Here is a 1,153,433-nt window from a genome sequence, read left to right as displayed (position 1 = left end):
TCCAGATGGGGGTGTATATGGAATTCTTAAGCAGATTTTTTACAACCGAAACAAATTCTTTAAATACAGTTTTGAGAGACGTATACAAAACATTATTAGAAATCTTGTCATGTTGTGACCATGGAAAATAGTGTAAAGGAGTGTCTGTTTGCTTAATGGCTTCTAAATGAAGCCAAGTGGGAGTGTTAAATTGTTCCTTGTCAGCCATAAATAGTGAGTTTTGTTTTAATAAGAAGGATATATGATAATCATAGAAACTTGGGAAATTAACACCATCACTCAGTGGACAAGCCTTCAATTTTTTAGTAGATATTCTGGGTGTCTTATTGGCCCACAAAAACTGAATTAGTTTTGATTCAATTTTCTTGTAAAACGTCAATTTTAGTAATATCGGTAACATACTAAGTATGTAATTGATTTTTGGTACAATCCTCATTTTTATAGTTTCCAGTCGTCCCCACCAATTCAGTCTCAGTGGTGACCATTTTTGAGGTAAAGCATCAACAGTTTTAATTATATTAGTGGAATTATAGTTAAGAGTGACTTCTATTGTGGGGCCACAGATCTGGTGTTCATTCCACTGAAAGTGGTATTGTTGAATGGTGTGTTTCATATAAACACAGATTGTAGGTAATAATTCAGTTTTTGTGGTGTTCACAATTTATACCCAGATATTTCTGCATAATCCGATATAATATTCAAAATATGAAATATTGAAGAAGAAGAAGTAAATAGTAATACATCATCTGTATATGCAGCTAATTTAATGCTGGTTGGACCGATCGTAACACCTTGAATGAGGGGAGCCTGTCAAATAGCTGTTAGTAGGGGCTCAAGAGCTATATTAAATAAGAGAGGGGATAGGGGACAACCCTGTCTAGTACCTCTTGTTGGGTTAAAAGATTTAGAGATACCTTAATGTATTTGTATGCTTGTGGTTGGTGATGTATATAGGGCCTTAATTAATTTGATAGAATCTTCAGAAAAGCCATACCAGTGAAGAACTTTAAATAAAATTCTATAGGGAGGCCATCCGGTCCTGGAGCCTTTTTGATTGCCATACATTGAATGGCATCATTAATATCATCAACAGTATTTTTTTTTTTTATAGTAGCTCATTGTGCTCCTTTGTGATTGTAGGATGATCTAATTTTACTGTTTCTTCCACAATTTCAAAGGAATATAAATCCTTGTAAAAGGATTGAAATCTATTTGCTATGTCTATGTTATTGGTTAGGGGTTTATTATTGTCATCATTAATTAATGAAATGACATTCTTTTCTTTATGAGTTTTCAAGTAATTGGGTAGTAGATGGCCTGCTTTATTACCTTTGTAGTAGTATTGGGCCTTTTTGCTAAAGATGTCCTTACTGGCCCTAGAGCCAAGTAATGAGTTATATTTAAGTTTGGATGATTTGAGGTCTTCTAATATTTGTATATTAGCAGCATTGACAGAAGAAAATAGCGGATAAACACAATGAGTTGTGAGATATAAATATTAATCGAGGGGGGGAGAGGACCTCAGACTCGTGACAGCTTCTGATCAATAAGATCATAACAATGTGGAGGCATATTTTCAAAGCACTTATACTTACAAAGTTCCATAATAACCTATGGAACTTAGACTTACAAAGTGCTTTCAAAATGAGCCCCATAGTCATCTTAATGTAATCACTGATCCTCTACCAACCTCCTCCCTGAACGTTTCACTCATGCGCTTCTAATATCAAATATTTGTAATTGCCATACACAACAGCCAAACAGCAAAAACCACAGCTACTTAGCTTATTGCTGCTTCATTAAGGGCCTCCCCAACGGTCCCGTTTCACCAAACTAAGGCTTCATCAGAGAAAGAGGACCCAGCAACACCAGACTGTGGTAAAAACCCAGCAAGCTGTTCATGCCATAAAGGGAAACTAAAGTAATATAATAGTAATTAGTCACTTATATTGTGATTGGTCCACAGGTATCATCTGACCCATGGATGCCAAACGTTGGACTGAAGAAAGAACAGAAGAAAGAAGACCAGAAGACTTGCTGGAGGATAGAAGGCTCTGAGAGAGAGAGAGCAAGAGACTGATTTCCTAAACACCTGTGAACTGCATACCTTGTATCAAACTCAGAAGGTTAGCTCAGCTACAATATATGGCCTTACCTAAAGACAGTGCCATCTGCATCCAGAATACAGACCTTGGACTTTATTCCTGGACTGAGAGACTCGCTGAGGCTTCAGCTTGAGTCTCAGAGGAGGAATCCACGGACTGCAGGGTAAGATAACAGGGTTTACTACCTATTAGTTAGGGGACAGTTAGTTCTTGGCCTTTTCTCTGTGACAAATTGGGTGTCAGGACTTATGGTCTGTGAATTTAGCTGCTAATTGTGTATTTTGCATAAGATGTGTGGTGTAAGCTCTCATAATAATCATTAGGATATCAGTATTGTGATTGATTGTGTAATCACTCGTTTAGTTAGTTCGTTTGGATAATCATATATCATTATCTATTTTGGGGATAATCTATTTTTATAGCAAGTTATTTTCTATTTTGTTTTGCATTTTGCTTCAGAACTATTTATATATATATATATATTTCTTTACCTAATAACTACCACTACTACTACTACAAATCATTTCTATAGCGCTACCAGTCGTACGCAGCGCTTCACAATTTAACATGAAGAAAAGACAGTCCCTGCTCAAATGAGCTTACAATCTAAATCAGGACAGACAGACCAGACAAATAAGGGATAAGGGTAGGACAGAAAGATAGGACACATAGGGAAAGGGACTATTGAAGAGAGGAAGACAAGATAAAGGTTACGAGCAGGTGACAAGTTAGGAGTTAAAAGCAGCATCAAACAGGTATGCCTTTAGGCCGGATTTGAAGGCGGCCAGGGATGGAGTTTGACGTAATGGCTCAGGAAGTCTATTCCAGGCATAAGGTGCGGCAAGATAAAAGGAACGAAGTCTGGAATTAGCGATGGAGGAGAAGGGTACAATTAGGAGAGATTTGCCTAGTGAACGGAGGTCCTGGGAAGGAGTGTAGGGAGAGATGAGGGTGGAGAGGTAGTGAGGGGCTGCGGAGTGAATGCACTTATAGGTCAATAAGAGGAGCTTGAATTGTATATGGAAACGGATAGGGAGCCAGTGAAGTGACTTCAGAAGATGGCTGATATGGGCATAGCGACGTTGGCGAAATATTAATTTTGCAGCAGAATTTTGAACAGATTGAAGAGGAGAGAGATGGCTGAGTGGAAGACCGGTGACAAGCAAGTTGTAGTAGTCCAAGCGAGAGGTGATGGGAGTGTGGATGAGGGTTCTGATAGCATGCTCAGAAAGGAGAGGGCGAATTTTGGCAATATTATAGAGGAAGAAACAACAGGTTTTAGTAATCTGTTGAATATATGCAGAGAAGGAGAGGGAGGAGTCGAAGATGACCCCAAGGTTACGAGCAGAAGAGACAGGAAGAATAAGCATGTTGTCGATAGAAATAGAGAGTGGGGGAAGGGGAGAGGTTGGTTTAGGTGGGAAGATAAGGAGCTCAGTTTTGGACATATTGAGCTTCAGGTGGTGGTGAGACATCCAGGCAGCAATGTCAGACAGGCAGGCAGATATCTTGGCCTGAATTTCTGCCGAGATTTCTGGTGTGGAGAGGTAGATCTGGGCAGTGCTTTTTTTGTGCCGGTACGCAATGGTACGGCGTACCGGCACCTTTTTTTTGCCTGCCCCCCCCCCCCCCCCGCGACACTCCGGGCGAGTCCTGCACTTAGTTTTTTTTTTTTTAAAGACTCAGAACGTGCGAACGATGCAGCCGGCAGCGATTGAAAGAGGCTGTCTGGGCTGGCGTCTGCGTCGGAGCTTCCCTCACCCTCTGCGAGTCCCGCCTTCATTGTTACAACTTCCTGTTTCGCGGGAGTCCTCCTGAATATATAGCCCTATGGCCCCCGCAAATGAAATACTGCCCCCTCTAACATCAATTTCCTATTCAGGGGCAGGGGACTGGCAGAGCCGAACACCATGCATCTGCTCCGCACACACCCTTACTGCTGGCAGCCGGGGTGGACCGCCCCCACTGCCCCACCCTAGGTACACTAGAGTGGACATATGTTGATTTTAGATAAGCCTTACACATTCACACCCTCCTTTCTGATAGTATGCCCAAACTCCACACATGATCACTTCCATGTGTAGATTTGGGGATGGACCAGCTATCTAAAATAGGACTGCACATCTCGAGCTGGACTACAAATCTTAGAAAAATGTTATGCTGGTATTACTTCTAGTTAAACCTAGTTAGCAGTGGCTATGGCAGAAGGATCAGTAGCTAGAACAATTGTTTTGTCCATTAACAAAACAAAAGCCCCACCTGACGATCCTTATATAAAATTATGATATATTACTTCAGTTATCCACCGATCAATGTCAGTTCAGAGACTGCATTTGGCTCTCCTGGCAATGGTTAGCCACAACCCCAGGTACTTTCAACCCTAAAATGTACAGAAAGTTACACTGAAGCATGTATATAATTGCTATTTATCAGACATTGCCAAGAATAATTTGAAGTGGCATTCTTACTGGTGTTTCCATGCTTCTGAGAAGGAGATTCTACAGGGATGGGGAGAATAGGATGCTATTTTAATTTCCAGTTGAAGAGTCTAAGAATGAAGGAGAGTTTCTGAATTCTTCTGTGCCAAATAGGCAAATTATTTCAGTTGTCATGTGAATATTCTACAGTCTTTTGCATTTCATTCATTTGTACTATTAAGCCAGTGCTGATTTGTCAATGCAGTGCAATGGTATATTTCATTACTACTGTATTGCTATGATTAATTCAGTGCAGAATAAGGAATGCAGTCCTGTTCTGAAAATGAAAACTGTAAGATTTCAGAAATGTATTTCTCTTGATGTTGGGAAGGCAGCTTTGTAGAAACTACCAGAAAAAAAAAAGTTACATGAAAAGAAATACAGCCATATCATTTCATCACTTAAGCTGTAATACCTAATTACTTAGAAAAAAATAAAATAAAATGTTGTTTTAGACAGTCCAAATAAAAGGAAAGGGAAAGAACTACTGGGAAAGATTTTCTTTAAATAATTCTATTACAAAGAAAAAGAAAAAGACCCCCCCCCCCCCCCCCCCCCCCACACACACACACACACAACAGCACAGCTGTTGCAGAATTAGCTAGAAATTAGTAGGCCATCACTATTGAAACAGAGGTTCAGTGGCTCAAAAGAATGCACCTGCTGTTGCAGAGCCCTTTACATTTGTCACCAGTTCAAATCCCAGTTAAGGTAACCTATTTGAAATGAAACAATGGCCTCAGTCCAGCTCTAGAGACAGGAGCAGAAGCATTTACATCACAGCTTCTCTGCCATTTCTGTGAATTCAGATGCACACCTCACCATTGCCCTTGTGACAAGGATACAGAGACAGCAGTCTCCTTATTTCCCATTTTTCTGAATACTTTTTCTTGTCTGATAGAGAGATAAAGGTCAACAGACATATTGCAGGTGATGCCTTTTTATTGGAAACATTTGGAGGGGCATTTTCTATATGATGTCTAAATCCAATTTTGGGTGTTTTACGAAAAATGTCCAAAAATCCAGTACAGAAAATAGCCATTTTGAAACCAGAAAAATGACCAACTTGTTATTTTGAAAGTGGCCATTTGCAAGGCAGTTTTGTGCTCAGTGCATCTATTAGGAACATTAAAAAAAAAAAAAGTTCAAGGGAATAATGCACAAAACAAGCCATTGGGATGTATGGGCAGGGGGCAGCATTGTTAGTAGACTGGCCATACAGACATCCCAGCAGAGCAGTGGGACACTCTAGGGGGCACTGAAGTTTACTTCACATAAAAACTCCCAGGTACACATCTCATCATTGCCCTCTATATTATATGGTGAGCCCTCCAAAACCCACCAAAAACCTACTATACCCAACTGTACACCACTACAATAGCCCTCATGGATACAGGTGTCACCTATATATGGGTATAGTAGGTTTCTGATGAGTTTTGGAGGGCTCACACTTTCCACCACAAGTGTAACAGAGTGGGATATGGGCCTGCACCAACCACTAGGTCTTTGATCTATATTTTTTAATGGTGGTGTGTGTGTGGATTTCTTTCCCGTGGTCTAATAGAGCTGAAAATAAAGGACCAGGTATGATCCTGTTCTTGGTGGGGTCCCAGGCAATCACTGGGGGGGGGGGGGGGGAGGCTTGATTTTAAAGACCCATAAAACTCTCCCTTGTATATGTAATAGTTTGCAATGCCTACTTGGTTTGCTGAAACTCTAGCATTTACATCAGAAAGGTTCAAATCTTGTAGTTTTTCTGCAAAAATGTCTTAACATCCTGCCTGGAGGGAGATGCTGGGGGGGGGGGGGGGGGATGAGCTCATTGTGCTCTTATATCCAATATAGGATATTCCACACTTTCTAAGATACAAGCAATGAACTTCTCCATGTTCCAACACTGTAGCATTTCCTGATTCAGTAGCCAAAATGCCTTGGTTTCTTACACAAGATGCTGGCTTAACTGGATATCTTTTGGAATATCTGGCTAACTTTTCCAGTTGCCTAACTGGATTTCCTTCGATAGAATATTGATATTCTAGTATCTAGCATGTGGTCCAGAGTGAGTTATATGTTTTCAGCAGTGGCATGCACTTGCTCATTAATACATTTTATTGAACTGGATTACTGGCATGAACTTATTAGCCTTCATTTGTATCTCAGTATCATAGTAACATAGTAAGTGAAGGCAAATAAAGACTTGTACAGTCCATCCAGTCTGCCCAACAAGATAAACTCATTTTACATGATATGCGATACTTTATATGTATATCCGAGTTTGATTTGTTCTTCCCATTCTCAGGGCACAGACCATATAAGTCTGCCCAGCACTTTTCTTGTACTAAAAGTTCTGAAGCTAACGTCGAAGCCCTTTAAAATTTACACTCAAGCCCATCCCTATTTATTCAGTCACAATCAGGACATAGACCGTAGAAGTCTGCCCATCACTAGTTTTACTTCCCAATTACCAGCATCACCACCCAATCTCCACTAAGATTCCGTGGATCTATTCCTTCTAAACATGATTCCTTTGTGTTTATCCCACGCACGTTTAAATCCCATTACCGTTTTCATCTCTACCTGTGCTTAGATGCTGAAGTCTACTTTCTACTTCCTAAAGCATTAGCAGGTACCTTGGTATGCATCCTGAGACTTTAATGAACAGCAACTTAATTATGTGCAATAAACTGGTCTAGCCTGCTTAATAATTTAGTGACCTTTAGTGAATTGGTCCCATATCATCACCTTTGTCACTAGTTTCACACTGACTTTCCTACTTGCCTTGTGCTTGTTTCTCTAATAGGCAAATGTTTGCTAAATTTGGCAAACAAACAAAAAAAAAGAAAGAACAGCTATTCATTCTTCTATCAGCATGCGTAAATACACAGAACACATCATGTAAGTATTATAGCACACTAGACATATCTTTTTGACACTGCATGGGATGATGAGTCAAGAGTTTCTAGCCACATTTTCTCTTCTTTTAATTTATTGATCGTGAAGCATCAGGTATCAGCTGCTAGAAGATTAGGATAGCAGCAGCGGAGTACTTGAAAATAGTCTTAGGCACTCATTTGCAGCAACAACTTGTAAAACACAATTTAACACCTCCTTAGTGAGTGTAATTGTTGCATTGAGATGTTTAAATAGAAGGAACTGTTCAGGTACTATAATTAAGCCATCACATCATGTTTTGCAGTTTATTAACAAAGATCATTCCTATGCAAACCAGAAATTAACATATTTCTTCAGAATATCATATTATTTGGAGAGTATTTGAGAAAGACTCATAACCCTTTGCGCTATTTTTAATTAAAAGGCTAACAATATCTGACAGCTGTCCTCGGTAACAATTGTAATGCCATTTTCTGCACCTCATTATCAATATCTTCATTTTTCTGTCACCCAGCACCAAGATTGGCTTTCTTATTTTCATGATACTCAACACCACGATTAGAATAGAACCTCATGTACAGCTGTATGTATTCTGCACTTATAGCAGAACTTCAGATCTATACAAATCAGCTTATCACACTAGCCAAAAGACTAGTATCAATAGTAGCTAGAGAAGCTCTACTCAGTGACTAGTTCATGGTTAGCTAGTCTTTCCCCTCCCATTCAGAAATACAGAAATCTAATCCTGAAGGGCCGGAAGGTTTTCAGATTATCTGCAATGAATATTTGCACGATACATTTGGGGTAATTCTATACATTCTTTGCGTGATATATAGAATATGCATAAGATCAAGCCTTCACCTAAATGCATGAACCATACAGCTATGCTGCCATATTACCATACTTCACGTGATATATAGAATATGCATGGATCTACAAACCATATAAAGTTTAAGAAAATCAGGAGACTGGAAAAAGCATGGCTGTCCACAACATTCAGATATGATTAACCCAAGCTACAGGACCAGGTTGCTTCATAGGAGTAGCAATGTCTTGGAAAAACAATTCTAAGTCCAACATGCCATAAATAGAATATGCTGAAATCTGCGATATGCGCCAAGGCAGCAGATGTGGCTGGTTGGGCCAAGGAAAGCTCAGTGTAATTAATGGCGCTTTCATCACCATGGACAGCACCAAATTTTGTAATCATGTGTATAGATTTGTCATATGCCCATATCACACCCCTCATCATGCTCCTTTTCCCCCTATGTGCAGTAAGAATTTGGCATACTCCATTATAGAATACACTTAGGGGCCCTTTTATTAAGCAGCGGAAAAAAGTGGCCTACGCCAGTGCGAGCGCATCTCTTGGGTGCGCGACAGGCAAATTTTTGCAATGTCCTGGAAAAAGGCAATTTTTAAGAGGCTGGAAAATGTACGTGTGGCAAAATAAAAACCAGCGCACATCTTTTTGGCCTGAGACCTTACCGCCATCCATTGACTTAGTGGTAAACCATGTTGTAGAAAATAGAAAATATTTTTTACCATGTGTTTTCGGTGCATGCCAAATTCAGAATTACTGCCCGAGGCACGTGGTAGCCGGGTGATAATGCAGATTTGGTACATGCTGGACACGTGTAGTCCCTTACGCACCTTTGTAAAAAGTCCCCTTAATGATCTACATGCATATATTCCAGTTAGTAGTGCTGATTGCTTGTTAGCAGCCAATTAATGAATGTTTAATGAATTAAGTTATTTGCAATACATTTTTAGAGTGAACTTATCCCTCCCAATATGGTGGTCCATCCACCAATACCTAGGAAGAGATAAATCACCCAAGGCTGTATCTCTCTAGGAATTTAATTAGATACCTTATTTCTTACCAAGTATTTGTACAATTAGCAGATCAGTGATATCTCACTGGGAGTATGGAACATTGCTATACAAAAGTACAGCTATATCTGAAACTCCCAAACAATATATAAGCAATCAAATACTTTTATTTATTATTCTCCAACTATATGTACAATCAATTGCTTATGGGAGTACAGTACCACAGCTACACATAGGTGTTCTATGGGTCTGGGTCTCTAATGTTTTATTTAGGGTCTTTTTTTCGCCCTCACCCCAAATTACCAGCTAAAGCCAATTTGCAGATATAAAAGACTCAAGGCTACCTATGAGAAAGCAATAGGATTACTTGCCAATGCAGATACAATTGATTGGTTTCTCATGAGAGAGCAGCCCTGCTTGCACAAAGGTACTGGCTGTGACTGTCTCTCTATTGAAGTAGGAAGTACAATCCCTTATATACACTCATTAACATAACAGGTCATACATAGGTAATCTGACAATAATCCCATTTATTGGATATATGCTAATATAATGGTTAACACTGATTGGCTATTGTAATAATGTGGTTAGTATTTACTGGAAAAACTAATAATAGACTAGCTCTTCCTGAAAGACTATTCATCTTCCTGAGGAGTTATCATGTTCTGTTTTTCACTAAAACATCTGTGACCACAATGTTGCTAAACGATGTTACTCTGTTTTTCCACCTACGCCCGTTCCTCAATCTGCTGCATGAGAGTGTCACAACAGATCATGAGTTATGCAGTCACACTGAAGTTCAGGTTAGAGTCATGGGCCTATAAGGTTTTTTCTCATTTTAGATCCTGAACCAAAGTCAGGCCTTGAATCAAAGCTCTTAGCTATGATGATAATATACAGCTTGGATTACAACACAGAGATTTGGGTGCCCTATATAGAATTTGGGGGTTACTGTGTGATTTTGAAAAGTGTTCTGTGAATGTTAGCAGTGCTGCTGACCAGTTCTTACCATTAAGCTGCATCAAATACAAATTTATACAAAACAATTCTTTAATGTTAATAAGGTTTAATATAGATCATGATAAACTTTGAAATCTTTGATCAACTTTTGAAAAATGATCGTTAAGCTTCCCAAGAACATGCCAGCTAATGCTCCTTAATTTTTGCCCTTTAGTCTGACCTCTGTGTGAGTAAATTAATGGAAACACTTCTAAGACAGAAGATAGTGAGGTATCAGGAATCCAATGGATTGCTGTTCCAGAGGCAGCACAGTGTCACCAGAGGCAGATCTTGTCAGACAAATCTGATTAATTTCTTTGACTTTGCTGACAGAGAGTTAGATTGTGGGAGAGCACTAGATGTGGTGTATTTAGATTTTACTCTATTCCTGCTTGCTTGGACTTTCTGACATAGAGGTTCTTCCCTGTCCTTGTGTTTCTGCTCTTGTCGGATTCAGCTTCAGTAGATGGAGAACAATGCCAGTGTGCTGATTGTGGCTGGAGAGATTTGGAAGGGCTAGAGTGGAGTAAGGACAAATCAAAATCAATTATTCATATGTAGTATCACATCATGCCTTATGGGTTTATCTTGTTGGGCTGACTGGATGTACTATACAGGTCTTTATCTGCCGACATCGACTATGTTTACTATTAGTACTACTAATCATTTCTATAGCACTACTAGACATATACAGCACTGTACACATTACAAGCAGGTACTTTTTCTTTCCCTAGTGGGCTCACAATCTCTAAGTTTTTTGTACCTGGGACAATGGAGGGTTAAGTGACTTGCCCAAGGTCACAAGGAGCTGCCAATTGCCAGGATCAAAGCCCGCTGCATAAACCATTACACTACATCTAATAATTAAAAGCAAAGCATTTATCACAATTCCACCTTTGCTGACGGGGGTCCCCAAACCCTGCCAACCGAAGCCTTCTTCAGCGCTGTTTCCGGTGCAGCCGCATTCCTGCCCTGCTCTTCTTGCTCCTCCTATCCTGTGCACGCTGATGCTCCTTCTCAGTTTCACGTAAGGGAGCGTCAGTGTGCATAGGACAGGAGGAGCAAGAAGAGCAGGACAGGAACGCCGCTGCGCCGGAGACGACGCTGAAGAAGGCTTCGGCTGGCGGGGGTTTGGGACCCCCGCCAGCCAAACCAGGGGCCTGGACATAATTTGCCGGGGCCCAGGCCCCCATGCCCCCCCCCCCCCCCCGTAGCTATGCCCCTGGTTAGTGCACATTAAATCAATTAAATCAATGCATTCATAAGTTTAAGGCACACTAACTGAATGTGGACTAATGAATGCTCACACCAGTTTTTCACATGAAAGGCCCATTTGGAAAATATGAATAAAATACGAATAAAACATTTTTCACTTTGGATTTAAAAAATCTGAACTGGTTAATTAGGTCAATGGGTTCTTTCAGTCTGTGAACATCACCACTTCTATGGTAGTGTGAGGTTTAAGGATGGATGGGAAGCTGTGTGCTAATTTTCACTGTAGGATACAATCCAACCATGTCGAATTTCTTAAGTGCTCCTAATAGCTTTCTCACTCCCTCCTGACCTCAAGAGCGCATCAAAATGCAGTTTGCTTAAAAAGTGCAATATGAAACCAAATTTCCTTTTTAGCTTTCTGCAGTTTGAATGTACAGCTTTGACCATTTGTATTCCAGGCTCAGATCAAATCTGTAATGCTAGCAATACAAAGCAGCTCCCTCCTCCTCTATAGAGAAGGCAAGCACGATTTTTGAATGATTAAGGCAGACCAAAGCAAAAGCAATAAAATGGGATAATTGTCCGGGGGGGGGGGGGGGGGGGGGGAGGACAGTAACAAAAGATCAATTATAGATAGAAGTTGAGTTGTGTAAATTAAATAGCATACAACTAAATTCTAAGGGCCCCTTTACTAATCCACGCTAGAGATGCGTTAGTGCTTCTAGCGTGCGCTAACTGTGTAGGCACCCACAACAATCTTATGGGAGCCTACACAGTTAGTGCGCGCTAATTTTGTGCATGCACTAAAAACGCTAGCGCACCTTAGTAGACAGAGCCCTAAATTATAGTGCCTAAGAAAATTGGCACACACACACACAAAAAAAACACAGCTCAGTGCAATTCTATAAACCATGTTTAAAGTTGAGCGCAGTAAATAGAATAGCGCTTACGCCTGGAAACCACGACTACATTTAGGCATGACACTTACACCAATGGAAATATGGTGCAAATGCTCCCATCTAAATTAGGAACAGATCCCACCTCATGCTATAATTATGCGCATAACTGAAAGGAATGCCCCCGATCTGCCCAAGACCCTCCCATTTCCATGCCCTCTCTTTTTTACTCATGTAAACTTTAACCACAGATCTCATGCCTAAATTTACAGGCATACATTTGAATTAATTCTAATTAGTGTCAAGAATTGCTTGTTAATAAGCCAATTAATGCTAATTAGCTTATTATTCAATTAAATTGAATGAGCAAATTGGGCACATGCCCAAATTTGCACACATAATTTTTATTGCTTTTTATAGAATTGTGATAATAATAAAACCTTGCACATCAATCAATCCTGATACTCCTACAAGGGTCAAATTATCTCAAGTTGAAGACATAATTAGATAAAATAAGTTGAAGACTAAGGGCCCTTTTAATAAAGTGTGGTAAATTGTTGCACTTACATTAAGAGCAAATCCAACGGTACAGTAAGTGTAAAGCCTATGCAGTAAATTCAGGGGGTATTTCGTGCATCAGCCCTGCATTTAAGCACAAGCCAGACAGTTACCGTACAGGCACTGTATTACATGTATTCTTAGATAGCTTGGATGCACTCATGCAATCCACAAATTCATGCAACGTAGTACCAGTCAAACAAGGGAACAATGTGCCATAGCGGTATGCCTGCACCCTCTAATCCCCTCCAACCCCAATCACACTCTCATGAACTTCTCCCGATTACACCCAACCAGCCATTTAAACACACCCCATCACAATCATAGCTTTGTAATCACACCTCCAACCCCGATGACAGCCCCCAACCCAGATTACTGCTCCCTACCACTGGACCACTCTTTATTAGTAAGCCCCACCCTTGTTGATAAGCCTTGCACCTGTAGCCAGGGACCCAGACCTCCTCCCATACACATGTACTCTGGCCCCTACTCCAACCCAGCCACTTACCAACACATTTCCCTAGTATCGTGTATGGGGCAGGATCAGTCCCCCTCCACACCTACCACAGTTGAGCTCTGGGCTCAAAATGGCAGCTCTGATGCTTACAGTTAGTCTCCCAATAGTACCACTACGGATCAGTCTTTTATATAAGGACAATTAGATAGACTTATCGCTAGTGGTAGTACTGGAAGACCCTTATATGGCAGACTTATATTGTAGTACTGCAAGACTACAGCTAGGGGTCAGATCTGCCATTTGAAATCTAGTGCTCAGTCAATGAAGGCACAAAGGGAGAGGAGACCACTTCTGCTCTGTACACTACAAAAATGTGTCAGTAAGTGGTTGGTTAGCTCAAGGGAGGCTAGAATATGCAGGAGGAACTGGAGTCCCTGTTATGGGGGCAGGCTGAGCAATGGAAGTGGGGCTTGCCAATAGGAGGCAGTGATCAGGGTTGGTGATATAATCAGGGTTACAAACTTTTTAACATGGAAAACCCAACACCTAGCCTGCTCCTTGCTCTTCCCTTGCCTTTCCCTTCTCCACCCCATCTCCCTTACCAAACCTACTGTTTATTTTTTTTTTTTTGTTACATTTTGTACCCTGCGCTTTCCCACTCATGGCAGGCTCAATGCGGCGGGCAATGGAGGGTTAAGTGACTAACCTACTGTTGCACCCTTTCTGCAATATTTTCCTCTATGCCAACTGTTGATTCTGAGGTTGCCATCTCAAAAAAAAAACATGTGTGTATGTTCTATGAGTATTTCACAAACCCTGTTCAATGTTATGACAGACTAAAATTATATTAAAGTTTTGATGTCCCCTCAGTAAGGCCAACACACACTACCTCCACTGGAAAACATTCTCCCTTCTTCCACCGAAATTCAAAGCTGTTTAACTGGCCAGACATGGCTGCTGACCAGTTAAATAGAATATCAGTGCCTAACCGCTAATATTCAGCTGGAGATAACTGGTTATCTCACTGAATATTGCTGATTACACCTACTACATAACTAGCTATATTGCATGACTTATCTGGTTAGGTGTCAATATTCAAGGGCCCTTTTACAAAGGCATGGTAGGCTCTATGCGCATGCAGTACATGTCAAAACGAGATTACCATCAGAATATCATGCCCCCTGGTGTTAATTTTGGATTTGGCACATGCCTATAACACCAGGACAACTTATTTTTTTATTTCCTACCACATGTGATGTTTCCAGCATTAATCGGCAGTTGGCGCATGCTGACCAGTCACCATGCATGTATCGCGTGAGCCACTACTGCTGGATCAATGGGTAGTATTAAGGGCTCAGGCTGTAAATAGGCGCATGCTGGATTCAATTTTCCCACAAGCCCTTTTCCCGGCCCATTGAAAAAAAAGTCCTTTTTCCAAGATGCAGTAAAAACTGGCTTGGCACACACCAAATACATGCGCCCACACTACCACAGGCCACTTTAAACTGATAAGTTTAACGGTCAAATAGAACCACATAAATAGCTCTCCCATCTTTAACTGCTAAAATGCTAACAAGTTAGTGCTGAATATCAGCATAGCTGATTAACATTTTAGCGGTTAAGCCCCCCCCCCCCCCCCCCCCCCAGATATTCAATGCCAGTTGCTGGAAATGGCCCAGCATTGAATATCTGATTGAGTTTAACACCGAAGGTGGACAGAAAAAGCACTTACCATACCATAACAACATTCATTTCTAAGACTCAAAGAGCACCAACCTTATCTGTGAAAAGGAGCACTGTAAATATTACACTGAGCCCTAAATTATCAATACACCACTTGGTGAGAAAACAGAACAAATAGGATTGCTACAGATGGAAACAGGATGCTTGGCTTGATGGACCTTTGGTCTGTCCCAGTATGGCAATACTTATGTACTTATATTAGTAAGGGTCCAAGCTAATGTCTACCATGTGGTAAAACCTATACTAGCTGCTTAACACAACTTAGTTAAAAAAGCCCCTAAATTATTATTTCACCAGCTCTATTACAATTAAATGATAGTTTGGATTTAACAAGACATTGCCATCAACTCAGACAGCCATTACATTTGGTTTGATTTACCTATATAGGCCCAAAAGTTGAGAAAAGTGGAAATTATTCATTTTTTTAAATTTCTTTTTGAATATTGACTGTCATAAAATAAATATTCAGGTCAAAAATAGCATTATTTGTCAAGGTCTTGAAACCGGTTTGTGTTTTTTAGAGTCAAGACTATTGCAAATGCTTCTCAAATGCCCTCAGGTCTAGTCAGAATTATTTCCTTGGCTGATTTACCATGGGGATAAGTTTTTAAAAGTTTTTCTACATGTAAAAGTGTTTTAACCTCAGAAGCAGCATGTCTAACATTCTAGAACATTAACATGCATACAAGTGCACAACTACCAAAGCCTGTATTTTTACAAGGAATGAATATAAGCATTCCAAGATTACATGCAGCTGGGACAGTGTTGTACATGTATAATAACATATATGTGTATCCGTGCAAACTTTGATGGGCCAGGAATAAATGTTTGCACCTACTTTCTTGGGGGGTTGTTTTATACAGGGATATAGGTGCATATATTATCTTTATAAAATACAAAGAGGCCATTATTCAGCCGGTGGGAGGCAGCCTGCCTAAATGCCGTGATCAGCGCTGACCCCAGATATTCAATGCTAGGCCGTTTCTGGGGTTTCTTTTTTTTTTTGGCAGGCTCAAACTTAATCGGCTATGTCAATATTCAGCACTGGCCAGTTAAGTTTATAGCGGCCACAGATATGACTGCTATTTAGGCAGTCTGATTTGGCCACTAAGCTGATCAGCACTGAATATTGCTGGCTATCATGTGATATAATGTTTATAGTGGAGTCTGGGGTTATATGGTCCCCTCTGCTAGCCACCCAGTTTCAGGCTATAATTTGTGGTAATTCTTTCTCTGATATTTCTACTTACCATAAGAAATATACCAATAGGGTTTCTGCCTTCTTACACCCACCCCAAGATACAGTGGACCAGCCACCCCCAAGATGTGGGGTGACAGAAAAGACAGAAGCTATGTTTCCTCCAAGTAGAAAGTTTATATTACTTACCAATGCAGATAATAACAAAGCAATCAGCCAATAACAAATAGCAATTTGTTATGAGAGGGAGCGAGAGATCACTACTGTAAAAAGCTGCTCACTGATAATCATCTCAGCCTCTGTCTAAATACAGTACAACAGTGCCTTATATACAGTGGATTGGGCATCATTTCCCCTCCCAAATCATACAACCTTGCAACTTCAGCTAATTTCTGTCTTACTTCAGCTAATTTCTATCTTACTTTATTGTTTACATAAAATGGAAAACACTATCTGAATGTTATGGAATACAGAACACAATATCTAAATGTTTATGGAACACATCATCTTATAAAAAGTCCAAGGTTTCTTTTACAGGAGAATGTAGTCACCACTTGCTACAGGAATCTTTCCAAGACCCAGTCTTATCATTGTTTTGTCTAGAAATCTCAACACATCTTTACTTTCAAACTGTGTACATTCTTTGTGTCCTTGTGATAGAGTCAGTCAACTCTGTCAGGGAGGGGGAAGAGTGCTCCTCGCTGAATCAGCATGACCTCGAATTTACAGTTTCCAGCAGAAAGTACAGAAAGCACAGAAAGATGCAGCTTTCAGGCATTTTAAGTTTGAGCTGTGCAGTCCATGGGTCATAATTGGCCTGTCAGTGGTCAGAAAAGTGCAAATCAATTCATTATCTTTTTGGCACTCAGCAGAGATAACCGATTACCTTACACTGAATATTAACAGTTCGGTGCCAACACACTATTTAATCAGTCAGTGGCCGTTTCTGGCCAGTTAAATAGCTCTGCCTATCGGGGGGACATGGCCAATGCCCCTTTACTCCTCCATAGCCTAGGCACCCTATTTTAAAATTACCTTTTATTTGTGCTGTTCTAGGAACCCTCTGAGCTTAATATATTTGATCCTAAGCTAAGTAACTCCAAATGAAATGGACACCATAGCTGTACAGACCATATATTTTAATGGACAACCTTTCTTAATTGCGGGGTTCTTTAACTAAGCTGCAGTAGATACTAACGCATGCTAACCGTAGGTTAACCATAGGTTAAAAGGCACTACAGCGGGACGCACTCAAGCATCCTGCAGTATGTTTTGCATGCGCTACCCATGAGCTAAGAAATAGTTTTTATTTTATAGCATTGGGGCGAGCTGGGGGTGGAGAGTGGGAGTGTTCTGTGCTAATCAATTAGTACATCTACATTGCTGCACACTAACTAATTAGAGCGTGGTTAGTAGGTGAGTGCTTACCGCCACCAGAATAGGTGTCAGTAAGTGCTCACACACTAACGGCTATTGTGGCTATTATTGCCAAAATAGAAAAACTGGCCGTTTACTGACAGCGCTAAAAGTAACATTAGCGTGCAAGCCACTTTTTAGTGCTGCTTAGTAAAAGGACCCTTAAGAAATGTATTGGCATTTCATGCAAATGAGACAACTCTCATGTTACAGTATATCTCAGATACAGTGCTTCATAAACAAAAAGTTGGCATTTTCTAAATATGAAGAGCACAATCACAAGCAATAGCCAAACCCTTGATGAAGTATTTAACGTAGCAAAAGTCACTTGCAAAAAAGAATTTCCTTGATTTTTCATACTATCAGGCTCATTTTCAAAAGAGATAGACGTCCAGAAAGTGACATAAGACAGCAATTGGACATTTATCTCAGAAAAACGTCCAAATCAGTATTATCGAAGCCTCTTTTTGGACGTCTTTCTCTGAAGTCCGTCAGAAAGATGTCCAAATCTCAAGGGGGCATGCCAGGGGCGTGTTCAAGGTGGGACTTGGGCATTCCATCCTAAGACATGGATGTCTTTCAGCCATAATGGAACAAAACAAAGATGTCTGACATTTTTAGCTAGACCTGTTTTATAGCAAATAGCTGCAGTGGGAGGTGAACCCACTCCCCCAGGATCAAAGTCTGCTGTACTAACCACTAGGCTACTCCTCTACTCCACACAAGAGGTGCCCCAAATGACCAGATGACCACTGGAGGGACTCGGGGATCACCTTCTCATACTCCCTCAAATCACAAAATATTTTTCCAAACAGCATTTTCAAAAGGAAAAGATACACTTTTTTGTAGAAAATTACCTTTCTTGTCCTGATTTTGGATGTTTTACAAAAAACGTCCAAATTCAGACTTAGATGTCATATCCAAAAACACCCCTTGTGCATTTGATTTGCCAAAAGTCACAAGGAGCAGCAATGAGAATTGGACCCACGTTTCCAGGATCAAAGCCTGCTGCACTAACCATTAAGCCACTCCTCCTCTGTTTTGGATGTCTTGCATTTGGACGTCTTTTGTTCGAAAATGGACCCAAAAAAAGGATATCCAAATCACAAAACGTCCAAATCACAGGACGTCCATAGCATTTTCGAACACAAAAGATGGACATCCATCTTTTTCTAAAATAACCTTCTTTCCTGTCTGGAATTTGGACGCCTTTGTAAAATGTCCAAATTCTGATTTAGATGTTTCTTTCGAAAATGCCCCTCTAAGCCACCCATAGAGGGGCATAATCGAACGGAACCGCCTATCTCCATGGGCGTTTATCTCCTAGAACTGGTCCGTGAAGGGGCGGGCCGAACCGTATTTTCGAAAAAAAATGGACGTTTTTGAGCTGGACGTTTGTTTTTTTAGCGATAATGGAAACTAAAAACGCCCAACTCAAAAACGTCCTAATCCGAGCCATTTGGTCATGGGAGGGGCCACGATTCGTAGTACACTGGCTCCTCCTGATATGCCAGGACACCAACTGGGCACCCTAGGTCAGTGCAGTGGACTTCAGAAAAAGCTCCCACATGCATAGCTCCCTTACCACGGTTGCTGAGCTCCCAACCCACCCCCCCCAAAAAAAAAAAACCCACTACCCACAAGTGTACTGCACCCATTAAAACTGCTCCAGGGACCTGCATACAGCCTCTAGGACTTGTTACTGCTGTATAACATTGGCACACCAGTTTACACCTGAAGACTAATCTCTCTGAAAACGTCCTTTATTGGAATAAGCACGCTTACTCACAGTTAACTGCAGATCAGAGGTTGTGCCCCACCACTGGCAACGAGTCTCCCTAGTACTGAGATTAGCAGGTCAAAGCTGGCGGAATGCTGTACAATGCCCTCTTTCAGCCATATTCAAGGTAAGAACTAAGTTCTCTAACGTGGCTAACACATGGAAGGGATCTAAAACTGGCTAACAAAAATGGCCACTACCTCATGGACTACCGGAAACACAACAGGGCACACTCTGACCCAGTAGGCAGGGGGAAAAGCACCATGGGAGAAGAGCCTACCAACTACCAACATCGTGAGACTGTAACACAAGCTAATGAAATCACGGAGCCCAATACACCCACCTACATCCACCACAATGCAATGCTGATATGACCCTGTAGTGCACCCGAAAGCCACATCTGACCCAGGGAAAGGCTGTGAGAGGATCGAACATATTCTGCTGTCATGGAGGTGGGTACGGCATTTGAGGGTGGCATACAGGCTGGAAAAAAGTTTGTAAAGTGGGTTTTTTTTGGTGGGAGGGGGATAGTGACCATTGGGGGAGTCCGGGGAGGTCATCCTCGATTCCCTCCAGTGGTCATCTGGGCAGTTGGGGCACTTTTTTGGGACTTGTTCATGGAAAAAAAGGGTCCAAAAAAAGTGAACCAAAATCATGGTAAAAACGCCTTTTTTTTCGATTATCAGCTAAAGACGCCCATCTCTCCTTGGCTGATAACCACGCCCCAGTCCCGCCTCCACCACGCCTCCAACACGTCCCCGTCAACTTTATTCATTTCCGCGATGGAGTGCAGTTGGAAACGCCCAAAATCGGCATTCGATTATACCGATTTGGGCGCCTTTGCGAGAAAAACGCCCATCTCCCGATTTGGGTCGAAATATAGACGTTTTTCTCTTTCGATTATAAGCTGGATAGGCACCTATGCGCGCCCAATGCACACCAATTCTGTAGTTTCATTTTTTTATATGCGCTGAAAAATATATTTTACGGTGCACAGCACTAACTGGGTGGTAATCGGCATTTTACGCGTGCTTACGATTACCACCCAGTTAACATGTGAGACCTTACCACTAAGTGAATGGGTTTCGGTAAGGTCTCAGGACCAAAATGGGCGTGCACCGATTTTCATTTTGCTGCACGTCCATTTTCGCCCCCCCCCCCCCCCAAAAAAAATGCCCTGTTTTGCAGCTGCACTGAAAAATGGACCTGCATGCATCCAATATAAGCGTCTGCACCAGCACAGGCCACTTTTCAGCGCACCTTAATAAAAAAGACCCCATAATTCCTTTTCCTTTCTGCTCCATTCCTTTTCTTTTCAATACAGTCTGAAAATTCTCACACATCTTGAAATTGGAAGTCTTTCTTTTTTGTTTGCCACCTCAAGATGTTTTACATGGCCAATGTTGTTTTTTCCTTCCAGCTTTAGAACAATTTATCAGGTAGGAAGCATTTTATCTAGCCCCTAAAGTCTCCAGTGTGTGCCATAACCTTGCAAACACTATTTCATTTCCTTAGCCCCTTCTGCCTCTTCTTTTCATAACAGAAGCCACAGTCTTTGGGTCACACTGTACCTTAGAAGTCTTTAACATTCACAGTTTCATATACTAAATTTCATCTATGAAAACTGCTCCCAGTTCTACTAAATTACGCTTGACAATTGAAGAGCTACAAATTCTCCCCAACACATCCAGTATTTTTGAAATATTAAACTCAGTTATAACCATCCTAGAATGCCACATATTGTATAAAGCAATTATAATTTAACAGTATCACACATGGAATGTAGGAGTGAAAAACCAAGCAATAACAAACGCTCACAAATGAAACTTTCATTCAACATACAGTGCAAATTCTACTGTGTACTATAGTTGGAAGAAAAGGTCACATATTTGGCTCAGAGGCTCAGAACGCGCCTCATTGGCTGTAACACTATAATCATTGGTCAAAAACACTCCTTTTCACAGTCTTTCTTGCTCAAATAAATACCATGACATACCTTTTCTTTAATTTTCAACTGCTCTGTTATGTCTGTAAGAAAAAGACCAGCACTGGCCATCGCTTTGAAAAAGCTTTCTCAGGATTCAACCTCTGGCATTGCCAGCATGCTGTATGACCACTTCCTCGATGGTGATAACTGTCTGCCTTTTGCCATCAACGGAACTGGTTATTCAGTGTGACTGAAAGACTGTGAAAGGAGTTTTTTGATCAATGATTATAGTGGTATAGCAGTAAGGCAAGCGCTGAGCCCTTCCAGACAGTCTGATATCTTTTTCCTCCAACTATAACACACAATAGAATTTGCTGTTTACATGGAATAAAAATTTTATTTGTAGGAATTTTTGTTTTTCCCCCATAATGTCAATACAAAAACTTTTCTAAATAGACCTCAATACAACAAATACATTTACAGTAAAAATCTTCTACTTTGTGACCACACATATACACCAGATTTTACTAAGGTGTTCAACACGCATCAATTTGGAATTACCGTGTGCCATGGGCAGTATTTCCATTTTTTACACACGTCTCATATGTGCGGCAGAAAATATATTTTATTTTCTACCACGTGGCGTTAACTGCATGGTAATCGGCAGTGTGCATGTGCTGACAATTACCGCCCGGTTAACGTGTGAGACCTTACCGCTAAGTCAATGGGTGGCAGTAAGGTCTCAGGCCCAAAATGGACGCACGCTGATTTTTATTTTGCCACATGTCCATTTTCAGCAAAATAGGCCTTTTTTGCAGGTGCGCAAACAAATGGACCAGCGCGCATCTAATCCATGCGTCTGCACTAGCACAGGCCATTTTTCAGTGCACCTTAGTAAAAGGACCCCTGAATGAGACAATTGTATAAAGAATTGTTTGAGGTAGTGTTAGAGACCACAGAGATTAACACAGCTGTCTCCTGAATTACTTGTAGGGACCACAGGTCTAAACAAGCAGGTCACTAGCACTTGTGTGTGCCTTAAACCAGGTGCAAAAGCCAGGTTAGAATGTTTTTTAACATACATGTATATATGTATAAGTGTATTCCCATTGTAAAATGGAAACTGTTGGTACAATTTTTCAGCATGCCCAATCCATGCCACTCAATCCACCCCTTGAAATCTCTGCATCCACGTGAGTGGCTTTCTGAAATTGTCATTTACACAAGCCTGCAACGTATATGTGTAAATGCTATAGCCATGTATAGATGCTTCTAAAATGACCTCCTTAAGCAGTGACCAAGCAGCCACTATCCATGTAATTTTAGGACTGTGATTGAGCATCCCTAAAATTAAATGGATACTTTATCCATTTAGAGGTTGAACACTGCCAGCTGTGCCTTTGTTCCTCTTCTAAGAAAGCCCATTATTATATGGTTAATATCGGACCATTTAGAGAGATAAATGGCCTGATATTATCAAACAGTTTTAGAAAACATAGATAAGTGAGTTATGTATTCACCATCTACTAGCTAACATATAACATGCATTGAAAATCAGGACCATTTTGACACAATTGTACAAGAGCAGACAATTGCTTTCTGTGGATCATCAAGGATACTGCTCATGAGAACAATGTGTTTTCAGTCTTTCAGTGGTGTTGTTTTACCCTTATCAAAGGCAATATTAGAGGCTGAATTTTACTTCTATATGTCTGACAGTCAAAGTAGTGTATGCCGTCTGGTGCCTTGCAAGAAATTATATATAGGCAAACCAAAGCGGTCTTATGTACTAAGATGGTTCAACAGAGAATTTCTATCTGTCGTCAGGGATTTGGTGTACCCTTGGTTGTACTTTGTAAATCCTGTTTGTATGTGTTAGGTCTAATATTTTGTGTCGGTTTGTTTCCTTGTAGCTGTGCCTATAGCTTGATCTGACCTCAAGTGTTGCCCTGCAGATGTTCCTGCCCCTATGTCACATCCCCAGGGCTCCCAAGCTGTGCTCATGAGTTGATCTGACCATGAATGCTGACCTGCTCCTAAGCCACATCCTTAGTTGCTAGCTGAAGTCCTAGTTGTATAAATGTACTTCTGTCACGTCTGTCACGTCTGTGGTCGTGACCCCTCTCAGGCTTACCTTATTTGCTTTTGTCTAGGTGCCTGTGGGCACTTCTGAATCCTGATTCCTGGTGTTCCTGGTGTTCCTGCCTGCTAGTTCCAGTACCAGTTTTCCTCCAAGCCCTGCTGGCAGCCTGTACCCGGGGGCTCAACCCCCGGGGAATGGCGGCTAAGTGTAGGTGAAGCCTAGGTCCAGTCTCGTGTGTTCCTGTCCAGTGGGTTCCAGTTCAGTGCATACCAGTCCGGAGCGTTCCAGCCCAGTGTGTTCCAGTTCAGTATTCCAGTCCGGGGATCCAAGTCCTGTTTTGCCTTGTCTCTGGTTTGGAGGTGATTTTGCCTGCCACTGCCTCTCCACGGCAGTGGTCCAAGGACTCATAACCCAGTGCTTCCAGGAGAAGCGTGACAACTTCCTCTGGGGAGTGGGGGTTGGGGGGGCTCAGCACCCAAGGTAAGAGAGCTATGCACCTGGGATCAATTTGTGAAGTCCACTGTAGTGCCCCCTAGGGTGCCCGGTTGGTGTCCTGGCATGTGAGGGGGAACAGTGCACTACAGATGCTGGCTCCTTCCATGACCAAATGTCTTGGATTTGGCCGGGTTTGAGATGGCCGCCATTAGTTTCCATTATTGGCGAAAACGAATTGCGCCGATCTCTAATGCCGGTGATCTCTAAGGGCGGCCCAAATGTTCAGATTTGGCCGGCCCCGACAATATTATCGAAACAAAAGATGGCCAGCCATCTTTTTTGGATAATATGGTCGGGTATGCCGCTTTACGGGGCCGTCAGAGATGATTATGCCCCTCTATGTGTCATTCTTCAATCCTGACTTCACTGGGGATGTAGGGCTACTCCACTGACCTCCAATTTCCACAGTCCTGTTATTTAAGGCTGGTCCTTTTGACCAGTAATAATTCAGGTAAAACACCTGTGATGTGTCTGCTTAACATTTCTATCACTGATCCTGGCCTTCACATTTCCTGTGCTACTGAAACCTGTTTGAAACAGATGAATTAGCAGTCTTACATCAAGAGAGTCCCTTAAGTTTTTCTGTTATCCATAAGGTTTGGTCAGATCATTGGAGTGGGAATTATTGTTTTTACTTTTTCCACCTTACAGTATTGGAACATTCTCTTTGTCCTTTTGTCCATTCCGAGACCTTGTTGGTCCATATTAAAAGTATTTTGTCTCTTAATCTTGTATTTGTATATCACATGAGAGCTGTGCGGCCATCCCCAAAATTCGGCCACACTAAGAAGCCCTTTTACAAAGCAGCAGTAGAGCTATCATGCAGATAGCTTCCGCAGAATCATCACTTCTGTGGGCATCCTGAGGTGTCCCCCAGTATTTCTGAGATCAGTATGTGCCGTTTCCCACACTAGAAAATAATTGTTATTTTCTAGCATGGGGGGGGGGGGGGGTAGGCATTCCCAGTGTTAATTGGACAGCGTGGGCACATTGGTGCATACTGCCCAACTACCAGACGAGTAGTGTGTGAGCCCTTGCCGCCTATTAAATAGGAGGCTGTAAGGGCCCAGACGGTAATTGTCATGCGCTAATTTAGAGATTAGCATGTGGCCATTAATCAGTGGCGTTCCTAGGCTGGCTGACAACCGGGGCGGATCGCTGATGCGCCCCCCCCCCCCCCCGGCGAAATTACACCCCCCCCTGGGTGTAGCACGACCCCCCCCCCAGCGAAATTACACCCCCCCCCCCCGGGTGCATTTTTACCTGCTGGGGGGGTGCCGCGCGCCTGTCAGCTTCGAGTCGGCTCGTTCCCTGCTGCTCCCTCTGCCCCGGAACAGGAAGTAACCTGTTCCGCACAGAGGGAGCAGCAGGGATAGAACGAGCGGACTCGGTGTAATACATGGGATTGAAGGTCAGCTGGGGATGGAATGAGTGGAATGTTTTGGCTATAATTATGTGTTCATATTCTCTGTTATGGGAAACAGGCTAGTTGTTTAAGGGATGCCAGCACCTCTGGGAAAGGCACCTTCAACCTGTGCAAGTCTGGAGGAGTTATTCTCTGTTATTGGAAACAGGCTGGTTGTTTAAGGGATGCCAGCTTGTGCAAGTCTGGGAAAGGCACCTTTGTTTCACACTATAAAAGAGGGGGGAGCATGGGACTTTCTTTAGAAGCTTGCCTGGACATAGGGACGCCTTGTTCAGTGAAGGGTATTTCCCTGCAATCTCTGAGGAAGAGCTAGTGCTTCCCTGGTGGTCTTCCCAGATGCTGACTGAATTGCGGGTGCTGTAAGTAACTTGGTGTATGTGTTCACATATGTATCACCAATAAAAGCGATATACCGCATATTGTGTCTGGTGGCTTTTGTGTTGTCATAAGCACAGCGCCCCCTAGTGTTACACTCGGCCAACAGGCGCGCGGCACCTACTACTACTACTTAACATTTCTAAAGCGCTACTAGGGTTACGCAGCGCTGTACAATTTAACATGGAAGGACAGTCCCTGCTCAAGGAGCTTACAATCTAAAAGACAGGTGTACAATCTAAAGACAATCTAAACAATCTAAAGACAAGTGTAGAGTCCGTCTGATAGGGCATACTATATTTCACGAAAGGTTAGGTGCCGAAAGCAGCATTGAAGAGGTGAGTTTTAAGCAGAGATTTGAAGATGGGTAGGGAGGGGGCTTGGTGTAGGGGTTGAGGAAGATTGTTCCAAGCATAGGGTGAGGCAAGGCAGAATGAGCAGAGCCTGGAGTTGGCAGTGGTGGAGAAGGGAACTGAAAGGAGGGATTTGTCCTGTGAGCGGAGGTTACGGGCGGGAACATAGGGGGAGATGAGGGTAGAGAGGTAGTGAGGAGCCGCAGACCGGGTAGGTAAGGAGGAGAAGCTTGAATTGTATGCGGTATCTGATCGGAAGCCAGTGAAGTGACTTGAGGAGAGGGGTGACATGAGTATATCGGTTCTGGCGGAATATAAGACGTGCGGCAGCATTCTGAACGGATTGAAGGGGGGATAGATGGCTAAGTGGGAGGCCGGTGAGGAGTAAGTTGCAGTAGTCAAGGCGGTGTGTACCTGGGGCGGACCGCCCCCACTGCCCCCCCCCCTTGGCACACCACTGCCATTAATGGCAGAAATAAAAACTGGGCCATTTTAGAGCCATGCTAAAAAGTGACCAGAGCACGCATGAAACCTACACACTAAAACTGCTGCCGGCCACCGTTTAGCACAGCTTAGTAAAAGGATCCCTTAGAGTTGTAAATCCTGACTCTACTCATGCTCCTCTCAGAACACACCTACACATGAGTTGCAGTAAAGTAAGTACCTTCTTGATGCTGCACAAAGAGGTATATAGTCAGTGTAAGATAAAGGAAAAAAAGCAAGTCCAGGGGTTGTTCACACCAAAATAAATTCCCGAGCCGAACCACTGATAATGAAAATGACAGACTAAGAGAAAACTAAGGTAGAGAGAGGTTTATTTACTAAACAAGTCAGAATAATAGTATACAGAAGAAAAGATTCCAAAGCTTCTCTACCAATCCTAAGACTTATACCCATCGTAATCATAAGCACGCATCAGCCGATATTCAGCCTATGGCAGTCAGTGTTTTTTTAAATGCTGATCGCTGCGGGCAGAATTAGCCCCAGATACTCAATGCCAGGCCAGGTCCAAGCACCAACACTGAATATCCAGGGTAATGCTTTAAGTGCTAGCCACCAGAGTTTATGGGGGTCCCAACCAATATTCAATGGGTTCTAACTGAATATTGGCCTGGACCCACATAAATTTACACCACATATCTTGTACCACCTCTAATCTCCTGAGTCCTGGAAATGGCAAGGATGGGTCAGGTGCAAGTATTCATATTTTATACCACATTCATATTGTATGAGTTTTGGACCTGTATATCTCAGTGGGATAGGGGAAGACATCATAGAGTAGAACTTGCCAAGTAAAATGTTGCAGTAATAATATTGGATTGTTGTTTCAATAAATAAAATTGACAATGAATGTGACTGTTGGTCAGACTAGGATGGACCATGCAGATCTTTATCTGCTGTCATTTACTATGTTCCTATGTTATGCGCATAACCTGTGAGGTAAATTTATTAAAACACTTTTACATGCATAAAACAAAGATTTATGTGTGGAAAAAGTTTACCCCCATGGCGGACAAAATGTAAAGTATATTTGACACATGGCAAAGATCTTATAAAATCGCACGACTAATTATGCGTGTACAAGGAAGAACATCAAAAAAAAAAAATCACATATATGTCCACATAGCATTCCCAGGGGGATAGTTTGTGAGCAGGGGCAGAGTTGTGAAGTGCCTACCTATTTTATAAAATATGCACTTTGATGTAGAGTCATACAGCAGGTGTGAATTTGTGCATGAGGATCTTTGCACAACTGGCACTGGTTCTATTTTATAAAGCCACAGAAGCACCTACAGTATATCTGGATTCAGGATAACCATGCTATGTAAGTTAGCATTCTAGATATGCAAACACATCTGATGAATATTCATTGTAGAAATCTCGACACAAGACTTGTTTGTGATTCTTGCTGTGCATTGCACTAGTTCCTGCTGCCTTGCACCTTATTGATCACAACTTTCTGTTATCTTTTCTTTCTTCTCTTGCTCTTTTGAGATCTGTACTTAGTTGATTTTCTTCTTGTCTCACAAATTGTTTCTTTAATGTTTTGCCGAGCGATTCCACTCAGTCTGCCTCTGCCCTAACCCCACTGACCTGCAGTGTTCCTGAGGGATCCATGCTGTCCCCTTTATTGTTTAACCTGTTTCTCAATCTTTTGGCTAGAATCATTCAGGAACATGCTATTTCAGGCTATAACTAAGCTGAAGATATCCTTCTTATCTATTATACAGATTCTGATACTCCCGCCCTTCAACCTCTTCAATACTGCTTAGAGTCAGTAGCCAGCTTGTTCATCTTGCACCTTCTAGTTCTCAATGCTGAGAAAACAGTTGCTTGCTGGTTCACTACTCGTTCCTCTGTGTCTTCTCAACCAGTCTCTCTACTGGGTTCTTCCATCCAACCCGTTGACTCCTTTCATTACCTTGGGGTCACACTCAACACTCACCTTTCATTTAAAAAAACATATCTCTTCTGTTGTTAAATCATCATTTCTTTACTTTACGACAACTTCGAGCTGTCAGGCCCTATTTTTCTCATGATACTTTTCACAGCCTTATCCTCTCTTTAGTCCTTTCTAAAATCAACTACTGCAACATTATTTTTGCTGGCTTACCTCAAACATCTTTTAAAAAGCTTCAATCCGTTCAGAATATATCAATTTACCTATTCTGTCATGCCAAGAAATTTGACAGGGTATCATCTCTCCTTAAGTCTCTTCACTGGCTCCCCATTTCTCTCCAAATCCAATACAAAATACTTCTCCTGACCTTTACACCTTGGTGCCCCTCCATATCTCTCTGCCCTCGCCATTCCTTACGCCCCGGCACACATTTTATGCTCATTAATGATCACCGTTTAGTTTTGTCAGGTCCTAAATTAGCCCAACAAGAACAGACCAGGCATTGTGCCTCTTTCTTTCTAGCCCCGTTCACTTGGAACAGTGCCTCGTTGTCTATTCGCTGAGGACTCTCCCTGTCCATCACTCATTATAACACGGTTGTTTTCTCAGGCATTTGGCGTTCCTCCTCATGTTGCTTAATATTGGTATTTGTTTCATAACTTGTCTTAAGTATCTTACAGGTTTGTCTCACTATATGGCTTGCTAATTCTTCTCTATCCTGAGTACCGTATTTTTCGGACTATAAGATGCACTTTTTCCCCCAAAATTTGGGAGGAAAATGGGGGGGGCATCTTTTAGTTCGAAGGTAGAGAAATTCGAGTTCCGGGATCTCCTGCCCACCCTCCCTCCCTCCCTCCTTCCCTCCAAGTTCCAAGATCCCCCTTCCTCCCTTCTTCTGAGTTCTAAAAGTAATTTTACCTAGTCGGGGCAGCAGCAGAAGCGAAAACCATGCAGACTCGGCACGTCACTCTTCCCTTCTGTCTCTCTCAGCTTTGGTCCCGCCCTCATTTCCTGTTTGAGGAGAGGGCAGGGAAGCCAAGCGGACAGAGAGGAGCGTGTCCGTCTACCCCTCTCTCTTCCTCCCTCCCTCCGGCGCAGGCAGCAGTCTTTTTCAGCATTCCTGGAAGCGGTAGCGATGTACACGCTGCCTTCGGCTCTGCCCCAAAGCCTTCTCTTCAAGTTCCTGTTCCCGCATAGGTGGGAACAGGAACTTGAAGAGAAGGCTTCCGGGGCAGACCGAAGGCAGCGTGTACATCGCTACCGCTGCCAGGAACGCTGAAAAAGCTGAAGACTGTTGCCTGCGCCGGAGGGAGGGAGGGAGGAAGAGAGGGGGTAAACGGAGTCATGATCTTGAACCTCACGGGGGGGGGGCAGTAGAAGGAAGATGGATGGAACTGGGAGGGGTGGGGAGCAGAGGGAAGATGAATGGGACTGAGAGGGTGGGGAGCAGAGGGAAGGAGCAAGAGATGGATGGGACTGGGAGGGGTGGGGAGCAGAGGGAAGGAGCAAGAGATGGATGGGACTGGGAGGGTGGGGAGCAGAGGGAAGCCTACTGGAACGAAGACACTGCATAAAACAGAAGACACTGGGACCAAAGCGAATAGAAAAACTAAATGATCAGACAACAAAGGTAGATAAAAGTATTTTATTCATAATTTATAAATTGAAATGTCAGCTTTTTGAAATGTGCATCTGTGATATTTTGCCTGTAAATTTCAATTCCTTCCTCCATATTAGCATATTCATTTGCATATGTATATATGCAAATGGTATGCTAATATGCTCCGCCCATTCTTTGCCCCCCCCCCCCCCCCCCCAAATGAAACAGTCAAACTACGCCTATGTTGCACATAATCCAATGCAAAAATTTGGAGGAAAATACCTACAAAATCTTAGAACAGAACAAAACATTGAATTAAAAAAACTCAAAAGCTGACTGTAGAAATGTAAATAAGCATGTGACAACATAGAAAAACACTTATCTTTTTCCTGCAAGACTTGTTTCACCAATTCAATGGCTTCCTCAGGGGTTCTATATGCAAATAAACTTTCATATGAGCAAGTCAGCTCATCATTTCTGTGCAAAGGAGCCACATTCAGCCTCAGGCCTTTTGAGTTTTTGAAAAAAGTTATTTGCATACGTAGCTAATGTTTGGGGAATAAAAATATGCTAGTTGCACTCTCTATTTCACCCTCTCTCCAGCATGCTTGGACAGTGTGGGGGGCTGATAGTAAACCCATTTGTACTACAGGTTCACAGAGAGGTGGGGGAGGGGAAGAAGGCACATCAGACTACAAGCAGAAATGCTGGTGATCAGGAACCATAGCTTAACAAACCATAATAGAGTAATGGTTAGTGGCTAAATCCGGGAGCACTCAGGTCAGTGGTTCAAGTCCTGCTGTGTCTCTCATTTTTTAAGGCCTTCTTCCCCGTCCCCTTCTCCCTGGGCACATGACAAACCAGTGGCTATTCCTGCTTTTAATGTGCCTGTGGCTTTCTTACTGTGCTCTCCAGACCACTCCCACCATCCTTTCTCCTTTACCCAACTGGCTGTGTGGCTTTCTGAGGTCCACAGTGCATAATGCCCCTTGCATAGCACAATTATTTAAATCACTTAGGGCTTCTTTTAGAAAGCCATGCTACTGATTCCCACGTGGCAAATGAGAGGAAGCCCATAGGAATTGAATGGGCTTCCTCTCATTTGCTGCACTGAGAATTGGTAGCGTGACTTTGTAAAAGGAGCCCTTATAGAGCACAATTATTCATGCTAAACATTTTTGGAAGTTTTTCTGACCTGTGATTGAAATTGAACTTGAAGTGAACTATTTTGGTTCTGTTCTAAAGTTTTTGAGGTCTTACCTCCAACATTTACATTGGATTACGTGCACGTTTGATTGGTAATACAATACTATTGTATCAGATCTTTTCTGTTCTTGTTGTGCATCCCTTCTAATGGCATCTATAGACAGCTGTGCAGCTCTCTGCATATAGGAGGAGAATGAACCTGTTTTGATTTTACTCTCATTGCATGCATTACTTAGAGTTCTAATTTCTCAAGAAACAGGAATTACAAGTCCAGGCATGTGTTGAATTGAAAACCAGCCTTTCCCTAGAGACAGAGGACTGTATGGTGATCATACTTGTAGAGGTAATGCAAGAGCTTAAGAAAAAGGGAAGAAAGAGAGCTAACAAATATATACAATATAACAAGTAATCGCTTCATCAAAGGAGCCATCTCGGTTCAGAAAGAGGGTTTTTGATGTGCTATATGCCATTACAAATGAAGAACAAAAGTAAAGGCCCACTCAAATTGGACCTATCTTACAACTATGCTAAAAATATAAATATTACTCATTCTCACCTGGCATATCAATATTACCAATTAAAGACTGACAGATGTGGCGGGTCATTTTCGATATGACATTGAAATGGAAAAATAAACGTTTACCAGAAAATGTTTTAAAAACGCAAGTCCATAATGGAAGAAATAAATGTGTTTTGTTATTCAAAAATACACACACACAAAAAAATATGCATTGCAAATGTCATAGATGTTCTGAGATAAACGTCTCTGCCAATTGGAAATACACTATGCAAAACGTGCAGTGGTTGTACTGGTCCCCGCATTGAGAAAACATCTGCAGCAACAGCAGCACTTTCTCCCAATGTTTAAAACATGCTTATATACCTTGTGCACATGGAAGGACATTCCTCAGTGTGGCCAGACATGTCTCTTCGGAGGGAGCCTAATTTCAGTGTGCCAGAGACAGAGCTCCTGGTCCTCCTGTGTCTCAGGCACAGGAGAGAAATTTTCAGGCACCACCACCACTTGCAACCCCACAATGTCTCCATGAGGGCATGGAAATCAATTTGAGGCATCCTGGAAAGGTGAGTGTGAAGCATTGTCCCTCAGAATCAAAGCGCCACTCATACATTGCAGGCATAGCCTAATGGTGAGAATAGATGCCTATGATCTTAACTTTTTCAGTGTACAGTGCTGCATATGTCTAGTAGTACTATAGAAATGATAAGCGTCTGTTCACGCTTTCCAAAAATACTAGGACTAGGGGGCATGCGATGAAGCTACAATGTAGTAAATTTAAAACGAATCGGAGAAAATGTATCTTCACTCAACGTGTAATTAAACTCTGGAATTCGTTGTCAGAAAATGTGGTAAAGGTGGTTAGCTTAGTGGAGTTTAAAAAAGGTTTGGACGGCTTCCTAAAGGAAAAGTCCATAGACCGTTATTAAATGGACTTTGGGAAAATCCACTATTTCTGGGACAAGCAGTATAAAATGTTTTATACATTTTTGGGCTCTTGCCGGGTATTTGTGACCTGGATTGGCCACTGTTGGAAACAGGATGCTGGGCTCGATGGACCTTTGGTCTTTCCCAGTATGGCAATACTTATGTACTTATGATAAGTAGCAATAGTAGTAGTATGTGCAAGCACCATACTTAGGTAGGGTCACATACATTGAGGTACCTTTGTTGTTGCAATATATGTAATTGATTTTTTATAAGAAAAAAGTAACAAGACATTGGTGAAATCAGAATGTCCAGAATATCTAATGATAAGTAATTATGGTGCCTCCTCCACTAACCTTTCAATGCTGAAATGAAGGACCTCCTTCTGCCCTTTCCTCCCCTCCCCATGCAAGCATCCTGGCCCATGCCTGTATACTGATGGGAATGTTGACAGCAGCTCACTATAGCACATTGAGCCACCCAAAGGCACACTTGCTTTACCCCACTACCCATCCTCACTTCCCAGCATACTCCACAGAAATGCAAGGATGCCATCCTCCATCCCCATGGCTACTTCAGCTCACACAGCACCTGTGCAGTCTCGCGAGACTGCCGCCGGAAGCTTTGGCAGACATTTTTAAAATACGGTGGGGCCATCTGCAGAACAGAAGAGAAAAGTGGAGAGCGCCAGAGACAAAGTAGCAGCAGCAGGCAGGAAAAAGTGGGATTCTTTCCTTCCCCCCGCAGCTGCAGCTACACCACCAGGGCGGCAGCAAGGTAGTAGTACGCAGGAGGGGAATGGCGGCATTGCTGTGGTAGTGGGGGGAGGGTAAGCAAGGGTAAGCATGGCAGTCTCTGGCGCCCCCTGAATGTTGGTGCCTCCTGCCATGCGTACCCTGCTTACCGTGTTCCGCTGGCCCTGTGCATATGCACCCCTTAAACACCCCTCCCCCAAATCTGACTATAGCCATTTGTCACAGGCTATGTGAGGAGCATTACACAAGATGTTCAAAAGATTTCTGATAGGACACCAAGAAGGCCCATCATCTGAACCCTGTCTCCACCAACTTGTGTTTTGTAGATGATTCGGCATTCACAGTGACCTTGAGGTGCTCAGGCGCTAGTATAGGAAGATTTGGCACAAATACACAGGTCTCACTAGTGCATGAGGGAGGGCCTCAGGGTCCGACATAAGTCCCATTGACATTGCACACCTATAACAGCTCTGTCCTGTAACAAGGCCTAGTATGCAGGTACCCTCATTATAGTGTGTCCCCAACACCCATATCCTCTAGAATGTGTTGCAGCCAAACCCAAACCTATGAGATGACATGGAAAGGAAAGGGAAGGAGGGAAGGAATATTAGACAGCACCCTATTGTAACCCCCCAAAAAGTAGCCAGCACGTCACACACAGCTACCAAGCACATTGCAGCAGCTATGGCAAAGTAAATAAAAGTATAACAAAAAAAGAACCACAGTAAGAATCAAATCCATATCCCTGCTTTGAGAGCCCACAGCCATAACCCCTGTACCACACACATACCTGACAAAGGAGTGTGCAAGGAGGACAGTATACTGACCACAGAGGGTTGTGAGAGCACAATTTGCTACCAAAATGGCCTTGCATGGGCCAGATACCACATTGATTGTATAAAAGCATTGTGAGGTGTAAAGTTAGGTATGTTGCCCTGTGAAACATCCATCAAGGCTCAAGCTGTGGCACTTCAAACCTCTACATGATAGTGGTACACAAAATCCTCCATAGGGAAACTACCACCTATGGGTACCCCCCCCCCCCCCCAGCTCACCCCAAAAGCATGCCCATGAGTCATAGGGTGATGTACAGCCACTGGCATCTGTGAGGACCCCAAGTCAGCTAGCCTGATTAAATCACAGATAGATGCCCCCAAACTTAGGTTTCCCAATTTGAATTATATAAAATGCCATACTCAAGGAGATCTCAGTAGTGGTGCCTAGAAGGATTGGAGGATCAAACAGGGTTCCCTGCTATTCCCAGTCAGCTGTAGCCCACATAGGCATGGGGATACACACACCCACATCTCTAACAAGAGCTGTAACAATGGTTCCTGCCAGGCAACAGCACAGTGGCATACTATCTCTCAACAAATCAAAAAGGTCTCTCTCAGAAAAGAGTAAAAATTGAACACATTTATTGATTGTTGTACAAAAATTCAATCCAGTTGAACAGTCCATCAACTTCAAGAGAAACAAAACTTCAACCTTCACAAGTAGATAAGACATCCATATCAGTGTCTAAAAGGTAGTCAAAATTTGGAATTTCACTACCAATTTTCATAACAGCTTTGAGCCTGAAAGTACCTTCAGTCAAAAGCAGCGCTATTCAAGCAACACTCCCTAAACCAACAGGACCCATTTCGCGACTCACTTTGGCTTCATCAGGGTCAACAAAGGAGAAGACAGTCTTGCATATTACTGCAAATGATCACCGTGTTATTTGCAGTAATATGCATACAGCTAATCTTAGTAAAGGTTTGTTGTCTCGCACTAGCTACCAGTGTGGTACCACTCAGCTGGTGTTCCTAAGCAGTGTCTTGCCCACAACCAGCATGGCTGAGGGCTTAGGAAGATGTGCAAACAGCTGCTTCCTATCTTTATATTTACATGTTTAAAACAACACATAAAATTAGAGGTGAGTGAAGGGAAAACAGCTATATACAAAAATGGGGGGATATATACATAGGGAGGGAAAGGAACTATTATACACATGTCTGTTGTCTCACAACCAGTCAAGTACAAACCATCAGGCCTCCTTTGCCATTATACAAATGAGTTTACTCTGTGATCAGCAGGTCAGAGGGCAGGGGAATAGTCTAGGCATAGTATGCACACAGCGGCATTCTCCAGTACTCTGCCTCCTCCCAGCAGGTACATGACCCTCCCACTGGAACTGGTGAGGCCCTCAGAGGTAAATGCCACCACAAAAGGCAGATGGGAGCAAAACAGGTCCTTTGTGTCCTCAGCAGCAGTTTCAGGGAATATTAAAGCTAGGACAGAGGCCCCAGCCTCAGGGTCTACTGAACATGAGGGCCAGGACAGGGATACAGACATATGATACTAGTCATTATAAACCTCAGTGCTGGGAATGGTTGGCCATATACCCCAAGCTTAGTGGAGTTTTACAGAAATGGAGGTCTTAAAGACTGGCCATCAGAGAAGGAGGCAGCTGAAGAGAGAGGTGAAAGGCAAAGCTGCAGAGAATCCACCAGATGTGGACCCTGTGAACCTCAGCCCTGGTGAGCAGGGGCGTAGCCAGCCTTCCGTGGGAGAGGGGTCCGAGCCCGGGGGGAGGGGGCACATTTTAGCCCTCCCCCGGCGCCGCCCCCCCACCGCCGACATTGCCGCCCCCCCTCCCGCCGCGAACCCGCCGCCGCTGCAGCCTACCTTTACTTTTGCTGGCGGGGGATCCCACTCCCCGCCAGCCGACGTCTTCTTCTTAGTCGCTTCCCGCTCTTCAATTTGTTTGCTGACGTCCTGCACGTTGTACGTGCAGGACGTCAGACTCAGAGAACAGAACTGTTCTCTGAGTCTGACGTCCTGCACGTATAATTACGTGCAGGACGTCAGCAAACAAATTGAAGTGGAGGAAGGACTGAGAAGACGTCGGCTGGCGGGGAATGGGATCCCCCGCCAGCAAAAGTAAAGGTAGGCGGCGGCGGGGGCGGGTTCGCCGGGAGGGGGGTCCTGGGGTGAATCTGCGGGGGCCCCGGCCCCCTCAGGCCCCACGTAGCTACGCCACTGCTGGTGAGCACATGGTTCAGAGACCCATTCCCAGGGACACCAACCTCTACTCAGCTTCTCATGAAGGCAGCAGAGTGTGTCCACTGGGTATAATACGCATGTATCCCCACAGTTACTTTATTTCAGCATTAAAGCAAATATATAAATAGGATAAAACAGTGTGCTGCAAAGTCCACTGCTGTCCATTGTGTTGCTGCTGACTAGTGCCTGTGCTGTATCTTGTTCAGCAGCCAGGTCCTGCAAAAAAAGCAAGGAGTTCTTGGCTAGCAGAAACATGGGGCAGACCAGATCTTGGATCATCTCTCTAGCAGAAAGGGAAGGGAAGGTTTTGAGGTCTCTGATTACCTGGAGACAGTGGAAAATGGGGACTCCAGTTGACTCATATCCTCCAGGGTTCATTTGCCTGATGCTGTGGGGGCAGAATGGAGAGCATAAGCATGTTTCCCAGGTGCTCAGGATTCTTGGCTGATAAGCCAACTCCCCCATAGCAATGTTAGGACAACATTGAGGGTCGAAAATGGTGTCTAAATCACTTTTTCTAGATGTCATTCTCCCCAAAACATTTTCATGTGTGAGCCATTATCAAGAAAAAAAGTTTAGTACCCAAACATCTAAGTGCCCATAGCTAATATGTCTAAAGTGCTCTATAAAAACACGCATCTCAGCATTTTCAAACCTTCACAGCTCATACTTGAAATGGCATCCAAAATGAAGATCCCTAGCAGGAAGCTCATCTCAGTGATAATGAGATAGAACTCCTAGTGAAGGAAGTAGTGGCAGGCCATGCCAATCTGTTTGCTCCCAAAAGGTGAACTATCTGTACTTACACCAAGCAGAAAGAATGGGTGACAATATGCCAGAGATTTAATGTGGTCTGCCATGCAATTAGAGATATAGAAGACATAAAAAAAAATTTGAGGCAGCTGAAGAGGTTTGTCAAGTGCAAGGCTGGAGCCAACCCACTGGATGTGGACATGGATCCCGTGAACCTTATCACTATGGAACACTTGGTGTGCAGGCTTCTTCACAAAGAGAGCATCCATGGCCTGGGAACTCAGGACACCTCTGCAAGGCTGGCAAATCAAGTAATGTTTGGGGAATAAGAATATGCTGGTTGCGCTCTCGATTTCACCCTCTCTCCAGCATGCTTGGACAGTGTGGGGGGCTGGTAGTAAACCCATTTGTACTACAAGTTCACAGAGAGGTGGGGGAGGGGAAGAAGGCACATCAAGCTACAAGCAGAAATGCTGGTGATCAGGGACCATAGTTTAACAAACCATAATAGAGTAATGGTTAGTGGCTAAATCCGGGAGCACTCAGGTCAGTGGTTCAAGTCCTGCTGTGTCTCTCATTTTTTAAAGGCCTTCTTCCCCGTCCCCTTCTCCCTGGGCACATGACAAACCAGTGGCTATTCCTGCTTTTAACATGCCTGTGGCTTTCTTACTGTGCTCTCCAGACCACTCCCACCATCCTTTCTCCTTTACCCAACTGGCTGTGTGGCTTTCTGAGGTCCACAGTGCATAATACCCCTTGTCTCCTGCAATGTAGTATGTGGAGACATATATTGTGTGGTGGCATGACAATGGCACTCCTCATCATCTGTGGTATACTAGTGCACAGAGATCATTTTGGGAAGGCTACAACAGATTGACAGGTAAGCTAGTGCAACAGACATATTTTTTGTACTTTCCCTATGCAGGCGAGGACGCTGAGTCACAGGCTGGAATCAGTAGCTAACAAACAGCGCAGGTGCCTCAGATATGGAGGGGGAGTCAGCGGTAGCAGAGGAGTCACAGAAGGGCACTGTGCCAACAGAAGAGCCCACTGAAGACACCAGCCAGGAGCTGCTTGCTGGGGAGGAAGAAGAGGACCAATTACTGGTTGAAACCCCCCACCCTCCACTTAGATATGCCAGATGCCCCAGTAGAGGCTGAGGAGCCAGAAGAGGAGCCACAGCTGGACCATAGGGGGACGTCCCACCACAGGCTGCTGATTGTGCGGCTGGTCAACAAACTCCTGGCCTAAAATGTGTAGCCGGTTGAGTACTGGCATCAAAAGCTACAGCTGCTGCATGACGGGGTTCAGACTTTATTTTATTTATTTATGACATTTTTACTCACATTAGCCCAAGAGTGACTCGGGTTAAATGTGGCTAACATAACAAACAATTAAATAAATGATATATATTCAAAGTTACAGTGGGGGAAATAAGTATTTGATCCCTTGCTGATTTTGTAAGTTTGCCCACTGACAAAGACATGAGCAGCCCATAATTGAAGGGTAGGTTATTGGTAACAGTGAGAGATAGCACATCACAAATTAAATCCGGAAAATCACATTGTGGAAAGTATATGAATTTATTTGCATTCTGCAGAGGGAAATAAGTATTTGATCCCTCTGGCAAACAAGACCTAATACTTGGTGGCAAAACCCTTGTTGGCAAGCACAGCGGTCAGACGTCTTCTGTAGTTGATGATGAGGTTTGCACACATGTCAGGAGGAATTTTGGTCCACTCCTCTTTGCAGATCATCTCTAAATCATTAAGAGTTCTGGGCTGTCGCTTGGCAACTCGCAGCTTCAGCTCCCTCCATAAGTTTTCAATGGGATTAAGGTCTGGTGACTGGCTAGGCCACTCCATGACCCTAATGTGCTTCTTCCTGAGCCACTCCTTTGTTGCCTTGGCTGTATGTTTTGGGTCATTGTCGTGCTGGAAGACCCAGCCACGACCCATTTTTAAGGCCCTGGCGGAGGGAAGGAGGTTGTCACTCAGAATTGTACAGTACATGGCCCCATCCATTCTCCCATTGATGCGGTGAAGTAGTCCTGTGCCCTTAGCAGAGAAACACCCCCAAAACATAACATTTCCACCTCCATGCTTGACAGTGGGGACGGTGTTCTTTGGGTCATAGGCAGCATTTCTCTTCCTCCAAACACGGCGAGTTGAGTTCATGCCAAAGAGCTCAATTTTTGTCTCATCTGACCACAGCACCTTCTCCCAATCACTCTCGGCATCATCCAGGTGTTCACTGGCAAACTTCAGACGGGCCGTCACATGTGCCTTCCGGAGCAGGGGGACCTTGCGGGCACTGCAGGATTGCAATCCGTTATGTCGTAATGTGTTACCAATGGTTTTCGTGGTGACAGTGGTCCCAGCTGCCTTGAGATCATTGACAAGTTCCCCCCTTGTAGTTGTAGGCTGATTTCTAACCTTCCTCATGATCAAGGATACCCCACGAGGTAAGATTTTGCGTGGAGCCCCAGATCTTTGTCGATTGACAGTCATTTTGTACTTCTTCCATTTTCTTACTATGGCACCAACAGTTGTCTCCTTCTCGCCCAGCGTCTTACTGATGGTTTTGTAGCCCATTCCAGCCTTGTGCAGGTGTATGATCTTGTCCCTGACATCCTTAGACAGCTCCTTGCTCTTGGCCATTTTGTAGAGGTTAGAGTCTGACTGATTCACTGAGTCTGTGGACAGGTGTCTTTCATACAGGTGACCATTGCCGACAGCTGTCTGTCATGCAGGTAACGAGTTGATTTGGAGCATCTACCTGGTCTGTAGGGGCCAGATCTCTTACTGGTTGGTGGGGGATCAAATACTTATTTCCCTCTGCAGAATGCAAATAAATTCATATACTTTCCACAATGTGATTTTCCGGATTTAATTTGTGATGTGCTATCTCTCACTGTTACCAATAACCTACCCTTCAATTATGGGCTGCTCATGTCTTTGTCAGTGGGCAAACTTACAAAATCAGCAAGGGATCAAATACTTATTTCCACCACTGTACATCAGCAGATTATAAAGTGCAATAAATAATGCTACAACATTTGCTTTGTAAAACAAATATAACATATATGGTGAATTAACCTGGATGCAACTCTTCTTAAGTGTAGATGGATAGAAAAGAAGATTAAATTAAGTTTGTAAACAAAGAAGTGAAGATGAATTAATATGGGTACAATTAGGGCTAGATAGGATTAGGGATAATGAATGGACAATGTTCAAATAGAATTCTTTGCATTCTGAAAGGCTAAATTGAAAAAAAAAAAATGAGTTTTCAGTAGGTTTCTGAAGCACAGGTAATCATTTGTGCATGTGGTTTTGGTAGAGAATTCCAAATTTTAGTACCTTGATAAGAGAAAATGCCACTGTGAATTGTGTTATAGATTACATTCCTACAAATAGGGAAATGCCGAATGAAACATTCCCTGGATGATGATACGGTATTATGAGGGGGGTAATTCAATGAGATTGTTCATATATGATGGAGAAGAACCATGTACAATTTGGTGAATAAAAACATAGAATTTGAAAAATATTCTGTTTATATAGCCAGTGTAGGTTATATAGAAGCCAGTGTAGGTTATATAGAAGAGGAGTTGCTTTGGTGAAGCAAGGTGATCTACGTATGAGGCATGCAGCAGTGTTTTGAGCAGTTTGTCATTTTTTTAATAAGACCACCTTTAATTCCTGCATAATTGGAGTTGCAGTAGTCAAATTTTGTTATTACTAGGGATTGAACCAAAGTATGAAAGACTAATTTAGTGAAAAAGAGTCTTAATCTCTCTTTAATTTCCAAAGTGAATTAAAGACACTTGAGACCATCTGAATTTCAAGGGTAAGGAATTGATCAATCGTGATTCCTAATATTTTCATTGATGAGTCAAGGGGGTAAGTGATGCTCTCTAATGCAAAATTTGTAAGATTTATAGAGTGCTGAGGGTTAGTCACTATTAGAAACTTAGTTTTTTCAGGTTCAAGAGCAAAGGCTTCAAGCCCAGGATAACTACCTGCAGATGCTGCGTACCATGCAGCAGGAGATCGGGGATGCTAGACACAATATGGGGCTGCAGCTTCCAGGGATTCAGCAAGATCTGTATGATTAGGCAGTGGCCTTATCCAGCACATTGCCCACCCAGCAGGTGCCTGACCCTCCCTGGAGAACCGGTGAGGCTAGCATTCCAGCCGCTCACCCTCCATACCAGACGCTAGTGGCAGCAGTGCCCACACCACCCTACCCAGTTTCACAACAACCTCCTCAGCTCTGATGAAGCAACCAGCATCCAAGCGGGCACGGATGGGATTCACAGGACTCCAGACCAGTGGGTCAACCTTACAGCCAGATCTCTTTGGAGCAGCACACACTGCCTTGCTTGGGGCAAAGAAACAAAGGTTACAGACCACTCAGTAACTCTCCACTCTTTCACAAACCAACAATTCCACCTCTCCACTCTCCAACTCAGCAAAATCACAAATGGGTCCAAAGACAAGTTTGGTCTTCAGCAAGTAGCTTTTAAAGCAGATCTAATTCACAACATTTTTCTTTCTGGCAGAAGGAAATCATTTTGCTATCCATTATCACACAACAAAATGTGCATCATGTAACACTGCCCATCTCACACCCATGACACGCCCACTCTCAAAACATTTTGTATTTATTTTCCATGAAACTTTAGTTTATGAAGTAATAAAATACAACAAATCATGAAATACAAAATTAGTAATAACAATAATGTAACAAGAGTTTATAATTACTATAAACATAAATGTCAGAGACAGACATAAGGAAAATATTAAAAATAGGCAGAAATGCCTGGGTCAGATCAGGCCTGGTATATTTGTAATGTTGAACTAGATTTTAAAACATTTTTCTTTCAGAGAATATCAGACTTCATTTTTTATTATTATTATTATATGGTTTAAATGTTTTCCTGTGAGAAACAAGTTCATCTGCCACTTATGACACTTTTTTGCACGTTCTTTTCTTTTGAAAATGAGCCCCATTATGTCACACAATTGTGTTGAAATGATGATACGAATGCAGAGTCTGGATTTTGACTGCAGATGTGAAAAGCACACCGTTTCTAACAGATGCATAATCTGATTAACTATGCAATGCAATCATATTGTCAAAACTCATTAATCACTCTTCCAGGACACATTAGTGTCAGCTTTACTGGCAGCTGTGATCATTACCGCATCTGTGCAGGTACCGTAGCTCATCAACACTACACGTCGGGTCTGAAAATACTTGAAATATATTATCTGGGTGTTATCTGTGATAAGATGCTTTAGATTATGTTCCAAAATTAGAGCAGGGCAACAATTCACATAGAACATAGGTCAAACTTGCATTGCATTTAGGTATGTGAATATCAGGAGATATTCAGAGTCTGCTCACAAAATAGCATTTCCAAATATTTACCGATATTCGTTCCCCTTCCTCCAGACATTTAAACTAACCTCTGTGCCCTTAACTGATTTATTTCCTAAAATGATCTAATAATATTCATAGATTTAAGAAACATGCACCAAGGGAAATCTTCGGAGATTCAATATTACAGAAAAGCAGACTGACCTTCAGAGTCACAGCTATTGCTGCTGCTAACTCCCTCCTCTTTTCATGGTACACAAGTATTAGGGTGATCAAATAGAGGGTGCTGTTTTCTTCAAAAGACATGTGTCTAATTAGCACAGTCCAACAAGTAATTTACATTACTGAGTTATATGTCCTCTCTTCCATCACCTGCCACTTTTCTTCTGATATTTCCTCTCTCTCTCTCTCTCTCCACCCCCTCTCCTTTACTTTCTATGTCCTGTCCTCTACATCTGAAAAAAGCATATGCTTGGAACAGAAATGACCTCTGCAGGTGAATAAATCAAGCAGGAAAATGATCTCAGAGCCTGCTGCTCATAAGAACATAAGCAACATAAGCGTTGCCATACTGAGACAGACTGAAGGTCCATCAAACCCAGCTCCCTGTTTTCAACAGTGGCCAATCCAGGTTACAAGTACCTGGCAAGATTCCAAAACAGCACAATACATTTTATGCAGCTTGTCCTAGAAATAAGCAATGGATTTTCCCCAAGTCCATCTTAATAACAGTTTTTTAAAACCCTGATAAGCTAAATGCTTCTACCACATTCTCTGGCAACGAATTCTAGAGTTTAATTACACATTGAGTGAAGAAATATTTTCTCTGATTTGTTTTAAATTTACTACTTTGTATCTTCATTGCGTGTCCCTTAGTCCTAGTATTTTTGGAAAGAGTAAACAAGTAATTCACATTTACCCGTTCCACTCCACTCATTATTTTATAGACCTCTATCATATCTCCCCTCAGCCGTCTTTTCTCCAAACTGAAAAGCCCTAGCCACTTTAGCCTTCCCTCAAAGGGAAGTCATCCCATCCCCTTAACCATTTTTGTTGCCCTTCTCTGTACCTTTTCTAATTCCACTATATATTTTTTGAGATGCAGAGACCAGAATTCCACACAGTATTCGAGATGCAGTTGCACCATGGAGCGATACAAAGGCATTATAGCAGTATCAGTTTTGGTTTCCATTCCTTTTCTAATAACACCTAACATTCCATTTGCTTTCTTAGCCACCACTGCACACTGAGCAGAGGATTTCAACGTCTCATCAACGATGACACGTAGATCCGTTTCTTGGTCGGTGACTCCTAATGTGGAACCTTGCAACACGTAACTAGAGTTTGAGTTCCTCTTTGCTTGTTAAAAAGCAAATTATTTGTGCTAATTAGCTAGTTATGCAATTAAAATATGCATGCACATTGGGCACACACCCAAATTTGTGTGCACATTTTTTACTGCTTGTTATAGAATTAGGGGGTAAATGCTTAAATTAATTACGGAAAGAGCTTCTGTTTTGCTGCTTGCATTTACTTGATGTAAGTTATTGAAAAAAATATATATATATATATATGAATCAGGACAGTGTAGAGATCAAGAAACAAACCTCAACATGATAGTATCTAATGATTTAAAAGTAGTGACTGCATAGAGAGGTGCATAACCAGCAGAATAAAGAAGGTGATTATGCTCTTGTACAAGTCATTGGTGAGACTACATTTGGAATACTGTTTCAAGTTTATTAATAGTTTGATATACTGCCCTATGGGAAGGCATTCAGTGTGGTTTGCAAAATTAATAAGACTATAATAAAACAGAGAAAAGCAGACAAGTATAGAGAAAAGGAAAAAGACAGAGGCAGTAGGGGAGAAGTGGCCTAGTGGTTAGGGTGGTGGACTTTGGTCCTGGGGAACTGGGGAACTGAGTTCGATTCCCACTTCAGGCACAGGCAGCTCCTTGTGACTCTGGGCAAGCCACTTAACCCTCCATTGCCCCATGTAAGCTGCATTGAGCCTGCCATGAGTGGGAAAGCACAGGGTACAAATGTAACAAAATAAATTACAGTAAAGAGGACATAGAGAGGGAAGGAATTTAGAGAAGTTATATGCTGTCAGACCGGGTCGTCATCCCATGCTGCCCTGGAGGCTATAGTAATATCCCTAAGGGATATCATTATGGTTAAAAGCATCCTTAGAAATGTTTTGAGGGCAGTACAGAATTCAGCAAGGTTAGGTGTGGAGTGTAGGATAATGGGCAAAACATTCCATAGTGTTAGGACAATTACAGTAAAATATTTAGACGAAATAGAGCCAAAGCACAGTTGATGTAACATAGGGACATCTATTAAGTTAGAGGACAAAGAGCATACGTTTCTGGAAGGTGTATAAGGGATCAAATATCAAGCAAGATATAAAGGATTGTTATACTGGATAGTTGTGTGCTTAAGAACAAGTATCTTGTATGTGATGTGGTGTGTTACAGGGAGCCAAAGGTCTTCTCTAAGAAGTAGTGTGACATGGTTGTACTTTTTTTGAATTTGTCAAAAATGTCACTGTGTTAATTTGTTCTAATTCTTGATAACACTTTTCAATGGCAGTCATGCCATGAAATAGGCTGTTGCAGTAGTCAATAGAGGAAATGATCTCAATGAATGAATAAATACCCCTAGTGCCGGTTTATTTTATTTATTTTTGTTTCATTTGTACCCTGCGCTTTCCCACTCATGGCAGGCTCAATGCGGCTTACATGGGAAAAGGTGGCAAACTAAGGATATAATTTTTAATTTAAAGAAAGTGCGCTGAATGACAGTTGAGATGTGAACATGATATATAAGAGCAGAATCAAAAGTTATTCCTAAAATCTTGAGGGTAGGATGAAACAAAATAGGGAACCAGCTAGGGTAATGTGGCTTTGATCGAGGGTCACCTGAGTGGGTCAGAAGTAGAGCTTTAGATTTTTCTGAGTTCAGTTTAAGTCTAGATGACTAGAGCCAGTGGGCCACCAAAAAGAGCTTGCTGTTAAGAGAGATTACAGTTGAAGGAGTAATGTCATCAAGAGAAGCCACTATTTGTATATCACCAGCTAAGACCAAGTGATTGGATTATGATTAGAAGAGGAGCCCTAAAGATGTTAAACATAGTAGGGGCTAATAGGGAGCCCTGTGGGACATTATAGTTTAAACTGTACAAATCAGAAGTGGAGTTATTCCACTGGACACAATATTGTCTGTTAGAGATATAATTTTTGAACCAGGAATAGACTAAATCAGAAATTCCAAGATTGGATAGACATTGGAGAAGGATTGTGCAGTCCAATAAATCAAAAGTGGTGGATGAGTCAAGGGATAGAAGAACAATAGCTTTCCTTTGGTCAAGGAAGTGAAATAAAATGGTAATGAGGCCAAGCAGAGCAGACTCAGTGTTGTGGAGATTTTGGAAACCTGTTTGATAGGGGTAGAGTGCATTGATTTTTTTCGAAATAGTCATTCAGTTGTTGAAGTACTATATGTTCAGTTAATTTGGAAACAAAAGGAAGCTGTGAAATTGGGCAATAGTTAGAGAGAAGTGATGAATCCTGTTTCAAATCTTTGGGAACTTTGGGAAAAATACATGCAATTTTCCAGGTTGTTGGAACTGAGCCAGTAGATAGGCTTTGGAGAACCATGGAAAGGAGTAATGGGACAAGTAAAAGGAAGGGGTAGGATCTAGAGGGGATGTGGTTATTCTAATCAAGTGTAACAGAGAGACAGCATCAGCAAGGGAGGTAAGATTGAAAGCAGTAAGTAACTGACTGCTAAGTAAGTGAGGGGTTTGTGTGGATTGGGAAAGAGAAAGACTTGAGGGCTGTGGTGGGGTTGAAAGTGATGGGGGGGGGGGGGGAAGAGAGATTAGAGGATTGAAGGGTTGAAATCCTGACCCGAAAGAATGTGGCACGATCAGAAGCTGACAAGAGGGAAGAAGAAACTGATTTGAGAGCTGGAGAGGCTTGTTTGGCATGGTAAATAGCCTGTTTGTATTGAGAGGCCAAGAGTCTATGCTGAGAGTGAGTTTGAGTAGATGGATGTTTACGCTTTTGTGGTGTTTAAGCTGTTGTTTCAGAAAGAGGAGATCTGGAGTATACCATTTAGCTCAGCAGTCGGGGGATGAAGAGACAGGGATAGGGGGTGAGGAGATCATATATATCATGAAGACTGGAATTCCAAAGTTAAACCTGTTCAGAGAGGGGGAGCTGTAAAAAAAAAAAAACAGTGTAAAAGGTAGATTTTATGAGAGGTTATCTTCGGTGAAAGACTTCAAGTTGTGAGAGAGGGGATTGAGTAGGGGGTTTGGGGGGGAAATGGGTCCAGGGAGAAGGAAAGAAAAGGGAGTGACTGGCCCCTGCCAGTAGCATTTATTTGGGTAACAGCTGCTGTTATCCAGATAAATGCTTTTAAATATCAAGTCCATAATTTTTTTTGCAGGTCCTTGCCCTGACTAAAATATGTCCAAACCTGGCTCAGACCTACTTCACCCCTTTTCAGATGGATAAATTAAGCCATTTTGCTAATAAGATCACCAAATTTATCCAGGGAACATCAGTAGTTTTTTAAAACCCATGTACGAGGGTTAAATGAAAAATCATGCCTCCACCTCCATAATTCATCAGCAGATGGCAGCACTGACATGCTATACATTCACTTGTTCTTTGACATCTCTTCCTTCACCCTTGTATATAGTTGGCATTGCAATTAACCATATAAGTATTTTTGAACATCAGTTTAATAATTTTTGGGCCAATATTAAAATATTAATTCAATTGTTATCCAGCCACCAGTCCTGAATTTTCGGCATAATCAATTTACGTGGTTAACTCCTAAGTTAATCTCATATATCATTGACCTACATTTGTCTAGGTTAGCAGTATGATTTCTGAGTGATGTAGATGGAGGTTTTGTTTGGGTTAGAAAGAAGTGCCTGATGTAGTCCTGGCATGAATGACTATAAAGTATAACAAGTCACTTGAGATATTCTGCAAATATATTTAAAGTGTGAAATGTAAGCTGCAAGGGGTCAGAGAATGATTAGTATGAATGTTAGCTGTGCATGCTGTTGATTGGAAGGGAGTTATGTGTGTTCAAATGAGGTATGAAAATACTTTAGCAGCAAATTGAAGGACATCATTATGGGGAAAGGAAACAGGAAAATATGTTTGACTTCTTGCAGAAATTGGTGTACAGGAAATGTGTGAGTGTGTGTTTGTTTCTAGGATAATTTTCCAGTGAATGAAGTGATGTATGCCTGGAAAAGAAACCCATCAACCGTTCTTTCAGCCCATTTGCTGTGACTTAGACTACATACAACTCATTCACACTCTTCTGTTGAGATATACAATATTTTACTAGCTTTATTTTATATCATTGGTTGCAAATGTGTTATTTTCTGCTCACTCTAAATATGACCTGGTATAATGTTTCAGACAAGCCCCATAATGAGCTGAATGCATGGAATTTTTTTCACATAGTTCATTTATATTGATTACATTGACAAAACACCTATCAGATGTATTAAATAACCTATGTCTATCAAGTGGTAATTGTCATTTAGTATAAAGCTTCTTATATATCTCTTACTGAGTGAGAAGGTAGGGAGGTTTCTTGGAATTACAACAGCTCTCACACATAAGATGGAATTTTTGAAGGTGTGTAAAAGGTAAGCTTTTACCACACCTTCATTTACTACAGAAGATAACAGTACCACAAGTTGCTGATTACCTTGGTGTTTGAATAACGCTGCTTACGAGTCACCTCAGAAGCAGCTTTATTCCATCAGCCCAAGAGCATCATGCCTCAAAGTAGGTTACATAGTAATGAGATCCAAAATATGCAATTGCATGTAAACAGCTCATTTCTGTGTAAAACCCAGAATGTAGGGTTACCATATGTCCGGATTTACCCGGACATGCCCTCTTTTTGAGGACATGTCCGGGCAACCGGGCGGGTTTTGCCAATCTGCCCGTTTGTCCGGATTTCTGGACAAACGGGCAGGCTGGTGGGCGGGCCGTCCTATGCTAGCCTCCCGGCCCTCCCCTCCTCTTACTTACTACTCTACTGCCCTGGTGGTCTAGTGACCTCTTCCGCCTTCGGGGCAGGAAAGAGCCCGCTCTTTCCTGCCCAGAGCCCTGCCCTGCATCCTGTTGCTGATCTCGGCGCTGATTCAAAATGGCCGCGAGAGTCAAAGTGACCTTGCGAGACTTCAGCTCTCGGCAGCCATTTTGAATTGGCACCGAGATCAGCAACAGGATGCAGGGCAGCGCTCCCGGCTGCAAAGTGGGGGCTCTTTCCTGCCCCGAAGAGGTCACTAGACCACCAGGGCAGTAGAGTAAGGTAAGGGAAGGGGGTGACACAGAGGGAAGTGGAGGGGTGACGGGCTGTGTGACAGGGGGGAGGGGAATATGTGACAGGGGGCGGAGTGAGGGTGTGAAAGGGGGTGGGGTGGGGTGTGAAAGGAGTGGGGTGTGGTGTGGTGGGGCGGGGCATGTGTCCTCTTTTTGGGGGGACCAAATATGGTAACCCTACCAGAATGCAACTTGTAGTGTACACTGATGATACGCTGAAAATCACATTATGGCCATGAAATGATATTCAAATAACTTCACCAAAAGCTGGGGTTATTTTATCATGCCAGGAACATCAAGCTGTAAAGCCACAGGCTGATGCTGCTAGGCCAGAACTTAAAGAAGCCAGTGTTGTCCCGTGAACCCTGATCACTACCCCTAGCAGTAGTACCATTAGACTACCAGTAGTGGTACAATTTTGGAAATGGCACCTGCAGGACAGGAGTGATTGGGATCACTCCTGCCCTACGATTACTAAGCTACCGGGTAGAAGACTGGTAGGCCCACGATGCTGGAAGGTGGGGACCATTGAGGGGTGGGAGGGTTTGAGCAGGGTGGGGATGTGATCGGGGGTGGGAGGACGTGATTGAATGAGAAGGGGGTTTGATTTGGGGAGTGGAAAGCTGTGATCGGGGGGTCAGGGGTGTTTATTTGACCATCATTTTATGGCTATAACACAACTTGCTGTGTGTATCCAGTGAACCTGCAAGCCACATTCTGGTTTTTACACAGTAATGAGCTGCTTTACATACATTTGCATATTTTGCAACTCATTACTATGTAACTTGCAATGACCTACATATCACCATGGTAGGGCAAGGCAGGCTGTTACATCATATTAAGGGGCAAATCACATGACTTAAGGCTCCAATATGACTTGATTACTTCTCCCCCACTTAAGCTGTTACTTTTTATAGCAATTTTCCAACAAATGTTAAAATATTGAGTTAAATATTAAGTGAATATGAGTGTGTCCACCTCAAACCAATACTACTTTAATCACTCAACAACTGGGCAGTGGTACTATACAGTTAAACTACTTTTCAGTAGTTAATCCCCAGAAATTAACTACTCAAACATAGTTGGTAGTTGCCTAGTAGTTAAACTACATTTTAAATAGTTAATTACTAAGTAGCTTAATTACATTTTAAGTAGTTAACAAAAAAAAAAAATCTCAGTTGTGTTTTTAAGTTCTTCTGCACTGCTTGCTTACTGACTTACTAACACCAAAGCTAGTGCAGTTCTCCTGTGATATAAAATATTTGGCTCTGGAGCAAGTGATTGAACTTATAGGAATGAAGCACTAATCTGTGACTGGATACAGAGTGAAATTGCCATTCTCTTCATTGCCACCAATGTAAATGTTTTTTCAGAGGACTCAAGGCTTTTATAATATTTGGTACATTATCAGTAACATCTTTTTAATTTGATTATACTCACAGTGGGATGAAACTAACTGTGACCTTATTTGAATAGATTGTGATGGGGTTGCTCCAGCAAGAGGCTACAAGGGTAGAAAATACCTCTCCACTACAAGAACCAAGTAGATAAGCCCACACCATAAGGCACTTTTCCCTTTTCAGGATCAGTATTCTAGATTCCCCTTTAACTCAGGGTAAAATAGGAACACATAGTCAAGGCATTACAAATTGAAAAACAAAAACCATAAACACAAACTTGGTGACTACATGTACCACCTTTGACAATATCTAGGTTTCAGTTTCATTTGCTTTGTATAGAACCCCAAATAAATGTCATAAAATCCAACCAAGGACTATGGAACCTTTATGCAAATGAGCTCCTCCAGTGCAGTTCCTTTTACTGCTTTTCAAAAGAAGGTACCTTTCTTTGAAATAACTTTATGTCGCTTCCTTTTCCTGAAACCAAGTTTACCAGGGAAACAGTCTATGGCTCAGTCTTCAGGCAACGTTAGTGGTTATTCAGGAGCCATTCCTGGCCAGTTAAATAGTGCTGAATATCTGCCAGAATATACCTAGTAATTCATTTATAGATCAAAACATTGCTAATACCTTTATCAGTCCTAAAGTAAGAACATTCCTTTCTGGTTCATAGGTGAAATATTTTTTTTTAAAAAAAGAGATTTTTTAGCATTTTGTTCTGTAGTGTTTAAATTAGGAGACATTGATTCTATCATATATATCATGTGTAGGGCAACTCTATAAAGGGGTGCCTATATTTGGACACAAGATGGTGTCTACCTGGAGCCTATTCTCTAAAGGAAAGTAGGCACCTACTTTCCTTTATAAAATACTAAGGGGCCCTTTTATTAAACCATAGGCGCCAATGTGCGTCAATTTGGAGATACCGCCCAGCTACCATGTGGCCCTTGTGGTAATTTCATTTTTGACGCGTGTCCACTACGCGCACTGGAAAATAATTTCTATTTTCTGGCGCGTGGCAGAAACTGGGCAGTAATCATCATTCTAAGCGATTACCGCACAGTTAACGTGTGAGACCTTACTGCTAAGTCAATGGCTGGCGGTAAGGTCTCAGACCCAAAATGGACACATGCCAATTTTTATTTTGCTGCATGTCCATTTTTTGGCAAACATTTTTTAAAAAGGCCTTTTTTACAGGTGCACTGAAAAATGGATCTGCACATGCCCAAAACACGCTCCCAAAACATGCGCCTATACTAGCGCAGTCCATTTTTCGGCACACCTTAGTAAAAGAGACCCTCATATAGTAGCACCAATATGTGTATTTATGTTAGGCGCAACCACTTACACCACTCATAGAACTGGTGTAAATACTCACACCTAGATTGCTGAAAAAATCTGTAAATTGCAATGTGCAACCATGTACCCTACCTGTGATCTAACCAGATTCCATCCATGTGTTTGCTCACGTTCAAACTATGCACCATCGCATTTAGGTGCCATCTTCCAGAATAGCACATAGCCAGAATATTGGCATTGATTTGCTTAAGTGCACACATATACATGTGTATGCTGGTATTCTGCTCATTTATGCACATTCTTGGTAATTAATAGTGGGTGACTTCTTGATAGAATTATCTCCAATGTACAAGGCTGTGTATACAATAACCCATGTAGAATTTGCTAACTGGGACCTCAACAGCTTGCCAAATTTCTTAAGAAGTCAACATTTAGGGAGCGATTCATCAAGGTGCAGTAAAAGTTCACTCTTTACTGCACCTTGAAGCCCTGCGGGATTCAGCAAACTGCGGGATCCCCGTATCACTGGTTGCTGAATCCCAAGCCAAGGGAATAATGCTGCTTGAGAGCCACCTTGCAAGCAGTGTTATTCCCACTTGGAGTATTGGGCTGCACAAAGCCATGGCCTGATGCTCCCAGGTCTGCAGCTCAGGTTCCTCCACAGACCTGCCCACTGTTAATATGTGTCCCAGCTTGAGACCCATCCACTGGAATAGTGGTGGGCCGAGTTATATAGCTTAAACTGCTGAAAAGCACTGACTAGGCCTAAAAATCTGATGATGGCCTTGTTGCTGAGCACCTGCAGTGCAAAAGCCAAGATCAAGGAATTAATGGCTAAGATCCTAAAAAGTTTGGTTCAGAACATGGAGTCTGTTGTAGTTAAAATGACTCCCAGAGTCACAAGATACAAAGAAACTGATCTCTCTATATTAGGAAAGATGTTTACAAGTCCGGAAATTGACGTTATTAAGTAATATCAGAAAGGAGGGGCAGGTGGGCACCTGACCTGCGGTTAAGTATGATTCATAGATGGAAAAAAAGTCTTTCTCCGTTGAGTTGTATGGACTGCAAATACTATATAAGGACTGTGAATCTGAGTTAAAATCGGATTCTTTCCCCAACGCTCCCATGAGGCGAAGCTACGTACGGTCCGTTGAACCCAGAATTTGACTGATGTGTGCAATAGCTGGCAGATTCATTTGGTGAGAATAAAGACTATCTCTATCACTAAACTTCTCCAGTCTCAGTTTCAATCTCTTCATTCTCTTTAAACTGCCTCACATAAATACTATACACATAAGTAAATTATCTTTCACTCATGTAGACTTTATGTGGGAACATAAATGGCCAAAGATTCACCTAGACCCTAGAAGACAGAAAGTTGTGGTCATGGGAATTAGATTTGAACTGCGCCTTCTGTCACCCCCCCCCCCCCACACACACACACCTCCGTGTCCGAAGGCACTCCTTTGGACCCCTGTTCACCTCACCGTGGAAAGGGGTTCCGCGGAGGTCTAGAGAGGGGTGGATAAACCAACTCCTGAAAAAACACCACTCTCCCTAGTGCCTACTGTAAAAGTTTTCATTGGTGGTCCAGGGAGGGGTCCAGGGCAGTCCAGTGGAGGGCCTGGGGAATCTGAGGGGGGGGGGGTCCAGAGGAGTCCAGTGGGGTCTAATAATGTAGAAGAGTTAGATGGTCTTGGGGCCCTTCAGGCAAGAGTGATACTCAGTCACTCCGGCCCATTCCAGATGCCATTCCAGGTGCCGACCTCCAATGGCGCCCTTAGTGGTAGCCTCACACAACTACCTTTAGGCATCATATTTCCTATTTTTAGAAAAGTTTCATTAAGGCTCTGTTTATGTCTCATTACAGAACAATTAATGTGACTTAAAGCCCTAACACTACTTGAATCCCCCTCCCCCTTAGTCACATCAGACTCAGTCTTTGAAGGAAATGAACTAAGTGATTGTACATGGACTATAAGTGAATGTGTTAATATTTTTTTTTTTAAGTAGTGTGATACATTTTACCATTTTTTATTTACCCATTTTCATTTTGTTCCTAATTTAGTATGTTTATTTTTTAATTTTATTTGTGTGTGTGTGTGTTTTTGTTTATATATATATAAAACGCACCTCCAACGTTCTAATGAAGCCTCACTTTCCCAACATTCTAAAGTGAGGTGGCAGAGACCGCTTTTGCTCCATGAGTGTCTGCCCCGTATCACCATAGCCCCTCCCCATGCAAATCCACGAGGCGCCAGCAACACAAGGATAGCCGGGAGCGGTACGGAAACATGCAGAGAGTGTTTCCCTACTTCTCCCCCGCCACAGAAACAACTCTGACTGCCCAACCCCCCGCAATGGCACTTCACAAAGCCCATACCCCCCACCCCACCGGCGCGTCCTCCCCGCTTCACAAACCCCCTACCCCCTCCCCCCCACCGGCGCATCACTCAACAACCTCCCCCCGGTGCATCACCAACCCACTAGCCCCCCCCCCCAAAACAACAACCGTGTCACCCCCCCCCCCCCTTTGCATGACCAGCAGCAGCCGGTACAGAAAGAAGAATAGACAAAAAACAAACCCCTTAAGCCTACAACGCACCTCCGTACACAGCCATCTTACATTGGCTGGCTGACGTCTCTGCAGCCGCTCCTCCTCTACCCTCTACGTGACTGCCTCTGGAGGAAGACCCTGGAGGAGCGCAGCAATGTCACAGGGAAGAGGAGGAATGGCTGAAGACACGACAGCCAATGTGAGATGGCTGTCTACGGAGGTGCGTTTTATATGTTGCGGAACGTAAGAGAGGCCACCACCCAAGGATACAGAGGTGAGGGAGGGGCGCACTCTGTGTTTACAGCCCGACAACAACATGCCCAGAAATGAAAGCCACAGTGCAGGTGGACACACAGCCCGTGCAGCAACAGCAGCACCACAGTTCTTGGTAGGGGCTAAAGCTACCCAGCGCACAAAACAACCTGAGGAGAGCACCAGCAAGAGCAATCAAGAGGGCAGGGGGGACAGAGCGGTGGCACCCTGGGGGCAGGGTGAGCAGCTGCAAATTCGGGAGGGGCGTGGCGGCAAGGGACGGGAATGAGACCACGGACGCGGAAGGGATCCTGAACACAGAGGGGATGGGATACACAGACCACAAGGGAGGGGGACGATGACTGGCGGACTGCTAGAGGGACAGAACGAATGGGAAAAGGTGGCAGGAGGGGGAGGGGGAGCCCAGGAACTCAGAAGCAGGGGGGAAAGGGGGGTCATTAACACTAAAGAAGCGGGGAAGGGGGGACACTAACACCACACAGGGGGAAACAGGGGACCCTAACACCACAGACAGGGGAGGAGGGGGGTACTCAAACCACAGACAGGGAGGGGCCTCACAACACACAGAGCGAGGGTACACACACAACAGAGAGGGCCAGGAAGAGGGGTCCGCACACAACAGGGTAGGGGGTCCTCACACATGAGCGGGGAGATGACCAGAGGACACTCACTGTCTCACACACGCACTCGCACTCAAACCCACATAAACACACTCTCTCACAGACACACTTGCACCCACTCTCAGTGTCTCACACACACGCACATTCACTCTCTCTCTCTCTCACACAGTCACTGTCACAGACACTCTCTCAAACATACACACTCCACCAAAAACCTTGCTAGCGCCCGTTTCATTTCAGCCAGAAACGGGACTTTTTTGCTAGTATATATATATATATATATATATATATATATATATATATATACAGTATATATATATATATATATAATCTGAGTACTAGAAAACAGAAATGGTCAAGCCCCTTCTCAACTTCACCCTTTGTCATTACACTGACAGCACAAAAAGTAATGAACCATAGAATCAGAAAATAGATACATCTCCCAACCTACCATTTCATTTTTGGCCATCTATTTCAGCAGTATATAAAGGGCCTGCCTTGGCCACATAATCAAGATTTTTCCCTGTTATACCATCACTATATATGAACATGAACACAACTTTTCAAAAAGAATATAGCAACAAAATATAGTTAAAACTAGCAACGTATGTTAGGATGGCTCTTCCAAATTTGTCACTGAATCTATTAACAACTATTATGCCCTCCAATAGAGCTTTGAGGGTGATGCTGATGCTTAAGAATGGAGATCTATGGTGGGGCTGCCAGATGCCTCATCATCAGGGACTGGGAAGTTTGGGCTTTCATCAGAGTGTTGGGTGCCTCATTGAGGGGCTCTTTTACAAAGTGGCAGTAAACCCAATGCGAGCTTACTGCTCGCTAAAAGGGAAGTACCACCGGGCTACAGCAGCAGCAGCCCAGTGGTAGTTCCTTCCCCCATAACGTGCCATTTCCGGCACTGCAAACATATTTCAATTTTTGTAGCACCAGTGTGTACCCGGTGGTAACTGGGCAGTGCCACGTGCTGCCCGGTTACCACTGGGTTAGCATAGGAGCCCTTACTGCACAGCCATTTCTTGGGAAAAAAACCCAAAGACCTGCGGTAACTCAAGCGAGCATCAAAAACACATGCCGACACTAGCATAGGCCCCCTTTTGTCACATCTTCGTAAAAGGACCCCCCGAATGTTGGATAGAGTCTAGACTTTGGTGAGTGTCAGGTCCCTCATCAGGGATGACTGAGGCTTTTATCCTGCAGTGGGCTATGGCGGTAACTTCCTCTAGGCAACATGGGTACATATAATCTTTCCTCTTGAAGAGGCGCAAAATGCACACATGCTATCCTTAGTGGTGACAAAAAATGGGGGGCCAATATTCAGACTACAGCAGTTAGCCAGGCTGCCTCCTGTGGTCAGTGGTGAACCCAGAAATTCAATGCTGGGTCATATCTGGTGACCAGCATTGAATTTCTGGGGGGTGGGGGATTTGCTGCTATGCACATAGCTGGTTAAGCCGATATTCATCACTGGCTGACCAACTAAGTTATAGCAGCTATTTATGCAGGTCTATCTGGTCACTAAACTTAGCCGGTCAGTCAATAAATATTGGCGCTCACCAGCTATGTCACATGACATAGCCAATGACCGGACTACCCCCTAGTTTTCTCATTAGACATCCTATTAAAAAATTAGGCCCTAAAAGACAAAAAAAAAATTGAAATAATGCCTCCCTACTCAGGTCCTCATGTGTTACCAGCAGGTCAGGTTCTTAAAATTTTGACAATGAATATGTATGAGATGCATTTGAATATAATGGAAGCAGTAGAAGCAAACACATTGCATGCGTATTCAGTGTGGATATTTTAAAAACTGTCCTCCCCTGCTCTACGCCATCCAAGATATAGATAGATAGATAGATAGATAGATAGATAGATAGATAGATAGATAGATAGATTATTTTAACAGGGAAAGTTTGCACCAGATCATCATCATCTAGTTACTATGTAAGCCGCATTGAACCTGCTATGCTATATGTGGGAAAGCGCGGGGTACAAATGTAATAAATAAATAAATCATCCTACAGTTTTGCACAAAAATGACAATCCTACTAATCATGGTATGGGAATGGAGAAAGATATGTCAAAAATTATAACTAATAAGGTTCTGTTGGGACAAGAGCCAACTCAATGACTAGCCACATTCTCAGAAAAAGTCATCTATATCTGCTGTGAATTCTTCAGGAGTGAACAGTGCATCATGCCAGCATTCACACGCTCATCTGTCATTCTGCAAAGTGAAATCTCTGCCAAGGGAATGATAAAAACACTATTTTTGTCTTACAGATAACTGCTATAATGCCAGCTCAGTTGGTGAACTAGAGATTAACTGCACTTCTGGAGATGTATTTAAATTTACCTTAACAATGCAATCAATGCAAATTTAATGCAAGTAGCACAAATGAGAAATGAGCCAATGACCACTGTATCCGTGCATGCAAAATATGTGGTCACATTAAAATACACACTTGGTGTACTTAATGAGCATACATTTTCATATACTCTTGAGTAAGTGTAAATGTACATGGGCTTATTTTAGCCATGATTACTGCAGGTTTAGGGCTGGTATTTTATAATAGCATGTGGAGGAGCATTTTTGATACATCTAAGCATAGGAGCCAACTTTTCAAAATGATTAGGGGTGCTGAATTTTTTTTTTTTTTACAGGTGGGCATTCCACGCCCCCCTCCCTCAGTACCTTAACATCCTGTCTGCTGCAGTCTTCACCTGGGCATTGGCAGCACCACTCAAAGGCTGCCTGCAACCTGCACCAGGACTTCTTCCCTGAACAGTCCCGTCCCTCAGTCCCCCTGTACTGTGCAAATATAAAGAGATGCAAATTTCAAAAACTGACATATTTCAATCACTATACTATAGGTTAACAAATACAAATAAAACAAAAAATGGAGAATATGATAATATCATTTTATTGGACTAAATACATTTTTCAATTAGCTTTCAGAGGCCAAAACCTCTTTCCTCAGGTCAGGACAGTATACTGCTGTTATGGTATTCTGTTCTGATACGAGAAAGGAGGGTTTGGTCTCCAAACATTAGTCAAAGATGTATTACAATTAGTCCAATAAAGATATCACCTTACTTCCATTTTCTGTATTTATTAACACAGCTACCACACTACTTTATTCTAAACTAAAAATAAAATTCATTTTTTTCTACCTTTGTTGTCTGGCCATTTACTGTTTCTAATTGTGTTGGTCCCAGTCTCTTGTTTCTTCTTTACTAGATCTTAACTCTCCCCCCTTTCCATTTAGCATCTACCCCCTCTCTCTTCCCTTTCCATCCAGCATCTACCCCCTCTCTCCCCTTTCCATCCAGCGTCTGCCCCCTCTCTTACCCCTTTCCATCCAGCGTCTATTTTCTCCATCCATGTGTAGTTTTTCTCCTCTTTTCCCTTTCCCTCATCTCATTCAGTATCCATCTCCTTCCTCTTTCTTCCCTCCACTCCATCCATATGCATCTCCTTCCTCTCTCTTCCCTCTCCTCCATCCATGTCCAGCATTTCTCCTTTCTCTTCGCCCCTCCATCCATGTTCATCTCACTTCCTCTCACTTCCCTCCCCTCCATCCATGTCCAGCATTTCTCCTCTCTCCCCTCCATCCATGTGCATCTCTTCCTCTGTCTTCCCTACCCTCCATACCCAGTCCAGCATTTCTCCTTTATCCCCTGCCCTCCATCCATGTGCATCTCCTTCCCTCCATCCATGTGCATCTCCTTCCTGTCTTCCCTCTCCTCCATACATGTCCAGCATTTCTTCTGCCCTTCTCTCCATCCATGCACAGCAAATCTCCTTTTTCCCCTGCCCTCCCCTCCCCTCCATCCATCCATCCATCCATCCTTCCATGTCCAACAACTCTCCTCTCCTTGCCCTCTCCTCCACCAATGTCCAGCAATTCTCCTCTCTCCCCTGCCCTCCCCTCCATGTCCAGTGATTTCTTCTATCTCCCCTCCCATCCATGTCCAGTGATTTCTTCTCTCTCCCCTGCCCTCCCCTCCATCTATCCAATTCCAGCAAGTCTCCTCTCTACCCTGCCCTCCCCTCTCATCCATGTCCAGTGAACTCTCCTCTCTCTCCTGCACTCCCCTCCATGTCCAGTGATTTCTCCTCTCTCCCCTCTTATCCATATCCAGCAATTTCTCCTCTCTCCCCTGCCCTCCCCTCCATCCATCCATCCATCCATGTCCAACAAGTCTCATCTCTCCCCTGCCTTTTCCTCCATGTCCAGTGATTTCTCCTCTCTCCCCTCCCCTCCATGTCCAGCAATTTCTCTTCTCTCCCCTGCCCTCCCCTCCATGTCCAGTGGTCTCCTCTCTCCTCTGCCCTCCCCATCATGTCCAGTAACTCGCCCCAAACACCACCTGCCCCTTTTCAGCCCCCCCTGAGTTCCAGTCCTAACCCCAGCCTGACATCTTCTCCCACAACAGTCCTCCGTCCTCGTCTTCCTGCCGCCCAGAATTTAAAACTCATTTTACCTCGAGTCCTGGCAGCAGTGAAAGGTGAGCAGGCTCGCCTTCAGCCTTCCCTTCTCTCTCAGCTCTGGTCCTGCCCTTATTTCCTGTTTCCACGATGGCGGGACCAGAGCTGAGAGAGAAGGGAAGGCTGAAGGCGAGCCTACTCGCCTTTCACTGACACCGGGACCCGAGGTAAAATGAGTTTTAAATTCTGGGCAGCAGGAAGGCGAGGACAGAGGACTGTTGTGGGAGAAGAGGTCGGGCTGGGGTTGGAACCAGAACTTCCGACGGCTTTTCTGGTTGGGTGACGGGCAGTGGGTTAGAAAATATTGGGGGTGCTCAAGCACCCACAGCACCCACGGAATCAGCGCCTATGCATCTAAGTCCGACTTTGGATGTTTTACGCTAAGAGGAGATTCTATATATGTGCCTAAAAAATCCATTACTTTTCACCTAAGTGCATTCCATAAGTGGTGCCTAAATTTAGGCTTGGTATATAGAATACACTTAGTTAGTATCCCAGCGCCTAAAACTACATGCATCTATTTATATCAATGGAAACATGGTGTAAATCCTGGTGTATAGATTTACGCACACTAGGCCATATTACATACTGTAACTATGCGTGTAAATTTTGAAACGCCCAAAAAGTGCCCATTTCCTAGCCCATAACCACGCCCCTTTTTGGCTGCACATATTAGAAGTTAGGTGCAGTGCATTACAGAATATGCTTAGCGAGTTGTGTGCGTAAATTCTAATTATTGTCAATTAGTGCTCATTATTGCTTGTTAAGTGCAGTTAGTGATGCTGATTGGATTGTTAAGCCAATTAAGTTCCATATGTTGTTACAGAATATGCTTGGATTTAAGCGCAGATCTCTAGGCATGCTGTGCAGAATCTGAGGGTAAATGTTCCTGATCTGAATAGGAAATATGGCCATTTTCAAAACAGCAAAATGTCTCTCTCTCTCTCTCTCTTTTTTCAAAAATGGCCACATGCCGTATTTGGAACAATTTTCAATCTTTGGAGATATAGTAGGTTAAGCAGTTGTCAATTAGGTTTGCAAAATCAAACTGTTGTCTTGGTCCATTTCCAGCATACTTAATGAAGTCTGCCAGTTACACTTTTTTAACAGCATTGACATGTTGGGTTAATGATTGTTTACTAAATGGTAATTTTCTATCATTAGGGGGAGAGATTGCTCTTACAGCAATTAAAAAAAATTCTAGTGGCGATCTGCAAGCAGTCAGCAATTATCGACCCATTGCCTCGACCCCATTATTTGTGGAGGGATATGTGTCAAAATTGTTAGATGAATATCTGGATGCAAGGGATATCTTGCATCCAGCTCAGTCAGGGTTTTGTAAAACCTATGGCACTGAAACAGTGATTAGCTCTATTATTGCCCATGGTAAAATGTTGTTTAGCAGTGGTCTACATACAATTGTAGTTCAATTTGACTTGTCCTCTGCATTTGACCTGGTCGACCATGATATTCTGTTGTCGAAGCTGAGTGATATTGGGATAGATGAGAAGATTTTAAGTTGGTTTAGAGGGTTTTTGACCACTCATCATTACAGAGTGCAAAAAGAAGGTAACTTCTCTATGAGTTGGACTCCAGATTGTGGGGTTCCCCAGGGTTCTCCACTTTCTCCATCATTGTTCAGTGTGTTGCTCCAACCTCTGGATTTGGTGCTAGACAGGCTGAAGATTCCATTTATTGACTGTACCAATGATATTACTCTATATTTCTACCGGTAAAGGGGGATTGGAGCGACACATTGAAAGTACTGAGATCTTGTGTACAAGTTATAGAGGACTGGATTTCCAGTCATAGACTATAAGTTGAATCCAGAAAAAAGCTAAATTTCTCTGGTTGGGTTTGTTTGACTCTATTAAATTTCCTCTGCAGTTTTCTCTTGGAACAAATATTTTTTCATTTGATTTTTGCTCTTGAGTTTTAGGAGTGGATATAGATAGTTTATTAACATGTTCCCAACATGTAAAATCTCTGACTAAGAAATTGTTTAGATATTAAGGAAACTGAGAACAATCCGAAACTATTTTGACTGTGATAAATTCAAATTGCTAGTCCAAGCTTTGACCCTATCTAGATTAGATTACTGTAATATCATATATAATGGGTGCCCTAAAACTCTTGGAAAATGACTGTAACTCATTCAAAACACAACAGCATGTCTAATCTGTTTGGTTGGCAGGTTTACAGCAGGCATTCCTTTGCTGGTCAAGCTGCATTGGCTACCAGTTGAAGCCAGAATTAGGTTTAAACTGCATACAGTTGTGTTTAAAATTAACTATGGTGATGCTCCAATGTTTTTTTTTTTTTTTTTTTTTTAACCTTTATTAATCATTTAATGATTCACACAGCAATGTGATAATACAATTCACATTGAAATAACAAAAGAAATTCTTTACAAAAAGTGGTATGAGGAAACAATAAACACTTTTTTCCGTCCACAACTAAAGAAAAGTGATTCCAGGAAAAGGAAAGTGCTCCAATGTTTCTATCTGATCTTGTGCAGTTTTTACACAGCAGTTCAATTACTAACATGACAACCTGCAATCGTATGTTATTAAAGTTTCCAACAGTTCAAACAATTCGTTCATCAAGATTTAAGAAGACATTTTATTCTTCTCTTCATTATATAGTTGCGTCTTTGTCAAATTCTCTACCTTTGAAATGTGTGTGCTCAGGAATTATCAGTTATTTCCTAAAGTTCTTAAAACAACCTTGTTTCATGAATATTTGATATAACTAGGTATGTTTATCATATATGTTTCATAATTATGACTATGATGAGTGATATATGATATAATTCCTGAGGTTATGATTAAATATTCTTTAATTTGTAATCTGCAATAAACTATGTATAGATATGTGCAGACAATAAGCCTTGTATAACATAACATAACATAACATAACATGAAAGATGTTTTCATGTTCTGTGTATTTATCTTTTTTAGCCATTTGGTGTGTGTGTGTGGGGGGGGGGGGGGGGGGAGTCCAAGTGAAAAATGTAGACAAACCATTGGGTTATAGGTGGAGCCAGCATTCTGAGTAGACTGGTCACACAAATATCTCACGAGAGCAATGGGGCACCCTAGGGGGCACTGCAGTGGACTTCATATAAAAGCTCCCAGATACACACCTCACATTTAACCCCTTATACTGTATGCTGAGCCCTCCAAAACTCACTAAAAACCTACTGTACCCAACTGTATACCACTACAATAGACCTTATGGATAAAGGGGTCACCTATATGTGGATACAGTGGGATTTGGGGGAGTGTAAGGGGGCTCACACATTCCACCACAAGTGTAACAGGTAGAATGAGATATGGGCCTGTGCCCTCCTCTCGAGGACTTGCTTTCTGCTCTACTAGACCTGGCTATAACATCTGAAGCTGTCATAAAGGTTGGTAAGTAATTTTTTAAATCACATATTTGGGGAGTGGGAGGGGATCAGTGAGCACCGAGAGAGTAAGGGAGGGGGGTAATCCCTAATGACCGTGGTCATCTGGTCATTAGGGCACTTTTTTATGCCCTGCTTGTTCTAAAAAACGGTCTAGACCAAAACATTGAAAATTCAGCCCTAGACATTTTCATTTTGTTCCACTATGGCTGTAAAACGTCCAAGTGTTAGGAACTCCCTAAGCCCACCTCTGAAACACTCCCGACACACCCCTTTGTGATTTGAATGCACTGCAGATAACTTGAATAGATAAATGTCTGCAAAATTGGTTTTGAAAATACCAATTTGGATGTTTTGAGAAAATTTTTGCCTAAATGCTAATTTATTACACTTTTTGGACATTTTTCTTTTTCAAAAATGAACCCCTTAGAGGGACAATTATTAACATGCATTAAAGCAACAACTTATAATTTTTGCCACAGTGTATTGTTATACAGTGTCTCGTGCTCATGCCTTTTCAATAGCTGGGTCTTTGCTGGTGGAATAGACTTCTAGGTACTTTGAGATTATATGCAAATGTTTCCCAGTTTAAGGGGCTTTTAAGGCTCACTATTTCATGAAGGCATTTTTGGAATGATGGTAGTGGGTGTTAATCACTTCCATTTGGACTTTCTGAATTTTGTTATCTTTATTGTAAATTTTATGGTTTTGTTATATACAGTGCAATCCGCTTAAGTGCAAGGGTCTGGGACCAAAGAAATGCATGCAGTTAACCGAAGCGTGCACTTAACTGTTGTGACCCAAAGAAGCTTGACATCTGATAAACGTATTACAGTACTGTTTATTATTATACATACAGTATACAGTCTATTATAGTCCTCTGTACACTATTGGGTCTATGAGTTCCATAGACTACGTCTATCAGACAGTAAAAACTGTCATAGCACTGACATCCAGTGGCCTCCAGATAGGCCCACACGGTGTTGAGACTCTCCAGCGCTCTTGCAAAAGTGACAGGAGGAGGTTGTTGAATTTCATCAGCATGTGCCTCACTGCTCATTTCATCATCTGTTTCATCATCAGCCATTGTTGCCTGCGTGTAGGCACATATTTCGACATCAGTGCTGTCGTCAGCTGTTTGTAGATCTTAATCAACAGCTACGTAGCAATGAAACTCCTCTTGAGAAACACCGGCTGGGATGTCAATAACCTGTTCATTTGACGCGTTTGCAACAGCTGCATCTGTTTCGTCCCTCTCCATATCCTTAACAAAGCTTACCCGTTTCAATGGTTGCCTGTGTAACATGATTCCAGGCTTCTTTCTGCATATGTATGGAATCCAACAGTGATAGATTACGAGCCAGTTCAACAGCACGTTTATCCTTGCCAGTCTGATCATCCATAACGTTCATCAGACGACGTAGCACAAGAGCCCGATAATGTTGTTGGCTATTATGCCCTGATCCATAGGTTGGATCAGAGAGGTAGTGTTTGGTGGCAGGAAGACCACCTTGACGTTAGACAGCCTGACATCATCACTGTGTACAGCACAGTTATCACAAAGCAACAAAATCTGATGCTTTTGTGCCCGCATTCTAGTGTCTAGCTTCTTTAGCCACTGCTTCCACATTTTCCCAGTCATCCATGAATTTGCATTAGCCTCGTATGACACAGGAAGTCACTTAACATTCTTGAAAACAACGGGGCTGGTTGCTCTTTCCAATGACAAGGGGTTCCAACTTCTCACTCCCATCCATATTGCAGCAAAGGAGGATTGTCAGTCGGTCCTTCAACGTTTTACCTCCAGTAGTTTCGGCATGTTTGAATGCGAGTGTTCCATCAGGAATCGCTCGCCAGTAGAGACCGTTTTTGTCAGCATTGAAAATGTCACGAGGTGCAAACTCATTCAAGATGGTAGGAAAAACTGAAACAACCCAATTTTCAGCACCAAAGTCATCAGCGTCTTGTTTCTCACCATACTGTTTCTTGAATTTTATGTTGTTCCTCTCCTTCCATCTTTCCAACCATCATATGCATGAGATCTATTTTCATGCATTGTCCGTATCGTATGCAAATAGATATCATGGATAGTCATTGTGGAAATCCTAAAAACCTGACTAGGTTGCAGCCCTCAAGGACCAAGGTTGCCTGCCCCTGATATTTTACAAATGCAAGACTGAATATTTAAGTCTATTGAAAAATCAACATATCTCCATCCCCCTGACTAAGATAGAGGCCAACTGAATTTTGGGTTCAGTTTCAGATTTGGCACCGAAACCGATCTCTAATCCGGGTGTATTTTCAGTTAAAACCAAACTCTCAGGCCACCCCCCCCTCCTCCAGTGCAGACTCTGCCACTGCCCCACCCTCCCACAACACAAATATCCTCCCTGGCCCTACTTTTAAATTCCCTGTTGGTTTAAATCTAGCAGCCTTTTCCAGGAAAGAACAATCCCCAGTCGCTTTTGCCCCCACAGGTTCCTCAGCCAAAATGGCTGCCAGAACTGCCCATGGCAACCTCGTGAGACTGCCATAAAATCTCCTGGTTGCCAATTTGGGATTGGAACCAGCATAAACAAGAGCGACTGGAGACCCTCACAATACTCTCATATTTATGAAGGAGAGAAAAAGTCACATGAAGACAACTTCAATGGAATATGCAAAAGGGATTTACATATCTGGTGTACTTTGAGGATTATCCTCTCACTATAACAACTATCTTACGTGCTCCACACCCCACTTGTGAAGGCATGGCACATACTAGGGACACCCCCTGGCATGTACATGAATCCACATACCAGAACCGAAAAGCTATTCATTGTGCCCCAAGTTGGAAGACAATTATTTTGCAAAACAGTTGCCTGACATGCTATGCAAGGGGATATGGTGTCCCAGTACCTGGAGCCCTATGGCTGGCATGTGATATATACATTTTGCACATAGGCATGGAGAAATATGGGGTTAAATTATCCTTCAACTATTGGATAGTGACTTTTCTAATGACCAAATAATTGGTGGGATTCCATTTACTAAGATCTGCCATCCATCAGCTTCGTTTGCTAAATAGTTCCTACTCTCAGGCAGGTGTTGCAATAATGGCATAGCTTAACCTGGGGAGAGGGGGAAGGAGGAGGGCAATAATTAGTCCTTAGTGAACACCCTGGCTGGTGTTCAAGCATGAGAATTTAAATATGGCCCTTTACTCTAAGTTGAGAGAACTTGGCAGATGGGGCAAACCATATGGTCTTCTTTGTCTGCTCACCTACTCTGTTATTTTTGTCTATGTTTATGTGAAAGGCTTTAGTTTCCAGTGTTGTCAGTCTAGCAGCTTATATAAATTCTGTGTTCTCTTGAAAAGAAAATCAGATTGGAAGAGAAGGGCAACAGTAGAAGAATGGGGTAGATGATGGAAGATGTCACTTGCAGGGCAATTCTGTAACTAGGTGCAGGCAGTTATGTGCATCTTGCAAGGATAAGTGGTGCCTTAACTGGCACTTACAAGCCCAAGTACACTATACACTTTCTATAAGGTAGCATGCAAGTACTATAGGGGTCCTTTTACTAAGCTGCAGCAAAGGGGGCCTGCACTGGCTTCAGCGCTTGTACTCTGAGGCCCCCTTTACCGCAGTGGATAAAAGGTACTTCCTGTTTAGCAAGCAGTAAGCCCGCATTGGGCTTATCGCCGCTTAGTAAAAGACCCCCATGATGGGGTGCGTACAGAAGGGTAGAGCATGGGTGTGTCTCCAAGCCACACTCACAACTTACAGAATGTATGTGTTTCATGGTGCACTTACACCAGTTATTGACTTGGCATAAGTGTTTGAGCCTAAAGTTTAGTGTGCCAATATGGCTTTAAACTAGTATTCTATAATGGCTTAGGTGTGACCAGATGCTTTTATGGAATTGGCACTCAGAGCATACCATTGTGATACCTATAGTATATCGAGTCACCAAGTTATTGAATTGCCCCTTCAGTGTATATATCTCCTGAAGTGTGCTGTTTTAAAAGATATTGCTATGAGTAGATTTCCTCTTTGAAATTAATTGTGGTGGTATCAGATGGATCAAAGTCATCAGAAAAAATTAAAATAAGCCAGTCTTTCTTTTACCTCAACTTACCTGTTTTTTTTTTGTTTGTTTTTTTTAAGAGTATTGCAGAGTGGAGGAATGGCCTAGTGGTTAGAGCACCAGTCTTGCAATCCAGAGGTGGCCCATTCAAATCCCATTGCTGCGCCTTGTGATCTTGGGCAAGTCACTTAATCCTCCATTGTCTCAGGTACAAACAGATTGTGAGCCTTCCTGGGACAGAGAAATATCCAGTGTACTTGAATGTAACTCACCTTGAGCTACTACTGAAAAAGGTGTGAGCAAAATCTAAATAAATGAAAAAAACAGAACTGGCTTAAACTGTCCTGGTAAATATATCTCTGATAACAGATTTTTTTAAAAAAGAGTTACAATACTGAAACATTTGTTATCTCAAAATACAACACTGTGATATCTAGAAAATCATATTTATTTATTAGGATTTATTAACTGCCTTTATAAAGAGATTAATCAAAGATAATGTACAACAGGTACAGCTTGACGTTAACATTACAATTGTGCTAGGAGCATAACAATAGCAAAATGACCAAATATAAGAACAAATACAATCACTGAGGTAATCTTAGAGATAGGCAAATGGAAACGTATACATATTAAAACAGTACCTTAGAACAAACATAACAGAAATATGATAAATGTCAGCACATTGTGCATGATGCATCATAATAGGCAACATGGGAAAACATAGATATAACACAGATATAATGTCAGCACAATAAAAATAAGCAATGTATTAGAACAGTCTTACAACATATATATATGGCAAACACAATGTCAGCAAAATGCAAATGATATACCTTAATAGACATATATTAGAGCATTCAAATAACATAGATATAATACTCATATGAAACCTCTTAATAGGTAGTCTTCAGGACAAGTGCAGTTTTGACAAACGCAGTGCTATTTTAGATAGTTCATGGATGTGTGAATCTCAACATAGTAGTAAAAACATTCAGAAATGGAGCATATTTTACAAGACCTGGGCTGCACACGTATTTGTCATATGCCTCTGCTTTCCTTGAAAAGCATTGAAAACGAGGGGGAAATGTATAGGAGTTACATGTGGAAGTTAGCAAAATACTGCAACCGTACACGTGCAAATCCCGATGAATTGTAAAGGTGTGAAGACATATTGAAAGCAGATCCAATAGGAAAACACATGCATACCCAGCCCATATGAGGGTCATATTTGTGTATATCTATTGAAATTATTTAAGTACATAAGTACATAAGTAGTGCCATACTGGGAAAGACCAAAGGTCCATCTAGCCCAGCATCCTGTCACCGACAGTGGCCAATCCAGGTCAAGGGCACCTGGCACGCTCCCCAAACGTAAAAACATTCCAGACAAGTTATACCTAAAAATGAGGAATTTTTCCAGTCCATTTAATAGCGGTCTATGGACTTGTCCTTTAGGAATCTATCTAACCCCTTTTTAAACTCCGTCAAGCTAACCGCCCGTACCACGTTCTCCGGCAATGAATTCCAGAGTCTAATTACACGTTGGGTGAAGAAAAATTTTCTCCGATTCATTTTAAATTTACCACACTGTAGCTTCAACTCATGCCCTCTAGTCCTAGTATTTTTGGATAGCGTGAACAGTCGCTTCACATCCACCCGATCCATTCCACTCATTATTTTATACACTTCTATCATATCTCCCCTCAGCCGTCTCTTCTCCAAGCTGAAAAGCCCTAGCCTTCTCAGCCTCTCTTCATAGGAAAGTCGTCCCATCCCCACTATCATTTTCGTCGCCCTTCGCTGTACCTTTTCCAATTCTACTATATCTTTTTTGAGATACGGAGACCAGTACTGAACACAATACTCCAGGTGCGGTCGCACCATGGAGCGATACAACGGCATTATAACATCCGCACACCTGGACTCCATACCCTAGAGAAAGTAGAAAGTAACCTTTGTAAAGAACATTTTTGCAAGGGTCTTTCTGTGAGAAAGGAAGATAAAAGTGATATTTTGTTCAGTTACCTACCATTTAAACCATAGTGACTAATTTCTGTTCAAATGAATAAACGTTGTATGGTGAGTTGCTATTACTCAATAAGCATGAGGAGGTATAAGCAGATCAAACAATAAAGAAAGAATAAACTGATCTTAAATCACATAATCTAAAAAGGCACATATCATTGCCTTCATTGTATAATGATGGCAATAGACTACAAAAGAAAAATGTTTGTATTTTGAAATAAATGTATATTGTCCATTCATAAATATATGTATAATTTAAAATTTATATATATATATTCTGTATTCTTCATCTTTTTATGTTTGATAAAAAGGGATTCTATGTTTTTTCAAATAAAGCCATATTACCAGGCAAAACATAAGCTAATTTTTCAATTATAGTGTCCCATATCTGCTGTATTCATTCTTCCTGAGTTGGTACTGCTTGATGCTTCTAAAATTTTTCAATTATATAACAGCCCACTATTAACACAAATTGAATTAAAGTTGATAATTCCTTAGAAAACTGAAGTGAATCACTCCAGCCTAACACATTTCCATCTGAAGAGGGAAAGACATGTTTACATTATAAGAAATTATATTAAGAATCATTTCCCAAATTATTTGAATTTCACTGCAGTCCTATCACATATGGTTACAAGTTCCAATATTTGAACATCCTCAACAGCAGTCATGGAATTTACTTTGATTTAATTTATGTAGTATTAGAGAAGATAAATTCTCAACATAATTTTACTGAGTGCTTATTCTAGTAAGAAAAATTTAAACATTTAAATGTGTACTTCCAAATATGATGCCATGCAAAGCCATCTAATCATTTGTTGAAGATTTTGTGCCGAGCTACTATATATTTATATAATTTTTGTTGTTTTATGTTTTTCAAACAATAATTAGTGAGTATCTTACCTGCTGAGAAATTGCATTCAAACTTGGGAAAAGGAAGACTTGGGGTTAAATAGATAATTTCATTGGGCCCAATATTCAAAGTGATTTAAGCTGACAGGCACCTCTCCTGCCTGCTTAAATCACCAATAGCAGCCCAGCCACTGATATTCAGTGGCAATAAAGTGAGGAGTGCCCGTGAATATCACCTCTGATTGGCCCCAAAATTCTTCTACTTATCTTATGTGGGCCTCGGCTGAATATTGGGCTGGGACCCGCATAAAAAATTCTTTCCCCTTCCTGCCCCCTGACATCAGTAGCCCCCCCCCCCCCCCATGTGCAGCAGCACCCCCCCCCCCCCCAAGAAGAGTCCTCCTAGTCAGCATCCCTCTCCCATCCCTACCCCCTCCTGGTTAGGATAAAACCCCCCTTGGGGCCTACCTGACCTCCCTAGTGGTCCTGTGGGGCATCAGGGACAGAAGCAAACCCCACTTGCTCCTACCCCTAATGGCAGCTTTGTGAACATGGCTGCCAGTGACCCCTTGCTGTACTGCAGGCATTGTGACTATTCTGAGCAAAGCCGCTCAAAGGTGTGGTATAGTGCTTAGTACAGTGGGCTATGAACCAAGGGATACAGGTTCAAGTCCCACTTAAATATTTTATTTTAATAATTCTAAATGGAAAATGCCTATTGTACCTAAATATATGACACCTGCAAGCCTGAAAATGTATTAAAGTGATGTTCATTCAGGTGCAGTAGGTATTTTTCTGTTTCAGGTCCTGGGGTTTGAACCAGTGTTGCTTGGTTTATAATTCACTATACTAACCATTAGGCTACCCTCCCTATTGTGCAAAGATGTCTGTGTGGCCATAGTTTTGAAAATGATGACAGGCAGACTTTCATCTCCCTGTTTTTGTCATTCAAAAGTTGGCCATTTCACTTTGGAAAATGGTTATTCATTTTGGATGTTTTCAGATCAAAAACATCCATTTCACAGACTTAATCTAATAGGAACATTTTCCCTCTTTGACTATGAGGCTTATTTTCGAAAGAGAAAAACGCCCAAATTCCGACCTAAATCGGGAGATGGACGTCTTTCTCTTGTGGGTGCCCAAATCGGTATAATCGAAAGCCGATTTTGGGCGTTTCCAACTGCACTCCGTCGCGGGAACGCATAAAGTTGACGGGGGCGTGTCGGAGGCATGGTGAAGGCGGGACTGAGGCGTGGTTATCGGCTGAGCAGAGATGTGCATGCTTGGCCGATAATGGAAAAAAGAAGGGCGTTTTCAGAGAAAATTTAGGTCACTTTTGTTGGACCCGTTTTTTTCACGAACAGGTCCCAAAAAAGTGCCCTAAATGACCAGATGACCACCGGAGGGAACCGGGGATGACCTCCCCTGAATCCCCCAGTGGTCACTAACCCCCTCCCACCCAAAAAAAAAGAATGTTAAACACTTTTTTCCCAACTTGTAAGCCAGCCTCAAATGTCATCCCCAGCTCCATGACAGCAGTATGCAGGTCCCCGAAGTAATTTTAGTTTAGTTAGTGCTGTGCGGGACCCATGCAGAGAGGAAAAATCGGAAGTCAGCTAAATGAGCTGTGATTGGCTGACAGAAACTTGGAGAGACTTAATGGAAAGGAAAAGACGTCTAATGAGTGGTGCACTGGCTAAAGCACTGAGCTTGTAATCAGAAGGTTGCTGGTTCAATTCCCCTTTTTACTATCCTGGTAATTTAGACGTCCCTGACTGCACTTGCTTGTTTTTTTTTTTCTTCCGATTTTTCCTCTCTGCATGGGTCCCACGCAGCACCAACTAAAGTAAAATTGCTCTGGGACCTGCATACTACTGTCATGGAGCTAAGTATGATATTTGAGGCTGGCATAGAGGCATCTCAGGGGGACCAGTGCACTATGAATGCTGGCCCCTCCCACGACCAAATGCCTTGGATTTGGTTGTTTTTGAGCTGGGACGCTTCGGTTTCGATTATCGCTGAAAAACAAAAACGCCCAGCTCAAAAAACGCCCTAATCCAATGTATTTTCGAAAAAAAAGATGGACGTCCATTTTTTTCGAAAATACAGTCCGGCCCGCCCCTTCACAGACCCGTTCTCAGAGATGGATGTTTTTACAAATGGGCGTTCGCGTTCGATTATGCCCCTCTATGGCTGTGAGATGGACATTTTTTAGTCTCAGACATTTTTGAATCTCTAGAAAATGTCTAGGAAATGGCCATTTTTGAAATAAAAAGATATTTTTCAGGTTTGAAAATGGCTATGTTCATCACTTCATTTTGGACACTTTCAGTAAAATGTCCAAAGTCGGATTTAGACATTATATTGAAAATGCCCCTCTATGAGTCTACTAGATCTTCTGCGTTTTTTTTTTACGTGTCACCTTGCTTCTGGAATAGTCTTCCCCCTAACATTAGGGCAGAGCTTTCCCTGCCCAAATTCAAGACTTTACTAAAAACATACTTGCTTGTAATGTCTCCGGGGACCTTTTACTAAGGCATGTAGGCACCTACACGCATCCAGCATGCATCAAATTGGAACTACTGCCTGGTTACCACGTGCCCGGGGTGATAATTCCATTTTTGATGTGCATCCAAAAAATGTTTCTACCACATGATGCTTACCCAGTGGTAATCAGCAGTTATGCGCGCTGATGGTTAGTGCATGAGACTTTACCGCTAAGTCAATGAGTGGTGGTAAGGTCTCAGGCTGAAAATGGACACTCGCTGGTTTAAATGTTGCTGCATGTCCATTTTCAGCCACAAAAAAATGGCCTTTATTCCAGGTGCACTGAAAAATGGACCTGCACGTGTCTAAAACATGTACCTACACCAGCGCAGACCACTTTTGGTTAAATTTAAACCAGCCAAAAAAAACATCCAGATATTCAATGCTAGTCACTGGAAATAGCCAGGCATTGAATATCCAGGCTGACTTCCGACCACGGGAGTTAGCTGGGCTCCTTCCCATGGCCTGAATATTGGGCCCCAAGTATTTTAACATGTGAGAATCTTAGGTAAAGAATATACTGTATGTCAGATCAGACAGAAAGCTTCACTTTATTTCTTATTAGTCGCTATTATTCCCATACTGAGTTCAATGCGACTTACATCAAGAAATTAAGTACATCCAGTAAAAATTGAATATTTGATGAAGTCAAAACTGAAAAAAATAATCTAATACCATCGTCACTTACAAGACAAATAAAATAACAGACAGGATAAAATATTAAATTTCCCCTTATTTATTTTATTTATTTATTGGGATTTATTAACTGCCTTTTATGAAGAGATTCACCCATGGCGGTGTATAGTAGGTACAGTTTAACATAAAACTTACAATTTTGTTAACAGCATAACAATAGTAAAATAACCAAGAAAATCATAAATACAATAAATGAGGTAAATTGAACTACTGCGAAACAATATCAAAAAAATATGCATTTAGCAGCACTGGAATTCAAATACCAGAGATATAATACAATGTTAGAATAATACTAATGATACACCTAATAAGCATGCATTAGAACATTCAACTAACTTAGAATATTTTGCTAAAGGTTTTCTACAATATAGCTTTACCATATAGCTCAGGGACCAAGAGTAGATATATGAAAGGAACAAGATGCGCGGTACAGAGTCAGTTGGGATAATTTGGTGGTTATTGTCCCTAACATTTGATGGTTATTTTCTGTAAAACATATTTTCTGAATGGATTAGTCTTCAAGGATACGAAAAGCACCATAATACAGTATATATTGTATATAGATTAGTATATCATGTCACCATTTTGCTGATAGGTATAACAAAGTCATTGCACGTAACGTCTTAAATCTGATACCTTTAGGTGAGGGGAATAAGAAGTTCAAATGATTATCCACTAATCTATTTCTAAGTTTAGGTAGTAAAATCCATCCATTTAAATATCCTGGCATATTTCCATACAAAAACAAATAGATCATTGTGCAAAGTTTGAAAATCCCTCCTGTCTCTACTGTTGGATTATTTGTAGTAAATAATTAGCAGATTTTAGTACACACAGCTTCAGCTTTAGAAATGTTAATTTCTTTCTTCATCTCTCTCTCATTCACCCCTGAATAATTCACTGCTGAGTCACTTTAAAGTTGAAGTAACAAAACATCTGTTTACTCACAGTTTGCAGTTAGATTATAATCAGACAGGCTTATATATACATATTACTATACATTTGTCTTATCAGCTCCTTCCATGTGCTTAGATGGTAATGGATGCTCACACCACCATAGATCCTCTCAGGTTAGGAGAGATCATGAGCTCCATGTGCTCCATGTGCTTCATGTGCTGCATCTGCTGCATCTGCCCCCACAGGAAGTTGCATAGCAGTGTGACCTCTCTAAGTAATTCACATCAGAGGTCACAGAGTAATCACAGAGAAATAATAGGTGACAGGCAATGCATGTAAAATACAATTACATTCCAACATCTACCAGAAGCCAATACAGTGCAATATACAAAGCCCAATGCCTACACCTTCCCTTACTCTACAATCTCATATAACCACAATTCTGTTTCAGACACACTTGGTGATATTATCCATAAACCAGTTCTACAAGGAAGCAATATTTTGAGCTGTGTGCCCTGTTGCGTCCTTTAGTTTCTGACCTATGATACATGATTTCCATCCTTCCCGTTATTGCCTGGGGAGAGGATAAAATAAATCTTGTTGGAAGATGCACTTGCAGAAGCCCTGTGTGGAAGGTCAAGGGAAAATAACATCAGTCATAGAAATTATCATTAAATTAGATTGCTACTGGTGTTCACAGGAACTGGAATTCTTCTGGGACTGTACAGTGTCGTGTGTAGGACATTCGTCTTTGATGACTCTTTGATTTTCCAAGAATGATGTAGAAAAAAAAGGGCACAAATCTATTATTTTAAAAGATATTCATGAGAACAAAATATTATTATTAAATCTCCCCAGGGTGAGATGAGACAGTGCAGCTAATTGGCAATTATATCATGCCAGTGGTAACCCATTTTCATTCCCATCATATCTAAATATTCAACACCTGCAAATAGATTTTTTTTTTCAGAAGCAGTTTTCTTGATCTATACGCTTTCATGTTCACAGTGTGATTCTAAAACTTTTACAGCAGGATATAACTTTGTGTTGTGATTCTTAAACTGATAAAATAATTTCTCAAGACAGTTCTGCTATTGTATATCTCATCTACTTGAAAAAAAATATTTTTGCCTGTACCCAGATATAGTAAATGGAAACCAGAGCTATAGAAATGCTAAGTAGTAGTAGTAGTAGTACCATGGGGGGGACGGGACTGTTGGAATGTAATTGTATTTTACATGCATTGCCTGTCACCTATTATTTCTCTGTGATTACTCTGTGACCTCTGATGTGAATTACTTAGAGAGGTCACACAGCTATGCAACTTCCTGTGGGGGTCAGATGCAGCACATGCAGCACATGGAGCACATGGAGCTCATGATCTCTCCTAACCTGAGAGGATCTATGGTGGTGTGAGCATCCATTGCCATCTAAGCACATGGAAGGAGCTGATAATACAAATGTATAGTAATATGTATATATAAGCCTGTCTGATTATAATCTAACTACAAACTGTGAGTAAACAGATGTTTTGTTACTTCAACTTTAAAGTGACTCAGCAGTGAATTATTCTGGGGTGAATGAGAGAGAGATGAAGAAAGAAATTAACATTTCTAAAGCTGAAGCTGTGTGTACTAAAATCTGCTAATTATTTACTACAAATAATCCAACAAAAGGGTTATGGGCCCAGGGTCCAGGAATTGAAAAAGAAGAGAAATATTACCAGGCAAAAAAAAAAGGCCACATTTTTCTCTTAAGTTTTAAAGGAAAGATTCAGTCTGTCTCTCTCTCCCCCCACACAGCAGACAGAAGGCTAAGAAAATGGCTGAGGGAAGAAATTCACCATTGTTCTATTCTCTCAAGGTGCCTAGATTAACTGAGTTTAATTATCAGCAGTGGGAATTAAGATTCATATGTTTCCTTCGAGCAAAAAGATTAGATATATGCTTAGACCAAGACAGAACAGCTGAAAATATGGCTGAATGGGACAATGCAAACTATTATGTGAAGTGCATGCTTTTGGAAGCTCTCTCAGAGAAACAAGCCATATTAGTGGAGGGAAAAGATACACCAAAGGACATTTTATATAAACTGAGAACTATGTATGCAACTACATATGCAAAGCAGCAACCAATTTGGTTGGCAGAGTTGAATGAAACCAAATTAAGGGATAAAAGTAAATGTAATGATCACATTATGCATCTTATGTCTTCATTTCAAAAGTTAGAACTTTCTGGAATTCCCATGTGTGATGCATTGAAAAGAGCATTTCTTTTTACCTCACTATCAAAGAAGTTTGATGTTTTTAGGTCTGTAAATGAGGCCATTGAAGGGCAATCTTTTGAACAGGCAACATCAAAACTAAGGCAGGAATGCATAATAAATGATTCTGAGGAGATGTGTTCTCAAAGCAAGTCAGAGAGAAATGAAACAAATTTCTTGGCAAAGAACAGAGGAAGGCGGAGCTATGGGAAAACTCCACCCAAGGGCAAGCTGATTTGCTACTCATGTGGAAAGGAGGGACATGTATCTAAATGGTGTAAGGAAACACAAAACACTCCCTCTAGCTCACCTAAGCCAATGGAACTAAAGAATTTTCAAACCAGGAAATGTATGAAGGACAAAGATAAACACAAGGGTTTTCTAATGGCAGAAAAATCTTTGACTATGGTAAATAATAATTCAAATGAAAGTACTTGGATTTTGGATTCAGGGAGCACATGCCATTTAACCAATTGTAAGGATTTCTTTCAGGAAATGTGTCCAGAGGAAGGTATTCTTAAAACTGCAAACGCAGGGACTGCTAAGATCCAAGCAAAAGGTATTGGATTCTTAAAATGCAAAGTGTCTAATGAAGTTAAAGAAATTCCTGTAAGTGATGTCTTGTATATTCCCCAAGCAGTTTGCAATATGCTTAGTGTATCTACATTAGATAAGAAGGGATTTGTGATTCATTTTGAAAACAGTAAGTGCACAATCTCTAAAAATGATGAAGTGTATGCTGAAGCTTTTATGCATAATGATGTTTATAAGCTGAACATTTCAGGTGAAGCCTCACATATGGCGCAAGTAAGGAAGAATGATGGTAAATGTAGTCTGGAAATCTGGCACCGCCGCCTGGGACATCGTGATTCTAAGGTGATCCAGGATCTTTACAGTAAGCAACTGGCCACCGGCATTCAGATAAGTGCAGATGCTGGTAAAATGGAGAAATGCATAGACTGTGTTACTCAAAAAGGTGTGAGACCCTCATTTCCTGCATACACAGGAAATAGGAGTAATAAAGTGCTGGACTTAATACACAGTGACTTATGTGGACCGTTTAATATCCCATCATTGGGAAATAACAGATTTGTGCTGATATTCTTGGATGATTTCTCTAGATACTGTGTGGCCTATTTGCTGAAAGAAAAAAGTCAAGTCACAGACATGCTGAAGAAATACGTAGCCATGGTGAGCAATAAATTTGAAAGAAAACCAAAGGTTCTTCAGACCGACAATGGTGGTGAGTTCACTTCACAAAGCATGCGCACATTTCTAGAACAAGAAGGCATTCAGCATATCACAACAGTAGCTTATACACCAGAGCAAAATTCTGTTGCAGAGAGAAAATTTAGGTCAATTGTGGAAATGACCAGATGTATGCTGTCAGATAGCAATCTCCCTAAAAGACTATGGGGGGAAGCCATTCTCACAGCAGTGTACCTACAAAACAGAATGCCAACTAAAGGCGCTGAGCGCACACCACATGAGACATGGCATGGTAGGAAGCCAAACCTGTCACACATAAGAACATTTGGAAGTACAGCATATGCTCATGTACCAAAGCAAAGAAGGCATAAGCTGGATTCCACAACAGAAAGGGGCATTTTAGTTGGCTATGCTCCAGGACACAAAGGATATAGAATTTTGAATCTGAAAACTGGCATTGTTGGCATAAGACATGTTACATATTTTGATGAAAACAAGAGGGTTGATAAAGGCTGGATTATCCCAGATGAGCCTTATCATCCAGAATATGAAAATAGAACCATAATAGACATGCCAGTGTATATAAATGCCAAACCAAGGCAGATGTCTGAAAGCAACTCACCTGTATCTAACGAGGAACAGGCAGAGGAAGCAGACACAGAAAGGATCATTGAAGAAGACAGTACAGTTGGAGAAGGGGAATCAATTGGAGAAGGACTCTCAGATTTTGAGGATGCGGAAAGGTCAGACCAACCTGTTGTCAGACGCTCATCCAGGGAAAACAAAGGTGTTCCACCCCCAAGACTGTCTTACCTAACAAAGTCAGCAGAAGCTCAAGAGCCCTTAACATGGGATGAGATTGAGAAAATGCCAGCAGAAGAAGCTGCTGAATGGCGTAAAGCTGCACAAGAAGAAATTGATGCATTGGATAAAAATAATACTTGGATTCTTACAAAATTACCTCCTGGCAAGAAAGCTATAGGATGCAAATGGGTATTCAAGTTAAAGAGGAATGCACAAGGAAAAGTGGAAAGGTATAAAGCCAGATTAGTGGCAAAGGGATATCTTCAAAAATATGGAGAAGATTTTGATGAAGTGTTTGCACCTGTAGTGAAACACACGACAATCAGAACACTTCTGAGCATTGCAGTCTCAAAAGGCATGCAAGTCAAACACATTGATGTGAAAACAGCGTTTCTTCACGGAGATATAACTGAAGACTTGTACATGGAACAACCAACAGGTTTCATAAATACAAAACAAAGACAGCTAGTGTGTAAATTAAACAAAGGTCTTTATGGATTAAAGCAAAGTGCAAAATGTTGGAATGAAAAATTGCATGAAATATTGACAAATTTGGGATTTAAGCAAGGTGAAGCAGATAAATGCTTGTACACTAGGTGCACAAATGGACAATATGCATACATTTTAGCTTTTGTTGATGATCTGCTCATTGCAAGCAAAAGTGAGCAAGAGTACAAGGACATTGTAAAGTGTTTAAACCACAATGTTGAGATAAAAGAACTGGGTAATGTGTCATACTATCTTGGTATAGAAATTGAGAAACAAAATGATGGTTCTTATCTTCTAAGCCAGAAGCAGAAAATAAATGAGCTTATTGAAAGTTTAGGTATGCAAGATGCCCAAGTTGTAAGCACTCCCATGATCACTGATTTTCTGAAGGATGAAACAGTAAGAGAACCTTTACCAGATAACATCCAATATAGATCAGCCATAGGTAAGCTTTTATATCTAGCTACCACATACAGGGCTGATATAGCAAATGCAGTAGGAATTTTGAGCAGAAGGGTCAGCTCACCTACCAAATCAGATTGGACTGCAGTTAAAAGGATGGTAAGGTATTTAAAGGGTACCATTGATTGTAAATTAAAGATTTCAGCCAATAGTAATCCAAAACTAATATGTTACTGTGATTCAGATTGGGCAGGGGATCATTCTGATTATAAATCCACAAGTGGATATGTGTTTATGTATGGAAATGTACAAATTTCATGGGCCAGTCATAAACAAAGTATTGTGAGTTTGTCTTCTACAGAAGCTGAATACGTGGCCGTATCGGAAGCGTGCAGAGAACTGATGTGGATTGAAAAACTTTTGCTGGATTTCGGAATAGCTGAAAAGAGACCAATCCAGATAATGGAAGATAATCAGAGCTGCATCCGACTGTCACAGAATGACAAGGTTCAGTCACGCACCAAGCACATCGCAACGAAATACCACAACGTGCGAGAGTTGGCGAAAGAAGGGGTCATCAGTCTACACTATTGTTACACCAGTGAGATGACAGCTGACATCATGACCAAACCGTTACCCAGAGAACATTTTGTGAATCTGCGTATAAAGCTTGGACTTTGTATGAATAAATAATTGCATGACAGTTATGCATGAGAAGGGGTTTGTTGGAATGTAATTGTATTTTACATGCATTGCCTGTCACCTATTATTTCTCTGTGATTACTCTGTGACCTCTGATGTGAATTACTTAGAGAGGTCACACAGCTATGCAACTTCCTGTGGGGGTCAGATGCAGCACATGCAGCACATGGAGCACATGGAGCTCATGATCTCTCCTAACCTGAGAGGATCTATGGTGGTGTGAGCATCCATTGCCATCTAAGCACATGGAAGGAGCTGATAATACAAATGTATAGTAATATGTATATATAAGCCTGTCTGATTATAATCTAACTACAAACTGTGAGTAAACAGATGTTTGTTACTTCAACTTTAAAGTGACTCAGCAGTGAATTATTCTGGGGTGAATGAGAGAGAGATGAAGAAAGAAATTAACATTTCTAAAGCTGAAGCTGTGTGTACTAAAATCTGCTAATTATTTACTACAAATAATCCAACAGGGACAGGGGAGAGGGCACCACAATCAAAGAAAGAACAAAATCAAATGAAATGTTTTAATTAAAAGTATAATTAGTTTATTAAACATAAATATACAAAATTATTTCTCTGTGGCACCCTCCCTGCATTGCTCCTCAGAAGGCTTGCCACATCTCTCCTGGCCTGGCTGCACCCCGTGTCTTCCCCATCCAACTGCATGGACTCATCTGCAAGTAAGCAAACAGCACATCATATATACCTTATTGCTATAGCTATCTGCACACAAAGGCTGCACATTTGCTATCTTACAGACTCTCTTTTCTTGTGCTACAGAATAGCCAGAGTGTATGAATTAGGAAGCATGAAGTACATAATGTCATGGCTCATCTACCTGTGGGCTAATATCTTCAATGTGAAGAATCCTTATGCAGTTTCACATCACGTCAGGCTACAAGTCGGGTACACTGGTTATTAGGTTATCTCTCACCCTGTTTCCTGCAATATCCCCGTCCTTCTTCTCCCTTATTCCTTAATTGCAAGTTTGACTCTTGTGTGATTGAGTTTTCTGCATCTATCCTATTAATTACTGTAGTTTGCTTTCTATTCTTTTCTCTGTTGTTGTACATCACTGTGATCTGCAAGTTAGTTAATGGTGGTATAACAAATTTAAATAAACTATGGTTTTCAATGGTGTAACTGTGTCCAATATGAATTTTAGGAGCCAACTTTTCAAAATGATTGGGAGTGCTGAATTTTTTTTTTTTTTTTACAGGCAGTGTGTTCACTCCCCACCCCCGTACCTTAAAATCCTGTCTGCTGCAATCTTTACCTGGCCAGTGGCAGCGCCACTCATAGGCCTGCCTGCAACCTGCACCAGGACTTCTTCCCTGAACAGTCCCACCCCTCAGTCCCCCTGTACTGTGCAAATATAAAGAGATGCCCATTTCAAAAACTGACATATTTCAATCACTATACTACAGGTTAACAAATACAAATAAAACAAAAAAATTGAAAATATGATAATATCATTTTATTGGACTAAATACATTTTTCAATTAGCTTTCAAAGGCCAAAACCTCTTCCCTTAGGTCAGGACAGCATACTGCTGTTATGGTATTCTGTTCTGACACGAGAAAGGAGAGTTTGGTCTCCAAACATTAGTCAAAAATGTATTAAAATTAGTCTAAAGATATCACCTTACTTATCACCTTACTTCCATTTTCTGTATTTATTAACACAGCTACCACACTACTTTATCCTAAACTAAAAATAAAATTCATTTTTTTTTCTACCTTTGTGGTCTGGCAATTTACTGTTTCTAATTGTGTTGGTCCCAGTCTCTTGTTTTTTCATTCCTCGATCTTAACTCTCCCCCCTTTCCATCCAGCGTCTACCTCCTCTCTCTCCCCTTTCCATCCAGCATCTGGCCCCTCTCTTTCCCCTTTCCATCCAGCGTCTACCCCCTCTCTCTCCCCTTTCCATCCAGCATCTATTTTCTCCATCCATGTATAGTTTCTCTCCTCTTTTCCCTTTCCCTCATCTCCGTCAGTATGCATCTCCTTCCTCTTTCTTCACTCCCCTACATCCATAAGCATCTCCTTGCTCTCTCTTCCCTCTCCTTCATCCATGTCCAGCATTTTTCCTCTCTCTCCGTCCCTCCATCCATGTTCATCTCACTTCCTCTCTTCCCTCCTCTCCATCCATGTTCGGCATTTCTCCTCTCTCCCCTCCATCCATGTGCATCACCTTCCTCTGTTTCCCTCCCCGCCATCCATGTCCAGCATTTCTCCTCTCCTCTCCATGTGCATCTACTTCCTCTGTCTTTCCTCCACTCCATGTCCAGCATTTCTCCTCTCTCCCCTCCCCTCCATTCATGTGCATCTCCTTCATGTCTTCCCTCTCCTCCATCCATGTCCAGCATATCTCCTGCCCTCCCCTGCATCCATGTACAGCAACTCTCCTCTCTCCCCTGCCCTCCCCTCCATCCATGTCCAGCAACTCTCCTCTCTCCCCTGCCCTTTCCTCCATCCATCCATGTCCAGCAACTCTCCTTTCTCCCCTGCCCTCCCCTCCATGTTTAGCGATTTCTCCTCTCTCCCATCCATGTCCAGCGATGCTCCTCTGCTCTCCCCTTCATGTCCAGTGAGTCACCCAAAACCCCACTTGCCCCCGTGTTCCAGTTCCAACCCCCAGCCCGACCTGCCCGACCTGCCCGACCTCTTCTCCCCCAACAGCCCTCCTTGCCTTCCTGCTGCCCAGCATTTAAAACTCATTTTACCTGAAGTTGTGATGGCAGTGAAAGAAGCAGAGCAGACTTGCCTTCAGCCTTCACCTTCCCTCTCAGCGTCCCACCCTCATTTCCTGTTTCCGCGAGGGCGGGATGCTGAGATGGAAGGGGAAGGCTGAAAGCGAGTCTGCTCTGCTTCTTTCACTGCCGTCACGACTTCAGATAAAATTAGTTTTAAACGCTGGGCGGCAGGAAGAGAAGGAGGGCTGTTGAGGGAGAAGAGGGCGGGCAGGGCGGGCTGGGGATGTTGGAGTCGGAACTTCAGACGCGTTGGATGACTGACGGGTTGCAAAATATTGGGGTTGCTCGAGAACCCACAGCACCCACGGAGTCGGCGCATATGGTTATAACCCTCAGACATCTGAGGGCATGAAAGCAATGCAAGTCATGCCAGATATGAATGCACCTTTTCCCTAGCTAGCAAAGTTGTTCCCCTGTACCCAACTGTAATAGGAAGACAAGGGCCTGAGGTAGAGCACAGTATGTACAGTGAGCAGAATAGAGCCTCTAAAGACCCATCAAGGCATGGCATGTTAACTGATATGTGTTTTGGAGAGCCAGCACCCAATGAATAATCCAGTACACATGATGGTGGTAAGGGCAAGCATGAAAAGGCCCTTGAAGCTGGAGGGATAGATCATTTATCTAAATAAGGACACTTCTCCAGTGCAGCTGATTGACTATCATTTGATTATATTTGCAGTGAAGTGGGCACACACAGCACAAAACACAACCAAAAAAGAAAAATGGGTAGACCAGCAGTTTCAACGAAGGATATTTATTTAAAAAATCAGTAAATTGACAATGACTCAAAATTCAGTAGAGTGACAATTACTCAACGCAGTCTGCTTTTACAATGCGCCTGCATCAGGAGTCAATGACGAGGCTTGGCTTGTGCTTCGCTTCCACTACACTTTGGTGTTTTTGATGCAGTATTATTTGTTCACTGGCCATTGTACTCAGCATTTTGGACTGTGTCATGTCATTGTTATTTTACTGATTTTTAAAAAATCAATATTCTTCATTGGAACCACTGGTCCACCCCCTTCTTCTGGTTTTGGTTGTGTTTTGTGCTTTTTTGACTAGGTTTTTTTTACCCTTTCCTTTGGATTCTGTGGGCACACACAGCACAATGCCTGCCAGAAAGAAAGAATATGCACAGGGCTCTGGAGATATCTCAATTCCAGGCCGTAACTGAGGAAAAGAATAGCAGCTGTTCTGGAGTAATACACAAGCCTAAGTCTATAAACTTGCATGCACAATTTTACACTTAACATGCAAAATTCGACGCACAAGTTATAGAACAGTGTCATTTACCATTAACATTTAATGTTATTTTAATAACTAGTTGATAATTGGTGTTAACAACCAATTATTGGCTTATAATTGGTGCTTATTGGCACCAATAGCAGTTACGTGCATAACTGTCATTAGTTGGGATTCTACAAATTGTACATGCAAAATCCATAGTTTGCAATTACAGGGGGTGTGGTCCTGGGAGGGTCATGGATGGGTCAGGTGTGTGCCTCAGTAAGGCATGAGCATTTACACCAGCCTTTTGGTAAGTGCTCACACCTAAAGTTAGGCATCACTAGCTTCAACTTTTTGACATAATGCCATCTCCTGTTCTCAACCTAACCTCCTTGGTGACGCCTCTTGAGAACTCTGCCTCCCTACTGGACTAGCTGGGCTAGCATCAGGTCTTCTATAATGGTATAACTGCTATTATATAATGGTAATTACATACCAAGCTGATAGGTTTGTTTGCTTTGTTTTGGGTAAATGGGGATAATGGCTGTGCAGGGGAAGTGGGGCTGAGCTGGCTTCAACTTTTTTATGTCATGCCGTCTCCTGTTCTGGATCTAATCTCCTTGGTGACTCCTATTGAGCACTCTGCCTCCCTACTGGACCAACTGGGCCACCATCAGGTCTTCTATAATGGTATAACTAGTATTCTATAATAGTAATTGCATGCATAATTCTGGCAGGCAAAGTGCTGTGTGTGCCCACAGAATCCAAAGGAAAGCAAGAAAAAAAAAAAAACCCTAGTCAAAAAAGCACAAAACACAACCAAATAAAGAAGAAGGGGGTAGACCAGTGGTTCCAACAAAGAATATTTATTTTAAAAAATCAGTAAAATGGCTATAACTCAACAGAGTCTGCGTTTTGGTGCCACAAGAAATTTATCAGCAGGAGATAACACACATTGAACATAATGATCATGATGGGGAACCACCTGAAGGGCATATGGCCATACCTAAGTGCTCTCCTTGATGCCTTACAAAAGCAAGGGGCAAAAATCTCTGCCTCCACCCCCCAGGCCCCTGTAATACAGCGGCAAAACAATTTTGGGTCTGCACTTAAGGGAATATTTTTGATTACATTATATCTTTTCTATTTGACCTCCCAATAAATATTTCCCAACGTTTGTGATTATTAATATGGAAATACAACCTATGAATGTGTAATAACATTATTGGTTATTTTATTGTTTATTTTCTATACCGTCACTTCTTGCATAGCAAATCAGAATGGTTTACATCTTATAATTATTCAGGTACTTGCACTGTCCCATATGTGCCTCAACTCTGACCCTTTCCAGATTTTGGACCCATATGTGCCACTTCCACTACAACAATGGTTCTCACTTCACATGAAAATAAACAAAGGTGAGAATATGAGCCAGGCTAGCCAAAGACTGAAACCAAGTCAAAATTAAAATAAAATATAAGGTTTATATATATATATACTGTATATATATATATATATATATATATATATATCTCTTCTAATATAATAAAACGCACCATGAACGTTCTGAAGACAATGTTCTGAAGCCACTCAAACACTCCCTGGCTGTAGGGTTCGTGGATTCGTGGTGTGAAGCCAGCCAGGCTGCCAGCCGTCTATGCCCCGCCCTCGCGTCAAACGTCATGACGTCGAGGGCAAACGTCATGACGTCGACGGCGGAAAAAAAAAACAAAGCGCAGCGTCAGGGAAGGAGGCGGCGCTCCCGTCTCTAGCTTTCCCTTCGCTGTGTTCTGCCTTCTTCTGACGTCAAGGATGACGTCAGAAGAAGGCGGAACACAGCGAAGGGAAGGCTAGACGTCGGGAGCGCCGCCTCCTTCCCTGACGCTGCGCTGCCGGAACCGCCGCCACGGAGGTAAATTTAAAAGAAAAAAAAAAAAGGGATGTTGGGGGGAGAGAAGAGGGTGGGCAGTTGAACAATGGGAGCGGGATGGCAGGGGAGAAATGACAGCAAGGATGCGAAGGGGGGGCATGGATGCGAAGGGGGGGGAGAAGAGGGCAGGCCAGGCTGGGACATGGGAGAGAGAAGAGCATGAATGCGAGGGGGGGTCATGGAAGGGAGAGAGGGGAATTGCTGGAAAATGATGAATGGAGGGGGCAGGGGACAGAGGAGCATGGATGGCCATGGATTGGGATGGCAGGGCTCAGGGAGAGAGGGGAATTGCTGGAAAGGGATGAATGGAGGGGGCAGGGGACAGAGGAGCATGGATGGCCATGGATTGGGATGGCAAGGCTCAGGGAGAGAGGGGAATTGCTGGAAAGGGATGAATGGAGGGGGCAGGGGACAGAGGAGCATGGATGGCCATGGATTGGGATGGCAGGGCTCAGGGAGAGAGGGGAATTGCTGGAAAGGGATGAATGGAGGGAGCAGGGGACAGACGAGCATGGATAGCCATGGATTGGGATGGCAGGGCTCAGGGAGAGAGGGGAATTGCTGGATAGGGATGAATGGAGGGGACAGATGGGCATGGATGGATATGGATTGCAGGGCAGGGCTCGGAGAGAGGGGAATTGCTGGATAGGGATGAATGGAGGGGGCAGGGGACAGGAGCATGGATGGGCATGGATTGGGAGGGCAGGGCTCAAGGAGAGAGGGGAATTGCTGCATAGGGATGAATGGAGGGGACAGATGGGCATGGATGGATATGGATTGCAGGACAGGGCTCAGGGAGAGAAGGGAATTGCTGGATAGGGATGAATGGAGGGGGCAGGTGACAGGAGCATGGATGGGCATGGACTGGGAGGGCAGGTCTCAAGGAGAGAGGGGAATTGCTGGATAGGGATGAATGGAGGGGACAGATGGGCATGGATGGATATGGATTGCAGGACAGGGCTCAGGGAGAGAGGGGAATTGCTGGATAGGGATGAATGGAGGGGGCAGGTGACAGAGGAGCATGGATGGGCATGGATTGGGAGGGCAGGGCTCAGGGAGAGAGGGGAATTGCAGGAAAAGGATGAATGGAGGGGGCAGGGGACAGATGGGCATGGATTGGGAGGGCAAGGCTCACACTCTCTCTCTCATATACAATGTCTTACTGACTCTGACTCTCACTCTCACACACTCTGTCTCACACTGTATCACATTCACTCTCTATGTGCCACACAGTCACTCACACACTCGCTTGGTCTCATACACTCACTCTCACAGAGAATCTGTGTCTCACACACACTCTCTCTCTCGCACACACACACACACACACACACACACACACTCTCTCACACTGTGTCTCACATACACACTTGCACACACTCTCATTCTCACACACACACTCTCTCACACACACACTCACACCCAGACTCACTCTCTCTCTCACACACTCACACTTACACTCTGACTCTCACACAGTCACTCTCACATACACTCTCCCAAACATACACACTCCGAGGAAAACCTTGCTAGCGCCCGTTTCATTTGTGTCAGAAACGGGCCTTTTTTACTAGTATGTATATATATATATATATATATATATATATATATATATATATATATATATACAGAGGGGGAAATAAGTATTTGATCCCTTGCTGATTTTGTAAGTTTGCCCACTGACAAAGACATGAGCAGCCCATAATTGAAGGGTAGGTTATTGGTAACAGTGAGAGATAGCACATCACAAATTAAATCCGGAAAATCACATTGTGGAAAGTATATGAATTTATTTGCATTCTGCAGAGGGAAATAAGTATTTAATCCCTCTGGCAAACAAGACCTAATACTTGGTGGCAAAACCCTTGTTGGCAAGCACAGCGGTCAGACGTCTTCTGTAGTTGATGATGAGGTTTGCACACATGTCAGGAGGAATTTTGGTCCACTCCTCTTTGCAGATCATCTCTAAATCATTAAGAGTTCTGGGCTGTCGCTTGGCAACTCGCAGCTTCAGCTCCCTCCATAAGTTTTCAATGGGATTAAGGTCTGGTGACTGGCTAGGCCACTCCATGACCCTAATGTGCTTCTTCCTGAGCCACTCCTTTGTTGCCTTGGCTGTATGTTTTGGGTCATTGTCGTGCTGGAAGACCCAGCCACGACCCATTTTTAAGGCCCTGGCGGAGGGAAGGAGGTTGTCACTCAGAATTGTACGGTACATGGCCCCATCCATTCTCCCATTGATGCGGTGAAGTAGTCCTGTGCCCTTAGCAGAGAAACACCCCCAAAACATAACATTTCCACCTCCATGCTTGACAGTGGGGACGGTGTTCTTTGGGTCATAGGCAGCATTTCTCTTCCTCCAAACACGGCGAGTTGAGTTCATGCCAAAGAGCTCAATTTTTGTCTTATCTGACCACAGCACCTTCTCCCAATCACTCTCGGCATCATCCAGGTGTTCACTGGCAAACTTCAGACGGGCCGTCACATGTGCCTTCCGGAGCAGGGGGACCTTGCGGGCACTGCAGGATTGCAATCCGTTATGTCGTAATGTGTTACCAATGGTTTTCGTGGTGACAGTGGTCCCAGCTGCCTTGAGATCATTGACAAGTTCCCCCCTTGTAGTTGTAGGCTGATTTCTAACCTTCCTCATGATCAAGGATACCCCACGAGGTGAGATTTTGCGTGGAGCCCCAGATCTTTGTCGATTGACAGTCATTTTGTACTTCTTCCATTTTCTTACTATGGCACCAACAGTTGTCTCCTTCTCGCCCAGCGTCTTACTGATGGTTTTGTAGCCCATTCCAGCCTTGTGCAGGTGTATGATCTTGTCCCTGACATCCTTAGACAGCTCCTTGCTCTTGGCCATTTTGTAGAGGTTAGAGTCTGACTGATTCACTGAGTCTGTGGACAGGTGTCTTTCATACAGGTGACCATTGCCGACAGCTGTCTGTCATGCAGGTAACGAGTTGATTTGGAGCATCTACCTGGTCTGTAGGGGCCAGATCTCTTACTGGTTGGTGGGGGATCAAATACTTATTTCCCTCTGCAGAATGCAAATAAATTCATATACTTTCCACAATGTGATTTTCCGGATTTAATTTGTGATGTGCTATCTCTCACTGTTACCAATAACCTACCCTTCAATTATGGGCTGCTCATGTCTTTGTCAGTGGGCAAACTTACAAAATCAGCAAGGGATCAAATACTTATTTCCCCCACTGTATATTGCATGATTAAAAGCTTTCACAAACTACTGCCCAGCTGTTCAGCTTGCACTTTGGAATTTCTTCCCCAAGGCTTCTCATCCTGAGACCCATCAAAAAAAACTTTAGGGTCCAGGCCATCAGTTTGAGAACTCATTCCTGCCTGAGTAAATAGCTTGGATCAAAGAAAGCAAAGGAGAAGGTTCTCAAGCTGAAATACAAATTTTGATAATGAAACAGCGATTGAGCATTCACATAGCAAACAGCCTGAGCCAACAGGGTTTCTTTTCCACTGAACATAATTAACTTTGTATGAACATGGCTGCTAACAGTGTGCTGAACTGGATAATGTTGGCATATTTAGACTAACTCTGGACACTTCTGCTGAAGGAAACCCTTCCCTCATTAATCAATACCTTCTCTGTGAAACAGTAGTAATAAAAAAAGGCAAGTACATTTTTATAATATACCACTGCATTCCACAAAGCAAATGTTTTGTCACGTTCTCAAAGCAGAACTGGGTTGTGAGCCCTTGGGCCACCGCCGAGGAGCGGCAGTGGCAGGCAAAACCACCCCACACCAGGGGCAAGGCAGAACTCTGACAACAGTTAGGCTTCACCTGTACCTGGCCACTTTCCACCAGGAGTTGAGCTCCCAGCTTCAGGTGGCCGACAGGACTTTGCAGGACAGGGCAGGACTGGATAACAGCAAGGCAGCACAGGGACTGAGTGTCAGAGGGGAAAGGAAGGAACATGGGCAGCAAGGCAGGAAACTGAGATAGACAAACTACACAAGGCAGGGACAGGACAAGCTAGGGGACAGAAACTGGAAGCTGCAAGCAGCCACTGAAACAGGGAACAAAACACTGACTAACAAGACACAGAACTAAAAGCTGCAGAGCAGCCAGCAGGATACAAACAGACAAGGACTAAACACAAAACTAAAGCCCAGAGACAAGACTAGCAAACTAACAACAACCTAATCTAACTACACACTGACTGGCTAGAACAGACAAGAATCAAGGCAAAGATTCAAAACTAGGCAGCAGAGCAACAAGCACTAACATATCAGGGCCTTAGACGCAATGCAAAGGCCAGTAGCATTGTTCCAAGGTGGCTGATAAGCCCAGGAGCAGTTGGAACTCAGCTGCTGCAATCACCAAGCAACTAAGGGTCGGGCAGCCTGGAAGATCCGGACTGGACTAAGCTGAAGTCTGGAACGGGTGACAGCACACCGACAATCTAATACAGCCAGCACACAGAGACAGAGACAGAACTAACTCACAAAGAACAGACAGAAGCCAGCTCAGAAGCTGACCACAGGAAATAAGGTGAGTCTGAGAGGGGTCACGGCCACAGACGTGACAAGTTTCCACGTCATCTTTTTTTTCTTTTTATAGGCACAGAAAAAAAAAAAAGATTGAAATGCTCCCAGGGTTCAATCCAATTCATGTTTAATGTGGGACAAAATGCTATAAATAAGTAAATAAACAGATAGATAGAAACTCTGAATGTTGAACACCTGATTCTCATAACATGATGTCTGTTTAGTGGCCCTTTACCAGGAGAAAAAGAAATCTCTGCATGTTTTACAGTATCCACCCCACCCCACCTACCTATTCCAGACCTCCTCGCTGCTTCCCCAGTCCCCCGAACAGCAGGGTACTGGCACATACCTGAACTGAAGCCACCCTGGTGGTCTAGTGGATTCTTCGGGGCAGGAAAGATCCCCAGTCTTTCCTGCCCGCTGCCGGTGCTGACCCTCCTCCTGCCACATCTTCTTTAAAATGGCTGTCGAGACTTACAATGGCAGCCTCACAAGACTTCAGTGGAAACCCTTCATATTCTACATCACCACTAACTGACATTAGCAAACAGTCACCGAAAGTGTTCCTATAGCTGCAGTGGTGTTCCTAGCCTGGATGACACCCGGGGCGGATTGCCGATGCGCCCCCCTCCCCCCCCCCCCCCGGCGAAATGACACCTCCCCCGGGTGCACGCCGCTGGGGGGGGGGGGGGTGCCATGGCGCGCGCCTGTCGACTCCGAGTTCGCTAACTTTGCTCATTCACTGCAGCTCCCTCTGCCCCGGAACAGGAAGTAACCTGTTCCAGGGCAGAGGGAGCTGCAGTGAACGAGCGAAGTTAGCGAACTTGGAGCCAACAGGCGCGCGCCGCGGCACCCCCCAGCGGCGTGCACCCGGGGCGGACCACCCCCACCGCCCCCCCTTGGTACGCCACTGTATAGCTGCACAGTGTATCTTTCACGTTCACCACCCTCTGCTGTGCCAGAAAAGTGCAGTTTGTCAGGCACAGTGGATGCTATTGATATTACATGTCACACATCCTTGTGATTATGGGCCCTCATCTTCTCCTGTCATGTGTGCATAGCTTCATTACACACCCATGCATGTGAGACACTGTAGAAAGAGGAAGTTACATCAAAGAGGGATGGGGTACATTCGAAGGAAGACCCCGGGGCTGGTGCAGGTAGCATTAGGTGAAAGGCCGTTGATGTTCAGGAGGGGAAAACTGCCTTTAAAAGTTAATGGGGGAAGGATGGTCTGAGAGAAAAAAGAGAAAGAGAGAGGGAGGTATGTGCTGATGGGAAGCACTGAACCAAAAGTTCAGTCAGTGTGCTACAGTGACTTGTGGGAAAATATTTGCATTGAAAGTTCTTGCATATGACCTTCATTTTTCACTCCCAATGCTTCCTGGCAGCTGAGCCCTTAATATAATGAGCATACAGGATTTAACATCTGGTCTGAGGCTTCTGTTAATGTTATGTTCTTATTGGGCACATAGTAAATATTGTATGAATAATATTTGCATGTTAAAGTCTCATTTGTATATGCTATTCTTTCATTTGCATAGGCATAGGGGGCAATTTTCTAAGGGGCCCTTTACTAAGCCGCTCTAAAAAGTGGCCAGTGCTGTTGTTAGCGTGTGGGTTTCCCACATGCCTGGGCCACTTTTAGCATGTTGGTAAAATAGCCACAATTTTGTTTGTGCCATTAATGGCCATGCACTAATTTCCCATTTAGTGCATGGCCATTACTGCATGAGCCCTTACTGCTACCTATTTTTTAGGCATTAAGGGCTCCCATGCTAACCCCACTCTAATTGGGCAGCGCACAGCAATTTACCTATGCTACCTGATTAGTGCAGTTCATACCTACTCTCCACCTCCAAACACGCCCCCATCGCTAAAAATATTTGATATTCAGTGTACGCTAATTATTAGTTTGTGCCAGGGGTGTAGCTAGGTGGGACCATGGGGACATGGGCCCCCGCAGGTTTAGCCCTGGCCCCCCTGCTTTCACCACCACTGCCACCGCCCCTCCCCATCACATTTGACCCCCCTCCCACTGTTGCCAACCCTCCCCTGCCACCGCCATCAGGTACCTTTGCTGGCAGGAGTCCCCAACCCCCGCCAGCCAAAGTCCTCTTCAGCACTGGTCTCTGGTGCATTGCTGATCTGGATTCTGTTTCTGTGAGTCCTGACATCCTGCACATGCAGGACGTCAGGACTCACAGAAACAGAATTCAGGTCAGCAAACAGGCTGGACTCTGAGACCGGTGCTGAAGGGGACTTCGGCTGGCAGGGGTTGGGGACCCCCGCCAGCAAAGGTACCTGGCGGTGGCGGGTTGGCAGCAGCAGGAGGGGGGGGGGGGTTGAAAGGGACGGGGAGGGACTGTGGTGTCGGGGGGGCTAAAATTTGCCCCTCACCTCGGGCTCTGGACCCCCCTCCCGCCGAACTCTGGCTATGCCCCTGGTTTGCGCTACATGCTAAGAAGTCTATTTTATACCTATGAGCTTACCTTAGCACACATTAATCGTTAGTGCACGCTAAATCCATTAGCACACCTTAGTAAAAGTAACTTGCCCGTGTTCTGACAAAATAGCCTGCCTCTGAGGTCACAGAAAGTTTTCTTTGTTAGACTTCTTTTTGAACCATATGTTGATCATCTCAGTTCAACGTGAACAATGAGAGCCAAAGTGCAGGTTTCCACCACACAACAGCAGGTCCTGTCTTACTTCCTCTTACTTCCTTGGGTTTCTTAAATGGAATATAAACCCCTTATTGAGGGTAACAGACAGGTTGTTCATTACACATGGACACAATACAGGTAGACTGAATCTGCTCAACACTCGCATAACTGGTTCTCAACCTGTTATTCCAGCCACTAGGTTACCCTCTACTGTATATCCTTATTTACCTTTCACAGTAGTAATGCTCTGACCCTCTGTAATAGTACCATGAGAGTAGGCAGTGTCATTTTAGAAGTAGTAGCCTCAGATGCAGATGTAAGTAAGAATCACCCCTGCTCTCAACATTTCGTGGATCCTGAGGGGTGGAGATGGCCCTCAGTTTTAGTGTTTAATGGGTGTTACTAACTATATGATCACTTCTTGCCATACCAAGGTATGCTCTCCTTCTAGGTAACCTTTCCTTTCCGAAGCAGCACAACAGCTGCCAGAGGGAAGTGGGACTACTATGTTCCTGAAGGTGTCCTCGCTATATATTTCCTGTTGCCCTCAGCTCCTCTAGGTTTGCCACACAAGCAAAATAATGCAATCTTTGCTCAAATGTACACTATTAAAAAACTACATTTTGGATTTTTTCCTATCATTTCCCATGTGGTTTCAAATGAATGCACATCCCTAATTACACATTGAAGGAAAGATGTATTCAGGAACTCCTAAACATGTATCATCTGTTCACTATCACAAATCACTAGATGTTTAAGTGCATTTTGAGAAGCAGCGTCAAGTTATGAAGCTGGCCATTTATTTTCATGTCTGAACTCCAGTCAACATTGATTTTACTCAGTTTTGAGGCAGACTTGAAAGGGGAAAAATGTGTGTGAGATGTTATTGCTTTGATGTGCTGGTTCTTATGGATTCTGCAATAAATTGTTGTCCTTTCATGTTGTCTCTTTCAATGTTACATCTTCCTTTCAGCATAGCCTTTCCATTCCTAAAACACTTCTTTCACCTGAAATATCATTTTGAAACTAGAATCCATTGAGGCTCCCATCTCAATTAGGGAATCTGCTATGGCTCTCCCTCTGTTCACTTTAGGAGAAGACGCTGAAAAAAAAGCAGAAACCACTGATGTAGCCATTACAATATAAATTTTAATCTCAACTAGCTTCAGGCATTTTGCTGGCATTTCAAATTTTCAGTGACCCAATCAAAAAAAGACAACCTTGACTTAGAAGAATATTTTTTGCTCTGTATAATTTTATATAATTGAAATACAGCTACCAAAATTTAAGATGATCAATTTGTTCATTCTAGGAGAAACAGATCCATGAATTATTTTCATTATAAACGCACACATTCCCCAGTATATGTCAACTGTGCAAATCAGCACACATTGTCAATTTGCATGTGCAACTTAATTGATAGAGCCAATCAATTATTGTTGTTAATTGGCATTAATTGAGACTTACATGCACATTGTATTCTATAATGCTGTGCACAGAACTCCTATAGGGTATAATTTCAAGAGGGCGTAGACAGTGGCATTTTGGGGGGGGGGGGGGGGGGGTTCAGGGGTGCTCCAAGAATTTACGTGCATTGTTACAGAATAGACTCGATGGGCACCTAACTTAGGCACCAGAATTTGCACCTGCTCTCAGCAGGTGTAATTGCCATTACCTAAATGTAGGCATCATTTTTGTACTTAGCACAGATACTTTATAGAATAGCACTCAGCGCTTACTTTTTTTAGTGCCGATTTTTCAGCGCCATTTATAGAATCTTCTCCATAGGCTCTATCTGCTCCATATGCTGTCTTAAAAGTTTTCAGAATAGATACTTCTCCTGACAATTTCCAGCCCAAAGAGACTTAGGGGCTCTGTTACTAATGTGTAGTATGCACTAACGGACATTAATGTGCACTAAGCTCCATATGGCCCATAGGCATAAAACAATATATTTATTTGGATAGTGCTCATACCTTTCTCAGTAGTAGCTCAAGGTGAGTTGTACTCAGGTACACTAGGTATTTCTCTGTACTTGGAGGGCTCACAATCTAAATCTGTACCTGAGACAATGAAAGGTTAAGTAACTTGACCAAGATCACAAGTGGTGGGATTTAAACCAGTCAACTGTGAACATCAAGACTGGTGCTCTAACCACTAGGCTACTCCTCCACTCCATGATAGGTAGCATTTAGCACTCACTCATTCTATTAGCATATGCTAAGCTTTAGTAAAAGGGCCTTTTAGAGGGGGGTCATCCAGCTTATTTTCAATGGAAAGGTTTTTTTTTTTGTTGTTGACAAGTGTTAGACGAGCATGGAAGATGAAAACAGAATTCACAAGGAATATGGAACAAATGATAGAAGCAGTCTTATTTATTTTTTCCAAATTATTTTATGAAGATCTGTAAGAGGTGCTACAGTGTATGTAACAGCATTCAGTTTATATCCTACTTTAATGACATGTTCGAGGTACGTAATTAATCTTCTAACAGCTAGTACAATGTTATAGAGCATCTTCACATGTTTCTGAACTTTGAATTCCTCCAGTAAGTGTTTTTGAGAGGTGATGAGTGGTGACCACTCACTTTCAGCTACATCTTCACATTTCGAATGCAGAGACACTGATAAAATATAGACCTGGTAAATGCTACGGTGGATAATTCCCTTGATAGATGGTTATAGGAAGAGTCTTTCCTGTATCCCTTAGCTCTTGTAGTTTACAGAAAAAGCCTTTCCATTTCTTTTAAGTTTGTGCACTGTTAAGTGCTGTAGTCAATTATATTTACAATCTGCAGGGAAAATGCAATTCAATTCAATAGCAACCACCTCAAACACAAATATACTGACATAGGAAATCTATACTGCCAGCTTTCTCAGCTTGAAAAGAAGACTCAAAATTATAGTCCCAACTAGCATCAACCAGAAATGAAAAATGGCAACAGGGAAAATAATAAGATGGCGATCACAAAAGTATATTTAAAAATATATAAAGGGCCCTCTTAATTATCCATATTAAGCTGTTGACATGCAACTTAGCACATAGAGGGGCCCTTTTACAAAGGTTCACCAAAAGGTTGCCTGCAGCGATGACCAACAGCAGGGGAAGAAAGAGAAGGACATCCTTATGTGGATCTGTTTCAGAAACATCCAGGATACAGAAAAGTGCTCTGATTGAGCGACTGTCCTTTGGAGGGATTAAGGCATAATATCTCCTCAGTGCTTTTTTTTTTAATAGGAAAAAAGGTACTGGTACTCATACAGCACAACCTCAGGGGTGGGGTCACTATAGCTACACCCGTAAAATAGCCACACCCCTTTTACCAGTCAGGGAATATATAAAAATGCATCACTGAAAATATTACACCAGTCCCTAGAATACCAACACATCTCTTACTGGGAAAACATAACAAACAGGATTTTCTACACAGAACCTACATATCAGAAGAAAACTGCACCTCAGTCATATATACACAGTACATGGACAGAGCCTCACCAAATATAAGTACATAAGTACATAAGTAGTGCCATACTGGGAAAGACCAAAGGTCCATCTAGCCCAGCATCCTGTCACCGACAGTGGCCAATCCAGGTCAAGGGCACCTGGCACGCTCCCTAAACGTAAAAACATTCCAGACAAGTTATACCTAAAAATGCGGAATTTTTCTAAGTCCATTTAATAGCGGTCTATGGACTTGTCCTTTAGGAATCTATCTAACCCCTTTTTAAACTCCGTCAAGCTAACCGCCCGTACCACGTTCTCCGGCAACGAATTCCAGAGTCTAATTACACGTTGGGTGAAGAAAAATTTTCTCCGATTCGTTTTAAATTTACCACACTGTAGCTTCAACTCATGCCCTCTAGTCCTAGTATTTTTGGATAGCGTGAACAGTCGCTTCACATCCACCCGATCCATTCCACTCATTATTTTATACACTTCTATCATATCTCCTCTCAGCCGTCTCTTCTCCAAGCTGAAAAGCCCTAGCCTTCTCAGCCTCTCTTCATAGGAAAGTCGTCCCATCCCCACTATCATTTTCGTCGCCCTTCGCTGTACCTTTTCCAATTCTACTATATCTTTTTTGAGATACGGAGACCAGTATTGAACACAATACTCCAGGTGCGGTCGCACCATGGAGCGATACAATGGCATTATAACATCCGCACACCTGGACTCCATACCCTTCCTAATAACACCCAACATTCTATTCGCTTTCCTAGCCGCAGCAGCACACTGAGCAGAAGGTTTCAGCGTATCATCAACGACGACACCCAGATCCCTTTCTTGATCCGTAACTCCTAACGTGGAACCTTGCAAGACGTAGCTATAATTCGGGTTCCTCTTACCCACATGCATCACTTTGCACTTGTCAACATTGAACTTCATCTGCCACTTGCACGCCCATTCTCCCAGTCTCGCAAGGTCCTCCTGTAATCGTTCACATTCCTCCTGCGACTTGACGACCCTGAATAATTTTGTGTCATCGGCGAATTTAATTACCTCACTAGTTATTCCCATCTCTAGGTCATTTATAAATACATTAAAAAGCAACGGACCCAGCACAGACCCCTGCGGGACCCCACTAACTACCCTCCTCCACTGAGAATACTGGCCACGCAATCCTACTCTCTGCTTCCTATCTTTCAACCAGTTCTTAATCCATAATAGTACCCTACCTCCGATTCCATGACTCTGCAATTTCTTCAGGAGTCTTTCGTGCGGCACTTTGTCAAACGCCTTCTGAAAATCCAGATATACAATATCAACCGGCTCCCCATTGTCCACATGTTTGCTTACCCCCTCAAAAAAATGCATTAGATTGGTGAGGCAAGACTTCCCTTCACTAAATCCGTGCTGACTTTGTCTCATCAGTCCATGTTTTTGTATATGCTCTGCAATTTTATTCTTAATAATAGCCTCCACCATCTTGCCCGGCACCGACGTCAGACTCACCGGTCTATAATTTCCCGGATCTCCTCTGGAACCCTTCTTAAAAATCGGAGTAACATTGGCTACCCTCCAGTCTTCCGGTATTACACTCGATTTTAGGGACAGATTGCATATTTCTAACAGTAGCTCCGCAAGTTCATTTTTTAGTTCTATTAATACTCTGGGATGAATACCATCAGGTCCCGGTGATTTACTACTCTTCAGCTTGCTGAACTGACCCATTACATCCTCCAAGGTTACAGAGAATTTGTTTAGTTTCTCTGACTCCCCCGCTTCAAATATTCTTTCCGGCACCGGTGTCCCCCCCAAATCCTCCTCGGTGAAGACCGAAGCAAAGAATTCATTTAATTTCTCCACTACGGCTTTGTCCTCCTTGATCGCCCCTTTAACACCATTTTCGTCCAGCGGCCCAACCGACTCTTTGGCCGGTTTCCTGCTTTTAATGTATCTAAAAAAATTTTTACTATGTATTTTTGCTTCCAACGCTAATTTCTTCTCAAAGTCCTTTTTTGCCCTCCTTATCTCCGCTTTGCATTTGGCTTGGCATTCCTTATGATCTATCCTGTTACTTTCAGTTGGTTCTCTTCTCCACTTTCTGAAGGATTGTTTTTTGGCTCTAATGATTTCCTTTATCTTACTGTTTAGCCACGCCGGCTGACGTTTAGTCTTTTTTCCCTTTTTTCTAATACGTGGAATATATTTGTCCTGAACCTCCAGGATGGTGTTTTTAAACAGCATCCACGCCTGATGCAAGTTTTTTACTCTGCGAGCTGTTCCTTTCAGTCTTTTTTTCACCATTTTTCTCATTTTGTCGTAATCACCTTTTCTATAGTTAAACGCTAGCGTACTTGATTTCCTAGTTTCACTTCCTTCAATGCCAATATCAAAACCGATCATATTATGATCACTGTTATCAAGCGGGCCCTCGTATCGTTACCCCCTGCACTAGATCATGAGCACCACTAAGGACTAAGTCTAGTATTTTTCCTTCTCTTGTCGGCTCCTGAACTAGCTGTTCCATGAAGCTGTCCTTGATTTCATCAAGAAATCTTATGTCCCTTGCGTGTACAGATGTTACATTAACCCAGTCTATATGCGGGTAATTGAAATCCCCCATTATTATTGTGTTGCCCAGTTTGTTTGCGTCCCTGATTTCCTTTAACATTTCCGCATCCGTCTGTTCGTCCTGGCCAGGCGGACGGTAGTACACTCCTATCACTATCCTTTTCCCCTTTGCACATGGAATTTCAATCCACAGTGATTCCAAGGAGTGTTTTGTTTCCTGCAGAATTTTCAATCTATTTGATTCAAGGCTCTCGTTAATATACAATGCTACCCCTCCACCAATCCGATTCACCCTATCACTACGATATAATTTGTACCCCGGTATGACAGTGTCCCACTGGTTATCCTCCTTCCACCAGGTCTCAGAGATGCCTATTATATCTAATTTTTCATTTAGTGCAATATATTCTAACTCCCCCATCTTATTTCTTAGGCTCCTGGCATTCGCGTATAGACATTTCAAACTATGTTTGTTGTTCCTAAGTACATCATGCTTAGTACTTGACAGTATTAATTGGCAATCTTTTGTCTGATTTTTATTGTTATTTAAAGATACCCGATCTACTACAATCTCTTTTGCAACCTCACTATCAGGATACTCTATCTTCCCTGTTATGGTGATATCTTTGAAAGATACCTTATCCCGAACCATGCTCTTTTGAGCGACTGTCGGCCTTCCCCCCATTTCTAGTTTAAAAGCTGCTCTATCTCCTTCTTAAATGCCGATGCCAGCAGCCTGGTCCCACTCTGGTTAAGATGGAGCCCATCCTTTCGGAATAGGCTCCCCCTTCCCCAGAATGTTGCCCAGTTCCTAACAAATCTAAAGCCCTCCTCCCTGCACCATCGTCTCATCCACGCATTGAGACTCTGGAGCTCTGCCTGTCTCTTGGGCCCTGCGCGTGGCACAGGTAGCATTTCAGAAAATGCTACCCTGGAGGATCTGGATTTCAGCTTTCTACCTAAGAGCCTAAATTTTGCTTCCAGAACCTCTCTCCCACATTTTCCTATGTCATTAGTACCCACATGTACCAAGACAGCCGTCTCCTCCCCAGCACTATCTAAAATCCTATCTAGGTGACGCGTGAGGTCCGCCACCTTCGCACCAGGCAGGCAAGTCACCAGGCGATCCTCACGTCCACCAGCCACCCAGCTATCTATATTCCTAATGATTGAATCACCAAGTACAACAGCTGTCCTAACCTTTCCCTCCCGGGCAACATTTGGAGATATATCCTCGGTGCGAAAGGATAATACATCCCCTGGTGGGCAGGTCCTGGCTACAGGAGTACTTCCTACTTCACCAGGGTGATGCTCTCCTTCTAGGAGACCTCCCTCCTCCAAGGTAGCACAGGGGCTACCTGACTGGAGGTGGGACTTCTCTACAACATCCCTGTAGGTCTCCTCTATGTACCTCTCTGTCTCCCTCAGCTCCATCAAGTCTGCTACTCTAGCCTCAAGAGAACGGACACGTTCTCTGAGAGCTAGGAGCTCTTTGCATCGGGCACACACACATGACACCTCACCAATTGGGAGATAATCATACATGTGACACTCAATGCAAAAGACTGGATAGCACCCCTCTCGCTGCTGGACTGCTGACTCCATCTTAGTGTTTGTTTGTTATTTTTTTTTTTTTTTGAGTTTTTCCGTAATTTAAAACTTGCTAAAGTATTAAGGATATCAGCCTATCACTAACTTACAGTTCCTCCTTTAAACCCCAATCTTCAAGTTCCGAAAGCACAAGCAAAATTTGTTCACTTACCAGAGAATATCCTCTTCTCCCAGAACTTATTATAAGGAAAGCAGAGGCCCCGAGTGGATTGGAACGGACCTGGGAGTCACTCCGGCGAAGGCTCCGAGGATATGCAGATGAGCTGCAAGTCCTCCACGGCACCTGAGAAGGCAACCGATGGGAGAGCTGGGCACCTCTCAACCAAGAAAAGGCTTACCAGGGGTTAGGCCGAAGCCAGCATTCCTCCCCCTGAGGGTCACCTGATCCTGGCTAAGAAGTACCTGGTAGCTCAAATTACTTTATGCTGCTGTTGCCATTACGGATACATAGTTCAATGCATCCCATCACGTATCATAAAGAATAGGGCAGGTATAAAAGGGGAGGAATGGAACTAAAATAACTAATAGAAATCCGGAGTAATTTTCAATATACGTACCTTTGGCCAGCGGCTTCTCTAGACAGGAATATTTGTGGTGGCATTGTGGGGGAGGAGGAGGGCAAGCCAAAGTGACATTTTCATACATCATAGTCTTCTCCCACAACCCCTTTTAAATTAGAATGATAATTGATATTCTCATTCATAAAGCCTTCTGTATTCTCTACAGGATTAGTCAGAATCTTTATATAAACCCTGAAGGTCCAGTTCTATATCACAAATGTCATATTCCCCAACAAAGGAGTTATTCTTCTTAGAACATGCCATATAAAAAAATTACATTTTGATTATCACCTCATGGACAGCACAAGCTCCTTCCACTGCCAAACACTTTATATAAAACAGATGGGTTTTAGTTTGTGTGGTGACTCTATAAAATACTGAGACCACCTTTGGCAGCCCTTGCCCCAAAGTCTGCTTTCAAACAGGCCAGACACTCTGCAAAATAACACAAAGCCCTGCAAAAAGACACTCAAAACCTATACAGGAAAAAAAAAAACTTACCAAACTATAAGAGCCCTGACCCACCTATGAAAGACAGTGTTATACATATTAGACTGGGCCCTAGAACACCAGTAAAACTGCTACCCTCACTCAACCCCTTGGGACCCATCTCCTTCCTCTCTCATACTCTTCCATAGCACCCCACCCTGGCCTTGGACACACATGCAGAACACAGCCAGCCCCTGTTCAAATACAGGATAAGCGACCACAAACTAATGTAGAGAAAAATTAAAGTGAAACCTGAGATGCCAGACTCTGCGTGCAGTGCATCACCAAATAGAAAGAAATGCATTTCCCCCTGTACAGTGCGAAATAAAGCTGGCAGATGTAAATTTTCAAAACTGACATAATTCAATCTCTAACTGAAAATGAAATCATTTTTCCTACCTTTGTTGTCTGGTGATTTTTCTAATCATCTTGTTCCTAGTCTCTGGCTTTGTTTTTCAACCTCTGTGTACTTAACTACCTCCTGTTTATGTGCTATTTCTTTTCTCACATTCTTTCTTCACTTCCTGCCCTACATCCATCTTTAGCAGTGATCTTTCAACTTTCTTCCATTTTTCTGCCTTCTTCCAAATCTATTTGTCCAGCTCTTCCTCTCTCTTCAATCCATGTGCAACATGTCTCCCTCTTCATTCCATTCCATCCATGGGCAGCATGTCCACCTTTACTCTCCCTTCCTTTTTATCCATTATAGCATGCTCCTCATCTCTCTTCCCTTCCATCCATTTGCAGCATGCTCCCCTCCTCTCTTCTCTCTCCTTCATTGTGCAGCATGTCTCCCTCACCTCTTACCTTCTATCTATATGCAGCATGTCCCCCTCTTCCTTCCCTTTTTATTCATGTGCATGTCCCCCTCTCCCATTCATGTGCAGCATGTCTCCTCCCCCTCTCCTGTCCTCTCCCTTCTACCCATATGGCAGCATGTCTCCCTCTCCTCTCCCTTCCCTTCCATCTGTGTGCAGCTTTTTCTCTCTCCCTTCCATCCATGGGTACCATGTCTCCCTCTCCTCTCCTCTCCTCTCCTCTCCTCTCCTTTCCTCTCCTCTCCTCTCCTCTCTTCTCCCTTTCCCTTCTCCTCTATCCATGGGCAGCTTCTCCCCTCTCCTCTCCTCTCCCTTCCCTTCATGCATATGCAGGTTTTCCCTCTACCTCCCCCTGTGGGTTTAGCATTATCTCCTTACCTCCCTGTCTGACCTCCTTCCCCACAGGCCCTACAAACTTACAGAATTTGCCGGCATTAACGGCAGTGATTACAACAGACTCCCTTTAGCGGCTCCAAGACTTTCCATCTGCCGCGTCCTTCCCACACGGCAACAGGAAGTTGCCACAGAGGGAAGAATCCTGGGGCTGTCTGGAGAGAGACTGTTGTAATTGCCACACCAATTATATATCCTTTCTTTTACTGGTGGTATGAATATTTGACTAATGTATAACACTCAGTTTTGACATTTAACATTAAAATACTTCTAGTTTTATGTGTTTGCTCATAAATTCTTTTGTTTTTGTATTCTGAAATTTAAAAGCCAATAAAGATATTTGAACTAAAAAAAAAAAAATCCAAGCTTTCACCTGCTTCTTAAAGTAGAGATAGCCTTGCATTTAGTAAACCCTTTCAGGGAGTGCATTCCAGAGTGTGGGGGGCTACATTGGTCAGTATCACATTATGCCATGTTCTTTACTGAAGGTGTGGTTAGGTATATGCTTTGGTTACTATAATACATATTTGAACGGTTGAATGATTTAGGTGCTCATTTTCACAGTGCATAGTTACAATGAGGCATATTTTCAAAGCACTCAGGGGGCCATTTTACTAACTCACGTACAATGCATGCCAAATTGGAACGACCACCCGGTTACCAAGTGACCCAGGCAAGTAATTCCATTTTTGATGTGAATCCAAGACATGGGGTAGAAATTTTCTACTGCGTGGTGTTTACCTGGTAGTAAACGGAAGTGTGTGCGTGCTGATGATTACCGCCCGGTTAACGCATGAGACCTTACCGCTAAGTCAATGGGTGGCGGTAAGGTCTCATGCCGAAAATGGACATGTGCTGTTTTAAATTTTGCTGCATGTCCATTTTTGTCCACAAAAAAAAGCCTTTGTTGCAGGCACGCTGAAAAATGGACCTGGTGTAGGCACCTCCAAACACGCACCTACACCAGCGCAGACCATTTTTTGGTGTGTCTTAGTAAAAGGGCCCCTCAGACTTACAAGGTTACATAGGACTTCTTTTACAAAGCTTGGCTAACAATTCCTGCATGGTAAATGAGAGGAAGCCCATTCAATTCCTATGGACTTCCTCTCATTTGCCACACAGGATTCGCTAGTGTGAGTTTATAAAAGAAGCCCATAGTAGTTACCTATGGAACATTGTAAGTCTATGTGCTTAGAAAATGAGCCTCCACCATTAACCAAATACAACATTCAATTAATACTCAATTGTACAACAGATGCACCGTAGAAAAAAGTTTAAAGTATGGGGAAAACATTTTTTCTACCAGTATATTCTTAATGAGATTTTTATCCCTTTTTAATCCTTCTGTACTAGCCTTCACCTGCTTTTTCCCACCTGTAAACATTGGAACAACAAAAGCATTATCTAGGAAGCCAATGTTATCAGTTTTTTCAAACTGTTTCTAGAAGCCAAAATGGAAAACTATCTGATAGAACTCTCTACGGAAATATATCTGACACCTTCCCAAACAAGATCTTCCAGCCTGCCTTCCTGGGGAAAGGAGGAGAAACACAAATTCACAGCAGCTTGTGATTTCAATTTGCAAGAGAATTTGAGTCATGCAAAACATCCTTGATATTTATTTAGAATTTCCACCTTCTTTATTCATCTGTAAAACTAAAGAAACACTGAAAATAATGGCAAATAAAAAACACGTGGGGTTAATTCTATATAGGTCACTAAACGTAAGATGCCAAAAAGTTGGGCACTAAGGGGCCCTTTTTCTAAACGGTGGTAAGCGAACCGTGGGCTTACAGTGCACTAATCTAGAATTACCACCGGACTACCACAGAAGCCTGGCAGTAGTTCCCACCCCTAGCATGTGCCATTTCCTGCCCTACAAAAATACATCCTATTTTTGTAGCGTTGAAACTTATACTGGAGGTAACACAATGCTACCCGGTACATAAGTACATAAGTATTGCCATGCTGGAACAGACCAAAGATCCATCAAGCCCAGAATCCTGTTTCTAACAGTGGCCAATCCAGGTCACAAATGCCTGGCAAGGTCTCAAAAAAGTAGAATACATTTTATGCCGCTTATCCCAGAAATAGTGGATTTTGCCCAAGTCCAATTTAATAATGGTCTATGGACTTTTCCTTTAGGAAGCCATCCAAACCTTTTTTAAACTCTGCTAAGATAACTGCCTTTACCACATTTTCTGGCAACAGAGTTGAATTACACGTTGAGTGAAGAAAACGTTTCTCTGATTCATTTTAAATTTACTACTTTGTAGCTTCATCGCATGCCCCCTAGTCCTAGTATTTTTGGAAAGTGTAAACAGACGCTTCATGTCTACCCAGTGGTGTGCTGGAGCAGGCTCTCACAGGCTCTCGAGAGCCGTTTGTTAAGTTTTTAAGAATTTTGGGAGCCGGTTATCCATGGCTACTTTAACAAATGGATCCCAAAATGTGGGCTTGAGCCCCTCCTGAATTCTCTTTTACTTTGCTGGCGAGAGAGAGCCCCCTGTTAACAATTTACCAGCACACCCCTGTATCTACCCATTCTACTCCACTCATTATTTTATAGACCTCTATCATATCTCCCCTCAGCCGTCTTTTCTCCAAGCTGAAGAGCCCTAGCTCCTTTAGCCTTTCCTCATAGGGAAGTCGTCCCATCCCCTTTATCATTTTTGTCGCCTTTCTCTGCACCTTTTCTAATTCCACTATATCTTTTTTCAGATGCGGTGACCAGAATTGAACACTGCTGGGTTAGTGCAGATCCCTTGCCGCCAGCTCAATGGGTGGCAGTAAGGGCTCCCCCCAGAAATGGCTGTGCAGTAAGTGTTTCACTTACCACATGACCATTTCTTTTCTTCAGAAAAAAGACAGCTTTTTACCCACTGCGGTAAAAGGGGGCCTCAGCGTGTGTCAAATCATGTGCTGGTGCATGCGCAGGACCCCTTTTACAGCAGCTTAGTAAAAGGAGCTCAAAGCTAGTATTCTATAACAGAAGAGTTGCAAGCCAAATCTGCTATAGAACACTACAGTATCCAAACTTAAGCACCAAACATTAGGCACGACCGCTTGCACTATGCCTATGGCTGGAGTAAATGGTGACGCCTAAATGTGGCAGTTGAGTACATAAATGCAGTGATTCTATAAAGTGTGTGCAACAATAGTCAGAATGCCCTGACATGCCCATTTCCCTCCCACATTAACACCCCCTTTGCTCAAAAACTGTCTTAAATTAGGTCGCTTAGCATTGTGGGAGCTGGTACTGAATATTGGGTCAGCAACTTCATAACTTAAAAAATCATTTTTAAGTGCTGACACCCCTTTCCTTCCTTCCTCAAGCTTCCCACCCCAACCTCAGCCCCAGTGCTTTAGGTAGAGCCCCTCCCCTGATGTCTACCTTCCAGTCCCTGGTGGTCCAGAGGGTCACTGGGGGAAGGAGCACAGCCCCCTTGCTCCTGTCCCTAGCAGCCAGGACCCGCATAACTTAAAAAATCTTTTTAAAGTGACGTGATCCCCCTCTCAGCCCCTCCTTCTTTCCCACCCACCCAAGCCCACACCGAGTTTAACACCCTTTGCAATGTCACTGCCCTACACCTACCCCAGCCCCCCCCCCCCCCCCCACACAGCACTTCAGGTAACATAATAACATAGTAAATGACAGCAGATAAATACCTGTACAGTCTATCCAGTCTGCCCAACAAGACAAACTCATAGTATCAGGTGTGATACATATACTTGATCTTGATGTGTTCTTGCCATTTTCAAGGCACAGACTGTAGAAGTCTGCCTGGCACTGGCCTTGTTCTCCAGTTACAGAAGCTGAGTCTGTCCAGCCATGACCAGAGCATAGACAGTAGAAGTCTGCCCAGCACTGGATTCGCTTTCCAATTACTGGTGTTGTCATCTAACTCACCACTAAGCTTGTTTGGTTCCACCCCTTCTATACAGGATTCCTTTGTGTTTATCTCACATATTTTTGAATTCCATTACTGTTTTTATCTCCTCCACCCTAATTTCTTGTTTCCGCAACAGCGGGACCATCCAGCGCTTAAGAGACAGAAGGGAAGGCTGAAGGCACGCCGAGCCAGCGCTTTTCACTGTCGCTGCCAACGCCGCCTTAACCCCGACCAAGTATGACTTTTAAATTTCGGAAGGGGGCCCTGGTGCTCTGAGGGAGGGCGGGCGGGCGACCTGGTGCTCGGGCGGCCTCACCCTCATGCTGGGTGGAAGGCCTGATGCCTGGTACTTGGTGGGAGGGTGGGATGCCTGGTGCTTGGTGGGAGGGAGGGATGCCTGGTGCTGGTGCTGGGTGAGAGGGAGGGATGCCTGGTGCTAGGTGAAAGGGAGGGATGCCTGGTGCCTGGGTGGGAGGGAGGGATGCCTGGTGTTTGGTGGGAGGGATGCCTGGTGCCTGGTGCCTGGTGCTTGGTGAGAGGGAGGGAGGGAGGGATGCCTGATGCCTGGTAGGAGGGATGCCTGGTGCTGGGTGGGTGGGAAGTCCGCTGCTGGGAGGGAGGGAAGCCCTGGAAACGGAGTTAAGAGAACAGATAGAGAGGAGCAGAATCAAAGACTACGACCAATATGGATAAAAAAAACAAAATCACCAGACAACAAAGGTAGAAAAAAATCATTTTATTTTCATTTTAGTGTTTGGAATATGTCCAATTTGAGAATCTACATCTGCTGTCTTATTTTGCACTGGGCATTCTGGAGCTGTAACAGCTTACAGAAATGATTTATAATGAAAAAAAATCATGTTTTTTTTTTCTCTTATACTAGTATAATGTTTTCAATGATGTCTGTTTATATGCGCCATGGCTGGTGTATGGGGTGTAGCTATCATAGAGGTGGAGTCATATGTGGTGACCCCACCCATAATGAGTACCGGCACCTGTTATTCAGGTTAAATTGACCTGTTGGCACTTTGCGATAAGTAATTAGATTTTGGGTTGCTGTTTGGGCACTCATTCTCTGAAAGGTTCGCCATCACTGCTCTAGGCTATACATGTTCAAGTTCCAAGCCTCTCCTCATATGTTTTGTGATGCAAAGTCCAAACCACTTTGGTCGCATTTCTCTGAACTGCTTCAAGTCTTTTTATGTCCTTAGAAAGAAACAGCCTCCAAAACTGAACATAATATTCCAAGTGGGGCCTCACTAATGACTTGTACAGGGGCATCAACATTTCCTTTCTTCTGCTGGTCATACCTCCCTCTATGCAGTCTAGCATCCTTCTAGCTGTGGCCACTGCCTTGTCACATCATTTCGTTACCTTGAGATCCTCAACACCATCATTCTAAGGTCTCTCTCCTGAGTTGCAATTATCAATTTCTCTCTTCCTATCTGATACATCTACATTGGATTTCTGCACCCCATGGCATCACTCTGCACTTTTGGCACTACATTTAACTGCCAGATCTTTGACAGAAGAATGGTCAAATTTTTGGAGATCTCATGGTTTCTACTCCCTCCAGGGTATCCACTGTATTGGCTATCTTTGTGTCATCTGCAAAAAGGGAAACTTTTCCCTCTAACACTTCAGCAATATCTCTCACAAATATAGTAAACAGAATCAGCCCCACTACCGACCCCTGAGGCACTCCACTACTTACCTTTCTTTCCTCCGAGTGGATTCCATTTACAACCACCCTCTGTCACCTGTTGTTCAAGCAGTATCCAATCCGGTTCACCATTTTGGGTCCTAAGTTCAGCCCTGTCAGCTTATACAGGAGTCTTCTGAGAGGAACCGTATCAAAGGCTTTACTGAAATCCAGGTAGATTACATCTAGCATATTTCCTTCATCTAGTTTTTTGATCACCCAGTCAAATAAATCAGACTTGTTTGCCAGGATTTTCTTTGGTAAAGCCATGTTGTCTTGGATCCTGAAACCCATTGGATTCTAGAAAGTTATCTATCTTTTCCTTCAGCAGTGACTCCATTATTTTTCCTACCTCCAACGTAAGGCTTACCAGCCTGCAAATTTCCCTCTTCTTCCCTGTCCCCGCTTTCATGAAGAGGGAACCCCAGGCCTACCTTCTAATCCTTGGTGGTTCAGAGGGTCATTGGGGGCAGGAGTGCAGCCTTACTCTTATCGCTAGCAGCTGGTCTCACAAAATGACAGCTGCAACCTCTCATGGCAGCTAGCGATAGACTTTGGGGGGCCTACCTAAAGCACTGTGGCTGGGATTGGGATTGGGGGGATGGTTAACATTGCAGGGGGCTTAAACTTGGTGCAGGCTGGGTGGAGGGTGGGAAGGAAGAAATGTGAGGGGCTGGGAGGGGGATAATGGCACTTTAAAAAAGATTTTTTTAATTTATGAGGGTCCAGGTTGATACAGCTGGGATCTGCATAACTGTCTTATCAGCCATTTCATGAGCACAGGGAGCTCAGCTTTGATGTTGCCCTTCTTAGGGAACATATAAGGAATGGGGGTGGAGGGAAGGGATGAAGTTGGAGTAGACACAGCAAAAAAAAAACAGTACAAAGAAATTCCACTGCTGTGCAATCTAGTCCCTCCCCTCATACTATTTGTATTTCCAAAACTATTCACAATTGTTTTTTGTTGGCAAAAGTAGGTGCAAGGGTCTACAAGTCCTTTTCACATTTTACAAAATGAAAGTAGGGAACTGTCAACAATAAATCCTGTTGTTATATATTTTTACCAAATGACAATAAGCAAACGAAACATGGCATTTTGTGTATATTTCATTTGCTGATAATAGTGCACACTCTCCTCCCAATATTCAGGCGGCAGTGGTCAGCATTTTTTAAAATGCTAATTAAGAATATAAGAACATTAGAATAGCCATACTGGGTCAGACCAATGGTCAATCTAGCCCATTATCCTGCTTTCCACAGTTGCCAATCCAGGTCACAAGTACCTGGCAGAAACCCAATTAATAGCAACATTCCATGCTACCAATCTCAGGGCAAGCAGTGGCTTCCCCCATGTCCATCTCAATAACAGACTATGGACTTTTGCTCCAGAAACTTGTCCAAACCTTTTTAAAACCCAGATACAGTAACTACTGTTAGCACATCCTCCAGCAGCAAGTTTCAGAGCTTAACTATTCTTTGAGTGAAAAAATATTTCCTCCTATTTGTTTTAAAAGTACTTCCATGTAATTTCATTGAGTGTCCCTTGGTCTTTGTACTTTTTGAAAGAGTGAAAAATCAATTCACTTCTACCTGATCTATACCACTCAGGATTTTATAGACCTCAATCATATCCTCCCTCAGCCATCTCTTTTCCAAGTTGAAGAGCCCTAACCTCTTTAGCCTTCCCTCATATGGGAGGAGTTCCATCCCCTCTATCATTTTGGTCGCTCTTGTCTGAGCCTTTTCTAATTCTGCTATATCTTTTGAATGCAATACTCAAGGTGAGGTCACACCACGGAATGATGCAGAGGCATTCTAATATTCTTGGTCTTAATTTGCATCCCGTTCCTAATAATTCCTAGCATCCTGTTTGCTTTTTTGGCCTGCCACCATACACTTGGCAGAAGATTTCAGTGTATTGTCTACAATGAAGCCTAGATCTTTTTCTTGAGTGCTGACTCCTAAAGTGGACCCTAGCATCAGGTAACTATTATTCGGATTATTCTTCCCAATGTACATTATTTGCAGCTGCCATTTGGATGCCCAGTCTTCCAGTTTCCTAAGGTCTTCCTGCAATTTTTCACAATCCGCATGTTTTTTTCACAACTTTGAATAGTTTTATGTTATCTGAAAATTGAATCACCTCACTCATCGTTCCAATTTCCAGATTATTTATAAATATGTTAAATAGCACCGGTTAAATATGTTAAATAGCACCAGAACAGATGCCAGTGGCACTCCACTAATCACCCTCCTCCATTGAGAAAATGGCCATTTAACCCTACCCTCTGTTTTCTGTCCAATAACCTTTTCCTAATCCACAGAAGGACATTGCCTCCTATCCCATGACTTTTTAATTTTCTCAGTAGTCTCTCATTGAGGAACTTTGTCAAAAGTTTTCTGAAAATCCATATATACTTCATCAACCAGTTCACCTTTATCCACATATTTATTTACGCCCTCAAAGAAATGAAGCAAATTGGTAAGGCAAGACTTCCCTTGGCTGAACCTATGCTGACTCTGTCCCATTAAACCATCTACGTGTCTACGTGTTCTGTAATTTTATTCTTTATAATAGTGTTATAGATGTTCCAGCCAATATTCAAAGCAATTTACGTGGGCAGGAGTCTCTCCTGCCTGATGATATTCAGTGACAGTTAACTGAACAGTTCCACTGTGTATCTCCACAGACTGGCCATGAAAAAGTGGGCTGGTCAGGTGCGGTACAGGGGGCAGCATTGGGGAGTAGCTGGAAGTTATGCGGGTGCTAGCAATATTCAGCGCCAGGACCCACATAGCTAAGTGGGTAAACTTAAGAATTATGTTGGCCCCAGCATTGAAAATCAGCTAGGACCCACGTTACAGGCTTTGAATTTCAAAGTGCTGCTGATCCCCCTCCCAGCACCTAAAATAGCCCCTTCCTTCCTTCCTTCCTTCCTTCCTACCCCTACCCCCCAGTCTGCTAAACTCACCCTCCCTACCCCAAACCTCAGTTTTAAGTAGCCCCCCCCAGGCCTACCTGTATCCCTGGTGGTTCTAGTGGTGGTATGGGGAGCAGGAGAAAAGCTTCCTCACTCCTGTTCCTTGCAGCTGCTGTCTACAAATGGCTGCCACAATTTCTTACCGCCATTATGACTAATACCTCTTCTAGGACTACCAGGGATACAGGTAGGCATGGGAGGGTCTGCCTAGACCTTTTGGGGGGGGGGAGGGCTTTGAGTCAGACAAGTTGGGGGGGGAAGGAAGGAGGGGGAGTGGGATCCTTAGAAGTTGAAAACTAGTTATATGGGTCCCAGCCAATATTCAGCTGAGGCCCGCATAACTGTCTTATGTGGGCCCTGGCTGAATGTCAGCTGGGACTGCACAGCCTCCGGTGGCCATCACTACCAAATATAGCCCCAATATTCAGTGTTGGTGCCCAGACATGGCCCAGCACTGAATATCCGGGGCTAATCTAGCCGGTGATGATCGTTTAAATATCTGCCTAGTTATGTTGTATTTCACCTTGCGAGCAGAATATAATTAAATAAATAATAATAATAATACCACTAAATATCCAGTCAGAATAGAGCCAGGCGCTATCTGGTTAGCAGCAATATACAGTTTGCTAACCATGTAACCACTCAGGTAAAGTTAGGACAGAATAAAGACTGTCCTATCGCAATCTGGCTAAATATCTAGGTACCAGTTTGAATATCATCTGTACCTGGATAAATAGCACCAGTCTACCTATACCTGGATGTTCGGTATAGGCTGGCATCCAGATAATGGTGCTGAAGACTGGAATATAAAAAGCCCACAGTGGTTGGCATTAAAAAACCCCACTGACTGATGGTGCTGAATAGTAAGGGGTAATCAGTGCAATTTTTCTAGCAAAAAAGGTGCCGGTACTCAAATGCCAGGCCACCCTTCAGGGTTGGGGTGATCACTGAGGGTACCTTCCCACAATAGCCAGGCCCCCTGCAACCAGTCACAGAATCTATGACAAGGCAGAATTGGTGTGTTGAGCTTGAGCTCTTTCATTAAAACTTGTGGTCCATGGGTCAATTTTAGCAGTACCCCCTCAAAAAAAACCCTGGGGGTAATAGTAATAGTAATGCTTCATGATCTTTAGTGAATGGAATATTTAACTGCCACTCTAATAGGAACTATATCTGGTAATCCCTTTTATGTTAATGGGCATTTTCCATGTAATTTATTAAATAGGCACTTTGATGTTCCCATTCATGCATAGGCTCAAAATAAAGAGGATTACTGTCATAGTGCCATCACTAATGCACCCATGCTACTTTAAATTGGCCATCTATGACTAGAAGTGCTATCTTTGAATACAAGGATGAGACGTTATCGCTGTGATTAAACTACGATACAGAAATCATGCTGGTTTACAGTTGATTCAGTTCTTTAGTTCATTACTAAAATGTGGGTGGGTTTAATCCCAAGGAAGCCAATAGAGGTGAAATGGATGGCTCCGTTGATTTTGGGAGTAGTAGTTATATAAGACTAGTAAAAAAAGGCCCGTTTTTGGAGCCAATGAAATGGGCGCTAGCAAGGCTTTCCTGTGCCCCCCCACCCCACCCATTGTCAATGTTGGTGCATTGCTCCGCCTCCGCCCTCAACGTCATAACGTTTGATGTGAGGGCAGTGAATTGCTCCGCCTCCGCCCTCAACGTCATAAAGTTTGACGCGAGGGCGGGGCCCAGAGACTGTGATTTTCGAGGCTTCAGAGCTTCGAACATACGAACCTTGGCTTCAGTGACGTCAGAAGCCAATAGAACGTTGAGGGTGAGTTTTATATATATAGATAAGCAATGTATTAATAAGGTTCATATTTGAAATTAAGCTGAATTGAAATGCAACTGGGACTTAAATTGTCCACAGGTGAAAGATAATAAGATATAAAGTGTGTCATATTGGTATGCATATATTGATAGATACAGAAAAATAGAGGGCTTTTGACAGATGATGGTGGTTTGAATGTGAGGTTCTTCCATGGGCTCCTTATTTGGAACCATGAGAGCCACTGAAGTCTTTTTCCTTATCTTATATAATAATTTGCACCTCCAACTTTCCATGTCTGGCTGCCTGGGTTTGTAACATCTCCTGATGTCAACCAGCCTCCAGCGATCCATTCCCCCTCACTGTCCCGCCCTTGCGTCAAGACGTAATAACGTCAGAGGGCGGAACAGTGAGAAGGAAGGGAATGCTGGAGGCGAACTGATGTCAGGAGGGATGTTACGAATGGAACGGAAGCCAGAGCCAGCCAGCCAGGGAACGTTCAGGTACAAATCGAGGGGAGGAGAGAATCGCGGCCCATCGAGGGGAGGGAAGGAGGAAGGGAAGGGGAGAGGAGGGCAGGGCAGAGGAGAACTGATGGACATGGATGGGATGGGAGGATAGTAGAGGAGAGAATCGCGGGACACAGAGGCCAGGGAAGAGGAGAATCGCTGAACATGGAGGGGAGGACGGGGAGAGAGAAAAAAAAAAGCTTACGTGACAGCCTTCCTAGGGCCTGTCTCATTGTTGAGGAAAAGGGCATGGTTCCACTAGTAACACAATAATTTGGGAGGGTTGTTCACCACGGATGCATTAGTGGGCTTTATATCAGCGGCTCGAAGGGAGGGTCGCAGTAGGGCACAGGTGGCCATTACAATTGCTAGTATTAATTTTTTCTCCAAATTGTTTGGCTGGGAAAATCCCACCAAGGCTTTTATAGTGTCAAGGATGATGAAAGGGTGGCACAGGGTAGTGGGTTCTTCAGTGGATAAGCGTCAGCCTATTTTACATGGTGATCTGGGTGCCTTGTTTGCAGTTATGGATGAGGTGTGTGATTCGCCATTTGAGGTACGGCTATTCCGCTGTGCCTTCGCATTGGCTTTTCATGGGGCCCTTAGGGTGAGTGAGTTGGTGGCCCAGTCTAAGTCTGCGGGGCCTGACAGGGGTTTGTTAATGCGGGATGTGACTATTACACAGACGGGGATTGATTTACTCATACGGAGCTCAAAAACTGACCAGTTGGCTAGAGGTACACACATGTGGATTAGACCACACTCACCGGAAACTACATGTCCTTTATATAATCTGCAGCAGTACCTGCAGATTAGACCAATGGGGGGTGTCTGGCTGCTGCTTCATGCTAATACGTCCCCATTGACTCGATTTCAATTCATCAAAGTATTGCAGTTGTGTGTTACTCGGGCGGGCTTGGAATCTGCGACATTTAGTTCGCACTCATTCAGGATTGGGGCGGCGACTTCGGCTGCTCTGCATGGGGTTCCAGGTGAACAAATTAAACGGTTAGGCCGGTGGGGGTCGAATGCGTACAAAAGATACATTCGGCCTCCACGTTAGTACCCCTGTTAAGGTTAGCCCTGTTAGGGTGGGTGGTTCTTTACTGAGGTTGGCTTTCCTGTTGTTGCCATGGCTGATGATGTGTTAATTGCATGTGACTTGCTATATTTGATAATATGTTAATTGCATGTGACTTTGCAGGTGACGTGGTGGAACAGTACCAGATATGGATCTGTGGTCACTCTTATGTGCATTGGGCACATAAGAGGGCAGCTGTACGGCCTGATGGGGTGAATTTGGGCTTTCCGAGGGGGAAGGTGGCTGTACGATGGTTGGGTAAGAGAGGGATGCTGTGGGCTCAATTGTTGCCAACCATAGAGTGGGAGTTGATGACTTCCAGTGCGCCACAGTTTCTCATCCTGCATTTAGGGGGCAATGATTTAGCGGGGATGAACAGTGTGCTATTAGTGAAAACAATACAGAATGATTTATTAAAACTGGCATGTTTGCTGCCCCGGACCAGACTCGTCTGGTCGGATATTATTCCACGACGAGTTTGGAGGGGCGAGAGGTCGCATACAGCGATCGATGGCACACGCAAAAAAATTAATAGGTGGATGGGTAAATTTATGGGGTCAGTTAAAGGGCAAGTGATTGTGCATGAGTTCCTTAAAGAATCTTGTGCGGGTTTATATAGATCGGATGGGGTCCACCTGTCTGATGTGGGCCTGGATATATTCAACTTTGATTTACATAATTTTATTGAAGCCATTACGCTGGTGGTAGGTCGCAGCCAGGGTTTGGGGGGAGCCCACGGCGAACGAGGAGTCGTTGCCGTGGGCTGTGGCATAAGCTATGGAACTTAGGTAACATTAGCGACGAGTACACAGCACCTCAGCGGATAATATGCCAAAGTGAGTTACTATGTATATGTTAATGACCTGTTGAAAGTTACAATACTGAGCGAAATGTTATGCCTGCATGCGGGCAGGATTACAGAACAAGATGGACACGGCTAGTCTCCTGGCTTGGACGGCCAGGGGGCCAATAGCTTTGGTGAAAGTGGTAAATGCATCCTTGTACGGGATGCATTTGATTGCACAGCGTGCTATAGCAGACAGCACTGAAGAGGAACAGGGTGCTTGGACGGCACAGCCTGTAGTAATATAACAGGGTGCTTGGACGGCACAGCCTGTAGTAATATAAGCAAGAAGGGCTGTGTACTCGGAGGGAGATGTTTATCAATGATGTTTATCAATGATGTTTACCAATGATGGTTTATGTGAAGGTTTACGGTAAATAAAATTTTGGGACCTGGCTGCGGCCTAAATAAATCCACATTTGTTAAAGAAATTGGCTTCTGGTGTGGTGTTTGGATAGAAGGGGGTGACTGAGTGAATGCCGAATGCCCGTGTTGTTAACTTTGTGAACTTTAGCAGGCATTTCAATGAGGAATATGTTTGTTATCTTCTTCTCTTTTAACATTTGTTGCTTTTCTCTTTCGTCAACTATAATTTCCTTTATTCACAAGGGGGATTTATGCAGAACCCATTGATATTATACTTCCAACACCCAGGAATTACAGTACATCCAAATCCTTTGATACATTCCTTCACAAGTTAGTGTATTTCTAAATGCTGGTTCAGCGAACACACTGAAAAAAATACAAACCACACTATTCTATTTAAAACAAATACACAAAAAAGTCCATAATCACTCTTTTTTTTCACATCCATTTGCCTATTTTTCTCTTTTTGACCCTAACTGGACAACATATTCCTTTGAAACATCTATTAAACAAAATCCAAATGTTATAATAGTCACTATCCAAAATATGGGTCCTTTCAGCCTGCAAATAAAAGACATAAAATGTCATTCAGTTTTTCAGAAGCAAGATAATAGAAGAAGCAGCAGGCTGCTACACTTGAAACAGTGAAGCTTACAAAAAAGATTTGAAGAGCATTTCTGCATGTAAGATGCACTCTACCACTTCAGTACTGTTAGACTGTCTGCAGTTCCTAAGGCATAAAGCATTGCTAATTCTCTAGAATGTCTTGGTTGAGAGACAGACGGAACTTTGCTTGTTAAATTAATGGAGAAGAAAACATATAGAAGTCAGCTTAAGCAAGGTTATGTGGTGTAAATAGCCATATGGAGGGGCATAATCGAAAGGCGCCAGCCAAATATCTGGCCGGCCATCTCCGGCACCGGCGCCGCAAGTGGGCGGAGCCAACCATATTTTCGAAAAAGATGGCCGGCCATCTTTTTCTTCGCTAATATGGTTCAACCCGGCCAAATGTCAGAGTTTGCCGGGGTTGAGATGGCCGGCCTCGGTTTTCGGCCATAATGGAAAAAAATGCTGGTGATCTCAAACCCAGTGAAATCCAAGGCATTTGGTCATGGGAGGAGCCAGCATTTGTAGTGCACTGGCCCCCCTCACATGTCAGGACACCAACCGGGCACCCTAGGGGGCACTTCTAAAAATTAAAAAAAAAATAGCTCCCAGGTGCATAGCTCCCTTCCCTTGGTTGTTTAGCCCCCCAACCCCCCCCCAACCCACTCCCCCCAACTCTACACCATTACCATAGCCATAAGGGGTGAAGGGGAGCACCTACATGTAGGTACAGTGGGTTTTGGGTGGGTTTTGAAGGGCTCCCATTTACCACCACAAGTGGAACAGGTGGGGGGGGGGGGGGATGGACCTGGGTCTACCTGTCTGAAGTGCACTGCACCCACTAAAAACTGCTCCAGGGACTTGCATACTGCTGTCAGGGAGCTGGGTATGACATTTGGGGCTGGCATAGAGGCTGGCGAAAAAGGGGGGTTTTTTGTTTGGTTTTTTTTTGGTGGGAGGGGGGTGGTGACCACTGGGGGAGTAAGGGAAGGTCATCCCCGATTCCCTCTGGTGGTCATTTGGTCAGTTGGGGCTCCTTTTTGAAGTTTGGTTGTGAAAAAAAAGGGACCAAGTAAAACCAGCGAAATGTTCATCAAGCCTGGCTTTGTTTTCCCATTATCGGGCGAAGCCGGCCATCTCGTGAGCACGCCCCATCCCGCCCCCACCCTGCCTTCACTACCTTACCGACACGTCCCCTTGAAATTTTTGCCGGCTCTGCGACGGAAAGTAGTTGAAGTCGGCCAAAATCGGCTTTTGATTATACCAATTTGGCCGGTTTCAAGAGATTGCTGGCCATCTTCCAATTTGTGTCGGAAGATGGCCGGTGGTCTGTTTTGAAAATTAGCTGGATAGTGTACCAGCACTACTTAGACATGTGAAGGACAATTCTATTACTGGGCACCCCACAATTATGCACCCCTTGTACAGTTAAATTTACAGAATACTGGCACTGAGTTTAGTTTAGTTACTTATATTCCACATAATAACTATGCGGATTACAAAAATACATGCATAATCATAAAATCAGTTAACAACATAAAAACAAACAGAATAAAACAATAAGCCATATTCTAATGTATCCGCTATACAGTAATTAAACTCTTCAGCATGCTGGAAAATAAATTCAGTCCTTCAATTCTGAAATGCATAGGCAATTAAGTGTTTTCAGCTATTTCTTAAATTGACTTTTATTCCTTATTATCCTAATCTGCACAGACAAAGAATTCCACAGCCTTGAACCCGCTATAGTAAACAATTTTGCCTTGTCTCTTCAAAGTGAATCCTCCGCAAAGCTGGAAAAGATATTAAACCAGTAGCCACTGATCTTAGAGACCTATTCGGCAGTTCTTAAATAATGATCAGAGTCAGACTCTAAAGCTTTATGAATCAAAAGCAAATTAATTGAAAAGTGCCAAGCATAGAAGCTGGTCTTCTTGATGCCTCAAGAAGGAAGGAGAGTCAATATGGGTGGGCTGAAGGACATGCAAACCTGACTGACTGGGGTGACTCCAAGATTAATTAAAATTATTTATTTTCTCCACCAGTAACCAGTGCAAATCCTTCAGTATTCAGGAGATATGCTGAAAATGTGATACACCAGAAATAAGGTTCTGGACAACCTGCAATGCCCTGACACTGGATTTTGCCAAGCCCAGACAAAAGGCATTGCAGTAATCCAGACCACTCATAACCAAACTCTGAACTGTCAGTTTAAAATTCTCCATGGGAATTCAACCCTTCAACCTGCTTTGCATCTTTAACTTGAAAAAATAAACTCTATACTACCTTTCTAATGTGTGGTTTAAAATTCAAATGAACATTTAGGGTAACTCCTAAATTATGAACCTCTTGTGCCAGATGAACTTCAAGGTTGTTTTTATTTCATAGACTGCCTAAAGCAAAGCCATCAAGGTGAAGTACAATAAATAAAATATATATGAAGAAAGGAACTCCGTTAATAAATAGAAAAGAAAAGAAAGAGAAGAGGGAGGGGAAAAGGGGAACTTAGCCTGCAACTGGTTTAAAGCTAACTGAAATGTGTTTTCAATGTATTCATAAATTTGAGGTGATTATCTTCAGTCCACAATGCCAGCAGCAGAGCATTCAACAATGAAGGCCCAACATTTGTTTCCGAAGGGTACTTGATTGTACCTCCCAGATCAAAGGCACTGCCAGTAACTGCTCTTGGTTAGAATATAATGTTCTAGAGGGTACATAAGGTATCAGTAGAAAGAACAAAAAAGTAGAGGAACCAATGGCAACACATTAAAAATCAAAAGTAACATTTTATATCCAATTCGGGATGCCATAGAAAGCCAATGCTAATGCCTCAGCAGATATTCTAATTAAGAGCCACCAAAATAGAAGGTGTGGGGACTAACATTTACATATACTTTATTCAAGTGTCCCAAACAACCATAACTTCATCAGAACTCTTTTATAACTGCAATGACAGAAATAATGTTTTGTTTTTTTATGGGGATCATCAGATCTAACTGCAGCACACACCATATGAACAACTTTGTTCCTTCTTTTCCAAGACAAATGGTTGTGGTGCAAATCTTCATAAGATCACCCCTATTTTCTATTGTTTTGTCTCTTTTCTTTTCTTAATTTACATCTTTTCGTATATCAAACTATGCAGCATGTAGATATTCTTCAAATATATTGAACGTGCATTCTAGCACAGACTTATCTGTATAGGGCGGCAGCTTCTAACCACAGGAGAACCTCCACCGACGTGGCCAGGTTTTGCAATAAGCTTCCTCAAGGAAGAGGTTCTCTAAAAGTAAAAGATATATACATATATAAGAATAATTCCAATCCAAAAAAAACAATCTGCATCGCAGTATCTTAACATACCATAGTTCACAGACTCCCGCATATGGAAAAAATGGCCGCGGCGTCTCAGCGCGGCAACTATCATTTAATAGGCTACAGCTGATCAAAAGCATGCAGTGTGATTGGATACAAAGCAGCAGGCTTTCCGCGAATCAGATTAGAGCAGAGACCACCAATCTATTTCTGAGTTAAGACCTTCCGGATATAGCGTCCCCAGCTGAAAAATCCATCTTTGTTCTTTAAAGTTTAATAATTGAGCAGTATCACCACCCTCCCACCCTACCTTTATATGATCTATGAACCTCCATTTCATATCAGTAAGCGAATGATGATGGTCAAGCCAATGCTGTACCAAAGGAGCTGAAATTACTTGATTTTTTATTCTTGACTTATGTTCATTTAGACGTATTTTTATAGATCTACTGGATCTGCCTAAAGAAATTTTCTGACAAGGGCAGATTATAGCGTATACCACGTTATTAGTGAGACAGTTGGTAGATGATTTTGAATAGATAGGGCATGCTGTATCTGAATATTTCCATAGTGGCCCTTCAATTGTGGTCTCACACCACTGACATGATCTGCATTTTACAAAATGGCGTCTCAGCGTCATCCTTCAAACAGCTGATTGATATATGCTCATCAATTAGATGCTGAATAGGTAGTTACTGTGACTAGCTGTTATTTAAAAAAACTTCTAACGAGTCAATAAAAAACGTACCAGTCAATTGAGCAATTCAAGCCATAATGCTCAATAGTGTTTAGATTGAAGATCCACTGAGCTTCCCTCCTTTGCAACAATAATTTACGATTGCCACTCCTATTCAATTTCTCAACTTTATCTATTGCAAAACATTCAAGGTCCTCAAATTTATGGTTGTTTTTAATGCAATGTTCTACAACGGGTTCTTTGCATGCCATTCTTCTTAAATTGGATCTGTGTTCTAAGATCCTTATGTTCAAGGGTCTAGTTGTCATTCCTATGTACATTTTCTTGCATGGACAACTGATTTGATAAATGACATAGAGAGGAATAATCAAACATCGCCGGCGAAATAGGTTGCCGGCGATCTATTTTGGCGGCGGCGCAACAGCTGTCCGAAAACGTATTTTCAAAAAAAATGGCCAGCCATCTTTTTTTCGATAATACGGTGTGGGCCCACGAAATTCCTTGGATTTCGCCAGGTTTGAGATCACCAGTTTTGTTTTTCCGCGATAATGGAAAAAACTGCTGGCGATCTCAAACCCGGCAAAATCCAAGGCATTTGGCCATGGGAGGAGCCAGCATTTGTAGTGCAATGGCCCCCCTCACATGCCAGGACACCAACCGAGCACCCTAGGGGGCACTTCAAACATCTTTTATAAACAACCAAATTAGCTTCCAGGTGCATAGCACCCTTCCCTTGTGTGATGAGTCCCCCAAATCCCCCCCAAAACCCACTGCCCACAAGTGTGCACCATTACCCTAGCCCTAAGGGCTGAAGGGGGCACCTACATGTGGGTACAGTGGGTTTTGGGGGATTTGGGAGGGCTCAACATTACCCACCACAAGTGGAACAGGTGGGGGGGGGATGGGCCTGGCTCTGCCTTTCTGCAGTCCACTGCAACCAACAACAACTGTTCCAGGGACCTGCATACTGCTGTCAGGGCGCTGGGTATGACATTTGAGGCTGGCATACAGGCTGGCAAAAAAGGTTTGTATTTTAATAATTTTAGTGTGGGAGGGGGTTGGTGACCACTGGGGGAGTAAGGGGAGGTAATCCCCCATTCCCTCCAGTGGCCATCTGGTCAGTTGGGGCACCTTTTTGAGGCTTGGTCGTGAAAATAAAAGGACCAAGTAAACCCGGCGAAATACTGCTTATCGCCGGGTTTTATTTTTCCATTATCCGCGAAAGCCGGCCATATGGTAGCCACGCCCAAGCCTGCCCATGTCCCGCCTTCGCTTCGCCGCCAACACGCCCCTTTGAATTTTCGCCGGCGAGGCGAAGGGAAAGCGGCGAAGCTATCACAAATGTAGCTTTCGATTATACGTGTTTCATCGCTTTTGCGAAATTGCCGTCCACATCCCGATTTGTGTCGGGAAATAGCCGGCGATTACTTTCGAATATAAGCTGGATAATCAGACAAGCAATTAGTGAAATGATGTAATTCATATTTTCGTCTAGTGTGTGGATTGAAAAATTCTTTGGTTTGTCTAGTGATTTTACAGACTTGGCAAGTACCACATTTATAATGACAGCAGATCCGATCATATTGTCCCAGGTACACATCTCACCCTTACTCCCTTATATTGTATGGTGCAACCTCCAAAACTTACCAAAAACCTATTGTACCCAAATGTACACCACTATAATAACCTTATGTTTACAGGTGTCACCTATATTTGGGTACAGTAGGTTTCTGGTGGGTTTTTGGAGGGCTCACACTTTCCAACACAAGTGTAACAGAGTAGGATATAGGTCTGGGTCCCCTTCTCTACAGCGCATTGCACTGGTCACTAGGCTACTCCAGGGATCTGCTTGCTGCCATAACATCCAAAGCTGTCATAGAAGCTGGTATGTACTGTTTCTTTCACATCTTTAGGGGGTGGGATAGGGTTAGTGACAACTGGGAGACTAAGAGGGTCATGCCTTAATCCCTCCAATGGTCATCTGGTCATTTAGGGCACCTTTTGTGACTTAGTCATGATTGAAACAGGTTTACACCAAAACATCTTTTAGCCATGGACATTTTTGCTTTGTTCCATTATGGTAGCATCCAAGTTTTGGGAATGCCCAAATTCTGTCTCTAATATATACTCAACACACCCCCTTGTGATTTGTACACACTGCATAGAATGTCTCAAATACAATTTCTGATAATCAAAATTTGGACGTTTTTTGGATAGAAACGTCTAAACGCCACTTTATACCGCTTTAAGACATTTTTCTCTTTTGAATATGAGCCCCAAAAATGAAAAATTAAGTCCAAAATTATAAGCACTTTTTTAAATGTTATAAAGCATGACAACATTTATTTATTTTATTTATTAGGATTTATTTACTGCCTTTTTGAAGGAATTCACTCACAGTAAGAATAGATCAAACATGAGCAATAGGCAATTACAGCAGTCAAAATATTCAAATAACAACACAAAGTATGGCATGGTATACTACTTACAATGTCAACACAATATGTAATAGAACATTATAATTGATAGTGAAGGGTAAAGCAAAAATGGAACATATAGACAGGTAAGAGAGTAAGAAAAGTGAAAAAGTAGGTGACTAATTTAGAGGAAGTTGCACAAGAGGTCAGAGAGATGGTTAAATATTATCTCAGCTAGGGTAGGAGTGGATAAACATGTCCTGCTGCAGTATGTGCAGCCTGAGTCACTCCTTGTGCCTGTGAGTGAGACTAACACTTAGTCTCACTCACACACACAAGGAGTGAGTCGGGCTTTAGTTACTTCTTACACTTTCACTTTAGTTAATTCTTACATTAAAGGCCTGGCTGAACAGCCAAGCTTTCACCTGCTTCCTGAAATAGAGATCCTTAGTGGAGCTAGGCTGCTGAAACACAGCTCAGCATATGCAGTTTAGCAAGAAATATCAGATGTCTGAGAAGAAGCATTTGCCAAAAAGCAAAGAAGCCAAATGTAACAAGCAGGCACAATGTGGAGAAAAACTGTTAAACAACTTAAAATGCAAATGTATGTGTAGGGAGAAAGTACAGTCTCAGATTAAATCTTAATAATTACTGGATGTGATATACAGTCAAACCCGCTTAATATCACATTCAAGGGACCATTAAAATCATGTGACATTAAACGGAGTTGACATTAACAGGAGTAGACATTAACAACGTACTAAAAGCAGGAAAGACAGATGCAGAGGTTTGTTTTCATATCACATCTTTTATTCAATGGAGTTGACAGAATATACAGTCTACAGAACACGAGAGGCCGGTAACTTTCAAATCAAATACGCTGATCTGCAGCAGAACAAAATGCGTGATTTAATTGTATACTGTGTGAGATTCACAAGTCTGTTAATTATGAAGTCCTGAATTACAAGTCACAGCACTGAAAACATCCTCCTAGACCTCTGTCAAACTACCAATAAAAGCAGGTACCTGGGGAACTGAGTTCAATTCCCACTGCAGCTCCTTGTGACTCTGGGCAAGTCACTTAACCTTCCATTGCCCCTGGTACAAAATAAGAACCTGAATATATGTAAACTGCTTTGAATGTAGTTGCAAAAACCTCAGAAAGGCAGTATATCATTTCACTTTCCCCTTTCTTTATCTTACTATCCCCCCTCTGTGTTCCGTTGTTTAAGTGTCACCCTAACCCTGTTGAATGTAGTCGTGCCAGGTAGGGGTTTACACCTGAGAACACAGGGGGTGATACAAGTTCACTAACCTCGCTGTAGACCCTCAAAGGGTGTACAGGGAAAGAAAACTAAAATTGGATTCTACCTGAATTACTCAAACTCAAACTCAATTCAGATGTTACAATGCAATCAACATTTATTTTATATATAACAAATACAATTTTAAACAGAATATTATACTAACAGTGAACTAATTTCTTTTTCTTTCTTTTATTACAGAAGCCTCTGAACACTACAAAAAGGAACAGATCAGATAAGTATTTTTTTTCTTTTCTTCTTTTACTTTCTAAACATTCAATGAATTCTTTAATAATTTCTAATTTTAATCTAGTCATTAAAAGAAAATGATACTTTGTGTGCATTTTTTTTTAATCTCTTGTAGGAGCTCAGCACCGTGATCAACTCAGGTAAGTATGTAAATTTATATTTGTGTAATATAGTCACCACACTGGTTGTACCACCACCGGCCGGTTGTCCTCAGGATCTGTCTTGCGTAAGGGCCCAAGATGAATGTTTTCAGATGTTTTCAGGATCCCTGGTGACCGTCACCTACACCTCACACTTAAACAAACCAAAAGGAAGGAAAACCCTATCTACCTATTAATCACCCACCCCACTAATGACATTAATCCAACTTTAAATTCTATACAATGGCCACCCCTAACTAACAAAATTAAAATAACAATACCCTCACTAAAACCCCCTAATCTTACTTAAATGATCCCTATACTAAAGAGCATTAACATATATACACCCCTTTTTCACCATACACTTTACACCCAAAAATCACAGCACACCTCCAAAAATTCTCTCTCCAATCTCCACCCTCTCACAACACTCTGCTTATTCCTCAACTCCAAACCTCAACCACTTCCAATCTCCACAAACTCACTCCCAAACCTCTATCACAGCCACACCACCAAAAACACTTCCTCTTCCTCAGTTTGAGAAGGGTTTGGAACCCCAAGCTAAAGCCAGTTTCCTAGGTGACCAAGTGAGTGGGCAGTTAGCAGAGTTGGTTAGGCAGCTGGAGTGAGTGGGTGTGCTGAGCAGGGTGTGAGAGAGATAAGGATAGATTTGAGGTAAAGGAAGATTTGAAGAGAGGGTTTGAGTGATAAAGAATGTACTGTTGTGAGTATGATAGTGTATGGATTGGTGAGATTAGTTTTATTTAAAGTTTAGCTGACTTTGAAGTTCTGGTATAGGAGGAGAAGGATAGATAGGCAAAAAGGTTTGGAATATTAAGGGGAGGTATTATCTAAGGCAATGCCATAGGAGGGGTGTTAATCTTAGGGGTTTAAACTCTTTTTTTTTAAAGAAAAAGAACCTGTAGGCTGAGAGAGCTTACATAGTGGGAAATAGGGTGGAATGTGAGGGTTTGGTGCACAGAACGGAATGCTGTGAGGATGTGCAGTGAGTGAGAGTAAGCCAGCCACTCTGTACAGTATAGGGACAGTAATTAACAAGCATAGGCCTGGAAGAGGAGAGGATTTCATTTAATTTTATTTGATATAGTTTCTGGCCACAGTCTTTGTTAAAAATGTCATCCAGAATAGGGTTTCTGCTGCAACAATAGGCAGTCAGGGTTTTGCCTACCATTACTTTAATTAAGAGAGAGGTTTAGAGAGAAGAATAACAGAGGATCAACGGCATTCAACTGATGTGAAGGGCCCCACCGCAAGAAAGTGAATCGTTCATCTTGGAAAGAGGAAAAGAATTTGCCGCAGCTAAGTGACTGTGTGGGACACGGGGACACTTGGGATGGGGAGAGATAATAGGGAATAAAGGAAAAAGAAAATACTTACCTTTCTGCGGGTGGTGTTGAGGTTAAACCTGAAAGAAAAAAAAAACAACACAAAGGATCAAATTCTTGGGGTTAATAATTGAAGACGAAGTACAAACATGTTATGCTGGGTTGAATAAAATTGAGAAGTGAGTTATCATACTTGTCTGAAAGTGATACTGTTGAAGGGATGAGATTCCTGTAAAAGGAAAGGGATAGAAGTTTTTCCCAAAGTGCATTTCTAAAAGGAAACATATTCATTAATAGTGAATTCTGTTACATGAAAATTACCATTGTTTTGCATCTTACCAACATAAAGTGTTTCAAATAAAGCCTGTTACTATGTTAAAGAAGAACTGAAGTGTTGTGTTGATCAAGGTAAATTTGGGAAAGAATTCCAAAATTAGTTTATTTTTCCTCTCCCATTCTTTGAGACTGGGAGACGTGGTTAGTGTCTCTGCATCACTCCCGGTGTTCTGCAGTGTAATTTCAGAACCTGGCCCGACTACAACCATCTGGTTCTGGGAGATACACAGATTCCATCAGGAACACCGGGGGTGCAAGTTAGATTTAGTCATCCATGCGTGTTTGTTTGCCTTGTGGTCACCGGAAGGCTTTTAACGTTTTTGAAACAGCACAAATTTTATAATTTACCGAGTACAGCAAATGTATTTATTTATTTATTTATTCAGAACATTTATACCCCGCTTAATACCACTAAAGCGGCCTCAAAGCGGCTTACAATGAACTGAGGAAACAAATTGCGGTTGTGAGGTGGTCTTTAGCAATTTTTCCACCATGGCACTTCTCTTTTCTGAAGCACAGTGTTCGGTTGGTAACAGTTTGTAAAAGATGACAATTTCATCCATGTTGAACACATCGTTGGGTTTGTAGCCCTCCATTATTTTTTAGCAAACGGGAAAGCCAACTTGCTCACTGCTTCCTGCTCAATACTAGTACACTCACCAACAGCAACCTTGAACACGATATTATGATGCTTTTTAAAGCATTCAAGGAATCCAGTGGAAAATTTCCTTCAGGTAACCCCATCTCTTTAGCCAGACATTCAGAAATCTCTGTAAGCATCGGCCCACTTTCCAGAAGCTGTGCAGCGCAGGTCTGTTTAAACCTCTTTAACAATGCCTCTTCCAAGTTCGTATCCAGGCTAGACCGCATGCGCTTACAGCTTGCTACTGCTAGTGACAAATGAAAATCCTTTAGTGTTTTGTCCCACTTAGCTAGTTTTGACACAGTGGAAATGTCAATACCAAACTTTTCAGTGATGTCTTTGCACTTAAAGTTATTATCTAGCATCTTTATAATATCCATTTTTGAATTTAAGTCCAAATTCACAAATTTACGTTTAGACGCCATTGTAACATGCATGGGTAACCCGACACATCGCTGCTAATTAGAGTCTGCATGAAGCTGCGGCTGGACTAAAATCTGTCATGTGGTAAAGAAGAGCACCATTATTGGCTGTTTAACAGCATGGCTCCTCATTTTGTGACATTAAACGGCAGATTTTGAATCACCAAGCAGCTAAAATTGTTGAATTTAACTGTTATGTGACATCCCAGCAGAGTAGTGGGGCACTCTAGGGGGCATTGCAGTGGACTTCACATAAAAGGTCTCAAGTATGCATCTCACTGTTAACCCTCTTATATTGTATGGTGCACACTCCAAAACCCACCAAAAACCTACTGTACCCAACTATACACCACTATAATAGCCCTTATACCTGCAGGTATCACCTATATGTGGATACAGTAGGTTTTTGGTGGGTTTTGGAGGGCTCACACTTTCCACCACAAGTGTAACAGTTAGATTGGGATATGGGCCTGGGTTTTTTTTCTCTACAGTGCCCTGCACCAACCACTAGGGATCTGCTTGCGGCTATAATAGGACTGGCCATAACATTTAAACCTGTCATAAAGGATAGTATGTATTGTTTCGTTCATACCTTGTGGTCATTTAGAAAACCTTTTTGTGACTTAGGGCCCTGTTTACTAAGGTGCATTAGTGTTTTTAGCTCGCCTACGCTTAGCGCGTGCTTTAACCATATCGGCACGTATAGGAATATTGTAGGCACATACATGGTTAACATGCGTAAAAAATGTTAATGCACCTATAATGCTGCTTAGTACACAGGGCCCTTAATCGTGATTGAAATAGATTTAGACCAAAACATCTAAATTTTAGCCCTAGACATTTTTGCTTTGTTCCATTATGGTAGAAAAACGTCCAAGTTTTAGGAACACTCAAATCCCACCCCCAATATGAGCCCCAATATGCCCCCTTGTGATTTAGATGCACTAAATATGAATAGCATAGCAAACCGCCTTAAAAATAGGTTTTGAAAATAGTGATTTGGACATTTTGGCAAAAAAAAATCCATCTGCCGTTTTGTGCCACTTTTTGGACGTTTTTCTGTTTTGAAAATGAGCCCCTAAGTGAGCTAGCTGATAGCCCAGTGTTGCTTCTTAAGAAAACTTTACTGCTGGTGAAAAAAGTGATATTATGCTAGTGTTTAAAAGTGGCACTTAACCTTACCCAGTGGCACAAGCTCGCATTTGATCTATTACTAATAGAATGCAGAGGTGCAAGATCCACTGACACCTACAAGTGGAAAGTTTTTCAGTCCATATAGGAGCCCTATTAGAATTCTCTCTCCCATAGGGACAGGAATCTGATGCTTTATAGTTAACTTATTTCCACTTCTTTATATGTATTTTTCCTTTTGATACTGTTTATCAATGCCACAATCATGACAATCCTAATGGCATTATTGTCTTGATTTGTTTAGACACTTGATTGATTGTTGTCTGGGAGAGGGAGGGGAAGGGTTTTTTTCTTCAAGGTGTTGATAATGTTTTGTTGAGATTTCTAGATAATTTAAAATTAATGCCAACCAATATCATAGTTATTGCATATATTTCCTTTTCTTAGGGGTCCTTTTACTAAGTTGCGTTGAAAATGACCTACAGTAGTGTAGGCATATGTTTTGGGCACGCACAGATCCATTGTTCAATGCGCCTGCAAAAAATGCCTTTTTAAAACATTTTTGCCAAAAATGGGCGTGTGGCAAAATCAAAATTGGCACTCATCCATCATGGGTCTGAGACCTTTCCGCCAGCCATTGACCTAGTGGTAAAGTCTCACGTGGTAACCGGGCGGTAATGACCTACGCGTGTCAAATGTCACTTGGTGTGCATAGCAGACACGTGCCAGAAAATAAAAATTATTTTTCGGACGTGCGACAAAAATGAAATTACCTCAAGAGCCACATGGTAGCTGAGCGGTAACTCCATTTTGGTGCATGTTGGGTGCTTGTAGACGTTTATGTGTCTTAGTAAAAGGGCCCCTCAGACTTTGAAGCTTTAGTATAGGTTATGATGTCTATTCTTGTATTTGCTGAGCTTGCGGACAGCGAAATCAGAGTCCACTGCACCCATTTGTATCATCACTGATTGCTTTATATTTGAATTCTTTGTTTTCAAAATGGTTGTACATAATAAAGGTATGTGTATATATAAATAAAGGGAAAGGGGATGGGATTTGATATACCACCTTTCTGTGGTTACAATCAAAGTGATTTACATATTATATGCAGGTAGCTGTAGTGGGAATCAAACCCAGTTCCCCTGGTTCTCAGGCCACTGCACTAATTATTAGGCTACTATATAAACAACTACTAAGCTTTGCAATCCCTTCCTCTCCCTCAGATATCTCTGTTCTTGCCCTTTGCTGTCTTGAATTCAGTTACAGGCCTATTTCATGTATCCACCACTATTTCCATAAAGAAATATTTTCTTACATTGATCCTGATTCTATCCCTATCACCATTATCCTAGGATGCTCATTCCAGAGCTTCCTGTCAGTCGAAAGAGTTTCAACTTCTGTGCACAAAGGTATTTGAATGTCTCTGTCATATCTTTCCTTCTTACCTTTCGCCCAAACTATACATATTGAGATCTTTATGTCTGTCCCCATATGTTTTATGATGAAGAGCACTGAACGTTTCAGTAGCTGCACTCTGAGCTGATTCTCTCCTGTGTATATCTTTTTGAAGGTGCACACAATACTTCAGATGAGTTCTCACCATAGACTTACACAGAGGCATAATTGCCTTTCTACTGGCTCTTCCCCTACCTATGTACCCATTTATTTACCTTCTTCTATTTTTCCTCCTTTACTAAAGTAACAAGGACGTAATAAACTCTGAAGGTCTTGTCTGTGCATTTGCATGGAAATGTGGTAAACATAAAATACTGGTTTAGCATACATTTTTTTCTGAACCTATCTTACATGCAGGAGTAAAATTAGCTTTCAAAAATGAGTACTAAAACTCAAGTAAACAATAGATGCTAAGACTGGCATGCTGTATTGTATTCAGTTCTATGAAAGAAATACTGAATCCCTTCTTGTGGGTAAAATAGCAATTTATCTGCAGAAATTGTAGCTTTGACTATTGTCCAACCTGCCTACACTGAAAAGCACCAGTATCATTCAAAGTTGCAAGTACTTTTACCTATAGACTGAAGAAGCATTCCAAGGAGCAGAGTGAGAGCAGATTTTAGAACTACACATAAAGTTTTGTTTTCAAAATCCTGTGCACTGTTTTGCCCTGAAAAAAATACTCAGAGAAATCAATTGCAATGGATGTGATTTATTTTTCATTATGGAATCATGAAAGCAAAAGCACCAGGGCACATCAGCTGTTAACCTCACTGATTAAAATTATACATGATAGGGATGAGCATTATTCTGTGTGAATTAGTTTACTTGGGTGCCTAACGAACTGTATTGTGCACAAATTGATTGCATGCACATATACCTATGATTTAATACATGTACCATAGATTTGAATGTGTAAAAAAATTCTAATTATATTACAATATGGCTAATAATCCGCATATACCAAAAGTTCAATGCAGAATACGTAAAAGATGTTGGAGCATACCCCAGGAATTCCAGTAACACAAAATCAAAATTTCAATTATCACATTAAACCATAACAAAATTTCAGACTAAAAAAGTTTTCAATTACCTTATAAACAGAAGATAATCATTAAACTGGAAGTGAATTTCATATTGAGGCTGCCTGTTAAATCAGAAAGGACTAAAGCATTTTCAATGAGGTTACTCCCCGGACATTGGGGAAACTAAGGGCCCTGTTTACAAAACCACTCTATCATTTTTAGCACACGCTAAAAATGCTAGCACACCTTAGTAAACAGGGCCCTAAGTAACATCTGATTTCTCTTATTACTTTAAAGGTTGAAAAAACCTGCCTCTATGGCTGGCAAAACCCCATTAAAAAATTTTAAAACTACATTGTATAACTTAAATTGAAATCTTGCCTCATTTGGAAGCCAATGAAGTTCTAGATAATAAGGTGACATTGATTTGCATTTATACATATTCTTCCCCCTATTTACAAAGCCATGTTAGTGGCTGCCGCACGATTTTGCCAACACAGCCCATTCAAAGTACTGCATCGTCAGCCACTAGCGCAGCTTTGTAAACAGGGCCTTATAAACCATACAAACTGCCACATTTTGAACTTGTTGTAACTTACTAATAGGTAATTTTGAGCACCCTGTACTTACTACATTATAGTAATCAAAAGCACCAACTGGACCATCAATCTGAACATATTTTGATTTAAAAATTTCCTAATTGTTCTAATTTTTTTTCATTATTTATTGTGAAGAAAGTTTTTACTACTTTATTAACCTGATTCTTCATCTGTAGTAAATTATCAATCTCTATTCCTAGTACCCAAGAGTTAAATTCTAACTGATATTTACTAGATCCTAGTGATAAATAAAAATTATTCTCCAGCATATCAGTAGGGCCTATCCATAAAAATTTGGTCTTATTCAGTCTTAACTTGAAATGATGAAATGAGTAACCCAAGACTCAATCAGGTTCAGACAATGTCGTACCCCAGACATACAGGTATTCAGATCAGACAATAATGGAGAAAACACTGTAATATCATTGGCCTATATTTATTTATTTATTTATTTATTTATTACATTTGTATCCCGCACTTTCCCACTAAAAGCAGGCTCAATGTGGCTTACATAGTAATAGGTAACACAGAATTTTGTTATGTAAAGTAGGAAATTAAGTATGAAAGCTTTCACCTATTATATTCAATCATAACTGCCAAGAATCTCATCAGGACATTGAAGACTATTGGAGATAATCTGAATCGAAAATTTCCTCCATCTTAACACAATACGATCTTTTGTTAAGAATCCATAGAACCATTTAAATACTGATGCATATATCCCTAAATTATCTGAAATCCCTATCAAACGTGTACGATCAACAAGATCAAAAGCACTAGATAAGTCAAATTGAATTATTAATGACTTTTGACCCTTTTTGAGCCCGCTTTTCTCCAGTGTTACCAATGAGCTTACCACAGTTTCAGTGCTAAATCATTTTCAGAACACCCCATATAGGACCGTAATCAGTAATTGGGCACCAGAAAAATTGGCAGAGAGTGCTATTCTATGAAGAGCACTCTGAGTTGAGCACTTTTTATAGAAAAGCACTAAGGGGCCCTTTTACAGAGAGTAGTCCTGCCCTGAGTGCACGCCATTTCCAGGAGAAAAAGGAAACCCCTGGAAATGGCTTACGTGGCAATAACCTGGCAGTAATCAGGCATCACCGCGCATTGCCCAGTTACCATTGGGTTAGTGTGGGAGTCCTTATTGCCACCTCAATGGGTGGCAGTAAGGGCTCCCCGCTGTATGGCCATGCGGTCAGAGTTCTGACCGCATGGCCAAGTGTGCTGAGCGCTTTTTACCTGCCGTGCTAAAAAGGGCCCTGGTGCACGGGATAAACAGCCCCCGCTGCTAGCGCAGGGCCCTTTTTCCCGCAGCTTCGTAAAAGAAACCCTTAGAGACCTTTCCTGTGCCCAAATTTGGAAGCCAGTATTTACGGTTGCTGAAATCAGGTGCAAATGCCGACACCCAACCTTTGGCATTTGGGCTTGGGAAAGATGGTATTCTATAACTCCACGTGCAAATTTTTGGTGTGCACTCACCATGCTCTCAGGCCAAGCCCTCTTTTGAGTTGTGCATGAGAGGATTTAGGCACATGGGGTTATGGAATAATACGTAAGAAGATGCACATGCAAAATCTGATTACTGCCAATTAACTGCAATAATTGACTGTTCACATCAATTTATTGCTAGTTAATGGTTTCTTAGCTAATTAATTTGCATCACTTCTTTAATCCATGTGTGAATTTGGGTGCCATATATCTTGTGGGGTACACTGGATGGACTGTGCAGATCTTTTTCTGCTGTCATCTATTATGTTACCATGGGGCTCATTTTCAAAAGAGAGATATGTTTAAAACGTGGCATAAATCGGCATTTGGATGATTTGCTTGCCAAAACATTCAAATTACTATTTTTGAAACCCATTTTCTAAACATTTTTCTATGCTGTTCATCCGCAGTGTGTTCAAATCACAAGGGAGCGTGTTGGGGGCACGTTAAGGGCGGGAGTTGAGTGCTCCTAACACTTGGATGTTTTTCTGCCATAATAGAACAAAACAAAAATGTCCAGGACTAAAACTAAGGCATTTTGAGCTAGACCTGTTTTCATAACTACTATGCACAAAAAAGTGTCCTAAATGACCAGATGACCACTGGAGAAATAAAAGAATGATTCCCCTTACTCTACCAGTGGTCACTGATGCTCTGCCACCCCCAAAATATGTGAAAGAAACAGTACATACCAGCCTATATGACAGCCTCAGATATTATGGCCAGTCTCATTAGAGCAGCAAGCAGGTCCCTGGAGTCACCTAGTGGTCAATGCAGTGCACAATGGTGAAGAAGACTTAGACCCATATCCACTCTAACTGTTAAACTTGTGGTGGAAAGTGTCAGCCCCTCAAAACCCACTGTACCCACATATTGGTGATACCTGCAGACATAAGGGCTATTGTAATGGTGTACAGTTGGGTACAGTAGGTTTTTGGTGGATTTTGAGGCTCACCATACAATATAAGGGAGCAATGGTGAGATGTGTACCTGGGACCTTATATGTAAAGACTACTGCAGAGCCTCCTAGGGTGCCCCACTGCTCTGCTGGGATGTCTGTGTGGCCAGTCTACTAAGAATGCTGGCACCTCCTACATCTCAATGGCTTGATTTTCTACGTTTTTCACATGGACATTATTTTTTTCCAAAATGGTCCAAAAAGATAAACACACTAAGTATAGCAACTTCTAGAAAAAGGCTATTTTTGAAACAAAAAGATAAGCTTTTTCTGTTTCAGAAATCACTATATTCACCACTTGAATTTTGACAGTCTTGAGCAAAACATCCAAAGTCAGATTTAAACATCGTATTGAAAATGCCCCTGCGTGTTGCTATCACGTAATCCAAGGGATAATACATGCATCAAAATAAATAAGCAAAACAAATTGAAAAAAAATTCCCCTGAAAATTAGGAAAAATGCAGGAAAAACTAAAGTGAATCAAATATTTATTTCACCATGCACATCCCTAATACATGCAGTTTACTACACTATGAACAGATTCATTATTGTGCTCAGGTTACATTATAGAGGTGCGAACTCTGAGGAGGCCATTTCTTAGCTTTGCAAGATTGCTATTGCCAAACAAATAACAAAGAACCTAACAGACCAATAATTTCCAGTGTACAGTCAGTCAGGTGGCATTGTCAAAGGTTTAAGGGTGAGTTGGCTTGATATATCACCTTGCTTCTAAAGACAATTACAAAAATAATAATAATAGGACTAGAAAAGAACATTAAAGCCAGAGAAAGAGCAAAGTAAACAGACCGGTAGCATGGAATGTTGCTACTATTTGGGTTTCTGCCAGGTACTTATAACCCGGATTGGCCACTGTTGGAAACAGGATACTGGGCTACATTGACCCAGTATGGCTATTCTTATGTTCCGTTCTTTCTCAGTGAAGACCACAGTAAAGAATTCATTTAGGGGCCCTTTTACTAACGGGTTGCTGCGCAGCAATGGTTTTGATGTGTGGCAACCCGAACTACAGCCAGCCCAACGCAGGTGCCAGCCGTAGTTCCGCCTCCGGCATGTGCCTTTCCAGTGCTAGCAGAAATATTGCAAAAATATTTCCCCAGGGTGTTACTTGGCTGTAATCAGGCATTGATTACAGGCATTGACGCACTGCCCAGGGGGTAACGCGGGAGTCCTTACCGCCACTTCAATGGGTGGCAGTAATTGCTTCCCTCCCTCCCAAAATGGCCTTGTGGCAAGCGCAAATGGACCACATGGCCATTTCATTTTTGTCTATTTTCACCTGCCGCAGTATAAGGGGCCCTGGTGTGCAGCAAAAACAGTCGCTGTTGGTTGCGCAAGGTACCTTTTACCGCAGCTTAGTTAAAGGCAGTGGCATTCCTAGGGTGGCTGACACCCGGGGCGGATCGCCGATGCGCCCCCCCCCCCCCCCCGGCAAAATGACGGACACTCCCCCCCCGGGTGCATCTTTACCTGCTGGGGGGTGCCGCGCGCCTGTCGGCTTCGCTCATTCCCTGCTCCCTCTGCCCCGGAACAGGAAGTATCCCGTTTTGGGGCAGAGGGAGCAGGGAACGAGCATTGACGACAGACGCGCAGCACCCCCCCCCCCCCCAGCAGAGTGCACCTGGGGCGGACCGCCCACACTGCCCCTCCCCCTTGGTACGCCACTGGTTAAAGGGCCCCTCAGTTTCTCCACTCTATAAGTTGAGCACATAATAACCATTTGTATAGCAAAGAGAGGGAGCAAAGTACAAACCAAAGTCAAAAGAACAAAAAACAAAAAGTACCAGGGGCCTTCAAAAAAAGGGGGGCATCTTTATTCATATATTTATTCATATGTTTTGTTGAAAACAATCCTTGAATGGATTCTTTTCAACAAAATATATGAATAAAGATGTCCCCCTTTATTTGAAGGCCCCTGGTACTTTTTGTTTTTTATTCTTTTACATAATAACCATAACATGCAACTACAGGGGGGGGGGGGGGTGTAGACCCAGAAGGATCATGGGTAGGTCAGGGGCATGCCTAGCACTTATGCATATAAGTTATAAAATATTATCAGTTATACACCTAACTGCTAGCAATTAGGCCTGAGCATTTACGCCAGCCATTGAGCAAGGTAGGTGTGTAACTGTGGACTTAATGCTAGATTTCTGTATTGCCAATATAGAATTTGTGCTTAGCATGCATCATCCCAGTCCCTAACTTTAGGTGACCTATAGAGAACTGTTTATTTATTGTCATTTATTATACCGCCTTTCAAAAGGTCAATAGCAAAGTGGAGTACAAAGCAAAATTATAATATTGGAAAATAAATAACAGCCAAATTACAAATAGGAGGCCTAAAAGAAATGTATAGCAGTGGCAGCAGTCACCATACTAACATGTATTCAGCAGTGCTGACTAGATGTATAGTGGCGCTGAACATGTATTCATTTAAACACACTGTAACCGGGGTTTAAATTAGTACAGTGACGGCCGCTGTCAAAAATCAACCCCCAAGAGTCACACTTGAAGTGTATTAAAAGAAAAAGCAAGATCAGGGGTTCATTTTTTATCCCATTCTCAAGAATCCTTTTCTAAAAGTGAGTATCCTCGATATGGCGAGACTATCTGAACTAAATAAGGCCTCCATTAGCCCTTTCTTTATTTTAGGATTAGTTGGGTTACCAATATGCAATTAGCACTTACTTCCAACATAAGCTATGAGCATGACCCAGATGATTTTTCTGGAATCAATGAAAGAAGGTTAATTAGTATATATAAATAACAGAATGCTAGAATGTTCTGTTCCAAGCAGAGCAGTTACACCAGTTGGCTTTATTCATGTAATTACCAGATTTCAATGTTCCACATGCTACTTTTTTTTTTCCTTGCAATTACAAGCATGAGGAGGAGGGTTTTTTTTTAATTTTAATTTAATGAAACCATCTGTTTTCAGCTTACCTTCTATTCCTTGTTTTGTAGTTGCATCCAAGATGGATGTCTTAGAATGTTTTTTCTAAAATATTGTGTCCCAAATGTTGAAACATTCAACATAGTCACAACATGACCAGAAGGAAAGATAGTTTTCAAAATGTCAGCACTAGTGGGAAGTAAGAGCTCTCCTTCCTGAGGTACAAACTATTTCTGATCTTTCATTACATTTGCTAGGAAAAAACATGCAAATCTACTAACTTATTTATGTATTTAAACAATTTATTATACTCCTCAGCATTAGACATCTAAGTGGTGAACAATTAAACCAAAGAAAGAATAAGATAGACAAACTCATGACACCAAATAGACAAAGGATACATAAGTTTTAAAGTTACAAGTTGTTTCACAAAGTACGAAACACAAGGAAAGGTAATTGCAGTTTACATTTGCCACTTTATCTCTCACTTTAGCTCAGGGGGGGGGGGGGGGGGGGTTCTCAACCCAGTCCTCAGGACACACCTAGCCAGTCAGGTTTTCAGGATAAGTACATAAGTATTGCCATACTGGGATAGACCAAAGGTCCACCAAGCCCAGCCTCCTGTTTCCAAAAGTGGCCAATCCAGGACACAAATACCTGGCAAGATCCCAAAAAAGTACAAAACATTTTATGGTACTTATCCCAGAAATAAGCAGTGGATTTTCCTCAAGTCCATTTTAACATTGGACTATGGATGTTTTCTTTAGGAAGCCAGCCAAACCTTTTTTTAAACCCCGCTAAGCTAACCACCTTTACCACAATCTCTGGCAACGAGTTCCAGAGTTTAATTACATGTTACACCTAGCCAGTCAGGTTTTTGGAATACCCACAGTAAATATGCATGAAATAGATGGCGGTAGTGCACGTAAATTTATCTCATGCGTATTTATTGTGGATATCCTAAAAACCTGACTGGCTAGTTGTGTCCCAAGAACTGGGTTGAAAATACTTACTTTAGCCAGAAGCCTTTCCAAATAACCAATCGGCCAATATTCAAAGGCACTTATCCAGTTAATAGGCGCTGTTAATTGGGTAAGTGGCACTAACCAGATAGTGCTGCTCAATATTCCCTCTCATTGTCTCAGCATCATCCGGACAGTGCCAGCACGGTATGTGGGCGGAGCTTGAGAGAAGCCGGAGGTTATTCGGTTAGTGGCAATATTCTGACTACTAATTGGATAAAGTTCACATGCACTTCATCAGGTTAGATATCCAATTCACTGCCAGTCAGTGTTGATTCCTGGATATTCAGGGCCAGCTGGTATTCAAACACCAGTACTGAAGTATATATATATATACTGACCAGTGCCTATGCTCTATCTTGTCTAGCATCCAGGTCCTGCAAAAAGTAAAGAGTCCTTTGTTAGCAGATATATAAGGCAGATGAGGTCTCAGATCAGCTCCGCACCAGAAGGGGAAGGGTGGGATCAGAGGTCTCTGCTTACCTAGAGACAGTGGCAAAAGGGGACTCCAGCTGGCTCATAGCTTTCAGGGTTCAGCTGCCTGATGTTGCAGAGACGGAATGGAGAGAAAATGGAATTGGTTCTCAGATGTGGAAGATTCCGGGCAAATGAGAAGCCACCTCCCCCTTAGAAACGTTAAGGCAACATTAAGGGTCAAAAATGGCTTCTATATAACAGGATTTAGATGTCATTCTTCAGAAAACATTTTCATGTCTGGGCCATTACCAAAAGAAAAACATCCATCTGCCAACCATCTAAGTGGCCACAGCTGAAAAGTCTCCAGTGCTGTACAAAAACATGCATCTCAGGACTTGCAACCCTTCACACCCCACAATTGTTATGGCACCCAAAAAGATGGCAAGATTGAGTTCTTTGTCAAGGAGATCATGGCACGCTATGCCAATCTCTTTGCTCTCAAGGGGAAAACTATATGCACTTATACCAAGGGGGAAAAATGGGTCACTATATGCAAAAAGCTTGACGTGGTCTGCCACGCAAATAGGAAGGTGGAGGACTGAAAGGGGAAATGGAGGCAGCTGAAGAGGTTTGTGAGATGTAAGGCTGGGTCCAACCCGACAGGTGCAAACACCATGAACCTCACCACTATGGAGTGCATGGTGCACAGCCTCCTTCTCCAGGAGGGCATCCATGGCCTGGTAAGCCATCAGCACAGGCTGGAGAGTCAGGTTAGTTTGGGTGAACAAAGCTGTACTGGCGATTATCTCTGATTCACTCTCTCTTCCTCAAGCAAGGACAATGTGGAGGTCCTCATTGTTAGTCTTGCCCTGTGTAGTAAAAGTTCTCAGATAGGAGGGGGAGGGGTTACGAAGGCACACCAGAGTACATTCTGAAAGGCTGGTTGTTAGGGGCCATGAACCAACAATTCAACAGGGAGTACTGGTTAGTAGGCAGGTCTAGGGCCACTCAGCTCGCTGGGTGGAAGGCCCTTGTATCTATAAAATTTAGGTACCTTCTCCCCCCCCCCCCCCCCTCTGCCTAGGTCCATCACCAACTAATGTCTATTCCTGCTTTCTATGCCTCTGGGTTCCTCTCACTGTGCCCTCCACACCCCTTCTGCAATCCTTCCTTCTGTACCCACCTGGCCATGTGGCTATCAGGCACCCTGGCCTCTGAGGTACACAATGCACCATACCTCTTGACTCCTGCAGTGTGGGATATAGAGACATATATCTTTAGGTTGCATAAGAATGCCATTCCTCATCAGCTGTGGTCTAGAAGAGCACGTGGAGGGGTATATTCAGGAAGGCTACGGCAGACTGCCAGGTTAGCTAGTACTACAGACACATTTCCTCTACTTTCTCTATGCAGGCGAAGACACTGAGTCTAATAGAGAGCCAGGAACCAGCAGCCATCAGGCAGCGCAAGCACATCAGGAGGGGGAGTGCAAATTAGTGGCAGATGAGGGCTCACAGGATGTCACCATGGGAGAGGATGAGAACGCTGAGGACACCAGCCAAGAACTGCCTGCAGGGAATGAAGAGCAGGAGCAATTAGTATTGGGACCCCCCCTCCCCCCAGGGCATTTTCAGATGGCCCAATAGAGGTAGAGAAGGCTGAGGAAGAGCCACAGCTGACCTGTAGGGGACCCTACCACTATGGACAGCAGATGCTGTGGCTGGCCAACAATCTGCTGGTGCAGAATTTGCAGCTGGCAGACTACCAGCAGAAGAAGTTACAGCTGCTGCATGAGGGGCTCCAAGTCCAACAAGAATATGGGCAGCTGCTGCAGACTATACAGCAGGAGAGCCAGGAGGCAGCCCAGAATATCTGGTGTGATAAAATGCATGATGGGTGCATAAATGTTTAGTGCCTGTGTTTTAGAATTACCAAGGAGCTTAATTATAGAAATGCTATTTGGGGTAATGGGTAACGTGACAAAGAACTTGACAATTGTTTTTATTTAATTGATTAGGTATATGTATTTAATGTTTTGTTTTTTTATATGTTGTGTGCTATTGTTTGTGTGTGTGATTGTATGTTTTGTTGGAACTTGCTATGAAAAGATTTAGGGCCCTGTTTACTAAGCAGCGTTGTAGGCGCGTTAATGTTTTTAAAGCGTGTTAACCATGTACGTGCCTACAATATCCGTATAGGCGCCTGCATAGCACATGCGCTATATGTAAGCATGCTAAAAACACTAGTGCACCTTAGTAAACAGGGCCCTTGAATCAGCATGTAAGAAATAGTGTTAAATAAATAAATACATGAAACAAAGGTTATTTTTTAAATAGGTATCAAAAAATATTAGCTATTGTCATTTCCTCTTTATCTTTTCTATTTATTCCTTGTCTGAGAATATTAAAAACTAAATCTGCAATACAAAAATGGTCAAGTTTAAGGTGAAAAGATAAATCTCACAACTGTATCGCTGTAGTTTAATGAGTCCACGTAGAGAGAATATAGTTCATTTCCATCAGTCCATTAGAAACTGTTTTCCCCAAGCTTTATTTTCATGCATGGCTATTAATCAATTCCCTTTTTGATGTAAGTAATGTAGCTAGTGAAAACAACAACAATCTGTTATAAATATAACCAATGCCCTGAAGAAGGAAGATGAAAATTATAAAGCTTCATCGAATGTAAAAGAGGTGATGGATGAATCCAAATTATTGCATCCTTCTAACTCAATTGGAAAAATGTACCCAGACTGCTAAACTTGTATGGACACGTATTTTATTAACTTTATAATGACATCCCTCTGTACAACAGCTCTTCTAGAGGACTTACAATCACAGTTGGTTCATCACAACGTGTCATTTATTGTGATTTTCTTGATCTTTAAAATAAATAAGAGGAAATATTTTTTCACGCAAAGAATAGCTAAGCTCTGGAACTCGCTGCTAGAGGATGCGGTAACTGCGTTAACATGTCTGGGTTAAAAAAAAAAGTTTGGGCACTTTCCTGGAGCAAAGGTCCATAGTCCGCTATTGAGATAGACATGGGAAAAGCCACTGCTTGCCCTGGGATTGGTAGCATGGAATGTTCCTACTAATTGTGACCTGGATTGGCCACTGCTGGAAACAGGATACTGGTCTAAATGAACCATTGATCTGACCCAGTATGGCTATTCTTATGTTGCTACATTGATTAACAGGTTTAGCAATTCTGGTTAAAGCACTGGAATGTCAACAAGTGTATTTATTTAGGATAAAGCTGTACAGAATAGCATATTTTACTATACAGCTGAATACAAATAATGGCAAATATTATTTGGACGAATACAAATACCAAATACAAATAATGGGCATTGAGCTTTAATATAACAAATAATAAAATAAACAACCTGAAATCAGAGATCAAGTATTTATTTCAGCAGGATTTAGCACAGTAAAGCCCTGGATTATTTGTATTCAAATTTAAATCACTATTTGGCTGAATATGAATTGAATATGAATATTTAGTACAACCCTAATGTAGGGGCCCTTTTACTAAAATGCACTAGAATCTGGACTTAAAATATTATTACATAGGATTTTACCACACAGTCAGCCCAGGTTTAGGGGTCCTTTAAGCTGTGGCATGGCCTTAGAGTACCCTTACATAGGTTTTTCCCACGTACTAAGACCATTTTTACCACAGCAGTAAACTGGCCAAGTTTCTTTTGTTTGTATTAATGGCCATGCAGTAATATCTTCATGAGCATGCAAAAACATTACTGTTTTAACATTTATTGACACCTATTTTGTAGGTGATAAGGGCTCACACGGTAATCCTGCGCTAATCAGTTAGGGCCTAAATATTACTGCACGCTAAAAACGCTAGTGTGCCTTACTAATAGAGCCCCTTAATTCATGGTAATATAGCTGCACTAACTGATTAGTGCAGAAATGCCCATTCCCCCCCCCCCCCCCCCCCCCCCCCCCATAGATACTCCTCCTCTGTGCAAAAATAAAAAAATATATTTTTAGTGCACTGGTAGGGAGTACAGATTAGGAACTTGGTGCAGAATGTATCAGCATATAGAAAACCCCTTTGTTTGGCGGGGCATTCCCTATATTTTTTTATTGTAGGTTTTGCAATAATGTTACTAGTAACACAGGTTACCTGATGAGAATCAATCCAGGAGGACTTACTGCCTCCTATTTAGGAGGTGTTATGGACTCTCATGTTAACTCTGTGTTACTCAGTTAGAGCTAGAGAACTCTTTTATTGATGAAAACAAAAAGCAATAACGCAAAAGAATACATGGGCAATAAATATAATAAACAATCAAATGCATATATAAAAAAAAAAAAAACAGAGCAAACCCCACCCCTACCCCCACAACCCCGCCCCACCCTCAGGTAAAAGAAAAGAACAATTCTAAAAGTCAGGAAATTCATGCGGGTTTCAAACACACATGCTTCCACCAAAGAGACACCATACTCATCCCAATTTCCACCCTTGCCCATTTTGCCACCTCCTGTACTGCCCAGACCATATCCCAGCTAACCTTTTCAACAGAAGTATGGAACTGGTGCAGGGAAACCTTGCATCTGGCCATCCGGAGGAAAAAACCCAAAATGGCACTAATCAAGAACCAAGTTTCTGGATCCTGCCTCTCCTTCCCCTTCTGCTTCCCACAAACCCAATCTGCACAACTATACCATGAAAAACTGGGAACCTACCATTTGAAATCCTCCTACACACAGCTACAGAAAAGGGACAATCCCTCAAGAAATGGTCCGTCGTTTCCTCCTCCTTCACACATTCCCCCCTTGGACAATCCCAATCCTGGACATTCCTATACTTTAAATTCCCCCTAGCGTATAGTTTACTGTGAAAGGACAGTCAAACAATATCTTTATATTTCGATGGAATGCACTTTGAATTGATCAAGGCCAAGCCCTGTCTTAACACTGGCCCAGAAACATCCTTTAGAATCAGTTTGAGCACCAGAAAAACATAGTGCTGAGAGCTATTCTAAAAATGGTGTTCCGAGTTGGGTGTCATTTATAGAATAGCACTTACCCCCGGATTCTATATATTGCACTTAGTGTTCTGTGCTGAAATCCAAACGTATTCTATAACAACGCATGTAACTTAATTGTCTCAACAAGCTAATCAGCATTGATAACAGCACTTGACAAGCAATAATGAGCACTAATTGGCAATAATTAGAATTTACACAACTTGCTAAGTGTATTCTGTAATGCAGAGTGCCTAAATTCTAATGCATGGCACCAAATATATAAATCACATAAATATTACCCAGCTCACATAGATATCATTAAACTACATTTCTAGTCGAGGGTATTTAAAGACATCTATTCCATGATATAGGATCCTTCAGAATTCTGCTAACACCACCACACAGGCTAATATTGTGAGCCAGGCACTTTTATGGTGGGTAGGTATTCCTCATTTGATCCATAAATTTTAATACCAATTAAATCCAAAAAAAATTTTTTTTCTTTTTTCTTTGTTTTTTTTATGTCTTAAAACATAAGCACTTAGCTCTATCTGTAGCGTCACTCAGAACTCCTTCCTTCAAAGACTTTAAAGAAGTATATTGTTCATTCATCTCAGAGGTCTCATACCGACATGAATTCACGTTTCGCACCTAGTGCTGTGTCAAGGTATATCTCCTAAAATTAGAAAAATCAATTATCAGCAAATATATCTTATTCCTCTATAAACTTTTTACAGAAAATCTCCAAATACCTCCAATCAACACGGAGAAAGTTCCCCATTTTCTTATCCATATCTCTTTTTAAAATGGCTGCGGCGTTCAAACCACTTAAATAGGGGAGTTCCCAACTGCTTACATCAGTATTTCTACCAACCAATCCCAGAGCCCATCCACTGAAACTCCTCCTCCTCCATTTAGATTACTGACATCCACTCGATCTCTCGATTTAAACCTTTTGGCTGCTCCGAGTTTAAAGAGAAAATCCAAGATTGTTCTTTATAATTTAAAAGATTTTCCATATTACCACCCTCCCACCCTACTTTTACATGGTCAATTATTCTCCATTTTATATCTGCAATCTTATGATCCATTTCCATCCAATGTTGTACAAGAGGGGCTTCCTCCTTTTTAGTAAGAATACGAGACTTATGTTCATTTAATCGTATTCTAACAGGGCGTTTACTTCTCCCCACATATACCTTATCACATGGGCACACTATTACATACACTACCATAACTGTAGAGCATGTAGTTGCCGAGCGAGATCTTAATATTTGCTTAGTTTGAGGATCCATCCATTCAGGCCCAGAAATCGTTTGATCACACCATTGGCATTTACCACAACTACTATGTTGTGAACATCTTATCTCCTCCTGAAGCATACTTTTTTTTCTTTTTAGAAAGTAATTCGCCTATATTTTTAGATCTAGAAAAAGTAATCAGGAGTTCTTCACAAAATATCCCATCCAGCTGTAGGATACGCCAATTCGTTTTTATAGATTGTACCAAAAATCTTGACAGAGAGGAGAAAGGAAGAACACATACTAATCTCTCATCCTCATTAGCTTCAATTACTTGTTCCTGAAGTAATAAATTCCTCTGTGCAAAGCGTGCACGGAGATAAGCTCTTTTTATAGTTCTCTCCGGGTACCCCCGTAGTCTAAATTAGCCTGTGTGGTGGTGTTAGGAGAATTCTGAAGGATCCTATATCATGGAATAGATGTCTTTAAATACCCTCGACTAGAAATGTAGTTTAATGATATCTATGTGAGCTGGGTAATATTTATATGATATACTAATATACCCCCTCTATTGAGACATTTTCACCATATTTTGGATTGATTCAACAACTGGGTGATTGAATACTTTAAGACTTTAATAATGTTTGAAGGATTTACAGAGGAGCAAGTCTCCCGTATATTGCAGAGACCGGCCTTGTTAGATAATGAGGCCAGGGAAACCTCCCAGGGCTCATGGACTGATTGTTTAAATCAATATAAAAGGCTGACTAGGGCGGAATTACACGGAAGTACTTTGGTGCAGTATTTAAAAAAATCTATGATTCCAAGAGGCTTGAGAGTCATTAAGGAACCGAAAATGTTTGTATCGGATAAAGAATTTGTGGACAAATGGGTAGCGATCTTAAATAAATGCAGCCGTGATCTGATGCTGTTGATAGTGGAAAAGACCACTTCTACTGAAAGTGAGATTAAAAAACAAATAAATCTGTTGGAACAACAATTAAAGGAATCATTTCCGATTGAGGAGTATGAAAGACAACATGCTGATTTACAAAAAAATATTAAGATGTTTAAAGATTCGATTAGACAAGTTAAGATTAAGAAATATAAGAGAGATGAGAGGGATTACCATCAAGATAAAGTTTATTCCTGGAAGAATAAATATCCGATATATGATGAACGATTGACTGAACAAACTTTTGAGAATTCTTCTGGTGATTCAGATAGAAGCAGTGATGATGGACGGGATAGAAGAAAGGTTCGAGTAAACGAACATCAGGAACGCCCTTTAGAACGAGGACGGGGGCGGGGATCACGCAGAGGTCGGTTGAAAAATCAGATGGACAGAGATACAACAAACAGAGGGACATATTGAGAGTGGAAACCTCTATAATTAATATTGCGAATGTTACCCTTACAGAAGATCAAAAAACTGTCCTAAATTTGGGATTGGGTTTTGTGCCTGCAGTGATCTATGACCCCTTTAAAACAAGGGTGGCGATTTACCGATTTGTGAGATTGTTACAGGTAAAAAGATTTTTCCATGATCATGCTTCGCATGCTGATATTTCAGTGGTTAAACCCAAATCGAAATGGTATCCTCAAATTATGGATCCGGTTATTTATACCTTTCTGAAGTTAGTACTCTCTGATTTAGTGAAGATTGAAAATGATCCTTCAAAGAGATGGATAATATATAATCTGTCGAAAAAAGAATCTATAGCGCTAAAGGAATTGCGAGGGAATTTGGATTTGTATATACAACGTGCGGATAAAGGAGGAGGGGTTACTCTTCAAACTAGACAGATGTATGAAACTGAAGCTAAGAAACAATTGGATGATGTTAAATCCTATACCCCTCTAGCGAATGATCCAACAATGGAGATTGCAAAGAATATTAAACAGATTGTGGAGGATGCCCTCGCAAGAGGAATGATTACTAAGAAAGAAGCGGAATTCTTGGTTAATAAGAACCCCTCGGTTCCATATATTTATTTCTTGCCGAAAGTACATAAAAGCTGCACTAACCCACCTGGAAGACCGATTGTGTCTACAATAAATTCGGTTCTTGAGCCATTGTCAAAATTGGTAGATATTTTTCTTCAACCAATGGTTAAAATATCAGATCATATGTAAAAGATTCTTCTGATATGCTGCGATGTTTGGAAGATGTTGATATATCGGATGAAGCATTTTTTATCACCATGGATGTTTCCGCTCTATACACTAATATTCCCCAAAATGCTGCTCTGGATGTTATTAAAGAGAATCTTGAAAAACGCTCTCCTTCACCACGAATTTCAACTGAATTTCTAATGGAATTAGCTACATTGGTGATTAAGAAGAACTATTTTTGGAATAATGATACCTACTATGGTCAGCAATATGGAGTTGCGATGGGTGCTACATTAGCCCCCTCAGTAGCTGCGTTATACATGGCAGATTTTGAGGAAAATTTAATATACTCATCTAGTAGTTTTTCCTCAGTGAGTACGTGGAAAAGATTCTTAGATGATATCTTTTTAATTTGGACTGACTCAAAATTGTTGCTGGTTGAATTTTTGCAATGGATAAACACCATAAATTCGGATCTACGATTCACTGCTGTATTTGATCAAAAAAGTATTAATTTTTTGGATATTCTTATTGAAAAGAAGGCGGGAAAAATTTGTACATCTATTTTCCGAAAACAAACGGATCGTAATAATTACCTTCATTTTACAAGCTTCCATCCGTATCATCTGAAAAGTAATCTCCCTATAGGGCAATTTTTGAGATTGAGAAGACTATGCTCCTCACTGGCTGATTTTAAAATGCAGGCGGAGATATTAAAAGATCGTTTTAGACTACGGGGGTACCCGGAGAGAACTATAAAAAGAGCTTATCTCCGTGCACGCTTTGCACAGAGGAATTTATTACTTCAGGAACAAGTAATTGAAGCTAATGAGGATGAGAGATTAGTATGTGTTCTTCCTTTCTCCTCTCTGTCAAGATTTTTGGTACAATCTATAAAAACGAATTGGCGTATCCTACAGCTGGATGGGATATTTTGTGAAGAACCCCTGATTACTTTTTCTAGATCTAAAAATATAGGAGAATTACTTTCTAAAAAGAAAAAAAGTATGCTTCAGGAGGAGATAAGATGTTCACAACATAGTAGTTGTGGTAAATGCCAATGGTGTGATCAAACGATTTCTGGGCCTGAATGGATGGATCCTCAAACTAAGCAAATATTAAGATCTCGCTCGGCAACTACATGCTCTACAGTTATGGTAGTGTATGTAATAGTGTGCCCATGTGATAAGATATATGTGGGGAGAAGTAAACGCCCTGTTAGAATACGATTAAATGAACATAAGTCTCGTATTCTTACTAAAAAGGAGGAAGCCCCTCTTGTACAACATTGGATGGAAATGGATCATAAGATTGCAGATATAAAATGGAGAATAATTGACCATGTAAAAGTAGGGTGGGAGGGTGGTAATATGGAAAATCTTTTAAATTATAAAGAACAATCTTGGATTTTCTCTTTAAACTCGGTGCAGCCAAAAGGTTTAAATCGAGAGATCGAGTGGATGTCAGTAATCTAAATGGAGGAGGAGGAGTTTCAGTGGATGGGCTCTGGGATTGGTTGGTAGAAATACTGATGTAAGCAGTTGGGAACTCCCCTATTTAAGTGGTTTGAACGCCGCAGCCATTTTAAAAAGAGATATGGATAAGAAAATGGGGAACTTTCTCCGTGTTGATTGGAGGTATTTGGAGATTTTCTGTAAAAAGTTTATAGAGGAATAAGATATATTTGCTGATAATTGATTTTTCTAATTTTAGGAGATATACCTTGACACAGCACTAGGTGCGAAACGTGAATTCATGTCGGTATGAGACCTCCGAGATGAATGAACAATATACTTCTTTAAAGTCTTTGAAGGAAGGAGTTCTGAGTGATGCTACAGATAGAGCTAAGTGCTTATGTTTTAAGACATAAAAAAAACAAAGAAAAAAGAAAAAATAATTTTTTTGGATTTAATTGGTATTAAAATTTATGGATCAAATGAGGAATACCTACCCACCATAAAAGTGCCTGGCTCACAATATTAGCCTGTGTGGTGGTGTTAGGAGAATTCTGAAGGATCCTATATCATGGAATAGATGTCTTTAAATACCCTCGACTAGAAATGTAGTTTAATGATATCTATGTGAGCTGGGTAATATTTATATGATATACTAATATACCCCCTCTATTGAGACATTTTCACCATATTTTGGATTGACCAAATATATAAAAGCAGTATACAAGACTAGGAATAGAAAATAATTGAATTATTGGTGCTAATTGCCTTGTTACTCAATCAAATTGCATGCACAAATTGGATGCACCTAAATTTGTGCTCGCAATTTTGAGCACCATTTATAGAATTTGGGTGATAGAGCATAATAATTATAACAATGCCATGCCCACTCTCCACCCATACCACACCCCCTCAGAGAAAATACAATAATGCTCAGTTTAATGCACAGTAATAGGCAAACTATTCCACAACCCGTTAACATGGTTTTTGTTGTAGCCTGTTACTGCACACTAACCACATGTTAAATGCTTGACACTTCTTAGTTAAAGGACCCCTGGTAGGTGTGGATAACATGAGAAGAGTTGGCTCATATTAGCCCTCTCCTCAAGTCACTTCACTGGCTTCCTATCCGTTTCCGCAAACAGTTCAAACTCCTCTTATTCACCTATAAGTGCATTCACTCTGCAGCTCCTCAGTACCTCTCCACTCTCATCTCTCCCTACATTCCTCCCCGGGAATTCTGTTCACTGGGTAAATCTCTTATCTGCACCCTTCTCCTCCACCGCTAACTCCAGACTCCGTTCCTTTTATCTTGCTGCACCATATGCATGGAATATAGACTTCCTGAGTCGGTAGGTTGTCAAGCTCCATCTCTGGCCGTCTTCAAATCTAAGCTAAAAAAAAACCTTTTTGATGCTGCTTTTAACTCCTAACCCTTATTCACTTGTTCAGAATCCTTATTTTATCATCCTCACTTTAATATTCCCTTATCTCTTGTTTGTCCTGTTTGTCTGTCCTAATTAGATTGTAAGCTCTGTCGAGCAGGGACTGTCTCCTCATGTTCAAGTGTACAGCGCTACGTACGTCTAGTAGCGCTTTAGAAATGATAAGTAGTTTCTTGTGTTATTTATGAAACGTTCATTTCTGAGGTATTTTTTTCTCTATGTCATTATGGAAGCAATATAATTGGTAATACACACTCTTTCAGAAAATATGCACTGTCTTTCAAAATAATGTGCCTTCTTTCAAATCAGTGGACCCTTTTCATAAATCTTGTGCCTATTTTCAGAGGTATGCATGCACTATTTGCACGTACACAATGCTGTATGCATGTACATACTCTCAGAAAAGAGCTTTCTCTGTCTCAGAAGAGTGTACACCAGTGGTTCTTAAACTTGGTCCTGAGGGCACCCCAGCCAGTCAGATTTTCAGGATATCCACAATGAATATTCATGAGAGAGATTTGCATGCACTGTCTCCATTGAATGCAAATCTCTTTCATGAATATTCATTGTGGATATCCTGAAAATCTGACTGGCTGGGGTGTCCTCAGGACCAAGTTTACGAACCACTGGTGTACCCTATTAATGACACACACACAAAAAAAAACTGACATTTTAAGAGGGTTTTCCTGTTTCAGGTAGAAAATGACATGGGACAACATGGGAAATGTCATTTCACAGGAATGACATTCCTAGAAGAGGTTCTAGCAAAACTTGAACAAGCTCAGGTTCAATGTGGCTTACATTCAAGAAAAGCATCAAAAATGTGATACAGTTAGATAATTAATTATGGGGTCCTTTTACCAAGCTGCAGAAAAAGGGCCCTGTGCTAGCAGTGGGGGCCATTTTTCCCGCACATCAGGGCTACTTTTTCTGCAGCCGAAAAAAATGGCCACACGGTGAGATAACTCTTACCGCATGGCCATGCGGCAAGGAGCCGTTACTGCTACCCACTGAGGTGGCGCTAAGGGCTCCGGTGCTAACCCAGTGGTAACCAGGCAGTGCACGACGATGCCCGATTACCGCTGTGTTAGCACCGCACAAACCATTCCGGGGATTTTCTTTTTACCACGTAAATGGTGCACGCTCAGGGCAGGACTACTGTCAGCAGTGGCAGTGGGCCAGCGGTAGTCCCAGAACAGCAAGCGGTAAGCCCGTATTGGACTTACCGCTACTCTGTAAAAGGGTCCCTATAACATTTAACATTTTAAGAATAATTGTGTGCTTGTCATGAAGCTAGGCTAAAGTATTGATTATGTTGAAACAAATAAGAGAGACGGTAACATTAGTTTATTGTCTTTTGATAAGATATATATTTAATAGAAAAGCCTTTAGTAATGTACAGAATCTCAGATAAATGTTTAAATGTTATATGCCATAATCATTTTCCTTTTTTCGGTTATAATTTATTTTTGTTAAACCACTTTGAACCGCTGTTAAGAGGAAGTTAGCGGTATACATGAAATACATCACATGACATCACATTTAAATATCCCAATCAGCAGCACTTATCTGGATAGCAGGCACTGCTGTCCCGATAAGTGTTTTTTAATATTGACTCATTAATGTCTGTCAGACCGATTTAATACACATTAACCTATGAATTAACATGTGTCACGTCAATTACCACCCATTATAAAGTCTTGAACAGAAAAAAGCTTGGTTTAAATCCTTTGGTTACTCCTTGTGATCTTGAGCAGCAGCAGAAATGCAGTGTACTGGGCCCAGATGAAAGAACATAGCAAGAAGCATACGTTTGGTAACATTAATAATAACAACATAGTGGGGATGTTCTTCTGATTAGTGCTGCTCAAGGAAGCCCTTATTATATTATCCTTGAGGCAAGCATTTTACTGAAACACGGGCCGGGTCAGGTCCAATAATAAAATTCCCTTCCTCTGATCCAAAGTTCCACCTTTTGTTTCCATCTAGGTTAACTACACTGCATTTCTGCTGTTGTTCAATTTGTATTGCTGACATTCAGGGGCCCAGGACATAAACTGGAGAGGGGGCCCAAAAACTGGCCTTCAGCCTATGCCTCCTTAGCTTGAGGCAGGTTTGGGGCCCCCTATGGTATGGGGGCCCAGGCAAGGCCGGCATTAGGGGTGGGCAAATAGGGCAATTACTCAGGGTCCTCATGTCACTGGGGGCCCCAAACCTGCCTTAAATTGAAATATGCCCAATGTGTGTGAGCTGAATCCAATTCCATTTCTCCTTTCCCTTCCCCCTGAAAAATGGTAAAAAGAGCAAATTAAAATCCCTAATTTTGCAATGGAAATACACATTTTTTTAAATTCTGTATTGACTTTTACATCTCCTCTAGGGCATGAATTACTTTCAACAAAGTCCTCATTTTGACAAGTGCTTAAAATAAGTGATTGAGACTGCAATGGTGCTTAGACTAGCAATAAATTATATAGCCTTTGAATTGTAAAAATTTGCCTTTCAGGGCTTCATTCTTTAAGTGGCTGCACACTGGCGTAGCCCTTATACATACTGTATAATCATTGACATTTATGAATGGAAGCAAAAACTGACACTTATATGGAGGGGTAATTCTAACGTGTAAATGCCAGTATTCAAATCATGAATGCACATATGTTGACACATACACATGCAAATGACCATTTACCAGCCGTGGGCTGTTCTGTAAGTTCGCTCCAATATTCAATGGGGCATTTGTAACCTTTTGGCCAATTGAATTTTTGTAGCATTGTACCTTTAGAAGATAAAAGCTCTTGATGTTACTTAAGGAAACTAGCATCATTGGGTCTACTGAAGGAGCTCCTCAGCAATGAGTTCACTTTTTATATATAGCATTATTTATTTTGAAACATTTGAAAAATGCCCTGCATTGCTATCAGCCCATGTAATATGGTCATAGTGTTGTTGAAATGACAGCTACCTGGGACATTAGATTGTAAGCTCTTTGAGCAGGGACTGTCTTTCTTCTATGTTTGTGCAGCGCTGCGTATGCCTTGTAGTGCTATAGAAATGCTAAATAGTAGTAGTAGTAGTAGAGGGCCTTGAGGAGAATGGAAAATATTGTTCTCTAAGGGAAGTTGAGGGGATCAGAGAGTCTTTGATTGTTGGGTTAGGAGATCAGAAGAGTGTCTGATCAAGGGGATAGGAAAAGGATTGGTCAAGTATGATTGTGGAATGGGAATGGATCAGATTATGAGAGATTGCATTGGTGTTAGGGCTGTGGCCACACTGCCAGATTCTCAGTAGTGGGGCTGCATGTACTGCCCCTACTTGTGGTAGCGATAACTGCAGCCACACTATTGGAAATCATGACTGCTATCACCAGAAATGACCAATGGGCTAGATGGGCCACTCCTCCACCTCATATACAAAGAGATGTAAGGAACCACTAATATATGCAACACAGTCACAAAAACAGAATTCCCTTCATGTCAGCAATAGAGAAAAATCTATATTTACAGATTCTAATAAAAGGAGGAAAAGACCTCAGCTATCAGTCCTGTAGAGATACAAATTCTCCAGACTTTAGGAACATCAATGGTCATAAAAACCTCCTTGTATTAATCAAAAGTGAGATGCTGAAAAAAAATAACTTATATTTTATTGTGCAACACAAAATGGTGCAAATCTTCACGTAGGGGCACTTTTCTAATCCTATATAATAATTTGCTCTATGAACGTTCCATGAGGCTGCCTGCGACCGTGCCTCGCTTCTGATTGGCTGTGCTGTGCAGGCCCAGGCAGCTTCATCGAACGTTCATGGAAAACAAAAAGGACAAAAACCTACTGAGACTGCCGCCCTCCCAAACCGCCCTCCCAAAATCGCAAACCTACCTACCCCCCTTCTCCTCTTACCGTGGTCCCGGCGGCGCCAGTGAAGGGCGAGCAGGTTGCCGAGTCTGCTGCCTTCCCTTCTCTTCACTGTCAGCTCTGACTCTGTCCTGCCCTTGTGGAAACAGGAAATGAGGGCGGGACCAGAGTTTAAAAAAAAGAAAAGAAAAAAACACAATCAGGCCCGTACAGATCACCTGGAAACTTATGGACAAAGTGGTGAGTTGCAGGGGAGTGGGAGAGGAGAGGGAGAACGGCATGGAAATCAGAGGGGAGGAAAGGGGGCCATGGGACTTGGAGGGGACAGAGGGAGAGAGTGAGGAAGGGGGGGATAACCTTGCTAGCGCCCGTTTCATTTCATACAGAAACGGGCCTTTTTTACTAGTCTGTGATAAAAAGTGGCCTTAGTACACCCTTACATGGATTTTTCCCATGTGCTAAGGCAAGTTTTACTGCAGCTGTAAAAATGGCCTTTTTGTATTTTTGTGTTAAGATCCATGTGATAATGTTGCCATTAACATGTGCCATTAAAAAAAAAGTACTGCATGAGCACTTCCTACTATGCATTTTGTATTTGGTAAGGGTTCACAAGCTATCCGTGCACTAACCAGTTACGTGTGGTAATGTAATTGTGCTAAGTGACACTCTCAATCCACTTGCGAAGTGAAACAAATAGGAGGAGCACCTCTACGGAAAGCAGGCAATACCAAAGTGGAGTACAGGTTGACCAAATGATGAACCAATGCAGGAGAAGTAGCTTCAAAAATCCTTTAATAAAAAGCACCAGGTAAGGGACTCCTAAAGGACTTTTGAAGCCATTTCTCCTGCATTGGTTCACCATTTGGTCAACATCTACCCCACTTTGGTATTACACTCCATCCACTGACATGCTCCCTCAAACATTTATTTTTAGTATGCGGTTAGTGCATGCACATTTGACAGTTACCGCTGGGAGTATGTCCCATGGTATACAATTTTAAGCTGCATTAGAACATGTTAGCACCTAATGAAGCTTAGTAAAACCTTTGTGATTCCAAGATAGTCTCTGCACATTTGCCTATAGTAGAGCTGACGATGGCCGCTATTTCACCCCTGTGGATTTTTCAGGGCATTATACCCATGCACCATTTCTTCCATGCTTCAACAGTGAAGTGAAGCATAGAAGAAACAATGCACTGGTATAGTGCTCTGAGGAAGTTTTAAGAAGGTAATGCAAGTTGTTTGCCATGCTGGTCTGTTAATAGTACAGTAAATATTAGTGTGTATGTCACAAAATGCCTAGCCAGCCGCCTGGGGTTACCCTGCAGCCACTTAGAGGGCCTATACCCAGCATAGCTCAGATCCGCCAGCACCTGCTGCTTGTGCTCTACACTAGCACTCTCCTCTTACCAACTAGTTCACAACCACCTCTGGGTGAGTCTCCCATTCTCAGATTATCCCTAGTGATTTCTAGGTTACTAGAGACCACACTTTCAGTGGTCCCACAGTTCCCAAAAACCACTGACAGACCCAACACACAGACCATCAGGATTTTTTATCAGTCCAGAAAAGCAAAGGCAATAAACGAAAGGAATGTTTATTGTGAAACAGAAAAAGTACAATCAGCAAAACAATAACAGGTAACTGAAATATGGATCAATTATAAAACTATCTAAACATTTGTTTACTTTCTAAAAATACCTGGGGAGATCAGGAAATATGCTGCCCACAGATTATCAAATATAACTGATCACTGGGCCTCAGAAAAGAGATCTGTCTCTCTGTTCTCCCTGGCTAAGAATGGGACAAAAGCCAGTATAGTCCAAATGAAATTAAGCTCCCGGGCCAATCAGAGCCTAGAAGAACAAGTTTGAAAGTATACTGCAGACTGCCTTTTCAAAAACAAAGAAAACAGCCTTGGTTCTCCATCAGCTTCAAAACATAAATATGTACCACCTGCAGGTCAAACTAGAGAAATACACTTCAGGAAATACATTTTACAGGCTTAAAACACTGTTCTGTCACAGTGTGCCTGCATTAATGCCTATCACTAGCTGCTTAATAAAATCTTAGTAAAAGTGCTCTCTGTTTACAAATTACACAATCATATACAGTATCTTTTACAGCACATTAAAAAGTATTAATAATGAGGTAAAAACTGAATATCACATAGATACACAATTTTTTAAGAACAAAGAACTGCACACAATTGATGGCTGAGTGTTTCAAAATATTTTTATTTTTCTAAACTAACTTTTGCACTTCAGTACTCTTATGTCTTAAAACTTATAAACACTTAAAGCAAAGTAAATTTTAATTTATGAACTATGATAGTATGGCTCAAAGCCAGCAATGTTTTTCAATGTTCTTCCAAGTTTAAAAACAATTATCTCTGCCAATTTTTCTCCTCATTTTCCATACTAATAATTTTGGTGTTAAATTTTAATTAATAACCATTTTCCTCTTATAAATGACACCCCGAAACAAAGAAATGTTTTAATTGTTCCAGTACTTACTTATAATCTTTGATTTGATATGAATACCTGTTTATTGAAGTGCAGTATGATCATCCCCACCCAATCCAATACCCCCTAACATAAACCCACACCCCCAATACAAGCACCTCCCAATCAGGGACCCATAACACAAGCCTCCCAATCTGATGCCCCCCAACACAAGCCACCCTAAGCAAAAAAATATCCAAGCAAATGACCCCCTCAACTATCCCTGATCTTCCCCTCATCCCTGACCCCCCAACCCTCAAGTCTAGCAGATGAGTTAGGAGCAGTCTGTCTCTGCTTCTGTCCCATAGCTCCTCTGGGTTCAATATGGTGGCTATCTACCAGTTGTTTCATATTGCTACTGTTAAGGGTCTGCCATATAAGGTGTCTATAATTTTTAGCTATAAAGTTCTACTTTAGGTATGCTGCACTATTTCCCATCCCCCATCTTTCTTTACTATCAGCTTCATGAAGGAATTTCTGGCTGGTCACAAACTCTGATGGGACCTTCTATTGCAAGGGCAACTCAGCTACCTGGTATAACTTGTTACAAATGTAATTTACTGAGAAGAGGTATGGCAAGGACACCAATTGCAAGTCTCCAGCACATATGATAGACCCAATTACAAGTCTCCAGCACATATGCAGCACCTATGATTGGTACAGGGTAGAGAAGAGTTCACCACAGCCTATGATTTGAGAGACAATTGTATCACTTAGAGGGCAGGTATAGGCTATAGGATTACTTCTTGTCACACTAAAGTGATACTTTCCTGAAAGTCTCCTCTATCTACCTTTCAACATGCCTCAGCATGTCTGCTACTCTAGCCTCCAGAGATTGAACTCATTCTCTGAGATCCAGAGTCAGCATACATATGATCTCTAGGCAACTTGGAGATAATCATACATGTGACATTCAGAACGAAAGACTGGATAGCCCTCATTTCACTACTGGACTGCTATCTGCATTTCAATATTGGTGGTTTTGGGCACATGCAGAAATATTTTTCAGCGCACGTACCAAAAATGCCTTTTTAAAACTTTTTGCCAAAAATGGACGCGCGGCAAAATCAAAATTACCATGCGTCCATTTTGGGTGTCTGACCTTACCACCAGCCATAGACCTAGTGTAAGGAATCTGAGCGGTAAGGACCTAAGTGTGTCAGATGCCAGTTGGCGCGCGTCTGCTATGCGCGTCCGAAAATAAAAAATATTTTCCAGATGAGCATAGCAGACACGCACCAACAATGAAATTACCACAAGAGGCACGAAGCGGTAAGTTCACTTTGGGGCGCGTTGGGTGCACATAGAGCCTAATGTGGCTTAGTAAAAGGGGCCCTAAAATTGCTGAGAGTAGGGATGTTAAAATGAATATTACATCCCTTATTTCTTCACTCAATGTGTAATTAAACTCTGGAATTTGTTGCCGGAGAATGTGGTAAAAGAAGTTAGCTTAGCAGGGTTTAAAAAAGGTTTGGCTAACTTCCTAAAAGAAAAGTCCATAAGCCATTATTAACATGGACTTGGGGAAAATCCACTTCTCATTTCTAGCATCATAAAATGTACTGTACTGTTTTAGGATCTTGCCAAGTACTGGGTAACCTGGATTGGCTACTGTTGGAAACAGGAAGCTGGACTTGATGGGTCTTTGGTCTGTCCCAGTATGGCATGCTTATGCTCTTATTGGAGCAGAGAGGATATTCCACAGGACACATGAGAAAGAGAAAGAAGAAGGAAGAATGAGAGGAATGGGAAAATATTGGAGGGGTTACATCTTGATCTGCATAAGTGGAGTAAGAGTTGTCTTGGAGGGCCAGGATTGGGATTCATATCCTAAACTGAAGAGAAGGAGCAGACATATATCGAGTAACTCTTGATTTTTTTTCACAACAGATCTCATCTACTTTTCAGCATTACATAAACTGCAATCAAAATGCAACTACTTAGATAATGACTCACTGCATAAGTTGCTTCATGCATTTATCACACCCTTACTTAACTATTGTAATTCCATCTATGCAGGACTTCCAAAACACAAATTAAAGATATTGCAAACCTTACAAAACATGGCAGCCCATATTTCATGCCATGCCAAATAGCATGATCGTGCTACACTATTGGTTCTCAGATTACACTGGCTACCTGTCAAGTTCGAAATCAAGTTCAAAATACTCACACTTGCACACAGAGCCCTACAAACTGGTATTCTTACCTACCTACCTATCATCTCTTACTATTCCCCAGGTTCCTACTCATGCTCTCTGCTCAGTGAACAATTACAGGTTCGTATTGCCGGGCCCCTTTCAGCTTGCTGGGAATCCACCAGGCACAGTACCTTCTTCTTTTTTTTATGCCATCAATTTGGAAAGGTGCTCTGAGAGAATGGAGATGGCTGAATGAAAAACAATGTAGAAGCTCAAGAGTAGAAGAGAGGATGAAATATTAAATAGCTGGTGAGATAATGAAGGTAGAGAATAGGCAGTGTGGTCTAGAGGTGTGTAACAGTTTGGGAAGGGGAATAAGACTGAGAAGAGTTAGCATCAAGAAGAGAAACTGTAATGGAGCCATAGGAAATAGAAAGAGAAGAAAAAATACAAACCCGTAGAGATTATATGATATCGTACGATATGCATTTTCTGGCAAGCAGTTGGATGGAGCACAAGGTAGCAGGAACGGAGGCCTGAGTGGGTTGGGGTGAAGCCAAATTTGAATGGCATCAAAACTGAGGATACTGTATTTGGAGAGGCATCACATCTTGGCTCCTATGTCTGTGAGTTACATCCTGGTCTGTAAAACAAATACAACATTGCTAGACGGAAATCAAGTGGGAGCAGCAGGTTAAGATGACCATTGAGAGTAAACTTACTGGTTTTAGGTTATTTTATTGAATTTACTTTTTATGGCTCTGTTTATGGCAGCCCTGGTTTTGACTGAAGTGAAAGTGTAAAGGAGCAGGAGAAAACTGCCAGATCAAAAAATAAAATAAAATTAAAAAAATGCCCTGAGGACACTTGTCTCTTGTGTTATTGTTCCTTCATGTGCTGAAGTGCAATTTCAGAATAAGAAAAAATTGTATTTCCATAGTGAATACGACCTCTGTAGGTGGCATAAAAAATTGTACTTGCCCAGGCTAAAGGGCACAGTATTTACAATGGAGTTGTACATCCAGTAATAACATGCCTATGCTAAAATAACCAAGTCAATATTCAACAGCCATGGTCAGCATTTTTTTTAATGCTGCTGGAGTGGTCAGACCTTCAGAACCAGTATCTAGATAGTGGCCAACACTGAATATCCGGACAAGGTGGTTGTCAGCATTCGATGTCTAGGTATGGTCCCGGGTCCAGTCCATAGAGGCAATGGGTTTTCAATAATGCACAATCCACACGGGTTTGGATAGAAAGTATATTGTATTTTCATATATAGGCTCACAGAACTTAGTACAGATAAATATTACAATTTTTGTATCTGTGTGTGTGGGTTTAGATGGGAATCAATGAGAGAAAGGTAAGAATGGGGGGGGGGGTGCAGAGAAAGAGGGAAGCCTTGAGGTAGGGCTGAAGATGTGTGTGTGCAGAGAAAGAGCCTAAGAAAGCAGAGCCATGTGCTCTGAGAGAGAAAGCTTTGGAGTAGGGCTGAAGGAGAAAGGGGGGGGGGGCAGTGCCAGGGGCTCTTGTGGCTGGATATGTGTGTGTGCAGAGAGAGAGAAAGGAAGAGAATAAGCCGCCCACCCCAGAGCCATGTGCTCTGACTTTTATATACCTAACAGGCCCAGAGAGGGATCAAATAACTTCTTTCCTTCCCAGCCTTTGTTATCAGCTCTTTCCTCCAGTTTAATTTCCTGATGTAAGGAAGGTGAGCATTTTCACAGGTTCTACTCTTCGAACTCTCTAGTTTTGGAGCCTCTCTGTCTGGCTTTCCTTGTTCTCAGAGAGCCCTGCTCCCAGATGCCCAGAGAGGACAAAGGTATGTTAATTAGGGGTAATTGAGAAACAAAATGGTTAGAAGGCAGCTGGGCAACATTTGGTCCATTTGCCATCCTGAGAGCTTCCTGAGGGAGGGGGGAGTTATCAGGAGTTGGTTTCATAGCAATCCTGACATCCAGCAATCAGTGTTTAAGCAAATTCTAGATACCAGCTGGTGCTGAATATATCAGCACTGACTGGGAAATGCTATCTGTTTAGCAGCAATTTTCAGACCACTAGCCGGACTGGTAGGACATCATTTTTCCTGTTCTATCTTTACCTGGTTTGTTACCCAGTAACAAACCAGGTGATTAGATGCAACACCAGATATTGGGAAGCAAAGCCAATGCCAGGCAAACCTCTATAGTCTGTGCCCTGATCGTGGCTGGACAGATTTGGATGGGCTGCAGTGGGGCTTCAATGACAACTTCAGAAGTTAGCAGAAGTTAGAGAATAAGGCCAGTGCCGGTCAGACTTCTATGGTCTATGCCCTGAAAATGGCAAGGACAAATCAAGGTCAAGTATACATATCTAGTATCACATCATACCTTATGCTATGAGTTTATCTGGTTGGGCAGACTGGATGGACCTTATAGGTCTTTATCTGCTGTCATCTACTATGCTACTATGTTATAGTAAGCAGTCTGAACCTGGCCACTAACCAGATAACTTCTGGTTCTGCCCAACTTCTGTACCATCCTAGATAATGCCAAGGCAGTCAGAGGAAATACTCAGTGGCACTATCCAGTTAGTAAACTATAACAGAAACCCTTATCAAAATGCTTCAGATTAAAGAAAAATTTCTCATTAGTTCATAATGTACAAATAATTGTTTTTTTTTTAAACAATAAAAAATGTATAAATAATTATTTGTTGTGCTCAATTTTTGTTTATAATAAGTTTATTAAATCATAACAATACACCACAGAAAATGCAACAGAACAGAACAAAACACACAATATGGTACAGAGTTCTGAGTTCTAACCCTAAAATTAGTCCTTATTGGATAGAAAAAGGTCTAAAGACTTCCATTTGCGGATAGCTGATTTGTGTCCAGACAGGGAGAGTACTGCAGATTGCTCATATTTTTTATAAAGCAGAATCCAATTCCACCACACCACCACATTCACATGGGAATTATCCTTCCAGTGCGAAATGACCAGTTTCAGCACAACTGAAATGAAAAAAGTCATACAATAACTTATCATTGTCCGTGTAGAGAAATGATATACAAACAGATTTCCATATCACATATTTAGGTAAAAAAGATTCTTGGAAACCAAAAATCTTTTCCAATTTTTCCCAAACATCTGACCAAAATGTTACAAGAGGTGGACATTCCAACAGTAGGTGTGTGAGAGTTCCAGTTTTGTTTTTACAGGACCAACACAAATCACAACTAGAGGACCCAGACAGTTTACTCTTTCTAGGTGTCCAGAGGGCCCTGTGATACATGAAGAAGAGGGATTGAGTTATTGCAGCCGACAATGATGCCCGGGGGCCGGTCGACCAAAGACGAGACCACTGGACATCCAGCAATGTATCATTTAAATCCAATTCCCAAACATGTAGATTGGTGTATTGCCATGAACTAATAGTCCAAGTTTTGCAGGAACACCACATTCACATCATAGCACATCCTACCTCCATCCTAATCAAAATATAATGAAATGATAAACAATATCCAAAAGCTGATATAAATCACTACTATTTCAAAAAAAAGAGGATATTGTATAGCAGCTACTTAGCTTAGGTAGAAATTGTGTAAGTCCAGAGATCTTCTTCCTGCAAAATTCTTATTCACCACAATACTTTTTACAAAAATCACTCCGTGCAAAACATAGGATCAACAGATCACTGTTCAAAGATTTTAGTTCCCAACATGGGCCATGTTTCGCCAAACTAACTGCATCTTCAGGGGAATGGATTGTTCAGCAAAACCAGGGAGGAGCATCACCCTGTCTGGTTCAAAACCAGTTAGTGCCACTGAATATCTTTCTCACTGACATTTATCTGGTTACCAACAACTGCTAATCAGATAAGTGCCCTTGAATATTGGCCTGTGCTGACTCCCTTAACAGGATATTCAGTGCATCACTATCTAAATGATGGTATTGAATATTCAGTTATTTTTTGTCCACTACAGCTGGCATTTTAAAAAACACTGACTGCAGCAGCTAAATATTGAAACAACTGAGTATACTGGAGTTGCTTTATATATTAACTGATTATTTTTGCACTGGGTAAGAGTCCTCTTGTAATGTGCAGAGTATATGTATTTTTTGTTTTAAAATTTTATTATGTATGCAATGTTATTATCTGCCTAGAGTTGTAGGATTGTGAGGAACAGAAATTTTTAAAAAATAACTAAATAAATAAGGGGTCATTTTATTAAAGGGTTGGTGTGCGGTAATAGGCTTCCTGTGCACCAATCCAGAACTACCACCGGGCTCCTGTAGGACCTGGCGGTAGTTCTCATCTCCAGCGTGCGCCATTTCCAGCGCTACAAACATATTTTCTATTTTTGTAATGCCAGTGCTTACACGCTGCCCCGTTACTGCCTGGTTAGCATGGGATCCCTTATCGCCACCTCAATGGGTGGCAGTAAGTACTCCCCTCCCCCTCCCTGAAATGGCCGTATGCTTGTACTTACCACAAGGCTTCATAATCACTTACCGCAAGGCCATTTATTTTTGAGAAAAAAAGACAGCCTTTTACCCGTTGAGGCCCCCCCCCCCCCCCCCCCCCGCTCAGCTCACACTAAAAACATGCACTGACACTAGCGCAAGCCCACTTTTACCACAGCTTAGTATAAGGACACCTAAATATATCGATGTGTTTCTATTTGTCTCAACAATAAATAAATTGCATCACAGAGGGTATGCTCTACTTTTGGTATTCTTAAGAGCACTCTGACCCTCCCATGTACAAATGAGTGATTGTTCATTTCACCTGAAGGCTTATGCAAGTTCGCAAAGAGCTGGAGTCAGCTAATAGAGATGTATGCTCTGCTCGGGCAAGCAGCTGCTACTATCAAGGCAGACACCTTTAGGCATTATTCATTAAAAATGAATTAAAATGGCATTCTGCATTTTTTTCTGCAGGTTTCCTTTTTAACAGATCAGTAGGGGGCATGTGTGATGTATCTGGATCAAAGTCAAATAATGACATGCTGATTATTCAGAATTTAAAACTGCTATTCGAAATGGTACGAAGAAGTGTATCAATGGAAGGACGTGCTTACAAATATGATCATACTACTACAACAATCAAACAACAATAACAAAAAAAAAAGAACACAAGCTTTTGCACCTAACTAAAGGGTATGATAATATTTTCCCAATTTAGGGGTTCTTTTTTCAGTTCATTTCACATTGGTTTCAACCTTCAAGGATGCTTAGATCTTGTCAATCATAAAAACTTAAAGTGCCAGGAAAAAAGGATATTAGGCTATCATAATGAGGTTGCAAGCATTTTCACATGTTTTCCCAGACATTTAGAATTTCTTCTAGAGCTGAAAGGAATTACAAGCTTATATTCACTTTTAACAGGTTCTGAAGACTTGACTATTCAGTAGGCAAGGGGGTCACTGAGAGAAGGAAGCAGGAGTAAACCAGAGATGCTGGTTTAACATATTTGTAGCTATGTTTTATTTGATGTTTGTATATATTTATTTATTAGTAGATGTCTGACTCCGCTCCTTTCTGCTAAGATGAAGTGTAGATGTTTGTTAGCACGTAATGCTTTTATTTTGAATAGTTTGATATGCTCTGCATTATCCATGCTGCGGAATTGAAAAGGCAGACTGCAAGGAGTTGATATTCAGCCCACAGCGGTGAGCGGCTGATACACTTTTATATGTACATTCCATATACACATACATTAGGTTTATTATGTTTTTATATCTTTCTTATAGACATATATAGATATAACATTATGTGCCCATCATGGTAATATATTTCCACACTATAATACACTACTTTTTAATAGACAGTTTCCTGGCACCGTTTCCTCATATATATGTTTTTTATAGACATATTTTTCATACATATACATCTCGCATACATACATACACATGAAGTTTTTATGTATCTTTTTTTAAAGATGTATTTGGCTATAACATGCTGGAGTACTGTAATATGATCTTCTTTATTGCTGTGTCCAATTTGAATATGCTTATTTTTTTCATTATGGATATGTACTGTATAATTAGAAGGTGACATCTTATCACATATATTGTATAATAGATTGCTAATACGTGGGGCTTTTGTTATTTTGTGTTTTTGGTTACATTTATTGAATGCCAAAACTGCGCAACAACCTTTTTTGTTACTTATAATTTTATTTATAGATATGATTTGTATCTTAGCAGACTCTGAGGGTCATTTTCGATATTACGTCTAAGTCCGACTTTCGATGTTTTACAAAAACATCTTAGTTTTAGTTCTGGATGGTTTTGTTTGGTTCCATTATGACTAAAAAAATGTCCGTTAGGAACGCCCAGATCCCACCCTTAACACGCCCTTGACACGCCCCCTTATGATTTGAATGCATGTCTGATGGACTTCATAGAAAAAACATCTAAAAATTGGTTTTGAAAATACCAATTTAGATGTTTTTGTGAGAAAAATGTCCATATGCTGATTTATGACACTTTTTGGATGTTTTTCTCTTGAAAATGAGCTCCTCTATCACACATGTATATTTTTGCTCCTTTGGCATCCTTTGCCCCATTTCTCCTTTTTTGGACCATCATATTAATGTTATTTACATTCATTCATTCTTATCATATTTTCCTTCAGATCCTATATTGGTTTAAATGTGAGTCCCTTTCCAATAACGCTTCAGTACTTGTACCTCTAGTAAGTTTTTTTTATAGTTTATTTTGATTTGCTAGACCTATCTAGCTGCTAAAGCAGTACACATTGGTGTACAGCCTAAAAAAATTGAAACAGTAAAGGAAGTCCAATTAAAAATAGTAAAGGTCAACACTCACACCATACAGTTTAGACAGCCAAGCAAAGAGAACAGTAAAGGAAGGTTTCTAGATGGTGAAGCTCATGCCATCTAATCAGACTGATCCACCAAAAGCTTGCCTAAAAAGCCAGGCCTTTAGGTTGGCCTTGAAGGTTTTAAAGGAAGATTCACTATGAAGGGGAAGCAAGAGATTGTTCCATATATGTGGTGATAGAAATAAGAAAGCACTGTGCCTAGTAGGTTCATAGTGGGCAGTCCTGGAGCTGGGAAGGAGAAGACGATGGTCATTGAGAGAGCAAAGAGTGTGAGCAGGTGAGTAAGGGATGGTGAGGCATGATGGGGAATCCTGAAGGCCAAAGTGAAGCACCTTAAAGGTTAAGTGAACTTCATGGAAGAAAGAATTTTTCTCAGAGAGAGTGGAGTTTGAGCCTGAAAAGAAGGCCAGGAGTGAGTGCCGATAAGGGGGGCAGTATTGAGGGGTAGAGAAGACAGGGGCAGAGGCATTGGAGGCAATGGTCTTAATAGGGGGGTCAATTTTAATAATAAAGAACAAGGACAGATCCACAGCCAAGGACACTAAATTTGTCGACGCTGAAGCAACAGGGTTAGTGAATTGGTGATAAATAGAATAAAGATCCTGAGAAGGGTTGGGAGACTTCAGGAGTCTGTGGGTAGCCTTTTTTCATTAGGAATTGTAAGCCCGATGGAGCTCCCTGCATTTTTTCAGGGCCAGATCAGATTTAGACTTCTCCAGAGTCTCCCAGCACAGCGGTATTGACTCTGTGACTAAACAGCACTTCAGCACCCTTCAAAAAGTGGAGAAAAAAACCTGAGTGGCTGGGGTGCCTCCAGGACGTGGTATGGAAACCACTGCGCTATGACGTTATTTGAAAAGGAGACCTTAAGAGTAATCTCTTGTAGTGATCCACTGTGAGGGTGCTCAGTATCAGAGCCACCGAACAATGTCAAAAGCAGGTGAGAAATCTAGCAGTACTAACATCAAGGCGAATCCCTTGTCTCGGTTTCTGTGAAGATCATTTAGTAGGGATATGAGACCGTTTCTGTTCCATAACTGGGTCTGAATCCAGATTGACATGGCTCTAGCTAGTATGTCTATTCCCCCTCATTTTGGCACTTATGTTCAACTCATTACATATTCATTATATATTCTTTTGAACAGGAATATTATTTTGCTTTTGGTTTTGGTAGAGTTTTTTCTGATTTCATACATAGCAGGTTAGCAAAATTAGTACTCTGTATCACTTACTTTCTTTTTCACTTCTATACAAACACTCTTTAAGTTCATACACGTGCTGTCTCATGTTTGTATTCACAATCTCATGTTTGCATTAATTGTTCGTTCTCATTTGTATATACTTATTACTCATTGTAATGTGAAAAAAAGCATGAAACATGCAGTTGCTAACAAAATGGCTAACACAGGCTATGGGGGTGGGGGTGGGGCTACCAAAATCTCAAAATTTAAATAAACAAGGCCGCAAAGTTCAGAGAGTATTGGTCTGAACAAATGTGTGAGTTTTCCCAAAGGAATTCAGAGATATTACCATTGACCTCAATAAATCATCAAATTCCAGAAAAAAGAGAGCAACCAAAAAACTCCCCAAAACAGAGAAAAAAGTTGCTCACCAAAAAACCCAGAGAAAAATAGCTAAAACCCACACAGTCTGTTTTAGTCATGAAAAAAACAAAGTTCCCTCATCAAATCCCCATTACTCCCAATAAATACCACTGGTAATTCACAAATTATATTAAAATACAGTTCGACAGATAGTTTGACGGAAGATACATCCTGTCCTCATATCGGATCGTCAAGAGAGCTCTCTTTCAGTGCTATGATGCATAAACATATTTCCTAACCAGGAAACATGAAGTTTCATAACCACAGGTCCACAGCTTCAGGATCTGCTTGCTTTAATAAATACCCACATACCTAACAAATCATGTGTGAGGTATTTGTATATTGCTCTGTTTCTGGCACACCCTGCAGTCGAATTTTCAATATCTTCAACTCTGACCCACTGCTTTTCCAACACCATATCATGTTTAATCATTTATTGTACTTGATTCAAAATATCCACATGTTCATCAAGCTTAATTTCCACTGCAACAACTGTCTGACCCAGTTCCTCTACTTCATGATGCAGCTTCCATAGAACCGATTGCAATTCTAATCTTATCGCTGCTATTTCCGACGTTAACTCTGTAAACCATTTCTTTAAGTTCAATCTGAGTGGATTCTGCTCCAATATCTCTGAATCTAATAGAGCAGGGTTGGCTATTTCACAATGATTTCTCCAACCCTCTGCCATCCATGTTTTCCCCCTCTATTTGTGTGGTCGGCGCTCCCAGTTTCAAGGAGAACTCTCGCAGATCAATTGACTACTTGCAATTAGCCATCAATATTTAACTGGCACCTGCTGTTGTACTTAATTCTGAAAATTCAGCCTGTAGACAAAAGTAAAAAAGAAGATGGAGCCAGATTTTAAGTCTTCATGAGCCAGAACTCCAAGGTTAGGCTGCCATCTTTGGATGTGATGTCACTTCCTCCTCAGGAGTTAAAGTTTGCAAAACATTTTAGAAATTCTGGCCTTGGAAACGGCTGATAGTATATACTAAGGTTTTTCTTGGTAGCTGGAATTAGAACGTTAACATAGCCTTGGATAAGATCATTCTTTTAAAAACCCCCCTTTTACTCACATTTAAGTCTTCTCCTTGGGTCTCAGAAGAGTGATATGAAATTTATTTAATTAGTTTGACATGTATACCCCACATTATCCCAAACATACTCGAGTTCAATGTGGCTAACAGTAAATAAACAACAGACGAGCTTTATGTAAAGGGTTTAAAAGTAATAAAAAGTTAAATGTGGCCCCTTCCAAGGCTTACCTGGGCTCCGGGGCTTTTCCGGAGTCCATTTTTCTCTTTGGGGGCTTTTTTTGATGTGCCCCATTGTCTTTTTTGAGACCCTATTCGGGTCCGGTGGTTTTCGGGCCAAAAAACTGTCTTTTCATTGGTGGCCAGTGTTTTTCAGTTGGCCCGAGCTTGCTCCGACGTTTTTGGGTCCCATTTCAGGACCGGAGCAAGTCCTGGGGCTGGAGAGAGGCTGCAGCACCTGAAGAAGCGGCAGGCGTGAGTGGCACGCCGCCGCAAATGAGAGAGAGAGGAGCAGGAAGGAAAGCGGCTGGCTCCGGGCCTGGTCCACACATGCGCTGGATCCGGTGGATCTGGCGCATGCGCGGGTTACGCCCAGGAGCTCCGGTAGGCCACAAAGTGAAGCCGGGGCCTCCAATTTTGAAGTTCCCCAGTGGGCTTTCATGGCCTACCACACCGAAAATGTCGGTGGCACCGGGGATCTACTGGGACCTTGAAGAAGTTCATGGACCCCATGTCGAGGGAGTAAGGTAAGAGGCCCTAGGGCCTTACTTTAATTTAATTTAATTTAGTTTAATTTTTGAACTTTTTGTAATGTTATTTTTTGGGCCTTCCCTGAATAGTTTAAAAAATTTATTTTTATGGTCAGTGGGGGTCCAGAGGGTCCCTTAAGGAGAGCTAGACCCTTGAAAAAATTTAATATGTATTATTAATAGTTTTTGGGGGGAAATTCAGTGTAAAGCGCCTTGCGCTGCTCCGGTTGCATATTTTTGAATTCCAATAATGGTGTATGTGAGCACATATTCTATTTAACCAGTGTGGAAATTTTGGTTAAGTTTCGTTGAATTTTAGTGGTGTTTTTGAGTCAAAATAGTGTAAAATGGTGTCTTCAAGGAGTTTAAAAAAATTTTAAATATGGACTGGAATCTGTAAAATGTGATCTGCACAATACTATATTTTTTATTTTAATATTGTGTAATTTACACTCCATTTTCCCCATTAATTTCAAAGGGAAAAGTGGGTTTCAAAATGGAGCCTGTCACCTTATTCTTATCTGTAAAAGTTTAGCAACTTTCCGAGGGAAGCTGCCTGATTGGTGGTTACAGGGCAGGTGACCAAACCGGGACTTCGTTGCCCTGGGTAACAAGCTTTTTTTTCAGTAGGCAGAGTTGCCCAGGACTGTGATGTGGCAGGTTGTGTACTGTGGCAGCTGTGATGCTTGAGAGAGAGAGAGAGAGAGAGAATAAATTTGCTTTAGTCGTCGTGAAAGGCTACTGAGTGGATTGTGAGAGTGTGAAGACTGATGTAGAATTGTAAATGAAATAAATTTAATTCACTCACGGCAGAGAGCCTGTATGCTTGTGAGCAAGAGCTGAGTCAGGGTATGTATGTGTAGTGACTGAGGCCTGGTTCCTTTAGAACAGGGATACAGTTAAAGAATAGGGGACTGCCAGGGAATAATTAATTATTTTTTAGTTGTCTGTAGTTAATTGGCCACAGTGAAATCCCTGACCCAGAGTAAGGAATATTCGGTAAAATAGTCAAAGGAGATAGGGTATTTTTCCTATTCAGTTTTATTAAACACAGGAAACAAGCTGGAAAGACACACTTTGAACCGAGTCCAGAGGATTGAGTCCAGAAGATAAACTTCGGGCCCCCACGCAAGCAAGCTTTGAAGAAATGGACGCAGATAAGTGACTATAACATCATCTGCACACTAACAAAAAAACCCATACATACGATCAGAACTCTGATAGTATGGAAAGAATAAGTATGTACTTACCTGAATTGGTTAAAGGTCTTGGAAGTTAATTACCTGAAAGATATAACAGTAACCACAAAGAATCAATTCTTTTGAAAATGGAGAAAAAGAATATTTACAATTTGACAAATTAAAAAGGTTAAATGTTTAGAAACTAGACACTTATCTGATTAACATCCGTGTTTCTGAGTAAGTTGTGTTGAAGAGTCAGATTGTCTTGAAGAGAGAATTGTTTGGTTCTGTTAGTTTTAAAAAAGAAAACTTCAGTTGTTATTAGAAAACATTCTATTTCTAGTTCATTGCACTTCAACTATAGCACTTTTCACTGCATTTTATATAGTTATCAAATTGATTGGTGTAATAAAGCTATTTACTGAACCTTTGTGCTTTGCATATTAATTGAAGCTGTAAAGGGTCCAGGAAAATTGTTCACCACATTACACTCTTTTTCTGTGTCACCCCTCAGTGGTTGGATAAACAGGGAACCAACCGTGACTTGAAAAATCATTTTCATAGTAATTACATCTTACCGCCACTGGGGGCGCTACATTTACAAAGCCGTAAACACAATATCAAATATAGACCATTGATGGCCAGTTTCAATCTAAGATACTCCATCAATAGGTAGAAACCTCTCAAACAGGAGAGTTTTCAGTCTTTTACAAAATACCAAGTAGAGACCTGCACAGGAACGGAGTTCACGGAATTCCCACGGGGACGGAAGCAGTTCTGTGGGGAACCCGTGGGGACGGAAGCAGTTCCTGTGGGGTTCCCATGGAAGTGTATGCTGCATTTGCGCCAGCCTCTCACCTACTGAGTGCCAAGTTCTTTGAGTGCTCTCTCCTCCTCCTTGCTTTAACAGCACAGATCTGGAAAGTCTCCATTAAGGAGGTGGTAGAGATACAAATGGTGATGAAATTCAAAAAGGCATGGGATGAACACAGAGGATCTCTAATTAGAAAATGGAAATTATAAAAAACCTAAACTTAAATGGCTGCATGTGTGTGGATGTGTCGCATGACACTTAGATGGTGATTCTGGCTGTGATGAACGAGGGCCGATACCAGGAGATCTGTACTGTCTATGTCTCATATATGGCAATCTGGTTTAGGATGGGCTGGAAAGGGTTTAGACAGCAACTTTAGTGACTGTAGCATGAGGACAGTGCTGGACAGACTTTTATGGTCTGTGTCCCGCAAATGAGAAGATGAATAGGCTGAAGTGGGCTTTGAGGGCAACTCCAGCAGTTGGAACATAAGGATAGGGCCAGGCGGACTTCTATGGTCTATGTCTCAGAAATGCCACAGTAAGACCATAATCAAGTATATAATATCACATTCATTGTTGATTTACTCATGAATTGATAATGATTGTGACTATTGGGCAGACTGGATGGACTGATCCCATTTTTATCTGCTGCCATTTACTATGTCACTATTAATCCTCTCTGCTCCCTGGCTGATGCGCAGACCTCAGCTCTGACAGAGGGAAGAGCATCAGATATCACTTGACCTACTGGTGCGTGCATGTGGTGATCTCTTAGCACACAGTGCCAGTGAATCATAGAAGTCTTACATGGTGCGTGCATGTGGTGATCTCTTAGCACACAGTGCCAGTGAATCAGAGAAGTCTTACATGTGCGCACCAGAGTGTTCCAACTTCCGTTCTTTCCTTGTCTGCAGTGCTGCAACTCAAACCCAGAGACTGAGAGAGCCGACAGGAATTTTTTTAAATGTACCATTAAATTCTCGTGGGACTGGGTGAGAACAGGTTAAATTCTTGCGGGGACGGGTAAGATTCTCCGCAGGGAAGGGCAGGGATGGGTTAGATTCCCCATGGGGATGGACGGGGATGGGTTAGATTCCCTACGGGGACGAATGGGGATGGGTTGGATTCCAGTGGGGATGGGCGGGGACGGGTTGGATTTCTGTCCTCGTGCAACTCCCTAATACCAAGTAATTAGGCTGATCCTTGATTGTCATTGGCAGTGAATTCCACCAGTTAGCACCCTAGTATCTAAAGTCAGCAGAGTGAACTGACTTATAACGCACTATCTTGCAATCTGGAAGATGAAGTCTAAGGTAGTCCATAGAACTAGAGGTTATATTGCATAGGGGAATAGTTATTAAGGGCTGCATATAATCAAGTGTCATGCCATATCATATTTGAAAAACAAAACCACATAGTTTTAAAATAATCCTGGTTTTAATGGGCAGCCAGTGCAGATTGTATAATAACGGAGTGGCTCTATCAAAACGTGATACCTTGAGGAAAAGCCTAGCTGCAGTATTTTGGGCCATTTGTGGCCATTTTAGAACACCCTCCTTACATCCAGCATAGATGGAACTGAGTTAAAACCAAGGATTGAACTAGCAGTGTAAAGATGTCTGGTGAGAGATATGATCTGATTCTGTAAATGAAGCATGAGGTCAGAGACTTGAGAGAAAATGGAGCATGAGTGTCTATGCTACAGCCTTTTTCTTTGTCAAAAAAGGAACCTTTTTCATACTGTTCAATGTTGTTATTTTTCTTTGTTAATGTAGAGATAACTATTAATCCTGCACTGGTCAGCATTTTTTTTCACCGCCACCGGCTTTACACCTGTTATTCAGTGCCGGGCCATGTCTGAGCTCCAGCACCAAATATATGGTTATGTACGGCTGACCTGTAATTAACTGGTAAGTGTTGATATTCAGCCTTAACCTGTTAAGTTAAACCAGCAAAGATAGGACTGCTATTTATGCGGTTCTATTCGGTCAGCTAACTTAAGGTTCAAGGGTCATGGATTTGATAAATCACCTTTCTGTGGGTACAACCAAAGCAGTTTACAAATATTATATGCAGGTACATTCTCTGTCCCTATTAGGCTCACAATCTGTTTTTGTACCTGGAACAATAGAGGGTTAAATGACTTGCCCAAGATCACAAGGAGCTGCAGTTAAGGGCTGATTGGCATTTAACTGGAGAAGTGTCAACTCCGCCCTTGGACCATCCTCTGGACAACCAGTTTCAACTTAGTGCTGATATTCAGTGGCACTCTCTAGTATCAGTGGAGAGCTCCACACAGGTGATTTAACCATGCAGGATCTTCTCCTGCCCAGTTAAATCCCTTTGAAAATTGACCCCATAGTGTATACTTTTAATAACCCAAATTCAGTGCCCAGTTATCAACTTAATTTTAAGTGCCAATGATTTTGCTTTGAATTAGGAAATAGTGTCCTGAAAAAAGAACTAGATGATAATTTGACTACTCATTCCTTATTTGTACTTTTTGATGAGGATTCACTTACTGTTTTAGACAGCTTCAAGCACGTGCATGCTAGAGGAAATTTAGTTAGTTCAATTTGTGAACCACCTCTATAAACCACTCAAGGCAATTTTTAATGTATTAAAACATCATAGCTCATTAACACAGTTAATCCACATACAAAAAAGCCAATAAAACTATGCAATTAATACTAACATTAATATCCCTTAATACCCATCCCCATATCTGCTAATATGCCTCCCATCAGCCCCTATCAATCTCATACATAGGTTTACTCTCCCTCAACTTTCTCCCTAATTATTCAGAATTATCTAAGCAAACATTTTATCTGCAGTCTGCAAAAGACGGATGAAAAGTCATGCTTTTCTCATATTTTCTTCTAGAGCCTTGATCTTCACTTCTAGTCCTCAAAATCAGCTGCCAGGTTTTCAGGATATCCCTAATGAATATGCATGAGAGAGATTTGTGTGCTTACTGCTCCCTCTGTATGAAAATCTCTCTCGTGGACAATCATTAGGGGTATCATAAAATCTGGCCGGTTTGCAGCTTTCAAGGCCTGGAATTGAAGACCAAGGTCCTAGAGGAACATCCACTGCTTATTTCTGGGATAAGCAGCATAAAATGTTTTGTGCTTTTTGGGGATCTTGCCAGGTATTTGTGACTTGGATTGGCCATTGATGGCTTGATGGATCTTTGGTCTGTCCCAGTATGGCAATACTTATGTATTGTCAGAAATGAGCTATGCAGATTCAAGCATTCTTGGCTAGTACAAATAGCCTGGACCCCTTCATTCTGGATTATAGGGTAATTCTACAAGGTAAGGCACAAAAAAGTAACATCTTAGAGGGTTTTTGTTTGTTTGTTTGTTTTTTGGCTGTTTTCTCAGCAACAGTTTGGAATTCCAACGTGAAATTTTACAGCTTCAATTGATGTTACTATCTATACGTATGTGCCATGTGGAATGAGATTATCATAACATAAAAAAGTTACAGACTTTAGCGTTACCACCCAGTAATTTTTGCACGCTCAAAATGTTTGCACTGTAAAACTCAAACAGTAACTAGGCAGAACTTCAGTAAAATATTGAATGTATAAACAATCTTTAAAGCTGAAGACTTATAAATGTTTGTATTAAAATTTTAAAAGGAGGAGAAAGACCTCAAATTTCCTAGCATGGCAGCAAGAAATCAAATCTTCATGCCAGCATTTATTGGACTCCAATCATATCATTGATCTAGAAAAACCTCCTTAGGAAATTTTTACTTGCAATTTATAATGATTTTCTTTAATACACACAGTGCACTCAAACTTCATCCAATATTATATGTCTTTATAGTAATTTACTCAAACATTAAATAATGCATTTAAAGCACTTAGCTCTTGATTCTTGTGCCCAATGGGGCTCTCCATTTCACTTTTAAGTAAGCTTCCTCAGGGGACTAAGTGCAAAACAGATAGAGTTGACCTAAAAAATATAATATAAATTATTAGTGCACTCAGTATATATCAATTGCAAAACAAACGATTAACAAACTTACTTATTACAAGCCGACGCCAGACTTCAAACATGGCGTTTACTGGCTACATTTGCCATTCATTAGTGAGTTTTCAAACATTTATGAGGTGATTCTAGAATTGGGTACCCTTGTTTTAGGTGTCCTGACATTGTGCAATGAGACCCTATTCCATAATGGCATCAAAGCACATAGATTCCATTATAGGATGCTAGCGTAACTCAGTGCATTTTATCTAGTGAAAAAGATGCTGGTATTCAAATGCCAGGCCACCCTTCAGGGGTGGGGTGAGCACTGAGGGATCCTTCCCACAATAGCCAGGCCCCCTGCAACCACTCACAGAATCTATGACATGGCAGAATTGGTGTGTAGAGTCTGAGGTTTTTCATTAAAACTTGGGGACCAGAGGTCAATTTTAGCAGACAATGGAAAAGGTGCCGGTACTCAGTACCCCCAAGTACCCCCTCAAAAAAAAGCCCTGGCGTAACCTGACATCAGCATGTCTTGATTTAGGCACCTGCAGCTCTAGCAGTCAAAGAGCTGGCATAACTGTGAGTGTCTAAATGTGGTAGGGAGTCACATAACTTACAGTATTCTACAAGGTGCACTCATGAATGGGAGATGTGTCTATGTCAACACCCCCGTTGCATTTACACACTATCCCCTGGATTCTATATAGCACGACTTAAGTGCTGCACGCAAATCCAGTCATATTCTGGATTTGTGCATGCAGCTTAATTAGTTAAGAAGCCAATCAGCGCCAATAATTGCCACGTAACAAGCAATTATTGACATTAATTGGCATTAATTAAAATGTACACGCAGAACTGTCTAAGTTTATTCTATAATTTGATGCATGTAAATTCTAAGCTGCATAGTTAAAAAGGGGGCATGGACATGGCATGGATTGGGCGGGTCATGGGCATTTCTAAAATCTATGGGCATTTTTATAGAATGCACCCAGTCTGTGTCTAATTTAGGCGTCAAAATTTACACCAAGTTTTACTTGGCGTAACTGCCTGCGACTAAATTTAGTTGCGTGATACTTTACTGTTTGCATCCAGAAACACATCATTGCAGCTCTATATGGCTTGGAGCACTAGACTGCAGGGCACTGCAAAAATACCTGTGTATACGGCATTCAGTTGCCACATACATGAACATTCTACATTTGTATCTGTATCACAATGGGGATGTAAACACATGGACCCACTAATTGTGGCCTCTGGACTATAGATATGCAGATGGTACCCAAGCCCAGGATGCATGTGCATCTCCATTTTGCCAAACTTACACATCATTTCACTCACTGTGCAGTATTGCAGGTTTGCACATGTACATTTCCTTACTTTGCTACAGATGAATGTGTATGTTCCAGGGGGACAGATATTTGTTAATTTTACATTTTACCTACATAGGCAGATCTAATGATGACCCCAATCTAGATGTTTACACATTCACATTTAGTTTTCTGCCCATCTAAAATGAAGCTGCCCTATATCAGCATTATGGAGCTCCATGGAATGATAGATGTAGTCTTGACATCTATAATTGTAGAGATATACATATGGTAAGACTGATCTATTCAATAATTTAGCCATGTCTGTAAGATAAATTGAAGCCTGTTCTTGGAGACTGTACTGCCTCATGAGACTGGTAGGTGAATGCGTTCACTATTCTACTATATCTAATCTGAAAAAAGAAAAGCAATGTAGCCTTCAGTACATTACCTAGTCATGAGATGATATCATAAAAATAATGTGTGTTCTTATTTGTGATATAGTATCAGTACAAATAATTTTGGCTATGGAAAATAAGGTAACTATAACTCAGAACTGCACAGTTAACAAACAAACAAATTTGATGTATTTGAGTTTTTAAGAACCATACATTTCCACTAATACAGTTGTTTGCAAAGAATATCTAGGTTTTATGTATTTGCATAAGCTGTAATATTTGTCAATTGGTTTTAAATTCTTTCACCATGGTGATATGGTGTGGCTATGAACATCAGTGCTAATAATTAGTATCTCTCTTTGTAGCTCTGTTGTCTTACTATGAACATCCATGTGACCATGCTGCTATTCATGCAGGACCATAACTTAACCTGTCTTTGTTGTCATAATTGAAAAACTGAAGTCCTTGATTTTGTATTGGCTCATCAATTCCTCTCGGCAGGTCAGTAAGGGCAAGAAAACAAGCTGGCCTTCCATACTCAATAAATCATAATAGTGTACCCAGCTAACTCCATAATGCATTGCATTACTACGAGTGTTGGTTTTGTTTGTGCTATAGCTGTGCACCAGTTACTCCAAAATAATTCTGCTCACATTGATTCACTACATTGCTAATCATGGCAGCAATCTTTTTTGTCTACTCTTCAATAGTAAATATTCCATTTATTGTGCATCCATTAAATGTACTATAATATTTGAAACAGGAAGATTGATATGGACATTGGACTGAACTCCATAACCCAATGAAGGGCTGGATTTAAGATGCTGGCATCCATTAGCAAAGTGACACTGCAGTGCCTCTTTGAAACTACATTAGTCCACAACCTAAACCCAGAGGAATTCTGCGCAATAAATAAATAAATAAATAAATAAATAAATTCTGCCTAGATTATTTGTAGTGTTTTTGTATAGAATTCCCCCATCATAAAGCATGAAATTCCCTCCAACCTTTTGATTCCTCAGGATCCAACCTCACCAGTTCCCTCTCTTCCTCCAACTAACTACAGCTCTCTCTCTCTCTCCTAGCAAGATCCCTAATTCTGCCTGACCCCAAAGTCTTCTCTTGTATGCAATACCCAATACCCCCACCTGTTTCTCCCCAGACACAAACCACCACCTCTCTCCTTCTTTTTCCATTAGATAAGGAAATTGTACCGGTAGAGATGGGCCAAATAACCCTGACCCCTATCCCAAAGGCAGCTGGTCTGGACCCAGCAATACCTGCCATTTACCACCCAGCGGTGAGAATACTGATCTTCACCAAGTTAATTGAATCCTTTGTCAGCAAACAATTCTCGAAATATATGGATGACTATTCTTGCTTACTTCCTATTCAGTTTGGTTTCAGAGAAGCCCACAACACAGAATTTCTACTGTTAGTCTTGACATCATTTGTAAGACCTTACTTCTTGTTAGGCAAGCAAATGATACTATAATTTAACATTTCAGCAGTCTTTGATGCAGTAGATCACAGCCTCCTACTACTAAAGATGAGTGAAATTGGGCTATCGGGATTAGTGCTCAACTGGTTCCATGGCTTCTTGGTTAATAGGAGCTAATGTATCCATAAAAACAAAGATAAATCCCAATTTTGGTCCACTCCCTGCGGGTTACCACAGGGCTCCCCACTCTCACCACACCTTTTCAATGTATTTATGTCTTCTCTTGGGAAAATTAGACTGCTGAAAGATGAACTCCTGCTATCATACACAGATGACATCTTTATGCTAACACCAGTCTGTGCTAACCTATCAGAAACCATCTCTAGGATATGAAACTGAATGGAACATATTCAAAATTGGGCCATTGAGAATAAGTTGAATCTGAACAAGAACAAAACCAAACTGCTGTGGTTTCACACTTCAAATGATCTCATTCCAAATTCGTTAGTCCTACCAGAACAGATAGCTTCTTCTGTTAGTGACAGATAGCTTCTTCTGTTAGGAGTAGTGGACAGCTACTCCTGGATTCTATATAGGTTGCCCTGGGTTTGGCACTCAGATTTGGGCATAGATCCCAGAAATTAGTTAATGAGCCATTACCTATCAATTATTGGTGTTAACTAGCAGTCATTTGGGTTTACGCTATGTATTCTATGCTATAAAATGTTCACCTAAATTTACTAGCACACAGCTCAAAAGGGGGTATGGCCATGGGAGGGTCATGGACTGCCAGGGGTGTTCTCAGAAATTAGGTGCAATGTTAAAGAATTGGGTCATTTATGAGCCCAACTTCCATTTGTTGCACAACAGCATTTATACCAAGTTTCAATAGGTATAAGTGCAGCATCCAAAGTTAGGCGCAAGATCCACACTAAGCTAGTATTCTGTAAAGGGCGCTTAAGCAAAATTCCCTTTGCAGAATACTAGTTTAGCACTGATCTTTCCAGTGCCTAATTTTGGATGCCATTTCTAGAATTCCCCTCCCCCCATCCCCTATTTGCTATCCTTAAAAAAATTAATGAGAGACTAACTACACTCCTACATCCGCCTTCCACAAATTTTATATATGTCTCATTCATAGTATATCTGAAGTAGAGAGCTGCACGGCTTCCGTCCCCGCGCAGGGACGGAGGCAGTTCCTGCGGGGTTCCCGCGGGGATGGAAGCAGTTCTGCGGGGTTCCCGCGGGGACGGAGGCAGTTCTGTGGGCTTCCCGTGGAAGTGTAAGCTGCACCTGCACCAGCCTCTCATCTACCGAATACCAATTTATTTGAGTGCTGTCTCCTCCTCCTCCTCCTCTTCTTCCTTGCTTTAACAGCATAAATGTGGAAAGTCTTCCATTAAGGAGGTGGCAGAGTCACAAATGATGACGGAATTCAAAAAGGCGTGCTAACCTTTAATGGCTGCATGTGTGTGGATGTGTCAAGTGACGCTTAGATGGCGACTCTGGCTGTGATGAACTAGGGCTGATACCTGGCAGACTTGTATGGTCTGTGTCTCATACATGGCAATCTGGTGTAGGATGGGCTGGAAAGGGCTCAGACAGCAACTTCAGTGGCTGGAACACGAGGACAGTGCTGGACAGACTTTTACGGTCTGTGTCCCACAAATGAGAACATGAATAGGCTGGAGTGGGCTTCGATGGCAACTCCAGCAGTTGGAACATAAGGATGGGGCCAGATAGACTTCTGTGGTCTTTGTTCCAGAAACATGAAAGAAAGACCATAATCAAGTATATAATATCACACTTGTTGATTTAATGATGAATTGATCATGAGTGTGACTATTGGGCAGAGTGGATGGACCGTTCAGGTCTATTTGCTGTCACTTACTATGTTACTATTAATCCTCTTTGCTCCCAGGCTGGTGCACAGACCTCAGCTCTGACACAGGCATGAGAATCAGATGACACCTGACCTACTGGCACGTGCATGTGGCGGCCTCTCAGCACCCACTGCCAGTGGATCAGAGACAAATCTTACATGTGCACACCAGAGTGTTCCAAGTTCCAACTTCCGTTCCTTCCTTGCCTACAGTGCTGTGGCTCAAATCCAGAAAGAGACTGAGGGAGCTGACTGGAACTTTCTTTTATGTACTTTTAAATTCTTACGGGGATGGGTGGGGATGGGTTAAATTCTTGCGGGGACGGGTGGGGACGGGTTGGGATGGTTTAAATTTTTGCGGGGATGGGTGGGGATGGGTAAGATTCCAGTGGGGATGGGTGGGGATGGGTAAGATTCCAGCAGGGACGGGCGGGGATGGGTAAGATTTCTGTCCCCGTGCAACTCTCTAATCTGAAGTGACACTATGAGACTAAGAAAAATAAAATTAAAAGCACGAGGCACTAACTGTTTCCTAATCATTCACTCTGTTTGACTTTGTATTATGCTTATGGTGTTTTCTATTATAGAGCCATAGCTAGGTTTTCACTATGAGTGTCTGTATACAATAGTTTACTTTTCCTATGGACAGAAGTGTGGCAATGCCCCAGGAAGTCAACAGAACAAAAGTTTATTTTCATGGGGTCATAGACATTTTCAAATGTTCTCAATCTGAAACTGATTTTTTTTTCTTTCTATTTGAGATCTTATTACAGAGCTGAGAGATGCTAGTCTGCCAGGTTCTTCTAACCTTTCAAGCAGTCTTATGTCTGTTCATTCATTTAACTGGCTCTTGCACCAAACTTCATAACAGTGGTGTGGTAACTTGACTCCGTGGAGAAGCCTGGGCCCTTAGTAAACACAGTCACACAGAGGTTTAACGTGAAAGGAAAGTATTTTTTTTACATGCAGATAAATGTGTAACCGGTTCTCTCCACAGGTCAAAACATACAAAATCACTTCTTATAGTTATAAGCTCTTTCTCTGCACATGCTTGTTCACCCCTCCACCAGGTAACCCAACCACCTTTGTCTCTTCCTGGAATCCCTACCATTCCAGTTTCAATATTCCACACCAGGAACTGCTTGGCCCTGACTTTCTAAGTGACACTGCGAACCAGATTATAAAATAAACTTATGCTATCTCAATCCTCTTCTGCTCTGTCACTTACAAGGTAGCACTCTTTGCTAAAGACACTCTTCTTCCCCAGGCCCTTCCTAGGTACTGCAGCCTTGCTTGTCAAACCTTTGGAGTCCTCTGCACTCAGGTCCTCCCTGATCTATTCAGCCTCAGGGCATTTAACTCCAGCCTGGTCTGAGTCTCACCTCTCTGAATCAGCCTCAGCAAACTAGCGCCACCTGCTGTAAGGTGGCTGAACTGTATCATTAGTGAAAGAGTGCTCTTCACTATACCTTCCACTCCCTCACAAGTGAATTAATAAAACTTAGAACATTTCATCACAATCACTTTTTTAAAGAAACACCCTAAAATGAGAGTTCTCAGACTGAGGATCAATATGCATATTTGTTCTTTTTTCTTCCTCTCTGTCAGGTTAGAGCAGAAAACTATCATGGCTACTCACTTTAAAATGTATCACTTTCACACTTCTTACCTTTTCCCACATTAATCTCAAAACTGCTCACACAGTCACTAAAATTTTTCCAACTAAAAAAATAATATTTTTTGACAAATATTGAAAACTGTTAATTGATTTTAACATTTACTGCTTCTTTTACTTCAAACCAGTTTGTCAATTAATTGAACTACAGAAAAGCTTTAAATCTTAACAGATCTTTCATACACATCGATCCTGCCCGTAAAACAAAATCGAAACATCAACTAAAACTGTTACTTTACACAAAACTTTCTATGTGGTTATTTCTCTACTGCCCCTCCCTTCTCATTCATTGCCTGGGTTATACCAATCAGAAGGCTTGCTTTGGATTGGCTGGATAATTCTAGAGCATTCAAACTGATAGTAGCACCTATTTCAAATATTGGTTACCTAGATAGATGTATTAGAAAAAAAAAAGTATTATTTATTTATTTATTTATTCTGAAGTTAGCCCTTGCCTTTTCAGTAGCATCTCTAGGTGAGTCACATTCAGGTACCTTAGGCATTTTTGTTTTCATTTCAAGATTTCCCCGTACATCAAATATATTACAAAATTATCCAAATATAAACTCGCACTCAGTGTCATTTATACCAGATTCTCATTCTCATATCACTTCCTCTATATTTGCCTCATTCCTGCTTTCACAACCCAGGGGTCACTATTTTTTCTGTCATTATAATGTATATAAGCTTTCTGTATTTAGAAATCACCAGCTTCAATCCCATGTAGAGGCCTCCCTCGTTCTGCACCCATGCCCATCAGGCTTTGGCCTGGCTTAAGTACTGAGGCACTGCTAACCTCTTTTTTAAGTGAATTATACAATAAAATAGATAATGGTTTGTTGCACTGGCAATATTTTTAGACCTGTCCACAGCTTTCAATGTCATCAATCATTCCCTACTTTTGCAAAGACTTAGAGACATTGGCATCAGTGGTATAGTATTAAATGGTTCTTTTAATTTCTACAAGACCATGCATTTCATGTATCACTAGCTGATAACAAATCTCAATCCTTTCCATTGTCTTATGGTATACTGCAGTGCTCTATACTTAAGTCCCCTATCTTCTTTGATCCAATCTCTAGGCATAAGCATATATTTTTATGCAATGATATCCTTTTGGCTCATTATACTACTGTACATTATCTTGATATCTCACCTCTTCAAACTAGTTTAGGTGCAAGTTCATTGTGGTTAAAGGACCATCATCTGGTCCTTAAGCCCCAAAAGACTACAGCCTGTTGGATATCTGGCCATCTTACCCCTCCAACAGTTATACCTCCATTATTTGACCCTCCAGTTCAATAGACCCTTTCAAATATCTTGGGGTTATTAGCAACTCCAGACTCAGTTTCTCTTCTCATATCTCATCAGTATTGAAATTTGGTTTCCATACTCTTCGTAAGATTAGAGCTGTTCAAAGCTTTCAGATTTCCTCTCCCTACATATACTGTGTCATGCTTTTATTGGCTCTCATCTCAATTACTGCAGTGTGATCCATGCAGGTGTCTCCAAAATGCGAGCTCAAGAGACTGCAAACACTCCAGAACATAACGGTCTGTATCATGTATAAGGCTAAGATGTGAGATCACATTACCCCCCTTACCCCGTTAAACAGTTCCAATGGTTAGTAATTTATCAAAGATTACAGTTTAAGATCTTGTCTGACCCACAAGGCCCTACACACCAGCCTCCCTGAATATCTAGCAAGACTTACAATCCCCTACTACCCAATCTGCATGCTTCACTCATTTAATGATCAGAGATTGACTCTCCCTAACTCGTATCAAGCACACTGGGTCTCTACGCTTAAAAGCGCTTTTTTTTCTTAGCCCCTTTTTATGGCATAATCTTCCACTTGCTTTGAGAGCAGAGCCATCTTTTACTAATTTTAAGAAAGTGTTGAAGTCTGATCTTTTCTCAACAGTTTTTGACTGATTTAGTTGATGATCTGGCCAACATGGCTGACAGGCAGACTCTCTCTCTCTCTCTAAGGTTGTGAATGAGTTGGCTAGTGTGGTTGTGAATATCTGTCCTAATTTTAATGGCATTCCATCTCATTTTATTGTATGGCTATTATGTATTGTTCATCACCCTGATTTGCTGTGAAACTAGGACAGTTTTATCAAATCTCCTAATCAACATAAACATATATATCTCCATATATTAGCCTTTCTGATCTACAGTGCTGGATCTACCATAGAGACTATGCATCTGCTTAGAATACTAAGCTTGAAGGTGCAGTAGCACAGCACTAGTGCAGCTAGCAAAACGGCCTTTTAAAGTTGCTGTCAGCAGTGGGCTCCATACCCTTCAGCTGTGAATATAGAACAGAAATATTTGTTAAGCAATTCTGTATCAGCTTCTAAATATACCTCCCCTTCACTTTTGAGTTTCACAATGACACGTTTGCACTTCCTCCTATCCCTAACATATCTAAAATATGTCTTCCCTTCACCCCCCCCCCCCCCCAATTTTTTCATACTGGCTATTATTTCTTCCATTTGCGTCTTTGCTTTCTTGACTGCTCTACCAGCTTCTCTTAGCTTTTCCAAATATTGTTGTTCTATGATCTCCTGTAGTTTATAAACATAAGAATAGCCATACTGGGTCAGACCAATGGTCCATCTAGCCTAGTATCCTGCTTCCAAAAGTGGCCAATCCAGAGCACAAGTAACTGGCAGAAACACAATTAGTAACAACATTCCATGCTACCAATCCCAGGGCAAGCAGTGGCTTCCCCCATGTCCATTTCAATAACAGACTATGAATTTTTCCTCCAGGAAATTGTCCAAACCTGTTTTAAACCCGCATACGCTAACCTCTGTTACCACATCCTCTAGCAACTAGTTCCAGAGCTTAACTACTTTTTGAGTGAAAAAAGATTTCCTCCTATTTGTTTTAAAAGTATTTCTATGTACTTTCATTGAGTGTCCCTTGCTCTTTGTACATAAGTACATAAGTAATGCCATGCTGGGACAGACCAAAGGTCCGTCAAGCCTAGCATCCTGTCTCCAACAGTGGTCAAACCAGGTTACAAGTATCTGGCAAGGTCCCAAACAATACAATACATTTTATGCTGCTTATCCTAGAAATAATCAGTGAATTTTCCCCAAGCCCATTTTAATAATGGTCTATGGACTTTTCCTTTAGGAAGTCATCCAAACCTTTTTTAAACCCCACTAAGCTAACTGCTTTTACCAAATTCTCTGGCAACGAATTCCAGAGTTTAATTATACGTTGAGTGAAGAAAAATTTTCTCCAATTTGTTTTAAATTTACTACTTTGTTGCTTCATTGTGTGCCCCCTAGTCCTAGTATTTTTGGAAAGAGTAAACAAGCAATTCATGTCTACCCGTTACACTCCACTCATTATTGTATAGACCTCTATCATATCTCCCCTCAGCCATCTCTTCTCCAAGCTGAAGAGCCCTAGCCACTTTAGCCTTTCCTCATAGGGAAGTTGTCTCATCCCCTTTATCATTTTTGTTGCCCTTCTATGTACCTTTTCTAATTCCACTATATCTTTTTTGAGATGCGATGACCAGAATTGAACACAATATTCAAGGTGCAGTCACACGATGGAGTGATACAAATGCATTACAATGTCCTCATTTTTGTTTTCCATTCCTTTCCTAATTTTACTAACATTCTATTTGCTTTCTTAGCTGCCGCCGCACACTGAGCAGAGGGTTTCAACGTATCATCAACGATGATGCCTAGATTCCTTTCCTGGCCAATGACTCCTAATGTGGAACTTTGCATTACATAGCTATAGTTTGGGTTGCTCTTTCCCACATACATCACATTGCACTTGCTCACATTAAATGACATCTGCCATTTAGATGTCCAGTCTCCCAATCTCATAAGGTTCTCTTATAATTTTTCACAATCCTCTTGCGATTTAACAACTTTGAATAACTTTATGTCATCAGCAAATTTAATTACCTCACTAGTTACTCCCATTTCTAGTTCATTTATAAATATGTTAAAAAGCAGTGGTCCTAGCACAGACCCCTGGGGAACCCCACTATCTACCCTTCTCCATTGAGAATACTGACCATTTAATCCTACTCTCTGTTTTCTATCTTTTAACCAGTGTTTAATCCACAATAGGACACTACCTCCTATCCCATGACTTTCCAATTTCTTCTGGAGTCTTTCATGAGGTACTTTGTCAAATGCCTTTTGAAAATCTGATACATCATATCAAGCCAGTCTCACTTTTGTCCGCATTCCACATATCTTCACCCCTTCAAAGAAATGTAATAGATTGATGAGGCAAGATTTCCCTTCACTAAATCCATGTTGGCTTTGTCTCATTAATCCATGCTTTTGAATATGCTCTGTAATTTTGTTTATTATAATAATCTCTACCATTTTGCCCGGCACCGATGTCAGGCTCACCGGTCTATAATTTCGCAGTTCTCCTCTGGAACCTTTTTAAAAAAATCGTTGTTACATTGGCCACCCTCCAATCTTCCGGTACCATGCTTGATTTTAAAGAGAAATTGCATATTACTAACAATAGTTCTACAAGTTCATCTTTCAATTCTATCAGTACTCTGGGATATACTTTTAAAAGAGTGCCCAAATCCCACCCTTAACACACCCCCAACATGCCCCCTTGAAATTTGGATGCAGTGCAGATGAACTGCATAGAAAAATGTCAGGGAAATGGATTTTGAAAATACTGATTTGGACGTTTTGGAGAGAAAACATCTAAACGCTGCTTTATGCCACTTTTTAGATGTTGTCTTTCGAAAATGAGCCCCATGTGCTTTGAAAATACACCTCCATGAATCCTTGATTTTGCTGTTGTTTGTTTGATGGGTCTGTTTAGTGAAAGGTTTTTCTTCTTGGTTTTCTTTTAATATGTTTCTTCTTAATCTCTGAGTGTTCTTGATATGGGCTATATAATGTTATATGATTTATTTTGTTGGATCAGATTATTCTGAATCCTTTTCCTGTACTGTGTTGCTGTATTTCTAATTGATTGCTTATACGTAATCTGGAAAATGCTTAAATTAGAAAAAGAAACCCTACCCCTAGGAGTTTCTGAACGCATAGTAGATCATTTTCCTATTTACTTGTTTCTATACAAGTTATCCTTCATATCCGTGTTTCTCAGCCCTCTCCAGGAGGCACACTTAGATGGTCAGGTTTTCTGAATTACTACAGTAGATATCCATTCTATACAGATGTATCTCATGCATATTCATTGCAAGGTGGATCTTTAGGAGAGGGCTGAGCGTTCCTGCTCCGAATCATCTTAAATGTATTTTGTACATGAATAGTTGTGGATAAAAGTAAATCATTAATTTATAAGAATATGACTTATTTAGTCCACTCAAATTCTATTATATACATTCATTTTGGTAACTATTATATATATCTTTGTAGCAATGATAAAGGTAGTTCAAGGCACTATGGGGTCATTTTACAAAGGTGCACTAGCATTTTTAGTGCACGCTAAAGATTAGCATACACTAAATGCTAGAGATACCCTTAGAAATATATGAACCAACTTGAAAGGACCTTACAATATCAATGTGGGGACTTCCTTTAATTCTGTCCCAAACATCCACACTTTTACATATTCCACAGTCCTTTTCTTTTACATTTTTTTTAAGAACGGGGATCATCAGAATAATCAACAGCATTAACCATTTGGGCACAGCGTCCCATACAATTATGGCGCTGTGTACATCTTCATAGATCTACCCGACATTTTCAAAATTTTTTCGTTTGTTTTTACTGTCTTTAACACTCCAAAGAGCATATAACTTATAGCTTATAGCTTTTAAACTACAATTAGTTGTACTTAACTTTGGCAGCAATAGTACCACCGAGTCAAACCTCTGCCGACATGGCCAGGTTTCGTTTTTCTTCATCAGGGTAGAGGTTTGCAACTCATGGTCTGCTCTTGCAAATGCAAAAAAAATGGCCAAAAAAAACGAAAAAAAAAAAAAATGAAAATATCGGGTAGATCTATGAAGATGTACACAGCGCCATAATTGTATGGGACGCTGTGCCCAAATGGGAAATGCTGTTGATTATTCTGATGATCTCCATTCTTCAAAAAAAATTTAAAAGAAAAGGACTTAGAAATATATAGTAACATAGTAGATGACGGCAGAAAAAGACCTGCACGGTCCATCCAGTCTGCCCAACAAGATAACTCATATTTGCTGCTTTTTGTGTATACCCTACTTTGATTTGTACCTGTGCTCTTCAGGGCACAGACCGTATAAGTCTGCCCAGCACTATCCCCGCCTCCCAACCACCTGCCCCTCCTCCCAACCACCAGCTCTGGCACAGACCGTATAAGTCTGCCCAGCACTATCCTCACCTCCCAACCATCAGCCCTGCTGCCCACCACCGGCTCTGGCACAGACCGTACAAGTCTGTCCAGCACTATCCCTGCCTCCCAACCACCAGCCCCGCCTCCAGATCTTGACTAAGCTCCTGAGGATCCATTCCTTCGGCACAGGATTCCTTTATGCTTATCCCACGCATGTTTGAATTCCGTTACCGTTTTCATTTCTACCACCTCCCGTGGGAGGGCATTCCAAGCATCCACTACTCTCTCCGTGAAAAAATACTTCCTGACATTTTTCTTGAGTCTGCCCCCCTTCAATCTCATTTCATGTCCTCTCATTCTACCACCTTCCCATCTCCGGAAAAGGTTCGTTTGCGGATTAATACCTTTCAAATATTTGAATGTCTGTATCATATCACCCCTGTTTCTCCTTTCCTCCAGAGTTTACATGTTTAGTTCAGCAAGTCTCTCCTCATACGTCTTGTAACGCAAATCCCATACCACTTAGAAATATATGAGCATCTCTAACATTTAACAAGTGATTATTTTTAGTGTGCATTAAAAATGCTAGCACCTTTGTAATAGGACCCATATATGATGCTAAACTGGTGGAAGTTTGGCAAGTGTTTTAGATTTGTTTGAGTAGATGAGCAACCAGTTCATTAGGAGAAGCTTTCTCATAGTTCATGAGAGATGAAAATACTGAAAGACAATTCAAGGGATGTGATCAAGGGTAGCAGAGATGGAAAGAGGAGCAGGCGAGGGATGGGACATAAGAGTTATTTGAAACCATGAAGATATGAAGATGGACTCAGCAGGAACACGAGTATAGATACAGGAGCAGTCCAAGAAGTCTTTCTGAACTCCTTAATGAGCAAAGCCATGGCAGGAGCTGGAAAAATACGTAGCTCTCTAAATCAGGGCTGGTCTCCTGATAGCCAAAGCTAGAGCTATACTGATTACAGCTGGGAATGATCACAGAGTTTGAAAGCTTTTACAACCAGAAGAGCTCACTGCGGAAGGGCTGTGCACATAAGCACCATAGGACCCTGGGTGTAACTCATAATTTTCCATGCTATTTTTATGTTACTAGCATTAAAATATAATTAATAGCACTCATTACATTGCTTTAATATTTGATCATCCCTACATTCTATCCTAGCACAGGTTATATAATTTCTTCAGCTATATAAATCACATATGCTGTGAAGCCATGATGGTTTATTTTTTTGTTTTCACAACAAAATGTTATAAATCTTCAGGTGTACCCAGAACTCCATAACAGCAATATAAGGCAAGAAGCACAATGGGAAACACTGCTATCTTTGAAAAAGTTTGTATTAGGCCATAAATTGCATGCCTTTTCTATCTGAAAATACAGTTGTTCTTGTCATCCCTATAAAATAATGGAGCATTTCATGTTTTTCTCCTATAAATAGTGGTTAGGCTGATTGTACCTACTGCTGTCACAATGGAGTTTAAAATGCTTAATGGTCACTAAGCACTCATACATCAGTTTGTCATGCCAATATAAGCCTGAGGGTCTTCCTTTTTTTATTCCAATAATTTAAAATAATATTTCAGAATAACATTCACTGATGTGCTCCTTTATATCACCTATAGTATTTTCCCAAAAACAGTACTGGCATTTTTTTCTCATTATGTTGCAGTTGTATTTCTGTTACCATTATACCAAGTGAGCCTAAAAATTGTAACCTGAAATTTGCTCCTTGTTTTCAGATTCATATTCAGGAAGCTTTTTTTTAGCATGCTAATATGGTTTTTGTTTTGCCAAAGTAATACATTTGGTGGGCAATATTCAGAGGTGTGAGAAAAGACAAAGGGGTCTTATTACTAAGCAAATAGCTTAACGCAGATGTGCAATAGTGTTCTGAATTTGCTTTGGCATCTGCATGTGCTAAGCGTGGGCTAATTATTGTTTTGTATTTTTTGGGGAGGGGGTGTGTCGGGGAGGAGAATGGGTGTGGATACGAAGGGTGTGGATGACATGAGGAAGGACATAGTGAAGCTTGAGGAATGGTCCGATTTTTGGCAACTAAGATTTAATGCTCAAAAATGCACATTCATTCACTTGGGTCACAAGAATCCTAGGGAATAGTACAATATAGGGGGTAAAGTGTTTCTGTGTACAAAGGAAGAAAAGGACTTGAGGGTTATTGTGTCTGATGCAGGGCCGCCGAGAGACTCAGCTGGGCCCAGGGCAAGGCTGCCCCGGGGCCCCGCCGCCGCCACCCCCCCCCCAAGGTTGCCGCTCCCCCCTCCACCCACCCCCCTCCGTCCGCCACTGGGCTGGGCCCCCTGCATTGAAATGACAGCGCCTCTCACCTCCGTGTGAAAGCGCTGCAGGCAGCAGGGCAGCAGATCGCTTCCCTTCGGGCCTCCTTCCCTCCCTGTGTCCCGCCCTCGCAGAAGTTAATGACAGACGAGGGCAGGACACAGGGAGGGAAGGAGTATAATTAAACTCTGGAATTCGTTGCCAGAGAATTTGGTAAAAGCAGTTAGCTTAGTGGGGTTTAAAAAAGGTTTGGATGACTTCCTAAAGGAAATGGACTTGAAGAAAATCCACTGATTATTTCTAGGATATGCAGCATAAAATGTATACTTTGGGACCTTGCCAGATACTTGTAACCTGGTTTGGCCACTGTTGGAAACAGGATGCTGGGCTTGATGGATCTTTGGTCTGTCCCAGCATGGCATTACTTATGTACTTATGTACAAAGAGCAAAGGCAGGAAACTGGGCTAGGACACACAGACAGACAATACAACACAAGGCAGTGAGTGGACAAGCTAGGGGACAGAGACTGAAAGCTGCAAGCAGCCACTAACACAAGAAACAGGTACGGACAGACAAGGGCCAGAACTAGAAAATGCAAGCAGCCACAGAAGACAGACAACACAGAACCTAAGAACTACACAAAGAACTGCAAACCAGGAACAAGACTAAGAAACAAACAATAGCCCTAAACTAAACTACACACAGACTAATAAGAAATCAAACAAGAGCCAATACGGTAAAACCAGATCAGGCAGACGTGCACACAGCACACCGACAAACCTCAGGGCCTTAGGCGATGCAAAGGCAAAGACAGAGAATTTCCAACTGACTAATAAGCCCAGCAGCAGCTGAGGCTCAGCTGCTGCAATCACCAGGCAACTATGGGTGCTGTGTAGGTTCAACCAAAGCAAGCAACCTGGCAGCCCGGAAGATCCGGACCGGACTGGGCTGAAATCTGGAACGGGTGACAATAACCAGACAGTCCATGCAGCCACCAGGTCTGGCCACCAGGTGGCGAGAGGAAGGAGAGCACGAAACATGGGCACAACCGTAGCAGGTGAAAATTGGTTCTTGGCATGTTGTCATATCTTGGTTAATGTGGACCACTTTTGTCCTCAGATCTCGCTAGACTAATTTCTCTCCCATTCTGTCTGGAATTCCAATATTACTAAGCAATTGACTCCATATCTACCACATCCTATTCTTGTGAGTGATTCTACAGCAGTGGTTCTCAAGCCAGTCCTCAGGGAATATCTTCCTACTGGCCAGGTGGCTCCCAAGGACTAAGTTGAAAATCACTCTTCTAGGGTACATAAGTACATAAGTATTGTCATACTGGGACAGACCAAAGGTCCATTGAGCCCAGCATCCTGTTTCCAACCAACAGTGGCCAATCCAGGTTACAAGTACTTGGCAAGATCCCAGAAAATACATTTTATGCTGCTTATTCTAGAAATAAGCAATGGATTTTCCCCAATTCCATTTTAAAAATTGTTTATGGACTTTTCCTTTAGGAAACCAGCCAAACATTTTAAACCCCGCTAAGGTAACTGATTTTACTACATTCTCTGGCAACAAATTCCAGAGTTTAATTACATGCACTTGGCATGGACATCCTTGTAATGTGTAGCATTAAGAACACTGTGATAAATTTTTCAACTATTTACAAGAGGTATCTGTGAATCAAGTTATTCCTTGCAGCTAGGCACTGCTCATAGGTTTTCAGTCCTGTTCCTTTATTACTTTCTAGCTTCATTGCTTGCCCCCAGTCCTAGTATTTTTGGAAAGAGTTAAACAAGCGATTCACATCTACCCGTTCCACTCTACTCAGTATTTTATAGACCTCTATCATATCTCCTCTCAGCCGTCTTTTCTCCAAGCTGAAGAGCCCTAGCCGCTTTACCTTTTCCTTATAGGGAAGTAGTCCCATCCCCTTTATCATTTTCATCTCCCTTCTCTGTACCTTTTCTAATTCCACTATATCTTTTTTGAGATGCGGTGACCAGAATTGAACACAATATTCGAGGTGCGATCGCACCATGGAGCGATACAAAGGCATAATAACGTCCTCATTTTTGTTTTCCATTCCTTTCTTAATAATACCTAACATTCTAATTGCTTTCTTAGCAGCTGCTGCACACTGAGCAGAGGGTTTCAATGTATCTTGAATGATGATGCCTAGATCCCCTTCCTGGTCGGTGACTCTGGGTGTTACAGAGTTTTGGGAAAGAAAGTCATATCATCTACCATTACTACAACTTCCTTGCAATGGAAGGTTCATCTTGTAAGATTTCTATGAGTATTTGTGTAGATGTTTTGAATCTAGTGCAGACTAATCTCTCAATTTAACTGTGGCTGTAAAAGTGATGAGCCTTTACATTATCTAGCTGCTAATTCCCTCTAGAGAGAGGTAGGAGACATGATTGGCATATGTTAGTCTCCTGTCTCCAGAGCTGTCAAGTCCTTCATGGATGCCATAGTAACCAACATGTTTAACTCTATTCAGCACCTGTGCACTGAGCAGGAGAGGAAGAAAAGTGGAGATAGCTTTCTATAGGATAACTCAGTTTTCCAATGTGACTAGAATTGCAGCTTCTCTCCCTGCACTCTTGCTATCTACTGTTTCTCCAACTACTGTGGCCAGTCACCCCTATGCTAAAGAGACCATCAGTGATGCTGATTTTCATAGTATTCCTGGACTTTGGAGCTTCTCATCATGGCAGACAGTTGAATGAGGAGTATGTGCCGCCCCCCCCCCCCCCCACCCTCAAGACCAGTGATATCTCTTCTCAGATACTTGTACAGTGGTGTACCAAGGGGGGGGGGGTGGCGGTGGGTGCAGTCCGCCCCGGGTGCACGCCGCTGGGGGGGTACCGCGCGCCTGTCGGCTCTGCTTGTTCCATGCACCCTCTGCCCCAGAATAGGTTACTTCCTGTTCCGGGGCAGAGGGAGCACGGAACGAGCGGAGCCGACAGGCGCGCGGCACCCCTCCAGCAGGTAAAAATGCACCCAGGGGGTGTCCTTTTGCCGGGGGGGGTCGCACTGTACCCGGGGGGGGGGGTGCATCAGCGATCTGCCCCGGGTGTCAGCCACCCTAGGAACGCCATTGTACTTGTATGCTATAGTGCAAATATAGAAGGAGGGAAAAGTGATGTTTAATAGCTTTGCACTTAGCATGGACATCCTTGCAATGTGTAGCACTAAGAAAACTGATAAATTTTTCAATTACTTACAAGAGGTATCTGTGAATTTTTTCCAGTGCATCCCTACTGAAGGTGTCACGAAATGCCTAGCCACCTGCCTGGGGTTACCTTGCAGCCACTTAGATGGTCTCCAGTACAGCTCAGGTCAGCCTGCACCTAGTGTTTGTGCTCAACACTAGCACCCTCCTCCCACTGACTGGGTCACAACTGCCTCTGGGCAAGTCTCCCACTCTCAAATTATCCCCAGTGACTTTTAGGTTATTGGAGTCACACTCCCAGTGGTCCCACAGTTTCCAGAAAACAGTCACAGACTCAACACACAAACCACCAGGATTCTTTATCAGTCCAGACAAGCAGCACGAACAAACAATTTTGTTTAGTCTCATAAAATTGAACACTGAACAAAAAATGTGCAATTAGCAAACCATAACAGGTAACTGAAATATGGATCAATTATAACACTAACTAAACATCTATATACTGTCTAAACAGTACCTGGGAAGGTCAGGACATATAAATTCACAGACCCTCAGCAAAAGAGATCTGTTTCTCTTTCCTTCCTGGCTAGGACCAAAGCAACAGTCAGCACTACTGGGTAATTTTCAAAACCATGCCAATCAGAGCCCAGAACAGTCAAGTTTCAAATAAAAACTGGTTACATCACTACAGACACTTCCTATTATCTGTGTGCCAAATAAAGAAAGACAAGTCAGTCCTCTGTAACAGCTTTAAGCATAAACATACACCATCTGCTGGCCAAACAGGAGAAATACACTTCAAACATAATGCAGGAAAATATCCAATACATTTTACATGCTTAAAACAAACAGTTTCTTCACAGAAGGAAATATACTTAGTGATGTGGTTAAGAAAGGCCTCAAACTGATTAATGCAAAGTGAAGTGGCAAATTGGCTGATGCCAGCTGTGGACATCAGACTAGACTGGAAGTTCTCAGTGGCAAAAAAGGTAAGGGCTGTGATGAACTTTAGTGCATGGCATGTACTGCCAGTGCCAGTTCTGCCAAAAGCACCACAAAAAACTGAAACATGGAAGCAGGTACTCAGGAAGAGAGGTGGAAGCAAAGGAAGAGTGCCTGCAACCCTGCAAAGGATTTAGAGATGTTGGGCAGAGAAGAAGGGGCTGGAGGACTGGGGCATAGGAAGTCAGATGCTGGGACTAGGAGAAGGGGATGGGGCTGACATTAGGGCAGATAGGAAAAGTGATCAGAAGATTAGGGAATGATCCAATGCTGGGGCTTAGAGAAAACATTGGGAGCTAACAAGGTGCAAGTGGGAGAAGTGGGAGATGCTGGAAGTGGGGTTAAGAGAAAATTGAAGAAAGAGGAGGACAAATACTGTGTTGATGGGGAGAAGCAAGGGCATATGAAGGGGAACTTAAAGATGAAGAAGCAGAGGTTGGGGTAAGGAGGTCATAATGCAGGTGAGTGACTATTGGAAGAAAGGAGGCTGGTGCTAGTGAAGTAGAGAAGGAAGTAATGGGAAAAAGCAGAGGCAATGGATGCTAGAGAAGGGGGCTAACAGGGCAGAGGGTTATGAAGAGGGTGAGAGACAAATTAAGGAACAAGTCCATGAAAAAAGGTGAGAAAGGTGGAAATGTTTGACATAAAAAGGGCAATAGAAGTCTGAATAAGGGGGGTAAGAAATTAAGAAATGGACTGGAAGTGGAGAGATTAAGAGTGACAGAGAAGGAGCTAATAATTGTGGGTGATGAGATACAGAGGTAGATGAAGTTTAAGAGGGCATAAGTGCAGAATGTGGAAATTGGGGACTAGAAAATGGATGAAAGGCAGAGGGAGATAGGAGGCTGAAGAAGGAATGAGAAACAGAAGTGGGGAATGAGAGGACTAGTGAGGTAAGGCTAGGAAGTGGAAAGGTGATAAGTAGGTAAAAGGTAAAAAGAAGAAGACTGAGGATTGGAGGAGTGAGGAGGAATAATATCTAGCTAGGTAAATAAAAAAAAGCAGATGACAGAAATTAGGAAAAAAGATGACACAGAAGAATCAATATCAGAGACAGATATAGGGGAAGAAGAGGAAAAGACAGGGAAAGAGAAGAAACAGAAAATGGAACTGAAACCCTAGAAAAGGACTTAGGAGAAAGCCAACCAGAAGAAGTAGTAAAGAGATACCAAGACCAACCCAAATTGAAAAATAAAATGAACAGACACCAACCCCTGGATTCTATATATGGCAACTAAAGTTGCACATGCAAATCAGTATGCATTGCCAATTTGCACATACAACTTAATTGATTAATGAGGCAATCAGCACTAATAATTGGCTGCAAACAATCAATTATTAGTGTTAATTTACCTTAATTGGGAGTTACACATACATCATATTCTATAATGCTGTGTGCGGAACTTCTCTAACATGTAATTTCAAGGGGAAGTGGACAGGGACATTTAGGGGGCCGTTCCAGGGGTATTCCCAAAATTTATACGCATTGTTACAGAACAGACTCAATTGATGCCTAACTTAGGTGCTAGCATTTCTACCTGCTTTCAGCAGGAGTAATTGCTGGCACCTAAATTTAGACATTGTCTATGCACTTAACTCTATTCTATAAAGAACACAGATCCATTATAGAATAGCACTCAGTGCTTAAACTTTTCAGCACCATTTAGAAAATCAGTCCCAAACGTACACAAAATTATTTTTAAATTTTCAAATAATAAAATATGAAAGTTTTGAAATTGTACATTTCTTGTATTTTATTCTTGTTCCTCAGCTCACAGTCTGATTTCTTGAATTTTCCATGTTATTTCTGGTCTGCATACTTGTTTCTAATTGACATTTGTTTTCTTTATCGTGAGTCAAAAGGCACCATAAAGTAGCAGTTAGGCACTTATGTGCAAAAGGTGCTATTCTATAAGCTAGTGCCTAAGTGCCATAGTGCCTAACTGCAAGGGGAGCATACATGTTGGCAAAGTATGGATGGGTCATGGGTCTGTGTCCCAGGTACAAGCATAGGTTGTAGAATACTTTGAACTACATGAGTCACTTGAAGCACCTAGGTGCAACAACGTACACATGGCATTGAAATGGCATAAGAGGCTACAACAGTACCAACCTTATGCTAGTATTCTAATTCTGGCATCAAGATGCCAGTATAGAATTGGTTGCTATGTATACCGCATTAAGGGGCCCTTTTACAAAGTAGCGGTAAGCCCACAGCAGGCTTACCAAGTGCCAATTTGGAATTACCACTGGCCCAACGCGAGCGTCTCCTCAATGCCCCCATCAACAAAGACTCCCCCATAGATACCCACACTTTCCTCTTTAAAGAGAGCTCCCACCCACCCCAATACAGCCTCCTCCCCCCAAAAAGAATTCCCCCTTCCTAAAGTTCCCAGACCTATGGTGCCTGTCTCTGATGTCGAGCAGACCCCAGTCGTTCCTGCTGTGAGAAGCAGAGAAGCCACAGAGCCCAGAATGCAGGGGGGAAGAGAGAAAAGCCAGAGTGGAAAAACTACAGATCCCAGATTGCATTGCGGGAGGGGCGGAGGCAGGAGCGTAGAGAACACAGATTTCAGACTGCCTGGAAGAATAGGAGAGAGGAGGACAAACGAGTACCTGAGCTGCAGGAGAGGAAAGGAGAGCGGGCTGATTGGGAGATGGAATCAGCTGAGGAGAGGGTGGAACACCTGAGGGAGGGGGTGGAGAATGAGGGGATGGAATGGGAGGAGTTGGAGCAGGTAGAGGGAGAAGGTGTGGAAGAGGAAATGGAGGTGGGAGAGGAAGTGGCTGGGGAAGAAGAGTGACTTCTAGAGGAGCCCAAAGTATCAGAGAAGAATAATAGTCAGGAGAGATCCGGCGGGTGGTTGTCAAGAGGTAAAGTATTGACAAGTGAGGGTGGTGGATCTTTAAAAGCCTGGCTAAGCTGTGCTGGGGAAAAAAGCCTAGCTAAGCTGAACGGTTTTGAGGCCTTGCTGAAGAGGGCGTTGTTGGAAAGCCTGGCTAGCCGAACTGTGTTTGAAGCCTGGCTAGCAGAACTGGGTTTAAAGCCTAGCTAAGTTGATCTGTTTTGAGGCCTTGCTGAAGAGGGCGGGGTGGGGAAGCCTGGCTAGCCGAACTGTGTTTGAAGCCTGGCTAGCAGAACTGTGTTCAAAGCATGACTAGCTGAACTTTGTTGGAAGGCCGGGCTAGCCGAACTGTGTTTGAAGCCTGGCTAGCAGAACTGTGTTTAAAGTCTGGCTAGCCGAACTGTGTTTGAAGCCTGGCTAGCAGAACTGTGTTCAAAGCCTGACTAGCTGAACTTTGTTGGAAGGCCGGGCTAGCAGAACTGTGTTTGAAGCCTGGCTAGCAGAACTGTGTTTAAAGTCTGGCTAGCCGAACTGTGTTTGAAGCCTGGCTAGCAGAACTGTGTTTAAAGTCTGACTAGCTGAACTTTGTTTAAAAGACTGGCAAGCTGAACTGTGTTGCACTGCCTTGCTAGCGGAACTGTGTGGCAGTGAGAGCGAACTGCACGGACGAGTGTGGAGTCGGAAGCGGACAGCACGGATAAGTGAGAGAGACAATTACGCGGCCGGGAGGAGCGGCTGACATATGGTGGCAGTGGTGGGATTACAGTGAACCTTCACGTGGAGGAGGAGAGGCCTCTGGAAGGCCGAGGGAGTTCCAGACCTGACCCGTCAAGTAACCAGAGCGAGGTGGTGGTGTCCGGGAAATTCCTGAAGCCCGTCGAGGGGGCCAACGCTGACAAAGGCGCATTACTCGCCTACCCAGGTAAAGGGTACCTAGGGAGGAGGCGAGGGAGGATATAATAAACGGGGAGGCACAGTGCCTGTGAATTATAAAAAGATTTTTGTGAAAGTCCGCACTTGGGTGGCTGTTTTTTTCTGTTTCCCCTCAGATACCGTGGAGCCGGTGGACAAGATGGATCCCAAAGAACTGTTTGCGTTTATGACTCACCAATTTCAGAAGCAGCAGGAAATGGCTCATCAACTTTTGGAGGAGTCGTTAGCTGCTTCCCGAGCCCAGCAACAGCCACTTTTGGATTTATTTCAAGAATTGCTGCGTAGTGGAGGCGGACTGCAGGGAGCCGGATTGAACTTGAGGCCCATCCGTGTGGAGGAAGGAGCGGGGACTGCTGTTCTTCCTGGGGTAAACTGGCTGCCTTGGGGTAAGCTAACTGACTCAGATAATATTGAGGATTACTTGGGAGCGTTTGAAAGGGTGGCTACGGCAGCCGGCTGGCCCCAAGAGCAATGGACCATTCGGTTGGCACCAGCCCTATCTGGGAGGGCTCTGGCTGCTTTTCGGGCTCTCCCTACCCTGGAAATAGCTGATTATGCGAAACTGAAAGAAGCTATTCTGGATAGGTATGGGCTAAATCGTCAGACTTATAGGAGACGATTTCGGGAGTGGAGGTGGACAGAGGGGGAGACACCTAGAGCACTGCTGCAAAAACTTTTAGATTTAGCGGGCAAGTGGCTGGAACCAGAGAAGAGATCAGTTAATCAAATGTTCCAGGATGTAGTATTGGAGCAATTTTTAGAAGCTTTGCCTAATGCTCTTAGGGTGGACCTCGTGAGGAAGGGATGTGGGACTCTGGATGAAGCAGTCAGGAGTATGGAGAATTTCTTAGAGTCCCAGCATTGTGGTGAAAAGGGAGGTCAATTAGGTGAAAGGAGGCAGTCAAGCTTGGGGTCTAAGCCTTCATCTACTGGGGAGAGGGTGTGTTATAGGTGTGGATGCAAAGGGCACTTGAGAAGGGACTGTGCTTCAAAGTTAGGGCTCACCTCTTATTCTCAGGGTTCAGTGGCTGAGCAGCTTAAACAGAGGGTAGAGATCTTGGGGGTCAAGGTCACTGGTTTGTTAGATTCAGGAGCTGATCAATCGATGCTGTCTCAGGGTTTGTGGGAGAGAATAAAAGGAAAGGGGAAAGGGTGTTTGAACAAGAAGAGCCAAGAGGTAGGCATTCAGTGTGTGCATGGAGAAGTAACTAAGTACCCTTTGCAGCGAGTTAGTATAACAGGGCCTTTGGGTAGACACTGGGTCTGGGTGGCTATCTTACCATGTCTTCCTCAGGAGCTTATTTTAGGAAGAGATTGGCCTTCTTTTTCTCACTGTTTAAGGGAGAAGGAGGGGTTGGTGGTTACGAGGGCTCAGGAGAGGGAGCAGAAGGATAGAGGGAAGGCATTAGCACAGATATTTCCCTTTCATGATGATGTGTTAAGGAGGCCAGGGAAGACTCGGGGGGAAGGAAGGGTAAAAAAACTAGTGCGTCGGGGGAGAGCGCAGATGTTGGAAGGAATGAGACACACGGAGGACTTCCCAAAAAGGCCAGGGGAGTTGTTGGAGCAGTTTCCTTCTTTTCTTAAGGAACAGGAATCGGACCCTACGCTGCAGTATGCATGGGAGAGGGCCAGGGAAGAAGGGAGCAGGACACAGGGACCAGCTTTTATTATTGAGAAGGGCTTATTGTCTAGGGTAACAAAAGCCAGAGAAGGGGAGCCGCTGGTGAAACAATTATTAGTCCCTCGTGGGTTTCGGGAGGTGATACTACGAGTAGCCCATGATCACCCATTGGGAGGACATAAAGGGACCCAGAACACCTTAAAACAACTGCTAGGTCGGTTTTATTGGCCTGGGGTGTATAAGGAGGTGCAGGTTTACTGTGATTCCTGTGGGTTATGTCAGAAGGTGGCGGAAAGAGGGCCAGGGCCAGTACCATTACATCCGCTTCCTCGGATTGGGGTTCCATTAGGGCGAATTGCTATGGATATTATAGGCCCACTTATTAGGTCCACAAGGGGGTTTATGTATATTCTGGTGATCATGGATATGGCTACGCGGTTCCCATGGGCAGTTCCTCTGCGTACCCTATCAGCCAAGGTTATTGCAGCAGAGCTTATTAGGCTGTTTTGTGAGGTGGGGTTTCCTAGGGAAGTATTGACTGACCGAGGAACGAATTTCCGGTCGGGCACACTTACCCAAGTATGGGAAGCCTTTGGTATTGTTCATATTAACACCTCGGCATACCATCCCCAAACTAATGGGCTAGTGGAAAGGTTTAATAAAACCTTGAAGACCTTGTTGAGGAAAGGATTAGGCTCTCACTATGAAAATTGGGACCAACTACTGCCGTTTGCTCTATATGTGAGCCGAGAATGTGTTCAGTCCTCCCTTGGGGTTTCGCCCTTTGAGTTGATGTATGGGCGAGCTCCGAGGGGGGTGCTTGACATGGTAAAGGAACAGTGGGTTCCACCGGGGCAGGAAGATAAGACAGTGGTCTCATATCTGTATGACTTAAAGGGGCGGTTACGGAGATTAGGGGCGTTATCCAGGGAAAATCTCAGGAGAGCCCAGGAGTATCAGAAAGAGAGGTTTGATAAAGGGACTCAGGAAAGGTCATTTGAAGAAGGGGATAAAGTTCTGGTCAGGATCCCGGATGGTCCTCATAAATTTACTAGTAGATGGAGGGGACCTTGCACAGTGAAGAGGCAGTTGGGGCCCGTGACATATGAAGTGAGGAATGAACGGGGGAGAAATCAAACCTATCATGTTAATTTGTTGAAACCTTGGATGGAGAGGAAGGTCTTTGTGGGGAAGGTATGGGAGGAAGAGGAGGAAGACTTAGGGCCTCAAATCTCGGAAATCTTTAGCCCCAAAGAGCCAGTGGTGGGGGAAGGGTTAGAGAAGCAGCAGAAGGAACAGATTCAGACTCTTTTGAGAGAATTTCAAGATGTGCTTACGTCTTGCCCTGGTGAGACACATCTGATAACTCATAATGTTATTACAGAAAAAGGGAGGGTGGTGCGACAGAAACCGTATAGGTTATCACCAGTTAAACAGCAGGAAATAATCAAGCAGGTGGGGGAAATGCTGGATTTTGGGGTGATAGAGGAGTCAGGGAGTCCGTGGTCTAGTCCGGTGGTGCTGGTGCCGAAATCGGATGGGACGTGGCGCTTTTGTATTGACTTTCGTCAAATTAATGCCCTGTCCCATCCTGAGGAGCTGATAGACAGGCTGGGGCCTGCGCAGTTCTTGTCTACCTTAGATCTAACAAAGGGATATTGGCAGATTCCCCTTTCATTGGAGTCTCGGCAAAAGACAGCATTTTGTACACCGGTTGGGCTGTTTCAGTTCAAGAGGATGCCTTTTGGATTGAATTCGGCGGCAGCATCCTGCCAGCGTCTGCTGGATAGGGTTTTGAGGCCGCATCAGGAGTATGCGGCTGCATACTTAGATGATGTTATCATTCATAGTACTGATTGGGAAACTCATCTAGTACAGCTGAGGAAGGTATTACAGTCTTTTAGGGAAGCAGGACTAACTCTGAATCCACAAAAATGTCATTTTGCAAAAAGGGAGGTTAAGTATCTTGGATATAAAGTGGGGAATGGACAGGTGAGACCATTGTGTGACAAGGTGAAGAGTATCCGTCAATTTCTCTTGCCCACCACCAAGAAAGGTTTGAGAGGGTTTCTGGGGTTAATAGGATACTACAGAAGGTTCATTCCTCACTTTGCCTCCCTGGCGGCTCCATTGACAGACATGTTGAAAGGGAATAGACCTAATCAGCTTAGATGGGGAGAGAGAGAGAAGCAAGCCTTTTCGGCTTTACGGTTAGCATTGTGTGAGGAACCCCTGCTTAGAACGGTGGACTTTGAGAAACCTTTTGTGTTGCATACAGATGCTTCAGGTGTGGGGTTAGGTGCTGTATTATCCCAGGTACATGAGGGGGAGGAGCACCCAATTTTATATTTAAGCCGGAAGCTGCTGCCTCATGAAATTCGGTATGCCACCATTGAGAGGGAGTGTCTGGCCATTAAGTGGGCTATTCAAGAGTGTCAGTATTATTTGGAGGGACGCCCTTTTAAACTGATTACTGACCACGCTTCTTTAAAATGGTTAGGGCAAATGAAGAACAATAATGCAAGACTCATGAGGTGGTATTTGGCATTACAGCCTTTTCAGTATTATATTGAGCATCGGGCAGGGAAGTTATTGCAACATGTGGATGTGTTATCCAGGATTGCTAGTCTGGATGGGGAAAATGGTAAAAGGGAAAGGACTAGCAATATTTTGAGCAGGGGGGTATGTGAGAAGCAGAGAAGCCACAGAGCCCAGAATGCAGGGGGGAAGAGAGAAAAGCCAGAGTGGAAAAACTACAGATCCCAGATTGCATTGCGGGAGGGGCGGAGGCAGGAGCGTAGAGAACACAGATTTCAGACTGCCTGGAAGAATAGGAGAGAGGAGGACAAACGAGTACCTGAGCTGCAGGAGAGGAAAGGAGAGCGGGCTGATTGGGAGATGGAATCAGCTGAGGAGAGGGTGGAACACCTGAGGGAGGGGGTGGAGAATGAGGGGATGGAATGGGAGGAGTTGAGCAGGTAGAGGGAGAAGGTGTGGAAGAGGAAATGGAGGTGGGAGAGGAAGTGGCTGGGGAAGAAGAGTGACTTCTAGAGGAGCCTAAAGTATCAGAGAAGAATAATAGTCAGGAGAGATCCGGCAGGTGGTTGTCAAGAGGTAAAGTGTTGACAAGTGAGGGTGGTGGATCTTTAAAAGCCTGGCTAAGCTGTGCTGGGGAAAAAAGCCTAGCTAAGCTGAACGGTTTTGAGGCCTTGCTGAAGAGGGCGTTGTTGGAAAGCCTGGCTAGCCGAACTGTGTTTGAAGCCTGGCTAGCAGAACTGTGTTCAAAGCCTGACTAGCTGAACTTTGTTGGAAGGCCGGGCTAGCAGAACTGTGTTTGAAGCCTGGCTAGCAGAACTGTGTTTAAAGTCTGGCTAGCCGAACTGTGTTTGAAGCCTGGCTAGCAGAACTGTGTTTAAAGTCTGACTAGCTGAACTTTGTTTAAAAGACTGGCAAGCTGAACTGTGTTGCACCGCCTTGCTAGCGGAACTGTGTGGCAGTGAGAGCGAACTGCACGGACGAGTGTGGAGTCGGAAGCGGACAGCACGGATAAGTGAGAGAGACAATTACGCGGCCGGGAGGAGCGGCTGACACTGCCCACTAGGCTGTAGCTTCAAAATTGCACAAATTGACTCCTAGTAGTAATCTTATAGTATTACCACTAGGAGTCAAGCTGCCAAATAAGGACACATGCTCTTAAAAAGGTGGTTAATAAATCCCAATAAATAATAAAGAGGTGCTTTGCATCTCATTCTTATTTAGCTTGCACTGCAGTAAAATAATATGTGTTAAGGTAGAATATTTGCCATTTAACAAATGCTATGTAGCAGAAGTCGTATGTTATTCATTTAATCCACTAGTAACTACCCCTTTAATATGTTATGTTTCTATGTTATGTTATGTTTCTATGCTTATTTCTTAATATTGTATATTTATATACTATATATATATTTTTTTAATTTTTTTTTTTTTAAGTTGGCTGACACTTTTTCAGTATTGCAACAGCTTTGATTCCAATTCCTGCTCAGTGGAAATAGAAGCTCCATTCTATGTCCTCTATGCTAGACCCCACAAGCAGAGGCAGCAGAATATCAGCTCTAGCCTGCTGGAAAAGCCTCTGGTATCTTAACTTTTTGGCCCCCTGCTCCTCTGACTTTTCCTCTCTCCTTCCTGCTCTGCAGCTTAGCTCTGCCTTCACATCAGACATCTGAGTAATGAGCTCCTAAACTAGTTAGACTCCAGAGAGTACTCATTAACATGACTTCAACAAAGGAGGGAGAGAGAGAAACCTCAGACTGCTCTGCAGAGAGCTAGTCCTTCCTTTAAGGGCAGATCCTTTTGTGGTTAAAATTCTACTACTGTATCTTAAAACCAGCTGCCACTGTTAATTAGTGTTCACAAACCTTTAATAAATAATAATATATCTTTACTGTAGAATTTATAAGTTGACATCTGTTACCAATAGCACCACATAATCAAATGTTACAACTACCAGTGTTGCTTCTTCTGCAGCTGTTCTTCCACAAAGTGATCCTATTTTTGTACCTTCACATATTTAACTAAAAATATAGCAGACTAAGAAAGAAAAAAAAAAAAAGCTACAAAACAGGAAGCTACCTTTTCCAAGTGAAAATTCATAAAAACGTATTTCAAATTTTGCATATATAAATAGTGGTATACTGATAACCCGTATAGAGGAAACAGACTTCAGAAACTCGAACAGCTAATAGAACTTTAACTAATCAGCTGTCCGCTCTGCTCTGCATGACAAGTCTGTTTCCTCTATACGGGTTAAGTTATCAGTAAACTAGAGAATTAGACTTGCGTTCAGTGGACATTTTATATATAGTGGTATATAGACTCCTGTAACTTCATAAGAACTATCTTTTCTTTATCCATCCCTTCCCAAGCTCCAAGAACTTTGTGCTCCCATTTCCACTAGAAACTGAGAGGGTCTTTTACTAAGGCACGCTCACACTTTTGGTGCACGCTAAAATTGTGGGCGCGCTAAACGTTAGAGATGCCAATGCATTCCTATGGGTGTCTCTAACATTTAGCATGCCCACAATTTTAGTGTGCGCTAAAAGCGTGAGCGCGTCTTAGTAAAAGACGTCCTGGATATCAGTATAGAGGATGAGAAACTTGTTGACATCTGTGAGGTGTTCAAAGGCTTGGCAGGCTTTGGGAGGCCAACATCGAGGGTCTGCTTCCTTCCTGGTTAATACCGTCAGGGGAGCTGCGATCGTAGAATAATCTTGGATGAATTGACAGTAATAATTAGCAAAACCAATAAATCTTTGCAAGGCTTTACGTCCTGAAGGTAGTGACCAATGAAGAATCGCCAACAGAGATAATATAGTCCAGAAAAGGTAATTCTGTACAATGGAAGGTGCACTTCTCAAGTTTTGCGTTGAAGGACCACCTTCACATGCTCATGATGCAACTCCAGAGATGAAGAGAGGACCAGAATGTCATGAAGATACACTAAGGAGGAGGAAAACCCTCATGTGCAACAAAAGCAATGGACAAAAAAGTGAGGACTGCGCAAAAAGGATCTCAGGAAGTCTTTAATATCAACAGCTAAAAAAACGACCTGACACAGCCATGTTTGGGATCATAGGAATGCATCAGGGGTCTCTCTTGTGTTGTGGCTGATAGCTTAACCAAGAGGGGTATAGCTGTTTGGCTTCCGTAGGTTAAAAAAGCTCTGGGCTGCAGTCCTCACTTTCTTGTTCATCAACATACACTAACACATATTTATATAAAAGATCCCGAAAGATGTCATTCATAAACACTTGAAAATCAGATAGGCCAAATGACATCGCCAGGTATTTATAGTGGCCATTACAAGTGTTGAAGGCAGTTTTCCATTCATCTCCTTCCTTAATCTTGATAAGATTATAGGCGCCCCTGAGATCAAACTGGTGAAAATATGAACCCCTTGAAGATGGTTGAACAACTCAGAGATCAGTGGTAATGGATATTTATCTTTGATGGTTATACCATTCAGGCCTCTATAATCAATACGTCGCAAAGGCCTCCAACCTTTTTCCCTACAAAAAGGAATCCAGTCTCTGCAGGTGACTTAGAGGGGCATATGAAACCTTGAGAGATTATCGTGGACATAAGCGAACATCTCCTCCATCTCTGGGCAGGATAAAGGAGTAGATCCTTCCCCTGGGAGGCATTTTATCTCAAACCAAGTCGATGACACAGTCATACGGATGATGTGGAGGAAGTGTCTCAGCTCAATGTTTAGAGAAGACATCCACAAAGGAAGCAAAAACAGGTGGAAGATGTAAAGCAGCCTGGGCCATCTGAAGCAATAATCCACTAGGAGGTATAACTGTATCCAAACAGGACACTCAGCAGAATTGACTCAAAACGGTGAGCTGACCTTGCTCCCAATCAATTTGAGGGTTGTGTTGTTGCAGCAATGGGAGGCCTAAAATGAGGGTATTTATAGCAGTCTGCAAGACATACAATGAGATGGTCTCTTAGTGAAGTACCCTTATGCGGATATGGAGTGGCATCAACTCAGGTCTGAGGATCCTCTGAATATGACTATAGACTGAATATATTGGAATGGGGTGCAACAATTCATGCATGTGAATGCGATGGCATCATTCCAGCTCTTCATCGATAAAATTACCCCCACTCCTGAATCGTTAAAGGCTGATATAGATCTCTGGTTCTACCAATAGGAGAGCTGGTACCAAGAACTGTGAATGGGGAGAGCTGGAGCATGCATCAATGATAATATAGGCTGAGAACAAGGCATATACTAGGACTTATACCAAGGGAGAAACTAGAGGAATACTTTCTGCTTGCTACAGCAGCTAATTCCCTGTCCCCTGGTTCATTCTGCTGGTCAGAGGTGAAACACTTTCTCCAACTCCATAGAGAAAGAGTGAGAGAGAATATGTGTTGTATCTACGTATATAAGAGACAGATCGAACGAGAGAGGGAGGGAGAGAAAGAAAAAAAGAAAAGGGGACAGATGAGAGAGAAAAACGAGATGGAAAAGGGAGATGGCAAATAGTGCCACAGAAGGCAAAGAAGGAAGAGGACAGGATGGTGGGAAGAGGTTTTAGAAAATAGGGGAAGGAAATCTCAGAGGAAGTAGAGTATTCTCTCATTTACATGTAATCCTGACCTGGCCCTTTTGCTTATACTCAGTACTGGGAATTAGGTTTTGGCTCACTCTCACAATAGTCTTGGTGTGGATTCTTCATTGGGAAGAGGCTTAACCTGCAGGGTATACAGCATAAGGTGTGTTTTCCTTAAAGGTGTTCTACTTAAAAGTCTGAACTTTAGTACAGAGTTCCAACATAAAACATTGCAGAAGGATTTGTTTAATATGTACTGTATAACAGTGGCGCTCCTAGGGGGGCGGACACACGGGGTGGCGCCCCGCCCCCCCGATGCAGCGCGGACCCACCCTGGTTGCAGCACCCCCCGCCGATGCAGCGCGGACCTCCCCAACGTGTACGCCGCTGGGGGGGTGCCGCAGCGCGCGCCTGCTCAGAGTTCCCTGACTTCGCGCGTTCGCTGCAGCTCCCTCTGACCCGGAACAGGAAGTAACCTGTTCCAGGGCAGAGGGAGCTGCAGCGAACGAGCGAAGTCAGCGAACTCAGAGCTGGCGCACGCCGCGGCACCCCCCAGCGGCGTGCACCCGGGGCGGACTGCCCCCACCGCCCCCCCCCCCCTTGGTACGCCACTGCTGTATAATACTGCACTTGTTATAGCTTTCTCTTATGATATCCATAATGCATGGTCAGCTTAGGACCATGCTTAAAAAGTGTGGTAAGCTGCTATGGCATGAATTTGTGTACAATAACTGTTACTGCGTGGTCACTAGCTGCTCTCCACAGATGTGTACACTATGTTCATATTCAATTTAAATATTATTTTGAAGGATAGGAAACAGAGAGTGGGGTTAAATGGGCAGTATTCACAATGGAGAAAGGTAGTTAGTGGGGTTCCTCAGGGGTCTGTGCTAGGACCGCTGCTTTTTAATATATTTATAAATGATTTAGAGATGGGAGTAACTAGCGAGGTAATTAAATTTGCTGATGACACAAAGTTATTCAAAGTCGTTAACTCGCGACGGGATTGTGAAAAATTACAAGAGGACCTTACGAGATTGGGAGACTGGGCAGCTAAATGGCAGATGGCGTTTAATGTGAGCAAGTGCAAGGTGATGCATGTGGGAAAAAAAAACCCAAATTATAGCTACGTCATGCAAGGTTCCACGTTAGGAGTTTTGGACCAAGGAAGGGATCTGGGTGTCGTCGTCGATAATACACTGAAACCTTCTGCTCAGTGTGCTGCTGCAGCTAGGAAAGCGAATAGAATGTTGGGTATTATAAGGAAAGGTATGGAAAACAGGTGTGAGGATATCATAATGCAGTTATATCGCTCCATGGTGCGACCGCAACTTGAGTATTGTGGTCGCCACATCTCAAGAAAGATATAGCAGAATTGGAAAAGGTGCAGCGAGGGTGACTAAAATGATAGCGGGGATGGGACGACTTCCCTATGAAGAAAGACTAAGGAGGCTAGGGCTTTTCAGCTTGGAGAAGAGACTGCTGAGGGGAGACATGATAGAGGTACAGTGGTGGAAATAAGTATTTGATCCCTTGCTGATTTTGTAAGTTTGCCCACTGACAAAGACATGAGCAGCCCATAATTGAAGGGTAGGTTATTGGTAACAGTGAGAGATAGCACATCACAAATTAAATCCGGAAAATCACATTGTGGAAAGTATATGAATTTATTTGCATTCTGCAGAGGGAAATAAGTATTTAATCCCTCTGGCAAACAAGACCTAATACTTGGTGGCAAAACCCTTGTTGGCAAGCACAGCGGTCAGACGTCTTCTGTAGTTGATGATGAGGTTTGCACACATGTCAGGAGGAATTTTGGTCCACTCCTCTTTGCAGATCATCTCTAAATCATTAAGAGTTCTGGGCTGTCGCTTGGCAACTCGCAGCTTCAGCTCCCTCCATAAGTTTTCAATGGGATTAAGGTCTGGTGACTGGCTAGGCCACTCCATGACCCTAATGTGCTTCTTCCTGAGCCACTCCTTTGTTGCCTTGGCTGTATGTTTTGGGTCATTGTCGTGCTGGAAGACCCAGCCACGACCCATTTTTAAGGCCCTGGCGGAGGGAAGGAGGTTGTCACTCAGAATTGTACGGTACATGGCCCCATCCATTCTCCCATTGATGCGGTGAAGTAGTCCTGTGCCCTTAGCAGAGAAACACCCCCAAAACATAACATTTCCACCTCCATGCTTGACAGTGGGGATGGTGTTCTTTGGGTCATAGGCAGCATTTCTCTTCCTCCAAACACGGCGAGTTGAGTTCATGCCAAAGAGCTCAATTTTTGTCTCATCTGACCACAGCACCTTCTCCCAATCACTCTCGGCATCATCCAGGTGTTCACTGGCAAACTTCAGACGGGCCGTCACATGTGCCTTCCGGAGCAGGGGGACCTTGTGGGCACTGCAGGATTGCAATCCGTTATGTCGTAATATGTTACCAATGGTTTTCGTGGTGACAGTGGTCCCAGCTGCCTTGAGATCATTGACAAGTTCCCCCCTTGTAGTTGTAGGCTGATTTCTAACCTTCCTCATGATCAAGGATACCCCACGAGGTGAGATTTTGCGTGGAGCCCCAGATCTTTGTCGATTGACAGTCATTTTGTACTTCTTCCATTTTCTTACTATGGCACCAACAGTTGTCTCCTTCTCGCCCAGCGTCTTACTGATGGTTTTGTAGCCCATTCCAGCCTTGTGCAGGTGTATGATCTTGTCCCTGACATCCTTAGACAGCTCCTTGCTCTTGGCCATTTTGTAGAGGTTAGAGTCTGACTGATTCACTGAGTCTGTGGACAGGTGTCTTTCATACAGGTGACCATTGCCGACAGCTGTCTGTCATGCAGGTAACGAGTTGATTTGGAGCATCTACCTGGTCTGTAGGGGCCAGATCTCTTACTGGTTGGTGGGGGATCAAATACTTATTTCCCTCTGCAGAATGCAAATAAATTCATATACTTTCCACAATGTGATTTTCCGGATTTAATTTGTGATGTGCTATCTCTCACTGTTACCAATAACCTACCCTTCAATTATGGGCTGCTCATGTCTTTGTCAGTGGGCAAACTTACAAAATCAGCAAGGGATCAAATACTTATTTCCACCACTGTATATAAAATAATGAGTGGAGTGGAACAGGTGGATGTGAAGCGTCTGTTCACTTTTTCCAAAAATACTAGGACTAGGGGGCATGCGATGAAACTACAGTGTAGTAAATTTAAAACAAATCGGAGAAAAGTTTTCTTCACCCAACGCGTAATTAAACTCTGGAATTCGTTGCCGGAGAACGTGGTGAAGGCGGTTAGCTTGACAGAGTTTAAAAAGGGGTTGGACGGTTTCCTAAAGGAGAAGTCCATAAACCACTACTAAATGGACTTGGGAAAAATCCACAATTCCAGGAATAACATGTATAGAATGTTTGTACATTTGGGAAGCTTGCCAGGTGACCTTGGCTTGGATTGGTCGCTGTCGTGGACAGGATGCTGGGCTCGATGGACCCTTGTTCTTTTCCCAGTGTGGCATTGCTTATGTACTTCTGTACTTATATCTTCTATTCATTCTGTTTTCAATATATTTTATCACAACACTTACCACGTTAATTTACACACTAACTGCTTGCTGTGGAGGGAGGGAGCAAATGGGAGAAGAATGTGCAGGGGATGGGTGTGGACAGGGTCTAATTTGCACATGGTAAGTTCCCTTGCCCTGCCACAGCTGCAGATATTGCAGATGCACTTACCGTAAGAACATAAGACTAGCCATACTGGGTCAGACCAGGTACGTCTGCCATGATGAGCAGGAGTGAGTGGTCATTGCTCCTGCCCATAGGATCCCTTTGATCACCAAGGATATCCAAGGTAGGCCCAAGGGGAGAGGGGCCTACAGGGGGTAGGTCCCTCTAGACCACCAGGGATACCCACAATAGGCCAGGAGGGAGGGTGGCCTACAGGGGGTGGGGTAGAGGTCTGGTCAAGGGGTTCGAATTGTTTTCAGGAGGAGGGAGAGAGATTAGGATTAGGGGATGGAGAGGTTAACTCGGAGAGGGTGATTGCACTTTCTTCCCTTATGCGGGTCCTGGCTGATATTCAGCTGGGGCCCTCATAATTGTCTTACGCAGGTCCTAACTGAATATCAGTCAGGACCCGCATAAGTCCAGTGGCCAGCATATGCTGGCATGGACTGTGATATTCAGTGCTTATGCCATAGGCTGAATATTGACTGGTAAAAGATCTAGCCTATCTGGAAAACCAAAACCTACAAAAAAACCACACACACTTTTCAGTTGCAGTTCCACCACTGACCAAAAGGTAGCAATGTCCTATTGCTATACATTAATGCCATGTGGCCCTGCTAAGTACTGCCATACACAGACAGATAACAAGTCCCAGGTATGGAACTGTGAGACTAAAAAGCTTCTCATAAGAAGAACTGCTCTACAGTTCTGTCCTTACTTGTTTTTCTCATTTTAAAAACTGCATAACTTCCAGGACCTGGCCTAAGTGTGCAAATCCACCCTTCCACCCCTCCCCAGAACATCCTGATCCTCCTGATTTTGCTCTCCCCTCTCTCCCCCTGGATGGAGATTAAGACACCCCCGCAGGATTCCCCTCCATTCCACCCCCACCCCCTGAAAATTCAATACCACCCTTCTCCAGGATCATGGTGGGCTTACCTGCCCACTCACTCCTGCTCGGTGTGGCTGTCTCCTTAAAACAGCCACAGCAGCCATTTTAAGGAGGCGGCTGCACCAGGCAGGAGAGAATGGGCACTGCTTCTGTCCATTTTCCCACTAGACTTCCAGGAATCAATCTGGTAAGCACGTCATGATCCTGGGGAGAGGGGATCTTGATGTTCTGGGAGTGGGGGCTGGGGGAGTGTGATTGTAGGGGCCTCAACCTTCTTCCAGAGGAGGATTGGAATCAGGGGTGGAGTTGAGAGTGGAATAAATATTTATGTGGGTCCTGCCCAATATTCAGCCAGGACCCGCATAAGTCTGGTGCCCAGACATGGCCTGGCATTCAATATCTGCAGCTAATTCTGCCTATGGCAGTCAGCATTAAAAAAAAAAAAAAAAAAACACTGATTGCTGAGGGCAAATATCTTCTGGATTTTATTCTGAATTGATATTAACTGAAATATGTCAGCTTTGGGAAATAGTTATTTCTGCTGTTGCCCATTTCAGTTTCTTTTCTCTAGTACTGCTGTACATGCAGAGTTTGACTTCCTGAGGTATCCATTCAGTATTTCAACTTTATGTCTCTATGATTGATTTATTGTCCCTTGTTTCATATTTCTTGAAGGTCTGTCTGTATTTTGCACATCTAACCAAAGTATGGTAATCTGCTAACATGTAGTTTTCTCACTAGGTGGTGTATTCATGTTTTGGGACCCATGGTAATATTTAAACAAAAATTCAAGCTGATTTTCAGCCTTTAGGCTTCTTAGCTTTTTCTGTGTGGGTTTGTAGGTGTGAGTTACAGATGCATAATCTCTATATATCTCTCTTTGAACCCTTCTCCCCCAGGTTAATTTATTCCAATTCATTTGATGATATGGAACATCCGTGGCTGTATTTTTCATTGATATTAAAGTTGAAAGTCATAAATGGAAGTATGGTTGTCTCTGTGTGTTAATTATGTATGTCGAAATACACAGAATGTCGAGCATTCACTAATTCATCATCAAATTTGAAAAAAAAAAAGTATGTGAAGAGAATGCATCCTCAACAAGTAACAATGTATGAAAAATTAACATTACAAGAAAGTGGAAACAAGACGTGAATAATGATTCATTAGTAAATCAAATGAAGCAGCAAACAGAGTTTGCTAATGCAAATCTCATCATTGAAACAACAGTGGATCAATTTGTCTTACATTTTGCTGTTCAGGGAATACAGCATGTGAGAATAGTGGAGCTCAACTGGTTACTTGTCTAAGCCAAACAGAACAGGGGTGAGTCAGGTCATACTGAGGCAGAAAATCTGTGATTCTGCTGTAGAGATGAAGCTGAAGCTGGTTCAATTCTTCTTCGGCAGACATATGGCTCTACCACAACAGACTGCTGGTCATTCCATAGAAAATCTTCAGTGGCGTACCAAGGGGGGGGGGGTGGGGGCGGTCTGCCCTGGGTGCACGCCACCGGGGGGGTGCCGCGCGCCGGTCAGCGTCGTTCGTTTCCATGCTCCCTCTGCCCCGGAACAGGAAATAACCTGTTCCTGGGCAGAGGGAGCATGGAAACGAACGACGCTGACCGGCGTGCGGCACCCCCCCAGCGACGTGCACCCGAGGGGGTTATTTCGCTGGGGTGAGGGTGTCCCTTCGCCGGGGGGGGGGGGGTCGCACTGCATGGGGGGGGGCGCTGCACCCGGGGGGCGGGGCACATCGGCGATCCGCCCCGGGTGTCAGCGCCTCTCGGAACACCACTGAAAATCTTACATTGAGGTGACTGTCCACTGGTTTCATAAAGAGTCTTTAGAGAGGAAGTCTGCTTGTCTGGCCTTAAGATGATTCAAGGGTTCACACACGTTTGATGTTCTTGCATCAGTTCTTAAAGTCATTCATACAGAATTTGCCATCAGACAAAAAATTGTTAGAACAGACAATGGATCCAACTTTGTGTGAGCCTTCACTCTGTTTAGACAGCATGATGATAACAAGGGTGAAGGTGAAGATGTAAATTATGCATTAGATGACAAAGAAGTTGAGGCAATAGATGTCTACCGAACTTTCAGCTTCAGTGGAAATCACATTTAGGAGCTTTCTTGCCATCAGCAATGAGCCTGCCATACCTTAAACCTTGTGTCTACTACTGACGCTGGCAAAATGGAAAGCGATTTAACATACAAGAAAATGCAAAATGTCAAGAACTTTGTAATACGTACAAACAAACTCTTTTGGCTACTGACACAGTAATTGATTTTTTTGACTGGAACTCAAGAAACCAAGTCTCAGGGGAGGATCAATTAAAGGCCAACAAACTACAGAGGTGAATAAGCATATATAAAGTAGTATTTCTTAACAGACCATAAAACAATGATGATAAAAATGTTCTAAAACTAATAAAATACAAAAACAAAAAGGAAAAAAAACCTGATTGTCTTATTTAGTTACCCATAGAAATACACATGAAAATGTTGCAAGACTCGACACAGACCTTTACTTTGGTGATAAACGCCTGCCTCAGGGTCACAAGATCTAGCCAAGACTGTGTCAGACTTGTATAAAGGCAAACATTGTCAATGAATCAGCACGTATTGAGCAAAAAGGCAGAACAATCTGCAAGCACTTTAAGGGTTAACAAATAGTCATGCTCTGTAGTTGGTTGGAATTTAATTGGGCCTCCCCTACTGTCTTCCCTGAGACTTGTATGCAGTCATAGGGGTTTTTCTCCTTTTTTTTTTTTTTTTTTTGCTTTTTCTCAAGAAACCAAATCAAACACAATGGAACTCTCTAAACCTAACAACAGAGAGATTTGATAGATTGGTCCATCAGCAGGGTGAAGTTTGCTTTGATGCCATTTCCACTAAACTGAAAATTCCAAGACTGATGGCAGGTGAGTTGACTTTCTTGGCCAATTATGTTTCTGTAATTAAACCTGTTGCTCAGTTTTTGAGCATCCTGCAGTCAAAAAGATTATGTGCATGGCCTACTTCTTGCCAACCATTACAGGGGTGTAGCCAGACAACAAATTTTGGGTGAGCCTAGGCAAGACGTGGGTGGGCACCAAGTGTTCTCCCCCCTCCCAACCACCACCAAAAAAAATATTTCAGCTAGCGGGAAAATTCTTCTTTCCACCTTGGCAGCAGGCATGTTCTGAAAACTGAGCGTGTGCAGGTGCCAGTATCGTGGACAGTAGCGTTTTTGTTACCATCAGGGGGAAGTCTTCAGCTGGCTGAGCTTGAGATCCCCATCAGCTACCGCTAAATGTGTGCTACTGTTGGGTGGGCCTGAGCACTGGCCCACCTGTGGCTACGCCACTGAACCATTACCAGGCTTCTTGAGACTCAGAGGCATAGTTGTGGGGGGGAGGGGGTTGCAAAGGGAGCAACTGCTCCTCAAAATGGATTTTAAATGAAATGGAGCCCATGTGGATTGGGCCTGCAGCCTTACATCAGCACCTATATTACAAAAGGTCTGCTCCTCTACCATCAAAACCTAGCTACGCTTCTGGTGCGACTCTCATTGACAAGAAAATATTAGCAACACATTGTAAGCCCCTTGTGACTGTCCTTATAAATACTATTGAACAACATTTCTCTGATCAATTTGATGACTCAGAAGCAATCGCAGCTGCAATTCTGTATCCCAAGTTTCATATAGGGTGGACTGACAGAGGACTTTGGACAAGGGTCGTCACATCAGACATCTGCTTGCTACAGTTCCTAATCAATCTTCATATTATTTTATTACTTCTAATGCAAATGAAAATAGTAATGATAATAAAGAATTATTCGTTTTAAGAAAGGCAAGGATTTCAGATAGAGATTCCCTTGATCAGAACTGGCAGACCCAGTAAGAAGACATCAGTAATGTTGCAATCTGGCCTAATCTGAAGGAACTTTTTATCAGACTGAAAATTCCACTTTCTGTCAGCCCAGCTGTGAACGCTTTTTAAACTGTGCCTGTTTAATTATTTATTTATTTATTTTATTTATTAGGATTTATTTACCGCCTTTTTGAAGGAATTCACTCAAGGCGGTGTACAGTAAGAATAGATCAAACATGAGCAGTAGGCAATTAGAGCAGTAAAAATATTCGAACAATACAAAGTATGGCATGGTATACTACTTGCAATGACAACACAATATGTACTAGAACATTATAATTGGTAGTGAGGGGTAAGGCAAAGTTGTAACATATAGATGAGCAAGAAAGTAGGAAGAATTAGAAAGTAAGATGATTGATTTGAAGAAAGTTGCACGTGAGGTCAGAGAGATGGTTAAATATTATCTCAGCTAGGGTAGGAGTGAATAAACATGTCCCGCTGCAGTATGTGCAGCCCGAGTCAATCCTTGTGTGTGTGTGCGAGACTAACAAGTTAGTTACTTCTTTCATTAAAGGCTTGGTTGAAGAATAATGATACACAAGTGCACCAACATGAGTGGCATTCATTTTCAGAATTTAGTGGATTGCATTGTAGAATAATAAAGTTATCGGGATAAAAACATGTTCCAAATTAATGGCCACACACTAATATTGCCATTAATGCAAAGTTATTCTTTAAAATTAGTACGTGAGCCCTTACCAACACCTATTTTGTAAGCAGTAAGGGCTCACAAGTTTATCCCATGCTAATCAGTTAGTACACAGCAATGAAGCTGCACTGATTAGCACAGAAATGCCCATTCTCCACCCCCCAGAGGTGCCCCCTCTGCACTCATACATTGTATGAGTGGAAGAGAAGGTGGCACGTATACAAATGAAGGACTCAAAGGGATTGATTGGATTCCTGTTTGAAATTTCTGGAACTGAGGAGGAGTGGCCAGAAATGCACAGTGATTAACTACGGAAACAAGGAGACAAAGAGAACTGAGCACAACCTTTTGGTTGAGTGCAGCATTTAAAGCTACATGGACTTTGCAATCAGTATTTTGTTGGGGTTCACAGGCATTTCGAACAGGCAGTTTGAATTTGTATTAGTGAGTCTGTTGTTGTCGTGTTCTCGAGGACCTTGGCATTCTGTCAGGCTTCTTCCCTGGGAACCCTGGGTACGTGAGTCCTTGGACCACGGCCGAGGAGCGGCAGTGGCAGGCAAGATCACTTTGGGAGCAGAGAAGAGGCAAGGCTGGACTGGAACCCCGGACTGCAGTCCTGCACTGGAACACTCGGGACTGGAACGCACCGGACCGGAACAAACTGGAGTAGGCTCCACCTACGCTTAGCTGCCTTTCCCCGAGGGTTGAGCCCTCAGGTTCGAGCAGCCGGTAGGGCTTACAGAAAAACCAGAACTGGAACCAGCAACAGGAACAACCGGAGTCAGGATCCAGCGGTGCTCCCAGGTACCTAGGCTAAAGCAAGGCAGACAGGCAGGGAAGAGGACACAGGAGCTACATACAAGCTAAGCTCAAGGGAATGGGAATGACAGTTACGCTTGCCAGAGGAAGGGTTAGACTGGAGATATAGTAGCTAACAGATAGAAAGGAGAGAAATGGCTGCAGCATCAGCCGCTGACCAACCTCAGACAGGGAGCAGCACCACTGCACAGGGATAACAGAAAGGCTAGAAGCCCACAGAGAACAATAAACACAGAAAGGCTGAAAGCCTGCAGGTCAGAGAGATACACCCAGAAAGGCTAGAAGCCCACAGAAAGGCTGGAAACCCCCAGGCCGCAGTAATACACCCAGAAGGCCTGGAAGCCCACAGATAAAGGGATATACACAGATAGACTGGAGGCCCACAGAGCAATGGGCACAGAAGAGATGGAAGCCCACAGAGCAATAAACACAGAAGGGCTGAAAGCCCACAGAGCAATAATACCCTGAGCCAGAAGGCAAGGCCCACAGATGATAGTAACTCGCAAAGCAGAAGGGCTGGAAACCCACAAGAAAAGACAAGGAAAGCTAACTGTGCAAACAGCACACTAACCTCGGGACCTAAGGCACTGCGGAGGCATTGGCAGGGAATGTCCGGGTTCTGGCAATAGTCCGAGACAGGTGGCTGGCAGAGAAGATCTGAGTACAGGCAATAGGCAGAGACAGGTGGCTGGTCAGGTTCTAAGCAGGAGTCTCTGGGCAGGCGGCTAGCAGAGCAGTAGATAGGTACAGGCAAGGGTCAGAACCAATAGCAAGACTAGGGCTGGAGCTCCAGTAACAAGGAGAACTGGCAAAGGACAAGACTAGGGCTGAAGCTCCAGAAACCAAGGAAACCCCACCGGGGAAAACCAGAGGCTAAACTCAGGAGACCTAGAAGCTGTACACAAACTAACAAGCAGAGCAGTGCCCAAGCTAACTAGGCAAACACTAGGAACTCACACAGAACTGGACAATGTAGCAGTGCACAGAGCACTCTAGCATACCAGGGACCTTATATGATGCAAAGGCAAAGGCTGCAATCTCTAAGTGATTAATAAAGCCCTTCAACACCAGAGACACAGCTGCAGCAATCTCTAAGTAACTACGGAGGCTGTTCAGGCACAAACCACAGAGCAGGCAGAAAGCACAGAGAAACACAGAGAGGCTTCCCACACCCAGGTGTAGTGTAGTGAAGCAATTAGAGTCATGCTGGAAGCAGCCAGCACACACAGAGAGAGAAAGAACTAACCCAGGCAACACCCACAGGTGCAGTATAGTGAGGCAATTAGTGTCATGCTGCTGGATGCAGCCAGCACAGAGAGCCAGAGCTAGCTCAGCAAGGACAGACAGAAGAAACAGGAGCCAGCTAGGAAGCTGACCCCCAGGAACAAGGTAAGTCTGAGGGTGGTCATGGCCACAGACGTGACAGTTGTAAGGTATGCACAGAAAGGAAGTAACCTGTTCTGGGGCAGAGGGAGCAGTGAACACATGCAAACGCAGAGACAGGGCGACAGGCACGCTCCACGTCACCCCCCTAGCGGCATGCACCCGGGGTGGACCCCCCCACCCCCCCACCCCTTGGTACGCCACTGCTAAGGGGTACTTTTACTAAGTTGCACTAGAAAATGGGCTTAGAGCATTCTGTGTGCTAATGTTAGCATTAGTGTGTGGCCACTGAAAACATTTGCACGACAGCTCTTACTGCCCCCTTCTAAAAAGTGCTAAAGGGCTCCCAAATTAAATCAGTGTTATTCAGTTAGCACGCACTAATGTCAGTGCTAACTGAATAGCTGTTCCACGCCCATTCTCCACCCCTGACATGGCCCTCCCCCCAAAAATGGCATGTGATTAGCATGTGCAATTAACAAAACTAAAGCAAAATGATTTAATGTGTCCTGCATTAGTCCATTTTTCTGCTTTAAGCATGTGTTAGCAGTTAACACTGTTTACTAAAATGGCCCCTAAATTAAGTTAACCACTCTATTAAGCTCTGCAAAGAAACTGTCCAAAATCAGGCTGGGTAGATGCTGGAAGAAGAAAAAACAGAGTCTGGAAGAATTATTCATTCTAATTATATTGACTGGGCATATTAATGAACCTGTCCAGATCCAGTCTCAGAAGGCTGTTTTTAATCTCAAACAGCACTATGGAAAACTTGAGATTATAAAGCTGGGGGGAGATCATTTGAGATCCCCAAGTAGCGTGTTGACTTTTTCTGACAAGAGAAAATGAGCTTTCCATTTTCTAAAAGGGAAAAATTTCCAGAGAGAAAAATCATGCTGGAAAAAAAGTGCTGAGGATCATTAGCTCATTTCTTCAATGTTGTACGTGCAGAATTTTTTGCTGGCATGGAGTTTTGGGTAGAATTGTTTAATTCTTGTTCTAAACTCATAAAAATGAAATCCTTAAGCAAATGTCATGCTGTTTAAAAAAATGTGCAAACTGACTTTAATGTTGTCCATATTTGTTTGCAGTAAGGCAAGGATTACCAATCATTCACATACCAAGAGGCAAAGAAGCAGAAGACATAGTATCAAAAGAAGAAACTCACAAGGGGTGGAAGTGAGGGCAAGGGCAGAGGATGGTAGTGAAGGGCAGGCAAGATTTTTCCTTCTCCCTTCTCCCCACCAAGCTCTCTCTGTGTTTTCCTTAAAATCAGTCCTCAGTCCCTGTCTTCCCTCACACAGTGAGCTTCTCTCTCTCTCTCTCTCTCTCTCTCTCTCTCTCTCTCTCTCTCTCTCTCTCTCTCTCTCTCTTTCTCACTATCTCTCACTCTCTCTCTTCCCCATGTACATCATTCCTTTCTCATGTCCAGTATATTTATTATCCTTTTCCACAAATCATTCCCTTCCTTCTCCCTTCCTCTACCACCCCAACTGAGTGACATCCTTCTTCTACCAGCAATGACTCTTGAGTCTAATAAGCTCCCTTGATCCCTTATTCAAGGAAAAAGTGCATTAAGAAGGGTTCCAGAGGAGATCCGGGAAATTATAGACCGGTGAGTCTGACGTCGGTGCCGGGCAAGATGGTGGAGGCTATTATTAAGAATAAAATTGCAGAGCATATACAAAAACATGGACTGATAAGACAAAGTCAGCACGGATTTAGTGAAGGGAAGTCTTGCCTCACCAATCTAATGCATTTTTTTGAGGGGGTAAGCAAACATGTGGACAATGGGGAGCCGGTTGATATTGTATATCTGGATTTTCAGAAGGCGTTTGACAAAGTGCCGCACGAAAGACTCCTGAAGAAATTGCAGAGTCATGGAATCGGAGGTAGGGTATTATTATGGATTAAGAACTGGTTGAAAGATAGGAAGCAGAGAGTAGGATTGCGTGGCCAGTATTCTCAGTGGAGGAGGGTAGTTAGTGGGGTCCCGCAGGGGTCTGTGCTGGGTCCGTTGCTTTTTAATGTATTTATAAATGACCTAGAGATGGGAATAACTAGTGAGGTAATTAAATTCGCCGATGACACAAAATTATTCAGGGTCGTCAAGTCGCAGGAGGAATGTGAACGATTACAGGAGGACCTTGCGAGACTGGGAGAATGGGCGTGCAAGTGGCAGATGAAGTTCAATGTTGACAAGTGCAAAGTGATGCATGTGGGTAAGAGGAACCCGAATTATAGCTACGTCTTGCAAGGTTCCGCGTTAGGAGTTACGGATCAAGAAAGGGATCTGGGTGTCGTCGTCGATGATACGCTGAAACCTTCTGCTCAGTGTGCTGCTGCGGCTAGGAAAGCGAATAGAATGTTGGGTGTTATTAGGAAGGGTATGGAGTCCAGGTGTGCGGATGTTATAATGCCGTTGTATCGCTCCATGGTGCGACCGCACCTGGAGTATTGTGTTCAGTACTGGTCTCCGTATCTCAAAAAAGATATAGTAGAATTGGAAAAGGTACAGCGAAGGGCGACGAAAATGATAGTGGGGATGGGACGACTTTCCTATGAAGAGAGGCTGAGAAGGCTAGGGCTTTTCAGCTTGGAGAAGAGACGGCTGAGGGGAGATATGATAGAAGTGTATAAAATAATGAGTGGAATGGATCGGGTGGATGTGAAGCGACTGTTCACGCTATCCAAAAATACTAGGACTAGAGGGCATGAGTTGAAGCTACAGTGTGGTAAATTTAAAACGAATCGGAGAAAATTTTTCTTCACCCAACGTGTAATTAGACTCTGGAATTCGTTTCCGGAGAACGTGGTACGGGCGGTTAGCTTGACGGAGTTTAAAAAGGGGTTAGATAGATTCCTAAAGGACAAGTCCATAGACCGCTATTAAATGGACTTGGAAAAATTCCGCATTTTTAGGTATAACATGTCTGGAATGTTTTTACGTTTGGGGAGCGTGCCAGGTGCCCTTGACCTGGATTGGCCACTGTCGGTGACAGGATGCTGGGCTAGATGGACCTTTGGTCTTTCCCAGTATGGCACTACTTATGTACTTATGTACTTATGTACTTATGAGTACTTATATTGGCAGAGACTTTAGGTCTAGCAAATTGCTCCATAGTGGCAGCTACAGTGGACAGCTCCATAATACGCAACCTCCACACGTGAATGTCCCTTTTTCTCTTTGGAAGTGGAGGAGTGGCCTAGTGGTTAGGGTGGTGGACTTTGGTCCTGGGGAACTGAGGAACTGAGTTCGATTCCTGGCACAGGCAGCTCCTTGTGACTCTGGGCAAGTCACTTAACCCCCCATTGCCCACCGCATTGAGCCTGCCATGAGTGGGAAAGCGTGGGGTACAAATGTAACAAAAATAAATAAAATATTGTTTCTCAAAACCAGAGTTGCTTACAATATAAACATCAACATTAAACAACCCACCAGCCATATCTAAACCTCCATTTCTAACTTACTAACAAGATGATCCTACCTATATTAACTGTACCAATATAACTCTAAACAAAGAACTGGCCTCTGCCAGGTTGCATAGTTCCAGAACAGAGATCTTACGTTAATCTTCATTTTAAACATAGTTCCTATGCATGACAGTACTTTCTATCCTTCATTCTACTCACTTGAAATTAGCATGCCAAATTACAGGAAAGAACTTTTAGGCCAGGTCTAGATTTCTGACAATCCGAGTCAGATGAATTATAGAACTTGCAGCACTGATTTCAATGGGTAGGATCAAGAAATTCAAGTACCCCACTGCTTTGGGATGTGAGTTCAAAACTTGGACTGGCAGCTCTGGACCAGGGTTTGCACACTTAGGAGGTAATTCTATAAAGCTTTTTCCATAAGTAAAATCTGCTTTAGAAACAGAAAAGTGTTTTTTTTTTATAAAACTGAACTGCACTATACTTTTATGCTATACTGCCTTTCGTGGAAAACATGTCAAAATAATTTACAAACTTGAAGAACAAGTCTATAACTGTGTGTGGGTAGTTACATGCACCATGCATACTTGCCATTGAATTTGTGCATGCATAAGCAGGTTTAGGCCTGCAATAGTCTAATGGTTAGTGCAGCAGCCTAAGAAGCGGGGGAGCCAAGTTTTAGTCCCACTGCAGCGCCTTCTGACTCTGGGCAAGTCACTTTGTCCTCCATTGCCTTAGGTACAAAATAACTACATGGACATAATATGTAAACCACTTTGACTATAAACTACAGAAAGGTGGTATTATGAAATGCCTAGCCAGCTGCCTGGGATTGCCCTGTGGCCACTTAGAGGGTCTATCCCCAGCACAGCTCAGGTCCACCTGCACCTGCTGCTTGTGCTCTACACTAGCACCCTTCTCCCACTGACTGGGTCACAACTGCCTCTGGGCAAGTGTCCCACTCTCAAATTATCCCCAGTGATTTCTTGATTACTGGAGTCATATTCCCAGTGGTCCCACAGGTCCCAGAAAGCACTCATAGTCCCAACACACAAACCACCAGAATTCTTTATCAGTCCAGACAAAGAGGCAATAAACTGAATATTGTTTACTGTCTTAAAATTGAACAATGATCAAAAAATGTGCAATCAGCAAACAATAACAGGTAACTGAAATATGGATCAGTTATAACAATAACTAAACATTTATTTGCTTTCTGAAAAGTACCTGGGAAGATCAGGACACATAGCTGCTCACAAGTTATCAAATGTAACTGTTTACAGGGTCTTAGCAAAGAGATATGTTTCTCTCTTCTTCCTGGCTAAGACTGGGGGAAAAAACAGTAAAGTCCAAATGAAAAGAGCACCTGGGCCAATTAGAGCCCAGTGAACAAGTTTTAAAAGTATACTGCTCACAGCAATGTAGATCACTTCCTCATTGAGTGAAACTAAAAAGGGAGCATTAACTTTTCTATAACAGTTTTACAGCAAAGAAACACCATCTGCTGGCCAAATAGGAGAAATACACTTCAGGACATAAGGCAGGAAGAAATCCAATACATTTTACAGGCTTAAAACATACTGTTTCTTCACTGGTGGTATATCAAGTTCCATCCCCTTTCCCTTTAATGGCATCTGTACACAAAGCTGCTGTTATAGAATTGGTGCTCAGTGCACAGCATAAGGGCAAATATGAAGCATCCATATTATAGACGTCCCCTTAGTGTCAAATAATGCAGACTTATTACAATCCTACTAGCCATATCAATACCTCCTATATGAAACAGGGAGCATACCTGAAGGGAGGGGATGTCGGTGAGAGGATCACTGGCTTCAGAGGCCCTGAACTAAACCATTACCTGCACAGTACTGCACTCAGCACTTCCATCAGCCTTGAGTGAATTCTGTAGCAGAGCTTACTGTGAGTTCAAGAACATTGCAGGAGGAGTCGGCGTTCCTGACTGCAGTGCCACCAGATGACATCAGCTAGAGGAATTTAAAGGGACACCAGCTTCTGGAGCCCTGAACTAAGCTATTACCTGCATAGTACTGCATTTAGCATTTCCATCAGCTTTGTAGTGAATTCCATAGCAGGACATTGTGATTTTCAACAACATTGCAGGAGGAGTGGATGTTCCTGACCGCGGCACCATCCCATTTGCTTCTGAGGTGTCACACTTCAGGGTCATGCCAAAGGGGCAGCCCTACCCTTTTGATTGCTCCTTTGTGCACAGCTTTGGGTGCAACTGAGGCTGTTTTATGGGTTGTCTTTTTAATTGTATATGGTAATAGTTTAATGTGTTTAGGTAGGTTTTGAATTCTTGATTTATACTTAGTTTTAAGTTGGGATTACACATGAGTCATAAATTGGTTGAGAATTTATCTTCTTTGTATATCTTTTTTTGGGGATAGAGCTGGAAAATAAATGGATTTGGGTACTAAGGGTTGGCCTATACCAACTCAGATTTCATCTGCTTATAGATATTCTTTGTCTTTTGCTGGTGTTAGTCCCACTTATAATTTTTTAATAGATTGCAGGGAGGTAATGCTTAAGCCCATTCAGCTGTTACCAACCAGTCTATTTTAGCAAACACAGATTCAAAAGGTGTAATTTTAAATCTGGTATTAAGGGAGAAGAAGCTTATTCCTGTGAAATATCAGTGTAGGGATTTTGGTTTATATATTTCTATTCCTTATCCTATATAATAATTCTCACCTCCAACGTTCTGAAGCTGCCTGGGATGGTGGCTTCCGCCGGAGGTGGTCTGCTTCATGCAGTAGATAACACTGACGTCACTGGCCTGGAAGCATTGAAGAGCGAGCAGGCTCAGCGAGTCTGCTGCCTTCCCTTCTGTTTGCTCTGAGCTGTGACTCTGGTCCCGCCCTTGCGGAAACAGGAAATGAGGGCAGGACCAGAGTCCTAGCTCAGAGGAACAGAAGGGAAGGCAGCAGACTCGCTGAGCCTGCTCATTCTTCAATGCTGCCACTGGGACCCAGGTAAGAGAGGGGGAGAGGGGGGTTGGCGATTTTGGAGGGGGGGGCGACGTGCACATTGGGGGATGGGGGAGAGAGGGGGCACTGGAACTCGGAGGGAGGACTGGAACTCGGAGGGAGGACAGAGTGAAGGACAGTGACAGAGGGAGGGAGGAAGCCATGGAAATCGGAGGGGAGGAAAGGGGGCCGTGGGGGGGACACAGGGAGAGAGCGAGGGGGGAGGAAAACTTTGCTCGCACCCGTTTCCTTTCATACACAAATGGGCCTTTTTTTACTAGTTTTTATATAAATGCTAAATCAGTGTGGAATAAGACTGATATCAGGGACTGGTTAGAACAGAGACAGCCAGGATTTGTGCTCATCTGCTAAAGGCTTTTTATTAAAAAAAAAAAAAAAATACTTGGATGTATGTTGGCTATTTTTAGTTTTGAGATTGCAATGTTTATCCTAGGGGATGCCTGGCTCTTTTAATGTTTGGAATCTGCATAGAACTGTATGGTATTGTCGGAATACAATAACTAAATAATACTATTTGTTGAGAATAGATAATAGGGGAATCAACCCACAAAGGTTTTCACAAAGTGAAATTAATTATAAACTGAAACCTCAAATCTCCTGATAGTGGCACTTAGTAATAACTACCCTCTAAGTTTCCAGGAATGCTGTTACTAAATAGGGAAAAAAGAAACTGTGTAAAAAAAACTCCTTACCCAAGGAGAAAAATAACTGTTCCCCCCAAAAATCCCCAACAACTCCAAATTAAAATAATTAAAAAAAAAACATTGTAGGAATCCCCTATATAAAGCTGTTCCAAAATAATAATAAAAAAAAAACATTCTGCACAAGTTAGCTTCTTACAAAAAATAGAAATGACATCTTGTAAAGGACAGTCTTTCGAGAAAGCTATTGCATCTGCTATAAACTGGAGGTAACCACTGGAATGCAGAACCACAAAGCAAGTGCAGATCCTGAATTGATCATCCCTAACAAGGGCACCTGGTTTTGTCTTCTGCTGTGTCAGGAGGTAATCCTTATGAAGGAACTTTCAAAACTTTTAAAGTTGGACTTTTGGAACAGCTTTATGTAGGGGATACCCACAACTTCTTTTTTATTTTTTTGCAATTTGGGGAATTTTGGGGGAACAGGTTTTTTTCTCCTTGGGTAAGTTTTTTTTACACAGTTCCTTTTTTTCTCCCCCTTTTTAGTAAGAGACTAATGATAGTAATGACACTCCTGGAAAGAAAGTGGGTAGTTTATAACTGTGAAAAACTTTGTGAGTTGATTTCCCTGTTATCTTTTCTCAGCAAACAGTATTATTTAGTTAACGATAGCAACAATTTGCTTCTCCATATATTTGGTACATAGGTGGAATACAATAATTTTTTGTAGGGCAGTATTTTGATTACAATTTTTAATTGTGATTAATCATGCATTTAAAGGTGTTATTTATTTATTTCCCCAATGCAGCTCCTTGTGACTCTGAGCAAGTCACTTAACCCTCCATTGTCCATATTCACAAGGAGCTGCAGTGGTGGTGGTGGTGGGGGGGAGGGGATAGCATACCTTTAATTGTATGATTAATTACACATTTTAATCAAATGCAGCCCCAAATAAATTAAAGAATAAAAAGTAATGAAAAGATAAGAAATACAAATTGATAAATTACAAATTAAATAATCTAAAACAGCATGCAAAATAACTATAAACAGCCTTACAGTTGTCGCAGCCTACTTCAGAAATGCAGCCCTATTTTTTTGTAATGCAATGTAAAAAGGTTGTTGTTGTTGTTAAGTGTCATCAAGTCAGTATCAACTCATGGTGATCCTCTGGATAACTGCCCTGAACTAGGTTCTCTCTTAAGTTAGGCAGCTAATCGCTGATAGAGTGATGTCCATAGATGTAGTCATTGTATTGATCCATCACATTGCTGGTCTTATTCTTTTCCGTTGTCCTTCAACCTTACCAAGCATGTCTTTCTCTAATGATCTTTTTCAGTCTTTTCATTTCAGATTCTAAGAAAAGGTTATGTTTGATCTCTTCCAATATTGATCGATTTGTTCTTTGGACAGTCCACGATATATGCAGTATTATTTTTGATCAGCATAATTCAAAAGCATCAATTTCTTTCTGACTTGCTTCTTCACAGTCCAACTTTCACACCCATACAGCATTATTGAAAATACTATGCCTTGAACAAGTTGAATGTTTGTATGTAGAGAGACAAATCTGCACTTGAAGATTTCATCTATGTCCTTCATAACCATTCTGCCAAGAGTGATACATCATTGGATTTCTTGACTGCTAGTCATTTCATCATTGATTATTGATTCAAGCAGGTTGAAAAAGTCTACTATTTCTATTTCTTCTCCATCAAGAATGGAATCATTCAGTTGTCAAGACCTTTCTCATCTTCACGTTAAGGTGCAGGCCCATTTTGTGACTATGTTCCTTGATCTTGATAATTAGTTCACAGTTCAATTTTATTTAATATACTGCAAATAATAATTAAGCGGTTTACAATTCAATACAATTCAATGTTTCAGACTGTCTTCACTTTCAACCAATAATGTGGTATCATCAAAATAGTGAAAGTTGTTGATGAGTCTTTATCAATTTTCATAACTTGGGTTTCTTTGATTTGTTCAACATATTGATTGAACATGTAAGGAGACAGAATGCAGCCTTGCCATATATTTTTGCATATTTTAACCATTGTGTTTCTCCTTGTTCCATTTGAACTGTTGACTTCTAATCAATGTAAAGATTGTACATGAGAACTATCAGATGTTCTGATATACCCATGTTTCTTAATGTGGCCCAGAGTTTTCATAATTTAAACAAAGGCCTTGTACAGTCAGTGAAACACATATAGATAGACTTTTGGTATTTTTTAATCTTTTCAAGGATCCATCTCACATTTTTGTTTCTCACCCTTTCCTGAACCCTGTTTGGAGTTGAATCTTGCTGCATGTGGGATCAGAACGATTATGCAATAATTTCCACAGTTGATCAGATCTCCTTTCTTCAGTATTGGTATACACACAGATCTTTTCCTCTACTGCAGTATTGTGTGAATGAGAGGGAAGAGAACAAAGACAGGGGGAAGCTACCGACCAGATAATCCCCATATACATTACCAAAGAAGAATAAAGTTTTATAGCCCAAGTTAAATTTTGGTAAGATTCCCTATGAAGGTAAAGCAATAGGGAGTTCAATAGAGATGGGGCAAGAAAAAATAAAGCATAATGATAGGTTGATTTGAAACACCTACAGATAGTAAGTGGAGGTGGTGAGGGCTTTTGTGTTTTGATGGATTTTGTTTCTTCATGAGTGTTAACTTGTAAAGCACTGTCAACATGCAGTGGTGAGTAGTATTAGTGGTATATTTTTATATTTAGCAATGACTTTCATTCTGTGATGTTGTCACTCCAGTGGATGACAATGGAATTAAATGGCATGTCAAGTAAGAGAGAAGCCCGATACAATATGCTCTATGGATTAAAAGTAAAATCTTAAAATAGGCTCAATAGATAATTGGGAGCCAATGTTCAACAACAAGCAAGAGGCACACATAATCATATATTTTAGCAGCATATAGTAGTTTGACTGCCATACTCTGAATATTTGGGGGATAATATTCAACCCATGACATTCATTGCTTTTATAAATATCAGCCATCATAAGTTTTTATATACAGATATTTAACTCTGGGTTGTACCTGGATATCAGTTTTGAATATATTGGTATACAGTGACCAGGCACATATACAGTGACCACTGGCACCTATCCAGGTTCTGGTGATACTCAGACTGGTACCTGGGTAACTATTTGGATAGAATTAGGCCAGGTTTTTTTTGCTCTCCTAACTTTATCTGGATAATTAGAAATAGCCTAATGGTTAGAGCAGTTCCATAACAACCAAGGGAACTGGGTTTGATTCCCACTACAGCTTCTTGTGACTCTGGGCAAGTCACTTAACCCTCTATTACCTCAGGTACAAAATATAATATATAAACTGTTTTGATTATAACCACAGAAAAATAATCCCCCCCCCCCCCCCCCCCCCACACACACACACTGTTAGCAGACTGAATGATGCCCTTAAACAGCAAAATCCCAGGTGCATCTTAGCTCCATCCCAGAATGTCCTGGCACTATATGGATACTGCCAAGGAGTCAGTGATAATTTTCAGCAGCATTATTCAGACAGTGCCACTGTACATTACTGATTGCTCCCTAGCAATTACCTAGATAATTGCTACTGAATATTATCCCCTTTATGGACAGGAAAGGCATATTAAGATGTGTTGGTGGAAGAGGAGGACCACCTACAAATGCAATTGACAGAAATATATCAGTCTGGCAAAAATTTTGGACTTCATATCAACAGAATAAAACAAAAGTGATGGTGATAGTAATAGCAATAACGTGCAGGTGTTCATAGAAAGTGAGATGTTGAAATGTGTAGGCCAATTTGTATACTTGGGAAGTGTAATAACTGTAGCAAGGAGATAGGAAAAAGGATCAGAATAATGAATGGTGCTTTCACGAGACTGACCATAATATGGAAGTGGAACAACATTAATACAATAACCAAAATGTGAATCCTGGATGCATGCAAGATGTCTGCATTGCTATATGTATTCAACTCCTGGACTCCTTAACTAAAAAACAAAGAGCAAAAACAGTGGACACTGAAGTTGAATGCACTTGAAATGAAGGGAAGTGTTATGGGAAAATAAGAAGAATAAGTTGGAGAGATAAGGCAAGCAACAGACAGAATGGAGAGGAAATGAAGAGAAAAGTTGTGGCTGTGGAGAAGATCAAGCAATGAAACTCCTGATGTTTGAACACATCTTTAGAATAGAAGGGAACAGGTTGATAAAAACAGTGATGCTTGGAAGAGCCACAGTAGTGAAGAAAAGAGGAAGAGAGAAAAGAAGATGGCTAGATGATATCCAGGAATGGACTGGTCTGGATATAGCACAATACACATGGTTCAGAATAGGAAAGGACATTGGGCAAGAAGGACAGTTCCCACCACTGGCTCAAAGGTCCATAACGGAAAGGGACTTGATATACTACCTTCTTGTGTTTTTTGCAACTGCATTCAAAGCGGTTTACATATTACATACAGGTACTTATGTTCTTATAACTAAGGTATGGGCTCCCTTATAAAATTACCCTCTGTGGAGGCAATTCTATAACTGGGCATCTCCATTTAGGTGCCCCAGGATAGGTGGTGAAAGCCTGGTCTATGTTGGAACACAAGTTCTGTTCTAGAATACTAACATTACCCGGTATCAGGATGCCTAACATTTAGACATCTGCACCTATACCATTTTTTGCTGAGTATGGATTTTGTGGGCATGGTAGATGCTAACCCCCTAATTCTATGATCTTAGCACTTAAATGTAAGTGACATTTGCGCTAAGATTATAAAATACTAGCACTTATGCATGTGAATGTAACATTTATGCACGTAACTGCCGGTTGGGTACCAAGCAGTATTCTACAAACTTGGGGCTCCTTTTACCAAGCTGTGTTAATGACTTGCGTGTGCTTACTGTGGAACATGCTGAGGCATCCCGTGGTCAGTTCTGAATATGTGTACATAAACGACATGCTAAAAAATATTTTTTTACATTTTTCATGGTGGGGTATGTCTAGTGCATTTCTGCACTAATCAGCACATCTACATTGCTGCACGCTAACTGATTAGTGCAGGAGTAGCACGTGAGCCCTTATGTCCTACACAATTGGTGACGATAATTGAATTTATATTGTAACCCACTATGATTCCTGTTGGAAATTTGCGGGGTTTAAGCACTGGGAATGGAATGAAATGGCTCACGTGCTAATTTTTGGTAATGGCTGTGTGCTAATGGCAACAATAGCACAGGGCCATTCATTCGGAAAATGGAAAATCGGCCATTTTCTGGCTGCACTAAAACTGGCCTTAGCATGCAAGAAAGACCCGCTTAACAGCGAGCTAATGTCACTTTTTACTGAAGATTTACAAAACCAAGCCCTTAGGGTACAATGTGCATAGTATGAAACTATAAGGGGGTAAAAACATGGGTGGGTCCCACACTTAGGCATAGAGGGCTAGATTCCATCTACAGTGCCTGAAAAATCCGCATGGTAAAAAACTTTGCCTAGGTGTATTTTCTAAAGTATGCCTAAATTTTATAGAATAGGCTTAATTTTCCGAGTGGTATAGAATATGCCAAGCGCACTCTCCATGCGACCAAATTTGGCTGTGTTCATTTAGGCCATGTTTTACTTGGTGTAAATCCTGATGCCTATATTAGGTGCAGAGCAGGTGTATTCAATAATAATCCACATAGATTTTAGAAACACCCATTCCACACCCATAACTACTGCCCCTTTTCAACTGTGCGACTTGGAATTCATGTGCAGCACGTTACAGAATACGCTTAGTGAGCTATATGCATAAATGACAATTAGTGCTGATAATTGCTTGTCAACATCCAATTGACAGCACTGATTAGCTAGTTAATCGATTAAGTTACGCACGTTGTTATAGAACATACTTTGATTTCCACGTGGAAATTAAGGTGCAATATATAGAGAATTTGGGGGATAACTTGCAAAATACTATGTTAAGCACTAAAGTGCAACAATTTACATGCCAAAATTTATGCCCAGCTTTTACATGGTGTAAGTCATAGCGCTTAAATACTGGAACACGAATAATGGCTTATGCTTTACTGTATATTACAACCTGGGCGTTCAGTTGCTGTTGTAGAATTTTTATTTTATTTTTATTTAACACATTTATACCCCACATTTTCCCACTTGTAGTAGGCTCAATGTGGCTTACACAAGATCATAGAGAAAACTACAGTTCATTATAATACAATTAAACAATGTAATGCAGTGGAGGAGTGGCCTAGTGGTTAGGGTGGTGGACTTTGGTCCTGGGGAACTGAGGAACTGAGTTCTATTCCCACTTCAGGCACAGGCAGCTCCTTGTGACTCTGAGCAAGTCACTTAACCCTCCATTGCCCCATGTAAGCCGCATTGAGCCTGCCATGAGTGGGAAAGCGCAGGGTACAAATGTAACAAACAAAAAAAAATAGTAAAATAGTAAACAATTATGTATCGTAAAGAACAACACAGATAAGAGTGAATAAAAAATGATGAGGTCTATGGATTTTACTGTAACAGTAGAAAAGGTAAATTAGGTTGAGTCAGGAAAGTAAGCCTTCTTGAACAAGGTGGCCTTCAGTGATTTCCTGAAATTTAGATAGTTCTGAGTTGATTTTAAGAATTTAGGTAGTGCATTCCAGAGCTGTGTTCCTATGAAGGAGAAGCTGGATGCGTAAGTGGACTTGCAGTCTGGATAATGTAAATTTAAATAAGACCGGGAAAGACTGGAACTGTTTCTGGGTGGTAGGTCAATTAGATTTAGCATGTAGCCAGTAACTTCACCATAAATAATCCTGTGAATCAAGGTGCAAATTTGCCCTCTGAACCCTGCATTTCAGTGCCTAAATCTGAGTGACCATTATAGAATTGTTTATGTTTATTACAAAAGCTTGATATACCACCCTATCTGACATGCAGGTCAAGGGAGTTCACAAAATACAAATTAAACAGAGTAAGGGAAAAGAATGCCAATGAAAACAGGACAAATACGTACCACACATAGAAAGAGGAATGAGAGAAGGGGTGGGGGATAAAACAAAATAAAATCCAATCAACTAACACAGTGGCTCCCAAACCTAGTTCTGGAGACACCCCAGCCAGTCACGTTTTCAGGATATCCACAATGAGATAGATTTGCATGCAGTGGAAGCAGTGCATGCAAATCTCTCTCTCTCGCATGAATAGTCACTGTGGATATGCTGAAAACCTGACTGGCTGGGGTATCTCCAGAACTAGGTTTGGGAACCACCGGACTAACACAAGCAACTGGGACAATTCTATAACTAGACACCCACATTTTCATTCCCCTTGCATGCGTAGATTTGCAGAATACTAGCACTTCCACGGGTAAGTGCTAGGAGGGCACCTAAGGATATGTGCAGTATACATATGGATGGAGCACCAGTGGCCAATGGGCAAGGCTCCATATTTAAGCACTAGCACCTATGCCAGCTCTATAGCTAGTGTACGTATAAGGTATGCCAATCCCAGAATGTCCTAGGGGCTCATTTTCAAAGAACTTAGATTTACAAAGTTCCATAAGTTATGCAGCGTATTTTCAAACCACTTCGACTTACAAAGTTCCATAGGTTATGTTCAATAATGGAACGTAGATGTCCAGATGCCATTATAGAATATTCTCTCAGCTTGCATCCTTCAGGTACCTGCTTATAGATTTGTCTTGTAACAATTTGCTTATATTAAAATCAAAAGTGAGTAGCTTTTTAGGGCATAACACTATACAGAGTCTGGAAAAGGACAGGTCCCCTTATATAGTTTCAAAATAATTTCAGTTTACTTTAAACATTTAGTATGACCTTTGAAAATACATTAGTATATTGTGCTTTTTCTTAGTTAATTCATAATTTGTGTTCAAAGTGTCCTCCTTTAGCCTTGACACATTCACAACGTCTTTGAGCTATTGGCTCAATGAATTCTGGGGTTTCTTTAACTAAGAGCTCAACTGTTTTGTGAATTTGATGCACTGGAGCCCCATCCTGCTGAAAATAAAGTACTCAGAAATATCTCAAATTTCAGGAGACGTTTCTGCTGCAGTGGGGCATTTTTGGGTTATTGTTGGGGGTCCCCTTTCTTTCCAGATACTGTGTAGTATATTCAGACGTAGTTTATGGGGGATGCAAAGGGATGTGGAACCATGTACAGAGAGGCACTGTGGGGCCTAATTTGGTTAAACTCATAGCAGCTGAAAAGTGGGGCCAAAAAAGCAAAAAAGCAGAACCATGTGCAAAAATCCCAGCTGCTAATTGGTAGGGCCAATTGTTGATATATTCAAGATTATTAAACCTTACTATTATTATGTTTATTACAGTTTGTAATATTCTCCTTACAATACTTTGTAACTCTATTTACTATGGAAACCGCATTGAACCTGCTGTGTGTGGGAAAGCGTGGGGTATAAATGTAATAAATAAATAATATATTCATCACAGATGTACAGCAGTATAGTTTGGGAGGAGTACTCTGTTTAAGGACTTAGGGTCTGCTGCACAAAACCCTGGCGCTGTAGGGAACAGTGCTGGAAAAACACTGGCTCAACAGTGAGTCAGAATTATCAACCAATGATATTTAGCCGCTCCCAGTGCATCCCAGGATGCACCAGGCAGGGGTGGGGTGCCACCATTTTGCAGCAGATGAGCCCAGAAGCAGGAGGGAGTAGGTCTTCCTCCAGTCTCAGAGGCAGAGTATGTGGAGGCATAGGAGCTGACTCTGTGGGTGCTGTGGGTGCTTAAACACCCCCAATATTGAGACAATTCCATGTATGTGTCCAGGGAGGGGTTATTTCCACTGGGCTTAGCACCCCCAATAATTTTGAAAAGTTGGCTCCTATGTGTGGAGGTGCTCAGGGAGGAGGGGGGGGGGGCTGCGATTACATTAGACTGCCAGGGCCAGTGTTAAATTAAGGAGGGGTAGGGGTTGGTGGGCCTGCTGGACCACCAAGGTAACTTTTGGAGGGTTAGAGGGGTCTACTGGAACCCCCAGGATGCTTTCAAGTTTTGAGGGGTCCACCGGACCACCGGGGGTTTTGTTAAGGTTGGGGGGGGGGCTTGGGCTCATGCTCAGCAGGGGCTTGGGGATAAGAGCTGTGGCAGCAGAATTTCCTGTACATGCCTGAGCCAATCAGCACTCAGGCAATGACAGGAAAGTTAGCACAGGACCCCAATGACAGCTCCAAAGCTGTTGGTAGTTTTTAGCTGCAAGGGCTAAAAACTACCATGCACCTGTTTTCTATGCATTGCACATAATTGCTAATGAGCTCGTTTTAATACAAGCAAGCTCATTAGCATGGGACTTTTCATCATTGCTTCCGTGCATGGTAAAGCAGTGGCTGAAAGCCTCAGTGCATTGGCTGCACAATAACCAGGGCTTTTTTTGAGGGAGGTACTTGGGGGTACTGAGTACCGGTGCCTTTTTCATTGTCTGCCACAATTGACCCATGGACCCCAAGTTTTAATAAAAGAGCTCAGGCTCTACACTCCAATTCTGCCTTGTCATACATTCTGTGACTGGTTGCAGAGGGCCTGGCTATTGTGGGGTGGGTCCCACAGTGATCACCCCACCCCTGAAGGGTGACCTAGCATTTGAGTACCAGCACCTTTTTTGCTATAAAAAGACGCACTGACAATAACATTTCATTTATACTGGCTAAAACCAGTCCAAAGGAAACATTGCAAGCTCAATTTGTTTTGAGCACCAGGCCCTTAGATTCCATAAAGTTATTACGATGTTCCTTCAGCCTCTTCTTAGCGAGTCCAGTCCTTACCACTCCTTTCTTAGCCTTTTTCTAGGACTACCTATCACCGACGGCCTCTTCTGTATGATGAACTCAGCTCCTTAACCTTCTATTTTCATTTAGCCAGCATTACTAAAGAGCAAGAACTAAGAATCCTATTCCATAGAGGCTTAATTAAGCACACTTTGCTATCTTACATGCACAGATATAGCTGGAGTCTTCCTACTCACTCAGGTGTTGTAGAGCTAATTATTTTCATAAGTTGGACATGCCCAAATCATTAGGTCATGGAAATCTGATTTCTCTGTCTCTAAGAGGTTAGGTAGAATATTTTATTGCAACAAAATGGAGCAGGACAATGGTTATAAGCAAATATTGAGGAAGCTAATCTTTTAAACTGGTGTAAGGGCAACCTGCAGACAACAGGCAGTGCTTAGACTGAGACTGTAATGTTGGTGGAAGTCTTTTTTCCCCTTCTTCTTTGAAAAAAGGCAATCCAGCAACCTCCTAAGGGTCAGAGACAATGAGAATTAGTTAGATGGATCCCCCCACACACACACATTTCACTGTATATTAAACATCAGGCCATGCCTTAATAATTCTGCAGGTAAATTTGGTTCAGAGAGAACATTTATGCAGGCAGCAGAAATGCCACTCTGCAGCTTAATTAGAGGAAAGGCCAGGACCCTCCTCACAGCCTGCACTGTGCTAGCTGGGTAGCTGAGAGGAGAGTTATTGTAGCAGAGAGCGAGCTCAGGGCATTCAGGGAAATAAACAAATACAGCTGGAAAAGTAGATGTGAGGCCAGCAGAGGCCCTTGGGCTCTCATGACAATTGCAGGTCTCAGACACAGAATTCCCGCTGTGAAGTATGTGCACAAGGTGGAAAAGTAACGCACTCACAGCTGCGCTGAGAAAACGGTAGGAATGACAACCTGGTAAATCAATCAAATGCAACACAAGGTACACAAAAAGACATGGTATATTGGAGGGAGGATATTGTCTGAAGACACCAGCGGCAAGAAATACGACAAACTTGAACTTTGTCTTTCTATTTGTGCTGTAGCTGTGGAAACTGGGCTTAAGAAGTCATATGGGTATATATGAACTGGAAATCACTAAGCCATGGAACACAGGCAAGCCAAAAATGTCAAGAATAGATGAACTTGTAGGCTTGTACCAGGTTTGTTAGTGTGTAGTAAATGAGAGCTGAAGAGGAGCCTAAAGCTACTTGCATTGCTGGCCTGGTGGTTCAGTGACAGTGTTGAGCACTGCTGTGGAAAAAGACCCAGGTCTGATTCCCCCTGGGCTAACAATCTGCTCCCCTGGCTGATTTTTGCTGGGGATGTTGTGGTACCCTGAGACATTGCTCTAAGGTGACACCTACTGGCTGAACTGAAGGTGAACATAAACTTCAATGACTAGAAGGGGGGGAGGGGTTGTTATAAAACAGAGGTAAAGACCTCAGGTAGCTGCAAATGAAGGCCTATGGCACTGAAGCGTAATAGAGGTTCATTCTAATTGAGCTGGAAGCCCACAGGAAGAGGAGGAAATGGTGGAGCTAGACAAAAGAAATCCATAACTTTTCCCAGTCCTGTTTGTTCCTCTGAGTTGATGCTGCTAGTTTCTCCATAGTCACAACTTATGTGTTGCTCTGAAACAGAGTAAACTTGATTGACCTAGAGGCCCGATTACTAAATGTCAGCACATGCTAATGAGCAATTAGCTCACACTATCTGCCACTATGCCCATGTTTGTCTTATTAGCGTGGCTAAATACTAAGACGCCCATTATATTCCTATATAGTCTGATTCACACACACAAGAAGTACTCAGGCTGCATATACTACAGTGGGACATGTTTTTCCACTCCTACCCTAGCTGAGATAACATTTAACCATTTCTCTGACCTCATGTGCAACTTTCTTTAAATCAATCACTTTCTAACTCTTCCTACTTTCTTACCCTTTTATTTGTTACATCTTTGCTTTACCCTTCTGCTATCACTTATAATGCTCTATTACGTATTGTGTTGACATTGTAAATAGTATACCATGCCATACTTTGTATTGTTTTTGAATATAATTGCCTATTGCTCATGTTTGATTTATTCTTACTGTACATCGCCTTGAGTGAATTCCTTCAAAAAGGCGGTAAATAAATCCTAAAAAATAAATAAATAATTGAGTGCAGTGACAGACAGGCCATGTTCAATGCCCGTTAACTGGTGCTAATATTTAGAAGATAGACCCTTTAGTACTGATAATAAAATAGCAGTTATCAAACAATTTATTAGAAAACATTTGTATCCCAAGCTCCTGGTGACACTGAAAGGTCACAACACCCTAGGTTGTGGTGTTTCAGAACAAATCAGAAAAAGTGGTTGGTAATTTTTTCTCATGTTGCTTATACAGTCTCTGAGTTAACGTCACATGAACAGAGTGTGGATATACTCGGTCAATAAATAGGTATGTCTGGAAGATACAGAGGAAACCCAGGCAATATGCCACACATAGTAGAACAATCTGGAACTGATTGTACAGCACCGGGGTGTGTTTATTTCACAATGCTGGATTTATGACACATCCCTTACCACATAACCTGGCTGCCTAGATGGATGACAGCTGGGCTGTTCCACTGAGAGCAGCAGAGCCAAATTCTGTGCTGCAGTTCAAAAACAATTAAATAAAATTGTGTAGAACAACTGTGCATATTATAATCACTTTAAAAGAAATCAATATAGTTTGTGGGATGTACCTCCTGTTTAAGAGTGCACTGAAAGCCTGTGTTTAAATTTTATTACAAATTTTTTCCTTCCATGTTATTTTTTTTTACCCTACATCATATTTAATAAAGTGTTGAGACACGTGGAGGGGCATAATCGAATGGAAACGCCTATCTCCATGGGCGTTTATCTCCGAGAACTGGTCCGTGAAGGGGCGGGCCAAACCGTATTTTCGAAAAAATGGACGTTTTTTAGCTGGGCGTTTGGTTTTTTTAGCGATAATGGAAACTAAAAACGCCCAGCTCAAAAACGTCCTAATCCGAGCCATTTGGTCGTGGGAGGGGCCATGATTCGTAGTACACTTGCCCCCCTGATATGCCAGGACACTAACTGGGCACCCTAGGTCAGTGCGGTGGACTTCAGAAAAAACTCCCACATGCATAGCTCCCTTACCACGGGTGCTGAGCTCCAAACCCCCCTCCCCCAAAACCCACTACCCACAAATGTACAACACTACCATAGCTCTTAGGGGTGAAGGGGGCACCTACATGTGGGTACAGTGGGTTTTGGAGGCCTCCCATTTACCAGGGGGATGGGCCTGGGGCCACCTGGCTGAAGTGCACTGCGGGACCCACTAAAAGTGCTCCAGGGACCTGCATACACGCAGGCCTCTAGGACTGGTTGCTGCTATATAACATTGGCACACCAGTTGACACCTGAAGACTAATCTCTCCAAAAACATCCTTTATTGGAATAACCGCCTTTACTCACAGTTAACTGCAGATCAGAGGTTGTGCCCCACTGGCAACGAGTCTCCCTGGTACTGAGATGAGCAGTAGGTCAGAGCTGGCAGAATGCTGTACAATGCCCTCTTTCAGCCACATTCAAGGGAAGAACTAAGTTCTGTAACGTGGCTAACACAGGAAAGGGAACTAAAACTGGCTTACAAAAATGGCCACTACCGCATGGACTACAACAGGAAACACAACAGGGCACACTCTGACCCAGTAGGCAGGGGGAAAAGCACCATAGGAGAAGAGCCTACCAACTACTAACATCGTGAGACTGTAACACAAGCTAATGAAATCACGGAGCCCAATACCCTACACCCACCACAATGCAATGCTGATGTGACCCTGTACTGCACCCGAGAGCCACATCTGACCCAGAGAAAGGCTGTGAGAGGATCGAACACAATCTGCTGTCATGGAGGTGGGTACAGCATTTGAGGCTGGCATACAGGCTGGAAAAAAAGTTTTTAAAATGGGGATTTTTTGGTGGGAGGGGGTTAGTGACCACTGGGGGAGTCCAGGGAGGTCATCCCCGATTCCCTCCAGTGGTCATCTGGGCAGTTGGAGCACTTTATGGGACTTGTTCGTGAAAAAAAAAGGGTCCAAAAAAAGTGACCGAAAATCGGGGTCAAAACGCCTTTTTTTTTCCGATTATCAGCTAAAGACGCCCATCTCTTCTCGGCTGATAACCACGCCCCAGTTCCGCCTCCACCAAACCTCCGACCCGCCCCCGTCAACTTTATTCGTTTCCGCGACGGAGTGCAGTTGGAAACGCCCAAAATCGGCTTTCGATTATACCGATTTGGGCGCCTTTGCGAGACAAACGTCTATCTCCCGATTTAGGTCGCACTATAGGCGTTTTTCTCTTTCGAAAATAAGCTGGATAGTACATGATAGAAGTGTACACCAAGTCCAGAGAAAGTGTATATTTAGTTTATCAAAGAAGAACTTGCTTGACTGAACAATGACAAAACATGAGTATTAGTTAAAGCTTAGGATGAAACTACAGACATCAGATCAGAGAATGATATATTGGGGGCAGAAAGCCATTTACTCATGCACATAAGAATCAAATCAATGAACAAGCAACATATCCTTTCAGATCTACTGGTCACCTCCGGCCCGTCCAGTTAGTCAGGTTACAAAGGTCTTTGTATTAAACCACGTTTTCAGCCTGGTTTGAAGATAGCCTTACTTATTACATTTTAACTTCCGTGTTTAGAGATGGAAGTTCAGTTTAACTCATGCTTCTAATTATTGCATAGGAGGCTTTCTGGTAGTCTGGTTCACTCCACAATGCCTCAACATCTTTAAGACATAACATAAGAACAGTGAATAAGGAAGTCATACAATTACTGAAGATCAATAAACATATAGAGGAGCATTTTCAAAAAAGGTCTAAGTAAAAAAAAAAAAAAAGAGAAAAACCCAGCCACCTCACAGCCACAATCTGCAGCAAAAAAAAAAAAAAATTACCACATTTACTGTGGGTGCAGGAGCAAAACTTTTCACTGCCCCCCAGGATTGATAAAAGCCTGGCTCCCACTGTTAAAAGTGATTAATATGGGTCCGGCATCTCCTCATTCCTTCCTTCCGCCTCCCCTCCACTCCACTCCACTCCACTCCACTCCGTCATTTCACATGAAGCAGATTCCCCAAAGGCCCTGCTCTGGGGTCTTTCCTCCTATGCTGGCTCCCACCTTCTGATATAACTTCCTGTTTTGGCATTTCAGAGGCCAGCCAGAGGTACGTTGCTTCTTTATGCTGCTGACAGCCCACAGGTACATTGCCAAAGGGAGGAGGGAAATACAAAAGAGATATTGAAACGGGTGACGGGCGACAACAGTAGCAGGCAGGCAGGGATGCGGGGGCCACGGAAGTGAGCAGCAGGGATAGTGGCAGCAGGAAAGTGGGTGGGGGGGCAGCAGCAGAAGGCAGGTGGGGGACAGCAACAGCGGGCAGGCGGGGGGGGGGGGTGCATTGTTTGCCTCGGGCCAGGCTTTGTCTCTTGGTTGCCTGAGTGGGGGGCAGTGCTGGAACGAGGGAGAGGTGTAACTGAGGGGGGCAGTGCTGGAGGGAGGACTGGAGCTGAAGGGGACAGAGGCAGTGCTGGAGGGAGAGAAGGCTGTAGGGAACAGAGACATCACTAGAGGGAAGGGAGGCAGTTGAAGTGGACAGAGACAGCACTGGAGGGAAGAAGTGCTGGAACCGAAGGGGACAGAGGCAGTGCTGGAGGGAGGGAGTGAGGGCTAGAGCTGAAGGGGACAGAGGCAGTGCTGGAGGGAAGGGAAGGGAAGGGAAGAGAGGGAGGGCTGGAGCTGAAGGGGACAGAGACAGTGCTGGAGGGAGGGAGGCAGTGCTGGAAGTAGGGAGAGTGGAAGGCAGCACTGGAGGAAGGGAGGTTGAGATGCAGCATGCAGATGGTATATGAACACAGAGGAGGCAATGCCATACTTTGGAGGGGGTATATGGACACAGAGGGACAACGCTAGACATGGGGGAGAATAGGAACATAGAAGGGAGATGCTGGACTTGGAGGACTTAAGGGTATAGAGGAGTGATGCTGGAGTCTGGACACAGGGGGGACATAGAGTGATGATGATGAATGTGGGGAGATAGACACAGGGGATATGCTGAACATGGGGAAAGATAAGTACACTGAGATGGATGATGGATGGTGAGCATGGATAAAGAAGAAATGTCAAATGGGCAGGAGAACCTGGCGAGTGATTTGAGAAGACAGAGGGAAAGAGAAACCAGAGCCTGGGACCAACATGATTTGAAAAATAAAATGACCAGACAAGAAAGGGTAGGAAAAAAATCTACTTTCTATTTTGTGATTAGAATTGTCAGATTTGAAATATGTATCCTGCCAGAGCTGGCGTTAGATGTGGCTAGGGCCCAGGGCAGAAATTTGGGAGGGGACCCCAAAGCCCACTACCAGGTGATGCCTTCTTCAGCTTTCAGTGGGCTCTCTCTGGCCTGGGACAGTTTTCCTAGTTGCACCCTCCTAACACCATCTCTGGCATGTGTGATATTTATATTTTGCACAGTATAGGAGGGAAATGCATATCTTTCTATTTCTGTGGTTTGGCTTCTTGTGGTTTTAGGTTAATACATGTTTATCATTTTTGGTCAGCTATTATATATTTGGCATTTGTGTTCTGTGTGTGATTGAGGTATTCTGTTAGCATGAATTTTCTATGTAGCATTCTATAGTAATTTTGTCTTGTCCAGTTTTCCCAATAGTGGAGGGAATATTTGTGAGGGGGAGGGGAGACAGGTTTTTTTAAAAAATCCTTGTTCTGTATTGGTTGTGATTTCTAAAACAACAGTTATACAGAATATTGTTTCTTTTTATACTTTAATAAATGATTTAAATATACAGTGGTGGAAATAAGTATTTGATCCCTTGCTGATTTTGTAAGTTTGCCCACTGACAAAGACATGAGCAGCCCATAATTGAAGGGTAGGTTATTGGTAACAGTGAGAGATAGCACATCACAAATTAAATCCGGAAAATCACATTGTGGAAAGTATATGAATTTATTTGCATTCTGCAGAGGGAAATAAGTATTTGATCCCCCACCAACCAGTAAGAGATCTGGCCCCTACAGACCAGGTAGATGCTCCAAATCAACTCGTTACCTGCATGACAGACAGCTGTCGGCAATGGTCACCTGTATGAAAGACACCTGTCCACAGACTCAGTGAATCAGTCAGACTCTAACCTCTACAAAATGGCCAAGAGCAAGGAGCTGTCTAAGGATGTCAGGGACAAGATCATACACCTGCACAAGGCTGGAATGGGCTACAAAACCATCAGTAAGACGCTGGGCGAGAAGGAGACAACTGTTGGTGCCATAGTAAGAAAATGGAAGAAGTACAAATGACTGTCAATCAACAAAGATCTGGGGCTCCACGCAAAATCTCACCTCGTGGGGTATCCTTGATCATGAGGAAGGTTAGAAATCAGCCTACAACTACAAGGGGGGAACTTGTCAATGATCTCAAGGCAGCTGGGACCACTGTCACCACGAAAACCATTGGTAACACATTACGACATAACGGATTGCAATCCTGCAGTGCCCGCAAGGTCCCCCTGCTCCGGAAGGCACATGTGACGGCCCGTCTGAAGTTTGCCAGTGAACACCTGGATGATGCCGAGAGTGATTGGGAGAAGGTGCTGTGGTCAGATGAGACAAAAATTGAGCTCTTTGGCATGAACTCAACTCGCCGTGTTTGGAGGAAGAGAAATGCTGCCTATGACCCAAAGAACACCGTCCCCACTGTCAAGCATGGAGGTGGAAATGTTATGTTTTGGGGGTGTTTCTCTGCTAAGGGCACAGGACTACTTCACCGCATCAATGGGAGAATGGATGGGGCCATGTACCGTACAATTCTGAGTGACAACCTCCTTCCCTCCGCCAAGGCCTTAAAAATGGGTCGTGGCTGGGTCTTCCAGCACGACAATGACCCAAAACATACAGCCAAGGCAACAAAGGAGTGGCTCAGGAAGAAGCACATTAGGGTCATGGAGTGGCCTAGCCAGTCACCAGACCTTAATCCCATTGAAAACTTATGGAGGGAGCTGAAGCTGCGAGTTGCCAAGCGACAGCCCAGAACTCTTAATGATTTAGAGATGATCTGCAAAGAGGAGTGGACCAAAATTCCTCCTGACATGTGTGCAAACCTCATCATCAACTACAGAAGACGTCTAACCGCTGTGCTTGCCAACAAGGGTTTTGCCACCAAGTATTAGGTCTTGTTTGCCAGAGGGATTAAATACTTATTTCCCTCTGCAGAATGCAAATAAATTCATATACTTTCCACAATGTGATTTTCCGGATTTAATTTGTGATGTGCTATCTCTCACTGTTACCAATAACCTACCCTTCAATTATGGGCTGCTCATGTCTTTGTCAGTGGGCAAACTTACAAAATCAGCAAGGGATCAAATACTTATTTCCACCACTGTAAAATCATAACTTTGAGGCTTGTGCAGATGGGATCAGACAGAGCTTGTGGAGATGGGGACAGAGCTCGTGGAACGGGGTGGGGATGAGAACAGATGGGCCAATGATCAGAAGCAAACGCAGGCACTAGAGGCTGTTATCGCCATACTAGTGCCTACATTTGCTACCCCCTCCCCCCACGGGCTCTGAACGCAACTAGAACACAATTTCATGCAAAACAGGGCTCTTAGTGCAAGTAGCATGCAAATGTATGCTAAATGTATTCCTTCCCAATGATCTGCGAGCAGCACGCTGTCTGCGGCAAACCATACGCCAGCTCGGAGCTGGTGTTAGGGTTTGCAGACCATTGGGGAGGAATGGTGAGCCCTGTCCAGCATTCATTTGCATGCTAGCAGGCCTCCCCATTTCCCCCCAAGGCAGCAGCAGCAGCCACCCCATAGGAACCCTGACCCGTTCCCCCCCCCCCAGCAACCTGATCCCCCCAGTGACTCCCTTATATGGTGTGAAGCCCCACCCAGCGCATCCCAGGATGCACTGGGCAGGGCTGGATGCCGCCATTTTTGAGGCAGAGTCAATGCAAGAGGAGGGAGGCCACCTCCCTCCTCCAACAAAGGCAGGGGGTGAGGAAGAGGGCCGCTAGACCACCAGGTCCAGAAGGGTTTGACTCACAGCCCACTGGGCCACCAGGGCTCCATTTGAGGGGATGCTAAGGGGGCTAGGGGGCAGGAGATCCTCTGGATATCCAGCCCCCCCCTGAACTTGTGGGGGGGGGGGGGGGTCGGGGAACTGGAGGTCCACCAGACCTCCAGCCCCCTTGTCACTTGGCTTGGAGTGGGGGTACTAGGCCACCAGCGCCATGCTGTTTGGGATCTGGTGGTTCCATGGACCTCCAGCCCCTGTATTTGACAGATCTTGGCTTGGGCTGTCAAAAAAGTGTGGGAGGATTGTGCCTGAGTGCATGCTCAGGCACAATCCTTCCACACTTTACACTATGATCAGAGATAATAACATGCATAAATTTGCATGCTATTATCTCTGATCATAGGGGCGGTAAAGCCCCACACTGTTCCAGCCCTATTTTTAGAGCGCCCAAGAGTTTGTGGAGATGGGACTGGGATGGGCACAGAGCTAGCAGGACAGGGACAAACTTTGGCCCCCACGTCATTCTCTAAGTAGCTATGATATGTTTCATATTACATTAAAGATTGATAAAAAGTGGTTAAAAATGGGTCACTGACGAATGGGCAGTACTGCATAAGAAGTTTTGTGGAATGCAGTGTATTTGCTGGGATATCTGAAGATCTACTTAAAAGAGACAAATTAAGAGAAAGCTGTTTTGGTAGTGATGACGAGTAAAATACTTAGTTTGCTGGGATTTTATTTTTGTTATGGACTATTAATCTCTGCAGATTGAGTGTTTGTCTTATTTATTGGATTTACTAATTCTATAATAGCAGTCCCATGCAGAATTCATTATAAAATTTAAACTCAGCATGAATCATCCCAGCGCTTAAATTTTGGTGACATTTATAGAACTTACCCCATAGTGTGCTCACAGTTGCTGCATGAATTCATTTGTAACTACTTATTGTATGTTTGCAAAAGGAGCCCCTTTCTTCATGAAATAAAATTGTTGTAAACAAAGCACCACTCAGCAGAACCTCAAGATGGAAGGATATAGATAGAACAGTGCTGGTCAGAGGAAAGATCGGCACAAGCATAGAGTTTCAGCCAAACGTTTGAAGAGGTGAGGCTTCGGAGCAGCAGACACTAGCCCCGCCCACCCTGTAGCACAGCACAGACTGGCGCTGCTGGCCACACCACCCACCCACGCGGCGCACGCGCTGCACGCACGCACAGGACAGAGCAGAGGAGCAGAGTGAATCGCGAGGCTGCCTCACTGCAACTGCGGACTCAGGGACGGACTGGTACTGTCAGCGAGCGGAGACGGAGAGGAATAAAAAGCATTAGACTGCAGCGAACGCCGCCAGGCCCCCCTTTCAGGCCGGGCCCGGGGAATTTTGTCCCCCCTGTCCCTCCCCTCTCGGCGGCCCTGGGCTTCAGGATGTAACTGTGCATCTGTGGGGAAGGGGGTGGTAGGTGAATAAAAAAACATTCAACCAGCTCCAATCTAGAAATAAGGTATAGCAAGCCAATAATAGTTCAGTTGAAAGGAAATTCAAGAGCAAGAGGTCACTGAAGTGACACAAAATATCTCTTCAGAGGCAAGGTGGCAGATGTATGGAATAACCTTCTAACAGAAATGTTGCAGACAAAACAGTAACACAATTCAAGAAGGTGTAGGGAAGGCACAGAGAAAGCTTTAGTTAAGGAGTGAGAGAGTAACAGAAATCAATGGGCAGATGAATGGTTCTCACGGTCCTATGCATTTAATAGTTTAAACTGTTGCACTGTGCTAGTTTGAGTGAGGGATTTCTGTGATTTTATGCTTTCTTTGTAGACTAGTGAAACATGTGTTCATCTATTCCAATAGGGTGTAAATCTGCTTCTTCATATGTAAATACTTCAGCTTGTCAGTCTGTTGTGTCAGTGGATTGATGCATGGACAGGATGATCCAGAGTCCAAGCTGGAGAGTAGCAATTACAGTGCTGTGTGAGGTAAGGAGCAGAAGAGAAAACACCAGTCACCCAGGGACACAAAGGGTAAAAAGAATTGCAGAGCTAGTGCCAGAACTAAAGGCTGCTGGGATTTGCAGTTCCCGGAAGAGCAGAGACTAGGAGGCTGCTGGGAGAGGGGGTTTTAAGCCCCAGGGAGAGCTAACCTAAAGTCAGTCAAGAAGAAGTTACTGACCCCCTGAAAAATGTGATAATAATTGGAGAATACAGATGAGATTATTTTACTAGAAAGAGCAGAGTTACTCTTCAGTAAGCTGATTTCAGAAAGCCATTATTTCCCCTCTGACCCCGCCCCCATCCTTGCCGTCCAATCAGAGGAAGCTACAGTAGAAGTGGTTTTCATTGCCTGCTAAAATTTACCTACTGTCCCCAAATGCTAGTGGAAGAGCACAGGTTCTTCACATCCCAAACACACATATAGGGACAATACTATAAAGAGTGCTAAAAAAAATCAGGCACCCAAAATCTGTGAGCTAAGATAATATACTATAGAAGGAGATTTGTCATCTGGGTGCTCAGATTCAGTGACAGAATACAGCCTTAATTGCCATTTTGGTGTCAACATTTAGGTGCCAACAATTACACCATGGAAAAAGCAGGTGTAAATATTAGCACCTAAATATTGGCACCTAGGTGCGGCAATTACAGTATGCTACATGTCTGCAGTAAAAAAGGCCCTGCGGTAGCAGTGGGGGCCATTTTTGCCACACATCAGGGCCCTTTTTACTGCAGTAGGTAAAAAGACATGACCACGCGGTAAGATTATTCTTACCGCGTGGCCATGTGGGGGGGAGCACTTACTGGGTTAATGCCACACTAGAAATTACGGAATTATTTTCTGTAGCACTGGAAATGGCACATACTGGAGGCAGAACTACCATCGGCGGCTGCGTTGAGACTGCGGCAGTTCCGGGTTGCCGCATTTCAACCCTTTAGTAAAAGGGCCCTAAGTATGTGACCCACCCATGCCACTTCCATATTCATGCCCCCTTTGCGATATGCACTAAAGCACTTTGCTGCTCACTTAGAATAGTGCCTAAATGCATTTGGACACCTAACCTCCAGGCCTAAGGTTAAGCACCTAATTGAGACCTAACTATGTAGGATTAGGGAGATAGAGTGTCCCCCACAGGAGAAGTTGTGTCTAGTCAGTCCCCACAGCACCATGGAGGAATGTGCAAACATAAGCTGCAGCCAGCACGTAAGAGTTCAGTCCCTGCAGAATGTGGACTATAAAGACCAACCTGTACAGACAATAGAGGTAGAAAAAAAAAGTTTTGGTTTAGTGATTTGAAAATGACAGCTTTGATGAGACTGAGTGGAGTGGAACGAGTAGACATGAATCGCTTGTTTACTCTTTCCAAAATACTAGGACTAGGGGGCACGCAATGAAGCTACTAAGTAGAAAATTTAAAAAAACGGATAAAATATGTATTCACTCAATGTGTAATTAAATTCTAGAATTTGTTGCCAGAGAATGTTGTACAAGCAGTTAGCTTAGCAGGGTTTAATAAAGGTTTAGCTAATTTCCTAAAAGAAAAATCCATAAACCATTATTATAATAGACTTGGGGAAATCCACTGCTTATTTCTAGGATAAGCAGCATAAAATCTGTTTTACTCTTTTGGGATCTTGCCATGTACTTATAACCTGGATTAACCACTGTTGGAAACAGGATACTGGGCTTGATGTACCTTCGGTCTGTCCCAGTATGGCAACTCTTATGTTCCTATGTTGAAGATCTGAAGGCACAACACCTCTTTGTATTTAGCACAATATGTGGGTAAAATGTGTTTCTGTTTCTATTTCTCTGAGTCCAGCTTCTTGACTTTTCCAGATCAGGTTTTGTTTGTACATTTTTGGTAAGGCCCTATCCCTATTTTGCATATGTGACCAAGGGGAGGTAATCTGTGAGCGTATATTTGAGTAGGGATTTCAAGCAGTCCAGCTTGTTTTCTTTTCCCAGTAAGATCTGTGTGTTCTAAAGACTAGTGTACATATAATACTTGCAGTACTTCCTTTTCATACACCGTGACTGGCTGTGGAGGGAGGAAGCATGACTTTTGTGAAGGCAGGCCTCTCAGTGGTCACTCCATTCCTTAATGATAAAATTGTGTTGTTTTAAGTTTTTGTTCTTGTTTTTTTTATTTGTTTAGGGGGTTTGTTTGTTGCTTCATTTGTGTCATATTGAGTTGTGTGTTTTGTCTTATGTCATTTGTTTCATATTTTAAAAAACAGTGTAGGTCAGAAAGCCTTTCCACCCGTTATTTCAAAGTAAATCAGCAGGGTTTTGGGACCTCCTCCCCTCCTTTTAAATGCCCTGTATACTCTCCATCTTCCCTCCCACTTATTTATAATCTATGTAGAAAGAGGTAGCTCCTAAACAACAATTCACTGGCAACCCTCCCCCCCCCCCCCCCACACTCCCTCCCCCACTCCTGATACACCTAATGACTCTCCAAACTCTTCACACCAAGCAAGAGGCAAAACTCTCTCTTACCTGCTTCTGGCTCTGTATAGCTGTCATAGGGGTCGATGATCAAAGGCAAACGTGAGTGCTAGAGGCCATTAGTGCTGGACTGGTGCCCGTGTTTGCTTGCGTTCTAGGATCAGAGCTGGCGAGCACGTGTAACAATGTGTTCGCTAGTTCTGAGCACAACTAGCATGCAAATGTATGCTAAACAGGGGAATTAATATTCCTCCCCAATGCTTATAGAGAAGCATCAAAGGCTCCCTTAGCAAACCCTACGCCAGCTCAGAGATGGCATTAGGGTTTGCCAGGGCATTGGGGAGGAATGGGGAGATACAGTTTAGCATGCATTGGCATGCTTGCAGGCCTCCCACCCCCTCAATCACAATGGCTTTGAGGTCCAGTGGACCTCCAGACCTCTTACCGCCCCCCCCCCCACACAAAAATCCCCCCCTAAATGAAAAAATCCTGGTGATCCAGTAGGAGCCCCTACAAGCTGGCCTAGTGGTCTAGTGAAGCCCTGCCCGGTGCATCCCATGATGCACCAGGCAGGACAGGGTGCCACCATTGTCAGATGGCGCTCACAGGAGGAGGGAGGGCTAATTTCTCCTCCTGTTTCAAGGTACGGAGGAATCAGGGTGCACTAGACCACCAGGCAAGTCTTAGGTGGGTGGCTGGGGGACTACCAGGATTTTTTTTGTTGCTAGTGGGAGAGAGGATTTTGTGTGAGGGGGGTGTAGGTGGGACTGGAGGTCCTCTGGACCTCCATGCCCGTCTGTTGGACTATTTTTGACAGGTCTGGCCTTTTTTTGTTTTTACAGCCCGGACCTGTCAAACAACTTCTACGGAAGGATTGTGCCTTGGGTGCATGCCCAGGCATAATCCTCCCGCAGAAGTACCCCAATGATCAATACTAATAGTGCATATATATTTGCATGCTATTAGTGTTAATCATAGGGGTGTTATTTCCCCTTACTGTTCTGGCACTAATTTTACAGCGCTGTTCAGAACAGTGTGGAGAAATTGATCGTCGGCCTGACACTGTTTTCAGACAGATGTTGAACTGGAAACAGATCATATATATATCATAAAGAACAACACGCGTAACTCTACTTTCTTTAAGATATCCAGGAATGTTCTTTAATGTCTTTTGCTTTCACACTATCATGTACCTAATGTCTATGGCTTTAACACCATCATGTATCTCACCATCATGTACCCAAAACTTCTGCTAAAACAAATGTATACTCTTTTCTATTTCCAGTACTATATATTTCACCATCATGTACCTAAAACTTGCTGTAAAACCAAATGTACATTCTTTTCCATTTCCAGTATCCACGATGAATTGTAAGCCACATTGAGCCTGCAAAAAGGTGGGATAATGTGGGATACAAATGTAATAAATAAATAAATAAATAAAATTAGGGGGAGTCCTGCTTCCAGCTTAGTGTGGAGAGAATTGGAGTAATTTAGAATGTCTGAAGGGCAATTGGAGGTGAGAAGCCAAATTGTTTGTGTGAGTGTGGAGAAGGATGGGAGGGAGCAGGGGGCCTTGGAAGCCCAAGATTATTTTGAAGGGACAGGAATATAAAACAATGCAACCTACATAATGAATTATTGTTACATGGTTCATATCATTTTACACACAAAATAATGCAAACTAAAAAAGTATACCACCACAGGGGACATACCTGTAAGAGGAACAGAGAGCCTGATGCTGCTGGTAGAGCCAGGATACTAGAGGGAATATCCTTGTTTGAAGGGAGGGAAATCTGCTGATAGGTGTGTCACAAGAAGCAGCAGCAGAATGATGAATTTATTCCAGTCTTGTGATCACGGAGCAATTTTCATACAGCCCACAGACTTACAAACTATGTGGGCAATACTACATGCATATCTTTTGCCACTTTTACAAATGAAACAACTCACCTTGTATCTCTTTGAACATTAACTACTGCAAACCATGCAGGATTAAAAGTGTTCAGCTTTGCACGTGTTTGTGAGAATGAAGCACAGCAAAATCACCTTACCTATATTCAGAAAGCAGCCATTGAAGCTGATGAAAGATAGTGTAGGGCATGGATTCTCAATCTCAGCCCATTCCTCAGGACACCTAGCCAGGCAGGATACCCGTAATGAATATGCATGAGATAGATTTGCATGCACTGCCTCCATTCTATGCAGATCTATCTTATGTATATCCTGAAAACCTGACTGGCTGGGTGTGTCCCGAGGTCTGGGTTGAGAAAGCATTTGTTGTACTGGAGAAAAATGAAACACCTTATCAAATGTTCAGTCACAGAAGAGGAGGAATAGCATAATGGTTACAGCAACAGGCTACAAACCAGGGAAGCCAGGCTTAAAATCCCACTGCTGATCCTTGTTGTTTTGAGCAAGTCACATAACCCTCCCTTGCCTCAGGGGCTCTTTCACTAAGCTATGGTAAGCACTAACATGTGCTTACTGCAGGTTAAAATCCACTACCACAGGACGCTCTCAGGGGTCCCACGGTACTTTTGCGTTCAACGCACACTACCTACATGCTAAAAAATAGAAAATATTTTTTAGCACTGGGGCATGTTTGGAGATGGAGAGTAAATGTGCCCAGCGCTAATTAGTGTAGCTTCATCACTGCGCACTAATCGATTAGTGTGTGGTTAGTGCGGGAGCACTTATTGCCTTGTAAATAGTGTCGGTAAAGGCTTAGCGCCCGGCCATTGATGGAGTAAATTGAAAATGTGGCCATTTTACAGCTGTGCTAAAAATGGGCTCAGTAGGTGCGAAACCCACACGCTAGTAACAGCGCAGGCCACTTTTTTAGCGTAGCTTTGTAAAAGGGCCCCTTAGATTGTAAGCCCTCCAGGGACAGGGAAAGAGCTACTGTTCCTGCATGTAACTCACCCTGAACTACTACTGAAAAGATAATGAGCTAAGTCCAACTAAATATAGGTTTGTGTGAGGGATCCCATAGGATCACTCCCTCACTGAGACTGAGAGTAGGTGAAGTTACATCTGCTGAGTCAGAAGAGCGGGGCCAAGGCAGGGAGATGGTTAAATGCCCTGAGGTAGAGCACATCAGGGAGGCCCCAAGGCAACAGGTCTTCTAGGGTGTCTCGAGAGAGGCCCAAGTCAAGAAGCCTCTAGAGAACAGTCCTGAGAGAGGATCTCCCAGCAAGTGATACAGAGAGAGAGAGAGAGAGAGATTGATGGCTACAGTGCCTGAGGAAAGTGCCATGCAAAAGCAGTCAGAGCCCAGTAGTTTCCTTGGGGTAGGAAACTGTGTTTAATTCTCAGCCTCCAAGAGCTGATTATACATGGACATGAGACTGAAGGTAGGAGAGAATGTTGCAGGATATTCCAAAAGTATATGAAATTGGTGTGTGTTCAGAAGGGACCCAAATTAATTGCCAGTGTTTGGGCCTGGCTTTAGAGTCAGCCCCATGAAGAATAATGACTGGGACTATATTATGAGAGAGAGAGAGAGAGAGATTCTATTTAAAATGACTGAGCCTATGAAGTAACAGAGCTGACTACTGCCTATTTGATGTACATAAAGTACTTTTGGACTTTTACCTGCAAACTGTGTGTATGTGCCACATTATGGTCCTGAAGCCAGCTGCTAGCCACAATGCCACAATCTGTTAAAAGCAGGGGCCCTTTTTACTGAGGTGTATTAATCAGATAATATGTGAAAGAGTGCATGAGATAGATTCCTCAGCGTCTGCTCCAGACCATTTCCCATGAGTGGGTGTATGCCCTCCTACCAGCAGATGGGGAAACAGAGAACTAACTGAGATCTCAACATATATAACCCTGTGCAGACACAAGGTCCCTCAGTATTTCTCAGTCTCCTCAGTAGATGGTAGGTAGGTGCCTGTGAAGACTTGGTTCTTCTTTTTGCTCCTTTTCTTAAAAATAAATAAATAAAAAATTGGAAGAAATGGTCCAAGCTCATATTAAAAAACAACAACAACAACAACAACAAACAAACAAACCCAAATAAATAAATAAATAAATAAAAGAAGGACCCCAGTGCTGTTAAATGTTTTTCTTTGCGGCTCTGAGGACAACTTCTTGGTACTGTTTGTTGCCTACCTGACTGTTTGGGACTCCTTTTGGGATCTTTCAGCCCCAGAGATGCACACACCATGGTGTGGGGCCCTCCCCCCTCTTTTTCCCTCCCCGACTGTTTGGTCGTGTTGTGCCTGAACCCCCTTTCCCTTCTACCGGAGAGGGGATCCTTCAGGCATCCCAAGACGGGAACAGAGCAACCATCCGCAAAGGCACACCTTGTTCTCTGTTCCCCTCCTGCTCAGGTTTGCGGCCTTTTTCCTCGTTCAGGGTGCCTTTTGGGAAAATGGTGGCTTTGGGATTTGGTTTCCCACACACAACTGCATGGCTGCAGTAGTCGGCAAAGCACACCACTGCATGGCCTATCAGGCACACCACGTGCTGTTGGCTTCTTCCGGTTTGTACTGCATGTATGAGGAAGCCTCTTTGGGGGAGGCCCCAGATGGTGCTGGACCCTTGGACACTGCTGATCCTTTGGAGGTACAGCATGGGGAGCAGACGGAGGTTGCTCAGGAGACATTTGATTCTGGGGCTACCTCTGGAGGGTTGGAGTTGTAGACACAAGGCTCAGGGCAGGCGACAGTAGGAGGCTCCCTCCCCCCTTCTTTCCCATTTGGATGTAGTGGGGGTACCTATCTTCTCCCCCAAATTTGTCCTGCTTCTCCACCAGGTGGATGGGAGGGCTATGGGATGCCTCTATCAGTTGTCATCAGGAGAGCTAGAGCACTTTTGGTTGCCTAAAGTGGACGCCCTGGTCATGACAGTCACCAAAAAGACAACTGTCCCGTGGAGGGTGGGGCCACCCTCAAGGATACTCAGGATAGGTGCATGGAGGCACTGCTCAAGTGGTTATTTGAGGTCTCCACCTTGGCCTTGCAGGCCGCCATCTGTAGTGACTATGTCGCTCCTACCTGTTTTCGCTGAGCAGAGTCTTCCGGATGTTCTGGGACAGGTGGCAGATGATCTGGCCAATTTGGAGACGGGGACCGCCTTTTTGGCAGGTACCCTGTATGATTTGGTCAGGGCCTCAGCACAGTCATTAGCATGTCAGTCACTGAGCGTTGCAGTCTCTGGTTGTGGCAATGGGCTTCGGACCTGGCCTCTAAGTTGCACCTAGTTAATTACTTTTCCAAAACACCACTTTGTTTAGGGAAGACCTGGAGAAGATGTTCAAGGATTTGTGTGAATTCAATGTCTCACATTTGCTGGAGAATAAGGCACACTTGAGGACACGAGGTTTCTTTTGGGGCCATTCCCTCAACTCTCGCCAATTTTGGCAAGGTCACTTTGCAGGGTAGTCCCACAGTTGGTTTTGGTCCTGGTCACCCTCTTTTCCATCCTTTTAGGTAGGTCAAAAGGGGGTGGGTGGGAAGTGACTCAAGGCTTGTCCAGCCCAGCTCACTGTACCCAATGAAGATGTGGGGGCCCACTCCCCTGGATCTTCCCATAAGGGGCCAGTTACAGCTATTTTTTCAGAGATGGGCCTATATCACCTCTGACCGTTGGGTGTTGGACATAGTTCAGTACTGTTATCTCTTGGAGTTTCACCATCAGCTGCCAGATCTCTTTGTTATGTCCCCATGCATGTCGCTTCAGAAAAAAGTCTGCATGCGTCAAACCTTGGACAGGTTTCTGTCCTTGCAAGTGACTGTTCTGGTACTTCTGACTGAGAGGGGTTCTGGCAGGTATTCCATCTACATTGTCATGTCCAAGAAGGAGGACTCCTGTCACCCCATATTGGATCTCATAGGAGTCAACAGGGTGCTTCAGGTTTCTCCATTATTATATGAAGACTCTTTGCTCGGTCACTGTGGCCGTTCAGCCAAGAGAGTTTATGACAGCTGTGGACCTCTCAGAAGCCTATCTGCACATCCCCATTCATCCAGATCATCACACGTTCCTGCGGTTCACTGTCCTCGGCGAACATTTTCACTTCCTGGCCCTCTCGTTTGGGTTGGCTACAGCTGCCCGGACCTTTTCCAAGTTCATGGTTGTGGTGTCAGTATATCTCCACAAGGAAAGTTTCCTGATACACATGTATCTGGATGACTGGTTGATGTGGGCCAAGTCCCTCCTGGACAGTCAGCAGGCCACTTCACAAGTAGTTCAGTTCTTGCAACATCTTGGTTGGGTGCCACCAAGAACAGACTCAATCCTTCTCAGTGCCTGGAGTAGTTGGGGGTGCATTTCAATACCTCCGTCAGTCGGGTGTACCTTCCACCGCACTGGATACAGAAGATACAACTGCAGTTCCGGCAGCTGCTTTGCTTGCACCTGCCGGTCGCTTGGGATATTCTGCAGGTGCTCGGTTCTATGGCTGCCACCATCAAGGTAGTCCTGTGGGTGCAGGCATACATGTGCCCTCTTCATCTCTTTCTGCTGTTCTGGTGGTCTCCATTGATGGGTGATCTTCAGGAGTATCTTCCCCTGATAGAGTCCCATTTCCCTTTCCATTTATCTGCTGTCATGTTTCTATGTTTCTATTTTCTATCTAGGCACAGGAGAAATAAAGATTTTAAATGTTCCCAGGTTTCAACCTAATTAATGTTTAATATGGGATATAACTGCTATAAACCCTGGAGAGGGGGAGAGGGGAAGGGAAGAGAGACAGAGAGAGAGATGTTGGTGTGTAGAGAATGGAGGAAAGAGAGGGGAAAAGGTACTGGACCCACAGAAGGAGGGAAAGATGCTGGATACAGAGAGGGGTGGAGAGGAGAGACAGATGTGCTGGACTACATGGGGGTTGGGGGAAAATAGGAAAGATCCTGGACCATAATGGACAGGGAGGGCAAAGAAAGGGGAGAAGCTGGACAAAGGGAGGGATCAGGGACAGTGCTAGGGTCTCTGGCGCCCCCCCCCCCCTGCAAACTATCAGTTGGCACCCCTCCCCCCTCTGCAGCATCTCCTTTCTCTCTTCTCCCACTCCACCCCCTTTTTCAGCCCAGTGCCTTTAAAGGTGAAGAACAAGTTTAGTTTTTTTTAACAGCTTTTTAATTTATGTAAAAGCTTCCCATATGTAGATATAAATATCATGAAATAAAATTGGATATCACCAAAACCTGCTTAAAAATTATTGTAGTAGGTGGAAATAGCACTAATAAATTCTGCACTTTGTGGTCCTTTTTTCTACACTGTTCTATACAATACAGTAATAGCCTTGTAACAAAATTGGCCCTTAACAAAATGGCCCTGAACAAAATAGCCCTGGATAAAGGCCCTGGATAAAACAGCCACTCCCACAAAATCACCCCTTTACAAAAATAGCCCATTACAAAAATAAAAATTATACTAAAAATAAATAAATAAGTTTGTTTACTGGAGCTCTGAAGGAATTGAGTATTACAGAGAAGTCAATCGGCCAAAATTCCATGTTTTCTTAAAATATACTCAGCCTCTACCCCATATATATATCTACTATAATAAAACTCACCCTCAACGTTCTGAAGACAACGTTCTGAAGTCACTCAGCCACTCCCTGAAGGGTTCATGGATTCATGGTGGTGAAGCCAGAACACTGACCATGTCTCTCTGCCCCGCCCTCGCATGACGGACCAATCAGAAAAAACACCCTCAACATTCTAAAACACAAAGGACCATCACAACACCGTTCCCAGGCAACACTAGGCAACGTAAGACGGACCAATCAGAGGAAACTACGTGACAATAAGGGAGGAGCATTCCCCAGCATAATGGCTCATTATTTGTGCAGCACGAAGAGCACAGAACCACCGCTGGAACGAGAGAAGAATATTCCTGCTGTGGGTATGTGCAAAAATAGGCCGGGGGAGGGGGGGGGGGAATTTTTTAAATGCCTAATGCCAGTACTGAAGAGTGCCAGAGGGCCTATAGCACAGACTATATTTGGGATCGATTGACATGGAGTCAGAGGAGCTGGAAAACAACGTGCCCGTCACCATCTGGGACGTGGGCGAACAGGACAAGCTGCGGCCCAGCTGGAAGGATTATCCGCGACCCAGCCAGCAGCAAACAGCGACCAAGGAAGGGGGAGGAGTAGGGAAACACGCGGAGCATCCACTCTTTCTTCAACAGAAATGCAAACTAATAATACAAAACAAACAAAGAATACATGGTTTCTCAGGCGGCTGCAGGTAACTCCCCACCCCCTTCCTCTTCCCCTTTTGCCGAAGTGGCCAAGGACATGCCCAACCATCCCCAGCCTCAGACAAGCTGTCTCCCACCTCGGGGATTCCCCGAGCACCCGGAAAAAGACGGCGCTGATTCCTGCAGCGCATAAATGTTCCAGCATTCCCCTGCAGCCAGTCTGAAATGGACCAAACATACCGGATCACCCCCCGACGGCCCGAGACCGTGCTCTTCTCCCTTCCGCCAACTTAAAACAACCATCCCCATCCACAGGCAAGCTGTCACCCACCTCCAGGATGCCCAGAACCCCAGCCCAATGGGAAAAGATGGCGCTGCTTCCAAAAGCACATTTCTCTTCCAGCATTCCCCTACAGCAGCCCTGAAACGGCCAAAAAATACCGACAGACAAAGAACGTGCTCCTCAACCTTCCGCCCATCTAAAACAACACTGCTGCCTCAGCACAACACACAAAAAAAACATGAAAAAAAAACAACACTCAACAAAGGCTGACCCCCCTACAACCACATTTACATTTCACCAACAGAAAGACCCCCCTCCACAAACCTCCTTGACAGACAAAACCACACACACACAATACAACAGAAACACACCCTCAAAGCCACACACCAATCCAACCCACTTTGCCAGCACAGCACATCCCCCAACACTCAAGCAAAATACAAAACAAAAAAAGACACACATCAACAACCTGCACACACACTGCACCCTCACACACTCACACACACACAAAATAACTCTGTGACACATACACACACACACAAAAAAACCACATGCTAGCGCCTGTTTCATTGGTTTCGGAAACGGGCCTTTTTTACTAGTATATATATATAGAGAGAGAGAGAGAGAGAGAGAGAGAGAGAGAGAGAGAGAGAGAGATTACCACTGCCCCTATAGTTATGTGTATAGCAGCTGAATATTATCTACTAAAGTTTGTAGTTCAATTTTCTTGCCACTGTTCTCAAACCCTACCCCGGCCCCTCCCACTTTAGCCTCCCCAAACAGCTGAGCCACTGACCGCATATGAAGGACTGTTCCCATTTATGTACAGTATTGGTTTAATTTCTGATCCCTTCAGCACTGCTTAAAACATGGTAAGTAGCAGCAATAATGGCATACCACCCTCTGGCTCACTCATGTCCCCCACTGGTCCTTATATGGATCACATTCTGCCAGGCCTGGAAAGAGGCTCAGTTTAGCATTTCCATTAATCCCAGTACTTGGGAAAAGGACTTGAGCCACATAATGACCCTACTAGGGTGATTCTCCCATCTCCAAGGGCTAGAGTACCAGAGCAGTCCCCCAGCATGCACATCACAGGACTAAAATGTTCGAGTGCCAGGCCAGTGATCTTTAGGAATGGACATTCATTTGAAAATGATATAGGAAAAGTCAATGACCTTTCCTATGTTTTGTTCTCTTAGGCTTCCGCAGCTCGTGTCATGATCGTTGCTGTTGCCCAGGTCTTGCTACATCTGAGTAAGTGGAACCGATGTTTCAGCCATCATGAAGAAAGCCACAACACGATGGCTGAAATGATGATCCCACTCACTCAGACTCAGCTTGGCCTGGACAATTGCAACAATCTTTCTTTATGCTGTTTCATATTATTGGCAAATGAAAACAAGCAGAAACAATATTACACTTTGATTTTGTTTTGTGTGTGTGTGCCACCAACAGTGTGCTCTCTTCCAAAAGAATATGTACTATTTCAAAACAATTTGCAGACAATGTGCCGTCTTTCAGAAAAAAAAAAAATCAGGCTTGTGCACACTATCACAAAAGAGTGTAAACTGTTTGCAAATAGTGCAAACTCTTCACAAATAGTATGCACTCTTGTGACAAAAAAGTGAAAAAAAAAAAAACCCCATTCCCGGAGAGAACATGGGAAATGAAATGACACAAACATTTTCTGGATGGACACCCCCTACTGCTTGTACCTGGTTTCGGGTTTCTTTGTTATTTTATGTCCAGTGATCACAGCAGAGGGTTGAGGACGAGGGAAACCGAGGTCCAGATCCGACCTCTACCTCATGATAAGATAGGAGGAAAAGAAAAAAAAATTCACCACTGGGATGATTTTTCATGACCCTGTGAAAGGTTGTTATCCTACTATCCCGCCCTCCATTGCCCCTGATAACCAGCAAGCCCATAAGCTTTTCTGGACAGGAACCTATATGTACCACATGTAGCTTGTCTTGATTTACAGAGTTAAAAAGGGTGAGGAATGAACCCCCAAACCAAATCTATTTGCAATTTATTATTATTGTTATAATAGCTCATAAATGCTGCCTTTTTTTTTTAAATTATTAGGAATGTGTCACACTCTTTCAGCCTCAGTGCCAGCACTCTGATTCTGATCACAGTTTCAGGAGAAGCAAGCCTAGGAGAAGAAAGACCAAGGGGGCCTTTTACTAAGGAGAGCTCATGTTTTTGGCTAAAATTGGGTGCACGCTAAACGTTAGAGATGCCTATGCATTCCTATGGGCGTCTCTAACATTTAGCGCACACCCAGTTTTAGCGCATGCCAAAAATGTGAGCGTGCCTTAGTAAAAGACCCCCCCCCCCCCAGTGCCCAAATAGTTGACAGAAATCTGCACATACCATCACCATTTTCCTGCACCTATGAGTACCTGGGCTGTGAAACCCATGTACATATTTTTAGCCACTGAGCAGAGGACAATGTTCCGACTGGAGAATTAACCATATTGCCTCCACTCTATCTTTAAGGAAACTCTAAAGAGAAGCAAATAACATTTTATGTGCTTTATTTTCCATTTGCAAGGCACCATGACATTTAAATCTTTACAGCTTTATACGCTGGACAGATCATCTAAAAAAAATCTCACTCTTTGAGACGTCCACCCTTGGCATCTTTGAAAATTGCTGTTTTTGAGCAGGCTCTTCCTCCTGCCACTTTAAGGGGGTTTGAGGTATGGGAGGAGCAGCAACAGAATGCAGTTAGCTGAGGTTGTTCTGTTCCCTTCTTGTCTGATGATCTGGGAAGGGGGGGGGGGATGAAGAGATGACCTGATAGTATAACAGAGGGGTCATTGATTTATTTATTATTTATCCTTCTTATCTGTTCCCTTCGCCACTACTGCCAACTCCAGACTTCGTGCCTTCTGTCTCGCTGCACCCTACGCCTGGAATAAACTTCCTGAGCCCCCACGTCTTGCCCCATCCTTGGCCACCTTTAAATCTAGACTGAAAGCCCACCTCTTTAACATTGCTTTTGACTCGTAACCACTTGCCTCCACCTACCCTCCTCTCCTCCTCCTTCCTGTACACATTAATTGATTACTTTATTTTTTGTCTATTAGATTGTAAGCTCTTTGAGCAGGGACTGTCTTTCTTCTATGTTTGTGCAGCGCTGTGTACGCCTTGTAGCGCTATAGAAATGCTAAATAGTAGTAGTAGTAGTATTTAGATTTTGCTCACACCTTTTTTCAGTAGTAGCTCAAGCTGAGTTACATTCAGGTACTCTGGATATTTCTCTGTCCCAGGAGGGCTCACAATCTAAGTTTGTACCTGAGGCAATGGAGGGTTGAGTGACTTGCCCAAGATCACAAGGCACAGCAGCAGGATTTGAGTGGGATTTGAACCGGCCATCTCTGGATTACAAGACCGGTACTCTAACCACTAGGCCACTCCTCCACTTCTGTAGCACAACCAAAGTGGGTTTGCATTTATTACATGCAGGTACTTTCCTAGTAGATTCACTAAGGAATCGTTTACCAAGCAACGGAAGCCCTTTTTGACACACGCTGTGGCCCTATTTACCGTAGTGGGTAAAAGTGGAGGAGTGGCCTAGTGGTTAGGGTGGTGGACTTTGGTCCTGAGGAACTGAGTTCAATTCCCACTTCAGGCACAGGCAGCTCCTTGTGACTCTGGGCAAGTCACTTAACCCTCCATTGCCCCATGTAAGCCGCATTGAGCCTGCCATGAGTGGGAAAGCGCGGGGTACAAATGTAGCCAAAAAATGGCAATGGCTATGTGGTAAAATTTCACTTACTACATGGCCACATGTGGGGGGGGGGGGAGCACTTAACACCACCCATTGAGGTGGCATTAAGGGCTCCTGCGGTAACCAGGTAGCACACTGTTTGATTACCACCAGGTTAATGAAGGCTGGAAAATATCTAGCTGTTTTCCATAAAGTGGCAAGTAGGGCATATCAGGACAGGAATTACCACCGGCGCCCGCATTCAGCAAGCGGTAGTTCCAGATTAGGGTGCAGTTAAACCATGTTGGGCTTACTGCCTCTCTCTAAAAGGGGCCCTAAGTTTTGTACCTGGAGCAATGAAGGGTTAAGTGACTGGCCCAGGGTCACATGGAGCCATAGCAGGAATCAACACAGTTCTTCAGCTCACTGCATTAACCAGTGGTAAATAAATCCTAATAACTAAATTAGGCTACTCCTCCACTCCTGGGGGGAGGGGGGGAGGTTATTGGCTACAAAACAGTGACTAACAGTACTGCCTCAGCCCTCAGGCACTAAACTATAGTCCTCTGAAAATCTCTCCAGCAACTTTCAATTTTAAGGAGGAACCGCTGCCTGTATCTGATTTGTGATGCAGGTGCTGGGGAAGCAGCACCCTTCTCTATTCCTAATACTTCCCAGCAGTCATGCATGCTGATGAACACCCCCCTCCCGCTAGCAGAAAAAGAGATGGCTGTATACTATGCTGATGCCTTGTGGCCCTCTCCTAGTCCCACCCTAACCTCTCAGCTCCAATATTAGCCTGTCCTCTAGGTAGACTAGGCAGCCGCCTAGGGTGACACAATTTAGGGTGTCAGCATCACATGGGCACTTGGTCTTCAAATCCCCTCTCCCTCCTTCCTTCCCCCTCTCAAGCACATTGTGAGGTGTTCACGTCTCACCTTCCTTCCTTCCTTCAGGGCAGTGATCTGGAAGTTGGCAGCTATTTTATTTATTTATGTAGGAGAATTTTTTATGCCGTCATCTGGGGTCCATCATGGTGGTGAACAAATAAAAAGGGCCCTTGCAGCAAACTGCTGGAAAAAAAAAAAGGTGGCGTTAGCGTGTGAAACTCTTCATATAAGATGCCTGACAAGAATTGACAGGGCTGGAGGTTGGGTACTGACTGATCACTGATCAGGGAGCCAAGTGCAGGTGCTTAGGGGGTGTGGGAGGTTTCCGTGTGGTCCGTGGAAGTTTTTTGGATGTCAGGGAGCATCTTCCCATTACCAAAGGTTCCCGTTTCCGGGCAGCAAAAGAAATGCCGGGTCCAAGAGGTGGAAGTGATGTGCTCCTTAGTTTGCTACTGCACTTTTTAGGGGAGGAAAGGGCCCGGAAATAACTTCCTGTGACCCAGGAGAGTGCTGGGTCCCCAGCTCTGTCCAGGATCGCCTCCCCCTGGATCCAGATTCCTTTATAGAGTGGCAATTTTGCATGTTCTCCCAGTCATATTAGCAGTTCAGGTAAGAATAAATAAATATAGGGGGGAAAAAACCAGGAGATAATTAAGGAAGTAGCAGTGACAATAGTAAAATAAAATTACAGTGTTACAACCAGAGCGGCAGAGCCCTGCAATGCCAAGGGGGGTGGGGGGGGGGGGGGGAGCGCACACGATCAAGCACTGGGTACCTCCTCCTTCTCCCCACCTGCCTGGGTGAAGCTGCAGCCTGGCCTGGCAGCACTGGCTCTGCTCGCATTAACCCTGCCGGCACAGGCAGGGAGGGAGAACGGAGGATCCGGGTGCTCTCCGTACCTGTCCCTCCCTCTGCTCTGCCTGCTTGGTTCTCCCCACCCCCTTCCTCAACACTGACTGCTCAAGCCGCAGCTTCCTCGGAGGAAGGGGTTTCATTCATTGCAATTTTTTTTCTCTCCAGTCGTTTCCTTTATTTTGGCTTCTCCTCCCCCTCATCCCTTGATGTCCCTCCCCCTCCCCTCCGTCTTACCTCTTGCAACCCCCTCCTCCTCCTCCTCCTCTTCATTCGCTTGATTCCTTCTGACTTTTGGAAAGTGTTTTCCCGTTTCCTTCGCTTCCCCTGCACTTCCAAGGGCAAGAAAAGAGCAGAAGACAGTGGAAGGGGTAAAAGGGGGAAGGGAAAGATTGGGGGAAAAAAATCTACGGGGAGGAGGGGGCGAGAAGGATACATAATCATCCTCCTTCCTTCCAAGAAGACAAATATAAAAAAGGGACACGGGCATCTCTTGGTGAGACGGAGGAGCGGGGAGCGCAGCAGCCGGCAGGGGGAGAGGAGACAGCGGCAGCGCACCATGCCCTGGGACTGGCCGGGGCTCTGGGGCAGCTCTCGGGTCCGGGGACCCTTATGGATTTGGATATGGCTGAGCAGCACCCTGCCTTTTCTCTGCATCCCCATCAACGAAGGTAAGACAGAGGAGAGCATACATTCGGCTCCTGTTCTGCAGTGTGTGTGTGTGTTGGGGGGAGGTTCAGAGGGGTGTTAAGTATCAGAGAGAGACAGTGTGTGTTGGTGGGGTCCGCTTTCACCCTGGATCGGATCGGTTTGGTTCGATTCCCGAGCCTCAGAGACTGGGACTCAGCTCTCCTGCAAAGGGATCGCCTGTACGTGGATACAGCTCCCTCCCTCCCTTGTCTTATTGTAACTTTCTTTGGTGCAGGAGGCAGGGAGGGAGCACCTCCTGAGCTTCGTGGCTGTCAGTTTGCTCATGCGGGGTCCCCGATAAGGGGGCATCTGTTTTCCCTTGAAGTACATGAGGTGATGAATTGAAATTGCTTAAAAAAAACATTTCTATAAAAGTGCTTCTTAAAATTTGTCAGTGGATCTTTGTACAGGGACGGAGAGAGAACCCGATTGTTTTCCTCCCTTTAAGCATAAACGAGTGGAAGCGATAAAAAAAAGAAAAAAAAATAGTCAAAATGATTAGCACTGGCAGGGAAATAAGGAACAGATTGCTTGGATGATGAAGAGACTGGCATAGGAGCGAGGTGGTGGGCTTGCAACTTCCACACCTTCTGCAAACTTCCAACTTCTTAATTTAGATTTTTTGTTTAATACTCAGAAATTATTCCGTGAAGCAGCAGCTCTTAAGCAACGGCCGATCTTATCCGAGCAGGGCTTTTCACATTTTCACAGCAGGTCCACTTGGCCAGATCCGACTGAAAATGATTCATCCCGCAATGAATAAAACCTACACGGATTTATGTTCTGTTATCAGCTGGTCAGCCTTAAGGCTTTAACAGCCCGGTTTCTCCTCTGAACGTGCAAAGTGAATGCATGCGAAAAAAATAAATAAAAAAGAAGGCATATGAAGACAGGATGTCAGCGTTTAAGCAGAGTTTCTTTTTTTATTGCTGACAGCAAAATATCATGACATAGTTTGTGTAAATCCGTGTCTGCTCACGCTAATCCGTTCAGCGTAGAAATCGGCATCTCATTGCAATTAGGTATCAGGGAAAACTTTGAATTTCCAGGTATACAAGTAGTTTATGTCAATATGAATTGATTTAAAATAATGCTAAAATGAAGTTGTGCTTAAACGTTTGTGTACACCTAGCATCTGTGCGCACGTACGAATCACACACCTGCACGCTCAGTCTCTTCGGTATGAAATGTTTCATCCATAGCTGGGTTGAACCTGCTGTTTGCAATGGGGCGAATTTACAAGAACATGTTTGTTCGCATTTTAGCCCCAGATGAGGACGCTTGAGAGTGCCTTGTTGGTGTCACATTTTCTTGGTGGTGCTGCTGGGTGATTGACAGAGGTGGCTGCTGCTATGCCGAGCTGGAATGTGTCTGGAAAAAAATGTGACAATTTCCAAATAACTTCTGAAATTGAAGAAATAGTTCTAGTTGTACTGCAATCAATAGTCCTCAGAATAACTTAATTTATTCTATACTTTAAAGTCTGGCGTCCCTCAATATTTTCACATTACAGAGGGTTTGATTTTTTTTCGTTTCACTCTCCTAACCTTTAGCCAGATTTCATCGAACAGAGATTGGCTGTGTTTTATGGAGCCTGGGGAGTTATGCAGTTACATATATCAAAGACACTGGACTAATACTGTGACATCCTCAAATTCTCCAGTGTCCCCTTTCATCCTTAAAATATAGCATTAAAGGCATCACTTAACGCTAAAAGTCCTTGCTCCCTGGCTGATTAACCAGACAGGAGTTGGTTTTAACCACAGAAAACATCGATTTCAGCTCATTCAGGTCTTTAGTGTGCAGGGCTGTAGGGACCGGGATTCTTGTTTTCTGGATAGGGCATCATCCAATTTTAGAGAAAAAAAACGAGGCTGGAAACTAGAAGCACAACTTTGTAAAACGTGTTAATTGCTTATTGCCTGCAGTCCACTAAATGGATAAAACAGAGTAGAGCCTTGCTCTGTTCATTTTCATCCATGAGACAATTTCTAGAACCTTACCTATTAGCACATCCTGAGAAATATGATCTAAGGGTCCTATTTGCTAAACATTTTTCCTATTTATAGGAGGGAGAAAACCTGTGTCTTTTCTACCACAGGGCCTATTGCATAAAATGGGCCTTTTGGCAGATAATGCATGTTAATGGTGTTCATCAGTGACTATTAGTAAATGACTCCCCTCCCCCCCCCCCCCAATAAATAGTTTTATCCTAATTCAGGAGCCTGTCAAAAATGTTTTCTCTTGCTCTCAGGTATTTTTGACTGTCTAAACATAAGCTTTAACTCTTTGTTTACCACCATAGCAAAAAATAAAAAGTGGATGTGGAACTAACCGATCCTATTTAGACTGCCAATTTCTGCTCTTCTTCTTTCCGAAAAAGATAATGGCACCTAATGTGTGTTGAAAGTGCCTCTGGATTGTCCAATGACACCATAGTGAATCCTTCTTAGACCCCCAAAGGGATACAGGAAAAGCATAAATATATGGGGTCAACCACTAGACGGTGAGGTTAAGGGAAATTCTTAAAAACAGAAGATGGGGGCCATAAAGATTTTTATTTCATAAAATATGGACCCTACAAGTCTTTATCTGTCATCATTTACTATAAAAATACCAGAGTTAAATTACATACAGTAAGTAAAAAAAAAAAATGGTTGAAGACTCAGGCCCATATAATCAAAACTCTGATGCTTTATTGAACAGTGCTGGAAAAATACTGCCACAATAGCATGAGCAACACAGCTCCATAATTCTCAATGCTAATGACATGCAAATATAGGTGCACTGTTACCATTGAGCATTAGAAAGTTAAGGGGCAGGATTGTGTCGCATGAGCTCAAGAACTCTGCTTAAGCACAACTGTTTAGTGCATGCCTAGTGTGAAAATGAGACTATTGTGAAGATGAAGCTCCCACCTTAGGATCCCCAGGTCCCTCTTTCACTCAGGGTGAGCTGGTTCTCAGTATGCAGATTTTATGCAAAGTAGGCTACTACCCCTTTCTGCTCAGGGTGACCTGCTTCTCAAAAGGCAACATAGTCAGGTCTCACCAACAGGATATTTCTCATACAAATCTTTTATTCCCGCTTCCTGGAGTACACCTCTTCCAGCTTAAAACACTTTTACCAGCTTAAACAGTTCTTCCAGCTTAAACATTCCTTCCCACTCAGTTCAATCTTCCAGCTTAAGCACCTGGACATACAGTCCTTCCTTGTAACATACAGTTCCTATATCTGACACTCTAGGGCCTTCTTACCCCAGCCAGCTTCCTTCTTGGTAACACACAGTTCTAGACACACAATCTTAAGGACACAGCCAGTACTTCTCATGGGGCTCCTCCTGCTCACAGCCAATAATACTTCTCATGGGGATCCTTCTGATTCAGCTACCAGCCCTCCTCTGCAGCTGCTAGCTCTCCTCTCTCCCTCACCACTCAGGTGGGGTATTAAGTGGTTAATGACCAACCAGGACCCAGCCCATAACCTGCTGCACCTGTTTCTATCCCCAGGACTCTCCTTGGTCCTAGCGACCTCCTTCTATACACCCCTTACTGGCTCCCTTTAGTGACTCACCCAGCCCTTCTCCCTAGACATTTTAGGGGAACAGCGCCCTCTAGGGGCCTAACCAGGGTAGGACAGCCTCTTCCTTCTCACACCAGTCAAATTGGGGAGGAGCCTGTGCCCAGGAGTGGAGGCCGGACAGATGTGGGCCCCTAAGACATAACTGGTTTCAGCTGGTTTGTTTACATCCATCATCCATGGTCTGGCAGAAAGTGGTAATATATTGTGTCACCTATATGCCAAGCCATACCTTTCTTCTTAAATATGGCTACTGTTCCTGCCAAGCCGTTAACATTCAGGGGTACGGAGGACTGGGAACTGTTTTAGACTTTGTCTACCGGCCCAGAGCTATGGATCTGTTCTTTGTCCTTCTATTTTGTAGCCTTGGCTGTTCTTACTTTATGCTTCCTTTGCTTTTAGTGGCACTTTTTTTGACAGACCATGGCTCGGCACAACCCTAACACCAGCTCTAAGCTGGCATAGGGTTGACGGCGGAAAGAGCACCCTTGTTTGGTATGTTGTCTTTTGAACATTGGGGGAGGAATAAGGAATAACCTCATCAACATGCATTTTTCATGCTCATTGCACTGCGAGTCGATGAGCTCGTTGGTTAATGCGCTCAGCTCTGAGCATTTGGTGCTAGCAAATGCAGGTGCTAGTCCGGCGCTAATAGCCTCTACCGCCTGCATTTGCTTCTGAGCATCGGGGCCTCAGAAACTGGAATGACAGAGAAAAGAGTGGAATGACAAATGAAAGAGGTGCTGTTTTGCAAACTAGCTGGGTTTTCTGTGGTTGTAGAAAATGAGGGCTTTTATGTTGCAAAGATTTACAAAGCTGAGATAGGGTTTTAGATGGGGGAAATCTCCACAGGTCCAAATTTGATTCCCCTGAACAGTGAAATTTAGAATGAACCCAGCTGCTCACAATATTTAGTGCCAGCCAGATAAATGTGCAAAAATTGGGTTTTAGATGGGTAAATCAACTTCTGTCCAAATTTAGGGCCCTTTACTAAGCTATGTTAGGTGCTGATGCTCACCTAAAATGGTCTAACCCAAGACATGTTTTGCCATGTGTGCACACTTGAGTGCTAAATATTTTTTTGAGGAGGCGTGTCAGGGCAGACAGTGGGCATTCCTGCACTAACCAGTGAGTGCATCTACATTACCATGTGGTAACATGTTAGCATATGGATAATGTGGGAGCCCTTACAGCGTACAAAATAATTTTTAAAAATGGCTGTGCGCTAATGGAACATTAGCACACAGCCAGAAATAAAAGAAGTAGTAAAAATGCATGAACTGAGCATGCTCAAGGAGTATCACCGTGAGCGGCTGGAAAACAATCTGCCGACTTCCTCGCTGCTGAGGCAGCTTTGAGTGGGACAGGGTGGAGGTGAGGGTTTGGGCAGTGGATCTATTTGGCTGGCGGAGTCACCAGCAATTTAAGGGTGCTGCAGTTTTAGAGGGAGTCTGAGTCCAAAGTGGGGGGGGGGGGGCATGCCCCCAAGGCCCCCCTCATGGCTACGCTACTGATTAGTGCATATGGTTGTGCCACACTAATAATGAAAGCAACTTAGTAAATAAGCGTCTCAGGGGGTAATTAAAAAAAAAAGACTTCCCTGTGTGTGACCACATACACACATCAAGTGACTTGCACTTTGCTAGTAGGTGTATGGGGGGGAGGGGGTGTGGTCTGGGTTGAGTATGGGTGTCCTTCGCATGTACACATAGTGATCATAAAATACTTTAAGCAATGCATGTACATGCAAACTTTACATGTGAATATTTTACACGTGCACTTGAGCTGGTGTCAGTGTCTGAGCCTGTATTCAAGGTGTGATTTTACCATGTACACTCGTATTTTATAGACACGTGGATGGGCATAATCGAACGAGGAAAACCATCTCTGAGGACGCCCCCGTGAATGGGCGGGGCATCCCGTATTATCGAAACAAGATGGGCGTCCATCTTTAGTTTTGATAATACGGTCGGGGACGCCCAACTCTCAACATTTAGGTCGACCTTAGAGATGGTCGACCTAAATGTTGAGATGGGCGACCTTAGAGATGGGCGACCTCAGTTTTCGCCGATAATGGAAACCGAGGACGCCCATCTCAAAAAGGACCAAATCCAAGGCATTTGGTTGTGGGAGGAGCCAGCATTTGTAGTGCACTGGCCCCCCTCACATGCCAGGACACCAATCAGGCACCCTAGGGGGCACTGCAGTGGAATTCCTTTGGAGCTGAGCCCCCCACTCCCCACAACTGTACACCACTACTATAGCCCTTAGGGATGAAGGGGGGCACCTACATGTGGGTACAGTGGGTTTTGGAGCGCTCACATTTACCACCACAAGTGTAACAGGTGGGGGGGATGGGCCTGGGTCCGCCTTCCTGAAGTGCACCGCACCCACTAAAAACTGCTCCAGGGACCTGCATACTACTGTGATGGAGCTTGGTATGACATTTGAGGCTGGCATAGAGGCTGGCAAAAAATGTTAAAACATTTTTTTTTTTGGGTGGGAGGGGGTTGGTGACCACTAGGGGAGTAAGGGGAGGTCATCTCCGATTCCCTCTGGTGGTCATCTGGTCAGTTTGGGCACCTTTTTGAGGCTTGGTCGTGAAAAAACAAGGGACCAAGTAAAGTCAGCCAAATGCTTGTCAGGCAGAGGATGCCCATCTCTTAACCACGCCGCCGTCCCGCCTTCGGTACGCTGTTGACATGCCCCCGTGAACTTTGGTCATCCCTGCGATGGAAAGCAGTTGAGGACGCCCAAAATCGGCTTTCGATTATGCCAATTTGAGCGACCCTGACAGAAGGACGCCCATCTCCCAATTTGTTCGAAAGATGGGCGCCCTTCTCTTTCGAAAATGCCACTGATAGGCACCTATGTAGTTTTTTTTAAATCATGCCTAGCTAGGTGTTTACTTGACTTTTTAACTTAAATGCTCTGTTATCAATTTAGCCTCCGAGGCCACAGCAGGTGTAAAAACTGCACCTTGCATGCATAACAGATAGGATTCTATTAAGTGCATGCTACAAGAGTCAGAACACCAATGACTTGCCTTTGCCCCTCCCACATGAACCCCCCCCCCCCCCTTCACATGTACACGCAAGACAATTTAAACATTTTATAGAATAGGGTCGTAACTTACGCACGAAACTGCAAATTAGAGCCATTTGGTGCCGGTTAAGGATAGGTATTGATAGCGCCATGTAAGCATCAATTAAGTTTCATGCATAAATGGTACTGTTCTATAACTGCGAACGCAATTGCGCATTTAGCTGTGTGTGCAAGTTACAGAATTAGGGGGTAAATGTGTAATGATTCAGCCTCAGGCAACAGTGATGAAATAGAGAATGTTTTTTTTAGTTGACTGGTAATGTTATGGAGAACTTCTGTTTTGGGCTGCCTGTCCATTGTCACAGTTATCAAATATGACAAATGGCACTGCCACACCACATACATGTGCACAGACCCCCTTGTATAGTACAGAAGTTTCATATTAAATTGTGCATGTCTGCACTTGTTTTTATAATTGAGAAAAGATCCAGAACTGAAAATTTACCATGTAATATGAAGCAATAAACTGAGCAGGAAATGCAAAGTCCAGACAGATCAGCAGTGCGGTGAAATGAGTATTAATCGTACATAACTGACTCAGACAATATATGGTAGGCTTCTATAAATAATTCAGATTATTCTCTTTAAGAAAAAAAGATCTACTGTCTAATAAGGTAATCATTTTAGGCAGGGTCGGTGGAGGTGGGAAGGGGCATCATTGAACCTGCAAATTATTTGTGACCTCAGCTTCCTTAATGCCTGGGGGTCAAAGATTGATTGTGGTTTATTGCTATTCAGCTGAAATTGATATTTGCCCTTCACATAGCGTGGCTGAGCAGAACGCCTCTTGCATTCAGATTTCTAGTTTACGAGTGAGTCTCTGCCGCCCTGCTAGTAGAAAGTGAAACAGATTAGCATTAGCTGGTAAATTACTGGAGTCTGGCAAAAGTTAGAAAGGCCTGTGGATGAAGGTATAATTTGACAGCTGACACACTAAGGAGGCGGCCTTGTAATGTGCTGCAGATATTTTCATGGCATCACATTTATTTATTTTACGGCAGGGTCATGTTATTTTTCTTTCTTTTTTTTTTGACAAAGAGTTTCAAGAAGGCTGGCTGAAATGCCTTGTGCTTCTGGCTTATCCCAAATTCCCCCATTTCCTTTCCCAGAATGGTTCTAGTATGTGTAACAGTATTGGTGGGCCTCTGCAGAAAATGAACATGACAAATGGCAATTTGTGCAGCTCCAACAGCTCGCAAATTTGGTTATTTTGTGGTGAAACTAAATGAATGCACCACTGTTTATCAATTATTTTACCACAAGCCATGCTATTTTAGCAGAAGACTTATTTTATGCAATGAGACCTAATTAGTAATAACCCAGGTTAACAGTACAATAACACATCTTAACAGTAGCCCATATGGATAACTTTCCCCCTTAATTAAAGAAAATAGAATGTTTCTAGAAATTGAAACCATTGCTATATGTAATAAAAGTGAGACAAGTATAGGGCTATCAGGCCATTGTGACATCACTGATGAGGTTGGCTCTTAGGCATTGTTGAAATGAGGCTTTATGACATCACAATTTCAGCTCTGGTTACCAGATACTGAAACTCTCCACACTATGGGGAAAAGTTATCAATGTGGGTTACCATTCTAACATGCTATTTTACGACTCACTTATGATATTTTTGCACAGGTTCCATGTTATGCAATAATGTGTCCTAATTACTAATAACTCGAGTTAACAGTAAAACAACATATCTTAATGGTAGCCCATGTTGATAACTTCCCTCCTTAATTAAAGAAAATAGAATGTTTCTAGAAATCGAAACCATTTTTTTAATGTAATAAAAGTGAGACAAGTATAGGGCTATCAGGCCATTGTGACATCACTGATGAGGTTAGCCCTTAGGCATTGGTGGAATGAGGCATTATGACATCACAATTTCAGCTCTGGTTACCAGAGACTGAAGCTCTCCACACTATAGGGAAAAGTTATCAATGTGGGTTACCATTAAAACATGTTATTTTACCACTAACATATTTTGCACAGGTCCCATATTATGCAATGAGTCCTAATTACGAATAACCTGAGTTACCAACATAAAAACGCATCTTAATTGTAGTCCATGTTGATAACATGCCTCCTGAATTCTCAAACTATTTTATTTAGTTATTTACTTTTTGCTAATAATGCTACAGTACAGGGGTCATATACTGAAAATTAATATCATTAATTTGCTTTGGGGCTCTTTTTACTAAGTTGCATTAAAAAGTAGTCAGTGCTATCACTAGCACAGGGCTTTCTCATGTGTCGAGGCCACTTTTAGCAAGGCCGTAAAATGGCCGCATGTTCCATTTACTCTATTAGTGGCCTTGTGCTAATTCCCTATTAGCATGTGAGTCGTTACTGACACCTATTTTCCAGACAGTAAGGGCTCCCGTGCTAACCACACGCTAATCGGTTAGCGCACAGTGATGTAGTTAAGCTAACCAATTAGCACTAGACATGCTTATTCTCTGCCCCCCAAGCACACCCCCAGCGCTTAAAAATTAAACATATTTTTTAGTACTTGGAAGTGTGTGCAGATCCCAAAACTACTGCAGGATGTCTGAACGTGCCGTGCAGTAGTGCTTTATACCCTGCGATAAATACGTTAGTGCTTCCTGACGTTTATTAAAGGGGCCCCTTTATTTGCAATGGACCCTTTATTTGTCTTGGGCAAGTAAAGGGGATCCTTTATTTGCCTTGGGCAAGTAAAGGGGACCCTTTATTTGCCTTGGGCAAGTAAAGTGGACCCTCTATTTGCCTTTGGCAAGTAAAGGGGGCCCTCTATTTGCCTTGGGCAAGTAAAAGGGAACCCTCTATTTGCCTTGGGCAAGTAAAAGGGAACCCTCTATTTGCCTTGGGCAAGTAAAAGGGAACCCTCTATTTGCCTTGGCCAAGTAAAAGGGAACCCTCTATTTGCCTTGGCCAAGTAAAAGGGACCCTCTATTTGCCTTGGGCAAGTAAAGGGGACCCTTTATTTGCCTTGGGCAAGTAAAAGGGACCCTCTATTTGCCTTGGGCAAGTAAAAGGGACCCTCTATTTGCCTTGGGTAAGTAAAGGGGCCCCTTTATTTGCCATGGACCCTGCAGCAAATATAGGGGTCCTGGTACTAAGCTGTGGTAATGAATGGCCTTAACATCCTCTTATGAGAGTCATTCCCATGTGCTAAGAGCCATTTTTAACTGTGGTCATAAAAAAAACCCTGGTTTTCCTTTTATGTCATGAATGGGCATGGGCTAATTTTGTCATTCGCGCATGGCCATTTTTTAAAATTACTGTGGGAGCACTTACTGCCACCTATTTTGTAAGTGATAAGGAGGGGAATAATCGAACGCCGCCGGCGAAATAGGTCGTCGGCGATCTATTTTGGCGGCGGCGCAACAGCTGGCCGGAACCGTATTTTCAAAAAAGATGGCCGGCCATCTTTTTTTTTGATAATACGGTGTGGCCCGGCGAAATGCCTTGGATTTCGCCGGGTTTGAGATCGCCAGTTTTGTTTTTCCGCGATAATGGAAAAAACTGCCGGCGATCTCAAACCCGGCGAAATCCAAGGCATTTGGCCATGGGAGGAGCCAGCATTTGTAGTGCAATGGTTCCCCTCACATGCCAGGACACCAACCGGGCACCCTAGGAGGCACTTCAAACATCTTTTATAAACAATCAAATTAGCTTCCAGGTGCATAGCACCCTTCCCTTGTGTGCTGAGTCCCCCAAATCCCCCCCAAAACCCACTGCCCACAAGTGTGTACCATTACCCTAGCCCTAAGGGCTGAAGGGGGGCACCTACATGTGGGTACAGTTGGTTTTGGGGGGTTTGGGAGGGCTCAACATTACCCACCACAAGTGGAACAGGTAGGGGGGATGGGCCTGGCTCTGCCTTTCTGCAGTCCACTGCAACCAACAACAACTGTTTCAGGGACCTGCATACTGCTGTCAGGGTGCTGGGTATGACATTTGAGGCTGGCAAAAAAGGTTTGTATTTTAATAATTTTAGTGTGGGAGGGGGTTGGCGACCACTGGGGGAGTAAGGGGAGGTAATCCCCCATTCCCTCCGGTGGTCCTCTAGTCAGTTGGGGCACCTTTTTGAGGCTTGGTCGTGAAAATAAAAGGACCAAGTAAACCCGGCGAAATACTGCTTATCGCCGGGTTTTATTTTTCCATTATCCGCGAAAGCCGGCCATCTGGTAGCCACGCCCAAGCCTGCCCATGTCCCGCCATCGCTTCGCCGCCAACACGCCCCTTTGAACTTTCGCCGGTGAGGCGAAGGGAAAGCGGCGAAGCTATCACAAATGTAGCTTTCGATTATACGCTTTTTGCTGCTTTTGCGAAATCGCCGGCCATATCCCGATACGTGTCGGGAAATAGCCGGCGATTACTTTCGATTATAAGCTGGAAGGGCTCCCACTTTATCCGTGCACTAACCAGTCAGTACATGGTAATGTAGTCAGTACATGGTAATGTAGATGTGCTAACTGGTGCATGTTAGCACCTAATGCAGCTTAATAAAAGGACCCCAAAATGTGTTAAATGGCATTAGTTTTTATACAGAAGGTTAAAAATGGTAAACAGTGGTGTATTCATTTAGTTTCACCACAAACTAACTGAATCTGAGAGCCGGTGGTTCTGCATCATTCGCCATTTGTCAAGTTCATTTGCTCCATAGGCGCGTGCGCACTGCTATACATACTAGAGCCATTATGAGAAAGGAAATGGGGATTTGGGACGAGCCAGAAGCACAAGGCATTTCAGCCAGCCTTCTTGAAATCCAAGCCCCATGGGTGATGATGCCACAGTGGGGCTGGAAGTCACAGCCCAACAGTGACACACAGACCAGTGAGGCTTTCAAAGGGAAAGAGTCAGATAGCTGGGACTCCAGTAATTCAGCCAAAAGTTACAGTCAAAAAAAGGGGGGGGGGGGGGGAGGGAAGAAAATAAAATCTGCCACACAGCGCCCAGTGACAGACTAGCACAGACCTCTTTTGGAGGCAGAGAAAACAGTGGCTTTAAGGATACATGCTTACTGTGGCTGCCTGTCTTGAAGAGAAACGTGTGTGTGTGTGTTCGGTGGGGGGGGGGGGGGGGGGGTCTGCAAAGTCATAGGCAGGCATGGCGATAGGCTATGAAAAGCTGTACTTACAGCTTGCATATGGTCTGTTTGCTGCTAGTGCATAAGTGCTCATAGCTTTCCAAGTTTGTCAGAGATGCTAACTGGTGTGCAGGCACTAGGGAACAGGAGTAACGTGTGTGAGGGAGCTGGGTACGCACAAAGGGGATGAGTGTGTCACAATCACTACTTTTAAATTCCAATTGTGATCTCTCAAAGGGACCTCAGTCCCACTACCTGAGAACCCTAGTATTCCAAAAGTGCTATTAGGTTAATAATGAGCCACATACACACTACACAGCACTGTAAAGACATGTACAAGAAAGGCAGTACCTGTTCCTGAGAGCTTACAACCTAGTCTGAGCACTTTGTAATGCTTGAGTAGATGTGGAAATGGTCATATAAGGAAAGAACGGAGGACAGGCGAGACCTGCTGCAGCACAAATGCATAAGAAGAGACAGGTTATTCCTGTAGTCTATCAACCAAGCTAAAGAGAGATTTCTTTTTCATGCTGCAGGTTCCAGTATAACTGTGAAAGAGCAGGTTTCAGGTCTCACCTCCACAAGAGGGGCAAAGGTAGACAGAGACAGTACAGGAAAGAAGTTGCAGGTACAGTCAACAGAGCAGAGCAGCAGGTGCAAAGTATTCCCTGTTGAAAAATGTATGCAGCTGTTTTTGGCAGACACAGAATCTGTTGAATCCCCATGTCATGGATTTGCATCAGAATCCTCAGATATTGAAAGTTTAATGGCTGTAGAGTGTCTTGAAGATCGTGTTAGCTTCCTAAGCGCTGAGGAGGTATGAAGTGACATTGGTACTGCCAGAGTCAAGAGCACCACAAAGGTAGACAGTAGAACAGTGGTTCCCAAACCTGCCCTGGGGGAAACCCCAGCCATCCAGGTTTTCAGGATATCCACAATGAATATTCATGAGGAAGATTTGCCTGTACCTCACCTACTGCATTCAAATCTGTCTCATGACAAATTTGATACATTAACGTATTTTGGCAGCAGGCGCCATAATGGGAGTAGCATTGAGTCTCATTCGTGTATTCTTACTGCCTTGAGTGAATTCCTTCAAAAAGGCGGTAAATAAATCATAATAAATAAATACAATAAAATAAATAGCTGTGTTTAGTCTCCCAGTGAAGCTTTAAGCGACACATGGCCTATGTTGAGAGTGAGACCAGGACTATGAGCATGGACTGCTACCTACAAGATCTTCAATAGAAAGTGTTGGAGAGCTCAAGGGTTTAACTACAACCGAAACACGAACTGGATTGGGACAATTTATAAGAGGTTCCAGGACGACAAGGGATTGCTTATTTGCCATCAGCAGGTCGAACCCTTCATTCATCATTGAGATTTTTTGTAATGAAGATGTTTTGAAGTTTTCATGAATATATATATATATATATATATATATATATATATATATATATATATATATATATATTCTGTTTTTTTGAGGATTTTTTTTGATTGGTTACCAAACCTGCATGAAAGCAGCAGTTTAGACTTTTTAATTGTCCTTTTCCAATAGTGGTGGATTTTATATTTACACACCAAGAGAGAAGATTTTCCTGTTGCACCTGGGAAATTTGTCACAGAGAAAAGGACTTCAGTAATACAACTCTTTGAGATAAGTACTGTATTTGGTATTGTTTGTGATGCAGAATTATGACAGGGTACCTAGGGTAATTTTGGAGATGTACTGAGCACTAATTTGTATTCAATAAGCATTTTGTATAAGTTTTGTATTATGAATGACTACAACGTATACGAGTTAACAAAATAAGCTTGATGAATATTCATTGTGGATATCCTGAAGACCTGACTGGCAGAGGGTTCCCCCAGACAGGTTTGGGAACCACTGCAGTAGAAAGTGGGGCTGCAAAAGTCTTCAGTGCTAGGACTGTAACTTGCAGGGCACACAGCTTAGCTGACCTCACTCCACTGCTATGGTCTGACCTTCTGTGGATTATCCTGATGCTGCACTGGCCCTTCTACTTTGTCCAGAGTCCTGGACTCTTGCAGTGAGTCCTACTTCTATTTCCACCCACGGCTACTGCTTTTGGGGCCTTCACCACAGCATATCCTCTGCTCTTTCTCTCTGTGTCTGGTTCCAGACAGTCCATGAAGTCTTCCTCTAGCTCATTGGCATCATCACCACAGGTTCATATGCTGGGACATTAGTCCTCAGGACCAGTTCTTAAACTTGAGTAAAGGAAGAGAAGGAATACTTGATCTATATTATGGGGTCATTTTACAAAGCTGCTGTACCTGTACCACCAGGTTGCCACACGCCAAATCAGGCCTACTGCCAGGCACATTCAGGAGCCCAGTGGTAGGTCTGGATTCTGGTGGGCAGCAGCTAGGGTGCTAGAAAATGTCTTTTCTCCAGGTGGTGGTAAAAGAGGAACGTGGCAAACCCACTGCATGGCCTCTTTTACCGCCGCTTGGTAAAAGGGCCCTATGTGAATAGACTGTCTTTGATGTGAATCCTTGCAACATTTCAACTTCAAAATAAAGTGCAAGTCCTAGTAACATTAAATTCTGGGTGAAATGTCGCTCATATCGGCAAGTTGAAGAGTAGACTATTTCTTTCCACCAGAGCTTTTTGACCTGCCGATGTACATACAGTCCATAGGCATCCATTTCACTTTTATGCAGGTGATACCTTTCTTCTCTACTCTACAAACCCCTTCAATTCTTCCTTAGGGCCACTTCAAAGCTGTCTTCTACTTGTTTCTGTCTGGTTTTCTGATCATAAACTTGTCCTTAATAGGAAAAAAACCTGTAACATGTTGGTTTACGGGTGGCCTTCATACTCCATCCATTCTGTTGCAATTCTTCGGGTCCACTCTCCAATCAGTTGAATCTTTCAGGTACATTGGAGTTATTCTTGACTCGCAACATTTGCACCTCAGATTTCAAATGCGTGCAAGACAAGTTTTTTTGTACTCCATCAACTCTGCACAATTCAGCGATACTTTAGTCGCAAAATCTTTCATTCCTTGATTCTCTCGTTGCTTACTATCAGGCAGGGGCGTAGCCAGACAACAGATTTTGGGTGGGCCTAGGCAAGAATTGGGTGGGCACCAAGTGTTCTCCCCGCCCCCCCCCCCCCCAAAAAAAAAAAATTATCTCAGCTGGTGGGAAAACGTTTCTTTCCACCTTGGCAGCAGGCATGCACTGAAAACTGAGCAGGTGCTGGTGTCGTGGAGAGTAGCGTTTTCGTTACCATCAGGGGAAATCTTCAGCTGGCGGAGCTTGGGTTTCCCACCAGTTACCACTAAACATGTGCTACTGTTGGGTGGGCCTGAGCCATAAATGGGTGGGCCCTGGCCCACCCAAGCCCACCTGTGACTATGCCACTGCTACCAAGTTAGATTACTGTAACATCATATACTTAGGTTATACCCAGGCTTCTATTAAAAGGCTTCAGTCTATACAGAACACAGCCACCCCTTTGCTTTGTCATGCCCATCGTTTTGACCATGCCTCTCCATTGCTGCAAAAGTATCATTGGTTACCGATCCATCGAGGTATACTCTTTAAACTGTTGGTCTTACAGGCTTGGTCTACCCCGTACCTTTCCTCTTTCACTATTCCGTATTCTCCAGCCCGTTTTTTTTTTTTTTACATTCAGTAAATGATCAGCATCTAGTTTTACCTGGAGCCCAAGTCTACTCAACTAGAGTCCAGTTGTCACGGCGCTTTTTTCTTTGCTGCTCCCACTAGTCATCCATGCCAAAATCTCTTTAAAAACTTTCAAAATAAAACTAAAGACCTGGCTTTTTACCAAAGCCTTTTCTGTAGATTGAACCGTTCTGACAATCTGCTGTTGCTCTCCCTCTCTTGTTTCCTTTCCTCCTGTTTTTACCTGTCTGTATCTCTCTACCTCTGTTCTATCTACTTTCCTGTAAAATTTTGTAGTTCCTTTCTTTTTCCTTAAGTTTCTTTTTAAATATTGTAAACCACCAAGAGCTGCCGGTTAGTCATGGTGATATAGCAAGTTCTAATAAACCATAACCATAAACTGCGTATGTGTTGTAATTCAGGTATCTCCCTATTGTTTGCTAAGGAGCAGAGACATGTAAGTAATTCAGTGCATATTTAAATGATGTCCAACAGTGATTGAATTATGGGCAGGCATGTTTGATCTCATGCCCTTAGTTCACACTGATATCACACTGTGAACATGCTACATGCTCTTCCCCTGCCCTATTCCAGATACAGCTGATGTCATCAGAATACTACTACTACTACTAATAGCATTTATATAGCGCTACCAGACGCACGCAGCGCTGTACATTTGACATAGAGAGACAGTCCCTGCTCAAAGAGCTTACAATCAACTTTGCATATCAGTAGAGCAGGGGTTGTCAACCCAGTCCTTGGGACACGCCTAGCCAGTCAGGTTTTCAGGATTCCCACAATGAACATACCTGGGATTGATTTGCATGCCCCACCTCCACTGTATGCAAATTTATCTCATGCATATTCATTGTGGGTATCATGAAAATCCGACTGGCTAGGCGTGTCCCAAGGACTGGGTTGACAACCCCTACAGTACAGGGATAATGAGACTCGGGAACATTGTAATAATGCTGAAAATATATTACATGTTGGCATAGGTGGGGGGAATTGGTCTGAAAAGATGTGTAAAGTGGGTTTATTTGACTTCTCTGAGATGTGTGGGGCCTCTTAGCAACCCTTTCCAAACATAGGCTACAGGTATTTGAGTTGGTCTGCTGAGGCAAACACATTTTGCTCTTAACTTCTTTTTTTTTTTTTTAAGTCCCTAGGGAAGTAGAATTGAGCCTTATGTTTAATTTTAGTAAGTTTAGTGGAACAGTTTAACAGCAGGAAAAAATATCAAAGAGAATAAATGCTATTAGCAGTGCAGTTAGCCCCAGAAATCTTTGAAATGAAAGCGTGTCTTTATTTTGCAAAGGAAAATGCCAGGTATAAAAGAATGTCATGCAACATTTCAAAGGGAGCGGTTACACATTGTTTTGCTTCTGGCAAATTGAAACAAAGTGAGATTATTTTCCACCTGTGGAATATTTTAATACTTTAAGAACCAGATATTTTAGGAACGTTTTGAAGTTAAATAGATTCCAAACTTGATTTTCGAAGTGAAAAGGAGGAGACTTGAAGGAGAATGTAGGGCCCCTTTAACCAAGGTGCACTGGCGGATTTAGCATGCGCTAACAATTAGCGTGCGTTAAATGCTAAGACACCCATAGAAATATTATGGGCATCCTAGCGTTTAGCAAACAATAACTTTTAGTGTGCACGAAATCCATTAGTGCGCCTTAGTAAAAGGGGTCCATAGAAAATGAAAAAGGAGGTGTAGGATCCTACATTAAAGCAGGACCAGAAGAAAGCAGAAATCATGAAAAAATACATTTTGTTTGATATTCCTTCTAGATGAAGAGAGAGTGGTGGATCCGAGAGAAAAATAAAGGTCATAAATAGTTGTGGAGTAAACCTATTCTGGTCTATTTTCAAAAGGGGTGGTCAGCATGTTTTTAAAAAACTTTGGCCAAAGCTTTCAAAAGAATATGTATATTCAGCACTGCTGTACATCTAGTGGCACTGAATAATATATATTTACCACTGACCACTGCTCATTATCCATAGACCGGCAATACTCAGCCACTATCCCCTGGGATCTACATATCGCGTCTAGCGTTCTGCGCAGAAATCCAAGCATATTCTATAACAATGTGTGTACCTTAATTGGCTTAACAAGCTAATCAGCATTGATAACAGCACTTAACATGCAACAATGAGCACTAATTGCCAACAATTAGAATTTATGTGCACAACTCGCTAAGCGAATTCTGTAATGAACTGCGCCTAAATTCTAAAGCTTGCAGTTCAAAAGAGGCGTGGCTATGGGTGGGGAAAGGGGAGTTTCATGGGCATTCCAAAATTTATCTGCATAGTTATAGAATATGGCCCAGTGTGCGCAAATCTACGCACAGGGATTTATGTTCTGTTTTTGTTGGTATAAATGGAGACACATGGTTTTAGGCGCTGGGATATCAACTAAACATATTCTATATACTGCACCTAAATCTAGGCACCACTTTTACAATACACTTAGTCAGAAATATTTACCGTGTGGTTTTTTTTTTAGGTGCCTTATATAGACTCTCGCCCTATATGGATAGCCTGTGGAGGTCATAATGGAAATACACATTGGTTTCAGAACATTTCCCTTTGGCTTTTGCACCTGCCCCAAGGCATGTACAAGTGCCAGCTGTCTGTTTAAACCAGGGAACCTACAGCTAAAATAATATACCCCCCCCCCCCCCAACACCCCAATCCCCCCTGGCTCTTACTGGGGCTTTGGTGGCTAATGGGAGAGAGGAGACAGGAACAATCCCCAGTGCTCCTGCTGTTTCTCTGTTCAGCTTAAAAAATGGTGCCTCTGACCCACTAGCAGTGGTCTCATAGTGCTAGAGGGCAAGCTGGCAAGGGTACAATGTCCATATACGTGCAGTGGCGTACCAAGGGGGGGCGGTCTGCCCCGGGTACACGCCTCTGGGGGGGTGTCGCAGCGCGCGCCTGTTGCCCTGTCTCAGTCCGAGTTTGCAATTCGCATGTGTTCACTGCTCCCTCTGAGTCTGCCCCGGGGCAGACTCAGAGGGAGCAGTGAACACATGCGAATTGCAAACTCGGACTGAGACAGGGCAACAGGCGCGCGCTGCGGCACCCCCCCCCCCCCAGAGGCGTGCACCCGGGGGGGGGGTGTTATTTCGCCGGGGATGGGGTCACGCTGCACCCGGGGGGGGGGGGGGGCGCATCGGCGATCCGCCCCGGATGTCAGCTAGGGTCGAAACACCACTGAATACGTGCAGCCAATAACATATACGTTCAGGCTGCAACAATGCAAATTTTTCAGATCAGGACACCTACATGCATTTACTAGTATCCTTCTACATATTTTATAGAAGGCTCCACCTTCACCAGAACGTTTTGTAAAATGCAAGGGGAATTGAGCATGTTCCAGTCTGAACTTCTCAGTTCTGATCATAATGACCTATCCAGCCTTTACACATTTACTTTAGGCCTCCTATTCAGATAATGATTTCCATCCATGTTCTGCCCTAACTCTGTCCTAGTCCTAAGCAGATAGTGGTGGAGTGGTTAAATAGAGTTTCAATCTATCACTATCCATGTATGGGTTGAAAATTGACAGTTATTTATAACTTGAATTTCTCACTGAACCAGCAGCCAACCCAATCGCTGGTACCAGCACATGAAAGGGGAGCTTTGGGACCCTAAAATAAAAATAACTACACTACGTTAAAGTGTACTTTGGACCCAAGAACTGTTTTTATGTACTTACTTTTGTTGAGGCCTACTCAGTGAGCATGTTCGTGTGATTTGCTATCATAACAGCTCATTATTGTGGAATTTAAATAAACTTTCATACACAACTGACCTTATAGAAATGGTTTCTATTGCAAAAATCATTGCTACAAAGCAACTTTGCAAAAGGACATTTGGTTCATTAAAAAAAACCTAAATGGCAATAGTTTGGCATTTTTTACATTCGTGGGCGTTTTGTGCTTTTTGCACGAAGGACATTTTTTTTTGTGAACTGACTTCATATTAGCCTCTAAGTGGACAAAGTGGTTTGTGCCTGATAACATCTTCTGTTTCTAGGTTTTACTTCTGCTGACAGTATATCTTATCATTTTTTTTCTGTTTATCTCTCAACATAATTACTTATATGTAGGGAGGTTACCTAAAAACATGATTATGATCCATTGAAATATACCCATTCTTTTCTGAAGCAATAATCCATTCCCTGCCTCATTTTCAATACACATGAATTCTAAGAGACATGAATGCCATACTCATAGACTCACTCTGGATGGAAAATAATGAACAATGAAGGAATGGAAAAAGGATGTGAAATGACAGTTCTAAATGGGCTGTGTAATTTTTTTTTCAAATGTTTTATATTCAATTAATATCTTATATATCAACTTTGTGGTATCAAACGCTTCTAATTGCATTCATTTGTGGTGTCTGCAAGACATGCTTTAATTAAGTTGTACAATGTAGATCAATACTCATTGTGCATCCATTACAATTTACAACAAGCATATACTGTTCTGAGCAATTTAATTACTGTAATTGTAGCACAGAGAATTCTGTATGGCTGTGCCACACTGTTCCTGGAATGTCCTGATGGAAAGAGACAGTGTACTTAAAGATGCCTAGGGCTATGCTATACATGCCCTTTGGCCTCTTGTATAGTTTTGTTATTTAGGGGCCCAATATTTAAAAGATACTTCTAACTTTGAGAGTTATACTTCTAAATTGGCCTTTTAAAAAAACTTATAAGAGTCGAGTTATGCAAAATTTCAGTAAACACTTAAATTTAGGAGTATAAAAAGTAAGTGACAATGGGGAGGGTTTAAGGTGGGGAAAAATTTAGACATTTAGCACTGATTTTTTTGCACAGCGCTCATACATTAGGATCATAAATATAGGCAAATGAATGGCAAGCTAAATTTATAAGCATAACTTTTAAGCTCTTAAATTAAGATGGATTTGGGCTCCTAAGTTTGGAGGTAGTTAAGGCGTGGTAAAAGTCAGACTTTTACCTCACTTTAATTTACCATGAGAATGACTAACCTACGGTAACTCTGCACTGCAAGTTAGTCTCTCCTGTGGTATATGAATAACATTATTTGCAATCAACCTCACAAGCAGCATTATTCACACTACCTGGCATCATCAAGCCAGGAAGCTGCAGCCTGATGCTCATGGGCACTTCTTAAAGTGGCCTGCCAAAGTTAATGTGAAATTCCCCTGTTACCTGCCAATCATAACCCCCCCAAAGACTCCCCCCAATTACTAATCCCCTTCCAAAAGCCCCCCTTATCTAATCCCTTCTCCAGATGAATCCTGACAATTCAGGCCCCTCCATCAGCAAATATTCCCCAAAATGTGCAAAGAGCAGAAAACACGAAGAAATTACATGGAAATACTTTTAAAACAAATAGGAGGAAATAACTATTCTTTGAGTGAAAAAAATAAGCTCTGGAATTTGTTGCCGGAGGATGTGTTAACAGTGGTTAGCGTATCTGGGTTAAAAAAGAGGTTTGAACAAGTTCCTGGAGGAAAAGTCTATATTTTGTTATTGAGATGGACATGGGGGAAGCCACTGCTTGTCCTGGGATTGGTAGCATGGGATGTTGCCACTAATTGGGTTTCTGCCAGGTACTTGTGACCTTGATTGGCCACTGTTGGAAGGAGGATACTAGGCTAAATGGACCATTGGTCTGACCCAGTAAAGCTATTCTTATGTTCCTGTAGCCCCCTCCCCCCGATCTGTCATAATCCCTGGTGTCTCGAAGGGTAAGTGCAGGAGTGATTCCCAGTTGCTCCTGCCTCTTGCTGGTACCAGATTCAAAATGGTGCTGGCAACTCCTAGCAGTAGTCTTGTGGCACTGCCACTAAGGGTGATGCTATGGTACAAAGGACTTTCACTGCTGCTAAATATGATCCGAATATTCAGTGACGATATTAAGATATTGACATGGAATTTGAATTAGACAAATGATTGACATCGAATGCTAGAAATGCTCCATGGTAAGAACATGAAGGGATTGAACAAGCCTACAGATATCTGTGAAGAAGCCTATAAGTATCTGCGCATCCTACATATGAAACATCAAACATATCATGGTAAAGAACAAAATCACCAAGAATACATCAGAAGGGTTAGAAAAATCCTCTAAAGGCAAAAATCTATGGAGGAAATAAGTTCAAGGCCATCAACATTTGGGCCATACCTGCCATTAGAAAGTGTGGGGATTGTAAATTGGACTAAAGCAGATCTAGAAACTTTGGACTAAAAAAGGTGATAAATTATGACCATTAGGTATACTCGGAATCTCTGCTTTATCTTCTTCACAGCTTAGGTGGAAGAGAATTGCTGCAGGTGCTATAATCCCTGGGAAAGGATAAAAGAGGCCTGGCCTATACTAACAATAGTGAAAAGGATGTGTTAAAACTAGCAATCGAACAAGTTGTCTAGCAGATCTACAGACAAGAAGAAGTAAGAAAAGTGACACAATAAGCCACCGAGGGGGGGGGGGGGGCAAAATTCCCCAGGCCCAGGCTTCCAGGGGGGCCCGGCGCAGGGATCTCTCTCTCTCTCTTGCTCCTGATGGGACCCAGGTGATCGTGTCCCGACAGGAGCAGGAGAGAGAAAACTCCAGCGTCGGGCCCCCCTTGCATTGTCTGCCTAGCAGCTGCTGGGCCCTCAGGCCGCACATGCTCAGTTTTGAGACTGAGCATATGCGACCTGAGGAAAGCAGCCGCAGGTGCAGGCAACGCTAGGCAGAGGAAGGAGCCATGCTGCCTGCAGCTGGTGGGGCCAGCCAAGGTACTTCGGGTGGGTAGGCGGGAGGGAGGAGTACCATGGGACATGTTATAGGGTCACAACATAGTTTTAGAATGTGTGTGTGCTAACCACTCATTAAATATATATTTTTTTATTTTGTAGTTTTTTGAAGGGGTGTGTCAGGAGTGGAGAGTGGTCATTGCTGCATCAACCAGTTAGCGCATCTACATTACTGCACACTAACAGGTTCACATTGAATAACACACCCTTACCACCTACAAAATAGATGGTGGTAAGTGCTCACAAGGCAATTTTAAAACATGGCTGCACGTTAATGTCAACAATAGCATTTGGCCTTTAATGTAAAAAATAGAAAATTGGGCTTATTATGGCCACGGTAAAATTGGTGCACAGGAAAGACCTGTGTAAGGGTGTGCTAAGGCTTATTTTTATTGCATCTTAGTAAAATGACCCCTGAAGGATTTATTGTAGCAGCAGAGGGAAAAAGTGTTTCTACAAATGCAATAAAGAAACATGCAAGTATCGCCTGTGCAAAGACACCAAAGAGACCGCAGACCACCTACAGGTTCATTTTCAAAAGAGAAGGAAGCCCATCTTTCGACACATAGTAGATGATATAGTAGATGACGGCAGAAAAATACCTGCATGGTCCATCCAGTCTGCCCAACAAGATAAACTCATATGTGTATACCTTACCTTGATTTGTACTTGCCTTTTTCAGGGCACAGACCGTACAAGTCTGCCCAGCAGTATTTCCCGCCTCCCAACCACCAGTCCCGCCTCCCATCACCGGCTCTGGCACGGACCGTATAAGTCTGCCCTCCACTATCCTCGCCTCCCAACCACCAACCTCTCTTCCCCCACCTGCTCCGCCACCCAATTTCGACTAAGCTTCTGAGGATCCATTCCTGCTGCACAGGATTCCTTTATGCATATCCCACGCATGTTTGAATTCCGTTACCGTTTTCATCTCCACCACCTCCCGCGGGAGGGCATTCCAAGCATCCACCACCCTCTCCATGAAAAAATACTTCCTGACATCTTTTTTGAGTCTGCCCCCCTTCAATCTCATTTCATGCCCTCTCATTCTACCGCCTTCCCATCTCCGGAAAAGATTTTTTTGCGGATTAATACCTTTCCAGTATTTGAACGTCTGTATCATATCACCCCTGTTCCTCCTTTCCTCCAGGGTATACATGTTCAGGTCAGCAAGTCTTTGGTCATACATCTTGGAACGCAAATCCCATACCATTCTCGTAGCTTTTCTTTGCACCGCTTCCATTTTTTTAACATCCTTCGCAAGGTACGGCCTCCAAAACTGAACACAATACTCCAGGTGGGGCCTCACCAACGACTTGTACAGGGGCATCAACACTTCCTTTCTTCTGCTGATCACACCTCTCTCTATACAGTCTAGCAACCTTCTCGCTACGGCCACCGCCTTGTCACACTGTTTCGTCGCCTTCAGATCCTCGGATACTATCACCCCAAGATCCCTCTCCCCCCCAGTACCTATCAGACTCTCACTGCCTAACACATACGTCTCTCGTGGGTTTCTACTCCCTAAATGCATCACTTTGCATTTCTTCGCATTGAATTTTAATTGCCAAACCTTAGACCATTCTTCTAGCTTCCTCAGATCCCTTTTCATGCTTTCCACTCCCTCCCGGGTGTCCACTCTGTTGCAAATCTTAGTATCATCCGCAAATAGGCAAACTTTACCTTCTAACCCTTCGGCAATGTCACTCACAAATATATTGAACAGAATCGGCCCCAGCACCGATCCCTGAGGCACTCCGCTACTCACCTTTCCCTCCTCCAAGCGAACTCCATTTACCACCACCCTCTATCGTCTATCCGTCAACCAGTTCCTAATCCAGTTCACCACTTCGGGACCTATCTTCAGCCCATCTAGTTTATTTAAGAGCCTCCTGTGAGGAACCGTGTCAAAAGCTTTGCTAAAATCTAAGTAGATTACGTCTATAGCACGTCGATGATTCAGTTCTCCAGTTACCCAATCAAAGAATTCAATGAGATTCGTTTGGCACGATTTCCCTCTGGTAAAACCATGTTGTCTCGGATCTTGCAGCTTGTTGGCTTCCGACACAAATCAGAAGATGGGCGTCCTCCTCATAGGGTCGTCCAAATCGGTACAATCAAAAGCTGATTTTGGGCGTCTCCAACTGCTTTCCATCGCAGGGATGACTAAAGTTTAAGGGGATGTATCAGAGGCATAGCAAAAGCGGGACTTGGGGGTGCCTAACACATGGACGTCCTCAACCCATAATGGAAAAAAAAGGGCGTCCCTAATGAGCACTTGGATGACTTTACCTGGTCCTGTTTTTCTTATGACCAAGCCATAAAAAGGTGCCTGAACTGACCAGTTGACCACCGGAGAGAATTGGGGATGACCTCCCCTTACTCCCCCAGTGGTCACTAACCCGCTCACACGCTCAAAAAATATCTTTAAAAATATTTTTTGCCAGCCTCAGATGTCATACTCAGGTCCGTGACAGCAGTATGCAGGTCCCTGGAGCAGTTTTAGTGGGTGCAGTGCACTTCAGGCAGGCGGAGCCAGGCCCCCCCCCCCCCACCTGTTACATCTGTGGTGGAAACAGCGAGCTCTCCAAAACCTACCACAAACCCACAGTACCCACATATAGGTGCCCCCTTCACCTGTAAGGGCTATGGTAGTGGTGTAGAGTTGTGGGTAGTGGGTTTTGGGTGGCTCAGCACTCAAGGTAAGGGAGCTATGTTCCTGGGAGCAATTTATGAAGTCCACTGCAGTGCCCCCCTAGGGTGCCCGGTTGGTGTCCTGGCATGTCAGGGGGACCAGTGCACTACAAATGCTGGCTCCTCCCACGACCAAAGGGCTTGCATTTGGTCATTTCTGAGATGGGCATCCTTGGTTTCCATTATCGCAAAAAATCAGAAATGATCAAGTCTAGGGACGGCCATCTCTAAGGACAACCAAAATTTCAAGATTTGGGCGTCCCCGACCGTATTATTGAAACGAAAGATGGACGTCCATCTTGTTTCGATAATACGGGTTTCCCCGCTCCTCCATCAGGATGTTTTGCGAGGATGTCCTCAACAAAACTTTGGCATCCCTTTCGATTAGGCCCTACTGGAAAAAAATCACCCAGACTAACTACAGGAAAAGACATAACACATTAGTGTCCTTGATACGTTTGGCAGATATTCTAGTTTATCTTTTGCCAGTAACCACAAATTGGTGGATCCACAAAATTGAAATTGTGGTAGAAAATTAATAACCCCAAATTCTCTGGGACTTCCAGATACTGACTTGCTGTACAATATACTTGATATCACTGTGGTTGAAAAGAGGCAAGTGTGATTCATACCAGGAGTCAGCCATGTTGAAAAGAAACAGTTGCAGAAGATCATGAAATATGAAGACTTGAAGACTGAAATTGAGTGACTTTGGTGAAAACCTGCAGTTGTGGTCCCTGTAGTAATTGGTGCCCTTGGAGCAATAGCAAAAAACCTGGAACAACATCTGAACACACTGGGCTTTGACAAAATAACCATCTATCATCTACAGGAGGCTGTGCTGCTTGGAACTGCCCATATCCTGTATCAACACCTCTGAGTGAAGGAGTGGCCTGGCTCAAATCCTGCTGCTACTCCATGTGACGTCAGGTAATCACTTAGGAGGGGATTCTATAAATGGTACTTAAAATTTGGCATTGTAAAAAAATTGGCTCTAAGAGCAATTCTATAAAGGGCATGCATCCTTTATAAAATCATGCTTAGCACTGATTCCCCATGCCTAACTTATGCCTGCTGAAATCTGGTGTAAATGCAGGCGTGCAAGTTAGACACGCTGAGGCTGTATCCTATAATTCTGTGTGCAGCTTTTCAGAATGCCCCTAACATGCCCGTGGCCAATCCTCCTTTTGAGTTACGTGCTAGTAGAGTTAGATGTGATGCAACATAGAATAGCACACTGGAAGATACGCACATAAATTTTAATGTGTCAATTAACTTCAGTAATTGGTTGTTAGCACCCAATTATTGATGGCTAAGGGCTTGTTAATTAATTTGCATCTTCGGCATACGCCCACATTTAGGTGTGGAATTGTAGGAACCGTATATAGAATCTGGGGGTTAATCCTCCATTGTCTCAGGTACAAACTTAGGAGGTCCTTTTACTAAGTGGTGGTAAGCACTAACACGTGATTACTATGCAGAAAAATGCACTACCTTGGGGGGGGGGGGGGACGCTCAAGCGTGCCATAGCAGTGTTTGCATCTGCACATTTTTTAGCACTGTGAGGGTAAATTTGGGAGCGGAGAGTAGGCGTGCCCAGCACTAATGGGTTAGCACAGCTATGCTATACTACTACTACTACTACTTATTATTTCTGTAGCGCTACTAGACATACGCAGCACTGTACACTGGGCATGAAGAGACAGTCCCTGCTCGACAGAGCTTACAATCTAATTGGGATAGACAGGACAAATAAGGGATAAGGGAATTAGGTGAGAATGATAAAAACATGGGTACTAAAGAAGTGAGTAAGGGTTAGGCATTAAAAGCAGCATCAAACGGGTGGGCTTTTAGCCTAGATTTGAAGCTGTATTGCTGTGCTCCTATCCGTTAATGCATGGTTAGTGCAGGAGCCCTTTCCACGTATTAAATAGTTGTCAGTAAGGGCTCTCACGCTAATGGCCATTCTCTAATTTGGAAATTAGCACCTGGCCATTAATTGAGGAAATGAAAACTCGGCCATTTTTCAGTTGCACTAAAGTTGGCCTCGGCGTGCGGGGAAACCCACACAGTATACATAGCGCAGGCCACCTTTTAGTGTAGCTTAGTAAAAGGGTCCCTTGTAAGCCCTCTATGGATAGGAAAATGCCTACTGTAGCTGAATGTAACTCACCTTGAGCTATTACTGAAAAAAAGTGTGAACTAAATCCAAATAAATATCTTAGTTTTTTGGGAAGGATTGATATTGAGAGTGCCAAACCCAGCCAAGAGCATTTGGTAGGTTGTTCAAAACCATGATGGTAATAACCAGGGCTTTTTTTTTTGAGGGGGTACTTGGGGAGTACTGAGTATCATACCTTTTCCATTGTCTGCTAAATTTGACCCGTGGTCCTCATATTTTAATGAAAGAGCTCAGGCTCTACATACAAATTCTGCCTTGTCATAGATTCTGTGTCTGGTTGCAGGGGGCCTGGCTATTGTGGGGTGGGTCCCTCAGTGATCACTCCACCCCCTGAAGGGTGCCCTGGCATTTGAGTACCGGCACTTTTTAAACTAGAAAAAACGCACTGGTAATAACAAAAACTAAAGTAGAATGCAAGAAACAAATAATTCAAAGCCAGATCAATACCTGGAAAAACAAACCAATTCATGATCAATATTTTTATGATATTCAAGGAACAGCAGATCAACGTTTGACATGGCAGTAGTTGAAATCTGGATTGCTTAAAAAAAGCAACAGTGGGTACACTCAGTGGAGCTCACAGACCCTGCAAACAAAAATACCACGAAAGACAAAAATTAAACAAATTTCAGACAACAGCAAATGCCAGTTGGGTAAAATCAAGGATGAAACTATAGATCACCTGATTAGTGGCTTTAGTAAAAATCAACCAAATGGAATACAACTTAATTATATAATTGCAAAGATCAAACATTGGAATTCATATAGAAAACTATGGCTTCGCTGTCAGCAAACACTACTGGGATCACACGATTGAAAACGTCTTAGAAAATGAGGAGGTCAGTATCCTGTGGGATTTTAAAATACAGACAGAGAGATATCTTGAATATAATACACCAGATATTACTGAAAAGAAAAAATGAATGGTTCATAGAGGTGGCCGTGCCAGGAGATACTAGAATTGATGAAAAACAAATGGATAATTTAAGGAAAAAACCAGGATATGCGATTATAAAAGAAAAAAATCAACTTTAATATCAATTGTAATTAAAGCCCTAGGAGCTATACCGTAGGATTCACCACCCTGCCGTAGCGGAGCAGCTACTAAGAACTAGGAACAAAGTGGATTCTATCCGAGGGCCAGATGCACTAAACCTAATGAGCCAGCAATGTGGTTTTTAAACTAGTTCTAGCTGGTTTAGCGAGCAAGGAGTAAAACGTGGCATGCACAAAAGGGCTCTCTCCTATCACGGTAGTAGCTAACGAAAACGGAATGCAAAGCTATTATAATGAGCTAATTACTATACAAATGTGCTAGAAAGGCAATGCACAGCCATTTTCCGACTGGATGCACAGAAGCAAACCCTACCTTCAACGCTGAAATCTTAACGTTAGGTCTGGAGCTCTTAATTCTTAAATTCAGCAAAGTGCCCATGAACGAGAAGCAAACCAGCAGCCACCTTGACCCTCCTCCCTCTGTCTTCTGGTGTTTCTTATTTCCCAAAGTAAGATTTGGAGGGTTGCAGAACTGTGCTGAGGATCCACATGGGAAATGTAGTCTATTAAAATGGTCACAGCGCTATTGCCGGTGGATTGATTAAGCTAAAGTGAGCTAGAAATATGAACAAAATCACTGCAGCTCAGAACCAGTCACCCAAGAGCTCCCTGCTCCAGCTTTTCCAGCTGGTCTCTCTCATCCAATCATAGCGATTTAGCTGACACCATTGTCAGCTAAATGCACTACGATTGGCTGGCAGGCAGGCACTTCGAGGCAGGCAGCATCAAAGGCTGTAGGTGGCTATTATGCACGCAGCTTGTCTGCGTGTATGAAGCCGTCTGTGGCACGCGCAGAGCAGCCGCGCTTAATGTATGACTAAGTACATAAGTACATAAGTAATGCCATACTGGGAAAAGACCAAGGGTCCATCGAGCCCAGCATCTTGTCCATGACAGCGGCCAATCCAGGCCAAGGGCACCTGGCAAGCTTCCCAAAAGTACAAACATTCTATACATGTTATTCCTGCGCATGCTCAACTAACCGACTGGCTGGAAGGAAATCGCATGCAAATGTGCTAACAGCGAGCAGCTCATTTGCTTGTGATTTCCTTCATGCATCACCGTTGTTTTCCAAATCAGTAAGCAACAACGGAGGGGGGGGGGGTCGCTAAGGGAAGGGCTTTAACGTGTAGTTAGTGCATCTGGCTCCAAGTGTTCAACATATTTCTCTCCAGATAGATGAACCACAGCACAGAATAGAGTGACTAGGAGAGCCACATTGAGCCTGCAAATAGGTGGGAAAATGTGGGATACAAATGTAACAAATAAAATAAATAAATACATCTTCCTTGCAAGGAAAGAACACAAGCCAGCCAGGTGTCTGGAGAAATCGTACTAATATAAAAGAAGATATCTAGACCATGTGGGGGGGGGGGGGGGGGGGGGGGGGGAGGGGCAGAGGGTGAAAAGGGCCGATGAAGAACCTTCAACAAGAGTTTACTGTTATCTCCTCAACAAGGCTAAGCGTATTCAAATTTACATCTTAATTACATCTACTGTTTGAACTGTGGATTTTAATAGCACCAGGCAAAAAATGTTGTAAACTTGGGAAAAGTTTACTGCTGTTTAATGGAGATGGTTTCCTAATTGCTTTTATAGCAGCTTGCCAGGAATAATACAATGAATTTAAAGAGCAAAACTAGGTAGGCTTTTCACAGTGCTGACTGCCTGTTTCCTGATTTTGTTTTTAGGTGTTTTTCCTCTATGCTATTGCACCTGTTGGAGATGACTGTTATGTCTGTCTGTCCATCTGTATGCAGAGTCCAGACAAACCTATGCATATAAAGACACACACACATACACACACTTCATCCACCTCCTTTTTCCAGCCCCAACCCCACACCTCACCACCTTTTTCCAGCCCTCCCCCACATACTCCTTCCACTTTTTTCCAGCCCCCCCCTCAAATTTCATCCACCTTTTTTCAGGCACCTTCCCTCCCTCCCTCACTCCTGCTGTTTCTGCCTGACCATTCCTTTGAGCTGTGCAAGCCTCCATATAGCTTTGTGGCTTAAAGCAGTGTCTCCCAAGTCCGGTCCTTGAGTACCCCTTGCCCGTCAGGTTTTCAGGATATCCACAATGAATATGCATCAAAGAGATTTTCATATAAAGGATGCAGTGTATGAAAATCAAGTTCATGCATATTCACTGTGGATATCCTGAAAGCCTGGCGGGCAAGGGGTACTCCAGGACTGGGCATGGAAAACACTGTGCTGTAGGATCAGTAGAGTGTGACTATGCAATTTTTTTTCACAACTTTGATGTTTTAAAAACTGTAGGTGTGTAAAGTAGGGTATGTGATTTCTGGGGTTAATTATTTTTTTTAAATTGATAAATGTGTAATTTTTTAAAGTCATAATTAGTCCATACCTGAGGTTGAAATTTTGCCGGATTATGCATTTGACCCCCTCTATCTTGTGGTATAAATAAGTCACATTCCCCAGTTTTGGTAATTTTTCACTCCATGAGTCTCATATCATATAAGGCTCTATGCAGTAAAATACTTAACTTGGCTGGAAGTATTCTAGTGATTTTATAATATTGGCCACTCTTCTTTGAACCTTTTCTTTTTTGAGATACTGCGACCAGAATTGAACGCAATACTCAAGGTGAGGTCACACCATGGAGTGATACAGAAGCACTATAATATTCTTGGCCTTATTTTATTATTTATTGCATTTGTATCCCACATTTTCCCACCTTTTTGCGGGTTCAGTGTGGCTTACAATATGAGTTAAATGTTGGAAATACAATTTGTTACAGATTGGTTATGGATTACATTGTGCAGAGTTATGTGAAACAATTGAGGTGTTGTTAAGGAATGTAACAATGGAGCACAAACATTGAAACTTTGGATCCCTTTCCTAATAATTCCTAGCATCCTGTTTGCTTTTTTGGCCATTGCCGCACATTGGGCAGAAGATTTCAGTGTATTGTCTACAATGACACCTAAATCTTTTTTCTTAAGTGCTGACTTCTAAGGTGGACTTTAGCATCAGGTAACTATGATTTGGATTATTCTTCCCAATGTGCATCACTTTGTATTTGTCCACATTAAATTTCATCTGCCATTTGGATGCCCAGTCTTCCAGTTTCTTACGTTCTTCCTGCAAGTTTTCACAATCAGCATGTGTTTTGACAACTTTGAATAGTTTTTTTGTCATCTGTAAATGTAATCACCTCACTTTTCGTTCAGTTTTCCAGATGATTTACAAATATGTTAAACAGCAGCGGTCCCAGTACATATCCCTGTGGCACTCCACTTTTCACCCTCCTCCATTGAGAGAAATGGCCATTTAACCCTACCCTCTGTTTTCTGTCCAATAACCAATTCCTAAACTACAGAAGGACATTTCCTCCTATCCCATGACTTTTTAGTTTTCTCAGGAGTTTCTCATGAGGAACTTTGTCAGAAGCTTTCTGAAAATCCAGATGCACTGTATCAACCAGCTCACCTTTATTCATATGTTTATGCTTTCAAGGAAATAGAGAAAATTGGTGAGACAAGACTTCCCTTGACTGAACCCATGCTGACTCTGTCCCATTAAACCATGTTTGTCTATGTGTTCCATAATTTTATTCTTTATAATAGTTTCTACTATTTTCCCGGCTCTTCAGTAGGCTTGTGTCAGAAAGTTCAAGTTTTAAAACTATGGGGAAATACTGTCTTTATCATAAACCTTACAATACCTCTTTTAAACCCCAAACTTAAATCACCAAAGCACAGAGTAAAAAAAAATGTTCACTTACCCAGAGAAAAGTCCTGTTCTCTCAGAACTTCTCAGAAATAACGTTTCCTGGGACCTTTCCTCTCTATATAATTTGATGCTTCAAAGGGTCTGTTTGAAGAAATCAGTAGAAAATTATAAGAAATCCTTTCTTCAAACCCCCTAAGGCCTGCCCTGATTTGGTGGTAGGTTTCCAGTATAAAGAGCGGGGTTTGTGCAGTGTTCTCTGGGCATTGGAAGGGAATAGCAAATGACCTAATTAATATGCATTTGATTACCTCTTTCCTACGCTAAATCCCTCTGAACATTCTGCGCAGATTAACGTTGGCGGTAGGCCAGTGCTAATCAGCTCTAATGCTGGTGGTAGGTTCTGAATATTGGGGCCCTGGTTAGGACAGCAGAATATTGGTATACCCAGAGCATGTCCAACTCTGCTTCAGCTGTGCCCTGGACTCCTCATCACTACCCTGCTAGTGCTGAGATGGTCAGAGATTTATTGGTTTATTTTATATGTGACATTTGTTAAATAGTCATACACCACGGTAGAAAATAGAAAATATTTTCTACCTTGTGTTTTGGGCATGCATCAAAAATGGAATTTCTGCTCAGGGAACACGGTATCTGGGTGGTAGTTGCAATCTGGCGTGTGTTCAATACGCACAGGCACCTACGCACCTTAGTAAAAGGGTCCCTAAGTGTGCTTTATTAAATCATGAGAAACCCAGCACCTTGAGTGAGAGGTTCCCTTGTGCTCCTTGCAGATCTTTCTTTCAATTAACACTGGTTTACCTTAACTGATCCAACACAGGCTTGCAGAAAGAAGAACATGAAGCAATTTTCCATGCAAGGTGTTTACTAAAGAATGTGGTTAGGGGCTTTTTGCAGATATAATGACTGGAACATAGATAAATGGTTGCTGGTGAAATCGAACATGCTAATCCAGTATGATGTTGCTTTAGCCCTTACCAATAATCTTGATCAGTTTGGTCTGAACTAATAATTATCTACATTGTGGTCGGAATTTATGCTAATGAACTGTTAGAGTTGTAGAATTGTAGAAGAGTATAAAATGTGATAGATGACAAGACAAATTTGGAGAAGTATTCAGAGATAGCACTCATGTGCAGCTTTGTTGTAACTCTCTCATGAGAAAATAAACATAGTCAGTATTCTTGCTTGGTAAGTAATAAAGGGAATATTTTCTCATTTCTGCGTGGCCTTCACTTCTTCTCTCCCTAACTGTATGAGTGTGTGGAACATTCTATTGGGTTGGGAAGAGCAGAAGATTAAACAAGCTCAGTGCACACGGTAGCTGGGTGGTAGTTGCAATTTGGCGCATGTTCAATGCACGCAGGCGTCTACGCACCTTAGTAAAAGGGCCCCAAAGTGTGCTTTACATTATTAAATCATGAGAAACCCAGCACCATGAATGAGCGGTTCCCTTGCACTCCTTGCAGATCTTTCTTTCAATTAACACTTTGGTTTACCTTCACTGATCCAACACACTTTGATTTGCCAATATCTCAAATGAACTATGCAACATGATGTTCCATGCATGACAAAAAAAAAGTAACCTCATCTTTTTTTTTCTGATCTTGGTATCATTTTCTTTCAGTGAATTTATTGGACTCTCGGACTGTTATGGGTGATCTAGGATGGATAGCCTACCCAAAAAATGGGGTAAGTCATTTCCTTCTTCCAGCCATGCTGTTTTAACCATGTCATTCAATAGTTTTTATGCGGAACTGGATGTAAAAGTGCTAGCTAGTTTTTTCAGAATACCAATATGCCTGCTTCTGTCTATTCTGGTTGCATATGTATTTGTGTGTTAAGTGGTGCGTAGATGGCAGTGCTGGCTGTATCGACTAAGACAGGGCTGGACTGGCTTGTACAGTCTGAGTCCCGCATATAGCAGTCTGGTTTACGATGGGCTGGAGAAGGCTTCTACGCAAACTCCAGTAATTTTGAACCTGAGGACAGTGCCGGGCAGATTTTTACAGTCTTTGTTCCACAAATGACAAGACAAATTCGGATAGGCTGAAGTTGGCTTTGATGGCAACTCCTGTAGCTGGAATGTAAGGACAGAGCCAGGTGAAATTCTATGGTCTATGTCCTAGAAACAATGAAGAAAGACCATGATCAAATATATAATATCACTTTCATTGTTGATTTAATCTTGAGAATGAATATGACTGTTGGGTGGACCATTCAAGTCTTTATCTGCTGTCACTTACTAGATTACTATGTTACTAATAACTAAAAAAGTAAATATATATATATATATATATATATATATATATATATATATATATATTCAGGAACATATTCCCCATTTTAAATTATTTCCTGCCAAATCTGATTCTCGGTTCTTCTTCATTATTTATACATTATGGTGTCAATATTCTGCTTTTGGTGGTGAGCATTTTGCTCGCTGCTGACAGCGTTATTCACTGATATTCAAAGCTGTGACCTGTGCAGGCTTCAGCTTTGAATATCCGGTTTGAATAGCCGTTTAAGTTGATATTCAGCCCCTAAGCAGTCATGTGCTAGTGCATAAAAATAGGACAGACTTTTATATGGTCCCATTTATGCAGTAAACCTGGCTGCTTAAAGGCTGAATATCAGCACTTACGGTCCCTTTTACTAAGGCATGCTCAAATGTGTCCTGCACTGCAGTAGGCGCGTATTTTGGACGCACGCTGGTCCATTTTCTCAGTGCGCCTGGAAAAAAAGGCATTTTTTTTTATTGTGCCGGAAAATGAATGTACAGCAAAATGAAAACCAGTGCGTGTCCATTTTCGGCCTGAGACCTTACCGCTACCCATTGACTTAGCGGTAAGGTGTCACATACTAACTGGGCAGTATGTGTCCTGCGCATATCAACTGCTGATTACCACCGGGTAAGCGCCATGCAGATCTCTAGGTGTACTATATAGATTCTAGGGGTGAGTGGCTAGCCCTGACCAGTGGCGTAGCCACAGGTGGGCCTGGGTGGGCCAGGGCCCACCCTCTTAGTGCTCAAGCCCACCCAACAGTAGCACACATTTAGCGGTAGCTGGTGGGGATCCCAAGCTCCACCAGCTGAAGAGTTTCCCCTGATGTTACCGAAAATGCTACTCTCCACGATACTAGCACCTGCACATGCTCAGTTTTCAATGCATGCCTGCTACAGACTGCCAAGGTGGAAAGAAGCGTTTTCCCACTAGCTGAGATATTTTTTGGTGGTGGTGGGGGGGGGGGGGGGGGGGAGAACACTTGGTGCCCACCCACTTCTTGCCTAGGCCCACCCAAAATCTGTTGTCTGGCTACGCCCCTGGCCCTGACCAAGTGATTTAACCATTCAGCGGCCAGCTAAATTGCTTTGAATATCAGGCCCTACATTTATAAGTATTAAAACATAAAAACACAAAAAGGGCAGTTCTAAAAAAGGTGCTTAAACAGGCGCCAATTGTGCACACTAATTTATAGAACAAGTGCACTTATGTACATGAATGATATCACAGATTGGCATTTACATTCATATGTGCAATGCACTATTCTGTAAAATTGACATGCTAGTCACATGGAAGTACATTCTTTAAATGGCACCCAATAGTTAGGAACAGGTCAAACACAGCGAGGGTGACAAATGATAGAATAGCAGATGATGTCCTATATATTGTAGCTTTATTGCAACATCCGAGACTCGACACGAGTCGTGTTTTGGCCAAAAGAGGCCTTCCTCAGGAGTCTTCTATTGGATGTGTAGAATTCCTAGCTACCCTCGATAAAATAAACTTGATGTCTTCTACCTTGCTGCTCACTCTTCATAGGACATTTAATTAGAACTTATATGTGTAAATTTAGGCATGGGATCAGCGCCTACATTTTACACGCAGCCCAAAAAGGAGGCCTTGGATATGGGCGTGTCATGGGCATTTTGGGGCAGATTTGGGGTTCAGTTTTGAATTACGTGCGTAATGATAGAATATGGAAGTTCTGTGTATAAATTTAGGCACAGGCATTTGCGCCATGTTTTTGCTGGTGCAAATGGCAGCGCCTAAATTTTATGTGCAACCCCTAGGTGCAGTGGCGTAGCTACATGGGGCCACGGGGGCCTGGGCCCCCATAGATTTGGCCCTGGACCCCCCTGCCGATGACCCTGGACCCCTCCTCCCACCACCAACCCTCCCCCGCCTCCATCCACTACCTTTGCTGGCGGGGGACCCCTACCCCCGCCAGCCAAGGTCCTCTTCTTCCGGCGCAAGGCTTTGTTCTGTTTCTGTGAGTATGATGTCCTGTACATACCCCATGCCCCTCCCATGGCCACACCCCTTTTGGAGTTGTGCGCTATGAAATTTATGTGCGCACTTTATAGAATAGGGCGTAAGGTAGATCTATGAATAACTCCTAATTACTGCCAATGAAGTGCAGGATAACACCAATTATTGATAGCAACAATTTAGCTAATTACTTTGCACATGGATCTGCAATCCACACCCTATATTGGGCACCTAACTTTGGGTGACCTATAAAGAATCTGGAAGATGGCACATAAAAGGAAATGGCCTATACTAGTTGGTGGAGCATAGACATGTCATGGGCAGTCCACCTAGCGATGCGTGCACTTTACAGAATAGAATCAGATTCGCACATTGCAAGGCACACTTGAGTACACTAGCTTATTTATGCCATTGACCTAGTGTAATCTGTCACATCTAAGTTTCGGCATGCCAAATTAGCTTTACACTACTGTTCTGTAATGGGTTAGGCGTGCCACAATACTGTTACAGAGTTGGAGCTAAGCACATTTCTTTGTTGCATCTACAGTTAGGTGCCAAAATTGCCATACAGGGCAGACTAGTGGTCCATCAAGCCCAACAGTCATTCTCTAACAGTGGCCAGTCTGGGTTACTTGGAAGTATGTGGCATCCTGTGAGAAGACTCAGTCCACATCGCTCTCCCACACAAGTAAGAAAGGCAATCTCCAAGTCTAGCTGGGTAATAATTGTTAATGTACCTACCCTATTTTTAAAATTCAGCTGTAGTACTAGCTTTGAGGGCATCCTCTAGCAATCACATAATTGTGTTTGCTCATTATCAGCGACCCTTTATTTTGTGTACACTGAAAAAATGCTTGCTTAAATTTGTTTTAAATCTGCAACCAATTTCTTTCACAGAGAAAGGTAGATGTAAATATTTGCACCTTTTAACGTGTTCTACACTATTCATGATTTTATAAGCCTCTGCCATATCCCCTCTCAGTCATCTCCAAGCGTAAAAGAGCTCTAACTTCTCAATCCTCTTTTAATACAGAAGCCATTCCATATCTTTCGTTATTTTTGTTGCTCTTTTAGTTCTGCTGTATCCTTTGTTGAGATGAGGCAACCAGGACTATACACAATAATGTTCTTTTGTCTGAATATTTCTGCTTTGAGTCTGCCCTTTAGCTATTCATGCTGCATGAATATTACATGTAGCAGTGCGATGCTGCATGGACTTAAATGAGGGTCAGTACATCAGAGCCCCTAACGTTTATTGATTTGTCACGGTGAAAGTAGCTAAGCTGGAAGGATTTTCAGGAACTTCAAACACTGGGTAAATAATTTTTAAAAACTGAAATAATTGGCTACTTAATTTTGGCGTCCTTTGACGAAGCGGCGGAAAAAAAAGTGGCCTTAAAGTGTGCCCTTATGTGGGTCTTTCTTGCACGCTAAGGCCATTTTTACCGCAGCAGAAACATGCCCTTTTTCTATTTTCTGCATTAATGGCCATGTGATAATGGTATACAATGCTAAATTCCCATCTGCTGCACAGATGTAACACACAGAGCAAACAAAAATCCTTTAACAAAGATATTCTTCATATATAGAAATTATATGTAGGGACATGCTCATATGTTTTCAAGGGACAAACATAGACTCATTGGTCTTCAAAGTTGTCCAGGCGTATAACCATTGCATGACTCCACTGTTTTAAAGTTGGCTAGCTTTTGTTATCAGTACTGTTCCGATAAGTCTTTGAAGCTGTATATTTTACATTTCTCTGATCCAGCAAAATCAATAGCACTGACAATTAAACTCATATCATGTTACACCCCCGTGCCAAATAACAGTTTTTTGTGTGTATAACAATTCTGTAAACTTCTTACTTAATTTGCTAGATGAAATAAATGAAACGGGTCCCAACATGGTCCATGTTTTTGCCAGAGCTGTTTTACAGATAAAAGCATTGCACGTGAAGGATACTTTTTACATTTAAAGAATTTAAGATTTTACAGTGGGTGTCTTAAAACATATGAGCACATCCCTACATATAATTTATATATATAAAGAATTGTTATATATGAAGAATATCTTTGTTAAAGGATTTTTGTTAGCAGTGCGTGTTACATCTGTACAGCAGATGGGAATTTAGTATTGCATAGTGTATTCTCCTTTCTCATCTATTCCACAAAAAGTATCCTCAGTTTTGTTTCTGGTGGTCTTTCATGTGCTAATGTTGTCATTAGTACATGGTCATTTTTAAAAATGACCACATGAGCACTTACTGCTACATATTTTGTAGGCGACGAGGGCTCCTGTGTTATCTGTGCACTAACTGGTTAACACAGGAATGTCCACTCTGTGCCCATGACACACCCTCTTCCCCCCCCCCCCCCCCCCCCAAAAAAAATGACACATGGTTAGCATGTGCACATTTACCGCAGGATGCCTGAGCGTGTCCCATGGTACTCCATTTTAGCTGTGTTAGGCACATATTAGCACCTAACACGGCTTAGTAAAAGGACCCCTCTACTTCTTTCGTCAGTTGTAGAATTTAAAATGTTTGATTGCTAGTGCTGGCACATGAAACTTTCACAACAGATTTCAGAGAGGTATGATAGAACGTTTGTACTTGACATGGTAAACGTAAAAAGAAAAGTTTTAAGCAGTGGTGTACCAAGGGGGGGCGGTGGGGGCGGTCCGCCCCAGGTGCACGCCGCTGGGGGGTGCCGCGACACGCGTCTGTCTGCTGAGTCCGAGTTCGCTAACTTCGCTAACTTCGTTCGTTCGTTTGCTGCAGCTCCCTCTGCCCCGGAACAGGGAGCTGCAGTGAAAGAATAAACGAAGTTAGCAAAGTTAGCGAACTCGGACTCAGCCGACAGGCGTGCACCGCGGCACCCCCCCCAGCGGCGTGCACCAGGGGGGGTGTCATTTCATAGGGGGGGCCGCGCTGCACCCGGGGGGGGGGGGGGGGGGCGCATCGGCGATCCGCCCCAGGTGTCATGCAGGCTAGGAACGCCACTGGTTTTAAGTGTGTATTTTGCTGTGATGAAGTTGTTTTTGTTACATACAGTCCCTGTGGTCTGCTGCTAAGACTTTTAATTCAATCATAACTTGAATTAAGAAGTGGTTTCAAACTAGTTTCATGCACTCCTGTCGATAAGCACATTTAGGCTTTATGCCAGCCGGAGGTTATGAGAACCTCTGAAAGGATAGTCAGATGCCCGTAGGTTGGAGAGGGGTGAGAAAGGAAATAGAATCTCTGATACAGGTAGAACTAGAGAAGCTTTCCTCCAGAAGAGAATAATTTGAGCAGTTTGTCTTTGCTTCAAAATGAAAGCAGTGATGTCTTACCTGAAAGGTAGGAAAGGAAGTTCATGACGCCTATGATAGCTCACAAGTGCTTGGGACTTTGGGAATGTTTCCCACTTGAATATTGTGTTGTTATGCTCAAACTGGATCAAGGCTCTGATCCACAGTATTGCAACCATTTTGTCGAACTGACATCTTGTATCGTAACAATATGGAAACTGCTCAGTGTCATTGGAAGACTTCTATACTGTAATCAAGCCTGCAAAGTGTTGTAGGGCAGAGACCAGTGTTCACAATTCTAATTCTGCTCACTTTCAATCATCAGTAAATACGAATTTATTGTATTCTGATGGAGTGTAAAAAGACTGTGGTATTGCTTATAGTTTGTGATCGTCTTTAATTTTAGAAACAAAGAAATGACTGGGGAGCTTGTGTGTGGACTGGTTTTTGCATTCCAGATGAAATTGGAGTAGAGTGGTGGTCCCCACCTATACAGTCTTGAAACATGTGTTTCCCTCTTCAAGAAAATAATCCTCAATTTTGTCTAGAGTGAGGTCTAGAGGGCTAATTGGGAGAGATTGGTGGAGTACAATTTTCTGACCAAATTTATAAAGGTCATCAAAATCATTCACATAAGGGGAAAGAACTGACGTCACAATCCTCATTAAATTTGCTTCCCCAGAGAGCTTGAAAACCCAATTTAAAGATACATGTTAATGACTAAATTCAGCCCCTGGAAGGCAAATGTCTCCAGTTATTTGGGTTTTACAAGAGAGCAACTGATATAAAAAGGCATATTTGAAAGATATGCATGGTGATCAAAAGATGTTTTGCTGTGGTTTAGAAAATAATATTTGGAGCCTGTAGACAGAGAAGCTGCCCTTGACTGTCCATTAATACCATTCACTGCATCTATGAATCATCTGAAAAAAAAAGGACTTTTCACCTTCACAAATACATGTCTTTAATTCACATCAGACTGAAATATATCATAACATAAGAACATAAGTGTTGCCATACTGGGACAGACTGAAGGTCCATCAAGCCCAGCATCCTGCTTCCAGAAGTGGCCAATACAGGTTACAAGTACCTGGCAAGATCCCAAAACAGTACAATACATTTCATGATGCTTATCCTAGAAATAAGCTGTGGATTTTCCCCTTATCCATCTTAATAATGGCTTATGGACTTTTCTTTTAGGAACTTATCCAAACCTTTTCAAAACCTCGCTAAGCTAACTTCTTTTACCACATTCTCTGGCAATAAATTCCAGAGTTTAATTATACGTTGAGTGAAGAAATATTTCCTCTGATTTGTTTTAAATTTACTACTTTGTAGCTTCATTGTGTGCTCCCTAGTCCTAGTATTTATGGAAAGAGTAAACAATTGATTCACGTCTACCCGTTCCACTCCACTCATTATTTTATAGACCTCTATCATATCTCTCCTCAGCCATCAGTCACAGGCATTGTGTGGTACAATTAGACATACCCACTTATGCCAGCCTTTGACCTGTCATACTGTAAGTAGGTGCACCTAAGATCTGGTATGCCAAAGCGACTTTGTTTTAACTAAACATGCCCTATTGTGGCACCTAGTTTCAAGTTTAATAAATCCTTGATATACTGCCCAGGGCACAGGCCTTCAGGGTGGTGTGCATGCAATAATAAATAGGTAAGGAACACACAGACCAACTCAAAAGAGAAAAAGGAAAGAATGCAAGAATGAGATCCAGGAACTCCAATAAAACAGGACAGGTCAAGAAGCCAAGCCGGCAAAGCAAAGCAGGAGAGGACAAAACAGAAGAAGTGTGAATACATTGAGTCCCACAGCGCTCCGTCACAATGTAGCCAAACTAATCTAAATCCGGCAAAATCCTAAAATAAGACATCAATTTATAGAATTGCCACTTTAGTGTGCAATAAATGTTTTAAGGCATGCTAATGAACAAATACACATCCCTAATAGCATTGTGAGGGTAATTTTATAAAGCAGACACCAACATTTAGGTGCCAAGTGCATACATAAATAACCTGAATACTCCTGGTTGTGTACATATTCCTCTAGATGCCAACATTCTGTCTACCTGCTATTCTATGAAAATGTGCCTAAATGCAACAACACATAGTTTGAAGATGGGCATAATCTGGGCAGCTGCTCTTTGATGCCCTAAAGAAGTTACCACGCTAGGGATCACTTACCTCCCCCCGCCAAGTCTTCTACCTTCTGCTCTTCTTTCTTCTCAGTTACCAGCCTTATTCACTATCTTATTGTAAACTGCATAAAACCCATTCCATGGCCCTTGCGGTATACCAAGGTGTTGTAAATAAATGAATTGTTGGTGCCTAATTGACTAATTAGTTTACATGTGCCCAGATTTGGGGTCCTTAACTTTGGGGAACCTTGAGAATCTGAGGGGTAAGTGTGTGACATGTAGTGTCTATGCAAGCATAAGTGTGTGAGTTAGTATCGTGCACTATTGGGGCTGAACCTGGGAGTCTATTTTACAAAGACACATGGAGGAGCATTTTCAAAAGAATGCCCAAGTCAGAACCGGGATGTCCCGTCATAACATTCAAAAAACCCATCCATCTCACTGCCATTTTCAAACAGGGAGAATGTTGAGGTTTCCTGCTCGAAAACATGTGAGAACGTTCAAAATGAACAGCCATTTTCCAAAATAAAATGTCCAAGATTATGAACAGCAAAAAAAACAGGAACAAGGAAGTCTGTCCGGCAGCATTTGCTAAAAGATAGCCTGACAGACAGCCCTGAAAAGCAGCGGGGGCAGCCTAGTGGTCGGTGCAGGGAATCTAAAGGGAAACGAGGGATAAACGGGCTGATTCAATGTACCTCTAAACTCTGGGTTAGGCCTCGGGTAAATCTACTTCACGTTCCCCTTCCAATGCAGTCCCTGAGACAGGTGCTCCCTGTTCTGGCCCTTCAGCTGGCTGCCTATCCATGGGTTCCACGCCTCCCACTGCTTGCTGGTCTGCACCTTTCTAGCTCCCAGCTGGGTGGAGGTCAGAGACAGTCAGAAGCTCTGGTGCCAAGCATGAACTGACTGTCTTCACAGGAAAGTGGCTGGGACTTCCCTCCCCTGCTCTAAACCCCACCCTGCTCCCTTTCACGCCCCGCTCCGCCCCCTGTCACATTTTTCCCTCCCCCCTGTCACAAACCCCATCACTCCCCCTCCCCGTCACCCCCCTCCCCTTACCTTCTACTGCCCTGGTGGTCTCACCTCCTGCCTCCATGGCTCTGGGCCCCCTCTATTCAAAGTGGCAGATCGCCTCTTTTCTTGCCTTCTCTCCCTGTGTCCTGCCCTCGCGGAAACCGGAAGTTACATCAGGCGAGGGCGGAACACAGGGAGGGAAGGCCAGAAGAGAGGTGATCTGCGACTGCCACTTTGAATGCAGGGGGCCTGGAGCCGTGCAGGCAGGTAGGTGAGACTGGGGACTGCAGCGGTGGGGGGAGCGATGGGGGGCGGCAGCAGCGGGGGAGCGGAGGCAGGGCAGCCTTGCCCTGGGCCCGGCCTAGTCTCTTGGTGGCCCTAGTCTATTGGCGGCCCTGCCCACCCCTGCTCTACAGTATATATACATATTTACACCTTCTTTATAGTCAGAAAATGTAAAATAATTTGTGCCATACTGCAAGTTACTATAGAGGCCTAATTTAGAAAGGCACAGAGACACCTATGTTGCTTTTATGAAAATAAACTCTCTTTTGGACTTTTCACATAGGCACCATGTTTTATAATTAGCCTCATATTGTATGTATTTGTCATTATTGTTTTTTGTCCTCGCTTTCTCTCTCATGTACATACTTCACAGATTCGCTGGTCTTTCAATAGTCAACATTCGGCTCATTCATGTATATTGTTCAGAAGGCCATCTACAAAATTACGCTCAATTTTCTTTAATTAGGTTTGCTATTTTTGTTGCATTCTTCTTGCAGCTGCACTTTCAAAGGAAGGTTACTAACTTTTGCATAAACATGGTTTTGCACTTCAATCCATATTGCTTAACTGCAGAAATGTAAGTCTGATGAGAATGCCCAAACACCACCACTACTTGAAAACATGCATTTAAAAAAAAAAATAGACAAACTGGCAGCATGTTCAAACAGATGAGAAAGTAAGTTAAAGAGGAAAAGAACAAATAGAAAAATAAAAAAGCCAAAAAAAAAAAGAGTAATACATGAATTTGAATTTTGTGCTATGGTTTAAGCGTCATTGAAGTTTAAAATGTGCAGTTTTTAAAGGCTTCTAAAATATAAGGTGTGAAAAGATTTAGGACTTAGGGGGAATTCAGTAAAGGTTTTCCAAAGTTAGGCTCTGGGATGGAGTGCACGTCCATGCAGAACTGCCTTTATCGAATACTAGCTTAAGTCCGTAATTCTCAGGCCTAACTTTGGGGCTCTTTTACTAAGCTATGTTAGAAGGAACCCTACACTAGTGGCGATGGCCATTTTTTGCTGCGCACTAGGGCCCCTTTTACCACAGGCAGGTGAAAATAGGTAAAATTGAAATGGCTATGCAGTAAGTGCTTGCCGTGTGGCCATTTTGGGTGTGGGGGGAGGGGGGGACAATTACCGCCACCTAATGAGGTGGTGGTAAGAGCTTCCGTGCTAACCCGGCGGTAACCGGGCACTAAGCGATGGGCATAACGTATTCTGTAACGATGTGCGTTTAAATCCTAATGTGCATGCATATTTTGGGGAGTGAATAGGGGTGTTTTGGGGGGGTGTTCACAAATGTTATGCACGTTGATATAGAACATGGCCAAACTGCACCTAAGAGTGATTCTATAAACAATGCATACTCTTTATAGAATCGCACTAACTGCGTTAAATGTTAGGTGGTGATATTTTAGGCGCTACTTATAGAATATACCCCTCAGCACATAAATGCAAGGGGCTTACATGTGGGCGGAGCATAGGCAGGACATAGGCAGTGTTCCAACTTTATGCACATAACTTACAGAATATGTAAATGGGTGTGCATAATTGTGGGTGTGTAGACTCCAATTTGTGCTAGTGTTCTGTACTGGAATCTTGGCACCCAGATGCCATTATAGAATTTGCACTCGGTGCACTGCATCTAGGTATGTAACTTTGGTGCAAGGGGCGTAGCTATGTGGGGCCATGGGGGCATGGGCCCCTGAAGATTTGGCCCTGCCCCCTGCCACCAACCCCTTCGACCCCCCCTCCTGCTGCCAACCCTCCCCCGTTGCCGTCGGGTACCTTTGCTAGCGGGGGTCCCCAACCCCTGCCAGCCAAAGTCCTCTTCTACGGTGCAGCTGTGTTGCTGATCTGCAAGGGCAGGCTTGTGTTTCTGTGAAACAGAAGCCTGCCCTTGCAGATCAGCAACGCGGCCGCGCTGAAGAAGAGGACTTCAACTGGCGGGGGTTGGGGACCCCCGCCAGTAAAGGTACCCGACGGTAGCGGCGGGGGAGGGTTGGTGGTGGTGGGAAGAGGGGGTTGAAAGGGTTGGTGCTGGGGGGATCAAAGTTAGTGGTGGCGGCGGGGAGGTCAAAAATGGGGAAAGGTTAAAATGGCGGGGGGGGGGGTCAGCAGCGCCGGGGGGGCTAAAATGTGTCCCCTCACCTCGGGCTCTGGACCCCCTCCCGCCAAAGTCTGCTTTGATAACCCTATTAATATGCATTTTTAGGTTCCAATGGGATCTGCGGTAAATAATGTACCTTAATGTCTGCCTTTTAGTAAATCTAGCCAATGGCAAGTGAATTGTATGTGTCCGTTGTGGAACAGAATGCTTGTAGAGAAGACTTCATTTGCCCATCTCTCTCTGTTAGTCCATTGGTTTTGGTGCAGAGCACACTGTTCTGCCCCCACAAATAGCACATTTCAAATTTCTGCAGTCTCTGAAATAGAAGAGTAGTAGGAAAGTTGATTACTATCTTGCTATGTCCTTCCCACTCATGCTTTATTTTTATTTGGGTACAATTAGAATGTTCAATCCTTATCCTCACATAAGGGTCAATTTACTAAAGTGTGGTTAGATTTTGCATTCACTACAGGTTAACAACCAATATATATTTTCCTATACAAGAACAAAATACAGGATTTTAAAATGCATGGGACAATATTCAAAAGATGTTATATGTTCACTGGTGGCTGCTGAATATATACATTCATTATCTGTGCATTTTTAAAATGATACAGATAGTGTGTCTGACTGAATATCTGACTGAATCACATGATAGTATCTGTATAAGAAGGGGCTAGGTTTGAGGAGATGTGAGGGCAGGCGAAGAAATTATCCGAATAATGGTTACCACACTTTCCCCTAGATTCTATATAGTGCAACCAAAATTGCGAGTGGATCAATGGTCCAGAATAGAGATCCGGGATTTGAGAAGGCTAGGAGAGACTCAAATGGCACATTTCTCACAAGCAGGCGTGCTCCCTCTTTTGCCAAAAATTACTCTTCAATCCCGAACTTTGTAGAATGCAAACTTTACTGGAACTTCTGCAACCAGCAGTCAACTCTTCAGAAACTCTATATACATTGTCCATCTGAGATTATTGGTGATAATCTTAGCCACTCCACTTTACTCTTGGAGATAGTGCTGTACATATTTGCACAGACTCCTGTCCTTTACCCATCCTCTTGTGTCAGGAATAAATTTAAGGTTGCTTCTGTTACTCCTGATACTAATCCAACTCTTTCAAGCACAGACCCTTTAGGTTATCCTCCTTCTAGCAGTGCACTTCACAGGGCTACACTCCAGCCTTGAACAGGCTCTCTTTGTTCTGATTCCTGCTTCCAGACTGAATTATCCTTATCCACCTGAAGCGCAATCTCCTCCTCAGTCGCCGCTTAGAGGGGCAGCAACTTCTTGTGAAATCAGCCTGTATTTATTTCTCTCACTCCAGGGTCCCCCAATACTCCCAAGGGACCTGGTGGGGGTACAGGCAACTAAAGACCTTGTGTACATAAGAACATAAGCATCACCATAATGGGAAAAGACCAAGGGTCCATCAAGCCCAGCATCCTGTCTCCGACAGTGGCCAATCCAGGCCTCAAGAGCCCGGCAAAAACCCAAAAGCTAAACAAAAATTTAAATTAATAATGTTCAATGGACTTTTCCTTCAGGAATCTGTCCAAACCCCCTTTAAACTCAGCAAGGCCAACTGCTGTCACCACATTCTCCGACAACGAGTTCCAGAGTCTAACTAAGCGCTGAGTAAAGAGAAACTTTCTCCTATTTGCAGTGCCGTAGCGAGGGCGGCTGACACCCGGGGCGGGTCGCTGCTGCGCACCCCCCCACCGGGTGCAGCACGGTGACCCCCTCGGCGCGCACCACCCCTCCGGCGCGCACCCTTTCCCCCCCCCCCCCCCCCCCCCGGAGCACATTTTTAATTGATTTAAAAGTGAGAGGTTGGCAGGAGGGCCGATCCGCCCCCGAGTCCACGTCGCTGGGAGCTGCGTCGGCTCCGTTGGTCCCTTGCTCTCTCTGCCACGGAACAGGAAGTAACCTGTTCCGGGGCAGAGGGAGCAAGGAACCAATGGAGCGGACACCCCCCCCAGCGGCGTGCACCCATGGCGGACCGCCCCCGCCCCCCCCTCCTCGCCGCCCCTTCCTATGCCACTGCCTATTTGTTTTAAATCTACCACATTCTAGCTTCATCTTATGTCCCCTGGTTCTATTATTGTTAGAAAGTGTAAACAAACACTTCACATCTGTCCACTCCATTCCACTCATTATCTTGTACCTCCTTGCAATCCCTTTTGTTATTCTCCAGCTTCACCCCTGCTGTCACTCACTGCAGGGAAACACTATCTCTGCAACTTCTCTGCCAACCCCTTCCCTGGGCAGGCCTCCAAACCTCATTCTCCAGCCCACTGGTAGGGACATCCCTCCTCCCAGGGCCTCTGGAAAAATCTATCACTGTGGGCTCTAGAAATACCCATATCATGGTGTATTACTCATGCACATCACAAGCTGGGTCCACATTGCACTCAGTGTTATAGCCAGTAAAATAACCCCAGCAAAAAGCAGGGGTGTTTTTCTGCCTGGGATGCATCTTAAAGGGACCAGCAACCTTAGGAAATAGTTGTGGCCAGATCACCCCATCTCAGCACAAACCTACTGTAGCACCCCCACCCCCATAGTGCCCTGCAACTACAACACACCAATTTGAAGAGTGCCCCCAGAAGTTCCTCCTCACATTGGAAGATCCCCTGAATCCCCCCCCCCCCCCCCAACCTCCTGAAAAGACACCTTGGGTCTACGTTTATAAATTTCCTGGTCCTTAGCAGTGTAAGAAGGAGCAATATTCAGTTTCCCCTTCTGACACTTCATCTAAAACGGTGTCAGCAACCTCTAACAATAGTCTAGCGGTACTACTGCTAAGGTTCATGTTTCCATATGGGGGGAGACTGAAGGAGGATGGGGGAACATTGGGGGGGGTTCTACAATAGGGGGCACCCTTCAGACTGGGAGCACTATTTAGGGGGGGGGGCATGATTGAGCAGTACTTCACTGGAAGAATTAGGAGGAGATGCCTCCTGAATCCCCCAGTGACTGGAAGAATTAGGAGATGCCTCCTGAACCCCCCAGTGACTGGAAGAATTAGGAGGTGATGCCTCCTGAATCTTCCAGTGATTTTTGTCCCTTCAGATGTCAAACTGGCAAAAGAAACCAATCGCTTTTATAGCACTAGGATAATACCCAATTATGCTTCCAAGTTCGCAAAGATAGCCAGTTATGTGCTGGCTTTGAATCTGTTGATTTTTTTCATATGTTTATTTCTCTAAACTAGATGTTTGTGCTGCATTCACACAGTACATAGATGCCCATTTCTCTTGCATTTTAGAACAGGCTCCATGTCAGCAGATTCTGTTCTAAAATACTGGTGAAACTTGAGACACATTGACCTGCATGCCTCAATTTCTACTTCTACGATCTCTCTCTCAAATGGAGCTGGGCACACGCATGGCAAAAAGTTTTCTCTTCATTAATTCTTTACTGTGCATAAACTGAATGACAGATAACATCATGCAGTTACACCTATTCAGGGGTGGTAGCTGTGCTATGTTATCGGCTGTGTTCCGTGGGTCAGGATTGACTGTGTAATATTGAAAATTATAAAATAAAGTTTTAAGAAAGCCCTTTTCTGTGTAAAAACCAGGCTTCACACATGGGAAGAGCTTTATAAATAAAATTACCTTCTAACTTGTAACATGGAATAGGGCAGAAAATGAGTAGAGAATGGCAGAAACTGGGGTTAACTATAAGGCCTATTCTCTTCTCATATTATAGGTTACAAGTTAATTTTATGTATAAAGTATTTTTCTGTGTGTGTGAAAAAGAGATTTCTCAAAAATTATTTAGGAATTTGTAATATTACACAGTCAATCCTGACCCACAGAAATAATAGGATTAAAAAAATTGGAAATAAACCAATTAAAAAAAATAAAACAACATAGATTTTGCAAATAGATCACTTAACATGAGGAAATCTAAGGATCTAAGATGGGAAAATGTCAGTAAAAATAAAGAACATTTTTATATTGCTCAAATGAGAGGAGAAGGGAAAAATCACATATTCAAAGAATGATCTCATAACATAGCACCAGCTAAACTCCAGACACCTCAGGAGAGCCAATTTGCTCGGGATTATGCACTCTAAGACCTGCCTTAGCTGTTCAAGGTCAGGGAAAACATAATCATTATTACCTTATTTTACTACACCTTAAAAGAAATACAGCAGTCATTGAGAGGAAGGACTACCAAAGTGCCAAAAATGTCCTTCTCTGTTCCGGGGTCATGTTGGACAAAAGAAAAAGTGTTTCGGCCCCAAGAAAATTCACCTCCTCATGTTCTTGTCCTGTTCCATAACAAATGTAACCATCAGAGTCTATATTTTCACATCAGCTCACTCTCCCCCCTCCCTTTTTTTTTTTTACAAAGCTGCACTAGTGGCTGCTGTGTGGTAATGCCAACACAGCCCATTCACTTTAGAAATAAAATAAAACAAAGAAAATATAATAAGATGATACCTTTTTATTGGACTAACTTAATACATGGATCATAGTTTCCTAGTCAGGAGAGAAACTGTGGTTCTCCAACATAGTGGATCTTTGCACGAGAATCATATCTTAAAGATTATTCTGTGCATGATTAGGAGCCAGGTTTCTCTCTTCAGTAGGGGTGTTACATGATCCTGTTTCTTAGCCTCAAGAATGAGCTTTATGGCAATATTTTGTATCTATTGTACCTGTTAAACCGTCTGTGCTTTGCTTAGTGAATTTGACAATCTAATATCTTTATAGCAAACTATATAACCCTACACAGTCTTTTTGTTACAGTGGTGGAAATAAGTATTTGATCCCTTGCTGATTTTGTAAGTTTGCCCACTGACAAAGACATGAGCAGCCCATAATTGAAGGGTAGGTTATTGGTAACAGTGAGAGATAGCACAACACAAATTAAATCCGGAAAATCACATTGTGGAAAGTATATGAATTTATTTGCATTCTGCAGAGGGAAATAAGTATTTGATCCCCCACCAACCAGTAAGAGATCTGGCCCCTACAGACCAGGTAGATGCTCCAAATCAACTCGTTACCTGCATGACAGACAGCTGTCGGCAATGGTCACCTGTATGAAAGACACCTGTCCACAGACTCAGTGAATCAGTCAGACTCTAACCTCTACAAAATGGCCAAGAGCAAGGAGCTGTCTAAGGATGTCAGGGACAAGATCATACACCTGCACAAGGCTGGAATGGGCTACAAAACCATCAGTAAGACGCTGGGCGAGAAGGAGACAACTGTTGGTGCCATAGTAAGAAAATGGAAGAAGTACAAAATGACTGTCAATCGACAAAGATCTGGGGCTCCACGCAAAATCTCACCTCGTGGGGTATCCTTGATCATGAGGAAGGTTAGAAATCAGCCTACAACTACAAGGGGGGAACTTGTCAATGATCTCAAGGCAGCTGGGACCACTGTCACCACGAAAACCATTGGTAACACATTACGACATAACGGATTGCAATCCTGCAGTGCCCGCAAGGTCCCCCTGCTCCGGAAGGCACATGTGACGGCCCGTCTGAAGTTTGCCAGTGAACACCTGGATGATGCCGAGAGTGATTGGGAGAAGGTGCTGTGGTCAGATGAGACAAAAATTGAGCTCTTTGGCATGAACTCAACTCGCCGTGTTTGGAGGAAGAGAAATGCTGCCTATGACCCAAAGAACACCGTCCCCACTGTCAAGCATGGAGGTGGAAATGTTATGTTTTGGGGGTGTTTCTCTGCTAAGGGCACAGGACTACTTCACCGCATCAATGGGAGAATGGATGGGGCCATGTACCGTACAATTCTGAGTGACAACCTCCTTCCCTCCGCCAGGGCCTTAAAAATGGGTCGTGGCTGGGTCTTCCAGCACGACAATGACCCAAAACATACAGCCAAAGCAACAAAGGAGTGGCTCAGGAAGAAGCACATTAGGGTCATGGAGTGGCCTAGCCAGTCACCAGACCTTAATCCCATTGAAAACTTATGGAGGGAGCTGAAGCTGCGAGTTGCCAAGCGACAGCCCAGAACTCTTAATGATTTAGAGATGATCTGCAAAGAGGAGTGGACCAAAATTCCTCCTGACATGTGTGCAAACCTCATCATCAACTACAGAAGACGTCTGACCGCTGTGCTTGCCAACAAGGGTTTTGCCACCAAGTATTAGGTCTTGTTTGCCAGAGGGATTAAATACTTATTTCCCTCTGCAGAATGCAAATAAATTCATATACTTTCCACAATGTGATTTTCCGGATTTAATTTGTAATGTGCTATCTCTCACTGTTACCAATAACCTACCCTTCAATTATGGGCTGCTCATGTCTTTGTCAGTGGGCAAACTTACAAAATCAGCAAGGGATCAAATACTTATTTCCACCACTTTATATAGAGGTAAAAGATTTCAGATCCCCGGTGCCATTCTCTCTCTTTTGAACAGCACCGCTCCGCTATGCCGCTGGTTATTAATATACCTACCTGTGCGGTATCCTGCAGGAATCCTCATCAGTCAAAACTTCCTCTTTTTTTATTTTTTTGTCGCAGTTTAACAATGTAAATATCTGCAAAATTCGCACTTATCTTTTATTCGGGCATTTTTCTGGTAGGTTTGCTCTACAGCGAGCTACTGTTTCGCATCCGCTTCATTAGGAGCCGAACCTCCATTGATATTGCCCTCTTATCGTGTTCCACCTAAAATATCTTCTGGCTGATGAGGATTCCCACAAGATACCGCTCTGGTAGTTATATTAATAACCAGCGGCATAGTGGAGCGGTGCTGTTCAAAAGAGAGAGAATGGCACTGGGGATCTGAAATCTTTTACCTCTATATAAAAAAGACTGTGTAGGGTTATATAGTTTGCTATAAAGATATTAGATTGTCAAATCTATTGTACCTGCCAAATTTTTAATGCCCGAATACTTTTGATTAATGAATTACAGTAGTTCAGCTGACTGATGACTAGAGAGTGTGTTAATTTTTTAAGTCAGTGATTCCCAAATCTGTCCTGGGGGAACCACAACCAGTCAGGTTTTCAGGATCTCCACAATGAATATTTAAGAGATCAGTTTGCATACAGTACCTCCTTGGTATGCAAATCTATCTCATGCATATTCATTGCGGATATCTTGAAAACCTCACTAGCTGGGGTTCCCCTAGTGCTTTTTGAAAGAGAAGGGATGCCGTGGAATGTATTACTTTTAATTTCAAGAAACACTTACTGAACAGTGGAAGATATGTGATTTAAAAGACAGCTTAGGGTCAATAAAGGTTCCTAAGATTTTTAAGTTAGGAGAGTATTTTAATGGCGACCTTGCTATAAGATGCTGTATTAATTGTTAATGTGCATTAACTAATGCAGTTTCATAAATTGGCCATAAACCCCTGGATTCTATAAAGGTTGCCCAAAGTTGGGTGTCCAAATGTGGGTGCAAATCCCAGATGTGTGTGTTATTTAGTAAATTAAGTGCAATCAATTAGTTAATTGGCACTTAATTGGTGCTAATTCTAAGTTTTATGCATACCTGCCCAGTATTCTGTTCTATAATGTGAACACTTATATTTCATAGTACGCAACTCAAAATGGGAAGTAGACATGAGAGGGGCAGGGACGTTCCCAGAAATTAGGTGCCATGTAATGAGATACTTGGGATTTCAAGGCCCAACTCCCATCAGTTGGGCATGAGGATTTACAACAGGTTTCAACAGGCGAAAGTCCTGGGTGCGGGAATCCGCTCTAAGAGCTATTCTATAAAGATTGTTTAGCACTAAGCAACTTTTATAGAATTGGCACTTAGCGCTGATCCTAATGGAGACTAACTTTAGACACCATTTATTAAATTCAGCTCATAGTGTCACTTTTGATTTTATTATATTGTGGTAATCAAATGGGTATCTTGAAATAGTTGTTCAGGTCCTACAAAGGTCAGTGGCCCTAGAGCAGCATTGGATCTCCTTTTTCAGCTCTTGTCACTTAGATTATCTAATGCATAATCTTAACTGACCCTTGGTCATCCCCTTTGCAGTGTATTCTGATTGGTTTACCTTTCCAATGGCCATGAATGCTGAAATTTGTAATGGCTGATCTCAAGATGGCTCATGAATGCATCTGTTGGGTCATTTATCCAAATCCAAAACAACAATTTTCAAAAATATAAAAGTGGATGAGTGGCCTAGTGGTTAGGGTGGTGGACTTTGGTCCTGAGGAACTGAGTTCAATTCCCACTTCAGGCACAGGCAGCTCCTTGTGACTCTGGGCAAGTCACTTAACCTTCCATTGCCCCATGTAAGCCGCATTGAGCCTGCCATGAGTGGGAAAGCACAGCGTACAAATGTAGCAAAATATTATATTTCTTAATAAAGTAAATTTTATTAAAATGTTAAGGATAACGAACATCCAATACAATACAAAATAACAATGTTTTCCAACTTCTGTTATATTTCTAATTCGTTTTTTTTTCTTCTTCTATAGAAATAAATTTTTAAAAAATTAGAAAACAATAATATAATGAACAACTAAAAAGTACATTTGATTGATAGACCCTTATCTTGTAGTAGTTTTAAATTATCTAATTATTTGCTTCCATAGACAAGTCTCAGGTCTTTGCCTGTAATTTATATGTATCTTTCTTGGCACAGAGAGAAGGATAATGAGTAAACCTAGAGTGTGTAATAAATTGTCCCAAGACAGTCAGCAAAAAGGATTAATGGATTAATATATTGGCTTTCACATTTAATAGGCACTCTTCCATTATTCTTGTGGCCTCTAAGTTCTGGGAATAAAGATAAATATAGACAAACTGTTGATTTTATAACTGTAAGAGAAATGAGTAGAATGTTACAAATATGCTTTTTTGAAGAACCAAAATATTACACATTCCTGAACTTTGATCACTTTGGACCCTTAGATATTTTGAAGCAGTCAAATGGTGACCTGGGGGTTGTGGAGATGAAATTCACAAACCATCCAGTGTATAATAGCTCAACAATTCTTGACAAAATCCTGGAGCAGGGGATGACAGAGCATAGCCAACAGTATGCACTAAGGGGGACTTTAAAGGAAATGGGCCAGAGTACTTGAAGAACAAAATGTCCCTCTACACACCTCCAAAGTGACTAAGGTCCTCCTAAGGAATATCCCTAACCACACCTTCTCCAAAGGATATTATACAATGTGATACCTGCCCCTGAGCCTTCTCTGGAATAGCTCCCACACTCTGGAATGCACTCCCTGAAAGGCTTCACTCAACACAAGATTACGTGTACTTTAGGAAGCAAGTGAAAGCTTGACTGTTCTCTGAAAACTTTAATGGAAGAAGCAACTAACTTGCAAGTCACACACCAGTGGGGCCCCTTCTAGAACTGCAGAACCCCTTTACCTTTGCTGGCAGGGATGCTGAAGCCCTGACAGCAAAGTAAAAACAAACAGGGAATGTTGTGGATATATTAAGGGTGAACTTTTATCAGTACTTTACTTCCACTTTGAAAATTAGTCCAGGAAACCTGAGAACAAGTTGGCACTTGCTATTTGGTGCACATGCATTTTCCATGAAAAACAGCATTTGAATTTTCAAAATTCTGAACACCCCCCCCCCCCCCCCAGCAAAGTGGATGATGGATGGCAGAAGGCCTGCGTCAGGAATCAATTGATATCTGATCAAATGAAGGTGCACTCACATTGCCCAAAGACACAAAAATCCACTTTTGAGTTTAAGGGGAGAATCGTTACGCTACATTTACATTTGATACTATTTGATTATACAAAGCCTTCATCTAGAATTCTGCATTATTCTGCACACAGGTTTCACTAATAGTCTGTGGATTTTTGTATCTTTGGGCAGTGTGAGTAACACTTTGCACTTTCATTTGATCAGATATCAACTGACTCCTGACGCAGTCCTTTGGGCCGAAACACGGTCCATGTTGAGTCATTTGTATTTTCAATAAAGAATCTTCAGCCATCCATTGTCCACTTCACTGGTTTTTGTTTGAGTTTTAGTGTTGTGTGGAGTGTGTCCTCCTTTTCAAAAGTCTGAACATAAGTGTAAATCCTAATTCAGTCTTGATCTCAGAAATCTCTGTTTACTGATCGTAAAAGTGTGTGCATGTAGCCCTTTCAAGGCCAATTCTATAAACTAGGTGACCGTATAGAATGTTGCTATGATTATGAGTTTCTGCCAGGTACTTGTGACCTGGCTTGGCTGTTGTTGGAAACAGAATGCTGGTCTAGATGGACCATTGATCTGACCCAGTTTGGCTACCCATGTTCTTATGCAGCTCATGCATGGAAATGTGCAGACTACATCTACAACGCTTAAGTGTTTGTATACCTTCAAAAATGCCAGCAGGGTTCTTAAGCAGTTTTCTATAATGATCCAGATTAGTGGCATAGGGCCAGATTCTATAAATTATGCTCAAAAGTGGGTGCCAGAAAAGATCAGCGCTCTTTATAGAACTGCGCTTTGTGCTGATTCCCGTGCACAAACTGTAAGTACCCAGAACTGCTGAAACCTGGTGTAAATGCTGGCATGCCAGTGCTTTTTTTTTGTGCCGGTACACACCACTACGGCGTACTTGGCACCTTTTTCTTTCCTTCCCCGCTCTTCTCCCCCATCTCCCGCCTCTCTCCTGCGGTCACAGCTGCTTTTCCCAATGAGCAACAGCAGCACCATAGGCACAGCAAGGAGTAGCAGGTGCAGAGCACCTAGAAGATGCACTGTTCTCTCTGCCTATTCCCCTGAACAGGTGGTTGATGTCAGAAGGGCAGGGGATCGGTAGAGCTTACAGCACGCATCTGAGCACTGTGGCCTTGTGCCTTTTACTTCTTGATTTTTTTTCCCCATCGCTGCTGCTAGTTGGCAGAAGGAACAGCGGCCTTAGGAGAGTTGCTGGATGGGGTGAGAGGAGGCAGGGGGAGAAATACTGGATGGGGAGAGAGACGGCCATGGGAGAAATGCTGGAAGACTGGATAGTAAGAAAGAACTAAATGTGGATAAAGACAAAAAATAAAATCGAAGAAAGCTGAAAGGAAAAGGAGGAGAGAAAAATGACAAATAGGTAATCCTGGCAACAGAGTTAAGAGAAGACGAGGAGAGTAGAAACCAGAGAAACACAAATGAAAAGAAGTACATGGCCAGGTTTGTAATATAGTGAATGGAATATTTGAAATTTATATCTGCTATTTTTATAGCAAGAGGAAAATATTTTTGTTTTTCTGGTGTTATCCCTCATTATAGAGTCTGTTTTTTTTTCGGGGGGGGGGGGGGGGTCAGATTATTTTTTTCTGTACATATTTTATTAGTTTATGGTCAATCTTAAGGGTTCTTTTGTTGGTCCTAGTGACCTGTGTACTATTTTCAATGATACCTTTTTATATACTCCATGGCTGGTAAAATGGATGTGGCTATTGTAGGGGTGGAACCATAGATAGTGACCCCACCATTAAGGTTGGCACTGTATGAGTATCGGCACCTTTTTTCCCTACAAAAATAGCACTCGCTGAACCTATATTCTATAACTATGCATACAACTTCTTGGAATGCCCCTGACATGCCCATGGCCACGCCCCCTTTTGAGATACACGCTGTGGGAGTCAGACGCAGTGATATTTTGAATAGCAAACAGCCAGGTGCATGTGCAAATTTTAATTGGGTGCCAATCAACATCAATAATTGGTTGTGGCACCCAATTATTGATGGTTAAGAACGTGTTAGTCCATTTAATCTGCTTGGGCATCTAAGGAGCACATGCAAATTTGGGCATGCAAATCTGGGTGCCATATACAGAATCTGGAGAATAGTATATAAATGCAAAGGAACATATACTTGGGTGGAGCATGGGCAGGACATAGGTGGGACTCCCAGTTACAGAATACTGCAAGTTACACATGTCACTGCTGTGTTTACCCACCTGCAGTTAAGCTAGATCTATGGCTCATGTAATTGCAGTTGTTTATTTATTTATTTATTTGTTACATTTGTATCCCACATTTTCCCACCTATTTGCAGGCTCAATGTGGCTTACATTTTACCGTAGTGGCATTCATCATTTCCGGTATGAACAAATACAAGGTGTTATTGTGGTGGAATAAGGTTCATGTAAGGTAGGTATGATGGGGTATTTAGGGAGTACGAGGGAAGTAGGGTGTGTCCATTCAGATCTTTGGTTTAGTTGTGTTGCAGGTGTTCAGGCTTTTATGTTGGGTCGGTTGGATATGCCTTTCTGAACAGGTTTGTTTTTAGTCCTTTCCGGAAATTTAGGTGGTCATACGTTGTTTTTAATATTTTTGGTAATGTGTTAAGCATGCTGATACTGGGTTGTGTTAGTACTCTGTAACAAAATCTGGGTGCCCTAGGCTCCCACTGTGAGTCCTCATGGAATCTAAATGAAGGGCACTGATTTTTTTCCAGCACCCAGTTTCAGAATCCCCCCCCCCCCCCCCCCCGTGTGATTACTTTATCTCCCTGTCTGAAGGGCACTTTTGAAAAAGTCTATTTCCATGGATAAAGCACTGAATTACTCACAACAGTGGCCTTGAAAATGACCGTCTTTAGGTTCATTATTGCTACGAAGTAAACTTTTGGATTGAATATGAGACACTGCTGCTTTAAATGTGCTTGAGAATTAATAGATTCCATTACGAATATGCAGCCACTGCCTTAAAATGAAAATGTAGGCCAAAGATAAGAAATGATTAGATGAAGAGATTCCAGGAGTGGAAATGATTGCTGTGTGCGCTGTGAGATGCAATGGGAATAGTGAAATGGCTAACCTGTCCCCTATAAGCACAATGTAGGTGTTCTGAAGAATAGGAATTAAAAGCATACAGTCAGTTTTGCCCAGAAGTAATTTACAATAATATTAGGACTTTTAAACAGTGATATTCCAACAGAACTGGAGTGCCCTGTATAGATTTCAGTACTTCAAAAATATGCATACAGCTGCCTTTGGAATGAATGACATTGTGGCAGGCTTCTGGTGCCTGAATTAGGGGGGGGGGGGAGGAGGGGAGAAGGATGAGAAAGACACAATGCCAGTGATACTCTTTGAACAGTCTAAGACAGAGAAACAGCATCAACTGCTTCAAATCACAGATTCAGAAGCAGTGGGGAGCATTGAATTCACATCCCAAGACTTTTCTTGACTTACAGTTCAACACTAGGCAGACTGGATGAACTAAGGGGGGGGGGGGGGGGGGGGTGGGGAGTTATCAACGTAGGCTACTATTAAGATGTGTTATTTTAACACTAACTTGTGCTATTTTAGCACAGGTCCCATTTTATGCAGTGAGACCTAATTACTAATAGTAAAATAACACATCTTAATGTTAACTTGAACTTGAGTCTATTTTGGGCTAATGTGGGGTATAAATGTCATGAATGAATAAATAAATAACCCACGTTGATAACTTTCCTCCTAAGTAACCACTTTTTTCTTTCTTTCTGTGTTACCAAGCTATTGTCTCCCCAAAAGAGTTATTGAGCTTATACCCATGTCACACTTTAGATTTCACTAAACTAGGTTTAGGTGTACATATTAGTAATATATAATGTAGTTCATGATGGTTAGTCTAGGCATGAATGAACTGGGCTTCCATGTTTGGCAGAACTATTGGACTTACATGAGCAAGTTCTCAAAGTTTGATGGATAGAAGTCAGTTGCTTTCATTTAAATAGATTTAAAACAACCTAAATAGAGGGAAATGGCCAAGATGGTGGTGTGACTCCATTCAGCTACCAGCTCTCTTCTGTGTTGCCGTTTTATCCCTTGAACTTTTCCTGGAAGGAATGCCTCATACCAAGTGTAAGGGGGTAGTCATGACTGCTCCTCCAGTTGGTCTGACATCCTCCCCTGTTCAGCAAACGCTGGCCCAGTATGCTATCCAGACTCCATCTTAGCACTTCCAGAGGTTTTACTGCAGCAGTACCAAGTGAAGGAGTGCTCAAGACCATGGGGTTGGAGGAGACCTTATCCCCTCTGGTGCACAATCTGCCGCCATGCCCTTCAACCCTGGCAGCAGTTGAAGCTCAACCCTCACCAGAAGAAAGGGCTGGGGAGCCTCATTCGGAGGCAGTGATGCTAAGGATATCATGGGAGAGGTGAACAAAGCTGGAGCTCAGACTTGGCTTATGTCCCAGAGAAGAACACCTGTGGCGATTTTGTTGGCGAGCATTCGGATTGCTCTCCAGAAGCTGGACTCCACCATCAACAAGTCATCTCAAGAGCTTTCGTTGCTTGTGAGTAAAGTTGACTTGATTTCTCAGAGTTTGGAAACTGTGAATTTGGAGATAATTAAAGATGTTCAGAAGGACGTGAAATCCTTTCAAGATCTTACCTCTGCTATTGTGAAAGATAAGGTTCTTTTGTACATTAAGATTGAACAAATTGAAAATTATAGCAGGAGGTTGAACCTTAGCATTTTAAAATTTCCTAGGTCCCCAGGAATGTCCCCTCTTGATGTTTTCGAAAGATATTTGATATGCATTTTTAAATATTCTTCAGAAGGTATTCCCCCATGTGAATAAAATATATTATATTCCTACTTAGGCTAAAGAAGATCGATTGGGGGCATTGATCAAAAAGTGGAAGATTTAAATATTTCTGCAATTATGGAGACATCATTATTGGAGGAATCAGAAAGAGCTACATTGTTGGTTATCTATGGAATTTGCATCAGAAAGTGTTTTTTTTTAAGCCAGTCCATGGGATGCAGCCAGCCAATCAGATTTTCAGGATAACTACAATGCATATTTATGAGACAAATTTGCATGGATTGAAGGCAGTTTTATGAATATTCATTGTGGGTATCCTGAAAACCAGACTGTTTGGGTGTGTTCTGAGCCCTGGGTTGAGAACCACCATTCTAAAAAAATGCTTGTTTATGCTCTTATTGACTTTAGACCAAGGCTTCCCAGACTTATCTTGGTTCTATAACCAGTCATGTTTTAATAGTATCCACCATGAATATGCTTGCATTAGAGACACAGTATTAAATGCAAAGCTATATCATAGTTATTCATGATAGATATCCTCAAAATTCGATTGACTGTGAGGTCACCAGACGAGGCAGGGAAGCCTTGCTTTAGTCATCTTGAGAAATGAGGCTGGTGGCACCTTACAAGCTAACCAATTTATCGAGGCATGAGCTGTCGCGTCTGCTCCATCAGGTACATCTGATGAAGCGGAATCTATTTGAAAGCTCAAGCTTCAATAAATTGATTCATCTATAAGGTGCCACTAGTCTTTTTGTCAGTTTTGCTGCTTTTGACTAACACGACAATTCCTCTGGAAGTGCAGGAATTAGTTCTTTCGATGTGTTTTTGCACCTATTGGGCATCATTTCTGAAAAGGTACATAGAAATTTCTGACTTAGTTTTTAATAGATACTTTTTAAAATAAATGGATGTGTTTTGTGATGATTGCTTCCGTGTTATTTTGCTTTGTATGATTTTTCAGTTCTATGATTTCATTAGGTATTTATACTCTAATTTACATTGTATATCTTTGTTTATACCTTTTGTATCTTTATTATACCTCAACTTAATCTTTGAGTATAAGAACATTACAAAGAACTAAAGTAAGTCATGTGTAACCCAGTCCTGCTATCCCAGGTTAGAAGCGGCTCGAGAGGCACCACATCCTTTATCTCTTACTCACTCTGGTCGCGTCAATTTATCAACTCAGGAACCACACGACACTCAGAGGATTAAAAGAGACTGGAACATTTATTAACTTTATAACTGATGGTTTCCACTGCATTGGTATTCATACAGTTCAATTATAAATCATATTACTTTCCAGGTGATCAGAAATAAGAATACATTTCTGGGCTAATACACGTGCTTAACCCTCATGCCTGTCCTGCAGTTCAGTTAGAACCCAGAGTGGATTTCACATATCCGATGTACTACAATACCATCCGGGCTAGACTTCCAGTAACTGCATACTCCCTTCGGGCTGCCACCTTGAAGGTCTTGCTATCAGCCAGGGGTAGACTGCAATTCCACCTGAGCCCCAGTTACGGCTGGAATCCCCAATCTGCTGGGTTTCTGGCTCCTCTAATGGCTGATGCAATATAGCAGCTTACTGTCCAGATAATCTAACCACAGGTCACAATGCTATAGGACTCCCCCTTCTCTTGCAATGGGTCATCTGGCAGGGGGACTATCAGTAACAGCCAACTCTCACACACAGAGCTAGTTACTTTATCAAGAGGCAGAACCACAGACAAAATCCTTTCCACAAGGTTTCCGTTATATACCCTCCAAGCTCCTCCCGGGTCCTCCAGTCCCCTAATGACCTGCTACCCGGGGTCTCACTCTATCACGTTCTTAAACAAACCATGAGTTACACAGGCACATGTATCTAAATTACAGTCCGTTGCCATATCGCTGAATACAAATCCATTGTGCTACTTTGTCCGTTTTTACTATTTATTTATTTATTGCATTTGTATCCCACATTTTCCCACCTCTTTGCAGGCTCAATGTGGCTTACAATACATCATGAATAGTGGAAATATATAAGAGAATAGACATGTAATATTACAGAAGGATCTTGGGTAACATGATAATAGAAGAACATGATAATAGTATAACAAGCAGAAATTATAAGACAAATCTGGATATATCTGGAGTAGTTCACATTTGTTGTTCTTTGTGGTATACTATGGTTGACTATTTCAATAATGCGTACTTCATACTGAAATACTGACACTAAGTGCTTTCATCTTAAACATCAACTTTTATGAAAGTGCATTGTGCTGGAGGGTGCCTTAAGTCAAGTGTGACCATAAAAGCTTTACTGTTTAGTTCATCATATTTTTTGCCAATTATAGAGCAACAATCTGCACGGCATGGTGGCTTCCATTGTAAGAATCCTGGGCCCAGGAAAGAACAGGAAGTAGATCTCTTTGAGGGGTTTATTTCCTTTAGAAAAGAGCTAAAAATATCTGGCATTCCATTGCCTGCCTTCCCTTTTGAGTAGTGGGATATCAGAATAGTAAGACAGTGGCTCACCATGGGGGGATCTTCCACTGCTAACAAACATCCCTGACTCAGGAAGACCTCAGCTTTTGCAGCGGTGCATTAGCTTAGCATCTGGCAACTGGACTGAAAGGCTGCAGCGTTTATTAAGGGAATATAATCATTTAAGCCTGAATACCCTTCAAGGCCCTAAAGTAGCTGTTTGGCCAACAGAAATGAGATGCAAATTTTGTGGTGAATAGTCACTGATTACAGAACAATGATTAATGCAAGACTGGAGATTGATTTATGGGAGCATTTGTCAAGACCTAAGCCTTTAATGAAACATAATCCGTGTGGAGGGCTTTAGAAAGATTAGAGCCCTGGGAGTTCCAGTAAAACATAGTATTCCCCATCAGCTTTTCTGCCTCTTTTAGGTTTCCTGTAATTTGTTTTTGCAAACGCTAACCTAGAACATTGTCTTTGACTTACAAAATGGATATGTGTATTATCCATTTTCCTAGAAAGGTTAGAAAAGTTAAAAGTTAATGCATTTTGTTTTTCCTCAGTAGAGACATATTTCTGTGGTTTCCCTTTGACTGTCTGTGGAAATTTAGATTTAACAGAGCTTGGTCCTTGAGGGCTGCAAACAAGCCAGATTTTCAGGATCTGAATATACATGAGCGAAATGCACCCTTCATCCCCACCGTATGAAAAACTCTCTCATGCATATACATTAAGAATATCCTGGCCTGTTTGCAACCTTAGAGGACTGAAATTGGAAAAGTGTGAATAGGTACCAGCCCTGTGGGTTTCAGTGGGTGTTGAGCAAGCACCTCCACTGTGTCCAGGGAGATGCAATTTGTGTTGTGTTGGCACCCTCAATTATTGTGAAATGCTGTCAGGCAAAGGTTAAGGAAAAAATTACACAATTACACTGTCAATCTAAACAGGGAATAGTGCATTGGTATTTACAGGTTGCCCTTGAGAGTCAAAATGGGCCAGGTTTTCAGGGTATTCCTAATTAATATGCTTGCATATCCCATACACTTTACATAACTATAACAGATATGACCTCTTCATTTATAAACTTTATTATATGACAAATATCCATTATACCAAATGTTTTCTCTGTTACCCAATAAAACATTTAATTTTATCATATGTCTATTGCTTTGTAACCTGTTCAATATTCAAGTGACTCTTAATCAGTGTTAATGCTGTTTATCTGCAGTATTCTCAAAATCACGTCACACAAAAGATCTTATAAAATAAACAGCAATAAGACTAAGAATCGCTTGAATATTGAACAGGTTACAAAGCAGTAGACATATGATAAAATTAAATGTTTTATTGGGTAATAGAAAACATTGAGTGGCATAATTGAACAAAAACGTCTATCTCCATGGGCGTTTATCTCCGAGAACGGGTCCGTGAAGGGGTGGACCGAACCGTATATTTGAAAAAAATAGACGTCCATGTTTTATTCGACAATTTGTGAGCTGGGCGTTTTTGTTTTTCAGTGATAATGGAAAATGAAAGCACCCAGCTCAAAAATGAATAAATCCAAGGCATTTGTTCGTGGGAGGGGCCAGGAGTTGTAGTGCACTGGTCCCCCTCACATGCCACGACACCAACCGGGCACCCTAGGGGGCATTTTTACAAAAAAAAAAAAAGGTAAAACAGCTCCCAGGTGCATAGCACCCTTCCCTTGTGTGTTCAGCCCCCAAATCGCCCTCAAAACCCACTGCCCACAAGTCTACACCATTACTATAGCCCTAAGGGGTGAAGGGGGGCACCTACATGTGGGTACAGTGGGTTTGGGGGGGTTGGACGACTAAGCATTAAGCAGCACAATTGTAACAGGTAGGGGGGGATGGGCCTGGGTCCACCTGCCTGAAGTCCACTGCATCCCCTAATAACTGCTCCAGTGACCTGCATACTGCTGCCAGGGAGGTGGGTATGACATTTGAGGGTGAAAATAAAAAGTTGTGAAACGGCATATTTTGTGGTGGGAGGGGGTTTGTGACCACTGGAGGAGTCAGGGGAGGTCATCCCCGATTCCCTCCAGTGGTCATCTGGTCATTTAGGGCACTTTTTGGGGCCTTATTCGTGGAAAAACAGGGTCCAGGAAAAGTGGCCTAAATTCTCGCTAAAAACGCATATTTTTCTTCCATTATCGGCGAAAGGTGCCCATCTCTGATCGCCTGATAACCACGCCCCAGTTCCGCCTTCACCACGCCTTCGACACGCCCCCATCAACTTTGTCCGCATCCGCGACGGAGTGCAGTTAAAAACGTCCAAAGTCGGCTTTCCATTATACCGCTTTAATCGTTTTTGTGAGATAAACGTCTATCTCCCGATTTGGGTCGCAATATAGGCGTTTTTCTTTTTCAATTATAAGCTGGATTGTGTATAATGGTTATTTGTGATAAAGTTTATAAATGAAGAGGTCATATCTGTTATAGTTATGTTAAGTGTATGGGATATGTAAATGTTATAACTATATCGAACTATTAATGAACCTATTATTGTGTGATAATTAATATGCATGAGAAAGATTGGCATGCATGCCACCTCCACTGCATACTAAGCTATCTCCTGTCTCTCTAGCTTTTGAGGATCAGAAGTGAACACCACTGGAATTTCATGCACAAGTTTGTGTACATGACAGAAAGAGACAGTTTTCAGGGTCTCTCTTAGTCTATACACAACTTGTTAACCAAGAGTTCACACTGATGTGTTCTGGATACCTGATTTTTTACATCCCCTCCCACCTGAGATCAGAGGCTTCATGCACTTCATGACACAAGACAAGTCACTGAAAACTGGTCTCAGCAGTTTAATATTAGTATTTAAGTATGTGCAATAACAAAAATATGTAGAAGAAAATCATCATATAAAAAAGGCAGCAGATAAAGGCTCTGATTTTAGAAGCTCTATTCGTAAGATATATACGTATATAGGAAACACAAACAAAACCTGATTTCTGAAAGCCAATTTTTACACTTGTATATTAGAACTATGTGTATGTGGGAAGCGGTAGGTCATGGGTGGGGCTAAGGTGGAACAGAAATCTACATGTGTATTGTCCTTTTCGTATATGAAATACATATGTGTATCCCAACAGACAAACTTCGGGATTCTACACCGGCTCTTCCCCAGAAATGTGTGGGGCAAGTGCTTGTAAGGTCAGTAAGAGCTGCCTTCTCTCAGCACATGACTGGCTTCTACCCCACCCTCAAGTAATCATATCCTCCCCAGGAAAATCTCTCCCAACTCTCCCTATCGATTAGACAACCCCATGATCAGAAAACCCCTCTTCCTTGAGGGCACCAACCCAATCAGACAATCTCCCTCATCACAACAACACTCCCACCCCCTTTGGAACCTTCCTCCTCTGATCATCCACACTTCCTCAGATTTGATTCCCAAACCCTCTCCAAGATCCTCTGCTAAATTGAAACCCATCCTTTCCCCAGCCCAGACTCCCCCCCCCCCCCTGGATTTCCTATCTACCGTGGGACTTACCCAGAGGTGGTTCCTGGTGATCCAGTGTCCACCTGTGGCTACAGTCCCCCTTTGCTCCCACCCCATCCTGGGCTAGTACCAAAATGGCAGCAATGACTCATATAAGGAAGTTTGATCCTTAGTAGTAGAACCACAAGTGAACTGCTAGGGGTTATTTTGACCAACGTGAAGCCAGCCCAGGATAGGGTGGAAGCAGAGGGAGAAGATTCCATTGGTGGAAATTAGACTACCTGGGACCACCTCCAAGTAGGTCCCAGGGATAGGTAGGGAATCCGGAGATTGGGGGAAGGTGGGTTTTGGTTTTGAGGGAGGGGCTTGAAGGGGGTTTGGGGGATAAGATCTTAGGAAGGATGGAGGATAGAGGGTCCTAAAGGGGAAGAGGTGTTGCAGTTGGGGGAGGGGGTTGTTGGGAGAGTGACTTCAAAAGGGGGGGTTGTCTGATGGGGAGGCTGGAACATTCCCAGGGGCATGGGGTGATGTGATCAGGGGGTAGCCAGTAAGGTGCTATAAGATGGCCGCTCTTACTGCACCTTACTACCTACACTTGTAGGTTTGCAAAATGGCATCTTACATGAGAAATTTGCATGAAGTGGAAGCAGAAAACCTGACAGACTGGGATTCCTCCAGGACAGATTTTAGAACCACTGGCTTAAACCTTGAGTTACTGAATTTTAATGCTCTAAATGGAAAAAAGAATACTGCAAGCAAAGAGTACTTGCAAACCTCTTACACAAGTATGCTGAATGCAAGCAATAGTGACACATCTTGTCTTAAGAGCACATATCCAAATTCACTGAATGAATATTCCCCCTCCCCCTCCAATTTTCAAAACCATTTAACTGGCCAGGAACAGCACCTGGCCAATTAAATGACACTTAACTGGCTATCCAGCAATATGCAGCAGGGGATAATCGGCTATCCCCACTGAATATTCCTGGTTAGCATCTAGGAGATAACTAGCTATATCACGCAATATAGCTGTCTATCCCAAATATTCAGCACATAGCTGGCTATTGTAAGCAGCCACATTGGGCCAAATCAATAGCTGGAATATCTTTGACCAGGTTAAACTTAACCGACTATCTCCAAATATTAAGTTAGCTGGTTATGTTTAAATTGGCCAAAAATAAACTGGATATTCCATGCCGGTTACCGGAAATGGCCTAGCATTGAATATCCAGGCTGACCGCCGACCACAGGAGTTAGCCGGGCTCCCTCCCGTGGCCTGAATATCGGCTCCTTAGAATTCATTCCTGAACATAGGCTTAGGTTAAGGTTAGGTAGGTGTTAAGGACCTGAGCTGGGGGGGGGGGGGGTGGAATGACATATATCAAGTTTTCTTGTCTTTTGAATCTTAATTTACTTGTATTATTTGTTTATTGGAAACACTAAATGATGAGATGGCAGGTTGTATAGGTGGTCACCTCCTTTTAGGTGTCCTGATCAATGTTCCCTCTAAGCAGAGCGCATGAGCGATTGCTCATATCGTTAAGGAGCGTCACTCACAGATTTTATATGGTTGCTCACAATTTTTTTTGTGTGTGTGCTATATACAGAAATGCATTGCTAATACTGGCGCTCAAAACTGTTGGTTTTTAAAACTTGTTGCTCACAGGAAAACAATTTGCACACTCCAGGCCACTCCTTAGAGGAAACATTGGTCCTGATGCAGCGTCATATGAGCATCAAGTCTAAAGTGTCCTCTAGGTGCCAAGATGCTGTTATGGAATACTAACTTAATCTGGTATTGGCGCCCTCTACATTTAGGCATGCACATTACAACAGCCATAGACCTGGCATAATTGTGGGTGCCCAATTGCAGGAAAGGTACATAATACACAGTATTCTGTAAGTTATGCATGTAAATTGGAGCTCCAACAGTATGCCAACTATGCCCTGTCCACATGTACATCTCCTTGTAGTAACACACTATAGCACTTACAGATTACACATCCTCGAATACTTCGGAATCAGAAGCAACGTTCTCAATTGGTTTAAGGAGTTCCTAACTACACGCTCATATCAAGTGACATCAAATTCGACTACATCAGCTACATGGACACCTGAATACGGAGGTCCACAGGGATCCCCCCTCTCACCGACCATATTCAACCTAATGATGACACCCTTGGCCAAACTACTATCGAATCAGAACCTAAACCCATATATATATACGCTGATGATGTAACGATCTTCATCCCATTCAAACAAGATCTAAGGGAAATCTCCAATGAAATCAAGCAAAGCCTACATATCATGAATTCCTGGGCAGATGCATTTCAGCTGAAACTTAATGCAGAAAAAAACCAATGCCTAGTACTCACCTCGCAATACAATAAGAATAAATTTACCACCATCAACACACCTAAACTAAATCTACCAGTTTCGGACACCCTAAAAAGTCTTAGAGTCACCATTGATCGACACCTAACACTTGAGAATCATGCGAAAAACATAACTAAAAAGATGTTTCATTCAATGTGGAAACTAAAAAGAGTTAGACCATTCTTTCCAAGGACTGTCTTCCGCAATCTGGTACAATCATTGGTACTCAGTCATCTGGACTATTGTTACTCACTCTACGCTGGCTGCAAAGAGCAAATACTTAAAAAACTCCAGACAGCCCAGAACACGGCAGCCAGATTAATATTCGGCACATCAAAATACAAAAGCGCAAAACCCCTGCGAGAAAAACTACACTGGCTCCCACTTAAAGAACGCATCACGTTCAAACTTTGCACCCTAGTCCATAAAATCATCCATGGTAACGCCCCAGCCTACATGTCAGACCTAATAGAACTACCACCCAGGAACGCAAAAAAATCTTCTCACACATTCCTTAATCTTCATCCTCCCAAGTGCAAAGGTCTGAAATACAAATTAATGCACGCATCTACCTTTTCCTATATGAGCACGCAACTCTGGAACGCGTTGCCGCGTAACCTGAAAACGGTCTATGAATTGACCAATTTCCGTAAACTATTGAAAACCTATCTCTTCGACAAGATATATCACAAAGATCAACACGTGTAACTGTATAATCTTTAAAATATCCAGAAATGTCTTATAATGTCTTTTGCTTTAACACTATCATGTATTTCACCACCATGTAACCCAAAACCCTCTGTAAGACCAAATGTATATTCTCTTCTATTTCCAGTATCCATGATGAATTGTAAGCCACATTGAGCCTGCAAAGAGGTGGGATAATGTGGGATACAAATGCAATAAATAATAATACTGCCAATTATTGATATTTATCTTCAATTTAAATGCCAATTTGCTAATTATGGGGCCCTTTTACTAATGCACACCAAAAAGTGGCCAGTGCTGGTGTCGGCATGTGTTTTGGACATGCGCAGGTCATTTTTTCAGCGCACCTGGAAAAAAGGCATTTTTTTTTTGTGGCCAAAAATGGACGTGCAGCAAAATTAAAACCTGCACACATCCATTTTCAGCCTGAGACCTTACCACCACCCATTGACTTAACGGTAAGGTCTCGCACGCTAACCAGGCAGTAAGCGGCCAGCGCTCGTAAACTGCCGAGTAATTGCCACTTGGTAGAAAATATTTTCTACCGCGTCTTTTTGGACACGCGTACAAAATGGAATTACCACCGGGGGCTCGCAGTAGCTGGGAGGTAGTTCTAATTTGGCACATGTTGGATTCGCATAGGCGCCTATGTGCCTTAGTAAAAGGGCCCCTATATAACCTGCATAACTGACCTTGTTCTATAACTGGGCAAGCATTTGTGTACTCAGCGTTAGGCACCATTTATATAATTTGGGAGCATGTGACTTGCCCAGTTGGGATTTGAACTGAGCTTCCCATATTCTCAACCTGCTGCTCCACCCATTGAACTATTCCTCTCTTCTAAGGGGGGGGGGGTCCTGTTTTTCTTCCATTGTTAAAGATACTTTTCCCACTATATTTCATGAGTCCTGTCTTTATTTAAAAAAAAAATCACATTTTCACAATTAGAAGTTTTCATTCCTACCTGCTAAAAATTAAGAGCTATTTTTTCTTGTATTGTAACACTAGATTCACATAGAAAAAGTGATTCCACACAGTGTGAGACTTTTTCTGGGATGGCAGAAATCTTCTGCATCCTGTAAATGTAAGCCTTTCCTGGTTTTTTGTCTTCCAGGACATCATCATATCATTAATTTCTTCCTTTCTGTGTCACAGTATAACATCAAAGGGTCTGTATAATTCACCCTTGCAGTGGCGATGAATTTTCACTTGAAAAGTACAAAATACCCACTTTACATTCACTGCATTTATTGAAGGACTGCCTATATAAAGGGTCAGCCCATCTTTCTACTGCACAGTAGTAACCAGCCTAACATAATTACATGTGATGCATCATAGATCACAGCTTCAAAGGCAAATAATCCTACTTGAGACATCCATGGCAACCAGAATTGAATTTTTTCATAGTATATAGAAGACTATAACATCTAGATACGTGGAAAACCACATCAATTTCCTCACGAGTTAAGCATTTCATGATATTCATGACCTCTCTCTTATGAGATTGAGTTGCTAGTAAAGAATGCAGGCTACAACCCTACCCAAAGGGACCATCAGAAGAAGGATCTGGGTTGGCTTAACCATTAGGCAAGACCTAGGGTGACAGATTGAGATGGGCAACTGCAGTCAAAGTAGATCCTGACAGCCATAGAAATGCAAAATAACCATCAGAACATTATTTTACACCTAGGGAGAGTGGGCAGTTTTCAAATAAGCCATTTACTTGAGTAAATTACTTTTTGGAAATTGGTCTCATTACACATACACATACCTACAATGCAAAGTTTCATATTTAAAATTATGACATCCAGCTGTGTTTTTGGTCAGCACTGTTGTGAGAGGGGGTGGTGTTGAGATGATACTTCAGTAGAAAAGGATGTGTGGAGGTAGCTTTTCTATGCAGTTTGCATCTTGTTAAGTGTGGAGAGGTGCTAAATGCCTTCTTGGGTGTATGGACTGTTTGTTTGAAAGTCAGTGTATTATTTCTCTTTTGGGCTTAAACGCTTCAAAAGTTCCTAATTAGTTTCCCTCTTTGGTGTGATAAGCCACTGCGTTTCAGCCCTCTCCTGGAGGCACAAATATCCACTCAGATTTTCAGGGCTACCACAGTGAATAAGTAAGAGGTAGCGTCGCATACAGTGGTCCTCCAGTATATGCAGATGTACCTCATGTATATTTTATTGTGGAACTCCTGAAAAGCTCATGCCAAGAGAGGGATGAGAAACACTGTGGCAAGCCAGAAAAACTGGTGTTCATAACAATTTTTTGTTTGGATTCCCTCATAAATTGAATAATTGTGCTTTAAAAATGTTTCTGAGATATGTGTAGGTATTGCTGTACTCTTGAGGCATCTTATTCCTTTAAATGTACCTATAATATCTCTATGAAGCTTCATGCCAATCCTCAAAGAATACATATAAATGGTACAGAGTCATAACTGAAGTGTGACAAGGATTTTTATGGGGGGGGGGTGGTCATTAGTTACCCCAATAATATTTGAGCAAACCTCATGTGTTCTCTGCTTTTTTTCTACAGATAGGATACTACCCCTCTCCTCAAGTCGCTTCACTGGCTCCATATCCGTTTTCACATCCTGTTCAAACTTCTTCTACTAACCTATAAATGTACTCACTCTGCTGCTCCCCAGTATCTCTCCACACTCGTCCTTCCCTACACCCCTTCCTGTGCACTCAATTCCCTGGATAAATCCTTCTTATCTGTTCCCTTCTCCACTACTGCCAACTCCAGACTTCGCTCCTTCTGTCTTGCTGCGCCCTACGCCTGTAATAGACTTCCTGAGCCCCTACGTCTTGCCCCATCCTTGACCATCTTTAAATCTAGATTGAAAGCCCACCTCTTTAACATTGCTTTTGACTCGTAACCACTTGTATCCACTCACCTCCACCTACCCTCCTCTCCTGTTTCCTCTACACATTAATTGATTTGATGTGCTTATTTTATTTTTGTCTATTAGATTGTAAGCTCTTTGAGCAGGGACTGTCTTTCTTCTATGTTTGTGCAGCGCTGCGTACGCTTTGTAGCGCTATAGAAATGCTAAATAGTAGTAGTAGTAGATAACCATATAGTTCCATGTAAAGAGATGGAGCAGTCCTTGGTTTTACACCATTGCATTGAGGGAGATGTAGATCTGATTTCCCTTTCATTTCTTAAGGAAAGCAGGGCAATATATCAATCAATACAATGATGTAAAACCAGGACTGGCTCACCTAGTAGTCATTTTGCATGATTATAGGAAAATGAATAGTCCCCGAAGAGCCCAACGTCTAAAACATTTAATACCAAAATTTTTTTATATAATGAATTTATGCTGTAATCAATTATGGACCTCAGCGGTGACTCGTTTCATAAGAGCCAGAATCTCTCTTAGCTCGCCTTGCTTCTCCACAGATCCAAAATAATTGTTAAATTGAGTTCATTATTTTGCGTATTTTGGGAAATATTTCAGAAACTTAAAAAGAAATTCATATCCCATCTTAAATCTTTATCTTTTATCTCATATATTGACAAAACATTTACAAAAATGACTTAACTTTGCTTGCAGTCATAAAAAAAAGTGATCGCTGGCCGACATGCGGCATGTTTCGCCCTTGTTGCATCAGGGTCCGGTCCACACATTGTACTTTCAAAATAATAGCCTAAATGGGGTATTGAAAGGTACCAATCTGAGACATTTTTGTATGCTTATGAATGTTTGCCCAGCAACAACTCTTGGCTGTTGCTGATTTGTTGAGAATTTGGTTGGCGAGCCATGATGAAAGGAATAGTTGGACAGGCAGTTAACAGATGTCCTTGAATCATACCCTCCCCCTCCCCCCCCCCGCAAAAAAATAAAAACCATCTCGCGTCTCCTTTCATCAGTTATATTACAGTCAAAGGAAGGCCAAATATATCAGCATAAGCAACTAATTATCCCTGATTGATGGAGTGCAATTACCAACTGATGGCTCAGACTGACTGAAAAGTCCAAATCCACAATCTATCTTCTTTTTTTTCTTTCTTTTTATTTATTTATTGTATATTCAAACAACTTAGCCAGTTTCATCAACACTATATACCAGTAATATATTAAGTAATTGATTAGACATGTATTAGACATCTGCTTAGGATTATAGGTGGAATATAAATATTTTAAAGCAGAGGCTCCCCAGTCAGTCAGAGAAATGAACATTCATGAGAGACATTTGCATACAATGGAGGCAGCACATGAAAATCTCTCTCATGAATATTCATTGTGGATATCCTGAAAACCTGACTGGCTGGGGAGCCCCCAGGACAAGAAACAGTGTTTGAAATTAAGTAAATAAATGCATCTGTCTTTTTGTCCATTCCCCTCAAAAACCCAAACAAAAAAACTCAAAAACATTGCATAGTTGGTTGGATTACCATTTTTTGCATCTGAGTTGGTTCCGGAGCAGACAGCATATGTTCAAGGTTCTTAGATCTGTTAAAGAACCAATGAACAGTAGAAATTATTATAGGTAGTTTTTGTGGTCTCGTGAATGTTTTCCAGGGGTGTTCAGCCAGAAAATGTTTGTTTCATTTCTCGTATTGTTTCCAGAAATGTTCATTTAAATTTTTATTTTGCATTATGTCATCACTTGAGCAATGTCATTAGGAGTATCTGTTCTTTTGAAAGAATGCACACTATTCTTAAGGAGTGCACACTATTTAACATACATGGAGGGGCATTTTCAATATGACATTTAAGTCTGACTTTGAATGTTTTGCTCAAAACATCCAGAATCTAGGTGACAAATATAGCGATTTTCAAAACAGCAAAATGCCTTTTTTTCTTTCCAAAAATGGCTACTTGCTAGATGTTTTTGTTCTCTGTGCATTTATCTTTTTTTGGTTCATTATCCCCCTCCCATGTTCGTCCAGTCCCAGCATCTGCTTCATCCTTTTCTTCCAGCCTCAGCATCAACTTCAGACCCTTCCCAACCCCAGCATTAGTTTCATCCCTCCCCCCATTCGTCCAGTCCTAGCATCAGCTTCATCCCTCACCCTGTTCTTCCAGCTCCAGCATCTCTTTCAGTCCCCTATTTCTTCCCCTTTCTTCCAGTCCCTCCTCTCTCATCTGTCCAAGAAATTTGACACATTTTGTTGTGGTGGGAGCTTGTGCTTTTTGCTCTGGCTGCTCTACATATTTTCATCTGGCTCTGCCAACACCATGGGAGGGTTTAAAAAGCAAGATCAGGCATGTCTTACTTATCTGAAATACAAAGTGCCAATTCTCATGTGTGTTCACTGCCTGTCTATGATCAGCAGAAAAGATGAGGGTAGGACTGCTTGAAAGGTGCAATACTTTAATTGCTATATTGCACTGAATCACTGTTTGTATGCAGCAGCTGTTGGAGCTACTTTTCCCATAGAAATGCATTGAGGCATTTGCTGGAGGAGGGGAGTTTTATTTCCCCATCACATGCATTATATAGCACAAGAACTTCTGCCAGCTCACCTCCTCCCTTCTTGTGACTGGAGCAGCCTTCAAGTCACTTTGTATTGATAGGATCCTACCCACAGTCTTTTCAGCTAAAGCTGTCATCCACGTTTACTGTATTCCATGCAGGAAGGTAGTTTCTGGGGATGGAGACAGTTGCAAGGAGTATTGTTTAGGGTTGATAGCAGAATGGGGCTGATGGGGCAGTTGCAAGGGATTGTTTTTGTAGATAGGGGTAAGTTGGTGGTGGTGAGGCACTAGGAGGTATGCTTTTGGGGTGGGGCAGATGTAGGTGCAGTTGATGCAATTGAGTGGGGAAGTTTGGGCATGGTGGGGTAGCTATATAGGGTTAATATTGGGGTAGGACAGATTGGAGCAGTGGAGCAGTTGCAGGTTGGTAGTTTAAGAGCAGGGGAAATTTAGAGGGTGGGACAATTGTGGTAGTTTTTGGGAATAGGGCAGATTGGAGTGGTGGGGCAGTTAAAGCGGAAAGTTTTAGAGGTTTGGGGGTGGTGGAGAAATTGAAAGGGGTAGTTTTTTTAGGGAGGTAGAGAAGTTTGATGGGTTTTGTGGCAGTTGAGGGGTAAATTTTAGGGAGGCAGTTTGGGTAATGGGGTAGTTGGGGGCTACTTTTTGGGTGTGGGAGCAGGTCAAGGAGTGAGAAGAGTAGAGAACAGGAGTGAAATAGTTTAAAAGGAAAAATTCTCAGATTCTTATATTTTACTGTGTGTAAGTTTTTATGCTACAGAAGTTGAAACTTTTGGATGGGTGGGTGAGGAGGTGGGATAACTTATTTCTCAGGAAGCACCAGTCTGATCCATTTTTGAATTGGATGTGCCTTTCACTGTGTTTCTCCCATAAGTAGTTGTATCCAATTCCATTAAATATTAGGAGACGTGATTTGCCGATGACAGACAGACAGACAAATTTCAACCTTTTTGTATAATTTTTTCCAACCGGTTGGATTGGAATGAATAGGAGATTCACACACAAGTTGTACAAAATTGTTTCATAGGAAATTCAGCCTTAGTTGACCCTCAGTTCCTAATCTGTTCCCACAGAATGAAGGGGAAATATGTCCTTGATAATCTTCTGCAGTGTTTTAACTAGAGAAATTATGTAATGGATTTTGTAAGCTTGAAAAGAAAAAATAATTTTTTCTCTGCAATAATAAATTACCCATGATAGTTTAGCTAATTACAGATTGGTTTATTAATTACAATTTCATTTTTGTGGCAATGAGATCATCCCAATGGCTCATTATCCCAAGCATTCATTCAGTATATCTGCTGGAAATAAGAACGAATGTTTGCAACCTAGTCCTCAGAGCACAGCCAGACAATATGATAGATACACATGAACTGTCTTCAGTTTATGCAAATTTATACCGTCCATTTTAATTACGCTTATCCTGACATTTTGGCATAGCATGTATTTGTAAGGGGGCTTATATAAGTGGGGAGCATGGATAGGACATAGACAGGGCTGCCTCTTACATGTATAACTTACAGTAGGTAATGCACATAAGGGATGGGTACCATTTCCAATGTCAATTTTGGGAATGTTCATTTTATGTGTTTTTTTTTGTTACATTTGTACCCCGCACTTTCCCACTCATGGCAGGCTCAATGCAGCTTACATGGGGCAATGGAGGGTTAAGTGACTTGCCCAGAGTCACAAGGAGCTGCCTGTGCCTGAAGTGGGAATCAAACTCAATTCCTCAGTTTCCCAGGACCAAAGTCCACCACCCTAACCACTAGGCCACTCCTCCACGTCTTCTAGCCACTATTTTGCCATGGGATCTAGAGAATGGCACAGGAGCGGGTAATCATGGTAAACTGCAGTAATCTGCAGTAAAACCACAGGAATGAGGAACTTTTTTAAAGTTTTACCGCGGGTACAAAAAGAGGTTATTTCCCCACCCTGCAGGAGCAGTAATAACCACACACCCGCGGCACAACAGACGCCTACCCATGGGCGTATTTTGGGGGGGATGAGGGGCATTGCCTCCCCAAAAGCGGGGCTGGCGCAACGCTGCAGGCAGCTTTTCCTGTCCTCAGCTCCCGGACAGGCTTCCTCTTCGTTCCTTCCTGCCCCCCCCCCCCCCATACACTTTTAAACCTTTTATTTTCCTCGCAGCAACAGCAGTGAAGCACACAACACAGCAGGCTCACCTCCAGCCTTTCCCTTCCCTCACTCAGTGTCCCGCCTTATTGCGATGATGTATTTCCTGTTTCTGAGAGAGCGGGGACACTGTGTGAGGGAAGGGAAAGGCTGGAGGCGAGCCCGCTGTGTTGTGTGCTTCACTGCCGTTGCTGCGAGGAAAATAAAAGATTTAAAAGCGCAGGGGAAGGGTGCAGGAAGGAACGGAGAGGAAGGCTGTCGGGGAGCTGAGGGAGGGCAGGGAGAATCGCTGGACATGGATGGGAGGGGAGGGGGGAGAGAACAGATTGCTGGACATGGAGGGAAGGGCAGGGGAGAATTGCTGGAAGTGGAGAGGAGGGGAGGGAAGGGGTGAGGAGAATTGCTGGACATGGATAGATGAATGGAGGGGGCAGGGGAGAGAGCAAATTTGCTGGATATGGGTGGATGGAGAGGAGGGCAGGGGAGAGAGGAGAATTGCTGGACATGGATGGATGGATGGAGGGGGCAGGGGAGAGAGGAAAATTGCTGGATATGGATGGATGGAGGAGAGGGCAGGGGAGAGAGCAAATTTACTGGATATGGGTGGATGGAGGAGAGGGCAGAGAAGAATGGAGAGTTGCTGGACATGGATGGATGGAGGGGAGGGCAGGGGAGTGAGGAGAATTGCTGGACATGGATGGATGAATGGAGGAGGCAGGGGAGAGAGCAGATTTGCTGGATATGGGTGGATGGAGGAGAGGGCAGGGGAGAATGGAGAGTTGCTAGACATGGATGGATGGAGGGGAGGGAAGTCAGGAAGGAGATGCACATGGATGGAGGGGAGGGAAGAGAGGAGAAATGTTGGACAAGGATGGAGGGAAGGAAAGCAACACCAGGCTTTATGGAGGGGGAGAGGGAGGAAAAGTGACACCAGACCTTGGAAGGAAGGAAGAAGGGAGGGAGGAAGAGTGACACGACCTTGCAAGGGGGAAGAGGAAGGAAGGGCATGGGGAATAGGGCCTTTGAAGCAAGGGAATAAAAGAGAGAAACGGATGGAGCTGGGGACTGATAGGGTTATGAGATCCAGTAGAGGGTAGATGAGGGCTAATAGGATGGGAATGAGGGCTAAGGAAGTGGGTGAAAAAAGATAGGGGTTTAGGAGACTGGATATTAAGTGAGAGACAGAGGGAGCAATGGTAAAAGCTAGTAGGTAGATGAGAAGTGAAACAGAGACTAAGGTGAGAGAAAGGGGAATAAACACAAATAAGGGGGGGCATGAAATGAAAGGTCACTGCAAGACAGATGTAGAGAAGGAAAGGACAAAGCCAAGAGGAGAGAGAAGAAATGGAAACGCCAATGTGGAAAATAATTTAGAGAAGACGGACACATGGAAAATGGAAAAGAGACTGGGACCATCCCAATTAGAAAAATAAAGTGCTCGGACAACAAAGGTAGAAAAATATTTTTATTTAATACTTTTTAAGGACTGAGATGTGCCTGCTTTGTGAAATGTACGTCTTTTCTATTTTTGTATTTTGCAGAGTGCAGGAGAAAATACATTTCTGTTTCTCTTTTACCAGTGTTTACCTGGCTTTCTTGAGGGAGATCTCTATTTCAGTTTTTCTGTGGTTCCCTGTTTTGTATAGTGAGAAAAGTATTAAATGTGCTTGGAGTTGTAGAATGATTAGAAAAATTAGTGCTCATTGTTGCTTGTTATGTGAATGAATATTCCATCACTGTTTCATTATTGCTTACCAGACCAGTCCACTATTATTACATTTTAAGGGCATTTGTTTTAATTCGTGTATGCAGTCCTTACATGCACCTGATTTTGCTTTTTAAACCCAAAGGTAAAAGTGTGGTTAAACAGCTAGTGTTCTGTGGATAGGGACAGAGTTCGCGGGGACGGAGTGGGGACGGGGATAGAGTTCGTGGGGACGGGGTGGGGATGGGGATAGAGTTCGCGGGGACGTGGACATAGCTCGTGGGGACGGGGACACACTTTATCCCCGCATCATTCTCTAATGGGACCAAAGTTATTGAGTATGAACTCTTTCGAAAGAGGGTGCATTATGGGGTCCTTTTACTAAGCTGCAGTAAAAAGTGGCCTGCGGCAGTGTAGACGCATGCAGGTATTAGGCGCATGCTGGGCCAGTTTTTACCGTGTCTGCTATAAAGGTTTTTTTTTTTTTTTTTTTTAGTGTGACGGGAAAAGGGCATGCGGTAAAAGTGAAACCAGCACGTGTCTAAAACTGGCCTGAGCCCTTAACGCCATCCATTGATCTAGCGGTAAGGGCTGATGCGCTACACACGCGGTGACTGGTCGGCGCACCAACTGCTGATTACCGTGTGGGAGGAAATAAATAATTTATCCAGGTGTTATGGGCGCACGCCATCTCAAATTACCACAAGGGGACATGGAGGGGCATAATCGAATGGTGCCAGCCAAGTAGATGGCCAGCCATCTATTTGGCCGGTGCAGCAAAGAGCAGTCCCAAATTGTATTATTGAAAAAGATGGCCAGCCATATTTCATAAGTACATAAGTACCGCCATACTGGGAAAAGACCAAGGATCCATCAAGCCCAGCATCCTGTCTCCAACAGCGGCTAATCCAGGCTTCAAGAACCCGGCAACCCCCCCCCCCCCCCCCAAAAAAAAAAAAAAAAAAAAATTAATAATGTTCAATGGACTTTTCCCTCAGGAATCTATCCAAACCCCCTTTAAATCTTTCATTTTGATAATATGGTTGGGGCCGGCCAAATGTCAGAGATGGCCGAGTTTGAGATGGCCGGCATCGTTTTTCACTGATAATGGAAACTAATGCCGGCAATCTCAAACCCGGCCAAATCCAAGGCATTTGGTCGTGGGAGGAGCCAGCATTTGTAGTGCACTGGTCTCCCTGACATGCCAGGACACCAACCAGGCATCCTAGGGGGCACTGCAGTGGACTTCAAAAATAGCTCCCAGGTGCATAGCTCCCTTACCTTGGGTGCTGAACACCCCCAAATCCCCCCCCCCTAACCCACCCCCCACAACTCTACACCACTACCATAGCCCTTAGGGATGAAGGGGGCACCTACAAGTGGGTACAGTGGGTTTTGGTTTTTTTTGGAGGGCTTAACATTTACCACTACAAGTGTAACAGGTAGGGAGGGATGGGCCTGGGTCCACCTGCCTGAAGTGCACTGCACCCACTACATACTGCTCCAGGGACCTGCATACTGCTGTCAGGGAGCTGGGTATGACATCTGAGGCTGACATAGAGGCTGGCAAAAAAATAATTTTAATATATTTTTTTGGGTGGGAGGGGTTTGGTGACCACTGGGGGAGTAAGGGGAGGTGATCCTCGATTCCCTTCGGTGGTTATCTGGTGAATTGGGGCACTTTTTGAGGCTTGGTCCTAAAAATAAATGGACCAAGTGAAGCCAGTGAAATGCTCGTCAGAGCCGGCCATCTTTTTTTCATTATTGGCCGAAGCCGGCCATCTCATAACCACGCCCCCATCCTGCCTTCGCTACCCTACTGAAACGCCCACTTGAAGTATGGCCGGCTTCGTGATGGAAAGCAGTTGGCGCCGGCCAAAATCGGCTTTCCATTATACCGATTTGGCCGGGTTCAGGAGATGGCCAGCCATCTCCCGATTTATGTCGGAAGATGGCCGGCGATCTATTTCGAAAATAAGCTGGATGCTGGCTCAGCGGTAGTCTCATTTTGGTGTGCATTGCACGCACAGAGAGCCTACCCCAGCTTAGTAAAAGGGCCTCTATGGGAGGAATTTTATAAATGGCACTCAAAAATGGGTATCAACAATACTCACTCAGGAATCTAACATACAAAATTTCCTCAATATTAAACTCATATAAACTACAGGGAAATACTTTCATGAATTATACCATTAAATTATCATATACATTTATTTATTTCCAAAGAAGTCTTTTTAACTCTTCTTTCAAAAAACCATTTTCTATACAAAAACACAGCAAAACTATCATGATCATCTAAGACATATTCCCACATCATTCAATCATTCATTCATTACCCACATCTGTAACAGATTTATTTATTTATTTATTTATTCAGAACATTTATACCTCGCTTAATACCACTTAAAGCAGCCTCAAAGCAGCTTACAATGAACTGAGGAAACAACTACAATTACAATGTCAATATAGAGGGTAGAAGGATCAGAGGGAGAAAGGAAGGGAAAATGCACTATAAGGCTTTGGCCAGATCAGGGGAGATACAAGTACAATAAAATCAGGAAAGGTGGAAAAAAGTCCAAAATAGTCCAAATATGCTGGAAGGAAGGACTTCAGGTGACATCTAGAGGCCAAGGTGTAGGCTGAACCGCCTTTTGCTGCCTGTGCCAGTCTCTGATGGTAGAGAAGGGATGAAATGAGAACGACCGGACAGGCCAAGGCGAAAAAGCAGGCTACAGAAGAAATTGAAAGAGTCTGGTGACTCTTTTTCCACAGAGCTGGTTATGCGGAGTAGTTGGACCCCTGGGCTTTGCACTGCTGCCATGATATGGGCCGGTTCTGAGATCACACAGCCCTCCTTCTGTACCACCACCCCGTGCTCAACTCCAGCTGACAAGATCGCGGCTCCACGGCCGCCGGGGCTCCTCCCGCGACGTGGACACCCAGCCTTGCTACGACGGGGCTGTAGCGCCAAGCACAGCTTATGAACCCCACCCTGTGCCCGACAGCACCTACTGCCCATCTCCTCCACCAGCAGCAGCACTTCCTCGCTCGAGTCTGCTGCAGATGAATCTCCCTGCGGCGCTACGGGTCTGAACGCCGACCCTCCCGGCATCAGCCTCCCTCAGTGTCGCTGGTGGTGATAGAAAAGCAAGCAGGAACCGACCCAAAGATGATCAGAGCTCCGCAGCAGCCCACGAAGTAACAGCCGAAAAGATTGGGCCAGATCACAGCCAGGCGGCCATTTTTCCCATTTAAAAACCTCATCCAGGGTTTAGGAGTCAGTCCGTGATGAAGGTATTTCTCCTTAGTAAATCACCAGTCTTCAGGTGAACCCACATCTAGTTCTACCTGTCACGTAGTCACAGTTTTTAAATTTTATAAACCATGAGAATCTTCCCAGACTCCTCAATTTTCAGCTGGTTTAAAGTCAAACATCCTTTTCCTCCAAAAGATTGTCCAGCCCGACACAAATTTTGTGTTTCGCTCAGTTGGCATCTTCAGGAGCTGTCAGTCTGTGTGTATAGAACCATTTACAATTACTTATCCATACCATCACCCATACAAACAATATTTTTATAAATAACATAAATCTACTCACCATAATACAAATGTTCTTGGCATACCATAGCTGGAAAGCTCAACCCATCCAACTTCCATCAGGACTCTAAGCATGCGTGTTGGGGAACAAATGCCCCCTATTTTTAAACTCTGTCAGAGATTTGCACGTATCCAATCATAATGTCCCATTCTAAGTAACCACAAACGTGATTACCTCAACTCACCAAATCCCACTCTATTTCACAATTTAGACCAGCTGGTTCAAGAGTGTCATACAGAAATATAAATTTTTGTTCTATTCGATGCAATCTATATGGGCCATTCCCACCTCTAGAGTTTTTCAATTGGTATAAAACCACAAAGCACAGTGTATCTATTGCATGCCTAGCTTCCACCCAATGGGCAACAAGGGGTGCCTCAAATGTATTCAATCTTATATTACTCAGGTGTTCTGCTACTCTAATTTTAATTTTTCTTATCGTGTACCCGATATACCATCTGCCACATGGGCAGCAAACCCCGTATACTACCTCTTGGGAATTACAATCAGTTTCACTTTTCAAGTAGTGTCTTCTATTGTTTCCAAACATAGCACAATCAGTACATATATTGTATTTACACTAGATGCACGCATTGCATCTGGAATTCCTTCCAACAACTGGCTCCATAGATGTATTGTATCTCGTGGCAGACAAAAGCTCACCTAAATTTTATGCCCTTCTATACTCTATTTTTGGAGGTTCATCAAATACACGATGAACCAACAATATTTATTTATTTATTTGTATCCCACATTTTCCCACCTATTTGCAGGCTCAATGTGGCTTACATTATGCCTTAATGGCAATCGCCATTTCTGGGATGAGAAATATAAAGTGGTATTGCATTAAAGTTCATAGCTGATAAAGTATGGAGTCAGTTAGAGAATCAAATATAGAAGTTCATTTCGGCGAAATGAAGTGGTAGTGCATACTCCAATGTCTCATGAGTATCCTCCGCAAAGCCATAGATTGTTTAGAATATGGGAGAATACACGTCAAGCATTCATTCTGTTCAGGTATCGACTCCTGTAGAAGCTACTCCCTATGTGCATTCTTGGCTCTTTTTAGCGCTCTTTTGATAACTGGTTTTGGATATTTTCGTTGAACAAACTGATCTACTACTACGGATGCTTGTCGATTATAATCCTCCTCATCTGAGCACAACCTTTTAACCCTCAGCAGCTGGCCCACCAAGATCCTATCTCTTAAATTTTTAGGGTGAAAACTTCGATAACGAAGGAGGGAATTGCGCTCTGTTTCCTTTCTAAACAGTGTAGTACTAAATCTCACACAAAAAATTAATGCTGTTTACTTGATTACAGGGTGTTATAGAAAACTTTGGGTTCAGCTCCTTAAAAACCACCAGCGAAACAGGAGCTCGCTGTCGGGCATACCCATTAGTTCCAGAGCAAACAGCAGCTAAGTACTAGTTCATTCTTATTACAAAATATGCAAAACTTATTATAAAATGTGAAACTTAATAAGTAAATGTAAGTTTTGAATAATAAGCAGAAAAATGAGTTTTTTTTTACTTATGAGGATGTTCGCCAGCTGATTTACAAAAGAAAAGTTACATTTCAAAAGTAAACGCTAAGAGACACAGTCCACTGTGTGAGATGAGGAGTGGCCTAGTGGTTAGGGTGGTGAACTGAGTTCAATTCCCACTTCAGGCAGATGCAGCTCCTTGTGACTCTGGGCAAATCACTTAACCCTCCATTGCCTCATGTAAGCCACATTGAGCCTGCCATGAGTGGGAAAGCACCGGGTACAAATGTAACAAAAATAAATAACAGTGAGGACTATCTGAAGTCTTTTTCTCTTAGAACGTACAATATCATAGTGAGAGATTTTCTTGCAAGTGGTGGACTTATAAGCATTTTTATAAAGCAAGTACCAAGTAGAGAGTTAATTATAAGAAGGGTTTGCGATGCTAAATTAAGGGATAGCGGGCAACCTGTCTAGTACGATGACCAAGGTGAATTGGAACTGCATATAATGTGGTATAGACCCAGAAAGATACAAGTATACTTCCTCCCTCCCCCTGCTGCTCTGTCCCCACTTGCAGCACAGCCTCTATTCCCCCCAACATGGTCACATCCTCTCTGATCTCCCAAATAAGACCACATGACCTTGTTATGGTCCATTCCCCAGTCCCATCTCAGGGCCAAGCCCCGCCCCTGGCATCATCTCTCTGTCCCTGCAGACTTCTACCAAACCCCTCCCTGTGACTTTCTCAGGGCCTCATTAGCAGTTTGGGGTACCCAGGTAGCAGCAGTCATCCTCTGCTGTCACTTGGGTCAGTGATGTCATTCAAAATTATGACAATGACCCCCCTAGCGGTAATCTTATCGTAATATCACCAGAGGGTCATCCTCTCTTTATAAAGAGTAAATCTCCTTACATGGAAGGATGACCCCCTAGTAGTTCTTTGAGACTACTGCTAGGGGTAATCAGTGCCATTTTGGATGACAGTGCCAACATGGGTGACATTGGATGGTGACCACTGCCACCTGGGCACCCCTGATCTACCATTGAGACAATTTGTAAATCCCAAGAAAGGCTTGTGGTGGATAAACTGAAAACCAACCTGTTCAAAAAAGCATACCACAATGATCCATCCTAAATAACAGAAACAAAATTTCACCAAAACTAGACAAACCGGAACTCTCTACACTTGACTGCTTCATTTACGCAGTCACTAATGAACGTTACGCACTACTCACAACCACTCTACTTCTTGTGCAGGATATGAACTTTCTATATTTGATTGTCTAACTTACTCTATAATCTATAATTTATGAACTTTAATACAGAGCTACTTTGTAATTTACCTTATCATTTATGAACTCTAATGAAATATCACTTTGTATTTCTCAACCCGGAAACGGCGATCACCACTCCGGCACAATGTAAGCCATATTGAGCCTGAAAATAGGTGGGGAAATGCAACAAATAAATAAATAAATAAATTTTACTATTTATATTTGGATGATGTTTAGTTGACTCCTCAAATTTAAGGCTCAATGGAAGAGATCTCTGTTTTGTTTTTTTATTGAGAGAGGTAACTTGCTGAATTACACAGAACTGGCTTTCCGTTAACGTCTCTAAGGGACAATTAAAGGTGGCCTTAGCTTGCCCTTACACAGGGTTTTCCCACATGCTAAGACCAATTTTTTTACCACAGCAGTAAAATGGCCAATTTTCCATTTCTTTGAACTAATGGCCATTAAAAAAATTAGCACGTGAACACTTGATGACACCTATTTTGTAGGAGTAAGGGCTCACCCACTAATCCTGAACTAATCAGTTAGCACACAGTAATGTATCTGTTCTAACTGATTACTGCAGGGATGCTCACTCTCCACCTCCAGCATGTCCCCTCCAAGAAAAATGTTAAATATTGTTTGGTGTGTGGTTAGCGTGAGCAGGTTTGGAAATTACTGTAGGATGCATAAGATGACCCACAGAAAGCCATTTTAAGCTGTGGCAAGCACATGCTAGCATTTACTGCAGCTTAGTAAAAGGGCCTCTCAAACTGAGATGTGCATCCCAATTTTAGACAGGTCATAAAAGTATGAATGGTGAGTTGCAGTTCAGTGCATCTCATGTTTAACTAATATTTTAGAACAGAATTTCTTGGCACAGAGCCTGTTCTTGAATAAAGGAGAAATGGACATTTATGTGCTGGGTGCATGCAACATAAGTGCCCATTTTAGAAAACTAAGGGATATTTTTACTAAGGTTCTATAAAAAGGGCCCTGCGGTAGCGGCGGGGTCATTTTTCCTGCATGCCAGGGCCCTTTTTACTGTAGCGCGTAAAAAAACCCCTAAAAAATGGCCATGAGGTAAGATTACTCTTATCGCCTGGCCACGTGGGGGAGGAGCACTTACCACCACCCATTGAGGTGGTGGTAAGGGCTCCAGCGGTAGCGCAAAGTGATGTCCGATTACTACCGGGCTACCGCTGCGATATAAAATAAAAAAAATTCTGGCGCACCAGAAACGGTGCGCGCTCAAGGTGTAACTACCACCGGTGGCCACATTGGGCCGGCGGTAGTTCCGGGTTAGCGTGCGGTAAAGCCCGCATTGGGCTTACCACTGCATTGTAAAAGGGACACTAAAAGTATAAACATTCGATGAATTCAAAGCTTGCACATAACTGTTTTATCTTTCTGACCTTGGCAATATAGAGGCCCTTTTTCTAAAGCTTAGTGTGAACTAACAGAATTAGCGCATGCTAAATGCTATACATCCTGTTTTAAACCTATAAGCCATGTGGCACTTAGCGTATGCTAATGTCCATCAGCACTCATTAATTTCTCTATATAAAAGGCAACACCAACGTTCTATGAAGCCTCCAGCCGGAAGTGTGAAGGGGGCGAGATATCCGGTTTCCCTATGAGTGTCTGCCCCGCCCTCTCTGTAACACAGTCAGTGAAGGAAAACAGCAGAGCACGAAATCAAATCGCTGGCTCTGTAACAGTGAAGGACTCAGAGGGGGGAAGGGAGAGAGGCCAGAGGGCAGGGACACACACACACTCCCACATGCACACAGAAGAAAACATTGCTAGCCCCCGTTTCATTTGCATCAGAAACGGGGCTTTTTTACTAGTCTTTAATAAAAGAGCCCCATAACCGGTTATTATACTGATGCTGTCAGACTGGCTGGTTTCTTTTGACAGACGGGGGGGGGGGGGGGGGGGGGGGCAAAATCTATTGGGCAATTAAAGAGGCAACGCCCCTTCCCCTCAGTTCCTCCAGTGGAGTTCTGCCCAATAGCAGCTATTTTCCAAATCCTTAACGTGCTTGGTATAACTCCCAACATCAATCTTTTAACTTATAGACTTTTAGTCCACTTCTGAAATGGAAAATAAACATCTATGAACTTGACACACCTTACTCCCATCAAAGACACACCCAGACCATGTCTCCTTGCCATTTGCATGTACTTGGGTTTGATATGTGCATATCCCAGCTTTGTAAAATGGGGATTTAGACCTTGATGCAAGATTTAATTTTAAGTGTGCTGGTTTATGCATATGTATTTATGCAAATTGGGATTGTAAAAGAGGACCTTAGAGTATTTCTTTGGATTGGGATCTGTTGATTTGGATGTGACATTGTCCATGAAAGTTCATATTAGGTTTTTTTTATATATCACACTTATTACAGAAGCTGCTTTGTTTAGTTCACTTTCCTGCTTATTTTTGAAGGAGAAGGCTGGCCATTTTATGACACAAATCGGGAGATGGCCAGCCATCTCCTAAACCCGGCCAAATCGGTATAATCAAAAGCCGATTTTGGCCGGCTTCAACTGCTTTCCGTTGCAGGGCTGGCCAAAGTTAAAGGAGGCGTTTCGGCAGGGTACAGAAGGCAGGACGGGGGTGTGGTTATGAGATGGCTGGCTTCGGCCAATAATGGAAAAAGAAAGCTGGTTCTGACGAGCACTTGGCCGGCTTTACTTGGTCCATTTATTTTTAGGACCAAGCCTCAAAAAGTGCCCCAACTGACCAGATGACCACCGGAGGGAATCGGGGATCACCTCCCCTTCCTCCCCCAGTGGTCACCAACCCCCTCCCACCCAAAAAAAATTTTTTAAGCATTTTTGTGCCAGCTTCTATGCCAGCCTCAAATGTCATACCCAGCTCCATCACAGCACTATGCAGGTCCCTGGAGCAGTTTTTAGTGGGTACTGCAGTGGACTTCAGGCAGGCGGACCCAGGCTATTACACTTGTGGTGATAAATGTGAGCCCTCCAAAACCCACCCAAAACCCACTGTACCCACATGTAGGTGCCCCCCTTCACCCATAAGGGCTACGGTACTGTTGTACAGTTGTGGGTAGTGGGTTTGGAGGGTTTGGGGGGGGCTCAGCACACAAGGTAAGGGAGCTATGCACCTGGGAGCAATTTGTGAAGTCCACTGCAGTGCCCCCTAGGGTGCCCGGTTAGTGTCCTGGCATGTGAGGGGGACCAGTACACTATAAATGCTGGCTCCTCCCATGACCAAATGGCTTGGATTTGGCCGGGTTTGAGATGGCCGCCATTAGTTTCCATTATCTGCGGGAAACCAATGGCGGCGATGTCTAATGCCGGTCATCTCTAACGCCAGCCCAAATGTTGAGATTTGGCTGGCCCTGACAGTATTATCGAAACAAAAGATAGCCGGCCATCTTGTTTCGATAATATGGTCGTAATGCCGCTTTCCGGGGCCGGCCTTAGAGATGGCCGCCCATATAGATGGCTGGCCCCGTTCGATTATACCCCTCTTTTATCTCAGTTTGATATTCTGCGTACATGAGACATATCAAAGCAGTTTACAAGTAAATGACAAAATTAAATAAAGAAAAACAGACTTCACATTAAGAAAACAGAAGATTACTAAGCTGGGACAAGGGATAGAGAGGTATACACAGGATCATTAGTATGGTGACACACTCCCCCTACCTATTGACCATACGGCCCCAAAGTTCAAGCTAGCTGTGAGGGTAGGACTCTAAAAGCCTTAAATAAAGTCACACAGCATTCCAGGGCGAGGGAGATCTAAAGAAGGAGGCATTCCTTCTTCTGATGTCTAACCTAGCTCTAGATGAAGGAGGAATAGAACGAATCTGGGATGATCTCAACACTTGAGATGGCATATAAGGTAATATCACGTCAACCATAAAACCTGTCAGTGCCGAGTAATTGACCCTATGAGTAATTATTGGAATTTTACATTGACATCAGAGAGAAATAGGCAGCCAAAGCTGTTCTCTAAGTAGAGGGGTGACATAATCATATTTTTAGCATTGTGCAATAGTTAATCACCGTATTGGATGCATCTAACAGTGCCAAATTAAGACTGTGATAGATGGAGCTACAGTTTATTTATTTGTTTAATTACATTTATAGACCACATTCCCAAAGATGTTCTATGTGGTTTAGAAAACAAGTTTAGTGCCCCATATCATCCAACTGCCTTAATCTACAAACTAAAATCTCTTGGCAAAAAGTATCAAATGCTGAAGAAATATCTAGCAAAACCACAAAAAAATGTGCTGCCCATACCCATCCATCAATGCAAAGTATTGCAGATATGTGGTGGTAGTTTTTAATTTAGTGCCCCAATATCTTAGAACTGAAATTAGCCTTAAAATATTTAAAACTGAATTGAAGACTTAATATTGCTTGACTTTTGATGATCTATGATTAAATACATTCAGTGTTGGTGGAGCTGCAGACATGGACCAATGGGAACATTTCTTTTATACTATGAGGGGCATAATTGAACGGAAACGCCTATCTCCATGGGCGTTTATCTCCGAGAACGGGTCCTTGAAGGGGCGGGCTGAACTGAATTTTCAAAAAAAATGGACGTTTTTGAGCTGGGCGTTTGTTTTTTTTAGCGATAATGGAAACTAAAAATGCCCAGCTCAAAAACGTCCTAATCTGAGCCATTTGGTAGTGGGAGGGGCCAGGATTGGTAGTACACTGGCCCCCCCTGATATGCCAGGACACCAACTGGGCACCCTAGGTCAGTGCGGTGGACTTCAGAAAAAGTTCCCACATGCTTAGCTCCCTTACCACGGGTGCTGAGCTCCCAACCCCCCTCCCCCAAAACCCACTCCCCACAAATGTACAACACTACCATAGCTCTTAGGGGTGAAGGGGGCACCTATATGTGGGTACAGTGGGTTTTGGAGGCCTCCCATTTACCAGCACAAGTGTTACAGGTGGGGGGGATGGGCCTGAGGCCACCTGGCTGAAGTGCACTGCGGTACCCACTAAAAGTGCTCCAGGGACCTGCATACACGTAGGCCTCTAGGACTGGTTGCTGCTATATAACATTGGCACACCAGTTGACACCTGAAGACTAATCTCTCCAAAAACGTCCTTTATTGAAATAACCGCGTTTACTCACAGTTAATTGCAGATCAGAGGTTGTGCCCCACTGGCAACGAGTCTCCCTGGTACTGAGATGAGCAGTAGGTCAGAGCTGGCAGAATGCTGTACAATGCCCTCTTTCAGCCACATTCAAGGGAAGAACTAAGTTGTCTAACGTGGCTAACACAGGAAAGGGAACTAAAACTGGCTTACAAAAATGGCCACTACCGCATGGACTAGAACAGGAAACACAACAGGGCACACTCTGACCCAGTAGGCAGGGGGAAAAGCACCATGGGAGAAGAGCCTACCAACTACCAACATCGTGAGACTGTAACACAAGCTAATGAAATCACAGAGCCCAATACCTTACACCCACCACAATGTAATGCTGATGTGACCCTGTACTGCACCCGAGAGCCACATCTGACCCAGGGAAAGGCTGTGACAGGATCGAACACGTTCTGTTGTCATGGAGGTGGGTACGGCATTTGAGGCTGGCATACAGGCTGGAAAAAAAGTTTTTAAAGTGTTTTTTTTTGGTGGAAGGGGGTTAGTGACCACTGGGGGAGTCTGGGGAGGTCATCCCCAATTCCCTCCAGTGGTCATCTGGGCAGTTGGAGCACTTTTTTGGGACTTGTTCGTGAAAAAAAGGGTCCAAAACAAGTGACCCAAAATCGCGGTAAAAACGCCTTTTTTTCGATTATCAGAGCTACAGACGCCCATCTCTCCTTGGCTGATAACCACGCCCCAGTTCCGCCTCCACCACGCCTCCGACATGCCCCCATCAACTTTGTTCATTCCCGCGACGGAGTGCAGTTGGAAACGCCCAAAATCGGCTTTCGATTATACCGATTTGGACGCCTTTGCGAGACAAACGTCTATCTCCCGATTTAGGTCACACTATAGGCGTTTTTCTCTTTCGAAAATAAGCTGGTTTGTCTTTTCTTTTTCTACCATTGAATTGTGAACATTTTCCCTGTGTGTTTTTTTGTATTTCTTTGTATTGTATTTCTTTTATAATGTTTGTTTGTTTGTTTATTTATTTATTTATTGGAATTTATTAACCGCCTTTATGAAGAGATTCACCCAAGGCGGTATTGTATTTGTAAACCATTTGGATTTTCTCAGACATGCAGTACAGTAAGCACATTAGTAAATAAAAAAAGTATAAAAATAAAGATTATAAATAATAAATAATCAAGGCATACAGAACAAGAAATTATAACCCTCATCACCCATCTCCTCATATACTTGTAAAAAAAAATGTAAGTCTTCAAACCATGCTTTAAAGTGCTTAACTCCTTCTTAGTCCTCACTGCAGCAGGGAGTGCATTCCACCTGAGCAGAAAAAGACCTGTCTTGATAATGAGACATTTCCATACATTTAATAAATAGCAAACATAAAAATCGTTCCTTATGTGATTACAAAGTCTTACCTGGAACATAATGGTTCTATCAAATAACCCACTGTCTGGCCGCATAGAACCTTAAAAAAGCAGCATTAAACCATTATACTGAATTTAAAACAGAATGGGAAGCCAATGCAATTTAAAATAAATCCAGCATAATATCCCCATTACAAGCTTTGCAACAGTAGTTTGCTCTAATTGTAAATGATATACATCTTTCTGGGATAACCTAATCAAAATCGATTCCTGCACCTATCTTTAGGTACCAGACTTAACACCTGCTGAAACCTGGTGGAAATGTTGGTACCCATGCACAACCTTTTGGAATGCCCCTGACATGCCCATGACCACACCCCCTTTTGAGTTACGTCCTAGTAGAGTTAGGCATCATGTCTTATAGAATAGCGTACAACCAGATGTGCATGCAAATTTTAATGAATGCCAATTAACATCAATAATTGGTGGTTAGTACCCAATTATTGATGTTAATTGGCTCAATTAATTTGGGTACATAATTCTGGGCACCATATACAGAATCCAGACGTATATATGTGTGGCAGCTGAATATCTCTGCTATATCTGTCTATCTATCTCTCTATTCACCATTTTCCACTCTGTAGTGATGCTGTATAAGTCTATTTTTTAGACACCGTGACTGGAGTACAAAAAAAATATGGTGATCTCCGGGTCTAGATAATGACATGAATATATGTATGGAGACATCATATGTTCTTGTTCATTGCTTGACTGAGAATCAATAAGGACCATATTATGCAGCTACCACCTAACCATCCTCCAACTGGTCCTGTAGAAGCACCCTTGTTATGAAGAGTACTACTCTTGTCTGATCCTCCTGGTAATTCTAGTAAATATTCCATGTCTTGTCTCCTCCCTGTTTGAAATGGATTAGACTCACACACATTGCTGATGGGTGCAGACTGTCAAACATGAGGAACAGTACTAAGGAATTATCTTGGCGGAGCCTTTCATCCAGCCCTCAGAGCCAGGCAGGCTACCTGCATGAGCATGCCACATAGAGAGAGGAAGATTAAACATGGCAGTAGATGAGGGAGGTACACGTCAGTGGTCCCTTTATTGTGGCTAACGTCTTTGCATATTGAACCCTGCAGTGATGAGCTGAAGACAACTCCTGGGGGGCTCCAAGTAGTCCCTTATTATATTATTTCATCATAATTTTTTTTTGTCTACTTACTGGAAAAAAGAACTGCCAACAGCCTACTGATGAGAAATTCATAGGACATCAATGGATCCCTGCTTCCTATTTCACCGTTATAGCAATTTGAAGTCTGAGTTCAACATCAGTTGGTAGGGATACCAGATTTCATTTTTTCTAGTCTGCCCATGGATTTATTGCTTTTACTTGTGTGTTACTGACTGTAAAACCTCACACAGACCCACTACATAATGCTATGTGTTTCATAATCTGATGCAAAAATAAAGAACTCTACAATTCCCTAAACCCTCATCTAAGTAATATACGTGAATTGAACTACAGATGGTGAAACAACATCTAAAAGACAATGTAATGAGAAATAAAGATGAAGGCATTTACCCCAGGACGGCAGTCTATAAACATCAGTTTCTTTTAAAAGTATAAAGCAGTACATCGGTTTGAAAATTGAAAACAATCTGGCATTTCAGGGAAGGCATTCCTGCTCTGGATGAATGAGTGCCTTCCTTTCTCTTCCATTTGAAGATTAAAGAAGCACTTTGCTTTTGTAAGGTATCTTTCTGCACAACAATGCAGATCAAGAGAGAATAGAGAACTTGTCTTTTCAACTGGAATGAATGCTGAAGCACAAAGTAGAGCAACATCTTGACTGAAGATGTTACACTACAATCGCTTTCTTTTAAGGATGCAGCTACAGGAAAACAGGAGGGAGAATGTGCAGGTAATAATGATAATAGGGGTAATAAGGATAATGAGACCTTTATTTTAGATACATCTCCACATATAAATAGCAGCAATTACGTATATATATATGGTGCATACACATGTAAATGATGATTTCAGAAAGTTGCTGTTTACATGTGGAGATCCCCATCATACAGAGGTTTCAAAGATGGATGGCTTGCACATGGCTTGGGTGGGACAAAAAATCCACGCTTTTCCAAAGGGAATACATATTTCTAGGAAAAAATGGCCCTGTCAAGTTTTGTACCTGTAAGCACAGATTTTAAAAAATGCTTGTTTCAGTCAGGGTTTCACACGAGGAATTAAGGGAATAATTCTTCTTGATTCCCCATTGTTTTATTCTGTTTCTAAAATGGAAAAAAAAAAAAAAAGAAGAAGAAAGAAATTGCAGCCTTAATGACAGGGGTTTATTTGTAGATAAAAAAAGGAATTGTGGAGCTTGGAGGGAGGAGAGAGAGAGGCATAGGCAGGAGGAACAGGAGCAACAGAAGAGGAGCTAGATTAGGGAGTACAGTGACTGTTCTGTGCTCGCTCCAGGTTCCCCACCTTCCTTCCCCTTCCCTGCAGGCTGCTCGGATGGGAGGGGCTAGAGTTGAATGCCCCTGCTGCTTTGGAGTCTGAAAATAAGTGGTAGAACTGTGTTCCAGGCCATTCCCCTACAAATTAAGCCCTGATTGGCAGCACTTGAACCTGTAGGTTTGTAAAATGGGCAGACCACATGTGGAAGTGATGCCACTTGCATTTGGAAATAGTGAAATTGCTGTCTTCACATGAAATCTCCAACACTTCCATGTGGAAGCTACCGAGTTCGAGCTGCTTAGATTTTCCATGTGTATATTTCTAAAATGGCTGCTCCCGCTGCACATGCAGACAAATACACATCCACTCTTGCATGTTGCTTTTACCAGTGGGCAAAAGGGGCAGCTGCCCCAGGTCCCTGTAAAAACAGTGGCCAAGCCAATTCACAAGTTCCTAGCAGAAACCCACATCGTGGCACCACCCTACACTACAAATCCCAGGGCAAGCAGTTGCTTCCCATGTCTGTCTCAATAGCAGACTATGGACTTTTCCTCCAGGAATTTGTCCAATCCTCTTTTAAACCCAGATAAGCTAACTGCTGTTACACCTCTGGCAAAGAGTTCCAAAGGTTAACTATTCGTTGAATGAAAAAATATTTCCTCCTATTTATTTTAAAAGTATTTCCATGTAACTTCCTCGAATGTACCCTAGTCTTTGTACTTTTGGAATGAGTAAAAAATCAATTTACTTCTACTCGTTCTGTACCACTCAGGATTTTGTAGACCTCAATCATATCTCCCCTCATTCGTCTGTTTTCCAAGCTGAAGAGCCCTAACCTTTTTAGTCTTTCCTCATACGAAAGGAGTTCCATCCCTTTTATCATTTTAGTCACTCTTCTTTGAAAGAGGAGACAGGGAAGAAACTGAACATGAGGAAAGACAGGGATACAGAGAAGAGAAGGGGGCAGGTAGGAACTATAAGGACAGGGATGCAAAAGGGCAATTCGAGAGATAGGGACACAAACGGGGACAATGCTGAAAGGAGGTTAGAAAAAGACACAGAGGAGTAATGGTGAAAAGGGGATAGGGGACCAGAGAGGGGCAATGTTAAAAGGAGGTAGATAGGCACTTATAGGTGGCAATACTGAAAAAAGGGAGGGGAGATAGAGAAACAGAGGGGGCAATGCTGAAAAAGCAGAGGGAGATAGGGGCATAGAGGGGGCAGAGGGTTAACATAGGGGAGGGAGGATAGGAATAGGGAGAGGGACACAGATGGAGAAGCTAGAAAAGGGGTAAGAGAGGGACCCAGAGTAGCGATGCTTGAACAGATGGGGAGATGATGGGAACTCAGGGGGACGATACTGGAAAAGATGGAATGAGAACACTGAGAGGGCAAATGCTGAACATGGGGGGGGGATATGCAAAAGAACTTAGAAGGGGAATGCTGGACAGGACAGATATGGATGCAGAGAGAAAATGAATGGTGGACACAGAGAGAGAAGAAAAGTTAAATAGAAATAGACCCTGCAAAGATAGAAAAGAAAATAGAGGAAAGCTGAACAAAGATACTGTGTCCAAAGTGAATGGAACAAATAAAATGCTCAGGCATCAACGGTAGAAAAAATTAGTTATTTGAATTTATTAATTGCAAAAAATCAGGCTTTGGAAATGCACATCTGATATCTTGCATTTCAGTTTCTATTTCTTTGTTTGCTGTATGCAGAGTCTGACTTTTTGAGGTTCCAGTTCAGTCTTTTTGCCTTCAGCTCTCTAATACTGATCTGTTGTCTCTTGTTTCATATTTGTTGAGGGTCTATCTATGTTTTATGCATGTTACCAAGGTGCAGTATTCTGCTGGTATATAGTTTCTGTATAGAGACTATTGCAGCCCCATTTTTTTCTCACTAGGTGGTGTATTGGTATTTTAGGGCCCAGCATAATATTTATAGTGCTGTCTTTTTACAGGCAAGGTTGTTGCTCTTTGTGTCCTGAAAGTTAGTGCTGTTATAGTATGGTAAGGTTCTAAATGTGTGGTTTTTGCACATGTTTGTGCATAGTGTTTTGCAGTGGAGGGATTGTTTGTTGGGCATACTGAGGGGACATCAAAACTTTAATATAGTTTTAGTTTGTTATAATATCAGATGGGATTTTAGAAGATTTTTCAAGATTTGATGTGCATTGAGGTGCTTGTCATTATAGCAGAACTGTGCCTGATTAGGTTTAAATTATGAGATTCGAACTCTTGAGGAGTCTTTAAATACATTTGAATTGTTTTCATAGATGAGTGTGTATGTGTCTGTCTGTCTGTGTGCGAGTGTGTGTGTTTTTTAATGCCACAACCCAATTTAATTTGCTGATGGTCTTGTATCCATTTTTACCTTTATTTTGAATTCTGTTTCTTAAGCAGAAAATCCCAATGACAATTTTTAATATGCCCACCAAGCACCATAAATCTGTAAGTGGATGCTGCTTTCCTAAAAGCGATTTGAGGTTGTCCTTTGTGACTTAAACATATCTAATTTGAGAGAGAGTAGTTCAAAATAATAATAAAAAAATGTATGGGCTGGCTTTGTTATTCCTTTATTTACTTTTAATTAAAAATACCATCTGCTATTTGGTTTAATATTTTATAAGCTGGCTCTGGGGCTGTTGGATGACAAAATGTTTTTCTAGCCAAGTGCAGCTTTAAGTCAGGTGCTTTTCTTGATCCACAAGCTGTATCTAGTTTCTGCTTTTCCGCTGCTCAAAGTGGGCAAAACTGTCATGATTTTTATGTTGGACAAATCAACCTTTTTCCAGACCAATGCAAATCCCAAGTATGTTTTTTTGTAGGGGGGAGGGTAAGGTTATCTTGCAAAACTTGTAGAAAATTCTGTTTGGTTTGTTTCTTTTTTTTTTTTTTAATTTTTGGTTTGTTTCATAAGCTATTTTTTTCTTTTTTTATGAATCATATTTACAAAATATCAATACCAATATATTAAATGCCATCACATTAATATGTGACATTGAGGGGCATTTTCGACAGAACGTCTAAATCAGAATTTGGATGTTTTACACAAAACGTCCAAATTCTGAACAGGAAAAAGGAGGTCATTTTCGAAAAAGATAAATGTCTACCTTTTTTTTTCAAAAATATTATGGACGTTTTATGATTTGGATGTTTTTTTTTGGGGGGGGGGGGGCATTTTCGAAAAAAAAAAAAAAGTCTAAGTGCAAAATGTCCAAAATCAAGCCATTGGGACGTAGGAGGAGCCAGCATTTTTAGTAGATTGGTCCCCCCTGACATCCCAGGACAGCAATAGGGCACCCTAGGGGGCACTGCAGTGGACATCATAAACTGCTCCCAGGTACACATCTGACCATTGCTCCCTTACCTTGTGTGCTGAGCCCCCCAAAATCCACCCCCAAACCCACTACCCCCAACTGTACACCACTATCATAGCCCTTACGGGTGAAGGGGGCACCTATATGTGTGTACAGTGGGTTTCTGGTGAGTTTTGGAGGGCTCACAATTTCCTCCACAAGTGTAACAGGTAGGGGGAGGTAGGAGCCTGGATCCACCTATCTGAAGTGCACTGCACCTACTACTAAACTACTCCAGGGACCTGCATGCTGCTGTAATGGACCCGAGTATGACATCTGATGCTGGCATAGAGGTTGGCAAGTAATGTTCTTAATCACAATTTTGGGGGGTGGGAGGGGGTTGGTGACCACTGGGGGAGTAAGGGGAGGTCATCCCTGATTCCCTCCAGTGGTTATCTGGTCATTTGGGGCACCTTTTTGTGCCTTATTCTATATAATAAAATGCACCTCCAACATTCTGAAGCTGACTGCATGGCTGAGGCATTCCTGCTCTCTGTATCCATCTTCTGAATTGACATCACGTACTTCCGGGTTCGTCACGAGCAGAAGTGACCAACCAGACGAGGTTTCTCAGCTTCAGAATGTTGGAGGTGCATCTATTAAATAGGATTGGTCAGTTCCTTGAAGCACAGCCAGAGCTCAGCGTCCTGCACAGTAATGCTCAGACACCAGAGAGAGGGGGGGGGGGGGGGCTGACACCAGAGAGAGGGAGGGAGGGGGGGGGCCTGACACCAGACAGGGGGGGGAGGTATCTCTGTCACACACACTCTCTCTCTCTCTCACAGTCAATGTCTTTCTCTCTCTCATTCTCACACACTGTCTCTCACACACTCTATTTCTCACACTGTATCACATTCACTCTCTATTTGTCACACAATCACTCACACACTCTCTTGATCTCACACACTCACTCACAGAGAGTCTGTGTCTCTCACACACACTCTCTCTCTTGCACACACTGTATCTCACATACGCACTTGCACACACTCTCATTCTCACACACACACTCTCTCTCTCACAGACACACTCGCACCCAGACTCAATCTCTCTCTCTCACACACACTCGCACATTCACTCTCTCTCTCTCACACACAGTCACTCTCACATACACTCTCTCAAACATACACACTCCGAGGAAAACCTTGCTAGCGCCTGTTTCATTTGTGTCAGAAACGGGCCTTTTTTACTAGTTCATAATAAAACAGGTCTAGCTCAAAACGTCTAAGTTTTAGTCTTGGACGTTTTTATTTCCATTATGGCTGAAAAACGTCTAAGTCTTAGGAACGCCCAAGTCTCGCCTTGAACATGCCTCTGGCATGCCCCTTTGAGATTTAGACATCCTTCTGACAGACCTCAGAGAAAAACATCTAAAAAGAGGTTTCAAAAATACTGATTTGGACATTTTTGTGAGATAAACGTCCAAATGCAGACCTATGTGTCCTTCTGTCTGTCCTTCCCTTATCCTTTTTGGTCCTGTCTGTTTGTCCTGATTTAGATTGTAAGCTCTTTTGAGCAGGGACTGTCTTTCTTCTTCATGTTCAATGTAAAGCGCTGCGTACGACTGGTAGCACTATAAAAGTGATTTATAGTAGTAGTAGTAGAACTTATGTCACTTTTTGGACGTTTTTCTCTTTGAAAATGAGCCCCATTGTGTACTAAATTAATGAGGTGCTAAAATATCACATTGTTTTTATAATATCGTAGGACCATTGTTCCTTCTAAGCTGAGCGAGAGTCCTCCAACTGCATTCCTGCCAGCCGGGGGAGGGGGTAAGTGGTGCTTCAATACTGTGTTTTCAATCACTAAGGATAGGCAGGCTCCCTGGAGTCCTGCAGAGCTTGCCTGCCCCTCACTGTTGAAAATATGATCGTGAAATAGCACTCTCCACTGGCAGGAATGTAGGTGGAGGATTTCTACTCAGGTTAGAAGGAACAGTGCTTAGGATATAGTTCATGTCTTTTCAGCAGTAGTTCAATTGAATCAGATTCTGATATGAAGCTGTAACTCTACCCCCAGAGGTTTATCATATTTATTGGCAGAAAACAATAATGTAATTTGACAAAGCAATTACAGCTTACTGAGAGATATACCACCCACCTAGGGTCAGATCTCCAAAGTCTCTTAGCATGTGCTATTTTACCACTAACTCATGCTGTTCTAGCACTGGTCCTATTTTATGCAATGAGACCTAATTACTCTTTCCCCCTAAACCAACCTCTCCTCTTCCCCCATTCTCTGTTTCTGTGGATAACACTGTCATCCTTCCTGTCTCATCAGCTCATAACCTTGGGGTCATCTTCCACTCCTCCCAATCCTTCTCTGCACATATTCAGCAGACTGCTAAAACCTGTCATTTCTTTATTATATCACCAAAATTCGCCCTTTCCTTTCTGAGCACACTACCAGAATCCTCATCCACACTCTTATCACCTCTCGCTTAGACTATTGCAACTTGCTTCTCACAGGTCTCCCACTTAGCCATCTCTCTCCTCTTCAATCTGTTCAAAATTCTGTTGCACGACTAATATTCCGCCAGTGCCATTATGCTCATATTAGCCCTCTCCTCAAGTCACTTCACTGGCTTCCTATTCATTTCCGCATACAGTTCAAACTCCTCTTATTGACTTATAAATTAATTCACTCTGCGGCTCCTCAGTACCTCTCCACTCATCTCTCCCTACATTCCTCCCCGGGAACTCCGTTCACTGGGTAAATCTCTCTTATCTGCACCCTTCTCCTCCACTGCTAACTCCAGACTCTGTTCCTTTTATCTTGCTGCACCATATGCCTGGAATAGACTTCCTGAGCCAGTACGTCAAGCTCCATCTCTGGCCGTCTTCAAATCTAAGCTAAAAGCCCACTTTTTTTTTTTAATTATTATTTATTCAATTATTCAAATTAGTACAAGAAACCTCTTGTGTGGAAAGTATCATCTAATACATACGTAAACCTATGCTTGGAAACAATGATCAAGAAAAGTAAAATAATTCACTTTTTCATAAGAAATTGATACTCAAGTCCATAAATCAAGAATCCAATATGTAGGAAAACTACTGGAAAAACAAAAAGGATAATATAAACGGAATATCACACTTCATTAAGTGGGTTTGCCTTATTACTTTATCGCTTGTCCAATTTTGCTGAGGCTATAAGTGCAGATGCATGAGCAGGTTCCAAAAAGACATATTTCCCCCCCCAAGCCTTATTATGCACTTGCAGGGGTATCTTAAAAAAAAGGTACCCCCCCAGATGCAAAACTTCAGGCTTAAGGAGCAAGAATTGTTTCCGCCGCCGTCTAGTCTCCTTAGAGACATCAGGAAACAAAAGAATTTTAAAACCTAAAAAAGGCTTTTCTTTATTACGGAAAAACATGCGGAAAATCCAATGCTTATCTGGCAATAATGCAACAGTCGCCACCAAAGTAGTGGCTGATGCAAGTTCAGAGTCAGTAGTCTCAAGCAAAAGAGAAATGTCTATCGGCTTTTCAATTGTCCGATTCAGGTCTTTCCCGGGAATATAATAAGCCAAGGTAAAAGGTGGTAGATTCTGTTCAGGTATATTCAAAATTTCACACAAATAGCGTTTTAACATCTCCAGAGGAGTTACATTTTGTATTCTGGGAAAATTAATAAATCTTAGATTATGGTTTTTAGTATAGTTATCAAACATTTCAGTCTTCATCCTAAGGCTGGTCAAATCTTTTATCATCATAGATTGTGTTGTTTCAAGATTCAAAATCTTTTGATCCACTTTTTCCTCCAATTTTCCAAATTTACCATCTAGAACCTTAAACTCCTCTTCTTTTTTTTGTAAATCAGTCTTCAAAGTTTTTAATTTAGGTAACATCTCATTATTTTGTTTCAGAAAAAATTGTCCCAAGTTAGACACCAAATCCCATAAAGTGTCTAAAGTCACTTATTTTGGTTTTTCTACTAGCGCTTTAGGAATTTCTAACCTTATGGAAGTCTGCTCAGGAATCCCACTCAGTCCTTCAGCTCCTCTCCCCTCACTCCGCGATGTATCCACGGGCAAACTGCCCTCCGTTCCTTGCCCCGATGTTAACAGTGCTTCCACTCGACGCTCTTCTGGGCCCTCTATACCTTCCGGAGTGGACCCTGTCGATCCAAGGAGGAAGGAGCTTGCGCCAATCGGCTGGGGAGGTGGTGAGCGCATAGCAGGGCTTAGAGTGACATCAAGGCCAACGGAAGCCGAAGTCTCCAGCTCAATGGCATTCCTAGCTGGCAGCATTCCGCTTTCTGAGGCAACTCCCTGCGGTCTCAAAAATTGGTCAATAGGACCAGGCAGTGGAGGGGGTAGCGGGGAAGCTCTGGCTGCTACTCTCCCTCGACGTTTCGGCATTTTTCTAAAGGTAAGATCGCGACTTGCAGCGTCTTAGTGAAGTGCGGCCATCTTGGATTCTCGCGTCAAAGCCCACCTTTTTGATGCTGCTTTTAACTCCTAACCCTTATTCACTTGTTCAGAACCCTTATTTTATCATCCTCACTTTAATATTCCCTTATCTCTTGTTTGTCCTGTTTGTCCTAATTAGATTGTAAGCTCTGTCAAGCAGGGACTGTCTCTTCATGTTCAAGTGTATAGCGCTGCATATGTCTAGTAGTGCTTAAGAAATGATAAGTAGTAGTAGTAGTAACCCAAGTTAACTGTAAAATAACCCATCTTAACAGTAACCCACGTTGATAACTTCCTCCCTTATCACCAGTGTGGCTAGAAGATTGTGCAAAGCTATTCAAGAGCGAAGAAGTCTCAAGTGGGAATATAAAGCATCTTACCTTTGATTGTGTGTGCCTTCGTAAGTATTGGCTGGAAATCTGGTCACAGCTGGTAGACATTTTTCACCTTCCTGGCTCACTCACTTATCAATTTGTAATTCTCAGGGATCAGTATTACAAGAGTCTGCTGACTCCTAGTGAAGGAGCTCTTGTTAGCACCATGGTTTCTTTAGCATTGAAGGCAATCTTCTCCCATTGGAAGTCTTTACATCAGGCTACCTACCAGGAATGGTGGAACTTAGTGCTCCAAATTTACGAATTCAAATCACACCTTGCAAAGAAATCTTCTCGTTTTGCTTCATATAGGGAAAAATGGCTACCACTTGTCTCTTATTTTGATACGGTACAAAGATAAGTACTAAATTTGATGTATTTTTTGGCATACGCATGCTTTATACTTTGATTTGTATCCTCCAGCCCCCCCCCCCTTTTCCTCTGTCCTCCCTCTCTCTAGTTTTCACTTAATTTGATTCTGGATGTAGATTGCTACTTCTTACATGTGAACTCGGGTATTGCCTTACTTTGTAAAATGTTACTTGTTGTTATGTCGTGAGCTCTTGATTGTATCTGTCTCAAAAATCAATAAAAGAAATTAAACTTAAAGAGGAGGAGGAAGAAAATTTGACTTTCCACAACAAGGGGATAATTCCATAAAGTGGGAGCTAATATTTATGTGCTGATGACACGTACATTTTTAGAATAGAAGCATATACGCACTTCTATGTGCTTGTACGTTCAGAAATGGTGAAAATCCACTTAAGCACTATTCTGTAAATATTTATATATATCTTACATAGAGGCCCTTTTACTAAGCTGCAGTAAAAAATTGGTCTGTGATAATTTTGGAGCGCAAAATTGATGCATACTGGGCTACTTTTTACTGTGGCGGGGGAAAAAGGCCTTTGTTTAAATGGCACATAGCCATTTACTGCCTGAGCACTTATCACCACCCATTTAGAAGGTGATAAGGGCCTACCCACTATCCCCCTGGTAATTGCTTCCCTCCAGTCTGCTCTTTTCAGCTAAACCCACATCAGTGATTCCCAGCTAGTATGTTGGGATACATCAGTGTTTAGCAAAGAGCTGGGAGTTGTAAAATGTTAAATAGCAAGTCTATTTTTTCCTTTACAGACAGGAGTGTCTGCAGTCTGGGTGGATGCAAAGTATGGAGCCAGATAGGGCTGCCGAGAGACACAGGACTGTACTGCCGCCACCGTGGTCGTCCCCCCCCCCCCCCGCCCTCGCACCTTTCTGTCTATGAGTCATTGCTGCGCTGCTCCCTCGTTCTATCCTCTCCTGTGCCAGTACTCATGTGTGCCGGGATTTGGGACCAGGATAACTGTGTTAATGTAATCATCCGGGTCCTGAGTGGCATGCAGGAGCAGGAGAGGACAGACTCGGAAGCAGGCAGGAAGAAGCTTTCCGGCGCCTGGACCAGGGAATTTTGCCCCCCCCCCCCCCCGCCCCCTCTTCTTGGCGGCCCTGGAACCAGGTACTTGAAACCTCCCTAACTGCTCTCTAATTCTATTTCTTCTACATTCCCAATGATTACTTTTGCCAGCAGCCCAAGCTACAGCTATTGTAGTTTTGCTCCCACCACCTGGCTCTCATTGACAATCAGCAACACTACACATTTAACTGCCTGTGCTTCCATTACAATCACTGCTACAGCCAGCCAGGGCTGGGAAAGCTGCATCCTGCTCTGTCTTGTGGCCATGGTCACTGCGGCCAGTTTGGCCCAGAAATGTGCGGTTCTGTTCCCTCCACTTTGGCTGGGATCACTGCTGTAATCCTTGCCCAAAAATGTGGGACTTCTAACCCTCCTCTGTTGCTATAATTATGTCATTGCAGGCTGCTTTGAAAGAGGAGATGGCCTGAAGGAATATTTCTCTCCCCCAACCCCACTGGACTTTTTTTTTCTTTTGCCAACTCTGATTATTGAATACAAAAGGGTATATTTTAAAAGGAGGACTGGTGGCAGGAGGAGTGTTTTTGGCAAGGGAAAAAGAAAGAACAAGGCATAGGGGTGGGGTTAAAAGAGAGTGGAGTGATCATTGGTGGCATGTGAGGAAATTTATAAAACTGGTACAGTGGTCTTGCTACAGGAGGAGAACCCTAGGGGTGGCAAGTAGAGAGTTGCATGGGGACAGAAATCTAACCCATCCCCTCCCGTCCTTGCTGGAATTTTACCCTTTCCCACCCGTCTCTACAAGAATACAACCCATTCACACCTGTCCCCACAAGAATTTAACCCATCTCCACCCGTCCCTGAAAGAATTTAATAGTACCTAAAAAAAAAAATTCCAGTCAGCTCTCTGTCTCTCCTTGGGTTTGAACCACAGCACTGCAGGCAAGGAAGGAACAGAAGTTTGAACTTGGAACACTCTGGTGCGCACATGTAAGACTTGTCTCCAATTCAATGGCACTGTGTGCTAAGAGGTCGCCACATTAACATACCAGTAGGTCAGGTGACCTCTGATGCTTGTGCCTGTGTCACAGCTGAGGCCTGCGCATCAGCCAGGGAGCAGAGAGGATTAATGAAAGACTTTCCACACCTGAGCTGTTAAAACAAGGAGGAGGAGGCAGCGGCACTCAAAGAATTTGTAAGTAAGAGGCTGGTGCAGATGCAGCTTACACTTCCATGGGAACCCTGAAAGAACTGTTTCCATCCCTACGAGAACCCCAGAGGAACTGCTTCTGTCACCAAAGGAATCCTGTAGCCCCAGAGGGGATTCCCACGGGATTCCCGCAAACCCCATTCCTGTGCAGTTCTGTAGTGGCAAGTGCAACCCTCTTCAGAAAAATGGCTTTCAGGATTGAGATTAGACAAGAACTCTGGAATTGGAGGGAACTCAGGGAACTAGGCAGGAGTGTGTGTGACTCAGAAGGCACTGACAGGTTGAGTAGGGATTCAGGGCTTGTGTAGCAACAAGGAGGTTTTATAATAGGAGATGGCATGACGTCAAAAAGTTGAAGTAATCTGTCCTGCGCAGATGCCATATTGTGTGACCCCAAAGATTCACAGATGCTATTGAAAACAATAGCAAATTTGTGAAGTTTATGAGTGCCTATGTGTTTTATTTTTTTAATTTGACAGTTTTCTTATTTATTTGAGAGCTTCCCAAATGTAACCCAAGGTTTTTTTTAATCCTTTGGAGGGTCTCCACAACTCAGCCCCAAGGCTCAGGCAGATCCGGGGTTTTTCTTAAAGCTGCCCCCTATAAAAATTGAGCCTCCAGAGTGCACATATCCGCGGACTGTGGCTCACGTACCAGGATCCCCCAGAGGTTAAAAAAACCCTTTTGGTTATGTATGGGAGGCTTTCAAATATTTTTAAAAAAGTCATAAACCTCAGAAGTTTGCTATTGTTTTCAATAGTGTCTGCGAATATTTGGGGGTCAAGCTCCACCCACTGGCTTCAGCCCATATAGGCTCATGCCGTCATATAACCTCTGTGTGTGGCAATGAAGGTAAAGTAACTGAGTGGAGACATCTGGGTATTTGGGACAAGGCATAAAAAAGGTGGGGTGGGGTGGGGTGGATAGATGATGTGAAACTGTGAAGGGCATGGAGGCACTAGGGGGTCCTTTTTCTAAGGTGCACTGAAAATGGCTTGCGTTAGTATAGGCTTGGGTTTTGGGCGCGCACCGATCCATTTTTTAGCACGCCTGTAAAAAAGGCCTTTTTAAAATGTTTGCTGAAAATGGGCGTGCAGCAAAAATCAACATTTCTGCACGTCCATTTTGGGTCTGCGACCTTACCGCCAGCTGTTGACCTAGTGGTAAAGTCTCACATGGTAACCGGACGATAATGACCTACATATGTCAAATGCCACTTGGCGCGCGTCCAATATGCACGCAAAAATGAAATTACCGCAAGAGCCATGCAGTAGTGGTGCAGTAACTCCATTTTGGCATGTGTTAGGTGCACGTAGACGTGGGCCCCTTGGGAAGGGATAAGAGAGAGGAAAGAGATGGCTCTGTGAAGGGATGATAAAAGATGAAAACAGAGGAGGTGAAAGATGACGCTGGCAGTAAGGGCTCAGGCAGTAAATAGCCGCATACTAATTTTAATATTAGCGCACGGCCATTTACTGCCCCGTTTTTTAAAATTTTTGATTTTTGAGCCTGCAAAGAGGTGGGATAAGGTGGGATACAAATGCAACAAATAAATAAATAAAAAGGCCTTTTTCCTGCTGCTGTAAAAAGTGGCCAGCGCATGCCAAATTCACAGGCAGCTGACTTTTTACCGCAACTTAGTAAAAGGGCCTTAAAGTGACATTCCCAAAGTCATAGGGAGCTCTAGCAGGAATCAAACCCAGTTCTCCTTGTTCTCAGGCCACTGCACTAACCATTAGGCTACTAGCTAGACAACTTGTCCAGACGCATTCCTCGCCCATGGCATACCGTCTGCTGAAAAAATTAGGAAAAAAATAAATAATGCACAATTAGTGTGCACTGACAGACAAATTACTGCAAAACACTTTAATGTGTTTTGCAGTAAGTCTTTTTCCTATATTAAGCGCGCATCAACGCTTAACATGGTTTAATGAAAGGGCTCCTTGTTGGCAGGCTGCCTAACAGCACAACTGATTTGTTTAATAATGGTGATATTTGTTGTATTTTCCATTTGAAAAAAAACCAAACAAACTGTTTTCTTTCCTCCATTCATCTCTTGGAAAAGAAAGTGCACCATTAAACACATCTTGACTGTCACTCTTAAGCTTTTAGAAGTCCTTTTCTATTCCATTCGTTGAGAGTATTTCATTTGGGAAGGGAATGGCTGATTCTGGTTAGCTTCAACTTTAGAAAAAGTGCACGTCGAGTGTGACCATAAACTCGGTATTAAATTTAAAATATTCACTTCCTGGCACTTACATACCACTATTTTTCTTTCTTGATTTGTGTGGCAAGTGTTTGGGCCTTATTAATGTGATTTTATTTAAATATATGCATGCCTTTTTTTTTAAAGCTGTTGTGTCAAAGTATCTTCAGGCAGCTCCCCCTACATTTCCTTTTCATCCTAAAGGCAGTAGCTCATACGAGTGTCAAAATTTAATCTCACCTACCCTGGATCCTTTTCAGTCTGTAGTGAGGACAGTACCACAAATGCCATCACACAACAATAAACGCAACCAATCAATGTCAGAAGTTGCCTGTCACCCAGTCCTCCAGGGAGTGGCCGCCTTCAGTTTAAACTCAGATTTTTGACCTCTGACAGATAAATATATCAAGAGTGCTGGCAGTGTCAGGCAACCTGCCAATGAAGCTGCCACTGGCACATTGTCTTGTCCTTTGTCCTTGTTCTCCCTTAAGACTCAGATGGGCACCGTGCCATCCCCTCTGTGCCATCTGCTGTCTGCCAAGTTCAATTGATAAATCTTTAGGGGGTGATTTAGAACATTTCTTCCTTTCCCAAATGCAGGATGGTTTCCTGCAACTTTCGTGTTTTGCTCTTGAATTTATTTTCATTTACTGGAGAGGCTTTTTAAAAAAAATCTTTTTCTGTATTTGTGAACAAAACATAGCATCCTTTCTTCATTCTAAATCTTTAACATCCTCTTACCAATACAAAAACCCCATCCATTTATCTGTGTCATGGCTGCCTGCCAATGGAACATATGCTTTTCGTATTTGTTTACCACTATGTGTCATGTAGTGCTGTAGTTAGGCTTTTAAAGAAAGTTAAAAACGAAAAAATTCAGGCATCCAGTGTTTGCAAATTTCTCTTATGTATTTTCATCAAGGAGATATATCAAGTCTAAAATAAATAAGCAAACAAATAAATTCTTTCTTCTTCTTATCCCCCCCCCCCCCCCCCCGCATGACATAGTTACTTTGCCATTACAATTGTAAAAGAAAATACTGCCATTAACGGCTCAAGTCACTCCCTACTCATTTGCCCAAACCTATACAAGACATTGGACAAATGCATTTATTCATATCTTAAATGTGGAAAATGCTGATATGAGGCCTCATACATCTCAGAAAAAAATCTTCTCCCACTCTTAGTCAAGGTTTTAGAGCAGCCCCCGCTCTCAATAAATTATGGCCTTTCTTTTAGAAGCCCCTTTCGGGACATACACATGTAGATACCTGCACTTGCATGTATGTATCGCATACACGTGTCAAACCCAGTTTTAGAAAGCCTGTATGTACACATATATATCTGCACTATGGAGTAAATTTTATATATAGTGCTGAAAGAAATCGGTGCTGAAAAAGGAAGCTCAGCACTATTCTATAAACTGTGCTTAAAGTTAGGCACAGTTTATAGTTTATACCTGGAAACAGCAACTACATTTAGGCGTGGCCATTTACTCCAACTGAAATATGGTGCAAATGCTCACCCCTAAATTAGGTGCAGATCCCACCTAATTCTGGGATCCTTTTACTAAACTGAGGCAAAAGGGGACCTGCATTTGCGGGGGGGGGGGGGGGGGGGGGGCACTTACCACCACCCATTGAGGTGGTGGTAAAGGCTCCCGAGCTAACCTAACAGTAACTGGGCAGTGAGCGGCACTGCCCGATTACTGCCGGGTAAACAGCGGTAGCGCCGGAAATGGTGTGCGCTGGGGGTGAGAACCAGCGCTGGGCTACTGCAGTAGCCCAGCGGTACTTCCGTTTTAGCGAGTGGTAAGCCCGTATTGGGCTTACCACCACTTAGTAAAACACCCTTTCTATAATTGCGCGTGAAACTGAAAATGATGGATTGCCACGGATAAGCGATTTAACTGGTCGGCGGCCGTTTCGCCAGTTAAATTGTTTTGAATATTGTCCGCTACATGTATATTCACCATTTCAAAAAGAGACTGCGCATGTATTCCCCATATATCAACACCGGGCTCTACAGTTGTTGCCTTGCATTTGTAGACTTGAAAAACGTGCTTGTTTGGGCCAGTCCTTACCAAGAGCAATTAAAGGAGTTCTCCCCTTATTTCCTAGTGCTCATTTCCCCCGTCAACTTTGAGAATAAATAAGGATTGAGGCCTCTGTCATTAAAGCTGTATACCGCCTTGAGTAAATCTCTTCATAAAGGTGGTTAATAAATCCCAATAAATAAAGTAAATAAATAAATTATTGGTTTAGCTGCATGCACATATGTAGGTTTGCAAACTGGTAGTCATATGTAAGCACAGAAGTAGAAGAGTGGGCTGAGAACCTGGAGATCCCAGTTGAAATCCAAATCCTACCATGGCTTCTTGTGGTCATGAATAATTCATTTAACTGTCCATTGCCTCCGCTATATACTTAAACTGTGAAAGCCTTCAGGAAAATACCAATGGTTCCTGAATTCAAAAAAAGTGTTTATATATACAGGTATAGAATGTAGAATATCAACTTCCACATGTGTGAATTGTCATGTTGTCTCCATTCAGGTTTGCAAAGTGTATCTTTGTTTTACGGCTACCTCCAAATACACATGCATTCCCACACATGTATTAGAAAAGGCTTTACCTCGGTAAAACCTTTTAAAAAATATTACCAGAATTGTGTACAGCCTGACCTAGATGTGTCAGTTCTGATTTCTGTGTTCTACCTAAGATGATGATGCACATTGTAATGCCCCTTTGACATAGTGTTTGGATAGTGAGCCGCCTATATGTTCTTGAATAAGAAATGGTATATTAATTGATTAAAACTTAATTTATTCCTTCATATCTCAAACAAGGAGTACTGCCTTTTGGTGCACCGCTCTAAATTCTTTTTATACAAACTTAGCCCTGGATTAACCATTAAGCAAAATAAGCACAAATTGTTTTCCACTAGCTATTGTGTTCTTAACTCTTTCACTGCCGCCTACCACACCCATTATCCAACACGAATTGTAGTGGTTTTTTAATCATTAGAAATATATATGATGTTTTGCTTCATACAATAATGATATTTATCAGCACTTATTGAGTCTTATGCTGATGTTTACTAAGGTACGCTATGGGCACATTAGTATTTTTAATGAGCATAAATGATTTACGCGTGTTAAACGCTAACATGCCCATAGAAATGTATACCAGATATTAACATTACAGAAGGAAAATCAAATCCAAATCTACCATAATTTATAATTTTTTTGTCTTTTCTTTCATAAAGTTTTGGGGATCATCAGATCTTAATGCAACTCACACCATTAGAACAGCTTGTTCTTTCTTCATTTTAGAAAACATGGTTGCGGTGCAAATCCTCATTAGATCACCCTGTTTTTATATATATATATTTTGTGACATAAATCGTATATAACAAATCGTGATTATCTAAGAACCTAGCACAACACAGCACTTATCTTATCTGGTTGGCGACAATGTTTAATAGCAGGAGAACCTCCACCGACATGGCCAGGTTTCGTAAAACAAACTTCCTCAGGGAAGAGGTTCTCTACAAAAACAGAATAAAAACATCTTAGAAATTTTGTCACAACATTATACTGATCCCTCATACATTCAAAAAGATAGGCTAAATACAAAAACACTCACCAAAGCATATGTGTCCTGTAGTCCTGCATAGAAACAAAATGGCCTCAGTAACTCAGCCCAGTCCTTAACTATATATAAGCTACAGCTGACTCAGAAATTCTGAACCAGAATTTCTGAGTCAGCTGTAATATAAGGCAACGTCCAGGAGGTGGGTAAAGTATTCCCTCAGTGGGGAACGTTTTATCCCATTGAGGATGTTACATTTTTTAAGATTGCTAAAAGGATGGCATGAACAACTGTGGCTATGTGTCAGAGCATTTTTAGGTATGGTCTTCCTCTAATCTTAGTGTCTGGATTCTGTCCTCTGGAAGAGGATCTGGATTAGAGAGTGTCTAGGACTACTATAATGGAAACAATGTTAGATAGTTTAAGTGTGGACTTCTGTAAATTGTTAAGGCATCCCAAGGACTGAAGGGGAATGCTGGTTCATTTAGAAGTGTTAAAACCTGTAACTCTGAATAAACCACTAGAAGCATGGGGATACTAGATGGCATTGTTTCTAAAGATGTGCAGTTGCCACCAAGAGACACTTTGAAAACATTCTGGGGGCTAAAGGAAAGAACGTTGTACTGGAAATAGTTGGATTGAAGGGAAACTTGAGGGACATTTTATAAGAAGAGTGGATTGGAATATGTGTGTATGTGTGTGCATTGTTCAAATATAGATTACAAATACAATCTTGTGTTGAGCAGAGGAAGAATGGAGGGGATAGTGGTGGAGGAGTGGCCTAGTGGTTAGAGTGGTGGACTTTGGTCCTGAGGAAATGAGTTCAATTCCCACTTCAGGCACAGCTCCTTGTGACTCTGGGCAAGTCACTTAACCCTCCATTGCCCCAGGTACAAATAAGCACCTGTAGATGTAAGCCACATTGAGCCTGCCATGAGTGGGAAAGTGTAGAGTACAAATGTAACTAAAATAAAATAAATCCTGAGGAAGAAACAGTTAATATCTCTGAGATCATTCAGTATAGAACACAAGACTCTTTTCTTTGGAATGAGAAAGTACATAGAATAGAATAGAAACCTTGATTCCTCTTCTGTGACAGGACACGCTTTATGGCTTTGGCTTGGAGAAGATGGACTTCCTCCTGTAAGAAGCTGAGTTAACTGGAAAGAGGTTTGGTCCATAACAGAGGACAATCTGGGAATGATTGGCAAATCTGAGGTGCTAATCTGAATTATAAATAGGACCTATGTATCTGTCATGATCTCTTGCCAAGCCAATAAGAAAAATTTAATTCTGCCCTTCTCCTATGGAGCAAGATGAATGTTTGAAGATAATAGAGGCTTGCAGTGTAGTCAAAAGAAGGCTGTTGTTTGGATGACCTCTATCTCTTTGCCTTGACTTTAGGCAACATTACATAGAGCTTAGTAAGGTTGTTTTTTGGTAATAACATCTTTTGTGGTAGTATAATCACATTGCTGTTGGTTGAAAGAAGTGCACTTAGCAGAGGTAGTCTTCACAAAAGGTTGAACAGCTAAGATATGCTGAAGAGAAGAACAGTAATCTTTAATCATGTCAACAGTCTCTATCACTTTCTCTCTGAAGAGCGAGTCTTCAGTGGACATCTTAATGCAAGCAAGAAGCTCACAACCATGCCAGGTACCCGGCTACAACTGAAGAAGTAGAGACTCTGGTCAAGATTTTGAAGACATTGATATAGTGAGTACCACACTCATGAGCTTCTGCTTGGAAAATCTAGCAGATGAGAATCCTTTCCCATAGGAGTGCTAGAGAAATCTCTATATTTCTTAGCTTTTTTCATGGCTGCTTATACTACTACTGAAGAGTATGACAGTTGTACTCTGGAGCTGTGTGAACCAAATACTTCATGTCCAATCCTTTGGAAACAGATTGAACTTTAAGTAGATTCTGACACATATAGAATTTCTGGTCCTTGAGCATGCCTGTATACATTTGAGGCCAAAGAGGTATGATCTGGATTCTGTTTCCTGATGAAGGGGAAAAGAAACTTCTTCAGCCATTTTTTGACAAATTTCAGATATGAAATGTCCTCATATGGAGACTGATTTATTGGTGGTGGTAGAAAAGGATAAGATGTAATTCCTGTGGAGCTGTCTTCCTCATTGCCTGATGTGGGCAGCTGAATATTAAAAAGAACAAGTAGGTCCTCTACATTAGATAGACATGAGACTGGAGTGGCTGAAGGAGGCAAATGAGCAGGCTCATGCTCTGTAGGAGACAATAAATAACTGAACACATGGCTTTCTGCACAGGAGTAAAGCCAGATGGCTCTTTAGATCATGGTGGTGAAGGAACTTCAGATGAATTTTTGTATGTAACCATTAACAATATCCATAAACATCTTTTGGAGAAAAGATTAAGAGTGTTCTGGTACCTGAAAAGAAGCTGAAGAAGATTCATCCACCATTATATCTAACACCGACAGAGGATGCAGCCCATTGCATAGAGGATTGTGCAGAATTTGGTTTGTGCTGAACATGACTTTAAGAACATAAGAATAACCATAGTGGGTCAGACCAATGGTCCACCTAGCCCAATATCCTTTTTCCAACAGTCGCCGATCCAAGTCATAAGTACCTGGTAAAACCCCAGTTAGTAGCAGCATTCCATGCTACTATTTCCGGGACAAACACTGGCTTCCCCCATGTTTATCTCAATAACAGACTATGGACTTTTCTTCCAAGAACTTGTCCAAACCTTCTTTATACCTAGATATGCTAACTTCTGTCACCAGATACTCCGGCAGCGAGCTGCAGAGATTAACTATTCTTTTAGTGAAAAACTGTTTCCTCCTATTTGTTTTAAAAGTATTTCCATGCAATTTCATTGAGTGTCCCTTGGACTTTGTACTTTTTGAAAGAGTGAAAAATCGATTCACTTTTACCTGTTCTACATCATTCAGGATTTTATAGACCTCAGTCATATCCCCCTCAGCCATGTCTTTTCCAAGCTGAAGAGCCCTAACCTCTTTAACCTTTTTCTCATATGGGAGGAGTCCCATTCTCTTTATAATTTTGGTTGTTCTTCTTTGAACCTTTTTAGATACAGCAAACAGAATTAATCACAATGCTCGGTGAGGTTGCACCATGGAGTGATACATAGGCATTGTAATGTTCTTGGTCTTATTTACCATCCCTTTTCTAGCATCCTGTTTTTTTTTGTTTTGTTTTTTTTTTTGCCCTGCACAGCTGGTGTTGTGCAGAAAATGAGTCCAAGCGCCTCCCCAAAGTAGTAGGAATATCTGTGTTGGATTCTTGTGTTTCATCAGCGCTTTAACTGGAGTTGATGAAAGCAGCCTTTTGTCAGGATTTTGCAGGTACTGTGCTGTGAACCTGGATGCCTCGAAGGGATTTCCCCTTTGGGTGACTGGACTCATAAGGTCACTACACTGAGAAGTTGAAGGGTTTTCTATAGAAGACTCTCGACTGGTATGTGCAGGAGTAGTTGCTTTCTACACAAAGGAGCTTTTCTTGTGCAGTTTTTTTTTCTAGGAGAAGTTCTTGTTCTCAGGTTCAAAATGCTGTCACAGACAATTAAGATGATGTCTCCATGCTTGTGGCGACATTTGAGCACGTTTACAGTCCTTGTGGTTGTGGTCAAGAATGAAATATTACGAAATATTTGGAATGTGTATCAAAATTCTGCATTTTTCTGTTGCACTTAATTCTAAAATCCGACTTTGGTAATTTAACCTCTTTATTTTATTTTATTAAACAGAAAAAAGGCAGAAGATGAAAACAGCCTAAAAAAAAACCTCAGGGTCCCTTTTATGAAGCTGCGGCAAAAGGGGGCTTGTGCTGGCAACGGCGCGTGTTTTTGATGTACGCCGAGGCCCTCTTTTACTGCAGCGGGTAAAAGGCAGGTCTTTCCTTTTTCAGGAAATAGCCACATGGTAAGTGAAGTACTTGCCGTGCAGTCATTTTGGGGGGAGCACTTACCGCCACCCATTGAGGTGGTGGTAAGGACTCCCATGCTAACCAGGCAGCGCGCAGCACTGCCCGATTATTGCTGGGTACACACAGGCTCTACAAAAACAAAAATATTTTTATAGCACCAGATACGATGGCGCGCTGGGGGTGGGATCTACCACTGGGCTGCTGCAGTAGCCTGGTGGTACTTCCTTTTTAGCGAGCGGTAAATCCGCGTTGGGCTTATCACCGCTTTGTAAAAAGGGCCCTCGGTAATTTAAACTATATTTTCAGGAGAGCTTTGTTTCATGTGTGTTTGGCTGAGCAGAAGAAACAAAACTGAGGACACAGAAAGAGCTGCACGTGCTCAGAACTTTACATTAAGTTCTGAACTCTGGGAAAGCAGTTCCATTCACTTGTGTGACAGACTCAATCTTGCTTGTGAACAGAAAACATTTTATTCACATACGTAGCACAACTTCTATAAATATGTTACAAAAAAATGGAGCACAATCAACTCTAAGGGGTCTTTTACTTAAGTGTAGTAAAGTTTTGAACTTAGCACATGAACAAACTCTGTGTGGTAACTGCTTGGAGTGCTCCCAGCATGTTCCCATACAGCGACTGCACAGAGATGTTTTTTTTTATGTGTGGTAAGTGTATCTGTGCCAGCATACAGTAAAGTACTTTGTGCAAACTGCAATTCATAGTCCACACATATTCCCTGCCCTATCCATTTCCTTTTTTTTGTTTGTTTTGTTTTTGCATTTCTCAATACAACAAAGATTATTACTTTGACAGGAAATTCAGAACAAAGTAAATACATACAGCAATCAGAAAACTTAAATATAGTCCACAATAGGAGAGAACTAAGATAGGATGATGGATAGTACTGTACAGACCCAATTCAACCCTTAATAACTGTGTCTCAAGCGAGAGATATACCTTTGCCTTCCAAAAACAATATCTCAACTGAACAGGTTCATAAATCATATATCAATCATTCTGATACCCCACAAAACATTTACGTGGAACTCTAAGTTGGAAGGAAGGAATCTCCCAGAGAAGTCACTGTAGAACATAACTCCAAAAGCTTCTTTCTTCTTGTCTGCATCCACTTTGTCTGCCTTGTTTCTCCCAAAAATGATGTATCTGCAGTCCTAGAATACAATCTCAGTACCGAGCTGGCTCTTGCTGTTACTTCAGACTCTGAACATTCCAAAATATCTCTTTTTTTTTCCTATCCCATAAGAGTCTATATAGTTAGCTCATATCAACTGTCATGCCAGTGTGGCAACATTTACCATAGGGCTCCTTTTACTAAGTGGCGGTAAGCCCAACTCAGGCTTACCGCTCGCTACGGAGGAAGTCCTGCCGGGCTACTGCAGCAGCCCGGTGGTACTTCCCACCCTTGGCGCGTGGAGTGTACCCAGCGGTAATTGGGCAGTGCTGCACGCTGCCCGGTTACCACCAGGATAGCACAGGAACCCTTACGGTCACCTCAATGGGTGGTGGTAAGGGATCCCCCCCCCCCCCCAGAAATGGCTGCACAGCAAGTGCTTTACTTGCCTCACGGCCATTTTCTGCAGGAAAGAAAGACTTCCCTTTTACCTGCTGTGGTATAAGGGGGCCTTGGCGTGCATTAAAAACAAACACTGATGCCATGTTTATTCCATGATTTCTTGTTTATCTCAAAATTTGGTGGATATATTGTTGTAAAACTTAATAAAAGATAAATTAATAAAATTATTAAAAAAAAAAAGTGTCACCAAGAGTTAGGTGCCAAACATTTGGGCCCTAAGCATCAATTCTATAATGGCAGCTCAGTGCAGAACTAGTATTATCAGTGTGTTTTTTTGTAGTGAAAAAGGTGCCGGTACTCAAATGCCAGGCCACCCTTCAGGGATGGGGCAATCACTGAGGGATCCACCCCACAATAGCCAGGCCCCCTGCAACCAGTCGCAGAACCTATGGCAAGGCAGAATTGGTGTGTACAGCCTGAGTTCTGTCATTAAAACCTGGGGTCCATGGGTTAATTTTAGCAGACAATGGAAAAGGTGCCGGTACTCAGTACCCCCAAGTACCCCCTCAAAAAAGCCCTGAGTATTATAGAATACTAGCGTAAGTCCACGCTAATGCACCTAACTTCAGGCACAAGCATTTATGCCAGCTCAAAGACTGACATAAATGCTTTGCCTAACTATGGGGCCTTTTACTAAGGCACTCAGATGCCTATATTCATCCAATGTGTGCCAAATTGGAGCTACCACCTGGCTACCACATGCCCCAACTGGTAATTCCACTTTTTACGCATACCCAAAACACACAGAGAATATTTTCTACCATGTGGCGCTTACCTGGCAGTAATTGTAACTTTATGCGCGCTGGCCGCTTACCGCCCGGTTGGCATGTGAAACCTTACTGCTAAGTCAATGGGTGGCGGTAAGGGCTCAGGCCAAAAATGGACCTGCGCTGGTTTTCATTTTGCCACACATCCATTTTCAGCCACAAAAAATAGTGTTTTTTTTCCCAGGCGTGCTGAAAAAAATTGGCCATGTGTCCAAAACATTCACCTACACCAGCGCAGGCCACTTTTGGGTGCACCTTAGTAAAAAGGGTCCCTATCTACTGTATCTGTTGCCGTTCAGGAATTAGTTGGACAGTGCACAAGAGTCTGCAGCTGTCATGAGGCTGTCATGTACCTAATACTCCAATGTTGGAAATATCAGAGAGTTTCCATGACTGTAAGAAAGTTAACATGAACAAACACTTAAGAAGTGACAAGGAAGGACTAAACAAAGACGTGGCCTTTCTAACTCAGTATATATACCATAAAAAATTCTTGTTGTTTGTCACTGCCACAGTCTGATCACTCATCAACCTGCCTCTGCAACTTTCCCCTTTCAACTGCTGTTGTAATACTTCTTATGATTCATTTACTTTTTCAGGTTATGTCATCTTTTCCTCATTTTGGTTCCAGCTCCCAAAAGCCAGTTAAGAAATGTATTTAATCCGATAAAACAGGTATCACTTCACATTCTTTTTTATTTCTTAACCTTCATTTCTATATATGTGTAGCTGAAATTAACACCTGACTAATGCTCAACTGGCATATCACACCTCTGAAAAGAAAGAAAGAAAGAAACATTTATTTGGGATAAAATCATTTTTTTTCTCAAAACGTCTCCTTGTGCTTTCTAATGACAGTAGATATTCAAGATGTTTTACCATGTGGTCTTCCACGTGACCTGGTCTAACCACAGAAATCAGTTGTCAGCACATACACACATTCTTCACAGGCTAGGTACCTTATTAAAATGCAGCTTGATCGTTCCAAGAAGGATATTGATATCCTGATCAAAGTTTGCATTACATCACGGTCGGTTTGTGGTAGTGCTTGTTATTCACATTCAGAAAATTCTCTCCCTTATTAAGTGCCACAGCAGCTATAGGAAGCCTCTGGAAGAATACATGCATTTGAGGTGAGTTTTGCGGAATCAGCTAAATCAATTGCAGAGAGGACTAAGACTCTGCAGCGATAAATTAACCCCTTCTCAAGATTTGAAATCTGGTGCACGGCGGTATTTCTCCATTTCCTCCTGTGAAAGATTCCTTTTCATTAAGTAAGAGCATGTACATTTTCTGTTGGCAGCCCAGAAACATGGAACCATTTACCACATTATCTTCAGATGCTGACAGATCCTCAGAATTTTAAGAAACAGTTCAAGGCACACTTTTGGTCAGGCTGATTTTGAGGGGTTTTTTTTGCATATGCTGGAATATTTGTTAATATTTATTTAGGAGCTCTTTTATTAAAATGTGCTAGAATCTGTGCTTAACGCATGGTAATGTGGGATTTTACCTTGTGAGAAGCCCAGATTTAATGCAACTCTTTTGGGGGGTTAAAAAAAATATGGATCCCTTTTACTAAGGCATGCCGAAAAGTGGCCTGTGCTGGTGTAGGCACGTGTTTTGGATGCACGCTGGTCCATTTCCTGAGTGTGCCTGGAAAAAAGGGATTTTTTTATTGTGCCGGAAAATGGACATGCGGCAAAATGAAAACCAGCACGCATCCATTCTCTGCCTGAGACCTTAACGCCACCCACTGACTTAGGGTTAAGGTCTCACATGCGGTAAGTGTCCAGTTCACGCCAACTGCCAATTACTACTGGGTAAGCGCCCCACGGTAGAAAATAGAAAACATTTTTTTACCATGTGTTTTGGCTGCACGTCAAAAATGGAATTACTGCCCAGGGCATGTGGTAGCTGGGCGTCAGTGCCAATTTGATGTGTGCCGTATGCACATAGGCACCTACGCGCCATTGTAAAAGGGCCCCTATATATTTTATTGCAGGTTGTGTACTAATGTCATTAGCATGCAGTATATACATAGAGTTAATGTGGGAGCATTTAGGAGGTGCCAAGTGCTCCCATGTTTACTCTTCATCATCGGTTTAGCATGCACAAACCTAACATGCCCACTGTTCATCCATGGCATGTCTCCTCGGAATGCTTTTTGGTTTTTTTTAAATTGGTAAAGTGCAGGTTAGCTTACGAAAGCAGGCAGAATACTGCAGAATGCTTTAACATGTTCTGTGGTAGCCTGTTTGTATATGATACCCACGTTAAGGACTTACCCCCCAATTCTATGTATTGCACATCAATTTCTGTGCAGAAATTGAAGCATATTCTACAAAAATGCGCATAACTTTTAATTGGTTAACTAGCTAATCAGCCCTGTTCATTGGATGTTAGCAAGCAATTATCAGCACTAATTGGCATTAATTTACGCACACAACTCACTAAATCTATTCTGTAATATGATGTGCGTAAATTCCAAGTTGCAAAGTAGAAAAGAGGGCATGTTTATGGGTGTAGAATGGGCAGGTCATGGGCGTTTTGAAAATCTATGCACATTATTATAGAATACACTTGCTCTGTGCCTAATTTACGTGTCGGGATTTATGCCAAGTACAACATGGCCTAAATGGACACTACCAAATTTGGTCCTGTGGAGAGACGCTCAGCGTATTCTATATACCACGCGGAAATTTAAGCCGATTCTATAAAATGTAGGCATACTTTAGAGAATACGCCTAGGCATGTTTTTCTACAGCATGGATTTTTCAGGCACCATATATAGAATCTAGCTCTTAATGCCCTTTAGTAAAAGGGTCCTTTATTTATGTAAGCATTTGTTATCCCGAAGTGACCAAACAAAAAGTACCAAAAAACACCTCCGTGGAGGGTAGTTCTTCTGTTTTTTGGTTGTAGCGTTTGTTATACCACCATTTGATAAATATCATATTATAAGTAATTTTATTTTGTTTTACCTTACTTGTATATGTAGTTCTGGACCTGCCTAGTAAATAGTGCAAGTTATTAATAAATAAAAATAAGCAATCAATTATACAGCATATCTGCTGTCTTTGGGAAATCAGTGTTTATCTTCAAGAGTCTTGTAGGTTTTGAGTTTTTCATTCTAAAACCCAGCTTTTCCACATTTACATGTTAAAACAGAACTGTCTCATTACTCATTGTATAATTAACAATTTCTAAGATGCAATTTCTAAGATGTGAGTTCATTGGAATAATCTGTCATTTTTTTTCTTTAATCAGATTTCTTGTATTAACAAATCTGTATTGGGAGTATGAGTAGGTTTGCTTTATTTGCAAGATTCACTGCAGTTTCCCATTCAATGGTAAATTCCACACTAAACCCTGGGGAAATTATAACAAATTTTTGAATAGTCACTCAAATGTTCATATGTCACTGATTCTGAGCTTACTTTGTCATAACAGGGCAGCTAGGCCTCCGTTCACCCTAGGTGTTTTTGAACTTCAGAATGAATATCTTGTGATTCTAAAGCTCTGTTGAATAGCTGCTCTCGTACAGTGAAATTAGATGATATGCTGGTGGCCAGAAGTCTATTAGGACTAGCTTGATGGCTCAGTGCTATATACTAGTTGATTTATTTTCTTCCTAACTAAAGCACTGAAGTCCCCTTTCTCTCTTCAGCCTAAAGTGTGTGCCTGAGGCAGTTAGAGAGGGCTTCCCAAAGTGTGGGTCACAAGCCCAAATCCTCAAAACCTGAGTTTGGGGTTGTGATCTAGGTTGGCAGTCCATAGGATGCCATTGTCCTGCACTACCCAGAGGTCGCACGCTTTCTGCAGCTGTGTGAATTGGGATCATGGCTGCAGAAATATTGGTGAGCATTGATCTAGATGAAACTCGTAGAATTCCCTAGTATTGCTCTTGCAATGGACAGATAAAGCTCAAATCATCGAAGACCTAATTCACTCAAGTTCTAGTTGGCCTTTGGAGAGCAAACTCTAAAAAATAAAATGAAATAGCATTGAGCACTTTGAAGTAGCCACCATAGGCATTTCGTTACTCCTTTCCATTCCACCAACATATCTGCTGTCTTCTTTATAAGTGAGGTTATATTCCTCAGACTGGACCTCTGCTAGCTGCAGGCAGGAGTAAATAAGTTGTTTTGGGTAGGCCTGGATTTGACATAGCCAACATAGGCAACTGCCTACAGCATCAGCTTATGAAGGTATCAACTAAGAAGACAGAAGAGGAGCCTGCTCCCCGTTTCTTTAGGACAGTGTTTCTCAACCCTCACTCCGTGGATTTTACCCAGCCAGTCAGTTCTTCAGCATATGCACAATGAGGTGTTTAAGCACAGGGGTTGCACATAAATTTAGGTGAGTCCATTTGCACTGATAAAAAAATGTGGTGCAAAGCCCCTGACTAAGGGCCCTTTTTACTAAGCCACGTAAGGTTCTAGACGTGCCCAGCATGTGCCAAAATGAATTTACCGCCTGACTTCTTGCAGTAATTTCATTTTTGGCACGCGTCTGCTAAGCGCATCTGGAAAATATTTTTTCTTTTCGGACGCACGCCAAGTGGCACCTGATGCACGTAGGTCATTACCACGCAGATTCCTCACCGCTAGGTCTATGGCTGGCGGTATGGTCAGACACCCAAAATAGACGCATGGCAATTTTGATTTTGACGCATGTTCATTTTCGGAAAAAATTTTAAAAAGGCATTTTTGGTATGTAGCCTGAAAAATATTTCTGTGTGCACCTTAAAGCCACGCCTACACTACTGCAAGGCACTTTTTACCACGGCTTAGTAAAAGAGCCCTCAATTTCTGGGTGGAACCCCCTTATTCTATAAGTGCACATATAACCTGAATCCACACCCACATGCTGCCCTGAAACACCCATGACCTTCCCATATCTGTGCCCTTTTTTCCGAGATGCATGTAAAATGTAGGCTCGGATTACACAGCTAAATTTGCATATGTATATAGCAATTTATTTCAATTAATACTAATTGCTTGTTAAAAATCCAATTAGCACTAACTGGCTCGTTATTCAGTTCAATTGGGTACACTTCTAAATTTGTGCATACAATTTTTGGTGACTTTTTAGAATTGGGGATGAATGTGCATGAGATAGATTTGAATATATTGGAGAAAGTGCATGCTGATCTATGTCATGCATATTCAGTGTGGATATCCTGAAAATCAGACTTGGTTGAGAGCCACTGCACTAGGCACTTCTACCTCCTCCCACCCCTTTTTCTACCATCCTGCCTTTGGAGTCAAAATCTGGCTCTGGTTGAGAGTGGTTTCATAAAGCACATGTTAAAGTAACCCCCCCTCCCCCGTTTACTAAGCTCCGTGGCAATGCTGACACAGCCCATTCAAAATGAATGGGGCTGTGTTGGCATTAACGCATGACAGCCGCTAGCATGGCTTAATAAATGGGGGTAAGTCTTTTAATTATGGGAGTGAATGTTCAAAGTGAATTAAGCGGGCAGGCACTTAACCAGAGAGAGAGCTGCTGAATGTCAGCACTAACCATCTAACCCAAAATTGGCTACTCATTGGGGAGTCAAGAGAGCTGAGTGAGGTAAAAGATGGCTTAATTGGTTAAGTCCCAATATTCAACCCTTAACCAGTTATGGGCCCTGTTTCCTAAAGTGCACTAGCATTTTTATTGCATGCTAATTGTGTAGATGCCCATAGGAATATTATGGGCATCTACACGGTTTGAACGTGTTAAAAATGCTAGCACGGCTTAGCAAACAGGGCCCTCAGGGGCTCTTTTACAAAGCATCGGTAAGCCCAACATGGGCTTTCCGCAAGCTAAATTGGAAATACCGCTGGCCCAGCTTGGCCACCGGCAGTAGTTGTGGCTTGAGTAAGTGCCATTTCTGGAGTGCCGGAAACAATTTTTTTCTAACATGGCGCTAACCTGGTGGTAATCAGACATCACTCTGTGCTGCCCAGTTATCGCCGGGTTACTGTGGGAGCCCTTACAGTCACCTCAATGGGTGGCGGTAAGTGCTCCCTGCCGCATGACCATGCGGTAAACATTATCTTACCACATGGCCATTTTTTGGGAGGGAGGGGGGTGTCTTTTTACCCACTGTGGTAAAAAGGGCCCTGGTGCACGAGAAAAACAGCCACGGCGGCTACTGCAGGGCCCTTTTTCCAGCAGCTTAATAAAAGGACCCCTAAGTTAGCTGGCCAAATAAGACCACATAAATAGCTGTCCTATCTTTGGCTGGTTTAACTTAACCAGTTAAGACTGAATATAGGCACTTAATCGGATAAATGTCAGCTATCCACACATACCCAGATATTCAATGCTGCTGCCTGGACATGGCATAAAGACAGCAGTGGGAGAAAATTTCACCCCATGTTGTTTTCTTGTCATTGTGCCTTTGTAGAAGTTTCTCTACCCATTTGCTGACTCTGAAGGTCTCTTTAATAGAGTTGAAATTAGCAGTTACTAAGTGTATGTTAAGTCCTCTGAAAAATGTGTTTTTACTGTTTAGACCATATGGGAAACTTTCTGTCAAGTGTTGTTTGTCGTGTGTTGTATGTTCCTCAACATGTCTGTTTGTGGCTGATTGTCTTGGATGGAGGAAGAAGAAGTGAAGTCTGATGAGTAGGATGGAAGAAATTGAGGTGAAAGCTGATGTGTAGCATCCTCAGGAGCTAGAAAGGAAGCAAACTCTTAACACCAGTAAGTAGAAATCAGAGAGATGAGATGGTGAGTCAGTAAGTAAACTAAGGCCAGGTAGATAGGTGAGAAGTTGTATAGCAAAGAAGTATTGTCTTGTGACGACACTTTCAGATGAAACCTGTAGAACCCGTAGAAGTGTTGTCTTGTGGCTTTGCAACTTCTGTGTTGTGTGCTGAAATTGGTGTCGTGAGAAGTTGAGGACATCTCTTTTATATGAAACACATGAGGTTTCTAAAGGCTTTGTTGCACATTGAGGCTTTTATACATGAATAAAAGGCCCTTTAGAAAATTAGAGGCCCTTTTACTAAGCCATGTAAGTGCCCTACGCATGCCGAACACTCGGCAATTTGGAATTACCACATGACTGTGACGGAAAATAATTTGTATTTTCTGGCACATGTTGCTAACCGGGCGGTAAAAGGCATTCAACACATGTAGATCATTACCGCCTGGTTAACGCGTGAGACCATACCACTAAGTCAATGGCTGGTGGTAAGGTCTCAGACCCAAAATGGATGTGCACCAATTTTCATTTTGCCTCACGTCCTTTTTAGGCCATAATAAAAAAAGGCATTTTTTACATGTGTGCTGAAAAATGGATCTGCGCGCATCCAAAACACGTGCCTAAAGTACACATGATAAGTAGATGTAGTCAGATCAAGTCAGGAAGGACTCAGTCATGGGATTAGAGAAAGGGAGGAAAAATGTGAACCAGTACAGTGACAATGCAAGGAATGAATTTAATGCGGCCATGTTTTGATTGCTGTCTGCATCAGGGGTATATTTGAATATCTATAAAAAAAACACATAAATAACAAATAATTAAAAATAAATATGACCAAACATAGAACATCTCTCTATATAAAAGGCACCTCCAACGTTCTAATGAAGCCTCCAGCCGGAAGTGTGAGGCGGTCTAGATATCCGGTTTCACACAGAGTGTCTGCCCCGCCCTCGCGTCACAACGTGATGACGTTGAGGGCGGAACAATGACACTCTACGAATAGCAGCCCAGGCACAGACCCAGAGACACTGACACTCACAACCACCCGCTCATTCACCAACGCTAAACCCTTCCACACCGATGAGGCCATGTCTGTGGTCTAGTCAGTCACAGGCTCATTGTAGGCCTCTGAGCCGGCACTCCAGGCGGACTCCGCGCTGCCTCACGACGCTGGCCTCCTACTGTACTTCCCTGAACAGATCGGCTGCATCGTGGCACAGATCCGACACCTGCACGAGCAGCAGCAGCAGTGCACGCACGCTCTGGCCCCTCAGCGACCCGTACTCTCTGCCTGCCTCCGGCGCAAGCATCTGCAGCCCCACCTGCTCCACCGTGCGCCTTGGGAAACGCATGGCAACAGAACAGTCCCGCTCCCTCAAAGCGATTGCTGATCAGGCGGTGCTCGGCCTGCGATGCTGCCACATGCCGGCAACTGGGAGCTCGGGGGGGGGGGGGGGCACTGCACTCAAAATAAATCACACACACTGTCTTAGGAGCCAGAGATGGGGACACAAAAAGGAAAGAATGGAAAAGCGGATTGGGGGAACAGCACTGATTGATACACACTGTGTATCTCACACACACAACATGTGTCTTGGGGGTCCTGAGACCTGGGAGGGGGGGACAGAGACCACAGCGGGGGGGGGGGGGTCCCTGAGAACAGAGGTGGTAAGACAATCCCTAAGCCAGAGGTGGGGGAGGGAGTCCCTAAGACCAGAGGGGGGGAGGGGGTCCCTAACACCACAGACAGGGGGGAAAGGGGGGTCCTCAGACCACAGGGGAGGGGGTCCTGAGACCTAAGAGGGGGGAGAGGGGAGAACCTCACTGTCTCACATATGCACTAGCACACACTCATTCGCCCATACACACTCTCACACACACACACTTGCACCCACTCTCACTCTGTCACACACACTTGCACATTCACTCTCTCGCACACAGTCACTCTCACCGACTCTCTCTCAAACATACACACTCCGCGGAAAACCTTGCTAGCACCCGTTTCATTTGTGCTAGAAACGGGCCTTTTTTTACTAGTAATATAATAAATGCAGTAAATCCCAGTGCTATTTTGTATCTTTCATAATTATCACAAAGATAAAAGTATAGTGTAACTTCACTCTCAATGAGCCATCAGTGACTCATGACTTAATCTTCATTGGCTCTCAATTAATATTCTAGCAAACATTAATCATTTTTTGTTTTTAATTTTTTATAAAATAAATAATGCCATGAGTAAACAGACAGTTTCAGTAGAAAGAATATCATTATGCTGACGAACTTCCCTAATGCAGGAATAAAACATGGTCCATGTCGATTGGTCTGCATAATTTAAGATAAGTGTCCACTTTTGTGGCATTATTTAAAAACAAAAATGATTAATCTTTGCTTGAATATTAATTGAGAGCTGATGAAGATTAAGGCAAGTTATGAGAAGATAGCTCATATGAATCGAGTTGTTACTGATGGCTCATCAAGAGTGTAGTTACACTATACTCTATCTTTGTGACAATTATGAAAGATACAAAATAGTACTGGGATTTACTGTATTAGTTGTTGGTTGCCCCCAATTGATTTAATTGTAAAAACATAGAATACTAGTAAAAAAAGGTCCGTTTCTGAAAGAAATGAAATGGGTGCTAGCAAGATTTTCCTCGGAGTGTGTATGTTTGAGAGAGTGTGTGTGAGAGTGACTGTGTGAGAGAGCGAGAGAGTGAATGTGTGAGTGTGTGTGTGACAGAGAGAGAGTGAGACTGGGTGCGAGTGTGTGTGTGTGTGTGTGTGTGAGAGAGGGAGAGAGTGTATGTGTGTGAGATTGAGAGTGTGTGCCACCTCCCTCCCTCCCTCCCTCCCTTCGAGTTCCAGGGTCGTCCCCTCCCTCCCTCCCTCCCTTCGAGTTCCAGGATCATCCCCTCCCTTCCTTCGAGTTCCAGGGTCGTTCCCTCCCTCCCTTCCAGTTCCAGAGTCGTCACCTCCCTCCCTCTGAGTTCCAGGGTTGTCCCCTCCCTCTCTCCCTCCCTCCTCCTTTCTCCCTCCCAGTTCCAGGGTCGTCGTCCCTCCCTTTCTCCCTCCCTCCCTTCCTTCCAGTTCCAGACCCCTCCCTATGAAGTTTGAAAGTCATCTTGACTTACTTCGTTGGGGTTATGGCGGCCTCCATTAGGGGTAAAAGGCGTGCAGGCTCAGCCCTTTTCTCTCAGCTGTGGTCCCGCCCTCATTTCCTGTTTCTGCAAGGGCGGGACCACAGCTGAGAGAGAGAAAAGGGCCTAGGCCACATGCCTATTACTGCTGCTGGCAGCCGCCGTAACCCTGACTTGGTAAATGAATATGGAACGACCGGCACCGATACCTGAGCGGGAAGCGAGAGGGACGTGGGGTTGTGGAGGCGAGCGACAGCGATTCAGAATCCGATGACAGCGAGACAGAGGCGACCTCAGTAACATCTCCTGACATCAGGCACGCAGGCTACTACTGTGGGAGAGTGACGTCAGAAGATGGTTACGAACACAGGTAGCCTCATTGGAACGTTGGAGGAGCAAATTATTATATTAGATAAGCATATATAAGGCTAGTGAAGTGGTGTACATTTAGTTACAGTATGTATTTTTCTGTTCCTAGAGGGTTCACTAATTTTTTGCATAGGCTTCCAGGGTCAATGTAGGAAACCATAGATACTAATTTTTAAAACGCAAAGGGCCCTTTTTACCAAGTGGAAGTAAGCCCAATACGAGCTTACCACTCGCTAAACAGGAAGTACCTGGCAGTAATCGAGCAGTGCGTTACCGCCGGGTTAGCATGGGAGCCCTTACCACCACCTCAATGGGTGATGGTAATGGCTTCCTCCTGAAATGGCCACACAAGTGCTTTACCTGCCACACGGCCATTTCCTGCAGGAAAGAAAGACTTCCCTTCTACCCGCTGTGGTAAAAGGGGGCTTCAGTGCATGTGAAAAACACATGCCGACTCCAGCGCAGGCTCCCCTTTGCCGCAGCTTGGCAAAATGGGCCTATATATTTGATGAAATAAGATAGTTTTGTTCTTGGACTGTGAATGCTTATGTAAAAGTTATATAACATATTAGTATATGTATTATTTATTAGTATATGCCTTATTATATTAAACAACAAACCATTACCACAGGAACAGAAATGATGAACTAGACAAGGAGTGTCTAAGGGGCCCTTTTATTAAGCCACGGTAGCACTAGCGTGTGGCTGCCATGTGCTATAAAGCACTACCACTGGACGTGCTGAGGTGTCCCAGGGTAATGCGCCACTCAGTGAGCGTTAATCCCATACTGAAAAATATTATTTATTTTTCAGCATGGGAAGCATGCCCATGGGCGGAAACTAGGCATGCCCTGTGCTAATCAGGTAGCCTCGTAAATAGGTGGCAGTATGGACTCTTCAGTAATGGCCACACACTAATTGGGAAATTTAGCGCATGACCATTAATGGAGGATATAGCAAATGCAGCAGTTTTACTGTTGCACTAAAATTGGCTACAGCACACGGTAATTCTCGCACTGAGAGTAGTGCTGGCCACTTTTTAGCGCAGCTTACATAGCCGCCGAGAGGGGGGGCAGGGGGGACAAAATTCCCCGGGCCTCCAAGGGGGGCCTGGCGCAGCAGTCCCACCCGCCCTCCATCGTCGACTGTCTGCCCCCTGCATTGAAATCGCAGTCTTACCTCTGTGAAAGCAGCGCTGCAGGCAGCAGAACGCCTCCCTTCGGCCTCCTTCCCTCCCTGTGTCCCGCCTTCGTCTAACGTAAGGAAGGAGGGGGGAGCGGCGACGACCTTGGGGGGTGGAGGAGGAACGGCGGTGATGGTGATCTCGGGGGCGGCGTGGGCGAGGTTCCAGGGGGCAGCCTTGCCCCAGGCCCGGCCCAGTCTCTCGGCGGCCCTGGCAGCTTAGTAAAAGGACCCCTTAATTAACTGTTTCATACACACACAAAAAAGGATCTCATTTACACTTAGCCTCAAATCAAACAAGAAATGTATTAGATTACATTACAGATTTTATATTCCTTATTCACCCAAAAAGCTCAGTGCCAATTACATGATATACATGGTATATCTAGGAAAATACAATTCAAAGTTTTATATAACAGATATTTACAAAACAGAGAAGTTTTAGCCGCCTTTCTATTAGGAAGATACATTTTCAGCAAATTAATTTCTAGTGGCAATGAATTCCAAATGTATCTAATATCTCATGTGTTTCTCAGTGTACTTAAATGAAACAAAGGCCTGCTGGAACCAGTCTCAAAGAATGTTTTAAAGGAAATATTTATGGACTTCCCTAAGATTAGGAGAGTTTTTGAGTCCGTTATTTTCAACATAGTATGTAATTAATTTTATTTTGTCAGATTCCGCATATAACGTTTAGAGTACGGTCTTTTCAAAGTTCCTTAATGTGTAGTGACTTCCTGGCAATGTAACCTTTTCTCAGACACTTATTCGAGATTCACATTTAATTGCCATTCTAAAAAGCTGAATCATAAACTATGCTGTCTTTGAAGTGCACTAAATATACTGATGTTGTAGTATGACTACCGTCCCTGTTAGTATTTTGCATTTCTTGTAGTCAAAGCATGGTTCCCTTGTGACTAGAATATTTCTACCACTGTGTTTTCTCTACCAATGATCTTGATATGCACATGTGTAAGAGTGGGACTAGGATACTCTCATCACATTTAAATGTTTTTACAGTTTAATTTATTACAAATTTGTTGTTGATGCTCAAACCTAACTACTCATATGTAGGCAGATTGTTCTTTGGAAACTCCACAAATAACTAAAAATACGATAGCAGCTTCCATTGTATAACAACTAGGTCCTCAGTGGTGCCCCTCACTGGTGCAAAACTGTAAACCAGCGAGATTCACACACCCACCTCTTCATCGGTCACACAGATAATAACTTTTATAAATTCTCAAAAACTGTTTTTTCATCCATTTAATCATTTGTTTTAACTTTTAAATCAATACCTCTGAGATCTATACATTTTAGCTTTATACAACATATTTGCACACCCAACTACTGACATTTGGGAGCATAGATGCAGGTATTCTATAAAACCGCACCAAATTCTGGGCAACCCCTGACCCATCTGTGCCCTTCTCCGCCTTTGAAGTTGTACTCTATAAAAATTAGGTTCACAGAATTTTGGAAGGGGCCAAGATGGCGGCACACACTGATCATGCTTGAGCTCTCTCGTGTTCAGTTACAAACTGATTCTTCGGTAACCACTATGCCCAATACTAAAAGAAAAGGTCTGGTCAAGGCTGGAGCCTCGGCGACCAGAACCTCTTCACCATCACAACTGACCATAGAGAGGTTCGCGGTGAGAACACCTGACCAAAAGCCCGGGAGGAGCTCCGTTGTCCCAGGAGGAGGAGACCCCTGCAATCAGGGGCTAGATGTCACACTTTTACCCATGGAAATCAATCCACTACCTCCGCCTGCAGCTTTCCTATCCCAGCTGAGGTCATCTGACTCGGTAGACGGCGAAGAAAGGCCTCAGATAAGAGGCTCTGTTGATGGGAAGGCTTGCGGAGGTCTGGGGCCTTCGAATCCTCAGTTACTGGATAGATCTGTGCCATCTAAATTGGAGCTGGTTACTTTGGAGAGCATTTGGCAAGCTCTCCAAAATCTTGACATTAAACTGACTAACTCTATACAAGAGATTTCTACTCTGGTAACTACGGTTGATATACTTTCTAAATCTTTTGAAAAATTTAAGACAGACTCCGCTAACCAAATGACTGAAATAAAAGAAGAAGTGAGAAAGTTACAAGATTTTTCTTTGGTGACAATAAAAGATAAAAACTTAATTCATAGAAAAATTGAACAAATTGAAAATTATAATCATATATTCGTAATGATGAATTTTCGTTTCTTAAACTTTCCTAGAACTCTGGGGCTTACTCCTCTTGAAGTCTTTAAAAATATTTGGTAGAAGTTTTGAACTATTCTTCAGATCTTATTCCTCCAATTAATTGAATATATTATATTCCAACTAAAAAGAATCAAGAAGGAGAAACCTCGGATATTATATTACAACAACCTCTACAAAAAGAACAAGAGAAATACAATCTTAACGGAAATTTTAGAATCATCTATAACTGAGGATTCTAAAAGAATGACTTTGTTAGTCTCATTTATATTTGAACAAGATATGGAAGCAGTAAAACGTACGTTTTTCAAGAAATCACAATCTTTATTCTATGGGAAAAAGATATGGATGTACCCTGATGTTACTAGACAGACTCAGGAAAGGAGAAAAGCTTTTTTAGCTCTAAGGAAAGCATTAGGGGCCTCCTTTTATTTAAATTACCCATGCAAATGTGTGATAAAATATCAAGGACTTATATTTTTTTTTCCTACCAGAACATTTAATACTGCTTGTTAAGGCCAATGATTGATCGTTATTGCCAATTAAGCCAATTAGTTTAAGTGCATAGCTAGCTCTATTTTATAACTGTGTGCCCAATTATGTGCCTACATTTGGGCATTTTTTAATAAATTTGGAGAATAATGTTTAAAAAAAGGCTTGATATACTGCCTTTCTTAAAACCAAAGTGGTGTACAATAATAAATAATACATCAAAGCTAGAAAAGAACTGCAATAATCAGACAGGAGAGAGAATCACTAAAGCCAAAGGACTGTCCACTGGACTGGCAGCCTAACCACCAGAGGGGAAGGTGAGGGAGAAAAGATGCATTTTATGGACAGCATGAAAGTTAAGGTAAGTCTGTTGGATCTAAGATCAGATGGAAGCCTATTCCAGAGGGACGAGCCCGGCAGAAAAATGTGGAATGTCTCGTGGATATGAGAGGAGAATAATGAAGGGGTGGGGTGGGGTCGATAACTGGCTACTGAAAGTTGAACGAAGCATTTGAGAGGGTGTGTAGGGTGTAATATCAGAAGAGAGGTAAGAATGGATACCAGAATAAAGATCCTTCTGAGCCATGATTAAGATTTTATGTCGAATACGAAACTGAATGGCCAACCAGTGGAACTGAGCAAGAAGGGCGAAACTCAGCCAGGATGGTGTACATGTGCCAGGAGTCTAATGGCAGTATTTTAAGAAAGAAAGAAGACCATAAAAGATGATGATGCAGTAGTCAAGATGGGAAGAGTTGAGTGCATAGAGTAATGTAACACATGAAGAATCATCCAAGTAAGAATAAACCATGAGGGAAAAACCCCCAGGATCTGACAGTTGAGGATATATGAGAAGTGAAGGAAAGCTGGGGATCTAGGACAACACCATGGCATTTCATAGTGTTCACGAGCATTAGCAGAGATCCTGTTAGGGTTGGACAGTGGAGGGGAAGAGAGTTGGCCAGAGACCCAAAGAGCCATAGTTTTAGAGGGATTCAGAATTAGGTTATCTATATGCATATGCTCTGAACATGTAGAATATGCACACATTATAAATACATGACCACTCAATCCTCTACTGGAAGACCTCTGGCTTGTGGCAGCCTTTATGTAGATTATCAATGCATGGACATAGTTTAAGACAACTGAAAAATCTATATATAATCTATGCAGATTATTTTTTTACGAATAAAATAGCTCATTAAGAGCCTGATTACTAAGCTTCACCCCCCCCCCCCCCCATTGGACTGAAAAGAGGAAGAAAGTATTGGAAACTGGGCCTTAAGTGGTCTTTGTATCTTGGCTACACCTCCCCTGAGCCCTTGATAAAATCACACAAGCTCTCACATCTCACCATTGCTGAGAGCGTTCTATGGTAAAACAAGCAGACCATTATACAGCTTGATCTATGAGCTTTTCTCCCAAATTTGATCTAATCTGGATTTTAAATACTGTGTGTTCGCACCTTTAGTCCTTTAATGATTTGTAACAAATTTCATGTCTGTCATATTCTGCAAAGATCTTAAGCTTCTGATAAGCAGCATTCAGCTGGTGATTTTCAAGATCAAAGAGGTTTTCAATAAATGATTTAATATTAGGCAGTTCAATGCATTTATGTTTCCTCTGGAAAGTAATGCAGACTTACAGGAAATATTTAACATTAAATCAGTGTAACATTGTAGATTAGATGAATTTATGAGTCATGCTTTAGGATGTGAAGAGCTCAGTGGATATGACATTTAGGGGTCCCTTTCTAAGCCGCAGTAAAAAGTCCCCTGCGGTGGCATCGCCTTGCTGCACGCTGAGCCCCCCTTTTTACTGAAAGGGGGGTAAAGGGTTAAAAAAAAGGATTATCCCCCCCCCTCATAAATGGCCACATGTAACATAAGCACTTGCTGCATGGCCATTTCCTGGGGGAGCCTTAATGTCTCCTATGTGCTAACCTGACGGTACGGGACAGTGCGCCATACTGTCTGATTACTGCTGGGTAAGATCCCACCACTAAAAAAACTAAATTAGTTTATGAGCACTGGAAATAGCATATGGCACACACTGGCACTATCCCTGGGCTCCTGTGGTAGCCTGGTGGTAGGGCCAATTTGCCTCATGCCATTGTTGCATTAGCCCTACCTCGGTTTTGTTAAAGGGCCCTGTAATGACCAATTCCTTCTACTTGAATTCATCAGACATATTTGAATTTAGCTCACACCTTTTTCATTAGTAGCTCACGGTAAGTTACATTCAGTTCAGGTATACTAAGTATTTTCCTGTCCCTGGAAGGCTTACAATCTGTGTTTTGTACCTGAGGCAATGAAGGAAAAGGGAAATTGGACTTCATATACTGCCTTTCTGAGGTTTTTGCAACTACATTCAAAGTGGTTTACATATATTCAGGTACTTATTTTTTACCAGGGGCAATGGAGGGTTAAGTGACTTGCCCAGAGTCACAAGGAGCTGCGGTGGGAATACTTTCCATGTAGAAGCCTGCCCTTGCAGATCAGCAATGCAAACGTGCAGTTTCTGTTTCTGTGAGTCTGACGTCCTGCATGGCAGGACGTCAGACTCACAGAAACAGAAGCCTGGGCAGCCGCATTGCTGATCTGCAAGGGCAGGCTTCTACATGGAATGTTGCAAGTGGAATAGCAACATTCCATGTAGAATCTTAAATAGTAGCAACAGAATCTCAAAAGTAGCAACATTCCATCTAGAATCTCCAATAGAACTACTACTACTACCACTACTTAGCATTTCTATAGCGCTGCCAGGGTTACGCAGCGCTGTACAAGTTTAAACACGGGGAGGGACAGTCCCTGCTCAAGAGAGCTTACAATCTAACGGTAACAGACTACGTAGTCAGTGTAGGTAACAGGAATGGGGAAGGTGGCGCCAAAAGCAAGGGAGAAGAGATGGGCCTTGAGTAAGGACTTGAAGATGGGCAGGGAGGGCGCATGGCGTAAGGGCTCAGGAAGTCTGTTCCAGGCATAAGGTGCTGCGAGGCAGAAGGGGCAGAGTCTGGAGTTAGCGGTGGTGGAGAAGGGTACAGATAGGAGTGATTTGTCCTGAGAGCGGAGGTTACGGGTGGGAACATACGAAGAGAGGAGGGTAGAGAGGTAATAGTAGCAACATTCCATGTAGAATCTCAAATAGGGAAAGGGAAATGGGACTTGATATATCACCTTTCTGAGGATTTTTCAACTACATTCAAAGTGGTTTACATATATTCAGGTACTTATTTTGTACCAGGGGCAATGGAGGGTTAAGTGACTTGCCCAGAGTCACAAGGAGCTGCAGTGGGAATTGAACTCAGTTCCCCAGGATCAAAGTCCACTGCACTAACCACTAGGCTACTCCTCCACTGAAGGGTTTAGGAGTCCTATTACAAAGCTGTGGTAGAGGAGTGTGGTAGCCGTGTTAGTCCACTCTTAAGGTTATCAATAGAAATCAAACAAAATAAAACATGGAAAAGAAAATGAGATGATACCTTTTTTATTGGACATAACTTAATACATTTCTTGATTAGCTTTCGAAGGTTGCCCTTCTTCATCAGATCGGAAATAAGCAAATGTGCTAGCTGACAGTGTATATAAGTGATAACATTCAAGCATTACTATGACAGTCTGACAGGGTGGGAGGATGGGGGTGGGTAGGAAGTATGCATGGGGACATCATAGCATATCATTGATATTCTAACAGGGTGGGTGTGGATAGGTGAGGGGAGGGTGATCAACAGAGACATACAGCTTTATGGTTTATAATGGGCTAGGAACCCCAGATCCTTGTTAAGTCCTTTCTGTTGGGTGTTAAAATATTCAATCATTCTGACTTCAAAGGTCTTACGTTCTTGTATGGTAGCTGTGGTAGAAAGTGGCCTTAGTACACCCTTATGTGGGGTTTTCCCATGCACTAAGTTCATTTTTACTGCAGCTGGAAAATAGCCAACATGGGCTTTCCGCTCGCTAAACAGTAAATACTGCAGGGCTACCGCAGCAACCCGGCGGTACTTCCCAATGGGTGGCGGTAAGGGCCCCCCCCCCCCGAAATGCCGCGCAGCAAGTGCTTTACTTGCACACAGTCATTTCCTGCAGGAAAGAGAGACTTCCCTTTTACCTGCTGTGGTCAAAGGGGGCCTCGGCGCCCGAGAAATACATGCGCCGACTCCAGCGCGGGCCCCCTTTTACATAGTAACATAGTAGATGAAGGCAGAAAAAGACCTGCATGGTCCATCCAGTCTGCCCAACAAGATAAACTCATGTGTATACCTTACCTTGATTTGTACCTGCCTTTTTCAGGGCACAGACCGTACAAGTCTGCCCAGCAGTATTTCCCGCCTCCCAACCACCAGTCCCGCCTCCCATCACCGGCTCTGGCACAGACCGTATAAGTCTGCCCTCCACTATCCTCGCCTCCCAACCACCAACCTCTCTTCCCCCACCTGCTCCACCACCCAATTGATGTGGCTGTGCTAATTCACGCTGTCATGCCAACTCTCCACTCCCCACTCCCAGACATGCTCCCTCAGAGAAAAATAAAATGTTTTTAGCACTTTGTATGCACACATTGGGCTTTTATCACACAGTGCTTCAGTGCATCCCACGGTAAACCCTTTTAAGCTGCTTTTAGCTCTTATTCAATTGTTCAGTACCCATGTCTGTTTTATCATTTTCACCTTAAGTAATTTGCTTATCTCTTATTTGTCCCATTTGTCTGTCTTGATTAGATTGTAAGATCTGTCGAGCAGCAGGGGCGTAGCCAGACATCGGCAGGAGGGGGGTCCAGAGCCCGAGGTGAGCAGGCATATTTTAGCCCCCCCCCCCGGTGCCGCCGAGACCCCCCACCACTGCCGATCCCCCCACCGCCGCCGCCACCACCACCACCACCTTGACCCCCCCTGCCAACGACCCTCTCGACCCCCCTCCTGCCGCCAACCCTCCCCCGCCATCACCATTGCCTACCTTTGCTGGTGGGGGACCCCAACCCCCGCCAACCGAGGTCCTCTTCTTCCTTCGTTTTATTTCTGAGTCTGATGTCCTGCATGTGCAAGACGTCAGACTCAGAAACAGAATGAAGGAAGAAGAGGACCTCGGCTGGTGGGGTTTGGGGTCTCTCGCCAGCAAAGGTAGGGAACGGAGACGGCTGGTCGATGGCGGGTTGGCGGTGGGAGGGGAGTTGAGAGGGTCATCGGCAGGGAGTCCAGAGCCAAATATATGGGGGCCCAGGCCCTCGTGGCCCCACGTAGCTACGCCCCTGTCGAGCAGGGACTGTCTCGTACATGTTTAGTGTACAGCACTGCACACATCAAGTAGCTCTGTAGAAATGATTAGTAGTAGTAGCTTAATAAAAGTGACTTTTTTTAAGGTCACAAAGAGCAGCTGTTCAACCTGAACCTGGCTTCCCTAGTTGTCAGTCCAGTACATTAGCTACTAGCCTACTCCAAGTTGCAGGTAATGCATTTTTATTGCAGTAAATTAATATATCTATGGTTGAGGATTGCTAACTAGCTTCAGATTTTCAGGACAGATTAATCTAGTTATGATTTTACTGCACTGCCTTCATAGACGTGGTGTTTCTATTGAGTTTCTTAAGAAAATCATGACTACATGTTCATGAAGATAAGTGGGGTAAGATCAGTTTGCTGTGAAAATCTGGATTAAGTTGGAAGCTGGAAAACCTACTGTAATTAGATCTAGTTATATTCTCTTCAGCAGGATAAAGACCCTTGAAAGATAATCACAGATATGAAGTTAGTCCCCCAAAAAAGGTTCTCATGCAGGTGGACGAATACACAAATCACACTACTTTGTTACGTAATTTGTTTTTTATGTCTACTGTGTATTTACTAAAATAGCAGCATAGTCTGAAGGCAATTATATAATAGGGCACCTTATGAAATAACTTTTTAATTCAGGGGTAGCCAAATGATTAGAGCAAAAGGCTGGGACCCAGAAGGGCCCAAGTTCAAATCCCATGGCAGTTTCTTGTGGCTTTGGTCAAGCCAATTAGCCCTCCATACCTCAAAAGAACGTAATGGCAAACCAGATGTCAGATGCCAAATCTGACATCTGAGTCTAGAAATAATTTATAAAGACAAGTAGGCACCTAACTCTCTTTGGGCCTGTAACTAAGGTGTGTTAGTGTTTTTAACACGCCTACACTTAGCGCGTGCACTAACCATGTAGGCGTCTTTAAGGATATTGTAGGCACATACCTGATTAATGTGCGTACATGGTTAACACGTTTTAAAAATGTTAATGCGCCAATAACACTGCTTAGTAAACCGGGCCCTTTATAAAGTACTTGTATATGTGGCTGAAACTGCATCTTGAATTAAGGTGCTATCACCCAAGCCATAGAGCTAATGTAAATTGAACATGCCTACCTTTTGCAAGTATATGTATAAATTATTCTTTGTCATAAACAATGTATGTACTTGCCCACACTCCACTTGAATTCCACCCATGTGTACACTCATAGTTAAAGTATGCATCACACAAACAATGTCCGTAGTTTTACCCTGGTTGGTATAAGAGGTCATACACACACATGCTTATGTTTACTTGGGATTTTGCTATACTGCTTTTCCAAAATATAAATCAAAACATAAATGATTAAAATACCACCACTTACACACATTCTTGGTGCCTTCAGCTAGGTGGCTCCTTTTAACTGCCCCCCCCCTCCCAAATACGTCAGCAGATGGTGACCATTTGGCTCACTCAGGGCCTTAGTTACTAAAATGTGTTATGGGAATAAATTACCCTCCACAGTTCTTCCCTTCATAAATTGGTCCCCCTACACCCCAGTCTCCTGATACTTACCAGGGGTCTTCCTGGTGGCTAATGGGGAGACAGGCACAATCCTTAGTCACTCCTTCACCCTCACCAGCTTAGGTTCAAAATGATGGCTAAACCCATAGCAGTAGTCTCATTGTACCTACCACAAGGGGTCAGAGCCACCATTTTGAACCTGAGGCAGTAATGGAGTAAGAATGTAGAAGGATTGCTCCTGAACTTTCACTAATCCACCAGGAACACCCCCAGTAAATGCTGAGGAGATGGGGGGGGGGGGGTTGGGTATGGGGGGGATTGAAGGGGAGTCAGATGACTCATCAGGAGATATCTCACACTATAGACAGCTGTGAGAGTTTGCACACAATAAAGTACTATGTCCTAACTCAGTGTGCAGGCCAATGCCCAAGGAATTCAGTTAGCATGCTAATTAGTGGATTTTAACACACATTAGTAATCAGGGCACTATATTTTTATTCCTGACCTACTGTATTTATCTTACTGTATTTCAGTGGCATCATTCTCTTTAACATCATTGTGACTACTAATAGTCATTAAAATAAAAGGTATTAACCATAGCTTTTTGAAGTTGTATTTGGTTGGTTTTACTGTATATGGCTATGAAGATTTCATAATGAGTAGTTATGTCCAGCATGAAAATGTTTATTTTTTGAAGATAGTTTCTGTTTGATATGCACTTTTCTATTAAAATAATACTATATCACTTTTTTATTTTTAACTACACAGTGGGAAGAAATCGGTGAGGTTGATGAAAACTATGCTCCGATTCACACGTATCAAGTATGCAAAGTAATGGAACAAAATCAAAACAACTGGCTTTTAACCAGCTGGATCTCCAATGAAGGGGCCTCTAGGATCTTCATAGAACTCAAATTTACTCTTCGGGATTGCAACAGCCTTCCAGGGGGACTTGGGACTTGCAAAGAAACCTTCAACATGTATTACTTTGAATCAGATGATGAAGATGGAAGGAATATCCGAGAAAACCAATACATCAAGATTGATACTATTGCTGCAGATGAGAGTTTTACAGAACTGGACTTAGGAGATCGGGTGATGAAACTGAATACTGAGGTGCGAGATGTAGGGCCTCTGATGAGAAAAGGGTTTTATCTTGCCTTCCAGGATGTTGGTGCCTGCATCGCTTTGGTTTCTGTTCGTGTGTACTACAAGAAGTGCCCCTCTGTTGTTCGAAACCTAGTCATCTTTCCTGATACCATCACTGGAGCTGACTCTTCACAACTGCTGGAAGTGTCTGGATCATGTGTAAACTACTCAATAACAGAGGAGCCTCCCAAAATGCACTGCAGCGCTGAAGGGGAGTGGCTGGTACCTATTGGCAAATGCATGTGCAAGGAGGGTTATGAAGAAAAGAATAACACTTGTCAAGGTAGGAATTATTATTTTTTATTTATTTGCAATACTTGATGTACCATGAAGGGGGTCATCGATGGCAACTATGTGGTTTACAGACAATAAAATGGTACTAGGGTAGCAAAAGGGGTAAGCAAGACAGAAACAACAGAGAAAGATATGAGAGATCAGAATTGACAAGCTGAAGGCCTCAGAGAAGAAGGTTTTCAGGAGAGCTTTGAAGGTGCAGAAGGAAGGAACAAATCTAAGGGAGGAGGGAAGGGAGTTCTATTTTATTTAGTCTAGTTGGTGCTTCCAAGCTTTTTGAATGTTCTTTCAAACTGCTTTAACATATCTAAGGTTCAATTATGTTATTTGATGAGAAGTTTGAAGATACTATAATGAAACAGAAAGGAGTAAAAATGTGCAATATGAAATGAAACTCTGAAAACAATAATCTGGCAATAATTGAAAGAGGAACAAAGGTCTGAAGGTGTTTACACCATCATGGTGATGAATTTTTACTGTGTTTTCCTTTTTCTGGGTGGAATCTATATCTCTGAGTTCTGGCCTGAACGTTGATATTCTTAGTACAGTGAACAGTTAAAGTCATACTTCTTCTATAGTATTGACAAATCTACTATTTGGTAATATGAGCTGGAGAGTAGAGGCAAAGCACCATTGAGAATCGGTGTCTGTTGACTGACAACTCAGTATTCAGTGACATTTTATCTGGGTAGCAGGTACTGATGACTAGGGGCCATACCTGAAGTTTTTGCATCACTAACCAGATAATGCCACTGAAAATCTCTGCAGACTGCCACAGTCCTGTCTGGATGGTGCTTCTATGAGGAGATAGCACCATTATCTGGATAGGTATCCAGAAAATGATAGACTTCAAATGCCACTGCTGGTGTTGATATGAATCTCTGATGACTATCTAGCTAACTTAAAGTAGCACCTGATCTTCAATTGTGGTTTGAAAACATTTTACAAGCAACCAAGGTTGGTTTTTTAATAAAAATGTGTTGAATGATAAGATGTGGGTCTTATGCTGTTTTAAGTGCATGCATTAGGTTTGTAAATATGGGGTGTGTAGGAATATGTGTAGTTTAAATTACAGATGGTTGTATCCAGATCAGGCTGTTAACATTTAAAGGGACAATACTTCCCCTGCAGTTTTCACCTCTTGTAGTTAGAGAGGAATAGGGTTGCTAGTGTGCTGGTGTTCAAAAACGTATCCATCAAAATCTCAGGACAGAGAAAAGTATCCTTCAAGCTGGCATGAATGTCTTAAAAAAAAAACATTTGCACAGCTTCACATTTTCATAAAATGTAGGTCTCTTCTGAATAGATATCAACACAGCTTAAACACTTTTGGGGTAATTCTATAAAGAACCACTCAGATTTAGGTGGCCAGTATGTATATAGATATTGATATTCTAGTCATTACTGTGTGAATATGAACACATTTTGTACATGAATGAGCAGTTTCCAGCTGTGCTCTATCCTGTATGTATGAACAATATTTTATGGTGTGCAATTTGCAGATGGGCATTTGCATGGGCTGAGTTTGGGTGGATTATGGGTAGGGTGCACAGTTACACATATTGATTATAAAATATCTGCTTTCACAATGTAGATTTGAGAATTTACACCAGTATTATGGCAGGTAGGGATAGACTGTCATTTGCAATTACATATCCTATTTATTTTATTTATTTATTTATTTATTTATTTGTTACATTTGTATCCAAAAAATAAGTGTGTGTGTGTGGGGGGGAGTCCTCAGACAGGTAACAGTCAGCCAAATTACTGAAATTCCTCATAGAGGGTCACCATACTTCAATCATCAGTCCTAGCCCAACCTCCTCCCTTGGTGTGGAAAAATATTTTTTAAAGAAATTTTTATACAGAATATGCTACATCCACTGTGTCCATCAAAACTTTTGGTATAGTGACTCTCTGAGTAATTTCAGCAATTTGGCTGATTGTCACCTGTCTGAGGTCTCTCCCCCCCCCCCCCCCCCCCTTCCACTTATTTTTTGATATCCTACATTCTGTTAGAGTAGATTCGCTTCTATATTATTGTTGCATTTCACAAATCAAAGCGGAGTTTTCCCCTTTTGTGTTTATTACATTTGTATCCCACATTTCTCCACCTATTTGCAGGCTCAATGTGGCTTACATAATACCGGAGAGGCGTTTGCAGACTCCGGTGTGAACAAATACAATGTGATGTTGTGGTTTGATAAAGTTCAAGTAGCATTGCCATATTAAGGAATTGTGCAACGGTAGAGTTGAGTTATGTTCATACGTACTTTCGCTTTGTTGTGTTGCAGAGATCAGGTGTTTAAGTTGGATCGGTAGGGTATGCTTTTTTAAACAACTGCATGTCATTACCAAGCAAAAAGGAGTAGAAAAACCATGACATTTTGTATCTGAATTTTCGCCGATAATAGTGCACACTATTTGTAATGCACACTCACCAGATTCTATATAAGTCGGCCAAATTTGGTGCAGATCCCAGATCCACACACAATTTAATTAGTCAATGAGCTATTAATGATTGGTGTTAATTGGCAGTAATTTGGGTTTACTCATGGATCTGCCTTGTGCCCTCTTCTATAAAATGTGCATCTAAATTTTATAGCAAGCAACTCAAAAAGGGGTGTGGCCATGGGAGGGTCAGGGACCTTCCCAGAAATGAGATGCAATACTATAGTTTATACTTTAAATAGACTTACTAAACCGCTCTAGCTGCAGAGGCAGAGCAGAGCGGTTTATAAAACTACAATCATAAGAAAAAAAGGAAAGAACACCATAATTTGATAGTAAAGATATACATTCATACAAAGAGCAGGGGTAGGGAAGTCAAAAAGATGCTACAGGCTATAATCTCATGCTGGGAAATCCGTCATTCTGGGTCCCCGAAAGCCTGCTTAAAAAGGAGGTCTTTCAGCAGTTCGCATTCAAGGATTTCAAATACAGTTCACTGTGAAGTGAAAGCAGGAGAGAATTCCAGATAAAAGGAGAAAGGAAAAAGAAAGCACTGTGTCCGGTAGATTCATAATGAGCAGATTTGGGGCTAGGAAGGATAAGGTGGTGATCATTAATGGAGCGAAGGACCCTTGTAGGAGAATAGGGGATAGTAAGACGTGCGGGATAATCTGGAAGGCCTATCCTAAGTCCCTTGAATGTTAAGATTGCTATCTTGTAAGTAGTGTGTAAATGACCCTATAGAATGGGGTCATTTACATATCCAGCTGCCGCGGCGTCACCAGGGGGAGGGTTCTTTCGCTGGAGTGGGGGGGGTGTCCCTTCACCGGGGGGGGGGGTCGCGCTGCACGGGGGGGGGGCCCACTGGTGCTAAGCTGTTATTATGCAAAGGATGCAGTGCGTAGAGTGCCCTTTACAGAATACTAGCTTAGCACGCTTCCTGCACCTAACTTTGGACACCATTTATAGAATTTCTCCCACTATGTGGAAGGAGGGCACATCGTTTCAGAAAGAGGATGCACTTGTTCCCAATAATAGAACTATCACGCTTATGTGAACCATTGTCAATGTACACACTCTGGGAAAAGAGTTCACCCTCTTTCCACATAGCATGCCCTGTTATCGCAGAGTATACACCATTAATAGAAACTGACAAAATGGCCAGAAAAAACCCAAATAAAATGAAAATTCTTATAAACAACACAGGAAATGACACAAAAGGGACACTTTTCTGGCTCCCCATGCCTACTGGCAGGTGTCAGTGCTGACAACTAAAATACAGGTGCATATTTAACTTATTACACTAGTATTCTATCAAGAAAAATAAGTGCATATTTGTTTTTGTAGGATAGGCTCCCAATGGGTGCACTGTTACAGAATTGTCCTTCACATGGACTGTTGCCTGACAGTTTACTCATGTGTTGTACAAGAGCAAGGAAAGACCTTTGAAATTTCTGTGTTAAAGACTGCAAAACTGAGATGATCTATTTAATCTATTTATACTTTTAGTAGAACACATGCCAACGGTGCCATTTGCATATTTGTTTTTTCAAAAGCTTACATTAAATGTTATTAACACAAGAACAGCACACATGATCTCGGCAGAATAATCTTAAGGTGTACACAGTCTTGTCTTGATGCTCACGTGCTTTAAATATACTAGACTAAGGCTAAGTATGACTTCTGAAGAAGTCACCGAAATCCTTTATTAGCTGCTGGAGTGTGCTTGGCTGTTACTTTATTGTAATTGTTAGCACTGAAGTGCTTTTAAATGAACACTTCAATTTAAAATGCATAAAAGGCAGTGTAGTAGAAAAAAAATAACTATTTGGAGATCGCACAGAGACAAAAAGGTCATTTCCATGTAATTTATACTTGCCTGGGTTATTTGAATTTCTTTTAATTGAAATTTGATCATGCATGTGCCCCCATGATTTGAAAATACTCTCATTTTCTCCCACTGTGCTTTTAACTTGTCCTTTTCCACTTATGTATTTATTAATGGTTTACTTGAGCCGTCAGTAGGGCTGTGCACAGAAAAAAAGTTGGTTTGCTTTTCAGATCATGTTCATGTCTTGTTGGTCAATCTTCAGATGTTTCATTCCATTTGTGGAATTTAAGGCATGTAAAATTTGATGTGTAAATGCAACTACATTGATTTTGCACACTTTATTTTTGCATATAAAGTCAGTTTCGGAACCTATTTACTAAAATGTGCTATGTGGTTAATGTGGAAATTACTTTGTGCTAACAGTTAGCATTGTATTTTAACAATTTATATGGCTTATTTTTTTGTGATAACCACCTAATGCAAAAGAGGGCAGGGAATCTACCCTACAGTTTGATTTGATTTATTTACTTGATATACTATTAAGTACAAGAAATGTGTTTAAGTGGTTTACAATTAAAAATAAACTAAATTAAACAACACAATATAATCTAAAAAACATAACTAGTTGATCGTGATTAACATGTGACTGATTACTGTATTTAACTTAATGCCATAGGTAATGCAGTACAGTTAATGTAGCCTTAACAGCTATAGCTACCTGCATTGTGTTAGTTTTCATTCAGTTAATGTGTGGCTCTAACGGTTATTGTAGAGGCTTAGCATTTACCATACATTAATTTTGGCAATAAGCCTTGGATTGTATGGAACCAAAGTGTTTTAGTTCTCACAAAAAATGAGATGAGGCTTGTTTTTTTTTTAACTCAGCATTGTTGCTGAAACAATCTACTGCAGAGTTAATAACATGCCTTAATTGGTTTATTAATCTTGCATTGTGGAAAGAACATCATCAGGAACTTTTGAAGACTGTTATGCTAAATCTTCTCTTGAAGGTTCACTCTTTAGATAAGATGAGGTGTAGCAATGTAGGTGAATAGCTAACTCATATTTTTTGGCTAAGCTACCCTAACTTGCAATAGCGGTACAACTCAAGGACAAATACCCTGATCTGGTTTTAGAACATCATATAGCACTAAAATAGTCTTGGCAGCATTTAAGGAGAAGGCATGTTTCTGACTGAACATGGGCTAGGAAGACTTTAGTGATGCAATCTGAGCTTTCGGCAGCATTCAGTTTAGCTGATCATAGTCTGCTCTTGAGGAAGTGGTTTGAGTCATTCTTATCTGATTGTTCATTGTAAATTAAATTCAAAGGTAAGATATTTGGAAGATGTTATGTGTGTGTGTGTGGGGGGGGGGGGGGGGGGGGGTCCCACAAGACTCCTTATTTTCCTTTTTCTTGGTTAATATATTTCTATAGGATTTGAAATCTGTAATTAGGAAACCTGAGATTACATCCTTCTGTTATGTAGATGGTTTTCTACTTTTTTTCACTCTATCATGGATTATTTTAGAGCAACAAAACTTATACTGGCTGGATGTTATGAGAGCATCGATGTAACATAGTAACATAGTAATTGACTAAAATTAATCTGCATAAGATTTCAATATCATAGGTGGGCAGTAACACTAAATTGATGACTTTTGAGGGTTTATTGCTTGAGAATTTCCACAGTTTTCTGAGGACAAGCAGACCATATTCTCACATGTGGATGGCATCATCCATGTGCAGAGTTTAAACAAGGTAATACACCTTTAACAGCATGTGCAGCATCCCCACCACGCACGTGCGAGTGCCTTCCCACCTGTCACGAGAGTGCGGGACTATCAGTGTCTTCTCATCCACAGTGAGGAGAGAACATGATTGTCCCACAGTCCTCACAGCTTTTGGTGCATAAGCAGTTTTTTTTTTTAATTTTGTACCTTCCCGTCAGGTTTTTTTTTTTGCAATGATTTTTGCTTTATTTTCTTTAGGAAATTTTCCTCTCCCTTTTCTTATACTTTTAGTTCAGTTTTTCCCCACTTACAAGTTTATGGATGATTACCCTCTCTCTCTCACTTTCTCTCTCGTGGACTGAATACCAGCTGTGTTCAGAAAGAGTTTTGGGTTGTACAATTCATACACCGTCTTTGGGCTTTTTCATTTGAGGCAGATCTGAGATGAGTGGTACAGCCTGTTATTGCTCTGCCCTGTCTCAACTACTGTCATCTGTTATAAATTGGTATCCCAAGATGGTTGCTGTCTCAATTGCAGTTTCTGAGAAATATGGCAGCAACAATAATTCCTATCAATAAAAAGGGTGAAGCTAAATGTAAATAAATAAATAAATAAACATACAACTCACACCACAGCTATATGCTTGACATAGGGTTAAATGAAAAGCTGTAACTTTGTGGTCCTTTTACTAAGGCGCATAGAGGGGCATAATCGAAAGGGGCGCCCGAGTTTTCCTGAGGACGTCCATCTTTAGTTTCAATAATACAGTCGGGGACATCCAAATCTTGACATTTAGGTCGGCCCTAGAGATGGTCGTCCTTAGATTTGGTTGTTTATGATTTTCGGCGATAATGGAAACTAAGGACGCCCATCTCAGAATTGACTAAATGCAAGCCCTTTGGTCGTGGGAGGAGCCAGCATTCATAGTGCACTGGTCCCCCTGACATGCCAGGACACCAACTGGGCACCTTAGGGGGCACTGCAGTGGACTTCAGAAATTGCTCCCAGGAACATAGCTCCCTTACCTTTTGTGCTGAGCCCCCCCCCAAACCCACTACCCACAACTGTCCAGCACTACCACAGCCCTTATGGGTGAAGGGGGGCACCTAGATGTGGGTACAGTGGGTTTCTGGTGGGTTTTGGAGGGCTCACATTTACCACCACAAGTGTAACAGGTAGTGGGGGGGATGAGCCTCGGTCCGCCTGCCTGAAGTGCAGTGCACCCACTAAAACTGCTCCAGGGACCTGCATACAGGCGTGGATGCTGTTCAAAAACACCGTCCTGGATGCCCAGGCCAAACATATTCCACGTATCAGAAAAGGAGGACGGAAAACCAAACGACAGCCAGCATGGTTAAAAAGTGAGGTAAAGGAGGCTATTGGAGCTAAAAAGGAATCCTTCAGAAAATGGAAAAAGGAACCGAATAAAGAAAATAAGAAGCAGCATAAGGAATATCAAGTCAGATGCAAAGCACTGATAAGAAAGGCAAAGAGAGATTTTGAGAAAAAAATAGCATTAGAGGCGAAAACTGATAGTAAAACTTTTTTTAGATACATTAAAAGCAGGAAACCGGCAAAAGAATCGGTTGGCCTGCTGGATGACTGGGGTGTAAAAGGGACGATCAAGGAAGACAAAGAAATAGCAAAAAAACTAAATGAGTTCTTTCCTTCGGTCTTCACCGAGGAAGAATTGGGTGGGATACCTGTGCCGGACAGGGTATTCGAAGCTGAAGAATCAGAAAAACTTAATGAAATATCTGTAAACCTGGAAGACGTAATGGAGCAGTTCTGCAAACTGAAGAGTAGCAAATCTCCTGGACCGGATGGTATTCACCCCAGGGTACTGATAGAACTAAAAAATGAGCTGGCAGAGCTACTGTTATGGATTTGTAATTTATCCTTAAAATCGAGCGTGGTACCGGAAGATTGAAGGGTGGCCAATGTAACACCAATATTTAAAAAAGGTTCTAGAGGAGACCCGGGAAATTATAGACCGGTGAATCTGACGTCGGTGCCGGGCAAAATGGTAGAGACTATTATCAAGAACAAAATTACAGAGCACATTCAAAAGCATGAACTAATGGGACAATGTCAACTTGGATTTAGTGAAGGGAAGTCTTGCCTCACCAATCTGCTGCATTTCTTTGAAGGAATAAACAAACATGTGGACAAAGGTGAGCCGGTTGATACTGTGTATCTAGATTTTCAGAAGGCGTTTGATAAAGTCCCTCATGAAAGACTACAGAGGAAATTAGAGGGACGTGGGATCAGAGGTAGTGTCTTACTGTGGATTAAAAACTGGTTGAAAGATAGGAAACAGAGAGTAAGATTAAAAGGTCAATATTCGCAATGGAGAAGGGTAGTTAGTGGGGTCCCTCAAGGATCTGTGCTGGGACCTCTGCTTTTTAACATATTCATAAATGACCTTGAGATGGGGGTGAGGTAATCAAATTTGCCGATGACAAAAAGTTATTCAAAGTCATCAAATCACAGGAAGATTGTGAAAAACTACAAGAGGACCTTAAGAGACTGGGAGACTGGGCGTCTAAATGGCAGATGACGTTTAATGTGAACAAGTGCAAAGTGATGCATGTGGGAAAGAGGAACCCAAACTATTACTATGTCATGCAAGATTAAACGTTGGGAGTCACAGACCAAGAAAGGGATCTAGGTGTCATCATTGATGATACGTTGAAAACTTCTGCTCAATGTGCTGCTGCGGCTAGGAAAGCAAATAGAATGTTGGGTATCATTAGGAAAGGGATTGAAAACAAAAATAAGGATATTATTCTGCCATTGTATCGCTCCATGGTGTGACCACACCTCGAGCATTGTGTTCAATTCTGGTCGCCGCACCTCAAAAAAGATATAGTGGAATTGGAAAAGGTGCAGAGAAAGGCGACAAAGATGATACAGGGGATGGGACGACTTCCGGGTTGGTACTGAGCGCTGGCTGTCACAACTGTCACAACTGCTGATGGTGCAGCTGAACTTACTGCTGCCTTAAGAGGAGTGGTAAGTGTCACTGTGCTACCAGCAGTCTGGTGGTGTGGTTGCCAAGAGGTAATGTGCCCGTGCAGCACAACCCAAGTCTCTGGAAAAATAACAACAACTTGACCTGTATTAGTAGTATCATGAGACGACTGCTAAGGGTCATCGCCACCATTTTGAAACTGGCAGCAGGAGAGACTCTGTGATTGCTCCTGCCTGTACCTCATAGACCCCAGGGATTTATATAGGTAGGCCCTATGGGAGGATAGGGGGTTATTGTTGGAGAATGGGGTGTGGAGGAGTTGTGATAAGGTATGGGGGAGTTGTGATAAGGTGGGGGGGAGTTGTGATAGGGTGGGCTTTTGGGGAAATGTGATGAGGGCTTTGGGAGGGAAATCTTCAGGGGAGGGGGAAGATTATGCATTATTGCCTGGCCCTTTTAAGTTTTGGCCTGGAAGCATCAGGCTATTGCTTATTGGCCCTATTATCCTGGACAGTATGAATAGTGAATCTTGTTAAGATGATTGCAAGCTGTGTGATTCATTTATCATGAGGCTGTCTCAATACCAAGGTTAGTCACTTCTGCAGTTTACTAGGGTGCTGTAAAAGCCCGACTTTTACTGGACCTTAATAGATACCCCCCAAAGAGAACCCTGCACCCTCTTGTTTGTGATCATATACCCTCTTGAAGTTTCATAAAAGGCATTTAGTGCCCATAAAACAGGCTTTACACATGGAAAATCCTTTATAAAATTACTATCATACTATATATATTTCTCATTTAGAGTTCTTTTTGACATGTAGTCTGAAATGTCTCTGAACCTGATGGAGCTCAGCATTGTACAGTTGCAACTCCAGTTGTATCACTGGTTCTCTGATGGGAGGCCCAAGCAGGAACACACATCGGAGCATGAAGGCCCTGATTCGATAAAACATGGTAACATGCATTATTGTGAATGCAGTTTATCACTCAAATTAATTGTTGCAGCCTCATTATTTTTAATGTGGTCAATTCACTAATATGTAGTACCACATCATCATGCTTTACTGAATCAGGACAGAACCAAAGTTGCCTATTGGGTAGGGGTGTGTAGGCCAGAAATCATTGTTTTGTCTAGTTTTCAGTGTCATTTACAGGATTTATGTGTTATTTATTATTTTTGGAAGAAATGGTGTAAATAATTTTTATTTCACAGATGAGAGACACTTATTGTAGCCTCTCGGTTTTTAATGCTTTAATGCATTTTCTAACACGACTAGTTCTCTGAAGAGATAACCAAAGATTTGCCTTTACAGACGCTTTCAATTTAATCTAACACATAAACTCTTCCCTACATTTCAATTTAATATATCCGATGTAAAAACAGGGAAAGATAATCGATGTGGTGAGAAGACTCCTGACGCAGGCCTTGCTGGCCGAAACACAGCTGTGTCGAGTCCTGTTCGCCCCTATTTTATATCTTTTATGATTAATACATTTTTTTAAATCTTCACCATCGGAGTACCGTCTTCATTTTTCATCATTTTTGTTTTCCTCATTTTTTAGAGTCATCTTCGCTGTTTTGTGTATTGTTTTTTGCGAAGATAGTTTTCTTCTATTTTTTTTTTAAATAATTTACACTAATGCACAATAATGTACACTATGTGTAAATAGGTAGGAGTTTTATAACATTTTAGGCACAAGAGTGCATGGTATATGGAGCATATTTTATAAAGATTCTGTTATCGTGTAGCCAGGTATCAACAGAACTACAATTTAGGCACTCACACGTATGCCAGTCATAGAGTTGATGTAAGTGTGAACGCCTAAGCATAGCAGGGATGCACATAACTTACCATATTCTGTAAAGTTACATGTGTCAGTGGGAACCATGCCTATGTCCTGCCCATGCTCTGCTCCTGTGTACATCCCTCTTGCAACTACGGAGCAGCACTTAGGTGGCAATATTGCCTATATGCAAGTAAGGCTGCACATACACATGTATAGGCTAGTATTCTAATCAGTAACACATGTGTTATGTATTACTCAAAATGTTCTTTATGATCAGAGACTGCAAAACAATTATGTCTTCCATTGGTGACAGCATATCATTATGCTAAGACTTGCATATGCACATTTTCCATTGCAGGGCCCACAATGTGGAACAAACTCCTAGGGCATTTAAGACTTTGCACAAATATTCAGCAGTTTAAAAGGTATTTAAAAGCTCACTGTTTTGTGAAAGCTTTCTGGAAGGTTATGAAACACTTTCTTTTGTTCTTTTCTTCCCCCAAATATAAAGAATTAGATGGTGACTGTTGTGTCTTATGTATTTGAGTTTTTTTCTATATATAATCTTCATCAGAAATCACAAAATATACAACCATAACCCCGAACAGCAGAGCAGAAACAAAGATATCTACAACAGATTCCATAAACATAAATGGTAATTTTCATAATTTCACCTATCCTGCCCTTCCCTTCAATACCCACATATCAAAAATATAAGGAACAAGGTCTAGATCGCCTATACTATTTCTTCACAGGGATCTGAACCCAACAACACCACCACCAATGGAATCCCAAAAATCCCCACCCCTCTCTCTCCCCCCAAAAGACAGTGCTCTAGGGTTTATGTTTATTTTGTACTTGATATACCAACTTTATATAGGTGAGCTCAAAGCGGTTTACAATAATAAAATCAACAAACAATCAAGGTAGGAAAGGAACTCCATAAAATACAGAAAAGAAGAACAATCACAACCAAAGAGAAATCTAAAAATAGAAAATGAAAATAAATTAAAAATAAAACATAATCAGAGAAGATCTGAATTTAGGGAACGAAAGTTCAGAATGGAGAGAAAGAGGAAGATCATTACAGAGTTTAGAGACCAAACGGAAAAAAGAAGAGGAACAAGTGGTTTCATAATGTGCAAACCGAGGAGAAGGAGAAACTAGCTGGTGACTGTCCAGAGAGCGTAGGGAACAGGTAGGAAGGAGTATAGGTAATAATATCAGAAGACAGATAAGAAGGACTACCAGAATGAAGATTTTAGTTAAGGTAAGAATTTTGAACCAGGGCCTGTATGGGAAGGGAAGCCAGTGTAACCAGAGAAACAGAGGAGTATCATGGTCAGATAGTCTGGCATGCAAAATTAACCGAGCAGCTAAGTTTTAAAGGGTCTGAAGGTGGCGTTGTTGAGTCAGTGTGATTCCAGCACATACTGAATTATAATAATTCAGGTGAGAAATAATGAAAGCATGAACCAAAGTGTGCATAGAGAGAAAATATAAGAATTTGTGAATAGAATGGAGATGACACATCCAGAAGAAAACCAATTTAACACAAGAAACCTGGCATTCAAAGGTAAGATGTGAGTCAAGAATAACGCCTAAATAATGGAAAAGGTACTGGGGTTACAGGGTGATTAAAAAAAGACAAGTGAATAGAGGGAGTAGGATGAGAACCTGTGATCCAGCAAGCAGTTGTCTTACTAGCGTTAAGAGCAAGTTTTATGAGCGAGAAGCCAGTTAGAGAGTGTGTCAAGGGCAACCTGTAGTGAAGTGAGATCGAGGGTCAGAAAAGATGTTGGATATATAATTAAAATATCAACAGCGTAGACAAAGAAACAAAAGTTGAAATTCTGTAGAACTATAGCTAGTGGGCTTAAGAAAATATTGAACACGAGAGGGGAAAGAACAGAGCCCTGAGGTACCTCACATTTGAGGGGGAAATCAGTGGAAGTAGACTTATGAGTGGCAATTGAAAAAGATCACTCAGAATGATGGGAAGTGAACCGAGAAAGGGCAGTACCCCAAACACCAATGGATTCCAAGCGAGAAAGTAGGAGTGGATGATCTACTAAGTTGAATGCTACAGAGAAATGTAGAGAGAGAAAAAGTGCAATAAGCCAGTTTGCCTGGGGTGAAGAATTGAGAGGCTGTCTGTGTGAGAAATAAGTTGGATACAATGCAAAAGTTGCAGATAGGTCTGTAATGAGAGGAAACTGAGGGGTTGCTTGAGGGATCCTTTAGTAATGGGGTGGGAGGACAAGTCCAGAGGTTAAGCTTAGAGTCACTAGTTGGAGGAGAAGGGGAGCTAAACTATGATGATCAATCTTGAACCAGCTAGAGGGAAGAGGGTCAAGGGAGCAAGTCGTTAGGCACATACAGCCAAGCAGGATTGAAGAAGCTGTAAGGGATGGAGTCTTAAATGAGTTCCAGGTAGCACAAAGAGTAGAGGAAGTAAATGGAATTGGTAAATCTGATGAGGCTGAAGAAGGACTAGCAGCAACAGTGTTTAAGAGTTGGGTGACCTTTCTCACAAAGAAATCACCTAAGGTTGAGGCAGAAGGGACAAGGGCTGTATCTACAGAAGGAGAGGAACAACAATTAGTAAGTTGGGAAACAGTATTAAAGAGATCTCTGACAGGGCACTTAGAATCCTTAATAGAGGTGAGAAGATGCTTCAACAAATAACTATGAGCATGGTGCGGCAAACTGTCCCAAACCAGGGACCAAACTTGTTGGAAAATTCGCCAATGCCCTAAAAGATCTCCTTTGTACATCCAATCTCTCCATTTTCATGAGATAAGCGTTCATTCTCCAAGAAATTTCTCTTTTTCTGATAGGGCCTGCAGTTGTTTATCCATGGTCTGCTGCATAACGTCTATGCACTGCATGGTGTCCTCCAAGGCTCTGGTCTGATGCTGCACCTTGTCGAACTCCAGGCCCATACTATCTATGCATTCAGGGGCATTATTAATCTTTTTGATAAACTGCTGGAATTTTTAAATCAATGTCTGCATCAATTGCTGCCTTCACTTCCGTGCTGATTTCTGCCGTCCATTCCTAACTCACAGAAGGGCTCAGCAGATCCGGGCTTAGTGCCATCTTACCTTCTGAGGACCTGCCCTTGCCATGCTCTTTTCACAAGGTTTTAGTGGCCATCAAGGTAAGCTTTGTTCACTCATTCACAAGGGTTTACCAGAAAACAACTCCCGGTAAGGGGCCAGCACAGTTTCAAGGGTGAAGTGTCAGTATACTTGCAGGCTTATGAAGGGAGGCAAGGAGCAACGTGAATCAGCATCTGCTCAGCCTCATGGCTTCACCGGAAGTCCATGTATTTGAATTTTTCATTATGTATGTTTAAATGTAACCCGCCTTGATCAAAGCGGGATATAAATGTGGAAAAACAAATAAATGTAATGTACACATAAATGTTAGAGCCTAGTTTATAGAATTGCCCTGAGATTGAGTGGAGGAATGGCCTAGTGGTTAGAGCACCGATCTTGCCATCCACAGGTGGTTGGTTCAAATCCTACTGCTGCTCCTTGTGATCTTGGGCAAGTCACTTAACCTTCCATTGCCTCCGGTACAAACTTAGATTGTGAGCCCTCCTGGGACAGAGAAATATCCAATGTAATTCACCTTGAGCTACTACTGAAAAAGGTGTGAACAAAATCTAAATTAATAATATTACATACATGAGGAGTGTAGTTATCATCATGGGCTATCACTTTTCATGCTGCTTGACCAATGATTACCTGATAGGAGGATATGAAAAGCATGAGCACCTCAGCTGTGTGGAGGAGTAGTCTAGTGCTTAGTGCAGCAAACTTGATCCTGGGGAACTGGGTTCAATTCCCACTTTAGCTCCTTGTGACTCTGGGCAAGTCACTTAACCCTCCATTTCCCTGGGTATAAATAAGTACCTGCATATGTTATGTAAACAGCTTTGAATGTAATTACAAAAAAAAAAACAACAACACAGAACAGCAGTATATCAAGTCCAATTCCTTTTCCCTAATGTAGCAAGGATATAGAGTCGCATCTGATTATCTTACTGATTGCAATATTTTACCATTAACTTAGGCTATTTTAGCACATGTCCCATTTTATGCAATGAGACCTAGTTACAATTAACTGAAGTTAACGGCAAAATAACACATCTTAATGGTAGCCCACATTAATAACTTCCTCCCTATCCCTTGAATTCTATTAAACTCAAATATTGCACATACAAATTTGGATATGTGCACAATTTGTGCATGCAATTTATTGAATTACAAGCTTGGCTTGGCTTGTTAACAAGCAATTATTGGCACTAATTAGATTTAATTGGAATATATGACCGTAAATTTAGGCATTGGATCCATGCCTAGATTTTGCATGTGAGTTCAAAAAGGGAGTGTGATTCCAAAAATTCACATTCATCTAATTTACCCTCCTTTTGGCTGTGCCAGCATTACTGCACTGGTAGCTGCTAGCATGGCTTTGTAAAAGGGGGAGGGCGGTTAGGCATGAAAATTTGTACCGGATTTCAGTTGGTGCAAATGGCAGCGTGTAAAGTTAGGCACGATTCCCAGGCATAAATGGTATTCTATAAACCGGAACTAACTTTAAGCACAGCTTATAAAGTAGCACTTTTTTCACTGTAGAATTCACCCTTATGTGTGCTAGCGAGCAATAATATGCACTGTTGAGCAATAAAGTGAGCACTTTGACAGCGGAAAAAAATGAATTTTTAGGGGTCGATATTTGAAGCAATTTAACTGGCTAGTTAAATTGCCTGTTTGAGACTAACCACTAATTTTCAACAACATTTAACTGGTCACTGCCACTGAAAATAACCAGTTGGTGCAAAAATGAACACTGGCTACTTTGGGGGTGTTCTAGGGTGGAGTCGGCACTTGGCTGGCTAAGTGTTAATATTCAGCACTTACTTGGCCAGGATAACACATAAATAGAACTGCATAAAAGTCAGTCCTATCTGTACGCAGTAACCCATAGCCTATTGAGTACTGAAAATCACACATAACTGGGTATCCTGCTTATAATCGAAAGAGAAAAACGCCTATATTGCGACCCAAATCGGGAGATGGGCGTCTTTCTCCCGTGGGTGCCCAAATCGGTATAATCAAAAGCCGATTTTGGGCGTTTCCAACTGCAATCCATCGTGGAAACGGGTATAGTTGATGGGAGCGTGTCGGAGGCATGGTGAAGGCGGAACTGGGGCGTTGTTATCGGCCGAGGAGAGATGGGCACCTTTAGCTGATAATCGAAAAAAAGGCGTTTTTACAGCGATTTTGGGTCACTTTTTTTTGGACCGTTTTTTTTCACGAACAAGTTCCAAAAAAGTGCCCCAACTGCCCAGATGACCACTGGAGGGAATCGGGGATGACCTCCCCAGACTCCCCCAGTGGTCACTAACCCCCTCCCACCAAAAAAACCCCACTTTAAAAACTTTTTTTCCAGCCTCTATGCCAGCCTCAAATGCCGTACCCACCTCCATGACAGCAGAATGTGTTCTATCCTGTGACAGCCTTTCCCTGGTTCTGATGTGGCTCTCGGGTGGGTGTGACACCTTTTCTGTTATGCGCACTGCAGAGTCACATCAGCAATACATTGTGGTGGGTGTAGCTTGTGGCAAATGCTCACGATGTTGGTAGTTGGTAGGCTCTACTCCCATGGTGCTTTTCTCCCTGCGTACTGGGTCAGAGTGTGCCCTGTTTTGTTTCCGGTAGTCCATGAGGTAGTAGTGGCCATTTTTGTAAGCCAGTTTTAGATCCCTTTCACGTGTTAGCCACGTTCAGAACTTAGTTCTTACCTTGAATGTGGCTGAAAGAGGGCATTGTACAGCATTCTGCCAGCTCTGACCTACTGCTCATCTCAGTACCAGGGAGACTCGTTGCCAGTGGGGCACAACCTCTGATCTGCAGTTAAGTGTGAGTAAGTGTGCTTATTCCAATAAAGGATGTTTTCGGAGAGGTTAGTCTTCAGGTGTCAACTTGTGTGCCAATGTTATATAGCAGCAACAAGTCCTAGAGGCCTGCGTGTATGCAGGTCCCTGGAGCACTTTTAGTGGGTACCGCAGTGCACTTCAGCCAGGTGGAGCCAGGCCCATCCCTCCCTACCTGTAACACTTGTGCTGGTAAATGGGAGGTCTCCAAAACCCACTGTACCCACATGTAGGTGCCCCTTCACCCCTAAGAGCTATGGTAGTGTTGTACACTTGTGGGTTTTGGGGGAGGGGGGTTGGGTGCTCAGCACCCGTGGTAAGGGAGCTATGCATGTGGGAGCTTTTTCTGAAGTCCACCGCACTGACCTCTAGGGTGCCCAGTTTGTGTCCTGGCATATCAGGGGGGCCAGTGTACTACGAATCCTGGCCCCTCCCAGGACCAAATGGCTCGGATTAGGACGTTTTTGAGCGGGGCGTTTTTAGTTTCCATTATCACTAAAAAAACCAAACGCCCAGCTCAAAAACGTCCATTTTTTCAAAAATACGGTCTGTCCCGCCTTTTCACATACCCGTTTTCGGACATAGATGCCCATGGAGGTAGGCGTTCGCATTCGATTATGCCCCTCCACGTGTTAGCCTGCTCTGGAAACCCGAAAATTCAAGGCCCCATTTACTAAACTGTGGTAAAAGGGGACCTGCGCTGGCATCAGCACATATTTTTGATGCACGCTGAGGCCCTCTTTTACGACAGCAGGTAAGAGGCTGTCATTTTGTTTTCTAAGAAATGGCTGTGCGGTAAGTGAACCACAAATATTTTTGGAGTACAGAAATGGGGCACGCCGGAGGTGGGAAATTCTGCCAGACTGTTGTGGTAGCCCGGCGGTAGTTCAAGATTAACGAGCGGTAAGCCTGCATTGGGCTTACCACAGCTTATTAAAAGACCCCCCTCAAAGCCCAACATCGAATGTTTGGGTTTAATGCTGGTGGAAATCAGCAAAATGCTGATTGCCGCCGGCTGAATATCGGGCCCTATTTTTTCTCCCGGTTCTTTTAATCTGACATTTTCCATGTACTTTCAAATGAATGCATATCTCTACTGTCTAGCCAAAATTAAAACAGATTTCTGTTTCTTTCTACCTTTTTGTATAGTACTTTGAGGGGGAAAAGCAATAGAAAAAAAATGAAACCAGATGGTTCCAGAGGGGGAAACAATATTTACAGGTCATTGTCTCATTTAGATGGTGATGTAGAATAATATACTCTGTACAGCATACTGAAGGGTGAACATTTCAACTTGGCTGAGCTGTGAATCAGGCAAGTTGAAGTGATCCTATAATATAATGTCCATGCCCCCTTCCCAGCTATATGAGAATGTTGCCCCACAGGACACATACAATGCACAGAATAATACAGAAAGACATTTGACCATAAGGTGTTGATTACAGTTAAGAGAGTACTTGTTTGAGGAAAGGATGTTCATTCTCCTTTAGGTATAGAGGAAATGTCTTTTAGGCAAGACTATTAAATCTCTTCCTACAGTAATGGATCTTTGACAAATTAACCAACTCCTTAGCTACCCTGAAGGTCAGATTTACTAGAGTTACTTCCATTTTATGCATACATAGAAAATCCTTTCCAACATGCCATAAATGTTGATGTATTCTTTGATTCATTCTGTCTATAACTTAAGTGCAAAATGTATCATAGTAGGAAATCATATTTTTAGAGAAGAATTTTGTGAGTCTTCAGAGAGCTAGTCTACAAACACAGTCTAACCTTGATTTTTCTTTACTGTGGTAAAGGCATTCCTTTATGTGATAGAGAGCAGCAGGGGGATCATATTCAGCTATACAGAGTGCCACGTGGATCTCCATGGAGAAAGCAAATGTGTGTCAGTCAAAATGGATTGTTCATTTACCAAAATCCTTTCCATTTTTGTTCCTGTAGACTTGTCAAGTTTTATTCTTCAGAGGATTTCTAAACTATAATATTGAGCAAATTGCTATTATTGTTATTGTTGGGTGGTATAACAAGTCTTAAAATAAGCCATTATTATTTAACTTCTGTTGCTGACCACTGCCAAGGGATTTGAGGGCACCTAAAAATCTGACAGTCCTAACCTGATGGCTTTAATAACATGTTGCATGTTGCGTCACGTGAGATTAGGGGATCTCTTTGAAGTCTGACAAAAGGTGGAATGAGTTTCCACCAGAGATGGTGGAATCAAACACTGTTAATCAAACACTGTTAGAGAATTCAAGAAAAACTGAAGATTAGCATAGATTACCACCGATGGTAGAAAAGGCCAGTGACCAGCTGGGGTCTGTAGCATTATGCCAAGAGTGGAGGTGTAAAGACTGGATAATCTTAAATGTCTTTTTTACTTTTATAATGTAGAATAGTAAGAAGAACTAGGCCTGGAGGCTGTAGTGTTGTTAATATTCCATTCTTTCTAGGTTCCAGAGACAAGGGGAAGTGATAAGGGTAAAACAAAGGGTACACAATACTGCAGGAAATAAGTAACCAAGCTGGTACCTTCAGTTGGCAAGGATACAATTTTGTGAGAAATAGTGTTGGGGCTGACTGAGTACTAGAAGGCAGTTTTGGTTAAGATTAATAACTCTACTGTGGAACCTGGTGGTAAGGCATGGTAAGTAGGGCAGTGGCTCAGGGTATGGGTGCTGGATTAGAGATAGGATTCTTTGCTTTAATCTATCAAGGACAAAAAGAATTTATGAGGAAGCCAACAAACTTTGACTGCCAAAGCAGTGATATCCCGTAAGGGATCAAGTTTCTGTAGCAGTGAACAAGGATAGTTGGGCAGGCTGGATAGGCCAATTGTTTAAGCACGAGTGGCTGGGGCACACACAGAGGGATGGGCATGGCTGTATTCAGGGCATAAGGATACTAAGTTGTTCTGTGGCTGAATACTGTCACTGTGAGAGCAGAGATTGAAAAGGGAAGGAGGAAAATAAGATTAAAAATTGGGAATAAACCCCAAGTGGTTGTGAATAAAGACTATTTATTCAATAGCCCCCAAAAAGGTCAATTCTGCTTCACCTGATCACCAAGAGGTGATAAACTCAAGAGGCAAATACCTAACTATACACACACAACTATCTGCCTACCACCACCTGTCTGCCTATCATCACTACCAGACCACTATTTGCAAATTTAAACCTGGTGAATCCCAGTTTTGCCAATAAGCATTTTTCTATGATTGATGATGGCATCAATGAATACCAGCTAGATGTCTTGGGAATAAATGGACCTTGCTAGACAAAAAGGGGGGTGGGAGTCAAGAGTAGACTGGCAGAAGTAATTTGACTAAAGTGATTGTACTGAAGTTCTAAGTCTGATAACAATCTTTGATCCGTATATGTCTTAGTTACTGAAGTTTTGTATTCGACAGTATATATGTCTATTATAAGCTTTTATGTATGCATATTTTTGGTAACTGCTGAGAACTTTCTGGATTATATGGTATAAAAAATTTTAAATAAATAACTGAGCTATGCCCAACAGGATTCACCATCCAGAATCATCCAAGAACAGGGAAGCGGGGTAGACAGTCAAATTGAGTCAGAATGCCTCTTAATCTAGCTTGGATATCAGGAACCTGTTTGGCTGCTTATGGTCTACTAAGCACCTCACATCAACATGTCATCTGTACAAGAACTCCTGGATCTAGTTACAGAGGTAACCCTGAGCTTCCCTAGGTTGGTGATCATAGGAGATTTTAATGTACGTATTGAAATTCCAGAAACTATTTTTACTGAAACAGTGTATTGAGTTCCCCTTCAGCTGTTGGACAGGGCGATAGATGAATTTTTCAATATTTTTCTTTAGTTTCTTTTGTGTTTTTCTGATATTTTATTTTCTTATTATTTGTGTTACAAGATTTTTTTTCTCTCTTGTAATTGTATATTTATAAATTGAAAACAAAAGACTCCAGACATCACCACTGCTGTTTTCCTTGACACAATGATTAAATATTGTTATCAGGATGGAGGTAGGATGTGCTATGATGTAATGTTCAAAAAAAATATATTGAATAACAGCTACTTAGTAAGTAGCTGTTATTCAATATATATTTTTTGAACATTAATTTTTTAACATCATTTTCTGGATATTGTCCATTAATTAAGTATTATGATCAGGATGGAGGTAGGATGTGCTATGATGTAAATGTGGTGTCCCTGCAAAGCTTGGACTTTTAGTCCACAGCAATACACCAAAAAAACTGAGCACAACAAATAAATATTTATACAATTTTATTGAGCTTTTTACAAAAAGTAATTATTTATACAATATGAGTAAATGAGAATATTTCTAATACTTTAAAGTTCTAATTAGGGTTTCTGTTATAGTTTGCTAATTTTGAAATTTGAAACCGATTTTTGTTGGATACCCAGAATTGAGTTTGGTACTGCCCAGATAGTGCCAGGGCATTATCCAGAATATTTCTCTCAATTAATTCAATAGGCTTCAAATTCAATCAAGCAGTTATTCAAAACAACTGACCAGAAATGATGTTGTCACATACTTTGTTAGCAAAATTGAAAGACTCCATCAAGTCCTACTGGAAGTTCCCCTGAGTCTCCCACCAGCCAACAAGGGGAACATGTCCTTGTCCCTCCTATCCACAGCTACCAGAGATTGATTCCTCCATGTAATAGAGGAAGCTCTCAAAAAAAAATATTGAAAAGCCTATGACTGACATCCTGCCCCCTTAACTCTTGCCCAACAAAGACAGTACTGCTGGCAAACAGATGCCTCGTTGAAGGGGCTCCTAAATTTCCACCCTCTTTTGTGGAAAGGCCGATGACAACAACACTGAAAGGGCTGTGGTACATCTCTTACAGAAAGAGCTTGAAAATTACCAGCAAGTGTCTAACTTCCCTTTTCTGGGAAAATTATAGAACAAGCAGAAAAAAAGAGGAGGAGAAGTCCCTCACATAAACGTGAGCAACAAACAACAGAGTGATGAGGACTCAAGGAGGATGTCCGATAAGTCTTTGATTCTGACAAGCATAAAAATTATAGAACAGACAGCATTCAACTCAGAGATTGGCTAAGAGAAAGAAACTGGCTAGATCAATGGCAGTCTAGCTTCAGACCTAGGTACAAAACAAACAATCTATATCCCTGCCTGAAGATATTCACAGAAACCATGACAGGGAATCTGCCGCAATACTAGTGCTGCTGTATTTCTAGCAGCCTTTGACACTGAGGACCACATAATAAGGCATACATGGCTAGTGGAAAAAGATATCAATGGCACAGTAATTGCATGGTTTGAATCCTATCTGTCAGACAAACAACATTCAATTCTTTTTAGCAACATCACCTTAGGCATTGAACTGAGAGGTACCACAGATATCCATACTGTTACCTCTTTTATTATCTAACTTAGGCCTTTAGCTGAGTTGTTTTAGTTGATGAACACCAAATTCCATGTCTATAGGGAGAGAGTGGAGGGGTATCCATAACCAAGTGGAGAAACTTTTGTGTTATTATCATCTGCATTGGGAGACAGTGAGAGGGGACTTCCCCCACTTTGTCATTTAGTGCTGGTTGGAATAATAGATAATAGCATGCTCCACTGCAGCATTATGGGAAAGAAGAGTACCTATGACTTTATGGAGAGCCCTTTCCATTATCATCTGCATGAGTAGTGAGAGGGACTTCCCCAACTTTGAAAGGTGGCCCACTGATGTCATTTGGTGCCTGTTGGATCAGATAACAGCACAGGGGAGCAGGAACAGTATGCTGGACATCTCTATCTAGAATCAGGTACCGTCATTAGTATATATGAGGAAATGCAAGCTTAAAAGTAAGAGGGTTCTGTCTACCAATCTAGCCCCCTCCCCCCAAGGTTCCATGGATGAACATGTAATTTCATTGAAGAGTAAAAGCTTTTCCTCTCAGATTCAACAGGGTGTAGCTTTACTTTCAGGTGCCTCTCAGAATACGATGAGTTGACCCACCCATTTCCCTTTGCTCTTCATGGAGACAGGTTTTCCCTGGGTGGTTTCCTGTCCCTGGAGCCTTTTGGGTAATCAAATTTGGTACAGACCTTGGACCCTTATATAATGGCTGGGACGTCATTTCTTCAAGCTGTTCCTTGCCCTTCTTTAAGTGAATATCATTGGTAGATGTTGATGCCAGGTATCAATCAAGGAAACAAAAGGTTTCCCTGATTAATACCTGGAAGACTGTATCACGGACTGAGGTCTTTTGGAGGACATTAGTAACTCAGATCAGTAAATTCTTTAAGCAGATTGATAAGAAGATGGGGATTGATAATAGACTGGTTAATTTGGAATCCAGTTGCAGATCCCTAGAACACAGCTTTCTACCATACACACAGCAGAGGTCTCTGAGATTAAAGACAGCGTGTTTTTGTATTGGAGTATTGAAGCAATGGAGAATCAGACTAAATCTAAAAATATGCATCTTTAAAAATTTCCCCATATTCACTTGTTGTCATCAGAAATTCTGCTAAGAAAGTATTTCAAGGAAGTTTTGTTACTACTAAATGTTGATAAGATCTCTGTTGTCAATTGCTATAATCTCCATAATAACGTAATCAGAGAGAAGGAGGAGGAAAAAACTTTTAATACAGCAGAAGAGTCTTGTAGTTTTGACCTTAGAAAGTTTATGTTTATTGTGTTTATTTATATATTGCCTTTCATCAAACAGTCAAAGCAGTTTCTTGAAATACCTCAGGACAATATTAACAGTTAATAGTTTAATAGTTTAAATCTCTTGTCATACCACCCTTCTAAACAAACCGTCAGAGTGATTCACAATAAAACATCATAAAAATGGAAACAAATGTCAATTAAAAGTAGGACAAACCTTAATCAATCTCCCAAGATTAAACAAACAATCACTCAACTTACTGCAAGCCTGGGAAAATATCTTCCTAGATGAATTGCCCAACCCAAATGCTTTCCCAAAAAATATGCTTTCAATTTCCCCTTAAACAGTTTAAAACTCTTTTCCTCCCTCAAAGCCTGAGGGAGCTGATTCCATAGAACTGGTGCCTGCCAAAAAAATGCACATTGCCGAGTCACCTGCAGGCGAGCCCAGCCTGTCTCAGCAAAACCAAAAGTTTCACTGAAGCAGACCTCAAGGGACACCTTGGAATATATGAATGAACCACAGGTACCAATTATACCGGATATCCCTCATACAAAGCTCTATGCGTCATAACTAAAACTTTATACAGTGTCCTATATTCCACAGGCAGCCAATGATAACAAATGCATAAAGGGTTAACATGATCTCCCCACCCCACATCTCCCAACAACCTAATTGCTGTATTTTGCCATTTCCACGTAAACCACATTGGTGTAATCCAATTTAGATATTACTAAAGCATGTACGAAAACATATAACGTTTCTTGATCAAAATAAGGCTTCACTGCCTGTAACATTCTCAAGGTACCAAAGGTCCCCTCCTGCTCTCATCTTTCTCTGAGCACCATTTGAGTAGTTATGAAGAGGTAAGACAGCAGCTGTAGCAGCAGGAGAAAGGAATGAATTGATATGGCAAGATTTTGTATATGGCGCTGTAAGAATGGGTGCAGAAAAAAATACGCCTAGGCGTATTCTATTAGCTGCACCTAACTTTAAGCACAGTTTGTAGAATATGCCTAGGGCCCGTCCACGTGACTAAATCTAATTGTGGGAATTTACACCAAATAAAGCTTGGTGTAAATGCTAGCGACTAAGTTAGGCCCGGAGTGGGTGTATTCTATAACAGTGTGCATAATTTTTAGTAACGCTTATGATCCACCCATTCCACGCCCATTGCCGTGCCCCCCTTTTTAGCAGCATGCATTAGAATTTAAGCACGTCACTTTGCAGAATATGCTTAGCAAGTTGTGTGTCTGTTAATTGGCAATTATCAGTGCTGGCTGGCTTGTTAAGATAATTGCGTTGCATGCACAATACAGAATGCACCCTGAACTGTGCACACAGCTGAAGTCGTACTATATAGATTCTGGAGGATAGTGCTCTATTGCTGCTGCTATAGGTGTATGGCTTGTCCGCCTAGTGGCAGAGCCAGCCCTGGCTACTAGTATTAGTACTTGGCTAACTCTCTCTGATTTTTTTCAAGGCCCTCAGACAAAATGGAGCCAGAATATAGAGTACCTAAAAAATAAATTACACACCTTTGAGGCCTCTGTGGTCCTCTTAAGGAGCGTCTCTCTAACTGTTCCCTCTTTAAAGAAAATCATGCGATGTAATACCTGACAGTGAGCCTTCTTAGGAGTAGCCCACACACTCTGGAACTCACTCCCAGAAGGACTTTGACTAAAGCAAGGTTACCTCCTCGATGCCTTTGTCTTACCCATCTTGCCTGTCTATCTGTCCCAACTACTTTGCTCCCTCTTCTTAATTGTTTTGTGCTGACTTTGTCAGCATAAATATGTTCTAATATTTTGCCCTTTAAGGTATTTCATTTGAATTGTGCCGACACTGTGAGTAGCATATCTAAGCTTATGGAATGTTCTCCCATGCTGCTTTCTGTGGTTTGTCATTTATATGCTGCTGACATCTATCGTATTTCTGTTATATGAATGCTCTATTGTGCAGTTTTAATGTGCATATTGACACTTTATCATATTTTGCTATTATTGGGATTTAATTTGCATATTTACCCCCCCCCCCCCCCCCCGTTTACTAAACGCTGCCGTGCGGGAATGCCGACACAGCACATTCAAAGTGAATGGGTTATGGGTTATGTCGGCATTAGCGCACATCAGCCGCTAGCGTAGCTTAGTAATCAGGGAAGGGGGTAGTCATTTTACTATTATTATGTCATATGTTGTTAGTTTCAAGTTGTTTATGTCCAGCTATACCTGGGTGAACCTATTATAATAAGCAATTACATTATAGTGTTAGAGCCTTTAGGAAAATTCTCTCCCCTCTCCCCCCAATACCCTCAGGATGTATTAAAAAAAAATCCTAGTTTCTGCAACCCCAGAATCCACCTCTCCAACATGGGTTTACCAGAGGAACCAATGGATCTATATGTTTATAATATATTGTTATAATATTGTAATTCATAAGAGCCTAGCATCACATTGTAAAAAGTGGAATTAAAAATAAGATTTGCCACACAAGAATAATACTGGGTCATTAAGAAAAAAAATTCTACCATATATGATTAGACCATCACAAAGAAAAGTATAGATGTGGGTATCTTTAACTAGCAGGCGATCTAAAACAGTTTTCTCGTAGTGGACAAGTTAAATGAAAACACAAATCAGAATGAAAAATACACTTGCACACTACAGTATGACTGCTCAGGGATTTCACTTTACAGCTCCCTCCTACAATCATCTGGTAAATCTTCTGGGTCCAGCTTTTGAACTCTGACCTCAAAGACTTAGAAACATTAATCTAAGCGATACCAGATTCCCTTTACAACATGCTCTGTAGCCTGGGTTAAATATTTGTATTAATCTGATCTCTTTTTTTTTTTATTATTATTACTATTTTTCTTCCACTATCTCCATGCTAATTGTGTATTCCTGATTATTATATTACTTTTCAGTTCCTGACACATTTTAGGATCAAGTTTAAGACTGTTTAGATATGTGCAGTCGGTGAGTGCTTTTTATCTGTCTGCTATACAGTGATTTTGAAAGTAAAGGTATGCACATTCTTTCACTTGAAATGACTTAACAAATGTCATACTGGCACACAAGTTTTCCTGCTGTTTTTCCTTTTTCCAGGCAGTTCTTTTACAGAAAATTTAACATACATTTGAGAATTAGAGGAAGGGCATATTTTCAAACACTATCCCACTGTGGTCCTTAGGAATGCTCCACATATTGGAGATAATTTTATAATGCATTTTCCATGTACAAAGCATCCTTTACATGTGGAAAAATTTTCTTAGAAAATTGCGCTACTGAGAGAAAGTATTTGACAGGGTCAGATGGAGGTGTTTGGTCCTTAGACGTGCTAAAAACGATAGTGCGCTTACAATGCTACTTAGTAAACAGGGCCCTAAGTAATCCCTGTTTACTAAGCTGCATACTATCCCCTTTCAGGATGCTGTATGAGCACTGTCCCCTGGATTCTATATATGGCACACTTCCGAGATATGCATACAACTTACTGTATTTTTGTGTATATAACCCATGGGTTATACATGATTTTATATGTTGTTTGCAAGAAGTGAGGGGTATACACAAGTGCAGGTTATACACAAATTTATTTACTAAATCAGTTCTTTTCAATAGGAGTAATATACAATTTTATATTTTATTGCAATTAGGGGCGCCAAATTGGGACTATCACTGGGCTACCACAGGAGCCTGGTGGTTGTTCCCACCCCCAGCACACGTCATTCCCAGCGTGACAAAAATAGTTGTTATTTGAGCCCCCCAAAACCCACTACCCCCAACTGTACACCAATACCATAGCCCTTACAGGTGAAGGGAGGCAACTATATGTGGGTACAGAAGGTTTGTGGTGGGTTTTGGAGGGCTCGCTGTTTCCTCCACAAATGTAACAGGTGGGGGGGGGGGCCTGGATTCACCTGCCTGAAGTGCACTGCATCTACTACTAAACCACTCCAGGGACCTGCATGCGCTGTCATGGACCTGAGTATGACATCTGAGGCTGGCAAGTAATATTTTAATCATGCTTTTTGAGGGTGGGAGGGAGTTGGGGGAGTAATGGGAGGCCATCCCCGATTCCCTTCAGTGGTCAACTGGTCATTTTGGGCACCTTTTTGTGCCTTATTTGTAAGAAAAACAGGTCTGGGTGAAAATGTTTAAGTCCTGGACATCTTTTCTTTTTTTCCATTATGGCTCAAAGACGTCCAAGTCTTAGGAATGCCCAAGTCCCGCCTCGACCACGCCTCCGATATGCCCCCTTGAGATTTGGACATCCTTGCGACGGACTTCAGAGAAAGATGTCCAAAATCGGGTTTTGATTACACAGATTTGGACATCTCTGTGAGATGGACGTCCAAGTGCCGATTTATGTCACTTTTTGGACGTCAATCTCTTTCGAAAATGAGTCTGTTAGTCTGTGGTCTCTATAATCGGTTATTCAGGATGAAGCCCCATCATTCTGGTACTGGAGGAAGCAACTGCATGCTCTAATGGTTTTAGAAAAGTAAAATTGCAAAGGTAACCCGCCCCCCTCAAAAGAAAAAGGAAAATCTTCTCCTGATTTGGGGGGAAATATGTACATATTCTCTTTAGAAAGTCTCTGCACATGCCCTGCAGCCAAGGTTTAAATATTTTTATTTACCCAATATCCCTTTTAATTACTCTTTTCTGCTTTTTTTTTTTTAGTCCTTATCCATTCCCCCTTTCCGCCACAGATATTTTCAGAATTAAACAGAAAATGTCATGAAAAACAGAAATAAATAACACTGAAAATTCTCACCAAAAGACCTGTCAGCTGTTGATCTCCGAAGGAATAAGATGTCTATTTTTAGAGCAGCCATGTGATACTGCAGACGGTGCTGTGCTACATCAAACTGCAGATGCAAGGCTAGAGAATGGATTTCTCAAGTCCCTTGGCTCCAGGCTTCAGAGGGTGGCATAATTCTACAAAAGTAACATGCTCAGCCTTTGGGAGACCGTGACGCTCCCATTATGTCACAGACTCTACAGTTACTTATCATCAAGCCTGACTCATGTCAACTTGGAATGTACTAATGATCATTCTCTGAGCTGAAGACAGGTGCTTCTGGCACTCCTGAGATATAGAATATGCAAACAAGTGGGGGAGTTGCAGGCTGACAACATAGCAAAAAGCAAGGCATGTTCATGCAGCATGTGCCTGATACATATGTACAGAGAGAGAGAGGTGAATAGATACAGCAAAACAAATAGCTGCATTCACTTGATTATGAAATGTGCCTAAGTAATATTTTTAATGAGCTTCAAATGAATACAGTCATTTAGGATTACCCACAAATAAACATATGCATTTATTTATTTTACAGGAGGTTTAATGCCCCTATTGTGGCAATGGTCAATGCATCACCATGTACTCAAAGGGACTGGTTGCTTATTCCCCTTTTGTTTTTTCATTTGGATTTAGCTGACACTTTTTCAGCTGTCTTATAGAATTATATTTGTATGTGTAAACCGCTGAGACAGTTTTTGAAACTTGAAACATTTAGGTGCCCTAGATATTTCCCTATCCCTGGAGGGCTTACTATCTAAGGGGTCCTTTCAGAAGGATATGGTAAACAGTGATCTTAACGTGCTCTTATGCAGGTCTTTCCTACGTGCTAAGGCCATTTTTACAGCAGCTGTAAAAAAAAATCCTGATTTTCTGTTTTTTCCATTAGCATGCAGTCATTTTTAAAAATTATTGTGGCAGCATTTACCTCCACCTATTTTGTAGCAGTAAGGACCCCGTGTTATCTGTGAACTAACCAGTTATTGCATGTTAATGTAGATGCACTAACTGGTTGGTATAGGAATGTACACTCTCCACCCCTGACATGTCCCCTCAAAAAAATAAAAAAAAATTAGCGCACAGTTAGTGCATCCAAATGCAAAAAATACCACATGATGCTTTAGAGGGGCATAATTGAACGAAAACGCCTATCTCCATGGGCGTTTATCTCCGAGAACGGGTCCGTGAAGGGGCGGACCGAACCATATTTTCGAAAAAAATAGACGCCCATGTTTTATTCAACAATGTGTGAGCTGGGCGTTTTTGTTTTTCAGCGATAATGGAAAATGAAAGCGCCCAGCTCAAAAACGAATAAATCCAAGACATTTATTCGTGGGAGGGGCCAGGATTCGTAGTGTACTGGTCCCCCTCACATGCCAGGACATCAACCGGGCACCCTAGGGGGCACTTTTACAAAACCAACAAAACAGGTAAAAGAGCTCCCAGGTGCATAGCACCCTTCCCTTGTGTGTTGAGCCCCCCAAATCCCCCTCAAAACCCACTGCCCACAAGTCTACACCATTACTATAGCCCTAAGGGGTGAAGGGGGGCACCTACATGTGGGTACAGTGGGTTTGGGGGGGTTGGACGACTAATAAGCATTAAGCAGCACAATTGTAACAGGTAGGGGGGATGGGCCTGGGTCCACCTGCCTGAAGTCCACTGCACCCCCTAACAACTCCTCCAGTGACCTGCATACTGCTGCCAGGGAGCTGGGTATGACATTTGAGGGTGAAAATAAAAATTTGTGAAACATCATTTTTTTGTGGTGGGAGGGGGTTAGTGACCACTGGGGGAGTCAGGGGAGGTCATCCCCGATTCCCTCCAGTGGTCATCTGGTCATTTAGGGCACTTTTTGGGGCCTTATTCGTGAAAAAACAGGGTCCAGGAAAAGTGTCCTAAATTCTAGCTAAAAACGCATACTTTTTTCCCATTATCAGTGAAATGCGCCCATCTTTGTTCGGCAGATAACCACGCCCCAGTTCCGCCTTCGCCACACCTCTGACACGCCCCCATCAACTTTGTCCACATCCACGACGGAGTGCAGTTGAAAACGTCCAAAAATCGGCTTTTGATTATACCGCTTTATTCGGTTTTGTGAGATAAACGTCCATCTCCCGATTTAGGTCGGAACTTGGGCGTTTTTCTCGTTCAATTATAAGCAGGAGAGTGTGTCTCACGGTAGTCCTTTTTTTTTGTTGTGTTAGGCTGGTATTAGTGCCTAGTGCAGCTTAGTAAAAGGACCTCTAAGTCTGTACCGGACGCAGTGGAGGTCTCATCTGATCCCTCCAAGATCACAAGGACCTTGAACTGGGCTTCCCTGATTGTCAGCCTAGTGCTCTAACCAGTAGATTTACTCCTCTACCCTTACTTACAGCTTCTTAGTCTCATTCAAAAGACCATGAATGGACTTCCTCAGCACACTGCTCAGATCCTGTAATTGGATTCCAAACAATATGCAGAAAAAAAGGGTAGTAACAAAACCAAAGCTGAATGCCTTTCTTATTTCAGCACATTCCACCCACCAAGTTCCAACATCACAGTATCTTAAAAGCACGCAACTGTTACAACATAATCTCCGGGTAACAGGAAAGTGGCCCAATTGTTGATCCTTGATGAAACTCCAAGAACATCTACTACTACTACTAATAGCATTTATATAGCGCTACCAGACGCACGCAGCGCTGAACATTTGACATAGAGAGACTGTCCTGTGCCTCCTCCTGTCCGTTGGCAGTGGGTACGGACATGTGAATGAATGCTGGAGGCTGGTAGAGTAAGGAATACTCACATATACTATACCCAGAATTCCCTTTCTAACTACACTGTTCTTGTTATAGAGATGGCAAAATGCCTCTCAAGTGCCAGGGATGGAACTGGCTTTCAACCAGTGTGGTGTGAAAATAATTCATTAATAGCGGGATAGATATTCAGCCGGAAGCAGTGAGCATTTTGTGAGCCAGTGGTGGCATTATTCCGGGATATTCAGTGATAGGGCCATGTTCAGGCACCAGCATTGAATTTCGGGGTTTATGAGGCCGGCTGTCTTTTATGCAGTAAAGTGTGATATTCAGCATTTAACCGCCTAAGTGGTACTGCATAAAGAGAGGACTGACATTTATGTGCTCTGATATGGCCGCTTAACTTATACAGTTTAAATGCTTAATATTAATTACTCTGTTATTCCAAATGTCCTGATTTCTGTTCTGATCGTACTTATTTTGATACATTCTTCCTCTCTCTCTTCCTCTCATCCCATAATTGCTCAAGCCTGCTCTCTCTGTGTTTTTGAACTGATTTTTCTGTTGTCGAGTCTCTCCTCCTGAGTTTTTTTTCTATATGAAAAACCTGGTGGTTCATATTGCTTCTTGGTGGAGTAAAGTATAGAGAAGCTGAAGGATCAAACACTTCCTCAGAATTGTTTCTGCTTCTTTCACTATTTCTCTCATAGGTCAGACTTTTGTTTATCTCATTCATTGGAACAACCAATACTTGTCCTTGGCAGAGGACAACATATAGGTAAAGTATTCAGTCTCTCGGATAGGATTCTAAATAATAAGGAGATTTGCCATTTTAGAAAAAGGAATGTTGTTTGCCCCCATCCCTAGCTACAATGCACTTACTACTAGGGCAGACCTCTTTAAACTGTCAAGGAAATTTAAAATAATTGACCATTTCTGCGGGACACTAGATGGATGCCACCTGGCAGTGTGAACCATGTGATACAAACATATGAAAACTTAGGGCTTCTTTTACAAAGCTGTGCTAGCAATTCCCATGTGGCAAACAAGAGGAAGCCTGTAGGAATTCAATGGGCTTCCTTTCATTTACCGCACAGGAATCAATAGCGTTGCTTTGTAAAAGAAGTCCTTAGTCATGAGAGGGCTTTTTATTGTGTGAGATCTCCTATTCTGAGTAAATATTTTATACCTTCTTGACATGTGATTTGCTCATTTCGAACCCTTGTGATATTCAGTGGCAGTAACCGATTCAGTTCCATTGAATATCAGTGGATAGCCCTACACAAATGATTAAACTGGCCATTTCTGGCTGGTTAAATCACTTTGAATATCAACACCAGAGTTGTCATATGAAAATAAATCTAATGAATGTTACATGAGCTTGCCCTGACAGCGTGACCTTTTAAAAGTGAACAGAACTTAACATCTGTGTTCTGTCATGTGAGGCAATGTACAGCCAACATGATACTCTCTTCAATAAAGAAAATACAATGTGGGCTAGAAAGGGTTAAAAAAAGATGATGAACAAGGTTATAGTAGAAATGCCGAGTTCTACCTTCCTCGGGAGAAAAAGCTGCAATAATGCACTGTCACGAGAAAACAGATTCATGATTTTCACTAAAATGTGCCCCTGTTTTCCCCTCAATTGAAATGTTATATCAGGCTGTATTTAGAAGATTTTAAAGGTTATAATAGAGATGATATTTTCTTAAGAATGACTAAGTAGAATGCAATATATTTTTTAAAGATTTGTTATTGGAAATGCAAAAATCTGAAGGAGAGAGAGGCCGAACAGGATAAAAGCTTGATTACGGTGATGAATAATGCATATTGCCTATGGTACTAATTAACCTTGTGCTCCAGAAGGATAAGAAGGAAAGTAAGGCTAATTTAAATGTGATCCCACTCTTTTTCCCTGTGGTGTTTCAGAATCCCATCTTTGAACATATGCTTTTGACTTTGATAGACAAAGCTGTTTATCCCTCATTAATAATTTTAATCTAATAAAAGAAAAAATAAGGTCATTGTACTTCTTTCTTTTTTTTTTTTTTTTTGGTCTGGCAGTTTGTTTCTGCTCCTTTGGGCTTCTGGCTCAACCAGAATTGTCTTCTGTTGGGCTAAAGAGTGATGTTTCACCAGTTTTATGCAGCATGCATGGGTTGTAAGGAAAGTGCACTGAAATCGCTGCAAACAGTCCAAAACACAGCAGCAAGACTAATTTTCAAGAAGTCGAAATATGAAAGAGCTAACCCCCTACTCAAAACACTACACTGGCTACCAATCAAGGCAAGACTGATCTTCAAAGCGAGCACCATCATCCGTAAAATATTATTTAGTCAGTCACCAGAATATATAATAGACATGACTGAACTACTGAACTATCCTCAAAAAACGCAAGCCCAGAAACCAGAAGCTACCTACTTCTTCAACTACCCAACTGTAGAAATATAACTTACAAATCTATTTACATTTGTATTTACATGGCCGGTTTCAAATATCTGCCTTCCAAATGTTGGAAATCAATACCAAAGAGTGGAGGAGTGTCCTAGTGGTTAGGGTGGTGGACTTTGGTCCTGGGGAACTGAGGAACTGAGTTTGATTCCCACTTCAGGCACAGGTAGCTTCTTATGACTCTGGGCAAGTCACTTAACCCTCCATTGCCCCAGGTACAAATAAGTACCTATATACAATATGTAAGCTGCATTGAGCCTGCCATGAGTGGGAAAGTGCGGGGTACAAATGTAACAAAAAAAAAAAGATCACAAGAAGCATCATGAACTATCTGCAATGCTCCCCCTCAGACTGGTTGTCTGTCTTCTCTCTTGCTGTACTCATGCTGTGTGCCAGCCAGGACCAGGTTAACACATAAACTCTTCTTTCCTGGTCCACTGCTTCATTTTGTGACTGCTCTTTTCAGGTAATCACCCACACTTCTGTTTTTCAAAAAAGAGCACTTCACTGTGGTGTCCCTCAGGGATCTATTCTGTTTCCATTGCTGTTCAAATTGTTTCTTAGCCCCTTGGCAACCCTTATTCAGTCCTTCGGTATTTTGGCCTATTTTTACACAGATGATATACTTCTTCTTTATCCAACTTGCCCTTCCTCATCCCCATACAATTTCTCTAGACTTGTCTTGATTCAGTTGCCAAGTGGCTGCCCAAACACCATCTTGTGCTCAATGCTGATAAAACCATTGCTTTTTGGTTCTCTGGTTCCTCTACTCCATCCTCTTCTCCTATCTGTCTCTTGGATACATCTATTACCCCAGTTTCCCATTTTTGTTATTTAGGGTTATCATGGACTCCTCTCTTTCGTTCCTATCCCAGGTTGCATATTTATCCAAACTTTCCTTTTTCACTTTCTGACAGTTGAGGGCCACTCACCATCTTTTTGACCAGAATAAGTTTCACTCATTTATCATCTCATTCTTTATCTCTCGGCTAGATTATTGCAATATCATCTAAGCAGGTTTTACCATGTACTACTTAAAAAAAAAAAACAACTACAAACCCTCCAAAATACAGTTGCCAGACTATTGTGTAAGGCCCGTCCTACTGACTACTCAACTCCGTTGTTAATAAAACACCACTGGCTTCCTGTCAAATACCACATCACCTACAAAATTGAACTGTTAACTTTCAAGGCTTTCAGAGTGGGCTTCTCTGACTATGTATTCAGTCTTATTATTCCCTACTCACCAGCTTGGGTACTTTGCTCTCTTAATGATCACCGATTAGTTGTTCCTGGTTCTAAACATGCATCTTCAGAATCTACCCAACACTGTGCCTTTTTCTTACTTGTCCCTTTTGTATGGAATAATCTTCCTCTCTTTCTTCAGAGTGATTTATCCTTTAAAAATTTTAAAACCAACCTAAACATGTGGCTTTACAGGCAAGCCTTTGGAGAAACAGTATGAATGGACCCTCCAGCTAGAGAAATCTCCTAGTCCTTTTACTTTTTTCCTTTCTTTGAGTGATTGTATTGCTTTCCTATCATCAATTGAGTTCCTTTCCCATTTATTTCTGTTATTTTAGTCTGTACACTGTTCTGTTCCACCCTAGTGGCTAGGGCAGTCTAGCAAGCACAAATAAATAAATAATAAATAAAATAAAAACAGTGACCCGATGCTTCTGGGCCACCAGATTCCGCTTCCCCAGTCAAACCCCGTCTTTGCAGTCAAAATCCCCTACTCTCCCTCTCCCACCTGTCTACTCCCTCTCCCACCTGAAAGGTTTTATTTATTTATTGGGATTTCTTAATTGCCGTTATGAAGAGATTCACTCAAGGCAGTAAACAATTTGACATAAAACTTACAATTTTGTTAGCAGAATAACAATAGTAAAAATTGCAAAATATAAACATGAACACAACAAATGAGGTAAACTTGAGAGCAACAAGTTAAAACCTAATAATAGGACTACCTTGAAACAGTATCAGAAATATACACATTTAACAGCACTGAAATTCAAATGACAGAAACATAATATGATGTTAGCATAATACTAATGAAACAGACATTAGAATATTTACATAACATTAATATGATGTTAATGCTTTTCTACAACCCAGCTTACCATGTAACTGAGGGGCCAAGTGCAGATATATAGATGGGGACAGGATGGGTGATACAGAGAGGGGCATAATTGAACGAAAACGTCTATCTCCATGGGCGTTTATCTCCGAGAACGGGTCCGTGAAGGGGCGGACCGAACCGTATTTTCGAAAAAAATAGACGTCCATGTTTTATTCGACAATTGGTGAGCTGGGCGTTTTTGTTTTTCAGTGATAATGGAAAATGAAAGCGCCCAGCTCAAAAACGAATAAATCCAAGGCATTTGTTCATGGGAGGGGCCAGGAGTCGTAGTGCACTGGTCCCCCTCACATGCCAGGACACCCACCGGGCACCCTAGGGGGCACTTTTACAAAAACAAAAAAAAAGGTAAAAGAGCTTCCAGGTGCATAGCACCCTTCCCTTGTGTGTTGAGCCCCCAAAATCCCCCTCAAAACCCACTGCCCACAAGTCTACACCATTACTATAGCCCTAAGGTGTGAAGGGGGCACCTACATGTGGGTACAGTGGGTTTGGGGGTTTGGACGACTAAGCATTAAGCAGCACAATTGTAACAGGTGGGGGGGATGGGCCTGGGTCCACCTGCCTGAAGTCCACTGCACCCCCTAACAACTGCTCCAGGGACCTGCATACTGCTGCCAGGGAGGTGGGTATGACATTTGAGGGTTAAAAATAAAAAGTTGTGAAACATCATTTTTTTGTGGTGGGAGGGGGTTAGTGACCACTGGGGGAGTCAGGGGAGGTCATCCCTGATTCCCTCTGGTGGTAATCTGGTCATTTAGGGCACTTTTGGGGGCCTTATTCGTGAAAAAACAGGGTCCAGGAAAAGTGCCCTAAATTCTAGCTACAAACGCATACTTTTTTTCCATTATCGGCGAAAGGCGCCCATCTCTCCTCGGCCGATAACCACGCCCCATTTCCACCTTCGCCACGCCTCCAACACGCCCCCGTCAACTTTGTACGCTTCCGCGATGGAGTGCAGTTGAAAACGTCCAAAATCGGCTTTCCATTATACCGATTTATTCGTTTTTGTGAGATAAACGTCTATCTCCCGATTTGGGTCGAAATCTAGGCATTTTTCTCTTTCATTTATAAGGTGGAGAGTCACTTGGGATAAATAGATGGGTGGCTAAACTCTAGGCAAGTTCTTTGTACAGTTAAACAAGATATAGGGAACTGGTCTAAGTTACAGTGTGTGTAGCAAGCTAGTCCAGGTGCAGAGTGGAGTGTAACAAGTCATCCTGGGGTTCTTTTACTAATCCACGGTAAAAAGTGTCTTGCAGTAGTGGGGGTTTTGGGCGCACACAGAAATATTTTTCAGCGCACGTACCACAAATGCCTTTTAAAACTTTTTTCGAAAATGGATGTGCGGCAAAATCAAAATTGCCGTGCATCCATTTTGGGTGTCTGACCTTACCACCAGCCATAGACCTAACGGTAAAGAATCTGCACAGTAACGGCCTATGCATGTCAGATGCCACTTGGCGGGGTCCGCTACACGCGTCCAAAAATATTTTTCAGACGTGCATAGCGGGAGGGCGCCAAAAATGAAATTATCGCAAGAGGCACGCAGTAGTCGGGTGGTAAGTTCATTTTGGCATGCATTGGGCGTGCGTAGATGCTTATGCGGCTTAGTAAAAGGGGCCTTAAATGTGTTAAAGGCTTGGGAGAAGAGCCAGGCTTTCACCTGCTTCCTGAAGCAGAGGTAGAGTTAGATGGAGCCCTTATAAGAGAAAATTCCAGAGCTTGGAGGCTACTCCTGAGAAGGCTTGCTGGTGGGTATCACATTGTACAATTTCTTTTGAGGAGGGTACAGATAGTGATGCTCCTTGAGAGGACCTTAGAGGTCTCAAAGGTGTGTAAAGGGCTAACTTATTCTTCATGTACTTTGGTCCATTTTCTCTGAGGACCTTGAAATTCAAACATAGAATTTTATTTTTAGCTCTGTAAAGTACTGGTAGCTAATGTAGTTTTTGCAGGAAGGGTGTGATGTGGTCACACCGCTTTCAGCCTTCTATCAGTCGTGCTGCAGCATTCTGAATTAGTTGGAGCTGATGCAAACTCTTTTTGGTTTGACCAGTGTGCAGGGCATTATAGTCATGATGTTATCATGGCATGGATCACTGTGGTCAGACTCGTTTTATCAATATATGGAGAGAGATTCTGTAGCTGCCACATGTGATAGAGACAATTTTTAAAGGTTGTTTGAATGTATGGTATCAGGTTGAGTGATGAATCTAGCAGTATCCCAAGATTCCTGACCTGTGATTGAACTCAGATATTTGTCCACTTGTGTTAGGTACCGAAAGAATCTCTATTTTGCTTGCCCATTCCTGAGTTGCAGTTAGACAGGCAGCTGGTTTATTCAAGGCTATGGGTGGACCTTGTTCAAAGGGTATGAGTAGTTGCACGCGACAAACACAGAAGAAAACAAACCTCCGCACTGAAAAACCCAAAGAACAATGTCACAGCGAAGAGGACAAGATGGATGATCCCAAAAAACTTCTACTGGACTCAAAAAAGTTCACAGCAAAAGTTTATTGATACAATCTGGACTCGACAGAAGTCATGTTTTGGCCACTCCGGCCTGCCTCAGGAATCCCTAAAACGTACCTGTATACAATATGTAAGCCGCATTGAGCCTGCCACGAGTGGGCAAGCACGGTGTACAAATGTAACATAAAAATACATAATGCATATATGATAAAATATATATAATAAAATATAAAATGTAAAGACAATATATGACATATACATAATAAGATAAGTAATATAATGATATAATAAAATGATACATTGATATAATACAACTATAAGCAAAAGACCAAAATAGGCATATCAAAGAGAGTAGTGAATCAAACAAAATTAATAAATCAAAAAGCATACTATCCTGCTTATTTTCGAAGGAGAAGGGCGCCCATCCTCCGACACAAATCAGGAGATGGGCGTCCTTCTCCTAAGGTCGCCCAAATCAGTATAATCAAAAGCTGATTTTGGGTGTCCTCAACTGCTTTCCGTCGCGGGGATGACCAAAGTTCAAGGGGGTGTGTTGGCAGTGTAAAGAAGGCGGGACAGGGGCGTGGTTAACAGATAGGAGTCCTTGGCTCATAATGGAAAAAAGAAGGGTGTCCCTGACGAGCATTTGGCCAACTTTACTTGGTCCATTTTTTCATGACCAAGCATCAAAAAGGTGCCCGAACTGACCAGATGACCACTGGAGGGAATTGGGGATGACCTCTCCTGACTTCCCCAATGGTCACTAATCACCTCCCACCCTAAAAAAACAACTTCAAAAGTTTTGTCTTTTTTTTTTTTTTGGGGGGGGGGGGGGGGTATGTCCTTCGTTATGCCTCAGTTGAGGACGTCCAAAATGTGCATGTTTCTATGAGAAGGACATCTATGCCTTTGCTATGCCTTGTAGGAGCAGTGAGATTTGAGCTGGCCACCTCTGGATTGCAAGACCAGTGCTCTAACCACTAGGCCACTCTTCCATTCCACTCCACTCCCTTGAAATTTGGCCATCCCTGGGGGGGGAGGTGTGTGTGTCAGCGGAGGCATAACGAAGGCGTGGATGTCCTTCTTTCAAACATTTTGGACGTCCTCAACTGCCCCCCACAGGGATGGCCAAATTTCAAGGGAGTAGAGTAGAGTACAGGTTAGAGCACTGGTCTTGCACTCTAGAGGTAGAAGGTTCACCTACTACTTGTGATCCAAAATCCAAATAAATAAAGGGGGTGTCAGAGGCATAGCAGGCATGGATGTCCTTCTCACAAACATCCACATTTTGGACATCCTCAACTGCCGTCGCTTCCCCTCCTTAGGATGGAAATCGTGTGTAAATGAGCTAACAGCGAGCAGCTCATTTGGTAAGGGAAGGGATCGGTAAGGGAAGGGCTTTTTCCATTCATTTAGTGGGACCAGTGCACTACAAATGCTGGCTCCTCCCATGACCAAATGGCTTGGATTTGGTCGTTTCTGAGATGGGCTTCCTCGCTTTCCATTATCGCCGAAAACCAGGGACGACCATCCCCAATCGTATTATCGAAACAAAAGATGGACGTCCTTAGAGATGGGCATCCCCGTTCGATTATCCCCCTCATTGGCTCTAAAAATTGTTTTTGCTTCTTGGAAATCCCCGTCTCAAGCCACACATAAGAACTGGTGGAATCTTATTTATGCTACTTACAGCTATGAAATCTATCTTTCCAAAAAGATGAAGTATTATGTTAATTGCACTAAGAAATGGTCTACTTTGATTTCCTTTCTTGATAACTCTTAATATATTCACCTTTACATTTGTACTTGTTGGATATTACCCTATTGTTCTTATGTTATATATTACTGTATGTTTGCTAAACTCATTAATAAAAATTCTGAGACTGGAAAAGGGTCCCTGACAGTTCCCATCACAATAATATTAATGTATTGCATACTGTATATTATTTAATATATTTATATGTATGATATACAATGTGTCACCTTAGGGTGTCTTCTATTTCTGATTTTGGATGCTACTGGAAAATAGATATCTGGTGCAGAAGAAGCAGATAAGATAGGAGAGTTTGGGCAACACTGGACCCAAAACTGTTCTCCCCTAAATACAGGACCAGATTCAGCAAATGGCACCCAAATTTGGGTGCTGGAAAAAATAGGTGTGAAGCACTACTTTATAAAGGGCACTAAGAAAAGATCGCTTTTTATAGAAGATCATTTAGGGGTCCTTTTACCAATCTGCAGGAAAAAGGGCCATGCGCTAGTGGCGGGGGCCATTTTTCCCATGCGCCAGCTTTTCTGCTGTTCTGACTTTAAGTAGTTACTTAACTGGTGAGCAGATCAAGACTCACCACTAACCAGCTAAGTTGCCTTTCCATCCTAACTCCACCCCCGGCTGCCCCTAACCTCTCCAGTTAGGGGACGACTGGTTAGCAGTGACATTCAGCGACATTAACCAGTTAAGTGCAATGAATATTGGGTGCCAGCTCACTTAGTTAGAGTTTAACTGTGCAGGAGTAGCCTAATGGTTAGTGCAGTGGACTTTGATCCTGGGGAACTGAGTTCAATTCCTACTACAGCTCCTTGTGTCTCTGGGCAAGTCACTTAACCCTCCATTGCTCCTGGTACAAAATAAGTACCTGAATATATGTAAACCACTTTGAATGTAGTTGCAAAAACCTCAGAAAGGCAGTATATCAAGTCCCATTTTCCTTTCCCTTATGACCCTGGGCAAGTCACTTAGGGGCCTTTTTACTATGCCACGTAGGCACGTCCGGCTACCACATGGCCCGGGCAGTAGTTCAAAATTGACATGCCTTCGCAGGTTAGAAAAAGGGCCCCTAGTGACTTGCCCAGGGTCATAAGGAGCCATCATGGGCTGGGCCCGGGCGGTAATCAATATTGTACGCATACTGATGATTACCGCCCAGTTCACACGTGAGACCTTACTGCTAAGTCAATGGGTGGCGGTAAGGTCTCAGGCCCATTTTTCATTTTGTTGTACGCCCATTTTCACCCCCCCCCCCCCCCCCAAAAAAAAGGCCTTTTTTGCAGGTGTGCTGAAAATGGACCTGCCTGCATCCAATACATGCATCTACACCAGCACAGACCATTTTTCGGTGCACCTTAGTACAAGGACTCCTTAACCCTCTATTGCCCCAGGTATAAAAGCTTAAGGCTTCTTTTACAAAGATGCACTAGTGATTCCTGCACAGTAAATGAGAGGAAGCCCGTTCAATTCCTGTGAACGTCCTCTCATTTGCTGCGTCGTAATCACTAACGCGGCTTTAGATTGTGAGCCCACTAGGGACAGAGAAAGTACCTGCATACAATAAATGTAAATCACTTTGGTTGTGTCACAAAAAAATGGTTAGAGAGTACTAGTACTATGTAACACCACAATTTCTCTCATATAGTGGCAATAGGTACTTTCATAAGGCTATAGTTCTGTGAAGTGCATATATTAAATTATTGGAAGAAAAAGGGGGAAAAAGCCTCTCCAAGAAGCCCAATCACTGACCCATAGAATTTATTTTTGTTACATTTGTACCCTGCGCTTTCCCACTCATGGCAGGCACAATGTGGCTTACATGCAGGCAATGGAGGGTTAAGTGACTTGCCCAGAGTCACAAGGAGCTGCCTGTTTCTGAAGTGGAAATCAAACTCAGTTCCCCAGGACCAAAGTCCACCACCCTAACCACTAGGCCACTCCTCCACTCCAATCCACTCCAATCATTAATGTGTTCATTCCTACCATGTATTTCTTCAGACTGCAATAGACTAACACCGTTAACGGTTATATGTAAGCCACATTGAGCCTGCAAAAAGGTGGGGAAATGTGGGATACAAATGTAATAAATAATAATAATAATAATAATAAAATAATAAAAACGAGGGTTGAGGAAAATCAAAGGGCTGTTTTATCTTCACTGGCATAAAAAAAAACCCTTATTTATTTAAATCTAAAAAAGCTAACCACACAGAACTGACCGGATGGATCCCAGAAAAAGTGAAAAAGTTACTTAGCTTAAGGTTCAAATGCAAAGTCCAACGTGCAAATGGTCGGTCCGTCACACCAACTTTGGTTGTGCCATAGAAAGACAGTATATTAAATCCATGACCCTTTAGAAGAGGGTTGTTGAACCTCGGTCCTTGAGGTCCGCAAGCCAGTCAGGTTTTCAGGATTTCCCCAATGAATTTGCAGGCTGCCTCCATTGTATACAAATAGATCTCATGCATCTTCATTGGGGAAATCCTGAAAACCTGACTGGCTTGCGGACCTCAAGGACCGAGGTTTAACAACCCTCTTCTAAAGGGTCATGGATTTAATATACTGCCTTTCTACGTTGGACACCCCTGCTTTAGAAAGTAACTGCATAATATAACAAAAATGTAAAGAGCTTTGTTTGTACCACAGAAAGACACTACCAGCATATCATATCCACGATCCATGACCCTTTACCCTTTACAACTGAGCCGATGCAAAATTAGTACATTCATTTTTCCCTGTGAGGGCAGCTACAGATTTTCAATGTGAAAGCATGTGCATGCTTTGAAAATTACCCCAGAGAGTTTGAGTTTATATTCATATTTGCTCTTTGGTATGCACAAATTTTCTGGGTTAAATTATATGCACATATACACATTATCAAAAGTAGTCACAGAAATGCAAACCCATTCTCAGCCCCACCTGTGGGAACATCTTCATTAAGTCCAAGTGACATTACACATATACAGGTTGTGCATTTGTAATTTTTGTGCCCATATCAGATTCACACTTTTATACATGTCTATTTCTGTGCATAAAGCACTGCTTTACTTGATGACAGGTATTCAGTTTTCATTGTTTGTATTTGTAGGACTTCGCAATCACTTCAAGAGTGAAATAATGTATGCTTTTTTAGAAAGGCCCAAACTTGGCTTTTTAATGAATCATTTGGTAAGGGAAAATAGCAGATAGCTAAATTGATCAGTACATTTTTTAAAGGAGTGCAAGCCCCCTTTTGCCGCAGCATAGTAAAAGGACCTCTTAAGTGCGGTAGGGACACATGTAACTTAACTATTCTGTAAGTTATACACATAAGAAGGGGCCTTGCCTATGTTTTGCCTATGCTCTGTCCCTGTGTATACCCCCTTTGCAAATATGGTTCATGATTTAAACATTTACATACATAGCACACACACAAGTATGAGCTCTTAGATGTTAGAACTACAGTTTCGCTGTGGAATCATTTGTAAAGTAAAGACGCTTTCTTAATAGTGGAAACCAGCGTTCCACTATAAACAGTAGACAGAAACTCTGTACAACTGAGTCTGTTTCAAATTAAAGTGTAACAGTATGCAATGACATTTGTTTAAAAAAGATGATTAAAGGGAAGAGAGAAACAAGTAAACTAAATTAGGCCTAAATTAGGTTATGCACATTTTCAGTTCTGGAATATTTTTACTTCTGTAAAGGCCATGTACTAAACTACATCATTTTGAGCATATGATCTGTATAAGCGACATGAAGGCCTATGCAGCTGAAGGAGAAGGTTTTCTGTATGGCCTTGCAAGAATGGACCGCACTGGAGTGCCGCAGGGATCTGTACTGGGACTGGTACAATTTAACATATTTATAAATGATCTGTAAATTGGACCGACAAGTGAGGTGTTTAAATTTGCAGATGACATGAAACTATTCAAGGTTATTAAAACACATGCAAACTGTGGAAAATTGCAGGAAGACCCTTAGGAAATTGGAAGACTGGGCATCCAAATGGCAGATGAATTTAATGTGGACAAATGTAAAGTGATGCACATTGGGAAGAATGACCCAAATCATAGTTGCCCGATGCTAGGGTCCACTTTGGGGATCAGCACCCAAGAGAAAGATCTAGGTGTCGTTGTAGATAATACACTGAAATCTTTTGCCCAGTGTGTGGCAACAGCAAAAAAAAAAGCAAACAGGATGCTAGGAATTATTAGGAAAAGGATGGTAAATAAGAATAGTATAATGCCTCTTTATCACTCCATGATGTTACCTCACCTTGAGTACTGCATTCAGTTCTGATCGTCGTACCTCAAAAAAGATATAGTGGATTAAAAAAGGTTCAAAGTGTGACCAAAATGATAAAGTGGATGGAACTCCTCTCATATGAGGCAAGGCTAAAGAGGTTAGGGCTCTTCAGTTTGGAAAATAAATGGCTAAGGGGAGATATGATTGAGATCTACAAAATCCTGAGTGGTGTAGAACAAGGACAAGTGAATCCATTTTTTACTGTTTCAAAAATTACAAAGACTAGGGAATACTCAATGAAGTTACAGAGAGGATTTTTTTTTTCTTCACTCAGTGACTAGTTAAGCTCTGGAACTCTTTGCTGGAGGATATGATAACAGTGGTTAGCATATCTAGGTTTAAAAAAAGGTTTGGACAGGTTCCTGGAGGAAAAGTCCATAGTCTACTATTGAGACAGACACAGGGCAGCCACTGCTTGGATTGGTAGCATGAACTGTTACTACTATTTGGGTTTCTGCCAAGTGCTTGTGACCTGGATTGGCCACTGTTGGAAACAGGATACTGGGCTAGATGGACAATTGGTCTAACCTAGTATGGCTATTCTTATGTTCAGCATAGGAGGATGAATACTGGATTGTTCTACATGGAAACACATTTGAGATGCACCAGGGGGAGGAGTTACATGCAATAGCGTACCTACCTTGGGTACCACCTGAGGTGGTGCACCCCTGTCCTCCAGGCGTGTCTTCCCACCTTTCCTTCTCCAAACAAGGAGGTGTGCTGAGCAGTCACGCAACTGTCGGCTCTGCCAGTCCCTTGTCCCAGGACAGGAAGTTTATGTCAGAGGGGGCAGGGGGCAGGCAGTGCAGACAACGTGTGACTGCCCAGTGTAGGGTTCTTTAGATCATTTCATGTTCTACTTTTGGAGAAAAAATGTCTTTTCAGTGTCCTTCTCTGCTGTCTGGAAGCACAGAAGATCTTTGAGGGAGATGAAGGGATCGTAGAGTTTAATAGTTAATATGCATGGCCTTTATTTTCTGTAACTTTCAACCCCCTTATATTTAATCCCATGTTGACAATAGCAGTTAAATCTGTACTCAGAAAATCAATGCTGATACCCAGATGTTAGTGCTGAATATCTGGGTATAAGTGGCTGCCAGAAATTATCTGGGGTGAGAAAGGAGCAAGGCAAATGGTGCACCAAACCCAACATGAAGGATCTAAGCAAGAGACAGATGTTATAAGAAGGCAAACATCTTTTTTAAAATCCAAAAGCTCTCAGAAATTTAAACATCTGTACCTGACATGACCATGTTTCCCATGAAAACAGCTGCATTTTATATATAAATATATAAAACCAAATGCAAAACTGAGAGACTTATAAATAGAAAATGTTTCTCAAAGGTTCTAAATGGTTTGGCTTCCATGGTTGGAACGCATTGATGATGTCAGTGGAATGCATTGACATCATTGAAACATGATTTGAGAACTTTAGAGATTTTTTAGCTATATTTTTGGTAGTTCTGGAATGCTAAACATCTCAAGATGATTTTAAGCACTTTGTTTTTTGGATTTTGAGATCGTTTTTACCCGTTGCTAGCACTTCCATTTTTCAGCCACCACGGACTTTGTTTTACTACTACTACTTAACATTTCTAGAGCGCTACTAGGGTTACGCAACGCTGTACAGTTTAACAAAAAGGACAGTCCCTGCTCAAAAGAGCTTACAATCTAATGGGTGAAATGTCAAGTTGGAGCAGTCTAGATTTCCTGAATAGAGGTATGGTGGTTAGGTGCCGAAGGCGACATTGAAGAGGTAGGCTTTCAGCAAGGCTTTGAAGATGGGTAGGGAGGGGGCCTGGCGTATGGGCTCAGGGAGTTTATTCCAGGCATGGGGTGAGGCGAGGCAGAACGGGCGGAGCTTGGAGTTGGCGGTGGTGGAGAAGGGTACTGAAAGGAGGGATTTGTCTTGAGAGCGGAGGTTACGGGTAGGAACGTAAGGGGAGATGAGGGTAGAGAGGTTTTAAGCACTTTGTTTTTTTGATTTTGAGATCGTTTTTACCCGTTGCTAGCACTTCCATTTTTCAGCCACCACGGACTTTGTTTTACAGTATGACACTCTTTTAAAACATGTTTGAACCAGCATTATATGTTTTTACTAGTGAATACCAGTTGGTATTTAGTTGTATTTATTGAAAATGTGTTCTTAATGTGTTTTTACAGTAATTATGTATGCATGACATGTTCAGTATGCATAGGCTAGGGTGTCACAGCAAGTTTGTTTTATTGTACAAATGCACCCAGATGAAGGAGCATATAAGTAGTCGCTTTCAGTTTTATTTTTATGTTTTAAAGGAGTGGAGGAGTAGCCTACTGGTTAGTTCAGCAGACTTTGATCCTGGGGAACTGGGTTTGATTCACACTCCAGCTCCTTGTGACTCTGGGCAAGTCACCTAGGGCCCTGTTTACTAAGGCACATTAACATTTGTAATGCACGTTAACTGCATATGTGCCTACTATATCCCTATAGGCACCTACACGGTTAACACACACGCTAATTGTAGATGCATTAAAAACGCTAACGCGCCTTAGTAAACAGGGCCCTTATCCCTCTATTGCCCTAGGTACAAATAAGTACCTCTATATACTATATAAACCACTTTAAACGTAGTTGCAAAAACCACAGAAAGGTAGTATATCAATTCCCTTTCCCTTAAAAGTGTTTTTTTTAGATGTTTATTCTATTTGTGGTGAACATTCTTTTTTTACAATCCAGTGCTTCTAGCCTTTTTATCTTTTGGACCAGATCTGGTGAAGTTTGTAATTTTCCACCAACTGGGTAAGCCTTTGTCCCTTCTCTCTCTCTTTTTTTTTAAAGCTGTTCTTTAACTCTTATTTTTACTTATATGTAGTTCTTAGTTATTTTATTTATTCATGTGATAATTCATTTTTACAGTTGTGGAGTCTTTCTTTTTTTCTTTTTATTCTTTTGCAAAAATATATCAAAAACAATTTTTAAATTAAGATAAAGAGCTAATTTCAAATAATCTAATAACAAAATTCTAGTATTTCCAAATGAAAAGTACTTAAAGAAATTAACTCAATATAGTCCACAAATAGGGGGAGCAAGAATCCCAAAAACTTTCAGGAAGAGGAGATAATACAAGGACACATTCTTATTAATAACTGGCAAGTGAACAATCCTATTAACATAAATGGCTCAGGGAGTTGAAAAGTGTTTCAGATTCCATCTGTAATAGTATCTTTTCCCTCTAGAAAGAGTTGCAACTGAGAAGCCTCATAGAAAATGTAGATATGTTTATCCAAACAAAGAACACATCTACAGGGATATCTTAACCGAAACCTATCACCAATATTCAACACTCTTTGTCAAAGACTTAGGAACGGTTTCGTATGGATTGTGTAGATTTGGATACATCAGGCAATATAGAAACTTTTGCCTCAAAAAATTCAAATCCTTTGTTTTAAAGTAAATTCATATTAAAGCTTCCTTATCCTGATTAAAGACAAAAGTTACCAACAATGTAGACTTTAGTTTAACCTCTTCTTGTCATCTTTCTAAAATATCCACAAGGTTCAGACTATCTGAGGAAACTTCCACCAGTGAAGATTCTCTTTCAGGAGTAGATTCTTCTTAGAAACTGCTAGAAAATAAATTACATGCAAAGGAGGGAGTACCTCAGCAGAATATTTAAATACTTCTTGAAGCTAGTTATAAAATGTTTCTTTAGGTGACATTGATATTAGCTGAGGAAAATTTAACAGGTGCAAGTTCAGAAATCGAGTATCATTCTCAAACATTTCAGGCGATCTTGCAGTATTATAGTCTGAGAGTTCTTAATCTGATTAACTTGGTCCATTAATTCTTCTATCTTCCCTCCTTGTATTTTCAAATTCTCTTCAGCTTTCTGAACCTTGAGCAAGTTCTCAGCCACTGCTGGAAATACTAAGGAACATACCTTGTAAATAGATTCCAATCCAGCCCAGATAGTCTAAAGTCACCTCCGATGGTTTTACCATGGAGGGAAGCACAAACCCCTGCCCTGGAATCTCCATGGCCTCTCCAGATATGGCTTGTGCCTCAGCAGTGCCCAACGATGGTGAGGTAGACAGTGAATCCTGCCCTCCAACCGAAGCTGATAGCAGCAGTGGAGTTCCTGCTGCTGGCAGTGTCACTGGAGTCATCATCCCATAGGGCGCTGGAGGGACTGCTGGGCCAGCCAGGCTAAGCAATGCCTCACTCTCTAGCGCAGGGGTTTTCCTTTCACCCTGTGCAACAGAAACGCCTAAAGGAATGCTCTGGCAGGTAAAGTGAGCTATCTCCGCCTGTTGAAGGGAGTCAGCCGAGTTGGGGGGAACTCGGGGCTTCCCTTTCCACTTTGGCATTGATAGAGGTAAGCAAGAACCAACAAAAAGAAGTAATATTGGACTCGCTCAAAGCTCAGCTCTACACTTCCTCGCCAGCCCCTATCTTGCCCCCCATCTTGTGGAGTCATTTCTAAATGAGATATATTTTTAATTTTCTATTTGTAACTCAGTTTTGCATTTGGTTTTATATATTTATATATATGTTTTTGTTTGATCTTTTAGTAACGTTGCCCTTGATGCAGCCATTTTCAGGTGAAACATGGCCATGTTGGCCACAGATGTTAAAATCTCTGGGAACTTTCGGATTTTAATAAAGACTGTTTGCTTTTTTAGAAGTTATCTGGGTACCACCTATAGTCAGAAGTATCGACAGGTCCCAGTTAGCATCCATCTTCATCTTGGCTTCTCCCACAGAGCACCCATAAATAGCATTTTAGCATCTAACCATGGATATCTGAAGTGAGATAACAGATTATCTCTGCTGAATATTCATGGTTAGCCACTAACCAGCTAAATCGTGCAACATAGCCAGTTAAGTGTGAATATTCAGCTCTGAACTGGCTATGTTTAGCAGTTAAAATAGGCTGCATAAATAGCAGGCCTATCTTTAATCGCTTAGGACCGGAGTCTATATGTGGCAACGAAAGTTTAGGTGTGTCTGATTCATGTGCCTAATGGTATTCTATAAGCTGTGTCTACATTCAGTTGCGGTTTATAGAATGGCACATAGGCCAGGTGGATGCGCCCAGCTTTAGGCGCACCCTTTTATGCCATTGAAAAGCTGGTGCAAATGCCTGCACCTAAATCTAGGTGTGCTCCCCAAAATTCTATAACCACATGTGTAGATGTGATTGATGGCCCTGACACGCCCATACTCCTCTCATGATCACGGCCCCTTTATGGCTGCACACGTGGGAATTTATGTGTGCAGCTTTATAGAATACACCTGAAAAGAATTGCACGTAAATTCCAATTATGCTCTATTATTGACCAATTATTATCAAGACTAATTGGCTCATTAATTAATTAATTTAGTAGCATGTGTAAATTGACTGCATAAATTTACACACGCTACTCGATGTGCCATATATAGAATCAGGAGGTAAGCACTTAAACGGTTAGCACTGAATTTTGGCTTAACCAGTTAAGGCTGTGGTCAAAAATGAAACCAGATATTAAATATCCAGCCTGACCGTCAGGCGGTCATCATACAACCTGATGCCGGCTGAATATTGGGGATATATCTTTTGCCTTAACAAAAAGTATCACAAGCCATAAAGAATTTACTGTGTCACATGACCAACATTAAAATCCTAGACTATCATTTAAAAGAATAATCATATCATGTGCTGTACACTCATCTTTACTGACCTTTAAGTGAAGATCATAGTGCCTGGCTGAGCTGACGACAGTCTCTTGGCCTTGTAGCTGAGATTGCTAGCCCATTCTGTATGAAAGGTTAACGTTCTGTCCTCAAATATGAGACTTCATGATGTAATAGACATTGCCAAAGCAGGAGGATTAAACTTTGACTTCCATAAAACATATACTATGTACAATGAGCATTTGCTTCTCTATAACAGATTCAGATTTTCTGATTTGTGGTTTTTTTTCTTTGTAAATTGCAGGCAACTCCTTTATGGTTGATTCCACTGAATTTGCTATAATAGTAAAAATTGCATGAAGAAGTCATTTAAATCAATAACACATTTAGATTAATTGTATTTGTAATTGGAAGAATACATATATGCATATATGCATGCATGCATGCATGCACACACACACGTCCTCTCTTTCTCTCTCTCTCTCTCTCTCATGCATGCACATACACACACACACACACACATTGTCTCTCTCACACACTTCTGCATGAACACACTTTCTCTCTCTCTATTGAGTGCACACTCTCTCGTGCTTGCACAGACATACTTACTCTCTCTTGCACACACAAACACACACATATTGTCTCTCTCTCACACACACTCTCGCGCATGCACACACTCGCCCTCTCTCATTTGCGCACACACACTTCCTCTCTCTCTCTATCTCTCATGCATGTGCATACACTTTCTTTCTCTCTCTGTCATGCACAAACACACACACAAACACACACACATTGTCTCTCTCACACACTTGTTCATGCACACACTTTCTCTCTCTCTGTCTATTGAGTGCACACACACTCTCGTGCTTGCACAGACACATTTACTCTCTCTCTTGTGCACACACACATATATTGTCTCTCTCACACACTCTCGTGCATGCACACACACTCGCCCTCTCTCATGTGCGCACACACACTTCCTCCCTCTCTCTCTCATGCATGCGCATATACTTTCTTTAACTCTGTCATGCACAAACAAACACACACACACACACATTGTCTCTCACATACTTGTGCATGCATACACTTTCTCTCTCTATTGAGTGCACACACTCTCATGCTTGCACAGACACACTTTCTCTCTCTTGTGCACACACGCACATATTGTCTCTCACACACACTCTCATGCATGCACACACACACCCTCTCTTATGTGCACACACACACTTCCCTCTCTCTCTCTCACTCTCATGTATGTGCATGCACTTTCTTTCTCTCTGTCATGAACAAACACAGACACACACACATTGTCTCTCTCACACACTTGTGCGTGCACACACTTTCTCTCTGTCTCTCTGTTGAGTGCACACACACTCTCATGCTTGCACAGACACACTTTCTCTCTCTTGTGCGCACACACACACTCACACATATTATCTCTCTCACACAAACTCTCATGCATGCACACACACACACTCACTCTCTCTCATGTGCACACACACACACTTTCTCTCTCTTTCGTGCATGCACATACACTTTCTTTCTCTTTGTCATGCACACACACACACATTGTCTCTCTCACACACTTGTGCGCGCACACACTTTCTCTCTCTGTCGTGTGTATAAACATGCACACACACTCACTCTCTTTCTCTCTCTCTCCACTGTATACAGTATGCTAAGTTGGAAACTGTCACTCATTCCATTTGCCTTTGAGGAGATTACTTTGAGGAGATTAGTATGCAGTGCATTAATATTTTCATCAGTTCATCTGTTTCTTAATCTCAAGATTTTTATGAGCTGGAGAGGACAGTGCCTATTTTTCTAGGATAAACAGCATAAAATATGTTTTACTATTCTGGGATCTTTCCAGGCACTTGTGACCTCGATTTGGCCGCTGTTGGAAACAGGATACTGGGCTTGATAGACCTTCAGTCTGTACCAGCATGGAAGTTCTTATGTTCTTATGGAACCTGGGTGTCTGGATTGCACTAGTAATTCTATTATAGAATTACTAGTGTAGTCTAGTATTGATGCACCTAATGTTTTGATGCTTGTGCTTAGGCCAGCCATAGACCTAGCATAGATGTGGGTGGCTAAATACATTACGGAGGAGTGTAAGAGGGTATTCTGTAAGTTACCTGCCTAAGTGGGAAATACGCCTATGCCTGCACATGCCCCGCCCCTCTGTGTGCCCCTTTGCAAATATGTTCTATGTAAGTTAAGCGAGTATTGCAACAAGAACAACAAACAGGCTCTTCAGATCTGTACCAGAAGTGATACAAAAGAAAACAGATCCCAGACATACTTCTCTGAAACAAAATCCTTGATGGAGGCCATTTAGGTTGAAACATGATTCGTGTTGGGTCTTGGTGAAGATCTAATCAAGTTCTTCTTGGTTTGACACCTTTGGCGTGAGACTTTTTTTGGTCTCCTCCATTGTTTCATTTGTTTTGTACAGTACCCATGGAGGGTAGATCTTCTGTTGTTATTTTGCATGTTATTATATACTTCAATCCTCTAATGACCAATAGTTCACTCTAGCTTCCTTTAATAACTGAGATCTTATAGTCTGCATGTTCAGACTGGTTGGGTGGCTGAACTGAAGCTTTTTTTCTCCATCAATAGATGTGGATGCAGGAACATCTGATAACAGTGTGAGTGGCAAATATTACTTATACGCAGCTGGTGTGAGGCTGGGTTCTTGATTTTCAATGTTATTATATACGACATGGGTGGGGGCAAATGTGGAGCGGGATTGTCTGGGAAGTTGCATGCCCATCTGCCCAGTGTGGTAGAAAAATAAATAAAAGATGACTTAAAAAAGAAGTAATTGCCTATGAGTGGCTAAGGTTCTATAATCAGCAGCGGTGCTGTATCATGGGCACTTTAGCATGGATAGGGCAGTTGGACTTTATATACCACCATTTACTGTAGCAGTGTGTGGCCATGTTAGCATGACCTGTTTATTCTTCTGCTGCCTGTATTTTCTTAGTTTTATGTCAGGAAAAATATAAGTGGGGGCAATTCTATAAATCACTGTCTCAGTTTAGGCCTCCTGATTTTGTGTGCATAGTGCATAATGGTATCCAGATGCTAAGATCACATTTATAGAATACTAGCGTATATTGGCATGTCAATAGCAGGTGTAAGATGGAATGCTTAAGTGTGCCAAGTGACACGTGCAATTGAGTGGTGTGGGTTTTCCCTGGATTCACTGGGGGGAGTGTGTGGGATGTCCCTGGGTGGGAGGGAGACCCAGCCCAAGGGAAGTGTGTTTATGCAATAAGTTGCAGAGAGAAATGGTTCTAGTTTTTGATTGACAGTTAAGGTGGAGTTGAAGGTAATAAAAGTTCCTGTTTCTTGAAGCACATGGTCTTTGGTTATCTCCCCCCCCCCCCCAGGACCTTAGGAGGAGAGGGGGGTATCCTGGAAAGGCAGCATAAACCAAGACGGAGGAGTTCCTGCCCCTAAAAGCAGAAACTGTGAGAGTGAAGAGTTCCAGGTGGGTAAGGGGAACCCAGCCTGGGAACAGGAGTAGGAATAGGGGAAGCCTATTCAGGGCCAGGGTATGACCCTGAGAGGTACATCGCTGGAAGTTGGACAAACAGGGAGGTTTGATCCTGAGGAATGCAGATGGTGATCAGAGACATCAGGAGCAGCCTTGAATTATAAAGCCCAAAGGGATGGGTAATGGGGTAGACAAGGTGTAAATTTGTACATAATTCTGGATTGTGCAAAAGGAAACATTAAGACCTGAATAAGACTGTACCAAATAGTCTTAGCTGGATTAACACAAAGGAAACAAAATCTTTTAAACCAAATACTGATTGTACATAAAGTGTTTGAAGTTTGGATTTACTGCCGTTGCAGAGTTCAGTAAAGTTTGCAAAGAAATTATAAATTCTTGGCTTGGTGAGTGGTCATTTAAGAGAGAGAGCAAAGATCTGGATTGCTGAGGGAACTGAGCAAAGATCTGGATTGCCTAGTTTAACATCCTACGGCTTTCCAGATTATTATCCAGCACCAGCTTGCACCCAAGGTTGAATCAGAAGGACTGAATGAGGTGTGAGGAGCGAGTAGTTAAAAGGAAGTAAAAATTAATATCTGTTTGTGGTGACCTGGGTTGATTAGGGAGCTGGTTGGTGAGACCCATGTTATACAAAATGGTGCCTGTAATTTGGGGCGATTAGATGTATGCTGAAGAGACTTTCTTTGACCAAGGATTACAAATTTGATTTTCCAGTGTTGGAGAAGAATGGCATGGGACAATAATTACAAAATATTGCCTGTAGTACTTGCTTGAGAACTGCAAAATCGCTGGCAGCTGCATGGAATGCTGGAAGCGAGTTTCAATTAGCTGTTTGGCCTGCCTGACATCACTCACAGAGCTGGAGGGCAGAGTTTGAACACGCATATCCAGGGTGTTGCTCACAGAGATAAAAGGCGGAAAGGAGCACATGAATTGTGTAGAGGAGTTGGAGTGCATGTTGGTTTGCAACAGACATCGAGTCGAGGAGATGGTGCATTGTCTGTGTGCAGTTGTGGAACTGGCGGTGGAGGATGGAGCAAGCATGAGCTGAGTCATCTGCTCAGTGTGCACTCACCGGAGTGACCTGACTTTGGTGCGGTTAGGCCACCAAGCATGAGAAGGGATCATGGTGACCACTACTGCAGAGACCCAGATTCTGAGGGAGATCGAGAAGGAGAAACCTGCCTAAAAGGACTAGAGCTACATCTGGACAAGGATCCTGGAGTGGAGAGGTGGAATCTTCTGCAGTGAGTTCCTTGGGGTAAGGTCCCGATGGAGGTGGCTGGGTCAGATCCACCGAAGCCGGAAAGCCCGCATACCAGCTCAGGACCAGGAGGCCCAGCCATAGTGGAAATGCCTACTAAGAAGTGGGGAAGAGAAGGCAAGGAGGAGTTGAGCTCCAGCACCCCCAGACCTTGTCCCAGATGACCAGTAGCCCAGAGCCTGTGATAACAGGGATGCAAAGATTAGGACAGAGAAGTAGAATGGTGAAGAAGGAGATGATGCTCTTCTGTGAGGGAGTGTCACCGAGATCCAAGACAGCAGCACCGATATTGGATGCCCTCTGGGGACACTTGGAGAGGCCACCAAGCAGTGAAGCACTTTCACATGTGAGGAAGGCCTGTATCATGTGGAAGGTACCCAAAGATCCAGAGACAGGCTGCTAAAGCCTGCCAATATGCTGGAGTACCTCTGCTTGGCCATGGGGAAAGTGGACGTGAACAACCCCATGCCCTTGGTCACTGACTGGGTCATGAACCGGTTGCTCCTGAGGGTCTGGATTCGAACAGTCAGGGTTGTGGAGGGAGTGTTGCATGCTCTGATATCAGAGGAGTTGAAGGGCTTCTGGCTGGGAGACCCAGTTCCCGCTGAACTGCTGGAGAAGCCCTGGATTGAACCAGGGTGAGCCAGTGGTGAACATCTGCCTAAGCTGAGCCGGGTTCACTGGTACCTTGTGGTTTATATTACCCGTATGTGCCTCTGACTGTTATGTCTGGTGGATGCTCAGTGGGATGCATGGCCCGAGCTGAGATTTTCCAGAGGATGAGACCTGATCCCAGCTACCCCCATTGAAATGGAGGATCCCCCCCATGAGAAACCATATTGACTTTCAGTATAGAGACTGGACTGTGGAGTGCTCCATCCATATCCACCAAGTGGAGGTGGTAGGCTGATCATCTAGAGAATATATTATCCTACATTTCCAGAATTGTAAGAAAGTAACCTACAATTCAATCCATACTGCTAACTTTTCATATCAAGGCACTAAAATTTGGAATTCCTTACCAAAAAAACATCAAATGCACTGATGATAATTTGTTATTCCAAAGTCTATTGAAAACTCACTTCGTCAGTCTAGCCTTTAAGGAAATAAGCACTCATCCCACCTCCCACTACTCCTGTCTATCCCAGTTAATCCTAGCCCTTTACCTTTTTCCTCCATATTTCTGTAAGCTACATTGAACCTACTCAGGCTAATGAGGGATGTAAATGTCATATTAAATAAATAAAATGGAGTAGAGGAGTGGCCTAGTGGTTAGGGTGGTGGACTTTGGCCCTGGGGAACTGAGGAACTGAGTTCAATTCCCACTTCAAGCACAGGCAGCTCCTTGTGGCTCTGGGCAAGTCACTTAACCCTCCATTGCCCCCACGTAAGCCGCATTGAGCCTGCCAGGAGTGGGAAAGCGCATGGTACAAATGTAACAAAAAAAATATTACCAGGCCCAATTTCACAGGGTAGACAAATTCATCCATGGGGGGGGGGGGGGGGGTGATGGTTTGGAAGCTTGATCCAAAATGGTATGGTATGGCTGAGAAGGACAGCTGGACTATCTGCCAGGAGAAAAATATAATTTGCATTGAACAACTGGAATTGATATTGTTTGAATGACTGAAAGTTCTGTTGCTAGAACAAAAGAAGAAACAGCAAATTGTGTTCAGTGTTGGGAAGATAAGCAAAATTATGTTATGTGGTTATAAATTTGCCGTAGCTTTAAGAGTTACAAGTTTGAAGTGAAAGAATAATGATGTTAAATCCAAGTTTTGGTTTGTGTGGTAAGGAAATGTTTGCTCTTTGACTACCATAGAGTAGAAAGGGAAACATCATGGAATGGTGATGCAATGTGGTTTGAATACACTGTACTTCTGAAAACACAACTGAAAAGTGAAGGCTGAGCATCCCAGGTATTCTGGCTCAATCTTTAAAGGAAATTGAAATAAATGCTGAAGGTGTAAAATGAAGATTTAAGCATGCTGCCACCGTTGTTTTAGCTGAGTGTCCGGGCTTAAATGGTATAGAAGAGAAAAGAAATGGTAATTTTTGTGTGGGGGAGAAAAAAAGGGGGAACACAGGTCAGTTGAAAGATGAAAGTGTACAATATATGGTTACTAGTAAAAAAGGCCTGTTTCCTTAACAAATGAAACCGGCACTAGCAAAGTTTTCCTCGGAGTGTGTATGTTTGAGAGAGTGTGTGTGAGAGTGACTGTGTGAGAGAGAGAGACAGAGTGAATATGCGAGTGTGTGTGTGTGTGACATAGAGTGAGGCTGGAGTGTGTGTGTGAGATTGAGTGTGTGTGTGTGTGAGAAAGAATGAGAGTGTGCGGCAGGGGCCCCCCCTCCCCTTTTTCCTCCCCTCCCCCCTCCCAGCTTCAGGGTCGTGGTCCCCCCTCCCTCCCACGTTCAGGGTCCCTCCCTCCCTCCCACATTCAGGCTGACTGGCTGGCTCACTCCCACCCTCCGACTTTCAGGCTGCCTGCCTGTCTCCCTCCCTCTCTCGCACGTTCAGGCTGGCTCGGTGCGATGGCAGTCCTCTTTTCTTTCTTGCTTGTCGTTCGCATAGGTTTGCGATGCGTCTGATGTCACGTTTCGTCGTGTAGCACAAGGGGAGTGTATTTATGCAATACGTTGCATAGAGAAATGGTTTTAGTTTTTGATTGACAGTTAAGGTGGAGTTTGAAGGTAATAAAAGTTCCTATTTGTTGAAGCACATGCTCTTTGGTTGCCTTCACCCCCATCAGGACCCTAGGAGGAGAGGGGGTATTCTGGAAATGCAGCGTAAACTAAGGCTGAAATAAGGAGGAGTTCCTGCCCTTAATGCAGAAACCGTGAAAGTGAAAAGAGCTCTGGGAGGGTAAAGGGAACCCAGTCTGTGAGCAAGAGTTGGGCCAGGGAAAGCCTTTTCAAGGTCAGGGTGTGACCCTGAGAGGTATATCGCTGGAAGGAGGACAGACAGGGTGGTCTGATCCTGAGGGAAGTGGATGGTGTTGAGAGACATCTGGAGCAGACTTGGATTATAAAGCTCAAAGGGATGGGTAATGGACTGGAGGAGTGTAAATTTGTACCCAATTCTTGATTGTGTAAAGGGAAATGTTAAGTAGTGAATAAGACTGTACCAAATAGTTTTGGCTGGATTAACACAAAGGAACACAAAGGGGGGGAAAAAACCTCTTAATCCAACTACTGACTGTATATAAAGAGGGGCATAATCAAAAGGGACGCCCAAGTTTTGCTTAGGGCGTCCTTGCAAAACGTCCCAGCAAAGGGGCGGGGAAACCAGATAGACGTCCATCTTTCATTTCGATAATACGGCCGGGGACACCCAAATCTGGAAATTTAGGTCGTCCTTAGAGATGGTCGTCCCTAGACTTGGTCGTTTCTGATTTTCAGCAATAATGGAAACCAAAGACGCCCATCTCAGAAATGGCCAAATCCAAGCCCTTTGGTCGTGGGAGGAGCTAGCTTTCATAGTGCACTGGTCCCCTGACATGCCATATATAAGTACATAAGTAATGCCATACTGGGGAAAGACCAAAGGTACATCGAGCCTAGCATCCTGTCTCCGACAGCGGCCAATCCAGGTTAAGGGCACCTGGCAAGCTACCCAAACGTACAAACATTTTATACAAATTATTCCAGAAATTGTGGATTTTTCGCAAGTCCATTTAGTAGCGGTCTATGGACCTGTCCTTTAGGAAACCGTCCAACCCCTTTTTAAACTCTGCCAAGCTAACCGCCTTCACTTCGTTCTCCGGCAATGAATTCCAGAGTTTAATTATGCGTTGGGTGAAGAAAACTTTTCTCCTATTTGTTTTAAATTTACTACACTGTAGTTTCATCTCATGCCCCCTAGTCCTAGTATTTTTGGAAAGCGTGAACAGACACTTCACATCCACCTGTTCCACTCCGCTTATTATTTTATATACCTCTATCATGCCAGGACACCAAGTGGGCACCCTAAGGGGCACTGCAGTGGACTTTAGAAATTGTTCCCAGGTACATAGCTCCCTTACCTTGTGTGCTGAGCCCCCCCAACCCCCCCCCCAAAAAAACACACTACCCACAACTGTACACCACCATAGCCCTTACAGGTGAAGGGGGGCACCTAGATGTGGGTACAGTGTGTTTGTGGTGGGTTTTTGGAGGGCTCACATTTACCACCACAAGTGTAACAGGTAGGGGGGGATGGGCCTGGGTCCACCTGCCTGAAGTGCACTGCACCCACTACAACTGCTCCAGGGACCTGCATACTACTGCGATGGACCTGAGTATGACATTTGAGGTTGGCATAGAGGTTGGCACAAAATATTTTTAAAGAAAATTTTTGAGGGTGGGAGGGAGTTAGTGACCACTGGGGTAGTAAGGGGAAGTGATCCCCGATTCTCTCCGGTGGTCATCTGCTCAGTTCTGGCACCTTTATGTGGCTTGGTCGTAACAAAAACAGGACCAGGTAAAAATTGTCCACGTGCTCATCAGGGACACCCTTTTTTTTCCATTATGGGTCAAGGACACCCATGTGTTAGGCATGCCCAAGTCCCACCTTTGCTACGCCTCCGACACGCCCCCGTGAACTTTGGTTGTCCCTGCGACGGAAAGCAGTTGGGGATGCCCAAAATCGGCTTTCAATTATGCCAGTTTGGGCGACCCTGTGAGAAGGACGCCCATCTACCAATTTGTGTCGAAAGATGGGCATCCTTCTCTTTCGAAAACAGCTACTTCTGGACTCCTAAGGGATACTCACTAATAAACCCAGCTTATCATCCAACGGCCTTCTGGATTATTTTCTGGCACCGGCCTATGCCCATGCTCAGATCAGAAGGACTAAATTAGGTGTGAGGAGTGAGTAGGTAGAAGGGAGTAAAAATGAGTTTCTGTTTGTGGTGACCCAGGTCGGCTGGGGGAAGGACTGAGTTGGTCAGTGAAACCCGGGTTATGTGGAAGGGCATTTTCGATATGATGTCTAAGTCCGACTTTGGACATTTTGCACAAAATGTCCAAAATCAGAATAGGAAAACAGGTCATTTTTGAAATAGAAAAACATTTTTTTTTTTAATTCTGTTTTGAACAAGGTGCTGTTCTTTGGAAGTTTTGCTTTTTTTGGTCCATTTTCAAAAAAAAAAAAAAAAAACTCGAATAAATGCAAAATATACAGATTCATACCATTGGGATGTGGGAGGAGCCTGCATTTTTAGTAGAATGGTCCCTCAGACATCCTAGGAGAGCAATGGGGCACCCTAGAGGGCACTTCTATGCACTTCATGAAAATGCTCCCTTGTGCACATCTCACCTTTGCATTCTTATCTTGTCCCTTGAGCCATCCAAAACCCACCCAAACCATACTGTCCCCCAAAACAATAGCCCTTATGGGTGAAGGGAGCACCTGTATGTGCATACAGTAGACGTTTGGTTACTTTGGGAGGGGTCACAGTTTCCACCACAAGTGTGACAGGTAGAGGGAGATAGGGACCTGGGTCCCCCACTCTATAGTGCACTGCACTGACCACTACACTGCTCTAATAGACCTGACTTTAACATCGGAGGCTGTCATAGAGGCTGGTAAGTCATATTTGCATTCATATTTTTAGGGGATGGGAGGGAGTCAGTGACCACAGGAACGGTATTGGTGTGGGGGGGGGGGTCACCCTTGATTTCCTCCAGTGGTCATTTAGGGCACTTTTTTGTGCCTTATTCTTTCTGAAAACAAGATTTTGGACATTTTTCTCTTTTGAAAATGAGCTCTATTGGCACATGTCAATTAATGCCACTGGTGCTGCGTGGAAGTGTATGTAGCTATAGGCACCAGCTTATAGAATTGCCCCACTTGTCTTTGACCCTGAAGTTGTGGACGCCCAGCCTTTCTACTAATCAGGAACTTTAGCCTATCACTCTCACCCTCAGGCTATTGACATAGCCATGGGTGGGCCTGGGCCCACTGAGTTTAGTTTCAGTCCCACCCAAAATTCTGGTATCTTTGTTATGGCTGGCGGGGATCCCCATGCCCCGCTAGCTGGAAGCGTCCTCCAGTGGACATAACAGCTCATTATCCTACTTGCTGCAGCCAGCAGCACTGTTTATGCAATGCTGCTGTGCTGCCCCTCCTCCCACACATACTCAGTTTTCGTGCCTGCATGAAAATAAGCATGTGCGGGAGAGGAGAGGCTGGTGCAGCAGCAGCAGCATATGGACAGTGTCTCCAGCTGCATCAAGCAGGAGAATGAGATGTTATGGCTGCCAGAGGACTTCTTCTGGCTGGTGAGGCTTGGGGATCTCCGCCCACTCAGGTATTTATTTTATGGGGGGGAGGTCGCTGGTGCAGGAGCAGGGGTGGGGGCAGGCCCACCCAAAATATCATGTCTGGCTAAGCCTCTGCCTCAGGCTAGCTTCACTTCATCAGCTATAAAGTTAGTTATTCTGAACCCACAGATGTTTTTCATGAACTGAAGAAATGTTTTGCAAGAATGTAATTTCTTATAACTTCAGGGGGAGAGCAAAAAGCCACAGAAGTAAACACTTGCAAAAAATCCATTTTGAGGGCAAGTTTTGTGCTATTGGTAGAAAGCTTCACAGTGTTGTTGGAAGGAATGACGACTTGGAGAGTTTGTTCCTGTTTTTATTTCTCTATTAAAGTTCAAGAAGTTTCTTCATCCAATTTATTTATGATTTTCAATAACAAAAAAAACGTAATCATGAACAAAAGATAAATAATTTTAAGCCTGTGCAGATTTAAAACTTCTTTTCACTTTTTTTTTAAACCAGAAACATGGATCTTTCCCTTAATTTGCCTTCCTAACCTTGGCAGACATTAATGATGTTTAATGGATGTCAAATCAGAACATTTGAAACATTTTAATTTTGTCAGAATGCTATTAAACCCACCAGAGATAGTAGCCACAGTAATTACAATAAGCCCTGGGAGAAAAGATGTCCAGGCAGGACACCATAAAGAGGTGGAAAATGAGCTGCAACTCATCCTGTTTTCTGTTGGCTCCTATGTGCTGCTAAACAACCTAACAACTGCTACCCAGCACTACTAAAAATGTGTATAAGAGCATTTTTACTAATGTGTGGCAAGGTTTTGCAGTTGCTGCATTTTTCATTGTCAAAATTAATGTGGGGTAACTACAAGGAAACATTTTGTTGGGGGTGTTCCTAGCATTTTCCCATAGAGTTAGAACAGGGGAATGTATTTACCATACATGAATCACACTGCAGATAGCACAGTGCAGTTAGTTGAACTTATCTAGGTGAAGTTAACTGTGCCGTGTTATCTGCTATGTTAAATGTAAGGCACGGTCTCCGTCCATTTCTGTCCTTTCTCTGCGTCATTCAAAATTAGGAAGTTAATGCAGGAATTAGTGCACTCTGTCAAGGCATACTATCTGTTGTCATGTGCAAATTTTTGCAGGTGAAGGCTTAGTGCCTATAGAACTAGGTTTCTTTGTGTGGTCAACAAAATATAATAGAGGGTTCGAAATACTCAGATATCACAAATGGAACCCCCAACAACTAAACTCTTAACATTCATTAATTGCAAAAGAGTGCTGTGAAACTTTTGTTAAGGACTTCAGCGGTGACTGTTTTCACATGGGGCACATGCCCCATGACTCACCTTGCTTCTTATCGGTCCAATTTAAACACTAATGCTTTATTTGCTTGACAACTTTAAAAAAAATTATTTTTGACTTATTATACCACATTCTTAGAAAACTTGTTTTGCAAAACCTTTTTTGAATGTGTGCAGCATGAAAGGTGACAGGAATGGCTACACAAAGCCAAAGGGACCATGCCCCGAAGAAACATTGTGAAACATGACTGCGTTGGTGCTGGGTCCTCTCATCATGTAAAACTAAGTGCTGCTTTGAAAAGTTTTTCAGAACAAGTTTTCTAAGAAAGTGGTATAAAAAGTTAAAACTACATTCTTTTGAAGTAATCAAGCAAATAACGCATTAGTGTTCAAATTGGACCGATGAGGAGCAAGGTGAGTCATGGGGTGTGTTCCCCATGTGAAAAGAGTCACCGCTGAGGTCCTTAATAAAAGTTTCACAGCGCTCCTTTGCAATTAATGAATGTTTAGAGTTTGAGTTAGTTGTTGGGGAGACAGCACTAGGTCTGACATCCAGAGGTGCCAGGTTCAAATTCAGCTGCTGCTCCTTTTGATCTTGGGCAACTCACTTAACCCTTTATTGCCTCAGGCACAAAATTTGATTGTAAGCCCTCTAGGGACAGGGAAGTACTTGAATGTAGCTCACCTTGAGCTAGTACTGGAAAAAGTGTGAGCAAAATCCAAAGGCCCTGTTTACTAAAGCGTAGAGTTAACATATGGCTCCAGAAAAAGGCGGACACGTTGATCCAGTCAGGGTTTACCTTCCATTGAAAGCAATGGAAGTAAAACCCAGACTGATTCAATCTATCCTCCTTTTTCTGGAGCCATATGGTAACCCTACTAAGGCGTGCTAGCATTTTCCTATGAGCAACCTCTAAAGACACTAGCATGCCCACAGCGCGGCTTGGTAAACAGGGCCCTTAAATAAATACATTTTATAACAATCACATATATATGTGCTCAGAGATCAGCTCATTGAGCCATATTATATAAAGGACTATAGGCACCTGCTAGCATCACCATGTACATGCATGCATCTGTACTAAGGCCATACAGCTGCACAAATGCTCGAGCCCAAGTCAATTGTGTGTTCCACCCAGATGTTGCACATATGTACACCCACCTAATGCACGCTCAAAGATATACACATAATTACAGAACAGTGCTTAGGCAGCTTATTGGTACATAATAAAGTGGTAAGGAAGTCCAAATTAACTCACCCAAGCCACCAACAGGTGTGTGGCTGGAGTGAGCTGTGACTTATTCCGGTTGGTAGGACTAGGAGGCAGGAGAAGCAAATATGGGGTACAGGTGAGAACGATGCCAACTACACAGTGGTGAGCCTGATGTCAGAGCTGGGCAAAAAGGTGGAGACATAAAAAAAACAAAATTATGGATCACATCGCCAAATGTGTTTTTCTAGGACAGAGTCAACATGGATTTAGCCAAGTGAGGTCTTATTTTACCAATCTGCTGCAGGTTTTTGAAAGTGTGAGTAAAAATGCAGGTAAAGGTGAGCTGTTCAATATAGTATGTCTGGATTTCAGAAAGCTTTTGACAAGGTTCCACGTGAGAAAGTCTTGAGGAAATTAAATTAAAAAGCTAAGGGATAGGCGACAATGGACCAGATGCATCAACCATACGTAAAAAAATTACAAACGTTAAAGTCCGAACCGAATTGAAAAAAATGAACAATGCTCAAAAAAAACAATTTGCACAAGTTCGGTGCGGATTTAAAAAGTACAATGTATCAATGCTGTTCGGTAATCGGCCCTTAAATCATGCGCAGAGCAGCCAAGCGTTATGCTGGCTGCTCTGCGCATGCCAGAACCGTCAGAACAAATGTATCAATGCTGTTCGGTAATCGGCCCTTAAATCATGCGCAGAGCAGCCAAGCGTTATGCTGGCTGCTCTGCGCATGCCAGAACTGTCAGAACAACAACAACAACAAAACCCCCACAAACACGTGGCTCCCCGCTGCATCCTTGAAAAATAAACATACCTTAAAAAAGGATCGGGAGGGGGCAAAGGCGCTCTTCAGAAGCGTCCTGTATGGACGGCCTTGCCCCCCCCCCCCCCCAGATCGCCCCTGTTCCACGCTTTCGCCCTTCACTAAATTAAAAACTGAAAATAAAAAGTTAAACTTTAGCAGCGCCGGGCCCCCTCCCTTCCTGTGTTCATCTTCTTCATTTCCCATCACTGCTCCGCCTCCCGCCATCCTCCACCCCTTGCTCTGCCCCCCCGAGTTCGTCGCCACCGTTCCCCCCCTCCAAAGGACCCCCCTCCGCCTTACCGGCCGTGCAGCGCCTCTCACCTTTGTGTGAAGGCGCTGCACGAGATGAAACTAAGGATCGTCGCTCCCTTCTGCCTCCACCGACGTCTCTCTCCTTCTTCCTGTGCACGCCCTCCTCTGATGTAGGAAACTTACGTCAGAGGAGGGCGTGCTTCTGAAGAGCGCCTTTGCCCCCTCCCGATCCTTTTTTAAGGTATGTTAATTTTTTTAGTAATGCAGGGGAAAGCGGGGAGCCAGTGTTTGTGGTGTTTTTATTTTTTTTCTCACTTTTCATGTTTAAACATGCCCGCTTTGATTTTTCTGGTACAGGGGGCAGCGGGGGAGATGACAGCTCAGGCCTTTATGACTGGTCTGACCACACGTTAAATATGTTGCAAAAAATGATTCGGTGTAATCGTCGGTATTGTTAGTGTATCCCGAATCGCCCACATTACAATGGTAGTTACTCCGTTTTCGTTAGCTGCTTGCTTCGTTGGAAAAAGACCTTTAATGCTTGCAACGGTTGGGAATTTCGTTCGTTAAAGGATTGTTAGAGGGTTGTTAAGGTTTAGTGCATCTAGCCCAATGTTCTTTAGTGGATTGGGAACTAGTTAAAAGAGAGAAAACGGAGAGTGGGGTAATGGAGGCTGTGTTAAAAGCAATTAAAGTAGCTGTGTTTAAAAAAAAAGATTTTGACAAATTCCTAGAGGAAAAGTCCATAAACCATTATTAAGATAGACCTGGGGAAAACCACTCCTTATCTCTGAGGGTAAGTAGCCTGGAATCTTGCTACATATTAGGATTCTAATAGATACTTGTGACCTGGACTGACCACTGTTAAAACACAACACTGGGGGAGATGAACCCAATAGGGTAACTCTTATGGTCTTATGTTCTTAAAATGAGCTAAAAAGGCAAACATAAAAACCTACTGGTTGATATTCAAGGCCATTTTATTGGGCAGGTGGTTGATTCACCCATGGCATAAGAAAGCAGGGATGGATCAACTGGCTTATAACGGAAGAAACTAATGTGTAAAGAACCACCAGAAGATATTTCAAAACAGCGAAAGTTTACTGATCATAAAGGAATAGACCTATGGGAACTGGTGCTACTGGTGAGCGTTCATCGGTGGGAGTTCGCTCTGGTGTTATCATCTTGCATGGAGTGTACAGAGCTTCTGTTGGGAAGCAGTTGCTGCTGTTACCATCAGGTGCTGTGAAGACACATTGAAGACACATACTGGCTTTCTCAAACTTGTTTGGAAGAGTCTGTAACTTTTCTTGCATAAATGTTCAAAATGTACATTTTTCCACTCAGTGCATGTCTTAGAAAATGTTTAAAGGACACGGTAGAGTGATTGGTTTGGTTTCCTGTGCTTTATTTTGTGGTGACATCACGGTGGGAAAATGTTTATTGCGCTGTTTCTGCCCAACTCCACATGTGGATAACATCAGGCGATTGACTTGGCATTACAGGAAAGGAATAATTAGGTTCATGCATTGAGGAATGGAACTGATTATTAAGCAATTCAGAGTAGGGACCATTCTAAAATCATACAGAAAGGGGTTTACACTGGATTTTTCAGATATGTGCAGAGGCTCTGAGCTCCTTCTCTTAAATGTAGAGCTGGCTTATTTTTATTTGTAGATATCAACCAGTATCTCTTAGCTGTGGTTTTGCAAATTTCAAAATGCCAAATTGTGAGAAAGGACTGGGTTATTATTCAAAGAGAAGAAACATTAATGGAAAGCTATCCTGTTCTTCCTCTTTGTGCGCTAATTTGTTGACGGCTGTATATTTTAATACTTAAGGATATGAGCTTATTTTTATCTTTAGATAAACTAGCACAAAAAAAATCCACTGACTGGTTATGAATAGAGATGCCTTGCTGTCTGGGACCCTGAAGCAGCTAAGTGAAACACTGAACATTGTTGGCCCGGGGGCGTGTGAATAGCTCAATGAATGTTGGCTTGGCTCTAATCCTGCACTTTATGTGAGCTTTCTTGAGATAAGTGCTTTTTTGTCTTTGCATTATGAATGTTGAATATTGAAAAAAATTGATAAAAGAAAAAGATAAAGAAATAATGTAAAGTTTTTGTTTGGAAGGGTTTTGTCATTGATGAAGAGGAGATCTATTGGATCCATTTAGCTCTTTAAATCTGTTAAGATTTTGAGAGGTCCTTTTACTAAGGTGCGCTGAAAAGTGGCCTGTGGTAGTGTAGGCATGGGTTTTGGGCGCGTCAACCCATTTTTCAGCTCGCCTGCAAAAAATGCCTTTTAAATTTTTTGCCAAAAATGGACGTGCGGCAAAATAAAAATTGCCGCGTGTCCATTTTGGGTCTGAGACCTTATCACCAGCCATTGACTTAGCAGTAAGGTCTCACGCAGTGGCCTAGTGGTTAGGGTGGTGGACTTTCGTCCTGAGGAACTGAGTTCAATTCCCACTTCAGGCACAGGCAGCTCCTTGTGACTCTGGGCAAGTCACTTAACCCTCCATTGCCCCATGTAAGCCACATTGAGCGTGCCATCAGTGGGGAAAGTGTGGGGTACAAATGTAACAAAAATAAAATCATTTCTATAGTGCTACAAGGCATACACAGCACTGTACACCATACATAAAAGTTCCTGCTCAAAGAACTTACAATCTAAATAAGACAGGTAACAGACAGAACAACTAAGAGGTAAAGGAATAACCAGGCGGTAATGACCTACTCGCATAGAATGCCACTTGACTCACGTAGCTGACTCGTGTCAGAAAATAAAAATTATTTTTCAGAAGCGCGTAGCAGATGCACATCAAAAATGAAATTACCGCTAGGGCCACACGGTAGCCGGACGGAAACTCCAAATTGGCACACATTAGGTGCATGTTGGCGCCTACGCAACTTTAGTAAAAGGGCCCCTGAGCTCTTTGAGGCTTTTCCTTCTTTTGTCAAATAACTTTCAAAAATTTTTTATGATAATTTTTTCTGGTAGAGTTATTTTTCAGTCAGTGGATTTTTTTGTGCCAGTTTATCTTTTCTCATTTTTACTTTAGCCATCTTATTTTCAAATTGCATCTTTCTCTATGTACATGGGCACTGCAAATATCCAAGGTCATGCAGACAATACTACTACTTGACATTTCATATTAAGGAGCTGATTTAGTAAACTTTTTTTTCTTTTTTTTCGCTATAGACCATAAATAGGTTAAAGAAAAGCCTTAGTAAATCAGGCCTCATATTAGAAAGACACATAATCAAATCTGCTTATAAATACACATGTGCCTGTCACCTGCTCAGAGTAAACACTCAGGGAGCTTTGCTTCACACGTGACATCATGCCTAAAAATAACCAAAGAGGTGTTTGTATATGCAGATTTTTACCACACATGAGTCTCACGAGCCCTTTCCTGTTCAGTCTGTAAGTGCTGAGTTATTAAATGCTACACCTTATGCTAATAAATCTGCCAGGCAGCGACACACAACCCTTTAGAGGCAGCCAGAGTAAATAGAGTTAACAGAGATGATCTGATCTGGTGCATTTGTTTTTTTAAACAAACACTATCAGCTTCTGCAGATCTGCTGGGGGAAAAATAATCGGACTTCAAATGAGGCAAGCATCTTGTTGAAGCCATGCTTGGTTGCAAGGGGTGGGAGTTCTTATTACATTTAAGTGACACTAATGCATGATTCTGATGGTGAGATGTGTCTGCTGCTGTCTGTTAAATCGAAGCTGTGTGCATATCGCACAGTCCTTATTATGCATTTCACCAAATGAGGTTGGAATGAACACATCTCTTCCAAGCTGGTATGGTTTACATTTCAACCCCGTGTGTGTGTGTGTGTGTGTGTGAGAGAGAGAGAGAGAGAGAGAGAGAGAGAATGCAACCGAGCATAGTAAATATGTGAAAAAATACCACATGTAGAGAGATGTGTGTAAAAGGAGCTTGTCCAAGTTTGGTCCAGATGTTCAGAATATCCCTAACAGCTGTGCATGACAGAGGTCTTCATGTCACTGCCTTCACTATATGCACAGCTCTCTCATGCACTGTCCTTTTGGATATTCTGAAAATCTGGCCTGTTTTTTGTGGCCCTCGAGGACTGAACTTTGAAAAGACTGGTTTAGAAGACACTCTATGTTATGAGGGCAATTTTGGAAGTGATTTTACCTCCCCAAAAAACCCCACTCTCCTTTCAAAAGTGCATTCTGGCCCTTGCAGGGTAAGGTACTCACTGTTTGAAGAATGCAGGCATTTTGTTTCTGTATAGGAAGTGGAGTGGTGCCAGAGATGGAGCATGCCAAAGGTTGGCCTGAAGCACATGCCAGGATCTCAATTTCTGAATGTTCTTCATATGCAAACTAAGGGCCTAGTTACTAAGCTGCACTAAGAAATAGGCTTAACACATCCTTACACGGGACTTTCCCACATGCTAAGCCCATTTTTAGTGTGGCTGTCAAAAAGGAATATTTTATTATTTGTTGACTATACAACCATGAGCTAATATTAGCATTAGTGCATGACCATTAGAAAAAATGACACGGGAACACTTACTGCCTCCTATTTAGGAGTGCTAAGGGCTCCTTCGTTATTGACATGCTAACCAGCTAGTTTGGTGGCGATTCCTGTGCGCTTAGCATACAAATATGGCAAAAATAATATAGAACACTTTAGCACATTTTGAGTTGTGTTAGGTGCATGTTAGCGCCTGACACAGCTTAAAAAAAGGGCCACTAAAACAGGTGACAAATCCCCATAGTACTGGCTGACCTATGGATTTGGAAAGGAAAACTCCATAGGGAGTCTACTTTTAAAAAAGTAAGTGCTTTAGTTTATAACTACAAGGGGCTTACATGTGGGCAGATCATAGGAGGGGCATGGACGTGTCTCCAACATACACACACACAAAATATATAGACCACTATTAGTTACATGAGTACATAAGTATTGCCACACTGGGACAGACCAAAGGTCCATCTAGCCCAGCATCCTGTTTCCAACAGTGGCCAATCCAGGTCACAAATACCTGTCAAGATCCCAAAAAAGCTCAATACATTTTATGCTGCTTATCCCAGAAATAAGTAGTGGATTTTCCCCAAATGTTGTGAAAGCAAAACATAAATGTCCCAAGGTTCCTTATAGAGGTCCTCACTGATGATGTTACGGTCTCTGGTGCCTGGGAATAAGGCTTGGACCACACAGAAGGAGGCAGCAGGTCATCTGGAAGAGGCTAGACTGCTGAAACATCAAAGTGAGGCTTTAATAGTCCCTGGAATGAGGCTAGAATACTGGGGCATCAGATTGAGGCTTGTAACACAGGGAAACTGGCAGCACAGACATCAGTGCAGGGAGGAGGCAGTCTGCAGAAGCCGTGGAGTCTTACCACTGGAAGAAAAGGTGAGTCTGGATGCAGGAGCGTGGCCACAGCCATGACACAGATATTCAAATATTTGAAAGGTATTATTAACCCACAAACAAACCTTTTCTAGAGACAGGAAGGTAGTAGAACTAGAGGACATGTATTGAGTGAATTAAGGTTGAAGTGGGGTTGACTCAGGAATAACGTTGGGAAGTATTTTTTCACTGAGATGGCTGTAGATACCCAGAATGCCTTCCTGTGGGAGGAGGTGGAGATGAAAACGGTAATGGAATCAAAAATGCTTGGAATAAAAGAATCCTGTATAGAAGGAACGGATCTAAAGAAGCTTAGCAGAGATTAGGTGACAACACCGGTAATTGGGAAGCAAAGTCAGTGCTGGGCAGACTTCTATGATCTGTGCCCTAATCGTGGCTGGACAGATTCAGCTTCAGTAGGGTTACCATATGGCTCCAGAAAAAGGAGGACGGATTGTGCCAGCCGGGTTTTACTTCCATTGCTTTCAATGGAAGTAATTGAGCCAGCCGGGTTTTACTTCCATTGCTTTCAATGGAAAGCAATGGAAGTAAAACCCGGCTGGCTCAATCCGTCCTCCTTTTTCTGGAGCCATATGGTAACCCTAAGCTTCAGAAGCTGGAGAACAAGGCCAGTGCTGGGCAGACTTTATACGGTCTGTGCCCTGAACATGGTTGAACAGATTTGGTGGGCTGGAGTAGGGCTTTTCAGGGTATTCAACAACAACTTCAGAAGTTTTAGAACAAGGACAATGCCAAGCAGACTTCTACGGTCTATGCTCTGAAAATGGCAGGGACAAATCAAGATTAGATATACATGTAGAGTATCACATCATTCCTTATGTAATGGGTTTGTCTTGTTGGACAGACTGGATGGACCATACAGGTCTTTATCTGCTGTTATCTACTGTGTTACTATTTTACTATGAGAGAGATTTGCATGCCAAGGAGGCAGTGCATACAAATCTCTCTCATACATATTCATTCTGGATATCCTGAAAACCTGGCCTGCCTGTGGATCTTGAGGAACGGAATTGAGCAGCCCTGCCATAGGGGATAATTTTATAAAGCCTTTCTTTTTGAAAGCATGTTTTACATGCAAGAAATGGATGTTTTCAAGTATGTGTGTTGACAAGGATTTGCAGTCCTTATCTGGCAGTTTGACTTTCACAGCTTTACCACAATACTACTGCTATGGGTCAGAGGCACCATTTTGAATATTGACTGGGGATTGCACCAAACTTCCACTAGATACCAGGGAAATCCTTAGTAAGAGTTGGGGATGGGGTCAGGAGGGGGGTGTCTTTTGGATTTGTAGGAGGGGCAGGATCATTGGGTTATGTTGGATATTAAGGGTAGGGCAGCCGGGGTGGGTGCAGGGTATGCCGGGGTAAGTCCAGTGGAATAGGGAAGGGTATTTGATGGTGCCAGAGAGTCTGGAGGATGGGGGTGTCATCAGCTTTTATATTTGCTCCGTGTTAGTGACCTCCAGGCTAAAACTGAGAGGTAGTGCTTGCTCGTGCCTTAGGACAGGTGCAAATGCTGTCCAGGATTTTTTATTTATCTAGACATACTTTTTTTTTGTTTATCTAGACATAAACATTTATTTTAAGATCATACCTAAACTGCTTCTCTTATAAATCTCTGCTCCCTGGGAGGTTTACACTTACAAATAGCAGCTTTTTAAAATTGCTATTTGAACACATATATATTATTTAGATGTGTGTTACCTTTTACACATCTAGATGTTTCTAAAATGACCTCCTTTCTGAAAACCAGATTAATTTGCATAGCTTGATTATCTGGAAAACTAAACTTGTTGGCAGCCCTTGAGAAGTAGAGGCAGACACTTCTGAACTTAAAGAAAGAGGCCAAGGATGTTTGCCCACATGTTAATCATCACACTGCCACATTCACTTATGGGAAAAGAATAAAAATACATTTGCTTAGATATAGAAGCATATCTAGAATGAACTTTTGAAATGCTGTGCAGAAGTTGGAGAAGGCTTACCTGGATTCAGAAAGAAAGAGCTGAAACTAAAAGATCATTACCTTCCGCATAGCCCTAGCAGCACAACACACCAAAAAGGACCAGTCATTTCATAAGATATCTTTTTACAGCTCTGGAAGCTTCAGTTTCCACTCTGTCCATTATAAGCAACCTAGCCCAGGAATAGTTGGGGGATGTAGCTAGAGATATTCATTTGCTCCACACAACACATGCATTCTCAGTGTTTAACACTCCTTAACATGATATGCACATCACCACTACTGAAGCATATTACAAACTGTACGCCTACAGTGAACACACTTGCCCTGTCTCGTATACTTACCAGTTCCAGTTTACATAATTTTATACCTGGTTTTAAGGACTCAGCGGAATTATTGGTTCATGAGCTGATCTTTCCATAATGCATCTGCAATGCAAGAAGTTTCCACATTCTGTATTGCTTTTTGTAGGATATGCCCCTTAGCTTCCAACATCTTTTCTAATCATCAGGGCACATCGTGGTGGTCACATATGTTGTGGAAAGTACAACACTCCACAGATGTTGTGCACATTTTGCCTATAGATTGGGGAACAAAACCTTTAGTGTTGTCCAGACAGGGAAAGTAGGGTTTCAGAAACCTGGTGGATCAGTAGTTTTATGAGCCTGAGGATGTTTGGAATCCAAGGCTACAGCTGTTTCCATAAAGGCTTTTGGGAGACCAAACATGACATCAGCTCCACCCATTCATGAGGCCTAAAGATTTTCATATAGTGGTACAGTTGTAGCATCCATGTGGCGCTCCCCAAGAAAACAAAACAATAAATGTGGAGGAGTGGCTTAGTGGTTAGAGCACTGGTCTTGCAAGCCAGAGGTGGCTGGTTCAAATCCCACTGCTGCTCCTTGTGATCTTGGGCAAGTCACTTAACCCTTCATTGCCTCAGGTACAAGCTTAGATTGTGAGCCCTCCTGGGACAGAGAAATATCCAGTAGACCTGAATGTAATTCACCTTCAGCTACTGCTGAAAACGGTATGAGCAAAATCTAAATAAATAAATAGGGTCCTGAAGTAATGGCTGATAAATGCAAGGTGTGAAAGGTTTATATCCCATCTCAGTTCCCTATATTGGTTAGTAAAACTGCTCATCATGTTTAAATTCCTATGCCTAGCCTTTTGACTTTACTATATTTCAGGAGGGATAAAATTGTCAAGGCTCCCAGGCTCAAATTGAGATCTAGTCAAGCACAAGACATTTCCATCTCTGGCTCTGGTGAATTTTAGTAAGTGAAAACCAGAATTTGGACATTTTCTAGGACATCTATATATGTCAGGAGCCAGTTACGTTTTTTAAAAGGAGACTACAATACAATGAGAAAACTAGGAAAAACTAAGGGGGTCTTTTACTAAAGCTTAGCTCAAGTTATCTGCAGCAGAGCCCATTTTAATCCTATCTGTCCTGCTGCAGGTAACTTGAGCTAAGCTTTAGTAAACGTCCCTCTAAAGTAGTGGTTATCAGGATTCAAAGTTTTCATGAGGTGTTAACATTATTTAAAAAGGCCATTTGGAAGCTGAGAGAAAATATATTCCTTGTTTTCAAAATGTTAAAATAAAAAATAATAATAATAAAAAACACCAAAAGATAGCCAGCATGGTTTATTAATGGTAAGGTGAAACAGGAAAGGGAAAAGGGAAAACAGATCTAAATGACAAAAAAAAAAAAAAACCAACCCTAAAACACACAGAGCTTGCAAATGAGGTGATTTATGGGGTTACAACAATTCTGATGTGACCTCATAAATTATCTAACTAGAGACAAGCTGCTCTAAAAAGAATCTTTTTACATATAGGGAGCCAATGCAATGCTGTAAGACAAGATGAGGCACTATCACATTTCTTGATCCTGTAGATCAGCAGAGCAGAAGTATTTTGAATTAATTGGAGCTTATTCAACAACTTTGAAAACAGACCCAAGTAAAGAAGGTTACAGTAATCTAAGTGATAGAGAATCAACATCTGAACCAATAAGGCAAAAGAAGTTTGATCAAAATAAGATCTTACCAGATGTAATTGTCTCAAATTGTGTAAAAGTGTGAGCATACTGTTGCTTACATATATGCGCAAACCAACCTCTAGAAAATTGCCTCCATAATGTAATATGCCCTGGATTCTATATATCACACTCAAATTTTCATGCCCAACTATATCACACTTAAATTTTCATGCATGGTTCAAGGTTGCATTTATTTGATTAATCACTTAGGGCAATGCCATCAAAGCAATTTACATACATTAAAATCTCTAACTTACATCAAAGAACAGTGTGTTAGAAAAATTGCACAAATTTAACTAAGCTCAGAAATATCAATAATTGGGTGCAAATCAATTATTAACGCTAATTTGCAGACTTAACAATTTGCACGTGCATCTCACTGCGGTGCCTAACTTCAATCACATGAGTTTGAAAAGGGGGCGTATTCGGAACATTCCAAAACATGGCGCAAGGATTTACAGAATTCGCCTGAAGAATGCCTAAGTTGGCACCAGTATTATCATCTGCTTTAGCAGGTGTAACTACGGCACCTAAGTTAGATGCAGGATCTGTGCTGAACGTATTCTATTAAAGACATGCTCCCTTTATAGAATAGCGCTCAAGTTTTTCGGTGCTGAACTTTTGGCACCATTTAATGAATTCCCTCCTATGTTTATTGCTAAGAATAAATAAGCTCAGTACATGAGGTCATTTTAGAAGAATCTATACATATCTGGCAGCATTTACCTATGTAGATTGGCTGCATGTCTAAATGATGATTTAAAAAAGCCACTACTTACACATGCAGGTGAGCAGGATACAGAGATGTCAAGGAAGCATGTTTTGGGCAAGGTTTGGGTGGACCAGAAATTTATATATCCATTTCCCATTTTAGAATGGGGATATATATGGTTATTTTAACCCACTTAGAGGGTCTATCCCTAGCACAGCTCTGGTCCACCTGCACATGCCCCTTGTGCTCTACACTAGCACACTCCTCCCATTGACTGGGTCCCAACCACCTCTGGGCGAGTCTCCTGCTCTCAAATTATCCCCAGTGATTCCTAGGTTACTGGGGCCATAATCCCAGTGGTCCCATAGTTCCTAGAAAGCATCCACAGATCCAACACATAAACTACCAGGAATCTTAGTCAGTCCAGACAAGCAGAGGCAATACACTAAAATATTTGTCATAAAAATATTGAACAATGAACTATAAAAACGTAACAAAATAGCAAATAATAACAGGTAAATGAATATGGATCATTAATAAAACTATCTAAACATTTGTTCACTACCTGAATAGTGCCTGGTGAGTACAGGAAATATAGGTGTTCACAGGTTATCAAATATAACTATTCACAGGGCCTCAACAGAGAGATCTTTCTGTTCTCCCGGGCTAAGACAGGAGGAAAAGCCAGTACATCCTAGCTGAATTTTGAGCTCCTGGGCCAATCAGAGCCCAGAACAACAAATTTTTAAAAGTATCTGGCCACATCACTGCAGTTTACAGGCTTAAAACCCACTGTTTTGTCAGAGGATCTTTTACAAAGCTAGATTAGCATTAACGAAGGACGTGCTAAAACGTTCTATGTTAGTTTTGTCATCTGCATGCACTCAGTGCATGGAGACCAATATTGAGACCATGGGAGGCAGCCTGGCTAACTCTCACAGTTGGGGGCGAACCCAGAAATTCAATGCAGGGCCATATTTTGTGACCGGCATTGAATTTACTTTTTTTTTTGGCCTCTACATACGTAGCCGGTTAAGCCGATATTCATCTGCTGACTGGCTATGTTATAGCGGCCAAAGTAGACCTGCTATTTATGTGGATCTATCTGGCTACACCTAGGCATATTCTATAAAATAGGCCTAAATGTAGGTGTACTTTGTAGGATAAGCCTAAATTTCTATGTGGTGTATAGAATATGTGGAGATGACTACATTTAGTCACAGGCAGTTACACCAAGTAAAACATGTTGTAAATGCCAACACCTAAATTTGGCGCGAACCGGGTGTATTCTATAACAACACACGTAGATTTCAGAAATGCCCATGACCTGCATATTTTACACCCATGACCACACCTCCTTTTCAACTATGTGACTTAGAATTTACGCACATCACATTATAGAATACGGTTAGACAGTTCTGCATGCAAATTCTAATTAATGCCAACTTAGTTTCAATAATTGCTTGTTAATTGGCAATTATTGGCACTGATTGGCTTGTTAACTAATTAAGCGGCACATCTAAATCCAGAATATAACTGGAATTGTGTGTGCAACTTAAATCACGCTATATAGAATCTGGGAGTAAACGCTAATATTCAGCGTGAGATAGCCATTTTAAGGCTATTTTACTGGCAAGGAGAAGTTCCTGTCTAGTTAAATAGCACTGCATATTGGGCAGATGGTATTTATTCTATTGTATTTTTTGGAGGGGGCTGCATTAGGGGCAGAGAATGAGCGTGGATGCACTAATTAACTATTGTTCTGACATTAGCACCACACTAACTGGTTTCACGCGTCAATAATGCTGGAGTCCATAGCACCTCCTAAATAGGAAGCAGTAAGTACTCCCACAGCAATACTTTAAAATGGCTGTGCGCTAATACTAACATTAACAGACAAAAAATAAATAATAGAAAAAGGCTGAATTTAAGGCCACACTATAACCCGGGCTTAGCACACAGGAAAAACCTGTATAAGGACATGTTAAGCCCATTTCTTAGCAGAGCTTAATGAAAGGGCCCCTACATGTAGTGAAATCATCAATACATAAGTACATAAGTATTGCCATATTGGGAAAGACCAAAGGTCCATTAAGTCCATCATCCTGTTTCCAACAGTGGCCAATCCAGGTCACAAATACCTGGCAAGATCCCAAAAAAGTATAAAACATTTTATACTGCTTATCCCAGAAATAGTGGATTTTCCCCAAGTCCATTTAATAATGGTCTATGGACTTTTCCTTTAGGAAGCCGTCCAAACCTTTTTAAACTCCGCTAAGCTAACCGCCTTTACCACATTCTCTGGCAACGAATTCCAGAGTTTAATTACATGTTGAATGAAGAAACATTTTCTCCGATTCGTTTTAAATTTACTACATTGTAGCTTCATCGCATGCCCCCTAGTCCTAGTATTTTTGGAAAGCGTAAACAGACGCTTCACATCTACCCGTTCAACTCCACTCATTATTTTATTTGCTCTTCTTTGTGTCCACTGCTTCGTTGCCTTCTGGTTAATATTTTGTTGTGCACTTTACATGGTTATCTGTTGTCCTGGTTAGTTACAATATATTCCTTGGCTCTGTAGACCACCTTGATGTTGCTTTGATAAAGTGTGGTCTGTCAACTAAACACATGTGTTTATTTGCTTATTTATATTTAAAAATAAACAGACAAGTAAAATAGCTGCCCCTGCTGTATGTGCTGAAGAGTGTGTGTGTATTTGCCAGAGTTGCTATCCCCTGGATTCTATATAGGTTGGCCAAAGTTGAGTGCCAGAATTTGGGTGCAGAGCCCAGATGCGTACATAAATTAATTAGTCAATTGGAAGCTAACAACGAATTATTGGCATTGATTGGAGTTAATTGACACTAACTTGAAGTTACCCATTCATCTACCTACGTGCTATTTTATAACACTGCATGCCCAAAATGCCTCATGCAAACCACAAAGGCGGCATGGCCATGGGAAGGGCATGGGCGGATTGAGGCATCCCATATATTTAGGTGCAGTGCTATAAAATACTGGGGTTATGCGCCCAACTTGTGCACCAGGATTTATACCAGATTTCAGCAAGCTTAAGTCATCACACCCAAAGTTAGGCGCAGGAATTCTCTCTAAGCGCTATTCTATAAAGGACACTCAGCCCGGAGCACCCCTTACAGAATAGCGCGTAGCGTGAATTTTTCCCAGCATTTAAATTTGAGTGCCGTTCACTGAATCTGGCCCAAAATGTATTTTATAAAAGGCTTTGCTTTTTGTAAAATAGGGACATGTGAATGTCCTGACCGAGTGCTCCATTTCTCATAGGTCAGTGAATACCTCCTTCACAGATGCTTCCTGCAGTGGGCTTGGGGTGCAATTGTATTAAGTGATTATAGCACTATTGAGTTGATAAGTCAAGTTAAATATATTTACAAAAAAAAAATTAGGAATGATCTCGAACCAGAGGGTTAGATAATAAACCTGGGTACATAAGATTTCCATTTGCAATAATTTGTTTGCTTTCATTTCTAGTAACCTTTCCAGGATAAATATACCTTTTCTCTGCAGTATTTGTAAAGATGATGTTGGCATAAGTGAGAGGAACAGGCATTGCTGACTGGCAGATGTTTCCAGCCATTTCAATACCAGAGGGTCAGAGACACCCAGCTCCACTGCTGTGAATTCGATTAGAGCAGTGCTGTGCTGTCTCTCGGGATTTTACTCAAAGCACGTTTTGACAATTGTGTGAAAGTAGTGTAGCATTCATCACGGAAAGCATCATTTTCTCTTTTTAAATAGATATTACCAACACCACTGTGATCCAGAGCCAATACATGAAGAGTGAATTTTGAAAGTAATTTTTGCCACAGATTTACAAGTTCTTGAAAATGTTTTGTGTATGTGCGTGTATGTATTTCAAAAAAATCTACTGACTACGAGCTAAGTGCTTTTCTCTTTTATCCCTGGAACCATCAACATACTATATTGTACTTTTTCTCAAAACTATAGAGAGGAATTTTTTCAAAGGGAAGTGTATGGGGTAGGGGGAGTTAATTTTTTGCATTACCCAGTAGAGCTTCTTTCTATGAAGCGGTAGCAGGGAGGGTGACACCAATGAGATTTGTCTTTTATATGATAGGACTAGCCGTTAAGCCCGTAAAAACGGGTGAGTATTGCAGCCGTCCTCTCTCCCCTGGCCTCACCCCATTCACCGATCCTCCCCCCATATCCAGTGACCCTCCTCTTTCCCTTGGCCCCCCCCCCCATGTCCAGCAACCCTCCTCTGAGCCCTGCTCTCACCCCAAGTCCAGCAACCATGGCCTCTCCCCCCTGCCCTCCCCCCATGTCCAGCTACCCTCATCGACTCCGTTTTCCTCTATGTTCCGCCCTCTGACGTCATGACGTCTTGATGCGAGGGCAGGACAGAGAGGGAAGTCTGTACTGCGCATTTGCAAGTGAGTACGGTCACTTGCCGTTTATATGTTTGATAGAACATTTTAGAATGCTCAAGCAGATCCACATAAACTGTTAAAGTGCCAACATGCTTTCATTTCCCTATTAAAAAATGTCTGATTCTAGTGTCATCTCAGTAACAGCCACATGAACCCTTTCAGTACCAGTACATTGTGAAAATAATACAAACCTTTACAAAATAACTGACTTGGGACTTACAGCAAATCTGCCATTATAACACTAAGGGGATCTTTTACTAAAGCTTAGCTCAAGTTATCTGCAGCAGGGCCCATTAGAAGAAAGTGGGCCCTGCTGCAGATAACTCAAGCTAAGCTTTAGTAAAAGACCTCCTAACTTACAACACACATGCAAGGTGATGTACACAGGATTGTTGGGACTGAACCCTGCTTGTTCTTCTTGTAATAAGTTGTCCACTTGAGCCTTAAGTCAGGTAAGAATCATTTGACTGTAGACTTTTTTCCGAGTAAAGATAACAGAACAATTCCTCTCCAATTATTACTGTCCAATAAATCTCTTTTCTTTGGCACCTTTACAATTATACCTTTCTTCTAGTCATCTGGTGTCTTTTCCCTTTCCCTTTCCCTTGCCACATTACATAGTCATAATAACCATTCTATCATTTGATTTGATCCTTTCTTCAAGTTCTGCACAGATGTTTAATCCTGGTGATTTTCCATTCCTTAGTCCCTTAATAGTTTTGATTACCTCATCCTGGTGTCTATCTGCAGCTTTGTTGATGTTTCAACAGTTGGTTGGTCTAAAGCTGTTTCATGCTTTGCGTTATTTAGTATTTCCATAAAATATTCTTTCCAAAATTGTTTTTTTTTATTCTTTTCATTTGGAATAGCTTTGCCACCTTTGTCTTCAATGGATAGTACTTTTCTTCTATTCCTGTTAACTAATTGATTATGCAATGCACTATTTTCACGTCTTCTTTTTGTGCTGCTTCTTCTACTACTATTTAAGCATTTTCTTCAGCCCATCTTCTATCTTATTTCACCCCTTTTTAACTTCTTTGTCTTGCTGACTGTACTACTGTAATATAATTTGCTTCTTTTCAGCATTTTCTTGTGATTCTATTAGTGGCTGAATTTCTTTGTTTCCTTACACATTTCTAAGTTTCTTCACTTATCCACTCATTTTTTTTTTTGTTTCTTGCCTACCCGGTATATTCAGGCACATGTCATGTAATTCCTCTTTGAACGATTTCCACATATCTTCAACATATCGTTCACGGTCTGTCTGTCTACTAAAGCTTCAAACTGATCTAACATGATAATGTTGTATTTGATAATGTCATTTGATTTTTGCAGTCTCTTCTAACCTTGACCTGGATTTTGCAATCATTAGATCAAAAGTTATCTGCTGGGGACACACCCAGCCTATCAGATTTTTGGGATATCCACAATGAATATGCATAAGTTAGGTCTGCAAATATCGCCTCCATTGAACAAATCATTTGCTGTTATTTTGCATTATAGTATCAATGTTTCCCATTGTCCTTTCCCAGCCACTGTTCTCTTTTCCAACATTAGCATTTTGATCACCCTTTAATATGAATTTATGTCATGTTTAGGGTCTTAGTTTATGGTGTCTTGTAGGATGCAGTGGAAACTGACCTCTCCACATCTTCGGTGGCTTCTGTGGGTGTGTAGCACTGTATAGTTGTGATTTTAACATGCTGATTCATATTTCTTGATGCAATTAGTCTCTCAGTAATTGGTTTGCTTTTTATCATTGTCTCAATTGCAGCTGATGACATGAAGATTGCAACATCTTGTGTGTGGGCCTCATCTTTTCTTCCAGATTGTATTATTGTTATTCCGCTGGTAGTCCTTTTGTTGACATCTATCCATCTTGATTCAATTATACCCAAGATGTCAAAGTGATACTATTTCATTTCCTTAATCATTTGCACACATTTTATTGTTTCCATTAGCGTACATACTAAGTTCTGAAGCTAACGTCGAAGCCCATTAAAATGTACACTCCAGCCCATCCCTTTCTATTCAGTCACGATCTACGGTCTACGCCCTGATCGTGACTGAATAGATAGGGATGGGCTGGAGTGTAAATTTTAACGGGCTTCAACGTTAGCTTCAGAACTTAGTACAAGAACAGTACTGGGCAGACTTCTACGGTCTGTGCCCTGAGAAAGGCAAGGACAAATCAAGCTCTGGTATACATATAAAGTAACACATACCATGTAAAATGAGTTTATCTTGTTGGGCAGACTGGATGGACTGTACAGGTCTTTATCTGCCGTCATTTACTACGTTACTATATATTCCAGCATCCAGTCCTGGAGATGGATTTTGCCATGAGCACTGAATTTCACACCGAGGTGTCCTTTCAACTTTGACCTGGGCCCATCACATCGTCTGGTGTTGTCTTTTGATATTCAATATGTTTTGTTCACTGTGAGGCCTTATAGTGGTAGTACAGTTGGTCTTTTCAACTAACAAATGTTTTGATACATCGTCTGTTTCTGTAGTATTTTTAGTTTTTACAGGGTTGGGTAACTAGCCCATCCCCAACTCTCCTTCTTTATCCAAGCTTAGCACTGGCACCATCTAACATTATATCTAGTGGTGGTGGAGTTAAAATGGGGAATGTTTTCAGCCCACCCAAGCCATGCCCCCTTGAAATCTGTATGTGATGCTGGACTACACGTGCAAATAGCAATTATTGAAAGCTTCTACCTACACATAGAAATGATCTGCACATGTAGATGTTACTATTTACATGTGGCGATGCTTCTAAAATAACCCCCTTCATTTCCCAAACTAGAACTCTAACTTCTTTATGGTCAGGACCAATCCCCTGATATTTAACACAATTTAATTGGCCAAGAACAGTTCCTGGCCGGTTAAACAGCAATTGACCGGCTATCAGACAATATTCAACAGCAGATAGCTATCTCATGATGAATATCACTGGTTAGCAGTTAGAGGATAGCCGGTTATATTGCGCAATATAACGGCTATCCACCGATATTCAGCGCATTACTGCCTAAGTTTGGCGGCCAAATTAGGCCGCCAAAATAGCAGGCCTATATTTGGCCGGTTTCAACTTAACCGGCCAGCGCTGAATATCGACTTGGCTGGTGAAGTTGAAACCAGCCAAAATACATGCGGATATTCAATGCCGGTCACTGGAAATGGCCTGGCATTGAATATCTAGGCTCTTCATCGACCGTGGGAGGCAGCCCAGCTACCTCCCGCGGTCTGAATATCGACCCCCTTGTAACTATGTAATCTGTTTACGTGACTTCACTTTGCTATTGTGAGTTGAACGGGTAGATGTGAAGCAGTGGCGTAGCTACGTGGGGCCTGAGGGGGCCTGGGCCCCCATAGATTCCAGCCTGGACCCCCCTCCCGGCGAACCCACCCCCGCCTACCTTCACTTTTGCTGGCAGGGGACCCACTCCCCGCCAGCCGACGTCCTCTCCATCCTGCTCCTGCTGTTGCATGCATTGCTGACGTCCTGCAAGTTGTGCGTGCGACGTCAGACTCAGAGAACGGAACTCTGTTCTCTGAGTCTGATGCACGTACAACATGCAGGACGTCAGCAATGTATGCAACAAGAGCAGGAGCAGGACGGAGAGGATGTCGGCTGGTGAGGAGTGGGGTCCCCCGCCAGCAAAAGTGAAGGTAGGTGGCGGCGGGGGAGGGTTTGCGGCGGGAGGGGGGTCGGAAAAGACGTGGGGGGTGGTGGCAATGGCGGCGGGGGGAGGGCTAAAATGTGCCCCCTCCCCTCGGGCTTTGGACCACGCTCCCACGGAAGTCTGGCTACGCCCCTGATGTGAAGCGTCTGTTCATGCTTTCCAAAAATACTAGGACTAGGGGGCATGCGATAAAGCTACAATGTAGTAAATTTAAAACGAATCGGAGAAAAGTTTTCTTCACTCAACATGTAATTAAACTCTGGAATTCGTTGCCAGAGAATGTGGTAAAGGCGGTTATCTTAGCGGAGTTTAAAAAAGGTTTGGACGGCTTCCTAAAGGAAAAATCCATAGACCGTTATTAAATGAACTTGGGAAAATTCACTATTTCTCGGATAAGCAGTATAAAATGTTTTGTACATTTTTGGGATCTTGCCGGTATTTGTGACCTGGATTGGCCACTGTTGGAAACAGGATGCTGGGCTCGATGGACCTTTGGTCTTTCCCAGTATGGCAATACTTATGTACTTATGTACTTATCTGTATCTCTGGCTACTGCCTTAGGAAAAGGAAAGTCATTGCCAGCGTACTGCTTCAATTTCTTTTACTAGAAGGGCAGGACACTCAGAAAGGCAAAGCTGCTGAGTGATCATACCCCTGGTACATTATGATAAAGTTCAAAATCCATTTGCCTATCCTTAGAAGAGCAAATTAACTGTGTTCCAAATTTCTGTGATATTGTTCCACATTCTGGAATGATTAAATCATCTATCAGGCCAACTTAAATTGCCAAGTATTTCTGACAGCTTTAGACTCTGTTTTGAAGGCCCTGAGGGCACCTATCAAAAATGAAGACAATGCAACGCGAGAACAGAGATGGATGGAATTGAACTAGGACATTGGGCAAAAACTGTGTACAACTAGAAGGCAGAAAATGCAGTGAAAATGACATGACTGTGTTGGACAGGAGCATCTGATTGGTAATGTGTTCATGCTGCATGGATGTGCGAGGATGGTGAAAGTATGGTATATAAATAGCAAACCTAGGAGGTGGTGGTGGTGGCAGAATCAAAGTTCATTGCTTATCTGTAACACAAGAATTCTATGCCCAGGCTGCTGAACAGAAATCTCTTTTACTTGCAGTGAAGCCGTGCTAACTCTATAGGTTACTAATGAGTTTTAAAGAGACGATAATGCTCTGAATTTGGTTAATTTATATGCCAGATAAGTACTCCAAAAGCCATTAATTTTGTTATGCTCTTACAGCTTCAAAGACAATACTGTACAGTGTGAATGTAACAGCCCTGAAATACCAATTGGAGCCAAAGGATTTTCCTGTCCCAGTGGGTGTTAGTCTGTAAATTTTGGCAATTTTTATTTTCAGCTGATTATATCAATAAAGGAAGATGTCTAAGACTGTGCTTTTGGGAAATCAATGCAGCTGTAATTTGTGTGCTGTGACTGCTCGGGCTGTAAGCTGTTCGCTGGGCATTTGCTATGCTCTGAGCTGCTACACATTTGCATTTAGGTTGATATTTTGGTTCTGTTTTCCTCAGGACAGCAAGGGCCAGTCCTACTTTTATTGCATTTCAAGCCTGGATTTATAATCCTGCTTCTGTTTGGCCCCTATGGAAGGAAACCTAATTTGTATTCATGACTGGTTGCACCACTGGGTGGTAGCACTTTGATCCAGTCTAAAATAGAACCTGCTTTTGTAAGAGAAATGAAAACTGCATATTTAATTCATTGAATTACTTAAAACGTGTTTTTTACTTGCTTATAACATTGTGAGGTGAAAATAAATTGTAGCCAACTGTACATTTAACATACACAATTCATTATGTAGAGGAGATCATTTTAGAAAGGATTTTTAAGACATACAACCGAGCCATTGCTAAAATAATGTGCTGCATACATATGAGTCCTCCAGGACGGACGTGAGCAGAACATTGGTTTACGCAGATACCTTGGAAAATGCAATGTAATACATGTGAATCTCAACAGATATGTACATGTGTATGTATGCCTGCTCTGGAACAGGTGAAAATATACATATGTGCCTGCCATTGCTAGATATTAATGTAACCTGAAGTTTTTGAAGGTAAGATCTTTTTTATTAGCATTTTAAACAAATACATATACAATATTGTATAATAGTGTGCTAATATGACACAGCAGATCTTGTCATAACGTATAACAATGCGCAAGCATTACTATGAAACAGCAGTAAAACAACCAGCAGAAGGAAGTCAACCTAAGCTGATAGTCCTATATCAAAACAACATAAGTAAGAAGGAAGCACATTCTGATCCTTAATTTGACGATGCAACTTCTGATTTAGAAACATTTGAGCAAAATACTTGGACTCACAAACTTTAATAAAGTTGCTAATATGGTTCAGTTTTTCAGTAATCTTTGCTTCATACATAAATAAGGCAGAGTTCCACTGATATGCACACTGGATGTGTCCTCTTATCCCTTCATGTCATATGCCTATCTCTACTTACTTATCTATTCTACTACTCTGTTATACTTAAATTTTGCTCTCTCTACAATATTCTGTATTCCCTATTACTGTGTAACCCGCATTGAACCTGCTTTGAGTGGGAAACCGCGGGATACAAATGTAATAATAATAATAATACAATGAACTTTTAACATTTATAATAAATTCATTAAAAAATAAAATACACAATAAAACACAAAGGGATTCTTTTACTAAGGTGTGGTAATGGATTTAGTGCATGCTAGCAAATTAGTGTGTATTGAGTCCAATGCGCTGCATAGCATTTAGAGGTGTATATAGGGTCCATGTTACTGTTTGAGTGGTCTGTGTACAGTGTTTCTGGAGAAGGGGAGTAGGTGTTTGTATGCAAAAGGTCTGGGAAGGATAGGCCTACAGCTCTTTGTGTAAGGCTGAAAGTGTCAGTGGATAAAAGTATTTGTGGAATATCTGGGTAATGGGGATGTGCATTATGGATGAGAATTAGGTATCTGTGAGCAGAAAGGTAGATATGTGTATGAGTAGGGTGTGGGGTATATATTGTGAGGAAGGATATGGTAGTCGTATATGTTGCATATTGAGTGTGTTGCATATGCTCAGTGTGTGTAGGGTGGAGGGTTTGATGTATATGGAGGTACACATCATACGTGGCATACATACACGTACATATCTGTTGGGAATTGAGGGGGGTGCAGTTTCTATGTGGTGAGATGAGGGAGGTGTGAACATATGTGAGGGAGAGATGAAGGTGTGTGTGGTAGATGGGAAGGTGTATATGTCTGGATGGTGAATATGCATGGATATTTGGCTGTGTGTGGGAGTAAATGTGTGCATGCACAAATGGATGGCAGGAGAACTCTGTGTGGAGAATAGGAGGTGAATCTGCATGGGTGCTTAGGTATGATATGTATGAGGAGCTAGAGGAAGGATATTAGTTATGTGACAGTGGGGGTTGAGAGAGCATTTGGTGGTGATTATACAACAGTGTTTGGATATATGTGGGGCTGCAGGGGTGTAGGTGATGAAGATGGTGGATAGAGGTGCTGTTACACATAATATCTTCAAGTCTGGGTGTTTTTTCCTGTGAGAGATGCCTGTACTGCAGACTTTCTCACTCCCACTCTCAATGCCATGTTTTATCACCGTTTCCTCTCCCAATCCAAACTAGGAGTGGCCTAGTGGTTAGAGTGGTGGACTTTGGTCCTGGGGAACTGGGTTCAATTTCCACTGCAGGCATAGGCAGCTCCTTGTGATTCTGGGCAAGTCACTTAACCCTCCATTGCCCCAGGTACAAATAAGTACCTAAGCCACATTGAGCCTGCCATGAGTGGGAAAGCACAGTGTACAAATTAAAAAAAAAAAAAAACCCTCTCCCAGTCTTGTTTTCCTCTTCTGGTAGACTCCCTTTCTCTCCATAGTCCCTTTCTTCTCTCTCTCTCTCTCTCTCTCTCTCTCTCTCTCTCTCCTCACCTTCCTCTCTTAGTCACTCGCTGCCTTTCCTTACAGTTGACCACTTTTCTCCTCTCATCCCACCTCCCACCGGAACCCTTATTCCATTATTCCTTATTTGTATTCAGTCTTGCTGTCTCCTCCTTGGAAGGGGGGAGGGGGACTCATCTTCCCATGAATTTAGTATAAATCAGGTTAAGTTTGTAATAGTTGCTACAGCAGTTCCAGCTGGAGAACCTCCTTTAAACCAACGATTTCACCGCTGGATATTTCTGCCTTCTGTTAGTGATGTGAGGGAGGAAGAATGGACCCTGCCAGCATACTGACAATTTCACAACCTGCACATTTGCTCCTTCTCTCAGGGGCCAATGATCAGAAGCAAACAGAGTGCTGGAAGCTATTAGTGCCATACTAGCACCTGCGTTTGCTCCTGCCCCATGATCAGAGCTGACAAGCACATGAAACAACGTGCTCACCGGCTCTGACCGCAAGTAGCATACAAATGCTTTCTAAACAGGGTTTTAACTATTTCTCCCCAATGCTCAGTGGGCAGCGCACCAAGCAAAGGTGCTGCTGCCATGGCAAACCCTATGCCAGCATGGAGCTGGTGTTAGGGCTTGCAGAGCATTGGGGGAGGAATGGGGAGCCCTGTTCAGCATAATTTGCATGCTTACAGCCCCACCCCACCCCACCCCACCCCAGACACAGAGGCTAGAGGTCCAGAAAGGGCACAAGGAGTTTGGAGGTCTGATGGACCTCTAGCCCCCTTAACCCCTCCCCTGACACTATACAAATCCAACCCTGGTGGCCCAGTTTGCAACCCTACCCCCACCTCCCACCTGCCCTGCTAACCTTGTGCCTCCACATACCTTTAGAAGGGAGGTTATAGAATTACCACTCCACTCACTGTATCTAGGTGCCAAATTTGTGATGCCCAGTTATAGAATTGCCCCCTTATAGTCTGCCTGCTCCCAAAAGGTTCTAGGTGGAATAACTTTCCCATACAAGTGCGCAAAGGTTTCATACAAGAGGTACAGCATTGGGCTTAAGAACCATTAGTTCCATATTGTATTAAACACCCCTTGAGGCTCTAAAACACCTTGGCACAAGGGAGTGATTGACAGAAAAGGCAGCCATGCACATTTCTGGCCAGGGCTGTGGAGTTGGAGTCTTAAGCAATTTTGGGTGGTTGGAGTTGGTAAAAAATTATTTATTTATTAAGATTTTGCTCATACCTTTTTCAGTAGTAGCTCAAGGTGAGGTACATTCAGGTACTCTGGATATTTCTCTGTCCCAGGAGGGCTCACAATCTAAGTTTGTACCTGAGGCAATGGATGGTTAAGTGACTTGCCCAAGATCATAAGGAGCAGTAGTGGGATTTGAACTGGTCACCTCTGGATTACAAGACCAGTACTCTAACCACTAGGCCACTCTTCCACTCCAAAAGTGTATCAACCCTGACTCCAACTTCAGAACTAAAAAAATCCCATTGTAATCTATGATAAATGTATCGTTTTATATTGAAACCTTAATCGCCAGAGGTACAAAATAAGTACCTGTATATAATATGTAAACCACTGTGAATGTAACCACAGAAATGTGATATATCCAATCCCATCCCCTTTCCCTAAAGTTATATTTACCAGTACTTTAAATGCAGAACAAAAACATTTAAAACCTAATATCGGTCAGACTTGGACTCGGACAGTAGAAAAATAGAGGAGTTGGAGTTAGAGTCGAAGGTTTGGTGTACCGACTCAATAGCTCCTGCTTCTCACCATGTGTTGCTTCTATTTTTGGGGTTTCAAATTATGCAGTATAGAAAGTGGAACATGAACGTAACCATAAAGAAATCAACTAAGAGTTGAGAATTAGGAATCATATATGAATGATAAAGATAAGACTACAATGTCTTCAGTTATCTAAAAACTTACAAAGCAAAAAAAAGTTGTAAGATATTTACAGAAGAGAATGTTATTGCAGTTAACTCAGTATGTGCTTGTTTGCATATGTACAAACAGATGTACACAGACGGACAGACCACGTGATCCCCAGCATTAGGTGCTTCTTTGAGAATCATGCCTAAAAATAATCACAAAATCCAGTATCAGCTGAAGAGCTGTGAACTAAAATGTTCACACAAATGCACTCAAGGTAAATCAAATTATGGCCTGATGCTGTATTTGCCGCTTTCCATGCAATGAATGGATGGCCCTGCTGCTGAAAACCCAAAGTGCTTCTAGTAGATTTGCACTTTCCTGGTACAGCCCCACGTGAGAGGGAGAAAACAAGCAACCTATCGCTCTCTAATTACAGAGTCATGTTGGCTCTGGAGATGATTATAGTAGTTCTCTTTGAGACAGAGACAATCGAGCATATTACTCATCCAGTAATTGCATGCATTAGTTTGTGCATAATGTCTAGGTACAGAACTTTGTATTGGACAACAACGTGATCGCTGGTTATTTGCTTCTTTCCCATGAAGCTCTCATATTGTATATCATGGACGGTGAGAGTTGAACTAGAGCAATGCTTTGTTGAGGGTATTTTTTTTCTTCAAGGCAGCATATGTTGTATTGACAAAGGAATACCTTCAGAGTTTCTTGGGTTAGTCAACCATGCAGGAGCAAGTGTACCATATTGATAGAGGGCGCTTTCCAGTATGCCTAGCCGGCTGAATGAGCTAGGAATTGACATGAAACAACAACATTCACTTTTCCTTGAATATCTATGCTTAGGAAAGGCAATGGACAAAAGACAAACAACAGGAATTTCTCTTCTGCCTGTATTAAATTGTACAAGAGGTCGACTGGGAACTGGAGGGGTCCTTTTACTAAGGCACAATAACAGATTTTGAGCATTATGATTATCATGCACTAAATGCCATACAGCCCATAGGAATATAATGGCTGCATGGCATTTAGCGTGTGCTAAATCCATTAGCACGTCTTAGTATAAGAACCTCATAGTGTCCTTTCTTTTTTTCTTTTTTTTTTTATATGAGCCAATCCCTTTTGGAACACTAGGCTTACCAAATAATTAACCTGCTTTACCAACTTTTATCTCCAATTTCTTGCTACAATGCTGGCTGATATTGTTGATTTGTTTCTGTTAGGTGGGTTCTGTTAAAAAAATTTAAATCTGACAACTAGTTAAGTGGATCTCATAGAAGTTCACAGCTTGTGGCAAGATGGCGGCATGGTGTTCAGTGGTGTGAGATTTCTCTCTGCTTGAACTATAATTTTCAGCTACTTTTACCTTGGTTTTTTTGGTGGTATCTTGTGGTGCCCCATATGAAGAGGCAAGGTCAAGTCCGGGCAGTTCCCTTTTTAACCCAGACCTGCTCACTGGTCCAGCAGTGGATAGAACGCTACACCGTTCGTACCCCTGCGAGTACATTTGGAGGCCCTGTTGAAGCGGACAACATAGGAGAGTCTTCCACTCTGGGGCTGGAGGTTTCTCTCTCCTCTCCCGATGCCAACCCTCCACCATGTCCTGTGACTGCCCCAACCGAATCAGTGGTGGTACAGGGAGCAGAAGGCACTTCATTGTCCCTTGCTAAGGAGGATACCGCATTGGAGAGTAAGTTGACAGTGGATTCTATTGGAGGCTTTTGTGGTATTATGCTGCCCTCCACGGGGGTGACCCTGGAACTCCTTGGAATAAAATTTACTTCATTCCTACTGCTTTTAAAGAACCAGGGAACATTGGATCAGAGGCTACACAAGTTATGGAAGGTGGTTTTGATTTGAATAATTTGTCTGTTGTATCAGAGGAATTGATATCTGATGTCACAGAGAGAGCCACCTTGGTTATATCTTTTGTGTTTGAGCAAGATCTTAATAATGTGATGAGATTTTATTTTCGGAATTCTAAGACATTGTTTCATGGGCAAAAGGGTCTGGATATATCCAAATGTTACTAAATCAACACAAGATAGGAAGCTTTTTTGGCCATGAGACAAGATGCCAAAAGACATTGGAGCTTCCTTTTTTGTTATCTTATCCATGCAAGTGTTTAGTTAAATATGGTGGAACTCGATATGTCTTTTTTAGCCCGGAACAAATGCGGTCCTTTCTAGATGAGAAGCGAACTCCAGTTGGGCAATAAAATATGCAAGGTGTTTGTCCATGTTAGGTCTTTACGTATTTTCTTTTTTCCTCTATTTTATTCTCCTTAGTTTTTCTGTCCATGCCCCCCCCCCCCACTTCCTCCATTGGTTGGGGTCTTAGAAGGCTAATTTATTTATCTTTATTTATTTATTTTATTTGTCACATTTGTATCCCACATTTTCCCACCTATTTGCAGGCTCAATGTGGCTTACATAATACCGTAAAGGCATTCGCCAATTCCGGTATGAACAAATACAGTAATGTTGTGGTAGAATAAGGTTTGTGTGTACAGACACATAAAGAATCATAGAGAGGAAGAGTTATTATATGTCCATTACGAGCTTTGATTTTTTTCTTCTTTTTCAATTATTTAACTCTCTTAATTGTAACATAGGGTTTTCCCCTGTTCTTGGGTGGATTACTTAAATAGTTTTCTATTAGGGAGTATTTATTCTTTGTAATTTTTACTAGTTGTTTTGCTTGAACAAGTGAATACTTGTATATTGTATTTAGTTAAAAGAAAAAAAGTGCACAGTTTCTTTCACTCTACTTTTTCTTCTATCAATTGTTTTTGCAGTATGATTTTTTTTCCTTTGTTGTTATTCTCAATTGACATCACATCATTTTAAGCAAATAGCATTAATTCACAAAACAAAAACACTTAAATACATTCATAGCCCACATCCTGGTGAGATGAGAAAAAAACAGCGGCAGATAATATTTCAATTCTTAGATAAAACTCTGTAATTCCTAAGAACACAAACCAAAAACAATGGGGAAATGAAAAATGAGTACCCACGACAGGAGTATGATCACAGAACTGGCTTATCTTGAAAAAGTTCTCCAATTGTAAAGGATAAAAAAAATATCTAAGAAATTTGATAAGAAAGTAAACCACACTTTGGAATGTAATTTGTTTTTGTTCATAAATATATTTTAAAAAGATACACAAAAAATAAAGAAAACATACAAAGAGAATGAAAGTGAGGATGGGCCTAGAGGTTAGATGCAGCAGGTTGCGGAACTGAGTTCCATTCCCGCTGCTGCCTAATGTTTGGGACACTGGGTTGAGATCCTGGGAAACTGAGTTTGATTCCCACTGCAGCTACTTGTGACCCTGAGCAGGTCACTTAGACTTAGTCCTCCATTGCCCCAGGTATAAACAACACTTAGGGCCCCATTTACTAGAGGTGCGTTAGTGCTTCTCGCGCATGATATGTAGGCACCCACAATATTTCTATGGGTGCCTTCACAGCGCACGCTAATTGTGTGCATTTGTTAAAAACGCTAGCGCAACGTAGTAAACAGACTTCTTAGATTGTGAGCTCACCTGGGACAAAAAGTACCTTTACATATATCTGTGTGTGAACCGCTTAGGTGTAGGTGGTACATAAGTTGTGGAAAATAAATAAAGTGGCCCTAGCTGCTCAAACCTAGGACTTTAGTTGTAAAAAAAAAAAAAAGAAGTCTATATGCATGATTAGCTCTGTGTATATCTGAGAACAAAGGGAGTAGATATTTAAAGGGGTTTAACTGAACAGGAGAGGCTCTTGTCCACTGAAATCCTGAACAGTGGGCTATGAGGGGTTAATCAGTTCACTGATAGAGCCTTTTACTAAGCCGCGGTAGCATTTTTTTTTGGTGTGCGCTAAAAATAAGCATACGCTAAATGCTAGAAATGCCCAGATATTCCTTTGGGTGTCTCTAGCTTTTAGCGTGCACTAAAGATGCTACTGTGGCTTAGTAAGACACCCCCTTAATTGGGCGGTGCTACTGAGTATCTCCTCTGACCGCTGCACACTGTCTTGATTATTGTTCTGTGGATGGAGTTAAGGTGGAGCCTGCAGATATGTTGGCACTGACGATATTAAGTCCCCATACACTTAACCAGACAGACAGGATTGCACAAGATGTAGTCCTATCTTTACCTAGTTAGGTATGGAGGTGCCGGCACTGAATATTGGCTGTCATCTGCATTAACTTCTGGGTCCACGGTTGTCAGTGGCTTAGATGCTGCTCTGAGTGCTGCAGGCTAATATCACTCAGAAAGTAATTTTTTTGGCCACAAAATGGTGACTGACTTTCCTACTGTACACAGAGAACCCACATTATAGGTAACTAACCATACTTTACTAAAATAAAAGTTTAGAATCCTAATCTTATTAGAATGCATGCAACCCCTCCTCCACAGCAAGTGAGACTAGGAGAGTTTCTCATCCATAGAAGATTTTTTAAAAATTGGTCCGATCCAGGCTAAAAATAGATTCCTCTATGTCCAAACCCACCTGATTCTTACCTTTCTGGAAAACGTGTGAGGAAAATAGATACACAGTCCACATCAGAAAAAAAAAAAACAACAGGTCCGTATAATTTTTAAAATCTGTTTGGTTTTTGAGATATAGTGCAGTTGGACAATTGCCCTCCTAACTCATCAATTACCTTGTTAGACGGATCCTACAATAGTCAATGTCATAGTACCACACCCCCACTGACTCTCACCTGTTCTCACACACCCCAAAGTAGCACACCTCCATACACATTCACCCCTCAGCAGTACACCCGCACTCACACACATCACAGAACAGCACACTCCCACTCACATTCATCCATTCTCACACACCCCTCAGCAAAATACCCCCACTCACACTCACCCATTCTCAAAAGCCTCTCAGAAGAAAACCCCCACTCAAACCCTCTTCACCAGTACACCACCATTCACACTCATTCATTCTCACACTCACCCCTCAGCAGTACATCACCACTCACACGTTCTCACGCCCTCAGCACCACACCCCCATTCACACTCACCCATTCTCACACCTCCCCTCAACAGTACAACTCCTCAGTAGCACACCCTCACTCTCACTCACACTCACCCATTCTAACATACCCATTCACAGTTACTCTCAGCAACACACCCCCATTCAGCCATTTTCACACACCCCTCAGCACTGTCAATGTTTAAGGCTCGCTTAAAGTAGAATATCTTTAAAGCAGACCATAGTTTTTGGGCCAGTCATAGATCCAGATACTAAATAGTTTGTTTTCTATCCAGGGCAGTTTAAACTACAATGAAAAATGAAATATGGCTTGCAGATCAAAGGCAGGCTAAACTAAGAGTTGATGAAAACCCAGTTGAAAATCAAAGGCGACTTGTGCACCAAAGGGAAAGGCAAGCTCAAATAAAGTGTCTTATGGTGAGAAGTTGGGGTTCATTCCTGCAGTTTGGGGATTCAGATAATTCATTTCTGTTGACATAGGCTGGTTTAGATCATGAGCATGGCTTTAGCCAGATATATTTGGCTTTGGTATTCTCAGGTGTAATTCTCAGCACTGACATATAGATACCTAGATAGATAGATATAGATAGATACAGAGAGAGAGAGAGAGAGAGATGCAGGTTTCTAATGTGTGTAATTCTTAGTATTTATTGTGTGTGTTTGCTTGCTCTTTCACTAAGGGGCCCTTTAACAAAGCATCAGTAAGCCCAATGCTGACTTACTACACACTAACTCGGAACTACTGCCGGCCCAATGTGGCTGCTCATTGTAGTTCCGCCTTGAGCATGTGCCATTTCTGTTCCACCGCAAAACATTTTTGTTTTATAGTGCAACGCTAACCATGGGAATTGGCCATTGCCACTCACTGCCCTGTTACTGTGGGAGCCCTTACTGCTACCTCAAGGGGTGGCGGTAAGTGATCCCCTCACATGGCCGCTGTGGTAAAAAGGGCCCTGGCATGTGGGAAAAACTGCCCCTGCCATTACTGCAGGGCCCTTTTACCTAAGTATTGTTGTTGTTGTTGTTGTTATCATCTATATAATAAATAATATATTTCACATATTGGCATAGTGCTTCTTTGGAAATTACCAGTGGAAAACAAACCCTGTTTTGGTTCTTTGCTGTGACCACACCTAGACAAACATGAATCCAGAAAGTTGTTATTCTAGGTGAATGTCTGTCTAAGCAGATTGTTTACTAAGAGGTCCTTTAACAAAGGCACTCTAGCGTTTTTAGCATGTGCATTAAATATGTGTGCACTAAACACTAGAGATGTACATATATTCTTATGGGTGTCTCTAGTCTTTAGCTCACTCAAATCATTAGTACGCACTAAAAACATTAGCACGCCTTTGTAAAAGTCCCCCTAAGCTAGGCGATTATCTGAGCTGCTCAGCAATTCCTTACTACAGGAGTATTTAGTGAAAGTTTTGGTAATCAATTAGTAATATGTTCTGTATTAAGTTTGATGAAGTCAGATGAAAGTGTAGCGGAGTCAACAAGACACATCCACATATACCAGGGAGACGACAGTAGTCATACACAATTTGTTCCTTAAAAATATTGAGTTTCAAATTTGTTTGTTAGGCTCTCATTTAAAAGGATAGTTTTGTAATTGATATTTCAGTATATGTACGGATGGTGGTATAATGGCTGATTTATCCAGTTGAGTTTGTATCATGAAATGAGAGAAAGTGAGTTAATACATTGAAGCAGTATGGAAAGTGAGTTCAAAGTGGTGTAGAGAAGTATATCATCAACATGTATGCATAACTTGAACACTTCATCATTTATTCGGACACCTTGAATATTTGCATTTGCTTTTATAGCTAGGGCTAGGGTTTTGAGTGCCAGGTTGAAAAGAAGTGATAAGAGAGGACAACCTTGTTTGATACCATGATGTCATTGAAATTTTTCAGAGAACTTCCCATTTATCATAATAGAGGCAACAGGAGAGTCGTATAAGAGGGCAATTATTTTCATAAAGGTTTCAATACAACCAAACCAGTGTAGCTTATGAAAAACCTACCCCCATTCTATTGTGTCAAATGCCTTCTCCACATTTAAAGACAGAATCGGTAAGGGGTCCCTGAAGAATTGGACATAAAACAGAATATTCCAAAATAGCCTGGAGTTGTTAGATGGTAATCTCCCAGGCGTGAAACCATTTCATTCGTGACGAATGATGGATGGAAGTATGGTGTTTTATCGGGTAGCCAGAAGTTTTGAATAAATGTTATTGTCAATGTTGATTAGAGAGATTGATTTATAATTTTCCACTTTTGTGTGGTCTCTATCGGGTTTCGGGAGAACAATAATTGTGGATTCAAGAAAAGAACCTTTGTTTAGATCTCTAAGAGGTCTTAAAGAGCTAGATAATTCTCAATACTAAGACCATTGTTTCCAGGAGCTCTACCGGAAGGACTTTCATTGCTGTCAGAACCTCCTTGATTGCAATCTCTCTCTCTCTCTCTCTCTCTTTCTCTCTCTCTCTAAGATTGTATTCTGCAGTGTAGTGACTATAGGGTGTGAGAAGTTGAAGGAAAATTTATGAAAGAGAGATTCAGGGAATGTGATTTCTGAATTTAAATTGTGTAGGTATTCCTTCTTCATCAGTATGGGTGTGGTTTTGGGAATCTGTGATTAGAGAGATCTTAGTTTTGTTACTTCTATTTTTTAGATACTGAGCTAGAAGATGACTAGATTTATTATTTTCTGCATAATATTTTGGAGTTAAAGAGGAATTATAGTTGTATTTTAAGGTTTGTAATTTTTCATAAATATTAGAATTATTGCTATTCACATATTTGGTTTCTAGGTGTTCAATATCTGATTCAAGTTTATTTATTGTTTTCCTGTGGTCTTTGCTCAAGTCAGCAGTGTAGTTAATTATAGTGCCTCCAACTGTGGCTTTATAAGTGTCCCACCATATATATATGGGATAGTCAGATATAAAATTGTTCCTGAAGTATTCTTCCATGCTTTGTCTAATAGTATTATAAACTTTTCATCTTTGATCACAGATGGGTTAAATTTCCAGGGAGCTTTGACTATAGGAATTGAGATGTTTAAAAGGGTCCATAAAATGGCAGAGTGATCTCAGATAGTCTGACCGTGTATTTTGATATGGGATACAAGGGGAATTAAGCTTTTTGATATTAAGAACTAATCTATTCTTGAGTAACCTTGATTTGGGGGAGAGTAAAAAGTATAGTTGTGATCTGTTGGATTTTGAAGACACCAAGGGTCTATAAGTCCCGGGATTGTTTCAACAGGGATATACTTATACCTGCTTTGGATTGGCAAAGTGGGGCATTATGTGGTAATGTGGTCAAGGGTTTGGCTTGGATTGGGCACAAACTCAGTCAGACATTCAGGATTTTCAAGAAAAAAAGGAAAATATTTTATTTGACACACCAGGTGCCCCCTGTTACTTAGAAACATAGAAATATGACAGCAGATAAAGGTCACATGACCCATCCAGTCTGCCCATCCTCTGTAACCCTTCACTCTTCCTTTTTCCTAAGCAATCCCACATGCTTATCCCATGCCTTTTTAAATTCTGGAACAGTCCTTGACTCCTCCACCGGGAGGCCATTCCATGCCTCCACCATCCTTTCTGTGAAATAATACTTCCTTAGGTTACTCCTAAGCCTATTCCCTCTTAACTTTGTCATATGCCCCCTCATTCCAGAGCTCTCCTTCATTTGAAAAAGGCTCTCTTCCTGTACATAAATGCCCTTGAGATATTTAAACATTTCTAACATGTCTCCTCTCTCCCTCCTCTCTTCCAACGTATACATGTTGAGGTTCATAAGCCTGTCCCTGTAATTTTTGCATTCAAGACCGCTTACTAATTTCTTAGCCGCCCTCTGGAGCGACTCCATCCTGTTTATATCTTTCCGTAGGTGCGGTCTCCAGAACTGTATGCAGTACTCCAAATGAGGCCTCACCAGAGACTTATACAACGGCACTATCACCTCCTTTTTCCTGCTGGTCATGCCTCTCTTTCACAGGCTTTCATCCAGCACAAGTTCAGTCTCTAATTAGGGCTAGCTCCCAGCCTAGCTGAACACATTGTCTGGTCACATTAAAACAAGTACTTTCTGAACGTAACTCAAGGTGTCTCCTACCTTGCCAGTCTTCCCACTCAACTCTGATACCAATGAAACCTGAGCCACACCATTTCCCAGGTTATCTCTTCAGGTACTACAGCTCAACCTGCAGTGGAGTTCTCTCTTCTCTGGACCACTTTCATGGAAACCTCTGTATTGAGGCCTCCATGTCTATTCAGCCTCAGGGCTTTTAACCTTCCTTCCCTTGGAGCCCTGCCCTTCTGACTCAGAACCTGCTTTGGCAGTTTAGCACCACCTTCTTTCAGGCAGCCAAACTGCGCCCTCTTAGCACCGCCTGCTGTAAGGGGTTAACCTGCACCTTCAGTGAGGAAGTGTTCCTAAGGATACCTGCAGCTATATCACTCACTCCCTCACGTATCCAGAATGAAATCTTGTATTTGATTGAAATCATCTCCTATTATAATAGGATTTAAGCCTGCTGAAGCTAGTTTAGAGGTTAAATTGTAAAAAAATAATGGGTCGTCAATATTTGGTGCATACAGGTTGAGGATGTTAATTGAACTATTGTTACATAAGTACATAAGTATTGCCATACTGGGACAGACCAAAGGTCCATCAAGCCCAGCATCCTGTTTCCAACAGTGGCCAATCCAGGTCACAAATACCTGGCAAGATCCCAAAAAAGTACAAAACTTTTTATGCTGCTTATCCTAGAAATAGTGGATTTTCCCCAAGTCCAATTTAATAATGATCTATGGACTTTTCCTTTAGGAAACCGTCCAAACTTTGCTAAGCTAACTGCCTTTACCTCATTCTATGGCAATGATTTCCAGAGTTTAATTACACGTTGAGTGAAGAAACATTATGGCAGCAGACATATCCTCTACCAAATACCACAGGCCTTTCTCAAGAGGACTCTTGTACACTTTGTCTACTAACCTTTCAAGACAAAGTATCCAGACTCCTGAAGAAGGCACCTCTAGTGCCGAAACAGGGTACCTTGTAGAGTCCTCTCTCAATAAATAGATTATAAATATTGGAAGTTCGGTCTGTTTTTTGAAGAGCCTGGTTCTGTTCCCACTCCTCTATCTGCTACTGTTCAATTACCATACTCAACCTGTATGCACCAACTAAGGTTTAATGCCAAGAAATGCAGGGTGATGTACTTGGGTTGCAAGAATCCAAGGGAATGGTACAATATAGGGGTGAAGTGCTTGTGTGTACAAAAGAAGATTGGGAATTAGGGGTGATTGTATCTGATGATCTTAAGGTGGCCAAATAGGTAGAAAAGGTGGCGGTCAAAGCCAGAAGGATGCTTGGGTGCATAAGGAGAGGGATAACCTATAAAGAAAAAGTAGGTGTTTTTCTTTATAGAATAGACCTCTTCAAACTGCTATAATGGGCACACTGATATAGAATTACTCCCATTGTGACAATCAGACATTCAGGGCTAGATTCTATATATCACACCAAAAAAATCAGTGTTGAAATGAAATTTGCCTAAGCGTATTCTATAAAGTGTGCCTTAATTTAGGCATACTTTATAGAATAAGTCTAAATTTCTGTGTGGTTTAAAGAATATGCTGAGCACTGCTCTGCATGACTAAATTTACCAACGGGCAGTTACGCCAAGTAAAACTTGGTGTAAATCTCGATGCCTAAATAATGTTCAGAGCGGATGTATTCTATAACAACGTGCATACATTTTAGAAATGTCCATGACCTTCCCATTGCACGCCCATGGCCATGCCCCTTTTCAACTACGTGACTTAGAATTTGTGCACACCACATTACAGAATATGCTTAGACAGTTCTGCATATAAATTCTAAGTAATGCCATCTAGTGCTGATAATTGGTTGTTAACACCCAGTTATCAATGCTGATTAGCTTGCTAACTGATTAGCTTATGCACACTGTTTTGAAATATACTTTGATCTCCATGTGGAAATTTCACTGCAGTATATAGAATCCTGGGGAAAGCATCTAAAAAAAATTGACACTGAGAAAAACACTATTGTGTAAGCTGTAAAAGTTAGGTGTGGTTTATAGAATAGTGCTTTCACCTTAGATTAGCACCTAACTTAAGGCACGACCATTTGCACCATCTGAAACGTAATACAAATGTACTCACCCAAATTAGGCGCATATTACCATTAATCTATAACAATGCTCATAAATGCTAGGAATGCCATCGCTCTACCTATGACCCTCCCATTTCTGCACCCCCCTTTTTTTTACTCGCATGTAAAATTAAGGCATAGATCCCACGTAAGTTCCAATTAAATCTAATTAGTGCCAATAATTGCTTGTTGTAAAGCCCTATTTGGCTCATGATTCAATTAAATTGCGTACGTATATTGGTCACATGCACAAATTTGTGTGTGTAATTTTTGGTGACTTTTATAGATTTAGGGGGTCAGAGTTTACATCAGGGGTTTTCAACTCAGTCCTCGGAACATACACACCCTGTCAGGTTTTCAGGATATCCACAATAAATATGCATGAGATAGTGCATGCAAATCTATCTCCTTTGTATGGACATGTTTCTCATGCATATATCATTGGCTGAGTGGCTGTGTGTGTCCCGAGTACTGGGTTGAAAACACCAGCATTAGATTGAGGGGGAAAGAATCCTTTATGAAATCAAACTTTCAGTTCTTCTTGATGAATAAAGCATTTCAGCACATTACGCATAGTTTAGTCCAGCTTAAGCAGAGTAAATTTGTCATCATATTTTGTTCTAGGTTTTCAAGCATTTTACCCTACATATCAGACATTTATCTCAAGGTTATTTAAGCTTTTGCTGCAAGGTAGCATTTAAGATGATAGGATCTGAACACAGTGAAAAATGCATGTCAGCAGTTCAAACCTTGCTTCATAATTAGTATTTTGTCGCTGTAAGGGATGAATGTAACGAGCCTGTAATCTGGTAAAATTGTTAAGTTTTTTTGCCCACTAGAAAACTCTCCCCCCCCCCCCCCAAACACACAAGAGAGAGTTAATAGTTGTTCAAAATGAACAGCATGCAAATTATCTTTGAAGACACTATTGTGAAGGGACTCAAGAGAGACCCAGAGGCAACTATAGGGGCCGCAATATCATTGAAATGCTTTGTTGTAATAGATGACGTGCTCTCGAAGTTCAGCTGACTCATTTGTGGAGCGTGCCCTCGGAGCTATCCACACAGCAAATCTGCTGCACTCACCATGTGTGTTACAATGGCATAGCATTGACAAGTTAAATGCATTCTTATCTTTTTTTTTTTTCTTATTGTGAACCCTTCAGAAACAGAAAAAAAATATCTACTGTACCTAAATATACAAGCCACTTGCAAGCCTGAAGGCTATTGAAGTGGTGTACATTCAGGTACAGTAGGCATTTTTCTATTCCTGGAGGGCTCACAGTTAGAAAATTGGGGGTCCTTTTACAAAGGCCCGCTGAAAAATGACTTGCGGTAGTATAGGTGAGGGTTTTGAACATGTGCCAATCCATTTTTTAGCGCACCTGCCTCTTTTTTTTTTTTTTTTTACAAAAATGGACGTGCGGCAAAATCAAAATTGCTGCGCGTCCATTTTGGGTCTGAGACCTTACCACCAGCCATAGACCTAGCAGTAAAGACCTACCCGTGTCAAATGCCACTTGGCGCACGTCCATTACACGCGCCAGAAAATACAAAATATTTTTTCAGACGCATGCACTGGGCGCACGCCAAAATTTGAAATTACTGGAAGGGCCATGCGGTAAACAGGCGGTAACTCCAATTTAGCACACTTATGCGCCTATGCAGCTTAGTAAAAGGGGCCTTAAAAGAATTAAAGTGGGGTATAAACCTGGCTCCCTTAGTTTAAAATCCACTGCATAAGCCTGTGTGCTGCCCCTCTGCTCTGCACGGAAGTCTGTGTTGCTCTTCTCCTAAAATTGCTGACAGACAGACGTCCTTGTCCCTGCTTTTTTGTTGTTCATATGTTGGACGTTCAAGTTTGTAAAATGGCTCTTTATGCTGGATTCCTTCAGCACATGGATATCAATCTCACTATTTTTTGAACAGGAAATCCTGACAAATTTCCTGTTGGAAAATACATATGAGATGAATGTTCATTTTGGATGTTTTGAGCTGGACATCTCTATTCTGAGTTGGATGTCCTTTCAAAAATGCCTCCTCTATGTGTCTATTTAAAAAAACATTATTGTTAGAGGAGTAAATATCTTCATCTAGATTATTCAAGTGCATACGTAGATTAGTACATTTTATATTCCTTGTGTGTACTTTTGAATTCTGCCAATGGTCCAGCCAAACATTGCCCCTATACACACCTATCAGCAAAGCATATGCCATCATATCAAAGGTGTAGTTTTATGCCAGTCATTATGAGAGAGCAGCAACAATTAGGTGGAGACGACAGGGAATCAAAGATGCACAAATAAATATCTTCAGGGAAATACAACGACTCAACATGGGCTGTGTTTAGGCTCAACAGGCCTTCCTCGAGAGTCTTGTAGTATTTGCCAAATAGATGTATACAATTAGTTAACTCGGAACAACATCCGAATGTCTGGCACTCAAGCTGCTGTAGTGAAATATCATCAGTATGCTAAACAAATACAGTGCATCACAGGAAATGACACCATGATTTTGGATGTTGTGTGAAGCAATGATCTGCTGTAAAAAAAGACCAGTATCCATTATAAGAGGCCATTTACGCATAAAATGACTTTATAAAATTACTCCCATAGACAGCTGGTATCCAGAAAGTGGCACTGGACGTTGATACTGGATGGCATTATCCGGATAGTATCGCAGCACATCCTTACACACCGCATTTGCATTATCCGGCTATCCAGAGGACAGCTGGAATATCACCACTCACAGGATAGCTGTGGCACCCCACACTCTTTGGATATTCAGAACCGTTCACTATCTGGATAATTGAGCTGAATGTCCCTGAATAATTTGTGTCATGGCCAACATTTTAAGGAAATGCTGAATGAGGAGTTTAGATATTGACTGGACAGTGATCACAGATACAGCTGTTCAAGGCAATAAATCTCATTTTATCTTATGTGTCATACACTGACATGTACTTTTCAGACTTAATAAAGGCGCTCGTCCATCGTGGGTTGAGTTCATATGAGTGTCAATTGAATTTGTCTGAATCATTTTCAGTTGTCCTTCAAATCCTGTTGCACCTGTATATGTGGAACAATCTTGCATATAAATCTGTGCAATATTATCATATTTTCTTATTCATTGTGAGTGCTGTATATTTATCTGAATCATTTAATTGGTGTGATAACATATCTATCTATCTATCTATCTATCTATCTATCTATCTATCTATCTATCTATCTATATAGATAGATATATAGATAGATATAGATATACAGATATATGTAGATATATATATATATATATATATAGATATAGATATAGATATAGATATAGATATAGATATCTAGAGAGAGAGAGAGAACAACAACTGTATATTAATATAAAAATTATCAGATGAAGGGAGGGAGTTATCAACATGGGCTACAGTTAAGATGTGTTATTATACTGTAAATCCTAGTTATTAGTAAAGAGGTCTCATTGCATAAAATGAGACCCATGTTAAAATAGTAATAGGTCTTAACTTTGATAAATACACCTCTAGGTGTGGGAGGGGCAGGGGGGAAGGCTTACAATTAACCAGATATTTTTTGCACATACTGTAAGTGGTAAATGCAAGTTAGCATCTGTTTTATAGAATTACCCCCTAATTGTTAGTGCACTGTTAGTGTACAGCGCCCACCCTCTTCTTTCATCATCTCACCATCTCTTTTGTCTTCTCCCTTCTTTTCAGCTCTTAACCTTCAACATTTTCTTCCTTTCATTCAACCATCTCCATTCTGAGTACATCTTGACTTTGTTGTGTCATCATGCCTCTCCTACTGTTCTCCATACTCTCTTGCTCTGTCTCCTGCTCTCTGCTGGGGATTTCAGTCCCAATTCTGGTCCTCCACATTAGCTCTCATCCTGTACGTACAGGGCACACCGTGATCTCAGCAATCTAATTTCTGTTCCTCTCCTCTCCTCTCCCCTTCTTCTCTGTGATTCTTATGTGCTCTGTGGAATGCCCGCTCTGTCTGGAACAAATTTTCCTACATTCTCTCCATATGCTTGCCCTAACTGAGACTTGGCTTTGCCCTGAAGACTGTGCTTCAGCTACAGCCCTATGTCATGGAGGTTACCTTTTCTTCCATACTCCTTGCCCATTGGCCATGGAGATGGTGTCGGGCTACTACTCTGAACCTCTTCTATATTTCAACTTCTTCTTCCACCTCAGTCTCACTGCTTTTCTTCCTTTGAAGTCCACTCCATTCGTCTATTCACCCCTATACCTGTCCGAGTAGCAGTCATTTATCGACCCCCTGATTTTCTCACTGACTTTGACTTTTGGCTTTCCTTCTTTCTTGAACCTTCATCTCCTTCCCTCATTCTTGATGATTTTAACATTCATGCTAATGATCCCTCTGACTCTTATGCTTCACAGTTTCTTGCTCTTAACATCTTCTTTCAATTTTCAACTGTGCTCCAGTACCCCTACTCACCAGAATGGCTACTGTCTTGATCTTATCTTCTTCTCCAACTGCTTATTCTCCAGTTTCTGTGCCTCAGCTATTACCCTCTCTGACCATCATCTGATAACGTTCACACTTAAACACCCTCCTCCCCAGTCCCGTCCAATATCCACCAATATATTTAGGAATCTTCAGGCTATTGACTCTTTTGCTTTGTCCTCCAGTGTTTCAAATCTCTTCTCAACTACTATGTTATCCAAGTCTGACAATGAGGCCATCTCTTTCTACAATTCTGTTCTCTCATTTGCTCTGGATACTCTCGCTCCTCCCATTTCTCGTTCAGTAAGGTGTACCAAATACCAACCTTGGATGACTAGAGTCCATTACTTACGTTCCTGTGCCCGATCTGCCAAATGCCTTTGGCTGAGATCGGGTGCTCATGCTGACTTCATATATTTCAAATTCTTGCTGACGTCTTTCCAGTCTGCGCTTTCACTTGCCAAACAAGACTATGTACTACACATTCAGATGACAAACTCTCTTGGCTCAAACTCGCAATGTCTCTTTGCCACACTGAGTTCTCTCCTCAAAGTGCCTTCACCTCCAATTCCCCTTCACTTTCTCCCCAGAATCTGATTAACCTTGAATTCTCAACCAAGTCAACCTCTTCCTCCTTTTCTGATATCACTGAAGAGGAAACTGCACATTTTCTTTCCTCTTCAAAACTAACTACCTGTTCCTCTGATCCTATTCTTACCTATTTACTTAGCAGTCTCTCTTCTACTGTCATCCCTTCTGTCATATCCTCAATCTTTCACTTTCCACTGCAACTGTTCCTGATGCCTTCAAATGTGCTGTAGTTACACCACTCCTCAAAAAACCTTCATTGGACCCTACCTGTCCTTCCAACTGTTGCCCCATCTCCTTCCTCCCTTTTCTATCCAAGATACTTGAATGTGCTGTTCACTGCCATTGTCTTGACTTTCTTTCATCTCAAGCTATTCTTGATCCATTTCAATCTGGCTTTCACCCTCTTCATTCAACTGAAACAGCGCTTGCTAAAGTCTCCAATGACCTGTTCCTGGTGCACTTCTGTCCTTGCCTCAGAGAGAGAAGTAGCCTTATGGAGGTCTCCTGGAGGGTGAACCCTTGAGTAAATCTTCTCTCCCCCAGGCAGAAGAACCCCAGGCAGGAAAAACTCTGGCTACTAAATAAGTATTAGACTTAATAAATGTTTATTCAGAATAGCAAAAGAAGCCAATAAGTAATTATTGAAATATTAACAAATAAAATCCCAATAGAGTATAATATGTAGCAAATAAAAACAGAGTTTTCCCTGGGAGCTATCAATATGTCCACCTGCTAGTGTAGACACACTGCGGCTCCCCATCCTCAGTTCTGTTTCCTCTTATATACCTTCTTCTTCCTTTTTTAATTATCTTAATTACCCTTCCTACCTAATGAATATGCATCCTTCTAGAATATTCTATTTCCTTTTATGGCGAATCTTGTTCTAGCAATTTCTACCATCTTCCAACTTCTATCATTTATTCCCTCATTGAATGGAGAGTTAGGGCCTGTCATGTATATAAGCATACGTTTTCATTAGATAATGGTTGACCTATGTCCTTGTTATGCATAGTCACCATGATAGTGTCCTTAGTCATAGGTTGCTAACAAGCAACTTATCACAAGTTAGTATAGGCCAAATATCAAGCCACAAATTTCTACAGCCTTAGAAGGGTAGTTAAAAACACATTTATAGCTGTCTTGCAATTTCAGGTCTGCTCCCAGCTCAGAAATGCAATACAGCTATTCTAAAATAAAAACTAGAAATATGGAGGGTTTGCACCTTGCCATGGCCTCTCTGTTATACACTGGCCAGATCCAAAGGTCTCTGTTCTATCCTCATCCTTCTCGATCTATCTTCTGCATTTGATACTGTTGATCACTGCCTACTCCTTGATACGCTGTCCTCACTTGGATTTCGGGCTCTGTTCTTTCCTGGTTTTCTTCTTATCTCTCTCATCACACTTTTAGTGTATATTCTTGTGGATCCTCCTCTACTTCTATCCCACTATCAGTTGGTGTACTTCAGGGCTCTGTCTTGGGACTTCTTTTCTCCATCTATACTTCTTCCCTTGGTACTCTGATCTCATCCCATGGCTTTCAGTATCATCTTTATGCTGATGACTCCCAGATCTACCTCTCCACACCAAACCTTTCAGCAGGAATACAGGCCTAAGTATCAGCCTGCCTGTCTGACATTGTTTCCTGCATGTTTCACTGCCACCTGAAACCTAACTGAGCTTCTCCTGTCTTTCCCTAAATCCACCTCTCTTCTTCCCCTATTCTCTATCTCTATGGATAACACTTATCCTCCCTGTCTTATCAGCTCATAACCTTGGAGTTATCTTTGACAGCTCTCTCTCTTTCTCTGCACATATCCAACAGACTGCTAAAACCTGTTGTTTCTTTCTCTATAATCTCATCAAAATTTGGCTTTTTCTTTCACACTACCAAAACCCTTATCTACACTCTTATCACCTTTTGCTTAGACTACTTCAACTTGCTTCTCACAGGTCTCCAACTAAGCCATCTCTCTCCCCTTCAATCTGTTCAAAAGTCTGCTGCGTGACTTATATTCCTCCAGTGTTGCTATGCTCATATTAGCCCTCTCCTCAAGTTACTTCATTGGCTCCCTATCCATTTCTGCATACAGTTCAAACTCCTCTTACTAACTTACAAGTGCATTCACTCTGCAGCTCCTCAGTACCTCTCCATTCTTATCACTCTCTACACTCCTCCCCAGGGAACTCCATTCATTGGGTACCCTTCTCCTTCACTGCCAACTCCAGACTCTATTCCTTTTATCTTGCTGCACCATATGCCTGGAATAGACTTCCTGAGCCAGTACATCAAGCCCCATCTCTGGCCATCTTCAAATCTAGGCTAAAAGCCCACCTTTTTGATGCTGCATTTAACTTGTGGACTTGTTCAGTACCCATGTGGGTTTTATCATTCCCACCTTAGTACTTCCCTTATCCCTTATTTGTCTGTCTTGATTAGATTGTAAGCTCTGTCTGTCTCTTCATGTTCAAGTGTACAGCGCTGCGTACATCTAGTAGTGCTATAAAAATGATAAGTAGTAGTAGTGGTGGCCATTACTGCACTGGCATGACCATACTGCATTCTAATTCACCCATCATACAGTACTGTACCTTTAAATTAATATATATATATATAAAGTCAGTTACTCTGTATTAACAAGTTCTAATGTGCATTTAAAAGTATTAATCCAAATGTGTAAAAGGAACATAAAAGTCTGAGCTTAGGAAGAAAGGCCAAAAAATGTGGAAATGAACTGACAACTTTCCCTTTTGAAGATTCTAGTACAGTGGCATTTCTGTGCATACTGCTCCAGTGCATTACTGATATCTTTCTATTTGTAACTCGGTAAAGCTGACTTGCTTTTAATTGCTACGACCCCTGAGGAAGGCTCTGTGTCGAAACACAGCCCATGTAGGGTTTTGGAGTCTACTTTTTGACAAATAAATTTTTTGTTGCTTTGACTGCTGTTTGCCTTGGTCATTTGGAACTTGCTCACTCTCACCCTTGTTGATGTTGCTGGTAATAGTAATGCAAGTCTGTACATAGCTAAACAGCAGTGCAGAGCAGCATGACGTACAGGCCATGTACATCATGCAGCTTCATGATGTACATCACTTTAGGATAGAGCTTCCCAAACTGTGGGTCATAAAATCCTGTCTTTGGAGTCACAACCTAGTTGGGATCTCCATAGGTGATTCCTTATTCTGCACCTCCAGGGGGGTGGCTGCAATAATGAGATCACAAAAAGATTGGGAAACACTGGTTTAGGACCATTCTGGGCATAAACATCCAAGAACCATAACTTAATAAAAATATAAAAGTAGGTCCTGGCAAAGCAGGGAGTGTTCTTAGTGCATGTAAGATTTTCCCCACTAGAAAAGATTAATCACATATGAGCTCTCAGTTGCCCTTGAGTGTACACAACCTGCAAGGTGTGTATTGTTTCTTTCAGAGTACAATATTAGTAGGACGTTAGTTTGAACTATTCATTGTTTCAGAAGATGAGTTCCAAAAAGGGATTTGATTACCAAGGCAAGAGACCATCTCTGTGAACTGAAGGTGTGGTTGTATTGATACTCAGCTCACATTTCTAGATGCTTCAATGAGGGGTTCAGCACAATATGTTTTAGTGAACATAAAACAATTAATTCAGCTGTCTGGATGTATAAAAGATCAAGGTGGTCTACGTTTAGAAAAGGCCATTTATCAGGGGAGAAATGAATGCAGTATTTGCAAGTAAGTGGAAAAAATATTAAAATAAAGTCCTTGATGTAAATTTTCCTTTGTTTGTCCTATCATTCCTTCATGAAATATATTATAGTGAAAAAGAATTTTCTACCACAGAACACTTGGCTTCTATGGATTAATATCCTGATACAGGGAGGCTCAGATTCATATGCATTTTTTTCTAATATCCTTTTATCTTTAGCCTCTGAAAAGATGCTTTATAAGAAAGTATTTAAAAAAAATCTTATTGCAATGGTATTTTATTATATTCCAACATATTTAAAGTAACATTGGAAGGATGAGCTTAGGAGATCAGAGATCAACATCACTTTTCACACTGAACTATGAAATTTCAGTCTGAACATTCTGTGATGTGAGCAACATACTTTAGAGATAATTAAAGAAAAATACATATTCTGTATCTTATGATATAGAACTTTTTCCAGACACTGAATATCCAATGAAGCTTTTACCATCTTCAAAATGTGTTTTCATCTTTAAGATATATTTAAAATAAAGAAAGAGAATAATCACTTAGGTGCTGATATTCTAAAAAAAGTGGGGGGTTGATATTCAGCTGGCAGCACTCAGTGTTTTGCTGATGTTATACCCAGAAATTCAATACTTGACCGGGGTATACAGAGCCGGCTGAACCATAGCCGGTGAAGGGCTTCTTTTACTAAACCACGCTAGCAATTGCCGGATAACAAATGTGACGCAGCCCATTCAAAATGAGTGGGCTGCGGTGCATTCACCGTGCTGGGAATTGCTGGCACTGTTTAGTAAAAGGGGTCCTAAGTGTGATATTCAGCACTTAACCGTGTATGACGAACCACAAACAAATAGGACTAACTTCTATGCGGTCCTATTTATGCGGTTGCCTTGGCCGGTTCACCAGTGAATATCAGCACTTAACTGGACAAAGGATTACTCCGCCAATTATGAGTTGGGTGCTAACTAGACATTTTGAACAGTGCTAACTGGTTGAGTGCTACTGAATATAACCAGTTAGCCCCACACAAGTGACTTAACCAGCCAGGAGCTGTTTCTAGCCAGTTAAATTGCTTTGGCTATCGACACCTGAGTTTGTCAATGTAGGAAGCTAAGGGGCCCTTTCACTAAGCCATGGCAAAATCTGAGTTTAATGTGTTCTAATGCGGGACTTTCCCACACGTTAAGCCTATTTTTAATATGGCAGTTCCTACTCCATTCCTGAATTGTGTTATGCAGTTTTAATAGCATTTAAGTGCCTATTCTGAATTTGGAACCACCCCTTTTGTTTAAACAACAACGAAGGGCAGTCTGGGATGAGGGCTCTTTATAGAATAGCATGTAGCGCCGATTCTCACAATAGAAATAAGGTACCAGGATTTACACCAGGTGTAAATCCTGCAGTACAAGTTGACTGTGCATCCCCCCCCTCCAATTCCGTAACACTGCGTGTAACTTTTGGGAATGCCTTTGACCTGCCCATGCCCCTCCCAAGGTCACACACTTTTTGGGTTGTATGTGAGTGAATTTAGGTGCAGTGCTTTATAGAATTGCACCTAGAGGCCCTGTTTACTAAGGCGTGCTAGCATTTTTAACGCAACAACAGTTAGTGAGCATGCTAACCACGTTTTTTTTTTCCATAGTTTTCTTATGAGTTGCTTAGTGCTTGATTTCCATTGCAACTCCCAACCAACTGTGCACCTGTAGGGATATTGTAGGCGTGTACACAGTTAACGTGCATTAAAAATATTAACGTGCCTACAACGCGGCTTAGTAAACAGGGCCCATGCAGTTGTGTGCACAAATTGGTGCCAATTAGTACCCAATTATTGCCATCAGTTGACTTGTTAACCAATTAAGTTGCGCACACATCTCAGAATCACGCCAAACGTTTGGCACATATATTTAGGTGACTTTTATAGAATCAGGGGTGTAGTGGGTGAATTACGCTGGCTATCTGCAGCATTTTAGGCACAGACCTTGAATTGCTTGTGCACCAGCCTCAGGGGTGTCCCTTAGCCCTACCATCTGAGAGGTCCACTACAATCCCTTTTAGCATTTACTAGTTTATTTCAGTTGTGAAACACTTTGTTTTGAAACCCAGACATGCAATACTAAATAATCAATTGCTGTCAGTTGTCATATGTTCCAATTATGTTATTTCAAAAATGCCTGAGGAATAGTTGAGGACAACAGAAAATCAAGTGGTTTTCTGGAATAATTTAATATATTAGAGCTTGGAATCAAAAATTGGCAAGCCTTTGATTTTTCACAGAGCATTTGAGTTTCACTTCTTCACAGATGACTGCCTGAGTGAAGAAAAAACAGAGCCTCTGTGCAGAAAGTGTTGGAAAAAATACACAAGGCTTGATCCACCCAAACTGCAGGCTGACAAATGTTTCTGTCAAGAAATATCAAGGAAAACTATAGGGAACTCAAGAATCCAATTCCTAACCAGAGAAATCCCTAAATGGTCCAAAATTTCTAAAGCAATGGTAGGCAAATGAAAAAATGGAGGGAAAAGACCTCTGTGAAACTGTCCCTGTGGATATCTTATATAACCTACTGCAAACAGCCAAAACATCAACAGTCATGTAAAAAAAAAAACCCTTCTTATTATTGATTGTACTCTTTTTATAAATATTGTTCAAACATAAAAAATTATGTGTGAAAGCCTCTACTTGTCATAATAGCAATGGTGGACCCACTTGATGAAAAATCTCTGTCACCAGTGGTGTAGGAAGGGGGGGGGGGCGGTGGGGCAGTCCGCCCCGGGTGCACACCGCTGGGGGGGGTTGTCATCTCCGTTGGTTCCTTGCTCCCTCTGCCCCGGAACAGGTTACTTCCTGTTCTGGGGCAGAGAGAGCAAGGAACCAGTGGAGCCGACACAGCCCCCAGCGACGTGGACTTGGGAGTGGATCGGCCCTCCCGTCCGCCCCTCGCTTCTAAACTAAGTAAGATCGTGCTCTGGGGGAGGGTGCGCGCTGGAGGGGGGAGCACCGTGCTGCACCCGGGGAGGGGTGCGCAGCGACGACCCACCCCAGGTGTCAGCCGTTCTTGCTACGGCACTGTCTGTCACCCAACAACGGCCACTGTTTTGTTGATATATGTAGCTGTTTCAGGGATCAATGTAAATCAGTGGGACTTAATATAAAGGGATCCTTTTATTATGCTGTGGTAGTGATTCCTGGTATGGCAAATGCAACAAAGCTCATTTTATTCCTATGGGTTTCATCCCATTTGCCACGCAGGAATCACTACCATGGCTTATTAGAAGGAGCCCAAAGTCTATTGAGAAGAATCAGTCCAGAATATTCAATTGGAAGGACCACAGGAAAACAACAAAAATGCTACCCTTTGCCCTTACGTTTACTGCTCTTGGATTATTGGGGCTATCTTGGGGCTTCACATGCATTGTTATGGGTCTTTCCAGGTTGTCTGCCTTTAATATTACAGATCTTCAGTGTCTTGTGCCAGCATCAGAACTCCTGTCATAACCATCACTGTATGCAAACATTACTGCTGAGACCAAAAAATCAGTAAGCGTTAAATAAGTAACTTTTGTTAACAGGTCTAGGCAATTACTAACATTTTCCCTAATGTTCACCAAGTTAACCTTTGAAGGTTTGCACAAAATAACCATCCTGACACATAATGGCCCTGATGTAGAAGCGCTATTTGTGTTTAGAAGTCTGAAAACTGGCATTTAGAAATCCATATTGCATGGATGTCCAAATCCCAGTTTTATAATGTTGGAATATCGATGTCTAAAACTGCAGTTAGTCCTTATGGCAAGGGGGTGTGGTCCGGGCATGTTTTGGGGGAACCAGAAAAGGGCCAAAATATGGACATCCAACTCTGATTTCAGAGGGGGAAGGGACATCTGTATCCAAAAAGATGGATGTCCATATTTAGACCTGGATCTGGTGTGTCAAAGTTACAGAAAGATGCTCTGACTGATTGAGCAGTTCTCCACTGGAGGGAGTAAGGGAAAAATCACTGTAGGTATTTTTCTGTTCCTGGAGGGTTTGCAATTAAAAAAAAAATCAAACAAACCTAAGAAAGTCACGAAGAGCAGCAGTGGGAGTTGATCTATGGTCATCTGATTCTCTGCCAGATGCTATAACCATTAGCCATTAAGCTACTTCTCCACATAAATGTCTATATGGCCATTTTATAATATAGATGGTCCTATGCTGCCACAATGACTTCAATGTCCTTTGATTTGCCCTTTTTATAGTTTAGACATTTTAGTTTGTAAAATGGATGTTCATGCTGGATATAAGCAGCACTTGGACATCTATTTCTTATGCATTTTAGAACAAGCTATATGTCAGCAGATCCTGCTCTAAAATACACACGAAATGGATGTCCATATGTGATGTACTGACTTGGACATCCTTACTCTTCTTCCACATCTCCCTTCAGAAAGGCTTCTGCATTTCATGTTGTTTATAGGGTAAAATCACTTGCTAATTGTCCCTCTGTGCTGTAGTAACAATAGTGGTCCTTCCTTATCATTACTTCATGGATATCTCTCTTTCTACTTCTTAAGGAGGTCAGGACTTCCTAAATCACAAATGAAGTTTGTCAGTCAAGCGTGACAAACTCTAATCTCATTCTTCGAAAAAAGGAGTAAACTAACTAGAAAACAATCTGATTTTCTGATTTCATGGCCAGGCTTACCCTGGGAAGTGCCGAAAGTGGTATTTAAAGCCATTACTAAGACCCACTGCCAACCTAAGTGCTAATAGCAGAGCACCAGTGTGGAAAGATATCACTTTAATCAATGTACAGTTGCTAAGTGTGCCTATTGTAGAGTAGATAAACTTATGGAATCTTTGGCAATTAGATCAGAGAACTGGAACATGTGATTAATTAGAAAAATGTTGTGTCCCTGTAATTATTTAACACTGATGATGAAAAAAGCTTTTGTTTTGATTGTGGGATTATAAAGGCATATGACGTCCTTAAAATAATGACTTCTTCAGGACAATAGAACCATTTGCAATGGCACAACCCCTATTGTATCTTGAGGAAATGATGTACAATAGTGATTTAGTATAAGATGTCAACAGAATGACATTGTAAAGCAGCAATGAAATAGCATGTTATGGCTTGGCTGCTCTGTCATGAACATCTACTGTATTAGTATAAGATTTCTTTAGTTTTTTTTTTTTCCATAGTTTTCTTATGAGTTGCTTAGTGCTTGATTTCCATTGCAACTCCCAACCAACTGTGCACCTGGTCCACCCTGAACTCCTTTGCTAGTGGCATGGGCATTATGTTTGACTATAGAGACTATCAGGCCAATATTCAGCCCATGGGAGGCAGCCCACCTAAGTGCCACGATCGGCGCTGACCGTGGATATTCAATGCTAGGTCATTACCGGGGACTAAATCGGCTATGTCAGTATTCAATATGTCAAATACGTATTGTGTTGACATTGTAAGTTGTATACTATGATAAACTTTCCAGCTTATTTTCGAAAGAGAAAAACGCCTATAGTGCGACCTAAATCGGGAGATAAACGTTTGTCTCGCAAAGGCGCCCAAATCGGTATAATCGAAAGCCAATTTTGGGCGTTTCCAACTGCACTCCGTCGCGGAAATGAATAAAGTTGATGGGGGTGTGTCAGAGGCGTGGTGGAGGCGGAACTGGGGCGTGGTTATCAGCCGAGGAGAGATGGGTGTCTTTAGCTGATAATCGAAAAAAAGGCGTTTTTACCGCGATTTTGGGTCACTTTTTTTGGACCCTTTTTTTTCCACGAACAAGTCCCAAAAAAGTGCTCCAACTGCCCAGATGACCACTGGAGGGAATTGGGGATGACCTCCCTGTACTCTCCCACTGGTCACTAACCCCCTCCCACCAAAAAAAACCCACTTAAAAAAACTTTTTTTCCAGCCTGTATGCCAGCCTCAAATGCCGTACCCACCTCCATGACAGCAGAATGTGTTTGATCCTGTCACAGCCTTTCCCTGGGTCAGATGTGGCTCTCGGGTGCAGTACAGGGTCACATCAGCATTGCATTGTGGTGGGTGTAGGGTATTGGGCTCCGTGGTTTCATTAGCTTGTGTTACAGTCTCACGATGTTGGTAGTTGGTAGGCTCTTCTCCCATGGTGCTTTTCCCCCTGCCTACTGGGTCAGAGTGTGCCCTGTTGTGTTTCCTGTTGTAGTCCATGCGGTAGTGGCCATTTTTGTAAGCCAGTTTTAGTTCCCTTTCCTGTGTTAGCCACGTTAGACAACTTAGTTTGTCCCTTGAATGTGGCTGAAAGAGGGCATTGTACAGCATTCTGCCAGTTCTGACCTGCTAATCTCAGTACCAGGGAGACTCGTTGCCAGTGGTGGGGCACAACCTCTGATCTGCAGTTAACTGTGAGTAAGCGTGCTTATTCCAATAAAGGACGTTTTCGGAGAGATTAGTCTTCAGGTGTAAACTGGTGTGCCAATGTTATACAGCAGTAACAAGTCCTAGAGGCCTGCGTGTATGCAGGTCCCTGGAGCACTTTTAGTGGGTACCACAGTGCACTTAGCCAGGTGGCCCCAGGCCCATCCCCCCTACCTGTAACACTTGTGTTGGTAAATGGGAGGCCTCCAAAACCCACTGTACCCACATGTAGGTGCCCCCTTCACCCCTAAGAGCTATGGTAGTGTTGTACATTTGTGGGTAGTGGGTTTTGGGGGAGGGGGGTTGGGGGCTCAGCACCCGTGGTAAGGGAGCTATGCATGTGGGAGCTTTTTCTGAAGTCCACCGCACTGTAGGGTGGCCAGTTGGTGTCCTGGCATATCAGGGGGGCGAGTGTACTACCAATCCTGGCCCCTCCCATGACCAAATGGCTCGGATTAGGACGTTTTTGAGCTGGGCGTTTTTAGTTTCCATTATCGCTAAACAAAAACAAAAGCCCAGTTCAAAAACATCCATTTTTTCGAAAATACGGTTCGGCCCGCCCCTTCACGGACCCGTTCTTGGAGATAAATGCCCATGGAGATAGGCGTTTCCGTTCGATTATGCCCCTCTATGTATTGTTGTTCGAATATTTTTACTGCTGTAATTGGCTATTGCTTATGATTGACTTATTCTTACTGTACACCGCCTTGAGTGAATTTCTTCAAAAAATAGGTAAATAAATCCTAATAAATAAATAAATAAATAAAGATAATATAATATTCAGCACTGACTTATTAAGTTTATAGCGGCCAAAGATAGGATTGCTATTTAGGTGGTCTGATTTGACCACTAAACTGGTCAGCGCTGGATATTGCTGGTTATCGCGTGATATAACTGGTTATATTTTGGTACTAGCTGACAATATTCAGTGAAGATAACTGGTTACATCATGCTGAATGTTAGCAGTTAGGTGCCAAAACGCTATTTAACTGGTCAGTGTCCATTTCTGGCTGGTTAAATAGTGCTGAATATTGGTGGTGGGGGGGGGGGGGGGGGGGGGGGGGGGGGGAGAATATAACTCCAAAGGCACAATTATATAACTTGGTGCCTCAAGTTAGGTGGCCTAATGCCATGCTATGTGCCAGTACCAAGATGCAATTCTAGAGTACTAGTGAAAGTCATCATTGGCATTCCTACATTTAGGTGTGCCCATTTACACTAGGTCAGTGGTAAATGGGTGCACCTAAGTTTGCCATACTATAAGCGTAAATGATAATATTGTATAAGTTACACACATAAGTTGGAATCATCCCCATGCCTCTCCCTTGCTCCACCCACATGTAGTCCTCCTTTCAGTTACATGCTAAGGCATGTGCTACGTTTTAGAATAGCATGTCCTGCACTTGTGCATGTAAGTGCCGCTTAAGCGGCCAAGACACTCTTTTATAGAATTGCCCTGAAAATACACAGCACTCCCCAGGACGAATCCTCTCCTCCTTCCTTGGGGTTCTTGGGTTTTGAGTTTTAATTCTTTGCCAACGTTATATCACAAATCTACTCAATGTAATGAAAGGCCCCGGCCTAGGGCCATGCGTCAGGGTTCCTTTCCTGTAACCAAGGGCTCTGGATTCAGCCATTAGGTGTGATCATTGTATGGTGACTGTGACATTACCTCCGCAGCATCCTGAGCCCTGGCTAGCCCAGGAGGTGTAAGATCTGACCTAGGAATCAAACCAGGTCCTTCACATGATAGGGTGCAGCATTGCCATTTAATCACTGGGCTGGACTCATAGTCTTGTGTAGGCAGGAAATCCACATCAGAGGAACAGCTAGGGGCTCCTTTTGTGCCATAGGGACATAATAGCTCACAGTCTCACAGTGAGAGACAGAATGCCATGGGAACAGCTAGTGCAGCAATGCCTAAAGTGGCCTCCATATATTAATTGAGGCCACTTTAGGCATTACTGCACTAGCTGTTCCCATATTTAAGTGACCAAGTATATGGTGAAGGTATTTGTCATGGACACAAGGCGGTGAGCCCTTGCACCGCAGCTGGAGCTGTGGCAGACAAGTCCCCTGGGCTGGCAAAAGGTAGGAGTCAAGGCAAGGTGAACCAAGGCAGGAACTGAAGCAAGGTTGGAACTTTGGTTGGAACTGAAGCCAGACAGGAACTTGGACTGGAACAGAGGCTAGACAGGAACCAAAACAGGAACTGAAGCAAGACTGGAACCATGGCAGGGATAAGACTAGGCCAGACAGACAGAATTAGACAGGACAAGGCAGAGGGGACAAGGCAGACATGGTTAAGCAGGACAACAGGACAAGAACTGGATCTGGACAAGGCAAGGCAGAAACCAGATACAGATGAGGCAAGGAAGGTGAGGCAACAGGGCTAGAACTGAACCCAGTCAGGACAAAACAAGACAAGGAAACAAGGCTAGAACTGGGTTCATGCAGGGCAAGAACTGGATCCGGACATTACAAAGCACTACACAAGACAAGGCAAGGATAGGACTAGGCAGTCAAGGCAAAACAGACACAACAGGACTGGAGCTGGGGAGGAACTCAGAAAAAAAACAGGATGGAGCTTGGCAGGAACTCAGAGACAAGGCAGGGCTGGAGCTTGGAAGGAACCCAGAGACAAAGAAGGAGCTTGGCAAGGCAGGAACTAGGAGACAAGACAGGGCTGGAGCTTGGCAGGGACTTGGAGACAAGGCAAGGCTGGAGCTTGGCAGGAAGCTGGAGACAAGGCAGGAGCTTGGCAGGATGTTGGAGACAAGGCAGGGCTGGAGCTTGGCAGGAACTCAGAGGCAAGGCATGAGCTTGGCAGGCCAGGAACTCAGAAACAAGGCAGGTCTAGAACTTTACAGGAACTCAGAGACAAGGCAGGGCTTGAGTTTAGTAGGAACTTGGAGACAAGGCAGGGCTGGAACTTGGCAGAACTCAGAGACAATGCAGGGCTGGAGCTTGACAAGAACTTGGCAGGACAAGACACACAAGGCTGGAAGAAGACCTCAATGCCGAAACGGACCCATTGTAATGGCACTCGAGGAGGTCCAGGGCTTCCCTTAAAAGTGCCCAGACCTGTGTCCTCACTTCTGACATGCCCCTCAGAATTCCTGTTGCTAGCTCTATGAACAGCAGGCTCTGGTAGTGCACACTCCCTAGGAGGGTGTCGCACAGAGAGAGAGAGGATGCCGCCTAACAGAGCACCGCTGGAGCGGTAAGTCTGATGGGGGAATCGGGGCAGGATTCACAGCAGAGCCGTGAAAGTATTTTGTGGTTATATAAAGCGGTCACCAACATATCCTAAAAATGCTGGGCGTTCCCTTGGTAAAAACTATCCTGCTGACATTCAAAGCAAGGAGAAGTTCCTGCCTGCTTAATCTGCCCACTTAAACCACCTGTGTTCACCTACCGCCCCCGATATTCTGTGGCACTAAACTTGGCAGTGCTGCTGAATATCGCCTCTGACTGCCCATTAAAAAAATGGACATGTCAGGGGTGGTATAGGGGGAGGCATTAGGGAGGAGGAGCCCAGGGTATTGTAGGCAATATTCAATGCCATCATCCACATAGCTAAGTGTCAAATTTGGGTCAGCTCAATAGCTGTTCTAATTCTGCCCACTTAGCTATGTGGCTGCCAGCTGAATGCTGGCTGGCATCTGCATAACATTTTTTTCCTTTTAAAGACCCCCATTCCCCATCCCAGCCTTCCAAAAAAAGCCCCATACCTGCTGTCCCTGGTGGTCCATGGGGGTCATATTGGGTGAAAGACCAATCTAGATGCCATTGGAGTTGGGGGTAAGGGGGTTCTGAGGGATGGGGAATTATTTAGGGTGACGGGCAGTGGGGAGGGGAGAGAAGGGAGAGGGCTTTGTTGCAGTGACGGAAGGGGGATTGGGGAGCTTTAAAAGGCAAAAAAAAAGTTATGCGGGTGCCAGCCAATATTCAGCCTGCACCTGCATAACTGTCTTATGTGTGCCCCATCTGAATATTATCTGGGACCCTCATAAGCCCTGGAAGCAAGCATCAGCCAAATTAGTCCTCGATATTCAGCACTAAATATCCGGGACTAATCTAGCTGGCAACAATCAGTGTTTAAAAATAAATGCTCACCATCGCCGGCTGAATATTGACCTGTATAATATAAAGTTTAATCTTCCTTTGCCTCCCCTCTTCCCTGGCAGCCTATGAACAGAATAAGAATTGATTTCCATATTCCACAGCTATTCTTTTCCTGCCTACCCTGATTGCAAAGGAATAGAGTAGAAGAATTGTCTACTGGTTAGCGTAGTGGGCTGAGACCCAGAGACGACAAGATTCCAAACCCTGCTTCTGCCACTAAGAGTTCTTGTGGTCTTGGGCAAGTAACTTCACCCTCTATTGCCTCAGACACAAAACTTTTAAACAATTTTGGCAGCAAAATGCTTACTGTAAATGTACCTCAACCTTGGATTTGGAAAGATGAACAATTAGATCTAAAATTCAAATGCACCATGGGGAAAAAGCAGCTGCATCTACTGTGCCCCAGGAAACTGGGGGAAAAAAACTTGAAAGAGAAGTTCAGGAGATGAAGAGGAAGGATAGAAATAAATTTGGTCTGAGAAGGGAGGAAAAAATGTAGAGGAGATTGGAAAGATCAAAAAAACACCTCTCACACTACCTTACCCAACACCTTCCATCTAAACCCACTTTACCTTCAGCTTATTATCGACTGTATTTAAAATCATGTAACGACTATATCATTACAACACTCTGTAAGCCACATTGAGCCTGCAAAAAGGTGGGATAATGTGGGGTACAAATACAATAAATAAAATAAATAAAGGTGAGAGCTGGACAATAATTTGTGGGAGCAGGAGGAGAGATGAAATGAAAGTGCAGGTGTAGATGGAAAGAACCCCAGTGAGCTTAGAAATGATGGTGAGGAACGTCTGAGCACATGAGGAGATGAAATCTAAGGGCAGAAATGAATCGGTATGTAAGGGAAGGGAGGAGAAAATGGAGAAGATCCTGATGGAAACAAAGAAAAATAGGAGGGGTAGACTGAGAGGAATCGGAATGGAGAAGAATAGCAGGAGGGAAAAGAGTGAACGGGACCAAAGCTTGAGGGGGGGGGGGGGGCAGAGTGATGACACATCACAGGATCTGCCCTACCCCCACCACTTTTTGAAACCCTGTATCTGCTAATGTCTGTTACAAATGACATTCAGCAAATTTATTTTTCCATGTACTAATCCATGGCCAAATTGAAAGCAGAATTATTGTGTGTGTGTGTGTGTGTGCGCACGCGCAAAAGAAAGAGAGAGAGAGGGAGAGGGAGAGAGCAGTTCGTCATCCAGTACGCTGACTTTCACATATAAGAGATTTCCACTTATAATATTCAGTATTCCTTCTTATGTAACTAATCTCTGTTATAAGATCATTCGCCTTGTGAGAATATTTTAATATGATCCCTAGGGTGATCTTAAAGAAAAAGTCAGCAGTGCCTCATACAAAACTGATTGTGCAATTAGTAAGTGAAATGCGAGGCTGGGCTTTTTTTTTTCACTTAAACATGACAATATTAGAAATAATGTGCCCTTGTTAACAAGATGATTTCTAAAGATACATTTTTATATTTATATTTTACTTAGAGTTGAAACAGTAAAATTTTCTAAAACAAAATGTAGAAAAGTTGTTCTTTTTTATTAGTTCCCGAGTGGTTGACTATTAAAACTGTGTGCTTATGACTAGGATTTAGAATGCTTTATATTGTCAAATTTTTCCATATTGCAGACAGAATATTGATTGCTTCTATCCAGTGCTAGCAGTCATTTCTTTATCTGCATATTCAGTGCTGGCCATTATCCAGCTAGTGGCGCTGAATATCCAATTATTTTTATAACCAGAGTAGCAAATATTTAATAAAAACATTGATGGCAGTGGCTTAATAGTGACCCATTTAGGGGTGAATTCTATATATGGTGCTGATAAAAGCACTATTCTATAAGCCATGCTTAAAGTTAGGCGTGATCTATAGAATAGCGCTTACGCTTGGGAATCACACCTAACTTTAGGCACGGCCATTTGCACCAACTGAAAAATGGTGCATATGTAGATGCATTCCCCCCCCCCATTCTAGAACAATGCGCATAAATGCTAGAAACATTCCATTCCACCCATGACCCTCCCATTTTTACTCGTGCCTAAATTTATGCATGTAAATTCCATTTAAATCTAATTAGTGCCAATAATTGCTTATTAAAAAGGCAATTGTTGGTGCTAATTAGATCATTTAATTAAATTGTGTGCACACCACACCCATTCTCCTGAGCAAAAACTCCATTAATGTGTGTCTTACCGCACGCTAATGGAGTTTTTACCGTTAAGGCAGATTAACACATCCTTGCATTAGCTGTTACTTTGCACTAAACTGCGCATTAACAGTTAACACAGTTTAGTAAAAGAGCCCCCCTGAAGATAAGTAACTGTGAACTACTGTTGAAAATATGTGAGCTAGAAGAGTCAAGATGGTGGCATGAGTTTGGTAGCTTGTTAATGCTCCAGTTCTTTGCAGCCCGTACCTTTTTTGGGGGGATTTTCTCTAATTTGATGCTGCATACTAAGGAAAGGGGTGGTTAGAGTCAGTCCCTTAGCAGCCAGAACATTCTACCATGCTCAGCAAAGTATTAAGCGGTACACCACCAAAACCCTTCATTGACCTGCCTTATCAGCGGGTGAAGGAGCACCCACCACTATGGGGACTCATACAGCTCTGTCTCCTCCGGAGGCCAAGGCCCAACCCTGTACAGCAATGTTAGCAGCTGTCGGTATGGGAAGCCCAGCCACTGAAGTGGCTGCATAGGTTCTTCCCTGTGAGGGTGCCATGCTGGATTTAGACGTTGCTGAAGGAAGGATCATAAGGGCTGGGGATTCTGTTACAGCCCCGCCAGTGGTGGCTTTGGATACCATCTGGAATGTTCTTCAAAAATTGGATGTGACTGTGTCTAAATCTACAGAAGAGATTACTACTTTATCAAGTTAAATGGGTCACCTTTCTACACTGTTGAAATTGTTAAAACAAGAAACCTTAAACCAGATTAATCATGCACAGGAAGAGATACAATCACTTCAGTCTGTAACTGCAACCATTATGAAAAATAAGATTTTGCTTCATAGGAAAATTGAGCAGATGGAGAACTTCAACAGGAGACAATCTCCAATTATTAAATTTTCCAAAACCCCTTGGTATGACCCTTGGTGACTTATTTGGGAAATACCTGATAAAGATATTGAAGTTTTCCCCAGACACTATTCCTCCTTTACAGAATTTACTTTATACCTACTACTTCAAAGAATTTACCAGAGGGAAGTCCAAAGGAATTAATTCAAGAGAAGAAGAAGATTGACGTTAATAATATATCTGCTATAATGGAGAAATCTATAACGGAAGTGTCCGAAAGAGTCACTTTGTTGGCTTCTTTTGTTTTTGAACAAGATTTAAATGCAATATTAAGACTGTACTGTTGTAATGCTCATGTATTATTTTATGGACAAAACATCTGGATTTATCCTGTTGGGACTAAAAGCACACAGGAAAGGAGAAAAGCCTTTTTGGCTTTAAGGCAGGAAAGAAGGAATTTGGGTGCAACTTTCTAGTTGAGCTATCCCTGCAAATGTTTGGTCCATTAGGCTGGGATAAAGTATGTTTTCTTCGCACCAGAACAATTAAAGGCATACCTAAACTTGAAGAAGATTTCAGTTGGGACAAAAGCAAGAGTTGTTGGCAATTAGTTAAGGAAGGGGTTTATCTTGCGCTATAGTCTGTAATAAATGATACATTTTCTTTAGATATATTCCATAGTTTCTTAGTTTGCTCTTCCTTTTCTGTTCATTTTTCTTTAACAAGTTTATGCTTGTGTTATAAGTTACTAAGGGGTCCTGATTTAGCATGCACTAAATGCTAAAAAACCCATTGTCTACCTATGGGCTTCTTAGCATTTAGCACATGCTAAATAAGTTAGCACATATTAATAGAAGGAACCCAAAATGCAATACAAATTAAAAAAAAAAAGAAAATGTGTTAGCTAAATGCAAATGGTCTTTCTGACCACCGATAGTATGCACTAGCATTGAATTTAGTGGGCTTTTTAATCCTGCTGTTGCATGTACTTCAATTAGAGCTGATGGTAAACTATGTTAGAGCCATACTATCTACATTTCAAACAAATACAATTTTTAATCAGATTTACTCTACAGTACATCTCTGTTAATTTTGAGCTGTATCTTTATTGGAGGAGCAGCCTGTTGGTTACAAAAGCAGGCAGAGAACCATGTTCAAATCCCACTGTGGTTCCTTGTGACCTTGAGAAAGTCACTAAAGGGTCCTTTTATGAAGCTGCAGCAAAAGGTGGCCTTAGCATGCCCTAACGTGGGTCTTTCCTGTGTGTTAAGGCCATTTTTACCGCAGACATAAAATGGCCAATTTGTGTATTTTTTGTATTAATGACCATTTTGTAGGCAGATCAGCTCGATTGATTTTGTCTTGTGGCCTGGTCCTTGAACGGGCTCGCTTAACTAAGAGAGGTTATTCTGCTCTGGTGATTTCTACCATGCTTCAGTCATGTCATCGTTCCCTGAATTATATTCGTACCTGGAGGGTTTTTGAGGCATGGTGTGTAGATAGTGGTATTTCTCCCTTCCGGGCTTCGGTGGCGGAGATTTTGGATTTTTTGCAGCGAGGTTTTGATAAAGGATTATCTCTCTCTTCCCTTAAGGTTCAGGTGGCGGAGCTGTCCTGTTTCCGAGGCTGGATGCAAGGTAAGTCGTTGGCTAGTCTTCCTGATGTTTCGCGTTTCCTGAAAGGGTCGGCCTTCTTTGTTCACCATTTCATCTTGTCCAGTTGGTCTTCCTACCTGTCCTGGGGTCTTCCTCAGGTACAGAGTCTCAGAGGAAGTTGCGTACATTGGACATCAAGAGAATTCTTAAGCACTATCTGAGGGTTACTGACGACTTTCGGCGCACGGATCGTCTGTTTGTACTCCTGACCGGTTTGCATAAGGGTTTGGCAGCTTCTAAGCCTACTATTTCTCGGTGGCTCAAGGAAATGATAGCTTCTGCTTGCGTGCTGGCCGGGAGATCGGTCCCGGAGGGTGTTAAGGCTTACTCCACGAGGGGACAAGCAGCTGTATGGGCAGAGCGGTTCTTGGTGCCACCCGCAGACATTTATAAGGCGGTGACGTGGGCCTCTCTGCATTCCTTTTCTAGACACTAGAGGCTGGATGTACAGTGTCGGCAGGAAGTGATTTTTGCAACTCGAGTGCTCATAGTAGGTTTGCTGGGGTCCCTCCCTTAGGTCAACTGCTTTGTTACTTCCCATCAGTCCAATCCTAGGCCGGTCTGGAGGGACGCTAATGAAGGAGAAATTAGACCTTACCTGCTAATTTGATTTCCTTTAGTCCCTCTGGACCGGCCCAGTGTTCTTTGAAGAGGGTTTGCTTGTATATAGTTCTTCTACGACAGAGTTGCTCTTCGAGTTGAAAAAAAAAAGTTAAGCCATACCTCTTCTCCTTTGTGGAGTTGTGGGTGAGCATTATTACACAGCTTTATCGTCGTTCAGGCACTAGATTCCGGGGGGCACAGAAGGTTGGTCTTTCTCTTCTTTCCTGCTTTGTTAGTCAAATACTGAGGCTAGGGTCACATGGCCAGGGCTCTTATTGGCTCTCTAGAGTCAGAAGTTTCTCAGTCTCCACCTGCTGGAAGGCGTGTACAACCCATCGGTCCAATCCTGGGCCAGTCTGGAGGGACTAAAGGAAATCAAATTAGCAGGTAAGGTCTAATTTCTCCTTCCTGGCGCCTAACTTTGAGTGACATTTATAGAATAGCACTTAGAGCATTTTTTCCAACATTTATATAATTTAGTCCCAACTGATTAACTTTGACTTAACGCAGGAGCCCTTTTGGGGTTTTTTTTTCAGTGGCTGTGCACTAATGCTAACATTAACACATGGGCAGAAAAAGATATAATAGAAAGGCAGAATTTATGGTCACACTAGAAATGGATTTAGTTCATGGGTAAGTCCCATATTATGACACACTAAGCCCATTTACTACGGCAGCTTAGTAAAATGGCTCCTTAATTGTGAGCCCACTAGGGACAATGAAAATATCTACTGTACCTGAATGTAACTTGCTTTGGAAAAAAAAGCGTGAGCTAAATGCTTAAATTATTATTTTTTAATAACCTTTCATTTAGATTTATGCATGGCTCCCTTCAATTCTTAAACACTCTTATCATACATGCACTTAAACTCCTTGTTTATAATGAACATCCCAAGGCTACACACAGTGACCCCATATACAGATATCCAGAAAAAAAAATAGATCTAGTTGCAAATCATTTTGAAGAAAATTTTCCTGGAAAACATTCATTCATTCAAATGTTAATCTTGCAGGTATGGAAGGCAAGGCTTAATACCTGCTTTGAGCTCTGTCTGCAATAATTAGGTGGCTGATTGAATTATTGTAGTCTTAAGTATCCTTGGGTTTGATTAAGTAGTCATATGTTGCATTCAATGCTGAACAGGTCTGCAAATGCGCTCCTACACTCCCTTATCATTGGCTTTGTTCCTGCACAAGCTATTACTCCTGAAAATACTTCATTGCTTTTTTTTTTTTTTCCGAGCAACCTCAAATGATTCATTGTGAATCCTGATGTATTTCAGGAGAAAGAGAAAACCATTTACAGGACCTATCCAGATAATATGATTTATCAAAGGGAAATGAATTTGTTTTAATAGTAGAGTAGTCTGGCTCTCCCCTTTTTTCGTTCTGCTGACAAAAGCAAATAGGTAGCGAGGAAGCTATTTTTTCCCAACGGCCCGTGACGTTCTAACCTTAGGCAAGCATTTTGACTTTGTATTTTGAAAGTCGCATAACACTTCCAGTCATGTGGAGTCAGGTGTGCTTTACTTTTGATCTGAACCATAAATAAGGAATCACCACACTTATCTTCTCATGAGCAATATTGCTCCCCTATCAAATATTCAATTGTGGCTTCAATTTATTTTTGCTGTGGCTAGAACTTCAACTTAAACCATGTTTCAAAAGGAAAATCTCCTGTGTCCAATTGTCATTGAATATTTGATAATGTGCCTGTTAGGATGGGATATTGCATATATTCATTTGTGGTTTTGCAAAACATCTCAGTGAAGGTTTGGATTGGACCCTTGGGATCAGCATCTAACATTTATGCACAAGGAGGAATAGCCTAGCACTTAGGACAGAGGGCTGAGAAACATGGAAGCCAGCATTCAATTTTTGCTTCTCTTATAAACACTCCTCTGGCAAGCTGCATGATCCTTCATGATCTCATGTACAAAACATAGGGCTTAATTTATTAATGAGCATCTGTACAATTTAACATAAGCCCTATTATTTTCAAAGGGGCCTATTTACCTAGAACTTAAGCCAATCATATGGATCATGAAACATTTATACGGCATGCATCCTGAGAGAGATCTAAGATGGTGACAGAGAGGAAGCCATGCTTATCTGCGCTCCTGATTTCTGATTTTCCCTAAGAGCCAGTGAGTACTCCTCTTAGTGGACCAATGGATCAATTTGTGGACTGCGGGTGTCCCTTGGAAGCCTCCGGTCCTATGCCAGTGGACACTTGGCAGGAGACAAGTGGACCATTCAGGTCTCCCGGCGTTGACACTGCCTTAAGTCTGGAACAGCAAGAACCTTCAGCCCAACCTGGCATGTCATCAGTACTTGCCACAGACTCTGCACAAACACTAAACCTAGGAATAAAGTACCAAGATGATCCAAAATGATGAAAAAATATCTTTACTGATTGTTATATATTCACAGACCCAGATATACTTTTGTACTGATCCCAGGCCATGTTTCAGCTTTCCCAGGAGTAAACTTATAAAGCAAACACATGAAAAACAACATACATTGAGCATCACACAAATAAATAACTTAAAAATGAATGTACAAAGATATATGAAAACAAATTTGGATTAAAAAAAGTTTAAACAAAGTGAATTGAAAAATACCCTTGGTGAATGAAAAAAAATGTGAACTAAAGTGAATCATGCTATGATTGCATCATAATAAATGTAACTGCGTGCAAAATGGGATGATCTTTTAGCCTTTTAGGTAGGGATGTTCCCAGAGCATATCAGAGGTGCAATTAGTATAAAAGTTATTCCTCAATATCCAACCAAGTGGGTTTAGAATAATCCTCATGGAGAGGAAGCCAATATATACCCTGTCTTATATTAAAGGCAAGATGATAGTTATAAAAATGGGGGAAATTAATTCCGCTTAGCACTTTGGGTCTTTGTAGGGTTCTCATGGCAATTCTAGGCCTTTTATTCTGGGACATAAAGGTATAATCTTCCCCATCCGGATGAAGCACCCTCCATGGGTCCACCAGCCCAAGAGATTTTGATCCAAAATGATTAAAAGAATATCTTTATTGATTGCTTTATATTCACAGTCCAAGATATACTTTTGTATTCAGATTGCTACAATTGAGTATAAAACTCATGTAGTCTAGAAAGAATTGCAAATTGCTGGGTGAGGATAGTACCTGAGGAGTCACGAATGCTATTGATAAGAGATCTCTTCTATTTACCTTTAAGATATGATGCCAGAATTTTAACCACCCTTTTACTGGAGATGTATTTATTAGATTGTTGGACATGAAGGCCCCCCCCCCCCCACCCATCTCTCTCACTACAAATCCATTGGTAATGAAATTTAGCCTTCATTAGTTCATGTGGTGGGCCATAATCGAATGTGAATGCCTATCTCCATGTGTGTCTATGTCCAAAAACGGGTACGTGAAGAGGCGGTACAGACCGTATTTTCGAAAAAATGGACGTTTTTCAGCTGGGCGTTTGTTTTTTTTAGTGATAATAGAAACTTAAAACACCCAGCTCAAAAACGTCCTAATCCAAGCCATTTGGTCATGGGAGGGGCCAGGATTTGTAGTACACTCGCCCCCTGACATGCCAGGACACCAACTGGGCATAGCTCCCTTACCACGGGTGCTGAGCCCCCAACCCCCCTCCCCCAAAACCCACTACCCACAAATGTGCAACACTACCATAGCTCTTAAGGGTGAAGGGGGCACCTACATGGGGGTACAGTGGGTTTTGCAGACCTCCCATTTACCAGCACAAGTGTTACAGGTAGGGGGGATGGGCCTGGGTCCGCCTGGCTGAAGTGCACTGCGGTACCCACTAAAAGTGCTCCAGGGACCTGCATACACGCAGGCCTCTAGGACTTGTTGCTGCTATATAACATTGGCACACCAGTTGACACCTGAAGACTAATCTCTCCGAAAACGTCCTTTATTGGAATAAGCACGCTTACTCACAGTTAACTGCAGATCAGAGGTTGTGCCCCACTGGCAACAAGTCTCCCTGGTACTGAGATGAGCAGTAGGTCAGAGCTGGCAGAATGGTGTACAATGCCCTCTTTCAGCCACATTCAAGGTAAGAACTAAGTTCTGTATCGTGGCTAACACGTGAAAGGGATCTAAAACTGGCTTACAAAAATGGCCACTACCTCATGGACTACCGGAAATAAAACAGGGCACACTCTGACCCAGTAAGCAGGGGGAAAAGCACCATGGGAGTAGAGCCTACCAACTACCAACATCGTGAGCATTTGCCACAAGCTAGTGGAATCACGGAGCCCAATACCTGACACCCACCACAATGCATTGCTGATGTGACTCTGCAGTGCCCTTAACAGAAAAGGTGTTACACTCACCCGAGAGCCACATCAGAACCAGGGAAAGGCTGTCACAGGATAGAACACATTCTGCTGTCATGGAGGTGGGTACGGCCAGTGGCGTACCTAGGGTAGTTGACACCCGGGGCCGGTCATTTTTTAACACCCCCCCCCCCCCAAATCCAGTACTAGGCATGCCGAGAATACAAAACACTCAGGACCTATAGAGCAATTCTACCATACCATAAGCAGTCATTTCTACGAGTCACACAAGGAAAAGGAAAGCATCTTAAACACTACAGTGAGCACTAGAACATCAATTCACCTATTGTAAAACGAAACCAGACAGAATAGTACAGATCGTAGATCCTGCACAGTCAATGCCAACTGAAAGCCATGGCTTTTTCACAAACACAGATACACCCTAATCCACTATAGAATAAGTAATCATAAACTTTCTATTTAGACAAAAATTAAACTGAACCCCCAGTGCCAGACTCTGCATACAATGCAACACCACAGAAATAGAAACTGTCCCCTAGTACTGTGCAAAATATAAAGACAGCAGATGTAAATTTGAAAAAAAACTAACAAGTACCAATCACCACTTTACAAATTAACAAATAGAAATAAAACAAATATAGAAAGTAAAATAATACCATTTTATTGGACTAATACATTTAGCTTTCAGAGGCCAAAACCTCCGTCCTCGGGTCAGTACAGTATAGTGCTGTTACAGTATCCTATCCTGACCTGAGGAAGGGGGTTTTGTTCTCCGAAAGTTAGTCAAAATGTATTAAAATTAGTCCAATAAAAAGATTACCTTATTTACATGTTCTATTATAAACATTTAACACATCTACAATACTTTATCCTAAAGCAAAAAAAATAAAAAAATATATTTTATTTACAGTTTGTTGTCTCTGGTTTCTGCTTTCCTCATCTTCTTTTCACCATCTTCCTTCCATCCAGCATCTGTCTTCACTCTCTCTCTCTCTCTCTGCCATCCAGTGTCTGCCCTCTCTGCCGTCCCTTCCATCCACTGCCTGCCCTTTCTCTCTGCCCCTTCAATCCACCATTTGCTCTCCCTCTCCCATCCATCCAGGGTCTGCTCTCCCTCTCGCTCCCCCTTCCATCTAGGAACTGTCCCCTCTCTCTCTCTCTCTCTGCCCCTTTTTTCAGCCCCCACTTCCAGCCCCCTTCTCCCCTCTGAACATCCCCACCCCAGTCCCCTTCTCCCCTCCCCTTCTCCTGTCTGAGACCCCCACCACAGTCCCCTTCTCCCCTCCCCTTCTCCCCTCTGAGATCTCCACCCCAGTCCCCTTCTCCCCTCCCGTCTGAGATCCCCACCCCAGTCCCCTTCTTCCCTCCCCTTTTCCCCTCTGAACACCCCCACCCAAGTCCCCTTCTCCCCTCTGAGATCCCCACCCCAGTCCCCTTCTCCCCTCCCCTGTCTGAGATCCCCACCCGTCCCCTTCTCCCCTCTGAACACCCCCACCCCAGTCCCCTTCTCCCCTCCCCTTCCCCCGTCTTAGACCCCCACCCCAGTCCCCTTCTCCCCACCCCAGTCCCCTTCTCCCCTCCCCTTTTCCCCTCTGAACACCCCCACCCCAGTCCCCTTCTGCCCTCCCCTTCTCCCCTCTGAGATCCCCACCCCAGTCCCCTTCTCCCCTCCCCTTTTCCCCTCTGAACACCCCCACCCCAGTCCCCTTCTCCCCTCCCCTTCCCCCGTCTGAGACCCCCACCCCAAGCAGGGCGCGAGGCACTGCCTGCGACGCTGCTTTGCCATTTTTTTTTAATGTGCGGCGCCGCGGGAACGGCCACGGGAGGCGGTGGGAGCGGAGCACCCCCCACCCACTGGCACCCGGGGCGGACCGCCCCCACCGCCCCCCCCCTCCTTGGTACACCACTGGGTACGGCATTTGAGGCTGGCATAGAGGCTGGAAAAAAAGTTTCTAAAGTGGTTTTTTTGGGTGGGAGGGGGTTAGTGACCACTGGGGGAGTCTGGGGAGGTCATCCCCGATTCCCTCCAGTGGTCATCTGGTCAGTTGGAGCATGTTTTTGGGACCTGTTCGTGAAAAAAAAGGGTCCAAAAAAGTGACCCAAAATCGCGGTAAAAACGCCTTTTTTTCGATTGTCAGCTAAAGACGCCCATCTTTCCTCGGCCGATAACCACATCCCAGTTCAGCCTTCACCACGCCTCCAACACGCCCCCGTCAAATTTACCCATTTCCGCGATGGATTGCAGTTGGAAACGCCCAAAATCGGCTTTCGATTATACTGATTTGGGCGCCCACGGGAGAAAGACGCCCATTTCCCGATTTGGGTCGCAATATAGGTGTTTTTCTCTTTTGATTATAAGCTGGATAGGGTATTATTCTACCACGGTCCTTTTAATTGCTGTTCCAGCCTGGTAATCTAAGCCTCCAAGGACTGAAGTAAACAATGATGCTTCTTATTCAATTGGGTCACCTGTGCTATAATAACCCTATGACTCATGGCTTTAAAGGTATTCCATCGCATTGCAAAAGAGATATAATCAGTGGTGTTATGAAAGAAATAGTCCCATATCTGAGACTTAATAAGATTCTGGAACTCAGGATCACGGAGAAGGGTATTGTTGAAACACCATAATGGAGGAGGAGTAGCAGGCAGCAGGTCCTTAAAAGTTATAGAAACACCAGAGTGGTCCAACATGCTAGGTTCAATGGAGGCGGAACTAAGATAATGACCTAGGGATTTAGACATAAAAGCAAAATCAATTCTAGAGAAGAAGTGGTGCACATGGGACATAAAAGTATAATCTTGACCATCCACATGAAGCCCCCTCCATGGGTCCACCAGCCCCAGAGATTTTTGAAAAAGAGCTGCATCCCTAATCCTAGTTCTACTGAAGCATAGCAGAGTACAATGCAATATGGGGTCAAGCACTTGACAACCAAATCAGTCAGAAAATCCTCCACCAACAAAGTAGTGAGAGAAGTGGAAAAGGATTGGGCTGCAGCATGATGTTGAAAATAATCAGCTCCCTCCCATTCATGCCAATCTTATCGTGCACCCACCATCCATGAACATCTGCCTTAGCTTCTAGGAGGTGTACAGGGAAGGACCTATTTAATCAAAACATATACCCCACATTGTTCCCCACAGAAGAAGCAAATATATACTCTTGAGCCCACCATCTCTTAATGTAATGCCTCCTTATCTGTTAAGTGGGTCTCCTGAAGAAGGCACAGGTTCGCTTTAAGAGTTTTCAAATAGCTTAAAAGCTTTTTACGTTTAATCGGGTGGCTGTGTCCATTGACATTTAAATATGTAATCTTAAAATTCCTCATCAAAATAATATCTAGTTATTATTTTAAACTAGATATTGCTGAGATCCTAGGCTTTGAGAAGAAATACGATTCAACCCAACTAGTTAGCATAATGAGCAGCAGAAATCTAACATCACAGCAAGGTAATATTACCATTTCCTTCCCACCCCACCATCCTGCTAACTGCTATAGAAACACACATTCCTACACTCATCCAACCACACATATCACAGACATACTCGACCGTTATTCACTTGCTACACCCCATGGACAGTTAGACAGAAAGAAGACATACCTCCCTCGCACACTAGCAAGGCTCAAAAATTAACAAGGAACAATGAGCAAGCCATGATAGAACAATCAATGGAAGAAAAACAGTTTACTTTAAGCAACCAATCACAGTACATAATGTAATACCACAAAGCAGTGATGTCCCATAGGTGGTCGAAGCAATGAAAAAAAAAGAGCTTCATGGAGATAGCATCAGTTTGGTGGGTGAGCACACTCAGCCAAAACTTTGTGCAAAAGGATCAGGTCCTCAAAGTTATGGGTTTGATTGAAGAGGGTCACTCTCAAACTGGCTGGATAGTACATCCCATACTGCACTCCAAGTTGTTTTAATTGAGGAAGAAAAAAAATAATTATTTTCATCGGTGTGCTGTAATGGGAGCTAGATCTGGTAGAATTATCAGCTTGGATGATTGTCAGGTCATGTTAGACAATGTTTTTGCATTAGCTAAGGTAGCCATCACTTGCGGGTACCTGATAATGCATAATATGAAGGGTCTAGGCCCCAGTAAAACTCAGAGTGCCTAGCAGGAACCCTGTGTCCACGTTCTTCTTCAAAGCTGTGCTGAAATTTCAGATTAAGAAATTGAGGCAAGAAACGCTCTATAAACACCACTGAATCAGCGCCTTCAGCACCCTCTGGAAGCCCCCCAATTCTCAGATTATTACACCTGTTTCTATTGTTAGCATCTTCCAGCTCATTGAAAGTCATTAAGTAGCTTTTCCTGTGAGGCCATTTCTAGCACACAGTCCTCCAGCGCCTGCACATGCTCTTCAAGTTCCCTATGGTGCTCCACAAAGGAATGTACCTGTGCAGATAAGTTGGTCATATCTGACTTCAGGTCCTGAATAGTGCAGAGCTATCTTGAATGAGCAACTTGATTTGACTGAGTGCTGACATTATGGGTTCCAGCACTTCTATTAATTCCCTTGGAGCTGCCATCTTAAACGGCGTTGGTACATCTTGTTCAGCTGCTTAGAGCCTCCAACTGGAGGAAATACCACATCAATCCTCTTCATCAAGAGTGGCTCCATTGCCCCAGGTACAAAATAAGTACCTGTATATATGTAAACCGCTTTGAATGTAGTTGCAAAATACCACAGAAAGGCGGTTTATCAGGGTCCCATTTCCCTTCCCTTTCCCTTCCTTCTCTTTAACTCTGGACATGATCATAAAATGGTAGGATCCAAAATAACACACAAAGGTAAGTTCACAGTAAGCAAGGGAGGATAGAATTCAGCAAGTTGAGTGGGAGCTCCGAGTTAAGCAGCCATGCTGAAGCACTCTGATGAAGGCTGAGAAAGCTTTGTTGAGTATTAAAGTGTGTCTGCAACTGTGAATATATAGCAATCAATAAAGATATTGTTTTCACCATTTTGGATCATCTTGGTACTTTATTCCTACCCCTTCTTTGAGCTTTTTGCTTTGGCATTTGAGTGGGAATACTGGTTTTCTACTTTTTCTGGTCTGCACAAATGCTGACAGAAGATGCGGACATGATTGCAGTACAAGGTAGTGAGATTGAAGCAGGCCACAAAGTGGAAGTGGCCTTGCAGTCAGTGGTGGAGATACTACCAAAAGAGGTTGGAAAGAGAATCTTGGGAAGGTAAATGTTTCCTTGCTGAGTTTGTGTGCTGCAGAAGAGTCAAATTTACCATCTTTTGATGGGACTAAATGCTTCCCTGCAACAAGTTATCTCCAGTGCTCTGCAATGTCCTGAGCATTTCACCTTGGAAACTATTTGGCAGGTAATTCTGGAGCTAGGTCAAGCTATTATGCCACAAATTAATACTATGAACACTAAGGGGTCCTTTTATTAAGATAAGCATGATAAATGGCCTGCAATAGTGTAGGCATAGGTTTTGGGTGCATACGGATTCATTTTTTAGCGCACCTGTAAAAAAAAAAAAGCCTTTTTAAAATATTTGCTGAAAATTGACGTGTGACAAAATAAAAATTGAAGCACGTCCATTTTGGGTCTGAGACCTTACCGCCAGCCACTGACTTAGTGGTAAGGTCTCACGCATTAACTGGGCGGTAATGACCTATGCGCTTAGAATGCCAATTGACACGCGTAGCTGATGCGCGTCTGAAAATAAAAATTATTTTTCAGACGTGCATAGTGGATAAGTACATATGTACATAAGCAACAAAAATGAAATTACCGCCCGGGCAAAATGGTAGCCGAGCAGTAACTCCAAATTGGTGCACGTTGGGCACACGTAGGCGCCTAAACGGCTTAGTAAAAGGGCCCCCTCAGACTGAAAACTATAAGAGCAAGGTAAATCTCTTGGAAAAGGAGTTTTAGACCTTAAGGGCTAGATTCTATAAATGACGTTGTAAAAATTGCTGCCGAGTAAAAATGCACTGTGCGGAATTCTGTAAAGGGTGTGTAGACTCAGTACATTATATTTAAGTCTGCCTAAATCTGGATGCTGTTTACAGAATATGCCGAGAAAGTTTCTGCGCTATATTTAGAATAAGGCTAACCTCTTCAACCCAGTATATAGAATAAAGCTAACTTGCACAGTGCAGTATGCAGAATACGCCTAAATGCCTGTGCATTGAATAAGAAAATAATCAGCACTGATATGACATCAGCACGTACCAGATGTCATGACATACGTAGAAGAAGACAACCCAACTTCTCCTTCAATGACAAGAAAATCCTGGCAAGGCTTTTCCTAAGAAAGGAAAAGTGCTACTTTGTCCTACCACTTTTACAGAGGGGCCTGTATTGCCAGCTACAACTCCCAAGCCTCCATGACCAGGGATGCAAGTATACAAAGTACTCTGCACAGTGGCGTACCAAGGGCGGGGTGGTGGGGGTGGACCCCCCCGGGTGCAGCTCTTGAGGGGGCGCTGCCATGGACGTCTTCCTCCCCCCCCCCGACTAGTGCAGTGCGGTATGGGTGTCCTCCCCCCCCCCAACCAGTGCGGAAGCCTTCTCTGGACAGCGTCCTGTCTACGCAGGAAGCTGTATAGAGGGTGCTTCTGGGGCAGGCAGAAGGCAACAATTTCATCGCTGAGACTCTGCTGGTGGAGAGGTATGCAGGAGCGGAAGCTCTGGCGTACAAGACAGGAGCAGGGAACCACTGATTCTGGAAAAGGAGAGGATACAACAGATGTCCGCTGGAGCTAGGCAAGCAGGACCCAAGCAACCAGAAGTAACTAGATCTGTGACCACATCTGAGTTCATTCTAGCTCTGCAAGGTATTAAAGAGGGTGATAGAGGAGCCTCCTGGGGACTAGAGAGTCGTGGGAGAATTGCTTGAAGAGTACTTTTTTCATAAGCGTTTGGTTCAAACCCCAATTCTGGCCTGGAATGAGCTATTATTTTTACTTATTTATTTTATTTCTTTGTTGCATTTGTATCCCACATTTTCCCACCTACTTGCAGGCTCAATGTGGCTTACATAGTACCGTGATGGCAATCGTCAATTCCGGTATATCAAATACAGAGTAATATTATAGTAAAAGTTCAAAAGTGACAAACATATTAGGGAATCCAGTAGGAAGAGTTAAGTTATGTCCAGTTCAAGTATTAATTTCGTTGTGTTGCAGGGTTCAGGTGTTTAAGTTGGATCATTAGGGTATGCCTTTTTGAACAAGTTGGTTTTTAATGATTTCCGGAAGTTAGATGGGTCATGCATTGTTTTCATGACATTTGGTAATGCGTTCCATAGTTTTGTGCTTATATAGGAGAAGCTGGATGCATAGGTTGATTTGTATTTGAGTCCTTTGCAGCTTAGGTAATAGAGATTTAGGTATGTGCATATTGATCATTTTGTGTTTCTGGTTGGTAAGTTTATGAGGTTTGCCATATATCCCAGGGCCTCGCCGTAGATGATTTTATGGACCAGAGTTTAGATTTTGAATGCAATACGTTCTTTGATTGGGAGCCAGTGCAGCTTTTCTCATAGGGGAGAGCCACTAGTCCAGGGGGAGCGATGTCAGCCAGCCAGACCAAAGGGAAAGGGGGGTGGAAAGAGGAGGATGTGATGCCACATCTAAGGGGAAGAGGTGGTGGAGACAGTGATGCCAGACCTAAGGGGAAAAGGTGGTGGAAAGAGGAAGGAAAGTAATGGCAGGGGAATGGGAAAAGGGAGGGGGGGTGGAGAAAGGAATGAAAGTAATGCTAGTCTAGATCTAAGGGAAGCAAGAAGGGGAGAGAAGAAAAAGGTGGGATGCATGACGGAGAGGAGACTGTGAAAAAGCTGGATCAGGGGAGAGGGAGAACAAGATGCAGTACTATGAAGCAGGGGAGAGAGATACTGGCCCTGGTTTTGGAGTGCAGGAGAGAGGAAGAAAGAAGGGTGAAGAACATGGGAAGGGATGGGGACACAGAACAAATGCTGAACATGGGGGATAGGGACAGAGACACAGAGAGGAGGTTATGGATAGGAGTGAGAGGGAGTAAGAGGGAATGACAGTGAACATGGAGAGAAAAAAGTAAAATAGACAGGAGATAAGCAGAAGATAGATATGGATGGGGAACAGAGAGTGGAGAGAGAAAGATGGCGAGAGGGGGAGATGCTGGAATGCATCATATAAAAAGGAGAGAGGGAGGCACATCCTGGATAGAAGGGAAAGAAAAGGCAGGCAGTGGATGGAAGGGGCAGAGAAAGCTGGCAGACACCATATGGAAAGGAGGAGAGGTCAGACAGTGGATGAAAGGGGCAGAGAAAGCAGACACTTAATGAAAGGGAGAAAGAAAGAGAGCAGATGTTGGATGGAAAGGAGAGAGTGAAGAGAAGATGAGGAAAGCAGAAACCAGAGACGACAAAAGTAGAAAATAGATTGATTGATTTATGTATTTGCTTTAGAATAAAGTAGTATTGTGACTGTGGTGATAAATAGAAAATGAAAATGTGATCTTTTTGTTGGACTAATTTTAATACATTTTTGACTAACTTTCAGAGACCAATACCTCCATCCTTAGGTCAGGACAGGACCATAACAGCAGTATACTGTACTGACCGGAGGAAGGAGGTTTTGGCCTCTGAAAGCTAATTGAAAAATGTATTAGTCCAATAAAATGGCATTATCTTATTTTCTATTTTTTGTTTTATTTCTATTTGTTAATTTGTAAAGTGGTGATTCCCAGTTTTTGTAATTTATGTCTGTTATCTTTATATTTTGCACAGTACTAGGGAACATGCATCACTGTTTCTATGGGGTGTTGCATTGTATGTGGGATCTGGCCTCTTGAGGGTTCAGTTTAATTTTAGTTTGTGGTTACTTATTCTATACTTGGGTGAGGATGTATCAGTGTTCTATATTTGTGAAAAAGACATGGTTTTCTATTGGCAGGATCATTTTTACTAATGTTTTGGTTAGTTTTACAATGGGTGTAGTGCTCACTGCAATGTTTAAGATGCTGCCTTTCCTAGGTGCACCCTTGTTGTGTGACTCATGGATTATTACTAAAAATAATATTTTCATATAGAGGAGGGGGTGTTAAAAATGATCGGCCCTGGGTGTGTACACTAGGTACGCCACTGACTCTGCACAAGTTGTTTTGACCTGTGGTTTACTCCCCCCCCCCCCCCCCCCCCCCGCTCAGGGATGCCTATTAGGCAAAGTGTGTGCCTGTGACAGAATATGTGCATGCATGCAGGTTGTTGAGTGGGAGGCAGGAACCAATGACAAGATTCAAAGTCTTCACCTCAGACGGATAAGGCCAGTGTTCTAACCATTCGGAATGAGCCCTCTGGCAAGGGGAAAACCTGCATCCCTGAGGAGCCAACTGTAAAATACATGCAGGATGGGAGGGGGGAAGGCATAGGATTCAACTTCGGTACCTCAGAAGGATAAGGCCAGCATTCTAATCACTCTTCCATGTCCTTCCTTGAGGAGTGAGCCCTCCTGCAAGGGGAAAACCTGCGTCCCTGAGGAGCCAACCTTGGTTGTGCCTACAGAAAGGCAGCTTATTAAATCCATGACCCTTTATCCTCTTTAATTTGTCATAAAGATTATGATTCAAAGATTCAATTGATACAACTTCAATTATCCACAATTTGTAATGTCTGTACTCACCTTTAAATGTGCTTCCCATGCATATGTTCCATTAGGGATATAGTATCAGGGCAGGAATGTGCCCCCTTCCTCCCAGCCCAAATGTACTGAGGTAAAAGGTAGCTGTAGCCCCTGACTTCACTACTAGGAGTTAGACTATTGGAAGCAGGAGGCTTTGGTATATGACTTAAAGCCACTGACAGGAATATTTGGAGCATATGAGGGCACCTCAAACCTAAGGTTTATTGCAATTACAAATTGCACAGAAGTGGGCTGTTCTTATCCAGCATAAGGCTTTTGCTTTGAGGAGGAGGCAATAAAGCCCACATGAGCCTCTTCTATAAAAAGCTCTCATGTGTATGCCAAGAACCACTGAAAGCAATTCAGAGATAACAAGTTACCTAGTTCCAGAAGGGAGACTTTTGAGCAGTCCTGGTTTTATACTTGCATCTCCAAGCAGTATGATTTATAGTCTCTGATGAAACCCATAGAAATGCATACTTCAGGTCTCATAATGTATCATGATAGGGTTGTCAGAAAGCTAGGATTAGCCTAAAATCTCACTTTTTGAACTATTGGCAGATCTGCTGCTGTGCGTACTCAAATTTAGCTGAATTCTTCTATCTTATTTTTTTTTTTTTTTTTTAGGTGATTGAGTAAATCTTTCAATACTTTTACTTTGGCAGGTTCATTCTGTTCAAAGTCCTTAGCAAGGACTACTGAGGCTTGAACACTAAACTAAAGCAAGAAAAGAATTAGGATTGCTCAAGTAAGCCTTAAGGTCACTCACTGTCAGGCTTATTTTCGAAAGAGAAGGGCGCCCATCTTTCGACACAAATCGGAAGATGGTCGTCCTTCTCACAGGGTCGCCCAAATCGGCATACTCGAAAGCTGATTTTGGCCATCCTCAACTGCTTTCCGTCGCAGGAACGACCAAAGTTCACGGGTCGTGTCAGAAGCATAGCAAGGGTGGGACGGGGGCGTGCTTAACACATGGGCGTCCTCGGCCGATATTGGAAAAAAGAAGGGTGTCCCTGACGAGCACTTGACCAACTTTACTTGGTCCATTTTTTCTTGCGACCAGGCCTCAAAAAGGTGCCCGAACTGACCAGATGACCACCGGAGGGAATCGGGGATCACCTCCCCTTACTCCCCCAGTGGTCACTAACCCCCTACCACCCTAAAAAAAGCTTTTAAAATATTTTTTGCCAGTCTCAAATGTCATACCCAGCTCCCTGACAGCAGTATATAGGTCCCTGGAGCAGGTTTAGTGGGTGCAGTGCACTTCAGGGAGGCGGACCCAGGCTCATCCCCCCTACCTGTTACACTTGTGGTGGTAAATGTGAGCCCTTCAAAACTCACCACAAACCCACTGTACCTACATGTAGGTGCCCCCTTCACCCGTAAGGGCTTTGGTAGTGTTGTACAGTTGTGGGTAGTGGGTTTTTTTTTGGGGGGGGGGGTTGGGGGCCCAGCACACAAGGTAAGGGAGCTATGCACCTGGGAGCAATTTCTGAAGTCCACTGCAGTGCCCCCTAGGGTGCCCGGTTGGTGTCCTGGCATGTGAGGGGGACCAGTGCACTATGAATGCTGGCTCCTCCCATGACCAAATGACTTGGATTTGGTCGTTTCTGAGATGGGCGTCCTTGGTTTCCATTATTGCTGAAAAGTGGGGACGACCATCTCTAAGGTCAACCTAAATGTTGAGATTTGGGCGTCCCTGACCATATTATCGAATGAAAGATGGACACCCATCTTGTTTTGATAATACAGGTTTCCCCGCCCCTTTGTGAGGACGTCCTGCAAAGGACGCCCTTAGGAAATCTTGGGCACCCCATTTGATTATGCCCCTCTGTAGCTCCTAGAAATGTATCTACCACAAAAGGGCAAACACAGATTACTGATAGCAAAGAATTTGACAAGATGCTGGAATCTTGAGTCTTTAGGAAGTAACACAAAACCAGGAACTGAATGGAGGACTGGAGAAGAAAACACTGAATCAACAAGAAAACAAACCAGAGGTGTGCCAAAAATGCTCAAGTTTGCCCTGAGCTGGAGCCTACTGGGCCAACCAGTAAACATGAACTAAAAGTACCAGAAAAATAAGACAGCTAGGAATAGGCTGGCTGCAGCTGTACTCTCAAGAGCCTAGTTGGCTCCTTTTGGAAGGTAGTTGCTTTCCAACCTAGGGATCACAAGTTCAATGCTGGCTTATTGCTGATAGCTATCAATGCTGAGAAGAAAAAAACTGAAATTAAATCCTGGGGAGTTTCCTGCTGTTTTGGAGTAGAAAGAAGGGGAATACACATTCCTGCTGTGACTCCTGAATAAAACACCAGCTGAGTAGCTCTGTTCTTTTTCTATACAGCTGGGTACATCTGGATAGGCACCTGATGCACACTTATCACTTTTACTTTCTAGATCTTTGTTCACTCCTGGAACACAGATCAGGATCTTCTTTCCTCAAAAGAGGGAAACCCAGAGTGAGAAAGTGACATCTTCAGAGCAGGAAACATTCTCCATATCTCCCTTTTCTACAGTGGGCTGCTGACTCTCTCTTCCAGCAGGTCAAACTGACACTCAGGAAGATGAGACTGTGAACCCCTTTTACTAAGTTGTGGTAAAAGGTGCCCTGCAGTAGGGTCGGCGTCCAGTTTTGCCACATGCCAAGGCCCCTTTCACCGCAGAGGGTAAAAGGCTGAAAAATAGAAATGGCCTTGCGGTAAGTTCACACTTGCTGCACGGCCATTTCGGGGGGGAGCCCTTACTGCCACCCATTGAGGTCCCGCACCAACCTGTAGTAAAAAAAAATGAGAAAATTTCTGGGCCCGCCAGAAATGGCACATGCTGGAGGCAGAACCACCAACGGCATTCGCGTTAGGCAGGTGGTAGTTCCAGATTGCCGTATGACAAAGCTTCAGTAAAAGAAGCCTTGTATTTCTTCCCTGCTCAAACACTATCAAATTAGAATTTTCAAGGGATCCACTGTCTGACACCCTGGACTATACATTATGGTTACTCCTGGACGGGGTGTATCACAGCAAAATGGTTTACTCCATTCTACTCTGAAAACCTCAATACACCTTCCACTGGGAGGACCAGAGACCTTAGTAAAAGGGTCGAAAAAAAACTGCACATGACCAACCTTCTGCAGAGTTGCTGAATCCATTCAAAATACTTTTTTTGGCCCAACAAATTCATTTTTTTTTGGCAAATTATGCTATGAATTACAAGAAATCTGTGAGGAATGAAGGAACTCCACAAATGTGTAGGTCTACAAAATCCCGAGTGGTGTAGCACAAGTAGAAGTAAATCGATTTTTTACTCATTCCAAAAGTACAAAGACTAGGAGACAATCGAGGAAGTTACATGGAAATACTTTAAAAACAAATAGAAGGAAGTATCTATTCACTCAATGAGAAGTTAAGCTCTGGACCTCTTTGACAGAGGATGTGGTAAGAGCAGTTAGCATATCTGGGTTTAAAAAAGGTTTGGACAAATTCCTGGAGGAAAAGTCCATAGTCTGCTATTGAGACAGACGTGGGAAGAAACTGTTTGCCCTGGGATTTGTAGTATTGAGTGTTGCCACAATTTGGGTTTCTGCCAGGTACTTGTGACCTGGCTTGACCACTGTTTGGAAAACAGGATGCTGGGCTAGATGGACCATTGGTCAGACCCAGTATGGCTATTCTTATGTTCTAAGTTCTCCAAATCAGCTCAATAAAAGCTCCAGTGGATTTGTAGAACATCTGAAAGTTTTATAAATTCAAAGCAGGCTTAAATCCACCTGGGACATGCTTGTCTTTAAATTTCTCATATATTCAGAGCACGTGGCAAGACAATGGTATCTTTAAAACCAAGCAAATTAATAACAGCAATAATTTTGCTGGTACTTCTGTCACTTCTCAAAGCAGAATGAACAAAGTTGCTTTACACCATATTTGTCTGTGTGTGGCATGCTTGCAGGAAAGGTGTATATTTAAGGTAGAAAAGGTTCTGTCTGATGAAGTGATTACACTAACAGGTAAAGGTGAGATAAATCTGCAGCAAAATTTACAGCACTGAACTTTTAACTAGGGAAGCTGCAGCAATAAGGAAGGACCCAAGTCTATAATATATCAGAATACTGAGGCAGCTGAGAGAGAAACCTAACATGAACATTAGTCAGGGAATGGCTGTGTATAAATTCAGGAGCATTGACTACTGCATTATGTATGAATGAAATGGACTTCTGAAACAGTGAATCCAGGTAACCTATTCCAGTTTCTGTGGTTTTAAAATAATTAAAAATAAAAAAATATATATTGCAAAAGGTCAGAGCAAGTTGACCAAAATAATGGCTTTCAGTTGCCATTTCCTCTGACTCAGGAAAGGATATCTATTTTATATAACAGAGAATTTTTTTCCTCTATAAGACCTTGTTAGATACTCTGATTGCCTTGCCACCCAGTAACAGGCCATTAACAAGAGACTTTTGATGGCTGTCACTCAGCGGGGAAAGTGAATGCTGTGAGATGACAGTGATAAATTGCTTACCATGTTTGTTTCAGAAGGGGTTAGGACAGGGCAATTGTCTGCCTGAAGCTGTAGGGAGCAGGTGCACATCTACCTCCATACTGTAATAGGAAGTATATAAAGGTATGTTTAATATGGAGGCTACAAATTATTGTGGATATTTAATGCTTTCCAAAACTGTGGTACAATAATGTAGATAGCATATATGGGGCACAAGTAGCACACTGAAAGATGGTTGAAATAGCAACCATGTAGAAAATTTGAACTCCAGAATCAAGGCTTAGGATTCAGCTTTTCTAACTGAATGGAACTGTTCCATTACAGCTTGATATTGAAAGAGGGATCAGTGCTGGAATTTAAGCGTCAGTTTGGATTCTAAGTTTGTCTCTTAAGGGCCTTTTTATTAAAGTGTGAAAGGTTTGGATCAAACCGCACATTAACAGCAAAGATTATCTTGTGGTAAATGAAAAATGTAGAAAATCAAGCCATTGGGATGTAGGAGGGGCCAGAAACCCAGAAGAGCAATGGGACACTCTAGGTGGCACTGCTATGGCTTCACATAAATGCTCCCACACCATTGCTCCCTTATCTTCTCTCCTGAGCCCTCCAAAACACACCCCAAATCTTCTACTTCCAACCACTACAGAAGGCCTTATGGGTGAAGAGGGCACCTATATGTGGGTACAGTGGGTTTCTGGTGAGTTTTGAAGGGTTCACGTTTTCCACCACAAGTGTAGTATTGTAGGGGGAGGTATGGGCCTGCGTTCACCTGTCTACAGTGCACTTCACCCACCACTAGACTACTCCAGGGACCTGCATGCTACTCTAATGGACCTGGCTATAACATTTTAGGTTGTCATAGAAACTGGTGAGTACTATTTTTATTCACACTTTTTGGGGTGGGTGGGGGTCAGTGACCACTGAGGGAGTAAGGGGGGGTCATCCCTGATTCCCTCCAGTAGTCGTCTGGTCATTTAGGACACCTTTTTGTGTCTTATTCATTATAAAAACAGGTCTAGACCAAAACATCAGATCTGTTATCTCTAGATGTTACAGTGTGCAGCTCTCTAGGACTCACCATGTGTGTTGGTACTGGGAATCGAGGATCCAATTTCTGGCATCCTAAGATCTTCCCAAATATTATATTCTTATTGCTGTGGCTGTAAGATCACAGTTTTCCCTCTCTTGTCTACTAAACTCTTCTGTTGCACCAACATTTTATCTAGATGGTTCATTTGCTTTCATCATGGCTACTCTACTCTATTGTATCTTGTTTCTTTGTAGGTTAACCTGGATATACCCTCTCACTTCCCCTTTGAGTAGAGACAGTCTATTGCTTATTTGTGGCCATCTTCTGGCTTCTTTTATGCTGCTTATGAGCTTGAAACAACTTTCAAGAATCTGGCTTCTGTACATTCTCTCTACACCCTCCCCCTTTCTCCCTCTCTCTGCTCCTGGTAATGACTCTGCTGATCCTCTTTTTTATGGCTTGCATTGTTGCTTATTCTCTTAAGTTTCTTTCACCTGTACTGAACAACACTTCACTTACAAGGTGTCTGGCATTGTGGATTGTACCCAAGAGTACTTCACTACAGTGGGTCCAGCAACATTTTTTTTTCCTGACTCCTCATCCTATCTCAGATTTTGGCTCCAAAGGGATTGTATAGATAGAATCCCCAGAGTAGGCACGTCTCTTGTGGATTGGGAATGAGCAGTTGACCTTCCCACTTTCTAGTTGGTAGACTCAAAGATGAGCTAATTGCCGAATGGACTCCTTCATGGCCTGCAAATAGGTGGGAAAATGTGGGATACAAATGCTATAAATAAATAAATAAATAAATAAATAAATAGATAGATAGATAGATAAATAAATATGTGAATTCATTGGTGGCCCCTGAAGGAGCATGAATTAGGTTCCACAGAGTTTGCAACAACATTTTAACATTCTGCAAAATTTACCTTTCAAAACGTATCCACTGCAATTTCCTTGAAATATTAAGATATGAAATGCTATGCTGTGTACTTGTGAACTGCACAGTATGTGTCATACACTGTATTATAGCAGATTTCATTTCACAGATCTCCTCTAAAGTGAAGTTTCTACTTTCAGCATGTTGATGAACACTATGAACATGGTGTCATTCTCTTTTGGGGATGGTGTATTTATGGGATATGTTAAATTAACACAAATTATTCTGAAAATAACACTTGACAGTGACTTTAAGTTGGCATGCTGTAGTGAGTCAATCTTATGCAAATATTGTCCTGCTTTTTTCTACCAGTCAGCAAACAGAATCTTTGGCACTGAAAAACAAAATGTACACCACAGTTACAAAGTATATAAAGTGAGAGCTACAAATTCTAATATTTCTCTTGCCATTCCTGTGCTAGTTTCAGTCACAGTGCTCGACTCTGAAAGTGTTGAGCTGAAATAATATTCCACAAAGCAGTTCAACTTTTAACCTGGAATTTGTTTTCATGTGTTTTCTTAGTCAATAGGCCACATTGCCAGTGATGGATGGAGTAGTAAATAATGGAAATAATTTTTTAAACTTTTTTCATGATTAAAATGCCTCTTATAGAATTATCAATTCTAATAGACAAAACTTAGGGGTCCTTTTATTAACATGGTAAAACGTGGCCTGTGGTAATGTAGGCATGTGTGTTAGGTGTGTGCTGGGCGAGTTTTTACCGTGTCTGCAAAAAAGGGCTTTTTTAATGGGACGGGAAAAGGGCATGTGGTAAAACTGAAACTGGCATGTGTCCAAAACCGGCGTGAACCCTTAACACCACCCATTTATCTAGCAGCAAGGGCTCACGCGCTACATGCGCGGTGACTGATCAGTACGTACCAGGTGCCGATTACTGCCGGAAATGATTCACATGGGAGGAAATAAATAAATAAATCATCCAGGTGTTATGTGCAGGGGCTTAGCCAGATTTTGGCAGTAGGGGGGTCCAGAGCCCGAGGTGAGGGGGCACATTTTAGCCCCCCCCCCCCCCCCCGGTGCCGCCGACCCCCCCCCCCCCCCACCATTGAGGACCCCCTGATGACAATGCCACTACCACCACCAACTTTGACCCCCCTGCCAACGACCCTCTTGACCCCCCCCCCTTGCCGCCGCCGTCACCTACCTTTGCTGGCGGGGGACCCCAACCCCGCTAGCCGAGGTCCTTTTCTTCCGGCGCAAAGCTTCGTTCTGTTTCTGAGTCTGACGTCCTGCACGTTGTACGTGCAGGACGTCAGACTTAGAAACAGAACAAACCTTGTGCCGGAAGAAGAGGACCTCGGCTGGCGAGGGTTGGGGTCCCCCAACCCCTGCCAGCAAAAGCAGGTGACGGCAGGTTGGCGGTGGGAGGGGGGTCGAGAGGGTCATCGGCAGGGGGTCCAGGGCCAAATCTACGGGGGCATACGCCCCCGTGGCCCCACGTAGCTATGCCACTGGTTATGGGCATGCACCAAATCTGAAATTACCACTAGGGGGTGCAGTAGCCTTGCGGTAGTCTCATTTTAGCGTGCACTACACAAGCATAGCGTCTAATACACCTTTGTAAAAGGGCCCCTTAATAACTTATTTCACAAGCTCCAATGTAACTTAGCTGGCTTAGTAGAAAAGCTTGCATATATAAACGCTTATGGAAAGTTTTAACACATTTTTTTATGGGCCTCAGTATGAGGATCAGATGATAAAATTATGTCATGTCTAAAGCTATGTGTCGCATACTGGCATGCACTCATACTGTAGGAGTGCTCATGGGACTGTTTGGGTAGAATATGGTGGAGTTGGAATTTATATATGTGTTTTATGTAATATATATGTTGTGCACCAGTATGGACCTGCTTCTGAGCAGGCATAAATATCAGCACCCATAATTCAGGGACATGCTCAGTTCTGGTGGTATTAAAAAAAAATGTCTTCAGGAGTGTGTATGTGTTTGCTGGCATGTGCAGCAGGAAATGCCATTTTGCAAATATACACATCGATACAATGAATACCATGAACTCAGCAGCTCCAATGAGGAGATGATGGTACTTGCACGGGGAAGTGGCAACTTTGCAATTTCCACGTGTAATGCCTTATTTTACAAACCAAGCAAAAAGAGTAGAGCAAAAAAAAACATCTCTCAGATGGTGTCCACAATTGAAGTCTTTATTCAAATCGATAAAATGAGCGACCCAACACGAGTCGTGTTTCAGCCCTACCGGCCTGCTTCAGGGATCTAGGAATTTGTAAGACAATGTATATTCCTAGAACAGTTGGATTGCAGCCAAATCTCCTCTATCAGCAGAAACCGCAGGGATTAGGAACCCAGTGCGAACCCCGACGCGCTAAACGTTTTCACTAATCGGAGGGCACTGAGTTTCTCGCTGCCTTCGGCGCCAGCTTTCAGAACAACGGCGGGTAAAGCCCTAGCCCAAATGAGCACCATTGTGAAACTTATGTGTGCCTTTGAGCTGGTGTAAAATCTGCTTAGAGAATTTTTCCTATTCACCTGTATTCCATTTCTAAAATGGGGAATACACGTGTTTATTTAGTCCCACCCAAGCCATGCCTAAATCACAGCTGAGCCATGCCCCCTTGAAATCTCTGAGTGGTTCTGATCTCCACATGTAAGTAGTTGCTTTTTGAAATTGGTCATCTGATTTGCTTTAAAGTTAAATACTAAGAGAAAAAATGTTTATATATAAAAATACAAAAGGAAAAAGACAAAAGAAATATAAAGTAAGAAGGTTTATAATATAAACCCTGAGTGAGAGTCAACAATTGGACATCTCCCTATCTTTTCATTGTACAGGGAAGGAACACAGATATAAGGCAAGAAGAGACAACCATATTGAAGCATGTACTACAACTGGTTAAGTCTCCCACTGAAAGTACTGTACAATGTACCTAAGACTTAGCCCACATTTTTCTGAGCTTTCTTGGAGAACTCCCTGGTGACTTTGTATTCTAAAGTGTCCAAGTCCTTCTAGGATGGATGCCAGGTGAATAGAAGTGATTATAATGTTTGGCTAGCTTAAAGTTGTAAACCTTCAGGATTTAGTGTATGCTAATACAAAAAAAAAGAAAAGATGAAGTTGTTGACCCAGAACCCTGTGACTAATAGACATACTTTTCTTTGTGTGCTCAGTCTGCTTCAGCATTTGCATGTATAACTACTGTTTTTGAAATCTACATAATTCCTCTTTGGAGGATGGATACAATTCCTAATGGCGAGTTCATACATTGATAACTTGTTTTATATACGAGGTGCCCTATTGAAAACACAATTGTCTTGCATAATGGAGCCACTTGGTTGACTGATGAGTTGGTCATGATACATGAGAATCAGTGGCGTACCAAGGGGGGGTGGGGGCGGTCCGCCCCTGGTGCACGCCGCTGGGGGGTGCCGCATGCCTGTTGGCTGAGTCCGCTCGTTCCCTCCCCGCTGCTCCCTCTGCGCGGAACAGGTTACTTCCTGTTCCGGAGCAGAGGGAGCAGCAGGGAATGAGCTGACTCGGAGCCGACAGGTGCACGGCACCCCCCCCCCCCCAGCAGGTAAAAATGCTCCCGGGGGTGTAATTGCCTGGGGGGGGGTCGCGCTGCACCCGGGGGGGTGTGTGTAATTTCACCAGGGGGGCGCACTGCACCCGGGGGGGGGGGGGGGGCGCATCGACGATCCGCCCCGGGTGTCAGCCAGCCTAGGAACGCCACTGATGAGAATTATTATGATTATACCTTGGAGTCTTAAAGATTTATTTCCTCTTTGTGCTTAGCAGGAAACAAACCTTTTGGTCTGTGTTCACACGCTGGCTACAAACATTTTAATACCTTTATGTATACCAGTGCTTTCTGTACGACATGTCCTTACTCATTAGCTCATCTTTCCTCTCAATAAGTGCTATGTTATGTATTCCTTTAGATAATATTTCAGTCAGAAATGTGGAGCCCAATTTTTGAAAAGAGGTTGAGATGGAAATTGAAATGTCCAGGTTCAGATGTGCATAATTTCCCTGTATTATGTAAAATACGAGTAAAGACGTGCAGGACTGCATATCCATATTTTCCCACATCTGGTAGGACCAGCAATTTTAAAAAGCTGCATATGGGTAAAAAAAAATACATGCTCCAACGCCCCATATGTGAATGAGAACAGCTTTCTAAAGTTGTAGATCTTCTTCTTCATGCACACATGATAACTCTTTCCCTCCCCAATATCTGATACCCCCTCCAAGCACCAAGGTACCCCCATGGCATCCAATCTCCTCCCTACCTCACCCTCAAAATCTGATTCTCCTGGCTCTTCCAGCCTTTCAGTATCCAATCTCCTGCAGGTATTAAAAAACAAACAAACCCAGAATTGCCCCTGGGTAGACACCTACCCCCTGATATTCAGGGCTGTTTAGCTGGCCAAGAATAACTCCTGGCCAATTAAATAGTGCTTAACCAGCTATCCATGAATATCAAGGGGGGGATAGCTGGTTATCTCCTGCTAAATTTTCCTGGTCAGCCCTTTGTGGCTAACCAGTTATATCATGTGATATAATCAACTAGCAACTAATTTTCAGCACATTGCCAGCTAAGTTTGACAGCAAAATTGGTTTAAACTTAACCGGCTAGTGCTGAATATTGGTTTGGCCAGTTAAGTTTAAATCAGCCAAAAATAAACCAGATATTTAATACTGGACACCGGGAATTGGCCTGGCATTGAATATCTGGTCTTACCGCTGACTACAAGGGTTAGCCGGACTGCCTCCCGTGGTCTGAATATCAGCCTCCTCTACTCTCAACTCTTACCTCTGATTCCCCATCCCAGCTCTCTTCGGAGTACCATGGTCCTTGTTGTCTAATGAGAGCAGGACTAATGCCTAGTCATTCCTGCCCCTCTATGTACCGGGTTAAAAATGGTGGACACAACCTCTAGCAGTGGCACTAGCATTAGCACTAACAGCAGGCTGTTCACTACTACTACTACTTATCATTTCTATAGCGCTACTAGATGTACACAGCGCTGTACACTGGACATGAAGAGACAGTCCCTGCTCGACAGAGCTTACAATCTAATTAGGACAGACAAGCAGGACAAATAAGGGATAAGGAAATTATTAAGGTGAGAATGAACATAGAAAAGTGCAAGAATTATGTTTCAAGAATAAGGCATTATTTTTGTACCAAATCTCAAGATTGAATTAGTCACATAACTCATGAGATGCTGAGGGTAACACTCACTCACCGATGCTCAATAATGATGTGACCAGCCATAGTCTCACCACCTAAGTGGGTTTTTTTTTTCAGTGCCTTCTCAGTACCATTGGCTTGTGTGTCTGATTTCCCATTTTTTGGTGCAGGGCTCACATCCTTCCTCTTCCTGCCCTTTGGAGCCATAAGTATATGTAGCCAAGACCCCCCCCCCCCCACGAAAAAAAACAAACAAACGAAAAAAAAAAAAGCATTTCAGAGTAGGGATGGACCAAAGGGGTTTTCACAAAGAGGCAAGAAACCAGAGATGTCACAAGACAAAATATTCAAAAGAGTGCAATGAAAGCATAAAATAAGGGCATAAAATAAAATCTCAACATTTTATGTAAAATGGGACTTATGCTGCCCAGTATTCACAGTAATTTATCTGGGTAGGAGAGGCAGAGCCTGGGAGGAAATGGGACTTACTGTGAGGTTGCCGCTAGAGGCCGTGGTGGCCATTTTATAAAATCAGTCAAACTGTACAGGGCATCGCTTCTGCCCTTTGGACCTCATTAGACCACCAGATCTCTACTAGATAGGTCCGTGGGAGGGAGATGGGCAGGGGGCTCAGTTGGCCCTGCTTTAATCAGGTTTGGGAGGGAGGGGAGATTAGGATCATGGAGGAGCATAGGCGCCCCGTATAAGAGGCTTGGGAAGGCTAAGCCTCCCCAGCCCAATCGTCGACTCCGCTTGTGGTGCAGCCCACCCTCCCGCCCCGCGTATTTTCATCTTTTATTTCCGTGGCAGCGACGTCAATGAAGAAAAAGACTACAGGCTCGCCGCCAGCTTCTCCCTTCTCTCTGCTCTCGCGGAAACAGGAAATGCATCACGGGACACTGTGTGCAGAGAGAAGGGAGAAGCTGGCGGCGAGCCTGTAGTCTTTTTCTTCATTGACGTCGCTGCCACGGAGCGTATGGAGGTAAGCTCCGCCCCCTTTAGCCTCCCCAAACAGTTGGGCTACCGACCGTCTATGTGAAGGAGGAATTGGAGGAAAGAGGTTACCTGAATCCTTTATGCAGGTTTCAGATGAATGTCATCTGGGACCTTCATAAGCTCCAGCAGAACTATAATTAGCCCTGAACATTCAATGTCCATGCCCAGACATGGCTAATTCTACCCACGGTGGTTGGCATTTAAAAAACACTAACCGCTGCAGGCTGAATGTTGACTGAATGGTGTTTATGGGAAAAACATGTAATACATAGGACCCAGAAACTTTTTTTCTATTAACTTGGGACTCTTGAGACCATCTTTTAAATTATTTCTCACCAAACATATTAGGCAAGAGGTTAATTGTAATTGCACCATTCCTTGCACTGTCTTGTGATTTGAAGAAGAGCCTCTGTCATGTCAGGTTCACCAGTATATTACTTCAAAGTGTTAGGACCATGACACTTTTTAAATCTGCCATTGTACTGAGGAAGAAATAATTTAAGTGCTCAGTTTCATGTTTCCTTCCACTGCTGCTGCTAAAGGGCCTTGTCATTGCAACAGAGCGAACTAGAGAATTAAAGTTAGTAACGTTTCTAGGGGGAAAAAATCACAACACGGGCATTCGGCATTCACTCAGTCACCCCCTTCTATCCAAACACCACACCAGAAGCCAATTTCTTTAACAAATGTGGATTTATTTAGGCCGCAGCCAGGTCCGCAAAATGTATTTATTGTAAACCTTCACATAAACAATCATTGGTAAACATCCTTGATAAACATCTCCCTCCGAGTACACAGCCCTTCTTGCTTATATTACTACAGGCTGTGCCGTCCAAGCACCCTGTTCCTCCTCAGTGCTGTCTGCTATAGCACGCTGTCCAATCAAATGCATCCCGTACAAGGATGCATTTACCACTTTAACCAAAGCTATTGGCCCCCTGGCCGTCCAAGCCAGGAGACTAGCCGTATCCATCTTGTTCTGTAATCCTGCCCGCATGCAGGCATAACATTTTGCTGAGTATTGTAACTTGCAACAGGTCATTAACATATACATAGTAACTCAGTTTGCCATATTATCCGCTGAGGTGCTGTGTACTCGTCGCTAATGTTACCTAAGTTCCATAGCTTATGCCACAGCCCACGGCAACGACTCCTCGTTCGCCGCGGGCTCCCCCCAAACCCTGGCTGCGACCTACCACCAGCGTAATGGCTTCAATAAAATTCTGTAAATCAAAGTTATAGCACGCTGTGCAATCAAATGCAATGAAATGCAAATCAAATGCTATTCTGTAAATCAAAGTTATAGCACGCTGTGCAATCAAATGCAATGAAATGCAAATCAATGCAAATCAAATGCTATTCTGTAAATCAAAGTTATAGCACGCTGTGCAATCAAATGCAATGAAATGCAAATCAAATGCTATAGCACGCTGTGCAATCAAATGCAATGAAATGCCTCCAAACTCGTCCCTTCTTGCTTAATATTACTACAGGCTGTGCCGTCCAAGCACCCTGTTCCTCCTCAGTGCTGTCTGCTATAGCACGCTGTGCAATCAAATGCTATAGCACGCTGTGCAATCAAACGCAATGAAATGCAAATCAAATGCTATAGCACGCTGTGCAATCAAATGCAATGAAATGCATCCCGTACAAGGATGCATTTACCACCTTAACCAAAGCCCCCTGGCCGTCCAAGCCAGGAGACTAGCAATCAAATGCAATGAAATGCATCCCGTACAAGGATGCATTTACCACTTTAACCACGCTGTGCAATCAAATGCAATGAAATGCATCCCGTACAAGGATGCATTTACCACTTTAACCAAAGCCCCCTGGCCGTCCAAGCCAGGAGACTAGCAATCAAATGCAATGAAATGCATCCCGTACAAGGATGCATTTACCACTTTAACCAAAGCCCCCTGGCCGTCCAAGCCAGGAGACTAGCCGTGTCCATCTTGGTCTGTAATCCTGCCCGCATGCAGGCATAACATTTCGCTCAGTATTGAACTTTCAACAGGTCAGTATTGAACTTTCAACAGGTCATGCCAGTTTTAATAAATAGGCATAACATTTCGCTCAGTATTGTAACTTTCAACAGGTCATGCCAGTTCTAATAAATAATTCTGTATTGTTTTCACTAATAGCACACTGCTCATCCCCGCTAAATCATTGCCCCCTAAATGCAGGATGAGAAACTGTGGCTAAATCATTGCCCCCTAAATGCCGGAGGAGAAACTGTGGCGCACTGGAAGTCATCAATTCCCACTGTATGGTTGGCAACAATTGAGCCCACAGCATCCCTCTCTTACCCAACCATCGTACAGCCCAAAAATAAGAGAGACCACAGATCCATATCTGGTACTGTTCCATATCTGGTACTGTTCCACCACGTCACCTGCAAGTCACATGCAATTACCATACTATCAATTAGGGCAACAACAGGAAAGCCAACCCATGCAATTAACATATTATCAATTATGGCAACAACAGGAAAGCCAACCCCAGTAAACCCCACTGCAAAGGACCCCTAACAGGGCTACTAACGTGGAGGCCGAATGTATCTTTTGTACGCATTCGATCCCCACCGGCCTAACCGTTTAATTTGTTCACATGGAACTCCATGCAGCAGCCGAAGTGGGGACGCATTAGCATGGAGCAGCAGCCAGACACCCCCCATTGGTCTAATCTGCAGGTACTGTTGCAGATTGTATAAAGGACATGTAGTTTCCGGTAAGTGTGGTCTAATCCACATGTGTGAACCTCTGGCCAACTGGTCAGTTTTTGAGCTCCGTATGAGTAAATCAATCCCTGTCTGTGTAATAGTCACATCCCGCATTAACAAATCCTTGTCAGCCCCCGCAGACTTAGACTGGGCCACCAACTCACTCACCCTAAGGGCCCCATGAAAAGCCAATGCGAAGGCACAGCGGAATAGCCGTACCTCAAATGGCAAATCACACACCTCATCCATAACTGCCAACCAGGCACCCAGATCACCATGTAAAATAGGCTGACGCTTATCCACTGAGGAACCCACTACCCTGTGCCACCCTTTCATCATCCTTGACACTACAAAAGCCTTGGTGGGATTCATCATCCTTGACACTACAAAAGCCTTGGTGGGATTCTCCCAGCCAAACAATTTGGAGAAAAAAATTAATACTAGCAATTGTAATGGCCACCTGTGGCCTCATGTGCTGCATATAAAATAGAAAAGCTGAGATATACAGTGGGGGAAATAAGTATTTGATCCCTTGCTGATTTTGTAAGTTTGCCCACTGACAAAGACATGAGCAGCCCATAATTGAAGGGTAGGTTATTGGTAACAGTGAGAGATAGCACATCACAAATTAAATCCGGAAAATCACATTGTGGAAAGTATATGAATTTATTTGCATTCTGCAGAGGGAAATAAGTATTTGATCCCCCACCAACCAGTAAGAGATCTGGCCCCTACAGACCAGGTAGATGCTCCAAATCAACTCGTTACCTGCATGACAGACAGCTGTCGGCAATGGTCACCTGTATGAAAGACACCTGTCCACAGACTCAGTGAATCAGTCAGACTCTAACCTCTACAAAATGGCCAAGAGCAAGGAGCTGTCTAAGGATGTCAGGGACAAGATCATACACCTGCACAAGGCTGGAATGGGCTACAAAACCATCAGTAAGACGCTGGGCGAGAAGGAGACAACTGTTGGTGCCATAGTAAGAAAATGGAAGAAGTACAAAATGACTGTCAATCGACAAAGATCTGGGGCTCCACGCAAAATCTCACCTCGTGGGGTATCCTTGATCATGAGGAAGGTTAGAAATCAGCCTACAACTACAAGGGGGGAACTTGTCAATGATCTCAAGGCAGCTGGGACCACTGTCACCACGAAAACCATTGGTAACACATTACGACATAATAGATTGCAATCCTGCAGTGCCCGCAAGGTCCCCCTGCTCCGAAAGGCACATGTGACGGCCCGTCTGAAGTTTGCCAGTGAACACCTGGATGATGCCGAGAGTGATTGGGAGAAGGTGCTGTGGTCAGATGAGACAAAAATTGAGCTCTTTGGCATGAACTCAACTCGCCGTGTTTGGAGGAAGAGAAATGCTGCCTATGACCCAAAGAACACCGTCCCCACTGTCAAGCATGGAGGTGGAAATGTTATGTTTTGGGGGTGTTTCTCTGCTAAGGGCACAGGACTACTTCACCGCATCAATGGGAGAATGGATGGGGCCATGTACCGTACAATTCTGAGTGACAACCTCCTTCCCTCCGCCAGGGCCTTAAAAATGGGTCGTGGCTGGGTCTTCCAGCACGACAATGACCCAAAACATACAGCCAAGGCAACAAAGGAGTGGCTCAGGAAGAAGCACATTAGGGTCATGGAGTGGCCTAGCCAGTCACCAGACCTTAATCCCATTGAAAACTTATGGAGGGAGCTGAAGCTGCGAGTTGCCAAGCGACAGCCCAGAACTCTTAATGATTTAGAGATGATCTGCAAAGAGGAGTGGACCAAAATTCCTCCTGACATGTGTGCAAACCTCATCATCAACTACAGAAGACGTCTGACCGCTGTGCTTGCCAACAAGGGTTTTGCCACCAAGTATTAGGTCTTGTTTGCCAGAGGGATTAAATACTTATTTCCCTCTGCAGAATGCAAATAAATTCATATACTTTCCACAATGTGATTTTCCGGATTTAATTTGTGATGTGCTACCTCTCACTGTTACCAATAACCTACCCTTCAATTATGGGCTGCTCATGTCTTTGTCAGTGGGCAAACTTACAAAATCAGCAAGGGATCAAATACTTATTTCCCCCACTGTACTTCTTCCTTGTTGCCGGCGACAACGCCTGAAGAGCTAACTCCCACACTTCACGGGGCCATAAGTCCAAACGATGTCTGGCACTGTTGTCGGCCTGTTGTCTGCCATGGGAGCCTTGGATCTGAAATCTGCAAACTTACAGCGAGAAAGAGCATCCGCTATAATATTCTGCTTCCCAGGAATATGCTTCGCCTTTAAGGATATATTCCAACGCAGACACTGCAACACTATCGCTCTTATCAAATTAATAACTGGCACTGTATTGGCAGATAATCTGTTCAAACTCTCTACTACTGCCATATTATCTGAATTAAAGACAATAGCTTTATTTGCCAAACCCGACCCCCAAATATGTAAAGCCACCAATATGGGGAATAACTCCAAAAGGTTATATCCCGTACAATCCCTGCCTGAATCCATGCCTCCGGCCACTTTTCAGCACACCACGCTCCTTGAAAATATATACCAAAACCTTCACCCCCTGCCGCATCTGTAAACAGTTCCAATGCATCGGCGGGCTGCGGAAGGTCGTGCCAAAAAGTTGTACCATTAAACTGCTCTAAAAATACACCCCAGACCTCTAGATCTGGCCTAATACTTTGTGTCACTCGAATATGATAGTGAGCTTTCAGTACCTCCCTTGTCGCTAAAGCCAGCTTTCTGGCGAAAATGCGACCCATTGGCATTACCCTGGTAGCAAAACATAACAAACCTAAGAGCTCCTGAAATTGTTTAAGAGTAGCTTTTTTAAGTTGTTGCATCGGCCGCACTGCCTCCAGCAAGCGTCTAATTTTTTCCCGCTGGCAGACGAGAACACTGGGCCGGCACATCCAACTCTATACCTAGGAACGTTATCACATTCACAGGAACGTTATCACATTCACAGGCCCAACAGTCTTATCCTTAGCCAACGGTATCCCAAAATGAGCCGCCACTCGCTTGAAAGTGCTCAACAAAACCGCGCAGTCTCCCCCATCCTTACCCACTAACAAGAACAAGTTATAGGATCGATAAAATCATTAACCGACTGCCCCACGGGATAAGAAAGATTATGTATTAATCGAAACTTCCCGGGCTCCTTGTTTGGAACAATCCCGATTGGCGAAACTATCATGGCTGCAAAAGGTGGCTCACGAAACGGCCCTGCTATTCTACCCTTAAGCAACTCCTTCTGAATTTTCTCTGCTGCAATCTGATGATGAGCATGTATTGAGACAGCATTTCTGGGGTAATATGTAGAATGCAATAAAGGGCCCTGATAAGGAATAACATAACCCAAAGTGAAACCGGATGTGATGGCCTCCGCACTTACCCTATCATAGTAACGTGCCAGCCATACCTGCATACGCTCTAACTTAATTGGCGAAGGCGCCAGCTGACCCCAACTACTGACCAGTGTATCCCGACGGCATAGTCGAGTACCCTGGCTGCTGCCGACATTGCCCTGCTGAATGTCCCCCCCCCCACACTGCACAGACATGCCTGAATTTACAGGGGTGCCTGGCCCCCCCACATGCTCCCTCTGCTTGCTGCAATCCAAATGGCGCTGTGTTTCCCTTCACAGCCCTTCTTCACCCCTCCTCCCTACCCGCCCCTTTTCCCATCACCCTTCAATCTCTTAATCTCCCTATCCCCTCCCACTCATCCCTCCCTCTCCTCCCCACCCCAGATTCTTCCTGAGCCTTCAGCCCGGTTGTAATCGGCTCCCCTTTAAGGGTGAGCCTTTCCATTAACCAATAAAAGGGATCCTGAGGCTCTATTATTTTTTACTTGCTGTGTTTCTGTTGACAACTCTATATGTTAATTACTAATTATTCCAAAATATTTGTTTCCCCTGAAGGAATTGTGGAATTCAACATTAAAGGCTTTTATAATGAATGAGAGTCTAAACTAATTCCAACAGGTTTTATTAAGTTGAGCAGAAAGCACAAGCTTTTCTAGAGGTTATAAATAAACTATTCACATTGCTTGAAACCATATACAGGGCAGAAGTTATTCTATGCCGTTCTGTTAGCTGACCTAACATCCCCACCCATAAATGGCAGCTTTTTAAACATCTAGAGGGACCCGGGTGTATAAATGCTATTTATTGTGGGTGGGGTTTTCTGTTAGGTTTCCTATTCTATATGAAGGTCCTCCATTATTGCATAGATCTCACAGTGCCTCCTCGGTTGTGGCGCATACTGAATTAGTATGGGAAAAATTGAGGAAGAAGCTCCACATGGGACACATCACGGGGCGTTTTTGGGATCCTCCGCTGGATAATTTCATGGTCTCACTCTTGGGGGTTGTTCCTAAAAAGCAGCCCAGTAGTTTTTGATTCATAATCTATCGTATCCTGAAGGGTGTAGTGTCAATTCTTTTATAAACCCACAGTTGTGTTCGGAATGGTATTCATCTTTTAATGAGGCAGTTTCTTTGTTATGCCATTTGGGTGCTGTGGCATTGATGGGAAAGGCTGACATTGAGGCAGCTTTTAGATTACTACTACTACACCCTATGTCCTTTCACTTGGATTTCAGTTTGAAGGGTAGTATTACTTTGATTAATTCATGCCCATGGGGTATGCGATATCCTTTGCCACATTTGTACAGTGGGTGGTAGAACAAATTAGTGAAATTGATACAGTGATTCACTATTTGGATGACGTTTGTTTGGTGGTGTGGCAAAGTCATGTCAATTTTCCACTTTGATGTCAGTTTTTTGTTGTGTGGCTTCTGAGCTAAGGATTCTTTGGCACAAGAGAAGTCAGACAGGCCTACCACTACTTTGGTCTTTCTAGGAATTGAGTTGGATTCCACGCACATGGAATCCCGGCTTCCTTTAGCATTGAAAGAGGTGATTATTTTAGCTTGCAGGAAGTAGAAGTTGAGTTTGAAAGAGATACAGTCCTTGGTGGGGCATTTCAATTTCACGGCTCGGGTTATACCTATGGGGCGAGTATTTTCCTTGTGTCTTGCACTGTTGTCTGTGGGTCTATGGTGTGCCCATTTTTGGGTTTGTCTGACTTAAATGTGCAGGATGATTTGCAACTCTAGCTACCTTTTTAAAACTCTTTTAATGGTGTGTGTATGTGGCAGCAGTTTCCTGTATCGAACAAGGATTTACAACTGTTTATGGATGCTTCTGGGGAAATAGGGTGTGAAGTATATTTTGGAGGAGCTTGGTGTGCACAGGCTTCACCAGAATGGTGGAAGGAAAAGGGCTAGTATAGTAACATTGCTCTGTTGGAACTATTTCCAGTGTGGATGGCGTTGGGAATTTGGAGTGAAAGACTATGCAACTTATACATAGTTCTTTTTTTGGACAATGTAGCAGTGGTGTGTATGGTGAATCGGTGGTCTTTTGATGCTCGCTTTTGGTGGAGTTGTTGCGGTTGATTGTTTTGCACTGTTTGCACTTGAATGTGTGTTTGTCTGCATGACATGTTCCTGGAGTACTTGATGAGATAGCTCTTGCAGAGGGTTTTAGCTCTAAATACATGGAAGTCTTATGGAGCCAGGTGGAGGCGTTTTCTGCAACTTGTGCAAAACCAGCAGCATGATTGTTCTTTTCTATTCTGGAACAGCTGCTGGTGGACTTAATTGATTTTGCATCAGCTCCAGGGGTGGTCCTATGCTATGGTTTTGCAAGCCTTGGTTTGTACAGAATTTTTATCCAAACTGCTGGATTGTGCTGACCTAGCAGGTACCTTTTTTGTGAAAAAGCTAATGTGTGGGGTACTCCTGTGCAGGATTCCTTTATCACTCTCATTTGGTGCGCCTTCTTAATTTGTATGAGAGAGTGGTGCAGCTCTTTGGAATTTTGTTGGAGATTTTTTCCTTGAGCTATGAAGTTGTTTTGTTTCAAGTAGCATTTTCAGTAATGTTTATTGTTCCCTGTCCAGTGTGGGAGTACTTTGCATCTTCTCAGTGGGCTTTGGGATTGTTGTGTTGGAGGAGCATTGTTTACAGTTGTGTTTTTGATGCTCCAAAACTGATCAAGATGGTAGAGGAGTGTGGGTTACTTTATGAGGATGTTGCCAGTTGGAGGCTTGCCCAGTGCATTGTGTCTTGGTGTTCAGTGTTATTCAGCTGGCTGGCGGTTTGTAATGGCTAGTCCATAGAGATGGGACCCTATTGACTTGCTACCAGTTTGCAACTATACTGAAGAGAAGATTGGTGGCCTTGGGCTGTGATCCTGCTGAGTATGGCACTCATTCTTTCAGGATCGGGGCCTCCTCTTATGGGAAGAGTCAAGGGAGGTTCTCCAGCTCTTATGCAGAGTTTGGGGAGATGGAGATCTAATAAGTATAAAGGGTGATGGAGATCTAATAAGTATAAAGGGTATGCAAGGGATAGACTTTTAGTTCAAGTAGTGGTAATTAATATTTATTTTTCTGCCAGATTCTGTTTCAGATCCTTTGCCTCTGCACATCTGTGTGTGGCTGTGTGGACATTCACATGTTTTTTTGACTCACAAACATGCCTGGGAGTCACTTTGGGGAGCCAATTTGGGACTGGTGGAGCATAGCATCAGGATTTGTTGGCTTGCCATTCGTGACATGTGTTGGGAGCAGCTGTTGTCCACTCTACACAAGTGAGGCGTTTCTCTTCTCCAGTCTTGATTTTGATTCATTTGGGGGAAAATTATCTTTGTAATATAAAAGAGGTGGATTTGATGCAACAGTTGAAGCACGATTTGATATTAGCTGCTTGTTCTTTCCCTAATTCCCATCTTGTCTGGTCCCCATATTCTCACACATAGGGTGTGGAAATGTGCTAGGAAGAGTGAGGTGCTGTGTGAACGTGGAAGTGTCCAAATTTGTATCTGCTCTGGGTGGTTTGGTCTTAGTTCTGTGGATTGTCCTGGGATTTTCTGCCCAGATGAGGTTCACTTATCCAACATTGGCTTAAACATTTTCCTAAGTATGATACAGGACTTATTGGAGAGTTGTTTACGGGGAAATTTGGACGCAGCTTCATTGGTGGGGGAGTGGTGAGAACTCTTGTTGGTATTGGCATTAGGTGTGGTTAGAATCATAAACCTTAGGGGGATAACTCTTTAATTGAAATGGTCGCTTGTGGGTGGCACTGCTTCGAGTGCAGTTCTGGCTCGACCGTGAGTGATGTGGATAGAGGGTTGAGAATATTATCTAAATAAGAGGAGCTAGTTTCAACATTGAATGGCTCCACATGGTTAGTAAGCTGCATTGGGGGCTCAATTATTTGTACTCAAGTTATTTCAGTTGTTCTGGTTGAAATGGTAAAGTTGATGCTAATGAATTATTTACTAAGGGGTCCTTTTACTAAGCTGTGGTAAAAGGGGGCCAGCACTACCATCAGCGCATGTTGTCGATGCGCGCTGAGGCCGCCTTTTACCACAGTGGTGAAAAGGCTGTCTTTTTTCCCAAAGAAATGGCCATGTGGTAAGTGAATCACTTACTACACGGCTATTTCGGAGGGGAGCACTTATTGCCACCCACTGAGGTGGAGGTAAGGGCTCCTGTACTAACCCGACGGAAACCGGGCAGCAGCACTGCCCAATTGCCCCGGGTAAGCATCGGCACTACAAAAATAGAAAATATTTTTAGAGTGCTGGAAATGGTGCATGCTGGGAGTGGGAACTGCCAACGGGCTCCTGCGGTAGCTCGGCGGTAGTTCTGGATTGGTTCGCGGCAAGCCTATTGCCGTGTGCCAAGGAGCCCCTAAATGATCAAAGCTTCAGCCAAATGTTTTGCAAATAGATAAGTGATTAGTGCTTATTGATTTTGTATGAATGGTGAATTACTGAGGTAAGTTGTTGAGTGGCTGGATTTGTTGACATATCCCATGTTGTTGCATGTCATTAGAACCCAAAAACAACCAGAAAAAATTAAAATTCATTATTTCATTTGATAGATGAAAATTCATTTTTCCCCTTGTCAATAATAGTGCTTACTCTTTTAAAAGTGTGTGCTCTATATGATATTTTTTCTTTATATATATGCATACAGTGCACTCCATTTAAGTGCACTTTGGATAAGCGCACACTCTGTTTAACTGCACACCATACTTCGGTCCCATTTTTGGCGCCATCAATTTCTATGGGGACAAACTTCGGTTTAGCGTACCACTGATAAGTGCAAGATTCGCTTATATGCATGGTTTAAGACCGCTCCTCTGCAGGAAAGACTCAGCATAAGCGCGCGCACAGAATATGGAAGCCAATTGGCGCATGACAACCAACGCAATTTCAAATTTACTGCCCCTTTAACTGCCACACGCAGAATAAGCAAAAGAATGTTGTTAGAGTGTACACTGGAGTCGTAGTCATTGTCGTCGCGCAACTGTAAGACTTTAACACTGGCTGAACGAATAGAAGTTCTTAAAAGATTAGAAAACAAAGTCAAGCATCTATTACTAAAGAATATGGTGTCAATCCCAGTCAAATTTCACGTATCTTGAAGCAGAAAGACCAGCTTCTGGAAGACTGGCAAAACAATACAAATCTATACCGGAAACGAAAACAGGCGGGAAAAGCTGAGGAGGTAGAAGATGCTCTTCTTCGGTGGTTTTTGTCGAGTCAGGAGCAGACAGTGGTCCACCACTTATTATGGAGAAAGCTAATCAGCTAGCTGAAAGTCTTGGACTAACTGAATTCAAAGCCACTGTTGGATGGTTGGAAAGATGGAAGGAGAGGAACAACATAAAATTCAAGAAACAGCATGGTGAGAAACAAGACGCTGATTACTTTGGTGCTGAAAATTGGGTTTCAGTTCTTCCTACCATCTTGAACGAGTTTGCAGCTCGTGACATTTTCAATGCTGACGAAAACAGTTTCTGCTGGCAAGCGATTCCTGATGGAACACTTGCATTCAAACAAGTCAAAACTACAGGAGGTAAAACGTTGAAGGACCGACTGACAATCCTCCTTTGCTACAATATGGATGGGAGTGAGAAGTTGGAACCACTCGTCATTGGAAAGAGCAAACAGCCCCGTTGCTTCAAGAATGTTAAATGACTTCCTGTGTCATACGAGTCTAATGCAAATTCATGGATGACTGGGGAAATTTAGAAGCAGTGGCTAAAGAAGTTAGACACTAGAATGCGGGCACAAAAGCGTTAGATTTTGTTGCTTTGTGATAATTTTGCTGCACACAGTGATGATGTCAGGCTGTCTAACGTCAAGGTGGTCTTCCTGCCACCAAACACTACCTCTCTGATTCAACCTATGAATCAGGGCATAATAGCCAATTTCAAACAACATTATCGGGCTCTTGTGCTACGTCGTCTGATGAGCATTATGGATAGCCAGATTGGCAAGGATAAACGTGCTGTTGAACTGACTCGTAATCTATCACTGTTGGATTCCCTACATATGCAGAAAGAAGCCTGGAATCATGTTACACAAGCAACCATTGTGAACTGCTACAAGCGGGCAAGCTTTGTTAGGGATATGGAGAGGGACAAAACAGATGCAGCTGTTGCAAACACATCAGATGAACAGGCTATTGACATCCCAGCCGGTGTTACTGAAGAGGAGTTTCATCACTACGTAACTGTTGATTACGATCTACAAACAGCTGACGACAGCACTGATATCGAGATTTGCGCCTACACGCAGGCAATGACTGATGATGAAACAGATGATGAAATGAGCAGCGAGGCACATGCTGACAAAATTCAACAACCTCCTGTCACTTTTGCAAAAGCGCTGGAGAATCTCAACACCGTGCGGGCCTATCTGGAGGCCACTGGATGTCAGTGCTATGACAGTTTTTACCATCTGGCAGATGTAGTCTATGGAACTCACCGACACAAGAGTGTACAGAGGACTATGACTGATTACTTCAAGTAAGCCTAACGTCAGTTAATGGAGACTGTATAACGTCAGTTAACAGAGACTGTATACTGTACGAATAATAAACAGTACTGTACATATGTTTATCAGATGTCAAGCTTCTTTGGGTCACAACAGTTAAGTACACGCTCCGGTTAACTGCAAGTATTTCTTTGGTCCCAGACCGTTGCACTCAAGCGGATTGCACTGTATATATATATATAGCATACACTTTTGGAATGCATGCACACCCTTTGCTGGGAGTAGTCCCACTGTGCATGCACGAACCACTGCACATGTGCGAATATTGCGTGCATGTGCACACAACCAGGAAAAGAGTGCACACGTTCTGTCCAAAAGTTTATCCTCTATTTCCAAAAGAGTGCATCCATTTTCCAGATAGTGTGCACACACTATCAAAAGAGTATGCACTCAACGGTCTTGCTCCCTTGATGAAAAAATGACTAACCAAAACAATCAACATGAACACCCCCAGATACAACATAGGAAACAACATAAAGCAAACATTTTCTGACTGCCCATCCCTACTGAATATACCTATTCAGCAGTGGTGCCACAGGTATTATGCATTTAAGGCCCCTTTTGCCAAGCTGCGGCAAAAGGGTGCCTGCGCTGGAATCAGCTTGTGTTTTTGCTCTCACCGATGCCCCCTTTTAACGCAGCAGGTAAAAGGTAGGTCTTTCTTTTTTCAGGAAATGGCCATGTGGCAAGTGATGCACGTGCTGCGCGACTATTTTTGGGGGGAGCCCTTACTGCCACCCATTGAGGTGGCGGTAAGGGCTCCCGCGCTAACCCGGCAGTAACCGGGCAATGCATGGTACTGCCTGATTACTGCCGGGTGCACACTGGTGCTACAAAAAAATATATATTTTTGTATTGTCGGATATGACGGCGCGCTGGAGATGGATAACTTATCAGTTTAGCAGCTGAATATCACCACTAATCAGAATTTCTGGTGCCTCCTCCATTCCTCCCCTTAACTGGTCCCTTATTATCAGTGTAAAACTCATCCATTTATCAATTTAAACAGCCCAGTTTTATATGTATAATTTTTAAAAACTGTACAGATAAGTAAGTTTTGTGTTCACCAACCACTGGCGAATGCATACCTTGTTTTGAATATAGGACTATTACTTTTTATTTCATTTGATAGATAAATGTTAATTGAATGAAGATCCAGAAAACTGACTCTAGCTACCATTAGAACATTTCCACAGCTGTGGAAATTATTGCACAAATGTGCACCTTTATCAAAGCTTTGTCATTATTATCGACAGAAGCACCATTGATTTTAAAATGCTTTTGTGATACAGGAGTGGCCTGTGGGTGTTGTAGAAGGATGCGAGGCTATGCACAGAACCTCATTGCAAGGCCAAAAAGTGAGGCTGTCTGCAAAAAAAAAATACATTCAATTATTGATAAGAACAGCCATAATGGAGGAAAACCTCTGTGCAAAAAAAGGAAGGATGTCCCATAGCCAAGATCTCCTTTCTGCTTGGCCTTATGTGGGTTTGGAGAAAAAACTAAGTCTTATTCATACATTACTCTTCAGTACTTTTGTGACATCCCACAGCAAGACCTCTGTAACCTAAACATTTCCATTCAACATTCCCTGTGACTTACCCTACAATGAAAGCATTCAATCATACCTACTGTTCTGTGACATTCTGGAAACAAGGTCTTCCCATTATTGGCTCAGGGTCTGTTTCATTCCCCAGTGGGTCACCAGTAAGGTGGATACTTAAAATGTAATTTGCTTTCTTTGATGCCTTTTTCTTCCTCTTTTGTAATATACTGTTTTGATGGTTAGGGTTAGATAGTGTATTATCTCTAAGTATTCTGAGACCGGAGACGACATTAATTGTTTCATGTTTTAACTCAGAATGTTTTAGTAATTTAAGAGAGAATGAACACATTATAATATAATTTCTCTCCCTCTCTTGTGTTTCTTCTGTGTTTCTTAATGCTGGAGATATGATTCATTGGATAATGTCCAACCTGTGTTCTCATTCTAGGCCCAGTAGACCGGCTGCTAATTTAGAAGTATTTGCTACGTTCATGCTACTCTTTTAAGACACAGTAGATTGCAAAATGTGTCTTTCTCCTGCTGTTTAGAGCTTGAATTTCAAGAAAAGCAAATTAAAGTTTAATGGCTGTTGCTTTAGCTTGGGTCCTCTTAGGTTCCCAAACAGAATGTTTACAATATTTTAGCTAATCAAAGCTGTGTGTGGTTTACAGTCTTGTTAAACACACAAAAATGGAAATAGTTTTGCAGGCTACTATTGTACTCTGGCTATATGTTTGAATTTTTAAATAACCTTGTTTTATTTTAAACTTTTTTTTTTTACCAATTATGATTCTTGTGTTTTGCATTGAGGTTTGATTGACTCATACAGATTGATGAGCGGTATAACAAACATTTAATAAACTTGGAAACTTGAAAATTAAAGTATATACATTTGTTAAAAACACATTTTTAATATATTTATACAGGACTCAATTCATCTAATTTTTGGAGTTTTTAAAATAATCCTATTAGATAGATACTAGATGAATGTTTTTATGAGCATTCAAAGTGAATGGGCTGTGTTGGCTTTACCGCACCGACAGCCACTAGCGCGGCTTTGTAAAAGGGGGCCTTAGTAAAATTTATTACATAGCATATTGAATCCTCATTTTAGCATACACATTAATGGGTCAATGTTCAGCAGCTGTGATCAGCATTTTTTAAACTTTGGCTGCAATATTCTGTACCACTCTCCAGGTAGAGGTTGGTTATGAATATCCGGATAATATGGTCAATACTAGGATGTATCCAGATAGCATCAATACTGTGTCTGCAGTCCAGATCTTTTTTGATTTTACAGAACTGGAGGCGTGCCCATGCATGAAGAGTAGGACATGCCTGTGATAATCGTGTAGCAAGAGCATATTACCGCATACTATCCAATTAGCACGGGAGTAGCACGGGAGCCTTACCAACTCCTAAGTAGGTGACAGTAAGGTCTCCTGCGGTAATGGCCATGTGCGAATAGGGAAATTAGCTGGGTATGACATTTGAGGCTGGCATACAGGTTTGCAAAAAAATGTTTTTAAAGTTCTTTTTTTTTTTGGTGGGAGGGGGTTAGTGACCACTGGGGGAGTCAGGGGAGGTCATCCCCGATTCCCTCCGGTGGTCATCTGGGCAGTTGGGGCACTTTTCGGGGACTTGTTCGTGAAAAAAAGGGTCCAAAAAAAGCAGCCCAAATTCTCGCTACTGCCACCCTTCTTTTTCCTATTATCGGCCGGGGGCGCCCAGCTCTCCTCGGCCGATAAACACGCCCCAGTCCCGACTTCACTACGCCTCCAACACGCCCCTGTCAACTTTGTTCGTTCCCGCGACAGACTGCAGTTGGGGGCGCCCAAAATCGGCTTTTGATTATACCGATTTGGGCGCCCATGAGAGAAAGGCGCCCATCTCCCAATTTGGGTCAAAATATGGGCGTCTTTCTCTTTAAAAAATAAGCTGGTTAGTGCTCACACTTACACCACCTCTATGTCTGCAGTCCAGATCTTTTTTGATTTTACAGAACTGGAGGCGTGCCCATGCATGAAGAGTAGGACATGCCTGTGATAATCGTGTAGCAAGAGCATATTACCGCATACTATCCAATTAGCACGGGAGTAGCACGGGAGCCTTACCAACTCCTAAGTAGGTGACAGTAAGGTCTCCTGCGGTAATGGCCATGTGCGAATAGGGAAATTAGCTGGGTATGACATTTGAGGCTGGCATACAGGTTTGCAAAAAAAAGTTTTTAAAGTTCTTTTTTTTTTTGGTGGGAGGGGGTTAGTGACCACTGGGGGAGTCAGGGGAGGTCATCCCCGATTCCCTCCGGTGGTCATCTGGGCAGTTGGGGCACTTTCGGGGACTTGTTCGTGAAAAAAAGGGTCCAAAAAAAGCAGCCCAAATTCTCGCTACTGCCACCCTTCTTTTTCCTATTATTGGCCGGGGGCGCCCAGCTCTCCTCGGCCGATAAACACGCCCCAGTCCCGACTTCACTACGCCTCCAACATGCCCCTGTCAACTTTGTTCGTTCCCGCGACAGACTGCAGTTGGGGGCGCCCAAAATCGGCTTTTGATTATACCGATTTGGGCGCCCATGAGAGAAAGGCGCCCATCTCCCAATTTGGGTCAAAATATGGGCGTCTTTCTCTTTAAAAAATAAGCTGGTTAGTGCTCACACTTACACCACCTCTATGACTGATGTAAGTGATGATATCTAAGCGATAGTATAGTATGTTTAGGTATTGCCATACTGGGACAGACAGAAGGTCCATCAAGCCCAGCACCATGTTTCCAACAGTGGCCAATCCAGGATACAAGTACCTGGAGAGATCACAAAACAGTGCAATACATTTTATGCTGCTTATGCTAGAAATAAGCAGTGGATTTTCCCCAAGTCCATTTTAATAATGGCTTATGGACTTTTCTTTTAGGACGCTATCTAAATCTTTTTTAAACCCGTTAAGCTAACTGCTATTACTTCATTCTCTGGCAACAAATTCCAGAGTTTAATTACACTCTGAGTGAAGAAATATTTTCTCCAATTTGTTTTAAATTTACTACTTTGTATCTTCATTGCATGCCCCCTACTCCTCTTTTTTTTTTTTTTGAAAGAGTAAACAAGTGATTCACGTCTATCTGTTCCACTCCACTCATTATTTTATAGATTTCTATCATATCTCCCCTCAGCTGTCTTTTCTCCAAGCTGAAGAGCTGCTTTAGCCTTTCCTCATAGGGAAGTCATCCTATCCCCTTTATCATTTTTGTCACCCCTAATGTGGAACTTTATTTATTTAGATTTTGCTCACACTTTTTTCAGTAGTAGCTCAAGGTGAGTTACATTCAGGTACTCTGGATATTTCTCTAAGTTTGTACTTGAGGCAATGGAGGGTTAAGTGACTTGTCCAAGATCATAGGGAGCAGCAGTGGCATTTGAACCGGCCACCTCTGGATTGCAAGACCGGTGCTCTAAGCACTAAGCCACTCCTCCACGCATCATATAGTTCAGGCTCCTCTTTTCCACATGCATCACTTTGCACTTGCTCACATTAAATGTCATCTGCCATTTGGATACCCAGTCTCCCAGTCATATAATTTTTCACAATCTTTGTGATTTAACAACTTTGAATAATGCTGTGTTGTCAGCAAATTGTCACGTCTGTGGCCGTGACCACCCTCATACTTACCCTGTTTCTGAGAGTCAGTGGCTGTGCTGGCTTCTGCTTGTCTCTGTGTCTGTGTCTGTCTTAGTTTCTCTCTGGCTCTGTGTGCTGATTGCCTTACTGGACCTCACCTGTGTGGGCTATGCCTCTTCCAAGATGGCTGCCGCCTCCTCTATGCCAGTATCCAAGATGGCTCCTGCTTGTCCTTCCTGTGGGCTCACTTCCTCTGTGTGTCAAGCCTCTGTTTGGAGGCAAGGAACTTCCTGCTTCTGTCCTGTTCCTGCTTCTGTCCTGCTGGTGGTGACTCATCAGTGAGTTCCTTTATAAGGAAGGCCTGTGCTTGCAGTCAGGGCCTTCGCATGGTGTCATTGTCTGGTTTCATGCCCAGAGGCCGACAGGTTAGTTAGTGTGTTGCTGTGCTGCTTCTAAGCCTGTCTTCTGTGTGGACTTCTTACCCTTCTGTGTGGGCTTGCCCTTCTGTTTAGTACCTGTGGGCTGCTTGCCTTTCTGCGTGGGCTTGCTCTTCTGTTTAGTACCTGTGGGCTGCTTGCCCTTCTGTGTGGGCTGGTGCCCTTCGGTTCCCAGTACCTGTGGGCTGCTTGCCCTTCTGCATGGGCTGCTAGCCCTTCTGCCTTTAGTCTGTGTTTTGAGCCTGCTGTTCAGCCCTGGTTTCCCCGTCTGAGTTTGCAGCCTGCCCTACTCCCTGCTTGTATATTCTGTGTGCACATCCTGAACCTTGTATATCCTGTGTGCACATCATGTCTGCTAGTCCTTCTGCCTTCGCTGTGGAGGTAGCCCCTGCAGCTCAGTCCGGGTTTCCCCATCTGTGTTTGCAGCCTGTCCTACTCCCTGCTTGTATATCCTGTGTGCACATCCTGGTTCCTGCTTGTTCGTCCTGAGTCCTGGTTTTGGCTAGCTAGTGTTATCCGGTTTTCCGCTCTGCCTAGCTACCTTCTGTCCCTTGTGTACCTTGCTTGTATATCCTGTGTGCTTATCCGGATCCCTGCTTATGTATCCTGATTCCTGTATCTGTCTAGCTAGCGTGTATCTTCTGGGGGATTTATCCTGTTACCTGCCTCGACCTAGCTAGTGGGTTTGCCCTGTGGGTATTCCCTGTCTCCCCTTCTTCCTTGCTTGCATGTCTGCCCTAGTCCCTGCTCCTGATAAGCTTCTGTCTGTCTAGTCTGTCTGGTGTGTCTGGCTTAGCAGCTGCGTGCAGCGCTTAGTGCAGTCTAGTATTGTTCCCTCGTGTTTCCTAGACCCGAGGTGGGTCCTCTGGATCTTCAGTTCTGGCCTTACCCTACAAGTCCTGTCGGCCGCCCGCACGCTAGAGCTCAACTCTAGCGGAAAAGTGGCTAAGTACAGGTGAAGCGGTTCCTGTTCTGCCGGTTCAGTTGCCTACTTCCAGTCCAGAGTTCCGGTCCGGTCCTTCCGGACGTCCAGTTCCAAGACGGTCTTGCCTGCCTCTGCCGCTCCGCGGCAGGGGCCCAAGGGCTCACAATTCCCAGTGCTGCCTTGAGGACCTGACAGCATGCCAAGGCCCTCGAGAACGCGACACAAATGTAATTACCTCACTAGTTACTCCCATCTCTTTATCATTTATAAATATGTTAAAAAGCAGCAGTACCAGCACAAACCCCTGGAGAACCCCACTAGCTACCCTTTTCAATTGAGAATACTGATCATTTAGCTTTATTCTCTATTTTCTATCTTGTAGCCAGTTTTTAATCCACAATAGAACACTATCTCCGTCTTTCATGAGGCACTTTGTCGAATGCCTTTTTAAAATCCAGAAACACAATATCGACTGGCTCACCTTTAGCCACTTGTTTGTTCATCCCTTCAAAGAAATGAAATAGATTGGTGAGCCAAGATTTCCCTTCACTAAATCCGTGTCATTAATCCATGCTTTTGAATATGCTCTGTAATTTTGTTCTTTATAATAGTCTCTACCATTTTGCTCGGCACCAATGTCAGGCTCTCCGGTCTATAATGTTGCTATCTGGTTATGCTTCTATTCTATAGTTCTGAAAGCAATGCTTATGTCACTGATGGCAAAAGAAAGTGCGCCCAGAAGCAAATCCAATGCTTGAACTGTGATCGCATTGGTGCTTCCTTTGTTTCACTAAAATAAGTTATATTTCACTTTTATATAATTTTGTGACTAATGATGAAACATATACCGGGCTAGCCATAAGCTTGGCAGAATTGGTATTATAGCCCTGCAGTTGATGGTCACATAAACATACATAAATAAATATATTCATTTTTTTTCTGCATAGATTTACTATACCTGACTGTTGGGAAGGTGTTATTGTGAATGGTATATATTTCCCACACCTAGCTGGGATGCTTCTATTTTTTGCAGTATTTTATAAAGGAATATAGGCACCTGCCCCACCCAATATTCAGTCAGCGACAGGCAGCGCTTTTGCTCTCTACGTCCAGCATTAAACTCAGATATTCAATGCCGAGCCATTTCTGGTGACCAGCATTGAATATCCAGTTTCATTTTCGATCATGGCAACTTAACCATTTAAGCCGGTATTCAGCGCTAACCAGTTAAGTGCTTAGGGGGAGATTCTATATATGGCGCCTAAAAAATTGGCGCTGAATTCAGTGTCAACTAAGCATATTCTATAATCGGCACCTAGATCTAGCTGCTGATTATAGAATAAATATATAAATAAATAAATAAAGTCTGAGTGCCTAAAACTACACGCATCCATTTACACCAACGAAAACATGGTGTAAATCCCAGTGCATAGATTTACGCACACTGGGCTATATTCTGTAACCATGCCCCTTTTTACCTGCATGCATTAGAATTTCAGCGAACTTCATTACAGAATGCGCTGAGTGAGTTATGCATGTAAATTCTAATCAGTGCTAATTAGTGCTCATTATTTCTTAAGTGTTGTTATCAGCGCTCATTAGCTTGTTAAGGTATGCACATTGTTATAGAATCTGCACCAAAAGTGGCACGGATCTCTAGGCGCGCTATATAGAATCTGGGGGTTAGTGGTTAAAGATAGGCCTGCTATTTTTGCAATCTATTTTAACCACTAAACATAGACAGTTTGGCACTGATTATTATTATTATTATTATTATTATTATTATTATTATTATTACATTTGAACCCTGCGCTTTCCCACATAATGCAGGCTCAATGCGGTTTACATAATAATTTGAAATACAAAGTTAATAGAATTTTAATAAAACAGTAGTAAAACAATGTAAAGTTGGGCTTAGTAGTGTATGATAAGTTGAGCTAGATAATATATGACTAGGATAAAAGAGGGTAGACAAGATAGGATAGTGTAATTTGGGAGAAAGGGTAAGGAGGGATAAAATTAAGGAGAGATGGAAAGAGAAGGATGGGAGGTTGGTATTTAAGTCAGAACAGAATTGGGGGTGGAAGTTGGCGAGATTAGGTTGGGGCATTTGGGTAGGCTTGCTTAAAGAGATGAGCTTTCAGCATTTTTCTAAAGGGCAAGAAGTTGTTTATTAATCGGATTGGTCTAAATCTAGGTGGCTCTTTATAGAATTACCCCAAAAGTGTTTAAGCTGTGTTGATATCTTTTCAGAGGAGACCTACATTTTATGAAAATGTGAGGCTGTGCAAATGTTTTTTTAACACACTCACATCAGCTTGAAGGATACTTTTCTCTGTCCTGAGATTTTGATAGATACTTTTTTGAACACCAGCACACTAGCAACCCTATTCCTCTCTAACTACAAGAGGTGAAAACTGCAGGGGAAGTATTGTCCCTTTAAATGTTAACAGCCTGATCTGGATACAACCATCTGTACTTTAAACTACACATATTCCTACACACCCCATATTTACAAACCTAATGCATGCACTTAAAACAGCATAAGACCCACGTCTTATCATTCAACACATTTTTATTAAAAATACCAACCTTGGTTGCTTGTAAAATGTTTTCAAACCACAATTGAAGATCACGTACTACTTTAAGTTAGCCAAATAGTCATCGGAGATTCATATTAACACCAGCAGTGGCATTTGAAGTCTATCATTTTCTGGATACCTATCCAGATAATGGTGCTATCTCCTCATAGAAGCACTATCCAGACAGGACTGTGGCAGTCTGCAGAGATTTTCAGAGGCATTATCTGGTTAATGATGCAAAAAATTCAGATGTGGCTCCTAGTCATCAGTACCTGCTACCCAGATAAAATGCCACTGAATACTGAGTTGTCAGTTAACAGACACCGATTCTCAATGGTGCCTTGCCTCTATTCTCCATATCAAAACCTAACTGGCTATGACGTGATACAGCCAGTTAGCAGCTAGCCACTAACAGCGGATATTCAGCAGGAGATAACTGTTTATCTCCTATTAAATATCTGTGGTTAGGCGCTAAAATGCTACTTAACCGGCCAGAAGCTGTTTCTGGCTGGTTAAATCCTTTTGAATATTCCCAGCTACTTTTCATTATAGAATTAGCTCCTACAAGGGGCCCATGTATAGAAGTGCCCTCACACTGACTAGCAGGGGTTTCGCATCTGCTTACCTCACTTTTGATGTATTCTTACACGCGGTGCTTAGACTTTGAAGAGAAAAACAAGCAATGAACACACATACAGCTAAGGCATATGTCAAAAGTAAGCCAAATTGCTGTTATTTGTGTTCAAAAAGCTTTGTATCCCATGTGTGCCTCAACTGTGTCAGTTAACCTGTACAGTGTCATGCAGTTTGATTGAACTAGATATATGATTATAGAACATAAAAGTGTTATAAATATACTAAGGATATTATAACTGCAAGTTGTCCATGGATAAGCAGGTTGGTGCTAATAAAGCATTTGGTTGCTGCATCTGAAGATGCTCATTTTGACAATGACAAATTCTTCTTTAGCGTATTTGACGAATTCTTAAATTTTAAAGCCAAGCAAAACTAACGTTACTTAAGTTTGAGAAGTCAGCCTTCATAAATCAAAGTCTGACAGCTCTAAATCTGGGGAACACAGAGAATAGTGAGAACAGCTGCTGCTAAATTTGCTTTAGGCTACTACTTTATGACATGCCGAAGTCAGACAGTAGAGCAAACTGATTTGTCTCAAAGAGAACAGTAGTTTCAAGTTATTAACCCCCAGCCCCAAACAGAAAACAAACAAACAAAAAACCCAGAAAGACACAAAAGAAGTGTAAAAGAAGCCTTATTTATACCTTCTTGGCCAATATAGTCTCAGGCCAACCCTAGTAGATAAAGCAGCATTTTAGCATAGCAGTTCACTTACATATATGGAAATAATGCTGAATAAACATTCAGCTTAGTTTGGAGTGATCTGAAAAAACGACTAGCTCTTGAAGGCAGGCCATAGACATCTCGAGTTTGTCCATTGAAAAGGTATCACTTTCATCTGATTTCTGCAGACACAAAGGACTAGATTCTTTAAATGGCACCGAAAAATTGGTGCAGAAAAATTTAAGTGCTAAGCGCTATTCTATAAAGGATCCATTCTGAAAGCAGGTGTAAATGCTGGTGCCTGAGTTAGGCGCTGATCAAGTCTATTCTATAAGAATGCGTATACATTCTGGGAACGCCCCTGGAACACCCCCTGAAATTCCACTGTCCACGCCCCCTTGAAATTACATGCAATAGGAGTTCCATGCACAGCATTATAGAATAACTCCCAATTAAGACCAAGTAATGCCCACATTTGATTGTTAGCCAATTATTGGTGCTGGTTGGCTCATTAATTAAATTACATGTGCAAATCGGCAATGTGCACTGAATTGCATGCACAACTTTAGTTGTCACCTTGAGGAAACAGGGCAATTATATGAAAGGATGCCTACCATTAGATGCAAGAATGTAGGCACTTTTACTAATGTGCGTAGGCACCTATGTGTGTCTAACGTACATCAATTTGGAAATACTGCCTGTCTACCACAAGCCTCAGGTGGTAATTCCATTTTTTACGCATGTCCAATACACGCCGCAGAAAATATGTTTTATTTTCTACCACGTGGCACTAACCAGGCGGTAATCAGCAGAGTACACGCGCTGACAATTATTGCCTGGTTAATGCGTGAGACCTTACCGGTAAGCTAGTGGGTGGCGGTAAGGTTTCAGGCCCAAAATGGACACGCGCCAATTTTTAAATTTTGCCGCATGTCCATTTTTGGCCACAAAAAAGGCCTTTTTTGCAGGCACACTGAAAAATGGACCTACGTGCGTCCAATACACACCTACAATAGTGCAGGTCATTTTTCAGCGCACCTTAGTAAAAGGACCCCTTATGCTCTTTTATAGAATACTCATAACCCATAATCCTGTGCAAATATAGCAATAATTATAAAACGGATCTCAGCGGTGCCACTTGCTAAAGCAAAAGCGTAATCATTAGCGAGATTTCCACATCCACCTCGCCACTGATCCATTTTAAGTATTGGAACAAAGTTTTCTTTCGACAATTTTTAAATAGAATATCATTGAGCCGTAAAAACTACTTACAAACATCTTTAAAGACTATAAAATGTTCCTCTCAAATTTCCATGCAATTTTCATGCAGTCTTACAGTCAGCTGGGTGATATATGTCCAACATGACCCATGTTTTGCCATGAGCGGCTGTCTCAAGGAATTTCCCATACAGATAGAAAAATATCCAATTAAAATGTATTCCCTCTACTCTCAACCTTATCATAAAATATAACAATATCTAAATTTACCTCATAGTTCTGACCCCATCATTCCTGACCAGCGAACTCTGCTGTTCAAAGATGGCGAGCGCTCTGTGCTCCTCTCTCTAAAAAAGCTTCCCAGCATGCCTAGCTCTCCACCCCTCCAATCAGAGTCCCTGAATCAAACTAACATTATCCATTCAAGCTTGGTGATCAGTCCCAAAGGGACCACCAAATTATGTCTAAATATCCACTGTTGTTCTTTATAGTTCAGCTTCCTTTCAAAATAGAGTCTCAGGTCAGCTGTTTGTGAGTATTTTGTTTTCCCTTTTAAACTGTGAGCCCTCTGGGGACCTACTGTACCTAAATATAAACCATTTCAATAGCCTTCAGGTTTACAGTTTCCTATTCCTTCAGGCACAGTTGGTATTTTTCTGTTCCTGGGTCCCTTGTTTCTTAATCCACTGCAGTGAAGCAGAAACAAACAGGAGACAGTCTACTGCAGAAGCAGAACAGACAACCAAACAGCAGCAGTGATCTAAGGAAGGACAAACACTGCAAGAGTTTATCCAAATGTCAACTTTAATGGAAACAGGACCCAACCTGGCCAATTTTCGGAAAAAAAAACCTGTCAGGGGTCTACAAACAATAAATATCATAAAATCAATAAATGTATAAGAAAGATCATCATTAAAATAGATTATATAAAACATAATAATAATAAGAAGAAGAATGCAAACTTTACCACATAGGCTTCTACAATACATTCACAGATTCAATGGGTACTGGTACTGCGATATCCTGTCAACATATAAAAAAATCTCATAAATATCATTATTACTGCCCATAACTTCAACAAGATAAAAATCCTAACCATATAGAGCCTTTATTAAAATAAAATTCATTAACAATATTCATATTATATGACTCATAGGGTGAAAACAATACTAAGCATATGGACAATGATTATTATTTTAACTTCAATATCATCCCACAAGGAATTTTAACGAGACCCGAAAACCTCAGCGGTGCACCTTACATATATAAGATTTTCAAAGTAAGGATTTATGCATCCACCTCGTCATCGGTTCTCAAAGGGTTCAAACGCCAATTCACCAATTCACTGTGACTTTATATGTTAATTACTAATAATGTCTTGTATATATAAATCCATAGGCGGTCGGTGGCCCAACTGTTTGGGGAGGCTAAAGGGGGCGGGGTTAGGGGTGGGGCCAGGGGTGGAGCTAAATCTATAATTGTCTGATAACACACAGAAAAAAATAAATAAATAAAAATAAAAGTCACAATACCTTTTATTAAATTTAGATATTAGATATGTATCATATGTCAAAGAATAAAGTGGTTGCTCAAAGCATATTCTAAGCACAATCGCTCAACTGCAAAACACTATGCACAACTTTGTGCAAAAACACACTCAGAACCTTATTGTACCATAAATATTACACTGGGCAGAACCTAATACACCAATATACCACCCATACGGAAAATGCAGACCGTCAACAATATGAAACAAGGGATCATATCATCACAATTCTCATGTAGAGCCACAAAACACCCTAATTCATGTTTAATGTGGGATAAAATGCCATAAATAAGTAAATAAATATAAACTTTTAATGTTGAGCACCTGATTCTCAAAGTGGACATATTCCAAACACTATAATGAAAATGATCTTTTCTACCTTTGTTGTCTGGTTGTCCGATTCTGCTGCTACCTGTTCTCAGTGCAGGTCAGGAAGTCATCCTGGTTAAATATCTCCCAGCAACCCAGGACACCTCCAGCCAACCCCCCTCCCCCTCTCTCCCAGCAGTAAGATAAACAAACCATAAACCAATTTACACAAGGTTAGAGGGCTTTCAATGTAGCTCCAGCTGTGAGGATGGAGGTAAACCAACAATTTAAACCTCTCAGAGCACAGCAGGGGAGGCTTAGCCTGTCCAAGCCTCTTATACCGGGCGCCTATGTATAAATCTTAAGATCCATCCAATTTAAATTGTAAATCTTATTGTAACATATACTTATCTTAAGCAGAGACTAAATCAGACGGGGGATGACTCGTCTGACATGACATGTTTAGCATCTTCCTCTTTAACATCAGCAAAATTTGCCCTTTCCTCTCTGAACGCACCACCCGAACTCTCGTCCACGCTCTCATTACCTCTCGCCTTGACTACTGCAACTTACTCCTTACCGGCCTTCCACTTAGCCATCTATCCCCCCTTCAATCTGTTCAGAACTCTGCTGTATATCTTATATTCCGCCAGAACCGATATACTCATATCACCCCTCTCCTCAGGTCACTTCACTGGCTTCCGATCAGATACCGCATTCAGTTCAAGCTTCTCCTTCTTACCTACAAATGCACTCAGTCTGCTGCCCCTCACTACCTTTCTACCCTCATCTCCCCTTACGTTCCCACCCGAAACCTCCGTTCACAGGACAAATCCCTCCTCTCAGTACCCTTCTCCACCACCGCCAACTCCAGGCTCCGCTCATTCTGCCTCGCCTCACCCCATGCTTGGAATAACCTTCCTGAGCCCTTACGCCAAGCCCCCTCCCTGCTCATCTTCAAGTCTTTGCTTAAAGCCCACCTCTTCAATGCTGCGTTTGGCACCTAACTCTTACCGTTCAGTAATCCAGACTGCCCCAATTTGACTGCCCCTTTCGGACTGACTGTTCACTTGTCTTTTAGATTGTAAGCTCCTTGAGCAGGGACTGTCCCTCTATGTTAAATTGTACAGTGCTGCATAACCCTAGCAGTGCTTTAGAAATGTTAAGTAGTAGTAGTAGTAGCTACAAAGGCTGTATCAAGGACTATTCCCTCAAACATTCTTCAGCGTCAGCTCAGTCTGTGTATATCATACATTCTGTGCTGGCGCTGAAGAATTTTTGAAGGGATGGTCCTTGAAACAGCCTTTGTGGCGAAGCATGTCAAGTCAGACGAGTCATCCCTTGTCTGACTTAGTCTCTGCTTAAGGTAAGTAAATGTTACAATAAGATTTCCAATTTCAATGGGATGGATCATAAGATTTATATATACAAGACATTATTAGTAATTAACATATAAAGTCACAGTGAATTGGTAAATTGGCGTTTGAACCCTTTGAGAACCGATGACGAAGTGGGTGCATAAATCCTTACATTGAAAATCTTATATATGTAAGGCGCACCGCTGAGGTTTTTGGGGCTCATTAAAATTCCTTATGGGATGATATCGAAGATACAGGCTTTCAATTAAGTGTCTCCCACTCTAGCATCAAGCCTATATTTAAGTATCATTTTAACAATACACATGTATATAATCCAGCAAATTAGCACAGTACCAAAAATAAGTGAAAGAAGACTCTAGAATAAAAATAAAAAATGTCTTAATGCAATTCAAAATAAAACATCACACCAATGCGTAAATAGTAAAGGTCCTCCATATAAAATAATGATGCCACAAAGAAAAGATGTGGGAAATAATGGCACATTTAGGTGCACTTTTACACCTGCTATTGAGATGGTGTAAATGGGTGTGCCTTATGTTGGTACAATAACTGTTGGCTCGCACTTTATAGAATAGCGATTAGTGCCCAGTTTTTTTCTGCGCATTTTTGAGTGCCGTTTATAGAATTCTCTCCTGTGTGTACTTTTATGTTTGTAACCCCCTGGAGTAATTTTTATAAAAGGCCAGAAAAATCTTTGAGAAAATTACCCCCTAAAGGCTTATGCATGACCTCAAGACTTCAGTGGTAAGTTTAGAAACAGACAGTACTGTGAGTGCAGCAGTACTGGACTGATGGTAGTAGTGCGGAAAAAAAAAATGTTTCTAAACATGCTCCTGTGTCTTCCTGTTCTCCACAGCTCTGATCAGGAGATGCAATGAGGGTGGAAGGCCAGAGAAGAGGCTACATGTTTAAAAGTTGTTCTTCCTTTTCTCTTGGCTGCTTCAGTCCTATTGATTGCCTGTCACTGGCTGACAAGAGAGGAGATAAAGAGGCAGAATTTACATTAATGTTCTTGATCTGTCATCATAAGGATTATCAAAGGAGTAGTGAGGAAGCACACTAAAAATCAACATTGCCAACTCTTTTCTTTTGCTCTCACCCTCCAGGGACATGGAATTTAGTTATATTAATTCGACAAACTGGTATAGAGTGGGCTGTTATAAAGCTGCTAGTGTAAACCGATAACATGAATCATCAAAACAAGGCCTCTCTAATGTCATTTCATAACCATAATTTGATACAGCTGCCCAAACCACAGTATAATTACAGAACTTCATTTTTCATTTTGGCCTCAGAACCACATTTTCGTAGTAAATTTGCTTAAACATAAGCATCTGGCTGTGGGGTAACTTGGGGACTTACAAAGTGATTTCAAAAACGTATGGGCATCTTAATATTAAGGCTATAGTGTAACAAAGTGTGCAAAATTTCCCTCAGCTCACTTCAGGAGTGGAGGAGTGGCCTAATGGTTAGTGCAATGGCCTAAAAAAACAACTGAACTGTGTTGAGTTCTCTCTGCTGCTCCTCATGAGTCTGGGTGAGTCCCTTAACCCTCCATTGTTCCAGGTATAAAATAAGTACCTGTATCTAATATGCAAACCGCTTTGATTGTAACCACAGAAAGGCAGTATATCAAATCCCACCCCTTTCCCTTCAGTGCTGGGAAGGATTTCAGTTCACTCAATAGAATTTCTATCAACTTGCTGGCCCCCTACAAGCAGTTGTACTACTGTCCACATATACATTTAACATAAGAGCACTAGACCATTGGGGGCGGGGAATTCTATAACATAATTTTTATATGCTGAATATGTGTGTAAATGTTTAGAATCTATGCATTTGTGTACACATATTTGTATAAGTGTCAAAATTCTACCTCAGTGCTATTCTGTAAATACCAGCTTAAATTACAAAGCACATATTCACAAGCAGGGTGTACACATGGGCACAGCTTGGGCTGAGCATGGGCAGGACTCACATGTGTAATACTGTAAGTTATATGTACATCTGCGGTACTTAGTCGCTAACATATAAGCTCTGAGTCTGGTGGGGCATCCCATTATAGAATTGCCCTCATGAAGGGTAACTGAAATGGTAAGGGTGTCTTCTAATACAGAGGAGTCTGTTACCCTTCTGAGTTTATCCTCAGTAGTAACAGTTTTTTGGGATTCTGCCAAGTACTCATGAACTGGATTGACCACTGTTGGAAACAGGATACTGGGCTAGATGGACCACCAGTCTGACTCAGTATGGCTATTCTTAGGTTTTTATGTTCTTAAATTTGTCAGATTAAAATTTTTAAGTGCCATGTAGCAACACACCTCTTGCCAGGATCTTTCTGCTGTCATGGTGGACACAGCTGTGGCCAAATATTAATCAGAGGCTGGTGAAATTATAATTTCCTTCTCTATCTGAAGATCCTGATCCTATCCCTAGAGGAAATAGGTAGAGGGAAATTGGAGTAATGGTGGAATGATATTCAGCTGCTGTAAGTTATATATTTAGTTTTGCCTGCTGAATATCAGACCTAAATTAAACATGTGGAGCAGCATTTTAAAAAAGACATTCAACTCAGAAAATGGACGTCCAAGTCAGTACATCACAAGTGAACATCCATCTCACATGCATTTTAGAACAGGCTTTATCTATTTTACAAACTGAAACATCCTCCAGGGCAAAATAAGGTAAATTGCTTGTGAGTCAGGATAGCAAAATCTCATGATCGATAAGATCAAATGTGGCTGTGAGATCCAGTGACACCATAAGTATTACATGTCTACTCTCAAAGGTGGTGTGAAAATGGTTGAGTGATGTGACAAGGGTCTCAGTACTATATCCAGGCCTGAACCCTGATGATATGGGTGCAAGTTAATAGAAGACTCAACATGATTCAGTAATTGATTGAAAACCACCTTCTCGAAGACCTTAGGAAGTAAAGGTAGATTTGACATTGGTCTTCAGCTTGCTGGTGACAGGGGGTCAAGATTGGAATTTTTCAAAATTGGTCTAAACAATGGCAGCTTGTAACTCAGAAAAACTTAGAATGGAATTGACGCTAGACAGAAGTAATGGTAGCAAGCCATGAATATAAATTCAAATCCAACATAAAGGGGTAGAAGTCTAAAGAACAAGTTGTCTTTCTAGTTGCTGAAAAAACTTTTGTGAGAGCTGCAAGAGAGAGACAGTTGAATGTGCTCCAGGTAGCAAATATAGGAAAAGACATAGATAAAGACCTCTTAGGGGTTAAAGAGAAAGAAGAGGGAGGTGAACATGGAACAGTAGATAAAATATTAGGTCTATTGCAGGAAAGCAACAATGGAGGTAGAAACAACAAGATCTTAGCAGAGAAGTAGGTGGCTAGCTCAGAGGGAGTCAGAGCCCGGTTTGCTGCTGAAGAGACAGTTGTGAAAATATGTAGTATAAAGAAGAGTAGCTTAGGCAAGGTGGCGTTACGAGACTGGGAGACTGGGCGTCTAAATGGCAGATGTGAGCAAGTGCAAAGTGATGCATTCGGGAAAGAGGAACCCGAATTATAGCTACGTCATGCAAGCTTCCACGTTAGGAGTCACGGACCAAGAAAGGGATCTAGATGTTGTCGTTGATGATACGTTGAAACCTTCTGCTCAGTGTCCTGCTGCGGCTAAGAAAGCAAATAGAATGTTAGGAATTATTAGGAAAGGAATGGAAAATAAAAATGAGGATGTTATAATGCCTTTCATGGTGCGACCGTACCTCGAATATTGTGTTCAATTCTGGTCATCGCATCTCAAAAAAGATATAGTGGAATTAGAAAAGGTGCAGAGAAGGGCGACAAAAATGATAAAGGGGATGGGACGACTTCCCTATGAGGAAAGGTTAAAGCGGCTAGGGCTTTTCAGCTTGGAGAAAAGGCGCTGAGGGAGATATGATAGAGGTCTATAAAATAATGAATGGAGTGGAATAGGTAGATGTGAAGCATCTGTTTACACTTTCCAAAAATACTAGGAGTAGGGGCATGCGATGAAGCTACAATGTAGTAAATTTAAAATGAATTGGAGAAAATTTATTTTATTTATTTATTGCATTTGTATCCCACATTTTCCCACCTATTTGCAGGCTCAATGTGGCTTACAAAGTCCCGTTATGGCAATCGCTATTCCAGGATGAAAGGTACAATTGGTTTTGCATAGAGAACAGGATGACACATTTGAAATAAGCAAACAGATATCAGAAGAAAATAGTCAGAACATTGATGGGGTGTTGATGTGTTATAGTTAAGCTATTATTCCATGTGGTATGCCTTGTTGAAGAGAAAGGTCTTCAGAGATTTACGAAAGTTAGTTATTTCATAAATTGTTTTTAAGTTACGTGGCAGAGCATTCCATAGCTGCGTGCTCATGTAGGAAAAGCTGGTTGCGTGTATTAGTTTATATTTTAAACCTTTGCAGCTGGGGAAGTGTAGATTAAGAAATGTGCGGGCGGATCTTTTAGCATTTTTGGGTGGCAGGTTGACAAGGTCTAGCATGTAGGCCGGGGCGTCTCCGTGAATGATTTTATGAACTAGAGTGCAGATTTTGAACGTGATTCGTTCTTTAAGTCGAAGCCAGTGTAGCTTTTCTCTTAGGGGTTTTGCACTTTCATATTTTGTTTTTCCAAATATGAGTCTGGCTGCAGCCAGCGTAGAGTGCATTGCAGTAGTCTATGTGACTTAACACCGTTGACTGCACCAGGTTGCGAAAAATGATCCTTGGGAAGAAAGGTTTTATTCTTTTGAGTTTCCACATTGAGTGGAACATCTTCTTAGTTGTATTCTTCACATGATTTTCAAGTGTGAGATTTCGATCAATGGTAACTCCAAGAATTTTCAGAGTGTTTGAAATGGGCAGGGAGAGGTTTGGTGTGGTTATAGTGGTGAACTTAGTTGTGTTATGTTGTGAAGTAAGTATGAGACATTGTGTTTAATTACTCAATGTGTAATTAAACTCTGGAATTCATTGCCAGAGAATGTGGTAAAGGCGGTTAGCTTAGCGGAGTTTTAAAAAGGTTTGGACGGCTTCCTAAAGCAAAAGTCCATAGACCATTATTACATGGACTTGGGGAAAATCCACTATTTCTGGGATAAGCAGTATAAAATGTTTTGTACTTTTTTGGGATCTTGCCAGGTATTTGTGACCTGGATTGCCCACTGTTGGAAACGGGATGCTGGGCTTGATGGACCTTTGGTCTTTCCCAGTATGGCAATACTTATGTACTTATATATATATGTACCTTTGACTATTGGGTCAAAAATATGGTGCCTCCATTTGCACATTGAAAATATAGCTGTCTATAAGATCAGAGGCAGAAACAATGCACACATGACTAAGAGGCATTGATTTTTGAGGGATCCATTTGAGAGTGCAGACTGCCATAACAACCTCTAGAAGACCCAGTGAAAACAAACATTTCTCCCTCAATATACACAAACACACTCACAATTTTGGCCATCAAAAGATCATTCGAATTACAACTGGGACGTTATCCAAAAGCATGTGGTGCTGCTGTGCTTTTCCCAGTCAGAGTTGTAAGCAAGCCAGAAGAGTCAAGAATGGAATTCACTTGAAGTAAATTTTACACTACAGGAATGAAAGGTATACTCCCACTGAAGATGTATGTGTGGGGGGGATACAAGTGGCAGTAGCATTCTTCTGCTCGTATCCAAGTAGCATGAACTTTCCAGAACAGAATGTCTCCTGAAATGAAAGGGATAGTCAGCAAAGTGATACTAGATTTCCTGCTTTGCATTCACCCCATCCACAAATTTCCAAACTCAGGATTTAGCAGTCTACCACTACTGTCCTTGAATGTCACAAAGAAGACGTCGACTCCAAGTGCTCTGCTTTTTGTGGTGATAGGAAGGCACAAACAGACAGATGGACGGACACAGTGTAAACATGTGGAGTTCTTTTTAAATTGTATAACAGTGCCTAAGAATAAAATTTATGTTTGCATTTGTTCATTTTACTATTATGTTAACAAAATTGTAAATCTTATATTAAACTGAACTTGCTGTGCACTGCCTTGGGTGAATCTGTTCATAAAGGTGGTTAATAAATCCCAATAAATAAATAAAGGTAATTCTATATTTCACTCTATTTGTGTTATGGGAGAAGTTGCAGCAAATTCCTTCATCCTGTCTTTCTATTTTAGAGAAGTAAGCACTGTTTTCTCTTTATTTACCATTTTTCCCAAACCTGCCTATCTCTGCTTATTGCATCCTATTTCTTTTTTGAAAACAGCAATGTTGGATTTCCTTTTTAGCATAGCCCTTAATAGTTTCAACTTCTATGGCACCAGAATGTTATCAGGTGCAATTCTACCTGCCATGCATTGAGTATGATTAGCTTCCCTGACCCCAAACCCATCTAACCAACTTTTGATCAGCACTGGAAAAAGAAAGTAGAATATAAGGACTTTTTGAGTGTTACAGTGCTTTGCAATTATACAAATAAATGAATGAATGAATGAAGGAAGGAAGGAAGGAGGGGGTACCTGTTTTTGGAAACTATTTTGCTTTAGTACTGCTTCAGGCTTTAACTCATTAGCAAGTTTTAATAGTACTGCCATTGACCTGGCCTAGTAAATTCAATGTTTAGCGTTCACATGCTAAAAAATGCAGCTTTCCTAGTTTATACGGAAATGCACTCATTATCTTGCTGAATCCTGCTTTCATCTGTGCATACAGCAGAACTTTCCAGTTTTCTAAAACTGATCCCTGATATTAAACCAGTTACTAATAAAGGCAGAGACATATGAACACAAAAAATGCTTCATCGATGACACCAGTGGTCATTGACATTAGGTCAGTTGGAAGTACCGAGCAGATTCCAATTCACTCAGACCCAGAAGGAAGCAATGGAGACAATCAAACTTATCTAGCTAATTATTACATATGAACCTGTCTTCCAAAAACTTGTCCATAACTCATCTGTGTTGGCTGAGAAAAACACCGTCTTAAATTTGCTTTAAACATGTGTATCTCAGTGAGGGGTCCTTTTACCAAGCTGTGGGAAAAAGGGCCCTGTGCTAGCGGTGGGGGGATATTTCTTTATCACAGCAGGTAAAAAGCCCCCAGACACACTTGGAGGGGCATAATTGAATGAAAACGCCTATCTCCATGGGCGTTTATCTCCAAGAACGGGTCCGTGAAGGGGTGGACCGAACCGTATTTTGGGAAAAAATAGACGCCCATGTTTTATTCAACAATGTGTGAGCTGGGCGTTTTTGTTTTTCAGCGATAATGGAAAATGAAAGCGCCCAGCTCAAAAACGAATAAATCCAAGGCATTTGTTCGTGGGAGGGGCCAGGATTCGTAGAGCACTGGTCCCCCTCACATGCCAGGACATCAACCGGGCACCGTAGGGGGCACTTTTACAAAACCAAAAAAAAAGGTAAAAGAGCTCCCAGGTGCATAGCACCCTTCCCTTGTGTGTTGAGCCCCCCAAATCCCCCTCAAAACCCACTGCCCACAAGTCTACACCATTACTATAGCCCTAAGGGGTGAAGGGGGGCCCCTACATGTGGGTACAGTGGGTTTGGGGGGGTTGGACGACTAATAAGCATTAAGCAGCACAATTGTAACAGGTAGGGGGGATGGGCCTGGGTCCACCTGCCTGAAGTCCACTGCACCCCCCTAACAACTCCTCCAGTGACCTGCATACTGCTGCCAGGGAGCTGGGTATGACATTTGAGGGTGAAAATAAAAAGTTGTGAAACATCATTTTTTGTGGTGGGAGGGGGTTAGTGACCACTGGGGGAGTCAGGGGAGGTCATCCCCGATTCCCTCCAGTGGTCATCTGGTCATTTAGGGCACTTTTTGGGGCCTTATTCATGAAAAAACAGGGTCCAGGAAAAGTGTCCTAAATTCTAGCTAAAATCGCATACTTTTTTCCCATTATCGGTGAAATGCGCCCATCTTTGTTCGGCAGATAACCACGCCCCAGTTCCGCCTTCGCCACACCTCTGACACGCCCCCATCAACTTTGTCCGCATCCGCGACGGAGTGCAGTTGAAAACGTCCAAAAACCGGCTTTCGATTATACCGCTTTATTCGTTTTTGTGAGATAAACGTCCATCTCCCGATTTAGGTCGGAACTTGGGCGTTTTTCTCGTTCGATTATAAGCAGGTTGGCCATGCAGTAAGAGTACCCATTGAGGTGGTGATAAGGGCTCCCGCGCTAACTCGGCGGAAATTACCGCTGGGTTACTGCCACACAAGCCATTTCCGGAGGTTTTCTTTTTTCCCCAAAAATTGCGTACGCTCGGGGCGGGATTACCGCCGGCAGCCGCATTGAGCTGATGGTAGTCCCAGAAGAGTGAGCTTATGTGCAGCTGTGCTATTGCTTGGCCTCTGACAGCTAGTGAATGGTACCTACACTATGTGCTAGTTGTCACAACCTCCCACAGTGCTTTATGGCACCCTTGGAACTCAACTAACTCTAGGTGTTGATGCCCAGAGTCATAGACATGCCATTCCCTTCTCTAATGGGGAATGGACATCTATGATTATGCCCTGCCCTGGACCCACTCAGACCACACACCCTTGCATTATGGACATTCTAGAGTTTCAGATATCCATAACCTGGCTTTGTAAGTACGGGATTTCGTTGTTCATAAACAATGGCTGCTATATGCTAGTTTCTGGATTTCTAAAATATGAATAGCACTTTTAAAATAAGCACCTTAGGCTTCTAAGAGGCCCTTTTGCTAAGCTGTGCTAAGTGCTAACACATGCTTAACACAGGAAAAATGGCTTAACACAGGATGCACTAAAGTGCTCTGCATTAGTATTGCCATTTGCATGCACTAGGTGCACAGTATTCATTTTTTATATATTTTTTGTAGGGGGCTTCGGGAGGAGAATGGGCATGGGCTATTCAGCTAGCATACTATTAACATTGCATTAACTAGTTAACATGTCCATAATGAGGGAGTTTTAGCATCTCCTAAGTAAGAGGCAGTAAGTGCTCCTGCATTAATTTTTTTAAATGGCCGTGTTGTAATGTTAATATTAGCACAAGTACATTAAAAGATATAACTGAAAAATTCTTATTTTACAGTTACAAAGACAGTGGCATACCAAGGGGTGGCGGTCCGCCCCGGGTGCACGCTGCTGGGGGGGGGGGGGTGCCGCACGCCGGTCAGCGTGGTTTGTTTCCATGCTCCCTCTGCCCCGGAACAGGTTCCTGTTCCGGGGCAGAGGGAGCATGGAAACAAACCACGCTGACCCGCACGCGGCACCCCCCCCCAGCGGCGTGCACCCGGGGGGGAGGGGTTCTTTCGTCGGGGTGGGGGGTGTTGCACCTGGGGGCGGACCGCCCCGGGTGTCAGCGCCCCTAGGAACGCCACTGTACAAAGAAGGAGTAAAAATGCCCTTATGAGGAAATACAGATACAATAAGGAATAGGGGAGGACCAGCAGACCTCTGAAAGTGGTGAAAATCCAATATATAAATGATGTCAGAAGATAGAAGAAATCAACCAATGTTTGTTGTAACAGACAATAGACAAACAGTGGCCTAATGGAAGTTCATATAAAACAAATACTCAAAACGGGACTCCATGGTGCTGTGTTTCAGTGAGATTGCCTGCATCAGGAGTCACAATTGTCTATTGAACTTTGAACGACAACAGATGGATCCAAAACAGAAGAAGTTCCAGAAGCAATTTGTTTCCAAACAAACACGCCAAATAGTATTCATTAAGAAATGGGCTTAGTGCACGGGAAAGTCCAATGTTGGATTGCACTAAGTCTCTTTCCTAGAACTGAGAAGCTTAAAGATTGGTGGCAATGGAGTGGAATTAGAGTAGAGAAAAAGTTAGGAGCTTAGCACCAATTTTCAGCACTAGCTCATAAATTAGGCTCATAGCTCTTAGATCAATAAACCACAGGCCTAAATTTAGAGGCATCATTTTTAAGCTCCTATATTTAGGTGAAATTAGGCTTGACTAAAAATATTGTAGAAATTTAGGGGCCCTTTTACTAAAGTGCTGTATGTTTTTACCACTTTAACTGAAAATATTGATGCCTGGTAAGTGAAAAGCCTATGCAGTAAATGTTGGGAGTGTGCCAAATGTTTCCTCTGCATTTATTGCACTGAAATACTCTTTGCCTCATGTTAATACTGTTTGCAATTACTGTGAATGCACTCAACGTCTCTTCTTAAGGAAGCAATAAGTATATTTGTGCTAACTATACAAGTGACAGTACGCAGTAAGTACTGTGTGCTAACTTCAGTGTGCAGTCCATGGCTACTCTGTGCCCATAACCCATCCCAACACAGTGCTGACATGCAAACTAGCATAGACTGTGTGGTATGAGAAGAGCAGGCAGGGCACCCATTCCACATCTACTTTGGGTGTATAAAGGAGCCTTAGGAGGGATGTAGAACTCTGGAGGGGAAGAAAACCTGGAGCGGCATCTCAAGGATTGACAGGGGATTTAGTGTTCCCTAGGAAACAGGGAAGCCACTTAAAGGGAGAAGTTTCTGCCAATCAAGGGAAGGAGAGGCCCCAAAGGGAGGAGTTTGAGAACTCTTGAGTAGAAAGGAAGGAGCTAAGGGGAAAAGAATGAGAGAGGGGGTATGGGGGTAATACACAAGTCCATACATGCCACAGGCTTCAGTTATCTAACAACTAAGAAGTGGAACCTTCTACCAACAACCATCAGATGGATAACAAATTACCTGAATTTTCACAAGGTCCTCAAAGCCCATCTTTTTAATAAGAGTTTCAGAGACATAGGTTAATGTTTTACTAAATTAGGTTAACACATGCAGATGGACATAGGCATTGTAAGAATCCACAACAACAAACGCTGTCCCTACCTTATGATGAAACTCTCTTCTCTACTTCACATGTACCTCCAGCAATCTACATTAACACTGACTCCAACACAACACACATCTGCTCTCTCCCTCACTAGGCCGAACTTTGTAATATTTACTGAGACAGTAAATTAGTGATATACTGCCCTCTTAATCATGTATCAAACTATGTTATATATTACTCTACTCAAGTTATATGTGATTTTCCAATCTTATATTTTCTTTGTTATATTGTAAGCCGCATTGATCCAAATGTTTGTTTGGAAAATGAGGGATATAAGAACTAATAAATGGAAATAGAGAAGGAACCAGAGGAAAGAGCACCAGCCCAGGGGGAGGAGTTCCTTCACAGCAGATAGAAAACGGGCTACCCACAGCAGGAATAAATGGGCTACCCAACCTGGGCCAAAGAGGACCCCAAAGTGAAGGCTGGTCTAAGGACTTGTGTGCACTGATAGCCAACAGGAGTAAGCAGGTTTCCCAACCCAGGGCAAGGAGGACCTCAAACAGGATACTGGACCAGGAAACTGAGGAAGTCCTAAGACGCTAGAAGGAGGTGAGGCCCAGCTTCTCAGCCCACATGCCTAAGCTCTGAAAGCCAGGGCTGTAATTTATTTGTGTTTGAACTGTGTTGAAGAGAAAAATAATGGAGACTGCATAGACTGTTGTGTTTGAGGACTTTGGTTGAGCAACTGCAGAGAGAATATATCTGCCAGAGTGAAGGCTGTGTTTTGTTTAGAAATCTATAATAAAGCACCTTGGCATATTTCTAAGAACTGTTACTCGTTGCTTGTGTCTGGGATGGGGAGAAAAAACAGAGAAAGAGAGCAAAGCTGGGCTAGGATCCCCTTGCTCATAACATAAATGATGGCTTTCTATGGGGGAATGAAGAGCCACTTGAGGAACACCATGGTCTGGAGGGAGGATGAAGAGCTGCATGAGGTGCTCATTGTAACTGTCATGCCACCTAGGAACACTGCAGCCCTCTTTTCTGCTATACCTGATGCCGAAAAGATGAGGCAGGGCAGCAACCCAAGCTTTCCCGCTGCCAGCCCATTACCTAACGGCCCGATGGACCATTTTGTGAGGACTCCGGGACAAGGATCGGAGATTGGGAGCGGTCCAATTGGGGATGCCGGCTTGCTGGAGGAACTATTGGCGTCCCCTGGGTTTGATATCACGCTGACCCAATGCAAGAGCTCTACCCCTGCAACTTGTACCGGGCCTTTCCTTCTGACATTTCCTGCCCCTCTGACGCAACTTCTTATTTTCAGAAAGGGGCACCGGGTTAGAAGGAAAGGCCCAGTGCAGGCCGAGGCAGCATTTCAATATGCCGCTGGCCACTGCAGGGTGATTTACTGCAAGACAACTGATGAGGTAAACTGGGAGGGGAGGGGAGAGCTTCAGTGAAAAACGAGAAAAATATCACAAATATAAGTCCTGTATAAGCAATCACAATTCATGGAAGAGTTAAGAACGAAAGGAAAGGACCAGGTGATAATTATATAACTTGTCCCATAAATATTCAGAATTACCACCATGTAATGCGTCAAAAATTAAATTAAGGATCTTAAATCTACATCAAGCTGCAACTAAGGGACAATGCAAAGTAAAAAGAGCTAGAGTAACATGATCCCCTTTAACTCAAAACTATCCAAGATTTTGATGCTGTGCAAAATTGGAACTTTGAAGTTCTCTCTGGGGCAGACCTACATAAAATGGATTGCAGTAGGCTAGTCTAGTTTGTAATTAGTAAAACCAATTGTTATATAGACTAGTTGACTTCCCAGAACAAACGTATGCTTAGTAAAAGAACCCCTTAGTTTGCTCTCCTGTAACCATTAGGTTGCCTTTTTCAACCCATCAATAAACAAATCTATGTTCCTGATATTCAACAACAAAAAAAAAAGTGAGTTCCAAAATGTTGTATCTTTGCAGTTACCACAATTTAGTATGAAATTTTACTGCATGGGTGCTGCAAGTTTAGGGGTCCTTTTACCTAGGTGCGGTAAAAAGGGGCCTGCATTGTTGTCAGTGCATGTTTTTGATGCGTGCTGAGACCCCCTTTTTACCGCAGCAGATAAAAACCTGTCTTTTTTTTTTTTTTAAAGAAATGGTCATGTGGCGTGAACCACTTGCTGCGTGGCCATTTTGAGAGGGAGCACTTACCGCCACCCATTCAGGTGGCGATAAGGGCTCCTGTGCTAACCTGGCAATAACTGGGCAGCACGCTGCACTGCCCGATTACTGCTGGGTAAACCCTGGAAGTGGCGTACTCTGGGAGTGGAAACTACCACCGGGCTGCTGCGGTAGCCCAGCGGTAGCTCCGGATTAACGAGCGGTAAGCCTGCATTGGGCTTACTGCCGCTTCAAAAATACCCCCCTTAATGTGGCACCTAGTGAGGGCATTCCCCATAGGTTTTATTGCAGGTTGTGCGTTAACATTCAGATTAACGTGGGGTATCTGCTCATGTCATGTTATGTTACACATTACTTATTTTCCACAGATACCATGGATGGTTCACTGCGGATTACAATAAGGTTGAGAAGTTACAAAGTTACAAAAGACTAAGTACATAAGTATAGCCACACTGGGACAGATCAAAGGTCCATCAAGCCCAGTATCCTGTTTCCAACAGTGGCCAATCCAGGTCACAAATACCCGGCAAGACCCCAGAAAAGCTCAATACATTTTATGATGCTTATGCCCTTTGTAAGAATTTTTTCAAATTTCAAGACCAATTTTTTGAACAAATTTCTGGTGTAGCAATGGGAGCGACTTTCGCTCCCACATTAGCTAACCTTTACATGGTGGCATTTGAACATAAATGGTTAACATCGTCTCCTTTTTTGCCCCAAATTCGCCTATGGCGTAGATATATTGATGACATTTTTATGTTATGGCAGGGGAATACCAATAATTTAATGGACTTTTTTGCGTGGCTGAATTGTTGTCATCCTAAAATTCAGTTTACCATTACTTTCTCAGAAAAAACTATTCATTTCTTAGATGTGGAAGTGACAAAAGTAAAGAGTGGTTTTTTGACTAAAGTATACTCTAAACCTACTGACAGGAACACCATTTTAGAATATGGCAGCTGTCATCCCAGACATCTAAGAGACAGCTTGCCGTTTTCTCAGTTCCTTCGTTTCAGAAGAATTTGCACTTCCGACACTGATTTTGTTACTCAGTCCACAAAATTTTCCAATGAACTTCTGTCGCGTGGCTATCCTAAATCTGTTTTAAAACGTGCGTTTCGTCGAGCTAAATATAACAACAGAAACCTGTTATTGAAGACCAAAGAACAAGTTCATTCAGACGAATCAACTATGACATGTGTAATGCGTTTTGTTCCTAAAGGTGAAAGAATAACTAAGATCATTAAACAACATTGGGACATCATGCGCACACACCCTCTTTTCAAAGAGTTGGGAGTCAGGACAGCTTTTTCCCGGGCAAGGAATTTAAAGGAAATTTTAAGCCCTGCAATGTTACCAGTGACAAACACAGCAGAGCAGTCTATCAAATATGGTCATTACAAATGCAACAAAAAGAGTTGTAAAACCTGCGAGTTAACCATTGAAACAGATAGTTTTTGCCATAAGAATCACATTCATAAATTACACAGTTATACCACCTGTCAGACGACTCATATTGTATACAGCATTCGGTGCCCTTGTGATAAAATCTATATAGGAAAATCCAGCAGGTCGCTTAATGCCCGTATGACTGAACACAGATCTAGAATCACGGCAAGAAACATAGGTGCCCCACTAGTGCAACATTGCATCAACAAAGGTCACACTGTAGACACGTTAAGATGTCAAGTCATAGAACATGTGACTATACACTCAAGGGGAGGCGATCGTAATAGAAAGTTGTCACAGCGTGAATCTTACTGGATTTTTAATTTAGATACAATCGAGCCAGGAGGTTTAAATACGTATATGCATTGGGGTTGTTTTCTATAAGGTTGCAGCGTATAACATATAGCCGATTCACAGATGACGCTTACGTTATTAATGACGTACGGGAAGCACATAGTAGTTCCGGTGCTGATTTTTTACATAAAAAAAGAACGCCGCCGCCATTTTTTCACCAAGATAGAGCGAGCATAAGATATACCAGGAAGCTGGAACCGTAAGTCTTGAGCTTAGTTTTTTAGGAGGAATGCATTTAGAGATTACACATGTATCAACACTCTTGTTGTAATTTTTTAATTTTCTGGTTATATATTGATGGCTTTGCAGGATTATCCCTTGACAAAGCAATCTGGCGAAACAGGTCCTGTCGGGATAACGAAAGTTCCTGGATGCTCCTCATTATACTCACAAGATACATGAGATAAGTTATTTTGTTGATTGATTAATGGTAGTTCAAATAGTTTTCTTCCTACCATTATAAGTGTGTGCCCTAAGTACATCTCACATGATATCTTTTTTCATTAAAATTTGGACGGAGGGGGTAGTCAATGATTAAAGACTGCTACGGCTGACAGACAAAAGTATTTTGTCATAACATACAGCCAAATCATTATCTATGAGACATCCCCAAAATTCATGTTAAAAAGAGACATCCTCTAAATTCATGTTGTATTGTACTGCGTGACACCCACTTATCTATTTTTCTACTTTTTGCATTTTGTTGCTGAGTTTTGATAACTTAACAAGTAGAACGCCTAATTCTTTTTACAGTATCCCAGAAATAAGCAGTGGATTTTCTTGGAGGGAGGGGAGAGCCGCCAGCGATCCCGGAGGGAATCAAGAGATGCCAGACTGGGTGGGCGGTCAATTGCTAATTGCAATTAATTTTTAAAATCATGACATGATTAACGTGTTGATTGCAGCATTAATTGCGATTAATGTGCATATATGTGTTTTTTACTTGAAGAGCAAAGCTGGCTATTTAAGTAATGCTATCATTTATTTGAGATTCAATTGGTTTTATGTAGTTGGATTTTTCTTTTTCTTTTTTTTAATCTTTTATTTATCAATTTCAATTTTTGCACAAGCATTTACATCTTGAATAAGTAAAGTAGTACATATTAATAATATAACCATAAATAATAAAGCAAAAATTGTATCACTTGCATTAGACCACCATAAGGTGGGGGGTTAAGCAGTTACTCAGGAGATGAGATTCAAATTAAGAAAAACAGTACAACATAACCTCTAATAGAAAGGCTTAGCCTAATTTAAACCAGTTATTTACATTGTGTCTCTATAGATTTATTACTTGAGGCAAATTATACCTGTTAGTCACAACATGTATTAAATTATCTTTTTCTGAGGAATGAATTGTTTTAAATGTTCAGGATTTAAGAAAACATATTTAACCCCAAGATATTTGATGTTGCATTTGCATGGATAGTTCAGGTTGAAAGAGGCTCCTAGAGCCAATGTTGCAGTTCGAAGTGCCAAAAACTCTTTTCTCCTGGCTTGCATCTGCTTTGTAACGTCTGGAAATACCCAGATTTTGCCCCCATAGAATGGGGTTTGTAGGTTTCTCAACGCAATTTTCCTAACATTTTCCAAGTCCTGATGAAAAATAAATGATACCAGAAGAGTTTGGCGCTCATTTAACTCTGTTAATGAAGATTCCAATAGTTCTGATACGTTGACATCATTTCCCTCCTGTTGAATATCGCAGTCTTTTTCCTTCACTTTTTTTATTGGAAGATAATATATTTTATTCAGCGGAGGTATATTATCTTCAGAGAATTTCAAATTTTCTATTAGATATCTTTTGAAAATTTCATGCGGTGGGTAGATTGGAGTCTTAGGGAAATTCAAGAAACGTAGGTTTAATTTCCTATTAAAGTTCTCAAAGTATTCCAACCTCCCATGTATCAAAGTATTTTACAGTAGTTTCCTTCAACTTAGTATTTTCTTCAGATAATTGATTTGTCTTATCTGCAACATCATTTTTCATAGTAGTAAAAGAAGAAGTCAAAGTCTGAACATTTACTACTAAAGATTCTATCTTACTTGTTGATGCCAAAACAGTCTGGAGCGTCCCCCATATTGCCTCAAGTGTTACCGGTGCAGCTTGAGCCTCCGATGGTAGAAGGACCTCGGGAGAGGTTTCAGCTATAGGGCCAAGATGAGATACCAATCCTCCACTTTCGTGGGTTCGTGATTCAACTCTAGAGCTGGTCTCTGCCGGTTGCGGCGGAGGAGAACGCGTTGGGGGGGACAACGATATGTCCTGTCCCTGGAGTACGGCTTCTCCTTGCGCACATTGCTCAGTGGGAACTCCCAACACCTGACTGGTTCTCGCGAGATAACCCTCGATTGTTTGCTGGGTGGGTGTCGATGTAAGAACCGGCTGGGCTCCAGTTCTAACAAAAGCCTTTCTCTTGGTTTGAGGCATCGTGGCAAAGAGGTACGAAGAAAAACGTTGTTTAAACAACAGTAGAAACACTTGAGAAAGGTTTAACTCCAGCAAAAGTTCCTCGAGGTTATTTGCGGTAGAGTGTTGCGGCCGCCATCTTGCTCCGCTCCTTCCCTCATGGATTTTTCTTTTAAATATAATTTTGAAAATGGGATTGTATTTGAGGGTATTTAAGTAAATTTTGTTTGTGCTATGAGATATTTAGGTATTATTATGTGTTTTAAAATTTTGTTTTAGTTTTGAAATGTTTTAAGTAAATGTGCTATACTGTGAGTGGAATTTGCAAAATGGCAACTGTATGTATGGACAGCTCTCTTTACAATACTGCATCTTTATATATTTATCATTCAAAATCCGTCTGATCAGAGGTGCTGCAATTTTTAGATTACCTGAACATTCAAGATTATACTTTGGTGACAATTCTGCTATACAGGTATTTTTTTATATTCCTATCTGTATCAGATTCTTAAATATCTCAAAATAGTGTACTTACAATATGTCCATCCATATCATATATATATTGCATCAGCACAGATTTCATCTGAGGTAATTTGTTCAGTTTGCATGTCTGATGTGAAGCATTGGGGACAGAGAACAGTTAAATAATTATAGCTGCGGGGGGGGGGGGGGGGGGGTGTAGATTTTATTGGCTAAATCAATCTCAGGTGCAAATCACACATTTCCTCTTTTTGGGAACTCAAGTGTGTAAAAATCCTACTGACTTGGAGCCAGAGGTTAAATTGCTCCAGATAAAAGATATGGAATTGGTTTATGTTGTTAGCCGGACTTATTACAAACATACTTTTTAGCTGAATGGAGGCAATCTGAGATGGTGTGTTCCCAGAAGCTAACATTCCCTACTTGTACTTTTTTTTTTCAATTATAGGAAGAAACTGTATTTCAGTGTTTGAAAGGCATATTTCTTTCTGATGTGCATGACGTTTGATCACAACAGTGAAGCAATTTAACAAACTGATAGGTATCTTGCAAGAAACTATTGTACTGGTCTGAAATAAACCAGGAGAAATTCAGTTTATTCTCTAAGACTGAATTGCCTGGGCGTTTCTTGTTGAAAATCAGTGAAAACAGATTTTCAGGCTCCTACTGCTAGTGTAACATGGAGATTCCCCCTACTGATAGCACAGATCCTGCAACAGAAAGTCAATACATAAGAACAACACAGCATGAGTAAGTCTGAAACTTCTAACGGACTGTTCAGGCATCACAGAGCACATGGTAGCATGGTCAGAATTTGCCTGACTTCCATTATATTTATGAGATTTGGGATATACTGATTTCTGCAGTAAAACCAAAGCAGTTACATAATACATAAGGTACAGTAGCTGATGTTTGTCATCTTAAAAACTATAAAAAGTTAGGCATCTTGCTGTATCAGTCTTGATGAAATGGCATCATAATTTTACCATTGCTTCTCATAATTTGAATCAAACAACTGTTTATATTTCTATTAGATCTATTCAATCTCTTTAACAGTTCTTTACTCAATACTAATCTCTCACAATACCAGTAATTCCATGTACAAAAATCTGGAATTACTGGTATTGTGAGAGATTACTATTGAGTAAAGAACTATTAAAGAGATTGAAATAGATCTAATAGAAATATAAACAGTTGTTTGGGACAAAGTATATATGATATTAATTACAATGTCCCCACATGAAATCTTTTGGTCTATTAAATTTAAGTCTCATAATTTGAAGGCAATCATGACATTTCTAGATGGGTGAGCCCTTAGACCACTGCCGGACCACCCAGAGATCCGGAGGGTCCCAGCTGATGGTAGGCAAGGCATTTCATGGAGAGACAAAAGTCATGAATGCCTCTGACAAGAGTCCTTGGGGGACAGGCCCGGCAAAACCTGGACCTGGAGTGGGAGTAGGGAGTGGAGGAGTAGCCTAATGGTTAGTGCAATGGGCTTTGATCCTGATGATCTGAGTTTGATTCCCACTGCATCTCCTTGTGACCTTGGGCAAGTAACTTAACCTTCCATTACCCCAAGTACAAAAATACTTATATTGTGAGCCCTCTAGGGACAGAAAAATTACCTGCATATACTGTGTACAGTGCTGTGTATATCTAGTAGTGCTATATAAATGATAGTAGTAGTAGTAGCTCTGAGAAGAGCCCTTGGAGACAGGCCCGGCAAAACCGGGACCTGGAGTGGCTCTGAAAAGAATCCTTGGGGTAGAACCAGCAGAACTGGGATCTGGAGAAAAGCAGGATCAGTCAAAGGTAAAGCAGGGTCCATGGCTGGAGAGGTTTGGTGTCTTAACATGGCTAAGCTGCCCAACTACTCTTCCCCACTTTGGGAGAGCTTGGTCAATCAACTGATGATGGGTAGGGTACGAGTTTCCTACTATAGAAATTTAACAGCTATAACTTTGTATACTGGAGAAGACAGGATGGTAAGAACTGTCCTGAATTATTTTTTTAACTTTGTGATGACATGGTGTATTATTCTCACTGATCATTGGTAACATACCTCTGATGCAGCCCCTATGTTAGGGTGAAACGTGACCTGTTAGGTTGTGATTTTTTTTTATTTGCCTCTAAGTGTTTTAGTATATATATAGGGACTCATTTCAAAAGAGAAAAACATCTCAAAACATCCAAATCATGATTTTCAAAACTTGGATTTGAGACATTTTTCATTGCAGTACATCCAAATCACAAGGGTGTGTGTTGTGGGTGAGATTTGAGCATCCCCAAAACTTGGGCATTTTTCTGCCTTAATTGAACAAAGCAAAAACGTCCAGGGCTAAAAGTTAGATGTTTTTATCTAGACCAGTTTCAATCATGACTTAGTCACAAAAAGGTTCCCTAAATGACACGATGACCACTGGACGGATTAAGGCATGACCCCTTACTCCTCCAGGGGTCGCTGCCTCCTCCCACCTCCCAAGGATGTGAAAGAAACAGTACAGCTTCAGATGTTATGGCCAGTTCTATTAGAGCAGCAAGCAGTTCTCTGGAGTAGCCTAGTGGTCGATACAATGCACGGTAGAGAATGGGGCCCAGGCCCATATCCCACTCTAACTGGTACACTTTTGGTGAAAACTGTGACTCCTCTAAAACCCATCAAAAACCTACTGTGCATACATATAGATGACACCTGCAGACATAAGGGCTATTGTAGTGGTGTACAGTTGGGTACAGTAGGTTTTTGGTGGGTTTTAGAGAGCTCCCTGTACAAAATAAGCGGGTTACAATGAAACGTGTACCTGGTACCTTTTCATGTGAAATCCACTGCAGTGTTTCCTAGGGTGCCCCACTGCTTTGCTGGGATGTCTGTGCGACCAGTCTACTAAGAGTGGTGCCCTCCTTCCCCATCAGACATCCCAATGACTTTTTTTTAAGTGCATTTTTCTCTTGGATTTTGTTTTCAAAAAATGGTCCAAAAGGATAGATGCATAGAGCACAAAACCATCTAGCATTTGTCCATTTTTGAAACATATAGTTGGACTTTTTTCTGGTTTGAAAATGGCCATGTTCATTACTGGATTTTTGGACACTTACCACAAAATATCCCAAATCAGATTTAGACGTCATATCAAAAATGTCCCTCATAATAAACTTTTTTCTGTGCTTTGTGGTGTTGATTTGATGATTTTTTCAAATCCTCTGTCAGAGTGCATTATCATGAACTGAAAGTCAGAGATAACGCAGTATTATTGTCATCATAGTCTTTATGACTAGATTTATTAAAGTGTATTAGAATGTTGGCATATAGAATGACACCTATGGAAGATGAAGTTATTTTAGAAGCCCTGTTTGTGATTTCTATATGGCAATACCAGAATTTATACGTATACATCATTTATAAAATCTGATTTCAGAAAGTTTACGTGGAAATCCATACCAGGTAGAGATTTCAAGGTGATATGTTTTGGATATACATAAGAACATAAGAATAACTATACTGGGTCAGACCAATGGTCCATCTAGCCCAGTATCCTGCTTCTAACAAATACCTGTCAGAAACCCAATTAGTAACAACATTCCATTACTACCAATCCCAGGGCAATCAGTTACTTCCCCCATGTCCATCTCAATAACAGACTACGGACTTTTCCTCCAGGAACTTGTCCAAATCTTTTTTAAACACAGATATGTTAACCACCTTTACCACATCCTCCGGCAATGGGTTGCAGAGCTTAACTATTCTTTGAGTGAATAACTGTCACGTCTGTGACCATGACCACCCTCAGACTTATCTTATTTCTGGGGGGGTCAGCTTCTAAGCTGGCTTCTGCCTATCCTTTCTGGAGTAGTTTTCCTTCTGTATGCCGGCTGCTTCCAGCATGGCTCTAATTACTCCTCTCTACTGCACCTGGGGGTGCTACATGAGTTAGCTCTACCTCTTTCTCCAGCCTGGCTCTGTTTGCTCCTCTGTGCTGCACCTAGGTATTCTAAGTCTCTCTATGTTCTGTGTGCGCTCTGCCTGCTCCTTGGTTTGTGCTCCTCTCACCCGCTGGTGGCCAGAGCCAGTGGCTGCCATAGTTTGTATTGCTGTTCCTACCCGTTCCAGACTTTAGCGCAGTCCGGTCCAGTTCTTCCAGGCTGCTGGACTTGTTTTTCTTGTTTGTGCCTGGACTGCCTCAGTAGTTGCTTAATGATGGCTTCAGCTGCTCCTCAGGTATTGAAGGGCTTTATTAATCACTTAGAGACTGCAGCCTTTGCCTTTGCATTGTCTAAGGTCCCTGGTATGTTAGAGTGCTCTGTGCACTGCTACCTTATCCAGTTCAGTGTGAGTTTCTAGCTTGTTACTAGTAGCTTGGGCATAGCTTTTCTTGTTGGCTTGTGTACAGCTTTACTAGTTCTCCTGTGTGTTGTGTTGTTTGAGTTCCTAGCGTGTGACTAGTTAGCTTGGGCATAGCTTTGCTTGTTAGCTTGTGTACAGCTTTACTAGTTCTCCTGTGTTTTGCTTAGTATGAGTTTCTAGTTCTCCTGTGTTTTGCTTTCTGGTTTTCCCGTGTGTGTTTTCCTTTGATTCTGGAGCTTCAACCCCAGTCCTGTCTGCTGCCAGTACTCCTTGCTACTGGGGCTCCAGCCATAGTCTTGCTACTTGACCTGACCATTGCCTGAATCTGACTACTCTCTGCCTGCTGTCTGACCTGTCTACTGCCTGAACCCTGATACTTGCTGCCTGCTGCCTGACCCGACTACTGCCTGAACCCGGATATTCTGTGCCTGTGGCCAGGCCTGACTATTGCTGGAACCCGGACATTCCCTGCCTGTATGCCCTGCTTTCGCCTAGGTGCCTGGGGGCACTTCGGTATCCTGATTCCTGTTGTTCCTGCTTGCTAGTTCCAGTTCCGATTTTCCTATAAGCCCTGCCGGCTGCCCGAACCTGAGGGCTCAACCCTCGGGGAACGGTGACTAAGCGTAGGTGAAGCCTAGGTCCAGTGTGTTCCTGTCCAGCGGGTTCCGGTCCCGTGGGTTCCAGCCCAATGGGCTCCACTCCAGTGTGCACCAGTCCAGTGGATTCCAGTCCAGTGCGCACCCGTCCGGTGTGTTCCAGTCCTGTGTAATCCAGTGCAGAACTCCAGTCTGGGGTTCTAGTCCAGCCTTGCCTCGTCTCTACTTTGAAGGTGACCTTGCCTGCCACTTCCACTCCACGGTAGTAGTCCAAGGGCTCACAAACCCAGTGCTTCCAGGGAAGAAGCCTGACAATAAACATTTCCTATTTGTTTTAAAATATTTCCATGCAATTTCATTGAGTGTTCCCTGGCCTTTGTACTTATTGAATGAGTGAACAATTGATTCACCTCCACCCGTTCCACACCACTCAATCATATCCCCCCTCAGCTGTCTGTTTTCCAAGCTGATGAGCCATAACCTCTTTAGCCTTTCCTCATATGGAAGCAGTTCCAACCCCTCTGTTATTCTGGTTGTTTTTCTTTCTTTTGATGGGCTTGGATAGGGTTAAAATCTGCAGCTGAATTTCCCATTTCACAAAGAGAATTCATATGTATAGGAAGAATTCCAAGTCAGGTTTTACAGCTGCTCAAAGGCATGTATAGGCTTTTGAAATAGATGCTTGTTTCAGTCAGGGCTTTATATGAGGGATTAAGGGAGACATTCTTGTTAACGTTGAAAAATATTGCATGAAGAAATGGAGAAAACTCTAGAATTGCTACAAATAGAACACCACTTTCAAAATTATTGAACATTTATCGTAGTTTAAAACTAAAAGATAATAAATAATACAGGTTTCTCTTAATGGAAGGAAAAAGCCTCAGAACCCAGACAGAGAATACTTGTGAACATTTACTAATTTTAGGGGTACATCACCTCATCAGCAAAAAAAAAAAAAAAACCTTACATTATTATTTGCTCAAACTATGTACAATCTTTCAAGACTTATCTGTGGTTCAAAGAATGACAGTCTTGCCAATGGTGACCAGCGTTTCACTGATGAGCTGTATCAGGGATTACAGGATCATTGTTCAGCAAAATCAAAAACAGCATCATTCAGTAAGACTTATAAATACATAATAACCATTCACAGCAAAAAGTGTTCAAACTTAGTCAACCTGGCACTTTAAACGTACATATTCACCAACTCTCAAAGATGGTGGCAGGTGAAAGAAACCTTCAATATGAAGTACACTAGCTGTCATCCCTCAGCCCTTAAATGACGTTTACCTTTTTCTCAGATTCTCAGGTACTACTGCATTTGCTTTGATTTGTCAGACTTAGAAGTTCAAGATCAAGACCTACAAGTGCGTCTTTTACAAAGAGGGTACCCAGCAAGAGTGGTAAAGAATGCTTAAAAATTGCGAGATACACTGACAGATGGGGAGGGGTGGGGGATATTCTTTTGCCAATGAGGTACCTCACAAGTCAGTAAAAATATTTTCCCATGAAAGGTGTGATGGATAGTGCAAGCAAACCTGATACGTTGACACAATGCAACATTAAAAAAATAAAATTCAAGGGGTCATAGACTTTCTAGAATCAGGATATCTCAATGATAGCTTCATTTTTAATTCCCTGCTCTTTATTTATTTATAACATTTATATCCCACAATATTCCCGTCCATGGGCAGGCTCAGTGTGGCGTACAATAGTTAATAAGCAAACCATAACACAATAGCACAAAGTACAGTGGACAGGGTCACAGGAGGGAGAAAGAGATGACTGATGAGGGGGGAGGAAGAGAGGGTGGGTGATTGGGTATCACATAGTGAGCTGTGGGCTAAAAGGCTACGGCTCCTGCAGGACTAGTGGCAAACGCTCTGCCAAAAAAGAAGGTCTTGAGACGCTTCTTAAAGGTCGGGTGATCCGAAGTGATTTTGATCTCACGAGGCAGCCTGTTCCACAGTTGAGTGCTGAGATAAGGAAAAGAGGAGCCATAGATGGCCTTATATTTGAGGCCACGGGAAGCAGGGCAATGGAGAGTGAGGTACGAGCGAGACGATCTGCGGGAGTTCCTGGGCAGTAGGTTAACAAGAACAGAAAAGAAAAGAAAGAAAGATATAACTTAGCACTATTTTGTCTCCCTTCTTGTCATTAGATTGTTTGCTCCTGATGCATTATTTTCCCCCTTTTATGTCACAGTTGACTTACTGCAAGTCCAATCATGCACTGTAAAAATGTGCTAGCTGCTTAATATGTCTTTATGCTAGAAAAGTCAAACTTGTTATGAATCTAGATACTAATAGAGGTGACACCTTGTGTCTCCAAATAGCATTTTAATGTGTTTTTGAGAAGATTGTTTTTCCTGATCTTGCAGCTCTGCTGGCTAAAGATAGCAGTGCTTTTCAACAGTTATTTTTTTTTTTTTCTGGATTACTTTCATTTATGGGACAGAAAGAAAATTGGTTGATTTCAATGTTAAACAGAACATCTGTCCTTAACATTGAAGGAGGGTAGTCTCATATTTTCTTGCAGATATATTATTGCTGAGCAAGACATAGTAACATACATAGAGGGGCATAATTGAACGAAAACATCTATCTCCATGGGCGTTTATCTTCGAGAACGGGTCCGTGAAGGGGCGGACCGAACCGTATTTTCGAAAAAAATAGACGTCCATGTTTTATTCGACAATTTGTGAGCTGGGCGTTTTTGTTTTTCAGTGATAATGGAAAATGAAAGCGCCCAGCTCAAAAACGAATAAATCCAAGGCATTTGTTCGTGGGAGGGGCCAGGATTCATAGTGCACTGGTCCCCCTACATGCCAGGACACCAACCGGGCACCCTAGGGGCACTTTTACAAAAACAAAAAAATAAAAGGTAAAAGAGCTCCCAGGTGCATAGGTGCATAGCACCCTTCCCTTGTGTGTTGAGCCCCCCAAATCCCCCTCAAAACCCACTGCCCACAAGTCTACACCATTACTATAGCCCTAAGGGGTGAAGGGGGGCACCTACATGTGGGTACAGTGGGTTTGGGGGGGTTGGACGACTAAGCATTAAGCAGCACAATTGTAACAGGTAGGGGGGGATGGGCCTGGGTCCATCTGCCTGAAGTCCACTGCATCCCATAACAACTGCTCCAGGGACCTGCATACTGCTGCCAGGGAGGTGGGTATGACATTTGAGGGTGAAAATAAAAAGTTGTGAAACATCATTTTTTTGTGGTGGGAGGGGGTTAGTGACCACTGGGGAAGTCAGGGGAGGTCATCCCCGATTCCCTTTGGGGGTAATCTGGTCATTTAGGGCACTTTTTGGGGCCTTATTCGTGAAAAAACAGGGTCCAGGAAAAGTGCCCTAAATTCTAGCTACAAACGCATACTTTTTTTCCATTATCGGCGAAAGGCACCATCTCTGTTCGGGTGATAACCATGCCCCAGTCCCGCCTTCACCACGTCTCCGATACGCCCCCGTCAACTTTGTACGCTTCCGCGATGGAGTGCAGTTGAAAACGTCCAAGTTCGGCTTTCGATTATACCGCGTTATTCGTTTTTGTGAGATAAACGTCCATCTCCCGATTTAGGTCGGAACTTGGGCGTTTTTCTCGTTCGATTATAAGCAGGATAGTAACATATATATTAAACGCGCGTTAACCATGTACACACGCTAACCATGTAAGTGCCTATAGTATCCTTATAGGTGCCTACATGGTTAGGTGTACTAAAAACACTAGCGCACCTTAGTAAACAGGGACCTTAGTCTTACAAAGTTACATAGAGGGGCATTTTCAAAAGAAACGTGTAAGTCAGAATTTGGACATTTTACAAAGACATCCAAATTCCGAAGCGGGGAGAAGATCATTTTCGAAAAAGATGGACGTCCTTGGATTTGGGTGTTTTGCAATTTGGATGTCTGATTTTTGGCCATTTTCGGAAAAACAAATGTCCAAGTCTATAACGTCTAAATTCAAGCCATTTGGACATGGGAGGAGCCAGCATTTTTAGTAGACTTGTCCCCCTGACATGCCAGGACAGCAATAGGGCACCCTAGGGGGCACTGCAGTGGACTTCATAAAATGCTCCCAGGTACACAGCTCCCTTACCTTGTGTGCTGAGCCCCCTAAAACCCACTACCCCCAACTGTACACCACTACCATAGCCCTTAAGGGTGAAGGGGACACCTATATGTGAGTACAGTGGGTTTCTGGTGGGTTTTGGAGGGTTCACAGTGTCCTGCAAAAGTGTAACAGGTAGTGGGGGTATGGGCCTGGGTCCACCTGTCTGACATCCGTTAACCTACTCCAGGGACCTGCATGCTGCTGTCATGGACCTGAATATGACATCTGAGTCTGGCATAGAGGCTGGCAAGTAATGTTCTTCAACACACTTTTTGGGGGTGGGAGGGGGTTAGTGACCACTGGGGAGAGTATGGGGAGGTCATCCCTGATTCCCTCTAGTGGTCATCTGGTCATTTGGGGCATCTTTTTTGTGCCTCATTCGTAATAAAAACAGGTCCAGCTCAAAACATCAAAGTTTTAGTGCTGGACGATTTTTGCTTTGTTCCATTATGGCTCAAAGACGTCCAAGTCGTAGGAACGCCCAAGTCTCGCCTTAAACACACCTCCGATACGCTCCCTTGAGATTTGGACGTCCTTCTGACGGACTTCTGGGAAAGACATCCAAAATGCGGTTTCGATTATACCGATTTGGACGTTTCTGTGAGATGGACGTCCAAATGCCAATTTATGTCACTTTTTGGACATCCATCTCTTTCGAAAATGAACCCAATAGTAAGCTATGGAACTTTATAAGTCTATGGGGCCCTTTTACAAAGCTACTGTGAAAAGGGCCCTGTGCTAGCGTCAGGGGCAGTTTTTGCCATGCACTGAAGCCCTTTTTACTGCAGCAGGTAACAAGGCCAAAAATGAAATGGCCATGCAGTAAGATTTCACTTACTGTGTGGCCATGTGGGGGAGGGGGAGCATTTACTGCCACCCATTGAGGTGGTGGTAAGTGCTCCTGTAGTAACCTGGGAAGAGCAGCACACTGCCCGATTACTACCAGGTAACTACAGCGGTAAAAAAATAGGGACCTATTTTCCCTAGCACCGGAAATGGCGCACACTGGGGCTGGAACTACCGCCAGCATCCTCGTGGGGCTGGCAGTGGCTCTGGATTTGTAAAAGGGCCCTTAAGTGCTTTGAAATTGAGCCCCTTAGTATGCCAAAAGTTAGATGCCAAAATGCTGGGCACTAAGAGCTAGATTCTGTTAATGGAGTCCAAAGACAGGCACTGAAATGATGCATACTAAGCTAGTATTCTGTAAAGGGCCCTCTGTGCGGACCAACCTTTACATAATACTACCTTAGCACACATTTACTCCTAGATTCTGTATAAGGCAAGTACATTTGTGAGCACAAGTTTGACACAGATAATTGGGCAGTAACAAGCAAGTATTGGCACTAATTTGAATTTAGGCACGCAATTTTCTAAGTATATTTTGTAAATTCTAATGTGCAGATCTCAAAAGGGGCATGGCTATGGGAGGGGCTTGGGTAGGTCATGGGCATTCCTAGAAACTACACGCACTGTTATAGAATATGCCCGATCTGTGCCTTAGTTAGGCATGGGCATTTATACCAGGCTCATGCCTAAATTTAGTAGTGGATCTAAGCGCTACGTGTATTCTATAAACCATACCTAATGTTAGACGCGGTTTATAGCGTAGCGGCAAGTGCATGTTTTTCCTTACAATTTGTTTCAACTCCATATACAGAAACTAGCCCTTAGAGCCTAACTTTTGATGTAAGCATGTATGCCTGCCACAGTTGACCCATGGTCCCCAAGTAGTAATGAAAAAGCCCAGGCTCTGCACACCAATTCTGCCTGTCCATAGATTCTGTAGTGGTCCTTGATATTGTAGGGTGGGGTCCCTCACGATCACCCAGCCTCTGAAGAATGGCCTGGCATTTGAGTACCAGCACCTTTTTTTACTAGAAAAAATGCACTGGTTTGTGCCTCAAGGGCAAGTTTGTTTTGTTTTCAAAATGTCTCTTGGTCTGTCATATCACTGTTGCCAGTGCTCAGGCTTCTTCCTATTTTCTTCATATGAGTCTGTTTTGCATTTTCTGAAAATGCACTTTTGGCTTTCACTGTCTCTTTTACCTCACTATCAATTCACTCACAGTTTTTAGTCTTCTTTCTCCCTTTTATAATGCAAGGACTATATTAGGCTTACTTATACAAATTAAGAATAAGCTAATCAGTAGCAACATTCCTAATCAGAGTTCTCCTGTCATATTTAAGGCCCCAATGGCTATTTGATAATCTGAAAATCCTTCGTTGAACTTTAACTACCTACCTTCTCAGTCATGTCCTTACTCTTTAAAATGAAAGCTTCTAATTTATTTCCACATTCATGCCCTGTCCGTCTCTCTGGACTAGATTCCAAACTCCAAAAAGTAGAAGTTATCAATCTTTTGTCTCTCTACACTGTTGAACACATCTTCTATACATTGCAGAAATCACAATAATAATTACGTCAACATTGTGCTCAAAATAGACCTAATGGCATTCCTTGAGATAGAGTTGTAAGCACAATGGCAACTAGATATAGTGGCTAGCTAAGAACTAGGAAAAAGAGCTGACTTGACTCGCATTTTGCTTCCTCGGACAAAGTAGAACACAACAAGCTCTTGTGCTGTAATGATTTTCTGTCTTCCTTGATGAGACATGATGAGATAAATTCAAGACCTTTGTGAAGGCTAATTACATCTTGTGCTCTCCACACATAGGCTGCCCTGCAATATCTTATGCATTTCACTTTCATTTCCTCGGCTCTGTACTTTCATGATTCTACAAGTGAATTCCAGTTCTGCTTTGAAATACAAATTGAGGATACGGCCACTCTTTCAACTCTTTGTAGATATTGCAGTGTAACATAAAATGCATCATTATCCATTGGATAAGACATCACTGATTCTATTTCATGAATACAAAAGCTGCAATTAACTTCAGGAGTTTGGGTGGGGTCATATGACACCCTTTGATCGTAAACATAATCTTGCTTGTGCATGATGACAGAGCTAAAACACTGAAGGGTATAAGGATTTGAAAGGAAAAGATTGGTTTGAATTTGGTTGATTTTCGGATTCTTTCCTTCCCTCCCCCCCCACCCCCGCCCCATTTTTGGACATTGTCAATTCATTTCACATGTCTGTTTTAATAAAAAATATGTATATGCATTAAAACATTTTAACATGTACAAATTGAGTGTGTGTTAATTCATAGTTTAACATGTCTTAAATCAATTTTGCTTGCATTACATTTTTTAAGGCATGCTAATGAACCAAATGCATGCCAACAGATGCACAACCGTAGTATGAGTACATGTAAAAATATTGTAAACCCATTTATAGAGAAGGAACTTATACAAACAGAAGTGAATAAGAATATGGGACCCAATAGGGCACTTTTTCTCAACCCAGTCTTCAGAGCACACCCAGCCAGTCAGGTTTTCAGGATATCCATAATTCATATGGAGAAGATAGATTTACATGCGCCGCCTCCTTATTATGCAAATATATCTCATGAATATTCATTGTGGATATCCTAAACACCCGACTGGCTGGGTGGGAACCATTGCCGTATTGGGTCCCAGGTTCTTATCCACTTCTATTTCTATAAGCTTATTTTCTGTAAATGGGTTTACAATATTCAGAGAGTTCAGGAGAGTGCTAACTATATCCCTCACAGTTCTGGTCAACTTTCATTGAAGATGAGAAGGTTTTAAGGAACTGGAAGAGAGCAGATGAAGTCTTGCTGAGCAAAAGTGGGAGTAAGGTGAGGAATTGCCATCAGCATAAAAGATGGATGCCTGAGTGTTCCAGCCTAAGCCAGAGCATATTACCTCCTAGTATGCTGATACATAGCTCATTTAAACTGAATATTGACTGCAATAGTGGATTGGGGAGATTAAAACAGAGATTGCATCAATGAAATTTCAAATTAAGGAGGCAGTACAGGAGATCAGGAAGGACTTGGCAGATATGGGGCAAGAATTGACAGCATGGTATGTATCAATGGGTATGAGAACCTGGTGGTAGAGATGCAGAGAGGTGTGGAAGAGCTACAGCTGTTAAATACAATTAAGAACCTGGAGAACCGTTCTACCTGGAGAACCGTTCTAGTCTCAATAAAGTCAGGTCCATGGCATTACGGGAACTCTGAAATATAGAGATATCATGAAGGTGACCTGACACATACAGTATATATCAGTGGCTGGGAGAGGAGGCGGACTCCACTTGGAGTGCAGATCTTTTAATCACATGTGTGCATCACTTCCTGGGGCCCTTGAATACTAAGCAACCATGGGACACTACTGGGTGTTTTCACAGATAAAGTGAACAAGAGAACATGCCATAAATACATACATTGCACTAATAAGAGCCCTCTAATGAGATTACAAAGTATTTGTGATAGGAAACTTGATTATACTAGGGGGAAGAAATAGGGTGGGATAAAATTGGAGGACTTCTCTTAAAACGTGTAGATCTACATCCCTTTGACAACTCTCCTATTTCTTGTTCCATAAGTGTTATTGAACTCCAGTCAAGGTTACTAAACGTAGTAGTCCAGGAACAGGAAATAGGTGTTGGACTTGTAACTGCAGATAGTATTTTATCACATATGGTATATACTTGTACTTTTTTTTACTGACTACTGGAATAATATATGGGCTCAGATTTCTGCTATTTTTGCTGGAACCTTGTACCTATAATGTGATTTGAAAGTCGATGGGTCTGAATCGACCACCAGCCAAAGCCCATAAGGGACTCTTTGATTTCTTAATTTTGTTTGCTATGAAACTTGACAAAGCAGCATTGGTGGAATACCGTGTGTCTATACCATAAATATGAGGGGGTATTGCTTAAGAGTCAGGGAGTGCTATTATTGTCTTCAAAAATTGGGCCACGTTTGATGATTTTGTATTTTATATATGAATTCTCTCATAATAGCCTCTGTTACCTATGTTCTCTTACTTCATTATTTTTTTGTTGATTCATGTTCTCTCTTGGAAAAAAAATTAATAAAGAGATCTGAACAAAAACAAATAAAGAATATACACAGATATGAGTGACTGTACAGTTAAACTAATAAACATGTGAATATCTGTAAACTAAACAGCATATATTCTGTTGGCTTATGACAATCTGTATCTAAACGTTGAAATCCTCAATATTAGTTAATACTCACAGGAAGAAGCTTCTCTGGCTGTTCATAGCTACAGAAAAGAGAGATCACAATTGTAAACCAATACTGTCTCTTACCCCCACATCTTCTTTGTAATTCATTCCCCCTTGAGTTTATTCTTTACAACACTTGATCTACTTCTTATGGAAGATAAGCTAAGTTACCTCAAAAACAGTGGCGTAGGAAGGGGGGGGGGCGGTCCGCCCCGGGTGCACGCCGCTGGGGGGTGTCCTCTCCGTGCTGGTGCACTGCCCTCTCTGCCCCGGAACAGGTTACTTCCTGTTCCGGGACAGAGAGAGCAGTGAACCAGCGCGGAGCCGACACACCCCAGCAACGTGCAGTCGGGGCGGATCGGCCCTCCCGCCCGTCCCTCGCCGCAGGTATGCGCTCCAGGGGGGGGGTATGCACTCCAGGGGGGGTGCGCTCCAGCGGGAGGAGGGTGTGCCATGCTGCACCCAGGGGGGGGGGGGTGCGCAGCGGCGACCCGCCCCGGGTGTCAGCTCCCCTCGCTACGGCTCTGAATGAGACTTCCTTAGTTTTTGTTTTTTCTGTTGTTAAAGACATGCTTCCTAACCCAATCATTTTTTTTAGCAACTATTTGGAAGAAGTGATATGATGACAAGAGGTAATGTAAACAAAAAGAGCAATGCAAACGTGCATACAAACATATCAATGCAATTAACAAAAAAAAAACATATTCATTTGCTCTTGAAGCAGAATGAGAGAAGCTATTAGATGTTTTCATATTCTCTACTAGTAACATCTCATGCAGCTTTCTAACAAAGAGTTTGCAGCTGAGAAGGAAACCATCAATCAATGAAAACATGTTCTTTAGCACAGCATGTATGTTGTAAGGGCAAGTTCCAGCTGCAATAATTTATTGCACATGTTTGACCCCATTTGCAGCAGTTTTCAACTATTCTGTGCCTATGTCAAAGCGCTTTGGAAACAGAGTCTTGCACGTTATGTCAAAGAATATTGATATACATACATTAAGGAAGATTTTTCAGTTCTCTCGTAGACCAAGACTTCAACTGCACTGCTGGCAATATTCTTTTTATTACCAGTACTAATATACTGCCATTCAGTATCTTAGTGGTTTACATTCATACTAACTAAAGGTACTGAATGAGATAGTGGAGAAAAAAGCAGCAGAGCCAGAGTAAAGAAAACAGAATGAGGGGAACATGTGTTGGGTCCCCCCTGCCCTAGCCACAAACAAGACTAACAATCTCTGCTTGAAAGAAAAAGCAGGCCTTCAGGCCTGCTTTGAACCTGAGCAAGGCTGTTTCAAGGTGAAGGTATTTTGGAATTGAGTTCCGTAGTAGTAGGGCAAGAATATAAAATGCTGAATCATGAGTCGACTCAAGACATGCATGAAAGGGAAGTGAAATAGCCAGGACTTTATCATTAATAGGGGCATCTGGAACCAGGATTTTGAAGAGAGATGCTGGTTGGCCAGCGCTCATTGCTTTGTATGCTAAGACCAAGATGTTTAAACAGAGAGAGACATGGTCATTGGTTTGAGTACAGTAAAGAAGTTTAGTAGCAGTGCTCTGAAGAACTGATGTGCAAGCTGGTGTTCCCAATTATAAAAGCAATTACAGTAACCAAGGTGGTTGGTGAACAGGGCATAGATCGGGATATGGGTAGCATCTTTGTCCAGCACAAACCATAGAGACCTAACTTGTCAACTCGAGAAGAAGTTCAGTTGTCCATGATAAACCCCAGGTACATGAAGTGACAACTTTAGACACAGTTTCTTTCAATTTCAGAGAGGCCTAAGATTTGGAACAACATTGCGACCCATGATCCACATGGCTTGATATTTCTGATGGTTGAGTATAAGATGGTTGGAAGTAAGTCATTATGGAACTAGAGATAAAAATTGAGTGAAGTCAAGTCAAGGGAAGCAGCATCAACACAGTAAAGGAGTTGTATTTTGTCAACAAATAAGATAGTGATCTCGCCCCTAGTGTTTTGATCAAAGGTAGCAAAGGGGCTAAGAAACAGATTGAAAAAGAGCAGTGCTAATACTGAATTTGGAGCAACACCTTCTAGAAGAGGATGGAGAGAAGACAGTGAGAAATTGAGATGGACTCTAAAAGTGTGATCCTAAGCAAACCATCTGAGAATGATGCTTCAAATACTGAACAAAAAACCCCCCCAAAACCTAAACTAGTGATTAACCAAATCAAATGCAGCGGATAAGTGAAGGGAGACCATAATGGCATTTCTGCCTACAGATGTTGTTTAACCTCACTAAGGAGCCCTTTTACAAACTGGCAGTAAGCCTGTGGTGGGCTTATCATGTGCCAATCTAAAGCTACTGCTGGCCCAACGTGGGCACCCCTAGTGCACGGCATTTTCAACGCTAGTGGAAAAATTAAAAAAATATTTCTACAGGTGCTAACCTGGTGGTAATTATGCAGCGCTGTGTACTACCTGGTTACCACTAAGTTAGCATGGAAGCTCTTACCGCCACCTTAGCGGGTGGCGGTAAGTACTCCCCCCCCCCCCCCCCCCCCGCATGACAATATGTTAAGAGAAATCTTACCGCAAGGCCAATTCTTTTTTCGGCCTTTTTAATTCCTGTGGTGAAAAGGGCCTCAGCACCCAGCAAAAACGGCCCCTGCCACTAGCGCAAGGCCCCTTTTACTGCAGCATGGTAAAAGGACTCATAAAAAAGAGAAACTAAACATGACTTCATAGGGTGGTGCTCACAGAATCCATACTGTTATGGATAGAAGGGATTCATTTTGCTAAGGAAAGACCGGAGTCACTAGGGTACAACTTTTTCAAGTATTCTTGAAACAAATGGTGTGTTAGATATTGGCCAGTAAGCAGGCAGCAATGGATGTAAAGGCTTGTCTAGTAAATTCTATATGATAATACACCACACTATAATCCCTGTGTCTGTGAACTGGTAGAATTTTGAGGCTTGTCAATTTTGAGAGGTTGCTGGGTGTGGCTAGTTGCCAAATATGAAACAAATTGCTAGCTATGTGGTAAAACTTGATCTGATGAAATATTTAGGATTAAAGTCTATAAATGGCACCTAAAAAATCAGAACTGAAAAAATAGTGCTTGGTGCTATTCTGTAAATGGTGCTTAAACTTAGTGCTTAGTGCCAGGAACTGTGACTATCTTTAAGTGACCATTTACATCAATGAAACCTTGGTGTAAATCCATGTGCCTACATTGAGCACAGATTTTCTTTATTCTATAACAACGTGCGTAAATTCAAGGAAGGTCCCGATCTGCCTGTGACCCTCACATGGCCATGCCCCCTTTTTGGACCCATGCGTAATTTTTAATTAAATCCAATTAGCACCAATAATTGCTTGTTAAAATCTCAACTATTGGTATTAATTGGCTCATTCTATTAAATTGTGTGCCCAAATTTGCACACATAATTTTTAGCAACTTTTATAGAATTTGGGGGTTGTGCAAGTACTTCAGACATGTAAGGGGCACAATCAATACTAGTGAAGTAACTATTTGCAATTTTTTTTGGCAAGCTGCAGCTCTTTAATATTATGTCTTTGAAAAGTGCTTTGAAAGGAGGTTACCGAATGATTATTATTATTATTATTATTATTATTCTTATTTGTTACATTTGTATCCCACGTTTTCCCACCTTTTGCAGGCTCAATGTGGCTTACATATAACCGTTAACGGTGTTAGCCAATTACGGTTTGAACAAATACATAGTATGAATGAATACGTGGAGGGGCATAATCGAACGGAAACGCCTATCTCCATGGGCGTTTATCTCTGAGAACGGGTCCGTGAAGGGGCGGGCCGAACCGTATTTTCGAAAAAATGGACGTTTTTGAGCTGGGCGTTTGTGTTTTTTTAGCGATAATGGAAACTAAAAACGCCCAGCTCAAAAACGTCCTAATCCGAGCCATTTGGTCGTGGGAGGGGCCAGGATTTGTAATACACTGGCCCCCCTGATATGCCAGGACACCAACTGGGCACCCTAGGTCAGTGCTGTGCTCCTAACTCCCCTCCCTCAAAACCCACTACCCAGAAATGTACAACACTACCATAGCTCTTAGGGGTGAAGGGGGCACCTACATGTGGGTACAGTGGGTTTTGGAGGCCTCCCATTTACCAGCACAAGTGTTGCAGGGCTTGGGGCCACCTGGCTGAAGTGCACTGCGGTACCCACTAAAACTGCTCCAGGGACCTGCAAACACGCAGGCCTCTAGGACTTGTTGCTGCTATTTAACATTGGCACACCAGTTTACACCTGAAGACTAATCTCTCCGAAAACGTCCTTTATTGGAATAACCGCGTTTACTCACAGTTAACTGCAGATCAGAGGTTGTGCCCCACTGGCAACGAGTCTTCCTGGTACTGAGATGAGCAGTAGGTCAGAGCTGGCAGAATGGTGTACAATGCCCTCTTTCAGCCACATTCAAGGGAAGAACTAAGTTCTGTAACGTGGCTACCACAGGAAAGGGAACTAAAACTGGCTTACAAAAATGGCCACTACCGCATGGACTACAACAGGAAACACAACAGGGCACACTCTGACCCAGTAGGCAGGGGGAAAAGCACCATGGGAGAAGAGCCTACCAACTACCAACATCGTGAGACTGTAACACAAGCTAATGAAATCATGGAGCCCAATACCCTACACCCACCACAATGCAATGCTGATGTGACCCTGTACTTCACCCGAGAGTCACATCTGATCCAGGGAAAGGCTGTGACAGGATCGAACACATTCTGCTGTCATGGAGGTGGGTACGGCATTTGAGGCTGGCATACAGGCTGGAAAAAAAGTTTTTAAAGTGGGGTTTTTTTTGGTGGGAGGGGGTTAGTGACCACTGGGGGAGTCCGGGGAGGTCATCCCCGATTCCCTCCAGTGGTCATCTGGGCAGTTGGAGCACTTTTTTGGGACTTGTTCGTGAAAAAACAAGGGTCCAAAAAAAGTGACCCAAAATCACGGTAAAAACGCCTTTTTTTCGATTATCAGCTAAAGACGCCCATCTCTCGGCTGATAACCACGCCCCAGTTCCGCCTCCACCACGCCTCCGACATGCCCCCGTCAACTTTATTCGTTTCCGCGACGGAGTGCAGTTGGAAACGCCCAAAATCGGCTTTCGATTATACCGATTTGGGCGCCTTTGTGAGACAAACGTCTATCTCCCGATTTAGGTCGCACTATATGCGTTTTTCTCTTTCGAAAATAAGCTGGATAGTGATATTGTGGTATAATGAGGTATATGTATGGTAGGAAACAGTTGGGGGGAACTTAGAGAGGGAAAGGGGGAAGAAGAGTCAGGTAATGCTTATGTTAATTGTGCAATCACAACGGCTCCTTCACCAATATATTCACTGTGGGGCTTCAGATATCATCCACTTATATATTAAATCAGCTCCCACTCTCCTTTACTTCTGTCAATATAGCTCAAACATTCATTTCATTTCATCAATCTCTATACCTCAGTGACCTCAGTTGTGCAAATTACCAAATTTACTGAATGGTAATGGATCCTGCACACCTTTCTTCATCGGTTCACATTACCAATATTTTTACTTTTTATCACTATTCTTCACTTTTTAAATTTTAGTTATCAAATACTCATCTTAAAAATACATCGGACCCAGCATGTTAAGATACAGAACTTCCTATAAGAAAATGTTGCATCACAATTTAAATTTGTGATCCGAGTTAATTGTACACACAATAGAGATGGTCTTTGAATCTTAGAATACCCAGCCCTTACTAGATTCTGAAAATAGTCCATTGGGAACAATGGCCTACGGCAATCAGCTTTCATTAGACGCTGACCACCTTAAGCTGAATTAGCCCTGGATATTCAAGCAAAGGCAGTTTATCAAGTTCTGGAAGAAACATAAACATATTCAGTGATGACCTGTATTTGGGTACTGGGCTATCTGGGTCTTTTACAGCCATAGAGGTTATCCAGGCTGAGTTGATATTCAGTGTTGGGACTCAGATAACTATCAGGCCAGTTTAGGACTGCTGTTTCTACAGTCCCATTGCCTGGTTAGTTAGGTTAGGTAGCAAAGGAGAAGGCCCCAATGTACACAAACACAAACAGCATAAAAAAGCATAAATGGGCCTTCAAGACTGGAACAGTAGAGAGTTTGTTAATGAAATAAACCTGACACGGGCCGTGTTTCTGCTCAACTACACCTGCATCAGGGGTTTAACAAAGAAGCAACACTAAAATACAATATAAGCAATTATAAAGTAAAATACATCAAAATGTTACACAAGTACAGGATGTGCCTTAAAAATAATGCACGACTTAACAGCCTTCCGGAAGTTACTAAAGACCAACCTGTTCAAGAAGACATACAATGAACCATCATAAATGACCTACATCAAAACTCCATCAGAACCAGATAAAGCCGAATTCTTTACACCTGATTGCATCAATCAATCAATTTGTCACCAATGAACATTAATGATTTACCCCTTTATCTCTTATGCCTGAAATGAATTGTTCATCCAACTTATTTTATAATTTACCTTAACATTTATGAACTTTAATGTAACAATACTTTGTATTTCTCATTCTGGAAATGGCGATCACCATTACAGCATAATGTAAGCCACATTTAGCCTGCAAAAAGGTGGGAAAATGTGGGATACAAATGCAACAAATAAATAAATAAATTATACTCTGCATTAAACTATAATATGTGTCATATGAATACACATATGCATGTTGTGTTTTTCACCTTTTACATATTCATGTGACAGATATAGTTTAATGCATAGTATAATAATATAAATTATTATCTATCTATTATGTATTTATCATTTTATATATTTGTCACTTCACTAACCAATTTTTACTATTTATTATTATTTCTATCAAGTTTGGCACATGTAATCACATTGTATTATCATTGCATTTCTCTGACATTGTGGATATTTTTTTATGTACATTATTGTGGTATAGAACACTTAAATTCACTATTTGCATAGTATCAGTACATCCTGTCATTTGTATTACTTTAGTGTATTTTACTTTATAATTGCTTATATTGTATTTTAATGTTGCTTGTTTGTTAGACCCCTGAGGCAGTCATAGTTGCGCCGAAACACGGCCCATGTCGGGCCTATTAAATTAAAGGACTCTCTACTGTTCCAGTCTCGAAAGCCCATTTGTGCGAGTTATTTGGTTACCAACATTATTGGCTACCCCTGCAGTGGTCAGGGCAGATGCTCAGTGGCACTCTTCAGTTAAGTGATGCCAAATATCTGTTCCTATCTCAGTCACCATAGGTTAACCGGGCAGGAGCCTCTGCTTCCCAGTTAAACCATACTGAATATTGACCAAATTCTTTTTTTCAGATTGCAAAAATCATTTATCTAAAATACTATTGCTCAACCCTCTCCTGGAGGCACACTTGGCCAGTTGAGTTTATAGGGTGACCACAATGAATACGTATGAGATGAATTTGCATACTATGAGTCTTCAAAATATGCAAATGTATCTTACATATATTCATTGTGATAATTCTGCAAACCCAGATGGCAAGATGTGCCTTAAGGAGACAGTTGATGCAAGACATAACACAAAGAAAAAATAAATACTAATTTTTATTAAATTCTGGTAGGGACCATCGTATGTATAAATTGTAGCTGCAGAAACTATATTGTCCTAATAGCATGGCCGGTTCAAAATCTATATGGAATTATTTGTCAGATAGTTTAAAATGCATCCCAGGTTTTCCTCAGTAATCCTAAGGGAAAGGTCTCATCGGTTCCATTATGTTTTAGGACGTTTGTTACAGAGTCACAGTTTGATTACGTTAATTTGCTAAACTTTACTATGACTTAAGATGTGGCATATCCTGAATTTTCAGTGCTGTTGAAACAATATTTCTGAGGGCTTGAGACCTCATAAAAGAGGAACCATTAAGCTGTTCGTAATGCATTTCTGACATATATCTCAGACTGGCTAAAAAGGCTGCACTGAACCTTTATGTTCGTTAAAGCATGGAACCCTGAAGACCTTTAACAGCAATTCTTTCAGTGAGAAAATAAAAAATCAGACCACAACAGCTGCCAGGGGACTCAGTGGCCATTATAACCTCAATCTCCTGTGCAGAAATGAATATTGTATCTTATTAACATGACTTGTCTCTCTCCCTTCCCCTATGGCATTTTTCTGATGATTCTAGATGGAATATCAAATGGCCTCCTTAGTTTCAATTCCATGGCAGTAAAATGTATAGATAAATATACTTTTTGTTCTTTAAGAAAGGTTAACCAATTTTGCTGGAAGGAATTAATTTATGTTGTATTCTATTTCTATGCAGGGTGTAGACCAGGATTCTTCAAGGCCTCACCACAAAGTCAGACTTGCAGTAAATGTCCCCCTCACAGTTACAGCCATGAAAAGGCATCGGCATCCTGTGTTTGTGAAGAGAATTATTACAGAAGGGAATCTGATCCACCTACCATGGCATGCACAAGTAAGCATTCAGCCCTTCTTTTTTAACCCAAAGAAAGAAGATTCTCTTGTGAATTCTGGTGGGTTCGTCTTTTGCTCCAGCGGACACCTTCAGTCTTCTGAAGCTCTGTTTTCTACCACTCTGTTGCAACTTAGGGAACACTTGTGAGGCAGAACAGGAGACATATTTATAAGGAGTATAAGTGGTATGGTTGTATTGGACTAACTTAATATAAGCTAACCACAAATGTGCTTAGTGTCTGCTATGATTTTCCATGAGATTAAAAGAAATGAAAAATACTAGACCTTTCCTTTGAAAATTATAGGAGTTATGCCATCAAAGGGAAACTGCCCAGACATGCCCCTATTATGAAATGATATAAATGTATTCAGAGTAGAGCCCAGGGGGAAGTAAATAAAATTCCCATGTTCAGGTGGGCGAATAGCCATTTGTCAAACAGAGCAGAGCCCACTAAAAGAAAGCGTCCCATATATAGATTTTGTGCAGCCCAAATATCTTTTACAAGCCCTCCTAAATTGATGTTTTCTGAGCATAATCCATAGGTGGAATGGTACACTTCATTGCATCTCTGTGAAGAGATCTTTAGCAGAAAGTTTCATGACTGAGAGAATGAATCAAGGGAGAGTGTTTGTATTGTTGGAATATATTATTCTACGAATTTCTCTGAAAAAAAATCTGACCAATACTCAGACTGAGGCAGTCAGAATTAGCCTCAGATATTCAATGCTGAGCCATGTTCAGGCACAACATTTAATATCCAGAGCTCATTTATTATGTGCTAGCCACAAATTTTATGCCATTTCCAGCTGATATTAACCAACATCTGCATAAGACAGTTATGCGGATCTTGGCTGAATATTGGCAAGGACCCGCCTTAAAAATTCTGGCCACTCTCGACTCCCCTCTGATTCCTCCTCTCCCCTAGAACCTGAGATACCTGCTCTTAAAATCCCCCTCCCACTTACCTCCTGAAGAAAATCGAAGGTAGTCCCAGTACCGCAAGGTTGCCACTAAAGGTCACGGCAGCCATTTTGATGAGCAGACCACATTGGATAGGAGCGAGTAGACATTGTTCCTGTCCATAAAGATATGGCATATGGGAATGGAGAGGGAAGGGGGGGATTTGGGGCCACCTTAGATTCTTTTTGGGGGGTGGGAGAGAGGATCTTTGTTTTAATTGAATTTCCAAATTATACATCAAGACAAAATCTTGAAATAAGCAAAGGAACAACATTACAAAAAACAAACAGTTCAAAAATGTAAAAAAGAGATGACATCTTATAATGTATCATCACTAAAGTCCATAATTATTGGAGAAAGGCAAGAGAACCATATAGTAGAAATAAACACTAAGGTATAATAAGCTATAAAAACCCTAATGTGCAGAAAAACAATCAAATCAATTAGAGAAAAAGGTTCAGGTCTGAGCACCCGGGCCCTCTGAAGAAGGAGGGACACCTCATGACCCTTGAGAAGGATCAAAAATATATAGTTCTCATTCTTATATCTAACCATACATTTACAAGGGAATTTCAATAAGAAAAGAGCCCCCAGGGCCAATATCCTGGGTCTCATAAGTAGGAAATGCTTGTGATGCCTCTGAGTGACTTTGGCCACATCTGGAAACACAAACTTTTAAAAAGTGTCCATGTGTTGAAAGTAAAGCTTTAAAAGCCAGTCTCTATCATAGTTAAGTGCCATAGTAGCAATCAGCTTGGCGGGAATTGTAAGTTCATCTTTAGATGATTCTAGAAAAGCTGATGAATTTAGGCTACCCTCCAAAATAGGTTAATACGTGATCCACATCTCCTTCTGCAAGTTTTTTCTTATATGGAAGATAAAATACCCTAGAGGCAGGGGGTATTAACTCATTAGGTACACAAAGGGGCTCATTTTAGGCCTGATACCTTACCGCCACCCATTGACTTAGCGGTAAGGTCTCACATGTTAACTGGGCAGTAATCATCAGCGCGCATACAATGCCAATTACCGCCCTGTTAGCGCCACGTGCCGGAAAATTTTTGGCGCGTGTATTGGGCACACATAAAAAATGAAATTACCACCCAGGCCACTCGGTAGCTAGGTGGTAGTCCAAATTGGCGTGCCTTTGGTGCGTGTGGGTGCCTATGTGGCTTAGTAAAACGGCCCCTTAAAAATTCAAAATTCATAGGCTGTATATAACTTTGTAAGCCTAAATGCTTTGAAAATAAACCTCAAAGTATCACAGGGAGATATTTTTAAACATTCCCTGTGCAGAAACACCTGGGGAAATTTATTAATCAAATATTCCTCCGCGCACTTGGTTCTCCAAATTTTCACATTTAAGTTCCAAACTTGCCTGCCCTTTAATCAGAGTAGGGACTGAGGGATCTATTCACTGAACAGAGATAGTAATCAGTTCCACAGAGTTCTGTAACACAGTCATTTGTAACTCCTGAGCCTCCATCTTCTGTTCCGTAACCACATTTCACACCATAGTATTGATTTTCCCAGCTTGAACTGAAATCTGTGCTGTAATTGTCTGACCAAGAGATATTATCATTTTCCAAATCTCATCTAGGGTAAAAGATGAAGGTCTTACTGGCTGAAATCCAGTGAACCTGTGGTACTTCAGGCCGTATCTCTGTTCTCAGGGAACCGGGCAACTCGGTGGGAGAGAAAATCTTAAGGGGGGGGATATCAAGTTCTGAGGGTGTGTGAAAAGGGGATCGGAAGGGTGGCCAACATGTGGAGGTTAACCAGGCACCATAAAAAGTTAGGACATCCTTTTTTCTGTCCTAATTTTGTGTGGTTCCCTAGCTGATTAGCAGACTGAATATCACTGCTAACTAGTTAGATCACTGCTCCACCTAAACTCTGCTCCTAACCTCACCAGTTAGGGGATGGCCACTTAGCTGGAATATTCAGTGGCACTTTCAGGTTAAGTGCCACTGAATATCTCTGCTTAGCCCCAACCAACCAATCTAAATGGCCAGGAACCTCTCCTGGCCATTTAAATTGCTTTAAATATCTACCCCAATATCTTTAGAGGAACTGTTCCTGTGGAGTTTAACAGTTTTTTTGAATGGCTGTAAATGAAGATAGACCTGTATGGATCATCCCATCTGTATTAGCTACATTTTTGGATGTACCTTACAGGATTTGAGCTCATTGCCCAAGGAAATGAGCACATTTTCTACTTCATTGTCACTTCGATTCTACGTGCCTAGGGAATAAACCCTCAAGTGCTGACTATATAAATTTGAAAACATATTGATTAACTCCCCAAATCTATGTTCAATAGAAGAAGTATTCAGAAGAACTCAATAATCTTCCACTATCTGTCTCTTAGATGCCAAAATAATGATGGGCAAATCTACTTTTAATGAATACTGTAGTTTGGCACAATGGAGGTAATTTCATAAAGTCATTTTCATGCATATGTGCCAATGCATAATGCATCTTATAAAATCAACCAATGAAATGGCAAGTTCATTCGCACTTATTCCACATTCAGTGTTGGCATGTTCTAGGGCAAATCATGCCAAATTAATCTGATTTCTTCCACTGGATGACCAAAGAATTGGATCGAGGACATATGTTAGAAGTATTCTACTTAGATTTCAGCAAAGCTTCCAATACAGTTCCTCATGAATAAATTGAGCAGGCTGAAGTTAAGACCTAAAGTGGGGAACTGTATTAGAAACTGGTTGACTGACAGATGGCAGAAGGTAGTTGCAAACGTAATTTGCTCAGAAGGAAAAATGGGTGAGTAATAGAGTATCTCAAGTATCAGTTCTGGGGCCCATTCTAGTCAATATATTTGTGAGCAACATTGCTGAATATTTAGAAAGAAAAAATTCTTTTTGCGAGTGGCACAAATTTATTGTGGGGAACACACTTATTGGGAGGGGGATACAGAGGGACAAACCCACAGGGAAATCAGGCAAGAAAACAAGTATTTACTTCAACAGTATATTTTTCTCTCTTACAGACCAGTTTGCAGTACTTAGGAGCCTGTATATTAAAATATGACAATCGTTTGCTCTTAGGGTTAATTCTTTACAGGTCATCTGAAGTTAGGTGCTGGTATGCTGTATGCTAAACATGAATTATATACTGGCAATTATGTGCATAATTGTCATTATAGAAATCTAGTGCAAGTCTGCAATGATGTGCCATCTTTGCCATGTCAGTAATGCACATAACTGACAGTATTCTATAACCTCAACATATAAGTACTGGACACATCCATGGCCCACTCATGCCCCTCCCATGTCAACACCTCCTTGCAGTTGTACGCTATATAATATGCACACTAAGATTATACAATATTAAGTGCAGTTACGCACATATCTTCAAATTGATGCCAATTCATTCCTATTATAACCAGCTTTTTTGGTTATTATTATTATTTATTGCATTTGTATCCCACATTATCCCACCTCTTTGCAGGCTCAATGTGGCTTACAATATATCGTGGATAGTGGAAATGAAGGAGAGTAGACATTTAGTGTTACAGAAGTATATTGGGTTGCATGGTAATGGAGAGCATGATAGTGATGTTGTTTAAGTCGTTCTTAGCATTGATTATTAGATACTAGTAAAAAAAGGCCCGTTTCCGAAACCAATGAAACGGGCGCTAGCATGTGGGGTTTTTTTGTGTGTGTGTATGTGTCACAGAGTTATTTTGTGTGTGTGTGTGTGTGTGTGTGTGTGTGAGTGTGTGAGGGTGCGGTGTGTGTGCAGGTTGTTGATGTGTGTCTTTTTTTGTTTTGTTTTGTTTTTTGCTTGGGGGTTGGGGGATGTGCTGTGCTGTGCTGGCAAAGTGGGTTGGATTGGTGTGTGGCTTTGAGGGTGTGTTTCTGTTGTATTGTGTGTGTGTGGTTTTGTCTGTCAAGGAGGTTTGTGGAGGGGGGTCTTTCTGTTGGTGAAATGTAAATGTGGTTGTAGGGGGGGTCAGCCTTTGTTGAGTGTTGTTTTTTTTTTCCATGTTTTTTTTTTGTGTTGTGCTGAGGCAGCAGTGTTGTTTTAGATGGGCGGAAGGTAGAGGAGCACGTTCTTTGTCTGTCGGTATTTTTTGGCCATTTCAGGGCTGCTATAGGGGAATGCTGGAAGAGAAATGTGCTGTTGGAAGCAGCGCCATCTTTTTCCATTGGGCTGGGGTTTCTGGCCATCCTGGAGGTGGGTGACGGCTTGCCTGAGGACGGGGATGGTTGTTTTAAGTTGGTGGAAGGGAGAAGAGCACGGTCTCGGGCCGTCGGGGGTGATCCGGTATGTTTGGTCCATTTCAGGCCGGCTGCAGGGGAATGCTGAAACATTTATGCGCTGCAGGAATTAGCGCCGTCTTTTTCTGGGTGCTCGGGGAATCACCGAGGTGGGAGACAGCTTGCCTGAGGCTGGGGATGGTTGGGCACGTCCTTGGCCGCTTCAGCAAAAGGGGAACAGGAAGGGGGTGTGGAGTTTCCTGCAGCCGCCTGAGAAATCATGTATTCTTTGTTTGTTTTGTATTATTAGTTTGCATTTCTGTTGAAGAAAGAGTGGATGCCTTTCGAATGATGGAGGTGGTGCGTCGGTGTGCGGTTGTTTCGTTAGTTTGGCAGCCAGTCTCCAGCGATTCCTAGGCAGGGAAGGAGTACTCCTCCCCCTTCCTTGGTCGCTGTTTGCTGCTGGCTGGGTCGCGGGTAATCCTTCCAGCTGGGCCGCAGCTTGTCCTGTTCGCCCACGTCCCAGATGGTGACGGGCACGTTGTTTTCCGGCTCCTCTGACTCCATGTCAAGCGATCCCAAATATAGTCTGTGCTATAGGCCCTCTGGCACTCTTCAGTACTGGCATTAGGCATTTAAAAAATTCTCCCCCCCTCCCCTCCCCCGGTCTATTTTTGCACATACCCACAGCAGGAATATTCTTCTCTCGTTCCAGCGGTGGTTCTGTGCTCTCCGTGCTGCACAAATAATGAGCCATTCTTCTGGGGAATGCTCCTCCCTTATTGTCACGTAGTTTCCTCTGATTGGTCCGTTTTACGTTGCCTAGTGTTGCCTGGGAACGGTGTTGTGATGGTCCTTTGTGTTTCAGAATGTTGAGGGTGTTTTTTCTGATTGGTCCGTCATGCAAGGGCGGGGCAGAGAGACATGGTCAGTGTTATGGCTTCACCACCATGAATCCATGAACCCTTCAGTGAGTGACTGAGTGACTTCAGAACATTGTCTTCAGAACGTTGAGGGTGAGTTTTATTATAGTAGATATGTGTGGATTTCACATGTTTTGGTCTTTGTGGTATGTCTTGTCGAAGAGATGGGTCTTCAGCAGTTTTCAGAAGTTGGTCAGTTCATAGGTTGCTTTTAGGTTACATGGCTAATTAGAGCCTAATTAAACAATTATGTTACACATGTAACTGGAAGTAGTCTATAACCGGTGTACTAAACATGAAACTGGGCATGCAAGATTATAGAATTGGGGGAGTTAGTGTGCTTAGCTGTAAAAATTAACATTCAGCAAGTACAAAGGTTGTACAGTAACTGTTGAGGGAATGCTCAGCAGGTCCACTGTAGTTATTGCACAAAAATGTCTTTAGCATATGTTACATTTTTTTTCACAATTAGAGCCAATGAGCTTAATTGGAACAATTCCATAAACTGGTGCCTAGAAGTATGTGCCACTAATGTGCATGAAAGGCATAATTAATTGACAGATGCCTTTGTGCATTGGCACTATTCAATAAGGTAGTGCTAAATGCCATAGCACCTAACTGTACAAGGGTGTACATGTGAGAGGAACATGGGCGGGCCATGGATGTGTCTCCCAGTTATGTGCATAGTTTATAGAATGCATGACTTAAGAGGGTGCACCTACACATGGGCACACCAGTGCCAACTTTTGCTAGTATTCTGTAATGGAATCCGGTGGAAAGATGCCATTATAGAATTATCACAAAGTACATGGCATTGGGGCACCTAAATTAGGGTTCAAATTTATAGAATTGCCCGAAATACCCCCTCTTGAGGAGATATTAGGTTTACTCATGAAAACTGCCCAACTGACATCATATTATAAGTATCATGAGCAAACATAATATGGAGTCCATACCCATTCTCCATCCATAGCTCACCAAAAGGGTTTTAAACTAAATTCATTGGGAAGAGTGAACAAATCCCTAGGTAATTAAAATCCCTCAGGCAAATAAAACACTTGGGGAAAAAGGGCAACATCTGGAGAGCTTTGTATACCAATGTTTGTAGTTTGGGGAGTAAGATTCTGGACCTAGAGACTGTGATGGAAGAGGATGACTTGGATTTAGTGGCAGTCACAGAGACATGATTCAAGGAGAATCATGACTTGGATATCATTATACCAGGCTATATTCTTCAGGAAAGACAGGGTAGGGCAAAAAGGCTGAGAAGTGGCATTATATGACATAGACAATTTTAAAGTGGCAGAATTGTTGGACTTAAAGGGTAAGGAAGAAGCACCATGGATTAATCTGGAAAGATCAAATGGACAATATATTTACATTGGTGTGATATACAAGCTTCCTTCACAGACAGAAGTAAACCGAGACTTAATTGAAGACATTCAAAAGATTGCAATGAAAGGAGAAGTGATATTATTAGTAGATGATTTCAACATGCTGGACGCAGATTCGGGCATCCCTGATGTGAGCTCATCTAGAAGTAAAGAGATCTTGGTTTTCTCTACATGGAGAGCTATTCTAGCAGTTGGTAATGGAACTCACATGAGATGGGGCCAAACTGCATGAGATGTTCACAAATGGGGAGAATATTTCTGGTGTTATAGGAGGTGATCATTTGGCATCTAGTGATCATCGGATGACATGGTTCAAAATATACGCACTTTTGAACCCCAAAAAAGTGTCTCCAAATGTCTAAAGGAAAGTTTCAAAACTGCATTTCAATCGGGTTCCAAGGCAAAAGTAACCAACATTCTTGTTCTCTGTGTAATCATATCCAAAGAGGTTTCCAAAAAGGAGGTGCGATTCATATTGTCCACTTCTCGCTTATTAGAAGTATCTTCTGTAGATCTTCCTGAATATATTGGGCTTGTGTAATAGGAAGTAATGAGTCTCCAGCCATTCCCAGGACCTCAATTAAATATTTCTTCACCATGTTTACAGCAGAAATTAAAGGTGACCTTGGGAAATTGAGAAATCTCAAATTAAGTCTTCTAACCTGGTTTTCCAAGTATTCTGAATGTCGATGTAAAACGTTCTTATCTTTAATTGAGGCAGCCTCTACATTCTCCAAGGTCTGTATTCTGGTTTCCAATTCAACCTTCGAGGACTGCTGAGCAGTTACCATATCAGAAATAACCTTCATATCTTTAGAATTCCCACTTATCACAGTCATTAAAGAGGAATGCATGTCATAAGTAATATCCCAAAGTGACTCTGTCACTGCAGCTGGTTTAATTATCCCTCGAGATGGTAAAGGGGAGGGGGATTGACTTCCCATCTGAGAGAGGGTACTCACAATTCCAGAAGGCAATATCTTCAAGGCAGAATCAATAATAGCCTCTCGCTCAGAATCTAAAGTCTCCTTATCTGACAATACCTTCCCTCCTTGCATGCCTGGTTCCAAAGTGTTGTCTTCCCAAGCAGCAAGAGTATCGGCGGTGCTCTTTCTCCCCGGCTGTGGTGGGGCCATGTGCTCAACAGGGCTCAAGGATGCCCTGTTTACACTACTAACTGACGCCAAAGCGTCCGTTCGTGCAGAAGGAGACAAAGTCTTTAAAGGGACCATAGAAGCAACAACAGCGCCCAGCGTTGTCTGCCTCATCGCTGGAACTGTGTTAGGGGTCAAGAGAAACTCCCTAATCTTCCCCCTCCGCTTGACCATTGAACACCACGGGCTGGGAGACGTTCCGAGGTGAACAAGCTGGAACCATCAGAGGAGCGACTGCAGGTGCATCTGCCTAGATCACCATCTTGGATTCTTGCTGAATCCTAAGGTGGACCCTAGCATTAGGTAACTATGATTTGGATTATTCTTCCCAATGTGCATCATGTTGCATTTGTCTACATTAAATTTCATCTGCCATTTGGATGCCCAGTCTTCCAGTTTCCTAAGGTCTTCTTACAATTTTTCACAATCCTCATCTGTTTTGACAACTTTGAATAGTTTTGTGTCATCTACAAAATCAATCACCTCACTCGTTGTTCCATTTTCCAGATCATTTATAAATATGTTAAATAGCACTGATCCCATTCAGATCCCTAAGACAGAAGGCAAATGCTAAAAAGAAAGTGTATGTGGTAGACCTTGACCAAATTTCAGCAGACTGTGTTCCTGAGCAGCTAGCTAAACTAATGGAAGACAAAATGATGGGGCTAGATGGGATACTTCTGAGGTTACTGCAGGAACTTAAGGAAGTTCTTGCAGATCAGCTGTCTAACCTTTTCAATGCTTCTCTAGAGTTGAGAGTGGTTCCAGAAGACTGGAAAAGAGTGTATGTGGTCTCCCTCTACAAGAGTGGAAGTAAGAAGGAAGTTGGGAACTATAGGCCAGTTAGTCATAACTTAGTGGTGAATAGATTAATGGAAATGCTTCTAAAACAAAGAGGTTTCTGGAATCAAATGGATTGCATGACCTGAGGCAGCCTAGTTTTACTAGAGGAAAGTCTTGTCAGACTAATTTGATTAACTTCTATGATTGGGCGACCAAACAGTTGGATTTATGGGGAGCATTAAATGTGGTGCATCTAGATTTCAGTAAAGACTTTGACACAGTTCCACATAGGGAACTGATAAATTGAGTGCCCTTGGTCTGGACCACAAAGTCACTAACTGGATTATAAACTGGTTAAGTCACAGAAAACAGAGAGTTCACTCAACGGAAAAGGATGTTACCAGTGGTGTACTGCAGAGATAAGGTCTTGGTTCTTGGCCTGGCTCTTTTTAACATCTTTGAATGATATTGTGGAAGAGCTGTTGGGTAAGGTTTGCCTCTTTGTGGATGATACAAAATTCTGTAGTAAATAGAAAGCCCTGATGGTGTGGATAGCATCAGGATGGATTTAGCTAAGGTAGAATAATAGTCCAGAAATTGGCAACTAAGATTTAATGCTAAAAAATGTAGGGTCATCCACTTGGGCTACAGAATCCCAAGGCAGCAGTACCATTTAGGAGGAGAAGTACTTCTGTGCTTGAAAGAAGAGCAAGACATAGGGGTGATCATTTCTGATTATCTTAAGGTGGCCAAACAGGTAGAAAGGGCAATGGTCAAAGCCAGAAGGATGCTTGGGTGCATAGGAAGTGGAATGACCAGCAACAAAAGGAGGTGATAGTGCCTCTCTATAAGTCTCTGGTGAGGCCCCATTTAGAGTATTATGTGCAGTTCTGTAGACTGTACCTTCAAAAAGATATAACCAGGATGTAGTCAGTAGTCTTCATCATAAAGCATATAGATACAGACTCATATTCCTCAATATATATACTTTGGAAGAAAGACAGAGAGAGAGAGAGAGAGGGGGGAAATATGATTTAAATATCTCTATTACATAAATGCATAGGAGGTAGGTCTCTTTCAACTGAAAGGAAGCTCTAGAATGAAAGGGAATAAGGTGAAGTTAAAAGGGGATAGACTCAAAAGTAATTTAAATAACTACTTATTTACAGAAAGAGTGGCAGATGCATGGAACAACCTCCATCTAGCCCAATATCCTGATTCCAACAGTGACCAAATCAGGTCACAAGTACCTAACAGAATCCCAAATGGGAGAGATAAGAAGAAACCAGGAAATAACAGAGCCCTGAAATCCAATTGAGGACAGCATATCAAGGAGTAGGCAGTGATCAACAGTGTCAAAAGCAGCAGATAGATCAAGAAGGATGAGGATAGAATAGAGACTTTTGGATCTGGCCAGGAACAGATCATTGGAGACTTTAGCAAGCACTGTTTCAGTTGAATGAAGAGGGCAAAAGCCAGATTGAAGTGGATCAAGAATAGCTTGAGATGAAAGAAAGTCAAGACAACGGCAGTGAGCAGCACGTTCAAGTACCTTGGATAGAAAAGGGAGGAGAGAGATGGGGTGATAGTTGAAAGGACAGGTAGGCTTCAATGAAGGTATTTTTTAGGAGTGGTGTGACTACGGTATGTTTGATAGCATCAGGAACAGTTGCAATAGAAAGTGAAAGAATGAGAATATGACAGATGAAAGGGATGACAGTAGGAGAGATAGTGCTAAGTAGATGGGTGGGAATAGGATCAAAGGAACAGGCAGTTAGTTTTGAGGAGGAAAGAAAATGTGCAGTTTCCTCTTCAATGATTTCAGAAAAGGAAGAAAAGCAAGCAGGGGTTGGTGGAGGGTTGAGAGAATGGACTAAAGGAAGGAGAGGTGGAGGTGACTTGGTTGAGAATTCAAGTTTAATCTTATGAACCTTATCACAAATGTACTCAGCCAGAGTCTGTGGAGAAAGGGATTTGGAGGTGAAGGCAATTTGAGGAGAGAGTTCAGTGTGGCAAAAAGACATTGAGGGTTTGAACCAAGAGAGTTTGCCAACTGGATGTAGTAGTCCTATTTGTCAAGTGAAAGAGCAGACTGGAAGGAGGTCAGCAAGAATTTGGAATGTATGAAGTCAGCATGGGCATGGGATTTCAGCCAAAGGTGTTCAGCAGAGTGGGCACAGGAATGTAGATAGTGGATTCTAGAGGTCAGCCAAGGCTAGGGTTTGGTATGCCTTAATGAACAGGGAATGGGAGGAGTGAGAGTATCCAGAGCAGAGAACAGAGTAGTATTATAGGAGGAGACAGCCTCATTGACCACCTCATTGAATATTGAAAGAGGATGATAAAGCGAGAATCTGAGAAGCAGAGAGTCAGAGGGATCATTAGCATGAATGTTAAAATCCACAAGAATGAGGGAAGGAAATGAAGGTTCAAGAAAGAAGGAAAGCCAGGAGTCAAAGTCAGTGAGAAAGGAAGAAAGGGTCTTATCAGGGGGGGTCAATAAGTGACTGCTACTTGGAGAGGCAGAGGAGTGAATAGCCAGATGGAGTGGACTTCGAAGGAAGAAAAGCAGTGACACTGAGTTGGAAGAATAGGTTGAAATCTACAGGATGGTGAAAGTAGTAACTTGACATCACCTCTGCGGACAACTGGGTGAAGAGTATGGGAGAAGAGGTAACCACCATGACACAGGGCCACAGCTGAACTAGAGTCTTCAGGGCAAAGCTAAGTCTTAGGACAAGCAGATGGAGATTATGAGACATAAAGAGGTTGTGGATGTAGGAAAGTTGTTGCAGACAGAGCGGGCATTCCAAAGAGCACATGAGAAAGACAGGAAAGAAGGGGGGGGAAGAGAGAAACAGAAATTAGATTTGAGACATCACAGTGTGACCTGCATAAATAGGTTGAGATCTGATGTGGAGGACCAGGATTGGGATTGATATCCCCAGCGGAGAGCAGGAGAAGGAGCAAGAGAGTACGGAGAAGAGTAGGAAAGGCATGACAATAGCGATGAAGGTGAGATCAGATAGAATGGAGATGGTTGAATGGAAGGAAGGAAATGTTGAAGTTTGAGAGCTGAGAAGAAGGAAGAAGACAAAAGAGATGGTGATATGATGAAAGCAGAAGATGGGCAATGTGTTCCTACAGTGTACAGTGGTTTCAGATGGAGAAAGAGATTGGAAAGGAACAGTACTAAGAAGAGAAAGTGTACTTAAGCCGTAAGAAGTATTTGGGAGAAAATACAAAGTGTATAGAGAAAATGCTTCAGCGTGTGACACCTGGAGCGAAGGCCCTGGGACGATCGGGGTGGACTTGGGAGTCACCCTGGAGAAGGCTGTGAGGATATGCAGTGGGCTGCAAGTCCTCTTCAGCACCTAGAAGGCAGCTGGTGGGAGCGCTGGGCACCTGGAGTGAAGCCCTTTGTGGATTTGAGTGGACATCGGAGTCATCCTGGAGAAGGCTGTGAGGATATGTAGATGGACTGCAAGTCCTCCACAGTACCTGGAAGGTAGCTGGTGAGAGTGCTGGGCATGCCCACTATGCATCTCCCAGCCAAGAAAAGGCTTACCAGGGGTTAGGCTGAAGCCAGAATTCCTCCTCCTGGAGGTAACCTTTCATGAGGGACTTTGTCAAACTCTTTCTGAAAATCTAGATACACTATACCAAAAGGCTCACCTTTATCCACATGTTTATTCATACATTCGAAGAAATAAAGCAGATTGGTGAGGCAAGACTTCCCTTGGCTGAATCCATATTGACTCTGTTCTATTAAATCATGTTTATTTATACGTTCAGTGATTTTATTCGTTATAATAGTTTCCACTATTTTGCCCAGCACTGACGTTAGGCTTGCTGGTCTGTAATATCCTGGATCTTTCCTGGATCATCCCTTTTTAAAAATGGGTGTTACATTGGCCACCCTCCAATCTTCAGGTACTACAAATAATTTTAATAACAGGTTACAAAACACTAACAGCAGAGTGGCAAATTCATATTTGAGTTCTTTCAGTACCCTGGGGTGTATACCATCCAGTCCAGGTGATTTACTACTATTTAGATTATCAGTTTGGCGCAGTACATCTTCCAGGTTCATTGAGATTTCTTTTGTTTCCTCTGCATCATCACTCTTGAAACTGTCTCTGGTACAGGTAAATCTTTTTCAGTAAAGACCGAGGCAAAGAATTCATTCAGCCTCTCTGCTGCGCCACACTCAAATAGCAAAACTAATACAGAATGCTATACCACATCATGTGTTAGGCCATTTTTCCCATATTAAGCGCACGTTAGCACATAATGCAGTTCAGTAACGGGGCCCCTAGATTTATTCAGTATTAAACAGAGGAGCTATGGAAAATGAGAAATGCTGTGTTGCCAATATTTTGAAGAAATATACCAGTCATGGTTAAATTTTATCTTAATCAGAAAATGTACAGATAAAAAGATTTTAAACCTATTTTTGTCAGAATGAACAAGCTGTGGATATTGATATTCAGTGGGTTATCTCCACATTAGAATAGGCAGATGCCTCATCCATTTATCCTTATGCATGTTTTCAGTGACGTGATTCATTTAAGTAGGACCACTGATTATGTGCTCCTAAATGTAACTAAACAAATTATCTTGACGTACTGAAGTGGATAAGCTTAATAGATAGCAGTTGAAGATTGTTGCTCTCTTATTAAGTTTAAGCTGTAGCCCCTGGAAAGCCTCTGTTGCCAGTTCTTTTTATATAGATAAATTTAGGTTGGATATCAAGATATCCAGCCAAAACATTTCCCTTTACCAGCCAAGAATTTTGCATTCTAAGAGGTTAAAATGTAAACTCTGCAGTCTGCTCTTTTTAAAATGCCTGCTGCAGTGATTATATTATTCACGGATATTCAGTATTGCTATCCATATAGGGAACAATGCTGAATATGAAGAATGAGAGTATTACCATTGTCAGACAGTGGCAATGGTCAAACAACTATTCAGGTAGCTCTTGGGATGAAGTTAGGACAGCAATTTTTCTGTCCTCACTTTATTTGAGTAGTTATTCAGAGTGTGGTCTGAGCATCGCTGTTAATTAGATAATTTTACCGCTCTGCCTTTGCAAGCATGTGCACCACCCCAGCACTGTGAAGATAGTGGGAAGTATCAGCACATCTAACATTTAGGCACATACGCCAGCCATATATCTAAATAACATAACATAACATATCTAGTCTTATATACTGTGTCAGACCAGAAGGCTCGGAACAGTTTACAACAGAATAAAGACATATGTAATAAAGGAGAAAAAAAAATACAATAACCTTCATGATGAAAAACCAAATCTAACATAAACACAAAGCATGCATAACACCTAGTAAAAAGCCAGGATTTAAGTCATTTCCAGAATCGCAGAGAGTTAATTTCAGTCTGAATTGTAATAGGCAGAATATTCCAGACGGGGACCACAACCAGTATAAATGATCTCTTGGTGGTAAGTGCAGCAGGGATGCACATAATTTACAATATTCTATAAGGGTATGGGTAATGGGATTTCATATCCCACCTTTCTGTGGTACAATCAAAACGGTTTATGCCGGTACTTTTTCTGTCCCCAGTGGGCTCTCAATCTAAGTTTTTCTTACACACGCGGCTCATGCTACGCTTATGTGGATGCCCCCTTGCATTTACATGCTATGTAAGGTGCTCATTACAGAATAGTTCCTAGGTGCCCTGCTGGCACATTCATGCATGCAAATGTGGACATCTAGATTATAGAATGCCTTTATACTGCCGGATTCTACGTATATATCATGCCTAACGTTCCATGCCAAAATCTAAGTATATTCCATAACAATGTGCGTAACTTAATTGGCTTAACAAGTCAATCAGCGTTTTTAATAACACTTAACATGCAATAATTAGAATTTACGTGTATAACTCACTAGGGGCTCCTTTTACCAAGTGGCAGTATGTCCAACGCGGGCTTACCACTCGCTATAACAGAAGTACCACCAGGCTACCGCAGCAACCCAGTGGTACTTCCCACCCCTACTGTGCCATCATTTCTGGCAGTACAAAAATGTATTTGTTTTTGTAGTGCCGGACTGTACCCGGCAGTAATTGGGCAGTGCCGCATGCTGCCCAGTTACTGCCAGGTTAGTACAGGAGCCCTTACCACCACCTCAATGGATGGTGGTACGGGCTCCCCCACGAAATGGCTGCGCGGCAAATGCTTTACTTGCCGCCCAACCATTTCCTGCAGGAAAGCGAGACCTTCCTTTTTACCAGCTGAGGTAAAAGGAGTCCTCAGCGTATGTGTAAAACTCACGCCAGCACTGGACCCCTTTTGCCACAGCTTGGCAAAAGGGGCCCTAAGCATACTCTATAACGAACTGTGTTTAAATTCTAAAGTGTGCAGTTCAAAAGGGGCACGGCCATGGGTGGGGAAATGAGCATTTTGTTGGTGTTCCCAAAATTTATGCGCATTGTTATAGAATATGGCCCAGCCTGTGTAGAACTAGGTGCACGGATTTATGCCACATTTTCACTTGTATGAATGGAGGTGCTTAGTTTTAGGCACTGCGATATCAATTAAGTGTATTTTACATACCATGCCTAAATCTTATAGAATACGCTTAGCCGGAAATGTTTTCCATGGGGATTTTTTTTAAGCGCCATATATAGAATCTGGCCCATAGTGCCAAGGCAATCTGTAATATTCAACAGCACTATCCGGATAGGGCTGCTGAGTATCCAGGGATAGCCACGGCTAAGCCATTTATCCTGGTAAATGGCTTTGAATATCCGGCCTTAACAGCTTATCTGCTTTACACCCAAGCAGTCCTTTTGAATATTGACCGTTAAATGCTTCTTTCTGTCCTCGTAATGTACTGACAGTGTTGTCCACATTCTTCTCTCTATCCAATGATTAAGCTGTGTTTTTCTCAATTTGCTCTCTGAACTAGGGCCACCCTCTGCCCCACGAAATGCTATCTCCAACATCAATGAAACAAGTGTCTTTCTGGAATGGACCCCTCCAGCAGATACCGGTGGAAGAAAAGATGTGTCTTACAATATCGTGTGCAAGAAGTGTAATTCCCACTCTAGCCTCTGTGAGGAATGTGGCAGTCATGTGCGGTACCTGCCCCAGCAGAACAGCTTAAAAAACACCTCTGTGATGGTGGTGGACTTGCTGGCCCACACTAACTATACCTTTGAAGTTGAAGCAGAAAACGGAGTCTCAGACCTGAGCCCAAGTGCCAGACAATATGTGTCTGTAAACGTAACTACCAATCAGGCAGGTAAGTTCAAGATCAATTGCTTTCATTAGTTCCGCTTACACGTAGTTGCTGTTTTTAGACTCATTCATTTGTACTTTAAGTATATATTTTAATATCACACACTACAAGAACATAAGCACCAGCCACTTGAGCACAGCGTGTTAATAAACTCAGAACACAGCATGTTAATAAACTCTGAACACTAAAAATCAGTAGCTGCCCAGGGAGCCGGTGTGCTGTATTAGGCTGATCTGCAAAGCATCAAGTGCTGCTACAGAATCCTATGCATCTTGGGATTTTTGTGAATATTGTAATTATTTTGACCTTTATTTTAATTCATTTTAAATTGGGAAAATATCATTCTGTTTGCCTTATTATCCCAAAATGATTCAGCAGGCTCATTAGTTAGGGGAGTTGGGGTAATGCAGTGTGCTATGGGAAAAGATTTGTCTGCTAGAGATAATCCGGCTGGCTGAGATTAAACACAGACTCCCGACTTCAATTTGATGTGCCCAGGAATAATTACGCACTTTATAGAGTGAGTATCATTCTGTAAAAGACTGGCTAATTTTAAGCCTATCAAAAATGCACAACTAGCAAGATCTAGCCAGCATGGACGCTTCATGTATCTAGAAGAAGGTTCACAGCAAAGCACAACTCTGATAATGGGTTTCTTCAGTGTTTCCTGAACATTTCTTTGGTTATATATTTCTGGTAATCAATCTAGCATTATCCAACAAAAGTTTTTTTTTTTTTTTAAATAAAACACAATATAGTCTTAACGCAGGAATTAGTATATTTTGTCAGTTCATAGGGATGTGCATTCATTTGAAACAGCATTGCTTATCTGAATGTGGCTATGTGCGTTGCTCCTGCTATATGTGTCAGGAATCGCACATTTATCTGCTGGTGTTTTTCTATATATTTTACAAAAGGCTTCATGTTCATTAAAGCCTTTTGAAAAAATACTGGCAGAATTTATCATGTTCCAAACTGGATGTCTCTAATCCTAACCCACTGACCTATGCAAAATGGGCTTTGGTACACTAGTCCCCAAGTTAACTGATTAATGTACACTAGTGTGGAGACTGGGCAGGGGCAGTTCCGTACACTGAATGTTTGATGCCGCATGATAACTATTTAGATAGTAAATAACACAGATCGGCTGTCACAACCTCCGTGGATGGTGTTAAGAACACTTGCATCGTTTCCAGCATAAAAGTGTATCTCATCATCTGCAGTGCAGTTAAAATATGATACTTATTTTCACTGCCTTAATTGCATAAGCAGATGATGGGAAGTTCCCTAATATTCATGCAGCATGTGCAGCTTCTGTGTGGTAATTATGGTGTGGTAACTGCAAAACTTCTACTGTACTTTAGTAATATGCCTACAGATTCACTTACCAATTTGAGTAAGGGATGCATCAATTTTGATTGTTTAATTTCAAACTTAATTACCTGCAAATGACAGCAGAATATAGAAGCAGCAAAAATGTCTTTTGTGCTTATGGTTAAAACTGAGGGGTCCTTTTACTAAGCTACGTGAGCGCCTATGCATGGCCAACGCACGTCAATTTTGAGTTACCACGTGGCCCTTGCAACATTTTCATTTTTGACGCATGTCCATAAGGCGCATTGTAAAATATTTTGATTTTCTGGCGCACGGGCGGTAATTGGGCAGTAATCATCATTCTATGTGCGTAGACCATTACCGCCTGGTTACCGTGTGAGACCTTACCGCTAGGTCAATGGCTGGTGGTAATGTCTCAGACCCAAAATGGAGAAATGGCAATTTTCATTTTGCCGCACGTCCATTTTCGTCAAAAATTTTAAAAAGGCTTTTTTTTACGGGTGTGCTGAAAAATGATTCTGCATGCGCCCAAAACATGCGTCTATACTACCGCAGGCCATTTTTTACGCACCTTTGTAAAAGAGCCCCTAATATACTTGAATCTGAAGTTAAAAAAAAAAAAAACAACAAAAAAAACCTATTTTGCATTCTGTACCTGACCAGCTTACAACTTAGAATGTTTTCCAATAACATGATATTTTCCATAACATAATGACTCATGTATAGTAAGAGGCATATTTATACATGTTTATAACCATGCTGCCTTCATATAAGTCACTGTTTCCATTAACCATGAATATAAATTAATACAACAAATATACACATGCATTTGGCATTAACAGTGTTGATTTTATACAGCATATATGCCATGTCATACTAATTCAGGAGGGTTGACTTTATGCCTTATATAATATCTAGGTTTGTTTTTTTTTAGTCTATGTTCCCTGTAGGTTGTAGAGAAGTGTGTTATTCCTCGTGACAGCACCAATTGTGCAATAGAATTTACTTATTTAGCAAAAAAACAAATATTCAGCCATGGGCCCACTGTGGAAATTTAACAAGGTTATGTATCTGCTTAAAGCTATACAGATTTCTAGCAGTGTTATATGCATAAGTGGTACCACTGAAAATGCATGTGTAACTTATATGTTACTTACATGTTACAATAACTATCAATTATCTAAACCAGTTAGAACTTGGGTTGTTTCTCTCACAGTGTGCAAAACAAATAGTTTATCAACCATGGACTTCAAAGGTTCCAAGCAAGGCAATTTTATACAGAATAATTGCTCCTTTAAAGAGCGCCTTGGTTATATTTGGAGCAAATTTTTTCACTGGTCCCAATATTTTTATTAAACTGGATAAAAAAAACAAACCAATGTAAAAAAACCTCTATTTATAGAGAAAAATCATTGGTTTCTCAAAAAAAGTATTGGGAGTGTTTGGGAAATCCATTACATAGTACATCAGATTCAAACTGTTTTTTGACTAGTACAAAATCTTGAAGCAACTGGTATACTACCCTTGGCCTGTTCTAAATCGTACAGCTTTTTACAACAGATAACTGTTGGCCATTATGCAATTTAAAGGGTGAAAGTTATCCACCTTACATTCTCAGATTTCTTTCTAATTTTTAGAAGTTTTTATTGATATGCAAAAAACACACATACACAGTACCTAGTAGCTAAGGTCAAGCAAGTCATAACTCAAGAACCACCCCCCCCCCCCCTTCCACCCACCAGGAGTGTACCAAACAAAAACAGAATTTTGGATTGGCTTAAGAACAATAAGTAAGGAAATTATTTCTCCCCCACCCATTCTCCGCCCCAAAAGACACGTTAGTTCCTGCTTCCACATAGGCGAGAAGTGTCAGAGATAGATAGGGCTTGGGTTGGTGCAAGCAGGTTTTATAAATCACACTGCCCATTGCTGCAGATCTACAGAAAAAAAAGGCGAGGTACATGCCAGTGCCACAGTGTGCATACATTCTGTTTTATAGTAATAATTATGCAGACTTATTGTAGCAGCATGTAGCACTACTGTATAACAAAAGAACACTGAAGCAAATTCCCTGAAGAATCTCTACTTCATTAAAGCTATGCATTAGTGCTCAAAAGTAATTTTTCCAACTGAAAAATAATTATGGAGGTAGAATAGCTCCTTGTTCAGTGGTATTTTTAAAGGTCATTACTGGATATCCACAATCAATTTGCACAGACTGTCTCCATCGTATGTAAATCTCTGTCTCTTGCATTCATTGTTGGTATCCTGAAAACCTGATTGACTGTGTCCTGAGGACTGTGTTGAGAACCCCTATGCTATACTGAAATAATAGTATTATTGACCATACTAGAGCACTCTGCATGCCTTTCCCTCATTATGCAAAATGCGATCTGAGAGCCGGAGTATTAAAGGGGTCCTTTTACAAAGGCACGCTGAAAAATGGCTTGTGGTAGTGTAGGTGTGGGTTTTGGGCACACGCTGATCCATTTTTTATTGCGCCTGTAAAAAAGGCCTTTTTTTAGCTGAAAATGGACGTGCGGCAAAATCAAAATTGCTGCACGTTCATTTTGGGTCTGAGGCCTTACCGCCAGCCATTGCCGAAGCAGTAAAGAATCCAGGTGGTAATGACCTACGCATGTCAAATGCCACTTGGCACGCGTCCATTACACGTGTCCGAAAATAAGAAATATTTCTCAGATGTGCGAATCGGACGTGCACCAAAAATGAATTTACCACAAAAGCCATGAGGTAGTCGGGTGGTAACTCCATTTTGGCACACGTTAGGTGCGTATAGACGCTTATGTGGCTTAGTAAAAGGGCCCCTCGGTACATTTTTTTTCTGGTGCTGACATTATTGTATTCATGGGCTTGAAATGTTCTTGGTGTTCTAGCTTCTGTTCCTTATGACCAAACAGTATTTCTGAGATGTCTGGATGTTGGATGAGAACCAGAACCCTTGTTCTGCTCCGCAGTTTTGACCTTTCTGATTTGTCCCCTAATACTTCAAAAATGACATGTAGCAGCCTCGGGATGGTGTTTTTCCATCTTCTGTTGCTGTCTCATCTCTGTAGACCACCAAGGACAGGAACTTATGTACAGAAGGTTTGCAACTAGCATGTGGTATAATATTGATAGTGTCGTCCTTAGATACTAGCATGCGTTTGTTAAATGATAAAATATATCCTTAAAAAACCTGATGGTGTGCCTTGACATTTTTTGCGCCTTGTCAGCGTACCGGAAGATGAAAAAGGTTGAAAATCACTGATATGGGTACCTGCAGTTGCACCAGCCATAGATCTGGTATAACTACAGAAACCTAAATGTGGCTGGGATGACAGTAAATGACCATTTTCCAGCTACACACTGTTCTGTAAGTACGTTTCAGCATTCAGTAGCAAGTAATTTGCAGGTGGGTGTTCACATGGGTAGAGTTCAGGTAGAATGTGGGCAGGACAGATGTATATGCATACATTATAAAATATTGTAATGTATATGTATTCTTTAATATTCCGGACTCCAGCTCTCTGGCTGGTGTAAGTAAACATGTATAAAATATAGGCATATTTTTGATCTGTTACACTAGTATTTATAAATGATCTAGAAATGGGAATAACAAGTGAGGTAATTAAATTTGCTGATGACACAACAGTATTAAAAGTTGTTAAATCACAAGAAGATTGTGAAAAATCGCAAGAGGACCTTACGAGACTGGGCATCCAAATGACAGATGACTTTTAATGTGAGCAAGTGTAAAGTGATGCATGTGGGAAAGAGAAACCCAAACTATACTTACGTGCTGCAAGGTTCCACATTAGGAGTCACCAGGCAGGAAAAGGATCTGGGTGTCATCGTTGATGATACATCGAAACCCTCTGCTCATTGTGCAGCGGTGGCCAAGAAAGCAAATAGAATGTTAGGAAGGGCGACAAAAATGATAAAAGGGGATGGGATGACTTCCCTATAAGGAAAGGCTAAAGTGGCTAGGGCTCTTCAGCTTGGAGAAGAGACGACTGAGGGGGAATATGATAAAGGTCTGTAAAATATTGAGTAGAGTGGAATAGGTAGATGTGAATCGCTTATTTACTCTTTCCAAAAATACTAGGACCAGGGGCAAACAAGCTACGGAGTAGTACATTTAAAATGAATCAGAGAAAATATTTCTTTACTCAGTGAGTAATTAAACTGTGGGAATTTTTGCCAGAGAATGTGATAAAAGCAGTTAGCTTAGCAAGGTTTAAAAAGGTTTGGATAATGTCCTAAAGGAAAAGTCCTTATGCCATTATTAAGGTGGACTTGAGAAAATCCACTTCATATTCTAGGATAAGCAGCATAAAATCTGTTTTGCTGTTCTAGGATCTTGGTCAGGTACTTGTGACCTGAATTGGCCACTATGGAAACAGGATTCTGGGTTTGATGGACCTTTGGTCTGTCCCAGTATGGCAACACTTATGTTCTTATTCTATAAAGAAAAATAGAGATCTATGCTCCCAAAAGGCACATTCTTCATGCCTAATAGTCACCCTTTTGTTGAATATTTTGTGACTAATTAAGCCTTCAGTTAGTCAAGTAATGACAATTTCCCAGTTAAAACATATACTTTGACCCTTCTAACCTCTTAACTTGTGATTATTGTCCTATCTATGTTCAACAGCCATGGCTTTCTTTAAGCAGCTGTTTGTGCATTTGAAAAGCAATATATATTTTTTTTCAAATGCAAGAGAAAGCTATTTAAAAGTCTCTAAGGGCTTCCAGCTAGAAATTTTAACTCTCAGAATTATTGTTAGGAAATGGAAGTTACAGGAATACAAAGTCAATGAAAGATTTTAAAGACAAAGAAAAATTTCTGATAGAATTGCCTGGGAACAGGTCGAAGCTGCAGAGCAGACCCCGCTTATCACTACAAATGTCATTCTGAAAGATTAGCTGACATTGGAGCAGTTGTCCACAGGTCCATGATGTAGTGTTTCTTACACAATAGTGATCTGCATGGGAGAATTATCAGAAGGAAACCTTCAAACATGCAGTGCATGCTAGAAGACCTAAGAATATTTCTCTGCTAGAAGAGTTCTGCAAGGAAGAATAGAAAGACTGTTAGCTAGCTATAGGAATGGTTTGAGAGCTTGTATTTTCGCCAGAGGATGTGTTATAAAGTACTGAATGAAAGCCAACTTTTGCAACTGACACCTTTTTTTTGTCTGTGTAAAACACTGAAAGTAAATAATTATAAATGAAAATGTTCATAAAGATGATGTATTGAATGTTGTAGCATGCAGAGGTTGTACTAGCTTCCGTTTACTGAGAGGACTTCATTAAAAATACATTTGATGAGGGCTGTCAAAACTTTTACCTACTACTGTACATGTAACAAATGTGGTCAAACAGTAACGGCTTGCATTCATGTATACATTTGTTATCTCCAGGTGGTCAGTATGCAACATTAGGGATCATCGAAAGCCCTGCCCCCTCCCCCCATTGCAGTCCAAATAATATATAGATGGCCTGTATTTCTCTCTGTTCAGTCCCAAAAAGCTATAGAAAGGCTTATCTCTGACTCTGGGGAACCATTGGAAAGGCTTGCCTCTCTCCATGCCTGCCCCGTTTCTGGATATATTTCAGCCAGAATCCTAGCCAACCGTAGATTTACAGTGAACGATTTTATCAGGGCCTCCTCAAGTCATGACGAGCCAGCTGAGGCACTGGCATAGAGCACCAGGGCACCAAAAGCCCCCCCTCACTAGCTCAGCCTTCTCAATGCTGTGCTCTCTTCTCTGCACAACCATTGGCACCGCCTCAGGTTTTAATGGAAAAACAGCTATGTCTTATTCTTGCGTTTAAAGCTGGGGCAGTGCCAGAGGACGGGTGTGGAGGAGAGCACAGTGGCAAGTACAATTGACATGCCTTCACCGCTGTAAAAGAGGAGGTAGTAGAGCTGATGTTGGTGGGTGGGCACTGATGCAGGTAGGGGGAAGGGGCTCACCAGAGCATAAGTTCTGAGCCAATTTAAGCTCTGGTGACCTCCTTCCCCCTACCTGCATCAGGGTCTACCCAACAGAATGAGCTCTACCTACTCTTTTAAAGTGGTGAGAACATGTCAATTTACACTTGACACTGTGCTTTCCTTCACCTATACAGGGTGAGGAAATAAAAAGTAAACTCCTAGAGTTTTTTGCTGCTTTCTCAGCAACCGCTTGGAGTTTCAATGTGAAGTTGTATAGCTTTAATTGTTGTTAATATCGTGGAGAATAAACGAGCAGATCAAAGTGACACCCAAAGGATTTTATTAGAGATACCATATATAAGAAAGTTGCCTGACACAGGTCGTGTTTCGCCCACAGAGGGCTGCGTCAGAGGCTAAAATGTATCCTCCCGAAAAGAACAACTAAAATGTATCTTCCCAAAAGGAACAATATTATGTGCTCAAATCACAAAGCAGAACTCCATCACTGAAGCTGGAAAAAAAAAGTGACGGAGTGCTGCTTTGTGATTTGAGCACATAATATTGTTCCTTTTGGGAAGATACATTTTAGTTGTTCTTTTCGGGAGGATACATTTTAGCCCCTGACGCAGCCCTCTGTGGGCGAAACACGGCCTGTGTCGGGCAACTTTCTTATATATGATATCTCCAATAAAATCCTTTGGATGTCACTTTGATCTGCTCGTTTATTCTCCACGTTGGATCTTGCAGATCGTTTGCCTTGTTGTTTTTGGGACCCCCATTGTTGTTAATGTGTACATTTCTGTGATAAGTGGAATGATGATATCTTTAAACATGGTGAAGCTACAGACTTTTTAGTATGACCACCCAGTGATTTTTGATGTTCAAAAAGTTTTGCACTTAAAACAACCATTTTGGGGGAAAAAATGGGGTATCAGCTTACAGTTAATGATGTCTCAGTGACATAGACTTTTGTCTGGGGAGCAATGTTGGAGGCTTATCACAAGCTCCACCCAGTGCTGCAAACAATTGCTAAACTCAAGGAAGCGCTGCAGATGATCTGCCAGTTTATGACTTTTAAAGTGAAGTAATTACAGTCAGCAGATGTCCCCCCAAAAAAGGATGACCCGCCTATAATTTTCTTTGTGTGATGTTCAGTAATTTTGATAAGTTTAGAGTAGCTAGTTCTAGCTGTTGTTGAGTTACAACTGAACAGACCAAAACTGCAGAAAGCTTGGATACACCCACTAGCAAAGTACACATCAAATCATGGAACTAGAACTGTTTAATTCATACTAATCTATTGAGTTGATTAATTCATAGAATAAGATGCACTAAATTGATTCTGATTTTATTAAATCTTTTAATACATATTAATGAAGTTAATCCCTAGTGTGTGAAGCTATACCTGCCATTTGGCCAGCCTGACTTGGATGTTTAAGTTATACAGAGATTGGCTACATTTATATCTAGAACAGTGGGTGGGGGGAGGGGGAAGCCTTGGAGGCCTCAGCCTCCTCACTTTTGGCTCGGGTTAGCCCTTAAGTGAAAGCCAGCTATTCTGGGGGTGTTCCAGGGGTGAAGTGAAACACTTGGTTGGTAATTGCCAGTATTTAGGGGGTCTTTTACTAAAGCTTAGCTCGAGTTATCTGCATCAGTGCCCATTTTATTTCTATGGGCCCTGCTGCAGATAACTCAAGCTAAACTTTAGTAAAAGACCCTCTTAGTACGTAGTCAGGGAAATCACATAAATGGGACCGAAGAAAACATAGTCTTATCTTTATTCCGATTAAGTTCTGAATATCAGTTTAACCAGCCACAGGTTAGCTGGCACCAGATAAACTGGATATTCAATACTGAAGCCCTGACGTGGCCCAACATTGAATATCTGAGAATAATGTTGGCAGCGGTCAGCAAAATGCTTACTGCCATCAACTGAATATTTATCCCAAATTGTCTGAAATTTTTATTAAGGACCCTCCTTCCTGCCCCAGTAACGATCCCAGAGGCAGTTCACATCTCACCTGTCCATCCTCCATTCACCACCACCTTCTGTTATTGCTATGATGATTTCTTTAAATTAATTTGCCCGACTGTTTTCTCTTTTGATTTTGCTGGGGGTGACTTCCAGCCACAGAAAGGTTTAGCCCATTATTACTGTATAGCCTTTTATTTTTCCATATATTTTTTTTTTATTTATTTAGATTTTGCTGACAACTTTTTTCAGTAGTAGCTCAAAGTGAGTTATATTCAGTTACACTGGGTATTTCTCTGTCCCTGGAGGGCTCACAATCTAATTTCATACCTAAGGCAATGGAGGGTTAAATGACTTGCCCAAGATCACAAGAAGCAGCAGTGGGATTTGAACTGGCCACGCCTCTGGATGTCAAGACTAGTGCTCTAACCACTAAGCTACTCCTCCATTCCACGCCCATCCTTTTATGTATCTAAAGCTTTCTCTTTGGCACCAGATTTTGAGCCACTTATTGAAGTTTTCTGTATTGTGTACTCTTTCCTCACTTTTTCCATAGGCAGGCAATACATCAGAAAAAGCTACAGTCTGTACTAAAGACCTCAGCATCTCCCCCAGCCTTTGGAAAGAATTCTGCAGTACAGTTGTGCTGTTTCTGGTCAGATCATTTGTCCCCTGGTGGATTATAATACCAACTTCAGCATTCTTAATCTTTTCTCTGACATACTCCAGTATTTGGTTTGTATGCCAGCTAAGTGAGGAATCTGTAAGGCATTTCACTTTATTGGGTCCTCTGGACTGTGTCTCAATATAATGACTCTGATAATGAAGTCAGAAAGACAGCATGATCTTTCTGTTTTTGAGCTGGTTTGTCTGCTCTTTGGGGATGAGTCTTGCATTGATATACCTTATTTAACTCTGTCTCCACTTCAGTTTTGATTTCTTGAGCATCATAATGTTATAATTCTGCAAAATTATTTTGGAGGGAGAAATACTTGGGAGGGTGGATGCTTCTGTGTCACAGGTCACAATCTACCAGAACCTACTATAGCCCATCTGTTTTTGGAGTGTTTATTCTCAGTGGCAGTGAAAGTAAATTAGATCCAAATTAAATTAGATCCTGTGTAGTCTTGGAAGTTGTTTTAATTGCAGCCAATTCTTGCCTAAAACTCCCCTTGCATAATAGCAAGTTGTAGACAAATGGGGCAAGCATTAAGCCTCCACATGCTTTGCACCATAGCTACTGTACTGAGGGGTCCTTTTACTAAGCTGCAGTAAAAGGAGGCCTGCGCTAGGGTCAGCGCATGTTTTTGCCGCACACTGAGCCCCCCTTTTACCACTGTGGGTAAAAGGCTGTCTTTTTTTCTGGAAAAGAACTGGCCATATAGTAAGTGAACCAGTTGCCGCATGGCCATTTCGGTGGGGGGGGGGGGGGGGGGGAGAATTTACCGCCACCCATTGAGGTGGCAGTAAGGGCTCCTACGCTAACCCAGCAGTAACCGGGCAGTGCATGGCATTGCCTGATTGCAGCAGGGTAATCACCGGCACTACAAAAATAGAAAATATTTTTGTAGTGCCGGAAATGGCCCACGGTGGGGGCGGGGACTACCACTGGGTTCCAATGGTAGCCCGACAAGTAATTCCAGATTGGTGCGCACCAAGCCTGTTGCCGCACGCCCAACCCTTTAGTAAAAGTCATGGAATGAGTTAAAACAGCTGGAACTATGGTAATGAATACCAGTCAGCAAGATTACTTGATTATTGCCTGATTGAAGACTAGTAATTTTGTCTATTGGGAGGAAATTCAAGCTTTGAGGTGGGTGGGTATGAAGTAGGATGGTGGTGGTAGTGGAGAATTTAAGACAGCATGAAAAAAAAAAGATAGCAGTTTTAGTTTCAAGCAGCTTAGGCAGTGAGAGGCAATGGATTTTTCCCCCTTTACTATATAGGATAAACTACCTCCCAGTCTCCTGCTGGGGCTTTAGAAACCTCCTCCGGCTCCAAATAAGTCCAAATAAGGACTGAAGATGTTTCTTTATTTTAGGATTTTATCTCATTCTTGGCCCCAACTGGTATCAAAAACATGGCCTCCAGTTCCTGGGGGCCTTCTCACCAGATGAGAAAATCTAATTGTACATGATACATAAGACATGGTTAGCACCCTATTCTTTTTATTCAGAATTGACCTATTTCCAGTTGGAGTAGCAGCAAAGCCTGCTAAAGATTAGATTAGATTTATTATTTATATTCCGCCCTTTTCCGAGGCAGAGAACAACAAAACTTACACAATATACACATAAATAAAACAACAAGAGAAAGATATAAGAAAACTGTAAAGACTGTGCAATCTCCAATACTATAGGCTTCGAACTTTTCATCTTTGTGAGCTTTGTATCATTGATATCTTTTCTACTTTAATATATGAAATGCACCATCAGAATTTTCTTTATTTGAGTACACATATTACAGTTACACAATTTGTTACATATCCTCAACTGAATATGAATTAGTCTAAGCAGATGATAAAAAGATTTCTGTATTGTTAACTAATAACAGAGCTTTCTGAAATGCTTACCGTGGTGTAAAAAAGTGGCATTCTTTTTATATGGGAGGGTGAAGGATTTAAGGAAATTATGCCTTTTGTGTGGTTTCATGTAATTAATCAAATATGTGTACAGTACCAATACATAAGTTCCAATGCTTCCCTGAGATTACAGAACAATTTTGTCCCAGTGCTGAAAGTCTTTATTGGAATAATTATTTAAACTTGAGAAGAACAATATTCTGTAAAAACAACGTGGAGGGGCATAATCGAACGGAAACGTCTATCTCCATGGGCATTTATCTCCGAGAACGGGTCCTTGAAGGGGCGGACCGAAGCATATTTTCGAAAAACATGGACGTTTATCTTTTTTTGAGCTGGGCGTTTTTGTTTTTCAGCGATAATGGAAACCGAAAGCGCCCAGCTCAAAAACGAATAACTCCAAGACATTTATTCGTGGGAGGGGCCAGGATTCGTATTGCACTGTTACAAATCTTAGTAATATCCACAAAAAGGCAAACTTTACCTTCTAACCCTTCAGCAATGTCACTCACAAATATATTGAACAGAATCGGCCCCAGCACCGATCCCTGAGGCACTCTACTACTCACCTTTCCCTCATCCGAGGGAATTCCATTAACCACCACCCTCTGGCGTCTGTTCGTCAACCAGTTCCTAATCCAGTTCACCATGTCGGGTCCTATCTTCAGCCTGTCAAGTTTATTCAAGAGCCTCCAGTGGGGAACCGTGTCAAAAACTTTGCTGAAATCTAAGTAGATTACGTCTATAGCAAGTCCATGATACAATTCTCCGGTCACCCAGTCAAAGAATTCAATGAGATTCGTTTGGCACGATTTACCTTTGGTAAAACCATGTTGTCTCGGATCTTGTAACTTATTGGCTTCCAGGAAATTCACTATCCTTTCCTTCAGCATCGCTTCCATTACTTTTCCAATAACCGAAGTGTGCTACAAATTCAAATCCAGTTCTATGTGGTATGTAACGTTAATTCTCAAGTGCATGCAATTCATATATGTTGCTGTGTGTGTGTGGTTTTTGTTGTGGGGGGAGGTGGAATATAAACTTGTATATGCCTGTTATAATTGTTTCCTGTTTTTTTAATGTCTTTTTTCTAATATATTTCCACCTTTCTTGATGTATTGTAAGCCACATTGAGCCTGCAAAGAGGTGAGAAAATGTGGGATACAAATGCAATAAATAAATAAATTAATTAAATGATATCATAGTGCAGTAATTATTCATTGATTTATATATTTATGTTTTATGGTTTCTTGATTTCTTTCTGGATAGTTACTAGGATGGTGCCTTTAGGAATCCTCAGAATTTTCTGTTTAAAAAGCCTTTATTCATGCATAGACTTTTCATTTTCTAGTCACATAGCATCGTTTTTATCCTAAACCCATAGCCAGATGCAGGGCCGGTCTTAGCAATTGCGGGGCCCTATGCAGACCAAAAGAATGCTTGTTGGTTGGGGGGGAGAAGAGGGTGCCAGGGCGGGCAGGCAGTTGAACACGGGAGCGGAGGGCAAGGGAGAGAGGAGAGGACCTGGACATGGATGGCAGGGCTCAGGGTGAGAGGGGGATTGCTGGATAGGGATGAATGGAGGGGACAGAGGAGCATGGATGGGAGGGCAGGGCTCAGGGATGCCGACTCGCTGGAATCTGACCTGGACAGCACAGGGCGGGACACTGAGAATGAACGAATCAGGAAGCTTCTCCATTCTGCTAGAGACGTCGGGTGCATTTGGGAGGGGAGGAGCGCTTTCAGCGACGATGCCTGCTGTGCTGTCCAGTGTCCAGTCAGATTCCAGCGAGTCGGCGACGGAGGTGGGTAAATTTCAAAGAAAAAGGATCCTTGTTGGTTTGGGGGAAGAGGGCGCCAGGGCGGGCAGAATAGCGTGTCATCGGATCGCCGCCGGCCCTTGGAAGAGGCTGACTGAGGTGCCGCGCGGGGCCCCCCTAAGCGCGGGGCCCTATGCGGCCGCCTCAGTCGCCTCGGCCTAAGACCGGCCCTGCATGTAGACCTTGCAAACTGAAATAAATAATCTAGCCCAGTGAATCATACAATTTTCAAGCCCTCTCACTGGTTGACATATAAATAGGTATGCCACAAGTTCTCTCAGTCGGTAGATGGTGAGGCCAGGGCTGAGGAAGGAGAGGGGGCAGATACTGGAACAGGAGGCCAGTAGTAAGAACCTGAATAATAAGGTACAGAAAAGGAAGAGAGACTGAGGACGATGTGAACTGGTAAATTATAACAAAGCAAAGCATTGTGAATGGCTGAATAGAAACATCTGATGAAATTGACTGTAGCAATTGGAACTAATCATGGTTAAGAAATCTCCCTCACAAACTATCCTTTCCCAGCACAGATGGCAGGATGTCTGCTAATAGATGAATTATGGATCAGCTGAATATTTTATAGTTGTATTTATAACTCCCCAGTTGGTAATTGCTGCTCTCTCTCAGCTTGTTATTAGTCCTCCACAATAATCAGATTTACAGAAGAATGTAATCCAGTCAAACTTGGAGGAGGAAGAAAGAATAGTTAAGGGGGTACTTAGGATCTCTAAACTCTTCTATGACGTTATAGATATATATAATTTATTCTAGCTGTGAAATATTCCAGTCCTTCATAGGTCATTTGTAGGTCATTCTTCTAAGGAAACAAGACATTTTACTGTGTTTGGAAGAGTAGCAGGCCGATGTGCAGACATACGAGCTTTGCTCGCAACGTCATTGTTAAGTAAGGTTAATGCTTTTTTTATTTCTTGCTACAGATGGCCATAAAACTGAAAACAGCTAAAATATTGTCACTCTCACTGCGGCAGTGATTTGATTTCACTTATTAGAAGCCTGTGTTCTCTTGTTTCCTTAACCATCGGTGTTTCTAGCATTCAAAGGAATGTCCAAATTGTTCTCCTTAGATAAGATAAAGCATACTCTACTGTCCAAAGGACTATATGACCATCATTTATTTTAACTGATTCTGAAGAGTTCTAGAGACCCAGGAAACTTCACTATTCTTGTTAATTGACTCACTATAGTAAGGTAAATCATCATAGCATTAATGTAGACTCCATTATTTTAAATGGGGCTGATCCACTAAATAATGTGTGCATTATCTCATTTAGGGCCCCTTTTACTAAGTGGCGGTAAACCCAACACGGGCTTACCGCTCACTAAACAGGAAATACCGCTGGGCTACCGTAGCAGCCCGGTGGTACTTCCCACCCCTGGCACACCATCATATCCGGCGCCGGAGTGTACCTGGCGGTAATCAGGCAGTGCCTCTCTGCTTGGTTACTGCCGGGTTAGTGTGGGAGCCCCTACTGCCACCTCAATGGGTGGCCTTAAGGGTTCCCCCCGAAATGGCTGCCTGGCAAGTGCTTTACTTGCTGCATGACCATTTCCTGCAGGAAAGAGAGACTTCCTTTTTACCTGCTGCAGTAAAAGGGGGCCTCGGCGCATGTGGAAAAACATGCACCGATGCCAGCGTAGGCCCCCTTTAGCCACAGCTTGGTAAAAGGGGCCCATTGTCTTTTCCTGTGCTGTTTCAATTTAGTGATTACAGTGTTTTCCAAACTATAAAAGAATGCATGCAGTCTAACATATTTTATTCATTTCTGGGCAATTTCTTGATGATGTTTACCATAGGGTTATTCTCATTCTGTTCCAATAATTACATTTTTTCCAAAAGGTAACAAATATATAAATGCAATGAAATACATGTATCAATATTGAAATACTGCAGTCAGTTTTTATTATTATTATTATGCATGCTATGACGTCCACAAAAGCAGCAGCATTAAATATTATGATCGGCAATCATTAACAGTGACAGAACAAACACCAATGGCATTTCTTCTGTCATTTCCTGTCATTGGCAAACAAGGTTTTGTTTGACATCTCCCCCCCCCCCCCCCCCCGTGATCAAAGTTCCCCACTTTAGGCCTGCAGTTCCTCACACACACACACACACATACTCCTCATAGGCCCCTGAGCCTATGTTAATCCCTGGTGGTCCAATGGGAGTCCGTTGAAACAGGAGCAATGCCCATTTGCTGCCCATAGCTGCAGCCACATCCAATATGCTGACTGTGAGACTAGGGTGAAATGTCATGGCTGCCATATTGGATGTGCCCACGGCTATGGGCAGGAGTGAATGGGCATTACTTCTGCTTCAGTGGACTTCTGCTAGGAAGGAGGCCTGATATAGGGGAAGGGGAGGTTCAGGAAGGAGACCCAGGACATTTTTGTTTTCTGTCCTATGATAAAGAAGAGAGAAACCCCTGAACAAAAAGATCATTTCCCTAAATGACACAGGGAATGACATTAAACAAAAATATTTTAGGCACTTATGTGGCTAACTGGAAGTATTTAGTAGAATTTTCTGAAATTCTGGTAGCTGTCTCCATGCATTCTAACGTGTGTGAAATAGCAAATAATGTCAGAGTCTCAATTTTGTATGCTTACTACTAGTACTATTTAGCATTTCTATAGCGCTACAAAGCATACGCAGCGCTGCACAAACATAGAAGAAAGACAGTCCCTGCTCAAAGAGCTTACAATCTAATAGCAGTGATAGGCCCACTTTTGATAGATGCACATACATATTACTATAAGAAACCCAATACCTAATTTCCCTTCCCCTACATTTCCATCTAACCTTTCAAACTAGTGTCATTGCTTTTTTGGATTTTAAATGCAATGTTGCACAGGCTACCTCCACTGCTTTCTGAAAGAACTGATGGTTTTAGGCTTGTAACTTCCATATCATGTAGGCTACATCACTGCTTTCTCATTGATCAGATGGTTTTAAGGTTCTATTGATTTGTACGGGTATCCTCCATTGCTACCTTTATCAATTTGGGCTACTGATAGATCAGGTTATTATAGCACAAGGTCCCATTTTATGCAATGGGAACCCATGCTAAAATAACCTAACTTAGCAGTAGCCCACATTGATAACTTCCTCCCTAAATGTTGACATCTGTGCAAGTTAACCTATTGCTTTGTTTCCATCTTCATGCCTCTAAGAATCCTTTGTTACTACCTGATCAGTGAAGAAAGCATATGAGGACAGACTTGGGGAAATATGATAGACACATATAAATACTTCCATGATAGAAATGCACAGGAGACATGTATCTTTCAATCGAAAGGAAGTTTTGGAACAAGAGGGTCATAAGGTGAGGGTGAAAAAGGATAGACAAGAGTAATCTAAGTAAATATTTATTTTGGAAAGGGTGGTGAATGATTGGAACAGTCTCAAGTTGGAGGTGGTGGAGATAGGAACAGTATTTGAATTCAAGGAAGCATGGGACAAGCATAGAAGATCTGAGAAGAAGCAAATGTAGAATTTAGTAGTAAATGGGCAGACTGAATTGGCTGTATGGTCTGGATTTATTGCCATTTTCTATGTTTCCTTGAGAATGTCACATGCACAAATGATTATCCCACTCTAGAGTTGTTCTTGCATTGCAGTCTGCTTTACATAATAGGCAGATGCAGCTATCAAAGTTCATGCAGCTGAGTGTCCTATGTGTAAATGAACCAGCCTTAATTATGTGCAGATGAACCAGCCTTAATTGGAGGCAATTTTCAAAATGACAACTTTGCTGCAAAGTCTTTGGGTATTTTTAACCTGCTGCCTTTCTACCAAATGTCAAAGGGAAAGTAGTACGTATGTAAAATGATATGTAGATTTGAAAATACAGTCTATAGGCTAAATTTACTAATGTGTTTTAATTTAATAATGTGTGTTGATACACATTATAGATGTGTCTTCATTGCTGTGTGTATTTGGTTTGCCTGCACACCTTAAAATTTTAGGCCACTGTTTACAAAGCCACACTAGCGGCTTGTGGTGCTGATAATCCTATTCACTTTGAATGTGCTGAGTTGGCAATGCCACACAGCAGCTGATAGTGTGGAATTGGTGGGGGGGGGGGGGGCTAGTGTATTCTTTTCACTATTTCAAGGGTAGAATTTTATTTATTTATTTAGATTTTGCTCACACCTTTTTCAGTAGTAGCTCAATGTGAGTTACATTCAAGTATGCTGGATATTTCTCTGTCTCAGGAGGGCTCACAATCTAAGTTTGTACCTGAGGCAATGGAGAGTTAAGTGACTTGCCCAAGATCACAAGGAGCAGCAGTGGGATTTGAACCAACCACCTCTGGATAGTAAGACTGGTACTCTAACCACTAGGCCACTCCACTATCTATGTTTAGAACAGGCATAAACCTGTTATGCAATTTTTCCCACATACATGTATTCCTGCTTTGAAATAGGAAATGCATGTACAGATTTTAGTCCCACCCGAGCCCCACCCAAATTTCACCAAAATCACACCCCTTGAAATATCTACACACTATGGATTTGCACATATAAATCTTGGCTTTCCGAAGTATGGTTTTACATGAGTATGTGATATACACTTGCAAGTGCTGGTATTCACATGCAAATTGCAAATAAGGCTTTTAAAATTACCATATTGTGTTATGGCTATGAAACTGTATTCGTGTCTCTGAACATTTGTTTACTGATGTAGCATTTGATTTGAAAAGCAAGTAGTTGTATGAAATCTCTTTCAGCTTTGCTGTTCTTTTATTATGAATGTATGGTAACTATGCATTTAGAGTATTATAGCACAGTCTGTCACCAGAAACTTGGGATACAGTTAAGGCCGGGGATGATTTCAATGGTCCTTGAGGATTTCCAACAGGTTTCATTGCCTTGATAACTGACAGTAGCTTACATTTGAACTGAAGTCATTATACAGCTGCATGAATGAATATTCATCATGGATAGAATATAAGCCAGAACTCTCTGTAGTCTTTAGGCACTAAACTTGTCCATCTTGGGGCTAAATTATAAATACAGCAACATGAACTCAGTAAGTCACTGCAGACTGTCAATACAGCATAAAAATCTTAAGAACAACATGCTGTCAATAAAATTTAAAGAGCTGAATTGTGACCTCAGGAGTGAAGAGGGGGTTATTGCCCTAATAAAGTGTACAGAATAGGCAACTATATTTCTTTTTTAAAGTACTAGAGTGAAACTAGTTTCCAACAACAAAAAATCATGGCATGAGCCAGAAATAAGAGTAGCAGAGGGAACTATAGATTGTTTGCAGAAACTACATTTTGTTGAACATGTAACTGCAATATCAGCATTACATGAAAGTCAGTCCCGGTGAAAGCTTATACCTGATCTGTGCAAAGGATGTTTTATACTTGGTTAGGCATGAAAGACACAACAATTTTTTTTATTTTATTATTATTTTGAAAATAGAATATACAAGTATCCACTTGCTAGAGTAATATTGGTAGGAGATGGCCTTTCAAAGTATTTACGAAGAAATATATCACAAAGAAATCAATGCAACCATATAGACCTCCCCTCAACCACAGTAGACCTCAATATAGAGGGAGGTGAAGAAGTGAATAAGTAGAAATCACAATAAGGAATACAAATTTACACTTTTAGGCTTAACACAAAATATACTAACCTGGCTTTATCCATTACCCACACTAGCAGGATCCTGGGTTGCTGAAGAAACAGACCCTTTTAAAAATCCAAAGAGGAACACAATTGTTCAGGAACAAGGAAAAGATATTTAATACCAGAATACTTAACTAACCATTTCTATGAATAGCAAAGAAACAGTTAGCCCCCAATGCCAAAGTCTCTTGGCACTTAAAAATTTGCCCATGATACACCTGGATATAGCCAGGCACAAAAAAATTACCCATGATGCACCTGGATATAGCCACATTTTTCTGTGTCAAACAAAACATAGCAGATTTTTAAAAATAAAGATACATAGGCAAATTCATGTCCTGTTCAAAAAACAGCTAATTAGAAGTGTTGACCTATCTTGAACTTCTTCAGTAGATGATTCTAAAATTGTAGAAATATGTAAACTATCGTTCCTTTGTAATCCTTTCATTTCCTCTTGAAGGAAAAAAGTAAACCTTGTTAAATGAAGGTAGTGTTGAAGTAGATAAACCCAAAACCTTAACTAAATACTTCTTTCTTGTCTCTAATGGAGTTTGACCCAACACTTTAGGGAAATTTAATGTCTCAGATTAAGATGTCTGGCATGATTTTCCATTTACTCTAGTTTTCTATAGAGAATAGTTTTATTTTGCACCAAAGTATTCCTGCTCTGTATTAACAGTCTTTGATTCCTGAAATTCTTTTTCCAGTGCACCAATCCTCTTTTACTAAACTGCTCTAGCGATTCCCGGATTGGCAAATGCATTGCAGCCCATTCAATTTGATACAAATAGGATGGCTTTGGTCTAGACAGTGACTACTAAAATGGTCAGTGGCCTTCGTTGTGAAGTTTATAAGGACAGATCTTAATATTCATGGCTAGTTTAACCCTAAATTAGCTGTAGGCGAACATGTATTTTTGGGCCTCTCTGCCATATACCTCTCTTTTTTTTTTCAGCTACCAGGGTCACATTCACTTTCACTCCCCCTCTCTACCCCTTCAGATCTTCATTCAGGCCTTCTCTCACCCCCCCCCCCCCCCCCCCCCCCCACAGATCTAGAGAAATTTATGAGTGAGAAGAACTGACATGCTTCAAATGCAGTAGTTTGATGGTTCAAGCTGGAGAGCTGCCAAGTTACCCAGTTCCAGGAGGGAGATTTTAGTCCAGGCCTGGATTTCTGACAACTGTATTCTGCTGCATTATGGGACCTCCAGTACTGATCTTAATGGGAATCTAAATTTAAAAACAGGACTTAGCATAAAATCTCCCTCTTCAAACTGGGTAACTGGGTTGACAGCTGTGGAGCAGTGACTGAGAAACAAAATTTTGCAAGCCATTTTTACCCTCCATTGCTTCTGGTACAAACCAGCGACGCCAGGGATGGACTGCCTCCTCCAGCCCTATCAAAGGGAAACATATATGTATTTATTTATTTTATTTGTTACATTTATACCCCACATTTCCCCACCTATTTGTAGGCTCAATGTGGCTTACATAGTACCGGAGAGGCGTTACAGACTCCGGTGTAAACAAATACAAAGTGATGTTGTGGTAGGATAAAGTTCATGTGGCACAGTCACACTAAGGAATCGTACAGCAGAAGAGTTGTGTTATGTCCATTACGTTCTTTAGTTTTGTTGTGTTGCAAAGATCAGGAATTTATATTGGATCGGTAGGGTATGCCTTTTTAACAGGTTAGTTTTTAGTGTTTTCCAGAAGTTTAGGTGGTCATTCGTAGTTTTCAAGGCTTTTGGTAATGTGTTCCACAGTTGTGTGCTTATGTAGGAAAAACTCACGAATGATACAGTTCAGCCTTCTTGCAGCAGGGGACACTAGTCTGCCGAGGAGGAGGCTGAGATTGAGGCAATTACTGAATGAGAGTGGTGGAGCTTAGATCAGGATGGAGTTAAAATCCTTGAAGCAGAATAGGTCAGGGAGGCCCCGATACAGAGGCCTTAGGAGGAGAGAAGCTGCCCTGTAAGGGTTCCCCTGCTGATGTGCAGTGATCATGACCTGGCTGAGGTAAGCCACTTTTGCTATTTTACTGAGACTTACAAGTTGTATTTTGAGGTCTGGCTGGAGCCTGACCTGGGACTTAGTGAAGAACCAGGAACTTACAGGCTGTGTTTGGGGCTCAGCAGCCCCACCAGCCACAGCACAGACTATATTTGGGCTTGTCAGCCAAAGGCCTGCCTGAGACTATGTTTTCTGAATGGAGGAAGGTTTTCCAATATATGTTCCTGGCCCTGTGAAGTAACAGGCCTCAGGACTCTGATAAATAAGTACTTATTTTTGCTTATATCCTATTGTCTAGCTGAGTTCTTCCACCAGCCCAACCTCAACCCTTGCTCAGGTTATCACAGGAAGATAAAAGAAAACAAAGAGGAAATCACATTTGAAGTGCATGATCAGTTTTGAGCACTCATCCTCAAGAACTGAAAGGTAAGAAAAGGTTGATACATAAGCCTGTTGCTAATAGAACACTAGAGCTTACACATATTGGAAGATTTTCACCTGGGATATTAACAGTAGATAAGTCATTTAAGAGATTTTATCACACTGCACAGATGTGACCCTTCAGGAATCTCACAGGCAGTCATTTTGCTAAAATAGCTATCAATAAAAGAAGGGGGAACCCTCTAAAATAAAACATTTTGCCTGCAGTTCAACAGATGGCTCACTGATGTTCTTAGAAAGTGGATACATTATTTCATACTAGTAAAAAAAGGCCCGTTTCTGAAGCCAATGAAACGGGCGCTAGCAAGACTTTCCTGTGTCCCCCCCCACCCGTCGTCGATGTGGGTGAATTGCTCCGCCTCCGCCCTCAACGTCATAACGTTTGACGCGAGGGCGGGGCCCCGAGGCTGTGATTTTCTTGGCTTCAGAGCTTCGAACTTACGAACCTTGGCTTCAGTGACGTCATCCGACAATAGAACGTTGAGGGTGAGTTTTATATATATAGATAAGGGTGAGTAAATTATTAATTGATAGCTGTATATACATGTAATCCAACATTTTGACTGCATAGGGATTAGAAATCAAAGAAGTACTCTCATTTGGACTGATTCCTAAGAGCTACTGTTGTCATTTAGGCTGACTTATCTACTTAAGTCTGTTTTACAAAGCAAACCTTCCAAAAGACCAATTGAGGTCATCTGGACTGTTTAAGTGAAGTTTCTGACTGGACAGGGCCTCTTACTACCTCTAGGCTGTGGAGAAGCATTGAAGTGCTATTAGAGGGTTTTCAGCATAGGATAGTTTCATTGTTAATGCTGAATAGAACAGATTTTTTTTTCTTACATAGATGAATGAGCTTTCTAGATAGTTGAAAATAATCCTTGTAGAGAAAAGGAGGGAATAGGTGCCTGAAACTGAAGGAGAAAAGAATGAAACAGATTCTGGTTGCTAAAATATCAAACTCTTATCAAGCTTTACATTTTGTTCATATAATTGAAGAGCATTGAATCTGAGAAATTCCTATTCACGAAAGATGTGGTAAACATGTTTATATTTATAAATCTAAATTTATATTTAATTACTCAGCTATTTTCATAGTAGGGTTTAACACTAGAACTACCAATAATTCCCCTACCTGGGCCGCTGGATGACCGAGGGGTAAAAGGGGCGATCAAGGAAGACAAAGATGTAGCGGAGAGACTGAATGAATTCTTTGCTTCGGTCTTCACTGAGGAAGATTTGGGTGGGATACCGGTGTCGGAAATGGTATTTCAAGCGGACGAGTCGGAGAAACTTACTGACTTCACGGTAAACCTGGAGGACGTAATGGGGCAGTTCGGCAAACTGAAGAGTAGCAAATCTCCTGGACCGGATGGTATTCATCCTAGAGTACTGATAGAACTGAAAAATGAGCTTGCGGAGCTACTGCTAGTGATATGCAACTTATCCTTAAAATCGAGCGTGGTACCGGAAGATTGGAGGGTGGCCAATGTAACGCCCATTTTTAAAAAAGGCTCCAGGGGAGATCCGGGAAATTATAGACCGGTGAGTCTGACGTCGGTGCCGGGGAAAATGGTAGAGGCTATTATTAAAAACAAAATTACAGAGCACATCCGAGGACATGGATTACTGAGACCGAGTCAGCACGGCTTTTGTGTGGGGAAATCTTGCCTGACCAATTTACTTCAATTCTTTGAAGGAGTAAACAAAGATGTGGACAAAGGGGAGCCGGTTGATATTGTGTATCTGGATTTTCAAAAGGCGTTTGACAAGGTACCTCATGAAAGGCTACAGAGGAAATTGGAGGGTCATGGGATAGGAGGAAATGTCCTATTGTGGATTAAAAACTGGTTGAAGGATAGGAAACAGAGAGTGGGGGTAAATGGGCAGTATTCACAATGGAGAAGGGTAGTTAGTGGGGTTCCTCAGGGGTCTGTGCTAGGACCGCTGCTTTTTAATATATTTATAAATGATTTAGAGATGGGAGTAACTAGTGAGGTAATTAAATTTGCTGATGACACAAAGTTATTCAAAGTCGTTAACTCGCGACAGGATTGTGAAAAATTACAAGAGGACCTTACGAGACTGGGAGACTGGGCGGCTAAATGGCAGATGACGTTTAATGTGAGCAAGTGCAAGGTGATGCATGTGGGAAAAAAGAACCCGAATTATAGCTACATCATGCAAGGTTCCACGTTAGGAGTTACGGACCAAGAAAGGGATCTGGGTGTCGTCGTCGATAACACGCTGAAACCTTCTGCTCAGTGTGCTGCTGCGGCTAGGAAAGCGAATAGAATGTTGGGTATTATTAGGAAAGGTATGGAAAACAGGTGTGAGGATGTTGTAATGCCGTTGTATCGCTCCATGGTGCGACCGCACCTTGAGTATTGTGTTCAATTCTGGTCGCCGCATCTCAAGAAAGATATAGTAGAATTGGAAAAGGTGCAGCGAAGGGCGACTAAAATGATAGCGGGGTTGGGACGACTTCCCTATGAAGAAAGACTAAGGAGGCTAGGGCTATTCAGCTTGGAGAAGAGACAGCTGAGGGGAGACATGATAGAGGTATATAAAATAATGAGTGGAGTGGAACAGGTGGATGTGAAGCGTCTGTTCACGCTTTCCAAAAATACTAGGACTAGGGGGCATGCGATTAAACTACAGTGTAGTAAATTTAAAACAAATCGGAGAAAATTTTTCTTCACCCAACGTGTAATTAAACTCTGGAATTCATTGCCGGAAAATGTGGTGAAGGCGGTTAGCTTAGCAGAGTTTAAAAAGGGGTTGGACGGTTTCCTAAAGGACAAGTCCATAAACCGCTACTAAACGGACTTGGAAAAATCCAAAATCCCAGGAATAACATGTATAAAATGTTTGTACGTTTGGGAAGCTTGCCAGGTGCCCTTGGCCTGGATTGGCCGTTGTCGTGGACAAGATGCTGGGCTCGATGGACCCTTGGTCTTTTCCCAGTATGGCATTACTTATGTACTTATGTACCTAGAATGACCCTTTTTAAAATAGCTGTTTATGTAAAAATAAGAAATGTAATTTACAGCTACTGATAAGACAAGCAAATATGGGGCCCTTTTACTAAGCTGCAGTAAGCACTAACACATGCTTACTGCAGGTTAAAAATCACTACCACGGACCATGCTTAGGCATCCCACGGTTCCTTTGGCATCTGCACGTGCTTCCCACGTGCTAAAAATACTTCTTATTTTTTAGCGCTGTGGTTGTGTTTGGGGGTAGAGTGCCCAGAGCTAATCAGTGCAGCTGCATTGCCAGACGCTAGTCAATTAGCACTGGTTAGCACGGGAGCCCTTACCACCTAGAAAAAAGGTATCAATAAGGGCTCCTTCGCTAATGGCCCACACGCTAATTGGGAAATTAGCATATAGCCATTAATAAGGGGAATAGGAAATGGGGCCATTTTACAGTCACACTAAAAGTGGCCTCAGCACATGGGAAACCCACGTTCTAGTTATAGCACAGACAACTTTTTAGCGCAGCTTAGTAAAAGGGCCCCATGGCATTTAAAAATTGTTTTTAAATCTGTTTTTTTCATTATCATTCATTGATAATTTGTTTTTCAAACCATTATGGAAATTGGGGAAATAATATACAGCTAATTGAAAAAATGGAAGTAAAAATTAAAGATGTTCTTTTAAAATGAGAGTCATTTTATAAATATCAGTTGTTCTGGAATTTATGCCTCATGGACACAGTGCTTCTCAACTTTTCTGGTTCACTTCCCACACACGGGCTTCTTGCAGGTTCCACAGACTTCTACAGTTTGTTTTCATCACACATCACAATCTGGAACTCATGTCATTATGGCTCCCCCCCCCCCCTCCCAAGACTCTTATTGGTTAATAGGCACCTCCAGCCTATTCTTTCTTGAGGAGATGTGGTACTGCCAAAGCTCCAAATCCAGCTAAAGGGTAAACTTGCATCAACTTATCTTCTTGCCAGTAATGGTATTGTGTTGATCGTGACCACATCAAGAATGTTGTGGAAAACCTGGAGAGGCATCTACGATTTCCCAGTTTCGTAGAATACTTTCAAACCATTTGATGCAAAGTGTCTTATTGGAAAAGGCTACTGTTTCAGGTATCTTCTTTCTGTTAGTTCCACTGTGGACATCTAGATGGAGGGTGCTCAGTAGAAGAAAAAAATTTGTTTACTTTTCCTTGCAACCCCATACTTCATTACCATGGCATTATAGAGATTCACTTGAAAGTTTTTCACCAATGGTGGAACCTCTCTTCATGATTGATTCACTGTTCCCAAGATGCTTGTATTTTTGGTGTTCAACTTCTTGACTAGTTTCACTGAAATTAAAAAAAAAATGTCAATACTAAAAAATGTTCCCTTTTTCAAGAAAGGATCTAATAGCTTCAGTCTGATATCTTCTGAAATAGATTGGTTACCAAGTCAGTGATTGTCTTTACCTAAGTATGGGAAACTGTTCAAAATGGACTTCGTTTCAGCATCTGCTGCAAACTAGAATTGGATTCCAAATTCATCAGGTTTGTTCACCACGTGGTCACCACATCTTGCTTTAGTTGGAAAAAAACAGATGATCGAAAGAGATCAATGAGTTTTTCCATATCAAAAAATCCAGATTGAGAAGTATTACAAAAACAAAAACAGTCCCATACACAGACTCCACTAGTTCACCCTGAAGAAAGCCACAATAAAATGGCTGAATGGTCAAAACAGTCAATGGGGTTTTTCTAGGTGTTGAACACTAGTATCTTGGAAAGGACTGTAACTAGTCCCTTGAAACTTACCTTTCATGTAAAACACCACTGAGCATGAAAAGTCATAGCTGCACAAAATAATTCACTCATAAGTTATGTAAAAACAGTCTAATTTCATTAGTGATCAAAATGATGCCCGTGATAGTTCTAGTGTTAATGTTCCTCTGTAGTTAATGCTGGATGAGATGCAAATGGTTGCGTTATTAATGAGGCCCCCTTTTCTAAATCTCTCTCTCTCTCTCTCTCTCTCTCTCTCTATATATATATATATATATATATTCTGCACATGATTGCACGTATGTGCTATAATGTATTCCAATCATTCTAGAAGGACGAAGTCAAGCAATAAATACAGTAGCTCATTATAGAATAAATTGGATACCCACAAATTTAGAATCCTGTTTCTTATTTATGAGTACTGCTTGTTGCAATACTAAGGCATTCAGACATGAGTAATCCTGTGCTACGGCTCTATGCCCTTCAAGGATGACAAAAAATGTATTGCTCAGCATCTGGAAATTTAAGACGCTATCTGTCTTTCTTTTCATTCTGCAAAGATTGTTTTGCTTTTTTTCACCCAGTTAGTTTCCCAGTTCTTTGTGAGTACCATTGACAGTGAGTTTACAGTTACTCAAGATATGTGGTGTGCTGTATCATGAGCAAATAATTGAATTGACACCACGGTCATTCTGTACTCTTTACTTGTGTATTGTATGCCTTGTATCTATTTCCCCCAAATTAGATTTTTAAAAATAAAAATTCAAATGAGTAATCACTGTTTTAAATGCATGATTACCTGCTCATGACATCTATGCATATTTGCAGCTCAAGCATTATGTATCCTCATTGCGTGCAGCTTGCCTTTCAGAGGAGGTATACGAGTATCTCTCCACTGCTTACACCTTAAACTCTCAGCTCGTCATCTCCAGGACTATACCCCTATGTGGGTCTATTTGCACCTTCTTCAGGCCTGGTCCCAGGACTTGGGTGACACACTGGAGGAGGACCGGCTGTTGCAGGGCCTCAAAAGTTTGTGGTCCTATACTGAAAATATTTCCTTTTGGGAGATGTAATATAAAATAGTTATGCACCTTTATGTTTCCCCCCAAAAGGTGTACTTGTTACATTTGCATCTGACTTTGAACTGCCCAAAATGTGGGACTGCTGAGGCTTCCCTTGGCCATATGTTTTGGACCTGCTCAGCTATATCTTCCTTTTGGCAAACAATTTCCCATTTTGTCTCTTCAATCTGGAAGACCACAGCTCCTCTTTGTCCTTGTTTGCTATTTGGCGCGGTACCATGCCCTAGATCTGGGCAGAAAGGTTTTACCAATGGACAGTGTTGCACACCCTCCATGTTATTCTGAAGAATCTTACTAGACACACCTTCCACAAAACTGTTTCTTCAACTTGCTGTAGTACAAATGTATAAAAGCAAAATGCATGCTCTGAGAAATTAACCAGTCAGACTGTGGACAGCATTAATCCTAACAGTACTGTGGACTAATGAATATAAACAGATTTTCAGCTTCTTGTACACAAGCACCCTTGTATGAAAGGAACTGTAGCTGGTCAATTGCATGCATTTGTGGTGGATATCTGAGCCTTCCCTCCATGGTGTGGGTTAGTTAATGGACATTCTTCTCATAAATTTGGAGAGAGTCTTTGTTACACCAGTTGTTATGGCAGTGCCATGCTGAGTGCAAAATGAACTCTTTTGTCTTCATGTTATGTTTACCTACAAGAATAAACATTTTAAAAGGCAAGAAAAAATAACAGAAATGTGGAAGGAGATAACCTTCTTTATATTCTGCAATGGTACACATTCATTTCATTTGGATCGGTCCTTACTTTTAGAAACTGCAACGGAGTTTGTTTTATTTGTAGATCAAGCTCTTTGTGTAATGTGCACATCTTTAATTTGCTTGATGATGATGACAGTTATTCAAATATTATCTTTCAATGTCCGTTAAAGGGAAAGGGAATGGGATTTAATATACTGCCATAATTCTATAACAAGGCTTCTACTAAAAGCACTAATTACGGCACCAATTTTAAGCCTATTCTATAAACAAAGTAGCTGCCTATTTCCCTTTGCAAAATCCACGCTCATTTCCAAACAGCCATATCAATCTATACAATCAATAATTTGGGGATCAATATTTAGTGATATTCTGGCTTCTGCTCAAATAATGTAACTGAATATTTGATCAGACTGCCTTGGAACTATTCAAGGAGTGCTATGGCAGTCTGGGGATGGAGCTTGAGTGGAGCAGGAAGTTCCAAGTTAGCAGTCTGCTAATTGGATAATTGCCTGACAATTAGATAGAAAAAAAAGGCTGTCCTAACTTTGTCTGGTTATGTATCGTTGAACCGTGATGAATATCGATAGCACCTAGATAGTGAGCAGAGGCGTGGCCTAGTAGTTAACAGCACCACACTTGATATCCAGTGGTGGCCAGTTCAAGTCCCACTGCTGCTCCTTGTGATCTTGGGCATTGCCTCAGGTACAAAATTAGATTGTGAGTCCTCCAGGGACAGGGAAATACCCAGTGTACCTGAATTTAGCTCACCTTGAGCTACTACAGAAAAAGTTTAATCAAAATCCAATTAAATAAGGTAGTGCTGGCCAACCTATACCCAGATATTCAATGCCAGCTTATATTTGAATACAGATGCTGAATACCTGTGTATAAAAAAATCCTCTGCTAGTTGTCAGTTCAAATAGGAGGACTAGGAGAATCACTGGATCCTATGAGAAAAGACTGGAAGAAAATCAGAGAGGGAAAGAAAAAAAATCATGTCTAAGTTCCTTGTGTGGTATTCTGCAGATTTTTAAAGGTGAAAGCGTTCCATCATTTGTCCATTGTTAGAACATAAGAATAGCCATACAGGGTCAGACCAGTGGTCCATCTAGTCCAGTATGCTGCTTCCAACAGTGGTTAATCCAGGTCTTCTGAGCATTTAATTTCAAGAAATTAGTTTTTGCCCAGTGTTCAACCACTGTGATCAGGCATTGTACATTCTGAATTGTATCATTTAAAGTACCCAACCCTGGACATAATACAAATATATCATACGTATAACTTTATTTTGTTTTGACTCAATTCCCTCTTTAACATATAGTGTACCCCCCCCCCCCTCCAATTTAATACACTCTATCATTGTGATATGATTTGTACCCTGATAACACAGTGTCCCATTGATTGTCCTCCTTCCACCAGATCTCTGAGATGACTATTATATCCATAGGCGGTCGGTGGCCCAACTGTTTGGGGAGGCTAAAGGGGGCGGGGTATGGGTGGTACCAGGGGGTGGGGCTTATATCCATAATTGTTCAACAACACACAGGAAAAATAAATAAATAAAAGTAAAATATTCACAATTAATACCTTTAACAATTCAATATCAGATCCTCCAAAATATTATAAAACCATGTCTAATGACAAACAAACTAAAATGAATTTAAAGTGTTGATGTCACCTTAGTACGGCCAACACACAATCTTTCCACTGCAAAACACTATACACAAACTTGTGCAAAAACACACTCAGAAACTTACCAAATCATAACAGCACTAATTCCAAGGACAGGACGAGCTACAATCTTATGCGTGGAAAGGCAGCACTGTAATTACACCAGGCTCTAAAACACCAATACACTACCTAGTGAAAAAACCAAAACCAAAAGGGCTGCAAATAGTACATGCTAGCAGAATACTGCACCTTGATCACACATGAAAAACATATGACAACAGATATGACAAAAGGAACTAGAAATCAAAAGATATGAAGGCAAAATATTGAACTGGAAAATTACCTCAAGAAGTCAGACTTGGCATGCAGCAATACTAGAGAAATTGAAACTTACGTGCAAAATATCACAGATGCACATTTCCAAAAGCTGACATATTCCAATTAATACATTCTGAATAAAATACTTTTTTCTACCTTTGTTTTCTGAGCATTTAGTTTTTCTATTCGCTTTGGTCCCAGTGTCGTCTGTTTTATGGTGTCTTCTTTCCATTTGATATTCTTTCACTCACCATGTCCACCATCCTCCTGTGTCCTTATGCGTTCTGTCTACCATCTGTGGCACCCTGTCCCTATCCTTCCTCCAGTTGCAGCATCTGCCCTCAAAGCGTTTCGATCCAGTCCTTAAATTCAGCAGTTTCCCCTCCATCCATATTCAGCATTTCTCCTCACTCCCCTCCCCTCCCCTCCATTCATCCATCCATCCATGTCCAGCAACTCTCCTCCCTCCCCTGTCCTCCATCCATATCTAGCAAATCTCCTCTCTCCCCTGGTCCTTCCATCCATCCTTCTAGCAAATCTCCTCTCTCCCCTGACCCCTCCATCCTTCCATATCTAGTAATTCTCCTCTCTCCCCTGCCCTCCCCTACATGTCCAGTCCAGTGATTTCTCTTCTCTCCCCTGTCCCGTCTACCCCCTCTCATCATCCTTCCATCCGTTTCCCTCTTTATCTCCCCATCCTTCTGTCTTCCTCTTCCCTCTTTCTCTCCATGTCCTTCCATTCATCTACCCCCTCTCCCGATCCTGCCATCCAGCGTCTACCCCCCCTCTCTCCCAATCCTTCCATCCAGTGTCTCTCTGTCTCTATCCCCTTTTCCATCCAGTGTCTCTCTCTCTACCCTTTTCCGTTCATCATGCCCCCCTCTCTCTCCCCATCCTTCAATGTTTCTCCTCCTGTTAGTTTCTCTTTCCCTACCCTTCCTTCCAGTGTCTTCCCTCTTTCACCCCCCCCTCCCACTTTCTCCTCATTTTAAGCAGCTTCTCCCTTTCTCCAGGACTCCAGCCCTTCTCCATGTCCCCTCCTTCTCTCCCCATCTTCCCACTCTCTCCATTATATCTGCCTAGTGCCTCCCGCTCCCCCTTCCACCCGGTATTAATTTGTTGGCCACTGCTGCTGCTTCTCCTCTTCAGTAGCAGCGCCCCGAGTCCCGACAAAAAAAAAAAGTAACACGCGTTACACACCCCCAAAGCGCAGGAATCAGCTGGGAGGACCGTCACCACACGCAGCTTCAACCGCTTTGGAGCCCCCAGGAGCAACAGCTGGCTGCTGGAACAAGCACGGGGCTGTACCGTAGCGGCTTTCAGCAAGGGCTATCGGCACTGCAGCCGCTCCTCTCTGTCCCTGGAGCAGAGCAAGAAGTTGATGTCAACTTCCTTCCTGCTCCTCCAGGGGCAGAGAGAGGAGCGGCTGCAGCGCAGACAGCCCATGCTTGAAGGCTGCCATGGCCCCGCTCTTGCTTCTTTTTTTTTGTTTTATTGCGCGACTCGCACTGAAGAGGAGACTTTCCCACTTTGCCGGCCCAGACTCGGGAGTGCGGGAGACTCCCGACTTGGCAGGTCTGGATGAGCGGGCCTCGGGCCTGGAGGGAAAGTGGCAAAGTTTGGGGGGGGGGGGCAATGGGCGGGAAAGGTCACAGCTGGGCTGGGGAGGCTTAGCCTCCCCAAGCCTCTTATACGGGGCGCCTATGATTATATCTATCTCTTCATTTAGTTCTATATATGCTAACTCTTTCATCTTATTTTTTAGGCTTTTAGTATTTGTATATAGACACTTCAAATTGTGTCTTTTCCTAGCATCTATAAGCTGCTTTGAAGTTGATGGGGATAATTTGCATCCTTTACTTTGTTCTCCCATTATACACTCCTGACTTTCTTTTAGCATTGTTGAAACCTCTCTATTGGGATTCCCTAAATGCCCTCTTTCAAAGTATCCTTCAAGGATACTCCACACCGAACCATACAATCCTGGGTGACTGTTGCCCCCCCCCCCCCCCACCACCACCACCACCATTTTAGTTTAAAAGCTGCTCTATCTCCTTTTTAAAAGTTAGTCCCAGCAGCCTGGTTCTATCCCGGTTAAGGTGGAGTCTCCTCCTTCCCCAGAATGTTGTCCAGTGCCTTTAGTGAATTCCTTCAAAAAGGCGGTAAATAAATCTTTAAAAAAAAAATCCCTCATCCTTGCAACATCGTCTCAACCATTGCATTGAGATTGTGGAGCTCTGCCTGCCTCTTGAGTCCTGTGTGTGGAATGGGGAGCATTTCTGAAAATGCTACCCTGGAGAATCTGGACTTCAAGAACCTCCCTCCCACATTTTCCTATGTCATTGGTACCTACTTGTACCAAGACAGCGGGCTCCTCCCCACTAAGATCTTATCTGGGCGATCTTTGAGGTCCACCACCTTCGCATCAGCAGGAAGTGACCAAGCAATCCTCATGCCTACCATCCACCCAGCTATCTACATGCCTAATGATTGAATCACCAACTGCAACAGCTGTCCTAATTCTTCCCTCCTGGGAAGAAGCTCTTGGAGAGACATCCTCAATGCAAGAGGTTATTGCATCCCCTGGTGTTAGGTCCTGGCTACAGGATTACTTTCTACTTCACTATGGTGATTCTGTCCTTCTAGGACTCCTCCCTCCTCCAAAGCAGCACAGGGGCTGCCAGACTGGAAGTGGGACTTCATTACAACATCCCTGTATGCCTCCTCTATGTACCTCTCTATCTCCCTCAGCTCCTCCAAGTATGCTACTCTAGCTTCAAGAGAACAGATTTGTTCTCTGAGAGCTAGGAACTCTTTGCATCGAGCAGACACTATAATCTTTTTCCAACTGGGAGATAATCATACATGTGACACTCAATGCAACAGATTGGATAATGCCCCTCTTGCTGCTGGACTGCTGTCCGCATCTTAGTATTATTGTTTTGTTTAAACGTCTTATGGTACCAGGGATATTAGATTAATATAAATAATCTTTAGATTATATGGTCTATTGTGTGATTTATTTAGTGGTTGCTTTTCAGAAAGGGACAAATATAATGTTATCCTAATTAAACTAATTGACTATTAATTAAGACTATAAATGAAGAGATGTGCTAGGGGTGGGTGGGAGTTAGTGAGGGTGGGTGGGAAAAAATTAGACCCTGCTGTGCCTTCTAGAAGCTATCTGTTAATGCTATATGTTGTGGTTCAAGTTTTAAAAACTATGGGGAAAAGGATAGGAGACTAGTTAATAACATCTGCTTTTTAAAATTCTGTCTTTATCAATAAACCTACTTTAACTCTTTTAAATCCCAACCTTTTAATCACCAAAGCATAGAGTATAAAAAATGTTCACTTACCCAGAGAAATTTCTTCTTCTCTCAGTAAGTTAAGTTAGTTATCTGTAAGAGAAATAGTAACTAACTGCATGCTTGCAGTTTTCAGCCACCTGTGTATGCTTACATTTTGAAAGGAGTGAGAAGATGAAGCTGTGGAGAAGACTAGAGAGTGGAACTTTGCAAACAAATACATGTGGAATGTGGAAGGCACCTGACTGATTCTAGTTTGGGTGTGTCCAGCATGAGGAGAGTAGAGGTTAATAGATAGAAACCTGGGAGTTATCAGCATATGGAGGAGGAGGAGAAGGAGTTAGGGAGACAAGGCAAAAGAGGAAGATGAATGTCTTTTTAAAAAGTGCTGGTCAAATATTGTACTTTATTAGTACTTGCTAAACTGCTCTAGCTGCCGAAGCAGAACACAGCAGTGTACAATCTACAGCAGATTCAGAAAGGAAAGGAACTCCATAAAAAATAGTACAGCTCTATAATCACATCAAAAAAGTCTGGGGGCATTTCAAAGCATTGTCCAGATAGCCACAGCATTTACCCTTATCCAGATGTTTTTAGAAGGATATCTCAGCTGCAGATACCACAGGCCTAAATTGTCCGAGTATCTTTAACCTGCAGTTTTCAGTGAGCTGAGATAGTTGCATATGGGCTGTATAGTGAGTATAAGCGGATAAAACATTTGTTTGTGATGTCCACCCCACTGAATATTGCCCCCACCCCTGAGACATTAATCAGTCCCTCTCAGTTATCTTGTTTAGGTTTGCCCTACAAACTTTATGCAGATGATTTACACTTTTTCTTTCTGGTAGAGTGCTCCATTGAATCAGCTTTAGTCCATTTGTCATAATCTATTAAACTGATTCAAAAGTGGATGACTGCCAATCAATTTCTATTAAACATCGCTAAGATGCAATATTTTTATCTAGAATGCCAACAACAGACTCCCCTCCAAATTTGTCTTTGGATGTATGTCTTATCCCAATCCACAAAGAGGTTTGATATTTAGAAGTGCTACTGGATACAACACTATTTATGCATTGTCACTTGAGATACATAATGAAGACAGTATTTTTCAAAGTGAGATTATTCCGTAGACTATGGGACTTGCTTTCTTTTCAGAATTTTCATACTTTTTTTTACAAGGTATGATTTTTCCCCACTTTATGTTCAAAAAAGATATAGCGGAACCATATAGAAATGGAAATGGTTCAAAGAAGAGTGACCAAAATGATAGGATGGAACTGCTCCCCATATGAAGAAAGGCTAAAGAGGTTTGGGCTATTCAACTTGGAAAAGAGACAGCTGAAGGGAATATGATTGATGTCTACGAAATCCTGAATGGTGTGGAGCAGATGGAGGGGAATTGATTTTTCACTCATTCAAAAAATTCAAAGACCAAGGGACTTAATAAAATTGCATGGAAATACTTTTAAAACAAATAGAAGGAAATATTTTTTCACACACAGAATAGTGTAGCTCTAGAACTCGCTGTCGGAGGATGTGGTAACAGAAGTTAGCATATCTGGGTTTTAAAAAGGTTTGAACAAGTTCCTGGAGGAAAAGTCCATAGTCTGCTATTGAGATGGACAAAGGGAAGCCACTGCTTGCCCTGGGATTGGTAGCATGGAATGGTGCTACTAACTGGGTTTCTGCCAGGTACTTGTGACCTGGATTGGTCACTCCTGGAAGCAGGATATTGGGCTAGATGGACCATTGTTCTGACCCAGTATGGCTATTCTTATGTTCTTATGTCTATTGTAATATTTCTTTTATTTGCCCGGCCAACTTATGCTCCTCAAACTCTTTGAATTGCTCAGAACTCAGTAGCATATCTGTTAACTCACACATCAAAAACTAAATATATTAATATTGACTTTAGCATCACTTCATTGGCATCCAGTCTCAGAAAGGATTGAATTCAAATTATTAATGTTGATTTTTAAAGCTCTATTCTATCTATATTATCATGTAGTCTTAAAGGGGCCCTTATACCAAGTTGCGGTAAAAGAACCCATGTGGTAGCGTTAGCACGCAGGTTTCCCGTGTGTCGAGACCCCCTATTACCACAGGGGGGTAAAAGGATTTTTTTTAATTGAAATGTCTGTGCGGTAAGTTAAGCACTTGCCATATGACTATTTCCTTGGGGAGCCCTTACTGCCTCATATTTAGGAGACAGTAAAGGCCGGTCTTTGAGGTATGCTGAAAAAACCTTATTGGATGTGCTAACTTTTCAGACTGTCAGTCTCAAAGGTCTCCCATCATCTCACCTTCAGGTAAATGGTCCTAAATTGAAGAATAGCTTACCAGTTCAATTACATAAGAAGGATACATTACTTTCTTTTAGAAACCATCTGAAAATGTTTTTATTCTGCAATGCTTTTATTAGTGAATTGTGCCGTACTGAGTAATTTATGGTTAATTTGATGAATAAAAATATGTGGATTATTTGAAGCTGACTTTTTATTGTATTTTATTAGTTTTTGTACTTTGATATAGTTTTGGGATTATATCACTTAGTACTATAGATTGTGTGAAATATTAAAAAAAAAATTAAGTTTGAGCCCATCAGGAGAATGGAAGTGGTTATGGCCATGGTGTGTCGTGTGTGCATCACACAAGTGAAAGTGTTGTTTTGGACAGATGTGCCTGAGTGTCAGTTGTATTTCCCAGGTACACATTTACATCCTCAATTACATATGACATTCCTTCATATATATATATATGCATAGGCAGTAATTTCAGCACCCTCTTGGTAAAAGTTTTCCAGACTGTTTTGATGTGTATCTTAAGGTCTTATGTAGAACATGGTATTACAGTATATATATAGTAACATAGTAAATGTTGGTAGATAAAGACCTGGATGGTTATTCATCAAGGTGGCCAGAGTAACTACTGATTTTATTGCAGTAGAATTGTTCATGTTCCTATTAGAATTGGCATTGCAGAAACAATGCTGAAACACATGCTGCGCTTTGAAGTCTCAGTTCGTGAATCTAGCTAATATATCTATTCAGAAAATCAACAATTTTTTTTGTGAAGATGCTTAGTTAGGACTGATTTTATGACCTAGCTAGGATGGGGGCTGATATTGTTTTGGGGGGGAAATTGGTGGGGTGGGGTGAAGGGGAGGAAAGGAGTCGTGGTTAGATTGTGTTATTAAAAAATATATATTAATTGTAACGTGTCTTGAATTTTTTGGTGAGGCAAACAACTGTTATAAGGTAAAGTAAAGCCATATATTAATCCTTTAAGAAGTAGCACTTTTACTCATTACTTATTCTGAAAAACTTAATTTTTTTTCTGCCTAGTATTCATTAACTGTATTGGTTTTGGTATTAAAAAGTTCATCAAAAGACAGACAGAAGTTTTCTACATATTGTAGGAAAGTCTAATACTTGGTTTTCATTCCATTTAAATGGAAAAATACTTATTATGCATTCTAGCTACTGGATCCATTCACCTTCTGCTGATAGGCATGATGTCTGAGACAGATTTGGCCCCAAAGTCTTATGGGTCGATATGCCACATCAATATTTACAGTGATTCATCTTTATAACAAACAGGCCTCGGTGAATTTGTTATAGATGGATTTGACTGCTAGAAGAGATATTGTGTGCAGGAGCAGCTTCGGAAAGGACGAGCTTTTTTATAAATGAGGTTACTGTGCATTTATACTTCAAAGTATGTACACTGCGGCAAGCAAAAACAGAAATGGAATCTTGTGGACCAAAGGGAAGCACACCACTGCATGCCTGAAACGAGGGTACTCTGCCAAACTGGTAAATACAAGTGTCCAGTGAGATATTTGACAGACTGACTGGTGCTCTGAGCCTACCAGAACCAGTGTTGCAGTTGAATATAACCAAAATGAAGGGGCCTATTTACTAAGCTGCAATATGGCAACAGCATGTTGGTAATAACTTGTTTATCTGCTAGGATTTTTTTGTCCGTTGTTTCTTTGTGTTTTTCTAAAATGCATGCTAAATAACAATGAGTTGCAAACCATGCAGAATCAGGCAGAACAGCTCATAATTATGCAAAAAGATTAATACAGCTTGACATTTAGCTTTGGAAACTGCATTATTCATTAAAAGTTAACACCGCAGGAGACTAATAGGTAAGCCGATGTTCTCAGAAATGTTGTCAAAGATGGTGCGGAGGTACAACCCCCCCCCCCCCCCAAAAAAAAAAAAAAACCCAAAAAATGCCTCTCCATTCCCAATCCCTATTTTTGACATAGTAGGATTCAACCGGTGCTTCTACAATTTTCCACCCCTTCCAATCTCCATTCTTCATAAAACTATGTGATGATGTTGGCACTAATCCCCTTTTTTTTATGATGTAAACCTGTTTGATAGGAGATAGGACCCAAATCCTGGGTGCAGTCTGCTGACCTAGTCCAGAGAGTTTGAGCATTTGGTCAGAAACAGGGATGTAGTCATGGGGAAAGGGGGCTAGAGGGGTTGCCGGGAGAGATGATTGCAGAGACCAAGGAGTAATGTTTGGAGAAGTATTTTTGATTTATACCACAAGTGGGATGCCTTTAAAAGCTGTAACAGTGCAAAGTAAAATGGCATGTATAAAATAGCGTTTGGAGAAGATGACTTCACAGTATAATCATGGGTGGCTCTAACCCAAATCCCTGAGAAAAGATTTTCTGAAACCCACGGTGTCGGGCGTTTCCAGGGGAAGCCAGCTGATGGGTCGAAATTTGTGACCGGAGAAGTAGTGAAGCTCTTTGATATCACTTTTAAAAGATAAGTTCACGCTTTGATTTATTAGTAGCACTTATCACATAGGCTATAGCACGTTTTTCAAAACTTACACAAGAGTGGCCCAATGAAAGACGTGCTATACCACTTGGCATAACAATACATTGCCTGAAAAAAAGTGGATATTTGTCTGAGGGCACTGTTTAATATTATAAAGTTATCATTGAATATAAAAAGATATTTTGAAGTACTGGGCTACACAGTACTTATATATGAACGTTGGCATATAGGAAGAAATACTTATAATTTAGAACGTGGGGACAGTGCTTTTGTGATTTACGCCTATGTTTCAGCAATTTGGCCTGGTTCTAGTTTTTGAAGTTGATTGTTTGTTACCAGAGACTGGGGGATTTGATTTGTTGGATGCTGGTGACTTTCAGACATAAACACTAGGAGGCCGATATTCAAAGTGATATAAGAGGTCAGGAGCCTCTCCTGCCCGCTTAAATCATTTTCCGACACCTAAGTGGGGATATTCAGTGCCACTTAACCAGAAAGTGTCGCTGAATACCTCCACAGACCACCCAAACAAATAGTGGGCAAGTCATGGGCAGTGTTGGGGAGGAGCCTGAGGTTATACAGGTGCCGGCAATATTCAGTGCTAGCGTAGCTATGGCTTAATTTAGGACAGCTCCAAAGCTGTCCTAAATAAGGCCACTTAGCTATGTGGGTGCCAGCACTGAATATTGGATCAGCAACTGCATAACTTTTTTGTGTTGTTTAAAATAAAGAGCTCCCAAGCCACCTCCTGCCCCCTCTTAACATCCCCCTCCCATCAGCCTGTGGCAAGAACTCTCCCAGAAGACCCCCCCCCCACCTCCTCAGCCATCCAGATATGCCCCTAGGCCTACCTGTATCCCTGGTAGTCCAGTGGGGTCATTGAAGGAAAGAGCACAGCAAGGGGCAGGAGCTGAGGGCTGCACTCCTATCCCTAATGATTCCACTGGACCACCAGGGATACAGGTAGGCCTAGGGGCATATCTGGATGGCTGAGGGTTGTGTGGGGGGGTTCTTACCATGGGCTGATAATTTAGCCAATAGCATCAAGCCCAGTATCTGCTTCCAGCAGTGGTCATTCCAGATAACATGTACCTGACAGAATCCCAAATAGTAGCAATGTTCTGTGCTATCAATCCCAGGGACAGCAGTGGCTTCCCCCATTTCTATCTCAATAGCAGACTATGGACTTTTCCTCTAGGAACTTGTCTAAGTGTTGTCTAAACCTTTTAAATCCTGATATGCTAACTGCCATAACCACATCCTCTGGCAATGAGTTCAAGATCTTAACTATTCTCTGAGTGAAAAAATATTTCCTCCTATTCGATTTAAATGTATTACCATGTAACTTCATTTTTGTATTATGAATAAGGTATCTTTGTAATGACTATTACAATTATTTAAGTTTGTGGACACTTCAAGATTCTTTGGTGAACACAAGTTACCCCAACGGACACTTTATTATTGTGGTGCTTGAAAGGTCACCAGACCTGATTCCTCCTTTTAGTAAAGTATATTACCTTCCTGACTTAAAGCGTGGAGAACAATTGAAAGGAACTGATGGTTTACAAAATCTGACCGATTTTCTTGAACAGTCTGATACTACAGTTCTGGACAGGAAAACTTTACTAGTCTCGATGGTGTTTGAACAAGACTTAAATTCCTTAATGAAAATATTTTTCAGTAATTCAACAAAAATGTTTCTTGGTGATAGAGTTTGGATCTACCCCGATGTGGTGAAAACCACCCAGGATAGACGTAAAGCTTTCCTATCACTTAGAGAAGAGACACAAAGTTTGGGGGGCCAGATTTCTTCTTTCTTATCCCTGTAAATGTTTAGTAAATTACCTTGATAAGAAATATGTTTTCTTTGAACCAGTGCAACTGAAAGAATTTTTGCAAATGAAAAATGTTACCAGTTAGTATTCTGAGTAGTAAGAAAATCAGGATTTATTATGTTAATACGTGGATATCTCCAGGCCTTCTTTGTTATCATTCAATTTCTTTCTAAAAAATACCACCGATGTTTCCTAGCACCCCTATCTCTATTTCTTGTTGTTGTTGTTGTTGTTTGAATTAGGTGGTCTAAGAAAGAGTTACATATCTTCATGTTGATTTCTTTAAATAATATTTACTCTGATTTTCTGTTGCAAGATGTAAATGCTTGTACTTGAATTGTGAAACTTAAAATAATAAAAAAAAAAAGGTCTGCTGAAAAATAAGTCATTAAAACACCCTTTAAAAATGTCTCCTTTCAGTGGACATGGCCTGAGTGAAAAATTAATCTGAGGGCTCCATTCATCACTTATAAATTAAGTGTTATTATTTTTTTTCTTCTGCATTGGTTTTCATACAGGTCTTTTTTTGTTTTTGATTTTTCAATTTTTGTCCATTTGGGAGGGAGGAGGACAGGAGGGGAGAGAGATAGGACTCAAAGGTGAGGGGAAGGTGAAAGGAAGCAGTAGCTGGATAGGATTTGGGGAGGAGAGGGAAAGTGGCACAGAAGCTGGATTGTACTCGTGGGGGAGGAAGCGGATGGAAAGGGAACAAAAGCTGGAGAGACGAGAGGGAAGCTGCTGCTGTATTGATGAGGGAAGGGAATAGTGGAGGCAGTGCACTGTTGGGGGATTAGGGAAGAGGAGAGAGGAGACAGTGCTGCCCAATTTACCACACTAGAAATGACATAATTATTTTCCATAACACCGGCAATAGAGCACGCTTGAGATGGAACTACTGCCAGCAGGCACTTTGGGCCATGGTAGCTCTGGGTTGGATCGTGTGTTGCATATGTAGCTGGCTATTGTTGCACAATTAACATTGCCAAAATTTAAAGACGAGATGTGGTCTCTAAGCATTGTCACAGTGAGCTCCACAGTTAGTAAGGCTAGCGTTCATGGGTATGTAGTGCTCAGTCAACCACGTCCCCTGTGCTTAAACTTTCAACAGTCCTGCTGTGAACAACTTATGCAGTGAGTTAGGGAGTTCTGAGCTTTTAAGTGGTTTATAACTAATTAACAGTCTTGGGGAAACATAGTAATTTTACACCTTGTTACATTTACAAATTTGCCTCCATAACATGCACAATTGTGCCTAGGGGTAACAAGCATTAGTACCAGCAGAGTCGTGTAAGGCTTGTGTTGTCAGAAATGCGTATTTAAGCTAACGAAATAGTCTTCGTTACATTTATCTCACCAACATGCGCTTCTATTGTTGTTCACTTCAGTATCATTCTTCCTTTATCCCTCCAGGATCCTTAATGTCTTTACTCTGCACAATCTGCAACAGTTTTTTTCCGCTTGTGCTTTTTTTAGTGCCAATGGTTTGTTTTGCGAAGTGCCTCCAGGGTTTCCCTAGCCCACAGCAAGAAGTGGGCTGTATTTGCATCAGTTATCATTATAGTCCGACCAAACCAAGCTACCTAAGCAACAATTTGTTCTCTTTCGGTGACTTGCAATTGGCTGAGTTTTATTATAACTATTTCTAAGTGCAATATGTTGCTAAACCGAAAGAGAGCATGAAGAATTATATCTATATAATATAACATGAAAATATGGCAGTGGGCAGTAACATTTGAGTGAAATCTGGATTGTAGCTTTGAGTTGAAGGGTCTGGTTTGTCTGAGGACAGGAGTCAGATATTCTCGGTGGAGGGGATTTATTTTATTTATTACTTTCTTACAATGGAAGGAGTTTTTACTTTCCTTGTGCTTGGGGTGGACAGGATAGCTTTTATTACATGGTTATTGTCCTTCTAGAACTAATGACCTTTAAAAAGCAGTTTCCACTGTACCAGTTCTTTTATTCTCTGCTATCATATAGCCCAGGATCCCATTGCAGGCTTTTAAGATGGAATGATTGCGGGCTTTGTCTGGCTGCTGAGATTGAATTACATTTGGTTTGACCTATCAAAAAACTCTTAAGATGTGTAAACCTTCCTTCTTTCAGGCAAGGTATTGTAACAGATGGCATTTGGGATGCAAAGTAGCTATCATACCACCATCGCTGAAATCGATTCAATATCCCTAATTGGTGTTCATCTCATGGTTACACTTTAACGCTTTTATTGAAAAAAGATTCAGAAGAGATACAGTTACTACCTGTACAATTTGCTTTCAGAGCTTAGTTACACATGTTCTTAGCTCTCTTTCTTTTCCTGGGAGAGCAAAAAAATGGTGGTAAACAAGTATATTAGTGACCTCTGGGATCCCAAATTGGGTGTTTTTATTTATTTATTTATTTTTGAAGACTAATGATGATGATTGAATTGGAAAGTAGCAGGGGAGGATTAGGACCCAGGCTAACTGGATATGTTTCTAAGGCACAAATATTTAAGAAGGGTCATCTCAGGTATGCCAGTTCAATTGTCTCAAGTACCCTTAGTTGACAACTTGACTCTTAACAGTAGTACTGTAAGACTGCCTCTAGGGATCGACCAGTGCTATTTTGAACCCAGGTTCTTAGCAAGACAGAAGTAATTGTGGGAGGGGTTCGTCCTATTCACCTACTGGACAGGAAAGCCTTGATAGGGGCTGGGAAGAGAATCAGGAGCATTGGGAGGAGGGCGGGGGTGGTGGGGGAAATGTAGAGTTGGGGTAGAGTTGAGGCAGTTTTACTATTTTATAAACACAACCTCTTTAAAAGATGGTGGGCATGACTCGGGGCTTGCTGTCTGAATTACTGCAGCCAGTAGCATGTGATGTCCCTGGATACAGCAATGCTAATTTATATTTAAAGTAGGAGTCACTTGCCTGTGGTTCTAAGGTATCACAAGCTAGTGACTCCTGCATTAAAGATTGTTACAGTCAAATGCATTATTTTACCACAGTGTTGTAACTATCCCTCATAATGGTTAATGTGGCATATAGGGCTAGAGTCTATATATGATGCTCAAAGTATCGGCACTGAAAAAAGCACTATTCTATAAGTCACGCTTAAAGTTAGGCACGGTTTCTAGAATAGCGCTTATACCGGGGAATCATGCCTAACTTTAGGCACGTGGAAAACAAAACAGCAGATCAATATAATATCCAAAAAACTTTATTGAAGATACGGTATCTTCAATAAAGCTTTTTGGATATTATACTGATCTGCTGTTTTGTTTTCCACGTTGGATTTTGCAGATCATCTGCCTTGTTGTTTTCTGTAACTTTAGGCACGGCCACTTGCACCAACTGAAATGTGGTACAAATGCACATGCCTACATTAGGCACATATCCCTGTTATTCTATAACAACACACATAAATTTTAGGAACACCCCGTTATGCCCATGACCCTCCTATTTTCACGACCCCTTTTTTTAGATTGTGTGTAAATTAATTTACATGCATAAATGCTAATTAAATGTAATTAGTGCCAATAATTAGTTGTTAAAAAGCCAATTGACTAATTAGCTTGTTCAATTAAATTGCGTGCACAATTATTGGTGACTTTTATAGAAATAGGGGGTTAATGCAGAGCAGTCAGCACCTTGCCAAGGGGCCCTTAAATTAAGCTGCGCTGGGCACTAATACACAGCTAACGCAGCTTAAAATGGCATTGCTTACATGCTCAGGTGTTCTGCAGTAAGTGCCATTTTAGCACACGCTAATCCACACACTAAAAAATATCTCTATTTTTTTCAGGTTTGGGCTTGTCAGGGAGCATTCCTGTGATAATCTTAGCACAGCCACGTTGCCATGCGCTAACTGGTTAGTGTTGGATTACCACAGAAGCCCTTACCACCTACAAAATGGGTGGGGATAAGTTCTCATGTGGTAGTTTTAATTAATGGCCACATGCTCTTGGAAACATTAGCGCATGACCATTAATATGAAAAAGGGAATATCAGCCACTTTCCCCCAGATTGTATATAGCACGCCTAGAGTTATGCTCAGTTCTGTATGTAAAACTAGGCATATTCTATAACTATGCGCTCAGATTAACTGTTTTAACAAGCTGTTAAGCGTTGTTAACACCTCTTAACAAGCAATAACAAGCACTAATTGGCAAACATTTACAATTTACGGGCATACATTGCTAAGCATATTCTGTAATGTACTTTGCCTAAGTTCTAGCATGCACAGGCAAAAAGGGTTGTGTTTAGGGGCATGGAAATGGGCGTTCCAAAATCTATGCCCCTTGTTATAAAAAATGGGCCAGTGCGCGTAAATCTACGCGCAGGGTTTTTCATTGGCACAAATGGATGCGCATAGATTTATGTGCATGATCTACAACTAAGCATATTCTAAATACCACATGTAGATTTACACGTGGTATTTAGAATACGCTTAGGCGCAATTGCCTAATGTGTGTTAATTTTAGGCGCCATATATAGGATCGGGCCCTTTATGGCTATGATAAAAATGGCCTTAGCGTGCTGAAGAAACCCATGCAAGGGTGTACGAAGACCAATTTTTGCTGTAGCTTAGTAAAAGATCCCCAGAATGTAGCTAACCGCATAGCATTTTACTGACCATTCTATTAAAGCACAATTGTGACATGTTCTCTATGTTAACTTCATGACTGCCCTCCTAAAGTTCTGTGAATGGTCCAACAGTTAATGAAGAGGTTTTGCACCTAATGTGCCTTTACCTTTGCGGTTAGCATGCATTAAATGCAAACATTAGGAGCCCTTTTACTAAGCTATTTTAGGAGCTAATATGTGCCTAACACAGCAAAAATGGCCTAACGTGGGACATGCTGAAGCATTCCATATTATAACCACACGCTAAATGTTTTGAGGGGGGTGTGTCAGAGGTAGAGAGTAGTCATTCCTGCGCAAACAGCACGTCTACATTATTGTGTGCTAACTGATTAACACACAGATAACACAGGAGTCCTTATCACCTACACAATAGCACGCGGTAAGTGCTTGTGTGGTCATTTTTTAAAGTGGTTGCATGCTAATTGAACAATAGAGCTTAACCATTAAAGAAAAAATAGAAAATTGGGGGGGGGGGGGGGGGGGGGGGGGGGGGGGGGGGGGGGGGGGGGGTACAACTTTTGTCATTTGGGTGGAGTTATCTTACAAAAATTTCAAGATGCTATTTAAAAAACCTCATTATTTTCTTCAAGTATTTGGATGCGAAGATTCAGGGGGCTCGGTCCATCTCCTAAACTGTTTGTTTTTAATTTTGTAATTCTTCTTGGCATGTGTGCATCTTTCCTGTCAATAATGGAGTTCTTTTCCTATTTCTGGGCTCCTTTTACATAGTAGCGCTACCGATTATCATGCGCTGAATGCGAAGAAGCCCTTGGGAATTGAATGGGCTTCTTTGCATTCAACATGCCGCTAATCAGTAGGGCCGTTTTGTAAAAGGAGACCTCTGTTTGCTGTATCTTTTAAACAAGATTGTACATTGCCTAGGCCTACTTTGTTTAGAGTACGTGGTATGGAAAGTTTTATTAAACATTAGAGTAAAAATTACCCTAGCATGTGGGAAAGATCCGCTAAGAGTGTACTAAAGCCAATTTTTACCACAGCTAAGTAAATGGGCCCCTTATTACACCGGGGGCTTCAATCATATCTCACAGGATGTCCGTTCTGCATCCCCCCCTTTCTTGAGGCTGATGGGCAGTAAACAATCAAGTTTACATATTAGAATATCAATTAATTTACAAAGATAGTCAACGTGGCACTGCTGGGTTCATTCTTTCCACCTCTCAAGGTTTCATTTTACACCAGAGATTTGTCTATTACAGCATTTGCTCTACTTTTACTACAGCATCAGAATCCCATTGATAGCTGATCAGATCTCTGCCCTGTGATTTGCTTCTAATGAGAACAGATCTGCATTTTTATGTTGTTTTCCTGCTCTACGATCTTCCTTCTGTAATCTTGTATGCTTTTGTATCTTTTAAGAATTTGTATAACACCATTTACAGCTGCAGCTCTCCATGCTTCACAATAACGTTGTTCCTGATGGAGCCCCCCATTCATTGAATAATTTTCTTGGCAGTTCTATTCGGTATTCTTTTAGCACATGCCAACCTGTAGAACTCCTTGGTTACCTGCAATTCCATCCCTTTCTTACCATGATTTGTGGTTGTATTTTCTTCACTAGACCCTTAGTATGTATTGCTCCTTGTTCTTCCTTGATGGTTGATTATGTTTCATCCTCTTATCTGGCATTAACTTAAGAGAATAAAAACCCTTGGGCCCTGTTTACTAAGATGCGCTAGCATTTTTAGCGCTTGCTCTGACACTAGAGACACCCATAGGAATAGATGGGTGTCTCTAGTGTTAGCGCATGCTAAAACCATTAGCACACCTACAACACGGCTTAGTAAACAGGGCCCCTTGTCTTTTGTTCGGCTGATCATTACTTTTATAAAGTCAGCAGTCAGTGTGATTACTACAGTCTGTCCTAAAAAAAAACTCCGCCTATATTTACATTCTTTATGGTCTACAATGCTGACATCTTCCCTCTTCTGACCCACTTTCTTAAAGCCAAATTGGGCATGAACTAGAAAAACAACATATATTTGTCAGAATGAAAAAATGTCGGTTTTCTAGTTTTGATTGCTAACAATCATATAAACTGAGGCACAGGGAAATAAAATAGTGGTCTTAAGATAACATGACAGGAGCATGATCATCTAGTTTACATTCCATTGATTTATCCTCTAGGAGGCTAATGCAGTAAAAGGTTAAATATGTTTTTCTGTATATTTGCTATAAATGTTAATGTATACAGTAAAGCACCACTTACTGGGCGTTTTGTAGTACAATTTTAGCATGCAGAATCAATCAATCAATAAAGCCCTAGCAGCATGAGAATGGCAGTAGCGTATAGAATAACCCCAAAAAGTATCATGCATGACAGCTGTCTCTCAAATTCCCTGCACAAATCAGCCCAAATAGGTTAGACCAGGGCTGCCGCCTCCTATCCTCAGCTGCCCCATAAAGCCCTAATATTCAAACTGGTACAGATCTGGTCATCTCTAATTCATCTCTCTCCCCCCCCCCCCCTCATTAAACCCCTGTTTCCCATAAATGAACCTCCTATTCAAATCATGAACTACTGAATAACTCTTGTATAGTGTGACAAGGTAGTAGCCAGGGCTTGTCACAAGAGTGAGAGAAGCCTACTACATGTCCTAGAAGGCATTGAGTGCACCAGCTCAAAAACCCGGAGTGGTGCTGCCTTAATGGAAGAGGAGCCTACCCTTCCAAAGACTTAATATAGAGGGCAGTGATCTGGTGGAAAGGCCCTTAGGAATAAGACTTCCACCAAGAAGAAGGCAGATGGGGGTAGCTAGGGGAAGTCCTAGGGACCTGTACTAGTTCCCCTAAGGGGAAAACCATGTGGGACTTCTCCTCACTGAAGAGGGTGGGGTGTGGCTATTCCCTGCCAGCTGAAAGTGTGCTGAGCTGAGCAACAGGGAAGAGAAGGATCCCAGCCAAATAGAGGGGTAGAAATAGGAAGGGGAGGAACTTGAGCCCATGGACTGTTAGCAGATACCTTTGAAACCTGATGAAAGCTCAGTAGAGATGAAGGTGGAAGAGACAAACTACATGGAGACCGAAGGGGCAGGATTCTTCAATCCCACTAAAACTATAAAGTTAAGTTTGTGAACTTTATCTTGCTAATTTTTATTGTAGTAAAGAAAACCTGGCTGGAAGATGTTCAGTTTGAAAGGGTCAACAGCAGCTGCTGCAGGCGGGACCAGTGTGATTTCAAACACTGGGAGGGAGGAGGGCTTCATAGCTTTGGCAAAAACCTGAAAACCAAGGCTGTATTTTTGTTGAACCCTGTGTTTTAATGTTTGGATTTCGAACAAAAGCGATGAGGAAAACATGGTATTTTTAGTGTCTCCATTAAAAGACTCCTAATGAAGTGAAATGAAAAAGTGAGATAGGGTGGATGGTGACAGGGCACACCCTATTGGTGAAATAATGGAACTGAATACTGCATGAATAAATAGCTGCTGAAGATAAGGCAGTGTTTTGTGGAATTTTGTTTTTCTTTTTCTTGGTGTTTTGAATGAACTGTGTCCCTGTGGGAAGATACTACACAACTACAGTGATGATCACCTCATGGGAGCAGGTGCAAGAGCAACCGGAGTATTGAACTGGGACTCTCAAAGCTTATATTACAGATGCCCCATGACAATGGGCTGGACTGCCCTCCCCAATAAAAGCAAACAGCCTTGTCATGAAATGCCTAGCCACCCACCTGGAGTTACCTTGTGGCCACTTAGAGGGTCTATTCCCAGCACAGCTCAGTTCTGCCTGCACCTTCCGCTTGTGCTCTACACTAGTACCCTCCTCCTACCAACTGGGTCACAACTGCCTCTGGGTGAGTTTCCCACTCTCAAATTATCCCCAGTGATTTCTAGGTTACTGGGGCCACACTCCCAGTGGTCCCACAGTTCCCAGCAAGCACTCACAGACCCAACACACAAACCACCAGGATTCTTTATCAGTCCTGCTAGGCAGGGCGAACAAACAAATGTGTTTATTCTCATAAAAGTATTAAACAGTGGATAGAAAATGTGCAATCAGCAAACAATAACAGGCAACTGAAAATATGGATCAATTATAACACTAACTAAACATTTGTTTGCTTTCTAAAAAGTATCTGGGAAGATCAGGACATATAGCTGCTCATAAGTTATCAAATGTGTCTGTTTACAGGGCCTTAGCAAAGAGATCTGTCTCTCTTTTCTTCCTGGCTAAGACTGGAGCAAAAGCCAGTACTCTCCAAATGAAAATGAGCTCCTGGGCCAATCAGAGCCCAGAATAAGAAAATTTCAAACATATACTGCTTCTTGCTTCCTGTTTATGTTAAACTAAAGAGAGAACATTCATTTTGCAATAAGGAACCACCACCTGCTGGTCAAATAGGAGAAATACATTTCAAGACATAATTAATGCCGTAAAATATCCACTACATTTTACAGGCTTAAAACACACTGTTTCTTCACAAGCCTCCACTGCATGAATGAAATAGTCTTCTACTACCTCCACCTCTAAACTCCCTTCCTGACTTCAGCAATAAGGACTAGATTCTATATATCACCTAAAAACTCGGTGCCCCCCCCCCCAAAAAAAAAATACACCTAGGCATATTCAATAAAGTATACCTAAATTTAGGTGTACTTTATAGAATACACCTAAATGTCCATGCAATTTATAGATTACGCTGAGCGCCCGTTCGCATGATTAAATTTAGTGACGAGCAGTTACACCAAGTAAAACTTGGTGTAAATGCTGATGCCTAAATTAAGCGTAGACTAGGTGTGTTCTATAACAATGCGCTTAGATTTTAGAAACAAACATGCCCCGCACATGGTCATGCCCCCTTTTCAACTGTGTAACTTAGAATTTATGTGCTTCAAGTTACAGAATACGCTTATACAGTTCTGCGTGTAAATTCTAATTAAAGCCAGTTAGTGTCAATAATTGTTTGTTGGTTGGCAATTATCAGCACTGATTGGCTTGCTAACTAATTAAGTTGTGAACACAAATCCAGAATATGACCAGATTTGCACAATCAACTTAAGTCACGCTATATAGAAACCAGGGGTAAATGCTTATGGGGCAATTCTATAACATGGTGCCAAGAGTTAGGCACCGCAAAAGGACACGCTTAGCACCAATTCTATCATGGCTTCAGGGCGTGCCTAAGACATTATGGAATACTAATGCAAAGTCATTTTGGTATGCCAAAATATAGGTATGCCTACTTACGACAGGTCAATGGCTGGTGGAAATTGGCATACCTAAGAGTGCTAAGCAACTTATTCAACTAATAGTGTTCTATAAGGTGCGTTCATCACTTAGTGACATGCCCATTATTATTATTAGCATTAGCATTTATATAGCACTACCAGATGCATGCACCTGCTTATGCTCTGCCCACATCTACATCTACCCCTCCCCCTTGCAGTTATGAGCTGTGATTTGGACACATATGTTATAGAATAATGAGGCAATTGCCTTCCACAATCCCCGGCCCCCCTCCCCTCCCCTCTGGTCCATCTATTCATGGCTGCTCCCTGCCTTTTGTTGACACTCTAAAAATCCTAGGGGTCATCTTTCATAGTAAACTCTCTTTAGAAACCACAGGCCAATGCTGTTATCCATTCCTCTATTACTGCTTTACACAGTATTTGTGCCATTCGCTTACTCTTCTTGTCAGATCTCATCCACACCCTTTTGGCTCTGTTTATTTCCCATCTCAACTTTTGTAATTCACTTTATGCCAGTCCTCCTCTTCTCTCCTTGAAACGTCTCCAGACTGTTCAGTCTACTGCTGCCAAACTTCTTTACCAAGCCCATCTTTTTGATCACATCACTCCCCTCCTTATTTCCAAGCACTGGCTTCTTCTTTCTTCCTGGATTAAATTCAGACTTCTTGTGTTTAAGGATGCCCCCGCCACTCCCTTCACTATTCTAACTCTGGTTTACTTACCCCCCCCCCCCCCTTTTCTGTTTTTCATCTCATAGTCTCTCATGAGGCTGCTTCCCTCTGTCTGCAACTTCAAATCACTTCTCAAGACTTATCTCTTCCAAGATGCATTCAATCTTCCACTCACCTGTCCCTGAAACCTTCTCTGCTCTTCCTTTCTTTTACTGTTCAAGCACTTTATTGTAAACTGCATACAGGTCATTTTTGGATATGTTGCAGTACATCAAGCATTTTAAATAAATAAATAAAAATAGAATTATTGACACTTCTGACATTATTATTCTGTAACATGTATGTGTACTTGGCTAGCCTCAATCCTCTCCAACAGAAAAGGACATGACAGCCATCTTGCCACCAAAGCTGCAGACTGGTAAATGTCAGTTGTTCATGCTTCATTATTATCACCTGATATTGATGAAATACCCATAGACCTTCTAATTTAGCAGCTGGAACATTTCAGGCAAGAGAGCTGTCAAATCCCTTGAGCCAATGATTATTGGAAACCCTCCAGAATGTTAAACACTATTTCATGTCGGTGGGAAGGGGACTGGGCAAAAATTGGAAGTTCCTCTCTAGATCTTGGGGGAGTGAATTGCATTCACATGAGAAGATGTCCAGGTTTCAGGAGGATTGCTTTCAGGGGGGTCGGGGGACTTGAATGGGATGTTGCTTTTATGAGGATCATAGCTGTATTTGGATGGGTGCTCAAGGGTATTGCTTTATTGTACTTCACTTTGGGATCTACTGGTAAGTGAAAAATCGATCTGAAGAATAAACTCGACTACATACAATCCTGCATACTAACTAGCCTGAAGTGAAAGGACCAATTAGTACTGGGGAATTCAACATAGAGTGCATGCTAAAAATGTAAAACCTAGTTGAAGACACATTCCTGCTTATAATCGTAATAGAAAAACGCCTATATTGTGACCCAAATCGGGAGATAGACGTTTATCTTACAAAAACGAATAAAGCGGTATAATCGAAAGCCGAATTTGGACGTTTTCAACTGCACTCCGTCGCGGATGCGGACAAAGTTGATGGGGGTGCGTCGAAGGCGTGGTGAAGCCGGAACTGGGATGTGGTTATCGGCTGATCAGAGATGGGCGCCTTTCGCCGATAATGGAAAAAAAATATGCGTTTGTAGCGAGAATTTAGGGCACTTTTCCTGGACCCTGTTTTTCCACGAATAAGGCCCCAATAAGTGCCCTAAATGACCAAATGACCACTGGAGGGAATCGGGGATGACCTCCCCTGACTCCCCCAGTGGTCACAAACCCCCTCCCACCACAAAATATGCCGTTTCACAACTTTTTATTTTCACCCTCAAATGTCATACCCACCTCCCTGGCAGCAGTATGCAGGTCACTGGAGCAGTTATTAGGGGGTGCAGTGGACTTCAGGCAGGTGGACCCAGGCCCATCCCCCCCCCCACCTGTTACACTTGTGCTGGTAAATTGGAGCCCTCCAAACCGCCCCCCCAAACCCACTGTACCCACATGTAGGTGCCCCCCTTCACCCCTTAGGGCTATAGTAATGGTGTAGACTTGTGGGCAGTGGGTTTTGAGGGGGATTTGGGGGGCTCAACACACATGGGAAGGGTGCTATGCACCTGGGAGCTCTTGTACCTTTTTTTTTTGTTTTTGTAGAAGTGCCCCCTAGGATGCACGGTTGGTGTCCTGGCATGTGAGGGGGACCAGTGCACTACGAATCCTGGCCCCTCCCACAAATAAATGTTTTGGAGTTATTCGTTTTTGAGCTGGGCGCTTTCATTTTCCGTTATTGCTGAAAAACAAAAACGCCCAGCTCACAAATTGTCGAATAAAACATGGATGTCTATTTTTTGCGAAAATACAGTTCGATCCGCCCCTTCACGGACCCGTTCTCGGAGATAAACGCCCATGGAGATAGACGTTTCCGTTCGATTATGCCCCTTATTGTGTCTTAGCTTTTAGTGAGTGAGTGGGAAATAGTGGGTGGATGAAAGCATGGGACACTACTTCCAAGTACTTCCACATCCACTGAAAACTCAGTAGCATATGATAGAACTTTATTTACTGTAATTGCAAGTTGGTGCTAATTTTAGTGGATACCAGCTAACCTCTTTGAAGACCTGTTTAAAATTGAGTTCACAATACACACATACTTTTCCCTCTGTGAGTGCCAAAATGAAAATATATGCATTCTTACATTTTGAAAATCACCCCATAGAATGTACTTGCTTGTATGTGCACTTGCTCTTTCACAAATTTCCTGAGTTGACAGGTGTACACCAACCTTGCTCACAGAATACCTCAGCTCACTTTTTACACAAAAATTACATTTCAAATAGTTTTTCCTGTATGCATATTGGGGCATTGGGGTGTAAGTTTATAACTGGCTTCTTATAAGTAGGCGCCCAGAGGGTAGCTGGTAGGAGCTTATTCTATAAAGGGACATTCCTTTATAGAACAGTAGCGGGTAATAGTGAAAATATGGACCTAAGTTAGGTGTGAGCATGTAAGCCAGCCATAGAGCTGGCGTGTGTGCACCTAAGTTCTGGTGATACACACATAGGGCCTTATTTTATAAAGATTATGCTCCTAAATTTTCTATAAAGATTAGGCTCATAATTTAGGAGCTTAAATTTTAGGCGCCTAAATTTAGGAGCATATTCTTTATAGAATAAGGTCCATAATGTACAATAATATAGTAACGTGAGTAACATAGTGGATGATGGCAGAGAAAGACCTGCACGGTCCATCCAGTCCGCCCAACAAGATAAACTCATATGTGCTACTTTTTGTGTATACGTGACCTTGATTAGTATCTTCCATTTTCACGGCACAGACCGTAGAAGTCTACCCAGCACTAGCCCTGCCTCCCAACCACCAGCCCCGCCCCCCACCACCGACTCTGCCACCAAATCTCCACTAAGCTTCTGAGGATCCATTCCTTCAGTATTCTGTAAGTACATGTATAAATGTGAGTCCCACCCATGGTCCACCCAGACTCTGCCTATGTGAACATCTACTTGTAAAATACACACTAGCCCCCCTGTTCACAAAGGATGGCTTTGTAAACAGGGGCCTAAGTAAAATATGTGCATATTTACAGAATAACACAGGCAGAAATTTACCTTTTATGCACATACATAAGAAACTATTATTACTCTGTGCACAATGAAGTATTTCTTGGAAAGGATAAATGCCCTTAGTATACATGCAGGGCTGGCCTTAAGCAGGGGCTACAGGGACAGCTGCATAGGGCCCCATGCTCCTAGAAACCACACATTTAACCAAGTCAGCACTTCTGTTTCCCTCCCCTCTACACTCAGGTCTGTCATCTCACCCTTCTCTCAACCACTCCTGCCCATGGTCCAGTATCTGCCCTTCTCTTTGCCCCCCCCCCCCCCAAGTTTTACCATAAATAGTGTCTCTTCCTAAGTTTACAGCTCCTTGATGGCAGCAGTGATTCACCAGTGCTGCTGGGGGCTGGTCCTGCAACCTTCCCTCTGTAATGTCCCACCTGATCTGACATAACTGTTGTTTCCTCAGAGGTGAGATGCTGCAGAGTGAAGGTTCCAGAACCTGACCTCGGCAGTGCAGGTGAATTATTGCTGCCACGTGTGAGCTGTAGACTCAGAGACACCATTCAAGGGGGGGGGGGTCTGAGAGAGGGGGAAATGCTATAAAGCGAGGAGAGAGGAGTTTGAAGAGAAGGGCAGATACTGGACCATGGGTTGGAGGCAGGGCCTGCCTTAGTAATTTTGGGGGCTCTGTGCAGACCAGTTTGGTGGAGCGCCCCCACCCCCCATTTCACATAGCTCTGCCCCACCTAGCCCTGCCCCTTGTTGACAAGATGTGTTTTAAACATTTTTTTTATTTCAAATAAAGACAAATCAAGCAAAACTTGTACAGAAAAACTAATTCAAATATGCACAATGCTATCATAGGAAACCTTTGGGTTTAAAAAGCAAAATCATGTGCATGTAGACTGCATAAATGAATTAAAACGAATCCCCTTAATATGTAATACTTGGTAGCAATAATGAAACAGTGATTGAATATTCACATAGCAAGCAGCCTGAGCCAACAGATTTATTTTCTACTGAACATAATTAACTTTGTATGAACTTGGCTGCTAATAGTGTGCTGAACTGGACAATGTCGGCACATTTAGACTGACTCTGGACAGTTTTGCACAAAGGAAACCCTTCCCTCATTAATCAATACCTTTCTGTGAAATAGTAATAATAATAAAAAAGGCAAGTGCATTTTTATAATATACCACTGCATTCCACAAAGCAAAAGGAGCAAGTTCCCACATGCCATCTTTTTTCTTTTGATGTAGGCACAGAAAAATAAAAGGATTTTAAATGCTCACAGGTTTCAATCTAATTCATGTTTAATGTGGGATAAAATGCCATAAATAAGTAAATAAATAGATAGAAACTCGAAATGTTGAGCACCTTATTCTCATAACATGATATCTGTTTAGTGGCCCTTTACCAGAAGAAAAAAAATATCTGTGCGAATATAATGGTACTAGGGTATCCCTTTAAGCAGTCCCTCCAAATGACACAGATATTACCTTAAGTTTTTTTTACAGTATCCTCACCTCCCCTCCCTGCCTCCCTCCTACCCTGCCTTCCTCCCACCTACTTAACTATTCCAGACCTCCTCCCCGCTCCCCTGAGCCGCAGGGTGCCCTCCCAGCACATACCTGAAACCACCCTGGTGGTCTAGTGAAGTCTTTGGGGAAGGAAAGATCCTCAGTCTTTCCTGCCCACTGCTGACGCTGACCCTCTTGCTGCTGCATCTTCTTTAAAATGGCTGCCGAGACTTCCAACAGTGGCCTCGCAAGACTTCAGCGGAAGTCTAGGCAGCCATTTTTAAAGAGTGATGTGGTAGCAAGAGGGTCAGCGCCGGCAGCGGGCAGGAAAGACTGAGGATTTCTCCTTCCCACGAAGACTCCACTAGACCACAAGGGTGGCTTCAGGTATGTGCCGGGTGGGCACCCTGTGGCTCGGGGGAAGAGAGGAAAAAGTCAGATCGCGGCAATAGCAGGGAGCTGGAGGGAGCGCCGCAGAGCCCCTGGAAGCATGAAGCCCTGTGTGACCACCCCGTCACCCCGCCTAAGACCAGCCCTGGTTGGAGGGGCCGTCAAACTTGTCCGCACAGGGCCCTGCAAGTGCTAAGACTAGCCCTGTGTACATGCTAAAGTTCAGTGCATAAACCTCTTTGATCACAGCTTCCTGTGGCTTTTGGTAATGAGGATATCTCTAGTTTAAATTGATTGTACTCTCATTGCTCCTTTCTTTGCTCATTTTTGCCTATTCTTATCTATGCATAGCTGTAATGATTTTTCCTTTCTTTGAGTTCATTATATGCCAAAGGTTTTTCTGTAGCAATCCCTCATTTGCCACATGGTGATTCTCATATATTGAAATATGGAGAGTATAATGTGCTTGAAAAATATATGTTTCAAAGTATAATTACTGTAAACACTTTTCATATATTCTCCTGTTTGTGTGTGCAAATTAGCGATCTTTTGGAACTCAATATTTTCATCTCTGCAATTCTTCATGAGGGCTAGGGCTGTTTAATTTATTTTTCAATTTCTGCTCAGGATTAAGGGCACCAAGCGACTACATTGAAATTATAGTAGCTAATAACTCTGCTATTTATGTTTGTGTAGCAGGATCAACACAATATGACCTCTATTTTCAGAGAGAGGAATACTCCGGAGTCTTTGTTCCTAATCCAACCTATCTGCAATGTAAAGTAATGGAGGTTTAGCTATCTGGCTAAGCACTGGTCAGGGGTATGTCTTTTATTACTTTTCGAGGGCAGGGGCGTAGCCACGGGTGGGCCTGGGTGGGCCTAGGCCCACCCACTTTGGGCTCGGGCCCACCCAGCAACAGTGCACCTAGACGCCCAAGCTGTCGGCGCACTAAAAGTTTTGTTACCTCCCTGCTCCCTCCTTCCTCCCCTGTCATCCCCGTCCGGACTCCAGCAGCAGTGGCGCCATCTGCTACGAGTGCTTCCTCTGCGCTGGCCCCGCCTCTTCAGAAAGAGTATCGGAGGTGAGGCCAGCCGGAAGGAAGCAGTCGTCGTATAGCAGCATGCTGCTGACGGATGCGGCGCCTTTGCAGACGTGCAGAAGAGGCTGGCTGGCGAGAGAAGGGGAAAAGATGTGTGCAGCATGGCGGGGGCAGGCAGGGGAAAAGGTGCAGCATGGCGGGGACGGTGGGGAGAGGGGAAAAAGGTGCAGCATGGCGCTGTACAGCCGGTCTGCTTTTTTTGGACGGGGGTTGAGGGGGCAGTTGATCTCAAACATAATAAGGGAATGGTCCTTGAATGGCAGTGGGTCAATGGCTGTGGGGCAAGAAAGAATAGCAGTGAAGGATGCTAGATGGGGGACAGATGCTGCAGGGGGAGAGGGAAGACAGGGGAAAGATGCTGCATGGGGGGGAGGGAAGACGGGAGAAAGATAATGCACACGGAGAGGGAAGACGGGACAGATGCTGCATGGAGGGAGGAAACATGGGGGAAAGATGCTGCACAGAGGAGGGAAGACAGGGAAAGATGCTGCATGGAGGGAGGGAACGTGGGGATAAATGCAGCATGGAGGGGAGGGAGCATGAGGAAAGGATGCTGCATGGGGGAAGAAGGGAGAGATGCAGCAAAGGGGTGGAGGGGCGAGAAAGGGAGAAATCTTTCATATGAGGTGAAGGGGAGGGAGACAGGCTGCATAGAGAGGTGTTAGGTGGCAAGAGAGGGAGAAATGTTGGACATAGGGGTGGAGGGAAGGGAGAAATGTTGGACATGATGGTAGAGGAGAAGAAGTGAGAGGCTGCATAGGAAGGGGAGAGAGATGTTGGAACCAGAACACAAGGGAGAGGGCAAGAGAGATTGTGGACAGTGGGAATGAGAGGGGGAGATGGACATGGGGGTGGATGAGAGAGAGAGGGAGAGGTACACAGGAGGTGGTGAGGGGGAAAAGAGGGAAAATGCTGGACCATGGGGGAGAGGGCAGGAGGGAAGAGAAAGAGGACAGGAAAATGTCAGGCTACAAGGGTGGGGTGGGGGGGGGGAGAAGAGGGATCAGATGCTGGCTAGAAGGGTGGAGGGAGGAAGATTATGGGAATGGTGGAACCTTGTGGGAGAGGCCAGGAGGGGGAGGAGGGAGTGGTAAGGAAATAAATGAGGATAGTGATTACAGAGGGTAGAAATATTGTAATGGGGAGTAGATTAAAGATGAAAGAGAATGTAGGGCTGGGGAAGGAGTGAGATGGGGAATGGGAGATCTAATGGATGAAAGAAGAAGATGGAAATTTGACAGGTAGTTGAAAAGTAAAAAGGAGGAGAAGGGTGTGAGAAAGACAGAAAAAAGCTAAAAAGGAATGATCAATATGTCAGAGGCAGGAGTAGTGAGGGAGCAGACAAGAGAGAGGAGAAAAGACAAATGGGACTGCAGCCGCTTGAAGAAGAATTAGCAGAAAAGAGAAATTGGAACCAGCAAGACGGAAAAATAGGACAAGAAAGGTAGAAACAAAGCATTTTGTTTTGAATGTTTTAAATGGAATATGTTAGCTTTTGGAAACGTGCATAGCAAATGTCTTGTATTGTGTTCTTTAGAAAAGGAAATGCATTTCTGTTTTATATCTCTAGTGTTGCAGTAATGCTAAGTTTAACTTCTTGGGGTTCCCATTCATTTTTGACTAAATATTCTTATTTCTAATTTGTGATCCTTTGTTCTGTATTTGGTGAAGGTCTGTTGGTGTGATAGTAATGGCAGGTGAGAAATTGGAGGGGAGTTAAAGAGAAGAGGGAATCAAGGAGGAGGGGCCCTCTTTTATTTTCTGACCTGGGCCCAAGCAGGTCTAACACCAGTCCTGACCCTTGCTGTATAACTGGTGAGGATCCCCAAGCATCCACAGCTAAGAATCTCCTCCAAAGATGGCCAGAACTCCCTTCTACCAAGCTCTGCAGTTGGCAGCAGCATTCTTGAACCATTGACAACTAAGCATGTTTGGGGTGCTGGCATCAGTAAGAACTGCAGCATTCAGTGAATCACAGCATTGGTTATAGTTGGTTGATACCACGGACCCTGAGGCAGTCATCGAAATTCGGGCCGAAGTCAGGCCATGGATGGTGTGAGACATAACCACAAAGCTGTTGAGATAAGTGCAACTTAGAACCGTTAAGATTTAAATCATTAGGTTCAAGTGTGAAATTGCAATTCAAGAGGTTTTTAGCCCATGATGAATAAAAGGGGGCTCCCTTAAGTTGGTGTTCCAACGAAGGAGTTCTCCTTGGCATTTGAGGCTTTTTCCTCGTTCAAAACATTGCATCACGCACAACTAATATTTGGATATCTTAGTACATTTTATCAGTGGCATAGGGTGATTGCTGCTGCCTGCCAAGCTTGGTAAAAGAGAGTTCGGGCCATCTTCAGAGAAAGTCTTCAGCTGACATTAGCTAAAGTATTTATATTTTGTGGTGGGGGTAGAGCGAGGCAGAAAAAATTTTGTGCCCACCCACTTTGGGCTCAGGCCCACCCAAAATTGACTGTCTGGCTACGTCACTGTTCGAGGGAGGAATAAATAGCCCTAAATACAAGAACCAGGCAACCTTTTGTGTGCACCACGGAGTCCAGGGAAGGAAGAGAGGATGCAGGAGCCCAAAGTTGTTCTAGTGCGGCCTGGGAACAGCTGGGTCATACAAGGCACGAAGTGCTGTTATACCTAGTCTGACTAAGCTTAAACCATAACTGATGTTGGAGTAGATAATTTGAGTGGAAGGCTCAGAAGAGTCTGAAAGCTGAGAAAGCAGCCAGAAATGGTTTTCCTCAATAAGGTACATCGAATCTCTACTCCCTGGAGGCCAAGAAACATGGTGCATCCTGATCTACCTGTCCAGGGATTGTGATTGAACTTTAATTTTACAGTTCTGGAATTCTCCTCAATTTATTTTCTCGGAGAGGAGAGTACATTTTCCCATCTTATATTCCTACTAATCGTGTGCAGAAAATATATATTTTTTAAGTTTTTGCACGGAAGGGGCATGTCTGGAGGAGGAGAGTGGGCATTTCTGCACTAATCAGTTAGCACAGCTATACAGTGAAACCTCGGTTCTTGTTGACTTTGGTTATCATCAGTTTCGGTTTTCGTTGATTTTTTTCAGTGAAAAATTTGTCTCGGATTTCGTTGGTTGCCTCAGTTTTTGTTGCTAATTTTGCGAAAACAAAGGGCGACCCACGTGTTCTGCTCATTGTGGCGCTGTTTCTCATTGTGTCAGCATCACCCCGCACATCTAATGCAACGCACGCAAGATAAAATCACATGTGCTCAAATCTCATTTTCCCTGTTAAGTGTTTCCCTTGCTAATAAGTTAACCCTTTCCCTTTAGCTCCATCATGGGACTGTATTTATTATCTATAATAATGTGTTTTTGGTATGTATTTTGGAGTGTCTAGAACAAATTAATTGGATTTACATTGATTCATATGGAAATAATTTCCTCGGTTTTCATCTGTTTTGGTTTTCATTGATTGTTTTCGGACAGATTATCAATGAAAACCGAGGTATCACTGTATTACTGTGCACTTAGGGGCCCTTTTACAAAGACGTTTAAGGGCCTACGTGTGTCAAATCATCATTACCCCTCGGCTACTGCGTGCCCCGGGCATAATCCTGAATTTGGCATGAGCCAAAAACACACGGTAGAAAATATTTTCTATTTACTACCACATGGTGCGTACCTGGTGGTAAACGCCAGTAGGCATGCGCTGCCTACTGGCGTTCCCACTCCCAGCATGCCATCATATCTGGTGCTACAAAAATATTTTTATTTTTATAGCACTGGTGTGTACCCGGAACTGGGTTAGCTCGGGAGCCCTTACTCCTCAATGGGTGACGGTAAGGGCTCCCCCCCCCCCTGAAATGGCCGCATGGCAAGTGCTTCAGTTGCCACACAGCCATTTCCTAAAGAAAAGAAAAACCTACCTTTAATCTGCTGCAGTAAAAGGGGGCCTTGGCCTGCGTAAAAAACGCGCTGATGCCAGCGCAGGCCCCATTTTGCCGCAGCTTGGTAAAAGCGGCCCTTCATTTTTGAGATCACCAATAAAGGTGTTTCATCAAAAGATATCTCTGGTACCCATTTTTGTTTGTTTTTTGTTTTCTGAGAGCTTCTATTTTGATCATTTCAACTTACACCTTGAGGTTTTTGCTTCTCTTTCATCCATAATCCTCTATTTCTTTGTACTGGACCGTTTGCAACAATTTTGCCTTTTGCTTTTCTTTTATGTATTTATTTCTTAGTGCTGGTGCTACCTCTAGCTCCCTTAAATGAGAAGCGGGCTACATTTGCATCACTTATTAGTACAGTCAGACCAAACCAAACTAAAGGCCCCTTCTACTAAACTGCGCTAATGATTCGTGCACGGCAAATGCAACGAAGCAGTGCTGTAGCGAGGGTGGCTGACACCTGGGGCGGGTCGTCGCTGCGCACCCCCCACCGGGTGCAGCATGACGCCCCCCCTCGGCATGGCACCCCCCCCCCCGCGGCGTGCACCCTTCCCCCCCCCCGAGCACATTGTTACTTACTTTAGAAGCGAGGGGCGGGCGGGAGGGCCGATCCGCCCCTGAGTCCATGTCGCTGGGAGCTGCGTCGGCTCCATTGGTTCCTTGCTCTCTCTGCCCCGGAACAGGAAGTAATCTGTTCCGGGGCAGAGGGAGCAAGGAACCAACAGAGATGACCCCCCCCCCCCCAGTGGCGTGCACCCGGAGCAGACCGCCCCACCGCCCCCTTCCTACGCCACTGCAACGAAGTCCATTCGAATACAATGGGCTGCATCACATTTGCCGCACCGGGAATCCCTAGCACAGTTTAGTAAAAGGGGCCCTAAATGTCATTACTTAATCAACAGTTTCTTCTATGTTGGCAACTTGCTGTTGGCTGAGTTTTATTATAACTATTTTTAAGAGTAATATATTGTTACATCTAAAGGGAGCAGGGGGACTTAAATCTACTTAGAGAAAACATGGTATAAGGCAGTACTATTTGAAATGAAATCTGGACTGTACCTTTGAGTCGAATGACTCATTATGAAAAGAGAGATTAGTATGGTTTTTGGCAGCGTAATGCTTAATGATAGATAAGCATCCAATGAAAATTAAATCAGTTATATCTGCACAGTGTATTAGTCAGGCTATCTTCTCTTCTTACAACAGAATTATTAGACAATCTCAGGAAATATTTCACTTTAATACTTTTCTATCTGTATTCCATTTTGTGGATAATCAGGATGGCAAAAATTAATTAGGTTTTATTGTGGATCTTATTATAGATTTTCTTTCTAGACTATGTGGCGATTGGTTGTGCAAGCATGAGAATAGCTTGGGGATTTAAGAAAATTAAAAGAAAAAGGTGTTTCACCATAAGACTTGTCCCCTTTTTTTTCTTCATTAATGTACATGCCCTGCTTTCCAAGTAAATGTGCAAGATTTTTCATTTCATGCATAAAGTTGCCCTTTTTTCAGCAGTCCGGCAGCATGTAGACTGGTTACCATTCAAATAAGCAATGCCCTGTATGGATAAGATGAGGGAGAAGCCTGACTGTGAAGTTTAGTGGCAGTTGGGGTGGGCCACATAGGTATTAATTCAGTTCAAGCACTATTAGGATAGAGCATACTGTGATGCAAACGATAGCATGGCAGATCGTATTTTTGCCCTCACATCGATACGTTTGAATCCAACTTCAATCTGTCTCCCCTCCCTCCAAGTTACATTAATAAACAACAGAAACCAAAGCTGAGACCATAATTTCCAAGTCTCACAGACTTCTCACCAGTGGTGTGCTGGAGCAGGCTCTCACAGGCTCGCAAGAGCCGGTTGTTAAGTTTTTAAGAATTTTGGGAGCCGGTTGTTAACGTAGGGCCCTCCATGGCTACTTTAACAACTGGATCCCAAAATGTGGGCTTGGGCCCCCTGCTGAATTCTCTTTTACTTTGCTGGTGGGGATGCTGAGCCCTGCCAGCCAAGTAAATAGACTGCTGCTGCTCCCAGCTCCTTGTTTCCAGCTCTGAGCAGCAGGCTGGGACTTCTCCAGCATGTGTGAGAAGTTACATCATGCTGCTCAGAGCAAGACGTTGGGAGTGGTGGCAGTCCATTTATTGGTTGCCAGCAAAGGTATGCCTAGCGTGCCGGCACGAAGGGAGGGAGGAGAGAGTGGCAAGTGTTGCTCCCCCCCCCCCTCCACCCGGCCACCCCTGGCCCTTACAACTGCAGAGCTGGCTATGTCAGGAGAAAGAGCCTGTTGTTAAAAATTTACCAGCACAGCCCTGCTTCTCACCAAAAATGTAAGCAGGTAAAAATAACCTTTCAAACTTAGAGGCTGATGTGCTAAGGTTCGGTGATGTTCTCGGTAATCCCCTCTTTGATTAAATTAAGACTGGATTCTTCATGGAGTACCACCTTCAGTAGCTTGGCACTTTTACTCTGGAATTCATTGCCAGTTGGTCTCTGATTAGAGAGCTCCTGTAAGAAAGTTAAATCAGCCCTAAAGACAATGAGGGCAATTCTCTAAGCTGGTGCCTAGAGGACCAAATTACAAGAACACACATAAACTCTTCCAACTTGTGAATAAACTACTAGATATCACACCAGTCACAACCAACAGCAAAGATACACCAGGAGCAGATAATCTCGCGAGATTTCAATGAGAAAATCATACAACTATGACTTAAAATACTTGTCAGTACCATTGATTATGCCACACTCCTTGGTTGTCTAGACCCAGACCTTGGTGTATACCCAGCAGACAGAACCTGGACCAACTTCGAGATATTATCGGAGGATCTTATCTCCCAAACGCTCAAAAGATTCGCCAAATCACATTGCAAACTAGACATATGTCCAAACAATCTTATGACATTTGCCCCTCAACAATTTATAACAGACCTAACGAATCACGTGAACTATATGCTACAAAATGGACTTTTCCCGAAGGAGAAAGGAAACATCCTACTCACCCCCATACCCAAAGACGCAAAAAAAAAATGCTAGTGAACTAACCAACTACAGGCCAGTAGCATCCATTCCCTTAATAACCAAACTAACGGAAGGGGTGGTGACCAAACAACTCACAAACTACTTAAACAAATTTTCAATACTACACGACTCCCAGTCAGGATTTTGGTCTAACCACAGTACCGAAACAGTACTAGTTACTCTCATGAATAAGTTCAAACGATTGCAACTGGCAAGAACATACTACTTCTACAATTTAACATGTCTAGCGCCTTCGACATGGTTGATCATGGAATACTATTACATATCCTCGAGTACTTCGGAATTGGAGGCAGCGTTCTCAGTTGGTTCAAGGGGTACCTAACCTCACGATCATACCAAGTGACATCTAACTCGACTACATCAGCCACATGGATACCTGAATGCGAAGCTCCACAGGGATCCCCCCTCTCACCGACCTTATTCAACCTAATGTTGATATCCTTGGCCAAATTACTATCAAACCAAAACCTCAACCCATATATATATATATATATATATATATATATATATATATATATATATATATATATATATATATATATACACACACAGACAATGTAATGATTTACATCCCATTTAAACAAGAGTTAAAGGAAATTTCCAATGATATCAACCAAAGCCTACATATCATGCATTCATGGGCGGATGCATTTCAACTGAAACTCAATGCAGAAAAAACCCAATGCCTAATCCTCACCTCTCAACACAACACGAACAAATTCACCACCATTACCACATCAAAACTGAACCTTCCAATTTCGGATACCCTAAAAATTCTTGGAGTTACCATTGATTGACATCTAACTCTTGAGAGTCACGCGAAAACCACAACTAAGAAGATGTTCCACTCAATGAGGAAACTAAAAAGAGTAAGACCTTTCTTCCCAAAGACCGTCTTCCGCAATCTGGTACAATCAATGGTACTCAGTCATCTAGACTACTCAACGCACTCTACGCTGGCTGCAAAGAGCAAATAATCAAGAAACTTCAAACAGCTCAGAACATAGCAGCTAGACTCATATTCGGTAAAACAAAATATGAAAGTGCGAAACCCCTACAAGAAAAGCTACACTGGTTCCCACTTAAAGAACGCATTACGTTCAAAATATGTACCCTAGCTCACAAAATCATTCACGGAGATGCCCTAGCCTACATGTCAGACCTGATAGACTTACCACCCAGGAATGCTAAAAAATCATCCCACACATTCCTCAATCTTCACTTCCCCAACTGTAAAGGTCTAAAATACAAACTAACGCATGGCTCTACCTTTTCCTACTTGAGCACACAATTCTGGAACGCGCTGCCGCACAACCTGAAAACGATCTATGAACTAACTAACTTCCGCAAACTACTGAAGACCCATCTCTTTAACAAGGCATACCACAAAGATCAACAAATGTGAACTCCTACAAATATACCCAGAATTGTCTTACAGCATTTGCTTGTCACACTAGTATCTTATTTCATCATTATCATGTAAAACAAGATCCTTATGTAACACTAAATGTATATTCTCTTATACATTTCCAACATTCATGATTTATTGTTAGCCACATTGAGCCTGCAAAGAGGTGGGAAAATGTGGGATACAAATACAATAAATACATAATATAAATAAATAAATAAATAAATACATGCCACTTAGGTGCATCAGAAGCACCATTGATTGGCGAATGCCTATGTGCAATAGGCAGTATTATATAAGGTGGAGTGGCCTAGTGGTTAGAACACTGGTCTTGCAATCCACAGGTGGCTGGTTCAAATCCCACTGCTGCTCCTTGTGATCTTGGGCAAGTCACTTAACCCTCCATTGCCTCAGGTACAAACTTAGATTGTGAGCCCTCCTGGGACAGAGAAATATCCAGAGTACCAGAATGTACAGTGGGGGAAATAAGTATTTGATCCCTTGCTGATTTTGTAAGTTTGCCCACTGACAAAGACATGAGCAGCCCATAATTGAAGGGTAGGTTATTGGTAACAGTGAGAGATAGCACATCACAAATTAAATCCGGAAAATCACATTGTGGAAAGTATATGAATTTATTTGCATTCTGCAGAAGGAAATAAGTATTTGATCCCTCTGGCAAACAAGACCTAATACTTGGTGGCAAAACCCTTGTTGGCAAGCACAGCGGTCAGACGTCTTCTGTAGTTGATGATGAGGTTTGCACACATGTCAGGAGGAATTTTGGTCCACTCCTCTTTGCAGATCATCTCTAAATCATTAAGAGTTCTGGGCTGTCGCTTGGCAACTCGCAGCTTCAGCTCCCTCCATAAGTTTTCAATGGGATTAAGGTCTGGTGACTGGCTAGGCCACTCCATGACCCTAATGTGCTTCTTCCTGAGCCACTCCTTTGTTGCCTTGGCTGTATGTTTTGGGTCATTGTCGTGCTGGAAGACCCAGCCACGACCCATTTTTAAGGCCCTGGCGGAGGGAAGGAGGTTGTCACTCAGAATTGTACGGTACATGGCCCCATCCATTCTCCCATTGATGCGGTGAAGTAGTCCTGTGCCCTTAGCAGAGAAACACCCCCAAAACATAACATTTCCGCCTCCATGCTTGACAGTGGGGACGGTGTTCTTTGGGTCATAGGCAGCATTTCTCTTCCTCCAAACACGGCGAGTTGAGTTCATGCCAAAGAGCTCAATTTTTGTCTCATCTGACCACAGCACCTTCTCCCAATCACTCTCGGCATCATCCAGGTGTTCACTGGCAAACTTCAGACGGGCCGTCACATGTGCCTTCCGGAGCAGGGGGACCTTGCGGGCACTGCAGGATTGCAATCCGTTATGTCGTAATGTGTTACCAATGGTTTTCGTGGTGACAGTGGTCCCAGCTGCCTTGAGATCATTGACAAGTTCCCCCCTTGTAGTTGTAGGCTGATTTCTAACCTTCCTCATGATCAAGGATACCCCACGAGGTGAGATTTTGCGTGGAGCCCCAGATCTTTGTCGATTGACAGTCATTTTGTACTTCTTCCATTTTCTTACTATGGCACCAACAGTTGTCTCCTTCTCGCCCAGCGTCTTACTGATGGTTTTGTAGCCCATTCCAGCCTTCTGCAGGTGTATGATCTTGTCCCTGACATCCTTAGACAGCTCCTTGCTCTTGGCCATTTTGTAGAGGTTAGAGTCTGACTGATTCACTGAGTCTGTGGACAGGTGTCTTTCATACAGGTGACCATTGCCGACAGCTGTCTGTCATGCAGGTAACGAGTTGATTTGGAGCATCTACCTGGTCTGTAGGGGCCAGATCTCTTACTGGTTGGTGGGGGATCAAATACTTATTTCCCTCTGCAGAATGCAAATAAATTCATATACTTTCCACAATGTGATTTTCCGGATTTAATTTGTGATGTGCTATCTCTCACTGTTACCAATAACCTACCCTTCAATTATGGGCTGCTCATGTCTTTGTCAGTGGGCAAACTTACAAAATCAGCAAGGGATCAAATACTTATTTCCCCCACTGTAACTCACCTTGAGCTACTACTGGAAAAGGAATGAGAAAAATCTAAATAAATAAATAAGGTAGAACCTAAATGCCATAGCATGTGGGTGGAGTATGGGCAGAATGTAAACATGTCTCCCAGTTAGGTGTATCACTTGGCACAATTAGGTGCACAAGAGGTGTGCCTATAGGTGTGCCATTGCTGATAATATACTACCATTCTATAATAGAATCTTGACTTATACAGTCTGTGCCCTGAAAATGGCAAGGATAGATCAAGTATATATATATATATATATATATATATATATATATATATATATATATAGTATCACATCATACCTTATACTATGAGTTAATCTTGTTGTTCAGACTGGGTGGACCGTACATGTCTTTATCTGCTGTTATTTGCTATGTTATATTACTGTGTTGAGATGCTTTTATAGAATTGGCGCTATGCACATGACATTGGGACGTGTAAACCAAGGCACCAATGTACAGAATTGGCCTGAAGCTTTATCATCAGGCCTTCTCTAGGCTTCAGGGATTGGCAGGCTGCACTTCCTCTATCTCACCACCCTTATTGAAATGTCCTTGTGTTGACAGTGCTTTATTCACTATTTCTGGAAAACTTTGTTGCATTATTAACCTTCCCCTCTCGTTTCATGATTTGTATTAAATGGCAGTGTGTCAAATAACTGAATAAATTAATTAAATTGTTAGCAAACATATTAATGCATGCTAAGTTCACAACCTTTAAGCCCAATTTTCTATAGGTCACCTAGGTCAAAAAAACAGGTTCTTGTGGGGATGTTCATATTTTATAAAGCCCTCACTTGAGGGGTCCTTTTACCAATCTGCGAGAAAAAGGGCTCTGCGCTAGCGGCAGGGGCCATTTTATCCGCATGCAGGGCTCTTTTACTGCAGCAGGTAAAAAGACCCCAACACACATGGCTACGCGGTAAAAGAATTCTTACCACATGGCCATGTGGCATGGAGCTCTTACCACCACCCATCGGGGTGGTGATAAGGGCTCCAGCGCTAACCAAGCAGTAACCGAGTAGCACGTGGCGATGCCTGATTACCACCAGGTTATCGCCACACAAGCCATTTCTGGGGGTTTTCTTCTTTCCCCGAAAATGACGTGCGCTCTGGGCGAGACTACCACCGGCAGCCACATTGGGCCGGCGGTAGTCCCAGAAAAGTGAGCGGTAAGCCCGCGTTGACCCTTTTGCAAAAAAAAAAAAAATATATATATATAATGGTGACACATAGCCCAGAATAGCCATTTTAGTTAAAATAAAAATAAACATATTGAAGAAAAGAGCAGCATCATTCAGGACTTTGTAAGGGGTAGTTCAGTAAGGAGCTGCCTAGTTTTAACTTGCACGAATGTGCACAAATGGTGGCATTCTAGTCATTGGTGGAAATAGAAGAATCAGACTAAGTGGAATCTAGTTGTAAAACTTAAAATTGAAAAGACTTAAATATTGCTGGACACTGCCATGTTTCACCCTTGCTCATGGGGTTGCGTCAGGGGTCTGGTAAAAGGCGTTCCAATACCATACCTTTATATATCAACAAAGTCAGCAACTTCTGGTATCTCAGGGGTTGGGCATCCCCACTAGCAGAGACTGAACTCAATGTTGGTTGGTGGGTGGGGTGGGGTGCAGGGGAGACCTAAGAGGAAATGTGTAGCCTAGAGGTGCCATGACCCGAGAAAATTTGGGAGCCACTGCCTTAGTCATTGAAATCCATCCTCAGAGCAATTTGTGTAATGGCTGCACCACACAGTACTGCTGCTGTTGTAGAATTCATGCTAAGCCCGGATCATAACGGTGCCTAACTTTGGGAATCATTCACTGAATCTGCCCCTATATGTGCAAAAGTCATTTGTAGTATTACCTTTTAAAGTCTGCCAAAAAAATCATGCTCAGAATATGCCCCCTTGAAATCTCTGTATGTTGCGGGTATACACATGTAAAGAGAAGGGAAAAGGGGTGGGATTTGATATACCGCCTTTCTGTGGTTACAATCAAAGTGGTTTATATTTTTATTTATTTATTTAACACATTTGTATCCCACATTTTCCCACTTAGTTGCAGGCTCAATGTGGCTTACACAATACCGGAGAGGCAGGCTCCAGTTCGATAAAATACAAATACACAATACAGTAATCAACATGGAAGAAACATAAGCATAGAGCAACAAATAAAGAGGGAGTGTTGATAGAAGTCCAATATGGACCATAGTTTTTCTGTGTCGCAGGAAGTAGAAAGTTAATTTGGGTCAGGGGGATAGGCCTTCTTAAACAAGTTGGTTTTCAATAATTTCCTGAAGTTGAGGTGGTTATGAATAGATCTCAAGGTTTTGGGCAGAGCGTTCCACAGTTGTGTACTTATGTAGGAAAAGCTGCATACATAAGTTGATTTGTATCTAAGACCGTTTATATACAAGTACTTATTTTCCACCTGGGACAATTGGCGAGGGGGGTTTAAGTAACTTGCCCAGAGTCACAAGGAGCTGCAAAGGGAAGGAAATGCAAATCTCTGTTTCTCAGGCTACTGCACTAACCATTAGGCTACTCTGAAATCATTGCTTACACATGTGTGCCCATTTCCAAAACTATTTGTTTGTATAAATGGCACCTAACCCTTCTAAAATGACCTTCTATTTGTGCTAGTCTGTTTGTGAAACTGTATACCATTACGTTCAGATTTAGCACACCATATTTAGCTGTTGTGAATTTTGCAGCAACAGCTATGCTAAAATAGGTTATAAGCTAGGTAATTAGGCACATTATCTAATGTAAGTCCATATAGCTAGATTGCACATATTAAAACAATGCAAACATCAGCACACAGTCATTAAAATTACACTTTAGTGAGGTTTAAAGTGACCATACCTGCATTATCATGCAAAATAATAATTTGCACTACCTATCTTCAAACTCATTTGCACATGATATATATAGGTCATTATCACATTTTAATTAACATGCTCATTTGCATGAATTCATGTGACTAAATAAATAAACTAAATAAAGTGAGCTGCTAATATGCAATAATGGTCCATTTTATTGCATCATAGAACATCAGCTGTGGCTTAATGAATGATTCACTTGATGTTTTGATAAATTGAACATTAGCAGGATATTTCTTTAATAGTCTGAATGACTTGAATCTTCTCTTCTGTATAGCAAAAGACAGATTGTGAGCATTTTTCGTTTGAACTGTCTAAGGAGCCCTTTTACTACGTTGTGTTAGGTGCTAATGCATGCCTAATACAGCTTTTAATGGTGTATCATGGGAAGCATTCAGATGTTCTGCAGTAACTGCCAAATGTGTGTGCGATAACTTTGCACTAAAAAGTAATATTTTTTGAGGGGGCACATCAGGGGGTAGAGAGTGGGTGCTTCTGAACTACCTGTTAGCAGGGGCGTATCTGCGTGGGGCCTCAGGGGCCTGGGCCCCCGCAGATTTTGCCCTGGACCCCCCTACCACCATCAACCCTCCCCCGCTGCCGTTGCTTACTTTTGCTGGCGGGGGACCCCAACCCCCGCCAGACGAGGTCCGCTTCCACCTGCCGCTGCCTTAAAAACTACTTCTTCAGCCGGTGGGGGACCCCAAACCCCCGCCAGCCGCCCCGAGGTGTTTAAAGTTCATTTTCAGCCTCCGTGGCCGTGCTGCTGTTGATAGGAGCTGTTGAATCCACTTCGGAGTCTGACGTCATTGTACGTTGTACGTGCTGCGACGTCAGACTCCGAAGTGGATTCAACAGCTCCTATCAACAGCAGCACAGCCACGGAGGCCGAAGATGAACTTTAAACACCTCGGGGAGGCTGGCGGGGGTTTGGGGTCCCCCGCCGGCTGAAGTAGTTTTTAAGGCAGCGGCAGGTGGAAGCGGACCTCGGCTGGCGGGGGTTGGGGCCCCCCGCCAGCAAAGGTAAGCAACGGCAGCGGGGGAGGGTTGGCGGCGGGAGGGGGTGAAGAGAGTCATTGGTGGCGGTGGGGGCTCTGACAATGGCGGGGGGGGTCGGTGGCGGCGGGGGGGGGGGGGCTAAAATGTGCCCCCTCCCTCTGGCTCTGGCCCCCCCTACCGCCGGAGTCCAGATACGCCCCTGCCTGTTAGCACATCTACATTACAGCCTGCAAACTGGGTAGCTCAGGAATACCTCTTGAACCCTTACTGTCTACAAAATGGGTGGTGGTAAATGCCCATGAGGTAATTTTTAAAAAATGGCTGCCTGCTAACGGGAACATGGTCATTAATGGATAAAATAGAAAAGTGGAAGCAAACAAAGCAGATCAGTAGTAGATATGTTGACAACTGTGTAGCGATTGTGCTGGGTTTTTTTTTTTTAAATCTGCTATGGTGTCTGATTCAAAAGGGTATTAACATTTTGGTGGTGAAAACTTTTCTGTACACCACATAGCCCCTGACGCAGCCCCTCTATTGGCGAAACATAACCTGTGTCGGGCAATTTATTGGTCTGAAGTTCTACAATAAAGATTTGTTTGTATCTACTACTGATCTGCTTTGTTTGCTTCCACATTGGATTTTGCGGATCGGCTGCCCTGTTGCTTCGTGGGACTAAAATAGAAAAAGTGTCCATTTTACTACTGCGGTAAAAATGTTCTTAGCGCATGGGAAAGACCTATGTAAGGTCGTACTAAGGCCACTTTTTGCCACATTGAGGAACATGTAAATCGGTGTGATTGAAAGGTCCATTGTCGCTAAGCAGCCTTGAGATGGAGAGTGGGGCTGACACAGACCAGCACAGCTCCGCAAATGAAATGGCTGAAAAAAGTTTTAAAAAACAAAGTGCTTTTAGGAAAAAAACAAAAGATTTGTAAACACTTTTTTTCAGCCTTTTCAGCTAAACAATGTTTAATCTTTGGTTGTTTTAAACTGTGGTAAGTGGTAAAAACTTGGGGTTTATTTAGTTAAACTTTTATCCAAAGTGTTTTGATAAAATTTTAAGTAAAAAAAGAAAACAATTTTTTTTACCGCTGCTTAAAACAACCTAAGTAAAGGCTAAAGGCTAAACACTGTTTTGCTGCAAAGGCTGAAAATAAGATTTTTAAAATCATTTGGGTTTTTTTCCTTACATTAAAACTTTTTTTCAGCCTTTTCCTTTGCAGAGCTGTGCTGGTCTGTGTCAACCCCATTGTCCACCATGAGGTTGCTTAGCATCAGTGGACCTTTCAATCACACTGTTTTTACAGGATCCTAAATGTTGCTAGAAACGAAGGCTTGGTAAGATTTTTCTTATGCTCCCCATAAGCTTTTTAACCTCATGGCAAAATAGTTTCTTCTGCATGTGTGCACTTCTTCTTTTCAGCTCTCTCTCCTTTTTATTTTTCAATTCTCCTTAGCAGGTTCACCTTTTACAGTATGGAAGCATGAGTGCGCATACCTTGAAGCAATAAAAATGAATAATTCAGCTTGATATTAAACACAATCTCAATTATGGTTAGAGTTATGGAACTGTCTTCCTACTGGTGTTGTATATATATATATATATATATATATATATATATATATATATATATATATATATATTAACATCAATAGGCATTTTTTAGAGTAAAATGGATCATTTAATGAGCATAACCTGTATTAAAGTTTGTGACCTTGTACTAAATCATGGAGCAAGATGAGCTGTCTAGATTCGCTGACGAAGGCTGAACCTAATAGTCATAAGTCTGTTTTCAGTGTAGTCAGGCGTGTCACTATGTCTTGTCTAAGCCTGCGCTTGCAGGTACTTTTCCTTATTTAATAGTATGTGCCGTTTAGGTTGAATTGTGTGGAACATTGTGATTTAAAGCACTTTCTCAATAAGATAATAATTTGTACAAAACTACCTACAGGTACACCTGATTGCAGTTAATCACACAGTTAACATTTTTAATCACAAGCACAATTTTGTTCAACATTTTTAATTGACACCCAATCTACTAAACAGGTTAGGGCTCTTCAGCTTGGAGAAGAGATGACTGAAATGGGATATCATTGGCTTTATAAAATCTTGAGAGGGATGGAACAGATAAAGTAAGAGTTGGGTACCCTTTCAAATAGAAATAAGTTGAGAGGCATACCATAGCATTAACAGTACATTTTCAAAAATGGATAACATATTTCTTCACTAAACATTCAGATACACTGTGGAATTTGTTGCCAGAAAGTGATCGAGGTAGTTAATACAGCTGGATTTAAAAAGGACTTAGATAAATTCCCGGATGAAAAGTACCTAAATTATTTTTAACTATGTATACTTGTCAAAGCCACAATTCATTATGGGGCATAAAGAATGGATTTACCCCTGTGATCCTTCTGGGTACTTGTGACCTGGATTGACCACTGTTGGAAACAGCATGTTGGGCTTGATGGACCTTTGTCTTGAGTTGGGCTTGATAGTCCTTTGGTTTGATCTAGTAATGGACATCATGAGAGCAATTCTATAACTGTTTATCTTTCTTTAGGTGCCCCAATGCTGCAGGGGACCCGGATTTCATTCTAGTTTATCAATGTAACCAGCAGGGCTGGCTCAAGAGACAATGATGCCCTGAACCAACTTTTGCATTTGCACTCCCTCACCCACAATTTGGTATCTGTCCCTTCACTCTTCCACCACCCTACCTGTGATCCGGTATCTCCCCCTCTCTCTCAAGTCTCCCCCTCCTGCCGGATGAGTTGAGGCACTGGCTCAGGGCGATGGCAATAAAGGGCACCAAAATCCCAATCCAACATCCATCCCTCTAGGAGTTTGAAAGTAGACTGGATTGGGATTTTGGTGCCCATGGAGGGGCATTTTCAATATGATGTCTAAGTCTGACTTTGATATAACAAAAGAGAGGGAACAAAGTACAAACTAAAGTCCAAACAAAAAAAACAGCACCACGGGCCTTTAAAAATGGAACACAGTTCTTTAATGATACAGAAAGTGAAAGTGCCTTGGTGCTTTGTAGCTTTTACTACATGAGACGTGGGGTAAGGAATAATATATTGTAGAGGAATATATTCGAGTTATTCCCCAAGTTTTCCACGTCATCACTGTGACCCCTGACGCAGGTGCTAGTCACCGAAACACGGCCCGTGTCGGGTCTTTTTGTCAAGGCTCATTCATTAAAGAACTGTGTTCCATTTTTAAAGGCCCGTGGTGCTGTTTTTTTTGTTAAGTCTGACTTTGGACATTTTGCTCAAAACATCCAAAATTCAAATAGCAAATATAGCCATTTTCAAAACAGCAAACTTTTTTTTTTTTCAAAAATGGCCACTTACTACATGCTTTTGTGCTCAGTGCGTTTATCATTTTGGTCCATTTAAAAAAAAAAAAAAAGTCTGAGTGACAAGTGCACAAAATCAAGCCATTGGGATGTAGGCGGAGCCAGCATTTTTATTAGACTGGCCACACAGACATCCCAGCAGATCAGTGGGGCACCCTAGTGGGCACTGCAGTGGACTTCATCTAAAAGCTCCCAGGTATACATCTCATCGTTGCTCCCTTATATTGTATAGTAAGCCCTCCAAAACTTACCAAAAATCTACTGTACCCACCTATACACAATGACTTATGGCTGGCTGCAGGTGTCACTTACATGTGGGTAAAGTAGGTTCTTGGTGGGTTTAGAGTGCATTATGGGCCTGGGTCCCTTTCTCCATAGTGCACTGCACCAACCACTAGGCTACTTCAGAGACCTGCTTACTGCTCTACTAGGCATGGCTATAACATCTGAGGTTGTCATAGAGGTTGGCATGTACTGTTTCTTTTATATCTTTGGGGGTGGGAGGGGGGTCAGTGACCACTGGGGGAGTGGTCATCTGGTTATTAGGCCACTTTATTGTGGCTTAGTTATTATTAATACAGTCCCCGCAAGACAATCTTTCAGCGAAATTGAGTGTAAATTACTGTTAATGAGCTGAAATACTCAAATCTAACTTGATCACCATAAACCGTTGCCTTTACTCGTGATACCAAGTTAGTAAAGTGGAGAAAAAGACCTCAGTAGTCTCAGCGTGGCAGCAGAACAAATAATGTACTCAGTGCCCGCATCTTTAAGACTCCATTCTTATCACTGGTCACAGAGAAAGTGTAAGCCATTTCGTAAGGTATTGTGACTAGCTATTAGTTACTTGGCCCCCTGAGGAAGCTCAACCACAGAGTGAAACGGAGAGCCCCGTTGGGCAGATTTAAAGCGAAGTGACACTATTTAGATTCTATGTAATTTATAAACCAGTCACAACTAACTCACATTTATTTGGAATAACGATTGATTGAGTATAAGAACAAGTGGAGTTTTTTTTTGACCAATGATAAGAATGGAGTCTTAAAGATGTGGGCTCTGAGTATATTATTTGTTCTGCTGCCACGCTGAGACTACTGAGGTCTTTTTCTCCACTTTACTAACTTGGTATCATGAGTAAAGGCAACGGTTTATGGTGGTCAAGTTAGATCTGAGTATTTCAGCTCATTAACAGTTAGTTGTTATTAAAACAGGTCTAGCTCAAAACATCTTAGATTTTGTCCTGGATGTTTTTATTTTGTTCCTTTATAGCTGAAACATGTCCAAGTCTTAGGATCACCCAGATCCTGCCCTTAACAGCTCCCCTTGACCCCTCCCCCTGACCCCCTTGAGATTTGTATGCACTGCAGACAAACTGCATAGAAACATGTCTGGAAAATGGATTTTGAAAATAATGATTTGGATGTTTTGGTGAGAAAAACATCCAAATGTTGCTTTATGCCACTTTTTAGATGTTTTTCTCTTTGGAAATTGAGCCCCTTTATCACCAGTGCCCTGAGCCACTGCCCCATCTGGTAAATAGGTTGAGCCAGCCCTGGTATCCAGAGATCAGCACACCTTACATTTTCATGCCCACAGTTACACTAACCTGGTATGACTGCAAGTGCCCGTAGCTTACAGCATTCTGTGAGTTACACATGTAAGTGACAGTCATGCATTGCCCACCCATGATCCACCCATGTGTACATGTCGATGCATTTACACACTATGCAACTTTTATGCACTAGTCTATAAACCGTGCTTAAAGTTAAGTGTGGTTTATAGAATAGCACTTATACCTGGAATCAAGGCTAACTTTAGGCATGGCCATTTGCACCAACTGAAACGTTGTGCAAATGTACGCACTTAAATTAGGTGCATATCCCTGGTTTTTTATACCAATGCACATAAATGTTAGGAATGCCCCATTCCACCCATGACCTTCCAATTTCCATGCCCCTTTTTTGAACTCATACGTAAAATTTAGGTGCTTATCCTGCGCCTTAATTTATGCACGTATCCACTTAAGTCTAATTAATGCCAATAATTGCTTATTTATAAGCTAATTATTGGTGCTAATTAGTTCATTATTAAGTTGTGCGTGCAAATTAGGGGCATGCCCCAATTTGCACATGTAATTTTCAGCAACGTTGATATAATTAGAGAATATGTATAAAGCTTGATATTTGTTGGCCTTAGGCCCCAGAAATACATACCGTAGATTAAATGTGCCAAATTGTTTTGCAAATTATCCAGCTTCATAACTTTTCACATCACATATACAAACTAACCAAATTAAGCATTCTGCATTTACATTTCAAGTCTTATTTTGCAGCAGTGAAAGTACGTTCAGCTACCAGATAACACCTTTTTCAGTAGTATCTAGTAGAATATCCATAAAGCTAAAGCAAGTTAAATGAGATGGTGGAGACAGAACAGTAACGGAATTCAAGAAAGCATGGGATAAGCAGAGAGGATTCCTGGGAATAAAGAAGAAAGGGGAACAGCAAAAATCAACCCGGGTCTATTGCAGTATGGATAGAGTGGGTAGACTATATGGACACTGAGGTCCTTATCTGCCACCACCTCCTGTGTTTCTGTGCTGCTTTCAGTATATATAGAACCTCAGTGTGGTCACTTTCATTGACCTTGCTTAAGGCTAAACATGCCAGTGTACCTCACTGAATTCTGCAAGAATTATTACCATCTTGAAACCATAATTCTGAACAGCAAATACGGATGTTATTTAGAAAGCCTCTTTACATAGTAACATAGTAGATGACTGTGTCAATGTTTAACAAAAATATTGACTAAAGTCCTGGAAGTTGCATTAACATCCATGTTGTGTCTTTGTTCTTTTTTCCTCCAGCACCTTCCCCGATCAGTATTGTGAAGAAGGGCAAGATTGCCAAAAACAGCATCTCCCTGTCGTGGCAGGAGCCAGATCGCCCCAATGGCATCATCTTGGAATATGAAATCAAATACTTTGAAAAGGTGTGACAGAATGTAATGCATCTTTAATATGTTTTGATTGTTGCTTTCCAGCTATAATTATCTAATTCTCAGAAGGGAATACAACAGTTACATGCATAAAACCAAAGTTAATTGATTGTTTCTGCAGCAAATTATTAGGAAGACTGGAAATGTGTGTGTTGTGCTTTTAGCATACCACTGCCATTCAACAGCTATACTAAAATGGCATATCAACATTATTTCAGTATTATTCCATTAATATAACAAGCTTCTACTTTTCCAAACTAGAATTTAGCTTATATGATTCATACAAGAAACTTCATATCCAGTATCATTTTTTATACTACTCATTAAGTGGGGGGTGTTTACTAAGCTGCAGTAAGCAGCTTGTGCTGCTAGTAACATGGGTAATCATTAGCACGCATGCACACTAATGGTTACTATGCACTAAAAGCAGCCAGCATGGTTTTAAAAAAAATCTCACACTAGTTACTTAATGTAGTAGGGGGCAGGTTATGAGGGTGAAAGGTTGTGGCCAGCACCAACAGCTACAAGGCGGGATGGTCCTGTGCATTAGCTGCTGTGACTTCTAATAGTGTAGCTGCACTTAACACCACCTCAACAGGAAACGTGAAGTTCAATTGCAATAATGGCTCTCTGGCAGTGCTACCACTGCAGTCAACAAATCACTCCTCCAATCCACATCAGGCATCTCCACTTTCCCAATCCAGATGCCCCATGGAACTTCCTCCCTTGAAGAGAACCGCTAGAAGCATCTTCCCAAAAATAACCCTCCTGACATTGACCCCCTGATACAGATACCCCTGACAGAGGTACCGTATCACAATCCAAAATACCCCAAACAGGCACCCCTCCACTTCCCTCCAACAGATATTCCCCAATGACACACCAATAACTTTTTGCTGCTGCCCAGCCTCCCTCTAGGATATGCCTGGGAGTTTCTTTTGTAGTCTTGTGGACCAGAGTGAGAGCAGAAGCCTTCCACTCCAGTCCCAGCACTGCTAAGTGTTTAAAATGGTACCTATGGCCCGGGGGGGATAGCTACATGGGGCCACAGGGGCATGGGCCCCCACAAATTAGGCCCTGGCCCCCTCTACATTTGACCCCCCCCGCCCTGCCGCCGCATCAGGTACATTGTTTGCTGGCGGGGGTCCCCAACCCCCACCAGCCGAAGAGTCTTCTTCAGTGCCGGTTGACTCCGGCACCTTCGTTATGTGATAATCTGTTTCTGATGCCTTTCGTCCTGCATGGGGCTACATACAGGACGTGCACGGTGCAGGATGTTAGGAATTCAAAACAGATCATCACACAGGGAAGATACCAGAGTCAACAGGCGACGGGGGAGGGTTTTTGCGGCGGCGGCGAGGGGGTCCAAAGTGGTGGGGGGTGGCGGCGGGGGGTAGCGGCAGTGGGGGGAGGCGGCTAAACAGTGCCCCCCACCTTGGGCTCTGGCCCCCCTTCCCACCGCGGTCTGGCTATGCCCCTGCTATGGCCCCTAGTGGTGGACTTGCGGTACTATTGCTGGGAGTCCTCCATATAAGGGCAATCACAGCAGAGAATGTTCTGTGAATTGCATCAGGACTGCATTAAAAGCCCCAGCAGAAAGCATAGATACACCTGAGCTATCTGCCAGTGAATGTAGCATAGGGCCTGTACAGTAAGGGGCTAATATTTATACATCCATTGCCTGTATAAATGTTTAGAATACTGGCATATATGTATGTATGTATGTTCACTGTTCTGCAAATACCTGCTTAACTTATATCGTGTATATTTGCAAGGGGGCATACACAGAGGTGAACATAAGAACATACAAATATCCACACTGGGTCAGACCAATGGCCCATCTATCCCAGTATCCTGCTTCTAATAGTAACCAATCCAGGTCAGAAGTACCTGGCAGAAACCCAGTTGATAGCTACTAATCTCAGGGCAAGCAGTGGCTTCTCCATGTCTGTCTCAATAGCAGACTATGGACGTTTCTGCCAGGAACTTGCCCAATCCTTTTTTAAACCCAGATACGCTAACTGCTGTTTCCACATCATCCGGCAATGAGTTCCAGAGCTTTGAGTGAAAAAAATATTTCCTCCTAATTGTTTTAAAACTATTTCCATGTAACTTCATTGAGTGTCCCTGATCTTTAAACCTTTTGAAAGAGTGAAAAATTAATTCAGTTTTACCCATTGTACACCACACAGGATTTGTAGACCTTAATTGTATCCCCCCCCCCCCCCAATCCATCTCTTTTCTAAGCTGAAGAACCCTAACCTCTTTAGCCTTTCCTCATATGGGGGGAGTTCCATGCCCTTTATCATTTTGTTCGCTTTTCTTTGAACCTTTTCTAATTCCAATATATATTTTTGAGATATGGCGACCAGAATTGAATAAATCAATGCTCAAGGTGAAGTCGCACCATGGAGCGATACAGAGGTATTATAATATTCTCGGTCTTATTTTGCATCTCTTTCCTAATAATTTCTAGTATCCTGTTTGCTTTTTTGGCCACCATCGCACACTGGGCAGAAGATTTCAGTATATTTTGTGTACAACGACATCTAGATCTTTTTCTTAATTGCTGACTCCTAAGGTGGAACCCAGCATAACATAACTATGATTTGGATTACTCTTCCCAATGTGCATCACTTTGCATTTGTTCACATTAAATTTCATCTGTCATTTGGATTCCCAGTCTTCCAGTTTCTGAAGGTTGTCTTGTGTTGTGACAGCTTTGAATAGTTTTGTGTCATCTGCAAATTTAATCACCTCACTCGGCATTCTGATTTCCAGGTCATTTATAAATATGTTAAATAGCACTGGTCGCAGTACAGATCCCTGCAGCACTTGACTATTCACCCTCCTCCATTGAGAAAAATGGCCATTTAACCCTACCCTCTGTTTTGTGTCCAATAACCAAATCTTTACCCACAGTAGGACATTGCCTCCTATCCCAAGACTTTTTAATTTTCTCAGGAGTCTCTCATGAGGAACTTTGTCAAAATCTTTCTGAACATCTAGATACACTACATCAACTTGCTCACCTTTATCTATGTGTTTATTCACGCCTTCAATTAAATAAAGCAAATTGGTGTGGCAATTTCCCTTGGCTGAACCTATGCTGACTGTGTCCCATTAAACCATGTTTGTCTGTGTTCCATAAAAGTTTCCACTATTTTGCCCAGCACTGAAGTCAGGGATCACCCCAGAACCCTTTTAAAAAGCGTAATTACATTGGCCACCCTCCAATCTTCAGGTACTATGGATTTTAACCCATTTGTGCCCAGTGTTCCCATAATTTGTTCCCATGTTATTTTGGCTCTAATAGCCTCTTTCACTTCCCGTTTTAACCATGCTGGCTGATGCTTGCTCTTCTTTACACCTTTGTTAATACGTGGAATACATCTAGTCTGGGCTTCCACAATGTTGTTTTTAAAGAACATCCATGCCTGATTTAAAGTCCTAACCTTTGTGGCCAATCCTTTTAGTTCTTTTTAACCATTTTCCTCATTTTATCATAGTTGCATGGATGGGGCATAGCTGGATCTCTCAGTTAAATGTGCAGCTTACAGAATACTGAAAGTTATGTGCTGCAATTAGGCACTTGCAGCTACATTAGCTCTATGGATGAAGTAAGTGAGAGTTCCTAAATTTTAGGTGCATACATATCCAGTTACACTAGTATTCTATAAGGGAAAGTAGGTGCTTACATTCGTTTATAGTATAGGCCCCTAGTGTGTTCCCACCAGATGCCACATTGAAGATATCAGATTATAGAATTACCCCCTATATGTCTGCCCTGCATGAGTAGCCTAATGGTTAGTGCAGTGGTCTGAGAACCAGGGTAATCCAGTTCAATTCCTGCTGCAGCTCCTTGTGACTCTGGGCAAGTCACTTAACCCTCCGGTGCCCTAGGTACCTGTACATAATATATAAACTGCTTTAAGTGTAACCACAGAAAGGCAGTATATCAAACCCCCATCCTCTTTCCCTTTCCCTAAGTACAGATCCTAGGCATGCCTCCTGCATTTACCACACAGGCTTTGTCATGGTGGTCATTGCTGATTTTCATGCCTTGCTCATTAGTGCCCTATTCCTCCTTCTAAACCTTCTAAAATTACCTGCAGTTCCAGTAAGTGACCTGTGGGGTCACTGTAGAGTGGTGGAGGCCACGCTGGTGATATCATTAGCATTGAGCACTTCTTAAGCTGGCTACTCAGTGTGCTCAGTGTTCTGGCAATTATCCTTGATTAAGCCCAGGCCTGCCTGGGGCTCTGCTAGTTTCAGCTTCTGTTTCTTTGCGAGGCTGTGGCCTGATGTTTTGCCTACAGCTTTCTCCTTATGCTATGTTCCAGTGGAAATCTGCTTCCAAGCCAGGTTGTCCTGAGAGGTAAAGCTTTGCTACAGCTTTCTCCTTCTGTGGTGTTCCAGTGGAATTCTGCCTCCAAACTTGGTAGTCCTGAGAGCTAAAGTTTTGCATACAGCTTTCACCTTATGCTGTGTTTCTGTGAAGCCTACTTTCAAGCCTGGTAGTTCTGAGGAGTAAAAGCTTTGCCTTCAGCTTTGACCTTTGCTTTGGTCCAGTGAAGCCTGCCTGCCAAGCCTGTGAATCCAGAGCCTTCCATGCCTCAGCTGAGTTTCCTGTCGCCCACAGTGAGTCCTTGGTCGCTGTATGCAGTGAGTGGATTTGTGCTGTGTTTAGGACTGTGTGGCCTGAATGGCGGGGAGTGCTGCAGGTGCAGCGGCTGAGGCCACGTCTCGAGGCATCTCTGCACGAGGGAGCGATGCTTGGAGCGTGGAGGAGTCCGCATGGGCTGTTCCTGGCCCTTGGTTGCTGTGCTGGGCCATTTAGTCCTCTGCCTTGGGAGCTTCGGCTCAGGCTTTGTGTTTTATCTTGCCTGTCTTGGGAGCATTTCGGGTGCCTCAGTGACTGTTTGCTTGTCTTAGGTGATATCCCTAATCTTCTGTGAGTGGAGTGACCCGCTCTTGCCTCTACCTGCGGTGCAAGTCCTTAAGAGACTCTTTCTTTTCTCTTTGTTTTGCTTCTACTCCACTCTGGTTTTGAGGGAGCTTTCTGCGGTTGTTCAGCGGTTCAGCTGAGTGTACTGACAGAATGAACCCTTTTCTTAACCACTAGCGGTGTCACCTCTGTCAGCTAAGTATTGCCTGTTTGTCTTTGTCCCGCTAGGGCGGGCCCTTTGCCTAGTCTATTGTGTTCTGTTGTATGCCATATGTTGACATTGCTCTGTTAGTATTGAGATGCACAGCTAGGCTGCTTGTGTTTGATTTCCCCTTACAGCTAGGCTGTTCTACTTTACTTTTACTGTATACTTTACACTTTGCATTGTTTCTGCTAGGTAGACTGTGTAGCTAGGCTGCCTGTCTTTCTTTCTGTGCCGTTTGGCTACCCTTTAGCCTTGTGTTTTTTTGCTACTATTAAAGCTTCCTCAGTTCATCTTCTCTTGTGGTCCAGTCCAATTCTTTGGAGTGCTCCTAGTTCTGAGGGGACTTGGTCTACCCAGAGGTGGTTGGGTGATTCTCATGTGGCCACATCTGGGCCAAGGGCTCACAAACATCACAGGCTTTGCCTTACCTTTCTTTAGGTTTTGCACTTAGGTACAGTAAGTGCAAGAACATACCATATATTAGTAAATATGTCCCTAAAGGGCTTATGTAGTAAACCAAATTAGATGTTTTGAACATGAGTTTTAATGGGCATTAAGTGTTATGCCAGAGCTCCCATGTTGCATTAAAAGTTAGCATTCATTAACTGCTGTAAGAAACATGTGGAGGGTAATTCTATAATAGTGCACCTATATTCAGGCACCAAGAAATCACATAAATAACCAGAATACCGGCATATACATGTGTATGTGCTCATATATTGCATAAAGGCAATATTTTGTTTATGCTGCAAGTGATTTGTGGTGCTAGATTCACGCTCCAGTCTTTTTGAAGATGTGTATTCAAATGCCACCACTTCCAAGCTTTCCCTTGTTCATGCATTTAGGCTGCAAGAAGCCCAAGGGAACAGTATGGTTTAGGGGGTGATGAACTTTTGTGTACAAGGAAGGAGGTGGAATGTGAGCCTACAGAGTGCAGGAACATCACTCCAACTCGCTGACATTATTCTGGTGGGCCGGATTCAGCTTCAAAAGCCAGCAGATCTCTGTGGCACAGCCGCAGGGCATGCCAGGCCCCTTGTGAGCCCCTTTGGAGCCCTGGTGGAATCTCTGTAGATCAGGATCCCTCACATTTGAACTTTGTGACTACCCTAGAATGGGGAAACGTAAGGCCAAGTTGAAACATCTGTGAGTATTCCTGTACTTCCAGGACCAATTGAAAGACACCTGATACCCCTTTGATCTCTGGAGTAGACCCGGGCGCTTCTTTACATTCGGGGGATGCTTCCCATCTTTCCCCAGTTGGGGGTTTATCCCAAAGTGGTTTTTCTCCCCTTGGGGAACTTTTAGTAATGCAACAATCCTCATCTTCCTTTTTATCTAAGGTTTCTTCAGTTGCTCCAGTTATATTTCCTGTAGAGGAACCAGTGGTGGATACTGGTTCCCCTCGTTTCATTATTGCATATGTGGATAATTGTAAAGAGGACTGAAGCACTGCTTCAAGGATCTGTACAACAATTCTGTGACTTTTCTTTAAAGTAGATGATTTAGAACATAAAATAGTTTCTCTTAATATTTCCTCTAAGATAATAGAATCTCAGCTTGGTGGTATTAAACAGGTTGGGGCTTCTCATATTAAGGATAGCCTACACCTGCATAGACAACTTGAGGTTGCGGAAAACCAATTGAGATCTTCTAATCTGATGTTCTTAAATTTTCCTGTTTGCCCGTTGGTTATCTGCTGAGATACTATTGAGGAAATATTTCAAAGAAGTGTTGGTGTTGCCTAATGCTGAATCAGTTTTGATTTCTAAATGTTTCTATTTGCCAAACAAAGCATTGAAATCCCAGCAGGATGGAGAGTGTGATGTCCTATCATCTCATTCTAATATGATGGAAAATTTGACTGCTTTCTTAGAAACTTCACATGATGATATCATTTGACGCATCACTCTGCTGGTTTCTTTTGCTTTGGATATAGATAAACTAATGGTGTCGAAAACTTATTTTGGGAAGAAAGATTTTCTTTTTTTGTGGTGGTAAACTTTAGATATTTCCTGACATTTCTAGAGCCACTCGGGTCAGGCGTAAACAATTTATTCAGTTCAAGCTTAGAGTTTTGGCTCTGGGAGCAAAGTTTTTTTTTTAAATTTCCTTCTAAATGTTTAATTTCTTTGTCTGAAGCTCAATATGTCTTTTTTTTAAAATCCAGATCAGCTAGAGAAGTTCTTGTTAGATAGGGAAGCTAAATAGTCAAGTGAATGTGGTAAATTGTAATTAAGATTGCCTTAAGATAGTCAGGTAATTGTTGATGTTATTTAGAAGTTCTCTTGAGATGCGTTGACATCAGCTCCACTCTCCTTCCATAATGTGGACTATTATGTTTCTGGTACTTTTGTTTGTACTATTTATTGAAATTTCAATTAAAAAAAAAAACTTTTGTGCACGAAAGAGGAGTGGGACTTGGTATGATAATATGTGATGATCTTAAGGTGGCAAACAGGCAGAAAAGGCAGCAGGAAAAGCTAGAAGAATGCTTGGGTGTATAGGGAGAGGAATGGCCAGTAGGAAAAAGAGGCGATGATCCCTCTGTATAAGACTCTGGTGAGACCATTTAGAATATTGTATACAGTTCTGTAGACCGCACTTGCAAAAAAGATATTAACAGGATGGTTTTGGTCCAGAAGGCGGTTACTAAAATAGTTAGTGGTCATCATCATAAAGCATATGGGGATAGACTGGAGGATAGACTTAAAGATCTCAGTATGCATACTTTGGAAGAAAGGCGGGTGAGGGGAGATATGATAGTCATTTAAACAACTATGCGGCATAAATGCACAGGAAACAAATCCCTTTCAATTGAAAGGAAGTTCTGGAATGAGGGGGCATAGAATGAAGGTGAAAGGGGATAGACCCAGATGTAACCTGAAAAAATACTTTATCATGGAAAGGGTGGTAAATTTGTGGAACAGCCTCCTGGTGGAAGTGGTGGAGATGAAAACAGTATCTGAATTCAAGTGAATTTGGGACAAGTACATAGGATCTCTAAGGGAGTGATAGGGAAAGTAGATGGCATGGATGGACAGACTGGAAAAGGCCATATAGTCTTTGTCTGTCTACATTTTTCTATGTTTCTTTAGAATGCAATTTGAAGGTAGGTGTATACATGGACAGAGGCTGGGTGACATGTGGATGTGGTGCACATCTACACACGTAAATTATAAAATTACATGTTCTTGGTGCCTAAATATTGGTGCCTGTTGATAGAATTACTCTCTACACATTAACGGGCAATTCTATAATCCAGGCACTCACATAATTTGTGAAAGAGAAAGTTATGTTAGTGGAACTTCATGTGGTTAATCCATTGAGAAGTACAAAACATCTGAGTTGTTGATTTAATACACACATTCTTTAAATACGTGGACAACAGTGTTATGATTTCATTTCAGAATCCTTGAGAAGTCGCACTCTGTGTGACCCTGATACACCATGGTCTTTGCATCAGTTTTCAAAGTAAAAGTTCTTTAGTTACTTTTTCACAGTGAAATTACATAAGAAAAAAGTGATTTGCACCTGCTTTTTCTTTGAAGACGTATTCTGTTAAAAAAGGCATGTAGGAATTGACATTCAGCATGTTTAAGTGGGCAGCAAAGGATCATGTCTGCTGAAACCACATCAAGCAGGCTGGGAGCCAATATTCAGCAGTGCCACTAAATATTAGCTCTGACTCCAGTGACCCTCTCCAGTGAGTGCTACAGTGGTCGAAGGGCAGAGTTGGGGCAGAGCCTAGACTGATGTGGGTGCCAGCTGTTTTCAGTGCCAGGGCTGCACAGCTAACCTGACACGTAGGATTGCACAAAAGACAACTCAAACTTTGCCTGCGGGTATATCACTGAATATCAACTGTAGCTGAATGATTTTGGTAGACAATGCTGATGTCCTAGATATTCACTGCCTGTGACTGGATATAGTCTGACACTGAATAGCTAGGTCTAATTGGGTGGAGGAGTAGCCTAGTGGTGAGTGCAGCAGACTTTGATCCTGGAGAATTGGGTTTAATTCCCACTACAGCTCCTTTTGTGACCTTGGGTAAGTCACTTAACCTCCATTGCCCCAGGTACAAATAAGCACCTGTATGAATGTAGTTGCAAAAAACACAGAAAGGCAGTATTCTAAAGTCCCAATTCCCTTTCCCTAATTTAGCCAGTGGTAGTTAGCATTTAAAAACAGATCTTTAAAGAAACACCGACATTAGCTGAATATTCACCTGATAGCTTTCAAAACCCAAAACTGTGAATGTTGTTTTCTTTCCTTACTTAAACCTACTCTAGGAATATATCTGCTAACATATAGGTGAAAATATATGTGGTGTTCCGCAATCCACAGATTTTTATCCACAGACGTGGTTAGCAAATTTCAAGTAGCCCATTTCTAGTATTTTATCCATGGAAATGATGTTGACAGTTGCTTTGTTTATAAAGAGAAGTACTTCTTACTTGGGGGGGGGGGGCAGTTTTATAACAGATTTTTCACATGTATGGACACATATAACACATATAAAATACATAGATGCTTATTTGTCTTTATAAAATAGGCTTACTGTAGGAGCCTACTTGATTTTATATAAAAACATAGAAAAATGAAGACAGATAAAGCCCATCCCTGCTATCTACTATTCCTTCCTTTCCCTTATAGATCCTATGTACTTTCACCAAGCTTTCTTGGATACTGTTCATCTCCACTGCCTCCACTGGGAATTCATTACACTTTCTATTCCTTAGGTTACTCGTCCTGAGTCTATCCCCTTTCATCTTCATCATATGCCCCTTCATTCCAGAGCTCCCTTTCAATTGAAAGACTCGATTCCTGTGCATTTATGCCACAGACATATTTAAACATCTCTATTTTCTCTCCCCTCTCCCACCTTTCTTCCAAAGTATACATATTGAGATCTTTATTATGAAGCTGACTGCCTATTCCTCTCTGTATACACCCAAGCATCCTTCTAGCTTTCACTGTTGTCTTTTCTACTTATTTGGCCACAGTAAGATCATCGTTTACAATCACTCTCAAGTCCCACTCCTCTTTCTTGCACAAAAGTACTTCACCTTATAAACTGTACCACTCTTTCAGGGTTTTGTAGCCCGAATGCATGGCCCTGCATATTTTAGCATTAAATCTTAGCTGTTAAATTCTGGACCATTCTTCCAGCTTCCCTAGGTCCTTCCTCATGTTATCCACACCATCATTGAAGTCTACCCTATTGGCAACATTGGTATCATCTGCAAGAGGCAAATCTTGCCAGACAGCCTTTTGGCAATTTTGCTTACAAATATGTTAAAAGAATCAGACCAAAAACTGAAGCTTGCAGCACATTACTAGTAACATTCTTTTTCTTAGTGTGAGCTCCATTTACTACTACATTCTGTCGCTTTCCACTCAGAAAGTTCCTAACCCAGTTAGTCACTTCAAGCTCCGCACCAAGAGCACTCAGTTTATTTATAAGACATCTATGTAGAACTGTATCAAAGGCTTAGCTAAAATCTAAATACACCACATCTAGTGTTTTTCCTTGATCCAACTCTCTGGTCGCCCAGTTACAGAAATTAATAAGATTTGTCTGAGAAGACCTGACTCTAGTGAAACCATGCTCCATCAGGTCCTTTTAAACTAGGTGATCTGTTTTAAAATTACTCTCATAGTGTTTTTTTTTCCATCCAGGAATTCCCTCACAATCTCTCCTAGAAAGCTATATTCTGAGATCCCCAGGGTTCTTTCCTAACCTAGTTAGACGAAAAATAAAAGTTGCAATTCCTAAGGTTAAAATTTTGCATGTTGCATGGATACTATATAAAATGACAAAAAAATCAAATTTTTTTCAAGTAAATTTGGAATAAGAAACCTGTGAAGGAATCATTTGGACCACTAAATTACTAAAGGGGTCTTTCACTAAGCTGTGGTAGCTTTTTTGAGACAGGACAAAGACAAAACAGAGAATTAAAAGATTTCTGTAATAGAAAGGGTCACTGGCTTTTGTCAAGCCTAATTGGCTGACAACCTGGAACTGAGTGTGGCATCTGTCAAAATCAGTTATGCAAATTAGGTAGGAGGGGGACTATGGCTCTTCAAACACAGCTCTGCTTTTTTTTTTTTAATTGATGACTTGTCCTGTGGGTGTTTCATGGTTTGTAAAACAAAAAGTCTTTTAAAACAGTCATGTGAGAAGCTGTACCTAATTTTTACTTCTCCTCAGTCTAAAGGCTGAAATTCCTTTTTGTTCCTGAGAGATAATAAGTCATTTGATCTTGATTGACCATAGTAAAAATCAATCAATAAATTAACCCCCCCCCCCCCATGCACACACACACACACACACACACACACACACACTTTAAGAGCTGAGACAATAAAAGGAACCTCCTCTGGGGATGTATGGGGCAGTGTCTGGTGATGGACGCCACTTCCCATCATATGATTTACACTACTCATTATCATCTTGGATTTGTCCAAGAAAACAACAGGGCAGTATATCTGCAAGATCCAAGACAATGGCACGATACTGTTGGTTGAATAAATTCATCTTCATATAGATTTCTTCATCTGTTCTGCTTTTTGTGTTGCCATCTTGTATCTTGGATTTCTGACATCACTTCCTGTGATACTGTGGGCACTGCCATCTTGGATTTATGTGACCCATAGCTGCCATTTTGAAAAAAGGGTGTGGCCAGGGTGGAGTTCACTTCCTGTGACATCACCAAAAGGAGTGGGGTTTAGGTAGGAGATGATGTCACTTCCAGTGATGCCATCAAAAAGAGCACAGCTGTGCAGGAGGGCTGTGGCTTAGGTGTAGAGCAGGTGGGGCTAAGATAGATCCTCACTTCTGATTGTTTGACAACCTGAAGTGGTCATGGCACCTGTCAAAATTTAATTATGTAAATTAGACTTGACAAACGCTAGTGAACATTACTACTGCTGTACTTCAGTCTTTAACAAAAAGGATATCAGGGAGATATCTATTCAGGAAATATTCTTTGATAGTGATGATTCAAAGTAACTGAAACAAATCTTGATGAACTGGAAAAATGTAATAGAGCAAACTGACTAAAGTGTAGTGAATCTTCAAGAATGGATGGTAAACATCCCAGAGTTCTGAAAGAACACAGGAAGTCATTACTTGTAATAGTTAACTTCTAATTCAAGTCAGATACAGCACCTGAGGATTGGAGGGTGGCCAATGTAACACCCATATTTAAAAAGGGTTGCAGGAGTGATCCAAGGTACTACAGACTCTAAGCAGGGGCAGGGCAAAATGGTGGAAACTGTTCTGGTCATACAACCAGAGCAGAAGTAATCCACAGGAAAGTTGTTAAAACTGTGCACAGTTGGTAAGCACAACTCTTGTGAGTTGAATCATATGCACAAAAAAGAATAATGATCAGACATTTGTACTTAAGTAAACCCTTGTAATAAAAAATGGGGTCCTTTTTATTCCTTCCCTCATCTCCCCCCCCCCCCCAACCCCCCAACTTTCTGCAGGTAAACATTTGTACAGTCTTTACTATGCACATACTTTTATCCATACCCAAAACGTTGGCAAAGAGGCCCTTGAATGTAATTTAAGCCTAATTGGTGGTGCAGATGACATAGGTACTTTATACTTGTGTTGTGCATCTTGGCAGGATTTTCAGAGTGAAACTGTGTGAAGAGTTTCCCTTTAAAAATATGTTTGGAATCCTGTGGATGAGACTCTTTACTGAAGTGAGGAAGAAATGAGTAGACCGGAAACAGATCATTAGGTATCTCCAGGTTACTAGTAAATCAAAAGAGGCAAATGCTCAGGGTAGAAAGAATGATCTGGAATAAGAATCATGATGCAAGGGCACAGGGGAAGTAGAAAGTAGATTCATATCATAACAAACTATTTCTTCTCAGAAACAATGCACAAAATAGCTTCCCAGTGCAGACTGTGTAGATCAAAATTGATTACAGATTCAAACATGATAGAACAAGCAGAGAAAATCTGTAGAGAAAGGAAAGTGAGAGCAATGCCAAATATCATATTAGATGGGGGAAGGGGTTCAATAAACCTCCTGATCATTATGCTCTGCTAGTTTTTGTGTTCCTCTGAGTATGTCTATTATCAGTAGAGCTTACAGATCTATTATAAATATCAGCACTTTAATTTATCATAGATGATACCAGATGTTATTTATTTTTCATTATTTCTTATTTTCTTCATACAGTACAAAACCTTCTTTTATTGAAAACAAAATAAAGCCCTAGCAATTCCATGTGTTCTACTAAATAATGTACAGCTGTGCAGTAGTAAGTTCAATAAAGGCAGTCAATCATCATCATTCTATAGAGATACCCCACAACATGAAGTGCCATTTTAATTCTGATGGCTATTCGAGTAAAATTACTCCGTAAGACAAAAAGGGCCCTGTTTACTAAGGTTCGCTAGCATTTTTAGCTTATGCTAAAAATTAGCATGCGCTATTAGAGACACCCATGTATTCCTATGGGTGTCTCTAGCATTAGTATCAGTCAATCTCTAAAGAAGCAGCTGCTCCAAAATGACATCCACAATAACCTTTGAACAGGAAAAAAAGCCTCAAAGAGCTCACAGGTCAAAATCTTAGTAGACCTAAAGGAGCTAAAACGGATCCACTGATCCTACCATCATCATTGGCCAAAAACCTATTGATCTAAACGCTTCCTGCATCAGTACTCAAATCAAAAAATATATAATTTAACGTTAATGGCATAAGGTGATTTAAAGAGCACGAACACTTATCTTTTAAAAGCGTGCTCATCGGTCGCGTTGCTGTGGTCTCTCTCCAGGACTGATACCTAGCCGACGGTGGCCAGCATTTCGCAAGGCTGCTTCAGGGTCTCGGTGTCACAACAGAGAGGAGAACAACACAGAGAGGAGACTGGAAGCGCGTTGAGAGGCTGTGTTGTTCTCCTCTCTGTTGTGACACCGAGACCCTGAAGCAGCTTTGCGAAATGCTGGCCACCATTGGCTCGGTATTAGTTTTGGAGAGAGACCACAGCAACGCAACTGATGAGCACGCTTTTAAAAGATAAGTGTTCGTGCTCTTTAAATCACCTTTTGCCATTAACGTTGAATTATATATTTTTTTATTTGAGTACTGATGCAGGAAGCGTTTAGATCAATAGGTTTTTGGCCAATGATGATGGTAGGATCAGTGGATCCGTTTTAGCTCCTTTATGTCTACTAAGATTTAGAACTGTGAGCTCTTTGAGGCCTTTTTTCCTGTTCAAAGGTTATTGTGGATGTCATTTTGGAGCAGCTGCTTCTTTAGAGATTGACTGATATTTTTGCATAGCAGCACCCGAGAAGTTGATTGAGTTTAGTGTCTCTAGCATTAGCACATGCTAATTTTTAGCGTGCGCTAAAAACACTAGCGTGCCTATAGTGTGGCTTAGTAAACAGGGCCCAAAGAGATTTAAACCTGAGTTTAAAATGTATTTAGTCAACCACCCTTTCATAAAATGGCTTTACATTAGAGAACTTGCAATCCTGTTCTTAGTTTTATTTTATTACTTTCTTTTAGAACACAAAATAATAGATACATAACTTAACCAGTATACATAAAATGAGATATATGTATTTCAAGCTTGTTACTTTTTGATGGCCAAGGACCAGGAAACCAGCTACACAATCATCAAATCAAGAGAGACCGAGATCACAGCCGATGGACTGAAACCGTCATCACCATATATCTTCCAAATCCGAGCACGCACAGCGGCAGGATACGGCAGCTTCAGTAGAAGATTTGAGTTTGAAACCAGCCCTGTCTGTAAGTTCTTTTAATTACCATCTGCTCATGACCTGTAGTGACTGTGGGAAAATTCTGCCTTTCATATTGTTTTTCTTCTTCTTCCTGGAATGGTCTCTGTGGTGAAGAAATCTTTTGTCTTGTAATTAAGCTGGGTAGGTTAACAAATCTGTGCTTAATTCCTCATCTTATTTATGGCCCTGTTGACTAAGCAGCATTATAGGCGTGTTAACATTTTTATCGCGTGTTAACCATGTATGTGCCTACAATATCCCTATAGGCGCCTACATGGTTAGCGCGCATGCTAAGTGTATGTGTGCTACAAACACTAACGCACTTTAGTAAACAGGGCCCTTAGTCTAGTGGGAATAAACCATCAGGACAGCATGAAAGTTAAAAAAATTTGCCAAGCTTAGGCTAGATTTAGTAAAAGATGTACTGCATTACCACATGCTAATGCACATTATTGTGCATTCTTTTATGACTTACTAGTAAGAAAGGCCCATTTCTGAGGCCAATGAAGTTTCTGAGGCCAATGAAACGGGCGCTAGCAAGGTGCTTTCCTTACCATCCCCCTCCCCTTGTTGCTGGACTTACCCTCCGTGTTGATCGCGATGGATCAGCTGTTCGGACGGCACTCCGTGGGGGGGGGGGAGGTGGAGGATCTGCGTAGGTCGCTGTTTTTCTGTGAGCATGGGGGGGTGGAGCGTCGGAGGGCGTTGGAACTGGGGTTTCGTTGAGTGTCATAGCCCCGCCCCGAACGTCATCACGTTGTGACGCGTGGGTGGGGCAAGCACTCATGGTGGAAAACTGATCTGGACCATGACAACGTAACTTGGAATGCTGGGTAAGTTTGCCTCATAGAACATTGGCAGTGCGTTTTATATAGAGAGATTACTTAATAACAGATATTAATGCACTTTAGTAAATCTAGCCCTATCTTCAAGAATTCCTTTTTCTGCTGACCTTCCTCTCTTTGAATGGCTACCACTTATTAATCGCTAGTTATCATATCTGAACTTTCTAGCCTTCACAGCTTGGATCAAGAAAGAGAAGTGTTCCTTAGGAGGCTGTCTTCTGAAGTATGATACATTGTTTAGCATGCATCTGTCCCACTGTTGCTGACTGGGAGGCATCTCATCGGCTATTGAAAACCAGAAGGCAATTAGATTGAAAAATAATCAAGCCTCAAAAAACAATCTGAAATTCTGTTGCATTGTAGTCAACATATAGTTGGATGGGAGAAAAAGACCTCAGAAGTCTTTGCAGAGATTAACATTGAAATATCTCAGCAGATTAGGCTGAAGGTTTCTTTCATTGGTCATCCAGCAATATGTTGATTAGAATGCAACTTCAGTTTCAGATCATTTTTTGAGGTTTAGGCATCTCCTTACTTTTACTTTTACTTTTCTTTACTTTATTTCTTATGGATTGCAACATACTCAATGGAGTTCAGTGTGATTTACATAAAAAGATAACTGGACAATCCAGGAATTACACTCAATTATATATCAGACAGCAAACAAGTTATTATATTGGCACTCACTTCCACTTCCGTACTCTCTCACAAATTAAACCACATAACTACCATCTTTCATGGAAGAAAACTTGCCAGCAGCTTTATTTCAATATCAACCAATCAAAAAATAATTACAAACTACTAGTTAACAAGCGACCTTCAAATGACCTTACCATCTATGTTGCTAGTTGGTGCCGAACCAGCTGCCAAAATTCCATCAAATTTATTTAGTTATTCATCATATATATTCTAGTGAGACCTGTGGTGCTGACAAGGCCTTACCTTGGCTTGTTGAGATTTCGTACACAAGCATCTCAAACCACAAAGAAAATAGTAGTTCAGATCATAAATGCAGGCTGCTTGACAGCTGTTCATTGTCTTTTCCTGCTGCTGTGACCCCCTACCCCCAACCCAAAAGAAACAATCCCAGCAATGCAAACAACACAGCACAAAACAAGAATGATAAGCACATATTTCCAGTAAAATTAAAAAACAAAACTAATACCCCCCCCCCAAAAAAGGGGCGGACCAGGTGGGAGCAATATTATCAAATTTAACACCTCCACGTTCCCTCTACAACCACCGACCACTCTACAACCACCTTCTTCACAGAATATCTCCTCAGCCTCAATGTTCCAGTTACTCCTTCCCACCTTCCCAGAATACCAATCACATCCCAGCTTCCATTAACCCTTTCCTCCTCAGCATTCCTCCCAATGCCCATAATTAAACTCCACATTAAGTTCTACAAACCTCCGCTTAAATGTGCTTAATTTCTTTTAATATAATTTTAATTTTATACCCAGCTGCTCCACATTAATTAATTAACTTTATGTGGATCTCCCAATTCTGCTATTAAATGCTTCCTTCTTACAATATGAATAAACTTTAAACTAATTTCTATGCCATTAATCCTTCTTTTTTCATTTCACCTCCTCTCCCCACCCCACCCCACCCCACCCCACCCCACATCATGAATGCACTACCCAGATGGCATACATTTCTGCTGGATTGATACCAATGCTACATTGCCCTCAGGTAATTCCTCGGGCTTCCTTTAAAACATATTTCTCAAACAGATAAGTTTTCAGAGCTTTCCGAAACATTTTATATAGAGGAATTACCTTATTTGAATTGGGATAGAATTCCACCACTTTGCTGATAAATATAAAAAGGATGAATTGCGTAATGTTTTATACCTCACTCCCGTGGAGAGGGGAAGATCATATTGGAAGCAAAATCTTTCCAAGACCACAGCCTATCCAGTATTGATGGCTGAAGTACATTCCTTGACTTGACATGAGAAAACTAATGAAACTGTTGTAACTAAACTATTCCATTTGGCCAAATGAGAAGCTCTGCGACACGCAATAGAACCTCAATACAAAATGAATGGTGTCAGAATATATTTTATGTCTATGAGAAAATGCTTAGTTCCATGGATCATGTATGTAAAACCTAAGAAACCTTACCTGCCTTAGGGGGTCTTTCACTAAAGCTTAGCTTGAGTTATCTGCAGCAGGGCCCATTTTATTCCTATGGGCTCTGCTGCTGCAGATAACTCGATTATAGACTATGAGTGCTCTGCACGTAAATTTAAGCACAGGCATTTGCTTGGTGAAAATGGTGGAGCCTAAATTTACACATGACCACTCTGCTTAAGCGTGATTCTATAGACCGTGCTGAACTTTAGGCGCAGCTTATAGAATACTGCTTAAGTGAGGAATTTTGGTGCCTTATATGAGCAAATGCCACTGTTTGCATATATAGGTGTTTCTAAAATGACCCCTTTAATCTCTTTGGTCAGTATGAAAAGCTATAGAAGAAAAGCATTTGTTATTTCTTTAAATTCATTCCCATCTGTTTGACATCTGTTTGTGTTCCTTCCACTTGTGATGTATTTGAAGATGATTGCATTTGTTGGATTATTTGTAGTAAATAATTAGCAGATTTTAGTACACACAGCTTCAGCTTTAGAAATGTTAATTTCTTTCTTCATCTCTCTCTCATTCACCCCTGAATAATTCACTGCTGAGTCACTTTAAAGTTGAAGTAACAAAACATCTGTTTACTCACAGTTTGCAGTTAGATTATAATCAGACAGGCTTATATATACATATTACTATACATTTGTATTATCAGCTCCTTCCATGTGCTTAGATGGTAATGGATGCTCACACCACCATAGATCCTCTCAGGTTAGGAGAGATCATGAGCTCCATGTGCTCCATGTGCTGCATCTGCTGCATCTAACCCCCACAGGAAGTTGCATAGCTATGTGACCTCTCTAAGTAATTCACATCAGAGGTCACAGAGTAATCACAGAGAAATAATAGGTGACAGGCAATGCATGTAAAATACAATTACATTCCAACAAACCCCTTCTCATGCATAACTGTCATGCAATTATTTATTCATACAAAGTCCAAGCTTTATACGCAGATTCACAAAATGTTCTCTGGGTAACGGTTTGGTCATGATGTCAGCTGTCATCTCACTGGTGTGACAATAGTGTAGACTGATGACCCCTTCTTTCGCCAACTCTCGCACGTTGTGGTATTTCGTTGCGATGTGCTTAGTGCGTGACTGAACCTTGTCATTCTGTGACAGTCGGATGCAGCTCTGATTATCTTCCATTATCTGGATTGGTCTCTGTTCAGCTATTCCAAAATCCAGCATAAGTTTTTCAATCCACATCAGTTCTCTGCACGCTTCCGATACAGCCACATATTCAGCTTCTGTAGAAGACAAACTCACAATACTTTGTTTATGACTGGCCCATGAAATTTGTACATTTCCATACATAAACACATATCCACTTGTGGATTTATAATCAGAATGATCCCCTGCCCAATCTGAATCACAGTAACATATTAGTTTTGGATTACTATTGGCTGAAATCTTTAATTTACAATCAATGGTACCCTTTAAATACCTTACCATCCTTTTAACTGCAGTCCAATCTGATTTGGTAGGTGAGCTGACCCTTCTGCTCAAAATTCCTACTGCATTTGCTATATCAGCCCTGTACGTGGTAGTTAGATATAAAAGCTTACCTATGGCTGATCTATATTGGATGTTATCTGGTAAAGGTTCTCTTACTGTTTCATCCTTCAGAAAATCAGTGATCATGGGAGTGCTTACAACTTGGGCATCTTGCATACCTAAACTTTCAATAAGCTCATTTATTTTCTGCTTCTGGCTTAGAAGATAAGAACCATCATTTTGTTTCTCAATTTCTATACCAAGATAGTATGACACATTACCAAGTTCTTTTATCTCAACATTGAGGTTTAAACACTTTACAATGTCCTTGTACTCTTGCTCACTTTTGCTTGCAATGAGCAGATCATCAACAAAAGCTAAAATGTATGCATATTGTCCATTTGTGCACCTAGTGTACAAACATTTATCTGCTTCACCTTGCTTAAATCCTAAATTTGTCAATATTTCATGCAATTTATCATTCCAACATTTTGCACTTTGCTTTAATCCATAAAGACCTTTGTTTAATTTACACACTAGCTGTCTTTGTTTTGTATTTATGAAACCTGTTGGTTGTTCCATGTACAAGTCTTCAGTTATATCTCCGTGAAGAAACGCTGTTTTCACATCAATGTGGTTGACTTGCATGCCTTTTGAGACTGCAATGCTCAGAAGTGTTCTTATTGTCGTGTGTTTCACTACAGGTGCAAACACTTCATCAAAATCTTCTCCATATTTTTGAAGATATCCCTTTGCGACTAATCTGGCTTTATACCTTTCCACTTTTCCTTGTGCATTCCTTTTTAACTTGAATACCCATTTGCATCCTATAGCTTTCTTGCCAGGAGGTAATTTTGTAAGAATCCAAGTATTATTTTATCCAATGCATCAATTTCTTCTTGTGCAGCTTTATGCCATTCAGCAGCTTCTTCTGCTGGCATTTTCTCAATCTCATCCCATGTTAAGGGCTCTTGAGCTTCTGCTGACTTTGTTAGGTAAGACAGTCTTGGGGGTGGAACACCTTTGTTTTCCCTGGATGAGCGTCTGACAACAGGTTGGTCTGACCTTTCCGCATCCTCTAAATCTGAGAGTCCTTCTCCAATTGATTCCCCTTCTCCAACTGTACTGTCTTCTTCAATGATCCTTTCTGTGTCTGTTTCCTCTGCCTGTTCCTCGTTAGATACAGATGAGTTGCTTTCAGACATCTGCCTTGGTATGGCATTTATATACACTGGCATGTCTATTATGGTTCTAGTTTCATATTCTGGATGATAAGGCTCATCTGGGATAATCCAGCCTTTATCAACCCTTTTGTTTTCATCAAAATATGTAACATGTCTTATGCCAACAATGCCAGTTTTCAGATTCAAAATTCTATATCCTTTGTGTCCTGGAGCATAGCCAACTAAAATGCCCCTTTCTGTTGTGGAATCCAGCTTATGCCTTCTTTGCTTTGGTACATGAGCATATGCTGTACTTCCAAATGTTCTTATGTGTGACAGGTTTGGCTTCCTACCATGCCATGTCTCATGTGGTGTGCGCTCAGCGCCTTTAGTTGGCATTCTGTTTTGTAGGTACACTGCTGTGAGAATGGCTTCCCCCCATAGTCTTTTAGGGAGATTGCTATCTGACAGCATACATCTGGTCATTTCCACAAGTGACCTAAATTTTCTCTCTGCAACAGAATTTTGTTCTGGTGTATAAGCTACTGTTGTGATATGCTGAATGCCTTCTTGTTCTAGAAATGTGCGCATGCTTTGTGAAGTGAACTCACCACCATTGTCGGTCTGAAGAACCTTTGGTTTTCTTTCAAATTTATTGCTCACCATGGCTACGTATTTCTTCAGCATGTCTGTGACTTGACTTTTTTCTTTCAGCAAATAGACCACACAGTATCTAGAGAAATCATCCAAGAATATTAGCACAAATCTGTTATTTCCCAATGATGGGATATTAAACGGTCCACATAAGTCACTGTGTATTAAGTCCAGTACTTTTTTACTCCTATTTCCTGTGTATGCAGGAAATGAGGGTCTCACACCTTTTTGAGTAACACAGTCTATGCTTTTCTCCATTTTACCAGCATCTGCACTTATCTGAATGCCGGTGGCCAGTTGCTTACTGTAAAGATCCTGGATCACCTTAGAATCACGATGTCCCAGGCGGTGATGCCAGATTTCCAGACTACATTTACCATCATTCTTCCTTACTTGCGCCATATGTGAGGCTTCACCTGAAATGTTCAGCTTATAAACATCATTATGCATAAACGCTTCAGCATACACTTCATCATTTTTAGAGATTGTGCACTTACTGTTTTCAAAATGAATCACAAATCCCTTCTTATCTAATGTAGATACACTAAGCATATTGCAAACTGCTTGGGGAATATACAAGACATCACTTACAGGAATTTCTTTAACTTCATTAGACACTTGCATTTTAAGAATCCAATACCTTTTGCTTGGATCTTAGCAGTCCCTGCGTTTGCAGTTTTAAGAATACCTTCCTCTGGACACATTTCCTGAAAGAAATTCTTACAATTGGTTAAATGGCATGTGCTCCCCGAATCCAAAATCCAAGTACTTTCATTTGAATTATTATTTACCATAGTCAAAGATTTTTCTGCCATTAGAAAGCCCTTGTGTTTATCTTTGTCCTTCATACATTTCCTGGTTTGAAAATTCTTTAGTTCCATTGGCTTAGGTGAGCTAGAGGGAGTGTTTTGTGTTTCCTTACACCATTTAGATACATGTCCCTCCTTTCCACATGAGTAGCAAATCAGCTTGCCCTTGGGTGGAGTTTTCCCATAGCTCCGCCTTCCTCTGTTCTTTGCCAAGAAATTTGTTTCATTTCTCTCTGACTTGCTTTGAGAACACATCTCCTCAGAATCATTTATTATGCATTCCTGCCTTAGTTTTGATGTTGCCTGTTCAAAAGATTGCCCTTCAATGGCCTCATTTACAGACCTAAAAACATCAAACTTCTTTGATAGTGAGGTAAAAAGAAATGCTCTTTTCAATGCATCACACATGGGAATTCCTGAAAGTTCTAGCTTTTGAAATGAAGACATAAGATGCATAATGTGATCATTACATTTACTTTATCCCTTAATTTGGTTTCATTCAACTCTGCCAACCAAATTGGTTGCTGCTTTGCATATGTAGTTGCATACATAGTTCTCAGTTTATATAAAATGTCCTTTGGTGTATCTTTTCCCTCCACTAATATGGCTTGTTTCTCTGAGAGAGCTTCCAAAAGCATGCACTTCACATAATAGTTTGCATTGTCCCATTCAGCCATATTTTCAGCTGTTCTGTCTTGGTCTAAGCATATATCTAATCTTTTTGCTCGAAGGAGACATATGAATCTTAATTCCCACTGCTGATAATTAAACTCAGTTAATTTTGGCACCTTGAGAGAATAGAAAAATGGTGAATTTCTTCCCTCAGCCATTTTCTTAGCCTTCTGTCTGCTGTGTGGGGGGAGAGAGAGACAGACTGAATCTTTCCTTTAAAACTTAAGAGAAAAATGTGGCCTTTTTTTTCTGCCTGGTAATATTTCTCTTCTTTTTCAATTCCTGGCCCTGGGCCCATAACCCTTTTGTTGGATTATTTGTAGTAAATAATTAGCAGATTTTAGTACACACAGCTTCAGCTTTAGAAATGTTAATTTCTTTCTTCATCTCTCTCTCATTCACCCCTGAATAATTCACTGCTGAGTCACTTTAAAGTTGAAGTAACAAAACATCTGTTTACTCACAGTTTGCAGTTAGATTATAATCAGACAGGCTTATATATACATATTACTATACATTTGTATTATCAGCTCCTTCCATGTGCTTAGATGGTAATGGATGCTCACACCACCATAGATCCTCTCAGGTTAGGAGAGATCATGAGCTCCATGTGCTCCATGTGCTGCATCTGCTGCATCTAACCCCCACAGGAAGTTGCATAGCTATGTGACCTTTCTAAGTAATTCACATCAGAGGTCACAGAGTAATCACAGAGAAATAATAGGTGACAGGCAATGCATGTAAAATACAATTACATTCCAACAGCATTCCTCTCCTGTTTTTTTCTTTGGACTTTCCGAAATCATCCTTCTAGCAGAGGCAGATGCATCAACAGAAAACTGTTTGTCATTTCGTTAACATTGTTTTACTTGTATAATGATGTAAACATTGAACAAAAAAAGAACTGCCTGTGGTATAAATGCATTTATTATTGCATTACCTTTTTATTATATTCTATTACTAAAAAATAAAAGCTCCATTAGGGTGGTAAATAACTCTCAAGTATGACAGAAAAGTCCTTACTGGAGTCTTAAAAGTCCTCATTTACAGTGCTCTATTTCAGTAATCATATTTCAGTATGAATATAATAAAACTGAATGGCATTTATGCAACTAGATTTGGCCCCATCATCCTCGACAGTCAACTTGCTGCTGCTTTCCAAACGGTCTTAATCCTTGCTCAAGCTTAAAATGAATGGAAGTTCATGTTCTCAGCTTTAAAATTACTATATTCTTCATATTGTACTGTATTTCTAATTTTTTCAATGTGAACTATTTTTTTTTTTTTGTTACATTTGTACCCTGTGCTTTCCCACTCATGGCAGGTTCAATGTGGCTTACATGGGGCAATGGAGGGTTAAGTGACTTGCCCAGAGTCACAAGGAGCTGCCTGTGCCTGAAATGGGAATTGAACTCAGTTCCTCAGTTCCCTAGGACCAACATCCACCACCCTAACCACTAGGCCACTCCTCCAGGTTTTTGCTAGGTCACTCAAAACTTCAGAGCCTCCTCAATAGTAACACAAAAGGGTGATTTTCAAAATAAATACCTGACTAATTCTGGCAATTAAACAGCTATATCTTGGTTTTCAGCAATTTGTCCCCACTTACCAGCTGAATTTCATGTTGCTGAATTAATAAGGTAAATCCATCAGGGGGGGGGGGGGGGGAGAGTTATCAACACGGGCTACTGTTAAGATCGGTTATTTTCCACAATTGGGGTTATTTTACTACAAATTGGGTTATTTTAGCACAGGTCTCATTGCATAAAATTATACTCTTCTAAAATGTCCCAACTTGTGCTAAAATAACCTGACCTAACAGTAGCCCATGTTGATAATTTCCCCCCTTTAACTGTTTAAAAAAAGAGATTAGCTTCAGTTGGGGGTCTTAAGTCAAGCTTTGCCATTTAACATTGATTTTCACTGTTGTCTGTTTTTATCCACACAACCCCTTTTGCTCAAGCAGCTGTCTTAAATCTGATGAGCAAAACGTTCCTGTCTAGACTTAGACTGATGGCTAGATTTGGATGAAAAATCTCCTAAAGATATCTGGCTAGGACCTAAAGCATCCAGTCAAATCTTATTATATAATGGACATGTTTTACACAGTTTTCTGGTTACTTGCATTACAAGCCTATGAAGTTTGTAACCTTGATAAGACTGAAAACAATGTAGCCTATGGGTGTTCTACATAACCAATAATCCCCTAGTTAGCAAGCAGAAAAACATTTCTAGTTCTGCAACCCATACGGTCCTGAGCTTCTACTCATCATTTAGTTGATTTTCTTTTTCAATAAAAGTACTCTGTGCCAGAATATACTCAGAGAAGAATAATGAACTGAATACATAGGCAGCCCCATTTTAGATAAGATGTAGAACAGTGCTTCCTGACTTTTTTTGTTGCTGTCACCCCATGATTGTAGTCAAATAACAGTGTGTGACCTCCTGGAGTTCCAGAATAATAATATACTATGGAGAGTCCACCTAGAGGCAGGTTTTGTGATCCCATTTGGGGGTCCCAACATGCAGTTTGGGAAGCTCTGACATAAATGTTGGAGTTGAGCTATCCAGGTTACAGGTCAAGTGAAGTTCGGTTTCAGTTTCGGCTTTGGCGCAGAAACTGGGCCAAAATCCAGGTTTGGCCATGCTTCAGTATCAGCCGAAAATGCCAGTGCATTTTGGCTGAAACACAAACTCCCTTCCGCTCTTGACCATAACATGACCACTCTCTACCTGCCCTCTCCCCATCCCCAGCAAAAGGGTTGCCCTCCCACTATCCGAAGGCCCAGCAACTGGAGATTGCTGCTGCCTATGCCAGTTCCAATCTCAAAATGGCTACTGCAGCCTCTTGTGGCAGCCTCACAAGGCTGTCACGGGAAGTACAGTAGCCATTTTGACTGCAAAGCTGGCATAGGCAGGAGCAACTGGGGATAGCTTCTGCCCCTAAGAGGCCACTTGGCCACAGGGCTTCTAAAAGTAGGCCCAGGGAGGGCCTACAAGTTGTAGGAAAGTGGACCTTGTAGTTAGGAGGGGGATGTATGGCCTTGGAGGACCCTCTCTCTGCCAGGGGGGAGAGGTGGGCAGGCAGGGGTTGACAATTTCAGTTTCAGGAGAAAACAAGCCCCAAATTTTGTCTGCAGATTCGGTTTCTGCCAAAACTGAGGACACCAGTTTTGGTCACTCTCTAGTCCAGGTCAGGATGCCTCAAGTTTCACTAGTATTTTAGAAAAGAAACTGCTGACATAGAGGCTGTTCTGTAATACTGGAGAAATGAACATTCATGAGTGGGGTGGCATAAACATCTATCTTAGAAAAATACAGCATGGAAATCAATGTGTTTGTGCTGGCACCTACGTGTTTGTACTATAGAATATCATCATCGTAAACGTGTAGGTGCCGGCACATGTTACATGTTTATCTTAAACTCCTCCCTGCCTGAGCCCTGCCCCCTTGACTCAGCAGGGATGCCCCTCCTTATGGTACTCTCAAGGTGACTAAATATAGGCACACAGTTATAAAGTTACCTGCTCAGTGGCATAATGGCTATTGATGCATTTCCTTCACACCAAGAAAAACGATGCATGTGTTTTAAGGAGTGAAGTTCTTTCAGGCATATTCCTTTCATGTTCCTCACATGGTAACTTTCTGACAGAAGTATGGCTGGACTTGAAAATGTAGGGCTTGGGCAATTTGTCAACCACATGTCAAAGAGGAGGCTGAAATAAGAAATTATTTTCATTGCAGAAGGACACCCGATAACTAGATCTGTGATGACTTCTTCTGAATGCATCAGTTAGAACCATCATATCATAGATACTGTACTGAGACTGGCAAAATAAAGACTCCTGTGTGAACTGAATGTCATTTCATTTCAATTTCCATATCATGGTTTCTTTTTTTCTTTTCCCTCAGCAGTAGCTGCATCCAGTGATCAGAGCCAGATTCCTATAATTGCTGTGTCTGTCACAGTGGGAGTCATTCTGTTGGCTGTTGTTGTTGGTTTCTTTCTTAGCGGAAGGTAAGCAAATGCCCTGTACTATTTATTGAATGTTTGCAACTTCAATAACATATAAAATAAAGTGTACTTTGATATGATCACCCATCGACTTAAGGAATGTCTTCCTCTTTATACAATCACAAAGCTACAGTGATAGAACAGAACAAAGATTGCTGTGGTATACTATAAATTATTCAATTTCATCATGTTTTGTGATTTTTAATACTGTGTTCCGTCTTACCTTAGTATTTGTGGTCATATTAATTCTTCTCATGTTAATATTGTTGAAAACTGTTTACAGTCCTGATGCTCTGCCCATTTCAGACTAGTTAAAATTACCTACTCAAGGAATACAATGATTTCCAGTACCAGAGAAGAGCCCCACATCATTTATGGCTTTCTTGAATTTTGTAGAATTTTTTAAATATAAACTCTGATGCTACTGAGAAGTTCCAACAAAAGCAAAATTAAGTCAGAAGCCTTTAAGGGAGAGAGGAAGGAAAAGATTTCAAATTATTCCTGTCAACTTGCAGCTTGTTGATACATACAAAAACACTCTTTGAAATGTCTGTATACAAATGCCAGAAGCCTAAAAATTAAAATGGAAGTTAGTGTATATATAACAGGCATCTCAGAGACCTGATGGACGGAGGATAACCCCTGGGACATTGTTAACTGGGTACACATTAGTTCACAGCAAGAAACAGTAATATAAAATCCTTATGGATAGAAATTCTATGTGTGGAAGGAAAGAGACTACTGGTAGGGCTATATTACCATCTGCTTGGCAGAATGAACAGAGAGTTGATGAAATGCTAGCAGAAATTAGGGAAGCTAGCATATTTGGCAACACTAAAATAATGGGTGATTTCAATTATCAATCAGAATGCTCACAAAAAGGAGGTGACAAACTATCCAATCAAAATGCACAAAAATAGTATGCCAAATGATGGTTGCCATTCACCTCTACTGTGCTATCTAAAGACGTAATTATACCATGTCAAGAAATAGCAACCTCAAAGTCCCAGGATCTATATCCAACATGTATGTGATCCTTAAACAGGGCAGCAGTCATATCATTGGTTTCCTTTTGACAGGAGCTATTAAATATGCATCATCTCAAAAAATCCAAAAATCAAACCACATCACAAACATTTTATGATGGAGAAAAAAAAGATAAAACAGTTAAAGCTCCATCACATCATACTACAAAGTAGGGTGTAGGAGGAATAGTAAGACACAAAATATCCACCATTCAAACATTAAGCTGTGTCTCATTAGGTCATATTCAAACACTAGAGAAAAAAATGAGTAATACATAGTGAAGAACTGAACCCCAAAACTTAGCTTATGTTTGGTACAAATTCCGATAACTCAGCTCTCTACTTCAAAAATGTTAGCTTTTCATCTCTACAGGGCAGTTTAAAAATTCACCATCCTGCTGGCACAGCCACTCAAATCCCAACAAGGGCCACTTTGTTATGCCTCCAGCTGCTTTAGGGGATAAGGCTTATATGTATTTCAGTTGCTGCAAGGCTGACTGGATAAATGTCATGTCAGGAAATCTAGGGAAGTAAAGTTCCTAGATGAAATAAATGATGATCTTAGGAGACATAATTGCTAAACTGTCCTCATGTACGGACACTTCCGGTGGCCTTTAATGCAGTGGCTCTTCCAAATCCATAGGAACTGGGGACCTCGCCGGGAGAAAAGCTGTACCCTGGAATGGATTGACCCGAAAGGGCTGCTGCCTACCTTGAGTCATTTCTGAGAGCCACAAATCAACATCCCTATAGCTCCACACTTCCGATTTATCGTTTTCCAAACTCTTTTGGAACTGGGTGTCATAATTTAATCACTTCCCAGCCCCCATAAACCCTATAAGCATGCAAAATCAAATAACCATAACGAGTCAAGCCCAGGTACAAACTAGGTTTCACCCCATCCACAATACTCATATAAATATTAAATGCAAGTGTCCAATTAATGAGAATGTGCTGCCATTGCTGTGAGTACCAGTACTGCCACTGCACATCTTGTTTATCTCTGAATGTCCATGAGCAAATGTGAGCAAGTGCAAAGTGATGCATGTGGGAAAAAGGAACCTGAACTATAGCTACATAATGCAAGGTTCCACGTTAGGAGTCACCGACCACAAAATGGATCTCGGCATCATCGTTGATGATACGTTGAAATGCTCTGCTCAGTGTGCTGCAGCAGCTAAGAAAGCAAATATAAAGTTAGGTATTATTAGGAAAGGAATGGAAAACAAAAGTGAGGATGTTATAATGCCTTTGTACCGGTCCATGGTGTTCAATGCTGGTCGCTGCATCTCAAAAAAGATAGAGTAGAATTAGAAAAGGTACAGAGAAAGTCGACGAAAATGATAAAGGGGATGGGACAACTACCCTGTGAGGAAAGGCTGAAGCAGCTAGGGCTCTTCAGCTTGGAGAAAAGGTGGCTGAGGTATGATAGAGGTCTATCATACGTCTATACACGTATGATAGAGGTCTATAAAATAATGAGTGGAGTGGAATGGGTAGACGTGGATCGTTTGTTTACTCTTTCCAAAAATACTAGGACTAGGGGGCATGCGATGAAGCTACAAAGTAGTAAATTTAATACGAATCAGAGAAAAGTTTTCTTCACTCAACATGTAATTAAATTCTGGAATTTGTTGCCAGAGAATGTGGTAAAGGCAATTAGCTTAGCGGGGTTTAAAAAGGGTCTGGACGGCTTCCTAGAGGAAAGTCCATAGACCATTATTAAATTGACTTGGGAAAATCCACTGCTTATTTCTGGGATAAGCATCATAAAATGTATTGAGCTTTTCTGGGATCTTGCCGGGTACTTGTGACCTGGATTGGCCACTGTTGGAAACAGGATACTGGGCTTGATGGACCTTTGGTCTTTCCCAGTGTGGCAATACTTATGTACTTATGGCGTTTGCAGTGCATCGTTCTTTCTAAACATTTTTTGCGTATTTTTGAATATCGTAAAATGTTTATTTATTTCATTATGAACTTGCATTTTTAAATGTTTTCTGATAAACATTTATTTCACCGTTTGAACATCATATCAAAAATGCCCTTCCACAGTTCACATCTAAATGTCTTCTTTTTTGCCATTTATAAATACCTGACTCTTTAAATGTTTTATTGGGGACTGAAGTGATGGTATGTTGGGACAGATTGGGATGAGGAAAGCTGTATTTTTATATGTTCTTTTTCTGTAATTGATTTATATTTATGCTATGATTAGTGCTTGTATTCTTATGTGATTATATATTCTGCCTGGATATTGATTGCTGGGTCATGTCCAGGCACCGGCATTGAATATCTAATACTGTGAGGTTGGCTGTCACTTACCTGCTTAAGTACGATATTTACCACTTAACCATATAAGATAAACCAGACAAAAATAAGACTGTGTTTTATGCAGTTATATTTGTCTGGTTGACTTATGAAGTTTATTTATTTATTTAAAAATGTATATTCCGCCTACAACTAAGTAGATTACAATAGCACATACATAATCAAGTTTAAACAAATAAAAGTAAAATTACAAATCTCACAAATTAAGCTAAAATTAAAATAATAAAATTTTACATATTAATCCCATGCTTACACACACAAATATATTTTCAGTAGTTTCAAAATGATGTGTTGCTACAATATGCAGAATTTAACATATTAGCTCCATGCCTGCAGACACAAATGTGTCTTCAATAATTTATGAAAAGCTGGCATACTACTACACAATCTGATAACTCCAAGTAATGCAGTCCAAATCGGTGGGCCAGCAAGTGAAAAAACTGAATTCCAAGTACGAACATATTTTACAGAAAGCAAATCTCCTGTTACCAACAACATTGTGTGATCTGACCTCAAAGCCCTTAAAGACTGATACACAACGATGGACTCTTTCAAATACCAAGGAACAGAGACTGACTATAGTGCCTGATGAATTAAACATGCCGAATATTGGCACTTAATCGCATAAGTTCTGACCTTGTACATGGAATGCCCACAAAATCACTGGCTTAGAGGCCCTTTTCCTAAGCTGCGGTAAAAGAGGCCCAAAGCTAGCGGGGGCGACCGTTTTTGCCAATTGCCGAGGCTCTTTTCATGGCAGCAGGTAAAAAGACTGAAAAAAAGCGGCCATGTAGTAAGCTTGCACTTACCACGTGGCCATGCGCGGGGGGGGGGGGGGGCACTTACCACCACCCATTGAGGTGGGCAGCAAGAGCTCCCACACTAACCTGGAAATAACCGGATTGCTACCAGGTAAGCCCCTGTGTAAATGTTTTTTAAATATTTCTGCTAGTGCCGGAAATGCCGCACACTGGGGTGGAACTACCACCGGCGCCCAGGTTGGGCCGGTGGTAGTTCTGGATTGCCACACGGTAAGCTTACCACTGCTTTGTAAAAGGGCTTCTTAGAGTTTCCCTGTTAGTGCCGATATTCAGAGGCACTATCCAATTAAGTGCAGCTGGGTATCAACAGATAGCTCTGCACAGTCCTTCCTCTGCTGCCCAGTTAAATCATTTTGAATATCTACTCCTTAAGTGTTGGCTTTCCAGAGAATTAGGTGTTCTTTGAGTATACAAAAAATCATTGTGTAGCAGTGTTTTTGCATCACTGGTTCTGTTGCTGTGTAACTTTCTAGCGGAATAAAATATGCATATTAGTGTCATTTAAGAATCATCAACACAAAAAAGGCATAAAACCTGAGTGAAAGATACAAGACAAGACAGAGGAGGGGTTGTTTTGGAGTTTATCCGATAAACACATATTTTATTTTAGGTTTTTTTTTTTTTTTAATTGGAGGAGTCTTATCAGTGTTTATTGGTTAAAACCTAATGTTGAAAGCTCTAGTTATGATTAATGATTGTAATCTGCCTAGTATGGTCCATAGACTGAAAGGGCAGGATAGCAGTTTTTAAAATTAAATTTAATTAAACCATCTCTGAAGTATCAACATTTCAAACTGACCTGAGTCTTTCCCAAGGAAGACAACATTTACTTGAATGATCATTTTTACTGCCAACCAGATAATAACTACGGCATTAATGCATCCCTGTGTAAATAACATGGGCCCAGTTTTCAGCAGGTGCGGAGAGCAGAATCAGTTAGCTAGCAACGCTGAATTTATAGATTGTGTGGTCACTGTACTGGTACAATTCATTTTAATTTGGGCCTGCCATTCAGGCAGAGGCTGTTATAAACCACAATGACTGAGATACTATAAGGATCTTGAAGTCTGTTGTTTTCTAGCAGGGTATCAAAGCATTACATTTTCCAGTTTATTTCCTGTAGAGTTTTGCCTGTGCCTAATATTTTTCGCAGTTGGAACAATAATTGTTCGCTAACTAAAGTATTTTCCAACTAACTTGAATAAGTCCACTTTGGTAAATATAAATATCACTTTCGAAAATGGAAAACTGAAGATTTAGGAAGTTGATAATAAGCAAGGTGCACCAAGAACATTATAGTAATTAATTTGTGAGAAATTTATATCTTCTCAGTCCTTTTTAAGAAAAGTATTATTTAAGGTCCTTTTGAGTCAAACTGTGTCCTAATCTAATGTAATTGCAGCATGTATAGACAGTATAACCCCATTGTTTGTCCAAAGTGGTCTTTTAATTAAAAAAACAAGTTACAACAGTTATAAATAGCAAATAAAAATTATGCCAAATAACTTTGAAACAAGTAACACCCCCCTCCCCCAATATTCAGCCAACGGTGAGCAGCACTTGTGCTGTCTGTGTCAGGCACGCCCAGAGGAGATGTGAGCTCTTGTGCCCGATGGAGGAGGATTCCTCACCGAGCTGTCAGCCAACCCCGAGTTCCCCCTGTGTCCCCCTCTGTTCCCCAGGGGTTGAGCCCCCAGGTGCGGGAAGCAAACAGCAGAGAGAACTGAGTCCAGAACAAAGTCCACGGGGCACGGCCAAGCAACGGGCAGAAGCAGGACCAGGATCCAACAGAGGTCAGTACCAGGCAGCAAGCAGTAGCAGATCCAGGAACAGGCAAAGGTCAATACCAGGCAGCAAACAGTAGTAGATCCAGAAGCACTGCAACTACCCAGGAAACAAAGTAGGAGCCGAAGCTTGGGAGGACTGGAGGCAGGGCTTTAAATAGGGCAGGAATTAGGCCCAAACATGCACAGCTGTCTTCAAGATGGCTGCCCCCACCAGAGACGTCCTCAAGCCCAAATATGGACTTCCTTCCTGAGGCTGCCCAGCTCCAAGATGGCCGCCCCATCCTAAGACGCCCACCTCTAAGATGGCCGCCCTATCCTGGCGATGCCCACATCCAAGATGGCTGCCATCTCCTCAGATGCCCATACCTGCGCAAGCAGGGAACATGACAGTCTGCCTCTCGCATTAAACCTGGATAGTGAATGTTGTGACCGACGTATATCCAGTTTCATTTTCGACTGCAGCAACTTAACTGGTTAAGCTGATATTCAGCGCTAACCAGTTAAGGGTGTCTTTCATTAAAGATTAGCATGAGTTATCTGCAGCAGGGCCTATAGGAATAAAATGGGACCTGCTGCAGATAACTCGAGCTAAGCTTTAGTAAAAGACCCCCTAAGTGATTAGTAGTTAAAGATAGGCCTGCTATTTATGTGGCCTATTTTAACCACTAAAATGGCCGGTTTGGTGCTGATATCCACGCCTAACCAGCTATGTTGCGCAATATTCAGTGGAAAATAACCTATCTTCTGCTGAGTATCTATGTTAGGTGCTAAAACACTATTTAACTGGCCAGGAGCTGTTCCTGGCCTGTTAAATAGTTTTGAATATTAGACCCCAAGTTTTTAAGGGCCCCCTTTAGCTAGTGGCAGTAAAAGGGGTCCTGTGGTGGTGTCAGCATGTGGGTTTGCCACACGTCGAGGTATCCTTTTATCGCCACATGGTAAAAGGAAAATTCTGGCTGAGACAGGAAATGGCCGTGTGGCAAGTGAAACACTTGCCACGCGGCCATTTCATGGTGGAACCCTTACTGCTCATGATAAAAATATATTTGCGGGAAGGAAATGGCATGCGGTGGGGGACGAAACTACTGCTGGGGTTCCCCAGGAACCCAGCGGTAGAGCTGGATTATTGCATGCAATTGTTGGGTAGCCCTACAGTGGCATAATAAAAGGGCCCTTAAATGACTAACCAGCTTATTTTCGAAGGAGATCGCTGGCCATCTTTCGAAACAAATCGGGAGATGGCCAGCCATTTCCTGGACCCGGCCAAATCGGTATAATCGAAATCCGATTTTGGCCAGTGCCAACTGCTTTCCGTTGCGGAGCCAGCCAAACTTCAAGGGGGTGTGTCGGTACGGTAGCGAAGGCGGGACGGGGCGTGGTACGAGATGGCCGGCTTCGCCTGATAATGAAAAAAAAGAAAGCCGGCCTTGACGAGCATTTCGCCAGCATCACTTGGTCTCTTTATTTTTAGGACCAAGCTTCAAAAAGGTGCCCCAACTGACCAAATGACCACCGGAGGGAATCAGGGATGACCTCTCCTTACTCCCCCAGTGGTCACCAACCCCCCCCCCCCACCCACCCAAAAAATATATATATATATTTTGCCAGCCTCAAATGTCATACCCAGCTCCATGACAGCAGTATGCAGGTCCATGCAGCAGTTTTTTGTGGGTGCAGTGCACTTCAGGCAGGTGGACCCAGGCCCATCCCCTCCTACCTGCTACACTTGTGGTGGTAAATGGGAGCCCTCCAAAATCCCCCCAAAACCCACTGTACCCACATGGTGCCCCCCTTCACCCATAAGGGCTATGGTAGTGGTGTAGAGTTGTGGGTAGTGGGCTTTGAGATGGTTTTGGGGGGCTCAGCACACAAGGTAAGGGAGGTATGCACCTGGGAGCAATTTTTGAAGTCCATTGCAGTGGCCCCTAGGGTGCCCAGTTGGTGTCCTGGCATGTTAGGGGGACCAGTGTACTACAAATGCTGGCCCCTTCCATGACCAAATGCCTTGGATTTGGCCGGGTTTGAGATGGCCGGCAACAGTTTCCATTATCGGCGAAAACCAAAGCCGGCCATCTCAAACCCGGTCATCTGTGACATTTGGCCGGCCCGAACTGTATTATCGAAACAAAAGATGGCCGGCCATCTTTTTCGATAATACGATTCAGGACTGCTCTTTGCGGCGCTGGCCAAATTGATGGCCGGCCATCTATTTGGCCAGCACTGTTCGATTATACCCCTCCACGGGATCCTTTTACAGTTCGATTATGCCCCTCCACGGGATCCTTTTACAAAGCTGTGGTAGAAAGTGGCCTTAGCATACCCTTACGTGGGTCTTTCCCACATGCTAAGACCATTTCTATCGCAGTTGGAAAATTGATGAGTTTCAATTTTCTGAATTAATGGCCATATGCTACTGTTGCCATTAGTACGCGGTCATTATTAAAAATTTACACATGAGCCCTTACCGGCACCTATTTTGTAGGTGGTAAGGGCTCATGCGCTAATTCCACGCTAATTAGTTAGTGTGTGGCAATAGCTTTCCCAGCTGATTAGCGCAGAAACATACATCTCTGCTCCAGACATGCTCCCTTCTGTGCAAAAATAAAATTTTTTAGCACACTGCGTGTATGTGCAGATTGCTAAATTACCGTAGGACACCTCAGTGCTTCCCACTGTAAGCCCTTTTTGGATGTGGTAAACACGCACTACTGTTTACTGCAGCTTTGTAAAAGGAACCCTAAGCTTTTTGTTTCGTCTTATGACAATATTGAATAACAGAAGAGGGTAAAGTGAGTTAATGAATCTAAATTCATTGCAAGTGCTGGATTTTAGGCTGCAAGCTGGTTTGCTCTTTCTTCTCAAGTCATGAGTTCTGGTGAATGTTCACATGCTATGTGTCACGTATTTCACTTTGCCTCCATTTCAGTTCTGTTTTCTGTACTTTATGAAGAAGTTTTGAGTGAATCTTGTGACAGGGTGAAAAGGCCTAAAGAGAAAACAATGGCCTCTCTCTAATGCATATTCATTGTGAATATTCTGAATTCCAGACCTGTCTGCACCCTCTCCAGGGTTATTGCTGAGAAGACCTGGACCAGGCTGTCAGCGCAGTGATAGGTTGACCACAGGCTGCTTTCTTCCAACTTGAAAAGTCATCTTCACACTGTTTCCATGTTCCTCATGCTGTGGGAAATTTGACCCTGTAATAAATGAGTGACACATGGAGTGATTGCTCAGTCTACTGTGAATAATGCTGTTCTCATCCCCATGCCTGTGGGTCACCTGTTAATGGTTTGACTATTTGGAAGCCCATTCTGAGCAGGATGCATGACAGTGTTGACCACTGTCCAAGGAGAATATTGAAAGGAAAATACACTGTTAAAAGAAAAAAAAAGTAAATCCCTTTTCTAGGGCTATTCTTTTTTTCTCTCTTTTGAAATGGAAAAGGGATGGATAAAGCAGATTAAAGGGAAGGCCTCTAAGACGGATACACATAAGATTAGTTTAGGATCGGTAAATGCCAATCTTTTCATTGAATAATGCCTTTTGGAGAAAGAAGTATTTAAATAAATGCGTTACTGAATGATAAAAGAGAAATACTGTTTCAAGAGATAGGCCTGACATTATTTAATCATGGATAAAGAAGTGTGATTGCCATGTTAGTCCACTTTAAAGGTTAATAAACAGAACTAAAACAAAACATGTCTGGACAGTATGAACAAAAGATAATGATATCAGAATATATGAGAAACACAAAAGCATTCCAGTGGCAGTCTCAAGAGGAATCAGCAGAGGTAGAGGTGGAGGGGGGGGTTGAATGGTGAGATACAAGGGAAGGTGGATGGATGATCAGTAGGTGCCAAAGCAGTATGATTTTATGATTTATGATGATGATGTGATAGGAAACCTGGATTTTTTGTTAAGCCTCTTCTTAATGGTGTCAAATATCTTATCATTTTAACTGTGAAAGTCATACATTCTTGAATTGTTTTAACATTTCCTTTTAGTATTCTGACCATAAGGTCACTGATGCAGTGCTCTGATTGTGGAAAAATACTCACTCACAGAGGTGTCACCTTGGTTTGCTTTGTGGTGTCTGATGCTTCCAACAACCAGCAAATCTGAAGTAAAAATGAATGAAAAGCAAGCACCCAACAGAAGTTCAAAAAGAAGAGAAAGAACCAGGCACACCCATTAAAGGGGGGCCGACCACAACCGGGCTGAAGGCCAGCAAAGACAGAAGTGTGGGGGAGGGTACAGGGAGGGCCTAGCTAGAGAGCAGAGGTAGTAGTGGGAGGGAAACAAGGGGTAGCAAGGGGAGGGGGCAGGAAAAAAGGGGAGGAGCAAGGGAGGAGGAGAGAGGAATTTGAACTGCACAGGAAGTCCTTTTGAATTTGGAAGCAGGAGAAGAGCAACCCTGGGCAGCAGCTCCTGAAATTTTTACAGGCACATGTTTTGTGTCTGCCCTGGGCAGAGCTTGTGCAGAGTACAGCCAAAGAAGCTCTTACAGCAGAGCACGATATTCCAGCAAATTGAGAACAAATTTTATGGTATGTAGACATTTAAAACTTTGTGCAAGGCATTTTAGCTTTCTCCTGCCGACCCCCATTTAGTTTTTCCAGGATGGCCGGCCATCTCGGGTTAGCTGCCTATCTCACGGCATTACGTGCACTAGGCTAGAGTCCCACATACGCTGCCCATGGCGCATGGCAGATAGGTTTGCCACAGAGCGGTTGCCATTTTTGGCCGGCCATGCAGTGCTCACAATCTGCAGTGCATAGCACGGCACTGAGGCACGACTAGGAAGACCTTGTGCACAGTACTGAACCGAGGCACAAACTATCTCAGGGAGACGAAAACACCTTTAATGGTACGTCATTTTTGCTCTTCTCCTGCCTCAGCGGCACACCGCACGTTAAGATGCGGTGATGGCCGGCCACTAATAATTGGCCAACAGTTACGCACTATACAGCAACGGACCTTCGAGCCCCGTTGTGGCTAGCCACGCCGTGTTATCTAATTTGAAAAATAAATGCGGTATAAGCCGTCCATGCCATTACGGCGACGGACCTTAAGCCCCGTTATGGCCGGCCACACCAGATTTTCGATGTAATGCGGCAAAAATGAGTGCAGTATAAATCGCTCATGCTGTATAAGCCGCCCAGGCCACGCAGAGCTATACAAGCCCCATTGTGGTCTGCCACGCCGTGTTATCTAATTCGGTAAAATTTAGTGCGGTATAAGTTGCCCATGTTGTATAAGCTGCCCATGTCACACAGCACTACGGCCATGCTGTGTTTTCTACTCGGTCAACTACGCTTTATCCTAAACGTGACTTACCGGCGCCATGTCTGTATGATTGGTCTGCCATGCGATATTTGAGATGCGGGTTTTTGCAGAAACGTCCACATTGCGATCCTCGCTAGTCAGGGTCTTCTCTTGCGGGCCACTTATTCGCTACGCGTTGTAATTGCCCGCCCATACAGTCGGCCATTAACCTACAGAGGCACGTACGGCAGTGGTGAATTTCGATAGGGTGGCCATTTGCATGAGTGCCGATTGTAAAAACGGTGGCCACTTTCAATACACCGCCCATTCTGACTAGCAGTAAAATTTGGAAAAGGCAGCCAGTTTTATGGCGCTAAAATTCACTAGAATGGACATTCCAAATACAAATTTAACCGCAGCGGCCACCTTGGATACCGCACGCATTTGTGTCTTTGACACACGGCATAGGCTGGAACAATTGATATCATACCGTTTGGTGCCAGCATAGCGGGACACAGTACTTAGGGGCATCAGACAAACATATCGGTTACAGTATGCTACTCTCAGCTGCCGTTAGGACCAGGTCCACGGGGGGAAGGGTTGGTACAACAGTGTTAGTCCTAGAGGGCCATGTGCACTTAGCGGCCATTTTGACTAGAGCGGCCACGTGGACTAAAGCAGCTAATTTGAAAACGGTGGCCATTTTGATAGAAGGACCACCAGTCTTACTGATTTATCTGCCGGATTTACAGGGGCCTGGCCATTTTAATTTTAGCAGCCCATTTTGCATACGGCAGCCGTTTTGACTACCAGGCCAAATTTGAATGTAACAGCCATCGCCCGTGGGGCTTTAGGCCAGCCATTTAAGGAAGGGCGCACTGCGCAGACAGCACGCAGTCGGATATGTAGCTGTGAGCAAGGAGGGTACAGTTTACACAGGCACCACAAGATGCACGCAGCGATTGGGGAAGCCGGCGTCACCACAATCAGTTATTATGAGGTCATTTTGCTTTAAATTGTCTATTCTTTTAGTCTCTCCATTGCAGTAATGTCATTGTAGTGTGCGAAGGAGACATATGCACCAGCAAGGCCAGCCAAGCGGCCCACCAAAACTCCGCCAGCTAAGACGCGGAGTGCTGTGGCCCCAGACCTTAGAAGTCACAGTGGACCTACACCACAAGCACAGATGGTGCGGGGGTCTGCAAGGGAGGTAGCAGCACCGCAGACTCCACCTCCATAGTTGCGGGGCTACCGCCAGTACCGGCAAGGGGTAAGTCTAATGACAGCAGCACACTCCTTCCAGCGCAGACGCATGACATAACTAGATATGCAGTATGGGACGATAAGAACGGGTAACGGAGCCCAATATGGCAGGACAGAATGCGGTTGTGGCACCGGTCGGTGCACAGGGGACCAGTCAGGATGTGGGAGTACTTAATCACAGGAGCGATGCATTAGGTACCGTTCTCACAATACAGGTGGATCGATATCTTCTCCCTTCTTCTGTGGGAGTTGCATGAGGAGGGTACCGTAGGCAGGGATAGCGTAACAGATAAGAAGCCCAAGATATTCGGGTCCTTCATGGGCTGGTCGGAGGCTGTTCACATACTTAGGACACTCAGCTGTTGACATACTCAGGACACTCACTATAGTGAAGGAAACGGAAAGGGGCCCGGACTTGGTGTGGGATATGGAATATAATTTTAAAAGCGCATGAGATATTTAGGGGACGGGCATGGCTTAACTAAGATATTAAATTTACAAGAAAGCAGTGCAGACAATCCATTCATATCGGGTCAGCACCAGTGGTAGTCCTGTCAGGCAATGCCGTCAGGACAAAGGCAGGACGGAGGCAGCGGACATTGCACCTAGCACCCGACACGCCCGTGCGGGCAGGCATGCTGCAGGGCAAGGCAGGCTCCCCAGAGACAGGGAACAGCAATCTAGTAACACGGGACAGGGTACTGAGGGAGCTAGCACTCCCCCCATCAAGCTTATGAGACAGGAGAAAGCAACCTATTAACTCAGGACAGGGTCCGGAAGCCATCAAGCTTCAAGGTTAGCCCGTTACCCTGACAGAACGGGTGCATCACCACAGGTTTCCAATCAGGTTGCATGATTCCATATTAGAGGACAACACCACAGTGACAACACTACCCCAACAATGCATCCTCGATTCACATGCATCGACAGATAGCTGCAGGCAAGATTACCAAAGAACTATTGCTAGGCTGCATAGCGGGGCTGTTTGAGGACCCGCCCTTCAAGGCAACAACAGTGTCTCTGCTAGGCATAATACCAAGGAAGAAGCTGGGGAAAGGTAGGCCCAGTCGTAATTTGTCCCGCCACATAGGAACATCAGTAAATGACTACATTGACCATAGCAGCTGTACAGTACAATATGCATCTGTAGACAATGCCATTCAAATAATTCGGCGGCAAGGCAACTAGGCACATTGGGCTAAGGTGGACGGAGATTCGGCTTTTCGCACCTTGCCTTTACACCCACAGCCCTTTCCCTTGTTAGGTGTCAGGTTCCAGGAGAGGTTTTATTGCGATAAATATGTCCCCATGTGTGGCCACATCTAGTGCGCATACTTCAAAGAGCTTAGCATGTTTGTGCACGGGGTAGTGGAACAACTAGCCCCCGCTAGGTCTCTGGTCCTCATCTGGAGGACTTCCTGTTCAAAGACCGGGAATCACAAGAGTGGACGGATGTGTTACAGGTCTTTATCCACTTGGCACAGAAATTGGACATCCCATTAGCCGTTGAAAAAACAGTAGACCCACGGCGAATCCTTACATTATAGGTATTGAATTGGAACTAGATGTTCCAGACTGCCGGCTGACAAAATTGATAAGCTTGCCAGAGCGGCGAATACGAGGTGGCACTGTAAAAAAGCAAGGCTGAAGCAGGTACAGGAACTCCTGGGTCCAGTAGGCTTCGCAATAAGGGTGATTCCCAATAGCTTTAGCAACATCGGGAACAAACAAAGCGCATTTTCATCTCAGACGTACACAGGACATCAAGCGAGATTTAGCAGGTTCTTGGCCCATGGGATTTCATTTTGGCACGATTCACCCACTCTCACGGAAACCCTGCATTTTCTTTACAGATGCGGCAGATTTACTTCCAGGGAGCGTGGTGCGCAGCAAGCTCGGGTTTCAGCAGGGACCACGTAGGATATCATGTTTCCTGGGGGGACCTGGCATATCTCACAAGTTAATTGTAATTCCCTCAGACAATATGGCAGTAGTTGTCCGCCATGCACTTCCCACAAGTTATGTGTGCAGACAGATAGTTCCGCAGTGATTACAGCTAAACATATACCAGGCAGGGAGAATGGTTATAGTGGATGCTCTTTCTCGTTTTTAGAGCACAGACCCGGAAATGGGACCCGATGCTGCGATAGTTAACAGATATCTCGCGGACAAGATACACAACCGCACATATAGTCAACACTTAGAAGAGAAGGGTGGTACTGATATATTCCCGGCCCCCAGCATGTATGAAGGGAATTAGCAGAAACCAGGTCTCAATCATGTTCGCAGCCATCAGTTTTCTCGCCAAAGCGGTGGCTGTCCAAAATCCATCTAGGTCATTTGTTGTCATGAGACTGATGAAAGGATGGGGCAGGCCGGGAGTACCCTACCCAGGTAAAAGAAAACCCAGTACCGGCAGGGAAATGGGCCGTCTCTTTGCATCATTAGAGGAGATAAGTGACACTGAGTTTGAGGGCCGTCGAGTCAAATGCGCATTCTCATTAGCTTTGCATGGTGCTCTGCGAGTCAGTGAGTTGGTGGCTACGTACAAGCATGCCCACCATGGCATGTCCCTCTTAATACGTGACGCGGCCATTACAGCCGCGGCAACTGACCTACTTATTCACAAATCAAAATGGATCGGAACGGACATGCCCTGTCCTGAACCTTTAAGCCGACTTAAAACAAAGACCAAAGACCAGCCTGCTGATTCATACACTATGTACAGTACCCACTCATTTAGGATTAGGGCAGCTACGGCAGTGGCAGCGCTAGGAGTGTCCATAGAGGCCATCAAAAGACTGGGCCGATGGCGACCTAATGTATATAAGCGCTACATCAGACCCATCTAGTGTATACAAGCGGTACATTGGACCCATTAAGGCATCCACAGCAAAGTGATAATGGTTGCTTGCACTGTGCTAACATGTTGCTTCCCATTATATTCTGTTACAGGTATCCATATCCAGAATGAGCTGCAGCGGATTTGGATATGCGGTCACTCATCACTTGTATGTACATTGGGCACAGGGAAAGGCGGTGGGCGCATAGAAGGGCAGCAGTGAGACCGAACAGTGAGAGCCTGGGTTGTCAGAGCGATAGAGGAGCCAGGGCGATAGAGTAGCCATAACAGGGTATAGGTAAGGGAGGGAGGCTTCAGGCATTCTTGTGTGCATTAAAAGTCATACGATCCCACATGACTTGCGAATAGATACAAGCCATAGCGTTAGGGCATGACCGCAGCCAGGAGGGGTGGGGGACCACGGCAAACGAGGTGTCGTTGCCGTGGCCTGTGGCGTTAGACTACAATGTTTACGCACAGCCAGCAATGGGTACACAGCAGCTTGACACATAACAGTTACAAGTTTGGGGTAACTACTGCTGCAGAAAGAGTTGTGTGGAAAATTATCAAGTTGATGCAAATGGTAGGCTTGCATGTGAGCAGCCTTGTTATAAGGAAACAACGTGTATACAGCTTGTCTCCTGGCTTGGGCGGCCGGGAGGCCTAGAACGTCATTTTGTAAATGTGGTAGGTGCCTCCTTCAACGGGAAACAACGTGTATACAGCTTGTCTCCTGGCTTGGGCGGCCGGGAGGCCTAGAACGTCATTTGTAAATGTGGTAGGTGCCTCCTTCAACGGGAGACACCAAGTGACATCGGGTGCTTGGAAAACAGCACAGGGGGCCACAGGGGCTTGGTACGGCTTGGCCTGTGGCCCAGAATATGCAACTACGTGTAGAAGCTGTGTACCCGGGTAGAAATGCATGCTGGCATAATGATTAGTAGAAGATGTAATGTAATTTGTTTAAGTTGTAACAATTTTGATGTTCCTGGCTGCGGCCAAATAAATCCAATTCTATCGAAGATATGGCTTGTAGTGTGGTATTGAAGGGGGCGGGGGTTGATACGTCTGAGTGTGTGCCGAATGCCCGAGTTGAGAACCAGGCACACCCATTAAAGGGGGCCGACCACAACCGGGCTGAAGGCCAGCAAAGACAGAAGTGTGGGGGAGGGTACAGGGAGGGCCTAGCTAGAGAGCAGAGGTAGTAGTGGGAGGGAAACAAGGGGTAGCAAGGGGAGGGGGCAGGAAAAAAGGGGAGGAGCAAGGGAGGAGGAGAGAGGAATTTGAACTGCACAGGAAGTCCTTTTGAATTTGGAAGCAGGAGAAGAGCAACGCCCACCCGCCCACCCACTTGAGAGGCAAGATTTGTCGCAGCGAGGCGTTAGACTACAATGTTTACGCACAGCCAGCAATGGGTACACAGCAGCTTGACACATAACAGTTACAAGTTTGGGGTAACTACTGCTGCAGAAAGAGTTGTGTGGAAAATTATCAAGTTGATGCAAATGGTAGGCTTGCATGTGAGCAGCCTTGTTATAAGGAAACAACGTGTATACAGCTTGTCTCCTGGCTTGGGCGGCCGGGAGGCCTAGAACGTCATTTTGTAAATGTGGTAGGTGCCTCCTTCAACGGGAAACAACGTGTATACAGCTTGTCTCCTGGCTTGGGCGGCCGGGAGGCCTAGAACGTCATTTTGTAAATGTGGTAGGTGCCTCCTTCAACGGGAGACACCAAGTGACATCGGGTGCTTGGAAAACAGCACAGGGGGCCACAGGGGCTTGGTACGGCTTGGCCTGTGGCCCAGAATATGCAACTACGTGTAGAAGCTGTGTACCCGGGTAGAAATGCATGCTGGCATAATGATTAGTAGAAGATGTAATGTAATTTGTTTAAGTTGTAACAATTTTGATGTTCCTGGCTGCGGCCAAAATAAATCCAATTCTATCGAAGATATGGCTTGTAGTGTGGTATTGAAGGGGGCGGGGGTTGATACGTCTGAGTGTGTGCCGAATGCCCGAGTTGTGTACAGACCCCTTAAATATTCCAAGCTGCAAATTGTGCCATCACATCATAGGACACCATAGTTACCCACATGGGAAAAAACATTCAGCTTAAAGGACCCTACTTATGCTGTTCTTTAAATGTTGCATATATTATTCAATACAGAATATGTATGAAAATGAGTTTTATGTTGCGGAAATAGGCCAGATGCTGAAAACAACTTTCACATTCACGACATCAGATACCACAAAGCAAACCAAGGTGACACCGCTGTGGGTTAGCATTTGTCAGGACCAGAACACTACATCAATGACTTTATGGTTATAATGCTAAAAGGAAAATTTAAAACAATCCAGGAACGCAAGGCCTTTCAAGTTGAGATGATAAAATATTTTGACCCCGACAAGAAGGACTTGCATTTATTCCTGAAAGCATATTGAAGCCCTGCCACTGCTTCATGTTGAATGACATTGCCAACGTTCCCTTGGAGTATGACATAACCATACCACAGATCCATTCAAGTCAATTTTCTTTCCTCTTTTTGTATCTTTCCTATTCGAGGTAGAGGAACATATGTTCTTTCATTTCTAAACCACAACCAGTGCACCTCACCCCATTGCTTTATACTAATTTTCTCTTTATACTATCCATTCCATCTTACTACTTTTACTTCTGTATCTAACATGGTCGAATTTTGTCCTTGTTTTGTTTACTACTGCATCTACATGAAGACTACTCCCTGCATCCACCACTCCCTCAATAAAGATGTATTTTATTGTATTTTCTATGGACCTTCATTGATGCAACTTTATATCATGACCTCTATTCCTTTATTTCCCCCTCCAACACTGTCTAAACTCAGTTTCAAAATGGTTTGCAGACCATAAGTTAGTTCTAAATAAAGAAAAGACAATGGCCTACTGGTTCATGGGTGGCCTTTCTGCTCCAACTCTCACTTTAAATCTTTTTGGTGCTGATGTACAATCTGTTGAATCTTTCCAATATCTAGGTGTGATATTGAACTCTCAACTCTCGTTCTCTGCTCAGATTTTTCAGTTATGCAAAGCCATTTTTTTTCTGTCCTCATAGTTTTGCTCAGTCTGGCAGTATTGTGATCACAGTATCTTACACACTCTCAGTGTCTCTCTGCTAACTACCAGACTAGATTATTGTAATCTAATTTACCTAGGCTGTAATCGCTCACAATTATAGAAGTTGCAATCCCTTCTAAACACTGCCATGATTCCTTTTTCATGCTGGTCGATCTGACCACATTTCTTCCCTATTCAAAAAACATCACTGGCTTACAGTTGAGCTGTGCATTATTTTCAAAGCTCTCGTGCTTACCTTTAAAGACTTTAGGACTGGCCTCCCATTATATCTATTGGCCCTCACACTTCCCTACTCGGTGATCCATTTTCTCCATTCTCTAAATGAACTCATTTTATGCCCAGCCCCAAACTGGCTTCTCTTCACTCCATCAGGCACCAAACCTTCTATTTTGCTTCCCCAGCTCTTTGGAATTCCTTGCTCCTTTCTATTCAACCTGAACTATCCCTAAACAAAATTAAAATCATCTATCAAGGCTTGGTTTTTTTCAACAGGCCTTTCCATCCCCCTAATGGGAGGTGCACTTGGTTTTTCATTGCAACTAGCTCTGTTTTGTTTTAGGTCTCCCCTCCTTTTTCTCCCTCTCCCTTCTGCTAAGGCTTCTTGTAAAACTTTCTACTGTTGAGTAAATGATTTTGATGTTCTTTCCTACCTGATGTTATAGTTCTTTTTCCTGCTGTTATGCTTTTTTAAGTTTGAATACCACTTTGAACTGCTAGTTTACAAAGGCGGTATAGCAAATGCCGATAAATAATAATTAATAATAACCATTGTTGCTGAGCAGCTGCTCGATATATCTGGTGTTGAATACTTGAGAAAGGCCTTGTTTCATTCATATATTTATCTGTATTTATGGTTTCCATTGAACCTCTTTCATTGTTTTTGCTCAAAGTTAACGCATCACAGTCAAGATCACTGATGCAGGCATTTCTTCGAAACATGGACCTTGTCGGGTTTTTCAATAAAATATCATCTTGATGCCCACCCATTCCTGAAGGTCCATTGTGCTCCTGTATGTTTAGCAAATCTCATTATCTATTTGTCTATCTATCTATAATTCTGATGGGTCCTTCTGTCTATTCAGCAGTTCTCCATCAGTTGGTCACATGAACTGGCCATACCATGTTGCTGAAAAGCAGTGAAACATATTTTTAATAAATCCCTAGGGGGGCTGATTCATGATGCTATTGCACTGTTTTAATGTGAAAAATATATGCTGTTGATAAATATCACATTGGCTGAAATGTGACCTGTGACGAACAGTACATGCTTTTTTTGTGTGTTAAAACAGTACTGCAGTGTTGAGAATCAGTTTGTAAGTTCATTTAACATTTTTTTTTAGTTATATATAGCTATTAAAGTATTCCCAGTATAAACTATACATGGTTATATAAATAAAATAACATAATTTTTTAAAAAAGGACAAACCTTGGTATACTTATTACCCTATCTTGACAAAACAAGATCAGTCTATATCATTTATAGCCTCAAGTCGGCATTTTATTTAATCTCTGGAAACTCATCTGAGTCTTAAAAATGGCCATTGAGTAGAATTGTCTCAGCTGCCAGTATATTCTACAGCTTGAGTCAGCAATAAAAAGGAAAATCATTTTCCTTTCAAGAAGATTAATCTTTTTTTCTTTCTTATCTTAATGGATAACTTCTCTATGTTGTATTTTTTTTTATCGTCAAGGATAAACCCTCTATCAGAATATGGTTCTATCATTTAATTTCTACAACATGATCAAAACATCTCTAGTGACCTCTGCCGATTTTGGAAAACTATTTTGTAAATTGTTCCATATTTTTTTCATAACATTTTGAAAATATATAAAACTAGAAATTCTTTTTGGAATAGGAAGTAGTGAACTTCTGACCCCTGGATAATGCTAAAATTCATTAGGAAACGGGCATTGCGTCTGGATTCCTAGCTTTGTGAGTGCGCTGTAATGCTCCCTTAAGAATAAAGTTATTCTTCCTTCTTAAGACTCTTGTAACCCTTTCTTTTATTCTTTTTTGTAACACTTATTAAAGCCAGCTTAATTTTATTTACTACTACTATGTAGATTCAATTTATTTCAGGTATTCAAGCCTAGGGTCTCAGAAGGCTTGCCTGCCTTGGACCCTGAACAATGGGAATTGGTGTAAATGTACTTACAGTTTACGTGAACACACATATTTTAAGAAGATTATGTGTAAATGGTGACTTTAGCGTTTGTCACCACGTAACACTTTATTTCGTGTGTACTTTCATTCTCTGCTGTTACCATCAGAGCTGCATGCTGCACATTACATTTGAATATTACCACTGCAAATCACAACTGGCGACACTCTGACCCCTGAGGCAGGCACTTGTGGCCGAAACACGGATCCGTGTCAGGTCCTGGAAGTTTTGTGGTATCGCTCTCTGGTGGACTCTATATGGCAATTGAATAAATATTGTTGTGATTGTCATTTTATGACTAAAGAGCGTTTTTATTGACATTGGATCTCTAGTTCCTCTTCCTTCTGTTAGAAAACCATGGTCCACCCCTACTCTGTTTGCCTCTTTGGTTGACTTTGTCAGTGCTGCACCCCAAATTTGGTCCTAAACATACCATCAACCGACTCATATACAAGTACTTATGATCCTGTCATCATGCTTACTTTTGCATTGGACGTACTTTTAAATACATTATTTTATGAACATATATTGGCATACACATGCAAAATAGTCTTTATATAATTATTTCCTCTGTGAATGTTCCTATAAAATTAATAGATGGGATTTATACACAGGCACATCACAGTAAACATCTTAATCTTTGGCCTTCAATCTCATTCATTGGGATGGGCTGCAGTTAACATCTCTAGAATCCAAGTTAGATCTGTTCCATATATAAAACAGAGAATGTAATGGAAGAAATGACCATATAGCCTATCCAGTCATCAGTGCCGTAGCGAGGGCGGCTGACACCCGGGGCGGGTCGCTGCTGCGCACCCCCCTCAGCGCGCGTACCCCCCCCCCCCCCTCCGGAGCGCTTACCACTACCATAGAAAACGGGGCAGGCGGGCGGGAGGGCCATTCCACCCAGAGTGCACATCGCTGGGAGCTGCGTCGGCTCCGCTGGTTCCCTTCTCTCTCTGCCCTGGAATAGGAAGTAACCTGTTCCGGGGCAGAGATAGCAGGGAACCAGCGGAGCCGACACCCCCCCAGTGGCGTGCACCTGGGGCGGACCGTCCCACCCCCCCCCCTTCCTACACCACTGCCAGTCAGCCCATCCAATCCTACAGAACAGACTCTCTGAGATCCTCATTGCTTGTCCCATGCTTCCTTGAATTCTAACACTGACTTCGTCCCTACCACCTCTACTTGGAGGTTGTTCAGTACATTCACTACCATTGCTGTAAAAAAAACATTCCTTAGATTACACCTGTATCCTATGACTCCTTGTTGTAGATCCTCCTTTGTATTGAAAAGAACTGATTCTTATGTATTTATTCTTTGAACAGGGGGAATGGGACTTGATATACCACCTTTTGGTGGTTTTTTGTTTGTGTTTTGCAACTACATTCAAAGTAGTTTACATAGTATATACAGGTACTTATTTGTATTTGGGGTAATGGAGGGTTAAGTGACTTGCCCAGAGTCGCAAGGAGCTGAAGTGGGAATTGAACCCTGTTTGCCAGAATTGATGTCCACTGCACTAACCACTAGGCTACTCCTCGGTGTTTAAATATCTCTATTATATATTTCCTTTCCTGCACAGGCTCTGAACTGGCTGGGTCACAACAATCTTGTTTGATCCGGGTGTTATAATTTGAAAAATCACAATATTGTCCCATTTGTGTCATTCTGGAGAGTCAACTAGACCATGGGCCATTTTTTCAATGAACATTACACAGATGTTGTCACAGCTGCCTAGCTGTTGCATTAGCCAAGTTGGAGGGGGAATTCCTGCAGACTTTGGCAAAATCTTGCTGAGTTATGCTGATCTTACACCATGTCTATAGTCATTAGTATAATCCTGCTTCTTATCTTTCCCCCTAAACCCACCTTTCCTCTTCCTCCGTTCTCTATCTCTTTGGTTAACATTATCATCCTCCCTGTCTCATCAGCTTATAACCTTGGGGTCATCTTTGACTCCTCTCTCTCTTTTTCTGCACATATCCAACAGACTTCTAAAATCTGTTATTTCTTTCTCTATATCATCACCAAGATTCATCCCTTCCTTTCTGAGCACACTGCCAAAACCCTCAGTCAGACTACTGCAACTTACTTCTCACAGGTCTCCCACTAATGTGCTCATTTTCGAAAGAGAAGGGCTCCCATCTTTCGACATAAATCGGAATATGGACGGCCTTCTCCCAGGGTCGTCCAAATCGGTATATTGAAAGCTGATTTTGGACGTCCCCAACTGCACTCCGTTGCAGGGACGGCCAAAGTTCATGGGGGCGTGTTGGAGGCATAGTGAAGGTGAGACTTGGGCGTGCCTAACACTTGGACATCCTTGACCCATAATCAAAAAAAAGAAGGGCGTCCCTGACAAGCACTTGCACATTTTCACCTGGACCTGTTTTTCTTATGACTAAGGCACAAAAGATGCCTGAAATGACCAGATGACTACCGTAGAGAATTGGGGATGACCTCCCATTACTCTCCCTGTGGTCACTAACCCCCTCCCACCATCAAAAAACATATTTCAAAATATTTTGTGCCAAAAAGTTTATAAAGTTTTTTTTTCAGGGTGGGGAGGGGGTTAGTCACCACTGGGGGAGTCAGGGGAGGTCATCCCCGATTCCCTCCAGTGGTCATCTGGTCAGTTTGGGCACCTTTTTGAGGCTTGGTCGTAAGAAAAAATGTACCAAGTAAAGTCAGCCAAGTGCTCATCAGGAACACCCTACTTTTTTTCCATTATCGCTCAAGGACGCCCATGTGTTAGGCACACCCCAGTCCCGCCTTTGTTACGCCTCCGACACGCCCACAGGAACTTTGGTCGTCCCCATGATGGGAAGCAGTTGGGGACGCCCAAAATCAGCTATCGATTATGCCGATTTGGGTGACCTTGAGAGAAGGACACCCATCTCCTGATTTGTGTCGAAAGATGGGTGCCCTTCTCTTTCAAAAATAAGCCTGAAAGTCTCATAAATTGACAAAACATATATAGCTAATGATGGTAAACTTCATTCATGCATATGAGCTGAATAAATGAAAGGGCAAATAACAATGTAACTAAGCTTCAAACAACAGCTTAAAATAATAGTAAGTATATAAGCACACAACTGTATAGTACTTGAACACATGGTCATGTAATGAAGCAAGGCAAATAGAACTGCATGCAACAAAGTTCGTTAGATGCAATTAAGTGACATAAAAATTCACGCGTGAATGTCCATGGAATTCACATGTTTTTATCCCTGCAAGTCAAATGCTTGCAGTATCAATGACTTGTAAGTTCATGGAAGAAAAGTCCCTTTGTAGTAAAACAACAATGATGGAAGTGATGCTGAACACACCACTTCAAAGTGTCCTTTAATGTCCATGTTGTATGGATGCAGACACAGTTCATTCAATTGCAGTCCTTGAATATGCAGCACATAAGACCATATGGAAGAATGACAAACACCATGCATAGCAAACAATCAATTATAGTGTGAAAAATGCAAATAAAAGAAGCAATACCTGTGACAGTTAACGCACATGGAGGGGCATTTTTGAAAAAAAGTCTAAATCAGAATTTGGACGTTTTACAAAGACCTCCAAATTCTGAACAGGAAAGAAGGTCATTTTCGAAAAAGATGGACGTCTATCTTTTTGCGTTCGAAAATACTATGGACGTCCTGTGATTTGGACGTCTTTGTTTTACGGCCATTTTCGAAAAAAAAATGTCCAAGTGTAAAACGTCCAAAATCAAGCCATTGGGATGTAGGAGGAGACTGGTCCCCCTGACATTCCAGGACAGCAGTAGGGTACCCTAGAGGGCACTGCAGTGGACTTCATAAAATGCTCCCAGGTACACATCTGACCATTGTTCCTTTACTTTGTCTGCTGAGCCCCCCAAAACCCACTATCCCCAACTGTACACCACTACCATAGCCCTTATGGGTGAAGTGAGCACCTAGATGTGGGTACAGTGGGTTTCTGGTGAGTTTTGGAGGACTCGCAGTTTCCTGCACAATTGTAGCAGGTAGGGAGAGGTAGGGGGCTGGGTCCACCTCTCACCCACTACTAGACTACTCCAGAGACCTGCGTATAACATCTGAGGGTGGCATAGAGGCTGGCAAGTAATGTTTTTCATCACATTTTTGGGGGGGTGGGAGGGGGTTAGTGACCACTGGGGGAGTAAGGGGAGGTTATCCCTGATTCCCTCCAATGGTCATCTGGTCATTTGGGGTATCTTTTTGTGCCTTATTTGTAATAAAAACAGGTCTAGCTCAAAACGTCTAAGTTTTAGTCCTGGACGTTTTTGCTTTGTTCCATTATGGCTGAAAGATGTCCAAGTCTTAGGAACACCCAAGTCCCATCTTGAACACGCCCCTGGCACACTCTCTTGAGATTTAGACGTCCTTCTGATGGACTTCAGAAAAAGACATCCAAAAAGAGCTTTCGATAATACTGATTTGGACGTTTCTGTGAGATGAAACGTTCAAATCACTTTTTGGATGTCTATCTCTTTCGAAAATGAGCCTGTTAGTCTACATGTATTATAAATGAAGGTTCTTTAAAACAAGCAGGTATAACAGTGTTGTAGGTAAACCAAATAATAGTATGGTATATTTCTTTGCTAGAGCATAAACAAAACTAATGATCACATTTATGGTAAAAATTAAAATAGAAAAAGGGGTGCCTACAGGTACAAATGATTTCTATGGTTGTGTCATGGATCCTTGACACAAGCACTATCTTTTTAAGAAATGGCTAAAACTTTTGCTTCAAAAACTATTTTGCAACTAACCGGACAGTACAAAATTAAAAAAAACAACAATAACAACAAGGGGAAAACCATAATACTGTCCTCAAGGGCACATGACAACACAAACAGTATTTGCTACCTATCATTAGTCGGTGAGATAACAAATGTTAAATATGTCACTCTTTAGGATGAGAGGTATTTAGTAAATTAATAATTTAGGACCCCTTATACAAAGCGTCAAGAGCCCAACGTGGGCTTAGCACTCGATAAAAAGGAAGTACCGCCGGACTACCGCAGCAGCCCAGCAGTAGTTCCCACCCCTAGCCCATGTCATATCTGACACTACAAAAATATTTTTATTTTTGTAGCTCTGTTGTGTAACCAGCAGCAATCGGGCAGTGGTGTGAACTGCCCGGTGACCGCCGGGTTAGCTCAGGAACCCTTTCTGCAACCTCAATAGGTTGCGGTAAGGGCTCCCCCCCCCCCCCCCCCCCCCCCCCCCACCAAATGGCCATGTAGCAAATGCTTCATTTGCCACACAGCCATTTCCTGACAAAAAGAAAGACTTACCTTTTTACCTGCTACAGTAAAAGGGGCCCTCGGCACACGTCAAAAACACACGCCGACACCAGCATAGGCCCCCTTTTGCCACAGCTTGGTAAAAGGGGCCCTTATACTTTTCCATTTCCCTCCCTATCAGAGAAGCAGTCAGCTCTGCAAAGAGAGAAAAGATCATTAATAAGCCGCTTTCAAACCAATAGATGATTGTGCTTGATTTCTGTCCATAATCCTGAAACAAAACAAAATAGAATAGGATTAGTATTGGACATGAACCTGAGATTGGAGACATCTTGTGTCACCCACTCTGTTTTCACCTGCAGCATGAGAAAATATATGAATTTTTCTTCTTATCCCAAGGTCAATTAATTCTTTTTGGTAGTCTTATCCCGAACTCTCCTTAGGCACTTAGAAACTATGCATTCCTGAAAAACAAATAATGTGCTGGAAGACATATTTTAATTGGTAGCATGGAAAAGGGGAGACAAAAATTGTATTAAAGTTAACAAGAATAAAGCAATTTAGACCTGATTCAAAAGATATAGGTTCCCCCCCCCCCCCCCCCCTTATACATGCACAGCACAAAGAATTATTATGGATTAGATTTCACAGAAATGGTAACCAGTTACTAAGGTGATGCAACTCAACTACAATAAAATAATGGAATACATTTATCCTGGCAACTCCATATGACATATGATGGGCTGACAGATGGAGTTCATTATTTTTTCTTGGGTACATAATGCTTATCGGTCAAAGGAAACTTTAGACCCTCACAGCAATGGGCAAGTTCCTGAAGGATAAAACAGTACCTTATTATTTAATTTCTAAGAACTATTCACAGTGATATCTGTCTATATCCTGGCAGGCCTGAGGGGGGTTCAACACCCCCACACACATACTACACAGGATAAGAATGAAGAGACTATGAAGGCATTAGTACACATCAGATTAACTTGCTCTCGTGTAAATATTCTTTAGACGGGTTCTCTCTGCTCTTACATCTCAACAAGGCTTTGCTCTTTTCCAAGGCTAACATGCTTACCCTGGGGAAAAGAAAAGAAAGTGTTAGTTTGTTTTACAGTGGTATTTATGTGGACAGACATCTATTTAGTAGCACTGTCCCGGTAAATTATACTGCAGAGGGCTGCTGTGTCAGTGGAAATCCACATGATGACCGCAGGACACAAAATAATCTGGAAATTTGTTGTCTCTGATAGGCCACAATCACAACCAATAAAGTCCAGAGACTGGTAAAGAAAGGAATCACAAAAGTGGTTAGAAAATTATTATCCAGACGATCACGATCATGTGCATTATAATGATAAACCACCATTTGTGCCCTTTCTGTGTTAACAGACACCTCCAAGGTGTGATAATCCCTGTAGTCCAAGAGCTAGTGCAACTCCTGGGTAAAGTTCACAGTGTGACCATAGAATACATCAAGCATCTGTACCTTAGTGTGGACTGGATCAAGGTCTAAGTAAAATAGTGAAGCCACCCCCTAAATTGATTATAGAATGTTTAGGCACAGAAACATAACAATTATTACTAGGCAATGGTATTCGATTATCAATGACATGTTTGCTCATGGTAACTGTAAGTTCCATTGCAGGTGTACTGATCAACCACATATTACTTACCACTACTGCATTAGTTTCAGGGGACCCATCATATTTTATTACCATAACCTTACATTTTTCAGTGGCTTGAACAGAGGGTATATCACAAACAGCTTCAGTGGTATCCTTTAGAAAAGGTTTACCAGCACACAGCCAGTGAATGTCTGCAAAGCATTTAGACCTGGTGCTTATCTCCTACATGGGCTGAATCATGACATGTTCCTGCTGACTGAGAATATTTTGAACTAGAGAATGACACGAGGACGGGGAACCGCGGTAGCAACGGGTATGGGAATGGGGACAGAGCTCACAGGGTGGGGACGGAGACAGATCCCACAGGGATGGGGCGGGGATGGGGACAGAGCCCACAGGGACTTTGTCCCTCGTGTCATTTTCTAGTTGGAATTGTAACATGTGGAGGGGCATAATTGAACGAAAACATCTATCTCCATGGGCGTTTATCTCCGAGAACGGGTCCGTGAAGGGGCGGACTGAACCGTATTTTCGAAAAAAAAATAGATGTCCATGTTTTATTCGACAATTTGTGAGCTGGGCGTTTTAGTTTTTCAGTGATAATGGAAAATGAAAGCGCCCAGCTCAAAAACAAATAAATCCAAGGCATTTGTTCGTGGGAGGGGCCAGGATTCGTAGTGCACTGGTCCCCCTCAGATGCCAGGACACCAACCGGGCACCCTAGGGGGCACTTTTACAAAAACAAAAAAAAGGTAAAAGCGCTCCCAGGTGCATAGCACCCTTCCCTTGTGTGTTGAGCCCCCCAAATCCCCCTCAAACCCACTGCCCACAAGTCTACACCATTACTATAGCCCTAAGGGGTGAAGGGGGGGCACCTACATGTGGGTACAGTGGGTTTGGGGGGGTTGGACGACTAATAAGCATTAAGCAGCACAATTGTAACAGGTAGGGGGGGGATGGGCCTGGGTCGACCTGCCTGAAGTCCACTGCACCGCCTAACAACTGCTCCAGGGACCTGCATACTGCTGCCAGGGAGGTGGGTATGACATTTGAGGGTGAAAATAAAAAGTTGTGAAACATCATTTTTTGTGGTGGGAGGGGGTTAGTGACCACTGGGGGAGTCAGGGGAGGTCATCCCCGATTCCCTCTGGGGGTAATCTGGTCATTTAGGGCACTTTTTGGGGCCTTATTCGTGGAAAAAAACAGGGTCCAGGAAAAGTGCCCTAAATTCTATCTACAAAAGCATACTTTTTTTCCATTATCGGCGAAAGGCGTCCATCTCTCCTCGGCCGATAACCACGCCCCAGTTCCACCTTCGCCACGCCTCCGACACGCCCCCGTCAACTTTGTATGCTTCCACGATGGAGTGCAGTTGAAACTCGGCTTTCCATTATACCGATTTATTCGTTTTTGTGAGATAAACATCTATCTCCCGATTTGGGTCGAAATCTAGGCGTTTTTCTCTTTCAGTTATAAGGTGGATAGTGACATAGTAGATGACGGCAGAAAAAGACCTGAACGGTCCATCCAGTCTGCCCAACAAGATAAACTCATATGTGCTACTTTTTGTGTACACCTTACCTTGATTTGTACCTGTCCTTTTCAGGGCACAGACCGTATAAGTTTCCCAACCACCAGTCCCGCCTCCCACCACCGGCTCTGGCACAGACCGTATAAGTCTGCCCAGCACCATCCCCGCCTCCCGCCACCGGCTCTGCCACCCAATCTCGGCTAAGTTCCTTAGGATCCATTCCTTCTGAACAGGATTCCTTTATGTTTATCCCACGCATGTTTGAATTCCGTTACTGTTTTCGGTTCCACCACCTCCCGCAGGAGGGCATTCCAAGCATCCACTACTCTCTCCGTGAAAAAATACTTTCTGACATTTTTCTTGAGTCTGCCCCCCTTCAATCTCATGTCATGTCCTCTCGTTCTACCGCCTTCGCATCTCCGGAAAAGGTTCATTTGCAGATTAAAACCTTTCAAATATTTGAACGTCTGTATCATATCACCCCTGTTTCTCCTTTCCTCCAGAGTATACATGTTCAGGTCAGCAAGTCTCTCCTCATACGTCTTGTAACGCAAATCACATACCATTCTCTTAGCTTTTCTTTGCACCGCTTCAATTCTTTTTACATCCTTAACAAGATATGGCCTCCAAAACTGAACACAATACTCCAGGTGGGGCCTCACCAACGACTTATGTGGTGGTGGTGGGAAGGAGGGTTATTATAGCTGTTCATTGTTATTATTGTTTTCTATTTGTAATTTATACACAATAGTTGCACAGCATATTGTTCTTTTTTATACTTTAATAAAAAAATTTTAATATAAAATCATGTGTTCAAGGCTTCTGTAGATGAGGACAGAGCCCACAGGGACGGGGTGGGGATGGGGACAGAACCTGCGGGGATGGGGCAGGGACGAAGACAGAACCTGCGGGGACAGGGTGGGGATGGAGACAGAACCCATGGGGATGGGACGGGGACAAACTTTGTCCCTGTGTCATTCTCTATTCTGAACATTGACTGTGGTATGGCTTAAATGATCTCTCACCCACTGTTGCATGCTAGTGGATAGCCTGTCAGTAACATTAAAATGTTTCAGAATAACATGTCGTGGGTCTAGTGACATGTACACCTTTTGTGTGACAACCTGAGACTATGTGATCAGGAACTTGGGTGGCTCTTGCAACACAACATCTGATGGAGGACTGGGTTTTACTAACTCAGATGCACAGATTGCCCAACAACAAAAACATAAGGAACAAAGCTTTTAGAATTCTCATGCCTTTCTCAGTCTGTGTAGCAGCTTTTTGCAAATGACTTCTAACTCCACCTTCCTTATCCTTCATAAGTTTCTGATCAAATGTATTCAAAACTTTGCAGAACACTGCTATGAAAATTATTTGTTATGCTATACAGTCTAAGGCTCTGATCATGCTCCCCCTACTTTTCCAATAGCACTGGCTTCCAGTATATTTAAGGGTTCAGTTTAAAATACTCTTGTCTCATTCACAAAGCTTTCAACTCTGGTTTTCCTTCTTATTTGGCCTCAGGTCTTATCCCATTCATGCCCACAAGTGGAAGTTCCTCTGCGTGCGTCTGACATCAGACGCATGCAGAGAATCTTGCAGAGAAGATGACTGAGGAAGCAACACGAAGGGCACAACAGCACTTTGGCTGTTGGGGGTTTGGGTCCCCCGTCAGCACAGGTAGTCCCCAATGGCGGCGGGGGGCGGTTTTTGGCGGGCCGGGGGGGGGTCGACAGGTTCGCGGAAGGGGGGGGTCAAGGGTGCCATAGCGCGGGGGGTGACAGATGATTCCGAGGCAGGGAATCCCTACTGCGCATGTTTCCCTACTCCTCCCCTTGCTTTGGAATCAGCTGTCATGATGTCAGTGATGTCAGTGCGTGTCTGCCTAGTAGACCACCTCCAGGGAGCCACGGTCCCAAGCATAGAACGTTGGAGGTGAGAATTATTATATAGGAGGATATGATAATAAGTTGGTTAATGCTCAGAAAGCCTAATAATAATTTTACCTAGAAATGCTAATAATAATATTGGTTCTTCTAGGAATACAAACCACCTTATAATTGAAAGAGAAAAACGCCTAGATTTCGACCCAAATCGGGAGATAGACGTTTATCTCACAAAAACGAATAAATCGGTATAATGGAAAGCCGATTTTGGACATTTTCAACTGCAGTCCATCGCAGAAGCGTACAAAGTTGACGGGGGCGTGTCGGAGGCATGGCGAAGGCAGAACTGGGGCGTGGTTATCGGCCGAGGAGAGATGGGCGCCTTTCGCCGATAATGGAAAAAAAGTATACAGTACGTTTGTAGCTAGAATTTAGGGCACTTTTCCTGGACCCTGTTTTTTCATGAATAAGGCCCCAAAAAGTGCCCTAAATGACCAGATTACCACCAGAGGGAATCAGGGATGACCTCCCCTGACTCCCCCAGTGGTCACTAACCCCCTCCCACCACAAAACATGATGTTTCACAACTTTTTTATTTTCACCCTCAAATGTCATACCCACCTCCCTGGCAGCAGTATGCAGGTCCCTGGAGCAGTTGTTAGGGGGTGCAGTGGACTTCAGGCAGGTGGACCCAGGCCCATCCCCCCCCACCTGTTACAATTGTGCTGCTTAATGCTTAGTCGTCCAACCCCCCCAAACCCACTGTACCCACATGTAGGTGCTCCCCTTCACCCCTTAGGGCTATAGTAATGGTGTAGACTTGTGGGCAGTGGGTTTTGAGGGGGATTTGGGGGGCTCAACACACAAGGAAAGGGTGCTATGCACCTGGGAGCTCTTTTACCTTGTTTTTGGTTTTTGTAAAAGTGCCCCCTAGGGTGCCCGGTTGGTGTCCTGGCATGTGAGGGGGACCAGTGCACTACGACTCCTGGCCCCTCCCACGAACAAATGCCTTGGATTTATTCGTTTTTGAGCTGGGCGCTTTCATTTTCCATTATCACTGAAAAACAAAAACGCCCAGCTCACAAATTGTCGAATAAAACATGGACGTCTATTTTTTGCAAAAATACGCTTCGGTCCGCCCCTTCACGGACCCGTTCTCGGAGATAAACGCCCATGGAGATAGACGTTTTCGTTCAATTATGCCCCTCAAAGTCACCTTCCTTTGGAGTTATCAGGTTCTGCAACTGCAGAACATCTGTGACCACTGTGATGTTGCACTATGTTAATCTGTCTGTCCACCTACACCCATTCCTCATTCTAGCTTGCACTTAGGTTTCTCAACTGATCATGTGGCTTAGTACTGATCTGAAGCTCAGGCCACTATTACACAAACTTAGGGCCTGTCAGCTTTTAGGAGGACTTGAGCCAGTGGTGTGTTGGAGCAGGCTCTCATAGGCTCGCAAAAGCCGGTTGTCAAGTTTTTGAGAATTTTGGGAGCTGGTTGTTAAAGTAGGGCCCTCCATAGCTACTTTAACAACTGGCTCCCAAAATGTGGGCTTGGGCCCCCTGCTGAATTCTCTTTTACTTTGCTGGTGGGGATGCTGAGCCCTGCCAGCCAAGTAGATAGACTGCTGCTGCTCCCAGCTCCTTGTTTCCAGCTCTGAGCAGCAGGCTGGGACTTCTCCAGCATGTGTGAGAAGTTTCAGCATGCTGCTCAGAGCAAGACGTTGGGAGTGGTGGCAGTCCATTTATTGGTTGCCAGCAAAGGTATGGCTAGCGTGCTCGCACGAAGGGAGGGAGGAGAGAGAGGCAAGTGTTGCTCCCCCCCTCCCCACCCGGCCATCCCTGGCCCTTCCAACTGCAGAGCTGGCTACATCCAGAGAAAGAGCCTGTTGTTAAAAATTTACTAGCACACCCCTGACTTGAGCCCTGAACCAAAGTAAAGACAATGGTTCATGATATACAGCTTATAAGAGATGTTTTAGCTAGCAGAATATTTGTATTTTCACTGAGGTGATATGTTTAAAGATTTTATCTCTAGAGAGATCAATTTATAGTGCTTCCAGTCTATGCTTTTGGTTTGTTGGCATGCCTAATATGTTTATTGATTTCCATACCTTTAGACACAGTAATCAAATCAAAAGGATTATAGAACCTAAGAATCTTTTGTTCACATTTTATTTCTACAAAATGTGCCTCAGTAAAACTTGTTAGAACAAAGACTAATAAGATTTTTGAACACTGGACATGTCATGATCCAGCCATCTTGCTAATCCATACACAGTTTGCAATCCCTTCCTCTTTCTCAGAAAACCCCTGTCCTTGTCCTGTGCTCTCTTGAGTAATGATATTGTGGTTTTCTCTATCCCCTCTACTGGGAGAGTGTTCCATGTGTCAACTGATGTCCCTGGAAAACAAATATTTCCTTAGATTATTTTTGAGTCTACCCACCTTTACCGTCATTCTATGACCCCCTTGATCTGCAGCTGCCTTTCCATTGAAACAAGCCTACTCCCTTTGCACTTATGTCTATATATCCTGTCTGTCTCCTCTTTCATCCAGATCTTGTCTGTCCACATATGTTTTATGATGAAGACCATTGACCCCGTGGAATGGTTATTACTAGAGTGTGAGATTTTTCCAAAGCCCTGGGATATGAGAGGTCCCTGCTAGAGGGCTGGAGTGGTAGGATGTCCCTGGGTGGGAGGAAACCCAGCCCATGGAGAGTGGCTTTGAAATAGAATGCAGAAGAAAAGAGTTCTCCTTGAAGTGAATGACAGGGGGAGGAGTTGCAGAGTGGATAAATGTTGGAGTTATGCCCAAGATTGGGCTGTTTTTGGTTGCTTGTTGGTCCCCAAGAAACCAGGAGGAGATAAAGGAGAATCCTGAGTGAAGCATGTGACCCTCGGCTGTGGCTCCTGAAAACAGCAACTAGGATACTGTATGTGTTCTACAGGTGGGCAGAGGAGAGACCCAACCTGGGAGCAGGGATTGGAGCCAGATCCAAAACCAGGGTAGACCCAGAGGAGGATCACTGCTGGAATGTGACTGCTGGGCAGACTGGATGGGCATTCAGGTCTTTATCTGCCTTCACTTACTATGTTACTATGTTATCACACTCCTCCCAAGCCCTACAGTCTGATATGAAATGTCCAGATGTCTTATGGAAGCCCACACTTCAAGCTTCCCTATGTAATCCCCTATTATATTATTGGAGATTACTAGAGTGTTTGTAGAACTCTCCTGAGATACTGGGGGAGAATTTAAGTTATGTGAGGTATGAGGATACTACCTAAAGGGGATGGGTTTGTAGAATAAAGTGCAGAAAGAAATGTTTCTGTGTGTGAGAATGACAGAAAGGGGAGGAGTAAAAGATAATAAATGTTAGAGGAGTAGTCGCTGCCTCTATCAGTGGCAACTGTGAAGGTGTGACAGCTTAGGATGGGTAAGGGGGGCCCAGCCTGCAAGCAGGAACCAGGTCGGGGAAAGCCTGTTCAAGGCCAGAGTGCAGCTCAAGAAGTGCATCGCTGGAAGAAGGATAGCTTAAGGGTCTGTGCCTGAGGAAAGGGGATTATGATCAGAGGAGTTCAGGAGCAGCCTTGGATTATTATCAGTCTCTGGGTAAAGGACAGGCAATGATTGTAAATGTGTAAATACTGAAACATTGCATGCAAGATCAAGTTTGAAAAAGGGTTGAGGTTGGAAACCACAACCTTGAACGGACAGGAGGAGTTTACTGTACAGATGGAGTTATAAAATGGATTCACCTGTCGTATGCAGAAAGTTTAGTAAAGTTGAATTAAATGCAATCATTGGAGTGTTGTATAGTTCCTTGAAGCAGGAGTGAGGATACTTGCTCCCTAGATTGGTAAGATCTCACAGAAAAGCCCCCTTTACTTCCCAATGTCCCGGATCTCTATTCCGAATCTTGACCCACACTCAAGCTCGAACTGGAAGGACTGTGCTAAATGGCAAGTGACGAATGTGCGAGAGTGTGGTGATGGAGGAATATGTCCCTCTGACCTGGGTCGGGAGGTTTGAACTGAGCTGATGGCGGTGAGACCCAGGTTATACCTATTTTTAAGGTGGGGGGAAGATTATACTTTCTTTTCTCAATGCTTTCTTAACATGACAAGTGAATTCTAGATGTTTGTCATAACTGCCATGTTCACACAAAAATACCTTTATAAAATTACCTCCAAAATTAGGAATATTTACCCCTGCTTTCAATTTTTCCTTCATTTCTGTATATGTTTGTTTATCCGTGTAGAGTTCCTGATGGGTAACATGTTTCAATAGCCTAAGTCATACTGGGTTAGACCAATGGTCCGTCTAGCCCTGTATCCTGTTTCCCACAGTGGCCAATCCAGGTCACAAGTACCTGGCAGAAACCCAATTAGTAGCAACATTCCATGCTACCAATCCCGGGTCAAGCAATAGGTTCCCTATATTTATCTCAATAGCAGACTATGGACATTTCCTCCACACCATTTTTAAACCCAGATACTCAAATCACTGTTACCACATCCTCAGGCAATCAGTTACTGAGCTTAATTATTCATTGAGTGAAAACATATTTCTTTTTATTTGTTTTAAAAGAATTTCCATTTAACAATATTAATTACTCCAATCAAGGAAAATTATAGAACTTATCGAATGAGATCTTATATCATAATCTCATTTATCTTAATCCATTTCACTAAACAGTATTGTTTTCAATATTGTTCTAAAAGTATAATAAGTTGTTAATCTTCTAATAGTTAAAGGTAAATTATTCCATAATTTTATACCCTGGTACAAGAAAGATGATTCTAACATCAATTTTCTAAAGACACCCTTACAAGTAGGATAATTTAATTTCAAACAATGACCAGATTGTGCTGATGTAAAAGAAGAAGGGAAGGGATATACTGCCTTTCTGAGGGTTTTGCAACTACATTCAAAGTGGTTTACATATATTCAGGTACTTATTTTGTACCAGGAGCAATGGAGGATTAAGGGACTTGCCCAGAGTCACAAAGAGCTGCAGTGGGAATTGAACTTAGTTCCCCAGGATAAAAGTCTACTACACTAACCACTAGGCTACTCCTAGGAGGTCTGAGTACTACTACTACTACTACTTATCATTTCTATAGCAAATCAACTTGTCAGAACACCCACCATATAGAGATTTAAATATCATTCAAATTATTTTAAACTGAATTCATGAATCAATTGGAAGCCAATGCAGCTCCCTCAACAAATATGACATCCTATCATATCTTCCTAGACCATAAATCAGCCTGGCAGTCAGAGAAAAACTGTACTGGCTTCCACTAAAAGAACGCATCACATTCAAACTCTGCACCCTAGTCCATAAAATAATCCATGGTAACGCTCCTGCCTACATGTCAGACCTAATAGAATTACCACCAAGGAATGCAAAAAAATCTTCTCGCACTTTCCTTAATCTTCATCCTCCCAAGTGTAAAGGTCTGAAATACAAATTGATGCACGCATCTACCTTTTCCTATTCGAGCACGCAGCTATGGAACGCGCTACCACGGAACCTGAAAACGACCTATGAACTGACCAATTTCTGAAAACTACTGAAAACCTATCTCTTCGACAAGATATATCACAAAGATCAACATGAGTAACTTCATAACCTCTAAAATTTCCAGTATTGTCTTATAATGTCTGCTGCTTTAATAATATTATGTATTTCACCACCATGTAACACCTAACCCTCTGTAAACCAAATGTATATTCTCTAATACTTCCATTATCCATGATGAATTGTAAGCCACATTGAGCCTGCAAAGAGGTGGGATAATGTGGGATACAAATGCAATAAATAATAATAATAATAATAATAATAATAATATTGCAAGAACTGCAACCTATGCAAAACTTTTTTGATACAGCCCCCAAACAATGAATTACAGTAATCAAAATATGGGAGTAAAACTGCTTGAGCAAGTGCTCTAAAACTATTAAATTGTAGTTTAGGGCAAATCACTAAGTTGTTGCAGCCAAAACAAGAATTTCTAGGACAAAGCTTTCACATGTAACTCAAATATTAAGGCAAAGTCTAGTATGACGCCCAAAACTTACAATGATTCTCTATTGTTAATCGTTCCCTTCTATATAATCTAAAGTTCTTTTCCAACAACAGATCATACTTTCCAAACCATACAATTTTAGTTTTTAACCTATTCAATTTAAGAAAATTCATTTTCCCCCAGCTTTCAGTATTATTAACAATCTTTTTCAGCAAAAATACAGAGTCTGCTACCTTGGCCCGTGCTTTACATAACAAAAAAATGTCATTGGCATACGAATATACTAAAATACCAAGCATAGACAACTCTTTATTCCATCCCCTTTATGATTTTGGTCACACTTCTTTGAACCTTTTCTAATTCTGCTATATCTTTTTTTGCGATATGACAACCAGAATTGAACAAAGTATTCAAGGAGCAATACAGAGGCATTACAGTATTCTTGGTTTTATTTACTATCCCTTCCTAATAATTCCTAGCAGCCTAAACAATGCTTGCTGCTTATTAGACCAATAGTTTATTGAAGATTTCTTTTTTCCTAAGGTTATTTGAAATTTGTATATATAGGGGGAAATTCTATATATGGTGCCTGAAAAATCCACATGGAAAAAAATTATGCCTAGTCATACGTCTAAACTTTATAGAACAGGCTTAAAGTTCTACACACCTCACCATGCGACCAAATTTGGTCACGTCCATTTAGGCCATGTTTTACTCGGTGTAAATCCCGACACGTGAATTAGGTGCAGAGCAGGTGTATTCTATAATAATGAGCAAAGATTTTAGAAATACCCATGCCCCACCCATGGCCATACCCCTTTTCAACTATCCTGCTTATTTTCAAAGGAGAAGGGCGGCCATCTTCCGACACAAATTGGGGTTTATCCAGTTAGTGGTGATATTCAGCCAGCAAAACGATATCTGACGGATCAATATTCGAAGCAATTTAACTGGCCAGAAATGGTTCCTGGCCAATTAAATCGTTGTTCGAGGGTAATCAGGCATTTTCAGCAGAACTTAACCAGTTAGTGCTGCTGAAAATGACTGGTTAGCGCCTAACGCAAAACTATTTTGAGGACATTCGAGGGATAGAGTCAGCATGTGGTCGGTTAAGTACCAATATTCACACTTAACCAGGAAAGGTCATGTAATGCCTGAGCACCATCCCTAGCACTCACCTAGGGTTAGGCCTGTGGCCACCTGGAGGGTCCTACCCAGCATTGGCCAGGGCTACCTGCACCTACACTGGCATATCCTCCGCCCAGCACTGGGTCCCGCTTGCCTCTGGGTCAGTCTGCCACCCGGAAGTTATTTCCCTGGTGGATTCTAAGGACACTGGGGCCACAGTCCTAGGGGTCCCACAGTTCCCAGAAAACTATTCACAGCTTGAGAACACAAACTGCCAGGATTCTTAGTCAGTCCAGGACAGCAGAGCTAACAAGCTAATAGTTTTATTATTAAAAATAGATAAATAAATAAAACAGTAAACAGTAAAAGTGGTAAACAGAAACAGTAAAATAACAAGGACTCAGTATTAAAGCTAACTAAACACTTGTTACTATCTAAGTAGTACCTGGGGAAATCAGGAAAAGTAACTTGCTCACAGGATTTGAACACAGTCTCAGTGTAGAGGTCTATCCCCTCCACATTCCCACTCTGAGACTGGAGAATTCCAGCACCTTCTGGGCTAGATCTTGGGCTTGAGGGCCAGTCAGGGTACAAAGCAATAGCCCTAAGGGTGTTAGACCAATGTCATTACAGGTTACTCTTCCTCTCAGGGGTTTTCCTCATTTCTTTGCAGAAGGTGAACTAAATGGAAAATAGACCTCTGCTACAGTTATAAAGCAGAACAATGGTTCCCAAACCTGGTCCTGGAAGCTTCCCAGCCAGTCAGGTTTTCAGGATATTCACAATGAATGTTCATGAGAGAGATCTACATGCAGTGGCGTAGCCAAGGGTGGGCCCAGGTGGGCCCAGGCCCACCCACTTTGAGCTCAGGCCCACTCAGTAGCAGCACACCTATGATGTGGCTGGCAGGGATCCCAAGCCCCACCAGCCGAAAACTCTCAACAACTGCATACCTTGTAAATGGCAGATCTTCACCTGCAGCGAGCAGCAACACATGCTGTGGGGCCAACATGAGCAGTGTGTACTAGTTGCTGCTCACTGCCAATGAAAATCTACTATTTAAAAGATATGCGGGGGGGGGGGGGGGCGATGTTTGAGAAACCATATGGCATGCAGGCGAGTCTGCCCACCCAAAATTGGGTGTCTGGCTACGCCCCTGTCTACATGTAGTGAAGGTAGTGCATGCAAATCTCTCTCTCTCTCTCTCTCTCTCACTCATATTCATTGTGGATATCCTGAACACCTGATTGGCTGGGATGCCTCCACAAGACAAACACCATCTGCTGGCCAAACAGGGAAAATACCAAGGCAACATTACAAATCTCAAGCATGAAAGTCCCCTGTTTTGCCACAGTCGCTGCATAAATAGAACCACATAAAAGCCAGGCCTACCTGCAAATAGTATATGTAAACCACTTTAGTTGTACCCACAGAAAGGCGGTTTATAAAATCCATGAGGAGTAGCCTAGTGGTTAGTGCAGTGGACTTTGATCCTGGGGAACTGAGTTCAATTCCCACTGTAGCTCCTTGTGACTCTGGGCAAGTCACTTAACCCTCCATTGCCCCAGTTACAAAATAAGTACCTGTATATACGTAAACTGCTTTGAATGTAGTTGCAAAATATCACAGAAAGGCGGTATATCAAGTCTCATTTCCCTTTCCCTTTATGCAGTGCCCCATAGCCAGTTAAGTGCTGAATATTGCTATGGTTTCGCTGGCTCTGTAAACCCAGAAATTCAATGCCAGAGCCCGGAAATGACCCAGTATTGAATTTCCAGGCCTAATGCTGGTGGTGGCCAGCTGAGTGCCACTGGCTGAATATCAACCTCTGACTTTGAAGCATATCACCGATTTTTTATATTGTTTAACATCTTTTGTATTAGAACATTTGTAGCATTGAATTAGATGTGTCAAATATCAAAAATAAATATTTTGCCTAAAAATCAGTTGAGAGAGTGTTATGCTGAATTCAAACCAAATTGCTCCAATTTTAAACAAGTGAAACCTCAAATCTCAGCAGGAAAGCCATAAGGGGGTCTTTTACAAAGGTGCGCTAGCATTTTTAGCGTAAGCTAAAAATTAGTGTGTGCGCTAAATGCTAAGACATCTATTATATTCCTATGGGTGTCTTAACATTTAATGCACACTCATTTTTAGCACGTGCTAAAAATGATAGTCCACCTTTGTAAAAGGGGTGCTACGGCTTTAAAAACATTCCCAAGCCAAGTCTACTTTTCTCACAGGTTTGAATACCCTCCGCGAAAAAAACTCCACCATATATAGTATCAGAGAAAAACCTACTGCTTCAAAAACACCTGTGTCAAATGTAATTTTTAAAACAATTTTTAGAGAACTTGCAGTATTAATAGTATGTATTTTCAACAGAATCTGTACTCAACATTATTGCAATAAGTTGGACTCCTCTCTTTTGGAGAGACATACACGCCCTTTGTTATTGGAGAAGAAAAAGGGTTTCCATTTCAGACCTTAAAAAGAAACATTTATGCCTAGAATGCTATTTATCCTCTGGTTTGTCTGATTGATTAAAAATGTGCATCTGGAAGAGTCGCAGTGGATAATGTTTAATGAACAAGGTTCCTGCCTTGCGTTGCCAGCGAAGCTGAACCATTGATTGAGTGCCAGTCGATGCCAGCTGCAGCTTAACTTGGTGTGTCTTGTAGAAGCATGTTTTTTATGGAGCTTTGGGGGTTCCAGAGCCTAGTTTTATATGCTAATCTGACACACTGCTGTATGTGTGATGGAACTCCAGAGATGCCCACAATCAGTTAACATGTTTGTATTGCACTATTGAATTTCACCCCAGATAATAAGACACCAATCACTTTACACCAAGGATTCTTAAATCACCCCACCCCTTCATAAGGTGTTAAGATGTTATTTCTGTTTAATGATAGAAACATCTGTGCATTCCAGATCTATGTGGGGCTCATCAAATAACATATGTAGTATTTAAAAAGAGCTCATTGAGTTAAGATTTACAGAAGGTATGTATGTTTATAATACAAGACAATTTGAGGGTTTTTTGCAAATATATTATCTGTATTTGAGAGGCTATGTTTATTTTGTCATACACAATAATTTATAAGTAACTCAAATGGAGATATTTTAATAGTTATAATTATTTCAGGATCTGTTTTGTTGCATTCAGTATGTGACTAACATAGTAGGAGCAAAATTCCAAATATATCAAAAGAGAAAATACTTTGCAAAATTATGCTACAAACACCAAAACATATGCAAAGTGTTTACACGGGTTTTGCCCTAAATTACACTTTTTAAAAATTTATATATGACATGATTTTTATTTTCAGGGGAAAAGACTTCACATATTTATGGAGAGCTATCAATGCTCATCCTGCAACTTGTATTTCTTTCAACGGTCAAAAACCCCTGTTTTTCTGATTTCTAAAAGTACAAAAACCTTATACAAGTCTGCAAAAATGTATGCCAATCTCAAGTTACACAATATGATTGAAGAGAAATTAAACAAGCTACCCTCTGGCTTCATCAGAAGCTGCATTTAGATATGCTCTCAACCCAACCATCTCTGGCACAGATCAATCTAAGAACTAGAAAGAAAATGTACACTCCGTAATGAATCTTAGCATATTCATGACATACTTTTCATCAAACACCACATCACTTCCTGGTGTATGTTGATTTTGAAATGGCACCTGTATTTCATAAGGATGCCATCAGGCTCAGCATCCAGACAGAGTGCCCTAAAAGCTAAGTAAGCGCAGTTCTTATTTCAACCACATAACTTTATTAGTTGTTACATAGTAACATAGTAGATGACGGCAGAAAAAGACCTGCACGATCCATCCAGTCTGCCCAACAAGATAAACTCATATGTGCTACTTTTTGTGTGTACCTGACCTTGATTTGTTTCTGCCATTTTCAGGGCACAGACTGTAGAAGTCTGCCCAGCACTATCCCCGCCTCCCAACCACTAGCCCCGCCTCCCCCCACCGGCTCTGCCACCCAATCTTGGCTAAGCTTCTGAGGATCCATTCCTTCTGAACAGGATTCCTTTATGTTTATCCCACGCATTTTTTAATTCCGTTACCGTTTTCATCTCCACCACCTCCTGCGGGAGGGCATTCCAAGTATCCACCACTCTCTCCGTGAAGAAATACTTCCTGACATTTTTCTTGGGTCTGCCCCCCTTCAATCTCATTTTATGTCCTCTAGTTCTACCGCCTTCCCATCTACGGAAAAGGTTCATTTGCAGATTAATACCTTTCAAATATTTGAACGTCTGTATCATATCACCCCTGTTTCTCCTTTTCTCCAGGGTATACATGTTGAGGTCCGCAAGTCTCTCCTCATACATCTTGTAACGCAAATCCCATACCATTATTGTAGCTTTTCTTTGCACCGCTTCAGTTCTTTTTACATCCTTAGCAAGATACAAAAACGCTGACAATTCAAAATTGTTATTCAAGCCATGTGGCTGCAGAGATCTCAATTTTTATATCTAGCACTGCTCTCTTTGCATTGTTTTTTTTATTATTTTTTTATCAATTCACAAATTAAATCAAGAATATTCTTGATACAGAAAAGATAGGTAATATTAAAACTTCATATTACACAAATATATAATAGGCACTATATATTCTTATCTGATCTCTTGTCCACAACTAAAGAAAGAGAACAAGGTACAATTCCATTAAATATTTATATCACTACTTAAAGTTAAACTTAGAGAGAGAACTACTCGGACAATTATATTAATTATGGAGTAGACGAAGATATTACTATAGTTGGAGATACAACAGTCTTCGAGTCCAAAAAGGAAATTAAATGCATAGGATCATAAAAAAACATATTTTACTGAGTTTACTTTCAATACACATTTGCAGGGGAAATTCAACCAAAACAAACCACTCATTTGTACGACCCAGGGGTGGAGTTTAAGAAAACGTTGGCGCCTCTTTTGGGTTACTCTAGCAATATCTGGAAATACTTTAATCTTATAGTTCATAAATTCTTCTCTATGCCGGAAAAAGTGTTTCAGTATCCAGTCTCGTACAGGTTGTAATACAAAAGTCACTATTAAAGTTGCGGGTTTAGAGCCCAAATCATCATCTTCAAGCATTGGTGTAAGATTTAAAGTATCAAAAGAAACATCAGCTCCTTCAGCAACAGGTTGATTAGTATTCTTCTTTTTATATGGTCTTAGAGACTGGAGGGTAAGCTTTTTTGTTTCCAACATAGAGATTTTTTCTGAGGGAATCTGAGTACACTGGATCACAGATACTAATTTTTTGGGAAAACGAGGTTTCCAAACCCAAAAGAGCTTCCCATATAGTGTCTAAGGTGATAGTTGGTGGTTATACAGGCAAAAAGGACTTACTAAGAGAAGTTATTTCAGTCGAAATTTCACCAGAAGGCTGTCTCTCCTCTGCAGCTTCAGAGTCCGCCAGAACGCCGACTCTTTCCTGTACCTTGCTCTTCTGAATAGAAATGCCAGACGGATTGATGCTGTGACCTGACCCCGCTGCAGGAAGCACTCCCTGGATGTCAAAACAAGGGGTTTCCTGTTCACGTCGCTGCTCCACCGCCGGCATGAGCAGAGGCCTCCAAATATCGGGGCTGAGAGAGGTTTCAGCCTCAAGTTGGAGGAGCGAGTCACCTCCCACCACTCCCTCTAACAGCAAGGAGTCCAGTCCCGAGGAACATCCGAGTGCAATAAAGCAGTTCATCGGTCCCACCACAGTTATCGCTGGTGTAGTGGGGCCAACGCGCCGCTTACCCCTCCTTTTAGGCATAAGGGAGCAGGAAAATATGTCTCTCCAACGAGTGAAGGTAGGGAGCTGAACCGCTTGGCCTTCTCGTCACGCCACCATCTTGTCCTCTCCCACCACTGCTCTCTTTGTAATACAACCGCACTCGATCACCACCAGGTTTACTAATGTTCACATGTTCAGTTCCAAAACATTTTCCAACTATTGGAAAGAATGGCTCTCGTCATTACAATGTTTAGCCAAAGGCAATTCAGTCTTGCTTTTTACAATGCCTGAATGATGTTCATTCATTCTGATGTTAAGGGATCTAATAGTTTTCCAACATAAAACTTTTTACACGGGCATGTGATCACATACACTACATGATCTGATTTACAGTTTATAAACAGTCTGATCAACAGGACTGATAAATTCTTTTAACTGTAAATAAACATTTCACATCTTGTATGATCCGCATTTATAATGGTCTACGATATATTTTTGTTTCAATTGCTCCGGTAACATTGCAGTGCTCAAGAGCTCTTTCAGACTCTTGTTTCTGGAGTAGGCAATTCTTAAATCAATAGTAGGAAAAAAAAGATGCAATTTTATGATACCCCAATGTTTTTTTTTAAGATTATTGCTACATCCTCTCTGAAAAATGCATCATACTTGTTTCTATAGAATCATCTGGAGGTGAAAATACTCTGTCTTTAGAACTTAACATATTTATATAATCTAAAACCTTTACAGGATATTGACATTTTTGCAAAGCAGAGACTGATTTATCTGTGCAAATTTGTTGGTATCTCAATAGTTATAAGGTAAGCTGTTTTTTTAAACTTACTGGTACTGTAGCATGGTATTTTTGTCAGTGGGTATAATAAAACACCTTCATTTAGAAAAAAAAAATATGTTCACACTGAGAAACATGAACATCCAAGTACCGCAAGCTGCTGTAACGGGTCATTGCAGCCATTTTCTTTAGGCAGCCAGAAGGAGCAGGAGCGAATGGACTTTGCTCCTGCCCTCATTGTCTCTAATGGACCACCAAGGAGCTAATGTAGGCCCAAGAAGGCCTACCAAGAAGTGGGGGTAGGGGGAGTGGAAGGGTAGTACTTAAAGTCACAGGCAGGGGGAGAGGGAAAAAGGAGGGGGCTATTTCGGGAGCACCGCAGGGGGCTCAGATGGCTAGCACAGCACTGTGAAAGTTTTCAGGTGCTGGCCAATATTCTGGCACGCACAGCAGGACAATTTAATCCAAGATATTCAGTTCTGGTGCCCGCACATTGTCCACCACTGAATATCTGCGGCATTAAGAAAAAAGCTGACTGCTGCCGGCTGAGTATCGGCTTGCATATGTTTTTCAAACTTGTAATATCTTTTAAAATCCATTTTGAACCATTGTATCCTCACTTTGTAGCACTGATAAATGAGGAATATAAATGGGGTTTCTCTGCAGTGCTAAATATTTCAGGCCCAATATTAAACAAAAGGCAGAGTTCCTAAATTAGGAGCCTTACAGCCCTTTTTACAAAAGCACCCTAGCATTTTTAGCATGCGCCAAAAATAAGTGTGTGCTAAATGCTAGAGACACCCATATATTCCTATGGGCATCTCAAACATTTAAAGTGCACTAAAAACGCTAGCATACCTTTGTAAAAGAGTCCCTAAATGTGTCCCCTATTGTTTTCAGCTGAAAATTCATCTTAATTTAGGAGATTAAACATTAAACTTTAAATATAGGCCTCCAATTCATTTGCTTATAGTTATGAGCCTAAGTAATGAGCTTCATATTGAAAAAGTTCTTTTCTCTGCCCTAAATATGCTCATAGCTTTCTATGGAACTTTGGAAGGCTAAGTGCTTTGAAAATATGCCTCTCTGTGGCCCAACTATTTTTAAGGTTCTACATTTAAGAGTTCAGTGACATTTTGAACACATATAGGCACTCAGCTCTTGTAAATTTTTAAACTTTTGAAAGTGCTGTTAGTAAAAATGGTTTGTGATTTGGGGGAGTAAGGGGAGGTGATCCCTGAGTCCCTCCAGTGGTCATCTGGTCATTTGGGGCACCTCTTATGGGGAGTAGAGGAGTAGCCTAGTGGCCAGCACAGCAGACCTTGACCCTGGGGTAGTGGGCTCAATTCCCACTGCAGCTGTTTGTTATAAAAACAGGCCTAGCTCAAAACATCTAAGTTTTAGTCTTTGTTTTGTTCCATTATTGCTGAAAGACGTCCATGTCTTAGGAACGCCCAAGTCCCGCCTTGAATACGCCCATGGCACACCCCCTTGAGATTTGGACAGCCTTCTGATGGACTTCAGAGAAATGCATCCAAAAGGAGGTTTTGATAATACTGATTTGGACATTTCTGTGAGATAAACATCCAAATGCTGACATGTCACATTTTGGACATCTATCTCTTTTGAAAATGAGCCTGCTGGTAAATTAGAACCAGGGTGACTTAACATGGCTGAGCCACTCAATCACCCTTGCCTGCACCTTTAGAAAAATTTTTAGTAAGCTGAAGTGTAGGTTAATAGTGGCACATTTGTAAGGAAAGAATATGATTGGTGCTGGAAAGGAAGCACCAACCGTAGTTGTGAAAGGTGTGGAAAAAGGGGAAATTTTGGCAGGCTGATGAGGGTTTTTTCTGATGGAGCTCAGAGGATGGTGGGTTTTGACCCACCCACTAATCTCTTTGTTGGGTTTTGGGTGTGTTTGGACACATAACACGTAGGCGGTAGGTTAATTTGGTGGATTGGAAGGGGTGAGGGAAGAGATGTTGTACCAAATTGATTTTTACCATAACCATGCTCATCTGAAAGTGATTCTTTGGGGTGTGTAAATACTGGATGATGTGGAAGCAGTGCCAGGGAGGGAAGGTCCATGTACGTTTGTGAAAATACTCAACCCTACCTCCTGAAGAGGAATATGAAACGGGATCTCCCTGTTGAGGATTTGCATCCATTGTGCTTTGTAGTCAAGCTCAATGATGATTGAATAAGGAATAGCCCCGTGGTAATTTTGGAGGCTTCCATTTGTCCTACAGCTGTGAAGATAAGTGTATTGAGCATATCAGTTCTTTTGAACTGTTTTTGATTTTGCATTTTTGTATGTAGGTTGTGTCTTTTGGAATGTTGGGAGCAGAGTTGTTTTCTGTGCTCTTTTTTTCTAGAAACGCCAACTGAAACCTGTGATAGAAGCACATTTCTGGACAATTACTTCATAGTGCCTCCAGGGGTAGTTAAGGTTTTATTTATTTAATGTTGTTAGGTTTTTTGCAGGGTGCTAACATTCATAGGCATTTTTTAGCAAATAATTCTTTTTTGATATTCCATGTAGATTACTGCCATGGGCTCGGGGTGGGGGGGGGAAGTAGCATGATTTGGTGATACCGCAGGTCATGCTTGGGGATACATATATGAATATGAATTGGACATGGGTTAGGTTGTCACTGACTAACTTGTGGTGATATTGTGATGATGGAGACAGGTTGAGAATTGGGGATGGTTTGTTATATGGGATTGTCTATATACCTCTTTTTCAATCTTCAATAAAAAAAAGATTTTCAAATAAATAAATAAAGTTTCCAAGTGTATGTTAATGGTTCTGTTCATAAAACTGCAGCCTGTTATGCCACAACTGTTATGTTTATAGTTATCATTTATGGTTGTTGAGTGGGTGGTAGCAGGCAAATGCCTCTGCAAGGAAGTTTGCATTTTTTGTTTTCTGTACAATAGACATCTTAGTCGTACTCAGCTATGGAAAATTGCAGTAAATTTGTTAGTTTATCTAGGATTTTAACTTAAAGATGTTGGGAAATACTATTCATCACCAATTTAGGACTTTCGTACCCAATCTTGCAAGCAGTATTACAATGTGAGCATACCAGGTGTTGTTCTGGTTAATGAGTGATGAGGAATATACTACCTGGTAATGTTATTTATGCTCTTCTCATCTATCCAAATGTGTTATAATGAGCAGAATTCAGATTTTACTGGAAGAGCCAGTTATGTCATTCCTCATGTGCTGCAAAGTTTATTGATATGACTAGAAATTGTATTAGTAGTTCCCCAGAAGAGAAGTTGGGGGCCAGATATTACCAACGCATGAAGTGGCAATCTGCAGGTGTACAAGGCAGCCATTTCTGAATGTTGCAATACTGAAAACTTGAAAAGATATTAAATATTGGACATGTATTGTGCCACACCTGTCGAGTAATCAGCAGATTGGGCTCAACTGCTCACTTTTCACCTAACGAACTACACATTGGCATAATTATACTTTTAATTTTTACATTTCCTGCTCTTAGGGAATGCAAAGCTGACAGAACTCAGATCACAGATGTGTTATTTTCTTCCTAAAAGTTTCAGCAGACTTGTTTTTCTCTGGCTCCCACTGCTGTGCGGCTGAACTAATTAAAGGGTTCAGATCATATGATGGATGAATCTTACTTTGTTCCAGGCGCTGCGGCTACAGCAAAGCTAAACAAGATCCAGAGGAAGAGAAGATGCACTTTCACAACGGTCACAGTAAGTGCCAGGCAAATGTTTTGGAAACCTTTACTTTCGAACCCTATTAGAGATGCAGTGTACAGAACAGAGATTCGCACTGTTGCAGCAGCATTTCTAGTACACTGTTCTGCTTCTTTTGGATTTTTGCACCTACTGAAACTGGAGCATAATAGTGTTACAGTATATATAAAGTCACTTTTGAATCTCTGAAACAAAAAATCAGAAGCCCTTTGTCTTGGCGGAATTTGACACAAAAGACCATAATACATGAGCTACTGTCCTAAAGCAATAGAAATATCCAAGATACTAAATGTTCCTCTTAAAATGGGAAAACATCCTTCAGAACACTCTTCATATTTTTTGAGTGACCAGTGTAAAGATGTGTCAGTACCAGTGGTACTAGTGATATGATAGGAGATTGGGTGGCGACGCCGGTAATTGGGAAGTGAAACCGGTGCTGGACAGACTGGAGCCCTTTTACTAAGCAACGGAAAAGTGGCCTGCAGTAGTTTGGACGCATGAAATTGGCACGTGCTTGGCCATTTTTTTACTGTGACTAGGAAAAAGGTCTTTTTTAATGGGGTAGTAAATGGCCATTCACTAAATTAAAAGTAGCGCACGGCTATATACTGCCTGAACTTTCCTCCACCATTGACCTAGCGGTAAGGGATCACACGCTACGTGTGCGATAATCAGGCAACATGCACTAATATGGCCACACTGCCGATTACTGCCGGGAACGTCCCGTGGTAGAAAATAGAAAAATGTTTTCTACCATGGGAAGCAGCGCACCAACTTTGAAATTATTGCAGGGTGCCTGCGCTACCCCAGCAGTAGTGTCAGTTTTGCATATGCTACCCATACATTAGCCCTATCCCTGCTTAGTAAAAGGCCTCCCCCCCCCCCCCAAAGTACATAACCCTATATTTTTTACCATTAAATCTTATTTACCAATATCTGGACCATTTTTCAAGCTTAACTAGATCCCTCCTCATATTATCCATACTATCTGAGGTGTCTACCCTATTACAGAGTTTGGTATCATCCGCAGAGAGATAAACCCACCAGAGACCTTCCACAATATCACTCACAGAGATGTTAAAAAGAGCGGGCCCAAGGACCAATCCCTCAGAGCAAACTCCATGTACCTCTACCCTCTATCTTCTTCCATTTAACCAGTTTTTAACCCGGTCAGTCACTTTAGGGCCCATATTGAGGGCACTCAGTTTATTTATCAGTTGCCTATGCAGAACCATGCTAAAAGCTTTGCTAAAATCTAAGTACACCATATCTAGCGTCCCTCCCATATCTAACTGTTTGGTCATCCAGTCAAAGAAATCAGATTTGCCTGACAAGATCTGCCTCTAGTGAAACCATGCTGCCTCTGGTTCTGCAGTCTATTCAATTCTAGAAACCTCACAGTCCTCTGCTTTATTTATTTATTTATTTGTTTGTTTGTTTGTTTGTTTGTTTGTTACTTTTGTATCCCACATTTTCCCACCTTTTTGAGTGTCTCCATTAATTTACTCACCACTGAGGTCAGACTAACAGGCCTGTAATTCCCAACCTCCTCCTTACTTCTGCTCTTGTGCAAATAGACCACACCTGCCCTTCTCCTGTCCTCTAGGCCACACCATACTCTAAGGAAGCATTGACAATGTCAGACAACGGAGCTGCCAGAACTTCTCTGAGTTCCTTGGGTACTCTTGGATGAATCCCATCAGGCCTCATTACTTTGTCTATTTTTAGTTTAGCTTGCTCCTCACAAACATAATCTTCTGAGAATTGGTCTGGGTCTACCACACATCCATTCCCATTATCATTTGTTTTCTGTGGTCCTACCCCTAGCCTTTCATCCATGAGCACAGAACAGAAATAATTGCTAAGCAGCTCAGCTTTAGCCGTATCAGCTTCTACTGTATATATATCGCCCCTTTACCCTTGAGTTGCACAATGCCATTTTGGCACTTCCTACTATCACTTACATTTCTAAAACTTGTTGTCTTCCAATTTTACCATATTGGATATCTTTTCTTCCATTTGCATCTTTGCTTTCCTGTCGGCTTTTCCAACTTCTCCTAGCTTTTCTAGGTACTGTCTTCTTCTTTCTGCAATCTTGTACTACATTTGAGAACCAAAGTGGCCTTCTTTTCCTCTTACTTTTATGTACTTCTAACATAAAGGTTTGTCTCCTTTAAAATAGCTTCTTTCAGTTTTGCCCAAGTATTGATCCGAGTATTTATATTCCCTACCAAAGTCACTCAGACATGTTACTGGCTACTTGAAATTTCATAAATTGTTGAAAGCATTTTTATTTAGGGGGTCTTTTACAAAGGCACATTAGCGTTTTTAGTGCATGCAAATGATTAGCGTGCCCTAAATGTTAAGAGGTGCCAATAGGAATATATGGGCGTCTCTAGCATTTAGTGAGTTACTAAGCAGCAGTAGAGGTGTGCTATCGTTTTTAGCACATGCTATGCATCGGCACATGCTAACCCTGTAGATGCCCATAATATTCCTATGTGCACGGTTAGCATGTGTTAATTTTTTGCACACGCTAAAAATGCTAGTGCACCTTAGTAAACAGGGCCCTAAGTTAGATTGTTATTTCAAAATGATTCATCTTATTGCTTGGATGTTTTTACTTGTTATTGTTTTGTATTTCATTATAGTTCTCTTATTGTAATTTGCTTTAAAAGTTTTATGTAAGCCACATTGAACCTGAACTTGTTTGGAATATTGCGGGGTACAAATGCTATCAATAAATAAATAAATATTGCTTATGAAATAAGATTGGACTCTATTCAGTTGATGTTAAAACAATTTGTGAAAGATGATAATTCTGCGATTAATGCATTAATTGTTAATTACAATTAAAAAATTAATCACAATTTAAAAAATTAATCATGTTGCAATGTTTCCTGTCTCCTCCAAACATCTCATCTGATCTGTTCCACTCTCAACCCCTGTTCTCATCGTGATTCAGCATCTTTCCATCCACACGCAATTCAACACCCCACCACACACACACACACACACACAGCGCTTGTCTACCTTAAAGGTGGTTTTCTGTTTGTCCCGACAGCGGCACCATTGCACTTATGCTGCCCAAAGTTTTCCATTTGACCCTTCCTGCCCATGCAGAAACAGGAAGTGATGTCAGAGAAGGTGGAACAAGAGGGAAAGCTTGAGAGGGAGGGAAATTATCAGTCCTTTAAGGAAGGCAAGGGAAAAGGTTTTTGATATACTGCCTTTCTTTGGTTACAATCATAGCAGTTTATATATTATATGCAGGCACTTATATTGTACCTGGGGCAGTGGAGGATTAAATGACTTGTTCAGAGTCACAAGGAGCAGCAGTGGTAAATAAATAAATACAATAATTTAAATTGTGAGATTAATCATGATTAAATTTTTTTAATTGCATGATTAATAGTGATTAAAATGTAATTGGAATGCAGCCCTAGTGGTAACAGCATCTTATCTTCACATATGTAAATGGAGAAATCAAATTAAGACAAAAGCCTTGTTTCAAGCCATGTTTGCTACTGCATTAATCTGTCACTGTATACCATTGAAACTTTGATATATTTTCACAGTTAAACTGCCAGGAGTAAAAACTTATATTGACCCACATACCTATGAGGACCCCAATCAAGCTGTCCATGAATTTGCAAAGGAGATAGATGCCTCATGTATAACAATTGAAAGAGTTATTGGAGCAGGTATGTGGATCAGTTATACTTGACTTGGGGAAAAAAAAACCTCTTTCTGCTTGTTATATTCTTCAGATAGATAGATAGACATAGATTAGGGCTGCATTTCTGAAGTAGACTCTGAAAACTGTAAGGCTGTTTGTAGTTATTTTGCATACTGTTTTAGATTCTTTCATTTGTAATTTTTCAATTTGTATTTTGTATTTCTTATCGTTTCATTGCTTTTTATTCTTTAAGGGGCCCTTTTACTAAAGGGTTGCCACACTGCGTGGCAATCTGGAACCACTGCTGGAGCACCGCGGCTGCATTTCCGGCACTGCCAGAATTATCACCAGAGGGGGGTTTTCTGGTGGTAATTGCACATTTTTTACCCTCAGCTGAAAAAGAGGGCTCTATGTGCGGCAAAAATTTATTCTGCCGCTAGCGCAGGGCCCCTTTTACTGCAACTTAGATTTTTAGGGCTGCATTTTGATTAAAAATTGTAATTGCGATTAATTGTTTGATTAATTGTGTGATTAAAGGTATGTTGTTTTTTTCTCCACTGCAGCTGCTTGTGACTCTAGAGTCACAAGCAGCTGCAGTGGGGGAAAACAAATAGCATACCTTTAATTGGTGACTAATTGTGATAAAAGTTTTTATCAAAATGTAGCCCTAAATTATAGATATAAAGAGAGAGATGAATAGATACATAGATATACAGATGCCTTTACATCTGTGTCTATATATACATACATCTATATATACATCCATATATATCCTATATAATAAAACACACTTCCAACGTTCTGAGGCTGGCAGCGTGGACAAAAACCTTGAAGCATTCGTGCTCACTGCTCCTGTATGGCGCATCACCCAAGCCCCTCCCCTGCCAATCCGCGAGCCAAGCAGGGCAAGGAGTACTCCTCCCCTGCCTACGAAACACCTCCAAGTGCCCCCCCCGGCGCATCAACCTAGCCCCTCCCCAACGGCGCATCACCCAACCCCCTTCCTCCCCAGCGCATCAACAAGCCCCTATTCCCCCCCACACACACATCAACCCCCTCGCCACCCGCAGCCGCCAATACTAAAGGTGTCCAGCGCTGCTGCTTCTCCTGTTGAGCGGCAGCAGCCGCTATCAAAAGAAGAAAACAACACAAAGTTTTTTAAACTAAAATGCACCTCCGTAGACAGCCATCTCACATTGGCTGACGTCTCTGCAGCTGCTCCTCCTCTCCCCTCTACGTCACTCCCCCTGGAGGAAGACCCGGAGGAGCGCAGCGACGTCGGAGGGGAGAGGAGGAGCGGCTGCAGAGACGTCAGCCAATTTGATATGGCTGTCTACGGAGGTGCGTCTTAGTTTTAAAAACTTTGTATTGTTTTCTTCTTTTGATACCGGCTGCTGCTGCTCAACAGGAGAAGCAGCAGCGCCGGACACCGTTAGTATTTGCGGTTGCGGGTGGCGAGGGGGTTGATGTGGGTGGGGGGAGGGGCTTGGTGATGCACCAGGGGGAGGGGGAGGGGTCGGGTGATGCGCCAAGGGGGGAGGGGCTTGGTGATGCACCGTTACAGAGGGCCTTGGGTGATGCACTGGGAGGGGAGGGGAGTGTCATTGGACATGGGTGGCTGGAAGGGGGCGGGGGGGGAAGGTTGATGCACATAGGTGGCTGCAGGGGGGCAGGGAAGAGGGAGATGGGGAGGGGGATCCTGAGACCGCAATGGTGGCTGCAGGGGGGACAGGGGACACAGGAGGGTCACTGCAGGGGGGCAGGTGGAGAGGAGGGTTGCTGTACATGGGTGGCTGCAGGGGGGACAGGGGGATAGGTGGGTCGCTGGACATGGGTCGCTACAGGGAGGGCCAGGGGAAAGGAGAGGAGGGTCATTGGACATGGGTGGCTGCAGGGGAGAGGAGGGTCGCTGGACATCGGTAGCTGCAGGGGGACAGGGAAAGAGGAGGGTTGCTGGACATGGGTGGCTACAGGGGGGACAGGGGAGAGAGAAGGGATGCTGCATATGCGTGCCTGCAGGGGGAGAAGAGGATTGGTGGGGAGGGGTCCTGAGACCACATGGGTGGCTGCAGGCAGGGCAGGGGCGACAGGAGGGACGCAGCAGGGGGAGAGGAGGGTTGATGGACATGGGTGTCTGCAGGGGGGTCAGGGGGAGAGGAGGGTCACTGCACATAGGTGGCTGCAGGGGGGCAGGGGAGAGGGAGGGGTGAGGCGGTTCCTCAGACCACACACTCACTCACTCTCTGTCTCTCACATACACTCTCTCTGACACACTCACTGTCTGTCACACTGTCTCTGTCACACACACACACACTCTCTATCTCTTTGTCCCTCTCTCTCTCACACACAGTCTCTCACACACAGACACTCTGTCTATCACACACTCTCTCTCTCACACAAACACACACACACACACACACTCTCTCTGACACACACGCTCCATCTCTCACACACACTCTTCCTGAAACATACACTCCGACGAGGAAAAGCTTGCTAGTGCCCGTTTCATTTGTTTCGGAAACGGGCCTTTTTTACTAGTATATAAATATATATAGCAAGAAGGGGGGGATTTTTCTCTCTCTCTCTTTCTAAGTATCTATGTATATTAACAGATAAATAGCTATGGGGGAAGAGAGAGGGCTAGAGAGATATCTACCTCTCTCTACACTGTACACACACACACAATATGGTTATACAGACATAGATATATAGCTATCTAATCTATTTATTAGGGATGGACTGTCACAGTATATTCCATGTTCACTATATACATTAATTTAGTGTCCATTGTTCCCGTAATATGCCATATGGGAACAGATTGATGGGAACATTGGACACTAAAGGGTTAATGAATGAAAACGAGCAGAAAAAAAAAGAGAATTTGTGTTTTTCATTTGCCAATCATAGGGGCCCTTTTAATAAGCTGCACTAAAAGGGGCCACGCGCTCTGATTAGCATGAGGGTTTCCCTGTGCACTGAGGCCATGTTTAGCATGGCTGTAAAATGGCCACATTTCCATTTTTTCTATTAATATCCAGGCACTGATTTCCTAATTAGCGTGTGAGCCCTTACTGATACCTATATAGTAGGCTAACTGGTTGGAATGCGGCAATATAGCTGCACTAGCGGATTAGTGCTGGGTACACCTATTCACTGGGGAAGCCTGCGCAGATGCCTGAACTGCTGTAGGGTACTTGAGTATGTCCCACGGTAGTATATTTGGGCTCATGAGAAGCAGCCAGTAATGCTTACTGCCGCTTAGTAAAAGGACCCTATAGTGTTTGCCAAAAGGGTGAACTTGTTTCTCAGTACTGTGCCCATTCATTCTTTAACACCTGTTGACCTAGTACTGATCTTCTTTAGATCTAGGAAAGTCTTCAACTGATCCGGTAAAAAGAAAACATACTTCACTCTGGCAAAACAAACTAAGCATTTACAGGGATAAGTCAAGAGAAAAATAGCCCCTAGGTCCTTAGTAGCCTTTCTCAATGCCACAAAAAAAACTTTCCTTCTCTGCTGCATACGTTCTAATGACAGCATTTAGGTCTTGCTAAATGATGCCAACAGAGTAGCTCTTTCAGTTATATCAGACATGGAATCCTCCAGAATAGCTGAGATGTTAAGATCAATCTCCTCCACTTGTGGTGTTAAAAAAATGAAGTTTCTTCTTTTTTCTCCTCATACCCCCCCCCCCCCCCCCCACTTCCACGGTTTTCTGGATTAAGGAGAATAACATTTTTACTTATTATTGTGATGTTTTTCACTATAGCTTGATTATTTTTAACTATTTGTGTTACTTTAAATGAGTGCATGCTTGTGATTGTATTTTTCAAATTATAGCAAATAAATAAAAAATTGTGTGTCTATTCAGACCATTGCGCATGCTTGAACCATCACGCATGTGCAAACCACTGTGTATGTGCACTCTATCACAAAATCAGTGCACAGTCTTTCAGGAAGAATGAACACTTGGGGGGTCTTTTTCAAAGGTGTAGTAGCTAATGATTAGCATGTGCTAAATGCTACAGACACCCATAGGAATATATAGGCATCTCCAGCATTTAGCACATGCTTAATTTTAGCGCACGCTAAAAACGTTATCACGCCTTTGTAAAAGGCCCACTTGATGACTTTGCTTCCATTACTGCAAAATGGCCAACCAAAAAAGAAAAAAAAAACATTCTTGGAAAAGACAAAGAATGACACAACATGAAAACATTCTGGCTGCTCATCCCTACTATCGATATAAAGTTTCTCTGTAAATAGGTAGGAATGTATATATGTATCAATATGTCTATTTATGTTAATTAATTAATTAAATAAATATGGGAACCCATTAATAATCTTTAAAAATAAATTGTACATGTTTCATATGTATTTCCTATGTTCTTAATTATTATTCCATTCTTGTCTTTGAAAGGAGAATTTGGTGAAGTTTGCAGTGGACGTTTAAAATTGCCTGGTAAAAGAGAATTTGCAGTGGCTATCAAGACTCTTAAAGTGGGCTACACTGAAAAACAGAGAAGAGATTTCCTGGGAGAAGCAAGTATTATGGGACAATTTGATCATCCCAACATCATTCACTTAGAAGGTGTCGTCACAAAAAGTAGGTACCAGGAAATATGGCCTGCTTATCTGTTCAACAGGAAATCTGTATATCATGTTCAGCTACTTACTTTAAAATTTAAAGAGAGCGTAGTTAAGGGGCCCTTTTACAAAAGCATGATAGGGCTACCGTGCAGGTAGCGTCTGGCAAAACAGCAATACTGCATGATGTGCCACAGCACCCTGCGATAGTTCTATGTTTGCTGCACAGCGTTTCCCAAGCCAGAAAATATTTGTTTATTTTCTAGGACGGGGCAGAATGTAGGCATGCCTGGCGGTAATTGGCCATCAGCGTGTGCTGTCCGATTACCTTAGTGCTTGAGCTCCTACCGCCTACTAAATAGAATGCAATAAGGGCTAAAGCAGTAAATCGCCGTTCGCCATTATTTTTATTAGCGCACGGCCATATACTATTTCCATTTAAAATAATGCAAATTCCAGCTGTGGTTAAAGTGCCCTCAGCGCATGACAATTTTCATGTGTCCACATTACCAAAGGCCTCTTTTTACTGTAGCTTTGTAAAAGGGCCCCCTTTACCAAGCTGTGGCAAAATGGGGCCTGCCCTGGTGTTGGCGCGTGTTTTTCATGCATGCCGAAGCCTCCCTTTTACCGCAGCGGGTCTCTCTTTCCTACAAGAAATGTCCATGTGGCAAGTAAAGCACTTGCCATGCAGCCATTTTGGGAGGAGCCCTTAACAACACCCATTGAAGTGGCAGTAAGGGCTCCCGCAGTAACTGGGCAGCACATGGCTAAAAATGGACGTTGCGGCAAAAAGGAAATTGTCGCGCGTCTATTTTAGGTCTGAGACCTTACTGCCAGCCATGACCTAGTGATAAAGTCTCATGTGGTAACCGGGCAGTAATGACCTACGTGCATCAAATGCCACTTGGCGTGCATCAGCTACGCGCACCAGAAAATAACAAATATTTGTGGGATGCATGCCAACCAAAAATGAAATTACCACAAGGCGGTAACTCAGAATTGTCATGTGTAGGTGCTTGCGTGGCTTGGCTTAGTAAAATGGCCCCTAAGTGACTTGCCCAAGATCACAAGGAACAGCAGTGGGATTTGAACCAGCCACCTATGCATATCAAGGCTGATGCTTTAACCACTAGGCCACTCCCTTTAGAAGGCTAGAGGGTAAAGAATCATGCATCTAATATACTGCCTTCTGAGGTACAACTAAAATGTTTTTTATATATACAGTACATGTGAGGAGTTGCCTATTGGTCAAAGCAGTGGGCTAAAAACTAGGCAAGCTAGAGTTCAATTCCCACTGCTGCTCCGTGCATTATTGGGCAAGTCGCTTAACCTTCCATTTCCATAGGTACAGACTTCCACTGAAAACCCTCCATGGATAGGAAAATTCCTGTTTTAACTGAATGTAAATCACTTGAATCTATTACTAAAATCCTAATCCCCCCCCCCCCCCCTTCTATTACTGCAGGATATGAAAAAGCTGTCATGTATGTCTGAATTTTGAAAGAAATGCTATGCCTGAAAGACACTCCAGGCCTCAGTGTTGTGCCATATCTTTGAGGCACAGCATGGCTCTCGAATATTGGTTAGATTGCCTCTGTCTTGGACTTTGTTGATGTTAAAGCTGCAGCATTTTCTTGAGAAAAGAAGCACTCTATCCACTCAAACTGCTGCAAGAGCTACTCCTCGAAGGTTGCCATAAACAAAGACATGGGCATCACAGTAGAAGTGCCCACACCTTCCTGAGTTACTTAGAGTGTATTGGAACTGGGTTCTTGGATCTGTGAAGGCAGTCACACCCCCTCTGATGTCATGGAGGATGAGCAGTCTTCATGTCGTTTGACATTTCCCCATGTGTTTTCAAACAAATTCACATCCATATCATACAGTTAGTAGTGCAAGACAGGCAGAAACTGAGACTTTGCCAGCTGACTTTGAGCGCCCCTGGGAATCAGAAGGAAAGGTTTTAATGGTCTCTCTTCAGATCTCTCTCAACCATATGACAGGCACAAATCCCCTCCAGACTTTCTCTTTTTCACTGATTTTATATAGGAGATGGCTTAGGCTGTTCTTTTTCAGTTCATGCAAGTTTTTAGTGAGGCACCTCTTGGAGTATTGTGTTCACTTTTGAGGCCATTGGGCTCATTTTTGAAAGAGAAAGATGCCCAACTTTTGACACAAATCGGAAGATGGATGTCCTTCTCCCAGGGTCATCCAAATCAGTATAATCGAAAGCCGATTTTGGACGTCCCCAACTGCACTTCGTCTCAGGGATGGCCAAAGTTCATGGGGGCGTGTTGGAGGTGTAGCGAAGGCGGAACTTGAGCGTGCCTAACACTTGGACATCCTTGATCCATAATTGAAAAAAAGGACGTCCCTGACGAGCACTTGGACGTTTTCATCTGGGCCTGTTTTTCCTACAACTAAGGCACAAAAAGGTGCCCGAACTGACCAGATGACCACCGAAGAGAATCGAGGATGACCTCCCATTACTCCCCCAGTGGTCACTAACCCCTTCCCACCCTCAAAAAACATCTTTCAAAATATTTTGTGCCAGCCTCATATGTCATACTCAGGTCCGTCACAGCAGTATGCAGGTCCCTGGAGCAGTTTTAGTGGGTGCAGTGCACTTCAGACAGGCTGACCCAGCCCCACCCCCCTACCTATTACGTTTGTGGAGGAAACAACGAGCCCTCCAAAACCCACCACAAACTCAATGTACCCATGTCTAGGTGCCCCCCTTCACCCGTAAGGGCTATGATAGTGATGTAGAGTTGTGGGTAGTGGGTTTTGGGGGGCTCAGCACACAAGGTAAGGGAGTTATGTACCTGGGAGCAATTTATGAGGTCCACTACAGTGCCCCCTAGGGTGCCCAGTTGGTGTCCTGGCATGTCAGGGGGACCAGTGCACTAGAAATGCTGGCTCATCCCATGACCAAATGGCTTGCATTTGGTCGTTTTGAGATTGGATGTCCTTGGTTTCGATTATTGCCAAAAAATTAGAAACGTCCATGTCTAGGGACAACCAAATTTAAAGATTTGGACGTCCCTGATGGTATTTTCAAAATGAAAGATGGATGTCCATCTTGTTTCGAAAATACGGGACATTTTGCGAGGACATCCAAATCAAAACTTGGACATCCCTTTCAAAAATGCCCCTTCCACATCTCTCAAGGCTTGAGGTGGTTCAAAGGATATTATTAAAAATAATACAGGGTTTTCACCTGAATATATATTCACTAAAGGAAAGGAGAGATAGAAGAGATATGATGCAGACATTTAAGTACTTGGAAGGAATTATTATACATACCGATCTCTTCCGGAGAAATGGAAGTGGTAGAACTAGAGGACATAAGTTGAGGCTGCAGGGCAGTAGACTTAAAAGAAATGTCAGGAAAGGGTAATGGATGCCTGGAATGCCCTTCTGGTAGAGGTGGTGGACTTCAAAATGGTAAGGGAATAGGCCATAAATTCCTGAATGTACACGAGCTTCTCAATCTCTGATAAATTCCAGAGTAGCTTGTCAGCCTCTGCCCTTCTCGACCTGCGCTGGGGTACTGACCTGTGCCCATATTTCTACATGGTAAATTGCCAACCAGTGTTTAACAATGAATAACTATAACCTGCACAGAAAAGCGGATGCAGCTTTGGTCATCTTGTCAGGCAGGCCAATTGGACTGTGCAGGCATTTATCTGCCATCATTTACCTACCCTATTTACTGAGCCTCACTAGCGGGTGCCATGTGCTTATGCCAACACAGCCCATTCACTTTGAATCACTGCCAAAATCAGGGACAGGGTTTTTGTCTGCTGCCAAGAGAATACATTTTCAGTCCATGTATTCATGTCCAGACACCCTACCTGTAGGAGGAAGGCTGAATTTTTTGCACATAGATGGGTTCCTTAAGCTCAGACAAGTGGATTCCAAAAATAGTCTGGACAGAATACCATTTTCAGTTAATAGACTGATCTCCAAATTTCCCACTAAAAGCATCACAATTAAACTCCCAGCATTAAGAAATACTTACAAAGGAACTCTTTTCACTCTTAAAGGCCAATGCAGTCAAACCCATTCCACCATGGGAAAGAGGATTCCATCCAATCCTAGATCTAAGGGCCCTGAGCAAATATCTAAATAGAAGTTCAAAATGGTGTCCATCATACACTTCTTCAAAGAGAGGACTGGCTGTGCTCTTTGTATCTAAAGGATGTTCACATTCACATACAAAAGCAACAAACCATTTATTTATTTATTTATTTATTTAGACTTGCTATACCACTTTTGCTAACTAGCAGTTCAAAGCGGTGTATAATACTAAAATTAAACATGGAACAGGTAGAAATGGAACTATAATAATTGATAGGAAAGAATAGAGTAGCCATACATTTGACAGAAGATCAGAACAACAAAAAAACTAAAAGGGAGAAGGGGGGAAGGGAAACGGGAGTTAACATGACAAGTCACAGTGAAAAAAAAAACAAATGCACTCAACTTAAGGGGGTAGGGGAAGCTTGTTGAAAGATCCAAGCCTTTGAAGATGATTTGAATGTTTATGTATGAAGTATCATTATAGGAACACTTCGCTACCAGTACTTCATTCTGCAATTTGGCCTCATACTACTGCCTCAAGTGTTCATAACATGCTTAGCAGTCATTGCAAGGTGTCCACTGTAGCAAGGCACTGCTGTGCCCTTGTCATGACGGAGAAGAAGACTCTAGCACTGTGGTATTCATCTCCAGCTTATTGCCAAGCAACCTAGGAATGGTGGATTGGCCTTTAAGAAAGGGAGAACTACAAGTCATGAGACTTGTAGGCCTCATGAACCCATGGACTTTGAGGTCAGTTCAACCAGGCTAGAGGAAAACCTGGAGAAAGCCAACTGACCCAGCAACTAACCCTGGCACAGTACTTCTCTACCTAGTCCTCGGGGCACATCCAGCCAGTCAGGTTTTCAGGATATCCACAATGAGTATGCATGAAATAGATTTGCATACCAGGGAGGCAGTACATGCAAATCTGTCTCAAACATATTGATTGTGAATATCCTGAAAACCTGACTGGCTGGATGTGCCCCCGAGGACTGGGATGAGAAGCACTTCCCTAGCACATTAACTTCCCAAGTCTCAGGGAAAAAAAGTACTAGGGAAGTAGAAATGGGAAGCTAGCAGGTACCCCCTGGAACCCTTCCAACCAAGCATGGAATTAGTTTAATAAGGCACAGTGAGAAGGTCCTTTAGAAGCCTAGGTTAAGGGGTGAGGCAAGAGGGAGGAGTGCTTCATGTGATGGGGATTGAACAACCAGGAGGCAAAGGGAAAGGAGATGGAGAAAAAAGAAGCATGGATGGATGGTATAGGACATACAGTAAGTACTGAGAATGTTATCTCAGGAAGTGTTTCAGCAAAGCCAGGTCCATAGCACCAAGACAGAATGTGTTAAAGAATGAAGGCCAGGAAGATGTAGGACTGAGGGTTTTATTCTCCTGAAGAAGCTTGTTGAATCCTAACGGGGACCCCATTGGGATTAAGGTATATAGATTATGTGGATATTCCCAACTAATCTAACAGATAAATGTTTTGTTATTAAATTTTGTTTTTGTAATGTTAAAATATTTAAACAAATTTATGAGACATTATTGCAAGAAGAGCATATCCCCTTATGATTTGGATAATTTCTATGGAAAAAAACAAAACCTTCTATGCATCAAGTTTCTCCTTTTTGGGTAGTCAACTTTGGAGTGCTCTACCAAGACCCATCCAAGAATGATGATTGATAGTGGCCCTTATGAACCCTTGTGGTTTTTCACTGAGATCTTTTTGTCCAATTTTTAATGTGTTTCAGATGTTGATATGGTTGTATATGTTTGTTTTGGGGGGGGTAGTTCTTTATTGTATTTCTTTGGGACAGTTTTTTTTTCTTTAGTACTACTGGTATATCCCATGGGACCTCAATGTTGTTCTTATTCAGCTGAAGAAAGCTGTTTTTTGAGCCATGAGGTATCTTACACTTGAGCTTCCTTACCTGGAAGATCGCACTTCTGATGACATATTAGCAGACAGAGGGGGTCTTTTACAGAGGTGCGCTAGTGGTTTTAGTGTGTGCTAATGATTAGCATGCACTGAACGCTAGAGATCCCATAGAAATATATAGGTGTCTCTAATGTTTAGTGCATGTTTATTTTTAGCACATGCTAAAAACACTAGCGAGCCTTTGTAAAAGTACCCCAGAGTGAGCTCCATTGAGGGGCATAATCGAACACGAACACCTATCTCCATGGGCGTCTACGTCTGAAAATGGGTACGTGAAGAGGCAGGACAGACCGTATTTTCGAAAAAATGGACGTTTTTCAGCTGGACGTTTGTTTTTTTTAGCGATAATGGAAACTAAAAATGCCCAGCTCAAAAACATCCTAATCCGAGCCATTTGGTCGTGGGAGGGGCAACGATTGGTAGTACACTCGCCCCCCTGACATGCCAGGACACCAACTGGGCACCCTAGAGGTCAGTGCGGTGGACTTCAGACAACGCTCCCACATGCATAGCTCCCTTACCATGGGTGTTGAGCACCCAACCCCTCCCCCAAAACCCACAAATGTACAACACTACCATAGCTCTTAGGCGTGAAGGGGGCACCTACATGTGGGTACAGTGGGTTTTGGAGACCTCCCATTTACCAGCACAAGTGTTACAGGTAGGGGGAGATGGGCCTGAGTCCACCTGACTGAAGTGCACGGCGGTACCCACAAAAAGTGCTCCAGGGACCTGCATACACGCAGGCCTCTAGGACTTGTTGCTGCTATATACCACTAGCACACCAGTTGACACCTGAAGACTAATCTCTCCGAAAACGTCCTTTATTGGAATAAGCACGCTTACTCACAGTTAACTGCAGATCAGAGGTTGTGCCCCACTGGCAACGAGTGTCCCTGGTACTGAGATGAGCAGTAGGTCCAAACTGGCAGAATGCTGTACAATGCCCTCTTTCAGCCGCATTCAAGGTAAGAACTAAGTTCTGTAAAGTGGCTAACATGTGAAAGGGATCTAAAACTGGCTTACAAAAATAGCCACTACCTCATGGACTACCGGAAACAAAACAGGGCACACTCTGACCCAGTAAGCAGGGGGAAAAGCACCATGGGAGTAGAGCCTACCAACTACCAACATCGTGAGCATGTAACACAAGCTAGTGGAATCACGGAGCCCAATACCTACACTCACCACAATGCATTGCTGATGTGACTATGCAGTGCGCATAACAGAAAAAGTGTCACACTCACCCGAGAGCCACATCAGAACCAGGGAAAGGCTGTCACAGGATAGAACACATTCTGCTGTCATGGAGGTGGGTACGGCATTTGAGGCTGCCATACAGGCTGGAAAAAAAGTTTTTAAAGTGGGGTCTTTTTGGTGGGAGGGGGTTAGTGACCACTGGGGGAGTCTGGGGAGGTCATCCCTGATTCTCTCCAGTGGTCATCTGGTCAGTTGGGGCACTTTTTTGGGACCTGTTCATGAAAAAAAAGGGTAAAATAAAAGTGACCCAAAATCACGGTAAAAACGCCTTTTTTTTTTTTGATTATCAGCTAAAGACGCCCATCTCTCCTCGGCCGATAACCACGCCCCAGTTCCGCCTTCACCATGCCTCCAACACGCCCCCATCAACTTTACCCGTTTCCGCGACGGATTGCAGTTGGAAACGCCCAAAATCAGCTTTCGATTATACCCAGGGAGACTATTTCTCTTTTTTGAATATAGTTATGATTCCAATAGTCCTCCCATCATTTATTCCCCCCTAAAGAAAACAAGGGGCTCTTTTACTAAAGCGTGTAGGCGCCTACGTGCATCAATTTGGAATTGCTGCCCGGCTACCCCATGCCCCATTTTTACATGCGGCCAATACGCACAGAAGAAAATATTTTTTATGTTCTACCACGTGGCGCTAATCGGCAGTGTACGCACACTGACGATTACCATCTGGTTAACGCGTGAGACTTTACCGTTAAGTCAATGGATAGTGGTAAGGTCTCAGGCCCAAAATGGTCATGCACTAATTTTTATTTTGCCGCACGTCCATTTTCAGCAAAAAAAAAAAAAAAAGGCCTTTTTGCAGGTGCGCTGAAAAATGGTCCTGTGCGCGTCCAATACACGTGTCTACACAAACGCAGGCCATTTTTCAGCACACCTTAGTAAAAGGACCCCCATGTTACTTACCTGTAGAATGTGTTCTCCGAGGACAGCAGTACTTACATCCCCAGAATTGTGTTCCTCTAGCTAGTAATAGACTGAGGAGGTCCCAAAGCTTCTAGAATGAATTGTCAGGGTGCTGCTTCATATGCCTGACTTCATTGATGACATCACCCATTGGAAAGGATTTAAGTTTGTCTGTCCTTGGAATGGAAAACACCTGCTGCAAGTAAGTAACTTCATTTTCAGTGTTATCATAACAAGTTCTGCACATTCCACTGCACATAGTAATGTGCTTTATCACGTATTGTAGAACATTTTCTTTATTGTCCTTGATTGCCACTTTGCTTGATTTCATGAGCTTAAAAGCTAAAAATAGATGTCTGGTGTTGTCTTGAATTACTTTATGTGGTTAGAGCTGTGTAAATTGAAATTGTAATTTTGCGTTGGAAAAGGTAACTGTCACCATTCAGTTTACATAGGTGGTTACTTGCTTTTAATTTACCATGTTGAAACTCACTTTATTTGTGTCCTTAATTTCATGCTTTTTGATCTGATGCTAATTTATTCAACAATTACTTTCAACCAGCAGCACAGAGATAATGAAACCTAAGTGCAGTTAAATCTTCCCATCTAGCTTTTGATGGAACTGAAGCTGATCTAAAGAGGAGCCCTGTGGTATTCTTCAGGGCTTTTAGAGCTACAGTGAGAAGTTACCCTTTCTGTAGCATTACTTTCCAATGTTAAGGACAAAGAACTCACGTTCCAGCCATTTTTCAAATCTTTTGTTGAATCAGTGATACTATAAATAGCAATCTGGTCTGCATAGGCTTCATGGCACATGATTAAAATCTAACAACGGTCTTTCTTCTATTTAAGTTGCTCGTACCATATGCTAGTATCATATTTATTGAGGGACTCCAATAGCTGTAAGTGACTTGAGTTCTCAGAATGTCCTCAGTGAATATGCATTAGATCATTTGCACGCATACTACCTTCGTTAAATGTAAATCTGTCTCATGCATATTCATTAGGAATATTCTGAAAACCTGAACTGTTTGCGGTCCTTGAGGACTATCAGTGACTAGCACTGCCTTATGCAAATCAAAGAATTGGTAAAAGGTGCAGTGCTGGCTTTGAAAACGTTCACTAGCTTCCTGACTTTAAAAGATCAACTATAAAATATTTGTGAAAAAAAAAACCTCAAATAAAATTAATATAACTCTGTGTCTTGTATACCTCATGGTTTAATACAGGAAATATACACTACGATCCACAGTGTAGGACGTGATTAAGGTTAGGCACCATTTACATGTATAAAAAGCTGATTTTGAAAAAACCGTACACACAGATTTGAAGGAGCCAACTTTTCAAAATAGTTACGGATGCTAAACCCAATGCAAGTTAGCCCTCCCCAGACACAATCAAAGTTTGCCTGATATTGGAGGTGCTCAAGCACCCACAACGCCCACAGAGCTGTCTCCTATGAAGGTGTTCTGGGTATGGTGTTGTTTGATTTTTAAGGCATGTGTATATTCTATATTTTAAAATAGCAGTACATGTATAATTTGACATTTTACCCATCAGGCTTTCACATGCTTCAAGTTACGTTCAACTATAGGCTAACTTCACACATAGGCTGGGGTTTGGGAGATGAGCTTGGGGAAGAATTGAAAGAGAAAACCGCCATGAACTGGCAAATATTAGAGTTGTGGAAGAGGGCTATTCACTCCCGCTAGATGTGCAGGTTTCAAAACCTCAGGCTTTGTCAGGGTTAAAATCTAAAAGGGGTTAATACCAAAGTATACCCCTTTTTTAATATTTATTTATTAATTTCAAAATAATTCACAAGAAACAATCTTGTACAGAAAGAATAATGTCACCTGTTATAACTCAAAAATTTCGCAAATAACTAAATTTTCTCAAATGACATATACATCTCAAGTCCACAATAAGGGCAAGACACAATTCAAAGTTATAATACTTAATGCCAGGAAAATAGTAGGGGTATACCACCCGTGCTTATAATTCTTACGGAGTAGATATTAAGGGGTTTGCTATCGGTGAGGATACAGCCGGGCCTTGTTTAGAGTCCAAAAAGGTCTGCGAATGTTCACTCTCATAGAATACATACTTAACAGATTGCAATTTTAACACGCATTTACAAGGGAAATTTAACCAGAAGATTCCTCCTAATTGGAGGACATGATTATGCAATTTCAAAAAGGATTGACACCTTTTCTGTGTCCGTTTAGATACATCTGGAAATATCTTAACTTTACAATTAAGAAACGTATCCTCTCGGTGAGAAAAAAAGGTCTTTAAGATCCAATCTCGATCAGGCTGTAACTCAAAGTCCACTATCAAGGTAGCTGCTTGTATGCCTAATAGTTCATTTTCTATTGTTTGAGAAAAGTTTAAATTTAACTCCTCAAATGGTATTTCTGATCCTGCTGTTAACACTTGATCTGTAGATTGCTTAGTATAAGGCGCTAAATAGTAAATCCTTGAGATTGGCGGATATAATTGATCAGATATTTTCAAAACTTCTGTGAGGTATCTCTTAAAGGTTAGCAATGGGGCCACTGATGGCACTTTAGGAAAATTTATGTCTTAAAGTTTTCATCCGTTGTTTATTTTCTACATTTTCTATTTTTCTTTGCAAAAGTACATTTTCTTTCATTAGTGCCACTTGGCGATCTCTAATCTTGTCAGTTTCTGTTTTAATAGACTGTTCAAACACTTTAGTTTGTTGAATTTGTTTTTCCATTACTTCAATTTTATCAGAAAAGGTTTGAATAGGCTTTAAAGCAGAGGTAATTTTTTGAGTAAAAGAGTCTTCCAGACTCACTAGGGCGTCCCATATGTTTCCCAAGGTAATTACTTCTGGCTTTTCTGTCGTTAGAACCTTTGTTTGTAACAGATTCACTTCCTGAATCTCTCCCCTAGGCTCAGGCTCTCTCCCTTCCATTGCAATTCCTTCACCTCCTGTGGCATTCACAGCGTCGCACTCCTGTGGCATTGGACTCGGCACTCTACTGCTAATGTCTGCCCCTGCTCCCAGATCAGTTTCCCCCACTTCGGGTCTTAACGATCTGGGACATCCACTTTGCAGCGTTGCCGGCATCACAGGAGGACTCTGCATTTCAGGGCTCAGTGTGATGTCTCCTTCTAGCGGGGAGAGCGGTTCACCTCTCACCGTCCCTCCCTGCAGCGAAGCGTTCTGCCCTGTTCCTCCTGCTCGGGTGGTGAAGTGATCCATCGGACCCAGATGAGGTTGCATTGAGGGTGCTGAGGAAACCCTCTGTCTGCCCCTTCTTTTAGGTATAAATTTCAATAAGGAAGTTAAGGTAAGCAGGAAAAGGAAAGTGGGTCGGTGGAGCTGCTTCTCTCACCTCCTACTCGGACGCCATCTTGCCATCCAAAAAGTCTCAAAGTATACCCCTTTAAGTTAAATTGTAACACTACACTTCTATAGCTCTCATCACAGACAGGACAGATATTTATGCGGTCCCATTTATGTACTAAATCTGGCCCGCTTAAGGGCTGAATATCAGGACTTAAGCTGTCAAGTGCTGTCTTCACCCAAAAATTGCCCCAACGTAGACAGCTTTGAGTTAGTTTTGAATAATGGCCAGATAGATATCAGTACAAAGAATGACTTAAGTATAACTGGATATTAAGGTACCTAACATTTAAGCCATAGACCTGGTGTGTTAGTGCACATACAGTATTCTATACACAATGCAAGTAATTTAGGGTCCTCCCCACCCCATGCTCCTCTTTTGTGTATACCCCTTTCACATACATGCTATACAAGATACACACGTTTTTACAGAATAGCACATAAGTGGCATGCTAGTATTCTGAACATTTATACCTATAATGCACATGCAAAGGTAACACTAATGATACAGAATTCCACTTTTTATGTCTACTGGTAAATTTGAAACCCAAATCCCTGTTCAGTCTTTTCAACTGTTCACCATTTAACTTCAAAAGCCTTTTTATTTAAGTTGATCTTTTAATAACTTGAATAAAAGGTCAATCATGAAGAGTTCTACTCGTCTATGAAGAAGTTCTCTTTCTTCTCCGTGATGTATGATTTTAGTTCTGTGCAATTGTATTGTAGCTTTGTTTTGGGCAAACCTACTGTAGAAAGGAAAACCACCAAGCAAGTACCAAGAGTAATGGCATATAATCCGGGGCTGGAAAAACAGAAAAAAAAAATCATACAGTAGATTCTTGCGGCAGCAGACTCTGGAACAATAGTTATCAGAAACAACAGATGGCCTCTGCCCCCCCCCCCCCCCCCCCCCAGAATATGCCCTCTTGAAGACTCCCTCTCCAGGGCATAGCCAGATAACAGATTTTGGGTGGGCCTAGGCAAAAAGTAGGTGGGCACCAAGTGTTCTCTCCCCCCCCCCCCCCCCCAACAACTACCACCAAAACAATATCTCAGCTGGTGAGAAAATGCTTCTTTCCATCTTGGCAGTCTGCAGCAGGTGTGCACTGAAAATGAGCATGTGCAGGTGCTGGTATCGTAGAGAGTAGCGTTTTCGTTACCATCAGGGGGAAGTCTTCAGCTGGCCGAGCTTGGGATCCCCACCAGCTGCCACTAAACGTGTGCTACTGTTGGGTGGGCCTGAGCCCTAAATGGGTGGGCCCTGGCCCACACAGGCTCACCTGTGGCTTACGCCACTACTGTAGCCTGAGAACCTGGGGAACCAGGTTTGATTCCCACTACAGCTCCTTGTAAATCTGGGCAGGTCACGTAACCCTCCATTGCCACAGGTACAAAAATGAGTAGCTGTATATAATATGTAAACTGCTTTAACTGTTACCATAGAAAGGCGGTATATCAAATCCCATCCCCCTGTAGAATAAACTAATGCAGAACATGTTATAGCAAACTATATGAAGACACAGGTGTCTGTCCCGAAACTTACAGTCAAATGGGAAATAAGAAGTGATTTGCTCCCATGGAGATCTTGCTGCATATATCCTCTGTTCGTAGGAAAACCTACTATGAATTGGCAGAAAAGCGTTCTTAATCCACGACTAACTGCACTACAAATCTGCATTATTTGGTCCGTGAGTATATCTAACAATGGATAATATATTGGATTTTGTGGAATTTCTCCCGTCTTCCCCATGATCTTGATTTTTTCAGGCTTGTTCTTTCTTGTTTCGGAGTTTATGCAATCAGTTGCAACTGAAAATGTTTACAGTGTTGTCACATGAGAACTTGGGATGTATAGCTTGGACTGCGCCTGTCACTAATTATTTAGCTGTTTTCTGTCAGAGATATATGTGAAAGAATATTAAATCTTTCACTTAGCTACCCACATTTCTCTGATACATGTGTATGGTTTTATGATACAGTACAATTATGAGTGTTCTCAAGCCAAGGTGAATTTAATTGATTAATCATATTGTGTAATGGATGCCTTTCTCTGTGATAGAACTATTCTACTTGTGTAAGATCATGTAGACAACCAATTTGTGGTAGAAGAAATGCCTGGGACTAATCCATTGTAGAGACGGTGTCAGGGTTAGTTGTTATAAAACATTTCCACCTTTCACCCTATAATCCAGATTCTTATTTATTTGCAGTTCTGCTATCTCTCTACCTTGTATAAGCGTCTTGAAAAATGAAAGTTTTAAATTTCTTGTACATTTGGTCCCTTTACAGTCTAAGCTCGAGCAATTAGCAGTTCCAGAGTCATAGCCCAGTTATTGAGCTGACACAATTTCTGGTGATGGCGTTTTTGACTGTGGTGTACAGAGGGAACCTCTAAACAGTTATATGGCTGTGAATATAATTCTCTAATAGATTTGGTAAACATTTATCAGGGGTAATTCTATAAGGATTTAGGTATCAATAGTGCACACAAATGCCAATATTCTACTTATGTATGCATGTATGTGGGCATATAAATAAATTACACTATTCCATCTATGTACTATTCTGCAAATCTTTGATCACTTGTACATTGCAAATGGACATTCACATGGACAGAGTTTGGGAGGGATGCACAAATATCTGTGTTAATTCCAGAATACTGTCATTTACACAAATTGAGGCCTGTATTCAGATCGTGGGAGTTAGCCAGGCTAACTCCTGCAGTTGGTGCTAAAACCTGATATTCAATGATGGGCCATTTCCAGTGACTGGCATTAAATATCTAGTTGACTTTTGGCTGGTTGACTTTGACCGGCCAAGCTGATATTCGGCACTGGCTGGTAAAAGTCAATCAAACCAGCCAAAGATAGGACTGCCTTGCACGTGGCCAAATATGGCAACTAAAGTTAAGTGGTGGTGTGCCGAAAATCAGCAGATAGACAGTTATATTGCCCAATATAACTGGTTAGCGCTAAATGGCAATATTCAGTAGGACATGGCCAGCCATGTCCCGCTGAATATTGACTGATAGCCGACTACGTGGCATTTAACCGGCCAGGTGCCGATTCTGGCTGGTTAGATGTCTTTGAATATCAGAGGAATTCTGTTACAATTTAGATGTAAAAAATTAGAAGTTTTATCAAGTTTCAAATTATTGAAGTTGATATACATGTATCAAACATATCTACATAGTTTACAATAAATAAAAAATAAAATAATGAAAACAAAATGATATGACCCCCCTCCCCCAGTGGTAAAAGTCAAGTTTTTAACCCACAATCCATACCCCCCCCCCCCAAGTGACAAATCCAACCCTCTGTGCAATAGCACTTCTCCCCAGAAGCTGACCTTCCCCCTATCCTCCTGACACCCCTGGCACTTATCTGTGGGTCACCATTGATGGATTCAGGGGATTCATATGGGAATGGTCCCCCTCTGCTCCTGCCCAGGACTGTGCCAGGATCCAAAATTGCACTAGCAATAGTAACATGGAGACCACTGCTCGGGCATCACTGACACCATTTTGGATCCTGGCACAATCCTCAGTAAGAGCATAGGAGGGACTGCTCTTACCAGGGCCCACTGAATCCACCAGTGGTGACCACCAGGTAAGTCCTTGAGGTGTTAGGGGATGGGGGAGAGTTGGATTCTAGAGGGAGTAACTAATGTACAGAGGGTTGAGTTTTGATATCAGGTGAGGTTTGCCATTTGGGAGTGGAGATCAGATAGGGAGAGCTGGGACTTGGCCTATACCCAGGTGTGGGGAGGGGGTGAATTTGTTATATTGGGTGGGGGGATGGGAAGGGGTAGGGAGCACCACTGTGGACCTCTTAGCAAGCAAGCTGCTGGATTGTGGGTAGCACAGCTGCACTTAGCTCCTCTTCTTGAGGTGGTGGTAAGTCCATCTGTGCTATCAGCAATCATGATAGCATGTGGTAATGACATATGTACTATCTGTGATAGCTGGCCACTCCTCCACCCATCCATGCTACAATCATCTCCTGCCCACTCCCTGTTAGGCAGTTAATTTGGTATTTTTACCACACAGGCTGCCTTTTTAGCGCAGTAGATATTAGTGTGGGCCCATGCTAATGTCTACCATCTAGTAAATCCCTCATTAGCTGCTTAACACAGCCTAGTAAAGTTTTCTCTATGTGTCTTTATAAAATAGGCTAGGAGTAAGTGCTTACGTGTCTTTTACACATAGATGACTTTTTATAAAATTAACTCATAAAACCTAAACTGCACCCAGCTGTGCCTCCAGCACATTCCATGCTATAAAATAGGCCCAGAAAGAAATGCCTCTTTGGACTGCACATAGTTAAACCTTTATACAATTATTTCATACAATTATTTCATTACAAACTAAACTCTACCCAGTTTTGCCCTTGAGAAGACACACTTTAAATTCATATATAAGAAATATAAGGATATGTATATGGGGCAATATTTATAAAATTATTTTCTGGAGGAGTGGCCTAGTGGTTAGGATGGTGGACTTTGGTCCTGGGGAACTGAGGAACTGAGTTCGATTTCCACTTCAGGCACAGGCAGCTCCTTGTGACTCTGAGCAAGTCACTTAACCCTCCATTGCCCCGTGTAAGCCGTATTGAGCCTGCCATGAATGGGAAAGCGCGGGGTACAAATGTAACAAAAAACATATGTAACCTAGTTCTACACATAGCAATGTTTCATAAATCCACCTCCTAAGTCTTGCACAGACATTTGCATGGGTGAAGGATGCTCTTTTTACATAAGTACATAAGTATTGCCATACTGGGAAAGACCAAAGTTTCATTAAGCCCATCATCCTGTTTCCAACAGCGGCCAATCCAGGTCACAAATACCTGGCAACATCCCAAAAAAGTACAAAACATTATACTGCTAATCCCAGAAATAGTGGATTCTCCCCAAGTCCATTTAATAATGGTCTATGGACTTTTCCTTTAGGAAGCTGTCCAAACCTTTTTTAAACTCCGCTAAGCTAACCGCTTTTACCACATTCTCTGGCAACAAATTCCAGAGTTTAATTACACGTTGAGTGAAGAAACATTTTCTCCAATTCATTTTAAATTTACTACATTGTAGCTTCATCACATGCCCCCTAGTCCTAGTATTTTTGGAAAGCGTAAACAGATGCTTCACATCTACCCGTTCAACTCCACGCATTATTTTATAGAACTCTATCATATCTTCCCTCAGCCGCCTTTTCTCCAAGCTGAAGAGCCTTAGCCGCTTTAGCCTTTCCTCATAGGGAAGTTGTCCCATCCCCTTTATCATTTTTGTCGCCCTTCTCTGCACCTTTTCTAATTCCACTATATCTTTTTTGAGATGTGGTGACCAGAATTGAGCTTTTTAGCTTCTTTGCTTTGTAATCTGTGACTTCAGAAAGTTCCACCTCTTAAGACCAGGCTTTTGTTCATTTGTTGTGCTTCTTGACTTTTTCAAGTGTACATTTGGCCTTCTGAAATATTTGCAGTCATTCCCATTGTGGTTATAAGAGAACATAAATGCAAGCAGACTTTCTAGCTGCCATATAATTAGTTGTGAGTGTTCTACTGTTTATTGTTTCTGCTTAGGACTGGAAAAGGAGAAGCGAAAGAGAAATGCTCTTTCAATGATATAAATATCAATAGGGGGTAGCCTTGTTAGCAATTAAAACACAGCATTAGATGAGGTAGACTTTTCAAAGAGAGAGAGAGAGAGCAATCAAAATCAAATAGTCAAATCAAATTTACCTTTGCTGAAAGTCATCTGTAGTTTTCATAATGCTCAAACACAACTTATAATTGATCTCCCCCCCCCCCCCCCCCCAAGATATAAAGGCATTTCTTTCCATATGATTAACAGTTTCGCATTTGCTCATGCTGCTTGGTAGCAAATAGAAATTGATTTAATTAAAAAAAAGTAGATCACATATTTTTATAAGATTTCAGCACAATTACAAGTGCCAAAGAAAACCAGATTAATTATGATTGTCATCAGTGCAAGCTACTGAGAAATAAGATATTAAAAAAAAAACTATATGTAATTGACATTAAAGTGATTTAGGCATGAAAGAAGGGCTGAGAAATGTATTTGTCTTGCGGAGGCTATACCTACTTTTGATTTATGTGTTAGAGACATTCATTTTGGTAGTTCTTCGAGAATGTTCTGAGATAGGGCAGTCAAATTGAACATGGATTTTTTTTCTTGATCGATTTGGGAATATGGTCAATAAAAAAACAATTTAGGGATAACTACTTAATAGCTACTTCATAAGTTAGATATTCTAAGCATCTTCTTTTTCCTATTCCGCAGTCCTGCTTTCATTGTAAGGGGTTAGAATACAGAAAGACCCAAATAAAATATGGTTACCAATTGTTATGAATAGAATTACTTGATTTATGACTAAAGCGAACATAATGAGAAGTGTTATTAATCTATTAGAATTTTTGGAAGGCATAAACTAGCAGGTGAATAAGGATGAGCAGCTTGACGTAGTGTAAGTGGATTTTCTGAAACTATTTGATAAAGCTCTTATATGAATTATGAGTAAAATAAAGTCTTAGGATAGAAATCAATCTTCTCTTGTGGATTGGCAACTTCATAAAAGCTAGGAAACAAAGAAGGGGACTAAGCAGTGGAGTGTGGTGACATTTATAGCAAGGGTATTCAGTAGATGTGCTACACTAAGGTTAATGTACTCACTGTTTTGTGCTGAATAAAGTCACGTCTTGGTCTCTTTCTGAGAGTCACCTATAGCATTTGCCACTTCTCCTTTTGTCTTCTATATTAATTTGAAGAAACGTGGCATGTCGTGTGGTGTAGAACTGCAGATTCCATGAAAAAAAATACTTTGAGCAATACAGGCTGAAGCAGCAAGTTGTATCTGCTGCTCTCTGCTTTTGTGTCTTGTTTGTAGGTATACGACTTACAGGGTGCATGCAACAAAATAAAATGAGCTTTGCCTTGTCACCCATTCCTTCTTCAGGTCATACTCAAATAGGAGTGACAGTAGACAACGCAAGGTCATTGTTGCTATGAGCCAAACTGATGGTACAGTTGCTTGAAAAATCCATGAAAATGCCCTTAACATTGGAAACAGAACCACTTAACACAATCTCAGATACTGTGGCTTTGAGCCGAACTGGTAGTACAGCTGTGGTGGGATGTGCAGAGATGTTCCATGGTAGTGTGGGAATCGGTGAACACTAAACCTGTGGGAGTTGTGTCAGTGGGCAGGGCCGCCAAGAGACTAGGCTGGGCCTGGGGCAAGGCTACCCCGCCTCCGCCCCCCTGCCGCACTCCATCACTGCCCCCCCCCCCCCCCGCTGCAGTCCACGGTCTCACCTGCCTGCCTCCATGGCTCCGGACCCCCTGCATTCAAGGTGGCAGTCACAGATCGCCTCTCTTCTGGCCTTCCCTCCCTTGTCCCGCCCTCGTCTGATGTAACTTCCGGTTTCCGCAAGGGCGGGACACAGAGAGGGAAGGCCTGAAGGGAGGCGATCTGTGATTGCTGCTTCGAATGCAGGGGACCCGGAGCCGAGGAGGCAGGCAGGTGAGACCAGGAACTGCAGCGCCGGCGGCCTGACCCCGGCGCTGGGCCCCCTTTGGAGGCCCGGGCCCGGGGAATTTTGTCCCCCCTTCCCCTCCCCCCTCGGCAGCCCTGTCAATGGGTGGAGAGTAGGCATGCCCTGTGCTAATTAGGTAGCACAGGCACATTGCCGCATGCTGCCCGATTAGCATGGGGTTAGTGCAGGAGCCCTTAGCAACCACAAAATAGGCGGTGGTAAGGACTCCCACAGTAATAGCCATTTTACCGCTGCACTACAGTGGCCACAACATGCGGGAAACCCACCCACTAACAACAGCGCCGACCATTTTTTTTAGTGTGGCTTAGTAAAAGGGTCCCTGAATATTGCAACTAAACCATTAGGAAGCAGCTCCACCCCTGGGTTGACTCTAACCTATGGGTTCTTTTACTAAAGATTAGCTCGTTATCTGCAGCAGGTTCCATGGGATAAAATGGGTTCTGTGACAGATAATATGCGCTAATTCTTAGTAAAAGACCCCCCCCCCCCCTTAGGCAGTTAGAGCTCAAAGTCAGTGGTACTGAATTTTGGTGGCCGGCCAACTTAGCAAGTTTTAACAAAGCAGGAGCCTTTCCTGCCCCCCTTAACAATGATCCCTAAATCTTTGGAGCTAAGTGGCATGACTGCCTTCCTATTGTCCTGAGATGTATAGAAAGCAATCAATTTGTACTGTCTTTAGGTGGCTACAATCAGAGTAGTTTACATCTTTTATTGAGGCACTTTTTCTCTTCTTAGTGAGCTCGCAATCTAAGGATTTTGTTTTTGAACACGTGGGGCAATGGAGGGTTAAGTGATTTGTCCAGAGTCACAAGGAACTGCAGCAAAAATTAAACCCAGTTCTGCTGGTTCTCAAGGGACTGCACTAACCCTCCACTCCACTTTTCTTTTGATTCTTAGACACAAATAAAAAGGCTTTACATGACAGAAAATTTGAATCAACAAATTGAATAGGCTGACTGAGGATTTCCAGCATGCATAGTACTTCTGTATTATATGAAATATTTTAATTGGGTCAGTATCATTGGAAAAGCATAATATGTTGCACCTAAGTTTCCATTTTGGTTCAAGAAGTTTTAATGTGTTTTTTATATATGCTAAAAACATTTTTCTGCTAACTTAGGTCTGTATACAATAAAACTCATTGTCAAACTGTTTTAGTGTACCACCTAATAAAATTTTATGGGCACATTAAAATGAAGTGTAATATGGTGTGAAATAAATTATACTGAGGACACGATAAAGCTTACTTTCACTAGCATGGCTGTTGCTGGCTGCTGGGAAGTACCATGTGCTAACCAGCCAAAGTGAAAGGTCTCGCACTAGTGATTCTGACGTGGCAAATGCGACGAAGCACATAGGAACTGAATGTTGCATTTGCCATGCCAAAATCACTAGTGTGGCTTTGAAAAGGAGCCCTTAGCAAGGCCATTCGATCCCCTTCAACCTTTATAAAGATCAGCATCACCACCACCCCTTCCTACCCCTCCCCTAGCAGCACCATAACTCCTTCCTGGCATGCCATTAAACCCCCTCAGCTGAATCCCTCTGCATCACTAGTTACTTGGATCCCCAAAATATCAAGATTTCCTTTCAAGGCACAGTTTCTCTTGAGGGTGTAGTCCTCCCTCCACTTTTCCATATGAACCTGTTCCACGTGGTTTCCTGTTGTCCACTGTGAACACCTTCACACCTTCCTCTTGGCATGTGCTAGTGGAGAGGTAGTCCTAGCAGAATTCCTTGAGTAGCTGCCTTTGTAAAGGTAGATAGAGGGCTCACTGGAATGGTAAGTTAAATTCTGGAGAACTATGAGAGGAGGTGGGAAACTATGGAGATAAAGGGGGTTTACTTGAAGAGGGGTACAATGGTATAGGGTGGGAGACAGAGCAATTGATGGTTCCAGGCAGGATTTCATGTTGTACAGATAGTTTGATAGGTGTGTTAATGATGGTGCTGCTGGGAGTAGGTATGCAGGGGGGGGAGGGTATGTGATGGTTAGGAGAGGATGCTGTGGGGAGAGGGAAAATTTCAGTCTTGATGGATAGCTATATGGGATAAAATGAGAGACTGCTCGAGACGTTTGTCATATGAAAGGAGGCAATGTCCTTTTGTGGACTACAAACTGGTTAAAAGACAAAAAACAGAGTAAAGGACTAGTAGGTTAGTTATCTGCATGGAACAGGACCAAATTTGTGAATGACACACAGTTTTTGAAAGTCATTAAAAAGGCAGAGGACTGCAGGATTTGCAAAAGGTTCTTTTGAGACTACACATCTAAATGGCAGATGAAAATTAATGTTGTAAGTGTAAAGTGGAGTACTTAGTGAAAAAAAATAATCCCAAGTACAAGTACAAAATGCTGGGTTCAGATTTAGGAGTCCTGACCCAAAACAAAGATGATGGAGCCATTGTAAACAATACATTGAAAATTTCAACCCTGTGTGCTGTAGCTGCTAAAAAAAAAAAAAGAAGAATATAATGTTAGGGATTCTTGGAAAATGGATTGAGAGCAATACTGAGAATAGCATTAAATGTGAATAGGTCACTGTGCGAATGCATCTCAAGTATTGTGTGCAGTTCTAGCACCCCATCTCAAATAAGATATAGCAGGACTAGAAAGGTTTCAGAATAGCACATCAAAACTGATAAGGTGGATAGACCACCTCCCTTATGAAGACAGACTAAGGGACTTATTTTCAAAGCAGTTAGATTAACAAAGTTCCATAGGTTACTATCATGGGGCTCATTTTTAAAAGAGGAAAACCGTCCAAAAAGTGCCATAAATCTGCATTAATACATTTTTCTCACAAAAACATCCAAATTGTTATTTTCAAAACCAATTTCTAGAGGTTTTCTACGAATTCCGTCAGAAGTGCATTCAAATCACAAGGAGGCGTGTCGGGGCATGCTAAGGGCGGGATCTGAGTGGACGTTTTTCTGCTATAATGGAACAAAACAAAAACATCAAGGCCTATAAGTTGGATGTTTTGGTCTTTGACCTGTTTTATTAATAAATAAGTCACAAAAGGTGCCCTAAATGACCACTGGAGGGAATCAAGGATGACCTCCCCTTACTACCCCAGTGATCACTAACCTCCTCCTACCCTCTAAAAATGTGATTAAAAACATTACTTACCAGCCTCAGTGCCAGCCTCAGATGTTATATTCAGGTCCATTAGAGCAGCATGCAGGTCCCTGGAGTAGTCTAGTTGTGGGTGCAGTTCACTGTAGACAGGTGGACCCAGGCCCATACCTCCCCCTACCTGTTACATATGGTGGAAAGTGTGAGCCCTCCAAAACTCATCCGAAACACACTGTACCCACATATAGGTGTCCCCTTCACCTCTAAGGGCTATTGTAGTGGTGTACAGTTGGGGTAGTGGGTTTTGGGGGTTCAGCAGACAAGATAAGGGAGCAATGGTGAGATGTGTACCTGGGAGCATTTATTGAAGTCCATTGCAGTGCCCCTTAGGGTGCCCCATTGTTCTCCTGGGATGTCTGTGTGACCAGACTACTAAGAATGCTGGCTCCTCTATCATCACAATGGCTTGATTTTGTGCGTTTTTCACTTGGACTTTTTTTTTTTTTTTTTAAATGGACCAAAAAAATAAATGCACAGAGCACAAAAATATCTAGCGAATATACATTTTCAAAAAAATTGAAATTTTCTGTTTTGAAAATGGCTATATTTCCCACTTGAATTTTGGCTGATTTTAGCAAAACGTCCTACGTCCAAAGTTAGACTTAGACTCATATCGAAAATGCCCTTCCACATAACTTTGTAAGTCTAAGTGCTTTGAAGATCCTCATGGATTACAGCTCTTCAGCTTAAATAATGGATGATTAAGGGGGGGGGGGGGGAGTTATCAATGTGGGCTATGGTTAAGATGTGTTATTTTACTGTTAACCCCAGTTATTAGTAACTAGGTCCCATTGCATAAAATGGGAGCTTTGCTAAATTAGCATTAGTTAGTGATCAAATAACAAGTTTTAACTGTAGTCCACATTGAAAGCTTTATCCTTGAGATGTTTGAAAATCATGACTGGGCTAGAATGATTAAATAGAGAACAGTTGTTTAGCCTTTTAAACTGCAGAAAAACAAATGGACACTCCATAAAGTTGGTAACCAGCAGATTTTTTTCATGCAGCGCATAATCAGGTTGTGGAATCTGTTGCTAGAGGAATGGTGGTCATTGACTAACATAGGGGTCGATGCAGAAAACCAAGCGGTACGACCGCATGCTGATAGCTGAGTGTGCATCTTCTACTGCGAGATTAGCGAGAAAATATTCCACAGCAATGTGGTAAGCTAATGAGATGCTAATTTAAAGCATGCAAAACTTGTGCGCTAATCGAGGAAAGCCTGCCAGACACATGAACACAAAGAACTGAGGTAAGGGTGGCTTCACTGCATGCGTGTCCAAAGTAAATAAAAGCACCAGCACACATCTGCAAATAATTTTTATCATGAGGCTAATATTTATGTTAGAACAACATGTACAGATGTGTGCTGGTACTTCCAGTGAAGCGACTGTTGCCTCCACACACAGCTGTTACAACCATTCTGTCTCTTAAAGTTGTATATTTGGTCCCAGAAGAAAAAGAAAGAAAAACTGGCAGTAAATCTTCAAAACTTGCATTAAATCCTCTTGGTTAATCCTGCTGTGCTGTCACGGACCTGGCGGTGAATTTCTTGCATTGTGTGCACATTAAAATCCCCTGTTTACTTCTGTCTATTGTGGAGAAATACCTGATGGCCCCATTGCCGTTCATTTTAATATACTGAGTGCCCATGTGTACTGCACAAGATAACTGTTAACGGTATACCCCTTTCTGCATCATGCAGCTGGCAATGTGTACACAGGCTGCTTGTTAACTGTTTGATATTGTCCATGGTAGTTTTCCGTGTCGACCCCATAGCAGGGTTCAAAAGAGATTTGCACAAATTCCTGGAAGAAAAGTCCATAAATAAATAGCAGCCTTGTAGACTTGGGAGAGTCATTGCTCGTTCTTAGAAATGAGCTATGATGAATAGACCTGCAGCTGGGAACTTGCGACTCAGATTGGCCACTGTTGGAAACAGGATGCTGGACTTGATGGACCTTAGCATGGCTTTTCCTATGTTCTTATGCTTCACCTCAGGCTAGTTAGTATGGGTGATTGTATGAGGTAGTGTTTATGGTAACACCTAAATGAAGGCAACATTTACATTTTTAGCATTAACAAGTTGACAGTAAATAGTGCGTGAGGAAAGCATACCATGAACATACTAAGAACTCTTGTGCATGTGATGTTCCTTTATTTACAAGCGTGGAGCTTTTTCCCTAATTGAGTGTCCTCACCCTATAATCCTAGTTTGAACATTAAAGATAAAACCCTTTAGATGGAAGCTTGGGCTCCTAATGGAAACTTGTAATCATGGGCCCTAAATCTCCTTGAGCATTAGCCATGCCTCCTTCTCACCTAAGCGGTTGTAATTAATGACTCTGTGGCATCTCTGGCACTGACTTACCCCAGGAAAAGAACACCTAACTTGGGGAATCTTTCATGAACAGCTCTGCTACTGAGTTTCTAGGCTGACATCTTCAGATTATTCTACTTTTATCATTCATAAATTTCTCTGACCAGGCTTCAAAGTGATTCATAACGTTCCCCTTTACCAAAGTTATAACTGTGGCTTTGAGCTGAGCTGATGTAAAAACTTCTCATGAATATTTTTCCTCATAATACAGTAGCCGAAGAGTGTCAAAGTACACACAATATTGAAGTAACAAGAAGCACCAAGGGTCGTTCAAGCTTGGGATAGTCTGGAGTCTTTTATTAGTAGACTCAACAAAGACTGTGTTTCAGCATCAGAAGTGCGCCACAACAGACTGATGTCCAGATTTTGGCACCAAAATCTGGACACCAGTCTATTGTGGCGTGCTTCTGCCTTTCACTAGAATATATCTTTTATCAGCCTCAGTCTGCTGACCATATGAGCTACGTGCTTTCTATGTGATATTATTTCAGATATATAGATCTATTTATCGACCCCTGATGCAGGCATTTGATGCTGAAACATGGTCCATGTTGGGTCTACTAATAAAATACTCCTGACTATCCCATGTTTGAACAGCCCTTGGTACTTCTTTATTTTTTTTCTCATAGACGTGTCCTCTTTGTGAAATGAGTAATACTTTTGTAGATTTTTGACCCATCTAAGTCCCACCCAAATCACACACCCCTCACCATGCCCTCTTGAACTCTCTGTGTGGTGTGCATCTCCATGCATAAACAATGGATTTCTAAGGGGGTCTTTTACTAAAGCTTAGCTTGAATTATCTGCAGCAGAGCCCACAGGAATAAAATGGGCCCTACTGCAGATAATTCAAGATAATCTTTAGTGAAAGACCCCCTAAAATTGCACTATTTGCATGTGAATGTGAGCTACACGTGTAAGTGCAGCTATTGACACATCAAGATGCTTTTAAAATGGAGACATGTCTTTTCTTTGGCAAAGTTGTTGCTAAAGAATTTAGACCAGGGGCGTAGCCAGACCTCGGCGGGAGGGGGGGCCAAAGCCCAAGGTGGGGGGGCACTGTTTAGCCAACAACCCCCAACACCACTTTGGACCCCCCCGCCGCCACCACCGCCACCACCGCCACCACAAAAACCCTCCCCCATCGCCGCCAGGTACCTGGTTTGCTGGCGGGGGTCCCCAACTCCTGCCAGCCAAAGAGTCTTTTTCAGCGCCGGTTGACTCTGGCCATGCATGTCCTGTATGTAGCCCCGTGCAGGACAAAAGGCGTCAGAAACAGATTATCACACAACGAAGGCGTCAGAGTCAACCGGCGCTGAAGAAGACTCTTCGGCTGGCGGGGGTTGGGCACCCACGCCAGTAAACAAGGTACCTGATGCAGCGATGGGGCGGGGGGTGGCTGCAGGGGGGGAAGTGGCTGGAGGGGTAAATTGTAGAGGGGGCCAGGGCTTAATCTGTGGGGGCCCATGCCCCTGTGGCCCCACATAGCTATGCCCCTGATTTAGACCATACTAATCAATGATCATCAAGCTCATATTGGTCTGCTTTGCATAGCGCTGAAAATGCCAGTGTTGCTACTGTGGTTACCTAAATCATGACATTTGACAGAAAAACTTACAAATGCACCTTTAAAAATATGATATTTCTTATTCTGGTCAACAGACTGTTAGGGGCCCTTTTACAAAGGCATGGTAGGGCTACCGCACGGGTAGCGTGAGGCAAAACAGCACTACCATTGGGCTTTCCCAGGCACCTTACAGTAGTTCTACTTTTGCCCTGCGCCATTTCCCACATTAGAAAATAATTTTTATTTTCTAGCGCAGAGGGCAGGGGATCGTGAAGCACAGGCACATTGCCATGCGCTGCCTGATTACTGAGCTCTTACTGCCTACTAAATAGGTGATGGTAAGGGCTCAGGTGGTAATGGCCACAAGATAGTTTGGAAATGAGTGCATTGCCATTAATGGCAGAAATAGAAATTCGCACATTTTAGAGCCGTGCTAAAAAGTGGGTGGAGCGCACCGGAAAACCCATACGCTAAAACTACCGCCGGCCACTTTTTAGCACGACTTAGTAAAAGGACCCCTAAGCTTGTTATCCAGGTTAGCTCATTAGTTAATAGTAACACAATTTCATTACATCGTAATAGTTATTGAATCTCGCCAGTACAATATGTTAATAACAGTGCCTATACAGAAATGTGCATGTAAAGTTGTCCCGTACTAATACTTAGATTCAATACTTTTCTTGAAATATAGTTAAAAATAGTGGCAAATTTTCTATCCTGACAAGTTTAATAACACAAAATGAAAACCAGGACTGATCTTTCAGATTTTAATAAGCGTGCTGACTGCACTTTTCTATCAAATGTCATCTGTTGTACATGAACACATTAAAGCAAGTGGCTGTAATATATGCAGGAAATTGATTTCTCTAGACAGCTAAAGTTCCAGAATTTTATAAAGTCTGTTCTGTGCTTTTTCAGGCAAGCCAGTGATGATAGTGACAGAATACATGGAGAACGGTTCACTCGATACCTTTCTAAAGGTATGTTTTGCTTCTATGCTTTATTCTTTTAGACTTACTTTTTGTATGTAGAAAAAAAATAGCAGCCTTTTCTGCAGTGGTTATGGTGAGTTTTCCTCCATTATTCAGCTGTAGGAAACCTTTATTAGCATGAAAACACCAATAAAATTGAACTCTTAAATCACTTTGGGGTCCTTTTACTAAGCTGCATTAAGTGGTAACGTGCGCTTAGCACAGCAATAAAAGCCTAATGCAGGATGTGCTAAAGCAGTCTGCTTTAGTTTAGGCTAGTGTTCATGCTAGACTGTGCGCTAATGATTTTTTCCTAAGCTTTTTTAGGAAAAGTGTCAGCAGCAGATAGTGGACATTCCTGCACTATTGAGTTAGGGCCAAATTCTAACCTAGCGCCTAAAAATTGGGGCTGAAAATTTAACTTGCTTAGCATGATTCTGTAAAGGGTATTCATCCTTTATAGATTCACGCTTACCCCCAAATTCTACAAATGGCGCCTTAAATGCTATGTGTCCAATTTGCCCATACAGCCAGATTGCACACACAACGTAATTGATTAACAACCCAATCAGTGCTGATAATTGGCACTTAACAACCAATTAGCATCACTAATTGGTTTTAGAATTTAGATGTACAACTTTCTAGGCGTATTCTATAACATGGTGTGCATATATTCTAATGCATGGAATAGAAAAGGGTGTGTGGCCATGGGTATGGAATGGGTGGCTTGTGGGCGTTTCAAAAAAACTATGCACACTATTATTGAATACACCTGATCTGCGCCTAAGTTAGGCACAGGTATTTAGACCTGGTTTTAGATGGCCTAAATGTGTGCACCTACATTTTTAGTCGCAAGAATGGCCACTTAGCATATTCTATAAACTATGCCTAGCTTTGGGCGAATAGAATCGCGCTAAGCGCATGGATTTTCGGCACCAATTTTTAAGGAGCCATTTATAGAATTTGACCCTTAGCCCATAACTGCACCCAACTATAGATGCCTGCAGTTAGATCTGCGTTGAGGAGGCCTAGTTGTAAGCACCTACTGTTAAGTGCAATTCTATATGTATATGCATAAAATTTAGGAATGCCCTAAAAACATCCCTAGCCATGCCATTGTAGAATACGATATGCATGTAAATCCTAATTAGGGCCAGTTAGTGCTGATATAGTATATATAGTATGGGAATATAATGTATGTCTCTATCATTAGTACATGCTAATCTTTAGCATGTTCTAAAAAGTTAGCGTGCCTACAGCATCTTAGTAAACAGGGCCCTAAATAAGACTGGCAACAATGGTGAGCCCTGGGGCACTCCTGATGGCAAAGATCAACTTTCAGATATTTCTCTCTGAAACTTTAAGACCGATAGGTTAAAAATCCCTTAAACCAAGACACCAGTAGGCATTTGGTCATGGGAGGAGCCAGCATTTGTAGTGCACTGGTCCCCCTCATATGCCAGGACACCAACCAGGAACCCTAGGGGGCACTGCAGTGGACTTCACAAATTGATCCCAGGTGCATAGCTCCCTTACCTTGGGTGCTGAGCCCCCTAAACCCCCCCCCCCCAAAAAAAAACACACTACCCACAACTGTACACCACTACCATAGCCCTTAGGGATGAAGGGGGGCACCTACATATGGGTACAGTGAGTTTTTTTTGGGGGGGGTGGAGGGCTCCCATTTGCCACCACAAGTGTAACAGGTAGGGGGCGATGGGCCTGGGTCCACCTGCCTGAAGTGCACTGCACCCACTAAAAACTGCACAAGGGACCTGCATAGTGCTGTGATGGAGCTGGGTATGACATTTGAGGCTGGCATAGAAGCTGGCAAAAAAAAGTTTTTTATTTTTTTTGGGGTGGGAGGAGGTTGGTGACCACTGGGGGAGTAAGGGGAGATCATCCCCCGTTCCCTCCGGTGGCCATCTGGTCAGTTGGGGCACCTTTTTGAGGCTTGGTCGTGAAGAAAAAGGGACCAAGTAAAGTCGGCCAAATGCTCGTCAGGGCCGTCTTTCTTTTTTCCATTATCGGCCGAAGCCAGCCATCTCTTAACCACGCCCCCGTCCCGCCTTTGGTACACTGCCAACACGCCCCCTTGAACTTTCGCCAGCTCCACAACGGAAAGCAGTTGAAGCCGGCCAAAATCGGCTTTCGATTATACCGATTTGGCCGGCTTTAGGAGAAGGCTGGCCATCTCCCGATTTGTGTCTGAAGATGGCCGGCCTTCTCGTTCGAAAATAAGCAGGCACGGGTCAATTTTAGCAGACAATGGAAAAGGTGCCAGTACTCAATACCCCTCAAGAAAAGACCAGTTGTAAACATAGATTAACTACAGGTCTCCATTCCTTTTATCTTGCTGCATTGTATGACTGGATTAGCCTTCCTGAGTTGATACGTCAAGCTCCATCTCTAGTCATATTCAAATTTAGACTAAAAGACCACTTTTTTATAAGGCTGCTTTTAACTCTAGCAACTGTTCATCTCTTCAGTACCCATGCCTGTTTAATCATTCCCACAAAAAATATTTCCCTAATCCTTATTTGTTCTGTTTGTCTGTCTCAAATAGATTGTAAGCTCTGTCGAGCTGGGACAGCACTGCATATGTCTAATAGCGTTATAGAAATGATAAGTAGTAGGAAGGTTCAAATCCACACTGCAATTGCTTAATATGTACTACTGTCTTCAGCTTTCATTGCTGGTTTATGTAGGCAATTGTTGCCAGAGTCTTTCTAGCTAAGGCGTTAATTTCCCCTGAAGTTTCAATTTAAGATATTTTGGTAGAACTAATTTTTCCATTTTCTTTTCAGAAAAATGATGGCCAGTTCACTGTGATCCAGCTTGTCGGCATGCTGAGGGGAATTGCCTCAGGAATGAAGTATCTTTCTGACATGGGCTACGTGCACAGGGATCTCGCTGCTAGAAACATCCTTATCAACAGTAACCTTGTCTGTAAAGTGTCAGACTTTGGGCTTTCCCGAATTCTGGAAGATGATCCTGAGGCAGCATACACAACAAGGGTATGCACAAGAAATATGTTTGTCCTCATAAATAAGTCAAGGAAACTGGTAGGACTCAGATCTTTTTAAAACTTCTTACCCAACGTGTTGTGCTTTGTTGCATTGGTTGAACTGTGGGTTGTGTAGATCCAGAGGAAATAGTGGTATTAAGTGAGTTATCCTATTTTACTAGGGTAATTTTCAACGGGAATTCTGCTGGTGAACAGGGTTTTACCTTTGGAGAAAAGAATTGTGGTGGTGGAAAAAGAAAGCGGGTATAGGGGCAAGGCCAGAGCAAGCCCCAAAAAAAGGGGGATTTTATTTTGAGATCCACATGCTTGCTTTTTACTTTTTTGATCTCACAGACATTGCATATGTAAACTAGGCTGGTTAAATACTTCTTTTAGCAAAGGGACTGTCAGTGATTTTCAGATGGAAGCTCCATGGAGGTTTCCCTTTTGAAAATCAGCTCGCAGGCCTATGAGAAACAAAGCTGCTTCTATTGATTGAAAATTGTCCTCCTTAAGACAAAATCTATAAGAAACTCTATGATCACTGTATATCATTATATATAAATATTCAGCATGTACATATCACTTTCTTGTTACAGCCCTTGTATGATTTATATGATGTATGGTGTGTATTTTTTGTTGTAAATGATTCAGGCACAGTAGTATAGAGTGGTATATCAAATTAATAAATTCAATTCGATCTAATCCAATAATGATGCTGGATGTGCTTTTCTAGACTAAATGAAGGAGTGAAGCATGAGGTTTCAATGACAGGATATGCATTTGATAAAGAGGATTCAGTTAGTATAGAAAGTGCAACCAGCCCTTTTTCGCTATTACAATCTAATATGGCTACCCCTCTGGACATTTTTGTATTGATAAGTAAAGTTTGGTACCTTCATACTATCTGCACAGTCATATGATCAGCTGGCAGAAGGTGTCCAGTGAAATGATTTTTGTATGTGTGGGGTTAATGATGAAAAGTCTTACTTTTATTTTCATTCCTTCTCCCCACAAGCAGTGACTTGTATGCAAAAAATATGTACAGCAGTGGCGTAGCTACGTGGGACCTGAGGGGGCCGGGGCCCCCGCAGATTCACCCCAGGACCCCCCTCCCGGCGAACCCGCCCCCACCGCCGCCTACCTTTACTTTTGCTGGCGGGGGATCCCACTCCCCGCCAGCCGACGTCTTCTCAGTCCTTCCTGCTCTTCAATTTGTTTGCTGACGTCCTGCACGTAATTGTACGTGCAGGACGTCAGCAAACAAATTGAAGAGCAGGAAGCGACTGAGAAGAAGACGTCGGCTGGCGGGGAGTGGGATCCCCCGCCAGCAAAAGTAAAGGTAGGCTGCAGCAGCGGCGGGTTCACGGCGGGAGGGGGGGGTGGCAATGTCGGCGGTGGGGGGGCGGCACCGGGGGGAGGGCTAAAATGTGCCCCCTCCCCCTGGGCTCTGGACCCCTCCCCCACGGAAGGCTGGCTACGCCCCTGATGTACAGTAACAGGTTCCACATTTATTTCTCTTACAGGCCATTGAATTTGGCTCCAGACACATTTTCCACTGCAATACCAGCAATTTCTTCATTTTTGTAAGGCAGTGATACAGTGGTGTAGCCAGATGGCCAATTGTACTTAGCCCAAGATGGGTGGGCATGCAATTTTCTCCCCATGACCCCAGTCTACACCCTTGGCTCCTCAAAATATAAATACCTAAGCTGACAGGGATGCCAAGCCCTGCTGGACAAAGACCTCTTCTGTCTGAGTTATACCTGTGGCAACACTTATAAAGCAGGCATGCTTCGCTGCTAATGCTTGCTCTTTCGTTCATGCTCATGTGGCAGAGACGGCATTAGCGGCGATGTGCTCCTGCTGAATAAGTGATGCTGTGGGTTCAATTAAGCAAGTGAGATCTTCAGCTGGCAGGGGCTGACATCCCCACCAGTCAGAAGCAGAGGGGAATGAAAGTGAGCCCCCCCCCCCCCCCCCCCGCCGCCGTGACTATGCCACTATTCACATTCCCCAAATATTCAGCACTGTTTAACCATCCAGAACAGCTTCTGACTAGTTAAATAGTGCATAATCAGCTATCCACCGGTATTCAGTAGGGGATAACTGGCTATTCCCCTGCTGAATATCCCCTGTTAGCGGATTGCAGACAGTCGGTTATATCGCCCAATATAGTCATCTACCCACTGATTTTAAAAGCCAGTTTCATGGCCATATTTGGTTATGTGAAAACCTGGTAATTCTTTGTCCAGTTTAAAGATAACTGGCTAAGTCTGAATATCGACTTTGTCTTTAAACCGGAAAAAGCCTGGCATTGAATATTCGGTTTATCGCCAAACTTGGGAGTTAGCCAGTCTGACTCCTATGATCTGAATATCGACCTCATTGATTTTCTTAAACAGCAATTTAGGAGGTATTCTGTCCACCAAAGACATTTTCATTGCAAAGCTTTGTGTTTTAATTAACATATGTGAAGTATAATTTACGTGAAGCTGGTAACCCATATAAGAACAATAAAAACTAAAGTTGAAAAAATATATTGAGGCCGATTTTCAGACCATGGGAGTTAGACCACGCTGAGACCTGAAATTCAATGCCAGGCTATTTCCGGTGACCGGCATTTAATATCTGGTTTATCTTTGGCCAGTCAGAATTTAACTGGCCAAGCTGATATTCAGTACTAACCAGTTAAATTCAGACCAGTTAAAGATATTCTAGGGTTGCATGCGGCCAAATATGGGTGCCAAACTTGGCCGATTACATTTTAAAAATTGGCGGATAGCCGGCTACATCGCCCAATATAACTGACTATCCACTAGCCGATAACCGGCCATGTACCACTGAATCTTGACAGCCGGTCTTCCAGCATTTAACTGGCCAGGTGGCGATTCTTTCCAATCCAATACTGAATATCGGGGGGATGGTCTTTGCCAGTTACAACCCAGCTTTTCTTAATTAGTTATTATCCACCATTATCTAAAATGAAACATAATTGATCTGCAACACAAGTCCAGAAAACTTCCAACACAGAACAATTTGTGCATGGTGATTTCTTCTTAAGCTCTAAACCAATAATAAATCAATAAATCTGAACTTCACCATTTGCATGTGCTGTTTAGTGACTAAAAGGAAGCTTGCATGAATGCTCCATTTACTTTTCCTGGCTGCCAGAGATTGTAAGAAGATACCAGATTGACTGTACTAAAATAAAAGAGATGTGGAGCCTGTATCTGTTCTGGTTTCCTGTCTGGGTGTAAATGACAAACCTACAGGGCAGCTTAGTAGCAGTACTTGTTCACTGAGATATATTGAAATGGATCATTTGAAGTCAAAGAGGAATACAAAATGAGCATCTCTTTTTAGCATATTTTAGGACAGGAAACAGCTCATTCAGACAGATTTCTGATTTACTCTTTCTAGGGTGGAAAGATTCCTATCCGGTGGACTGCTCCTGAAGCTATTGCATTCCGGAAATTCACCTCAGCCAGTGATGTTTGGAGCTATGGGATAGTGATGTGGGAAGTCATGTCTTATGGGGAGAGACCATACTGGGAGATGACCAATCAAGATGTAAGTGCTTGTCAGAAGTACACTGGATGACATATCTAAGAGTCAGAATGGTAAAACTATTGCTATTTAAATTTGAGAGAATTACTGTATCTCCTACCTGGTCCGGAGATCCACATTAGGAGAGGCCATTCTGTCTCTGAGTTGTTCAAAATAGTGCCTACTTTAAACTTGGAAATTAGTCACAGCAAGCCAGGTATTGTAAGCAAAGCATAGCATAGCATAAACATGCCATAACCTGCCCACCACCTATCCCTAAGGTCCATGTTTCCCGCAGCCCTGCTCTAGTCAGTAGAACTAGCAAACAAGTCTAGGTTCTTCCCTATTTAATGGACACTGGGCCCTATAGGTTAAGCTGGGCCAGAACTTACCTGGTGGCATTGCGTGTGCAGGGAAAAAAGAAGAGCCGACAACCCCCTTCCTCTTTCTGTCTCAGCCCACCTTCCCTGACTATCTTTAAAGGCAGTTTTTCCCTCCCAAACACAGACAGCATTTCACCTAATACTACCCGCACCAGTGCTCCAGTGGCCCCTTCTTTGGCATAACTTCCTGTTTCCATAGGTGCATGGCAGAGGGAAGACGCAAGGGCCGATGTGGATATCATTAGGTGAAATGCTGTTGGTATTCAGGAGGGGGAACTGCCTCTAAAGTTAGGTGGGGGAGGCAGGCCAATGGGAGGATGCCATACCAGAAGTTGGTTCAGGGCGCCACGGTCCATTGAGCCGGCCCTGTATTTACCTTGTGCTAATTTGCATGTGACTGTTCACTTGCTGAACTTGACTCTAGGGACTGAGGCCCAGATGCACAAAACCTAACGAGCCCACAACTTGCGTTTTAAACTGGTTCCAGCCAGTTTAAAACGCAAGTAGTTCACCCCGGGCATGCACTAAGGGCATTTTCCCTGCCACAGTAGCAGGCAACGAAAACGGAATGCAAATGATTGAAAAGCTATTATAATGAGCTGCACTACCATTGCAGCCCATTATAATGAGATGCACTACCGTTTTTCCGATTCCCTTACCGTAGGAACCCTAACGAGATGTCTGACCTCTTGTTAGGGCTCCTGTGAGGGAATCAGAAAGGAAAAGGGCCCCCAAAAAAGGTAAAAAAAAAAAAAAAAAGCAGGGAGCGCATGTGAGGGGCGTCCTTTAAGGACGTACTCTCCCTGCGCTTCTGAGAGACGTCTTTTTTTCGCAGTTTTTTGCTCTGCCGGCGCTCGTGTTTTTTTCCCCCTTCTATTTAGTCTTCGCCGCGCCACTTACCCCTCCACAGCGAAATTTTTCTATTTTCCTGGTTGCCGGAGAATTGGGACGACCCTTTAGATTAGGCTTCTCTTCCTGGTCTCTTCAGCCAATCAGAGCGCATTTCGCTGACAACAGCCAGCTAAGCCCGCTTTGATTGGCTGAAGAGACCAGGAAGAGGAGCCTAATCTAAAGGGACGTCCCGATTCTCCGACTCAGGTACCGAAGGACTAGAGAATGCAAGTGAGCTACAACGCTGTGGAATCGGTAGGGAACGGGAATTACCAATGTCTTTAATGCATCTGGGCCTGAGCCTGATATGACACCACTCTGGGGGTGGGAACTACCACCGGGCTACTGCAGTAGCCTGGCAGTACTTCCTTTTTACTTCCACATTTGGCTTACCGCTGCTTTGTAAAAGGGGCTCTATGTGCCATCACATTTAGGTACCATCTTACAGAATAGTATGTACCTACCTGGAATAGTGGAATTGTACATGTATGTTGGTATTCTGGTCATTTACACATGTTCTTGATGTTGGCACCCTCTTTATAGAATTAGCTCCATATGAATGAATGTACACTGGGTATCCTCAGTGCAAGATAGATGGGTACATTTATGCCAGAGTATCTTGTAAACTGCCATAGTTGTTTCCCTTTGAAAACTGCTTACCAGGTCCACAGGAAGAAAGGTACCTGTGAATTTTGCTGTGAGATGGACCTCTGACAATAGCCCCATCAAGCAAACAAAGATGGATCTGTTTCTACAACAAACAAAATCAAACCTAAATAAGTCTGTATGATAACTAAAACGTCGGCTCTGGCTCATTTTCTGCCTGTCATTTTATCACTTTCCCACGTATACTATTTTTGTCCTTTCGGTTTCTTGACTTATTACGCCTGACTGCTTAAATGACTATCTTACATGCTTGGTGACTGCATGAATTATGGAAAGCAAGGAAATTGAACTTAATGATGTTTCCCACTGTGATATGTGAATGTCTCAAGACGGTATCTGCTCCCTCTCCTTCATTTCTCTCTCCGCTTTCACTCACCTACAATTACCCCATACGAAAAAAGTGATTGACTAAGCACAAGTCATAGGCAGCAGCTGCTAATTGTAAGCCTTACTCGATAAACATTAATCATATCCTTTTAAAGGGAGGCAAAATCATACTCCTTTTGAACTTTACTATGTTTTTTTTAATGTTTAAAAATGTTAGGGGCCAATATTCAAAGACACTTATCCAGCTAAGAGGCAGTACTAATGGATAAGAAGTGCCAACAAGATAGATAAAGTACTCAACAGCACTAACTGGATTGTAACATAGTAAATGATGACAGATAAAGGCCTGAACAGCCCATCCAGTCTGCCCAACAGTCACACTCATTATCAAGTCATGATTAAACCAACAATGAATGTGATATAAAATACTTGATCATTGTCTTTCTTTGGCATTTCTGGGACATAGACCACAGAAGTCCTCCCAGCCCTGTCCTTCAGTTCCAACTTCTGAAGTTGCCATCAAAGCCCACTTCAGTCTATCCAAATCCATCATTTGCCAGACAGAGACTGTAAAAGTCTACCCAACACTGTCCTCATGTTCCACATTACTGGAGTTTACATTGAAGCCCTCTCTAGCCCAACCTAAACCGGATTGCCATAAACGGAACCCAGACCGTATAAGCTTGCCCAGCACTGGCCTTAGTTATTCACATCCCCAATCCATGAATTTTCAATGGTGTTATACAGAACGTGCTGTTGAAAATTCTTATACTGCCCCAGCACAATCCAGAAAGTGCCTGGATGGAGTACAGTGGATCATGGTCATTACATCTAACTCAAGTCTTATCGCTATGGATTTTAACTTAGGACAGCAAAAAGATTGCCATAAATTAGATCACATGGAGGGGTATAATCGAACAATCTATTTGGCCGGCGCCGCAAAGAGCAGTCCCGAACCGTATTATCGAAAAAGATGGCCGGCCATCTTTCATTTCAATAATACGGTTGGGGCCGGCCAAATGTCAGAGATGGCCGGGTTTGAGATGGCCGGCATCGGTTTTCACCGATAATGGAAACTAATGCCAGCGATCTCAATCCCGGCCAAATCCAAGGCATTTGGTCATGGGAGGAGCCAGCATTTGTAGTGCACTGGTCCCCCTCACATGCCAGGACACCAACCAGGCACCTAGGGGGCACTGCAGTGGACTTCAAAAATAGCTCCCAGGTGCATAGCTCCCTTACCTTGGGTGCTGAGCCCTCCAAATCCCCCCAAAACCCACTCCCCACAACTGTACACCACTACCATAGCCCTTAGAGATGAAGGGGGCACCTACATGTGAGTACAGTGGGGTTTTTTTTGGGGGGGGGTTGGAATGCTTAACATTTACCACCACAAGTGTAAAGGTAGGGGAGGATGGGCCTGGGTCTACCTGCCTGAAGTGCACTGCACCCACTAAATACTGCTCCATGGACCTGCATACTGCTGTCAGGGAGCTGGGTATGACATTTCAGACTGGCATAGAGGCTGGCAAAAATATATATTTTTGGGGGGTGGGAGGGGGTTGCTGACCACTGGGGGAGTAAGGGGAGGTCATCCCTGATTCCCTCTGGTGGTCATTTGGTCAGTTGGGGCACCTTTTTAAAGCTTGGTCCTGAAAAAAAAAGGAACCAAGTGAAGCCGGCAAAATGCTCGTCAGGGCCGGCTTTCTTTTTTTCCATTATCGGGCGAATCTGGCCATCTCGTGAGCACGCCCCCATCCCGCCCCCGTCCTGCCTTCGCTACCCTACCAACACGCCCCCTTGAAGTTTGGCCAGCTCTGCGACGGAAAGCAGTTGGCGCCGGCCAAAATCAGCTTTTGATTATACCGATTTCGCCGGGTTCAGGAGATCGCCGGCCATCTCCAGATTTGAGTCGGAAGATGGCCAGCGATCTCCTTCGAAAATAAGCTGGATAGCTTTACAGATAGCTGCTGATTCCTGTGCAGTACGTACAGCCGGATATGATCAGTGGTCTATGTATATTCAGCATTGCTAAATATCCGGACAATGTTACTGAATATATATGGTTTTATCAAAAAGGGGAGTTTAGCGGTCAATATGAATAAATTTAAAATGCTACGACCAGTGATTAAACAAACCACTGACTGTACTGGCTGAATATTGATATGAATGTTTGTAGTACAGTTGTTTTTGAAAGGTGTTTCTGAGAGGTTCTGCTTTTCTCTTGTTAGAATCCATGAAACAACAATTAAATACTAAAAGCACATGCAAAATCATTGCAGATTTATAGAAACAGAAAATATCATCAGTGCTTACAGTTCTTCCATTCCATATGCCAAGAAATGCATGAACTGTAAGGGATGTGCATGGTAAAAGGATTTTCTCGTGTTATTTTCAGTTCACATGGAGATTCGTTCCCTCATTTTTTTTTCAGTTCATTTCACACTTTTGTGTTAATAACATTTTAAATGCCTATTAGAACTTTTTAATGTGCATAAATTGACTGTATTTGTATTAATGTGTAAAATAATATACTTTGCAGCAATTTTGCACATACTTTTCTAAGGTGCTTTAACTAACCAAGTAACAAATGCACATCCCTAATCAGCTCTGAAATAGGGCTTGATAACATGGAAGTGTTGTAGCTAAATGTTGCCATTTCTATTTTAAATCTGCTTCATTTCTGGTAGGTGATTAAAGCTGTCGAGGAAGGTTATCGTTTGCCAAGTCCCATGGATTGTCCTGCTGCTCTGTATCAGCTCATGTTGGATTGCTGGCGAAAGGACAGGAACAGCAGGCCCAAGTTTGAGGAAATTGTCAGCATGTTGGACAAGCTTATCCGTAATCCTAGCAGCTTGAAAACTTTGGTTAATGCATCAAACAGGTATAACTTCTTGCAGAAATCATTTTTCATAGATTGCATCATGCCAGATGACCCTCAAAAGAAAAAAAAAAACATGCTTTTTAGATTATACATATTCTGGTCTAACACACCCTTGCAGCTTTCCCAAAATGTCATTTCTATGATATGCTTTGGCAGATAAATGAACAGCTTGATTAGTTTAAAAGTGGTTCCTTCTGGATCATGCAAATGACAGCACTGTGGCATTCATAAATGTTGGTTTTAGCTGAATTAATGGAATGTATGCAGTCATCTTGAAGCTGTGTTTCTTATTACCCTCAGTTCCATAGAACCAAGATCTTATGAAATCATACTGAAAGTGTGTGCCTGCTGCAGTTGGTGTTTTTATGTGTGTGTCCCCTAACTCATTGCTTCTCAACCTCGTGGCACCCTCAGCCATCCGGGTTTTCAGGATACCCACAATGAGTGATCATGAAAGAAATTTGCATGTTCTGTCTCCTAGCTATGCAGATCTCTCTCATGTATATCCATTCTGAAAATCCAAATGGCACTGAACTAACCTTAAATATCTTTAGAATGAAGGTTGGGCAGACTGAATGGGCCGTACAAGTTTTATCTACCATCATCTACTATGTTATTATGTTTCTAGACTTACCCTCCCTTTTACAAAGCCATGCTAGCGGATGCCGGTGCGGTAATGTCGATAGCTCATTCAAAGTGAATGGGCTGTATCTGCATTACCGTGCAGCAGCGTGGCTTTGTAAAGGGGGAGGGGCTTTAGTTTGATCAAGCTTTGTATGAGAGCAGATCCTTCTCCAGTTTTTAAAGTTGGGTGTAAAGAGTGATTTGGGAAGGCACCTAAGGAGGCAAAGATGCCAGATTTCATGTAAGGAAAGTGTGCAGTGTCCACTTATTCTGGAATGGATAGACTTATCTCTATCAAATTTAATATGGAGATAAGACTTTTTTCACTTTCAAAATATTGGGATGGAGGGAGGATGCAGGATATGGCAGAGCTGGCATCTTTCCAACAGAAGTGCAGGGGAGCAATATACTGAATACGGTATATAGGTAATGCCACACTGGGAAAAGACCAAGGGTCGATCAAGCCCAGCATCCTGTCCACGACAGCGGCCAATTCAGGCCAAGGGCACCTGGCAAGCTTCCCAAATGTAGTCAATAATTCAAGTCAAATCAATAGGGATGCACAAGAACAAAAATGCTGGTTCAATTTTGAATTTTACTGATTATTTTTGCAGTTTGTAGGTGTTTCTTTTTTTCAGTCCATTACTTATATTTGTTTTATAAAATACATGTTCAGAGCCACAAATTGATTTTACATGCATGGATTCTCAGGTTTATGTATGTACAGTAGATTTTGCTTGCACATTTTTGATGTCCAAATGAACCAAATTTGTGCTAATTCGAATCCCTTTCACTGAAGCATGGTTACAAAATTATTTAGACACAAAGAATGTATACATTTTAGTTTATTTCAACTAAAATGTTTATTTTGCTTCAATTTCTATAAAGATGTACAGTGAAATTTTAGATCAGGTTTACACATAAAGGGAGCAATTCTATATATGGCACCTAAAAAATTGGCGCGGAAACCCATGCCGACTAAGTGTATTCTATAAGGGGTGCCTAGATTTAGGCACGGTATATAGAATACACATAATAGATATCTCAGCATCTAAATCTATGTGCCTCCATTTACACCAATGAAAATGTGGCGTAAATCCTGGCTGCATTCTATAACTGCACAAGTAAATTTCTGAAAGCCCACGACATGCCCATAGCCACACCCCTTTTTGCTTGCGCATGTTAGAAGTTAGGCACACTACATTATAGAATGTGCTTAGCGAATTGTGCACGTAAATTGTAATTATTGCCATTAGTGCTCATTATTGCTTGTTAAGTGCTGATTAGCTTGTTAAGCCATTTAAGTTATGCACATTGAATAGAATATGCTTGTATTTTGGCATGGATCTCTAGGCATGTTATATAGAATCCAGGGGAGAATGTTAGCCTTTTAAACCCGCTACAAGCTAATAGAAAATATTAATAATATCTGCTAATTTGTATGGCTGAATATTCAGCTGAAAACCTAGAGGTCCTTTTACTAAGCTGCGCTAAAAGGGACCATTTGCTGTGATTAGCAAGTAGGTTTCCCCCCGCACTGAGGCCACTTTTGGCATGGCTGTAAAATTGCTGCATTTTAATTTTTTCTATTAATGGCTAAGAGATGTGATGAAAAAAACATTTCTAATGGATGCAGAAGACATTAGATCTTGGGCAAATCACTTAACCCTCCATTGCCTCAGGTACAAACATAAGGATTCTTTTACGAAGCTGCAGGAAAAATGGCCCTGTGCTAGCGGTGGGGTTCATTTTTTTCCTTGTGCCAGGGCCCTTTTTACCGCAGCAAGTAAAAAAGCTCCCAGACACACATGGCCATGAGATAAGAGAACTCTTACTATGTGAACATGCAGCATGGAGCTCTTACCACCACCCATTGAGGTGGTAATAAGGGATCCCACGTTAACCCATGCGCTGCCTGATTACCGCCGGGTTACCACCACACAAGCTATTTCTGGGGGTTTTCTTTTTCCCCTAGAAATGGTGTGTGCTCGGGGTGGGGCTACCACCAGTGGCCGCATTTTGCCGACCGTAGTCCCGGAAAAGCAAGCGGTAAGCTCGAGTTGGGCTTACCACCACTCTGTAAAAGTGCCCCCTAGATTGTGAGCCCTTATAGGACAGAGAAATACACAGTATTGAATGTAACTCACCTTGAGCTATTACTGAAAAGGTGTGAGCAAAATCCAAATAAATTAGGGACGTGAACAGAACAAAAATTTGTTCTCAGTTCATTAGGCCATTTTATCCATTTTTGGATGTTTTTTTTTTGGTTCATTTTGCACATTTTAACAAAACATTTTTAAAGGTCATTAAACCTAACTGAATATGTATTAATTGTACTCAACTTTTTAAGGCACATTAGCAAGCTAAAGGGGGAAGTTATCAACATGGGCTACTGTTAAAGATAGGTTATTTTACTACAACTCATGCTATTTTAGCACAGGACCCATTATATGTAATGAGATGTAATTACTAGTAACCTGGATTAACAGTAAAATAATCTGTCTTAAGTGTAGCCCATTTTGATAACTGCCCCCCTCCAAATGTGCACATTCATAGAAGGCAGTTTTATAATTGAATGCATAGCCTATCAGGACCTATAGAGTACATTGCAAGGCAGTTTGGATATAATACTTCTCTGTGTTCAGCATTCCTAAAAACACATATTTCTTTCAACTGTCCTGTCACTCTTTTTCAACTTCACATGCTTAGTAGCAGTGTTGTATAGTAACTAAGTAAATGTAACTAGTTACTGTTCTTAAGCAAAAGTTTTGTCACTTTAACTTGTAAAGAAGTACGGGAAATATTTTTACTTTTACTGAAGTAATAATTTCACCAATTTTTACTACTTTTACTCAGTTACATCTGATGCTTGTACTTAAAAGTAAAAGAGGAAGTGAGACATAAATGACAATTCCTCAGTAAACGAAATGAAATAGTAAAACCTGGAACACACAACGATTCCAATTTTGTGAAACCCATCTTTGTGCAAGGGTCTGGGACCAAAGAAATACATGCAGTTAACCGGAGAGTGCACTTAACTGTTGTGACCCAAAGAAGCTTGACATCTGATAAACATATGTACAGTACTGTTTATTATACGTACAGTATACAGTCTCTGTCAACTGACATTATACAGTCTCCATTAACTGACATTAGGCTTACTTGAAGTAATCAGTCATAGTCCTCTGTACTCTCTTGTGTCTGTGAGTTCCATAGACTACGTCTGCCAGATGGTAAAAACTGTCATAGCACTGACATCCAGTGGCCTCCAGATAGGCCCGCACGGTGTTGAAACTCTCCAGCGCTCTTGCAAAGGTGACAGGAGGAGGTTGTTGAATTTTGTCAGCATGTGCCTCGCTGCTCATTTCATCATCTGTTTCATCATCAGCCGTTGCCTGCGTGTAGGTGCATATCTGGACATCAGTGCTGTCGTCAGCTGTTTGTAGATCGTAATCAACAGCTACGTAGTGATGAAACTCCTCTTCAGTAACACTGGCTGGGATGTCAATAACCTGTTCATCTGACATGTTTGCAACAGCTGCATCTGTTTCATCCCTCTCCACATCCCTAACAAAGCTTGCCCGCTTGTAGCAGTTCACAATGGTTGCCTGTGTAACATGATTCCAGGCTTCTTTCTGCATATGTAGGGAATCCAACAGTGATAGATTACGAGCCAGTTCAACAGCACGTTTATCCTTGCCAGTCTGGTCATCCATAACGCTCATCACACGACGTAGCACAAGAGCCCAATAATGTTGTTTGAAATTGGCTATTATGCCCTGATCCAGAGGTTGGATCAGAGAGGTAGTGTTTGGTGGCAGGAAGACCACCTTAACGTTAGACAGCCTGACATCATCACTGTGTGCAGCACAATTATCACAAAGCAACAAAATCTGATGCTTTTGTGCCCGCATTCTAATGTCTAATTTCTTTAGTCACTATTTCCAAATTTCCCCAGTCATCCATGAATTTGCGTTAGCCTCGTATGACACAGGAAGTCGCTTAACATTCTTGAAGCAACGGGGCTGTTTGCTCTTTCCAATGACAAGTAGTTCCAACTTCTCACTCCCATCCATATTGCAGCAAAGGAGGATCATCAGTCGGTCCTTCGACGTTTTACTACCTGTAGTTTCTGCTTGTTTGAATGCAAGTGTTCCATCAGGAATCGCTCGCCAGTACAGACCGTTTTCATCAGCATTGAAAATGTCACAAGGTGCAAACTCGTTCAAGATGGTAGGAAGAACTGAAACAACCCAATTTTCAGCACCAAAGTCATCAGCGTCTCTCACCATGCTGTTTCTTGAATTTTATGCTGTTCCTCTTCTTCCATCTTTCCAACCATCCAACAGTGCCTTTGAATTCAGTTAGTCCAAGACTTTCAGCTAGATGGTTAGCTTTCTCCATAAGCAGTGGACCACTGACAGAAAACTGTCTGCTCCTGACTCGAGAAAACCACCGAAGAGCATCTTCTACCTCCTCAGCTTTTCCCGCCCGTTTTCTTTTCCATTGTGGATTTGTATTGTTTTGCCAGTCTTCCAGAAGCTGGTCTTCTGTTCAAGATATGTGAAATTTGACTGGGATTGACACCATATTCTTTAGCAATAGATGCTTGACTTTGTTTGTTTTCTAAATTTTTTAGAATTCAGTTGTTGTCTGAACGAATAGAAGAACTTCTATTCGTTCTGATGATGACTCCAATGTACACTCTAACAACATTCTTTCACTTATTTATTTATTTATTTATTACATTTGTACCCCGCGCTTTCCCACACAATGCAGGCTCAATGCGGCTTACATAGTAATTTGAAATACGTCTTATAATAGAAGTTTCAAAATGGTAGTGAAACATTATAAAGCTGAGCTTGATAATGTATGATTAGGATAAGAGAGGATAGACAGGATAGGATAGTATAAGTTGGGAGAAAAGGGGTAAGGAGGGATATAATAAAGGAGAGATGCCTGCCTGTGGCAGTTAACCAACAAGATTTCAAATTTACTGCCCCCTTATCACGTGCCAATCGGCTTCCATATTCCATGCATGCACTTATGTGGAGTCTTTCCTGCAGAGCAGCGGTCTTAAACCATGCATATAAGCGAATCTTGCACTTATCAGTGGTGCGCTAAACCGAAGTTCGTCCCCATAGAAATTGATGGCACCAAAAACAGGACCGAAGTACGGCATGCAGTTAAACAGAGCATGCGCTTATCCAACATGCACTTAAATGGACTGCACTGTACATATATTGCACTTATTTTCTAAAGAAAACATGTATACCTATAAACATATGTGTTGCCATCAAGCCTAGTATCCTGTTTCCAACAGTGGTCAATCCATCTCCCCCTAATTCAACTATCTTTATAATCCTTATAAATTAGTGCAATGTCACTTCCTTTCCTTCTCTTCTGTAGTTGCTGCATCACACTGTATCCTAATGAGCAGACATCCAGTAATAATAGGCCATTTAAAAACTGTAACTAAGTTGCCCATGTGGATACAAGGTAGTACATAGACACATGGACAATAGGGGCAGATATTCAAAACGATTTAAGCTGGCAGGAATCTCTCCTTCTCACTTAAATTGCCTTTTGCCGCCCAATTCATCTGCTTATCTTAATGCAGGCCCTGGCTGAATATCAGGCTGGGATCCACATTAAAAAAGTACTTAATGCTGGCCTGGCTGAATATTGGCCAGGCCTGCATAAGCTCTGGTAGCCTGCCTGCCCAAAATTATCTCCCTATATTCAATGCCAGTGTCTGGGCATGGCCCAGCACTGACTTTCGGGGGATAATTTAGCCGGCGATGATCAGCATTTTACAAAAACGTTGACTGCTGCCAGCTGAATACTGAATTTCAGGGGGAAAGTCTATAATGGAATGCCCACTATGGTTGTCATTTTAGAAGGGCTATACACATTTGAAGGTCCAATAAAACAAATAAGCATTCGATCCAGAAGATCCAGCACAAAACGAAAAGAAGCAGATCACCAAGATATATTTTTAAAAAGTGTCAAATGTATTCACTACTAAAACAATAAATATATAAATGATTTAAAACCCCAACATGGCAGGGCATGGTAAGATGGGGGCTTGAGTCTCGAGAGCTTACCAGGATCTGGCATTCTCTGGCGCTTTTTCTTGGTTCTTTTTTTCTGTTCTTCTTTGATGCCTCATACTAAGCAAAAGGGGTTGGTTAAAAGCCAACCGCCACTGGCCAGAACTTCTTCCCCAATCCAGAAGACACTGGACAGTATGCAACAAGGCACCCAGTGGAAACCGGGGTAGTGAACCCTTCTCAGAGCACAGATGGAGGAGCATTGGCTCTGTTGGCGTCGGAAACATCTCTGTTACCCCCGGAGCTGAATCCATCACCATGTCCTGCAATTCTCAGGAGTGTGGCAGGAAATCCCGCTGAAGCAGAAGACGCTGACGGCGGGACCCAGGTCGGCGGTGTCACACCCGAGTTTTCAGAGAGTATGAACCAGGAGTGTGGAGTTCCCATGGTGGCTATGTTGGAATCCATCAGGAAGGCAATTCAAGACGTGATTCAAACGGTAACTAGATCTGCCCAGGATACCTCCCTTCTTGTATCTTTGAAAAACGTTAAGCAGGAATTTGCTTTACAGTATTCACAGACACAGTCTGAGGTTAATAATTTGAAAAGTACAGTGGATGTCTTGGTGAAAGATAAGATTTTGATTCATCAAAAAATAGAGTAAATTGAGAATTATAATAGACGTTTGAATCTTTGTGTATTGAACTTTCCCAGGACTATGGGTACAACCTCTATGGATTTCTTCAAGAAGTATCTCACTGAAATTTTGAAGTTTTCTTCTTCGATAATTCCTCCTTTTAATAAGATTTATTATCTTCCTACTCCTCAAACCATGGGCAGTGCCCGTGGGGCCTGGTGATTCAGTGCAGACACAAGATATTGAGACTGGAATTCAAGATTTATCTGCAATGCTGGAAGATTCATTGACCGAGATTTCTGATCAAAGGACATTGATTGTTTCATTTGTATTTGAGCAAGATCTTAATGCAGTGATGAGACTGTATTTTAGGAACTCTCAAGTATCCTTTTGTGACCATAGAATATTGGCTATATCCAGATGTAGCAAAGGTTACACAAGATAGGAGAAAGTTATTTTTGTCTCAGAGAGAAGAAACGAGGGCTCTTGGTGAATCTTTTCTACTGGCATATACCCATGCAAATGTTTAGTTTGGTATTTAGGTATTAAGTATGTTTTTTTTGTACCAGAACAATTGAGAACGTTTTTGGATATGAAGAAACTTTCTGGTGGGTTGAGGGAAACAACTGGTTGAAGCTATGAAATGTATGTGGGATAGTGTATGTGGAATTGATTGGGTTAAGCCTTTCCTATGTTTGTTTCCTAATACTGATCTCCTTATTTTTAATTTCCCTCCCCCTCTGTAATTGAGGTCTAAGGAAGAGAGCATGAAGCTAGTCTCTACAAATTTTTTTTTTTTTTTTTTGGGGGGGGGGTTCCTTTTTTTTTTTTTTCTTTTTTTTCTCTCTGTATTTCTTTGAGCAAGTGTTAACTTTGTAAGATGTTTCATATGTTATAAATAAAATATTTTTTAAAAAAACATGGCCATGTTTCGCCCTATCAAAGGGCCACGTCAGGAGCTTGCAAAAGAACCCAAAGGTGTTATCACAAAATTTCACCTACTGCTTTAAACAACCCAGAAGTGTTTTATTTATTTAAAAATTTATATCCCGCTTTAACAAGGTGAGTTGCAAAATTTATATTTGTAAACAATATACACAGACAAAATCAATCTTAAAACATGCTAATTATACCCTAGAAACCCTATCTGCCTAGAGAGATAAATGCAGTACACTAAAGCATAAGAATTATTTTGCTAAAAAAAGCTTTAACAAAACAATGCATTTTCAATAATTTTACAAACTGTTGTACATTCCCCCAGCACCACAGGTAGCTGAGAAGCTCATTCCAAAACAACAGGAACAGCCACAGTAAACACAGGTTTCTGGGTCTCAACATAGTGGCATGTTGTGATTGAAGGACCAAATACTTAAGTACATAAGTAATGCCACATTGGGAAAAGACCAAGGGTCCATCGAGCCCAGCATCCTGTCCACGACAGCGGCCAATCCAGGCCAAGGGCACCTGGCAAGCTTCCCAAACGTACAAACATTCTATACATGTTATTCCCGGAATTGTGGATTTTTCCCAAGTCCATTTAGTAGCGGTTTATGTACTTGTCCTTTAGGAAACCGTCTAACCCCCTTTTAAACTCTGCCAAGCTAACCGCCTTCACCACATTCTTCGGCAATGAATTCCAGAGTTTAATTACGCGTTGGGTGAAGAAACATTTTCTCCGATTTGTTTTAAATTTACTACACTGTAGTTTCATCGCATGCCCCCTACTTCGCAGATTCAGAGTGCAATGCACTCCTTGGCATATACAAGTTCATTATCATAGTGAAGTACCCATGTCCATCAGCATACAAACGTTTAAAAACTAAGATGAGAATCTGAAACTGCACCCTGTACATAACATCATCTAATAATCTCAATAGTTGCCCAGCACCATAAGATTTTCAAACATTCATATTTTACTATCTTCCCTTATATCCATTATCTGTTGAATTTCCTATGATTTTACTGGTTGATTCAAGTTTCCATTCGATTCATCAATTAACATAACTAAAGGACCTCAATAGCACAATGTTTGCTATAGCTTTAGTGTACTGCATTTATCTCTCTAGGCAGATAGGGTTTCCAGGGTATAATTAGCATGTTTTAAGATTCATTTGTCAGAAGACCCGAGAGCTCCGAACTCTTAATACACCATTGGCTCCTCATCGGCCCACTCAACCCTCCTTCCAAAACACTGTATTCTTTAATTCTCAAAACCTTAGCATTTAGTAGTGGCTTGATAGCAGTTTGGTGTTAACAATGAAACCCATTATTCAATGTGACCAACATGCAGCATGTTTCGCAGAAGCTGCATCAGGGTCAAGTCAACTGTAACCAAAAGAAGATGCACATTATATTCCATACAATGTACTCCTAAACAACATACAGTTCATCACAGTAATCTATAAAAAGTTACTCACTCTTAAGCACGCCATCATGAAATTTATACTCTTAAAATGGTGTCAGCGTTCCTGCACTTTAAACAGTACTGCCCCCAATTCCCTCCAATCACATAACAGGCAACTGATGTAAACTTTTTAGTACAGGTGTAATAGCAGAATTTCTTGACGATCTCCTTGTTTTTGTTCCTTTCTAATCACATTTGAGACGTGCATAAATTAGCACTTAAATGTTTATCTTGCATAAACATCTAAGTTCCTATTTCACAAAGCCAGGATATACACATCAAAAACATTCTATGAATGACACAAAGTTTGGTGCTGTTTATAAAATAGCACTTAATTCTGGGATCCACGTCTACTTTTAGGAGCAAATGTACACCGACTGAACCCTAGTGTAAATCCTTGTGCCAATGCCCCTTATTCTATAACAATGTGCATAAATTGCAGGAACGCCCCTGATCTGCCCATAACCTTTCCATGGCCATGTCCTCTTTTCAGAGCCCCACATGCAATCTGCTTGTGTAAATTTGCACATGTAAACTTTAATTAATGCCAATTAGTACTGATAGCAAATCGCAAGGGGGGAGTGGTGTGGGAGTGTTTTGTGTGGGACTAGAGCATGCCTAGAAGATACACATTTATTCCTCATTTTTGATGGAGAATAAATGTTGATGTCCTAACAGATCTATGTCAGGATTTACACCTGCTACTAAGCACATTTAAGTGTCGGCAAACTGTTCCGATTGATCAGTACTGCACTGAAGGGATTAGGGGAGGTTGCTCCCTTAATCCCCCGGTGGTAGACAGTGTCAGGAAAATACATGTTTGTATTTCAAAACTGGCAAAGATAAATGTGCATGTGATGAGCAGCACGCAGAGAGCAAATAAATGTCCCTTTCTCCTGTAATTTAGAACAGATTACATTTGCAAATTCTATTCAGAAATACTGGTGAAACTTGAAATGTCCTGACCTGGATGTTTTAGTACTGACTTCTACATCCTGTCTAAAATGAGTTGCATAGGCTCTGGTTATGGCACTTATTTTAAGCCTATTCTACTCTTATAAAGAAAAGTAGAAAATAAGTATTGGTGCAACACTTACATCAGGTTTTCCCTGTACCTGGCCAGGGTAAAAGCCTTACCAAGGTAAATAAGTACAGAAATCTACAATTCAATGAGAGCTCCGTTTACAAAGCCACAGTAAAAAATAGTCTGGGTGCATCTTTTTGGCGTGCGCTGGGCCATTTTTTTACCACGGCTGGGGGAAAGGCTATTTTTAATGGGCCCACACTAGTGCGCATCTATTTACGGCCTGAGCCCGTACTGCCACCCATTGACCTAGTGGTAAAGGCTCATACGCTACCCATGCAGTAACCATGTAGTATGCACCAACGGGGACACACTGATGGTTACCGCCAGGAACTCCCCTGTGGTAGAAAATTATTTTCTACCACGGGATTCGACGCATGCCAAAAATCGGATTTACTGCTGGATGCACGCACTACTGGTTACACACACGTTACCCATGTGTTAGCCCTCCCGTGCCTTTGTAAAAGGGCCTCTGAATTAGTATGTTTTACCAAGGACAGTCTAGGAAGCAAAATAAGGGTTAAAGCCCTTAGGGCTAGGAAAGTTCTTCCAAATTGGCTCACTTGTTGCTCATAACCAGTAAAACAGGTTTTTTGTTAGATACCCAAGTTAGATATTGCATATTAGAAAAGTCCCAGATCACTTATTGAATGTATCTTCTTGATTACCTAATTAAATTGCTAGAAATGAGTATTCATTCCTCTTTGCCTAAAGCAATAGTGCTTTGATTATCTGGGTGCTAAATTATCATTCAGGGAAAGAAAGGAGAAATAAACCTACTCCTCTTAGAGCTACATCACATGTCTTGGTAGATTTAATTCAGTCCATATAGGACCAAATTTTATAAATGGTGCTGAAAGATTGGTGTCGAAAACAATAGGGCTTAACGCTATTCTATGAATGACGCTCAAAGTTAAGTGCTGTTTATAGAATAGCACTTAATGCTGGGATCCATGTCTACTTTTAGGTGCAAACATTTAACCAACTGAACCCTAGTGTAAATCCTTGCACCTAAATTAGGCACCAATCCCCCTTATTATGTAGCAATGTGCATAAATTGTGGGAATGTCCCTCATCTACCCATGACCCTCATATGCCCATGTCCCCTTTTCAGAGTCCCACCTATGATCTGCTTGTGTAAATTTGCACATGTAAAAATTTATGCCACTTAGTACTGATAATTGATTCTTAGTGCCCAATTATCACCACTAATTGGCTCATTAATCAATTAAATTGTGCACACTAATTTGGGTGCACACCCAATTTAAAGCACCATTAATAAAATTGGGGGGTTAGTGTCAAACATGGAAAGTTGTGATGCTCTTCTGCTTAATGGAAATTACTTAGTGGGAATAGAATTGTGGAACTTATGTCTGTCCCACAACTGGAAACAGTGAAATTGAGGATGGTGATAATATGAATCCAAAATTAGGCCTCTAATGAATATGTAACCCCTTTTTATGTTTTATTTCCAGTAAACTGATAAGCATTAAATTGAGCAGAAATATAGTAAAAGTTTACAAGTAACAGGAAGTAGGAAAAACATAAACCAATAACAGTGCAGTAGGAAATGCTCCATAAAAAAAGACCGGCAACCAAGAAGAGAAAGAAAAAAAAGGAAATCAAGAAAATATTAGAGAGCTAGATAGAATACAAAGAGGAAAATGGGAAAAAGAAAAACTCGTAAGGGTGAAAATCACAATCTACCTAACAAAAAGCTATGTACATCCACCTGCTAACCTGACACTAAGGGGGGAATTCAAGCGGATTATGGCCTTAACACATGTTAAAGGAATTAGTGTATGCTAAATGCTAAAAGACCATTCTAAACCTATAGGCTTTAGCATTTATCGTGCACTCATTCCCTTAACATGAATTAAGGTGCGTTCCCCACCTAATTCTCCAGTGTACTGAATACCGCAGACTTCTTTGAATCTATGTAATATGCAATATAGAAGGTTCAAAAATATATACGTTGCATTAACCAAGTTGATATATATCTACATGGAAATCAAGAAGGAAATGTGCTCCAAAAGCAATCATCTTCTGGCAAAACATTTACAAGTAGAGAAGCTGAATCTACTCATATTTTCTTCAGTATCACCAGGCCTATTAGGGGTATGCAGGCACATATTTTTATTTTTAGTTTCCCATGTGTTTTACAGGATTATTAGTTTTAATTGGGGGCATTTTCATTAATAATGTATGGAAAATGTTGGTTCAAATAAATCTACGTCCCTAGTGCATATTATGGGATACAGCCTAGAATACTGAGAAAGTTCTGAGAAAAGAGAATGAGAAAGAGAGCAGTCTTCAACTCGCATATTCTAGGGGTGATTTCTACAAAAATTAAGGAAACTTTTGGGGCTATGTAATATAGTACATAAGTGCATAAGTATTGCCACACTGGGATAGACCAAAAGGTCCATCAAGCCCAGCATCCTGTTTCCAACAGTGGCCAATCCAGATCACAAATTCCTGGCAAGATCCCCCCAAAAGTTCAATACATTTTATGCTGCTCAGTGGCGTTCCTGGCCTGGATGGCACGGGGGCGGAGGGCCAATGTGCCCCCCCCCCGGGTGCAGCGCACCCCCCTCCGCTAAATGACACCTTCCCCCCCCCTCCGGCGAAATGAACTCCCCCCCGGGTGCACGCCACTGGGGGGGGTGCCGCGGCACGCGCCTGCTCCGAGTTCGCTAAACTTAGCTTCGCTGCAGCTCCCTCTGCCCCGGAACAGGAGCCCAGGGGCAGAGGGAGCTGCAGCGAATGAGCGACAAAGTTTAGCGAACTCGGAGCAGGCGCACACCGCGGTACCCCCCCAGCGGCCTGCACCCGGGGCAGACCACCCCCACCACCACCCCCCTTGGTACGCCACTGACACCCCCGGGTGCACGCCACTGGGGGGGTGCCGCAGCGTGTGCCTGCTCCGAGTTCGCTAAACTTCGCTTCGCTGCAGCTCCCTCTGCCCCGGAACAGGAAGTAACCTATTCCAGGGCAGAGGGAGAGGGAGCTGCAGCAAACGAGCGACGAAGTTTAGCGAACTTGGAGCAGGCGCGCGCCGTGGCACCCCCCCAGCGGCGTGCACCCGGGGCGGACCGTCCCCACTGCCCCCCCTTGGTACGCCATCGATGCTGCTTATCCCAGAATGCAAAGTTGTTGGTGCCTGAGTTAGCATACGGTTACTTCACCTTGAGTACTGTGTTCAGTTCTGTTCGTCGTATCTCAAAGAAGATATAGCGGAATTAGAAAAGGTTTAAAGAAGAGTGACCAAAGTAATAAAGGGGATGGAACTCCTCCTGTATGAGGAAAGTTTAAAGAGGTCAGGGCTCTCCAGCTTGGAAAAGAGACGTCTGCATGGGGATATGATTGAAGTCTATAAAATCCCGAGTGGTGTAGAATGACCATCGTCGTGTCCTTCCTAACCTGAAACAAGCTGTTCTAGAATCTACACGACATTTTGCATTCTACTTTGTTGCTTCAGTCCTTTGGAACTCTCTGCCCCTCACTATACATGCCAGATCTTCCTGAAAGATATTCAAATCCCAGCTTAAGTCCTGGCTTTTCCAACAAGCTTTTTCTGTAACTTAAATTAAGTGCTTTTCGGTGTTTCACTGTGTGAAATGGTCTTTTTACTTGTAGTTCTTTTCCTGTGTGTTATGTTTTATTTTTTATAAATTTGTACACCGCTTTGAACATCAGTCACTTTGGTATAATCCGCATATCTTAATAAATAAGGCTCCATTCTATTGGAAAGAGTGGATAGATAAGGGAGTCTTCTATCTGTCTGATATTGTTAATGCTGATAATAGTCTTTGGTCCTTTTCTGAGGTGGTATCCAAATTTTCTCTACCTCCTACTATGTTCTTTCAATGGATGCAACTTACTCATAGTGTGAAGGCATCTGTTGAGCTGGCATCATTGTCATCTCAGCTGCCTTCTTTATTTGCCAATGCCCAGACACTAGTATTAGCTGGGCACACAGCTTCATCTATTTATAAAATTTTTATTAACGCAACACACAACTTCAATACTGCCCTTCAACATAATTGGCAGCTTGATACAGAGTCTGTGGTAGATGAAAATATGTGGTTCTGTTTCTGGTCTAAAGTTATGAAACCTCTTTCCTCTGAAGCGGTTTTGCAAGCTATGTTTTTTTTATACCATAAAACCAATTGGACTCCTCGAAAACTTGCTACTGCTGGCTTGAGCTCATCAGACAAATGTTGGCACTGTTCGCTGCAAGTGGGTACTTTCTCTTATATGCTATTTGAGTGTCCTCCGATCTTTCAATTCTGGAAGGCTGTTTGGAATATTATACAAAACCTTTTGCCCATAACTGATGACCTGACTTATTCAATTGTAATTTTTAAGTCCGTTCATGCAACTTTTGATTTGACCTCCCCGCAATCAAAACTATTGGACATTCTCCTCACTATTGCTCAACGGCATATTTTGCAAAACTGGAAAAACACACAGTTGCTGAATATTCATTTCTGGTGGAATACAGTCCTGCAGCATCAGAAGTTTGAGCTCGCCATGGCTGCGAAAAGTCGGATGATAGTATCTAAGAAAAAAATTTGGTCTATTTTGGACAACTACCTCCAAACTATTCAGGCCACACCTTAAACCAGTACAAAGGACTTATTTGTTAACCTGGATGCTTTCCACTCCTTTTTTCTCTTCTTTCCTTTCTCTTTTTCCCTTTCCCACCTGTTGTGTTTCTTGCTTCCTATGTTTTTCCATCATTGTTTTCCTGTTATTTGTATTCATTGAAAATTAATAAAATATTTGGAGAACTGAACTATACTCTAGCAAAGGCGGTGTATAGTCAGTCTAAATAAATAAATTAGGTGGCCTTAGGACATGTAGTAGAAGCCTAATCCATAAAAGGAATGTAGGTACCTTCATTCTTTAATAACATACTTAACTGGGTATATATGTGTGTATATATGGACTTGGGGAAAATCCACTGCTTGTTTCTGGGATAAGCAGCATAAAATATTTTGTACTTTTTTGGGGGATCTTACCAGGTATTTGTGACCTGGATTGGCCACTGTTGGAAACAGGATGCTGGGCTTGATGGACCTTTGGTCTGTCCCAGTATAGCAATACTTACATACTTATAAGCTCTTAGGTGCAATCACTTACAGCAGCTATAGAGTTGGTATGTTAGTGCCTACATGTAGCAGGTATCAATGTCATTTACAGTATTCTGTAAGTTTGAGTTCTGCTTATGCTCTGCCCCTGTGTATAACCCCCTTTAAATTATGCATATGGTAAGTTAAGCGGGTATTTGCAGAATAACGCTTAGGTGACATGCTGACATGAACACATGTAAGTGCACACATGTGCACATATATATGCTGGTATTTCAAACATTTGCTGGTAAGTGTTGAATTTTATACCACTTTCTTAAAGGGCTCCTTAGTGTTTTTATCAACTATGGAGAGTTTGAAAATCTGGATGTTTCATTGAAAATTATATAAAAAAAACAAAATTAAAATATTCCTATCATATTTATCACATGTTTAAAAGGAACAATTTTGGCATTAATGGATCTGACTGACACAGAAACGGCATATGGACAATAAACCGTGTTTTAGAAGAGTACATTTCAAAGCTAGTTACATGGGTAAGATTACTCTCACTTAAATGGGTCAGATGACACACTTTCTCTGGTATGTACACCTGTAGCCAGATTGAGTGGTGGAGGGGAGACATTCCCAGAGGCACTTTTAGGGCAAGGTTGTAAACACTGAACATAGATTGAATTTTCAAACCAATAGGGGCTGATTTCTAGAAAATAAATCTGCCCACAACAAAAGCAGGTAGAAAAGCATGGTTTTACTTTGGCAAAATACCCACAGACTTTTATACTTAGGCAAGCTGTTTGAGCATTGCCTCCTCAAGGGACAGAAGCTTACGATCTTCCAAGAAAAAAGGATGATATTTAATTAACAGAGTCTTAAAAATGTAAATGGCTTCGTTGCAGCACGCTCTATAGATATGAAAAACTGATAACTGTTCATTGCAAGATGCACCAGAATGTTACTTTGGATTTCTGCCAGTTTTGTTGAATGCACCTCCTAGAGATTGCCAAGGGATAGAAAAGGCACTGGAAAATGACTTGGAGTCTGTATAGTCTGTACAATGAGCTGTATTTTGAAGCAATTCATTGCTAGTTTGGCTCTCTCAGACATTGTGTCTTATTGCTCATATAGAAAGCAATTTATACACCAGTAATAATCTCTAAACTCAATATTCAGCAGCATAATAGAAAGGTGTTTTGCCACACAGAGATAAGAACATATAAGGGAATTTTACATAAAGGTCTGGGGAAGAGAGCTTTTATTTTACATTGGGTTTGGATATCAATAGCAAATCACTTTATATAGTTTCTGTAGAGACTGTCATATTTATGATATGCTATATAGAAATGTTATATTTTGATATAAATGCTTCGGTTCTCCATTTTGAGGATTAAGAGGGTATTTCAATGTGAGAATAGGAAACAGAGAACCTAGTAATCGTGAAATTAAGCTACTTCCGCCTTTAAATAGAAATCGATAGATGTATCACTATTCATGAACTTAATTGTTTTTCTTGATTACTAGATATTCCCTTGAACAGGATACTAAGGGGTCCTTTTACAGAGGTGCGCTGAAAAGTGGCTTGCGGTAGCGTAGGTGCGGGTTTTGGGCGAGCGCAGAATCATTTTTCAGTGCGCCTGTAAAAAAGGCCTCTTCCCCCCCCCCCCCCCAAAATGGACGTGCAGCAAAATCAAAATTGCCACGCGTCCATTTTGGGTCTCTAACCTAACCGCCAGCCATAGACCTTTTTGGATAATTTCCTAAACCATTATTAAGATGGACTTGGGAAAATCCACTGCTTATTTCTAGGATCAGCAGCATAAAATCTGTTTTACTGTTCTGGGATCTTGCCAGGGACATGTGACCTGGATTGGCTGGTATTGGAAACATGATACTGGGCTTGATGGCCCTTTGGTCTGTCCCAGTATGGCAACACATGTGTTCTTATGTTCTTAAGAGGAAAGAAGGGTAGGAGAAGAATGAAGAAATGAAAATGAGGCCCTGGAAAAGAACTTAAAGATGACAAAAGAAAAGTTGAAAGGAGAGGCTGCGACTAATAATTAATAATTATACAATGCCCAGACAATAAAGGTAGAATATATTTTATTTTCAGTTAAGTAACTGGAATGTATAATCTTGAAATGTGGAACCCTGATAATTTTGCACTTTATAGAAGGGAATGCATTTCTATCCAGTGCTGCATTGCATTCAAAATTCTCAGAATTTCTATTTCTGGTATGTGGTTGCTTATTCTGTGCATAAGGCTCTGTCTGTATTCTGCAGGAGTGGTAGAAGTGAAGTATTCTGCCAGTGTTTAGGTTCTGTGTAGGGATCTGTAGCGGAAGGAGGAATTATATTGGTTATTGCTATTTGAGCCCCAGAAATTAGTGCCGCTTCGCTATTACAGGTTTTCTATTTAGGTCTGGAATGGATGTTTTCCAAGGTTTGATTACTGCATCTTTAAGGGTTCCACACCCCACCTCACCGCCAGTCAATGCTACCTTGGGAGAGGTGGAGTTTTAGTGCCCATCTTAATTTTTCTGCCCTGTAGTAACATGACTAGTGGATAGGCCTGGGCCCTTGACAAATATAACCGCACAGGGGTGAAGTGAAAGAAAAATATTTATTTACATGCAGATAAGTCTGTAACCTGTTCTCTCCACAGGTCAGGGATAAATGAATATACAAAGTCATAGTCATAAGCTCTCTCTCCCGTGGCCTACTCCTATATGTCCATAGCACATGCTTGGTTTTCCCTCTACTGGGCAAGGGCCGCTTGTCTCTTCCTGGATTCCCTAGTGTTCCAGTTTCAATATTTAAAACTGACCACCACTTGGCCTTGACTTCCCAAGTCACAGTGTTTACCAGATGTTGACAAACATGCCCTACCTCAAATCCACTTCTGCTCTGCCACTTACGGGGTAGTACTCTTTGCTAAGGCCACTCTTCTTCCCCAGGCTCTTCGAGGTACCATGGCCCTGCTCACCACACCCTTGGAGTCCTCTGCATTTGGGGCCTACCCTGCTCTAAACCAACTCAAGGTCTGAGCCCTACCCCTCTGACTCAGCCTGAAACTTGTCAGGCTAGTGCTGCCTTCTGTAAAGTGGCTGAACCGCACCATCAGTGAGGGTGTTCTCTTCACCATACAACCCACTCCCTCACAATCCCGTTCAATCCTACCTATGACACCGCCACCTACTGCCTACACTGTCAAAACATAGAAATGTGGAAAATAACATCAGATAAAGACTATGCTCCATAATCTTTGTTAAACACTTCTACTACAACAGAGATTGACCAGACCCCTGAGGCAGGCCCTTTCGGGCTGAAACACGGCTGTGTCGGGTCGTTTTTTAAGCTGTTCTTCCAATAAAACCAACTTGATATCCTCACTTTTTTTTGCTTTTGTTGCTCACATTCACCTGAGGTTTGCTCCTCCTTTTTGTTTGTCTTTATTTAAATGTCTCTACCATATGTCCCCACACTCAACTTTCTTCCAAGGTGTAAATATTTAGATCTCTCAGTCTGCACTATATACTTTATGACAAAGACCACTGGCCATTTTAGTAGCTGCCTTCTGACTGAATCTATCCTGTTTGTATGCCACATCATCTCCTTTTCTGACTCTTCCCTTTCCCCTCCCTCCTTTTCTTATTCCAGGTTGGGAGGAGGATATAGTCTTAATTCCTCTAGACTCAGCTAAGTGGCAAGTGCCAGTAGCTTTAATGTCTACTAGCAGTTAATATTCATTTATTGTCTGTACTTCTGTGAATTTACCAACAATCCCTGAATTCTTTGCCATGTAAGTAACCTGGGTTTAATTCCTAGGCATAATTTCTACTTATTGGACCATCAGAACATGGGAATGGTGTATAAGTAATATTTATAGTTCAAGGGGTTAAAAGAATTTCAACATTGCTTCACATCTCGGCAAGATTTAGTATATAGTGCCTGCAGAATCAATTTTTTTTAACCCTTAACACTCTTTATTTGATTATCAATTAACACAGGCAATAGATCAACTACATAGAACAAAAGCCCAGTAGACTGACTACTATATATTGTGTGGCTCATTTTCAAAGCACTTAGACTTATAAAGTTCCATAAGTTCCTATGTAACTTTGTAGGTCTGAGTGCTTTGAAAATATGCCTCTATGGCTACTAACACACTTCAGAAGATCTGGTCTAGAAAAGTACCAATCATCTAAAAGCATATAACAACATATTTGCTATAGTTTTGATACCTCACATACCTAATTGATTTGAGCCACTAGACAGGAGAGAAGGAAATGAAAAACTTCATTCACAAAACTGCCCCGCCCCCCGACACTCCCTCCCTCCCTCCCATCCACCCACTGGCAACTAGACCATAAAAAGCCCTTGTCCAAAGCTATAAAGACTATGTTTATCAAGGAACACAGGGAAGAGCCAGTGATGATTACTCTCTGTCAGGTGCGTATCTGGAGTCCGGCGGTAGGGGGGGCCAGAGCCAGAGGGAGGGGGCATATTTTAGCCCCCCCCCCCCCCGCCACCGCCACCGACTCTCTCCATCCCCCCTTCCCGCCGTCAACCCTCCCCTGCTGCTTACCTGCGACATCAGACTCCGAACTGGATTCAATCAACAGCGTTACTTACAGCATGGCCATGGAAGAGTCGGATGAAGAAGAAATATGAAGACTTCGGGTCGGCTGGCGGGGGTTGGGGTCCCCCGCCAGCGGAAGAAATATTTTTAAAGGCAGGAGGAAGCAAACCTCGGCTGGCGGGGGTTGGGGCCCCCCACCAGCAAAGGTAAGCAGCGGGGAGGGTTGACGGTGGGAGGGGGGCCAGGGCAAAATCTGCGGGGGCCCAGGCCCCTGTGGCCCCATGCAGATATGCCCCTGCTCTCTGTGTGTTGCCAGTCCAGTTTTATGTGCTCCAAAAAGAGGGTTCAGTCCCTATTGAACCTATGCCTTTGGTCTCTCAATCATCTTTTCCATATTGACTATTTCCCACACCTTTTACAGCCACTCCATTTTGGAAGGAGGAAGTTTTCTTTTCCAGTACTTAGCAACCACATTCCTATTGGCCAGCAACATTCCAGCTAACATTGTAGCATACCACAAGGCACTATTCAGCTGGGGTTGTCTCTCATTAGCAGGATGCTCATCTCCATAATTTGAGAGAGAAGGGCCTGGACCTGCTTCCAAAAATTCTGAATACCAGAGCAATCCCACTCTATGTGAAGAAAGGAGCCTACCTGATTGCACTGTTGCCAGCATAAAAAAAGAAATTCTTTACAGGGATGTCTCAAGGAACTGTGGCATTCTGAGCCAACCTTTTTTTATTAATGACCCCCCCCCCCCCAACCTGCTATCTAGTATTTCTTCCCCACTCTCCCCTCCATCCATGATCTAGTACTTTTCCTCCACTACCCTGTCACTTGATGTGTGATCCAGTATTTCTCACTCTCTCTCAATCTTTGGCGTTGGTAGCTGTGCAGGGCGGAGTTCTGTGCGTCTGACGTCATGCACGTGCAGGACGTCAGACACACAGAAGCCCTGCCTCCACAGGCTAGGAACGCCAAAGATGACGCCATAGTGAGCAGACAGGGCTTGTGCTGGCGGGGTTTCGGGTCCCCCGCCGGCAAAGCAACACGAAGGTGGGTGTCTCAGGAAGGGGTTGTTGCGGGGGGGGGGGGTGCTGGAGGTCCTTGTGTTCAGCTGCAGCTTTGGGGGGGGGGCAACGAATCTGTGGGCAGGGCTTGTATTTTTTTAGGTTTGGTGCACGGGGAGGGGGTGGTGTTTGATGTGGGAACAGCTTGAATGTTTTGAGGTTTGGTGCGCGGGGGGGGGGGGGGTGTTGGATGTGGGAACAGTGGTCTCCGGAGTCATTTGCACTCCGGAGCTTTGGAGGTGCGTCCCCTTTCCGCGGGTGGGTTGGCAGGGGGAGGAGTAGGGAAACACGCTCCGCGCGTTTCCCTACTCCTCCTCCCCCTGCGTGGGTGTGAATCGTTTGTTTAGTTGAGTTTTTTTTTCCTGCCCTTGACGTCATGACGTTTGACACGAGGGCGGGGCACGGGTCAGTGGGGTGGCTTCACCACCATGAATCCACGAACCGTTCTGGGAGACTGACTAACTTCAGTGACGTCAGTGTCCTCAGAACGTTGAGGTTGCGTTTTATTATAGTAATGTTTATTTGTAAGCCGCTTAGAACACTGTGAATCGTGTGAGTTATAAATCTTTTTAAAAAATAAATAACTTATGCACATAACTGACCCTATTCTGTAAATTGCACATGCAGCTTTGCTCACTAATCACAAAGTTGTATGTGCAACTTTATAGAATTAGGGGGTGTATGTGCTTTGTTCTCTTCCAGATAAAATGTAATAAATTTTGTCATGGTCCCATGAAGAATTTGTGAGGTCCCCCCAACCCCCCCCCCCCCCCCGATACAAGCTGGTGACAAAGAGGCTGTAGGTCCGGTGGAGAAGGGGCTAGACCTTCTCCCTTATATGGTGGTAAAGTCCCATCCAGCGCATCCCAGGTTGCACTGGGCAGGGCTGGACGCCGCCATTTTCAAGGCAGCACTGGAAGAGGAGGGAGTGTACTGCTATACTCCCTCCTTCACTGTTAAGGTACCATGGGCAGGCCGCTAGTCCACCAAGTTTAGGGGCGGGTTCTTGAGTTTGCGGCCACTAGGCCACCTGGGCTTTTATTGGGGGTGTGAAATTGTGCCTGGGGTTCAGGGGGGCTGGAGATCCACACTTACGGCAGCTATACAGCTAGTGTAAATGTTTGTGCATAAGATCCAATGATATGTGCACCCCATCCACACTCCATCTGAACACCATCCATGTGTATGCCCACCTGCGTATTGGCTTATATGTGGGAATATGCTAGCATTCTAAACATTGGTGTGTAAATGTTAGCATCTACTTTATAGAATTACCCCTTATGTGTGAATTAGTGAGCAGTAAGCCACTGGATCAGAGCCGGTGGTTGGGAGGTGGGGCTGGTGGTTGGGAGGCGGGGATAGTGCTGGGCAGACTTATACGGTCTGTGCCCTGAAGACCACAGGTACAAATCAAAGTAGGGTATACACAAAAAGCAGCAAATATGAGCTATCTTGTTGGGCAGACTGGATGGACCGTGCAGGTCTTTTTCTGCCGTCATCTACTATGTTACTATGGGACAGCTGCTAGTGCAGTGGGGCGCTAACAGCACATGCTAATTCTTATGCTTAACGACTTTGTTAACGTTAATATTATGTTATGTTCTTATGTTAATGTTATGTTGCCAACTAAAAAATCAGCACTGGAAAAAAAGCACTAAGCGCTGTTCTATAAATGATGCTTAGCTTTAGGCAGCGTTTATAGAATACGTTTAGCACCCGTTCCTACAACTAAATTTAGTCACTGCCATTTACGCCAACTAAAACCTGGTGTAAGTGCCTACACCTAAGTTACATGCGGAACGGGCATATTCTATAGCACTGCGTGTAAATTCAAGGAAGGCCCATGACCCGCCCTTGCCCCTCTCATGGCCATGTCCCCTTTTCAGATCTGTGTCTTAGAATTTACACACATCACTTTATAGAATATGTGTAGAAAGTTGTGCATGTAAATTCTAATTGATGCCAATTAGTGTCAATAACTGTTTATTCAGTGGCGATTATTGGCACTCATTGGCTTGTTAAGCCAATTAAGTTGCGCACACAAATCAGAATATGACCAGATTTGTGCAACCTAGGTCACCCTATATAGAATTTGAGGGTAACTGTCTAACACACTTTAGTAAAAGGCCTTCATTAGCTCTTGTTGTCTTATGTACACACATAGCACTTTAAATTGTACATGCAATGTAATTGAATAAAGAGTCAATTAGTGCCAATAATTGGACACAAACAATGAATTATCTGTACTAACTGACTTCAATTAGAAATTATGTGTGCACATTTAGGTGCCAAGATCCACATGTAAAATTACATGTGGGTCCAAAAAGGGGTGCGGCCATGGGAGGGTCATGGGTGGCCTGGGTCGTTCTTTTAATATATGCACATAGTTATAGAGTAAAGGAGATCCATGCTTAATTTAGGCACAGGAATTTACACCAAGGTTTCGTTGATGTAAATGGTGATGCGTAAAAGTAGTCACGGTCCGCTGCACTAAGTGTTATTCTATAAACGGTGCCTAACTTTAAGCATCATTTATAGTATAGCGCTTAGCGATGTTTTCTGGTGCCAATATTTTAGGCGTCATTTAAAGAATTTAGTCCTTAGTGTGAGTAGCTTGTGCTAACACTTAGAGGACAAGCTTGTGCTAACACTTAGAGGACAGTTCCATAGCAGTGCTCCACTTTTGGGTGCCCCAATGTAGCCTAGAGAGCACCTATTGTGTAATAGAATCTTGGGGCCGTAATTCTGTTATAGAATGTTGATATAAACCCACATCGATGCACCTAAATTACCATGTGATCAGTTATGCCAGGTCAATGGCAGGCATTAACGGGCGCACCTACATGCACCATACGTATCACATAATTTACAGTATTCTATAAGTGGAGCGTGAAGTTGGAGAAATGCCCATGCCCCTCTAATGTTTCGCATAGGTGTATACCCCTAGCGGTTATGTGCTATAGCACTTATGCACTATCTTAACGAATAGCACATAGTGCGCATAAGTGGTAGTTTTTTGTGCATTCACGTGCACAAGACACGTGTAAATGCATGCACCCAGGTATAGAATTGCCTTTTTATTATTTTACTGAAGGATCCATTGTATGTGACAGGAACCAGTTACTAATAACCTGACTTAATGATGTTACCCCCAAATTCTATGTATGGCACCTTAAGTTGTGTGTACTAATTTGGCTGCACAGCCAAATTGCATACACTTCAATTAAGTAGTGTATAACAAGCCAATCAGCATCAATAATAGGTACTTAAGAACCAATTAGCAACACTCATTGCCTTTAATTAGAATATACACGCACAACTTTCTAGGCGCATTCAATAACACAGTGCACATATATTTTAATGCATGCAGTCAAAAAGGGGGTGTGGCCACAGGCATGGGTTGTGGGCATTTCAAAAAACTACACGCACCATTATAGAATACACCTGATCTGCACCTAATTTAGGCACAGGTATTTAGGCCTGGTTTTAGGTGGACTAAATGGTTGCACCTAAATTTTAGTCACAAAAATGGCGCATGAGCATATTCTATAAACTACACATAACGTTAGGTGTAGTTTATAGAATCGCACTAACTGTGTGTTTTTAATGGCACCATTTTTTAAGGTGCAATATATGGAATTTCCCCCATAGTGACTAATATAAACGTAATGAATGTTAGTAACTTCAGCTGTTAAATTGTAAGCTCTTTTAGGCAGAGATTTATTCTATTTGACATATAGTCTTGGAAAGGGGGTTCAAAATTCTAAACTTAAAATGTGAACCAATTTGAGTGGATCTTTTAACATTTATTATGCCCTAATGCTTTAATTATATATTTATAAATAGTATTTTCTATTCTGAGACACCATCATGTCACAATGTCTCCACTGATCTGTATCAGGAAAATGATTTTCCACAATCAACATTTCTTGTTTAGCATTTTTATTTGCATTTTAACATATGCAAATAAGTTCCGCTGCTATTACTTCTGCCATTTAAATGCCATCCTGAGCATTTCAGGCTGTTAACAGCTCAATTGATCTGCTACCATAATCTGCACCCAAGACAGCTGATTTCCAGTGGATAAGATTACATTCTCCCGAAGGTCTCATTGATTCAATCCAGTGTAGAAAGGAATACAGAAATAGGGCAGAAGCATTCCGTCATGCAGCCAGATGTTGTGCTCCTTTGATATGCTAACACAGCAGAATAACAAAGTTCCAAGTCGCAGACTTCCGCAGTTTGGAAAATTCATTTTCATATTGTTTCCGAATAGCACTTTGCCTTCTAATGTAATCTGGCTGCAACAAATAGGATTTTTGCCTCATGCTAGCAAACAGAAAACTGAGCAAAAGAACAAACGGGATCGTACATCACCAGAAGAATTCTGGATGTCAATGAATATTACAAAAATATTCTTCTGGTAGATGAGTTTGAGCGCGACATTAATACCTTGCATATATCTATATCCATCTTTTTGAAATGACACTTTTGAATCAGCCTATGCAGACTAGATTAAGCACTGAAGTCTGCACAGAGCTTTCAGGCTTCCAGAAAGCAAACTAAAACAGATTAAGCATATTAACATTGTGCAGCTCAGGCTTTTTATAGATTTCATACAGTATGTAATTGCCTCAGTCATCGTTTGCAGACTCTTAAGGGGGATCTCTGCTTGTTCCTTTTGTTTGCATTCAAGTGTTATACCCTTGAAAGTTAGATTATAACAATAACTTATCGTTTCATTTGCCATGATACCAGTTAACATTCTTAGAACAGTGAGAAAAGAATGCCGTCCTTTGTGTCCTTCCCCTGCCTCTTTCAATATGGAAGTCATGTATTGTTTCTCAGCCCTGTAAAAGTCCTGGGTTTTTGGTGCAATGCATATATATCCTCTTGTTACCAGAGCTGCTGTATTTATCTTGAGAAGCATCTCTTTCTCCATCCCCAGAGGAGTGGTGGGGGAGGGAAACAAAGGCTGGGATGTAAATACATAAGTGTACATGGAGGAGACATTTAATGTATGCAGAATGTAGACTGCCATTTCATATGTTACCTTTTTCCTTTGGTTACCCTCTTTACCCTTGGTAAAAAAAAAAAAATGGAACAGTGGAACCCATGGCAAGAAAGCTGCCTCAGCAAACTTTCTGCAGTTGTGTACTATTTCACCTTCTTTCTTGCTTAATTCTTATTGGTTTAATTAAAATTGTTGTCATTTCAGGGTGTCAAATTTATTGGTAGAACACAATTGTCTTGGCACTGGAGCCTACAGGTCAGTGAGTGAGTGGCTGGAAGCCATAAAAATGGGAAGGTATTTGGAAGCATTTGTACAGAACGGATACAGCTCAATGGATACTGTGACTCAGGTGACCTTGGAGTAAGTATAGCTTTCTGATAATGCTCATATTTTATGGAAGAAATATTTATTTAATGTGACAAGGAAGGAGGAGGTAAGGCAATCATCTCTTAGTTTCACTCAGCAGGTTTATTTATTTAAAATATTTATAGACTGCTCGATCCAAGGGTACTCGGTGGTTTACAAAAGGAATATTCAAGATAAAAAATAGTTAAAACAAACCATGTTAATACATTTAAAAAACAAACATATTATATCATCATACAATCAGGATTAATACAAGGTCTTCCAACCCTAGAAGAAAGGAGCAAAACTTTCTAGACTCTGAATGCCTTCCGAAATAGTAAAGTTTATAACTCCTTTTTGTACAAAAAACAAAACCTTCAAATTTTACATCCTACACATGTAGACATAATGCAGTTATATATGTGTTTTGCAGGTCAATTTCCAAGCAAAACATCCAGTGATATCTGCTAATCTGTCTGCAGTATACAGTGGGTGTAGATTAGATACATTTTCACTGGCGCTGCAAGTATAGTGGGCACCATTAAAAATTTACACCTAATCTGCACATGAGCCTGTTGTATACCTAAAGGTGCAGATACTAGACACATAGGCCTAGCATATGTTCCATTTTCTACCTAGTTTTGGCACATCTAGGCCAAACGTATATGCTAGATGTAGCAACAAAATATCTACACCTAAACATCTAGATTAGGTTCATAGTGGGTCACACCCTTGGAATGCCTCCTCCATGATCATTTTTCTGCATGTATAAACCCAGGCATAGACCAAACTGTATGCCTAGTTTTATACATGCACCTGTGTTGAAAATGAGACTCAAGTGGCACTTAGATGTCCAGCACAGAGCTGAATTCCTAAGAGGTTACATAAGTACATAAGTATTGCCATACTGGGAAAGGCCAAAGGTCCATCGAACCCAGCATCCTGTTTCCAACAGTGGCCAATCCAGGTCACAAACACCCAGCAAGATCCCAAAAATGTACAAAACATTTTATACTGCTTATCCCAGAAATAGTGGATTTTCCCCAAGTCCATTTAATAACAGTCTATGGACTTTTCCTTTAGGAAGCTGTCCAACCCTTTTTTAAACTCCGCTAAGCTAACTGCCTTTACCACATTCTCTGGCAACGAATTCCAGAGTTTAATTGCACGTGGAATGAAGAAACATTTTCTCCAATTCGTTTTAAATTTACTACATTGTAGCTTCATCGCAAGCCCCCTAGTCCTAGTAATTCTATAAATTGGTACCTCCTTTATGCAGCATGTGGAGCCCCCAATTCTATAATGGCATCAGGGTGTCCTGATTGCATTAGAGAATACTAGTGCAAATCCCTACTGGCATGCCAAAAAGATGATGTACCTGCTAAGGCCAAGTCAATGGCAGCCATACGTGGGCATGCCTAGATGCACCACTCAAGCGCCCAGTTTACAGTATTATATAAGCTGCATGCATTAAAATGTTTCACACACCCATGTTCTACCTGTGTTCCTCCTACTTGTACACCCATTCACAATTGTATTCTATTCCACTTACTTGTGAACTTACAGAATAGTGCTTTGAGCATTAGCAAGCGTAAGTGGCACCTATTTATATATATCTGCATTCAAAAGTCATAATATCATCTCAGTGTTTAAACTCCACAGTTGACATATGTTTTAAGCTGCAGTGTTTAAATTATACACAAATATACAACTCCACTATCCAGATAATGAGCAGCACAGAATATCGTGCAGAGTGAGGAATGTCAGTGCTATCTAGAAAGCTGCGATATTGAAACCTCTATCTGGATAGCTCTCTAGTTAAAGCTATGCTAGTCATTTTTCTGTCCCAGCTTTTTGTGGCTGGTGTAAAGTGGTTCGCTTCCTCCACTCTGGATTGGGGCCGGCAGCCCTGTTAGGCTCACAGGTTTCCAGCAAAGAACCAGACTGCCATATGGACTTAAGACCAAAGTGCTTTATTCTCAATTCAGTTCCACTCTTAAAATTGAAATGCAGTTCACAAACAGGGTTCATGCTGGGTTCCAAACTCCAGCCAACATTCAGTTCCTTAACAGTTCAGGCCCACTTCCTTTGCACTGCCTTCCCCTTTCCCTCAGAAGGGCTCAGTCAAAGTTTAGTCTGCTGTTCTTTACATCCCAATAATTCAACCCTTTCACAAACAGTCTCTTCAAAGGAAACCACTACTTAATGCCCCTGTCCTCTTCACAGCACCCAAGAAGACCCTGTACCAAACAGGGCTGGCAGCTTTCCTCCTACCTCACAGCACCACACCCCTGTGGCCTCTCACACTGCCTTCATGTGCTGGACAGGGCTACATTTACATTCTCACATTCCCTGGCAGCTTGCTCTTCCCCCCAGGGAAGCTCCACCTACTCTACCTACTCCACCTACTCCATGGCAGCTTCTCTCTCAATCAGTTTCCTCTCCCTCCTGGTGGCTAGAAGCCACCAAGAAATCTCTCCCTCCTCTCAAAGCTGGAGGGAATTATATACTGGCGATGTAGCTAAAGGACTGAGCTTCACCTTCCCTTCTCCCTCTAGTGGGGAAGGGAGTAACTGGCTCCCCTAGCACTGAGTCACTGCTCCCCCTGCTGGGGTTGGAAATGCGTTCCACCCTTTTGGGACTACCCTCCTCTCTCCTGCTTGCAAGGGCTTCTGGGAACCGTAGTTCGGGGATTAGCTGCTTCTCTGTGGGGCCCCGAGTGCTAGCTTTGTCACACTGGTTACTCAAATAGGGATCTGAATATCACTTCTTTCCAGATACTGCACTGCTCCACCTTCACACTGCCTGCACACACCCGAAACTATCCAGATACTACTCAATGAGAGGTGCCCAGATTCCATATATAATAGTCCATTACTCTGCAGCATTGCGACACCAAAATAGAGAGGCACTCACTTATAGAATTACTACCATAGGGGCCCTTTTGCTAAAGCTTAGCACATGCTAACAAATATTAGTGTGTGTTGAGTGTCTTGTGACCCATAGGTATAAAATAGGATGCACATAATTTAGCATGCACTAATGTCCATTAGCACACAATAAGCTTTAGTAAAAGGGCCCCTTATTGTCTTAACCAGGCAGCTACCCTTTAACATCCGCTTAAGCCCTACCATCCCTTGGGTGCTTTGCTCTGCAGTACGCAGCACTTAGATGTGAGTGAATGTTACCTTAGTGTAGTGTAAAATGAAGACTTGGAGGCAATATGTAAGGCTATCTATTTATTTATTTATTTATTTATTTGTTCTTATGTCTCACATTATCCGAAAATTAATTTCAGTTCAATGTGGTCTTACATTTAATGGAACTCAAATACATTAACAGTATAGTGAATAAATTTACAATTAACAAGAATCAGTCATAAATATACAGTTTTCCAATTTTATAATTCAATCTCAATTAAAGAATTTCTTTAAACGATATGTTTTCAGGTTTTTGTGAAATAGTAAGCAATTATTTATACCTCTTATTTCCTTGGGAATTTGATTCAACCATTTGGATCCCAAGTAACATAGAGATGCTTACATATAGGTGCATATATACATATATTTTTTAATTATCATATCAGCTCAGTTCCTCACAACTGTGTCTTTGCATACAATAACATGAAGAATTTGAGATTATTGAATCAGAGTGGGAAAGAAACGCTTGTGACAAAGCAATCTGTCACAACACAGGCTATTTAACAAAATAATATGATAGCAAAATCATGGAAAAAAATGTATGCTGTGTGACTATTTGAATTTGAGAGACAGAAAGAGGAGGCAGATTGGGAAGGAGATTCCTTCACATTAACATGTCTGCTGCAGTGTTACTTCACCCAGGTCTATAACTGTAAGTAATTATCCTAATAATCCTATCCTTACTCTACAGACATTTTTACTGCATAGCTGCCTGAAATAAAAATGCAAAAACTCCTATGCTAAATAGCAAAATAAGCTTTATTTAATCATGGTTGAAATATAGGTCAGAGGCTTATTTTGATAATAATCTTCTTTAGGGCTATTTATCACACTCATATGTTGACACCTACTGGCAGAGAACAGAATGGACTAGATTCCATATATGACGCATAAAAATTAGGCACTGAAATGAAATTCACCTAAGCGCATTCTATAAAGTGTGCCTTAATTTAGACGTGCTTTATAGATTAAGCCTACATTTCCACACAGTTTATAGAATATGCTGAGCGCCAATACATGCGACTAAATTGAGTAGTGGGCAGTTACACCAAGTAAAACCTGGTGTAAATGCCGATGCCTAAATTAAGTGCAGACAGGATGTATTCTGTAACAAATGCATAGATTTTAGAAATGCATACAATTATAGAATACGGCTTCAGTGCGCCTAGCTCTGGCACCAGCATTTTCACCAGTTTTCAGCAAGTGTAAATCTGGTGCCTAAAATTAGGCGTAGGAATCGCTGCTAAGCGCAATTCTATAAAGGGTCTGTGCCCTTTGTTGAACTGTGCTTAGTGGCGATTTTTTTCTGATGCGGAATTTAGAGCATCATGTTTTTGAATCTAGCCCTATGTGTATTTTTAATGCATATTAAATGGCAAAATTGGGCATTATTTTACCATAAGGCAGTGTAAGGCGCTAATGCATACAAAACACCTAATTATTATTTAAATCAGTGTAATTTGTGCCAAACGTCACAAGCTGCATTCGTCCAGAAAAAGCCAGCTCAAAGCTAGCATCATTTTTCCTGTCCAGGGATATGTCACCTGCCCAGGAGTATCGGATCATCAATATAAAGCCTCATGTTCTCAGGAAATTTCTCTCTCAAAAGGGCTAGTACAGAGAATCCTAAGTCTGATCTGGGTTTTCTGGGTCCCTATCAAACACCAGAAAAAAAATATTCTGCTATAGAACTTCCAGTGCTGGATGCTGGGTAATTAATATAAATGCTAACACAAGCAAAAAATGTGTTGTGGGGAAGACCTCAGTGCTAAACACCCTGCATAGATACAAGATTCTTTCACCGGGGCTACAGCTGCCAAACTATTGGTACTTCACCCACTTATGAATGGAGAAACAGTCAATAGCTATGTACCTGGGATCAATTCATAAAGTCCACTGCAGTGCCCCCTAGGGTGCCCAGTTGGTGTCCTGGCATGTGAGGGGGAGCAGTGCACTACAAATGCTGGCTCCTCCCATGACCAAATGCCTTGGATTTCGCCGGGTTTGAGATGGTCGGCCTCGGTTTCCATTATTGGCGAAAACCGAAGCCGCCCATCTCTAAGTCCGGCAATCTCAACATTTAGGTCGACCATCTCTAAGGTCGACCTAAATGTTGAGATTTGGGCGGCCCCAACCGTATTATCGAAACGAAAGATGGCCACCCATCTTGTTCGATAATACGGTTAGCTTCGCCCCTTCCCAGGGCCATCCCGGGAGATGGGCACCCTTATAGTTGGGCTCCCCCATTTGATTATGCGCCTCTATGCCCTTCATGGGTATATGTTTTTTTTTTATAACCAATGCGATGCTTTTAATAAGATTTCCCTTTATTTCAATTTTCATCTTATTTTAGCATTATTTTTAAATTGTCAGAATTGGAAAATTTTAATGAACTAAAGAAGTGAAAGTTGTATGCTCATGTAAATATATTTAAATTGTCACAATCAGAAAATTTTAATGGCATAAGGAAGAGGAGGTTGTACCATTCAAGATTGTAAGCTCTTTGAGCAGGGACTGTCCTTCTATGTTAAATTGTACAGCGCTGCGTAACCCTAGTAGCGCTTTAGAAATGTTAAATAGTAGTAGTAGTAGTAGTAATGTAGATATAATTTAGGCACAATCACTTATTCTAGCTCAATGGCTGGTGTAAATACATATGTCTAAATATTGTCAGGCACTGATAGTATTCTATATCATTCATTTGTAAGTATTAAGTATGCCCGTGACACATCCATGCCCCTCCCAGGTCCATACCCGCTTGTAGTTGCGCACTATGAATTTTGCACACGCACTGATTGGCATTAAGATTTACATACAGAGCTTGCTAGGCGTATACTGTAATGTGATGCGTGTAAATTCTAAGTTGCATATTTGAAAAGGGGGCATAGCCATGGGTGGGGTGTGAGCTTATATTTCCACACAGGAAACAGAGGCGCCAATGTGTGCTTTCAATTTTGGGTTTGCTCTGACTCATACACATTGATCTCTTACTACCAGTGCTTAAGGGCTTGCAGAGGCTTCCTTCTGCTTCCAAATTATATAAAACCCAGCAAATTTTAAAGAAAGAATCATGAGAAATTATCTACCTTTATTTAAAACTTGATATACCACTTACCTTTTCGGATCTAAGTGGTTTACAGACAATTCGAATATTCAATTAAAATACAACTAAAATAAAAAAGGAATTCCATTATTACAGGAAAGACCTAAATCAGATGCACCAAGGAATTATTCATTCAGTCTTACACAATCATTACTACTACTAACATACTATAATATAAGTAGTGTAAGCTAGACCTCCTATCTCCTGGAACTACAAACCAAAGGCCAACTTTAAAAAAATGTATTTTCAATAAAACCTTACCCCCAGATCTCCTTATGCAGATTATTCCAAAGCACTGGCATCTGTCAGAGAAAAGCTCTCTCCAGTGTAACCACCCAAAGTGACCTTGATAGATATGGTACCAATTTGCTATGATCTTGAAGCGACCTAAGGCATCTTACAGGTATATATAAAATGATCCAAATACGATGGCTCCTGCTCCCACAGATCCTTATATGCTAAGCACAGTGCTTTAAACTTGCATCTATAGCTGGCTTTAGTTTTTTAGCGGAAAGGCAGCTTTGTTTTGTGCGCTGTTCTCTGACTATTGGGAGGGAATAGGAAATGACCTCATTAACATCTGTTTGACTACATTAGTATGGTATTTGTGCTAATCTTTGGCATGAACGTTGTCTCCTGCACTAGAACTTCTGAGCATTCTGCACCACTAATGCGGGCGCCAGTCCAGTGCTAATCACCTCTAGCACCCAAGATTAGTTCTGAGCATCAGCCCACAAGTTATAGAATTGCCCTTTTAAGTTTCCATCAACACCGTAACAAATCTAGAGGCCCTTTTACTAAACCGCATAAGCACCCAACATGTGCCAAATTTGAGTTACTGCCCTGTTACCGCGTGGCCCTTGTGGTAATTTCAATTTTATTTTATTAATTTATTTAGATTTTGCTCACACATCTTTCAGTATTAGTTCAAGGTGAGTTACATTCAGGTACTCTGGATATTTCCCTAATTTCGGTGCACGTCTGCTATGCGTGACAAAAAATATATTTTTATTTTCTGACGAGCGGCAGCTATGCATGTCAAGTGGCATTTGACATGTGCAGACCATTACCGTGTGAGACCTTACCGCTAGGTCAATGGCTTACGGTAAGGACTCCCAAAATGGACGCGCGGCAATTTTCATTTGGCCACACGTTCATTTTCACCCAAAATTTTAAAAAGACATTTTTTACAGGTGCACTAAAAAATGATTCTGTGTGTGCTCAAAACACACATCTACACTACCGCAGGCCATTTTTCAGCGCACCTTAGTAAAAGGACCCCCTAATTTAATCTTGTACTTATAGACCGCTTCCTCTCCCAAAGGGTCCAGAGTGGTTTACAATAAAAGACTGAACTACAATTACATAAATGAAAATAAGAAAAGTATAAAATTGAGGGGAAAGTTTCTTTCTATAAGTCTTGGGTCATAATACTATCCTGGTGAACATCAAGCCTTAAGCAGGATACAAAATTGTTCCCAACCTTTTTACAACCAAAACTGATTTTTTTTTTCCTGCAGGGATTTGAGGCGACTTGGTGTGACACTTGCTGGCCACCAGAAGAAAATAATGAACAGTATTCAAGAAATCAGGGTCCAGCTGGTAAATGGGATGGTGCCATTGTAACTGTACCCTAACATCATTTCTTGAAGGGATCAACACTGCACTTTTACTGTTACTTAATCTTGAGGAGATTTATTGTACACAAAAGGAACAATTATAATTTTTAACACAGAAGAGGACATCATTGGCTTTGGCCATTTAACCGCTAGCCTTTCTTTATTTCTATTTGTGTTTTCGTTTTCATGATGTAACATGCATGGAACATGGAAAATGGATCTACTGCTAACCAAGGTTAGCCATTTTCATCTGCTTCTGAAACCAAGGCCTTCCCATGAGACTTTGTACAGGAAATGTAAATAGCACCTTGACATACTGAATTATGGCAGCACACGCTAATACTTCCAAGGACTTCATTAAATAGGAACATTTTGTAGCCATGAGTGAGCTATCAAAATTTGAAGTTTACCGATGTTTACTTCAAGTCTTAATTGTCTACAGAAGTGTATTGAAGAGCAATATGATTAGATTATTTCTTAATAGATACCTTGTTTTGTAAATTTAAAATGCTGTTACACAGCGTTAAGTTATAGAAACTGGTGTATAGACATGTTGCTTGGCAAACTGCAAATATGATATATTTTTTGTGTTATAATTGATATTAGTTGGCTCTTCTGTGAGATTAATCCATAATTGTTTTATTTGTACATATTATACAGTTTGCTACACACAGGTACTGATTTTCTTTGTTTGTTTGTTTTTTGTGTATTGGATCCTAATCCTAATAGATTGTCGTTTAAAACGATTGTAGTAAAGTTCAGAACAGTTGTCCTACTATACATCCCTCTCTCCCTGCTCCATACGATTTAACTATACTTCAAATATCTACCTGCTAACAGAATAATTGTATAAGGTTAACACTTTTTTGATTTGCTGGAATATTTGTAATAGCTGTGGAACCATTTTACAGATGAACCGTCATCTTGCCCCCATTTAGCATATCCTGGCAAGTAGATCTGACCAGCAGGAACCAGAAGAATTAAAGCATAATTACCACAAACATAGCATTGGGAGAACAGGTGCAGCCTCAGGAAATGTGGTTCCTTTTTTTTTTATTAATATTTACTTTAATAGAAAATGCTGTTGGTAAAAGAGCATTTTAATGACACCTTTTAACTACTGGAACATGGTTTGGATGTAGTTGTCTTTAAACGATTAATGCTTATTTTTAAAACTCTATTTTGAACCACAAGTATTAGGGGGGAAGTTATCAATATTTGTTTCTTCACCGGAGGAGGCTTTCGCCCCACAGCCCTATGTAAGCCACATTGAGACTGCAAATAGGTGGGAAAATGTGGGATACAAATGTAACAAATAAATAAATGTGGTTATTTTACCACAAGTCATGCTATTTCATCAGAATCCTATTTTATGCAATGAGACCCTGTGCTAAAATTTCATGACTTGTGGTATCATAACCCGACTTAACATAGCCCATGTTGATAATTTCCCCCCTCTGAGTAATTAAATCTAAAATACATGATTGGTGTGTGCACTGTAAACCAGGGTTTCTCAATCCAGTCCATGGGGCACACCTATCCAATCAGGTTTTCAGGATACCCACAATGAGATAGATCTGCATAAAATGCAGTTAGGGTGTGCAGATTTATCTCATGCACATGCATTGTGGATATCCTGAAAACCTGGCTGGCTAGGTGTGTCCTGCAGACTGGATTGAGAACTCCTGCTGTGGACACATGGACTAAGACTGAAGAAAGAAGTAAAGTTGCATCCATCAGTTCATAATGAGAGCTAGGAATGCACACTCATTACTTTGCATTTGGATCATTAGCAGGCCTTAAAAATTTGGAGGCCCTTTTACCGAAGTGCAGCAATTTCTTGTACTTACTGTACTTTAACAATAAAAACTAAAGTGGTAAGTGCAAAGGTTGTGTGGTAATTGTTGTGAGTGTGCCTATCATCTACTCTGCAATTACCACACGGAAATACTCTTTACCATGCATTAAGACAGTTTGCAGTTAGCGCAGATGTACTTCTCTTGAGGATGTGGTAACTGCACCCATGCTTACTGTACAAGTGATGGCAACTGCAGCTCATGCCCATTCCTTGCCCATAACTCACCAAATTTCTGCCCCTTAACACAGCATACAGTTAACTGCCAGCGCAGTAATGGCACCCTAACTGCTTAACCATAAAAGAGCTCCGTATTATCAAATTAATTCAGCACACGTTAAGTTATGTTACGTTCTAAAATGCATTACATTTTTTTTATTAAAATGAATGTGTGAACTAAACAATAAAATAGTCCAAAATCTGGAAAAGCCTAGATGAAACAAAATTAGATCAAAACTTTTTGCCCCCTCATATCCATAATAGAAGCAATAATCAAACTACATGTGTTGGGTATAAGCATTGCAAGTCATTTTATCTATAGGGTTTGCACCAATCATCAAAGCAAATCTGATTGGTTGGCGTTGTCTTGATAATTGGCTCCAGAAAAAAAAGATTACCCACAGAGGTTTGAATCTACTGTTTCTGCAGGAAATCTTTCTCTTTGAAACTGTGCACGTTGATTTAATTGTACAATAGAATGTACATTGCATCTAGGAATTCATCCAGCGCAAGTAATTTTGCCTGCCAAACTAGTGGGAAAATTTCCCAGGTCCAAGCAAAATGCCGTTTTTAAAAATCCAAAAATGGCTTAGATTATTGTCCTCAGCATGCTTATAATTTTATATTTATATATTGCTGATTTAAAAAATAATTAAGAATTAGATTGAAGCCTTGCAATGTGTCACTTACCGGGAATTTGATGGCTTGAAAAAAATGTAGTTGGTCGGTCTGCGTAGTTAATTGCACTTGTAGAACAAATCAAGTCCTGATATATGTCAAGTGTGTACCCCATGCAAAGTTTCAATTTGCTTTCTGAAAATGAAGACTGGATTGGCTTATTACATTGCACTTAGACATCTGGATAAACTCATTCCAGAATACATCTCAGATATGAATCTAACGCACAATGGACGAATTATCATAAATCATATGGTGTTATTTCAGACTTTTTGTGTTTCTAAAACCAAAATGCTGAAGAATATTGATTGTCAGCTGTAGCAGATCATATTGATATCTGTAAAAGATTGGTGCATTCACATTTTTACAACAAATGGACTGAAGATATTGCGAGGTAGCTGTAAAAATATGAACAGTAGTTGTCTAATGTCCCAATTAGTTCTTTCACTAGCAGAGCTTAAGATAGCATCATGTATTATTGTATTATGCACTGAGATGAACATTAAGGAAGATAATAAGCATAACTGATACCATTTTTATTTTAAAAGTATAAATATTTGCTTTGGCAATTAAATTCTATAATCTTTTGTATAATACTGTATGTGCTGTAAGAGATGGCAGAGCTGCGTCCTGTAAACTAGATTTGCCCAGCAGTTGAAGGATTTTGTGATGACTTTGTAATCAGAAACGACCCAGGGCAAGATATTAGCACAACATCAACCCATCCCCTTGTATTTTATTGTTTACAAAGAGAAAAATATATTCAAGAACTGAAGTAGGAAGGTGATATATTTGCTGAAGAGACTTAGAAGAATAATTAGCAATGAATGAGGTGTACAGAACACTGTAGGTACTTTTAATAGCGGTAGTGATTAGTATCTAGTCAAGCTTACAGGCCCCTGGATATGCACTGCAGCTTACAAGCTTAGGGGCCGTTCTACTAAGTCACGGTAAAATTTGCAGTCACCACAGCTTTACACAGAACCTTACCCCACAGTAGCTGCAAATTAAGAGCCCTATTGACTAAGCTGTGCTGTAGGTGCACTAGTGTTTTTAGCACACGCTAAAAATTAGCACGCACTAACACTAGAGACACCCATATATTCCTATGGGTGTATCTAGCTTTAGCACATGCTAAAAACACAAGCACACCTTAGTAAACAGGGCCCTTAATGTGGCAACTGGGGGGGGGGGGGGGAGTGTCCAGCATGCTCTCTACAGGTCCCGCATAAAACTGCCCATTAGCATGTAATAATCGGTGTGCAGTTACTGTAGAGGTACTACAGTTTGCCTATTTAGGAGGCAGTAAGCAGTCCCGTATTAACTGTGGATTAGTCAGTTAGCTTGAGGTATGCGTAACATGTTAACTACCAAACATCTTCCACACCAACTCTCCATTCATGCAATGCCCTCTCACAAAAAGCATTTAACATGTGGTTTATTGAGCAGTAATTACTATTTATCCCTTACCTGGGGATTCTATATAGTGTGCCTAGAGATCTATGCTGAAATCCAGGCGCATTCTATAACTAGGCTTGTGTCTTAATTGGCTTAACAAGCCAATCAGCGTTTTTAACAGCCCTTAACAAGCAATAATGAGCATTAATTGGCAATTACAATTTACGTGCACAACTCACAAAGCGCATTCTGTAATGAACTGTGCCTAAATTCTAAAGCATGCAGTTCAAAATGAATGTGTGCAGTTTAAAAGGGGCATTGTTATGGGGCAGGGAAATGGATGTTTCATGGGCATTCTAAAATTTACATGCGTAGTTATAGAATATGGGCCAGGGCATGTATATCTATGCACCAGGATTTACGCCAGGTTTTCATTGGTGTAAATGGGTGCATGTAGATTTAGGTGCTATGATATCAACTAAGCATATTCTATATGCTGCACCTAAATATTATAGAATACACATAGTTGAAAATTTGTTCTGCGTGGATTTGTTTTAGGCCCCATATATAGAATCTGGCCTTTAATTGGCACACAGTAAATCACACGTTAAGGATGAGATTCTATATATGATGCCTAAAAAATCAACACTGAAATTAAATACACCTAGGCATATTCTATAAAGTATTTCATAAATTTAGGCGTACTTTATAGAATACACCGCATGCCTATCCAAGTGACTAAATTTAGTTGCGGGCAGTTATGCCAAGTAAAACTTGGTGCAAATGCCGATGCCTAAATTACACGTGGACCACGTGTATTCTATAACAACACGTATAGATTTAGAAACACCCATGACCCACCCATTCCACACCCATGGCCACACTCCCTTTTCAACTATGCGACAGAATTTACGGTATTACATTATAGAATACGCCTGGGCTGTTCTGCACGTAAATTCTAATTCATGCAAATTAGTGTCAATAATTGTTTGTCAAATGGCAATTACTGCTACTGACTGGCTTGTTAACTAAGTTGCATGCGCAAATCCAGATTACTGGATTTGTGCACACAACTTTAATTGTGCTATATAGAATCCCGGAGTAAGTGCTCAATGCATTTTCGTAAAAGAGCCCTTATTTTCAAAGTAAAGCTCACTGTAAAGTTTTCTTTTGAAACTCCATCAAACGTATTGGTGCGGGTGAGGTCTGTTTATGTAAAAGACTACACACATTTGAAAATCAAAACTCTGCCTGTAAGTTAACTTCCCCAACTTCACTGCGCCACCAAGAACAGCCTCTTGCTCCATATGTGAAACTATGGGTTAATCCATTTTTCACACAATGGCTGGTCAATAAAAGAAATTCAAGGAAATTAGAGGGTTTTTTTTTTTAAATAAAGGTGTGGTAAAAATGTCCTTTGCACATCCTTACATCAGTCTGTTTTGTTCGCTAAACCCATTTTTATTGTGGCTGTAAACTGGCTTGTTTTCTATTTGTTGTAGCAATGGTCATGCACTAATGTTGCCATTACTCTAGAATCATAAAAAGGTAGGCATGGAAGGATTGTCACTGTCTTCAAATTTATGTAAATTTTCATGATTGTTAAAAATGTTTTCACGTATTATGAATTACTGATTTACTACTATTGCATTAGATCTACCTTCCTGTATATGAATTAATGGACTAAGGCAACGGTTCCTGGAACTATCCTGGAGGAATCTCAGCCAGTCAGGTTTTTAGGATATCTACAATGAATATTCATGAAATCATTTGCATACACTGCCTCCTTGGTATGCAAATCAATCTCAATGATATTCATTGTGAATATCCTGAAATCCTGATTGGCTGGGGTTCCCCTGGGACAGGTTTGGAAATTTCTGAACTAAGGATTACCTTGTGCATTTTGCATGTAAAATCCTTGTTTAGGTACTTTTGTACTCTTAAAATGCAAAATTCTGTGAGGATGTGCATTTTCACGTGATTTCATTCCTTTTTACAGGGTAATTTTATAAATCATTTTCACATGTAAAACAATGATTCACCTGTATAAATGGGCTCCTATAATTAGGTCATGCCTAAAGATACAGGTGGTACAAGCCTGCACATACTTAAACAGTAGGCACTCTCAGAGGTGGAATTTGGATAGATTGTGGATGGAGTCACGAGATCTGCACATATTTTTCAAATCATACACAATTATGTGTATTATATGATTTCTTTTGAGCAGGCATAATGCCTGTACCTTCAGTCTAGGCATGATTTCTTCAGGATTTGTGATAGTATTTTATAAAGTCACACAGGTACTTATGGAGCCCTTTTACTAATCTGCACCAGGGCTAATGCACAGGTAACATGCGTCAAATTGATACTACCGCTGGGGTAGCACGGGCGCCCGGCATAAATTCTGAAGATGGTGCATGTTATTTCCCGTGTTAGAAAATAATTTTCTATTTTCTACTGCAGGGGTGTTCCCAGCGGTAATTGGCATCACAGCCGCATTGTTGTGCACTGCCTGATTACAGCATGAGTGCGCATGAGCTGTTACCGCCAAGTAAATAGGGCTCAGTCAGTAAGTAACCATGCAGTACTTTTTATATTAGTGCACGGCCATTTACAGCCCCATTTTAAAAAGGTTTTTTTTACCCTCTGCGGTAACAAATGGCCCAACATATGCCAATTTCATACGCCCACACTAGAGCATGCCACTTTTTATCTCAGCTTAGTAAAAAGGGCCCCTATGTGCCTTTATAAAATAGGTGCCTTCTTGTCCTATTAGCTTAGGCTCCTAGTTATAAAATTACCCTCTTAGGGGTATATTCTGTAAGTAGCACCTAAAAATTGGCAGCATAAATTTGATTGTGCTGAGATTTCCACATGGAAATTGAAGCGTATTCCATAACAATGTGCATAACTTAGAGGTCCTTTTACTAAGGTGTGCCAGAAGATAGCCTTGCTGTTGTAGGCTCATGTATTGGACGCACGCAGGTCCATTTTTCAGCGCACGTGCAAAAGCCCTTTTTTGAGGGGCCGAAAATGGACATGTGACAAAATAAAAATTGGCACACGTCCATTTTGGGCCTAAGACCTTACCGCCACCCATTGACTTGGCGGTAAGGTCTCACTTGCTAACCGGCTTGTAATCGTCAGTGCTCCCCCTGAAATGGCTGTGTGGCAAGTGGTTCATGTACCACATGGCCATTTCTTTTCCAGCAAAAAAGATAACCTTTTACCCGCTGCAGTAAAAAGGGGGGGCCTCAGTGCACATCAAAAACACACTCTGATGCTAGCGTAGGCCCCCTTTTACCACAGCTTAGTAAACGATCCTGTAAGAGGGTTAGTCTACAAATACCGTAACTTTCTACACTTACCACACCTTTACTGCAAACATTAAGGTGCGGTAAGTTTAAAGCCCATGTGGGGAGATTGGATCAGGGGTCAGATCTTTAGGGGTGATGTGCTGCTGTGCCTTATTCAATTGTTCCCAGACTGCCAGTAAGTGCAGCCACGCAATCAGCAGTCGTGACAGCTCATGAACTGTATCAGTTGATGTGCTAGCTCTCACAGTCAGCCATGCCTGCTATGTCCTGCCCCTGTCATGCCCATAACCCACCACTACCTGCATTAAGAAGCTAGCACATTTTTTTGCCACAATGGCTAGTTTTAACACATGGTAGCCATTAGTGTGGGTCCATGCTAATAACTACCACACAGTAAAATCCGCACTAGCTGCTTAACGCAGCTTAGTAAAAGGGACCCTTAAACACTTATTTTCGAAAGAGAAGAACGCCCATCTTTCGACACAAATCGGGAGTTGGGCATCCTTCTCGCAAGGTCGTCCAAATCGGCATAATCGAAAGCTGATTTTTTTACACCCTCGACTGCTTTCCATCGCAGGAACGACCAAAGTTCACGGGGGCATGTCGGCAGGGTAACGAAGGCGGGACTTGGGCGTGATTAGGAGATGGTCGTCCTCGGCCGATAATAGAAAAAAGAAGGGCATCACTGACGAGCACTTGGCCGACTTTACTTGGTCCATTCTTTTTCACGACCAAGCTTCAAAAAGGTGCCCCAACTGACCAGATGACCACTGGAGGGAATCAGGGATGACCTCCCCTTACTCCCCCAGTGGTCACTAACCCCTTCCCACCATAAAAAACAAGTTTAAAAATACTTTTTTGCCAGCCTTTATGCCAGCCTAAAATGCCATACTCAGGTCCATCGCAGCAGTATACAGGTCCCTGGAGCAGTTGTAGTTGGTGCAGTGTACTTCAGGCAGGTGGACCTGGGGGGGGGGGGGGGGTTGGGGGGCTCAGCAGCCAAGGTAAGGGAGCTATGCACCTGGGAGCAATTTCTGAAGTCCACTGCAGTGACCCCTAGGGTGCCCGGTTGGTGTCCTGGCATTTGAGGGGGACCAGTGCAGTACAAATGCTGGCTCCTCCCACAACCAAAGGACTTGGATTTGGACATTTTTGAGAGACGTCTTTGGTTTCCATTATCGCCGAAAACCGAGGATGACCATCTCTAAGGTTGACCTAAATGTCAAGATTTCGGCATATTATCAAAACGAAAGATGGATGTCCATCTTGTTTCGATAATACGCGTTGCCCCGCCCCTTCGTGGCACCATCCTTACAGTTGGGTGCCCTTAGAGATGGTCGTCCCCGTTCGAAAATGCCCCTCCATGTGTGCACTACATAGGACTAACATGCACTCAGAGAAAATGAAAGGAAAAATGAAATGAAACAAACAAAAATGATATTTGAAATTACAGTTTTCTGCTTCCTGATCTCTACTCTCTATATGTTAACTGACAGAAAGGAACATTAATGTCCCTTATTCCCCCTTCTGTGGTAGGGCACCATACAAAGCACAAGTAGAAGAATTTGCCTTTATAGGCCAATTTTTGTTGTTACTACACAGGAATCAATTAAATAGTTGGAACTTTTGCAGACATGATGAATGCAAAAAAAAAAAAAGATGTATTTATGCAGGAAGCAATATTTTTTTCCAGTTTCATATTAAAACAGAGAAAACTAAAACTATTATATTCCTTGTGGTTCTTTGTGGTGGAATAGCAGGTGTTTAAATAGAACAAAAATAATGTTGAAAGATTAGAAGCAGGAAAAATGTATGCTGGTCAATAATACTGGAAATGTTCATGTCTCTAAGCGTATTCCCATAGTTCAAGCTACGTTTCACTTTAATTTTGAACTCTGTAGCACAGGTAATTACATAGCTTATGTTTTTCCAATAAATGTTGCTGCTAATCATAATGTAACATTTCAAAGGGTCAAAACCATTCTTTTGCCACGTCCTATTTTTTTTCTATCTGAAAAGGGACACTTTTCTACAATAAGCATGATTTTTAGGAGGGCCGCCATTCACCATCTGGAAATGATGCTTTAGACAAGAACAAACCTTAAATGAATTGAGAGTTAAACATTGTATTTATTTCTTCTGATTATTAACAGAGCATAAAAGGTGAAAAAGTAGTATCAGTTCAGTGTTGAATAGAAAATGTAGATGTCCTAGTTCTTGGTCAAAAATATGTAAAGCTTTAGACTGCTGTAGTTTGGTTTAAAAAAATAGCAATTTGGAAGTATAAGAATGAAAAGGCATCTATATAGCAGTCTAAAAGTAATATTTAGTTCCAGTCCTTCATTATATGTTAGTTTTGACCCTCTGATGCTGGGCTGAGAGGTTTCTAACCTAGCATTCTGTTCCGGCACAGTCCACCTGCCTGCATCAGAGAGTTCTAGAACCTTCGTATTGTATTTATTCCTTATTTTTAATTTTCATGCTATATGTGCATTTTGGTTGTGTACAATGTTTTTGTAGTGTAAGATATGAAATTTTATATTTTTTCAAAAAATAAAACAAATAAAAAAGCTTTGAATAACTCTCAGACTCATGTTTTTATGTTGTAAACTAAAATTCAAAACTCCTATGGTCACTGCGAATGCAAAATATCACGTTTCATGCATTCTGAAGTACAAGAGGCTTGATTTGCCTTTGACACTTTTTAGATATACAGTAGTTGAATAGCAGCAAAACATTGGGTTTTTCCTGTTGTAAAACTGGATGTTAATCCTCTCTTCTTTTGCAAACAATCTAACATTTATTAGAAAAGGGTATGAATACAAATATTTAGAGCAACCAGAAGTTGGAGCCTACAAATATACTGCCAGGCTGATAATCAAATGAAGTCATATGTTCATCAGTGGTCAGTGTGGGGGAGGGAGGTAATTCTATAAGAAGGGTGCCAACATTTAAGCACCAAGAACATAGGACAGTGACCAGAATACCAGCATATATGCAGGGGAACCAGGGGACATAAGATGAAGCTAGAATGTGGTACATTTAAAACAAATAGGAGAAAGTTTTTCTTTACTCAGCGCGTAGTTAGACTCTGGAACTCGTTGCCGGAGAATGTGGTGACAGCAGTTGGCCTTGCTGAGTTTAAAAGGGGTTTGGACAGATTCCTGAAGGAAAAGTCCATTGAACATTATTAATCTAAATTTTTATTTTGTTTTTGGGTTTTTGCCGGGTTCTTGAGGCCTGGATTGGCCACTGTCGGAGACAGGATGCTGGGCTTGATGGACCCTTGGTCTTTTCCCAGTATGGCAGTGCTTATGTTCTTATGTTCTCATGTTCTTAAATGCCAATATTCTGGCTATGTGCTATTCTACAACTTGGCACCTAACTGTAATGTGTGCAGTTTGAAGGTGGGTATACACCTTGGGTGGAGTCTGGGCTGGTGTAACTGGCCACACCTAAAATATAGGCACATATTTTACCTGCTATGCTAGTATTTGATAAAAAGCGGTACCTACTTTATAGCCTAGGCTGCAAATAGGTGCCTTCTTGGCATCTAAAAATAGATGCCCCTTTCTAGAATTGCCCACCAATGTACAATTCACGGAATGTTGGTCCTTTTATGGGTAGTATTAGACTGAAAATGTGCCTGAAGGGGCTTAAGCTAGACCCACAGTGGCGATGAGTAAAATCAGTACCATTGATTATTTGTATAGTGGCACTGAACATGCACATTGATTTAAATGCCAGCATTGGCATTTCCATTGTTAGAGTCACTGCCAGCACTGAATACTGACTCTCATATTTCCATCATTTGGTGTCTCTTCATCTATCTTTCCTCCTCTAATTCATGTTCATTCATCTAAATGCAGTAGAAGACTCTTATTCACCCTCCAAAAGCCTCTTACCATATAGATTTACTTTAGCTTGGAAGAGCAGTAATTTAGGCAACATCCTTTTTGTTAATACATCTGTAATAACTGTTTTATTGTACAAAATAATATATTCATGATCTTTGCCTTCCATGCAAAATCATCAACAATATGCCCCCCCCCCCCCCCCCACACACACACACACATACACTGTTTCCCTTTACCCTGTCCTATTCCACTAAGTGGGGAAGTTATCAATGTGGGCTACCATTAAGTTGAGTTATTTTACTGTTAACCCCAGTTATTTGCAACTACATCTCATTGGATAAAATTGGACCTGTGGTAGAATAGCACAAGTTAGTGGTAAAATAACATGTCTTAATGTTAGCCAATCTTGATAACTTCCCCCATGAAATGGAATTGAATAAACTGCCTCAGGAAAAAGTCGAAGGAATACAGTTTGAACATGCAACATTGCAGTGAACAAAATAAATCACAACATTTGTCTGTGGAACAAGTCTCAGAATTTGAGATTCCATTTACAAGTGGTACTTTGGTATGCATGCACAGGAAGGAAAAACCTGTGGAGCATGAGAAATCTTTAGCATCAGGGTCTTTCCTGATACATTCTAGTAAGAAACTTTGATATGTTGAATGGCAGCAGCATAGCTTACAGGATCTGTACTATCCATGCTCATTTATCAAAGTGCAATCATCAGTGAAAAGCAGCTATCGCATACCAAATACACATCAATATCTGGCATAAAAGCATATTAAGTACCAATCCCCAAAACATATGATGTATCATACAGCAAACTTGAATAACAAGATAGGTTATGCAACCAACCAACAAGCACATTGTCCTTAGCAACAGACAAAGCTTAGAATATAGACTAATCAAACAGCCACCACATTGTTATAGGAGTGAGGTTCATTCCTGTCATGGTATGTGCAAAACTAACCCCATTTGGAGAAATTACCCCAAGACAACTTATAGGTCCTGAAGACATAAGTAGTTTATTTCTGAGACTGCACTACCAAAAGATGCAAGGTGGTGTCCACATATTGAAGAAGGGGCACAACATGTACATAACATAGGTGCTAATATTTATGTAATGAGGAAAACATTTAAGGGCATTTTATAAAATAAGCACTAACATTTATGTGGGCATGTAAATGTTTAGAATATTAGCAAACACATGTATGTATATGCCTTCATGCCACCTAGTCCCTGTTCTTCAAATACCCGCTAACCTTCCTTTATAAAATAGGCTTTTATCGGGCATCTTCTGGACACCTATTTATAGGTACTCAATTATAGAATTATCCTTCTAATGTCTAGGATCAACCAGCACACTAGCCTTAAAAGCTAGCCATACCTTTGCTCTACCTTTCTTAAACCAGTTACCTGCCCCTACTCAAGTTAAGCAACTAGCAGAGGTAGAGGACAAAAATTAGGAAGAGAACTTTGATTGACTACAAACTCTCAAGTAATCTTACTGTACAGAGAACCACCATAATTTATCTGAGCTCTTTTGCATAATATTGGAGCAAATATCTCATTGAAGATGTGGAGGTGATCATAGTAGAGCACTCCTTCAGTTGGAACAAAATTGATTTTTAGAATACATATATTAGAACCAACTGGACTCAGAATTATTATGAATTGGAAAGTATGTTGTTGGTTTTTTTTAAGATGGCTTCTTATTTTGATTAATGAGCTTCAGTATCTCTGTGCGATTGGCTTACCTGTATGGTGCTGTATGATTGGTGAACTAATGCACTGATGTATCTGGATTAGTCAGTTTGCAATGATTGTTTATATGAGAGCAACTCTGCCATTTTGTCTGAGAAGAACCCGTTAAGAGAGGACTTAAGAACACTGCCCCTAAGCAGCAAAAGGTGAGAAACCAAGGCCTTTGTTAGGCATTTGGACACTCAGGGACCCTTTTACTAAGGCATAGGAGGGATAATGTGTAGGTAGCATGCACCAAATCAGCACCTCCCCGCCCGGAGGTAATCAGCAGTTAGAGCATGCTGCGTTGATACCACATGGGTAGCGCATGAGCCCATACTGCTAGGTCAATAGGTGGTGGTAAGGGCTCAGGCCATAAATAGACGCACACTATTTTTAATTTCAGTGCACGCCCATTTCCCGACCCATTAAAAAGCCCTTTCTTCCAGCCACTGTAAAAAAAATAGCACAGCTCATGCTCAAAATACGTGCCCACACTACACAGGCCACTTTTTACCATGGCTTAGTAAAAGGTCCCCTTAGAGAGAGAAGTTGAGAGGATTTGTTAAAAATTGCAATGTAAAAGAATGTTATAAAAGAAAATCTTTTTTAAAAATTGGAAAGCAATGATATAGAGGAAATTTTTTTAGGATCAGTGATTGAATGTGAAACCCAATAAATGTCTTTACACTTCTGAAAAAAAAAAGATTTTCTGCTTTTTCAATTTTGAATTAATGATTTTCCTCTTTCATTATAGTGTCTGAGTGTGATAGATATTGTTTTGGACCTCCTGTTCTGAAATGTTATTGGCATATGTACTGTTGGCCTCTCTACAGATATAAATGCTTCCATATACATGTGGAGATGCTTCTAAAATCAGGGCTATTCTAGGGAATACTCTGTGAAACTGGTTGAAGATTTAAAACACATTTCAGAATGGTATTTGCTGCAGGAGGATAGGTTTGAAAAAACATTCTCTTAATTTACACTACAGTAAATTTTACACATTTCTAAATAAAAAATGGTTCTTGTCCAGTGTCTCTTTTTAGTCATGTTATAGAAGCATAACATAGGCATTCACATACCACCACCCCCTTACCCATCAAGCAATAAAATAAGACAAGTGAACTTCCTGTGGCAGAAAAAAGGCCACAGCTTTATTAGCAACCATCAACACAAACACTTACAAAATTTCCATTTATCAATTCCATTCCCAAATTTCCCAAACATGGCAAAATCAACTACAATAACGCTCCCAGGTTAGTTGGTAATTAGCTAACCATGGTGAAGTTCATATTTTTTAAAACCAGAGAAGAGGGACTCAATGGTGCAATGAAAAATGCAACACAAAGAGAAAGAATGTGGGCCTCATGAATTGGTTTGGAAATCAATCATTATTAAGAGACCTAACACGGGCCGTGTTTCTGTAAATGCCTGTTTCAAGGGTCTAGAAAATGAACAATAACATATATGTAAACAATATAACAAGCATAAATATTTAAATAAATGAATATATAAAAATGATAACAATACAAATGAAATACAACATAATAAAACTGACAAACCAGGAAATAAGCCAGTTTTGGTGCTATTTAGCTTATTACTTACATTACATTAATTATTTATATGCCGCTTAAGCCATAACTAGATCAGAGAGGCTTACATTAAAAGAAGTAGGACAAATTTCTACAAAAACACAATGAATTAAGAACAGTAGTACAAAGGAATAAAGCTGTTCCCTAGATGAACACAATACAAGAATTTAGGTAAATTTATAGAATAACCAAATTTTCAATGATTTATGGAACAACATGTAACTTGTTGATCTGATATGGAAATGTCAGTTCCAGTTCTTTCTTGTCAACAACCCCTTGATGGATATTGAAAGTTAGAAAATGCCTTGAATTGCTCTGATAATTCTTATTGAGCATGATGACAAGATGTACCATAAATTGCGGTGCCTGACCTTAGCAACTTTTACAGAATTAGGGGGTATGTACATAAATGACTAGAATGCCATCATTTACGCATCTTTTTGCCACCTACTATTATGTGGATCTTTATAGAATTAGCCCACTTAAGCCCAGTCTTAGAAAGGACATGGAGATGGGAAATGAGATAGCCTGAATGGCATGTGCACAGTTCCCTCTGTATTTCACAAAGGCTCTGCCAAACAGGATTCAGTAAATGGCAGGAAAAATTAGGTGCTGGAACGATCCATGCTAAATTTGTACTCTATAATGGATGATTCATGCCAAATGCCCTTTATCGAGTAGCTCTTAGTGCTAATTTCTGCACTCATCCTCAGGCACCAACTTTTATGCCTGCTGAAACCTGGCCTAAGTACACTTAATTTGCTGGAGATGAATGCGCAAATGACAGTATTCAATGCCCATTGATGAACCCATGCCTCTCCCATGGCCTTGCCCCTTTTGAGCGCATGCTAGGAAGGTTAGGCACTGATGTTATAGGGCAGGAGCACACAAATTCAAATTGTTGTCCATTAACTCAAATTATTTATCGCTAACACCTTGTGAAAACCGTATTAATTAATTGCACACAGATCTGTCCTGCGTGCCAAAATCTTAGCATGCAAATTTTCCGATCTATATAGAATCTGGGGACAACTTTTTATCAAATACATGTAAGGTCATGCACCTCTGCATGCCCATGCTATTCCACATCCTACAGAAGCAGCTATTTTAGGAAGCTGCACATGGGGGAAAATGCACTACCTCATCCCACAGGTGTGTAGGATCCCTTCTTGCCAGCTACACAAATCCCTCACCCCAAATCCCTCATTCCAGCATCAGATCTCTCCCATAAGCCCCTCCTGACATCCAAGTCCCCTGAAACATTAAGAACCCCCACCTGACCACCCACAAGTACCCTTCCTGTTAATTATTACCTCTAAGCAGTCATCCCCATAACATCCACATCCCCATAACATCCCCATAACATCCACATCTTCAAATCTCTGCTTAAAGCCCACCTCTTCAACGTCGCCTTAGGCACCTAACCTCTACACCTCTATCCAGGAAATCTAGACTGCCCAACTTGACATTTCGTTCTTTAGATTGTAAGGTCCTTTGAGCAGGGACCGTCCTTCTTTGTTTATTTTGTACAGCGCTGCGTAACCCTAGTAGCGCTCTAGAAATGTTAAGTAGTAGTAGTAGTAGATAGGGGTGGCCATTAATCATTGACTAGCAAGAATCCCTTGATCTATCTTATCATGCCATCTGGGAAGAGTAAGCAGCAAAAACTGCAGCGACAAAACAAGTAAAATAATTTATAAGACACTACAAAATGGTATTCACTAGAAAACAGATTAAATGAGAAATTGTAAAAATAAAAAATCCTAACCTGAACAAGTATGAAATAGTTAACACAGAAAACAAGTATTGTAGATTACAGCGTTGTTTCATTATAAATTTCAACTTTGCAAAGAAACTTCCAGTGCACCACAGAATTATAGATTAGTTATGAAGTCACTTATCAGTTCAGCAACCTTTAATGTTATGCAGTCAAAACAGCAGAGAATTGATATATAAAATGCTGCTTTAATGAAACTACCTTGTTTTTTTAAAATTCATATATATCGACTTTTGTGGCTACAGAAAACTAATGGAGCCCTTTTATACCAATAAAAAAGAAAAATCCAATCAAATTAGTCCTCTACTAGCATGTACTCCATAAATAAAATCTATTTTGTAGATCTATTATTTCAGAAAACAACAAAGCTCTAGCTATTACAAAGACAAAATGTGCTCATGCACTTACAGGAACTTAATAGAAAGAACCAGGAAAACTGATTTGGAGTGCTACTCTACTTTGTTTTTAGATAACCCTCACATGGGCACATCTCCTTTCCAAATGCGAACTAAGTTATTTGTGCCCCACACTTCAGTGACCCTGTGTACTGCCTACTGAAGAGCTCTAGTTAAATCCCCCCCCCCCCCTAATTAGGTCTTTCACTCCATTTGCCAGCTAAGACTGGATATTATAGGATATTACTTGTTTGGGGAGGGGGGTAAATGGGTCATATTGTGGTAAATTATCAAAAGAAGCTATATGTTTCAAGGTAGCTGCTAAACACTTAACTTCCCCATTGTGTTTTATCAGCCACAGTATGGATAGTTTGGGGCCAAAAGTATATCTGGCCACCCTGAAGGTGACAACCAAAGATTATCTGGCTGATATTCAGTGCTACTGCATTTAAGTGGCCAGGAACAACTTCTGGCTAGTTCAATAGTACTAAGTCAGCTAAGCACTAATATTCAGTGTGAGTTAGTCAGTTATCCCTGCTAAATATTAGCACATAGAGACTAATCAGCTATATCGTGTGATATAATCGGCTAACTGTGAATATTCAGCGCTTGGCTGGCTAAGTTGGTATCCAAATCAGGCCGCCGAAATAGCAGGCCTATCTTTGATTGCTATAAACATAACCGGCCAGCACTGAATATTAACTTGGCTGGTTAAGTTTAAGCCAGCCAAAAATACCCTAGATATTCAATGCCGGTCACCGTAAATAGTCCAGCATTGAATATCTGGGCTCAGTGCTAATCACGGCACTTAGCCAGCCTGCCTTCCTTGGGCTGAATATCGGCCAGTATTTGTATAGGGCAACATTCAACTGCTACAAGAGCAAGCTCCATGTTTGCAGTGGCGTAGCAAGGGCGGGGCGGTGGGGCGGTCCGCCCCGGGTGTCAACGGGTGGGGGGGTGCTCCGCTCCGTCCATCCACACCCCCCTTGGCATGGAACCAGCTCCCCCCCGACACAGTCCCCACCTGCCAACCAGGTTCCAGCTCCGTCCACCCCAGCGTGGCGCCTCGCATCTGCAGCGCTGCTGTAAAAAGAAGAAAATCGCCTCGTCGTCGGCCCTTCCCTCACTCTGTCCCACCCTCAAGGAAATAGGAAGTTATGTCAGAGGGCGGGACACAGTAAGGGAAGGGCCGACGATGAGGCGATTTTCTTCTTTTTACAGCAGCGCTGCAGATGCGAGGCGCCACGCTGGGGTGGACGGAGCTGGAACTTGGAAGGCAGATGGGGACTGTATCGTGGGAGGGATGTGCCATGTTGCCCTGCACCTGGGGGGGAGGGTGAGCAGTGGCGATCCTCCCTGGGTGTCAGGCAACCACGGAACGCCACTGTATGTGTGTAGTTTAGGCCTGCCAGCTTAAACTGAACTGAATGGATAGTGGTAGTGGTCACAACACTAAAGGGGTAATTCTCTAGAGGTTACCTAAAGTTAGGTGCCAGGATGATGCGTGCTAAGTGCAAATTATGTATCAACAATTACGCATGTAATTGTTATTGATTTAAATTTGGATTTTGCTCACATCTTTTTTAGTACTAGCTCAAGGTGAGTTACATTCAGGTATACTGGGTGTTTTTCTGATGCTGGAGGGCTCAAGATCTAATTTTGTACCTGAGGCAATGAAAGGGAAAGGGAAATGAGACTTGATATACCACCTTTCTGTGGTATTTTGCAGCTACATTCAAAGAAGTTTACATATATGCAGGTACTTATTTTGTACCTGGGGCAATGGAGGTTTAAGTGACTTGCCCACAGTCACAAGGAGCTGCAGTGGGAATCAAACCCAGTTCCCCAGGATCAAAGTCTACTGCATTAACACTAGGCTACTCCTCCACTCCGGGATTAAGTGACTTGCCAAAGATCACAAGGAGCAGCAGTGGGATGTGACCTAAGCACTTCTGAATGTCAAGACTGGTGAGGCCACCTCCACTCCACTATAGAATACTAGCATAACTCTGCAATTATGAGCCTAACTTTGTGCATGAACACATATGCTAGATCAATGTCTGGTGTAAATGCTTGTACCTAACTGCTGTCAGGTGCGTAACTGACAGCATTCCATAACCTGCACACATAAGAGCTATGCATGCCCCTGACCTGCCCATGCCCCTCCCAGGTCAACTTCCCCTTGCAGTTGTATGCTATGGATTTAGTGTGCTGTATATTCCTCCCTATACTAGGCCTTTAAGATAGGCCTGCTAGCCCTCAGATTTGCTAGATTTGCTGTCATCAGCATACATTTAGTTTCTTCCTGCAACTGCATGTAAGCAGAGTGTTTGATCAGTAAATGGAAAGTACATGTTACATGTCAAGGTGAAACTCATGGGTAACTGAGGCTATGAGGCCCATATATGGCAGATACTAATGGATATAACCTTGATGGTGAAGAGAGACTGAGGACCCTCCAAAGTCCAAGGTGTTCCACTGGAAATATGTGTTCTGAAAGAAGGACACCAGGTGTTTCATACTATGTGTTTGCTGGTTTTGCACGATGGGATCATGCTTTACAGATAAGGGATTAGCCAATGGCCACTAAGTGTGCATGTGAACACAAACAGGAGAGGATGATAGAATAGAGGAAATTGCCATTTTTGTATACATATAAAAAATAACAGAATATTACCATATTGTGTAATGGAAGGAAACAGGAAAATCCATATATGAACACAAGTTAGATTAGGAGAAATCACAAGATTTAGGGGAAATGAAACTTGTAACAGTATATAAATGAAAACTGAGAAAGTTTTGCTGAGCAGATTTTGTTATTCAGTCTTTGCGTCTGGCTTTTCTGTGTGACAACCTGCTCCAAAGAGAACAATTATTTTGTATTGACTTAGAGAAATACCAATAAAGATTTTTACTGGTTACCCCTACATCTAAGTCTGATTGTCTCTCTTAATCCAGCCCCTAGGGCTGAAGTGTTTTCCCCTCCGCAGGGGCAAGGGACAGGACTACACAGTGCTCACATCCTAATTTGGTAAAAGTCACTAAAAATTGCACTTGCAATGTAATTGAAACATGAGCCAATTAGCGCCAATAATTGGCTTTTTAACAAGCAATTATTAGTGCTAATTGAAATCAATTAATATGTACATGGGTAAATTTTGGCACGCGATCCACATCCTGGAAAAGGGAGTGCAGAAATGGAAGGATATGGGAATTTTGGCATAGAGCGTTGGTGTGTATTTGAGTTACGTGTACAATTATAGAATAAGGGAGTTTCACACATAAATTTAGGTGGAGCATTTGCACAACATTTTCACTGATGCAAATGGGCTCACCTAAATTTATGTGTGGCCCCTGTGCTTAAGCGCTATTCTATAAACTGCACCTAACTAGGCACGGCTTATAGAATAGCGCTTAAGTGGCTTTTTTTCTGCACTGACTTTTAGGAGCAATATATAGAATTCACCCCTCAAAGTGTAAAATACCAAGTAACAGCTGTTATGTAACTCCAAATTAGAGCCAATTAGCACCAAATGACATCAATTTATAGCCAATTATTGGTTGTTAAAGTCAATTCACAACTAATTTAACAATTAAGTTATGCACATAATTGGTACTATTCTATGTGTCCAATATTCAGCCGGTGGTGGGCAGCACATTTGCTGTCCACCTCCAGCATTTAACCCGGATTTTCAATTGCAGAGCATATTCGGCAACCGGCATTGAATATCCGGGTTTATTTTGACTGCTGAAAATTTAACAGGCTATCCCGATATTCAGCGCTAACCAATTAACATTTTAGCAATTAAAGATAGGCCTGCAATTTATGCACCTATTTTGACCACTCAACATAGCCGGTTAGGTGCTGAATATCCACACTTAACTGGCTATGTCACGTGATATAGCCGGTTAGTGGCTAGCCACTAACTGGCATATTCAGCAGGAGATAACCAGATATTTCCCACTGAATATCCACAGTTAGATGCTTAAACTCTATTTAACTGGCCAGGAGCCATTCCTGGCCGGTTAAATAGTTTGGAATATTGGGGGTAATAACTTATGTGCACAACTTTGCACCCTAAACATAAATTAGGCACACAAGTTTATAGTATTAGGGGCCAAGTATAGTACTGTTTTAATACTGGTGGTGTGTAAATTAAAATGGTGATCACCATTTCTGAATTTACTCCCATTAACGATGATAAATTCTAAAATAAGCAACATCTGACTGATATCCAAAGCGATTTAAGCAGGCAGGAGCCTCTCATACCCACTTAAATCGCTTACCGCTGCCTATGTGGGGATATTCAACAGCACTTAACTGGGCAAAGGCATTGAATATCCCCACAGACCATCAAAGAAATAACGAACAAAAAAGTGGGCATGTCAGGGATGGTGCTTGGGGACTATATTGGGGAGGAGCAGGGGGACGTGTGCCGGTAATATTGGGTGCCAGATCCCACATTGCTAAGTGGGTGATTTAGGACAGCTCAAAAGCTCACCTAACTTCACCTACTTGGCAACTATTTTTGAGATTAAAAGCCCTCCCAATCCCCCTTCTGGCCTCTTAAATAGCCCCCTCTCCCTTACCACCTCACCCCAGCTTGCGAGCATCAATGATTCCCCCTCCTCCAACCTGGGGAAGTACTGCAAGAGGTCACTCCTGCCCCCCAAAACCCCACTAGGACCACCAAAGAAATCTTGGGGGGGGGGGACTTGTCTTTACTAGCACATCTGTTTCCAGTTGTTTGGTACAAGAAAATAGCAAAATAGACCTGGTAGTAACTGCACACACACAGGTCATTTTCATATTTTAGAGCAGTTAAAACTACATAGTCTTCCAAAGAGCTTTTTTTGTAGGAAGAAAGGTGCCGGAACTCATAGGTGGGGCCCACCCCACCCCTATGATAGCCACACCCACATTAGCCACACCCCTTATACCAGCCATGGCACATATAAACAGACATCATTGAAAATATTATACTAGTATAGGAGAAAAAAAATAACGTGATTTTTTTCCATTATAAATCATTTCTGTAAGCTGTTACAGCTCCAGTATACCCAGTACTAAATAAGACAGCAGATGTAAATTCTCAAATTGGACATATTCCAAACACTAAAATGAAATTAAAATGATTTTTTCTACCTTTATTGTCTGGTGACTTTGTTTTTCTATCCATATTGGTTTCAGTCTCTGATTCTGCTGCTCTCTATCTGTTCACTTAACTCTGTTTCCAGGGCTTCCTTTCCGTTTATTTCTTTACTTTCCTCCTTTCTTCTTCATTTCTTCCCCTGCATCCACAAGTAAAAGCTGGGCCCTCCTCCGTGGAATTGACTGGAGGAGGTATAACGTGGATCCAGCTTTTGCCTATTTTTTCCATCCATGTGCAGTTTTTCTCCTCTCTTCCCTTTCCCTCATCTCCATCCATGTGCATCTTCTTTTTTTCTTTCCTCCCCTCCATCCATGTCCAGCATTTCTCCTCTCTCTTCCCTCCCCTGTATCCATATACAACAATGATTCTCTCTCCCCTCTCCTCCATCCAAGTCCAGCATTTCTCCTCTCTCCCCGCCAACCCCTCCATCCATTCATGTCCAGCAATTCTCCCCTATCTCCTGCTGTCCTCTCTATCCATTTCCAGCACTTCTCCTCTTTCCCCTGCCCTCCCCTCCCATCCATGTGCATTTCCTTCCTGTATTCCCTTCCCTCCATCCATGTCCAGCATGTCTCCTCTCTCCCCTGCCCTCCCTTCCCATGTCCAGCTATTCTCTTCTATCCCCTGTCCTCCCCTGCCATCCATGTCCAGCAATTCTCCTTTCTCCCCTTCCCTCCCCTCTCATCCATGTCCAACACTTCTCCTCTCTCCCCTGCCCTCCCCTTCCATCCATGTCCAGCGAATCTCTCTTCGCTGACCTCTCCTCCCATCCATGTCCAGCATGTCTCCTCTCTCCCCTGTCCTCCCCTCTCATCCATGTTCAGCATGTCTCCTCTCTCCCCTGCCCTCCACTCCCATCCATGTCCAGTATGTCTCCTCTCTCCCCTGCCCTTCACTCCCCTCCCATCCCATCCATCCATATCCAGCGATTCTCCTCTCTCCCCTGCCCTACCCTCCCCTCCCATCCATGTCCAGCAATTCTCTCTTCCCTGCCCTCCCCTCCCATCCATGTCCAGCATGTCTCCTCTCTCCTATGCCCTCTCCTCCATGTCCAGCGATTCTCCTCTCTCCCCTGCCCTCTCCTCCTATCCATGTCCAGCAATTCTCTCTTCCCTGCCTTCCCCTCCAATCCATGTCCAGCAATTCTCCTCTCTCTCTGCTGCCCTCCCCTCCCATCCAATCCATGTCTAGAATGATTCTCCTCTCTCCCCTGTCCTCCTCTCCATGCCCTGCGATTCTCCTCTCCTCCTCTCTCCTCCATGTCCAGCGATTCTCTTTTGCCCCCTATCCTCTCCCTCCCTTCCATGTCCACTGACTCACCCCAGCCTCCACCTACCCCCGAGATCATTCAAACCCCAGCCCCACCTGCCCGCCCTTACCTGCCCGCTCCCTTCCGTTCGTGCATCCATCCGTGCTCCCTGCATTGCAAAACCTTTGTTTACCGAAGTCGCAGCGAACCGGCATTGACAGTAAAAGCAGCAGGCAGGCTCACCTCCTTGTTGCTCACTTCGCTTCCCTTCCCTCTCAGCGCATCCCGCCCTCCTCTGATTTAATTTTCTTTCCGCGAGGGCAGGACGCGCTGAGAGGGAAGGGAAGCGAAGCGAGCGATGAGGAAGCGAGCCTGCCTGCTGCCTTCACTTCCGGTGCCGGTTCACCACAACTTCAGTAAACAAAAGTTTTGCAATGCAGGGAGCACGGCCGGGTGCACAAACGGAAGGGAGCGGGCAGGTGAGCCGGACCGCACAAAAAAGGTGCGGTACGCCTTACCGGTACAAAAAAAGCACTGGTCTTCCATTTTTGTTCACAAAACTTCACATGAAATGTATTCAGCCTGTACAATTGTACTAAATACAATATTTAATTCACAGAAATAAATCAACCCCCACATAGGGATGCCAAGGGAATAGCATTTACAGCCTATGGGTGAGATAGTCATGGAGAAAAATAAAGGTGTTTGTTTGACTCAATTAAAAACATTAATATATTTTTTTAATGTTCCAACATGGTCATGGTTGGTTACAGTCTGCATCAAACATTCATTCTAAAGGGATCCTTTACCTACTGTGGTAGAACTTGCACTTACTGCAGATTAAGAGCAAAACTTAATGCACAATAAGTTCAAAGCCTGTGAGTTAAATGTAGGGGACTTTACCTGCATCTGTTGCAGAGGGCACACAATTACATACAGTCTCCATGTTACATGCCAGGGCTGACAGCACAGGCCCTCTGTCCATCCATTCAACACAGCCCTTCTTCCTGTGACTCTGGGGGTATCTTTCCATCCTTAGAGAAACAGCAAGAGGGACTTGGTGGCCCCAACCTATAAGCTCCCACTGAGAGGTAATATGATGGAACTGTTGAGCACCTCTTGCTATTTCTCTGGGGCTGGTAGGTAATACATTGGGCCTGCTGAATCCTTTATAGTGGAGGAGTAGCCTAGTGGTTAGTGCAGCAGACTTTGATCCTGGGGAACTGGGGTTGATTCCCACTGCAGCTCCTTGTGACTCTGGGCAAATCACTTAACCCTCCGTGGCCCCAGGTACAAATAAGTACCTGTTTATACTAAGTAAACTGCTTTGAATGTAGTTACAAAAAAAACACACAGAAAGGCAGTATATGAAGTCCTATTTCCCTTTCCTTTCATCCTGTTTCTCTAGGGGTGGAAGCCTCAGAGAAATGACTTGATGGCTCCAACCTATAAGTTCTCACTGAGAGATGATATGATAGAGCCACTGAGTGTCTCTTGCTGTTTCTCTGGGGGTGATAGGTAATATGTTGGGGCCACTGTGTTCTTCTTGCTATGCCTCTGGGGGGTAGAATCCTTCCAGCCTCAGACAAACAGCAAGAAGAGCTTGACAGAGGAAAGCATAAACCTGAGACTGGGACCAACTTGATTAGAAAAATGACCAGTCAACAAAGGTCAAAATATGTCAGGTTCTGGAATGTAGAACTGGTGTTAGAAATGAGTATGAAACAAAACAAATAATACTAACTGTTCTAATTTCTAAATTTTCTAAGCACAGAATGTAAAAGAGGTAACAGGCCACATTTTGGGTTTAAGTAGCTGTGGTTGCATTCTTTGTACAATCTGAAGACAATTTGCACTGCTGTGTTATTACTATGTGCTATTTATTTTAAGTTTTCATCTGGTAGTGCATAGAAAGGTGCCTTGGTTCACTGGGGCCTGTTTATTTAAAAAAAATCCAAAACAACAACAAAAAATGCTCTTCACAAAAATCATCTTTTATTCTCTGGGAAAATAAAACAAGGAATTTGATTGGTCTCGAAGGGCAGTTTCTTCACTTCTTTGGAGATCTTTTCCTTTTTTTCTTTATAAATAGATCTGATCTGTAAGTTTTATTGTTCATGTTTACTCAATTTGTAAGAACAACACACCATTTGTCAAGGAACCAGACAATTTATATGGGAGTGAAATATAACAGATCATGCCAACTTCCATTCACCATTTCCAGTCACCTGTATTTATTATGTATGTTGCCAAGTTCATTAACTGTTTAATAATAAAATATTAATTTCAAAATTTATGCTGATCAGAGGTAAGGGGTACTCAGTTGAAATTTGTTCAACTTAGGGGGCATTTCACTTGAAGAAGTTGGGAAATGCTGCTCTAGAGGGTCCAAGGAGGGTAGGAGATGGGAGGGTTTTGGTCTGGATGAGGAACTTAATTGCATGGGAAAAGGCTTGAAGGGGGTTTGGAAGATTGGATCTGAGGAGTGTGTAGAATAAGAGGGGCTTACGACTGTGTGGGGGGGGGGGGAGGTGTTTGACCTGTGCAGGTTGTGTGTCTATGGTTGGGGGAGATGTAATAGGGAAAGGGAAATGGGACTTGATATACCGCCTTTCTGAGGTTTTTTTGCAACTACATTCAAAGCGGTTTACATATATTCAGGTACTTATTTTGTACCAGGGGCAATGGAGGGTTAAGTGACTTGCCCAGAGGCAGTAAGGTGCAGTAAAAGGGTAGCTCCTGCCCAGTTAAATCCCACTGAGTTGGACAGCTGGCACTATTCAGCAGTACTTAAGTGAGTGCTGCCAGTGAATATTTTCCTGTGACTGCCACTACTGTGGCACTGTCTGGTTCATGCCACAGTAGTCAGGAGGTGGAGCTTTGGCAGATCCAATACTTAACCAGTTAGTAGCAATATTTAGTCCGATTACTGGTTAAGTAAGTGGATAAAGTTAGAACTGCAAAAGACTATCCTAACTTTATCTGACAAGCTGATGGGTCACCAGTTTAAATATCAGCCAGCACCAGGTTAACTTCTGGGTGTCAGCCTGAAACTGTGTTATGCGTGTCCCAACTGAATATGGTGCCCAGCATTGAATATTGGAGCCTAATTTTGTTCACAGTGCTCTGCATTTCATAAACATTTGACCACTTCCAGTTGGATATTGATGGCTGGATTATGGCAGAGCACCCTTTATAGAATAGCGCCCTTAAAGCAGATTCCCATGCCCAACTTTTCTCACCAGCATTTTCGCCTGCTGAAACCTGACATAAATACCAGCATCTTATTTGGGGGAGTTTGTTGTTCAAATCACAGTGTTCTTTAACATCACACTTAATATCTAAGACTGCCCTCTGATCCACCCAGAGCACTCCTATGGCCATGCCTCTCTTGAGCACTAGAAACTTTAAGTGCCGATGTAATAGAATAGCATGTAGGGCAGAAGCACACAAATGCAAATTGTTGCCAAAGAACTCCGAGTATTGATTGTTAACACTTTATTAATGAATTAATTTGATACTGCATCTGCTCAAATTTTGGCACACCTATATAGAATCCAGGGGGCAGTGACATAGCTATTCTTCCATTTCCTTCCTGTTTTTCTGTTTCTTTTCTCGTGCTAGTATATTTTACTCTGTATCTATCACTGTAGGCATGCTAGTGCCTCCAACTGTAGTACGCGAAAAAAAATATTTACAAAGTAAACTAAATGTGACTTGCCAAAAATAAAATAAAATAAATGTTTCATCAGAATTAGTCAAGCTGTACTGTTTGCTTGTTAAAATGAGAAAAATATTTGAAAGCTTACATTAGTATAGTTGTATGAAAAAATATCACTGCTGTTAAAGGAAATCTGGACACACTACACTGTGCTTGTTCAGCTCTTCTGCTCAGCCATCTGCTTCATAAGTGGTACACAGAAGTCAGAAATTCTGGGCTCAAAAGTCATGCAGTTTCTATGTTTATGATAACTGCCTAGGCAATCTATTATTAGGAATAAGGAAACCTACATCTAGAGAAAGGTTTGTGAAATATTCTAGTGCAGTAAAACATAGGCAGATCTGAAAATCCCTTCTCATTCCCCCCCCCCCCCCCCCCCCTCTTGTCTGTGGAAATGATGCTGTTGCTTCTGACACTTGTTTTAAAATATATGTTTGGGACAATTTTATAAAGATTTTTTTGTGTGCACGTAAAAGCCTTTGTATGTGCATAAAAAGGTTTTTTATAAAATTATCCCTGAGTTTACACATGTAAAAGTGTGTTGCCAGGAATGTGTGCAATTTTATCAGACCCGCATGTAGGCGGCTTGTTTGCCATGGAGCTTGGACAGAGCATGAGGAGAGTCATGATTTACATGCATATACTACAAAATGATTCATAAATAGACAAATTGTTCTTTGGAAACTCCACAACAACTGCAAACATGATAGTAGCTTCCATTGTATATCAAGTAAAGTCTATGGACCTCAGTGTTGCCCCTCACTGGTGCCAAATTCTAAACCAGCAAGACTCATGCACCCACCTCATCAGTCACACAGATAGCAAGTTCTTTTGTTTAATCCACTTAATCATGTGTTAACTTTTAAACAAGTTCAGTACTCATCTTAAAGATGAAACTTCCTCTGTCAACTGGGGATCTGTAATTCCAACATATGCTATGTTTCACTATACAGCTGTTTCAAGGATCAACCCCTAGAACAAAAGCATACATTAGCAATCTATAACATGCAATTTCTAACTGTGGCAAAATGGTGAATTTTCCAGCATATGAATTATAAGAATATTTCATGAAGTGTATTTCTCTAGTTTTGCCAGCAGGTGATGCAAGTTTATGTTTAAAGTTGTTACACTTTAAAACAAAGAGAAAGTAACCTGCAGTGATGTGGCCAGCTACTTTTAAAACATGTTGTTCTGGGCTCTGATTGGTCCAGGAGCTCAAATTCAGTCTGAAAATACTAGATTTTTCTGTAATCTCAGATTGGGATGGAAGAGAGAGAAAAATCTGTGAGCAGTTATATTCTATAACCTGTGAGTAGCTATATTTCCTGTACTCTTCAGGCACTATTCAGGTAGTGAACAGATGTTTAGATAGTTTTATAATTGATTCATATTCAGTGACTTGTTACTGTTTGCTGAATGCACCTTTTCTGTTTCATTGTTCTAATTTTTTGTGACAATAAACCTTCTTTAGTTTATTGCCTCTGCTTGTCTGGACTGACTAAGAATCCTGGTGGTTGTGTATTGGGTCTGTGAGTGCTTTCTAGGAGCTGTGGGACCACTGGGAGTGTGGACCCAGTAACACATAAATCAGTGGGGAATACCTTGAGAGCGAGGGGCTCACCTAGAAGTGGTTGGGACCCAGTTGGAGGGAGGAGGGTGTTAGTGTAGAGCATGTGCCCAGGTGCAGACAGACCTGAGCTGTGCTGGGGATAGACCCTCTAAGTGGCCACAGGGTTAGCCCCAGGCAGGTGGCTAGATGTTTTGTGACACTAACCTTAATTCCACACTCAAAATTAGAAAACTAAAAATATATAACTGCAGCAAACAATGCCTGCATTTCAGATAAACTAAATCACAGGGGTGCATGATAATGTATACCATATTCTTACTGTTGCAAGAGGTGTCACATCTAGTTCTTGTTGCCCTAGTAGAACCCATAGCCACCCACACCAGTTACTATCTGTGTGACCGATGAAGAGGTAAGTACATGAGTCTCACTGGTTTAGAGTTTGGCACCAATGAAAGGCACTGCTGAGGTCCATAGATTTTAGTTAATATCAGTGGCGTTCCTGGCCTGGATGGCACCCGGGTCGGAGCGCCAATGCGCCCCCCCCCCCCGGGTGCAGCACCCCCCCTCTAAATTACACCTTCCCCCCCTCCGGCGAAATGACACCCCCCCAGGTGCATGCCGTTGGGGAGGTGCCGCGGCACGCGCCTGCTCCGAGTTTGCTAAACCACTTCGCTGCAGCTCCCTCTGCCCCGGAACGGGAAGTAACCTGTTCCGGGGCAGAGGGAGCTGCAGCAAACGAGGGACGAAGTTTAGCAAACTTGGAGCAGGCACGCGCCGCAGCACCCCCCAGCGGCGTGCACCCGGGGTGGACCGCCCCCCCTTGGTATGCCACTGGTTAATATACAATGCAAGTTACTATTGTATTACACTATAAAATGTTGTTTGGTGCATTTTTCGTGGCAGTTTTTCCATACCATATCCTTGATTCTCCATTCGTAGAGTGTCTTGTGAAAACGTTGTGCATTATATGTTGAGCAATAGTTCATGTGATAAGCATCTATTTGCTGAATTGACCCCGGAGGCAAGCATTGTTTTACACTGAAACACGGCCTGTGTTGGTTCATTAATAAAGCACACTTGAACTATTCTTGAGAACCCTTTGTGCTTCTTTTTTTGGACTAGTATAAAATAAGCACTATTTACAAAGAACATAGATACTCTATCCTCTGCCTTAGACACTCTTGCACCTTTGATGACCCGCCCTGTAAGGCATACAAAACCCCAACTTTGGCTGACTTCTAATATCCGCTACCTACGTTCCTGTACCCGCTCCGCCGAACGCCTCTGGCGGAAATCTCGGGCCCTTGCTGATTTCTTACACTTTAAGTTCATGCTGACCTCCTTCCAATCTGCTCTTTTACGTGCCAAACAGGATTATTATATCCAACTGACCAACTCTCTTGGCTCTAATCCTCGACTTCTCTTCACCACATTGAACTCTCTCCTCAAGGTGCCCCCTCCCCCAACTCCCCCTTCATTATCTCCTCAGACCCTTGCTGAATTCTTTCACAACAAGGTTCAAAAGATAAACCTTGCTTTCTCTACCTCACCACCTCTCCCTCCACTAGTCCGTTCCCCTCTCTCTCCTTCCCCTCATTCCCTTTCCTCCTTTCCTGAAGTTACTATTGAGGAAACTACACTTCTCCTTTCTTCCTCAAAATGTACCACCTGTTCCTCTGATCCCATTCCCACCCACCTTCTTAATGCCATCTCTCCTACTCTTATTCCTTTTATCTGTCACATTCTCAATCTCTCACTTTCCACTGCGACTGTCCCTGCTGCCTTTAAACATGCTGTGGTCACACCTCTCCTTAAGAAGCCTTCACTTGACCCTACTTGTCCCTCTAATTACCGACCCATCTCCCTCCTTCCTTTTCTCTCCAAATTACTTGAGCGTGCTGTTCACCGCCGCTGTCTTGATTTTCTCTCCTCACATGCTATTCTTGACCCATTACAATCTGGTTTTCGCCCTCTCCACTCAACCGAAACTGCGCTTACTAAAGTCTCCAATGACCTATTACTGGCTAAATCCAGAGGTCAATATTCCATCCTCATTCTTCTTGATCTTTCCGCTGCTTTTGACACTGTCGATCACAGCATACTTCTCGATACCCTGTCCTCACTTGGATTCCAGGGCTCTGTCCTTTCCTGGTTCTCTTCCTACCTCTCCCTCCGCACCTTTAGTGTTCACTCTGGTGGATCCTCTTCTACTTCTATCCCTTTGCCTGTCGGCGTACCTCAGGGTTCTGTTCTTGGTCCCCTCCTCTTTTCTATCTACACTTCTTCCCTTGGTTCATTAATCTCATCCCATGGCTTTTCCTACCATCTCTATGCTGATGACTCCCAAATCTACCTTTCTACCCCTGATATCTCACCTTGCATCCAAACCAAAGTTTCAGCGTGCTTGTCTGACATTGCTGCCTGGATGTCTCAACGCCACCTGAAATTAAATATGACCAAAACCGAGCTTCTCATTTTCCCCCCCAAACCCACCTCCCCGCTCCCCCCGTTTTCTATTTCTGTTGATGGCTCTCTCATTCTCCCTGTCTCCTCAGCTCGAAACCTTGGGGTCATCTTTGACTCTTCTCTCTCCTTCTCTGCTCATATCCAGCAGACCGCCAAGACCTGTCGTTTCTTTCTTTACAACATCCGTAAAATCCGCCCCTTTCTTTCCGAGCACTCTACCAAAACCCTCATCCACACCCTTGTCACCTCTCGTTTAGACTACTGCAATCTGCTTCTTGCTGGCCTCCCACTTAGTCACCTCTCCCCTTTCCAGTCGGTTCAAAACTCTGCTGCCAGTCTCATCTTCCGCCAGGGTCGCTTTACTCATACTATCCCTCTCCTCAAGACCCTTCACTGGCTCCCTATCCGTTTTCGCATCCTGTTCAAACTTCTTCTACTAACCTATAAATGTATTCACTCTGCTGCTCCCCAGTATCTCTCCACATTCGTCCTTCCCTACACCCCTTCCCGTGCACTCCGCTCCATGGATAAATCCTTCTTATCTGTTCCCTTCTCCACTACTGCCAACTCCAGACTTCGCGCCTTCTGTCTCGCTGCACCCTACGCCTGGAATAAACTTCCTGAGCCCCTACGTCTTGCCCCATCCTTGGCCACCTTTAAATCTAGACTGAAAGTCCACCTCTTTAACATTGCTTTTGACTCGTAACCACTTGTAACCACTCGCCTCCACCTACCCTCCTCTCTTCCTTCCCGTTCACATTAATTGATTTGATTTGCTTACTTTATTTATTTTTTGTCTATTAGATTGTAAGCTCTTTGAGCAGGGACTGTCTTTCTTCTATGTTTGTGCAGCGCTGTGTATGCCTTGTAGCACTATAGAAATGCTAAATAGTAGTAGTAATATTGAAACTGAGATATCCATGTCTGGATGTACTTTGCTCTGGTGACATTTTAGAAAAGGATCTGCTGATATAGAGCCTTTTGTAAAACACCAACAGGACTGCATATGCATTTGTCAGCTTGTGCAGCAGAAGCAGCCATTTTACAAAGATATACATTGAAAAACTGAGGGCGTCTTTCACTAAGGCGCGCTCACGTTTTTGGTGCATATTAAAATTATGGGCGCAAACATTAGAGACGTCCATAGGAACGCATTGGCATCTCTAACGTTTAGCGCGTCCACAATTTTAGTGCGCACCAAAAATGTGAGCACGCCTTAGTAAAAGACCCTCTGAATGGACTCTGCAGCTTCTAATTGGCGGTATCAACACTCACATGTGGATGTGGTGATTTCACAACTTCCACATGTAATAACTGCCATTTCCACGTGTATCAACCCCCATTTTATAAACCTACATGTCTAAGTGTCACTGATTAAATAGTGAGGCCACATTTTTAAACTTGGTTTCAATTTGGAGGTGGAAATAAACTGCTTGAGATTAAAGAGAATGACTACCTTAAATCCCTCAAGGGAAGCCCTAGCTGAAATGAGCACTTTTTAAAAACAAATACATATCTTTGGCCAGGTGTAAAATCACGAAATGGGAATTTTGATTTATCCATGTGTATATAGGTGCCAACATTTCAGGATAATTGAGGCTGCCCAACACAATGGGGCAGATATTCAGCCACTGACCATGGCTGGCTAAATTAGCCCAGGATAGTCAGTGCCAGGTCCTGTGTGCCCACTGGCACTGAATATCCAGGGCTAAATGGTGCTAAGCTGGTAGTTATGCAGGCCCTGGTTAAATATTGGCTGGGATCCATATAACAGTTTTTTTTAATTCCCCCCTGAGCCCCCCAAAGTAACCCACTTCCTTCCCCTCCCTCTCTCTCATTCCACACCAATAAGCACCATCTCCACCCAGAAAATCCCCAACTTCCCCAGGTATAGATAGCCTCCCCCTAGGTATACCTGTATCCCTGGTGATCCAGTGGAGGTGATCAGGGCATAAGAGAAGACACCTTTCTCCTGCCCCTTGCAGCTGCCTTCAGAAAATGGCTGCTGCAACTTCTCACGGCTGCTCGTGATATTTCACAAGCACGGAGTCTTTCAGAAAAATGTCTTTGATTGGCACTGTACGAGAGCACAACACCTCATTACACAAGATGCCCTATCTAATCATCTTTAACTAGATTTTCCTGCATTTTCTTCTATATCCTTGAATGGAAAAAGTTTCTTGTTGGTACACCTGCACACTTGCAGTGCTAGATAAACTAGCAGCTGCTCAAACATTATCACCCAGGATTTCAAAGCATGAATCTTGTTTTTCTCTTTTGAAAAAACAAGTATGCCAAAAAGAACACATATGGTGGAAGGAATACTCTCTCAATGCCCCAAATCAAGGTAAGGTATACACATGAAGTAGCACATATGAGTTTATCTTGTTGGGCAGACTAGATGGACCGTACAGGTCTTTTTCTGCCGTCATCTACTATGTTACTAGTATGTTAATAGTTAAAGATAGCCACATTTTATAAACAAAAAATCGATACTGCACGTAATTCTTATTACTCACAGCAAATAGTCTTAGCTCTTAACACAGTAAAACTCTATAAAATTTTCAATGCCGTTACCAAACAGTGCACATCTCATGATGACTCCAATGTCCCCACTGCTCACGAACTAGCAGACTATTTTCATCAGAAAATCATTGACACACAGTTTTCTATCTCCCACTCTACAACAGGACATCAGGATGCAGGCGCGTGAGAGCTGCCAAAACTCCATCCTACATCTTTGTGTAAGTGCCGGGTGTGGGCTTGGTTACCAGCGCTGGATTTTTTGGAGCAGATAAGTGATTGCATTTTTTTATGTCACATTTCATGCTTAATGTTTCTTCTCAGAAAATTCTTGGAGACTGCTATTTCCTGAATCAGTTTGGTGACGTTTATTGATTTCCCATGCGTATTTTATGGTATCTGCCCACAACCTCAGAGTCATCTTTGACTCCTCTCTCTCCTTCTCTGCGCATATCCAGCAGATAGCCAAGACCTGTCGCTTCTTCCTCTTTAACATCAGCAAAATTCGCCCTTTCCTCTCTGAACACACCACCCAAACTCTCGTCCACGCTCTCATTACCTCTCGCCTGAACTACTGCAACTTACTCCTCACCGGCCTCCCACTTAGCCATCTATCCCCCCTTCAATCTGACCAGAACTCTGCTGCACGTCTCATATTCTGCCAGAACCGATATACTCATATCACCCCTCTCCTCAGGTCACTTCACTGGCTTCCGATCAGATACCGCATTCAATTCAAGCTTCTCCTTCTTACCTACAAATGCACTCAGTCTGCTGCCCCTCACTATCTTTCTACCCTCATCTCCCCTTACGTTCCCGCCCGTAACCTCCGTTCACAGGATAAATCCCTCCTCTCAGTACCCTTCTCCACCACCGCCAACTCCAGGCTCCGCTCATTCTGCCTCGCCTCACCCTATGCTTGGAACAACCTTCCTGAGCCCTTACTTGTTCACTTGTTCAGAACCCTTATTTTATCATCCTCACTTTAATATTCCCTTATCTCTTGTTTGTCCTGTTTGTCTGTCTTAATTAGATTGTAAGCTCTGTTGAGCAGGGACTGTCTCTTTATGTTCAAGTGTACAGTGCTGCGTACGTCTAGTAGCGCTATAGAAATGATAAGTAGTAGTAGTAGTACTTACGCCAAGCCACCTCCCTGCCCGTCTTCAAGTCTTTGCTTAAAGCCCACCTCTTCAATGCTGCGTTCGGCACCTAACCCTTACCATTCAGTGAATCCAGACTGCCCCAATTTGACTGCCCCTATCTGACCGACCGTTCACTTGTCTATTAGATTGTAAGCTCTTTGAGCAGGGACTGTCTCTCTTTGTTAAATTGTACAGCGCTGCGTAACCCTAGTAGCGCTCTAGAAATGTTAAGTAGTAGTAGTAGTAGAAAGCAAAGAGCACTAGAAGGCTTCGAGTATAGAGGAGCTAGGCATTGAGTGGGCTTCAGTGTCAGAGAATAGTCAGGTTCCAAGGTATAGAGCACACACTCTCCATAGTGAGAGGCTTGATAGGAAATCATTTTTAAAAAGCATTGCCAATGTTGGTGCCACTTTACTACTACTACTACTACTACTATTACTCGTTGTGGTCATTTTAGCTATGGAGGTCATTTTTGAAAGCAGATAGATATCTTAAAATGGCCAAAAACATGTCCATCTGCTGAAAATGTATAAATTGCAATTTTTGAAGAGGCCAAATCTGGATGTTTTTTGCCGAGTTCATCCAAATAGCAAGGGCACATGTGGGCATGTTTTGGGTGGGACTAGGGTGGGCCCAAAATTAGGATGTCTTTCAGTGATAATGGAACAGAAAGACACACCCAAGCCTAAAAAAAGAAGCACATTTTTTTGTTTGTTTGTTTTTTTTTTTTTTTGCATCTAGGCATGTTTCAATCATGTCCAAGTTTTAAAAAGGTGCTCTGAATGACCAACTGACCACTGGATCGATTGAGGTTTGACCCTTCTTGAATCCCCCAGTAGATGCTGTCCCCCCCCCCCCCCCCTCTCACTCTCATAAGATTTGAAACTGAAAGGGGATACCAAGCACTATGACAGCATCAGATATTATAGGAATCTCCCAAGAGTAGCCTAGTGGTCAGTGCAGTGAACTGTGAACAAGAGGATTCAGGTCTGAATTCCATTCCACCTAGTAGATTTGTGATAAAAAGCTTGAGCCCTCCGAAACCACCAAATTACCTACTGTACCTAAATATTGGAGACATTTGAAGGGTGGGAGGTGATTGTAATGGTGTACAGTTAGATACAGTAGGTTTTAGTCTGTTCCTGAAAGGCTCACAATGCAAAATAAAGGAATTATGGTTGCAATTGTACCTGGGTACCATTGTTTAAAGTCCACAGCATTGACCACTAGGCTGTCCCTTTGATCCGCAGGATCATCTCTGTGGCCATTTCTCTCAAAATGATGCCAGGCAGATGTTCTCGTGCCTGGTTTTTTTTAGCGTTTATAAGTTGGGCATGTCAGCTTGGAAAATGGCTCTTCTTTTTAGATAACTTCTATGCAAATATGTCCATCTTAGAGCCATCTTCGAAAGGGAAACTCAGGCATTTTTCCTGTTCAAAAATGACTCTAAGATGAACTTTTTTTCGGGAATGTAATGAGTAAAACATCCCAATTCTAACTTGGACTTTTTTTTTTTTTTTAAATGTCCCTCCACATCTTAAAGAGATAAGTGATTATCACGCTAACTCTGTGGAGTGTATTTATTTTAAGGATTTATAGAGTTATCAGTTTGTAAATTTTGTTTGTTTTTACATTATTTAAATATTTCTTGTGTTTTTTGTAATACTGACTAGGACCGTCAGTGATTAGAGGGATAGAGATGTTATTAAATCAGTCCCAATTTTGCACCTGAGACAATAGAACATATTGAGGAAACTGAGAAATGGTTTCCCTTACACTCAGCCCACTCAACTAACCAGCAGGCTACCCCTTCACTCCAGTTTCCAGCAAGTTTAATTGTAAATGGATGGAAAACACCACTGTTAAAGTGCAAAACTGCTTGCTCTATCGACTTAAATGGAACAAATGAAACAATTTGTTATCCAACAACAAACCAAATGGGTTATGGATCTGAAAATGAATCAAATTGAAAATTTTCCTAAGCACATCTAAAATGTATTACTTGCATTACTCATTGATGAAACTGCTGACCAATGTATCGTATAATCTTCTAGATTCAGGCTAAAGAGCTATAACATTAGTGACATTTTAAAGAAGAGAGTCACAAGAGTACAATGGGAGAAGAATCATCTCTCTCTCTTTCTCTCTCTCTCTCTCTCTGTAATAATAAATAAGTATTGCTGGCCCAGAAATGAATAAGAAGAGAGAAAACAGGTAGCTACAAACTGTCAACAGAATAATGCTAATAAAGTTAGCAGAATTTTTTTAAAAAGCAAAAGAATCCTGGGTAGAGAGACTCTAGGAGCTTGTCTAAGTGCTTTGAAAATACACCTCAAGGGGACTGAATCTCCACTCCCTCTCTGCCCCCTGGATTGGTAACTATAGGGTCCTTTTACCAAGCTGTGGTAAAAAAGGGCCCTGCAGTAGTGGTGGGGCCTGTTTTTGCCGCGCGCCAGGACCCTCTTTATAGCAACGGGTAAAAAGTCCCTAAAAAGACATGGCCATGTGGTAAGATTATTCTTACCGTGTGGTCATGAGGGAGGGGGAGCACTACCACCACCCAATGAGGAGGTGGTAAGGGCTCCCGCAGTAACCCAGGGCTAACAGAGCAGTGTGTGGTGCTGCCTGATTACCGCTGGGTTAGCGTCGCACAAGAAATTACAGAATTATTTTTCGTAGCACCAGAAATGGTACATGCCAGTGGCGTAGCCAAGGGTGGGCCCAGGCCCACCCACTTTGGGCTCAGACCCACCCAGTAGCAGCACACCTATGATGTGGCTGGCAGGGATCCCCAAGGTCCACCAGCCAAGAACTCCCAACAACTGACCCTCCTGCATACCTTGTAAATAGCAGATCTTCACCTGCAGCAAGCAGCGACTGATACGTACTGTTCACACCGGCCCCACAGCCTTCCCTCTGATGTATTCCCGCCTATGTGGAAACAGGAAGTTGCATCAGAGGGAAGGCTGTGGGGCCAACATGAGCAGTGTGTATTAGTTGCTGTTCGCTGCCGGTGAAAATCTGCTACTTAAAAGGTATGCGGGGGAGGGGGGATGTTTGAGAGACCATATGGCATGCAGGCGAGAGAGGGAGAGACAAAATCACTTGTGGGACAGGGTGGAGTTCTGCCCACCCATCTTAGGCCCAGGCCCACCCAAAATTGGGTGTCTGGCTACGCCCCTGGTACATGCTCAAGGCAGAACTACTGCCAGCAGCCGCGTTGGGCCAGCAGATGAAAGGTCCCCTATAAGAAGCATGGGAGAAGGACAAGATGAATGCACCAGAAGAAGGAAACAAGAACTTACAAGATTCAAATAAGGCTGAAATCTTCTAAAGCCACCAGGGGGAGCTAAAAATACTGGGGGGGGGGGGGAGGCGGTTATGATCTTCACAGTAAGAGCTGACAGATCAAGTGTCTGTAGGAACGTGTTAGGTGATGGCAATCAGGGCTACTGCCTTGGGCCCCAGTGCCACAAAGCACCCCAAACCTGTTGCAAGCTGAAGGTGGCATATCCTTCAGACAGGCTTTGGGGATCCCTTCCTCAGGCCCCCTATTACCAAGCTGCAGCAAAAGGGGGCCTGCATTGGTGTTGGTGCGTGTTTTACATGCGTGCCGAGGCCCCCTTTTACCTCATCTGGTAAAAGGGCCAGTCTCACTTTCCTAAAGGAAATGGCCGGGCAGTAAGTAAAGCACTTGCCGCGCGGCCATTTCGGGGGATGGGGAACCCTTACTGCCACCCATTGAGGTGGCGGTAAGGGCTTCCGTGTTAACCCAGTGGTAACCGGGCAGCGCATGGAACTGCCCAATTACTGCCAGGTAGTTCCGGCGCTTCAAATTTGTGTAGTGCCGGAAATGACGGCACGTTAGGGGGGGGGGAAGTACCGCCGGGCTATTGTGTTAGCCCGGCGATACTTCCTAAATAGCGAGTCATAAGCCCACATTGGGCTTACCATCACTTAGTAAAAGGAGCCTCAGTTTCTGTCCTGGCCCTTGCATGTCTAGCATTGGCCTTAAGCGTCTGTCTGAAAGGACTGGAAACGTTGCCAGAGGACCACTTCAAGGAGATCTTTCACAGGTAGATTCTGTCAATATGGCTGCCTGTTGCAAATGACATTAAAAATAAGCTGTAAGTAATAACTTTTATGTCCATCCTCATGTTAATATTCATTAAGAGCATGGCTGGAAAACTAGGCTCTTGAGGGGAATCTGATATCTGCTGAACTGATAGTGCCACCTTATAAATCATGTTTCAAAAATAATTCCATACATCATAAAAATGCAATTCATTTTTTTTAGTGACACTTTTATGCAGAACAATCTACATTCTGGATTTTTAGCTGAGTTTCAAATCTATAAAGTTTTCTTGTGATCAATATTTTCTGTTTAATATATATGGCAATGTGTATGTTAATAGGGGATTTTCCCACAGGGCACTAGAACTTATTGTGACATGAAATAAAGTGTCATTTTTACAACTGCTCAGAACTTGAATATCTCCTCTTATGCATAGAGTATATTTTAAAGTTTCTACAAAAAGTTTAACCTAGTTGGTAAAGCTATTCTTCACTCAGTAGCCACTTATTTCTAGCTTTATTTTATTATTTCATTGTGTAACTTTTACTTTTCATGTACCCAGTTGTAGTGATCCACTCAGCTATACTATTGGACGTCACCTCTATACTCAAGGACTTAGTCATACACCGATGGTATTATTTATTATCTTTATTTGGGTCAATTTACTTTTTTAAAAAGTCATTCGGGGCCCTTTTGCCAAGCCGCAGTAACAGGGGCCATGCGGGTAAAAAGACCAAAAAAATAAACGGCCATGAGGTGAATTCACACTTGCTGTGCAGCCATTTCGAGAGGTTGCGGTAATGGCTCCTGCACTAACCCGGCAGTAACTTGGCAGCCCTTAGCACTGCCCAACTACTTCCAGGTAACCCCTGCACTAGAATATCAGACCTGATTTTCTGTAGTGCTGGAAATGGTGCACAATGGGAGTGCAGCTACTGCCAGCAGCCGCGTTGGGCCAGCAGTAGTTTTGGGTTGCCATGAGGCAAGCTCGTTGCCGTGCAGCAACCCTTTAGTAAAAGGACCTCACAGTGTTCTCTCCTTTTTTTAACATTTTCTTTTGATGCCACATTTGTGCTGTACTTTTATAAAATTTTCAATAAATTTTCTTGGAAAAAGTTACTTATTATAAGGTTTGGTTTTCATAATTAAGGGGGTCTTTTACTTAGGCGCGCTGGCGTTTTTAGCATGCGCTAAAAATAGGCACGCGCTAAACACTAAAGATGTCAATGTATTCCTGTGGGCGTCTATTTTTAATGCATGCTAAAAATAGACGCCCTAAGTAAAAGACCCCCTAATATAGCTAAAGGTAATAAGAAAACTTCAACACATATAAATGCATAAAAAGCATACCTTGGTCCCAGAGATAACAGGCTGAATAACATGGATGTAGCACTAGACAACTATCCAATTGCCTTTCACTCTCCTCTCCTTTGTGGCTTAGGCACAGCTACCTATATATGATGGAGGGGGAAGGAGAAAGGAAACATGCTGGGGTCCTAGCCAATAGGATCCTTAGGAGGATAAAAGGCAATATAGCCACTATTAAAAATCAATAATAAATAATGAATAAAACACAATTTAATACAAACAGCATGATAACAACATAAAAATGAATGGACCAATATTCAAAACAATTTAACAGGGAAGGTTAGGCTCTTGCCCAGTTAAAACACACTGTCTTTCCATCTCCTAATATTCACTGGTACTTAGGTGTCCTTTTAGTAAGGTGCGCCAAAAAGTGGCCTGTGCTGGTGTAGATGTGTATATTGGATGCGCTCAGGTCTGTTTTTCAGTGCACCTACAAAAAAGGCCTTTTTTTAAAGCCAAAAATGGATGTGCGGCAAAATAAAAATTGGCATGCGTCCACTTCAGGCAGGCGGACCCAGCCCCATCCCCCTGCTACCTGTTACGTTTGTGGAGGAAACAGCAAGCCCTCCAAAACCCACCACAAACCCACTGTACCCACATCTAGATGCCCCCCTTCATTCGTAAGGGCTATGGTAGTGGTGTACAGTTGTGGGTAGTGGGTTTGGGGGGGTTGGGGGGCTCAGCACACACGGTAAGGAAGCTATGTACCTGGGAGCAATTTATGAAGTCCTCTGCAGTGCCCCCTAGGGTGCCCGGTTGCTGTCCTGGCATGTCAGGGGGACCAGTGCACTACAAATGCTGGCTCCTCCTATGACCAAATGGCTTGCATTTGGTCGTTTCTGAGATGGACGTCCTTGGTTTCCATTATAGTTAAAAATCAGAAACAACCAAGTCTAGGGACGACCAAGTCTAGGGATGACCAAATTTAAGGATTTGGACGTCCCTGACCATATTATCAAAACAAAAGATGGACGTCCATCTTGTTTCAAAAATACAGGTTTCCCCGCCCCTGGCTCGGGACATTCTGCGAGGACATCCAAATCGAAACGAGGACATCCCTTTTGATTATGCCCCTCAACGTGATATAGTGCAGCTGTCTTTTAGCACTCATCATTGTGACACTATCAACCAGATTCTATAAACAGTGACTAAAGCTCAACGTACAAATCAGCACGTGTAGCCATGTGGAATTCATTGGATGTTAACAAGCAATTATCAGTACTAATTGGAACTAATTAGGATTTACGCCCATCACTCGCTAAGTATATTCTATAAAGTGATGTGTGTAAATTGGACTGTTCGGGTCTCAAAAGGGGGCATGGCCATGGATGGGTCACAGGCATTTGGTAAATTTACGTGCACTGTTACAGAATATGCCCGATCCAATTTCTAAATAAGACGTAGGCATTTGCACGAGGTTTTAGTTGGCATAAATGCCTGAGCCTAAATTTTAGTCACAGGATGACTGCTATATGTAGACGATAAAACAGCAGATACAAAACGGAAGAATGTTCAATAAATTTTTGAACATTCTTCCATTTTGTATCTGCTGTTTTGTTGTCTACGTTGGAGTTTGCAGATCGTTTGTCTTGTTGTTTTTTGTGACTGCTATATGTATTCTGTTAACCGCATCTAACATTAGGTGAGGTTTATAGAATAGCACTAAGCACGTTTTTTTTCAGTGCCGTTTTTTTTAGGCACCATATATAGAATTTACTCCTATGTGGTTACTGTCAGAGTGGTATGGGGCAGAGTTGGAGTGGGCCACAGATAGTCAATGTCAATACCTGGGTAGTTAATCAGACATGTTGGACTGCATATAATGCTGTCCTAAATATGCCTGGTTAGCTGTCTGGTTATGGCACTGACCACTGAAGGCTGAATATTGTCCCCTAAAATTTAAAAAAAAAAAAAAACCAGTAAAACCCAATATGGCTATGTTTTTGGCTTAAGCCTCCATCAGGCATAAACATAAAACAAGAAATTGTCATTAATATAAACAAATAGATGAACCAGTTAATAATGCAATCATCTGACAAATAACATATATCCATGCAATAAAAATTCATTTAAAATGTTTAATGTGAAATAAATATAGGATGACAGCATTTCACAGTATACTGACATCTTTATTCCAAACAAAATGATGTCATTAATCGTAAGAAGGTCTGAGCTAAAAATGATGCTAAGAGAATTTTACATTTAAAAAAATTATTACATGTATAAATATTCTAATCAAAGGGGCTCTTTTATTAAGCTGGGTTAAGTGCTAATGTGCATGCCTAATGCGGTTAAAAATGTAGTACAGTGGGACGCGCTATGTCATCCTGTGGTAACTTCTGCAAAATTAATCGGCAGATACAGTATTCTCTCCTGCTAAAGGTAAACATAATGAAGTAATGTTATTGATCAGGAAAAGAACAGATATTTCATTAATAGCCCAAGTTTCAGATACAGACAGACAATGGATAAACATCAATGCTGTTGTATTATAGATGTACCTGAATTCTTTCACACATTAGCAGATCTAATTGCCTGCAAAGGAGATAACCCAGGGTTGATATTCAAAGTGATTTTAAATCACTTGTCCAGTGCTAACCAGGGATATTCAGTGACACTTAACTAGACAGTGCAGCTGAATATCCCCTCTTAACTGCCCATGCTGAAACCAGCTAAGTTGTGGGTGGTGTGGAGGCGGAGTTAGGGCGGAGTAAGGGTAATGTGGAAAGCTAGCCAGTTAGCAGAGATTTTCAGTCTGCTAGCCAGTTGATCAACTGCATAAAGATAGGCCAAAAAAAAAAAAGGCTATCCTAACTTTATACTTCAAAGTTAACCAGGCACCATTTTGAACATGCCGGGATTTACTCCACGTTTTTGTTGGTATAAATGGATGCATGTACACTTTGGCATGCAAATATCAACTAAGTATATTCTATAATCAGCATTTGGATGTTTCTTTTTTTTTAAATTTTATTTTATTAGTATTAATCATTATTTAACAACAAATTATGTATATGCATTAGGCATTGAAAAGGAAATAACAAAACTAAGAATAAATTTTAAGGCCTGTTCGTCCACAATTAAGGAAATTGGTTCCAAGATACAGGAAATTATATTACAAACAGCAATAAAAAGGAAAGAAAAAAAAAAAAAAAAACCACCTTTTGCATATCTCGGGGTTACTGATCCCAGCCTGCTATTTACGGGGGGCACATAGGATTCGTATCTACTCTAGCATCAAGAAATTCCTTTAACTGTTTAGGGTCTACAAATTGAAACTGACTTCCCTCAAGCATCAAATTACAAATACAAGGAAAACGTAATACAAAGTTAAACCCCAAGGCCAACGCCTTAGGACGCAGTTCTAAAAAAGCCCTGCGTCTAACCTGAGTAGGCCTTGAAAGGTCAGGAAAAACACGAACCTTTGAACCCATAAACAAGTTTTCTAAGTGTCTTAAAGAAAGTCTCAATATAGCATTGCGATCAGGCTCCAACACAAAGGTAACAAGCAAAGTAGACCTCTGCGTAATTATCTCCAGTGAGCTCTCAAGGAATGAAGTTAAGTTCATTTCATCCCCCACCCTTGGGAGATTTCGACCGTCTCCCTGTGGGTTCCAGATATAATAGGCCCTTGTTATGGGGGGCAATGAGTCTTTGTCCATTCCAAGAATGTCCACGATATATTTCTTGACCATTTCAAGAGGTGAAATTAAAGGAGACTTAGGGAAGTTTAGGAACCTAAGGTTAAACCTACGAATCTGGTTTTCAAGGTATTCAGTCCGTTTATGAAGGAAAATATTATCTTTAACCAAGGCATTCTCTAAACTTCCCATCTCTTGTAATTTAATATTCAAATTTTCCATTTTAGTGGCCTGTTGTGCAGCTACCTGTGCTTGGAGTAGCGCAGCTTCAGAAAGAGTTCTTATATTTTCAGTATTCTTTTTTAAAGTAGGTTGCATGGAGATTTGAATATCATGTACCATGTCCCATAGTGACTCTAAGGTCACAATTGCAGGTCTTACCACACCAGAAATTCCAGGAAGGGATTGAGCCTGTTCACCAACCTGAGAAAGTTTTGAGACGGTGTCCAGTGGAAGTACCTGTATGGCTGCTTGAAAAAGTACTTCTCTAGGCTGGGAAACATGTTCTATTACCGCAGTCCCTTCCTCGAGGAGGTTAGGCTGAGCGTCGTCGTTCGCCGTTCCTGCTTGGGCTGCCAGTAATTCCCTTCCGGGTTGAGGCGGAGCAATGCGCTCTACGGGGCTCAGGGAAGCCCCGTTCGCGCTCTCAATCGACGCCAACGCGTCGAGAGCGGCAGAAGGGGTCGAGGTTCCCCGAGGTCCCGGCTGCTGACTAGGAAACTGCAGGGTCGTCTGTCGCAACGCTATGGACGCCCCGGGAGCCGAGGAATGCTCCCTGACTTTCCCCCTTCGTTTCCCCATCTAGGAGACCTCAAAGGCAGCGAAATCGGCAGCGAACACCAGAGTCTCTTCGGCAGCAAACTCAGGTGCGTCCGGTCACAGCGCCATCTTGGAACCTGTCAGCATTTGGATGTTTCTATGCTACTATAATCTCCAGGTTGTTTGGAACCTGAAGCACTTGAGTGAAACGCTGGCTGACGTTGGTCCGGGAATTAAAAGGAGATCAGTTCTAAGAATCTGAAGCTGCCACTGTCTGCTGACTTGCAGATAAAGATAACTACAGCATCAATTTTTAAAGATGTTTTTTGAGGGTGGGAGGGGGTTAGTGACCACTGGGAGAGTAACGGGAGGTCATCCCCAATTCTCTCCGGTGGACATCTGGTCATTTCGGGCACCTTTTTGTGCCTTATTCATAATAAAAACATGTCCGGGTAAAAATGTCCAAGTGTTCGTCAGGGACGTCCTTGTTTTTTTCGATTATAGGTCAAAGATGTCCAAGTGTTAGGCACGCCCAAGTCCCGCCTTCACTATGCCTCCGACATGCCCCCTTGAAATTTGGACGTCCTTGTGACAGATTGCAGTTGGAGACGTCCAAAGTCGGGTTTCGACTTTTTTATGTCAAAAGATGGATGTCCTTCTCTTTTGAAAATGAGCGATGGTCTTTATTTGCCTTCATTTTTCTATATTTCTATATATGACAACTATGCCCATATTCTTAATGAAAATAGAATGTGGGATGAAGCCCCATTATTAGGGAATTCTGTTTCTCAATAGCTCTCGTCTGAAGTGCACTTAGATCATTTTAAGAAGAATCTCAAATCTTACTTTTTTCACAATGGCCACTTTGGGGATTTGAATGGTTGGGGTAGCACATGGACAGATGGTGGTGTAGAAAACTTAGGAAATGTGTTCTATCATTGTTGTAATATATATGTTATTGTGCAATAGTGTAGTGTGTAAGTTCTTGGGTTATATGTTATTATTTTGTGGCTGAACTATGTCTGTAAACTGATCGTTTTTTACCAGAAGGAAAGTATATCAAATATTACAAATAAAATAAATAAAGATAGTACAGGCTATGATCGCTCCTATTCCCATTAAAATGTTCCTAACAATGTCTCTATCATGTTGCCTCTGTATCATCTGTGTCAGCTTCTGTTTCAACACTTTTGCTTGAAGTTTCTGTCTCTCCCTAACGCAGCACAGTGGCCCACGAAATGGTGGCCCGCATCAGAGTGATTAGTATAGTGCATTAAAGCTAAGTAGTTACATTTTTGAATTGAATATGAAGTGGAACTTGCTTGAATTTAAAAAATCTAGATATAAATTTCAAATAAAAATTATGTCAACTCTTGATTGGGAATGAGGTTTTTAATGCCGATACTTGATGCAGCAGGTTCATTTAACAAACCGTTGAAGTAAAATGTCCTGCATTTTCTGAGGCTTTTTCCTCTCCCTTCTTTTGAGTTGATCAAATGCATTTCTGCAAATAATTGTAGCTGAACATGATACTAGTGATGTTGTTTTATGATTTTGGTTTATTTATTTATTTATTTGTTACATTTGTATCCCACATTTTCCCACCTATTTGTAGGATCAATGTGGCTTACATGATTACATTAATAATTACAATGTGATAGTATAATTAAAATGGGAACTACTGTGGTTCGCCCCCTGGGGGAACGAGCGAAAACGAGCAACTGAATATTTGCGTTTGATAACTTCACTCCTCATAGTATAGTTTGTGATTTCACAGAATTGAGGATGGCAGAACATTCTTGGCAGAGTGGCCTGAGTTTTTCATCAGATTTTATTTCTACTCTATTAAGTAAACCTTCATTGAAACAAATTGATGGCAAAGCTACTGTTAGTTTTGATTGGAATGATTATTTACAAATTTCTAAGAAGCTCATTAGGGCTGAACTTCATAGTGTTACACTCATTGAATACTACAAACAAGAATATATACCCAGAGGGTTGAGAATGATCAAGTAACTGTGTTTGTTTGCAGAAGATGAGAGTTTTGTGAAGAAGTGGGTGTCCATCGTAAATAAATGTTCCCTGGACCTAATGGTCTTGATTATTGAGAAAACGAATGAAGTAATTAAAACATTTAAACAACAAATTGAGGAGAAGGTTAAATCTTTAAAAGATTCTATGGGATTAGAGGAATTTGACAAGAATCTAGTGGATTGGCAGAAAAAATTTAATTTGTTTTGTATGGATTTACAGAAACAAGAAATTGAAGCGGGATAAGGGAGACTATCGATTGGGTAATGTCTATAAGTGGCAGAATAGGCATAAAGGAGCCCAAGAACCTTCAAAGAAGAGTTTGGCTTTTGAAAGTCCAGATGACTCCTCCAAAAGCTCCTGTTCAGGATCGGATGATGGCAGACAAGATGCCCATTTTTTAGGGAGAGTTTCCAGGAAGACGTAGTAATAAATCTTTCTAATCGTGTTCTTTCAGGAGCAGGGGGACCTTGCGGGCACTGCAGGATTGCAATCCGTTATGTCGTAATGTGTTACCAATGGTTTTCGTGGTGACAGTGGTCCCAGCTGCCTTGAGATCATTGACAAGTTCCCCCCTTGTAGTTGTAGGCTGATTTCTAACCTTCCTCATGATCAAGGATACCCCACGAGGTGAGATTTTGCGTGGAGCCCCAGATCTTTGTCGATTGACAGTCATTTTGTACTTCTTCCATTTTCTTACTATGGCACCAACAGTTGTCTCCTTCTCGCCCAGCGTCTTACTGATGGTTTTGTAGCCCATTCCAGCCTTGTGCAGGTGTATGATCTTGTCCCTGACATCCTTAGACAGCTCCTTGCTCTTGGCCATTTTGTAGAGGTTAGAGTCTGACTGATTCACTGAGTCTGTGGACAGGTGTCTTTCATACAGGTGACCATTGCCGACAGCTGTCTGTCATGCAGGTAACGAGTTGATTTGGAGCATCTACCTGGTCTGTAGGGGCCAGATCTCTTACTGGTTGGTGGGGGATCAAATACTTATTTCCCTCTGCAGAATGCAAATAAATTCATATACTTTCCACAATGTGATTTTCTGGATTTAATTTGTGATGTGCTATCTCTCACTGTTACCAATAACCTACCCTTCAATTATGGGCTGCTCATGTCTTTGTCAGTGGGCAAACTTACAAAATCAGCAAGGGATCAAATACTTATTTCCACCACTGTATAGAGAAAAGTAATCCCAATGAGGCTGATAAGTCTCCGGGGATGGGACTACAGCTTCTAGTGAGAAATACTGAGTAGGATAAGGAAGTACACTTAATTATAACTGCAGTGGTAAAATTCGTACAAAAAATGCCTGTGTTCAACTAAAAACATTTCTTTTATACCTCTCTTAATACAACTCTTATGTTCTAAAATGTGAATTTTAAATTTTCTTTCTGTTTTCTTGACCTATATTATTTGGCATGGATATATGGCAAGATAAATGAATTTTGTCATATTAAGAATGGAATATTCCCTCAATACATATTCTTTTCCCAAATAAAAGATTTACTCTGTGGGGTCACAGTACCTAACATACAGTTTCCATACATAAAGGGCTAGATTCTATATATCATGCCTAAAAAATCACCCTCCCCCCTCAAAAAAAATACACCTAGGCGTATTCTATAAACTACACCTAAAGTTAGGCATGGTTCATAGAATATGCCTAGCACCTGTCCCTGTGACTAAATGTAGTTGCAGCCATTTACGTCAAGTAAAATTTGGTGCAAATGCCTACATCTAATCTAGGCGCAGAGCGGGTGTATTCTATAACACTGCACATACATTTTAGGAATGCCCATGACCTGCCCATGCTCTGCCCATGGCCACACTCCTTTTTGAGATCTGCATGGTAGAATTTATGTACATCACTTTATAGAATATGCTTCATGAGTAGTGCACATAAATTCTAATTATTGCCAATTAGTGCCATTAATTGCTTGTTAGGGTCCAGTTATTGGCACTGATTGGCTCTTTAATCAATTATGTTACAGTGACAAAGTATTTAAGCAATCAAGTATAGAGAGTTCGGTTTTGTCCAGTTCTGGCAAAAGTTTCGTTGTCTGGTATTTAGGATGGATCATTGTGGTATGCCTTTTTGAACAGGTTGGTTTTTAGCGATTTTCAGAAGTTTGTTAGGTCGTGCATTGTTTTCATGACGTTTGGTAGTGCATTCCATAGTTCCGTGCTTATGTAGGAGAAGCTGGATGCATATGTTGATTTATATTTTAGTCCTTTGCAGGTGGGGTAGTGGAGATTCAAGAATGTGCATGCTGATCTTTTTGTGTTCCTGGTTGGTAAGTCTATGAGGTCTGACATGTAGACCGGGGCCTCACCGTGAATGATTTTATGAACCAGGGTGCAAATTTTGGACGCAATACGTTCTTTAAGTGGGAGCCATTGTAGTTTTTCTCTTGGGGTTTGGCGCTTTCATATTTCATTTTTCCAAATATGAGTCTGGCTGCTGTGTTTTGGGCAGTTTGGAGTTTCTTAGTGATTTGTTCTTTGCATCCGGCATAGATGGCATTGCAGTAATCTAGGTGGCTTAGCACCATTGATTGTACCAAGCTGCGGAATATTTCCCTTGAGAAGAAAGGTTTTACTCTTTTGAGTTTCCACATTGAATGGAACATTTTCTTTGTTGTAGTTTTCGCATGGCTTTCTAGTGTGAGATTTCGATCAATTGTAACTCCGAGAATTTTCAGGCTATCTGAAACAGGGAGGGTGTAGTCTGGGGTGTTTATAGTGGTGGGTTTGTTCATGTTATATTGTGATGATAGGATGAGACATTGTGTTTTTTCTGCGTTTTTAGTTGAAATGCATCCGCCCATGAGTTCATGATTTGGAGGCTATGTTTGATTTCATTTGTGATTTCTGTTAGATCATGTTTCAACGGGATGTAGATCGTGACATTGTCTGTGTAGATGTAAGGATTAAGGCCTTGGTTGGATAGCGATTTGGCTAGAGGTGTCATTAGGTTGAAAAGGGTTGGTAAAAGCGGTGATCCTTGGGGTACTCCACATTCTGATTTCCATGGTGATGATGTATTCGAATTTGATATTACTTGGTATGTTCTTGTGGTTAGGAAGCCTTTGATCCAATTATGTACGCTTCCTCCAATCCCGAAGTATTCTAGGATGTTTAATAGTATTTTATGGTTTGCCATGTCGAACGCGCTGGACATGTTGAATTGTAGGAGAAGTACACTATTGCCAGTTGCAATTGCTTGTTTGAATTTTGTTAGGAGAGTGATTAGTACTGTTTCGGTGCTGTGGTTGGATCGAAATTCTGATAGTGATTCATGTAGTATTGAGAATTTGTTTAGGTAGTCGGTAAGCTGCCTGGTTACCATACTTCCCATTAGTTCAACTGCCAGAGGGATGGATGCTACCGGGCGGTAGTTGGTTATGTCATTTGCTTTTTTGAATCTTTAGGTATTGGGGTGAGTAGTATGTTTCCTTTATCCTTAGGGAAGAGTCCATGTTGTAACATGTAGTTTAGGTGTGACGTGAGGTCTGCTATGAAGCGTTGAGGGGCGGATTTTATTAGGTTGTTGGGACAAATGTCCAGTTTGCAGTGGGATTTGGTGAACCTGTTGATCGCTTGGGTGACAGTTTCATCGGTGAGTAGAGCAAAGTTTATCCAGATTCGGTTAGCACAGGATTGGCACATGCCAATCCCAGAACTACTGCGGGATGCCTGAGTGTGTCCCATGGTAGTGCCTTTTTAGTGCTTACCACCGCTTAGTAAAAGGGCCCCTAAATATTGTACAAATGTATAGATAAAAACAGTTATAAAAAGGTATAAAATTATATAAAAGAACCTAAGTGCTAAATTAATAATCAAGGCTGTGCACAAACACTACAATAAAAAATGAATTGTACAAAGAGTTCAGACTACAGCATAAAAGTAGGGGATCCTATGTAAAAGGTCCAAACAAAAAGGTCTCTAGCCTATTGATAGTCCCTTCAAAGCTCCCACCAGCTAATGAAGAAAACACTCCTGATTCCTCACATACACATCCATCTGGGACTTATTCAGCCAGGTCACAGAGGAAGTTCTTGAAAAACTCCTGAAAGGCCTAAGGTCTACAACATGCCCTCTTGATATTACAGTGAGTGAGCATAGGCCTCATTGAAGGGGCCACAAAAATTGTTAACACCTCTCTTGTGGAAGGGCAGCTGCCAACAACCCTACAAAGAGCTGTGGTGCAAACCCTACAGAAAAACAGCTCACATGACCAGGACAAGCTAGTAAACTATCGACTGGTCTGTAGCATCTCTTTCTTAGCAAAACTTATTAGAAAAGACAGTCGCATTCAACTCGACTGGCTAATTGAAAGTAATTGGCTAGACCCATGTCAACGTGGCTTCAGACCTACTACTACTACTTAACACTTCTAAAGCGCTACAAGGGTTACGCAGCGCTGTACAGTTTAACAAAGAAGGACAGCCCCTTCTCAAAGGAGCTTACATTCTAATGGACAAAATGTGCAGTCAAACAAATTGGGGCAGTCTAGATTTCCTGAATAGAGGTATAATGGTTAGAGGTATAATGGTTAGAAGTATAATGGGAGAGATAAGAGGAGAACCAGGAGAGGACAGAACCCTGGAACCCAAATGAGGACAGTGCGGCAAGAAGTAAATTATGATTGACAGTGTCAAAAGCAGCGAATAGGTCAAGAAGGATGAGGATGGAGTAGTGACCTTTGGATTTGGCAAGGAACAGGTCATTACAGACTTTAGTGAGTGCCGTTTCTCTTGAGTGTAGAGGGCAAAAACCGGATTGAAGCGGATCGAGGATGGCATGAGAGGAGAGAAAATCAAGGCAGCGGCTATGAACAGCGCATTCAAGTATCTTGGAGAGGAAGGGTAGGAAGGAGATGGGGTGGTAGTTGGAGGGACAGGTAGAGTCTAGTGATAGAATAGAGACAGTTCATATGTCCCTTGATAATCAGCACAGAAATTGTGACTAGGCCTCAAGACTAGTGTTGCTGGATTTCTCATCTACCTTCAACACTGTGGATGGAATGGCCTAGTGGCTAGAGCACCATTCTTGACATCCAGAGGTGCCCAGTTCAAATCCAACTACTCCTTCTTGTGATATTGGGCAAGCCACTTAACCCTCCATTGCCTCAGGTACAAACTTAGGTTGTGAGCCCCACCTGAGACAGGGAAATACCTAAAAGTAATTTACCTTTAGCTACGCCTGAAAAAGGTATGAGCAAAATCCAAATAAATAAATATCATGCTTATAAGACTGGCAGAAACAGGTATCAGTGGCACAGTACTTACATGGTTCAAATCCTATTTGTCAGACAGACAACAATCAGTTCTATTCAGCAACAACATATCATTACCTTGGGCACTAAACTGTGGAATGCCACAGGGATCCATACTGTCTCCCATTTTATTTAATATCTAACTCAATCCTCCTGGTGAGCTGCTTCAGTTGATGGTCACAAAATTATACATCTATGCTGATAATATACAACTACTCATGCCCATTGTACTAGATCTACCCTCAGCTCTTAGTAAACTGTCTGCGTGCCTAACCGCAACTCAAGAATGGGCAAACAACAACAAACTCTGCCTGAACCCAAGTAAAACTGAGATTCTTTGGGTACCTAACACAAGTGGACAAATACCTGATTTCAAAATACCTTTTGGGAAGTATGAGCTCCCCCTAAAATCACAAGTCAGGAATCTTGGGATACTGCTATACTCATCACTCACTCTGATTCCACAAATTCAAACAACCTTTAAAAATTGTCTCTATCACCTCTGGTAGCTACAAAATCTTTCTCCATATTGGAAAGACAAGTCTGACCATAGTGGTTCATGCCATGATAACATCACGACTAGACTATTGTAATGCCCTGTACACTGGTCAAACCAAAATGAGTTTGTATCAGTTCCAACTAATTCAGAATGCTGCCACACAACTGATAGAAGACTGCATACGGTGTGACCACGTCACACCCTTCCTGTGAAAACTACATCGGCTACCAGTACCTTACAGGGTTAAATTTAAAACTCTATGTTTGATTTCCAAGGCCCTCAGACAAAATGGGCCAGTGTACTTTAAGAATAAGTTAGCCCTCTACACACCTTTGAGACCTCTAAGATCCTCTCAAGGATTATCACTATCTGTCCCCTCATCAAAAGACATTGTACTATGTGATACCAGCCAGCGAGCTTTCTCAGGAATAACCCCCACACTCTGGAAAGAGAGGTTACGTATGACTTGAGACTACCTCTACTTCAGGAAACAGGTAAAAGCCTGACTATACACCCATTCTGCACCTGAACCAGCTTGCTACACCCACTGTAACTTAGACCAGTTCCTTATATCTTGATTAACTGTACAAAGAACTTGCCTTTAGCTACCTATTTATTTATTCCAATTGACTCTGTACCACCCACCTTGTCCCCATCTATACATCTGCATTTGGCCCCTCAGCTATATGGTAAGCTGTATAGTGAAAAGCATTAATATCATAGCAATGTTATTTGAATGTTCTAATTGTGTGCTTATTAGATATTTCATCACTATTATGCTTGCATCATATTATGTCTCTGTTATTTGAATTTCATTGCTATTAAATGTTTATTTTTTTTATCCTTCATGGTAGTCTTATTATAGGTTTCAATTTGCTGTTTTCAAGTTTTCCTTTTTCATTGTAGTTATGTACATTTTACTATTGTTATTTCGTCAACAAAATTGTAAGTTTAATGTTAAACTGGACCTACTGTACACCACTTAATAAATCCCAATAATTCCCAATAAATAAATTAGGGCTTGCAGATAAAGAACTTTGTTGATTGGACTTTGAGCATTTGATTGCTTGTTTCCAATTTTATCTGGATTGAATTTTTAGAAATTACAGTACGACTTCTGGATAAACCGAATTTTGCTTTAAGCGGAGAGAGTTAACCTAGGCTGGGAGGGGGGGGGGGCGATTTAGGAACATTTCACTGTTTGTGAGCATTTGTGCTCATTGTTTTCTAACTATATTTTATTGTCTTGTTCATCTTCTGTTTCGCTTTTTGCCTAGTTTTCTATTTTGTTGCTGATAAGTGAGTTGCTAAGAAGCAGTAGGACGGGGTTGTCATTGTCAGCCACTCTCCCCTGGATTACGTGGGCCTCATCAGCCTGGACTATAACATTAGAATTTCTGCAGCAGAAAATTCGCTTGGCAGCAGACTCCTGCTGTCAGACCATTATAATTAGACCAGCTGATGCAGCTGTTGTATAATCCAGGGCTGGCTGATATGTTTAATCGCTTCTTGAGATGCAGCAACTTTCCTCTTCTTCAGCAGGGTGGCAAAAGAACATGTGTAATAAATAAATAAATAAATAAATATCTATATAGAAAAATCAAGAAAGCATGTATCTGTTTCTTTATGAATGCTTTCCAACATACAGTACCTAGAACAGTCAATAGAGATATGAACCCATTACTGCGTTTTTGGTTTGTAAGAAAATCTTTAAAAAAAATTAGCACATACTAATTCCATATAGGGGACAATTATATCAGTAGGCACCTCCATTTAGGCATCCCATTGCTGCACAATGAGATCCTATTCTATAATGGCACCTGGGCACCAGATTCCGTTACAGAATACTAGAGTAGAGAGAGAATACTAGAGCAATCCGGAATCGGCATGCCTCACATTTAGGCACCCGCAATTACACCAGTCATAGACCTGGTTTAACTTCAGGCATTTAAATGCAACCAGTATTCTGTCCTTGGCAGCACTGTCCATGCCCCACCCTTGCTCTGTCCATATGAGAAACCCCCTTAAATCAATGTGCAATGCCACATACGTGTACCTTTATAGATCAGCCGATTTGCTGCTATCTACACTGACCTGCAAAAGTGCTGGTATTCTGTATATTTATGCGTGCAAGGGACACATAAATATGGGTGCCCAGTTATAGAATTAGGGGGTTACGAGGGAATTCTATATATATGAGACTAGATTCTATATATCACACCTAAAAAATCAGCACCAAAACAAAATAAGCTAGGTGTATTCTATAAAGTATGCCTAAATTTAGATGCATATTATAGGATAAACCTAAATTTCTGTGTGGTATATAGTATATGCTGAGCACCCAGCTGTGCGACTAAATTTAGTCATGGGCAGTTACAGCAAGTAAAACTTAGTGTAAATGCCGACGCCTAAATTACAAGTGGGCTGGGAGTACTGTATAATAATGTGCATAGATTTTAGAAACAGCCTTGACCCGCCTATTCCACACCCATGGCCTCCTTTTCAACTATGCGACTTACACATTACAGAATATGCTTAGACAGTTCTGCATGTGAATTCTAATTAATGCCAATTAGTGTCAATAATTGCTTGTTATCTGGCAATTAGCGCTGATTGGCTTGTTAGGTAATTAAGTTGCATATGCAAATCCAGAATACAACTGAATTTCTGCGTGCAACTTAAGGCGCACTATATAGAATCCGGAGGATGGTGCCTAACGTTACATGCTGCTTCCATGCAGAAATAGCAGATCTGCATGAAAACATACTTATGCACTCCTTTATAGAGTAGCGCCTGTTTCCATGTGGATCTACAAAAAAGGCATAATGATGGGAGGGACAGAGGCAGGTCAGTGGCGTTACCTTAAGATCCGCACACTGTTATAGAATAGTGTGGATCTGCAACTAACTTGCACGCCAGGATTTACACCTGGTTTCAGTTGGTGTAATTCCTCACGCCCAAAGCTGAGTGCAGATCCCAGTGCTATGCTCTGTTCTATAAAGGGCAGCCATCCCGGAACGCCCGTTACAGAATACTGTTCAGTGCCGATTTTTTTTTGCAACAAATTTTGAGCGTCATTTACTGAATCCAGTCCTTAATGGGCTTTAAACTACATGTTAATATGCACAGGTTACACATTTCTAGTGTACATTAAAAATGTATTAAAATAAATGCGATTCCCGTGCGGCAAATGACAGGAAGCCCATAGGAATTGAATGGGCTTCCTCTCATTTTCTGCACCGAGAATCGGTAGCACGGCTTTGTAAAAGAGGTCCTAACTCTTTCAGTAGAAGACAGAGAGTTCTTGAAAATTATGGATAAGGAACTCTACAAAGATGAGTCAAACAGTTGGGTGGCTCCTCTACCATTTTGGTTGCCCAGAACACGACTCCATAATAATAGAGAACAAGCTCTTTCTCGTCTCACCGCATTGCAGAAGACTCTGAGAAGGAAACCAGAGACAAACAGCACTTTACAACATTTATGCAGTACATGCTGGAGAATGGCCATGCAGGGCCAGGTCCGCCATTAAAAGATAATGAAGAATGTTGGTACTTACCTACATTTGGGGTGTATCACCCACAAAAACTAGGCCAGATCAAGATTGTGTTTGATTCCAGTGCTCAGTGTGAAGAAATCTCACTCAACAATGTGCTGCTTTCTTGACCTGACACGATCTCCTAGAGTGCCCATTAATGTCCTGGGATGTCTGTGAGGCCAGTCTGCTAAGATGTCTGGCTCCTCCTACATCCCAATGCCTTGATTTTGTGCATTTTGTACATGGACATTTTTTTTTTTTCAAAAATGGACCAAAAAAGACAAACTCATAGAGCACAAAACCATCTAGCATGTGGCCATTTGTGTAAAAAAAAAAAAAAAAAGATGGACATTTTGCTGTTTCAAAAATGTCTATATTTCCTATTCAGATTTGGAATGTTTAGCACAAAATGTCCAAAGTCCGACATAGATGTCATATCGAAAATGTCCCTTCACATGTTAACGCACCATAGTAAAAGGACTCCAAAGCATTTTTTGAAATAATGTTATTTAAGCCAAAGCGAGGGTATGGCTGTATAAGGTAGCATCTTTCTCTGGTCCCAATTTAATAATGAGAAAAATGAGATCAAATTTTATTTATATGTTAATAAAATGTGTTAACATCTGAAGCAGTAAGAATAATACATTATCAAAAAATAATATGCTTTTAAAAATGCATGCTAATAAAAATATGTGTCAATATTGTTAGGCCATCCAATATAATTATAAAACTCTTTGACCATTTTAGGCTGACAATTTGATCTGGAATTAAATTTTAATTTACAAATATCATCATTTGTATGAGTTAGTTATTTTGCCTGCATCAGTCACCTAGAATTTGGGCATTTTTCAGATCTTAAAGATTTGTGGATTCTTTTTCATGCTTTAATATGATATCAGATAGAATATTATAACTCACTTTACAATGGTCTTAAATCCTCTTTCATTAAAGAGCTCCAACTTCTCCAAAACATAGATAAGTTGCTTTATAAAAAACACAAATAAGATCATATAACCCACTATTAATGACAGAACATTGGCTTCCAGTATTTGATAGATCAAAGTTCAAAATCCTATTACTTACACTGCTGGCCCTGGGATTGGTAGCATGGAATGTTGCTACTATTTAGGTTTCTGACAGGTACTTGTGACCTGGATTGGCTACTGTTGGAAGCAGGAAACTGGGCTAGATGGAACATTGGTCTGACCTAGTATGGTTATTCTTATGTTCTTAGGAGCTTATCCAAGGATATCTCAGAGTATTCTTCCAATTCTCTTATACCTATGTCTCTTCACAATATTTATGTTCTCTAAATGATAATTTGCTTATGGCTCCTGCCCCATCAAGAGCCCAGCATAAATCAACCTTTCATTCTACATTTTACTACCCAGCAACAGTCCTTTGGAATGCTTGCCTCAATATTTAGGAGCAGAAAGCTTAATTGAGAACTTTTCTTTTTTATTTATTTCTTGTATCCTATTTCAGTAGCTGTTGTTTAGTGTTGCTTTTTGTATGTTGATATAATGTACATGCATAACTTTTGTAACTGATATAATGTTGAAATGTGTTTTCACAAATAAAAGTAATCATCAAAATAAAATCTGATAGAAAATGTGCACCAAACTCAGCACACAGTCTTACATTGGGAGGTGATTTGGAAATAGTACAGTTAAAAATCTTACTATCACTTTTACATTGAAAACATGGCCTATTCTGTGGTCCAGGGCAGGATCCCTGAGTTCAGAGGATTGTGGCCTGAGAGGCCCAAGAAAGAGATCCTCTTACCCTGAACCCCTGAGCCAGAGACTTTCTGAACTGCGGTCCCCTGAACAGGAGAGCTTCTGACTTGGGACTCCAGGATGGGCATGAAATCCCTGGATACCTTATGGCCCACTAATGGCTCCTTGCCCTCAACCAATTTGCATGAAAGAGGCCTTTTTCCCATACAGGCTCATCTCTGAGTGCTAAGGGGCCCTTTTACTAAGCCGAGTAGGCGCCTACACTCACCCAATGTGCGCCAAATTGGATTTACTGCCCAGTTACCATGTGGCCCTTGCAGTAATTTCAATTTTGGTGTGCGTCCACTACATGCATCTGAAAAATATTTTTTATTTTGATACGCAGCAGCTAAGTGTGTCAAGTGGCATCTGATGCACATACACCATTACTGCCCGGTTACCATGTGAGATCTTACTGCTGGGTCAATGGCTTGTGGTAAGGTCTCAGACCCAAAATGGACACGCAGAAATTTTGGGGAAAAGGCATTTTTTTGTAGGTTCGCTAAAAAATAATTCTGCGCATGCCCAAAATATGTGTCTCCGCTACCACAGGCCATTTTTCAGTGCACCTTAGTAAAAGGACCCCGTGGAGGGGCATAATCGAACGAAAACGCCTATCTCCATGGGCGTTTATCTCCGAGAACGGGTCCGTGAAGGGGCGGGGTGAATTGTATTTTCGAAAAAATGGACGTTTTTGAGCTGGGCGTTTGTTTTTTTTAGCGATAATGGAAACTAAAAATGCCCAGTTCAAAAACGTCCTAATCCGAGCCATTTGGTCGTGGGAGGGGCCAGGATTGGTAGTACACTGGCCCCCCTGATATGCCAGGACACCAACTGGGCACCCTAGGTCAGTGCGGTGGACTTCAGAAAAAGCTCCCACATGCATAGCTCCCTTACCACGGGTGCTGAGTTCCCAACCCCTCCCCCAAAACTCACTACCCACAAATGTACAACACTACCATAGCTCTTAGGGGTGAAGGGGCACCTACATGTGGGTACAGTGGGTTTTGGAGGCCTCCCATTTACCAGCACGTGTTACAGGTGGGGGGGAATGGGCCTGGGGCCACCTGGCTGAAGTGCACTGCGGTACCCACTAAAAGTGCTCCAGGGACCTGCATACACGCAGGCCTCTAGGACTTGTTGCTGCTGTATAACATTGGCACACCAGTTGACACCTGAAGACTAATCTCTCCGAAAACGTCCTTTATTGGAAAGGGAACTAAAGCTGGCTTACAAAAATGGCCACTACCGCATGGACTACAACAGGAAACACAACAGGGCACACTCTGACCCAGTAGGCAGGGGGAAAAGCACCATGGGAGAAGAGCCTACCAACTACCAACATCGTGAGACTGTAACACAAGCTAATGAAATCACGGAGCCCAATACCCTACACCCACCACAATGCAATGCTGATGTGACCCTGTACTGCACCTGAGAGCCACATCTGACCCAGGGAAAGGCTGTGAGAGGATCAAACACATTCTGCTGTCATGGAGGTGGGTACGGCATTTGAGGCTGGCATACAGGCTGGGACAAAAGTTTTTAAAGTGGGGGTTTTTTGGTGGGAGAGGGTTAGTGACCACTGGGGGAGTCCGGGGAGGTCATCCCCGATTCCCTCCAGTGGTCATCTGGGCAGTTGGGGCACTTTTTTGGGACTTGTTCGTGAAAAAAGGGTCCAAAAAAGTGACCCAAAATCGCTGTAAAAACGCCTTTTTTTTTCGATTATCAGCTAAAGACGCCCATCTCTCCTCGGCTGATAACCACGCCCCAGTTCTGCCTCCGACACACCCCCGTCAACTTTATTCGTTTCCACGACGGAGTGCAGTTGGAAACGCCCAAAATCGGCTTTCGATTATACCGATTTGGGCGCCTTTGCGAGATAAACGTCAATCTCCCGATTTAGGTCGCACTATAGGCATTTTTCTCTTTCGAAAATAAGCAGGTTAGTGTCCTACTCATAACCCCATTCTCCCTCTGAAGCTCAAAAATGTTCTAAAATTAAAACATTTGTAAACCTTATTTGCTGGTAATTTCATGCTCTGTAAAAGGACATTAAATTTATGCTATGGTTGGAGCACTTGTTATTCACCTCCTTTTCTGACTGTTTTCCCTAAGACAGCATTGATTTTATGATTCAGGTGGGCTGTAACTGACTGAATTATGTAGAGGGGCAGGTAAATTCCTTCACAAATAGGTAGACTCTCGGCTGCATAAAGTCTTTTAAAAATAAAATTACCATTAGTATAGCCAGAAGAACTCTGTGGTATGTAATCTATATTTAGTATGATGGCAGTAGCCTATACCTTAAAAGAAGCAAGGCTAGAACTTTCGAATGCAGAGCTTCCCAACCCTGTCCTGGTGACCCCACAGCCAGTTGAGCTTTTAGGATAACCAAATTGATATACATGAGACAAATTAGCACATATTTGAGGCCTGGCATATGTAAATTTACCTCATGCATTTTCATGTAGGTATCCTAAGCCCCCAACTGACTGAGGGGTTAAAAGGATAGGCTTGTTAAACTACCAGACTCTTATAGCATGAAGAAATATATTAAGACAGCGAGCAGGAGCTAGAAGCTTCCACATTTCAAGTGGAAATTGAATCTGATTTACATTGTGTTTTATTTTGTTTTAAAGATTTGAAATACTTTTCAAACTCAGGGCCGTGTTTACTAAGGTGCACTAGCATTTTTAGCGCATGTACTGTATATGCTAGAGACACCCATAATATAAAGATGTCTCTAGCATTAGCGCGTGCTAATTTTTAGCGTGCACTAAAAATGCTAGCATGCCTGTTGTGCGGCTTAGTAAACAGGGCCCAAAAAGTAACATTACTGATGCATTACAGAGATACATTTCCAAAGAAAGAAAGAAAGATGATTCTTGTGCAGTGAATTTACATGCATTAACATACAAATAAAACAATTACTACTTGACAGTAACACATTTTGACAACAGAAATGCCTAAGATCTAGTAAACAAACAAAAAAAACTTCAATACAACCAGGATCAGGATGGCATTTGACATCATGAGCTTGAAAATTAAAAAAATGGATCTTTTCAGCAGTAGGATACCAAGATATTCATCATATAGAAATGTATCATTAAAATGGATGAAAGCAATTTGTATTTAAATAAGAAAGGTCTTCACATTGCATGATGACATGCTGCTTGCTTAATTAATCATGCACAAAAGCCATATTAATCACAAACGTAAAGATCTTTTTTTTCCAGTGGGACCATAAGACTAACAAGCGGAGCAGAGGCATACGTTTAGTTCAGATTAGTGTAATCTAAATGACTGCTAGAGATGTTTAGTAACTTTATTATTTTGATTTGTAGTCACAAGCATTTAATTTATTTTGCAGAAAATTGTTACAGGTCCTAACCTTGAAAAATAAATAACTAAATATTTTCTCCAGTAATGGTGACTGATTATTCCTGCTTATTCTCATGTCAAATAAATTAGCAACTCAAAAAGCTAAAACACATTTGCAGATGTAATGGAGACAAGAGAGCCCATGCCCTGAATTAGCGTGTGTACTGATAGGTCTGATGGACATTTTTCTAGACTTATGAATAAGACACTAAGGAGTCCTTTTACAAAGGTGCACCAAAAAATGACCTGCACTGTTGTAGATGTGTGTATTGGACGTGAGCAGGTCCATTTTTCAGTGCGCCTGCAAAAAAGAACCTTTTTTTTTTTTGGCCGAAAATGGATGTGCAGCAAAATGAAAATTGGCGCACGTCCATTTTGGGTCTGAGACCTTACCGCCACCCATTGGCTTAGCGGTAAGGTCTCAAGCGTTAACCGGGCGGTAATTGTCAGCGCACGTACAATGCCAATTACCGCTCGGTTAGCGCTGTGCACTGGAAAATAAAATATACTTTCTGGCACGCATATTGGGACATGCATAAAACATGAAATTACTGCCCAGGCCACGCGGTAGCCGGGTAGTAGTTCCGAATTGGCCCGCATTGGGTGCACGTAGGCGCCTACATGGCTTAGTAAAAGGGTCCCTACGGGTCCCTTTTACTAAGCTGCATTAGTTGCTAATGTGCACCAATGCAGCTTAAAATGAGCTGTGAGATGTGCTCAGGCACCCTGCAGTAACTACCAAATTAGCACACAGTAATCTGCATTTTTTTTAATGGGAAATGTTGGGGCTGAAAGAGGGTGTTCTTGCACTAAATAGCTAGAGGAGTCAAGGGGGTAGTGTGAAAAAAATGTCATTTCCACAAATACGAGGGAGTCAAAGATATGCCATACACAGAATTTTATTCTTGGAATACACCTTGTAGACTACAATGTGTATTCCAAGAACAAAATTCTGTGTGGCAATACTTATTTACTTATATACTTAACCACAGTATTTATTGGTGTCTACAGTGAGTTCTGGGAGTGGTTGTTGGTCCCTGACAGTGTGCTGGGCTTAATGGACCCTTGGTCTGTCCCAGCATGGTGATGCTTATGTACTCATGTACTTTTGAGCCACAAGTATCCAATATTGTGTCCAAAACCTTTAAAACCTTATGGCTACTGAGGAGAATTAGATCCTTCTTCCCTACTGTGACCTTCAGACTCCCAGTACAGATGCTCGTTTTGCCACAATTTGACTATTGCAATGCGATATATGCTGGTTGAAGGGAACTGCTGTTAAAAAACAGCAAACTGCCAAAAAACACCATGCCTCGGCTTGTCTGTAAAATTTCGCATTTTGAGAGGGCATCGCTGTTGCTGTCTAAGCTGCATTAACTCCCAATAAAAGCAACGGTCACTTTTAAACTTTGTGTTCTTATCTACCAAATATTGTATCGTATGGCTCCTAACTATGGGGTCCTTTCACAAAGGTGCACTGAAAAATGGCGTGCGGTAGTATAGGTGCGGGTTTTGGGCGTGCGCCGATCCATTTTTTTTAGCACACCTGTAAAAAAGGCCTCTTTTTTGCCAAAAATGGACGTGCGGCAAAATCAAAATTGCTGCACGTCCATTTTGGGTCTGAGACCTTACCGCCAGCCATAGACCTAGTGGTAAAGAATGTGGCTGATAATGGCCTACGTGCTTCAAATGCTATTTGGTGCACATCCGTTACGCGTGCCAAAAAATTAAAAATATTTTTCTGACGCGCATAGCAGACGCACACCAAAATTATAATTACCACCAGGGCCACATGGTAACCGGGCGGTAACTCCAATTTGGCACGTGTTTGGCGCACTTAGGCACTTACGCGGCTTAGTAAAAGGGGCCCCATATGTTATCGCTTGTTGATCTTCTGCCATGTAATGCTGTTCTTGGGGCTACAGATTATCTAGTTCTTCATAATCCAAGCTGTAGGAAAATTGTTTACAAATCAGTTCTTGCTGTGGGATTTGGTTATCAGGGCACGAAATGTTGGAACTCCTTGTCGAAGTCAATTAGGTGATTACTTGATGTTCTGTAAAATGTTAAGAATGTCTAGGTGTGGATACTGATATCCTTTTTTAGTCAATTTTGGTTGCTCTGTTACTCTACGGAAATGTAGTTTCCATTGTTATGTATTGTCCTTTGCTTCTCTTTTTTATTGCAATGTATTATGTATTCTGTATGATGTGATTTCACAGTATTGCTAGCCACATTGAACTCAGGTTGCTGAGATAATGTGGGATATAAATGTCATCAATGTCATAAATAAACAATAAAAAAATATATGGCAAAAATTTAAGAAATGACCTACAAATTTTTCCCATACACATCCCAAGTACAAAATACGCACAGATCGGTAAAGTCATCTTGAATTTTGAAAATTGTCACCAATGTTCCCTCTAAGGACTGAGTTGATGTGAGCAAAAATTTTTCATTATATTACCTTGTAAAAATTTCTAACAGAGACATACAAACGCATGCACACACACATACACATAAACACTAGCAGGGAAATTGGAAATGAGCCATACTCTTCATGCTTTCCCTACTTGTTCTCATAGGAACCAACTTTTCAAAATGATTGGGGGTGCTGATTTTTTTTTTTTACAGGCAGTGCGTTCTCTCTCTCCCCCCCCCCCCCCCCACCTTAAAAGCCCCCTCTCTTCCCTCTTTCCATCCAGCGTCTACTCCCTCTCTCCCCCTTTTCCATCCAGCATCTGCCCCCTCTCTTCCCTCTTTCCATCCAGCACCTATTTTCTCCATCCATGTGTAGTTTTTCTCCTCTTTTCCCTTTCCCTCATCTCTGTCAGTATGCATCTCCTTCCTCTTTCTTCACTCCCCTCCATCCATATGCAACTCCTTCCTCTCTCTTCCCTCTCCTCCATCCTTGTCCACCATTTTCCTCTCTCCGCCCCTCCATCCATGTTCATCTCACTTCCTCTCTTCCCTCCCCTCCATCCATGACCAGACTTTTCCTCTCTCCCCTCCATCCATGTGCATCTCCTCCTGTCTTCCCTCCCCTCCATCCGTGTCCAGCATTTCTCTTGCCCTCCCCTGCATCCATGTACAGCAACTCTCATCTCTCCCCTGCCCTCCCATCATCCATGTTCAGCAACTCTCCTCTCTCCCCTGCATCCATGTTCAGCAACTCTCCTCTCTCCCCTGTCCTCTCCTGCATCCATGTCCAGCAACTCTCCTCTCTCCCCTGTCATCCCCTGCATCCATTTCCAGCAACTCTCCTCTCTCCCCTGCCCTCTCCTGCATCTATGTCCAGCAGCTCTCCTCTCTCCCCTGCATCCATGTTCAGCAACTCTCTTCTCTCCCCTGCCCTCCCCTGTATCCATGTTCAGCAACTCTCCTCTCTCCCCTGTCTTCTCCTGCATCCATGTTCAGCAATTCTCCTTTCTCCCCTGCCCCCTGCCCTCCCCTGTATCCATGTTCAGCAACTCTCCTCTCTCCCCTGCCCTCCCCTGTATCCATGTTCAGCAACTCTCCTCTCTCCCCTGCCCCCTGCCCTCCCCTGTATCCATGTTCAGCAACTCTCCTCTCTCTCCTGCCCCCTGCCCTCCCCTGATCCATGTTCAGCAACTCTCCTCTCTCCCCTGTCTTCTCCTGCATCCATGTTCAGCAATTCTCCTTTCTCTCCTGCCTCTGCCCTCCCCTGTATCCATGTTCAGCAACTCTCCTCTCTCCCCTGCCCTCCCCTGTATCCATGTTCAGCAACTCTTCTCTCTCCCCTGCCCTCCCCTGTATCCATGTTCAGCAACTCTCCTCTCTCCCCTGTCCCCTGCCCTCCCCTGTATCCATGTTCAGCAACTCTACTCTCTCCCCTGTCCCCTGCCCTCCCCTGTATCCATGTTCAGCAACTCTCCTCTCTCCCCTGTCCCCTGCCCTCTCCTGTATCCATGTTCAGCAACTCTCCTCTCTCCCCTGCCCCCTGCCCTCCCCTGTATCCATGTTCAGCAACTCTCCTCTCTCCCCTTCCCCCTGCCCTGCACCCATGTTCAGCGATTTCTCCCCTCTTCCCTGCCCTACCTCTTAAAACTAATTTTACCTGACTGAACGGCAGTAAAAGAAGCAGAGTACAGCCGGCTCCGTCTTCACCTTTCTCCTTCCCTCTCAGCTGTGCTCCCGCCCTCATTTCCTGTTTACACAAGGACGGGAGCACAGCTGAGAGGGAAGGAGAAAGGTGAAGATGGAGCCGGCTGTACTCTGCTTCTTTCACTACCGTTCAGTCAGGTAAAATTAGTTTTAAGCGCTGGCTGAGCAGCAGGAAAGCAAGGAGGGCAGGTTAGAAAATATTGGGGGTGCTCAAGCACCCACAGCACCCATGGAGTCGGTGCCTATGATTGTTCTCCTGTACTTTATAGCTACTCAGAATTTTATTCAGATACTGGACGTTTAGCAAAGCTTGATAGAGAACACTGCTCCCTCTGTCTGAGAACCACACTTTAAAAAGAAAAGAGGAGGACAGTAGGGGCACTTTTTAACACAGCATGGAAGGACCCCTTCACTGTCTACCAGCTGCCTCCCCCAGCACCTCTGTTACTAATGGTACTATATACACTCCAGGGATTTATGTACCAAACACCCCCCACACACACACACACACACAAAAACAAATAATGCACGGCAAAACGATACAACAGATTGAACAAAATAGCATTTACAGTATTCTAGAAATATATTCAGGTACTTTAACACTTGGTTCTCAGTCAGACTTAGCTCCCCAGTCCAGCATCTTTCTGTTGGCCAGGTGAACAATAATGTTGAGCAGTACTGTAACAGAAATTCTGAGGTTATTGGCAATCATTAGATAATTTACCTCTCAGTTTTGGCAGGTTGCTAAATGACCACTAAACTAGTGGTTCCCAAATTGTGTCCTGTGGTATGAGAGGAGGGGGCTGCAGGGAAAGGGAGACCTATGTGGCGGGGGGTTGCAGAAACCTATGTGGCTGGGGGTATGTGGAGTCTAATGTGTTCGGGTGGTGCAGCGACCCATATGGCCAGGGGGTGCTGCAGAGACCCATGTGGCCAGGGGGTGCTGCAAACCCAAAAGGTTTGGGAACCCCTGGACTAAACAAAACTTGTGCTGTGATTTTGGAAATTTCATAATAAACTCAATGAAGTTTATTTTTGGGGTGAAATTTTCCCAAGACTGTCCTGATGTGGAATTAGAAAAGGTGCAGAGAAAGGCGACAAAAATTATAAAGGGGATGGGACGACTTCCCTATGAGGAAAGGCTAAAGCGGCTAGGGCACTTCAGCTTGGAGAAAAGGCGGCTGAGGGGAGATATGATAGAGGTTTATAAAATAATGAGTGGAGTTGAACGGGTAGATGCGAAGCGTCTGTTTACGCTTTCCAAAAATACTAGGACTAAGGGGCATGCGATGAAGCTACAATGGAGTAAATTTAAAACAAATCAGACAAACATTTTCTTCACTCAACGTGTAATTAAACTCTGGAATTCATTGCCAGAGAATGTGGTAAAGGCGGTTAGCTTAGCGGAGTTTTAAAAAGGTTTGGACGGCTTCCTAAAGGAAAAGTCCATAGACCATTATTAAATGGACTTTGGGGAAAATCCACTATTTCTGGGATAAGCTGTATAAAATGTTTTGTACTTTTCTGGGATCTTGCCAGATATTTGTGACCTGGATTGGCCACTGTTGGAAACAAGATGCTGGGCTTGATGGACCTTTGGTCTTTCCCAGTATGGCAATACTTAAGTACTTATGACAGAAAATAAAAAAGAAACAAAGCCTATTGAGATGTAACAATAATTATATAGTACCTCTGTGAATAAAACTTTTGTAAAATTCAACTGATTTGTTAGATGCTCACTACTAGAATGAAGAAAGAAAGCTTGACAAACCCAAGTTGTTTTTTTTTCCTTTCATGAAAGTGCAATATATAATCAAAGACTTGAATTCCAAGATCCCAAATAATAGTGTTTGATGTTTCTTTTGTTCCTGCAGATGTTTGAATAATTTTTAGACGTTTCTCTTGAGTTTCTTGAGCTGTTTCACTTGTTAACTAACTAAAAAACAAGACAACAGTAATTATTTAAATAGTACTTCAATCAAACAGTGTTTCTGAACAACAATTCAAGCATGAGAATTAGAAAGACTGTGTTACAGAGGAACATGACAAAAGGTTTTGAAATATGTAATGACTGAAATGCTCATGGTGGCTACATACATACCTCATATAGGGGTCCTTTTACTAAGGTGCGCTGAAAAATGGCCTGCGGTAGTGTAGACGCATGTTTTGGGCGCACGCAGAATTATTGTTTAGCTCTCAGAAACGATGACAAGATCATCATTAAGAAAGCTGACAACTAAGAGATTACAGTCACTCATCAATAGAATCACTAATACAGCACTCAATGAAGGCTTCATTTCTCCAAAGGATAAAAAATATTTGTGTTGCCAACATCCAACTATTCCAACAATGTACTTTCTGCCTAAAGTACACAAATGATTGATCAATCCCCCAGGCAGACCCATTTTGTCTGGCAGAAATTCTATTCTGGAACCATTGTCAACTTTCATTGACACTTTTTTAAGAACGGAAGTATCTTCATATCCATCATACATTAGGGACACAACTCATTTCCTTTGTAAGCTCCAGGAGGTAGGCTCTGTTTCTGAGAATGTCATGATGGTCACCCTTGACGTGTGTTCCTTATATACCTCTATACCTCAAAATGAGGCACTTGACACAGTCAAATCAATACTAGACAAAAGAGTCAGACCTCACGCTATACCCACTGAATTTCTATTAACATTGACAGGGATAGCGATGAAAGAAAATTATTTTTTGTTTCTTGACAAGATGTACCTCCAAACCAGTGGAGTAGCGATGGGGGCAACTTTTGCCCCATCAATAGCCAATCTATACATGTCCAATTTTGAATCAACATGGATTGCCTGTTCTCCATTTCATTGTGCCATTTTACACTGGTGGAGGTACATAGACGACATTTTTATGCTCTGGGGTGGTTCAGAGTTAGATCTCCAGCGGTTTATGCACTGGCTCAATAGTTGTCACCAGGACATACAATTTACTGAACAACATTCATATGATTGCATTCATTACTTAGATGTGGAGATTAATATTGTTTCCAATAAATTTATCACTAAGGTATTAAAAAAAAGCACGGATCGAAACACATTTCTCCACAACTCAAGTTGCCATCCTAAACACCTTAAAAACAGTCTACCGTTCTCTCAAATGTTGAGGCTAAGACGTATCTGTTCTGACCCAATCATGTTCAAAATTCAGGCGGATGAATTAATATCCAATTTATTGAAGAGAGGCTATTCTAAATCTGTCCTCAAGAAGGCATACCGCAGAGCCATGTGCAATGACAGGGACCTTCTTTTAAGAAGTACATCGAAACACCAAATAGATGAGAATAATTTTACTATGGTCATGCAATACACTGAACACAGTCCGTATCTTGCAAATTTAATAAAAAATAGATGGGACATCATGAGATCATTACCCGCATTTGAAAATATGAATCTACGAATAGCGTTTGCCAGAACGAACAATATTAAAGAGATCATCAGTCCAGCGGACGCAAGTCTTTGAACTGTTAATAAGAAACAAGTCTTAGGACATTACAGATGCGGACACTGCCAGATATGCTATATTACTGAACAAATCAAACAATTTGTGAACCCCAAAACCAATAAGACTCATAAGTTACTACAATTCACAAATTGTTCCTCTGACTATGTTGTATATTCTCTACGTTGTCCCTGCAATAAGATCTATATAGGTATGACAACAAGACCACTAAAAGTGAGAATCATGGAACACAGATCCAATTTACGCAGATCAGTCGTCAAGGAACCAATCGTTGAACACTGTATCTCTTTAAAACATAAATTTGAGGATTTACGTTGCTCTGTATTAGATCAAGTGGCTGCAAATCATCGAGGAGGCAATCGCAAGCTCACCTTATTGAGAAGGGAAGCGAGGTTAATTTTTGAATTCAATACTCTAGAACCAAATGGGCTCAACAACGCCATTGATTGGCACAATTTCTACTAAACATTAGTGACGTAACACGCACGTTAGTATTTCAGTCAGCTGACTGTAGTTAGACGCTGAGGCGCCATTTTGAAGTAATGTAGAAATTTGTTGACAAGTAAGTTTGACCGTGGTGTGAACTCTGGGTGTACAATCATTATTATTTTCTTTCATGGCATGATTTTTGTTTATTCTAGATCTTCAATACATCTCTAAGCACTCCGTTCCTGAAGAAGCCACGTTTCTAGGCGAAACGGGTCCCCGTAGAACGGACAGTGATGAGTGCCCGAGTCTCAACACATTCAAAAGCTAAGTGCTACTTTTTTTGATGTGTAGTTGGGACATTTTTTGAAATAGTATTATAAAATTCAAAAATTTTTAAAAAATTTATTGAAAGAAATTCATTGTTTGAGGTGATCAATAATTCTTTTGACCCCTTTTTGAAATGGAGTTTTTCAGCCCAATGATCGAACTGTAGTGTGTGTTACAAGTCATTACAAGATTATCTTTAACCACACTCAAAACCTTCAGACGATTTGCCTACGGTTTCTGAGGGCTTTTCTCCAAATAAACACTGATTAACCTTTCAGTTAGAGCAGTTTTTTGGTATTACCTTACTGTAAGTCATTGACCTAGTGGTAAGGTCTCAGGCAGTAACCGGGCAGTAATGGTCTACACACATCAAATTTGACTTGACGCTCATAGCTGACGCGCATCAGAAAATAAAAAAAATGTTTTTCAGACACACATGGTGGACGTGCGCCAAAAATTGAAATTATTGCAAGGGCCACGCGGTAACAAGACGGTAACTCCAATTTGGCGAGCTTGGGAGCACATAGGCGCCTACGCGGCTTAGTAAAAGGGCCCCACAGAGTGCTTTAAATCAGCCTGTTGAATGCAGACACATTAATGAATGCTGAGAGATAAGGAATGATATGAGTTTAGACCTATAAGGCATCTAGTAAACCAGGATAAACTATTGCTACTGGTATCTATTTTTCCTGGACTTCTAGAGATGGCATGGAATGTCAAGCATTTCAATAATCCTACCAGTTGCTTAATTGTTCAAGCCTATTCAAACTGCCAAAATGATTTATCAAAATGTATCATAAACATAACCAGCCTGAAATGAAGAAATAGAACACAGCTACCAATACTATGCAATATAAATGGTTATGCAAATATTAGTGTTTATATTTTCTTAAAGATGTACATTGTTTGTTTACTCCTAGTGGATTAGCCTCTTAAAGACAAACTTTGAAACTACGTCTCTTAGGGGTCCTTTAACTAAGACGCGCTAACAGATTTAGCTCGGGCTAACAATTAGCGTGCACTACATGATAAGACGTCCATAGGAATATAGAGGGCATCTTATCATTTAGCATGCACTAAATCTGTTAGCGTGACTTAGAAAAAGGACCCCTTAGAGTGATATTAGCCTATAATTTTGTTGTAGGCATATTTTAGGGGTGAATTTAATAAACAGCACTAAAATTTGGGCACTTAGCTTGTATTCTACCATGCCAAATCTGTAGGTCAACCACTTATGCCATGTCTATGGCTGGTGTACATGGTTGCGACCAAAGGGCCCTTTTACTAAGCTTCAGTATAAAGGGCCCTGCGCTAGCGGCGGGGGCCATTTTTTTTCCACATACTGAGGCCCTTTTTACCTCAGCGGGTAAAAAGACCAAGAAAAGAAATGGCTATGCGGTAAGATTGAACATACCACATGGCCATTGGTGGTGGGAACACTTAATGCCACCCACTAAGGTGGCGGTAAGGGCTTCTGGGTTAACCCAGAGGTAATTAGGTAGCGTGCGGTACTGCCCGATGACCACCGGGTAACCCCCTATGGAAATATTTTTCAAATATTTCTGCTAGCACCGGAAATCCCGCATGCTGGGGGGTGGAACTACTGCTGGAGCCTGTGTTGGGCCGGAGGTAGTTTTGGAATGGCGAGCAGTAATCCCGCCTTGGGCTTATTGCCACCTAGTAAAAGGGCAATTAAATGCAGCAGTTGCACACGTAAATCTGAGTATTCTATAAAGCATGCAGAACAATAGTGCAAACACTCTTGATCCACCCGAGACCCTGCAAAAACACAAGGCACTCAGGGGTCCTTTCCCCAAGCTGCAGTAATAAGGGCCCTGCGGTAGCAGCGGTGGCTGTTTTTCCCGTGCACCAGGGCCCATTTAACCACAGTGGGTAACGAGTCCCTAAAAATAAAATGGCCCTTACTGCCCATTGAGGTAGCAGTAAGGGCTCCCATGGTAACCTGGCATCAACTGGGCAGCGCACGCCACTGCCCGATTACCGTCGGGTTAGCGCTTCGGTAAAAATAACCATACTTTCCTGCACTCCGGAAATGGCACGTGCTCAAGGTGGAACTACCACTGGTGCAGGCACATTGGGCCGGCGGTAGTTCCGGGTTGCCATACGGCAAGCTTGTTGCCGTACAGAAAGCCTTTTGTAAAAGGACCCCTCAGTTATAGAATAGCGCCTAAGTGCACTTACGTGTGTAACTGGTGGTTTACCCCATTTTGGTGCTCAACTATCCTTATCTTCTGTTTTCACTCCTAACTTATGACAAGCTATATAGAATTTCCCCCCCCCCCCCCCCCTGATGCTTTTGTGACCTTTGCTATGATCCATTCACAACATAGCCAACAGCACTCAAAAGAAATAGGTCAATATTCAAAGCCAGTTATGCTTTCACTGGTTGCTAGTGAAATGTTTAATTAGCTTATCTGAATTGGGCCAAAGATCTGTCTGAATAGCCTGATTCTATCTGTATAATTAAAAGCGGGGGGAAGGTAGAAGCAGAGCAAAATATTATCTGGAAAGCACGATGTTCAGCTACTATTCAGATAAGTTATATATTAAGAACATAGGCATCACCATATTGAGACAGGCCAAAGTTCATTAAGCCCAGTAGTAACCTGTTTCCAACAGTGGCCAATCCAGGTCACAAGTACCTGGCAAGATCCCAGAAAAGTAAACCAGTGTTTATGTTGAATATCCTAGATATAAGCAGTGGGTCTTCTTAAGTCCGTCTTAATAATGGCTTATGAAATTTTCTTTTAGAAACATGTCCAAACCTTTTTTAAACCCTGCTAAATTAACTGCTTTTACCACATTCTCTGACAACAAACTCCAGAGTTGAATTACTGACTATTAGGCTTAAATCAAGTGTATAGTTCCAGAGCAGTGACTGTATAACATGTATATTCAGTGCTGCTGATTTTTCATATAGTAGCAGTGAAAACATGTACTAATATAAAATCAATAAGGTCACTGCTGCTCTTGAATACTGAATCCCAGGTCTGATTCAGAAGCTATAAGATCATGGGCCCTATTTTTATGCAGTAAGCAGTTATGGGCCCTTTTACTAAACTGTGGTAAATAAGGACCTGCGCTAGCGGTGGCGGCCATTTTTGCCACACGCCAGGGCCTCTTTTCCTGCAGCGGGTGAAAATTGGAAAAAAATGTAATGGCCGTGCAGTAACTTTGCACTTGCTACACAGCCATTTTGGAGGGCTCACTTACTGCCACCCAGTGAGGTGGTAGTGGTAAGGGCTCCTGCTCTAACCCAGCAGTAACCGGGCAGCATGTGGCACTACCTGATTACCGCTGGGTAACTCCCTGTGGTAATATTTTTCCCTAATTACCACTAGCAGCAGAAATGGCATGCCCTGGGGTGGAACTACCACCAGCACCCGCACTGGGCTGGAGGTAGTACCGGATTGGCGCACAGCAAGCCCGTTGCCCCTCACCAAAAAAAGAGCCCCTTAATGCAGAAATCAGCGTGTGCTGTTAGCATGGACCCCCACTAACTGCCTGCAAAGTGGATTGACAGCATTCCCTGTTTCTTATATTAGTTCTTAAATGCAAAATTGGCAGATATGGCACCTTCCAGTTAACATGGAGGCAGTTACTGCATGTAACATAGTAAATGACGGCAAATAAAGACCTGTACGGTCCATCCAGTCTGCCCAACAAGATAAACTCATTTTACATGGTATGTGATACTTTATATGTATACCCCAGTTTGATTTGTCCTTGCCTTTCTCAGGGCACAGACCGTTGAAGTCTGCCCAGTACTGTTCTTGTACTAAGTTCTGAAGCTAACATCGAAGCCCCTTAAAATGTACACTCCAGCCCTTCCCTTATCCAGTCACGATCAGGGCGTAGACCATAGAAGTCTGCCCAGCTCCCGTTTTGTTTCCAATTACCGGCGTCGCCACCCAATCTCCGCTAAGATTCCACGGAACCATTCCTTCTAAACAGGATTCCTTTGTGTTTGTCCCACGCATGTTTGAATTCCATTACCATTTTCATCTCCACCACCTCCCGCGGAAGGGCATTCCACATATCTTGGCTCCGTACAGCAACCGTGTTATCTGCAATGCAGTTAATGTATAAGTGTATTGTTTCTACTTTAAGGGGTCCTTTTACCAAGCTGCAATAAAAAGGGTCCTGCGCTAGCGGCAGGGGCTGTTTTTGCTGCCTGCTGCAGCACTCTTTACCACAGCAGTTTAAGAAAGGCTGAAAATAGTGCTAGCCTTGTGGTAACTGGGAAGTGCGCAGCACTGCCCAATTACCACTGGGTTAACACCATGCTCAAAAACTATGGGCCGAGTTTCCCTAGTGTAGGAAATGGCATGCGCTGGAGCTGAAACTACTGCAGGTGCCTGTGTTGGGACGGCGGTAGCTCCAGATTAGTATGCTATAAGCCTACATCAGGCTTACCACCACTTTGTAAAAGGGCCCCTTTCTGCATGGATAGATGCTTAGAATGTCCTCTGCAGTTAATGCAGGAGCTTTGCAGTTACCAATGTGGTAACTGCAACATATTGCTATACTTTGGAAAATAGGACTCTATCACGTCATTTGACTATGGACTTTTGAAAGTCTAAATATTACTTACTGATGCACTGGTTTATTGAATAATGAAGATTGTGTGCTATTATCAATCAACTGCTTTAACTAAATACAATGGGACCCTTTTACTAAGCCGCGTAAGCAGGGCCACTGAGGGTGTGGGAAGGGGGGACAAAATTCCCCAGGCCCGGACCTCCAAGGGGGGGCCCGGCGCCGGGGTCAGGCCACCAGCGCTGTCTCACCTGCGTGCCTCCTTGGCTCCGGGCCCCCTGCATTCGAAGCGGCAGTCACAGATCACCTCCATTCGGGCCTTCCCTCCCTGTGTCCCGCCTCGCAGAAACCGGAAGTTACATCAGACGAGGGCGGGACACAGGGAGGGAAGGCCAGAAGAGAGGCGATCTATGACTGCCGCCTTGAATGCAGGGGGCCCAGAGCCATGGAGGCAGGCAGGTGAGACCGCGGACTGCAGCAGCGGGGGGGCCGCAGCAGCGGAGGGAGCGACAGGGGGCGGCAGTGGCAGGGGGAGAGACGGGGATGGCAGTGGCAGGGGGAGCGACGGGGGGCATAGGCGGGGCGGCCATGCCCCAGGCCCAGCCTAGTCTCTCGGCGGCCCTGCACGTAATCGTTTACGCGCACCCAACACACGCCACAATGGAGTTACCACCTGGCTCTTGTGGTAATTTCATTTTTGGTGCATGTCCAATACACGTGTCATAAAATTTAATTTTCAGACACGCATATTGGGCGCGCGCCAAATGGCATTTGGCGTGCGTAGGTCATTACCACCCGACTACTGCGTGAGACTTTACCGCATGCTCATTTTTGGCAAAAATTTAAAAAGGTATTTTTTTGCAGGTGTGCTGAAAAAAAAGCTCTTTTTTGCAGAGGCAGAAATAATTGACTCGGCGCACTCACAATACACGCTCCGACACTACCGCTGTCCACTTTTTACCACAGCATAGCTAGGGGCATTAGCCAGACCTCGGCGGGAAGGGGGTCCAGAGCCTAAGGTGGAGGGCACATTTTAGCCCACCTCCCCCCAGCTGCCGACCCTCCCCCCCCCCCCCCCGTTGCTGACTAAGACTGGCGGTGGTTTGGGGACCCCCACCAGCAAAGGTACCTGGTGGCGGCGGGGGAGGGTCGGTGGCGGGAGGGGGTCAAAAGTACAGGGGGCTAGGGCTAAATCTGTGGGTGCCTATGCCCCCGTGGTCCCACCAAGTTACGCCCCTGGGCATAGCAAAAGGACCTCTATATAACATATCAAGCATTTTAGTGTGCATGATAAATCTGGAGGAAGCCCCCAAGCACATTTACAAATGTAATTCATGCAAGTGTTAGCAATCTAACCATAAAAATTCTGGAGAAAAGTCAATCTATTATGGATGCAGCAGTGATTTTCTTATCTCTCTCCTGTTCTGGAGCTTGTAGTCATTTATGTGAAAGAAATAAAAAGCCACCAAAAGCAATGAAATGGATAATTAGAACAAGAATGCTGTTTTCTTTTTTTTTTTCGTTTCTGTTTATATACTTTCTGATTTTACAGGCATTTACTGCATTGGGTATAGAACTTACATAAAAATGTACATAATAGAGGTAAATATAAAGGAAACCAACATCTCAAAAGTTCCCTATAAAGTTCACAATATGGGGGTGGGGGTGGGGGTGGGGGAGGGGGAACCATTAGGATTCTAGACAGATATAAAGCAGCATCAAGAAGAAATCAGTTAATATAAATAAGACTCGCCAATCAGCAAAAAGAACAATTAAGCATTCCATCACCACATGCTTCAAAGCGAAGTATATCTGAGATACCAACAAAACAAGGAGGTTAGAGCATCCTAAGAGACCAGGTGCCTTTAAGTAAAATGTAGATGGAGTTAAAAGATTCCAAAGTATACATGTGAACTGCTAAGCAGGTGTTGAATACCAAGAAAAAAACATCCTTTGAAAAGTCAGGATGTAAATATAAGAAGTCCAAAAAATAAGGTAAGAGAGTTTATCTAGAGAGCATTAGGGGAGGAAGTTATCAATATGGGCCACTGATGTCACCCTGTTTACTACGCTGTGCTAGTGGCTGCCTTATGGCAGTGCCGACACAGCCCATTCAAAGTGAATAGGCTGTGTCTGCATTTGCGCATGGCACAGGGGGGAAAGTTTGTTATTTTATTGTTAACTAATGATGCACTCAAGCTCATGTATTATTGTCAATTTGAAACTCAGAAACACAGCTTCACACTCGCTGTGTGTCACAATGGATACAGGAAAAACTCAAGTCCAGATAGTATTAATTCTTATTCTGTTCTTAATTTATAATTTTAAGTGGAGAAAAAGGCTTCAGTATCGCCACCCAGCCAGCCAGAACTTAACCAACTATAAGGCGTGGGCCCGGCGCATCATCATTTTGCCAGGAAAAACTCCACAATATTCAATATATTCAAATGGTACTACAGAGCAAGTCATGTATCCACAACTCACAGGAATAACATCTGTACATAACTTTACAATTGAATAATGTGTGACTACTGCCAATCACTTAACTTCATTCTCTTAAAGCGCCGGTGGCTGAGTTGGGCTGGCGGTAGTCCCAGAAGAGCAAGTGGTAAGCCCTCGTTGGGCTTACCTCTGCTCTTTAAAAGGGCCCCCTAATAAATAGTTAAATAAATAAATACATAATCCATTACAAAAGGACCATAGAGGCTGTCAGCTTTAAGAGAATAAAGTTAAGTGATTGGCAGTAGTCACACATTATTCGATTGTAAAGTTATGTACAGATGTTATTCCTGTGAGTTGTGGATACATGACTTGCTCTGTAGTACCATTTGAATATATTGAATATTGTGGAGTTTTTCCTGGCAAAATGATGATGCGCCGGGCCCACGCCTTATAGTTGGTTAAGTTCTGGCTGGCTGGGTGGCGATACTGAAGCCTTTTTCTCCACTTAAAATTATAAATTAAGAACAGAATAAGAATTAATACTATCTGGACTTGAGTTTTTCCTGTATCCATTGTGACACACAGCGAATGTGAAGCTGTGTTTCTGAATTTTATTGTTAACCCCAGTTCTTAGAAACTAGGGGATGTACCACTAACTCATGGTTAGCACAGGTCCCATTGTATGCAATGAGACATAATTACTAAGATCTGAGGTTAGCAGTAAAATAATTGGTCTTAAAGGTAGTCCCCACATTGATAACTTCCTCTGTAGGTCACATTGCATAAAATGGGACCTGTGCTAAAATAGGTAGTCAATGGTAAACTAATCTAATCTCATCTTTAAATTTATATTTTGCCTTATCCCAAATGGATCAAGACAAAGAAAACCAGAAAAATACTAGAAATTAAAATCATGTTAAAATTAACTCAACTTATATCACAAATAAAATAATTCTTAAAAAGATAAAGGGCCTCTTTTACTTAACTAATGATTCCCGGCATGGCAAAAGAGAGGAAGCCCATTTGATTCTCATGGGCTTCCTCTCATTTGCCGTGTGGAAATCACTAGCATGGCTTTGTAAAAGAAGCCAAAGTTTGTAAGTATTTCCAAAATGGCTAATAAGAAAATTGATGTTTAATATGCAGTGGTAGAAAATTCAAACTTTTCGATGGCTGATATGGTAAAGAAGCTTCTATGGTCCTTTTATAATGGATTATGTATTTACTTATTTATCTATTTATTAGGGGGTCCTTTTACAGAGCAGCAGTAAGCCCAACGAGGGTTTACCACTTGCTCTTCTGGGACTACCGCCGGCCCAACTCAGCCACCGCGCTAGTCCCGCCCTGAGCGCGTGCCATTTCTGGGGAAAAAGAAAACTCACAGAAATGGCTTGCGCGGCAATAACCTGGCAGTAATGGGGCATTGCCGCTCACTGCCCGGTTACCACTCGGTAGCGTGAGAGCCCTTATCACCACCTCAATGGGTGGCAGTAAGGGCTTCCTGCTGAATGGCCATGTGGTAAGAGTTCTCTTACCACATGGCCATGTGTGCCGGGGGACTTTTTTACCCATTGCAGTAAAAAGGGCCCTGGCGCATGAGAAAAACTGCCCCTGTTGCTAACGCAAGGCCCTTTTTCCCGCAGCTTGGTAAAAGGACCCTAAGATTATTTATATACACCTTTTTGTGGTACTATCAAAGCAGTTTATATATTGCATTCAAGCACTTTTTCTCCTTCTCTAGTGGGCTTACAATAGATTCAACAGATGGAAACTTTAGTAAACGATGATCAAATGAATGAGAATCATGTGATGACCCAGAGCTTTTATGATAAAGCATAAAAGATGTGGGGCTTCCAAGATGGTTTCTGCTTGTCTTTCCTGTGGGCTCACTTCCTATGTGTGTCAAGCCTCTCGTTGGGGTCAGTGTACTTCCTGCTTCTGGCCTGCTGCTGGTGACTCATCAGTGAGAGCCTTCATAAGGAAGTGCTGTGCTTGCAGTCAGGTTAGTAAGCATAAGTGTTATGCTCTTAGGCCAGGTCAGGTTAGTAAGTGTCTGCTGCACTACTGCTTAGCCTCTCTCTGGGTTCCAGCCCAGTTTCTTTCTGTGTCTGTGTCTCTGTTGTCCTTCCGTGGTGGGTCTTCCCTGCCACTGTCTGTCTGTGGACTGCGGGTCCTTCCTAGCTTACCCTGTGTTTGGGGTGAAGCCTCTGCTCCAGGCTTACCCTGTGTTGGGGTGAAGCCTCTGTTCCTGGCTTACCCTGGGTTGGGGTGAAGCCTTTGTCCGGGTTTGTTCTCTGTCGGTATGCGAAGCCTCAGCCTTTGTGAGTTCCCCAGTCAGTGTGTGGAACGGCTGTGGCTTCAGACCCTTGGCCTGTTCTTCCTGGTTACTCTGTTTGCTGTGCTGCCTGCCCAAGACCCTTGGCCTGTTATTCCTGGTTTGCTCTCTTTACCCTGAACCCTGCCTTGCCTAGCCTGTGTGCCTACCCTGCTTGTATATCCTGAGGGTATATCCTGTATCTGTCTGGCTAGTGTGTTTTCCTGGGTGATTATTCCTGTATCCTGTCTCCACCTAGCTAGAGGGTTTACCCTGTGGGTATTCCCGGATCCTCGTTCTGCCTAGTGTGTTGCTGCCCTAGTCCTTGCTCCTGCTAGCTTCTGTACGCCTTGTGTTCCTTGGTCTGTCTTCTGGGTCTTGCTAGTGGCTGTGCAGCAGCACACTGTCTGAGTCTAGTTCCGTGCCCTGTTGCCCTCGTGTATCCCAGACCCAGGGTGGGTCCTCTGGATCTTCAGTTCCTGCCTTATCCTGCAAGTCCTGCCGGCCGCCTGCACTTCGGAGCTCAACTCTGGAGGAACGGTGGCTAGGTGCAGGTGAAGCTGTTCCTGTCTCATCTGTTCTAGTTGCCTGCCTTGTACTACTCCAGTCCAGAGTTCCAGTACTGCTCTTCTGTGTTTCCAGTCCCGAGGTGGTCGTGCCTGCCGCTGCCGCTCCTCAGCAGTGGCCCAAGGGCTCACGTACTCCAGTCCTGCCTCGAGGACCTGACAGAATGCCTAGGCCCTCGAGAACGCAACAGTATACGTATGCACATAAGGAGTAGATATTGAGAGGATGGGCACACATCACCAAGAGGGAGAGGATATTGATGAAAAATTAAGAATGAGAGGAAGAAGAGCAATAAGTATCAAGAATTGACCGAATTTTTATGGAGTACAGATAGGGAACCTTTTTTCCGTGCTAGAATTTCTTCAAATTTCCTAAATTGGCATATGTGACCCCCGCCATTGAAAAAAAGATATATTATCATTGTTTTTCCAATGTAGGACAATAACATGAATGGCAACAGCAATTAACAAGTTAAATATTTTAGCATTGTCAGAGGAGATGGAAATGCTAGGAGAAGAGGAACGTAGGATAATGATTTTGTATGAGAGATTATCCTGGATAGAACCAATAACTGGCTTTTAAACAAGCAATTATTGGTGCTAATTAGATTTAATTGGCATTTATGCATGTAAATGTAGACACTGGATCTGCACCTAAAATTTACACACAATCTGAAAAAGAGGGTGTAGAAATGGAAAGGGTCATAGGCATAACAGGAGTATTCTTAAAATTAGCGTGCAATGTTAAAGAATAACGGGGATATGTGCCTACTGTAGACTAGCTGCTGTACTTCCAGGAGCTGGAGCTTCTTTAGAAATTTATTTATTAGGATTTATTTACCACCTTTTTGAAAGAATTCACTCAAGGCGGTGTACAGTAACAATAAATCAAACATAAGCAATAGACAATTACATTATCAGAAATACCATAATATAATATGTTACAATAATATAGATGTGTATTAGCAATCTCACTAACAATGCAAATAAATCTTGTCCAAAATTGGATTGAATCACTCTTAGATGTTTTAATAAAAACACTTTCCTATTCTATATAATAATTCTCACTACCAACGTCTCACTCTGTCTCTCACACAAACACACACACACTCTATCTCTCTCTCTCATTCTCTCTCTGACACACACACTCCATCTGTCACACACACACACTCCAAGGAAAACCTTGCTAGTGCCTGTTTCATTTCTGTCAGAAACGGGCCTTTTTTACTAGTATATCTATAGTTGTTTACTTGAGGTTCTATAGATAATGTTGAATCAAAAATCAATCCTAATACCTGAGAGCTTTTCCCACTAACAACATCACTTCAGAGTTTAATGAAATAATAGGAAGTAAAGTTTTGCTAGTGTTATTAAATCAAAGAATGTTAGTTTTTTGAGTATTCAATTTCAACAAACAAGTCTGAGTCCACCTTTCTATTTTATCAATATAGTTTTGTATGCAAGTGCAAGTCTGAGATAGCATTTGCTGTATTGGAACTCAATTGAAAATATCATAGCACATCTTAATGGTAGCAACGACCCTGAAGATGGGGAAAGTAGAATATATATATCACCAAAAAATAGCATCTCAGAAACCTGATGGAAGAAGGATAACTAATGTGACACTGTGATATCAGGGTACAAATTATATCGAAATGATACATTGGATCAAATTGGTGAAGGGGTTGCAAAACATATGAAAAATGGCATTGGCTCAAACAGGATAGAAGTTCTGCAGGAAGCAAAATGTACTGTGGGATATTTATAACCTGCTGAGCAAAAAAAAGTACTAAATACGGTTTATTTATGCCACAAGATAGAGGGATTTCAACTGCATAACCCTCAAAATTTCAACCTCAGGTATAGGCTAATTACACTTTAAAAAAATGAGAAATATTTATTTTTTAAAAAAAGTAATTAACCCCAGAAATCTCATACCCCTTTTTAAGTACCCGCAATTTTTAGGCTGTAGAACATGAAAAACATCAAAGTTGTGACAAAATAATTTCATAGCCCCATTCTACTGCCCTATATTACACAAAATTTTCAAAAATGACAGTTGCCCCTCTAAACCTTTATACACTTTATCTCTGTTATTTGTAACCCCACTTTTGGTACCTTTTTGCTTAGTGGATCACATTTACAGATTGAAATTCCACGTGTTTTGGGGCAAAGTATAGTGACAGGAGTATACTACCATCCACCCGACCAGAATGAACAGAAAGATGATGAAATGCCAACATAAATTTGGGAAGCTAACAAATTTGACAACACAATAATAATTAGAGATTTTGTTACCCTAGTATTGGCTGGATAAATGTTATAACAGTCACAAACAGAAGGCAAAATGCTCCATTGGAAGGAAGGCACCAAGTAAGAAAAGAGTAGAGTAATGGAACCTCTCGCAGCTGGTGTTCGAAATAACCTTTATTGGAAACTAACTAAAGGTTATTTTGAACACCAGCTGTGAGAGATTCCATTGCTCTACTCTTTTCTTGCTTGGATAAATGTTATATCAGAGCATGCTGGTGGAGGGGGGGGGGGGGATAAAGTTTATAGATTACTGTTTATAGATTATTGACCAAGAGTTAATGAAAGGGTAATCTATTACAGATGCAGTTCTTAGTGAAATTTGGTGTGGGTGATGATGGTAGTGGGGCCACTTGGCAATGGTGATCAAATTTGATATTATAGCTTAAAAACTTTAAAAAAAAAAAAAGAAAAAAAACTATGATAAAAAAAAGAAAATAATTTAGGGCTCAATATACAAAACGGCTTAACTTGTTAAGGGCCCTGCAGTAAAAAGTGGCCTATGGTATTGTGGGTGAGTGGAATTTTCATGCACCAGGCCACTTTTTACCTTGGTGGAAAAAAGGCTATTTTTAAAAATAGAGGTCGTTAATGGCCAAGCATTAATATAAAAATAAGGCGTGCAGCCATTTACTGCCTGAACCCTCACCACCTCCTATTTAGCAGGCAGTAAAGGCTCACGTGCTAACCTGGTGGTAAACAGGCAGTGCACAGTGCTGCCCAATTACCACTGGTCACGCCTACTCCCCACCCCCATGCTAGAAAATACAACATTATTTTCTGGTGTGGGAACAGCACGCGGCAAACACAAAACTACTGCCAGGCACCTGGACGCTTCTGGCAGTAGTGTTGCTTTGCTGCATGCTACCCTTGCAGTAGCCCTACCACCAGTTCATAAAAGGGCCCCTATATCACTTGTAACTGTCTATCTGCTGATATTCAATGGGATTTTCCAGTTAGTGAAGGGGCAGTCCATAGAGCCAATACTTAACCAGTTAGCCGTGATATTCAGTCCACTAACTGGCAAAGTGGATAAAGCAGCAATGTAGCCGTAGGTGGGCTTGAGTGACCAAAGGACCACCTACTTTGGGCTCAGGCTCACCCATAAGTGGTGCATTTCATGTGGCCAGTGGTGCATCTTAAGCCCCTCTAACAGAATACTCCTGGCAACTCTCCCTCTCCTTCCCTATAGGCATTCTGACATCTTTTAACTCAACCCCCAACCCCCCTGTACCTTTTCAAACCTTCACTGCTTCATCAAAAGTGAGCAGCGATTCATACCCACTGCTTGTGCTGGCGCAAAGCCTTCCTTCTGACGCAACTTCCAGAAGGAAGGCTCTGGACTGGCACAAGCAGTGGGTATTAGTTGACCCAACACAAATAATCCCACACTCAAATGAACCAAAATAAGCTTTGGTGATGAAAAATGATGCACCTGCAGAAGAGAGAGCAGAACTGTCCCCAACACATGCCCCAATCCCCAGCCAGAGGATTCAGATGCCTTGTTGCACTAAGCCAAGGTTCACTCCTCAGCAGGTTACCACTGCTCTATTTTAAGCCCAGAAAATGAAGGAATGCCCACATAACCATAGAAACAATTCAGTTGGCAGACTCCCTGAAAGAGAAACTAGCAGAGACACACAAAATTAATGAGGACCTGGAGCCTCAGACAGACAAACATAGCCTAAATATCTACAGGAACACCAATGCCCCAAATGCAAAATTAATCTATCCATTCCCCATGCTGTGCAGCAGATGAAGCAGCCCCAATCCTACAGGAATGAATTCCATACTGCCCCAGATCACAGGCCCGCCGAGAGGGGGGGCAGGGGGAACAAGATTCCCCAGGCCTCCAAGGGGGGCCCGGCGCTGGGGTCAAGCCGCCGGCGCTGCAGTCCCTGGTCTAACCTGCCTGCCCTCGGCTCCGTCTGCCACCGGGCCCCCTGCATTAAAATCGGCAGCGCCTCAGCTCCGTTTGGAAAGGCAGATCGCTTCCCTTTGGGCCCTCCCTGTGTCCTGCCCTCGCAGAAACTGGAAGTTACATCAGACGAGGGCGGGACACAGTGAGGGAAGGCCCGAAGGGAGGTGATTTGCCTTTCCAAACAGAGCTGAGGCGCTGCCGATTTTAATGCAAGGGGGCCCGGTGGCAGACGGAGCCGAGGGCAGGCAGGTGAGACCGGGGACTGCAGCGGCAGGAGAGGCAGCGAGGGCATTGGTGGGGGGGGCGAGGGCGTCGGCGGGGGGGGGGGGCGCCTTGCCCTGGGCCCAGCTTAGTCTCTCGGCGGCCCTGCCAGGTCATAGCCAGATGAGTCATTTCTAACCTCAAAACAGATAAAAACAAATCAGGTCAAAGGACTCCCATCCTCATGAAGCAACCAGTTCAGTCCTTCAGTCAGCCAGCACTGAGCATAAGATCTCACCAAAAGGGCAGGGCAAACCCCTCAACTGGGAGGCTGCATGCAATCTCACCCAAATACCCCATCCCCAACTGGTCCATCTTTGAACGGCGGAGATATAAACAAAGATATCTCGTTGCAAGATCATATTAATCCCCAATAAACCAACATGCCCATCTGCCATTTCAGCCAGGGACACCAGCTCACTCACATGAAATGTCCCAAAGAAACAAACTGAGAAGGCCAGCTGAAATAACAGTCTCAAAAGGGAAGCAGCACCTAACACCCTGCACAAGGCAGCCACATCCTCATACAACAAAGACAGCTGGACAGCACATGGAAGAGAGGATGGCATATTCCTCATATAATTACAAAGCAATTTCCTGATAAAGAAAGAATCTGTAGGATCCAGAGAACCCCAAACTTTAGAGAAAAATGCTATGCAGGCCAATATCTGACTTAAGATCCCTACAGACCAACTCATGGACTGCGTAAATAAAATTAACTGAGCACAGAGACTGGCACAGGAAATGTGCAACTCAAATGCTAAGATGCCAAAAAATGCAAAAACTTCCGCCAATCACCAGTGTATGAGTTCCAAGTGCTAGGTGCACCTTGAGTATTGTGTTCAATTCTGGTCGCCGCATCTCAAGAATGATATAGTAGAATTGGAAAAGATGCAGCGAAGGGCAACTAAAATGATAGCGGGGATGGGACGACTTCCCTATGAAGAAAGACTAAGGAGGCTAGGGCTTTTCAGCTTGGAGAAGAGATGGCTAAGGGAAGACATGATAGAGGTATATAAAATAATGAGTGGAGTGGAACAGGTGGATGTGAAGCATCTGTTCACGCTTTCCAAAAATACTAAGACTAGGGGGCATGCGATGAAACTACAGTGTAGTAAATTTAAAACAAATCGGAGAAAATTTTTCATCAGCCAACGCATAATTAAACTCTGGAATTTGTTGCCAGAGAACGTGGTGAAGGCGGTTAGCTTAACAGAGTTTAAAAAGGGGTTAGACGGTTTCCTAAAGGACAAGTCCATAAACCACTACTAAATGGACTTGGGAAAAATCCACAATTCCAGGAATAACATATATAGAATGTTTGTACGTTTGGGAAGCTTGCCAGGTGCCCTTGGCCTGGATTGGCCGCTGTCGTGGACAGGATGCTGGGCTCGATGGACCCTTGATCTTTTCCCAGTGTGGCATTACTTATGTACTTAAGTACTTATGTACTTCAGCAGCTCTCTGCAGGCTCCAGGAAGCTGATCCATAGTTTCTCTGGCATTACAGTGGGAAGAAGATCCACAAAAGTAGCCAAGGCATGACAACGGGTCCACTGAAACCAAGAGAGCATCAGCAGTTTCATTAAGCACACCACAGAAAGAAAGATTCAACTACAGGCAGCACAACACAATCAACCACAACAAAGCCACTAACATAGGATGCCAGGCAGTTAATTTGTTGATAGCATGCAACACTGCCACATTATGTGAAAAGAAGATAACCCACTTATCTCATAGGCGGCTACCCCAAAGACGTAAGGCTAGTCATGCTGGAAATAATTCTAAAAAGGCTATATTAATGCCCCAACCACATTCTTGCCACCATGGAGGCCAAATATCCCAAATCCCAACCTACCTGAAGCATCAGTATAGAAATCCAAATCTGCATTAGACATAGGATTCCCATACCATATGTGCATCCATTACACTGACCCCAAAACATCTGCTAGATCAGCAAATCGGCCCACACCACTGATGGCACTTGAACCCTATGTATTTATTTATTTTTCACATTTATATTCCGTTTTAATCCAAAGTGGGTTACAAAAAATACCATACATAAAACCAATAAAATGAATAGCATAAAACAATATACTTCAAAACATATTTAACATTGAACCACAATCCTAGGAGAATTCTATGATACTTTTGTCTTACATCACGTGCCAAAAAGGCCAGCTGCTGAGAAAAAACTCACCCTTGCGGAATTACTCACTGTAAAATTGAAGTGACCCACCAACACTTGGATGTCATGCAAACTCATCTTCTGTCGGCATGCAGTATCATCAGCTGCATCAATCAAAGCAATCAAAGCAACTTCCTCTGAAGCAACCGGGACTCCATCTGTTGAGAATCTAACTCAATCCCCTAAAAGACCAAAGAACAGATAGGCCCTTCAGATTTGCCCTCCACCAGAGGAATGCCTAACTCCACCCCCCACCCCCCCCCCCCCCCCCACCACCACCACCACCATCTGAAAAGCCCACAGCCAGATAAAATAAAATAAAAATAACAAGTCATGCAAGTAATGCACCACAGAAATATACCCCAAATCTTGAGTCATCACCCAGTGTGCAAATGTAGAGAAAGTCTCAAATTAAGGACAAGAAATAGAACACCACATGGACATACATTTATCAAAATGAATACTCAACAAATAATAGGAATCTGGGTGGACAGGCAAAAGTCAAAATGCTGAATCTATATCAGCCTTGGCCATGTAAGCTCCAGGACCCAGCCACCGTAGCATATCCACCGTTGGATTAACAGAGGTATATTGTGCCAAGCAAAGCTCAAGACTGATAAAGAAATTATCACTCCAACCCAGAGGATAAGATAAATTGTGAATCAAATGGTACTTACCCAGGTCTTTCTTTGGCACAATACCTAAAAGAGACAAAACTAAATTAAGAAATGGAGGAGAAACAAATGGATCAGCAATGTGGCCCAAATTCAACTCTTTGCCCAACTTCTGAACCACAGAACGCAAGCATCCCACTGAAGGTGCATTACAGCAATGATGCAAAAGTGGAGGGCCCAAAAAAGGAATGACAAAACCCCCTAAAAACCTATCCCATAATAATTGAGCAGCCAGCATATCAGGATAAACACCCAACCAGCAATGCAAAGCATCTAATCTAATGAGAGAGGGGGTCTTTTCCAAATACTCTGCCAAAGGTGGGTAATCCCCCACTAACCGATTGACCATGGCTCCCATCCAGACCTCCAAAACAGTGAAAGGCGCTATTCCTCCAAACCACCACCTTGCACCCTCTGTGAGTTGATGCAAGGACCTCCCCAAACCAAGACCCGAACTCGAGGGAACACCAAACCGACAAGCTTCTACCCAAGATGGTGTCATCTCCACCAACCATACGTCCATGCCTCTGAAACCCCAAGCATCAGAGTGGTCCTTGGACAAACCCTTGTGGAATTGCTCATCATAATTGAGCCAAGACCACCAACCGTAAGAAGGATAAGCCTGCAAAATAAGATTGGAATATCTCGGAAACCTAGGGACAAAGCAGACCACACCTCTCCTATAATTTGAAAACCAAGCAACCAATTGTAAATAGACTTAGACACCTGCCCCACATCCTTTTTCCCACCATCCTGTGAATTCTCCTGTTTTCTTCTCCACGATATCTGACTCCCGCACCAACAAAGTAAACAAATCCACATATTTCCCATGCATAATCTTCAGCTGTAATTTTTGAGAAATTTGGCAATCCAAAGGAGTGATTTCGCATAACGTTTGCCCCCGCTTGAAACCTGAGCCCAGATTATGCCACCCTGGATCCCCAACCACAATCAGAGCAATAAACAGACTAGGAAGTCAGAGGATGAGAAGTCAAAAGACAGGTCAGAAGAATCCCACGAGTCAGAAACATTCCACACATCCATAACGTTCCCCTCCCCCCGACCTCATGCCACAGCCACTTTTCAGAAACTAGGCACTGCACCAGATGCTGCACCTGCTTTGTAAATATTTTTATCATGCAACCACTTCCTTAATGAGCCCCGGGACCACTTAGGCCCATGCTAATCTGCATGCACCCTAGGCAAACCCCCTACAGTCCCCCTAGAAACTTGAAGATGCTGAGGCAAAAGCCTATTGCCGCTCACCAACCCTTTAGCAAAAGGGCCCCATAATGCAGTCCTAACTACACCTGGTTAGCTTTCTGGTTACAGCACTGAATATCAGTCATACTTGCATAACTTTTAGGTACCATCAAACACCCAGATATTCAATACTATCTGGGTCCTTATTCTGCCCACAATGGTCAGTGCTGTGAAAAACACTAAAACTGCCATGCACTGAATGTCAGCTTGATATATAACAAATTGAAGTAGAATAAAACATTTTTTTAATGAAATACAGTCAAATTAGATATTTTCTTCCAATGAGGAAAAAGGGATGTTAGATAAACTGACAATTGGTGGACCTTCCTAAAGCCTGGTTTCTTGTGCTGCCCACTGCTCCTTTGTAAGGTGAGACCTCGATGTTACATCAAGCTTCTCAGAGAAAAAAAAGTGATACATGCATATTTTTTTTTAGATAAAGAATGTATGCTTTGGTCAGTGGTTTTTGCAACTGTATCTCAGGGTTTTAGCCTTGTGCGATGGGTTTTCCCTTAAATGCTCTAGGAAATGTATGATCAAAGACAGAAGTATAGATGCAATTTTTACTAAACCTTTTCCACTTAGGGGTTTTGTTCAGTGTAGAGGTTATGCTACTTTTAGGTTGAGTGGTGATAATAGCAAATGGGTAAGAAGTATTTGATTAAGACCCTTATTTAGGGATTATTGTTACTTAGATATTTAAGGTCTTACTAAGTGTGGTAGGCATTGACTGTATATTAACAGCAAAAATTTTGTCCTGCTCCTACATTTTCCCTGCATTTACTTCACAGATCATAGGGTTAGTCCATAGGCACCACTTTACATGCTAGGGCTGATAGAGCATGCCCTCTTTACTATCAGCCCATACATGTAATTCAGCCATGGAGCTAACTGTCAAAATAACAGCAGCCTGAGACATTGCCACCTGTTACTGGTCCTTCCCACATGAACCCCCTAATCCTCCAATCACATGTTTTAAGGTCTCCATGACCCAATTCTCCCTTCCCTCTCACTTCTGATGCCTCTGAAAATCAGATCTCCCTCCTGATCCTCTCCTCAAAGGCATAACTCCCCTCCAGATTCCCTCCCATAAGTCACATCCCCTCCCTATCCCCCTGACAGCAAACCCCCACTCCTGACAGTAAACCCCTGTCCTCACCTAGCCCTACCTTCCCTCCACTCCCCAATCTCCCCTCCCCCCCCCCCCACACACACACATCGGACATGCCTGGAGTTCCTCATTGATGGTTCAGTAGTCCCTGGTGGCAGCATCCCCCTTCACTGTTGCCTGGATCTATGCCAAGATCCAAAATGGTGGTAATAACCCGTAGAGATAACCTAATGGTATTAATGGTAGGAGTCAGCCAGACTATTTCTAGGGATAATTGGTGCCATTTTGGATGCTGGTGCTGACCTGAGCACAGTGGAGGGGAATCACTGCCACTGAGGATCACTCAAACACCAATATGAAACCCTGCATAGGTTCCAGAGGATCGAGGTTAGGGGAGAGTACGGCTCTTGGGAGGGGGGGCATGGTTTTACTGTTGAGGAGATTGAGAGGGGATTTGACTAAAGAGGGGATCTGACTTCAGGGGGATTGGGAATTGCATCTGACATAAGGGAGGTGATCTGAGGTGCCAGGGAGCTGTGCCACTATAGCACTTCACCTGTCAGGAGCTGTACAATTGCACTTATCACCTCCTCTTGTGACTATTGGTAGTTGTGACAGCTAGTGCACATAAGTACATAAGCATTGTCATACTGGGAAAGACCAAAGGTCCATCAAGCCCAGCATCCTGTTTCCAACAGTGGCCAATCCAGGTCACAAATACCTGGCAAGATCCCAAAAAAGTACAAAACATTTTATACTGCTTATCCCAGATATAGTGGATTTTCCCCAAGTCCATTTAATAATGGTCTATGGACTTTTCCTTTAGGAAGCCGTCCAAACATTTTTAAACTCCGCTAAGCTAACCGCCTTACCAGCACTAACCTGTGAATTAGCTGTCACAGCTAGCCACTCTTCTGCCTGCTCATGTCATGCACAGCTCCTACCCAATCCTGCATTCACAACTTACATTTTGTCTTTGTTTTGTTTTTTACTGCTCTGGCTGTATTTTGTTTTTAATGCAGAAGCCATTAACACACATCTACGCTACTCTCTACCACTTAGTAAAACCTGTATTAGCCCCTTAATGTGTCCAGATCCCTTCATTTATACCTTTCCTCCATGTTATAGTCTTTTTTAAAAAATTAATTTAGAATTTGGTTTGTATATTTGTGTTTATATTTATTTAGACTTGATGAATCGCCTTTTTAGCAAATAAAGTGATTTACAAAACAATTAATTAAAAATGCAAGAAAAAGGAAAAGAATGCCAAAAAATATATAAGAAAGAAACAGTCACATCAAAAATAGTTAAAATAGAGCTACATAACCACTACTACTGTATACTCCTCAGGCTTACAAAACCACAAATGCAGAAACACATTAAACAATTGAAAAAAGATGGGTTTTTAAGCCTACCTTAAAGTTCCTTAACAAAGGCTCAGCCCTTAAATACAAGGGAAGATTGTTCCACAGAAATGGTGCCAAAAAATAAAAAGCATTTCTTCTAGGCTTGTCTTGGGCTAAGTAAAACCAGTTTATGATCGCTGAGCAAGCACATACAGTGTGACAGAGTGTAAGGGATAGTCAAAGATGCAAAATAATCAGGTAAACCAGTATGAATTGATTTATGAGCCAATTTAAGAGAACCTTAACTTTAAATGATACTTTTCATATCCTGAAGTGTATTCCAAGATGGCTGACGACAGTTCATTCTGTAGCTTTAAACTAGTTTTCAAACTCTTTGGGTCGGGTAGGAAACTTAAATCATAGCAGCAAACAACTACAACCAGAGCTATAAATTTCAGGAGAAAGTAGCTGTGTTTTATAAATGAAGCGATTGCATAAAGCTGAAGTGCTTAGTTGCTACTGGTGAGGGATAGAAGAAGAAATGTCTCTATTTCCATGTAATGGTTTGTTGACCTTGAGTATTGTCTTGATCTGGTAGAATTTATGGGCCCATAGATTATGCTGGTAACTATAAATAAACTTTCTATACAGTCACTTTTAATAATGGCACTTGTTTCTCATGATTCTTAAACAGACAAAGCAAGAAAGAAGAGACAGAGAGAGAAAAAAAGAGCATGTTTGCTGGAATGGAGTGTCGGAACAGTTCAATGTGGCTGGCATTCTAGTGCCTAGAAGACTGGCCAGAAGGGCAATGCTTGAAAGAATGTGACAGTGTGACACTTCAGCTGGTAACAGTTTTAGTAGTTTCAAAGGGCTCTAAAGGACAAATACTCTAAAGATTTTGCCTCATAGGCACAAAATGAGAGAAAGTCTTTAGTTAAGAGTTCTAAAATCTAGAAAAAGTAATTTAGATTTCTATAATACAATGTGTTTTATTTAAAAAAAACTGTTAATTTTGTCCCAAAGTCAATCAAGTTTGTAGTTCATCCACAATGAAGATAACTGAGATTTGTTTGTATATATCACTTTCATTTTTAAAAATTTATTATTTATTGATTTTCCAAAATACAGACAATTTACATTGTTTTCATTGAGAAAATTCATCCCATATACAAAGGAAAGGAGCATTTACCATGCAAATAGCAGATACACTTCAGGAATTAAATAATTTTATATAAGATAGCCTAGATAGGCCAATAATATCCTAACAAAAGATAAGATAATAATCTGTATTCTACTTTTTATATCCATGCAGGGTAAACTGAAGGAAACCATGTGTAAGGGTTATGATAATTGTGCAGTTTTACTGATCCTTGGATTTTAGTTGTTTATTTTTCAGACAATTAGATGTTTTGGGACTGTGAGAAAAATGTGATGTTTTTGGCGTTTTTGCATCATGAATTGAAATTCCAGGCACATTTTTAAGTTGGCTCAATTTTGATATGCTTACTTTCATTTTTTTTTAAAGGAAGCTCGAATGTAGGGGTCCCCAAACGTTTTAACTATATGCATCCATTATGCCTAGTTCATTCCCACCCCCAAACCTGTCCCATTAATCTCCCTTTTCTCCAGCTCAATCACTCCAACGCTCTTTCTCCTTCTCTATCATTAGACCCTCTCCCCTACTACCTGCCTCTCTTTATCTCCCCCTCTTCAGTCTCTTTCCCTATGTGCTTTCCTCATGCAGAGATCCAGAAGCCTATTGTCATGGAGAAATTTACATTCGTTGCAGGTCATGATACTTTTTATAGATACAACATGAAGATCTGTTGACAGTGATAATGTACTTGAGCTTTGAAAACCATGTAAGGAGTGTTTTGAGATATTGCATCTTGAGCAATGGATGGAAGAATCCTGATGTCACATGTAGGGTTCAGTAGTCACAGAGGTCTAGATGCTCTACTCACCAATGTCTCTCCTCCCCTCCCCAACTCCATTAGTCTCTCTCCTCATCTTCTCACCACACTCCTCTTTTCTCCAGTCTCATCATTCGCTCTCCTCACCTGTATCGTTCCAATTGTCCTGCTGCCAGTTCCCCTTCTGCTTCAACTCATACAACAGATTGCATGGAAGATGGGTCAACTAGAGTCTACTGCAGGCAGAAACCATAGTAGCCAGAACATTTTCCCTCTCCTCATTGACTAGTCATCTCAATTTTGTATTTTAAAGCCAGAAACTGAAGTGTCTCAGGATATTTTCTCTTTCCCTCCAGGCTGGGTCCAACTGTGCGCGGCAATGTTAAAGGGCAATACTTGGAGTGAATTTGCAAAGAATGAAGAAGTAGCCTGAGGTATTAGGGATTCCATCTTTAATCTACAAAATTGATAACAGGTAGCCAGTTAGGAGAGGTAGGAATGATTGAGCTGCCAAATATTGCTTATACTTGAGCCAGAAGGAATAAGAAGTTGATGTCACTGCAAGACATCAGCCAGATGCTAAAGTATGGTGAATCAGAAGCTTTAACCATAACCTATTTTAAATTTAATTTTTGTTGACTTCTGTATTATAGTTCACCTATGCATTTGTGTTTGAGACACACAAGAACAACATCCAATGATATACTGTATATTTTTTTAAATCATACAGTACAAGTTTATGGAATATAGAGTTTTTTCAAGTTAAGGCCAAACTGTGCCAACATTTACCGTTATTTTTTTGGTATTTTTACCTTTTTTCCTTTGATGGTTTTGTTACCTGCAGCACAACCTTGATCAATTCTCAGGGGCAGAGGGCACTGGGAGCTTCATTGGAGCAAGAATGTCCCATGGCTCCCCAGACACTGGAAATCATCCTCAGCTCAGAAGAACACAGGCAACCTCCTTGCTCCTCAATGCTAGTGCAGAGAGAAGGTGGGGTGTATTTGATAACATCAGGGGCTGGTAAGGTTGTTATACTTCAATGAGGGGAAAGTGGTTCTAGTGCTCCATCTGGAACATCTTTGACTGAGCCAGAAGTGGAGACTCGAGTAGAAAGAGACCTGTCTTCATAGCAAGAGAAATTTCCTGAGAAGTCCAGCAAAAAAACATAAGTATTTACATTGGAAACACTATGGATGTTACTCAAAATCTTAAGATTTATTTATTGGGACAATTTTGTGGACAGAATTCTCAATTACAAACAGTTTCAGAGACTTTCTGATTTTTCGGTAAAGTTGAATGAATATGACAAAAAAACTTTAAGACATAGAACTTAGATTGATTAAAGTTGAAGAATTGGATTCCTGTTATTGTTAAAGATAACAACTTGATTCAAAGAAAACTGAAACCACCTGAACATTTTACTAGATCCAAGAGTTTGAGATTTGTCAACTTTCCACTTAAAAAAGGAATTTCACCAAAAAAATATGCTTGAAAAATATTTGAGAGGTTTTGACATTTTCACAGTTACCAGGTTTAAGAAAGGTTTATTATATTTCATCTGTGAATGATAAGAGAGAAAATCAGACTGATTCTCTAAAACTTTCTGACTATTTGAATAGCCCTGATACAAATTTGAATCAGACTAATACAAGTTTTCATTTACTTTGCTGTATTTACCAAACTAGATTGAGACCTGATGCTTACGAAGTATTTTGCATATTATCAGGAGATGTTTTGTGTTGTTAAGCTTTAGGTTTTCCCTGATATAGCTAGAGCTACATAGGTACGATGCAGGCACTTTTTGCTCTTGAGGCCTCAGATCACCCAATTTGGGGGTCAATTTTGCTTAAAATTTCTTTGCAAATCTGTAATTCTGTACCAGAATGTAAAGCAAAATAAATTTAATGATATTTTTTGGGGTGGTTCTTTTTGTTTGTTTGTTTATTTATTTATTTATTTATTGCCATTTGCTTTTAAAGATTCCTTAGCTTGGTGGGAACAAAATCCATCCATTCATAAGGCAGGATAAGGGTAATCTGCTGGAGGGGGTTCTTTAGTCCTTGGTGATATATCATAGGTTCAGAGTTCTATGCATCCCTGTTGGAAGAGGGGCTGGCTATGAATTTCTGAAGGTACCCTCCCATCCCAGTTTATGCTTTTCTTATATAGATAGTTAAAGGAGCAGAATTTTGATTTCTTATATTGCCCAATTAGAGAAATAATCTATTTCACCAACTTTGTCTTAACCCTGGCTCTTCCTATAGAGATCAATGTTTCACCTGAATCAAGATGGTTCTTACTGCCTCTCCATGCATGTTATCTTCACTCAGCTGGGATTTCTGCAGATATGAATTTTAAATTTGCTGTGCCTAATTACTGCTCTTATTCTAATTTCAGTTTTCAGAAAAGGAAGTACAGATGACAAAATTTCCAGCCCTACCCATAGTACCACTTTTTCCCCATTTTCTTATAGAGATTCAATAATTCAGTTCTGTGCAGTTTTTCCTAAAAGTGGTCCCTCTCAACAATGAAATAGTTATCTACTTCATTTTTTGTGTATGCCCTCAATGCTGTTAATACTTTGGATTTCTTTTTCTTTTTTTTCTTTTCTTTAGAGAAAGGAGTAAATTCAGTTTACTAGAATTCTCAGGGAGGTCAGAGCATACTAGAATGTCATCCAGCATTTTTAAAGGCTCCCTGCCATTGGTTAGTGCCTATGGTTAATTTTAGTCTACTTTTCAAGGTAATTAAGGCTTATGAGATTGTATTTCTTTGTGTGCTTTCTTAACAATTTTTGGTGCTCTATTTTTGATGCTTTCAGAATTCTCATGCTCCTCTCTGAGAAGTCAGGACTTCTCAGAGAGGAGCATGAGAATTCTGAAAGCATGGTTTTTTTTTTTTCATTTTGACCCACATTACTGTGGACATTTTAAATTCTACTCATCCTGAGCTTAATGTAGAATGACAGGCAGGAGAAAGGGGTGGCTGTTTAGCTTTCTCTTTTCCCTTTGCTCCCTCTTGCTTGTTATGTTATCTCTTATTCTCCCCATTCTCTTCCCCTGCCCCTTGCTCTTCCTTTGCCATACTCTTGCACCCTCTTTCCCTTGCTATGCCCTCTCCTCTATCAACTTGGTCATTTCTCCCTCTGCATCTACATCTTCTGCTTGCTCTTTCCTCCCTCTCCTCCCTCTTTCCCCTGCTTGTCCTTCTCGCTCTCTTGCCGTATCCTCTTTTGATCTCTCCCTTGTGCGTCTTTCTTTTTTCACTGCCCCTTTTCTCCCCTTGCTATTCCCCCTCACTCTTTCTTTGCCAGTCGCATATGAGTGTACGTTCGCAGACTCTTAAATGGGAACATTAGTTCTATATAGAACTCCCAGTTCAGCAGAATTTCACATGATCAACTTTGTTATAATCGAGTGTAAATTTCTGTATCAAAGAAGGAAAATAGGTGCCATGAAGTGCTCACATCTTCCTGTTTTCCCAGGCATATTATTTATGTCACACTACTTTAAAGCCCTTCTTTCACTAGCAATCATTTGCCTTATCTACAAACCTCACAACTGGGCTCCATTGTTTGAAGATCAGCATGTTTTTTTCTTGCTCACAGAGTTGAAATAAGGCGACTGTGATTAGTATGCATGTACTACGGTTTGCATAATTTGAGGGTCAAAATGTCTACAATGATAGCTGCGAAGCCAGGTCCTAGGTCGTAAATATAATGGGGAAATAAATTAAGCCACCAGAACACATTCAAATCCAGAATTCAGGCACAGCTGGTATTAGAAAAAGAACCCATCCTCCTGCTAGTTTATCATTCACACTCCAATGATCTTTATGGAAATGACCAATAAGTCAGACATGGTACAAATAGGCCCACTGAGGTAGTGTTAATACCCATTCTTATCAAATAGAATCACCATGGAGCTAATCTTCTGCAAATTATTTCAGGGAGTTGACATTTTATCTGCACATTTAGGCCTGCTGGAAAAGGTCCATCAATCTGGAAAGTGACACAGCTGATTTCTGTCAGTTTCTAACTTGGTATTTATTAAGGTAAACTAATGTACATCTTTTAGAACACAAATGAACATGAACTGGGGTGAGGAGAAGATGAAGCCAGTCATTGTACAAAATAACAAGAAAATACAAATATGTGCAGTGTGACACAATGATACATTTCCCCTTTCATCTCATTGTAGTCTCAAGTATGCCTGTATGTGGGACATGGTTGAAATAGCAGTGGTAAATATATGTCTTCGGGGCTCTGTGAGTAGGTATCTGGGTGAGGTGAGCATAGCATGGGTAGTCAGAGATGCAGTATATGAACTGTGCAAAAGAAAGTGGAAAAGAAACCAATTTCAAGAGATCAGTCCAAACCAAGGGTAAGATGCTCCAATAAACAATTTTATTTGGACCCCTTTTGTTTTTGCGGGTATATGAATTGTGTGCATATTTGTGAATCAGTGGTATGATCTCCAGTGTTTATTTGTGGGTATATATGGGTGGTATGTCAGAGGGATAGGGATATATGTGTCAGTGTGTGTGTGTATTGGGGTTTTGTGCATGTTGGCAGTGTGTGTTGGAAGCTGTGTGTGCATGTATGTGTGTTGGGGATTTGTGTTAGCAGTGTGTCTCTGGGAATCTGTATGCATGTGTGTGTGTAGGAGTGAGTGTGGGTAGGTGGGAGGGTACGTGTGGTGAGAAGAGGGGCTATGGCCATGTTGGATTCTCTCTCCTTTGTACTTTTCCTTGTCCTCTTGCACATTCTGCCTGTTCCTCACACCCTCTTACACTACTTTCCTCTCATTATCCTTTGCCATTCTTTCTCCTTCCCTGCCACTCACCCCTATATTGTCTCTCCTTCCACACCATAAAACTTACACTTTTTTCTTTCCTGACCCCCTTTTACTCCCTCCCTTCCTTCCCTCTCCCTTATTGCACTCTTCCCATTTTCCCTTCCCACTTGCAATCTCCCAATTCCACTCTTCACCCCACACTTTCCTCTTCTTGCAATTTACCTTTCCTTTTTTCTTTTCTAACCTTGCCATTTCCATTTTGCTCTGCATTTCACCCTTCCCTGTTTCTCCTTTCTTCCTCCCAGCCCCGCTTATTCCTTTATGTTCCCCCTTCTCCTTTTCTTCCCTCTTTTATCCTTCTTTCTAATCCTACCCCTTCCTTTATACTCCACCCATCATCTCTCCTCTCTGTCCTAATTCCCACCTCTTGCATTATGTTCTAGCCCCTTACACTGCTCTTTTCCTTCTCTGAAGCTTGTCAAGCCTTTGTTGGTGGGACCTGGGAATGTCTGCTGTTTCTTTGCTGCTGCTCTGTTTCCTCTATATTGGCAGGACCTGGAGACTCCCACCGGCTCATTGCTGCTGTTCTCTCTCCTCTATGGCAGGGAGACATGGAGGGGCATAATCGACCAAAAACGCCTATCTCCATGGGCGTTAATCTCCGAGAACGGGTCCGTGAAGGGGCGGAGTGAACCGTATTTTTAAAAAAAAATAGACGCCCATGCTTTATTCGCCAAGGTGTGAGCTGGGCGTTTTTGCTTTTCACCGATAATGGAAAATGAAATCGCCCAGCTCAAAAACGAATAAATGCAAGGCATTTGTTCGTGGGAGGGGCCAGGATTCATAGTGCACTGGTCCCCCTCACATGCCAGGACACCAACCGGGCACCCTAGGGGGCACTTTTACAAAAACAAAAAAAAAGGTAAAAGAGCTCCCAGGTGCATAGCACCCTTCCCTTGGGTGTTGAGCCCCCCAAATCCCCCTCAAAACCCACTGCCCACAAGTCTACACCAGTACTATAGCCCTAAGCGGTGAAGGGGGGCACCTACATGTGGGTACAGGGGGTTTGGGGGGGGGTTGGACGACTAGTAGCATTACATAAGTACATAAGTACATAAGTAGTGCCATACTGGGAAAGACCAAAGGTCCATCTAGCCCAGCATCCTGTCACCGACAGTGGCCAATCCAGGTCAAGGGCACCTGGCACGCTCCCCAAACGTAAAAACATTCCAGACAAGTTGTACCTAAAAATGAGGAATTTTTCCAGTCCATTTAATAGCGGTCTATGGACTTGTCCTTTAGGAATCTATCTAACCCCTTTTTAAACTCCGTCAAGCTAACCGCCCGTACCACGTTCTCCGGCAATGAATTCCAGAGTCTAATTACACGTTGGGTGAAGAAAAATTTTCTCCGATTCGTTTTAAATTTACCACACTGTAGCTTCAACTCATGCCCTCTAGTCCTAGTATTTTTGGATAGCGTGAACAGTCGCTTCACATCCACCCGATCCATTCCACTCATTATTTTATACACTTCTATCATATCTCCCCTCAGCCGTCTCTTCTCCAAGCTGAAAAGCCCTAGCCTTCTCAGCCTCTCTTCATAGGAAAGTCGTCCCATCCCCACTATCATTTTCGTCGCCCTTCGCTGTACCTTTTCCAATTCTACTATATCTTTTTTGAGATACGGAGACCAGTACTGAACACAATACTCCAGGTGCGGTCGCACCATGGAGCGATACAACGGCATTATAACATCCGCACACCTGGACTCCATACCCTTCTTAATAACACCCAACATTCTATTCGCTTTCCTAGCCGCAGCAGCACACTGAGCAGAAGGTTTCAGCGTATCATTGACGACGACACCCAGATCCCTTTCTTGATCCGTAACTCCTAACGCGGAACCTTGCAAGACGTAGCTATAATTCGGGTTCCTCTTACCCACATGCATCACTTTGCACTTGTCAACATTGAACTTCATCTGCCACTTGCACGCCCATTCTCCCAGTCTCGCAAGGTCCTCCTGTAATCGTTCACATTCCTCCTGCGACTTGACGACCCTGAATAATTTTGTGTCATCGGCGAATTTAATTACCTCACTAGTTATTCCCATCTCTAGGTCATTTATAAATACATTAAAAAGCAACGGACCCAGCACAGACCCCTGCGGGACCCCACTAACTACCCTCCTCCACTGAGAATACTGGCCACGCAATCCTACTCTCTGCTTCCTATCTTTCAACCAGTTCTTAATCCATAATAATACCCTACCTCCGATTCCATGACTCTGCAATTTCTTCAGGAGTCTTTCGTGCGGCACTTTGTCAAACGCCTTCTGAAAATCCAGATATACAATATCAACCGGCTCCCCATTGTCCACATGTTTGCTTACCCCCTCAAAAAAATGCATTAGATTGGTGAGGCAAGACTTCCCTTCACTAAATCCGTGCTGACTTTGTCTCATCAGTCCATGTTTTTGTATATGCTCTGCAATTTTATTCTTAATAATAGCCTCCACCATCTTGCCCGGCACCGACGTCAGACTCACCGGTCTATAATTTCCCGGATCTCCTCTGGAACCCTTCTTAAAAATCGGAGTAACATTGGCTACCCTCCAGTCTTCCGGTATTACACTCGATTTTAGGGACAGATTGCATATTTCTAACAGTAGCTCAATTAAGCAGCACAATTGTAACAGGTAGGGGGGGATGGGCCTGGGTCCACCTGCCTGACGTCCACTGCACCCCCTAACAACTGTTCCAGGGACCTGCATACTGCTGCTTGGGAGGAGGGTATGACATTTGAGGGTGAAAGTAAAAAGTTGTGAAACATCATTTGTTGTGGTGGGAGGGGGTTAGTGACCACTGGGGGAGTCAGGGGAGGTCATCCCCGACTCCCTCTGGGGGTCATCTGGTCATTTAGGGCACTTTTTGGGGCCTTATTCGTCAAAAAACAGGGTCCAGGAAAAGTGCCCTAAATTCTAGCTACAAACGCATCCATTATCGGCGAAGGGCGCCCATCTCTGTTCGGGTGATAACCACGCCCCAGTTCCGCCTTCACCACGCCTCCGACACTCCCCCGTCAACTTTGTCCGCATCCGCGACGGAGTGCAGTTGAAAGCGTCCAAAGTTCGGCTTTCGATTATGCCGCTTTATTTGTTTTTGTGAGAAGAACGCCCATCTCCCGATTTAGGTCGGAACTTGGGCGTTATTCTCGTTCGATTATAAGCAGGATGGGGACTCACATCGGCTGTCACCATCATGTTCCGTCTATGCTAGCAGAACCTGGGGACTTCTACCAGCTCTTTACCACTGCTCTGCCTCTTCTATGCCAGTGGGACCTGAGGACTCCCGCTGGTTCTTCAATGCTTCTCTGCCTCCTCTGACCCAGTGGGACCTGGGGACACCCGCCTGCTGCTCATCAATGCCTGCGTCCTTTGTGTTGCCACTTCCCACTCTGTATGAGTGAGACCTGGAAACTCCACCTAGCTCATCAGTGCTTGCCTCAGCTCTGCCCTGTGAAGCCCTATATATCTATTTACTGATGCATGAGCAAACAACCAAATGTGTATGTATGGATGGAAAGACAGAGATAAGGATGATTCTTAATACAAAGGCAGTACGGCTTAAGCAGAATGTGCCTAAAAATAAAACTAATAGTCAAGGAGAACTCACAAAAGTCTATGTGCCACATATGTTACTCTAATCAAATTTATGTTTCTTTGTATTGCAAGCTCTGCAAAATACAATTAGAAACACAGAACCATAGAAACCAGGAAAAATGTAGGCAGATACAAACCATATGGCTTATCTAGTCTGCCCATCCATGCCATCTACTCTCCCTATCACTCCCTTTGAGATCCTATATACTTGTCCCAAGCTCTCTTGAATTCAAATACTGTTTTTCTCACTACCACTTCCACTAGGAGGCTGTTCCATGAATTCACCAGCATTTCCGTGAAGAAGTATTTCCTCAGGTTACTTCTGAGACTATCTCCTTTCATCTTCATCCTATGACCCCTCATTCCAGAGCTTCCTTTCAATTGAAAGAGACTTGCTTCCTGTGCATTTATGCTACGTAGGTATTTAAATGTCTCTACCATATCTCCCCTCTCCTGCCTTTCTTCCAAAGTATACATATTGAGATCTTTAAGTCTGACCATTTTAGTAGCCATCCTATTTATATCTTTTTGAAGTTGTGGTTTCCAGAATTGTACACAAAAAATTAGGTCTCACCAGAGTCTTATACAGAGGCATCATCACCTCTTTTTTTTTCTACTGGCTGGGAATTTATAGCGGATAATGGTCTAGGGTTAGTTTTTATTTCTGAGACATAGATTCAGGATGTTGATTTTCCATATTTAATCTCTCTGGGACTCTTTTACAAAGGAGCAGTAGACTCTATACATGTGCATCACTCACTAAAACAAGAGTACCGCCAGGCTAGCACGCCCCCCCCCAGGCAGAAATTTTGGATTTGGCGCATACCTATAACATCAGAACAAATTATTTTTTTATTTCCTACCATGCACACCATTTCCAGCATTAATCAGCAGTTGGCACATGCCGATCGGTCACCATGCATGTAGTGCTTGGGCCCTTACCACTAGGTCAATGGGTGGCAGTAAGGTCTCAGGACGAAAATGGATGCATGGTGGTTTCAATTTTAGTACACGTCCATTTTCTGGCCCTTTAAAAAAAAGGCTCTTTTTCCTAGATGCTGTAAAAAATGACCCAGCATGCGCTCAAAAGATGTGCTCGCACTACGGCAGGCCACTGTTCCCCTCAGCTTAGTAAAAGGACCCCTCTCCACCTTATAATTGAAAGAGAAAAATGCCTAGATTTCAACCCAAATCGGGAGATAGACGTTTATCTCACAAAAACGAATAAATCGGTATAATGGAAAGCTGATTTTGGACGTTTTCAACTGCACTCCATCGCGGAAGCGTACAAAGTTGACGGGGGCATGTTGGAGGCGTGGTGAAGGTGGAACTGGGGCGTGGTTATCGGCAGAGGAGAGATGGGCGCCTTTCGCCGATAATGGAAAAAAAGTATACGTTTGTAGCTAGAATTTAGGGCACTTTTCCTGGACCCTGTTTTTTCACGAATAAGGCCCCAAAAAGTGCCCTAAATGACCAGATTACCACCAGAGGGAATCGGGGATGACCTCCCCTGACTCCCCCAGTGGTCACTAACCCCCTCCCACCACAAAACATGATGTTTCACAACTTTTTATTTTCACCCTCAATTGTCATACCCACCTCCCTGGCAGCAGTATGCAGGTCCCTGGAGCAGTTGTTAGGGGGTGCAGTGGACTTCAGGCAGGTGGACCCAGGCCCATTCCCCCTACCTGTTACAATTGTGCTGCTTAATGCTTAGTCATCCAACCCCCCCCACAAACCCACTGTACCCACATGTAGGTGCCCCCCTTCACCCCTTAGGGCTATAGTAATGGTGTAGACTTGTGGGCAGTGGGTTTTGAGGGGGATTTGGGGAGCTCAACACACAAGGGAAGGGTGCTATGCACCTGGGAGCTCTTTTACCTTTTTTTTTTGTTTTTGTAAAAGTGCCCCCTAGGGTGCCCGGTTGGTGTCCTGGCATGTGAGGGGGACCAGTGCACTACGAATCCTGGCCCCTGCCACGAACAAATGCCTTGGATTTATTCGTTTTTGAGCTGGGCGCTTTCATTTTCCATTAATACTGAAAAACAAAAACGCCCAGCTCACAAATTGTCGAATAAAACATGGACATCTATTTTTTTCGAAAATACGGTTCGGTCCGCCCCTTCACGGACCCGTTCTCGGAGATAAACGCCCATGGAGATAGATGTTTTCGTTCAATTATGCCCCTCTCTGTGTCCTAATGATTACAAAGTTATTAACTGTCCTAGGAATGGTAGCAAAGGGGGTGGATTGGAACTAGTTCATAAAGGATTTTTTTATATAAAACTGGTAGAAACTTACTGTAATGAATACTTGGAAATAATGTTATATCAGTTTTTAAATTGCACTAAGAAAGGTACTTTAGGTTTAGTTTTATTATTTAGACGTAAAAGCTGGTCATTATCTCAGCAGAAACTTTTTGAATTATTATCTTTATACTCTATTTGGTTTACAAATGTAGTGATATTAGGTGATTTAAATTTACACCTGGAGAATGTAAAGCAATTTAAGCAATTTTTAATATCACTACATTTTATTTTAGATTTAGATCTACCTACTCAGAAACAAGGTCTTAAGTTAGATTTTGTTGCCTATCATTCTGAATCAAAAGCTAGTTGTTTGAACCATCATTTTTTCCTTTCATTTTATTTGAACATTTTTGAATTTAAAAACAATTAATGAGCAACAAGTAGTTGAGTTACAATGGAAGAAACTGAATGTTCACAATGTTACATAAGTACATAAGTAATGCCACACTGGGAAAAGACCAAGGGTCCATCGAGCCCAGCATCCTGTCCACGACAGCAGCCAATCCAGGCCAAGGGCACCTGGCAAGCTTCCCAAACGTACAAACATTCCTATACATGTTGGCAAAAAGCAGTTTGCAATTTAGAGAAGGAACACTTCGATGCATCTCCTAAGACTTGAGATGATACAATTTGTTCATTATTGGAGGAAATGGCCTGATTTAGAAAGAAAAGGCAGTGTATTCTTGGCAATTTTTGGTACAATGAACAGCTATCAATTAAGAAAAGATTATGTAGAAATTTAGAATAACAATGGAGGAAAAGCAAGGATAGTCAGATACATTTAACCTGGAAAAATAAGATTAGGATATATAAGATGATCTCACAGGCTAAAAAGGATTTATATGATCAAGAAATTCAGAGATCTAATAATATTAGTAAAACTCTCTTTAAGATCTTTGAGAAAATGACTGATACAGCAAGATTATTGATGATCCCAGACTCTTTACAGTCTAATGTAGATGAGCAAGCTAAGTTTTTTGAGACTAACCACCTTATAATTGAAAGAGAAAAATGCCTAGATTTCAACCCAAATCGGGAGATAGACGTTTATCTCACAAAAACGAATAAATCGGTATAATGGAAAGCCGATTTTGGACGTTTTCAACTGCACTCCATCGCGGAAGCGTACAAAGTTGACGGGGGGGTGTCGGAGGCGTGGCGAAGGTGGAACTGGGGCGTGGTTATCGGCCGAGGAGTGATGGGCGCCTTTCGCCTATAATGGAAAAAAAGTATGCGTTTGTAGCTAGAATTTAGGGCACTTTTCCTGGACCCTGTTTTTTCACGAATAAGGCCCCAAAAAGTGCCCCAAATGACCAGATTACCACCAGAGGGAATCGGGGATGACCTCCCCTGACTCCCCCAGTGGTCACTAACCCCCTCCCACCACAAAAAATGATGTTTCACAACTTTTTATTTTCACCCTCAAATGTCATACCCACCTCCCTGGCAGCAGTATGCAGGTCCCTGGAGCAGTTGTTAGGGGGTGCAGTGGACTTCAGGCAGGTGGACTCAGGCCCATCCCCCCCTACCTGTTACAATTGTGCTGCTTAATGCTTAGTCGTCCAACCCCCCCCCCCCAAACCCACTGTACCCACATGTACTGTAGGTGCCCCCCTTCACCCCTTAGGACTATAGTAATGCTGTAGACTTGTGGGCAGTAGGTTTTGAGGGGGATTTGGGGGGCTCAACACACAAGGGAAGGGTGCTATGCACCTGGGAGCTCTTTTACCTTTTTTTTTGTTTTTGTAAAAGTGCCCCCTAGGGTGCCCGGTTGGTGTCCTGGCATGTGAGGGGGACCAGTGCACTACGAATCCTGGCCCCTCCCACGAACAAATGCCTTGGATTTATTCGTTTTTGAGCTGGGCGCTTTTATTTTCCATTATCACTGAAAAACAAAAACGCCCAGCTCACAAATTGTTGAATAAAACATGGACGTCTATTTTTTTCGAAAATACGGTTCGGTCCGCCCCTTCACGGACCCGTTCTCGGAGATAAATGCCCATGGAGATAGACGTTTTCATTCAATTATGCCCCTCCACGGTATATAAGATAAAACAATCTTTTTCTGAGGTCAAGATAGATGACGCCTTGTCTCCTGTTCTAAATAATTTTAATTGTTTTCCTGCAGATAGAACGTGCGGTAGGTTACTTTTGAGTTGTATAAAAAATTGTGATTACACTATCAAAAAAGTCTTGTATCTTGGATAAATGTCCTTCATATCTGTTCCTGGATGCACCTGATAAAATTGTAATGTGGCTGACTAAGGAGTATGTTTACTATACATTTCTAAGGGGCACATTAGCGTTTAACATGCATTAACCATTTACAAGTTTTAAAAACGCAAACGCGCCCATAGTAAACCTAGCCCTAAGTTTGTGAACAATTCTCATCAGTTTATTGGATATTATACTGACTCCTCTTCCAAAATCTTTAGGGAAGATTTAGCATTAGCTGAAAATTATTGTCCTGTAGCTAGTATTCCTTGGATGGCAAAATTACTTGAACTTTCAGTGAACAAACAATTAAAGAGGTTTATTGAAGCATATGATATTTTGCATAAAACACAGCATGGGTTCAGACCAAGACATAGCATTCCAACTACTCCTCATTCTCACTTCAAAGGTTAAACAATATTTAAATAGAAGACAGCAGGTCCTCTTGCTTCAATTTGACATCTCTGCAGAATTTGATGCTATTAATCATAGAATGTTACTGCTTAGATTAGACAAATTAGGAGTAACTTGGTTTGAACAGTTTTTGGTTTCTAGATCATATATGGCAAAAGGTAAAATGGGAAATTCCTTTAGTTGGAGCCCAGTTTGTGGAGTTCCTCAGGGGTCCAGGGCCACCGGGAGGGGGGGGCAAGGGGTCAAAATTACCTAGGCCCGGCCTCCAAGGGGGGCCGGGCCCGGCGCCAGCAACCTTCTTCTTGCTGCCTGCTTCCGGGTCTGTCCTCCCCTGCTCCTGCGTGCTGCCCAGGACCCAGATGATTGCATTAGCACAACATCATGTTAATGCAATCATCTGGGTCCTGAATCCCAGCACAGACAGGAACAGGAGAAGACAGACTGTGGGAGCAGGCATGCAGAAAACAGCTTGCCGGCACGGGCCCCCCTCCCCCCTTGGAGGCAAAGACAAAAAGGAGCAGGAGCAGCGGTGCAAGTGGGAGGGGGCAGCAGCGGCGCAAGTGGGGGGCAGCTGTGGTGCAAATGGGGGGGCAGCGTGAGTGGAGGGTGGCACAGTGGGTGGGGGGCAGCATACAGCAGTCCGACTGTGCCCCAGGCCCAGCCATGTCTCTCGGCAGCCCTGCAGGGGTCTCCACTTTCCCCTTCTCCATTTAATATATATATTTAAGCTCACTGGGTAAATTCTTTACGTACTTGGGTATTTTTGTCTTATCTTATGTAGAAGATATTTTCCTGTTGTGTCCTGTGTCAACTCAGTTTTCAAATATTGTTGTTAAAATACAAAGTTACACATCTCTTATAGATGAATGGACTACTACTCATTTTCTAAAGCTAAATAAGCAAAAGACCAAACTTTTATGGTTTGGGGATTTTGATCTTCTTTCAAGAAAATAGTAATGCTTGCTTCTGAAGAAGGTTCAACAATTGATGACCACTCAAAAGTTTTAGGTATATTAGACTTTAAACTATCATATGAAAGACAAGTTAATGCTCGTAGTAAAAAGTTCTCTATCTGAAAATAATTTTAGGACAATAGTTCAGTCATTGTTGATTCCACAGCTAGACTATTGTAACTCTCTTTATTGTGACGTTTCATCTGGGTTGCAGAGATGCTTGCATTTTTCTACAAAACATGGCAGTTAGATCGATTTTTAGACTGAATAAGTTTGACAGGGTTTCTCTGGTTTAGAGGGGTCTACACTGGTTGACTGTTCAAAAATATATACAGCTTAAAATTATTAACTTGATTTATAGGTCTATCTATGGACTAAATTCTGATGGAGTACGGGAACTATTAGCAGTACCATCTTAAGGTCATCAGTTATGCTTTTGTAGGACCTTATGTTTAGGGTTTCGTTCATTCAAAAATGTACATTATAAATCTATTTATAATAGCTTATTTTCAGTTCAAGGAGCTAGATTTTGGATCTGTTGCCAATAGATTTAAAACAGTTGCATTCTCCTCTTCTTTTTCAGAAACATTTGAAAATACATCTTTTTTGAGTCTTAATAGTCTTGCGATGCTTGGTTTTAAGGGTTTAGAAGAAAACTATTTAATGTAATGATTGTCATGTTACTGCTATATATATTCCTCTCCAAGAGAATAGTTTTTCTTTTTTCTTTTTTTTTTTTACTTTGAAATTGTAAACTGCCTTGAAGTCTATCATGGATAAAATGTGTGGTATATGAAACATAAATAGCATAGCATAACACCAATACATTTAGGAATCTTCAGGCTATTGACTCTTGCACTCTCTCCACTAGTATTTCAACCCTCTTCTCAACCACAATGTTACCCAAGTCTGTTGATGAGGCTGTCTCTTCCTATAACACTAATCCCTCCTCTGTTCTGGATACTCTTGCTCCTCCCATTCCATATTCTGTAAGGTGTACCAAACCCCAGCCTTGGCTGACCTCTAGAATCCACTGCCTACGTTTCTGTGTCCGATCTGCTGAATGCCTTTGGCTGAAACCCCATGCCCATGCTGACTTCATAAATTTCAAAATCTTGATGACCTCTTTCCAGTCTGCTTTTTCACTTGCTAAACAGGACTACTACATCCACTTGATAAATTCTCTTGGTTCAAACCTTCGATGTCTCTTTGCCACACTGAACTCTCTCCTCAAAGTGCCTTCACATCAATCCCTCCTTTTTCTTTCTCCCCAGACTTTGGCTAAGTACCTTCATAATAAGGTTCACAAGATTAACCTTGAGTCCTTAACCATGTCACCTCCGCCTCTCCTTCCCCCAGTCCATTCTGTCAACCCTCCTTCAACCCCTGCCTCCTTTTCTTCCTTTTCTGAAATCACTGAAGAGGAAACAGCACATTTTCTTTCGTCCTCCAAACTGACTACCTGTTCCTCTGATCATATTCCCACTCAGCATTATCTCTCCTACTGTCATCCCTTCTATCTGCCATATCCTCAGTCTTTCAAATTCCACTGCATCTGTTCCTGATGCCTTCAAACATGCCATAGTTATACAGTTATACCACTCCTAAAACAAAACTAAATTTGACCCTACCTGTCCTTCCAAATTTCTTCCCATCTCCCTTCTCCCTTTTAAATCCAAGATACTTGAACATGCTATTATCTGCCATTGTCTTGACTTTCTTTCATCTCAAGCTATTCTTGGTCCACTTCAATCTGACTTTCACCCTCTTCATTCAACTGAAACAGCTCTTGCTAAGGTCTCCAATGACCTGTTTCTGGCTAGATCCAAAGGTATCTATTCTATCCTCATCCTTCTCAATCTATCTGCTGCTTTTGACACTTGATCACTGCCTACTCCTTGATACACTGTCCTCACTTGGATTTCAGGGCTCTGTTCTTTCTTGTTCTTCCTTTTCCTGTTTCACTTTTAGTGTATGCTCTGGTGGATCCTCCTCCACTTCTATCCCACTATCAGTTGGTGCATCTCAGAGCTCTGTCTTGAGACTTCTTCTTTTTTCCATCTATACTTCTTCCCTTGGTGCTTTGATCTCCTCCCATGATTTTCAGTATCACCTTTATGCTGATGACTCCCAGATCTACCTCTCCATACCACAAATTTCAGCAGGAATCCAGGCCCAAGTATCAGCCTGCCTGTCTGACATTTCTCCTGGATGTCTCACCACCATCTGAAACTAAACATGACCAAAACTGAGCTTATTATCTTTCCCCCTAAATTCACCTCTCCTCTTCCCCCATTCTCTATCTCTGTGGATAACACTTTCATCCTCCCTGTCTCATCAGCTTGTAACCTTGGGGTCATCTTTGACTCCTGTCTTTCTCTGCATGTAACCAACAGACTGCTAAAACCTGTCGTTTCTTTCACTATAATATCATCAAAATTTGTCCCTTCCTTTCTGAGAACATTACCAAAACCCTTATCCACACTCATCACCTCTCACTTAGACTGCTGCAACTTGCTTCTCATAAGTATCCCACTAAGCCATCTCTCCCCCCTTCATTCTGTTCAAAATTCTGCTGCACAACTTATATTCTGTCAGTGTCACTTCGCTCATATTAGCCCTCCCCTCAAGTCACTTTGTTGGCTCTCTGTCAGTTTCTGCATATAGTTCAAACTCCTCTTATTGACTTACAAATGCATTCACTCTGTAGCTCCTCAGTACCTCTCCAATCTTATCGCTCCCTATACTCCTCCCAGAAAACTCCATTTATTGGGTAAATCTCTCTTATCTGTACCCTTCTCCTCCACTGCCAATTCCAGACTCAGTTCCTTTTATATTGTTGTACCATACACCTGGAGTAGGCTTCCTGAGTCAGTATGTTAAGCTCCATCTCTGATCGTTTTCAAATGTAGGCTAAAAGCCTCCTTTTGGGGCTGCTTTTAGCTCCTAACCCCTATTCACTTGTTCAGTATCCATATCTGTTTTATCATTCCCATCTTAATTAATTCCCTTATCCCTTGTTTGTCCTGATTAGATTGTAAGCTCTGTCGAGCAGGGACTGTCTCTTATAAGTTCAAGTGTAGAGCGCTGTGTATGTCTAATAGTGCTTTAGAAATGATAAGTAGTAATAGTAGTGGGCTTGATGAGTCTCAGCAATCTCCTTGTAACATCTTGAATTTTGGCACCTGGCAGACAGCACACCTTCCGGGACATCATATCTGGTCTGCAGATGAACATCTCTGTACTCCTCGAAAGAGAATCACCAACCACCACTACCTTTCATCTCTTACTGGTCACTGATCCAGCAACTTTAGGGATTTCAATCTCTGATTCCTCCTCTCTCTCTGGGATGCTCTCATCTCCTCCACTTCCAGGGCTGCATATCAGTTCTTTAGTTCGAGGGCAGGTGGAGTCATGGTATTGATCCTGCAGGGTCTCATGATCAGTATCCAATAGTTCTCTTTCAGCACAGCTTCTTCTTCCCCATTGCTGGAAATCTTTGATGCTTCATGAAGCATTTCATTGATGTAGTTCTCATTTTCTCAGATGCTTCTCAGTCTTGCCACCTCCTCTCTCAGTTTTTTTCACTTCCTTCATTAGGGATTCAACCTGAAGACATCTCACACATGGAACCAGCCTGGGATCACATTTCTGTCTGCACAGAGGCAGAAGCTTTGGTGACATGATATTTCTCAGCCATACTGCAATTGCAGAAGTATTTGCACCTGTAGAAAGAAAACAGAAAAAGCCTACCAAAGTCCATAACTATTCCTCAGCTGTCCTATAGACTAAAAGTAGCAGCTGTCTTCTTTTATGTAAAGTCTAACCCTCAGAAGTGCTGGGACTTCAAAAGAGATTATTTAGGTCACCTCTGCAAAAAAAAAGCACCTTAAATAGAAAATTAAACTAAGTCCTCTCTATTAACATAAGAAAAAAAGAAACAACAGTTTTTTCAGCAATATAAAATTCATTCCTAAAACAAATGTCAGGTACAACACTTGTCGCAAAAAAAAAAAAAATAATAATAATCTACTTCAGTCTACAATGTCTTCCTCCTAATTGGCTGGGAAAACCTATAAATCAAAGATCAGCATTGGGGTGGATGGGAGGGAAGGTGTTAAACACTAAACTGAGACTTCCCTCAACTGATATCTGTGCTCTAAACTGATGTTATGCCTAGCTCTAAAATGCAACCTAAACTAGACTCTAAAACACTATTTATTTAAAAAAAAAAAACCTAACAGAGACTTAAAAGGCTACACTGTTGTCTAAATTGACTATTTGTCAAACATGTAGAGTAATTTAACAAAAAAAAGACAGTGACATTAATTATTCAACTCCAAGTTTACCTTTCCCGAATTTTGAATGCAGTTTCCCACAGGTAAGGTATACCAGTGAGGTTTTCCTCACCTCAGCAGGTCCTCTCTCAGCACCTCTTCAGGACTGCAAAAGAATGCAGTGTATATATAAATAGGATAATCTAATGCAAAATCAGAATTTCCTCTAGACATGGGTTGAACAAATTTCCAAACATGGAAAGAAAAAGGTTGTACAACTACAGGAAATCTACTAAAGAGAGTAAGGGGACCTCCCTTCTGTAGAATAAATGAAAAACAAATGGAACTAAATTCATATCTATTATCTTCAAAAATATATAAAGTGCTCATAGTCTACAGATGAATGACACAGCCAGAGAAGTCAACTCCATAAGAAATACTATGAATAAGCTAACAACATGAAACAAGATGGGTAGCAATGGTAAAGATGACAAACCTCTGACAATCTTGGCTTTAGTGTGGACCAGAGAAGTAGCAAAGGAAAAAAAACAGAAGTTGATATGGAAAATGTATTTTCACATCATAAATCAAATAACTACAAACTCCAACTTGAATGATATGCTATGTAAGAAAATACAAAGAGCATTCATAGCTGCTGGAAAAAAAAGGAGCAACAATGACAATATGAGAGAAGAAAAATGTGTACAGTATAAAATCTGGTTATTCATGATAGCACTGTCCTTCTTATACTGTTCTAAACTGTTACGGCTTTGGACAAAGGCATTGTCAGTAGTGGAAGAAATAGTGAATGTACTGGTAAACCAGACGTGTGGAAAGTAATTTATGTACTGTCTATGCTGCCACTGTAAAGTTATAGATTATAGACTGATATTTAACTCAAAGAAGGGACACTTATGATGACCAACATGCTCATTTTCGAAAGAGATGGACATTCATCTTCCAACATAAATCGGAACATGGACGTCCATCTCACAGAGACGTCCAAATCGGCATAATCAAAACTCGATTTTGGACGTCTCTAACTGAAGTCTGGCGCAAGGATGTCCAAATTTCAAGGGGGCATGTCGGAGGCCTGGTGACGGCGGGACTTGGGCGTGCCTAACACTTGGACATCTTTGAGCCATAATCGAAAAAAGCAGGGACGTCCTAAAGTAAAACTTGGATGTTTTCACCCTGACGTGTTTGTTTTTACAAATAAGGCACAAAAAGGTGCCCGAAATGACCAGATGACCACCGAAGTGAATCAGGGATGACCTCCCGTTACTCCCTCAGTGGTCACTAACCCCCTTGACCCACCGAAGTGAATCAGGGATGAACTCCTATTACTCCCCCAGTGGTCACTAACCCCCTCCCACCCTCAACATCTTTAAAAATATTTCGTCCTAGCCTCTATGCAGCCTCAGATGTCATACTCAGGTCCATGACAGTGCATGCAGGTCCCTGGAACAGTTTTAGTGGGTGCAGTGCACTTCAGACAGGCGGGCCCAGGCCCATACCCCCCTACCTGTTATGTTTGTGGAGGAAACAGCGAGCCTTCCAAACCGCCCCCAAAACCAACTGTACCCACATCTAGGTGCCCCTTCACCCATAAGAGCTATGGTAGTAATGTACAGTTGGGGGTAGAGGGTTTTGGGGGGCTCAGGACACACGGTAAGGGAACTATGTACCTCGGAGCAATTTATGAAGTCCCCTGCAGTGTCCCCTAGGGTGCGCAGTTGGTGTCCTGGCATTTCAGGGGGACCAGTGCACTACAAATGCTGGCTCCTCACACGGCCAAATGGCTTGCATTTGGACATTTTTGACATGGACGTCTTTGGTTTCGAAAATCGCCGAAAGTCAAAGAGGTCCATGTCTAAGAACATCCAAATCCAAGGATGTCCTTGGTATTTTCGAAATGAAAGATGGATGTCCATCTTTTTTTCGAAAATACGGTTTTCCCTGCCCCCAGATTTGGACGTTTTACAAAGACATCCAAATCCCAACTTGGACATTTCTTTCGAAAATGCCCCTCCAAGTCACTTAAGGTCTTTTTAACTCAAATGTGATAGAAATACAACAAAACATAGAAAAGAAGATGATACCTTTTTTTATTGGATTAACAATACATTTTTGACTAGTTTTCGAAGGTAACCCTTCTTATTCATATCAGAAATAAGCAAGTGTTGATAAATAACATTGTTGATCTGGAAAAAGAAGGGTTACCTTTGAAAGCTAATCCAAAAAATGTATTAAGTTAGTTCAATAAAAAGGTATCATCTTATTTTCTTTTCTATGTTTTGTTGTATTTCTATTTATTACCTTTAAAAGTGGACTAACACATCACTCTAACTAAAATGTGAAAAGCTTTACAGCTATCAAGCATTATTGGCAAAAGTTAACAAACAGCAACTGCAAAGCTTGTGTGTTAACCACTGGGAGCAAACTCAACAGTCCTTCAAATTAAGGCATAATACTTCGTGTGACATCTTTTGTAGTATACACGATAGTGTGCCCCTGTGGGTTATATTATGTAGGACGGACAATTAGGCAGATGAAAATTAGACTGACAGAACATAAAAGTCGGCTAACTACACAGACCATTACAGCTCCTTTAGTAACCAATTGCCTTCAATTGAACCACAAATTTACAGACTTACGGTGGTTCATAGTGGACCATATCACTTATGTTCCTGGAGAGTTAGACCGGATGAGTAGACTGGCCCGAAGGGAACAATGGTGGATTTTTAAATTAAACACTATTAATCCTACAGGTCTCAATGAAACTATCGAGTGGAATACTATCATATAATGAGGCATTTTATGTTTGCCCTATGTTGTAGTTCTTTGATTGAAGCTACAGGATTGTTATTATTCATTTTTCAATTTCATTTTTGTTTCTATTTGGAAGAGTTAATAAAGTTTTCATTGTTGCAGTGACATCACAGTGGGAGGCTTCAGTACGTAGCCATTGAATAGGCGCCTTTAAAAGCCTTGCGAGTGGAATTTCAAAGGACTGCAGTTGGTGTTTTGAAACAATGAGGAGCAGAAGGCCACCTTAACCCTAGTCCCTGAAGAAAGAAAAGTGAAACCCGCGGCATCCGGTGCGTTCAGGGGAAGGCGAAGGATTAAATGCGATCCCCAGTTATATGGAGGAATATGGAGACACATATTGTAACAACAATGCAGTCACGATAAGAAACTTCAGATGCACGATTCAGATAAGTGATTGTTTATGTTCAAATGGTAGCTGCCTTATATTATTACATACATTGAGACAAAAGTAGCAACAGTGAGGCAGTGATTACGTATTTAGGACTGATTGGGCACAAGAATTTAATATATACAAAAATAATTGCACCAGTCTGATAGCACTTTTATTGGGATACGGTGTTTCTAATAAAATAAAAAATTAGAGCAACCCGATGAATGAGGCGCTACACCACTAAGCCACAGATATATACTGTGAGTTAATTATAGTGGGAATATCTGAGGGTGCTCTTTAATAAAGAAGATAATGAAGAATAACATTAGAGGTAGATGAATAGTTTTCTGGTTTTGATGAGTTACTAAGGTTCGCTAGCATTTTTAGCTCGTGCTAAAAATGTTAGCGCCTTTAACCCGGTTTAGTAAACAGGGCCCTTAGTGGCTTATGTGCTCACCCTTGCATTGAAGAGTAGCAGCTAATGGCCTCATTGTTTTGCAATTTAAATGGAAGGACACTAATGTGTATATACATCTTTAGCACATAAAAGTCTTTTCTGTATTGGGTGCTGGGCAGTACACAGGACAATGTGCATACAGTTGTGTACTATTATTTTTTTAAGGGTTAGCATTCTTTATTATATTGGCCTAACAGAATAGGATCCTTCATATGTTCTTCTGCTATTTCTCTCCACGCCAGTGCTTCTGATTCTGCCACAGCAGGAATATCAGAGGCCATGGTGCAATCTACTGTCATCATTTCCATTCGATGTGTGTCAGAGCTACTGTAGATGCTGGATCCCTTTCCTGGTGTACAACTTCATTAGGTTTTATGTTTCTGTGTTGTTTATTCTGCTGGTTTTATTATGTGTTTATATGTGAGCTGCCTTGAACAATGTTTTTTTTTGCTAAGTGCATTATATCAGTCAATCAACCAATAAATTACTACCTGTGGCATCAGAAAAACTGTTACTTCCATCCAAAGCCTCCACATGGATGTGAAAAGTTTAGTTTCTCACATTGTGAATATTTTCTGAAGGAAATAAAATTAATTTTCCTCAAACAGAGAAAAAATACAGCAAAATCTGGCAAATATTCCTCTTTAACAGAGACTTGTTTAAAGAAAGCAAAAGAGAGAGTGTGTTGCTGTGAGAAAGAGAGCAAGAAATACTCATGAGGCTAATTTAAACTGAGTGTCTCAATCTGTATATACGCTTCAGATCTTTTTTTCACTTATGATGAGGTCTCTAGGCATTACAGCATGAATGTATAATGAAACAGTGACTCATTTGCCATACTTTGGCATTCATTTTCTCTATTTTGGGTTTATTTTAAATGTTTTCCCCAGCCTGATTAACCCTTTTATTTCATTTGGAGGTATATTTTTAACTCTGAGGAGAAATTAGAATTCTTCTCTTTTTTTTTAAGACTTTTTTTTTCTTTCTCTTATGTGTGAAATAAATGACTCAGGGTGGAAGCAGTTGTTGCACATTTTTACAGAATAGTAAAAATAGGCAAGCTTACAGCTCAGTGAAGTTAAAAAAAAAAAAAAAGTATTCTGTCAGAGGTCACCATATAATACTTGTGAAACAGAATGCTTTAAATCACTCTTTCTGTATGTTTGATAAGGTTCTCATAAATGGAGACATTAGGCAGACCTGAGTAATAGCAGTATAGCATATTCCCAAAACATCTGTCAAAGTGTATTTGAGCCCACTGATGCCAGTGACCCACTTTAAGTTTCAAGTTTATTTACATTTACTTCCCCGCCTTACAGACATGCCAAGAAATAGAATGAAGTGGGAAAATAAGAGATTAGGACAAGACGAACAGAACAGGGAAAGGGGGAGGGAGAAGACAAAAGGAATGCTTCATTGTCTTTCAGAGGAATTTGTCCGGTCCCCTAATATATATGAATGAACTAGCAGAATGTGTCGTGAAAAATTAGATAGGGAGGATTGTAATCATAATTGGGAAGTGTGTCAAAACAGTGGGGTTTGAAGCCTGTAAAACTGCCTTAATTCTTGAAGTGTATTTCTCCTTTTGGCCATAAGGTGGTGTTTCCTTACTTTAAAGCTGCTACAGAGTAATTACTGTTTTTTCTTTAATCTGGCACAGATAGGAATAAGATGCAGTATACTTTTGAAAACTTGTTGTTCTGGGCTCTGATTGACACAGGAGCTCAAATTCATCTAGGATGTACTGGCTTTTGCCCCAATCTTAGCAAGAGAGAAAAAAGAGAAAGATCTCTTTGCTGTGGCCCTGAGAACAGTTATATTTGATAACCTGTGAGCAGCTATATGTCCTGAACTCCTCAGGTACTATTTAGATAGTAAACAAATGTATAGAAAGTATTATAATTGATCCATATTTCAGTTACCTGTTATTGTTTTGCTGATTACACCTTTTCCGTTCATTGTTCTAATTTTTTTCATGACAATAAACAATTTTAGTTTATTGCTTTTGCTTGTCTAGACTGACTAAGAATCCTGGTGGTTTGTATGTTGAATCTGTGGGAGCTTTCTAGGAACTGTGGGACCACTGGGAGTGTGGCCCCAGTAAGCTAGGAATCACTGAGGATAATTTGAGAGTGGAAGACTCGCCCAGAGGCAGTTGGGACCCAGTCGATGAGAGCAGGGTTCTAGTGTAGAGTACAAGTGGCAGGTGCAGGTGGACCTCAGCTCTGCTGGGGATAGATCCTCTACATGGCCGTGGGGTAACTGCAGGCAGGTGGCTAGGCATTTTGTGAAAGGAAGGTATAGAGTTTCATAAATGAGACCCTTGTACGGAAAAGATGAAGGCTCTGGTATATTCATTAATTATGTCTTTATAACTGGGCACTATTAGATGATTTTGATTGAGGGATCTGAGAGTACAAGCAGGGGAGAAAGGAATTAAATGACAGAAAAGGTAAATGGGCTCTCCTGTAGATAGTGTTTTGAATACTAGAAGGAGGAGTTTATAGTTGATTCTATGTAAGATCGGCAGCCAATGTGCTGATTTTAGGAAAGGTGTAATATGTTCATATTTGTCTGCAAGATTGACGATATGCATTGCTGTATTTTGCACTATTTGAAGTCAATGAAGGTCTTTCACCTGGAACCCTTTGTATTGCGAATTGAACGAGAATATTCAATGCTAATGGGTGAAGATTTGATGAGGCAGAGTTTGTAGAATGGTAGTCTGCTATTATTAATTCTCCAAATTATACTGCAACGTGTTTTATAATTACTTGTTGACCGTCTGAAGTGCGCTGTCTATTTCCCAGATTGGTTACCATCTTCCCTTGTTACTCTCAGCATGGAAAAGTGTTTGCTCTGCCCACTAAGTGACATCATTGGTGTTGCCAGAAGCATATTAGGCAGAGATGAAAGCTGGAGGTGTCTTGCACCAGAGTGATGAGTGCCTGCTCATTGCACCAAAGGAGTGTGACAAAGGAGCACTCTTTTATGAGCTCCTTCATGTGGACTTTGGGTGATGGGGTGAATATCTGAGGTTTGATGTGTGAGGTTGTCTTTAATTAGAGGGTGTGATGTAATTAGATTATGACAGTTTTGTCTATCCTTGTTGTGGGAGGTATGGGGTTTTGTCTGCTTTTAGAGTAGTAAGAAGGTCAAGGGTTTTAAAAGAATTCTTGCTTAAATGCATTTTCAGCTGTTAAATCTGGGTATATTATGCAATTTATGAAATATTATGTGGAAAAGAAAATAAGATGATACCTTTTTTATTGGACATAACTTAATACATTTCTTGATTAGCTTTCGAAGGTTGCCCTTCTTCGTCAGATTGGAAATAAGCAAATGTGTTAGTTAATAGTATATATAAGTGAAGCATCAAAGCATTTCAATGACAGTTTAGCAAGGTGGGGGTGGGTAGGAGGTATGCATGGGTACATCAAAGCATTTCATTCCATTGATAGTCTAGCAGGATAGGTGTGGATAGGTGAGAGGAGATTGATAAACAGAGAAATACAACTTTATGGTTTATAATGGGCTAGAAAACCCAGATCCTTGTTAAGTCCTGTCTGTTGGGTGCTTTGATGCTTCACTTATATATACTATCAACTAACACATTTGCTTATTTCCGATCTGAAGAAGAAGGGCAACCTTCGAAAGCTAATCAAGAAATGTATTGTTATGTCCAATAAAAAAGGTATCATCTTATTTTCTTTTCCATGTTTTATTTTGTTTGATTTCTATTGATAACCTTTAAGAGTGGACTAACACGGCTACCACACCTCTCTACTTGAAATATTATGCAAATTATGTAATATTATTCAATGCACAATCTCTGAAGAATAAATTACCAATTATTTGTGATTCAATGGTGGTTATGATGTGGTAAGTATAACTGAATCTTGGCTTTTATTAGAAGATAATATAATTATTTCTAATTTATTTCCCCTTAGTTATACTGCAATTTCACAGCCTCATGAATATAAAAGGGGTGGTGGGGTATTAATAATTTTTAAAGAGAAATGTTGTTTTAAAAAATTACATGGATTTCCCATGGAGAAACTCATGGTTTGTTTATTTATTTATTTTTTGTCTAGGTGTTAAAATCTTTTATTACTTTATTGTCCTCCTGGTATTTTGCTTAAGGATTTTTTCACCTGTGATTGATGTACTTTTAGAACTTAAATTAAATCCTTCATGCACTATTTTACTTGGTGGTTTTAATTTGCATAGAGATGAGGTTTTGATGAATAGTTATGCTGCTGACTTTTTTGAGGTCATTTATTTCTTGGGTTGGCAACAGATGGTAACGGAAGTAACGCATAAAGATGGACATATGTTATATTTAGTTTTAGCATATTCTATCTTTAAATTACAATGCTTTCATAAAGTGCCTTGGTCAGATCATTATATAATTGAATTTAGTTTGAAAACTACAGTTGCTAGTTTGAACGAACAGAGTACCAAGATTGTTAGGAAAAGGTCTTCATTTGAAGTATCAGATGTTGCATTATTGTTTGCAGAGAAGCTTGGGAGAATTGAATCTTTAAATGTGAATGAAGCTACTAATTTGTGGAATGAAGCATTAGAGATGGTCTTGGATGAAACAGCTCCTCGACAAGATGTATCTCTTAAACGTGGTTATATAGCTCCCTGGTTTAATGATGAGTGGAGGAGTGGCCTAGTGGTTAGGGTGATGGACTTTGGTCCTGAGGAACTGAGTTGATTCCCACTTCAGACACAGGCAGCTCCTTGTGACTCTGGGCAAGTCACTTAACCCTCCATTACCCCATGTAAGCCACATTGAGCCTGCCATGAGTGGGAAAGTGTGGGGTACAAATGTAACAAAAAAAATGATGTTAGAGCTAGCAAGAGAGAATTGAGTGAAATCTGGAGAACTATAATTTAAAACTGCAGCAATATAAGACCTGTGTCCTTAGTGCAAAAAAGGATTTTTTTAAATAAAAAGATTGAAGACTCGTCTTCACAATCTAAAGAGCTATTTGGTACAGTTAAATGGCTAACTTTGCTAGATTTTGTTCATCAAAGGTTAACTGATTCTATCTCATCACAGGATTTTGCTGAATGTTTTTTTTTTTTTTAAAGAAGGTGGAATTAGTGGTTGGAGAATTTGTTTCTGAAGTACTGCCTGTTGAATTTGAATGTCCACTTGAGAGACAGGATCGATGGTCCTCCTTTGCAGATTTTAATTTCTCATTTAAAGAGTATTCTTGCTGGCGTGGCAAATTCTTATTGTTAGTTAGATGTTTGCTATCCATAAATTGTTAAAGCTATAAAGTCGGTCTCTTTGAATTGTATTCATTGTATAGTGAATAAATCTTTGAGTTAGGGTGTGATGCCTGATGATCTGAAAAAGGCAGTTGTTAGGCCTCTATTGGAAAATTCTTTAGATCATCCATTGTGTCGAATTGTAGAGCTATTTCCTCTTTACCATTGATTGCTAAAGTCATTGAGAAAAATTCACATGCAGCTAGTAAAGTTTTTAGACCTTCATCAAATTTTGGATAAACATCAGTATGGATTTCATTCTAAACATGATACTGAAACCTTATTGGTGTCTATGTTTGATAAAATTAGAACTGATTTTGACAAAGAAGACTCCTTTTTGTTTGTCTCACTTAATATATCAGTGGCTTTTGACTCAGTATATCATTTGATTTTACAAAATTGATTAGAAGCCATTGATTTGGATGGGATTGTCTTGTTTAGTTTATTTCATTTTCATCTTCACATTACTGTTGTGTTTCTAATGGGCAGGATCAGTCATCTTTTTTAGAAATGAAATGTGGTTTTCCTCAAGGATCTATATTATCGGCAACTTTATTTAACATTTTCTTACGTCTTCTTTATGTATTGTTAGGTAGTTTAGGTTTTGAATGCAGGATTTATGCCGATGATATTCAGTTCTTTTTTAAACAAAAGATTCTCATGAAGACACATTGAAATATCTTGGTTTATATTTAAACATAGTTAATCAATGGATGAAAGTGAATAGGCTAAAATTGAATATAACCAAGACTCAGGTGATGTGGTTAACTAGTTCATCTACTCCTGATTTTCTTTTATCTTTTGAGGTAGATAAGATAAAAATGTCCCTGGTGGATAAAATTCTCTCACTAGGAAATATTCTTGATCCAGCTTTGAATATGTGTGAGCATATTAATGAAATGATTTGTATCCTCTATTCAAGTCTTAGAGTGGTCCGACAGTTGAAAGATTATTTGTCTGTTCTGAATTTTTGAATTGTGCTGCAGAGTACAATAATTCCTTGTTTTGACTATTGTTCTGCTTTTAGGTTTGCCGAACAAGAGTCTGAAGTCTCTTCAAATTGCACAGAACACAGTAGCTCGAGTGCTGTGTGGATTGAATTTATTTGCACCTGCATTGGTTGCCTGTTGAATTTAGAATTTGGTACAAAGTTTTATTATTGGTTTTTAAAGTACTGATTAATGCCATCTCTCTGACTATTGTTGCAACCTTGCATCTGCATCAACCAGTGCAAGCTTTACCATCACCTAACCTTTATTATATGATGTGCCTTTTTTTTCGTATGGTCCGACTTGAGGATTTAAGATCTAGAATTTTTTATATTACTGCTCTGAAAGCTTGAAACAGATTGTTTTATCAAATTTGTTCTTCACAATCTGTATCTCAGTTTAAGTCAGTGTTGAAGACAGTCTTATTTCATCCAGTAAATTGACTGATGTTCAGTGAATTAGATCAAATATGAATATCATTCTTGTGCCAGTATGACGAGATGTTATTTTGACTGACCATTCATGTTGTTATATTGTTTGTTGATTTATTATGTATGTGAATTTTGTTATCCACAAAGAATTGTTTAGATATGCGGGCTATAAGAGTTTTTACAATAAAGAATAAACAATAATCAGCATTGGAAATATATTTGTGCAACTACTAAAATAGGTTGCTGTGACAAAGAGGTCAAGGTCTACTGTCAGTACAAAACTGGAATAAGGAGCAATTTTTCCAGACTTCACATTGTAGCCATGTGAGTCCAGATTCTGCCACACTGATAATTAAGTTAGAATCCTAGGCACAAAACTTTCACTTGCAGGCTAAATGAGAGATGGACATGATGGACATGGAGGGTAGTTATAAAGCTGTGTTACACTATAACATATGGTATTTGCCCTTTAATATGTCTTAAAGATTGGGTGCACCATTTGCTTTAAGTTCACGCTCACCCAGCAGCGACATGCATGGTTAGTGATGCTGACTGGGATATTGAAGCCCCTCCCACCCAGCTGAAGATGTCCTCTGCCTGAGCCTCCTGTGCCATCTGAGCAGCAGGGAAATTGGTGGTGCACCTCCAGCTGCCAATGCTGGCATACCCCATGCATGTTCAGTTCATGCATGAGCTGAGCATGCATGGGGAGTACCAGCATCAGTGGTTGCAAGCATTCCATTGACTTCCCCACTGCTCAGATGGCATAGGGGACTCAGGCAGATGACATCTTCAGATGGGGGGTGGGGCTGGGCATCCACACCAGCCGAGGTATTAATCCTAATGTGGCAAGGGGGGGTATGGAGGGAAGACAGGAAATGTGTGGGCCTACCCAGAAATGGATTTCTGACTACAGTACTGAAGGGCACTAATGCAAGTTATGTTGCTGTAATGCAAAGAAATGCAAGTCACCATTGGTTGCATACTATTTAGATGCAAAACTTGTAAATGCATATTAAACACCTCATAGAATGTAAATATCATAATGTGGCTTGCGGTTATTTTTCTATCCTGTGAGCCAGGCTGCATATAGATGTGTCATACACTACACATAGACCCCTGGATTCTATATATGGTACCCAAAGTTGTTCACCTAACTTTGTGCATGCTTCTGAGATGCGCATGCATGTGTGCTATTCCATAAGTCATGGCACCTAACACCCATGGCACATATCTCAAAAGGAGACATTACAAGGGCATGTCAAGGCATTCCAAAAATTGTGCAGAAACATAGTAACATAGTAACATAATAGATGACGGCAGAAAAAGACCTGCATGGTCCATCCAGTCTGCCCAACAAGACAACATATGTGTAAACCTTACCTTGATTTGTACCTGCCTTATTCAGGGCACAGACCGTACAAGTCTGCGCAGCAGTACTTCCTGCCTCCCAAGCACCAGTCCCGCCTCCCATCACCGGCTTTGGCACAGACCGTATAAGTCTGCTCTCCACTATCCTCGCCTCCCAACCACTAACCCCTCTTCACCCCACCATTTACACCAGGTTTTAGCAGGTGTAAGTCCAGCACTCACAAGTTAGGCATGGGATCCACGCTAAACACTATTCTATATAAGGCGTGTACCCTTTATAAAATAGCGCTTAGTGATGAATTTTTTTGGCACCTAGCTTTCGGCGCCATATATTTAACTTCCTCCAGATTGGCCTGTGAGCTGTGTATGGTAGCCACATATGGCCATTCTAGTGGCTCATAGCTATGCTGCCTCATCTGGTGTTACATGATGAATGGCCTACTCAGCTTATGAACTAAAGCTTTATGTTGGTGCAGAAGTGCTTCTGCTTCCAATGTTTCCTATTCCTTTGTGCATCAGGTTCAGGCCAGAACTCTGCTGACCAGCTGATACCGGGAGCAGGGAAAGGAGGAAGAGGACTGTGGCAGATTCAAACTGTTTGAGGAGAAGTAGAAGTAAAAAGAAGAGGAGAAGAAAGGAATTTGGTGGTACCAGAGGGGGTAGAGGACAAGGAAGGTGCCGCAGCAGCAGAAGTGGATGGACCTCTGGCCCCTGCAACCTGGCCAATCCCACAGGACATGAAGTCAGTGCAAGATATTTGCCAGGGACTTTGAAACTTCCTGGGCATGTTCAATACATTGGTAGTCCACATGGGGAAGAGCTACATGTCCAGCAATTGGAATCATGCTGCTTTGCCCTCTCTCATTGCCTGGCCATTTAATATTTTATGTTTATATATATATATGTAGAGAGAGAGAGAGAGAGAGAGAGAGAGAGAGAGAGAGAGAGAGAGAGAGAGAGAGAGAGAGGTTTGTTTGTTTTACAAACATTTAAATTGCCATGTTTCTGTTCATTCTTTCCTAGTGTCCTATTCTCAGGCTTCCAGATATGCTCCCATTGTTGTAAGTTCCTTCTAACAAGATGCAGATTACCCAAACACTGCATACCTTTTCTGTTGTCTAGGAAATTGGCAACACATCTGTAAAGCAGAATGTCAGTGAAATTGGTAGTCTACATACTCCAGAAACCAGAAGAGTGTTGCTAGGTAGAAATGAAGCATATTTCTAAAGAAAGGTTAGGAAGAAACAGATAACGTTTGGCACATTTTATTTCACTATAAAAATGAAAAATATAGTATAAGTGACACAAGGTATTACAACCAGAATAATTACTGGAACCAATAAACAATACCAATAAAGCATGCAATTTTTAATTATATTTTCAAAAAACGTATTTCTTTATTATATATACTTTACACCCAATACCAAGAATTATTCTTCCATTTGACCCATCTAAACCTGCACATCCTTTAAAAGAAAGGGGGGGGGGGGGACTCTATCTCATATGCTTTTTGCCTCTACAAATTTAAAACAATTTTGGGTACTGGAATGGGATAGAATTATAAATGTGTTAGGAAATCACACTGATCTCAGTTATAGGATTATTGTTTTGCGATCAGACCCTTTATCTCATTTATTAAGGAGCAGGCTAAGCTATTTGATTTACTTAAGGCCATAGCTACTACTACTACTACTACTTGACATTTCTAAAGCACTACTAGGGTTACGCAGCGCTATATGGTCTATATTGTCTGAGTGGAAAGACAATACAGTCGTGTATGAATGTGTGGTGGAATATTGTGTGTCTCACTAGGAAGTACAAAGAAATTGCTGCAGTTAATTGATAGAGCTTTTCATTTTTAAAAAAACGATCTGGAATCATTAGGGGGCCTTTTCACTAAGCTGTGGCAAAAAATGGCTTGCAGCAGTGTAGGCATGTGTTTTGGGCATGCACACGTTTAGTGGTAGCTGGTGGGGATCCCAAGCTCCACCAGTTGAAGACTTCCCCCTGATGGTAACGAAAATGCTACTCTCCATGATATCAGCACCTATGCATGCTCAGTTTTCAGGGCATGCCTACGGCAGACTGCCAAGGTGGAAAGAAGCGTTTTTCTGCTAGCCGAGATATTTTTTTGGGTGGTGGTGGTGGTGGTGGGCGGAGAACACTTAGTGCCCATCCACTTCTTGCTTAGGCCCACCCAAAATCTGTTGTCTGGCTACTCCCCTGGATTATCCTTTGCATCAAGTTCAAGGGTTACGTGGAGGGGCATAATCGAACGGCATTTGTTTTTCTTGTATTATGTTCCCTTAAAAACTGTTCTGCATCGGGGGTGGATTAGTTAATAGTCTGCTTAGCATATGCTGTGCACTAATGTTTACTTCGTGACCTAAGTCCTGTGCCAAATCCATTTCTGCATTGCTCACCTGCTAATGTTTGCATATACTGTACCTCTCATGAACTGTGCACTGCTACTGGTTGTAGCTTTCTGCATTGGCTCCTGAATGTGCACTAAGAAATGCACAATACTTCTATGCAGAGTGGTTATCACCTACACTGGTCTGCCATACCATTTGCTAGACTATGGCTAAAATCTGAGTAGCCAGCATAGGGAATAGAACCAACCCAAGAACCACTGGTTTCATACACAAGATGAGTGAGTCCTCTGTTAAATATAACTGACTGGCTTCAGCTTGTATTCCTGCATTTAGTCTAAGGCAGAAACAACACAGGCCTCCCATTCTGACTGTAATGCATCCCTGATAAATGGTATGAATGAGGTCGCTGAACCTATTAGGCCCACTGTCATTTAATTACTGTCTCACACAGTGTTTGTGATGTCATATCACAAGGTTACCATGGAGAAATGGGCTTATTGTCGTTGTAGTATCATGTTGTTACTGTAAACGCAAAATACATTACAGATCAATAATACACATTATCTATTATGCATAAACATTTGTAAGGTGACATCAGTAGTGAAATGTGATCCTGGTATTCTTTTAGGCAGTTGGAAGACAACTGAAATGTAATACAGCAAAAAAAAAAAAAAAAAAAAAACTCCAATGACAGCTACAGCAATATCACAAAATTTACAGCATTTGTAAGAAACATTTTTAAATTACAGACTTTGCTGGAATCTGTGACAGGTTCCCTGGGGCTGTGGCACATGAAAAACTGTAAGGTGTCTGAATAGACTGTCATTTCCTAGTGATACTTCCTATTAGCAGAACTTTCATTCTTTGATCGCTTGTACTGCTCTCAGATACAGTCAAAGCCTGATAACTTTTTCTGTCAGAGTTGTAAATAGCTATGTGGAGGCTAACAGAGAAATGCCTATGGTGGTTTCCAGAGCAGCAATTAAACTGAAGGCATTTGGTGGCTTCCCATTCAAACAGTGGCCACTGCTGTTCATCTCTGGGTGCTTTTTACCCACAGAGTTTGCATCAGTTTTCAAAATGAAAGTGCTTTCATTTTGAAAACTGCTTAAGGAAAAAGTACCCACAGACACTAGCACCTGCTTTTCCTTAGAGTATATTTTCCAAATAAAATAAGATGCACATTTTTGAAGGTACAAATGGAGTCTTTGGTTTCAGTCTCTGCTCTAACCCTAATTCTGACCAGTTTTGTATAGTAACTAACCCTCCTGTTTACTAAGCTGTGCTAGCGGCTGCTGCATGGCAATGCTCACACAGCCTATTCAAAGTGAATGGGCTTTGTCTGCATTAGCGCATGGCAGCCACTAGCACGGCTTAGTAAAACAGGGGGTAAGTAAATGTAACTAGTTACTGTACTTAAGTAAAAGTTCTGTCACTTTTACTTGTAAACAAGTATAAGATAACACAGTGGTTCCCAAACATTTTCAGTTCATGGCACCCTTCGTGTGCAATTTTTCATGGCACCCCCCGGACACAGGTCTCCTTGCCCTCCCTCCTGGCCACACAGGACACTGTGGCGTCCCCCCCCCCCCCCCCAGGCAACTCAGGTCTCCGTGCCCCCCCCCCTCGCCACACAGGTCTCTTTTTCTCTGTACAAATATAACAGTGCTAGGGTGTCTCTATAACCAGCCTCTCCAGATGACACAGTGATTACAATTTATAACAAATTACTACTCTACCTATGAAAAGTTATTCCATTATTATACTTCCTCTGTGTAAATCCGTGTGCTGCACAAGCCAGCATGTTTGAAAATATGTGAGATTAAATAAAAAATGCTACCAACAATAAAGAATGACAACGTGGATGCCGATGCCCCCCCCCCCCCCCCCCCCCCCGAAAACCTACCTCGATCCTTCTTGGCTGTCCTGGTGGTGTAGTGGCTGTTGCGAGGGCAGGAAGTAATCCTACTCTTTCCTGCCCTCTGCCGCTCCTCTGTCTCTTTTTCCTCTTCTGTGCTGCACTGCTTGCTGCCAGCCGGGTTTTCAAAATGGCTGCCGGCGTCAGTCTTGAGAATCCCGAGTCTCAGCAGCCATTTTGAAAACTCGGCCGGCAACAGCAGTGCACACAGAAGAGAAAAGGGAGACAGAGGAGCAGCAGAGGGCAGGAAAGAGTAGGATTCTTTCCTGCCCCTGCAGCAGCGACTACACTGCCCCGCCACCGGCCCTGTCCACCCCTCCCTGAATATGCAACTGTCCACCCCTGCACCCCTGTGAGTTTGCCGTGGCACACAGTTTGGGAAATGCTAGGATAACATGTTACTTTTACTAAAGTAATAATTTCATCAACTTTTACTTCTTTTACCTAGTTACATCTGATGCTTGCAGTTAAAAGTAAAAGTGGAAGCAAGACATAAATGATGATTCCTTGGTAAAGGAAATTAAACAGTAAAACTGGGAATAGGATTTCGCTATTGCAAACCTCATCACACAAGCAGTCAATCATCTCATCTTAAATTTTGCTGTTCAGTGAATATAGCCTATAAGAACAGTGGAGTTACCTGTATTTGTTGAACTGGTTACTGGTCTCCAGTCAAACAGAACAGGGATGAGTTGGATCACTTTAAAGCGGAGAAGAAGCTGAAGCAGGTAGCAATTCTTGAAAAACAGACATATGTCTCTATCACAACAGACTGCTCATCACCCCATGGAAAATTTTATATTCGGGTGACTGTCCACTGGATTAATAGTCTTTAAAGAGGAACTCTGCTTGTCTGGCCTTAAGACTGAAGGGTTTCCACACATTTGACATTCTTGCATCAGTTCTCGGAAATATTCAAGTAGAGTTTGCCATGAAATAAAAAAAAATTGTTAGAACAACAACAATCATTCCAACTTTGTGAAAACCTTATTTGTAATTGGACAGCATGACCATGATAATGAAAATAAAGATGAAGATGCAAATGATGAATTAGACAGCGCTACTTCTAATGCAGATGATAATAACAGTAATTATGATAAAGTATTCTTTGCTATACGGAAGTCAAGTGTTTCAGAGTTCAAAACCTGCAGATCAACAGACTGAACACTCCGTTTCCTGCTACAGCAGTTGTTGAAAACCTTTTTAGCTTTGTTGGATTAATGAATCACAAACAAACTTGAATGAGTAACAGTCATTTTAAAAATTTAGTTTTACTAAAAGCAAAGTGGATTGAATTGTAGAGCAATAAAGTTGTTGGCAATAGTTGCATTCATTGTAGTTCTGGAACTTTTACTTTTTACTCAAAAAGTATTATATAAGGCAATAACTTTTTCTACTTTCACTTAAGTAATTTTTTAATACGTTCTTCACTATACTTTTACTTTAGTATTAAAATATACATTTATTTTTACTTTTAAGTGCTTTGACCTAGTATTTTGAACACTGGTTCTGAGAACGCCTCTGATATGTCCAGATTTTTTTTAAAAAAAACATGTTTTCAGAAGGGACAGCATGCAAGCTTTTACCTGCATAGAAAATGGGAATTTCTCAAATAGCCCATTTGCACAGGTAAAATGGCAAAGGGTCACAGATTTGATATACTGCCTTTCTGTGGTAGAACCAAAGCGGTTTATATATATTATGTACAGGTACTTTCTCTGCCCCTAGTGGACTCGCAGTCTAAGATTTGAACGTGGAGCAATGGAAGGTTAGGTGACTTGTCCAGGTTCACAAGGAGATACAGAGAGAACCAAACCCAGTTCCCAGGTTGTCTGACCACTGTACTAACCATTAGGCTACTCATCCACTCCATAAAACATGTTTGTTTACAGCAATAGCCTGGATATTGCCCCTAATGAGGGCAAGTTTATAACAGCATGCCTGATTGGAGCATCTACTATAAAGAAACATAGCCACTGAGGGCATGATAGTCAGCCACCAGCATTAAACCTGGATATTCAATGCCGGGCCATTTCCAACAACTGGTATTGAATATCTAGGTTTTTTAACCATTAAAGAGTTAATAAGATATGCTGATATTCAGTAGGGAAAAGGGAATGGGACTTGATATACTGCCTTTCTGAGGTTTTTGCAACTACATTTAAAGCAGTTTACATAGTATATACAGGTGCTTATTTGTACCTGGGGCAATGGAGGGTTAAGTGACTTGCCCAAGATCACAAGGAGCTGCAGTGAGAATCAAACCCAGTTCCCCAGGCTCAAAGTCTTCTGCACTAACCACCAGGCTACTCCTCAGCTATTTATGTAGTCCTATTTTACCAATAAACTTATCCAGTTAAGCGCTGAATAATGGCACCTAACAGGATAAGTTGCGAGATATAGCCAGTTATGTGCCATGCAAGAACCGGCAATATTCAGTGGCGATAACCGGTTATCTCCCACTCAGTATTAGCGATTAGGTGCTAATATGCTTTTTAACTGGTCAGCGGGCTTGTCTGGCTGGTTAAATAGCTTTGAATATCGGGGTGGGGGGGTTTACTTTCCTGTATAGAATACTAACATAACAATGAAAGCATGCACTTATAAGTTATGCACGAGAACTTACAGTCATAAAGCTGGTGTGTGTGCATCTACGTGACATAACTTACTCTATGTTATAAGTGAAACTGTGAATCCTGTCTATGATGTGCCAAGACTCCATCCATGTGTACACCCACCTGTAAAGTACATGCTACATAAGGTAACATTAGGCAGATTTTGGCATTTGCGTGCATATCAGCCGTTAATCTAATGAACTATGGGCCTCTTTTACAAAGTTGCACTGCCTTGGCAAATGAGAGGAAGCCCATTCAGTTCCTATGGGCTTCCTCTCATTTGCAGCACAGGAATTGCTAGCACGGCTTTGTAAAAGAAGCTTTATGTGCATAATGATCACATAACTATTAGTGCATTGCTCTGTATCTGTTTAACCCTATTAGTCAAAAATCATTTGCACACTTTTGGGCTCATTTTTGAAAGAGAAGGGTGCCCATCTTTCGACACAAATCGGGAGATGGGCGTCCTTCTCCCATGGTCACTCAAATCGGCATAATCGAAAGCCGATTTTGGGTGTCCTCAACTGCTTTTCGTCGCGGGGACGACCAAGGATCCCAGGGGCGTGTTGGAAGCTTAGCGAAGGTGGGACTGGGGCGTGCTTAACACATGGGCGTCCTCAGCCGATAATGAAAATAAGAAGGGTGTCCCTGATGACCACTTAGCCGACTATACTTGGTCCTTTTTTTTTTACGACCAAGCCACAAAAATGTGCCCTGAATGACCAGATGACCCTCTACTCCCCCACCCTAAAAAAATGTTTTTTTTTTTTTAATTTTTCCAGCCTCTATGCCAGCCTAAACTATCATACCCAGCTCCATGACAGCAGTATGCAGGTCCCTGGAACAGGTTTAGTGGATACTGCATTGCACTTCAGGCAGGCGGACCCAGACCCATCCCCCCTCCTACCTGTTTAACTTGTGGTGGTAAATGTGAGCCCTTCAAAACCCACCACAAACCCACTGTACCCACATCTAGGTGCCCCCCTTCATCCCTAACGGCTATGGTAGTGGTGTACAGTTGTGGGGAGTGGGTTTTGGAGGGGGGGTTGGGGGGCTCAGCATACAAGGTAAGGGAGCTATGCACCTGGGAGCTTTTTCTGAAGTCCACTGCAGTGCCCCCAGGGTGTCCGGTTGGTGTCCTGGCATGTGAGGGGGACCAGTGCACTACGAATGCTGGCTCCTCCCACTACCAAAGGGCTTGAATTTGGTCGTTTCTGAGATGGGCGTCCTCAGTTTCCATTATCGCCGAAAATCGGGGACGACCATCTCTTAAATTGACCTAAATGTGGAGATTTGGGCATCTCCGACTGTATTATCGACACAAAAGATGGCCGCCCATCTTGTTTCGATAATACGGGTTTCCCCACCCCTTCGCGGGGACATCCTGCGAGGACGCCCTCATGAAAACTTGGGCGCCCTGTTTGATTATGCCCCTCCATGTAACCCTTGAACTTGATGCAGAGGATAATCCAGGGGAGTAGCCAGACAACAGATTTTGAGTGGGCCTAGGCAAGAAATGGGTGGGCACCAAGTGTTCTCCGCCCACCAACACCACCACCCAAAAAAATATCTTGGCTAGCAGAAAAACGCTTCTTTCCACCTTGGCAGTCTGCAGTAGGCATGCTCTGAAAACTGAGCATGCGTAGGTACTGGTATCATGGAGAGTAGCATTTTCGTTACCATCAGGGGGAAGTCTTCAACTGCTGGAGCTTGGGATCCCCACCAGCTACCACTAAACGTGTGCTACTGTTGGGTGGGCCTGACCCCTAAGTGGGTGGGCCCTGGCCTACTCAGGCCCACCTGTGGCTACACCACTGGGATAATCTATAAAAGTGCACCTATTTTTAGATACCAAAAATGTGCCTATTTTCGGCCATTCTATAAAGAAAAGCAGGCACCTCCTCTTCTTTATAGGATTCTAGCATAACAGGTCAAATATGTTCATATATTTTCAGGCACAAGCACTTTACCAGCCAGTGGAGGAGTGGCCTAGTGGTTAGGGTGGTGGACCTTGCTCCTGGGGAACTGAGGAACTGAGTTCGTTTCCCACTTCAGGCACAGGCAGCTCCTTGTGACTCTGGGCAAGTCACTTAACCCTCCATTGCCCCATGTAAGCCGTATTGAGCCTGCCATGAGTGGGAAAGCACGGGGTACAAATGTAACAAAAATAAATAGAGCTGATGTAAAGCCTCGCCCCTAAATTGTTGAAGAACACATTTTGCATATAATTTATAGAATGCTATGATTTATAACACATGTAAATCATAGCATTCTCTAAATTATATGCAAAATGGTGCGTCCCGCTCTCATTATGTCTAAACTCCTCCAATGTGAACATGCACCTGCAAAGTACTAGAGAAATTGTGGAAGCAGATAGCCAATAGTAGGTAAGAACAGAGATAAAATTTATTTTAATTCAATCACTTAATACATTTTGGGGCTCATTTTCAAAAGAGAAGAACATCACAAAAATGGCATAAAGTGGCATTTGGACTTCTCCGAAAAACATCCAAATTGCGATTTCTGAAACTCGGATTTGAGATGTTTTTCTCTGCATCCAATTGGGGATGGGATTTGGGCGTTACCCAAACTTAGATGTTTTTCTGCCATAATGAAACAAAGCAAAATCATCCAGAGCAAAAAGACGTTTTGGTCTAGACCTGTTTCAATCACGCCTAAGTCACAAAAAGGTGCCCTAAGTGACCAGATGATCACTGGAGGGATTAAGGCATGACCCCCTTACTCCCTTAGTGGTCACTGACCCCCTCCCAGTTCCCAAACATGTGAGAGAAACAGTACATACCAGTCTCTATGATAGCTTCAGATGTTATGGCCAATCTTATTAGTGCAGCAAGCAGTCCCTGGAGTAGCCTAGTGGCCAATGCAATGGACTGTAGAGAAGGGAACACAGGCTTATATCCCACTCTAACTGGTACACTTGTGGTGGAAAGTGGAAGAGTAGCCCAGCGGTTAGTGCAGCAGACCTTGATCCTGGGGAACTGGGTTCAATTCCCACTGTAGCTCCTTGTGACTGTGGACAAGTCACTTAACCCTCCATTGCCCCAGGTACAAAATACCTGAGTATGTGTAAACTGCTTTGAATGTAGTTGCAAAAACCTCAGAAAGGCAATATATCAAGTCCCATTTCCCTTTCCAAAAAACCAACTGTACCTACATATACATGATGCCTGCAGGCATAAGGGCTATTGTAATGGTGTACAGTTGGGTACAATAGGTTTTGGTGGGGTTTAGAGAGCTCACCATACAATATAATGGGACAATGGTGAGATGTGTACCCGGGACCTCTTACGTGAAGTCCAGTGCAATGCCCCCTAGGCTGCCCCACTGCTTTACTGCAATGTCTGTGTAGCCAGTCTACTAAGAATGTTGGAACAGGCCCTCATACATTCCAATGGCTTGTTTTTGTACATTTTTCTCTTGGATTTTTTTTTTTTTTTACTTTGGTCCTAAAAGATAGATGCACTGTGCACAAAAACATCTGGCAAATGTTTTTATCTACTATTGACCATGTCTGCTTCCACAATTTCTCTCCCTCAGGAATTAGCAGAGCACTTGCCTACTTGTTTTTTGGGACCTGCAAAGTACGGGCCATCGAAGATTGGTGCATAATTACTAAATAGTGCATAGCCAGAATATTCCCATTTATATATGTATGTGTTCACATATGTATGTATTTATTTCTTATACCTCCTTTTTGAAGGAATTCTGTCAAGGCAGTCTACAGCAAGATGTGCATAAATGACTAGAATACCAAGATCTATGTAGGTACTTACTACCAAAATCTAGGAGGCCCCTTATAGAATTACTCACAAATTGAATGTTGGCAAATATATACTAAAGTGCCCCCCCCCCCCCCCCCAGTCTGCCTAGTTTGGCTCTGTCAAGGTGGAATCCTTGTCTTGACGATAGTGAAACTGCTAGAGGTCAATGTACTGTACTAACTCATGGGATTTCCTGCAGATTAGCCATCTTGTTCACATGAAAATTTGCTGCCTATGCATATAATCATATTTATGTGTGAATATTTGCTCAGGGGCATGGAAAAATACATAACTATATCACATTTGTACGATTATAAATCATAACAATTCATTAAGGGCTCCTTTTACTAAGCAGTGGTAAGCCCAACACGGGCTTATTGCTCAATATACAGGAAGTATCGTTGGGTTACTGCAGCAGCCCGGTGGTACTTCCCATTCCCTAGCGTGCCATCGTTTCTGGCACTTCAAAAATTATTTATATTTTGTAGCGCCGGAGTGTACCCGGCAATAATCGGGCAGTGCTGCTCACTGCCCGGGTACTGCCAGGTTAATGTGGGAACCCTTACTGCCATCTCAATGGGTGGCGGTAAGGGCTCCCCCCCCCCCCGAAATGGCTGCGTGACAAGTGTTTTACTTGCTGCTGACTGATTTTAATCCAACACCTATTGATGATCCAAGAGAGGCACTTAAAATCAATATTTAGGAACTTACCTAGCCACATAGGGAGATCAGACGCACAAAAGGGTAGCTGCCTGGCACGGCTGGGAAAAGAATCTTGGGGCTGGGGGGATGCAAGTAGGATAAGAGGGACTGTAGACTTGGAAGGGGTCGTAGGTTGGTCTAAGCAGGTTTGAACAGGGATAAAGAAAATGGGAGGTAGTCAAGGATAGAGAGGGGGAGGAGGAGTTATAGTTAGGCATGAGGGGAAGGCTAAGAGGCTAAGAGGCAATGTTAAGGTGGGTGGAGACTAGGAGCATGAAGAGAAGTGTTTGCAAGGGTGCAATCACTATTTTGCCTGCTGCTCCAATGGCTCACATTCTCCAGGGTGCTTTTTTCTCTGCTCTAGAGTTTTGCTCCTACCCCTGTCCTTTTTTGTACCTGCAGAAGTAGCCTTCTCAGTTGTGTTTCGCTCCATGTACATTTGTTGCATGGTCCAGGGTACAGGAATGTCACTTTCTGGGATTAGAGAGCATCTGCAGGCTCCTTGCAGTTGCAGGATTTAAAAGAAAAAGCCCTTTTACAGTGTGAATCCCTGCTGATTAACAAAAATTGTGCACAGAGCAGTAGGTGTGGGCAGGGGAGGGGAGGAGGGAGCAGCAGTGGCGATCCTAGCCGGCATGACACCCGGGGCGGATCGCCGATGCGCCCCCCCGGGTGCAGCGCGGCCCCCCCCCCCCCGGTGAAATGACACCCCTCCCCCCCCGGGTGCAGCTCCCTCTGCCCTGGCCGGAACAGGAAGTAACCTGTTCCGGGGCAGAGGGAGCTGCAGCGAACTCAGCGAACTCAGCTGACAGGTGCGCACCGCGGCACCCCCCCCAGCGGCGTGCACCTGGGGTGGATCGCCCCCACCGCTCCCCCTTGGTACGCCACTGGGGAGAAGAGATCTCCCCTAGCAAGATCAGGTGCTCAGAGTTTGGAACTCTGAGAGTTTTTTCACTATAGGAAGGGGCAGATGGGGAAGATAGAGCCTTCCCCAGCAGGACTGGGTACTCAGCATTTGAATTTTGAGAGTTTGGAATTTTTTTTTCACTAGCAGGATTGTGGGGTAGTCATCAGTTGAGGGCTGGCAACTTTACAAGTTGCTGTGGTATAAACATGTTTATAAAAATGTTATGCAACCCCTCATGACATGTAATTTCCCCTCATTTTTCCCTTCATGCCATGTAATAGAAATTGTAAACCACATAGTTCCCTCAGGGATCAATTGCGGTATATCAAGTCCTATAAATAAATAAATGTGGGATGCACACAGGCATTAAAGTTACACATGAGCTACTGGGTCCAGGATATGAATTTCTGCATTATTAGTTTTAGCAGCCCAAGGGTGGCTGAACATTTCCCAGCAGGGCTTATTGTTATAGTTAGTGTTGTTGCAGTCATCTTTGAACAGGGCTCCAGCTTTCATTATGTGAGCTCAAGGAGGTCTGATCACAGGTGACAACATGAGCCTATCTGGCCTATTATGAGTGTAACCCCTAAGGGGCTAAATCTTACCTGAGCAGCGCTGGAGGGGTGATGTTCTGGTGGAGAGGAGGAGCTGGCAATTGAGAGGGATTCTGGGAGAAAGGGGGAACGTTCCGGTCGCAGAGGCGACAGTGGCAGCATGGGTGGCGATGCGGCATTGGTGGCGCGATTCCTCCGGCGGGGTCGGCGGTTTTGGGCGGTGCGCTGTGAGGGAGGAAAGAGGCGGCATTTGGGAGGCCACTGTAAGTGAGGGGGAGCGAAGACCCAGGAGCAGGCTGGGAGAGGCCGACGCCTGAAGTGGTCAGCGTTCCGTGCCGGGCAGAGTCAGCTGTTCGGCCCCGGAGGAGGAGAGATGTAGTGTGGGGGCGGATGGGGAAAGCCCAGAGAGCCTGATTGGCCCCGCATCTGATGTCGGTGTGATGACGTCAGATGCACGTTTTGACGCAGGGGCCAGGGATTTCCTGTACTTAAGGGAACCGGCTCTTTTTAATGAATAGAGCCGGTCCCAAAGAGAGAAGAGGACCAGTGTGGGACCGGAGAGATTGGGAGAAGTGCTCCGGTGCACTCTCCCAGTGTTTTTATTTTTGAAATTTGTGTCGGGTCCAGGGGCTCGTGGCTAGAGCTTGAGCTCAAGGAGTATTGTGTAAAGTTCTAAACGGTGTTTTGAGTCAGTTGGGAGGCAGGTTCAACGCTGAATAGACCTGTGTTGATGATCTCTGATCAGCTGTGTGGAAAAAATTCCATTTTAAAACGGATTAAATGAGAGTTGAGAATGTATTCTGTGTTGAGAGACTGATTGAAATTAATTAATTAAGTTAAGAAGCCTCGTGCGGTTTTTTTAGGGCTTCAAGAGCTGTGTGGAAGAGCTCTTGCTTTAAAAATAAAATGATTTAATATTTCAAACTATATTAATAGTAGTTTGAAAATCTGATATTGCTTAATCAGCTTAAAAAAATTGTCACACTGAGAATTTATGACTTGTGAAATCTGGTGTGTACATTTAAATCAGTCCTGTTAAAGTGGTTTTGTGAGAAACTATTAACTGAACAATCTCCACAGAACCTCTGTACAAATTACTTTAAAAAGGAAAAATAAATAAATTGATTTAAAAATACACTGGACTCTCCAGCAGCTGTGGGCTGTTCTGCTGAGAATGATTTAAAGTCTCTGAGTTTAAATAATAATCTCAGTTCTGTATTGGAAGAAAATTATACTGAGACAATTAAAATCTTTTTGAAAATTATTTGTTGGGAGGGTTAACTTAGGGTTAAATAATTATAATTTTTTTGGGGGGGAAGCTAGATAGGGAAGTGATTAAGGAGTTATTAAATAAAACATTTTGATTGACTAAATTAGTTAGGGTTTAGATATTTTATTTTTATTTTTAAAGTTTAGTGGCGTAGTAGGTACCCCAAACCTGGTTCCTGGTTCCTGTCATCATCAAGTCTAAAGGTATCCAACATGAAAGAAAGGAGAAGAGCTGAAGAAGGTCAAGAAAACTTGAAAATCAGCTAAGTTTCTACAATGATAAAGAAAAGGACTGAGAATTTAAAGAAAAAGAGTTTAGAAAATTAAAACAATACTTACCTGTTTAATAGTGAAATACCTGTTAAAGAAAGAAAAAGAAAAGTGCACACAAAGTATCAATTTCTTTGGATTTGAATGAATTTGGGATTAATATAAACATATTAAAAATGTGTTAAATAAAATCTGATTATAATATAAAGATTAATACTTACTGTATCTGATTAGAATTTGTTGAAGGAATTCATTAAAGTGATAAGTTGATGAACTGTTAAACATACAACATCTTAGTTAATTTGTTAAGTAAAAATTATTATAAGCAAAATTACAAATAAGTTTTATTGACTTCCATCAATTAAAGTTATTTGTTATCCTGGGTTACTTATTTTTTTATTATTATTAGATTTCATTTCCCCTTCTATTCTAGAAACTGTGAGGTTAGTTTAAATAATTGTACTTCACTTCCGTTTTTAATGAGAGTTTGCCCGAGGTATGTATTAGGGTATTGTAGGGTAAACAATCATTCTTGAAGGTGAGGTCACATGAGGGATAAAGCCAGTAGGAGGAGCTTGTCTCTCTATCAATTACATTGTTTTGGGTGTACCAAGATGGCAGTGGCTGCATTGGGAAAAACTAAAACCTCCTTGGTCAGACTGGCTCAATCTGTCCTCCTTTTTCTGGAGCCATATGGTAACCCTACTTGGGTGGAATGGGTGAAGGCTGACTCCAGCCTTATGACATCATGCTGTATGCTATCAAACCTCGTTGTGTGGGCTGCACTGTTAGCCATTCTTACTATGGGTGACTTTGTGATATCACTTCCAGTAAATTGGTTAGTGCTCAGTGGACGTTTTTGAATTGGGCAGATGATAACTTCTTTTATACATTTCATTGTAGGCTGCATTAGGGACCATCTTTAGTAGGGGTGAGTTTGTGCTATCATTTTCAATAGGCCTGTTTTCTTATCAGTGGACATCTTGGAGTTGGCAGACAGTCTGGTGCAACATTGAGGGACCCTTTTACAAAGCTGTGGTACTGATTCCCGCATGGCAAATGCAATGAAGCCCATTTAATTCCTATGGGCTTTGTTGTATTTACCGCAGGGGGAATCAGTACCACAGCTTTGTAAAAGGAGCCCTCAGTATGAATGGCAACTATAAAGAAGGGAGGAAGTGGCGCTGTATGGTTTTGCTTTAAGTGAGGTTTTATGGTAATAACAGTAGTGATATCATGATGTTATATAAAAAAGAAAGCACAAAAAAAATACTAAGAATAAATTGCACTACAGGAGCATGGCTTAAATTAAAAGAGGCAGCTATGGAAAATTGGCAGGCACAGATCATTGTGAGATTATTATTTAAATTTTAAGAAATTTAAATAAATAAATAAATAAACAGACCTCTCTCTCTCTATCTCTCTCTATGTATAGATAGATAGATAGATAGATAGATAGATAGATAGATAGATAGATAGATAGATAGATAGATAGATATAGATACTGAGTTAAAGAAGCAGGTTCATTGAAGTGGCTTTGTTCATGCATGTGGGCTAGGATAATAAATACTGAATGTGCTTATTAACTTTTTTCATGCTTTTGTCTCGAGCAGCTGTATTGCAGGAATGTCTCCAGCCAAAGTCTGCCACTGGGCAAAAAGCTCGAGTGGCTACAGGAAGTGCAGCACCTACAAAATGTACAGTGAGCAGTAAATCAAGTTTGGACAATACAAAAACAGTAGCCAGGCCAGATCTGTTTGGGCACAGTCCCAAAGAAATACCTAGATTCTAGGCTTGCGCCCAGTCACATAGGTAATGGCATTTCACAATGCAGTTTGTGGTCTTTACTCCCAGGAATTTGTCCAAACCTTTTGGTCCTGAATATACTGACAATTGTTACCACATCCCACAGCAACAGATCAGAGCTTAAATATGCTTTGATTGTAAAATTGTTTTTCTCCTCTTTGTCTTGGATGAACTGTTTAGGGGATTTATGGCTTCTGGTTCACTAATCTATTCATCTAGATTATGTAGACCTTTCTCATATTCCTCCCCCACCAAGTCTTCCCTTTTCCAAGATAAGAATTACAGCTATAGAGAGCTGCAAAGTATGGTATCAGATTCTAACTCATGAACTATGGCACAGTCTGAATTTTCACCCATTCCTAGCTTTGGATAGGCAACAGGGTGTTAGACACAAGAATTTTACAGGATGCTTTAGGAGGCTATTATCCAGCCTGGAATGTTTCAGTAGGATGTTTACACAACTTCATCAGTTGTAGGCAGTGAGAAAGGTATGTGCACATATCACTGCACAGTCGATTGATCTAACAGTGGTATTGGTACACATCGAACAAACAGCAGGATGCGGAAAGCTACTTAAATGTGAGATTTCATGTAGGGAACGCAAAGTTATACCTAGCAACCTACACAACCAGATATGTATGAACCTTTGCTTGCTGCTTGGATATGATTGAGCACACTACCCGCTGCCCTTTGATGAGCCTCCCATTCAGTATTGGAGCAATTAATGTGGACAAGTCATTTACCCTCCATTGCCCCGGGCACCATAGTAACATATTAACATAGTAAATATTGGCAGATGCAGACCTGCATGGTACATCTAGTCCATCTAATAGCTAAACTTCTTTGACTGTAATCACATAAAGGCACTATATCAAATCCTATCCCCTCTCCCTAATGCCTTTGGGCTGGCGGTCAAGGCCTATGCAATCCTGATTATGTTTGCATTACTAGCATATGTCAGTACTGGAGCAATTAATGTCTTATGGCGGGTGGTCAAGGCTCACAAAATCCCAATCATATTTGCGTGACTAGCATATTTCAGACTCTTCATGAGTCACACACAGGAAGAAATCAGTCCCCCAGTAGAGGCACTCCAACAGGACAGGTAGCTATCTTGGAAGCAAAGGGTTTGAGAAACCTAATTGTTGGCAGAAGTGGTTTATTACATTCACATCAGGATGGATTTCTCCGTCAGGATATTTCCACAAACCAGCTTTCAGTTCTATGTGCTCATTGAAGAACAGCACATTGAAATTTGGTTTCTTGCATTTACATCATGACATCAGGTTTAATTTGCACAAAATGGCTTTCTGTTCTGCACAAAAGTGAGTGTTCTTCCTACAAATTCTACAGAATTTGATAATAAATTTCAATGCTCTTGATCTTTCATCAGGTAATCATAGCATCTGGTCTCCACCATAGGTGCCCGGTATAAGAGGCTTGGGGAGGCTATGCCTCCCCAGCCACAGCAGGATGGATCAGCTATTTCTATAGAAATGCTAAATAGTAGTTCTCCTGCAGAGTCCTGCTGCTCTGGGATAGCAGCAGCTGCAGTGAAAGCCATCTCTAGCCTTGTGTATAACCAGTTCTAATTTGATCATCTTACTGCTGGGAGAGCAGAGCAGGGGAGGGGGGTTGGCTGGAGGTGTCCTGGGTTGCCAGGGAGATATTTAACTAGGATCATGAATACCTGCATATGAGCAATTCACACCAAAGAGACTTGCACTGACCCCTGAAATTTTAAAAGTGCTAAAAATAAGTTTTAAAAGTATTTGCATTAAATCTAATTGCAGAATTTAGGTGCTAGAAAGTGGGATTGGTATGCTATGTACTCAAATTTGCTCAAGCCATATTCAAATTAGTCCATTTTTGGGAGTTTCTCATTTGCATATTTATGGGTAAAAATTGTTGGAAATCTTTACAGCCTTAATGTTAGGGCATGGCTCTGATCAAAAATGTGAACTTTGGTCCAAAAATGAAGGGTTTAGCTAGTGTTTTTAACTAAATATTCCCATTAGTGTCTGTATGTTAATCTGCATTTAAATAGAGCTCTCTGATTGGATGAGCAGCTCCTGTTAGAAAATCTGCCCGGGAACAGAGAGGAGAGGAGAGAATCAATGGGTGGGTGGGTATGGATGGCTGAAGGGGGGGCAGGGGAGAGGAGAGAATCAATGGGTGGGTATGGATGGCTGGGGGGGGGGGGCAGTGGAGCGAGGACAAGAAATGAAGAAGAAAGGCAGAAAGTAAAGAAATAAATGGAAAGGAAGCTCTGGAAACGGAGTTAAGAAGACAGATACCAGCAGAATCGGATACTGGGCCAGCATGATCAGAAAAACAAAGTCACCAGACAACAAAGGTAGAAGAGATGATTTTATTTTCATTATAGTGTTTAGAATATGTCCACTTTGAGAATCAGGTGCTCAACATTAAATGTTTATATTTATTTATTTATTTATTTACTTATTTATGGCATTTTATCCCACATTAAACATGAATTAGGATGTTTTGTGGCTCTACATGAGAATTGTGATATTATGATCCTTGTTTCATATTGTTGACGGTCTACATTTTCCGTATGGGTGGTATATTGGTGTATTAGGTTCTGTCCAGTGTAATATGTATGGTACAGTAAGGTTCTGAGTGTGTTTTTGCACAAAGTTGTGCATAGTGTTTTGTAGTTACGATTGTGGTTAGTATATGCTTTGAGCAACCACTTTATTCTTTGACATATGATGCATATTTAATATCTAAATTTAATAAAAGGTATTGTGACTTTTTATTTATTTATTTTTTCTGTGTGTTATCAGACAATTATGGATTTAAGCTCCACCCATGGCCCCACCCATAACCCCGCCCCCTTTAGCCTCCCCAAACAGTTGAGCCACCGACCGCCTATGGTCTCCACAGCTTCAACACTGAACTATAAGATCATCTTCACAAGTTAGAAACTACATATGTTACATGTACCAGCTATAGTAACACTTTCAACAATGCTTTCATAATCTTGACCCTTATGTACTCACATGCAAGCTGAAAATAGTAGCCAAGTCCTATATTTCATCAAAATAAAGATTGAGTGCTGAGGTTGCTTACACTTCCATTATGTTGGTTTGTTTGCTATCTGACTGGTGCAATATGCTAGATAGATTTGAGTACAATAGGATATAGTGAAGGTCTACCAACCACTCCTCAGCTTGCCAAAGGTTATGAAGATGGTTTGGGAGTCCCCTTATGCTTTAAACCAACCGGAATAACAGTCCCACCAGACCTAATTGTGGTATCAGGGGCTTAATTAAACTTATACCCTCATGATGCCCTCAAATGGTAGCATTGCAATCTACAAACATTTTCCAAGTGCCAAGAAAAAAAAAATCCTACCCCTCATTAGGATATTTTTTGGTGTCATGAGGCTTATGCACAATTTGAGGGCACAGGCAATCCAGAACTGGGTTGCCCAGTAGAGTGGGAGATGTGCCACATTATTCTGTATTTAAAGATAATTCTTTGATACCTGTCACCAGTCCTGACCAGGATTCTTTGATAGAGCAAGACATCACATTACCCCCCTCCCCTGCCCCCCAATGCTGCTAACCCATAGGTTACTGAAACCCTAGCTTAGCTCTGGTGCCACCCTTGGTTCATTTGCCAGACAGGCATGGCTGCAGATCATAGCTGATTATTTCTCTTTTACTGAATTCTTAGGGAGTCTGTATGAAATGATTCCTAAATATGCATCAACAGATTAGCAAAAAATTGTACTCCAGCTTTCCAAGTTTATTTAATTTTGAAATTCTGCATAATGAGTAGCCTTTCTGGGTATATATATATATATATATATATATATATATATATATATATATATATAAAGAGAGAGAGAGAGAGCGAGAGAGAGAAACATATTCTTCAATGTACTGCCATCTGACTCCCTCCGATTGTTTAAACAAAATGACTACGCTCATCAACTAGAAAGGGTTTTAAATTTAGGGTGAGATATTTAACCACGGAGGCTACCACAGGAGAGAGTGTTCAAGGATAGCTTCTTATTACCTTCAAAACAAATATTATTACGAGGCTGATACAGCTGTCTATCTCTGGACTTTATGAGTACCTGACTCAAGGAATGGCTGCAGCTATGTGTAGGGGAGGTGGAGAGTCTGCGACAAGAAAGGTGTCGCTCTTTTGGTCTGTGATGGTGGGTCCTCGCCTGATAGAGCACACAGCAGTGGTCAAATGTGAAGTTGTTTTGTCACATATTGGCAGTGACATGGATGATGGGGCAGTCCCCATCTCCTACGGAGGGGGGCCAGTATCAGAGAAACAGAAGGACAGTGGTGCCTAGCTCAGACTTTGACGGAATGAGGGGACTGAAGGCATCAAGAGTCAATGGTTAAGGAGGGGAATGCGCTTTTATAGCAATCCCTAATGAGGGAAGTGATGGTAGTGCATCAGCACTTCTACGGTCTATGCCCAGACAAGGCAGAAATGTGTTTCGGCTGCTGAGTAAGACAGAAATAGTTGGTGCTGTGTGAGTGAAAGGCTAGACACTCTGTCCTGAAATGATCTAGATAAAATATCAACAAGGATTCATATATGGAATTGAATTATACTGTAAGCTACATAAATAGTAGTAGTAGTAATTGCATGATACTGTAAAATGCATTTAACATATGTAAGTAGTACAATGCTGCAGCCATAATAAATCCACTCTTCTTCTCAGATGATTTGTCATGTGTTGATACTTTCGAATGTGGTGTGTGGAATGAAAGGAAAGTGCCTAGTACCCAATTTGTGATTTAAACTTAAAGAATAATTGACAGTAAAGTTCAAATCATGTTCATTTGCATAATATTTACAGAACTATTTATTATTCAAAGGCATATATAAGGTATAGTATTCACATGCTCCAAAATGTGTTCTACACAGTGTAGGTGATAATTGTTTACCATTATATTAAAATGTGCATCATAGAGTAATTTTTGTGAAATATTTAAAAAGGTATTTGCAGTAAACTGAAGTCGCAAGTGTGATAACGTGAAAAATACAAAGACACGGTGAGCATATTCCATCATATATACGTGAAGTTGAGAAAATGACTGAGACTATTAATACAGAAATATTGGGGGGGGGGGGGGTTTGGCAGCATCTTATTAGTATTTTGCTAGCATGGGTGACGTATGTGTGAGATTGTTATTATCAATACTAATTTGCAATCTCACATTTTAATTCATCATTAATGTGCATGCATTTTTCACAAGCACAATTATTATAATATCACACTTCCTTGATATTTCACCATGTGTGACTGCTATCCAGACAGTGGAACACTCTGTCATATCAAGCTTTGTTCCACTGAATTTCCTGAATTCCATTCCCTTATTCTTTATTTCACCGGTACAAAAAGCTCATTATAACACTGAGTTTTCCTTTTTCATGAACAATGCTGACTCAAGTCTATTTCTATGGGAGCATTTAGTACTTCGTGAACATCTTGGTCTGTTTCACAGCTCAATTATGAATATAAAAAGTGCTGCAATGCGTACTATTATTCTTTCCCTGACTTTCCTCTCACATTTCATCATGCAGCCCTGTTGAAATTTGCTTCACTTTGACAGGGATGGGGTAGAAGCACCAGAAATCATTTGCGGGAGATCTTTTCCCTGAAAAATACTTTGATCTCATTTATTTATATAAAACATATAAACTGCTTTCCCAACCAAAGTCAAGCCAAAGTGATTTATGATATCACTACAGAAAACCATACTGACTCTAACCAAATGCAAGAGAGAACTGCCCCGCCCCACACCCCCATCCATAACATTAGAACAGCCTAGTTCCCTTTAGTTATCTTGTTAAAAGAAACTTTTATTCTTCTTCCTTAATGCCTGTAAATTGACTTCCTGGTGGATCTCCAGGGGTTAAGCAACTATGAAGAAGGCGTTTGCAGACAATTGCCCTCATTGGAAAACTTCTCTTCTATACCGCAGCTATCACAAAGTCAGTCTTTAATAGGGTGAAACATACTATCAGGTCAACATTCAGCCTCCACAGTCAGTTTTTTTTAATGGTGGCCATGACAGTTATAATAAAAATCTGGATATTCAGCATCATTATCTGGATATTGAACAGGGCAGAACATCAAGATAGAACAGGGATTCTCAACCCCGTCCTTTGGACACCCTCAGACCAATGGCATAGCCAAGGGTGGGCCTGGGTGGGCCCAGGCCCACCCACTTTGGGCTTAGGCCCACTCAGTAGCAGCACACCTTTGATGTGGCTGGTAGGGATTCCTAAGCCCCACCAGCCGAAAACTCCCAACTATCCCTCATGCATACCTTGTAAATAGCAGATCTTCGCCTGCAGCGAGCAGCAACTGATACATACTGCTCACACTGGCCCCACAGCCTTCCTTCTGATGTATTCCCACCTATGCGGAAACAGGAAGTTGCATCAGAGGGAAGGCTGTGGGGCCAACATGAGCAGTGTGTATTAGTTGCTGCTCGCTGCCGGTGAAAGTCTGCTATTTAAAAGGTTAGGGGGATGTCTAAGAGACCATATGGTATAAAGGCGAGAGAGGGAAAGACCAAAGCACTTGTGGGATAGGGCAGAGTTCTGCCCACCCATTTTGGGCCCAGGCCCACCCAAAATTGGGTGTCTGGCTACGCCCCTGCCTCAGACAGTCAGCTTTTCAGGATATCCACAATGAATATGAATAAGAAAAATTTGAATGCATTATCTCTTTCATGGAGAGAGTGGTGGATACTTGGAATGCTCTCCCGTGGGAGGTGGTGGAGATGAAAACGGTAACAGAATTCAAACATGCGTGGGATAAACATAAAGGAATCCTGTTCAGAAGGAATGGATCCTCAGGAGCTTAGCCGACATTGGGTGGCAGAGCCGGTAGTGGGAGGGGGGGGTAGTGCTGGGCAGACTTATACAGTCTGTGCCAGAGCCGTTGATGGGAGGCGGGGCTGGTGGTTGGGGGGCGGGGATAGTGCTGGGCAGACTTATACGGTCTGTGCCCTGAAAAAGACAGGTACAAATCAAGGTAAGGTATACACAAAAAGTGGCACATATGAGTTTATCTTGTTGGGCAGACTGGATGGACCTTGCAGGTCTTTTTCTGCCGTCACCTACTATGTTACCACGTTACTATTGTATGCAAATCTCGTACATTCATTTTAGGTGTCCTGAAAATCTGACTGGCAGGGTGTGTTCTAAGGACTGGGTTGTAAATCCCTGAGATAGAGTGACGACTACAGGCATTAGCCTCCGGATTCTATAGGTGTGGCAAGTAGCATGTGTTAAATTATATGTATGACCAATTTACACACACTACTCAATTGAGTAACAAGCCAATCAGTGATGATAATTGGCCGATAATAACCAATTATCATCACTAATTGGCAATAATTGGAATTTACATGCACTTCATTTTAGGTATATTCTAAAAAGAGGCGCAAGTAAATTCTAACATGCGTAGCTGAAAAGGAGGAGTGGCCATGGGAGGAGTATAGGTTTGTCAGGGGTATTACTCAAATTTCTTTTCCCTACCTGCAAATAGAACAAGACCCCTACCTGATAGTCATAACAAACTATTTTCTTTTACCAGCACTCATTCCCCCCACTTCTATAAAATTTACTAAAAATTGCACTCACAACTTTGGGCACATACACAAGTTGTACACACTATTCAATTTAATAACAAGCCAATTAGCACCAATAACTGGCTTCTTAACAAGCTATTATTGGTGCTAATTGGATTTAATTAAAATTTATGCACGTAAATTTAGGTGCAAGATCCAGACGTAACTTTTACATGTGAGTACAAAAAGGGGACATGGCCATGGGAGGGTCATGAGCAGATTGGGGGTGTTCCCAAAATTTATGCACATTGTTAAAGAATAATGGGTTTCCATGCTTAATTTAGGGGCCCTGTTTACTAAGGTGTGCTAGCATTTTAGCACATGGCTCCACGCCCGCCTTGGTCACGTTACCACAAGGACCACTTACTGCAAGTTTATTGCAAAAATTAATATGCAGCTAGTACAAAACATGTGTGGTAAATGCAAGGGGTATGACCTGCATCAGCCTAACATGTTACATGCTTAGGCTCTCCGCACATCACACAAGATAAGAGTTACCTATTGTAGAGCTATCTGTTTATGAGGCCCTACCCAATCAGATCTCTGACCCTCTGATGAGAAGCACAATCCCTTGAAATAACATCAACCCTCCGATGACAAACACAACCTCCCGACACAACCCCTACTTCCTCAATGACAAGTAAAACCCCCTGATCAGATTCCTGACCTCTGCACACTGTTAACAACCGGCCACATCTCCTCCCATCCATGCCACACCCAGATTCTATCCACTCTTGCATTTGGCAGCTAATACAGGGTTGTTGATGTTGGGGGATTTTTTTCTGTGTTAGCTGCCTTTATAGCTCAAGAGACAATAGAGCAACTTAATAACAGGGTCCCTAAGGGGACCTTTTACTAAGCCACGTAGGCACCTACGTGTGCCCAACGTGCGTCAATTTTGAGTTACCACCTGGCTACCACATGGCCTTTGTGGTAATTTCATTTTTGATGTGCGTCCGCTAGGCGTACGATGGAAAATATTTTTATTTTCTGGCGCATGGGCAGTAATTGGGCAGTAATCGTCATTCTGCACGCATAGATCATGACCGCCCGGTTACCATGTGAGAGACCTTACCGCTAGGTCAATGGCTGGCAGTAAGGTCTCACATCCAAAATAGACGCGCAACAATTTTCATTTTGCCACACATCCATTTTCAGCAACAATTTTAAAAAGGCATTTTACACAGGTGCACTAAAAAATGATTCTGTGCATGCCCAAAACAGGCGTCTACACTACCACAGGCCATTTTTCAGTGCGCCTTTGTAAAAGGGCCCCTAAATTAGTTAAATCTATGTTACCCTATAAATTAATGTTTAACTTGACTAGCACAAGTTAAAAATGTTTAATGTATGTTAAAAAGCTTTTGTTAAAACAAAGTATGTAAAATCAACAGCAACAACAAACACAACTCCTAAAAATTAATCAAACAAAGCAAAAATGAGCTGAAAAACTTTTTTGTCATGTGCACATCTCTATTTTAGTCTAAGGACTGTATGATGTGAACAAAAAGAATGTTAAATCACTGTCAGTGGGAATGTCTGCTGGTAGAGAATGTTATACTAATTGAATATTTATGATGGTTTCTCTTTCTAAATGCCTATATAAATGTATCACTGTAAAAAAAAATGCTGAATCTTCTTTTACAGCAGTAGTATGGAAAGGTTTTAGCTCTGTTATGCCTCTATAGACTGAAGAAAGTATAGGTGCATTGAGCCCTGTGTGCTTTGCAAGCTTGACTTAAAGTCCAAAAATGTGTTTTGACCCTTGTTATCTTTAGTTAAAGAATGTGGCAGACAATTTCCCAGCTGTCAGTTTAACAGTGCAAAGTCTCTGCTGTAGAATATCAAAACATAGTTACATAAGTTAATGTGTTATTCTGCCTTGTCTACAAATCATTTCCCCTGTCACTCAAAATGTTGTTGAGATGTGGTGTTTTTGTCATACCCTTCATTAAGAAACAGTGGAAAGGTTTTATGTCAAAGGCTATTACCACCAACAGCAAGAAAGCAATGGCTTGGTTATAGTCAGTTCTTGCAGAGAAAAAAAGTACTGTAACTATAGTTTTGTACCAAAGTTGATGGCAATCAGCAGAATAAATGAGCCATTGTTAATAATTGCAGTGAATAAGAGCTGTGTGTGCTGAAAAAGTGAACAGTGTGAACGTAAAGGATAGAGACTGTTTGTAAGGGGTATTATAAAATGCACCAAAGTTACATGCACCCTAATTCTAGAACTTTATATGTACCCTTTAGCCCATAAATTTGCACATGTAGGTTATATAATACTGGAAGTTACCTGCATAGGCTAATTAATTAATAAGGCATGAATTGCCATCAACAACCAATTATTGGTGATCATTGGAGTTAAATGGCGCTAACTGGGACTAATTTGCAGTTGTATGTTCTACTGCCATTAGGCACTATACTATAAGGGCTGTTGATCAGAAGCAAACGTGGACACTAGAGGCTATTAGCGTCATACTAGCATTTGATCCCACCTCATGATCAGAGCCAGTGAGCGCGTAAAACAATACGCTTGCTGATCGCAAGTAGTATGCAAATGCATGCGAAACAGGGCATTAACTATTCCTCCCCAATGCTCAGCGGGCAGCATGCCAAAAAAGGATGTTGCAACAGAGCTGGCATTAGGGTTTCCAGAACATTGGGGAGGAATGGGGAGCCCTGCCCTTCATAGTGCATCCATTTTGGAGGTGGCGCTGGAAGGAGGAGGGAGTACTACTCTCTCCTTCCTTCTAAAGGTATGGAGTTGGGGGGCACTATGCCACCAGAAAGGGTGGGGGTAAAGTTGCCCACTAGACCACCAGAGACATTTTTGGTGTCAGGGGGTTAGGGGGCTAGAAGTCCACCGGACCTCCAACTCCCCTGTGCCCTTGCGTCGGGGGGGGGGGAGGGTCAGGGAATGGAGATCAACTGGACCGCCATCCCCCTGTATCCGGGGTTAACAAAGGAAGAAGGCCACTGGGCCACCAGGGAAACTTGTCTGGGGAGTAAGGGGGAGGACCATCTGTCACAAAATGTCAAGCCACCCTCCGGGGTTACCCGGCGGCCACTTAGAGTGTCTGCCCCAGCACATTTCAGGTCCACTTGCACCTGCTACTTTTGCTCTTCACTAGCACCCTCCTCCTACTGACTGGGTCACAACTACCTATAGGCGAGTGTCACACTCTCAAATTATCTCCAGTGATTTCTAGGTTACTGGAGGCCACAGTCTCAATTGTCCCTCAGTTCCCAGAAAGCAACACACAACAACCAGGACTCTTTATCAGTCCAGATAAGCAGGACAAACAAATGTGTTTATTCTCAGAATTTGGAACAGTAGGGAAAAAATGTGCAAATAGCAAACAGTAACAAGTAACTGAAAATGGATCAATTATAACACTAACTAAACATCTATATACTGTCTAAACAGTACCTGTGAAGGTCAGGATATATAACTGTTCGCAAAGCCTCAGCAACGAGATCTGTCTCTCTTTCCTCCCGGGCTAAGACTGAAGCAACAGCCAGCATCTGCTGGGTAATTTCAAATTCCTGGCCAATCAGAGCCCAGAACAGTCAAGTTTCAAATAAAAACTGGTTACATCACTACAGGCACTTCATATTATCTGTGTGCCAACTAAAAAAGAGAAGTCAGTCCTCTGTAACAGCTTTCAGCATAAACATGCACCATCTGCTAGCCAAACTAGAGAAATACACTTCAGAACTAATTTAGGCAGGAAAATATCCAATACTCTTTACAGGCTTAAAACATAGTTTCTTTACACCTCCCTCCTCAAGAAAGAGAGGCCCTGGACTCGGCCTCTACAGACCACTGATCGGGTCTCGATAGTCCAGGGGTGGTTCTGGCTCTTCCTTTTTGGACAGTCCATCAGCTTTACCATGTTCACTGCTGCTTATAACAGAAGCTTTTACCACACTCAGTGCATGCTAACAGTTTTAATCCTGTATGCTTCATTTTGTGAATAGTAAGGAGTATCTTCTGACATGTGAATGGTGGTACTCCTGTGTGAATTCTCTGGTGCTTTGTTAGCTGTACATTCAGTGCATGTAAATGGTTTCTTCCCTGAGTGGATTATATGCTGCTTTGGCAATAACTTCCGGCAACTAAAACTTTTCTTACACTTCGTATTTGAAACTGGTCTCTCTCCTGGGTGAAATTTTGTATTTCTTATGGAGCTTTCCTCCTGAAGCTACTGTCATAATTAGGACATGTTCTCTTATCAGTGGTTTTCTGATGCTCTGTAATAAATGCTTTATTGATGCAGTTTATCCCATATGCTATGCTCGTATATGTTCCAGTTTCTTTATTATTTTTCAGGGGCTGCATTTGCTCTTTCTTCATACTGAAATCTTTCTCAGAGCATGTAAAAAGCATGTTTTCTGTTGTTCTAGTTCTACCTTTTGACTGAAGATTTTTTCCACTGTCTGTACATTTAGATGGTCTCTCTTCAGTGTCAGATTCCTCTGGTAACGTCTCTGCTATATAGTCAGGTATGGGTTCACTATCCTGACACTCTTCTGGTAGGCTACACACAGCTAACACCATAGCTATACGATATGCATAGGCATTTTATTTACATGAAAGGTACGCTGCTTTCTGTCATGAGAGTTCATAGATATAACATAGTTTGAATCATTCAGGCTCTTTATGACCTTGTAAGGTACCACCTAGTTAACTTGAAGTTTATGTTGACATACTGGGACTAAAACAAGTACCTGCTAGCCCTCATAAAACTCTCTATTTCGGGCCTTACAATCATACCAGGTCTTTTGCTTAGTCTGGGCTGCCTGCAAGTTATTCTTTGATAAAGTCCACAAGTTCTCCTAATCTCTACCTCATATTAACTCATATTCAATTACAGGGGTGTCAGAGGTATCAACTTTCCCCTCCCAATGTTCTCTTATTAGGTCAAGAGGCCCTCTTACCCTCCGGCCAAAAAGCAGCTCAAATAGTAAGAACCCTGTAGGCTCCTGAGGTATGCAAACAGTAGGTAGGGAAAGTTTCCCAGTCATGGTCCCCTGTTTCTATGAAAGTCTTTGCAACAACAGAGAGAGGGTATTCAAAGCACAAAACAGAGTTCAAACAAGAAAGGAAGCAGTACCGAGAGCCTTCACAAGTGGAACAAAACCTTTTATTTACCCATCATGTGTCCTGTACATAAAACGTGTACCGTTGACCCAACAAGGGTCGTGTTTCGACATGAAGCACCTGCGTCAGGGGTCTATATTAAACATAAATAAAATGCAATCATAATTACACAAAGGAATAAAAAGTGTACAAATCGACATAATCATGCATATTAAACAATCTTAGATATTCATAAACCATCAGTATATCATCTTGCATATTTTACAATCTGAAGTGTTCACCAGTGAAACACCAGAATATATTGAGAAGGTGAGATTTATAATTGAAGTCTGAAAGGTTCAAATATTCATCAAATAATAGATGCCGGTGTGTAAAGCTGTCTTATTAAACAGTGCTTTTGCAAAAGATGTGACCGGAAAACTCACATATACAGAGAGTGGTAAATAAGATCGGTGCTTGTGACAAGACGAGAGATAACAGTGATTTTATTGTGCCAACTGTGGTGTGAATAGGATAACATTCTATATATAACTCACCATTCGATTAAAATTGTCTAAAATGAGGACATCCGCTCATAGCTGATTCCAAATAGAACTAAACTCAGTCCTTGAAAATTATATATGAAAATAATAAACATGCTATGTATTTAAAATTAATGAAGAGACAGAATAGAATGTATTCAGTATCAACAAGCGACATGCAGTGCTACTAAAACCGATGAACTGGAACCGATGATCTGGCGCTAGCAGAAAATCTATGATAGTTACGTATAGTAGTTCTAATTGCTAATAAACGTGACCTGGATTGGCCACTGTTGGAAACAGGATGCTGGGCTTGATGGACCTTTGTGAGCTCATTTTCAAAAGAGGATGCCCATCTTTTGACAGAAATCAGAAGATTTTATTTATATTTATTTTTGTTACATTTGTACCCCATGCTTTCCCACTCATGGCAGGCTCAATGCAGCAGGAAATGGAGGGTTAAGTGACTTGCCCAGAGTCACAAGGAGCTGCCTGTGGCGGGAATTGAACTCAGTTCCTCAGTTCCCCAGGAACAAAGTCCACCACCCTAACCACTAGGCCACTCCTCCACATGGATGTCCTTCTCACAGGGTTGTCCAAATCGGTATAATTGAAAGTCGATTTTGGACATCCCCAACTGCACTTGTCACAGAGACGGCCAAAGTTCAAGGGGGCTTATCAGAGGCATAGCGAAGGCAGGAGTTGGTCGTGCCTAACACTTGGGCGTCCTTGACCCATAATCAACAAAAACAAGGATGTCCCTGACGAACACTTGGACATTTTCACCCGGACCTGTTTTTCTTACAACTAAGACACAAAAAGGTGCCTGAAATGACCAGATGACCACTGGAGAGAATTGGGGATGACCTCCCATTACTCCCCCAGTGGTCACTTACTCTCTCCCACCCTCAAAAAACATCTTTAAAAATATGTCATGCCAGCCTCTATGCAAGTCTCAGATGTCATACTCAGCTCCATCACAGCAGTATGCAGGTCCCTGGAGCAGTTTTAGTGGGTGAGTGCACTTCAGACAGGTGGACCCAGGCCCATCCCCCCACTACCTGTTACGATTGTGGAGGAAACAGCGAGCCCTCCAAAACCCACCACAAACCCACTGTACCCAGATCTTGGTGCCCCCTTCACCCGTAAGGGCTATGGTAGTGGTGTACAGTTGTGGGTAGTGGGTTTTGGGGGGCTTAGCACACAAGGTAAGGGAGCTATGTACCTGGGAGCAATTTATGAAGTCCACTGCAGTGCCCCCTAGGGTGCCCGGTTGGTGTCCTGGCATATCAGGGGGACCACTGCACTACAAATGCTGGCTCCTCCCATGACCAAATGGCTCGCATTTGGTAGTTTCTGAGATGGACGTCCTTGGTTTACAAAATCACTGAAAATCAGAAACGATCATGTCTGGGGATGTCCATCTGTAAGGATGACCAAATTTAAGGAACATAGACGTCCCTTTCGAAAATGCCCCTCCATGTCTGGCCCAGTATGGCAATACTTATGTACTTAAATAACATGTGTGGCAAAAGATGGCGCCAAAACTTTACTGTAGCCGATATTCATCGTTACCCTTGAAGCACCAGAGGTTATATATGACTCAAAATCAATTGTTGGACAAAAAAAACAGTGAAACCCATAATCTAATGCTGAGGCACTAAAGTTAATACATATTAATGTTAGGATATATCTTAAAGTTACAGGGCTTGAATGGCATCTAGTCATTCAGTGAGGTGCCAGCTTAACAACTTGAAAAGTTACGGGCAAAAAATTATACTATGAAAAAGGGGATACTTGTTATAAATGCTTGATGTGACAAAGACAAAACAAAACGTACTGAGCAAAACAGCATGCACAATCTGCACAGGATCATAGCATCTTTTGCACGTCTAGCGTGATTACAAAAAAATGGCGCTGATTGGCATGATTGAAGTAGTGGAGAAGCGGCTGATGTCATCATGATGTTAGACTTTCAAAGTTATTGACATCTTTTTCTTAAAAAGTGTGGCGTCCTGCATTGATAACGAGTGTCATCAAAACAAATATATTTTCTTACTAGAGAATGAAGCTAAGTTAAAAACCAAAAAATATATAAAATGAAAAAAATACTAACACATATAAGCCTGATGGTTCACCTTAGATTAAAAATATTATCATCAAAATGATGTTCACAAAGCAAGTTACAAAACAGAATATTAATACAGAACCAAAAGACATTAATGATGAAGAATACATTATTTTTTACATCAATTGTAAAGATGGAATACAAAAACCACAGTAAAGTAATTGTTGAATATTCATGAGTATATGAGAAGATCTGGCAAAAACATTCTGCTTAAATTCACATAATGTAGTCACATAACAAGACTATGGTCCGTGCATGAATTAAGTCTTTAAAACAAGAAAGCATAAAAATATATGAATGTCTGTGTATCTAAAAATTGTTCTTTTTCACATGAGAAATAAGATTTAAAAAACAAACATGTACAAAGAGTAATAAATCAACATATGGTACATAATATTATGATCTCTGCTGCAATGAGAATAATCAAAAAATGATAATAGTGACAACATGTGTTATTAACCACGTTGATGAACCAATTTGATTGTCCAGATGTAAATCAAAGCTCTTAGTCATTTCTGGAATGACTTATCACTATTAGAAAACTTTAGAACAGTGTTTTTACATTTATAGCAAAGACCAGGAAAAATCTAAATCATAATAAACCATTATTAGGCATCATATCATATAATCAAAATATAATTGAAGAAGGTGCTATTGTTATATTGAGGAAGAGTATCATATCTTAAGATGAAAGAAACAGTATGGGCTGTTGATGCTAATCAGGTAATCTAATACTCCAGAGAACTGAAAAACAGCCAAACATAATCCAAAGGGCTGTGTAAAATGAATGTAAAGAAATGAGTGAAGTGGGAAATACCCTCAGAAACCAAGGCTCCCGCCAAGGTCTGGTCAACGAGACACTATTATCTATAAAAGACTTTGTGCCCGTGATCTAGTTTCTTTCATGGGGTAAATGTTCCCTGCTTCACTCATTCAAAATTGCCCATATAGGAGCATCATACAAAATTGCCCATAGTAGAGCACACATTTTAAGAGTAACTGAGTAACAAAAAACTGTTCAAGCTACAGCATAGCATGCATCAACTTAGCTTAATAAATGCTGGCTTGACAAGATTGGAGCCAAAAAAAATAAAAACAACGAAAGTACTATAAAAAGACAGGATACAGAGATTGCTGTATAAGGAGCAGCATTTTATTTACAAGTGGGGTACTGCATATCCTGGGGGTTTAAACAGGGAGGTGGAGTGGATTTGACTTAAGGAATGTTTGTCGTTGAGCTCTGTGCAATTTGCACAGGTGTGAGTAAGAGTAATTGATAGTATCACATGACTGTGTGCTGGGGCTTAAGTGTAGAGAGAAACGGGATGCAAGCGGACTTCCTGTTTAGAAGACACTACATTCTGGACTTGGCATCTGACCGAAAACAATGGCTGTTATAGAGAGGTACATTTTTGATTTTTAAATAGTGTTTAAGCAGGGTTAATAATTGTTGGTGAGCAAGTTTATTGTATGTTACTTTGTTTGAATGCTGTGTGTCGTTCTCATACATAGCAATTCCTTCTTAAGAAGCAACACTGCGAAACTCTGCAGGAGTAAAGCAGCTGGGGCCATAAAACGAAGATAGACAAGATTAAAGCCCAACTTAAGAGACCACGACACTTTGAGGATTGTTTTTCTCCTTTTGGACGCACTTTGTTCAGGAAGGTGATTTGAAACAAGAAGGAAACCTGTATGGACCCTGGGAGCGTCCAACAGTGACTGCGTATTATACCCAGGCAAAGGACTGTTTATACTTGTGTTTATGTAAGATGCATGATTGGTCAAGACTAATTAGAGATAGTGTTGATGACTGAACTATATAATCTAACCTAGGTATTGTTTGTTTGTGTCTGGATGGATAATGAATTGATATTGCATGTGCCAGGCCATCTCAGTTGAGATCATAAATAATTAAGTAACTTCACAGCTTCGTTCAAAGTAGATGTTTATTTAATAGATTACCAACATGTGACGTATGCGGGCTTACTGAATGCTAAATCGGGACTATCATCAGCCCAATACAGCCGCCGGCAGTAGTTCCACCCCGAGCACATGCCATTTCCAGGGGAAAAAGGAAAACCCCAGAAATGGCTTGCACGGTGGTAACCCGGTGGTAATTGGGGATCACCACGCTCTGCCCGGTTACTGCTGAGTTACCATGGGAGCCCTTATCGCCACCTCATGGGTGACGGTAAAGGGCTCCCCGCAGCATGGCCATGCAGTAAGAGCTCTCTTACCGCATGGCTATGTTTGTCTGGGAACTTTTTACCCGCTGCATTAAAAAGGACCCTGCCGCGCAGGAAAAACAGGCCCCTCTGCTAGCTCAGGGTCCTTTTTCTCGCAGCCTGATAAAAGGACTCCTAAGTGCCTAACTTTAGGTGATCTTTATAAATAACCTCCATGTAGCTTTGAATGTGCAAGTGAATGCCATTTCTTAAAGATCGGCTGTGAATAAAATATATCTTGCGTTAAATCTTCTAAATGTCTAGTAATAGAAAAATAAGAAAACCAGAAATTTTCATTATAGTAAAAATCTACCTAGTTATTTTCTCCAGACTAAATGGGAAATCAAGTTCCAGAGATGGTTTTCAGCAATTGAATTGCTCCAGAAAATGTCACAACATATTTTATTTGGAACATATATTCTGCACAGCACAACATCACTAACTGGATCAATACAGGAAAAGCGCAGTCAAAAAACTGTATATGACAAAGGTATTACATATCATATCTGACAACTACTTTAGATTCTAGATTTATTGGTAACTGGGACTTTACCTACACAAATAAAAAGAATATACAGAAAGGATGGACTATATCTTTCTTTGAAGGGCAACCATGACCCTAGGTAGATGGCTGAGATCATAAATTAAGAGCAGTTGAAGACGAAAGGGGTGGCAGATTGAAGTCAGTTGAATCAGATTGTTCTCCAACAAACAAATGAAGGCAGTGGAAAAAAATATACAAAAGTGTGTATCTTGCAAGGCTACCTGCAAATAACAGCAATGAATTGGGTGTGAGCATATAATGAGGCAATCAAGAGGAGAAGAAGAAATATCTAAAATGCTATAAGCATAAATGCACTTGTCTAGGTTATTAAAAAAATACTTCAGGACATGACAGAGGAGAAACCTATGTATTGTTGCTCTCAAAGCAATTAAGTTGAATGAATAGTGAACTGTTCTCCGTTCAGGTATTCAAGTAGGAAGTATAGGAAAAGCTATTAACTATGATATTAATGCAGGAGATATAGAAAAAGAAGGAGGTGTTGGGAATAATGTTGGATAGGAGAGATAGCATTTTGACATATACTGTAGTGATCAGATCTGAAAAATGGATGCACTTGTAGGCCAGTAAAAGAAGTTTGAACTGTATGCAGCCAACGAAGTGACTAGAGAAGAGGGACTATCTCAGGGTAGCGACAGTGGAAGAAGACAAGCTGTGCAGCAGAAGGTTGAATAGATTGAAGAGGAAAGAGATGGTTCTGGGGGAGACCTGTAAGAAGGTTGTAGTTGTCTAAGCAGAAGGTGATGAATGAGGAGTTAAGGATTTTGACACTGTGTATAGAAATAGTGAAAGGCAAAAGGGAGAATGAAGGTTATGGGGAAAATATTAGAAACTGTGTCTTGACCATGTTAAGTTTCAGATGTTAACGGGACATACAGCCAACAAGTTGGATAAGTAGGCTAAGAGTTTGGACTGAATTCCTTGTGAAATGTCTGGTGTAGGGAGGTAGAAGGGACATATCATCATAAAGATGGTACTGAAAGCCACAGAAAATGAGGACACCAAGGAAACAAGAATATAGAGAAAAGAGATCCCAAGAAAATCCCTGAAGCACACCATGAGGACTTGGTCCTGTGCAAAGAGATTGGAAACCAGCGCAAGGATCAACTGAGATACCAGATGCCCCACTTCATCGCCCTGCCATCTATCTCCACAGCACCAGTAGGAAGACCCACATCTGTTGGCACTTGCGCCTATGGGAAATCAAAAGCCTCCAAAGTATGCCAGGCACCCCTTAGCCTCTTTGCCCCTTTGTCTTTCTGCCAACGGTATGGCCCTCTACTATCATAGCCACAACCCATGCACTCGAGTGGAGCGTAAGGCCTCATGGTGTTCCTGACTTACATGGGGAAGCATGTCATACTAGATTGCTGAACAATGTGTCATTGAGCTCCTCTGAGCGCAGGGGCACCTATCCTGCATCTCAGAATATATGACAAAGGGTGGAGGGTGTGAAGGACAGTAGAGGATGTGGAAAGAGAAGCAGAAAAATACAGTTTATTCATGGGCAAGGATTAGATGGGAAAATATTGATTGGGAAGTCAGGGAAGGGAATAAAGCACACTGTAAACACTATTTGTTGAAGTATACTGACATACCATCACTTTTGTATGCTGTCTAGCACATCTGATGTACATGGGATGGTTCTTCTGTGTGGTCAGTTCAGCATACTCCTGGTCTGGTACCTTTACTCCCTCTGGATTGTCTGTGCCTTAAGAGGGAAGTTAAGGCAATATTCAAAGTGAGGTCACAACATGGAGAAATACAGAGGCATTATAATATTCTTTATCTTATTTTCTATTCCTTTCCTAATAATTCCTAGCATTCTGTTTGTTTTTTTAGCCTCCACAAACACAGTGGGCAAAAGATTTCAGTGTATTTTCTATGATGACACCTAGATCTTTTTCTTGGGTGCTGACTCTTAAGGTGGAACCTATTATCAAGTAACTATGATTTGGATTATTCTTCCCAATGTGCATCACTCTGCATTTGTCAATGTTTAATCTCAGCTACCATTTGGATGCCCAGTTTTCCAACTTCCTAAGATCTTCCTGCAATTTTTCATAGTCCTCACACATTTTAACAGCGTTGAATAGTTTTGTGTCATCTGCAAATTTAATCACCTCACTCATCATTCCCATTTTCAAATTATTTCCAAATATGTTAAATAGCATCTGTACCAAGACAGATCCCTGGGCACTTCACTATTCACCTTCATTCATTGAGAGAAATGGCCATTTAATCATACCCTCTGTTTTCTATCCATTAACAGTTCTTAATCCACAACAGAACTTTGCCTTTTATCCCATGGTTTTTAAGTTTCTCAGGAGTCTTTCATGAAGGACTTTATCAAAGACTTTCTAAAAATCTAAATATGCTGTATCAACCAAATCACTTTCATCCACATGTTTATTCATGCGTGAGCTTACAGAATAGTACTTTAGACACAGACCATTCTGTAAGACTACACATTCAGGAGCACTTCCATGTGTAAATGCTGGCAATTATAAATTGTGATGGGGAAGGCACGGTCCCAGCACCCCATGGCACTTTTCCCATTAGGTTCACACCTAAGGAGTGAAGGAGTGTTCTAAGAAACCCATCTACAGGGAAAGGGCTCTGGACCATAGTCACAAGAGAGAGAAGGAAGAACTGAGGCACTCTCAGAGAGAAAGGAACAGGGTAACCCTTTCAGGAGTAGAGCTGAACTTACCCAAGGTGGTTACTACAGGGAGTCCAAGTGATGAAGCCCAGTTCCTTGGGTAAAGAAACAATATGGGATGCCTCTTCTCAGAGGAAGTAGAGGGAAGGAGCTTTGTAAAGTCCAGCTAAAAAAACAGACAGAGATGAGCAAGGAGCAGGACTGAGCAAGGAGGGCGAGGAGCTCCTCCTGACACTGAGGCCATGGTCGACCTGGAAGCAGGACCCTCCCCCCCCCCCCCCCCCCCCCAGCCTTGCAGCACAAGGTGCAAAACATTGTTGAGAGAAGAGTGTTTGAACCTTGGAACTTTTGAAATAGATACCCCTTGAAGGGACAGATATGGCTCAGCATTCAATAAAAGGAATGAAATATTAAGGAAGTACGTGTTTGTGAAAATCAGCACAGGGTCCCACAGACTCTGAGTAAAGATTTTGAATTATTGGACTGTGCATTTTTTTGCTTTCTTGTGTTGGCTGAATCTACTGGAATACTTTGCTGGCTGAAATAAAGGGTATAAACCTGAACCAGATCACTTTATGGCCTTGACCTGGACTTGGGGAAAGAGATAAGGCTGGGAGCATGGAGCAACCACCCAAAGGGCTAACAGAGTCCAGGACCCAGGGCTATCACTATGGCACCCAAGATTGGATGGATCAAATGGCCACATGGAGGAGTTGAAGTGAAGAGAACCCTCACCATCCTTAGCAAAGTGATTACCAGTGGTCACACAAGGTAAGAGGTACCGAGTGTAGGCATTGCTGGACACGTGGAGATGCTAAAGGGAAGGCAAGAGAAGGGCTTTCAAGGATCCAGGCTATGGCTAGAACCCTAGGCTGAGCATTTAAGGAGACTGCACTTGGTTTTCTTTAATTTTTTTGTGTTGCAGCAATTCCCCCAGAAGGTGTCAGAGGTGCAGTGGCGTAGGAAGGGGGGGGCGGAAGGGGCGGTCCGCCCCGGGTGCACGCGCTCGGGGGGTGCCGGCCCTGCTGGTTCCCTGCTCTCTCTGCCCCGGAACAGGTTACTTCCTGTTCCGGGGCAGCGAGAGCAGGGAACCAGCGGGGCCGACGCAGCTCCGAGTGACGTGCACTCGGGGCGGATCGGCCCTCCCGCAGGTAAGAATGCGGTCCGGGGGGGTTGTGCTCCGGGGGGGGGGGGGGGTTGCGCTCCAGGGGGGGTCATGCCGTGCTGCACCCGAGGGGGGTGCGCAGCGGCGACCCGCCCCGGGTGCCATTAGCCCTCGCTACGGCACTGCAGAGGTGCACATTGGAAGAGGAAGCCACTAAATGCATTAAAAATCATGCAAAGGAACTCACAGCTGGAATGTCCACTGCCGCCATAAGAGAAGGACCAACAACATCCATTGGGGAACACAGAAGGATTGGATTTGTAGTAGGATCATTTGTTTGGACATAATTTTAAAAGTTATCTATAACAGCGGAGTGAAGAACTCCACAAAAAATGTCCTGGCTGTTTTGTGGAATATGAGTTCAAATCTAACCACCTTATCACGTAGCACTAAGGCAGGGGTAGGCAACTCTGGTCCTCGAGAGCCGCAGGCAGGTCAGGTTTTCAGGATATCCACAATGAATATGCATGAACTTGATTTGCATACACTGCCTCCATGGTATGCAAATCTATCTCCTGCATATTCATTGTGGATATCCTGAAAACCTGACCTGCCTGCGGCTCTCGAGGACCGGAGTTGCCTACCCCTGCACTAAGGTGTTCTGGGGAGGGTCAGTATTTGGGGTAGGCCCAAGAAAATTTTGTCTAGATGGAGAATAGGACTGGGGTGAGGTTTATGAAATGGCTGGGAAAGGTAGAGTCAAACATAAGGGAGGTTCAGAGAGGATCACTACTCGGGAGGCACAGGAAACTCAGGAGGGGTCAGGATCCAGGATGGGAGTAGCATTAACAGCAATGAAGGGCATGGGTTGCCAGCTGCAGGAATAATACCGAGACCCTCAAGGACTGGAAAGGCTTGGAGTTTGGGAGTGTCACACAGGAGGGAGGATCCCAGGAACTAATAGTAGCCCCAGCAATGAAAAATAGAAACAATCCAGTGGGGATGGGAGGAAAACTCAAAAATCCCCTGCCAGGTACTGGGAAAATAGGCCCAGATGATGCCATTCTCCATTTGAAGGTTGGAGATCGCTCTTATACAAGGGTGAAGCAGCCCAAAGTCGAGGGTTGCTATGAATGATGGGGGACTGGTTGTGAGAAAGGTGGTCTAGAGGATCATGAAGAAGGGAACTACTCCTCTGACAGTGGGGGAGGGGTAGTGCTTCCAGGGAAAGGCCCGAGTATGTGAGACTGGATGGCCTGCAGGCCAAGCTGAGGAGGAAAATAGCCCAGTTAGAGTCAGAGATAGAGGTCACCATAGAGAATGGTAGTCTGAAGGCAGTGCCAGCAATTATACTTATAAGAGCACTATTCCAAAATTGCAGAAAATTAAAGGAGTAATGCCTCTATAGGCATATTTTTACATTATAAAAGCTATATAAAGTACCATTGGGCTAAACATATTTGTTCCATCAATCACTCATTTTAAGTCCTGGCCAAATCAGCTTAGACATTAACTGTCCAATATTCAGCTTGCAGTGAACAGCTTTTTAATTGTGCCCCACTGGTGTTCAACCTGGATATTCAATGCTGGTCACCGGAAATGGCATTTTTAAATACTGACCAGTTAAGTCAATATTCATACAAACGGCCATGCTTAGTGGGCAAAGATAGGCTTGCTTTTCATACGGCCTTATTTGCCCACTAAGCCTGGCTGCTTAAGTTCCAAATATCGGGACTTAACTAGTCACACCCCCGGAATATCCCCAATATCGCTGGATTTTTTTTTCTGTGCTAACTAGTCATTTTCAGCAGTGATAACTGGTTAAATGCTGAAAATGACTGGTTATCCGCCGAAATGCAAGTTAACTGGTCAGTGGCTGTTCTAAGCCGGTTAAATTCCTTTGAATGTCAGCCGGTATGGGGCAAGTATTAAGCCTGCGGCATTAAGCTGCTTGTAAGCTATTCATAGCTATAGGCTTTCTTGATTGCCGGGACTATTTTCTGGGATGCCCAACCTTTGGCTATCAATTTCAAAGGCTTCTGAAGATTGGGCCCTGTTACTAAGCCACACTGTAGACGCATATCACATTACAGAATATGCTTAGACAGTTGCGCGAATAAATTATAATTAATTCCAATCAGTGGCAATAATTGCTTGTTAATTGGCAATTATCAGTGATGGTTGACTCGTTAACTAAGTAATGCCCCTGTTTTACAAAGCCACGCTAACGGCTGCCGATTTGGTAATGCCGACAGAGCCCGTTCAAAGTGAACTGTGTCAGCATTGCCACTTGGCTTTGTAAAAGGAGGGTTTAAGTTGCACATGCAAATCCAGAATTTGACCATATTTGCATGTGCAATATAAGTTGTGCTATATAGAATCCGAGGGAAGAGGGGCTATTCTTTAAAGGGCACTAAAAGTTAAGTGCCCAAAATCTAGGCACTAAGGTAGTATTCTATAATGGAAAATGTGTGCCTAAACAAATAGGCACCTACATTGAGGCACCAACACTTAATGCTTGTTCTATGGCAGGTGCAAATGAGTGCTTCTAAATGCATCTAACATTATTCAATAAAGCGCAGGCTTAAATAGTGGAAACTCCTGTAGTCTGCCCATGTCCCTCCCATGTGAACATCCCCTTTGCAGTTACTTGCTACAGCACTTAGGCGTCAAGTTATAGAATAGCATTTAAGTCCACATAGGCCCCTAACTACAGTTCACTGATGGCCAGAGGTTGGGCACCTAATTGATGTCTAACTTTTGGTGCGTTATATGGAATTTGGGGGATGATTTTTGGACCATTCAAACCTCACCCATAATACACCTCCTTTGAATCCGCACCTCCCTGTATATTTTATGAATGTGTTGAAATGGTATCATCCTAATTGTCCCTTGCATTCTGAAAGATTGCAGCAACTATGTTTACCGTTACCTATGGATTATCCTTATGCTGCCACTAGAACACATGCTTTCTTGATTGCCGGAACTATTTTCTGGAATACCCAACCTTTGGCCATCAATACCCATTGGGCCCTGTTACTAAGCCGTGCTATAGGTACACTAGCATTTTTAGGACATGCTAACACTAGAGACACCCATATATCCCTATGGGTGTATCTAGCATTAGCGCACACTAATTTTTTAGCACATGCTAAAAACGCTAGCGCACCTTAGTAAACATGGCTCTTTATTTTTAAAGAACCAGAATATAATTTGGAGGGAACCAAAAATAAAAAAGGAAGTTCATACGGAACTCATTATGGTTTATTGAGGAAAACAGAACAACATAGCGCATTACAGCGTGGGAGCGTTTAAGATCTGGGCTTAAAAACTAGACTCGCTCCTGTTGGGGAATGAGAAGCGGTGATGGACCACTTGACTAGATTACAAGTTGCAAACACGGATTGAAGGCTATCTGGGAGTGGATCACCGGTCTATACGCTAAGTGCCTACATTGATTATATTGATTTATAGTATATAATAGTGCTAAGAAATTACAGCACATTAGCATTCTATTGAAATTGTGAAAGTAAGAAAGGAGAGACATCTTCTATATAATTTTTGTTTGTTAAGTGCATGAGATTGAACGGAGCAAATGAGAGGATTGATCCAGATATTTTTAAATATTGCATTAGGTTATATATTTTCATTGCAATAAGAGCACATGAGTGTTTTTGCTCACATAGAAAATAAAATAAAAAATTGCGGAGAAGTTCTATGATCGAGAAACTTGTCCACCCTTAGAGGCGTAAATCACTTTGGTGTAATCTCGCTTGGGTGAGTTTATACTCTGAGATCTCTCCATTATTATATAAAAATATTTTTCACATTGTTTATTTAGTTTATCGGGTCAATCCTTTTTCATTTTTGGTTCCCTCCAAATTGTACTCTGGTTCTTTACTACTTCAAGTTTTGATCTTTACCAGAGATCATTTTAGGATCGATAATATTTGAAAAGCTCTTTATTTTTAAAGGCATACTTAGAGGATTGAAATATTTTTCAATATTTAAATGACTGGGAGAGAATATTTTTATGATGAAAAACTTTATTCTCTTATTTGTTTGTTTGTTTGTTTGTTTGTTGTTTGTTAATAGATTTTATGTATGTTTTAATTGTTACCCATGTTGGGATTAAGCGGGATACAAATATGAAGTAAAATAAAAATAAAATCTGCAGATGTAAATAGCTGCATTCTAAAATTGGTATTTCCATGTGTAAATCTTGCTGTTTACTTATGTAAATGCCGTGCAAGGCTTCTAAAATCATCTCCTTAGACTAGAAGACAAGATAAAATACATGAAACTTACTTGTTCCTAGTCAATTTCAGAATAAACTAGATGAAATGAAAAAACATGAGTATTTGTGCATTATCCCCTGGTTTCTATGTACAGTGTTCAAAATTGTGTGTACAAATTTGGGCAAGCGCACAATTTAACTGAGTAACGAGCCAATTAGCACCAATAATTGAGAGCTAACAATCAATTATTCGCGTTAATTGACAACAATTTGGATTTACATGTGCATCTTGCTAAGCAAAAGGCTTGTGGCCATGGGAGGAGCATACAGTAGGTAGGTCAGGGGCGTTCACTAAAGATTAACGCACTATTATAGAATTCAGAGGATCTGTGTCTAATTTACCTGCAAGGATTTACATCAGGTTTCAGTTGGTATAAATCCTCACTCCAAAAGTTGGGTGTGGATCCTAACACTATGCTTTCTTCTATAAATGATGCCCAACTCAAAGCACCACTTATAGAACAGCACTCAGAGCTCATTTTGTTTGGCATCCAAATTCTGGCGCTATTTATAGAATCTAGTCCTATGGGAGCAATTTTATAAAGTAGTGCCTAAATATAGCTACAGCAAAGAAGAGTGTGTAATGCCAATTCTATAATGACATTAAGGCATGTTTAACCTGTTATAAGGGTAAAGGGTTATGCATTTGATCAACTGGGGCATTCGGCACTGCTCATTCGTCCACTCTCCTTTTACCACCAACAGAAGACACAGGACCAGCTGCTTCTTTGACAAATTTGGAATTTATTATGGCCGCAGCCAAGCAGTTTGCATTACATCTCATAAATCGCATTTACTTCTGTTGCCAATTTCATAACTCATAGGAAACCCCTGGGTACACAGCTTGTCATTCGTTTCTTGCTCCTCGCGCTGCCGGTTGTGCCATAAAAGCACACCCCCGATGATTAGGGTGCCTCCCGTTTAAGGACGCACCCTGCGTAATCTCAGGGCCCCCAGCTGTTTAAGCCAGGCGCCGACGTGATCACGCTAAATGAACTTCAACCTGGCCCCTTGCCGGTCGTAAACTTGAACTTGACCTTGAACGTCTCTGTCCTCCTTCAGCTCAGCTCCTCTGGGTAGCTGATTCCTGCTCGAAAGGACCTTTCCTTACCTGTTGACCCCTTTTATGTCTTCCCTCTCTGTCCCCCCTTTCCTTATTTTCCTTAACCCTTTCCTTCCCGCTGGCCTACAGCCCAGTTGTGTCCGGCCTCCCTAATTGGTTTGGCCTCCTCCTATATCACTGTTCTGTGGTACAACCAAAGCAGTTTACATTTATTTTATGCAGATACATTCTCTGTCCACAGTGGGCTCACAATCTAAATATTTGTACCTGCGGCAATGGAGAATTAAGTGACTTACCTAGAATTATAAGGAACCACAGTGGGAATTCAACTCAGTAGAAGAGTAGCTTGAAGCTGCTTTGCATGACCAAACATAGGCACGACAGTTTATGCAAGCTCAATGGCAGGCATAAGCAGGCATGCCTAAATGCACCTTTCAGTGCCCACATCTGATAGAATGCCCATGATGTACCCATGATCCACTCACTGGCATAGGAGCCAACTTTTCAAAATTATTGGGGGTGCTAAGCCCAATGGAAATTACCCCTCCCTGGACACATACAAGGAATTTTCTCAATATTGGGGGTGCTCAAGCACCCACAGCACCCACAGAGTCGGCTCCAATGCTCACTGGTATAGCCCACTTGTTGTTATGCGCCACCCCTATAATTTTATATATGGTGCTCAAAACTGTGCATGCCAATTTGTACATGCAATTTAATTTATTGTTTATCCACTCCTACCCTAGCTAAGATAATATTTAATCATCTCTCTGACCTCATGTGCAACTTTCTTTAAATTAACCACCTTGCTTTCTAACTCTTCTAACTCTCTTACTTAGCTATATGTTCCATCTTTGCTTATACCCTTCACTGTCAATTAAAATGTTATATTACATATTATGTTGACATTGTAAATAGTATACCATGCCATACTTTGTATTGTTATTTGAATATTTTTACTGCTGTAATTACCTATTGCTCATGTTTGATCTATTCTTACTGTACACCGCTTTGAGTGAATTCCTTCAAAAAGGCGGTAAATAAATCCTAATAAATAAAATAAATAAGTAAATTGCACAACGAGCCAATTAGCACTGATATTTGGGAGCTAATAATCCATTATTGGTGGTAGTTGGCAATAATTTGAATTTACGCATGCATCATTCTAGTCGGTATTCTATAAAGTTGCACACATAAATATTTATGCAAGGATCCCAAAAAGGGGTGTGACCCTGGGGGGCATGGGTGGGTCGGGGCATTCCTAGAATTTGAGTGCAATGTTACAGAATATGGCAGATCAGTGCCTAATTTATACCAGGTTTCAGGCGGTATAAATCCTCACACCCAAAATTATGTACGGATTCCAGTGCCAAACACTATTCTATAAATGGTGCCCAAATTTGAGCGCTATTTATAGAATAGCACTTAGGGATCATTTTTTGGGGGGGAGGGGCACCCAAATTTAGGTGCCATTTATAGAATTTAGCTCCATACTACTATGGCGTCTATTTTATAGAATAGTGCCTAGCAAATTTATACCCAAATGCCAATTTTTCATGCCATTCACATGCATCAGTGCACCTGTTCTATAAATTAGTGTGCGCAATTTACACCCAAATTTAGGTACACTTTATATAATTGGCCTTATGGTTGAAGGAAACAGAGGGATGCATTATGGCTGCTAGGTTGTAAGGACATTATGACCAAATACATGATAGATTTACAGGAATCTTGTTCCAAATGAAATAAATAGATAGATCATTCCTATTGGTATCATGGCAATCACATAGGAAAGATCTGTTAAGAAACTACAGAATTTATGGTTGTGATTTTAAAAAAATGTTTTGTTTGAGATGTTTTGGAAATATTCAGCTGCAGTATAACAGAGATCTATTAAATGTGAAGGCAGTGTCAACATTTAGAGAGGGAGGTAAAATAGCAGAACTCTGGTAAATGCCAATCATAAATGATTAAGAACAAGTATCAGTAGTATTTGCATTCTTCTCAGACTGAGACTTGCAAAGCTCATAAATGTTGTTTGACTACTGCATAATATTTGTGCTTCCAATGTGAGCATAATTTTGATATTTCATTTTTTAGCAATATAATTTTACTAATTTTGAGATCCCCCCCCCCCCTTTAATATGAGATGGGGCACTAAAGGGTGCAAGTTAATCTTCTGCACTGCCTTTATATTGGATCATTACTTTCTATTTTGTATGTCTCACATCTTGGCCCATAATCAGACTGCATTAATAACTACAGTCTACCATCTGGATCACTGGAGCACTACTTCCTATGGGAAGCCAACTAAATATAGAAAGTGACTGAATTCCCCCCTAACTTCATGCAATCCATTTGTAAACCTATAACAAGATAACATCCAATAAGATGATTCTGGCAATTGAAAAAGTGCTATCTGAAACAGAATTTGATGATAGATTACATTAGCTAGTTTTTCCTTCTCTCTCTCTGAAGAACTGCACCATAACAATAAACATTTCTCTCCAACAATCCTGGTGTCTGGTGACCCTCAAGGTAACACACTTTTGCTAAAATTCAGAATTTATTTCTAAATATTCATGCATGGCACATTCCAAAGCCATTTCCCTGGGTAAACTCGGGTGTGGCTGAAAATCACCTTTCTCTACCTGGCAAAATCCATATATGGGCTTCCAAAGCACACATACTTTCATCTAGGTGAAAGATGTGTTCCCCTGGGCATGTTTAAAAGCATAAGAATAGCCATACTAGGTCAGACCAATGGTCCATGTAGACCAGTAAAGTGACCAATCCAGGTCTCAAGTACCTAGCAGAAACCCAATTAGTAGCAACGTTCCATGCTACCAATCCTGGGGCAAGCAGAGGCTTCCCTCATGTCCATCTCATTAACAGACTATAGACTTTTCCTCCAGGAATTTGTCTAAATCTTTGTTAAACCCAGATACGTTAACCACTGTTACCACATCCTCCGGAAACGAGTTCCAGAGCTTAACTATTTCTCGAGTGAAAAAATATTTCCTCCTGTTTGTTTTAAAAGTATTTCCATGTAATTTCCTTGAGTGTCCCCTGGTCTTTGTACTTTTTGAAAAAAAATGAAAAATCAATTCACTTTTACCTGTTCTACACCACTCAGGATTTTGTAGACCTTAATCATATCTCCCCTATCTCTTTTCCAAGCTGAAGAGCTCTAACCTCTTTAGCCTTTCCTCAAATTGGAGGAGTTCCATAACCTTATTCATTTTGGTCACTCTTCTTTGAACCTTTTCTAATTCCGCTATATCTTTTTTGAGATATGGCAACCAGATTTGGACATAATACTCAAGGTGAGGTCACACTATGGAGTGATATAGAGGCATTATAATATTCTTATCCTTATTTTTCATCCTTTTCCTAATAATTCCTAGCATCATATTTCCTTTTTTTTGGTTGCTGCTGCACACTGGGCAGAAGATTTAGCATATTGTCTACAACTATACCTATATCTTTTTCTTGAGTGCTGTCTCCTGAGATAGATCCTAGCATCAGGTAACAATGATTTGGATTATTCTTCCCAATGTGCATCACTTTGCATCACCATCCATTGCCTCAGGTACAAACTTAGATTGTGAGCCCTCCTGGGACAGAGAAATATCCAGAGTACCTGAATGTAACTCACCTTGAGCTACTACTGAAAAAGGTGTGAGCAAAATCTAACTAAATAATAATAATAATTTGTCTACATTAAATTTCATCTGCCATTTGGATACCAAGAGGGGCATTTTCGAACAGGGACGCCCATCTCTAAAGGCGCCCATCTCTGAGGACGTCCCATGAAGGGGCGGGGCATCCCGTATTATCGAAACAAAATGGGTGTTCATCTTTCCTTTCGATAATACGGTCGGGGACACCCAAATCTCAACATTTAGGTCGACCTAAGAAAAGGTCGACCTCAGTTTTCGCCAATAATGGAAACCAAGGACACCCATCTCAAAAACAACCAAATGCAAGCCCTTTGGTTGTGGGAGGAGCCAGCATTCGTAGTGCACTGGTCCCCTCACATGCCAGGACACCAACCGGGCACCCTAGGGGGCACTGCAGTGGACTTCAGAAATTGCTCTCAGGAACATAGCTCCCTTACCTTGTGTGCTGAGCCCCCAAAACCCACTCCCCACAACTGTACACCACTACCATAGCCCTAAGGGGTGAAGGGGGGCACCTACATGTGGGTACAGTTGGTTTCGGGTGGGTTTTGGAGGGCTCACATTTACCACCACAAGTGGAGCAGGTAGGGGGGGATGGGCCTTGGTCGTCCTGCCTGAAGTGCACTGCACCCACTACAAACTGCTCCAGGGACCTGCATATTGCTGTCAGGGAGCTGGGTATGACATTTGAGAATGGCATACAGGCTGGCAAAAAAAGTTTTTAAAGTTGTTGTTTTGAGGGTGGGAGGGGGTTAGTGATCACTGGGGGAGTCAGGGGAGGTCATCCTCGATTCCCTCCGGTGGTCATCTGGTCAGTTGGGGCACTTTTTTGGAACTTGGACCTGAAAAAAAAAGGGTCCAAATAAAGCAGACCAAATTCTCATGACGGCCAGCTTTCTTTTTTCCATTATCGGGCGAAGCCGGCCATCTCAACACACGACCCTGTCCCGCCCCCATCCTGCCTTCACTACCATGACGACATGCCCCCTTTGAACTTTTGCCGGACCCATGACGGAGCGCAGTTGAAGCCGGCCAAAATCGGCTTTCGATTATGCCGATTTGGCCAGATTCAGCAGATCGCAGGCCATCTCCCGATTTGTGTCAGAAGATGGCCGGCGATCTCTTTCGAAAATAAGCTGGTTAGGGTTAAGTTCTGCAAATGACACTCAAATTTAGGTGCTGTGAAAAATCCACACTAAGCGCTATTTTCCGGGCTGAGTACTGCTTTCTGTGGATCCTTATGCCCAACCCTGGGCGTAAGGACTTACACCTGCTGAAACCTGGTGCTCAAGTGGGGCATATAACCCTGGTATTCTATAACACTGTGACTATGTATTTGGAAAGCCCTTGACCCACTCATGCCACTCCCATGGCCACGTCCCCTTTTGGGTAGCATGTGAGACATTTTGGGTGCACAGCATTACAGAATAGCACGTAGGCAGATGTATGTGTGTCCAAATTAATGCCAATAACTGGATGTTAGCACCCAATTGGCTAATTATTTTATGTGCACATCTGGACTCAGTTCCCTAATTTGGAAGCCCATCCTTGGGCAACCTATATTGGATCTGGGGATACGTTTAAAGAATTAGGGGCTATGCCATTTACCCTTACAGAATAGTACTTAGGTCTGTTTTCTGCAACTTACATGCATTAGTGTACCCTTACCCACAACACTGATAGTATTCTATATACTTACATGCTGAAATGGTGTATAAATGTGGAGGTCCTGTTATAGAATTACCCTTTTAATGCACAGTAACAAACTCCACATTAACTGTAAAGCGGAATCTCTACCCATTCCCTGCCACAAAATGGTATTTGCATACTAGCTGTTTACTAATTATGAAGGATGTGTGCAACAGGTGGAGGAGTGGCCTAGTGGTTAGGGTGGTGGACTCTGGTCCTGAGGAACTGAGTTCGATTCCCACTTCAGACACAGGCAGCTCCTGGTGATTCTGGGCAAGTCACTTAACCCTCCATTGCCCCATGTAAGCCACATTGAGTCTGCCATGAGTGGGAAATCGTGGGGTACAAATGTAACTAAAATAAAAAGCTATTCTAGAGTCTGAAAAAGGATTCAAGCCAGATGCTTCTTTTAGCTAGAATGTTCTAAGAACCAACTCATATCTTGGCCATGAACATGTTGGAGCATTTGACAACACTTCCATTTCTTATTTGAACAGGAGACATTTTCTACTTAGCTGCCTATATGCTAGATATTATCAGGACATGAGATTTGAGCAACTGCAATTCTGTACAGGACAAGCCCCCAGATTCTATAAATGGTGACTACAGTTCTGCACGCAAATCAGCACACATACTGGAGGAGTGGCCTAGTGGTTAAAGCACTGACCTTGCAATCCAGAGATGGCCAGTTCAAATCCCATTGCTGCTCTTTGTGATCTTGGGCAAGTCACTTAACCCTCCATTGCCTCAGGTACAAACTTAGATTGTGAGTTCTCCTGGGACAGAGAAATATCCAAAATACCTGAATGTAACTCACCTTGAGCTACTACTGAAAAAGCTGTGAGCAAAATCTAAATAAATAAATAGACAATTTGCACATGCAACTTAATTGTTTGACAAGCTAATCAGCACTGATAATTAGTCGCTAACAAGCACTAATTTGAATTTATGCATGTAACTTTGTAAGCCTATCCTGTAAAGTGGTGTGCATAAATTCTTATGTGTGGATCACAAAAGGGGTGTGGCCATGGGAGGGGCATAGGCAGGTCATGGATATTCCTAAAAATTACGTGCCCTGTTATAGAATATGCCTGATCCGTGCCTAAATTAGGATTCAGCATTTACACCAGGTTTTAGTTGGCATAAATGGCTGCTCTTAAATTTTAGTCATGGGGATGGCCGCTGCACATATTCTATAAACTGCGCCTAACTTTAGGCGAGGTTTATAGAACAGCGCTAAGTACATGGGGATTTCTTGGCACCAATATTTTCAGCATCATATATAGAATCTGGCCTAATTTGTGTCAGTGCAAGAGTGAAAACATTAAACCGAAAATGTGAGTTTAATATTTCAAGAAAAATTAATCTTGAACGTTAACAAAAGGCTGAACTTGATTGGAGAAGTTCTAATGCCATCTTATCATCAGCTGGGAAGCACTGACTGAGTCTGAAACCTCCACTGACTATTTTACAACTATGGCACTTCCATATTTTCTCACTTTGAAAAAATTGACTGATTTTGCTGTGGTTAAACTAAGAATTTCTAGGGTTAAAACATCATTTTTTGAAAAGTTTGTCCTGAGTCTGCTGGCTATCCTCTTGAGAAAGGGGACATTATCAGCATGCTATTTAGTATGGGGTTATAGGCTTCCAATCAGAGTATAATATAACCTCTCTCAGGAACTTATTTCTTGAACTAATGGACCGTGATCAGTTGACAAAACAAACCTGCAATGCAACTACGATGACATGAGTACAAGGGCCAAGTTTGTCCAGATGTCTAATATGGCACAGATGGACATGAGAGGCAGTTGGATAGGTTTTCAATGTAAACTTTAGATGGAGCAGTACCCAAAGCTTACACTAGAAGGATTTTTTTTTTTTTTGGACTGGAAAAAATGTGCATATCTAGCTGGCTGTCAGTGTGTTAATTACCATAAATGCCCTGCTGCTCAGCCGTTTGGAATCAAAGCAGAGGTGCAATCTCTGTATACACAGTGTAATTGTTGCCAGGAACAGCTGTCAAAAGCTGTAGCAGATTCCAAATGATATTCAGTGACCTGGCCAAGGACTGAAAAGAAACCTGGATCTAAACCACATGAAAGCTGGACTTCCATTTACACCGAGGATGGGCACGATATGGTTCATTTTATTTTTAAATCTAAGACAAGCCATCAATAGCACTGCTGAAAATATAACATCTACATATTGATGTGGTTCTCAATCTTGTAATGAAGGGAAAAAATAATAGCAGTTGTTTAAGTCAATAAGGATAGATGGCATGACCGCGGTGTTTTATTTTTCCACGGTGGGAATACAATATAACCCTTATAGAACAAAATTGAAACAGATATTCCAATTTAAACTCTATCATTTTGTTGTGTAACAGGAGCTTCGACATGTAATAGCATTTGGTTACCAAGATATTTCATCAAACCACAGGGAAATCAGCTGCTCAGAAAGGGAGGGGGGGTTGGAGAGATACAAGCATTAGCTTGGAGCGAAAAGGGTGATTAATTAGCTGTAGCACTTCAAGAAAAATAAAAAGTGGCAGAGAATGCAAAGATGGCAAATTGATAAAGACAAAGCTATTCATGCTTAATAAGGGATCCGATAATTCATAAAGCACCAGCATTGTTCTTGCTAGTGAACTCCTTGTGAATTTCAAATAACACATTGGAATTTTTCACTTCTAATGAGTCATTTTAATATCATAACCTGCAATTTCTAGTTTCAGATACAGATATATATATATATATATATATATATATATATATATATATATATATATATATATATATAGACTGCAAGCACATTTTAATGGGAGTCTGCACAATAAATCACATGCAGGGGTTTCAAAATGAAATTCCCACATAAGGTTTGATGGCTCTGCCTTCCGCTGCCTTTGACTATGCTCCTTTTATGACACTGGTAAAAGTACCCATGATGTGAAACAGCACAACTACTCTTATCTACAAGGAAAAAGTGATTTTCAGCCTCTGTTTTACCCAGGTAAGTGAAATCAGCTAATCATATATAAACCAATATCTGACAAATAAACCCATGTCTGGCCTATAAAGATCCGGACAGTCAGCAATTAGCAACTCATGTGATATTCCCCAATAACCCCAATGATACTACCAACCTAGATAAGTCCCCTATGGGGCACCTCTCTATTGTTTGCACCTTCTTGGCATCTAGACATAGCAAAAAAGCATATACCAGAAATACGTAACAAGCTCCAAAAATATCCATTGTCATCTAGCTAATTAAATCCACCACTAACACAGGTCATTGTCACCAAACTAAATGATGAATAAACAAGCGGAAGAAAAAATGCTTTGCCTGCAGCAATGATGAAACAAACTGGGTCTAATGTATGCCCCGAAGGCCCAACCTTCAAATCCTGATGCCCAGAGCAACCAGTCTCAGATTCAATCCCAAGTGAGACTCAGCAGCATGTTCCAGGCCCGGAAGATGCAAGAGTGCCCACACATCCAAATACTGCTGCAATATCAGCTTTGGCCATTCAGGTCCCTCAGCCCATCTGATGTAAAATCTCTACTATATCATCAAAAGATGCATATTATACAAAACAAAAATTAATACAAATTATGGATCCAAATTAAATGTCCCAGGATCCTTCTTCAAGACCACACCCAATGGGGAGATCACCCAGCTATGAAATGGAATATCCCAAAAAGGCCCAGCAAATCTATTCCTAATCTATTCTAGTAACCAAGTTTCCAAGAACTACCTTTTAATACCTACAGAGGGGCATTCTGGCAAAATTAAGACAAGCTATGGAAAATGAAATAAGAAATCCCTATGAGAAACCTGTGACAACAGTGGGTTTTAAGCCTGTAAAACTGTATTATTTCTTAAAGTGTATTTCTCCAGCAGGTGTTATTTCTTTGCTTTAAAGCTGTTACAGAGAAATGACTAAGTTTTTTTTCTTTAGCCTAACACAGAGAAGAAGTAAGATGCAGTATACGTTTGAAAACCTGTTTTTCTGGGCTCTGATTAGCCCAGGAGCTCAATTCATCTAGGATGTACTGGCTTTTTTCTCCAGTCTTAGTCAGGGAGAAAAGAGATAAGGATCTCTTTGATGAGGCCCTGTGAGCAGCTATATTCATAACCTGTGAACAGCTATATGTCCTGAATTTAGTACTATTTAGATAGTAAACAAATGTTTAGATAGTTTTATAATTGATCCATAATCAGTTACTTGTTACTGTTTGCTCATGACAATAAACACTTTTAGTTTATTGACTCTGCTTGTATGGACTAAAAGTCCTGGTTGTTTGTGTGTTGGAACTGTGGGTGCTCCCATTTCCCAACATTGAAAGCAGATCTTAGGAACAGGTCTCCCTCCCTGACTGATGAACACTCCAACAGTCCCTGCTTTACCAGCACTGGAAGACTAATAACATCTTTTAATGCTAGTCCTGCCTGAAATGACCACAACAATGAAGGTGTCCTCCCACTAAACCAAACATTGACATCTTGAAATCCCTAAGTGTCTAATTAAACAGCATTAAAAAAGGGGGGCAGTGATGCGTCCTTTGCTAAAGAAGAACAGCCTTGACCAGGAAAACTTAAAAGTTACCAGCCAGTACCTAACATTCAATTTTTTGGAGACTGTAGAGAACAAACAGTCTATGTTCAAAGTAGTTATTGACTAGAAGAGAGAAATTGGCTAGATCCATTTCAGTCTGAATACAGACTTATCCCTACTAGGTGATCTTCCCAAAAACCAAAACAAGGGATCTATCTCAGTGTTAGTATTGCTAGATTTCTTAGCAGCTTTTGACACCATGGATCACAATATCATGCTAGAATGACTGGACAAAACAAGTATCAAGTGCACAGGAATTACATGGTTCAGATCAGTGGTACAGTACTTGCTTGATTCAGATCCTGTCTATCAGATTGGAAACATGCCATACTATTCGGCAGCACCTCATTGCCTCCATAGGTGCTGACCTGCTGGGTTCCACAAAGATTGACACTGTCACATATCCTATTCAGTATCTATATCATGCCGGTAAACAAGTTTATTCTGTCGATGGACAACAGTCAGACTTACCTACAATCCTGAATAAACTGACTTCATATTTGACAGAAAGTCAAGAATGGGCTAGACAATAAATTTGGCTAGAACCAAGTAAAACTGAGAGCTCCCATGGGTTTCTAAACATAAATGGACACATACCTGATATTAAAAAAATCTCTTTTGGGGGATACAAACTTCCTCTTAAATCACAAGTCAGGATACTTGGGGTACCGCTAGACTCAACACTTAGAAAGTAACCTTCAAAAGCTGGTTCTATCATTTGAAACAACTATGCTCCCTTTCTCCTTAATGGAGAAGGCAAATCTCATCACAGTGGTTCATACCATAATAACATCAAGACTGGATTACTATAATGCATTCTACACTGGTCTGACTACAAAGGAGTGCACCAACTCCAGTTGATTTAGAATGCTGCAGTAAATCTGACAGAAGGTTGTAAGTGACATCACACCATTTCTGGGGAAAAAAACTGCACTGGCTACCAGTACAACACAAGGCTAAATTTAAAACTGTATGCCTGATTTTCAAGGCCCATAAAGGAAAGTTGCAAAGGTCTTCCCAAGGAGTATCCCACGCCCTTTCCAATGGACATCATCCAATACAATACCCGCAAGCAAGCTTTCTCCAGAGTAGACCCCATGCTCTGGAATGCAGTCCCTGAAATGGGTCACTCAAAACAAGACTATCTCTATATCAGGAAGCAGGCAAAAGTTTGACTTGTCTCGCAAGCTTGAATGGAAAACAATTAATTTGTCATTCACACACACACACACACACACACACACACCAGGACTAACACCAACTGCACATACTGTAGCAGAACTGACGTCCACTCCTTCCCTAGCTGAGATTATGGTCAAGTACCTTTCTGACTGCAACTGCCACTTTCTTTAAATTAATTCCCTCATTTTCTAATTCCTGTTACCCTCTTGTATTTTTTGTGGTCCACCCTCATCTACACCCCATGCCTTCCATTCAAATGTCTTTCTGTATTTTATGCACGCAAATGCAAGCAACATACCACACCACCCAATGTACTGCCCTTTGAACATCTCTAACACTGCAATTGTTCACTGCCCATGCTCAACCCATCCCCATTGCACACCACCCTAGGTGAATACCCTCAAAAAAGGGCATCAGATAAATCCTGATAAAGAAGTAAAATGAATAAAATATCTTGAGCCACACCTGTTTCAAACAGGTATGGCTCAAGATATTTTATTTGTTACTTCTTTATCAGGATTTATCTGATGCTCTTTTTGAAACTATTATAGTTTAGCCAAGCCATAATTCTTCTAAATCCACAAATTCAGATCCTAGTACTTTAAAAAGCCAACATAAAGACCAGGCTTCACCACACCAAACAGTTAACAGTTAAATATAATCTGAAGCACCCACATTCTTATCTTCTTTCTTTCATCTTTTACCACTTCTACCTTCTTCCAGGCACCAACTTTCCAGTTCTTGCTCCCTTTGTCCCCTTTGACCTCCTTCTCACTCACCCCTAACACCTACCAAGCCCCCCAAGCTCCTCCCCCACCTGCCAACCTGCCCTTGGTCCAACAAGTAGTGCCTGTGAACCCCACAATTTTCCCCCTTCCTTAAGATCTTGTAGGCTGAACTCCCTTACTAACCCCTTCCCCCATTACTGTTCAAGGAACTATCAATGCTTGTTGCAAGTGACACATGTATACCCCAGGCAAACAAATTAGTGCTGTGCTAAAACTATGCAGGCAACAAACCAGATGTGTAACACAAAAAAAAGGACATGGAACAGATGAAACCAACTATGCAAGCCATAAACCCCACACTTCCCTCCAAATTCACCAGGCAGAGAACACAACGATTGTGCATCATTTATTTAAACATTTCTAAGCTGCTCTATCCAATTGTACTAGGCGATGTACGTCTTAAAATATGTATAATACAAAACAATAAACAAGACTATCAAAAAACAATACAATTTATCATGCTAAAAAAATTCATCATTACAGTAGGTATTTGTACTATAAACAACCACCTACAGCTAATCCAAGAAAGCCTGAGTGAAAAGAAATGTTTTCAAATCTTTCCTAAACTGAAAGATTGATGTTACCATATGCATTTCTACTGGCAATGTGTTCCAGATGGATGCGCCATGACCTGAAGCATTGCTGACCGATTAGCTTCAAGTCTAACATACTTAAATGATGGAACATCTAATAACAGTTTATCAGCAGAATGTAGACTTTGAGTTGGCCGATACAGTCTCAAAGACAAGGCCAATACAAGAGGAGCATCATTATTTAAGGCTTTGAAAGACAAAGTCTGATCTACCAAAATACTGGCAGCCAGTGAAGTTCCTTCAATGTCTGTGAAATATGATCAAATTTCAACAGTCCTGTCAAGAGTTGGACGGCTGAATTTTGCACAATCTACAGGGAACAAACCATTGACTCTGAAAGGCCTAGGTACAGTGAAATACAGTAATCTAAAACAGAATCAATGCTTGCTATACTGTCCAAAGGTTTCACATAATAATTTCTTCAAATGTCTCAATAATCTCAGGCTAGAAAAGGCTTTCTGAAAAACCTTCTTTATGTGTGATTTGAAAGCTAATTTAGAGTCTAAAATTACTCCGAGATATTTACACTCTGAAGAGATTACAATTTTAGTATCTGCAACATTTACTGTACTGGGCCATTACCTAGGATTTAATTGGCTTTACAAAAACAATATCTGTTTTTTCCCCTACATTCAATTTAAGCCTGTTGGCACTAAACCAAGATCTTAATATTTGCAAACACATCACTAGGAAAGACAAGGTGTCAGCAAGAGAACTCTTTACTGTGAAATAAAACTATTATCAGCATACAATCAGTATTGAACACCTAAACATGATAACACTCAACAAAGCAGAATCAAGTATATATTAAATAAAATGGTAGAAAAAGCAGACCCCTGAGGCACCCAATTACAATAGATGTCCACGTGGAGTTTTCCTCACCCATACAAACTCTAAAATAATGTCCTGACAGAAAACAGTGGACCACTCCAACAAAGGGGTTAGACGGTTTCCTAAAGGACAAGTCCATAAACCGCTACTAAATGGACTTGGGAAAAATCCACAATTCCAGGAATAACATGTATAGAATATTTGTACATTTGGGAAGCTCGCCAGGTGCCCTTGGCCTGGATTGGCCGCTGTCGTGGATAGGATGCTGGGCTCGATGGACCCTTGGTCTTTTCTCAGTGTGGCATTACTTATGTACTGTTTCTTAAATACCTAAACAGTGTAACTTATTGAGCAGAATTTCATGATGAATTGTGTCATAGACAGTGGAAACATCTAAGAATATCATTAAATATTCCTCACCTTGATCAAAACCAGCATGAATAGAATCCAGTACACAAATCAGCAGTGTCTCAGTTGAATATTTAGCTCTAAAACCATATTGAAAAGCATCAATCAACTTGTTCTGTTCAAGAAAATCTTGTAATTGTTCTAACAAAAAGCTTCTCCAGAATCTTAGCTAAAAATTTCAGAGATGAAATAGGTTGATAATGCCAAAGAGCCCACAGCTGTGAAGAACTGCCTGTCCCTACCAATGGAAATAAGTGCAGTGAAACTTAACCCAGCAACCTCTAGAGTTGTGTTCTGGCTCTCAGCTGTCTGCCTTAACCACTAGGCTACTTCTCCACATGAAAAAATACATGCAGCACAGTACCCATGAAGACAGCCCAGAGCCACAATCAGCTGAGCTGGCCTGTCACGGACAGAAATAAACACCATCAGCACAGGGATCCCAAAGGATCAGTGCACGGTCACCACGACTGACTAAAATGAAATTAAGAAAGTTCTCCCACTGACCACACAACATAGAATTTACCCACAATAACCCTAAATCTAGTAAAACAGCTGCCAAAACAAAAGTTTCCACATACAAAATTCTCACACACTTCACCCTCCCAATGGCTGACAATCTAAAAATGCTTTTCCCATCCAACAAAATTAGAGCAATAACCACATGCCCTCACCTTGCCTTCCCATCCCTCCTACTTTATCACTAATACACGTCTACTAATACTTCCCTCCGCCCAACCCCCCTTACTGACCCCCTTGCCTGACTTCTTGCTGTGCCTCAGGAGTTGGGCTCAGCCATGTTATATGCCCTCAGTCAAGTTTACTGAGGGCATTCATGATTATAATATCTGTTTTGTTCCCCATTACTTTTTGAATAATTCTAGTTGCTTTGGTTGGCAGCTGCTGCCCACTGGGTTAAAAATGTCAGTGCATTATGTACCTGCAGTTGGGATTATTTTTCCTTATGAGCATCACTTTGTATTTGCCCACAATAAATTTGTTCTGTCATTTAAATGATTGGTCAAGTGCCGAGGTTTCTGGCACTTCTTTGCAAATTATCAGTCAGCGTCCTGTCCCCCCAGTCCAGCATCTCCTCTATCTCCCCTCCTTCCAGCCTCTTTTGTCTAGCATTTCCCTTTTTTCTCCCATCCCCTTCCCAGGGGTAGTAATATTTTTTTGACTAGGGGTTCCAAAGGTCCACCCCAGCACCATCTCCAGTTCTCACGTTGATTTATATATAGCCAACTTTATATAAATCATATACCCTATAAAATTCCATCTAACCTTAGGCAACATTTGTGTTCACATGTTATTGAATAATAGCACTTGTCTTTCGCACATACAGGGCTGGATTCAGTGAATGGTGCAGCGGCGTACCAAGGGCGGGGTGGTGGGGGCGGTCCACCCCGGGTGCACGCTGCTGAGGGGGGTGCAGAGAGCAGCCGCACAGCTCTCGGCTCCGCCGGTTCCCTGCTCCCTCTGCCCTGGAACAGGTTACTTCCTGTTCCGGGGCAGAGGGAGCAGGGAGCCAGCGGAGCCGAGAGCTGCGCAGCTGCTCCCAGCAGCTAAAAATGCACCTGGGGGGGGGGGGGTTGATACGCCGGGGGGGGATGTCATTGCGCCAGGGTGGGTCGTGCTGCAGCCGGGGGGAGGGTGCACATCGGCGATCTGCCCTGGGTGGCAGACGACCTAGGATCGTCAGTGGAATGGTGCTCAAAATTTGGTACCCAAAAAATCAGCACTAAGTGCGATTCTATTAAGGGTGTGTGCCCTTTATAGTATTGTGCTTAGTCCTGATTTTCACACTTAACTTTAGGCACCAGACTTACGCCTGATGAAACCTGGCTCAGGGGCGTAGCCAGACACCCAACTTTGAGTGGTCCTGGACCCAAGATGGGTGGGCAGAAGAACCCCTCCCTGTCCCATAGGTGATTTGATCTTTCCTTGTCTCATTTGCATGCCATCTGCTATTTACAAAGTATGCAGGAGGGACAGTTGTTGGGAGTTTTCAGCTGGTGGGGCTTGGGAATCCCTGCCAGCCACACCATAGGTGTGCTGCTACTGGGTGGGCCTGAGCCCAAAGTGGACGGGGCTGGGCCCACTCAGGCCCACCTTTGGTTACGCCACCTGGTGCAAATGCTGGATCCCGTGTTAGATGTGCTGAGGCCGTATTCTATAATTCCATGCACAACTTTTTGGAACGCCCCTGTCACACCCATGTCGACACCTCCTTTTGAGTTTTAAACATTAGTAGAGTTAGGCGCCAAGCCTTAAAGAATAGCGTGCAGTCAGATGAACATACAAATTTTAATGAATGCCAATTAAAATCAATAATTGGTTGTTAGCACCCAATTATTTGTGTTAATTGCCTCATTACTCAATTCATTTGCATGCGCATCTTGTGCACACAACTCTGGGTGCCATATATAGAATCTGGGGGATAATGTGCACATACGCACAAAGGACCAAATTCTTTAAATGGTGCCTAAAGAAATCAACACTCAAAACAACTGCCCCTGATGTCCTGCACGTTTCTACATGCACGTAGGAACATGCAGGATGTCAGGACGACTTAGAAGAGAATCCTTCCGGATCAGCTGCAGCAACGCGCTGGCCCGGAGACCGGCGCTAAAGAGGACTTCGGCAGGCGGGGGTTGGGGACCCCTGCCAGCACAGGTACCTGATGGTGGCGGGGGAAAGTTGGCAGTGGCGGGAAGGGGGGTCAAAAGGGGAGGGTCAAAGGTGGTGGTAGCGACAGCGGTGCCGGGGGGGGTCAAAGGTGGCGGGGGGTCGGCAGCACTGGGGGGGCTAAAATGTGCCACTTCACCTTGGGCTCTGGACCCCCCCTCCCGCCGAAGTCTGGCTACACCATGCTCTATAGTCAGTGCTTCCCCAGTTTGTCCCTGCCTCTCATTCCTTTACAAAACCATTACTTCCCTGTCACTCATCCCCTCTCCAGCTTCAGTCCCATTATGTCTTACATCATATTCAGGTTCCTATTTCTCCTTTTACTTTCCCTATTTTCACCCTTTCTCACTTCCTTCGAAGATCTGTCCCCTTCCTTCCTTTCTCCTTCCAACATAGTCCTTCTTCTATTTTTCCTCTTCCCCAACATCCTTTGCTCTGCCTCTTCTCCCATACTTCCTTCTCCCCTTCTCCAGCATCTGTTCAGCTACCTTCTTCTCCAGTATTTATTTACCCTATCTTTCCTCCACCTTAACCCCTCTATTTTCACCTTCCCTGCATATGCCCTTGCGTCTCCTTCTTCCCCACACAATATCTGTCCTTCTCTTCCTTCTTCTAGCCCCTACATTAGTCACCAACCCCCATCTTCCATCTGCCTTTTGTCATACCCAAGCTCATTCTCTTAGGCCTAGCATTAGATCATTTCTCCCATTCCATCCCCATCCCCAGTCTGATAGCTCTGAGCTCCCCTTCTCCCTGCTCTAGCTCTAGCATTAGCCTCCTTCTTGCATCAGCCCCCAGCCACCTTCTCCTAGCCTCTAAATCAGGGCCATTTCCAAGCCCGAGCCCCCTTCTCCCACCTGTCCCCCTTTTTAACCCTCCCTTCTGCCATCTGCCTTCTACTCAGCCCCAGCTCTAGCTCCCTTCTCCGACCTGCCCCCTGCATCAGCCCCCAGCCCCAGTTCTTGCATCAGCCCCCCACTCCAGCCCCAGTTTTCTCACCTGCTTCCCAGTTTGATTCCCCCTTCTTTTATCTGCCCTCTACATCAACCTCCAGTTCCATTTTTCCCTTCTTTTACCTGCCCTATGCATCAACCCCTAGCTCCAGCTCTATCTCCAGATCCCCTTCTCTTACCTGCCCCTTTGTCAACCCCCAGCTCCATCTCCCTTCTCACACCTGTCTCTTTTTTCTGTCCCTGCATCAGCGCATTTCCAAGCCTCACCTGGCCCCTTCTCATCCCTCCTTCCCCCAACCCCCGCATTGTAGTTGTCCAGTGTTGCCCCTCTTCTCTGCAGTTAAGTATCATTTGCAGAGTGACAACAAACTCTCATCTGGCTTGCACTGCTCTGCCTGTCCTCGAATGAGTATACTGCTTACTGAATCAGGAGCATAGGCTGGATCTAAGTTCTGGCATGTCGCTAAGGGCTGATTCTTTCCTTCCAGGAAAGCACTACAGTTGTGGAGGAACTGCCTTCCAGAGGCCATGCCAGGTTTCCTCCCTTCCAGGGTTTCTGTGTCTGTCCTGAGAAAGACATCACTAAGCACTACTGGAACCTGGAGAATCTGCCCTCTTAGTAATTCTGCTTGCCCCTCTCCTGCTGCAACTATTCCAGAGACGCACACTCAGCTATCCAGGTAAATTATTCTTCTTTCAAATAATATTTGCAGTGGCAATAACATATGAAAAAACAAAAGGGAGACCAGGAGGATGTCCCATACATCACAATATATAAAGCTGTTCTATCTATGCCTGGTTAGCTATTTGGATACAATATCAGCCACCAAATACCAAGATATTCAGTTCCTCTACCTAGATAATCACTGCCACTGAAAATTCAGGCCTAATTCAGCCCACGGCTAATGTGTCTAAGATTTAATGAACAATTAATAACATGTACATTGCACATCAGTTGTAGGCAAACAATTTGTGAGGTGTTCCAAAGGACATTCCTTCTAGGTAATTGGCTGTATAAATTCTTTAAGTTCCAACATGTTCATGCAGACTAAACAATTCTGGCATTTGAAATGACTAATAATGATGCTAGATTTAACCCTGTCATTAATAGCAACTGAAGGTAATTCAGATGATACAACTCTATCAGCTGTTTGCTTTTCCTTAGACTATGGAAGCTGGGGAACTTCAGGGAAAAAAAATGCACAATGCTGGAAAATAGAGCAATAGCTCTTGGTATTCGTAGTAATTTTTGTAGGAAATTTTTAGAAACTGCAGCACACAAGATGTTGACAGACCCTTAATGCTAGTTGTTGTTAGAGATGTACATTCTTTGGCACACATTCAGTCTGTTAGGATATGCAATCAATTTGCGCATATTTAAAAGCTCTAAGCTCTGTAAAAATGAATTGAACTAGAAAAATGCATTAAAATCAGGAAAAGCCCACATAATTCAAAAACAAACCTTTTGGGGGGGGGGGGGGGTCAAAACATTGAGAATAAATACCTCACAAATGTGCAAGTAGTTGAGAAAAAGTGAGTTGTGAAGTCCATAAGTACATGAGTACATAAGCACTGCCATGCTGGGAAAAGACCAAAGGTCCATCAAGCCCAGCACTCCATCTCCGACAGCAGCCAATCCAGGCCCCAAGAACCTGGCAAAACCCCAAAATTTAATAACGATCAATGGACTTTTCCTTCAGGAATCTGTCCAAACCCCCTTTAAACTCAGCAAGGCCAGCTGCCGTCACTACCTTCTCCGGCAATGAGTTCCAGAGCCTAACCACGCGCTGAGTAAAGAAAATCTTTCTCCAATTTGTTTTAAACCTACCACATTCTAATTTCATCTTGTGTCCCCTGGTTCTATTATTGTTAGAAAGCGTAAACAAATGTTTCACATCTGTCCACTCTACCCCACTCATTATTTTGTACACCTCTATCATATCACCCCTAGCCGCCTTTTCTCCAGGCTAAAGAGTCCTAGCCTTCTTAACCTCTCCTCATAAGGTAGTCGTCCCATCCCTTTTATCATTTTCGTCGCCCTTCTCTGCACCTTCTCCAATTCCTTTATATCTTTTTCGAGATGAGGCAACCAGAACTGAACACAATACTCCAGGTGCGGTCGCACCATGGAGCGATATAGCGGCATTATAACATCCTCGTGCTTGTTTTCCATCCCTTTCCTAATAATACTCAACATTCTGCTCGCCTTCTTAGCCGCCGCAGTACATTGAGCGGAAGATTTCAACGTCCTATCCACGATGACTCCCAGATCCCTTTCTCAGTCCGTAACTCCTAAAGCGGAACCTTGCATGATAGTCGTAATTCGGGTTCCTCCTTCTCACGAGCATCACTTTGCACTTGTCAACGTTGAACTTCATCTGCCATTTGGATGCCCAATCCCCCAGTCTCACGAGGTCCTCTTGTAATCTTTCACAGCGGGTAGAGGAGAGTCGAATGGTTTGTTGCTGGGGGGGGGGGTCAAAGGTGGTAGTAGAGGCGGGGAGGTCAAAAATGGCAGGGGGGTTTAAAAATGGCGGGGGGGAGGTTGGCGGCACCAGGGGGGGGGCTAAAAGGGGCTAAAATGTGCCCCCTCACCTCGGGCTCTGGATCCCCCTCCCGCCAGTCTGGTTATGCCCCCGGTGCCTACAATATCCCTATAGGCACCTACATGGTTAGCACGCGTGCTAACTGCAGGCGCGCTAAAAACACTAACACACCTTAGTCAACAGGGCCCAAAATCTTTATTGAAACCTGAGCAATAGCTAACTTATTATAAAAAGTGTCGAAATGTATGGTTGTTAAATCTAGCAAATGAGTCTTTAATGTCAGGAAAAGCTTTGGTGCCTAAAAAAATGAATGAAGACTGACCTTCTGCAGGAAGGGTGGCTCAAACTTTGATCTTTTAGCACTCCAGAAAAAAAAATCAAATTTAGCTGGTTTAGATGCCAGCTCAGGCTCAGGAATGCTGCTGCCAAGCTGACTGCAGAGCTCGGTGACATAGGGGGTCTTTTACTTAGACTTGCTGGCGTTTTTAGCGCGCGCTAAAAATGCCAGCATGCCTTAGTAAAAGACCCCCCATAATATGTTGGGCTGCTGGTTGCCTTGCAGGACTGGAGGAGGTGTTCAGCTGGTGGACTGTGGGATCCCCAGCAGCTCAGGTGTTTATAGTGTAAGTTGGGGGGGGGGGGGGAAAGTGCTGTGAGCAGGGAGGCAGGGGTGGAGGGGCAGAGAGAACATTTTGTGCCCACTCATTCTGTCCTTAGGCCCACTTAAAATGTGCTGTTTGGCTGTACTACTGGGTGGCAGGAGCATTAGTTTTGTTCTTCCATTTTCCCATAGTGGGCCTACACCGGGGAAAATTCAAACAACCTAGCCCACCAAAAAAACCACTGTGACGTGCTTAAATCTCCAAACTTGATTGGTGCCTGATGCACCTTGAGGACCAATCAAATTGCCCTATCTTCACCTTTTGCACTGACTTCACCTGCACCTGCTCCTCACAGCCCTGATATACTCACACCTGTTTGGCTTATTCCAAGGGGTGTTCTACTTAATCTAAGTATATCTTTTTGTACATTGACCATCAGAATCCCAAATATCTATCCCTTTCTTGGCCTCTGGAACCCTAAAGGTCTACCTGGCAACTTTTATAGTAGATCTCCAGTTGTAATGCCTTCAGGGCTGTATTTCAGGAAGAGTGCCCATAGGCAATGGCGGGGGAAAGAAGCGGTTTTCCTCCCCAAATCACCAGAAGGGTGGATCTCCCTCCCCCCCCCCCCAATCACTGCTGCCCACATCTTTCCTTCTCCTATGTCCCCCCCCCCTTGCCTTGCCACTATACTAAAGATTGCCCCACAGCCATAACTTTTCTTCAGTAAAGGAACTTCCTGCACTCACTTTCCAGAGACAAAGCACCACAAGGAAGGCTGACATTAATGAAGTTATGTACTAACAAAAAAGGTTGATGGGAAGAATCTTCAGTATAAATGTGCAAAGTCCAGACTAAATCATGATAATGGCAGCAGTGCTCTAGGGTCTAACAAAAGATCCCTTTTAATAAAATGCATTAAAAACAGGCTTAGTTTTTTTATTTTTTTTTTTAATGCAGGACTTTCTCATACTCTAACCATCTAATTGTATAAAAGTCGCTAAAAATTGTGTGCGCAAATTTGGGTACATGCACAATTTAAGCACACAATACAGAGCTAAATTTAAAACTCTATATTTGATCTTCAAGGCCCTGAAAGGAAATGGCCCTAAGTACCTGAAGAATTGGATGATCCTCCATACACCGCCAAGGACACTAAGGTCTTCCCAAGGACTTTCACTAGCCACACCCTCTCCAAAATGTGATACTCACAAGTGAACCTTCTCTGGAGTAGCCCCCACACTTTGGAATGCATTGCCTGAAAGGCTCTGCTTAACACAAGACTATCTCTACTTCAGGAAGAAGGTGAAAGCTTGGCTCTTCAACCAAGCCTTTAATGGAAGAAGTAGCTAACTCATTAGTCTGACTCATACACACAAGGAGTGACTCAGGCTGCATATACTGCAGCAGGACATGTTTATCCACTCCTACCCTAGCTGAGATAATATTCTCTGACCTCATGTGCAACTTTCTTTAAATCAATCACTTTACTTTCTAACTCTTCCTACACCTATCTATGTGTTACATCTTTGCTTTACCCATCACTATCAATTATAATTTTCTATTACATATTGTGTTGACATTATAAGTAGTATCCCATGCCGTACTTTGAATTGTTTTTGAATATTTTTACTACTGTAACTGTCTATTGCTCATGTTTGATCTATTCTTACTGTACATCGCCTTAAGTGAATTCCTTCAAAAAGGCGGTAAATAAATCCTAATAAATAAATTGAATAACAAGCTAATTAGATCCATTAATTGGCTTTTTAACAAGCAATTATTGGAACTATTTATTTATTGTATTTATTTATTTGTTACATTCAGGGGCGTAGCTACGGGTGGGCCTGGATGGGCCCAGGCCCACCCAGTTTAGCCTCAGGCCCACCCAGAAGCAGATCCTTGCCGTGACCGTCTTCCACCCCTGCTGCAGCGCTTCATTTAATGTTGTCGGCGCTGCTGTTAGTTTCCTACCCCCCGCGGTGGCGCTTTACACTTTACCCGATGGCAACGCTACAGATGCAGCGCTGACGTCCGACGTCCTGCTCCGGGGCCTTCCACGCTGATGTAACTTCCTGTTACGGAGGCGGGACGCGGAAGGCCCCGGAGCAGGATGTCGGACGTCAGCGCTGCATCTGTAGCGTTGCCGTCGGGTAAAGTGTAAAGCGCCGCCGTGGGGGTGGGAAACTGTAACAGCAGCGCCGATAACAACATTAAATGAAGCGCTGCGGCAGGGGTGGGAGAGGGTGAGGAAGTCAGTGGGGTGCTGCGTGCTGACCCAGTAAGGGGAGGCAGGGAGGGGAGGGAACAGAAGGGTGCTGGACTTGCAAGGTTGGAGGGAAGGGAGAGAGATTTTGGGATTTGCAGAGGGGAGGTTGGAGGGAAGGGAGAGAGGTTTGGGGATTTGCAGAAGGGAGGTTGGAGGGAAGGGAAGAGGTTTTTGATTTGCAGAGGGGAGGTTGGAAGGAAGGAGAGAGGTTTTGGGAATTTGCAGAGGGGAGGTTGGAGGGAAGGGAGAGAAGTTTGGGGATTTGCAGAGGGGAGGTTGGAGGGAAGGGAAGAGGTTTTTGATTTGCAGAGGGGAGGTTGGAAGGAAGGGGAGAGGTTTTGGGAATTTGCAGTGGGGAGGTTGGAGGGAAGGGAGAGAAGTTTTGGGATTTGCAGAAGGGAGGTTGGAGGGAAGGGAGAGAGGTTTTGGGATTTGCAGAAGGGAGGTTGGAAGGAAGGGGAGAGGTTTTGGAATTTGCAGAAGGGAGGTTGGAGGGAAGGGAAGAGGTTTTTGATTTGCAGAGGGGAGGTTGGAGGGAAGGGAGAGAAGTTTTGGGATTTGCAGAGGTGAGAGAGAGGGTTTTGGGATTTGCAGAGGGGAGGTTGGAAGGAAGGGGAGAGGTTTTGGATTTGCCGAGGGGAGGTTGCAGGGAAGGGGAGAGGTTTTGGATTTGCAGAGGGGAGGTTGGAGGAAAGGGAGAGGTTTTGGATATATAGGGGGGGGTGGAAGGAAGGGGAGAGGTGCTGGATATGCAGGGGGGTGGAGGGAAAGGGGAGAAGTGCTGGATATGCAGAGGGTTGAAGTGAAGGGGAGAGGTGCTGGACATGTATGGGAGTTGGATGAAAGGGAAAGAGGTGCTGAACATGTAGGGGGGCTGGATGAAAGGGAGAGATGCTGGACGTGTGTGGGGGGGGGGGCTGAAGGAGAGGTGCTGGATATGCAGATGATGATATGCAGAGGGAAGGGAGAGAGATGCAGGGAGAAAGAGCCAGATGCATAAGGGGAAGGAAAGAGAGGAAGAGAAGCTGGTTGGGAGGTGGGATCAGCGAGGAGAGGGACACATTGGTGTGGAGGAGGGAGAAAGGGGACCTAGGGAAGTATACAGATACAGAAGGGAGATGATGGGCATTAGGTGGGAGCATGGGGACAGGGACACAAATGTGAGATGCTGTATGGGGATGGCACATGGGCACAGAGGGGTAATGCCTGACCAAGGGGGGGGATATAGAATAGAGATAAAATGCTGGACACTGGAGAGGGGGGTATATGGACACGGGGGGGGGGGGAGATACCAGACAAGGGAGAGAATAGGAATGCAGAAGGGATATGCTGGGCATGGGGTGCATAGGTGCACAGAGGAATGATGATGGATGAGGGGATATGAACACAGGGGAGATACTGAACAAGGAAATATAGGAAAACAGAGATGGGAGATGAATGATGGACATGAAGAAAGAAGAAATGTCAAATAGGAGACCCTGGCAAGTGAGTTAAGAGAAGACAGAGGGAAGCAGAAACCAGAGACTGGGACCAATATGATTTGAGAAAAAATGACCAGACAACAAAAAGGTATAAAAAATATTTTATTTTCAATGTTGTGAATATAATATGTTGGATTTGGAATGTACATCTTGCCAAAGTTGATGGTAAACATGGCTGGGGTCCAGGACAGAAATCTAGGAAAGGACCCCAAAGTCCATTACCAGGCTGCTCCTGCAGCTTCCAGCATGCAGGCTTTCTCTGGCCAAGGAACCAAGCACAATTGCCCTAGTTGCATCCCCTAACACCATCCCTGGCATGTGCCATCTTTATATTTTGCACAGGAGCAAGTGCCTTTCTTTCTTGTTTCTCTGGTGGTGTACTACATGCAAGGTCTAGTTTCTTGGGGTTTCCGTTTAATTTTGGAAGTTAGTGTTGGCATGGTAGATTTGCTCCAGGTTCTGAGTGACTTTTGTTTTATAGATTTTTTTACTGTAAGTTAATTTATAATATGTCTGTAATTGAGATTACACTAGAAAACAAAATTTCTTTATATGATGAGTTTTATGGTGAATTGTCCTTGCTGTGCTCTGTATCCATTGTTGGTGGACGGCCAGGAGGTTCTCTGGATACAGAATGTGTTTGGCTTCAATACCATATATGTGTTGGAGGACCATGGCTCAGTGGGGCTGAATAGTGCAGTCTATTGTACTTCCCTTAGCTCTCAATTGGCCTGCAGCCACTGAAGCCTGCACTGCAACCCTCATTGAAGTTATGGGGAGTGGGGTAGGGACAGAGCATGGGTACATCAGGTTTGCTGTTTTTTTCTTTTTCAAAAAAGTTGGCAACTCTAGTGCCCACCCATCCAACCTGTTGGCCCACCCAAAAATTGCCTTCTGGCTACGCCACTGGTTACATTTGTATCCCACATTTTCCCACCTATTTGCAGGCTCAATGAGGCTTACATTGTACCGGAAAGGCGTTCGCCAACTCCAGTATGAGCAAATACAAAGTGATGTTGTGGTAGAATAAGGTTCATGTGGAACAGATATATTAGGGAATCATAGAGCGGAACAGTTATGTCCATTACGTGCTTTGGTTTCATTGTGTTGCAGGGTTCAGGCATCTAAGTTGGGTCAGTAGGGTATGCCTTTTTGAACAGGTTAGTTTTTAGTGATTTCCGGAAGTTTAGGTGGTCATACGTTATTTTCACGGCTTTTGGTAATGCGTTCCATAGTTGTGTGCTTATGTAGGAAAAGCTAGATGCATAAGTTGATTTGTATTTGAGTCCTTTGCAGCTTGGGTAGTGGAGATTTAGATATGCTCATGCTGCTTCGGATGTGTTTCTGGTTGGTAGGCCTATGAGGTCTGTCATGTATCCTGGGGCTTCGCCATAGATAATTTTATGAACCAGGATGCAGATTTTGAAGGTAATACGTTCTTTGATTGGGAGCCAGTGCAGTTTTTCACGGAGGGGTTTGGCACTTTCGAATCGCGTTTTTCCAAATATAAGCCTGGCTGCCGTGTTTTGAGCGGTCTGAAGTTTCATTATGATTTGTTCTTTGCATCCCACATAAATTCCATTGCAGTAGTCTACATGTCTTAGTACCATTGATTGTATCAAGTTGTGAAATGTTTCCCTTGGGAAGAATGGTTTCACACGTTTGAGTTTCCACATTGAGTGAAACATTTTCTTTGTTGTGGATTTCACTTGGCTCTCTAGTGTAAGGTTACGGTCGATTGTAACGCTGAGGATTTTCAGGCTGTCTGAGATAGGAAGGATGTAATTTGGGTTGATTATATTTGTGGGGTTGTTCGCATTGTATTGGGATGAGAGGATGAGACAGTGTGTTTTTTCTGTATTGAGTTTAAGTTAAAATGCATTTGCCCATGAGTCCATGATGTCGAATTGGAGAAGTATGCTTTTACCTGTTGCTATTTCCTGCTTGAATTTGGCTAGGAGAGTAATTAGTACTGTTTCAGTGCTGTGGAGGGGGCGAAATCCTGATTGTGATTCATGTAATATTGAGAATTTGTTTATATAATCAGTAAGTTGTTTGGTTACCATGCTTTCCATCAGTTTGTCTACCAGTGGGATAGATGCTACTGGGCGGTAGTTAGTGATTTCGTTTGGTTTTTTTTCTCGGTATCTTTTGGTATTGGGGTGAGTAGGATGTTGCCATTTTCCTTAGGGAATAGGCCTTGCTGAAACATGTAGTTTAGGTGGGATGTGAGGTCTGCTATGAAGCGGTGGGGGACGGATTTTATTAGGTAGCTGGGGCAGGTATCCAATTTACAGTGAGTGTTCGAGAACCTATTAATCGCCTGGGTAACTGTTTCGGCGGTGAGGAGAGCAAAGTTTGACCAGGTTCGGTCAGCTGGATATTCTCCAAGGGTTGGGTCCAAACCATTGATGACATTTTCGATATCGGTATTGTCCTGAGGTAGCGTGTTGCATAGGTTTGCAATTTTTTCTTTGAAGTATTTAGCAATGTTGTCTGCAGATGGGATGTCTGTATTGGTTGTAGTGACCAAGGTGATTCTAGTAGTTTGTTCACGAGTTGGTATAATTTCTTCGTGTCTTTGTAATCTGGCCCTATTTTAGTTTTATAGTATGACCTTTTGGTCTATCTTATTGCGTATTTGTATTTTTTTTGTATTTGTTTTCATGCGTTGAGTGTGTGTTCATCTTTTATTTTTTTCCATGCTCGTTCGAGTTTCCTGGATTGTGTTTTTAGTTTTTTCAGTTCATCGCTGAACCATGGTATTGAGTTATGCCTATGTGAGGTTCTTGTTCGTAAGGGTGCTATTTCGTCTAGTGTGCTTCTGCATCTTTTATCCCATTCTATTAGGTAGTATATGGAGTCCGTTTGTGCTGTCCATTCGTTATTGTATACCTGTTGCCAGAATGTTTTCCAGTCTATTTGGCCTCTTGTGCTGTAGGTTGTGTGTTCTTGTATACGGTATGAACCCTTCTTCTGCCATTTTAGGGATAGGTTTAGTTTGTAGTGATCGGTCCATGGTGTTTCTGTCCATTTAATATCTGTTATTATTAGGTTCTGGTCTGTTGACAGTTTGTGTGAGATGAGGTCGAGTGTGTGCCCTTTGACATGGGTTGCTTTTATGTGTGGCCATTTGAGATCCCTTAAGTGGAGGAATTCCTTGCATTCTCATGCGTTGATAGAGTTTGGGTCTTCTAGGTGGAGGTTAATGTCTCCTAATACTAGTATATTGGAGTTGGTTACACAAGTGTTTGAAATGAAGTCCATGAAGTTTGTCTGGCCTTCGTTCCAATTACCTGGTGGTCTATAAAACAAGACACAGTTCAGGTGATCAAGTAGGGTTTTGTTGTGGATTCTGATTGAGGCAATTTCAAGTTGGGTTGTTATGGACTCGGCAGTGGTTTCGGTGGTAAAGTGGGGCCGATAGATTAGTGTTATGCCTCCGCCTCTCTTTTGCTTTCTGGTCCAGTGAGTGATTTTGTATCCTGGAGGGCATAGGTCTAGGATTATAGGGTCCTTTTGATGATGGATCCAGGTTTCATTGATGAAAAGTAGATCAAGGTTTTATGGCATGATCCAGTCTGTTATATTGTTGTTTTGTTTACTACGGATCTGGCGTTGATGTAACCCACTTGAATTTTTTGGTACTTTTTGGTAATTTATTTAGACTTATTTGGGATATATGCATGAGTTTAAAAAAGGAGCACAGAAACAGAAGGGTCATAGGTAGAGCAGGGGCATTCCTAAAATTAACTCACATAGCCCCGATTCTATATATGGTGCCTAAAATTAACACGTGATAGGCAATCACACCTAAGTGTATTCTAAATGTCATGCATAAATCTACATATACAGTGCACTCCATTTAAGTGCACGTCGGATAAGTGCATGCTCTGTTTAACTGCATGCCGTACTTCGGTCCTGTTTTTGGCGCCATCAATTTCTACGGGGACAAACTTACGTTTAGCGCACCACTGATAAGTACAAGATTCGCTTATATGCATGGTTTAAGACCGCTCCTCTGCAGGAAAGACTCCGCATAAGCGCAAGCGCGGAATATGGAAGCTGATTGGCGCATGGCAAAGGGGCAGTAAATTTGAAATTTCGTTGGTTAACTGCCACAGGCAGAAGAAGCAAAAGAATGTTGTTAGAGTGTACACTGGAGTCGTCGTCATTGCACAACTGTAAGACTTTAACACTGGCTGAATGAATAGAAGTTCTTAAAAAATTAGAAAACAAACAAAGTCAAGCATCTATTGCTAAAGAATATGGTGTCAATCCCAGTCAAATTTCACGTATCTTGAAGCAGAAAGACCAGCTTCTGGAAGACTGGCAAAAAAATACAAATCCACACCGGAAACGTAAACGGGCGAGAATAGCTGAGGATATAGAAGATGCTCTTCTTCAGTGATTTTCTCATGTCAGGAGCAGACAGTTTCCTGTCAGTGGTCCACTGCTTATGGAGAAAGCTAATCAGCTCGCTGAAAGTCTTGGACTAACTGAATTCAAAGCCACTGTTGGATGGTTGGGAAGATGGAAGGAGAGGAACAACATAAAATTCAAGAAACAACATGGTGAAAAACAAGACGCTTACGACTTTGGTGCTGAAAATTGGGTTGTTTCAGTTCTTCCTACCATCTTGAACAAGTTTGCACCTCGTGACATTTTCAATGCTGACGAAAATGGTCTCTACTGGTGAGTGATTCCTGATGGAACACTTGCATTCAAACAATCCGAAACAACAGGAAGTAAAACATTGAAGGACCGACTGACGATCCTCCTTTGCTGCAATAGGGATGGGAGTGAGAAGTTGGAACCACTCGTCATTGGAAAGAGCAAACAGCCCCATTGCTTCAAGAATGTTAAGCGACTTCCTGTGTCATACGAGGCTAATGCAAATTCATGGATGACTGGGGAAATTTGGAAGCAGTGGCTAAAGAAGTTAGACACTAGAATGCGGGCACAAAAGTGTCAGATTTTGTTGCTTTGTGATAATTGTGCTGCACACAGTGATGATGTCAGGTTGTCTAACGTCAAGCTGGTCTTCCTGCCACCAAACACTACCTCTCTGATCCAACCTATAAATCAGGGCATAATAGCCAAATTCAAACAACATTATCGGGCTCTTGTGCTATGTCGTCTGATGAGCGTTATGGATGACCAGACTGGCAAGGATAAACGTGCTGTTGAGCTGGCTCATAATCTATCACTGTTGGATTCCCTACATATGCAGAAAGAAGCCTGGAATCATGTTACACAGGCAACCATTGTGAACTACTACAAGTGGACAAGCTTTGTTAGGGATGTGGAGAGGGACGAAACAGATGCAGCTGTTGCAAATGCGTCAGATGAACAGGCTATTTGACATCCCAGCCGGTGTTACTGAAGAGGAGTTTCATCACTATGTAGCTGTTGATTACGATCTACAAACAGCTGACGACAGCACTGATGTCCAGATATGCACCTACACGCAGGCAATGGCTGATGATGAAACAGATGTTGAAATGAGCAGCAAGGCACATGCTGACGAAATTCAAAAACCTCCTGTCACTTTTGCAAGAGCGCTGGAGAGTCTCAACACCATGCGTGCCTTTCTGGGTGCCACTGGATGTCAGTGCTATGACAGTTTTTACCGTCTGGCAGACGTAGTTTATGGAACTCACAGACACAAGAGTGTACAGAGGACTATGACTGATTACTTCAAGTAAGCCTAACGTCAGTTAACGGAGACTGTATAACTTCAGTTAATGGAGACTGTATACTGTACATATAATAAACAGTACCGTACATATGTTTATCAGATGTCAAGCTTCTTTGGGTCACAACGATTAAGTGCACGCTGTGGTTAACTGCATGTATTCCTTTGGTCCCAGACCCTTGCACTTAAGTGGATTGCGCTGTAGTAGTTAGAATACACTAAGCCGTAGTTCATGCGACTAACTCTACACGCATTCATTTACGCCGAGAAAAAGCTGGCATAAATCCCTGCACATTGATTTACACGCACTGGCCCATATTTTATAACGATGTGGGACTGCCCATGAAATGTCCATTTACACGCCCCTAAGCATACCCCGTTTTGCCTGTGTGCATTAGAATTTAGGCCCAGTACATTACAGAATACAATTAGCAATATACATATGTAAATTCTAATTTTTGCCAACTAGTGCTCATTATTGCTTGTTAAGAGCTGTTAATGCTTAACAGCTTGTTAAAACAGTTAATCTATGTGCGTAGTTATAGAATATGCCTAGATTTATGCACAGAACAACACGTAACTCTAGGTGCACTATAGAGAATCCAGGAGATATAGAATAAGGGGGAAATGCACCTAATTTAGGGGTCCTTTTACAAAGGCATGCTGAAAAATGGCCTGCGGTAGTGTAAGCGCGGGTTTTGGGCACACACAGAATCATTTTTCAGCACACCTGTACAAAAGGCCTCCCCCCCCCCCCCCCCCCCCCCCCCCGAAAATGGATGTGTGGCAAAATCAAAATTGTCGCATGTCCATTTTGGGTCTGAGACCTTACTGCCAGCCATAGACCTAGCAGTAAAGAATTTGGGTGGTAAAGACCTATGTAATACCTGGGATTGAAGGTCAGCTGGGGATGGAATGAGTGGAATGTTTTGGCTGTAATTATGTGTTGATATTCTCTGTTATGGGAAACAGGGAAACAGGCTAGTTGTTTAAGGGATGCCAGCACCTCTGGGAAAGGCACCTTCACCTCTAGGAAAGGCACCTTCAACCTGTGCAGGTCTGGGAGAGTTATTCTCTGTTATGGGAAACAGGCTGGTTGTTTAAGGGATGCCAGCTTGTGCAAGTCTGGGAAAGGCACCTCTGTTTCACACTATAAAAGAGGGTGGAGCACTGACCTTCTTTAGAAGCTTGCCTGAACGTAAGGGACGCCTTGTTCAGTGATGTCCCTGTAATCTCTGAGGAAGAGCTAGTGCTTCCCTGGTGGTCTTCCCAGATGCTGACTGAATTGCAGGTGCTGTAAGTATCTTGGTGTATGTGTTCACATATGTATCACCAATAAAAGCGATATACCGCATATTGTGTCTGGTGGCTTTTGTGTTGTCATAAGCACAGCGCCCCCTAGTGTTACAACCTACGCGTGTCAGATGCCATGGTGGGTGTCCACTAAATGCGCCAGAAAATAAAAAATATTTTTCAGACGCGCATAGCGGATGCGTGCCAAAAGTGAACTTACCACAAGAGCCATGCAGTAGTCGGGCGGTAACTCCATTATGACTCACCTTGGGCGCACGTAGGCGCCTATGCGACTTAGTAAGAGGGGTCCATAGATATGTACATTTTTACCATGTTTCAGAGGGAATAAATGGCCACACCTAAAGTTAGGCTTGATTTCTGGGTGTAAGCACTATTCTATAAACCACATCTAACTTTAAGCGTAACTTATAGAATAGTACTTTTTTCAGTGCCAGTTATAGAATTGACCCCTAAGCCCATGTTTAACGTGTTAGTAAAATAAGGCTTTTGCATTTTTTTTATTTGAAGGATGTGCATTAATGTTGTCATTAGTGTGTGACAAGTGTCACAGTCATCGTCGCCGACATTCGTGCCTTGCTTGTCTGTGCTGTGTTCCTCCTTCTTACATACTAAAATTACCTGCAGTTCCAGTCAGTGACCTGTGGGGTCACTGTAGAGTGGTGGAGGCCAAGCTGGTGATGTCATCAGCACTGAGCACTTTTTAAGCTGGCTTCTGAGAGTGCTCAAGGTTCTGGGCCTGGGCCCTGCTAGTTCCAACTTCTGTTTTTTTGCAAGGCCGTGGCCTGAAGCTTGGCCTACAGCTTTCTCCTTATGCTGTATTCCAATGGAAGTCTGCTTCCAAGCCAGGGAGTCCAGAGGAGTAAAGCTTGGCCTACAGTTTTCTCTTTATGCTGTGTTCCAGTGGAAGTCTACTTGCAAGTCAGGGAGTCCAGAGGAGTAATGCTTGGCCTACAGCTTTCACCTTATGCTGTGTTCCAGTGGAAGTCTACTTCCAAGCCAGGGAGTCCAAAGGAGTAAAGCTTGGCCTACAGCTTTCACCTAATGCTGTGTTCCTGTGAAGCCTGCTTTCAAGCTTGGTAGTTCTGAGGACTAATAACTCTGCCTACAGCTTTCACCTTTGCTTGGGTCCAGTGAAACCTGCTGCCAGGCCTGTGAGTCCAGAGCCTCCCATGCCTCAGTAGAGATTCCAGTCGCCCACCGTGAGTCCTTAGTCACTGTATGCAGCGTGTGGCATTGTGCTGTGTTTGGGACTGTGTGGGCTGGATGACAGGGAATGCTACAGGTGTAACAGCTGAGGCCAAGTCGCAAGGTACCTCTGGACGAGGGAGCGGTGCTTGGAGCGCAGAGGGGTCCGCATGAGCTGATCCTGGCCCTTGGGTGCTGTGCAGGGCCATTGAGTCTTCTACCTTAGGAGCATCTGCTTAGGTTTGGCTTCTTCACCTTGCTTGCCTTCGGAGAGTCGGCTCGGGCTTTGTTGCTTTATCTTGTTTGCCTTGGGAGCATCCGGCTCAGACGCCTCAGTGACTGCTTGCTTGTCTTAGGTGACATCCCTAGTCTTCTGTAAGCGGTGAGTCCTGCTCTTGCCTCCACCTGTGGTGCAGGTCCTCAAGAGACTTTCTTTTCTCTTTGTTTTGCTTCTGCTCCACTCTGGTTTTGAGGGAGCTTGTCGTGGTTTTTCCATGGCTCATCTGAGTGTACTGACAGAATGAACCCTTTCCTTAACCACTCTGTCAGCCAAGTATTGCCTGTTTGTCTTTAACCCGCTAGGGTGGGCCCTTTGCCTAGTCTATTGTGTTCTACTGTATGCCATATATTTGCATTGCTGTGCTCGTATTGAGAGGTGCAGCTAGGCTGCTTATGTTTGATTTCCCTATACAGCTAGGCTGTTTTACTTTACCTTTACTGTATACTTTATGCTTTGCATTGTTCCGCTAGTAGTGAGATGCGCAGCTAGACTGCTTATGTTTGATTTTCCTATACAGCTAGGCTGTTCTACTTTACCTTAATCTATGTTTTATATTTGCCTTGCTTCAGCTAGGTTAGACTGTATAGTTAGGCTGCCTGTTTTCCTTTCTGTGCCGTTTGGCTACCCTTTTAGCCCTGTGGGGTGTTTTTTGCTAATAAAGCTGCCTCAGTTCATCTCCACTTGTGGTCCAGTCCAGTTCTTGGGAGCACTCTTAGTTCTGAGGGGACTCGGTCTATCCAGAGGTGGTTGGGTGATTCTCACGCGGCCACCTCCGGGCCAAGGGCTCACAAACGTCACAACAAGTGCAAATATTTAACACAGAAGCACTTGTGACTCCTATTTAGAGTGCACTAAATGCTCCCATGATAGGTCTGCATTATCCAGTTAGCACGTGTTAATCAGAACACGCTAGCTAGATAATGCTTCCATGCCTATTCCCCACCTATGACACACCTGTTCCAAATATATTTTGAAAAAACATGCGGTTAGTGCACACAAATGAGGAAGTTACCACAATGCGCTTTAACTCATTTTGTGGTAAGTGTTTTCTCACATGTTAAGCTAGGGCCGCCAAGAAATAGAGCCGGGCCCAGGCCGTTGCCACTGACCCCGCCCCGTGGACAACTGCCACCACCTACGCCCCCTTACCTTCCTGCATCTGGTTCTCCTTCAGTCACTCTCCTGCTCCTGTGTGCCAGGACCTGAGTTATCACGTTAACACAATCACCCAAGCAGGAGAGACACAGACGAAGGGAACAGAACCTTCTAGCACTGGGCCTCCCTTCGAGGCCCAGCCAAGGGAATCTTGCCCCCCCCCCCCCCCTCGGTGGCTCTGTGTTAAGCGCATGCTATGGCTTAATGCCCTTTAGTAAAAGAGCCCCCAAATTCGGTACTAAGCAGAGCTGCTTATGTTGCCTATGTCTAAATCCAGGCCTGGGTGCCTTGTTTATTCTCAGAGCTAACGCTTTGGATTTATATGCTGTATGCATACATATCATTTGTCACTGAGACGTGTGTTGAGTTCAGATAAGATCAACACTGAAGGGATCCAATTTATTCTATTCATAATGGTAGGTTCTGTGTTTTCAGGATATTTGATACCATAATATGTTATAACTCGAAGTTGTACAGGATTTTAAAGTAAAACATTTTCAAGAATATCATTTTGAGAGGTTACTTGCTTCTAGAACTTATAGGAATGATAGAAAAGAAAAAAATATAGGGGCCCTTTTACAAAGGCGTACCCAAAAGTGGCCTGCGCTGGTGTAGGCGTGTGTTTTGGATGTGCGCTGGTCCATTTCCTGAGCACAAATGGAAAAAAGGAGATTTTTTTTTAATGTGCCGGAAAATGGACGCATGGCAAAATGAGACAGTGCACATCCATTTGCGGCCTGAGACCTTAACGCCACCCATTGACTTAGCAGTAATGTCTCGAACGCTAACTAGGCAGTAAGCATGTAGCACACGCTAACTGCTGATTACCACCGGGTAAGGGCCCCATGGTAGAAAATAGAAAATATTTTCTACCTCGTGTTTTGGGCGCACACAAAAAAATGGAATTACTGTCCAGAGCACGTGGTGTCTGGGTGGTAGTGCCAATTTGACGTGCGTTGAACACACATAGGCGCCTACGCACCTTAGTAAAAGGGCCCTTAAATAATTGTTTGTTAAAAATCAATGTGTGTTCATTCTACAACCCTCCCAATACCAGCAATAACAATGTATTTGCTGAATTGCTTGATGTCTTCTGTGGGTGAAAAAAATAAAAAACACAACATGTTCCTTGGTCCCTGAAGCTGCTCAAAACAAATGGATTTGTACATGATATTCCATGGAGGTTTGACAAAAGCACTAGAACACTGCCCTTGATTTATATTCATGAAGATTACTGTAATAAGAATGTGCACTGTGCTACCTAACCATATAAATATGTATTACTTATGTTTAACTGTAATGTGTGTGCAAATGGATTAAGCATAGTTGATATATTATTAAAGAAAGAAAGTGTGCTAGAGCTAAACAGTTTATGAACACCTAGTGGAATGCAATAAAGGTAGAAAAATGCCTTGAGCAATTATTTGTGTTCTAACATAAAGAGTATCCACCTTGCAGTCAGAGATTAGGTTATGAAAACTAAAGCAGCCTATTTCCATTACCACATAAACATGCAGAAATAAATCTCAAATTGTCAACTTGAAATATAAAAGGAACTTTTTGGCAACTTAGAGAATATTTTAGGCAACATTTATTTTATTTATTATTAATATGCATTAATAATTTTACCCCCCTGTTACTAAGTCATGCTAGCAGCTATTGTGTGCTAAGGGAGTGGAGGAGTGGCCTAGTGGTTAGAGCCCCAGTCTTGCAATCCAAAGGTGGCCAATTCAAATCCCACTGCTGCTGCTTGTGATCTTGGGCAAGTCACTTAACCCTCCATTGCCTCAGGTACAAACTTAGATTATGAGCCCTCCTGGGACAGAGAAATATCCAGTGTACTTGAATGTAACTCACCTTGCACTACTACTGAAAAAGGTGTGAGCAAAATCTAAATAAATAATGCTGACACAGCCCATTCACTTTGAATGGGCTATGTCTGCAATACTGCACAGCAACCACTAGTGCAGTTTAGCAAAGATGGGGGATTAATGACAAAATGTGTTGAATAGAGATCACTGACAGATCAAACAAACAACCCACTGGAGAGAATGAACAAAACACTAAATACTTTTATTGACAATCTTCATGCAACTCAACATGGCCATGTTTCAGCTTACAAGGCCTGCATCAGGAGTCTGGGTTTGTCAACATACAGCTCACAATTTCGAATGAAGTGCAGAGAAAAAGCTCAGGCTAAAAGACCTGCTAAAGGCAAATTATACAGAACAGAGTAACAGCTAAACTGTGTTTCGACAAAGCTTCCTGCCACAACAGTGTAATATTAAAACCAATTGTGGTAGGAAGCTTTCTCGACCACTGAAAGATGTCAGTAATAAAAGCTATGTTTACTGATTCATGAAGAACATGAGCCAGCTAAATCTGTGATTTAAAAAGATTTCTGGCAGAAAGATATTTGGTGATGATGACAAGTAATAAGTTGGACTATAGGATATATCTACAAAAGGGTGCTAAGAAAGGGGCTTTAGCACATCCTAACGCAGGACTTTCCCACATGCTAGCTTCCAGTATGGCCAGGAAATAGGGCATTTTCAAGTATTTCTTCTTCAGGTTGTGTGCTAATGTTTGCAGTGGCACGGGTAACTTGAATGAAATATTGACATGGGAGCACTTGCAGTCTCCTATTTAAGAAGCAGTAAGGGCTACCATCTTATAGATATGCTAACTAGTTAGCACATGCAAAATTTGTTGCGCTAATTGAATAGCACACATGTCCATTCTCTACCCCTGAGACAGCCCATTTAAAAAATAAATACAAGTAATAAATAACGCACTTAGCAAAAAGATTACTTACTCAAAAATGTTTTAACGTTCTTTGAGTTAAGTGTTTTCACACATGCTAAGTGTTTTATTAGGACTAAGTTACGCATTGCATAGCATTTAAGCGCTCAATGTCCAGAACTGTGTTTGCTGTTTAGAGATAACTGGATGATTTATCCAATTATCTTCAAGTGGAATTTCAGCCATGTTATGTGGTCAAGTCCAACATCTAAATATGTAGTTCTAAACTTAACCAGATACGTAATGCCTCTGTGGTCTAAATGGAATACTTTGGCTGGACATCTAGATGCCTTAAAAAAGATTATATGGCTGTAGGGTCAACATTTTTTTTTAAACAGGGCAACTTATTTATTTAGTTTATAGATTGCCCAGCATTGTCAAAAACACTAGACAGCTTATTTTTTGTCTATTAGATTGTAAGCTCTTTGAGCAGGAAAATGCTAAATAGTAGTAGTAGCATACAGAAGTGGACCAATCTGAACCCAAAGTAAAATTCCTGGCAACCTTTATTACAAATTTAGCATGGTGAATTTTAGCAAACATGGAGTTAGTGAGGGAAGAAAGACTATTCCTTGTTAGTACAGACCTTAGTTCTTGGGTTGTGGTCATTTTCTAACCATGCTGAGAGCTAGTCTCCTGAAAGTGAGGATAGATTAAAGAAAAATAGCTTGCTGAAATTGTCTAACACAAGCCAATGTAGCAATTTCACTCTGAATCACCCGACGACGTGGAGTTTGTTGAAACAACAATAAGAGAAAAAAAAAACAAGTTTACCTTCTTTGAATGAACACTTTGGAACTGCTAGTACTATTCTTGGTTTGAATTGCTTTATTGGAACTGAATCCCAGGTTCCATAACACCTTCTAGTGGTTTCTTCTGTGCATTTTTATGCCTTTACCCATCTATTATGAAACCCCTCTATAAAGAAGTCTTCAAAAGGACATGCTTTCTGTGTTAAAAACAGGCTGGCACATGAGCATGTTTGAAGAGAGGCACAAATTGTGCAAGGAAAATGGAGGCATTTTTAATGATAAGACACATGCCTCACCTTGACACCTAAAGAGGACAAGTGGAGTGGCCCTAGGGGACTTATCTGATGTAATCAAGGAGGCTGGAAAGAAAGTCCAAACTAACCCTGTGCACATAGGCGGTCGGTGGCCCAACTGTTTGGGGAGGCTAAAGGGGGCGGGGTTAGAGGTGGGGCCAGGGGTGGAGCTTAAATCCATAATTATCTGATAACACACAGGAAAAAAAAATAAGTCACAATTAATACCTTTTATTAAATTTAGATATTAGATATGTATCATTTGTCAAAGAATAAAGTGGTTGCTCAAAGCATATACTAACCACAATCGCTCAACTGCAAAACACTATGCACAACTTTGTGCAAAAACACACTCAGAACCTTACTGTACCATAAATATTACACTGGGCAGAACTTAATACACCAATATACAACCCATACGGAAAATGCAGACTGTCAACAATATGAAACAAGGGATCATATCATCACAATTCTCATGTAGAGCCACAAAACACCCTAATTCATGTTTAATGTGGGATAAAATGCCATAAATAAGTAAATAAATATAAACTTTTAATGTTGAGCACCTGATTCTCAAAGTGGACATATTCCAAACACCAGGGCCGTGCCTAGGGTCTCTGGTGCCCCCCTGCAGACTATCAGTTGGTGCCCCCCCCCCCCCCCCGTGTGGCATCTCCTTTCTCTCTTCTCCTTCTTCTCCCACCCTGCCCCCTTTTTCAGCCCATTACCATAAAAGGTGAATGACAAGTTGAAGAACAGCAGACAGAGGGAGCACAAGATGTTGCAAAAGGATTATGAAAATGGCACAATTCGGTCTTAAACAGATCTTTAAAGGCACATAGTTCATCATACAGTTCAGTTCCATTGATGTCCTTATTATCACCATCTGATAAACTCTATCAAAACTCCGAGGGGTCTAAGATCATCAAGATCCTACCTAAACCTACACTACCCAAATTGCAAAGGACTGAAATACAAAACAACTTACGCAGCCGGTTTCTCCTACATAAGCGCACAACTATGGAATGGGTTCCCAAAAGCTGTAAAAATAATCCACGACCACTTGAACTTCAGGAAATCACTAAAAACTGACCTCTTCAAAAAGGCCTACCCCAACAACCCCATAAAACCCTCTTCACCTACCAACACAGCATGACTATGATTGAACAGGACAACACGCAATCTTCATCCATTCCGACCCTCCACTTATACCTCATACGATCACTATACAACTTTGTATTTGTTATTCACCGACTGGGCAAACGCCTTTGACGGTACTATGTAAGCCACATTGAGCCTGCAAATAGGTGGGAAAAATGTGGGGTACAAATGCAACAAATTAAATAAATAAATAATGCATTTGATGAATAGTAGTAGTAAATCCTTTTAGCTTGAAAGTTCTTTGGCAGAAGGTGTATTGCAAACATGTGCTGAGCTCCGCACACCAGTGGCATTATGTAAAACAATTCTATTAGATCCACAGCACACACCTGAATAGCATGCCCATTCCCACGCTTCAGTTTTCTAGAGCTTGCATTCTGACATTATAGATACACTAGTAAAAAAGGCCCGTTTCTGACACAAATGAAACGGGCGCTAGCAAGGTTTTCCTCGGAGTGTGTATGTTTGGGAGAGTGTATGTGAGAGTGACTGTGTGAGAGACAGAGTGAAAGTGTGAGTGTGTGTGTGTGAGAGAGAGAGTGAGTCTGGGTGTGAGTGTGTTTGTGAGAGTGTGTGTGTGTGAGAATGAGAGTGTGTGCAAGTGTGTATGTGAGACACAGTGTGAGAGTGTGTGTGTGTGTGTGTGTGTGTGTGTGTGTGTGCGAGAGAGAGAGTGTGTGTGAGACACAGATTCTCTGTGAGAGTGAGTGTATGAGACTAAGTGAGTGTGTGAGTGACTGTGTGGCACATAGAGAGTGAATGTGATACATTGTGAGACAGAGTGTGTGAGAGTGAGAGTCAGAAAGACATTGTATATGAGAAAGAGAGTGTGAGCCTTGCCCTCCCAATCCATGCCCATCTGTCCCCTGCCCCCTCCATTCATCCTTTTCCAGCAATTCCCCTCTCTCCCTGAGCCCTGCCCTCCCAATCCATGCCCATCCATGCTCCTCCGTCACCTGCCCCCTCCATTCATCCCTATACAGCAATTCCCCTCTCTCTCTGAGCCCTGCCCTGCAATCCATATCCATCCATGCCCATCTGTCCCCTCCATTCATCCCTATCTAGCAATTCCCCTCTCTCCCTGAGCCCTGCCCTCCCAATCCATGCCCATCCATGCTCCTCTGTTCCCTGCCCCCTCCATTCATCCATTTCCAGCAATTCCCCTCTCTCCCTGAGCCCTGCCATCTCAATCCATGCCCATCCATGCTTCTCTGTCCCCTGCCCCCTCCATTCATCCTTTTCCAGCAATTCCCCTCTCTCCCTTCCATGATCCCCCCTCGCATCCATGCTCCTCTCTCTCCCATGTCCCAGCCTGTCCCGCCCTCTTCTTCTCCCCCCCCCCCTTCGCATCATTGCTGTCGTTTCTCCTCTGCCCTCCCGCTCCCATTGTTCAACTGCCCACCCTCTTCTCTCCCCCCAACATCCTTTTTTTTTTTTTTTTTAATTTACCTCCGTGGCGGCGGTTCCGGCAGCGCAGCGTTAGGGAAGGAGGCGGCGCTCCCGACGTCTAGCCTTCCCTTCGCTGTGTTCCGCCTTCTTCTGACGTCACGTCAGAAGAAGGCGGAACACAGCGAAGGGAAGGCTAGAGACGTCGGGAGCACCGCCTCCTTCCCTGACGCTGTGCTTTGTTTGTTTTTTTTTTCCGCCCTCGACGTCATGACGTTTGCCCTCGACGTCATGACGTTTGACGCGAGGGCGGGGCAGAGACGGCGGGCAGCCTGGCTGGCTTCACACCACGAATCCACGAACCCTTCAAGTAATGTTTGAGTGACTTCAGAACGTTGTCTTCAGAACGTTCACGGTGCGTTTTATTATATTAGATGTGTGAATATATTCCAATAAACGGGTATGATTTTACATTATTAATTATGATAGTTTCATGGGAATGCCAGTCTTTTAAACAGAAATAGCATTGCCCTTAGGAAAAAAGGGATCATGACACCTTATTCAAGAACAACTTATTGCCCCCCCCCCCCCCGATCTGTATTGTATGAAGAAGCCTTTAACCCTTTCTTCCACTTAAATTCATCATATAACTCCGTTTTCTCTGTTACAAGCTTCCGAGTATTAAGAGGTTATACTCTAGTACTCATTTCTAGTAAACCCGTGTCAACACAAGAGGGCAGAAAAATCTCAGCCCTTAACTCTTCCGGTACCCACTTATCAAACTTTAGATAAAGGGATCACTAAAAATGCAATTAATTGGTCCTCGATGTTTACCAGTTTTCTCCTTGTGCACGTTTTACCTTTTGGTCTCCGCTTTCAACAGGTTGTCTTCCCCCTTCACTACCTTGACAGAATAAAACCGGAAAACTCTAAGGAGCTGCAGATACTGAGAACCAGAGCGCTAATTACACGCTTCAGATGCACTCCAGGAAGATTTCCATAGCCCCAGGGCACCTTTTCTCTCCGGGGTGCCTACATTATGTTTTACAAGTCTCTCGGTGCTAATCAACTTTCCTTTAAAGCATACCGGTATTTTGGAGAAATTAACTGTATCAATTTGATTCTGCCACTAAATATCTAGGGTCTAGTTTCCCAAACAGCAGGTATTGGTAGTCTACTTTGCAGCAGCAGGCTCCAGCCTTCCCTCGCATGATTCTGCCCTCGCGGAAACAGGAAATATGTCGGAAGAGGGCGGAGCCATGCGAGGGAAGACTGGAGCTTGTTGCTGCTTACAATGCTGGCGCCGCCCGCTCAAGGAAAATTACAATATTTTAAGGTAGGGCGAGGGCAGGAAGGAATCGAGGGCTATCGGGCAGCTGAGGGCAGACGGGAGATGACTGGCGACCTGGCTGGGGAGCAGGGAAGCCTGCAGCTCGTGGGGTGGGGGCAGCAGTTGGGCTGGGGAGGCTTGGCCTCCCCAAGCCTCTTATACCGGGCGCCTATGCCTGTGCAATTATAAAGCCATGAAACTTGCTTATACAAGTTAACATAATTCATGTTAAGTGTGTGAGTTTCATGGAGGGACTGACAAATTGAGTAACTGAATTATTATTAGAACATCCTTAGCAAGATGCAACCTCCAAAACTGAACACAATACTCAAAGTGCGGCCTCACCAATAACTAACATAGGGTCACCAGCTCCTCCTTCCTGTGTGTCTTCTCTCTCATTCAGGCAAGTCAAATTACTATAAGTAATTGTTCAATATAACCACCGCAAAGACCTGATCAGTTAACTGACATTAGGCTGTCTTAAAGTAATCAGTTATAGTCCTCTGTACACTCTTGGGTCTGTGAGTTCCATAGACTACGTCTGCCAGACGGTAAAAACTGTCATAGCACTGACGGTGTTGAGACTCTCCAGCGCTCTTGCAAAAGTGACAGGAGGAGGTTGTTGAATTTCATCAGTATGTGCCTCGCTGCGCATTTCTTCATCTGTTCCATCATCAGCTGTTGTTGCCTGCATGTAGAAGCGTATCTCAACATCAGTGCTGTCTTCAGCTGTTTGTAGATCGTAATCAACAGCTATGTAGCGATGGAACTCCTCTTCAGTAAAACCAGCTGGGATGTTAATAACCTCTTCATCTGACGTGTTTGCAACAGCTGCACCTGTTTCATCCCTCTCCACATCCTTAACAAAGCTTGCCCGCCTGTAGCAGTTCACAATGGTTGCCTGTGTAACATGATTCCAGGCTTCTTTCTACATATGTAGGTAATCCAACAGTGATAGATTACGAGCCAGTTCAACAGCACGTTTATCCTTGCCAGTCTGGTCATCCATAACGCTCATCAGATGACGTAGCACAAGAACCCAATAATGTTGTTTGAAATTGGCTATTGTGCCCTGATCCAGAGGTTGGATCAGGGAGGTAGTGTTTGGTGGCAGGAAGACCACCTTGACATTAAGACAGTCTGACATCATCCCTGTGTGCAGCACAATTATCACAAAGCAGCAAAATCTGACGCTTTTGTGCAAGCAATCTAGTGTCTAACTTCTTTAGCCACTGCTTCCAAATTTCCGCAGTCATCCATGAATTTGTGTTAGCCTCGTATGACACAGGAAGTTGCTTAACTTTCTTGAAGCAACGGGGCTGTTTGCTCTTTCCAATGACGAGGGGTTCCAACTTCTCACTCCCATCCATATTGCAGCAAAGGAGGATAGTCAGTCCTTCGATGTTTTATCTCCAGTCATTTCGGCATGTTTGAATGCAAGTGTTCCATCAGGAATCGCTCACTAGTAGAGACCATTTTCATCAGCATTTTCGTCAGCATGTCACGAGGTACAAACTCATTCAAGATGGTAGGAAGAACTGAATCAACCCAATTTTCAGCACCAAAGTCATCAGCGTCTTTTTTCTCACCATGCTATTTCTCGAATTTTATGCTGTTCCTTTCCTTCCATCTTTCCAACCATCCAACAGTGGCTTTGAATTCAGTCAGTCCAAGACTTTCTGCTACCTAGTTAGCTTTCTCCATAAGCAGTGGACCACTGACAGGAAACTGTTTACTCCTGACTCGAGAAAGCCACTGAAGAAGAGCATCTTCTACCTCCTCAGCTTTTCCCGCACGTTTTCGTTTCCATTGTGGATTTGTATTGTTTTGCCAGTCTTCCAGAAGCTAGTCTTTCTGCTTCAAGACAAGTGAAATTTGACTGGGATTGCCACCATATTCTTTAGCAACAGCTGCTTGACTTTCTTTGTTTTCCAATTTTTAAAGAACTTCTATTCGTTCAGCCAGTTCCGCCGCTGCGACGACAACAATGACCCCGGTGCATACTCCAACAACATTCTTTCCCCTAATCTGCCTGGGGCAGTTCAAGAGGCGGTAAATTTGAAATCTCGGTTGACACGTGCCAATCGGCTTCCATATTCCATGAACGCGCTTATGCGGAGTCTTTCCTGCAGAGGAGCGGTCTTGAACCATGCATATAAGCGAATATTGCACTTATCAGTGGTGCGCTAAAATGAAGTTTGTCCCCATAGAAATTGATGGTGCCAAAAATGGGACCGAAGTACGGCATGCAGTTAAACAGAGCATGCTCTTATCCGACGTGCACTTAAATGAAGTGCACTGTGTGTATATATATATATATATATGCAATTTTATTTATTTATTTATTTATCCTTTATATTTATTTATCCTTTATCCATTTTAGTATATTCTTACAAACAATGTTCTACTGAAAGTAGTAAGTGTTGTCCATGAAATGATTCTATTGTTTACATAACATAGCATTCAATCTTGTATTCCATTAACACCTTGAAGTTCAAAGTGTGCAACAGAGCAAAAGATCCAGAACAATCATCTGAGAAGAGTCAAATTGATTTAAAAATTATATTGTAAAACAAAAGTCCGAAACAACAAGGTCTTAACCTGCTTCCTGAACGTCAAATAAGAATCAGAGGACAGAAGTATCTCAGCAAATTCCTTTCAGTGCCTAGCAGCTTGAAAAGCCAATGTCAGTTCAAACATTCATAACATAGTAAATGATGGCAGATAAAGACCTGAACGGTCCATCCAGTGTGCCCAACAAGATAACTCATTTTACATGGTATGTAATACTTTATATATATATATCCGAGTTTGATTTGTCCCTGCCTTTCTCAGGGCACAGACCGTAGAAGTCCGCCCTGCACCGGTTTTATTCTCCAAATGCTGGTGTTGCCACCCATGTCCACTAAGATTCATCCATTCCATCTAAACAGGATTCCTTTGTGTTTATCCCACGCATGTTTGAATTCCATTACCGTTTTCATCTACACCACCTCCCACGGAAAGGCATTCCACGTATCCACCACCCTCTCCATGAAAAAATACTTCCTGACATTACTCCTGAGTCTGCCCCCCTGCAGCCTCAATTCAAGTCCTCTAGTTCTACCACCTTCCCATCTCCATAAAAGGTTCAAATGCAGATTAATACCTTTCAAATATTTGAACATCTGTATCATGTCACCCCTGTTTCTCCTTCCCTCTAAGGTATACATGTTCAGGTTGGCAAGTCTCTCCTCATACGGTTTGCAACATAAATCCCATACCATTTTCATAGCTTTCTATGCACTGCTTCCAATCTTTTTACATCTTTAGCCAGATACAGCCTCCAAAACTGAACACAATACTCCAAGTGGGGCCTCACCAACTACTTGTAGAGGGGCATCAACACCTCCTTTCTTCTGCTGGTTATACTCCTCTCTATGCAGCCTAGCATCCTTCTAGCCATGGCCATTTTTAATCCTCTCCTTCTTTTAAGCAAAGAAAAAGAAAACAGATATGCGTAATTGGATCATCTTGCCCTTAAAGAAGCAGCAAATTGTAAATTAGAGTAAACATAATTGGGAGATAAACCATGCAGTATCTTAAAGAGAAAACAAGCCTGTTTGAATAGAATTCTGGCTTCAATGGGCAGCCAGTGAACTTTAACATAAAAAGAGGAGATGCTATCATATTTTGTTAAACTGAAGATTAGATGTACTGCAGTGTTCTGCACAGTTTGTAATTGTTTTAATTGACCTTTGGTACATCCCAAGTAAGCAAGGTTACAGTAGTCTGAGAGAGTAGAAGTGCCTGTATCAGTAATCTAAATTGAGCTGTCTCGAAGTAACTAGAATATGGTGCAATTTTCTCATTAAAAAAAGGATTTCTTCACCAAAAAGGTAATTTGTGCTTCCATAGAAACTCAGCTATCTACTAGAATACCCAAAATCTTTATCACTATGGACAGTTTATACTCTGATCAATATGAATGGAATTAGGAATAGAATCTAATTTACTATCAATGCATAAAAATTTAGTCTTGTCAGTATTAAGTTTTAATTTATGATGGTACACACATTTTCCTAGCAGAACCATACAATATTGAACCCTAGACGGGTCAATCTCAGAAACAGAGAGATGATAAGAAACCATTACTCTCTATCATAAATCTTAGTGACCATGATGTTATACATGGATGTACTCTGTATTTTATTATGCTTCATGTGACTTTTTCAATCTTACATATAATATTCATGTATAAACTCAGTTTAAATTGATCCATCTAGTTACACATTTTCAACTTTGTTGGCATACTTATGTCCATTAAGGGGTCAGCATGTTTTTGACGTATGCTGAGGCCCCCTTTAACCACTGCAGGTAAAAGACTGGGGGGGGGGGGTTGCTGGAAAAGAAATGGCCATGTGGTAAGTGAACCACTTGAAATGTGGCCATTTCAGGGGGAGCAATTACTGCCACCCATTGAGGTGGCGGTAAGGGCTCCCATACTAACCCAGTGGTAACCAGGCAGCACACGGTGCTGCCTGATTGCTACTGGGTAAGCACTGGCACTACAAAAATAGAATATTTTTGTAGTACTTGAAATGGTGCGTGCTGGGGGTGGGTGCGGTAGTTCTAGCCTGGCACGTGGCAAGCCTGTCACCATGCGCCAACCCTTTAATAAAAGGTCCCTTAAGTGTACCTTCTCTCTCTCAGTGTATTTTCTGTCATTCTTTCCTCTCTCTTTGTGTTTCGCTGGCGTTTTCAGTAGTTTTATAAAGTTTTTTTGGTAAAGCTGCATTCCAATCTTAGCCTCACTTTCATACATTGCGTTTCACTCCTGCATTAGCTCCTTTAAAAAGTTCTGAGGTAGCTGGATTACATTTTCTGTGCTTACAAGTGTTGCTTTTAAGTTAAAAGGTAAGCTTTTTAATATGATTTGGGCAAGATATGTTTATGTAAGTAGCACAGACACGTTTCAGAGTTCCTTCTTATTTTTGATTGCAACGCTGTGAGTTTCACTGTTTAATACCATTTCATTGTTTTAGTAGTGTCTATGGACTTCACCTATTTTTCATGAGTCTAGTGGCTATTGTTGCTCAACTCAACTCAACAATCATGTGTTATGGTCTCTCTTTTCATAGACTTTTCTGGTGAGTCTCCTCGTTTCAATTATTTTTCATGACTTCTGTGGCTGTCTTCACTGTACTCAGTTTAAACACATTTGTCTATGCACCATGGTATCATTTTCTTACAGACGCCTTCAGTGTATCTTTTTTATGGTTTACTGGGCATTTCTTCTGCATGCTTTACTGGGTATTATAGGTGCTTGTTTTTATTAAACATGGGTTGCTTGCTTTCTTCTTTTTTCTGTGTTTTTTTTATTTCAGTGGTTTATTACAGTTCGGGATTTATTGGCAGTTTTTTTATATTTGTTTTCATTTTTGGTTTTGGTATCACTTTTTTCTTTCAACTTTATCATTGTCATATTTACTGTGCTGTAGCTTTGTGACATCATTTGTGATGGTTACTACCCTTATCATTCCAGAGTACCATTGGCTAGTTTGTGGTTGGAGTAGTAGCCTAGTGGTTAGAACACCAGGCTTGATTTCCAGACATGCTTAGTTCAAATCCCTCTTTTGCTCCTCATGATCTTGGGTAAGTCACGGGGCCTTTTTACAAAGGTGCACTGAAAAATAGCTTGCGGGTTTTGGGCGCGCACCAATCCATTTTTCAGTGTGCTATAAAAAATGCCTTTTTAAAATTTTTGCCAAAAATGGCCATGCGGCAAAATGAAAATAGCCACATGTACATTTTGGATCTGAGACCTTACCACCAGCCATTGACCTAGTGGTAAAGACTCACGTGGTAGCCAGGTGGTAATGACCTACGCACGTCAAATTCCACTTGGCACGCGTCCATTACATGCATCCAAAAATTTAAAAAAATATTTTTCAGATATGCATATTGGGCACGCACCAAATATGAAATTACCACAAGAGCCACGTGGTAATTGGGTGCTAACTCCATTTTGGCGCACTTTGGGCGCAAGTAGACACTTATGCAGCTTAGTAAAAGGGCCCTTTAGGATTCCTTTTACAAAGGCATGTGCTAACAATTAGCATGCACTAAAAGTTAGAGTCACCCATATAATTCTATGGGTGTCTCTAGTGTTTAGCACGCACTGATGATTAGCATGCCTTGAAATCACTAGCGCACTTTTGTAAAAGGACCCCTTAATCCTCCATTGTCTCAGGTACAAACTTAGATTGTGAGCCCTTCAGGGACAGAGAAATGTCATTTTGATGTTCTCTCCTTTTTTGTCATACTGTTCCTTACTTTGGGATATCTGTTCATTTTCTTGCTTATTTTTTTCTCTTTTATCTAGCTTTTAGAAGTAAGATTGGATCAGATTTAACATATTCACTTATATATTTTTGATAATGCATGTACACATATCTTATACTGATGCCTGTTGGTCCTATTGGATATCTCCTTCCTTTTTAATTACTACCTCTCATGTACTTTTAATTCTCCTTTTTAATGTTCTTTTTAAATATGTTTTTATACATTTTTTATTTTTTTAATAATTTTGTATTGCATTTGTGTACTTTTTGTATATGTTTTTAGAAACTTGACTCCTGAGGCAGGCAATTTCATTGCCAAAACACAGTCCATGTTGAATCTATTATATCCTGTTTCCCAATAAATTTTACTGCAATCAACCTCTGGACACCTGATTGATTGGTTGGCCTATGCCTCTTCCCTACTACTTCAGCTATTCTTGTCTCTTCATAGGGAATTTTCCTTGTTTCTTGTGGTGTATTAGTAGTTAGTGAATACATAGTTAGCAGTGCACCCTTCTAATGCAAGGGTTGATCCCCACTCTTAATGAACAGCAAAGTTATTTAAATTATGTCAGTTTGTAACACACTTCTATTGGCAATACAGAGAGGTTACTTTAAATTGATTGTGAGCTTGAACAATGTGGAACTTCTGTTCTTTGTAAGGTATTTGCCACCTTTACAATTAATCAGCAGTGCCTATACTGCTGATGGTCCCTGACACATCCTTTGATGAAACTTGGCACTGAATCAGGCTAAGCTTCATCAGCAATGTTGGCCTGAGTCACTGGTGTTTGAGACAAGTATTTCTGAACTTTTTGTACATAGGAAATAACATTTAACGAGTAGATTTGTGTCTGAAATAGTACATGTTTAATTTGCATTCATTAAAAAACTGTTTGAAAAATAATTGGACCTGTTGTTGGGATTGATGATTGAAGCATAAAAGCTCCTGAAAGTTCTAAGGAGATTTGGCTTTTAGAGCCTATCCCCTGGATTCTATATATAGCGTCAAGCATTAGGTAACAGAACTTAATGAAGTAATAATGAAGTAATGAAGTAATGGCCACTTAATTGATGCTAATTGGTGCCTAATTGAAGTTGCGTGCAGATCTCCCCTAAGTTTTCTTGTGCACAATAAAAAGGGGGCGTGGACATAGGAGAAACATAGGCAGGTCATGGGTGTTTCCAAAAGTTAGGCATTAATTTATAGATTTTGGCTCATCCGCACCCAACTTTGGGCATCAGACATATACCTATTTCTATCCAGCATAAGTCCAGCATCCAAAGTTAGGTGTGATGTGGGCACTATGCCAGTAAGTTTTCTGTTTACATGTCCAAGAGGAGAGGAGTGGCCTAGTGGTTAGGGTGAGGAACTGAGTTCAATTCCCACTTCAGGCACAGGCAGATTCTTGTGACTCTGGGCAAGTCACTTAACCCTCCATTGCCCCAGGTACAAATAAGTACCTCTATACAATATGTAAGCCCATGAGTGGGAAAGTGCAGGGTACAAATGTAACAAAAAAAAAAGACAGGGTGAAAGAGACAGAGTGTTACCAGGAGCTGCTAGAAGGTTAAAGTAGCTCAACTGTTTGCAGACACACCCTGAATCAGGGAGAATGTGACCAGACTCTTAAGAACTTTCAAGTTAACAGGGACACAACAGCCCTGGCACTAAAACAGAAAGAAGGTGATTCTGCTTGGACTGTTAATTTTGTTTTAAGGAACTGTATTTCTTGGGACATTAAGCCACTCCTCTGGTAGTCTGGGCTATTTGCTGAATTAAGCTTGTTGTTTTTGTTTTGATGAAAAAGAGACATGGACTGTAGTTTTTTCTTTAATTTTCAAAGACCACAACTGTTTTTGGAATAAAGACCGGGAAGAAGGACGGGCTCAACACAAGTCCGAGTTGTTTGTTTTGGTCTGTTATTTTCAAACTACTAAAGTAGGCTTTGAACTCCACATAAGTACATAAGCATCGCCATGCTGGGACAGACCAAGGGTCCATCGAGCCCAGCACCCTGTCATCGACAGCGGCCAAAAGAACAAGCAATCTGTCCCGCCCATCCTAGAAATACTGTATTATTCTCTCGTCTATTCAATAACATTCTATGGCTTTTTCCTCCTTTTTTGAAGTCCGCTAAGTTAACCGCCTTAACCACCTTTTCCGGCAGCGAATTCCAGAGTATAACTATGCATTGAGTGAAGAAAAATTTCCTCCGATTTATTTTAAATGTACCACACTGCAGCTTCATCGCATGCCCCCTTGTCCTAGTATTTTTGGAAAGCGTAAACAGACGCTCCACACCGACCCGTTCCATTCCACTCATTATCTTATAGACCTCTATCATATCTCCCCTCAGCCGCCTTTTCTCCAAGCTGAAGAGCCCCAGCCTCTTCAGCCTATCCCAATAGGGAAGTCATCCCATCCCCTGTATCATCTTTGTCGCCCTTCTCTGCACCTTTTCCAATTCCACTATGTCTTTTTTTGAGGTGTGGCGACCAGAATTGAACACAATACTCAAAGTGCGGTCGCACCATGGAGCAATACAACGGCAGAATAATATCCTTATTTTTGTTTTCAATCCCTTTCCTAATGATACCCAACATTCTATTTGCTTTCCAAGCCTCACCAGCACATTGAGCAGAAGTTTTCAACGTGTAGATCCCTTTCTCGGTCCGTGACTCCCAACGCTGAACCTTGCATGACGTAGTTATAGTTTGGGTTCCTCTTTCCCACATGCATCACTTTGCACTTGTTCACATTAAACGTCATCTGCCATTTAGATGCCCAGTCTCGTAAGATCCTCTTGTAGTTTTTCACAATCTTCCCGCAATTTGATTACTTTGAATAACTTTGTGTCATCGGCAAATTTGATTACCTCACTAGTTACCCCCATCTCTAGGTCATTTATGAATATGTTAAAAAGCAGAGATCCCAGCACCGATCCCTGAGGGACCCCGCTAACTACCCTTCTCCATTGCGAATATTGACCTTTTAATCCTACTCTCTGTTTCCTATCTCTCAACCAGTTTTTAATCCACAATAAGACACTACCTCCGATCCCATGTCCCTCTAATTTCCTCTGTAGTCTTTCATGAGGGACCTTATCAAACGCCTTCTGAAAATCAAGATACACAATATCAACCGGCTCACCTTTGTCCACATGTTTGTTCACCCCTTCAAAGAAATGCAGCAGATTGGTGAGGCAAGACTTCCCTTCACTAAATCCATGCTGACTTTGTCCCATTAGTCCATGCTTTTGAATGTGCTCTGTAATTTTGTTCTTGATTATAGTCTCTACCATCTTGCCCAGCACCGACGTCATACTCACCGGTCTATAATTTCCCAGGTCTCCTCTTGGAACCTTTTTTAAATATCGGCATTACATTGGCCACCCTCCAATCTTCCAGTACCACGCTCAATTTTAAGGATAAATTACAAATCAATAACAGTAGCTCTGCCAGCTCATTTTTTAGTTCTAGCAATACCCTAGGGTACCAATGAGGTGAATAGAGCCAAGACATAGTACGGGAGCAGCAGCATCCAAAGGAGGGGCGAGCGGGACCTGGTGGAAAATAGTAGCAGCCGAACGAGGAGGAGGAGCAGGACCTGGTGACGCATGAGAGAGACCTGGTAGTGACACCCTCCACTAACTAAAACAAAACCCTAATTACTTTCCACCTCCTCCGAGCATCCCCTTCCAATTAAAACAAAACGCTAATTTAATTAATCGAGTAAATCCTGGATCCCCTAGACCCCTTTAACTAAAATAAAACCCTAACTTAGCTTCCACCCCCCCCCCCCCCCCAAAGTAAATGAAGTACCTTTGCTGGCGGGGATCCCCAAGCCCTGTCAGCTGAAGACCTCCTTTCTGCTGAATAAACTTATCTCGGGCAGCTGCCGGCACCATCTCTGAGCTGCAGCTGCCAGTGGGTGCCGGCCTCCGCATATGCTCAGTTTCACGTATGCTTGCCGCCATTTTCACTCACCCAAAACCAGGGGCGTAGCCAGACTTTGGCAAGAGGGGGTTGAGGGGGCACCGCCGACCCCCCCCCTGCCATTTTAACCCCCCCCCCCCCGCCATTTTTACCTCCCCGCCACCACCACCACCTTTGACCCCCCCCCCCCAGCACCAACCCTTTTGGCCCCCTCTTCCCACTGCTGCCAACCCTCGCCCACCATCGAGTACCTTTGCTGGCAGGGGTCCCCAACCCCCACCAGCCAAAGTCCTCTTCTCCGGCGCGGCTGCGTTACTGATCTGCAAGGGAAGGCTTCTGTTTCTGTGAGTCAGACTCACAGAAACAGAAGCCTGCCCTTGCAGATCAGCAACGTGGCCGAGCCGGAGGACTTCGGCTGGCGGGGGTTGGGTCCCCCGCCAGCAAAGGTACCCGACGGGGGAGGGGGGTCAAAGGGGTTGACGGTGGGGGGGGGGCCAGGGCCAAATCTACGGGGGCCCATGCCCCCGTGGCCCCACGTAGCTACACCCCTACCCAAAACAATAGCAAAAGATTATGAGAAATGAGGAACTCCCTATGCTTGGTCCATCTGTAAAAAGTCAAAAGCTGTTCCAATTGGTTATGCAGTGCCTTAAAAGTTGGAGGACAAAATATATAGGGGACCTTTTACTAAGCTGCGTAGGTGCCTACATGCACCCAATGTGCACCAATTTGGAACTACTGCCCGGCTATCACATGGCTCGGGCGGTAATTTTATTTTTTATGCGCATCTACTACGTGCGCCAGAAAATAGATTTTATTTTCTGGCACGTGGCACTAACCAGGCAGTAATTGGCATTGTACACGTGCTGATGATTACTGCCCGGTTAATGCGTGAGACCTTACCGCTAAGTCAATGGGTGGCGGTAAGGTCTCAGGCCCAAAATGGATGCAAGCCAATTTTTATTTTGCCGCATATCCATTTTTTGGCCAAAAAAAGGCCTTTTTTGCAGGTGCGCTGAAAAATGGACCTGTGCATGTCCAATACATGTGTCTACACCAGCGCAGGCCACTTTTCGGCGCACCTTAGGTAAAAGACCCCTTTTTTTTTTTTTTTTTTGAAAGTTTTTCATTTATTTGAAAGCTTCCCATATATATATATAAATATCATGAAATAAAAATTGAATATCACTAACACAGCTTAAAAATATATTGTAAATGGTAGCGAAAGCAGTTATAAACATCTGTATTTTGTGTTCATTTTTCTACACTGTTCTATACAATACAGATGGCCAACTTCAGTGAGGATATCCTTTTTCCTGATGGGTTCGTCTTAACAGCTGTTGTAGACTAACTCTGTGAAGCTGTGTTAGAGAGAGACTACAAGAGCCTGACAGGCAGATGATGAAAAGCAAACGTTGTTAGCGCCATACTAGCGCCGGCGTTTGCTACTACCCCATGATCAGAGCCCTCGAGCGCGTGAAACAATGCGCTCGAGGGCTCTTAGCGCAAGTAGCTTGCAAATGCATGCTAATCAGTGCTTAACGCATTCATCCCACTGATCAGTGACCAGCGCGCTGGCTGCGACAAACCCTACATCAGCTCCGAGCTGGCATTAGGGTTTGCAGATCATTGGGGAGGAATGGTGAGCCCTGTCCAGCATGCATTTGCATGTTGGCAGGCCCCCATTCCCCCCTACAGCAAACCTGCCAGCGAGGACAGTTGAGGATGTCCAAAATTTGGACGTTTCTGTGACAGAGCAGTAGAGGACGTCCACATTTTGGACATTTCTGCAATGGGCAGTTAAGGACGTCCAAAATCGGATGTTTCTATGAGAAAGACGTCTTTCTCATAGAAACATCCGATTTTGGACGTCCTTAACTGCTCATTGCAGAAACGTCCAAAATTTGGACGTCCTCTACTGCCCCGTCACAGAAACGTCCAAATTTTGGACGTCCTCAACTGCTCCGTCGCTATACCTCTGACACCCCCTTGAAATTTGGCCGTCCCTGCAACAGGGCAGTTGAGGACGTCCATCTTCCGATTTAAAGATGGACGTCCTTCTCTTTTCATTGGTCTCCAGCCCAGACCTGTCAAACAAGTGCGGGAGGATTGTGCTGAGCGCATGCTCAGGCACAATTCTCCCGCACTTTTACCCCATGATCAGAGATAATTGCGCTGCTTAAATTTGCATGCGTTATCTCTGATCATAGGTCTAATAGCGCCCCGCGCTGTTCCAGCGCTATTTTAGAGCGCTGTTTGGAACAGCGTGGGGCTTTTGATCATCTGCCTGTGAGTTAATAAGAAGTGACTGTGTATTTATCCTGTGGAAGCTGTGTCCGGGACAGGCTGCAGGACCCTGAAACAAGAGGAGAAAATAGTGTATATTGACGTGTGGAGCCCGTTAGGGACAGTGCTCCAGGAACTTACAGTAAAGCTCCAAGTGATTGTATGGTTAAAGTGTACCGTCTGTTGAGAGAACAGACTTGGGGAAATCTTTATTTCTGAGTTTAAATAAACTCAATCCTCTGAGTGGCTGTATTTATTGAAGGCTCCCTGCCTCCTTGCCAGGTCACACTATCAAACCCAGTTATTAGTAACTAGTAACTAGCTCTCATTGCATAAAATGGAACTTATGCTAAAATTTCATCAGTTAGTGGTAAAATAACACATCTTAACAGTAGCTCACATTGATAACTATTCCCCCCTAAATTGGAAGAACCAGTATTCCAAAGGCACTTGAAGGACTTTGGTTCAAAACTGCCTGACAAAAATGGAAACTGTTGTACATTTAAAAGTATGGGAGTGAATAATTTGGATGGTTATCACTTTTTATCTTTCCCTCCACACACCTCTATGAGTCTGAAGCTTGCACTGACTCTAAAATGCTATAGGGGAAAACAGAGAAAATATATCTAATGTCATAGGATGTCTATAGCACTAGAATTCAGTGCAGGAAAATAGATGCAAACTGATGGATTAAGAAAAACTAGGAGTGATAAAAGGAATCATTGTCAGATAGCCTGAGAGAAATTCAAGGGTTCTGCAAACATGAAGCCTAGGTGATGGAAAGAGGGAGACATTGATAAATATATTGAAAGAAACTGAAGGTAAGAGGGAATAAAGATCAGGCACCGACTGCTGCACAGATAGTTGAAAGCAAAAGAAATAGGAAATGGTTGGGTAAAGACTGCCCAGGACACTGCTGTGAGATTAATTTTTTCATTGCAGAAATATGACAAAATTTCTATTTGTTTTGTAGAGCTCCATTTGCTACCTGTAGAAGCAAGGATTTTGTTTAAATTTTCATGTGTACTGTATAGGATCATAAATGGTGAATGCCCAGAGTATTTATTACATCATTTGTTGTTCACAACTTCTATTAGATCTAGAAGAGCATTACATTATTCTCTCTTTGCTTTTCTATTTCAAGAAGTATTAAAAGATTTAAGCTGTTTGAGAAATTGCTTGCTTCTCAGGCTTCTAGAATTTGGAGAGAATCACAGCCATGTTTTAATATTTTGTCTAGTTTCCCTTTATTTAAGAGAAATTTGAAGACAATGCTTTTCAGAAAGTTTGTTTCGATGTGATTTCCAAGTGTATGACTTGGTTACTCTTTTTAGTTTTGTTAATTGCTTTGAATTTAACGGTATTAGTGGTATAGAAATACAATATAACGTAATATAATAATGCAATGATAGCAATCTGGCTTTTGTTAAATGACACTGTTATAGCACCTAAAATTGTGTCCTACATAAATGAGTTAGAGACGAGTAAAACTGGAATGGCTAAGGATGCAAAGAAGGGCAACAAGTGGAAAAGTAAGCCAATGGTATGGATGATACCTATTCATTAAGGGCCCCTTTTACAAAGCGGTGGTAAGCCCAATGCAGGCTTACTGCTGTCTAAAAAGGAACTACTGCTGGGCTACCGCAGCAACCCGGTGGTCCTTCCCACCCCAGTTCGCCATCATATCTGGCGCTACAAAAATAAATCTGCCTAGTTATCGCCAGGTTAGCACTGGAATCCTTACCGCCACCTCAATGGGTGGCAGTAAGGGCTCTACCCCCCCCCCCAAAATGGCCACGCGGCAAGTACATCACGCCGCAGAGTCATTTCTTAAAAAAAGAAAGACATACCTTTTACCAGCTGTGGTAATAGGGGGCCTCGGCGCCCGTCAAAAACACTCGCTGACACCAGCGCTGGCCCCCTTTTGCCACAGCATGGCAAAAGGGGCTTAACAGAGCAGATTAGTGTGCTGCAGGATACATCAGGTGTATCCATTATTCATAGGTGGTGCAGCTATGTTCACCAAGGGAAACAAAAGGAGGATAAAATGTACTATAGCAAGGATGGGCAACCTTTAAACACAGAGGGTCGCATGAATGTTAGTACTATTCTTAGTGGGTCGCAACATTACATAATGTCGGAACTGGAAATACAGAGAGCTCCACAGACCTTCTTTGATAAATGAATAAGTAGAAAAATAACTAAAAATGGAAAGAAACTGCTAGAATGCCTATTCTAAAAATATTTGAGAAATGCTGTATTTAAAATTACCAAAACTCTGGTTACTGTAGAATATGATGGCAGTGAGAGACCATACATCTTGTCCAGTCTGCCCATTCACACTATTTGCTCAAATCTACAAGGCCTTCCTCTTCTTTCTCAAAGATCTTCTGACCTTGACCTAAGTTTTCGTAATCCAGATACCATCTCTGTCTCCTGTGCACCTAGGTGCTTTACCCTCTGACCAGTGGCGTAGCCAGGGGGAGTGCCAGGGGAGCGGCCGCTCCCCCAAATGGAGTTCTGCCAGCTCCGACGCCTACTTTTTTCTCAATGTGTTGCATTGAAAATTTGCGCCAGCACCGGCGGAAGTCTGCTCTCGCTTCCCCCGCGTCGTCAACCTGGCTCCGCTTCTGCCTCTGACCCACAGCCATGAAGTCACATTTGATATGTTTAGTAGAATACCTAGCAGTATCATGGTTGAGCTTTTTCCATAATGGACTTGAGTTTCTTTGTCTTTCTACTGAAGCAAATAGAGCTTCTCTTCAGTAGATTTGCCAGTAGAGTATGACACTAACAGAGTGACCTACTAAGAGCTGAAGGACTGGGAGGAAAGATAAAGCTGCTAAATATTTGCTGGATATTGTTGTGGGGTTGATTTATTAGTCAATACACAGTACCTCACCATAGATAAGAGGTTCAAATGGATTCTTTAATCAACTCTGCATTGTGTATGGCTAATTAGTTAAACAATATACTTTACACTTGGGACTGAGTCCCAATTGATATTATAAATTGAAATCTCTCTGTGAGATACCTTTACGACAAATTGATAGGGCAAATCAAACTGGTTAAGGGGTAGCACAATATATTAAGGATGGCATAGAGTTAAGTAGGATAAAGGTCCTGAAAAAACAAATGGGTCAATATTTAAACCCCATCGCCAGTGTTTTTTTAAAAATCCAGCCATAGCATTTAAATATTTCACGTATGTTTAGCACTGACAACAATAAATACATGTATATTCACTCATTTTCTGGCACCTCACTTATACTCTAGGGGTCAGATTCAGTAAATGGCACTCAAAGTTAGGCGTGGTTAATATCCACACTAAGCACCAATTCTATAAAGGTCACTTAGAGGGGCATAATCGAACGGCGCTGGCCATCTAGATGGCCGCCCATCAGTATTACCGAAAAAGATGGCCGGCCATCTCTTGTTTCGATAATACGGTTGGGGCCGGCCAAATCTCAGAGATGGCTGGGTTTGAGATGGCCGGCATCGGTTTTCACCGATAATGGAAACTGAGGCTGGCCATCTCAAACCCGGCCAAATCCAAGGTTGTGGGAGGAGCCAGCATTTGTAGTGCACTAGTCCCCCTGACATGCCAGGATACCAACCGGGCACCCTAGAAGGCACTTCTAAAAATTAAAAAAATGATAAAAATAGCTCCCAGGTGCATACCTCCCTTACCTTGGGTGCTGAGCCTCCCAAACCCCCCAAAACCTACTACCTACAACCATACACCACTTTCATAGCCCTTACGGGTGCAGGGGGGCACCTACATGTGGGTACAGTGGGTTTTGGGGGGGGGGGTTGGAGGGCTCAACACTTACCACCACAAGTGTAATAGGTAGGGGGGTGATGGATCTGGGTCCGCCTGGCTGAAGTGCACTGCACCGACTAAAACTGCTTCAGGGACCTGCATACTACTGTGATGGAGCTGGGTATGACATTTGAGGCTGGCATAGAGGCTGACAAAAAATGTTTTTAATTCTTTTTTTTTCGGTGGGAGGGGGTTGGTGACCACTGGGGGAGTATGGGGAGATCATCCCCCATTCCCTCCGGTGGTCATCTGGTCAGTTGGGGCACCTTTTCGAGGCTTGGTCGTGAAAAAAAAGGGATCAAGTAAAGTCGTCCAAATGCTCGTCAGGGCCGGCTTTCTTTTTTCCATTATCGGGCGAAGCCGGCCATCTCTAAAGCACGCCCCCGTCCCGCCTTCTGTACCCTGCCGACATACCCCCTTGAAGTTTGGCCGGCTCTGTGACGGACTGCAGTTGAGGCCGACCAAAATCGGCTTTCGATTATGCTGATTTTGCTGGACTTGAGAGATGGCCGGCCTTCTCTTTCGAAAATAAGCTGATTAGTGACAAGCAGTCTTTATAGAATACCATTTAGCATGTATATCCGCTCCCAACTTTACACCTGCTGAAGCCTGTTATAAATGCTGGCCGCAACCAATGGCAGTTGAGTGCATAAATGACCCTATTCTATAATACTGTGCCTAATTTTCAGAACCCCTCTGACCCACCTATGCCCATCCCCTGGCCATGCCCCCTTTTGAGTTATGTGTGAGACAATTTAGGTGCTCAGTATTATAGAATAGTACATAGGCAGAATCATGCATAGGTCCTAATTAGTGCCAATTAACATCAATAATTGTTAACAGCTTGTTAACTAATTAGTTTGCGCGTGGATCTGGGATCCACATCCAAATTTGGGTACCTTTATAGAATCTGGGGGTCTAGTATATATACCTTCCCCAGCCTTTATCTGTCTCCCATCTCCTCACCCCTCACCTTGTTGAGTGGCCTCCCGCCCTCATTCCAAACCCTGGTTTAAGGGTGATCTCCATCTCTCAAAGAGACAACTCCACAGAACTGACTTTGGAGGAGGCATAGGGACCCCTCAGCTTTACAGGCCTTTTGTTCCCTCCTACAATGTTATCATACTGATTTAAGGAAGGCTCACTGTCAGTATTACACAGATATTATTAATAAAGCTTCCAATTCACCCTAAGAGACTATTCTCACTCATTTCAAAGTTGATTGCTTTGTCCCCTGCCCATGTCCTTCCTTCCATCCATCTGTTCAGCCCAGGATTTTGCATCTTTCCTCTCATCTAAAGTCTGCTTCCTGCATTCTTTACTCCATCTCTCTTCCACCCTTATTTCCTCTTTGACCTCTTCTTCTCTACTTCCCTTCCCTGGTTTGCCCAATGCTATTGTTTCCTCAGATTCCTTACTCCCCCCCCCCCCCCCTCCTCTCCGCCTGTTCCTGTTTATCTGGTCCCTTACTGGTCTCCGTTTACCATTCCTTCTTTGACTCAATTTGACAAAATCCTCCATGCAACTAAGAAAACTACTTGTGCTGTAGATCCAATTCTGTCACATTGGCTTCTGCTTAGATCCCATGGTCTGTCCCTTAGCCTACACTATGATTGTTAACAGTCTCAACTCTGTGGAGGTTCCTCCACAGTGGAAGTCAGCCTTAGTGTGCCCTATATTGAAAAAGCCATCTCTTGACCCTATTCTCCTTTCAAATTATCACCCTGTCTCTAACCTTCTCTGTCTGAGTAAATTATTGGAAAAATTGGTATTTGGCCAACTTTCCCTGCACATAGAGTCATCCAACATGCTTCACCCCTTTCAGGCTGGTTTTCGTCCTGGTCATTCAATGGAAAAAGTGATTGCTTCTTTTCTCAGTGATTGCTACTCTGCTATTGATCTAGGTAATGCACTTCTATTAGTCTCTCTGGATCTTTTCACAGCATTTGATTTGGTTAGCCATTCTCTTCTGTTATCCAGACTTGTGTCTCTTGGGTTGTGTGATACTGTCCTTCACTGGTTTCACTCCTTTCTCATTAATAGACCTTTTTGAGTGCTTCTCCCTAACTCTATGTCAGATCACATCCCTCTTGGTTATGGAGTCCCTTAAGGCTCCATCCTCTCCCTCTTAATATTTAACATTTTCCTCAGTCCCTTGCTTTCCTCATTCAGGAATCTTTGGTTAAATGTTACATCTATGCTGATCATATTCTTCTGGTCTCTTCGCAGGATCTAAACAATCCTGACCTTAGCTCTCTACAAGTGCCTTGATAAAGTTGTGAATTGGCTTTCTTGTCATCATCTTCATCTCAGCCAACAGAAAACTTTAGAACTTTGGGTCACAGGCCATTATTCTTACCTGTTTCTTTCTCCTATCATCCACTGTTCAAATGGTGGACTCTTTTAAAACTCTTTTAAGTATCTCGATGTCCACTTTGACAGTACCCTGACCTTCTTAAAATTCCTCTACTGTAAAAAGCTGTTTCTTCTCTCTTTAGCTTATACACTCCTTGCATCCCTATTTTAGTGATGAGAGCTGTGCAACTCTTCTTTATGCATTGGTTGCATTTAAGCTTGACTATTGTAATATTATCTATGTAGGTCTTCCAGCTATCTCCCTTAAGAAACTTCAGATGGTTCAAAATACTGCAGTACATATTCTCTCTTATACTAGATGTTTCGACCATGTCACTCTCCTCCACAAACAGCATCACTGGCTTACCATTAAGTCCCGCATTGTCCACAAAGTTCTCACCATTACCTATAATCTGATTACCCCCTATTGTTCCTCATGGGTTCTTTACTCAGCTTTTGATTCTCGTCTTACTGTCCCCTCTTTCCACTGTATGAGACTAGATTCTGCCTGACACTCAGCTTTTTTCTGCTTCATCCCTTTCCTGTGGATGAAGATCTAAGATCTGAACTCTCATATCCACACTTTCACTGCCTCCTTAAGGCCCATTTATTTTCTTCATTTAACTGACCCCATCTAGATATTTGCCTGCTCAGTGAGTTACCTGGGTCCCTGGCTCAGCAGGTTCTCAACTTTCATCCTATTTCTCTCTCTGTCTCTCCAGCCTCCCTTTCCACTCTGCCTCCTCTCTCCTTAGTTTTTCTCTGTCCTATTTTGTTATGGAGTTCCTTTCTATTTTCCTTTTAGTATTGTACAGCACTTTGATTTTTGTTTTGAAAGGTGGTATATTAAGTGCCTTAATAAACAATAAACATAAACCAAGTACAGCTCTTTCTCTGTGTCCTCCTGTCTCCTACCTTTATTTTCTTCCTCTCATCCACTACCCATCCTCCTTTGCTGTGTTTTTACCTCATTTCCATCCTCATTTCCACTGTCTCTTACCCCTTTCACATTCATTATTTACTACTGTCTCTCACCCCTCCCAGCTCCCCAACTTTTTATCCTTTTCCATTGCCTCTCATCACTCCCTAGCTCCCCATCCTTTTTCATTTACTGTCCCCCCTCATCTGGATCATTCGCATCACCTCTCTACTCACCCATAGAATCCTTACAAATTTCTCACATACATAGCCCCAACACAACTCCCCCCCCCCCCACCAGTCATACTGTCAAGTTCTCATTATCTCCCCAATTCCTACTAAGTCTTAGAGTCTATATTCTTTCTCTTATCACTCCCCCCTCAGACCTTTCCCATTCTGAGTATGCAATATTCCATCTATTGCTTGAGTTCACCACTCTTTCCATGTCCATTTTCTTCCCAGTTTCATTGTGGTTCCGGAGTTCTCGCACTTCCCCCACAACCTTACCCAATCTAGTTCCTCACTTTCCCACCAGCCCCTGAGCCACTTCTGCCCCTCACTGCTCAGTTTTCTAAGTTGTCCAACTAGGTGTTCGGATACTGGTGCTAAATATCACTGGTTCCCAGATAAAGTTTGGCTCCTACAAGGCTCCACCCCAGACTGCCCTGGGGCTTGAACTGGAACTAGAAATGGGCAACCAAAATGATAAAACTAGAAGTAATTGCTGTCCTAGTTAAAAAGTTTAAACAGGTTAGGTGTCTTCAGCCTGAGGAAGGAATGGGAAAAAAACATTCAAAATCATGGGTGAGATGGAAGAGGCAAGAAGGGAAAGCCCTTTAAGCTTGTTGATTCTCCAGTAGGAACACAGCTGAATATATTTTGCTTAGTTTATTGTGATAAAAGTTTATCTGAAGTGACCCAATGCAATTATTGTTGCTCTGTGTTCACTTCATACATTGCATAGTAGATGGAATTTAACTTTGATCGTGCATGCCAAGCCTGTAAATGAGTGATTTGAATTATTTCCCTGAATACATACTGGTTATGAATCTAAATTATATTTAGCGAATATGACAAGATTGGCTAAGTAGGTACTCTAATCTGGACACGCCTGTTTAATATGATAGAGAAGTATAGCTACACAAAAGGTCAAAGTTGGTAGCGGGGGGCTCGGTGGCGCGGGGGGGCTAAAATGTACACAAAAGGTATGGATCCACTTCTACGTTTTTTTTTTTTTTACCTAGGAGAAAAATTATGCATAACTTTGTTTTGGCTATACAGCATTGTCTATGAATGACTATGAAGCTCTGAGGTTACTTGAAAGACACATAAACTGTGAAATGAAAGAATTGCTATGGAGACCATATTAAGAGGCATACGTCTGAAGATGGTTAATATGAGTAGATCAATGTTGGCAGAATATAAGCTGAAAAATCTAGACCTTCAGAGAAATTGGTCCTGCCTATTGATTTTACATCGTGTGGAGAGTTATCTAAAAAGACATTTTTACAGATTGGCAGAAATTATCCACCATTAATCAATGTATGCTGACCTTAGGTTTGACATATCACATGAATGACATTTTTTCAGATGCAGTGGACATTAATGTCATGTCCATTGCTATTAAATAACTTTAAGATCATGTATTTTATAGAACTTTCTTTTTTTTTCTTTGATAATCATCTCTTGAAGTACTGCCCTTCAACCAGAAGACTAAAAGGTAGAATGGTTATTTTGATGTTTATGATTTGTGTTTCTTTTGAACAAAAGAAGAGAAACTGTCTACAAAAAAGGAACACTATAGGCAAACTCATTTTTTTTAATATGAAAAATGAACACTTCATGCTTTTTTCCCCCTTTAATGTCAAATACTTCAAGGTCACCAATCTCTTTCAGACTCTCTTGTTCTCTTTTTTGAGAAAGCATAACAAACTAAAAGTTTATGAAGAGCACCAGTTTACTAAATTTTGTGAGTATAACAGCTGTTTATATCAACATAAAACACGGTGCATTAAAGTCTTTTCATGAGACCTTTGCTACATAAATCAGGGTTTAAGCAACAACATAAAAATTCTCTACATGTGAGTGGAAAGATGAAATTATTAAGGACATTAATGATTCCATTTACTCCCCCCTTGTGTAGAGAGATGTGGTAGCCGTGTTAGTCCACTTCAAAAGGTAATCAATAGAAATAGAATAAAATAAAACATAGAAAAGAAAATAAGATACCTTTTTTATTGAACTAACAATACATTTTTTGATTAGCTTTCGAAGGTAGCCCTTCGTCAGATCAGAAATAAGCAAATGTGGATAGATGACAGTATATATAAGTGAAACATCAAAGCATTTCAGTGACAGTCTAACAGAGTGTGAGGGTGGGGTGAGTTAGGTGAGAGACAGGGAAGGCCAAGTGGATAAGGGACAGGGAGATATGCATGGTGATAAGAGGGTGACAAGGCAGTAGAATTTCTATGGTTTATAATGGGCTAGAAAACCCAGATCTGTAAGTCCTGTCTGGTGGGTGTCAAAATATTGAATCATTCTGACTTTGAAGGTCTTTCATTCCTGTATTGTTTAAAAGTCCCCTTTTAGTATTCTCACCATAAAATCATTGGTACAGTGTTCTGGTTTTGTAAAGTGCTGTCCCACAGAGGTGGTATCCTGGTTGGTATTGGCATTTTTCATATGGTGTATATGTAAATTAAATCTCTTCTTTAGCATCTGGATTATTTCTGCAATATAGCACCCTTCGTCACATTTCTTACACTGAATGATGTATACCACATTGGAAGATGAGCATGTGAAGGATTCCTTTATGTTGAATGTTTTTCCATTGTGAATGACTGTGGGGTCCTGTGAAATGTTTTGGCATAGTTTGCAGCTGGATATATTGCAAGGATGTATGTCATTTTCTTTTTGCGGGAAATGGCCGTCCTTCTCTCAGGGTCTCCCAAATCGGTATAATCGAAAGCAAATTTTGGGTGCCCTCAACTACTTTCTGTCGCAGGGATGACCAAAGTTCAAGGGGGCAAGTCGGCAGTGTACCAAAGGAGGGACGGGGGCATGGTTAAGAGATGGCCGTCCTCGGCTGATAATGGAAAAAAGAAGGGCATCCCTGACGAGCATTTGGCCGACTTTACTTGGTCCCTTTTTGTTCACAACCAAGCCTCGAAAAGGTGCCCAAACTGACCAGATGACCACCGGAGGGAATCAGGGATCACCTCCCCTTACTCCCCCAGTGGTCACCAACCCCCTCCCACCCAAAAAAAAACAAATTAAAAAACATTTTTCCAGCTTCTATGCCAGCCTCAAATGTCATACCCAGCTCCATCACAGCAGTATGCAGGTCCCTGGAGCAGTTTTTAGTGAGTACTGTTGTGCAGTTCAGGCAGGCGGACCCAGGCTCATCCCCCCCCTACCTGTTACACTTGTGGTGGTAAATGGAAGCCCTTCAAAACCCACCCGAAAACCACTGTACCCACATCTAGGTGCTCTCCGTTACCCTTTAAGGGCTATGGTAGTGTTGTACAGTTGTGGGTAGTGGGTTTTGGGGGGGTTGGGGGGCTCAGCACCCAAGGTAAGGGAGCCATGCACCTGGGAGCAATTTGTGAAGTCCACTGCAGTGCCCCCTAGGGTGCCCAGTTGGTGTCCTGGCATGTGAGAGGGGACCAGTGCACTACGAATGCTGGCTCCTCCCATGACCAAATGGCTTGGATTTGGTCGTTTTTGAGATGGGCATCCTCGGTTTCCATTATCGGTGAAAACCGAGGTCGGCCATCTCTAAAGTCAACCTAAATATTGAAATTTGGACATCCCCAACCGTATTATTGAAACGAAAGATGGCCGCCCATCTTGTTTCAATAATACGGGATGCCCCGCCCCTTCACCGGGCTGTCCTTAGAGATGGGCACCCAGTTCGATAATGCCCCTGCACGCTATAAAGAAATGCACAAACCTACTTTCCTCTATGGATACTAGCATGGAAACAAAACTACATGACTACATAGTAAGTTAGGTGCAAACAATTATTCCAGCTATAGAGCTGGTGCAAATTTGTACATCTAAGTACCGGAGATACACATGTAGCCTGTAGAATTTTATAAGTTCTATGCACATAAATGTGACCTGGCCATGACTCCATCTTCCCCTTAGGCAGAATGAATTACATGTGTAATTGGTACATAACTGTTAGGGGTGTAGTTGTCAATGTAGACTACTGTTAACACATGTTATTTTACCATAAACTTGTGCTGTTTTAGCACAAGTATTTTGTGCAAAGGGACCTAGCTACTAATAACTGGAGTTAACATTAAAATAACACATCTTAACGATAGGACGTGCAGGACGTCAGACTAGAATGAAGCCTTGCGCGGGATTGGGAAGAAGAGGACCTTGGCTCGGCTGGCAGGGGTTGGGGTCCCCCGCCAGCAAAGGTAGGCGATGGCGGGTTGGCGGCAGGAGGGGAGGTCAAAGTTGGTAGCGGGGGGCTTGATGGCGCGTGGGGGGGGGCTAAAATGTGCCCTTTCACCTCAAGCTCTGGACCCCCCTCCCGCCGAAGTCTGGCTACGCCCCTGCCCAGCACACTGATCAGCAACTATCGCGGGACGTCTCACCACGCCCCACGGTAGGTGTTTTTAACCTGTGGTATGTAGACGTTAGTGCTTACCTCAGCTTAGGAAAAGGAACCCTTTGGAATGATTTATTCCTTTTGCAGTACTATGAGTTGTTCATTTGTCAGTTCTACTTGGGCCTTAACTGAGAATGCATTCTTTAAATCCATTTAAAGGTGGCAAACTCCATCACACCAAAAGCACAAAGGAAAGTTAGAAGAAAAACAAAATCAATAAAGCATTCAATAGCAGACTCACATGACACTACGTGTAAAAATGCAGAATCTTAAGATACTTTAAAAGAGGTCCCCCTTGAATGCTTTTCACAATAATAATAATAATAGTAGTAGTAGTAGTAGTAGTATAAAACTGGTATTCAATTGAACATTGTTCTTCAATTCAAGATATAAATTGACTTCTTGAAATAATAAGGGGATAGCAAAATTGCTGTTTTTCTCTCAGTATAATCAAGGATTCTATAGGTCTATGAGTTGTGAACACTGATGAAAGCCTCTGATACGCAACTGATAGCAGGAATAAAATGTCATGAAAAAGTATGGTGAACTATTTAAAAGTAAGATTACTGAAGTAAGGCACAGCAATATTCTATTTTACTTTATTTTAGTTATTTTCCTGCTCATCAATATAGAAATTGCATACAAAATATCTACAACAAATATATAGAACAGACAGAGCTTTTTTTCAGTAGGTCCGGAGTATAAACATCTTTTTGACCTGCCTTGAGGAAGGTCTCACTCAGCATGTTTTTTTTCTAGTCATGCACAAACTAGTCTTGAACCTATGACCTTTGGATTGAAAGGCAGCCTCCTTCCAGGTAGAATTATTTTAGCTCTTGAGGATTACTAGTCCTGTAGTCAGCAGGATCCTTTAAATAATGCATGTACTGTTGTCTTGAAAGGATATAAATGTTGTGCAAACTCTGTCCTCCAGCCAGTAAAAAAAATAAAAAATAAAAAAAAGTATTTAAACTTTCACTCTTAAGCTTTTAGCCAGCAGTCTGGGCAAAAGAAATTTAGATCTCAAAATGTGCAAATTAATTCTGCTGGACAGCCTTACTTAAGGCTAAGAGGAGGAGATCATGGATTATTCCTAGCCAGCCCTGCTTTTAACCTGGAGGAGAGGTGTTATTCTGCTCTGGATTTAGTGTTCCTGGGGTCTTCAGTGATCCACAGAACTTGATCCAAACTATCAAGCATGGAGGCATCATGGTGTTTAAAAACAAAACAAATTCTCATACACCGCTTACAGGCTGCCACTTTTATTTTTTAGGGGCGATTTTACTAAAGGGTTGGTGCATGGCAATTGGCTTGCCGTGCGCCAATCCGGAACTACCGCTGGAGCCCGGCGGTAGTTCCCACCCCCAGTGCGTAGCATTTCTGGCACTTCAAAAATATTTTCTATTTTTGTACTGCTGGTGCTTACCTGGCAGTAATGGGGCTGCACCGCATGCTGCCCGGTTAATGCCAGGTTAGCGCAGGAGCCCTTACCACCACCTCAGTGGGTGGCGGCAAGTGCTCCCCCCGAAATGGCTGCGCGATAAATGGTTTACTTACTGCATGGCCATTTCTTTTTGAGAACAAAGACAGCCTTCTACCCGCTGATGGGGCCTCAGCGAACATCAAAAACATGCGCTGATGCTAGCACAGGCCCCCTTTTACTACAGCTTAGTAAAATACTGCACTGATCCTAAGAGGCAGTGATCTGTCCTGAAGGAGAAACACCAGGAACACATACTTAAACTCTGCAGCCCCTTGATGGACTCTCAGCTTTCTCTACTTTGGTTCATATTGGTTGCATGCAGAGACATTACTACACTTTCTTTAAAATGGTATAGGGAATTTTTGCCAGTTTCTGCTTTATAGATTATAAATGCATGTTATGCCTTTGGAAGTTTTTACCACTTGTGCTTGGACTAAGTGACCATCCAGCTTATTTTCGAAGGAGCTCACCGGCCATCTTTCGACACAAATCGGGAGATGGCCAGCGATCTCCTCAACCCAGCCAAATCGGTATAATCAAAAGCCGATTTTGGCCGGCGCCAACTGCTTTCCGTCGCGGAGCCGGCCAAACTTCAAGGGGGCGTGTCGGTAGAGTAGTGAAGGTGGGACGGGGGGCGGGACGGGGGGCATGCTCATGAGATGGCCGGCTTCACCCGATAATGGGAAAAAAAGAAAGACGGCCCTGACAAGCATTTCGCCAGCTTCACTTGGTCCCTTTTTTTTCAGGAACAAGCTTCAAAAAGGTGCCCCAACTGACCAAATGACCCCTGGATGGAATCGTAGATGACCTCCCCTTACTCCCCCAGTGGTCACCAACCCCCTCCCACCCAAAAAAATATATATTTTTTTCTTGCCAGCCTCTATGCCAGCCTCAAATGTGGAGGAGTGGCCTAGTGGTTAGAGTGGTGGACTTTGGTCCTGGGGAACTGGGTTCGATTCCCACTGCAGGCACAGGCAGTCACTTAACCCTCCATTGCCCCAGGTACAAATAAGTACCTAAGCCACATTGAGCCTGCCATGAGTGGGAAAGCGCGGGGTACAAATAAACAAAATGTCATCTCCAGCTACCTGACAGCAGTATGCAGGTCCCTGGAGCAGTATTTAGTGGGTGCAGTGCACTTCAGGCAGGTGTACCCAGACCCACTCAACCACCACCTGTTACACTTGTGTGTTAAGCCCTCCAAAACCCCAAAAACCCACTGTACCCACATGTAGGTGCCCCCCTTCATCCCTAAGGGTTATGGTAGTGGTATGGTAATGGTGTACAGGAGTGGGTTTGGGGGGGGGATTTGGGGGGCTCAGCACCCAGGGTAAGTGAGCCATGCACCTGGGAGCTATTTTTGAAGTCCACTGCATTGCCCCCTAGGGTGCCCGGTTGGTGTCCTGGCATGTCAGGGGGACCAGTGCACTACAAATGCTTGCCCCTCCCACGACCAAATGCCTTGAATTTGGCCAGGTTTGAGATCGCCAGCATTAGTTTCCATTATCAGCAAAAAATGATGCCAGCCATCTCCAACATTTGGCCGGCCCGAACCGTATTATCAAAACAAAAGATGGGCGGCCATCTTTTTCGATAATACGGTTTGATACTGCTCTTTCCGGCGCCGGCCAAATAGATGGCCAGCCATCTATTTGGCCGGCGCCATTCGATTATGCCCCTCCATGTAGCCCTTAACATTGCTTGCTTTCAACTGTAGCTGCTTCAACAGTTTGAATCTGAAAAGCTTATTTATTTATTTATTTGTAACGCTTATACCCCGCGTTTCCCCACTTATTAGCAGGTTTAATGCGGCTTACATAGAGGGGCATAATCGAATGAAAATGTCTATCTCCATGGGCGTTTATCTCCGAGAACGGGTCCGTGAAGGGGCGGACCGAACCGTATTTTCGAAAAAAATAGACGTCCATGTTTTATTCAACAATGTGTGAGCTGGGCGTTTTGTTTTTCAGCGATAATGGAAAATGAAAGCGCCTAGCTCAAAAACGAATAAATCCAAGGCATTTGTTCGTGGGAGGGGCCAGGATTCGTAGTGCACTGGTCCCCCTCACATGCCAGGACACCAACCGGGCACCCTAGGGGGCACTTTTACAAAAATAAAAAAAAGGTAAAAGAGCTCCCAGGTGCATAGCACCCTTCCCTTGGGTGTTGAGCCCCCCAAATCCCCCTCAAAACCCACTGCCCACAAGTCTACACCATTACTATAGCCCTAAGGGGTGAAGGGGGGCACCTACATGTGGGTACAGTGGGTTTGGGGGGCGGTGTGGAGGGCTCCCATTTACCAGCACAAGTGTAACAGGTGGGGGGGATGGGCCTGGGTCTACCTGCCTGACGTCCACTGCACCCCCTAATAACTGCTCCAGTGACCTGCATACTGCTGCCAGGGAGGTGGGTATGACATTTGAGGGTGGACATAAAAAGTTGTGAAACGGCATATTTTTGTGGTGGGAGGGGGTTTGTGACCACTGGGGGAGTCAGGGGAGGTCATCCCCGACTCCCTCCAGTGGTCATCTGGTCATTTAGGGCACTTTTTGGGGCCCTATTCGTGGAAAAACAGGGTCCAGGAAAAGTGCCCTAAATTTTCGCTAAACACGCATATTTTTTTCCATTATTGGCGAAAGGCGCCTATCTCTGATCGGCCAATAACCACGCCCCAGTTCCGCCTTCACCACGCCTTTGACACGCCCCCATCAACTTTGTCCGCATCCGTGACGGAGTGCAGTTGAAAACGTCCAAATTCGGCTTTCGATTATACCGCTTTATTAGTTTTTGTGAGATAAACGTCTATCTCCCGATTTGGGTCGCAATATAGGCGTTTTTCTTTTTTCAATTATAAGCTGGATAGTATATCAGGTTTACAAAGTGACATAGAATGTATATATCTGCAATATAGTAAATAAAGAGGTGATCGTTTAGATGAGGATAGGTAAGATAGGCAAGGGAGGAGGATGGAAGGGAAGTGGGAGGAGGGTGTGTATTGGGATCAGCATGTTGTTGAGTACTATGAGATACCAGACAGCTCCAGATTTCGGGGTTTTATTCCTACTGCATGCAATGGGTGTAAAACCAGGACTGGCTCAGCCTGTCCCTGAATTACCCAGATCCATTATGTAGATTTCCTTTTTATACCATTAATTCAATCCCAACTGCAATCCTTGCCAGGCCATAGCAGCAAGTGGCACTTCTTGTGATTGCATTTCTAGTGTATATTGGCCTGTGATATCCATGCAGAGAAAAACATCTAAAAAATGGCATAAAGTGGCATTTGGATGTTTTTCTTCCCAAAACATCCAAATCACTAGTTTTCAAACCCATTTTTAGACGGTTTTCTATGCAGTCTGTCATCAGTGCATCTAAATCACAAGAGGGCATGTTAAGGGTGGGATGTGGGCATTCTTAACACTTCTGCCATAATGAAACAAAACAAAAATGTCCAGGGTTAAAAGTTGGATGTTTTGGTTTAGACCTGTTTCAATAACATTACCAGCCCTAAATGACCAGATGACCACTGGTGGAATAAAGGAATGACCTACCCTAACTTCCTCAGTAGTTACTGACCCCCTCCCACCCTTCAAACATGTGAATGAAACTGTACATACCAGCCATTATGACAGCTTCAGATGTTATGGCCAGTCCTATTAGAACAGTGAGCAGGTCCCTAGAGTAGCCTAATGGTCAGTGCAGTGCACTGTGGAGAAGGGGACCCAGACCAATGATCCATTTAAAATGTTACATTTGTGGTTGAAAGTGTCAGCCCCCCCCCCCCCAAAAAAAAAAAAAACCCAGCAAACACCTACCGTAGCCACATATAGTTTTGAAAATGGCCATGTTCACCACCTGATTTTTGGACATTTTCAGCAAAAATTCCAAAGTTGGATTTAGAAATCATATCGAAAATACCCATCCAAGTTTCCAAGTTCTAAGGTTTATTCACACTTTTACATTCTGCACCAATGGAAAATCTTCTAGGCGGTTTATAATAAACAAATGTTAAGAAATGAGAAATGAAATATAATAATTAATAGGATAGTAGGGAAAAGTAAGGGCAGGAGAGGTTGGAGGGAGAGAGATTAGGATTGCAGGTTCTTCAGTCAGTATTATACTGACCGGCCACAGCTGGAAGTTGAGTTAATATAGTTGGGAAAGACCTCCAAACGCAGAAATGTTTTCAGTCCTGACTTAAACTTTTCCAAAAGAAGGCTCTAGTTGAGATGTAGAGGGAGGGTGTTCCATAGCTTAGGACCTGTCACACAGGAAATTTTGATCCTTAGAGTGTCCAAACGCACATGGTTATAAGAGGGTAAAATAAGACGGTTATATTGCAATGAATGGAGAGACCGAGAAGGAACGTAGGGTATCAAATAGTGTAAGAGGTACGAAGGAGCACTTTTGATTTGTATTTTGGAAACTAGGGAGAAGTATGTTGAAAATGAGGCGATAGGATACCGAAAGCCAATGCTCTGTCCAAAAGGGAGTGTAATAAGATCATCTTTCCGAGAACTGGTAAGTAAATGCAGAGCTGAATTGCACCTCACTTTTTTTTCCTCTCTTGAGGATGTTTTTTAATTCACCCTCTGTTAAGTTCTTTTGGTGCAATATTCATTAGTTTTCATGTATACGCTATGCACCCTTGTTGCCCTTTTCATAGTAGTAGAGCGGCAATTTAGGACAATTTGCTGTTTTATCATCGCTGTGTTTTCTAATGCTCTGTAACCGTGTTTTTCAGGTTATATACTTCCTCATTGTAGGGTGATTTACATTTCATTTCTTGTCCCATTATGTTTATCTCATATATGTTTATTAGTGCTCATGAATGAGTTATGTACTGCTGCCTCTTAAACAGCAGCAGAGCGTGCTTTTGGCATTTTTCGTTTGTTGTGGTGGGAGTGGGAGTTTCAGCATCTTTCAAGTCACGGTAAGTTTTTTTACAATATTGGACCTGTAGTCAATATTTGTGGAATCCAGGAAGTCTAAAGGAGGCTCTTCTTTGACCATTATAGGTTTGAATAAATGTGTCTGTTTTTATTCCTGATTTTGTTTTTCATTTTTTATCGTAGGAATCTGTCTGACTGTTTGCAGCCACACTCTCAGTTGTGTTAGACTTCACATATAGGTTTGTTGACTGCGCCGAGACTATTGTTAGTCCTTTGCTTTAATCAAGTTTTTTCATTATGGGTTAGCACTGTGTTTTTTTGTTTGCTACTTTTCAACATTGCCTTCAGTTTATGCAGTTCACTGTTTTTCGTTTAGGAATCTTCATGAGCACTGTTGGATTCATTTGCTTGTGCACAGTTTTATTACCTTTATGATTGACACATTATCCCCAGGATTCCATATATGGCACCTTAATTTCTGATCAGAAATCAAAGCATATTCCATAACAATGTGTGTAAGTTAATTGGTTAACTAGCTAATCAGTGCTGTTAACAGTGGCGTACCAAGGGGGGGTGGGGGGGCGGTCCGCCCCGGGTGCACACTGCTGGGGGGGTGCCGCGCGCCTGTCATCTCTGTGGTTCCCTGCTCTCTCTCTGCCCTGGAACAGGTTACTTCCTGTTCCGGGGCAGAAGGAGCAGGGCCAACGGAGACGACAGACGCGCAGCACCCCCCCCCCCCCCAGCAGCCAAGAAGGCACCCGGGGGGGGGGTGTTTGTGCGCCGAGGGGGTGAGTTGATGCGCTGGAAGGGGGGCTGATTTGCTAGGGGGGGTGTTGATGCTCCGAGGAGGGAAGTTCATGCACCGGAAGGGGGAGGGTTGATTCGCCAGGAGGGGTGTTGATGCGCTAAGGGGGGGAGTTCATGTGCCGGAAGGGGGGGTTGATTCACCGGGGGGGGGTGTTGTCCTGCACCCGGGGGGGGGGTGCGCAGTGGTGATCCGCCCCGGGTGTCAGCTGACCTAGGATCGCCACTGGCTGTTAATTGGATGTTAACAAGCAATTACCAGCACTAATTGTCATTCATTAAAACTTACACGCACAACTCGCTAAGCTTGGAGAAAAGGCGGCTGAGGGGAGATATGATAGAGGTCTATAAAGTAATGAGTGGAGTTGAACAGGTAGATGTGAAGCGTCTGTTCACGCTTTCCAAAAATACTAGGACTAGGGGGCATGTGATGAAGCTACAATGTAGTAAATTTAAAATGAATCGGAGAAAATGTTTCTTCACTCAATGTGTAATTAAACTCTGGAATTCATTGCCAGAGAATGTGGTAAATGCGGTTAGCTTAGCAGAGTTTTAAAAAAGTTTGGACGGCTTCCTAAAGGAAAAGTCCATAGACCGTTATTAAATGGACTTGGGGAAAATCCACTATTTCTGGGATAAGCAGTATAAAATGTTTTGTACATTTTTGGGATCTTGCCGGGTATTTGTGACCTGGATTGGCCACTGTTGGAAACAGGATGCTGGGCTCGATGGACCTTTGGTCTTTCCCAGTATGGCAATACTCTTGTACTTATGTACTTAAGCATATTCTGTAACATGGTGCACCTAAATTCTAAGTTGCATAGTTGAAAAGGGGGAATGGCCACGGGTCGGGCATGGGTGTTTCTAAAATCTATGAATATTGTTATAGAATACACTCGCTCTGCGCCTAATTAAGGCATTGGGATTTATACCAAGGAAAACATGGCGTAAATGGCAGCGACTACATTTGGTTGTGTGAAGAGGTGCTTGGCATTATTCTATGTTCCACACATAAGTTTAAGTCTATTCTATAAAATTTAGGCATATTTCAGAGAATACACCTAGGCATATTTTTCCCCACATGAAATTTTCAGGCATCATATACAGAATCTAGCCCTTTATTGTTTTTTTCTTGCTGTTTGAGTATTTATCACATCTTTTTCCTCCTTTTGTCACTTGTTAGTAGTAGTCATTTTGTTTTCTGGTCTTTTATAAACTCACCACCTGTACGTGTGGGTATTGACTGCCCTAGGGTCAAGTGGTTCAGATATCTAATTAAGCAGGGTATGTTACAGTATTTTGTTTTGTACGCCATTGTTTTGTGCCTTATTATTTTCATTAGTCCCTTTTATCTATTTTATATTCCTTTGTGAAATTTTAAGTCATTTTTTGAAATGTGAAGCCATACATTGATTTCATATTCACATATTTATAGTGTTACTTTGAGTCTGGTATGTTAATTTGATCACCACTTGTCCGTGTTTTTCTTTGATATGTTTTATCATGCATTTATAATGTGTTTTAGTTATTGATTGACTCCTGAAGCAGGCCTATGGGCTGAAACGCAGTCCGTGTTGAGTCATTTGAAGATTGAATAATGAATTTTCTGCCATCACATTGTCCACTTCGCCATTTTTGTGTCTGAGCTGAATTCTGTCAGGCTCTCCACTGAATGGATGAATACTAAATCCCATGAGGTATAGATGCACAAAAACACTTGTTTGTGAGCTGAATTCTGTGCCATCTGTAGATGATGACTCTTGTGTCAGAGACCCTTGCAAAAAGAGAGCTGCAATAATCCAGTCGGGATGTTATCAGAGAATGAATGAGAATCTGAACAGCAAGAGGAGTAAGTAGATGACGGACCAAGGTGAGGTATTCGCTGATGTGTAGCTCCTGTGTAGCAAATCCTGTTTGTTCTGTTTTCACAATAAGAGGGGTCGATATTCAATACAATTTAACTGGCCAAAAACAGCTCCTGGATGGTTAAATCACCTATTCAGGGCTAACTGGCCATTTTCAGTGGCACCTAATCAGTTAGCACCACTAAAAATAACTGGTTAGTAACGAACTCCAAACTGGCTATTTGGGGGGCATTCTGGGAGCAGAGTCAGCACTTGGCCGGTTAAGTGTGACAATTAATGACAATTAGTGGAAGAGTGGCCTAGTGGCTAGAGCACTGGTCTTGCAAACCAGAGGTGGCCGGTTCAAACCCCACTGCTGCTCCTTGTGATTTTGGGCAAGTCACTTAACCCTCCATTGCCTCAGGTACAAACTTGATTATGAGCCCTCCTGCGACAGAGAAATATCCAGTGTACCTGAATGTAACTCACCTTGAGTTACTACTGAAAAAAGTGTGAGCACAATAAAAAATAAAAAAAAGTGTAGATATTCAGAACTTAACCAGCCAGGTGGACCACATAAAAGGCAGTCCTATCTTTATGCGGTAACCAGTAGTCAGTTAAGTGCTGAATATCACACAACCTTCTATGTGTTAGCCAGCTCCACAAACCTGGACATAGCCCAGCATTGAATGTCCAGGTTTAGTGATGTTGACACTCAGCAAAATGTTAAGTGCAACTGGCTAAATATCGACCCTAAGAAATTCTATTGAATTTTTTACATACCGCCTACAAATTTGAAGGATATAGATGTGGTGTATATTCAAGTATAGCAGGTATTTTTCTGTCTTTGGTGGGGGAAGATTTGTACCTGAGGCAATGGAGGGTTAAGTGACTTGCCCAAAATAACAAGAAGCTACAGTGTTATTTGAATTGGGCTCTCCTAGTTCCCAACCCATTAGGCTATTCCTCCACTCTAGGAGCTAGTATAATATTTGCAATGCTGAATTTTCATTTGCTGCATGGCTGGTGACAGAGACGTGGCCATTGTGGGGGTGTGGCTACTGTAAGGGCAGAGCCATGGATAGTCACCCCACTTTCTAAAGTTGACCATATATGAGTACCAGCACCATTTGTCCTAGGAAGAAATAAAACACTGAGCTCAGGCTAGTATCTTGTACAGTCAAGAATACAGTCAGATAGAAATGAAAAATAATGGAAAATGTGGTTCTTTTGATTTATTTTTTGGGGGGAGGGGATGATCATTGTACTTGAAGGTTCTTAGTCAAGATTCTTGAATTAGTGCAAGCATTTTATATGCTTTCTATAATTTAAAAACGATAACAAAATAGCCTGTATGTGTGTATATGTATACATAGGAGGTTTTTTAAAACTTTGTGCCAAAAAATGAAGCATGCATTAGGAATTCCATTCTCAGAAAAAACAGTGATGAGCTGTGCAAATATGATCTTTGCTAGGAATAATTCACTTCAAACTAATTTCTTTACAAACTTGCATCTGTTAGTCCTGCTTCACAACAGATCAGTACCTTCTGCATTTGATTGTACTGTAATTGCTATGTTATTTGTAGCAATATTCCTTAATTTCCTTTTCATTTCACCTCTTGACATTCAGTTTGTCTTGTACACTAGAATCAGTATATGACTCAATCACTTGCTGTTAGTATTTTGATAACTTCCTACAAATGAATTAAATTAGATTTTCTTTTCTTAGCTTTACTGTATAAATCAATAGACTAAGTACTCCCTTGATATCTGATTGCACCAACAGGGGAGGATCTGTTGAGGGAATTAAATATCTCTATGCTGTCCATTTTAATACATATTATAAAATACATTTCTGTAACTCTCCAGTTAATAAGGAAAGCATGCGCCCTTCTGGACATACAGCTAAATGACAACAATACACCATAATAATAATAATGATAATAACAATAGCATACTGCAAGGAGGGCATACTGAAGACTGGTTGATAACTGGGAAGTCCTACCACTTGCAAAAAGACCCAGCAAAAGGCGTAATTCCAAACAGCTACAGGCCAATGTAATGTTCAAACTGCTGGTAGGAATAATAGAGGACAGAGTCCAGGACCACTTGGAAAGAAATAGGGGTAGTTTTACTAAGGTGCGCTGAAAAATGGCCTGCGATAGTGTAGACGCATGTTTTGGGTGCGCACAGAATTATTTTACAGTGCACCTACAAAAATTGATTTTTTTAAAAAAATGTTGCCGAAAATGGACATGCGGCAAAATGAAAATTTCCGCACGTTCATTTTGGGTCTGAGACCTTACTGCCAGCAATTGACCTAGCAATAAATTCTCACATGGTAATTGGGCTGTAATGACCTATGCGTGTCAAATGCCACTTGGCGTGCATCCGATACACGTGTCCAAAAATAAAAATAATTTTTCAGACGTGCGTATCGGACACACGCCAAAAATGAAATTACTGCAAGAGCCACGTGGTTGCCGGGTGGTAACTCCATTTTGGCACACATTGGGCATGCGTAGACGCTTACAGTACGTGGCTTAGTAAAAAGGCCCCATAGTTTGCTTCCATTGAAACAAAAAGGAAACCTTTGAAACATAAGAGGCATGAAAGACCAGCTTCTGTTGATAAAATGATTCTGAAAAACTGCAAACATTGAAAAACAAACTTGAATGTAGCTTGGATTGATTACAAGAAGCCCTTCAACTCATTGCCACATAGTTGGTTTTCAAATGCCTAGAAATAACTGGAATGAGTAAAAACATCAGAAACACTGGGCAGAAAGCAATGAGTCAGTGGAAACAGGACTAACAGTTGAAGGTGAAGAAGTAGGACAGGTGAACATCAGGGAAGGAATATTTCAGGGAGACTCACTTTTGTTTTTTCTGGTCGTTATGATTCCACTGATATTCATATTGAGACAGGGGAAAAAAGCAAAAGAGGCAAGTGCACCACAAAAAAAGTCAAGAAAAAGAAAGTGTGTGCAATAAAACAAAACAAAACAGAACTCTGGGTTAAAAACCCAACATACCAATACCAATAATCATTGTATTGGTATTGGTATGTTGGGTTGGCTATAGGCCCTATATGGGTTCAATGCATTGTAAATACAAAACTCTAGTACTCCAATAATTATTTTATTTTTGTAACAATACTAAATTGCCAAATCACTACTTACATTCATACTCATTCATATCTCTACAAACAAATACATATGTGTGCAGCAAATATAATTATTACATAAATATTAGCTAAATGATCTTATTACAATCTTCAAATGCTTAAAAGCTTAAAAAGATGAATAATCTACTTATATCTAACTATATCATGGTAAATTGTCCATAGTTCTCTTCAAATCCATCATGAACAGAGCCTATAATGTCAATGCTGAAATCCAAACACAAAATGTGTTTTTAAGGTCCACGATGTTATCCAAGATCACAGTTTCTCCCATAAATTTCAGATGCATCACATAAGTACGTGTTCTTTCTCTCAAAGTCTTCTCACACCGAAAAGTTAAATCCCTGTAATGCTCCGTTCTGCTCTCCTGTGTGGGGCCGCATTTCGCCAACTGCTTCTTCGGAAGGAGCGACCACATTCCTTAAACCAATACAAACAAACCCTTATATCTCTGCTGAAACTTTTTCATTTATCTAAATAAATATACAATGAGGTGGAGATGGAATGGAATTAGATACAATTGAGAGAATATAGATAGCTTGTGGATAAAGGAAGGGTGTATTTCACATCCGGTAGTATTCAGATGGAACATTTAGTTCAGCGTGTTGGCTGAGACAAGTTTGGATATCAGTCCCTCCAGTAAGCTGCCATAGACAACTTTATAATATGTTGTGTTCATTGTTTATATATTTAGATATAGAAAAAGTTTCAGCAGTAGTGATTAGGAAATTTAGTATTGTTATAAAAATAAAATAATTATTGGAGTACTAGAGTTTTATATTTTCACGGTGTATCTATTGACTCTAGTTTAAAATAGTATAGTCCCAGGTTTAGATATAATTGGTTCAATGCGTTCTACAATAAAATTTACAAATTAAGGGGTCCTTTTAATAAGGTGCGCTGAAAAATGGCCTGCACTAGTGTAGGCGCAGGTTTTGGGCGCACGCAGAATCATTTTTCAATGCACCTGTAAAAAAGGCCTTTTTTAAAAATTTTGCCGAAAATGGACATGCGGCAAAATCAACATTGCTGCGCGTCCATTTTGGGTCTGAGACATTACCGCCAGCCATTGACCTAGCGGTAAAGTTTCACATGGTAACTGGGCGGTAATGGCCTACATGTGTCAAATGCCACTTGGCACATGTCCGATACACACTGCAGAAAATAAAAATTATTTTTTGGCCACTCGTATCGGACGGGCGCCAAAAATGAAATTACCACAAGAGCCATGTGGTAGCCGTGCTGTAACTCCATTTTGGCACAGGTTGGGCACGTGTAGACGCTTACACAGCTTAGTAAAAGGGACTCTAAGATCTTGCAGGATTTCAACATTCATGAAATACTCATAAAAAACAAAATCCAGCAGAAAGCTTATAACAATAAAGAAACATAGCAACGAAATTATGAGCAATCAAAAAGAAATGTTTTAAGTGTTTTCCTGAATTTCTAGTAGCTCTGCTCAAATCATAATAAAGTAGGAAACAAATTCCAAAGACTGACACCTACAGATGAAAACATAGTCTTAGCCATGCCGACAAAATGCAGATTGCTACAAGAAGGAGGATGAAAAATAAGCCTGTCAAGCAGGTAGAAGGATGTCCCAAATAAAGGAATAATAACGTTTCTCTGAGAGGCTGCATCAGAGGTTGATGCACAAATTTAAAAAATACTGGTTGATATTCAGCCCGCAACAGTCAGCACTTTTAAAAATGCTGATCAAGGGTTGGCGAGTCCTTTGATTAGCGCCGGCGAACGAGCGTCGACGCTCTTGGACCTGGAAAAAACAATTCCATTGCTCCCGAATTATTCAACCACCATGTACAAAGGAGTGGAGGAGTGAAACAGAGGACATTTACAGCAGAACCCGAATCGGTGGAACCACTCCTAAACACCTAAGAGAAATCAGCTTGGCGTTTTTGGCTCCCATGGAGGTTACATTGAATACCATCTGGAAGGCGCTTCAGGACCTAACGGTGGCAGTAAATAACTTTGTTTCAGATATAATTTTATTAGAGAGTTACATGGACAATTTAACTGAACCCTTTGAGAGTGAAAAATTGATACAACAAATGATTCTACACGAGCAAGAAGTGGTTATGATCTTGAAAATGATAATAGACCAGAAACTTTGAATAATAAAATGAACATTATTATAGATGATTAATATCGAGATTATTGTTTTTCCCAGAGTTCCGGGTATGACTCCTAAAGTTTTCCTCAGAAATATTTCCTCAATTATTACTTTAAAAGGAGTGAAGCCTGTGAAAACTGGGATTACTTTAATCAGTGGGATCTGAATTAGAGACTTAAGTATATGTATTGTTAAATAATTTCTGTTTTTTTAAAAGAGAGATAATGTAACCAGGTGTATTATTTCTAACTAATATTGCATAATACGTATGTTTTCAATGAAATGATTTGACTATACACCGTATTGGCCTTGAAGAAGCCAACCAGATGATCAATGTGGAATAATGAATTAGACGAATAATATCTGGGGATAATCAGGGTAATACCACATTTTTTTTCTGTTTAATGTTTAATTGATTTCCTTGTCTTGTTTCACTCTCCCTATTTAGTGGTCTAAGGAAGAGAATAGAATTACCTGACTGAAATAATTCCTATATATTACTTTCTCTGTAGTTCTGGCAAGTTGTTTTATCGCTTATAAAAATGTAAATGGTTACAAATAAAAAAATATTTTTTTTTAATGCTGATCACCGTGGGCAGAATTAGCCCCATATACTCAATGCTGGGCCATGTCCATGCACTGGCATTGAATATCTGGGGCTAATTCTTTTGGTGCTGAACACTGGGTCCTTTTATTAAGGTGCGCTGAAAAATGGCCTGCGGTAGTGTAGGTGCATGTTTTGGGTGCACACAGATCCATTTTTCAGCACGCCTGCAAAAAATACCTTTTTAAAAAATGTTTGCCAAAAATGGACGTGCTGCAAAATAAAAATTGGCATGTGTCCATTTTGGGCCTGAGACCTTACCGCCAGCCACTGACTTAGCGGTAAGGTCTCACGCATTAACTGGGCGGTAATGACTTACATGCACCAAATGCCAAATTGACGCACGTGGAGGGGCATAATCAAAAGGGACACCCAAGTTTTTCTGGGGACGTCCTCGCAGGACGGCTCCAGCAAGGGGCGGGGAAACCCGTATTATTGAAACAAGATGGGTGGCTATCTTTCATTTCGCTAGAGACATGGTTCAATGATTCCCATGATTGGGATGCAACCATACCAAGCTATAATCTTTTTAGGAAGGATATGGAGGGCCAAAGAGCTAGAGGAGTGGCACTATATGTGAAAAATAATTTCAGAGCAGTTGAAATGCAGGGAACCTGGGGAAAGGAAGAAACGATATGGATTATCCTGGAAAGAGAAGATAGAACCTGTATCCACTTGGGTGTTATCTTCAGACCTCCAGCACAAGTGGAGAAGCTGGACAAGGATCTGATCAAAGGTATCCATAAGCTTGGAATGAAAGAGGAGGTATTGTTGTTGGGAAATTTCAACCTGCCTAATTTGGATTGGAATGCCCCATCAGCAGAATCAGAATGAAGCAAAGAGATTGTGGATGCCAGTCAAAGTGCTTTGCTCAAACAAATGTTGACAGAACCCATGAGGGAAGGGTCAATGCTGGATCTAATGCTCACAAATGGATAAAGTGTTTCCAACATCTGGGTGGGTGCCCACTTAGGCAACAGTGATCATCACATGATATGGTCTGATATAACAGCAAAAGCAGAGTACAGATGCACAAAACTCAAAAGTACTGGATTTCAGACATTCTGATTTTGGTAAAATGCAGGAATACATGAAGAAGGGGCCAACAGCATGGATAGGCATAGGAGAGGTGGAAAGGCAATGGTCCAAGCTGAAAACTGCTATAAACATGGCAACACATCTTTATACAAAGAAAGTAAACAAGAAAAACAGAAAGGCTATGTGGTTCTTCGAACAAGTGGCTGAAAAAATAAGGGCAAAAGAGGCTTCGCTCAAGGGATACAGAAGAACGTAACAAGGATAATGAAAAAGATTAGCGGATTAAACTCAATGAAGTGAAGAAGGAAATACGACAAGCAAAAGCTCAGGCAGAATTTAAAATGGCTAAAGATGTAAAGAGAGGTGACAAGACTTTTTTTCAGCTATATTGGGGAAAGGAGAAGAGATAGGAATGGAATTGTAAGACTGAGAGATGCTGAGAATGGCTATGTGGAGAGTGATGAGGATAAATCGAACATGCTAAACTACTATTTTTCTGTTGGTGTTTATAGAAGAAAATCCTGGAGAAGGCCCGCAATCAGCTGCCAAGGGTATATCTGGGAATGGATATTGAACTGTTTATGCAACAAAGTGTTTATAAACAGCTTGAAAATCTGAACATGGACAAAGTATGGATCCAGATGGAATACATCCCAGGATACTGAAGGAGTTCAGAAAATTCCTGGTGGGACCTCTTCTGAATTTATTTAATAGATCTTTAGAGATGGGATGGGTTCTATGGGATTGTATATTTGTGACAGACATTGCTGAAGGATTAGAAGTAAAAGTTGCCTTTTTGCAGATGACACAAAGATAGTCAATAAAGTGGATAACTCAGAGGCAGTAGAAACCTGCACTTGGGTTGCAGAAATCCAAAGAAGATGTATGAGATAGTAGAAGAGGTATTGATAAGCACAGTTCAGGGGAGGGACCATGGGGTGATGGTGTCTGAGAATCTCAAGGTGGCAAAAATAGGTGATGGCCATGGCCAGAAGGATGCTAGGATGCATAGAGAGATGGGTTTAACCAACAGAAGGAAGGAAGTATTGATGCCCATGTACAAGTCATTGGTGAGGCCCTACTTGGAGTATTGTGTTCAGTTTTGGAGGCTGTATCTTACTAAGGACATAAAGAGACTTGAAATGGTTCAGAGAAAAACAATGAAAATGGAATGAGGTTTGCATAGCAAGATATATGAGGAGAGACTGGATGACCTGAAGATGTATACCCTAGAGGAAAGGAGAGACAGGGTGATATGATACAGACATTCAAATATTTGAATGGTATTAATATACAAACAAACCTTTTCCAGAGACGGGAAGATGGTAAAACTCTAGGACATGAATTTGGATTGCAGGGAGGGGGGGCAACTCAGGAATAACATCAGGAAGTACATTTTTCACAGAGAGTGTAGCAGATAACTAGAATACCCTCCCATGGGAGGTGGTAGAGGTGAAAACAGTAATGGAATTCAAAAATGCATGGGATAAATACAAAGAAATCCTATATAGAAGGCATGGAACCAAACAAGCTTAGCGGTGATCAGATGGCAACACTAGTAATTGAGAAGCAATGCCAGTGCTGGGCAGACTTCATTGGTTTGTGCCCTGATCATGGTCAGCAGGGCCGGTCTTAGCAATTGTGGTGCCCTGTGCAGACCAGTCCCACCCCTTGTTAACAAGATGTGTTTTAAATTTTTTTATTTCAAATAAAGACAAATCACGCAAAACTTGTAGAGAAAAACGAATTCAAATAATCAGAATGCTATCATAGGAAACCTTTGGGTTTAAAAAGCAAAACCATGTGCATGTAAGGACTGGATAAATGAATTAAAACAAATGCCCTTAATATGTAATAAATGGTAGCAATAATGAAACAGTGATTGAATATTCACATAGCAAGCAGCCAGAGCCAACAGATTTATTTTCCACTGAACATAATTAACGTTGTATGAACTTGGAAGCTAATAGTGTGCTGAACTGGACAATGTTGGCACATTTAGACTGACTATGGACAGTTATGCACTAAGGAAACCCTTCCCTCATTATTCAATACACTCTCTGTGGAATAGTAGTAATTTAAAAAAAGGCAAGTGCATTTTTATAATATACCACTGCATTCCACAAAGCAAAAAGAGCAAGTTCCCACATGCCATCTTTTTCTTTTGATGTAGACACAGGAGAAAAACATGTTAAAAGCTCCCAGGTCTCAGCCTAATTAATGATTTTTTTAAACTGTACTTATAAATAATTAAGCACCTGATACTCATAATGTCTGTTTCGGTGGCCCTTTACTAGGTGAAAACATCAGAATATAACCAGCCCCTGCAAATGACACAATGATTATGATTTAGAACTAATTAGATGAAACCAATACTTCCTCTGTGACATCCGTATGCTACACGAGCTGGCATCTTTGAAAATATGTGAGGTCCAATAAAAATGGTGTTAACAATAAAGAACGAAAACATGGATAGAGCAGCTCATAGATTTGCTTGCTTTGTTTGGGTAAGGGGATGAGGGGTGTGTGGAAGAGAGGGAAAGGGAGACCAACCTCATGGGCTTCAGCGGCCGTCTTAATCTAACCGTCTTCAGCTCTCTCCTTCCAGCTCCCTTAGTTCCAGCTCAAAGTATCGCTGCCTTCTTCAATTTTCCGGGCTGCTGGCAGCGTCAGTGAGCTAGGCACACTGCCTTCGGTGGCCCCAGAATCTCTTCCTCTGTTGCAGCATCCCTCCTATGGGGGGATAGGAAATTGAAGCAGAAAGACTGCTTCTGGGCCAACGAAGACAGTGTACTTAACTCACTGATGCTGCTGGCAGCCCAGATTGAAAAAGGCAGCGTTTCAGGGAGCCAAAAGGGAATAGGAGAGAGCTGACTAAGGCAGTTAGATTAAGAACAGGAGACGGCATGACGGCTGAAGCAGGAAGCGGGAGGGAGATGCAAAGGCCATCGCAGAGCCCCTGGGAGCATGAGGCCCTGTGCGACTGCTCCTTCATAAGACCGACCCTGATAGCCAGACAGATTTGGATGGGCTGGAGTGAGACTTCGATGAAACATTCAGTAGTGGGAGAACAAGGCCAGTTCCAGGCACACTGCTACAGTCTGTGCCCTGAAAATGGCAAGGACAAATCAAGACCAAGTATGCATATGTAGTATCACATCATTCTTTATGCTATGAGTTACTCTTGTTGGGCAGACTGGACTGTACATGTCTTTATCTGCCATCATCTACTATGTTACTATGGGGCCGATATTCAGACTGCCTCCCGCTGTCATCACTGAGCCTGGTTATTCAATGTCGGACCATTATGGTGACCAGCATTGAACATTTGGGTGTTTTTTTGGCCAGTTTCAACTTAATCAGCCAAGTCGATATTCAGTTCTTGCTGGTTAAGTTGAAACCAGCCAAAGACAGGCCTGCTATTTCAGCAACCAAATTTGGCTGCCAAACTTTATTTATTTCTTTTTTACTCATTTATTTAAAAATTTCTATGCTGCCTACAACTAAACGGCTCACAATAAAACATACATTAACTTAGCCAGCAATGCCCTGAATATCGGCAGATAACCAGCTATATCGCAAGGTAAAACTGGCTATCCACTAAATGCTAACTAGCAAGAGATAGCCGGTTATCCCCTGTTGAATATCTACTACTACTACTACTTAACATTTCTAGAGCGCTACTAGGGTTACGCAGCGCTGTACAGTTTAACAAAGAAAGACAGTCCCTGCTCAAAGGAGCTTACAATCTAAAGGACGAAATGTCAAGTTGGGGCAGTCTAGATTTCCTGAATAGAGGTATGGTGGTTAGGTGCTGAAGGTGACATTGAAGAGGTGGGCTTTGAGCAAGGATTTGAAGATGGGCAGGGAGGGGGCCTGGCGAATGGGCTCAGGGAGTTTATTCCAAGCATGGGGTGAGGCGAGGCAGAAAGGGCGGAGCCTGGAGTTGGCGGTGGTGGAGAAGGATACTGAAAGGAGGGATTTGTCTTGAGAGCGGAGGTTACGGGTAGGAACGTAGGAGGAGATGAGGGTAGAGAGGTAGGGAGGGGCTGCAGATCGAGTGCATTTGTAGGTTAGTAGGAGAAGCTTGAAGTGTATGCGGTGCCTAATCGGAAGCCAGTGAAGTGACTTGAGGAGAGGGGTGATATGAGTATATCGGTCCAGGCGGAAGATAAGACGTGCAGCAGAGTTCTGAACGGACTGAAGGGGGGATAGATGGCTAAGTGGGAGGCCAGTGAGGAGTAGGTTGCAGTAGTCAAGGCGAGAGGTAATGAGACAGTGGATGAGAGTTCGGGTGGTGTGCTCAGAGAGGAAAGGGTGAATTTTGCTAATGTTATAGAGGAAGAAGCGACAGGTCTTGGCTATCTGCTGGATATGCGCGGAGAAGGAGAGGGAGGAGTTGAAGATGACTCCGAGGTTGCAGGCAGATGAGACGGGGAGGATGAGGGTGTTATCAACTGAGATAGTGGAGGGAGAGGAGAAGTGGGTTTGGGTGGGAAGACAATAAGCTCGGTCTTAGCCATATTCAGTTTCAGGTGGCGGTTCGACATCCAGGCAGCAATGTCGGATAAGCAGGCCGATACCTTGGCCTGGGTTTCCGCAGTGATGTCTGGAGAGATAAAGCTGGGTGTCGTCGGCATAAAGATGATATTGGAAACCGTGAGATGAGATCAGGGAGCCCAGGGAAGAGGTGTAGATTGAAAAAAGAAGGGGACCAAGGACAGATCCCTGAGGAACTCCAACGGAGAGCGAGATGGGGGTGGAGGAAGAACCATAAAAATGTACTCTGAAGGTATGGTGGGAGAGATAAGAGGAGAACCAGGAGAGGACAGAGCCCTGGAACCCAAATGAGGACAGTGTGGCAAGAAGTAAATTGTGATTGACAGTGTCAAAAGCAGCGGATAGGTCGAGGAGGATGAGGATCGAATAGTGGCCTTTGGATTTGGCAAGGAACAGGTCATTGCAGACTTTAGATAGTGCTGTTTCTGTCGAGTGTAGGGGGCGAAAGCCGGATTGAAGCAGATCGAGGATGGCATGAGAGAAGAGAAAATCAAGGCAACGGCTATGAACGGTGCGTTCAAGTATCTTGGAGAGGAAGGGTAGGAGGGAAATTGGGCGGTAGTTGGAGGGACAGGTAGGGTCAAGTAATGGTTTTTTTGAGGAGTGATGTGACTACAGCATGCTTGAAAGTGTCAGGGACAGTTGCAGTGCAGAGAGAGAGGTTGAGGATATGACAGATGGGGGGGGTGACAGTAGGAGAGATGGTGTTGAGTAAGTTGGTGGGGATGGGGTCAGAGGAACAGGTGGTGCATTTCGAGGAGGAGAGAAGATAGGCGGTTTCCTCTTCGGTGATATCAGGAAAAGAGGAGAAGGAGGCCTGGGTTGGTTGGTTGAGGGAGTGGGTTAAAGGGTGAAGAGGAGGAAATGGTTTGGTGGTGAATTCGAGGTTGATCTTCTGCACCTTGTTCCGAAAGTTCTCAGCCAGTGATTGAGGAGAGAGTGAGGGGGGGTGGGAGCGGAGGGTACTTTGAGGAGGGAGTTAAGGATGGCGAAGAGACGACGAGGGTTAGAGCTAAGGGAATTAGTCAATTTGGTGTAATAGTCCTGTTTGGCGAGGAATACGGAGGACTGAAAGGAGGATATCACCAGATAGTACCATTTAACTGGCCAGGAGTATTCCCTGACCGGTTCCAAATAGTACCATTTAACTGGCCAGGAGTCTTCCCTGACCGGTTAAATAATTTTAAATTATCAGCCAGTATGTTACTATGACACATCTATACAAATGCTGTTCTGGTGTTTTTATCTTTTATCATTATATTCAATTTTCTGGCACCTAGCTTTTTAGCAGTCAGCTTTTTATCATACACCTCTTTGTTTTCCATAATTCTCTTAGGGTCATGATCACAATGCTTTTCAAGTATACTGATGTTGTAATGATTAGAAAGTTTCCAGTGAATGAAATATGCCACCTTGTTGTGCCTTTGCATATAAAAATGTTTCTGCCATCGGCATTTCGCAGCCAGCCACAAGATGAGTAACTGTTTCTAGCTCTTTTTTTTTTTACAGAATCCACAGACATGTCTGTTGCATCAGTTTTTTCATTGCTTGCTGTAAACCATCTTGTCCATAATCTGCTGTCCTGGGCTTCAACTATCAATTGGTCATCCTTAGGTTTCAATTCACCTCTCCTTAACCGTTCATGTGGCCGATGTTAATCCACAAATGAATCTTGGAGTAACATTTTGTATTTCCCACTGTACTTATTCATTTGCCACTTGTTGTTTCTCCCCCACTGATCTAATTCCTTGAAGAGTTTTTTTTTCTCTTTCTTCCTTTGCAAATTCTGTTGCTTCCTTCCCTTTCGATTCACTATCCTGCTTATTTTTGAACGAGAAGGCCGGCCATCTTCCAGCACAAATCAGGAGATGGCTGGCCTTCAGCTGAAGGCGGCCAAATCGGTATAATCGAAAGCCGATTTTGGCAGGCTTCAACTGCTTTCCGTCGCAGGGCCGGCCAACGCGTGTCGACAGTGTACCGAATGCAGAATGGGGGCGTGGTTAAGAGATGGCCAGCTTCGGACGATAATGGAAAAAAGAAAGCCGGCCCTGACAAGCATTTGGCCGACTTCACTTGGTCCCTTTTTGTTCACGACCAAACCTCAAAAAGGTGCCCCAACTGACCAGATGACCACCGGAGGGAATCGGGGATGACCTCCCCTTACTCCCCCAGTGGTCACCAACCCCTTCCCACCCAAAAAAATAAAAATAAAAAAACATTTTTTTGCCAGCCTCTATGCCAGCTTCAAATGTCATACCAAGCTCCATCACAGCAGTATGCAGGTCCCTGGAGCAGTTTTTAGTGGGTGCAGTGCACTTCAGGGAGGTGGACCCAGGCCCACCCCCCCTATCTGTTACACTTGTGCTGGTAAATGGGAGCCCTCCAAAACCCACCCAAAACCCACTGTACCCACATGTAGGTGCCCCCCTTCATCCCTAAGGGCTATGGTAGTGGTGTACAGTTGGGGGGAGTGGGTTTGGGGGGGGGATTTGGGGGGCACAGCACCAGTGACGTTCCTAGGGGGGCGGACACCCGGGGCCGCGACCTGCCCCCGGGTGCAGCGCCCCCCCCCCCCCCAATGCAGCTCGGACCTCCCCCGGCGAAAGACCCCCTCCGCGAAAGGGCCCCCTCCCGGGTGCATGCCGCTGTGGGGGGGGTGCCGCAGCGCATGCCTGCTGCTAGTTTATTAAGTTTGCTCGTTCGATGCAGCTCCCTCTGCCCCGGAACAGGAAGTAACCTGTTCCGGGGCAGAGGGAGCTGCAGCGAACGAGAGAAGTTAGTGAACTCTCGCAGCAGGCGTGCGCTGCGGCACCCCCCAGCGGCGTGCACCCGGGGCGGACCGCCCCCACCGCCCACCCCCCTTGGTACGCCACTACACAGCACCCAAGGTAAGGGAGCTATGCACCTGGGAGCAATTTCTGAAGTCCACTGCGGTGCCCCCTAGGGTTCCCGGTTGGTGTCCTGGCATGTGAGGGGGACCAGTGCACTACAAATGCTGGCTCCTCCCACGACCCAATGCCTTGGATTTGGCAGGGTTTGAGATGGCCGCCATGAGTTTCCATTATCGGGGAAAACCAATGTTGGCCATCTCTAAGGCCAGTCCAAATGTTGAGATTTGGCCCGCCCTGACCGTATTATCGAAACGAAAAATGGCCGGCCATCTTTTGCGATAACACGGTCAGGGACGCTGCTTTACGGGGCTTGCTTTAAAGATGGCCGCCCTTATAGATGGGTGCCCCCGTTCGATTATGCCCCTCCACGGGGCTCATTTTTGAAAAGAAAAACATCCAAAAAAACGGCACAAAGCGGCAGATGAACGTTTTTCTTGCAAAAACATCCAAATCACCATTTTTGAAACACATTTTGTTGACTTTTTTTCTATGCAGTTCATCTGCAGTGCATCCAAAGCACACACTTTGGAAAACTCTGAAGTGGCAACCCCAGCTGGTTATTGAATGTGACCTAACAATTTAACCTTGAATTATTATAAGCTTTTTGCTTTGTTCTGGGGCATAGAATAGCTTGGACCACAAAATAGAGTATTGCTTTTGTATAGTAATAACAAAGTATTGCCTTTGAATCTATGGGTCTAGCTCTAAAACCAAATAATTGGATCTTAGCCAGCTTCCTGTTAATCTTGTAAAGCCTTTGTTATTATCCCCAACATAAAGCTGATATCTGAGTACTAAAGCAGGACTGTCATCAGGATAACAATGATTCATAGTTTGTATGAGGGTATATATAGCAACTTGATCTCCTGCTGAAAAGCCATTGCAAACCTCCAGAAATGACTTCATATTGACAGAATTGCTCAATTGCTTCTAACACCATCAGTAGATAGGGGAATGGAAATCCTCCATGATCTATGTTTAAAAGCAAAAGAATAAAAATAAATCCTAAACAGCAATAGAAATTACATAAGTAGCACAATTCTGATCCCTATAGTAATTAGTACAGAAATATAGGTCTGCAGAGGATATATGAGAAAAGTACATCATAATATATTTCATTGTTTCTAATATTCAATTATTTTCTATATTTTTAAGGATTTATAACATAACATGTCACAAGATGATCTTGTTTGGAAGTTGGGAACTGATTATATGCAGATAACATACAGGGCCCTGTTTACTAAGCAGAAGTAAGGGCGCATCTACGTTTTTAACATGCACTAATGATTAGGATACGCTAAACATTTTCACCAATATGAACATGTAGGTGACTCTATCATTTAGCATGCTAATTTTAGCACGCGCTAAAATTGCTAGCGCGGTTTAGTAAACAGGGCCCACAGCTTGTTCCCCTCCATTGAGAGTTCAAGTTGTAGCGCACTTGCATTTTGGAGTTTATATTTATATACAGTAATGCTTGGCTAACTGCTAGTAAATTGAATTTAAATGTTGTAAAGATACAGGTTCCCCCCTCCCCCCAATCTGGTTCAAATATTCCTGAATCAGAGTTCCCACATCATTTCAGTTTGATGATGTTGAGATTCTTATTCTTAGAGAAATGCAGTATTTAGGAATCATTCTTGATTTTTCATTATCCATGTGACTGCATCTTAGAAGGGTCATCCTTAGAGTGTTTTTTTTTAAAGCACAAAGGGCTAGATTCTATGTATGGTGCCTGAAACTTCCATGCAGAAATAAAATGCGTCTAGACGTATTCTATAAAGTATGCCTAACATTTTATAGATTAGGCTTAAATTTCTGCACGGTATATAGAGTAACGCCGAGCTCCTCTCCACGTGACCAGCTGTAGTCGCGGCCGTTTATGCCATGTTTTACTTGGTATAAATCCCAATGCCTCAATTAGGCGCAGAGTGGGTTTATTTTATATTAATGTGCATAGACTTTAGAAATGCCAACACCCTGCCCATGGTCACGAGCCCTTTTCAACTATCCTGCTTATTTTCGAAGGAGATCGCCGGCCATCTTCCGACACAAATCAGTAGATGGCCGGCCATCTCCTTAACCCAGCCAAATCGGTATAATCGAAAGCCGATTTTGGCCGGCTCCAACTGCTTTCTATCGCAGAGCCGGCCAAAGTTAAAGGGGGCATTTCCACAGAGTATGGAAGGCGGGACGGGGGTGTTGTTAAGACATGGCCAGCTTCAGCCGATAATGGAAAAAAGAAGGCCGGCTCTGAGGAGCATTTTGCCGGCTTCATTTGGTCCATTTATTTTTAGGACCAAGCCTCAAAAAAGTGCCCCAACTGACCAGATGACCACCAGAGGGAATCGGGGATGACCTCCCCTTACTCCCCCAGTGGTCACCAGCCCCCTCCCACCCAAAAAAAAATTGAAAAATATTTTTTTGCCAGCCTCAAATGTCATACCCAGCCCCATCACAGCAGTATTCAGGTCCCCAAAACCCACTTTACCCACATGTAGGTGCCCCCCCTTCATCCCTAAGGGCTATGGTAGTGGTGTACAGTTGTGGGGAGTGGGTTTTGGGGAGGATTTGGGGGGCTCAGCACACAAGGTAAGGGAGGTATGCACCTGGTAGCAATTTTTGAAGTCAACTGCAGTGCCCCCTAGAGTGCCCAGTTGGTGTCCTGGCATGTCAGGGGGACCAGTGCACTACAAATGCTGGCCCCTCCTATGACCAAATGCCTTGGATTTGGCCGGGTTTAAGATGGCCGGCATCGGTTTCCATTATCAGCAAAAACCGATGCCAGCCATCTCAAACCCGGTCATCTCTGACATTTGGCCGGCCCCAACCGTATTATCGAAACGAAAGATGGCCGACCATCTTTTTCGATAATACGGTCCGGGACCGCTCTTTGCGGCGCCAGCCATATAGATGGCCGTCGCCATTCGATTATGCCCCTCCATGTGACTTAGAATTTAGACGCACCACGTTACAGAATACGTTTAGTGAAGTGTGTGCATAAATCTTAATTAATTCCAGTTAGTGCTTATAATTGCTTGTTCACATCCAATTTAACAGCGTTGATTAGCTAGCTAACCAATTAAGTTATGCGCATTGTTATAGAATGCGCTTCAATTTCTGCGCAGAAATTAAGGTGCCATATATAGAATCCTGGGCAAAATTCTGCCATATATAAGAATTTTTGAGTCCTGCTAATTTTCACACTGTAGTGCAGGCTTTTGAGGTCTTTTTACTAAACTGTGGTAAAAAGTGCCCTTAGTGCATGCATAAGTGACTCATTCTCATTCACTAAGGCCATTTTTACCAATGTGTAAAATGGCTGCTTTTTTCTATTTTTTGAACTAATGGCTACACGTTATTTTTGCCATTAGTGTGTGGACATAAGCGTGTGATCCCCTACCACCACCTATTTTGTAAGCGGTAAGGGCTCATGCACTAAACATGTTCTGATAAGCTAGCCCTCAGCAATGTACCTGACTGTTTATGAACAGAAGATGCCTACTCTCTAACCTCAACCTACCCCCATCTTTTTTAGCACACGGAAAATGCATGCTGATGCTAGAATTACCTTGGGACATCTAAGCGCACCCCACAGTAAGGCATTTTAAGCTGCAGTAAGCACACATTAGTGCTTACCTCAGCTTAGTAAAAGGACCCCTTTATTTTTCCCTTATTTGACTATTGTAATGCTTTTTTTTTTTGTTAGGACTTCCCCAGAATGTACTTCTAGCATTACAAGTTGCTCAGAATGCAGTGGCTCGCTTGACCTATAGGATACATGTCCTCAGTGGCATAGCCAGAAGGCAATATTTGGGTGGGCCAACAGGTTGGATGGGTGAGCACTAGAGAAACACCTGCCACCTGATGCACTCATGCCCTACCCCTACCTCTACCGCACACCTACCCCACTACCAATAACTTCAATAGGGGTAGCAGTGCTGGCTTCAGTGGCTGCAGGCCACATTGAAAGCGAGGGGAAAATACAAGAGGGTGCACTCTTCATCCTCAATTGAGCCATGGTCCTCCAACACACATATGCTCCCCCTAAATATGTTGGATTATTTGTAGTAAATAATTAGCAGATTTTAGTACACACAGCTTCAGCTTTAGAAATGTTAATTTCTTTCTTCATCTCTCTCTCATTCACCCCTGAATAATTCACTGCTGAGTCACTTTAAAGTTGAAGTAACAAAACATCTGTTTACTCACAGTTTGCAGTTAGATTATAATCAGACAGGCTTATATTTACATATTACTATACATTTGTCTTATCAGCTCCTTCCATGTGCTTAGATGGTAATGGATGCTCACATCACCATAGATCCTCTCAGGTTAGGAGAGATCATGAGCTCCATGTGCTCCATGTGCTGCATGTGCTGTGTCTGAACCCCCACAGGAAGTTGCATAGCTGTGTGACCTCTCTAAGTAATTCACATCAGAGGTCACAGAGTAATCACAGAGAAATAATAGGTGACAGGCAATGCATGTAAAATACAATTACATTCCAACAAACCCCTTCTCATGCATAACTGTCATGCAATTATTTATTCATACAAAGTCCAAGCTTTATACGCAGATTCACAAAATGTTCTCTGTGTAACGGTTTGGTCATGATGTCAGCTGTCATCTCACTGGTGTGACAATAGTGTAGACTGATGACCCCTTCTTTCACCAACTCTCGCACGTTGTGGTATTTCGTTGCGATGTGCTTGGTACGTGACTGAACCTTGTCATTCTGTGACAGTCGGATGCAGCTCTGATTATCTTCCATTATCTGGATTGGTCTCTGTTCAGCTATTCCAAAATCCAGCATAAGTTTTTCAATCCACATCAGTTCTCTGCACGCTTCCGATACGGCCACATATTCAGCTTCTGTAGAAGACAAACTCACAATACTTTGTTTATGACTGGCCCATGAAATTTGTACATTTCCATACATAAACACATATCCACTTGTGGATTTATAATCAGAATGATCCCCTGCCCAATCTGAATCACAGTAACATATTAGTTTTGGATTACTATTGGCTGAAATCTTTAATTTACAATCAATGGTACCCTTTAAATACCTTACCATCCTTTTAACTGCAGTCCAATCTGATTTGGTAGGTGAGCTGACCCTTCTGCTCAAAATTCCTACTGCATTTGCTATATCAGCCCTGTATGTGGTAGCTAGATATAAAAGCTTACCTATGGCTGATCTATATTGGATGTTATCTGGTAAAGGTTCTCTTACTGTTTCATCCTTCAGAAAATCAGTGATCATGGGAGTGCTTACAACTTGGGCATCTTGCATACCTAAACTTTCAATAAGCTCATTTATTTTCTGCTTCTGGCTTAGAAGATAAGAACCATCATTTTGTTTCTCAATTTCTATACCAAGATAGTATGACACATTACCCAGTTCTTTTATCTCAACATTGAGGTTTAAACACTTTACAATGTCCTTGTACTCTTGCTCACTTTTGCTTGCAATGAGCAGATCATCAACAAAAGCTAAAATGTATGCATATTGTCCATTTCTGCACCTAGTGTACAAACATTTATCTGCTTCACCTTGCTTAAATCCTAAATTTGTCAATATTTCATGCAATTTATCATTCCAACATTTTGCACTTTGCTTTAATCCATAAAGACCTTTGTTTAATTTACACACTAGCTGTCTTTGTTTTGTATTTATGAAACCTGTTGGCTGTTCCATGTACAAGTCTTCAGTTATTTCTCCATGAAGAAACGCTGTTTTCACATCAATGTGTTTGACTTGCATGCCTTTTGAGACTGCAATGCTCAGAAGTGTTCTGATTGTCGTGTGTTTCACTACAGGTGCAAACACTTCATCAAAATCTTCTCCATATTTTTGAAGATATCCCTTTGCCACTAATCTGGCTTTATACCTTTCCACTTTTCCTTGTGCATTCCTTTTTAACTTGAATACCCATTTGCATCCTATAGCTTTCTTGCCAGGAGGTAATTTTGTAAGAATCCAAGTATTATTTTTATCCAATGCATCAATTTCTTCTTGTGCAGCTTTATGCCATTCAGCAGCTTCTTCTGCTGGCATTTTCTCAATCTCATCCCATGTTAAGGGCTCTTGAGCTTCTGCTGACTTTGTTAAGTAAGACAGTCTTGGGGGTGGAACACCTTTGTTTTCCCTGGATGAGCGTCTGACTACAGGTTGGTCTGACCTTTCCGCATCCTCTAAATCTGAGAGTTCTTCTCCAATTGATTCCCCTTCTCCAACTGTACTGTCTTCTTCAATGATCCTTTCTGTGTCTGCTTCCTCTGCCTGTTCCTCGTTAGATACAGGTGAGTTGCTTTCAGACATCTGCCTTGGTATGGCATTTATACACACTGGCATGTCTATTATGGTTCTAGTTTCATATTCTGGATGATAAGGCTCATCTGGGATAATCCAGCCTTTATCAACCCTTTTGTTTTCATCAAAATATGTAACATGTCTTATGCCAACAATGCCAGTTTTCAGATTTAAAATTCTATATCCTTTGTGTCCTGGAGCATAGCCAACTAAAATGCCCCTTTCTGTTGTGGAATCCAGCTTATGCCTTCTTTGCTTTGGTACATGAGCATATGCTGTACTTCCAAATGTTCTTATGTGTGACAGGTTTGGCTTCCTACCATGCCATGTCTCATGTGGTGTGCGCTCAGCGCCTTTAGTTGGCATTCTGTTTTGTAGGTACACTGCTGTGAGAATGGCTTCCCCCCATAGTCTTTTAGGGAGATTGCTATCTGACAGCATACATCTGGTCATTTCCACAAGTGACCTAAATTTTCTCTCTGCAACAGAATTTTGCTCTGGTGTATAAGCTACTGTTGTGATATGTTGAATGCCTTCCTGTTCTAGAAATGTGCGCATGCTTTGTGAAGTGAACTCACCACCATTGTCGGTCTGAAGAACCTTTGGTTTTCTTTCAAATTTATTGCTCACCATGGCTACGTATTTCTTCAGCATGTCTGTGACTTGACTTTTTTCTTTCAGCAAATAGGCCACACAGTATCTAGAGAAATCATCCAAGAATATTAGCACAAATCTGTTATTTCCCAATGATGGGATATTAAACGGTCCACATAAGTCACTGTGTATTAAGTCCAGCACTTTATTACTCCTATTTCCTGTGTATGCAGGAAATGAGGGTCTCACACCTTTTTGAGTAACACAGTCTATGCATTTCTCCATTTTACCAGCATCTGCACTTATCTGAATGCCGGTGGCTAGTTGCTTACTGTAAAGATCCTGGATCACCTTAAAATCACGATGTCCCAGGCGGCGATGCCAGATTTCCAGACTACATTTACCATCATTCTTCCTTACTTGCGCCATATGTGAGGCTTCACCTGAAATGTTCAGCTTATAAACATCATTATGCATAAAAGCTTCAGCATACACTTCATCATTTTTAGAGATTGTGCACTTACTGTTTTCAAAATGAATCACAAATCCCTTCTTATCTAATGTAGATACACTAAGCATATTGCAAACTGCTTGGGGAATATACAAGACATCACTTACAGGAATTTCTTTAACTTCATTAGACACTTTGCATTTTAAGAATCCAATACCTTTTGCTTGGATCTTAGCAGTCCCTGCGTTTGCAGTTTTAAGAATACCTTCCTCTGGACACATTTCCTGAAAGAAATTCTTACAATTGGTTAAATGGCATGTGCTCCCTGAATCCAAAATCCAAGTACTTTCATTTGAATTATTATTTACCATAGTCAAAGATTTTTCTGCCATTAGAAAGCCCTTGTGTTTATCTTTGTCCTTCATACATTTCCTGGTTTGAAAATTCTTTAGTTCCATTGGCTTAGGTGAGCTAGAGGGAGTGTTTTGTGTTTCCTTACACCATTTAGATACATGTCCCTCCTTTCCACATGAGTAGCAAATCAGCTTGCCCTTGGGTGGAGTTTTCCCATAGCTCCGCCTTCCTCTGTTCTTTGCCAAGAAATTTGTTTCATTTCTCTCTGACTGACTTTGAGAACACATCTCCTCAGAATCATTTATTATGCATTCCTGCCTTAGTTTTGATGTTGCCTGCTCAAAAGATTGCCCTTCAATGGCCTCATTTACAGACCTAAAAACATCAAACTTCTTTGATAGTGAGGTAAAAAGAAATGCTCTTTTCAATGCATCACACATGGGAATTCCAGAAAGTTCTAGCTTTTGAAATGAAGACATAAGATGCATAATGTGATCATTACATTTACTTTTATCCCTTAATTTGGTTTCATTCAACTCTGCCAGCCAAATTGGTTGCTGCTTTGCATATGTAGTTGCATACATAGTTCTCAGTTTATATAAAATGTCCTTTGGTGTATCTTTTCCCTCCACTAATATGGCTTGTTTCTCTGAGAGAGCTTCCAAAAGCATGCACTTCACATAATAGTTTGCATTGTCCCATTCAGCCATATTTTCAGCTGTTCTGTCTTGGTCTAAGCATATATCTAATCTTTTTGCTCGAAGGAAACATATGAATCTTAATTCCCACTGCCGATAATTAAACTCAGTTAATTTAGGCACCTTGAGAGAATAGAACAATGGTGAATTTCTTCCCTCAGCCATTTTCTTAGCCTTCTGTCTGCTGTGTGGGGGGAGAGAGAGACAGACTGAATCTTTCCTTTAAAACTTAAGAGAAAAATGTGGCCCTTTTTTCTGCCTGGTAATATTTCTCTTCTTTTTCAATTCCTGGACCCTGGGCCCATAACCCTTTTGTTGGATTATTTGTAGTAAATAATTAGCAGATTTTAGTACACACAGCTTCAGCTTTAGAAATGTTAATTTCTTTCTTCATCTCTCTCTCATTCACCCCTGAATAATTCACTGCTGAGTCACTTTAAAGTTGAAGTAACAAAACATCTGTTTACTCACAGTTTGCAGTTAGATTATAATCAGACAGGCTTATATTTACATATTACTATACATTTGTCTTATCAGCTCCTTCCATGTGCTTAGATGGTAATGGATGCTCACATCACCATAGATCCTCTCAGGTTAGGAGAGATCATGAGCTCCATGTGCTCCATGTGCTGCATGTGCTGTGTCTGAACCCCCACAGGAAGTTGCATAGCTGTGTGACCTCTCTAAGTAATTCACATCAGAGGTCACAGAGTAATCACAGAGAAATAATAGGTGACAGGCAATGCATGTAAAATACAATTACATTCCAACAAAATATACCTAAATATTACAATGGAGCCCTAAAATATCAATGCATCTATCAAGAAAACTGAACAAGCCAAATTGCTACAGAATACTACATAGAAAATTCATGCTATCAGAATACTTTGGTCACACACACAGAACACAAATGCCAAATACAGAATAAGTGACCATAAACCATGATCAAATTAAATCAAAGTCCCAAGAGGCTAGACCTTGCATGTAGCACAGCACCAGAGAAATTCAAAGAGATGTATTTTCTCCTACACTATGCAAAATATGAGATGGTGATAGGGGGGTATAACTAGGACAACTGCCCTTGGCCCCCTAGCCATAGAGAATCCCAGGTCAGCCTAAAGATGAAAAAAAGTTCAGCCTGTTAGTAAGCTTTTGTGTCCCCTCCCAAATTTCTGCCTTGGGCCCCAGCCATATCTAATACCAGCTCTGGCAGGATGTGTATTTCAAATCTGAGATATTCTAATCACAAAATAGAAAAATAACATTTTTTTTCTACCTTTTGTTGTCTAGTCATTTTATTTTTCAAATCGTGTTGGTCCCAAGCTCTGGTTTCTACTTTCCTCTGTCTTCTCTTAATTCACTCACCAAGGTCTCCTGTCCATTTGACACTTCTACTCTTTCCATGTCTATTAACCATCTTTTTCCATCTCTGTGCCTCTATCTTCCTCCATGTTCAATATCTCCCTTTCTCTTTGTCCCTATATTTCCCTGTCCAGCTTTTCCCCTCTCTTCCTCCCCCATGCCAATATATCTCTCTCCTTTCTGACCCTGACCCATCCAGCTTCTCTCCCTCTCATTCTCTCCCCTTTTCCAGCATCTGGTTTGCTTGCTTGATTACCTGCCTGCATGCTCCCCTCCATCCATCTCTCCCTTCTGCTGTAGGTTCAGTATTTGATCCCCTTTTCCTTCATCTTGGTCTGGCATCTCTGTTCCCCTTCCCTCCCTCTTGTGCTGTTCCAGCAGTTCTCTCCAGATCCCCTCCTCCTTTTCCTCCACAAGTCCACAGCTCTCTCCCTTCTCTCCAGCCCCCCTCATCTTCCTCCCACAACCAGCAGCTCTCTTCCTTCCCACCAGCCCCTCTTCCTCCCAAGTCCAGCAGCTCTCTCCCTTCCATCTATATCCCCTCCTCCTCTTCCTCCCACATCTAACAGCTCTCTCTCTCTTCCATCCAGGTCCTCTCCTCCTCTTCCTCACATGTCCAGCAGCTCTCCCTTCCATCCAGATCCCCTCCTCCTCTTCCTCCCACATCCAGAAGCTTCTCCCTTCCCTCCAGCCCCCTTCATCCTCTTCCTCCAGCCCCCTTCATTCTCTTCCTCCCACAAGCCCAGCAGCATTGTCCCTTCCCTCCAGCCACACTCTCCTTTCCAGCCCCCTCCTCCCCCCAGCCCCCTCCTCCCCCCCACAAGTCCAGCACTTCTTTGCTTTCCCCCAATCCAACATCCCTCGCTGCTTTTCCTCCTGCAGGACCAGGTCTGGCTGTCCAGGATCATTGCCTCTTCCTGCTCCTCCCCACCACTGCCATTGTGCCTGCAGCTTTCATTTTTGGGCCGTCGCTGGCAGCAATTCACACAGGCATTTCCCTTTGGCGTGTCCAGCTCTCACATAAACAGGAAGTTGCATCAGAGAGGGCCAGATGCTACAGAGGAAAATGCCTGTGTGAATCGCTGCCAGCGACAGCCCGAAAATGAAAGCTGCAGGCATCGCAGCAGTGGCGGGGAGGAGCAGGAAGAAGCAATGAATCCCGGACTGCCACACCCGGACCTGCGGGAGGGAAGCCAGTGAGGGATATTAGATTGGGGGTAGTTATGGTGGGCCTGGGCCCACGCAGGCCCACCCATGGCTGTGCCCCTGCCTGTCCTGCTGCAATTACATTGGTTCCCTATTGTGGGGAGAATTTGATTTAACATTTGACTGATTTTTAAAGCTTTGCATGATGATATGCTCTTATGTATTACAATCTCTGTGAGTTTTACCTTCTGCAGATAAGGGCACATCCTTGATGTTCCTTCCTTTTGGGTTATTAGGTTAATATTGAGATTCTCTTTATATGGTAACTGTCCCAATTCTGTGGAATGAACTGGCAAGGAATTTGCATGCTATCTCACATTTGTTTACAATTAGGAAGCAATTGGAGGCCTATTTCTTTCAGAAAGGCTATACATAAGTTGGAAAAAAGCACTATTCCCTCTAAACTGAGTCCCCCACCTACAGTCTTGCAGGGGGAGGCTGTTTCACTGTCACATTTTCAATAGTGGAGGACAAGCAATCTCTGCAGGACTCCAGTGAACCTGTCTGAACCTAGCAATTGAAAACACAATACAGTACAGTCTATATTATCCAACCATCGCTAATCCAACCATCCAGCATATCAGACAGACCCCCCCCCTCCCTCATTCATACTGCAAGGAGGCAATGCTTCTCTGCAAGGGAACCATGCTTTGCAGCTGATACACCTTTATTCACCCATCATCGCAGTTAAGAAGCTTTTATAGCATGGCAGCAATTTTCTTGAGCCTGGGACCCTGCTTTTGCAATGAAAGAACCATGTAATAAGTTTTAAGCTGAGACCTTGCTTTTACAGCATAGCAGCAATTTTTGGCCCATCAAAATAGGAAAAAAAGTTGTTTTGTCTATAGAGTAGAAACTTTTGCAGAAAGGAAGTGCTAAAGAAAGTGAGCGTTAAAGATGTTTGTAGCTGAGACCTTGCTTTTCCTGCCAAGGAACCATTTTTGATCTGAGTCTGTGCTTTTGCAGAAATTTTTAACCTGATATGCTGCACTATGTGACCTGAGAGCCTGCTTTTCCTGCCAGGAACCACTTTTGATCTGAGACTATGATTTTACAGCATGCGAACCATGGTAAAATTCTTGTGCACAATGAGTGTTATGCAGTACAGCACTGTATGTACACATATTCCTGTTTTTTTCTTTTATATTTACAGCACTTTAGTCTCACTTTCATTCTTAAATCCAGAGAGTTTCCAATTTCATTTCTGCTGTATTGATTTCTGCTTCATACTGTTATTGACAGGAGAAGACAAAGCAGTGAGCTCTGCTCAGTTCACTTTGCCCGTTGTAGAAGACAACTCTAGTGAGGCTGAGCATGCAGTAGATAAATATAGTTCCCTTGCTTGGTTTTGTATTTCTATTCACATTGCCTGCAGTACAATTGCTGTGCTGTATACTGCTTTGTACTGTATTTATGATCAAATTGCCTGCTCTACAATGTTGTTCATTGCTGATTAAATTAAAGATACCCTGTGCCTGTTCTTTATGTATAAAATACGTTTTCTGGGCATATTTTTTAAGGGGTTACCATTGCTTTCCGTATTATCCACCATTCCCCTAATCTGGCAATGGGCCAGTCCTAATTACACTGGATAATCAAGATTGTGCTGTATTGAAGCACCACCCCGCACTGGCAGCAATGAGGTTGGAGAGCTTTCCCACACCTTAGAGAGAACAGTGATTATGAATATGAGATTCATCAATATTTTAAATTATTAATGATTGTATTGTTTGCTGGTTTACCACCTAGATTTATAGACAGTCTGGATATAATAATTGTATAAAATACAAGTAAATAAATAACTAAATAAAGGGAACAAGATGGCGGCTTGAAGGGAGCGGTGCGAAGTTGCTCCTGACCTACCTTAATTCTGGAATTGGAATTTAGTATTTTTCGTTATGCCTAAAAGCAGAGGCAGGCAGCGCATTGGCCCCGCTTCGCATGCAGCGATGCCAGTGGGTCCTATGTATCGCTTCGCCATTCCAGGGGCTGTCTTCTTCACTGCTGGCGGGAGCGGTGAGAGGTGATCCACTCCCCCAGCTTGAAGCTGAAACATTGCTAAGCCCTGAATTACGGAAACCGCCGGCCATGCCGGCAGACGAACAGAGTCCTGTGCCGGGAACTCTACGTCCTGAAAAGGCGGATGTGCTTCCTGGAGCGGGTTCAGCCTCTGACGGCGGACTGACGAGCACTTCTGCACAGATGAGTGCGGAGCAGATTGGAGCGGGCGCTCTTGGTGTATCTATCGTGGCAAAGGAGGAACAAACTCTTGATGGTTCCAAGATAGATTCCAGTTCACTAAATAAGTCTCTTTTGCCTATTAAACCAGATACTATTACTCTAGACACTATTTGGGAAGCTTTAGTGGGTTTAGAAGCATCTTTCTCTCAAAAATTACTATCAGTATTTCAACAAACTTAGATTCCATCAGAGAGTAACTATATTGGAGAATAAAATTTCAACAATGGACAAAAAGATTGAAATTAATGCTAAGGATGTTCAATACAACAAATATAAACAAATATGATTAAAGAGAATTTGTTGCTTCAAAATAAGATTGAAAAACTGGAAAATCAACAGAGGTCTAAAACATTATGTTTAATAAATTTTCCGAAACAACCTTTAACTGCTCCTCTTATAACATTTAAAAAATATTTGTCTGAGTTATTGAAGGTTCCGGAACAAGCTTATCCTCCAATCTCTAAAATGTATTAACTATTGCCTTATAAAAAGGAAACTACTGAACAACCTGTGGCTGAAGGGTCTGAAGTATCTCTTGAAAAAAAAAAAGATGCATATACTTTGTAATATTCACATTTTGGATAGAGATACACAATAATACTTACCTTTCTACATGCTAGTAACAGGAAAGTGTATACACACACACACACACACACACACACACACATATATATATATATATATATATATATATGTTACTAGCATGTAGAAAGGTAAGTATTATTGTGTATCTCTGTCCACAATATGAATATTACAAAGTAAATGCATCTTTTTTTCAATAGATCCCATTCAATTTTTCTGGTGAAAAGGATTAGCATTTAGGATTAGAACTTCCAAAGCATGGAGAATTCACTTTTTAACCTCTGATAACCCCATATCTGGCAAATAAATGCCATTTCATCATTCCTGGAAAAAGGTTGACCTATTTAACCTCTCTATAGAAAATCTATGAGTAGGAAACCATTGTACAGAAAACTAAAAGCATCCATAGAATGAGGTACTTTATATGCTGATACAGAATTAGATATACTACCCAGAGGGTAGTTGTTTGAAGGACATGCTTAAATGAACGAATATTGGGCTATAACAAAAGATTGGAGGAGATTAAAGGACTTTGACATTATTTCTACCTTTATTAGAAAATATTTTTAAATGGCTCTAGAATTGTAAGTAATCCCTCTATACTTTATAGAACCATTTGGGGGAAAAATTGTATACTCAAACATTTATTTGAATAATGGAGCCTCAACTGTCCAGTGAGAGCGGTAGACTTTTCACCAAACCCTTATTTGGACTATTTATCACTGGCTCCAATTGAAACCAGGAAAACAGAAATGAAAAAACTCCCTATTGGGAGAATAAAGACACTGCTTCAAAAACCAGTTTTATCTATAAGTAATTAACCATACAACAATACTCCAAACTGGTGCCTCTACATGAAAATATAAAAAAAAAAAGTGAAAAAATATTCTACAAAATTGTGCACTTGGAAACCAAAATCACTTATCTGATCCATTGAATACTTGCTTAGAATGCTGATACTATTACCAGACCCTCAGTAATTATAAATCCTCTTAACAATGTGGAATGGTGCCCTGATAAGGGACAAACACCCTCCTTGCTTCAATGCACTGCATCAGGAGGAGGAATGTCTATACAAATGAATTCTTCACAACAGCGCTGGTGTTTAAAAGAATGCCAAGAAATTCTTCAATCAAAACGAGCTATGATTTTTTTAAAGGGCTAAACACCTCCCAATTTAATGTATAAGATAAGCTGGAACAAGATCATATATAACCAATATAGCACCCTCCTCAACAAAACGCTTCGTATTCCAGAGGTGCATTCATCCCTCCGAGTGCTACAGTTTGCAATGTATATATCCAATGCTATTCTCTTTGATGTAAGAATTTTGAAATATCTCCTACTGTTAAAAAGTTGATTGATCACTATACATATCAAATCTCCAATCCAAACTGATGATTGTGTCCACAAAATGCCTAACCACAGGAGCCAAAGCAAAAGAGGAGGAAAAGTCCCTCGAGCAAAGATGAGCACAGGAGGAAAAAATGAGGAGAACTCAAGGAGGATATTCAAAAAGATTTTAATTCTGACAAGCATAAAAACAACCAGACACCGGCTGTGTTTCAGCACTAATGCCTGCCTCAGGGGTCAATATATGTCTTATACTCTTGGCAATAAGATTGTATAAGAGAAGATGACAAAGTCCTCACTGTGAGAATGTGGTACAGTCTTCAAAAAACTCTGTGTTGGACTGCCGATCAACCAGCTATTATGTGTATCATGAAACAAGCAAATGGAGTCTCCATTTTTTTTTTGCTGAAATACAATATTTATGCTCCGCTAACCTGTTTTTCAGCATTCATTTTGTCTGTCCAATATTTGTCAATCCACATGGATTTGTGATCCTATAAATTACACATTTAGATACACAAGTTGTAGAACATTGCAATTGGAGCATACATTGACTCTTATCCCACCACAGTTCAGAACGTTCCTCAATAATACTACTACATATTGAACATTGTCCACATTTCTTGTGACCAGTAGATTGAATATTACGATTTGACCAAACATCCGACTTACACAGAACATCTGCTAGATTTCTATTCCCGACTCAAGCTATTTTTGGAAAGAAGTCTGTCTAACTTAGTATGTAGGACAATATCAAATCCTGATCAGATTTCTGTTTGTCTTTAAGTAACCATTCCCAATAGTTTTACAAAGCTCTTTTGTATGCTTGCCTGACTATTTTTCGTTGATATCCTCTGTTAATGCATTTGTCAGACAACTTAGTTGAAACCTGCTTATATGTTGCCACTGTATCACAAATACAATGGTAACAGAGGAGTTGGGAAATGGCAAACTGTTTTTAGTGTGGAAAGGGTGCTTTCACAACAAAACAATGAATGTTGATCTGTAGGTTTAGAAAAAAGTTGTAGTACTACATTCACCATTCTAGATATCAATCCTGACATCTAAAAATACAATTATGGAGGAGTGACTGACATATTGAAATTTAATGGTAGGATGAATTGTTCAGGTCTAATACAAAGTCAGATAAAGTAGTCTCCATATTTTGCCACATTATAAAGACATCATCAATGAACCTCTACCAACATAACACTGAAGCCCGTTAGTTTATAAATTACTTGCTGTTTGAGCTGACCCATAAATAAATTAGCCACCAAAGGGGCAAATGAAGCTCCCATGGCTACTCTGGATATAACTACAAATAAAGTTCTTCACCGAAAATTCCATAGGTACCGCCCATGGATGTGGATGGGCATCAAGGCTCTGCTTTATAACTTCTATGGCTTCTTGCTGGGGGATCATGGTATAAAGAGATTGGATGTCCATTGTGATAAGCAAAAAGGGTTTACCCCTGGATTCTATATAGCATGCCTAGAAATCTGTGCCGAAATTGGCATGGATTCTATAGCAATGTGTGCAATTCAATTGACTTAACAAGCTAATAAGCACTGATAATAGTACTTAAGCAATAATGAGCACTAATTGGCACTGATTAGAATTTAGGCATACAACTCGCTAAGCGTATTCTGTAACAACGTGCGCTGAACTAACACATGCAGGCCAAAAGAGGTGTGGTTATGGGTGGGGAAATGAGCGTTTCATGGGCATTCTAAAATTTATGGGGGTCTTTTACTTAGGTGCACTGGTGTTTTTAGCGCGTTAAAAATAGGAATGCACTAAACACTAAAAATGCCAGCGTGCCTACATAAAAGACCCCCTATGTGCTTACCAGTGGCGTAGCTACGTGGGGCCTGAGGGGGCCTGGGCTCACATAGATTGGGCCCTGGACCCCCCTGCCAACAACTCGCTCGACCCCCCCTCCCGCTGCCAACCCGCCTACCTTTGCTGCCGGGGGACCCCAACCCCCCCCCCCCGCCAGCCGAGGTCCTCCTCGCAAAAGGCTTCCTTCTGTTTCTGATCTGCAAGGTTTCGTTCTGTGAGTCTGACGTTCTGCACGTACAACGTGCAGGACATAAGAAACAGAAGGAATAGGAAGCCTTTTGCAAGGAGGGCCTCGGCTGGCGGGGGGGTTGGGGTCCCCTGCCAGCAAGTAGGCGGGTTGGCAGCGGGAGGGGGTCACCAATGGCTGATGGGCGGGCGTTGTCGGCAGCAATGGCGGGGGGTCGGCGGTGCCAGGGGGGGCTAAAATGTGCCCCCTCACCTTGGGCTCTGGACCCCCCTCCCGCTGAAGTCTGGCTACGCCCCTGGTGCTTAATAATAGAGTATATCCCAGTGCACCTAAATCTACATGCCAGGATTTACTCAACGTTTTTGTTAGTATAAATGGATGCATATCATCTTTGGCTCGCAAATATCAACTAAGCGCATTCTATAATCGGCATTTGAAAGTTTCTGTGCTGCTATAATCTCCCAGTTGTTTGGACCCTGAAGCAGTTCAGTGAAACGCTGGCTGACGTCAATCCAGGAAGTAAAGGAGATCGGTTCTAAGAATCTGAAGCTGCCACTGTCTGCTGACTTGCAGATAAAGATAAGTACAGCATCAATTGTGTAACCTTATGTGATTGTGCAATGTTTATATGAGATTATCTTGACTAAGAAGATTTTTACAAGTTTAATAAATTAAAGGAAGGATTTTATGCTAATGATGAAGAGGAGATCCTAGATATCGTACCTAGCTCTAGAAACTTTTGGGTTTGGAGCTCTTTGAGGCTTTTCCTTCCTTTATTAACATTTACGTGCTTGTTTAATCTCTCTCTCTCTCTCTCTCTCTCTCTCTCTCTCTTTTTCTATGAGCAGATCATTTTGTTTTGGTCATTTTATAATATGGACATTCCTCTGCTGCCACGATGTCCATGCCCCTCATAATTTGGATATTTCAGTCTGTAAAATAGATGTTCATGCTGGACATTTCTGTGCACAGACATCCTTCTCACATGTATTTTAAAACACGCTATATCCTATTCTAAAATACATGTGAGCTGGACATACATATGTGACGTACCGACTGGGATGTCCCCGATCTGAGTTGGATGTCCTTTCTAAAATGCAACTCCACATATGTGTACTTGGTGCCGAGAGCTGCTAGTGCTCACGAAACAAGCCCAAAACCTGGATTTTGTGGTTCAGCAATACTCTGCACACTATTCCTACTGTGATTCCGATGGACTTACCTCAGTCATTAACGGTGTCTCAGGTATCCTTGGGCATTTTATTTTATTCTACCTTATCATTCGAGGAACAAATTAGTAATCTGATGAAAAAGGTGTTTTTTTAAATTAAGGTAGTTAAGGATTATTGAGCCTTTCTATCAAATTTAAACCTTAATTTACAGATAAAATGCTATACCCGAATGTTCTCTTGCTATTGTTTTGTTGCCCTATCAGTTTTCGTTGTTCTTCCATTGTTCCATTGTTTTTTTTTCCATTGTTCTATTCCCCTTAACGATACTTTGACCTTGTCTTCACATAACTCCTCACAATGTAACCCATAATCGAGTTGTAACAAATCGTATTTCCATAATTCACAATCCTGCTTATAATCGAAATAGAAAAACACCTATATTGTGACCCAAATCGGGAGATAGACATTTATCTCACAAAAACGAATAAAGCGGTATAATCGAAAGCCGAATTTGGACGTTTTCAACTGCACTCCGTCGCGGATGCAGACAAAGTTGATGGGGGCGTGTCAAAGGCGTGGTGAAGGCGGAACTGGGGCGTGGTTATCGGGCGATCAGAGATGGGTGCCTTTCGCCGATAATGGAAAAAAAATATGTGTTTTTAGCGAGAATTTAGGGCACTTTTCCTGGACCCTGTTTTTCCACGAATAAGGCCCCAAAAAGTGCCCTAAATGACCAGATGACCACTGGAGGGAATCGGGGATGACCTCCCCTGACTCCCCCAGTGGTCACAAACCCCCTCCCACCACAAAATATGCCGTTTCACAACTTTTTATTTTCACCCTCAAATGTCATACCCACCTCCCTGGTAGCAGTATGCAGGTCACTGAAGCAGTGATTAGGGGGTGCAGTGGACTTCAGGCAGGTGGACCCAGGCCCATCCCCCCCCCACCTGTTACACTTGTGCTGGTAAATGGGAGCCCTCCAAACCGCCCCCCAAACCCACTGTACCCACATGTAGGTGCCCCCTTCACCCCTTAGGGCTATAGTAATGGTGTAGACTTGTGGGCAGTGGGTTTTGAGGGGGATTTGGGGGGGCTCAACACCCAAGGGAAGGGTGCTATGCACCTGGGAGCTGTTTTACCTTTTTCTTTTTTTTTGTAAAAGTGCCCCCTAGGGGGAGGTTGGTGTCCTGGCATGTGAGGGGGACCAGTGCACTACGAATCCTGGCCCCTCCCACGAATAAATGTCTTGGAGTTATTTGTTTTTGAGCTGGGCGCTTTCGGTTTCCATTATCGCTGAAAAACAAAAACGCCCAGCTCAAAAAAAGATAAACGTCCATGTTTTTCGAAAATATGGTTCGGTCCGCCCCTTCATGGACCCGTTCTCGGAGATAAACGCCCATGGAGATAAACGTTTCCATTCGATTATGCCCCTTCACGTATTGTAAGCCACACTGAGCCCGCAAATAGGTGGGAGTTACCTCATTGCTGATGGATCTACACTGGTTATAGTGAATGCCAGGATTATTTTTAAGGTGTCTTGTTTAGTCCTTAGATCTTTACATGGCTTGGCTTCAGTTTTTTTTAATATGTTTTACTTTATCATTCTTCCTCTTAATTAACTTTAAAACTGAAAAACAAAAATATCCTTCTTTTTCCTCTGGTTTATTGTTTTATTTCTAAAAGAAATCACGAAAGATCATATTCTTTTCAGGCTGCTATGTGTTGGAGCTCTCTTCCAACTAATTTAAGACTTGAAATTCTTAGGTGAACTTTTGTAACAATCTCAAGACTTTTTTGTTTGATGACTATTTACTTGTAAACTTAGGTTAAGAATGCTTATTGATTATTTAAGCTTTATTTTGTTTTGTTTTGTTTTTTTATTGGTCTAAATAATCTTATATTTTGTATTTTACCTTGTAAACCACTCTGAACCTTATGTGGGAATTCAACAGTCTAAAAAAGTGCAATTAGATTAGCAGACTTGGAGAAGCTGAGGCAGACAGATAGGTATATAGAGGAGACCTAAAGGGCCATAGAAGAGAAGTTCCATCTCCAGTCTGGCAACCTCTGTGCTGCTATAGAGGAGCAACAGAAGGAATAGGAAGGAACAGAAGAAACAGAAGGAATAGGAAGCCTTTTGCGAGGAGGACCTCGGCTGGCAGGGGGGTTGGGGTCCCCCGCCAGCAAAGGTAGGCGGGTTGGCGGCAGGAGGGAGTTCGACAATGGCTGGCGGGCGGGCGGTGTCGGCAGCAATGGCGGGGGGGTCGGCGGCGCTGGGGGGGGGCTAAAATGTGCCCCCTCACCTCGGGCTCTGGACCCCCCTCCCGCTGAAGTCTGGCTACGCCCTGGTGAAGCAGGAAGTGATCCTGTAGCCAGGACCTGTCCTGCAGGGGATTCAATATCCTCTTGCACTGAAGATGTGTCTCTAGGGACTTCTGCCCAGGAAGGAAGGATTAAGATAGTCATTTTAGTTGTAATTTGATCAATAGGCATGTAGATAGCTGGGTGGCTAGTGGACATGAGGATTACTTGGTCACTTGCCTGCCTGGTGCAAAGTTAGTGGACCTCCCATATCACCTAGATACAATTTCAGATATTGCTTGGGAGGAGGTGGATGTTTTGGTACATATGAGTACTGACAAAAGAGGAAAATGCTGAATGGAGGTTCTGGAAGCCAAATTTAGGCACTTAGGTAGAAAGCTGAAATCCAGATCCTGCAGGATTATATTTTCAGAAACTCTTCCTGTTCCACATGCGGGATCCAAAAGACAGAGCATCAGGGACTGTGTGGTTAAGATGATGGTACAAGGATGAAGGGATGATGGATTTATATTTGATTTGTTAAGAACTGGGAAACATTCTGGGAAAAGGGGAACCTATTCTGAAATGATGGTGTCCACATTAACTGGGATGGAATCGGGCTGTAACATTTAAAAAGGAGATAGAGAACCATTTAAACTAGAATGGGAAAGTGGATCCATCAGCCATTCAGGAGCACATAGTTCAGGTTGAGGTACCTTTGAAGGTTATTATCAAATCAGGGAAGTTAGAGCATCCCAATAGAGAGATTTCAATAAAGGCAAAAGAAAACCAGGGGACAGCTGTGTAAGGATTGCAAATTATCCCTGTCAACTGTAAAGCAACTTGTAGACACAAACAAATGCATAATTTGCATACAAAATAATATGGGATACTTTGAATACATAACACTGACTGTAGATACAGTATAATAGGCATCCCGGAGACCTGATGGAAAGAGTGCAACCAATTAGACACTATTTGGTGGTCATTTTCAAAAGAAAAGAATGTCTCAAAAGCAGTACAAAGCACCAGATGGACATTTGTCTCACCAAAATATCTAAATTGCAATTTTCAAAAAGGCAGATTTGGGACGTTTTTCAGTGAGTTCGTCCAAATAGCAAGGGAGCGTGTTGGAGGCATGTTCTGGGCAGGACTTGAGTGGGATTTGGGCAGGCCTACAATCTGGATGTCTTCCTGTGATAATGGAACAGGAAAAAAGTCCAGGGCAGAAAAAAGTATGTTTTTATCTAGACCTGTTTCAGTTACGGCTAAACCAGAAAAAAGTGCCCTCACTGACCAGTTGACCACTAACCTCCTTCCACCTCCAAAGATGTGGCAGTAGATACCAGGCTGACAGCTCCAGATATTGTGGCCATTCCTAAGAAAGCATCAAGTGGATGGAGTAGCCTAGTGGTCAGTACAGTTCTGGAAAAAATGGGACCCAGGTTCAATTCCCACTATAACTTCTTAATTTCAGTGCAAATATGTGAGCCCTCTGCGAACATAGAAATGCCTAGGTGGGATTTGTACCTGGGTTCCCTTATGTGAAATCCACTGCACTGACCACTAGGCCTGCTCCTCTGCACTGCTAGAACGTCTGTGTGACCGGTTAAGTAGAAATGCTGCCAGACAGACATCCCTATGGCTTGTTTTTCTACATTTTTTCCTTGGTCAATTGTTTTTTTTTTAAATGGTACTTGCAGATGGATGTGTTCAGTCTGAAAACATCTAGCTCAAAGCTATAATCAAACCAGAAATGTAGACATTTTTCTGTTTCAGTTAAGGCTGTATGCTAGATGTTGGATTGAGACTTTTTGGCACAATGTCTCAATTCAGATTTAGATGTCATATTGAAAATGCTCCTCCATGTTGCCAGTGTATAAATTATATCACAATGATAAAAAGGATTAAATTGGAATGAGGTGGTCTGTATGTAAAAGAAGGAATTGAGTCCAACAAAATAAGAATTCAGTAGGAAACAGATAGCAACATGGATTCCCTATGGATAGAAATTCCATGTATGAAAGGAAAGAGCATATATTAACATCTGCCAGGCTAGAATGAACAGACAGCAGATGACATGTTAACAGAAATTAGGGAAGCTAGCAAATTTGGCAGCATTATAATAATTGGTGATTTCAATTACATCTCTCTATTTATGGTATCAAACCAACAATATTCAGAGATCGCAAACCTCATAAATCAAGAAAAACTACAACAAAGTCCATGAAGTCAAACTGTGAGAATGCCTGTCTCAGTTTGATAAGTGGAGAAAAATGATTTCAGCCAAAATAAGCTCACTATGCAGTAAACACTGATATCAATTGGCTTAATATAAATATTGGTCATAAAAAATACTCCACTGTAATGTCCTAAAATATTTATAATCAAACTTCAGTTGCTGCAATCAAAGCCACAATACAAAAAAAAATCTATAAATCAGATGTATATTGCAATACCCCCTCTTCTCTTCCACTATAAAGCTGTTTTGATTTCCATAAACTGTGTAGATCTGCCCCCGTTTCACTTCCCAGCTGCATCAAGGGATTTTGAGGAACATCTCCTCTAAAACTTGGAGAGACAACAGGGCCAGTGTTAGGGGAGGGCAAGCAACTGGGCCCCACAGCTCCAGGGTACCCTGTGTTTTTTTGACATCTTTTCTCCTTCTCACCACTATTTCCACCATCTTCCTCACCTTATCAATTTACTTTGAAAAGCATTTCTCTTGGGGGGGGGGGGGGATCACTGGTACACCAGCTATTCTGATACATTGCCTATGGCTCCCCAGAAGCTTTTCCTTTGCTTCATTCTGACCCCTCTGAAGAAACTTCCTGTTTATGCCTGGGTGGAAAGTGACAGAGGGAAAGCTTCAGGGCAGCCACAGAAAGCATATTAGAATAGCTGCTGTGTTGGTGACACCCAGTGAAGAGAAATACTTTTTAAAGTAAACCAGGAATGTATGGGGAAGGGAGGGAGATGTCAGACCATGGTGGGGAGAAGGGGAAGAGATATCAGACCACAGGGCCTACTGGAGCTGTTAGTGTTTTAAGTTAGCCCGGGGATGTGAGATAGAGGGAGAAATGCTGTACGAGAGATGGGGGGAGGGGACTAGAGAAAGGAAAGATAGGGAAACTGAGGAATGGGAGAGGGAGGAAGAGAGAGAGAGATTGAGGGGGGAGAGAGAGATGGCAGATAATGGGGTGGAGGGAGGGAAGAGAAAGGGAAAGATGTTGGACTCAGAGTGATAGGCTGGGGGGCACATGATAGATGGGAGGGCAGTTGGAAACAAAAAGAGATGTTGGATCCGGGGATGGGAGGGAGGGTGGTAGAAATGCTGGACAATGGGAGGGAGGGAAGGAAGAGAAAGGAGAAGATATGTTGGGTTGAGAGTGGAAGGGAGGGAGAGATTCTGGATCATAGGATGGAAGGAAGGAAGGAAGAACAGCAGGAAAGAGAAAGGGAGGGAGCAATTTTGGATCGGTGGGAAGAGAAGGAGAGATGATGGGCCATGGAGGCAAGAAGGAAGAGAGATGGGATAGGGAGCAGTCAGGTCATGAGGGGGAGAGGGAGAGACACTGGGCTACAAGAGTGGAGAGATACTAGAATCATGTTGGAGAGGCCAAAGAGGAAGCAAGGAAATGAGAGCAAGGAGGATAGCGAGTACAATGGTAGAAATGTAATGAGGAATAGATTATAGAAGAGAATAGGAGCCTGGGAAGGAGTAAGATGGGAAATGGGAGAGCTAGGGCATGAGAGAAGGAGATAGAAAGTTGGCAAATAGCTGAAAGGTAAAAAGGAGAAAGGTGAAAAAGAAGGTCAAATTTGAGTGAACAGAGACGAAGAAAAGAAAAAAAGGAGGAATGAGCTTTATACTCAATCCCTTATCTTCTCCCCTCCATCCTTTTACCATTTCCCTCCCAATCTCCTTCCCTTTTACCTATCCTATCCTTGTCTACCTTCCCTATTCCAACTCATTTATTCCTAGGCGCTGCTGCCACTGTGTTTTGTTCTGAGCTCTTAATATCATTTTCACATGTCCTTAATAATGCTTTTTCACTATGTAAGTAGCTTTGTTCATCTCAGTTTATAACAGTCTTCCTACATTTTCTTGTTTTGCTTTATTTTCTACCATGTAAGATACTTTCTTTTACAATGTAAGCTGCACTGAGCCTGCTGTATGTGGGAAAGTGTGGGGTACAAATGTAATAAATAAATAAATAAATAAAGGGAAAGATCCATATATTAGACAGGTGTAGTGAAAGAATGAAAAAAGATGAAAGAAGAAAAAAAATGAACAGCAACCACTGGAAAGAGAATTAGCAAAAGACACAGGAAAGCAGAAGAGACAAATTGGTACAAATATGATATAAAAATGTCCAGACAACAAATGTAGAAAAAAGTGTTTTATTTTGAATTTATTTACTGGAATATGATAGCTTTGGCATATGTGCATCACAGATCTCTTTGTATTGTGTTCAGTGGCATAGCCTGGCAACTGATTGGGAGGAGGCTGATCACAAAGTGAGAAAGCACCAAATTTTCTCCCCACCTTCCCCCATGCCCTCTGCCCATATGAGAGAAGAGGACATTTTTTCTGGGTAAGTGACATTATTTTGCTCTGTGCTTGGTAACTTAAAGATTGGGTTAACAAGAGGAATTGTAGGTTAATGATAAACATAGGTAGAATAAGGGAAAAAAAAGCAAACTTTATTAACTAGTCTCCACACCCTTTCTCCATCATTTTAAAACTTGAATTTTCTACCACAGCATTAACAACTCTAAAAGGCACAGCAGGGCCTAGTTCAGTCTCAGAAAAAAAAATAAAATAAAATAAAAAAGAGAAGAGAAGCAAGCATTATTAACAAATTTCTATAGTGTACAACCCTTTGCCCCATAGTTTTAAACTGAAACTTTCTCTCAGCCAAGAGTATTAAAAAGGTTAGTAGCAAGGCTCAAACTTTGTCCTAAAAGAAAGTTATTTTCTGTTCTTTGCCTGCTGGAGAGGTAACACTGCTACTGTCCAGAATTAGGTGTTAATTAAGGTGTGAGAAAGTAGAATATTTGCAAAGGTTACTAAGGGCAATCTGATTACTGGGGTTAGCTTCAAAGGGTTTATTTGAAGCAGTCTCCTTAGTATCCAAACTATATAGAGAGGAAAGGTCCCACTTAACTTTCTTTCTAAGAAGTTCTGAGAGAAGGGAACATTTCTCTGGGTGTAAGTGACATTATTTTTCTCTGTGTTTGGTAACTTAAAGATTGGGTTTAAAGAATGAATTGTAGGTTATTGATAAACACAGAAAAAAAACAAGCAGCAAATTTTATTAGCTAGTCTCCATACCCTTTTCCCCATAGTTTTAAAACTTAAATTTTCTACCACAGCATTCACAGATAGACTCTAGAAAGCACAGCAGGGTCTAGATCAGTCCTCATTCCCATTCCCTCCCCAGCTCCCACCCACCCCTAGCTCAACTCTTAATTTATAGGCAGTTATTCTAATTAGGGCAAAAAGAGGAGAGTTTTCATTA

The 1,153,433-nt window shown here is 42.2% G+C and overlaps 1 protein-coding gene across 2 annotated transcripts; it reads left to right on the top strand.

Annotated features, from left to right (window-relative positions):
• The first annotated feature begins 263,020 nt into the window (after positions 1-263,020).
• On the top strand, positions 263,021-872,269 carry EPHA5 (EPH receptor A5). 2 transcript variants are annotated; one of them, XM_030194566.1, is made up of 17 exons: positions 263,021-263,228; positions 296,752-296,816; positions 400,863-401,526; positions 620,092-620,247; positions 636,626-636,961; positions 714,466-714,590; positions 729,378-729,537; positions 741,234-741,336; positions 789,630-789,697; positions 793,279-793,404; positions 797,800-797,985; positions 825,127-825,188; positions 827,987-828,196; positions 831,610-831,759; positions 836,693-836,886; positions 863,649-863,804; positions 871,613-872,269. In XM_030194566.1, exons 1-17 carry the CDS (start codon positions 263,117-263,119, stop codon positions 871,716-871,718), a joined length of 2,979 nt encoding a protein of 992 aa, XP_030050426.1. In that variant the 5' UTR covers positions 263,021-263,116; the 3' UTR covers positions 871,719-872,269. The 2 variants fall into 2 exon arrangements, with proteins under 2 accessions (XP_030050426.1, XP_030050428.1); XM_030194568.1 differs by having other exon boundaries at positions 741,231-741,336.
• The last annotated feature ends 281,164 nt before the right edge of the window (positions 872,270-1,153,433 follow it).

This window comes from Microcaecilia unicolor, chromosome 2, assembly GCF_901765095.1.
Source record: "Microcaecilia unicolor chromosome 2, aMicUni1.1, whole genome shotgun sequence".
NCBI classification, from domain to species: domain Eukaryota; kingdom Metazoa; phylum Chordata; class Amphibia; order Gymnophiona; family Siphonopidae; genus Microcaecilia; species Microcaecilia unicolor.
The sequence above is the reverse complement of the archived record's forward strand: the minus strand, read 5'-3'. Positions and strand labels throughout refer to the sequence as shown.

Excerpts from the sequence above, each read along its gene's own strand:
- EPHA5 (XM_030194568.1), top strand. The coding sequence starts at position 263,117 with ATGCCCTGGGACTGGCCGGGGCTCTGGGGCAGCTCTCGGGTCCGGGGA. Across the intron at positions 401,527-620,091 it reads AAAGAATAACACTTGTCAAG|GGTGTAGACCAGGATTCTTC; the intron begins GTAGGAATTATT and ends ATTTCTATGCAG. Across the intron at positions 729,538-741,230 it reads GTTTGAAACCAGCCCTGTCT|CAGTAGCTGCATCCAGTGAT; the intron begins GTAAGTTCTTTT and ends CTTTTCCCTCAG.